Source organism: Saimiri boliviensis, chromosome 17 (assembly GCF_048565385.1).
Source record: "Saimiri boliviensis isolate mSaiBol1 chromosome 17, mSaiBol1.pri, whole genome shotgun sequence".
NCBI lineage: Eukaryota > Metazoa > Chordata > Mammalia > Primates > Cebidae > Saimiri > Saimiri boliviensis.
The window spans coordinates 20358794-21496375 of record NC_133465.1 but is presented as its reverse complement, the minus strand read 5'-3'; the positions used below and the strand labels follow the sequence as shown (position 1 = coordinate 21496375).

Genomic DNA, 1137582 nt, shown 5'->3' with positions numbered 1-1137582 from the left:
GCCATGATCAAGGGCAGTCGTTTTTTGTTGCCATGGCGACCGACATTTACATAAGCAGCAACCGGGAAAGCTGTAGTTTGGAATGACTTGTGGCAAATTTCATCTTAGGGGAAAGATAAAAACACCAACTCAATGGGCTGGCAACTAGAATTTGGAACAGCAGGATGAACCTTTTATATTTTCTCTGTTTGGATCAATTTAATAGGTTTTTTTTAACTTTTTGCCTTTCAAAAAAACTATGATACTTAGGCCAGCCATGGTGGCTAACGCCGGAAATCCCAGCACTTGGGGAGGCCAAAGCGGCTGGATTGCCTGAGGCTGGGAATAGGAGACCAGCCTGGCCAGCATGGTGAAACTCTGTATATAAACGTTTGCTGGGGGTGGTGGCAGGCACCTGTAATCCCCGCTGCTCCAAGAAGCTGAGGCAGGAGAATCGCTTGAACCCGGGAGGCAAAGGTTGCAGTCAGCCAAGATCGTGCCATTGTACTCCAGCCTAGGGAACAGAGAGAGACTCCATCCCCCGCCAAAAAAAATACAAATTAACCAGGCGAGGTGGCACCTGTAATAGCTTCTCTGGAGGCTGAGGTGGGAGAATCGCTTGAACCTGGGAGGCAGAGGTTTCAGTAAGCCAAGACCACACCACTGCACTCCAGCCTGGGCAACAGAGCCAGACTCTGTCTCAAGAAACAAGCAAGCAAAAAAACTATGATACTTCGAAAAAAGGAATGAATGTGATGGGTTTTTGTTCTGAGAGACAAAACTCACTGTTTCCCAGGCTGGGATGCAGCAGCGCAATCAGGACACGCAGCCTTGATCTCCGGGGCTCAAGCAGTCGGCCCACCTCTGCCTCCAGAGGAGCTGGGATTTTTTGGTAGAGATGGGGTCTTGCTGTGGCTGGTCTTAAACTTCTAGGCTCAAGTAATCCTCCCGCCTCAGCCTCCCAAAATGCTGAGATTGTAGGTGTGAGCTGCCATACCCAGCTGAACGTAATTTTTTTTTTTTTTTTTTTTTTGAGACGATTCTGTTGCCCACGCTGAAGCACAGTGGTGTGATCTCAGCTCACGGAAACCTCTGCCCCCTGGGCTCAAGCGATCCTCTCACTTCTCAGCCTTCAGGGTACCTGGGACTACAGGCACACACCACCATGCCCAGCTGTTTTTTTTTTTTTTTTTTTTGAGACGGAGTCACACTCTGGCCACACTGGAATGCAGTGGCATACTCTTGGCTCACCACAACCTCTGCCTTCCGGGTTCCGGCGATTCTCCTACCTCAGCCTCTCAAGTAGCTGAGATTACAGGCACCCACCACAACGCCAGGCTAAATTTTGTATTTTTAGTAGAGACAGGGTTTCACCATTTTGGCCAGGGTGGTCTCGATCTCCTGACCTTGTAATCCACCTGCCTTGGCCTTCCAAAGTGCTGGGATTACAGGAATGAGGCACTGTGCCCAACCAAAGAGACTTTTTTTTTTTTTTTTGAGATGGAGTTTTGCTTGTCACCCAGGCTGGAGTGCAATGACACAGTCTCGGCTCACCACAACCTCCACCTCCCAGGTTCAAGCGATTCTCCTGCCTCAGCTTCCTAAGTAGCTACGATTACATTATGTGCCACCATGCCTGGCTAATTTTGTATTTTTAGTAGAGACACGGTTTCTCCTTGTTGGTCAGGCTGGTCTTAAACTCCCGACCTCAGGTGACCCGCCCGCCTGGGCCTCCCAGAGTGCTGAGATTAGAGGCGTGAGCTACTGCGCCTGATGTGACGGACTTTAATTCCATCTTTGATCACATTTTCTTTTTTTTTTTTCTTTTTCTTCAAGAGTCTGTTCTGTTGCCCAGGCTGGAGTGCAGTGGCATAATCTTGCCTCACTGCAACTTCCGTCTCCCAGGTTCAGGCTATTCTCCTGCCTAAACCTCCCTACTAGCTGGGATTACAGGCGCCCGCCACAATGCCAGGCTAATTTTTGTATTTTTAGTAGAGATGGGGTTTCCCCATGCTGGCCAGGCTGGTCTTGAATTCCTGACCTCGGGTGATCCGCCTGTCTTGGCCTCCCAAAGTGTTGGAATTACAGGCGTGAGCCACCACACCTGGCTCAAGACCCTGTCTGTTAAAAAAAAAAATTACTGTCAGGTCTCACTGAATGGACATCTCCTTCTGGAAGTCGTGAAGGCATCTCACGCTCCACATATTCCAAGCCAAATGTATGATCCCGGGTGGGTGTGATGGCTCGCACCTGTAATCCTAGCACTTTGGGAAGTGGAGTAAGGAGAATCAGTGGAGCTCAGGAGTTAAAGACCAGCCTGGGCCACAAAGTGAGACCGTCTCTAAAAAATAAAAATAGACCGGACGCAGTGGCCTGTAATCCCAGCACTTTGGGAGGCCAAGGTGGGCAGATACCTGAGGTCAGGAGATCGAGACTAGCCTGGCCAACATGGTGAAACCCTGTCTCTAGTAAAAGTATTTTAAAAATTAGCCAAGCAGGCCGGGCGCAGTGGCTCACGCCTATAATCCCAGCACTTTGGGAGGCCGAGACGGGTGGATCACGAGATCAAGAGATCGAGACCATCTGGTCAACATGATGAAACCCTGTCTCTACTAAAAATACAAAAATTATCTGGGCATGGTGCCACATGCCTGTAGTCCCAGCTACTTGGGAGGTTGAGGCAGGAGAATTGTTGAACCCAGGAGGCGGAGGTTGCGGTGAGCCGAGATCGCATCATTGCACTCCAGCCTGGGTAACGAGAGCAAAACTCCATCTCAAAAAAAGAAAAAAAAAAAATTAGCCAAGCCTGGTGGCGGGTGCCTGCAATCTCAGCTGCTAAAGATGCAGAGGCAGGAGAATCGCTTGAACCTGAGAAGTGGAGGTTACAGGGAGCTGAGATCGCACCATTACACTCTAGCCTGGGCGACAGAATGACACCTCATCTCAAAAATAAAAACAAATTCATGATCCTGTTCCCCATTTGCCCCTCATTCAACTTTTCTCCCAGTGTCTGCCGCACTGGCCGACCCCAGCTCTGGAGGTCTCCTCTCCGTTTTCCTCTTCGTCATGACTTACCAGGTCCTTACTCCCGTGCGCTTCATGAACCCTCTCTGTCCACGTGGCCAGCACCTCTTGTCTGGAGGACAACAGCTGCCTGACTGGACTTCCTGTCCATCCTCCACATCGCAGCCGTGTGAGACTCGTGTCCTATTAGATTAGATTCTCCTTCAGCTGGTGTCTAAACTTCCTGCAAGGAGAAGTGGAGCTCTTCGTGCTTCAGCTCCTTCCCTCCCTGCCTCATCATCCTCACTCTCCCTCTGGTGCTCTGAGCTCCAGCCACACTGGATTTCTTGCCATTTCCTTTTCTTTCTTTTTTTTTTTTTTTTAAGACAGAGTCTTGCTTTGTTACCCAGGCTGGAGTGTGCAGTGGTGCAATCTCAGCTCACTGCAACCTCCATTTCCCAGGTTCAAGCGATTCTCTGCTTCAGCCTCCCAAGTAGCTGGGATTACAGGCACACACCACCACACCCGGATGATTTTTGTACTTTTAGTAGAGACGGTGTTTCACCATGCTGGCCAGGATGGTCTTGAACTCCTGACCCCATGATCCACTCGCCTGAGCCTCCCAAAGTGCTGGGATTACAAACGCAAGCCACCATGCCCAGCCTACTCTGTGTGTGTGTGTGTGTGTGTGTGTGTGTGTGTGTGTGTGTGAGCATCATGGCTGTTTATTCACCTGGTTGCAGGCAGGCTGAGGCCAAAAAGGTTGTCAGCCATTTTTTTTTTAGATGGAGTCTTGCTCTGTCACCAGGCTGGAGTACAGTGGTGAGATCTCAGCTCACTGCAACATCCACCTCCCAGGTTCAAACAGTTCTTCTGCCTCAGCCTCCCAAGTATCTGGGACTACAGATACGTGCCACCAGGCCCGGCTAATTTTTGTACTTTATTAGTAGAGATGGGGTTTCACCGTGTTGGCTAGGATGGTCTCCATCTCTTGACCTCAGGTGATCCGCCTGCCTTGGCCTCCCATAGTGCCGGGATTACAGGCGTGAGCCACTGCGCCTGACCGATCAGCCTTATCTAATGTCCTAATTTGGGTTACGTGCCTGTCTTATGTCCTGTCTTGCTAACATGTGCTCACTGCTGTGACCTCACACCGAACTGAAATTGGCCATCCAAGGCTATTCATTGCTGTATTTCCAACACCCAGCCCTGCTAAACAACACAGCAGATACTCAGGGGTTGTATTCTGAATCAAAGAATGCAAACCAAGGATAGGTGGGCTAGAGGCCATCAAAAGCCATGTGGGGCTGGGCTCGTGGCTCACACCTGTAATCCCAGCATTTCGGAAGGCCGAGGTGGGCAGATCACCTCAGGTCGGGAGTTCAAGACTAGCTTGGCCAATATGATGAAACTGCATCTCTACTAAAAATACAAAAATGGGCTGGACATGGTGACACCCACCTGTAATCCCAGCCACTCAGGAGGCTGAGGCAGGAGAATCACTTGAACCCAGGAATGGGAGGTTGCAGTGAGCTGAGATTGTGCCACTGCCCTCCAGCCTGAGCGTCAGAGCGAGACTCTGTCTCAAAAAACAAACAAAAAAAAAGTATATCAGTTAGCTTTTGCTGCAAAGTAAACCATGCCAATTCTTAGTGCTTAAAACAACACTTAGTCATCTTACAGTGATGCAGTTCAGCAGCTCGGGCTGGGCTCAGCCAGGTGGTTCCCCAGGCCTTGGCCAGCGTCACTCATGGATGAGGTCTGCTGGTGGGCCGGGGCTGGCGGGTCTTGACCCTCAGCTGACACAGTTTATCTCTACTTCGTCCTCCAGCAGGGCAGCCTGGACTGAGTCTGTGGCTATTGTTGGGGTTCCAGGAGAGCAGGCAGTATCACACAAGGTCTCTTAAGGTCTAGCCTTGGAATTACCACAATGTCAATTCCCCAGCACCCTATGAATCAGAGCAAGTCCCAAAACCAGCCTAGATTCAAGGAGTAAGGAGATCGAATCCAGCTCTTTATGGGAGGGTCTGTAAGGTCACATTGCAAAGCAGTGTGGGTACAGGAAGAGTTAGCAACTGTGCTTACTTTAGCCAGCTATGAAGATACCGCATGATAAGCAGAAGAACTGACTACAATGTGTGAAGCAGCACTGATAACTGAGAGGCATCATCATCGGGTGAGTTAATACCCACGTACTCAGCTTTTCCTCACTTTGAAAGTTTTGCGTGTGCAAGCATAAGTTTTAGCTGCTATCAGAGTAGACATTTGGCATTGGGCCATGGGGTAAGGAAGGCACGTGCGGAAGGATCGCCATGAATGAAGAGGCTCTCCACTGTGCTTCGTCTGCAGCATCACCAGCGATTGGTATATGGACAAGGTCTGCTGAAGGCACGGTGTGAATGATAGTAAACAGCTGTTTCCTTTTTGTTTCTTTGAGATGGAATCTCGCTCTGTCGCCCAGGCTGGAGTGCAGTGGTGCGATCTCAGCCCACCGCAAACTCTGCCTCCTGAGTTCAAGCGATTCTCCTGCCTCAGCCTCCGGAGTAGCTGGATTACAGGCATGCACCACCATGCCCCGCTAATTTTGTATTTTTAGTAGAGACAGGGTTTCTCCATGTTGGTAAGGCTGGTCTCAAACTCCCGACCTCAGGTGATTCACCCACCTCAGCCTCCCAAAGTGCTGGGATTACAGGCGTGATTTTTTCTTTTTTCTTTTTGGAGACAGTCTTGCTCTGTCGCTAGTGGCCAGGCTGGAGTGCAGTGGCACAATCTTGGCTCACTGCAACCTCCGCCTCCCAAGTTCAGGCAATTCTCCTGCCTTAGCCTCCCCAGTAGCTGGGACTGCAGGCCCACACCACCACACCCAGCTAATTTTTGTATTTTTAGTAGAGGCGGGGTTTCACCATGATGGCCGGGATGGTCTAGATCTCTTGACCTTGTAATCCGCCCACCTTGGCCTCCCAAAGTGCTGGATTACAGGCATGAGCCACCGCACCAGGCCAGGCATGATTTTTTTTTTTTTTTTTGTATTTTTAGCAGAGACGGGGTTTTGCCATATTGGCGAGGCTGGTCTTGAACTCCTGACCTCAAGGGATTCAAGTGATTCTCCTGCTTCAGCCTCCTCAGTAGCTGGGACTACAGGCACCCACCCCTACACCCAGCTAATAATTTTTGTATTTTTAGCAGAGAGGAGGTGTTCGCCATGTTGACCAGGCTGGTCTCAAACTCCTGACCTCAGATGATACTCCCTCCTCAGCCTCCCAAAGTGCTGGGATTACAGGCATAGCCTTGGCACCTGGCCTCTATTTAGTATTGCAAAGAAGATTGTAAAGGAGAACTGAACATGTGGTCTTACTGCTGTGCTGCTGCCAGTGATACGAAGCTGATGCCTTACCAAGGGTGGTGGGCAGGGAGAAGTGGTGCTGATTGGTGCTTTGCTCTCCACAGGTTGGACGTGGTCCTGGCTTTGTCTGCCTGAGGGATCATCGGTTTTGTTTAGTTTAGTTTTTTTTTTTTTTTTTTTTTTTTTTTTGAGACGGAGTTTCACTCTCGTTACCCAGGCTGGAGTGCAATGGCGCGATCTCGACTCACCGCAACCTCCGCCTCCTGGGTTCAGGCAATTCTCCTGCCTCAACCTCCCGAGTAGCTGGGATTACAGGCACACGCCACCATGCCCAGCTAATTTTTTGTATTTTTAGTAGAGACGGGGTTTCACCATGTTGACCAGGATGGTCTTGATCTCTTGAGCTCGTGATCCACCCGCCTCGGCCTCCCAAAGTGCTGGGATTACAGGCTTGAGCCACCGCACCCGGCTTTGTTTAGTTTTGTTTGAGACAGGGTCTCATGTTGTCATCCAGCCTGGAGTGCAGCAGCATAGTCACAGCTCACTGCAGCCTCCACCTCCTGGGTTTAATCGTCTCACCTTAACCTCAAGATTAGCAGGGATTACAGGTGTGCACCACTGCGCCCAGCTAATTTCTGTGTTTTTTGTAGAGATGGGGTTTCACCATGTTGCCCAAGTTTGTGTAGAACTCCTGAGCTCAAGCAATCCTCCTGCCTCAGCCTCCCTAACTGATGGGAAGGATCATCTTTTTTTCTGAGACAGTCTCAATCTGTCACCCAGGCTGGAGTGCAGTGGTGCAATCTCGGCTCACTGCAACCTCTGTCTCACTGGAAACTCTTCCTCCTGTGTTTAAGCTATTCTCTGCCTCAGCCTCCTGAGTAGCTGGGATTACAGTTACCCGCCACCACGCCCAGCTACTCCTTGTATTTTTAGTAGAGACGGGGTTTCTCCATGTTGGCCAGGCTGGTCTCGAACTCCTGACTTCAGGTGATCAGCCCACCTCAGCCTCCCAAACAGCTGGGATTGCAGACATGAGCCGCCACGCCCACTAGAATCAGAATTTTTAATTCACAGGAGGGCATTTATTTGGCAGGGGTATCTTTTTCAATGAGTCCCACAAAAGTTCCTGGCTGGACACGGTGGCTCATGCCTGTAATCCCAGCACTTTGGGAGGCCGAGGAGGGTGGATCACCTGAGGCCGGCAGCTGGAGACCAGCCTGGCCAACATGGAGAAACCCCATCTCTACTAAAAGTACAAGAAATTAGCCGAGCGTGGTGGTGCATGCCTGTAATCCCAGCCACTCAGGAGGCTGAGGCAGGAGAATTGCTGGAAGCCTGGAGGCAGAGGTTGCGGAGAGCCAAGGTCACCCCACTGCACTCCAGCTTGGGCAACAAGAACAAGACCCTGTCTCAAAAAAAAAAAAAAAAAAAAAAGACAGCCGGGCGCGGTGGCTCACGCCTGTAATCCCAGCACTTTGGGAGGCCAAGACGGGTGGATCACGAGGTCAAGAGATTAAGACCATCCTGGCCAACATGGTGAAACCCTGTTTCTACTAAATACAAAAAATTAGCCGGGCATGGTGGCACATGCCTGTAATCCCAGCTACTTGGGAGGCTGAGACAGGAGAATTGTTTGAACCCAGGAGGCAGAGGTTGTGGTGAGCCGAGAATGCGCCATTGCACTCCAGCCTGGGCAACAAGAGCAAAACTCCGTCTCAAAAAAAAGACAGAAAAAGGACAAAAAAAAAAAAGTCCCGAGGCCACAGGGCCCTGGTACTGAAACAAAGGTAGCACAGCGCTGGTTACTGAAGGACATGCGCGAGCACCCAGCACACGCAGGAAAATGAAGCAAGCACAGAACTGAAGCCGCAGCTCGCAGAAGTACATCGGAATAAATGCACAAGGAACTGAGAGAACAAAAGCAGAGGAAAAACAAGGACTCGGTGAGCTCCACGCGTCTACACTGAATTCAGAGGCCGCCAGGAAAACGAAGCACACAAAACGTGATTTGTTTCTGTAAAAGGCACATCTATAGAGATAGGAAACAGGTTCCCGGTTGCCTAGGGCTGGGAGGAGGAGTGGAGACTGCCTGCAGATTGCGTGAAGTTTCACTTTAGTATGATGGGATTGCTTTAACATTAGACTGTGGTGATGGCTGGATAACTCTGTAAATACTAAAACTCATTGACTCGTATGGTCAAAATGGTGAATTCATGGTGTGGAAATGGAATCTCAACGAGCATATCCTTTGTTTTTCAGGCAGATGCTCACTCTGTCTAGACGCTGGGTTTCGCCGCGTTGGCCAGACTGTTCTCGAACTCCTGACTTCAGGTGAGCTGCCTGCCTTGGCCTCCCAAAGTGCTGGGAGCCACCACGCCTGGTCTCAAGGAACATATTCTTTAAATATTGTCATTTGTCTGGCTGGGTGCAGCAGCTCACTCCTGTACTCCCAGCACTTTGGGAGGCTAAGGCAGGTGGATCACGAGGTCAGGAGTTCAAGATCAATGTGGCCAAGATGGTAAATCACCCCCCCTACTAAAAACACAAAAATTAGCTGGGTGTGGTGGCGGGCGCCTGTCATCACAGCTACCGGGAAGGCTGAGGCAGAGAACTGCTTGAACCCGGGACGCAGAGGTTACAGTGAGCTAAGATCATGCCACTGCACTCCAGCCTGGGTGACAGAGCAAGACTATACCTCAAAAAAAATAAAAAATAAAAAATAAATAAATAAATAAATAAATAAATAAATAAATAAATATATATATATATATAGAGAGAGAGAGAGAGAGAGAAAGAGAGAGAGTCACTTGTCAGTCTGATCACACTGAGACCACAGGGAGCTTGCAGCAAGCCCTACCTCTGAGGATATTCTGCCCACACACAAAAATTGAGCCTGGCTGTCATCCAGCTACCACTTTACAGAACATTTAAGGAATAGGGAATAGCCGGGAGCGGTGGCTCACGCCTGCAATCCCAGCACTTTGGGAGGCCGAGGCGGGTGGATCACGAGGTCAAGAGATCGAGACCATCCTGGTCAATATGGTGAAACCCCGTCTCTACTAAAAAAATACAAAAAATTAGCTGGGCATGGTGGCGTGTGCCTGTAATCCCAGCTACTCAGGAGGCTGAGGCAGGAGAATTGCCTGAGCCCAGGAGGCGGAGGTTGCGGTGAGCCGAGATCGCGCCATTGCACTCCAGCCTGGGCAACAAGAGCAAAACTCCGTCTCAAAAAAAAAAGACAGAAACCACAGTTTACAAAAATCGAGCCTGAAAAAGCATCCAATAGAGGTCAACACTCATCTTTGTTTTCTTTTTCTTTTCTTTCTTTTTTTTTTTTTTTTTTTTTTGAGACGGAGTTTCGCTCTTGTTACCCAGGCTGGAGTGCAATGGCGCGATCTCGGCTCACCGCAACCTCCGCCTCCTGGGTTCAGGCAATTCTCCTGCCTTGGCCTCCTGAGTAGCTGGGATTACAGGCACACGCCACCATGCCCAGCTAATTTTTTGTATTTTTAGTAGAGACGGGGTTTCACCATGTCGACCAGGATGGTCTCGAACTCTCGACCTCGTGATCCACCCGCCTCGGCCTCCCAAAGTGCTGGGATTACAGGCTTGAGCCACCGCGCCTGGCTTTTTTTTTTTTTAAAGAGGGTCTTGCTCTGTTGTCCAGGCTGAAGTGTTGTGGCACAATCATAGCTCACTGCAGCCTTGTACCTCTGGGCTCAAGTGATCCTCCCACCTCAGCCTTCTGAGTAGCTGGAATTACAGGTGAATGCTCATGATTTTGTTTTGTTTTGTTTTTTCTTGGGATGGAATCTTACTTTGTTGCCCAGGCTGGAGCGCAGTGGTGTGATATCAGCTCACTGCAACCTCGGCTTCCCAGGGCTCAGGTGATTCTCCTGCCTCAGCCTCCTGAGTAGCTGGGATTACAGGTGCCTGCCACCAGTCCTGGTTAATTTTTGTGTTTTTAGTAGAGATGGGGTTTTACCATGTTGGCCAGGCTGGTCTTGAATTCTCGACCTCAGGTGATCCGCCCACTTCGGCCTCCCAAAGTGCTGGGATTACAGGCATGAGCCACCGTGCCCGGCCTGAACACTAATTTTTTTTTTTTTGAGACAGAGTTTCACTGTTGTTACCCAGGCTGGAGTGCAATGGCGCGATATTGGCTCACCGAAACTTCCGCCTCCTGGGTTCAAGCAATTCTCCTGCCTCAGGCTCCCGAGTAGCTGGGATTACAGGCACACGCCACCATGCCCAGCTAATTTTTGTATTTTTAGTAGAGACGGGGTTTCACCTTGTTGACCAGGATGGTCTTGATCTCTTGACCTCGTGATCCACCCGCCTTGACCTCTCAAAGTGCTGGGATTATAGGCATGAGCAACCGCGCCTGGTCTGAACACTAATTTTTGAAAAAACTCACCAAATTAGAATTAGCAGGATCTCCTTAACTTGATAAAAATTATTTATCAGAATCGGGCAGGGCACTGTGGCTCATGCCTGTCATCCAAGCACTTTGGGAGGCCGAGCCGGGTGGATCACGAGGTCAGGAGTTCAACAGCAGCCTGGCTAACATGGTGAAACCCCATCTATCTCTACTAAAAATACAAAAAAAAAAATTAGCCAGGTGTGGTGGCGGGAGCCTGTAATCCCAACTACTTAGGAGGCTGAGGCAGGAGAATCCCTTGAACCTGGGTAGCAAGGGTTCAGTGAGCCGAGATTGCACCATTGCTCTCCAGCCTGGGTGACAGAGCAAGACTCCGTCTCCAAAAAACAAAACAGAACGAAACAAAGCTGTTTATCAGAAACCAATAGTAAACCTCAATGGTGGAATATTAGAGCCATTCCCATTAAAATCAATAATCAGGCTGGGCGCGGTGGCTCAAGCCTGTAATCCCAGCACTCTGGGAGGCCGAGGTGGGCAGATCACCTGAGGTCAGGAGTTTGAGACCAGCCTGACCAACATTGTGAAACCCTGTCTCTACTAAAAATACAAAAATTAGCCGGGCATGGTGGCGGGCACCTGTAATCCCAGCTACTCGGGAGGCTGAGGCAGAAGAATTGCTTGAACCCGGGAGGCGGAGGATGCAGTGAGCTGAGATTGCACCACTATACTCCAGCCTTGGTGACAGAGCAAGACTCTGTCTAAAAAAAAAAAAAAAAAAAAGGCCGGGCGCGGTGGCTCACGCCTGTAATCCCAGCACTTTGGGAGGCCGAGGCGGGTGGATCACGAGGTCAAGAGATCGAGACCATCCTGGTCAACATGGTGAAACCCCGTCTCTACTAAATATACAAAAAATTAGCTGGGCATGGTGGTGCGTGCCTGTAATCCCAGCTACTCAGGAGGCTGAGGCAGGAGAATTGCCTGAACCCAGGAGGCGGAGGTTGCGGTGAGCCGAGATCGCGCCATTGCACTCCAGCCTGGGTAACAAGAGCGAAACTCCGTCTCAAAAAAAAAAAAAAAAAAACTAAATGAAATAACTGAAGGCGGGGCACAGTAGCTCACACACTTTAGGAGGCCAAGGAGGGAGGATCGGTTGAGTATAGGAGTTTGAGTCCAGCCTAAGCAACAGGGCAAAACTCTAACTCTACAAAATACACAAATAGTAGCTGATTGTGGATGTGCACGCCTGTGGTCCCAGCTACTCTGGAGGCTGAGGTGGGAGGATTGCTTGCACCTGGGGAGGTCAAGGCTGCAGTGAGCTACGATCATGCTACTGCACTCCAAACCCAACAACAGAGTGAGACCCTGTCTCGAAATGAATCAATCAATCAAATGACTGAAAAACAGTTAGAACTGGCCAGGTGAATTGGCTCACACCTGTAATCCCAGCACTTTGGGAGGCTGAGGCGGGTGGACTGCCTGGGCTCAGGAGTTCGAGACCAGCCTAGGCAACACGGTGAAACCCCATCTCTACTAAAATACAAAATATTAGCTGAGCGTGGTGGCAGGCATCTGTAATCCCAGCTACTCGGGAGGCTGAGACAGGAAAATTGCTTGCACCCGGGAGGCAGACGTTGCAGTGAGCAGAGATCATGCCACTGCACTCCAGCCTGAGCAGCAAGAGCTAAACTCCATCTTCAAACAAACAAACAAACAAACAAAAAAGTGGCTGGGCATGATGGCTCAAACCTGTAATCCAAGCACTTTGGGAGGCTGAGGTGGGTGGGTCGAGAGGTCAGGAGTTTGAGACCAGCCTGGCCAAGATGGTGAAAACCCCTTCTCTACTAAAACCTACAAAAATTAGCTGGGCATGGTGGCACATGCCTGTAGTCCCAGCTACTCAGGAGGCTGAGGCAGAAGAATCGCTTGAACCCAGGAGGTGGAGGTTGCAGTGAGCCAAGATCACACCACTGCACTCCAGCCTGGGCAACAGAGCAAGACTCCGTCTCAAAAAAAGAAAAGAAAAGAAAAAATATATTAAAAAACTAGCTGGGCATGGTGGCGTGCACCTGTAGTCCCAGCTACTCGGGAGGCTGAGGCAGGAGAATTGCCTGAACCCAGGAGGCGGAGGTTGTGGTAAGCCGAGATCGTGCCATTGCACTCCAGCCTGGGTAACAACGGCGAAACTCCATCTCAAAAAAAAAAAAAAAAAAATTCCAATTCTCTTTTAATTAATCTATAAATTTAGAACACCTCAAACAAAATCTACATGAGTCTTGAGATAACTTTTCTTTTTTTCGAGACCAAGTTTTTTTTTTTTTTTTTTTTTTTTTTTTTTGAGACGGACTTTCACTCTTGTTGCCCAGGCTGGAGTGCAATGGCGCGATCTCGGCTCACCGCAACCTCCGCCTCCCGGGTTCAGGCAATTCTCCTGCCTCGGCCTCCTGAGTAGCTGGGATTACAGGCACACGCCACCACGCCCAGCTAATTTTTAGTATTTTTAGCAGAGATGGGGTTTCACCATGTTGACCAGGATGGTCTCAATCTCTTGACCTCGTGATCCACCCGCCTCGGCCTCCCAAAGTGCTGGGATTACAGGCTTGAGCCACCGCGCCCGGCCTGAGACCAAGTTTTGATCTTCTTGCCCAGGCTGGAGTGCAGTGGTGCAATCTCAACTCCTCTCCGCCTCCCAGGTTCAAGCAATTCTCCTGCCTCAGCCTCCCCAGTAGCTGGGATTACAGGAGCCCACCACCACGCCCAGCTAATTTTGTATTTTTACCAGAGACGGGGTTTCACCATGTTGGCCAGGCTGGTCTTCAACTCCTGACCTCAGGTGATCTGCCCGCCTTTGTCTCCCAAAGTGCTGGGATGACAGGCGTGAGCCATTGTGCCCAGCTTTTTTTTTTTTTTTTCAGACAGAGTTTGGCTCTGTTGCCCAGGATGGAGTGTAGTGGCATGATCTTGGCTCACTGTAACCTCTGATCCCCAGGTTCAAGCAATTCTCCTGCCTCAGCCTCCCGAGTAGCTGGTATTATATATAGGCTCCCACCACCAACCCCGGCTTATTTTTGTTTGTGTATTTGTTTGCTTGAGATGGAGTTTTGCTCATTATCCAAGCTGGAGTGTGGTGGCGCGATCTTGGCTCACCGCGACCTCTATCTCCTGGGTTCAAGAGATTCTCCTGCCTCAGTCTCCTGAGTAGCTGGGACTACAGACACGCGCCATCATGCCCAGCTAATTTTGTATTTTTAGTAGAGATGAGGTTTCTCCATATTGGTTAGGCTGGTCTTGAGCTGCCAACCTCAGGTGATCTGCCCACCTCGGCCTCCCAAATGCTGGGAAGACCAGCGTAAGCCAAGCGCCTGGCTAATTTCTTTCTCATAGTGCCTAGAGCCCCGTCATGTATCCAGGGGCTCTTGGGACAGACCAAGTGAGTTTCGTAAAAAGCAAATGTTCAGTGCAGCCGGGAGACTTTACTTGAGGGTACAACTGCATGACCTGGTGATTCTTTTTTTTTTCTTTTGTTTTTTTGTCTCGTTTTTTTTCTTTCTGACCTGGTGATTGTTTCAAAGGATTTCCCATGGACTGTGTCTATTGAAGCATCTATTACCCCAGTGGCCGTGAAAAGCTCGGGACCGTATCATGACAGCCACCCCTGTGCAGCAGCAGGGTTTTTTCCTGTGTTTATAATCCCAAGTGCGATATCAAAAGCGTTTCTGTTTATATTTTTGGTGCCCTATCAACAATGTCTGCCCGTTTTAGATCCATCTGTTGAGAACAGGCAGTACAGTCACAGAATCACCCGAGGTGTGGGGTTTCTGCCGTCTCAGCAGTTACTCGGGAAGAGGCACTGTGGGGAGACTTCGGCGGGTCTGGGAGACACTGTCCAGAAGCTTCTTGGAGAAAGAGAAGGCCAGTAGGTAAAAGCGTGTTGTCCCTAGCACAGAAGCTGCTGGTCCAGGCAGCCCTGGAATCCACCTGGTAGCAGAGCTGGCTTTGTAGGCTGGGGTTTTGTGGACACATGGACCGAATCCAGAATTCCGCCACCCTGCTGGCCACTCCGTGCTCTCAAATTACCACACTGCCTCTCTTCACTGTGCTTCTTAGGAGACCCCTGCATTCACCAGATTCACGCTCTCCACTTCCTGGAGCTTCAACCAAACGCAGTCCAGCTTCCAACACTGTTTCGAAACTCCTCTTGAAGGTCACTAATGACCTAATCGCTATATCCAATGGCTTTTCCTCAGTGCTAATCTTACGTGTGTCTCTGCAGAATTCAATGCAACGGACACCACCTTTATTTTATTTTATTTATTATTTATTTATTTATTGAGACCGAGTTTCGTTCTTGTAGCCCAGGCTAGAGTGCAATGGTGAGATCTTGGCTCACTGCAACCTCTGCCTCCTGGGTTCAAGTGGTTCTCCTGTCTCAGCCTCCTGAGTAGCTGGAATTACACCATGCTCGGCTAATTTTTTTTTTTTTTTTTTTTTGTATTTTTAGTAGAGATGGGATTTCTCTATATTGGTAAGGCTGGTCTCGAACTGCCAACCTTAGGTGATCCGCCTGCCTTGGCCTCCCAAAGTGGTGGGATCACAGGCATGAGCCACTGCGCCTAGCCTGGCTAATTGTGAAAATATTTTTTGTTGTTGTTGAGAAAGGATCTCACTATGTTGCCCAGATCAGTTACGAACTCCTGGCCCCAACAGATCCTCCTACCTCAGCCTCCCAAGGGCTGAGATTATAAGCATGAGCCATCAGACCCAGCCCAGATGCTATTAACATTTCTTCTTGAGACTGTTTCAATAGTTTACGTGTTTCAGGGATTTGTCCATTTCATTTGTTATGTAACTTGTTGGCATAACTTTTGTGATGGTTAAATTTTATGTGTCAGCCCAGCGCGGTGGCTCAAGCCTGTAATCCCAGCACTTTGGGAGGCTGAGGCAGGTGGATCATGAGGTTAGGAGATTGAGACCTTCCTGGCCAACATGGTGAAACCCGTCTCTACCGAAAAAAAAAAAAAAAAAATAGCTGGGCATGCTGGTGCCCAGCTTTTCAGGAGGCTGAGGAAGGAGAATCGTGTGAACCCAGAAGGTAGAGGTTGCAGTGAGGCGAAGTCACACCACTGTACTGCACTCCAGCCTGGGTGACAGAGTGAGACTCCACCTCAAAAAATAAATAAATAGCTGGGTGCGGTGGCTCACACCTGTAATCCTAGCACTTTGGGAGGCTGAGGTGGGTGGATCATCTGAGGTCAGGAGTTCAAGACCAGCCCGGCCATCATGGTGAAACCCCATCTTTAAGAAAAAAAAAAAAGAAATAAAAAGAAATAAATAACTTTATGTGTCAACTTGATGAACTTAAGGGATGCCCAGAGAGCTGATAAAACATTATTTCTGATCTGGCTGTGATGACGTTTCTGGAAGAGATTCGCATTTGAATCAGTAAACTGAGTAAAGAAGACTCCCTCACCAAAGTGGCTGGGCGTCATCCAATTTCTTGAGGGTCAAGAAGGAACAAAAAGGCTGGGCGCGGTGGCTCAAGCCTGTAATCCCAGCACTTTGGGAGGCCGAGGCGGGTGGATCACGAGGTCAAGAGATCGAGACCATCCTGGTCAACATGGTGAAACCCCGTCTCTACTAAAAATACAAAAATTAGCTGGGCATGGTGGCGCACGCCTGTAGTCCCAGCTACTAGGGAGGCTGAGGCAGGAGAATTGCTTGAACCCAGGGGGCGGAGGTTGCGGTGAGCCGACATCATGCCATTGCACTCCAGCCTGGGTAACAAGAGCGAAACCCCGTCTCAAAAAAAAAAAAAAAAAAAAAAAGAAGACTCCCTCACCAAAGTGGCTGGGCGTCATCCAATTTCTTGAGGGTCAAGAAGGAACAAAAAGGCCGGGCGCGGTGGCTCAAGTCTGTAATCCCAGCACTTTGGGAGGCCGAGACGGGTGGAGCACGAGGTCAAGAGATCAAGACCATCCTGGTCAACATGGTGAAACTCCGTCTCTACTAAAAATACAAAAAAATTAGCTGGGCATGGTGGCTCATGCCTGTAATCCCAGCTACTCAGGAGGCTGAGGCAGGAGAACTGCCTGAACCCAGGAGGCGGAGGTTGCGGTGAGCCGAGATCGCGCCATTGCACTCTAGCCTGGGTAACAAGAGCGAAACTCCGTCTCAAAAAAAAAAGAAGGAACAAAAAGGTAGAAGAAAGGTGGATTCTCTCCTCTAGCTGAGAGGCCCACTCTTCCACTCTGGACGTGAGAGCTCCTGGTTTTTAGGCCTTTGGGCTCAGACTGAATGGCACCACTAGCTTTCCAGGGTCTCCAGCGTGGAAACGGCGCTTCCATCATCATGAGTCAATTTCCATAAGTCTCCTCTTATATATATTTATTTTATTTATTTATTTATTTATTTTTTATAAAGACAAGGTTTCACCATATTGGCCAGGCTGGTCTTGAATTCCTGACCTCAGGTGATCCGCCTGCCTCAGCCTCCCAAAATGCTGAGATTACAGGCGTGAGCTACCACGCCCGGCCTATTTATTTATTTTTTAGAGACAAGGTCTTGCTCTGTTGCTCAGGCTGGAACGCAGTGGGGCCATGATAGCTCGCTGTAAACTCGAATTCCTGGCTCAAGCGATCCTCCTGCCCTAGCCTCCCGAGCTGCTAGGACTACAGGTATGAGCCACTGTGCCTGGCTGCTTCTTAAATATAAACAGAACCTATTGGTCCTGTCTCTCTGGAGAACTTTAATGCTTTCTTACAAGTTTTAAAACTTTTAGAAGAGGCTGGGTATGGTGGCTATGGCTGTATTTCCAGATTCTTGGGAGTCTAAGGTGGGGAGAATCCCTTGAGCCTGGGAGGCTGAGATTGCAGTGGGCAATGATTGCACCACCACATTCTAAACTGGGTGAGACCTTGTCTTCAAAAATTAAAATTAAAAAAAAAAAAAAAGTTGCAGCCCGGTGCGGAGGCTCACGCCTGTCATCCCAACACTTTGGGAGGCTGAGGGGGCGGGTGCATCATCTGAGGTCAGGAGTTTGGGACCAGCCTGGCCAATATGGCAAAACACCTTCTCTTCTAAAAATATAAAAATTAGCTGGGCATGGTGGCATGCACTTATAGTTCCAGCTACTAAGGAGGCTGAGGCAGGAGAATCACTTGAACCCGGGAGGTGGAGGTTGCAGTGAGCCAAGGTCTTGCCATTGCACTCCAGCCTGGGCAACAAAAGTGACATTCCATCTCCAAGAAGGAAAAAAAAATTTTGTAAGGTTATTAGTAAGGTCTGTACTTTCGTTTATTTCCCTTTTTTCTTTTTCTTTTCTTGTTTTTTGAAGAGGAAGTCAGGACTCTGAGGCTTGATGGAGTGCAATGGTGCGATCTCGGTTCACTGCAGCCTCACCCTCCTGGGCTCAAGTGATCCCCCTGCCTTGGCCTCCCAAAGTGTTGGCATTACAGGTGGGAGCCACCACACCCAGCCTATCTTCTTCTTCTTCTTTTTTTTTTTTTTGAGACAGAGTTTTACTCTGTTGCCCAGGCTGGAGTGCAGTGGCATGATCTCGGCTCACTGCAACCTCCGCCTCCCGGATTCAAGTGATTCTCCTGCCTCAGACTCCCGACTAGCTGTGATTACTGGCACGTGTACCACCACGCCCACCTAATTTTTGAAATTTTTTTTTTTTTTTAAGACAGGGTTTCACCATGTTGATCAGGCTGGTCTTGAACTCCCGACCTCAGGTGATCCGCCCGCCTTGGCCTCCAAAGTGCTTGGATTACAGGTGTGAGCCACTGTGTCCGGCAATTTTTGAATTTTTATAGAGCTCTCTTGACCTCGTGATCCACCTACCTCAGCCTCCCAAAGTACTGGGATTACATGCATGAGCCACTGTGCCCTGCCTGTCACCTTTTCAAAAAAAATCAACTTTCAGTTTTGTTGATTTTGTCAAATTTTTCTGTTCTCTATTTTGTTTATTTGTGGTCTAATCTTCTTTATTTTATTTTATTTTATTTTATTTTTTGAGACGGAGTTTCCCTCTTGTTACCCAGGCTGGAGTGCCATGGCGTGATCTCGGCTCACCGCAACCTCCGCCTCCTGGGTTCAGGCAATTCTCCTGCCTCAGCCTCCTGAGTAGCTGGGATTACAGGCACGTGCCACCATGCCCAGCTAATTTTTTGTATTTTTTTTAGTAGAGAGGGGGTTTCACCATGTTGACCAGGATGGTCTCGATCTCTTGACCTCGTGATCCACCCGCCTCGGCCTCCCAAAGTGCTGGGATTACAGGCTTGAGCCACCGCGCCCGGCCTAATCTTCTTTTTTTTTGAGACGGAGTCTCTCACTCTGTCACCTAGGCTGGAATGTAGTAGCGTGATCTTGGCTCCGCTCACTGCAACCTCCAACTCCCAAGTTAAAGCGACTCTTCTGCCTCATCCTCCAGAGTAGCTGGGAATACAGGCACCCACCACCACGCTCAGTTAATTTTTGTACTTTTAGTAGAGACAGGATTTCACCGTGTTTGTCAGGCTAGTCTTGAACTCCTGACCTCATGATCTGCCCACTTTGACCTCCCAAAGTGCTGGGATTACAGGTGTAAGCCTCTGCACCTGGCCTCTAATCTTTATTAGTTCTTTTCTTCTTCTTCTTCTTTTTTGATATGTAGTTTCCTCTTGCTGCCCAGGCTGGAGTGCAGTGGCGCTATCTCTGATCACTGCAACCTCTGCCTCCTGTTGTCAAGCAATTCTGCTGCCTCAGCCTCCGGAGTAGCTGGTATTACAGGCATGTGACACCACGCCCGGCTGTTTTAAATTTTGTTTTAGGCTGGGCATGGTGGCTCACGCCTGTAATCCAAGCACTTTGGAGGCCAAGGCGGGCGGATCACCTGAGGTCAGGAGTTCAAGACCAGCCTGACCAACATGGTGAAACCCCGTCTTTATAAAATAAATAAATAAAAATTTAAAGGCCGGGCGCGGTGGCTCAAGCCTGTAATCTCAGCACTTTGGGAGGCCGAGGCGGGTGGATCACGAGGTCAAGAGATCGAGACCATCCTGGTCAACATGGTGAAACCCCGTCTCTACTAAAAATACAAAAAAATTAGCTGGGCATGGTGGCACGTGCCTGTAATCCCAGCTACTCAGGAGGCTGAGGCAGGAGAATTGCCTGAACCCAGGAGGCGGAGGTTGCGGTGAGCCGAGATCGCGCCATTGCACTCCAGCCTGGGTAACAAGAGCAAAAACTCCGTCTCAAAAAAAAAAAAAAAAAAAATTAAAAAAATGTTGTTTTTGTTTTTAAAACAAGAAATTTAGTTAGACAACAAGACACTTGACTTGAAGGGAAAACTCTCTAGGATTATTTTTTCTGTTTTAGAGTCGTTTACCCCCACTTGAAGACAGACTGCCCTGCCTGTAACAGCTACGCACAAAAATGTTATACAATTGTCCTCGGTCTTACAATGATAAATGAAAAACCTTTAAGTTCTCCAGTTGAACAAGGTATGCAGGGATTTTATTTTTATTCTTGTTGAAACAGTGAGAGCAAAATAACTTACTGGAATATAAAGATAAGAGCTGAATGAGCAAACTGCTGATGGAGAAAGGGGGTATTTTCACAGGATCAGTATTTCCCCATCCCGTCTCCACTCGATGTCAATCAAAACACACCACTGGCTGTTAAAAATGCGCAGTATGAACAGGCTGGGCGCGGTGGCTCACGCCTGTAATCCCAGCACTTTGGGAGGCCGAGGCGGGTGGATCACGAGGTCGAGAGATCGAGACCATCCTGGTCAACATGGTGAAACCCCGTCTCTACTAAAAATACAAAAAACTAGCTGGGCGTGGTGGCGCGTCCCTGTAATCCCAGCTACTTAGGAGGCTGAGGCAGGAGAATTGCCTGAGCCCAGGAGGCGGAGGTTGCGGTGAGCCGAGATCGCGCCATTGCACTCCAGCCTGGGTAACAAGAGCGAAACTCCGTCTCAAAAAAAAAAAAAAAAAAGATTGAGACCATCCTGGTCAACATGGTGAAACCCCGTCTCTACTAAAAATACAAAAAATCAGTTGGGCATGATGGCGCGTGCCTGTAATCCCAGCTACTCAGGAGGCTGAGGCAGGAGAATTGCCTGAACCCAGGAGGCGGAGGTTGCGGTGAGCCGAGATCGCGCCATTGCACTCTAGCCTGGGTAACAAGAGCGAAACTCCGTGTCAAAAAAAAAAAAAAAAAAAATGCACAGTATGCTTGTGCACTTATGCTGGTTACTTTATGTACAACAGAGGAAAGGGGAGGGGAAAGGAAAGAAGAGACCACACTGTGCTGTAGCAGTCAGAAGGTGGCAGAAACAAACTGCAGTTTTCTTTCTTTCTTTTTTTTGAGATGGAGTCTCACTCTGTTGCCCAGGCTGGAGTGCAATGGCATTATCTTGGCTCACTGTAACCTCTGCCTCCCAGGTTCAAGTGATTTTCCTCCGTCAGCCTCCTGAGTAGCTGGGACTAAAGGCACGTACCACCACGCCCGGCTAATTTTTTTTTTTTTTTTTTTTTTGAGACAAGAGTCTCACTCTGTCACCAGGTGCCAGGTTGGAGTGCAGCGGCGTGATCTCGGCTCACTGAAACCTCCGCCTCCCGGGTTCAAGCAATTCTTCTGCCTCAGCCTCCCGAATAGCTGGGACTACAGGCGCACACTACCACACCCAGCTATTTTTTTTTTTTGTATTTTTAGTAGAGATGGGGTTTCACCATGTTGGCCAGGATGGTCTCAATCTCTCGACCTTGTGATCTACCCACCTTGGCCTCCCAAAGTGCTGGGATTACAGGTGTGAGCCACCACGCCCCGCCAAATTGCAGTTTTATTTATTTATTTATTTATTTATTTATTTTTTCTAAAGACGGGGTTTCACCATGTTGGTCAGGCTGGTCTTGAACTCCCAAACTCAGGTGATCCGCTCACCTTGGCCTCCAAAGTGCTTGGATTACAAGCGTGAGCCACCACGTCCGGCCTAAATTGCAGTTTTCTTTCTTTTTTTTTTGTTTGTTTTTTTTGAGACGGAGTTTCGCTCTTGTTACCCAGGCTGGAGTGCAATGGCGCGATCTTGGCTCACTGCAACCTCTGCCTCCTGGGTTTAGGCAATTCTCCTGCCTCAGCCTCCTGAGTAGCTGGGATTACAGGCACGTGCCACCATGCCCAGCTAATTTTTGTATTTTTAGTAGAGACGGGGTTTCAGTATGTTGACCAGGATGGTCTCCATCTCTTGACCTCATGATCCACCTGCCTCGGCCTCCCAAAGTGTTGGGATTACAGGCGTGAGCCACCGTGCCCGGCCTTAAATTGCAGTTTTCTAATCGAGAATGTCATCTCGGTCTTTAAAGAACAGAGTTCCAGGGTAAAGAAGCCAGTTCCCTTTTCAGTAGACACCTCCCGCCTGCTGTTGGAACACATCAATTGTGTCTTCAGCCTCCATTTCCAACGATGCAGGTGTGTCTGTTTCACTGATTGGTGGCCTGTCAACTCAGAATCTGATCAGCCTCACTGGCAATCCCTGCTGTTCACAGTAAGCTTTTTCATTAGTTTACTAAGTGGTGTATGCCTTCTTTTTTTTTTTTTTTTTGAGACGAAATTTCGCTCTTGTTACCCAGGCTGGAGTGCAATGGCGCGATCTCGGCTCACCGCAACCTCTGCCTCCCGGGTTCAGGCAATTTTCCCTCCTCAGCCTCCTGAGTAGCTGGGATTACAGGCATGCACCACCATGCCCAGCTAATTTTTTGTATTTTTGGTAGAGATGGGGTTTCACCATGTTGACCAGGATGGTCTCGATCTCTTGACCTCATGATCCACCCGCCTCGGCCTCCCAAAGTGCTGGGATTACAGGCTTGAGCCACCGTGCCCGGCCCGGTGTATGCCTCTTAATCTTAAACTGCACCACAGAACCATCCCGCCCCGCCACTTTCAAATAGGATCGTTGTTCTCAGTCTGGACTCCTTCTTTGGTCTTTTCGTCAGCCACGGTGAGCGCCCGCCGAGTCTCCTCAGCTGCTGCTTCACAAGAGGTAGCAGGTCCTCACCGAACCAGCACGGAAACAGCATTGGAGCAGTAGAAGGAGGAGCTAACTTAGTATTTTTTATTTTATTATTTATTTTTATTTACGTATATTTTGAGATGGAGTCTCGCTCTATCACCCAAGCCGGAGTGCAGTGGTAGGACCTCGGCTCACTGCAGCCTCCACCTCCCGGGTTAAAGTGATTCTCCCGTCTCAGCCTCCCAAGTAGCTGGGACTACAGATGCGCACCACCATGCCCAGCTAATTTTTGTATTTTTAGTAGAGATGGGGGTTCACCACGTTGGTCAGGCTGGTCTTGAACTCCTGACCTTGTGATCCACCCACCTTGGCCTCCCAAAGTGCTGGGATTAGAGGCAAGAGCCACTGCACACCCCGCCAACTTTGTATTTTTAGTGAGATGGGGTTTCTCCGTGTTGCTCAGGCTGGTCTCGGACTTCTGAGCTCAGGCAATCCGCCTGCCTCAGAGTCTCAAAATGCTGGGATTACAGGTATGAGCCACTGCACCCAACTTAATTTTTGTACTTTTAGTAGGGACGGGGTTTCACTGTGTTGGCCAGGATGGTCTCTAGGTCCTGATCTCGTGATCCGCCCACCTTGGCCTCCCAAAGTTCTGGAATTGCAGGTGTGAGCCACAGCGCCCGGCCGTGATGTTTTCACACATGTATACATTATGTAATGATATCTTGGTAATTAGTGTATTCATCACCTTAAACACTTATCATTTCTTTTTGAGAACATTCAAAATCCTCTTTTCTAGCTGTTGGAAATACACAGGCATCACTGTGAGGTCTGGTCCCTGCTGTGCTGTGCAATAGACAACCAGAACTCACTCCTCCTCTAACCCTGTGTCCCTTCTCTCCAGGACAAACCGTATCCTTCAGTCACACATTTTTCCTTAACTTGGACATTTTCACACACACATTTTTCCCCAGCACTCCTTTGGCTGGTTCCGTACATTTTGGAACGTTGTGTTTTTATTTATCTCTAGTGGGTTTTTTTTTGGTCACCCTAATCGCAGAGAAAATAACCCAGGTAGTTTCTAATTTCTCTCGTTATTTCTTCTTTTACCTCTTGGCTGTTTAAGAATGTGCGATCAGCCAGGCATGGCGGCTCACGCCCCTAATCCCAGCATGTTGAGAGGCTGAGCCAGCTGGATCCTGAGATCAGGAGTTTGAGACCAGCCTGGCCAGCATGGTGAAACCCCATCTCTACTAATAATACAAAAAAAATTAGCTGGGCCTGTAATCCCAGCTACTCGAGAGGCTGAGGCAGAAGAACCACTTGAACCTGGGAGACGGAGTTTGCAGTAAGCCGAAATCACGCCACTGCACTCCTGCCTGGGGACAGAGTGACACGCTACCTCCCAAAAAAAAAAAAAAAAAGATGGGCGCAGTGGCTCAAGCCTGTAATCCCAGCACTTTGGGAGGCCGAGGCGGGCGGATCACGAGGTCAAGATATCAAGACCATCCTGGTCAACATGGTGAAACCCCGTCTCTATTAAAAATACAAAAATTAGGCCGGGCGCGGTGGCTCAAGCCTGTAATCCCAACACTTTGGGAGGCCGAGGTGGGTGGATCACGAGGTCAAGAGATCGAGACCATCCTGGTCAACATGGTAAAACCCCATCTCTACTAAAAAATACAAAAAAATTAGCTGGACATTGGTGGCGCGTGCCTGTAATCCCAGCTACTCAGGAGGCTGAGGCAGGAGAATTGCCTGAACCCAGGAGGCGGAGGTTGCGGTGAGCCGAGATCGCGCCATGGCACTCCAGCCTGGGTAACAAGAGCGAAACTCCGTCTCAAAAAAAAAAAAAAAAAAAAAAAGAGGCTGGATGCAGTAGCTCACACCTGTAATCCCAGCACTTTGGGAGGCCGAGGCGGGCAGATAGTACCTGAGGTCTGGAGTTGGAGAACATGGTGAAATCCTGTCTGTACTAAAAATACAAAAAATTAGCTAGCTGGGGATGGTGGCAGGCAGCTGTATTCCCAGCTACTCAGGAAGCTGAGAGGAGAGTTTCTTGAACCTGGAAGACAGAGGTTGCATGAACCAAGATTGCACCATTGCACTCTAGTTTCAGTGACAGAGTGAGACTCTGTCTCAGAAAAAAAAGAGCTCCAATCTGATCAGCTAGAAACTCTGTGGCCTGCCTCTATAGTGCTATTCCTATTTATCCTTTCCTTTCTATTTTCATTGCTACCATCTATTACCTTTGCTTATCCTCCTCTTTAATCAGTGCTATGCAACATTTATTAATATTTCTCAAATATAACAATGATGACATCATCCTCCATGCAAAATCATACAGCTCCCTTGGCCACAAAATCGGATGCAGAGTTGGGTCCGCTGGTGGAAGCCTGTATTCTCCCAGCTACTCGGGGGGTCAAGGTGAGACTGCTTGAGCTCAGTTCAGGGCCAGTGTGTGAAACACGGCAATATCCCTCCCCCTCCCCACTTTATTTTTTGAGACAGGGTCTCACTCTGTTACCCAGGCTGGAGTGCGCTGGTGCAATCACGATTCACTGCAGCTTCAACCTCCTGGGTTCAGGAGATCCTCCTGCTTCAGCCGCTGAAGGTCCTAAGATTTCCAGGTGTGAGCCAGCATGCGAGGCTCCTATGTCTCTTTTTTTCTGAGACAGTTTTGTTCTGTCTCCCAGGCTGCAGTGTAATGGCAGGATCTCGGCTCACTGCGACCTCCGCCTCCCAGGTTCAAGTGTTTTTTCTACCTTAGTCTCCCAAGTAGCTGGGATTAGAGGCATGAGCCAATGTGCCCCAGCCCCTATGTCTCCTAAAAAGTGAAATTGATGGCCGGGCGCGGTGGCTGACACCTGTAATCCCAGCACTTTGGGAGACCGAGGCAGGTGGACCATGAGGTCAGGAGTTTGAGACCAGCCTGGCCAACACGGTGAAACCCCATCTCTACTAAAAATACAAAAATTAGCCGGGTATGGTGACGGGCGTCTATAATCCTAGCTACTTGGGAGGCTGAGGCAAAACTGCTTGAATCCGGGAGGTGGAGGTTGCAGTGAGCCAAGACCACGTCACTGCACTCCAGCCTGGGTGACAGAGCAAGACTCCATCTCGAAAAAAAAAATTGATTCAAACTTCTTACCTTACTATCCAAGGTCCTTCACAATTTGATTCTAACCTACCTTTTTTTTGTTGTCATTGTTGAGATGGAGTTTCCCTCTGTCGTCCAGGCTGGAGTGCAATGGCGCGATCTCGGCTCACCACAACCTCCGCCTCCTGGGTTCAAGCAATTCTCCTGCCTCAGCCTCCTGAGTAGCTGAGATTACAGGTGTGTACCATCACGCCTGGCTTATTTTTTATTTTTTATTTTTTTGAGACGGAGTTTCGCTCTTGTTACCCAGGCTGGAGTGCAATGGCGCCATCTCGGCTCACTGCAACCTCCGCCTCCTGGGTTCAGGCAATTCTCCTGCCTCAGCCTCCTGAGTAGCTGGGATTACAGGCACGAGCCACCATGCCCAGCTAATTTTTTGTATTTTTAGTAGAGATGGGGTTTCACCATGTTGACCAGGATGGTCTCGATCTCTTGACCTCGTGATCCACCCGCCTCGGCCTCCCAAAGTGCTGGGATTACAGGCGTGAGCCACCACGCCCGGCTTATTTTTATTTTTATTTTTTATTTATTTATTATTTTTGTTTGTTTGTTTTTTGTTTGAGATGGAGTTTCGCTCTTGTTACCCAGGCTGGAGTGCAATGGCGTGATCTCGGCTCACTGCAACCTCCGCCTCCTGGGTTCAGGCAATTCTCCTGCCTCAGCCTCCTGAGTAGCTGGGATTACAGGCAATGTGCCACCATGCCCAGCTAATTTTTTGTATTTTTAGTAGAGACGGGGTTTCACCATGTTGACCAGGATGGTCTCTATCTCTCGACCTCGTGATCCACCCGCCTCGGCCTCCCAAAGTGCTGGGATTACAGGCTTGAGCCACCGCGCCCGGCTTTTCTTTAAATTAAATTTTTTTTTTTTTTTTTTTTTAAGACAGGGTTTCACCGTGTTTGCCAGGCTGGTTTTGAACTCCTGACCTCAGGTGATCCGCCTGCCTCTGCCTCCCAAAGTGCTGAGATTACAGGCGTGAGCCACCGTGCCCTGCTGGCCCTACATTTTTCTTTCTGTTTTTTTTTTTTTTTTTTTTTTTTGAGACATGGAGTTCACAGTTGCCCAGGCTTGGGTGCAGCTGCACTATCATGGCTCCCTTTAGCCCGGACCTCCTAAGCTCAGGCAATCCTCCCACCGAAGTCTCTTGGGTAGCTGGGACCACAGGTGACGTCGCCATGGCTGGTTAATTAAAAACGAAGTTTTTTTGTAGAGATGGGCTCTCACTATGTTGTCCAGGCTGGTCTCGAACTCCTGGGCTCAAGCGATTCTCCCGCCTCCGCCTCCCAAGCGCCAGGCACTGAAGCAATGTTCCCTGAGTTATTCCTGCCAGTTCAACTCTTCTATACCATGTACCCTACACCATCCTCTTCTAACAAATTCCCCGCTCCCATTCATGGCAGCCTCTGCGGGAAAAAGGTTAAACAGGAGAAGAAAAAGATGAGTGTGACGGCAACGTGGAGGCGTGGAAACTGCAGCTCCCCTGTCCCTGCCAACTGTAATAGGGCCCAGTGTTGTTGTTGTTGTATTTTTGAGACGGAGTTTTGCTCCTGTTGACCAGGCTGGAGTGTAATGGCGCTGTCTTGCCTCACTGCACCCTCCCCCTCCAGGCTTGAAATGATTCTCTTGCCTCAGTCTCCGGAGTAGCTGGGATTACAGGTGCCCGCCACCACCCCCGCCTCATATGTGCATTGTTTAGTAGAGACGGGTTTCCCCAAGTTGGCCAGGCTGGTATTGAACTCCTGACTCCAGTGATCCGCCGGCCTCGGCCTCCCAAAGTGCTAGGATGACAGGCGTGAGTCACCGCGCTTGGCCAGGGCCCAGTTCTTTACCCTGAGGGCAAAAGTGTCTGAAAAAGGCCCAGGGCCAGGCTTGGCGGAGAAAAACAGGGCGCTGGCCGGGCGCGGTGGCTCACGCCTGTTATCCCAGCACTTTGGGAGGCCGAGGCGGGCGGATCACCAGGTGAGGAGTTCGAGACCAGCCTGGCCAAGATGGAGAAACCCCGTCTCTACTAAAAATAAAAAAACCCAGCCGGGCGTGGAGGCGCGTGCCTGTAATCCCAGCTACTCCGGAGGCTGAGGCGGGAGAATCTCTTGAACCCGGGAGGCGGAGGTTGCAGCGAGCCGAGATCGCGCCATCGCACTCCAGCCTGGACGATAGGGTAAAATTCCATCTCAAAAAAATAGAAAGAAAAAGAAAAAGGATGAAGAAAACCAGGACGTAGTAGCGACAGCGCTGATTTCAGGCAGGAAGACCTGCCATGATGACAGAAACCGTCCCAGCCTCCGCGGTTGTTTTCCGCAGGCCGGGCCTCGGCTGTCGGTCTGCCCCAGGTCTCGCGCCCGCGGTTTTCAGGAGCAGCCCGGACCGGCCTGGCCTCAGCCATCGCGTTCCCCGGGGGCCGCTCTCTCGCGGCAGTCGCAGTTCCCGCCTCGAAGCTCCGGCGCCAGCTAAGCAGACGGAGGAGGGGCGTCTCCGGCGCGGGTTCCAGGACCCGCCCCCCGCGCCAGTTGCCAGGGAGCGGTTGCCATAGAGCTGAGCAGTTGTCCGCGTGCGCAGGCGGAAGTCCCGGATTGAGGCGCCGCCATTTTTGCTGCCCGGACGCGGAGCGAGAGGCTGAGAGAGTCGGAGACACTATCCGCTTCCATCCGCCGCGCAGACCCTGCCGGAGCCGCTGCCGCTATGGATGATCGGGAGGATCTGGTGTACCAGGCGAAGCTGGCCGAGCAGGCTGAGCGATACGACGGTGAGTTGGGGGGGCAACGGGGGGCTGGAATGCTCGGACCCTCTGCTGCCGCCCACAGAGGCCGGGAAGGGGAGACAAAATGGCGGCATCGCCCGCGAGTCTGGCCCGGGGGCTTGGGTTCGGGGAGCGGGACTTGACCTGGGAAGTCCCGGAGCGACGGGAGGCCGTGTGCCCCATAATGTGACCCCTTCGCCGTCCTCAGTTGCATACACCTCGCGGGCCGGGAGGCCGGGGCGGCGGGGTGGAGTTGTTGGTTGTAAAATGGCGGCCGGGGGGAGGGCGAGTCCCAGGGCGGGGGAGGGGGAGGAGATGGCAGGCGCTGTCTCCGAACCGGCCACCCCCAGGGGAGCTCCCGGGACTGCCCTGGGAGGTGGAGAGCGATTGGGTGGGGTGGCGGGGAAGGCAGCACCCGCCACACCGGAGAGCGCCGAGACCGGGAGCTGGAGCGCGGGCGCCTTTCAGGGAAATATGGCGGGTGGGGGCGGTGGCTTCTCCCCGGAGGCCCCGTGTGGGGCGGCGGCCGTGGAGTCTCACAAAGGAGAGCGTGGAGCGCGATGCGCTTCCTCGGGCCTGGGGCGGGGGGCGGCCCTGGGCGACGGCTGGGAGCGGGGAGCGGGTATCGCTACACTGGGTCCTGGGCGGTGGCGGGCTCCGGGGCCGCGATCGGGTTTCTTTCGCGTCCGCCGGCGCCGCGGAGTGAGGGGTTTCGGGCTTTTCCCCCTCGCCGCCTTCCGGGGAGGTCCAGAAGATCCGGGCTCCCGCCCCTTTTCCTCGCTCTAAATGGCCTAGCTCGAAGTTCCTGTAACCTTTCTCTGGCTCCGTCAGCAGCGGGTTCTGATGGATGGAACCGGGAGACCAGGGGGCTGCGCGACTCTGGGTTCGAGCCTCCGTCCACCCGTTGGGGAAAACGATGACTTTACACTTTGTGCGCACCCTCATGACACATGGAAAAAAGACCTGTTGAAATAAAGTTATTTCCAGTAGCGTTTAGTAACTGTATTTTGGTTGACTCTGCAGGCTCGGAATGCGGGTTTGTACTTCGTTGGGGACCTTAGCCTCTTCCAGGCACTCGGCCGGGTCTGGGGTCTTTGAATTACGGAGGTTGGAGGTCCTGTTCTGCTCTGTTCTTTTTTTTTTTTTTTTTTCTATTTTAAGTAAGTGGGTTTATGTAGGAATTTGAGTAGTTCCTCTTTGTTCGTTGTCCCTTTGCCTCGAACCGGTTCTTCAGTCTCTTTTCAGAACTTAATCGAAATATCCATTGTGTCTGCCAGGAAGTTTCTTCTTCATCCTCCCCCCATCCACCTTTTTTGACCTGTAGACTTGAATTACCCTCACATTTAGAATTTCGCGATTCTGTGGTATTAGGGAAACCAGAAGTTCTGTATGCGTGTGCTGTGGTTTTCATGCTTTTACATGGTAGGGTGGGGTGAGACATGGCTGGAATCTAGTGTCCTTGATCTGAGATTTTTCCTGGTTAAGGTACCTATATTTCAAAATGTTTCATAGGGCCCGTGCTTTCCTGGAAATGCCGATTTGGTCATGTGAATAACCTTAGGGCTGGTCCCCGTTATCAGAAATGAGGATTCAGGGATTTGAAAATAAGAAAAGGCCTCTAGAGCTCAAATGTAGGAAATATGCTGAACTAAATTTCGTCTTGTAAATTCTTTGATTGTTATTTGTATTGAACAAGGTTGCATGTTGGGGGAGGGAGGGGGTAAGATGGGGAAGTACAGCTCAAGGTCAGCTCTGTCTTTATTTCAGTGTTGAAAAATCAAACATATAGGTGTGCTTGTATTGGAAGACTCCCCTCCGCCCTCATCTCCAGATGTTCCCCTCTTTATCTATTAGTGTTCTCGGCAGGAAACAAATGATACTTGAATGCTTTCTGTTTTGTGGGGATTGGGGCTTTAAGTAAACTTGCCGTGGTAGCTAGAAAGAATGTGAGAGGTTTTTTTTTTTTAAACTCGTTTTAAAAATCGATTCGAAAGCTTATGATTGCAGTTTCCAAATAAATTACAGGTTATTGTAGTTACATTTTGGCGTGAGGATTTCTGACCGGAGCCTTTATTGGGTTTTGAACGTAGGACTCTTTGATACGGCCACATTATTACAGTTGTTAATGTTAGGTGTCCCCTTCAGCATCTAAAGCGATAGGAAAATCGATCTCCAAGGTGAGGAGCTATTCCTGTGACTTGGGTCGTAAGGTAAGGACTCAGTGGAAAGCAGAGGGGAGACAGACACCAGGAATCGGTCTCTACCTTTGTCCATTCCTTTATATTTAGGGCAATATTTTTTTGTTTCTGGTGACAAAAAGTTTTTCCTTTAGTTCTAGTCAGGAAACAGAATTGATCAAGTGTGCGGTGGTGGAAGAAGCTGAGACAATGTATTGGCAGGATTTCTTTTTTGGGTGCTTTTATGCAAGTGCTGGCTTTCTACCTGTCTTTTGCTCTTACCTCCCTGTGCTGCAGTAGGCTTATTTTATTTTGCTTGCTGTGTTAAACGAGTGCCTAAACTTCTTTGTAGCCTCATTTAATTCTGTCCTGGGGCATTGGAATCAATTTATATGGATTATTTAATGGTACGGGAGGAAGAGCTAAGCTGTGGTCAGGAAAAGGACAATTGTGGGTCACAGGAAATACTGAAGTTTGGGGCTAGGAGTTGAAGATATATCTAGCATCTTATCACTTTAACAAGCCAGTGGTCTAAGGAATCGTTTTTACATCGTTTAAAACCACATTAAGCAAGTCCATCATTTCTTTTTTTTTTTTTTGAGACGGAGTTTCGCTCTTGTTACCCAGGCTAGAGTGCAATGGTGCGATCTCGGCTCACCGCAACCTCCGCCTCCTGGGCTCAGGCAATTCTCCTGCCTCAGCCTCCTGAGTAGCTGGGATTACAGGCTCGTGCCACCATGCCCGGCTAATTTTTTGTATCTTTAGTAGAGACGGGGTGTCACCATGTTGACCAGGATGGTCTCGATCTCTCGACCTCGTGATCCACCCGCCTCAGCCTCCCAAAGTGCTGGGATTACAGGCTTGAGCCACCGCCACCGCGCCCGGCTCATTTCTTAACATTTCTCAAACAAGTCTTACCGTCCCATATATGAATTAGTAGAAAAATGTGGGGAATAGTCTGGGCGCAGTGGCTCAGGCCTGTCATCCCAGCACTTTGGAAGGCCGAGGTGGGTGGATCACCTGAGGTCTGGCCAATGTGGTGAAACCCCGTCTCTACAAAAATAAAATTAGCCGGGCATAGCCACTCAGGAGGCTGAGGTAGGAGAATTGCTTCAACCCTGGAGGTGGAGATTGCAGTGAGCCGAGATTGTGCCATTGCACTCCAGCCTGGGTGACAGATCGAGACTCGGGGGTAAAAAAAAAGGTGGACAATATAGAAGGGAAAAATGAATAGTTTTCCGATTTTGGGGAGCAGAGGGCCAACATAAACTGTATTTGGGCTTGTGTGGCAGCTGTTGATTTTGTCCTTTCTTAATCTCCTTGTCAAGATTGGCGCATGGGAGGTAGGATGAAGTTTGACGGTCATTTTTGATTGGTTAGGAATGCATCTATTGAGTCACTTGAGAGCTGTCCTGTGAAAACACCAGAACCTCACGTGTAGCTAGCTTATTCTGCTAGTTAGTGAAGAATGGAGAGGGAACATATGTGGAATGAACTTTTTACTACAGTTTTGTTAGGGAACAGATAGGTAGTAGTAAATTAACATTGTTAATAAATTTAGAAGCATTTAGGTTACCAATTTTTTGTAGGCCAGTAATTTTCCGTTGCCATTTCAGTTAATGGACTAACTTTTGGAGAAAAGGTTTTCTTCTACTTAAATACATAGACAGAACTGGGCAATATAGTGTTAAAACTTCCTTCTCACGCCTGTAATCCCAACACTTTGGGAGGCTGAGACAGGTGGATCAGGAGAGCAGGAGATCGAGACCATCCTGGCTAATACAGTTGAAACCCTGTCTCTACTGAAAATACAAAAATATTACTAGTCCCAGCTACTTGGGAGGCTGAGGCAGTAGTATCCCTTGAACCTGGGAATCAGAGGTTGCAGTGAGCTGAAATTATGCCACTGCACTGCAGCCTAGGTGACAGAGTGAGACTCCGTTCCCCCCTCCCCCCCAAAAAAAATCCCTTCTGCAAGTAGCACTTAGCCTGTATATTTAAAGCAGATACTCTTTAATGTATTCTTTTTTTTTTTTTTTTTTTTTTTTTGAGACGGAGTTTCGCTCTTGTTACCCAGGCTGGAGTGCAATGGCGCGATCTTGGCTCACCGCAACCTCCGCCTCCTGGGCTCAGGCAATTCTCCTGCCTCAGCCTCCTGAGTAGCTGGGATTACAGGCACGCGCCACCACGCCCAGCTAGTTTTTTGTATTTTTAGTAGAGACGGGGTTTCACCATGTTGACCAGGATGGTCTCGATCTCTCGACCTCGTGATCCACCCGCCTCGGCCTCCCAAAGTGCTGGGATTACAGGCTTGAGCCACCGCGCCCGGCCTAATGTATTCTTTTGGCTTTTGTATAGTATTGTATATATCTGGTATATTTCATTCTATTGTCTTTCACAAGTTTGGGATATAATGAAATCAAGAATCACTGCAATTTGCAGTGAAAGGTAAATTCTTTTTTTTTTTTTTTTTTTTTTTTTTTGGAGACGGAGTTTCGCTCTCATTACCCAGGCTGGAGTGCAATGGCGCGATCTCGGCTCACCGCAACCTCCACCTCCTGGGTTCAAGCAATTCTCCTGCCTCAGCCTCCTGAGTAGCTGGGATTACAGGCACACGCCACCATGCCCAGCTAATTTTTTGTATTTTTAGTAGAGACGGGGTTTCACCATGTTGACCAGGATGGTCTCGATCTCTCGACCTCGTGATCCACCCGCCTCGGCCTCCCAAAGTGCTGGGATTAGAGGCTTGAGCCACCGCGCCCGGCCTAAATTCTTTTTCTTTAAAGATGGGGTTTCACCATCTTGGTCAGGCTGGTCTTGAACTCCCAACCTCAGGTGATCCGCCTGCCTTGGCCTACAAAGTGCTTGGATTACAGGCGTGAGCCACCACGCCTGGGCGTGAAGTGTAAATTCTTACCCACTGTGGACATGCCTGGCACCTTTTTCACCTTTATATGAAAAGATTTCAGTTTAAGAGTGTGGGAAAGAACACTAATGGCAAGTATTAAAAAGCAAGATTGGCCGGGCGCAGCGGCTCACGCCTGTAATCCCAGCACTTTGGGAGGCCTAGGCAGGCAGATTGCCTTAGGTCAGGAGTTCAAGACCAGCCTCACCAACATGGTGAAACCCTGTCTCTACTAAAAATACAGAATTAGCTGGACATGGTGGTGTACGCCTGTAATCCCACCTACTCAGGAGGCTGAGGTAGGAGAATTGCTTGAACCCTGGAGGCTGAGGTTGCAGTGAGCTGAGATTGCGCCATTGCTCTCCAGCGTGGGCAACAAGAGCAAAGCTCTGTCTCAAAAAAAAAAAAAAAAAAAGGAATACAATATAGAAAAGCCATACAAATAGGCTTTTCATAATTATTTTATAGCTTAGTCAAAGGAATAGGAAATTAAAAAAAAATTTCTTGCTTTTAACCTGGTATACCAAGTGAAATTTCAGCCCCATAGATTAATATATTTCATTTACAAATACGTTTTAAATGCTTCAAGAAGCTGATCTGAAACCATTGATTTTTTTTTTTTGTTCTTTTTTGGAGGCAAAGTCTCATTCTGTCATCTAGGCTGGAGTGCTGTGGCACAATCTTGGCTTATTGCAACCTCTTCCTTCTGGGTTCAAGTGATTCTCCTGCTTCAGCCTCCCGAGTAGTAGCTGGAATTAAACCACTCACCACCGTGCCCGGCTAATTGTATTTTTAGTAGAGACAGGGTTTCACTGTGTTGTCCAGGCTGGTCTTGAACTCCTGACCTTAGATGATCGGCCACCTCAGCCTCCTAAAGTGCTGGGATTACAGGGGTGAGCCACTGCACCTGACTTAAATGCTTAATTTTTGTTGGTACAAATTAGGTGTTTCTTTTTTTTTTGAGAGACAGGGTCTCGCTGTGTTGCCCAGGCTGCACTGCAGTGGCTATTCACAAGTCCATTCCCACTACTGATGAGCACAGGAGTTTTGACCTGCTCCATTTCTGACCTGGGCCGGTTCACCCCTCCTTAGGCAGCCTGGTGGTTCTCCGCTCTCGGACTGTCGCCATACTGATGCTGAACTTAGTGCGAACACCAGATTGGCATAGTGCACTACAGCCCAAAATTCCAGGGCTCAAGCGATCCTCCAGCCTTAGCCTCCCGAGTAGCTGGGACTACAGGCACATGCCAGTACGCACTGCATAATATTAGGTGTATATATTTATAGGAAGACTAAATTTTTAAACTAACTTTTTTTTTTTTTTTTTTTTTTTTGCGCGATGGGGTGTCGCTCTGTGCCCAGGCTGGAGTGCAATGTTGCGATCTCGACTCACTGAAACCTCCGCCTCCTGGGTTCAAGTGATTCTCCTGCCTCAGTCTTCCGAGTAGCTGGGACTACAGGTGCATGCCACCACACCTGGCTACTGTATTTTTAGTAGAGATGGGGTTTCATCATGTTGGAGAGGCTGGTCTTGAACTCCTGACTTGGTGATCTACCTGCGTCGATCACCAGAGTGCTGGGATTACAGGAGTGAGCCACTGTGCCTGTTTTTTTTTGTTTTTATTGTTTTTGTTTTTTTGTTGACAGGGTCTTGCTCTCTCTCATCTAGGCTGAAGTGCATTGTTGCTGTTACAGCCCACTGCAGGCTTGACCTGCTGGGTTCAAGTGATCCTCCTACTTTAGTCTCCCAAGTAGCTGGGACTACTGCGCCTGCCTAATTTTTTTGTTTTGTTTTTAGAGATGGGGTCTATCTATGTTGCCCAGGGTGGTCTTGAACTCCTGGACTTCCACCGCGGCCTCCCAGAATGCTGGGATTACAGGTGCGAGCCACTGGCCATGGCCTTAACTTTATATTATTACATACATGTACATAACATTTATGCAGCACCTCACATTTCACAGACCACTTTGACAAAAGTTTTTTTACTTTATGTAACAAAATTGAAGCAGGTAAAGTGTACTCCCGTTTTCTGGTTCAAAAAAGTGAACTTGAGAGAGAGAGTGATTTTTCTATAAACATATGGCTAATCAGTTATTAAATGGTCAAGCCAGAATTTATGTGTCTGCTGACCTTTAGACCGGTACACTTTTCCTCCTTAACCATTCACAAGAGACTTTTGTTGAAGTAAGATGTTGCCTTTTAGGGGAGCAGGGGGTGAGTAGGGTATGCTTGTTCTTTAACAATTCAAATAATAATTCACATTTTTGTGTTTATGATGACTAATATCCATGGTGAATTGTAGTCAAAATAATCTTTTCATTTTTTTTTTTGAGATGGAGTTTTGCTCTTGTTACCCAGGCTGGAGTGCAATGGCGCGATCTCGGCTCACCGCAACCTCCGCCTCTTGGGTTCAAGCAATTCTCCTGTCTCAGCCTCCTGAGTAGCTGGAATTACAGGCACGCGCCACCATGCCCAGCTAATTTTTGTATTTTTAGTAGAGACGGGATTTCACCATGTTGACCAGAATGGTCTTGATCTCTTGACCTCATGATCCACCTGCCTCGGCCTCCCAAAGTGCTGGGATTACAGGCGTGAGCCACTGTGCTCAGCAATCTTTTCATTTTTTAAGGAAACCTGATGGCTTTCTTTCAAAGAAAAAATCCCATCTCAGGGCACAGTGAAACTAAAAATGAAGGGAATTTTAGATACTGTCAGAATGTGTATTAACATGCAGTTTCTTAAAAACTATGGTTTTTTTTGTAGACCTCACCTCTTTAAGAAAAACAACAACAACAACAAAGTCCTGGTCTGATACAGTGACTCATGCCTGTAATCCCTGCACTTTGGAAGACCAAGGCAGGCAGATCACCTGAGGCTGGGAGTTCAAGACCAGCCTGGCCAACATTGATGAAAGCCCATCTCTACTAAAAAAGACAAAAATTAGGCTGGGTGCAGTGGCTTACACCTGTAATCCCAGCACTTTGGAAGACCAAGGCAGGTGGATCACTGGAGGTCAGGAGTTCAAGACCAGCCTGGCGAATACGGTGAAACGCAGTCTCTACTAAAAATACAAAAATTAGCCGGTCTGTGGTGCTGTGCACCTGTAGTCCCAGCTACTCAGGTAGGGAGGCGGAGGTTGCAGTGAGTGGAGATCACACTATCGCACTCCAGCCTGGGCTACAGAGGGAAACCCTGTCTCAAAAAAAAAGCCGCATGGTTTATCATAATGTCTGTATTAGGATATGGCTGATGCTGTGCATTTCTCTAAAGTAGTTTTAAAATACTGTCCTCTCTCAACTTTGTCTTTTTTTATTTATTTATTTTTTATTTTTATTTTTTTTATTTTTGAGACGGAGTTTCGCTCTTGTTGCCCAGGCTGGAGTGCAATGGCACGATCTCGGCTCACCGCAACCTCCGCCTCCTGGGTTCAGGCAATTCTCCTGCCTCAGCCTCCTGAGTAGCTGGGATTACAGGCACGTGCCACCATGCCCAGCTAATGTTTTGTATTTTTAGTAGAGACGGGGTTTCACCATGTTGACCAGGATGGTCTCGATCTCTCGACCTCGTGATCCACCCACCTCGGCCTCCCAAAGTGCTGGGATTACAGGCTTGAGCCACCGTGCCCGGCTACTTTGTCTTTTTTTTAAATTTAAAGACGAGTCGGCCGCGTGTGGTGGCTCAAGCCTGTAATCCCAGCACTTTGGGAGGCCGAGGTGGGTGGATCACGAGGTCGAGAGATCGAGACCATCCTGGTCAACATGGTGAAACCCCGTCTCTACTAAAAATACTAAAAATTAGCTGGGCATGGTGGCATGTGCCTGTAATCCCAGCTACTCAGGAGGCTGAGGCAGGAGAATTGCCTGAACCCAGGAGGCGGAGGTTGCGGTGAGCCAAGATCACGCCATTGCACTCTAGCCTGGGTAACAAGAGCTAAACTCCGTCTCAAAAAAAAAAAAAAAAAAGACAGGGTCTCACTCTCACCCAGGCTGAAGTGCAGTGGCGCAGTCTTGGCTCACTGCAGCCTCTGTCTTCCAGGTTTAGGTGATTCTCTCACCTTAGCCTCCCATATAGCTGTTTTTATGTATTTTTAGTAGAGATGGGGTTTCACCTTGTTGCTCAGGCAGGTCTTTGAACTGGACTCAAGCAATCTGTGTCAGACTTGGCTTCCCAAAGTGCTGGGATTACAGGCATGAGCCACCACATCCGGCCACCTTTATCTTACCTGAATGCTGTTAAGTTGTTGAATGCTGTTAAGTTGTTGAGTTAATGATGGAGTTATGCAACTCTTTTTGTTTGTTTTTGAGAGGGAGTCTCTCACTCTGTGACCCAGATTGGAGTGCAGTGGTGTAATCTTTGCTCATTGCACCCTCCACCTGCTGGGTTCAAGTGATTCTCCTGCCTCAGCTTCCCTAGTAATTGAGATTAAAGGTGACTGCCACCATGCCCAGCTAATTTTTGTCTTTTTTTGAGACAGAGTTTTGCTCTTGTTGCCCAGGCCGGGATGCGGTGGCACAATCTCATCTCATTGCAACCTCTACTTTCCAGGTTTAAGCAGTTCTCCTGCCTCAGCCTCCCAAGTAGCTGGGATCACAGGCATGCGCCACCATTCCCGGATAATTTTGTATTTTTAGTAGAAACAGGATTTCTCCATGTTGGTCGTGCTGGCCTCGAACTTAAACCTCAAAACAATCTACCCACCTTGGCCTCTCAAAGTGTTGGGGTTATAGGCGTGAGCCACCGCTCCCAGCCAGATTTGGCATACAACTTTTAGGAGGGGCAGAGGTTGGCGTATGATTCACTAACGTTCCCGATAGTTGACTAGATAGCTGTCAAACAGAATCCCTTAAGGAGTACCAAGGAACAGCAAGAAAAATGGTTATTTTTACTATTTTTGAAATGGCCAATTAGCAGTTTGAGGTATATGTATGTTTGGTGTTTAGTCATCATAAACACCAAACACACACACACACTTTTTTTTTTTTTTGAGATGGAGTCTCTCTGTTGCCCAGGCTGGAGTTCAGTGGCATAGTCTCTGCTTACTGCAGCTTCTGCCTCCCGGGTTCAAGCAATTCTGCTTCAGCCTCCCAAGTACTGGGATTACAGCTATGCGCTACCACACCTGGCTAATTTTTTGTATTTTTAGTAGAGACAGGGTTCATCATGTTGGCCAGGCTGGTCTTCAACTCCTGACTTGAGGTGATCTTCCCACTTTGGCCTCCCAAAGTGCTGGGATTCCAGATGTGAGCCACCATGCCCGCACCCCCCTCCCCCCTTTTTTTTTTCTGGGAGACAAGGTCTTGCTCTGGCCAAGCTTAGGTTGCATTGATGGCAGTAATGATTCACTGCAGCCTCAACCTCCCAGGCTCTCAAGTGATCCTCCCATATCAGCCTGCCACATAGCTGGGCCCACAGCTGTGTACCTCAACACTTGGCTAATTTAAAAGAACTTACTATATTCCTCAGGCTGGAATGCAGTGGCACCGTTAAGGCTTACTGTTGCCTTGACCTCCTGGGCTCACGATCCATCTCAGCATCCTAAGTAGCTGGGACTACAGAAATATACCACCATTTCTGGCTAATTTTGTACAGGGATTTTACCATGTTGCCCAGACTGGTCTTGAACTCTGGAGCTTAAGAGATTCATTTGCCTTGGCCTCCCAAAGTTTTGGGATTATAGGTGTGAGCCACCATGGCTGGCAGAGTAAGTTTTTTTGGTAGAGGCGGGGTCTCAGTGGGTTGTCCAGGCTGGTCTTGAACTCCTGCGCTCATGTGATTCTCTCTTCAAATAGCTGGTGTCACCATGCCCCGCTAACTAAAAAATATTTTTTTATAGACACACGATCCCACTTTATTGCCCAGGTGACTCCTGGCTTCAAGCGATCCTCCCGCTTTGGCTTCCCCAAAGTTTGGGGGTTACAGGCATGAGCCAGTGTGCCCAGCCAGCTTGATATATTTAGACATTGGTATATCCAAATTGACAAATTGGGTTGCCAGCAGAACTTTATGGTTTGCGCTTTGTAACTAAATGTTCATGCTAGTCATGGCCCCAAGAACAATTTCAGAAGTTCATTCAAATTTATTAAATTGTAGCAAATAAAATCACCATAATGTAACATCCAGATGAGCACATCTTGAAAAGACTAATTCATAAGCTATGACAGCAGGCATCAACTGGGATTGTCCTGGGCCACAGAGTTGCCTGTGGTGACTCTACTTAAAGCCATTTTGTTACTAGATTTTCTCATTTAGACGCACAGGAAAGTTTCCTAAACTTTGTCCATCCTTCTGTCACAAAGATACCTTAGATCTCAGTCTAGGAGATTTTGACTTTCAGTTTTTTCAAATGCAGTTAGCATTTGGCAGAACATAAGTCAAAGGAAAAGTGAAAATTTCCTCCTAGCTCCCTCCCCCACAAATGGGAACATGCTAGTCAAGGATATGGTAGTTGCTGAAAATAGAGCTTGCTGGCATACCAAATCATCAGTCTGATGGTGTCAATGCCAAGCATGTTGGTTTTATTATGTCTACCTTGAGCTAGTTCTGTATTTAAAATGTAATAGCCGTAGGTATTGGTAATGGTGTCCTAAGCTCACAGCTTTCCCCACGTAAATTTTATTTTTTTGTTTTTACAAGTCTTTTTCATACCAAATGCCCACATAAAAATGTAAAGACACCCACATCTTGTTACGACTGTTTTATTTAGAACACCAAACTGTATAGTTGAGAACATATGACCATGATCCTGGCTTATCTCTTTTGATATTTTAATCTTGAATTTATTGCCCTTCCAGTAATCTGTCATAGTGGTGGGACAGATGTGTTGTTGGTGGGCTTGGTTTGGATCAGGTCAGGGTTCTATGGACCTAAAGCAACATGAACTGTGTTTAATTCTTCCTTCATATCTAAAGCTTCAAGGGGACACATTCCTGTAAGAAGAGTTATAACAGTATTTTTTTTTTTTTTTTTTTTTTTTTTTTTGAGGAGGAGTTTCGCTCTTGTTACCCAGGCTGGAGTGCAATGGCGCGATCTCGGCTCACCGCAACCTCCGCCTCCTGGGTTCAGGCAATTCTCCTGCCTCAACCTCCTGAGTAGCTGGGATTACAGGCACGCACCACCATGCCCAGCTAATTTTTGTATTTTTAGTAGAGACGGGGTTTCACCATGTTGACCAGGATGGTCTCGATCTCTCGACCTCGTGATCCACCCACCTCGGCCTCCCAAAGTGCTGGGATTACAGGCTTGAGCCACCGCGCCCGGCTACAACAGTATTTTATAATTTGGCAAATGTGGCATATCTGCCATCACAGAATGCACAGGAATCATTGGGTTCCTTTTCTTTTGAATGGGGATTAGTGATGTCTCTTTTGCCTACTAATTTACAGGGTGGGAATGAAATGGGCGTTTTGTAAACTGCAAAGTGTAATAGGTGTCAGTACTACTTACTGTGAGACATTCTTACCTAAAGTGAAAGGTCACATAATTGTTTTTCTTCTTGCCGTGCTAGGTTCATATTAGGAGATGATAACCTACCTTTTGAGTTATTCTTAGCGAGTGCATTCTTCTGTACTTAGTCCTCAAGTAAGATCTGCACAAATAAATGTTCTCAAAATCCTTCATCTTACATCAGTAAATTTTTTTTTTTTTTTAGATGGAATTTCGCTCTTGTTAGCCAGGCTGGAGTGCAATGGCGCGATCTCGGCTCACCGCAACCTCCGCCTCCTCGGTTCAGGCAATTCTCCCGCCTCAGCCTCCTGAGTAGCTGGGATTACAGGCACGCGCCACCACGCCCAGCTAATTTTTTGTATTTTTAGTAGAGACGGGGTTTCACCATGTTGACCAGGATGGTCTCTATCTCTCGACCTCGTGATCCACCCGCCTCGGCCTCCCAAAGTGCTGGGATTACAGGCTTGAGCCACCTCACCCGGCCCAAATTTACGTTGTTTTTAACTCTCTGATATATGGCAGGGGTTGCCATCTGATATATGGCAGGGGTTGCAAGTGCCCGGGCCATGTACCTGTACTGGTCCGTAGAAAAATTGTCTGCCATGAAGCTGCTCCCTGGTGCCAGAAAGGTTGGGGACCATTGATGCATGGGACTAAAGCTTTATAGATGGCTGGATAAGAAGCCTTAGGAACTCAGTAAATCACGTTATTGTTCTGCCTTTTCTTTGTGTAGCTTTTCAGTAGATGACTTTTTAGGTACGTAGTTGGGAGGCCTGGGGTAATGACCACGGGGGACCTTGATGTTTTCCTCTAGAGCAGTTGCTGGCAAATTTTCATCTTAGCAGTTACTAAATGTGCATCATTAATATGGTCTCTATGCCTTTATTGTATTGCTGTAGATTTCTTTACCTTTTCTCATTTCAGAATGCTGCCAACATTTGTTCATTCGTTTTATCTTTACATTTTTTCCTTGTCTGTTACACTACATGAGTATTGTTTTCCAATTTTGTCTATTTTAAAAGCTAAAAGAATATTGAGACTTCAGTAGGATTCTGTTTGGCAGTCTTCTTTATGACTGACAATAGGTAAAGAGAACATTTAGTTTGAAACTATTTAAGAGGTCTCAGGTCAAGTCTGGATAGATGGGCAAGTAGATTTGTCTCACTAAGTACAAGAAGATGTGATTTTTCTTTTCTTTTTCTTCTTTTTTTGAGACAGTCTCGTTCTGTTGCCCAGACTGGAGTGCGGTAGACGTGATCTCAGCTCACTGCAACCTTCATCTCCTGGGTTCAAGTGATTCTTCTCCCTTAGCCTCCCTAGTAGCTGGGACTACAGGCATGCACCACCATACCCAACTAGTTTTTGTATTTTGAGTAGAGATGGGGTTTACCCATGTTGGCCAGACTGGTCTTGAATTCCTGACCTCACGTGATCCCCCTCAGCTTCCCAAAGTGCTGGGATTACAAGCATGAGTCCCCATGCTTTGCCGAGAAAATACGATTTAAAGTATTAAAATACACTCTTTTCCTTAATGTATACATTTTGTTTTTAGACAGAGTTTGCTCTTGTTGCCCAGGCTGGACTGCAATGGCAAGATCTTTGCTCACCGCAATCTCTGTCTCCCGAGTTCTCGAGTAGCTGGGATTACAGGCATGCACCACCATACTCAGCTAATTTTGTATTTTTAGTAGAGGCATGGTTTCTCCATGTTGGTCAGGCTGGTTTCTTGAACTCAGTCTCAGGCTATCTGCCCAATTAAGCCTCCCCAAAGTGCTGGGATTACAGGTGTGAGCCACCACACCTGGCCTGTTTTACATTTCTTACTGCAAAAGATGAATTTAAATGTAAAGTCAGCAGTACAAGCATATCAAGTAATGAAAACTACTTCCTGCTAGAAGTAACTTGTCTCCTTTCAGAACTTCTTTGCTCCAGTGCCTATCTATAAATGTGTGTGTGTTTTTCCTTTTTTTTTTTTTTTTTTTTAAATGCAGAATCTTGTTCTCTTGCCCAGGCTGGATTACAGTGGCACAGTCTTGGCTTACTGCATCCGTGACCTTGGGCTCAAGTGATGGTGTGCACCGCCAGTCCTGGCCAAGTTTTATTTATTTATTTTTATTTGGAGACATGCTCTGTTGCCCAGGCTGGAGTGCAGTGGTGCCATCTTGGCTCACTGCAACATGTGCCTCCCAGGTTCAAGCAGTTCTCCTGCCTCAGCCTCCTGAGTAGGTGGGATTACAGGCATGTGCCATGTGGGAACTAGAAAAGTTTCTTTTTAAAGTTTCTTTTCTTGCTAAAGAATAAGTGTGCTGATAACTTTGTGAAGCCCTATCCTATGTAGCTGTTAGACATGCCATGTGTACAGGCACCTTCTGTGTCTTTTTTTTTTTTTTTTTTGAGACGGTGTTTGGCTCTTGTTACCCAGGCTGGAGTGCAATGGCGCGATCTCGGCTCACTGCAACCTCCGCCTCCTGGGCTCAGGCAATTCTCCCGCCTCGGCCTCCTAAGTAGCTGGGATTACAGGCACGCGCCACCATGCCCAGCTAGTTTTTTGTATTTTTAGTAGAGACGGGGTTTCACTATGTTGACCAGGATGGTCTCGATCTCTCGACCTCGTGATCCACCCGCCTCGGCCTCCCAAAGTGCTGGGATTACAGGCTTGAGCCACCGCGCCCGGCCCTTCTATGTCTTTGTACTTTAACCAAAGCTATTTGTGCTGGATGTGCTCACAGGCATGTCCCAGCTTTCCATTGGTTTACCTGTTCAGAAAAGTTTTCAGTTATTAACCAATCAGGTGTAAGTTTAGACTGTGAGGTCTGGCTCCAACCAACGGAGATCAGACATAGCAGTAAGGATGACCCCAGATTCGTAAGGGATAAATTAGTCTGTTTTCTTTGTTCATTTTACTCTTGTGGCATGATGGCTAGCCAGGGTACCCTTCCTGCAGTCTAGAAGTAAAAATTACATTGCTGAAAGATCCTTTGTCTCAGTGCTAATTTTTCTTCGCAGCACCAAGCGTCTGTTTCCAACATGCCACCATGCCCAGCTAATATTTTGGTATTTTTCGTAGAGATGGGGTTTCACCATATTGGCCATGCTGGTCTCGAATTTCTGACCCTGTGATCTGCCTGCCTCTGCCTCCCAAAGTGTTGGGATTATAGGCGTGTTTTTTTTTTTTTTTTTTTTTTTTTTTTTAGGAGGCAGGGTATTGCCATTTCTCCCTGAGACTGGTATTGAACCAAGCAATCTGCCCACCTTGGCCTCACAAAGTGCTGGGATTTCAGGGCTGAGCCATTGTGCTCGGCCTTTCTCAGTGCTTTTATGTTATGTTCGATTAGTTTATAGTTTGGAATTTCCCTCCCCTCTTCAAATGCATTCTCGGACCTTTTGTTTTTACTTTTATTTACTTCCTTATTTTTTGAGTTAGTTTAATGTTTATTTAGAGACTGAGTTTTGCCCTGTTGCCCAGGCAGGAGTGCAGTGGCACAGTCTCAGCTCACTGCAGCCTGCACCTCCTGGGTTCAAGGGATTCTCGTTCTTCAGCCTCCCAAGTAGCTGGGATTACAGGCGTGTGCCACCATACCCAAAGTTATTCTTGGTTTTTTAGTGGAGGTGGGGTTTCGCCATATTTGCCAGGCCGATCTGGAACTCTGACCTCAAGTGATCCTAGGCTTCCCAAAGTGCTGAGATTGCAGGTGTGATCCACTGCGCCCGGCATCTTGGGCCTTTTAATCAGTATGTATTTATTTAGCACGTCTTGGGAACAACTTTCCCTTTCGAGTAATGAAATGATTACTTACAGTTCCTACTGTGGAAGAGTTACAGTCTAATCAGGGAAACTGTGTGTAGAAACAAGAATGTTGATTGCCAAGTTGTATAATACAAGAATTGTGGAGAACGGGATTGTGTGCTGCAGTTGTTAGTGAAAACTTGAGTGATAGATGGGACATGACTTGGAGGGTAAGATTTGGATGGTGGGAGAGAGAGGTTCTTTGGATATGTTAACCAATTACGAGATTAAACATAGATGTAAGAATGGAATATCTGGGTTAGAAAAAATGGAACTATATCATTCAGAAGGCTTTATTAGACTTAAGAGTCTAAGCTGAGCCGGGCGCGGTGGCTCAAGCCTGTAATCCCAGCACTTTGGGAGGCCGAGGCGGGTGGATCACGAGGTCAAGAGATCGAGACCATCCTGGTCAACATAGTGAAACCCCGTCTCTACTAAAAATACAAAAAAAAAATAGCTGGGCATGGTGGTGCATGCCTATAATCCCAGCTACTCAGGAGGCTGAGGCAGGAGAATTGCCTGAACCCAGGAGGCGGAGGTTGCGGTGAGCCGAGATCGCGCCATTGCACTCTAACCTGGGTAACAAGAGCGAAACTCCGTCTCAAAAAAAAAAAAAAAAAAAAAAAAAAGAGTCTAAGCTGTGTGTTCTTTATTTAGCTCTTTACTGCATCAGGCACATTAACACTCCCACCCCTTTGGATTCCTGTTTTGTTTTTTTGTTATTTAATCTTGGAAGTGAGGCAAAGAAAAGGAATTAAACTGGATTCACATATGCCAGACAATTTTCTATACAGTCTCATTTTAAACTCTCATAGACTCAGTGAGGGCTGGATAGCCTCCATGTTACAGATGAGGAACAAGCTCCTAGGGGTTAAGTGACATGCTTCAGGTTAAATAGCATATAAATAAGCAGGAATGAAAACCTAGTCTGGGCCAGGTGCAGTGGCTAACACCTGTAATCTCAGCACTTTGGGAGGCCGAGGTGGGAGGATCACTTGAGGTCAGGAGTTGGAGACCAGCTTGGCCAACGTGGTGAAATCCTGTTTCTACTAAAAACACAAAAATTAGCTGGGTGTGGTGGCAGGTGCCTGTAATCCCAGCTACTTGTGAGGCTGAGGCAGGAGAATTTCTTGAACCTGGGAGGCAGAGGTTGCAGTGAGCCGAGATCATAGCACTGCACTCCAGCCTGGGCAACAGAGTGAGAGACTCTGTCTCAAAAAAAAAAAAAAAAAAGTAAGTCTTTTACTCTGAATCTTTTTTTCTAACTGTGGTCTCTGCTGTGCTGTGGTGGTACCTTCCTTGCTGTTTCTCAAAGTGTGTGGCATTTTTGTCTAATAAAAGCGCAAGTGGTATGTGGGCACTGCAAGAATAGTCAAAGTTACTGGATTAGAATATGACCTCTTCAGAGAAGCTTCTCAGTACTTCCATTATTTTGTTTATAGCATTCTGTTTCTTTCACAGTACTGAACACAAAGTATAATTTACATGTCAGTTAACTAATCCTGTTCATTTTAAACAATTTTAAATCTTTGCTTAAAACAAGTCCCAGGTATGTTTCCTAAATTTTGTCCAACTGTTTACCCAAGTTACTCCTTGCTTCATAGCTCTTTGTAACACACTCTAGAATACATCCCATAGTACTGTTGCTCATTTTAATTGAAGAGAACTAGTGATAACTGTTTTCGTTTTTGAGATGGAGTCTCGCTCTGTCGCCCAGGCTGGAGTGCAGTGGCATGCTCTCGGCTCACCGCAACCTCCACCTCCCTGGTTCAAGCAGTTCTCCTGCCTCAGTCTGCAAGTAGCTGGAGTTGATTACAGGTGTGCTCCACCATGCCCGGTTAATGTTTGTATTTTTTTATTTTTTATTTTTTTTTTGAGACGGAGTTTAGCTCTTGATACCCAGGCTGGAGTGCAATGGCGCGATCTCGGCTCACCGCAACCTCCGCCTCCTGGGCCCAGGCAATTCTCCTGCCTCGGCCTCCTGAGTAGCTGGGATTACAGGCACGTGCCACCATGCCCAGCTAATTTTTTGTATTTTTAGTAGAGACGGGGTTTCACTATGTTGACCAGGTTGGTCTCGATCTCTTGACCTCGTGATCCACCTGCCTCGGCCTCCCAAAGTGCTGGGATTACAGGCTTGAGCCACCGCGCCCGGCCATTTTATCTTTTTTTTTTTTTTTGAGACGGAGTTTCGCTCTTGGTACCCAGGCTGGAGTGCAATGGCGCGATCTCGGCTCACCGCAACCTCCGCCTCCTGGGCCCAGGCAATTCTCCTGCCTCGGCCTCCTGAGTAGCTGGGATTACAGGCACGTGCCACCATGCCCAGCTAATTTTTTGTATTTTTAGTAGAGACGGGGTTTCACTATGTTGACCAGGATGGTCTCGATCTCTTGACCTCGTGATCCACCTGCCTCGGCCTCCCAAAGTGCTGGGATTACAGGCTTGAGCCACCGCGCCCGGCCATTTTATCTTTTTTTTTTTTTTTGAGACGGAGTTTCGCTCTTGGTACCCAGGCTGGAGTGCAATGGCGCGATCTCGGCTCACCGCAACCTCCGCCTCCTGGGTTCAGGCAATTCTTCTGCCTCAGCCTCCTGAGTAGCTGGGATTCCAGGCACGTGCAACCACGCCCAGCTAATTTTTTGTATTTTTAGTAGAGACGGGGTTTCACCATGTTGACCAGGATGGTCTCGATCTCTCGACCTCGTGATCCACCCGCCTCGGCCTCCCAAAGTGCTGGGATTACAGGCTTGAGCCACCGCGCCCGGCCATTTTATTTTTCTAAAAAAATACGAGTTACGACTCCTCAGGCTACAGATGTGACATTTTAATTACATTCTTAGATTCTTTCCATGTTATTTACTATTAGAATTAAAGTACTTAATTTTTTTCATCATTTGAGTTACTACAAGTTTTAATATATGAAATCTTTTTTTGAGGCAGAGTCTTGTCCTCTTTGCCCAGGCTGGAGTGCAGTGGTGTTATCACAGCTCATTGGAGCCTTGACTTCCTGGGCTCAGGTGATTCACCCACCTCAACCTCCAGAGTAGCTGGGACTACACTTACGTGCCACCTTGCCTGGCTAATTTTTTTTTGAGAAGCAGTCTCACTCTGTTACCCAGGCTGGAGTGCAGTGGCGCAATCTCATCTCACTGCAACCTCCGCCTCCTGAGTTCAAGTGATTGTGCTGTCTCAGCCTCTCAGGTGGCTGGGATTACATGCAAGCACCACTATGCCTTGGCTAGTTTTTATATTTTTTTGTAGAGATATGGTTTCACCATGTTGGCCAGGCTGGTCTCAAATTTCTGACTTCAAATAATCCGCTCACCTCGGCCTCACAAAGTGTTGGGATTTCAGGCGTGAGGCCACATAAAATCTTGTGTGTCTTAGCATATCATAGAGCTCTTAAGTCATTTGGAAGCACGCTGACATGAGTATAAATGATCAACCTTACAGTGATGACATCACAAACTTTGTACAGGCTTCCAGCAGCTGAATTAGTTATAAAATTAAAATTGCCACATTTGGGGAGAAATTTAATGTTTAAAAACCAATGTAAGTCAGGTTAGTCATCCGAGAATGTAATTTGATGGGCTCTATCAACCAACCACCAAATGTTTCTTGGGGATCATAATGAATCGTTTTCTTTTCTTTTTGTTTTTCGTTTTCTTTTGAGACAGAGTTTTGTTCTTTTCATTCATGCTCTAGTGTAATGGCATGATCTCAGCTCATTGCAACTTGCTCCACCTCCCAGGTTCAAACTATTCTCCTGCCCCAGCCTCCTGAGTAGCGTGCACTCCACCACACCCAGCTAATTTTTGTTAGTTTTAGTAGAGATGGGGTTTCACCATATTGGCCAGGCTGGTCTTGAAATCCTGACCTCAGGTGATTCCCCCACCTCAGCCTCCCAAAATGTTGGGATTACAGACATTAATCACTGTGCCTGACCCATACTGAATTCATTTTATGGTAACCTGGTAGTATTGCTTCTAAAATCAACTGAATGAGATTTTCTTGACATGCTTTATGGTACGGAACTGATGCCTCCTAGATTATTTGTCAGTGTGATAGAAAATGTGATAATTGTTTTAGAAAATGTTTTGCTCCATCTTTATGTTTCTGAATAGTAACGGGAGTACTCGTGTCACTAGCAAGATATTTGGACCTTTTAGAAATTAATAAAGGAGAATGTTCATTGTCATTGAAATATCTGTGAATTGACAATGCATAGTGATCGTCAAGCCTTTTCTTTCCTTTTTTAAATTCAGTCCCGATGGAGACTGCCATTGTCAAGCTTTTGCCTAATTTTATTCCGTGCTTGGAGCTTGTCCAGGCTTAATCAGATTATTTGAAAGCAGCACAGTTCCTGAAGATTCTCATGTGTCAGTCTTCTACAGAAATGTCCTCTGGTTTCATGAGGTCAGAAGTATCCAACTGAAGAGTGCTTCTCATGTGTAAATCTAGTGAAACATTTTCTGTGATGATGCCTTTTTAAGTGAATGTCCACTTGGTAAATTCCTTGGAAAGTAGTACACACACACACACACACACACACACACACACACAAACAATTTAACTTGGCTGGACCTGGTGGCTAACACATGTAATTCCAGCACTTTTAGAGGCCAAGGCAGGTGGATCAACTAAGAGCAGGGGTTTGAGACCAGCCTAGTCAACATTGTGAAACCTGTCTCTAGTATAAATACAAAAATTTGCCAGGTGTGGTGGCGGGTGCCTGTAATCCCAGCTACTTGGGAGGCTGTAGGCGGAGAATCGCTTGAACCTGGAAGGCAGAGATTGCAATGAGTGGAGATGACGATTGCACTCCAGCCTGGTGAACAAGAGTAAGACTGAGTTTTAAAAACAAACAAAAAAGGCCCGGGCATGGTAGCTCACGCCTGTAATCCCAGCACTTTGGGAGGCTGAGGTGGGTGGATCACCAGGTCAGGAGAACGAGACCATCCTAGCCAACACAGTGAAACCCTGTCTCTATAAAACATAAATAGAAAGCAAACAAAAAACATGAGCCTTTTTTTTTTTTTTTTTGATACGGATTCTGGCTCTGTTGCCCAGACTAGAGTGTAGTGGCAGGATCTCATCTCACTGCAATCTCCACCTCCCAGGTTCAAGCAATTCTTGTGCCTTAGCCTCCTGAGTTGCTGGGATTACAGGCATGCACCAGCATACCCGGCTAATGTTTTTAGTAGAGACAGGGTTTTGCTGTGTTGCCCAGGCTGTGCTTTAACTTCTGACCTCAAGTGATCCCGGAGCGGCAGGTTGCAGTGAGCTGAGATCGTTCCACTGTACTTCAGCCTTGGGGACAGAGTGAGACCCTGTCTCAAAAAGAAAAAGTACCATTTAATTGGCTTTTTGGGGGGCCATGTTGAGACGTACTGCTTTCCCTCTTCCCCAGCCTTTTGTTGGGAAATGTGACAAGGCAAGGTGAGGTGTTTTGGCCAGTAAAATAACAGGAGAAACTGTATGCCTAAGTATACTGAGGTAGTGAACAGTGATTTCCTGGTTCTTCCCTTGCTTTTTTGACCAAGGAAGCCTCTCGTACTGGATAGTGCAGCTACAGAATGGTGGACTCAGTTAAAAATGTGAGGGAGAAATAATAGAGGTTTGTGATTAGCCACCCAGATTCTTGGAGGTAATTTTTTTTTTTTAAACTGAGTTTGTCTTTTGTTGCCCAGGCTGGAGTGCAGTGGCCTGAGTCTCGGCTCACTGCAACCTCTGCCTCCAGGGTTGAGGGGTTTTCCTGTCTCAGACCCCTGAGTAGTTGGGATTACAGGCATCCGCCACCATGCCCAGCTAATTAAAAAAATTTTTTTTAGTAGAGATGGAGTTTCACCATTTTTGCCAGGCTGGTCTTGAACTGCTGATCTCAGATCTGCCTGCCTTGGCCTCCTAAAGTGCTTGGATTACAGGCATGAGCCACCACCACTGCTCTCACCTGGCCCTTTGGGAATTAATTTGGTTCACAAGCACATTCATCCTATTGTTTGGGAATGCAGAATTGTCTTTTTTGTTTGTTTGTTTGTTTTTTGAGACGGAGTTTCGCTCTTGTTACCCAGGCTGGAGTGCAATGGCACGATCTCGACTCACCGCAACCTCCGCCTCCTGGGTTCAGGCAATTCTCCTGCCTCAGCCTCCTGAGTAGCTGGGATTACAGGCATGTGCCACCATGCCCAGCTAATTTAAATTCTTTAAAAAATGTTTACCATCTGTCTTGTGCTTTCAATCTTTTCATGCTAAGTAGAATATATTCAGACTCCTCTGCCTTCTAGAATTTTAGGGGAAGTAGAGTTGTTCCATAATTATCTGCCAGTTACTCTAAAGATAAATAAAATCATCCGTTGGATGGTATGTTAAATGTGTGCATGCTGTGTTTGAAGGCCATTTTGATTTAAAGCATGCCTCAGAGTATGAATTAATCAGAAAAAGGGCGTTAATACTCCTTTCTTTGGGACAGCCTGGATTGTTAAGATTAATACAGTTCCCTTTGGGAGGAGTTTCTCTTTTTCACTCTTTAGTTTCTTTTCTTCTTGTCTTTTTTGAGATGGCTCTTGCTCTGCTGCCCAGGTTGGAGTGCAGTGGCATGATCTGTGCTCACTGCAACCTCTGCCTCCTGGGTTCAAGTGATCCTTGTGCTTCAGCCTCCCGAGTAGCTGGAAGTGCAGGTGGGCACCATTACACCTGGCCAGTTTGTTATATTTTTATGTTGGCCAGACTAGTCTTGAACTCCTGGTGTCAATTGATCTGCCCGCTTTGGCCTCTCAGTGCTTACAGGTGTGAGTCATGGCGCCTGGGCCCTGAGTGATGAGATTTTTTTTTTTTTTTTGGAGACGGAGTTTCACTCTTGTTACCCAGGCTGGAGTGCAATGGCGCGATCTCAGCTCACCGCATCCTCTGCCTCCTGGGTTCAGGCAATTCTCCTGCCTCAGCCTCCCGAGTAGCTGGGATTACAGGCACACGCCACCATGCCCAGCTAATTTTTTGTATTTTTAGTAGAGACGGGGTTTCACCATGTTGACCAGGATGGTCTCGATCACTTGACCTCGTGATCCACCCGCCTCCGCCTCCCAAAGTGCTGGGATTACAGGCTTGAGCCACTGTGCCCGGCGAGTGCTGAGATTTTAAGGGAAACATTGATCACATTGAATTACCTGACGTTTCGGGGTGGGGGGGCACCATCATAGTTCACTACAGCCTCCACTTCCTGGGCTTAGGTTATCCTCTTACCTCAGCCTCCTGCGACTGTACTGCAGGTGTGCATCACCATACCTGACTCATTGTCGTACTTTTTGTAGAGAGCAGAGTTTTATCATTCTGGGTGTGAGTTTCATCATACACTGTATGCAGTTCAAGTGTCAAATGTTATGTTGTCCAGGCTTGTTTACAGCCCCTGGGCTCAAGTGACCCACACACTTCAGCCTCCCAAGGTGCCAAGCTTCTTGGCCTCTGTGTTCTGTGGTGGTGGTTTTAATATTCCCCTTGATTCTCATTCTAGCTATTCCCCAATACTGTTCTTGACACTGGTCTGGTTTGGTTTTCTGTTGATTTGGGACAGAGCTAATGGAATCATTTTAGTTTTTTAAATAAAGGAAAGGGCCAGGCTTTGTCCTTAACTGTCTAGCTCTAAATGAGTCCTAAGGGGTCTTGATTCGGATTTACATCTGTTTATTGTATAAAGTGCCACTTTTTTCTCAGATTACTTTGATGGACTGATTTCTCACTTCCCGATTCACCACCTTTTATACCAGTCACTTTTCCATATAAAGACTAGCTAAAGCTTCCCTACAGTATAAATAATTTCTTTTTTTGTGACAGGGTCTCATTGTCATACCCCGGTTGGAGTGCAGTGGCCCAGTTATGGCTCACTGCAGCCTTGACCTCTGGGCTCAAGTGATCCTCCCATCTCAGCCTCTCGAGTAGCTGGGGCTACAGGCAGGCACCAGCACACCTGCCTGATTTTTATATTTTTAGTAGAGACAGGGTTTCACCATGTTGGCCAGTCCATTCTCAGACTCCTGACCTCCAGTGATCTGCCTGCCTAGGTCTTCCAGAGAGAGTGTTATGATTACAGGTGTGAGCCACTGCACTCAGCTTCAGAAACTTCTTTGGGGACAGATTTAACCAGATACTTCCCAGTAAATAAAATGGGCTACAGAACTATACAAATTGTCCAGAAAGGATTACAGAATCTAGAGGTTTTTTTTTTTTTTTGAGACGGAGTTTCGCTCTTGTTACCCAGGCTGGAGTGCAATGGCGCGATCTCGGCTCACAGCAACCTCCGCCTCCTGGGTTCAGGCAATTCTCCTGCCTCAGCCTCCTGAGTAGCTGGGATTACAGGCACGCGCCGCCATGCCCAGCTAATTTTTTTTTTTTTTTTTTTTTGTATTTTTAGTAGAGACGGGGTTTCACCATGTTGACCAGGATGGTCTCGATCTCATGACCTCGTGATCCACCCGCCTCGGCCTCCCAAAGTGCTGGGATTACAGGCTTGAGCCACCGCGCCCGGCTTAGAGGTTTTTTTTGAGACAGAGTCTTGCTCTGTTGCCCATTGCCTAGGCTGGAGTGCAATGGTGCAGTCTCTGCTTACTGCAACCTGCACCTCCTGGGTTGAAGCCATTCTCCTGCCTCAGCCTCCCAGGTAGCTGGGATTATAGGCATGTGCCACCAAGCCAGGCTCATTTTTGTATTTTTTAGTAGAGGTGGGGTTTCAGCATGGTTGGCCAGGCTGGCCTCAAACTCCTGACCTCAAGTGACCCACCCTCCTTGGCCTCCCACAGTGCTGGGTTGACAGTTTTGAGCCACTGTGCCCGGCCCAGAATCTATAGGTTTTTTTTTTTTTTTTTTTTTTTGAGGCGGATTTTTGCTCTTGTTACCCAGGCTGGAGTGCAATGGCGCGATCTCGGCTCACCGCAACCTCCGCCTCCTGGGCTCAGGCAATTCTCCTGCCTCAGCCTCCTGAGTAGCTGGGATTACAGGCACGTGCCACCATGCCCAGCTAATTTTTTGTATTTTTAGTAGAGATGGGGTTTCACCATGTTGACCAGGATGGTCTCGATCTCTTGACCTTGTGATCCACCCGCCTCGGCCTCCCAAAGTGCTGGGATTACAGGCTTGAGCCACCGCACCTGGCCTAGAGGGGTTCTTAAACAGTTTTCATTTACCTAGGACATACTCAGTTATGCCCACAGAAACATGTATCTCAATCTTGTTTTTTTTTTTTTTCCTTTTTTTATTGAGACGGAGTTTAGCTCTTGTTACCCAGGCTGGAGTGCAATGGCGCGATCTCGGCTCTACGCAACCTCCGCCTCCTGGGTTCAGGCAATTCTCCTGCCTCAGCCTCCTGAGTAGCTGGGATTGCAGGCACGTGCCACCATGCCCAGCTAATTTTTTGTATTTTTAGTAGAGATGGGGTTTCACCATGTTCACTAGGATGGTCTCGATCTTTTGACCTCGTGATCCACCCTCCTCGGCCTCCCAAAGTGCTGGGATTACAGGCTTGAGCCACCGCGCCGGGCCGTATCTCAATCTCTTAACGCAGTTCTGCTTAGCTAGTTATTTCATTGAATGTTTGTATACTTTTTGTGGCATTTGATACTATTCTAGGAATATTGAGATGAAATACTTTTTTTTTGAGTTGGAGTTTCTGTCTTGTTACCCAGGCTGGAGTGCAATGGCACGATCTCGGCTCACCGCAACCTCCACCTCCTGGGTTCAGGCAATTCTCCTGCCTCAGCCTCCTGAGTAGCTGGGATTACAGGCACGTGCCACCATGCCCAGCTAATTTTTTGTATTTTTAGCAGATACGGGGTTTCACCATGTTGACCAGGATGATCTTGATCTCTTGACCTCGTGATTCACCCACCTGGGCCTCCCAAAGTGCTGGGATTACAGGCTTGAGCCACCGTGCCCGGCCTTGAGATGAAGATACTTTTTATGCCTTTTTAGGTAATACTTGCTAGGAATGTGAACATTGATCTTCAGTGCAGAGAAATGTCAGTATGGATGGGAGAGCCCAGAAAGTCAGAAAGTCTTTTTTTTTTTTGGAGGTGAAGTCTGGCTCTGTCGCCAGGCTGGAGTACAGTGGTGCACAGTCCCAGCTCACTGCAGCCTCCACCTCCTTGGCACAAGCGATTCTCAGTGCCTCAGCCTCCTCAGTAGCTGGGATCACAGGTGTCCACCACCACACCCAGCTAATTTTTGCATTTTTAGTAGAGAGGGGGTTTCACTATATTGGCCAGGGTGATCGGCTTGCCTCTCCCTCCGTAGGTGTTGGGATTACAGGCATGAGCCATGGCTCCCAGCCAGGAAGTCTTTATATGGCAAGACATTTGCGTTTGATCCAGAGGGATGATGTTTCCTAGGCAAAAAGGAAAGGTCATTGGCTAATCGATTAGCCCTTATGTAAAGGAAGCTCAGGACATTTCCAGAACCTAAGTGACCGAACTCTTTTTCTTTTTGAGAGACAGAGCCTTGCTCTGTTGCCCAGGGTGGAGTGAAGTGGCATGATTATAGCTCGCCATAGCCCCGGACTCCTGGGCTCAAGTGATCCTCCTGTCTCAGCCTCTGGAGTAACTGGGACTACAGGTGTGAGCCACGCTCCCAGTTCTTACTGAACCTTTTTATGTCAGTGTTTAATGGCATGCCCTTTTCTTCCCTTGCTTGGTATGATTGCTTTTACTGTTCTTGCCGTGGAGAATTTGTTTCTGTGAGCCCTTTGGTTGGAAAGGCATTGAAGTGTGATGGCTAAAAGCCCAGGCTCTTGTTCGATTGTCTGAATTTGAATTTGGGTTTTACCATTGTGTGACTTTAGGGACATAACTCTCAGCTTCATTTTTCTGCCTTTAAAATCAAGATTAGGGGCCGGGTATGGTGGCAGATGCCTGTAATTCCAGCACTTTGGGAGGCCAGGGTGGGCAGAACACAAAGTCAGGAGTTCAAGACCAGACTGGCCAACATGGTGAAACCCGATCTCTACTTAAAAAATAGAAAAATTAGCTAGGCGTGGTGCCTTCGACTGTAATCCCAGCTACTTGGGAGGCTGAGGTGGGAGAATTGCTTGAACTGGGACCTAGACCTGGAAGGTTGCAGTGAGCTGAGATGATGTCACTGCACTCCATCCTGGGCTACAGAGTGAGACTCCATCTCAAAAAAAAAAAAAAAAAGGCCGGGCGCGGTGGCTTAAGCCTGTAATCCCAGCACTTTGGGAGGCCGAGGCGGGTGGATCACGAGGTCAAGAGATCGAGACCAGCCTGGTCAACGTGGTGAAACCCCGTCTCTACTAAAAATACAAAAAATTAGCTGGGCATGGTGGCACGTGCCTGTAATTCCAGCTACTCAGGAGGCTGAGGCAGGAGAATTGCCTGAACCCAGGAGGTGGAGGTTGCGGTGAGCCGAGATCGCGCCATTGCACTCCAGCCTGGGTAACAAGAGCGAAACTCTGTCTCAAAAAAAAAAAGGATTAGGACAGGCTGTGGTGGCTCATGCCTGCATTCCCAGGACTTTGGGAGGCCAAGGTGAGTGTTTCACCTGAGGTCAGGAGTTTGAGACCAGCCTGGCCAACATGGTAAAACTCCCTCTACTAAAAATACAAAAATTAGCTGGGCACAGTGGCAGACACCTCTAGTCCCAGCTCCTAGGGAGGCTGGGGCAGGAGAATCACCTGAACCTGGGAGGTGGAGGTTGGAGTGAGTTTGCATTTCAGGCTGGGCAACAGAGCAAGACTCAGTCTCACAAAAAAAGAAGTTAGAGTTATGAACCTGTATGCTTTGGTAAGAGGTTCATTAATCCTGTCAGCCAGTACAGAACCTGCTCATTTTTCCCGTGACAGATTCTGAAGTTTGCTTTTTTCCTGACCCTGAATTTGATTAGGAGCTGTACAGTTGTGCCTTGTGACTGGTCAGTCTGATAGACAGAGACCTTTAGATAGGCAGACGGTTCTTTTTATGATTTTGCAGTCTGTCTTTATAAGAAACTATTGAAGCTCAGCAGAGACTTGTTTTACTACCTGGCAGGGACAGTCTTGGGAAAATGAAATGTATTGGGCTGTTGTAAAGATATTAGAGGTATGAAAGTAAGCTTTTTGTCTTCAGGAGTCTGAGGTGGGAGGATTGTTTGAGGCCAGGAGTGACCAGCCTGGGCAACATAGCAAGACTCCTGTCTGTTTAAGAGAAAAGAATAAAGTAAGTCAACTTTTTAAGGAGAGGGGTTAACCTCTAAGTGGAAAAAGAAGTATGTTTTGAGCAGGAATAAACCACGTTTTATTTTATTTATGTCTTTAGAGACAGTTTCACTCTCCCAGACTGGAGTGCAGGGGTGCCATCTCAGTTCACTGCAACCTCCGCCTGCTGGGTTAAGTGATTCTCCTGCCTCCGTCTCTTGAGTAGCTGGGACTACAGGCCCCCTCCACCATGCCTGGCTAATTTTTATATTTTTAGTAGAGATGGGGTTTCACCATATTGGCCAGTGTGGTCTCAAACTCCTGACCTCAAGTGATCCACCCACCTTAGCCTCCCAAAGTGTTGGGATTACAGGCCTGAGCCACCACGCCCGGCTCCCATTTTATTTTTAAATGAAAGTACTGTTGAAACTTGGTCTCGCTATGTTGTCTAGGCTGGCCTTGAACCTCTCAATCCTCTTGCTTTACAGGTAGCTGGGTCTATAGGCAGATGCTACCATACCTGGGTCTAAACCACATTTTCGTATGTGAAACTTGTCTCTCTGGTAGTGTCATTGAAACAAGTTATTTCCCTCTATTATTTACAGACCGCAAATGAAGGGATCCTCATACAGATGATTTAAATAAATACTCAAATCTGAGGCAGTGTGATTAAATGAAAGCACAGCTCAAGTCAGATGGCCTGAATTGTAGCCCATTGAGTTTGTGATCTTGAGCAAGTTTAACCTTCATGGTCTTCATTATATGGAGATAACGTATCCTAAAATGGAATAATACTGGCAGCTACTTCAGAAGTCTATTAAGAAGATTAAATGCATTAATAACATGCAAAGCATTTGGAACAATGCTTAATTTAAGATGGGGTGTTTTATTTGTCAAGTAGTTTGTTGAATGAATGCATAAATAACTTGAAAGAACACAACCAAGAACCAAACCTAAATTAAAACGTCAAGATGAAAACTTTTTTTTTCTTTTTTTTGAGACGGAGTTTCGCTCTTGTTACCCAGGCTGGAGTGCAATGGCGCGATCTCGGCTCACCGCAACCTCCGCCTCCTGGGCTCAGGCAATTCTCCTGCTTCAGCCTCCTGAGTAGCTGGGATTACAGGCACGCGCCACCATGCTCAGCTAATTTTTTTTGGTATTTTTAGTAGAGACGGGGTTTCACCATGTTGACCAGGATGGTCTCGATCTCTCAACCTTGTGATCCACCCGCCTCGGCCTCCCAAAGTGCTGGGATTACAGGCTTGAGCCACCGCGCCCGGCCGATGAAAACTTTTTTTGGGGAAGGAGTCTTGCTCTGTTGGTCAGGCTGGAGTGTAATGGCGCGATCTTGTCTCACTGCAACCTCTGCCTCCCGGGTTGAAGTGATTCTTGTGCCTCAGCCTCCCAAGTAGCTGGGACTAGAGGTGTGTACTGTCACACTTGGCTAATTTTTGCATTTTTAGTAGAGATGGAGTTTCCCCGTGTTAGCCAAGATTGTCTCCATCTCCTGACCTCATGATCCACCTGCTTTGCCCTCCCAAAGTGCCGGGATTACAGGTGTGAGCCACTGCCCCAGGCTTACGAAAATCTTTTGCGTCTACTAGCAGCAGCAAATTGGGTGTCCCAGACACAAGCTGGTTCCATGTGGTGGACCTGGGTCTGGGATATTACCATATAATAAAGGGTTGGAACTAAGCACACTTAACTATATTTGATGAACTTTTGAGGGTTAATGTTTTTCAGAGTTTATACAACCGTGGTTATGTTTTTTTTTTGAGATGGAGCTTCACTCTTGTTGCCCTGGCTGGAGTGCTGTGGTGTGATCTTGGTGCACTGCAACCTCCACCTTCCGGGTTCAAGCGATCCTTTTGCCTGAGCCTCCCAAGTAGCTGGGATTATAGGCGCCTGCCACGAAGGCCTGGCTGAGTCTTATAGTTTGAGTAGAGATGGGGTTTCACTGTGTTGGCCAGGCTGGTCTTGAACTCCTGACCTCGTGATCCACCCGCCTTGGCCTACCAAAGTGCTGGAATTTCAGGCTTGAGTCACTGCACCCAGCTGATTGCTTAATCTTGAAGGAGTGGTGTGGTTAGTAGTGTGCACGTGTACTCCCAGTTACTTGGGAGGCTGAGGCAGGAGGATCACTTGAGGCCAGGAGTTGAAGGCTATAATGTGCTGTAATATGGGCCTGTCAGTAGCCTCTGCACTGCATACAACCTGGGCGGCATAGGGAGACCATGTCTCTTGAAGCAAAGTGTCTCCTGACTCAGGCTACTTCTAAATCTACTACCTTAAGGGATGGTGAGGGTAGGGGGTATTAAGAGGAGTCAGTGGGATTTTAAAAATGAACAACTCCTACATATCAATTATTAAAAGAGAATTAAATGTTTGGCAAAGTATCTGAATAGATTTTTTTCTCCAGAGAACATACACAGAAGACTCATAAGCACATGGAAAGCTGTTCAAGGCTTAGTTATCAAGGAAATGCAAATGAAAACTACAATGAGATACAGCTTCACACCCACTAGGATGACTAGTTTAAAGAAAAACTGACAAGTGTTCCTGAGGATGTGGCCAAATTAGAACCCTGCATTGCTGGTAGGAATGTAAAAGTGGTGCCAGTACTGTGGAAAAGTCTGGCATGTCCTTCCTCAAAGAGCTAGTCACCATATGATCCTGAAGTTCCTCCTAGGCTCCTGCTCAAGGGAACTGAAAGCACATTCATACAGAAACTTAGAAGAATGTTCCTAGCAGCATTGTTGATAATAGTCAAAAGGGGAAACAACCCAGATGTTCATTATCAATGGATTTTTTCTTTGTCTTTTTTCTTTTTTTTGAGATGGGAGTTTCAGTCTTGTTGCCAAGGCTGGAGTGCAGTGGGGTGATGAGAAAGCGAAAACTTTCTTCCTTCTTGCTGATAGGGAGGAAGTTTTAGTGGTCTGAATAGAAGATCAAACCTGCCACACTATTCCCTTAAGCCAAAGCCTAATTTGGACCAACCCTCTAACTCTTTTCAAATGTAAGAAAGCTGAGAGAAATCAGAAAGTACAGATTTTTATAAAGCTGGAAGTTGACAGCTTTTTCTTTTTCTTTCCATTTCCTTCTTTTTTCTTTTGAAACGGAATCTTGCTCTTGTTGCACAGGCTGGAGTGCAGTGGCGCACAATCTTGGCTCACAGCAACCTCTGCCTCCCGGTTTCAAACGATCTGCTGCCTCAGCCTCCCTAGTAGCTGGGATTACCAGTGAGTGCCACCATGCCCGGCTAATTTTTGTAACTTTAGTAGAGATATGGGGTCTTGCCATGTCTCTTCACACACACACACACACACACACACACACACACACACACACGGTCACCCAAGAGCTGTTGGAGTTGTGTAAGGAGAGCAATGTTTTTATTCGTGGTAACACAACAACATTCTGTAACTCATGAATCAAGGCATAAGAGTTGCTTGAACTCTGGAGGTGGAGTCTGCAGTGAGTTGAGATCGTACCACTGCCTGGATGACAGAGGAAGACTCTGTCTCAAAAAAGAAATAAAAATACAAAAGTTTTTCTGTGGGTAGTAAATGCGAACACAGATTCATTCTGTAACTCATGAATCAAGGAGTATATTTCAGCTTTCACAATTTACTCTTAAGAATTTTTCTGGGTGTGGTAGCTCTTGTCTATAATCCCAGCACTTTGGGAAGCCTAGGTGGGGAGATTGCTTATGTCCAGGAGTTCCAGACCAGGTTGGGCAGCACAGCAATACCCCATCTCTAAAAAAAAGATTTTTTTTTTTGTGGTGGAATCTTGCTGTTGTCACCCAAGCTGGAGTGCAGTCGTGTGACATCGCTTACTGCAACCTCCGCCTCCTGGGTTCAAGCAATTTGCCTCAGTCTCCTGAGTAGCTGGGATTACAAGCGCCCACCACTATGCCTGGCTAATTTTTTATATTTTTATTAAAACAGAGTTTCACCATGTTGGCCCAGCTGGTCTCAAACTCCTGACCTCAGGTGATCTGTCCCCCTCGGCCTCCCAAAGTGCTGGGATTATAGTACAGACGTGAGCCACCGCACCCAGGAAAAAGGATTCTTAAAAAGATTTTTTAGAAGAATCCAGTGGGTGTAGTTACGTGTACCTGTAGTCCAAGGAGGGAGAGGCAGGAGTTTGAGGCTGCTATATGAGTTATGAACCGGCTGCTGCACTCCAGCCTGGGTTACTAGGCGAGACCTTGCTGGTAAAAGAAGAAAAGAATTGAGTCTGAAGATGTGAAATCTCATGCTAAAAAAACTTCGACAGATGAAGACTGGCTTGTTATAGATGAGCAAAGAAGGTAGTTTCTTAAGATGAAATCAAATCCTGGTAAAGATACTGCAAATATTGTGAAAATTATAAAAGATGTAGAATGTATTACATTAACTCAGTTGATAAAACAACCGCAGGGTTTGAGAGGATTCACTGTAATATTGAAATAAGTTTTTCTGGCTGAGTGCAGTGGCTCAGGCCTGTAATCCCAGCACTTTGGGAGGCTGAGGTGGGCAGATCACCTGAGGTCAGGAGTTTGAGACCATCCTCACCAACATGGTGAAACCCCATCTCTATTAAAAATACAGAAATCAGCCAGGTGTGGTGATGCCCACTTGTAAGCCCAGCTACTGGGGAGGCTGTGGCATAAGAATTGCTTGAACTCTGGAGGTGGAGTCTGCACTGAGCTGAGATGGTACCACTGCCTGGATGACAGAGGAAGACACTCTCAAAAAAGAAACATAAATAAAGAAGTTTTTTTTTGTGGGTAGTAAATGCTGGTTGGATAGTGTCAGCTGCTACGGAGAAGTCATGCAGGAAAGGAGAAGCCCATCAGCATGGCTGACTTCATTGTCTTGCCACAGCCACTCCAGCCTTCAGCAGCCATCACCCTAGTCAGTCAGTAGCCATCAGTATCAAGACAGAACCTTCCACCAGCTGAGTGTTAACAACTTGCTGAAATCTCAGAAGAGCATTAGTATTTTTTCTTACCAATAAAGTATTTTTAAATTAAGGTATGTTCATTGTTTAGACATGCTGTTATACATTTAATAGACTACAGTGTAGTTTAAACATAACTTTTTATGCACTGGGAAACACAAAAATTCATGTGACTTGCTTTATTGCAATATTTTTTTTTGCAGTGCTCTGGAACTGAACCTGCAGTGTCTTCCAAGGTATGCCCGTACCTGAAATGTGCATAAGAGACAAATCTGTAGAGGTGGAAAGTAGATTGGTGGTTGACTCGGGCTGGGGCTCGGGTAAATGTGAAGTGATTGTTAATGGGTTTGGGGCTTTTCTTTCTGAAGTGATGGAAATTTAAGATGATGATTGCAGAAGTCTGTGAATATACTGAAAACTGTTGAATAGTTTATTTTTTTTGGAGACGGAGTCTCGCTTTGTTGCACAGGCTAGAGTGCGTCTCAGACCCAGGAGGCTTACTGCAACCTCGATCTCCTAGGTTCCAGTGATTATGCTGTCTCAGCCTCCCGAGTAGCTGGGACTGCAGGCGGCTGCCATCATGCCTGATTCATTTTTGTATATTTAGAAGAGACGGGATTTTGCCTTGTTGGCCAGGCTGGTCTTGAACTCCCAACCTCAGGTGATCCACCTGCCTTGGCCTTCCAAAGTGCTGGGATTACAGGCCTGAGCTACCATGCCTGGCCGAGTGGTACACTTTAAGTGGGTGAATTGTATATAGATAGAGCTGTTTTTAAATAAAGGGATAACTGCTGCTTTTTGTAATATCACCTCACAGTCCTCTGTGCTACATTGTTTTGTGCATACCTAAAAATGAAGGCATTTATGCTTGAATCTGGAACACTAGACTATCACTGAGTGTATTCAGTATTTCCCCTTGCATTATAAAAAGTCTTGTTGAAATTTGAAGAAATGTGAAGAAAATTAAATCATATGTAATACTATTCAATATGTAATTGTTAAATTTTTGGTAGTATTGGACATCTATGCATAGTTTTCCTGTATGTAATACTGTAAAGCCTTACAATTAAAAGAATTAATTGTGCTGTTTTTTGTTTAGGTGGGCTACTTTTGATTTGCTTTGTGATCAGTTTAGAAAGTTTAATTACAGGTTCACCTCTGATTTATGTTTGATGAATTACATACGTGTAAAGCTATTATTGTTTTAGGTTTTTTTTTTGAGGTGGAGTCTCGCTCTGTTGCCAGGCTGGAGTGCAGTGGCATGATCTCTGTTCACTGCAATCTCTCTCTTGCAAGCGATTCTCCTGCTTCCGCCTCCCAGGTACCTGGGATTACAAGGATGCACCACCATGCCTAGCCAGTTTTTGTATTTTTAGTAGAGACGGGGTTTCACCATGTTGGCCAGGGTGGTCTCCATCTCTTAACCTTATGATCTGCCTGCCTTGGATTCTCAAAGTGCTGGGATTACAGGCGTGAGTCACTGCACCCGGCCAAATAAAGCTATTATTAAATAAAGGAGGATGACTTCTGCTTCTGTAATGTTAGCACACAGTTCTCTGTGCATTGTTTTGTGTATATCTAAAAATGAAGGCGTTTATACTTGAATCTGGAACGGTAGACTAACATTGGAACAGTAGACTATTACTAGTTTATTTTGAGAATAAACTAGTATGGAAGTGAGGTTACTTCACTGCTGCTAAATTTATCCTATTTCATGACTGTGGTTTACAAAACAAAATTGGGCATGTTTCAGTTGAATGCTTTCAGACTCCTACAAATGAATGAATGAATGAGTGGTGTTTTTTTTGTTTGTTTGTTTGTTTTTTGTTTTGTTTTTTAAATACAGAGTCTTGCTCTTTCACCCAGGCTGGAGTGCAGTGGTACCATCTTGGCTCACTGCAACCTCTGCCTCCCAGATTCAAGCCGATTCTCTTGCCTCAGCTTACTGAGTAGGTGGGATTACAGGCGCGCGTTACCACACCTGGCTGATTTTTGTTTTTTTTTGAGACGGAGTTTCTCTCTTGTTGCCCAGGCTGGAGTGCAATGGCTCGATCTCGGCTCACCGCAACCTCTGCCTCCTGGGTTCAGGCAATTCTCCTGCCTCAGCCTCCTGAGTAGCTGGGATTACAGGCACGCGCCACCATGCCCAGCTAATTTTTTGTATTTTTAGTAGAGACGGGGTTTCACCATGTTGACCAGGATGGTCTCGATCTCTCGACCTCGTGATCCACCCGCCTCGGCCTCCCAAAGTGCTGGGATTACAGGCTTGAGCCACCGCGCCCAGCCTTTTTTTTTTTTTTTTTTAAAGTAGAGATAGGGTTTCACCATGTTGGCCAGGCTGGTCTTGAACTCTTGATGTCAGGTGATTCGCCCTCGGCCTCCTGAAGTGCTGGGATTATAGGCATAAGCCACCTCACTTGGCCCAATTTAGTAGTGTTTTATGAAGTCACCATCTCTCTCTCTCTCTCTTTTAAAATTATACTTTAAGTTCTGGGGCATGTGCAGAACTTGCAGGGTTGTTGCATAGGTACACACATGCCATGGTGGTTTGCTGCCTCCCTCCCCACCTACCACCATCAGGCATTTCTCCCATTATCTCTCCCCAAGTCACCACCATCTCTTACACATAGCAGTTAAGATATGCTTATGCTTAGGGTGTTAGTGAATGCTAAGGATGTTATTTAAATGCAGATTATTTTATTTTATTTATTTCTTTTTTCTTTTTTATTTTTTTTTTGAGACGGAATTTCGCTCTTGTTACCCAGGCTGGAGTGCAATGGCGCGATCTCGGCTCACCGCAACCTCTGCCTCCTGGGTTCAGGCAATTCTCCTGCCTCAGCCTCCTGAGTAGCTGGGATTACGGGCACGCACCACCATGCTCAGTTGATTTTTTTTTTTTTTTTTTTTGTATTTTTTTTGGTAGAGACGGGGTTTCACCATGTTGACCAGGATGGTCTCGATCTCTTGACCTCGTGATCCACCCACCTCGGCCTCCCAAAGTGCTGGGATTACAGGCTTGAGCCACCGCGCCTGGCCCTTTTTTTTATTTTTTATCTGTATTCTTTTCAGATGGAGTCTGGCTCTGTCGCCTAGGACGGCATACAGTGGCGCGCTCTCAGCGCACTGCAACCTCTGCCTCCTGGGTTCAAGTGGTTCTGCCTCAGCTTCTCAAGTAACGGATTACAGGCGCGTACCACCACATGTATTAGTAGAGACGTTTTCAGCATGGTCTCCAGGCTGGTCTTAAACTTATGACTTCAAATGATCTGCTTGCCTCAGCCTCCCATTGTTCTGGGATTAGAGGCTTGAGCCACTGTGTCCAGCCTGTCTTTGTTTTTATTTTACTTTATTTTAGAGATATAGTCTTGCTCTGTCATCAGGCTGCTGTTAACTGGTGCAATCTCGGCTCTACTGCCTCCACTAGGTTGATCTCAAAACTCCTGGGCTCAAGTGATCCACTGCAATCTCTACTTCCTGGGTTCAAGCGATTCTCCTGCCTCAGTCTCCTGAGTAGCTGGGACTACAGTTGTATACCACCACACCCAGCTAATTTTTGTGTTTTTATTAGAGACAGAGTTTTACTATGTTGGCCAGGATGTTCTTGATCCGACTTCTTCATCCGCCTGCCTCGGCCTCCTAGAGTGCTGGGATTACAGGCATGAGGCAATGCGCCTGGCCTATTTTAATTTTTTTTTTTTTTTTAAAAGGAGGAGTCTTATTCTGTGACCCAAGCTGGAGTGCAGTGGTGTGATTTTTGGCTCATTGCAACCCCCGCCTCCCTGGTTCAAGCAATTCTTCTGTCTCAGCCTTCCGAGTAGTTGGGATTATATAGGCATGTGCCACCACGCCCGGCTAATTTTTGTATTTTCAGTAGAGACGGGGTTTCTCCATGTTGGCCAGGATGGTCTCGATGTCCTGATGTGATCTGTCCACCTTAGCCCTCCAAAGTGCTAGGGTTGCAGGTGTTAACCACTGTACCTAGCCTCTATTTTTATCTTTTAGAGATAGGGTCTCGCTACGTTGCCCAGGCTGGTCTTGAACTCCTTCACTCAAGTAATTCTCCTGTCTCGCTACCCAAAGTGCTAGGATTACAAGTATGAGCACTTGTGGCCTAAAATGCAGATTCTTGAGTCTCATCACCAGAGTTAAACATGGGTAATGTTGGCGAGCCATGTGGCAATAATGGCATCAGAAATATAGTTTTTATTTATTTAGTGAGTTTCTATATCTTGTACTGTTTGTGGCTCTTTGCATTGACATGCTGTTGTATTAACTATTTCCCTATGCTTGGTATATATTCTGTGGCTTTTCTGGGCCCCTTTCTTTGCTTGCCACCTAGTGGTAACAAATAGGAGTCATCAGAAGTCACCAATGAAGGAACTTCATAGGAGGAAGGACAGAAAACACCCAGTTTGTGTTTGTGGCTAACCATATTTTCTGTATATTTTTGCTGTATGAATGAATTTACCTTCCTCTCTTTTTTTTTTTTAATACTGCTTTTGCATTTATTTGTAAGCAATACGTTTTAGAACCTGCAAATTCTTAGTCTTCCTCTTAAACTGGCGGCTTATTTATTTTGCTTTAAAATGGTTAGGTGTACCTAATTTACCTTATGTAATGAGAGGTGCTTTCAGACCACAGTGAATTGCATGAGGTAGTGTATGACGTCTTCCTGATTCCATAGGGCTTACATTCTGGATTCTGTGTATTGTCTCCTAGTTTCTTTTACATGTTTTTGGTTTTTTTATGCATATTAGTTTTGATGATTATGAAATTATTTTTGTTAATTTTTTTCCAGTAGCTTGACAAAAAAACACCTACTTTGAAAGGATATGTTAACAAAACTTCAAATTTCTAAGGTCTGACTTTCCTTTTCCCATCTAGAAATGGTGGAGTCAATGAAGAAGGTAGCAGGGATGGATGTGGAGCTGACAGTTGAAGAAAGAAACCTCCTATCTGTTGCATATAAGAATGTGATTGGAGCCAGAAGAGCCTCCTGGAGAATAATCAGCAGCATTGAACAGAAAGAAGAAAACAAGGGAGGAGAAGACAAGCTAAAAATGATTCGGGAGTATCGGCAAATGGTGCGATTGTTGTGCAGTTAGGGCTACCTGTGGCTGCACACTAAGAGATGGAGAGTAAAAGAGACTCTGTTCATATCACTTGTATTACAGCATAACGGTTCTGTTATTATTCTTTGTGCCTAGTTTATAAACTCAGCTCTCCCATGGGTTTGTATGTATAGGACAAAACATACTATGTATCAGGTTTGCTATTATCCATGGTTTCAGTACATCCACTGGTGGGTCTCAGAATGGATCCCTCTCGGGTAAGGGGGAATTACTGTATTTTCAAGTGAAATGATGAGTGTTGGGTTAATTTATCCCATTCCTTTTTTTTTTTTTTTTTTGCGGAGATAGTGTCACCCTTGTTGCCCATGCTGGAGTGCAATGGCGCAGTCTCAGCTCACTGCAGCCTCTGCCTCCAGGGTTCAAGTGATTCTCCTGCCTCAGCCTCCCAAGTACCTGGGACTACAGGCATGCACCACCATGCCCAGCTAGTTTTGTTTTGTTTTGTTTTCTAGTAGAGACGGCGTTTTACTGTTGGTCAGGCTGGTCTAGAACTCCTGACCTCAGGTGATCTACCTGACTCCGCTTCCCAGAGTGATGGGATTACAGGCGTGAGCCACCACTCCTGGCCTCATTCCTGTTTTTATTGAAAGACTCAGTTTTTATTTTTTATTTTATTTTATTTTTTGAGACGGAGTTTCGCTCTTGTTGCCCAGGCTGGAGTGCAATGGCGTGATCTCAGCTAACCGCAACCTCCGCCTCCTGGGTTCAGGCAATTCTGCTGCCTCAGCCTCCTGAGTAGCTGGGATTACAGGCACACGCCACCATGCCCAGCTAATTTTTAGTATTTTTAGTAGAGACGGGGTTTCACCACGTTGACCAGGATGGTCTCGATCTCTTGACCTCGTGATCCACCCGCCTCGGCCTCCCAAAGTGCTGGGATTACAGGCTTGAGCCACCGTGCCCGGCTAAGACTCAGTTTTTATATCCAGTCTTGTAGTTTTTAATTTTCAGCGTCTATACAACAAATTATTTTGAGGAGCGGGTGGTGGTTATTGTTAATATGTCCTAATTTTTGCTTTTAATTCCTATAGTTTTAGAAACATGTCTCCAAGGAAAGGGGGCTTGTTTCTTTTGAGTGTCTGGCTGAAGCCTCGGGCTTGGACCTGTCAGTTTCTTGGCTGTAGTCATCGGCATTTTAGCTCACAGCCTTGTGCACACGATTATATTGTAGTAGACCTTTTAGATCTTAGTGGATTTTTGTCTTATATGGATTTGGCTACAGAATATTTCAGGGCAGAGGTGAACAACTTTTTCTCCTGGAAGCTTCAGAGGGTAGTGTTCAGTTTTGAGCACTGCAGGACCAGACAACAGATTTAATTTTTGTTCTGGTAACTGAAACTCTTCATTTACTATTAGAAATGATGCTTCAGCCGGGCGCGGTGGTTCAAGCCTGTAATCCCAGCACTTTGGGAGGCCGAGGCGGGTGGATCACGAGGTCGAGAGATCGAGACCAACCTGGTCAACGTGGTGAAACCCCGTCTCTACTAAAAATACAAAACATTAGCTGGGCATGGTGGCACATACCTGTAATCCCAGCTACTCAGGAGGCTGAGGCAGGAGAATTGCCTGAACCCAGGAGGCGGAGGTTGCGGTGAGCCGAGATCGCACCATTGCACTCCAGCCTGGGTAACAAGAGCGAAACTCCGTCTCAAAAAAAAAAAAAAAAAAAAGAAATGATGCTTCATTGTAACTTCAGTATTTGTGTTCCTCTTGCGTGCCACACAGTTTGCCTACTTAGTGGGGTGCAAAGATGAAATATATGATTACTAGTCTCATGGAGGCTGAGTTTTTTTTTTTTTTTGGAAAGGGACTTTCATTCTTATTGTACAGGCTGGAGGGCAATGGTGTGATCTCTGCTCACCGCAACCTTCATCTCCTGGGTTCAAATGATTCTCCTACCTCAGCCTCCTGAGTAGCTGGGATTACAGGTGCCTGCCACCAGCCCTGGCTAATTTTTGTATTTTTAGAAGAGGCAGGGTTTCACCATGTTGGCCAGGCTGCTATTGAACTCCTGACCTCAGGTGATCAATCTGCCTAGGTCTCCCAAAGTGCTGGAATGACAGGCGTGAACCACCGTCTGGCTTGGTCATTGTTTTTTTCTTTTAACAGAATAGAACATATCAGAGTCGGACACTATAAGAATTATTTAATGAAGTTATTTTACACATTGTGTGTGTGTATATACTTGTAGGTCTTGTTCAAAAAAGTTCGATAGCCATTACTCTAATGCAACGGTTTGTAATTAGAGGTGATTTTGTCCTTCAGAGGACGTTTGACAGTGTCTGGAGATATTTTTGATTGTCACTGCATGGAGGGTGCTCCTGCATCTACTGGGGTTGAGACTGGGTTGCTGCTGACCATGCTGCTATGCACAGCACAGCCCCCACAGCAAAGAGTGATTCTGCCCAAACTGCCAGGAGCGCTGCTCTTGAAGCTGATTGTGGTGGAAGAGACAGGCACTTAAGCACATGAAAGAGAGTAGGGCGGGAATTACAGGGCAGGTGGAAAATGAGCATGGCTGGGAGACGGAAAGGTGGGGGAACCACACTTACTGAGTCGCCAGCTCTACTGGGCACTGTCCTGAGTGGGGAACTATTTTTATTTTTTGTATTTGTGCAAGGTAGTAGTTGAAATCTTTAAAATGGCACTGGAAGGCGAGATGCACAAACAAGGGTTTTGAGTGTTTGGTAATATAACTGAGGTCACAAAGAAAGTTGTGAGCTAGGGCTGGGAATAGTGGCTCATGGCTGTAACCCCAGCACTTGGGGAGATGGTGGCAAGATGCTCGCTTGAGCCCAGTAGTGGGCAAATAAGACCCTGTCTTTAAAAATAACGTTGTAATCTGGGATTGATGTGTTAACCACTACCCTGAAATATGTGGATCAAAGAATTTTGATGGTCAGTAGACAAGTTTCGTGTCACAGAGAAATGAGGAAATGAAAGTGCTGAAGAAAGAAGCCCATGAGCTGTGTTGTGGGATTTGGGCTAGCCAGGAGAGGAAGCTGGAAGCAGAGAGCGCAGCCCATACAGTAAGAGAAGACATGGAAAATTCAAGAGGCCGATGTCTTAGATGAGATATGTGCACTTAAAAAGAAGGAAAAAGTTAAAAAAAAAATTTTTTTCAGATGTCTTGATGAGTCCCTGAATAGAAATAAGAAGGGAGGAACTGGAACAGGAAGCATGGGCCAAGAGTGGAGTGTTTTCAATTCAGACTTGTAGTGTGGAGCAGCACGGTCAGGGTATGGACAGGTGCAAGTCTTGGAGTCTGTTGCATGGAACATGGCCACACCACACGTTGGTATGATTTCAGGTATTGCATAGATTGGCTGTAGAAACTCAGTGAATGTGGGAGAAGGGCATAGAGATCTATTGATGATAGAAACTGAGAAATGGAATGTAGAATATCAGCTTGTTGAGGAGAAAGGGTTTAAGAGTAATAGGAAGGCAGTCATTGAATATGTGAGGAGCTTCGGAGAAGTTAGAAATCTTCCTTTTCCTGGCTGGGTGCGATGGCTCACACCTTTAATCCCAGCACCTTGGGAGGCTGAGGCAGGTGGATCACCTGAGGTCATGAGTTCGAAACCAGCCTGAACAACATGGAGAAAGCCCATCTCTACTAAAAATACGGAATTATCTGGGTATAGTGGTGCATGCCTATAATCCAAGCTGCTAAGGAGGCTGAAGCAGGAGAATTGCTTGAACCTGGGAGGTGGAGGTTGCGATGAGCCGAGATCATGCCATTATACTCCAGCCTGGGCAACAAGATTGAAACTCCATCTCGGGGCTGGGTGAGGGGGAGAAAAAGGGAAATCTTCCTTCTCCTAGAATAGTCTGTTGGAACCAAGCCATCAGGGAGGTGGTTTATTTAGAAAATAGTTGTTTTGCTTGGGATAAGTATGAGATTATAGAAGAAAAAGTAAGAAAATGTTGTACAGTAAAAAGATGATTCCAGGGACATGAGAGGAACCTCATGAAAGGCAGAGCAGCAGTGCCATGTGTTAATAGAAAGTAGAAAACAAGCTGGATGTGTACGTGTAGATGTGGTGTATGCTTTCAGCAGCATCAGTGGATAGAGATGGGTGGCAATAGTTACTTCAGTAGATAGGTTTTTGGTGTCTTAACTAGTTACGGATCTCTGCCACTAAAGGAATTGCCTGTTGAATGTTGTTAGGAATGTGACTGTTGAAATCAAACTGCCTGTGTTTAAATTTTAATTCTGTCCATTGCAACCTGCCTGGGTTCAAATCCTAGGTTTGCTCATTAAAAGTTGATCTTGGAGTAGTGTGCTATGTTGCTGCCTTGTGAAAGAAGCATCAGTGTTCAGTTTTGGTCATTGGTAATTCTATAGCTGGACTGTGAAGAGGGTGTGGGGGGGCTGGCGTATGTGCAGTGTGTGTGCAAAACTTAATTAATAGGCCGGGCGCGGTGGCTCAAGCCTGTAATCCCAGCACTTTGGGAGGCTGAGGCGGGTGGATCACGAGGTCGAGAGATCGAGACCATCCTGGTCAACATGGTGAAACCCCGTCTCCACTAAAAATCTAAAAAATTAGCTGGGCATGGTGGTGCGTGCCTGTAATCCCAGCTACTCAGGAGGCTGAGGCAGGAGAATTGCCTGAACCCAGGAGGTGGAGGTTGCGGTGAGCCGAGATCGCGCCATTGCACTCCAGCCTGGGTAACAAGAACGAAACTCTGTCTAAAAAAAAAAAAAAAAAAAAAAAAAAAAAAAAACTTAATTAATAGCATGCAGAAAGGAAAAAAGATACTTTAAATAACCTAGAGGCAGCTTTTCTCTGCTTCTGTGTCAAGAGGGAAAAGGGAGTTTGAGAGGAATACTAATTCTTTTTAATACTAAGCTCTTTTCCTGAAAACCAGAGATAGATAGAATGTTTGTAATAATTTGTTGAATTTTCTAGACTTAATATGATTAAAAAAAATTTTTTTGTTGTTGTTTTTTTCAGGTTGAGACTGAGCTAAAGTTAATCTGTTGTGACATTCTGGATGTACTGGACAAACACCTCATTCCAGCAGCTAACACTGGCGAGTCCAAGGTTTTCTATTATAAAATGTAGGTTTTATACTAGAAGGGAAAATGTAAGATTGAAAGTTGGTCTTTAATTATAACTTTTTTCTATGTAGGTTTTCAACTTTTATTTAAGAATAATTGCTTAATGTTAGAAAGATAGCCAATGTTGGAATAAAAAGATGGTCAGGCTATTAAAACGTATTCGCTTTGGCTTATTAAATTCTTCTGCTTTTGTAAGACCTATCCCATTCTATTCCTCTAAACGGCATACATTTCACAGTGCTTAGTGTTTTATTTAGAAATTTTACTTTCTGATTAATATACTGTCACACCATTCCTTGGAACCACTTGCTTAATTCTAGTCTGTCAGGTGTTAATTTTGTTTATATTTTTATTTTTTAGACGTGCCTCAGTTAATTTTCTTGAGATTTTTGCTTATATTTAGTAATATGAAATGTCTAAGGTGAAAAATGAAACAGTCATTTCTGAGTGTTTAAAATTACTGAAGTACACCTGCTAGTTGTTACATGTTTTTGTCAAATAATTTCATACAGTTTAGAACAGTTTTATTTTCCTTTAAAAATCATTGTTCCTGGTTTAATTTTTATTTTATTTTAATTTTGGTTCTGTTTTAGGAAAGGGGACTACCACAGGTATCTGGCAGAGTTTGCCACAGGGAATGACAGGAAGGAGGCTGCGGAGAACAGCCTTGTGGCTTATAAAGCTGCCAGTGATATCGCAATGACAGAACTTCCGCCAACGCATCCTATTCGCTTAGGTCTTGCTCTCAATTTTTCCGTATTCTACTATGAAATTCTTAATTCCCCTGACCGTGCCTGCAGGTAAGTTGTGGGGAAGAGCAAAAGCTCTCCGCATGAAAGTTCAGGGTAGCTATTTGGGCTTTCCGTATTGTTTCTGGGCCCTGCCTTTGTAGACTTGGCTGAGTACTTTTGGCTCTTACTGAAACTGCTTTGGATAGTATTAAAACAGATCTCTCAACCCACTAGCATAGTGGTCAGGAGAAGTATTTTGATGTGGGATAGTTCTGTTGTTGGTAGATAGAAAATGTTAAAATGAGGAGAGAAATTATACTTGTTTTCATTTTTGTATATTAGTTTTCAGTCTTTTTTTTTTATATTGACTAGAACTTGGAGATACATTTTTTTGTGATGGTTTAGAGTGGAATTTGTTCTGTATATTTTATTGATAGATTTATTGTAGCATATCAGTAGCAGGCTTAAAGCATAGTAAGAAGTAGTGCTCCACATACCTTTATTTTAAGTTAATTTTTATTAGTTGTATTTGCTTTTTTAATATCATTGTCACTTACACATTGGAATAAACGAAGAAAAGATTGCTGTCTTCCTGTTCTTTCTAATTTTGATCTGGGACTTAATCTTTATAATACATTTATTTAAATACTCTAGGTTGGCGAAAGCAGCTTTTGATGATGCAATTGCAGAACTGGATACACTGAGTGAAGAAAGCTATAAGGACTCTACACTTATCATGCAGTTGTTACGTGATAATCTGACACTATGGACTTCAGACATGCAGGGCGACGGTAAGGAAACAACTTCAAGGAAAACAGACATCTCTTTGAGTTGCAGCATTTGGTTTTAAATTCCTTGGGATGTCTTTACGTCAAGCTGCAATTTAGACTCACCGCCTGCCTTCTAAACTGTGAGATTTTAACTAGTGCCTTTGTAGGAGATGGTACTAAAATACTGTGCTCCATTTCTGGAGACTTTTACTGCATCCTTTACACTGTTTCAAGTATGGGGAAACACCGTCTCTACTGCAAATGCAAAAATTGGCCGGGCACGGTGGCAGGTCCTGTTGTCCATGCCACTTGGGAAGCTGAGGCAGGAGAATTGCTTGAACCCGGGAGGTAGAGGTTGTAGTGAGCTGAGATTGCACCACTGCACTCCAGCATGGGCAACAGAGCGAGGCTCTGTCTCAGGAGAAAAAAAAAAGTCTGATGCAGTCCCTGATTTTTGATTGATTGATTGAGATAGAGTGCAGTGGCGCTACTTGTGCTCACTGCAACCTCCACCTCCCAGGTTCAAGTGATTTTCCTGCCTCAGCCTCCCTAGTAGCTGGGATTACAGGCATGTGCCAGCACATCCAGCTAATTTTTGTATTTGTTTTTTTGTAGAGACAGGGTTTCACCTTCTTGGCCAAGCTGATCTGGAGCGCCCAGCTATTTCTATTTTTAGAGATTTTCAGGCCAGGCGCGGTGGCTCACGCCTGTAATCCCAGCACTTGGGAGGCCAACATAGGCGAATCACAAGGTCAGTAGTTCAAGACCAGCCTGGCCAACATGGTGAAACCCTGTCACTAATAAAAATTAAAAAATTAGCTGTAATCCCAGCTACTTGGGAGGCTGAGGCAGGAGAATCACTTGAACCCGAGAGGTGGAGGTTGCAGTGAGCTGAGATCATGGCATTGCATTCCAGCTGGGGCAACAGAATGAGACACTGTCTCAAAAGTTTTCATTGCAAACACTTTAACTAGAGTATTTTACTAAATCGTGATGTTGAGTTTGTGTGTGTTAATGTTTACTTTAAATAATACAAAAGCCCAAATTTGTTACATTTGTTGATTTTAAAGGAAATTTTATTGTGTCTCTAAAGAATCATTTTTATCCCCTGGTAGATTGTTGAGCAGGGATGGAGAAGAGGACAAATGAGTCTGATATGAGCATTATAAGATAGTTTTAAATTTGCTTTTGGTGGTGGTAGGGGGGTTAGAAACAAAGTTTGTTACCCATTTTAGCTCTGGTTCCTTTAAGAATGTTTCTTACAACCGGGCGCTGTGGCTCACGCCTGTAATCCCAGCACTTTGGGAGGCCGAGGCGGGCGGATCATGAGGTCTGGAGATCGAGATCATCCTGGCTAACATGATGAAACCCCATCTCTACTAAAAATACAAAAATTAACTTGGCATTGTGGTGTGAACCTGCAGTCCCAGCTACTCTGGTGGCTGAAGCAGGAAATTTGCTTGAACCTGGGAGGCGGAGGTTGCAGTGAGCCAAGATTGCACCACTGCACTCCAGCCTGGTGCCTGGTGACAAAGCGAGACTCTGTCTCAAAGAAGATTTCTTAGGCTGAAACATATGTTGCATTGCCTGAGGCTAGCTGTAGTTCTGTTGGTGAAACCACTTACTGCATTGTCTTTGGAAGTGTTACACTTTCTGAAAATGCCTCTGAAAGTGCGCCTGTATGTTTCTTTGGAAGGATCAGATCAGATTTGTGAGTTTTGGGTTATGATACTGAAGTGAGAATTAGGTGATTGAGCTTTTAATGCTTACTGGCTCTATGACATGTTTAGGATTTGACTAGATGAGGATTGGTGTGAAATATGTGATGAATGGCCGGGCGCGGTGGCTCAAGCCTGTAATCCCAGCACTTTGGGAGGCCGAGGCGGGTGGATCACGAGGTCGAGAGGTCGAGACCATCCTGGTCAACATGGTGAAACCCCGTCTCTACTAAAAATACAAAAAATTACCTGGGCATGGTGGCTTGTGCCTATAATCCCAGCTACTCGGGAGGCTGAGGCAGGAGAATTGCCTGAACCCAGGAGGTGGAGGTTGCAGTGAGCCGAGATCGTGCCATTGCACTCCAGCCTGGGTAACAAGAGCGAACCTCTGTCTCAAAAAAAAAAAAAAAAAAAAAAAAAGAAATATGTGATGAATGTAGAACCTGCTCACACACTGCCAGCAGTGCCAGATGGAGCCACAGAACACTTCTCAAACATGGCATTTCAGGCACCTGCTACAGCCATACCAGCCCTTGGGACTCAAAACTAATTCACCAACTCTGAACAATGGCTTCTAGCTTTAAAATTCTGTTCTAGGCCTGTTGCAGTGGCTCATGCCTATAATCCCAGCACTTTAGGAGACCAAAGTAGGAAGGTTGCTTGAGCCTTGGAGTTGAAGACTAGCCATAGTAAGACCGTGTTTTTTTTTTTTTTTTTTTTTTTTTTAAAGAAAAAAAAAAAAAAAGGCCAGGCACAGTGGCATGCGCATGTAATCCTAGTTACTTGGGAGGCTGAGGCAGAAGATTTGCTTGAATCTGGGAGGCAGAGGTTGCAGTGAGCTGAGATTGCACCACTGTACTCTAGCCTGGTGGGGTGACAGAGCAAGACTTTGTCGCAAAAGACAAAAAAGCCAGGTGTGCCAATGCATGCTACTCGGATGGCTGAGATTCAGGGATCTTGAAGCTGCAGTGAACCTTGATGGCACCGCTGCACTCCATCCTGGATGACTGAGCAAGATGCCATGTCTTTACCAGAAAAATAAATGTTTTAACAACAACTATGAAGGAGAATGGCCAAACAGCTGTGGACTCCCCAGTCACCCCTGCTTAGAGACTAGTATCTCTCTGCCTGTTTGAGAGCATGGAAGGAAAGCATGTGGAGAATTTGGGAAGCAGGATTAACTTCAGGAAATGATGTCCCTCTCACCTCAGGGGCATGTTTTTGAGAGTAGAGGCAATAAAGGTGACCTGGCTTGAATGTTTGTTTTTTATTTAAAAACATTTGATGTCAACTCCTAACCAGATCAGATTACAAAATGAAATGGTTTTTGGTTAGTAGTGCTTCTGTAGCTCATCATCACTGCTAACCAGTAGGTGATTTATCAACGTAGACTGCTTGTCGGTCAACATACAGAACTAAAGATAACCCTTATTCTTTGTTTTTGAGTATAGTTTTAGGAAATGGATCATCTTAAAATAGGGTAGTACCTTTGCAGTTTCTTCTCTTTTTTGAGATGGAGTCTCACACTGTCACCTGGACTATAGTGCAGTGGCGCTGTTTCGGCTCACTGCAACCTCTGCCTTACGGGTTCAAGCGATTCTTCCGCCTCAGCCTCCTGAGTAGCTGGGATTACAGGTGCCTGCCACCATACCCAGCTAATTTTTTTTGTATTTTTAGTAGAGATGGGGATTTCACCATGTTGGTCAGGCTGGTCTCAAGCTCCTCACCTTGTGATTCACCCACCTCGACCTCCCAGAGTGCTGGGATTACAGGTGTGAGCCACCATGCCTGGCCTTGCAGTTTCTTTAAATCTACAGAATTCATTTGTGTTCAATTCCTTGTTTAGTCTGTAAATTAAACAGCTGATAAAATTTGGTTAAGCAGACTAATTTTCATTTAATGTTTATTAAATGAAATATTTTTATTGATGAAATGTTTCAAGTCATGAAATAGTTCAGCAGTGAAAAATTCAGGTAGTCTATTGACATTCTGGTACAACTAACAAACTCCAAATACACTAATAGATGTGAGTACAGAGAAATTGTTCATCAGTTTGAGAGGCTGGATTTGTCAAACAATAATAGCATTACTTTTTTTTTTTTTTTTTTTTTTGAGATTGCATCTCGCTCTTACCACTCAGGCTAGGGTGCAGTGGTACGATCTTGGCTCACTGCAACCTACGCTGCCGCCGCTGTGTGCACCCCTCCACAACCCCCCACCCCCCAATTTAAAATGATTCTACTGCCCCAGCCTCCTCAGTAGCTGGATCTGCAGGCACATGCCACCAGGCCTGGCCGTATTTTGTTTTTTTTCTTTGAGATAGAGTCTTGCTCTTGTTGCCCAGGATGGAGTGCAGTGGTGCAATCTCGGCTCAATGTAACCACTGCCTCACGGGTTCAAGCGATTCTCCTGCTTCAGCCTTCTGAATAGCTGGGATTACAGGCATGCACCACCATCCAAGGAACTCTTTTTTTCTCTATCTGTACCTTTCAAGAGGATATTCTTACATCCTCCTCAAAGTAAAAGGAATGAATAGACAGATTGTGTTTTTTGGAGTGAAGTTTATAGGAAGTAAAAAAATCTCAAGTCTGGCTCCTTTATCTTTGATGCTTTCCTTTGTCCTACTCTGTTGGTTTATTTTTCTTGTAATGTTGCCTTCATATGATTGCTCTCCCTCCCTTTTTCCTTGCAATATAGATTCCTAATGGAAAACCCAACTCTTCCCTTCCTAAATGCTCCACTTTGTAAGTCATGATCATGGCTCAGTGAATTCTGCTTTCGGTTTGGTTCCTCACTAATCATGCTTGCGTCTTTCCATCCTGTTGCTTACAAACCGCCTGTCCACCTTCCAGGGCGCCTTTTATGGCCTGCTTCTCCTGCCTACTTGTGGTTGGGTGTGATGTATATACCAAAGTTATGTGGAACTTTTGCAAATCTTATGGTTGCTTACGAGTGAGTTGTGTTTTAGTGTTGTGTTTTAAGTATATTTTGGCAGTGGTTTGCTGTTAATGAGAGCGAATGTTCCTATCATGTTTCCTAAGTTTGAATATGTTACTGTCCTTTAAAGAACATTGGATGCCTATCAGTTTTTTTCATCTGTAAGCCATGGTGTTTTTTTGTTTGTTTTGTTTTTTTTTTGCCTTTGCATATTTTTTTTTCTGTATAATGAGTTTAAGATCTTCGTGTATCTTAAGTAGTTTTTTAATTAAAAAAAAAAAATTTGAGACGAAGTTTTGCTCTTGTTGCCAAGGTTTCAGTGCATTGGTGCACTCTTGGCTCACCACAACCTCCGCCTTCTGGGTTCAAGTGATTCTCCTACCTCAGCTTCCTGAGTAGGTGGGATTACAGGCACACGCCACCGTGCCTGGCTAATTTTATATTTTTAATACAGATGGGGTTTCTCCATGTTGGGTCAGGCTGGTCTGAACTCCTGACCTCAGGTAATGTGCCTGCCTCGGCCTCCAAAGTGCTGGGATTACAGGTGTGAGCCACCGCGCCCAGCCAGTTTTTTAGACGGTCTTAAAAAAAAAGACGGTCTTGCTGTGTCGCCCAGACTGGAGTGCAGTAGCATTCAAAGCTCACTGCAACTAGAACTCCACCTAAGCCCCTCAAGTAGCTAGGACTGTAGACACGTGACCCCATGTTCAGCCTATGTAGTTTTTTTTACTTTTTATTTGTCTATTTGTTATTTATTTTTTGAGATGGAGTTTCACTGTCACCCAGACTAGAGTCCAGTGGCACAACCTCTGCCTCCTGGGTTCAAGCGATTCTCCTGCCTCAGCCTCCTGAGTAGCTGGGACTACAGGGACATGCCACCATGCCTGGCTAATTTGTGTGTGTGTGTGTGTGTGTGTGTGTGTGTGTGTGTGTTTTTGAGACGGAGTGTCACTCTTGTTACCTAGGCTGGAGTGCAATGGCGTGATCTCGGCTCACCGCAACCTCCGCCTCCCGGGTTCAAGCAATTCTCCTGTCTCAGCCTCCCGAGTAGCTGGGACTATAGGTGTGTGCCACCATGCCCAGCTAATTTTTTTGTATTTTTAGTAGAGACGGGGTTTCACCATGTTGACCAGGATGGTCTCGATCTCTTGACCTCGTGATCCACCCACCTCAGCCTCCCAAAGTGCTGGGATTATAGGCGTGAGCCACTGTGCCTAGCCTTTTTTTTTTTTTTTTTTTTTTTTTTAAGAGGTGGTGATGGGGTTTCACCATGTTAGCCAGGATGGCCTTGATCTCCTGACTTTGTGATCTGCCCGCCTTGGCCTTCCAAGGTGCTGGAATTACAGTATGAGCCACCATGCCCAGCCCCACCTTTTTGTTTTTTGTAGAGAAAGGGCTTCACTGTGTTGCTCAGGCTCTCAGTAGTTTTTTTGAAGTTACATGTCAATGTCAAACCTTTCCATCACTGAAGAGATTTTAAAACTACCTTTATTGAAACCTTCATACTGTAACAACATTTACCATTTGGGGATGTTTTAGGCTGGTTAAAGCTGTCCTCAGTGTAAATGCCTCCTGTTGGTAGGCTGCTAGTCTGGGGATACTCATCCATCCTAATGAAATAATTTAACAGCATTAGGAATGGATGGTTATCTGAACGCTTAAGATTGTTGGGTTAATTGATTTTTCATTTATTTTGATTCAAACTAGTTAATTATGTAGGAATTATAAGTGGTTTGTTTAAAGTACAAGAGAATGTAACTTTTTCCTGTTAAATCATTTTTAAGGGAAAAACCTGCATGCTTCTTTATTTTGGCTGACTTGTTTAATGCTTACTAATAGGTATATGACCTTCCAGTGAATAAGCTGGCTTCCTGTTGCATGTCGTATTGCAGTTGAAACCCCCAGGGTAATCATCCTGTTCAAAGGGAAAAAGAGCATGAACGAAGTGTCCAAATGCTGTTCTTTAGTGACCTCAGTGGTCCGGTTTACTGTGAGCATGCTGTGTTTCACTCTGAAGGATCATCTGATTATAGTTCGGAGTATCTGGCTAAGACAAAAAAGGTGAAATACTCATTCACAACAGCCGAGCACCCCTCAATAAAATACTGTAGAACTTCTTGGGAACATTTTATTGCCCAGTTAACTATGTTGAAGCATTTCTGATAATTAGCTTGTGGGTAAATAAGATTTTGCAAAATGTTTGCAAAATACTCTTGATTCTTGAAGAGGTGAGGTTATTGAGGAAGAGTATTTTGACCCAAGATGTGTGTGAAAGCTTGAACATCCTTTTAGTAAGATGGTTTCCTTGGCTGTGTACTCGAAGGGCTCATTCAGCATAAAGGCATTGAGTCTTACTGCACATCAGTTTTTTCTCTTCTACTGACCTGTATTTTCAGGACCACCATCCCTTCTTGGTTTAGGCATCTCAGGTGTCAAGGATGATGGAAGTCCTTTGCCTGTCTGTGTTTAATACAATTGTGACAAATACAAGGAGTTTTATGCTTGGAATGACACCTTTGTTTGTGGCTACCAAAGCCTCATGTAGTCAGTATAAAATAATTCTTTTTTTTTTTTTTTTAAACAGGTGAAGAGCAGAATAAAGAAGCGCTGCAGGACGTGGAAGACGAAAATCAGTGAGACATAAAAGCCAACAAGAGAAACCATCTCTGACCACCCTACTCCTCCCCTCCCCACCCCTTGGAAATTCCCCACTGTCACTGAGAACCACCAAATCTGACTTTACATTTGGTCTCAGAATTTAGGTTCCTGCCCTGTTGGGTTTTTTTTTTTAAAACAGTTTTCAAAAGTTCTTAAAGGCAAGAGTGAATTTCTGTGGATTTTGCTGGTCCCAGCTTTTAGGTTCTTTAAGACACTAACAGGACTGCATAGAGGCTTTTTCAGCATGACCGTACTGTCTCCGTGCCAGATGTGGCAAGATCACCATTAGAAATGGAAATTACATGTGAAAGCCATTAGACTTGTAGCTGGTGCAAGCATCTAAGAGAGGTTAATCACACTGTAGAGGCAGAGGTGGGATCACTTTTCATTTTTCTAATTGTTTAAACCGTATTTTATACCAATGTTTGAAAGTAATTGGGTGTTAGCTTGAGATGGTTCAGGTTGTTTGGGGAGGGAGTTTGTTGTAATGGTTTTACTGTAAAAAGTGTTTGAAGCTCTGCTGAAATGTTGCTGAAAAGCATGGTGCTGGTAACAGTTCAACAATCCGTGGCTGCTCATTCTTGCCTACTTGACTCTCCCACTGAAGCAGGTTAGCGTTGGAGGTGGTGTGGAAAAGCCTGCATGCCTGTTCAATTCTTTGTTTCTCCTCCTTCCCCCTCCCCTCCCTCGTTCCCTCACTTCTCCCCTCCTTCGCTCGCTCAGCCTCTTTTGTTCAGTATGTGTAACTTGAAGCTAATTTGTACTACTGGATATCTGACTGGAGCCACAGATACAGAATCTGTATTGTTCTTACTGAAACACAGCATGGATTAACATTAAACTTAAATAAAACAAACCTAAATTAAAAATGCCAAATATCATTGCGCCTCCATCCTTTATACTTCTGAAATAAAATCTCTAGTCTAAACAGTATTATGTCTGCGTGAATGCGAAACATTCCTCCTTTCTTCCATAATAATTTGTTTGCTTCCCAAAGATGTGTATTTTGGGGAAAAAAATTGCGTATAATCTGGTTGTGAAGAACACTAAGTCAATTGATGACATATCTTGTCATCCAAAGCAGGTTGCAACATGGTATTTATTTTAATCATTAAAGTGCAGTATGAGTAGTGCAAGGTGTAACTAGGGATCATTTTCTAGCATAGTATTTTTGAGTTGTTTTACCAAATAAGGCTGAATGTCTTACAGTAATTCTTAGAGGTACCTGTGTGTGCCCTCCTCCAGAGGTCAGTGGCAGTAGTGGAGAATTAGTCCTTTGTTGGTGATGCATGCACACATTGCAGACGGTGGTAAACCAGCATCCCTTCCTGGAAACACTCAGTGTAAGAAGCATCCTTCCGTAGACCGTGGATACACCTGTGTGTCTAGATACCTGGTGACTGTGGATCTTTTTATGTTGCGCGTGTTGCGACTGCCTAACGTTGATGTACACCTGAGTTTGTTAGACCAGTCTGCTACTTTTGGACAGGTGCTGCAGTCGGTACCCTTGCAACAGTTTCTGCTTAAGTATTTGTGTATATCTGAAAGGTACATTTCTAGATTCCGTGTTGAGTAAACATTTTCCAGTTGATCGGTGCTCCCTCCTCATGCTTGACTCTTGTAAAATTAGATGTTGAGACTGCAAGTTTACTCTGGACTTGAACTCTTAGCAGAGATTTAAGAAATGAACCAGATCAGTGATATCCTGGTGTCTGTCTTTAGTGAGTACTGGCAATGAGAATAAACATGTTTTTGTGAGTCACTTCCGAGAGAGTTGGAGACCATTGAATATGAATCGTGCTGCTGCCCTTTTGGAGCGACCTCCGAGGCTTTCAGGTTGATGGTCTGCCCTGTTTCCAGCACACCTGCTACACTCAAGATCAAAATCGAAGGAATTCAGTCTATTGCCGACTTTTAAGGAAACCACGCGTGGGATGCAGGAATTCTCAGACTGCCACCGTGTTCAGCACAGCTTGTGGATGGACTTGAGTTCAGATGAACACATGTAACGGTGGGTGTTTGTTACAGAGCAGGCTTGTGGAGGTGCTTTTACCTTGTAATGGGGCAATACCAGACATTAAGGCTCAGGTTGGTTCACGTGATTTTTGCTTGGTGAAAGGGTTTCTTAGTTAAGGCTGAGTCAGTTTGAAGAGGTGTGGCGACTTTTGCAAGGAGAACACACAAACCTGCCACTTGGAGAAAGGTCCTTATCACAAATGGAAAGAGGCAGCCGGGGAAGTGTGTGGAACGGTGGCCAGCCCTGTGCAACAGCGTCACTCCCACTTCTGCATTGTGGGCTGGAAAGGGAATTGCTCCAAAGTTTCTGCTGTTGAGTCATCCTTGAGGAGCGGTTGACTCAAATAGGCATTTTTAGGCACAACTTGAATGTAGCTAATTAGTGTTTTAATTACAAATTTATTGTACTTTGCCTTGACAAAGGAAACCCCAGAGGTTTCCTAAAATGCTAGGAGCAACAATAAACCAGAATGGTCTCGATCTCTTGACCTTGTGATCCACCCGCCTCGGCCTCCCAAAGTGCTGGGATTATAGGTTTGGGCCACCGTACCCAGCCTTTTTTTTTTTTTTTTTTTTTTTTTTAAAAAAAAAAAGAGTCTCCCTCTGTCTTCCAGGCTGGAGCACAGTGGTGTGATCTTGGCTCCCTGCAACCACCACCTCCTGGGTTCAAGCAATTCTCCTGCGTCAGCCTCCCGAGTAGCTGGGATTACAGGTGCCCACCACGACGGCCAGCTAATTTTTTTGTATTTTTGTAGAGATGGGGTTTCACCATCTTGGCCAGGCTGGTCTTGAGCTCCTGACTTCGTGATCCACCTGCCTCGTCTTTCCGAAATGCTGGGGAAGATGTGAACCACTGTGCCTGGCCAATTTTTGTTTTTAAAATTCAGCTTAGGCCGGGCGTGGTGGCTCAAGCCTGTAATCCCAGCACTTTGGGAGTCTGAGGCGGGTGGATGACGGGGTCAAGAGATCGAGACCATCCTGGTCAACATGGTGAAACCCCGTCTCTACTAAAAATACAAAAAAATTAGCTGGGCATGGTGGCGCGTGCCTGTAATCCCAGCTACTCGGGAGGCTGAGGCAGGAGAATTGCCTGAACCCAGGAGGTGGAGGTTGCGGTGAGCCGAGATTGTGCCATTGCATTCCAGCCTGGGTAAGAAGAGCGAAACTCCGTCTCAAAAAGAAAATAAATTAAAAAAAAAAAATTAGCTTAATTTGGAAATTTTCTAAGTTTTTGTTTTACAGTTGGAACAGTTCTTCATTCCAGTCTAAGATACCTTGGCTTGGACAATAGAGCCACAGTCCACATGGCCACTATGATTATGGGTTGTCAGGTTGCCTCCCTGCGGTGACCGCTTTCTCAACAAAGCCTTTGTACCTGAAGGTCACCTTCATTTGTAGGTGCTTTTGGTGGAGACCTCTCCACTGTGCTGCCTGCCTTCCACAAATCGTGCTGTGTTTGTTCTCAGCTCCTGCTCTGAGGCAGAGCCTGGGTCAGCCCTCATACCACTCGCTTACCGTGCTGAAGTGGAGGTAACAGACCTGCTGTGTGTAAGGGGAGGCAGAAAGTTATTTATTTATTTTTTTTATTTATGTTTGAGACAGGGGTGCTGTGGCGCAATCACGGCTCACTGTGACCTCAGTATTCTGGGCTCCAGGGGTCTCCCTGCCTCAGCCTTCCGAGTCTGGCAGCACAGGTGTGCACCACCACGCCCAGCTAGTTTGTATGTTTTACAGAGATGGGTTTTCACCATGTTGCCTAGGCTGGACTCGAACTCTTCGGCTTAAGCAGTCCATCTACCTCAGCTTCCCAAAGTGCTGAAATTACAGGCGTGAGCCCCCTCGCTGGCCGGAAACTTACTTTTTGTAATCCCTTGCTTTTTGACATTTGTTTCTCACACAACTGAAGCTATGAACGTCTGATCACACAACTGGAGCAGTGTGAGTTATGTCCAGGAGTTTTCCTCCCCACACTGAAGCTACCACAGGCGGGTTCTGGTCATGCCACAACTCCTGGCACTGTTTGGCGTTCATGCATCTGTCCCGTAGTGCCTTTCTTCCTAGGGCTTCACAAAGATTTTCTCTTTGGCATTTAAAATCCTGCTGCTATAGAGTTAGGACAGGGCTGATGCCAGCACTTCAGGCTTGCACCCCACAAATGGCACATTTGTAGCCACGCCAACAGGAGACATGACTGACCTCCACAGTTTTTCTTTTTTTCTTTTGGCAATTGGTTTTCTCAAATTCAGTTTGTCTTAAAGAGAATTCCAGGGTGAAACCCTGTCTCTACTAAAAATACAGAAGTTAGCTGGGCATGGGGGCACACGACTGTAATCCCAGCTACTTGGGAGGCCGAGGCAGGAGAAACTTGAACCCAGAAGGCAGAGTTTACAGTGAGCCGAGATGGTGCCACTGCACTCCAGTCTGGGCGACACAGTGACACCCTGTCTTAAAAAAAAATTTTTTTTTAAAGCGGGGGTGCGGGGGAGCAGGCGCAGTGGCTCACGCTTGTAATCCAAGCACTTTGGAGGCCAAGGCAGGCGGATCACCTGAGGTCGGGAGTTCAAGACCAGCTTGACCAACATGGTGAAACCCCGTCTTAAAAAAAAAAAAAAATTCTAGAAACAACCCTAAAGAGATTTTATCTTCTTTGTCATTAGGGAAATGTCAATTTCACCTGCTATGATTGCAGCGATTAGATTTATATTATATCCTGTTATGGAGAGAATGTACAGAAATGTTCTTGTATCCTGTTGATAGTTTTTGTTTGTTTTGAGACGGAGTCTTGCTCCGTCGCCCATACTGGAGTGCAATGATGTGATCTCGGCTCACTGCAACCTCCACTTCCTGGGTTCAAGTGAGTCTCCTGTCTCAGCCTAGCGAGTGCTGGGATTACAGGTGCCTGCCACCACACGCAGCTAATTTTTGTATTTTTAATACAGACGGCATTTCGCCATGTTGGCCAGGCTGGTCTCGAACTCCTGACCTCAGGCAGTCTGCCCACCTTGGCCTCCCAAAGTGCTGGGATTATAGGCATGAGCCACTTGCCCGGCCAGATCATGAATCTTTTGTTATTTTCTAGAAATGGTTTGCCTGTCATAGCTAGATCTAGAATAATCTAGAATCTACTTTGTGCCTGACATTAAAATGTTTTCCATGTGGATATCCAATTGGCCTACCTCTGTGTGTCTCCTCATGAGTCTGTGTGTCCTAACACCAGTGCCACACTAGATTCACAATAATTAGATATTTGGTCATGTGAGTCCTCCAGGTTTGTTGCCTTCAAGATTGTATTGGTTTTTGCATTTTCACCTACATTTAAGAATCACTTCGTCAATTTCAGTCACAGAACAGCAGCAACAGAAACCTGCTGGAATTTTACTCATGATTTTATTGAATCTATAAAATGGATTTGGGGGGCAATTAACATCTTCACTTAATTATGTCCTTTAATCTATGAACATAATACAGCCCTCCATTCATTTCTGTCTTTAATATTTTAAAATTCTTGGCTGGGCATGGTGGCTCATGCCTGTAATCCTAGCACTTTGGGAGGCCGAGGTGGGTGGATCACCTGAGGTCAGGAGTTCAAGTCCAGCCTGGCCATCATGGTGAAACCCCATCCTTTTTTTTTTTTTTGAGACAGAGTTTCGCTCTTGTTACCCAGGCTGGACTGCAATGGTGAGATCTCGGCTCGCTGCAACCTCCGCCTCCTGGGTTCAGGCAATTCTCCTGCCTCAGCCTCCTGAGTAGCTGGGATTACAGGCACGCGCCATCATGCCCAGCTTATTTTTGTGTATTTTTAGTAGAGACGGGGTTTCACCGTGTTGACCACGATGGCCTTGTTCTCTTGACCTTGTGATCCACCTGCCTCGGCCTCCCAAAGTGCTGGAATTACAGGCTTCAGCCACCGCACCCGGCCGAAACCCCATCTTAAAAAAATAAATAAAATAAAATAAAATTCTTTTCTGTGGTTTTCTGTATAGAAGTCTGCTACCTCTTGTTGGATTTTGTTTCTAAGTATTTGATTTTTTAATATATTTAAAACAGGATTTAACAACTTCTAATATCCAAATATTGCCACTTATAGAAATATTGATTATTGTATACTGACTTTATATTCAGCAACCTTAAAATTCATCAATTATTCTTTTTTTTTTTTTTTTTTTTGAGACGGAGTTTCACTCTTGTTACCCAGGCTGGAGTGCAATGGCGCGATCTCGGCTCACTGCAACCTCTGCCTCCTGGGTTCAGGCAATTCTCCTGCCTCAGCCTCCTGAGTAGCTGGGATTACAGGCATGTGCCACCATGCCCAGCTAATTTTTTGTATTTTTAGTAGAGACGGGGTTTCACTATGTTGACCAGGATGGTCTCGATCCCTTCCTCGTGATCCACCCGCCTGGGCCTCCCAAAGTGCTGGGATTACAGGCTTGAGCCACTGCGCCCGGCAAAATTCATCAATTATTCTAACAGTATGATGTAGATTCTGAGTCAGGTTTTTAAAATTATTTGAATATATGTATATGTATATTTTCGTAGACAGAATCTTGCTCTGTTGGCCAGGCTGGAGTGCAATGGCACAATCTCTGCTCACTGCAACCTCTGCCTCCCGGGTTTAAGCGATTCTCCTGCCTCAGCCTCCTGAGTAACTTGGATTACAAGCATGTGCCACCACCCCTGGCTAATTTTTGCATTTTTAATAGAGACGGGGTTTTACCATGTTGGTCAGGCTGGTCTTGAACTCCTGACCTCGTGATCCACCAGCCTTAGCCTCCCAAAGTGCTAGGATTACAGGCATGAGCTACCATGCCTGGCCTAATGTTTGTATTTTTAGTAGAGGTGGGGTTTTGTCATCTTAGCCAGGCTGGTCTTGAACTCCTGGCCTCAAATGATCCGCCTGCCTTGGCCTCCCAAAGTGCTGAGATTACAAGTGTGAGTCCCTGTGGCCAGCCTAACAATACAGGTTCTAAATGCATACACCTGGCCGAGTGCGGTGGCTCATGCCTGTAATCCCAGGACTTTGAGAGGCCAAGGATCACAAGGCCAGGAGTTTGAGACCAGCGTGGGCAACACGGAGAAACCCGTCTCTACTAAAAATACAAAAAATTAGCTGGGAGTGGTGGCGCATGCCTATAATTTCAGATACTTGAGAGGCTGAGGCAGGAGAATTGGTTGAACCCAGGAGGCAGAGGTTGCAGTGAGCCGCGATCGCGTCACTGCACTCCAGCCTGGGTAACAGACCGAGACTCCATCTCAAAAAAAGACATTTGCACCGAATGTTAAATGAGGAAAGGTAAGATACAGAACATGCAAAATGTAATGCGTGTAAAACAACATTTATATTTGTATTTCTACATCCTTAGAAAATTTCTGCTGCGCGTGGTGGCTCATGTCTATAATCCCAGCACTTTGGGAGGCTGAGGTGGGTGGATCACAAGGTCAGGCGATCGAGACCATCCTGGCTAACATGGTGAAACCCTGCTCTACTAAAATTACAAAAATTAGCTTGGCATGGTGGCGCGTGCCTGTAGTCCCAGCTACTCGGGAAGCTGAGGCAGGAGAATTGCTTGAACCCAGGAGGCAGAGGTTGCGGTGAGCCGAGATCACACCACTGCACTCCAGCCTGGGTAACAAGAGTGAAACTGCATCCCTCCCCCACCAAAAAAAGAAAATTTCTGAGTGGGGCACTGGGCATTGTGGCTCACGCCTGTAATCCTAGCACTTTGGGAGGTCAGGGCAAGCAGATCACGAGGTCAAGAGATTGAGACCATCCTGGACAACATGGTGAAACCCTATCTCTATTTAAAGAAAAAATTCTGAGGGGTATACTTAAGACTTTTTTTTTTTAAAAGAAACTATTGGCTGGGTGTGGTGGCTTATGCCTGTAATCCCAGCACTTTGGGAGGCCGAGGCGGGTGGATCATGAGGTCAAGAGATTGAGACCATCCTGGCCAACATCGTGAAACCCTGTCTCTACTGAAAATACAAAAATTAGCCGGGTGTGGTGGTGGTGCGCGCCTGTGGTCCCTGTTACTCGGGAGGCTGAGGTGGAAGAATTGCTTGAACCTGGGTGGCAGAGGTTGCAGTGAGCCAAGATTGCGCCACTGCACTCCAGCCTGGTGACAGAGCAAGGCTCCATCTCAAAAACAAAACAAAACAAAACAACTATGGAGTTATAATTGACATGTAAAGTGCATCTATCTAAACTGCCTCTGTATACACCTGTGAAAGCAGCATTATAATCAAGACAGTGAATATATCCTTCACCCTCAAGAGTTTCCCTGTCATACTTTGCAATTTCTTCCCTCCTGTACATCTGTTCTCTCCTCCCTCCATCCCAAGCAACCACGAATGTGTGTTCTGTTATTTCACATTCATTTGCATTTTCTAACCTTTTATATGCATGTGATTGTATTGTATTTACTGTTTAGTTTTTGGGGAGGGTCACGTGTGGCTTCTTTTAAGTCAGTGTAACTGTTTTGTGATTGATCCATGCTGTGCGTATCAATGGTTCATTCCTTTTATTGCTTAGACGTATTCCATTGTATATATACCTCAATTTATTCACCTATTTGATGAACATTTGAGTGTTTCCAATTTTTGTCCATGACAAATAAAGCTCCTATAAATATTTGTGTATAAGTCGTTTTTCATTTTTTGAGACAGAGTCTTGCACTGTTGCCCAGGCTGGAATGCAGTGACACGATCTCGGCTCACTGCAATCTCCACCTCCTGGGTTCGAGGAATTCTCCTGCCTCAGCCTCCCTAGTAGCTGGGACTACAGGTGCGTGCCACCCTGCCCAGCTAATTTTTTTTTTTTTGTGTGTGTATTTTCAGTAGAGACGGGGTTTCACCATGTTGGCCGGGATGGTCTTGATCTCCTGACCTTGTGATCTGCCCGCCTTGGTCTCCCAAAGTGCTGGGATTACAGGTGTGAGCCACCGTGCCCGGCCATGTGTAACTCTTTATATGGGCATATATTCCCTTTTTTTTGGTGGATAAGTAGTGGAATGGTTGGATGGCATGATAGGTGTATATTTAACTTTTTTAGAAACTATCAAATGGTTTTACAGAGTGGCACCATTTTACATTTCCGCCAGCAGTGTGTCCTCCGTCGTCTCCAGCACCCGGGAGAGTCAGTCATGTACGTTTTTGCCAGTCCAATAGGTTTACAGTGGTATCTGGCACTTTTAATACGTGTTTTCCTACTGACTAGGAAATGATACTGACATCTTGCTATGTCCTATATGCCATCTCTATCTTTGGTGAAGTGTCTGTTCAACTAATACCAGGGAGTCTTCTGACACAGGAGCAATGTCTATCTTTCCAATTGTCTGAGCCTTCTTTAATGTTTGTACTGTCCAATATTGTGTCACATTTTCCCCTAAGTATTTCATATTGTTTGATGTTAATGTGAATGATTGCAAAAATTAGCTGGGTATGGTGGTGTGCACCTGTAGTCTCTCCAGCTACGAGGGAGACTGAGGCAAGAGAATCGCCTGAGCCAGGGAGGCAGAGGTTGCTGTGAGCCGAGATCGCGCCACTGCACTCCAGCCTGGGAGACAGAGTGAGGCGCCATGTCTCTCTCTCTCTCTCTGTACATATATGTATATATTACACTGGGGGGTATATTTGAATCTGGAGTTTTTTTTTTTTTTTTTTTTTTTTGAGACGGAGTTTCACTCTTGTTACCCAGGCTGGAGTGCAATGGCACGATCTCGGCTCACCGCAACCTCCGCCTCCTGGGTTCAGGCAATTCTCCTGCCTCAGCCTCCTGAGTAGCTGGGATTACAGGCATGTGCCACCATGCTCAGCTAATTTTTTGTATTTTTAGTAGAGACGGGGGTTTCACCATGTTGACCAGGATGGTCTCGATCTCTCGACCTCGTGATCCACCCGCCTCGGCCTCCCAAAGTGCTGGGATTACAGGCTTGAGCCACCGCGCCTGGCCTGGAGTTTTCTTTGTGGAAAGGTTTTAAACTACAATTTCAATTCCTTTAATAGATACAGAGCTAGGCAGGCTATCCATTTCTTTTTGAGTGAGCTTTGATACTCTGCGTCTGTCAGGGAATTCACTTATTTCGTCTAAGTCGTTGGCTTGCTGGTCATCAAGTTGTTAGCAATATTCTCCTGTTACCTGTTTGCTGTTTGCAGAACCTGTAGTACCACCGCTCTCATTCCTGGTATTAGTAATTCGTTTCTTCCTTTTTGTCATTTGCAGCCTTGTTAGAAGTTAATCAGTTGTATTCATGTTTTTGAACTAGGTTTTGACATCATTGATTTTCTCTATTTTTTTTTCTTTGGTTTCCACAACAATCTGCATTTTCTTTTTTCTGCTGACTGCATTTCATTTGCTCTTCCTTTTCCTCCCTCCCTCCCTCTCTTTCTTTTTTTCTTTCTTTTTTGAGATAGAGTCTTGCTTTGTCACCCAGGCTGGAATGCAATGGGGTGATCTCGGCTCACTGCAACTTCTGCCTCCCGGGTTCCAGCAATTCTCCTGCCTCAGACTCTCAAGTAGCTAGGATTACAGGCACATGCTGGTCTCGAACTCCTGGGCTCAAATGATCAGTGCCCTCGGCCTCCCAAAGTGCAAGGATTACAAGTGTGGGCCACTGTGCCTGGCTGTCACACATTTTACTTTCACATATGTTATAAATTCCACAATAGACTGATATTATATTTTTTTAAACAGTAAATTATCTTTTTTTTTTTTAAAGATGGGGTTTCACCATGTTGGCCAGGCTGGTCTTGAACTCCTGACCTCAGGTGATCCACTCACCTCAGCCTCCCAAAGTGCTAGGATTACAGGCTTGAGCCACCGCGCCCGGCCAGTAAATTATCTTTTAATGAAATTATATAAAATGTAAAACAGTCTTACACATTGTGGTTTGTTCATTTTTTCTTTTTTTGCGATGGAGTCTTGCTCTTGTTGCCCAGGCTGGAGTGCAGTGGCGTGATCTCGGCTCACCGCAACCTCTGCCTCCTGGGTTCAAGTGATTCTCCTGTCTCAGCCTCCCAAGTAGCTGGGATTACAGGTATGCGCCACCATGCCCAGCTACTTTTTTTTGTATTTTTAGTAGATATGGAGTTTCACCATTTGATCAGCTGGTATCGAACTCCTGACCTCATGATCTGCCTGCCTTAGCCTCCCAAAGTGCTGGGATTACAGGTGCAAACCACCGTGCCCGGCCCATTTATTTCTTTCTATAGAGATAGGGTCTTGTTGTGTTGCCCAGACTAGTCTTGAACTCCTGGACTTAAGTGATCCTTCCTGCTCAGCCTCCCAATCCACATTGTGTTTTACATTCTTCTGTGTTAATACAAATTTCTCTCTGGTACCATTTTCCTTCTTCCTAAATGACTTCCTTTTTTTTTTTTTGAGATGGAATCCAGCTCACTGCAACCTCTGCTCCCGTGTTCAAGTGATTCTCCTGCCTCAGTCTCCTGAGCATTTAGGATTAAAGTTGTGCACCAACACGCCTAGCTAATTTTTGTGTTTTTAGTAGAGACAGAGTTTCACCATGTTGGCCAGGCTGGTCTCAAACTCCTGACCTCAGGCCATCTACCTGCCTTGGCCTTCCAAAGTGTTGAAATTACAGGTGTGAGTCACTGCACCTGACAATAACTTCCTTTTAACTTTTGTTTTAGTGTAGGTCTGTTCATAATGAATTCTTTCCATTTCTGTATGTCTGTGACATTTTTAATGTTACCTTTATTTTTGAATAGTATTTTTGTTGGAGATAGAATTCTAGGTTGACAGGCTTTTTTCTTTCAGTATTGCAAAGATAGTTTCATGCTTCTTATGCTTGGGGTTTGTTTAGCTCTTTCGATTGATGATTTTATAGTTTATATCAAATTTGGATGTTTTGGTCATATTCAGGAAAATTATTTTTCTCTCCTTCTGAACCTCCTCTTCAGAGAATAAAAAACCTGTGTATTAGGAAGTCTAAAGTTGTCCCACAGATCATTGATACTTTATTTATTTATTTGAGATGGAGTCTGTCTTGCCCAGGCTCGAGTGCAGTGGCGTGATCTTGGCTCACTGCAACCTCTACCTCCTGGGTTCAAGCAGGTCTCTGCCTCAGGCTTCCAAGTAGCTGGGATTACTGGTGCCTGTCACCACACCTAGCTAATTTTTGTATTTTTAGTGGAGACAGGGTTTCACCATGTTGGCCAGGCTAGTCTTGAACTCCTGACCTCAGGTGATCCCCGGCCTCCGCCTCCCAAAGTGCTGGGATCACAGGCATGAGCCACCACCCCCACTGCGCCCAGCCTTATGTATTTGTTTGAGATCAGGTCTCACTTTGTCACCCAGGCTGGAGTGCAGTGGCACAATAGTGACTCACTTCAGCCTTGACTTCCTGGGCTCAAGTGATCCATCCATCTTAGCCTCCCAAGCAGCTGGGACTACAGATGTGAGCCACCATGCCCTGCTGATTTTTCTGTTCTTTCTTTCTTTTTTTTTTTTTTTTTTTTTTTGAGACAGAGTTTCGCTCTTGTTACCCAGGCTGGAGTGCAATGGCGCGATCTCGGCTCACCGCAACCTCCGCCTCCTGGGTTCAGGCAATTCTCCTGCCTCAACCTCCTGAGTAGCTGGAATTACAGGCACGCGCCACCATGCCCAGCTAACTTCTTGTATTTTTAGTAGAGACGGGGTTTCACCATGTTGACCCGGATGGTCTCGATCTCTTGACCTCGTGATCCACCCGCCTCGGCCTCCCAAAGTGCTGGGATTACAGGCTTGAGCCACCGTGCCCGGCTGTTCTTTCTTTCTTTCCTCCTTCCTTCCTTTCTTCTTCTTTCTGTTTCTTCTTTCTTACTTTCTTTCCTTTCTCTCTCTTTTTCTTTCCTCCTTTCTTTCTCTTTCCTTCCTTCGTTCCTTCCTTCCTTCTTTCTCTCTTTCTTTCTTTCCTCCTTCCTTTCTTTCTCTCTTTTCTTTCCTTTTCTTTTTTTAGAGTTGGGATCTCCAGGTGTTGCCCAGGTTGGTCTCAAACTCCTGGGCTCAAGGGATTCTTCCGTCTCAGCCTGTGAAAATGTTGGGATTACAGGCGTGAGCCTCTGCGCCTGCCTGATCCTTTTTCTGTTTGCTTGTTTGTTGAGAGACGGAGTCTCGCTCTGTCGCCCAGACTGGAGTGCAGTGACTCAATCTCGGCTCACTGCATTCTCCGCCTCCTGGGTTCAAGTGATTCTCCTGCGTCAGCCTCCCAAGTAGCTGGGATTACAGGCCCTGCCACCGCACCCGGCTAAATTTTGTATTTTTAGTAGAGACGGGGTTTCACCATATTGGCCAGGCTGGTCTAGAACTCCTGACCTCAGGTGATCCACCCACTCCAGCCTCCCAAAGTGCTGGAATGACAGGCGTGAGCCACCGCACCTGGCTATTCTTGGCGTCTCGAATAAAGAATTGAACAAAATGAACCAAGAAAGCAAGGAAGTAATGAGGGGTGCGTTGGAAATGAATCACACTCCACAGTGTGGGAGCAGGCTCAGCACGGGGACTCAGAGGCCCAGTGTCAGAGTTTCCGTGAGTTTAAATACGCTGTACTTGGGGAATGCCCTGTGTCAAAGGAGACCAGGTGGTCAAGTTACAAAGTCATTTACTCGGCCTGCAGCCCATGGAGAGGCTGCTTCCCGTCATAGCTGCAGTGTGAGTCAGCCTCACGGTCCCTGACTCCAGACCCTGGTTTCCTGCCTCAAACAGACCAGCTTGGGCCTGTAGGAGTTTATCATGTCGGTGCTAGAGGGAGGTCAGGCAGATGTTCAGGTTAGTATAATACAGGCTTAGTGAGACGAGGCATAGTAATACCCAACATATACAAAGATAGATACAGATATTTAGTACTTACACAGTATTTTTTCACTTCATAATTATCTTTTGGTTAAGATAGAAATTATCAGTTTTGGCCGGGCGTGGTGGCTCACACCTGTAACCCCAGCACTTCGGGAGGCCGAGGCAGGTGGATCACGAGATCAGGAGTTTGAGACCATCCTGGCCAACATGGTGAAACCCTGTCTGTACTAAAAATACAAGAATTAGCCAGGTGTGGTGGCGGGCACCTGTAATCCCAGCTACTCGGGAGGCTGAGGCAGGAGAATGGCTTGAATCCAGGAGGCGGAGGTTGCAGTGAGCTGAGATCACACCACTGCCCTCCAACGTAGGCGACGGAGCGAGACTCCGTCTCCCAAAAAAAAGAACGAAATGACCAGTCTTACTTTACAATGCTAGGTGTTGAGACGCTTGTCTAAGGTGAAGTGATGGAGTGTAGGTTTCAGTCCAGCCATCGGTCTTCCGAGTCCAGCGTGTTCTTGCTCAGGCTGTTCTGCTTTCTGTGGGGTGTTTTCTGCTGTGCTTTGCACATGCCACTGCTCCTCAGCCAGTATTTCAGCTTTATCAGCATGACCCTCTTTCGTCTTACTGTGGTATTTGTGCAGCTAACTTGAATTTTAAATATTTTGGGCCAGGCACGGTGGCTCACACCTGTAATCCCAGCACTTTGGGAGGCTGAGGCAGGTGGATCGCTTGAGTTCAGGAGTTCAAGACCAGCCTGGGCAACATGGAGACAGCCTGTCTCTACAAAAATTACAAAAGACTAGCCAGGTATGGTGGTGGGTGCCTGTAGTCCCAGCGACTTGGGAGGCTGAGGCAGGAGGATCACTTGAACCTGGGAGGTTAGAAGGCTGCTGTGCGCCGTGAATGTACCAATGCATTCCAGCCTGGGTGACAAAGTGAGACCTTGACTCAAAACAACAACAACAACAACAACAACAAAAAACTGTTCTCTTGATTTCAGTGTTCTTTAGGCTCTGGTTGGTGGACTGCGTGTACTATTGTGAAGAAGAGCGTTCCGTTTCAGCAGCTCTCCCGCCTCGTGTGCCAGATACTAAACCCGTCCTGTTTTACTTCCTCTTTGAGAAAATGAAGATATCAGGACTAACAAAAGAAAAGATCTTTTGTTTGTTTATTTCAGAATGTTGAATTATTGAAAAACATAGTAAATTGTTAGGTCCAAAATAGAGATACATTAATATTTATCTATTTATAATAGACACCATTTTTTTTTTTTTTTTTGAGACAGAGTCTCGCTCTTATTGTCCGGGCCGGAGAGCAGTGGTGTGATCTCGGCTCACTGCAACCTCCGCCTCCCAGGCTCAAGTGATTCTCCTGCCTCAGCCTCCTGAGTAGCTGGGATTAAAGGCATGTACCACCACACCCAGCTAATTTTTGTATTTTTAGTAGAGATGGGGTTTTGCCATGTTGGCCAGGCTGGTCTTGAATTCCTGAGCTCAGGCAATCCACCCACCTTGGCCTCCCAAAGTGCTGGGATGACAGGCATGAGCCGCTAGTGGTGCCAGCCAGTAGGCAACATTTTTAGAGGAAAATGAAAAGGACTCTGCGTTCCGATTGTTCACTCAAAACTGTGAAGAGGCTCAGTTTATGTATTTTCAGTATCACTAGGGTCTCTCACTGAATCTGATTTTGTATTCTCTGCCAAAAATGTTTTAAAATTTTCTCTTTTGTCCTGCGTCATGTCCAAGTGGGTCTAAACAATGGAAGAACTGAATGATTTTTGAAAGAACGTGACCCCGCTTGAAAGTAGGTGTGGTTGAATGTGTGTGTATTGTGTGTGTGTGTTTTTTAAAAATATTTATTAATTCTTTTACTTGTGTAACAAATGTTCTATGAGGTTTTTATAGTAAGTACTTTATCCATGCGAATTCATTTTATTCTCCAATGACTCTTTTTATTAGAAAAGGAATCGCAAGGCTACCCACGGTGGCTCATGCCTGTAGTTCCAGCGCTTTGGGAGGCCGAGGCCGGTGGATCACCTGAGGTCAGGAGTTCAAGACCAGCCTGAGCAATATAGTGAAACCCCATCTGTACTAAAAATTAAAAAAAAAAAAAATGCGGCCGGGCGCGGTGGCTCAAGCCTGTAATCCCAGCACTTTGGGAGGCCGAGGCGGGTGGATCACGAGGTCGAGAGATCGAGACCATCCTGGTCAACATGGTGAAACCCCGTCTCTACTAAAAATACAAAAAATTAGCTGGGCATGGTGGCTCGTGCCTGTAATCCCAGCTACTCAGGAGGCTGAGGCAGGAGAATTGCCTGAACCCAGGAGGCGAAGGTTGCAGTGAGCCGAGATCGCGCCATTGCACTCCAGCCTGGGTAACAAGAGTGAAACTCCGTCTCAAAAAAAAAAAAAAAAATGCTGGGTGCAGTGGATCACATCTGAAATCCAGCACTTTTTGGGAGGCTGAGGGGAGTGGATCACCTGAGGTCAGGAGTTCAAGACCAGCCTGGCTAACATGGGGAAACCCCATGTCTATTAAAAAGATAGGCCGGGCATGGTGGCTCAAGCCTGTAATCCCAGCACTTTGGGAGGCCGAGGTGGGTGGATCACGAGGTCAAGAGATCGAGACCATCCTGGTCAACATGGTGAAACCCCGTCTCTACTAAAAATACAAAAAATTAGCTGGGCATGGTGGCACGTGTCTGTAATCCCAGCTACTCAGGAGGCTGAGGCAGGAGAATTGCCTGAACCCAGGAGGCGGAGGTTGCAGTGAGCCGAGATCGCGCCATTGCACTCCAGCCTGGGTAAAAAGAGCGAGACTCCGTCTCAAAAAAAAAAAAAAAGATAAAATTAGCTGGGCATGGTGGCATGTGCCTGTAGTTCCAGAGGAAGCTGCGGCAGGAAAATTGCTTAAACCTGGGAAACTGAGGTTGCAGTGAGCCAAGATCTTACCACTGCACTTCAGCCTAGCGGACAGAGTGAGACTACATCTGAATAAATAAATAGCCTGGGTGCGGTGCTCACAACTATAATCCAGCACTTTGGGAGGTCTAGGCAGGAGGATCACCTGAGGTCAGGAGTTCAAGATCAGCCTGACCAACATGGTGAAACCCCGTTTCTACTAAAAATGCAAAAAGTTGGCCGGGCATGGTGACGCATGACTGTAATCCCAGCTACCTGGGAGGCTGAGACAGGAGACTAGCTTGAATCCGGGAGGCGGAGGTTGCGGTGAGCAGAGATCGCGCCACTTCTGTCTAGGCTGGAAGACAGAGTGAGACTCTGTCTCAAAAATAAATAAGTAAATAAAAGCTGTTGAAATCAGAACGTAGAAGGATCAAGACCTTTCTAGAAGCCGGGTGCTCCCAGCATTGGAGGCAGCTCTTCGTGTTTCTGAGTTTGTTGGATGTTATTGATTTGCACAAGGGGGCAGTCTCTTCCAGGGCATGGCTGGTTTGCAGTATTCACAGATTCGGTGCTGCTGTCTGTGTTTGATAAAGACCGCCGTAAAAAGTCTTTTGCATCCAAAGTTAAATTAATATATTTTTGGGGAACATAATCATTTAAAGGATAGCATCTTCTAGCAGCATAAAATAAGATGAGATGGCATCCCCGTTTTTCTATTTATTGCCTCAAGAAGAAGCAGTAGAAATGCAGCAGTTTACTTTGAAAAGATGATTCCATGCTGGAAAGAGCGTCCCAGAGTTATTCTGTACACGACTATTATTTATTTCATTACTTCATAACACATTGTGTATTAAAACTCTTCTAGTGCCTGGGTGCAGTGCCCCACGCCTGTAATCCCAGCACCTTGGGAGGCCAAGGTGGGCGGATCACCTGAGGTCAGGAGTTCAAGACCAGCCTGGCCAACATGGTGAAACCCTGTCTTTAAAAAACAAAACAAAGCAAACAAACAAAACAAAACAAACAAAAAAAACGAAAAAAAATTGGGCCAGGCACGGTGGCTCACGCCTGTAATCCCAGCACTTTGGGAGGCTGAGGTGGGTAGATCACCTGAGGTCAGGAATTGGAGACCAGCCTGGCCAACATGGTGAAACCTCATCTCTAGTAAAATTACAAAAATTAGCTGGACGTGGTGGTGCACGCTACTCGGGAGGCTGAGGCAGGAGAACAGCTTGAACCCAGGAGGTGGAGGATGCAGCAAAAGCAGAGATCTTGCCACTGTACTCCAGCCTGGGCGACAGAGCGAGACTCCGTCTAAATAAATAAATGAAGTGCATACTGAATAATCATATATTTCATCAGAATAGTGAGTTTATCTGGAAATATATATCAAATGCTTAGATTTAGAGTCTGAAGTTATTGAGGAACTACTGTAGTAGCAAAAAGTACTTAGCACTTACTCTGTGCTGGGCACTGATCCAGTCAGTCCCTGTCCCCACACACCCCTTTACTGGAACAAGTAGGTTTTATTATCCTTGCCGGTTTCCAGATGAGAAACCTGGAGCACAGAGAAACTTGCCTTGTGTCAAATAACTAGTAAGTGGTACATTCAGCATTTAAACAGTCACATAGCCTCACTTTCCCCATCATCTTTGTAATTTTTGAATTTTTTTTTTTTTTGAGATTTAGTCTGGCTCTGTTGCCCAGGCTTGAGTGCAGTGACGTGATCTCAGCTCACTGCAACCTCTGCCTCCTGGGTTCAAGCGATTCTCCTGCCTCAGTCCCCTGAGTAGCTGGGATGGCAGGCATATGCCACCACGCCCGACTAATTTTTGTATTTTTAGTAGAGATAGGGTTTTGCCATGTTGGCCAGGCTGGTCTCGAACTCCTGATCTCAGGTGATCTGCTCACCTCTGCCTCCCAAAGAGCTGAGATTACAGACATGAGCCACTGTGCCCAGCCTGAAATTTTTTTTTTTTTTTTTTTTTTTTTTTTTGAGACAGAGTTTCGCTCTTGTTACCCAGGCTGGAGTGCAATGGCGCGATCTCGGCTCACTGCAACCTCCGCCTCCCGGGTTCAGGCAATTCTCCTGCCTCAGCCTCCTGAGTAGCAGGGATAACAGGCACGTGCCACCATGCCCAGCTAATGTTTTGTATTTTTAGTAGAGACGGGGTTTCACCATGTTGACAAGGATGGTCTCGATCTCTTGACCTCGTGATCCACCCGCCTCGGCCTCCCAAAGTGCTGGGATTACAGGCTTGAGCCACCGCACCCGGCCCCAGCCTGAAATTTTTAATAACAGGGTTTATATAAGGTGTTTAAGCTCATTTGTTCCCTGATACATGCAATAGCTTAGGTGACCTGGTCTGCTACTTTATCATGAAACATCGACTTACTGCTTTGTAGAATGAACTCAGACATTCCTTTGGAAATGAGTAGTTGGAAAAAAACATGCAAATGTTTATCTGAGTGCCTGCTGTACCTTACTCTGCCAAATGGACACAGATGTCTGGAGGTTGGTTTGTTCACTTTTGCTGTAAAGCTGGCCCTTTGCCTCACTTCACCTCTTCAATTCTCCCTCAAATGTCTTTGCCTGTTTGTTTCCACTGAGTGCTGCATAAAGGAAACAATTTACAGATCAAAGGTGCATTTGACATCTTGATTCTGATTCTTGAGTTCTAAAGTTTAGTCAGCTGAGATTTGTTTGGTTTCCAAAGAAACCTGTTTCCTTTCCCAAATAAACCTGTGTTATTTGTTAGATCTCTGTTCTTTAGGTGCTTTGCTTTAATTTCTTGGAAACTTCATTTTCTTTCTTTTTTTTTTTTTTTGAGATGGAGTTTTGCTTTTCTTGCCCAGACTGGAGTACAATGGCGTGATCTCGGCTCACCCAACCTCCAGAACGATCCTTCCCCAAAAGGAAGAAATTTTTAGGTGTAAATAATTACTACTTAAAGACATCGGAAATATATTTCCCTATCCTGTTTCAACAAGTTAGTTGTAATTCCTAAGTTCTGAATAGATGGTGGTGACAGCTTTGAGCTGTCAAGATTAAAGAAGAAAGTTTTGTTTAAGCTGTCATTAAAACGGTTCTGACTTTATCAGATATCTCTGTAAAAATAATAGATTTAAGGGAAGAAAAGTAAGATATGAATTATTTATTTATTTATTTAGACGGAGTCTCACTCTGTCGCCCTGGCTGGAGTGTAGTGATGCGATCTCTCATCACTGCAACTCTGCCTCCTAGGTTCAATCGATTCTCCTGCCTCAGCCTCTGGAGTAGCGGGGATTACAGGTATGCATCACCATGCCCGGGTAATTTTTGTATTTTTAGTAGATATGGGGTTTCGCCATGTTGGCCAGGCTTGTCTTGAACTCCTGACCTTAAGTGATTGACCCACCTCAGCCTCCCAACATGCTGGGATTATAGGCGTGAGCCACCGCACCTGGCTGGCTGTAAGATAGAAATTATACATACTGTATGTGAATGAATTAAATTTATTTCAGAGTCTATAATTTTCTCCAGATGCTTTCAAATAGCTAGACATTCTCTATACATAAATGGCTGAAAAGTTTCTAGATGTAAAAAATTAAGTAAAAGTTTTTTTTTTTGAGTTGGAGTTTCGCTCTTGTTACCCAGACTGGAGTGCAATGGCGCGATCTCGGCTCACCGCAACCTCCGCCTCCTGGGTTCAGGCAATTCTCCTGCCTCAGCCTCCTGAGTAGCTGGGATTACAGGCACGCGCCACCACGCCCAGCTAGTTTTTTGTATTTTTAGTAGAGACGGGGTTTCACCATGTTGACCAGGATGGTCTCGAACTTTCGACCTTGTGATCCACCCGCCTCGGCCTCCCAAAGTGCTGGGATTACAGGCTTGAGCCACCGCGCCCGGCTTAGAAGGTCTTTTATTCCACCATTTTCCTTTGTTTCAAAATATGACAGGTACTGCAAGAAAAATTTTACTTAGTGTAAACCTAGTTTTCTTGTGTATAATATAAAAATTGTGTCAAACAACTACTTTTGCATATTTCATATATAAAAATTTACCTTTTCGTTTTAGAGATACATTTTAAAACTATGCAAACAACTGAATATAGACTTTGACATCCATTTATTGAAAAGAACTAGTATTTTTAATATTTATAATCTATTCCTAACCTTTCAATATGTAGCTAGTATACAACTATTCTTGAAAAAAATGTGACTGAATTTGGTTCATGGAGCAGGGCAGAAGCACATCAATGATTTATCATTTGAAAAGCGTTATATATTATTTGGAGCTTATATTTTGCTTCTAAGTATTTGACCCTTGAGATAATAGCCTAGATTTCACTCTGCTTGACTCTGAATCATGAAATGAGATGCCAACTACGTCTGGCATTTCTGGTTCTGGAAATCATGCATCTTCAACCAGATAACGTAATGTATAATGATAATCTCTATTCCCCAAGGAATACAAAGTGCTTTGCAGAAATCATTTTTTAATCTCTCTCCACATGGGAGCCATAGTGTACAGGAAATGGTGATAGTCCCAGTTTAAAAAAACAGAGGTGGGCCGGGCATGGTGGCTCATGCTTGTAATCCTAGCCCTTTGGGAGGCTGAGGCAGGAGGACTGCTTGAGGTCAGGAATTCGAGATCAGCCGGGGCAGCCTAGTGAGACCTCATCTCTACAAAAACTTTGTTAAAAAGCCAGGCATGGGCCAGGTGAGGTGGTTCATGCCTGTAATCCCAGCACTTTGGGAGGGCGAGGAGGGCGGATCACCTGAGGTTGGAAGTTTGAGACCAGCCTCACTAACATGGAGAAGCCCCGTCTCTACTGAAAACACAAAATTAGCCAGCGTGGTGGTACATGCCTGTAATCCCAGCTACTCGGGAGGCTGAGGCAGGAAAATCACTTGAACCTAGGAGATGGAGGTTGCAGTGAGCTGAGATCGTGTCATTGCACTCTAGCCTGGGCAACGAGCAAAACTCCTCAAAAGAAAAAAAAAAAAAAGCCAGGCATGGATGGTGTACACCTGTAACCCAGCCACTTGGGAGGCTGAGGCGGGAGGACTGCTTGAGGCCAGGAGTTCCAAGCTGCCTGGGTGGCAGAGTGAGACCCTGTCTCAAAAAAATAATAAATAGTAAACAATAAGAAACAGAAGCATATATCATTCAAAAATGCGGACATGAGCATGCCGAGGTTTGAAAGCTTTACTTTATGCAAGACCATAATATCTACTTTTAATACCTTCCAACTTTTAAAAACAACAGTCATATTTTAAATGTGTCATTCTGTCCTAGACAATCACATAAACTGGAAAATCATGAAGGAGAACTAACTGGTGCAAAGGACATTATTTCTTAGTTTTGTCTTGTGTCTTTTCATCTGGGGATCAAAAATTCAGTGTATTGGCTAGATGCAGCAGCTCACACCTGTAATTCCAGCACTGTGGGAGGCTGAGGCAGGTGGATCCCTTGAGGTCGGGAGTTTGAGGCCAGTTGGGCCAACATGGTGAAACCCCGTCGCTACAAAAATATAAAAAAACTAGCTGGGTGTGGTGGCAGGTGCCTGTAATCCCAGCTACTCTGGAGGCTGAGGCAGGAGAATCGCTTGAACCTGGGAGGCAGAGGTTGCAGTGAGCTGGGATCATGCCACTGCAATCCAGCCTGGGCGACAGAGTGAGACTCCGTCTCAAAAAAAAAAAAAAAAAAAAAAAAAAAGTAGGCCGTGTACAGTGGCTCATGCCTGTAATCCCAGCACTTTGGGAGGCTGAGGTGGGCGGATCACGAGGTCAAGAGATTGAGACCAGCCTGGCCAACATGGTGAAACCCCGTCTCTACTAAAAAAATACAAAAATTAGCTGGGTGTGGTGGCGTGTGCCTGTAATCCCAGCTACTCGGGAGGCTGAGGCAGGAGAATTGCTTGAACCCAGGAGGCGGAGATTGCGGTGAGCCGAGATTGCGCCACTGCACTCCAGCCTGGCACCTGGCAATAAAGCAAGACTGTCTCAAAGAAAAAAGAAAAGAGAAAAATTGAGTGTATTGTGCAGTTGTCCCCTCCTTCTTGTTGGTTATTCTCTGCACCTGTGACTGTGCTGGCCCTAGATGTCCTTTCTCTATTATCCTAAAATAATTTTCTTTACTGGTTGCCTGTTTCTTGGGATCAGTGTCTTCAATGTTCTTGTGTTATTCCCTCATTATGCTGAACCACGTCCTTAGTAACTTCCTGGGAAAGAATAGGAGGTGAATTATTATGGGCTGCCCACATCCAAAGTCTTTATTCAGTTCATATTCTTGATTCAATATTTAAGATAGAATTTTGATTTTTTTTTTTGAGACAGAGTCTTGCTCTGTCCCCTGGGCTGGAGTGCAGTGACACAATCTCAGCTCACTGCAACCTCTGCCTCCCAGTTTCAAGTGATTCTCCTGCTTCAGCCTCCCAAGGAGCTGGTATTACAGGGGTGCACCACCATGCCTAGCTAATTTTTTTTTTTTTTTTGAGACGGACTTTCGCTCTTGTTACCCAGGCTGAAGTGCAATGGCGCGATCTCGGCTCACTGCAACCTCCGCCTCCTGGGTTCAGGCAATTCTCCTGCCTCAGCCTCCTGAGTAGCTGGGACTACAGGCATGCGCCACCATGCCCAGCTAAATTTTTTTGTATTTTTAATAGAGACGGGGTTTCACCATGTTGACCAGAATGGTCTCGATCTCTTGACCTCATGATCCACCCGCCTTGGCCTCCCAAAGTGCTGGGATTATAGGCGTGAGCCACCGCACCCGGCCATTTTTTGGTATTTTTAATAGAGATGGTGTTTTATCGTGTTGGCCAGGCTGGTCTCGAACTCCTGACCTCAAGTGATCCACCCTTGACCTTTCACAGTGCTGGGATTACAGGCATGAGCCACTGTGCCTGGCCAAATTTTAAAATTTTTAAAGGAATTGCTTCCAGTATTGCTTTTAAAGTACAGGCTGGACACAGTGGCTCATGTCCGCAATCCCAGTATTTTGGGAGGCTGAAGTGGGAGGATTGCTTAAGGTGGCGGTGTGTGCCTGTAATCCCAGCTACTCAGGAGGCTGAGGCAGGAGAATCGCTTGAACACAGGAGGCGGAGGCTGCAGTGAGCTGAGATTGTGCGACTGGCACTCCAGCCTATGTGACAGAGTGAGACGTGAGACTCCATCTAAAAAAAAAAAAAATGTCCAATGCCAATTAAAATTTCTGATCTTTTGTACGTATTCTTTTTTCCTCTGGAAGCTTTTAGGATCATCCCTTTTTCCCTGTTGTTTTGTTTCTATTTCACTGTGATGAGCTCAGCATGTATCCTTTGCAATCTGATGCTCCGGGCATTGAGTGAACTCTTACAATCTGGAAACTCATCTTCAGTTATTGGAAATTGTCTTATGTTCTTTATCATTTTCTTCTCTCCACTTTCTCTATTATTTCATTTAAAAAAAAAAAAAAAAAAGCCTAAGGCCGGGCACGGTGGCTCACGCCTGTAATCCCAGCACTTTGGGAGGCTGAGGCAGGTGGATCACAAGGTCAGGAGTTCAAGACCAGCCCGGGCAACATGGTGAAACCCTGTCTGTACTAAAAATACAAATATTAGCTGCGTGTGGTGGCAGGTGCCTGTAATCTCAGCTACTTGGGAGGCTGAGGCAGGACAATTGCTTGAACCCGAGAGGCAGAGGTTGCAATGAGCTGAGACTGCACCACCGCACTCCAACCTGGGCAACAGAGCAAGACTGTTTCAAAAAAAAAAAAAAAAAAAAAAAGAAGAAAAAGAAAATCTAAAAATGCTGGGTTTGGTGGTTCATGCCTATAATACTAGCACTTTAAGAGGCTGAGGTGAGTGGATAACCATAGGTCAGGAGTTGGAGACTAGCCTGGCCAACATGGCAAAACCCTGTCTTTATCCAAAATACCAGAGTTGGCCACGTGTGGTGGTATACGCCTGTAATCCCAGCTACTCAGGGGGCTGAGGCAGGAGGATTGCTTGAACCCAGCAGGCAGAGGTTGCAGCGAGCTGAGATTGTGCCACTGCACTCCAGCCTGGGCAACAGAGCAAGACTCTGTCTTAAAAATAAATGAATAAATAATTAAAAAATAAATAATTATTTTTTTAAAAAATGGGCTGGGCAGGGTGGCTCATGCCTGTAATCTCAGCACTTTGGAAGGCGGAGGTGGGCAGATCACTTGAGGTCAGGAGTTCGAGGCTAGCCTGGCCAACATGGTGAAACCCCATCTCTACTAAAATACAAAAATTAGCCGGTGGTGGTGCACACCTGTAATCCCAGTTACTCTCAAGGCTGAGGCAGGAGAATCGCTTGAACCTGGGAGGCGGAGGCTGCAGCGAGCCAAGATTGCGCCACTGCAATCCAGCCTGGACAACGGAGCGAGACTCTATCTCAAAAAAAAAAAAAAAAAAAAAAAGTATTGCTGGGCTTTAACATGTTAGTTGTGAAGCCAGCACCTCTGTCTAATTTTAGAACAAAAAACCTGGTACCCACCGGCAGCCACTTCTCAGCCCGCACGTCCCATCATCTGACCACACTGCTCTCCCTCCCTTGGCACCCCGGCTTTTCCCTGTGGACCATGAGCATGGCATCTAAAGGGCCACCCCTTCCTCAGGGAACCTGACCTCTTTCTGACTACCACACATGTGTCCAGCCACGTGTGTGCACACATCACGTGGACATAAAACACCACGTAGATATACATAAAACACCATGTAGATATACATAAAATACCACATGGACATACATAAAACACCAAGTAGGCATACATAAAATACCATGTAGACCTACATAAAACACCACGCGGACGTACATGAAACACCACGTGGACGTACATAAAACACCACGTGGACGTACATAAAACACCACGTGGACCTACCCAAAATACCACGTGGACATACATAAAACACATAGATGTTCATAAAACACCAGGTGGACATACATAAAATACCACGTGGACATACATAAAATATGGCTGCTTAGTGAGCTCGCCTTCCCACTTCACAAACAAGGAGCGGGAGCAGAGGGTCTCAGAAACTTGCTCAGAATCGTAGAGTGAATAAGAGTAAGGACTTGCATCCTGAGAGCTTTTTTTTTTTTTTTTTTTTTTTTTTGAGACAGAGTCTCACTCTGTTGCCCAGGCTGGAGTGCAGCCCACCGTAACCTCCACCTCCCAAGTTCAAGTGATTCTCCTGCCTCAGCCTCCTGAGTAGCTGGGATTACAGGCGCCCACCACCACACCTGGCTAATTTTTGTATTTTTTTTTTTTTTTTTTGAGACGGAGTTTCGCTCCTGTTACCCAGGCTGGAGTGCAATGGCGCGATCTCGGCTCACCACAACCTCCGCCTCCTGGGTTCAGGCAATTCTCCTGCCTCAGCCTCCTGAGTAGCTGGGATTACAGGCATGCGCCACCATGCCCAGCTAACTTTTTGTATTTTTAGTAGAGATGGAGTTTCACCATGTTGACCAGGATGGTCTCGATCTCTTGACCTCGTGATCCACCCACCTCGGCCTCCCAAAGTGCTGGGATTACAGGCTTGAGCCACCGCGCCCGGCTAATTTTTGTATTTTTAGTAGAAACGGGATTTCACTATGTTGGTCAGGCTGGTCTCGAACTCCTGACCATGTGATCCGCCCACCTTGTCCTCCCAGAGTGCTGGGATTACAGGCGAGAGCCACTGCGCCCAGCCCCCAGGGCTCTTTAATGCCAGATACTTTGCTGGTTCCAGTCTCTCTCTCTCTTTATACACACACACACACACACACACACACACACACACACACACATATATTTTTTCTGTTTTTGAGATGGAGTCTCACTCTGTTGCTCAGGCTGGAGTGCAGTGGTGCAATATTGGTTCACTGCAACATCCGCTTTCTGGGTTCAAGCGATCCTCCTGCCTTAGCCCCTCTAGTAGCTGGGATGACAGACACATGCCACCACAACTGGCTAATTTTTGTATTTTTTTTTTTTTTGAGACGGAGTTTCACTCTTGTTACCCAGGCTGGAGTGCAATGGCGCGATCTTGGCTCACTGCAACCTCCACCTCCTGGGTTCAGGCAATTCTCCTGCCTCAGCCTCCTGAGTAGCTGGGATTACAGGCATGCGCCACGATGCCCAGCTAATTTTTTGTATTTTTAGTAGAGACGGGGTTTCACCATGTTGACCAGGATGGTCCCGATCTCTTGACCTCGTGATCCACCCGCCTCGGCCTCCCAAAGTGCTGGGATTACAGGCTGGAGCCACCGTGCCCGGTTTAATTTTTGTATTTTTAGTAGAGATGGAGTTTCACCATGTTGGCCAGGCTGGTCTCGAACTCCTGACCTCAGGTGATTCACCCGCCTCGGCCTCCCAAAGTGCTGAGATGACAGGCGTGGGCCTCCACGTCTGGCCAATCTGCCCTTTTGTGGCAAGGGATCTGGGGCTCTACCTGACACACTCTCTGGTGGCAGAGACACCTAGAAGTCAATGGACAGGTGACTGGAGAATCTGGCTGAAGATGTCTGATATCAGGACATTTTCTTTCGTTTCTGTGAGTCAAAGGCACAGGAGCAAGTATCTTCCCCTAAAGATATGGATTTGTGGCTTGGAACAGAAAGGAATGAATGTACTTTTGCCTGATGAGTTCTGCTCGACTTGGCAAAGATTTCCCAACTCGGCAGAGCGGCTCAGCTTGCAAAGGTCTTTTTTTTCCCCCGTCACCCAGGCTCCAGGCTAGAGTGCAATGGTGCAATCTCGGCTCACTGCAACCTTGGCCTCCTGGGTTCAAGCGATTCTTCTGCCTCAGTCTCCTGACTAGCTGGGACTACAGGTGCCCGCCAACACATCCGGCTAATTTTTTTTTAAAGTAGAGATGGGGTTTCACCATATTGGCCAGGCTGGTCTTGAACTCCAGACCTCATATCCACCCGCCTCAGCTTCCCAAATTGTTGGGATTACGGGCGTGAGCCACCGTGCCTGGCCGAGACCTCGTCTCTAAAAAAACACACACATTAACCAAATATCGTAAGTTCTCACTAATAAGCAGGAATGAACGATGAGAACACATGGACACGTCGGGGAAACCGCACACGCTGGGGCCTGCTGGGGAGAGGGCTGCGGGGAGGGAGAGCCTCAGGAGGAATAACTGATAGATGCCGGGCTTAATACCCAGGGGATGGGCTCATCTGTGCAGCAAAGCACCATGGCACACATTCACCCATGTAACAAACCTGCACATCCTGCACGTGTACCCCAGAACACACCCACCCACCCACCCAAGACAACTCTATTCCCTTATCGAGTAGCGGCATTCTCTTACAGATCAGGAAACAGGCCCAACAGGTGAAATCCTTTGCCCAAAATCACAGAGGAGTCCTGGTAGGCTGGTGGTCTCCTCACTCTTTCTGAACTGTAAGCAGGGCAGCCTGGGGCAGAGGAGAGAATGAGACTCAGGGTCACAAGTCAGTCCTATGTTCTCACGCTGAATGTGATACTTTTTTTTTTTTTTTTTTTTTTTTTTTTTTTTTTTTTGAGACAGTCTTGGAGAGATCCAAGATGGCTGATCACTAGCAGCTCGGGACTGTAGCTCCCAGTGAAAGCGTAAAGAACGAGAGGACGCCATACCTTCACAGGAATTCTTGTTGCTCACGCACCAGGAGATTCCCAGCGGAGGAGCCCCACGGGTTGCCAGCGCGACTCTTGTGACCGGCGAGGCGGTTTTGCCGGCGCCTCGGAGCGTCGGTTCTTGGTGCAGAGTCAGAAAAACACCATCAATCTTAACGCCGCTGATTTAGTCGGCGCAGTGGGTTGCTCAGATTTCGGCGCTGAGAATCAATAAGTTGGATGTCCACTCAGAAACCCAAGTACAAAGACGGTAATTATAAAGACCACAGATGGATAAATCTACAATGAAGGGAAGAAAACAGCCAAAAAAGGCTGAGAATACCCAAGATCAGAACGCCTCTCCCTCAGCGGGGTATCATAGTTCCTCATCAGCAATGAAACAAGGCTTGATGGAGAACGAGTGTGTTCCAATTACAGAAGCAGGCTTCAAAATGGGGATAATGAGAAACTTCTGTGAATTAAAAGAACTTGTTTTAACCCAATCCAAAGAAACTAAGAACTTTGAAAAAAGATTTGACGAAATGTTAACAAGAATACACAATTTAGAGAGGAATATAAGTGAATTGATGGAGCTGAAAAACACAATACGAGAACTTCGTGAAGTATGCACAAGTTTTAACAGCCGAATTGATCAAGCAGAAGAAAGGATATCAGAGGTCGAAGACCAACTCAATGAAATAAAACGAGAAGACAAGATTAGAGAAAAAAGGATAAAAAGGAATGAGCAAAGTCTCCAAGAAATATGGGACTATGTGAAAAGACCTAATCTACGCTTGATAGGTGTACCTGAATGTGACGAAGAGAATGAATCCAAGCTGGAAAATACGCTTCAGGATATTATTCAGGAAAATTTTCCCAACCTAGTAAGGCAGGATAATATTCAACTCCAGGTAATACAGAGAACACCACAGAGATATTCCTCAAGAAGAGCAACTCCAAGGCACATAATCGTCAGATTCACCAGGGTTGAAATAAAGGAGAAAATACTAAGGGCAGCCAGAGAGAAAGGTTAGGTTACCCACAAAGGGAAACCTATCAGACTTACAGCAGATCTCTCAGCAGAAACCCTACAAGCCAGAAGAGAGTGGGGACCAATATTCAACCTCCTTAAAGAAAAGAACTTTCGCCGGGCGCGGTGGCTCAAGCCTGTAATCCCAGCACTTTGGGAGGCCGAGGCGGGTGGATCACGAGGTCGAGAGATCGAGACCATCCTGGTCAACATGGTGAAACCCCGTCTCTACTAAAAATACAAAAAAACTAGCTGGGCGTGGTGGCGCGTGCCTGTAATCCCAGCTACTCAGGAGGCCGAGGCAGGAGAATTGCCTGAGCCCAGGAGTCGGAGGTTGTGGTGAGCCGAGATCGTGCCATTGCACTCCAGCCTGGGTAACAAGAGCGAAACTCCGTCTCAAAAAAAAAAAAAAAGAACTTTCAACCAAGAATTTCACATCCTGCCAAACTAAGCTTCATAAGTGAAGGAAAAATAAAGTTCTTTGTGAACAAGCAAGCACTCAGAGATTTCATCACCACCAGGCCTGCTTTACAAGAGCTTCTGAAAGAACCACTACACATAGAAAGGAACAGTATCAGCCTTTCTAAAAAATACCAAAAAGAGCATCAATATAATGAAGAATTTACATCAGCTAATGGGCAAAATAGCCAGCTAATATTAAATGGCAGTATTAAACTCACATAATATCATTATTAATTCTAAATTTAAATTGACTAAATCCCCCAATCCAAAGACAGACAGGCAATTTGAATAAAAAACTAAAACCCATCAGTATAGTGCATCCAGACCCATCTCATATTCAAGGATACACAAAGACTCAAAACAAGGGATGGAGAAAGATTTACCAACCAAACAGAGAGCTAAAATATATAAATAAAAAGCAGAAGTTACAATTTTTGCCTCTGATAAAATAGTCGTTAAAGCAACAAAGATCAAAAGAAGCAAAGAAGGACATTATATAATGATAAAAGGATCAATGCAACAACAAGAAAAGCTAAAGATCCTAAATATATATATACGCACCCAATACAGGAATACCCAGACATACAAGACTAATAAAGAGACTTAGACTCCCACACAATAACAGTGGGAGACTTCAACATTAATATTAGACAGATCAATGAGACAGAAAATTAACAACGATATCCAGGACTTGAACTCAGATCTGGAGCAAGTAAACGTAATTAACATTTATAGAACTCTCCACTTTAAATACACAAAATATACACTCTTATCAGCACCACATCATATCAACTTAGAAGTTTAAATGAAATGTTAGTTGGCTCTTTGTTTGTTATTCTCTTCCCTCATTTTCTTTTATGTCTCCATTATTAAGGACAATTATAGGCATACCCATATTTAGACTGCATTCTAGCCCAGGCAACAAAGCAATACCCCCATCCTCTCTCCCTCTTCCTCTTTCTCTTTCTTCCTCTTTATTCTTTTTCTTATTATTTAAAAAATCTCCTTTCCTTCTGCTCCACCTTTCCTCCCCATTCTCTCTTCAAAAAATAAAAATAAAAAAAAATAAAAAATAAAAAAAAATTTAAAAAAGAGACAGTCTTGCTCTGTTGCTCAGGCTGGAGTGCAATGGCACGATCTCAGCTCACCGCAACCTCCGCCACCCAAGTTCAAGCGATTTTCCTGCCTCAGCCTCCCGAAAGTAGTTGGGACTACAGGTGCCCACTACCATGACCAGCTAATTTTTGTATTTTCAGTAGAGATGGGGTTTCACCATGTTCGCCAGGCTAGTCTCAAATTCCTGACCTCAGGTGATCCGCCCACCTCAGCCTCCTAAAGTGCTGGGATGACAGGCGTGAGCCATTGCACCTGGCTGAATCTGATACTATTAGGCTATAAGCAAGTCACTAAACCACTCAAGTTTTGTTTTCTAATCTGCAAAATGGGCCGCAGCAACTTGGTGAACTTGTAGAGATAAAATCAAATAAAGGATCGTTATGGCACAAAATTCCTCAGAATGTTCTCAAGAAACACTGTGGGGGCAGGGGCAGTTTTCCACGAGATGGCCAGTCCCTGGAGAGATGGGGCAGCGCGCTGTTCACTCCATATCACGTGTATGAACTTGATGCAGAAACTCTCACATTGCCCCTAAATTCAGTTAGATCCGACTCGGACCCCTGTCCCACCAGGCTACTGAAAGTGAAATCAATCTTAGTCATACTGCGTCTCCTTCCCTTTGCCTCTTGGGTTGTGCAATGTTCCCAATAGTCTCTTGAAGCCGCCAGTTCCCGTGCCTCACAGAGGGCTCTTTGCTAGGAAGGCCCTGGGCCTGGGGTTTTCTGGTGCACCCTATCCAGCAACTGCACCCCCAAGGGGCTGCCACTCCCAGAGCACTGTGAAGGAGGGACACTGGCGGGAGCAGTCACAGGCTGGCACCGGTCGCTCGTCCTCCTGCCACTCCCCAGTCTCCCGGGAAGCTCCACGCAGCTGCCCCAGCCTCCCAACTTCCTGCTTTCCCACCCCATGCAGGGATGGGCAGGCAAAGGAATGAGAGGCTGACCCCTCATAACTCACCCGAGGGGAGGCAGCCCCTCCCCTCCCCTTTCCTTCACTTCCGCGCCTGGCATGGAGTCTGCCTTTAAGTGGCTGTTGAGTGACTGGAGAAAGGACTGCAAGCAAATGCCATCAAATTCTAACACCAATTTGCTTGTGTGCATGAGCTCAGGACCCAAAGCCCATCCTCAGAGTTGGTCCTGAGTCACGTCCTGACCCCATAGAGCCAGAGTGGGCAGCTCTGAAGCTCTGTGGACTAACCCTCTTCCTTAGAACTTAGTCCTTCCTGTGGTCTCTGTGGAGTACCAGGTCAGAGCCCTTCCCGTGGTCTCTGTGGGGTACTGGGTCAGAGTCCTTCCCGTGTCTGTGGGGTACTGGGTCAGAGTCCTTCCTGTGGTCTCTGTGGGGTACTGAGTCAGAGGCCTTCCTGTGGTCTCTATGGGATACCAGGTCGGAGTCCTTCCCGTGGTCTCTGTTGGGTACTGGGTCAGAGTTCTTCCCGTGGTCTTGGCTGGGGTTCTTCCCATCTTTGGTTCTCAAAGCTGGTGGCATGGAGTGGATGCTCCTGGTGTTTTGTGGGTGGAGGCCGGAGATGCTGTTAAGTGCCCCGCAGGGAGCAGGCCAGTCCCTACAGCAGAGGATCCTCCAGCCCTACATGTCCTAGTGCCAAGGGTGAGGTGACTCAAAGGGGCCACAGGCACACGATTGCTAGAGGGACAGAGCTGGCACCCCCCAGCCCACCTTTCCTTCCCAACTCACCCCATCACTTCTTCACCCCCAGCACACACACGTTCACACCATCCCAGAGAACCTGATGTCCTGGGGCCTTTGTAAACATCCTGTTTCTGGCAGGGCCTTCTTCTCAAGCCTGCTGTGAAACACTTCCTCCTTGTTATTTTTTTTTTTTTTTTGAGATGGAGTTTCGCTCTTGTTACCCAGGCTGGAGTGCAATGGCACGATCTCGGCTCACCGAAACCTCCGCCTCCTGGGTTCAGGCAATTCTCCTGCCTCAGCCTCCTGAGTAGCTGGGATTACAGGCACGTGCCACCATGCCCAGCTAATTTTTTGTATTTTTAGTAGAGACGGGGTTTCACCATGTTGACCAGGTTAGTCTTGATCTCTTGACCTTGTGATCCACCCGCCTCGGCCTCCCAAAGTGCTGGGATTATAGGCTTGAGCCACCGCGTTTTTTTTTGGAGATGGAGTCTTGCTCTGTCACCCAGGCTGGAGTGCAGTGGCCTAATCTTGGCTCACTGCAGTCTCCACCACCTGGGTTCAAGCAATTCTCTGCCTCAGCCTCCTGAGTAGCTGAGATCATAGGCACCCACCACCATACCTGGTTAATTTTTGTGTTCTTAGTAGAGGCAGGGTTTCACCACGTTGGTCTGGCTGGTCTCAAATTCCTGACCTCGTGATCCTCCTGCCTTGGCCTCCCAAGGTGCTGGGATTATAGGCGTGAGGCACCATTCTGGCCACTTCCTCCTTGTTTTAAAACCCACCTATGGGAGGGACTGCTTAATGGGCGTGGGGTTTTCTTTTGGAGTCATGAGGTGTTTTCGAACCACAGAACTGTACCCTTTATCCATTTGTTTTAGTTTTTTTTTTTTTTTTTTTTTTTTTTTTTTTTTTTTGAGACGGAGTTTCGCTCTTGTTACCCAGGCTGGAGTGCAATGGCGCGATCTCGGCTCACCGCAACCTCCGCCTCCTGGGTTCAGGCAATTCTCCTGCCTCAGCCTCCCGAGTAGCTGGGATTACAGGCACGCGCCACCATGCCCAGCTAATTTTTTGTATTTTTAGTAGAGACGGGGTTTCACCATGTTGACCAGGATGGTCTCGATCTCTCGACCTCGTGATCCACCCACCTTGGCCTCCCAAAGTGCTGAGATTACAGGCTTGAGCCACCGCGCCCGGCTTGTTCTAGTTTTTGAGATGGAGTCTCACTTCGTCATCCAGGCTGGAGTGCAGTGGTGTGATTTCAGCTCACTGCAGCCTCTGCCTCCCAGGTTCAAGCAATTCTCCTGCCTCACTCCCTCGAGTAGCTGGGATTACAGGCACCTGCCACCACGCCCAGCTAATTTTTGTGTTTTTAGTAGAGAAAGGTTTTACAATGTTGGCCAGACAGGTCTCAAACTCCTGACCTCAAGTGACCCACCCTCCTCAGCCTCCCAAAGTGCTGGGATGACAGGTGTGACCACCGCACCAGCTAGAATTGTACAGTTTAAAAAGAAAACAAAAACAGAAACCTACCTTTCTTAGTTCAGACTACAATAACAAATTACCAGAGACTGGGCGGTGTAAACAACATTTATTTCCCATGGTTCTGGTGGCTGGGAAGTCCGAGGTGGAGGTTTGGGCAGGTCCAGGGTCTGCTGAGGGTCCTGGTTTGCAGGTCGCCACTGTATCCCCACCTGGCAGACAGCAGAGACAGAGCAAGCCTTCCTAAAACATCGCTAATCTCAGAAGGGTGCCATGGTTTATGCCTGTAATCCCAGCACTTTGGGAGGCCGAGGCAGGTGGATCACAAGATCAGGAGATCAAGACCATACTGGCCATGGAGAAACCCTCTCTCTACTAAAATACAAAAAATTAGCTTGGCGTGGTGGTGCGCGTCTGTAATCCCAGCTACTCAGGAGGCTGAAACAGGGGAATGTCTTGAACCCGGGAGACAGAGGTTGCAGTGAGCTGGGATTGTGCCACTGCACTCCAGCCTGGGTCACAGAGCGAAAGACTTTGTCTCAAAAATAAATAAATAAATAACACTACTGCTTTGAAAGCTCAGGATTGAAAGCATGTTTGTTAATGGAAGGATGGAGCCTTCAGAGGCTCCACGCTGGTGGGAGACGTGGGCACTCAAGCATTAATGGAGGCGTGAGCACTGCGAATCACCTCGTATTCAATCATTTATGGCGGCGCATGGTTGGAGACTCAGGCATCTGGGCCGTGGCTCCTCTGAAACCCATTAGCCAGGCCTTGGTATTTATGTGTACGTGAACATGGTTCCAACTTTGTGATTTCCTGCTGAAGGTGGCCTGTGCAAACAGAACCCAAGTGGCTCTCCCAGCTTGTCTCTGATAAAGGGCCTTGCGAATTTCCCTTCTCACTCCAGCACAGCTTCCCACCCGGGGCACAGTGTGGGTGTGTGGGTGCTGACCTGAGGACTCTAGGTAGGGGAGTGCTTCATCCAAGCAGATGCCCTTTTAAGAAAGCAACGGAGAATTCACAGTAAATGCTTTATCTTGTAAGATCTCTCTGTGACTCTCTTCTGGTCCTGCGATTTCATCCAGCCCATTTATTAGTTCATAAAAATTTCACAGAAACTAAATTTCATCTCCTAGGCTGAGTTCTATCAGATTAATATTTAACTCCAAGGAGATATGGACGTTTGCCTTAAAGAAGTTATTAGGCCAGGTGCGGTGACTCACACCTGTAATCCCAACACTTTGGGAGGCTGAGGCAGGAGGATCACCTGAGGTCAGGAGTTCGAGACCACTCTGGCCAACATGGCCAAACTCTGTCTCGATAAATAAATAAATAAATAAATAAGTTGTTTATTACAGGGAAGGATCTATATTGTTATTATTTGAATGTCTTTTATTATGGTATGAAATTTTATTTTAGCCTAAAGCTCCCAGCAACTTTCTTTTGAAATGGCAAATTTGTGTGGATCAATCCACTGGTTCAGCATCTAAGCATTTTTATTACATTTCTTCTGACAAAATCAATATGTATTTATTATAGAAAAATATGGATCAAGGCCGGGCGCGGTGGTTCAAGCCTGTAATCCCTGCACTTTGGGAGGCCGAGGTGGGCGGATCATCTGAGGTCAGCAGTTTGAGACCAGCGTGGCCAATATGGAGAAACCCCATCTCTGCTAAAAATACAAAAATTACCTGGACATGGTGGCAGGTACCTGTAGTCCCAGCTACTCGACAGGTTGAGGCAGGAGAATCGCTTGAATGCTGGAGGCAGTTTGCGGTGAGCCGAGATCCCACCACTGCACTCCAGCCTGGTCGACAAGAGTGAGATTCTGTCCCCCTTCCCCTGAAAAAAAAGAGAAAAAAAAAGGAAACTAAAGGGAAAAAAATTATCTGTTTTCCCAACATTCTATGGTAATAGCTGTTAACACTTTGCATATTTTATGTTTTAAATGTCTGAAAACTTACATGCATTTTTTAAATAAAATTGGGATCACATGGCACATACATTTTTCATGTCATGGCATGCACAGCTTCTCATGTCATTAAACTTTCACATGGAGCACACTTCGTGATGGCTGCACTGAATTTTATTATGCAAATGCCCAACCCCTGTTTAATGAACTTTTCAAATATACCCAACATCCTATTTTTAGCTATAAAGTGGTTTCTGCTTTTTATCCCAGGAAAATAACCAAGCAGCACTGGATTCTTCTTTTAAGAAATCTTGAAAGCAGGATACATTCTGCAGTGCCAGCCTGCTGTTGTGTCTGCAGCCCTGTGGCGGCTTTCTGAGTGTGTGTGTATGTGTGTGTGCGTGCCTGTGTGCGTGTACGTGTGTATGTGTATGTGTACGTGTGTGTATGTTTGTGTGCATGTCTGCATGTGTGTACGTGTGCATGTACGTGTGCATGTGTATGTGTGTATGTGTGTGTGTTTGTGTACATGTCTGCGTGTGTTCGCATGTGTGCGTGTGTGTGCATGTGTACGTATGTGTGTTCGTGTTTTGTGAATTGGGCCCAGTTGAGTGCTCTGATTTGCTAAGAGGAATGTCTCGGCTAGTCCTTGAGCTCGTGGCTATAAAAAGCATGTAGGCCAAGGGAGACGACCCAGAGTGGAAGGTGGCACCCACATATTTGGAGGGGGCCAGGAACCGTTTTCATGGCAGCAGGACGGAGGAGACAGGTGGACCTCCTTTGCAAGGTTCCTTTTAAACTCCAAGCCCCACGGTTCCTGCAGTGGCGCCTCTTCTTTGGAACCCTTCACCTCCTGTGGGTCAGTGCGTGGCTGCAGCCACGCTCAATCCTTTTTCCGTATGAGCATCACCTGCGGAAGTGATTTTTTTTTTTTTTTTGAGACAGAGTTTTCTCTTGTTGCCCAGGCTGGAGTGAAGTGGTGTGATCTCGGCTCACTGCAGCCTCCACCTCCCGGGTTCAAGCCATTTCTCCTGCCTCAGCCTCCTGAGTAGCTGGGACTATAGGCATGCACCACCACACCCAGCTAATTTTTGTATTTTTAGTAGAGATGAGTTTTCTCCATGTTGGCCATGCTAGTCTCGAACTCCTGACCTCAGGTGATCCACCCACCTTGCCTCCCAAAGTGCTGGGATTGCAGCCATGAACCACCAGGTCTGGCCTTTGTCCTTCTACTTTCTTTTTTTTTTTTTTTTTTTTTTTTTGAGACGGAGTTTCGCTCTTGTTACCCAGTCTGGAGTGCAATGGCGCGATCTCGGCTCACCGCAACCTCCGCCTCCTGGGTTCAGGCAATTCTCCTGCCTCAGCCTTCTGAGTAGCTGGGATTACAGGCACGCGCCACCATGCCCAGCTAATTTTTTGTATTTTTAGTAGAGACGGGGTTTCACCATGTTGATCAGGATGGTCTCGATCTTTTGACCTCGTGATCCACCCGCCTCAGCTTCCCAAAGTGCTGGGATTACAGGCTTGAGCCACCGCGCCCGGCCCCTTCTACTTTCTTAATGGTGATTTTGAGAAATAGAAGTTATGAATTTTAATGTAACCCAATTTACCATTTTTTCCCTTTGTGGGTAGTGTTTTTGTATCCTGTTAAGGAATCTTTGCCTGCCCTCAATGCCATGAAGATAGTCTCTGATTTTTTTTTCCTAGAAGCTGTATGATTTTGCTTTTCAATTTAGAACTATAAACATTCTGCAACTAATTATGATGTATAATTTGAGGCAGGGGTTAAGATTCATTTTTCCATGTGGAACTGCAATTGATCCAGCACCATGTGACAAGTGCTCTCTTTCTTTCCTTCTCTCTCTCTCTCTCTGTCTCTGTCTCTCTTTCTGAGACGGAGCCTGGCTCTGTTGCTCAGGCTGGAGTGCAGTGGCATGATCTCAGTTCACTGCAGCCTCTGCCTCCTGGGTTCAATTGATTCTCCAGCCTCAGGCTCCCTAGGTTCTGAGACTCCAGATGTGCCTGGAGTCCAGGCACCACCACGCCTGGCTAATTTTTGTATTTTTAGTAGAGATAGGGTTTTACCGTGTTGGCCAGGCTGATCTCAAACTTCTGACCTCAGGAGATCCACCCGCCTCAGCCTCCCAAAGTGCTGGGATTAGAGGTGACATTTTTTTTTTTTTTTTTTTTTTGACATTTTTTTTTTAAAGAAAATTTGTTTTTTGAGACAGAGTCTTGCTTTGTCACCCAGGCTGGAGTGCAGTGGCATGATCTCGGCTCACCGCAACCTGCAGCTCCCGAGTTCAAGCAATTCTCCTGCTTCAGCCTCCTGAGTAGCTGGGATTCAGGGCATGCACCACCATGCCTCACTAATTTTTGTATGTTTAGTAGAGACAGGCTTTCACCATGTTGACCAGGTTGGTCTTGAACTCCTGACCTCAGGTGATCCTCCCACCTCGGCCTTCCAAACTGCTGGGATTGCTGGTGTGAGCCACTGCGCCCAGCCTGTCCTTTTGCATTTTATGTAAATTGCAGAATCACTTTGTCAGCTTCCAAGAAAAACTTGCTGGGTCTTCCTTGGCATTACACTAAACAGATCAATTGGAGGAGAAAGAGCATCTTCACAACACTGAGTCTTTGAGTTCACCTCTCGATGTTTCCCTCCAGTTTCTTTGGTGGTGTCAATATTTCAGGGCTTTTCCTGGCAGATCCGGATTCCTGTCTCACCAGTGTCCACAGATCCGTTTATTTCCATTCATCCTCCCTGTTACTGGGACAATGAACAGGATATACGACTGCAGGCTTACACCTCACGGCCATCAGGATAGCCACTATCAAAAGGCAAAATGGGGCAGGCGTGGGGTTCACAACTGTCATCCCAGCACTGTGGGAGGCCAATGTGGGGAGATCATTTGAGCCCAGGAACTTGCGCTGGGAAACATAGGGAGACCCCGTCTCTACAAATGATTAGGTGTGGTGGTGTGTGCCTGTGGTCCCAGCTACTCAGAGGGCTGAGGTGGGGGTATCGCTTGAGCTGAGGAGGTGGAGGCTGCAGTGAGCTGTGATCACGCCACTGTACTCCAGCCCAAGAAACAGAGCAAGATGCTGTCTCAAAAAAAAAAAAAAAAAAAAAAAAAAAGTGTTGGCCAGGCACGGTGGCTCATGCCTGTAATCACCAGCACTTTGGGAGGCCAAGGCAGTCGGATCACTTGAGGTCAGGAAGGAGTTTGAGACCAGCCTGACCAACATGGTGAAACCCTGTCTCTACTAAAAACACAAAAATCAGCTGTGTGTGGTGGTGGGTGCCTATAATCTCAGCTACTTGGGAGGCTGAGGCAGAGGAATCACTTGAACCCAGGAGGCGGGGGTTGCAGTGAGCCGAGATGGCACCATTGCACTCCAGCCTGGGCAACAGAGTCAGACTCCATCTTTGTTTGTTTGTTTGTTTGAGACGGAGTTTCGCTCTTGTTACCCAGGCTGGAGTGCAATGGCACGATCTCGGCTCACCGCAACCTCCGCCTCCTGGGTTCGGGCAATTCTCCTGTCTCAGCCTTCTGAGTAGCTGGGATTACAGGCACACGCCACCATGCCCCGCTAATTTTTTGTATTTTTGGTAGAGACGGGGTTTCACCATGTTGACCAGGATGGTCTCGATCTCTTGACCTTGTGATCCACTCGCCTCGGCCTCCCAAAGTGCTGGGGTTACAGGCTTGAGCCACCGCGCCCGGCCAGACTCCATCTTTAAATAAATAAGTAAATAAATAAAGTTGGTGAGGATGTTGAGGGTTAGAACCCTTGTGCACTCTTGATTAGAATGCAAAATAGTGCAATCACTATGGGAAACAGTATGGCAATTTCTCAAAAAGTTAAAAATAGAATTACCATATGATCTAGCAATTCCACTTCTGGCTGTATGCCCAAAATAACTGAAAGCAGGGCCTCAGAAAGGTATTTATGCACCCACGTTCACAGCAGCATCATTTACAATAGTGAAAAGGTGGCCAGGCGCGGTGGCTCATGCCCGTAATCCCAGCACTTTGGGAGGCTAAGGAGGGCAGATCACGAGGTCAGGAGACCATTCTGGCCAACATGGTGCAATCCCATCTCTACTAAAAATACAAAAACTAGCTCGGGAGGCTGAGGCCGGAGACTCACTTGAACCAGGGAGGCGGAGGCTGCAGTGAGCTGAGATCACGCCACCGCACTCCAGCCTGGGTGACAAGAGTGAAACTCTGTCTCAAAAACAAAGCAACAGCAAAAGGTGGCAGTTACCCAAGTGCCCATCAGGACGGACGGGCCAGATGCAGGCTGTGCACACAGTGGAAGACTGCTCAGCCTTAAAGGAAGGAGATCCTGAGCCACGCTACGATACAGATGAGCCTCATTGACGACATTCTGCAGAGTGGAAGAAACCAGACACGAAAAGGCAAATACGGTAAATTCCACTCACATGAGGTACCTGGAGCAGTCAAAAGTCACAGAGTTGGAGAGCAGCATGGTGGTGGCCACAGGCTAGAGGGGAGGAGAGAATGGGGGTTTATTGTTTAAGGAGTACAAAGTTTCAGATTCGAGATGAACAGTCTTGGGATGGAGGCAGTGATGGCTGCCAGATGGTGTGAAAACATCACACTGCGGAACTGGACTTGTTTATTTTTTGAGACAGAGTTTCGCTCTGTTGCCTACACTAGAGTGCAGTGGCGCAATCACCGCTCACTGCAACCTCTGCCTCGCGGGTTCAAGGGTTTCTCCTCCCTCAGCCTCCCGAGTAGCTGGGATTATAAGCATGTGCCACCACGCCCAGCTAATTTTTGTATTTTTAGTAGAGATGGGGTTTCACCATGTTGGCTAGGCTGGTCTTGAACTCCCGACTTCAAGCGATCTACCTGCCTCAGCCTCCCAGAGTGCTGGGATGACAGGCGTGAGCCACCATGCCTGGCCTGAACTGCACATTTTTAAATGGTTGAGAGGCTGGATGCAGCAGATCACATCTGTAACTCAGTGCTTTGGGGGGTTGCAGTGGGAGGATAACTTGAGGCCAGGAGTTCAAGACCAGTCTGGGTGGCATAGTGAGGCCTCGTTCATTTTTTTTTTTTTTTTCCAGAGATGGAGTCTTACTCTGTCACCAGGTTGGAGTTCTGTGGCACAATCTCGGCTCACTGCAACCTCCGCCTCCCAGGTTCAAGTGATTTTCCCACCTCAGCCTCCCAAAGTGCTGGGATTACAGCTGTGAGCCACCACATCCACCTACCTCATTAAAATTTTAAGTGTCTAACTTTTACACTGTTGGTGGGAGTGTAAATTAGTTCAACCATTGTGGAAGACAGTGTGGCAATTCCTCAAGGACCTAGAAATAGAAATTCCATTTGACCCCGCAATCTCATTACTGGGTATATATCCAAAGGATTATAAATCGTTCTACTATAAGGACACATGCACACGAATGTTTATTGCAGCACTGTTTATAATAGCAAAGAGCTGGAACCAACCCAAATGCCCATCAATGATAGACTGGACAGGGAAAATGTGGTACATATACACCATGGAATATTATGCAGCCATCAAAAACAAGTTCGTGTCCTTTGTAGGGACATGGATGAACCTGGAAACCATCATTCTCAGCAAACTGACACAAGAACAGAGAATCAAACACCGCGTGTTCTCACTCATAGGTGGGTGTTGAACAATGAGAACACATGGACACAGGGAGGGGAGCATCACACACTGGGGTCTGTTGTAGGGGAATAGGGGAGGGACAGCAGAGAGTAGGGAGGTTGGGGAGGGATTACAGGGGGAGAAATGCCAGATACAGGTGATGGGGAGGAAGGCAGCAAATCACACTGCCATGTGTGTACGTATGCAACAATCTTGCATGTTCTTCACATGTACCCCAAAACCTAAAATGCAATTAAAGAAAAATGTAGCACATACAATTATGTACAGCGCATGATATTGGATTAAAAATTTTTTTAACTGTTTAAAAAAAAAGAGGAAAAAAGAAAAAAAATTTTTTTTTTTTTTTTTTTTTTTTTTTTGAGACGGAGTTTCGCCCTTGTTACCCAGGCTGGAGTGCAATGGCACGATCTCGGCTCACCGCAACCTCCGCCTCCTGGGTTCAAGCAATTCTCCTGCCTCAGCCTCCTGAGTAGCTGGGATTACAGGCACGTGCCACCATGCCCAGCTAATTTTTTGTATCTTTAGTAGAGACGGGGTTTCACCATGTTGACCAGGATGGTCTCGATCTCTCGACCTTGTGATCCACCCGCCTCGGCCTCCCAAAGTGCTGGGATTACAGGCTTGAGCCACCGTGCCCGGCCCGAAAAAAAAAAATTTTAAGTGTTTTTAATAGCTGGGCGTGGTGGCGGTTGAGGCAGGAGAATCACTTGGGCCAGAGTTTGAGGCTGCAGGGAGCTACGGTTGTGCCACTGCAGCCTGGGCCGTAAGCAAGACCCTGTCTTAGTATGCGTCGTAATTTAAAAGTGATTAGGAAGGAAAATTTTATGTTATGTAAAGGAGGCTCTTTGCGGTCAGCCTGGAAGGCAAAGGTGTGGATTTTGGTTCCCCAGCGCTCACAGCTGTGTGCTCTTGGATTTGTAATAACGTCAACATTTGTAAGTCTTTGTCTTCTCATCTGTAAAGTAGGGAGCCCGACCCCTATTTAAAATAGGTTGTCATGGGTCAGATGAAATGTATGTGAAAGTCAGTGGCACAGAGTAGATGTTCAATGAATGTTAGCTGAGGCCGGGTGCGAGGGCCCACACATGGAGTCCCAGCACTTTGGGAGGCTGAAGCTGGTGGATCACCTGAGGTCAGGAGTTCGAGACCAGCCTGACCAATATGGTGAAACCCCGTCTCTACTAAAAATACAAGAATTAGCTGGGCAGGGTGGTGGGCACCTGTAATCCCAGCTACTTGGGAGGCTGAGGCAGGAGAATCGCTTGAACTTGGGAGGTGGAGGTTGCAGTGAGCCGAGATCACACCACTGTACTCCAGCCTGAGTGACAGAGCGAGGCTCTGTCTCCAAACAAAAAAGCTGGAATGTGAGCAAAATGGAGCTTCAGAGAGAAGCTCGCGGTTTCCCCCCAGAAAATTAGCACTAAGAATAAGATTGACATTTTTGGTGAAAATAAAAATACACTACTTACTGTGGATTTAATTCGTCTATGCCCAGCCTGCCTGACCTTTACTTTTTATTATTTTTATTTTTATTTTTTGTTTTTGGTGGTTTCTTGAGACGGAGTTTTGCTCTTGTTGCCCAGGCTGGAGTGCAACGGCGCAATCTCGAGTCACTGAAACCTCCATCTCCTGGGTTCAAGCGATTTTCATTCCTCAGCCTCCAGAGTAGCTGGGATTACAGGTGCCCACTATCACGCCTGCTGATTTTGTATTTTCAGTAGAGACCAGGTTTCTCCTTGTTGTCCAGGCTGGTCTCTATCTCAGGTGACCCGCCCGCCTCCTTTGAGTTTTAATAGTGTCTTTAGGCCGGGCAGGTGTGGTCGCTCACACCTGTAATCCTAGCACTTTGGGAGGCCGAGGTGGCTGGATCACCTGAGGTCAGGAGTTAAAGACCAGCCTGGCCATCAAGGTGAAACCCCATCTTTAAAAAAAAAAAAAATAGTGTCTCTAAACTCCTGACTAAGCTCCCAGGATATCTGTGCCTCACCTAATTAATCAACTAGCCTAACCTTTTTGTTGGATTCAATCTTGTGAAATCTATTTTCTTATCAGCACACTCGGGCTTTTGATAGAAAAATTTCCAAATGAAAAGGACTTTTAGGTCCGCCAAGGTGTGCTTTGCAGTCTCTTTATAATTGAAAGCCTTTTAAAAATGTAACCCATGTTTCTGATTTGATGTTTTTCTAAAAGATGAAGCTTTTATTATTGTATCTGTGGTTCCCATTCTATCCACTCTGACCGGCCGCAAGTTCCTGAGCAGTTTCTGACTTTGTAAAAACAACCCCCAGGGGCTGGACGAGGTGGCTCAGCCTGTAATCACAGCTCTTTGGGAGGCCGAGGCAGGCAGATCACTGGAGGCCAGGAGTTCAAGACCAGCCTGGTCAACATGGTGAAATCCCTGTCTCCACCAAAAATACAAAAGTTAGCCGGGCCCAGTGGTGTGTGCCTGTAATCCCAGCTACTTGGGAGGCTGAGGCAAGAGAATTGCTTGAACCCAGGAATAGGAGGTTGCCGTGAGCCGAGATCACGCCACTGCACTCCAGCCTGGGTGACAGAGCGAGGCCCTGTCTCAAGATAAAATAAACAACAAACATACACACAACAACAAAAAACACCTCTCAGGGTTACATGAGTGCCCTTCCCTTCCCTCACTCTGCCCCTCAGTGGTGCTGCGTGTGAGGCAGACGTGTGACTCCAGGACCATCTTCACTGGACCAGCCTTCTCGGTGACTTTCCTGAGGCCTCCCTCCCAAAACTGTCCTCTTGACTGCCCACTACCCCACCCTGACTGGCCTGAAGAACGGAAGTCATTTCAGGTCTGGAAGTCAGTATGCAAAATAGCATGAGCTCTTCTGTACTCAGTGGTACTTGCTAATTAAAAATACGGTTTTTTGTTTATTCATTTGTTTTCTTTACCAGATGGACTGTCACTCTGTTGCCCAGGCTGGAGTGCAGGGGCGCCATCTCAGTTCACTGTAGCCTCTGCCCCTTGGGTTCAAGCAATTCTCCTGCCCCAGCCACTTTAGTAGCTGGGACTACAGGCGCCTGCCACCATGCCTGGCTAAGTTTTGTATTTTTAGTAGAGACAGGGTTTCCGCATGTTGGCCAGGATGGTCTCAAAGTCCTGACCTCGTGATCCACCCGCCTTGGCCTCCCAAAGTGTTGGGATTACAGGCGTGAGCCACCACGCCGGCCAAAAATATGTTTCTGCAGCTGAGTAAAACATACATATACCTGAATTCATTCATCAGACAGGAAAGCACCTACTATGTGCCAAGCCTCCTCCTGGGCCCAGGGCATTTAGCATGTACAGACAAAGGCCTTGTTCTCATGAGACTGAAGATTGTGCTGCTGGAGAAACAGACAGTACACAAGTCAACAGATAAATCAGCAGGAAGAGCTCAGATGGTGGTGTAGCAGGAGCGGCCGCGGCAAACGGATCTCGAACAGCGAATGAAGGAGGGAAGAGCTTATTCAGCTGGGAGACCAGGCAGTAATTTGTCTAAAGCCCAGCTCATTTAACAAAGGTTCTGCCTTTATGTAGGGTTATACTTTAGATGTTACATGGGGAAGAATCTTAGGTTTATAGCTTTAGGAATCACATATGAAAGGGTTCCGGTTTACAGTTTTAGGACTCACGTGAAAAGATCTCTGATTTGATCTTGTTTTTTTTTTTTTTTTTGAGACGGAATTTCGCTCTTGTTACCCAGGCTGGAGTGCAACGGCACGATCTCGGCTCACTGCAGCCTCCTCCTCCTGGGCTCAGGCAATTCTACTGCCTCAGCCTCCTGAGTAGCTGGGATTACAGGCACGCGCCACCATGCCCAGCTAATTTTTTTGTATTTTTAGTAGAGACGGGGTTTCACCACGTTGACCAGGATGGTCTCAATCTCTTGACCTCGTGATCCACCCGCCTCTGCCTCCCAAAGTGCTGGGATTATAGGCGTGAGCCAGCGCGCCCGGCCTTGATCTTGTTTTAAGTAAAACTAGTGTCTTCCAGAGAGTTTCCCCAAGACCAAGCGTGTTATTTTCAGGAAGGAGATTCAGGAGGCGCCAGCTGGCCTGCTTTCTCTTCTACTGAGCTGCACAGTGGATGACAGAGCGGGAGGGAATCCCAGATGCCTGGGTCTCCTTCCTCACCAGCAAGCACTTGAACAAAAAAAAAAGACCAGTTGGCTGGGCGGGGTGGCTCAGGCCTGTAATCACAGCACTTTGGGAGGCTGATGTGAACAGATCACTTAAGGTCAGGAGTTTGAGACCATCCTGGCCAACATGGTAAAACCTGGTCTCTACTAAACATACACAATTAGCTGGGCGTGGTGGTGCGCATCTGTAATCCCAGCTACTCAAAAGGCTGAGGCTTGAGAATCGGTTCGGAGGTGGAGGTTGCAGTTAGCCAGGATGGCACCATGGCACTCCAGCCTGGGAGACAGAGTGATTCCATCTCAAAAAAAAAAAAAAAAAGCCACTGGACTATGGGATTTGGAGACGTTGTTATTTTCTTCTTAAGGCTTTTTGCATTTTCCAAGTTTGCCGCAATGATGTATTAATTTTGCAACTGGAATGAAATTAAGGAAGGAAAAATTGCACTCCACAGCCCTGGGAAGGTCACCCAGGAGGGAGCAGGCTCACAGCCAGGCGGTGGGAGTGTGGAGGCCGTGGGATGGGAGGCTTTCCCTCTATCCCCCCACTTTCTGTCCTGTGGTTATTATTCTGTCTTCATAACGAAGGCTGCTGTGCAGGGAGCCGCAGATCGGGGCCCTGGGGTGTATGTTTACCTCCTGCCCATTTAATCAGCCCACGAGGAGCTCCCAGGGACCCTGATCAAAACATGAGTTCATCCAGCTCGGATCCCCTGGGAGGGTAGCCCGGCCTGCCTGGAACCTCATGTTCACGACTCCAGGGAGTGTCCGGAGACCCTGGAATGTCTCTGCCAGCTGAGAGCCAGAGGGAGGCAAGCCTGGGACCTCTGTACCCTGAGACCCCAGTGCCCTGTGACTTCCCAAAGCCCCCAGCAGGTGGATGAGTCTGGGAGACTGTGGGGTCTGGTTTTAGGGGTGAGAGCAAATCACGGTGGCGCATTCTTGGAGCCGGGCCCGATCACATTACCCAGATTTCCCAGCATCCATGTTGCCCCTTCATGGGTCATCTTGCTATAGCCACGGCCCCCTGAATGGCTTAGCTGGTCAGAAAGGGGCTCTGGCCTCAGCGGGGAAAGAGGAGGTGGAGGCCTCCATTTCCCCGCTGGCCGGGCTGGGGCCTGCAGCCCTGCCTCCAGCCGCAGCAAGGGAGGGCAGGCTATTGCAGACGAGACTCTGGGAGCAGCGCCTCACCCAAGCGTCCAGCTCCAGGGCGAGGCCAAGAGCAAGGCCCAAATCCAAAGCAAAGGTCAGGGGACGCGAGGCGTGGGGATGGTCTGGAGGCCGCAGAGGGAGACGCTTTTCTGGAGAGCTTGGTCCTGGGGGCAAGGGAGCCTCTAAGACAGGCGTCCGCAAACTTTTTACACAGGGGGCCAGTTCACTGTCCCTCAAACCGTTGGAGGGCCGCCACATACTGTGCTCCTCTCACTGACCACCAATGAAAGAGGTGCCCCTTCCTGAAGTGCGGCGGGGGGCTGGATAAATGGCCTCAGGGGGCTGCATGTGGCCCGCGGGCTGTAGTTTGGGGACGCCTGCTCTAAGGGCTTCCAGCCTCTCCCACAGTGCAGGCTCGTGGCATTTCAGGGTCGTTTCAGTAAGGTGAGGCTGGTGCATCCTAAGGAGGCAGGTTGGCAGGACACAGAGGGGCCCACTGCTGAAAAGCCCCTCAAAGCCCAGCTGCCACATAAAGACCACTTAGTCCAGCCCTTTTATGGTCAAGTGACTGCTGCTGTATATCCCAGATTCCTTCTTAAAAGCCCAGAAGAAGGCGAGGCTCTTCGAATTGATTGCTTTGGCTAATGCATCACACGGGCTCATTTGGCCTCCCACAGGCGTTCCTGCTTTTTAAATTAAATTATAAATGATAACGGTAATACATCTATAAATGCTTGTAAGGTTCCAGTGATAAAGGAATATGGGGTGAAAACTGGGGACTGCCTTCCTCGCCGCCAATCCCACAGCGACCCCCCACCCACGAGCGACGCCTGGCATCAGTTTGGTGCATAGAACTTAGACAGGTTTTGTGTTTTGTATTGAGTAAGTTTAAGGAGTGAATCACATGGGCCGGGGAGCACAGGACATTCTTGCAGGGGATAGCTGCCCCGCAGAGTCAGGGCAAGCCTTGTGCCATCAGACAGGGGCCTCTGGGACCGGGTCCTTGCACCACATTCTTGCTGCCGCATTCCTGGGAGTGTCCCAAGAAGACCAGGGTCTCCTCTCACCCAGAACACCGTCCTCTGATGGTCAGCTGTGCACAAGGCCACGCTCTTGCCACTTCCTTGAGGAACATAAAATTCAAACCAAGTTGAGAAATTTGTGGAAGAAAAGTCTCTATCTGGTGAAAAAACAAGTGTGGAAATTCTGAAGACACCAGCACGGATGGAGGCAGGGACAAGGGCTCGTCTGCCCTTGGCCACCCGGCCTCTCATCTGCGCTTTGAGCCAGGGAGCTTTCCCATGGGGGAGGTGAGCATTCCCACTGGGGCAGAGAGTAGGCTGGAGGCTGGGACTTCCTAAAGCCCCCAGCAGATGGAGGAGTTCTGGGAAGATGGTGGAATCTGGTTTGACGGGTGAGAGCAACCCTCACGGGTCCCTTCTCAGGTCCAGGTTCAATCCCATTACCCAGATTTCCCGGCATCTGAGTTGCCTCTTCCCGGGACATCTGGCTGCAGCCATGAGCCCCCCAAATGGCGTACAGGGTGAGAAGGAGCCTCTGTCTGAGGCTTCTGGCTGAGACCCGTGTTCACCTGGCACTCTCCAAAGGCAGCTCAGCCCCCCATTCCCAGGGGGTCCCCCAGCCACCTGGTCTGGTCAGCCACAGTTCCCTGGACTCCCAGTCACATGGCCCCGGGGCTTCCATGTCCAGCTCCACCCCAGGAGCACCCTCCCTCTTCCACGCCTGTGTGGTTGCCATGGCGACCTGGTCAGCTGACCCAGCCATTCTTCTCCCTGGCTCAGGCGAGGGTGGACCCCGGGGGGCGTCCACAGCAAGGGCTGCTTTTAAAGCACCTTCGGAATTCACTCCCCTAGTGCCTGAGCCCTGTTTTTTTGTTGTTGTTTTGTTTGTTTGTTTTTGAGACAGAGTCTCACTCTGTCGTCCATCCTTGAGTACATCTTGGCTCACTGCAACCTCCGCCTCCTGGGTTCAAGTGATTCTCCTGCCTCAGCCTCCCGAGCGGCTGGGACTGTAGGCGCCTGCAACCACACCTGGCTAATTTTTAATTTTTAGTAGAGACAGGGCTTCGCCATGTTGGCTAGGCTGGTCTCGAACTCCTGACCTCAGGTGGTCCACTTGCCTCAGCCTCCCAAATTGCTGGGATTATAGGCGTGAGCCACTCTATGAGGCCAAGCCCTGCATTTAAATTACCCCTGTAATCCCATCACTTTAGGAGGCTGAGGTAGGAGGATCACCTAGGGTCAGGAGTTTGAGACCAGCCTGGCCAACATGGTGAAACTCCGTCTTTACTAAAAACACAAAAATTAGCTGGGTGTGGTGGTACACGTCTGTAGACCCACCTACTTAGGAGGCTGAGGCAGGAGAATCACAATCACTTGAACCTGGGAGGCGGAGGTTGAAGTGAGCCGAGATCACGCCATAGCACTCCGGCCTGGGTGACAGAGCGAGACTCAGTCTCAAAACAAGAAGAACAAATTATAGGCAGGAAAAAAATGGGAGAGAGAAACCGGACACCTTAGTGCCTGGTGATGGGAGAAATGATAAGTGAATGAATAAGTTATCATTTATATGCATTATATAGCCTTCTTAAAAGGATGTTTACAGATCATTTTTTCATATACGGAGTTTTTAATAACAGGGAAATGCTTGGGTTTGCAAATCGAAAAAGGAGCTCTAGAAGAAAATGTTTCTCAAAGAAGGGGCTTGGCAACCCATCAGATGTAGGAATACTGCACGATCCACGCTTGCCTGGAGGTTCACGGAGCACTTTGGCCGTGAGACGTCTTCCTGCCACTGCATTTAGCTTGATGGGATTCACTGCTTCCCGGATCTGTCTGATGGCAGAACCCTTCTCTATAGAACCCCCTTTGGCAGCCCTGGGGCTGGGGCGTGTCTCTCTGCCTCCTCATCCTGTGGAGGTGGTGGCTGTGCACCTTCCCGGAGGCTGTGGAAGCCCCTTTCCTGCCTCCCGTCCCGCCCCGCTGCCCACTCTATTGTGGAAGTTTTCAGTAACAGCTTGGAGGACTGGCTGAATCAGAGTCCATTCTTGTTTCTAATGTAGACATGAATCATTTGACTTTGCTTCCCTTCTTTTTTTTCTTTTCTCTTTTGGGAGAGGGTCTTGCTCCGTCACCCAGGCCGGAGTGCAGTGACGCAATCACGGCTCACTGCAACTTCCTCCCCCAGGCCCAAGCGGTCCTCCCTCCTCGGCCTCCTGAAGCACTGGGATTACAGGCATGAGCTGCTGCTCCTGGCCTCCTTCTTCTTTTAATGGTGTTTATCATAGGAAATGAGCAATGGACTCCACCACTGTCATTAATCTACCTACTGGAAGGGATTAATCACCAGATGGTCACAAGTTGGTGCCTCCCTGATCCTCAGAGTGATGAGCCCAGCACTTGCCCTCCTGACCCTGACCCATGCCTGCCATTGGCCTGGTTCCAGCGGGACACCTTCAGCCCCTCCACACCTGGGCAACTCCCTCAGGACTCTGGCTTCCCTGATTCTACCTTCACAGGCTTTCGGGATACTTCCTAATAAGTATCACATGTTGTGGCCGGGCACGGTGGCTCATGCCTGTAATCCCAGCACTTTGGGAGGCTGAGACCGGCAGATCACCTGAAGTCAGGAGTTCGAGACCAGCCTGACCAACATGGTGAAACACCATCTTAAAAAAAAAAAAGAGGTCGGGCGCGGTGGCTCAAGCCTGTAATCCCAGCACTTTGGGAGGCCGAGGCGGGTGGATCACGAGGTCAAGAGATCGAGACCGTCCTGGTCAACATGATGAAACCCCGTCTCTACTAAAAATACAAAAAATTAGCTGGGCATGGTGGCGCGTGCCTGTAATCCCAGCTACTCGGAAGGCTGAGGCAGGAGAATTGCCTGAACCCAGGAGGCGGAGGTTGCGGTGAGCCGAGATCGCACCATTGCACCGCAGCCTGGGTAACAAGAGCGAAACTCTGTCTCAAAAAAAAAAAAAAAAAAAAGAAAGTAAAAAAATTTTTTTTAAAGTATCACATGTTGTAATCATGTATCCATTTGTTTATTCTCTAGGTACATATCACATATTGTAATAATGTATCATTTGTTTATTCTTTAGGTACATTTCACATGTTGTAATCATGTATCATTTGTTTATTCTCTAGGTACATGTCACATATTGTAATCATGTATCGTTTGTTTATTCTCTCTCTGCACTAACCTGAAAGTTCCCCAAACACAGCACCATGTCTGCTGCATAGCAGACATTCAGCACCTGCTCATTCAGTAAAGAAACTAACTGGATACTTTACTCCTAAACGTGCTAACACCTTGTTGAAACACTGTCTACTATTCTCTTCCCAACAGAAGGTGTTTTCCCTGGGGCATCGTGTGCTCAGCTGCAAAGAAGGTATTTCCCAGCCGCCTCTGCAGCTAGCGGTGTTTGTACGGCACAGTCATCATGCATGCGTGGTCAAAGAATGTAAAAGAGAAGTCACTGGACAGGAACTCCCAGAAAGCGACGTAAAGGGACCTTGCTGATCTGAGTGCAGCGCTGTTCCCGACTAGATGGTCACAACCAATCACATATTTCTTTCTTTTTCCTTTTTTTCTCCCCCAAAATTGGATGTCATCTTTTTTCTTTTTTCTTTTCTTTTTTTTTTTTTTTGAGACGGAGTCTCACTCTGTCACCCAGGTTGGAGTGCTGTGGCGCGATCTCTGCTCATTGCAAATTTCACCTCCAGGGATTCAAGCGATTCTCCTGCCTCAGCCTTTTGAGTAGCTGGGATTACAGGCATGTGCCATGGTGCAATCTTGGCTCACTGTGGCCTCTACCTCCCGGGTTCAAGCGATTCTCGTTGCCTCAGCCTCCCAAGTAGCAGGGATTACAGGTGCTTGCCACCACGTCCAGCTAATTTTTGTATTTTTAGTAGAGATGGGGTTTCACCATGTTCATCAGGCCTGTCTCGAACTCCTGACCTCAGGATCCACCTGCCTCAGCCTCCCAAAGTGTTGAGATTACAGGCATGAGCCACTGCGCCTGGCCGGTATCCATCCATTCTTCCTTACCTTAATACATTGCGTTAAATGCACCTATTGAACAGTACTAGGCTGGGGCAAGGCCTGTCCTTTCCTACAACAGCCTGGTGTTGGGCTGCCTCTCCTGCCTTGAGGCCCCTGAGACCATTGTTTGGAAAACTCTCATCAAGGAGGGAAAACAATCACTAGGATTTTGGATAATTCTTTTTTTCTCTCTCTCTTTTTGAGACAGAGTCTCATTCTGTTGCCAGGCGCCAGGCTAGACTGCAATGGCACAATCTCAGCTCACTGCAACCTCCGCCTCCCGGGTTCAAGCAATTCTCCTGCCTCAGCCCCCCGCGTAGCTGGGATTATAGGTATGTGCCACCACGCCCAGCTAATTTTTGTATTTTTAGTAGAGACGGGGTTTCCGCATGTTGGCCAGGATGGTCTTGATCTCTTGACCTCGTGATCCACCCACCTCAGCCTTCCAAAGTGCTGGGATTACAGGCATGAGCCACCCCACCCGGCCTGGATAATTCTTTTGATGTCTTCCCACCTCCACCCCTGCCCCTCCCTGCTGGCCCCACCCAGAGTTGCGCCAGATGGGCCATCACCCACCCTGGCCTGCACCCTCTCCCCAGAAGCTCAGCCGCCTCCACCCGAAGCAAGCCTGTCAGTTATGAGCAATCTCCCCTTCCCGAGACCTTGGCAACAGTGAAAGAAGCCATTTATTATAAACACCATCGAGGACACTATCAACTCGTGTTTACTGAACTCATGCTGCCGTCAGGAGCAGACTAGCTGCCTCTCCTGTAAACACGATACACCTGACACTGTTGCTTCCATTTGGCTCATGAGGAGGTGGAGGCTCCAAGTTTAAGGCCGGGCGCGGCAGCTCCCGCCTGTCATCCCGGCACTGTGGGAGGCTGAGGCGGGCAGATCAGTTGAGGTTAGGAGTTCAAGACCAGCCTGGCTAACACTGTCCAGGGCATGGCGGGCAGGCCTGCCCAGGATGGTCTCACTGGCTGTGCCCTGCCCAGGCGGAGCCCATGACCTCTGAAATCCAGCTACCCATCTCTACTAAAAATACCTCTGCCTCAGGTCTGAGGCAGGAGAATCACTTGAACCTGGGAGGTGGAGGTTGCAGTGAGCCGAGATCACGCCACTGCACTCTAGCCTGGTGACACAGTAAGTCTCCGACTCAAAAAAAAAAAAAAAAAAAAAAAAAAAAGATTAGCCGGGCATGGTGGCATGCACCTGTAATCCCAGCTACTCGGGAGGCTGAGGCAGGGGAATCGCTTGACTCCGAGAGGTGGAGGTTGTGGTGAGCCAAGGTTGTGCCACTGCACCCCAGCCTGGGCGACAGAGAGAGACTCCATCCCCAAAAGAGCAGATGCTTAAGGACTCGGCATTTGAACTCAGGCTGCCTGACTCTGAGTTCCTGGTGACCAGGAGCACAGTGAGGACCACCAGCCTGGTCCAGGGGCTGCAGCAGCTCCTTGCAATTCAAACCTGTGAGGCCTTTCCTGGGCCTGCCTGTGGGCAGCAGGAGAACCCGGAGATTCGGTCTGGCCTCCCCCACAGAAGCCATTAGCAAAGAGGCGCAAACCCTGAGCGGAGAGGTTTTCGGGGGAGGCGGGAGGAGCTGGGCTGCACCTCGCTTTGCCATCTTCAGCGCTTCCTCAAGCCGATGAATTATTCATACCCACGGCCAGGCAGCAGATCAATGATGCAGGAGCAGCAGCCCTGGCTGGGCCCAGCTGCCAGCTGACCAGCTGTGCTGCCACCTCCGGGAAAGGTCCCCCACAGGGCACGGTGGGCAGGCCTGCCTAGGATGGCCTCACGGGCTGTGCCCTGCCCAGGCGGAGGCTACGACCTTGGAAATCCAGCTACCTTCGGCACTCCAGGCTGGACGCCCGGCCGCAAGCCTCCCAGGAAGGAGAGCTGATTGCAGCTTTTGTGTTTTTTCTCTCTAGGAGGACCCATTCTGCGATCAGCACAAAGACGCCCTGTGAACCTGGGCCAACCCTGGGAGCAGGAATTCCTGCCCCAGGACAGGAGTGCGAGAGACCTCACAGCTTCCCCAGGCCCCCACCTCCTCCTGCTTCCGCCAGGCCTAGCGTCCGGGTGGGGACCCAGGAGAACCCACGGTGTTAATTTTGGTTGTGAGTAGAAGTTTCCATCCAAGCAGCTCTAAGACACTCGTGTAGGGCTGTCGACCTCACAGGGTCGTGGGGTTTCCCTTATGCTGTGCTGAGGTGCAGGATCAGAGAAGTAAAGAGACAGGACACTGAAGAACTGGTGAGGAGCATCTGGACTCAGGGGGGCCACGCCACCTGTGAGCTCAGATTGGCGAGGCCCCGAATGCCCAGAAGTGTCCGTATTTATTAGGTACGAGCAGGGGGCAAGGTCGTGAATGAGGTCATCATCTATAGGCTTAGTAATAGGGCATACATAATCATGTGAGTCACAAGCGAGGGGGCCACCCCATTATGTCTCCTGGACAGAGAGGTGGGCCATGCACAGTAGTAGAGGGTCGTGTACAGAAAAGGGGTCCACCCCCATTAGGAGGTGGGCTGTCTGCAACAGGTGTCGCACACAACATTTCTTATCTGGGGGCGGTAGACTTCAAAGGATTTCTAACAGAAGGATACTTTAAGCCAATGCAGTGGGAGCTGACAGCCTTGTGCTCTTCTCTTAGAGTATTTATGGGAGGATGATTTAACTCTAGCACAGAAGTGAGAAAAGACTGACAGGGTGTACAGCCGCTGTGACTGGTCACACCAGAGGGGTTCTTCTCCCTCGGTTATTTGCGGGATCTCAGGCCTGAGGCCTACTTTCCACCGGAACTGGATGCAAGGTACTGCAGCTCCGTTATCAGGAGGAGAGGCTCTTGCTCCAAGCCTGCCGTACAGCGTATGCCCTTTCAGGCAAAGATGCTACCGCCTGGGTCTTTGGTTCTCGTCCTGGTCTGGCTGTTTTCCCATGTACTGCTTCTGTTCTGTGACTGCTCTAGGCATTCCTCCTACTATAAACTATATATGGTTATATAGAAGGATTCTATAAATCAGCACTCAATGTGTCAGTACAGCTCCGACCACAATACCTACATGATTATATAGAAAGATTATATAGAACTAAATATGCTAGATATAAAAAAATTTTTTTTTTTAGTAGAGACAGGGTTTTGCCAAGTTGGCCAGACTGGTCTCGAACCCCTGACCTCAGGTGATCTGCCCACCTTGGCCCCCCAAAGTGCTGGGATTACCGGTGTGAGCTGCCACGCCTGGCCGGTAGCAGGGTTTTTTTTTTTAAAGCTCTCAGGTGATTCCAACGTGTGGCCAGGATTGACAAGCCTGCTCTGGGCTAACCCACTCTTCTACACAGCAAGACTCAAGTTGGGAGAGAGGCCGGGGCCTGCCTGAGATCACATAGCCGAGGTGTGAGAGGCTGTCTCCTGTTTCACATCAAGGAACGGGAAGGAGGCGAGGTAAGGCTGGGCCTGGAGGAGAGCAGATGTCACGGTCACTGTCAGCCTTGGGTCCCCAGAGCCTCCCAGATTCTGGGATGGGGGAACTGCCTGTTTAGCCACAGGACGTGGCCTTTTGTGTGTTCAGCTCTCTTTCAGGCCTCCCGCAGCCCACAGGCCTTCGGAGATCGTGGCCCTGTTTACGGCCAGGGAGCCACAGCCCCCGGTCCCAGAAGCATGGCGTCTGCCACTGAAGCCTTCTGCATGGTGGGAGCCCCGGCCTCCCGCTTGCTGATTCCAAAGCACATGTCCTCCTGCAATCTGCTTTCCAAGTTCTGAAACTGGGTTGTGTCTGACAAATGATGCCAAAGAAAGTTCCAGGCCCCGATGCGGCTGTGGAGGGCGTGGCTGCCGCTGACCAAGGGTGTGTAGGAGGGGCCGGCTTACCTGAGCGTTGCTAAGTTGCTGAGCTTACACTGTTGGCATTTCACCTTCATAATCACCTCCGGGTGGCCGGGTGTGGTGGCTCATGCCTGTAACCCGGCGCTTTGGGAGGCCAAGTTGGGCAGATCACCTGAGGTTGGGAGTTTGAGACTGGCCTGGCCAACATGCTGAAACCCCATCTCTACTAAAAATACAAAAATTAGCCGGGCATGGTGACGGGCGCCTGTAATCCCAGCTACTCGGGAGGCTGAGGCTGGAGAATCGCTTGAACCCAGGAGGCCGAGGTTGCAGTGAGCTGAGATCGCGCCACTGCGCTCCAGCCTGGGCGACAAACAGCGAAACTCCGTCTCAAAAAAAAGGCCTCTAGGTAGTGCTTAAAATGCCTTTGAAAGGACAAGAGTGAGGCGTGCCCAGCAGAAAGCTGCGGAGCAAGCTGCGTGCCTCCCGCTGGGCTGGCCGTTGCAGGGTTTGGACGTGGCCAGCTCCCACGGCAGAGCCCACGGGCTTTGATGGCCTGGAGAGGCCCTGTCACCTCGGCTGGATACACTTCTTCAAGGACTGTCCTGCTCTACTGGCTCCTGACTGTGTGACCTCAGCCAAGCCCCTGGACCTCTCTGAGTTTTATTTCTTCCTAGGAAATGGGAGGGTCCCTTGTGGAAGTGTTGTGAGAATTAAATGAGGTAATTCCAGCAGAGCAGGGGACCTGGGACCTGGCAGGTAGAGGCAGTGCTGGGGCTCCAGTCTGGATGGAAGCAGTGTCCGCTGGCTGGCCTGGGCGCGGTGGCCCACGCCTGGAATCTCAGCACTTTGGGAGGCTGACGTGGGTGGATCACCAGGTGAGGAGTTTGAGACCAGCTTGGTCAACATGGTGAAACCCCGTCTCTACTAAAAATGCAAAAATTAGCTGGGCGTGGTGGTGGGTGCCTGTAATCCCAGCTGCTCGGGAGACTGAGGCATGAGAATCGCTCAAACCTGGGAGGCAGAGGTTGCAGTGAGCTGAGATTGTGTCACTACACTCCAGCCTGGGTGACAGAGTGAGACTCTTTTTTTTTTTTTTTTTTTTTGACTCTGTCTTTAAAAAAAAAGTGTCTATTCACACAGAGCCCACAAACCAGGAGGGACAGCCCTAGACCACCAGGTTCCCCGCCCTGCTGGCCTCGCTACGGGACACTTGCTGTCACCCCCGACAACCAACTCTGGCTGGCTGCAGCATCTCCTTCAGGTCAGAGTCCCGCGGTCCAGGAAGCCTGTGCTACATGTTTGTGTCTCCAGTGTTCAGTACAGGGCCTGGCTCGTAGCAGGTGCTGAGGACAGGTCTGTAGAAGGAGGGAGGGGCAGACAGACCCCAGCATCTCCCAGGATGCTTCCCCTCTCCCTCCCAGGCAAACATGGCTGCTCCCTCCCAGCTGTCCTGGGAGCCCGGGTATGTGCCTGCACGCCCTGGAGCCATCTTGGTGTGTTGTCACTGCCACTGCCTGGCTTCCTCGGGAGACTCAGAGCTCCTCAGAGCGCCCGGGCCAGGGGCTTATCCATCCGCGTGCCCGTGGCTGGCCCTGGACCTGCGCACAAAATGTGTGTGTTGAATTGAACTAGAGTGAGATGAGGGTCGGGCGTGGGGCTCACGCCTGTCATCCCAGCACTTTGAGAGGCTGAAGTCGGCAGATCGCCTGAGCTCAGGGGTTCGAGACCAGCCTGGCCAACATGGTGAAACCCCGTCTCTACTAAAATACAAAAATTAGCTGGGCATGGTGGTGGGCGCCTCTAATCCCTGCTACTTGGGAGGCTGAGAGGATCGCTTGAGCTGGGAGGCGGAGGCTGCAGTGAGCCGAGATAGTGCCACTGCACTGCAGCCTGGGTGACAGAAAAAATAAGCGATAAAATAAAGCAAGTTGAATTGAATCATGAGATGAGGTAGATGGGCCCCGTCAGTTCCTGGTGGCCCAGGACGGCTTTGGGAGGTCCAGGGGGAGCTGACGGGTCGTCCACATTTACCCCTCGGCAGGAGGCAAAACCAGGACCATGGGGTCACAATCAGGCTCAGGGCAGGGGTGGCGGGTGGTGGGGGCTTGGGAAGCGGTTCGGTCTCCCAGGAACGTTTATGGAGTGAAGAACGCGCCCCTGTTTGTGCAGGATGAGGGGCAGGGCCCAGCCCTCCACGCACAGGTCTGGGATGGGGGCTGCCTGCTACCTAAGCGGGCCGAGCAGTGACAGGAGAGAAGCGGGAACAGGCCTCCGTCCCCACGAACACTTGGCCTCAGCGCCCTGTTTTGTCCAGGTCGGGTGGCTCTCGTCACCTGTGGGGTGCTTGGAGCTCTGTATGCAGGTTGTCTCTTTGGATGGTCTCATTTGCAGGTTAAGGAGTCCCCACAGGGGACCCAAATCAGGAGAGGCCCAGGCGGGATCTGAACCCAGGTGGGCTGGCTCAGGCCCCCAGGCCCTGCTGCCCTCAGCTCTGCTGTCCCTCACGCTTCAGCCCCACCCTTGGCCTCAGGGCTGGCAATGCTGAGCTCCTCCGTGTTGGCCACCCAGCCTGGCGGCTCTGTCCACACCACTGGCCCCTTTGGCCTGTCCCCATCAGGCCCTTTCCACCTTCCACCATAAACACCCTGCCTGCTCCACCTGCAGGCTGGAAAAGTGGCCCCCTCGCCCACTCTACACAGCCAACCCTCACCGTCCCCCCAGAAGCTTTTTCCTTTTCAGAGAGCAAAGTGTGGCAGCAGGAAGCCCACTCTGGGAGCAGATAGGCCTGGGAGTCTGGTCAGGTCAGCGTTTACTCACTTATGTGTGCCGGGGATACAGACAAGCCCCCGAGCCTCAGTTTACCAGTGTGAACCCCGGGATCATGATGCTAGTGACCTCAAGGGACTGCCATGTGGGTTTACAGTGACTGCAAAGTGTGGGACACGTACCAGGAACCTGCCCGCTGATACTGCTGTTTTTTCTTTTTTTTGGAGATAGAGTCTCACTCTATCGCCAGGCTGGAGCGCAGTGGTGTGATCTTGGCTCACTGCAACCTCTGCCTCCCGAGTTCGAGCGATTCTCCTGCCTCAGCCTCCAGAGTAGGGACTGCAGGCACAAGCCACCTTGCCTGGCTAATTTTTGTATTTTTAGTAGAGACGGGGGTTTCACCGTGCTGGCCAGGCTGGTCTTGAACTCCTGACCACAAGTGATCTGCCCACCTCGGCCTCCCAAAGTGTTGAGATTACAGGTGTGAGCCACCGTGCCCAGCCTGCTGTTTGTTTGTTTACTTGTTTTTTGGGAAGTAGTTTCGCTCTTATAGCCCAGGCTGGAGTGCAGTGGCGCGATCTCAGGTCACTGCAACCTCCGCCTCCTGGGTTCAAGCGATTCTCCCGCCTCAGCCTCCCAAGTAGCTGGGACTACAGGCGCCTGCCACTATGCCTGACTATTTTTGTATTTTTAGTAGAGATGGGGTTTCTCCACGTTGGTCAAGCTGGTCTCGAACTCCAAACCTCAGGTGATCCGCCTGCCTTGGCCTCCCAAAGTGCTGGGATGACAGGCATGAGCCACTGTGCCTGGCCTGCTTTTTAATTTTTCTTTTTAAAATTGAGACAGGGTTTCACTCTGTTGCTCAGGCTGGAGTGTGTTGGCACAGTCACGGCTCTACTCACTGTAGCTGCAACTTCTCTGGCTCCAGCGATCCTCCCACCTCAGCCTCCTGAGTAGCTGGGACCACAGGCGTGCACTACCATGCCTGGCTGATTTTTAAATTTTCTGGGAGACAGTCTCACCACGTTTCAGGCTGGTCTCGAACTCTAGCCTGTCCCTGGGATCTGTGCAGAAAGGACTGCAGGAGTTGAGACTGGCTTCACCCCTTGCTTTATAGTTGGAGAAACTGCGTCCGGAGTGGACAGGTGACTTGCTCAGGGGAACACCTCACGTTGGCCACGGAGCCCCAGGGTGCCAGGTTCCGCTGCCAGGTTCCCGCTGCCCAGCCTCAGCCTGGCCCTGGGGCCGCGGGCAGAGTGGGCCGCTTGTGCTCTCACTGTTCGGAACCCCCTCGACCCCAGCAGCACAAACACACAGGCCGAGGTGAGCGTGCATGCTCAGGTTTATTCCTTTCCATGCGGTGTCACTGGTGTAGGTGGCGGAGGGCGTGTTGGGGGGAGTTCTTGCTCCTCCCTGTGGGACCCGGGGAGTGGCTGGGTTGGTGCCTTAGGCTGGGCCACTGGTTCTTCCAGGTGGTGGCTGGACTCACGGTGCAGCTGGGACACCGGGGCCACTGTCCCCTCCAGCCTCCATGCAGCGTGGGGCAGGGGCTGCGGGGACCCTCCCTCCCGGTCCCTTGGTGTCCAGAATGGCTTTCTCCTCCTGCTCTGTGATCTGCGGGCCTCCGCTGCCTCCACACACCTGGGGGGCTTCTGAGCTCTGTCCCTGGCGCCCTAGGAAACTCTGTCACCCTCGCCGGCGTGGAAGCATGTTCTGGCTCTGCCCCTTCCTGGGGCGTCTGCAATGGCCTCCCGAAGCAGGGCCTGTGGCTGCCCTGGGTTCTCAGTGTGAATGATCACGCACCTGTGTGCGTGTGTGTGTAAGAGAGAGAAGGTCTGTGTGTGTGTGAAGGTCTGTGTGTGTGTAACAGAGAAGGTCTGCGTGTGTGAGAAGGTCTGCATGTGTATGTGAGATTGTGTGTGTGCATGTGTATGTGTATGTGAGGTGCGTGTGAAGGTCTGTGTGTGTACACGTGTATGTGTGTGTGTGAGAAGGTCATGTGTGTGTGTAAGAGGCCTGTGTGTGTGGTCTGCATGTGTGTGTGTGAAGGTCTGTGTGTGTGTACACATGTGTGTGTGAGAAGGTCCTGTGTGTGTGTAAGAGAGGTCTGCATGTGTGAGAAGGTATGTGTGTGTGAGAAGGTCTCTGTGTGTGTGAGAAGGTCTGTGTGTGTGTGTGTGTGTGTGTGAAGGTCTGTGTGCGTGTAAGAAGGTCTGCATGTGTGAGGTCTGTGTGTACATGTGTATGTGTGTGTGAGAAGGTTGTGTGTGTAAGAGGTCTGTGTGTGTATGTGTGAGAAGGTCTGTGTGTGTGCACGCACGTGTGAGGTCTCTGTGTGAGAAAGTCTGTGTGTGTGTGTGTGAGAAGGTCTGTGTGTGTGTGTGAAGGTCTGTGTGTGTGTGTGAGGTCTGTGTGTGTGAGAAGGTCTGTGTGTGTGTGTGTGAAGGTTTGTGTGTGTGTGTGTGTGAGAAGGTCTGTGTGTGTATGTGTGTGTATGTGTGATGGAGTGCTCAGTGGAGCCTCTGTGTGTGTGTGTGAGAGGGAAGGTCTGTGTGTGCATGTGTACGTGTGTGTGTGTGTGTGTGTGTGTGATGGAGTGCTCAGCGAAGCCTGTGTGTGTGTGCGTGTGAGAAGGTCTGGGCATGTGCTTGCTCCAAGGGCACCTAGAGTCCTTCTGGTATCATGATCCCCCGTGACAGTCCCTCAGCCCTTGGTTCGTTTGTCTCCTCCCCTGAGTGGCTGAGGCCGCGGACCCCGGGGCCTGTCGGGAAACCACCCTCTCATCACCCTCCTTCCAGAGCTGAGGCCACTTCCACCCACCTCAGGTCTCCCCATGTGACATGACTTCTGGGGTGGCACAAACGCTCTGTGCTCCCTCCTCCAAGTAGGGGTATCTATTTCAGCCTCCAAGATCCGGCAAAGAAAACCCAACCCATCCCTACTGTATGACCAGGAGAGGTTGGGGTTTATTCCCCAGGTGGGGGACTGATGTAGGAACACCAGCCTCAGAGGACCAGCCCAGCACCCCCTGAACCCAGCACCCCCAAGCCCTGCAGCCCTGAACCCTGCACCCCCACCGTCTGTTGTCACATGGGCTCTGTCTGGAAGGCTCAGAGCTCCAGCTGTGCGCAGACCCAGGGTCCTCCCTGTAGACAGAACCTCTGTACTGACCTGCTCTTCCCTCCCTGGGCCTCCGAGGAGGGTGGGGGGATGAACCAGGGCCCTGGAGAGGAGGCAGGAGGGTCCTGATGGGGCGCAGAGGATGCTGACTCCCAACAGCCTTGGGCCAGTCTGGCTGTGGCTGGGAACCCTTCCCAGAAGGCAGTGACCGGCTGAGGTGGGGCCTCCCAGGGCAGGAGAGCACCCTGTCCGGGGCCTGGGAGGGGCAGCCCGGAGGGAAGGCGGGGGCAGGAGAGGTCTCTGAGGCTGGAGCCTGGGCCAGGGAGAAGGAAGTCTATGGAAAATCATGGGTCTGGAGCCAGGGAGGAGGCCGGGACCCTGCTTGGCTCCTTTTGGGGCTGCATTAGGTCCTAGGACACAGAGGCCGTGGCGTCCAGGCCCCAGGCTCTGCGTGTGAGTATGTTCCCAAACCTGCTCCCCCAACTCCTGTGCAGACTGGGCCTTCAGCCAAGCCCTTCACTTTGTCTCATGACTGTTGAGAAACAACAGACCCCATGAAAACGCTCTGGCTCACACCCTTGCAGGTGGCACAAACGCCCCTGACAGCCTGAGATCCCCTGGAAGTCCCCCCAGGGGTGGCCCCAAAACCTCCTCTAGGATGGTCAGGGGCCCAGGGCCAAGCGCAGAGCACAGAGCATAGGGCTGGGATGGACGTCTGAGCCCCCCCGAGCCACACCACCCGGGGCCGCGAGCTGCATCCCAGACCACTGAGGAGGCCACGGCAGGACCAGCGCGCAGACCTTGGCCCTCCCCGCCGCTGACCTTGGCCAGGTCAGGTCCCAGGAGCTCTGGTCGGTGCCTTGGGCCACAGCACGAGGAGGAGGAGGAGCAGATGGGCTTTTCCTGGGAGACATCCTGAGACCAGGGTCCTCGAGAGGCGCTCCCAACGCTGAAACGTCTGGGAGGAGGGGTGTGGGTCACGCTGCCCCTGACCCTGTCCTGTCTTCACCAACAGTGGAGGAAGAAGCAAGGCGGCTGCCTCCTTCCAGGGAGTGGCACGGCCCAGGTGCCTGCCGGGGTCAGGCCTATGCCAGCCCAGCTCCGCCCTTGCCCACCCGGGACCCAGGCTGGGATCACAGCGTGCGTGTGGCAGGAAGTGTGCCAAACGGTCCGTTCTGTCCCCACCTGAGGAAAATGCAAAGGATGAGTCCGCACGTCTGTGCTCTGGGTCCACAGACTGAGGCGGGGGTGGGGGGACTCTGCGGCTTCTCTCCCTGCCGGCGTGTCTCGGGTGGGTCGCTGGGTTTTTTCCTCGTCCTGGCAGTTTTCGTGGTTTGTAGAGTCCAGGAAGTTTTGGGAATGAGAAATGAGCCAGGGCGCTGGGGTTGACGTCCCAGGATGTGTGGGTGACAGTAGACCACCGAGTGGCCCGCAGGCCTTCCGACCCCAGGCCTCCCCTCGGTGTGGGCCGACAGTGGGCGACCGTGGAGTTTCCCGCTGAGTTTGTGCTTCTGGAGCGTGGGGACAGGCAGATGCTGGGCGGTCACCCCTGCCCTCCCGTGGTGTGGGGGGCGTGGGTCAGAGCTCTCCCGGTGGCCAGGGGCTTCTGCGAGTCCAGCTCCCTTCTCCGTTCATTTCCTCTGAACTGTAGGGAAAAATTACCGCAGAACAGCGCTCAGAACGCGGGCTCTCATGTCCCGGTTGGAGGGCTTGGGTTTCTGGTTCCCAGTGGGAAAGTCACAGGGAAGGCACAGGACCGGGGCCCTTTTCAGTTTGGGGTTCTTGGAGGAACTGAACTCCTGCCAATGAGAGGACTGTGGCCTTGGTGACCGGTCCAGAGGTGGCATGCAACCCTAACGGAGCCAGTCCCAACCAGCCCTGGGACATCTGCCGTAGAACTGTGGACACAGCTTTCCCTGCTTAGCTCCGGGACCTTAAAAGGTGTGCGGCTCTGGCCAGGCGCGGTGGCTCACGCCTGAAATCCCAGCACTTTGGGAGGCCGAGGCAGGTGGGTTACCAGGTCAGGAGATCGAGACCATCCTGGCCAACATGGTGAAACCCCGTCTCTACTGAAAATACAAAAATTAGCTGGGCATGGTGGCGCGTGCCTGTGGTCCCAGCTACTTGGGAGGCTGAGGCAGGAGAATTGCTTGAACCCAGGAGGCAGAGGCTGCAGTGAGCTGAGACTGCACCACTGCACTCCAGCCTGGCGACAAAGCAAGATTCTGTCTCAAGAAAATAATAATAATAATAAGGGCTGGGCATGGTGGTTCACACCTGTAATCCCAGCACTTTGGGAGGCTGAGGTGGGTGGGTCACCAGGTCAGGAGTTTGAGACCAGCTTGACCAACATGGTGAAATCCCGTTTCTACTAAAAATACAAAAATTAGTTGGTTGGGTGTGGTGGCGGGTGCCTGTAATCCCAGCTACTTGGGAGGCTGAGGCAGGAGAATCACTCACTTGAACCCAGGAGGTGGAGGCTGCAGTGAGCCGAGATTGGGCCATTTCACTCCAGCCTGGGCAATAAGAGTGCAACTGTGTCTCAAAAAAAATAAAATGGTTCCCCTGCTTGGAGGACCTCACCCGGCTGCCTGCGGGTGCTCATAGGAGGGTCACTTTCTGCGTCCCAGCATATGCACTGCTTTCTGGTGTACCCCAGTGGCTGCGCAGGGATGCCTGTGTTTACAAAGCACAGTCACATCCGTTATCTCAGGTGCTGCTCACAAAGCCTGTGCTGGAGGCTCAGCGCTGTGTGGGATATGTGATATGTGGGACCCCAGGCTCAGCTATCGGGACACCCGCCTGGCCCCAGGGCCATCAGAGTGGAGGCTGAAGCTCCTGGCCTGTGACTCAGAGGTTGTGCTCTTCCCACACCTGATTCGCTCTCCAGGCAGAAGACAAGTCCACTGCTCATCCCCACTCCACTGGTCCCTGTTGGGAACTGGGTCCCTTTTTCTGGAGTTCAAAGACAAGGCCGTGACCCCACCGTCCCTTCTTCCCTGAACGAACCACCTCTGCCCCCCCAGGCTGGGTATGCCCTTGTGCGGTCCTCATGCCAGGTGAGTTGGCTCCCTCCGTCCCATGGAGCTGGGTCTCACCTGCGAAGTTGACGGTCACAGCCGCAATGATGATGATGATGCCCATGATGATGAGGGTGATGCTGAGCATTCGGGCCAGGCGGCCCAGCCTCCGGGCACCGTCCGTGTCCCCCTGCTGCAGGCTACTCCGAGACTGCGGAGAGAGCAGGGAGAGGACTCAGGAAGGCTGTGTGTCCGCTGTGCGGGGCTCGGCAGGTGGCCCTGGGGCAGCCGGAGCCTGGGTCCCGGACACACCCTGTGCCCATGGCAACCCACACTCTGGGGGAGAGAAAGAGGGCTCCCCCTGGAGAAGTGGCCTGGGCCTCTTGTGCGGACCCCTGACCACACCTGTCCCTCACCGGCTGGGGACAGCCAGGAGCAGAACCCAGCAAAGCCTGGCACTTCTCAGGGTGGTGATGGCGGGGCGGTGGTGGTAGGTGGCAGGGTAGAGGCCGCTGGCCTGAGAGGGTGAACCAGGTCCAGGCCCCTCCAGACCCCAGCGCAAAGCTCCGCTCTGCAGCTGCATGGGGGTCCCAAGACAGTCCCTGAGGCTCCTCCTGCAGCCTGACACAGCTGCCTCCTGTCCTCTGTGGGCATTCCCCACCCCTGACCCTGCCACAGAAAAGACATTGTGGGCCAGGTGTGGTGGCTCACGCCTATAATCCCAGCACTTTGAGAGGCCAAGGTGGGTGGACCATGAGGTCAGGAGTTTGAGAACAGCCTGGCCAACATGGTAAACCCCCATCTCTATTAAAAATACAAAAATTAGCTGGGCGTGATGGTGCGTGCCTGTAATTCCAACTACTTGGGAGGCTGAGGCAGGAGAATCGCTTGAATGTGGGACGTGGAGGTTGCAGTGAGCCGAGATCACATCACTGCACTCCAGCCTGGGTGACAGAGCAAGATTCCGTCTCAAAAAAAAAGAAGACATTGTCTTCACAGCCTCCATTTCCCACCCATGTCCTTGTTGAATCAAGTTGCTTCTGGGATCACGCAGAGCAGAAACATGAAACACTTTGAGGCTGTCCCGTGAGACCAGGACTCGGGGGGAGCCACGTGTGGCCTCACAGGGGCCTGATTTGATGTATCACTCCTCCTCAGTGAGCTGGGTTCTTCCTGAACCTAGTTAAGATGAATGAGGTGGGAGTCGGAGAGTTCAGGGACAAAGAGGAGCCCTAGGAGGGTCCTGGGGTGACTCGGAGAGAGGTGGGGCCAAGCCTCTTTGGGTGTCTTGTGTCCCTGTGCCCCAGAACAGGCACAAGTAGGAGTCCTCTAATGGTGTGGCTGATTTCAGGGCCTCAGGGAAGTCACTTGGTTATTTTATTTTCTGATTATTTGAGGATCCTGAGTTCAACATGAAAATGCAGTTAAGTATGATGAAAATGATGACAATGCGCTGACTTCATGCCAGGCAGCCTGCTAGGGACTATACCTACATTACCTCATTCAGCCTCAGAATCACCCTGGGAGGTTGGCAACGCAGTCCCCGTCCCTGAGGAGGCAGCTGAGCTTCAGAGGCATGCCCCTGCCTCTCTGTGTTCTTCTGTGTAGTGCCCTCTTGGGGTCCTGTTCTCTTCACCGCTCAGAATTCTAACCAGCCTCCACCCAGCCCCGCGCTTCCATTCCAAGCCCCTTCTGGGACAGCATGACAGTGTGACGGCAAACTCAACCCCTGTGTTCTCTTGTGCTCCTCCTCCCACTTGATCAAGCCTGAGCTCCTCCCTCTCCGTGACGACTCCTCTGCCCTCCGTGATGGAGCAGGAGTGCCATTATCTTGGACAAATGCCACTGGTCTAAGTTCCCCTTGATTAAAAAACCAACTAAATCCAGCCCCAAAACATCAGCCTAATGGCTAATGTCAGCATAACCACAAACATTCCAACCCCAAGATGAATCCCTCTCCAACCAGAAAGATGCTAACCCTGAAACCAGAGACATTCCAACCTGCAATCAACTTTCCCTTACACAGAAATATTCTGAACCTATGTTAAGCCCCCTGCTTCCAAAACCCTTAAATATCTTTAGTCTGTAAGAGAGAATGCTCCTGACCAAAATCCGCCAGAAGCCCATCTCAGATTTGTTCTCTGAAATAAATCTGTCTTTGAGTGTTGAGCTGCTTTTCATGTTTATTTCCTCTTTCTTTTTCTTTTTCTTTTTCTTTTTGAGACGGAGTTTTGCTCTTGTTACACAGGCTGGAGTGCAATGGCGCGATCTTGGCTCACCGCAAGCTCCGCCTCCTGGGTTCAGGCAATTCTCCTGCCTCAGCCTCCTGAGTAGCTGGGATTACAGGCACGTGCCACCATGCCCAGCTAATTTTGTGTATTTTTAGTAGAGATGGGGTTTCACCATGTTGACCAGGATGGTCTCGATCTCTTGACCTCGTGATCCACCAGCCTCAGCCTCCCAAAGTGCTGGGATTACAGGCTTGAGCCACTGCGCCCGGCCTTTTTTTTTTTTTTTTTTTTTTTTTTTTTTGAGACAGAGTCTTGCTCTGTCGCCCAGGCTGGAGGGCAGTAGTGCAATCTCAGTTCACTGCAACCTCCACCTCCCAGGTTCAAATGATTCTCCTGCCTCAGCCTCCCGAGTAGCTGGGACTACAGGCACATGCCACCATGCCTGGCTACTTTTTGTATTTTTATTAGAGACAGTGTTTTACCATGTTGTCCAGGATGGTCTCGATCTCCTGACTTTGTGATCTGCCCACCTCAGCCTCCCAAAGTGCTGGGATTACAGGCCTGAGCCACCGTGCCCGGCCTCTTTCCTCTTTAACTTTTGCACTCCACCCTTCGAGTGAGTTTCCCCTCCCGGTCAATCCCATTGCCCCTCTCCTCTCCAACTTCCTCTCACATGCCCTAGTTCCAAGCACCAATTCTCACCTGAGCTGAGGCAACAACCTCTCGAAGATCCCCCCAGCACCAATCTCTGTTCTTCTTTATGCTTTCCCCATGCCACTGATTCACACTGTCTATATTTATACCAGGTCCAGGATACAGTGGCATGGAGGGGCATCCCAGTTCCTGTCCTCACAGAACTTCCAGCCCACTGGCTTCAGTTATGATGACTTGAAGAAAGGTAAAAACGCAACTGTGGGTAGCATGACAAAGAAGAGGCACCTGATGAGCGGGGAGCCTGAGGGAAGACCTCTGGGAGGAAGGACATTTGAGTCGAGATGGGAAGGATGGGCAAGAGATTGTTTGTTTTGAAAGGAAGAAGGAGTATCCCAGGGAGAGAGGACAGCCACGTGCAAAGGCACTGCATGGCAAATGTGTAGGTGTTCAAAAAACAATTGTCATCTGGGGGTGGTGGCTCACGCCTGTAATCCCAGCACTTTGGGAGGCTGAGGTGGGCGAATCAGGTGAGGTGGGAGGTCAGGAGTTCGAGACCAGCCTGACCAACGTGGTGAAACCCCATCTCTACTACAAATACAAAAATTAGTCAGGCGTGGTGGCAGGTGCCTGTAATCCCAGCTACTCAGGAGGCTGAGGCAGAATTGTTTAGACCTGGGATGCGGAGGTTGCAGTGAGCTCAGATTGTGCCACTGCACTCCAGCCTGGCCAAAAAGGGCAAAACTACGTCCAGGCGCAGTGGCTCATGACTGTAATCCCAGCACTTTGGGAGGCTGAGGCAGGTGGATCACTTGAGGTCAGGAGTTCAAGACCAGCCTGGCCAACAAGGTGAAATCCTGCCTCTACTAAAAACACAAAAATTAGCTGGGCATGGTGGTAGGCACCTGTAATCCCAGCTACTCTGGAGGCTGAGCCAGGAGAATTGCTTGAACCCGGGAGACAGAGGTTGTGGTGAGCCAAGATCATGCCCCTGCTTCACTCCAGCCTGGGCAAACAGAGCAAGACTCCATCTCAAAAAAAAAAAAAAAAAAAAAAAAAATAGTGAAACTTCATCTCAAAAGAAATCCATGAGATCTCGTGAGAACTCACTATCATGAGAACAGCGGCATGAGGGTAACTGGCCCCATGATTCAGTTATCGCCACTGGGTCCCTCCCATGACATGTGGGGGTTATGGGAGCTACAATTCAAGATGAGATGTGGGTGGGGACACAGCCAAACCATGTCACCTTCCTAATGTTCCCATGAGGCAGGGATTGTGATTAGCCCATTTTACAGATGGAGAGATGGGGCAGAGCGTGGAACATGATGTGGGCGTGGTACAAGAAGCTACCAGGGAGGTGACAAGGCCAGACCAAGAAAGGCCCTGGCCAGGTGCAGTGGCTCTCGCCTGTAATCTCAGCAGTTTGAGAGGCCAAGGTGGGCAGACACCCACAGGACAATCCCAACACCCCACAGGACAATCACGCCCCACAGGCTGATCCCAACACCCACAGGACAATCCCAACAACCACAAGACAATCCCAACACCCCACAGGACAATCCCTACACCCCACAGGACAATCCCAACACCCCACAGGACAATCCCAACACCCCACAGGAGGATCACACCCCACAGGACAATCCCAACACCCACAGGACAATCCCAACACCCCACAGGCTGATCCCAACACCCACAGGACAATCCCAACACCCACAGGTCTATCCCAATACCCCACAGGTCTATCCCAATACCCCACATCCATGGTCTCCAGCCTCAGCAGAGGCCTCGGGCCATTGACCTGTGTGTCCCTGGGCACTTCCCCTCCCCGCTGCCACCAGGCCCCTATTTCTCAGCAAATGACCTTGGTCCCACATCCCTGGAGGATGGAGGCCATGCAGCATGAGCCAGCCCCGTCCCTCTGAGCAGGTCCACATGTCCCTGCCCGCTCGGCCTCTCAGGCTCCCAGGGGCGGGGAGGGGGCTCTTTCTTCCTGGGCTTTGCCTCCCATCTCTCCACTGCTTCAGGGACCTCAGCCGTCAATCATCTGTCTCTCTCCATTTTGCCGAGGCCCCTGCATTCCCGGTTACCGGGGACCTGCGCGTGGCCAAGCCAGTGGACGCTTCCACACTTACTGAACCTGGCCTCCCTTCCTCAGACTCCCTCCTTCCCGGAGTCTCTCCCTCTTTCCTAGATTTCCTTCCAGCTCCTGGAATCGCTCTTCCAAACACTTTTCTGTCCACTCCCCTCAGCCCACCCCCTAGATGTTAGAGGCCTTTACACCTCTCTAAGGTGGCTTCAGTATTTATTTTTTTTATTTTTTTGAGATGGAATCTCACTCTGTCACCCAGGCTGGAATGCAATAGCATGACCTCAGCTCACTGCAGCCTCTGCTTCCTGGGTCGAAGAGATTCTCCTGCCTCAGCCTCTCTAGTAACTGGTATTACAGGACCTGCCACCATGCCTGGCTAATTTTTTTTGTATGTTTAGTAAAGGCAGGGTTTCACCATGTTGGCTAGGTTGGTCTTGAACACTTGACCTCAAGTGATCCGCCAGCCTTGACCTCCTGAAGTGCTGGAATTACAGGTGTGAGCCACCTTGCCCAGCCAAAATGTAAATTCCTAGAGTGAGATCCCTGCCGCCTCCGTCCCCCATCACCCCCTCCCAGCTCTGCCATGTTAGTCAGACCTTCTACTCCGATCCTCTGCTTCCCAGAAGCCAACACAGCGCCTGGTGCATGAAAGAAGCGCATTCATTCACGGGGACCTGACCGTCCTCCACCTGCTTCATAAGAGAGACGCATTCATTCACGGAGCCTGACAGTCCTCCACCACTTCGTTCCCTCAGCACAAGCCCCTTGCCATTCAAGTCGACTGAATGAATGAATGGTCAGTGCAACAACTCTCAGAGGGTTCCAGAAGCCCGCCCTGGCCCTGGCCCTGGTCTGGGTCCAGGCCTCTTCACCTCTGGCCTGCATTCCTACCAAGGTGACCTCTCCTGAGCGCGAGCCTCATCCCCTCCAGCCCCTCCTCTCACCCCGACCCAGACGGATCCGGCAAAATGGAAATCCAACCACACTCCTCTCGGCTGCAAAGCCTACAACTTGCTGCTGGTACAGCGGGGGTGATGCTTGAAGGCGTTATGCAAAGTGAGCGGGGCAGTGACACAGGCCTCATCCCGTATCATTCCACTCATCACGCCATGCGCGGAACGGGCAGAGCTACAGAAACAGAAAGGAGACTGCCGTGAGGGGTCGGGGGTGGAGGGTGACGGGTGAACGGTGCAGGGTTCGTTTCCTTTCTTTTCCTTTTTAAAGATGGACTCTTGCTCTGTCACCCAGAGTGGCTGGATCTTGGCTCACTGCCACCGCCACCTCCCGGGTTCAAGCGATTCTCCTGCCTCCGCCTCCCAAGTAGCTGGGATTGCAAGTGCACAGCACCACGCCCGGCTAATCTCTTTGTATTTTCAGTAGAGACCGGGTTTCTCCATGTTGGCCAGGCTGGTCTCGAGCTTCTGACTTCAGGTGATCCTCCCACCTTGGCCTCCCAAAGTGCTGACAGGCTTGAGCCACCGTGCCCGGCCGGGGTACAGGGTTTCTTTTGGAGATGAGGCAAGTGTTCAAAATGGACTGCGGCTGTGGCTGCACCTGTGTGTGGATATGCTAAAAACCACTGCAGTTTAGATCGGTGCCTTGAGGGGTATGCAAGTTCTGTCTCAAGAAAGCCGTTTCCAGAAACCTGCGATGGCTTCCCATCTTCCCCCGGGGAGACTCCCAGCTGCTCCTCACGTACCATTACCACGCAAGCCCCCACGCCCTGCTGGTGTTGCTCTGAGCACTGGACGTGGCCTGTCCCATCTCACCTCCTCCTGGCTCTCGAGCAGGCGTTACATGATGGCCATTCTGCAGACAGGAATGCCGAGGAGGAGGGCCGTGAATGACTTTCCCGGGGCCACCTAATCACCTCGTGGGTATATCTGACAGGGACACTTCTGCAGTATGTCATAAGAATCTGTTTAAGAGCCCCTCCCCGCTGCCCAGAGGCTCCAGGAATTGGTGATGGTGTCTGGCCAGCACTCTATTCCTTGTGCCCAAACCAGTGTTCATCAGACCTGACTCAAAAACCGTAAAAGGGGCCAGGTGCGGTGGCTCACGCTTGTAATCCCAGCACTTTGGGAGGGGAGGCGGGCGGATCACCTGAGGTCAAGAGTTGGAGACCAGCCTGGCCAACACAGTGAAACCCTGTCTCTTCTCAAAACACAAAAATTTGCTGGGCATGCTGGCAGGTGCCTGTAGTCCCAGCTACTCGTGAGGCTGAGGCAGGAGAATTGCCTGAAACCAGGAGAAGGAGGCTGCAGTGAGCCGAGATCGCGCTGTTGCACTCCAGCCTGGGCGGCAGAGCAAGACTCCATCTCAAAAAGGAAAAAAAAAAAAAAAAAAAAAAAAGGCTGGGTACGGTGGCTCATGCCTGTAATCCCAACACTTTGGGAGGCTGAGGAGGGTGTATCACAAGGTCAGGAATTCGAGACCAGCCTGGCCAATATGGCCAAACCACGTCTCTACTAAAAATACAAAACTTAGCCAGGCATGGTGGCGGGCACCTGTAATCCCAGCTACTCAGGAAGCTGAGGCAGGAGAATCACTTGAACCTGGGAGGCGGAGTTTGCAGGGAGCCAAGATTCTGCCATTGCACTCCAGCCTGGGAGACAGAGTGAGACTCCGTCTCAAAACAAAACAAAAAGCCTGAAAGAATGTGGCAAGGCACTGGGTGGGTTCTGTGGTCTCAGAGTCCTGGGCTTGGCCTCCTGTGGACAAAGACAGGTTCCACGCAGCCTCTGCCCCTGCTGCCCACCAGGAGGTGGTTTCAGCAGCTGTTTTCTCCCGAGCCCTTGGGGGGCTTTCCTCCCCAAATCTGGTCCCCTCCTGGGACCCTTCCCTGTAACTGAGACATGGGCCCTGCCCAGAGCCACTGCTGCGCCCCTGGGTCTTGGCTCTACCCGCATGCGGTCCCTGGGAACAGCAGGGATCACGGAGAACTGCCCCAAAGCTTCCCGAGCCCAGGCCCATCCTTCAGGTTGGGGAAAGCTTCCGTGGAGGGAGACTGGGCCTCACTGAAGCAGACGACAGAGGTATGCGTTTGAGGAGAGAGGAGCTTTCTCAGAGGACCGCTCCTGGGGGCCCACTGCCCATGGCTCTCCAGGAAGCTGCTCCCGGCTGGGCTGACGCCCACCTCCCTCGCCGTCCTCTGGCCCCGACCAGCCTGGGCCAGTGCTTTCGTCCCCACGGCCGCCCCTGCCCTCACTCTGAAAGCGTCGCCTGCCCTGCTCTCTCCCCCCACCTTTTGTAACTCTCTCTTCCTGGACTTCAAAAGTCCCTTGCCAATATCTGCTGACACATTCTATGGAATCCTTTATAAGTAGCTGTACCCAGATGGCTTGGACTGGACACAATCTAAGACAGTTCACTCAAAACCCTGTAGATGTAAAAACGTGGCACATGCCCCTTCCTGGGCGAGGCGGGCTGTGCCCTCTGATGCTTACGTTTCACTTGTGACCCAGACCTGCCCTGCTCTGAAGACGGAGGCTGAAATCAGCGCAGCTGCAGAGCTGCAGAGGGCTCTGGGGGACTCCACCCTCGGGAGGAGCAGCCTGCGCGCTATCCCCTCCTCGTGCTCCCTCAGGCTCCCTGGGGAGCCTGGCCCTGAGCTCTTAGTGCCCTGCAGGGAAGACGCTGCCGCTCTTGGAAACCAGAGCTGAGAGAGGCTAGGAGCGCCCAGGTGCCCTGGAGGACAGGTTCCTGGGAACACAGGGCCCTGGGACCCCCGTCAGGTGGCAGCCCCTGCTGAGACAGCCCCACTCAGGGCTGACTATGGGGCAGCCCCTCCCTCCAAACGTAGCACACCCCGCAGCCTGGCAGTCTCTCTGCCCTGTGGGACTTAACACCAGCAGCTCCTGAGTGCCCTCCCTGAGCCACAGGCACAGTCGAGCAGTGATGCCCAGAAGCAGAGATGAGAGAATAGAGCAGACGCCTTCCCGGCCCCGGGGCCCCTCCCAAGGGGAAGGGAGGCCAGCGAGAAAAGGGGTGTCCCTCAAGCCCCCACACCCATCTCTCCTCCACACCCCAGGCATTGTGTGTGGGGCCTGCCTGGGGGACATGCCGCCCCCTGGGCCCAGCCCCACCCTGGAGGGAAGAGCAGCACTTACCATGATGGAAAAGATGAGGGGGATGAGGTTGAGGGGCCAGACGGGGCAGAAGCAGGCAGCGACGGCCAGGATGAGGTAATCTCGGGGGGCTCCCCGGTCTTGGACATAGGAGGTGGTGGCGATGGAGGAGGCCCTTCTGGAGCTGGCCCGGGAGGGGGACCGAGGCAGTGGGGCCTCCAGCTGCCCCTCAGAGATGGCCTTGAAGGGCAGGCCGTGGTCATTCCGCTCCAGATCCAGAGGCACCGAGAGGGAGCTGGACAGACTCAGGGTCTTGCCATCCTTGTTCTCTGCCCTGGTGAGGAGTTTCTCCATCTCCGGCAGGTCCAGGGATGAGGTGGAGCCCGGCTCCTGTGCAGAGGGAAACTGAGGCTGCCCCAGGTCAGCCATGGGTGCCTGGCCTTGCGCTGCTGCTGCTGCTGCAGCTCCAGGCGGAGACACAGGGCTCTGGAGGGACCTCAGCGCACCATTCCCCAGCCCAGACTCTGGGCCCTCCGCGTCAGGGCAGAGGCGTCCCCCGAGGGCCGGCGGGCCGGCTGCGTGCTGGAAGGCTTGGGCTGGGCTTCTTGAGGCCAGCTGAGTTCAGAGGCTGGGGCCTGCCCGCTGCCCTGCGGAGCTCCCAGGAAGACACTGGAGCCTCCAGCTCCGTTCAAGTGTGAGGCCAACTTTGCTGGCACTGCTGAGAGCACAGATGGGCAGGGAAGCAAAGAAAGCTCCGAGAGCAGGGAGGAGCATGCGCCTCTTCCCAGGGAGGCTCAGGCTAAGTCACGGAGGCTGTGTGTGTGTGTGCATACCACACGGCCTCCCTCCCTCTCCCCCTCCTTGGTGATGCTTTTCCTTTTCAATTCCCTCTCTCCAGAGATTCACCCTGGCAGCACTTTTGCCTCTGCCCCAGCCCAGCCCAGCCCAGAGGGACTCAGGGCAGCCTCAGGTTTCCACTGAAGCTCCAGGGCCTGCTCCTCTGGGCGGGGGCTGTGGATGGGGAGAAAGACATATTAGTGGCCAGGCGCAGTGGCTCACGCCTGTAATCTCAGCACCTTGGGAGGCCGAGGTGGGTGGATCACGAGGTCAAGAGATCGAGACCAGCCTGCTCAACATGGTAAAACCCTACCTCTACTAAAAATACAAAAATTAGCTGGGCGTTGTGGTGTGTGCCTGTAATCCCAGCTACTCTGAAGGCTGAGGCAGGAGAATCACTTGAACCTGGGAGGTTGCAATGAGCCAAGATCTCGCCAGTGTACTCCAGCCTGAGTGACAGAGTGAGACTGTCTAAAAAAAAAAAAAAGGAAGCTGGGCACGGTGGCTTAAGCCTGTAATCCCAGCACTTTGGGATTACAAGGTCAAGGCGGGTGGATCACAAGGTCAAGAGATCGAGACCATCTTGGTCAACATGGTGAAACCCCGTCTCTACTAAAAATACACAAAATTAGCTGGGCATGGTGGCGCGTGCCTGTAATCTCAGCTACTCAGGAGGCTGAGGCAGGAGAATTGCCTGAACCCAGGAGGCGGAGGTTGCGGTGAGCCGAGATCGTACCATTGCACTCCAGCCTGGGTAACAAGAGCGAAACTCCGTCTCAAAAAAAAAAAAAAAAAAAAAAAGGAAAAAAAAAATCACCCTGGGCCACACAGGGGTGTGTCTTCAGCTTTCCGGGGAACTGAGCCCTGTGCTGCTTCTGCCAAGGCAAGCGTGCAGTTCCTCCCATCTGCTGGGAAATGCTGGGCCCTAGGCCCTCTCCTCACATCCCACTCAGACCCTGGCCCCCAACCCCTACGGGCATCCAGGCTGAAGCCTTGCTCCAGCTCCAGGAGGAAAGGGACAGTGTGGGCGCCAGGCGGGGTAGCCCCTAGAGGGAGCGGATGCTGGCTGGACCAGCAGGCCCCATGAACGGGTTTCTACGCAGTTCAGCACTGGGTGGGGAGGAGGAGAAGCGGGGCTGTTGAGCCGGCCTCGGGCCCATCAGAGCAATTTGGTGGTGCTAAAGAGCCAGCAGGCAGAGCCCCTAGGTCAGAGCTGCTAGGGCGGGCGCCGGTTCTGAAGGGCCTCAGGCTCCAGCTGTCTGTCCTTGGATTCTCCTCTGCCCCTTTCTTCTCTCTTAGGTTTTCCTCCTCTGATTCTGCCTTCTTCTCTGTCCTCCGCATCTCTTTCTCTCTAACACTTCTTCTTACATTGTTTTGCAAGTGTGACCCGGAGCCACCAGGGATGTGTGTGTGTGGTTTGAAAGTGGCTGTATAAAATAGTTTAAATTCCTACAATCAGGTGGGGCGTCATGGCTCATGCCTGTAATCCCGGCACTTCAGGAGGCCGAGGCTTGAAGACTGCTTCAGCCAAGGACTTCAGGACCAGCCTGGGCAACATGGTGAAATCCCATCTCTACAAAAAATACAAAAATTAGGTAGGTGTGGTGGCATGCACCTGTAATCCCAGCTACTTGGGAGGCTGAGGTAGGAGGACTGCTTGAACCTGGGAGCTCAAGGCTGCAGTGAGCCGAGATTGTGCCACTCAGCTCAGTGGGAGATATGGGAGCTGACAGGACACCTGCAAATGAATAGGATTTGAAAATTCGGCTGGCCTGTAATCCCAGCACCTTGGGAGGCTGAGGCTGGTGGATCACTTGAGGTCAAGAGTTCGAGATCAGCTTGGCCAACAGAGCAAAACCACGTCACCACTAAAAATACAAAAATTAGCCAGGCATGGTGGCAAGTGCCTGTAACCACAGCTACTTGGGAGGCTGAGGTAGGAGAGTCACTTGAACCTGGGAGGCAGTGAAGGTAGCAGTGAGCTGAGATTGCACCACTGCACTCTAGCCTGGGTGATAGAATGAGACTCCTTCTCAAAACAAACAAACAAAAAACCTCACAATGTTTGTGGCTTTGGTATAACTTTTCAGATTTCATAAATTTGACTATATTAAGAATTTTGCTCAGGCTGGGTGTGGTGGCTCACGCATATAATCCCAGCACTTTGGGAGGCGGAGGTGAGTGGATCACCTGAGGTCAGGAGTTCAAGACCAGCCTGACCATCATGGTGAAACCCCAACTTTAAAAAAAAAAAAAAAAAAATTGATACTATCCTGGAGTTTCGCTCTTGTTACCCAGGCTGGAGTGCAATGGTGCGAACTCGGCTCACCGCAATCTCTGCCTCCTGGGTTCAGTCAATTCTCCTGCCTCAGCCTCCTGAGTAGCTGGGATTACAGGCACGCGCCACCATGCCCAGCTAATTTTTTGTATTTTTAGTAGAGATGGGGTTTCACCATGTTGACCAGGATGGTCTTGATCTCTTGACCTTGTGATCCACCCGCCTCGGCCTCCCAAAGTGCTGAGATTACAGGCTTGAGCCACTGCGCCCGGCCTCGTAATTTTTTTTTTAGACCGAGTTTCACGCTTGTTGCCCAGACTGGAGTGCGATGGCGCCATCTTGGCTCACTGCAATTTGGGATTACAGGCATGCACCACTACACCTGGCTAATTTTTGTATTTGTGTATTTTTCATAGAGATGGGGTTTCACCATGTTGGCCAGGATGGTCTCCATCTCCATCTCAGGTGACCCGCCCTCCTCGGCCTCCTAAAGTGCTGGGAATAGAGGCATGAGCCACCACGCCTGGCCATGATAACCACCATTTTAGAATAATCACAAAATCCTTTCTTCACCACATATCAGTTATCTTGGTGAATGGATATGATCTTGGGAAGCCGACAGAAAATCGAGCAAGAGTTCCAGGAACCCTAAACGGCACATAACTAAGGCTACTCAGGCCCAGGACCCCTGTGGCATCAGAGGGAGGAGGAAGCACTTGTCAGGCTGATACGTGTTCGATACACACACAAATGTCCACGCAGCCACACATCTGTGTAAGCACACACAAAATACGTCCACATCACAGACTCAGAATGCCAGGCAAGTATCAGCACACAAACATATGATGTGCACACCGAAACACGCAGACCTTGATGACTGCAGTGTGTCCTGAACTTTACAGTTTATAAAACACCTTCCCAGGCATTCTGTCCTTGCAACAACCTTGTGAATTGGATGTGTCTGAGCAGCCTCCGCCCAGTGAGTGCTTCTGCAGGCTATGCTACTGTTTATTTTATTTATTGATTATTTTTGAGTCGGAGTCTCGCTCTGCTGCCCAGGCTGGAGTGCAATGGTGTGGTCTCAGCTTACTGCAACCTCTGCCTCCCGCGTTCAAGCAATTCTTTTGCCTCCACCTCCTGTGTAGCTGGGATTACAGGCACCCACCACCACATTGGCTAATTTTTGTATTTTTAGTAGAGATGTGATTTCACCATGTTGGCCAGGCTGGTCTCGAACTCCTGACCTAGTAATCTGCCCCACTCAGCCTCCCAAAGTGTTGGGATTACAGGCGTGAGCCACTGCACCCGGCCGCCACTATGCTATTGCTTTAAATGCATTGTCTCATTTAGTCTCTGCAACAGCCTATGATGTTAAGTACTTATTCTAGCCCATTATACAGATAGGAACACTGAGGCTCAAAGCCACCAGGTGCTTTGCCCAGATCACTCAGCTGGTAAGTGAGGAGACATAAGTCCAGACCTGTGACATCCCCCCACCCCCGGCTGAACTCACAGGGTTGCCGCCTCAGGATTCTGCCTGCTCTGGTGTCCTTGCCATTTCCAGGCTGAGCGTGAGATTGTGGGAGAGGAACCCTTATTTCTTTCAGTCCTGGAATTGAGGCAAGCAGGACTTGCTGGCCATTGTATCATATTTCCAGAGAATGAACACCTGAGGCTGAAAGAGGGCTACGGCCTTATCCAAGCTGGCCTCGCCTCAGATTCTAATCGTGCAAACAGTCACGACTGCGGAACGCCGTGTTTGCCAGAAACAGTCCATTAGGAACCACTTTGACTCCTCACAGCCACCCTGCGCTGCAGTCACCATTCGTGTCAGAGGGGAGGAACCGGAGGCTGACAGGGGCGGCAGAGGAGGGGCTGGCCCGGGGCAGGCCTGGCTAGACCCCATGTCCCCTCTGAATAGCGTCTGTGCCACAGCCCTCCTGGGCAATTGGGAGCCCGAAAGAAGGCCTGCGGCTGAGGACGGGATGCTGAGCGTGCCAGCCAGGGCCGGGGTTCGCAGAGTGCACAGGCAGCTTTCACTGTGGCCGTGAGCCTCACCCCACCTGCTCTGGGACAACCCCCTGGGCCATGACTAATTGCGTTTCTCGAGCTTCCGTGGGATCCCCACCCGGAGCTAGCTGTGTGGAATCCTTCCCTCCCCGGCTCACAAGACTCCGGCTCTGGCCCAGCAGGTGGCCCCTGCAGCATGACACCCTTAGCCTGAGCCCGGCGGGACACCAGCTCATCTCAGACGAGGACAGCTCTCCATGTGGAACTGGCTGTGCCACTCAGTCACTCAGCAGGCTTGGCCTGAGGCCCCTCTGCCCTCACTCAACCCTCCCACCCAGAATCCTTCCTGGGTTCCAAGTCCGCCCCTCACCATGGGGGGGCCCTGGCCCGAGGTTCCCTGGGAGCTCTCCCTGCCTGTTGCTGGAGGTAGGTGTATGCAGGACTTGCACCCAGTCCTTGGCCTGCCCTTGGCCTCCTGCCCTGAGACATGGCCAGACTCTCCCTTCGTGGTAGCCCTCCATGTGGCTGACTCCAGACCACGGCTCTGCAGGGAAGTCCAGAGCCTGGGCTGAGCACATCCCCCAAGCCCCTCTCCCAATACTGTCCTCTCCCACCCCAGGGACGCAGGGCGGGGCGTCATCGCTGGCTGTCTCTTTCCTCCCCGTGGGCCCCAGAGCTCAGCCACACCTGGGGTTTTGCCATGAACCGGTTCCCCCGGGGCCCACCTGTGCGCTCAGGCCCCGCCCAGCATCCAAGGCGAGCACGGCCCTCAGGCTTTCCTGCCGCCCTGGGCCACTGCGCCCGCTGGTGTCTGGAATCGGGCAGAAATGACAGTTTTCCCTTTTTTATTTTGCTGCTGCTCCTGACTGCCTCTCCCGGATCAGGCAGGGGAAGGGGACTCGGCCCTTGGCCATGAGACCACAGCGGGCCCCACGGCTCCCACACCTGTCCCATCCCTCGCCCTCCTGAAGGCAGAGAGGGCAGACAGGGCCCCGAGGCACGGAGTGCAAAGGCTGCTTTCCAGGACGAGTTCCAGTCCAAGATGAATCCGGGATCCTGACCCTTTCCTGGAGCCGCCTCCCCAGGCCGGGATTGGCGGTGCTCCCCAGGCCCCCGAGCTCCTTTTCCCTGGAGAGGCAGCGTCTCCTCCGTGCCAGGTCTCAGCCGGTGCAGTGTCGCTGTGTCCCGTGTCGCTCTGTCCAGGCGCCTCTGCAGCCTCCGCTCTTGCAGCCCAGCTGCCAGCACGGCCTCCCTCCAGGCCCGCGGGCGCCCCGAGCCGGGTCAGGAGCGCGGGGGGCCCATCCCGGGGCTGGCTCGCAGGTAGCCGCGCGGCCAGGGAGGCGGCCCGGCTGAGGAAGCCCCCGGACCTCGGCGCCAGCTTCCCCCGGAGGCCTGGGCCGGGCCCGGCACCTCGGCCAGCGCGCGGGGCCGTCCCGGGGGCGCGTGCGGGGAGCACGAGGCGCAGCGGGGCGGGGGCGGCACCGGGGGGCGAGTGGCATCTGGGCGCGCGAGGCCGGGCCCTGCGGGCGGCGGGGGTCTGGCACCTGAGTCGTCCCTCGCGTCCCCGGGGTTCCCGCGCGCGCCCCGGCCGTGGCACTCCAGGTGTCCGCAGGGCCCGCGGGGCGCAGGGCTGGCGCGCAGGGCGAGGGAGAGCGCGGCGATGCGATGGATGGCCCTGCGCAGCGTGGCGATCTTGGAGAGCCTCTTACCGCCCAGGTCGTGCCGCAGGGCCCGGCGCAGCGCGTTGAACGCCTCGTTGTAGTCCAGGATGCGCTTGCGCTCCCGCACGTTGGCCGCCATGCGCCGCGCCTTGGACCGCACGGGCCGCGAGCGCCTCCCGCCCGCCGGCTCCTCCGCCTGGCCCAGGCCGCGGGGAGCGCGGCCCGCCCCCAGCACCCCCAGATCCGCCCCGGCCCCGGGGCAGGAGCCCCCCAAGTCCTCCGCGGAGCCCTCGGCCCCCTTCCGCGCCCTGAGGCCTAGTCCTGGCGCTCGCAGCATGGCCTTCCCTGGCCCTCTGCCCTCTGCCCCAGCCCCGGCTTGCAACGCGGACGGTCCCGGCTCCTGCGGGCTGGACACTCCCTGGACCGGCCTCTCCGGCGGGCCTTTATGGCACCACGCTGCGCCCCGCCCTCCCACCCATCTATCTCCCTCCTCCTGCTTTATTACCTGCCTCCAGGTAGGTCGGCGGGCGAGGGGGGAACCGAGGGAAGTAGGAAGGCGAGGAAAGAAGCTTGCAGGTTCCTGAAAGCGGAGACCAGATGGGCATCCCGGTCACGCCGCCCCAGAGAACTGGCCTCGCTCCGGGGCCGCAGCGGAGTGGCCGCGTTCCGCACTCTTCCTCCCCACTCCAGACACGCGGCTAAATGTGGCTTCTAGCAGGAGAGCGGATGGGAACGGCGAGTGGGAGCGGCCTGGCGCCGTGGCTCACGCCTGCCATCCCAGCACTTTGGAAGGCCCAGGCGGGCGGATCGCTTGAGCCCAGGCGTTTCGAGAGCAGCCTGGCCGACAGGGCGAGACCCCGCCTATACGAAAAATACAAAAATTAGCCAAGTGCGGTGGTACATTCTTTTGTAGTCCCAGCTACTCGGGAGGCTGAGGCAGGAGGGTCACCTGAGTCTAGGGAGGTCGAGGCTGCAGTGAGCTGTGATAGTGCCACTACACTTCAGTCTGGGCAGTAGAGTGAGACCCTGCCTCAGAAATAGGAATGAAAACCAGAAGTGTGGTGCTTTGGTGTTTTTGTTGTGGTGGTTGAGACGGAGTCTGGCTCTGTCACCCAGGCTGGAGTGCAGGGGCTGGATCTCGGCCCACTGCAACCTCCACCACCTGGGTTCAAGCGATTCTCCTGCCTCAGCTTCCCGAGTAGTTGGGATTATAGGCATGTGTCACCACACCCGGCTAATTTTTGTATTTTTAGTAGAGATGGGGTTTCACTATGTTGGCCAGGCTGGTCTTGAACTCCCTACCTCAGGTGATTCACCTGCTTCGGCCTCCGAAAGTGCTGGGATGACAGGCGTGAGCCCCTGCGCCGAGCCTTTGGTGTGTTTTAAGAACCTTGAAAGTACTTGTCAAGTCTCATGGGTAGCCACAGAGCTGACATTGAGGAAAGCACGAGTGTCCCACGCTGCAGGGCTCACACGGCAGGGGCAGGGTCCTGCAGGTAAGGCTGACCTCGAGCTTCTGGCTTTCTCAGCTATGGAGCCTGGCTGGTTGCGATTGGGGTTCGGGTTTTGGTTGGGCCTGACTCTCCCTCCACTGCCCTTTGACTTCCCTTCTGAGGCAGAGCTGGGCTGAGTCAGCAGCAGAGGGCGATGGGGAAGATTCCTTTGCAGCCCTGGCTCCCCATCAGGGGCATCTTTCGGGTCCAGAGCCACCGGGCAGAGGTATCTCATGACACAGCCCTGCCAGATTATGAACTCATTGGGCAGCCTCTCCCCTCTTCCCCCAGGATTTTCATTTGAAACAGGGTCTCAGAAAAAAGATAATGCTTATTCCTAGGGAAACACCCCGAGTGAAATTTCAGGCATCCCCAGGCGAGTTATTTGGAGCACCTTAAAGTCACTCCTTCCAACCACAATCCAAATGCCTCCAAAATGACCAAGCCTCTGTTGGCATCAGCTGGACTCTGTGTGCGGTTCACAACCATCTTGCCAAAACAGCACTGCCAATAAGCCCGTTATTTCAAACTGCGAATTTCTCCACTGAGTTAAATAATAAGGCACTGGGAAGCAGTGTGTATGTGTTTACTTCTGTGATGTATTTATTTACACACTAGGATGAAAGCATCCTCAGGACATCTGTATTTCCCAGGTTCTATTCGCCCCAAATCTGCAATATATGTGGAATTATAAAGCAGCTAGAGGCCGGGCGCTGTGGCTCACGCCTGTAATCTCAGCATTTGGGGAGGCCAAGGCAGGCGGATCACTTGAGGTCAGGAGTTCGAGACCGGCCTGGCCAACATGGCACCACCCCCCCCCTCACTAAAAATACAAAAATTAGCTGGGCGTGGTGGTGGTGGTGGGAGTCTGTAATCCCAGATTCTTAGGAGCTTGAGCAGGAGAATCGCTGGAACCTGGGAGGTGGAGGTTGCAGTGAGCCGAGATCGCGCCACTGCCCTCCAGACCCAGTCAAACGAATGAACGAACGAACGAACGAATGAATGAATGAATGAAAAAAGAGGTTGGTAGAAGCAAAGAAAATGCCCAGCGACCCGCGTTTCCCCGCGCGTTTCCCGCCCCTCCCTTCCCGCACAGGTCAGGAAACGACCCCGACAAAGCCTCCCGAGGACGCGAGAGCGACGCCTCTTCCTGGAAGCCCGCGGATCCTGGGGCGCTGCGGGCTCGGCCGACTTCAAAGACCAGCGGGGACCCGGCATTTCCGCGGCACCTGTGCCCGTGCCCGGGAGCGCGCGCTTCTCGCCGGGGCGGGGGCGGGCGCGGTGATTTAGGGCCGGGCGGTTCCGCCGAGCCGAAGGTGCCTATTACCGTCGGGCGGAGCCTGGATTTCAAAAATTCCTGCCTTTCCTCGGGAAGTTCCGGCGCCGCCCCCGGGGGAGGACAGAACGTCGGCCCTGGAGAGAAAGGTCGGGCCCCACTCGCCGGGTCCTGGAACTCGCCCGCCCGCAGACAGCGGGTCCCCCCAGGCCCTGAGCTCCCCACCCCAGGCCCAGGCGCTGATTTCAACCCACAAGCGCCCCGTGTCGAAGACGGAGGGCGCAGTTTCAGGCTCTGGCCCTTCATGCGTTCATTCAACAAACAGTTTTTTTGTTTAGCCAGAGCCTCCCTCTTGTCGCCCAGGTTGGAGTGCAGTGGCGCGATCTCGGCTTACTGCAACCCCCGCCTCCCGGGTTCAAGCGATTCTCTTGCCTCGGCCTCTCGAGTAGCTGGGACTACAGGCCCTTGTCACCACGCCTGGCTAAGTTTTTGTATTTTTAGTAGAGATGGGGGTTCCCATGTTAGCCAGGATGGTCTTGAACCCCTGACCTCAGGTGATCCCCCCACCTCCACCTCCCAAAGTGCTAGGATTACAGGTGTGAGCCACCGGCCTGGCCTCAACAAAAACTTATTGCCTGGCCGGGCGTGGTGGCTCACGCCTGTAATCCAAGCACTTTGGAAGCCAAGGCGGGCGGATTACCTGAGGTCGGGAGTTCAAGACCAGCCTGACTGACATGGTGAAACCCCGTCTTTAAAAAACAATAAAAAAATAGAAAAATTAAATTAAAAAAAGAAAAGAAAATAAGAGAAAAAACTTATTGCCTGACAAGTGATCCGGTGACAGAGCAGTGAATAAACAGCCAAAACCACGTCCTAATGGAGCTCGTGTTCTCCTGGGAAGAGTGAATAATGAGGAAAATAAATAATTTATGTAGTTAATAAATACAATTAAAAGGACGTGAGCCAGTCCCAGGCATGGTGGGGCAAGCCTGTCGTCCCAGCACTTTGGGAGGCCAAGGCGGGAAGACCACTGGAGCCCAGGAGTTCCAGACCAGCCTGGGCAACATAGTGAGATCCCCATCTCTACAAAAAATAAAATACTAGTTGGATGTGAGCGTGCACACCTGTAGTCCCAGCTACTCGGGAGGCTGAGGCAGAAGGATCGCTTGAGCCCAGGTGATCAAGGCTGCAGTGAGCTATGATCATGCCACTGCACTCCAGCCCGGCCAACAGAGCAAGACCCTGTGTTAGTAAAAGTAGATTAGACAGGCGGGGCTCAGTGGCTCACACCTGTCATCCCAGCACTTTGGGAGGCTGAGGCGGGCAAATCATCTGAGATCAGGAGTTCAAGACCAGCCTGACCAACATGGTGAAACCCTGTCTCTGCTAAAAATACAAAAATTGGCCGGATATGGTGGTGGGCGCCTGTCATCCCAGCTACTTTCTGAAGCTGAAGCAGGAGAATCACTTGAACCCAGGAGGTGGAGGTTGCAGTGAGCTGAGATTGCACAACTTCACTCCAGCCTGGGCAACAGAGCAAGACTCTGTCTCAAAAAAAAAAAAAAAAAAGGGCGGGGGGGCCAGGTGCGGTGGCTCATGCCTTATAGGCATGTGGGAGTCTCCCAGCATTGTGGGAGACTGAGGCGGGCAGATCATGAGGTCAGGAGATCGAGACCATGCTGGCCAACATGATCATGAGGTCAGGAGATCGAGACCATCCTGACCCCCATCTCTACTAAAAATACAAAAATTAGCTGGGTGTGGTGGCGTGTGCCTGTAGTTCCAGCAACTCGGGAGGCTGAGGCAGAATTGTTTGAACCTGGGTGACAGAGATTGTATTGAGCTGAGATAGCGCCACTGCACTGTAGCCTGGGTGACAGGGAGGGAGGGAGGACGGGAGGAAGGGAGGGAGGGGAAAAAGACAGAAAGAAAGAAAGGAAGAAGAAAGGGGAAACAAAGAAAGAAACAACGTGACGTTTGTTTTTTGTTTGTTTGTTTTTGTTTTTGAGACCAAGTCTCACTCTGTCACCCAGGCTGGAGTGCAATAAGGCATCTCGGCTCACCGCAGCCTCCGACTCCCGGGTTCAAGCGATTCGCCTGCCTCAGCCTCCTGAGTAGCTGGGATGACAGACGTGAGCCTCCACGCCCAGAAATTTTTTGTATTTTTAGTAGAGATGGGGTTTTACCATGTTGGCCAGGCTGGCCTCAAGCTTCTGACCGCAGGTGATCTACCCACCTGGGCCTCTCAAAGTGCTGGGATTACCAGTGTGCGCCATTGCACCTGGCTGCTGTTAGCTTTCTTTCTCTTCCTCTGACCCCAGGATGAGGATTCCCTCAACCCCCCCTCCCGCCCCTTCTCCATTCGGCACCCATCTTGACCTTCTGTCCCTCTCTCCCTGGGCAGTGCCCCCATGCTCTGAGGGTGGTGTCTTCCTCTTCTGGTTTACCTCAGCTCCATCTCTTCTGAGGTCTCGACTCATCACTTGCCCCTTCCTCAGTTCTCCAGCTTTCTTTCTCTACTGGCTCCTTCCTTGGAAATACACATGTGCTCAAGCTGCTTTCTCTGAATTCGTCTTTCCTTACATCCTAGAGTTTCTACCTTCTCTCTTTCATGTCCTCTCACCTCTCTTAAGCCTGGAAGCCTGGTTCTTGCCACCCCAAACCCCCAGTCTACTAAAACTGTTCCCCTTTCATTCATCCTCCGTGACCTCAGCAAGGTCTTCCTGGTCAATTGTTTCACACTCAGGCCGGGCGCGGTGGCTCAAGCCTGTAATCCCAGCACTTTGGGAGGCCGAGGCGGGTGGATCACGAGGTCGAGAGATCGAGACCATCCTGGTCAACAAGGTGAAACCCCGTCTCTACTAAAAATACAAAAAGTTAGCTGGGCGTGGTGGCGTGCGCCTGTAATCCCAGCTACTCAGGAGGCTGAGGCAGGAGAATTGCCTGAGCCCAGGAGGCGGAGGTTGCGGTGAGCCGAGATCGCGCCATTGCACTCCAGCCTGGGTAACAAGAGCAAAACTCCATCTCCAAAAAAAAAAAAAAAAAAAAAAAAATTGTTTCACACTCGTTGAGCACCTACTATTTGCCAGGTCTTGGGTTAGATTATGAAGATGCCATGGTGAACAGAACTGACATGGTTCCTGTGTCCATGGGGTTTGCCATCTAGCGGAGAAGGTCATCTGGTAAACCAGTTATTTCAACAGCGTGAAATAAAAGAACACGAAAAATTTGGAAGTCGTACAGAGGAAGGATGAGCTTCCCTGAGGGGTCAGGCTCGACAGGGGAGATCATGCCTGAACTGGACTTCAAAGGATGTTTGCCAGGGAGACGAGGAGCGAAGGGCACTGAAGTTACAGAAAGAGCAGGTGCCAGGCCCTGGGAGTGCCAGCCATCATGGGATGACGCAGAAAATATAGGAAGAGACTTTGCCAAATCATGAAATGTGAGGCCAGGGAGTGACGGGAGATGAGGCTGGAGGTCACTAGGCATCGTGCCAAAAACCTTGCTTTTCGACCTGTAGGCAGCTGGGTACCACAAAAGGTTATTAAGCTGAGGAATGACAGTCATATTTGAATTACAGCTAGTGCTCCTTTGAGCAGTGTGGAGAATGGCTTCTTTTTTTCTTTTGGAGACAGCATCTCATTCTGTCACCTAGGCTGGATTGCAGTGGTGCGATCTCGGCTCACTGCAACCTCTGCCTCCTGGGTTGGGGCAATTCTCCTGCCTCGGCCTCCCGAGTAGCTGGGGTTACAGGTGTGCGCCACCACTCCTGGCTAATTTTTGTATTTTTAGTAGGGACAGGGTTTTGCCATGTTGGCCAGGCTGGTCTTGGGCTCCTGACCTCAGGTGATTCACCCACCTCCATCTCCAAAAGTGTGGGGATGACAAGCATGAGCCACGGTGCCCGGCTGATAATAGATGTTGAGACAAATTCCAGGCCAGGCACGGCAGCTCACGCCTGTGATCGGAGGCCGAGGCGGGCAGATCACCTGAGGTCAGGGGTTCGAGACCAGTGTGACCAACACAGAGAAACCCCATCTCTACTAAAAACACAAAAATTAGCCAGGTGTGCTGGTGCACACCTGTAATCCCAGCTACTTGGGAGGCCGAGGCAGGAGAATTGCTCAAACCTGGGAGGTGGAGGTTGTGGCGAGCCGAGATCGCACCACTGCACTCCAGCCTGGGTGACGAGAGCAAAACTTTGTCTCGGGGAAAAAAAAAAGACAAATTCCACTTAGGGAGCAAGGATCCTGGAGGGAGTGGGGCCTGAGCTATGCAGGCGGTTGTGAGAGAAACACACTGAAGTCAACACCTGCTTGGAAAATAGAATTGGCATGTGGTGGGGGGTGGGCAGTGGGATAAAGCAGGTGACAAAAAGGGATGTCAGCTCCACATACTCTGTGAGCGGAGAGGCCTTAGTGGAGAGGCTCTCCAGACGAAGGTTCAGCCATGGACATGGGGAAAGCCCAGGAAGGGTAAGAAAGCCAATGGCATGTAATCACCTTGGCCCCGGGGCACCAGCTGCTATGGTGAATTTTTTTTTTTGAGACAAGAGTCTCACTCTGTCGCCCAGGCTGGAGTGCAGTGGCACAATCTCAGCTCATTGCGACCTTGCAACCTCCGCCTCCCGGGTTCAAGTGATTACAGATTTGGGTCACCTCGCCTGGCCCAAACCACACTTTAAAAGGCTGTTACCAGCCGGGCGTGGTGGCTTGCGCCTGTAATCCCAGCACTTTGGGAGGCCGAGGCGGGTGGATCACGAGGTCAAGAGATCGAGACAATCCTGGTCAACATAGTGAAACCCCGTCTCTACTAAAAATACAAAAATTAGCTGGGCATGGTGGTGCGTGCCTGTAATCCCAGCTACTCAGGAGGTTGAGGCAGGAGAATTGCCTGAACCCAGGAGGCGGAGGTTATGGTGAGCCGAGATCGCGCCATTGCACTCCAGCTTGGGTAACAAGAGTGAAACTACGTTTAAAAAAAAAAAAAAAAAAGGCTGTTACCACGCCTGTACAGGTGTGAGCCATCGTGCCTGGCCCAAACCACACTTTATTTACTTTATAAAAATGTTTTAATTTTTGAGACAGAGTATCGCTCTGATGCCCAGGCTGGAGTGCATTGTGCAATCCTGGCTCACTGCAACCTCCACCTCCTGGCTTCAAGCCATTCTCCTGCCTCAGCCTCCCGAGTAGCAGGGACTACAGGTGCGCGCCACGGTGAATGTTTTTGTTATCACTGTTTGCTGTGCAGCATTTGAACAGCCTTCCTATCTGGAGAGAAGCGAGCCTCCATGGTGGGGCTCTGTGTGGCAGAGATTCCTGGTAACTGGGAGAGACAGGAGTCCGGGCACATGCCTGCCTGACTTGAATCTGGAGTGGTGTCCCCCAGAAACGAACAGGTAGCTGTAGAGAAATCCCGGTGCCAGTGCCAGGGCCGTGGCCCTCTGAGTCCTGCATGGGCATCTAGAGGAGGTTCCTGGCCTGGCGTGGGTCTAGCTGCCCGGTTTCCTCTAATTCCTGTGAGTCTCCCAGCCTAAATTTCCCAGACTTTCTTTTCTTTTCTTTGAGATGTAGTCTTGCTCTTTTGCTCAGGCTGGATCGCAGTGGCTCACACCTGTAATCCCAGCACTTTGGGAGGCCGAGGTGGGAGGATCACCTGAGGTCAGGAGTTGGAGACTAGCCTGGCCAACGTGGTGAAACCCTGTCTCTACTAAAAACACAAAAATTAGCTGGGTGTGGTGGCAGGTGCCTGTAATCCCAGCTACTTGGGAGGCTGAGGCAGGAGAATCTCTTGAACCCGGGAGGCAGAGGTTGCAGTGAGCCGAGATCGTAGCACTGCACTCCAGCCTGGGTGACAGAGCGGGACTCCAACTCAAAAAAAAAAAAAAAAAAAAAAAAAAAAAAAAATTAGCAATTAATTGTTACTATTGTTATCCTCTTTTTGGAGAACATACTCAGCAGCCCAGGTTTCTTCCTTCTGCCAAGCTCACACACGCATTTGGTCCTCTCCCTGCTCCCACTTGCAGCCCACTCAGTGGCACCCCTCAACCGAGCTCCTCCCGACAGCTTGCTCCTTCTTGCTGTAAAGCTGGAATATCGCCTGGCCTTCTGCCTGCACCACCCAGCAGAGCCCATAACACGGAACAGCAGGCTGGGCGCGGTGGCTCACGCCTGTAATCCCAGCACTTTGGGAGGCCGAGGCAGGTGGATCACAAGGTCAGGAGTTCGAGACCAGCCTGGCCAAAATGTTGAAACCCCATCTCTACTAAAAATACAAAAATTAGCTGGACGCAGTGGCATGCACCTGTAATCCCTGCTACTCAGGAGGCTGAGGCAGGAGAATCGCTTGAGCCTGGGAGGCGGAGGTTGCAGTGAGCCGAGATCGCGCCATTGCACTCCAGCCTGGGTGACAGCGTGAGACTGTGTCTCAAAAACAACAACAACAAAAAACAAAAAACACGGAACAGCAGAGTGCTGTCTGGCTTCTGGAATCAGATCATCGTTTCTTAGTGGTGTGGCCTTGGGCAAGAGGCTGAACCTCTTCTAACCCCCATTCCTGCCTGTAAGAGTGGGTATTCATCAGGTTAGTGGTGGGATTAAACAAAATGGAGCACGTTTTGCTCTCAGCACGGGCCGGGCTACTGGAAGGAACTCTAGGAATCTGAACTTTCTCTTCTTCCTACCCTCTGCTTCCCTCCCTTGCAAGCCCACCGCTGATGCGGCTGTAAATCCTGTAAATCATCTGGGTAACGAAGAGCACCCTCCTTGCTCCCACCAACTACCAAATCCTCCTCACCTCCACCCACTAATGACCTGCTGATTGGGTTCTGGTGAAACCCTGTCTCTACTAAAAATACAAAAATTAGCTGGGGGTAGTGGCAGGTGCCTGTAATCCCAGCTACTCTGGAAGCTGAGGCAGACAGGCATTACTTGCTTGAATTCAGGAGGTGGAGGTTGCAGTGAGCCGAGATTGCACCATTGCAATCCAGCCTGGGCAACAGAGCGAGACTTCATCTCAAAAAAAAAAAAAAAAAAAAAGAAAAAGGAAAAAAGGTAATGCCTCTCTTATAGGTTTGGTGTGAGGAAAAAGTGAGAGAAATCAAAAGTAGATGTCTAGGTGGTCACGGTGGTTCCTGCCTGTCATCCCAGCACTTTGGGAGGCCATGGCAGGAGGATTGATTGAGACCAGGAGTTCCAGACCAACTTGGGCAACACAGCAAGACCCTGTCTCTTAAAAAAAAAAAAAAAAAAAAAAAAAAATCAGCCGGGCGCGGTGGCTCATGCCTGTAATCCCAGCACTTTGGGAGGCCGAGGTGGGTGGATCACCTGAGGTCAGGAGTTCAAGACCCGCCTGGCCATCATGGTGAAACCCCATCTAAAAAAAAAAAAAAAGAAAAAAAAAATTAGCTGGGCATGGTGGTGCATGCCTGTGGTCCCAGCTACAGCCTGGGAAGTTGACACTTCGGTGAGCCAAGATCAAGCCACTGTACTCCAACCTGGGTCACAGTGAGACCCCGCTTAAAAAAAAAAAAAAAAAAATAGTCGGGGCTGGACGCGGTGGCTCACGCCTGTAATCCCAGCACTTTGGGAGGCCGAGGCGGGTGGATCACGAGGTCAAGAGATAGAGACCATCTTGGTCAACATGGTGAAACCCCGTCTCTACTAAAAATGCAAAAAATTAGCCGGACGTGGTGGTACAAGCCTGTAATCCCAGCTACTTGGGAGGCTGAGGCAGGAGAATTGCTTGAACCCAGGAGGTGCAGGTTGCGGTAAGCCGAGAATGTGCCATTGCACTCCAGCCTAGGCAACAAGAGCGAAACTCCATCTCAAAAAAAAAGTCGATTTTGGCCAGGCAAGGTGGTGCACGCCTGTAATCCCAGCACTTTGGGAGGCCGAGGCAAGTGGATCACCTGAGGTCAGGAGTTCGAGACCAGTCTGACCAACATGGTGAAACCCCATCTCTACTAAAAATACAAAAATTAACTGGGCATGGTGGCGCACACCTGTAATCCCAGCTACTCAGGAGGCTGAGACAGGAGAATTACTTGAGCCAGGGAGGAGGTTGCAGTGAGCCACAGTTGCACCATTGCACGCCAGCCTGGGCAAGAGTGAGACTCCATCTCAAAAAAAAAGTTTTCTAGCACTTTGTAGGTGACAATAAATGGCATCCATTCCCGTTGCTGCTATTATATTGCTTTCATTATTGTTGTCATTCTGGGCACCCAATGACCCATTTTTCTGACTCCCTTTGGTGACTCGCTCGCTCTGCCTCTGGCGATTTGTAACGCCACACCTGCATCTCCACCGTCTCTGGCTCGTGCCTGCCTGGCTGGGCAATCCTGCAGTCTCATTTTTCATTGTCAGAATTGTCTTGGGTGTTCTCGCCTTCTGCACTTCCACAGGAATTTGATTATCCTTTTTTCTAGTCACTATTCTTCTGTGACTCTCTCTTGCCTCTTCTACGAATTTTCTGTCTCGGAGACGGAGTCTCCCTCTGTCGTCAAGGCTGGAGTGCAGTGGCGCGATCTTGGCTCACTGCACCGTCCACTTCCCGGGTTCAAGCAATTCTCCTGCCTCAGTTCCCAAGTAGCTGGGATTACAGGTATGCACCACAACGCCTGGCTAATTTTTGTAGTTTTAGTAGAGATGGGGTTTCACCATGTTGGTCAGGCTGATCTTGAACTCCTGACCTCTTCTGATCCACTTGCCTTGGCCTCCCAAAGTGTTGGGATTACAGGTGTGAGCCACCTCACCCGGCCACCTTGCCCATATTTTCTTTCTCAAGATGGCTTCCCTCATAGTGGCAAAAGGGCTGCAGGAGTTCTACATCCTCCATCATGAACAGAAGGAGAAGGGAACCACCCAGGAAGGTCCCTCCTAAAACCCCGGCCCACAGAAACTGAACGTACATTTTTTTTTTTTTTTTTTTTTTTTTGAGACGGAGTTTCGCTCTCATTACCCAGGCTGGAGTGCAATGGCGCGATCTCGGCTCACCGCAACCTCTGCCTCCTGCGCTCAGGCAATTCTCCTGCCTCAGCCTCCTGAGTAGCTGGGATTACAGGCACGCGCCACCACGCCCAGCTAGTTTTTTGTATTTTTAGTAGAGACAGGGTTTCACTATGTTGACCAGGATGGTCTCGATCTCTAGACCTCGTGATCCACCCGCCTTGGCCTCCCAAAGTGCTGGGATTACAGGCTTGAGCCACCGCGCCCGGCCTACATTTTTTTTTTTTGAAGACAGAATTTCGCCACATTGGTCAGGCTGGTCTCGAACTCCTGACTTCAGGTGATCTGCCTGCCTCAGCCTCCCAAAGTGCTGGGATTACAGGCATGAGCCACCGTGCCTGGCCTTGTTTTTTGTTTTTTGAGGCAGAGTCTCGCTCTGTCACCCAGGCTGGAGTGAAGTGACATGATCTCAGCTCACTGTGCCCTCCACCCCCACGTTCAAGTGATTCTCCTGCCTCAGCCTCCCAAGTAGCTGGAATTACAGGTGCATACCACCATGCTCAGCTAATTTTTATATTTTTAGTAGACATGATGTTTCACCATGTTGGCCAGGCTGGTCTCAAACTCCTGTCCTCAGGTCATCCTCCTGCCTCGACCTCCCAAAGTGCTGAGATGACAGGCGGGAGCCATTGTGCCCAGACTGTGGTTGTTTTAAACCAATTGGTTTTGAGGTCATCTGTCCCTCCACACGAGGTGATGAGTCCGGCCCCTCTGCCATCTCCCAGGCCCTCCTGCTCCTGCGGTTGGCTGAGTTCTCTGGTGACTGTGAGTAGGAGCCATTGCAGGCTCGCCCGCACGAACTTCCCCTCCACACCTCTGCAGCCTCCATGCCCGTCCTGGTCCGCTAGGCCAGCCATGGTGGGCACAAGCTGAGGATGGCAGAGCTACAAGGGAGAGAAGTCTGGGCCCCTCGTCATGGCTGGAGGAGAGCAGCCCAGGAATACTGCCTGACACAGACCCCACATGAATGGTTCCATGAGCAAGAATAAACTTTCGGCCAGGCACGGTGGCTCACGCCTGTAATCCCCGTGCTTTGGGAGGCTGAGGCAGGTGAATCATGAGATCAGGAGTTCAAGCCCAGCCTGGCCAACATAGTGAAACCCCATCGCTATTAAAGATACAAAAAAATTTAGCTCGGTGTGGTGGAGGGCACCTGTAATCCCAGTTATTTGGGATTCTGAGGCAGAGGCTTGCTTGAAGCCCGGGGTGGAGGTTGCAGTCAGCTGAGGTTGCGCCACTGCACTCCAGCCTGCTGACAGAGCGAAACTCTGTCTCAATAAAAAGAAACTTTCATGGTTAAGCCACTGAGATTTGGGGATTTGTCTGTTACACTACCTAAAATCACCTTAATTAATACTCTTTTATACAGAATTTTTCCCCCCAGGCTGGAGTGCCGTGGTGCGATCTCAGCTCACTGCAACCTCCACTTCTAGGGTTCAGGCGATTCTCCTGCCTCAGCCTCCCGAGTAGTTGCGACTTCAGGCATGCACCACCTTGCCCATATAGTTTTTGTATTTTTAGTAGAGACAGGGTTTCACCATGTTGGCCAGGCTGGCTTCGAACTCCTGACCTTAGGTGATCCACCCGCCTCAGCCTCCCAAAGTGCTGGGAGCCGCTGCACCCAGTCTCATCTAGAACTTTAGAGATAAGTTTTACATAAAATAAACTTCCTTTAAATTTGGTCCTCCTAACTCCTGGTGAGGTAGGTAGGGCAGAGTGCTCTTTTATCAGTGAGGAGAACTGAGGCTCAGAGAGGCTAAGACATTTGCTCAAGGTCACACAGCTCATGGGTGGAGCAGGAAGCCAGTGGTAGGATAACTTAGAGTAGGTTAAGCTTGGAGGACAGAGACCAGGAGTGTGATTCCTGACTCCCGAACTAGTCAAGTGACCTTGGAGGAGTCACTTCTCTTTTGATTTCTTCATCTGGAAAATGGCACCATAAGACTGACTTTCAGAGCTCTACGGGGAAGTTCAGGAGATGGCATGTGCAGGACTCCTGGCACCCGATGGGCACTCAGTAAACATTTGATGAGTGCGCTGAGGAAGCGTTTAGCACAGCTGGGCACACGGTCTCTCCACTGCGTTAGCTGTGCTTATTATGACGCTTATATTTTATTTACATGGAAGCATTTCATGGTTTATTACTCTCCAGATTGTCATTTCCACAAGCCGCTGAGAACTTGGAGTCTCTCAGGCCTCCGGGAACCGTCCGGGCTCCCCCAGACATGCCCAGCCCCCGCACAGCACACAGCCCGCCGCCCATAAATCAGGCCCTGTGACCTATAATTAACCAGCCTCGGTCCCAGGGGCTTCCTGTACCCCCACCTCTCCAGGAGTGGGGCCGGGGCAGGGAGCTGGGGGGTCCCTCCACCAGCCCCTGATTTATGGCCCTCTGTGTGAAGGAGATTTAGAGCTCAGACCAGGCTGGGAGAGAGGCCCCAAGGGAGGGACCCAGGGGTCGTCACTGCCTCAATCCCACCACAAGTGGCTGTCGTGGGAGGGGCCGGGGCTGCGGACCTGCTCCTGGCACTTCCCAGCCTCCCAGGACCTGGCCTTGCATTGGGCACCTGCAGGGATTGAGGGACGCTTCACGGCCACCTGCACAGTCCTTATCTGTCACCCGTTCTCAGATGAGAAAACCAAGTCTCAGTAAGTTTTCCCTGACTGCAAAGCTTCTGTTCTGTTACTTTATTTATTTATTTATTTATTTTTTGAGACGGAGTTTCGCTCTTGTTACCCAGGCTGGAGTGCAATGGCGCGATCTCGGCTCACCGCAACCTCCGCCTCCTGGGTTCAGGCAATTCTCCTGCCTCAGCCTCCCTGAGTAGCTGGGATTACAGGCACACACCACTATGCCCAGTTGATTTTTTTTGTATTTTTAGTAGAGACGGGGTTTCACCATGTTGACCAGGATGGTCTTGATCTCTTGACCTTGTGATCCACCCGCCTCGGCCTCCCAAAGTGCTGGGATTACAGGCTTGAGCCACCGCGCCCGGCTTCATTTATTTATTTATTTATTTATTTATTTATTTATTTTTATTTTTATTTTATTTATTTATTTTTTTTGAGACGGAGTTTCGCTCTTGTTACCCAGGCTGGAGTGCAATGGCGCGATCTCAGCTCACCGCAACCTCTGCCTCCTGGGTTCAGGCAATTCTCCTGCCTCAGCCCCCTGAGTAGCTGGGATTACAGGCACGCGCCACTATGCCCAGCTAATTTTTTGTATTTTTAGTAGAGACGGGGTTTCACCATGTTGACCAGGATGGTCTCGATCTCTTGACCTTGTGATCCACCCGCCTCGGCCTCCCAAAGTGCTGGGATTACAGGTGTGAGCCACCGCGCCCGGCCCTATTTATTTATTTTGAGATGGAATCTCACTCTGTGGCCCAGGCTGGAGTGCAGTGGTGCGATCTCGGCTCACTGCAACCTCCGCCTCCTGGGTTCAAGTGATTCTCCTGTCTCAGCCTCCTGAGTAGCTGGGATTGCAGGTGGCCACCACCATGCCTGGCTATTTTATCTTTGCAGAGATGGGAGTGGGGTGGGTCTTACTCTGCCATCCACGCTGGTCTTGAATTCGGCTGCCTTCCCTGGCAGAGTGCTGGGACTACAGGCTGAGGCATGGAGGGGCCCTCAGTTGCCCCCTGTAGGTCTACCTGCCCCACTCCCAGCCCCACCACCTTTAGCCGCATCATTCCCGCCTAAGGGGAAGAGCCCAGGCCACAGCAGCTACCTGGGGCGGGCGGCGGGGGGGGGGGGCGGTCAGGGAAGGGGAGAGAGGGAGCCGACCTCACCCAGGTCCTGGGAAGTCCCAGTTAGCCTCCGGTGGACTGCCCTTGCCTGGGTGTTGCTCTGCCCGGCCCCCAGATGACTCAGCCAGCAAGGAGGAGACACCTGGGCCACTGAGGGGGAGATGCCTGGGTCAGCGAGGGGAAGCCCCTTGAGGTCCCACAGCCGGGAAGCTGGTAGGTATCTGAGGGTTTTCAGCGAGGGGAAGCCTGAAGGGGACGCAGCTGGATAAAGAATTCTAGGTTGGGCCAGCCATGGTGGCTCACGCCTATAATCCCAGCACTTTGGGAGGCTGAGGTGGGCAGAGAACCTGAGGTCAAGAGTTCCAGACCAACCTGGCCAACATGGTGAGACCCCATCAAACAAAAAATTAGCCAGGTGTGGTGGGCACTTGTAATCCCAAGCTACTTGGGAGGCTGAGGCAGGAGTCGCTTGAATCCAGGAGGCGGAGATTTCAGTGAGCTGAAACTGTGCTACTGGACTGCAGCCTGGTGACAGAACGAGACTCTGTCCCCCCAAAATAAATAAATAAAATTAAATACCAATCATGATTTCTCACAAGCCCATGGGTTGATCAGGCAGTTCGTCTGCCTCGTGTGGCATCAGCCAGGGTCACTCATGTGACTTCCTTGCTCTGGGAGCTGAGTGTGGGAATGCCTGAGGTCTCTCTCACCATGTGGCCTCATCCTCTGAGGCGTCTCCCACAGGACAGCCTGGATTCCTCCCAGTGTGGCCGCTGGATTACAAGGCAGAGTGGGAGGGTGCTGCCACTGTTCTCGTAAGGGCTCAGCCTGGAGGTCTGGGAACACCGTGTTTGCCAACGCCATTGATCAAAGCAAGTGTCGAGGCCGGCCTGATTCCAGGGGCGGGGAAACAGATTCCACCTCTTCCAGGGGCGCCTGTCTGTGTGCTTGGATTAGAGGAATCGCTGGCAGCAGTATTTGAAGATGGCCGGATGTGCCCAGGTGCCCAGTCCTGAACCCCCTTCATCCTGCTTCACGCAGTAACCCCCTTTCTGCTTCACCTCACCCCGGCTCATTTATTCATCCCATAAAATCTGGATTCCCCTCTCTCCACTGCCGGACCAGCACTCTCCGGTGACTTCCCATGGGCTGATATAATGGCCACCTTCCGTTTTTACCTCCTTCCTCTACCCATCAGCTCTGAAGCCACTGACCACGCCTTCCAGAAACGGGCTCCTTCTCCTCCCTCTCTCCCTCCCTCCCTCCCTCCCTCTCTCCCTCCCTCCCTCCCTCCCTCCCCTCCCTCTCTCTTTCTTTCTTTGTTTCATGATGGAGTCTTGCCTGTCACCCAGGCTGGAGTGCAATGGCACGAACTTGGCTGACTGCAGCCTCCGCCCCTTGAGTTCAAGCGATTCTCCTGCCTCAGCCTCCCAAGTAGCTGAGATTACAGGTGCCCACGACCATGCCCTGCTAATTCTTGTATTTTTAGTAGAGACGGGGTTTCTCCATGTTGGCCAGGCTGGTCTCAAACTCCTGACCTCATGATCTGCCTGCCTCGACCTCCCAGAGTGCTGGGATTCCCGGTGTGAGCCATGGCGCCCGCTAGAATTGGGCTCCTCCCGCTGGCATCTCTCCCGATTCCTCTTCTGTCTCTTTTTATTGGCTCCTCTTCCGCCAATCCCTTAGATGTCAAATGTCTGTTTCCAGCTGCAACTTCTCTGTTCCGCAGACATCTCTACCCAATTCCAAAACGCTTCTCCCCGGCTCCCCACCTGGGTGAACAAGATAAGCAAATGAGCAAAGCCATCACTGACCTAGTTGGTCTAGCCAAAAACCCAGGACCCGTCCCACGTGCCTGCCACCGTCCCTGTGGCTAACTCAGAGGGGCCATTTTACTCCTGGAATTGTGCGAAGAACAAAAGTTAGGTGGAATCTTGGCGTCCTCTTCTGGTCACAAAGTGGAACTCCAGGCCAGGTGAATTTTCTCACGCCTGTCATTCCATCACTTTGGGAGGCCTCGACCGCGGATCACCTGAGATCAGGAGCTGGAGACCTTGGTGAAACCCATCGCTACTAAAAATACAAAAGTTAGACAGGCATGGTGGCGGGTGCCTGCAATTTCAGCTAATTGGGAGGCCGAAGCAGGCGAATCACCTGAACCCGGGAGGCGGAGGTTGCAGTGAGCCCAGATCCCACCACTGCACTCCAGCCTGGGTGACAGAGCGAGACTCTGTCATCTCAAAAAAAAAAAAAAAAAAAAGCAAAACTTCATCTTAAAAAACAAAACAAAACACCACCCACCCAAAAAACTGGAGAGAGGGAATCATAGCTAGTGTCTAGGGCCCTGCTGCTTGGTCTGCCCGCGGCTGCCCGCTGCAAATGTTGGGGTTTTATCTCTTCTCATTTGTGCTGGGAGAGGAGATTGCTCTGTTGCCCCAGTCAGGCCCCTCCTGATGTCTATCTGGGGACCTCCAAGTCTTCATCACTTAGCCACCCACAGTTGCTCACTGCACGTCGCCTGTGATGGAGGAAAAATTGAGGCCACCAGGTGTGAACCCTCAGCTTCCTGCCGGGGCGCACAGAGAGATCTGTCTGCACCCATTTGCACTCCTCCCCTCCTACTGTCTGAAGATAACCCCTACTGCAGGGGTCGGGGGGGTGGGGGCAGGAGTATCCACTCCCATCCTCATAGAAGGTGGACTTTGAGCCACTAGCTATTATTCTTTCTCTCCAGTTGTTTTTTGATTTTTCATGATTTTTGAGGGGTGGTGTTTTGTTTTGTTTTTTTTTAAGACGAAGTTTCGCTCCTGTTGCCAAAGCTGGAGTGCAATGGCATGATCTCTGCTCACTGCAACCTTCACCTCCCGGGTTCAAGCGATTCTCCTGCCTCAGCCTCCTAAGGAGCTGGGATTACAGGCGCACATCATGCTTGGCTAAAGGTTTTTTTGGTTTTTTTTTTTTGGAGACAGGGTCTCACTCTGTCACCCAGGCTGGGGACAGTGGCACAATCACAGCTCACTGCAGCCTCGACCTCCTGGGCCCAAGAAATCCCCCCACCTCAGCCTCCCGAGTAGTTGGGACCACGGGCATGTGCCACCATACCTAGCTAATTTTTGCATTTTTTTGTAGAGATGGAATTTCACCACGTTGCTCAGACTGGTCTCCAACTCCTGGGCTCAAGTGATCCTCCCACCTCGGCCTCCCAAAGTGCTGGGGTTACAGGCGTGAGCCACCGCGCCTTGTCCATTTTCCATGTTTTACTGAACTTTATTTTTTAGAATAATTTTAGATGTACAGAAAAATTAGGCAGAGCACAGCATCTCACACCTGTAATCCCAGCACTTTGGGAGGCCGAGGTGGGTGGATCACTTGAGGTTGGGAGTTTGAGACCAGCCTGGCCAACATGGTGAAACCCCGTCTCTACTAAAAATACAAAAATTAGTTGGGCATGGTGGTGGGTGCCTGTAATTCCAGCTACTCGGGAGGCTGAGGCCAGAGAATAAATTGAACCTGGGAGGCGGAGGTTCCAGTCAGTGGAGATTGCATCATTGCACTCCAGCCTGGGCAATGAGAGTGAAACTTTGTCTCAAGAAAAAGAAAAAGGAAGCTGGGCGCGGTGGCTCAAGCCTGTAATCCCAGCACTTTGGGAGGCTGAGGCGGGTGGATCGCGAGGTCGGGAGATCGAGACCATCCTGCTCAACACGGTGAAACCCCGTCTCTACTAAAAAATACAAAAAATTAGCTGGGTGTGGTGGCGCATGCCTGTAATCCCAGCTACTCAGGAGGCTGAGGCAGGAGAATTGTCTGAACCCAGGAGGCGGAGGTTGCGGTGAGCCGAGATCTCGCCATTGCACTCCAGACTGGGTAGCAAGAGTGAAACTCCGTCTCAAAAAAAAAAAAAAAAAGAAAACAAAAGGATGTACAGCAAAATTGAGAAGCTAATACCGAGAGTCCCCCGTATACCTTAAACCCATTTCCCTTGCTACTCACTTGCTACATTTATTACAATTACCGAATCAATATTGACACATCATTATTAAGAGACCCTGTCTCCACAAAAAATTAAAAAATTAGCTGGGGGTGGTGGTGTGCACTTGTCCCAGCTACTCAGGAGGCTTGTGCCAGAGAGTTTGAGTGAGGCTGCATTCTGGCCTGGGCGACAAAGCAATGCCCAGTCTCTGCAAGGTAAAAATGAAAAAGGAGCTTCAGGCCTACGAGGAATCAGAAAAATTTCCCCCACGTGCACGAAATTGAGACAAGGGAAGATAATCAAAGAGATGAGAACCGCCTCCAAGCTAGGAGCCTGGCAGGTGAGGGCAAGGAGAGGGGACGTGCAGGCAGCTGGGGGACCTTGGCGAGGGCAGGACTCATGAGCACCGGGCCCCAGCCGCTGTCCCCAGCCTCTCACGCAGCCGATGCACCCCCGGCTCTGTGGCCTCCAGCTCTCATCCTCGAAGCTACCGCAGTGAACCCCCAAGAGGGAAGCCACAAAGGAAACTTCTCCCACCCCACCTCCACCCACCAGGAGCCGGCCGGCCGCTGTGGTTTCCACACCTCCTTGTTTTCCTGGCGTCCACCGCCCCCTGCCCGTTCTCTCCCCAAAGTGACATCTTTTTTCTGGGTGTGGTGGCTCATGCCTGTCATCCCAGCACTTTGGGAGGCCGAGGCAGGTGGATCACCTGAGGTCAAGAGTTAGAAACCAGCCTGGCCAACATGGTGAAACCCCATCTCTACTAAAAATACAAAAATTAGCCAGGTGTGGTGGCGTGCCTGTAGTCCCAGCTACTGGGGAGCCTGAGGCAGGAGAATCGCTTGAATCTGGGAGGTGGAGGTTGCAGTGGGCTGAGATTATGCCACTGCACTCCAGCCTGGGAGACAGAGTGAGACTCCATCTCAAACAAACAAACAAACAAAAAGATGTCCCTTTTCTGTTGGAGAGTCACCACCCCTTTGTCCCCAGCACTTTGCATGGGATGGGCTTAAGCCTATGAGAGGATCTCACCTTGGCCACAGCATGTGGTTCAGGTATGGGCAGTTTCCAGTCAGAGCCAGTAAGATGCCCAGCGATGTTTGCTGGAGCTGCCAGGAATAAAATACCTCCTTCTTCTTGTGAGGAAATTGCCTGAATAGACTCGCGCCTGCTGGACGTTTCTGAGCATGGCTCCAGCTCAGGAGAATGGCTGTCTCCATCCGGCCACCGTGAAGACGCAGATGGGCCTGCGAATGGAGCTATCAGCACCAAGAAGAGAGCTGGGAAACGTGGGAGAGAAACCAGGTTCCTGGTCACATCGTTTGAACACTGGATCTAGCCACGCCTAAAGATCTATCCCCAAACCATTCGGTCATGAAAGCCAAAATACCCTCTTTAAGACTGAAGCCGTGTATCTGCCTGTTCTTTTACCTGTTGTTTGCAGTGTGAGGAGTCGTAAGGAACACGGCGCTCCGAGTCCATTTCATGGGTAGATCTTGATGGTCAGGCTTGGTCTTTTTTTGTTCTTTCTTCCCACCTCCCCACCCACTAAGGTGGAGTCTTTCCCTGTTGCCCGGGCTGGAATGCAGTGATGTGATCTCGGCTCACTGCAACCTCCGCATCCCGCGTTCAAGTGATTCTCCTGCCTCAGCCTCTTGAGTAGCTGGGATCACAGGTGTGTGCAACCACACCCGGCTAATTTTTGTGTTTTTAGTGATCCCAAAGTGCTGGGATCACAGGCATGAGCCACCGTGCCTGGCCCTTTTTCTTTCTTTTTTTGAGACAGGATCTGACTCTGTCATCCAGGCTAGAATGCAATGGTGCCATCACAGCTCACTGTCACCTCTGCCTCCCGAGTTCAAGCAATTCTCCCACCTCAGCCTCATAAGTAGCTGGGATTACAGGTGTGTGCCACCACGCCTGGCTAATGTTTGTATTTTTTGTAAATGCAGGGCTCAGCACGTTGTCCAGGCTGGTCTCATGTAGGGTCTGATGAGTCCTTCCCTGCTGGTGCAGAGACAAGAAATTGGAAATAAAGACACAAAGCACAGAATGGAGAAGAGAGAGTTTGGGCCTGGGGGTCCTCTGCTACCAAAGCACAGAGACCAGCAGTGGCCCCGAGAGTTGGGAGGCTCTGACTTTTACTGAGTACAAAGCAGGGGAAGGGCAGTAGGCTGAGGTAATGGTGGTCAGTGATAGGGTCAGGTAAGTTACGTGTTTTGGAGACAGGGGTTGAGGATTTTCTTTTTTTTTAAACTTATTATTATTATAATTTTTAAAGAGACGGGGTCTGGCTGTGTTGCCCAGACTGGAGTGCAGTGGCTACTCACAGGCGCGATCCCACTACTTTTTTTTATTTTTTATTTATTTTTTATTTTTTTATTTTTTGAGACGGAGTTTCGCTCTTGTTACTCAGGCTGGAGTGCAATGGCGCGATCTCGGCTCACCGCAACCTCCGCCTCCTGGGTTCAGGCAATTCTCCTGCCTCAGCCTCCTGAATAGCTGGGATTACAGGCACGCGCCACCATGCCCAGCTAATTTTTTGTATTTTTAGTAGAGACGGGGTTTCACCATGTTGACCAGGATGGTCTCGATCTCTTGACCTTGTGATCCACCCGCCTCGGCCTCCCAAAGTGCTGGGATTACAAGCTTGAGCCACCGCGCCCGGCCGCGATCCCACTACTGATGAGCACGGGAGTTTTGACCTGCTCCGTTTCTGACCTGGGGTGGTTCACCCCTCCTTAGGCAACCTGGTGGTCCCCCGCTCCCAGGAGGTCACTATATTGAGGCCGAACTTAGTGTGGACACCCGATCGGCATGGCACACTACAGTCCAGAACTCCTGGGCTCAAGAGATCCTCCAGCCTCAGCCTCCCCAGGAGCTGGGACTACAGGCACGCGCCACCGCGCCCGGCTGGAGTTCAGGATTTTCAAGAAGCCAAGGTGAGGAGAAAACCTAAGGCGCCGGCACTTTTTTCATACTTGTCAACAAGATCACTAAGATTTCTGTGACTATTGCTAATTCTATGAAAAAGAGGAACCAGGCGCAGAAGCAGAACTTGAAAGTAGCCATGGAGCGTGACCGCTGAAGGGCAGCACTGCAGGGAGGCAATTGAGCCCCCGGGCGTCTGTGGGCCTCCCTGACAGCCGCAGCCCTGCTGCAAGAGCTGGGGGCAGCGGGGTTTTCTAACTCCTCTCGGCCATCTTGGACATCTCCTTCCCTAGCTGGCTAAACAGCAGGGCTTTCCCAGCGCTGCCGCTGCCGCACAGCTGAGGCACCCTCAGCAGCCCTTATGCGGGCGTGACAGCGGTCTTTTTAGAGCATCTAGCCTTAGGGTCACCTCTTTTCCAAAGCCACTTCAGTCCCATGCTTCCTGACCTGAGACTTATTAGTAAGATTAGAAATTATATGATTGTATATATAGATTTGTGATTACATGTGAATAGCTGGGATTATTTATGATTATATACAGGAACAAATAAATATATTCTAATTCTAAATTTATATGAGAAAGCGCTGAGGCCTCAGACGCTTGCCTCAGCTCTTTCGGGGTCTCCTCCCCACAGTCTCGAACTCCTGGGCTCAAGCAATCCACTCACTTAGGCTTCCCAAAGTGCCGGGATCACAGGTGTGAGCCACCACGTGCCCCTGACGCCAGGCTTGATCTTTTTTTTTTTTTTTTTTTTTTTGAGACGGAGTTTCGCTGTTGTTACCCAGGCTGGAGTGCAATGGCACAATCTCGGCTCACCGCAACCTCCGCCTCCTGGGTTCAAGCAATTCTCCTGCCTCAGCCTCCCGAGTAGCTGGGACTACAGGCGTGCACCACCATGCCCGGCTAATTTTGTGTATTTTTAGTAGAGACGGGGTTTCACCTTGCTGACCAAGATGGTCTCGATCTCTTGACCTCGTGATCCACCCGCCTCAGCCTCCCAAAGTGCTGGGATTATAGGAGTGAGCCACCGCGCCAGGTCCAGGCTTGATCTTTATAAGGACCTTGAGGTGACGGGAAGACAGAGAGATAAACAAGATGGAATTCAGTCCTTGACGAGCCCCTTCTGAGTCAGAAGAAGGAAGAGTGGCTTGAACTTGAACTCTGCCTCTTCTGAAATGCAAATATCCCCAGTTAGTGATGACACAGCCTCCCAAAGTGCTGGGATGACAGGTGTGAGCCACTGCACCTGGCCCATCGTCTATTATTTTATTAAACGTTTAGGATGCCAGATTCAGTGGGCACCTTCGCCTAGTTTCATTGCTAGTCTTCCTTTTCACAAATGCTTCTGCCTTGTCACTTCAGAAATAACATTTTCCCCTAGAGGCCAAAGAGGGCCTCGGAGAAAATGAAATTGACCAAGTGTCAATGAAGGAGGGCAGGGAGGGGATACATGCTTGTCCTGCTCCGTCAGCAGTGGGACCGGATCCAGAAAGGCTCTTAGCCTCAGAAACGGCTCACTTATCCTCCCTGCAGTGTCTGCTCCAAAGGCCTGGAAGAAGGATTCCTCTGATCACGTGACGGCCCGGTGCTGGAAAGGGGCCAGCTGGGACCCAGCAGGCGTCTGAATTGTGCCCAGACTCATTACCTTTATCTAGTACAATATTTTAGTGGTAGGTTTTTGTTTGATTTCAAAGTGAGATGGTTGGGTCATTGTTTGTTAAATTACAGCTTTTAATTAGCAGTTCTATTGAAATGAAAAGGCCAGGAGAGACACACACACACATTGCCGCTAAGGTTGTGTTTTGAATTTATCATTATTGCTGTTGGGAAAAGATAGTTGGGGACATTAAAGTCATTTTTTTTAAAAGAAAATCTTCAAATTAAGTGCTATTGCGGGAGAGGGAAGGGAGATGCCAGTGAGCCTCCAGTAAAGCCATCGGTATTATGACCTGGCGCCGGGTCCTTGTCTTTCCAAAAAGAGAGAGAACAGATGGGTTTATAAGAAGTCATATACTTTCTCCTCAGGGTGGGAATCAGAGACTAAACAGTGGGTAGCCAAGACCAGCTGTGCTGGAGTTCCGCTCCGTTCCTAATTCCCCTGGAAGGTGGGGAGGATGGTGGAGGGGCAGGGGGTTGGAGCTGGGGGCTGTGGTGGGGGTGGATCAGCCTTGGTAGATTTGCCCTTTGGGGATTTAGTTTCTGTCTTTTGGAGGAAGAGGAGGGGCTCATATTCTCTCTTTCTCTCTTTTTTTGTTGAGACAGAGTCTCATGCCCAGGCTGGAGTGCAATGGTGCAATCTCTGCTCACTGCAACCTCTGCCTCCCTGGTTCAAGTGATTCTCCTGCCTCAGCCTCCCAAGTAGCTGGGATTACAGGCTCGTACCACCATGCCCCGCTAAGTTTGTATTTTAGTAGAGACGGGGTTTCACCATGTTGGCAAGGCTGGTTTCGAACTCCTGACCTCAGGTGATCTGCCTCTCAAAGTGCTGGAATTACAGACATGAGCTTCAGTTCATTCTTTCCTGTGTCCTGTGTGTACTGAGTATGCACTCTGTGTGAGGCACTGAGAAATCAGAGATCAAAAGTATAATCCTGGACCTCAAGGAGAGGACAACCCTGGGAACTCCTTCAGGCATGAATTTGGGCAATGAGAATTTCCAGCTTCCTTCAGCCAGCAGATCACAATAGTCACACGGCAGGTTTCATAGGGGCTGGACTGACAGTAGCCTTCGGAAATTCAGCTGCTTATCTTGGCAGTGACCTTTTTTTTTGTTTTTTTGAGACACAGTTTTGCTCATATCGCCCAGGCTGGAGTGCAGTGGCACCATCTCAGCTGACTGCAACCTCCGCTTCCTGGGTTCAAGTGAGTCTCCTGCCTGAGCCTGCTGAATAGCTGGGATTACAGGCACCTGCCACCATGCCCAGCTAAGTTTTGTATTTTCAGTAGAGACAGGGGTTTGCCATGTTTGGCCAGGCTGGTCTCAAACTCCTGACTTCAGGTGATCCACCCGCCTTGGCCTCCCAAAGTGCTGGGATGACAGGTGTGAGCCACTGTGCCTGACCTTTTTTTTTTTTTTTTTTTTTGTGAGACAAATTCTCACTGTTGTCCCCCAGGCTGGACTGCAATGGCGTGATCTCGGCTCACTGCAACCTCCACCTCCTGGGTTCAACTGATTCTCCTGCCAAAGCCTCCCGAGTAGGTGGGATTACAGGCGCCTGCCACCACGCCTGGCTAGTTTTTGTATTTTTAGTAGAGACAGCGTTTCGCCATGTTGGCCAGGCTGGTCTCGAACTCCTGACCTCAGATGATCCACCCGCTTTGGCCTCCCAAAGTGCTGGGATGACAGGGGTGAGCCACTGTGCTCAGCTGGCAGTGATCTTGATCCCCATCCTCTTTCCCAGGGTTTGTTTTGATTTTGCAAAATCTGGGTGTGGATCTGACTGCCGCCTCCCATCATGCTTCCATCCTTATGCTTAATAATCATATCGACTCTGCTCTAGGAGTGATCAAAGATAGGGAACCCTCTCCCCTTGGGGGAGAGCAGCACATGTCAAATTTTATAGATGAGCTTTGCAGATGAGAGGAAGGGTTATCATTACAGCCTGAAGCAACTGGAGCCACTGCTACAACCCTGGTGGTTTGGGAAGTGATTTGAGGCACAGATTGCGGTCTCTGAAAAAGGCTGCAGCATGAAATAATTACAAGAAAAGGTTTTAAAGCCTTGTTACTCCTGCAACAACAGAAGCCAAACATTTAATCTCTGTAATTTCACGTTATTGAAAATTTACTCTAACTGCACCTTGCTTTTTTTTTTTTTTAACCATGTAATCACTGCAGCTGTAGCTGTGTGCACTGGTGTGGATCAAATTCTGTCATTCACAGACGTTTCTCCCTTCCGGAGCCCCCAGCAAGGGTCCCCATGAACACAATTAAAACCACGGCATTAGGCTGGCAAGGTCACTCTGCCTGTAATCCCAGCTACTCCAGAGGCTGAGGCGGGAGAATCACTTAAACCCAGGAGGAGGAGTTTGCAGTGAGCTGAGATCATGCCACTACACTCCAGCCTGGGCGACAAAGCCAGACTCTGTCTCAAAAAAAAAAAAAAAAAAAAAAAAAAAAAGAGGAATTCTACCAAACCTTTCAAGAGAAGATAATACCAGGGCTATTTAAAATTTTCCAAACTATAGGAAAAGAAGAAAAAGTTCCAAAATCCTTTAAAAACGTGAACACAAGGCTGATAGAAATCCCAAGAAAGATTTGGCTAAAATACAAAGGTACAAATAGCTCAGTAATTACTATTAATGCAAAGAGTACAAATTCAGTATTAGTAAATAGAGTATCATATATTGATGTATGCTATATTTTATTTTATTTGAAATGCAGTTTCACTCATGTTACCCAGGCTGGAGTGCACTGGTGTGATCTCAGCTCACTGCAACCTCCATCTCCCGGGTTCAAGCAATTCTTCTGCCTCAGCCTCCCGAGTAGCTGGGATTACAGGCGTACGCCATCATACCTGGCTAAGTTTTTATATTTTTAATAGAGACGGGGTTTTACCATGTTGGCCAGCCTGGTCTTGAACTCCTGACCTCAGGGGATCCACCTGACTCGGCCTCCCAAAGTGCTGGGATTACAGGCGTGAACCACTGCACCTGGCCTATTTTGTTTTTGTTTTGTTTTTTGAAACAATTTTTTTCTTGTTTTCTAGGCTGGAGTGCAGTGGCGAGATCTTGGCTCACTGCAACCTCCCAGGTTCAAGTGATTCTCCTACCTCAGCCTCTTGAATAGCTGGGATTACAGGTGTGCACCATCACACCTGGCTAATTTGTTTTTTTTTTTCAGTAGAGATGGGGTTTTACCACATTGGCCAGGTCTCGAACTCCTGACCTTGTGATCTCCCCACCTCGGCCTCCCAAAGTGCTGGGATGACAAGCGTGAGCCACTGCGCCCAGCCTAATTTATTTTATTTTTAAGATGGAGTTTCACTTTTGTCACCCAGGCACGATCTCAGCACGCTGCAATCTCTGCATCCTGGGTTCAAGCGATTCTCCTGCCTCAGCCTCCTAAGTAGCTGGGATTACAGGCATGCTCCACCACGCCCGACTAATTTTGTATTTTTAGTAGAGACAGGATTTCACCATGTTGGCCAGGCTGGTCTCAAACTCCTGACCTCAGGTGATCCTCCCGCCTTGGCCTCCCAAAGTGCTGGGTTTACATGCGTGAGCCACTGTGCCTGGCCTAATTTTTTTTTAGATGAGGTCTCACTCTGTCACCCAGGCTGGAGTACAGCAAGGTGATCTGGGCTCACTGTAACCTTTGCCTTCCAAGCAATCCTCCCATCTCAGCCTCCCAAGTAGCTGGGACTACAGACACTTGCCACCACACCTAGCCTGAATATTAAAATTAATATGTCATGACCATGTGGAGTATATTCTGGGAGATTTCAAGGATGGTTTGCCACATGAAACTTCGCCACAATAACCCAGAAAGTCCTCTTCTGGTAATAGCGGATTGGATAATTTAGGACAACTCTGGAAATTTAAATACTGGACAGAGAATAACAAAACATTATCCAAAGCATCGAAGAGTTAACAAGATAAGGATCAATTACTGGAGAAGTTAGAAATGAAGATGGATGAGCAAAGCACTTGGCATCACTTTCTCCAGAAATATTTGATAAAGGTCTAAGATGTACTTTTTTTTTTTTTTTGAGACGGAGTTTCACTCTTGTTACCCAGGCTGGAGTGCAATGGCACCATCTCGGCTCACCGCAACCTCCACCTCCTGGGTTCAGGCAATTCTCCTGCCTCAGCCTCCTGAGTAGCTGGGATTACAGGCATGCGCCACCATGCCCAGCTAATTTTTTTGTATTTTTAGTAGAGACGGGGTTTCACCATGTTGACCAGGATGGTCTCGATCTCTCGACCTCGTAATCCACCCGCCTCGGCCTCCCAAAGTGCTGGGATTACAGGCTTGAGCCACCGCACCCGGCTAAGATGTACTTTTTTTTTGAGATGGGGTCTCACTTCAGCACCCAGACTGGAGTGCAGTGAGGTGAAGCTCTCCTGTCACTGCAACCTCTGCCTCCTCCTGGGATTACAGGCGTGAGCCACCTCGCCTGGACATTTTTTTTTTTTTTTTTTTTTTTTTTTTTTTTTTTTTAGACAGGGTCTTTCTGTCACCCAGGCTGGAGTGCAGTGGCATAATCACAGCTCACTGCAGCTTTGACCTCTGGGGCTCAGACAATCCTCCCACCTTGACCTTCCCAGTAGCCGGACTAGAGGCATGTGCCACCATGCCCAGCTATTTATTTTTCATAGAGACAGGGTCTCGCTATGCTGCCCAGGCTGGTCTCAACCTCCTGGGCTCAAGTGATCCTCCTGCCTCGGCCTCCCAAAGTGCTCGGATTACGGGTGTGAACCGCTGTATCTGGAATGGAGTGGGGGTTGCCTCTTGCAGGTGTCCTGCACATCCTAACACCAAGTTCAAGGCTTGAGATTTTCTGGACAATGCATAAGACCAGAGCCAGATGCAGTAAGTGGGAGGGCTCATTTGCTTCAGGATGACCCATATTCTTACTCCTCAGACCCCTAGCTGAAAGCTTTGGAAGGGAGTGGTTTACCAGAGTCCCCACCCTTTTAGGATTCCAACTTTGTCTCCCACACCTGTGGAACTGCCAGAAGTACATTTTAGGCTGGGAGTGATGGCTTACATCTGTCATCTCAGCACTTTGGGAGGCCGAGGCGGGCAGATCACCTGAGGTCAGGAGTTTGAGACCAGCCCGGTCAGCATGGTGAAACCCTATCTCTACTAAAAATACAAAAATTAGCTGGGGTGGTGGCTGGCGCCTGTAATCTCGGCTACTTGGGAGGCTGAGGCAGGAGAATCGCTTGAATTTGGGAGGCAGAGGATGCAGTTTGCTGAGATAGTGCCAGTGCACTCCAGCCTGAGCCACAGAGTGAGACTCTGTCCAAAAAAAAAAAAAAAAAAAAAAAAAAAAGTGGGGCTGGGCGCGGTGGCTCACGCCTGTAATCCCAGCACTTTGGGAGGCCGAGGTGGGTGGATCACGAGGTCAAGAGATCGAGACCATCCTGGTCAACATGGTGAAACCCTGTCTCTCCTAAAATACAAAAAATTAGCTGGGCATGGTAGTGCGCACCTGTAATCCCAGCTACTCAGGAGGCTGAGGCAGGAGAATTGCCTGAACCCAGGAGGCGGAGGTGGCGGTGAGCCGAGATCGCGCCATTGCACTCCCGCCTGGGTAACAAGAGCGAAACTCCGTCTCAAAAAAAAAAAAAAAAAAAAAAAAATAGTAAGGCATTACAAACGCCTTGAATTAAAGGGAAGAAAAAGAATCATAGGCCTACCGGAATACTCAAAAACTGAGTTAGAGGGAGGGAAAGACCTTCTTTACGGAAGAATGCCAGCCAGTAAACATCAAAGAAATGGTGCAATTTTTTGAGACGGAGTTTCATTCTTGTTGCTCAGGCTGGAGTGCAATGATGCGATCTCGGCTCGCTGCAACCTCAACCAAATTGAGGTAAAACACTCAATTTGAACAACCACAGACTCCTCAAAGCCCTGAGCTATGAACCCTGATGTAGGAGAGTGGAGCTTAGGACGCAGCACAGAGGAGCAGCAAGCTGAGGAGAGGAGGTTCGAATCAGCGGAGCAGGGAAAGCCACAGCCAGAGATGGGGGCAAGCCAGGAGAAGCGCAAACCCCACGCAGTCAGCACACCAGGTGGGACGCTTGCCACTGGGAGTGATTAAAAATCAGACCCCTAAAGATCGTTTTTTTATTTTTTAGATGGAGTCTCACTCTGTCACCCAGGCTGGAGGGCAGTGACACCATCTTGGCTCACTACAACCTCTGCCTCCCAGGTTCAAGCGATTCTCCTGCCTCAGCATCCCAAGTAGCTGGGATCACAGGCGTGCGTCACCACACCCAGCTGATTTTTGCATTTTTTAGTGGAGACAGGGTTTCACCATGTTGGTCAGATGGTCTCGAACTCCTGACCTCGTGATCTGCCCGTCTCGGCCTCCCAAAGTGCTGGGATTACAGCAGGTGTCCCCAAACTTTTTACACGGGGCCAGTTCACTGTCCCTCAGACCGTTGGAAGGTCGCCACATACTGTGCTCCTCTCACTGACCACCAATGAAAGAGATGCCCCTTCCTGAAGTGTGGCGGGGGCCAGATAAATGGCCTCAGTGGGCCGCATGCGGCCCGCAGGACGTAGTTTGGGGACACCTGGATTATAGGCATGAGCCACTGCATCCAGAAAGATCAATTTGACATCCACCTATGTGACAGTAAGAAAGCTGGATCAACTTCAGGGATGAAGGCGGACAGTCAAGACCTGCGGTAACACTGTCTGGCGTCTCTCTGGTGCCGCCACCACATATCACCTGCCTCTGATTCAGGGCCCCTTCCCAGTTGCCTGAACTTCTCCCTCCAGCGAGGCTGCCTGGATGCCTTGGAGAGCACAGCCTTCTGAGCTCCATTCTTCCTGGCGTTTTTCCTTGTTTGGTGCTTTCTAGGGAGTTAGGCAGGTCTTAGGTATTTTTTTTTTTTTTGAGACAGGGTGTCGCTCTGTCACCCAGGCTGGAGTGCAATGGTGCACCCGTGGCTCACCGATGCCTTGACCTTTCTGGCTCAGCCCATCCTCCTGTCCTTGGCCTCCCAGGTGGCTGGGACTACAAGCACGTGCCACCACACCCGGCTAATTTTAAAACTCTCTGTAGAGACAGAGTCTCCCTATATTGCTCAGGCAATATAGTTTGAGCTCTCAAACTCCGGAGCTCAAAGATTCGTCCTGCCTTGGCCTCCTAAAGTATTGAGACTACAGGCATGAGCCACCATGTCCAGACTAGGGATTTTTAATGTGCTCTTTCAAAAGACTATGAGGGCTGCTTGGTATCAAAGCACGTCCAAGTACCAAGAGATAAGAGATTGAAAGTTCTGAAAGCATGCCCAATCCAAACTGCAAAAGTGAGAGATAAGATGGCTCAGAAATAACCATACTGGGTCCACTTAGCATTCACTAGATCACGTGGTTGTGAGAGCACAGCTAAAAGAGGGAGATAAATAAGTCAAGTGGGCCACATCCATGGGTATAATCAACTATCAGAATGAGTCAGTCACCTGTCACCAGCTGAGAAACGCAAGCCAGAGCTGGCTCTGCTGGGTTGGTCAGATGTCCCACCCCAAACTGACCAACTGAACCAGCATTTCTAGTCTTCTGAATTGCCTGCAGTCCTATAGGCCTGGTGGTGACGGCAGAGAATAAAATCTTCTCTCACACTGGTCTCCAGTTACAGAGTCCTGATCACTGCAACTGGGAAAGCTGAGAACTTTTCCTCATCTAGCACATTTGCAAAACTCAGTGGCTTTAACAAACTGTTCCCCACACACCTGGCCTGTGCGGTCTCCTCTAACCAGCATGTGCTATATCATATTCAGAAAGTAGTTATAGGCACTCATTGGCCTTGAAAAATATCCATCAGCTGTCGGATAAGCTGAAACCCATCGAGGCTCTGGTGAAACGTTCACTTCAGGGAAACACACACACAAGGCAATCTGATCAGACTTCACACGTTTTAACAAAATCCAGGTGAAGGAATCTCCTCTGGAAAAACAGAAGACTCTTACGGGCAGCTCCAAGAAATAATTCTCTCGAGAAAGGGAAAAAAAGATGCAAAATTCTCTGTTCCAGGGTAGAAAACAAGATTAAATGGGATTTCACCAAACGTGGAACTTTAGCGTAACCCCGATCTAAAACGGTGGTTTCCAAACGTCTCAGGATTGTGAAACCCTCTTGGATTTTCCTCCCACGCTTTGTCTTAGAGGTAATCAAGTTCAAAACTCATAAACCCTAAAAAATCATAAGATCCCTCACCGTACCCCCGCCACCACTCCCAACGAAGACCGCAGGCAAGAACACCATGGAAACGACTTTAAGATCTCGAGTCTGTAGAGGACACCATTCCTAAAGTTTAAAAGAAATTGATCTTTATTCTGGCAGGATCTGCTGTTTCATGCAGAGTGTATGGCCATGTTTCCGACTGGGGAGAGCTCTATTTAATGTGTGCGAGTACTCAGTAACATATACCCATGCTTTTTACAGAGCCCTTCTGTTCCCAGATTGGCTTTAGGTTTGAAACCCTAAGCTTCAGTTGTGTCTCTGCTAATAATAGGGCTCACCCCCGACGCCTGCAAGAGACAAGAGGGCTAGTGAGGGAATGGCTTCCAGTGTGGGGGAATCCGAGAAAGGGCAGGAAGGCAGCCTGGGTCAACCAATCCACGGAGAACACCCCCCCAGGCCCTGCCATGTTCCTCCTGACACCCCCAGGGATCTCCTGCCCGCCCCCAACATGCCACACAAGGAACACCTGGGACCCCAGAAAGGACCTTGGCGCCCAGGCTCTTGGTGTCATGGGACAGAGGAGCGAGGGAGATGGGACTCGGAGCAAACAGAGCCTCGCTCCAAAAAAGGGCGAGGGCCCAAGACAGGTGCAGTGGGAAGGCTAAGCGGTCCTTCCCCTGCCCTCTCCAACTCCGGAGGGGCGGCAGGACCCCATCGCCTAAGACACGCAGACGCAGGCGGTCGGGGCGAAGGGGCGGCAGCCGGTTCGGAGCCCCACTCCCCGGTGCCAGCGCGCGAGCTCCCCGGGGCTCACCTGGCCGCGGCCGGACAGCGAGAAGGTGGCGTGGCTGGCGGAGCGCGTGCTGCCCAGGCGGGGCGCACGGTCCCGGACCCCGGGCACGGGCGGGGGGCTGGGCTTGCCGGGAGTGCCCGGGGTGCCGGGCGCCGGGCACATCCCGCTGGCCAAACTCAGCGCCTCCACCTGGCGCGTCAGGCGCTCGAGCTGCGCCTGCAGTCGCTGGTTGTCCCGCTGCAGCTCGGCCACCGTGCGCGCCAGGGGGCCGGCCAGGCGCAGCGCCTCCGCCACCCGCCGCTCCACGCCGCGCTGCAGCCCCTGCATGTCCTCGTGCAGCGCGCGCACCGCGCCCTCCAGCGCCGCCTAGTAGCGGCCCAGCGCCTCGCGCACGGTGCGCGCCTCGTGCGCTTCTGGGGCGGGCTCCATCGCTCAGCGGGGTGCGCGGGGCGAGAGGGGGCCCGGCCGGGAGAGGATCCGAGCTCCGCAGCTCCGGGCCGCGACTGGCAATGCTCGGCTGGCTTCGCACGAGGGGAGGCCGGGGAGGCGGGCGCAGGGCAGGGCCTCGGGGGCGGGGCCGGGCCGACTCGGGGACATCTCCCCCCGCCCTGGAGCCGCGCGGGACGGTGCGCACGGAGAGCTCGCCCAGTCCCTCCTCTCCGCGGCTCCGGACTGAGCTCTGCGGGGGCGGGGGTGGAGGGCCCACCCGAGGAAGGCCCTGGCCCCCGTGGACCGTGGAGAGCACACCTGGGGTGACGCGTTCTCTCGGGGGACTCTCACCCACAAGGTCCTGCCGCGGGCCGAGACTCCGGCCCTGCTTGGGGGCACCTAGAGCAGCAGCTCCCAGCGCTGCCGCCCTTCTCGCGGGGCGGGCAGCTCGCTTGGACCCGGCCGCCGGACTCCGCTTGTGTCCTGGCAGCGATGACTCTGGGGCAGCTCCGCTGCGGTGGCTAGCCCGGGGCGGCCAAGCGATGGCGGCACAGGGGCGGGAACTGATCCGCACGCCTGAACTGAGCAAGCCGAGGAGCAGGGGCGCGGCGGCGCTGTGAGGAGGCACTCCCTGAGGACAGGCGGGCTGGACGCCGCCGCCCCGAAGGACCCGCCAGCCCGGGCCGGCGCCGCAGCTGCAGCGCCACCTGTAGGCCAAGGAGTTTTCTCCGGGAGGTGGGGGCCTGTGCGCGCAGGTGCAGTGACGTCACAGGTGCCTGAGCAGGTGCGGTGACGTCACATACGCTGGCTTGGCGTCACCCGCGTGCCTTGGCGTCACTCGCGTGCATTGGCGTTACCCGTGAGACTTGGCGTCACCCGCGTTCCTCGGCGTTAGTCGCGTTCCTTGGCGTTACCCATGAGGCTTGGCGTTACCCGTGAGGCTTGGCGTCACCCGCGTGCCTCGGCGTTACTCGCGTTCCTTGGCGTTACCCATGAGGCTTGGCGTCACTCACGTGCCTTGGCGTTACTCGCGTGCCTTGGCGTTACCCGTGAGGCTTGGCGGTGGTCGCTTGGCTTGGCTGTTACTTGGGTCGGCGGTGCTCGTTTCACTGACTGGAAACCTCGGGCTTTCCTCCTGGGAGGTTGTGGCCAAGGCAGTAACTCGCTCCTGTTGGCCTCCTGGGGTGGAGAAAAGCGAGGAGGGGCGGGGGAGGACGGGGAAGGGCGGGGAGGGCCCGAGGGGTCTTCGAAGGCGGCAGTCTCCGCCATGAGGAAGACATTTAGAGGCGGGAGCCCGGAGGACCGGTGGTCCTCGGGCTCCCTCACCAGCTGGCGGCGCGACAGCTCGGGCGGCGGAAGGGAGCACGGTGAGGACGGCCTCGCCCCGCCTCGGGGCTGCTTCGCCCCGCCTCGGTACCGCGTCCGCCTGGAAGATCTCGACGAGCTCCACAGAGCTGCCTGGCAGGGCGACGTCCCCGGGGTGGAGCGCGTCCTGGCGCCCGGAGGCCCCGGCGTGGACGAGAGGGACAAGAAGCAGAGGTAATGGCCGGGCGAAGGAGGCGGGCGCGCCGTCCTGTCGGGGACCCCGGCTTTCTGGTGCCCGCAGGCTCCACGGCACCCCGATGGGGAAACCTCGGAGGGGTCGGGGGCCCAGGCCTCTCCGTGAGTCGGGGGCAAATATACATGGTTATTACTATTGCAGAAGTGTTGCTCCGCTTTACGGGAGTTTTCTTTAAAAATATTGCACTTCTCAACTATGTTTATCCGTTTAATCAATGTATTCGTCAAACACAAGCTGAATGGCTGTTATGTATATTATATCGCTCAGGTTTCTTCCATCCTTAAAAACTTCGTGTTTAGCTGCCCAGCCTGAGTAAGCCTGAGAGATTTAGAATTGGAGTATTAGGACTTAATCTCAGTGGAAGCTTTTTCTCCCCCCTTTCAAAGAAAAGCATTTCCGAAGGTAGAAAAGAGTAAAAGGTAAACTTTAACTGCCCTTTTGAAAATATATAACAGTCTTATGTACTAATGTTAATCATTGGGAATGCCTGATTTACATGCATTATATAAATCTAAGTATTGAATAAAATGAGCCATGCCTATTCATCTGAACCCTGAGTTTCTTCCTTTGGCTTAAAGTTTTTTTGAAAATCAAAGTAAGAATTATTTTGTTTTAAAAATTTGTTAGGCTTTTTATCTCAGCCCTCTTTTTTTCCATAGTACTTTTAAGAACTAAAATGTACTTAAATGCCAGTCATATGATTAGAACTGTCCAACTGCTCTGGACCTGTTGTATATACCATATTCTACTTAATGTAAGGCACCGTGGATTGTTTGATGCCTATTATTTTATGTGTCAGTAAGAATTATTTAGATGCTGCCAATTATAGTTGTGATAAGTTATGAATTGCAAAGAGAATCCCAATGTCAGAGTTGTTAAAATGTGAGAAAAGGAGCATCTTGGAATGATAATACAGCATTACTTCTAATCTTTAAACATACCTCAGAAGTATGTGTAATATTATTTTAATCAAAATGTTTATGTTAAGTAGTATTATAAAAATTATAATATCTAACAGTTACTGAGCGGTTATTTGTGCTAGGAACTGTTCTAAATTCTTTGCATAGATTCTCATTTAAGTATCACAGTGATGCCCAGAACATCACTGTGGACCGCCACTATTTTAATTCCTATTTTATTGTTGAGGAAACTGAGGCCCAAAAAGGCCAACAGGAAGTGACAGATCTTAAAGTAGGATTTCAGCTGGAGGTGAACTGAATCCAGAGGCGAAGTGTTTTCTATTCAAATAAGCTACATTTCATTAATGTAGTGAACAATAAGAGCTGGTAAATACTGTGCTTTCTTCACAGGAAAATTAAATACTTGTTTTAAAGACAGAGGACTAACATTCTATCCAGTGCTAAGGATATATGTGGATCATTGTATGTTTTCAGATAGTACAGTACAATTTCCTAAAAAGTCTTCTTACTCTCATAGGACGGCTCTGCATTTGGCATGTGTCAGTGGACATCCAGCAGTGGTGGCTCTCCTGGTGGACAGAAAATGTCAACTTAATTGCTTTGACAGTGATAAGAGGACAGCTCTGATAAAGGTATATAGTAACCAAGCTCTTCAGCATGAGATGGATCTGATTACGTAGAATTACTGAGAATCAGCTCGGCTGTAGAGACTCCCACCCAGGCAGCACTGAAGCAAATGACGGCAGAGACCCAGATAGAACAGCAAAGTGGGTCTATCTAGGGGGGCCAGCAGCCTTCCAAACTGAGAGGCTCAGGGGCTGACAGCATTCCAGACTGAAGGCCCCAGGTAGACTCTGACCCACGCATTTAATCTCTCTGGACAGGTGATCATTATTAACAAACAGATGTTCAGTATTTTCTCATAACACAAAACACACCAGGTAGGCAGCTGGTGCCTGCTTACCACTAATCAAACAACCTAAAACGTATTCTCCATGAAGGAGCCACTGGGGCAGGGTTAGATAGCTTAAAGAATTGTTTTAACAGGTGTATGACATTTACATATTGTCCTGCCACTTTGGAATGCCCCAAATGGTTTTCTACTGGGGTTGGGGGGAGCTGCTAGGTTTTCCTTGCCATTGTTCTTCCTAGCAAACAATATATTCTATCATACACTTAGCATTCATCAATATTCATAAACTTCACATTTCTCAACAGAATAAAAATGAATTCATCTCATTTAAATGTAACTCATTAGCAAAACCTCTGTTTTGAATTCCTAGCATTCATAATCTATTTCTTGGTCTAATAATGACAGGCTGTACATGTAACTCATTAGCAAAACCTCTATTTTGAATTCCTAGCACTTGTAATCTATTTCTTGGTCTAATAATGACAGGCCGTACAATGCCGAAAAGAGGAATGCGCAGCTATTTTGCTGGAACAGGGTGCTGATCCAGACCTTCCAGATATCTACGGCAACACCGCTCTACACTATGCTGTGCATAATGAGGATCGATCACTGGCAGAAAAACTGCTTTTATACAGTACAAATATGGAGGCAAAAAATGAGGTATAGACCAACCAACTTTATTTTCAAACTATTTAAAATGCATTTGTTTTAACACTGACATATGTAACTGTCAGTTTTCCATATTTGGAAGCTCAAGCACTCCCCGAATGAGAATATTTTGAAATAAGTATCTAGTATTTCAAATCTTGATACTTTTAAAACAGCATTAGAGGGCACAGCTTTCTTTTATGCACATATGGTAAATATTTTTGAAAACAGTGAATTTGTAAAAGTTAATACTTAAATTTTTTTTTTCTTCCCAATTTTTTTTTTTTTTTTCTGATCTGTGAAAAACAACACAAGAAAGCAAAATTTGCCCTGGAAATAGACTTTATCTTAAAACTCCAAGAAAAAACATTTTTCAATAAATAGAAATCTTTCTGCTATTGACAGGTTCTTAAAAAAAATAACACACATGCAAGCAGTTTAGCTCTCAGTGACAAAGCTTAGGAGGGCAAAATGGAAAGGGAGAAAAAACCAACCAGAAATATGAAGGCCAGCTTGGAAGTTAGGTAATTGAGGGAGAATACCAAGGCGACCTTTTTTTAAATGTGTTTTGTTGTTGTTACTCTTTCTTTTTTTCTAGTTTATATGTTTAGACAAGGTTTTCTTCAGTTTTGGGGATAATCAGATCATCATTTTCAGTTTAGAAGAGAGTAAGTTGTGAACTTGCCTAAGAATCCAATTTAGGAGGACTGTGAGGAAACAAGATTAGCTGCGACTAGGTGGTGATCAAGTAGGAAACAGCCACTTAGATAAGCGTCTGTTCTCAGCCCTCGAATCTAGAATGCCCTGACGGGAAGGTGGGCGATGAGGAGTTTAGAAATAGCAAAATCAAGTTGGATTTTGAGTTTACTAGTTCCTGTGCTACTCCTACTCAGGAAAACTAAATGGAGTTTTTAGTAAATGACTGTCTCTTATTTTTTCCTCTTTTTGACAAAATCCTCAAACGATAAAGGGAACTGGTCATGTGGGTGAGAGATGAGACTAAAGTGATTGTTGTACTAGTTCTCAGCTAGAATTGTGCATCACAGTAACCTGAGGAAATTTTTAAAAAATCTACAAGTCTAAGCTCTTCCCTGAATACTTTTGATATAGTAAATCTAATAAAGCCTGAAGAAGTTTATGTTTAAAATATTTCCTTGAAGCCAGGTGTAGTGGTACTTGGCTGACGTCCCTGTTAATTGGGAGACTGAATTGGGAGGATTGCTTGAGCCCCAGAGTTTGAGTCTAGCCTAGGCAACATAGTAAGACCCTGTCTCCAACAATAACAGTAAATTCCTAAAACTTCAGTTACAGTCTTGGTTAGGAGCCAGTGAATAGATAGGTGTAATATGTAAATGCCCATTCTCAGAAACTTAAGAAATCTCTAGAGGAGTTGGAGTTTGATAGGTGCTACTTCCTTTAAATCTGTCTCTTTTCAATACTATGATCCTGACTTTTATCTTTCTTTACCTCTGTAATTGGGAAGTTAAAAGGAATATTATGCCAGGCGTGGTGGCTCAAGCCTGTAATCCCAGCACTTTGGGAGGCCAAGGTGGGTGGATCACGAGGTCAAGAGATCGAGACCATCCTGGTCAACATGGTGAAACCCCGTCTCTACTAAAAATACAAAACATTAGCTGGGCATAGTGGCACTTGCCTGTAATCCCAGCTACTCAGGAGGCTGAGGCAGGAGAATTGCCTGAACCCAGGAGGTGGAGGCTGCGGTGAGCCGAGATCGCGCCATTGCACTCCAGCCTGGGTAACGAGCGAAACTCCGTCTCAAAAAAAAAAAAAAAAAAAAAAAAGGAATATTATTGGTAGTATCTATCAGCTTACAGAATACCTTTTCCTTCCCAACATCATAGCCTTTCAGTAAGCAGAGGCTGACTCCTTTAGGATTTTCTGTCTTTGTTATCATCCAGGTGATTATTGTTTATTGCAAGCAGATTAATCTTTACTACAAGCAGAGTTTTCTCGATTAGAGCTGGTAAACACTTAACTTTTTTTTTTAATTGAAGCTGTTATGGACTATCTCAGTATCTCTGTTAAGTTCACAGAGTTTTGAAATAATCAAAATGGCAGTTTTAAGCACTGAAAACCATGAAATTAGTAAGAGTACAAATATTGATTCTTTTAATAATTAGTTTCCACAGTCATGTGGACTAATTCACAGGTTAGCAACCTGGGAAAAATAAATACAAGTAGATTTTAATTGAATAAATATTGGAAAAATTCTTGAAGTGTCAGTATTTTGGGCCTGTGAGCAAATTTTTTTTTTTTTTTTTTTTTTTTTTTTTTAAAGCAATAGGGTCTCACTATGTTGCTCAGGCTGGTCTCAGACTCCTGGGCTCATGTGATCCTCTTGCCTTGGCTTCCCAGAGTGCTGGACTTGCAGGTGTGAGCAACTGTGAGTTTTAGTAGCAATTTTTATTACATGTTAGGGCCTGATTTGTTTTGGTAAAACATCTGAAATTGAAATATTTTACATGCAAATACTTTACACACAACCATTTTGAAACATATCTATAACAAGTATAAAAACACCAGGGCTGTAGTCTAAGTGTGGCCTGCAAATATGTTTAATTTGCCTCCACAAATTGTGTCAAAGTGTAAAATTTAGGAGACTCATGCACAAATCTGGATTTCAGGCTTCTCTTTAAGAATCAAGCCTGTTGTCCCTTGAGCCCATGTCACTGTTTGGTGTGCTGTGACTAGGCTGAGCCCATGTCACTGTTCGGTGTGCTGTGACTAGGTTGAGCCCATGTCACTGTTCAGTGTGCTGCGACTAGGTTGAGCCCATGTCACTGTTCGGTGTGCTGCGACTAGGTTGAGCCCATGTCACTGTTCGGTGTGCTGCGACTAGGTTGCCCTTCGTATGAGGTGTATGTTCTCTGGTTTGCTGCTGCGCCCACCTAGGTACTTCACTCAGGTCACTTCCTTTGCCTTGGTAAGATTTGAGTTTACAGCTCCTGGCTTATGGCGTATTTTGATAAAGATTTGAAGTTTTTCAAAACAGTTTATATTTGTTTATATTACATAGTCTATATTTTATAGATATCCCTTAGTAATGGGATTGAATTTTAGGATTTGGAAGTTGCTTTTTAAAAACTCTTTTGCTTTATAGATACCACAAAGAGTCGCCTTCCCATCAGCATGCCTGGAAGCCTGTTTGGATTATTCCTGGCTATAGGTGGCTGGGCTATTCATATTGCAAAAAAAAATTATATTTTTCTCCTCAGCATTGTCCCTTAGAAATGCAGGTGACTTAGTGGCTTTCATTATTATAGAAACAATCCAGATAGATCAGTATTAGATAGTTTTATTGATAAGCCATTGTATTTGTATTTCTGATTTACATTTTGTCTAAAATGAAAGATAGTTTTAAGAGGCAATGAAAATGGAAACAAAATTAACAAAGAATTTTAACCGTAGATATGCATTAGGGTCTTAGGATTATAATTAAGAACAGAATTTTATACTGTGCTTTCTAACATCTAAGATAACAATCTCTCCTCTTGTAGTGGGAGAAAACCCATGAGCCTTTTAATAATAAGCAATGGAAGTTCATTTGAAGCTGATTTCTGTAATTCACAGACCATTTTCTTAGAGACCCATTTTTAGTAGAAGGGCTTGACACTGGGCACTGACATTGGGTATCTGGGATCCTGACACCGTTGATAGAAGAGAATTAAGGAAGTTTGTATAACCTGGAGGAAACACCCACCTTTACTGGAAAGCTCTCACCACTGTATTACCGAAACTCTAACTCCTCAAATGTTAATGTTTTCCACAAAGAAAGTATTGCCAAATAGGAATTAGGCAAAGTTCAAGAGATTTCTTGAATACTGGATATATAATGTGCTGGTTAATATTTCCCAAATGTAGATGATCATGGAATCTTCCTGTTGGGGTACAGTCCATAACATCTGGTAAAGTATTCTTTGGAATATAGTTTAAGAAACACTGATCTAAAGGCAAATACATTAGATCAGGTGTCCCCAGGCATTTTACACAGGGGGCCAGTTCTCTGTCCCTCAGACCGTTGGAGGGCCGCCACATACTGTGCTCCTCTCACTGACCACCAATGAAAGAGGTGCCCCTTCCTGAAGTGCGGTGGGGGGCCGGATAAATGGCCTCAGGGGGCCGCAGTTTGGGGACGCCTGCATTAGATCATTAATTTAGTAAAAATACTTGAAGCATTTACTGGTATATCTCAGGGATTGGAAATATGGAGATAAATACAGAGACATTTATAGCGATAAAGAGCCTGCCCTCCCAAGAAGCTCTTGGTTTACATGGGAAGCAATACAACCATTACAATATTCCATGCTAAATACTGTGATAGAAGCAAAGATTTTTGGAGCCAGTAACGTTTGAAGGAAGTTTTGGAGATGACTAGAGTTGATGTGGTGAGGCAGAGGAGGGTGGCCTCTAAGGGAAGGAGCAGTGCATGGGAAAACACAGAGGAGTGAGAAGGAAGAGGCTATTTTTAATTTACTTTCTGTGTTATACATTTAAGTCTATAGGATCTTACGTAAGGTTTCCAGTCCAGTTGAGAAATAAGAATTTTGTGAATTATAAATTGTTGTTGGTGTATTACAGAATGACCTCACACCACTTCTATTTGCCATAAGTGGAAAAAGACAGCAAATGGTAGAATTTTTACTGGAGAGAGGAGCAAATTTACTTGCAGTTGATAAGTGTCGGAGGTATGTTCTTTTTTTAACCCTCAGTGTTGTTCTGGAGTGAAAACAGTCACTCAAGTCAGAAATATTAAATTAATAAAAAGATTAATAAAATTATTGGGATATAGTAAAAATATAAACACAAATCATCTGGTGGAAAATTATTTGGACTGGGCAACATGAAGAACAGTGTATAGGAGGATTCATCTCTTCTTATACTCTCTGGTGTTTGTTATTTGTAAGTCGATGTTTTGGGTCATATGATCTTGTGTTAGCTACAGAGGTCTTCTATTAGTTTATTAGTTTTATGGAGTGTGGACTTTTAATTTTTACTTTATGACTCAATACTGAATTTCTTAACCCTTTTATTGTAGTTTTTAATCTCTCCTTCTTAACATGCTTTTCTTTTAAACATGCTATGTTAAATAAACATGAATAGAGTTAAAAATAATTTTGTCTTTTGGATAACTCTTTGTTTTATTTCTTTGAAGAATATTAATGTTAGATTATCTCTACTGACTGTTAATTGCCATTACCAGATATGTGGGTTTCCTTTTTCACTTCTAATGTATTTTGATGTTTTTTAAATTGGTATGGGCAGAGGGAGAAAATACAGTTTTCAGTAGATAAACTTTTCCTTTCATGAAGACAACTCATAGGTGGATGATAAAGAGAAAAGAGGCTTCAGATTCACACAAGACTGAGTTTAAATTTCTAGCTTTCCCATTTGCTAGGTGTGTGACCTTGGGAACATTACTCATCACCAAATATGTTTTTCTGTATTAAAAGGAGGATACTAATATATCCTTCCAGGGTGGTTGTGTATGTAAGAAAGATTGTGTGTGTAGCATTTAATTCAGTGCCTGGCACATGCTTATCAGTGTCAGTAACTGAAACCACTATGACTGCTAGTATTACCATTGTTATTGATATTACTGTTTTTCAGCCTGCAGATAGCTCTCACTTATCTGACCCCTGGCTGATTTTGAATTACAGCATATCAGTCTTGGGAAGCAGTGGTGAAATCTTCACTTAAATCTTTGCCTACTTTAGATAAAGTGACCTCAGCATAGTTTCTCGCTCATCAGGGGACTGAAAATTAGTAACTTCTACTATGACATACCCCACTGGGACAAGAGACTTCCTCTTTGTCCCTTCCTTTTAGCCTTGGTGATAATTTACAAAGATGAACACTTGAGCACCCAAGATGCTGGTGTCTGTTAGTACAAGTAAATGTTTAATTCTACATGGACGGGCAAGCTATTAAGTTGGTAGAGTATATTGAATAAGCTTTTTAAATAGCTTTATTACAGTTCCTAAGGGAGAAGTTATCGCTCTGTCATTTTAGAACAGCCCTCATTCTCGCCGTGCAGTGTGGATCAGCAAACATAGTTAGCCTTCTTCTGCAGCAGAATATTGACATCTTTTCTCAAGATGTGTTTGGGAGAACTGCGGAAGATTATGCCATTTTTAATCAGTTTATAGGGTAAGTGTTTACATTAAAAGGCTAGTTAACACCAAATTGAGGTTTAAAATAATTATAATGATTGTATTATATACATCAGGTGAGATTTTATAGTTTGGCTCAGGTAGTTTTGGAGTGGCAATGAATTAGTCCACATCATTAGCCTGAAATCCAGCAAAAGGCCAAACTAGTTAAAAGTAGCAAAGGGTGCAAGCTTCTTTATCTCAGGACTTTTAAGACCTTTATCCTTAGGGATCCCAGCATTGTCCATTTCATTCCAAGTGTAACCCCTATGCATGAGATAAAAATAGTGTCACAGCTTAGGGTTTTCTAATTAGATATTTGGGTCTTGAAATGTCCAGTTTAGCAGAAAATTTTGTACTGTCTTCTGGGGACTGCCTCCTCTACCCTTCTCCTTGAATTTTTTCAGAACCTATGGGGTTCTTTAAGTTTCAGAAGACAGCCCTCTTTTGCAAGTCAGAAGGAGGGAAGAAAAAGGTCACCATAATCATCCTGTTGTTTCCGCTGTTGTTTCTGTTGCTGTGTCATTGCATTCAAACTGGTCCTGCAGTCCAGTAATGGTTGACCTTTGCCACCAGGATGTCCTCAAGTCTTCATGGTGATCCATACATAGATTTCAAAGTTGAACTTTTTTTGCTTCACATACATATGTTTATATGCTCAGACATCGTTCCCAGCATCCCGCTCTGGCAGTTGGGAATACTGACATTATCCACATACATAGTGAGCCAACTGACCCTTCACCCCTCACTCAGAACCTAGGTGGAGCCAACATCTTAGCTTAGACTTAGCCAAGACCTTTATGTTAAGTTATCCTTTAGGCCCTTGGGTTCAGTTCAAATAATGTTGCAGAAAGAGATGAGTTTCCTTTTTTCATTGCTACCAGATCTGTACGCTGAGAGCCATGTATATCCAGTATAGTACCTTTTCTTAGATCATGGAAGGTCCCATATTATCCTTCCCAAGAGTTGTGGCAGGAAGCCATCACCAGAATTCTGAGTCTCAAGTATGTTAGTTGGATTTAACAGACCTAAGCTTCATTCATGACTCATGAGTATCCATGTATAAAAGGAGAGCTTTGTACTTGCTTCAGCAGCAAACATATACTAAAATCGAAACAAAATGCAGAGAAAATTAGCATGGCCCCTGCATAAGGATGATGTACAGATCTGTGAAGTGGTCCATATTTTGCACCGTCACTGGAAGTTCATTTGACTATTTGCTGACTAGCTCCAAAGAAACAGTGTGAGTCAAAGCAAATTGGGTGTAACCTAATATTAAAATTGTGATTTTTTGCTACAAAAATATGCAGTAAGGTGATCTATGGAATGAGAATTGAGCTGAGTAACGTGGGATGTGTGTGCAAATACATTGTTAGTATGTATCTCAGAAATGAGAGAATGTCAACTTGCATCTCTTTCATGGAACTGAAAAAATAAAAGTAGAATTTTGTTTTCCATGTCAGTTGGAGGTTAACATGAGGATTAAGCATCATTCTAACAAAGATCTGCCAATTCAGAGTTTGAGTCTGGAACAGTAGTCCAAGCTAGGTTTTGATATCTGTTAGCTTTCTGCCCTTAGTGTGATTGATGAGTTCAGTCGTAGTGGACAGTGATGTTATCTAGTTTGATGAAATAATGTATTTACAAGAAAATTTAGTTACAAACTATGAAATGGTTGTGATGCCCCGAATTATAAGCTGCAAAGAATAGAACAACTGATAAGCAAAACTAGGACTTAATAACAGTTTCAGAAAACTGCAATGGGAATTTTAGAACCTTTAAAAAAATACACATTGGGCTGGGCGTGGTGGCTCAAGCCTGTAATCCCAGCACTTTGGGAGGCCGAGGCGGGTGGATCACAAAGTCAAGAGATCGAGACCATCTTGGTCAACAAGGTGAAACCCCGTCTCTACTAAAAAAATACAAAAAATTAGCTGGGCATGGTGGTGCGTGCCTGTAATCCCAGCTACTCAGGAGGCTGAGACAGGAGAATTACCTGAACCCAGGAGGCAGAGGTTGCAGTGAGCCGAGATCGTGCCATTGCATTCCAGCCTGGGTAACAAGAGCGAAACTCAATCTCAAAAAAAAAAAAAAAAAAAAAAAAAAAAATACACATTGGGAAATAGTTTTGGCAATAAAGTTCAAGAACAAATTATTTCATTGCCTCACTGTTTATCTGAGCATTTTCAAAACATTATTTCATTAAATCTTTAACAACCTAGTGAAATAAGCCAGTAAAATCCTTGCTTTTGCCGGGCGCGGTGGCTCAAGCCTGTAATCCCAGCACTTTGGGAGGCCGAGGCGGGTGGATCACGAGGTCAAGAGATCGAGACCATCCTGGTCAACATGGTGAAACCCCGTCTCTACTAAAGGTGCAAAAAATTAGCTGGGCATGGTGGCGCGTGCCTGTAATCCCAGCTACTCCGGAGGCTGAGGCAGGAGAATTGCCTGAACCCAGGAGGCGGAGGTTGCGGTGAGCCGAGATCGCGCCATTGCACTCCAGTCTGGGTAACAAGAGTGAAACTCAGTCTCAAAAAAAAAAAAAAAAAAAAAAAAATCCTTGCTTTTTAGAAGAATACATTGAGCCTAAGAGAAGCGACTTGTCAGAGAACAAGTATATGCTGCTGGTAATAGAGCTTGGACACTTTCCATTATGTCAAGTGAACGTGAGTTAATTTATACCGAGCCATACTCCCTTCAATTTAAGAGTACTTCATCTTGTTTTCTTCTTTGAAAGCTTAAAGAGAAGTTGGTAGAACTTGCAAATTAGTATATAGGATAAAGTTCTGATATGAACTCTGATATTGTTTGAAATACTCTAAAAATTTAATACATTTGGTATTTTTCATTTGTTTTAAAATAGTAATTTCATTTATTACATTTTTATCCATAGCATTCAGCAACTAATTTCTGAATACAAGGAAAAACAGACACCTGAAAGTCTTCCTCAAAATAGCAATCCAGGTAAGACTTCTGATAGTGAATTATTTTTGGTGGTCCTATAGATAAAAAAGTAAGAGTAAGGAAGTTTTGATCATGAAAGCAGTTTTTTAAAAGCCCTGCATGTGTAAGTTGCTTGTATATTTTTCTCTTAATTTCTTTCTTGGTAGGTTAGATTTCACAATTATTTAAAAAGTTAATTGCAGGTCATTTATTATCTTAAACAATCTTGTCTGAAAAAAATTATTTAATTATGGTCCCTAAAATCCTATATGATACATTTGTTTAAATAAGAAAAAAGATATTTTTCAGTTAGTAAGTTGTACGTTTTCTTTCTTTCTTTTTCTTTTTCTTTTTTTTTTTGAGACGGAGTTTCACTCTTGTTACCCAGGCTGGAGTGCAATCTCGGCTCACCGCAACCTCCGCCTCCTGAGTTCAAGCAATTCTCCTGCCTCGGCCTCCTGAGTAGCTGGGATTACAGGCATGCACCACCATGCCCAGCTAATGTTTTGTATTTTTAGTTGAGATGGGGTTTCACCATGTTGAACAGGATGGTCTCAGTCTCTTGACCTCGTGATCCACCTGCCTCGGCCTCCCAAAGTGCTGGGATTACAGGCGCGAGCCACCGTGCCCGGCCAGTTGTACATTTTCTTTATGGTCACATTATAATGAATTAGACTTGTTATGAAATTGGAACTTCTATTTAATTTTTTAAATAAATGGCTTGAGTTTAGTAGATGAGTATCAATCACAGTTGACCCTTAATAACGTGGGATTTAGGGATGCTTGATCCCCTCTGCATTCAGAAATCTGTGTATAACTTTTGACTCCCCCAAGTAGGTGACCATCAGCTTACTGATAACATAAACAGTCAATTAAGATGTGTTTGGTATGGTATATGTGTTAATATGCTGTATTTTTACAATAAGGGAAGCTAGAGAAATAATCTTATTAAGAAAATCGTAAGAAAAAGTAAGTTTACTATTCATTAAATGCAAGTGGATCATTATATAACTCTGAATCATAGTCTTCAAGTTGAGTAGGCTAAGGAGGAGGAGAAAGATTGGTCTTTGCTATCTGAGGTGGGAGAAAATCTGCCTATAAGTAGACCCCTGCAGTTCAAACCTGTGTTGTTCAAAGGCTAACAGTATTACATAGTGAGTTGTGTCACTAAAGTAACACAAAGTAGTTTCAAAACTGGGAAATCAACAATGCCTTTCTGGCACCATAAACAAATGGCAATAAGAACTGCAAAATGGCCAGGTGTGCTGGCCCACAGCTGTAGTCCCACACATTGGGAGGCCTAGGTGGGAGGATTGCTTGCGTTGGGAAGCTCCAGACCAGCCTGGGCAACATTGCGAGACCACGTCTCTACAAAAACAAGTAAAAAATTAGCTGGGTGTTTTGGTGCACACCTGTAATCCCAGCTACTTGGGAGGCTGAGATGGGAGGATCACTTGAGCCTGGGAGTCAAGGCCGCAGTGAGCTATGATTGTGATCATGCCACTGCACTCCAACCTGGATGACAGAGTGAGACCCTGTCTCCAAAAAAGAAAAAAAAAAAAAAACCCTGCAAAACATACCCAGTGTGCATACTAATAGGAAATTATTTTTGAAGATATCTACTGAGTGCAGAAGTCAGAAAAACAATTCCTTTTTGAGAAGTACAGGTCGTGTTACATACTTATAAACCAACAAGATCTCACTATTATTGACTTTCCCCCTAGTTTGAAATCGAATGAGATATATTTACTTCATTAGAACAAGATGTGTTCTTCTACCTGCTGGTTAGTTGTTATGATAACAATAATTTTGTTAGCACAAGATATCCTGTTACCATTAGCCAAAATATTATCATAATAAATATTCAAATAGCCCAACTCTAGCTAGGCTCAACCAATTATAATACAAGTATAAAAATGTTTCACAATAACAAAAATGCTACTGTGCTACTGAGATGTGATGCCTCATGCATTGGACAATCTAAATTGTAAGAGGACACCTTTAATTTAGTACATATTAATCAAAGAACTTCTGTAAGTTAGGTTTTGCAAGTTATTGGAGACAAACATGAAATAGACATAGTTTTAGTCTTTGAGGTGCTCATAATAGAACTTTCTGTATTTAATTTCTGTGTTTTTTTTCAACAGAATTTTCAAGGAAATCATTCACTTGTCCACTTAACAAATAATTATCAAATGTCTGTTAGATACTAAGCATTTTTTCTAATGTTACAGAATATAAACATTTAAAAATATAGCCAGGGCCAGCTATGGTGGTGCATGCCTGTAATCTCAGCAATTTGGGAGGCTGAGATGGGAGGATCACTTTAGCCCAGGAGTTTGAGACCAGCCTGGGCAATATGACAAGACCTCGTCTCTACTAAATTTTTAAAAAAATAATAAAACATTAGCTGGGCACAGTGATAGGTGCTTGTGTTTCTAGCTACTTGGGAGGCTGAGGTGGGAGGATTTCTTTTTTTTTTTTTCCCCCTTCAGAAAACTTTATTTTTATGTTTAAGGCACAACACACTTTTTCTTTTATAAAAACACACAGGTCAACATTAAAAAAAACACAGCATAGTTGTACAAGAGGAAACATTTGTTAGTATAATCTTACCAATAATGTAAGAGAGCAAAGACTGCCATTACTGAAATACATTTTGCTGCCACAGAGGGTCCCATTCTGAAGAAATTAGAAAAAAATAGCAGGGCAAATTAGGCATCCCCCACCGACCACCAGAGGTGGGAGGATTTCTTGAGCCTGGGTGTTTGAGGTTATGGTGAGCTATGATCATACCACTGCACTCCTGTCTGGGTAACAAGTAAGACCCTGTCTCAAAAAAGAAAAAAAAACAAACAAAAAAACCAGGAGCTTGTTATTATCATTGTCATTTTATTTGTTTGCTGAATTATTTATTCAGTGCCTACTACTGTGGGCTAGATGCCCTCTGAAGCGTATAATGATCATTTATTGTGTTAAATATGTGCCAACACTTTATTTGGTGAGGAATGAAAGCTGTAAAACAGTGGGTAGGATTTAAGGTAAGCATGCAGAGTAAGTAGAGCTTTTCTAGGTAAAGAGGCAGAAGGATGATGTGGGCAGAAGGAACATCTAATAAGACTGTGTGTTTGGCAGAAGGAGCAGCAAGTGCACAAGTCAGATGCTTGAATGAACTTTGCAGGGTTTAGGAGCAGTCCAGTTTTGCTAGTGCAAATCGTGTAAGACGTGAATGGTTGGGAATGAAGTGAATATCTAAGGCAAGCTTATGACAGACATCTTTTCTTTTTCTTTTTTTGAGACAGAGTCTTACTCTGTCATCCAAGCTGGAGTGCAGTGGCATTCTCTCAGCTCACTGCAACCTCCACCTCCGAGGTTTAAGTGATTCTCATGCCTCAACCTCCCAAGTAGCTGGGATTACAGGTGCGAGCTACCATGCCCAGCTAATTTTTGTATTTTTAGTAAAGACAGGATTTTGGCATGTTGGACAGGCTGGTCTCGACATCCTTGCCTCAGGTAATCCATCCCTCTTGGCCTCCCAAGTGCGGGGATTAGACATGAGCCACCACTCCCTGCCCAGACTTTAATACTGTAGAAATGAGTAGATCTTTTCCTGTAGGCCATGGGAAATTTACCAGGTGGAATGCTTTGGGCTGCAAATACCAGATGACCTAACTAACAGTGGCTAAAACAGTAGGGACCAGAGTTGTTTTGACTGTTTGGCGATATCACAGTGTTTTGTTCATGTCTCTTTTCATGGCTGGCTAATTAGCAGCAGCTCCAAACATCATGGTCTCTCTGACAATATCTGAAGGCTGAAAAGGTGGCTTTTGTTTACAGGTTTCTTTTAATTAGAGAGAAGACTCAGAAGCATGCAGTGGACTTCCTGTAACATTTTATTGGCTACCACATGCTCATTCCTAAACCAGGCACTGGGAGAGCAAATGTAATTACTGTGATAAGCTTAGAATAATCATTTCTTCTTTTGGAGTTGGGAGGGCTATTGGCATGATAAATATCCAAACAGATGTGTATTTCTCCAGCAAGACAGAGTAGGGAATCGGGTAGGGAGACAGTAATGTTTACTGTAGGGGTTCATTGCAGAATTGTGAGCTGGGAGTCACACAATTAGATTTGAGTATTAGGGCGTTCTGGTTATGGTATAAAGCAGGGATTGGGAAGCTTTTTCTGTACAGGGCTTTTTCGTGTGGTCTCTGTCATTCCTACTCAACCCTGCCGTTGAAGCATGAAAACAGTCATAGATAACAGGTAAGCAAATACACATAACTGAGCTCCAGTAAAACTTGATTTACAAAACTATAAGGCAGACTGGATTTGGCCCACGGCCTGTAGTTTGCTGACCCCCTCATATGGAGGGCAGCTAGAAGATAACCATATAAAGAGACAGGGAAACAAAGGAAGCATTTGCAGTTACCAGAGCTATAGTTTTCTTGTCTGTCCTCAGACTAGTAGCAGTCTGTTTTGAGGTTTTCACCCAGCGCTGGTGAAATCAAGAAGATTAAGGAGCTAAGTTATTCATTTAAAATGTTGGTCTCATTCTTGGCATGATGCCTTTTTAATTTATTTAAACTTTTTTTTCCATTTAAGAAATAACAATAGTTGTTTTTTCCCTATAAAAGCCACTACTTAAGAACCCATATTTAACTAGGAAATATAAGCATAAAATAAATGTGTGGCAGTGGGAGTATAAAGCAGATGCAGAAAAGAAGTACAGTTAAAATGATTTAGTAATTATTGAATGTAAAAACACAGGGGATAAGGATAAATCTCAGATAATTCTCAGGTTTCTGGCTTGTGCCCTCGCACTTAACCGGGACATGAAGGAGCAGGCAGTTTTCAGGTGTGTAAAGGGGAGCGGCAGGTCAACAGGCAGGACTAACATTTCTCTCAGCATTGTTAAGTTTACTGGAATGTCCATGTAGGATATTTTCAGTACGTAATTGGATAATAGGCATTTATGGCTGGAGATGCAGACTTGGAATAACGGAGGCAAAATCATAGATCTGAGTGAGCTTATCCATGAAGGAAAAGGTATAGAATGAGCAGAGGGCCAGTAACAGAACCCTAGGAATACCAGCATTTCCCAGAGGAGTTCAGAAAGAAGCCTGAGCAGTGGCTAAAGAGAAAGAGGAGAGGAATCAAAAGGGATGTTGCAAAAACTTAACAAAGGTGAGAATTTCAGGGAGGGAGTATCAATTCTAACAGGTAAGATTACTAAAAAGTAAAGTGAGTTAACCTTTTAAAAGCTCTTCAGTGGGCCGGTCACGGTGGCTTACGCCTGTAATCCCAGCACTTTGGGAGGCCAAGATGGGCGGATCACGAGGTCAAGAGATGGAGATTATCCTGGCAAACATGGTGAAACCTGTCTCTAGTAAAAATACAAAAATTAGCTGGGTATGGTGGTGCATGCCTGTAGTCCCAGCTATTCAGGAGGCTGAGGCAGGAGAAGCACTTGAACCCAGGAGGTGGAGGTTGCAGTGAGCCAAGACCATGCCACTGCATTCCAGCCTGACGACAGAGCGAGACTCCGTCTCAAAAAAAAAAAAAAAAAAAAGAGAGAGAAAAGCTTTTCAGTGGTACTCTCTTCTAAAGAACAATCACAGAGTTGCAGGGTCAGCTGATTATGTGATCAGTACTTCCGAGGTTCAAATGTGGAAGAATACACCACGAAGATCCTACCTAACTTTTGTAACTGCAGCAGCTCCCTATACAGGATCAGGGAAAATGGTCAGGACTGGTGAGTTCACTTACCACCACTTTTCTAGAATTGTCTAAACCTAAAGGTCCTATGTGAGGAAAAGCATAGTCTGTCTTACCTGTTGTTTTGCGGAAATGCTTGTTTTGTACTCAAATCCTTGATAGGGTCTTCTGGATGCATTCCCAAACAAACATCTGACAGCAGCAACTGGAAGCCACTATCAGATGCACATATGTATCCCTCCTCTGACATGGAATCATAATATAGTGATGTTTTGATAAAATTTCAAGTTTTTTTTTTTTTTGAGACGGAGTTTTGCTCTTGTTACCCAGGCTGGAGTGCAATGGCGCTATCTCGGCTCACCGCAACCTCCACCTCCTGGGTTCAAGCAATTCTCCTGCCTCAGCCTCCAGAGCTGGGATTACAGGCAGGCGCCACCACGCCCAGCTAATTTTTGTATTTTTAGTAGAGACGGGGTTTCACCATGTTGACCAGGATGGTCTCAATCTCTTGACCTCGTGATCCACCTGCCTCAGCCTCCCAAAGTGCTGGAATTACAGGCTTGAGCCACTGCGCCCGGCCAAAATTTCAAGTTTTAATTAGAAATAGTTTACAGACCAGCACTTTAGTGGAACCAACATTAAAAATATAGTTTATTGCAGGAAACTAATATGATGTCCTGGAGAAAAATGTACAGTGAAATGCTGAATATAGTATTTCTATATTTGGGGAATACTGGTCACATCAGTAGAAAAGTCAATGTCTGACTCTTTGTTAGTGCAGTTCCCCTTTCATTTACCCTTGTGATACTTCTGCTTTTACTGCTTCCTTTTGAATTTTATCCCTAAAAAAATATTATTAGAACATATTTCAAATACACTTCTTTATATCTGTACCACAGTGACACAATGATCATGGTCTGTCAATATTTTAAGTGTCTTCTGGTTGTCAAATACAAATTGTTTTATCTGACATAGTTTAAATGTGAAGTGCTTTTCTGGTATTGCATTTCTTCAGAAATTGGTAATCTGTGATTTAACTAGAATATTGGTCTAATGGATTATCACACTTTTAACTATCTATGTATAAGATAAGTCTCTTCTCCTGGCCAGATAAGTTAAAAGTCCTGTTGATCCTTACTGATCAGTTCCACTATTTGGAGGGAGAAATGGATAATTCATGCTACATTTTGGGTGCAGTCTTTTTGTTTTCGGACTTTTTTTTTGAACAGGTGTGATTATAGCGCACTGTAGCTTTAGTTTCCAGCCTCAAGCAATCCTTCTGCCTCAGCCTCCTGAATAGGTGCAGCTACAGATGTGTGCCACTGCACCTGGCCTGCTGCATAATTATTACAAAAGTGAATTAAACCCTACCGAGTTGGAGAAAATTTACTATGATCTTTTAATTTTTTGTGTCAGAAACTTTTATAGTGTAGAACATACTGTCAATCATCAAGATTTTCTATTTTTTAATTGGGTTAATATAGGATTGTTGCTTTTTAAAATTACTTTCTGACACCATTGATGCATTTTTAATGCCTTTAGTTCATTGGATATGGAAGTACAGGAATCTCCAAGGCAAATGTCAAAAACTAAAATATAAGTATATTAGAGAAAGTTATTCTGCAAAACAGCCTTCTGATTGTAGTCACATGTAACGCATCAACTTAAAAAATAAAAAAATTATATAATGCAATTGTATCGGGTTCCCAAGACCACCCTAGGTTTGGTAATTTACTGAGAAGGACTCACAGGACTCAGCAGACAGTCATTCTTGGAGCTTTGATTTATTACAGTGAAAAGACACAAAGCAAAATTTGAGAAGGGAAAAGGTGCACATGTCAAAGTCTGGAGGAAGCCAGGCACAAGCTACAGGAGTCATCTTCTGTGTAGTTACCAGGATGTGCTTAATTCCCCCAGCCTCAAATTTTGAAAACATTTGTACAATGTTGTCTACCTTATCAGAGTTTCTTTAGAGGCTCAGCACCCATGTTTTAGATGGAGGCTAGTCACATAGGCCTCCTCTCCTCTCCTTCACATGTACCAAAATTCCAGACTCCTAGGAGGAAATGAACTGTTCGTAGTAAACCACATTTGCATTTGCACAAACAGTTTAGGCACGGTGAGCCATTCCCTTCTTCTAAGTTAGGCAATGGTGGGAGCCCTTCCAAATTGAAGGTCCCGAACACGAGCTAAGAACCAGCCTTGCAAGCAAGCCTTTCTAAGGATGGCTGTCTCGTGCCTGCTATATGAAATCCTTGCTGCCCAGCAGCTATGGCCCTGACTAAATTTTTGGTGTTATCATAAAATTTGATGTAATATGATAGCAAATAATAGAATGATAGACCATAACATGGTACTGGTTTCAGTTGCATCATTCATATTAAGTAGCAATGCTACTTACAGTTTTGACATTTGGTGAATACTTAACAGGTATTTGTACGTAAGTTACTATGGCAATATTAAGTAATTATACTATGTCCTTTTCTGATTAAACTTTCAGTAAAATTGTGGATAAAATGGGCATAATAAGTTCTGATTTAAAATTAGAATAAAAATTGTCTTTCATTTTATGTACATGGATGAACCAGTTTTGATTCTTATTGTATCAAATCCCTGTTTATAATTATGAAATAATGATTAGATATTCAATAATTTTTATCAATTTTTTTGCCTATGTATGCAGTTAGTTGCTTTATGTGTTTTTATATGCTTCAATTTGGGAGCTTGTATTCTGTTACCTTGATCTTTAGTGATTCACAGCTTTCAAGGTGAAAATTGTCTTTTTATGATTTAGGGTAATAGCAAGTTCAGTATGTTTTTTAAAATTCATAACATTATTTTCCAAGCAGTTTTAGATTCACAGCAAAATTGGGAAGGTACAGAGATTTTCCATATTCCCCATGACCGCAGACATATGAGTAGCCTCCCTCATTATCAGTATCCCCCATCAGAGTTCATCAGAGTTACAGTTGAGGAACCTACTTGGACAGACACATCACCCCCAAGGTCCACAGTTTATGTTAGGATTCACTCTTGGTGTTGTAAATTCTCTGTTGTTGGACAAATGTGTAATGGCATGCATATATCCTTGTAGCATCATAGACAAAATAGTTTCCCAGCCGTAAATATCCTCCGTCCTCTGCCTTTTGATCTCTTCTTCTCTGCTGGCTTCTGGCAACCATTGGTCTTTTTGGTGTCTCCATGGTTTTGCTTTTTCCAGACTTGTCATATAGTTGGAATGAAAGAGTGGGTATCTTTTTGAACATTTAAAAAATAAAGTTCCATGGTAATTTCATTCTGTCATTTTAGATGTTCTTTGTCCTTGCCTTTGTTTTCCTGATGTCTTGTTCATCAGCATAGGATCTGATGACATATGACTTGACGTGCTGAGAAAGCGTGATATCTATAGACATTTGCCATGTAATGGGGAGAGAGGGGAAAAATGGCATCATGCAGTACTCCACAACAGAAGATGGGTCCAGATAGACTCTAGCAGTGGGACAGGGTAATCTCAAGAGCTGGACTTTATAAAACTGGAATCACAAAGTCTTGCATGCTTACCTTGCATTTAAAAAGACCAGGCAGTGAATATGACAGGTGAAAATAAATATGTTCCTCACTGATTGTCTTTCTTTAGGGATGAGTTTGAAAACAGTCTATATTATTATAACATGGCTCATCTACAGTTAGATTCCCTGTCATAGGAAATGCCAGTGTTTTGCTTTACAAGAACTGAAAAATAATTTTGTTTTCACCAGCGAGAGCAACAACTGTTGACACATTCTGGTAGTTTGAGTGAGTTGATAGTTGTGTTCGTATGTATTTTTCATATCAGATCGCACTCCCTGGCAACCTGCCACCACTGTGGTAGTGTTTCTTCTTAAGCTTCTCTCTGAATGAGTGGTATGGCTCAGAGTGAATATGCTCTTTAAGGGAGTGATCTTTCCAGTGGTTCTTTCCATGGGAGGTAAAATGGGAGTGAATTTGAGCCTTGTTTGTGCTAGAGAAAATAGCTAGAAGTAAGTAAACATAACCAGCATCTGCCCCAGAAGAGGATTAGTGAGAGTGAATACATTGATCTCCCTTGAGCTCTTCTCCACTGGCAGTGAAAAGTCTTTGCAAAGATCCTTGTCCCTGGTCTGTTTCCTATGTTTTGCCATATGACATAGCACAGTACCCATAGACCTAGCTTCCTTGTGCTAGGGTGTTTTTTCCTAAACTGAACAGTTTTAATGGAAGATCTGGAGAAGTTAGGTTGTCACACAACAAAATGTACAGTTTCCCCACCTTATCCACGGGGGATATGTTCCAAGACCCCCAGTGAATGCCTGGAACTGTAGATAGTATTGAACCCTAGATATGCAATGTCAGATTAGAAGGAAGAGGATAAGAGTAAAAGGGGGAATAAAGAACGAGGAAGGCAGAGAGTGTAGGGAGCAAATGAAGGGAAAAGAAGCAGGTGCATATGATGGAGGGTGGTAAAATGAGATAATACCTCAGAAAAAGGAAGAGTGGGGTGTTAGGAAGGTGGAAGGAATGTAAGGTCAATGTGTAGCACCAAAACTTACCAGATAAGACAAACTTTACTTGCTAACATGTGAGCTGTGCTTTAAGTTTAATTATTTCATCACAGTGTGGCTATACTGATGATTTTAAGCCAGTCAGATATTCTGGTTAGCAGACCGTGTGTGTGTGTGTGTGTGTGTGTGTGTGGAGGGGGGGTGGTAATCTGATTATCAAGAATGAGGAAAGTAATTAATCACTCTTTAATGAGTATGTGGTGGACATAGTCTTTTAAAACACTGGTTCTGAAACTTTCTGAACTGAAGTTTCTTTTATATGATTAAATATTATTGCCTAGAGGTAACTGACACCCTGCATTATTATTTCCATTTATCATTTTCATTCTCTTTTAAAATATTTTATTACATATGTGTACGGTCATAAATAATATGTAGAATTTGTTTTTATGTCCTAAAAGTGTATGTAAGTTGTTGTATACTCTACATATTTTGCAACTTTCTTTTGTCTGCTCACATTACATTATTGAGGTCAGTCCTTATTGACACAGGAAGCTCTGGTTTTCTATCAAATTACTGGATATCAGTTAAACCTTCTTTGTAATGATAAATAAATAAAATGATTGCATTTTAAAAATGATTGCAGATTCCAAAGAGCTTTTAAGTTGGTTGTATCTATTGATATTTAATATTTTAGAAATAAAAACTAAAATATTTAATAAAACAAGCATGCACAATTATACATTCCAATAGACATTAGAACTGTGACCCATTCACCATTAAAGCTATGCCGTTAGGACACATCATGTCTATGAAAAGCTCCACTGTACACTTAAAAGAGAATGAGAGTGAAAATGGCAAATAACATTTTGTATTATTTGACCTCTTAGACCCCCTGCTTGAATCTTGAACTCCAGGGATTCTCAGATCACAATTTAGAGCCAACATTTTAAACCACATACATATGTAGTTTGAATATGATTATGGATAAATGGGCCCTTGATGATGAAATAGCCTTTAAAGTTTCACTTCTGTATTTTTTTGCTTTTTTGCTTTCACTTGTCTTAAAAAATTTAAATCCCAACAATTTTGTTTATATAGAAAAAACATATGAAAAAAAGCCCATCATCACTGGTCATTAGAGAAATGCAAATCAAAACCACATTAAGATACCATCTCATGCCAGTTGGAATGGCAATCATTGAGAACTCAGGAGACAACAGATGTTGGAGAGGATGTGGAGAAATAAGAACACTTTTACACTGTTGGTGGGAATGTAAATTAGTTCAACCATTGCGGAAGACAGTGTAGTTATTCTTCAAGGATCTAGACCTAGGAATACCATTTGACCCAGCAATCCCATAACTGGTATTTACCCAAAGGATTATAAAACATTCAATTATAAAGACACATGCACACATATGTTTATTGCAGCAGAGTTCACAATAGCAAAGACTTGGAACCAACCCAAATGCCCACTAATGATAGACTGGATAAAGAAAATGTGGCACATATATGCCATGGAATACTATGCATCCATAAAAAAAGATGAGTACATGTCCTTTGCAGGGACATGGATGAAGCTGGAAGCCATCATCCTCAGCAAACTGACACAGGAACAGAAAACCAAACACCTCATGTTCTCACTCGTAAGTGGGTGTTGAACAGTGAGAGGGCATGGACACAGGGAGGGGAACATCACACACCAGGGCCTGTTGGGAGGTTGGAGGGGGGCGGTGGGGAAGGATAGCAGGGGGTGGGAGGATAGGGGAGGAAAAACATTAGGAGAAATACCTAATGTAGATGACAGGGGGATGGACGCAGCAAACCACCATGGCACGTGTATACCCGTGTAGCAGTAACCTGCACGATCTACATGTGTACCCCAGAACTTAAAGTATAATAATTTAAAAAAAGTTGTTGTTTCCATACAAAAAACAAAGAAAAAAGGAAAATATTTTTGTTATATATTCCTTTCCTGTCTCATGGTACTGTGTGCTCTTTGGATCTAATGTGGTCCTAGACTAATCCTGTTTTTATATGGGAACAATTAGGTCCCTTAAGGCTGTCATTTTGCATATAAATGTATGAAGTTTATCCAAGTATTTGAAAGTAAATTCTGAAGATAGTGGTAGATTCAGAGAAGACTATCTTATTATAATTAAAAGATTTTAAAGTATATTTCTTATGACTTTTTGTAAATCCCGTAATTCTGTTTTTTATTAATAGAACAAGAAAAGATGAACATTGGAGTTGTACTGCTCTCAGGGAATAATACTATCCATGACATGTGCCGATCACAGCTGCCAGAAAACAAAGAAAGCAAAGAAGGTAGCAAAGAATCTAGAATACATACACACTATGCCGTCATGTATATTTAAGTTTAAAATGGTTAGACATAAATTCTATTTATAAAAAATTTATATCCATGAAGAATCTTAATGGAAAGCAAAATATGTAATAGAGACTGCTGGGTGAATCAAAGTAAGTAATAGTAAATGTAAAAATGTAGAAAAGTGGGGCCGGAGTGCTCCCCCTGCCGGCCACGTGGCTGCTGTTCCTCCTGCTGTGGGACTGCTGAGCGCGAGGCTGCTTCCCTCTTCCAGCTCCCAAGTACGGGCCGGGGCACCCGCCGCCAGCATGGATGCTTGCCGCGTGCTGCAGAAAGATCTCAGAGTAAAGAACTTAAAATTCAGATATGTGAAGTTGATTTCCATGGAAACCTTGTCATCCTCTGATGAGAGTTGTGACAGCTTTGCTTCTGATAATTTTGCAAACACAAGGCTGCAGTCAGTTCAGGAAGGCTGTAGGACCCGCAGCCAGGGCAGGCACTCTGGACCTCTCAGGGTGGCGATGAAGTTTCCAGCTCCAAGTACCAGAGGAGCAACCAACAAAAAAGCAGAGCTCCCACAGTCCTCCGAGAACTCTGACCGATTCCAACTCTGATTCAGAAGATGAAAGTGAGATGAAGGTTTTGGAGAAAAGGGCTTTAAATAGAAAGCAAAACAAAGCAATGCTTGCAAAACTCATGTCTGAATTAGAAAGCTTCCCTGTCTCGTTCCCTGGAAGACATTTCCCTCCCAGGCTCCAACTCACAATCGAGGAGACCTCGAAGGCGTCCATTCCCAGGTGTTGCATCCATTCCCAGGTGTTGTATCCAGGAGAAACCCTGAACTCAGAGCTCGTCCTCTTACCAGGTCAAGGTCCCGGATCCTCGGGTCTGTTGACACCCTACCCATGGAGGAGGAGGAAGAGGATAAGTACATGTTGGTGAGAAAGAGGAAGACCATGGACAGCTGCATGAACGAAGATGACATGCCCAGGAGTCGTCGCTCCAGGTCATCCCTGACCCTTCCGCATATAATTCGCCCAGTGGAAGAAATTACAGAGGAAGATTTGGAGAACCTCTGCAGCAACTCTGAAGAAAAGATATATAACCTTTCACTGGACTCTGCTTGTCATCAATGCCATCAGAAGACTATTGATACCAAAACAAACTGCAGAAACCCAGACTGCTGTGGCGTTTGAGGACAGTTCTGTGGCCCCTGCCTTCGAAACCATTATGATGAAGAGGTCAGGGATGCTCGGCTGGATCCGAACTGGCATTGCCCGCCTTGTCGAGGAATCTGCAACTGTAGTTTCTGCCGGCAGTGAGATGGACGGTGTGCAACTGGGGTCCTTGTGTATTTAGCCAAATATGGCTTTGGGAATGTGCATGCCTACTTGAAAAGTCTGAAACAGGAATTTGAAATGCAAGCATAATATCTGGAAAATTCACGGCCTGCCTTCTGCTTCTCAAATCTTTCTTCTTAAAGTTTCCAATTTTTTCACTGAAACCTGAGTCAAGGATCTTGATGATCAGCCTGTTTTATAAGAAACTCCAGTCACGGTAATCTCAGGGGACGTGTTTCTGGAGCATCACGGAAGGTATATTACTAGTTACACTTTGCCTTCCTGAAGTTTCTTCTCTGCTCCCAACCCCCACTTCATAGCATCCCCCTCTATTTCCAGGGGTCCTCTCTAGCCGCTTAGTTTTGTAATTTCTTTTAAAGTATAGTTTTATGAAAGCATATTTTATTTACTTGGTGTTGAAATAGCCCTTATAAAAGCTAAGCACTTAGAAACACAGTAATAGTATTAATTAACTAGAGAATTTCAGAGAACAGCCTTCTAAAACATAAAAACAAGTATGATTTAGCATTCATACTAGTTGAAATTTTTAATAGAATCAAGGCACAGAAGTCTTAAAACCATGTGGAGAAATTAGGTGATTACTGCAGATTGGAGTATATTACTTAAGATGCCCCTCAAACCCATGTATTGTGCTTATGTTACAAGTTAATGTCACAATTGAGACTTAATTTCTGCTAATTTCTTGTGCCCGAAGGGTAAGTGGTGCGTGTAGCTTACACAATCATGATTCAAAGGTTGGTGGGCAAGTAATACTTAAAATTGTGATAGGAAAGCTATCTGGAAACTACAAGTAGGCCGATTTGAATTTTCGGTATAAAACTTTAGTATGATTTTAGTTTGCCAAGTTTATTTCAGTTTACATGTAAGGTACTGCAAATAAATTCTTGGACAGTTTTGCTTGGAAACTTGATATTAAAAACTAGTCTGTGTTTCTTTACAGTTTCTTGAAAATTTATAAACCTAGGCGCAGGGTTCAAGTTTAGATTTTAAGCACTTTTGTAAGAATGGGAAGTGCCTTTTTGGAGATGTAACTTTCAGCAGTTTGTTAACCTGACATCTCTGCCAGTCTAGTTTCTGGACAGGTTTCCTGTGTCAGTATTCCCCTGCCTCTTTGCATTAATCAAGTTGTTTGGTAGAGGAGGAATCTAAGTGTTTGTGTGTCCAATGTACTTGCATGAGTAAACCATTGCTGACCCATTCAGTGTTTGATGCATGATTGGACCTAGAATCAAGAAGTGTAAATACAGCTATTGATCTGTAGTGCTTTTATAGAGAAGTGTTTAAGTGTTTATTTTGATAATAAAATGTTTGTCCTAACTTGTCTGCTTAAAAAAAATGTAGAAAAGTGAGAGATGATAGTTAATTAAACTTATCTCAATGAATTGCAAGCATAGAACATATCAAATATAATAAGCCCTGAATGCATAGTGTGTTTATGGGAGACAGCAGGATGTGGGACTGTTTCTGTGGCTCACACCTATAATCCCAGCACTTTGGGAGACTGAGGCAGGTGGATTACGAGGTCAGGAGTTCAAGACCAGTCTGACCAACATGGTGAAATCCTGTCTATACTAAAAACACAAATATCACCCAGGCGTGGTGGCATGCACCTATAATCCCAGATACTCAGGAGGCTGAGGCAGGAGAATCACTTGAACCTAGGAGGTAGAGGTTGCAGTGAGCCGAAATCACTCCAGCCTGGGCAGCAGAGTGAGACTCTGTCTCAAAAAAAGAGAAAGAAAACATGAATACAAGTTAGTTAAATTACTGTTTTATTTACATCCTAATAAATGAAAACTTTATTATTGGATTTTTCAGATTGGCATCCTACTACTATGACTGATAGTGATAAGACTTGTGAGAGATCCAAGAATCTGAAAGTTGATGATAAATGTCTACCTGTATCACCATCAACGTCTAAAAAACAGTCAGACATCAAAGAATTGGGACAGACGAACTCAATAGAACAAGAAAAGATGAACATTGGAGTTGTACTTCTCTCAGCGAATAATACTCTCCATGACGTGTGCCAATCACAGCTGCCAGAAAACAAAAAGAGCAAAGAAGGTAACAAAGGAGCATGGAGAATTCAGTCCTAGAGTGCCCCTGTTTGGCTGCATAGTGCTATAGTTCTAATTTTAAAAAATTATTTTCTGGTAAAATGTGCTTTGTGTTTACTCTCCTTTTGCACTGAACAGAATACCTTTTGGCAGGACATTTGTATTCTTCCTTTAACTAAAGCAACATCTAGATAACAGAATTAGGGGAAAGCATGATTTTCTTTAGAAAGTAGGATTAAATTTAGAATGTAGAGACTAAATGTTTTAGGGACTAACATAGGATTATATTTAGGATAACTCAGTAGTGACCTAAAGATTGCTGACTCAAACACAGTGTGATTGCTTTATTTTTACAGCTTTGAATTCACAGCTGTTAGTTATTAACTGTATACACTATAAACTTAAAAGGCACCTTCCAAAAGCAAATATTAAGTGACTTCCTATCCTTCTATGACTTTATATATTATAGAATTGATTTTCCAAGTCAGTGATTAATGAGAATTATAGAAAATTTGCTGCATAGTATCTCCTCGGCTGCGTCCACGTGAGCTACCACCTGTGTTAATAAATGTGTTCATGAGGAATATTGGTTTTGGCATTGAGAGTGTTCTATGGTCAATGCAAATAGGACTCTTGAGAACATTAATGTTCAAGTATTTTAAAATTACACATAAGGCTTTCATAATGTGACTTCTGCTCAGCTCTCCATCTTTAGCCCTTTCCCCTGTGTGCTCTTTCTCTGGCCTTACTGAACTGCTGGTCCTGTCCTGTTCACCCATCCCTCGATTGTGGGCAAATACATACACTCTTTCAGGCCTCTCTCTGCCTTTTGTTGCTGCCTGGCATGCTCTCACCCTTTTCTGCCCCCTACCCCTTCTAATTTGGCTGGCCTCATTTTAGAGAATGTCGGCTTGGGCAGGATCTCTAGAAAAGTCATCTCTGACATGCTTTCTTTTCCCTCTTTAAATCCTCCTGCCTAGCACTTAGCAAGACTCAATTTAAAAATTGCTGAGTAAAATAGATAATGACTCTTTGTACAAAGATGATTTTCAAGATTGTTCCTATAGTCTAGGAGCAAAGGGAATAGATGTGTAAAGCAGTTATCGACAGTTCAGATGGTAGAGATGCAGTAGAAAAATCAGTAAAGTCCCAGGAGAGCCCCAAGGAAGGAGATACTGAGATACCTGTTTACCTGGGGAAAGATAGCCAGGAGGAGGGTTAATTTCATCTAGCACTCTGTTTTTATTTATTTTTAGCAGTCTGTTTTAAAAGATGAACATATCAATACATTTGTCAGAATAATACAGGAAAACATTTCGGATGTTAGGAAGAGGGTGTACACCGATAAAGGTGTCCACGGTCATTCTGGAAATCATTAATAGGGTACTACTACGAAGTAAAGAACAGTATACAGCATTGCCTAATAATATTAATATTGTGATGGCTTTGTTCATTGACGTTGGGTGGATGAAACAGTTAGTGAATCTTCGACATGATTGTATTTCTTTAACCTGGTGGCATCTAGTGTCTCCCACAAAATGGTTTGTTTAAGTTTTGGAGAATGAGAAATATTTCTTAAAGAAGAAAGTATTCCACTAAAGATCAAGCTTCATTTAAACTCTCAATTTATGAAATAAAATGAAATGTAATTTAAAATCTATTTTTATAGACTCTCTCTTTTATCTAACTTCTAAGTAGTTTAACTAAACATTTGGATTTCGCAGAAGAACAAGACTTGGAGCTGCCATCAGAGGAAGAGGAAGAAAGACTTAAAGGCCGTGAAAATAAGCAGCCACAGGTGTGTAAACATTTAAATTAAATCTAAATTTCTGGTTTAATACTGTTTTCTTTGCTTTCATAATTTAAGATAGCCCAAATGAAATTACCTCTCAGATTAGCCTTTGAGAATCAATAGATTCTTATTTAATATTTAATTTTAAATACATTTAAACTAGTTATAAAACACAATATTGTTAGAATCTATCATAACTTGTAGTTAATCTTTACCCTTGGAGTGGAGGCAGAACATTCCAGAATTTTGTTTACTCTTCAATTTTTACAGTATCTTTACAGGATAAAGAAGGTAATTAAAACATATTTTTAAGCAACAGAAATTATGAACAATTTAACAGTGATGGCCACTTAGTTGGATTCATGGTAAAAGAGTAATCATGGCCAGTGGCTCAAATTTTGCAGTTTGATATTGCCAGTTACCAATGCCAAGGTTAAATATGTATTCTGTTGTGTGGCCTCTCATTGACTTCAGGGTCTATATTCAGTGAGAGTGGGGTTATGAAATCAACCCAACTGCCTATTAAGGAAATCAAATCTTGCAAAATGGGATCTTTGGTGTTGGGGTACAAACAATAACTTTCTAACTTTTTAGATGCAGAAACTTAGTAAATACTATTTTAAAGTTAGTGTTATTAGGGGACTGTAGTACGTATTAGAACTGAACTGAAGCAGACAGTCTAAACATGTAACCCTATGATGTTACAGTAATAATTTGAATTAAAACTTAAGAATTTGCTTTTCTTTCTGATTGATAGTGATTTAGGCTCCTAATAATTTAAAGACTGCCTAGACTCCCATTAGTAGTCTATAGAAAGAGTACTTACATGTACTGTAGGGGCTTGCTTTTCAAGTGAGGAAGCCTTTGTAACACTAGAAATCATCTGCTAATTCATTTTTGGTAGATTCAACACATAATTAAGCTTATTCCAAACAAACGTTGACAAAATTATGTTTGCTGGTTCATATTTTCCTCCTCTTTTCAGCTAAGACAAATCGTTTTTTCTTTCTTAGTCACAAGCTGGTGATTTGGGAGTAGCTAAACCTACATTACGAAGTTTTAACAGTTAAATTTTCATTTTAATTGTTTGTGAATTTTTCTTTGTTCATACCTGTTACTTAAGGAGAATGCTATTTTTAAAACATGCAGCCTAACAGACAAGGCACCTGAGAAACAAAACAAGCAAATTAATCTTGCACTGTTTTATCTGCAGAAAATGTCCCAAGAACCAGAAATGGCTAAGGATTGTGATAGAGAGGACATACCTGTGTATTCATTACTTCCTCATGTGCAAAATTCTGAGCAAATGTGGATTGAGCAAGGCAAATTAGAATGGAAAAACAAATTCAAACTCATCACAAATGAGTTAAAGCAGAGGTTTGGAGAAACCGGTGAAAAATACAAAATCCCGACTTGTCCTGAGGAAGAGCATCTACTTGATAACTCTACAAGAGGAACAAATGTAAAGGACATTCCCTCTAACTGGACAAATAATATACCTGGCTGTGAGGAAGAAGATGCATCTGAAGTACCTGTCTCTGTGGTATTTAAGACATTTCCTGAACAAAAAGAACCCAGTCTCAAAAATGTCTATCCATCTCATCCATACTCTGGGTCCCTGGAACATGCTTGCCAGTCATCTTGTAAGCTTCATTTACATAAAAATAAATCAGACAGTGACAGTGATAACAAACCAGGCATTGAGCATATTTGTAGCACAGATGAGAACTTTTATAATGATGCACCCACTAAGAAAGCCAGGAACCCAGAAGTAGTTACAGTTGAAATGAAAGAAGACCAAGAGTCTGATTTGCAAATGACAAAAAATAAGAACCGAAATAGTGACAGTTGCAGTACAAATAACTATAAAAACCTGAAACCTGAATTAGAAAATCTGAGTTTTTTATTATTAGATTGTGACAGTACATCAGTACATGAAGAATTACAGCAAGACATGCAAAGGTTTAAGAATGAGGTAGATATGATAGAAGAAGATCTCCTGGCTTTGAAGAAAGAAAACATTCCACTTCAGAAAGAGGTAGGGGTTTACTTGTGGCCATTCTGGTTTTTTCTCTATCAATTATCTGGGTCCATTCTTATTTTCCACTTAAGAAAAGCTTATGAAAAGCATACGGTTTGGTTATCTACATCTGTAATTGTGTATAGAAACAGATGATTTATAATAGACATTTAGGAAAACTTTCTCATAATCTTTGTTTCTTAATCAACCTAAGTTTCTCTGTCAGTCTTCCAACTGGCATATGGATGGGGAAATATATAGCACGTGACCTTCAGAACCAGGAGAAGCATCAAGAAAATCGCTAAAGAAAATGTGATGAGCTCAAGGACTTTTTCCTTTTACTGACTTAAAGATGAGTTGCGTCTAACAATAAGATGGGAATACAGTGGAAAGGAAGCAATGACTGAGAAGAGATATAAAAATGGATATAAAAATGCCACCGGCTGGCCATGGTGGCATCCACCCCTAGTACTAGCTACTCGGGAGCCTGAGGCAGGAGGATCTTGAGCCCAGCATTTCTGGGCTGTAGCATGCTATGCCGATCAGGTGTTCACACTTAAGTTCAGCATCAATATGGTGACCTCCTGGGAGTGGGGCACCGCTAGGTTGGCCCAGGTTGGAAAAGGAGCAGGTCATAAGTAACTCCCATGCTGATCAGTAGTGGGATCGTGCCTGTGAATAGCTACTGCATTCCAGCCTGGGCAATATAGCAAGGTCTCAACTCTTATTAAAAAAAAAAAAAAGAAAAAAGGTATCCAGCCCTGAGAGCTGCAGCAAATATTCCTGGCCAATGAATCTGTTTATTGTGCTTTCATGTTTTCAGGTTTATCTGTTTTTTTTTTTTTTTTTTTTTTTTTGTTTTGTTTTGTTTTTTGAGACGGAGTTTCGCTCTTGTTACCCAGGCTGGAGTGCAATGGCGCGATCTCAGCTCACCGCAACCTCCGCCTCCTGGGCTCAGGCAATTCTCCTGCCTCAGCCTCCTAAGTAGCTGGGATTACAGGCACGTGCCACCACGCCCAGCTAGTTTTTTGTATTTTTAGTAGAGACGGGGTTTCACTATGTTGACCAGGATGGTATCGATCTCTCAACCTCGTGATCCACCCGCCTCGGCCTCCCAAAGTGCTGGGATTACAGGCTTGAGCCACCGCGCCCGGCCTAGGTTTATCTGTTTAACTCAAGCTGTTGGAACTTAGAATTCCATCATGACCACTTTAAATGTTTGTTGACAAGTATATACACTTTAACATATTTGTAAATATAACCACTCGCCACTGTTTCTGTTGAATCAGACCTTTGTTATGTTGCTTAATGAAATATAGTAAGTTTTGGTATATATATATTTTTATATAACTAGTGTAAATGTGTAAATACTCAGCCAAAAACAGTGTATGATGCCAAAGTAGAAAGCTGAGTCTTCTACATGGATTAGGGCAGCCTTCCCACCCTCCACTAAGGCATTAAGTTATTTTGCCCAAGTCACACTTTTTTTTTTTTTTTTTTTTTTTTTTGAGATGGAGTTTCACTCTTGTCACCTAGGCTGGAGTTCAGTGGCATGATCTCAGCTCACTGCAACCTCCGCCTCCTGGGTTCAAGTGATACTCCTACCTCAGCACCCCTAGTAGTTTGGATTACAGGTGTGGGTCACCATGCCCAGCTAATCTTTGTATGTTTAGTTGAGACGGGGTTTCGCCTTGTTGGCCAGGCTTGTCTCAAACTCGTGGCCTCAAGTGATCTGCCCACCTCGGCCTCCCAAAGTGCTGGGATTACAAGCGTGAGCCACCACACCTGCCCCCAAGTCACACTTTTAACCTATCTGATTAATTTGCTGAATTTGTCTGATTCAGCATTTTGTGATTGTATTCTCTTGATACCACAAAATGCTAGGTAATGGCACTTGAGGGGCTTTGGACCAATAATTTAATCTTTTTTGGCTTTGTTCCAGTTATCAGTAGATAGTGGGCTAAAGTAGATTCTAATACTGTATATCCTCCAGCTACAAACTTTTATGGCTATTGAATGTGAAATTTGGGAAGCATCTCGTTTCCATAATTCCACACTAGCAGCTTAGCAGTTTCACTCTGCTTTTTGTGTTGAGGCAGACTTGTATTTCAGTGAGCTTTGACATCCCAGGATTCAAATGAAAAAAACAAACAAACAAACAAAAAAAAAAACGCAAAAGTTAATGGGGGAAAAGAATAGCTTAGTGCAGAAAAGAGAAAGCTTCCTTTCTGTTCCTGAAGCCCCACAGTGTCACATCCTCTCAGTCTGGCTGTTAATGTTGAAGCCAAGTGGTAAAGACAGAAGAAGACATGCTTTGTGTCTTTGTCTTCTTATTTATGTCTGTGCCAGTCAAATGAGGTAAAAATTCGTAATACATATTGAAGGGTGGTTAATTTTTATTGGGAATAAAAGCACAAAATTAAGAAGGGTACTTGTTGAAATTTTGGAAAATTCTGTCTCATTGAAACAGAAATAAAGTTTACAAAACTGTTGATGATACAATTATAATTCTATTATAGTTTTAGATATAATAAAAGTAAGCACAAAGTATTTTAATGACATTATGATAAGTAAACTGAGTCAAGTGATGAAATCAATGAAAACAGAAAAAAATTTTTTGTATTGAATAAGAACAATCATCCTTAACATCAAACTCTCACTCAAGGTTGAAGAAGAAATAAAGCAGCACACAAGTAATAACACGGAATTATCGGGAAGCCTACCTGATGGTGCTGCTGGTGGCAGTGGTGATGATGGACTTCATCAGCAGTTTCCTAGGAAGGAGAATGAAGTGCATGGCAGGTAAGCCTATAACAGCACTTAACAGGAGACAATTAGGTGGGTATGGTGTTTCAGCATTTTGGGAGGCTGAGGCAGGCGAATCACCTGAGGTCAGGAGTTCGAGACCAGCCTGACCAACACAGAGAAACCCCATCTCTAATAAAAATACAAAATTAGCTGAGTGTGGTGGTGCATACCTGTAATCCCAGCTACTCGGGAGGCTGAGGCAGGAGAATCACTTGAACCCAGAAGGTGGAAGTTGCAGTGAGCCAAGATTGCGCCATTGCACTCCAGCCTGGGCAACAAAAGCAAAACTCCATTAAAAAGAAAAAAAACGAGACAATTATGTGCTATGAAATGAATTCTTATTTTGGCTAATATTCATGCTGAACAAATTTTATACTTTTTCTAGGATATTCGGCCCTTTCTGTTGTCAGAAAAATGCAAACTATGAGATGCCATGTTTTCCAATCATATTTTTTATTTAAAAAAATAGGAATCATTGGCAAATATGAGGAAAAAGACATTATCATACACTTTTGTTAAATGAAATTGGCAAATCCTTTTTGCAGGGTAATTCAGTAGCATGTATCAAAATTTCAAACATGTCACTCCTTTAACAACTTCACCTTTGGGATGAGAGCCTACAAGAAAATATTACTTGTGTAAACACGTGCATTAAGGACATTTATTACATGTAGTATATAAGATACAACAGGCTAATGGGTAAATGTATAGTAAGATATATGTACGTTAAGGTTATTTATATATGTTACATATATACTTATGTATAAAGATATTATAGCATTGTAATATCAAAAAGTTGGAGATAGTCTAAATCCTTAGCAATAAGGAAATAGTACAGTTGTCATACCTACAAAATCATGTAGTATGCGATCATCTTAATAAATGAAGTTGTTAGATCTAGAGTGTACTAATTATTTCACAAAGTATATTTAAAGCATTTAGTTTGATGACACATCTTAAGCCAGTTTTGTTGAAATTCTTGTAATATCTGCCCAGTTACAAAAGGAAGCTAGCTACATGCTACACTGACACTGTACCTTGTTAGCAACAGAACTGCTAGTTGTTAAATTTTTGTTCTTTGTTCTCAGTATGTGAGTGCTGAAATACCAGACCCTCAAATTAATCTGTATATTGCCAAGAGATTGCACAAGGGAATTCATATTTCACATAAGCATTTCAGTATATCGGGTAAAACTTACTAAAATACATCAGAGGATCTTAGATGTACTGAACCAAGAGTTAGACAGCCCTTTTTGTAAAAAGTCAGTTAGTAAATATTGCAGGCTTTGTGGATTATAAAGTGAGTAAGTGCGGCTGTGTTTCAAGGAAATTTCCTCGTGAAAATGGGCAGCAGTCTGGATTTGGCCCACAAGCGCCAATTTGCTGACCCTTGTGCTAAAACCAAGGTGCTGTTATGCAGTGAATCCTCTTTTTAAAGGTGCCCTACATGCATGCCGTTAACCTTCCTTTTAAAAAATAATATATTTCAGTAGGGAGCATACCATATTTTTCAACAGTGGCTTCATATAATTTCAACAAATTTGGTTTATAAAATAAGATTATTTTCTGCATTTGTCCCCTTTTATTCCTGTTAATAGAATTCTGTATTTTGACTATTGTTTTTGTTTATTTGATGAGTATAAAACATTCTAGAGTTGGATGATTTTTATCAAGCAAGAAATACTTTTGAAATTTTTAGTCTTCCTTGATCTTTATGTGTTTTCATGAGCAAAATGATAATCAGCTTATATAATCCTAAAGTTCAAGAGGTCTTTTGGTTCTGTAACTTCATGAATTTTTTACTTAATACCTTGATCTGGCATTGCAAAAATGCCATATAGGCATAATTTAAAAAACTTTTAAAGGGTAAAAACATACTATATAGTAATATAAGAATTGAAAAATATAGCTAAACAAGAAGAAAATAAGGTCATCTATGTCATGTCCCTAGATATGTTGGCCTTGAAAGAATGGTTTATACTCATGGATTCAGATTTCCTGTCCATTCACTCTTGAACCGACACCAGTAATTTTCACTCCCACCACTCTTCCAAAATTGTTGTTCTCAAGTTGACCACTGATTTTCACTTCACAAATCTAGACATTGTTTCTTAGACTTCATTTTATTAAACCTGTCAGCCATATTGTACCTGATGGAAATCTCTCTCTCCTCCATAGCAGTGCCATCACTTGGCTTTCAGGATCTCCCTCACTCACCTGGCTTTTCTTCCTGCCTTTCTAGTCCATCTGTCATAATCTGTTTTGGTTTCTTCTCATAGCCCACATTTTACACATTGATGTGTCCCAGGGCTCAGTCCTCAATCTTCTTTCTCATGACTTACTACCTTGAGTGTGCTAATGATTTCCAAATGTGTGTCTCCTGCCTCGATCTCTCTCCTTAATTCCAGACTTCTATACTAACCTGGCATCTCTGTTTGGTTGATCACAAACTGTTGGGTATCACAAACTTACCAGGTCCAAGATTGGGGTACCAGTGTTCTTTCTCATACCTGCCCCTCACATAGTCTTTCCTACTTGCATTAATGGCACTCTTGCAGTTGCTCTGCTAGAAACCAAAGTGTCATCCTGGACTCACCTCTCTCTCTTGACACCTCATGTCTAATCTGTCAGCAGAGCTTGTCAGGAGTACCTGAAGAATATATGCAGAAGCCAGTCATATCTTCCATGTCCAGGCCACCACCATCTGCTGTGTAGATGCATGTAATAGACTGTTAATGGGTCTTTCTGTTTTCTTAAAAGAATCCTCTTTTCATCAATCCTTAACTCAGTGGCCATATTGAAAACATAAGTCAGATGATGTCATTCCTCTGCTCAGACCCATCTGATTGCCTCCCATTTCATTCTGAGTATGTGTCAGGGCTCCTCCTAATACCCCTCTCTCAACTGAAATTTCTGTTTCTTACTCCCTTTGCTCTGCTTCAGCAACACTGAACTTCTTGCTCTTCCTTATATATCATTGTTGCTTAAAGACTCCAGGCATACCTCTGTACTGGGCAGTTCCCTGTGTCTGGGATGCCTTTTCCTCAGATAGCCTCCCAGCTTTCTCCTTCCATTCCTTTGGTTCTTTACTTAAAAGCCCCTTCCTCAGTCAGGACTTTTCTGGCCATCCTAAAATTCTCACTCCTCCTCCTCTCAAACCTGTAAACATTTCTTTTTCCTGCTTTAGTTTTTCCCTCTAACATTATATATTTGCCTAATCTATCTACTTTCATTGTGTGTTTAGTTCACTCTCATGAGTAGGATTTTTGTTGTTCACTACCATATCCTGTGTGCCTAGAAAAGGGCCTAGCATGCAATAAGTAGCTACTCAACAAATACTTACTAAATGAGCAAGTGAAGTTTACCCTTTGGTATATTTTAAAAACATTAGACTGATTCTCATGTAAAAAAAAAAAAATAAATGAAAGAAAGAAAGGCCGGGCACAGTGGCTCATGCCTGTAACCCAGCAGTTTGGGATGCCGAGGCAGGAGGATCACAAGGTCAAGAGATTCAGACCATCCTGGCCAACATGGTGAAACCCTGTCTTCTACTAAAAATACAAAAAAAAAAAAAAAAAAAAATTAGCTGAGTGTGGTGGCACGCGCCTGTAGTCCCAGCTACTTGGGAGGCTGAGGCAGGAGAATTACTTGAACCCAAGAGGCGGAGATTGCAGTGAGCTGAGATCGTGCCACTGTACTCCAGCCTGGCGCCTGGTGACAGAGTGAGAGACTGTCTCAAAAAAAAAAAAAAAGAAGAAAAAAAAGGTTTAATATGGGTTCATTCTAACACTTTTGCTTGGCAGTTATATGCCTTTTTGGATTTTTTTTTAGCTCTTTTTAATAGGCTGCATTCTTTATATTAATAGTTTTCCATTTAGAGAGTAAAGCTCAATATTGTGGTTACTCAGTATTTATTGTTTTATTAAAAATCATGACAGTTTTACTTATGATAAAATGGATCAAAGGAATTACAGACTTCATGGGTAATTTATAAAGAAAAAATATAAAGGTGGTAAATTTAATGGACTTAAAAATTGTTTCCAAGCAATTATGAACCTTCAGTATTTGAAGTTAAAAGTCAGAGTGTATTGCTTTCTACCAGAGAGCTGTGCTGATCAGGCTCTCTGAGCAGCTGTGGATCTTACATAAGGTAGTGGGAGGAGCAGACTTGAAGGATTGGCAGACTCTCAGGACATAAGAGGGTTGACGTGATCTGGAGAAACATGGCTATGTGAGCGAGGCTGCTGTAGGTTGGTTAGCACTCCCAGGCTTGTGGATTAGAGTAAGTTTGTGTTTGATTGCCTGTCTTTCAGAAGCAAGCGCCGACATTGATACTGGTTGATTAATTGACTATATTTAGAACTGGCTATGGGTGGTTGCTTGTTACTACCATGCTACAGGTCAGTTCTTTCCTAAGTCTGAGGCAACTTTAAACTGCAGTTTTCTGTTTAAAAGTTGCTTTCCGTCAACTATGTTCAAAATGAAAATGATTTCATGTTCCAGAACTATATAATTAATTTGGACATATGGGTCAAGAGGAATTGTTTAATAATTGGTCTCAGCAAGATCTCTCTCTCTCTTTTATTTTTATTTTTTTGATGCTTAGTCTTAACCAGAAGAGTTCTCTGCATAGTTAAAAACAAACAGCAGTTATTAGTTTTGTTTCAGTTTTTGGTATTTTCAGAGGCTTCTGCTAAACTCCTAACATAATCTCAAGTGGTAAATGTTTGTCTCTTTGTTAATGTGTGTAGCTATATGATAGTGATACTCTTTTTTTTTTTATTCCTTAATCTATTTTGTTGTTGTTGTTTGCTTTCTGTTCCATGCAATGGTAGTGATGCTATGTGTGTTTTCTTCATAAAAAAGTAATTACAATTTTCTAAAACTAGACTAAACATATAGAAAATTTACCAAATTATTTTATTTTCAAACAAACTTCTATAATAAAAATATTGCTATTTTTGAACTGTATACACTGACATTTAGGAATTTTAACAGTAAGATTTTTTTCTTCCCAAGACATTTTCCTGATTTCTTTAATGTAATATGTGCCTGTTATTTTTAAAACCTTGTTTAAACTGTTTAAATATTATTATATTTAAAAACAAAACCCAAAACATAGAACAGATCTAATTACGAGTTTCATGACTAAGAGTCATTGTCTGTATGCTCCAGCTGTCTGATGTAGCATTCGTAGCATTCATCTTCCATTCTTAGTTTCCTTGTGTTTCACACTCTTCCTTTCAAGTTCCTAGGAAACACCTAGACTCCATGGGACTAATCTTTGTGCTCTCATTCTGTTCTCCAAGTGGAGTCATTTTCTCTATTTTTCCCTGGTGAGCTCCTATTTTGCCTCTTCTGTAAAGCCTTTCTTGTGCTAAAATATAACTTCATATACCAACTCTTTTTTTTTTTTTTTTTTTTTGAGACAGAGTTTCGCTGTGGTTACCCAGTCTGGAGTGCAATGGCACGATCTCGGCTCACCGCAACCTCCGCCTCCCGGGTTCAGGCAATTCTCCCGCCTCAGCCTCCTGAGTAGCTGGGATTACAGGCATGCGCCACCATGCCCAGCTAATTATTTGTATTTTTAGTAGAGACGGGGTTTCACTATGTTGACGGGGATGGTCTCGATCTCTTGACCTCGTGATCCACCCACCTCGGCCTCCCAAAGTGCTGGGATTACAGGCTTGAGCCACCGCGCCCGGCCCATATACCAACTCTTAAACCACACATTGTATCATAATTGTATATTACTTGTTTTTTGAGGCAGGAAATATGTTTTTCTTTATATGTTGGTAATTCATAACCATGTTTTTTAAATTAATGAATTGAGATAGGGAAGAGTTGGAATTTTACAACATTGTTTTTTATTTGTTATCAGTAGAATTATTATAAAACATTGGCTTTTTATAGATTTTTTTTTTTTTGAGACAGAGTCTTGCTGTTTTGCCAGGTTGGAGTGCAGTGGCCCAATCTCGGCTCACTGCAGCCTCCGTCTCCTGGATTCAAGTGATTCCCTGGCCTCAGCCTCCTGAGTGGCTGGGACCACAGGTGCATACCACCATGCCTGGCTAATGATTTTGTATTTTAGTGGAGATGGAGTTTTGCCATGGCTAGGATGGTCTTGATCTCCTGACCTCATGATCTGCTCACCTCGACCTCCCAAAGTGCTGGGATTATAGGCATGAACCACTACACCTGGCCAGATTTTTTTTAAAGTTGTGGTTCTGTATTACATATGAAGGAAGTAAAGAAAAATGAAAATAAAAAATGGACCTCAAAATAATATGATTACACCAATGTTTGAGAAGGCTAATTTAGTAACTCATGGTCTGCTGCAAGTAGATGATGACAGTGGTTAAAGTGAAATAGATGAGGATGAAAGGAGGTAAAATTTAAACGTTCTTTCTTTCTATGAAAAGGAACATTTGCAGTGGTTACTTTTTCTGGAAATAGAATAGTGTAGACTGCCAAAGCTAGAGGATACTCAACTATGTCAACGCTGAAAGACCGATTATTCTGAGGGATGGTGACTTTGACAAGAAGCAGTTTCAATAAATAATTGCTGTGGAATCCTGGCTATTCTGGATAAGCATAGACACCCCTGGAGGGAACATTTACTGGGAAAGACAGTAGAGAAATGGGTGATAACTGAATAAGAATATGGAATTCAGAGACTTTTCTTTCTTTTTTGTTTTAAAATAGAAGCTTTTAGAGTATGTTTGTATGATGCTGGTAATGATCAGGAAAGAAGAACATGTTTATGAGATTTAGTTTTGTTTGCATATCTCAGTGTTTGAAAGCTTGACTCATTATCTTTTATAGCTTTTAGCAAACTAATTGTCCTTAAAATGTTTATTCATGTAGAGTTTTATGGTAAGAGTTAGTTCCTTCAGCATTGTTTCAGAAATGTAACATCAGTCTAACTGAGTATGTAAATGTGAACTAAAATTTAAACTGTTATATATAGATTTTTTAAAAATTGTGAAATAATAAACATGCGAACACTTAGGCCATACTGAATAGAATTTAAACATCCCTTGATGAATAGGTATGATTTGCTAAGGTACTCTAAAATGTCAGGCGTATCAACTTTAGAGTTGTTTAGATTCTGGGGAAAATGGGAGGGTTTTGTTCAAGTACTTTAGAAAAGCTAATTGTTGACAGTCTATCACAGATTATTACTTCTGGCATATAGAGTTTAAAAAAATTTAATCAAGTTGACCCACAATGGATTCTAAAGTTCTAAAGTATCAAAACACCATGTTGCCCTGGACCAACATTGCCATCAGCATGTATTGTGTGCTCAATTAGTATTTATTTGTTAAATGTGTGAATAAATGAGTGAATACCTGAATGAATGCCTGTTGATGAATTTCATTAAAAATGATTTTTAGTTTTTTGAAAGTAGATTTCCTAACTTGCCTCTGTATAAAGTTTTTTATTAGAAAAAAAATTGCAAGATTCTGAAATTATTATTTATAGTTGCAGTTAGAAATGGAATGACTGTATGGATTCATCTGCTGTCATATCTCTTTAAAACACTTGAAAATAAAGGTTACCTTCACAGCATCTTATGAAACATATGTTTTTGAGGTAGAATTCTTGGGTTTGAGTGCTGGGTCTGCTACTGGCCAGCTGTATCGGCTGAGGAGAGTCATGGGGCCTTTCTGTGCCTATTTTCTTTCTTTATAAAATACCTAATACGTTACCAACCTCACAGTGTTACCAACCCACGTTGTTAAAAGGATTATATGAGTTTGACACATGGACAGTGCTTAGAATGATGCATAGTACCTGCATAGTAAGTCTGGAAAAAGCTAACTAATATCATCATTAAATAAAGGATTTCCCTTATATAAGAATGTGAGTAATATTTTCCAAAGTGCCTGTAAACACTGTTTTTATTGAAAAGGACAACAATGAGAAGAACCTGATATATATCTTTTTATCACATAATGCAGGTAACATGTTTTTTTCTTTTGGTTTTACTCTCAGAAAGGTGGACCTAAATTTAATTATTTGGGGTAGTAGTAAATTTCTTTATCCCTTAATGTCAATGTTTCTGTTTATAATTTAATGTCCATTGTAGAAAATTACTGTATTTTGCATTACCTGTAAAAAAAAAAAAAAAACCTGTACACTTGATGAGTAGCAGAAGTAATGCAAATGCAGATATTTTATATGATAAAACAATAGTATTAGATATTCTTTGTATTTTACATCTTTGCTATTTTTCTAAAAGAAATTGTTTCTTTTTTCAGGGCTGAAAATAAAACATCTCCTGAAAAGAACAAGGTATTGTAAAAAAAAAGTAAATGATCTAAAATATTCTTTAAAAAAAAAAGTTCTAAAAGGTAAGGTGGAAAAAAAGGAATATTTTGTTATAAAGCTGTTTGCTTAGAAAAAGTGATTAAAAAACAGCCGTTGATAACTGTACCTTCTAAGAACAATCTGTTTCTTTAAGAAGTACCTGTGTTTTTGCTTGTACAAAAAAAAAAAATGGAGAAATACCACTTCTGTACATTTAGCATATGTTATAAATCTTTCTAGGACATTGTGAAACAGTATTATTTATCTTATAGGTCAAAAACCAAATACATTCTCGAGCTGACTTTGCTGACTCAATGCGACCATCTGAAACAGCCTCAGAATGCGAGTTTTCTCACTCTACTTATGAGAATTTTTTGTTGCTTATTGAACAACTTAAAACGGAGTGTAAAGGTAGGACCATTGCATAAATGCAAGACCTCTTAATATATTCTGCAGTAATGTGTGTATACATTGCTGAGAACTGATGCATGATAGTGAAGCTCATCTCAGAAATATGCTCAATGTTAAAATAAAAAGAGAACAAATGTATACTGTACACCAAAGAGCTATGATAACTCCACTGTACTTTTCTCGGTGTGAATGGCACTCCCAGTCTTTTTGTTGGCTCTGTTTCTCTCCTATGCCTTCCCCCAAAGTCAGGTTACCATTTTTTCCACCTGGAATGCTGCAGGAATTTTAGGAGTCCTAGAACTCTTTTCCCTAAAACCCTACCTCCTAAAACCATGGTCTACTCTGCAATTATAATGATATGTTTTTAAATATTTGAATCTGATCATGTTATTCCTTTGCTTATAACTCAGCTGCTACTACTCATTGCTATAAGGTTAGAGATCTGAATCCTCTAGCTTTATCCTGCATTGTTTCTACCCTTCTCTTTCTCTGTGTCCCACCCAGTGTCTTAGATGATTGTTCCAGCAGTCGATAGTTTCAGTGAGGTATAACTGACACACTATAGACTGCACATATATAAAATGTACAGTTGCATGGACATGTGAAACCATCACCATAATCAAGAGAGTTAACATGTTGATCATTCATCAAAGTCTTTTCCTGTCCCTTTGTATTCCTTTATTAAGAAACTGCTGAATTGTTTCCCAAGGTATTTGAATTGATTTTCCATTCCAACCAGAGGTATATGACATTTCTTGTTGTTCTGTAGCATCTCAAGATCTTATTACTGCTGTTTTTAAAATTTTGAAATTTCAGTCATTATAATGGATATGTATTCATATCATTATGGTTTTAATGTGCATTACTCTAAGGACTAATAATGTTGAACATCCTGTATGGGCTTATTTGCTACGTGTATATCTTCTTTGGTGAACTGTCTTTTCCAATCGGGGTAGCTTATGAACATTTAAAATTGAGATTTGAGTCAGCTTTTATACATACACCAAAGGTTGTCAGACCTTTTATTTTGAAACTAACTTGTGGCAAAATGGTCTCTGTCACAGCCAATCAACTCTGCCATTTTAGTATGAGACCAGCCGTAGACAATGCATATGTTAAAAAGCACAGCTATGACTGTTCTTCAAGATGGCCAAATAGGAACAGCTCTGGAGTGCAGTTCCCAGCAAGAACGCAGAGGCCGCTGCAGGTGATCCTCAGGCAAGCAGAGTCTGCAGTGGACCTCCAGCAGTCCTACAGCAGAGGGGCCTGTTAGAAGGAAAACTAAAAAACAGAAAGAAATATCTTCATCATCAACAAAAAAACGATGTCCACTCAGAGACCCCCATCCGAAAGTCACCAACTACAAAGACCACAGGTAGATAACTTCACAAAGATGGGAAGAAACAAGTGCAAAAACGATGAAAATACCCAAAATCAGAACTCCTCTCCTCCTCCAAGGGATCACAACTCCTCACCAGCAAGGGAACAAGGCTGGATGGAGAATGAGTCTGATGAATTGACAGAAACAGGCTTCAGAAAGTGGGTAATAACAAACTTCTTTGAGCTAAAAGAACATGTTCTAACTCAATGCAAAGAAACTAAGAACCTTGAAAAACGTTAGACGAAATGCTAACGAGAATAAACAGCTTAGAGAACATAAATGACTTGATGGAGCTGAAAAACACAACACAAGAACTTTGTGAAGCATGCACAAGTTTCAGTAGCCCAATTGACCAAGCAGAAGAAAGGATATCAGAGATTGAAGATCAACTCAATGAAATGACATGAGAAGGTAAGATTAGAGAAAAAAGAGTAAAAAGAAATGAACAAAGCCTCCAAGAAATAAGGGATTATGTGAAAAGACCTAATCTACATTTGATAGGTGTAACTGAATGTGACAGAGAGAGTGAATCCAAGCTGGAAAACACTCTTCAGGATATTATCCAGGAGAACTTCCCCAACTTAGCAAGGCAGGCCAATATTCAAGTCCAGGAAATACAGAGACCAACACAAAGATATTCCTCAAGAAGAGCAACCCCAAGGAACATAATTGTTAGATTCACCAGCGTTGAAATGAAGAAAAAAATGCTAAGGGCAGCCAGAGAGAAAGGTCGGGTTACCCACAAAGGGAAGCCCATGAGACTCAGAGGATCTCTCGGTGGAAACCCTACAAGCCAGAAGAGAGTAGAGGCCAATATTCAACATCCTTAAAGAAAAGAACTTTCAATCTAGAACTTTTCATATCCAGCCAAACTAAGCTTCATAAGTGATGGAGAAATAAAATCCTTTACGAACGAGCAGTTGCTGAGAGATTTCATCACCACCAGTCCTGCCTTACAATAAGAAGCACTAAACATAGAAAGGAACAACCAGTACCAGCTACTCCAAAAACATACCAAATGGTAAAGAGCATTGACACAATGAAGAAACTGCATCAACTAATGGGCAAAACAGCCAGCTAGCATCAAAATGGCAGGATCAAATTCACACATAACAATATTAACCTTAAATGTAAATGGGCTGAAGGGCATTACATAATGGTAAGAGGGTCAATGCCACAAGAAGAGCTAATGATCCTAAATATATATGCACCCAATACAGGAGCATCCAGATACCTAAAGCAAGTTCTTAACAGACTACAAAGAAACTTAGACTCCCTACATAATTATAGTGGTAGACTTTAACACTCCACTGTCAATATTAGACAGATCAACAAGACAGAAAATTAACAAGGATATCCAGGACTTGAACTCAGATCTGGACCAAGCAAATCTAACAGATATTTGCAGAACTCTCTACCCCAAATCCATAGAATATACATTCTTCTCAGCACCACATCATACCTCTAAAACTGACCACATAATTGGAAGTAAATCACTCCTCAGCAAATGCAAAAGAAGGGAAATCATAACAGTCTTTCAGACCACAGTGCAATCAAATTAGAACTTAGGATTAAGAAACTAACTCAGAACTGCACAACTTCATGGAAACCAAACAATTGGCTCTTGAATGTGGACTGGATAAACAATAAAATGAAGGCAGAAATAAAGATCTTCAAAACCAACAAGAATGAAGACACAACATACCAGAATCTCTGGGACACATTTAAAGCAGTATCTAGAGGAAAATTTATGGCAATAAATGCCCACATGAGAATCAAGGAAAGATCTAAAATCGACACCCTGTCATCAAAATTGAAAGAGCTAGAGGTGCAAGATCAAAAAACTCAAAAGCTAGCAGAAGACAAGAAATAACTAAGATCAGAGCATAACTGAAAGAGATAGAGACACAAAAAACCCTTTAAAATTAATAAATTCAGGAGCTAGTTTTTTTGAAAAGATCAACAAAATAGATGGACCACTAGCCAGATTAATTTAAAAAAGAGAGAAGAATCAAATAGATGCAATAAAAAACAATAAAGGGGATATCACCACCAATTCCACAGAAATACAAACTACCATCAGAGATTACTACAAACAACTCTATGCACATAAACCAGTAAACCTAGAAGAAATAGATAAATTCCTGGACACTTGCACCCTCCCAGGCCTAAACCAGGAAGACGTCAAAACCCTGAATAGACCAATAACAAGGTCTGAAGTTGAGGTAGCAATTAATAGCCTACCAACAACAACAAAAAAAGCCCAGGTCCAGATGGGTTCACAGCTGAATTCTACCAGACATACAAAGAGGAGCTAGGACCACTCCTTCCGAAATTATTCCAAACAATCCAAAAAGAGGGAATCCTTCCCAAATCATTTTATGAGACCAACATCATCCTGATACCAAAACCCGGCAGAGACTTAGCATGAAAAGAAAACTTCAGGCCAATATCTGTGATGAACGTAGAAGCAAAAATCTTTAATAAAATAATGGCAAACTGATTGTAACAGCACATCAAAAAGCTTATCCACCATGATCAAGTAGGCTTCATCCCAGGGATGCAAGTCTGGTTCAACATACTCAAATCTGTAAATATAATTCACCACATAAACAGAACCAAAGACAAAAACCACATGATCATCTCAATAGGTGCAGAGAAGGCCTTCAACAAAATTCAGCAGCCCTTAATGTAAAAACTCTGAATAAACTAGATATCAACGGAGCATATCTCAAAATAACAAAAGCTAATTATGACAAACCCACAGCCAATATCATGCTGAATGGGCAAAACTGGAAGCATTCTCTTTGAAATCTAGCACTAGACAAGGATGCCCTCTCTCACCACTCCTATTCAATAGAGTATTGGAAGTTCTAGCCAGAGCAATCAAAGGATATTCAAATAGGAAAGGAGGAAGTCATATTGTCTCTATTTGCAGACGATGTGATTGTATATTTAGAAGATCCTATCATCTCAGCCCAAAATCTCCTTACTGATAAGCTTCTTCAGCAATGTCTCAGGATACAAAATCAATGTGCAGATATCACAAGCATTCCTATACACCAATAACAGACAAACAGAGAGCCAAATCAAGAATGAACTGTCATTCACAATTGCTACAAAGAGAATCAAATACCTAGGAATACAACTAACAAAGGATGTAAAGGATCTCTTCAAGGAGAACTACGAACCACTGCTCAAGGAAATAAGAGAGGACACAAACAGATGGAAAAACATTCCATGCTTATGGTTAGGAAGAATCAATATTGTGAAAATGTCCATACTGCCCAAAGTAATTTATAGATTCAACACTATTCCCATCAAGCTACCTATGACAGCCTCTTCACAGAACTGGAAAAAACCACCTTAAACTTCATATGGAACCAAAAGAGAGCCCGCATAGCCAAGTCAGTTCTAAGCAAAAAGAACAAAGCTGGAGGCATCATGCTACCTGACTTCAAACTATACTACAAGGCAACAGTAATCAAAACAGCATGGTACTGGTACCAAAACAGAGATATAGACCAATGAAACAGAGCAGAGGCCTTGGAGGCAATGCCACACATCTACAACCATCTGATCTTTGACAAACCTAACAAAAACAAGCAATGGGGAAAGGATTCCCTGTTTAATAAATGGTGTTGGGAAAACTGGCTAGCCATGTGCAGAAAGCAGAAACTGGATCCTTTCCTGACACTTTACACTAAAATTAACTCCAGATGGATTAAAGACTTAAACATAAGACCTAACACCATAAAAACCCTAGAAGAAAATCTAGGCAAAACCATTCAGGACATAGGCATAGGCAAGGACTTCATGTCTAAAATACCAAAAGCATTGACAACAAAAGCCAAAATAGACAAATGGAATTTAATTAAACTCCAGAGCTTCTACACAGCAAAAGAAATAATCATTAGAGTGAAGCAGCCACCAACGGAACGGGAAAAAGTTTTTGCAATTTACCCATCTGACAAAGGGTTAATATCCAGAATCTACAAAGAACGAAAACAGATTTACAAGAAAAAAACAAACCCATTTAAAAGTGGGCAAAGGATATGAACAGACTTTTTTCAAAAGAAGACATATATGAGACCAGTAAACCTATGAAAAAGTGCTCATTATCACTGGTCATCAGATAAATGCAAATCAAAACCATGTTGAGATACCATCTCATGCTGCTTAGAATGATGATCATTAAAAAATCTGGAGACAACAGATGCTGGAGAGGATGTGGAGAAATAGGAACACTTTTACACTGTTGGTGGGAGTGTAAATTAATTCAGCCATTGGGGAAGAGAGTGTGGTGCTTCCTCAAGGACCTAGAAACAAAAATTCCATTTGACCCGGCAATCCCATTACTGGGTATATATCCAGAGGATTATACATCATTCTATTATAAAGACACATGCACATGTATGTTCATTGTGGCACTGTTTACAATAGCAAAGACCTGGAACCAACCCAAATGCACATCAGTGATAGATGGGACAAGGAAAATGTGGCACATATACACCATGGAATACTGTACAGCCATAAAAAATGATGAGTTTGTGTCCTTTATAGGGACATGGATGAATCTGGAAACCATCATTCTCAGCAAACTGACACAAGAATAGAAAATCCAACACCACATGTTCTCATAAGGAGATGTTGAACAATGAGAACACATGGACACGGGGGGGAGCATCACATTCTGGGGTCTGTTGCCAGGGAATAAGGGAGGGACAGTGCGGGTAGAGAGTTTGGGGAGGGATAACCTGGGGAGACATGCTAGATATAGGTGACGGGGGGATGGAGACAGCAGACCACATTGCCATATGTGTACTTGTGCAACAATCCTGCATGTTCTGCACATGTACCCCAGAACCTAAAGTGCAATAAAATATATTTTAAAAACAACAGAGCTGCATTCCAATAAAACTTTATTTGTAAAAATAAGAAGCTTCCCCACAGGTTGGATTTTACCCGTCCCTATTATGTGATCATGATTGTGAATAAAGACAGTTTTACTTCTTCTTTTCAACCCAGATAGCTTTTATTTCCTTTTCTTGCCTAACTTCACTGGCTTCAGTACAATGCTGCTCAAATAGTGAAAGGAGACATTCCTGTGTTCCTGATCTTACAGGGAAAGCATTCAGTTTTTCATCATGATGCGTGTTAGTTGTAGATTTATCAGAGATGCTCTTTATCATGCTGATGGCCTTCCCTTGTATTCTTCAGTTACTAAGAGGAATTTTTTTTAAAATCAGGAATGAATGTTGTATTTAATCAAATGCCTATATCTACTGAGATGGTCATATGATTCTTCTCTTTTAGTTTGTTAATGTCATGAATAACTGATGTAAAACCAACCCTATGTTTTGGGATCAACCTCACTTGTTTATGATGTATTATCCTTCTAATATATTAGATTTGCCAAAATTTTATTTAGAATTTTTTAGAAGGCTATCTTTTAGAGTAGCTTTAGCTTCACAGCAAAACTGAAAGTAAGACACAAAGATTATCCCTTTACTACCTGCTTCCCACACGTTCATAGCCTCCACAATGATCGGTCTCCCTCACCAGAGTGGTACAGTTGATCTCATTGATGATCCTGAATTGGCATATCATAATCACCCAAAGTCCATAGTTTATATTAGAGTTCAGTCTTGGTGTCTTAATTGCTGTGAATTTAGACAAAGGTATAAGGACATGTATTTATCATTGTAGTAGTATCCAAAGTAGTTTCAGAGTTTTAAAACTCCTTTGTGCTCCGTCTGTTCATCTTTTCCCACCTTCCCCAACTCCTGGCTACCACTGATTATTTTTTACTGTCTCTATAGTTTTGCCTTTTCTAAAATGTCATATAGTTGGTATTCTACAATGTGCAGCCTTTAGACTGCATATTTCACTTGGTAATATGCCTTTGTGGTTCCTTCATGTCTTCTCATGACATGATAGCTCATTATTGCATGGCTGTACCAGAGGTGGTTCTGTCACCTAAAGGAGGGTATCTTGGTTTCTTCAGAAAGTGGTTAAATTTTTATGTCCACGTTCATGAGGGAGTTTTTCTTTTTTGTAGTATCATTGTCAGATTTTGGTTCAGGGTAATGCTAGAGTGACAGGATGAGTTGTATTTCTCCTTTTTTTTTTTTTTCCTTTTTGAGGGCTAGGGGAGAGGCCATGTAAAATTGTCATATTACTTATTAAATATTTGGTAGAATTCACCAGACCATAGCTATCTGGGCCTGGAGTTTCCTTTCTAGGAAGGCTTTACTTATGCCTTGTTTTCTTTTATAGATATAGAACAGTTCAGGTTATTCCTTCTTGATTGAACTGTGGTAGTTTTTATTTTTCAAGGAAAGTGTCGGTTTCATCAAAGTTGTCATGTTTAGTCACATAAAGCTGACCTTATTATATTGCTATTCTTTTAGTGTCTGTAGAATCTATAAAATATCATATTGCTATGTTTCTGAAATTAGTAATTTGCATCTTCTTTTTTATGATCAACCTGACTAGATAGTTTTATCACTTTTTTTGACCTCCTCAAACTGTTTGGTTTTAATCAGTTTTTTTACCTATTGTTTTTCTGTTTTATTGGTTTCATCTTTGATGTTATGGTCTGTTCGGCCCGCTATAACAAAATACTGTAGACTGGGTGGCTTATAAACAACAGAAATAGATTTCTCACGGAAGTCCAGCATCCAGGTGATGGCAAATTTGGTGTCTGGTGAGGGACCAATTCCAGGTTCATAGATCCCTTTTTGCCCCCTGTGTCCTCACATGGCAGAATGGGTAAATGAGCCCTCTGGGTTCTATTATATAAGAGCACTAATCGCATTCATGAGGCTTGGCTCCCAGGAGCTAATTACCTCCACAAAGCCCCACCTTCTGATAACATCACCTCTGTGATTAAGTTTCAGCATAAGCTTAATAACATAAACTTAAGTTCTGGGAAGATGCAAATGTCAACCATGGCATATGTTTATTTATTCATTTATTTATTGCTGGTAGGGTCTTTATTAGATGGTTATTGCTGTACTACAGGGTCAGATGAGCGCCGTGTAAGCAGTGTCAGAGGCCTGTGTGTTCAGCCCAGGAATGTGGATCTTCTCTCCCTGTTGATCACAGTGGGTAGGTTTCTTCAGAAAAGCCCCAGAGGTGGGGACCCGTGAGCCCCAAGGTTAGAAGTAGAAGTGGAAGGCCTCGGTCACATGCTACTTCCACGCTTCCAGGCTGGGCAGCAAGGAGGAGATGCCCATGACGTGCCAGGTCTCCCCGTCTGACACCAGTAAAGTCTGGTAGGACAGCAGCCGCATGCCTGCCTCTGCCAGGAGGCCAGTCATAGTAGGCAGCATTGCAGGGTCAGAAGCCTGAGTCTGGAATAGGAGCAGGGGCAGGCCCCTGCAGAGAGGCACTTCTGGCCTGAGGACAGCTCCACTGAGCCCCTGCAGCACAGGTGTGGTGCCCTGGACCAAACCCACAGCCAGGTAAGGGGCGCCTGCCAGGGCCACGGCCAGGAGACATTCCCCAAAGCCCTGCTCCCCTGGTGGTGCCGGGCTGTGGGAGGTGGTGACATTGAGGCCAACCTCTTTCACCAGCAGCTTGGCGTTCACCAGGTCCACATCCGCCTGCTTGGAAGCCGCCTTCAAGAGGCCGACCATGACTGCAGGGCTTAGGCAGTTCCCAGCATTCTTCAGGGATGTTCCTTGTGTTATCACCTGGATAGTCCCTTTGGGAGACCCAGCCCAGGCTTGCATCAGTGTCCCCAGAGCTTCTGCCAGACCAATCCAAGGCTTAGTATGTGGAGAGAAGGCGCTGGTAAGGGCCTGGGCATTTACAACCCCTGTGAGAGATTTCCCCTTCACCATGTCCACGAACTGAACAGCAATTTCCTCCCCACAGTGGCTCTGCACCTCCTTGGTGCTGGCGCCCAGGTGGGAACAGCTGATGACATTCTCATGGTCCACCAAGGTTCGGTCCCTTAGTGGACCATGAGAATGTGGTGGCTCTTCTGTAAACACGTCCAGCGCAGCCCGAGCACACTGGTCTGACTGCATGGCCCGGAGCAGGCTGCCATCATCCACGATCCCTCTGCGAGCGCAGTTCACCACATGTACCCACTTCTTGCACTGGGCTCAGGTGCTGTCATTCGATAAGCCTGTGGTAGAGGGCAGGAGAGGAGTGTGCACAGTGATGAAATCACAGAGAGGCCAGATCTCCAGGGGCAGCTGCTGAAACACCAAAGGAGGCCGAGACCTCTGGGGAAATGATGGGGTCATACCCTATCGTCTTCATCCCAAAGGACTGCATCTGGGTAGCCACCTCTCTCCCAATCCTTCCCAGGCCAAGAATTCCCAGGGTCTTTCCATTCAGCTCTGTTCCCATGAACTGCAGCTTGGCGATCAGCTCCTCTCTGCTAAGGTTCTTCTTCTCCATCACCTGCAGCCCTCCATTTTGCAAGATCCTCCTTCAGCAAGGGTCCAGGCTGTCACTGATGAGCACTTTCTGCAGATTTGCAAAGGCCATTGCTGGAGGTGGCCTCGGAATCGGCCGCTGCAAGTGGAGGTGCTTAAGCCGAGAAGCTGCGTTTGGGCCTGGCGTGCCGGAGTCGGCGTATGTTTATTATGTCATTTCCTCTGCTTGCTTTGGGTTTAATTTGTTCTTTTTTTAGTTTCTTCTTCTTTTTTTTTTTGGGGGGTGGGTTGCTTAAGATAGAAGTCAAGACCATTGACTTGAAAGTTCTAATATAGACATTAAGTGCTAAAAAAATTTTAAGTACTGTTGTGGCTGTTTCACAGATGTTGATATGTAGTATTTTCATTTCGTTCACAATACTCTTAATTTCTCTTTGCATCATGTGTTTGACCTAGGGTTATTTAGATATGTGTTACTTTTTGAATATTTTGATGAGATATTTTGTTACTGATTTCTGATTTGATTGCTTTGTGGTCAGAGAACATACTTTGTATGAGTTAAATCCTTCTGACTTAGTTCTTTTACTAAGCTTGATTGCAGAACCTAGAATGTGTTGTGTTTTGGAAAGTGCTCCCCGAGTACTAGAGAAGCATGGTGGTGTTCAAGTCTACCCCTTCTTGCTGATTTGCTGCTCCCTTGTTTTATCACTTACTGAGTAATATTCAAATGTCAGACCGTACTTGTGAATTTGTCTATTTGTTCTATCAATTTTTGCCTCATATATTTTGAAGCTGTTATTAGGTATGCAGTCATTTAAGATTATATGTTCTTGATTAACTGAACTGTTAAAAGTCATGAGGAAATGACTGTTTATAGCTGGTAAATATTTTTGCTGTGAAATTTACTTTGGTGTTAACATAGCCATTTCTTCTCAGGCTTCTTTTGTCAACTCTTAACCTGCTATATCTTTTTCCGTCCTTCTGAACAATTTGTGTTTTTAAATTTAAAGTGTTTTTCTTTTCTTTCTTCCCTTTTTTTTTTTTTGAAACAGAGTCTCACTCTGTTGCCTGGCTGGAGTGCAGTGACACAACCTTGGCTTACTGTAACCTCTGCCTCCTGGGTTCAAGTGATTCTCCTGCCTCAGCCTCCTGAGTAGCTGGGGGTTACAGTTGCATGCCACTACACCCAGTGTATTTTTAGTAGAGACAGGGTTTCACCATGTTGGCCAGGCTGGTCTTGAACTCCTGACCTTGTGATCCTCCTGTCTCAGCCTCCCAATGTACTGGGATTATAGGTGTGGGCCACTGCACCCAGCCTAAAGTTCTTTTTTTTTTTTTTTTTTAATAGGAAGCATGTAGTAGGTTCTTGCATTTTTATCCAATCTGATAATCTGCCTTTTACATGAGATTTTTAGGCCAGTTTCATTTATTTTATTTTTTTTTTTTTGTTTTTTTTTTTGTTTTTTTTTTTTTTTTTGAGACGGAGTTTCGCTCTTGTTACCCAGGCTGGAGTGCAATGGCGCGATCTCGGCTCACCGCAACCTCCGCCTCCTGGGCTCAGGCAATTCTCCTGCCTCAGCCTCCTGAGTAGCTGGGATTACAGGCACGCACCACCATGCCCAGCTAATTTTTTGTATTTTTAGGAGAGACGGGGTTTCACCATGTTGACCAGGATGGTCTCGATCTCTCGACCTCGTGATCCACCCGCCTCGGCCTCCCAAAGTGCTGGGATTACAGGCTTGAGCCACCGCGCCCGGCTTTTCAGTTTCATTTATAATATGCTTATTAATACAGTTAGGTTTATCTGTCATCATGCTTTTTGATTTCCATTGATCCCTGCAGTTCTTTGTTCTCTTCTTTTTCTGCTTTCTTCTCAATTAGTCTAGTAATTTTTGTGATTTATTTTTAATCTCCCTTTTATGGCTTATTAGTGATAACTATTTTTTCTATCTCAGTGGTTGCACTACAATTTATAGTGTATGATTTTAACTGATCACAGTCCATCTTCAAAAATATTATGCCATGCCACATATGGCATAAGAAAATTACAAATGAAAAACCAAACATCATATGTTCTTACTCGTCTATGCTATGAGGATGCAAGGACATAAGAATGATACAGTGGAGGTTGGGGACTTGGGGGCAAAGTGTGTGTGTGGGGGTGATTGGATATTGTATATGCTGCTTGAGTGATGCTTGGGTGCACCAAAATCTCAGAAACCACTACTAAAAAATTTATTCATGTAACCAAAGACCACCTGTTCCCCAAAACCAATTGACATTTCTTGAAAAAGGAAAATTAGAATAATGTACTTTTATTTCCTCTCTCCCAGCCAGACACTTCTGGATTTGTAGGGTTATAGTTTTCTTTAAATTTAAAAAGTTTTGGCCATTCTCTTTATATATATATATTTTTGTCTCTCTTTTTCCCTCTTTCGGGACTTATTCCTGCTTGAAGTTTTCTCGTAGTTCGCTGATGTCTCAAATTTATGAAACTTCTCTTTGATGATGTCTAATCTGTGTTCACTTCCATTATTGTAGTTTTCATTCCTGACATTGTAATTTGAATCTCTACAAGAGTATTTTGCTTTAAAAAATATATATCTCTTCCATGCCTCTGCCAATCTGCTTGAGCTTAATTTTGATATACGGTTGAGTTGCATATGAACAGTTTGATCTTTCCCGTCTTCCTTTTATGTTTTATGATTTGGTTGAGTTTCCCACTCCTGAAGCAAGATCTTTGTGACGGCTCTATTCATTCTCATGTGAAGTCTGAGTTTTCCCAGCATCACTCATGGGAGTGGACACTCTTTTTGGCAACTTGTGAGCAGCAGGCATGTTTCTTTCCAATTTTTTTTAGATGTTTCTTCCCCTTGGTCTGGGGCAGTTTTCTGGCACACATGCACTGCTAGATACCCAGGTGGTATTTTTGCAGATCTTCAGTGTTCTTTCCCTGTACTTTGTCTCCTTTCCAGTGTTCTGTTTTGCGATCTCTGTCTGCCTTGGCTTTACCAGACTCTCAGCTTCATCATCTCATCTCAGGGAATCTGGTAGACTCTTTGTCAGTTTTTTCTCTCTGTGTGATAGCCTGGAAACTCTGTGAAGGCAGGGAGCTGGAGCGTTGGTATGAATTCCATTTGTTTCCTGTCTTACGGGATCATTGCCTTCATTACCTGAAGTCCACTGCCTGGTAAATCATTGTATAATATATTTTTTCTGTTTTCCTTTTGGTTATTTCAGGCAAGAAGGTAAACCAGCACTTGCTGTCCATCGTGGCCAGAAGCAAATTGCAGCAGAGCTTCGGCACCTGCTGTCGACTGCTAGAATGCTTTTCTGCCCCTTTGCTTAAGTGCTTCCTTCTCACCCTTCGTTTCTTGGTGTAGTCATCTCTTCCTCAGGGAAATCTTTCGTGGGCCCAGTATGATGAAATTCTCCTATGTGATCATGGAACTCTGTTTTCTTACACCATCTACCTGAATTTGTAATTGTCACTTTTGTTGTCTTTGTTCCCCACTACACTTAAGACTAAATGAGAGTAGAGGTCTCGTCTGTTTTATCTGCAGAACTTAGTGGAATGTCTGCTACACTGTAGGCACTCAGTGCATATTTGTTCTGTGTATGAAGGAGACAGTGTTTACAAATGCACAGTCCTTTTTACCTAAAAAGTATTCATATGTTTTATTTCTACCTTGTTTTCTCCCTGACACAGATTCTGTTAGCCTATCAAGAATCAAGGATGCATTTCATTTATATGAACACTTCCTGGAACTTAAGAATAATAACTGTGAACGACTTACAGCAGAAATTAAACACATGGGAAATACGGTTAGTGTACTACAAAAGGAGCTATCTGAAACAAAAGACACAAAATTACAGTTAGAGCATCAGAAAATTGAATGGGAACAGGAGCTGGGCAGTTTGAGGTATGACACTCTACTTTTTTATTTGTTTGTTTTGTTTATTATTATACTTAAATTCTGGGGTACACGTGCAGAACGTGCAGGTTTGTTACATAGGTATACACGTGCCATGTTGGTTTGCTGCATCCATCCCCCCATCATCTACATTGGATATCTCTCCTAATGTCATCTCTCCCCTAGTCCCTCAACCTCCTGATATCCCTTCCATAGACCCCAAACCCCCAAATAGGCCCTGGTGTGTAATGTTCCCCTCCCTGTGTCCATGTGTTCCGATTGTTCAACACCCACTTAATGAGTGAGAACATGAGGTGTTTGGCTTTCTGTTCTTAGTCAGTTTGCTGAGAATGATGGTTTCCAGCTTCATCCATGTCCCTGCAAAGGACATGAACTCATTTTTTATGACTGCATAGTATTCCATGGTATATATGTGCCACATTCTAGTTTTAAAGAAATATTTATACTAAAGATAATATATTAGAATTCTTGTGATTTCTGACTTGCCTTCTGGGGATTAATGGGAGAAACCTTCTTGGTCTTGTGGAACATGAAATTCTTGAAAATAGTAAATTATTAACTGTGAACTCTTCTGCTAATAAATAAATGCATATTCTTTGCAATCTTAATGGCCATGTAGAAGTCCACCATATGAAATCTTGTTATTCATTTAACAATTTGCAATTTGAGTTTTGAAATTATCTTGTATTTATAATTAATGATATAAGGAGCATCTTTTTTCATTATTATTATTTATAGACACAGGGTCTCTGTGCCTGAGGCTGGAGTTCAGTGGTGTGATCATACCTCCCTACAGCCTTTAACTTCATCCTCCTGCCTCAGCGTCCTAAGTAGTTGGGACTACAGGTGCCTGATCCCATGCCTGGCTAACTTTTTAAGTTTTTACATTGCTCAAGATGATCTACAACTCCCAACCTCAAGCATTCCTTCTGCCTTGGCCTCCCAAGTCATTAATATTACAGGCATGAGCCATCATGCCCAGCCCATAACATTTTTTTATATAAATCTTGCATCCCTAAACTGTTTGCTTTGAATAAATTATCCAATATAGAATTATTAGGTTGAAATACAGGAACTTTTTACAAAAGACCTTTGATCAATATTAATTTCTCTCAAGGATGTTTGTGTTAATTTACAGTCCAATCAATAGAGCATGAACTGGCCACTTTTCTAAACCCAAAGTAATTTTTAAAAAAATTTATACAGTTTTATTCTTTTTCAGAATTTTGGCTTATTTCATAGCTTTAGGGGATACACATGGTTTTTGGTTACATGCATGAATAGCTTAACCCCCTGTTATAAATGAGAACGTGTTTTTATTTGGCTTTCCAGTCCTGAGTTACTTCACTTGGAATAATGGCCTCCAGTCACTTCCAAGTTGCTGCAAAAGACATTATTTCATTTTTCTTATGGCTGAGTAGTACTCCATGGTGTATATATACCACATGTTATTTATTCCATTCATTGGTTGATGGACACTTAGGTTGATTTTGTATCTTTGCAATTGCAAAATGTGCTGCAGTAAACAAACAGACATTTGCTGGAGTCTTTTTGATGTAATGATTTCTTTTCCTTTGGGACACCAAATAGGGGATTGTTGGATTGATTGGTAGCTCTATTTTGGTTCTTTGAGAAATCTTCCTGCTGTTTTTCATAGAGGTTGTACTAGTTTACTTTCCCATCAGCAATGTATAAGCAAGCACTCCCTTTTCACCACATCTGCACCAACATCTTTCTATTGTTTTTCAACATTTTAATAGTGAGGATGCTGGCTGGAGTATGGTGATATCTCCTTGTTTTAGTTTGCATTTCCCTGAATATTAGTGATGTTGGGAATTTTTAAATTTGTTGGCCATTTGTGCATCTTCTTTTGAGAAATGTCTGTTCATGTCATTTGTGCACTTTTTGATGGGATTATTTGTATTTTTCTTGCTGATTTGTTTGCCCCTTGTCAGATGCATAGTTTGCAAATATTTTCTCCTATTCTGTAGGTTGTCTGTTTACTCTGATGATTATTTCTTTTGCTGTGCAGACGCCTTTTCATTTAGGTCCCATGTATTTATTTTTGTTTTTGTTGCTTTTAGGTCTGGGGTCTTTGTCATAAATAATTTGCCTAGCCCAGTGTCCAGAAGAGTTTTCTCCTACACTTTCTTTCCAGATTTTTTTTTTTGTGGTTTCAGGTTATAGATTTCAGTTTTTAATCCATCTCTTTTTTAATTAAAAAATATTTTTTTGGTAGAGACGAGATCTCACTGTGTTGCCCAGGCTGGTCTTGAACTCCTGGGCTCAAGCCATTCTCTTGTGTTGGCCTCCCAAAGTGCTGGGATTATAAATGTAAGCCACCATGTTAGGCCTAATCCATCTTGAGTTAATTTTTATATATGGTGAGAGATAGGGATCCAGTTTCATTCTTCTACACATAGCTATTCACTTTTCCCAACACCATTTATTGAATAGGGTGTCCTTTGCCCAGTTTGTGTCTTTGTGCACTTTGTGAAAGGTCAGTTGGTTATACATATTTGGCTTTATTTCTAGGTTCTGTATTCTGTTCCACTGGTCTATGTATCTGCTTTTGTACCAGTACCATGCTGTTTTGGCTACTTTAGGCTTGTGGTATGGTTTGAAATCTGGTATTGTGATGCCTCTGGCTTCATTCTTTTTGCTTGGGATTGCTTTGGCTATTCAGGCTCTTCTTTTTATTCCCTGTGAATTTTAGAAGTACTTTCTCTAATTTTATGAAGAATAACAGTAGTATTTTGATAGGAATTGCATTGAATCTGTAGATTGCTTTAGTTAATATGGTCATTTTCAATATATTGATTCTTCTATGAACATAGGGCGTATTTCCATTTGTTTGTGTCATCTGTGATTTCTTTTTTTCCTGTGAAAGAGCTCTTCAGCAGTGCTTTCTAGTTCTCCTTTTAGAGATCTTTCATCTTGATTACCAAGGAGGTGAAAGATCTCTAAAAGGTTAAGTTTTTGTTGTTGTTGCCGCCACTGTCATAAAAGGGATTCGGTTCTTGATTTGATTCTCACCTTGGCCATTCTTGATGTATATTAGTGTTACTGATTTGTGTACATTGATTTTGTAACCTGAGACTTTTACTGATTCCATTGATCAAATCCAGGAGTGTTTAGGGTTTTCTAAGCTAAAAGATTATGTCTTGGGCAAACAGATAGTTTGACTTTCTCTTTTCCAATTTGGATGTCCTTTATTTCTTTCTCTTGACTGATTGCTCTGGCTAGGACTTCCCAGTTTCATTCTAAATATGCATGAAATAAAAAGTAAAATGGAAAGTAATTGATGATTAGTTTATTCCCCATCTTTCCTGTGCAGATAAAATTAATTCCAAATTTGATGTTGAAACTGTCCTTTACTTTTAAATTAAATATTAGATCCTGTCTGGTTCCAAAAGGGATTTAAACATTGTTTATAAAATGCATAAGAATCAAGAAGATAAGTTGAAAGTGTTACCAAAAAGAGAGACATAAAAAGTATGGAGGTAACAGTTAATAAACAGCTTAGCCTAGTCTTGGATTATAGTAGTCTGCAGATACATGTTGTGTGAATGACATCTGAAGATGTTATCTTACACTGTAAATCATTTGTAGGGCTATACATCCAATATTTCACAAAGAAGAAAATGTATTTCTAGTGAATTTCTAAACTTGCTTGTAAATAGTAACTTTTTTAAAATTAGCTAACTCTAAATGATCTATTCTAATTAATTAATTTTCAATTTTCATAACATGAAAAAGAAGTAACTTTCAACTTGTAACTTTACTGAAAAATTTCAAATATGCTCTTCTCAGGTTTACTAGTAACAGAAACTTACCAGTTAACAGAATATTTCTTTCCTCACTACCTCTCAAATATGTATGTCCCTTGGAAGAGAGTGAAGTGAGAAATTAAAAATATGAGAACTAGAAAAGAAACAAGAACATAGGAGTTTTTACGAGGATTATAAACCCACATAGAAGAGCCAGATGACAAAATAAACTTTTTTATTTTCTAACAAAACACATTTTAATATCCATATTTAACTGCAGACTTGCCTTAAGACAAGAAAAAGAGAAGAGAGAAAATGGCGATATGTTGTGTAATAAACATAGTGAACAGTTAAGAATAAAAGAAGAGGAATGTAGGGAAAAGGCTGAAATGACACAACGACTTAAATGGACTCTGAGAAAACTCATTAAGGAATTGAGGATGGTAAGAAAGAGCTTAGATCTGGTAAATTCATCTTTGGTAAAAACTTCATGTTTCTAACTTTATGTTTCATCAGTATTGCTTATGCTTTTTTTGGCTTCATGTATGTCATTTAGTTTTAAAACAAACCAAAACTCTTTTCTCCTCTTAAAAATGAACTATGACATTTATAGCTAAAATTATTTATTGTAAACCTTGGCATCTAAATAGGTGCTCAGTCTATGTTTTCAGAATGGAAGATGAGTTTAATCACTAAATAAGTTTACACATTTTTATGTTAAAATACGGGCTAAATAGCTTTGAAAGTATAATGACACTAGTTAAATGTTTTGAAAGAAATTTTATTTTACAATGCTGTATCTTCCCATATTTAAGAACTATTTTTCCTCTTTGACAAATTTAACTGTCATGTATGCAATTAAGATTTGAGTGATTCTTCAGGGATAAAAGTTCTTGTGTTTTAACAGGCCACTTTCTTTTAACCATTTTATAAGAGAGGCTCTGCTCTTTTTTTCTTTTTTCTTTTTTTTTTAGACGGAGTCTCACTCTGTTACCCAGGCTGGAGTGCAGTGATGCAGTCTTTTCTCATTGCAACCTCTGCCTCCTGGGTTCAAGTGATTCTCCTGCTTCAACCTCCCAAGTAGCTGGGACTACAGGCATGCACCACCATGCCTAATTTTTGCATTTTTAGTAGAGACAAGCTTTTACCATGTTGGCCAGGATGGTCTCCATCTCCTGACCTCGTGATCCGGCCTCCCAAAGTGCTGGGATTACAGGCGTGAGTCACCATGCTCAGCCAAGAGAGGCTCTGCTCTTAATTAACCTTTTAGTCTTTTTTTTCAGTGCTTTTAGACAAATACCTCCATGTTATCTATCTCTAGGTTGAGCAGCAGCGAAACGATGCCCAGCAGCAACTTTCTAAAGAACAGAATGCCAGAGTATTACAAGATCAGATTCTGACCAGTAAACAACAGGAGCTAGAAATGGCTCAAAAGAAAATGGATTCTGAGGTATTTTCTTTAGCCATTTTCAAATATGTTTTTGTATGTGAATATGTTTTTTAAAAACAACTCTATGCAACTTGGAATTCTAATGGATTTTTGACTTCCCCCCACCCCACCACACACACACACACATTTGGGGGTGGTGACAGTGGTTCTGGAATTTTTGGCCCATTGTATAATGTCATTTTCTTAATTCAACTTCATTTATCTGCAAGGGTCAAGTAGTGACTTTCACAGTGGCCTTATCCAAAGGAGAAACATTTGTTATTATTCATAGGAATTAATGATCTTTCCACAATTTCAAAAGCCTTGCTAATAACTGACATTTCAGCTTTCAGACATGATTTCATCTTTCTAATATATTAATGGAGAGGTTAGATTATTGTTTCTACTGGTAGTAAGGATGAAATGTATAGCCAGTACAGAGGCCATACTTCAGATGCCATACCCCTTACTTTTGGGGATGTAACAGTTTACTCCAAGTAGCATCTCATTCCAGCACAAAGAGCTTTGAAAACAATGATATGCCATAAGAGAAACTTAGCGATGATTTGTTGATAACTATTTTGTTCTTAGAAAACTACTTCAGTGTATTTTCCCGTTTCATGCTTATTTCTGTTTTAAACACTGTAAAGAGGAAACAGAAATTACTGCAATAGCAGATAATCTCATGATTTTTCTAAGAAAAGCTCTATAACTTCTTTTTTACCACTGGTGTTTTGAAATAAAAAGCTTCTTTTATATTTACATTTTTGCAACACAGAAGTAACCATGATTTGGTGGACAAGCACTAGAAGTGAAGTAAGAGGACCTGGGGAAAATCCTGCAGCTTGCGTATTTTTGACTTCTCCTTTCAGAATTGTGACGTAAATGAACTCAGTGATGTATATAGAAGTGCTTGGTGCAAGGCCAGGCGCAGTGGCTCACACCTGTAATCCCATCGCTTTGGGAGGCCGAGGTGGGTGGGTCACTTGAGCCCAGGAGTTCCAGAACAGCCTGGGCAACATGGCAAAACCCTATCTCTACAAAAATTACAAATAAATTTAGCTGGGTGTGGGGATGTGTGCCTCTAGTTTCATCTACTCAGGAGGCTGAAGTGGGAGGATCACCTGAGCCCAGGAGGCCAAGCCTGCAGTGAGATTTGATTGTGCCACTGCCCTCTAACCTGAGTGATAGAGTGAGACCCTGTCTCAAAAAAAAAAAAGCAACTAATATAATGCTTAGATTTAGCATTTATGAATAAATGTAATTCTTATATAACTGACAATTAAAATGGTAGAAAAATAAAATAGCTACAGAATATTCTCAGAAAAAAAAGAACTTAAGGAACATTGGGAAATTTCCTCTGTCTGTTGGGAAATTCAAGCCGAGAAGAACAGAGAGACCAAGAGACACAAGAGAATCTATTGGAGCTCCAGCTGACAGTGGCCTTACTGCCTATAATGGCTGCCAGCCCCACACAAAGGAAAATTCCTTGCTTGTATTAGTTTTGGCATGGGAAGATAAGGCAGGAGAAAAAGTAGGTTTAAACAAAGAGAGTTAGTCATTGACTTGTGACAAGTTTACAACCTTGAGAATATGTATATTTTCTATGTGGTTATCTTGCTCTCATGGCTGTCTCACTCCCACGGCTGGTAGCTGGAGAAGAGAACAGGTTTTTTTTTTTTTGTTTTGTTTTTTTTTTGCAGAAATATGCTTGTGAGCTGCAGGTGCAAAGATATGCTTGGGTGCCTTATCCTGGAAGGAGGAGGCTATGCTAGGTCTTCTTAGCTAACTTCAGGCAATTTAGGCTGGGAGGGGTGGTTGACTTGCTCCTCTGCTCTTTATAACTATTTTTGTGGCCTAGTCTTAAGCTTTATTATTTAAGTTAATGTATTTTTATAAATTTCACTTTTCCTCCTCATATCCAGATACATGCAAAGCTATAACTTTTACTATGGGGTGGTGTATAGGTTAGATGTCAGAGTGTAAAGCCAATTTTTTTTTTTTTTTTTTTTTTTTTTTTTAAGATGAAGTCTTGCTCTGTCTCCCAGGCTGGAATGCAGTGGCACAATCTTGGGTCACTGTAACCTCTGTCTCCCAGGTTCAAGTGATTCTCCTGCCTCAACCTCCTGAGTAGCTGGGATTACAGGCACCCACCACCATGCCCAGCTTATTTTTGTATGATTAGTAGAGATGGGCTTTCACCATGTTGGCCAGGCTGGTCTTGAACTCCTGACCTCATGATCCACTGCCTCCACCTTCCAAAGTGCTGGGATTACAGGCATGAGCTACCGCATCCAGCCATAAAGCCCATTTTTTAATGTAGCCAAATTTATTAATATTTTATTTTATGCCTTTGAATTGGTTGTAATTTGGTCTTTTCTAGTTCTGAGATGCTTAAAATTCTCTAGTCCTTTATATTTTACACTCATGGATTCACTGTCTTCAGACAACCTTATGAAGTTTTGGGAATTTATGCTCTATGAGGTTTGAAGTTACAATCCAATATTTTTTTCCAGTTGAATATCCACTTATGGAAGTCTTTTCATTGTATACATGTACAGGTTATTTAGTTTCAGAGGAAGTCATGATATGTCATTTTATTGAGTGCTACTAAGTGTTTCCTTTCTCACTTAGATTTCGCATAGGCATAAGAAAGAAAAGGATCTCTTGCATGAAAATTGTATGTTGCAGAAAGAAATTGCCTTGCTGAGACTGGAAATAGATACAATAACAAATCAGAACCAGCAAAAGGAAAAGAAATATTTTGAGGACATTGAAGCTGTGAAAGAAAATAATGATAACCTTCAAAAAATTATTAAACTATATGAAACATTAACAAAAACAATATTTCAGTACAGTGGACAACCAAACGATTTGGCAGCTGAGAACAAAATACTCAATTCTGAACTGGAGAATGAAAAACAAAACCAAGAAAGACCGGCAATAGAAATGGAATCATACCGTTGTAGACTGGCTGCTGCCCTATGTGATTGTGATCAAAGTCAGACACAAAGAGATCTAAACCATGATTTCCTGAGAAAAAGACAAGAGTGGATTGATTTACAGGACAAAACGAAGGCTGATATGTCTGACCTACGAGCTACGAATGAGATTCTTTCTGAAAAACTTACTAATGTTGAAAATAAAATCAACAGCCTACAAATTCAGCTCCGTAACACAACAGATGCTGTTGAAGAAAAGAATTTGATTTTGGAAGGTGTGCAAAGAGACCTCAGCCAAACACAGTGTCAGAAGAAAGAAATTGAACAAATGTACCAAACTGAACAAAACAAACTGAAGAAATACATTGCAAAGCAGGAATCTGTAGAGGAGAGATTATTTCAATTACAAAATGAAAATACATTGCTTCGACAGCAACTGGATGCTGCTCACAAGAAAGTGAACAGACAAGAAAAGACCATCAGTACTCTCCATGACCAGTTTCAGGCTCTTGCCAGAAATCTTCAAGCTGACAGTGAAAAGCAGAGTCTTCCACTACAAGAGAACAAGGAATTGCTGGATGAATGTCATTATTTTAAAAACAGTATGGATCAATGTGAGAAAGAGAAACCAGGAAGAAAAGTAAGTATTAAGAAAGATAAATATTTTTCAACCTTCCTAAAAGAAAATTTAAAGTAATACTTGATTATGGCTAAATGTTTTATCTAGTTGAATATAAAAATATATAGATCATAAATGTATTTGCTGTTAAAACTAAAAGATACTTTACTTTGAGTAAAGAAATTGTGTCACCTATGAAATTTTAAGTTCAGTTACAGTGTTAACAGGTACAGATTAACATTCATAATGTAGTCTTATGCTGCTGAGATGAACATTGCAATGCCTTTATATGGCCATGTTTGAAGACCATGATGAAACAGAAATGCTTATACCAGACATGAGTATTTTGAAATTAAGATTCAGTTAGGACGGTTACTTTGACCATTAATTCCAGATTTTCCAGGTGAACTGAAGCATACTGCTGTACTTTAGTGTATATTTCCACAATACTTTTCCTTCAGTAGTTTTGTAATGTATTTAAGTTGGTATAATTTTATTTTTTTTCATATCAATTTGACTTAAATCTGAGATGATTTCACTCTCAAATTACTTGTTATGACCTCTCAATTCTTTAAAGGCATTTACTTTTTAATAAATCATAATTTGGGGCAGATGTGAATTTCAGCAAAGCTATGTTAGATTTAATCTTACTACTGGTATTTATAATTTACTTTGAATGTTTTTACAAACAAACAATTTGCTCATAATTTTCATTTAAAGGCTCACTGCCTGTCATTCGGATATAACTTTGACCAGTACAAAGGTAACTGTGTTTATCTGTGATTTATTTGTTTGGCATTGAGTCCCCATTTTTAAACTAATGAGAGGTGACAGGTTTCACATATAGCGAGATGGACTGAGTAGGGGAGACCCTTGTAGAAGCTGAGGTCAGGAGGGAGGTAAAGGCCAGGTTACTCAGGGCCTCAAAGGCCATTGGAATTTTACTTGTATTCTGAGATAGGAATCTTTTGGAAGCATCTGAGCAGGCAACTGAATATGCAAGAAACTCTGAAGCTGATTGGAGCTTCTAATAAAAAAGGGAAAACATTTCACAGTGTGGGAGGTACCACCAGCAGCCCCACCCACATACCGATTTCTTTTTGAGACTTCAGTAGGTTGTTAAGCATTGCGTATGTTTCAGGGATGAGTGAACAGTGGGCTGAATCTGTTGTCTAAGTTAACAGAAAACTGATTTGGCAGAAAGATGGCACCTTCTGTGTCCATAACTGAATTCAGTAATAAGAATGTGTGCACACGAGGAAAAGGTGAATCCATATATGTGTTGATGTTTTTCAAAGTGTATATGTTAGAGTTAAATCTTATTACCATAATTTAATAATAAGGTGATTTATAAAATCAGTAACAAAAATACTTTCACGGGTAGTTATGAGACACTTCCAACTAGAATGGACTGATCCCCTAAAACAACAACCTACAGCAGAGCCTACATCATTTAATTTAGATGAGACACAGGATTCAAAGAAGAAATCAGGTCAAATCAGCAGTGAAGTATGTATGAAACCTAACATGTCTACAGTTAATCTCTAGGTGGTGAAATAGTGTCAAATGTTTTAGGATACTAATTGAAGTGGATAGCTTTCTTTTATATTTTTACTATAATTTGTTTTATAATTTTATTATCTTTATAATGTACTTGTGTCTTAACCTCTGGCTTTCATTCTGTCCTTTTCTCCTGATAAGTACATACATTTTAAAATAAGGATCATTTCCAAAGATCCTTAGGAAAGTTGGGAATTATTAGTATTCCTCATAGAAGTTGAGAGGCTTTTTTTTTCTGTGAAGTATTTTTTAGTGATTTCTCTATTGCCATGGTTAGGCAAGCCAGATTAAATCATAGGATAATGTTTAATAGAATGTTTCAGAAATTATCTTATTTCTTATCTTTACTTTTGTAAATGCATACAGAATCTGTGTATACTTATTTCATGAATTTCAGGATAACTTGTACAGAAAGGCCATAGTACTGTTCTCCAAAATGCAAATGTTTTAATTTAAAAACTACTTGAAATGTTAGGCACTTCCTTCATTTTCCTTTCATTTTAAATATATTGTGCTTTTTTACAAATCACCTATAGTATGTACATCCAAAGTAGAGAATTAAGAGATATATCTAGATCCTACCACTGAATTTTTTTTAAAAAAACTTTACTGAGACAAAATTCTTATACCACACAGTTTACCCATTGAATGTGTACAATTCATGGTCTCTTAGTAGAGTCACAGAGTTGCATAACCATTGCCATCATCAATTGTAGGACATTTTCATGACCCTGAAAAGAACCAGCAATCTGTTTTGTTTCCATAGATTAGCCCATTCTGGACACCACATATCAACTGGATCACACGGTATGTGGTGGTCTTTTGTGACTGGCGTCATCTACTTAGCATAACATTTTAAAGGTTTATTGTGTTGTAACATGTATCAGTACTCAATTTCATCTTTCTGCTGAGTATTGTTCCACTGTATGGACATGCCACTCATTTAGCCGTTTGTCAGTTGATGGACCTTTGGGTTGTTTCCACGTTTTGGCTATTAATCATGCTGCTGTGAACTTTTATGTACAAGTTTTTGTGTTTGCGTATGTGTTCTTCTCTTGGGTATATACTTAGGAGTTGAATTTCTGGGTCATATAGAATACTATGCTTAAGCTTTTTGAGGAGCTGACAGTCTGCTTTTCAAAGTGGTTGCACCATTTTACATTCTCATCAGCATTGTATGAGGGTTCTAACTTCTCCACATCTTTCCCCACATTTTTCATATTTTTGATTGAAATAGGATTCTAACCCAGAGGTATAAAGTGGAATCATGTCATTGTGGTTTTGAGTCACATTTCCCTAATGATGAATGACTTTAAGCCTCTTTTTATGTGCTTATGAGCCATTTGTGTATCTTCTTTGGGAAATGTCTATTCAAATCATTTGCCCACTCTAAAATTGGGTTATCTTAAATTTCTGAATTTTAAGAGTTCTTTATATACTCTAGGTGTAAGTCCCTTATCAGATATATTGTTTCCAAATATTTTCAATGGCTTTCCTTTTTACTTTCTTTCTTATGATTTATTATGTTTTTAAAATGTATATAATTTTAAGTTGTAGAGAGAAGGTCTCCCTATGTTGCCCAGGCTGATCTTGAACTCCTGAGCTCAAGCAATCCTCCCACCTTGGCCTCCCAAAATGTTGGGATTAAAGGTGTAAGCCACTATACCCAGCCTCCTTTTCACTTTCTTGATGGTCTCCGTTCAAGCACAGAAGTTTCGCATTTTGATGAAGTCCAGTTATCTATTTTTCTGCAGTCACAAAGATCTATGGCTATGTGTTCTCCTAGGAATTTTATAATTTTAGTTCTTACATTCAGTGATTCTATTTTGTTACTTTTATATATTAAGACATTTGGTGGAAATCCACCTTTATTCTTTTGCACGTGGATATACAGTTGTCCCAGCACCATTTGTTGAAAAATCTATTCGTTTCTCATTTACTTTTTTTATGCCCTTGTTGAAAATCAGTTTACCATAAAAATGTAAGTTTGTTTTTGGATTCTTAATTCTAATATATTGAGCCAGTGCCGAATCACATTTATGGAGAATTCATTTTCAGTCCTATTGCTTATTACGAGTTGTTTTATGTAAGAATAGAAATTCAAGTAGTAGACTGTCTTTAATTTCACTTTTTGCTTCTTGAAGGAGTGTATGGCCAGCTTATGCCCTGCTGATTCCATGACATGATGAGAGTCAGGCTTACAAAGACAGATCTCATTAATTGTTTTTCTCCAGTCACACCTTTTGTCTCTCACCCAGTGCCTCTCTCTTCACTCCCATTTCCATCAAATTTTGGCCACAGGATCTGCTGACTGAGTCTACTATTTGTTGCATTATGTTTTATTAGCTCGTTATAAGTCATGGAGTCATGTGTAGATTTGAACTGTCTATGAAGCTCAGGATTAAGTCTGGGCTGTCATCTTTCCTCATTGGAAACTGAGCTAATTTATCATGTTGCAGTTCACAGTTAGATCCTCTTTTGACCCAGCACCTGGTTCTCTTATACAACCCCAGGGCTGAATCCTCTTCTTGGCGCAGATCCTACATTCTCAGAAACCAGAGTTCCCTGCGTTTACCTCCTTTTGCTTAAATGGAGATGCGTAACTATGCTTTTTCTAGCTCAATACATAATTCATTGAATAAACACTTCAACCTATTCAAAGAACAACTTCCAGGAGGGCAGCAGCTGGAAATCAGGTAATGTCCAGGCATTTATCAGAAACAAAGATTCGAATTAGTTGTATGAATTTCAAAATTTCAGAGCTAATTTATATGATATGGAGAAGCATTTTGGTACAACATAAAGATGAGCTGCTCTTCCCTTCTCCATGCAAATGAGGTAAAGGGGAAATTGCATTGAATAGCTTAACACTCAAAGGACACTACATTTGTTTTACTTTTGAGATTGTTAAAACTGATTCCATAGTTTTTTAAATTTCCTCATTGAGGAAATGAAAATGAAGATTGAATCCTAGATTGATGAATAAATATCCAAAGCTGCTTATCACTTTTAGAAATTAAGTTCCTGGAAATCAGGTACAATGTCTGATTTTTGGTTATTAATAAAATATTTCTAGTTTTTTCAACTTTATACTTCAAATTATGTATCTCCTTTCTTCCTCATCTTCCTTATTTCATAACTCGGGGGACAAATTCTAAAAGCCTCACTGGCTTAGTCATCAGAATTTGTAATCAATAGGAACTTTTTCTAAACTTCCTCCTCAGTAGGTCTTATGTCTTTCTCTTATGTCTCATAGAAAGACCTAAGAACTACTGAGGAGGAAGTTTATCATATAAATTATGTATATTTATCATATAAATTGGCTTTTCTAATTCATACAATTAGAAAAGTTCTGCTGCTTCCCATTAGAGTTGTCATTAATAAATTAACCTCAACATTTGTTAGCTCTTACTTTAAAGGAGGCTAATTTCTACTGAGTCTGTTACTCTATTGCTTATTGTCTCCTTGTTTAAATTTATTTTTCTGGTTATTTTTTCCACTCAAATTACTCCTATTTGAGTGGCTTAGAACATTTGCTTAGTTCACCAATCTGTGGTTTGGGAAAACCTTGGCCAGGACAGCTTGCCTCTGCTCCCTTCAGCTTCACTTGGCATAAATCAAAGGCTGAGGGACTAGAATCATCTGAAGATTTGTTCACTAAGATGTCTGTTGCTTGCGGCAGCTACTGGTTGGAACTTTAGTTGGGGCAGGATACCCAAATATTCTGCACTGGAACTCCTAGGGTCTCTTTTTTGCTAAGTTTCCTTGCAACATGGGTGCTGGGTTCCAAGGCAAGCAGTCTGTAGTAGGGAGCCTCTTCTAACCTAATGCTGGAAGCCACGTGGTGTTATCACTTTTAACACATTCTGTTCATTAGAAGCAAGCCATTAAGTTTCACCCATAGTCTATGTATAGGGTGAATGATTTTGCTTTTATTTTTATTTATGTATTTTTTCTAGACATGGTGTCTTGCTATGTTGCCTAGGCTGGCCTTGACCACCATGGCTCAGGAATTCTTCCTGCCTCAGTCTTCCAAGTAGCTGAGATCACAGGCCTGTGACACCACACCTGGCATCCTTTTATTTTTTGTGGACTCGTTTAACTGTACATATTTATGGTATACACAGTGATATTTTGATATGTGTAAACAATGTATAATGGTCAAATCAGACTAATTAACATATCCATCACCTCAAACATTTACCATTACTTTGTGCTGTGAACTTTGAAAATCCACTTCTCAGGCCAGGCGCAGTGGCTCAAGCCTGTAATCCCAGCACTTTGGGAGGCCGAGGTGGGTGGATCACGAGGTCGAGAGATCAAGACCATCCTGGTCAACATGGTGAAACCCCGTCTCTACTAAAAATACAACAAATTAGCTAGGCATGGTGGCACATGCCTGTAATCCCAGCTACTCAGGAGGCTGAGGCAGGAGAATTGCCTGAACCCGGGAGGCGGAGGTTGCGGTGAGCCGAGATCGCGCCATTGCACTCCAGCCTGGGTAACAAGAGTGAAACTCCGTCTCAGAAAAAGAAAATCCACTTCTCTAGCTTTTTAAAACTATTAGTTAACCAAACCAGGTGTGGTGATGTGCACCTGTAATCCTAGCTACTAGGGAGGCTGAGGCAGGAGAATGGCTTGAACCCCAGAGGCAAAGGTTGCAGTGAGCTGAGATTGCATCACTGCACTCCAGTTTGAGTGACAGAGTGAGACTCCATCTCAAAAAAAAAAAAAAAAAGAAAGAAAAGTTAACTATATTCACCCTACAATGCAGAAGAACACTAGAATTCATTCCCCCTATCTAGCTATCATTTTGTATCCATTAAACAACCTCTCCCCATCTTCCACTCCCCCTTACCTTTCTCAGCCTCTGTTACCCACAATTCTACTCTTTATTTCCAAAAACTTTTTTTTTTAAATTTTAGCTTTAACATGAGTCAGAACATACAGTAGTTATTTTTCTGTGCCTGAATTACTTCACTTAATGTCACTTAATGTTTTCATCCATGTTGCTGTAAATTGCATGATTTTATTCTTTTTTATGGCTAAATAGTATTCCACTGTGTACATACATCACATTTTCTTTACTCATCAACCATAATCATCTATTGATGAACATTTAGGTTGATTCTGTATTTTGGTTATTGTGAATAGTGCTGCAATAAACATGGGGATCCTGGTATCCCTTTGATATACTGAATTTCTTTCTTTTGGATAAATAGTAGTGGGACTATTGGATCATATGACACTTCTATTTTTAGTTTTTTAAGAAACTTCCACAGTTTTCCATAATGGCTATACTAGTTTACATTCTCTCTATGAGTGCATAAGAGTTTTCTTTTTCTCTCCAACCTCACCAGGATTTTTTACTTTTTTTTTTTTTTTTTTTTTTTTTAAATATATATAGTAGCCATTCTAACTGTGGTGAGACGATATCTCATTTGGAATTTTATTTCTATTTTCCTCATGTCAGTGATGTTGAGTACTTTTCCATATACTTGTTGGCCATTTGTACCTCTTCTTTTTAGAAATGTCTATTTAAATTCTTTGTCCACGTTAGGGGGATTATTAACTGTTTTTACTGTTGTGTTAAGTTCCTGATATATTCTAGATATTAGACCTTTCTCAGATGAATAGATCTGTAAATATTGTCTCCCATCCTACAGATTGTTGGTTGTTCAAGAAAGGATTTAGTGTGAAGAAACTTAAGTTTAAAATAGCCTCACTTTGTCTATTTTTGTTTTTATGCCTGTGCTTTTTTTTTTTTTTTTTGCATATCCCTGTGATAACTTAGCTATAAAATCTTTGCCTTGACCAGTGTCATGAAGCATTTTTCCTATATTTTCTTGTAGTAGTTTTATAATTTTGGATCTCATGTTTAAGTCTTTAATCCATTTTGAGTTAATTTTTGTATATGGTGAAAGATAGAGACCTGGTTTTATTCTTCTTTTTACAAATATCCAGTTTCCCTGGCTCCATTTGTCAAAGAGAGGGTTCTTTCCCCAATGTATGTTCATGACACCTTTGTTGAAAATCAGGTGTCTGTAAATATGTGGATTTATTTCTGGGTTCTCTATTCTGTTCCAATGATTTAATTTTCTGTTTTTATACCAAGACCAAGACATTTTTGGTTACTGTAAACTTGTAATATATTTTGAAGTCAGGTAGATTTCAAAACAAAGCTGGAGGTGGAGTGATGCTTCCAGCTTTGTTCTTTTCCCTCAGACTTGGCTTGTCTAGTCTAGCGTTTTTGTGGTTCCATGTAAATTTTAGGATTGTTTTTTCCATTTCTGTGAAGAATGTTATTGGTGTTTTTTGTTGCAAGTTATAAAGGACATTTTATTTTCATCTTCTTTATTCTTTCTCTTTCTTTTTTTTTTTCTTTGAGACAGAGTCTCGCTCTGTCTTCAGGTCCCAGGCTGGAGCATAGTGATACAATCTTGGCTCACTGAAGTCTCCGCCTCCTGGGTTCAAGCAATTCTGCCTCCTGAGTAGCTGGAAACTATAGGTGTGTGCCACCACACCCAGCTAATTTTTATATTTTTTAGTAGAGACAGGGTTTCATGATGTTGGCCAGGATGGTCTCGCTCTCTTGACCTCGTGATCTGCCTGCCTTGGCCTCCCAAAGTGCTGGGATTACAGGTGTAGCCACCGCCTCTTTCTTAACTTTTATTTTAGATTTAGGGCGTACATGTGCAGGTTTGTTATAGAGGTATATTGCATAATGGTTAGGTTTAGGGTGCAATTGAACCTGTCACGGAAGTAGTGAGCATGTACCTGGCATGTCATTTTTCAACCGTTGTCCCAACCCAATCCCTCTTGTAGTCCCCAGTGTCTGTTGCTCCCCTCTTTATGTCCATGTGGACCCAATGTTTAGGTCCCACTTAAAAGTGGGACATGTAGTATTTGGTTTTCTGTTTCCACATCAGTTTGCTTAGGATAATGGCCTCTAGCTACCTCCATGTTGTTGCAAAGAATTTTGTTCTTGTTATAGCTACATAGTATTACATATTTTATGTGTGCTACATTTTCTTAATCCCGTGCACTATTGATGGGCTTCTGGATTGATTCCATATCTTTGCTATTGTGAATAGTGTTGCAGCAAACATATGGGTGCATGTGTCTTTTTGGTAGAATGATTTGTGGGAGGGAGCGGGTATTTAACCCACTAATGGGATTGCTGGGTTGAAGGCAGTTCTATTTTTAGTTCCATGACAGAAATCTCCAAACTGCTTTCCACAGTGGCTGAATGAATTTACCGTTTTCTCCAGCAGTGTATTCGAAGTCCCTTTTCACTGTAGCAGCTCTGCCAAAATCCGGGTTGATGTTGCTTATTGTTTGACTTTTTAGTAATAGCCATTATGTCTGGTATGAGACGGCATTTCAGTGTGGCTCTGATTTGCTTTTCTCTGACGATTAGTGAGATGAACTTTTTTTTTCATGTTTGCCCTCTGCTTTTCTGTCTGTTTCTGGGAAATGCCTGTTTATGTATTTTGCCCGCTTTATATATATATATTTTAAATTCTTGCTTGTTGATTTAAGTTTCTTATAGGTTCTGGATATTAGAACTTTGTTTAATGCATAGCTTGTAAATACATTCTTTCATTATTTAGGTTGCCCATTTAGTCTCTTGAATGGTTCCTTTTTTTTTTTTTTTTTTGAGACGGAGTTTCGCTCTTGTTACCCAGGCTGCAGTGCAGTTACCCAGGCTGCAGTGCAGTTACCCAGGCTGGAGTGCAACGGCGCGATCTCGGCACACCGCAACCTCCGCCTCCTGGGTTCAAGCAATTTTCCTGCCTCAGTCTCCTTAGTAGCTGGGATTACAGGCACGCGCCACCATGCCCAGCTAATTTTTTGTATTTTTAGTAGAGACGGGGTTTCACCATGTTGACCAGGATGGTCTCGATCTCTTGACCTCGTGTTCCACCCGCCTCGGCCTCCCAAAAGTGCTGGGATTACAGACTTGAGCCACCGCGCCCGGCGGATGGTTCCTTTTTCTATGCAGAAACTCCTTTGTGTAACTGGGTCCCAATTTTTCATTTAGACTTTGGTTGCAGTTGCTTTTGATGACTTATTCGTAAATTCTATTCAAAGGCTGATTTCAAATAGTATGTTTCTTTGGTTTTCTTGTAGAGTTTTTACAGTTAGAGGTCTTTCTTTTAAGAATGTAATTCAGCTTTCGTTCATTTTTATATGTGGTGATAGCTAGGGGTCAAGTTTCATATTTCTATGTATGGATAGCAAGTCATCCCAGCACCATTTATTGAATAGGGAGTCCTTTCCCCGTTGCACGTTTGTGTTGGCTTGATCAAAGATCAAATGGTTATAGGCTTGTGGCTTTATTTCTGGGCTCTCTATTCTGTTCCATTGGTCTGTGTGTGTGTTTTTGTGCCGGTACCATGCTGTTTTGTTCATTGTAGCCTTTGTTTACTGTAGTATAGTTTGAAGTTGGGCAGTGTGATGCGTCAGGTTTTGTTGTTTTTGCTTAGGATGGCTGTGGGTGTTTGGGCTCTTTTCAGGTTCCTCATGAAATTTTAGAATAGTTTTTTCTAATGCTGTGAAAAATGACATTTGTAGTTTGATAGGAATAGTATTGAATTTGTAGATTGCTTTGGGCAGTGTGGCCATTTTACTGATACTGATTTTTCCAATCTGTGAGCATGGAATGTTTTTGCATTTTTTTTGGTGTCTTCTATTTGGTGTCATGACTTTTTTCAGCAGTGTTTTGTAGTTCTCCTTTTAGACACGTTGCATCTTCGTGGTTAGATGCATTCCTAAGTATTTTGCTTTTTTGTGTATGGCTATTGTAAATGGAATTACATTCTTGATTTGTCTCTCAGCTTGAACTTTATTGGTGCATAGAAATGCTACTGATATTTTTACATTGATTTTTGCATTCTGACTAAAGTCATTTATCAGTTCCAGGATAAATTGGCAGACTCTTTTTTTAAAGTTTTCTACGTATGGCATCAGATCATCAGCAAAGAGAGATAGTTTGGCATCTTTTCCTTTTTGGATGCCTTTTCTTTCTTTCTTTTGCCTGATTGCTCTGGCTAGATGGGAGTTCCAGTCCTATGTTGAATAGATGTGGTGAGATGGGGCATCCTTGTCTTGTTCCAGTTGTCAAGGGGAATGCTTCCAATTTTTTTTTGTTCTTTTTTCTTTAAATGTTTTCTTTATTATTTTATAGAGACAAGGTCTCACTGTGTTGCCAGGTTGGTCTCAGACTCCTGGCCTCAAGTGATACTCCTGTCTTCACCTCCCAACATGGTGGAGTTACAAGCATGAGCCACTGCACTCAGCCCCCACTTCCAGCTTTTGCCCATTCTGTGATTTTAGCTGCAGGTTTGTTACAAAATGGCTCTTATTATTCAGAGGTGTATTTTTTTGATGCCTAATTTGTTGATTTTTTTTCCATGAAGGGATTATGGATGTTATTGAAAGCTTTTTTGCATCTTTTGTGATGATCATATGGTTTTTCTTTTTCCATTCTGTTTATGTGGTGAAACACATTTATTGATTTGTGTACTTTGAACCAACCTTGCATCACAAGAATAAACCCAACTTGATTGTGGTGAAGTAAATTTTTGGTATGTTGCTGGGTTTCATTTGCTAATATTTCATTGAGACATTTGTGTCTACATTCATTGGAAATATTGGGCTGTAGTTTTTTTTTTTTTTTTTTTTTCATGAAAGCCACTGACTTTATTGATCTAAAAACCTTTACAAGGACAGTGACTGTTCTGCCAAAAAAGGAGCCAAATGGTATCAAACGGACTCAAAGTGGGGATGGGGATGAAGGATAGGGCCAGGAATCCATTCAGGAAAGCCAGTAACTGTCATCAGGGAACTGGCACCAGAAAAAGGAAGAGGGAGGCATGCAAGAGCGAGAATCCAAAAAAGTTGAAATGGTTAGGGGAGGAAACTCCCAAAGACCCTGCAGTACGTCAGAGGTGAGTACGGCAATAGCAATCTTTTCCTTTGTAGCGGACAGGGGAGGAGTCCCTACTCGGCTGCAAACTCTGGATGAGGGTTGAGGCTTGAGAGCTTCTCAGAGAGCAGTATTTTGTTGATTACAACACAAGAAGGCGTCGCACCACTCTCAAAGGCATCCAAGGCCGTCCTGGGACTGCTTGGCGTTGGCGCCACAGGTGTCCTTCAGCCATTCCCAGAAGAAGTCTTCATCTTTCTTTAGCACCAAAAACTGGCCAAGGACAACATAGGCCTTGTCAAAGCCCCTTTCCTCCAGCTTCTTGCCCAGGACTTCACCAGTCCCGGCCAGGTCCCCACTGGCTTTTCCCCCATGGGCTCTGCCACGAAGTCTCGGTGCTTTTGGGAGATTGTCGTCTTGATCAGGCTTAATCGGCAGCTTCAGTTCCCGTAATGGTTCCTCCTGCCACCCGGCCGCTCCCGCCGATACCTCAAGCCACTAGAACTTTTTCTGTTGTGTCTTTGCTGGCTTTTAGTATCCAGATGCTGCTGGCATTATACAATGAGTTGGAAAGAAGTATCTCGATATTTTGGAATAGTTTCAGTAGGTTTGTTAACAGCTCTTCTTTGTATGTCTGGTAGAAAGTGGCTATAAGTCATCCTGATCTGAATCTGTTTTTGGTTAGTAGGTTTTTTTTTTTTTTTAAATTACTGATTCAGTTTCAGAACTTGTTATTTGTCTGTTTATGATTTCAGTTTCCTTCGGGTTCAATCTTTGTAGGTTGTGTGTTTCCAGGGATTTATCCATTTTTTTCTAGATAATTCTGATTGTGTGTATACAGTGGTGTTCATTATAGTCTCTAAGGATCTTTTGTATTTCTGTGGAATTGGCTGTAATGTCATCTTTGTCATTTCTGATTGCTTATTTAGATGTTCTCTGTTTTTTAAAATTTATCTTGCTAGTGGTGTGTCAGCATCGTTTATCTCTTCAAAAAGCAAATTTTTGGTTTCATTGATCCTTTGTATGGATTTTTGGGTCTTAATTTTTCTCAATTATGCTCTGATTTTAGTTATTTCTTTTCTGCTGCCAGCTTTGGGGTTACTTTGTTCTTGTTGTTTAGTTCCTCTTGGCACAGTGTCAGATTGTTAATTAAAGATCTGTCTAACTTTTTGACCTATTTGTTTTGTGCTATAAGCTTTCCTTTTATGTTGCTTTTGCTGTATCCCAGAAGTTTTGGTATGATGTTTCTTTTTGCTTGTTACAAATAATATTTTTATTTCTGCCATAAATTCTTTTCCCAAAGTCATTGAGGAGCCAGTTGTTTGATTTCCACGTAATTGTGTGGTTTTCAGAGATCTCCTTGGTATTCATTTCTATTTTTATTGCAATATGGTCCAAGAGTATGGTGTCATGTGATTTCATTTTTAAAAAAAATCTATTATGACTTGCCTTATGGACAAGCATGTTGTTGATTTCCAAGTATGTTCTTTGTGCGGATGAGAAAAAAGTATATTCGGTGGTTATTTGGTGGAGTATTCTGTAGATGTCGGATAGGTCCAGTTACTCAAGTGTTAAATTTCAGCTCAGAATTTCTTTGTTAGTTTTTTGTCTCGGTGATTTGTCTTAACACTGTCAGTGAGGTTTTGAAACTCCCCACTGTTCCTGTGTGACTGGGTCTTTTGGTACGTCTAGAAGAACTTGGTTGTTTTTGTATCTGGGTGCCCCAGTGTTGGGTGGGTATATATTTAGGATAGGGATGTCTTCTTGGCAAATTGAGTCCTTTATCATTGTGTAATGCCTTCTTTGTCCTTTTTTGGCTGTTGTTGGTTTAAAGCCTGTTTAATCTAAGAATAATGACCCCTTGTTTTTTGCATTTTATTTGCTTGATGGATCTTTGTCAATCCCTTTATTCAGAGGCTGTGGGTGTCATTACATGTGAGATATATCTTGTGAAGATAGCAGACTGTTGGTTTTTGTTGGCTTTTTTTTTTTTTTTTTAATTCAACTTGCCACTCTGTGCCTTTTAAATGAGATATTTAGACCACTGAATTCAAGGTTAGGATTTATTGGCTGGGCGTGGTGGCTCATGCCTGTAATCCCAGCACTTTGGGAGGCCGAGGCGGGTGGATCACGAAGTCAAGAGATTGAGACCATCCTGGTCAACATGGTGAAACCCTGTCTCTACTAAAAATACAAAAAGTTAGCTGGGCATGGTGGTGCGTGCCTGTAATCCCAGCTACTCAGGAGGCTGAGGCAGGAGAACTGCCTGAACCCAGGAGGCGGAGGTTGCGGTGAGCCAAGATCGCGCCATTGCACTCCAGCCTGGGTAACAAGAGCGAAACGCTGTCTCAAAAAAAAAAAAAAAGTCATAGTCATTTCCTCTAAAGGAAAGCAGTTCTTTCCAACTCAGCACCACTGAAGTTTCAGTGAGATTTTTTGTTGTCATCATTTAATGTGCTCTCTTATTTCGTGTAAAGCAGCAATGAATTACAAGATTGTGCTACTAAATTAAGGCATTTTTATTCAGAAAATTGGTATGGATCATGCCATTCAACTTTTATACTAAGAGATGGGATTGCTTCTTAACTCCAAGTATCATTACTCCTTGAAATGTAATTCAAATTAACTTAAGACACTTGCAGTCAGCAAGAGGCTTGTAGTGCTGGAATCCACTTTCCAAGATTTATTAGAGTCTTATTTTCAGTCTAATTATGGGAGCCATTTCTTGACTGAGGCCCAAATAATTTAATATGACGCCCCTAAAACTTCCATGTAAATTATGGAGAATGACAGTGGGTTAAAGGAATAAGAGACTTGTGCTAAGGGGGTGACTTAGAGCCATTTTAAGGAGGAAAGGCATGAAATGATCATAGAAAAACAGAAGTCTAAGATAAAATCCAGATGTTATGTGGAAAAAACGATGAAAGTAAAGGATATAGTTTTGTGAATTCTGGTGGTTTTAACTTTGTTTTTAATTTTCTGAGTAATTCAAGGGTCTGTTTTTTTTATGACTCTACAACAGTATAGGTAATATTTTATTGCAACTGAATTCATTTCAAAAATGATTAGTTTTATGTTAGCCCATTCTCAGTCTACTTTCTTTTATCTTTTTTTTTTTTTTTTTTTTTCTGCCAATGCTTGAGTGCAGTGGCACTGTCTCTGGTCACTGCAACCTCTACCTCCCTGATTCAAACCGTTCTCCTGCCTTGGCCTCCTGAGTAGCTGGGATTACAGGCACTCACCACCACACCCAGCTAATTTTTGTGCTTTTAGTAGAGACAGGGTTTTGCCATGTTGGCCAGGCTTGTCTCAAACTCCTGACCTCAGGTGATCCATCCGCCTCGTCCTCCCAAGGTGCTGGGATTACAGGTTTGAGCCACCACACTCGGTCTCTGTCTACCTCCGTCATTACCAAACTATATTGTTTTTTCACTCATGCAGGATGACCTTACAGAAACACAGGAAACTGCACCTTCACAATGTCTACATGTGGACACAGAGAATGAAGTTCTTCGGCAGATATTATTTGCTATGAAAGCAATGAAAAAGAAAGGTCAAATGCTACAGAAGAAGAATAAGGAGCTGAAACAGGAAGTACTAAATCTCAAAAGTTATATTGAGAGACATATGTTAAAACACTATGAAGTGCTGATTGAAGGAAGATCAAGACAGAGTAAAGTAGAAAAGTTAAAGGAAATCAGTCTTCTCTTGCAGGTTGGTTTATTTATCTGTAATGTGCTTTCATTCATTTTGCTGCAAATTCTATTTTGAATATATACGTCGTATATGTTTTCTCTACTTTTCTTACAGCAATTTGTTTGGCAGACTTCTAGAAGGAAGGTGATATCTGTTTCTCCCTTTAAATATTTTAGTTTCCATCATTCTTACAACTAAATTGATCTTCCATAATAATAATTCTCACTAGAAAATCATTGATTATTAAGGCCAGTATACATAAAAGAAGACTAATAAAAAAGTTAAAAAAAAATTGTGATTGAGAAATTATACAATGCTCTTGAACTGCTTTTAAGTTACATTGTTCCATTTTTAAAATTTTAACTTGTTTCTGTCATTTTTTGGAGAATTGTTGTACAACTCAGACTCAATTATTAATTCAGTTGCTACTGATGATAAATATGTTAAGCTTGAGCTTCTTTCTTTCTTCACATATTTAAAATTGTTCTCTGAATAACTGACTCCAAACAAAAGGAAACAAATGCACAGTAATTATTCAGGTTATAATTACTTTCAAAATGTTCCCTTTTAATTTATTTTAGACTCTAGCAGCATCTCAAGAACAGTTCCTGCAAAGGGAGAATGATTTTGCTTCAGAAAGAACTCAGATGGAACTCACAATCAAAGATCTGAAATCTGAACTCTCGAGAATACAAACTTCACAAGCTGATAAGGAAACCGAACTGGAAAGATACAAGGAACTCTTCCTAGAAGAAGTGAAAGCTGTAAAATTCTGGTCAAATGAACTGAGAAGGTAAGTCAGTATACAGAATCATAGCAAGTAAGTGAAGCTCATTAATTTGCCTTCCAAAGCATAACTTCTAGTGAGACAGGTTCATGAGATTTGCGGGAAGTGAAAGCTAACTAGATTGTACAATTTTTGAATATTGTAAATTATAAATAGTAAATGAACTGAACCTTTAGGTAAAATTGAAAACAGTAAATGAACTTAACCTTTAAAATCTTAGTCCAGGACAGTTCATGTCGCTCCTGTTTTTTGGCTTTACGTGGCTTCCCCCAACCCCTTAATATTCTTGTATAGTTAACCTGATCTTCTAGGGTTTCAGCTAAATATTTGTGAAGCTTCGTAATTTAGACAGTGATATCATGATAAAAATTGTCAGTATTCCCTTAATTCAAAATATTAATGAATTTAATTAATTTTTGGAAGATGACAGCTGAAAATCTTGGGTCAAGTACGACTACCCTGGGCACATTCTGGCATTTAGTAAATTCGCTTTGCTTGGTTGTGATCATTAGAGGGTGTCTTGAGAAGAAGTGTCCTGCATGGCTTTTCCGCTCCAAGTAAAGACACATTTGTGAAGTATGGAATGATTAAGATAGGGTTGAAGGGACGGATCACTTACTAAGTGATTAAAAAAAAAAGCACCTCAGTCAGCCTGAGAGGGTGTGTGGAAGACAGAAAGGGCAGGCCCCACCTCTGATGCGTGGGCCACAGTGTTAGAGGCTGATTGTCGTAGGTGCTGCTTTAGCTGTCTTTGATCTCAGCTGTCTTATTCTCCCCTAGGAAAAGTCTCCTTGAATGATTCCTCAATGCCAAATGCTCAATTTTTTCCAGATAATGGGTCAAATGTACAAGGGCGGTAAAAACAATTGTTTGAAAATGTCTTTGACTGATAGTTTTAAAAAAATCTCTAATTAGTTTACTAAATACAAGTATTTTTAGCTTTTATTTTTTTCTTTTAGTTTTTTTAATTGTATATATTTAAAGAGTACAACATGATTTATTGTATATATTTAAGGAGTACAACATGATTTCTAGGGGGATTTCCAACAAACAAGTAGTTGTTTCTTCTGGAAATATATGTACTTCTTTAGAACAAGTTAAAACTGTAGTTGGATACAGTAGCCGTGCTCTAACACATTTTCAGAGTTAAAATATGGTTTATAGTATATTCCATTTACTCTTATGTCAACTTTTAGAACACTTGAAGTCATTTAGGAATCATTTAGGAAAAAATGAAATACTAAGTCTTTTGCAATCTTCATAGAACCAATGAGAGTATAGAAGAGGTCAGTACCCAGCTAACTGTGGAGAAAGAGAAGAACAGATATCCAGCCACTGCTTCTCCTACAAGGCCAGTCCTAGGGTTACCTTTTGTTGGAAATCTTAATGATAGTGAAGGTCTCAACAGAAGACATACTCAAAGAAAAAGGAGGTCTTCAGATAAGAGACTGGAGAACTTATTGTGGAAGGTTAGTTATATTATCTTTTTTCCTTTGGTGTTTAGATATCTGATATAATTCTGGTACGTTATTTGGTGAAATAGTTGTTTAATTGTGTTGTGTATGGTAAGCAAAGGTAATAATTATCTCTGTTAATAAAGAGAGGAAACAAATTTTAGTTATTTTTAAATCCCTGGAGCTCTCATTCATAGGAGATTACCCATTTGTTAACTTTATTCAGTAAATGTAACCAAACTGACACATTTTAAATTTCTTTAAAAGCTACAATTAAGCTAGATTTTAACAAAGGTATTAATTGATTTTATGTTTGCCTGGGTTTCACTTCTAAAGGGTTTAGTGTGCCTGGGGTCACTTTTAAAGTTTTTCTGCATCATCATGACAAGGAGACCCAGGCATCTAGGATCACCTTCCCCTTGACCTCCACACTGCATTTCATTAGAAAAAAAGGATGGCCGACTGGCCTCCTAAATCACGTTCCTGTAAATAGGCATGGTGTGGGGGAATCTCTCCAGAAGACATTGCTTTTACTTAAACAAGATCAAAACCCCATCCCACTCCTCCATCGACCAAGACCCTTTCATAGGTGCGTTCTAAAGCTGTAAACCCAAGACCCTTTCATATGTGATTTCTAAAGCTGTAAACCCAAGACCCTTTCACTTGTAATTTCTAAGGCTGTAAACCTAAGATTCTTTCATGTGTAATATCTAGAGTATAAGCCTATATAAAGGCAGAGCTTCTCTTTGTTAGGAGAGTGTGGTCATTTAGACAAATTGTTGCCTGGCTCCCGGCCGTAATAATAATAATAATAATAACAATAATAATAATAATAATAAACACCTTTTCCTTTGCAGTTGGGTGTTTGAGAGATCTGTTTCTTGAGGCCAATCCTGCTTTCAATCAATCTTTCAAATCAATCTCAGGTTGACCTCATCATATGTGAATGATTGGTATCCACACACTAACCACACATGGATGTTTATTATTTAAAAAGATCCAATGTGAATACGTTTAATACGTTGTATAAACCTGCAACACTTGATTCATCTCTGTTCGTTAGTTTTGTGATTTTCTTACATGAGCACACCTGTAAATTGCTGTTGCTCTTACAGCATTTTAGTCTCCATTTTTATAAAATGTTTCTATTGCTATGCAGTTGTACAGTGATTCTGAAATAAACAAATATCTGAATTTTTAAAGTAAAGCTCAGTTATGTCTCTCTACCTAGCCATAACTTGATGACTAAGATGGCAGTGATATCTAGAGTCCTTCAGTAGCAAATGTGACCAAACAGAATCAATTCTATTCTTTCTACCCCAAATTCCATGTAAAGCTGCACATGGACATCTCCCCTGGACCGGTAACAGGAACCTTTGAGTTCAACCATGTGGTTTTGTGACATGGTAGAAGCCCTGTAAAACTGCATACCTCAATCATACCTCGGCTTTCTGTTGAAACTGCTCTCTGTAACTCAAATGTGACAGGCAAGCAGTCCAAACCCATGCCATCTTGGCCCCTGTGACTTGTAATTTCCACCCTACCCAGACAATGTGTAAACAAATGCTTATCTTGACTTTTGTGAACTGCTTAAGTAACAATCAGAATGTCAAAAGTCCCCTGGCCCTCGGAATGTCTGGCGCCCCTCACCCTCATCTCTGCCCAGGAAGTGACTTACAGAATCTACTAGGCCTCAGAATGTCTGAAGCCCCTCACCCCCACCCCCGCCCCTCACCCTCACTCCCAAGGTGGTGGTACAGGTATAAAAGGTCTTGACACCCTTTTTTTCCGGGCCACGGGTTGGAGAGATGTGAGTCTTCCATGGCCACCGGCAATAAAGACCCTGCAATCTGGCATACCTTTTGTCTTGGTGTTGACTTTCTATGCTCGCTCCACCACAACAGTTTCACTCAGAGTAAGTCTATTTCTGGGGATTTCAAAATGGATCCAAGAATGACAAGCTGTGTCAATTACAGAATTGGTAAAGAAAAAAATATGGAGTTTAACTATGCTTAACTCAGATGAAGGCAGGGGTCCCCAAACTTTTTACACAGGGGGCCAGTTCAGTGTCCCTCAGACTGTTGGAGGGCCAGACTATGCAAGGTGTGACACCCTTCACAGCCAGCGCTGCTGCCTCCACTATCCCAGACAGCGGTATACAGTGTCACAGGCCCAGCACCGCCTCCAGTGCTGTCTACAGGGATGGCAGTGATCAGCCTGTGACACTGTGTATACAGCGTCCTGGACATCTGCAGCAGCGGTGGGCCTCTTCTGTGGGAAGCCCACTGCTGCATGTTTCCCCTATTATAAGACACCTCCTAAAAATAAGACAGCCCCTGTCTTTTGGGGGTAAAATTAATATAAGATAGGGTCTTATAATAGGGGAAACATGGTGTGTAGTAATGTGGGGGAGACTTTAGGGCAAAGGGAGGTTTTGGGGCCATTATGTTGTTGTACATTTGGGGGAGTAAGGGGGCCATCGTACTATGTAGTAATGGTTATAGTGCTTTGCCTTTCTTCCTACTTCTGCTGTTATTTCACACTGCTTCCGGTGATGTGGGGCGCCGCAGCCGCAGGCTGGATGTGCGTCATATGACGCGCTTCCGGAGCCGTGACGCGTGTGTCCTGCATCACTGGAAGTAGTACTGTACGTGAGCGATGCCGCGCTTTTGTGGCGCCACCACATACAGTACTCCAGGAGCACGGGATGCATCTCCTCACTGACCACCAATGAAAGAGATGCCCCTTCCTGAAGTGCGACGGGGGCCGGATAAATGGCCTCAGGGGGCCACATGCGGCCCATGGGCCGTAGTTTGGGGACCCCTGGATTAAGGTATTTTTCTAACATTTGTCCATTTATCAACTGGTGGAAAATTATAAAAGCTGGGGACAGGGGCACACACCTGTAGTCCCAGCTACACCTGAGGCTGAGGGCAGAAAGATCACTTGAGCCCAGGAGTTCAAGGCTTCAGTGTGTAATGATTGTTTTGTAGCACTGTAGCACTCCAGCCTGGGCAACATAGGATTCTGCCTCTTATAAATTACAAAATCCATAAAACATTTGTATGAACAAAAATAAATAAATAGTTTTCTTTGTGTATATTTTAATTTTTTTAAATTTCAGTCAATGCACATTGGCTTATAGTTTCAGTGGTTTTGTTGTTGTTTTGTTTTTTGGTTTTTGTTGTTTTGTTTTGTTTTATAAGACAGGGTTTCACCATGTTGGTCAGGCTGGTCTTGAACTCCCAACCTCAGGTGATCCACCCGCCTTGGCCTCCAAGGTGCTTGGATTACAGATGTGAGCCACTATGCCCAGCCTATTGGGGTTTTTTTTTTTTTTTTTTTTTTTTTTTTTTTTTTTTTTTTGAGATGGAGTCTTGCTCTGTCACCCAGCATGGAGTGCAGTGGTGCAATCTTGGCTCACTGCAACCTCTGCCTCCTGGGTTCAAGCGATTCTCCTGCCTCAGCCTCCCAAGCAGCTGGGATTATAGGTGTGCACCACCACACTCAGCTAATTTTTGTATTTTTAGTGGAGATGGGGTTTCACTATATTGGCCAGGTTGGTCTTGACCTCCTGACCTCGTGATCTGCCTGCCTCAACCTCCCAAAGTCCAGGGATTACAGGCATGAGCCACCATGTCTGGCTTAGTTTTGGTGTTTTTATGATCTCCTTAATGCACAGAAAATTAGCATAGGCCCACATGGAATGAGGCCTCGACCTTGTTGTGTTTACCTGGCTATTTCATGTCCTAACATATCACAGAAGAGCAAATCTGTGGTTTCTTAGACAGCATTGCAGCCAAATAGCTTAAAAGGCAATGCATTAAATTATTGTTTTAATACATAGATTTCAGGAGCCCAGCTAGCTGAGATTTTTAATCATATTGTCTGCTTAGGTTTTATTTTTCTGAAAAAAAAAAAAAAAAAAAAAAAAGATGATTATTAACTTCCAAATGCTTCAGTCATGAAATTGTACCACTGGGTACAAAAGGAAAATGAATGTTAAATATGTCTGTAAATTGTTAAGCATGATGCAAATATAATGTTCTCATTAGTACTGTGAACCCCCAAAATTTGAGACAGGCCTCAGTTAATTGAGAAAGTTTTTTTTTTTGCCAAAGTTGAGGACACATGCCATGACACAGCCTCAGGAAATCCTGATGACATGTGTCCAAGGTGGTCGGGGCACATCTTGGTTTTATACATTTTAGGGAGACAGGAGACATCAATTAATATATGTAAGAAGTACATTGGTTCAGTCTGGAAAGGTAGGACAACTTGAAATAAAGGGAGGAAGACTGGAAGTTGGGAGGGGGCTTCCTTCCAGATAGGTGAGAGACAAACAGGGGCATTCTTTTGAGTTTCCGATTTGCCTTTCCAAAGGAGACAGTCAGATATGCATTTATCTCAGTGAGCAGAGAGAGAACTTTGAATAGAATGGGAGGCAAGTTTTCGCTAAGCAATTTCCAGCTTGAATTTTCCTTTTAGCTTAGTTATTTTGGGGCCCAAGATATTTTTTTTCTTCACAGTATTTACCAGAAAAATGAGGTAATGTATTATTTTACAAGACGGTGATGAGAGAGTATAAAAAGCAGATCTTGAGAAAATATTTTTTCTTAATTTTGGGGTGCCTTTCACTGGCCAGGAAAAAACGAGTCATCAGCACTCAAGACCCCTTTCCTAAGCTTTTGGGTTCCAGAGGCACTCCCTCCCTGTGTCCTGGGTCCCTTTTCCCTCTGCTTTCACATCTGACCTGGGATCTCTTTCCCAAAGGCAGTTGCCCTCCACTGTCATTTATGTGGTGAAATAGTCAAGGGTCAGGGAAAGGCTGGAAGAGAATTGGTGCAGGGGGAAGCCACTCCGGGAGTGCAAAGGGGCACAGACTTCTACCATGTACTCTTATTTATAAGAGTTTGAAGAGAAAATGGCCTTTATTTAAAGTTGTTATACAAACAGTATTCTCTCTCTACAGAGTTAGGATTTCTTCAGTATAAAAGTAAGCAATTTGTTAAGGAGAATATCTCATTTTCATGTTAACAAAATTGAGGTAGTATGAAAGTATTTGTGAATGGGGTAGAAAGAAATAATAGAATCTATTACACTGGTAATATTTAGCAGAAGAGTTTTTGGGAGAAAAGATAACTTTACAGTAGTAGTGTCTTAGTTTGAGTCATGTAAAAATGCACTTTTACATAGTGCTTATGAGTGGCAATATCTAGGGGTTCTTTGAAGAAAGGCTTCCCCCTTTATCTGGTATTGAGTTACTTCTTTTATGAGGCCTGGCTGGTAATGCTGTTGTCATGTTGTTATACCAGAGCGAGAGTAGAAAGTTAACACCAAGACAAAAGTATGCCAAATTGCAGGGTCTTTATTGCCGGTGGCCACAGAGGAGGACTCACGTCTCTTCAACCCGTGGCCCCGAAAGGAGGGTGTCAAGACCTTTTATGTCCGTAAACCACCTCCTGGGCAGGGATGGGGGCGAGGGGCTTCGGACGTTCCCAGGGCCAGTGGACTTTGGACATTCTGTAAACCACCTCCTGGGCAGGGGTGAGGTTGAGAGGGTGAGGGGCTTCTGATATTCCAATTGTTACTTAAGTGGTTCACAGAAGTTAAGCGTTAGTTTACACATTGTCTGGGTAGGGTGGAAATTACAGACCTTAGTTACTTATTACAAGTTGCAGGGGCCAACATGGCCTGGGTTTGGACTGCTTGCCTGTCACATCAGGGTTACAGGGAGCAGTTTCAACAGAAAGCTGAGGTACAGTTGAGGTATGCAGGTTTATGGGGCTTTTACCATGTCACAATGTTACTTACTCTGTAAAGCCTATTTATAATGTTTTTGTCACAGAAATGTTATGGAAAGGAGGCTCAAAATATTGGTTAACCTGTTAGTAAAAAAAAAAAAAATTGACACCTAAAATTTGTAAAGGCATGAGATATCATTCTCGCCACAAACCGTCTTAGACCCTGTCTGGGCCTTTAGTGAGAGAGTGCTTATTCTACAAAAGATTTAAATGAGAGCACTCTAGATAGAGACACTGACAATAAGTTTGAAATATTCCCACATATTTCATAATTAAGTAGATAACTGTAACTTGTCAGATGCTTCAAAAATGGGTACTAGTTTCTGAAAAGAAATCAAAGTTGCAGTTAAATGACTACATTGTTTTCCTAGTTTCTAATTCTAGACACCAATGAGTCAATGAAACTGGCTCTAATCTATTTTTATTCTTGTTTTCACGTAAATTTTCTGAAATCTTTGTGTCCCTATGAATAAAGAAATGTTAACCATAATAGTGTAATATTTTTAATCTTTTACCAGTGGAATATATTCACATGCCATCACAACAACACTGCTTTCTTCAAGTGTGTATTAAAGATTCTGTGCTGCTGTTTACAATAGCAAAGACCTGGAACCAACCCAAATGCCCATCGATGATAGACTGGACAGGGAAAATGTGGCACATATACACCATGGAATACTATGCAGCCATCAAAAACGATGAGTTCATGTCCTTTGTAGGGACATGGATGAACCTGGAAACCATCATTCTCAGCAAACTGACTCAAGAGCAGAAAATCAAACACCACATGTTCTCACTCATAGGCGGGTATTGAACAATGAGAACACATGGACACAGGGAGGGGAGCACTACACACTGGGGTTTGTTGGGGGGAAATAGAGGAGGGACAGTGGAGGGTGGGGAGTTGGGGAGGGATAGCATGGGGAGAAATGCCAGATATAGGTGATGGGGAAGAAGGCAGCAACTCACACTGCCACGAGTGTATCTATGCAACAGTCTTGCATGTTCTTCACATGTACCCCCAAACCTAAAATGCAATTAAAAAAAAAGATTCTGTGCTGAATTAATAGTAAAGGACATATGTTAAAATAATTATTTTATACAAGTGGATAACAGTTCATTTTAAGGAACTATTCATTAAAGTGAAAAACTGATTAGACTTTTATAAAGGGCAGAGTTTTGATAAGAATGGGAAAGTAATGCACTCATTGCAAAATATGAGTTGAATTGTTTAACCTCTGTACTAGTAAGTGAAAACCTCACACTTTTGAAATGACATCGTCCAACAGACCAATATTAATTGTGCTTTTATGAGATTAAACAGCATAACATATATGTTCTCCTTTATCTAAACTTAAAATAGGAATTTATGTGATTCTTTTTTTAAGCAATCTTCAAGTTAGGTCTAGTCTCTGAAAGTATTATTTAAAGGCCATGTTTTGTAATTGATACTTCTTACCATAATAAGGTCTCTTCTGAAACATTGTAAATAATAGTTGACTTATTTCAGATGCAGCAGAAGTTGGAAAATGATATACCTTTAGGTGTAGGAGGTATGTTACCCCCCTCAGAAAATAATTTTTTTTTTTTCTGAGACAGAGTCTTACCCTATCGCCCAGACTGGAGTGCAATGGCACGATCTCAGCTCACTGTAAACTCTGCTGCCCGGGTTCAAGCAATTCTCTTGCCTCAGCCTCCCAAGTAACTGGGATTATAGGCACCTGCCACTATGCCTGGCCAGGTTTTGTATTTTTAGTAGAGACAGGGTTTCACCATCTTGGCCAGGCTGGTCTTGAACTCCTGACTTTGTGATCCACTGGCCTTGGCTTCCGAAAGTGCTGGGATTACAGAAGTGAGCCACTGTGGCTGGCCATTACCAAAATTTATAAATTAAATTTAGGTTAAGTAGTATATGTGTGAAATAAACTGCAAATGACATCCCTTTTCATTCTTTGGTTAATAGGTACTACATTAAATATTCTTTCTTACACACATCTAATGAAAGATGTGAAAACTTGAACATGTATAATGAAGAACATACTTATGCCTCATGAATTATCACCTTCCATAGCTTGAAAAAAAAAGCTCGAGAAGTCGGGCTCTACACTTTACTTTTGCCATCCCTATGGGGCTGTCAGACAGTACACAGAAACTGTCCTCAGAAAACAAAGGCATCATCAAGTTCTCAGGGTTGTTGTAGTGATTTTTTCTTTTTTTTAATTTAAGTTCTGGGGTACATGTGCAGATCTTGCAGGATTGTTACATAGGTATACACATGCCATGGTGGTTTGCTGCCTCCATGCCATCCATCACCTAATTAGGTATTTCTCCTAATGTTATCCCTCCCCAATCTCCCCACCCACCACTATACCTCCCCGAGTCTCCCGTTCCACAACGGGCCCTGGTGTGTGATCTTCACCTCCCTGTGTCCATGTGTTCTCACTGTTCAACTCCCACTTATGAGTGAACATTCGGTGTTTGGTTTTCTGTTCTTATGTCAGTTTGCTAAGAATGATGGGTTTGAGATTCGTCTGTGTCCCTGCAAATGACATGAACTCATCATTCTCATCGTTTTTTATGGCTGCATAGTATTCCATGGTGTATATGTGCCACATTTTCTTTATCCAGTCTATCATTGATGGGCCTTTGGGTTGGTTCCAAGTCTTTGCTATTGTAAACAGTGCCACAATGCACATACATGTGCAGGTGTCTTTATAATAGAACAATTTACAATCCTTTGTGTATATATCCATAAATGGGATTGCTGGGTCAAATGGAATTTCTATTTCTAGATCTTGAGGAATCGCCACACTGTCTCCCACAAGGGTTAAACTAATTTACACTCCCACCAACAGTGTAAAAGTGTTCCTATTTCTCCACATCCTCTCCAGCATCTGTCTCCAGATTTTTTAATGATAGCCATTCTAACCGGCATGAGATGGTATCTCAATGTGGTTTTGATTTTCATTTCTCTAAAGACCAGTGATGATGAGCATTTTTTCATGTGTTTCTTGGCCACATAAATGTCTTCTTTTGAAACGTGTCTGTTCATATCTTTTGCCCACTTTTTGATGGGTTGGTATTTTTTGCTGTATATCTGTTTTAGTTCTTTGTAGATTCTGGATATTAACCCTTTGTCAGATGGGTAGCTTGCTGAAATTTTTTCCATTTTGTTGATTGCTGGTTCACTCTAATGATTGTTTCTTTTGCTGTGCAGAAGCTCTTAAGTTTGATTAGATCCCATTTGTCAGTTTTGGCTTTTGTTGCCATTGCTTTTGGTGTTTTAGTCATGAAGTCCTTGCTTATGCCTATGTCCTGAATGATATTGCCTAGGTTTTCTTCTAGGGTCTTTATAGTGTTAGTTCTTATGTTTAACTCTTTAATCCATCTGGAGTTAATTTTTGTATAAGGTGAAAGGAAGGGGTCCAGTTTCAGCCTTCTGCACATGGCTAGCCAGTTTTCCCAACACCACTTATTAAATAGGGAATCCTTTCCCCGTTGCTTGTTTTTGTCCGGTTTGTCAAAGATCAGATGGTTGTAGATGTGTGGCATGACTTCCGAGGCCACTGTTCTGTTCCGTTGGTCTATATCTTTGTTTTGGCGCCGGTACCATGCTGTCGGTTCCTGCAGCCTTGTAATCAGGTAGTGTGGTGCCTCCAGCTTTGTTCTTTTTGCTAAGGATTGTCTTGGCTATGCGGGCTCTTTTCTGGTTCCATATGAAGTTTAAGGTGGTTTTCTCCAGTTCTGTGAAGAAGGTCACTGTAGCTTGATGGGGATAGCATTGAATCTATAAATTACTTTAGTCAATATAGGCATTTTCATGATATTGATTCTTCCTAACCATGAGCATGGAATGTTTTTCCATTTGTTTATATCCTCTTTTATTTCCTTGAGCAGTGGTTTGTAGTTCTCCTTGAAGAGGTCCTTCACATCCTTTGTTATTTGTATTCCTAGGTATTTTATTCTCGTAGCAATTGTGAATCGGAGTTTGCTCGTGATTTGGCTCTCTGTTTGTCTGTTATTGGTGTATAGGAATGCTTGTGATTTCTGCACATTGATTTTTTTTATCCAGAGACTATTGAAGTTGCTTATCATCTAATGGAGATTTTGGGCTGAAACAGTGGGGTCTTCTAAATATACAATCATGTCGTCTGCAAATAGAGACAATTTGACTTCCACTTTTCCTAATTGAATACTCTTTATTTCTTTTTCTCGCCTGAATACTCTGGCTAGAACTTCCAATACTATGTTAAATAGGAATGGGGAGAGAGGGCACCCTTGTGTAGTGCCAGTTTTCAAAGGGAATGCTTCCAGTTTTTGCCCATTTAGTATAATGTTGGTTATGGGTTTGTCATAAATAGCTTTTACTATTTTGAGATACGTTCCATCGATACCTAGTTTATTAAGAGTTTTTAGCATAAAGAGCTGTTGAATTTTTTCGAAGGCCTTGTCTGCATCTATTGAAATAATCATGTGTTTTTTGTCTTTGGTTCTGTTTATGTGATTCATTACATGTATAGATTTGTGTATGTTGAACCAGCCTTGCATCTCCAGGATGAAGCCTACTTGATCGAGATGGATAAGCTTTTTGATGTGCTGTTGCATTCAATTTGCCAGTATTTTATTGAAGATTTTTGCATCGATGTTCATCATGGATATTGGCCTGAAATTTTCTTTTTTAGTTGTGTCTCTTCAAGCCAGGTTTTCGTATGAAGATGATGTTGGTCTCATAAAATGAGTTAGGGAGGATTCCCTCTTTTTGTATTGTTTGGAATAGTTTCAACAGGAATGGTACCAGCTCCTCTTTGTACGTGTGGTAGAATTTGGCTGTGAACCCATCTGGACTTGGGCTTTTTTGGTTGGTAGGCTATTAATTGCTGCCTCAGCATCAGACCTTGTTATTGGTCTATTCAGGGATTCAACTTCTTCCTGGTTTAGTCTTGGGAGAGTGTAAGTATCTAGAAATTTATCCAAATCTTCTGGATTTACTGGTTATGTGCATAGAGGTGTTTGTAGTAATCTCTGATGGTAGTTTGTATTTCTGTGGAATCGATGGTGATATCCCCTTTATCATTTTTAATTGCATCTATTCAATTCTCTCTCTTTTTTTATAGTTTGACTGGCAGTCTATCTTTTTGTTGATCTTTAAAAAACAAACAAACAAACAAACAAACAAACAAACAAACAAAAAACCCCCAAAAAACCAGCTGCTGGATTTACTGATTTTTTGAAGGGTTTTTTTTGTGTCGCTATCTCCTTCCATTCTCCTCTGATCTTAGTTATTTCTTGTCTTCTGCTAGCTTTTGAATTTGATCTTGCTCCTCTAGCTCTTTTAATTTTGACAATAGGGTGTCGATTTTAGATCTTTCACCACTTCTCTTTTTTTTGTGCATCTCACAGATGCATTCATTCATGCCGTGAAGTGAACAGTTGAAGTGTACAGTGATGTTCCACGCTTCCCATCTAACACAGCTTGCTCAAATTTACAAGCAGACTGACGTTTTCTTTCACATGTACTCCAAGTAAAGCTGGTTAGTGAGGACCATGAGCAGCAGCTGAAGCTTTTCCAGTGTTACTTCTTTTATCAGCGGCCGGGATTTTATAAATGATGAAGCCCATCAGCCCTCTTCCTGCCCAAATCTCCTGGTAAACTTGGGTAGAGTGGGCTTCACGGGGAGCCACATATTTTTAATAATTCTTTGAAGCATCTTGGAACAGGACAGACAGCTCAGGGAGCACCACAAACCCACAGCCAACTCAGAAAGGCGTTTATTTATTTGTTTTGTAGATGGAGTTTCGCTCTTGTTGCCAGGCTGGAGTGCAATCTTGGCTCACTGCAACCTCTGCCTCTGGGGTTCAAGCGATTCTCCTGCCTCAGTCTCCCGAGTAGCTGGGATTATAGGAATGCACCACCACCCTGGCTAATTTTGTATGTTTAGTAGAGATGGTGTTTCTCTATATTGGTCAGGCTGGTCTCAAGCTCCTGACCTCAGGGAATCCGCCGGCCTCGGCCTCCCAAAGTGCTGGGATTACAGGCATGAGCCACCATGCACAGCCGATGGTAGTGATTTTTAAGGCCAAAACACTCCAGTCTCATCTAGTAACCTCAGGCAGTTATAGTTTGTAAACAGTTGCTTGAGAGGTTAACACTTTAAATCCCCAGTCATTTACAGTGTCATTGGTTTACTTTTGCCCTCAGGAAAAGTTCCAAATTCCTTATCATGGAATATAAACACCCATGTTCATTTGGTTCTTGTCAAGTTCCTCAGGCACATCTCTCACCACTTACTGTATTCTGCCCCTTTGTTCTAGCATCCAGCCAAACTGGACTGCACAGAACTCCATGGTGCTCTTCCTTCACCTCCAGCTCTTTGCACTTGCTTTTTGGCTCTGCCAATCTGTTTTTCGTGTCCTTCAGGCATCCACTAACCGTGCCTCCACCAAAAAGCCTACAGTATCAAGACAAAACTGGGATAGGTGTCCCTCCTATGTTCTAATAGTGCCCTGTGTTATACCTGTCAGGGTGTCTATGACTTGGCATGAAAACTGCCTGTTTGTCTACTTTTTCAGGTTATAGCTTACGATTGCTGAGGGGTGGACTGCATATCTTGATCTTGTAACTCCAGGGCTTGTCATAATCTAGTACCTTAGCACATGGTTGTTGAATAAATGAGTGAAGAATGAGAAAACCAGAAGCTGTGATACTCAACCGCAATGATCATTAATGCAGTGTGCAACTATTGGCAAATTATTATCTAATAATAACTTAGCATTGTAGTCATATGTATTTTTTATTCTTATTAACACTGAAAAAGTTCTCAACTCTTTTTTACTGACTTAACACTTAGTTACCTATGAAATATATAGAATGTAATTCTTTGGCCAGGAATGTTGGCTCATGCCTGTAGTCACAGCACTTTGGGAGGCTGAGGCTTGCAGATCACTAGTGCCCAGAAGTTTAAGAGCAACCTGGGCAACATGACAAAACCCTGAGCCTACATAAAATACAAAAACTTGCAAGGTGCAGTAGCTCATGCCTGTAGTTCCAAGGACTTTGTGTTGAGGTGGGAAAATTGCTTAAGCCTGGGAGGAAGAGACTGCAGTGACCTGTGATCACACCAGGGCAGGTGAAAGAGCAAGACCCTGTCTTGGAAATAAATAATTATTATTATTATTATTCTTGCTTTTTCTTTTCAGCTGCTACTGGAAGCGAACACGGATACCCTACGGTTTCTCCTCTAGGATTTGCGCACAAGGCAAATGTGAATGTAGACCCAGTTTCTGAAGCAGTAAGAGATTATGCACAGGTTTTGTACAGAAAATACAAGATCTGGTGAGTGCCCAGAATATAGCAGACGCTTAATTAAAAAAAAAAAAAGAGAAAAAGAAAATACAAGATCTGAAAGGTAAGGCAATTTTATTTCTGGGCTGTTCAGATGATATTTTGTTTCCCGTCAAATATATGATGTGCATATTCTTATTAAAGGGAAATATTCCATATTATACATGTCTGATCAGAATTTATGCAGTATTTTAAGAAATGTTTCTTGGCTTCTTCAGCTAACTTTTCAGTGGATTTTACAAATGAAAATCAGTATTATTGAATTTTACATACTCGAACTGCCCAAATGTTAACTGTTTAAACAGCCAAATAACCAAGTTGCCATTGATACTTGAGTGGAATCAACTGATGGTTTGTTTGTATTTTACAATTTTTATCTTTATTTATATTGATAGATTGAAGTTTAGATAGGCATCATTTTGGTATACTGGTACTGTGGACATTGTCCACGTTCAGATGTATTATGATTGTTACAGTGCAATCAAACTTATATAATTTTAATTTTAAGCACTGATTTATACAGATCTTTCCTTGTGGAAAAATAAGGTTTGCCTAAGGTTTTTTGCTTTTTCTATTTATTTTTTCATTTATTTACTTGATTAACTTTTGGGGAACAGTCTTAAGATTGGAGAAAAGTTCTAAATTTTAGGGAAAACGACTTTCCCCCTGGGAAGCATTTGAGAGTAAATTGCTGACATTATGCCATCCCATCTGATATCTTTAGTGGGTACTCCTGCAAGCTAGGAGATTTAATATAACTACTTCATAATCAGAAAGTTACCATCAGTACATTCAATCATTTAATTCTCAGTTTCTTTTCAAGTTTTGTTAATTGTCTACAGTGTTCTTCATAGTTGTCATGACTCTCTCAGTCTGGAACAGTTCCTCAGTTTTTCTTTGACCTTTATGACCTTAAGTCTTTTGAAGAGTAAAGTTCAGTAATACAGAATGTCCCTCCATTGGATTTCTCTGAGTTTTTATTATGACAAGATTTAGATGAAGCCTTTTTTTGGCAAGAGTATCACAGAAGTGATCCCATGATCTTACTGCGTTCTGTCAGGTGACCTGCAATTATTATTTTTTATTTCTATCTCTTAAGTTCAGGGGTACATGTGCAATATGTGCAGGTTTGTTACATATGTAATATGTAACATGGTGGTTTTCTGCACAGATCATCCCATCATGTAGGTATTAATAATAGCTCAGCATCCACTAGCTATTCTTCATGATGCCAATCAAAACCCACAGTGAGACACCATCTCACACCAGTCAGAATGGCTATTATTAAAAGGTAAAAAAGTAACAGGTGCTGGCAAGGTTGTGGAGAAAAGGGAATGCTTATGCACTTCTGTGGGAATTTAAACTTGTTTAGTCATTGTGGAAAGTGGTTTGTCAATTTCTGAAAGAACTTAAAACAAAATTGCCATTTGACCCAGCAGTCCCATTATTGGGCATATACATACCAAAAGGAATATGAATCATTCTACCGTAAAGACACATGCATGCATATGTTCACACAGCATTATTCCCAATGGCAAAGACATTAGATTAACCTAAATGCCCATGCTTGGTAGAGTGGATCAGGAAAATGTGGTACATGCACACCGTGGAACACTACCCAGACACTGAAAAGATTGAAATTGTGTCCTTTGTATCAACATGGAAGCAGCTGGAGGCCATTATTTTAAGCAAACTAATGCAGGAACAGAAAACCAAATACTGCATGTTCTCATTTATAAGTGGAAGCTAAACATTGCTTATATATGGACACAAAGAAGGAAACAGCAAACACCATGGTCTACTTGAGGTGGAAGGTAGGAGGAGGGTGAGGATTGAAAAACTATTGGGTACTATGCTTATTAGCTGGTGACAAAAAGTAATTTGTACACAAAGCTCCCATGACACACAATTTACCTATATAGCAAACCTGCATGTGTACTCCTGACCCTAAAATAAAGTGAACAAAAAGTCACCTAGAATAAATAAGCTTTTAAGAAAATCATAAGGAAGAGGACATCTATTTATAGTTCCATGTTGTACTTACTGGTACCATAAGTTTACATCATCTGTTTGCAAGATGAAGAATTACCTGAAATGGTGAGCAACCACAGCTGTAGGCCTCAGTGTGTGGTGCGTATCGAGCAATTCAGCTTTTCCTTGTATCGTCCTAACTTTACTTCTTGGGAGCCCTTTGGTGTGACTCATGGGACTTCAAGTGATTTCCACGGTGTTATTTAAGGTTTATAATATTATGCTAAACATGGTGAAAAATATGTGAGAACCACAAGAGACCACTTTTTACTGTGAAAGGCAGTTTACTGGAGAGACTTATTTAAAATTTTACAAAATAGACTTTATTCTTTAGAGAATTTTGAGGCTCCCAGAACAGAACTCCTGAGGGCTCAAGGGTTCTTTGAAAAGGTGTGCAGTGCAGCCTTTAACAGTCTTGGTTCCTGGACTCCATCAGGAGAGGAAGAAGCTATAGCCACGTGTCATGAAGAGCTGGCTCAGGAGTTTGAGGAAACAAAATATATTTCTGTACATCCCATCAGCACCAGCAGCTTATCACAGCTATATGAACTATACGATGGATCCAGTGTTTGAAGACATTGAAGAGAGCATTGGGAATATGGTGAGGAGGGAGCCCAAAATGCAGCTGATTGCAGCAATGTGACAGGGAAAACCACTTCCGAAGAACGTTATACTACTGGCAGATATTGGTCCAGGGTCATTTGAGAGCCAGTTGCTTTCGTCTAGGCTATCACAACTGCAGTCAAAGAAAGAAAAAATGCTTTGTTTGTTGAAATAACCCTTACGAGAGCCTTCCAAAGAAACATCAGGGAAATTATAGGTGGAGAAATGTAATGTTCTCCTCTTTACAAACAAATAAAGAGTATGAGACTTTTTGATTTGGTAAAATCCCTGCTTGAATTTGGACACATCTTAGCTGGCCTTGCTTTTATAAAGGTTTGAAAACAGCTTCCAACAGGTTGTTCAAGGTAAATGCATATACACATGAAGGTCGTAAGATCTACAGAAAGCTACTTTGAAATGTGTGGGCTCTTTGCAATATAGTACCATTTAATGAAGACTAGAAGAGATTGTGTTCACATATAGTAAACACAATCTAATGATAACTTGCTTCTGGAAAACATATGGAAGCAAATATGATTCAAATGCTTGAGAACCCTGGTGAAGTGCCTTTACTACTAGTTCTTGCTGATGCATTTGAAATAGCTGAACAGCTTAATAAATATTTACTTTATGACTCCCAGTATATTGAGTTTCATGAATCAGAAACAAGAAGTCAAGATTCTGAGATGACAGTAGGTGTTATGATGAAAACTGAAACCAAGGACTTCCATCATGTTTTATTCATGTGTGGAATTAAAAAACTAAATGAAGAGATCCCAGGAACACTTCTTTAATATCTAACAAAGTACTGCAAGGCATTTCATCAAGTTATTTTGGCCTTTGGGTCTGAAAATGCCAATTTCTGACAGTGTTGAGTTACAGAACAATGAGAAATGTGAATTACATCAATCCAGGACTTGATCTCTCAGGCATGACAAGAAACCTCCTTGATGGAAGTGCCATGTGTCACATTTCAGATGACACTTAGTGATAGAACCCCACAGGACATTGCAAGCTTAGCAGAAGCTATTATTAAATGTAAAGGGAAGAATTACCCAGAAATCTATATAGATCAGGGGATAATATTGATTTCTGGTATTAGGCATTTTTTTTTTTTTGAGCTAGGGTCTCACTCTGTTGCCCAGGCTGGAGTGCAGTGGCACGATCTTGGCTCACTGCAGTCTCCACCTTCTGGGTTCAAGCAATTCCCCTGCTTCGGCCTCCCAAGTAGCTGGGACTACAGGTGCACACCACCATGCCCAGCCAATTTTTTGCATTTTAGTAGAGATGGGGTTTCACCATGTTGGCCAGGATGGTCTCTATCTCCTGACCTGGTGATCTGCCCGCCTCTGCCTCCCAAAGTGCTGGGATTATAGGCGTGGGCCACCGCTCCCAGCCAGGCATACTTTCTTATTGAAATGGTGTGTGACAACAACTTCACAAGGACAACCAGAACTCTGAGGTATTAATTCTCTATACCTCAGATGTCTACAATGAAGTAAAAGTGAAAGCTGAGACAGAAAGACAGAAACTCACACTGCTCAATGACCAATTTTTGGAAGTTGAGACTGAAAAAATGTGCATCCACTCAGAAGATAATTTTTCTGTTAGTGCCTTTAGCTGTAATTGTGGCAATACTTTTTTGAGCTGATAACACAATGGGGAAACATAAATCATGGGCACTGGACTTCAGCAGTACAGTAATAGCCATCTGCAAGGTCATTTAAGAAGACTGGTGATCACATTGCCCAGAACAGAACTCCTGAGGGCTCTAGGGATCTTTGAAAAGGCGTGCAGTGCAGCCTTTAACATGTTTTCCTGTGTGGTGTCATCAGAGTTCTTAACTCCTAACATCATGTGCTTTCACAGCAAGATGTTTCTAGTACTTAGAAATGGACCTTGCACTTCATACTTCAAAAGAGCTTGAGACATTCCCACTCAGAGGTATCACCAAATGACAAATATCTCTCTATGCCTGCTATATTTTTCCCCCAGCAAGGAGGATTCATTCTAGGTGAAGTGCTGTCCTTGGCTACTAAGGAAGTGTTGTGGGGATGCCAGGATTCTCTCAGCCTCCCTGGGCATATGGCTTTCAGAGTAGGACACTGCCAGGCATTCATTTTACTGCCACCTTTAGAGAAACTCATCAAAGAAACACTGACCCTCTTCACCTCTGAGACGTTGGTGTGAAAAGAGAGGTACAAGATTATCCACAAGATACAGCCAAACAGTTTTAAACTTTCCAAAAGTTTTATTTATATATACATGTTTTCTTCCTGAAAATTTCAGGCAGTTTTGATCAATATTCAATTAGCATGCTAAAACTAGCATTTCTATATGGGCATGACTTGTGTCTGTGCAGATGCATGTGTTAGTAAGCATTCCCTATGTTAACTAATTTTATTGCCGAGGGCTAAATCTAAAATGTTTAAGTAAAATTAAAAGAAAAAACTCCTCGCTGATGAAAAAGGAAAGATTGTTAAATTTCACACTCTCCAATTATTATGATCATTGTTAATTTCTTATTTGAATGCAAAATTCCACTGAGAATAAATTAGTAGTAGAAATTATTCCTCAATACCAAAAAAATGTGAAAAATTGACTCAATTTTGTTTCCAAAGAAAGGAGGGGAATTTGTTTAATTAGTAGAGATTCTCGTCCTTTATTGTTGATTGGCTAGTATTACACAACAAATATGGTGATGAATAATTACACAGTTAAAATAAGCAGCAGATTTTTTAATTGAATGTAACGAGAATGAAAGGCAAAGCCCTTAAAAGCATGGCCCAGTTCTGAAGTTCTTTAGTACTATGCTATATCACATCCAACAACAGTTAAGGGCTCACTCTATGACAGGTACTACATTAAATCTTAGCAGACTTCACGAGAGCCCTTTATGATAATATGCTTCAGTTTTGTGAGTTTGGTGGCATTTACTAGTCTTGAATTTTCTAGGGTATACTAAGCTCATATTAGTCCAGGGACCCAAGGATATATTTAGACTTCATTGTAGAAGTAAGAATAATGTCAACCACAGGAGACTGTGGTGTGGCATTGATTTTGAAATCATTTTTTCTTGATTTTTCTTCATGTTTTAATAGTTTTGTGAGTTTTTCTTTTTTGAAATTTCTGTGGGTACATAGTAAGCACACAAACATATATTTATGGGATACAGGACGTGTTTTGATATAGTTATGCAATGTGAAATAAGCATATCATGAAGAACGGGGCATCCGTCTCCTCTAGCATTTATCCTTTGAATTACAAACCAATTATATTTTAAAAGTTATTTAAACACATACAATTATTATTGACTGTAGTCACCTTATTGCACTATCAAATACATCTTATGTGTTCTTTCTACTTTTTTGTATCCGTTAACCATCCCTGCCTCCCCTCAGCCCCCTCTATCCTTCCCAGCCTCTGTTAACTATCCTTCCACTCTCTATGTCCATGAGTTCAGTTGACTTGAGTTTTAGATCCCACAAATAAGTGAGAACACGCGATATTTGTCTTTCTATGCCTGGCTTATTTCACTTAACATTACGATCTGCAGTTCCATCTGTGTTATTGCAAATGACTGGATCTCATTTTTTATGGCTGAATCATACTTCATTGTTCATATGTATCACATTGTCTTTGTCTGTTTGTCTGTTGAGGGACACTTAGATTGCTTCCAAATCCTAGCTATTGTAAACGTTGCTGCAACAAACAAGGAGTGCAGATATCTCCTTGATATACTGATGTTATTTCTTTTAGGTGTATACCCAGCAGTGGGACTGCTGGATTATATGGTAGCTCAGTTTTTAGTTTTTTGGGGAACTGTTCTCCATAGTGGTTGCCTAGTTTACATTGCCACCAACCATGTATGACGGTTTCCTTTTCTCCACGTCCTTGCCTGCATTTGGTATTGTCTGTCTTATTAGATTTTTTTCTTAGAGTTGTTTGAGTTCCTTAAATTCTGGTTATTAATTCCTTGTGAGAGGGGTAGTTTGCAAATATTTTCTCCCATTCTGTGGGTTGTCTCTTCACTTTGTTGATTTTATGCTTCGCTCTGCAGATTTCTAACTTGATGTGATCTCATTTGTTTACTTTGGTTTCCTGTGCCTGTGGGGATATTGCTCAAGAAATCTTTTCCCAGACCAAATGTTCTGGAGATTTTCTCCAATGCTTTCTTGTAGTAGTTTCCTAGTTTGTGATATTAGATTTAAGTCTTTAATTTATTTTCATTTGATTTTTGAAGATGGTGATAGATAGGGGTCTGGTTTCATTATTTTGCTGATGGATATCCGGTTTTCTCAGCATCATTTATTTGAAGAGACTGTCTTCTCCCCAGTGTATGTTCTTGGCACCTTTGTCAAAAATGAATTCACTATAGATGTATGGATATATTTCTGGGCTCACTATTCTGTTTTATTGGCCTGTGTGTCCATTTTTATGCCAGTACCATGCTGTTTTGGTTATTCTAGCTCTGTGGTAGTATTTGAAGCCAGGTAATGTGATTCCTCCAGTTTTGCCCTTTTTGCTTAGCATAGTTTTGGCTATTCTGAGTCTTATGGTTCATCATAAATTTTAGGATTACTTTTTCTGTTTCTGTGAAGAATGCCATTAGTATTTTGAGATGAATTGCACTGAATAAATAGAATGGATATTTTAACAATATGGATTAATCCAATTCATGAACATGGAATACTTTTCCATTATTTGATGTCCTCTTCAGTTTCCTTCATCATTGTTTTATAAAGTTTTCCTTATAGAGATCCTTCACTTCTTTTGGTTAAATTATTTTCCAGGTATTTACTTTCATATGTGGCTGTTATAAATAGGGTTACTTTTTAAATTTCTTTTTCAGATTGCTCACTGACTTTTGGCATATACAAATGCTACTGATTTTTTTTTTTTTTTAAGATGGAGTTTCACCATGATGGCCAGGCTAGTTTTGAACTCCTGACCTCAGGTGATCCACCCACCTCAGCCTTCCAAAGTGCTAGGATTACAGGCGTGAGCCACCACGCCTGGCTGCTACTGATTTTTGTATGTTGATTTTGTATTCTGTAACTTTACTGAATTTCTTTATCAGTTCTAACAGTTTTCTTGTGGAGACTTTAGGTTTTTCGAATGTAAGATTATATCATTTGCAAACAAGGCTCATTCAACTTCTTTCTTTCCTATTTGGATGCTGCTTACTATTTTCTCTTGTCTAATTGCTTTAGCTGGGACTTCCAGTACTGTGTTGAATAACAGTGGTGACCGTGTGCATCTTTGTTGTGTTCCAGATCTTAGAAGAAAGGCTTTTTCAGTTTTTCTCCATTCAGTATGATACTATCTGTAGATCTATCTTACATGGCTTTCATTATGCTGAGATATGCTCTTTCTATACCAGGTTTTTTAAGGGTGTTTATTATGAAGGGATGTTGAATTTTACCAAATTCTTTTTCACCACCGATTGAAATGATCATTTGATTTTTATTCTTCATTTTGTTGATATGATGTATCATGTTGATTGATTTGCATATGTTGAACCATCCTTGCATCTAAGGGATAAATCCCACTTGGCCATGATGGATGATCTTTCTGGTTTGCTAGTATTTGGTTGAGGATTTTTGTGTCAGCATTCATCAGAGAAGTTGGCCTATAGGTTTTTTTTTTGATGTGTTTTTTTTTCTGGTTTTGGTATCAGGATAGTACTGGCCTCGCAGAATGAGTTTGGAAGTATTCCTTCTTCCTCTGTTTTTTGAAATAGTATGACCAGGATTGGTGTTAGTTCTTTTTTAAATGTTTGGTTGAATTCAGCAGTGAATTTATCAGGTTCTGGGCTTTTCTTTACTGGAAGACTTTTTATTATGGCTTCAATCTTGTTACTTGTTATTGGTTTGTTCATCTTTTGGATTTTGCCCTCATTCAATCTTGTCACATTGTATGTGCCCAGCAATTTGTCCATTTCTTCTAGATTTTCCAATTTATTGGCATATAGTTTCTTGTAATAGCCACTAAGATCCTTTAAATTTCCACAATATCTATTACAGTGTCTCTTTTCATTTCTATTTATTTGGATCTTCTCTTTTTCTTAGTCTGGCTAAAGGCTTGTCAATTTTGTTTAACTTTGCAAAAAAACATCTTTTTGTTGCATTGATCTTTTGTATGTTATTTTTCAGTTCAATTTCACTTATTTCTGCTCTGATCTTTATTCTTTCTTCTACCATTTTGGTTTGGTTTGCTCTTGTGTTTCCAGTTCATAAAAAGGCATCATTAGATTGTTTGTTTGAAGGTTTTGTCCTTTTCTGATGTAGGTACTTACACCTGTAAACTTCCCTCTTAGTGTGCTTTTGCCGTATCCCATAGGTTTTGGTATGTTGTGTTTCCCATTATCATTGGTTTCAAGAATTTTTAAAATTTCTGTCTTAATTCCTTCATTGACTTGCTGATCATTCAGGAGCATATTGTTTAATTTCCATGTATTTGTATTGTTTCAGAATTCCTCCTGTTACTGATTTCTAGAATGCTTGATATTATTTCAGTTTTTGTATGTTTTAAGACTTGTTTGAGACCTAACATATGATCTATCCACGTGCTTAGGTAAAGCATGTGTATTCTACAGCTCTTGGGTGAAATGTTCTGTAAATATCTATTAAACTCATTCATTCTGTAGTGCAGTTTCAGTCTGTTGTTTCTGTGTCGATTTTCTGTGTGGAAGATTTTCTGTATGGAAGATTTGCTAACCATGGGATGTTGAGGTCTCCAGCTATTATTGTATTGGGGCCCATCTCTCTCTTTAGCTCTGATAATATTCCCTGTATATATGTGGGTGTTCCCATGTTGGGTGTGTATATATTTAAAATTGTTAAATTTTAAGTTTGTCCTCATGCTTTCTAACTTTGTTGTTTCTACTTATATCTTATTGTACTATGTCTTGAAAAGACATTGTGCTTATTATTTTTGATTGGTTCATTATTTAGTCTAGAATTCCATTTATGATAAGAGTAGTTTACACACCACAATTACAGTGTTACACTATTCTGAGTTTTCCCAGACATTTTGGAGCTCCATTGTATGTAGTTTCTTTTCTCTTGGTGCTTATAGGATCCTTTCTTTGTCTTTGATCTTCAGGAGTTTTGATTATTAAATGCCTTGAAAGAGTCTTCTTTGGGTTAAGTCTTCTTGGTGTTCTATAGCCTTTTTGCACTTGGATGTAATAGCTTTCTCTAGGTTGGGGAAGTTATATGTTATTATCTCTGTGAATAAATGTTCTACCCCATCTTGTTCTCTACCTTCTCTTTAAGCCCAATAAGTCCTAGATTTGCATCATTTGGGGCTATTTTATAGATCCTGTAGGCATACTTCAGTGGTTTATTTTTTCATATCCTCTGACAGCATATTTTCAAATAGGGTGTCTTGATGTGCACTAATTCTTCTGCCTGATCCATTCTGCTGTTAAAGGACTCTGATGCGTTCTCCAGCATGCCAATTGTATTTTTGAGCTCTGGAATTTGCGCTTGGTTTTTAAATATTATTTCAGTCTCTCTATTAAATTTATCTGATAGAATTCTGAATTCCTTCTCTGTGTTATCCTGAGTTTCTTTGAGTTTCCTCAAAACAGCTATTTTGAATTCTGTGTCAGAAAGGTCACGTATCTCTGTTTCTCCAGAATGAGTCTCTGGTAGCTTATTTAGTTCATTTGGTGAGGTCATGTTTTCCTGCATGGTCTTCTTACTTGTAGATGTCCATCTGTGTCTGTGCATTGAGTTCAGAATTTATTGTAATCTTCACTATCTGGGCTTATTTGTAGTCATCCTTCCTGGGAAGGCTTTTTTATATATTTGAAATGTCTTGGGTGTCACAATCTTTAGAAGGCACCCCAAGCCCAGTAATGTTGGGGGTTCATGTAGACTCATAGAGGTACCACCCTGATCCTCTTGGAAAAGATGCAGAATAATTCTCTTGATTACCAAGCAGAGACTCTTGTACTCTTCCCTTACTTTTTTCCAAACATACAGAGTCATGGTCTCTGTTCTGAGCCACATAAAGCCTGGGGGTAAAGTGACACAAGCACCCCTGTGGCCATGACCACTTTGACTGCATTGGGTCAGACCTGAAGCCAGCACAGTGCTGGGTCTTGCCCAAGGCCTGCCTTAACTACTCTTTGGCTACTGCATATGTTTGCTCAAGGCCCAGGGGCTCTTTTTTTTATTATTTAGAGAATACTTTATTAGTTTCTATAATCAAACCCATATAGATAAGACCATACATGTTTAATACAGTGTGTTACCCCTGTACAGATGGGAAAAAATCAAGTTTAACGTTTTTAGACCAATATGGCTGTGAATTTCTGTACAATGTCAACTCAACACAGTAAACTGGGATACTTTTTCCGAAGTTGACAGCACAGCTAAAGTTTCCAAAAATTCAAAATTTAAATATATGTGTATATATATATATATAGACCAATAATAGCAGTATGTTATGCATCAATAGCAGCAACAGCTTTTCGAGGTTCTACAGTCATCTGAACAAAACTATAGAGACATCCAGCACACTCCATTTAAAAAAAAGAGGAAAAAAAGGTAAAAAACAAACCCCCCCCCAAAATTGCAAAGTTCTGTTACTGTTGTGGTACCTGGCACCATTTTTTTAAATTAGCTTCTGAATCATCATCTGGAAAGAAAACATTCTAGAATAACATCATTAAAAATAGCTCTGATAAAGCACGGTCACTACTACATATATATGTATCTGTTTATATGTATCTTAATAAGCAGGTAGCAAAGCCATCCAGGCCTGTATCCTTCCCTTCCAGGTGCCATGTTCTCCCAGACCCTGGGTAGGTCCAGAAGTGCTGTCTGGGGGTCAGGGACTGGAGTCAAAACAGTTAGAGATCTACCTGCTATTCTATTATACTGTGGCTGAGCTAGCCCTCAAACCGCAAGTCACAGTCCTTCCTGCTCTTCCCTCCCTTTCCAAAGGCAGAGGAGCCTCATCTGTAGCCACCACCACCCAGCCACAAGGAGTACTGCCAGACACTGATATTTCCTTAAGGTCCATGGTCTCTTTAGTTAGCTTGTGGTGAATGCTGCCTGGCCTGGGATTCACGCTTCAGAGCAGTGGGCTCCCCTGGCCCAGGGCAGGTCCAGAAATGCCATCCAAGGGTCAAGTCCTGAAGCTCGCTTGGTGCTCCAACTTTTTGAGGCAGTTTTGGTACCTGGTTTTTGGTTCTTATAAAGATGGGTTTTTCCCTGTGTAGATAGTTGTTAAGTTGGTGTCCTTGCTCTTAGGGGTTACTATCAGTGAAGCTTTCTGTTTCGCCATCTTTCTCCAATTCCTAATTGAGTATTCCTTTTAACGTACAGAATACTTTAAAATTCTCATATGGATAAACCTATTAGTCTTCCCTTTAAACTTCTACCTTTGGGGTCTTATTTAGGTTTCTCCTACCCATATCATATAAATATTTACAATATGTTTTCTTATTCCATTTTTTGACTTATTTGTTTTTAGAATAACAAAAGTAGTAATCATAAAAATATTGAAGTGGCATATAAATTTCTGTACTGAATATGTATTTTTAAAATTATACCAATGAGATGGGGCAATTCTGTGTTATATTATAAGACATATCTTGGCCGTTAGACAGATGAAGCACCTTTTTATTTGTTGTAGGGGCATTTAAGGACATGAGCTATGACCAGAACCCCACTTGAGAAAAATAGTTTATCTTCATTTCCTTGAACAGTCTCTGGGAGCATCCCGAGCTCAGAATGTTCCCAGACATATTTTTGATAAGGCACGGAAATCTGGCCAATTTCTGTGCCTGCAATTTTGGTAAACAATTTCAAGGATGGGGTTGCATAATGAAGGTATAATTCCAAGAGGAGGTCTGTACTTGTCCTTGTATAAACCCTAATGAATAAAAGCAGCCAAAAAAAAAAATGCCATTAGGTGAGAAGAAGGAAGCGCTGCAACTGTCTTACATTAACCCGTGCTGCTGTTTGCCGGTGTTAGTGTGAGAAGAGGGAACTACTATCTTACATTAACCCGTGCTGCTGTTTGCTGGTGTTGATGTGCAGAAGCGGCTCTTCTGGGTATGGTACCTTGTAAATAACTTTCTCATTTCCATTTTTATCCTGTACCTCCATTCTGTAAATAAATTCTTTCATTTCTATCTCTATCCTGGCTGGTGTTTTTCCTTCCTACGAACCTGCCTCTTTAAAAAGAAAAATCCAAGCTTGGTACTTCGGTTAGAAACCGAAACATTTGTGAATACATGATCTGTGCCTTTTCTTTTGTACAGTTCCTATTTATATTCTTTCCCATTTTCCCACTGTGTTTTACAAGTTCTTAGTAATTTGAACTACAGATATTCTAAATATTATTTTTGATACATACATTGCAAATCCTTCCAGCCTGTCACTTGCCTTTTAACATTATTGATCAATATTTTGCTTAAAGGGGAGGTTTTACTTTTTAGGTAGCAAAATTTGTTTATTTTTAAACTTCAGGATATTTGTATTTCATGTCATAAGTAAAAGGCATTGCTTACTGCAAGGATATAAAGAATTACTTTCTTGTAATGATTTTATTTTTATATCAAAGTCTTTATGTTAGTTGAAGCTTATTACTGGTTTTCTCAAATTCCACATACCTATCTTTCTCAAAACAATTCCATTCTCTACTGATTTCAAATGTTCCATTTGTTATCCTTGAAATTCTTATGTATAAGTCATGTCTGACTGCCACTACTGCCATTAATGTGTTTTGTATCAGCACAGTACTCTAGGATTTATCCTCTGATAACCGGTAGAAACAGGCCTCCACTCCCTAACATTTTCTTTATTTCTGTTTGGACAAAAAGTAGCTATTCTCACATGGGCTTATTTTTTATATAAACTTTGAAACCGTTTATTAAATCACACACAAATTGCCATCTGATTAAAATTTCAGTCTTTTTAGATACAGACTTTGGGACAAAGATCATCTCTATCTTTTAAGTTTTCTAATTCAGGTTTTAAGTTTAGATTTAGACTGATAAAAGTTTTCTAGACTACTTCAAGTGTATCTTACACATTTCTTACTTCATTTTTGTAAATTCAATAGCTATTTTTCCCATTGTGATTATCTAGTTTTCTTTTTTCTATTTGTTTATAGCATATATCAAGGAAACACATTAACTTTTTTCAGTAGTTACCTTGTATCCAGTCATGATCATGTTAGCCTCCCTATATGAGTTTTTAAATGTTTTCTCTTTTTCTTTGCTCTTAAAATTTTAAGTCACGTATGATTTCTTTTTTGAAGTCTAGTAGAACACAGGCATAAAATGAAATGAGCTCGGTGTTCTCCTCTGGGATCTGTCTTAAATTTGATAAAAGTTTTCACAACGTTTTTGAGTTAACTAAATTTGGAGGTTACCAAATCAAGTCTTACTATTTTCTTATATTTATAAGTCAAAGTTATTCTTGAAAATCCTGTGATAGTATAGGCATAAAATACATATGGGCAATTTTATTATTGCATATTTAGGGCCAGATAAAGCAAAGACAGTATCAAGAATAGTAATTAGATGAAGTAAGACATGAATGTAAGTCATAGTTGCATAAAGAAAATACAATCATTCTGAACAATATTTTTAAATCATCAGCAGCCATGATCTTTAAATACTCACCTTAGAATATTGTTTAAAAATTCAAAAACTTTCAAGAGTTTACCAGAAACAGAGTTCCCACACTATTTTGTTGTTAAAAGGGAATCTCTGTTATCGGAGCATAGAATAATTTTGTCATAATATAAAAGAAATTTCAAAATATAATTTCACTCTATATATAATCCATATAACTTTTATTGCATTTATGAGCTTTTAAAAAAGTGAATAAATTCATTAATATTCTTCCTTAACATATACAGACTTTTAAAATTAATGACAGTATATTTTTATATGTTTAGACATGTGTAAGTTGATAAGTATGTAAATGCATAATGAAATTAAACCTTAATTTTGAGATATAATTAATCATACCTGAATTTCCAGTATGTACGTTACATGTACCTTTTTACGTTAAATTACCATTTTTGTAAATTAACTTCCCTTACCATTATCTTTGCCAGTATACATATTAATCTTTTCTAATTACTATACCAACTGTAGTCTTTATATTTTTATTTATAATTGTTTATTTTTTAATGTGGGCCTCAGATTGACTTATACCAACTGTAGTCTTTTTATTAATTACTGGCTTTAATTAAAATTATAAACTGTTTTCTTCGGACACAGAGAAAACTAGAAAGAAGACAGGAATCTAAAAACTGCCTAATTTTTTTTAAGTACACATTTTAGATTATCTTTATAAATGTTAAAGTAATAAAATAAATGCTTATGTAAAATCCAGTGCATTTGGACATTCTCTTGATCTGTAAATCATTTGATAATATATAAGGATAAGAGTAGATTGGATCATGTGTATGACTAAAGTTTAATATTTGTGGTGACTTTAATGTATGTTTTAAAATGTGTTAACCCTTATTTGAATTTTTTTTTCGTTTAAGAGGTGGAGCCTAGATCTTCTCTAGATTTAGGGGCACATTTCCAATGAATAGAAAAAAGAGGATGTGACAGTTTGTGACTTAGGAGATGAGGTAAGGAAAGGTACCACACTTTTCTCCTTCCACCTTGCTGTGGAATCAGCTGCTTTAGGAAAAGCCAACTTCTATGTGGTGAGGACTTCGAAGCAGCTTTGTGGGGAGCTCCACATAGTAAGGAACTGAGAGGCTTTTGGCTAATGACCATGTGACTGGGTCACTTTGGAAGTGGACCCTTCAGCCCCAGTCAAACTGTCAGATGACTGCAGTCCTCTCTGGTTGACATCTTGACTGCAACCTAAATGGCTTTATGAAAAATCTAGAAATCATCAGCACCCCAGGCAAGTGCAAAACCGAGAACAGCTGCCTTGGAATGGGTAAGAAAAGCTGTTGAATTTCAGCCCTTTCTCCAAGTGGGCACTGTTTCGTGTAACCAGGAGAAAATGTTGAACTCTTGGCTTCTTCCTTGGGAGTAGAAGAGAAGAAGGGAGCAGAAGTTCGACAATCTGGCTTTTCAGGGTTCTGTCTGAGTGCCTGATTTCTGTCTTGCATGACTTGGAGTGCAAAAGGATAATCCTCCTACTTTGAATAAGTGGAGGCCACTGAGAATAAAGGAGAACTCAGCAGCCTGTTACAGCACCAGAAAACCCGCAGGACTGCATACAGACACCAGAAAGAGCAAGAGATTATGAGCTGCTGAAAAAGAACCAAGCAAACATCACTGATTGCAAAAATATATGTACATGTCCAGAGAAGATGCATCCCCAGGAAGTTTAGAGAAGCTTCTGAAATATATAGCCAGGTTCATTGGCGAATATATATTAGACTCATTTGTTTTTTTGTTTTTTTGGTTTTTTTTTTGAGACGGAGTTTCGCTCTTGTTACCCAGGCTGGAGTGCAATGGCGCGATCTCGGCTCACCGCAACCTCTGCCTCCTGGGTTCAGGCAATTCTCCTGCCTCAGCCTCCCGAGTAGCTGGGATTACAGGCACGCGCCACCATGCCCAGCTAATTTTTTGCACCTTTAGTAGAGACGGGGTTTCACCATGTTGACCAGGATGGTCTCGATCTCTTGACCTCGTGATCCACCCGCCTCGGCCTCCCAAAGTGCTGGGATTACAGGCTTGAGCCACCGCGCCTGGCGCGACTCATTTGTTTTATAGTGAGGTTTCAGTCTGATGTTTCTGGGTTGATTTTCTGTCTGGAAGATCTGTCCAGACAAGATCTTATCCTTGTATGAAGCCAATCGTGAAAAAAGTTGAATTTTTTTTTTTTAATGGCAAATCTCAGCCAAAGCGTAACTTGGCATACAAAGAAACGGGATCATGGCCCAGTGAAAGGAAAAAATCTCCAGAACTGACCTAATGTCCATACAGTAGGGGTATAGGTGATGCAGTGATTTCCCTTTTTCATTTCTGAGATTAGACATTTGTGTTCCCTCTCCTTTTCCTTAGATAGCTTATTGGTTTTATTGATCTCACATAACTAGCTTTTGGTTTTGTTGATTTTCTCTGTTGATTTCCTGTTTTCAGTGTTAGTGATGTCTCTTATTTTCGTTATTTCTTTTCTGCCTGCTTTGGATTTTATTTCCTCTTCTTTTTCTATTTTCTAAAGTGGAAATTATAATGGCTTATTTAAGAACTTTCTTTTTGTCTTATATATGCATTCAGTGCTATAAATTTTCCTCAAAGTACTATTGCATCCTCCCACAAATTTTGAAAAGTTGTGTTTTAATTTCATTTAGCTAAGAATATTTTAAAATGTCTCTTGAGATCTCTTCTTTCACCCATGTGTTATTTAAAAGTGTATTGCTCAGTGTCTAAGTATTTGGGGATTTTTCCAGTTACCTTCTGTTATTGGTTTCTAGTTTAGGTCTGAGAGTGGATGTGGTAAGATTTATATTCCTTAAAATTTGTTTAGGTGTGTTTTATAGCCCAGAATGTGGTCTATCTTGATGTGTTCCTTGTGAATTTGAGAAGAAATGTGTGTTCTCATGGTGGTGAATGAATTGGTCTGTAGATGTCCATTCTATTTCCTTGATTGATGGTGTTTTGTTGAGTTCGACTATGTGCTTACTAACTGCCTGCTGGCTCTATTCAGTTCTGCTAGAGGGGTGTTAGAAGTCTCCACTCTAATGGTGGATTCTTCTACTTCTGGCAGTTCTTGCTAACATTTTTCTCACATTTTCATACCGTGTTAGGTATAAATCAGTGGAGAATTGTTATGTCCTGTTAGAAAATTGACCCCACCATCACTATCGAATGCCCCTCTTTTTCCAGATAACTTTCCTTGCTATGAAGTTGTCTCTGTGTAAAACTAATACCTACTTCTGCTTCATTTTGGATTAGTGATAGCACAACGTATGTTTCTCACCATCCATTTACTTTTAATCAATATGTGTCTTTATATTGAAGAGGGTTACTTATAGACAATGTATAGTTGGTTCTTGTTTTTTGAACCACTCTGACCATATCTGTTTTAATTAATGCATTTAGAATATTCATATTCAAAGTGGTTATGGACATAGTGGGATTAATATCTCCTAACAAATTATTACTTTAAAAATTTTTTGCCCTTGTTATTTGTTTCTATTTTTCTCCTTCATCCTTTCTGCCTTTTGTGGTTTTGACTGAGCATTCTTTATGACTACATTTTCTCTCCTTTCTTAGGATATTAGTTATATTTCATTTACTTTTTAAAGGGTTGGCCCAAGGTTTTCAATATACATTCACAACAAATGCAACTCTGCTTTCAAATAATACTATAGCACTTCATGGTAGTCTGAGTACCTCATAAAAACATAATCCTAAATTCTCATCCCTCTCTCTTATATCACTGCTATCTTTCAATTGAATTATGTATAAGTATGTATATATATAATATATATAAGAATATATATAATGTTGTATATCATAATATAGATAAAATATAGAATGTATATTTATTACAATATACAATATATAACTATATAACATTTTATAATGTATAATATGTACTACATAATATAAAAAATGTAAGAATATATATAATGTAATATACTATATATATACTTATGCATAATTCCATTGAAAGATAGCAGTGATATAAGAGACAGGGACGAGGATTTAGGATTATGTTTTTATGAGATACTGACACTACCATGAAGTGGTATCGTATTATTTGAAAGTAGAGTTGAATTTGTTGTAAGTGTATATGGAAAAATCTTAGGGAAAACACTTAAAGTAATGAAGTATATAATAGATATTCTATATATAAGAATATATATATCCTTAAATTATATATATTATGTATTATAAAAATATGTATATATATAGATATATATAAGAATATTTGATATATATAAGAAATACATATGAGAATATATAATGTATATATATAAGGATATATAGGTATATATGTTCCAGTAAAAAATACACTAAAATACACTCAAACAGTAAAAGAAAAATAAATATTGGGACCACAGAATCACTAAGCCAAAGGGAAAAGCCAAGCTGGAAACTGCTTAGGGAAAACATGCCTCCCGCCGGGCGCGGTGGCTCAAGCCTGTAATTCCAGCACTTTGGGAGGCCGAGGCGGGTGGATCACGAGGTCGAGAGATCGAGACCATCCTGGTCAACATGGTGAAACCCCGTCTCTACTAAAAATCTAAAAAATTAGCTGGGCATGGTGGCGCGTGCCTGTAATCCCAGCTACTCAGGAGGCTGAGGCAGGAGAATTGCCTGAACCCAGGAGGCGGAGGTTGCGGTGAGCCGAGATCGTGCCATTGCACTCCAGCCTGGGTAACAAGAGCGAAACTCTGTGTCTCAAAAAAAAAAAAAAAAAAAAGAAAACATGCCTCCCATTCTAGTATATAATGAAGTGTATATAATGGCATATGTAATAATATGGATACATAAGGAAATATATACAATTATATATAACACATAAGTAATATATATTGTTACATATATAATATATAGATATAATTATGTATACCTCCTTATATATCCATATTCTTACCTAGGCCATATATAATTATAAATAAACATATTTAAATATATAAGAATATTATATATAATTATATATATCATTATGGTATATAATAATATATTATATATAATTATATATATCATAATGGTATATAATATATATATTATATATAATTATATATCATGGTATATAATATAATTATATATTATATATAATTATATATATCATTATGGTATATAATATATATGATATATATCATGGTATATAATATGTCATTATGGTATATAATTATATATATATATCTCAAGGTATATAAGTATATATAATGATATATATTATATAAGTATATATATGTCATATATAACTATAATTATATAATTATAATTTTATATATACAAATATGTTATATATGATTATATATGGTGTATGTAAGAATATGGATATATAAAAAGATATACATAATTATATATATATTACTACATTATATATGTAAGAATATATATTTTTATATTATATATAATTATACATATTTCCTTATATATTCATAATCTTACCTATGCCATTATATATACTTTATTATATACTAGAATTTATAATTATAATTATATATAAAATAACCTATGGTATATATGAGTATATATATATAAATTATATAATTATATATATAGTTATATATAATGAGCTACATATACTTATATATAATTATATATATAGATTATTAATACAATATATAACAATATTATATATAATACATATTATATATAATTATATACATCACTATATATAGATATATATAAGTATATATAATTATATGTATATGATATATATATACTTATATATAATATATATATGTCCTTATATATAATTATATATAAATATATTAATACAATCTTATATAATATATATATAAAATATAAAATATACTATTAATATAGCTATTACATAATTATATATAATATATAATGTATTATTTCGTTATTGTGTAATATGTTATAGAGTTGAAATTGTTGTAAATAGATATGAAAACAGGGCAACCACTTAACAAAGTATATATTATACTTTATATATATAATATATTATAATTACTATGATATATTGTAATGTGATTATCACATATGCACAGTATATATTATATATATTATACATAATACACCAGTATTATATATATTATACATCATCTATTATAAATTATACATGAGTATATTTATGTACATATACATATAATTATATACATGTTATATACCTATATTACACATATATAAAATTACATGATAATTATATATATAAAATTGTAATTATATAACATTTTATGATATATGCTTTATTATATCATATATATTTTATGTATAATATATAAAACAATATATTTTATATTTTATGATATATACTTTATAATATATATAATATAAACTATATATCATATAAAATTTATACATAGAAAATATAAAATATATACATACATATATAAGTATATATATCTAATATAAAGTATATAATAAAATATGAAATACACACATAAAATAAATACTATATATCAAATATACATTATATATATTACATAGTATATATAATATATATTTTATACAGTATAATCTATAAAATAAAACACATGTTATAAAATAAAGGATATAAAAATTATATATTGAAATATATATAATAAATACAATATATAAACATATAGAAAAATATATAAATATTTGTATAATATATAATATATAAAAATATGTATAAATATATAAACATGTAATATATATAATATATATTATATTGATATATATATCTATATTATAAATATTTGTAAATTTATAAATATATATTATATAAACATATATTACATATTTATATACATTTATGTATATTATATATTATATATTTTTATATTTTTATATATTGTATATTATATATAATTATCTATTATGTATAATATATATTTATGTATATAATTCATATATATGGTATATTAGATAAATATATATAAATATATAAATATATACATTATATATTTTAATGTATATATAAATATATAATAATTATATAAAAATTAATATATATAAATTATATATTTATATTTTATATATTTGTTTTGATATATTTTATATATTATATGTTTTTTAATATATATTACATAAGTGTATATAATATATAAACAGAATATATATAATTTTATATAAGAATATATGAAAATACACATATATAAGAATATATAATCATATAATGTATATATAATATCTATATATATACGTATCTACATACATATGTATATACATATATACATATGAAATTATATATAATATATATTATATATTACATAGTATATATAATATATATTTTCTATAATACATGATATATAAAATATATACAATTAAATTATATATGATTATATATAAGTATATATATTTATATATAATTAGCTATATATAATTATATATATAATACCTATGTAATTTATAAAACCTATATGTAATTTTATATATTATATATTATATATAATATTTAACTTATATATATTTTGGATTATATATTAACATATATAAATATATAATATATAAATATATATATAATTTGTTTTTATGTATATTATATATGTTATATGATACATAACATGTATATGATATATAACATATAACATATATCATATACATATATAATATACATATAAACATATACCATACATATATAATATACATATAAACATATAACATATATCATATACTTATATAATATACATATAAACATATATATAACATATATAATATACATATATAATATCCATATAAACATATATAACATTATATATCATACATATATAATATACATATAAACATATAACATATATCATACATATATAATATACATATAAACATATATAACATTATATATCATATATACATATAAACATATATAACATATATACATATATAATATACATATAAACATATATATACATATTTGTATATTATATATTTATATATGTTAATATATAAACCAAAATATATGTAATTAAGTTAAATATATATAATATATAATATATAAAATTACATATAGGTTTTATAAATTACATAGGTATTATATATATAATTATATATAGCTAATTATATGTAAATATATATACTTATATGTAATCATATAATTTAATTGTATATATTTTTATATATCATGTATTATAGAAAATATATATTATATATACTATGCAATATATAATATATATTATATATAATTTCATATGTATATATGTATATACATATGTATGTAGATATGTATGTACATATGCATATGCATATATACACATATGTATATATGTATATGTATATACATATGCATATGCATATATACACATATGTATGTATATGCATATGTATATATATACATATGATTATGTAATTCTATATATAAAATAATTATATAATATATAATATATATAACATATATAGAAGTATATATATACTTTATCATATATAATTATATGTAAGTATATGATATATGCTTCTATATCATAAAGAGTTATATATAAAATACTTATATATTTTATATATCCTAAATGTCATTGTATAATATATATTAAATATACATACTGTGTAAAATATATATCATATAAAATATATATCATATGTAATATGTAATATATATGATATACATTATTTTATATTTTGTGTTATATATTTTATGATATATACTTAATATATAATATATATAATTTTACATATTGCATATTATATACTTTATATTTTATACTATATATAAAATATTTTGTATATAATACATAATGATACATGTTATATAATATTAATTTTATATATGTCTATAATATATAGAATGTAATTATATGTATGTGTAATATATGTATATAATTAAGCATATATTTAGATAAATATGCTGGTATATAACTGAATATATAATAGAATATATATAATATATATAATACTGTTATACATTACATATCATATATGACAATAATATACATATTATGTGATAATATTAGAATATATAATCGTAATGATAATATACATTATATATATATTAAGTATAATATATACTTCATTAGTTTAAGTGGTTGCCCTAAGGTTTTCCGTATATATGTGCAACAATTTCAACTCTATATTATATATAAAATATATTAAATAATTTATTGTTCTATATTACATATAATTATATAATAGTGGCATCTATAGTATATTTCATATAAATCTATGTGATTGTATATATAAATATATATTATATATAAATTAATGATTGTATTAATATATCTATTACATGATTCTATATAAAATATGTATATACTTTGTATTTATATATAAATATATGTATCACATATAAAACATATAACTTATGAAATATATAGAAATATAAAATGCATATATATGTAACATACAAAATATATAAATATATGTATTTTTATATGTAATATATTTAAAATTATGTATTTATATATGTAAAATTATGTATTTTACATGTTATTTTTATTACATTATGCTCACTACAACCAATTTATACCTCATACAATAATATATGATACTTGAAATTATATAATACATATAATATATAAATATATCATGTATTGCATATATTATATATAATGTAATATATATCATATGATATAATATATAGATATAATATATATGTAATGTATATATTATGATATAATATTTTAATATATAACGTATATAAATATATACTTTTTGTATTATATATTTTATATATTATATATTGCATGTATAAATATATATAATATATATCATGTTATTCATAAAATAAAATTTATTAGTATATGTTTTTGATACTACTGTATGTTTTATGTACTTCATGTATATAATATAAAATATATAGTAATATAAAATATATGATGTATAATATAGTAATATATATAAATTATGTTATATAAATATGTAATTTTATAGTTATATATATTTTATGTAGGTTATATATGTACATAATTATTTTACATGTATATAATTATATGTGTATATGTTTATAAATAGAAAATAGTGGTGTATTCTATAATATAATGTATAATATATAATATATTATCATAACTATATATAATATATAATCATAATTATATGTTATAGTAAATTAAAATTTTTTTCTTTATTATATATTACCATATGAATGTATGTTATGTATATATATATTACATTATAATATATGGCAAATATTATACAATATAGGCCACATATATATAAAGATATATACCCATATATATATTCTTTGATATATATATTTATATCCTTATATATTCATGTATATATTAATATATATAAAAGAATGTATCTTCTTATATATATCATTATATTTCCGTATATATTCTTACATGCTTCATTTTATACACTTTATTATATACTAGAATTGGAGGCAAGTTTTCCCTAAGCAGTTCCTTGTGAATTTTAGAAGAAATGTGTGTTCTTTCTTGGTGAAACAAGAGCTTTTGTTGTGCAGAAACACTAAATATGATTATTATGTAATTATAATATATTTATAATATGTGTTATACATATTATACATAATACACATGTATTATATATTATATATCCTATAATTGTGATATATGTATTACACATATTATATATTATATATTATGTTATACATATATATGTATAATATACACTTATTATGTAATATATATTATATTTAATATAGTGTGCAAATATATAATGTATAAAGATATATATATAAGGATATATATAATATATATTATATATACTTTATTATGTACTAAAATGGGAGGTAGGTTTTCCCTAAGCCATTTCCAGCTTGACTTTTCCCTTTGGCTTAGTGATTTTCAGATTCCAAGATTTACTTTCCTTTTACTGTGTGAGTGTATTTTTTAGAGGAACATATATATATATATATATAATATCCTTATATATTGTATATTATATATATTTCTTAGATATATTGTGTATTCTTTCATATATATTCTCTTATATCCATATATATTTTATATATCCTTATATATAGTAAATGTACTGTAGTCTTATTTATATTAAATATATGTCCTTATATATGTAATATCTATTTATATATATTATACATAGTATAATTGTATAATAATATAGATTATTAATCATATTGCTAATAATAGTATATATTATTAAGGAAACTACTTGTGGACAAAGGACAAAGAACTCAAAGTCATCCCTCTGCTTGCTGATATAAATGCATATCTGATACTCCTTTGGAAAGGCTAATCAGAATCTCAAAAGAATCCGTCTGTTTCTGTCTTATCTACCTATGACCTTGAAGCCTCCTCAACAGTTTGAATTATCCTGCTTTTTTGTATGGGACGAGTGTACATTTTACATATATTGGTAGATGTTCCATGTCTCCCTGAAATGTCTAGAACCAAGCTGTGCCCTGACCACCTTGAACACATGTCAAGACCTCCTGAGGCTGTGTCACAGGTGCATCCTTAGCCTTAACAAAGTGACCATCCTAATGATTGAGACTTGTCCTGGATACTCTTGGTTTACAACACACATAAGCATACATAATCAAATATATTGCTGTCCCTTTGAACAAACTGTTACATGTTAGATCACTCAAGATGGGAAAAAATCAGTGCTTTTATTTTTTCAAATATTCTGTCTTTATTGCATTTTCTTTCTTTATGTCATTTCCATGTCTTTGCTATTATGAATAATGCTGTGATAAATGTCCATGAGCATGTGGCTTTTTGGTAGGATGAAGTATTTTGTGATGGGTATATACCCAGTAGGGAATTGCTTAGTTCAGTAGTAGCTCTGTTTTAAGTCTTTTGAGAAATCTCCAGACTGCTTCTTACAAAATCTCCAGACTGCTTTCCACAGTGCCTGAACTAATCTGTATTTCCACCAGTAGTTTATAAGTGTTACCTTTTCTCTACAGCCTCACCAGGGTCTGCTGTTGCTTGACTTTTTAATAGCAGTCATTCTGATTGGTGTGGGATCGTATCTCATTGTGGTTCTGATTGGCATTTCTGTGATAATTGGTGATGATAAACATATTTTCATGTTTGTGGGCTACTTGTATAATTTTTCTTGAGAAGTGTCTGTTGGTGTCCTTTTCCTATTTTTAGTGGGATTATTTATTTTTTTTGAATTGTTAAGTTCCTTACAGATTCTAAACATTAGAACTTTGTCAGCTGCAGAGTTGGGGTAAATGTTTTATACCATTCTGTATGTTGTCTGTTTCCTCTATTCATAGTTCAGTTTGCTGTGCAGAAGCTCTAATTTGATTAGGTCTTACTTGTCCGTTTTTTTGTTTTATTGTAAGAGTTTTTGTGGACTTAGCCAAAAATTATTTGCCAAAGTTAATATCAGGGATGTTTCCTAGGTTTTCTTGAAGAATTTTTACAGTTTGAGGTCTTACATTTAAATTTTTAATCCATTTTGAATAAATCATTTTACTTAATTATTTTGAGATGGAGTCTCACTCACTTTGTTGCCCTGGCTGGTATGCAGTGGCACAATTTAGACTCACTACAACCTCTGTGTCCCAGGTTCAAGAGATTCTCCTGCCTCAGCCTTCAGAGTAGCTGGGATTATAGGCTTGTGCCACCATGCCCAGCCAATTTTTGGATTTTTAGTAGAGACAGAGTTTCACCACATTGGCTAGGCTGGTCTCGAGCTCCTGACCTCAAGTGATCCACCTGTCTTGGCCTCCCAGAGTGCTGGGATTACATTTGTGAGACACCATGCCCAGCCTTGAGTAAATAATTTTATATTGTGAAAGGTAGGGGTCCAGCTTCAGTCTTCTGCATATGGCTAGCCAGTTATCCCAGAACTGTTTATTGAACAGGAGATCCTTTCCCTATTGCTTGTTTTTGTCAGCTTTGCCAAAGATTGGTTGATTGTAGATGTGCAGCTTCCTTTTTGAGTTCTCCATTTTTTTCTGGTAGTTTACATGTTTGCTTTTGTACCAGTACCATGCTTTTTGGTTACTGTAGCCTTATAGAGTAGTATGATGGCCAATGTGGTGAAACTCTGTCTCTACTAAAAATCCAAAAATTAGTGTGAAGTCGAGTAGTGTGATGGCTTCAGCTTTGCACTTTATGCTTAGCATTGCTTTAGCTATCCACATTCATTTTTGCTTTCATATGAATTTCAGAATGGTTTTCTCTAATTTGGCAAAAAATTATATTGGTACTTTGGAAGGAGTAGTATTGAATCTATAAATTGCTTGGGTAATGATAGAGTTGGGATATTTGTTTCTGCCCAGATCTCATGTTGAGTTACAGATCCCAATGCTGGAGGTGGGTCCTGGCAGAAGGTGTTTGAACCATGAGGGTGGATCCCTCATAGCTGGATGCTGTCTTCATAAAATAAGTTCTTATGAGAGCTGATCATTTAAAGGTGTGTGGCACCTTCCCCACATCTTCCCCTCCCTCCCTCCCTCCCTCCCTCCCTCCCTCTCTCTCTCTCTCTCTCTCTCTCTTTCCCCTCGCATTCTCACCATGGGATGTTGATACTCACTCAGTGGCTGGCAAAATATTAAAGATATATTAGGAAGTTATAGATGTTATAGATTAGTCTCAAGCCTTTTGGAAGGCTAAAAGGTTTTATTGGGACAGGCTGAAGGTGGCAGGCCCATTAGTTAGGGAGAAGATAGGGACGAGGCTTTCCCAATTTAAGTCTGTTTACCCCACATCCCTTTGTCTCCAGTCTGTTTACTCATGTAAATTTTCTGCCAGGTGGTCCTCTCGGGGAGATCAAAGGGGAATTAACTGTTAATAGTGTTTACTCTGGGCCCAGAATTTAAAGCTTTTATTCATAAAACCACTCTTTTAACCATGTTAATTATCCACAAGAGTGTTGACTTAGACCCTCTGCTGTACAATTCATACTGAATAAATGTAATGATAGAGAGGGAATCGTGGTTGATTGGTTGCATTTCGCCCTCTGAAAGCAGCCAATGGCCATCACTAGCCCACTCATATCACTGTAATGGTGTGAGAGTACATTCATTCATCCGTCATTAAGTCAAGATCTGCAGGCCAGATGTCTGCAGGTGGTAGATGACATCTTAGATGGTGACCCTGATGTGATAACCGTCACAGCAGGTGCTCAAACGAGGAACAAACCAATGTGATCACTGCTGCAAAGAAGGAACAGCAGAACTCCTGAGACCAGAAAGTACAGAGGACTGTGTGGTCAGGTCAAGAAGTCAGTTAAGTCATTGGTACCCACTGGGGATTGCCAAGCTCAGTGAGGCATTGTTTCAGGCTAGGGATTCATCATGGGACAGCAGTTATCAGCTCAACAGATAAAAGTACAGAATGTAATTCTAGCTGCTGTTTCCCAAGGCCCATGGTTCTTGGTAAAGAACACACTGGATGTAAAGCTTTGGGAACAAATGAGGAGAAATCATGCACAAAGCCATCTAATAAATAGGAAAAAGGACAAAGAAAATGCTATAGCTATAGGAATTTGACTTAAACAGTATTACAGAAAAAAATTTTTGCCTGCCCAGTAATTAACAATTGGCAAGGCAATCAAGTGTGTGTTTATAAAAGAAGTAAGAAAAAAGGCCAGAGCTGCGGCCAAGCAAAAGAAAAGGGGAAAAAAAGGCTCCTTCAGGAAAGCTCCACCCAAAGCCTCCAGCTACCGCCCAGGCAGAGGGAGTGAGCAGCACAGGTGGAAAGAAGCAGGCAGCACCTGGGTCGGGCCAGCATGGCTGCCATCTGCCATGCCACTGTGTGCTGCTCTCCAGGGTGTCCCACAGTACAGTTTTGGGTGTTCTTTGTATATAAGCAACATCCCAAATTGTAAATGCTGGGAGGTGTTTGGATCAGGAAGGCAGATTACTCATGGCTTGATGTCTTTGTGATAGACTTCTTGTGAGATCTGGTCATTTTAATGGACATCGTGCCCCACCCCAACTCTGTCTGTCTCTCTCTCGTTCTCTTGCGTCCACTGTTGCTATGTGATGTGACTGCTCCCCCTTTGCCTTGAAACAAGGCTGGACGCTTCCTGAGGCTTCTCCAGAAGCAGATGCGACTATCCTTCCTGCATTGCCTGCAGAACCATGAGCCAGCTTAATCTTTTTTCTCATAAATTACTCAGCTTCAGGTATTTAAAGCAGTGCAAGAACAGCCTAACTCAGGTAATATGGCCATTTTATGATATTGATTTTTTCAATCCATGAGCCATGAATGTTTTTCCTTGTTTTTATTTTTATCATCTCTGATTTCTTTCAGCATTGCTTTACAGCTGTCCTCTTCAGTTTGCTGTATGCCTAGGCACTTCAGTTTTGTATAGCTGCTGTAAATGGTATAGTGTTCTTTATTTGGCTATCAGCTGGAATATTATCGGTGTATAGAAATGCTATTAATTTTTGTATGTTGATTTTGTATTCTGAAACCTTACTACAGTTGTTTTCAGAGGAAAGACCCCTCCCCATCTCCCTCCTCACAGGCCTCCACCTCCTCCCTCCAGATGAGAAGGAGGGTAAAGAGAGATAAAACACCAAAGAACTGGAATCCATGGTCAAGTGACTTGCTGACACCACTGACCAGGCCATAATGAGGCCCAAGGACTGGGAAGATGATCGCTTTTTGGTTCCCAGCATCTAAGCTGTCTATAAGCTTAGTGTTATAGCTATAAGTGTTGCAAAGAGTATAACTACTGGCCAAAGCTTGGAACTAGGTCTCGTCCTCCACATTTACACAACCCAGACCCCCTCCTGGAAATACCTCTGCCAACTAATAATTTCAGGAAAGCCTTTGTCTTGTCTCTGTAAGCCCCCTCCCCTGCCTATTTCTGTGTGTGCTGCATATAAACTAGCCAATCAATGAAGCCAAAGATTGTGATGTCACTTGGCAAATGGACAGTGACACAGTTTTGCCTCAGTTTCCCCTTTAGAGTTGTAAGCCTATAAAAAGGGAAAGAAGCTGCTTCTTGGAGAGCTCACTCATTAAGGCATTAGCCTGCTGCAGCTTCTGGCCAAATAAAAAGCCACTCCTTTCTCAGTTCGAGGTTTTGTTCACTGCTGCTCCTGCTGCATTTTGGTTCCCTAACCGGGAAGCATGTTTCGGTTGGCGGACGGCCAGGACAGCCTCCCAGGCAGCTTTGCCATGCCATGCAGAGCATCCACGTGGGAGACTCCAGCCCACTTGGGTGACGCGGATCCTGAGAGTGCTCCTATGTAGGCATTAGCCCTGTTGGAGCGCCTTGCCCAGAACACATCAAGGCAGGCCCCCACAGCAGATCTGCACAAAGGCTGAACACTGAGAAGCAACTGGCGTTTGGAGTCTGGACATCAGAAACACGGTAGGATTAGTCCTGGGAAACTTCCCTGCCCCTATTGTGTGGAAGCGCGGCCTGATCACCCACAACATGCCTATCTATCTTGGCACTTTGAACTTGATTTTTGTGTCTTTGTAACCAGTTTCAGTAATCTCGTTTTCTTAGAACTTGGGTGGCGGGAGATGTGTGCATGTGAAGGAGTGTGGAGGGGCCCAGTTGGGCTTATCAGCCATGAAGTGTGCAGGCCACAGGTCTGTTAGAGTGGGCTGTATGCTCTGAGCAAATTGTGGAGCCAGCTGTGCCAGGGACAAACTGCATAAGGCTGTAGGAGGTGCTCTCACAGGCTAGGTATTGTGGGGGGAATAACAAACTCTCCAATGCCAAGCAGACTCTGAAACACTCCTGCAAAGGGGACAGTCCTACCAATCTGAAGCAGAAGTGAACAGAGAGAGTGTTGTGCCCTAACAGGCAGGAGGCTGAGGGTGGAGTGCAGAGTCCTGAGTTGCAACATCGGGCAAAGTCAGTGAGCAGCCCCTCTGCCTTTTGGGAGTGCTGTTCTTACCCTAACAGAGGGAGCTGGGTAATACACAAAGTAAACCCACTCCATTGGGAATTAAGCTAAAAAATTTCAAGAAAGGATTTAGTAGAAATCATGGCACCACCATGACACCAGAGAAACTCATAACTGTACAAGCTGCAGTAGTGCTAATGGCAAAGAAAAAGATAAAAAGGAAAATAAGGGATAAAAAGAGTTAAACTGTTAACCGGCAAGACAAGGAAGAGCTGGCCGTGCAGCTGTGTGTGGGAGTTGCCAGGCTCAACAGCTAAGACAGGGCAAACAGTGTAACACTGCTAAGCTGGTATAACAGCAAGTGAAATGCAAACCTAATCAAAAAGAGAAAGAGGGAGCAGTCGGTGGTGACCCAACTCATAGCCCCTTTGTCCAGTAACACAATAGACATAATTGGGGCAACTGGAGTTTCAGAGAAACAGGGTTTTTGCCTACCATGGACCTGTTCGGTGGAGGGCCACGAGATTATACATCAACTCTTGCACACGCCGACTGCCCCCTACCTGTCTTGGGGAGAGACTTGTTAAAGCAAACTAAGAGCTACTATCATGTTCACTGATAAGGGCTTCCTGCAGCTCAAACTGCCTCGGGCAGTGATTATCATGACTCTCACAGTCTCGTGGGAGGAGAATTGGTGACTTTCTGACTGAGCTGGGATGAGAATTAACCCCTGCCCTGGCTGAGCGATGGCCACAGGTCTGGGCAGAAGACAACCCCCCTGGGTTGGCAGTAAACCAAGCCCCGGTGGTTATCAAAGTAAAGCCAGGGACACTACCAGACAAAGACAGTACCCAGTCTAAGGGAAGCTCTTGAGGGCATCCAGGTGCATCTGAGATGCCTGAGAGTTTATGGTATTATACTTCCATGCCAGTCTCCCTGGAACACATCTCTTCCACTGTCCCCAAGCTGGGGACCAGTGACTACTGACCAGTGCATGACCTGTGCTTGGTCAACCAAGCAACTGTGACCTTGCACCCCACGGTGCCCAATGCTTGCATGTTGCTAGGACTGTTGCCAGCTGAGGCCAGCTGGTTCACTTGCTTAGACTTAAAGGATTCTTTCTTCAGCATCCGGTTAGCCCCTGAGAGCCAGAAACTGTTTGCCTTCCAGTGGGAAGATCCAGAGTCAAGTGTAACAACACGGTCCCCCTGGACTCGGCTTCCGCAGGAGTTCAAAAACTCCCCAACCGTCTTCAGAGAGGCAGTGGCCTGGGACCTCCAGAGGTTCCCTGCCAAGGACCTACGTTGTGTGCTGCTCCAGTACATGGATGACCTTCTGCTGGGACACCTGGCAGCAGCCAGATGTGCTCGGGGAACTAACGTGTTACTCAGATACCTGGATACAAGGTTTCTAAAAAGAAAGCCCAGATTTGCCAACAACAGGTGCACTATCTGGAATTTACTATCCAGCTGGGGCAGCAAAGCCTAGAAATAGAGAGAAAGCCAGTATCACTAGCCTGCTGGTGCCAAAGACTTGAAGAAAGGTACAAGAATTCTTGGGGGCAGTAGGATTCTGCTGGCTGTGGATTCCTAACTTTGCAGTTCTGCCTAAACCCCTATATAAAGCCACAAAGGAGGGGAGATGGAGAGCCCTTCAAGTGGGGCTGGGAGTGGCAGGGGCCTGCTCACAGTTAAAAGAAAAACTGATATCTACCCCGGCTCTGGGGTTGCCGGACTTGACAAAGCCCTTCATGCTGTATGTGTCTGAGAAGGAAAAAATGGCGGTGGGGCTGCTGACTCAGACTGTGGGCCCATGGCCCTGAGCTGTGTGGATTTGTCCAAACAACTGGATGGAGTTTCCAAGGGATGCCCCCATGTCTATGAGCATTAGCAGCCACTGCCCTACTGGCGCAAGAGGCTGACATGCTGACTTTGGGACAGAATTTAAAAATAGCGCCTCACACCGTGATCACCTTAATGAATATGAAGGGCATCACTGGCTCACCAGTGCCTGCTTAACTAAGTACCAGGGGTTGCTGTGCAAGAATCTACCTATAACCGTAACAGTTTGCAACACCCTAAACCCAGCCACCGTACTCCCAGTGTGGGAGGACCCGGTGACACATGATTTGCCTAGAGATACTGGACTCAGTTGATTCCAGTCAGCTGGATCTGCGGCACCTGCCGTGGTCTCAGGCTGATTGGGAGCTGCGTGTGGACAGAAGCAGCTTTGTCAGCCCTCCAGGGGAGAGGTATGCTGGTTATGCGGTGATTACGCTGGACTTAGCCCTACAGGCCAAATCATTACCTCAAGGACATCAGCACAGAAAGCGGAGTTAATAGCCTTAACTCATGCCTTAAAATTAAGTGAAGGAAAAACTATTAACATCTTTACTGACTCACGGTATGCCTTTCTCACTCTCCAAGTATGTGGGGGACTGAATAAGAAGAAGGGTCTACTTAATTCCAGGGGCAAAGAAATAAAGTACGAACAGGAAATTTTGCAGCTACTGAAAGCAGTATGGAAACCCCGAAAGGTGGCAGTCGTGCCCTGCTGAGGACATCAGTGAACCTGCACCAGAGTCGCCCAGGAAAATGCCTGTGCAGCTGTGGAGGCCCGGAGGGTCGCATCCATCCCATGTCGAGCATCAGTCACAGCCCCCCTACTGCCCCAGGTTCTGGACTTGGTGCCAGTTTACTCAGAGGAGGAAAAAGGCTTCCTCTAAACTGAAAGCAGGAAGGAAATGGAGGATAGATATGCCTGCCAGATGGACAGGTGGCAGTGCCACAACTGCTAGAACCTGCAGCTGCCTTGGCTGTCCGTGAGACCTCCCACCTCGGTCAAGAAACCCTTAAAAAAAAATTGGCCCGTATTTTTACATCTCTCATTTATCTGCACTAGCAAAAACAGTGACACAATGGTGTGTAACATGCAAACAGCATAATGCCAAACAAGGACTTACAGTCCCACCAGGAATCCAGGCTTATGGAAGCACTCCCTTTAAAAACTTGCAGGTGGACTTTCCTGAGATGCCCAAAGGCATCCCCCGAGGGCCCCCGGTAGTGTTTGAGGAAGGGGTTCCCTTCCTCAGTGGGGGCTGGCAGTGGATTCAGGGGCAGCTCACTTTTCACTTGAATCAGCTCAGGCTCCGTGCTTCTCGACTCCGTGTGGTCCACGTAATTTTGGAGGAGTCCTGCCCCCAGAGCATCACCTTCTACATTCAGGACGGTACAGGACCGGTCCACTAGCCAGTCCACAGCCAGGATCAAGGAGACATGGACGACCGGGAGGTTGACTGCTTCGAGGAGGATGGCCAGAGTGCGGAAACCTCCAGCAGGGATGCCCGCCACCCCCACGCTGGACGCTGTGGCTGTGATTAGGGTGGTGGTGATCTTTACGAAGTCCAAGGACTGCTGGCTGAGCTGCGCAATGAACACTGCGGCCACGCACTGGAAGAGCGCGGCACCATCCGTGTTGCACTTGCTCAGCCTGGGCCTACAGGGTCAGAGGTCATGGAAACCTTGGCTCTTGGCTGGTGTTGTGGACGTGACCAGCCTGAGCCTCCTGAGTGACAGGAAGGGCCTGATCCAGAGGGAGCAGCGGGAGCTGCAGCGCCGCACCATCCTGCTGCTGTACTACCTGCTCCGCTCTACGTTCTATGACCGCCTCTCTGAGGCCAGGATTCTCTTCTTGCTCCAGCTGCTGGCCGACCAGTCCCTGGCCTTGGCCTGGTCACAAGGCCACTCATGGATTACTTGCCCACCTGGCAGAAAATCTACTTCTACAATTGGGGCTGACAGACCTCCCGGAAGCAGGGTGTGGGGAGGAGCGAGGCAGGGCCTCCCCCTTCCCTAATAAAACTGACTCCAGACCAAACTCAACTGACACCACAGAGGGAGCATATAAGCCAGCCAACGGGGAATTGTCATTCCCAGCACTTGGAACTTGAGTTTCTGCAAGCCTTGCCACCACAGGCTAAACTCCTCTGGGGTTCTAAATAAAGTTGAAATGCAGTCTAAGCCACAAGGACTGCAGCTACCAGCTGAATACTTAAGGATGAGTCCCAGGTCAGGCAGCATTCACCACAAGCTGACTAAAAAGTCCTTAGGCCTTAAGGGGTCATGAGCAGAGGTCTGATAGCAATCCCCATGGGACTGTGGTGGCAGTGGTCATGGCGTGAGGCTCCTCTGCTTTTGAAAAGGTGGGAATTATTAGACAACCCGCATCTTGTGGTTTCAGTGCCAGTTCAGTTGCAGTACAGTAGAACACTTCTAAGCTTTTGGACTCTAGTCCCTGGCTTCTGGCTCGCACCTCTGGACCCAACCAGGGTCTGGGGGAACTCACCACCCAAAGGACACAAGCCTGGCTGCATTTGCTACCTATTGTATTCAGAGCCCCAGGGCATTTAGCAAAAATAGGCAGTAGCCAGGGAGCGGTTATAGCAGGCTTTGCATGGGACCCAGTGCTGTCCTGGCCTCAGGTCTGACCCAGCAGTGTCATAATGAAGGTGGCCACAGGGATGTTTGTATTACTCTGCCTCCAGTTTCAGGTGGCTCAGGATAGAGATATTCCACTTATTTTTTTGGAATGAAGTAAGCAAGAAAACAAAAGTCTGCCTGGTAATCCAGAGAGTTCATCTGGATCTTGTCCAAGACCATCAAGATGGTACCCATGTGAATCTGTGAGAACCACAGCATTACCGGCCTTGAGACACCACCTAAGGCAGAAATGGCATAGATGACAACACTCAAGTCTTTCCAAATATCTGTAAAGCCTTCCCAGGAAGAATGGGGACATGCATGCATGTAAGGATTTAAAATTACATTAGTCTTGTTCTGGCTTCAGAAGCAATGCTAGCCCTCTGACCAACAGATAACCCCATGTGAGCTATGGGCCTACATGGAGAGTAAACGCCCACCAGTCCTGAGAGCTTCATGTAAGGGAGTGTGCTGTGGAACTTCTTAGAACTTGGGAATCTGCTCAATTCTCTTGGTTTCAGAATATTCTGAGACACACAAAGATTAAGCATTGTTGGTTAAACCTGTAGAGCTGCATATTTTCACATGAGCTGATAATTTCAGCTAGTGGCTTGGTAATAGAAGCTGTGACCCTCCAACTGCTGTCTGAAGTCTCCCCCGTGAAGTGGATGCACTGTCTGGACCCGTTCTAGTGGGCCTTCAGATGGCTGTTTCTGGGACTGCCCAGCACTGCTTGATCTGGATGTAGGTATTATCCCCAATTTTGTGCAGACATATGTATTCCTTTTCCCTTTCCCTTTGCTCTGCCATTAGCCTTTGCTATGTTAACCATTGTACTCTTTTGCTATGTTGATGATTAAACTTTTAACTGTATTTGAGTGTAATATTGTGGTTTCTTTTGCTCGCAAATTCTCAAACCCAAAATGAAAGTAAAAATTTCAGCAAAACAGTATGGTCAACAATCATATGAAACAAAAGCTCAATATCAGTCATCATTAGAGAAAAGCAAATCAAAACCACAATGAAATACCCCGTCTCACCAGTCAGAATGACTGGTGAGTTATTACTAAAAATTTAGTTATTACTAAAAAGTCCAAAAAAAAAAAAAAAACAAAAAACAGAAGCTGGCAAGGTTGCAGAGAAAACAGAATATTTCTATACTGCTGGTGGGAGTTTAAATTAGATCAACCATTGTGAAAAGCAGTAGGCAATTCTTCAGAGGGCTAAAAGCAGAAATATTCAAACCTAGCAATCCTATTACTGGGTATATACCAAGGGGAATATAAATTATCCTACCATAAAGACACATGCACAAGAGTGTTCATTGCAGCAGTATTCACAATTGCAAAGACATAGAATAAACCTAAATGCTCATCAGTGATGGATTGAATAAAGCAAATGTGGTACGTATACACCATGGAATACTATGCAGACATAAAAAAGAACAGGATCTTGTCTTTTGTGGGAACATGGATGTACCTGCAAGATATTATCCTTAGCAAACTAACTGCAGTAACAGAAAACCAAATACCCCATGTTCTCACTTATAAGTGGGAGCTAAATGCTGAGAACTCATGAAAACAAAGAAGGGAACAATGGACACTGGGGTCTACTTTGAGGGTGGAGGGTGGGCGCAGGGAAAGGAGCAGGAAAAAATAACTATTGTGTACTAGGCTTAATACCCATGTGATGAAATAATCCATACCACAGACTTTCAAGATATGAGGTTACCTATATAACCATCACATCTACTCCAAACCTAAGATAACAGTTAAAAGAAGAAATGGAAATGAGGAAAAGACCTTCATTAGAAATAGCAATAAAACCTATGTAATGCCTAGGAAAAAATATAATTACAAAAAAATACAAATCAAGGTCTGAACAAATGAAATGCTGTGTTTTAGGATGAGAAATTCTGGTGACATAGAAGTGACAATTCTGCCTCAACACAATACAAACTTAATGCATTTTTTTTTTTTTTTTTTTTTAAGATGGAGTTTCACTCTTGTTGCCCAGGTTGGAGTGCAATGGCGCGATCTCGGCTCACCGCAACCTCCGCCTCCTGGGTTCAGGCAATTCTCCTGCCTCAGCCTCCCGAGTAGCTGGGATTACAGGCACACGCCACCATGCCCAGCTAACTTTTTGTATTTTTAGTAGAGACGGAGTTTCACCATGTTGACCAGGATGGTCTCGATCTCTTGACCTCGTGATCCACCCGCCTCGGCCTCCCAAAGTGCTGGGATTACAGGCTTGAGCCACTGCGCCCAGCCACTTAATGCATTTTCAAAGGAAAACTTTTTAATTGGAAAAAGTACACTTAAAAGTTCCTGAGAAAAGCCCAGAAAAGTGAAAAAGAATAACAGTGAGAAGGACTTGCTTCACTTGATAACAGAGAATGCTATGAAGCCACAGTAAGTAAATCAGTATGACCAAATAGAATATATAGAATAGATTTCAGTTTAGGTGAGAATTTAAAATATGGCCAAATGGATATTTTAATTCACTCAAAAATGCTGTTTTTTTTTTTAAATTACTTTCTCTAATTCTTACACCAAAAATTTAAGGCTATATATTTTCCTAGTGGATCCATTTTGATCCAAAATGTACATGAGTTCTTTTATATTCCATTGATTAGAATAATTCTAAGGAGACTTTGTATATTAACTAATTGATCTGGTCAAAAATGAACAAGCACCACTGGGGGAAACCCCAATTTTGTAAAATAATATTTCAAAATACTGTATAAGCCATGATCTGTTGGTCAAAGGAAGGACCTAATTGCAGGCAAGATGTCAATGTATCCAAAATGGAATTCATTCCATGGTCTAATGGCCAAGACTTACTATGACTGCCTCACATCAGCTTTAGCCTTTGCTAAATTAAAGCGTATCAGTTATTATGCTAGTATCACTTTTTTTTTTTTTTTTTTTTTTTTTTTTTTTTTTTTTAACAGGGAGCCTTGCTCTGTCACCCAGGCTGGAGTCTGGAGTACAGTGGAGCAATAGCTCACTGCAACTTCTGCCTCCTGGATTGAAGCAATTCTCCTGTCTCAGTCCTTCTGAGTAGCTGGGATTACAGGTGCCTGCCACTATACCTGGCTAATTTTTGTATTTTTAGGAGAGATGGGGTTTTGCCATGTTGGCCAGGCTGGGCTCGAACTTATGATCTCAAGTGATCTGCCATTCTCAGCCTCCCAAAGTGCTGGGATTACAGTTGTGAGCCACCACAGCTGGCCTAGTATCACCTTTAAGTCTGAAGGTGGCACATACAGTACAATCTCTACTGATAATTGAAAGCACTGTAACATTGTTTCCTGTTACTTGAGTAGCTAATTATGAAATACTATGAAATTCTCATATCTCCATTCACTTAGAATTTGAAAAGCATCTATGGTCACATTTATTTGGATGTTTTTCTACCAAACTCTGACTTGATACTGAGTATTTATGGGTCTTAAAATTGAAAAGAAAAATACTTGGATAGTTATGCAATAATTTACTCTGAACATGTATATGCAATCTACTCTCTTACCAGGCCAAAATACACTCAAGTGGCCAAAATTCTTGCCTTCTCTGGGGCATGTCAAGTGGCTGGAAGTTAAAGAGTATGCATAAACGCTCATACACAATGTGGATCTAGAATATTAATGACATTGTAAACTTACAGAGAAAAAAAACCTTTTTATCCTCTTTGTGTACCCCTATGCAAATGGTCACTAAAAATATAAATTAGTGGATGTTTTTATGCTATCTAAAGAAGTGACTATCTGAAAAATAAAAGCTCACAGCAAAACGTAGACCATAAAATCTAGAAAAAGTGCTTTAGAGATTATCATTCTATGTAGGCTGCTCTGATGAAAGTTTAAGAAAAAAATATGAAGAGGTTTAAGGATTACATTATAAGTGCACAAAAATTGGCCTGCTGTTCTGAAAACTACACTGGAAATTACTCTATGTTAATTATGAAGACAGAATCTGGCAAAGCCAGCATGGCCATCTGGTAGCCCAAGGCAACTACAAATCCATACTTGTGAAGATTCTCCATTAGACAGCACATCATGTTAGGAACAAACTGTTCATTGTATAAAACAAATATTGACAACACTTTTCTAGGATAGCAGATGACCTGGATAGTATATGTCATGCTTGTAAACAATATAATCACAGAAAAATAGGGAGTGAAAAACATGGATTATAAATATGCACAGAGAAATCCATTGAATATCTCCGAATACATTTCCTACAGTTTTCTCCCTTCGATGGGTTTTAAACATGTTGGTAATAGTACACACATTTTGGGGAGTGGTAAAAATAAATATACCACACCCAGCTAATTTTCCTATTTTTAGTAGAGATGGGGTTTCACTATGTTTGCCAAGCTAGTCTTGAACTCCTAACCTCAAGTGATCCACCCACCTTGGCCTCACAAAGTGGTGAGATTGCAGGCGTGAGCCACCATGCATGGCCCATGTTGCTATTTTCTTTGCATTCATCTCTTAATTTATATTTTTTAATCACAAAACAGAATGTTACCATCTACTATGTTGTGAAATTCTTTGTTACGAAATAATGTTTCTAAATCTCATGTAACTTTTTAGCATTTTATTTTATGCATATATTTTAATTCATTTAACAAAGAAGATTGATGATGTGACTTGTTATATAAGATATTGATAGCATAGGCATGAACGAGAGAGAGATGGCATGAGGTAGATAACCTTGCAGGATTCTATATATTAAGCTATGGACAAACAACAGGATACTTACAGATTTGAGTCGCTGCAATGAGAAATCATAAAGCAATGTGTTGCATCAGAGAATAATTGATGTGTGTGTGTGTGTCATGCCTCTTTAGAGTGGGAAAGATCTGAAGGATGAAAAGAATACAGGCAGGTGAAGACCCTGAGAAACAGCATTTCAACAAAGATTGAAGGTAAGATGGAAACAAAAAAATTAAATGTGTCTGAATATGTAGAAGATGAAATTGGAAACTAAATAATACAGGGTGCATTGTAGTTTATCTTAAGGAAATCATATTTTAGGTACAATAGAAAGCCACCAAAAGATATTAAGCAATAGAGTGACACAGTCAGAATTTACGTGTTTTTTTTTTTTTTTTTTTTTTTTTTTTTTTTTTTTTTTTGAGAAAAGCCTGCATAAAGCACTTTTATTGCAATAATAAAACTTGAAACTCATATATGGTGCTGTGGGGAGGGAGCAGCAATTATTTCTCTCACCAAATCACTACACAGGACAGTAAAGGGGTGAGAAGGGGCTGAGGGAGGAAAATCCAGGAAACTTCGAAATCAGCAGAGAGAGCCAAGCATCGAAAAACAGGAGATGCTGAAGCTGCAATGACCAGCATCATTTTCTTAAGAGAACATTCAAGGATTTGTCATGATGGCTGGGCTTTCATTGGGTGTTAAGTCTACAAACAGCACCTTCAATTTAAACTGTCAATTAAAGTTCTCAAGATTTAGGAAGTGGTGGAGCTTGTAAAGTTATGAGATTACAATATTCCTGAAAGTCCATTAGAAAAACCACAGGATTTTGGAGGCGGGTGTGGGACGGGGAAGACAAGCCAGGCCACAAAGAAGGCTTCAGAGGTCCCTGCTGGCTCAGGGACAGATAGATACCTGTAGTGTCCAACATTGCAGTGAAAATGACCTGCTTTCAAAGGCAGAGGGTTTAAGGAGAGGTTGGGGTGGGCCTGGTGGAAGCAAAGGCTGCTCCCCATCCCCACCTCAGTTTTAGGTAGGGCTTTTATTTTAACACAAAGACATCTCTCAACTTGGAGAATAATTCAGCCCTCAATTGCACCTCAAATCTGCTATGGCTTTGCAGAGCAGCAGCAAGAATCTTTAATATATAATAGATAAACATTTCATCCAAAAAATTAAAATATTCTTGCAACCCCCCCAACAAAAACACCAATTCCTAAAGTTAACCTATCGCTTGTGCTGTTAATACTTGATCATATACTTAATTGGAAACCTAGATCCAAAAGACAAACTGAATCTTCACCCCAAAATGAAAACAAAATAAAATGAATAGCTTGAGGTTTATGGCATATAGTTTAGGTAAACACACATACGAGGATAAAGGGGAAGAGGAAATGGAGGTGTCGGAAGCAAAGCTGAGTGACAGAACACATTCAGTCAGGGCAGATGTCTATACAGAGTGTGGTGGAACATCAGGAAAAGCTCCATATGGATTCATGTGCACGCATCTGAAGGCACCGGATCCCTCCATGGCAGACCCAAGAACAGGGAGCTAAGGGAGGAGGCCATTCCTGTCATTCCAGTTTTAGAAGCTCCACATCCAAGACAAGAGTGGCATGTGGTGGGATGATGCCTGGGTGCCCAGGGGCATCGTAGGCATAATCTGGAGGTATAGTCAGTTTGGCTCTCTGACCCACACTCATCTGGGCATCCCCTTCTTCCCAGCCTCGGATCACCTCCTGCTTGCCTAGCGTAAACTTAAAAGGGGTTGTTACTATCCCGGGAGGAATCAGATTTCTTTCCATCTTCAAGCATCGCGGTGTAGTGCACCACGCAGGTCTGGCCGCGCGTCGGGAAGGTGCGCCCGTCTCCTGGGGAGATGGTTTCCACCTGCTCTCCCATGGCGGCGGCGGACACTGGACGGGTGGGCAGCGCGGCAGGCGGCGTGGACCGACAGCGAACTGGCGGCAGTTCCACGGCTCTGCGTAGTCCCTCGGCGAGTTGCCTGCGCACGCCAGAATTTATGTTTTAAAACTCTCTAGAAAGAGGGATGGGGGCATTGAAAAGGGGCTGGTGAATGGATACAAGCATGTAGTTAGATAAAAACAAGTAAGTTCTAGCATTCAACAGTACAGTAGGGTGACTATAGTTAATGTCTTGTATATTTCAGAATACCTAAAAGAGATTTGAAATGTTTCCAACACGAAGAAAAGATCAATGTTCAAGGTGATGGATATCTTAAATACCCTGATTTGATCATTACACATCATATGCATGTATCAAAATATTACATGTAGCCATAAATAGATAAAATTATTTATCAATTAAAAATTTTTTTTTTTTTAGAGACGGGGTCTCGCTATGTCACCCAGGCTGGAGTGCAGTGGCTATTCACAGGTGCAATCCCACTGCTGATCAGCACGGGAGTTTTGACCTGCTCCATTTCCGACCTTGGCCAGTTCACCCCTCCTTAGGCAACCTGGTGGTCCCCTGCTCCCAGGAGGTCACTGTATTAATGCCGAACTGAGTGCAGACACCCGATCGGCATGGCGCATTACAGCCCAGAACTCCTGGGATCAAGCGATCCTCCAGCCTCAGCCTCCCGAGTAGCTGAGACTACAGGCATGCGCCACAGCACTAGGCAATAACAAGATTTTAAAATAAGAGAGATTAAAAAACAACAACAACAACAACAACAACAAAAAAAACACCTCTGCCTCTTGGAACATAGTAAGGTCAGAATGTTTCCAAGTTCTTTTACTTAGGTTAGTGGCCTCCATTAAAGTCAATTTTAAAAGTCAATTAAAAGACCATAGAAAAGGCAATTACAGGTTTCTGGGGAAGGAATTGTGTTACCCTGAGCTAGGACAGTGTTAAGTGGGCAAATGCAGTACACTGTATTTGTTGAAGTTTGCTTACCTGGTTTCAGTGTTAGATTGCATATCAGAGGCCAAGAAGAGAAGCAGTCAAGGATGGCTGATGGGTTTGGGCTTGAACAGCTGGGCATATGATGGTGTAATTTACTGAGATGGTGTAAAGAAGCAGGGACATTTTGAGATGGGAAGGGGAGAGAAAATTGAATGTTCCATTTAGGACACGTCAATTTTGAAATGCTTGGTAGCCATCAAATTGGAGACATTGAGTAAGCACTTTTTTGCCTATGAGACTGGAACTTTGGGGAAGTGATTTGGAAATATAAATCATGATGTATATGATTTTCAAACCATATAGGGTTGACTGGGTGAAGTAACTCACAGGAAAAGTTTGGAGAAGGAAGACGACCAGGTCAGAGCCTTAAAGCACCTCAGCATTCATTGTGTCAGCAGTGAGTAAAGCCAGCCAAGGAGCCCACTGAAAATCGTCCTCAAGGTAGGGGAAAAACTCAGAGAGTATGTGGCGACAGTGATGGAGATCTTAGTGTTTTAGAATGAAATTCTGGTCGCCGGGCGCGGTGGCTCAAGCCTGTAATCCCAGCACTTAGGGAGGCCGAGGCGGGTGGATCATGAGGTCAAGAGATCGAGACCATCCTGGTCAACATGGTGAAACCCCGTCTCTACTAAAAATACAAAAAATCAGCTGGGCATGGTGGTGCGTGCCTGTAATCCCAGCTACTCAGGAGGCTGAGGCAGGAGAATTGCCTGAACCCAGGAGGCGGAGGTTGCAGTGAGCCGAGATTGTGCCATTGCACTCCAGCCTGGGTAACAAGAGCGAAACTCCGTCTCAAAAAAAAAAAAAAAAAAAAAAAATGAAATTCTGGTCAATAATCTTGCTCTTTTTTTTTTTTTTTTTTTTTTCTGAGACCAAATCTCACTCTGTCACCAGGCTGGAGTACAGTGACCCAATTTCAGCTCACTGCAACCTCCGCCTCGCAGATTCAAGTGATTCTCTTGCCTCAGCCTCCTGAAGAGCTGGGACTATAGGCACGCATCACCGTGTCCAGATAATTTTTGTATTTTTAATAGAAACCCATGCAGGATGGTCTTGATCTCTTGACCTTGTGATCTGCCCACCTCAGCCTCCCAAAGTGCTGGGATTACAGACGTGAGCCACCGTGTCCGGCCAATCTTGTTCTTAAGGGCAGGAAAATTCTTACTAAACCAAGCAACTTGGAGGTCATTGGTGAACATGGCAAAAGCGGTTCCGGCTATATAGTGAGAGGCAAGCCATGGGAGAGAGTCAAGGAGTGAGTAGGCTTTAGGAAACAAAGACATTGAGGCTGGAAGCAAGCCCGCTTCTGATAGGCTCGTTTCCTTTCAGATCTTGACAGCAAAGGGGGTGCTGGTCCAGTCCTAAGATGGAGGGGAGAGAGAATTCCCAAGTATTACTGTTTAACTGCTTGTACTATCAGATGATAAAGAAGCTAGCTCACTTTTTTAAAAACTTTTTTTAATTTTATTTTTATAGATTCAGGGGTACATTGCAGGTTTTGTACTTGGATGTGTTTCATAATGGTCCGGTTTGGGTTTCCAGTGTATCCATCACCCAAATACTAAACACTGTGCCCAATAGGTAGTTTCTCAACACTTCCCTGCTCATGCTCCCCCCTTTGGAATTTCCAGGTTCTATTGTTTCCTTCTGCATGTCCATGTGTACCCATTGTTTAGCTCCCACTTATGAGTAAGAACATGCTGTATTTGATTTTTTTCTCTCCCAATTTATTTTACTCAGGGTCATGGTCTCCAGCTCCATCCATGTTGCTGCAAAAGAAATGATTTTATTCTTTTTTATGGCTGCATAGTATTTCATGGTGTATATGTACCACAGTTTGTTTATCCAGTCATCTGAGGATGAACACTTAGCTTGATACCACGACTTTGCCATTGTAGATAGTGCTGAGATAAACATGCAAGAACAGGTATCTTTTTGATATAGCAAGTTCTTTTTCTTTGAGTAGATGCCCAGTAGTGGGTTTGCTTGGTCAAATGGTAGCTCTGTTTTTAGTTCTTTGAGAAATCTCCATAGTGTTTTCTGTAGAGATTGTACTAATTTATGTTCCAACCAACAGTGTATAAACTGGATTATAAGTTTTCTCTGGATTATCACCAATGTCTATGGGTTTCTTATTTGCTTTTTATTAATAGTCATTCTGAGTAGTGTGAGCTATTCTGAGTATGTGAGTAGTGTAAGTAGCCATTCTGAGTAGTGTAATAATAGCCATTCTGAGTAGTGTGCAACTTTAATCTGCTTTTGTCTGGTGTGGTGGCACATGCCTGTAATCTCATCTACTCAGGAGTTGAGGCAAGGGAATCACTTGAACCTGGAAGGTGGAGGTTGTAGTGAGCCAAAATCACACCATTGCACTCCAGCCTGGGCAACAGAGTAAGGCTCTACCTCCAAACAAAACAAAACAAAACAAAACAAAAAACACTTTTATTGCAAATGGGTGTAGAATTTTGTCACTTTTTGTTTCAATTGAAATGATTTTTTTTTTATCGTCTTGTTAATGTGGTCTATGACATTGATTTTCATACATGGAACCATCCTCACATTCCAAGAATAAATCTCACCTGGCTATGTTGTATAATGCTTTTAATATGTTGCTTAATACAGTTTGCTGATGTTTATTGGAGGATTTTGCATTCACATTCATAAGGGATATCAATGCTATTTTCCTTTCTCTCTGAACCATTTCACATCTTTTTGAGAGGCCTGTCCTGGTCTCCCTGAAACCTCAACTAATGTTAAATAAGCTTTTTCATACTCTCTCAGTGTGTATGTGCCACATAGCCATCAGTGTCAACATCACAACCACACTTTTTCAGGTGACCATAACAATTGGCACTGTCCCCATGCCGGGGGCTATGTTCTCTTGCTCTGGGTTGCTAACCTGCCCTGTTGCTTGATGGCCAGCACGCACTCTGAGCTGCTGCTTGTTGCTCTGTGTTGCATAGTTGAAGTCTAGCAGGCCTCAGTTCTAGATTCAGCTGAGAAAAGTCACCAGTTTGCATAATTCCTTGTCATTTGTGAGCAGTAGCATGAGATTGGGGTGCTCCATAAAGTGGCTCTGGTTCAGGAGTTTTGGTGGGGGCCTATCTCAGTATTTCAGAATGAAGCTGTCACTGGTGCTGGGCATGGGCTTAATCTACAGGTCTGGGGCTGGGAGCTTGTTGTGATATTTTATTCTGTGTAGCTTTTGAGCCCATCAGATGGTTATTACTGAAAGAGTGGTCATTTGGAAAAGAGAAAGAAAGAAGAGAGAGCGTGAGGAAGTTGCCATTACATGGTGTCCTGAGGTCTGTACTCACTAGGACCATTAAGTACCTCTGCTCCTACTGCTGCCGCCCATGCCTCTAACTCAGTAAAGACTCTGATCGTCCAGGTTGTCAGGTACAACCCCATGGAATCCTTGTAGCACAGCAAAAGTATTAGTTTAAGCCTAAATAAAGCCTAGTGTCCTTAAACTGCATAAAGCCTCTATTGCCATGCGAGAGGCCCCTAAGAGATAATACTCATTTGAAAATCTCTGTAGAAAGAAATTACACAAATGACAGTAAATACAGTAAATGCTGGTAATACTCCTGAAAGTCTTACCAGTGATCAGAAAATAGTATCATGGAGAAAGATGATAGACTTTCTTTCTTTCTTTTTTTTTTTGAGATGGAGTCTCGTTCTGTCACCCAGGCTGGAATACAATGTCGTGGTCTCAGTTCACTGCAACCTCTGCCTCCCAGATTCAAGTGATTCTCCTGCCTCAGGCTCCCGAGTAGTTGGAACTGTAGGTGCACGCCACCACACCTAGCTAATTTCTGTATTTTTAGTATAGACAGGGCTTTGCCATGTTGGCCAGGCCGGACCCAAACTCCTGACCTCATCATCTGCCCACCTCGGATTACAGGCATAAGCCACTGTATCTGGCCATGGAAATAAATTTTTGTTATTGCCTTTCTTTCAAAAACAACAAAAATCAGAAACAACAGTACATAATTTGAACCATTTGGAAATCAAATATATGCTGACAGTCTGAGAACATTCAAAACACTTTCTTAATTAAAAACACTTACCTAGGGTCCAGGTATGGTAGGTCATGCTTGTAATCCTAGCACTTTGGGATGCTGAGATAGGAGGATTGCTTGAACCCAGGAGTCCAAGACCAACTTAGGAGACACACTGAGATTCCCATCTCTACAAAAAGTAAAAAGATTAAATTAGCCAGGTGTGGTGGCATGTGCCTGTAGTTTCAGATCTTTGGGGTGTCAGGGTGAAGTGGGAGGATCACTTGTGGTTGAGAGTTCAAGGCTGCAGTGAGCTGTCATTACACTTTGGTACTGTAGCATGGGTAACAGAACAAGACCTTGACCCCTCCTCCCTGCCCCAAATAAAATAAAAATGAAAAATAAGACCACTTTACCAGGAGTAGAAGAAAACTCCATCAACATGACAAAAGCCATATATGAAAAGCCCACCTCCAGCTTCATAATCAAAAACAAAATATGGAAAGCTTTTTCTCTAAGATCAGGAATAAGGGATTGAAGCTGAGTCTCACCTTCTATTCACCATATGACTGCAAGTCCTAGCCAGACCAGTTAGATAAAAGAAATAAAAGGCATCTTGTGTTGGACAGGAAGAAGTAAAATTATCCTTTTTTCAGATGACAAATTATGAAGAAATCCCTAATGACTTAGTTTTAAAAATTTTAAAGTAATATAGTCATCCTTCAGCATCTATGGGGATTGATTCCAGGACTGCCTCAGATACCAAATTATGGATACTCAGTTCTCTTAAATAAAATGACATACATAGTATTCGCATCTTATTTATACAGGTTCTCACAGTTTATTTCTAGATTACCTCTAATACCTAATACAATGTAAATAGTTGTTAGAATGTATTGTTTAGGAAATAATGACTACAAAAAGGTGTACAAGTTCAGTACAACCATCAGCTTTTTTTCTGAATATTCTTGATCTGTGGTTGGTGCAATTCACCCAAGTGGAATCCAGTGACATGGAGTGCTGACCACCAACCAGCTACATACATATGATTTCAGCAAAATTTCAGTATACAAAATTAGCATGAAGAAATCAGATGTGTTTCTATACACTGTCAGGGCCAATCAGAAACATGAAATAACACCACTTACAATAGCACAAAATATAATAAATATTTTAGAATAAATGTAACCAAGAAGGCAAAAGACTTATAAACTGAAAACTACAAAGCATTGCTAAAATAAAGCAAAGAAGATACAAATAAAAAGAAAACTGTCAGCCGGGCACAGTGGCTCACGCCTGTAATCCTAGCACTTTGGGAGGCTGAGGTGGGTGGATCACCTGAGGCCAGGAGTTCAGGACCAGCCTGGCCATCATGGTGAAACCAGATCTTAAAAAAAGAAAAGAAAAGAAAACTGTCTGCGATATTGCAAAAGATATACTTGGTTTTTGTCCTGTTTTTTTGTTCTACAACTCAAATACTTGGGATTTTTTAAGTGATGTGTCTTTGTGTGTGCTAATGAGATGACTGACAACTCCTGGATCACCAGAGGATATGGATTGTTGTCTAGTGAATCGACTGTGTGATTAGAGGGTGGGAATATTCAGTCCCTCTTCAACCTCTCTGGAGGAGAGAGGGGCTCAAGGTTAAGTTCATCAGCAATGGGCAATTATGATTCCATAAAGACCCAAAACGACTGATTTAGGGAAGTTTCCAGACAGATGAAGATGTGGAGGTTTCTGTCTTGAATCTGGTTGTCACTTTGGATAGCACTGACATTTTAACAATATTAAATCTTCCAATCCACGAGTATGGGATGTCTTTACATTTATTTCTGTCTTCTGTAATTTCTTTCATTAGTATTTTGCAGTTTTTACTATACAAGTATTTTCCCTTTTTAGTTAAGTTTATCCTCTGTTTTTCTTATTGATGCTGTTGTAAATGGTATTGCTTTTTAAATTTCTCTTTTGGATAATCTGTTGTTAATGTATAGAAATGCAATAGGTTTTTGTATGTTGATTTTTTTTTTAATCCTACAACTTTACTAAATTTGCTCATTAGCTCTAATAGGTTTTTTTCATGAAGTATTTAGGATTTTTCACATATATGATGATGTCATCTGCAAACAGAGATAATTTTACTTGTTTCTTTCCAATTTGGCTGCCTTTTGTTTTTTTTTCCTTGCCTAATTGCTGACTGTGGTTTCTAGTATTATGTTAAATGGAAGTGATGAGAGTGGGCACCCATGCCTTGTTCCTTGTCTTTAAGGAAAAGCTTTCAGGTTTTTACTCTTGAACTTGATGTTAGTTGTGGGCTTTTCATATGTGACCCTTATTATGTTAAGGTAAGCGGGAGCATCACCGTCTTGGACAAGCCCCTCATTCTAAAAACTTAATAAAAAACCACCCAAATCCAAAGGGCATCAGCCTAATGGCTAAGGTCAGCATGACCATAAACCACAAATAACATCTCCAACCAGAAACATCCAAACTCCTCCCCAACCAGAGACATGCTAGCTCCAAGATAACCCCTCTCCAGGCCAAAAAGATGTCTGCTCAACATAACTTCCCCTTCTCCCAGAGAGATTCCAGCCCTACCATAAACTTGTCCATACATATAAACATTCCACACTTCTGATAAGCCCCCTCATCCTAAGACCAATATATACTCTTAGTCTGTAAAAGAAAGGGCTCCTAACCAAAATTGGCCAGGAGCGCCTCTCAGGTTTTGTCTAAAGTAAACATGTATTTAACTGCCAGCCACGTTTCATGTTTCTTTCCTCTTTCTTTAACTCTTACAGTAATATCTTTCCATGATTAGTTGTTGGAAGTTTTTTTTTATCATAAAAGGGTGTTGTATTTTGTCAGATGCTTTTTCTTTATCTATTGAGATAACCAGGTGATTTTTATCCTTCATTCTGTTGGTAATTAATTTTTATGTGTTGAACCAACCTTTCATAATAAAGCAGGAATGGCCACAAGAAACAAACCTCTTGGACACTGAACTGGGAAGGAAGGGGTGGTTTATTCAGCCAGGAGCAAGGCAGCATAGCTGCCTAACAGCCAAGCTCTTCTAAGAAAGAAAGACCCTGTCCTTATATAGGCTTACAACTCTAGAAATTACACATGAAAGGGTCTTGGGTTTACCGCTTTAGAAATTACATGTGAAAGGGTCTTGGTACATGGAGTAGGCGTGGGGTATGTGACTTAGGTGGGAGGTTGATCTTATTTAGGTAAAAACAATGCCTTCTGAAAAGATTCCTCCATACCATGCCTGCAATCTATAGGAGGGCAATTAAGGTGGTACCAGGTCTGCCAGCCTTTACTTCTCCTATAGAAATGTAATGTGGAAGTCAAAGGGGAGGTAGTCTTAGATGCTGAGGTCTTCTTCCTCAATCCAAAGGATAAATCCTATTTAGTAATGATGTATCATCCTTTTAATACATGAATGGGTTCAGTTTTCTGGTATTTTTTTGTGGATTTTTGCATCTGAGTTCATCAGGGATATTAACATGAAGTTTAATTTTTTTATATCGGCTTTGGCTTTGGTATGTGGGTATTGCTGGTCTCTTAGCAGGAGTTTGGAAGTGTTCCCTCCTCTTCAGTGCCTTTGAAAGAGTTTGAGAAGGATTTTCTTTAATTCTTTAAATGTTTCATGGAATTCACCAGTAAAGCCGTCTGGTCCTGAGTGTTTTTTGGTTAGGAGATTTTTTTATTACTGATTCAATTTCCTTAGTAGTTATAGACTGTCCAGATTTTCTGTTCTTCATGATTCAGTATTGGTAGGTTGTTTCTGGAAATTTACCATTTCTTCTAGGTTATTCAATTTGTTGATGTATAATTGTTAATGATACTCTCTTAGGATTCTTTTTATTTCTGTGGCAACAGTTGTAATGTCTCCTCTTTTATTTCTGATTTTATTTATTTGAGTCTTTCCTTTTCTTCTTGGTCTAGCTAAAAGTTTGTTAATTTTCTAATTTTTTCAAAAATCCAACTCTTTTTTTTTTTTTTTTTTTGAGACGGAGTTTCGCTCTTGTTACCCAGGCTGGAGTGCAATGGCGCGATCTCGGCTCACCGCAACCTCCGCCTCCTGGGTTCAGGCAATTCTCCTGCATCAGCCTCCTGAGTAGCTGGGATTACAGGCACGTGCCACCACGCCCAGCTAATTTTTTGTATTTTTAGTAGAGACGGGGTTTCACCATGTTGACCAGGATGGTCTCGATCTCTCGACCTCGTGATCCACCCGCCTCGGCCTCCCAAAGTGCTGGGATTACAGGCTTGAGCCACCGCGCCCGGCCAAAAATCCAACTCTTAGTTTCATTGACTTGTTAAAAATTCTTTTTCTAGCCTCAATTTATTTCTGCTCTAATTTAATGATTCCCCCCCACCTTTTTTTTTTTTTTTTTTTTTTTTGCCTGACTTTAGGCTTAGTTTGTTCTTTTTCTAGTTTTTTGAGATGTAAAGTTATATAATTGATTTCAGATCTTTTTCAAAGTCAGCATCTATTACTATAAATTTCCTTCCTAGCACTGCTTTTGCTGCATCCCGTAAATTTTGGTATGCTGTGTTTTCATTTTCATTTGTCACAAGATGTTTTCTGAGTTTCCTTTTGATTTCTTCTTTGATAAATCGATTGTTCAAAAATGTGTTCTTTAATTTTCAGAAATTTGTGAAGTTTCCAGTTTTCCTTTAGCTGTTAATTTCCAGCTTCATTTCATTGTGATCAGAAAAGATACTTAATATAAACCAGTGTTCTTGTGTTTGTTGAAACTTGCTTTTTGACCCAAAATGTGATCTGTTCTGAAGAATGTTCTGTGTGCTTGTGAAGAATGTGTATTCTTCTGCAATTGAGTGGAATGTTCTCCATGTCTGTTTGGTCCATTTGGTCAATAGTGTTGTTCAACTCTACTGTGTCCTTATTGATTTTCTTTTCTTTTTTTTTTTTTTTTTTTTTTTTTGAGACAGAGTTTCGCTCTTGTTACCCAGGCTGGAGTACAATGGCACGATCTCGGCTCACCGCAACCTCCGCCTCGTGGGTTCAGGCAATTCTTCTGCCTCAACCTCCTAAGTAGCTGGGATTACAGGCGCAGGCCACCATGCCCAGCTAATGTTTTGTATTTTTAGTAGAGACGGGGTTTCACCATGTTGACCAGGATGGTCTCGATCTCTTGACCTCGTGTTCCACCCGCCTCAGCCTCCCAAAGTGCTGGGATTACAGGCTTGAGCTACCGCGCCCAGCTGTCCTTATTGATTTTCTATGTGGATGTTCTATCCATTATTAAAAGCTGGGTATTGAAGGCTACTATTATTGAATTGCTATTTCTCTTTTCTTGGTTTGGTTCTCCCAATGTTTGCTTTATTTTATTTATTTTTATTTTTTTTTGAGACAGAGTTTCACTCTTTCGCTCAGGCTGGAGTGAAGTGGCACAATCTCGGATCACTGCAGCCTCCGCCTGCACCCACCCCCCCGTCCCCGCTCTCCCCAGTCCCCACTCCCGCCCCCCAGTTCAAGCAATTCTCATGTCTCAGCCTCCTAAGTAGCTGGGTTTACAGGCGTGTGCCACCATGCCCAGTTAATTTTTGTATTTTTAGTAGAGAGGGGGTTTCACCATGCTGGCCAGGCTGGTCCCAAACTCTTGACCTCAGGGGATCCACCCACCTCAGCCTCCCAAAATGGTAAGATTACAGGTGTGAACCACGGAACCCTGTCCAGTGTTTGCTTTACTTACAGTATTTAAGTGCTCTGATGTTGGTTGTATGTATGTTTATAGTTGTTCTATCTTTCTGGTGAATGGACCCTTTTATCATTTTATGATGTCTTTCTTTGTCTCTTGTGACAGTTTTTGGCAGAAAGTCTATTTTGTCTGAGATAAGTTTAGCCACACCTGCTCTATTTTGGTTTCAATTTGCATGGATTATCTTCTAACCATTCTTTCACTTTCAGCCTATGAGTGTCCTTGTATCTAAAGTGAGCCTCTTACAGACATTTAGTTAGATCTTGTTTTTTAATCCATTCAGCCACTCTGTGTCTTTTGATAGGGGAGTTTATTCACATTTGAATTAATTTTTCATAAAGAAATTGAACAACTTTTGTCCATAAAACTTCTAACACCAAATGTGTGTGGTTTTTTCCTACCGACATCAAATACGTGGTATATCTTTTTTAACACCAATTATCCAGTTCTCTGGACACCAGTTGTGTGTCCTATAATTGAATAAAACACTAATTACCTGAGTTAGTGTCATATTCCACATTTTATTTTTTATTTTATTTTTATTAATTTTTTTTTTTTTTTTTTTTGAGACAAGGTCTCACTTTGTCACCAGGCTGGAGTGCAGTGGTATGATCACAGCTCACTGCAGCCTCCATCTCCTGGGTTCAAGCTATCCTCCCACTTCAGTCTTCCAAATAGCTGGGACTAAAGCTACTCCTGAACCACCTCACCTAGCTAATTTTTGTATTTTCTAGACAGGGTCTCACTGAGTTGCCCAAGCTGGTCTTGAACTCCTGGGCTTAAGATATGCCTGCCTCCGCCTCCCAAAGGATTAGGATTACAGATATGATCCAACACACCCAGCTAATACTTTTTAATTTTAACAGAAAGAACAGATCTGAACTCATATGCTTCTGATAAAAGTGAGTCAAGATATATAAAGACGAAAGTTGACTAAATTGTAAGAAGAAATTTATAAATGAACCATGATAGGAAGAGGCTGAAATATACATCTGTTAGTAATTAGTAAGTCAGTTGGATAAAAATTAGCAAGGAAATAGAGTATTTTAAAAACAAAATGAACAGCTTGATTTATTAGAACAAAACTAAAGAATATATAATTTTCTCAGGCACACATGTTTTTAAAAACTGGTTATCCAATGTTCCATATAGCAAAAGAGAGAAAGTTTTATACGAGTTGTTATCATAGAAACAGTTTCTATAATTATAGTGCAGTTAGAGTAGAAATGAATAATAAAGAGATAAAAATACATGTGAGGCAATTCAAAAACACAAAAGATTGAAAATAAGCAAATACAAATTGCACTATTCATAAACAGAAAACAATATGGTTGTCTACAAAGGAAGCCCAAGAGAATATACAGAAATTATTGAAATTAATGGGAATTAGTAAGGCTGCTGAATCTTAGAATAACTGGATTCCTGTGAAGAATGTGTTACCATAAGAAAATGCTATAAAAACCATTTGCAAAGGGTATAGCGCCTTGGGATCAAGATAACAAAAACATGCAAGACTTCTGTGAAAAAAAACTTTATTAGAACTTGAGACCTAGATGCATGGAGATAGGACACCACTGCCACACGTAGGCAAACTAAGTATCCCTCCAAAAAATGCTCTTCGATTTAATCTAATTTCAAGATTATGCTGAACATTTGTTTGTGTATTTATTTTTGACAGACTGGTTCTAAAATGTGTATGGAGAGACAGTGGGGCACATGTAGCTAAGAGAATGCTGAAGATGGAAACAGGGTGAAGAGATCAGCCCTACAGACACGGAGACAGCATGCAGCACCCTCATTGCTGGTGTTTGGGTTTGTCCGAGGGTCCAGCACGTGGAACAAAGATGCTCAGAGCCTCGGAGCTGCGAAGTACGTACCTCTGGATGCTGAAGATGATGTTGTTTCCAGTCACTTTTACCCAATTATTAAACGTGAAGCTTGACCCAGTATCTTTCCCTCTAGCTTTCCCAACAGTCCAAAGTAGTCAAAGCTCTTTTTTACCTCAAAAAAATCCACTGGAACACAATGGTAAGAATAAGTTCTAGAGCATTAGGAACTATAACAGAAGGATTTGAAAGCACTCTTAATGTTTAAAACTGCTGGGAAAAATCACCATGCCTATACATACTATGTTTACAAATTTTGGAAAACAGAGAAGCAAGAAAAAACTGAGATATAACTATAAAGTAGGCAGTTCTGAAGAAGTCAGGTGACCGTACAATTAGTAATATCCTGCATAAAGCGTGGCAAAGTTGGGAATGACCTGTACTAATAATAAATGTTTAAATAAGAATTGTTAGAAATTCCTACACATTCAGCAAGATACATTGCAAAAAATAAAATGAAAAACACTCTATTATGATATCTGCCTTAATACATACAACACACATCATGATTTTATTTACGTATTTTCAAGACTGTGTATGCATTGTCAATGTTAAAAACAATTCATGTTTAGTTTTTCCTACATTTAAAAAATGTAGTTTTTAATTGTTTCCTTAAGATTCAACTAATTCACTTACATTTTTACTCTAGGCTGTTTTTTCAAAACAGCAGTCACAGGAATTAAAACATTTATAGGGAATGTTGCAGATAGGTTGATCTTTAACACCAGAAATTTATTCAGTGTATTATCCGCACATTTATAAAAAACACATGTCCAGGTTCACTCCCCCTATAATCTGCTGGTTCCTTCTACTTTGTTGACCACTGGTTTCACAACACAGCTAAATGTTACTATGTTGGCAGTATTCCTTAGGGGAAATCACAGGGGCTTAACCCAAATAAAGCTATGCCATTTTATTTTGTCCGATTTTGGTAGCAATCTGTTTCAATAAAACAATTTCTTAATTTTTAGGATATTCATTTTATATTTCTTCCTGTCTTGCCAAATATACTGCTGGTCATTTTATTAAAAATTTTGGACAGCATAAAAACTTAAAAATGCTAAACTTTGTACCTTAAATGAATGTTTTGACACCTAAATAGAATTGGAATGGCTACTAATTCATTATTTTTTGGTGCAAAGCTACGAGTTTGGTGCAAAGGTATTAGCGTAAAAACTTAAAAATGCTAAATGTTCTACCTTAAATGAGTGTTTTGACACCTAAATAGAATTAGAATGGCTACGAAGTCAGTATTTTTTTGGTGCAAAGCTATTAGTTTGGGTCATGTTAAATTGCAGACTTTTTGACCTGCCAATGTGGTAGTTTCAGATGCTCCAACCTGTATATCCTGGAATGAGTGGTGGCTTTGTGATTGTTAGGAGTTAAAACTTACTAAGTTCTACACAGATGAAGGGCATCAGAAAGATAAACTAGATGAGCGATTATTTGTCCATAAGTCAGAAATACTCGTGTAATTGAAGTATTACAACAAAAATTCTGAACAGGTTGAGAGCTGTAGGGAAATCGCTTTACTCTGTCCAGAGGGGAGGTTGCTGGTCCAGCCAGTGCATCTGCCAGGTTTCTGGCTCCTATGCTAGTCCTTTCTGTGTTGGAACCACAGATATTAGTGTTACCCCCTAATATTAATTGATGATATTGTTGTTATTATTATTATTTGTAATATCCAGCATATTTCCTGGGGCATGAATCGTACTTATGTCCATATGCCCAACACACAGGGCCCGGCAAATACAAGATGTGCAATAAGTGTTGATGCATGGGTGGTGACAGTCATTGGCCAAGCACTTTCCCATGCCTTATCCTACATAATAACTTTAAGAGTGGATTATATCATACCTTCATCTTGAATCAGTATTTTTTTGTTTTTAAATTTATAACATCAATGAGTAAGGAAATGCCTAATAATCACAACAGAAATCTCTTAAGACTTTATCAATTAAGTTCTGATCATTGAAATCCTAAATCATCTCAGTCAGATGTGTTTTTGGTGAAGGTTGATTGCTATTCCTTGCATGGTAACTGCATTTAGGTTTAATGCAGTGGCTACATTGGAAAGAGCAGTGACATGCTTAATTGCATGGAGAATGTAATGTCACACCTCCACCCACGACCACTTCCTTTTCTGTGGTCAGGTTCATGAAAAGTAACACTGGCTGTCAGGTGACCTCACTAAATACATTACTGTGTTTATAAGTGTTCACATGAGCAGTTTGATTTCCCTGCTACTATGGATGACGAAGAGAGTAAAAAAATTCTGTAAAATATCTGAAAGGATTTATTCTGAGCCAAATATGAGTCACCAATGGTCCGTGACTACCCTCAGGAGATCCTGAAAACATGTGCCCAAGGTTGTCGGGGTACAGCCTAGTTTGTACGTTTTAGGGAGACATGAGACATCAGTCAAATACGTGTAAGATGTAGATTGGTTCAGTTTGGAGAGGCAGCACCAAGCCGGAAAGGGGAGGCTTCCAGGTTATGTATGGGTAGATGTAACAATTTTCTGGTTGCCAGTTGTTTGAAAGAGTTAAGTTATTAACTGGAAGACTTGGAATCAGTAGAAAGGAATGTCTGGGTTATGATGATAAGGCATTGTGGAGACCAAAGTTTATCATGCAGATGAAGCCTCCAGGCTTCAGAGAGAAGTTGAAAATGTTTCTCAGCAGACTTAGTTTGTTCTGTGGTAATTCTGAAAGGGAGGAGGGTGTAATGAGGTACCCCCCACACCCCATCATGGCCTGAACCAGTCCCTCAGGTTAGCCTTGGAATGCCCTTGCCCAGAGGAGAGGTCTATTTAGATGGTCGGTGGGCTTAGAATTGTATTGTTGGTTTACCTTATGTATTTTCAAATGTAATTCAATACCTCTTGAACGGGAATGAAAGGCCATTGTTTATGTTGTTCAGAATAACATGAAGGTACTTGTATTTGCTTCCTAAGACCAGTGACACAGAAGTTCTTTCTCATAAGGAGCTGCTGCCGGTCACTCGGGTCGTGGGGACAGACACAGACCGGCCATGTTCTGAAACGGCTTACATGCTGGGGGCCTCTGCTCTGCCAAAGGGACAGTAAGTGGTGGCAAGAGGAACTGTCTTGGCCTCCTAATGTTATATGTCCATGTTTTATGGGAAATTTAGCTGCATGGGTTAATAATAGCAGTGTGTGCCCTGGTAACCTATATTTCATTAGGAATAATTAACTTGAAAAAGAAATGTAACTTATAATTGGGGAAAAAGTATTAAAAATTATATTATCTCTGGGTGATGTCTCTTTGATACAGTGTTTAAATAAGACCACAGCTGTAAAGACTAATGGAATCATCTGAAATATTTTATCACTTGTTAGCAAGTGTTTCATCCATACCTACTTTATGGAAAGCTAAGATCGATAAAATTGGTCAGTGAATGAGAAAACAGGAGGACACAGCCATCAGGCCTATCGGCTCATTAGCGCCTTGTGAACTCTGCATGTTCACAAGGAAACCTCCATGACCTCAGCTCCCCCGAAACAGGCAGAATGAAACACGTGTTCTAGCTTTGATCTCGTCTCTCATGAATATGCTCTATCCAGGACTTCTCTGTCGTCACTCCCCAGAACCTGGAAGAAGAAGCCATAGCCATGCCAGGAGTGTGCCAGGTGGTGCAGGAGACAGCAGCAGCAGCCACATATGATGGGCTGTGTGCACACAAGGTGGGTGTGCCCATGGAGCACGTCACAAGATCCTGTGGGAGATCACAGACTACAGAGCTCCTTCTGGCATTTGGCATGCTAAGGAAAGTATAAGGCAATTGTCTGATTATTTAAAATGGAACTATTTCTGTCCCAAGTCCATTTACTTTAGGAGGAGATAGGATTCCATTCTTGAGATGTCCATGGCTGCTTCTGATGGATCTGGTGGCAGTCCTTTCTGGATTTCTCAGAAGATCATCAGTGCAGCACCCTGAGGAAAGCAGTAACGTAGAAATTACGCACTTCTTCTGAAGATTCACTTTTATGTAAATCAAAGATGAAACATTTTGGGGGCAATAATAGGATGTTAATTGTTAATCAATTCTGGGTCCTGGGAGTATAAGGGAGTTTAGTTATTTATATTTTATATTCCTCTTTAAAAATCTTTAAATTGGCCAGTCATGGTGGCTCACGCCTATAATTCCACACTTTGGGAGACCAAGGTGGGTGGATCACAGGGTCAGGAAATCGAGACCATCCTATAGCCAACATGGTGAAACCCCATCTCTACTGAAAATACAAAAATTAGCTGGGTATGGTGGCTCATGCCTGTAATCCCAGCTACTCAGGAGCTTGAGACACGAGAATTGTTTGAACCAGGGAGTCGGAAGTTGCTGTGAGCCAAGATTGTACCACTGCACTCCAGCCTGGCGACAGAGGGATACTCCATCTCAAAAAAATTAAAAATAAATAAAAACAAAATAAAATTGAAGAAAAAGATAAAACTCTTTTTAAAAGTTTTAAAAAACATAAAAAATGCCACAATTATTTTCTCTTGAGACATTTAAGGATTAGAGCTACTTTAAAAATATACATAAAGCAAGAGTCTGGCACATACATATTCCTTTTTTTTTTTTTTTTTTAAAGACAGTCTCTTTTTTTCACCAGGTGCCAGGCTGGAGTGCAGTGGTGTGATCTTGGCTGACTGCAACCTCTTCCTCCTGGGTTCAAGCAATTCTCCTGCCTCAGCCTCCCGAGTAGCTGGGACTACAGGCACGTGCCACCATGCCCAGCTAATTTTTGTATTTTTTACTAGAGATGTGGTTTCACCATATTGGCCAGGATAGTCTCAATCTCTTGACCTCATGATCTGCCCACCTGGGCCTCCCCAAGTGCTGGGATTACAGGCGTGAGCCACTGCACCCGGTCCACATATTCCTAACGTAATCAAACTGTGTGTCATTCCAGAGATTTTGGCGTACTCTGGAATGGGCACCTCGATGATCTACAGTTTTCAAGAACAGTACAGTTACACCTTTGGTAAGAACTCCAGCTTCTCTGCAGCTTTATTTCCTGAGGAGGTCATGCTGACCGGAGAGACGGCCACACTGAGCTTCTGAACCACTATCCCCCAGCTTACCGCTCTACGAGAGCTCCTTCTTCGAGGAATGCCTTTCGGTTGTTCTCTCCCTAAAAGGTGAGTGTCCTCAGCATAAGAACAAGAAGAGTGAGGCAAAAATTATGACCATAACAAGGTGGGGCCTTTCAGTGTTCAAACCACAAACATGAAGCTCAACAACATTCCCTGCAACTGTCATTTTATTAGCATTGGTTTATTTTTTCATTATAGCCCAATATATGTATTGGAAAAGTTAAATTTTGGTGGTTAAAATTAAGATGCCTTTCTTCCATAAGATTTTGATCATTTTTATGTGTTTGATATAACACGGTCCTGCTTGTTGCCTTTCTTCCTTCTAGAAGAAGTCCTGTCCTTCTCTAGATGAATGAGCTACATTTTTAATCAATTTACTTTGAAATAAGAGAGATTATCTTATCTATGGAAATTATTTCCTCTACCTAAATAATGTGGCACTTAACTCATATAAAAGCTGATATCCACGTGCATAGTTACCCACAGCTGCTGTTCATGCACTGTCAGCTGGGAAGTCGCTCGTGTCATCTCTGCATGAAACAGAGAAGTGGCGCCAGAGTTACCCAGCCCATGCCCAAGCAGGGCTTTCTTAGCTCTGCACATTGGAGGGCAACAGCAGCCCTCAACCTTGCCTCATCTCATGGCACATGAGGGGAGAAACTTCTGGAAGCACCTCCACACTTGGCATAGGCAACAAGCATTGCGGAGTAGAGTGTCTGCTTGTGAAGGAGACTGTTGTGTGGTCGGGAGGTTTAGATACTGTCGTAAACTCACTTCTCTCTTTTCCATGTTCCTTGATTACGGCAGAAACATTAGGAAAAAATCCTGGTTGTGCAAAGAAAAACAAATTCATTATGCCAATATCAGTAAATGTATTAAAATGAATTAAAATAAGTCACAGTAAAAGAAATTATTTTAAAATGTTTTCAAGGTGCATCCGTGTTGTAAGGGGTATCAGAACTTCTTTCTTTATGGCTAAATGATATTTTATTGTATGTGTATACCACAATTTTTAAATCCAGTCATCTGCTGGGTTGTTTTCACCTTTTGAAAATTGTGACTAAAGCTACTATTAACATTTTTTAAAAAACAGAAGTGAAATGCTCATAAAAACTGAATGGTAATGCAGTATTGCTTAAGGTTTTGCCATTTAATAATATAAATATTACATTAATAGCAGAGCCTCACTCAGTTTTCATAGCATTAACTTCAACTTTTTCCTTTATTTAATGAAAATAAATAAATTAGCAAGGTGTAGTGGCACAGGCTGAGGCTTCCATGAGCTATGATCATGCCACCACACTCCAGCCTGGGCAACAGAGCAAGACCCTGTCCCACTTAAAGAACAAAACAAAACAAAACACCTCCTCACCATTTTACCATTCCAACATTTCCTTCTTGTAGGAACACTTAATAGGTTAACCAGAATACAAGAAAATAAGGGAAATAAGTCATCCTTTCAGCAGAGACAGAATTCAATGATTCAGTGCTGTCAAATCCCTTGTGTTGGAGAAAATTTTAGGAAAGCAGAGGAAAGAATGTTTCCCCGTGACAGGGGTCAGAGGCCCTATACTGCAAATGCAGGAAGCACCGGCTATGCCGACCGAAGCTCCTTGTCATATTCATAATTTCCCAGTGAGAGAGAAGGTAGAAACCACTCTCATCTGAGCACACATGTCATCCTAAATGCTACCTGTGAGACCAGCAGGACCTTCCATGAAAAACGCTTCCACACTGACTCCCTCACTCGACAGTCAGGCCTAATGTAAGAAACTTTGCATTTTTCTAACAATTCAGGAAAGCTGAAATCAAAGCAGACATCAAGTTCACCAATGATATATTAATCAGGGCTCAGATACGGAGATGATGATGATGATGATGATGATGATGATGATGATGATGATGATGAGTTGGAGTCTTGCTCTGTCACCCAGGCTGGAGTGCAGTGGCATGATCTCGGCTCACTGCAACCTCCGCCTCCTATGTTCAAGCAATTCTCCTGCCTCAGCCTCCCAAGTGGCTGGGATTACAGGCACTGGGATTAGATGTCTAGCTAATTTTTGTATTTTAAGTAGAGATGGGGTTTCACCATGTTGACCAGGCTGGTGACCGGGATGAGTCAGGATGGATTGTGGCAGGGGGAGCAGATGTGAACTACTGATGAACCGGTGGAGAAGGTTGTTTACTGGAATTACAAGGAAGCTTCACATTAAAATAGAGATTTAAAGAATAAGAGAGCTGAACATACTGACATACTGTTTGTCTGAAGAGAAACTTGGGGTTCACTATAGCATAAAGGAGAGCATGTTAATCAAAAGTAGAATAATAAAATGTTTTCTTTTTCTACAAGATAATATATAAAGGACAGTGCATGGAATTAAAGGGTTTTTACTCATTTTTTTTTTTTTTGAGACAGTCTCCCCCTCTGTTGCCCAGGCTAGAGTGCATGGCGTGATCTTGGCTCCCTACAACGTCCATCTCCTGGGTTCAGGGGATTCTCATGCCTCAGTCTCCTGAGTAGGTGGGATTACAGGCGCTGAGCCACCACACCCGGCAAAGAATATTTTCAAAAGTGTGTCTCCTGGGCTGTAAAATTGAAGTTGAAATTGAGTAATAAAGTAGCCGGAAGCAATTGGGTCTTTTAAAATAATAAGCATTCATTTTATTTCTAAATAAAAGATAAATCAAAGGCTAATAAAACATTTCATTTAGGTAACTCTCTTTTAAGATGGCTTTCATTCTGATTCTGCTGTTATTTACATATCAGTTAATAAGTAGAAGATGACTACAATTTTGTGTTCAGATTTAAAGAATATAAACCTAGTGTCACTTCATTAACTAATATAGACCAGGAGGTTGGTTAAGAAAGGAATCATTCATTTTACAAAGAGAAGTCTCCCTCTGTGGCCCAGGCTGGAGTGCAGTGACAAGATCTTGGCTCACTGCAACGTCCACCTCCTGGGTTCAAGCAGTTCTCCTGCCTCAGCCTCCCAAGTAGCTTGGATTAGAGATGCGTATCACCACACCCAGCTAATTTCTTATATTTTTAGTAGAGACAGAGTTTCATCATGTTGGCCAGGCTGGTTTGGAACTCCTGACCTCAAGTGATCCTCCCCTTTGGCCCCCCAAAGTACTGGGATTATAGGCATGAGCCACTGCACCCAGCCCCATCTCAGCATTCTTAACAGCCTTTATATTGTTTGATATCAAGCTCAGTAGTGTAAAATATGCCTCTGTCTTTGTAAGACTACTGTGGGTTGGAGAAGACTTATGTAATCAACTCAGCAGATAATCTACATAAAAATTATTCCATCTGATTTAATTATCTTGAGTCAGTTTAACTGTTTATATGTCATACTTGGGGAAAGCAGGGCAATTATAAAATTTATTAATGGCATCTCCATAAACAGCAGCATTCTGCTTTAAAGCTCTTCTCTTGCGTAGAGGAGCACGAGGCCCCCTAGTGGCAGCAGAAGGAAGCGCCGGGGAGCTTGGGCAGCGGTCACTAAGTTACCGCGTGTTGCTTTATTTGACTGAAATGATTTTGCCATCCTAGCTTCCACCAGTTACGCAGGCAGAAAACCCACAGTTAGTAACTTTGAACAGTTCCATCAGTGTTCTTAACTCAAGGGCCAAAGTTACGGACTAAACGGCCAGTCCAGTCGATCTCTGGGTCAGCCTCATGCCGACAGAGCTTTTAGATAGCGAGGCAGCGCTTGGTCTCAAGGTAGCCTCCCTTCCCTCATGCATTGCCTGGTGTTTGTGGGCAGGAGTGTGGATCCTCTGTACCTGCCTGGGGTTCTGGGTGTGGCGAGGGGCCTCCAGTGGGCTGGGGTGCACTCTGGGGCCTTTGCAAGTGCCTGATCCATAAATGCTCCCTGTGGCCTTGTCCCTGGGTGCCCTGGTGACTTACAGTGTGGAAGCTGGAGGCTGCACCATAATTTGTGGCCTGAGCTTGGCCTCAGGGAATATTCCTGGGTGGTGTCAGCAATCTCTCCTCCTCACTCAGTGTCACAGGGGAGCAGCGACTCTCTGGGACGGTGGCATGGTTGGTAAAAGGATTTACCAGGACGGTTGTCAATTTTAAAAAGGCAGATTTATTGGACACCACAGAGCTGACATGTTTGTGGTGATGCGGGTGTGAACATATAATTATATATCATGCATAATACTCAATGAAAATAACAAATGATGATGTTAATGTTTTATGTATTTAATATCCTATACTTTTTATTATTTTAGAGTATGTGCTTACTACTTTTATTTCCATTATCTGTAATTTTTTTTAATTGTATGTTAAGTTCTGGGGTACATGTGCAGATCTTGCAGGATTGTTACATAGGTATACAGGTGGCATGGTGGTTTGCTGCCTCCATCCCCCAATCACCTACATAGGTATTTCTCTTAATGTTATCCCTTCCCTATCTCCCCACCCCCTGCTACCCCTGCCCTAGTCCCCCAACCCCCAACAGACCCCAGTGTGTGCTGTTCCCCTCCCTGTGTCCATGTGTTCTCATTGTTCAATGCCCACTTATGAGTGAGAACATTCAGTGTTTGGTTTTCTGTTCTTGTGTCAGTTTGCTAAGAATGATGGTTTCCAGCTTAATCCATGTCCCTTCAAAGGACATGAGCTCACCCTTTTCATGGCTGCATAGTATTCCATGGTGTATATGTGCTACATTTTCTTTATCCAGTCTATCATTGATGGGCATTTGGGTTGGTTCCAAGTCTTTGCTGTTGTAAACAGTGCCACAATGAATATACATGTGCATGAATCTTTATAATAGAATAATTTATAATCTTTGGATATATACCCAGTAATGGGATTGCTGAGTCAAATGGTATTTCTATTTCTAGATCCTTGAGGAATTGCCACACTGTCTTCCACAATGGTTGAACTAATTTACACTCCCACCAACAGTGTAAAAGTGTTCCTATTTCTCCACATCCACTCCAGCATTTGTCGTCTCCTGATTTTTTAATGACCACCGTTCTATCTGACATGAAATGGTATCTCAGTGTGGTTTTAATTTGCATTTCTCTAATGACCAGTGATAATGAGCATTTTTCCTATGTTTGTTGGCCACATAAATGTCTTCTTTTGAAAAGTGCCTGTTCATATCCTTCTCCCACTTTTTGATGGGGTTGTTCTTTTTTCTTCCAAATTTGTTTGAGTTCCTTGTAGATTCTGGATATTAGCCCTTTGTCACATGGGTAGATTGCAAAATTTTTTTCCCATTTTTTTGGGTCGCTGGTTCACTCTGATGATTGTTTCTTTTGCTGTGCAGAAGCTCTTAAGTTTAATTAGATCCTATTTGTCTGTTTTGGCTTTTGTTGTCATTGCTTTTGGTGTTTTAATCACAAAGTCCTTGCCTATGCCTATGTCCTGAATGGTATTGCCTGCGTTTTCTCCTAGGGTTTTTATGGTGTTAGGTCTAATATTTAAATCTTTAATCCATCTGGAGTTAATTTTTGTATAAGGTGTAAGTAAGGGGTCCAGTTTCAGCTTTCTGCACATGGCTAGCCAGTTTTCCCAACATCATTTATTAAATAGGGAATCCTTTCCCCATTGCTTGTTTTTGTCAGGTTTGTCACAGATCAGATGGTTGTAGATGTGTGACATTACTTCCAGAGCCTCTGTTCTGTTCCATTGGTCTATATCTGTTTTGGTATCAGTACATGCTGTTTTGATTACTGTAGCCTTATAGTATAGTTTGAAGTTAGGTAACATGATGCCTCCAGCTTTGTTCTTTTTGCTTAGGATTGTCTTGGCTCTGTGGGCTCTTTTTTGGTTTGATGTGAAGTTTAAGGTGGTTTTTTCCAGTTCCGTGAAGAAGGTCACTGGTAGCTTGATGGGGATAGAATTGCTCTATAAATTACTTTGGGCACTATGGCCATTTTCATGACATTGATTCTTCCTAACCATGAGCATGGGATGTTTTTCCATCTGTTTGTGTCCTTTCTTATTTCCTTGAGCAGTGGTTTGTAGTTCTCCTTGAAGAGGTCCTTCATGTCCTTTGTTAGTTGTATTCCTAGGTATTTTATTCTGTTTGTAGCAATTGTGAATGGGAGTTTGCTCGTGATTTGGCTCTCTGTTTGTCTGTTATTGGTGTATAAGGAATGCTTGTGATTTTTGCACATTGATTTTGTATCCTGAGACTTTGCTGAAGTTGCTTATCAGCTTAAGTAGATTTTGGGCTGAGACGATGAGGTCTTCTAAATACACAATCATGTCATCTGCAAATAGAGACAATTTGACTTCCTTTTTTTCTAATTGAATATCCTTTATTTCTTTTTCTTGCCTAAATGCTCTGGCTAGAACTTCCGATACAATGTTGAGTAGGAATGGTGAGAGAGGGCACCCTTATCTAGTGCCAGTTTTGCCCATTCAGTATGACATTGGCTGTGGGTTTGTCATAAATAGCTTTTATTATTTTGAGATACGTTCCATCAATACCTAGTTTATAGAGAGTTTTTAGCATAAAGGCTGCTGAGTTTTGTTGACGGCCTTCTCTGCATTTATTGAGATAATCGTGGTTTTTGTCTGGTTCTATTTATGTGGTGAATTACATTTATAGATTTGAGTATGTTGAATCAGACTTGCATCCCCGGGGTGAAGCCTACTTGAACGTGATGGATAAGCTTTTAATGTGCTGTTGCATTCTGTTTGCCAGTATTTTATTGAAGATTTTTGCATCAATGTTCATCATGGATATTGGCCTGAATTTTTTTTTATTTTATTTTATTTTATTTTATTTTTTTTTAGTTGTGTCTCTGCTAGGTTTTGGTATCAGGATGATGTTGGTCTCATAAAATGAGTTAGGGAGAATTCCCTCTTTTTGTATTGTTTGGAATAGTTTCAGAAGGAATGGTATCAGCTCCTCTTTGTACATCTAGCAGAATTTGGCAGTGAAGTTGTCTGTACTTGGACTTTTTTTTGGTTGGTAGGCTATTAATTGCTGCCTCAACATCAGACCTTTTTATTTGTCTATACAGGGATGTAATTCTTCCTGGTTTAGTAATGGGAGGGTGTAAATGTCCAGGAATTTATCCATTTCTTCTAGATTTACTGGTTTATCTGCATAGAGGTGTTCGTAGTAATCTCTGATGGTAGTTTGTATTTCTGTGGACTCTTTGGTGATATCCCCTTTATCAATTTTTATTGCATCTATTTGATTCTTCTCTTTTCTTTTTTATTATTGTGGCAAGCAGTCTATCTAGTTTGTTGATCTTTTCAAAAAACCAGCTCCTGGATTTATTGATTTTTTGAAGGGTTTTTGTTTCTCTATCTCCTTCCATTCTGTTCTGATGTTAGTTATTTCTTGTCTTCTGCCAGCTTTTGAATTTGTTTGATCTTGCTCCTCTCTTTTTTGTTGTTGTTGTTGTTTTTGGGTTTTTTTTTTTTGAGATGGAGTTTCGCTCTTGTTACCCAGGCTGGAGTGCAATGGCGCGATCTTGGCTCACCGCAACCTCCGCCTCCTGGGTTCAGGCAATTCTCCTGCCTCAGCCTCCTGACTCCTCTAACTCTTTTAATTGTGATGATAGGGTGTTGATTTTAGATCTTTCCTCACTTCTCATGTGGGCATTTAGTGCTATAAATTTCCCTCTAGACATTGCTTTCAGTGTGTTCCAGAGATTCTGGTACATTGTGTCTTTGTTCTCATTGGTTTTGAAGAAGATCTTTATTTCTGCCTTCATCATCTATCCAGTAGTCATTCAGGAGCTGGTTGTTCCGTTTCCGTGTAGTTGTGTGATTTTGAGTGTTTCTTTTTTCTTTTTTTTTTTTTATGGTGAAAAGATATACATATATTTAGAATTAGCCAACTGGACTCCGTTTAGTTGATCCCAATTTTGTTGGCAACATCCAAAGCATCGTAATCAGGAGCCAGTCGAACATATGCCTTCTTCTCTCCATCAGGCTGAATCAGGGTGCTGACCTTGGCCACATCAATGTCATAGAGCGTCTTCACAGCCTGTTTGATCTGGTGCTCATTGGCTTTAACATCCACAGTGAACACAAGTGTGTTGTTGTCTTCTGTCTTCTTCATGGCAGACTCAGTGGTCAGCGGAAACTTGATGATAGCGTAGGGGTCAAGTTTGTTTCTCCTGGGGGTGCTCTTCCGAGGATATTTGGGCTGCCTCCGGAGTCGCGGTGTCTTGGGCCGCCGGAAGGTGGGTGACGTGCAGATCTTCTTTTTTTTGTGGCTGTGGACACCTTTCAACACTGCCTTCTTGGCCTTTAATGCCTTCGCTTTGGCTTCGGCTTTAGCGGGGGCAGGAGCTTCCTTCTTCGCTTTCGGCGCCATCTTGTGAAAAGGGTCCGAGTGTTTCTTGATCCTGAGTTCTAATTTGATTGCACTGTGGTCTGAGAGACTGGCTGTTATGATTTTCATTCTTTTGCATTTGCTGAGGAGTGATTTACTTCCAATTATGTGGTTAGTTTTAGAGTAAGTGTGATGTAGCACTGAGAAGAATGTATATTCTGTGGATTTGGGGTGGAGACTTCTGTAGATGTCTCTTAGGTCTACTTGGTCCAGATCTGAGTTCAAGTCCTCGATATCCTTGTTGATTTTCTGTCTTGTTGATCTGTCTAATATTGACAGTGGAGTGTTAAAGTCTCCCATTATTATTGCATGGGAGTCTCAGTCTCTTTGTAGGTCGTTAAGAACTTGCTTTATGTATCTGGGTGCTCCTGTATTGGCTGCATATATATTTAGGGTAGTTAGCTCTTCTTGTTGCATTGATCTCTTTACCATTATGTAATACATTTCTTTGTCTCTTTTGATCTTTGTTGGTATAAAGTCCATTTTATCAGAGACTAGGATTGCAACCCCTGCTTTTTTTCTCTCTCTTTCCATTTGCTTGGTAAATCTGACTCCATCACTTTATTTTGAGTCTGTGTGTGTCTTTGCATCTGAGATGGGTCTCCTAAATACAGCACACTGATGGGTCTTGACTTTTTATCCAATTTGCCAATCTGTGTCTTTTGATTGGGGCATTTAGCCCATTTACAGTTAAGGGTAATATTATTATATGTGAATTTGATCCCGCCATTTTGATACTAGCTGGTTGTTTTGCCCATTAGTTGATACACTTTCTTCATCATGTCAATGGTCTTTTTTTTTTTTTTTTTTTTTTTTTTTAGGCAGAGTTTTGCTCTTGTTACCCAGGCTGGAGTGCAATGGCGCGATCTCGGTTCACCACAACCTCCGCCTCCTGGGTTCAGGCAATTCTCCTGCCTCAGCCTCCTGAGTAGCTGGGATCACAGGCACATGCCACCATGCCCAGCTAATTTTTTGTATTTTTAGTAGAGACGGGGTTTCACCATGTTGGCCAGGATGGTCTCGATCTCTTGACCTCGTGATCCACCTGCCTCAGCCTCCCAAAGTGCTGGGATTACAGGCTTGAGCCACCACGCCCGGCCTTCAGTGGTCTTTACCATTTGGTATGTTTTTGCAAGTGGCTGGTACTGGTTGTTTTTTTCCATGTTTAGTGCTTCCTTCAGGAGCTCTGGTAAGGCAGGCCTGGTGGTGATGAAATCTCTCAGCAATTGCTTGTCTGTAAAGGATTTCATTTCTCCTTCATTTATGAAGCTTAGTGTGGCTGGATATGAAATTCTGGGTTGAAAGTTCTTTTCTTTAAGGGAGTTGAATATTGGCCCCCACTCTTTTCTGGCTTGTAGAGTTTCTGCTGAGAGATCTGCTGTGAGTCTGATGGGCTTCCCTTTGTGGGTAACCCGACCTTTCTCTCCGGCTGTCCTTAGCATTTTTTTCCTTCATTTCAACCCTGGTGAATCTGACGATTATGCGCCTTGGGGTTGCTCTTTTTTCTGAGGAATATCTTTGTGGTATTCTCTATATTTCCTGGACTTGAATGTTGGCCTGCCTCACTAGGTTGGGGAAGTTCTTCTGGATAATATGCTGAAGAGTGTTTTCCAGCTTGGATTCATCTCTCCATTACATTCAGGTACACCTATCAAACGTAGATTAGGTCTTTTGACATAATCCCATATTTCTTGGAGGCTTTGTTTCTTTCTTTTTACTCTTTTCTCTAATCTTGCCTTCTCATTTTATTTCATTGAGCTGATCTTTAATCTCTGATATCCTTTCTTCTGCTTACTCAGTTCAGCTATTGAAACTTGTGTATGCCTCACAAAGTTCTCTTGCTGTGTTTTTCAGCTTCATCAAGTCATTTATGTTCTTCTCTATGCTGGTTGTTCTAGTTAGCATTTCGTCTAACCTTTTTTAAGGTTCTTAGTTTCTTTGCATTGGGTTAGAACATCTTCCTTTAGCTCAGAGTATTTTGTTACTACCCACCTTCTGAAGCCTGCTTCTGTCAATCTGTCAAACTCATTCTCCATCCAGTTTTGTTCCCTTACTGGTGAGGAGTTTTGATCCCTTAGAGGAGGAGAAGCATTCTGGGTTTTGGTGATTTTATCCTTTCTGCTTGCATCTTTCATCTTCATGGACTTATCTACCTTTGGTCTTTGAAGTTGGTGACTTTCAGATGGGGTCTGAGTGGACATCCTTTCTGTTGATGTTGAAGATATTTATTTCTATTTTTTGGTTTTCCTTCTAACAGGCCCCTCAACTGTAGGACTGCTGGAGGTCCACTCCAGACCCTGCTTGCCTGGGAATCACCCACAGGGGCTGCAGAACAGCAAGGATTGCTGCCTGTTCTTTCCTCTGGTAGCTTCATCCCAGAACAGAACCCACCAGATGTTAGCCAGAGCTCTCCTGTATGAGGTGTCTCTTTGCACATACAGGGGTCAGGGAGCACTTGAGGAGGCAGTCTGTCCTTTATCAGTGCTCAAGTTCTGTGCTGGGAGCTCCATTGCTTCCTTCAGAACTGCTGGGCAGGGACGTGTAAGTCTGCTGCAGTGGAACTCACAGTCACCCCTTTTCCCAGGTGCTCTGTCCTGGGAAGGTGGGGCTTTATTTATAAGTCCCTGATGTGCTGCTGCCTTTTTTCAGAGATGCCCTGCCCTGCAAGGAGGGAGTCTAGTCACAGTCTACCTACAGAGGCATTGCTGAGCTGCTGTGGGCTCCGCCCAGCTGCTGTGTGAACTTGCCTGTGCTTATGTTTACACAGGTAAGGTTAGAACTGCCTCAGTAATGGGGGACTGCCTCGGTAATGGCAGATTACCTTGGTAACGGTGGGCTGTCTCAGTAATTGTGGACTGCCTAGGTAATGGCAGACTCCTCAGTAATGGTGGATGCCCTTCCCCACATCAAGCTCAACTGTCTGGGTCAAGTTCAAACTGCTGTACTGGCTGCAAAAATCCCAAGTCAGTGGGATTTAGCTTGCTGGTCTCCATTGGGCTGGGACCCACTGAGCCTGATCAGCTGGCTGCCCCCCTTCAGCCCCCTTTCTCTTAGGGTTATGGGCAGCTCTGTCTCACAGACACTCCAGGCGCTAGCCAAAACGGCTGCTAAGATTTGTGCTGGAAACCCATGGTGTTGGCTGAATCAGCTGCCCAGATTTGTGCTGGAAACCCGTGGCACCTATCAACCCAGCAGGAATCTCCCCATCTGAGGGCTGCAAAGACTGCGGGAGAAGCGAAGCATCCAAACTGGAGTGACAGAGTGGCCAGAAAAGTCCCTGATGGCCTCTGTTGGGTGGGAGGGGGGTCCTCTGGCCCATTGCACTTCTAAGGTAAGGCAGCACCCACCCTGCCTCAGTTTGCCTTTCTTGGGCTATACCCCACTGACCAACGAGTCCCATTGAGGTGAACCTGGTACCTTGGTTGGAAATGCAGAGATCACTCACCTTCTGCTTTGCTCTCGCTGGGAACTGTGCTCCAGAGATGTTCCTATTCAGCCAGCTTGGCAGAAGTCTACTTTTTTTAAAAAAAGTTAACTGTGAAACAGCCTCGGGCAGGTCCTTCAGGAGGTTTCCAGAAGGCATTTTTATCAAGGAGATGACAGCTCCATGCCTGTTACTGCCCCTGAAGACCTTCCAGTGGGACAAGATGTGGAGGTAGAGGAGAGTGATATTGACGATCCTGACCCTGATTAGGCTTAGGTGAATGTGTGTGTTTGTGTCTTGGTTTTTAAAGAAAAGGTTTTAAATGTAAAATAAATAAATAATAGAAAAAAGGTCCTAGAAAATAAGGTTACATAGAAACTATTTTTGTATAGCTGTGTAATTTGTGTGGTTTTTTGTTTGTTTGAGACAGGGTCTCACTCTGTCACCCAGACTGGAGGGCACTGGTGTAATCATGGCTCACTGTATCCTCAACCTCCTGGGCACCAGAGATTCTTCCACCTCAGGAGGACTGGTGTCAGGCCCCAGACATCAGGCCCCAGGTTGACACTGGACTCAAAGTGTACACCAGGCCCCACGTTGACAACCAGGCCCAAGATGGACACCAAAGCCCTAGGTGGACAGCAGGCCCATGTTGAACACCAGACTCATGTGGACATAGGCTGCAGGTGGACACCATGCCTGCTCCAGGTGGACATTAGACCCAAGGTACACACCCTGTCCCCAGGTGATCACTAGGCCCAGGTGAAGACTCAGGCCTTAGGTGCACATCCGGCCTTAAGTGGACACCCAGGCCCCAGGTTGATACCCAGGTCCCGGGTGATCACCAGACCCCAGGTGGACATCAGGCCTCAGGTGAACAAGACCCAGTAGACCATCAGGCCCCAGCTGGATACCGGTCTCCAGGTGAATACAAGACCTCAATTGGGACATAGGCCCAAGACAGACATCAGGCCCTAGGTGGAAATCAGGCCTGAGGAGGACATCCGGCTCCTGGTGAACGTCAAGTGCAGGTGTCCAGGCACGCCCTGGGGGCCATAACTGTGTACAAGTAAGGAGTTGACCTGTGGGGAGGGTGAGCAGTGGGCAGCCCACTGGAGTCCTGAGCAGGTCTTATGGAAGGAGGGGCCGAGGGGACAGAACCTTAAAGAAACGACCTCACTTCCTTGATGACAGACCCGAACAGAACTTAGAACTTGGGTAACCAGGTGCCCATATCCTGGCGTCAGCCCCATAGCCAGCTCACTTGATGATGCTTAAGAGAGTGAGATGTTCTCGTGCTGCAGCCCCACAAATCGAGGCTTCTGCTTCAGGAATGGCGGGGGTGAGAGCCTTTTCCATTGCTGCCGACAAAGGCTCATCCCTCACCCTAGGTGCCTGTGGCCTTTTGGACGAAGGCACACCCTGGTACCACAGGGCAGCCCAGGGCAGGCCCTCGCAAGCCAGGTCTCACCAGAGAGCCCATCGGGGTTGCATCTGCATACTGTCCTTGTCCAGCTGGAGATTCTGGAGCACATGGAGGCACAGGCACATGGTGAGGTGGCCTGCAATCTGGAAGACTTCGTGGGGATTGTGTTTTGGGGTTACAGATCCTTTCAATTCAGTGAGGTTCTTTCTGTGTTTGGAAATCCCAGTGGACAGTGACTAAGTCACTGTATTCTGACATGATACATTATTTGTATATAGATACTATAAATAACAACTTATTTAAATTATTATTTATTCAACAAATAGTTCTTTGGAATCTACAAATGCTGGTTTCTGTTCTAGATGCTGAATGTAGAATTGATAGAAAATATAATATTTGTGGCCAGGCGCGGTGGCTCAAGCCTGTAATCCCAGCACTTTGGGAGGCCGAGGCGGGTGGGTCACAAGGTCAAGAGATCGAGACCATCTTGGTCAACATGGTGAAACCCCGTTTCTACTAAAAATACAAAAAAAATAGCTGGGCATGGTGGTGCGTGCCTGTAATCCCAGCTACTCAGGAGGCTGAGGCAGGAGAATTGCCTGAACCCAGGAGGCGGAGGTTGCGGTGAGCCGAGATCGCGCCATTGCACTCCAGCCTGGGTAACAAGAGCGAAACTCCGTCTCAAAAAAAAAAAAAAAAAAAAAAAAAAAAAAAAATATATATATATATATATATATATATATATATATATAATATTTGTTCTTAGAGAGTGGTAGATTAAAAAATGCAAAATATATATTGGGTAGAGGTTGTACTGCTGAAAACAGGCAGAGACTGAGTTGCTAATACAAAAGTCAGGAAACCCAGTGTGATTATTTTTAATAATTGGTATTTTAATACAGGTCTTTTGTTTTTTCTAGTGGAAATATATTACAAGATGGAATTTCTGGGTGTTTGGTATCTGAATGCTTAAGTATAGCAGGTATGACCAGTTTTCCGAAGATTATTTCACCAGTTTACTTGCCCATGAGTGACTCATAAGATATTACGTGAAACCACATCCTCTCCAACAGCCTCTAGTATTAGTCTTTGTAAAGTTTGTCAATTAAATGGGTGTCGGTTTTGCAGGTGATTATTATATTTTTAAAAGATAATAGAATACCTAGCTGAAAAACAGCAGGGCATGCAGAAGCACATGTTTAGAGTGTGTCCTGACCCTAGAATTGCAAGTAATCCAATTTGTGCCTCCACTGTTCAATAAAATATTTCCTTAAGAATCCAGAGGTCAGGCCAGCCATGGTGGCTGATGCTTATAATCCCAGCACTTTGGAAAGCCCAGGTGGGTGGATCATGAGATCAGGAGTTCAAAACCAGCTGACCAATATGGTGAAACCCCATCTCTACTAAAAATACCAAAATCAGCTGGGTGTGGTGGTGTGAACCTGTTGTCCCATCTGTGTGGAAATTCACTCAGGGTGGTGGCAAAAATATTAAGGGAAACATAGAGAAAAATTTAAAATATAGTTGGGTTTTTTCATAGTTTCAGTAGAAGTTTCAGCTGAAGGCAGCCTAAATCCTCCTTACTTTTAGTTAATAAGTGAAGCAAATAGAGCATGCTGGGGAGTTTACCTGTTTACTCACGTGATCTTAAAACCTTTGAGCTGGATGGCCCTCTTGGTGTGGGGGGTGGGGGTTTGACCAGGGATGTTATCCACTAATGGTGTTTGCTTTGGGCATTGGAACCTGGGCTTTAATCTTCAAATTCTAACGGTGTTGACTCAAGCCTTTGTTCATTAAACTTTACGAAATAAATGTAAGTCTCACTGGTGGGGGAGGGCTGGTGGCTGCTATCTGTTTACAGCACTCTCCAGGGAGTCTGTAAGCAGCCATGGACCCTCAGCCAGACTGGCAAAGCATAATATCTGTGTGTGTCTATTCATCCATCGCTGAGGCAGGGTCTGCAGGACAGACCCCTGCAGGTGGTGATCCCACCAGTGATGCTCCCCACGTGGGGCAACCCCAACACAGCTGCTCAAGAGCCTGAGGCAGGAGACTAGCTTGAACCCAGGAGGCAGAGGCTGCAGTGAGCCAAGATCGCACCACTGTACTCCAGCCTGTGTGACAGAGCGAGACTCTGTCTCAAAAAAAAATAATAATAATCCAGAGGTCAGACATTCCTTTGAGCAGTGACACCAATATGGTTTCTCACCTATTCACACCAACAAAATTGCTTTTATCAAAGCACAAACAATATTCTTATTAAGTTATGAATTGAAGCATAGTTCCTCAGCCTTTTTCTTAATTTATGTAGCAGCAGCATTTGACACAGTTGATCTCTTCCTCCTTTTTGCAAATCTTTCTTTGATAGAATTCCAGAACACTTAACCCACATTTTCCCGACATTTTTGATAATTGCTCCTAGTCCTGGACTTAGGTGGTTCTCCCACCTCAGCCTCCTGAAGTGCTGAGATTATAGGCATGAGCCACCATGCCCAGCTGAAAGATTGAAACATCTTCTAAATTTGAAATCAAAGGGCATGGCATTTAAATACATATTCCTTAAAATTTGGAAGACATGTTAACACCATATAAACCCAGAGCCTGCATTTTTAGATTAGCAACATGTAGATATTTTCAATTTCTTCTAAAATTTAAAAAAAATAAATTTTATGTTCAGAGAATTCTTGACAACAGAAGGTAAATATTTTTCACTTAAATGTGGTGGCTTTGAAAAGAAATTTGGTTAATGTAAGTTAGATAAATTTCTGTTTAAAAAATAATTTAAGTAAAATAATGCTGAAAAAGGAGTGGTCATAGTGCTTCTTCCAGAGAGAGGAATTCTGTCCTGATCTGCCTGTAATAAAAAAAGTATATGGACCAAGATTATTTTATAGGGACATAGATTAAAAGATAGCATACAATTTTATTTTTAAAATGAAGATAACTTTTTGATACATGTATTAAATGTAAGAGAACAAACAGCCTAAAAATGAACTTTTGGGGGGGATATTATGGAATACAAACAAGTACCGAGAACAGTGTGAGGAATGAAATTCTCATCCTGGCTTGGTGTGGGCAGAACCTTACAGTATGAGGACAACCCCAGTATGTGGTGGTGGTAGGGCATGGCCCCTCTGTGTAAAAACTGTTCTCATTTACTGAGAATTGAAGTCTCAGTAAAAAATAATACCAACCTCAACACAAAATGATGGGTTCATCATTTGATACAACCTGTGCCTTTATAACATGCACAGTTGTTATCATTCTATAAAGTTTATCATTTGCTACATTTAAAATGAGAATAATTTCAAATTTGAAGTGAAATAAGTCCCTTAGAGAAACAAATTTCAAAATACGAGCCCTATCTATCTATAATCAACTGTATCTGTGTTGAGCCATTTTTTATATGGAAGAAAGCAAAAACATCCTTCTAGACCTTCTAAGTTTTATGGTATCACACAAACATTGAGGCAATGTGATAGACAAACATAGATGTTAATATTATTTGGAGAACAGTTTCATTTATAGTATGAGCAAACCATCAGGTGTTGGTGGTCTCGGGCATTATTAACCACTAGGGTCCGTATCGTTGCACATGAAGAGTAGGCACTAGAGAAGAGCGAAGAGAGAGCACTCTCATTGTTTCCAGAGAACCGGACTAGAGAAATAGAAAGTCACCTAGAGAATGATGGTGCACACAGCGCTTTTCACTGGGGAAGCCATCTCATAATTCCTGTTGTACATTTTTACTACAATGATAAGTTATTGGTTTGAGTTAAGATGTGTTCATTAAGTATAGGTTAATGTTATTGTCCTGTAATTTAGAACGGTACACAGAACCTGTGGGAAATTATCGGTCACTCACATAACCAAGGAGTAAGAGAACAGTGAGTATCTTGTACTGTGATGTGACACTGAATTGACCCATTAAGATAGCCAATGTGAGCTACCCACGTGCAGCAATTGAAATTTCCAAAACAGATCATTACAATGTGCTAAGATCAGTTCATATGAAACATTCACATATATTTGACATTAACATTTTAATTTTGCATATCAGGTGCGGTTTTTGGTGTTTTTTGTTTTGTTTTGTTTTGTTTTGAGATGGAGTGAAATGGAGGCTCGCTCTGTCGCCCAGGCTAGAGTGCAGTGGCACAATCTCAGCTCAGTTGCAACATCCACCTCCCAGGGTCAAACAATTCTCCGGCCTCAGCCTCCCAAGTAGCTGGGATTACAGGCGCCTTGCCACCACACCCGGCTACTTTTTGTATTTTTAGTGGAGACCAGATTTCACCACGTTGGCCAGGCTGGTCTTGAACTCCTGACTTCAGGTGATCATCACACCTTGGCCTCCCAAAGTGCTGAGTACTTACCTGTTTAAGCTCGCTGTTTGCCTTGGTGCACAGAGCGCTGCCTCTGAACGGGGGTAGCCCATTCCTAGGGAACACGGCAAGCAGCTCTTTACACAGGAGCCGCCAGCCCTCACGGCGCTGGGAAAGAAGGCTGCTTATCTCCAGTGTGACCTGAAAAGTTAGGGATGGGCCTGCACGGTGGCTCACACCCATAATTCCAGCACTTTGGGAGGCTGAGGCGGGCGGATCACTTGAGGTCGGGAGTTCGTGACCAGTCTGGCCAACATGGTGAAACCCCATCTCTACTAAAAATACAAAAATTAGCTGGGCATGGTGGCGCATGCCTGTAGTCCTTGGTACTCGGGAGGCTGCGGCAGGAGAATGGTTTGAACCCGGGAGGCGGAGGTTGCAGTGGGCTGAGATCACACCACTGCACTCCAGCCTGGGCGACAGAGGGAGACTCCATTTCAAAAAAAAAAGAATTTGGGCGCCGTGGCTCATGCCTCTAATCCCAGCACTTTGGGAGGCCGAGGCAGGTGGATCATGAGGTCAAGAGATCAAGACCATCCTGGCCAACATGTTGAAACCCTGTCTCTACTAAAAATACAAAAAATAGCTGGGCATGGTGGCACACGCCTGTAGTCCCAGCTACTTGGGAGGCTGAGGCAGGAGAAATGCTTGAACCCGGGAGGCGGAGGTTGCAGTGAGCCAAGATCATGCCACTGCACTCTAAACTGGTGCCTGATGACAGAGCAAGACTCTGTCTCAAAAAAAAAAAAAAAAAAAAAAAAAGGAAAGAAAACATGCTCAACTCCAGTCATAAGTTAAATGCAAATTAAAATATATTGATAATTATTTTCACCTGTTATACTAGTAAAATTCAAAATTTGACATCACCCTGCATGGATCAGGCTAAAAACAAGCAGTCAGCAGGCGCGGTGGCTCATACCTGTCATCCCAGCACGGGAGGCTGAGGTAGTGGATCACCTGAGGTCGGGAGTTCAAGAACAGCCTGACCAACATGAAGAAACCCCCGTCTCTACTAAAAATACGAAATTAGCCGGGTGTGGTGGCGCATGCCTGCAATCCCAGCTACTGGGGAGGCTGAGGCAGGAGAATCACTTGAACATGGGAGGTGGAGATTGTGGTGAGCCGAGATAACGCCATTGCACTCCAGCCTGGGCAATAAGAGTCAAACTCCATCTCAAAAAAAAACAAGCACTCTGAAACGTTGGTGGGGGGGTACATTGACACCGTGCGTTAAGGGCAATTAGTATTTATCAAGATTACAAATGAAAATCCCAGTCCCAGAATTTTTTCCTATAAATATCCTTATACATGTGCATAATGATATTCGTAGAAGGTTATCCATTACAGTGACGTAATGCCAAAAGATTGGAAACCAGCCAGATGTCCCACAGTAAAGGATTGGTTGCATGGTGGGAACTCCATCTGGTAGAATATTACACAGCTGTAATGAGAGAGTAAGCAAGCTTCTTTGTGTTTTATGGAAAGATCAGCAGGGTACATTGTAACAAAAAAGGCTGGGCAGTGTGTAAGCATTTGGGTGAAAACAGGAAAGGGAAAAATAACATTTCCATAGTAGCTTGTATATAAGTACAAATTCTCTAGAAGGATAACCAAGAAACTAAAAACAGGGATTGAGGGATCTGGGAACTGAACGGATGATAAACAGGGTAGGAGGGAGACTTTTTAAGTCGTGATTTTTTTTTTTTTTTTTTTTTTTTTTTTTTGGTGAGACAGGAGTCTTGCTCTGTCACCCAGGCTGGAGTGCAATGGCACAATCTCGGCTCACTACAACTTCTGCTTCCCAGGTTCAAGCGATTCTCCCGCCTCAGCCTCCCATGTAGCTGGGACTATAGGTGCCTGCCACCACGCCCAGCTAATTTTTGTATTATTAGTAGAGACAGCGTTTCACCATGCTGGAAAGGCTGGTCTGGAACTCCCGACCCTGTGATTTGCCTGCCTTGGCCTCCCAAAGTGCTGGGATTACAGGCGTGAGCTACCGTGCCCAGTTTTTTGTTGTTTTTCTTTTTTTTGAGAGGCAGTCTCATTCTGTCACCCAGGCTGGAGTGCAGTGGCATGATCTCGGCTCACTGCAACCTCCTCCTCCTAGAGACTCAAGTGATCCTCCTGCCTCAGCCTCCTGAGTAGCTGGGATTACAGGCACTTGCCACCATACCCAGCTACTTTTTGTTTTCTTAGTAGAAAGGGGTTTCACCATGTTTGTCAGGCTGGTCTCAAACTCCTGACCTCCAGTGATCTACCTGTCTCTGCCTCCCACAGTGCTGGGATTACAGGTGTGAACCACCATGCCAGGCCTAATTTGAGCTTTTAACCAATGAGTTAACCCAGTGCAACACTCCTCAAAGATTAAAGATTGGATGTTAAGAACTTTGACTGTAAGCAAAATTTGGGAGAAAGTTAAAATGCACACAATTAAGTACAAACAATATAAAACAGCCAAGGCCTGGCTCGGTGGCTTACACCTGTTATCCCAGCACTTTAGAAAACCAAGGTGGGCGGATCACCTGACGTCAGTGGTTCGAGACCAGCCTGGCCAACATGGGGAAACCCTGTCTCTACTAAAAATACAAATATAGCTGGTGTGGTGGTGTGTGCCTATAGTCCCAGCTATTTGGGAGGCTGAGGCAGGAGAATCGCTTGAACCCAGGAGGCAGGGGTTGCAGGGAGCCGAGATCGTGCCACTGCACTCCAGCCTGGGCAACACAGCGGGACTCCCTCTCAAAAAATAAAAGCTGAATACCTTCTAGACATAAATGCATTACAACCAAAATGGAGAAATAAGAATATACGGCCTGCTGGGAAATGGCCACAGGCTTTCACTCCTCCCTTCGTTTCTGCAAATGCTGCACAGTGGTTTCGTGTTAGCATCTTATGTCAGCCTTTATCCCAGGGCTTGCGGGCTGCTAAAAGCACCTGGCACTCTCCCTTCCCACCTGCGCAGGAAGGGCAGCTGGGTCAGCAACTTCCACCTGCTCATAAGCTAAATTGAAACTGGAGCTGTGCCTCTTAATATCACTTTTTTTGTGGATTTTTGGGCCTCCGTGGAGGTGGCCTGCGGTGACACTAATGTACCTGTTTGCTGATGAGGCCTCTGGAAAGGCTGCAAGCTCAGTCATTTGCTGACTGCCTTCTGCTGTCCTCTGTGAGGGCTTCTGGGCAGCGGCACCCTGGGAAGCGCTAAGTCTCTGCCAAAGCGTCGCTGAAATCGTGACACAAGTGCTCCCACCTGCTCTCTCCTCTGGCGTCGAATTTTACTCATCCTGGGCAGCGGCTGAGCAAGACTCAGCTTGAAAACTGTTCGCAAGGCTGTTTCCTCGACTCAAACCTCTCAAGACCTTCCTGCCAAGGACCCCTGAGCACTTCCCCATCAGAGGCACCCTCGGCCACCAAGAAGCACCCATTAGGAACACGGCTGACCACATTCACCCTGGAGGAGATTGACACATGGCTGGTGTGCCAGGCCTATGGCAGAGTGGGGCTCACCCTCTGCTCCCTGAAAGTAAAGGAAGGAGGGTTAGCATCTGCAAAAACAGCCTCTTCTACCTAGAGGGGAGAGAAACAATGTGGAACAGGGACTCTGGCAAGTTTTTTGTTTACTTGTTTTTGTTTTGAGACATGATCTTGGCCCTTCCCAAGGCTGGAGTGCAGTGACATGATCACAGATTCCTGCAGCCTCAAAAGCCTCAAACTCAGCTGGGCACGGGGGCTCATGCCTGTAATCCCAGCACTCTGGGAGACCGAGGGGGCGGATCACTGAGGCCGGGAGTTCGAGACCAGCCTAACCAACATGGCAAAACCCCATCTCTACTAAAAATACAAAATTAGCCTGACATGATAGCACAGTTACTCGGGAGGCTCAGGCAGGAGAATTACTTGAACCCAGGTGGAGGTTGAAGTGAGCCAAGATCGTGCCACTGCACTCTAGCCTGGCAACAAGAGCAAAACTTCGTCAAAACAAAACAAAACAAAACAGAACAAAAAAAAGCCGTGCTCACTTTGGCAGCAGTATACTAAAATTGGAACGATACAGAGAAAATTAGCATGGCCCCTAAAAAAAAAACAAAAGCCAGGTGCAGTGGCTCATGCCTGTAATCCCAACACTTTGGGAGGCCGAGGAGGGTGGATCACCTGAGGTCGGGAGTTTGAGACCAGCCTGACCAACAAGGTGAAACCCCGTCTCTATTAAAAGTACAAAAATTAGCCGGGTGTGGTGGTGGGCACCTGTAGTGCCAGATACTTGGGAGGCTGAGGCAGGAGAATTGCTTGAACCCTGGAGGCAGAGGTTGCAGGGAGCTGAGATCACACCACTGTGATCCAGCCTGGGTGACAAAGTGGGACTCTGCCTCAAAAAAAAAAAAAAAAAAAAAAAAAAGCTTCAAACTCCTGGGCTCAAGTGAACTGCCCCCTTCAGCCTTCCGAGGGGCTGGCACTACAGATGCTGGTCTGGAACTCCTGGGCTCAAGCAATCCTCCTGCCTTGGCCTCCCATAGCACTGGGATTATAGGCGTGAGCCACCGCGCCCGCAGAGTTCTGTGAGGGTCCTTATGTCAACCCAGAGCAGACTTTTTTGTTTATCAGTTCCTTTTTTCTTGCCAACAAGGCTCTGATTTCTCATGGGGAAATTAAGGCTTTGCAGGTTCTTAGCCATGTGGTTTAGGTACAATTAACCCCACCTTCACTGGGGGTTGGATCCTAGTTGGTTTAAGGCTGTGCCCTTGGCAGCAGTGATGGGTTTAAAATAGGAATTTAACCTAAGCCAATAAGATGCAAAGAAATGTTTGCTGGGGTTTCTAAGAAAAGCCCTCTTCTTTAGGGAAAGTAGGTGAGTAAGCAAGGATTTAGCTTCAGGAATTCCTGGCAGCCACTTTACAACCATGAGGTAGAGCCTGAGATGTAAAGTAATACAGAGGAAAATGAGAAATCAGTAGAAAGAATTTGGGTCCCAGGAACATTGTTTGAGGTTTTTTGTTTTTGTTTTTTGTTTTTGTTTTGAGACAGACTCTCACTCTGTCGCCCAGGCTGGAGTGCAGTGGTGCGACCTCAGCTCACTGCAACCTCCCACTCCTGAGTTTAAGCAGTGCTCTTGCCTCTGCCTCCCGAGTAGCTGGCATTACAGGCCACTGGCACAACTCCCAGCTAATGTTTTTGTATTTTCGCTAGAGATGGGGTTTCTCAATGTCGGCCAGGCTGGTCTCGAACTCCTGACCTCAGGTGATCCCTCACCTCGACCTCCCAAAGTGCTGGGCCTGAGCCACCATGTCTGGCCAATTTTTGTACTTTTTTGTAGAGACAAGGTCTTGTTATGTTACCCAGGCTCGTCTTGAACTCCTAGCCTCAAGCGAACTGCCACCTCGGCCTCCCAAAATGCTGGAATTACAGGCATGAGCCACCATGCCTTGGGTCTCACCCCACCACTCAGGCTAGAGTGCACTGGTGAGATCAAAGTTGACTGCAGCCTCAACCTCCCAGGCCCAAGCGATCCTCCCACCTCAGCCTCCTGAGTAGCTGGAACACAGGGACGTGCCACCGTGCTCTGCTAAATTTTTTTAAATTTAATTTAATTAATTCATTTTTTGGGGGGTGATGGAGTCTCACTCTGTCACCCAGGCTAGAGTGCAGTGGTGTGGTGCGATCTCAGCTCACTGCAACATCCATCCACCTTCTGGTTCAAGTGACTCTCCTGCCTCAGCCTCCTGAGTAGCTGGGATTACAGGTGCCTGACACTTGGCTAATTTTTATATTTTTAGTAGAGAGAGAGTTTCACCATGTTGGCCAGGCTGGTCTTGAACTCCTGACCTCAAGCGATCCACCCACCTCGGCCTCTCAAAGTGCTGGGATTACAGGCGTGAGCCACCACACCAGGGCTTTTTTTGTAGAGACAGGGGCTTCGTTATGCTGCTCAGGCTGATCTCAAACTCCAGGGCTCAAGCCATCCTCCCGCTGAGCCTCCCAAAGTGCTGGGATAACAGGTGTTAGCCCCCACACCCATGACTGTCTCATGTGTGACCCCTTTTAATCCTCGCCACTATCTGATGAGGTGGGTAATGTTTAGCATGGTCTCTTTTGGGGAAAACCAAAAAAAAAAAAATTAAAAAAAAAAAAAAAAAGAGAGGTTGGTAATGTTGTGATTGCTGTTTTACAGATGCAGAAACTGAGGCACGAGTCACTTAGAACTCGCCCAGGGCCCCGAGGTTAGTCGGTGTCGAGGGTGAAGCTCGGTCCTGGGCTCTCTGGTTTGCAGCCCCCATGCCATCCTCTAGCTATCACCCACACTTGCACCCTGAGCCTCGCCCATCAGAACCTGGCTGCCGGGAGAAGCTCCAGAAGGGCTGACTTGGGCTTCTTGGAATGTGTGTCATGAGAATTTCCCCTCGTAGCCTTGAGAATGGCCTTTCCTGCTGGGCTCTTCCCGCCTCAGTTTCTGCATCTGTAAAACAGGAATCACAGCATTACCAACCTCATCAGACCGTGGCGAGGATTAAAAGGGATCACACAGGAGAGAGAGTCGTGGGCGTGGAGGCTCACACCTGCCATCCCAGCACTTTGGGAGGCCCAGCGGGGAGGATGGCTTGAGCGCTGGAGTCTGAGATCAGCCGGGCAGCGTAGCGAAGCCCCTGCCTCCACCCTGATGGCGGGTCTCGGCCTCTTGCGAGGTGGCACAGCCTGCGTTGCCTTCCCCTCAGCTCCGCTGGCATTTGAGCAGGATGACTTCAGCTCTTCAGCTACGCGCTGGTGCATCCCGAGCTCAGCAGCCAGTGAGCTCCCGTGTGGATTTTCTGTCAAACATCAGAGTGAAGCTTGACGGTGTGAATGGAGACCACCGGCCACCAGGACCACTGGGACCTGCAGGAGAGAAAATGGGGAGCTACAGGGAGCAATGTTCTCCTTTTTTTTTGAGATGGAGTCTTGCACTGTGGCCCAGGCACAATCTCAGCTCACTACAACCTCCACTTCCCGGGTTGAAGTGATTCTCCTGCCTCAGTCTTGCAAGTAGCGGGGATTACAGGTGCCTGCCACCACGCCCGGCAAATTTTTGTATTTTTAGTAGAGATGGGGTTTTACCATGTTGGCCAGGCTGGTCTTGAACTCCTGACCTCAGGTGATCCGCCTGCCTCGGCCTCCCAAAGTGCTGAGACGACAGCCACTGCACCTGGCCTGTTCTCACTCCTTTTTTATTTTTTTGGTTGAGACAGGGTCTTGCTGTGTTTCCCAGGCTGGAATGCGGTGGTGTGACCTTGGCTTACTGCGACCTCCACCTCCCGGGTTCAAGTGATCCTCTCACCTCAGCCTCCTGAGTAGCTGTGACCACAGGTGTGTGCCACCACCGGCTCTCACCGGCCAAATACGGGACAGTTTGAATATCGGTAAGGATACTACTACAGGGGACCAAAGTGTGGAATGTATTTAAATCCCCCAACTCATCACTGCACTTAAAACAAGTCAGAGCAAAAAAGGCTGAGTGCCGGGGCTCACACCTGTCATCCCAGCACTTTGAGAGGCTGAGGCGGCAGGACTGCTTCAGGCCAGAAGCTCGAGATCAGCCTGAGTAACAAAGTGAAACCCTGTCTCCACACACAAGAATAAATGCTTTTTATTGATTTATTTATTTTTGAGATGGAGTCTCCCTCTGTTGCCCAGGCTGGAGTGCAGTGATGCGATCTCGGCTCATTGCAACCTCCGCCTTCTGGGTTCAAGTGATTCTCCTGCCTCAGCTCCTGAGTAGCTGGGACTATAGGTGCGCACCACCATGCTGGCTAATTTCTGTATTTTTGTAGAGACCAGGTCTCACCATGTTGGCCAGTTTGAACCTACCTCAGGTGACCAAACACCTCGGCCTCCTAAAGTGCTGGGATGATAGGCGTGAGTCACCGCACCTGGTCAGAAATTTTTTTCAATAAAAAGAAAATTTCATTGGTTACCTTTCTGATGCACTAATGAGCCAATTCATTTTTTTAAAATTGAAAATCGGCTGGGTGCAGCCAGGCTCAGTGGCTCACGCCTACAATCCCAGCACTTTGGGAAGGCAAGGCAGGTAGATCACCTGAGGTCAGGAGTTTGAGATCAGCCTGGCCAACATGGTGAAATCCTGTCTCTACTAAAAAGCAAAACTTAGCCAGATGTGGTGGCAGACACCTATAGTCCCAGCTACTCAGGAGGCTGAGGCAAGAGAATTGCTTGAACCCGGGAGGCAGAGGTTGCAGTGAGCTGAGACCGTGCCATTGCACTCCAGCCTGGGCGACAGAGCGAGACTCTGTCTCAAAAGAAAAGAAAAGAAGCTGGGTGCAGTGGCTTACACCTGTAATCCCAGCACCTTGGAAGGCCAAGTAGGGAGGATCACTTGAGCCCAGGACTTTGAGACTAGCCTGGGCAACATGGCAAAACAAACAAAGAAAAAACCCAAATTACCAAAAAAAAAAAAAAACAAAAAAAAATCTTATCCAGTCACAGTGTTATACATCTGTAGTCCCAGCTACTAGGGAGGCTGAGGTGGGAGGGTCACCTGAGCCCAGCAGGCTGAGGCTGCTGTGAGCAATGTGTGTGCCACTGCACTCCAGCCTGGGCAACAGATCGAAACTCTGTCTCAAAATAAGTAAGTCGGGGGCAGAACATGGTGGCTCGTGCCTGTGATCCCAGCACTTTAGGTTGCTGAAGCAGGAGGATCACTTGAGGCCAGGAGTTCAAGACCAGCCTGGGTAATATAGCAAGACCTTGTCTCTACAAAAAAATTAAAAATGAGCCGGGCGCGGTGGCTCAAGCCTGTAATCCCAGCACTTTGGGAGGCCAAGGCAGGTGGATCACGAGGTCAAGAGATCGAGACCATCCTGGTCAACATGGTGAAACCCCGTCTCTACTAAAAATACAAAAAATTAGCTGGGCATGGTGGCACGTGCCTGTAATCCCAGCTACTCGGGAGGCTGAGGCAGGAGAATTGCCTGAACCCAGGAGGCGGAGGTTGCAGTGAGCCAGGATCGTGCCATTGCACTCCAGCCTGTTAACAAGAGCAAAACTCCGTCTCAAAAAAAAAAAAAAAAAAAAAAAAAATTTAAAATGAGCCATAGTGAGTCTCTCTCTCTTTCTCTCTCTCCTTAAGTTCCAGTTAGAGACCCACCATATTGGACGTGGTTACCCCCAGGGAGAGGTGCCAGGATGGAGAGATTTTCTTTTTTTTTCTTTTTTTTTTTTTTTTTTTTTTGAGACGGGGTCTTGTCTTTTGCCAGGCTAAAGTGCAGTGGCAGGATCTTGGCTCACACAATCGCTGCCTCTTGGGTTCAAGAGATTCTCCTGCCTCAGGCTCCTGAGTTGCTGGGACTACAGGCACATGCCACCACGCCCGGCTAATTTTTTTGTATTTCAGTAGAGATGGGGTTTCACCATGGCCAGGATGGTTTCGATCTCCCGACCTCATGATCCACCCACCTCAGCCTCCCAAAGTGCTGGGATTACAGGCATGAGCCACTGCGCCCGGCCCTCATTTTTAAATCTTACATACTTCTCAATTCTTCAAAATTGCTTACACAGGCTCTTCTCACTTTTGTAATTTAGAGAATGTGCAAAACAGAAGATGTACATGAGACCTTTCCTTCCTTGCTCCTAGAAAGAGAGGTGTGGAATCAGCAGAGCCCTGGCTGCATGATGAGGAAGCCAATATGATCCTGCAGCCCTTAGACAGCATCCTGAAGTGACGCCATGAGAAAGGACACGCCGGCACCTGCTGAGACGCTCGACCTGAATCTAATCATGGGGAAACATCGGACGGGCCCAGATGATGCAGGACATTCTCCGAGATGGCTGGCCTGGAAGTCTCAGAAACAGCAGTGCTGTGAAAGACAGAAATAAAACAGGAAAAAGGTAGGAGGAGACTACCTTTGGTTAAAGGAGACTAAGGAGGTGTAGATGGATAGTAAGTGTGCTATGAACCCTGTTTGGATTCTGCATCAACAAAGACCATGTATTTTGTTACAGTTATAATTCAATATATGAAAAAAAGTTGTCTTTCTTTTCTTTTCCTTCCTTTTTTTTTTTTTTTTTTTTTTTTCTTTTTTTGAGACGGAGTCTTGCTCTGTCACCAGGCTAGAACACAGTGGCACAATCTTGGCTCACTGCAACTTCTGCCTCCTGGGTTCAAGCGATTCTTCCACCTCAGCCTCCCAAGTAGCCGGAACCACAGGTGTGCGCCACCATGCCCAGCTAATTTTTGTATTTTTTTAGTAGAGATGTGGTTTCACCATGTTGGCCAGGATGGTCTTGATCTCTTGACCTCGTGATCCGCCCGTCTCAGCCTCCCAAAGTGCTGGGATTACAAGCGTGAGCCACCACGCCCGGCCCCTCCCTCCTCCCTCCCTCCCTCCCTCCCTCCTTCCCTTCCTTCCTTCCCTCCCTCACTCCCTCCCTCCCTTCCCTCCCTCCCTCACTCTGCAGCCCAAGCTAGAGCCTGATCTTGGCTCACTGCAACCTCTGCTTCCAGTATTCAAGTGATTCTCCTGCCTCAGCCTCCCATGTAGCTGGGACTACAGGCATGTGCCACAATGCCTGGCTAATTTTTTGTATTTTAGTAGAGACAAGGTTTCACCATGTTTCCCAGAGTGGTCTCGAAGTCCTGAGCTCAGGAGATCCACCTGCCTCAGCCTCCCAAAGTGCTGGGATTACAGGCGTGAGCCAAGGTGCCCGGCCAAAAAACAGTTGTATTTCTGTGCACTAGCAATGTCCAATCTGAAAATGAAATTAAGAAAGCAATCTCAGCCTGGTGCAGCAGCTCACGCCTGTAATCCCAGCACTTTGGGAGGCTGAGGTGGGCGGATCATGAAGTCAAGAGATCGAGGTTGCAATGAGCCGAGATTGCACCACTGCACTCCAGCCTGGTGACAGAACAAGACTTCATCTCAAAAAAAGAAAGAAAGAAAGCAATCCCATTTATAATAGCACCAAAAAGAATATGTTACTTTGGAGTAAATGTAACCAAAGGAGTGCAAGACCTGTACACTGAACACTGCAAAATGGGCGGGGTGCTGCTCATGCCTGCAGTCCCAGCACTTTGGGAGGCTGAGAGAGGTGGATCTCCTGAGGTCAGGAGTTTGAGACCAGCCTGGCCAGCGTGGGGAAGCCTTGTCTCTACTAAAAATACAAAAACTAGGCTGAGCATAGTGGCTCACGCCTGCAATCCCAGAACTTTGGGAGGCCGAGGCAGGCAGATCATTTGAGGTAAGGAGTTCAAGACCAGCTTGACCTACATAGTGAAACCCCATCTCTACTAAAATACAAAAATTAGCCTGGTGTGGTGGCAGGTGTCTGTAATCCTAGCTACTCGGGAGGCTAAAGCAGGAGAATCACTTGAACCCAGGAGGCAGAGGTTGCGGTGAGCCAAGATTGCCCCACTGCACTCCAGCCTGGGTGACAGAGTGAGACTCCCTCTAAAAAACAAAAACAAACAAACAAACAAACAAAACTAGCCAGGCATGGCACCTGGAATCCCAGCTACTTGGGAGGCTAAGGCAGGAGAAATGGCTTGAACCCGGGAGGTGGAGGTTGCAGTGAGCCAAGATTGTACCTTCATGGCCTTGGATTAGACAACAGTTTCTCTTCAAACAACAAAAAACAAACAAACAAAACCACAAAAAACAAAACAAAACAAAACAAGCAACCAGTGAAAAATAGATAACTTGTTCTCTATCAAAATGTGAAGCTTCTGTATAACAAAGGACACTATCAGAAAGCAAAAACCCTATAGAATAGGAGAAAATATTTGCAGATCATACAACTGAAAGGGGTCTAGCCAGGTGCAGTGGCTCACATGTGTAATCCCAGCACTTTGGGAGGCCGAGGTGGGCAGATCACCTGAGGTCAGGAGTTTGAGACCAGCCTGCCCAATATGGAGACACCCCATCTCCACTAAAAATACAAAATTAGCCAGGCATGGTGGCAGGCACCTGTAATCCTAGCTACTCGGGAGGCTGAGGCAGGAGAATCACTTGAACCCAGGAGGCAGAGGTTGCAGTGAGCTGAGATTGCTCCATTGCACTCCAGCCTGGGCAACGAGAGTGAAACTCCATCTCAAAAAAAAAAAAGTGGGTCCAATATCTAGAATATATGAAAACTCTTACAACTCAACAGTAGAAAGGCAAACAATGCAACTAAAAATTGGGTGAAGAATTTCAATAGACAGTTCTCTAAAGAAGATACGTAAATGCCCAGTAAGAATGTAACTGCCTGAGGGGTCCCCTGCCCACTGCCTTTGAATCCACAGGGCGGATCCATCAAAACAGAGGTCTGCAATAGGACAGAGGAATTCACACAGAGCAGCTGCACGGGAAACTGGGTTTTATTATCACTCAGGTCAGTCTCTCTGAGCATTCAGAGAGCAGAGGTTTTTTTTGTTGTTTGTTTTGAGACAGAGTCTGGCTCTGTCGCCCAGGCTGTGGTGCAGTGGTGCGATCTCGGGTCACGGCAACCTCCACCACCCGGGTTCAAGTGATTTTCCTGCCTCAGCCTCCCGAGTAGCTGGGACTACAGGCGCCCACCACCATGCCTGTCTGTATTTTTAGTAGAGATGGGCTTTCACTGTGTTGGCTAGTCTGGTCTCAAACTCCTGACCTTGTGATCTGCCTGCCTCGGCCTCCCAAAGTGCTGGTATTACAGGCATGAGGCACGGTGTCTGGCCAAAGGGTTTCACTACGTTGGCTAGGCTGGTCTAGAACTCTTGACCTTGTGATCTGCCCACCTCGGCCTCCCAAAGTGCTGGATTACAGGTGTGAGCCACCGGGCCGGCCCAGGGGGGTGGAGTTTTTAAGTATAACTTGATGGGTGGGGGAAGCCAGTGAGCCAGCAGTGCTGATTGGTGAGAGAGGAAATCATAGACAGTCAGAGCTGTCTTCTGGTGCTGTCAGTTCCTGGGTCGGGGCCACAATATCAGTGAGCCATTTGTCAATCGGGGGTACCAGCTGATTCATCAAGTGCAGCATCTGCAAAACATCCCCAGCCCTGACCTTAGGAGCAGTTTAGGGAGGGTCGGACCCCTGTGGCTTCCAGCTGCAAGACTCCCAAACCATCACTTCTAATCTTGAGGCTAATGTTAGTCCTACCAAGGCCATCTAGTCCCCTGGCAGGGAGGAGTTCTGCCGTGGGAAAGGGCTGTTACCGTCTTTGTTTAAACTATAAACTAAGTCTCTCTCAAAGTAAGTTCGGCCTAGGAATGTACAAGGACAGCTTGGAGGTTAGATCTTCCACTGTCTCATAATTTTGCAAAAATTTTGCAAATATGATTTTCATGTTTGCAGAACATGAAAATATGCTCATCATTAAGTACTAGGGAAAGGCAAATCAATTAAAACCATGATGAGTTGGGTGTAGGGGCTCACGCCTTTAATCCCAGCACTTTGGAAGGCTGAGATGGGAACACAGCTTGAGCCCAGAGTTTGAGACCAGCCCCGGCTACATAGTAAGATCTCGCCTCTGCCAAAAAATTAAAAAATGATTAGCTGAGTGTGGTGGCTCCCGCCTGTGGTCCTAGCTGCTCAGGAGGCGGAGGTGGGAGGATCACTTGAGTGTACTGGGGGTTGAGGCTGCAGTGATTGCAATTGTGCCACTGTGTACCAGCCTGGGTGACAGAGCAAGAGCCTATCTCAAAAACAAAACAAAAAGAAACAAAACCAGAGAAACTGCATGAGATACCACTTCACAGCCACTAGACACAAAACATGCACAAGAGCATGGGAAAGACTGTAGCAGCGGGAGCCCGCATATACTGGGAACGCGAAATGACGCAGATGTTTCGGGAGTGGTCGGGCAGTTCTCTGATAAGTGAAAGAAGAGTTACCACGTGAGCCAGGAATTCCACTCCAAGGCATAAACAGAGAAAATGGAAAACATACTTCCACACAAAAACTTGTACACAGCCGGGCACAGTGGCTCACCCTGTAATCCTAGCACTTTGGGAGGCTGAGGTGGGCAGATCACCTGAGGTCGGGAGTTTGAGATCAGCCTGGCCAACATGGTGAAACCCTGTCTCTACTAAAAATACAAAAATTAGCCGGCTGTTGTGGTGCATGCCTATAATCCCAGCTACTCGGGAGGCTGAGGCAGGTGAATCACTTGATCCTGGGAGGTGGAGGTTGCAGTGAGCTGAGAGGCAGGCAGATGACTTCAGCCAGAAGTTCAAGACCAGCCTGGGAAGCACGGTGGGAACCCTGTCTCTACAAAAAATACAGAACATTAGCCAGACTTGGTGGCGTGTGCCTGTAGTCCCAGCTACTCAGGGGGCTGAGGTGGGAGGACCTCTCAGGCCCAGGATGCGAAGGCTGCAGTGAGCCAAGATCTGGAAAACAGAGCAAGACCCTGTCTCAAAAAAAAAACCAAAAACGAAGTTTAAACTTAATCTGCCAGGCCCTGGACCTAGTAGGTGCTCAACAAATACTTATTTTATTTTTATTTTTTTTAAGACAGAGTTTCGCTCTGTCCCAGGCTGGAGTGCAGTGGCACCATCTCGGTTCACTGCAACCTCTGCCTCAAGGGTTCAAGCAATTATCCTGCCTCAGCCTTCGGAGTAGCTGGGATCACAGGTGTGCACCACCATGCCTGGCTATCTCTCTCTCTCTCTCTCTCTCTCTCTCTCTCTCTCTCTCTATATATATATATATATATATATATATATATATATATTTTTTTTTTTTTTTTTTTTTTTTTTTTTTTTTTTTTTAGTAGAGACAGGGTTTTACCATTTGGCCAGGCTGGTCTTGAACTCCTGACCTCATGCTCCACCAGCCTCAACATACCAGAGGGCTGGGATTACAGGCAGAAGTTACTGTGTCTGGCCAACAAATATTTATTGAACAAAGAGAAGCCAGTGACAGATCTTACAAAGCTGCGGGACTGTGGAATACAGCAAGCTGGGCAAGGTGGCTCACACCTGTAATCCCAACACCTTGGGAGGCTGAGGCAGGAAAATCGCCTGAGTCTAGGATTTCAAGACCAGGCTGGCCAACATAAGGAGACCCTGTCTCTACCAAAAAAAAAAAAAAAAAAAAAAAAATGAGCCAGGTGTGGTGGCGTAAACTTGTAGTCCTTAGCTACTTGGGAGACCGAGGTGGGAGGATGGCATCAGTGCCTGAGGTGGAGGCTACACTGAGCTGGGATGGCGCCATTGCACTCCGCCTGGATAACAGAGTGAGACCCTGTCTCTCTTCTTATTTGATTTTTTGAGATGGAGGCTCGGTCTGTCACCCAGCCTGGAGTGCAGTAGTGCCATCTCTGCTCACGGCAACCTCCGCTTTCTGGGTTCAAGCAATTCTCCTGCCTCAGCCTCTTGAGTAGCTGTGACTACAGGCACCTGCCACCATGCCTGGCTAATTTTTGTATTTTTAGTAGAGATGGGGTTTTACCATGTTGGCCAGGCTGCAGGCTGGTCTCGAACTCCTGACCTCAGATAACCCATACCCACCTCAGCACCCCAAAGTGCCCGGATGACAGGTGTGAGCCACTGCGCCTGGCCTACCTTGTCTCTTAAAAAAAAATCCAGTAGATAACTGTGTGACTTCTTCACAGGGTTGCTGTGAGGAATTAGGTAGATAATAAAGGTATGTCCACTAGAGGTGTGGACTCAATAAATGTCAGCCACCCTACTCCTGTCCCCATGATGACCCCCAGCCAAGCCACAAAGCTGAACCATCCGCCAGCTGCAGCCCTTGAAGCCCTCTTCTGGGATCTGTTTACAGAAGATGGATGCTGGTGTTTCCAGCTATAACGGTCCTTGTGGACAAAATCAGTGGTGTTAGTAACAATTTCCTTGGGCCAGAAGAGAATCATACCACAGCTTTAATTAAAGGACAGAGCTGTAACTGTCCTCCCGGGGAACTTACATATTCAGAAATTGATGCTTATGGAAACCTAGTGTTTTCCTTTTCTAGGTGCTTTTAAATAAAAGCATGCAAACCACTTCCAATAGATATTGGAATGACCTATTGCCTGGGGTCATCCATCACTCTGGGTGGCACTTCCTCTCTCAATCTGAAATCTTTACAGAGGCCAAGATGTCTATGGACTCTGTTTGATGGAGTCTCCATGCACTGGCTGGTGACAGGCAGTGGGAGCTTCTCAGCCTTCTCAGTGGACAAAGGAGATTTTGGTGACACCTGGGGTTTGGAGATAAGGTGGGAGAAAGCAGGTTGAGAGACTGGGTGAAGAACTGAGAAATCGCTCAAACTGGGGAGTACTAAATTAGTGTTATTTCAAACATATCAGCGGAGTGCAGTGGCTCACGCCTGTAATCCCAGCACGCTAGAAGGCCAAGGCAGGTAGATCACCAGAGGTCAGGAGTTCGAGATCAGCCTGGCCAACGTGACAAAACCCCGTCTCTACTAAAATTATAAAAATTTGCTGGGCATGGTGGTGGGTGCCTATAATCCCAGCTACTCAGGAGGCTGAGGCACTCACTTGAACCCGGGAGGCAGAGGATGCAGTGAGCCAAGTCATGCCACTGCACTCCAGCCTGCAAGACAGAGTGAGACTCCTCTCAAAAAAAAAAAAAAAAAAAAAAAAAAAAAAAAAAAAAATCTGGCTGGGTACGGTAGTTCATGCCTGTAATCCTAGCACTTTGGTAGGCTGAGGCAGATGGATCACAAGGTCAGGAGATCAAGACCATCCTGGCTAAAAGGTGAAACCCCGTCTTTACTAAAAAAAAAAAAAAAAAGAAAATAAAATAGTTGGGCATGGTGGCACATGTCTGTAGTCCCAGCTACTTGGGAGGCTAAGGCAGGAGAATCACTAGAACCTGGCAGGTGGAGGTTGCAGTGAGCTGAGATCGTGCCATTGCACTCCAGCCAGGGTGACAAAGTGAGACTCTGTCTCAAAAAAAAAAATCCATTCCTCTGTAGCAGCCTGGTATGAAGACAAACACTGATGACTCATGCTAGCACACAACAAATTTAAAAAAAAAAAAAAAAACAAAAAAAAACAAAGAGGGATATTAAGTAAAATGAGTCAACACAGACTTTGGCAAGAAAGGAAATTCTTTCTTGGAGTTAACATGTAAGAAGCACGTGTGCCCCTCAGCAGTGATTTGGGACAGGAGAAGCCCAGCAGGTGGGGGGTCATTCATCTGCCTGCTCGTCATTCGTGTATCCACTTCTTTCCTTCCACAATTTTCAGTCAGCTCCATATCACACTCTGCAATAAGGAGCAGGAACACAAAAATGAAAAAAGACACAGTTTCTGCCCTTGAGGGGTTCTGAGAGTAGGGGAGACACAGTTTCACTAGGAATTATAATGCAGTGGGGTCTGATGTGGTGGCTCATGCCTGCAATCCCAGCACAGTGAGACGCCAGGGCAGGATGATTGCTGGAGTCCAGGAGTTCCACGCCAGCCTGGGCAACACAGTGAGACCCCTCATCTCTACGAAAAATACAAACATTGGTCAGGCATAGTGGCACATGCTTGTGTGGTCCCAGCTACTCCGCAGGCTGAGGAGGGAGGATGGCTTGAGCCCAGGAGGTCGAGGCTGCAGTGAGCATGATTGTGCCACTGCCCTGCAGGTGGAACAGCCCCAGTGGTTCACCCTCCAGCAGCTCCTGCTCCCGTGGCTCACGCTCCAGTGGCTCCTGCTCTAGTGGCTCAGGCTCCAGTGGCTCGAACTCCAGTGGTTCATGCTCCAGTGGGTCCTGCTCCAGTGGCTCATCCCAGTACTTTGGGAGGCAAAGGTGAGTGGATTATTTGAGTCCAGGAGTTCAAGATGAGCCTGGACCACATGAGATGATGGGGGCAACAGTAGTGACCACAACTTTGAGATAGTGGATTTGTTTTTTGTATTTTTTGAGACAGGATCTCACTTTGTCACCCAGGTTGGAGTGCAGTGGTGCCATCTCAGCTCATTGCAATCTTGGCCTCTTGGGTTCCAGTGATTCTTCTGTATTAGCCTCCCCAACGAGTAGCTGGGATTACAGGTGCCCACCACCACGCCTGGCTAATTTTTGTATTTTTAGTAGAGATGGGGTTTCATCATGTTGGCCAGGCTGGTCTTGAACTCCTGACCTCAGGTGATCCACCCACCTCGTCCTCCCAAAGTGCTGGGATGACAGTTGTGAGCCACCATGCCCGGCCATGCCGAGGTGGTGGATTTCCAGGAGAAACTCGATTCACTTGTTCATGGCTCCTTGCTGTTTCAGGACAGGGATGAGGTGGAGAAGCTGGTGCCTCTCTACAGGAAAAAAAACCAAAAAAGTGGAACAAGGGCCAGCAAAGATAAAGGATCACGAGATCCAGTGCTAAGACAAACAAGGCAGAGGAGGGGCTTAAATGGCCGTCAGAGGGGAGAGCCCCAGCCAGAGGGGACTTTTGCAAGTCTGTAGGGAGAGATTAGAAGTTCCAATGAAGAAAAAAAGAGTGTGAGGTCTTTGGGGCCAGCTTTGAGCTGGTAAGGCTGAATTACAGGAAGAAGGCGAGGGGGGCAGAGCCGAGTGTGGGAGGACCTCCTGTGTCATGCCAGCAGTCTGGACTCCACCCTGTAGCTGACGGGGAGCCAGAAAAGGGCTTGGAGTAGACACGTGGCACATTTGTGGGTAAGGCACATCTTCCTTGTGGCCTTGAGGGATGGACTGAAGGGGGTGGAAAGTGGGAGGACGGCCTCTCTGATGGTCAGGTGAGAGGTGGGTGGGTGGCAGGGGCTGCGGAGAAGGTGGCCGAGTTGAGCTCCAGTCCCCAAAGGGCGCTGTGGGGTGGAGGAACTTCCAGCTGCCAAGTCACTTAGCCTCTTAGATCAATTTCCTCAACCTTAAAATGAAGGAAATGTGAATCATTGATAAGGTGTCCCCTCTTTCCGAAAGCGTGAAATGATTATCAGGCCTCTCTCCGAAGGCAGTGGGACCTCACCTCAACCCTGGAAAAGAACTGGGAAGTGTTGTTCAGCCAGGTGCGGAGGGAGGGCCACATGGGCATCCCCACCCATCCCCAGGGCCCCTCTGCAGCTCCTCTTTCTGGTCCTCCCCAGGGGAAGGTGCAGGCTGAAAAGAGGGGGAGTAGAGGGTCCTCATAGACACACATCTCCTCGGGGCCCTACCAGGCCGAGGCCCCTGCAGCCCTGTGGGACTCGGTCACTGCTGGACCCGGGAGTTCAGCTTCAAGGCCCCAGCGCCTCCCGCACAGCTGCTTGGAGCTGTCACTCTTGACTGTTTTAGTGAGAAGAGGAGAGAACAACAAAAACAAAACACAAAACCCCAAAGCATTTTCCCCGGATTCGGATTAAACTGCTCAAGAGAGTAGTCAAGTTAGTTCAAGGCATGATCCGCCACTATGCTCCAGCCTGGACCACAGACTGAGGCCTTGCCTCAAAAGACAAAATCAATCATCAATCCCGCGAAGGGCGACCAGCCGACCAGCCACGTCGCCTTCAGTCCCCACGTTTTCTTCCCACCCAGCAGGCGATGCTGTGCTCGGGTGCAGGGATCGGGGCAGCCAGAGGTCCTGGGTGAACATAGGTTGGGGTGGTCAGGGGTCAGGGTGGGCGGGCAGCAGGGCGGGCAGGGGGTCCTGGGTGGACACGGGCCCGGGATGGACATGGGCCGGGGGTGGACATGGGTCGGGGGTGGACATGGGCCCGGGGTGGACATGGTCGAGGGTGGACATGGGCCCGGGGTGGACATGGGTCGGGATGGACATGGGTCGGGATGGACATGGGCCCGGGGTGGACATGGTCGAGGGTGGACATGGGCCCGGGGTGGACATGGGCCCGGGGTGGACATGGGCCCGGGGTGGACATGGGTCGGGTGGACATGGGCCCAGGGTGGACATGGGCCCGGGGTTGACATGGGTCGGGATGGATCTGGGTCGGGATGGACCTGGGTCGGGGGTGGACATTGTCGAGGGTGGACATGGGCCTGGGGTTGACATGGGTCGGGATGGACATGGGCCCGGGGTGGACATGGGCCAGGGTGGACATGGGTCGGGGTGGACATGGGCCCGGGTGGACATGGGTCGGGGGTGGACATGGTTCCGGGTGGACATGGGGCGGGGCGGGCAGCGCGAGGCGTGGGGGAGGGGTGAAGGCGTGACTCGAGGCTGCCCCACAGCTCCGCCCTACCCCGTTCTCCCTCCCGGTCGCGGCCCCGAGGCGGGAGCTGGCGGGAGATGCCCGGGGCGGGTCTTGGTCCTCCAGGCGCCCGCCCCCCCCCGCGGGGAGCAGCTGACGTCAGGAAGGCGAAACCCAGAAGCGGCCGCAGCAGACGAAGAAGGGAACCGGCGCGAGGGCGGAAGGAACTCGGTTTCTCCCAGGTCTCTCGGGCCGGGGGCCGCGGGCGGAGCATGTGGGACCCGCGAGCGTTCGAGCGGCTGTGGCGGGCCGAGTTCCCCGGGACGGAGGCGCCGGCGCTGCGGCTGGAGACGGCGCGGGACGTGGAGCGGGAGCTGGAGCGCTGCAGCCTCAACCTGGCGCGGCTGCAACAGGTGCTGGCCCAGGAGCGCTTCAAGGCCTCGCACCTGCGCGCGCTGCTGGCCGGGGAGGGGCGCGAGGCGGCTGGAGACCCCCGGGAACCCGAGGCCGCAGCTCCCCGCTCGGGGAGGAGCTGGGTCGCCGCCGTCCACCAGCAGCTGCTGCAGCCGCCGCTGCGGTTCCGCGCCCGGGAGGACGAGGCGGGCGCCGGCTGCGACTCTGAGACGCTGGATCCGAACGAGGAGTTTGCGCTTGGCCCCTGGATGGCGGCCCCTTGCCGGTTCCGGATGCGCGGGGACGAGGGGGAGGAGAGGCCGGGGCGCGAGAGCAGCCCCCACCGCGGGACGCCCCCGACCCCCGGGGCGCTGAGACCCCTGCGCGGGAGCCCGGACTTGGAGCAGCTGGAGGCCGAGGAGGAGGAGCCCCCCAGACGCGGGGCCCGCGACCACCTGCCCCCGTGGAGACGCCGCAGGTTCCTGCGGGCGCCGGAGCGGGACTCGCCCGCCCACAGCTCCCCGGAGAGGGACAGCGACGGCAGCCGCCACAGCTCCGACCGCGAGGACGGCTTCTCTGCAGGTGGGCGACCCTCCAGATCCCCTAGATCCCGCGCGCGCCCCTCTCTAGACCCGCCGCGTCCCCCACCCCACCCCTCGGGCTGCTGACTCCCCGCCGTGGCAGACTTCGTGGTCCTGTTTAATCTCAAGGTAGGGGCTGGGACGGGCGGGAAGGCCGAGGGAAGGCCGATGAGATTCGCCTGTTTACCCCAAAGCCACTTGTGGAACTTAGAAAAAAAGTGCGCAGCGATGCTCAGCGCGGGTGACTGGAAATTAGCCTCGCGGCGGCGGCAGCGACGATGAAATAAGGCGTGGGACCAGTCCGTGGGAGGAACCTTTGCCCAGGCCTCGGCCCTTCGGTTCTGGGCGCTACATCACCCGCCCCGTCCCTGCAGCCCACCCCGCCCACCGGTCCGGACACCCCCGTCCCTGCAGCCCGTCCCCCGGTCCGGACACCCCCGTCCCTGCAGCCCGCCACGCCTCGCGGTCCAGATCCCTCCCAGCCGCCCTGACTGTGGATCCTTCTCCGCACACGCGCCAGCGGCTTCCCGCTTTCCGACACTCCTGACTCTTTCTGAGCTCCGGTTTCCCGCCTTTGGAAGCCGAACTCTTCCCCTCGGGTTTCTGAACCTGTGTCTCATCTTCTCCAGGCTGCTCTGTGCGTGGGAAGCTTCAGGGAAGCTCCCTGACCCTCGCCAGCCCCGCTTGGCGGACGCGTTGTCTTAGGAGGCTGCCCGCTGATCTGTCGACTTTCTAGGAGCCTGGGAGCGTGAGAGGAAGGGGAAGGCTTAGAACCGTCTAGTTTCCAGCTCACCCGGCGCCAGGAGATCATGTCTAGTGCCCGCATTTGATAAAAGAGGAAACTGAAGCTCAGGGGGATGACGTGCTGGCTGGGGTGAGCTGAGGCCTTCTTGGGGCCTCCTGCCACGTCTGCTCTCTTCTGAGGGCAGGGCCTGGTCTCAGTCGTCTTTGAATCCCCTTCTGGTCGCACCCGCGGGGACTTGAAACAGCGAAAGCTCAGGGAATAATGACTGAGTGAATGCGCGATGGCAGGGAACTGAGCGCCCAGCGGCCTCTTCGTAGGTCAGGGAGTGGGAATGGGGCCGAGGATGAAACTCGCGTGGGAAGTGGGGTGGCGTGACTGCCCCTTGCTGCATCTGGGAACAGTCAGAGTCTCTTCAGCCACGCAGAAGGCAGGACACTGGTGGCGTCTGGTTGGGTCAAGCTGCAGGAATTTAAGATGTCTTCCTACTCAGTGAAGGAGGAGAAAAAAATCACTGAAGCTGGGATTGTTCCAAAATTTCCATTATTAGATTTTATCTGGCGGAGTTTGCATTCGAATGAAAACCCGTCCACTTTGCTAAAAGCGCATTTGGAAGGCCCATCAAATCATCTGTTTTGATTAGTTACGCTAATTCATTAGCAAAGATTGGCTGCATTTCCAATAGGTCATCCTCCTGCCCCCTGTGCTAGCAACATTTTTATATGTCTCTTTAACGTAAGGGAAGAGCCTAAAGTTTTCATTCTAGTGCCAAGTTCCAAATGCCCTCAATGGAGGCTACCAGAGGCCCCAGGTGCTTCAGAGCTGGCTCCAATCTCATCGCCCCAGACCCACATCCGTCACCCTGCCCAGTGAGCCCAGCGCACTAGAGTTTGCCCAGGGGGTGATGTTTATTCTGTGAGGCGTCTTGTCTCCTGTAGGACACTGGAGCACATAGGGCGCCTTGATGCCAGTTAGGAATCGGCGCTGCCCCTGGGAATTACAAAGCGTGCTCCCCTCCGGGTGGACCAGTGATAAAAGTCTCATTCCTCTGGACTAAAGACTCGTGCCAGGGCATATGTCTGGCACTTGTGGCTTTGGCCAGTGAGGCCTGGGCTGTATTTCAGGCCCCGTTCCAGCCCCTTTATAGGGCAAGCTCCCGTAGAGAAACTGCACAGCCACATGTGTGGGTTCTGCGTCCAGTCTCCAAAGCCTCTTCAATGAGGAAGTGAGTGGGGGTGGACTCACACATAGTTACATGCACACACACACACACACACATACATGCTCACCTGCCTGCACACATACATATACATGTGCACACTGTCACATGCCTACGTGCATGCACACACACCTGCACACGTACATATACATGTGCACACGTACATATACATGTCCACACTGCCACATACATGCATGCATGCGTACACACCTGCACACATTTATACATGTGCACACTGCCACATACATGCATGCACACACACCTGCACACACATATACATGTGCACACTGTCATATGCATATGTGCATGCACACACACCTGCACACATATACATGTGCACATGTACATATACATGTTCACACTGCCACATACGTGCATGCATGCACACAACCTGCACACATATATACATGTGCACACTGCCACATACATGCATGCACACGCACACACCTGCACACATTTATACATGTGCACGCTGCCACATACATGCATGCACACACATGCACACACACATGTGCACACTGCCACATACATGCACACACACCTGCATATTTATGTATACATGTGCACGCTGCCACATGCATGCACACACACATGCACACCTGCACACATATATACATGTGCACATTGCCACATGCATGCACACACCTGCATATTTATGTATACATGTGCACGCTGCCACATACATGAACACACGCATATGCACTTTCACACATATATACGTGTGTACACTGCCACATACATGCACACACACCTGCATATTTATGTATACATGTGCATGCTGCCACATACATGCATGCACACATGCGCACCTGCACACATATATATGTGTGTGCACACTGCCACATACATGTGTGCACATGCACACAATCTGGGAGAAAGAGCCTTCAAGCATACAGGGAGGTACTAGAGTGCAGCGATTGAGGGCAGGGTTTTCACACTGCAGGGGACGCTCACTGAAATGAGTGTGGTCGACAACAAAAGCAGCCAGGAGGTCTTCCTCCACCACCCTTGTCCTTTGCTGCTGCGTTTTTCTCTGCAGCATTCCCCAAATTACAACCTTAGATGCTACAATTTTGCACGTGGATCTTAACTCACTGCTTCCCTCCAGTGAAATGCAAGCTCCAGGCAGGCAGGGATTTTTCTCTCTTTCATTCACCGTAGCCCCCAAGGCCGCAACAGTGCCTCACACGTATTCAGTGTTCTGTACATACTGCTTGAGGAATGTAGCTGTTTAATGAGATGAGATAGGACAGAAAACAGGTGAGTGTGTTGGCCATGCCGAGCATGATTGGGTTCAGACTCAGTTTCAATTCTATGCAGATATGTATGTGTACACTGGGAGCTGACACAGAATGTGTTTCTTGCTGTGAGAACAGAAAGGTTTGCAAACACTGACGAAAACCATGGTTTCTGAAGCTAGACTGCCTGGGTGGCATTAGAAGTTATTTGAATTTTCTGAGTCTCAGTCTCCTCATCTGTAAAATGAGACTGATAAGCACCTCTTCTCTCATACTGCTGATAGGAGAAATGAAAGGGATCACGTTTCTAAAGGATTTTGGATAGACCTGGCACATAGCAAGCACCCATAAGTGTTAATTAACCAGTACCGCAGGTCGTTTTTGAGTTGCCTTTTTTTTTTCTTTTTTGAGACAGAGTCCTGCTCTGTCACCCAGGCTGGAGTGTTGTCTCCCAGTTGGCTCACTGGAACCTCCGCCTTCTGGGTTCAAGCGATTCTCCTGTCTCAGCCTCCCAAGTAGCTGGGATTACATGGGTGTGCCACCACGCCTGGGTACTTTTTGTATTTTTAGTAGAGATGGGGTTTCGCCATGTTGGCCAGGGTGGTCTTGAACTCCTGGCCTCCAGTGATCCACCTGCCTCGGCCTCCCAAAGTGCTGAGATTACAGGCGTGAGGCACTGTGCCCGGCCGAGTTGCTTCCTCAGAGCTTCCCATGCCCCAGTCATTCTGGATTGCAGATGCTTTGGTTTCCTGGGTGCATGTGGCCGGGTACAATGGCTCACACCTGCAGTTCCAGCCCTTTGGGAGGCTGAGGTGGGAGGATTGCATGAGGCTGGGAATTTGAGACCACCCTGGGCAATACAGTGAGATCCCATTTCTTTCTTTCTTTCTTTCTTTTTTTTTTCTTTTTTTTGGAGATGGAGTTTCGCTCTTGTTACCCAGGCTGGAGTGCAATGGCGCGATCTCGGCTCACCGCAACCTCCGCCTCCTGGGTTCAGGCAGTTCTCCCGCCTCAGCCTCCTGAGTAACTGGGTAGGCACGCGCCACCATGCCCAGCTAATTTTTTGTATTTTTGGTAGAGACGGGGTTTCACCATGTTGACCAGGATGGTGTTGATCTCTTAACCTTGTGATCCACCCGCCTTGGCCTCCCAAAGTTCTGGGATTACAGGCGTGAGCCACCGCGCCCAGCCAATGAGGTCCCATTTCTAAGAAAAAAAGATCAGGCCAGGCGTGGTGGCTCCTGCCTGTAATCCGAGCACTTTGGAGGCCAAGGTGGGCAGATCACCTGAGGTCAGGAGTTCAAGACCAGCCTAACCAACATGGTGAAACCCCATCTTAAAAAAAAATTAAAAAATAAAACTAAATAAAAAGTAAACAAAAAGAAAAAAAAGTCAGTCAGCTGTGGTGGTGTGCACCTCTAGTGCCAGCTGCTCAGGAGGCTGAGGTGGGAGGATCGCTTGAACCCAGGAGGTCGAGGCTGCAGCGAGCTATGACTGTACCGCTGCACTCAGCCTGAGCAACAGAGTGGTACCCTGTTTCTGAAAAGTTTAAATGAATAAGATGCATGTTTCCCTCTCCCAGCAAGGCTCTGACTCTTTCTAGAACCTTCCAGGCAGTAGGGCAGGACCCCAGGCAGAGGTGATCTTGGCTCGTGGGTCTCTTGCTGGATTGGCTGCACCAGCAATCATACCATTATCTGCATTCAGAGGTACTTGAGGTCAGGTTTTATTGGGCAACGCAGGCTCTGCCTTAGTCTCAGGGTTTCAGAGAGAGAACACGTGAGGCCTCTCTAGTGAGGCCCAGAAGCAGAGGTGAAAAGGGCCACCTTTGGAAAGGGCCATTTTCTTCTAGATGAGGGCATGCTAGCAACATCAGAGTGTAAATAAGTTAGTCTGCAGTCTGGGTGCGGTGGCTCACGCCTGTAATCCCAGCACTTTGTGGGGCCAAGGTGGGCGGATCATGAGGTCAAGGGATCGAGACCATCCTGGCCAACATGGTGAAACCCCATCTCTACTAAAAAATACAAAAATTAGCTGGGCATAGTGGCACACGCCTGTAGTCCCAGCTACTTGGGAGGCTGAGGCAGGAGAATTGCTTGAACCCGGGAGGTGGAGGTTGCAGTGAAAAGATATGGCGCCACTGCACTTCAGCCTGGCGTCTGGCGACGCAGCGAGACTCTGTATAAAAAAAAAAAAAGTTAGTCTGCCAATTCGCCCAGTATCTTCCTGTCAGCACCTGTAGCCTTGATTGGTACCAGAAAAGACAAAGACTAGCTCGTGCTGGCCTGGCGAGGAGTAGGGCACAGCAGAGTGGAGTTGGCTGTGTTGGGTGCAGCCCGTGCTGGGAAGCCAGGCCTGTGTCAGTGGCCTGGCCCTGCCCCTCCCCAGGCATGAGACCACAGGCAAGCCACTGACCCTTCCAGGCCTCAGTCTGTCTGTCCGATGGGAATCACAGAAATAGCCAGCATCTCAGCAGCTGCCTTGCCAGCTCCTGTTCTGAGCCCTTTATACACTTTAATTCATCTATACCACACAACACCATCATGAGATGGGCACTGAGGTTTGGCTCTGCGGCCCTACCTACATCTCGTGTGGAATTGTACTCTCCTCATGTGGAGGGCAGGACCTGGGGGGTGTGATTGGATCGTAGGGACAGCTCCCCCAGCTGTTCTCGTGGTAGTGACTGAGTTCTCATGAGATCTGCTGGTTTCAGAGTGTTTGGGGATTTCCCCTGCTTCTGGCTCGTTCTCTCTCCTGCCCCCTTCCGAAGAAGGCGGTTGCTGCTTCTCCGCCTTCTGCCATGGTGATAAGTGTCCTGAGGCCTCCCCAGCCATGGGGAGCTGTGAGTCGATGAAACCTCTTTCACTGATAAATTACCCAGCCTCGGGTAGTTCTTTATAGCAGTGTGAAAAGGGACTAATATGGGTACCGTTATTATTTCCATTCTGCCTGAGAATCATGAGGCCTGCCTGTGGTCACCCAGCTTATAAGTAGCACTTAGGATTTGAACCCAGGCAGTCTGGCTTCCAAGTCCATGCTTCAAACACTGAGCTGTACTGCCTCAAATATTAGTACCCACCTCTCAGGATAGTTAGAAAGATTAAATGCAAGAGAATATTTGAAGAGTTTAGCAGAACACCTGGTGCATGGTGACCATGGAGGCTGTTCGTGTCTGTGTGTGTGTGTGTGTGTGTGTGTGGAGGGGGTCATCGTTTGTTGTTGGTTTGAGACAGAGTCTCACTCTGTCACCCAGGCTGGAGTGCAGTGGCGCAATCCTGGCTCACTGCAACCTTTGCTTCCCGGGTTCAAGCGATTCTGCTGCCTCAGCCTTCTGAGTATGTGGGATTGCAGGTGCCTGCCACCACACCTGTCTAATATTTGTATTTTTAGTAGAGACAGGGTTTCACCATGTTGGTCAGGCTGGTCTCGAACTCTTGACCTCAGGTGATCTGCTCACCTTGGCCTCCCAAAGTTGGGGTTACAGGAGTGAGCCACTGCTCCTGACTTATTTTCTTTATCACTAAAGTCCCGAGGAGACCCCAGACCATCTGCTGCTGATGTCAGCCACCAGGGCTGCTGCCCACTCATCTGGCTCCGTCCTGGGCAGACGTGGCCTTGTAGGTGAGCAGACTGGTTTCCAGGCCTCCTCCCCTTGGCTGTGCACTCTCGGGCAGACTCAGCTGCAAGCCTGCATTTGGAGAGCCTCTCGTTTCCCTGCATGCTGGCAGGCTTCTGTGTCACCGCTGCATGCCAGCGCGTGCAGGAGCTGGGTGATACATCTTTTTGAGGGGTTTTGCATCCTTTCTGCTGCCTCTGGCATTTCCTGTGCATTTGGACTCTAAACAAATTGCATTCTTCTAGCAAAGCCCAAAGGTGCTTTTCAGTCATCTTTTTGACTGGCAGTGTCAGATGATAAAGTAAACATCATTAATATTTTAAACTGGTGTCATTTTCTCCATGTGTTAAACTTTGCTTATGAAGACAAGTGTTTTCTGTTTTTGCTGGCCCTTGGAATTCATCCATCCATTCAACCATCCATCCATCCATCCACCCACTCACCCACCTACCCATATGTCCGTCCATCCATCCATCCATCAACCTACCTACCTGTCCATCCGTCCGTCCATCCATCCATCCATCCGTCCATCCATCCGTCCATACATCCATCCATCTGTCCGTCCATCCATCCCACTCAACAAACATTTGTCCAGGTCTTACTTCTCGCCAGGCCTGTGTTAAGAGATGACACTGGACAGGTTGGTGACCTACCTTCAAGATTCTCCCTAGTGGCTAGGCGCAGTGGCTCACACTGTAATCCCAGCACTTTGGGAAGCTGAGGTGGATGGATCACCTGACATCAGGAGTTCGAGACTAGCCTGGCCAACATGGTGAAACCCTGTCCCTACTAAAAATACAAAAAACTTAGCTGGAGGCCGGGCACGGTGGCTCACGCCTGTAATCCCAGCACTTTGGGAGGCCGAGACGGGTGGATCACGAGGTCAAGAGATTGAGACCATCTTGGTCAACATGGTGAAACCCCGTCTCTACTAAAAATACAAAAAATTAGCTGGGCATGGTGGCGCGTGCCTGTGATCCCAGCTACTCAGGAGGGAGAATCGCCTGAACCCAGGAGGCGGAGGTTGCAGTGAGCTGAGACCGTGCCATTGCACTCCAACCTGGGTAACAAAAGCAAAAACTCCGTCTCAAAAAAAAAAAAAAAAAAAAAAACTTAGCCGGACGTGGTGGCGGGCACCTGTAATCCCAGCTACTTGGGAGGCTGAGGCAGGAGAATCACTTGAATTCAGGAGGCAGAGCTGGGATCATGGCGGTGCATTCCAGCCTGGGAAGCAGAGAAAGACTCCATCTCAAAAAAAAAAAAAAAAAAAAAAAAAAGAAAAAAGATTCTCACTGGCTCTTTGGCTCCTGGGGTGGCGTACGTAGGTTTTTGGATAAAACAACTTTCCAGTGGGTGGCTGGAGGTTAAATCCTAAGATGAGTGACTAAGGAATGTTGTTTAGAACCATAGTGACATTCAAGAGCCTAGAACAGGAGGACAGTCTTAGGGTCGAGCTTCTGCCTTCTCTACACTCCAGGCAGAGGAAGACCCTGAAACCCTGACAGGAACCTCCAGGTCAGGAGCTCAGAACCCTCAAGGTGGGCTGAGGAACTGGATCCGGGTTCTTCCTCTTGCATCCTGCAGCCTCCCTTCGTGGAATGTGAAGCAGGGGATGCTGGTGATGTAAGTCCTGTCAAGGTTACAGTCACAGAAGCAGGAGGTTGGTTCACAGAGTCCCCGCCATCTCAGCAGGTAGAAATTTCCTAAGCGAAAATGCTGAAGCTCTGAGAGGTAAAGAAACCCGAGTCACCCGCTAGCATGTGGTGAAGTCAGCATTTGAACTGGAGTCAGTCCACAAAGTTGACCCTTTTAACTTCCAGCATGGGCAGCCAGTAGAACACCAGACTTCCCTACTCAGGAGGCCCCACCGTTGGATTCTGGAAGGTTACTGATGGATACTTTTATTTTAATTATTATTATTATTATAATTATTTGAGACAGAGTCTTGCTCAGTCACCGAGATTGCAGTGTAGTGGCGCAATCTCGGCTCACCACAACCTGCGCCTCCCAAGCTCAAGCCATTCTCGTGCCTCAACCTCCCGAGTGGCTGGGATTACAGGCACAAGCCACCACGCCTAGCTAATTTTTGTATTTTTAGTAGAGACGGGGTTTCACTGTGTTGGTCAGGCTGGTCTTGAACTCGTGACCTCAGGTGATCCGCCCGCCTCAGCCTCCCAAAGTGCTGGGATTACAGGTGTGAGCCACTGTGCCTGACCTATCTTATTTTATTTTAAGACAGAGTTTCACTCTGTTGCCCAGGCTGGAGTGCAGTGGCACAAACACGGCTCACTGCAGCCTTCACCTCCTGAGTTCAAGCGATCCTCCCACCTCAGCCTCCCAAGTAGCTGGGACTGCAGGCACTTTTTTTAAGACAGAGTTTCACTATGTTGCCCAGGCTTGTCTAGAACTCCCAGGCTTGAGTGATCCTTGCTTCTCCACCTCCCACAGTGCTGAGATTACAGACATGAGCCACCACACCTGGCCCTGAGACTTTATTTTTAATCCTTATGGGAAATGAATTTCCTCCTAGGTAGTTGTGTTACCTGGTTCATCTGTAACCTGATGGGTTTTCTCCCCTTCACATCAGTGACTAAGGAGATTGTTACTCCTGGAAGAATTACTTGTGTTCGGTGGATGTCTGAGAAACTGAATTCGAAGGATTGAATTCTGAGCCTTCACTGTGGTAGCCGTGCGCGGTGGCTCATGCCTGTAATTCCAGCACTCTGGGAGGCCAAGGCGGGCCGATCACTTCAGGTCAGGAGTTTGAGACCACCCTGGCCAACATGGTGAAACCCCATCTCTATTAAAAACACAAATTTAGCCAGGGACAGTGGCGCCCCCTGTAATCCCAGCTACTAGGGAGGCTGAGGCAGGAGAATCGCTTGAACCCAGGAGGCAGAGGTTGCAGTGAGCCGAGATTGCGACAGTGTGCTCCAGTCTGGGTGAGAAAGTGAGAACCTGTCTCAAAAAAAAAAAAAAAAAAGCCATTTGAGACACCTGAGCTGGTCGTTTGCTGTGATTGATTTGTAGCAGGCGCTGATATTGTGCCACTATTTGCTTGGCTCTTGAGGGCTTCTTTCCAACCAACTCAAACCCCCACAATCTTCACCTCACCATGCTTTACCTGCCAGCCAGAGGGCGGAGGGGGAGCCTGTTTAACAGTTCCTTCCTGCTGTACGAGCAGTTAACACAACCAAGTCCGGAACCTTTTCTATTCCTCTGCTCTGTTTTTCTCCTGGGTAAAAGACTGTTGACAAAGCGACTCGCTCTGTGTTTCACTCTGGATCTTTATGGTTTTTTTTTTGAGACGGAGTTTTGCTCTTGTTACCCAGGCTGGAGTGCAATGGCGTGATCTCAGCTCACCACAACGTCCGCCTCCTGGGTTCAGGCAATTCTCCTGCCTCAGCCTCCTGAGTAGCTGGGATTACAGGCATGCACCACCATGCCCAGCTAATTTTTTTTTTTTTTTTTTTTTTTTTTGAGACGGAGTTTCACTCTTGTTACCCAGGCTGGAGTGCAATGGCGCGATCTCGGCTCACCGCAACCTCCGCCTCCTGGGCTCAGGCAATTCTCCTGCCTCAGCCTCCTGAGTAGCTGGGATTACAGGCACACGCCACCATGCCCGGCTAATTTTTTTTTTGTATTTTTAGTAGAGACGGGGTTTCACCATGTTGACCAGGATGGTCTCGATCTCTTGACCTCGTGATCCACCCACCTCGGCCTCCCAAAGTGCTGGGATTACAGGCTTGAGCCACCGCGCCCGGCCCCCAGCTAATTTTTTGTATTTTTAGTAGAGACGGGGTTTCACCATGTTGATCAGGATGGTCTTGATCTCTTGACCTCGTGATCCACCCGCCTCGGCCTCCCAAAGTGCTGGGATTACAGGCATGAGCCACCACGCCTGGCGATCTTTATGTTTTAAAATCAGCTTTTCCTTGGCTTCGAATCATAGTACAAGCATTTCCCCATCTGAAAAATGGGATTGCTATTACCTAGTTTTCAGGGTCATAAGACTTACGTCAGATGAGTTAATGGCCCTCTCTAAGCTTCCGGCTCCTTGCCCATAAGATGGGAGTGATAGCGGGTGCCTGTAATCCCAGCTACTCGGGGGGCCAAGGCAGGAGAATCGCTTGAACCGGGAGGCGGAGGTTGCAGGAAGACGTGATTGCGTCATTGCACTCCAGCCTGGGTAACAAGAGGGAAACTCCGTCTCAAAAAAAAAAAAAAAAAAAGGTGGTGGTGATAATAATAGGACTATTTCAGAGACTTGCTGTGAAGCCTGCCTGTTATTAAACCCTTCACACCCGCTCGTGCTATGCACTGTTTTTGCTGCTGTTACAAGTCCAGGATTTTCAGTTGGCTAAACCAGGTGGCTGCTTACAATTGAATCTCTCCAGGAATAGTTTCCAAGACTCTTCTCTCCCTTTTCACTTACCCCTTTCCCTAGTCCAGGGGTGTTTTGCTTCTTCAGAGGAAGACGAACTTTGAGTCCTTTGCGGTCTCTGATGCTTCCCTGTCAAGCCCTGTCTCCCTTGACGTCTACAAAACCACCATCTGGCTTCTTATTTTCTACCTTTTACGCAGACGCTGTCAGCCAGCGCTCGTCCCCGCCAGCGTCTTCCCCTCTGCTTCCCCAAACCCGTCCCCAGACCAACCAACCCCTCCTTTAAGGCCTGATTTTCCGTGGAACCTGGGATTGGTTAAGATCGGGATTTGCCGTGTATGATAAAACTCAAAAAAGTAGCTTAAACAAGATAGAGGCTTATTTATCTCACATGGAAGAGAATTCCTGAGGCCAGCAGTCCGGGGAGAGTATGGTAACTGCGTGCTCAGCAGGAATGTGGGCTTTTCAGTCTTTCTGCTTCTCTGTCCCCAAGCTTGCCTCCTGGTCTGAAACAGCTGCTAGTGATCCAGACATCACATTCACGTTTCAGGCAGGAATTAGAAGAATGGGAAGAGGAGCATAAGGGCGAGTGGTGGCTGCTGGTGTGTCTTTCAAGGGACTTTCCTGGGAACCCCTCGTGACGATTTCTGTTTTTATCTCCTTAGCCACCTCAAGCTGTAAGGGAGGCTGGGAAATGTGTGTTCTCTCTGGGCATATGGCTACCTCAGATAAAATAGGGGCTCTGTCCCAAGGAAAAACAGAAGAATTGCTATTGTGTTGGCAGCTAGCAGCCTCTGGCACAAGCCTCTTCCAACCACTCCGACCCATCTTGTGGTTCTCTGAGTGAGCCCCACGCTGCACAAGCATCTTATTATGCCATCTATTAATTTATTGACCCAGTAAACAAATAGCCACTGAACCACTGCTCTGCGCAAGGCACTGGCCTTTTACGTGTCTATTGTGAGGCGTTACTCTGAATCTAAGAGGTTAGCTGGCAGCTCGAACACAGGGACCATCATTTATACCGCGTTTCTCCCTCGCAACAGTATCTTTCACAGAGTTGGGCTCAGGGCAGGCACTTGATGAGTTCCTGGCTGATTTTAGAATAGTCACGAATGAGGCCGGGCGCTGTGGCTCACGTGTGTCATCCCAGCACTTTGGGAGGCCGAGGCGGGCGGATCACCTGAGGTCAGGAGAAACCCCATCTCTGCTAAAAATACAAAATTAGCCAAGGGTGGTGGTGCGTGCTGTAATCCCAGCTACGCGGGAGGCTGAGGCGGAGGTTGCGGAGAACCAAGATTACGCTGTTGCACTCCAGCCTGGGCAGCAAGAGCGAAACTCCACCTCAAAAAAAAAAAAAAAAGAATAGTCAGGAATGAAAAGCTCAGTGAGAAAAATATATTCCCCGCCCTGGTACTGTGCTGGAAAATTCTGGTTGTGTAAGGCCTGTTGAGTTTGATCTGGTTTTCAGGAACCCATGCGGGGAGGGTGGGGAGTGCACTGTCTGCCCACATCAGGGCTCTGTTGTCATCACAGGACTTGTGCGGGTGTGGGGCAGATTTGGCTGTTTTGGAAACTGAGCTCTGTGCACCATGCTAGAATTAAAAGCAGACGTCTCCGTGACCACCTGACTTGTGCCGCCGTTCCGTGTAGCCGTATTCACACCATGTGCGCCTCTCCTGTTTCTGCACCGCTTGGCTGCAGAGTCAATCTGCCATCTTTCCGCCACCATCCGGCTCCTGCCTTCCTCTTTGACGGCTGCTGCAGTCTGCCTGAGGTGACTCTGTCTGAGGGAGGTTGCCTGGAGCTCCTGTCACGTTTGTCCACTGCTAAGAAAAGTGGTTACTTTAAAATTGCTATAGACACGGGAGGGAAGGAACTAACGTATATTTAGCATGTACTATCTGCAAGGCACTGTGCCAGGTGCTTCACCTACATCCTCACATTCGGTTTTCAGAACAGCCTCCTAAAGTAAGTGCTGCTGTACTCATTTTGTGGGTGGGGAGACGGAGGCTCTGGCTGGTTAACTAATAAGCCGAGATCTCCTAGCGCTAAGTGGTGGGGCTTTTTCTCCAGCTTTAAAAATTAATTAATTTTTATTAAGAGATAATTCATGCTGATCAGGCACAGTGGTTCATGCCTGTAATCCCAGCACTTTGGGAGGCCACGGCAGGCCGATCACGAGGTCAGGAGTTTGAGACCTTCCTGGCCAACATGGTGAAACCTCGTCTCTACTAAGAATACAAAAGTTAGCCAGGTGTGGTGGTGCGTGCCTCTAATCCCAGCTACTCGGGAGGCTGAGGCAGGAGAATCCCTTGAACATGGGAGGCAGAGGTTGTAATGAGCTGAGATCACACCGCTGCACTCCAGCCTGGACAATAAGAACAAGACTTCAGGGACCGGGTGCGGTGGCTCAAGCCTGTAATCCCAGCACTTTGGGAGGCCGAGGCGGGTGGATCACGAGGTCAAGAGATCGAGACCATCCTGGTCAACATGGTGAAACCCCGTCTCTACTAAAAATACAAAAAATTAGCTGGGCACAGTGGTGCGTGCCTGTAATCCCAGCTATTCGGGAGGCTGAGGCAGGAGAATTGCCTGAACCCAGGAGGCGGAGGTTGCAGTGAGCCGAGATCGCACCATTGCACTCCAGCCTGGGTAACAAGAGCGAAACTCCGTCTCAAAAAAAAAAAAGAACAAGACTCCGTCTCAAAAATAAATAAATAAATAAAAAGAATAGATGCTCATGTCACCATGCCTAATCTAAACTCTAAGTCAATCCAATAACTGAGTCTTCTGCCTCCAGCCTTTTCCCTCCAGCTCCCAGCTTTTATGTTCCACATTAAATCCAAATGATTTCTCTAGCCCCTAAGTCCAGTTATGCACCCCCTGCTGGCACTCTTCAATGGCTTCCTGCCACCTGCAAAATAATCTCTGAGCTCCTTCAATTTGATGTGCCAGGCCCTCCATGACCTCCACCTCCCCCACCCAGTGTGGACACCTGCTGCTCCCTCGATGCTGAACTGCTTATAGTTAAAGTAATCTCTGAGCTCCTTCAATTTGATGTGCCAGGCCCTCCATGACCTCCACACACCCCCTGCCAGTGTGAACACCTGCTGCTCCCGAGATGCTGAACTGCTTACAGCCTCCCAGCTCACCTTGCACACTCATTCCTCAGCATTTCCATGGATATGCCCTCTCCACGTTGTCCATGTGACAGACAGATTCCTGTTCATTCAGGTCTTGGCTGGGAGGCTGCCTCCTCTGTGAAGCCTTCCCTGCCTTCCCTAGGTACAGCCAGGAGCTGGGTCTCAATTAGGAGTGCGTTTGGCAAACAACAGAACCCTCTACCCCTGCCCCATTGCAATGGCTATGGTAGGCAGAATCATGGCATCTAAACATGTCCACCTCCTCATCCCTGAACTTGTATGTTATATTACATGGTAGAAGGAACTTTGTAGATGTGATTCAATGGGAGACTCTTTCTTTCTTTCTTTTTTTGAGATGGAGTCTTGCATGACTCTGTCACTCAGGCAGGGGTGCGGCGGCGCGGCCCCACCCAGGCTGGGGTGCAGCAAAACGACCTCTCCTAGGCTGGGGTGCAGTGGCGCGACCTCTCCCAGGCTGGGGTGCAGTAGCACGGTCTCACTCAGGCTGGAGTGCAGTAGTGGGATCTTGGATCATGGAAACCTCCACTCCTGGATTCAAGTGATTCTCCTGCCTCAGCCTCTTGAGTAGCTAGGATTACAGGCATGCACCACCTCGCCCCTCTAATTCTTGTATTTTTAGTAGAGATGGGGTTTCACCACATTGGCCAGGATGGTCTCAAACTCCTGACCTCAGGTAATCTGCCCACCTCGCCTCCCAAAGTGCTGAGATGACAGCCATGATTCTGACAAGGAGGAATTATCCTGGATTATCTAGGGGGGCTCCGTCACAAGGTCTTAAAACTGGAAACCTAATACACAGCGTTAGAGATGACTACGTTATTGTGCTGTTGTTTCACTCAGCGACTTGCTAGGATTCACAAGACTTGACAGCAGATTATACTCGTGGCTAAGATTGTTTTTTGCCGAGGATACAGAGCAAAAGCAGCTGGAAAAAGCTAGGCATGAGCAGACTCCAGAGAAGCCCGCAGAGGCTTGTGATGTCCGTCCTCCTCTGAGGCCATCTCCGCCTCTGAGAGCAAACTGCAGGACATATGCGGGCTATCTCTGCCCAAACAGGTCTGAGTCTCAAAGTCTGAGACTTTCATGGGAGGCTGGCACGTAGGTTTATCCTGCTGTACAAGCAGCCATGGCACGAGGAAACAAGGACCCAACAATAAAATTAAACCAGACGCATATCATCAGGCTTGGTGGCTTCTGCAAACGAAAATGATAAAACTAACGGCATGGTTCATTGCTGCAGGTACAAAATTATGAGGTCACTAACATAGTGAAAAGAATCCTCCTTGTCACCTATGATGGGTGTGTGAGACCATGGGTGGGCGCGGTGGCTCACGTCCATAATCCCAGCACTTTGGGAGGCCAAGGCGGGAGGATCACTTGAACTCAGGAGTTTGAGACCAGCCTGGTCAACACAGTGAAACCCCATCTCTACTAAAAATATAAAAATTAGCCGGGCGTGGTGGCAGGTGCCTGTAGTCCCAGCTACTTGGGAGGCTGAGGCAGGAGAATCGCTTGAACCCGAGAAGCAGAGGCTGGACTGAGCTGAGATTGTGCCCCTGCACCCCAGCCTGGGCGACAGAGCGAGACTCCATCTCAAAAAGAAAAGAAAAGAAAAGACTCATCAGCAAAAGCTTGAAATCATCCATTTCCAGTTTGGGGACAGCTGACTATGATGAGATGGTTTTGCCTTGCTGGATGCTGAGTAGAAGTATATGTCACACGCATACTTTACTCAGTATGTTCCCATGAGACTAAGCATGATTCTTCTCATTCTGCCCTGACACATGTGGAGACAGTCAGCCACTTGTCCAGAGTCATGCAGCTAACACAGGACAGAGTCAGGACTGGAACACAGCCCTTTCTGAGGCCAAAGGTGTTCTCTACTCCCTCGCCACTGACTGCCACCTCTCCAGACTACAGCTCTTCACTCTAGAATAAGGCGATTATACTAGTTTTCCAGACAGACCTACGTTAGGACCCCAGTAAGTTAAATGAGCTGAGACTATGTACCAAGTAAGGTTAAGATCCTGGCTTTGAATCAGAGGAACCAGGGTTTGGGTCTGAGCAGTCGGCCACTTGTCATTTTGTGCCCTTCACCAAGTTACTTCACCTGTCTACAAACCTAGTTTCTTTTCTATACAATAAGGATCATTATACCTCACTTGGCGTTGCAAAGGTTAAATGAAATAACATACAGAAAATGGGTAGCATGGGGTCTGGCATGTGGTGTGCTCCATATAAATGTACTGCGTGATGGTCAAGAGCATGCTGGCCAAACGTGCGGATCACTTGAGGTCGGGAGTTCGAGACCAGCCTGTCCAACATGGTGAAACCCCGTCTCTACTAAAATTATAAAAACTAGCCAGGTGTGGTGGCGGGCACCTGTAATCCCAGCTACTCGGGAGGCTAAGGCAGGAGAATCACTTGAACCTGGGAGGCAGAGCTTGCAGTGAGCCAAGATTGCACCAGTGCACTCCGGTCTGGGCAACAGAGCGAGACTCCGTCTCAAAATAAAATAAGAGCATGCTATCTAGGACCGCATTGCCTGAGTTTGAATCACAGCTCTGCCACTTAACTGCCATGTGACCTTTCACAAGTTACTCCACCTTTCTGTGCCTCGGTTTGTTTGTTTTGTTTATTTATTCATTCATTCATTCATTCTTTATCCAGCCTAAAATGTCAGTGCCTCAGCTTTTATATTTGTAGACTAGGGGATGATGATAACACATTATCAATAGCTGATTAAGTTGGTGTAAAGGTTGAATAGATCAATACGTGTGCGAGTGTCTTGAACCGGACCTGACCCATAGGGGCTACTCGGTACGTGCTGGATAATTGCGTTACGATCACACGGTTACTAGTTTGGCCATGCTTGTAGCTGAAGTAGACTCCAAGGGTGGAAAACGGTATCTAGCTCATCAGTTGCCTGGTCATCGCCTTCATTGAGACTGGAAATCCTGTAGTTTGAATGACCCAAGAGCTGGAGAAGTAAAGCCTCTGATTAGGGATGCCTCCCAGCTGCAGCCTGGGGAGGAGGGCGAGGCAGCCCTTGTGCTGTCGGCTGGGGTTGGGGTCCTGTGACGGAGGAAGCCCCGTTTTGCAGGCAGCTGCCTTCCCTTCTGTTTGGCTGCATGATTGTGCCTTTTCACTTTATTTTAAAGCATCTTGAGGAATGTGGAGCCCACTCCCGCGGACATCAGGGAAAGCCGCAGCACGCCATGTCTCTCACGAGGCTTGCTGGCGCTCTGCGGCCCTACCTGGGCAGCAGGCTGGGTGACATCCACTGGCTCCCTATGCTGGGCTTCATTACGGGGCTCCCTGAACCCCCCCGAACCCCCCTACACCCATCCACATTGTCTCACAGGCACAGAGCTGCTTCCTGAATGCTGAGCTTGTTGGTAACTTTTGTGGGCTGGCAGTGAGCACACAGAAATTAATTATTCATATCAGTTTGCTGAAGGAGCTATTGTTCGCCGAGGTGACTCCCTTTTGGCCATGAGACCCAGAACTCTCCAGGCAGGGCTTTTAGCCAGGCGGAGGACAGCGCGGTCCTTAGAGGCAGCTGCTCGGGCAGGGTGGCACAAGGCGGCCCAGGCTGAGTGCGGTCTGCTAACGGGCTTTGTTTGGGCTGCAGAGGGTTACAACAAAATTGAATTCATTTAAAACCAGGAGGTTGGCTGGGCGCGGTGGCTCACGCCTGTAATCCCAGCACACTAAGGGAGGCTGAGGTGGGCAGATCATGAGGTCAGGAATTGAGAGCAGCCTGGCCAACATGGTGAAACCCCATCTCTACTAAAAATACAAAAATTAGCCGGGCGTGGTGGTGCACACCTGTAATCCCAGCTACTTGGGAGGCTGAGGCAGGAGAATTGCTTGAACCTGGGAGGCGGAGGTTGCAGTCACTGTACTCCAGCCTGGGTGACAGAACAAGACTCCATCAAAAAAAAAAAAAAAAAGCCAGGAGGTGAACCTAGCAGTGTGGATTTCTGGCTTTGCTTGACAGATGGGAAGATGGGCAGTGTGGATGGAAGGCATTAGTCAGAGCTGAGTGGCCCCTTCGGAGTAGATGTGATTTCGCCGATGGCGTCAGCCTTTCTCCAGCCCTTCCTCCCCTCACTGTGAGAGGGGTGAGTCTAGGGCAGGGAACACAGGAAGATATGGAGCTGGGTTTGCGTTGACCTCTGCCCTAACTTCTGTGTGACTCTAGGCAAATGCCACAGCCCTCGCGGGCCTCATTCTCTTCTGCAGCTCGGGGTGGTGACAGTGTCCCCACCTCACAGATTTGTAAGGACTAAATGGGGTTGATGTAAGGGCTGAGCCTGGCACATAGTAGGTTCTATTTAGGGGTTCAGTTTCTTTCTTTTTTTGAGAGAGAGGGTCTTACTCTGTCGCCAGGCTGGAGTGCAGTGGGGCGATCTCCACTGTAACCTCTGCCTCCTGGGCTCAAGTGATCCTCCGGCCTCAGCCTCCTGAGTATTTGGAACTGCAGGCACGCACCACCAAGCCTACCTGATTTTTGTATTTTTTGTAGAAATGGGATTTTGGGGCCAGGCACGATGGCTCACGCCTGTAATCTCAGCACTTTGGGAGGCCGATGCGGCCAGGTCACCTGAGGTCGGGAGTTCGAGACCAGCCTGAACAACATGGAGAAACCTTGTATCTACTAAAAATACAAAATTAGCCTGGCTTGGTGGCACATACTTGTAATCCCAGCTACTCAGGAGACTGAGGCAGGAGAATTGCTCGAACCTGGGAGGCGGAGGTTGCAGTGAACCGAGATCGTGCCATTGCACTCCAGCCTGGGCAACAAGAATGAAACTCCATCTCAAAAAAAGAAAAAAAAAAAAAGAAAACGGGTGTTGCCATGTTGCCCAGGCTGGTCTTGAACTCCTGCACTCGAGCAATCTGCCTGCTTCCACCTCCCAAAGTGCTGGGTCTATAGGCCTCAGCCACCAAATCTGGTCAAAAGCAAAGCTTCTTTTGTTTGAGTATCTTACTTGGAGAGAGAACTTGGCCAATGAGCTGTATACACTGAGATAGCTGCCACATTACAGGGAAATACTACGTACAATCAGAATTTTTGTATTCAAATCTTTTTTTTTTTTTTTTGAGACGGAGTTTCGCTCTTGTTACCCAGGCTGGAGTGCAATGGCATGATCTCGGCTCACCGCAACCTCTGCCTCCTGGGTTTAGGCAATTCTCCTGCCTCAGCCTCCTGAGTAGCTGGGATTACAGGCACGCGCCACGGTGCCCAGCTAATTTTTTGTATTTTTAGTAGAGACGGGGTTTCACCATGTTGACCAGGATGGTCTCGATCTCTTGACCTCATGATCCACCCGCCTCGGCCTCCCAAAGTGCTGAGATTACAGGCTTGAGCCACCGCGCCCGGCTTCAAATCTTAAATCTCTCCTTTATATTCCTTTAAATTGCTATTGAGTGAACTGTAGACATTCAGCATTGTTAGGGTAATTTAAACTTGTTAAGGAATAATTTAAATGTTTTGCCTAAGTTATCCCTGCAGTGGTGGTTACTCATGGAGAGAAAATATATAAATACACACACACACACACACACACACACACACACACATATACACACACATACACACACACATACACACATATACACATACACACACATACACATATACACACACATACACACACATACACATACACACACATATACACACATACACACACATACAGACACATGCCCATACACACATACATACACACACACATATACACACACACACACATACACATAGACACATGCCCATACACATACATGCACACACATATACACACATATACACACATACACATATACACACAGAGACACACATACATATACACACATACACATATACACACATATACACACACATACACACATACACATACATACGCTCATATACACACACACACACGCTCATACACATACACACACACATACACACACACATGCATAGGCACATATACGCACACACGCACATACACATATATATGCACACACACGCACATACACACATGTGCACATATGCACACATACACATGCGCACACATACACATGCACGCACACACATACACACACGCACATACATATGGACATACACACATACGCACACACACATACACATACAGATATACACTCCCACACAAACACATAGATGCACATACACATACACACACACACACCCCTACACACCCACACCCCTATCATAGAATCCAAAAACTGATGAAAGCCAAAATAAATGATGATTTTAGGCTGCAGGGATCTAAAGATCCCTAGTCTTTAGTTTTAAGGCTGTGGGGGTGGCGGGAAGTCCTGTATAACATTTCACATCTCTCCAAAATAGAAACAGTGTCACTGCGTCTTAGACTGCTGTTTTTTGTTTGTTTTGTTTTTGTTTTTGTTTTTGAGACAGAATCTCACTCTGTTGCCTAGGGTAGAGTGTGGTGGCGTAGTCTCAGCTCACCACAACCTCCGCCGCCCGGGTTCAAGCGATTCTCCTGCCTCAGCCTCCAGAGTAGCTGGGACTACAGGCGTGCACAACCATGCCAGCTAATTTTTGTATTTTTAGTAGAGACGGGGTTTCACCACGTAGGCCAGGCTGGTATTGAACTCCTGACCTCAGGTGATCCTCCCGCCTTGGCCTCCCAAAGTGCTGGGACTACAGACAGGGTCTGAAACACTGCGTCTGGCCTAAACTGCCTTGTTTTTGCCGTCTTGTCTCTTTGGAACCACAGAGCCTGTCATCTTTGAAGAAGTGAAATCACTGTGGGGTTACGAGGGTATCTTTGCACAGTCTGTACGCAATCTCTGAGAAGCTGGCACGGAAGAACTTAGGAGTTAAGATGAAGACTTTCAACCTCAGCAGCCTTAATTCACCCCGAATAATACCTGCTTAGTCACCTAAAACACAGCCCTCTTCCTGCTCTTCAGACGCCCCTTAGTTTGCGTGGGCCTCAAATCATGGTGTGTAGGTGAATTAATTGCAGGCGCCGTGTCTGGAAGAAAAACAGAATCCGCAGCTTCCTGTCTGGTCACTTCCCAGCCTGACCTGCCTCCCACTCTGAGCATATTACAAAATTAAGAGGTTTTAGAAGCTGAAAGGGAAATAAGCAGCTTTTGTTTGTGGGCTGCAGCTTGCTTCGTGCCACATTGTGGAAAAAGCGCTGTGCTGTGGGTGAGGGGTTCACTCTGATTATCCGCAGCCCCCTTCAAGGATGTGTTGGGGGAATTTCACACTCCTTTAGTTGTTTGGCAAAAGGCTGAAAAACTTCTTGAGTCCAAATCCCCATCCCAGATATAGCTTCTCCCCAAGTACCTTTCTTTTTTTTTAATCTCTCTCTCTCTCATTTTATTTTATTATTACTATTTTTTTGAGACAGTGTCTCTTGCCCAGGCTGGAGTGAAGTGGAGAGATTTCAGCTCACTGCAACCTTTGCCTCCTGGGCTCAAGCGATTCTCCGGCCCCAGCCTCGTGCCACCACGCCCAGCTACTTTTTGTATTTTTGGTAGAGACGGAGTTTCACCAAGTTGGCCAGGCTGGTCTTGAACTCCTGACCTCAAATGGGCCACCTCCCTCAGCCTTCCGAAGTGCTGGGATGACAGGCGTGAGCCACTGCACCTGGCCTCTCTTTTGCTTTATTTTCTTTTTTGAGACAGGGTCATGCTCTGTTGCCCAGGCTGGAGTGCAGTGGCATGATTATGGCTCACTGAAGTCTCAAGCTCCTGGGCTCAAGCGATCCTCCCACCTCAGCCTCCCAAGTAGCTGGGACCACAGGCATGTGCCACCACACCTGGCTAATTTAAAAAAGAATTATAGAGATGAGTTCTTGGTATGTTGCCCAGGCTAGTCTTGAACTCCTGGACTCAAGAGATCGTCCTGCTTTGGCCTCGCAAAGTACTGACACTGAAGGTGTGAGTCATCAAGCCCAGCCTCTTGCTATCTCAGTTTATAACTTGTTTCATTCTCCCTCTTGTTAGAGTATTTTTTTTTTTTTGAGATGAAGTCTTACTCTTGTCACCCAGGCTGGGGTGCAGTGGCACGATCTCGGCTCACTACAACCTGCACCCCCTGAGTTCAAGTAATTTTCATGCCTCAGCCTCCCGAGTAGCTGGGATTATAGGCTTGCGCCACCACGCCTGGCTAATTTTTTGTATTTTTAGTAGAGACAGGGTTTCACCATGTTGGCCAGGCTGGTATCGAACTCCTGGCCTCAGGTGATCCGCCCACCTCGGCCTCCGAAAGTGCTGGGATCACAGGCATGAGCCACCGTGCCCAGCCCTTGACCCTTTATATCAGATCTCATAGGATTTATCCCAGGAATATAAGCATACCTCAACATAGAAAATCTGCTTAATTAACTGCATTATTATTATTTCAGAGACAGGTCCTTGCTCTGCCTCCCAGGCTGTGGTACAGTGGCACTGTCAGAGCTTCCTTGCAGCCTTGAACTCCAGGGCTCAAGCTGTCCTCCTGCCTCAGCCTCCTGAGAAGCCAGGATTACAGGCACTTAGAAACTGCAAAGTGGAAATGACCAGCTCTTGTTTCTGTGCTGCAGCTTTAGTGCCACGCCTGGAAGAAAGCTCTGTGCTTGTCATTACGGGGGTTCAGCTTGAATGGCCAAGTGGGTGGATCGCCTGAGTCCAGGAGTTTGAGACCAGCTTGAGCTGGTCTACAAACCAGCTCACTAGCAATGGGGGTTCACCATGTCTACAAAAAAAAAAAAATTGCAAAATCTATGAAACCCAATCTCTACCAAAACAATACAAAAATTAGGCTGGGCGAGGTGGCTCAGGCTTGTAATCCCATCACTTTGGGAGGCCAAGACGGCAGGGGGGCCAGGGAGAGATCACCTGAGGTTGGGAGTTCGAGACCAGCCTGGCCAACATGGAGAAACCCTGTCTCTACTAAAAATACAAAATTAGCCCAGTGTGGTAGTGCATGTCTGTAATCCCAGCCACTTGGGAGGCTGAGGCAGGAGAATCGCTTGAACCCAGGAAGCGGAGGTTTCAGAGAGCTGAGATGGTGCCATTGTACTCCCACCTGGGCAACAAGAGTGAAACTCCATCTCAAAAAAAAAAAAAGAAAAAAAAGGGTCGAGGGACACTGAGTTTTGCAGTAAACAACCCAATTCTGTGGTGGCCATACTGTGCTCTAATGCATCAGTCTATAATGCATCACAGTAATGTGGCGTCAGTGGTGACATCATAGCTCACTGCAGCCTCGCCCTCCCTGGCTCAAGTGATCCTCCCAACTCAGTCTCCTGAGTAGCTGGGACCTCAGGCACGCGCCACCACGCCCAGCTAATTTTTGTATTTTTAGTAGAAATGAAGTCTCACTGTGTTGCCTAGGCTGGTCTCAAACTCCTGGGCTCAAGCAGTCCTCCTGCCTTGGTCTCCCAAAGTTCTGGGATTACAGATGCGAGCCACTGCACCCAACCAATGCAGTTTCAATATAGAAGATGTGAACGGTCCTGAAGTCTTCGACATGAAGCATACCATTTCCTGTGACCTCGCCCACCACTTCCACTCCTCCCGCCAGAAGGAGCCAGCAGAGCACTTTGCTATAGATTACATGCCCCTCCAGTCCCTTCATGGCATGCCTGGAAGTATTTGTATCTAATTTATACACTGTTTCATTTATTCTCACAACTGTAGATGTTTGTATTACTAACCCCATTTTATGTATGAGAAAACTGAGGCTTAAGAATATTGAGTAATGTGCCAAAGGGCCCAGAGCTAATTACAGTCTCTTAATAATGGGGATAGGACCGGGTGCTGTGGCTCACACCTGTAATCCCAGCACTCTGGGAGGCCGAGATGGACATATCACCTGAGGTCAGGAGTTGGAGACTAGCCTGACCAACACGGTGAAACCCCATCACTACTAAAGACACAAAAAATTAGCTGGGTGTGGTGGCGGATGCCTGTAATCCCAGCTAATTGGGAGGCTAAGGCAGGAGAATCATGTGAACCTGGGAGGCGGAGGTTGCAGGTTGCCGAGATCATGCCACTGCACTCCAGCCTGGGCGACCGACTCCGTCTCAAAAATTAATAATAATAATAATAATAATAGGGGTAAAGCCAGGCACGGTGGCTCACGCCTGTAATCCCAGCACTTTAGAAAGCTGAGGTGGGCGGATCACCTGAGGTCAGGAGTTCAGGACCTACCTGGCCAACATGGCAAAACTCCATGTCTACTAAAAATATGAAAATTCGCTGGGTGTGGTGGCACATGCCTGTAGTCCCAGCTGTTCGTGAGGCTGAAGCAGGAGAATCGCTTGAACCCCGGAGGCAGAGGTTGCAGTGAGCTGAGAGGTTACACCATTATACTCCAATCTGGGTAACAGACAAGACTCTGTCTCAACAACAACAAAAAAACGGAGCTAGGTTCTGAGAAATGTAGATGATTTCACTGTTGTGCTAGCTTCATAGCACACTTTACACAAACCTGAGTGGTGGTCTGCTGTGTACCTGGGCTGTATGATGTAAACAGCTTTTTGCTCCCAGGCTATGGTACTGTATAACAAGTTCCTATACTGAAGACTATAAGCAGTTTTAACACAATGGAAAATGCTTGTTTATCTAAACACATCTAAGCATACAAAAGGCTCAGTAAAAATGCAGGGTTATCATGTTCTGGGCCACCTTCATACATGTGGCCCTTTCAGGCCATTTGACTCATGACTGTAGTTTGAACCTATGCTTCTCATTTGTTTTTGTTGTCCCTTTTTTCTTTTTTTTTTTTTTTTTTTTTGAGACAAAGTCTTGCTCTGTCGCCCAGGCTGGAGCTCAATGACACGATCTCGGCTCAATGCAACTTCCGCCTCCCGGGTTCAAGCGATTCTCCTGCCTCAACCTCCCCAACCTTCCGAGTAGCTGGGATTACAGGCACGCACCACCCCTCCAGGCTAATTTTGCATTTTTAGCAGAGACGGGGTTTCACGATGTTTGGCCAGGCTGGTCTCGGAACTCCTGACCTCAGGTGATCCGCCCGCCTTGGCCTCCCAAGGAGCTGGGATTACAGGCCTGAGCCACCTCGCCCGGCCCACACTAGGTCTTTAAAAGTCCCCAAGCTCGGTTTCTCTGTCGGGACTAAGACTCCGCTGCAGGAATCCAGGAGCCCTGGCGGTGGCTTCCGTGGAGGCCAGGCCGGGCTACGGAGAAGCCGGGAAGAAGGGGCTGGGCTGTGTGCTCTCCCGCCCCTCCCCTCGGCTCCAGGGATTCCCGGGGTGGACCCGCCACCGAGGCCCGGACGCGGGAGCGCTTGAAGCCAGGGATTTATTTTAAGTCCAGATCAGGAGCTGGAGCAGGTTCTGCCTCCGCTGTCAGGCGGCGCCACTGGAACGTCCGCTGCTTCCTCCGGGCCCTTCCCCGGGGGATGGCGCGACCCACACTGATGCCACACGACCCTGCAGGTCCCTCCCAGGCTGAGAGCGCCCGGCCCCGCTCCGCGAGGTTCCAAGGTGTAGACGGGCCCGGAGGGCGGCACCCGCCTACCCGCGAGTCACCCACAGGCCCAGGCTCAGTAGGCCTCGCGCATCACCGCTCCGCCCGAACCTCGGAAACTGGGCCGAACTCTTGCCGGGCTGGCGGCCGCGGGGCTGTGATCCACAGTCTGCGGGATAATGGATCCTGCGCAAGATGACGCAGTTTGTGTTACCCGCTGGCTTAAATACCAAAGCCCCGCCACGTGACCAGGACGGACGGCCCCGCCCCAAGGCCCCGCCCCCATAGGCCAGCCCCTCCCCGTAGGCCCCGCCCTCGACCAGCCCCTCCTCACAGGCCCCGCCCCCGGCCAGCCCCTCCCCACAGGCCCCGTCCCCGGGCAGCCCCTTCCCATAGGCCCCGCCCTCAGCCAGCCCCTCCCTATGGGCCCCGCCCTCGGCCAGCCCCCACAGGCCGGCTTCCACCACCGGACAGCCCCCAGGCCCAGACCCCGCCCCCACCGGCTCCCCCCGCCCTAGGCCCAGTCCCTTGAGAGCTGCGCGGGAGCCCGGCTGGGTGGGTTCGAAGCCCCTTCTAAGGGGCCTCCGCAGAATCCTATTTTCACACTGGTGAGTGGAAGAACTGTTAAAAGGAATGCGGCTGGGCGCGTTGGCTCACGCCTGTCATCCCAGCACTTTGGGAGGCCAAAGTGGCCGGATCACAAGATCAGGAGTTTGAGACCAGCCTGGCCAACATGGTGAAACCCTGTCCATACTAAAAATACAAAAATTAGTGAGGAATGCTGGTGGGCACCTGTAGTCCGCTACTCGGGAGGCTGAGGCAGGAGAATCGCTTGCACCCGCGAGGCGGAGGTTGCAGTGGGCTGAGATCACGCCTTTGCAATCACTTTTGCACCAACCTAAATCGTAGGGTTGGAGGAGAGCTGAGCTGACTGCTTTCTCGCAAGCAGCTGTTTCCAGCCGCAGTGTCCTCAACCTAGGCCAATTTCATCAAGGGTCAGCGGATTGGGAGTAGATGACTGTGAATCAGCTTCCCTTCGCTAACACAGCCACCGTCTCATGCAACGTTCGCCGCCAGCTAACACGTGAAGGCATGGAAAGGGGGCAGCTGGGGGCCTTGCAGAAGAGGCGGGGAATCTGAGCCTCCTTGTCCACAGGGGAAATCCCATAAAGTGACTTCATCGTGAGTGGGCACCTGCGTGTTTGGGGACTGTTCGCTGAAGAGTGCAGGGAAGGGACAGCGGGGACCTCCTTCGAATTTGCAGTTTAGGATGAGTGATCACATTGACGGGTAAGATGAGATTGGAGGTTCTCTTGTGAATGTGAGCTCTGGGGCTCTGGTGTGGCTGAATCTGTCATAAAGAGGTGCTTCTGATCCCAGCGTGTCCCAGGTATAATACTCAGATATCTCCTAAACTGATTGATTAGATGTACAGGTGTGTACCTATGTGTCTGAACAGATGCTCAGACGTCTCCTAAACCGATTGCTTAGATGTACAGATGCGTACGTATGTGTCTGAACAGATGCTCAGACGTTTCCTAAACAGATTGCTTAGATGTACAGATGTGTATGTATGTGTCTGAATGGATACAGGCCCATTCCTGACTTTGAGAAAATTTTTTCTTTCTTTCTTTAAAACGTTGTGATTAAGTGTTTACTCAGGACAAGGCAGTGTTTGAACTTTCACATAAAATTACCCATATGTTTTTTCTTTTTGAACACACTTGGACACATAGAGTCTTCAGACCTCAGTTTCCCTTTTGTTCTAGAAGGAGGTTCTACAGTAGTACCTTGGAGAAAATTCCATTTCTTCTTTTTTTTTGAGACGGAGTCTCTCTATTGCCCAGGCTGGAGTGCAGTGGCGCAATCTCAGCCCACTGCGACCTCCTCCTCCCAGGTTCAACCAATTCTCCTGCCTCAGCCTCCCAAGTAGCTGGGACTACTGTCACCATGCCTGGCTGATTTTTGTATTTTTAGCAGAGACAGGGTTTCACCATGTTAGCCAGGCTGGTCTCGAACTCCTGACCTGAAGTAATCACTTGAGTACCCACCTTGGCCTCCCCAAGTGCTGGGATTATAGGCATGAGCCACTATGCCCAGCCAGAAACTCCTATTTCTTAAGAAAGTTTAGGCCAGGTGTGGTGGCTCACGCCTGTAATCCTAGCACTCTGGGAGGCTGAGGCAGGAGGACTGCTTGAGCCTAGGAGTTTGAGACCAGCCTGAGCAACATAGTGAGACCATGTCTCTATTTAAATTTTAAAAAGAAAGATGACTATAGTTTCTTTTTGATATTAAAAAGTTTATACTATACTTCACTTTTCATTTTTCATTGTCTGTGAAATCTTTCAAGGAGCTTGTAGAAAGCTCAAGTCTCTGCCCCTTTCAGGCCAGGCGAGGTGGCTCACACCTCTAATCCCAGCAAATTGGGAGGGCGAGGTGTGTGGATTACTTGAGATCAGGAGTTTGACACCAGCCTGGCCAACATGGTGAAACCGTGTCTCTACCAAAAATATAAAAAATTAGTTGGGTGTGGTTGTGGGTGCCTATAATGCCAACTACTCTGGAGTCTGAGACAGGAGAATCACTTGAACTTGGGAGGCAGAGGTTGCAGTGAGCCGAGATCAATCCACTACAGTCCAGCCTGGGTGACAGAGCCAGACTCAATCTGGAATAACAAATGAATAAAATAAAGTGAAGGGATTATACTTTTCTTTTTCTTTTTTTTCTTTTTTTTTTTTTTTGAGACGGCGTTTCGCTCTTGTTACCCAGGCTGGAGTGCAATGACGCGATCTCGGCTCACCGCAACCTCCGCCTCCTGGGTTCAGGCAATTCTCCTGCCTCAGCCTCCTGAGTAGCTAGGATTACAGGCATGTGCTACCATGTCCAGCTAATTTTTTGTATTTTTAATAGAGACGGGGTTTCACCATGTTGGCTAGGATGGTCTCGATCTCTTGACCTCCTTGGACTCCCAAAGTGCTAGGATTACAAGCTTGAGCCACCGCGCCCAGCCAAGAGATTGTACTTTTCTAGATGGATCTTTTTCTTAATCTAGCTGCTCTTGAAGAGCAAAGTATAGCTACCTCTGCAATGACAATGAGACACCCCCACAAAACAAAGGGTGCATTATACCATAGCGTAATGCACAGTATCGGTTCCCATCATCTTTTCAGGGTGCCCGTTTCACTTTTTGTCTTGTTTTTACCCTTAGGAGAGAGGTGTTGTGTGTGTGTACACATTTTATAAGTGCTCACATAAAACTCAGTCAACATAGTGATAATAGCTAATACTGCTTGAGTGCTCATGATGAAGCAGGTGTTGTGGGGCGTCTTCTATTCACAATGGAGCAGGTGCTGTGCTGGGTGTTTTTTATTCACGATGGAGCAGGTGCTGTGCTGGGTGTCCTCTGTTCACGATGGAGCAGGTGCTGTGCTGGGTGTCCTTTGTTCACAGGTGCTGTGCTGGGTGTCCTTTGTTCACGATGGAGCAGGTGCTGTGGGGCGTATTCTATTCACAATGGAGCAGGTGCTGTGCTGGGTGTTTTTTATTCACGATGGAGCAGGTGCTGTGCTGGGTGTCCTCTGTTCACGATGGAGCAGGTGCTGTGCTGGGTGTCCTTTGTTCACAGGTGCTGTGCTGGGTGTCCTTTGTTCACGATGGAGCAGGTGCTGTGCTGGGTGTCCTCTGTTCACGATGGAGCAGGTGCTGTGCTGGGTGTCCTCTGTTCACAATGGAGCAGGTGCTGTGCTAGGTGTCCTCTGTTCATGGTGGAGCAGGTGCTGTGCTGGGTGTTCTTTATTCACGATGAAGCAGGTGCTGTGCTGGGTGTCTTCTATTCATGATCTCATTTGTTCCCCTTAACAATCTCAGTTAAAGCAGTTGCCTTCATTACTGAAGAAATTGAAGCTCAGAGAGGTTCGATCCTTCGTGACACCGGGTCTTGAACCTGCTTTATTCTGTCTGTAGAACCCACATCCTGACCTAAACCACGATGCTTTGTGTCAGGAGCAGCGGCGTGGACGCTGGCCACACAAAGCTTTTGCTGATGTGAACAGCCGTGGGTGCTGCTGCTGCCCGGGGGGCCTCCCGGGGCCATTACAGGGGCTGCTTCCCTGCTCGTTTGGTTCTTTTTTTTGAGATGGAGTCTCACTCTTGTTGTCCAGGCTGGAGTGCAGGGGCGCAATCTTGGCTCACCACAACCTCCACCTTCTGGGTTCAAGAGATTCTCCTGCCTCAGCCTCCCAAGTAGCTGGGATTACAGGCAGCTGCCAACGCACCCAGCTAATTTGTGTATTTTTAGTAGAGATGGGGTTTCACCACGTTGGCCAGGATGGTCTCAAAGGCCTGACCTCATGATCTGCCAGCCTTGGCCTCCCAAAGCGCTGGGATTACAGATGTGAGCCACCACACCCAGCCTAAAATATTTTTTTAATACAGACAGGGTCTTGCCATGTTGCCCAGGCTGGTCTTGAACTCCTGACTTGAAGCGATCCTCCCAAAGTGTTGGGATTATAGGTGTGAGTCACCATGCCTGCCCCCATCATGTACTTTAACTTATCTCTAGATTATTTTAAATATCTAACACATTGTAAATGTTATGTGGTTGTTATGCATATTATTTGAATTTCTGTATTACTGTCGTGTTACTTTTTATTGTTTTTCCCCCTAAATGTTTTTGATCTGTGGTTGGTTGAATCTGAGGGTGTCCTTCGACAGGGAGGGCCAGGTAGAGAAGGCCCACTATAAAACTTTGTAAAGAGCACCGTTGTATGCATACAAGAAAGGCTGGAAATGCTGACTGGGGTGGTGTATTTTATGGGACATATTTTACTCTTCTATTGTGTTTTTTATTGTGGCTTTATGACTTATAGGACAGAAAAAAAGCTGAATACAATTACAGTTTTTAAAAGTCGGCTGGATGCTGTGGCTCATGCCTGTAATCCCAGCACTTTGGGAGGCTGAGGTGGGTGGATCACCTGAGGTCAGGAGTTCAAGACTAGCCTAGTAGAGACATGGTGAAACCCCGTCTCTACTCGTAATACAAAAATTAGCTAGCTGTTGTGGTGGGTGCCTGTAATCCAGGCTACTCAGGAGGCTGAGGCACGAGAATTGCTTGAACCTGGGAGGTGAAGGCTGCAGTAAGCTGAGATCAAGCCACTGTACTCCAGCCTGGGCAACAAGAGTGAAACTCCATTCCCACCTCAAAGAAAAAAAAAAACCCACCAGCTACAGTGTGTTGTGATCACACCACTGCACTCCACCTGGGCAACAGAGCAAGGCCCTGTTTCAAAAAACCAGAAAACAAAAGCCCGAGAGCCTATATGCTTCACACCTTCCGTGTGTGTGATCTGTGGCGTATGTGCAGATGAGCCCGGGCAAGCGTGCTAACTGCACTGTGGCTTCTGAGCCCACAGCCTGAGTGATCTTCCTAGTGGGTACACTGCTACCTTTCTCTGTTTCCCCCATCTTCCCTGCCACCTGCAGACTCAGTGAGAGGTTTTATTTTTCAGAGCAAGGCGTCTGTGGTCCTGGCTACTCCTGAGCAGAGTTTTCACAGCTTCCCCAGCTCCCTTGGAGGAATGGGGGTCTGGAAGGAGATTGCACCGTGTGCTTGGAACCAGGCATCTTTTTTTTTTTTTTTTTTGGAGACAGTCTTGCTGTCAGCCAGGCTGGAGTACAATGGCACTACCTTGGTTCATTGCAATCTCCACCTCCTAGGTTCAAGATTCTTCTACTGCCGGGTGCTATGGCTCATGCCTGTAATCCCAGCAGTTTGGGCAGATCACCGGAGGTCGGGAGTTCGAGACCAGTGTGACCAACATGGAGAAACTCTGTCTCTACTAAAAATACCAAATTAGCTTCGGGTGGTGGCAGGCACCTGTAATGTCAGCTACCCGGGAGGCTGAGGCAGGAGAATCGCTTGAACCCAGGAGGGGGAGGTTTTGGTGAGCCGAGATTGCATCACTGCACTCCAGCCTGGGCCACAGAGCAAGACTCCATCTCAAAAAAAAAAAAAAGATTCTCCTACTTCAGCCTCCCAAGTAGCTGGGATTACAGGCATGTGTCATCACACCCAGCTAATTGTGTATTTTTAGTAGAGATGGGGTTTACCAGGCTGGTCTGGAGCTCCAGACCTCAGGTGATCCACCCGCCTCGGCCTCCCACAGTGCTGGGATTACAGGCATGAGCCACCGCGCCGGGTGGAACCAGGAAGCTTTGATTGCAGAATCAGGGAGGCCAGATGGGACGTTGGCGTCTGTTGGCGTCTCCAGGCCACGCTCTCCTTGGCAAGACAGACCCTCTTCCTTTTTGGTCCTGAAAGCCACTCTAAAGCTCAGCAGCAGCTCGGGTGGGTGATGTGCGCGTGCACCAGTGCTGGGGTTCGTGGTCTTTGCAGGAAGTCAGGGTCCTTTGCAGGCTTGGAAGGAAATGAGGCCAGCTCGCAGGGACAGCCTTGCTTGTGGCCTCCGGGAGGGGAGCAGAAAGAACCCGGAACCCCAGAGACAGGGAGGCTTCTCGGCAGTGGCTTCCTCATTTCTGGTTAGCTGTGGCAGGAGGGCAAATACAATCTCTTTTACAAAAGCAACCTTTCTTTTTTTTTTTTTTTTTTTTTTTTGAGATGGAGCCCTGCTCTGTCACTTGGCTGGAGTGCAGTGGCGCGATCTCGGCTCACTGCAACCTCCGCCTCCCGGGTTCCTGCCTCAGCCTCCTGAGTACCTGGGATTACAGGTGCCACAGCCAGCTAATTTTTTTGTATTTTTAGTAGAGACGGGGTTTCACTGTGTTGGCAAGGATGGTCTCGAACTCCTGACCTTGTGATCTGCCCACCTCAGCCTCCCAAAGTGCTGGGATTTCAGGCATGAGCCACTGCACCTGGCCAAAAGCAGCTCCTTTACATCCAGAAGGTGACAGCTGGGCTCTCCTTTAGGGCCCCCGGAGAACTAACCCCCAGTGTGAGGCTGTGGCTGGCGGGACGGGGCAGAGCGGCAGCAACGTTCCTGCCTCAGCAGCCGCAGCATGACTTAGTCCCACGTCAGTGGGGTATATTTGCCCCCAGAGCTGGAGATCTGAGGAGCCCAGCTGCAGCCCTTTCTTAGGGGGAGGTTCTGCTCTCTGGGGAAAACCAAGTCCTGATCTGATTTGGGTCAGCGCTGTTCCCCCAGGGTGATCCAAAGCTTCCTGGGATGTTGGCCAGTACCCAAAGCTCTGTCAACCAGCCTGGCGTCCAGGAAAGACTTCCAGCACCCTCCCCCTCTCTGCTAGTATCCCAGCTCTAATCTACCCTCATGTGACAGGCATGTGGCTTTTTGGAGGAAAGGAACTTTCACAATCAGAAACAGCCGTCGGGAAAATAACTCTGTGGGTCACACAGGAGATTGGGTCACACAGGAGATTGGGCTATGAGACGTGTCAAAGGCCTTGGACCCGGAGGGGCATCCGGGTCGTTTCATCAGAGTCACGCCTCAGACCCCAGGAGGCTCCTGGAGCTCCAGGCTTCAGAGTGCTCGGGAGGCATAGGGACAGTGTCTTCCTGTCTCCAACCTACCACACCAGAAACGGGGTGTGGGCTGACCCTGCCCGATGAGACATTCACTCCAGCATGCAGCAGGGTGGTGGCAGCTCAGAGCTGCCCCCGAACCCTCTCTGCCCCAGAGCAGGAGATCAGGGCGTGTTTCCCGAGGCTCTGAAACAGGAGTGACTCTCCTTAAAGTGCCCCTTGCAATATCCCTCGGAGCTGGGCCAGGCAGGGCTGGGGCTGCCTTGGAGAAAGGGAGGCCTGGTACCTTTGCTCTTCCAGTCCATGTGGGAAGGTGTCCTTCCTTAGGAAGGCAGATGTCACCGGCAGTGGCATCTTTTCCCAGGGACTTGAGCCCTGTTCAGAGAACTGACAGGATTTTCCAGAAAGTTACGTGTGTGCTGATACTGTCCTGCAAGCCCAGGGGACAGTCATGAACATCTGGGAAGGAGGGTGGGGGAGGCAGGATACGCAGTTAAGACCCAGTTTTTCCCTATGTTTCTCTGAGAGGGTAGCTAAGAAATCATTTTTAAAATTAGATTTAATTAAGTAATTATGTTTTTTGAGCCAGTTTTTGCTCTTGTCACCCAGGCTGGAGTGCAATGGCGCGATCTCGGCTCACCGCAACCTCCGCCTCCTGGGTTCAGGCAATTCTCATGCCTCAGCCTCCTGAGTAGCTGGGATTACAGGTGCCCACCACCATGCCCAGCTAATTTTTGTATTTTTTTGTAGAGACGGGGTTTCACCATGTTGGCTAGGCTGGTCTGGAGCTCCTGACCTTGTGATTCGCCTGCCTCATCCTCCGAAAGTGCTGGGATTGCAGGTGTGAGCCACTATTCCTGGACAATAATTTTCTTTAAAATGCTCTGTATGCTACTTGCTGAGCTGGGTCAGGCAGAGCTGGGGGGCTGCGTTTGAGAGAGAGACGTCCACTAGTTAACCTCCGCAGCAGGAGAAAGCACCCTTATGGGCCGGCGCAGCGGCTCACACCTGTAATCCCAGCACTTACAGAGGCCAAAGTGGGAGGATCTCTTGAGGCCAGGAGTTCGAGAGCAGCCTGGGCAATATAGTGAGATTCTGTCTGTTTTAAAAAAAAATTAGCTGGGTGTGGTGGTGCACGTCTGCAGACCTAGCTGCCCAAGAAGTTGAGGCAGGAGGATGGCTTGAGCCTGGGAGGTTGAGACTGGTGTGCTACTATTTCACCACTACACTCCAGTCTGGGCCACGGAGTGAGACTTATCTCTAAAACATAAAGAAGGCGGCCTGGTGTGGTGGCTCACGTCTGTAATCCCAGCACTTTGGGAGGATGAGACAGGCAGATCACCTGAGGTCAGGAGTTTGAGACCAGCCTGGCCAACATGACGAAACCCCTCTCTATGAAAAAATACAAAACAAAACAAAATAGCCGGGCATGGTGGTGGGTGCCTATAATCCCAGCTGCTTGGGAGAGGCTGAGGCAAGAGAATTGCTTGAACCTGGGAGGTGGAGGTTGTAGTGAGACAATTGCGACATTGCACTCCAGCCTGGGCAACAAGACGGAAACTCCATCTCAATCAGTCAATCAATCAATCAGTCAATATAGAAAGAAAGAAAAAGAAATAAAAAACACCCTTGCCACCAGAGACCCTCTGGGAACAGACCTCACTTCCAGGAGTTGTCCAAAGACCCAGGAGCTTGTCAGATTTTGGTTGAGGGTCCGGAGGATGGAAATTGATCTTCGCGTCCTCCTTACCTGCCTCTTTCCCTGGAGAGCTGCTCTGAGAGCTGCGCTGATGAACCTGTATGAGCATCAGGTGCCAGAGCTGCCCGGCCTGCTGGAAGCTGAGCTCTTCCTCGGTGAGAGTCGGAGGGGCATCTGGTCAGGGTGCTTTCCTGACGCTTCCGGCCTGGCGCCAGGTACATTTGCTCCGGACAGAGCCAGGCTGGCTCCGTCACTCCCCAAGAGTGTGAGCTTGAGCATCTTCTGTAAAGCGGGAGGGATGGTTGTGGCTTCCACCTAGAGGGGCTGCGTGCAGAGAGTGCGGGTTACGCGCCTGACGCAGTGCCTAGTACGGAAATGCTGAGGATGCTAGGGACGTGGGGGCTGAAGGGCTTTCGGCAAACTCTTGGGAAGCGGGGTCGGGGAGTCTTGTGTGTCTGGAGGGGGCGGGGGTGTCCCAGAAAGGCTTCTCTGTAAGGTGGATCCAGGAAAAGCTGCACATTCTGTGGTGTTCTTGAATTCACGCTGAGGCCACACATGAGATGAGAGGCAGTTCCCAAAAGAGCCTTCCCACAGTCATCCGTTCCAGCTTTTTGCTCCATTCCCACGCTTGCCTCTGTGCAAGTTTTTTTTTTTTTTTTTTTTTTTGGCTGGAGTGAAATGGCGCAACCTCAGCTCACTTCAACCTCCGCCTTCTGGGTTCAAGCGATTCTCCTGTCTCAGCCTCCTGCCTGAGTAGCTGGGATTACAGGCACCCACTACCACACCTGGCTAATTTTTCTATTTTTAGTAGAGACGGGGTTTCACTATGTTGGCCAGGCTGGTCTCAAACTCCTTGAGTTTGTGAAGGCTCAGAAAGCAACTCTAGGAGATGAAGGAAGGACTAGTTTACACCCGAGGAGACCAGGTGAGTCAGGTGGTCAGCCTCCAGGCTTCCCTCGAGGTTTAGTACTCCAGACAGTTGGCCCTCACTCACGCCAGCTTCTCACCTCTGCCTTGTAAGGGTGTTCTGGCATTTTTCTTTTTTCTCTTTCTGAGACGGAGTCTCGCCCTGTCGCCCAGGCTGGAGTGCAGTGGTGCGATCTCAGCTCACCACAACCTCTGCCTCCCGGGTTCAAGTGATGCTCCTGCCTCAGCCTCCCAAGTAGCTGGAACTACAGGGGTGAGCCAACACTCTCGTTAATTTTGTATTTTTAGTAGAGAAAAAAAGAAAAATGCCAGAACATCGTTACCAGGCAGAGGTGAGAAGCTGGCGTGAGCTTGAGGACTGACCTTCTGGAGTACTAACCCTCGTGGGAGGCCTGGAAGCTGACCACCTGACCAACCTGGTCTCCTCAGGTGTGAACCAGTCCTGACCCTCGTCTCCCCGGGTATAACCTAGTCCTGACCCTTGTCTCCTAGGGTAGCTTTCTGGGCCTTCACAAACTCAGGGCTTGAGTTTGTGAAGAAACCAGATCTTGATGCAACTCAGTGTATTTATGTCTAAATGAAAAGGAGCCTTCTTCCCTCTGCACAGCACCCCCGCGGCCCAGGGAGTCTGGGGCCTTCTTCCCTCTGCACAGGCCCCTGCAGCCCAGCGAGTCTGGCCCCGGCGCTTTGTGGGCTCTCAGGGCTGTGTGGTGGTCACCATGGCCAGGTGCAGCCTGCAGCCACAGAAGGCATGCCCAAGCCCTGTCTCCAGGCTGCCTGCAGATGGGCTCTGGCAGCCCCTTAGATCGTGAGGGCGCAGATCAGTTTCTCTCACATTTCTCCCATCGTTGAACCAAAAGCCAGACTTCCCATCTGTCTGGCTGCAGGTGCATCAGCATCATCCCTGGGAGCTGTGAGTGACAGCTTCAGCCTGCAACACTGTGGGGAAGAGGAAGTAAGTATAAAGTGAGCAACTAGCTTTTTTTTTTTTTTTTTTTTTTTTTTTTTTTAATACGGAGTCTCACACTGTCGCCCGGGCTGGAGTGCAATGGCCCCATCTCAGCTCACTGCAACCTCCACCTCCTGGGTTCACATGATTCTTCTGTCTCAGCCTCCCGAGTAGCTGGGATTACAGGCATGCCACCATACCCAGCTAATTTTTGGGTTTTTAGTAGAGATGGGGGTTTCACTATGTTGGCCAGGGTGGTCTTGAACTCCTGACCTCATGATCTACCCACCTCAGCCTGCCAAAGAGCTGGGATTACAGGTGTGAGCCATTTCACCCAGCCTAAAAACAAGTTTTATTGCAAATCTGGGGCAGGCCTCAGAGCAGGACTCTGAGAATTGAGAGCGAAGTTCCCTTGGTGGGCTGAAGCATTTCTGGGTTTCTATGCCGTTTCCACGCTGGCGCCTGATTGGAGGAGAGGGAGTGCAGCCTCCAGTGCTGGCTGCTTAGCGAGGGAGCCTGTGCACTGGGGACTTCTCAGGATGTTTTGTGAGCATTAGCGTTTTAATTGGAACAGCAATTCTCCCACCGCAAATGCGATTCCAGGGTCCAGTTGTTCTTTCTTTGAGTTTTTCCAGAGAGGGTGGTCATTCTCAACACAACATCTCAACCAGCCCACGGTTCTTTTTCAGTTGGTGGAGTTGGGCTGGCTGAAACATCTTTGCAGCCTCCTTCGAGGCTCCTTGTGACTGGGAATATACTTGACCATTCATTCATTCACTTCATTCATTCATTCATTCGTATACTTCACTTATTACATTTGCTCATTCATTCACTGAAACCATTTCTGCAAGGTCCAGGGATTACACTGAATGAGAGTGATGTGGTTCCTCTCAGAGACCTCATTCTAGCAGAAGAGACAGGCATTGAACAATTTGCAAGAGTACTGAGTATTCAGCAGGAGGGAAAGATGCAGGCGTCCCTGGTCGGTGGGTAGAGAAAGCTCCTGGAAGAAGGGATATTCATGTTAAGACCAGAGGGTGAGTAGGAGATACCGAGGCAGAGGGGAGGGAGAGCATTTTAGCCAGAGCATTTTAGCCATTTTAGCCAGAGCATTCGGCCTGTGCAAAAGTCCGAGGCAGGAAAGAGTGGAAGACATCAAGGAGGACGATGTGCCAGGTGAAGGTGAGAGGGGGGCAGAGGCCCGGCCACAGGGCCCTGAGACAGCCAGAAGGACATATGACTCTCTATCCTGACAGTGGTGACAGGAGGCTGAGGCGGGAGAATCGCTGGGACTCAGGAGGTGGAGGTTTCAGTGAGCTGAGATCGTGCCACTGCACTCACGGGGGACAAGAGTAAATCTCCGTCTCAAAATTTAAAAAAGAAGCCGGAGATAGGTCTTAGCAAGAGAGGAATGACATGCTGTGTTTAGAGAACTCTTTGGTTGCTGGGAGACAGTGGGAAACTTTCCTCTAATTGATCTTCATGTCTGTGATGTCAGCCTCGTGAGCCCCAGACTGCTCCAGCCCACAGACCCAGACACAGTGTGGCCACCGCGGCCGAGTCTCGCCCGTTTTCACCCTCCTTTCGGGAGAACACGTGGCATGTGTGTTAGTTTGTCGTGCCAGCTCCTGGCACCAGACTGCGTGTTTGTGAGACTGAGCTGACCAGCTCAGGACAAGGTGCCAGAGCTTGGGGAAGAGGAAACCAGGAGTCACGAGGTTTCACGATCAGAACCTGAAAGTGCCTTCTGGAAAATATGCATGGCCCGGGCGCAGCTCGGACCAGGAGGAGTCAGGGCAGTTATTTCAGGGGTGTGTGTGCCTGGCTTCTGGGAGTGGCAGCCAGAGGCGGTAGCTTCCCTTGTGAAGGTGGCTGGCTCAGACTGCCCCCTCCCTCCACCCTGAAGTTTATGAAGGTGAAACTGAGTTAGGAAGGAGCATGCAAAGCAGCATGATGGGGCAAAGAAGACACTGGGGTGGGGCGGGGGCATGCCATGCCGCCGCCCTCCATTTCCCCCAACCAGGTAGAGTTCTCCACCCTGCGGGCGCTTAGGACAGGTGTTCTCAGGGCCATCCTGTGGAACGTTTGATCGAGCCTGGCTTCTGCCTCGGACGCTGGTAGCGACCTGTTGTTATGATGGCCTCTTTAAATGCTACCACACACGGTTGTTTTTACTGACTTATATTTTCTTTGAGATAGGGCCTTGCTCTGTTGCCCAGGCTGGAGTGTTAGTGGTGCAAACTCAGCTGACTGCAGCCTCGCTCTCCCAGGCTCAAGCGATTCTCCTGCCTCAGTCTCTTAAGTTGCTGGGATCACAGGTACCCACCACCACACCAGCTAATTTTTCTATTTTTAGTAGAGACGGGGTTTCACCATGTTGGCCAGGCTGTTCCCAAACTCCTGACCTCAAGTGACCTGCCCACCTTGGCCTCCCAAAGTGCTGGGATTATAGGCATGAGCCTCTGTACCTGGCTTGAGAATATTTTATTTTTATTTTTTTGAGAGGGAGCCTCACTCTGTTGCACCCAGGCTGGAGGTCAGTGGCACGATCTTGGCTCACTGCAACCTCCACCTCCCAGGTTCAAGCAATTTTCCTGCTTCAGCCTCCCTAGTAGCTGGGGTTACAGGCATCCACCACCATGCCTGGTTAATGTGTGTGTGTGTGTGTGTGTGTGTGTGTGTGTGTATTTTAGTAAAGATGGGGTTTCACCATGTTGGCCGGCTGGTCTCGAACTCCTGACCTCGTGATCCACCTGCCTCGGCCTCCCAAAGTGCTGGGATTACAGGTGTGAGCCACCACACCGAGCCCATTTGAGAATATTTTAGTGAAGGTTTTGTCCAGTGGATGACCATTCTGCCCATGTCACTCCTAGGGACTTCTGCTCCCTCTGGCCCAGATGAAATTCCTCCTGACTCCCCAGCTGTGCTGCTCCCAGCAGTAACATGCGGCCCTGGGTGGAACCTGGAGATACGTTTCCTGGCCCTCGAGGGCCACTTGGCTGGAAGCCGCTGGTGGCCGAGGTGCTGCGGTGCGGCCACCAGGTGGCGCCGGGGAGCCCCCAGTCTCTGCCGCAGGACAGGCAGAGGCAGGAGTGGACTGCGGAGGACCTTGCTTTGGATAGGCCTGGGCCTTAAAGAGACAGCGCTGCAGCCCCGAGCCAGCGAGGCTCCCCGGGCGGCAGGCACCCTGCCAGGCTCTGAGGCTCCTTTGCCCTCGCCTTGCCAAAGCCTGAGCCGCTGCCTTTGGAGCTAGTCTCGACAGCCGGCCCTCAGCCCCTGTGGCCACTCCTGGGCCTGACGGGGACAGGGCCAGCTGGTGGGTGGCGTCAGCGCCTGGGACGCATCTGCAGAGCTCTGGCTGAGCAAGCGAGGAGCACGGCCAGCTTCGGGGCTGTGGTGACCACAGGAGGGCAGAGGCCGCCTGTGAGCTCCGGCCCCAGCCAGATGTGCTCCTGCTTCCCTTGGGGCTCAGGAGCCTGGAGCCACTGCATGGAGTTTCTGGGTTTTGGGGACTTAGAGAAACCTCGGTCTCTTCTGCCGGTGTCTTTCCGGATGCTGATGGGGACTTGGTGGTGAGTAAATGAGGCGGGGGCTCCAGTCCTGCTGTCCAGCCCTCAGGGGGACTCCTTGGGAGGACTCTCCTGTTGACCTCTGGGTGGTGTCATCTGAGCAATGGCCAGGGAGGGCCACGTGAGCTGGGGCTTGGCGAGGGACCCTCCTGGGACTGTGGCCCGGGGGGTGCGTGATCTACGCCAGCAGCTCTGCCAGGATGCTGGATGTGCTGTGGCCCCTGGTCGTGGGAACGGGCTTCACCTCGGAAGTGTGCAGGGGTGTGGGGAGTATCACGGCTGCAGGAGCTGAGGTTACCATGCCTTATCCTGCAGGGATGCCTTGGGAGGCCGAGAGGGGTGAATGCCGCCCCGGGCATCAGATCCACATCTTGCCGGGGTGGCAGGCCTCCCCATGAGTCAAGCTGACACAGAACCTCAGTGGAGACCTGAATACCTGGGGAAGGATTCCGGTTCCCCTCTGTCGCCGGTAGCTCTCATGGCTGCTGGAAACACCAGGAGGCTGAGCAGAGGGCAAATGAGAAGAGGGCGAAGGACAGACTCTGAGGCCGAGACTTCGCCCTTAGAGGTGACTCCGTGGAGGCCTGGGGAATTATCTTCTTTCCCCAGACTAGAGGGCTGAGGATGAATCTTAGACTGGTCAATGCTGGCTAGGTGAGGTGGCTCACATCTGTAAACCCAGCACTTTGGGAGGCTGAGGAGGGCGGATCACCTGAGGTTGGAAGTTTGAGACCAGCCTGGCCAACATGGTGAAACCACGTCTCTCCTAAAAATACAAAAATTAGCCGGGCATGGTGGCGGGTGCCTGTAATCCCAGCTACTCGGGAGGCTGAGGCAGGAGAATCCCTTGAACCCAGAAGACAAAGGTTGCAGGGAGCCGAGATTGCACCACTGTACTCCAGCCTCAGCCTCCAGAGTAGCTGGGATTACAGGCACCCGCCACCATGCCCGGCTGATTTTTGTATTTTTAGGAGAGATGGGTTTTCACCACGTTGGCCAGGCTGGTCTCGAACTCCTGACCTCAAGTGACCTGCCAGCCTCAGCCTCCCACTGTGCTGGGATTACAGGCGTGAACCACTGCACCTGGCCCTGGGCGCGTACCTTCTGTAGATGTGAACACTGCAGCTGGAAACGCTTGAGACTGGTCCGAGTCATGGCAGAAGCAGGGTCTGGCCGGGGCTGGCACTCGGGAGATTGCCACTGGACTTCCTTCAGCTTGTCTCCAGGGTCATCTGCCCTGCGTAGTAGATATGCTTTTCTTGAGAAGCCAGTTCTGTTTTTACTTCTCGTGAGTGGCCCTGGGAGATTCTGAAATAACGCGGCCTCATCCCTGATGTAGCTCCGATTTCTTCCTCCCTGCATTTCATTCTGTTTATTCGTTCACTAATTGCCGCTCAATGCAGAGATTACACACGGGAGCCCTGGGTTCAGACTTGGTGAATTTCCAAGCATCACCATCGGCTAGTTAGCCAATGGCTTAGCTTCTCTGCACCTCAACTTCTTCTTCTGTGAAATGGAGATCATAGTAAATTGGCAGAAGGAGCAACACCCGGCACTTAAGCACTCAGTAGCCCAGGCACGGTGGCTCACACCTATAACCCCAGCACCGTGGGAGGCTGAGGCAGGAGGACCAGCTTGAACCCAGGAGTTGGAGGCTGCAGTGAGCTGAGATTGTGCCACTGCACTCCAGACTGGGTGATAGAGTGAGCCTCTCAAAAAAAAGCACTCAATAAGCATTAGCTGTCATCAATTTTACTAGTTCGATGTGTGTTACTCTTTTTTTTTTTTTTTTTTTTTGAGACGGAGTCTTGCTCTGTCGCCAGGCTGGAGTGCAGTGGTGCAATCTCGGCTCACTGCAACCTCCACCCCCTGGGTTCAAGCAATTCTTTCGCCTCAGCCTCCCGAGTAGCTGGGACTACAGGTGCGTGCCACCATACCTGGCTAATTTTTGTATTTTTAGTAGAGACGGGGTTTCATCATGGCGAGGATGGTCTCGATCTCTTGACCTCGTGATCCACCTGCCTCGGCCTCCCAAAGTGCTGGGATTACAGGCGTGAGCCATCACACCTGGCCCCGATGTGCATTATTCTATGCCATCCTGCTGGGCCTCTGGCAGAAAGCTGATATGGTGGCACGGTGCGGTGCTGGCTGCGCTGGAAGATGACCGGGTCCTGTGCGCCCGCCACGCTGAGCACTGGGAGGAGGTGCCATCCATCCAGCATTTAAGGAGCTGATCTGCCCGTGAGGGTGCAGTCGCCTGGTCGTGGGCTCATCACTGTCTATTAGGGTTTGGCTGTTCATTGGAATGTAGAGGGCCTCACCTGCTCTCACCAGCTGTGGATTCCGCCTCTGCATGCGTGGGGCTCCCTGCCTGGAACAGGCTTTTGTCACTGGCAGTGACCTCTGGGTGATCAAGGGAGCAGGGACATGGGGGCCTTCCCGTTGTGTGCGGTGGGGCTGAGCGGCTAACCTGAGCAGGAGGAGAGCTGGAGGTGCCCAGTTTCTCAGTTTCGATTCCGGGGCAGTCCCCCTTTTCCATCCTGCCCGAGTGATTGGTGGAAGCACGCGTTGGTTGTGGGGAGGCTGTGAGTGGCACATGCTGGGGAATGAGGAGCAGGCAGATGGCCTTGGAAATGGGCTCCGTCTTCTTCCCACTCAGCCCCTCACTAGCCCCGTGCTCCCGGCAGTGCAACAAACCATTAAATCCCCTCTACCTCCAATGACGAGGCAGGAGCAGGCGGGTCACCCGCGGCTGGGAGCTGCAAATAGCCTGAGTGCCCAGGCTGGAGGGAGGGCAGCGGAAAGTGGACAGCACCGGCCCCGCAGACGATCCGGGGAGTGGTTAGAAGGGGCCCGGAGGAGGCAGAGTGACAGATGTGGGTTCAGTGCCTTGGGGAGCACTGGCTGGTCCCCATCGGTTCCCGTTTAGCTGAATCAGGATGGTCTGTCTACAAACCTCCCTGCTGCTCTGACAGATCGGGGTTGCTGTCTGGGGTTAAGAGCAACTCAGGGGAGCAGCACCTTTGGCAAAGTGCAGAGAGAGTGACTCTTTAACTCCTTCCCTCCCGGGGCGCTGCTGGATTTCCCCAGCTCCTCTGTGCCAGGGATGTGGTTTCTGCTCCCATCCAAATCATAGTGGTGCCCAAAAGCTGACACATTTGTCTCCAAGGCCAAGGTTCGAATCTGGCTGTGTGGTGTTAACATCTGCTGGAAGCCGTCCAATAAACGTACCAAGGGAATCTCGAAGTAGCTGTCCTTCCCTGAGCTGCATGTGTCAGACAGATGCCTGCAGACAGACGAGGGTTGACGGGGCTTCCCGGAGGGTGGTCTTCATCCCCATGGACCAGCAGAGATTTCTCAAGACCTTCAGCACGCTGTGACCACCAGTTAGCTGGCAGTGAAGGCAGGACGCGTGGTGATTAGGGCATGTGCAAGGCTGGGTGCGGTGGCTCACCCCTGTAATCCCAGCACTTTGGGAGGCTGAGGTGGGCGGATCACCTGACATCAGGAGTTCAAGACCACCCTGACCAACACAGAGAAACCCTGTCTCTACTAAAAATAAAAAAAGTTAGCTGGGCGTGGTGGTGACACACCTGTAATCCCAGCTACTTGGGAGGCTGAGGCAGGAAAATCACTTGAACCCAGAAGGAGAAGGTTGCGGTGAGCCAAGATCGTGTCACTGCACTCCAGCCTGGGAAACAAGAGCGAAACTCTGTCTCAAAAAAAAAAAAAAAAAAACATATCAACAGATTTCCAGGGTTCAAGTGTCAGCCCTCACTCACTCTCCGGGTGGCTCACTCAGCTGCTCAGGGCCTCAGTTTTCTGACCTGGAAAGTAGAGAAAACAGAACAGTGGCTTTCACATTGAGATCACACCAGTGAACGAGGCACTAAGCCGGGCGCATGGTCGGCCCTCAGTGCTCATTAGGAGACGCTTTCCTCCTCAGAGCCCTCGGGGTCTGTCTCTCCCGCCACCCTGTACCGTGGTGGAGCAAAGGCCTGCAGCGGAAGGACTGGACAGAACGCAGACAGGAACAAGCACCACGGAAAGCAACTGCACATCGTAGCTTGGGAGATGCTGAAAATAGCTTGTCAGGCCTTTGTAGATAAAAATGTAAAATGTACGCAAATGTATGTGACTCACACAGAAGCATACATCCATGGCTTCCTCTGCGTCCTCGCCGGATGTGGCCTTAGGGAAAATCCCACGGTGTGGGGAGAGGGCCTGGGCTTGCTTGGTGGCTGTTTTGAGGAGGGGATGGTGCTGCTGCCTCCTGGCCTCCGTTTCCACCTTTCTCCAGGGCCCTTTGTCTTCCGAGAGTTCCACGTGGGAAGAAGAGACGCCTCAGCCCCTCCTGGCTGCTCCGGCCTCACCGCCCGCCCTCCAAGCACCTGCTTGTTCCCTTCCCGAGCTGGTGCTCTATTTCTGGAGCGCCTCATTGGAGATGCACGCCCCCCTCCCTGCCAAGCTCCAGGTGCCTGCCTGGCCCTCCCAGTCCTGTGTGCCAGTCAGGGACGGTAGGAGGGAGACAGCGGAGCAGGGAGCAGTGGCAAGGGACTGCGTTGGTGCCTGAGCCAGGAGGACTGGGGCGGAGAGCCCAGTGGACGCAGGAGAGGCTGATCATACTGAAAACCGCTCTGCAGCCACCTGTAGAGGCTTCGCCACCCACAGCATCGGCCCTGCGTCTCCAGGGGCCCCCAGCCTGTGATGAGTAGGTCACCCCATCTCCCCTGGGGCATCTGCAGAGGCCTCCGCCCAAGCAGCTTAAGGGCGGCCTACAGCTTCCTCTCAGTATCCTGGTGGGGAGCAGCTTCTCCCCTCAAGAACGAGGTGTGTGTGTGTCTGTTAGGAATGATGAGGACCAGCCCCTACACCCCCAAACGTTCTGTGAATGCTGACCACACTGCCCCCACCCCCACCCCAAAGGCCAGGCTGAGTTTACCTTCCTGGTGGGCCTCGGGAGGGCTGGGCTCCCATGATGGTTTTCCCCCTAAGCTGCCTGGGGATGGGGTGGGGTGGGGACTGCTCTGATATCTGAAATGCCACTCTCTAGGGTACTGGGTCCCCCGGTGGGTCCCACTGCTGCCCTTCCCCTGGGTTCAAGATGGGGCTTCAGCCCCACTGCCCTGGACCCCCCTAGCCTGACTCTCCTCCCTTCCCTGCTCCAGGGTTGCCTGGCCCAAGGTGGTCTATGGGAAAGCCACCACGGCTCCCACGGAACCAGCCCACAGGGACAGGCATGGGGCCCCCAGTCTCTTTACTGCCCTTGGGCGAGGGAACTACGTTAGACCCCTCTCTCTCAGCGTCCTGTTCTCAGGCCTCTTAGCCTGATTTCCTGCGACTCGTAGGTGATGATGCAAACGTGGTGGGCTTCCTGGCTGTGGCTGGGGGTCCCAGGAGGGGTCTTGGAAGGGAATGTGAGGCTGGGGTTCCCCAGGAAGGGTCCTGCAGGGGAACATGAGGCTGGGAGGTTCCCAGGAGGGGTCCTGGAGGGGACCGTGGAGACCCTGGGGCTTCTCCTGGCTACGGTGTGTCCTCCGCCCACGAGGGGCGCACTCGGGACGGTCCTGTCCTCACGGCCCCCGCGGACCTCGGGCCTCCCACGTCTCCAGCCCCCGGTGAGTGGCGGGAGCGGCCGCTCTGGAGGTAACGGGCGTGGGAGACGCCGCGGGGAAGGTTCGGGAGGAAAGAGGCGCCTCCCCACGGCGCGCAGGACGCTCTCTGGGTTCGCGCCGCAGCGATCCTGGCTGGGGAGGGGCCCGGCCGCCGCTCCCGCCCCCGAAGCCGCGCTTGGAGATCGGCGGGTGATGTCACCCCTGCGGGAGCGGGGGCCCCAGCACCGGTTCTGCGGCTCCCCGGGATCGTGCCCAGCCCTGCGCTGGGGCGCACGAGGGAGGCCGGGGTCTGCGCCGCCGCCCGGAGACCTCGCGCGCCCTGCTGCCCCCGGAGCCTGCCCGGGTGTGTTGGGGGGAGTCCTGCGGGAGGCGGAGCCTCAGCGCCCGGCCCCGCCCCGCCCCGCCCCCTCGCGCGGCCCCGGGAAGTTGCTCGTCGGCTCCGGGATCCGCAGCGGGGCCGGGAGGGTTGAGGGGCGCCCGCCCCGCCCCGCACGCCCGCCCGCCCGCGCCCCTCCCGGCCGCCCCGCGCTCCTCTCGGGACCCGGTTCCCGCGCTCCCTGTCCCGCCGCGCCTCAACTTCGGCCTCGGGCCCCCCGCCTCCCTCCCTCCTTTGTTGTGCGATGAGGGTCGGGTTTCGCGTCTGACCGACCAGCCGCCGCCGCCGCCGCGGGATGGAACCGCTCAGCCACCGGGGCCTCGCGCGCCTGTCCTGGATCGACACCCTCTACGGCAGTACGTGTCGCGGGGTCGGGGGCGGGGGCGGGGGCGGGGGCGGGGGCGGGGTCCAGGCGCCGCCGACTCGGTCGGGGGGTTAGTCCCTGAGCGGATCCCGCGCCCGGGGGCGGGGACCGTGGGCGGACCGCGCTGAGAGCCGCGCCGCCCCCTCCCACCTGTTGTGAGTCCACCGCGGGCTCGGAGCGGGAGGGACCCTCGGGCGCTGCCCCAGCCCCGGCTGCCGGCCTCTCTGTCCAGGCTGAAGCCGAAAGGCCGTTTTGGGAAAGTCTTTGGCTCCCGAGCTTCCCACCCGGGGGCTCCGGGGCCGTCGTGTGGGTCGGGGCCGGGGGCGGGATCCGGATGGGGCAGGAGGTAGACGGTGGCGCAGAGACTGGCGGGGGCCGCGCAGATGCGGATGCGGATGCGGATGCGGGAGCCGAAAATCGCGGCTCACGGCCTTTCCCGCAGCCTCGGCGCCGCCTCCACCCTCTCCAGCACCGCCACCCTCGGGAGGAAACAGACCTGCCCGGACTCTCCACCCCCTCGCGCCCAGATCTGCCTGGGTCACGCGCTAGCTCTTGCTCGGCCCCGGGGGATGCATAGCTGATCACGGGTAAACGGGGTTCGCGGGGTAACTGAGAGCCGCCCACCCTCGCCCCCCACTGCACCTGCTCCAGCGGCCGGATCAGCACCGCCCCTTCTCCTCCCCACCCACACCTTCCCCGCCGCCGCCGCCGGGATTAGAAGAGGGTCCCCTGGGCTTGGAGGAATGCGGTGGATTTCACCCTTCCTGGTCCGACGAATGCGACCCTTCCAGTCTCTCTGGGCATCTCCCAGGCAGGAGTTGGGGGAGGCAGATGGAGCCAGGTCGAGCCGATTCAGCCTGGTTCTAGGCGCTAGATTCCGTGGAACAAGAGCGTTATTTTATTTTTATTTTTTGAGATGGAGTTTCTCTCTTGTTGCCCAGGCTGGAGTGCAGTGGCTCAGTCTCCACTGCAACCCCCCCAGCTCGGGTTCAAGCGATTCTCCTGCCTCATCCTCCTGAGTAGCTGGGATAACAGGCATGCGCCACCATACCCGGCTAATTTTTTGTATTTTTGATAGAGTCAGCGTGCCACCACGCTGGCCAGGCAGGGCTTGAACTCCTGACCTTAGGTGATCCGCCCTCCTCGCCTCCCAAAGTGCTGGGATTACAGGAGTGAGCCACCGCGCCCCGTGTTAAGGGTTACCCCGGCTCGAGCTCCTTGATAAGTCATATGGGGGGTGGGAGAAGTAGAAAAGGGTGACACCTTGAGTCCCAAAGTCTTACCCAGGAGGCTCCGCGGTACCCAGGATTCAGCCTCTGACCTCAGCATCCCCTTAGGTCCAGGTCATTCTCTACATCTTCTCCACCCCACCTCCTCCTCCATCCGATGTTCCTTCCTCCCCTCCTCCCGGAGTTGGCCTTGTGATGGTGCACTCTGCTTTGGTTTCTCAACATCAAAGGGGCAAAGCTGGCTCCCCTGGGCGTGGGTCCTGTGCCAGGCGCCGCCACTCCATCTGCTCCTTCCCCTGCAGAGGCCAGTGCCGCTGGGTGAAGGTCAGGGCCCGAGGCTGCGTGGCATGTGTGTGCACGTGTGTCTGCGTGAGAGGGGCACGCATCTGTTCAGAGCCCTGATGCAGATCAGCTGCTGACCCGGAGGAGGGATTAGTGCCCCTCTCTTAGCTGTGGCTTGCAAACCCCGTCCTCACAATGCCTCAGATGCACATGCTGCCTCTGTGCCTGGATATTTCTGGCTCTTTGCAAAACCCACTCCTTGCTTCCCTATTTCCCGAAGCATGGAATCCTATGGAAACCTGTCTCTAACCGTCTCAGGCTGGACAACACTCCCTCCGCCTGACCCCTGATGTTTCCAAGTCTTCATACCCTGCCCTCTTCCCCACAAGCCTGGAGCAAAAAAGCAAAATGGCCTGAGGCCACCTTGAAAATCCAAATGAGAGGAATGGCAGAAAAGGGAAGTAGGCCAAGCCCTCTTAGGAGGTTCTGTGGACCAGCCCTGATTCTGGCCGACTGGCACCTGAGCTGTGTACCCTCTGCTGCCGCCCTGGCCTCTGGGCGGCTCCTGGGGTGGCCTGGATGGTGGGTGGGAGGGGACACTGATGTGGCCACAGGTGAGGAGCCCCTGCCTCCCTCCTGAGAACAACGTATTGGAGACGACAGCCACAGCAGGAGCGGGAGCTTCCGGGGGGCGGTACGCAGTCATATTTGGGCTGTTAGCCGTCCAGCTTCCTCTTGACAAGAGCCTAAATTCAAACAAATACCCGAGCTGCCATTTGCCTGGCAGCATGGTTTGTGGCTCCCAGAGGAAGAAGCTCCTCCGCCTCCTGGAAAGCTGTTTGCTTCCAAGGCTCGCAGTCCTGGGGTGACAAATCTCCACAAATGCCAGATCCATCAGGAGTCATAAAGGGGGTACACCCAGGGCACGGGGCGGCAGTGTGACTTCTCAGAGATGGGAATGACTCAGTGTTAGACGTTCCCTGCCTGCCCCTCTCCAGGCGCTGCTCCTGGTAACAGGGATAATAGCATCTCCTGAGCACCTGCTGTGTGGCAGCCACTGGGATAGGCACTTGCTTTCTTTTTTTCTTCTTTCTTTCTTTCTTTTTCTTTTTGTTCTTTGAGACAGGGTCTCCCTCTGTTGCCCAGGCTGGAATGGAGTGGTGTGATCTTGGCTCACTGCAGCCTCTGCCTCCCAGATGCAAGCAATTCCCCAGCCTCAGCCTCCTGAGTAGCTGCGATGTGCACCACCACAACCAGGCTAATTTTTGTATTTTTAGTAGAGATGGGGTTTCACTGTGTTGGTCAGGCTGGTCTCGAACTCCTGACCTCAGGAGATCTCCCCACCTTGGCCTCCTGAGGTGCTGGGATTACAGGCGTGAGCCACTGAGCCTGGTCTGTGCTAGGCACTTTGTATCCATTCCGTCCAAACCTCACAACTCTGCAACTCTTACAGCTTAGGGATGAGAGGCTCAGTCAGCACAAATCATACACCTCGGATCACATAAGTGACAGATGTCTGAGCTGGAATTCAGATTGTACCCTAGAAGAATGAGGAGGACCCTGAGTGCCACCTGGGTATGTCTGAGCTTATTCAAGGCCTTGGAATGTCACGGAATGCAGGTACACCATTCTCTGCGGCCCTCTTTTGCAGAGTTCTCCCTGAAATGGTCCGGGAGGGTAAGTGGCTTTAACGACTCTGACCCCGACCTGGCCCCTTGTAGGGGCTGGGCCTGGAGCCCAGGCAGGGATGGCTAAGGCTCTGTCTGAGCCCACTGAGGCCTGTGGCTCTCTGCTCCAGGGGTGCCAGCCTGCCCCTCCCCTCACACACTTCTTGCCTTTGGGGTTGGCAGCTCATTCTCGATGGTTTTAGCGTCTGCCAGGAGTGTACCCACTTCCATCACGGGTTTGGTGGTCATTTGATGAAGGTGGGCAGCAAATCCCCTGCCTCTCCTGTGGTAGAAGTCCTGGAGGGCTGGGGTAAGTGTGATTTGTCTGGCTCAAGGAGGAGGGTTGGATCCCAGCTGCCAGGGCGGCCTGCTGCTGATGGGAGCCAAGCGCTTTGCCCTGGAGTGACCGATGCAGGTTCCTGTCTGCACCACTCACCTGCCTGCACCAATGCAGCCATGTGAGCTTCACCCCCAGCACCTGACCTAGGATCTTTCCCTGGGACTGAGGTGATGCTCTCTTTGAGGCTGTATTCTTACTCTTTTTTTTTTTTTTTTTTTTTTGATACAGAGTCTCTCTTGCCCAGGCTGTAGCACAGTGGTATGATCTCAGCTCACTGCAACCTCTGCCTCCTGGGTTCAAGCGATTCTCCTGCGTCAGCCTCCTGAGTAGCTGGGATTACAGGTGCCTACAACGTGCCCAGCTAATTTTTTGTATTTTTAGTAGAGATGGGGTTTTGCCATGTTGGTCAGGCTGGCCTCGAACTCCTGACCTCAGGTGATCTTCCCGCTTTGGCGAAAAGTGTTGGGATGATAGGCGTGAGCCCCGTACCCGGCCATGTGTGCTTTATCATAATGTCTCTATGTCTTTTGCCACCCTTTCTGCTAAATACTTTTTTTTTTTTTTTTGAGACGGAGTTTCGCTCTTGTTACCCAGGCTGGAGTGCAATGGCGCGATCTCAGCTCACCGCAACCTCCGCCTCCTGGGTTCAGGCAATTCTCCTTCCTCAGCCTCCCAGGTAGCTGGGACTACAGGCATGCACCACCATGCCCAGCTAATTTTTTGTATTTTTAGTAGAGACAGGGTTTCACCGTATTGACCAGGATGGTCTCGATCTCTTAATCTCGTGATCCACCCACCTCGGCTTCCCAAAATGCTGGGATTACAGATGTGAGCCACCGCGCCCGGCCAATGTTTTTTTTTTTTAATAATTTTTTTTTTTTTTTAAGATGGGGTTTCACCATGATGGCCAGGCTGGTCTTGAACTCCTGACCTCAGGTGATCCACCCACCTCGGCCTCCCATAGTGGTAGGATTACAGGTGTGAGCCACTGCGCCCGGCCTCCACTAACCACTTCTGATCTTCTTTCTTTTTTTGTTTTCCTACCCCTGGGATTAGGTTGGAGTTAAGTTCTGTGGAGGAGCCCACAGTGGGGGCGGAGGTGTGCTCTGAAACCTTCACAGTTCCTGGATTCTCCAGGCAGATCTGGAGAAAGACACACGTGTGCCCCAGACAGGGTGATAATCGGGCCCCTCTTCAAATGGAAAATCTTTAGTATGTGTTTAGGACTTACTTAGAGGAGAGGCTGAAGGTTGCACCGAAGGCCTCTCCCTTTGCCCTGCCAGCCTCTATTTGGTCCCAGGCAATTTGGTTCGGGCTGCAAACATACCCTCCCTCCCGAGCTAGGCAAAAGCCTACAGCCACTTGGCTGTCACGGAAGGCAGAGCGTGGCCATCTGCTGTTACGAGAGCCTGCCTTTCGGAGCTCACGCCTCTCACCCCAGGCAACGCTTCCGAGGGCTATTTTGGTCTCTTGTGAGATTTTCATGTCCTTTATAGACTCAGTACCTCATCTATGGGCCAGGAGAGTGTTTGGGGCAGTGGGGGTGCGAGCCTGTGTCTGGGTGATTGTGAGCCTGCCTCAGTTTGTCATTTGAGTCCTGCATTCCCCATGCCGCGGCCTGAGCCGTGGGCCTGCCAGCACGCCTGCGTTTCATCAGAGCAGTCAGTTCTCCGGCGCATCAGACCAGCCCACGTGTGCGGGGAGCGCCTGCTGGCGGATGCTCGCTTGTTCTCCGAATAGCCTGGTAATTTATTCCTCTCTCCACACCAGCCCATGGTCGTCACGGCTGCTGAGTCTCAGAGGCGGGGCGGGCAGAAGAATGAAGTCATCTACTCAGAGAAACTTAAGTTTTGGTGGTTGTGATTGTCACTCCTGTTGTTCTTCAGGAAAGGGAAGGCAATGTGTGGAGAACTGGCTGGAAGATGCCGCTGGGGGGAGAGAAGCCGGGGGAAAGGTGGGAAGGCGCCGCCTCACCCCTGCAGGGAGGATGGAAGACTTGTTCTCTGTCTGAGGCACGGTTGACTTCCTGGGACAATTCTGGGTCCCTCCTTGTGCCCACCCGTCTGTAAAGGGAGGACGTGACGCCTCTCGTGGGTGTTGTGTGGATTAATTCATATTTATAAAGTGCTTGGAAGATGAGGCTGCTGTCGAGCTGCTCAGCTGTCCGGCTCCTCTGGGAAAGGCTTGCAGGACCGTGCACGGCTTGAGGGAGTGGGAAAGGCTGGCACGTGGCTTAGGAAGGGGCAGGGACTGTGGCCAGGGCATCAGGGCATCCTGCCAGCTCTGAGGTGGTGCCTCCTCCAGTGCCTCCTGCACAGACCCTCAGTGGGTGTTGGTGCCTAAGTGCAGACAGGAAAGAACACTTGAGTTCTCGGCTCCTTGAACTCCTCCTTCCAGCAGGAATCCCTGTTGGCTGGAGCCTGTGAGCCGGCCCATTCACGAGTGTCCTGGTGTGTGGATTTGGTCATTGGAGTCACTTGTGGTGGCGTCAGAGACCCCCCGAAGGGAGCCTTGGCTTTGCTGGGGCTAGTGACTGGAAGACCTGACTGCCCGGGTTTGCAGCAGCTGCTTGGCTCAGCCTGAGCCCTCTGGGGGAAACCGAGGGCGGGCAGCATCAAGGCAACCCCGTGCCCGCTGCCCCACCGGGCTTTGGTGGTGGCGGGCTGAGGTGGTGTGCGGGGGCGGGGACCTGCTGCCTTCTGTGTTCCGGCACTTTCCTCCCGGTGACTGTATGGGGAGAGTTCTGCAGCTCACCCGTCTCTGGGGCTGTGATGGGGAGGCCATTTGTGACGGGCGGCCTTGGCTTGTCTCAAGTGAGAGAGTCAGTTGCCATCATGGGGAGAGCTTGAGTTTCTTGGGGCAAGATACAGTCAGCAGGTGCCATGGTGCTTTTGGGAGGCGGCGGGGCGTTCCACAGGTCCCCAGGGCTCCCGGAGAACCTGACCCAGACCCTGTGAAGGGGGAGGAGAAAGAAATGGGGCCACAGGCAGACTACGGAATGTACCCCCAGATGGAGGCGGAAGATAACGCCCAATCCCACCCCCTGCCCTGGGCATTTGGCAGAGAGCCATTTGAATCAGGCCTAGCTGAGGCCGTGGCCACTCGTGGATGGGGCAGCCAGTTCTCTGTCCCCCGATCGAGACCTGACGGGGCTTCACTCAGTTTTCTCCCCCAGGCTTTAGCCTGTACCCTTCTCCTGCCTCTCCCACCTCCCCACACACCAGAGCAAAAGATGAAGCTGGGTTTTCTGGCTGTACGGAAGATGTCAGAGCCGGTCTGGGCTTCCGCAGATGAAGCCAGATGGAGCGGGCCGTATGGTGACCTGATTGACCGGGCGCCACTCCCCTCTTTCTGGTCCCTGCCATCACTTCTGATGCCTTCTTGTGCCCCTCAGTCACAGGTGGACACGGCAGACATGATCAGGCATTTTGCCTAGGCGAGCCAGGGCTCCAGAAAGGCTCGGATGGGCCCAACGTGGTGGCTAATTCCTATAATCCCAGCACTTTAGGAGGCCAAGGTGGGCAGATCATGAGGTTAGTAGTTCAAGACCATCCTGGCCAACGTGGAAAACCCCATCTCTATTAAAAATACAAAAAAAAATTAGCTGGGCATGGTGGTGCACGCCTGTTGTCCCAGCTCCTTGGGAGGCTAAGGCAGGAGAATCGATTGAACCCAGGAGGCAGAGGTTGCGGTGAGCTGAGATCTCGCCATCGCACTCCAGCCTGGTGGCAGAGTGAGACTCAATCTCAAAAAAAAATAAATAAATAAAACAAAACAGGGAAAGGCTTGGGTGGCTGGGAGGCCTCAGGTAAACCAGTGCAAGGGAGCTCAGAGTCCCGGTCACTCTGGGCAGCGTGGCCACAGCCTCCCTGGGTCTCAGTGGAGCTGGTGCTGCCTAGGGAAGCCTGCACTGACCAGGGATCCATGGGTTTACTCAGGGCTGTTGGGGAAGGATGTGGGCATCACGACCGTCACGGGTGGAGAACCGCTCCTGAGAGTGTCTGGCTAACTCCTTGCTCCTGGGCAGCAGCAGAGGTTTAATGGATCGAGATTAGGGGGACCAAAGACGCGTGTAATTAAGCCAGTTATTTATCTGGCTGGGAGCATCTACTCCCCACAGCCGCAATTGACTTTCTCACTTGTGGTTACCCCTCAGCGTGCATTACCTCAGGGCCCAAATAGCCGTGCATCATCGTTCTGAGTGCGTGTCTCCCTTGAAGGCGAGGTTTTAGGAGGAAGACCACTCTGGGAGTTTTGGGGTGAGGGTGGCGGTGTGTTCACCACAAGGGTGCCCCCTGGAGTTGCTCTGAGCCATGGTGCCCACGGGGCCCTCTTTGGGAAGTGTGTCTGGCTTCTCAAGAGGAACGTAGAACCCTCATCCTGGTGTCTCCCCAGCGAAAAGAAAGTCCATTGGTCCTGCTGGGTTCATAGACATCAGATTTTTTCATTTGGTCTAGAAGGAATGGAAGAGAGAGAGCCATCTGGCACGCTGGCTTACACCTGTAATCCCAGCACTCTGGGAGGCCAAGGCAGATGGATCACCTGAGGTCAGGAGTTCGAGACCAGCCTGGCCAACATGGTGAAACCCTGTCTCTACTAAAAACACAAAAATTAGCTGGGTGTGGTGGCGGCTGCCTGTAAACCAGCTACTCGGGAGGCTGAGACAGGAGAATCACTTGAACCCAGGAGGCAGAGGTTGCGGTGAGCCAAGATTGTGCCATTGCACTCCAGCCTGGGGAACAAGAGCGAAACTCCATCTCAAAAAAAAAAAAAAAAAAAAAAGGGAAGAGAAAACATAACCTTTAATCAGCCATACTGTGTGCCAGATGCTGTGCTAGGCGTTTTGTGTTTGTTTGTTTGTTTGTTTTTGAGATGGAATCTTTCTCTGTCACCCAGGCTGTAGTGCAGTAGCAGAATCTTGGCTCACTGCCACCTCCGCCTCCCGGGTTTGAGTCATTCTCCTGCCTCAGCCTCCCAGGTAACTGGGATTATAGGCACCCGCAACCACACCTAGCTGATTTTTGTATTTTTAGTAGAGACAGGGTTTCAGTGTGGGCCAGGCTGGTCTCAAACTCCTCAAACCTCAAGTAATCTGCCTGCCTCGGCCTCTCAAAGTGCTGGGTTTACAGGCGTGAGCCACAGCACCCGGCTGGTACTAGGTACTTTCTGTACGTTATCCTAACAACCCAAAAAGGGTAACTGTTGTCATCCGCCTGTTCTGTGGATGAAGAAACTGAGGCCCTGAGAGGTTATTGCTGAGGGTCTTGCAGTTCTAACTGCATCAAGTCTCATCTCTCCCTGACTCTAGAGTCCATTCAGCTTACAACAGCAGTCACAAGGATAGCTAGTACCAACGGAGTACCTGCAGACAATAGCAACAACTGAGTACCTGCAGACAACAGCCAGTACCAACTGAGTACCTGCAGACGATAGCCAGTACCAACCGAGTGCCTGTAGACAATAGTAACAACTGAGTACCTGCAGATGATAGCCAGTACCAACTGAGTACCTGCAAACAATAGTACCAACCAAGTACCTGCAGATGATAGCCAGTACCGAGTACCTGCAGATGATAGTGAATATCAACTGAGTACCTGCAGATAGCCAGTACCAACTGAGTACCTGCAGACAATAGCCAGTACCAACTGAGTACCTGCAGACGATAGCCAGTACCGAGTACCTGCAGACGATAGCTAGTACCGAGTACCTGCAGACAACAGTAACAACCAAGTACCTGCAGATGATAGTGAGTACCAACTGACTACCTGCAGACAATAGTACTAACCGAGTACCTGCAGATGATAGCCAGTACCAACTGAGTACCTGCAGGCAATAGTATCAACTGAGTACCTGCAGATGATAGCCAGTACCAACTGAGTACCCACAGACGACAGCCAGTATCAACAGAGTACCCACAGACGATAGCGAGTACCAACTGAGTACCTGCCATGTGTCTACACTGGCCCAGGCACTTCACAGTTAATGCTGCCCGGCCCCTGTCTTAGAAGGCTGGAATTATTACCTCTGCTTTATAGGGAAGGAAACCCGGACTCAGGGAAGTTAAGAATTAATTGGCCAGGCGCAGTGACTCGTTTCCAGTGTGTTCCTTGCAAGGTTATGCCCTGGGGTTGAGAGTAATCCCAGTGCTTTGGGAAGCCAAGGTGGGAGAATCGCTTGAGTCCAGGAGTTTGAGACCAGCCCGGGCAACAGAGCAAGATCCTGTCTCTATTTAAAAAAATGATTAGGCCAGTTGCGGTGGTTCACATCTGTAATTCCAGCACTTTGGGAGGCTGAGGTGGGTGGATCACCTGAGGTCAGGAGTTCGAGCCTGGCCAGCATGGTGAAACCTCATCTTTTCTAAAAATTTAAAAATTAGCTGGGCATGGTCGTGGGTACCTGTAGTCCAGCCACGCAGGAGGCTGAAGCAGGAGAATCACTTGCACTCAGGAGGTGGAGGTTGCAGTGAGCTGAAATTGTGCCATTGCACCCCAGCTTGGCAACAGAGTGAGACTCTGTATCAAAATAAATAAATAAATAAGTAAATATAAATGTATGAATGAATGAATGAATTCAAGGCTGTCGACTACAAGCCGGGAGCTGTGCGCTGGGCTGCCCCGACTCTAAACTGGGTTTTTTCTGCCACACTTCCTTACCCTTCGCAGTGGTGCTGGGGGGGCTGTTGGCAGCTGGGATTTCTCTCACTGAGGTGGATTGATCTGGGCTCATTTCTTTAGCTAGAATGACAGTCGTGAAGAGTGTGTCTTGCCCCTGAACCCCTGAGATATCAGGACCTCCCTCTTCCCCCAGGTCTCTGGAAGCATCCGCCAGCTGGGCTGCCTCTTCCTGGGAGGCTGAGCCTCAGGAGATCTCCCCATGGGCACTTGGAGCTCACGTGCCTGCCACTCATGCCCTGTGTTAGCTTGTTCCTGGGATTATTGGCAGGAAGTGCTGACTGCTCACATACACACACACTCCACCCACACAAACACAAACACCCAGGAAGGGAGGGCGAGAGTAGGCTTTGGCGGTGGGGGTGGGAAGGGCCGGTGCCCAGTTTCCAGAGCAAGGCCAGGGGCGAGGACGTGGGGACTTGGCATAGCCCGAGAGTCCTGGCCCTGCTCTCCGGCCTTTTCAGATCCACCTCCACAGTTTCAAAAGGAAAAGAAAGAGCGCTTAGCCGGAAACCAGGCCACTGAGCACTGAGGTCCTTTGCCGAGCCCCAAGCCAGACGCTGAGTTTGAACTCGCCTCTCGCTCAGCATGTTAATGACGGGCCGTGTGGTGCAGACTCCCACCCAGACGGCCCAGGAGCCTGCAGAGTCCCCTGCTGAGGGCCCAGCCCCCTGGGGGAAGGCATAGCCTGGGGGCTCACACCTTCACGCAGCCGCCTGTGGTGGGGACCGCAAGCCAAGCGGGACCCTTCCGTCGCTCTGGCTCCTGACCAGGTGAAAGGCACCCCTGACACAGATCTTTTCAGCAGCTTCCCCACAGGAATAAAAATAAAGCGCCTGATTGGACACCTCACGGGTACCGGCGTCCAGCTGCTGCTCTCACGCGCCATGAGGTCAGCCTGGGAAAGGTGGCTGGCCTGATTTTAAGGATGGGAAGGCGGCTGTTGTTCTTGGCCTCTGCTGGTGGCTTCTGCCACGGGGGGCCGCATACGGGGGACGCATGAGGTCTCCTCTGCCCTCCGCTTACCTCCTCCTCGTGGCGGAAGTTCGGGCGTCATCGGGCTTTGTGAGTGCCTCGTCTGGGCACACCCGTGCCCTCCCTGCCTCCTCTCTCCCCTGAGGGGCGACTTCGGTGTTAGTGGAGCAGAAAGCCTTGGTAGTGACTTTGCGAGCGCGTCTCAGGGAGGGTGACGAGAGGCCAGCTGTCCGCCCCGCCACCTGGAACGGCCACTTTGCCATGGTCAAGGCCAGCAGGCATTTCGCAGACCCCCCGGCAGCTCCTGGCCTGCACTGCCCCTTGGGAGGCCTAGGTGAGCTTGGCACCATGTGCCATCTTTGGGTGTAGAATCTTCAGAAACCAACGGCAGGAGCAGATTCTGTGTCCTGCTTCCTGGGAAGGAAGGATGGAGCGCGCACTGGCTGGAGAGGAGCTGCGAGTTCCAGCCTGGGGACCCTGCGGCAGCGGGACTGTGGCGGGTGACTGAGGTGTCTGTCTGCAAACCCCTCCCTGAGTGAAGGACGCCACTCCCTTTGCCATCGCCTGTGGTGACGCTAAACCCATTTCTCTCCTTTGTCCAGAAACCTTCAGTGGGTTCAGTGGGTCATTGCCTTTCTGAGTCCAGACTGAGGGACCCTCTTGTTACCCATCTCTATTTCCCAGCACCCCAGCAGGCTGCTGTCCTCTAGCCAGTGAGGCCCTCACCATCCTGCTAACCTCTGTGCTCCAAGGATCTTCTAACCAGCTTCAGGCCTCAGCTCAGCTACCACCACCTCCAGGAAGCCCTCCAGGCCTGATTCTAGCACTAGCCTCAGAGATCCTGGCCCGGAATCCTTAGTGCTGCTTGCTCTGGGCCACATCACTTAGCATGTTCTTATCCATTTATTTATTTATTTATTTTTGAGAAGGAGTCTCAAAAAACGTTGCCCAGGCGGGAGTGCACTGGCTTGATCTCGGCTCACTGCAACCTCCACCTCCGGGATTCAAGTGATTTTCCCGCCTCAGCCTCCCAAGTAGCTGGGACTACAGGCGCCCACCACCACAGCCAGCTAATTTTTTTGTATTTTTAGTAGAGATGGGATTTTGCCACATTGGCCAGGGTGGTCTTGAACTCCTGACCTCAGGTGATCCGGCTGCTGGGATTACAGTTGAGAGCCACCACGCCAGGCCTGGATTCTGCATTTCCACCAAGCCCAGGTGAGGCCTGCACTGCCCACACTGGGTGGGAAGGACCCGGCACCTGCTGCATCGCCCTCCAAGCCTCTGTGGCTCCTTCCTTCCTAGAGGGTAAACTCCAGACTCCTTAGCACAACATGGGAGCCTTTACAGAGACTGGCTGCAGCCCATCTCCAGTGTGGCCTCCCCTCCTGGCACCCGCTGCCACGCCCCAACTCCCCAGCTGCGCTGACCCACTCACGGTTTCCCAGGAACACCACTCGGGTTCACAGTTTGGTGCCTGTACACACGCTGTTCCTCTGCCTGGGGGACGCTGCTGGCCTTTCTTGGCCAGGTGAGGAGGAGGCTGAGTGTCCCTGCCTGGGTGTCGCTGGCCAGGGATTGGGCGCTGGACCTAGACTCCTGGCTAGCCCTGGAGAGCAGCCCCCCATGGGCCAGAGCCCTCTCCTGACCCTGCTCACGGAGAAGCTCAGCCTCACAGCCGCGTGGACTCGGGCGACTTTGTTGTTCCGCTGTGAACATCTGTCCTCCTTACCACCCTTGTGTAAAAATAGAGCTGAGAATGACGGAAGTGAACCTTCACCTTAGGGTCTAGGAGAGGGGAGGTGGGGACTGTGCAGGCTGTCAGGGGGTGGGGAGCCGGGCCATCTGCGTGGGCTCTGGGGGGGTGTCCCTGCCAGCCAGGCCGAGCTGCTGGGCACTGGGGTCTACGCCCTGGACTCAAAGAGGCCGTGCCACCCTCACGGCTGCTGTCACCTGAAAGTGTTCATTCTGGGGCCGGGCGTACTGGCTCACGCCTGTAATCCCAGCACTTTGGGAGTCCGAGGCGGGAGGATCACCTGAGGTCAGGTGTTCAAGACTAGCCTGGCCAACATGGTGAAACCCTGTCTCTACTAAAAATACAAAATTAGCTAGGTATGGCGGCGGATGCCTGTAATTCCAGCTACCTGGGAGGCTGAGGCGGGAGAATCGGTTGAACCTGGGAGGCGGAGGTTGCGGTGAGCCGAGATCGCGCCACTGCGCTCCAGCCTGGGTGACAGCAGCAAAACTTATTGTCGGGAGTCAAAAAGAAAGCCAGCAAGTTTTCACTCTGGCTGTGGAACTATGTCAGGGTTTCCTGAGGGGTTTCCTTTGCAGCTTCCGGAGTTTTCTCTGGCGTTTTGCCCCCAGGTCCTGGCCCCAGGCAGCGGTGGCTCCCAGAAGGGCTGTGGGTGCCACCCTGGCTGGCTGCAGCTCTCTCCCGCACCTGCACCTGCCCCCAGCCACCCACCCGAGGACACCTCCGCAGCACACTCTCCCCATGAGAAAATGGCTCCTCTGGTTCCCAGGCTCACCTCCAGGGACCAAAGGTCATTTTTGGACAGGGGGAAGGTGCTCAGGGCCCGGTTCTCTGCTGCTGGGCCTGTCCCTGGGCTGGGAAGAGGCAGCTCTGCAGACCAAGAGCCTGGTCCTTGACACTCGATTGACCTGTGACCTCCGGCCAGTTACGCTCTAGTGAGCCTTGTTCTTCTCACGTTCAGAATGGGAACAACTTCACCAACCACACTGAATTTTTCAGCAAATAAAAATAAGGATGCCCAGTTAAATTAGAATTTTAGATAAACAATGAATAATTTTTTTTTTTTTTTTTTTTGAGACGGAGTTTTGCTCTTGTTACCCAGGCTGGAGTGCAATGGCGCCATCTCGGCTCACCGCAACCTCCGCCTCCTGGGTTCAGGCAATTCTCCTGCCTCAGCCTCCTGAGTAGCTGGGATTACAGGCACGCGCCACCATGCCCAGCTAATTTTTTGTATTTTTAGTAGAGACGGGGTTTCACCATGTTGACCAGGATGGTCTCGATCTCTTGACCTCGTGATCCACCCGCCTCGGCCTCCCAAAGTGCTGGGATTACAGGCGTGAGCCACCACGCCTGGCGACAATGAATAATTTTTAAGTATAAATATATCCCATGTGACTGGGCATATTGGGAGGCTGAGGCAGGAGGATCACTTGAGGCCAGGAGTTTGAGACCAACCTGGAAAGCAGAGAGAGAACCTGTCTCTAATAAAAACACAAAAAATTGGCCGAGCATGGTGGCTCACGCTTATAGTCCCAGCACTTTGGGAGGCCGAGGCCGGTGGATTATCTGAGGTCAAGAGATTGAGACTATCCTGGCCAATGTGATGAAACCCCATCTCTATTAAAAAATACAAAAATTAGGCCGGGCACGGTGGCTCAAGCCTGTAATCCCAGCACTTTGGGAGGCTGAGGCAGGTGGATCACAAGGTCAAGAGATAGAGACCATCCTGGTCAACATGGTGAAACCCCTTCTCTACTAAAAATACAAAAAAATCAGTTGGGCATGGTGGTGTGTGCCTGTAATCCCAGGTACTCAGGAGGCTGAGGCAGGAGAATTGCCTGAACCCAGGAGGTGGAGGTTGCGGTGAGCCGAGATCGCACCATTGCACTCCAGCCTGGGCAACAAGAGTGAAACTCCGTCTCAAAAAAAAACCAAAAAAACAAACATTATCTGGGTGTGGTGGTGCATGCCTGTAGTCCCAGCTACTCAGGAGGCTGAGGCAGGAGAATTGCTTGAACCCAGGAGGTAGAGGTTGCAGTGAGCTGAGATCATGCCACTGCACTCCAGCCTGGTGCCTGGTGACAGAGCAAGACTCTGTCTCTGAATGAATGAATGAATGAATGAATGAACGAACTTGTGGGTGACGAAGGTTTCCTGCAAAACCCAGGATAGGTGCTGGGAAGGAGATGAGACTTGGGCGTCCCCGCCTTGAGTCTCTGAGAAGGCATGGAATCCACAGACACTTAGAAGGCAGGGAGGTCCAGCTACACCTGCTCCCTCTGTCAGCCAAGGCACCCATCTGCCGCACTCCTGGAGGTGGGGGCTAGAGAGCAGCAGCTTGGTGGGGTGACTATCTCCACCATACAGGCGACCCACCTTGGGAGATTTCCATGTAAGTGAAGTTTCCTTTGTGAAGCGTGGACCTGTTACAAGCTCTGACAATTCATGGTAGAATATGTTCTCGGAGGCACTACCTCTGTCCTCCCTCACTTTCTTCAGCAGAGAATGGCAACACCTCTTCTCATCTGAATGTGAGCTCCCGGGGGTGGGCCCCACTGAGTCACCTGCACCACCTCCCTCCCCAGGGCCTCGTACGCACTCGGCGTGCGGCTGTTGCGTGAACGCAGCTCCAAAGGGCAGACGTTTGGTCTGTGTGGCGTGGTCATCCTCCAGCCGTGGAACTGCCTGAAACGTGAGAGGTATTTGCTGAGTGAATGAATGAATGTCGGATTCAGTGTCAGAGAGACGTAGATGTCAGTACGGAGTCTGTGGAGCTGTTACACCTCGGAGCCTGTGTCCTCATCTGTATTTGGGGTGTAATTATTTACTCTGCAGTTGCAGAGCTGACATTTGATGAACTTTGTTTAAATACTGTGTGAGTGCCTGGCCCCATAAGAGGCTGCGTTAGTGTGTTAGTCCTTTTTTCTTTCTTTCTTTCTTTTTTTTTTTTTTTTGAGACAGACTCTTGATCTGTTGCCCAGGCTGGAGTGCAGTGGCACGATCTCGGCTCACTGCAACCTCTGCCTCCTGGATTCAAGTGATTCTCCTGCCTCAGCCACCCGAGTAGCTGGGATTACAGGCACCTGCCACCACATTTGGCTAATTTTTGTATTTTTAGTAGAGACAAGATTTCACCATATTGTCCAGGCTGGTCTTGAACTCCTGACCTCAAATGATGATCCACCCACCTTGGCCTCCCAAAGTGCTTGTGATTACAGGCGTGAGCCACCGCATCCAGCCTGTTAGTTTGTTTTGTGTTGCTATAACGGAAGACTCGAGACTGGGTAATTCACAAAGAAAAGAGGTTTATTTGGCTCCCAGTTCTGCAGGCTGTACAGGAAGCATGGCACTAGCATCTGCTTCTGGTGAGGCTTCAGGGGGCTTCCAATCATGGCAGAGGGGAAGGGGAACAGGTATCCCATGTGGGTGGGGGGTGCAGGGGGAGGTGCTGGACCCTTGAATAATCAGATGAGGAGGGAACTCATAGAGGGAGAACTCGCTCATTCCCCAGAGGACAGCGCCGAGCCCGTCACGGTGGAGCCGCCTCCACGACCTGCATTTTCCATCAGGCCCCAGCTGCAACACGGGGCCGATTTCAACACGAGATTCCTACAACCGTCCAAACTCTATTGCCTAAATAATGTGCAAGTTCCTGGCCCATGAGAGGCCGTGTTAGTCCGTTTTGTTTTGGTTTGGTTTGGTTTGGTTTTCTTGCTCTGTCACCCACGCTGGAGTGCCGTGGTGCAATTTCGGCTCACTGCAACCTCCACCTCCTGGGTTCAAGCGATGCTTGAATCTCCTACCAGAGAGAGGGATGGCGGCCCTGGCCGGGCTCTGCCCTGCTGCTGTTGGCGTTCTGTCCTGCCCTTTACCTCCCTGTCTCCAGGCAGAGCCTGCTGGGGCCCCTGTCTCTCAGCCATGAGGGACCTGTTCCCTGCAGAAGGCACTTCCCCATGACGGCAGCATCACTCGTGGGGCCTGCAGCTCAGGGCCAGCATCCTCATCCCTTGGCCGAGAGACACCAGCCTCCGACTCAAAGGTGCGGGTCCCTGGCTCTCCCTCCGCACCACGGCCCCAGGCCGAGCACGTGGACGGGGTTCTGAGTATTAACGGTGGCGAGCGTTGCGGTTCGCCCTGAGTGCTCGCTGTGAGTGGTGCCACATACGTGTTTCTCTTGGACTCCTCAGAGTTTCTGTGACTAGGACAGCATTTTTTTTTTTTTAAAGAGTAAAGAAGAGGAAGAAAGAGAAAGAGGAAGAGGGAGAGAGAATGGGGGTATTGCTTTGCTGCCTGGGCTAGAATGCAGTCTAAATATGGGTATGCCTATAATTGTCCTTAATAATGGAGACATGAAAGAAAATGAGGGAAGAGAATAACAAACAAGGAGCCAACCAACATTTCGTTTAAACTTCCAAGTTGATATGATGTGGTACTGATAAGAGTGTATATTTTGTGTAAAGTGGAGAGTTCTATAAATGTTAATTACGTTTACTTGTTCCAGATCTGAGTTCAAGTCCTGGATATCGTTGTTAATTTTCTGTCTCATTGATCTGTCTAATATTAATGTTGAAGTCTCCCACTATTATTATGTGGGAGTCTAAGTCTCTTTATAAGTCTTGTATGTCTGGGTATTCCTGTATTGGGTGCGTGTATATTTAGGACCTTTAACTCTTCTTGTTGTTGCTTTAATTCTTTTGTCGTTATATAATGTCCTTCTTTGCTTCTTTTGATCTTTGTTGCTTTAAATACTATTTTATCAGAGGCAAAAATTGTAAGTTCTGCTTTTTATTTATTTATTTTTGCTCTCTGGTTGGTTGGTAAGTCTCTCTCCATCCCTTGTTTTGAGTCTTTGTGTATCCTTGAATGTGAGATGGGTCTGGATGCAGCATACAGTTTTAGTTTTTTGTCCAAATTGGCTGTCTTTGAATTGAGGAATTTAGTCAATTTAAATTTAGAATTGATAATGATATATGTGAGTTTAATACTGCCATTTAATATTAGCTGGCTATTTTGCCCATTAGTTGATGTAAATTCTTCATTATATTGATGTTTTTTACTTTTTGGTATTTTTTAGAAAGGCTAATACTGTTTGTTCCTTTCTATGTATAGTGGTTCTTTCAGAAGCTCTTGTAAAGCAGGTCTGATGGTGATGAATTCTCTGAGTGCTTGCTTGTTCACAAAAAACTTTATTTTTCCTTCACTTATGAAGCTTAGTTTGGCTGGATGTAAAATTCTTGGTTGAAAGTTCTTTTCTTTAAGGATGTTGAATATTGGTCCCCACTCTCTTCTGGCTTGTAGGGTTTCTGCTGAGAGATCTGCTGTGAGTCTGATAGGCTTCCCTTTGTGGGTAACCTGACCTTTCTCTCTGGCTGCCCTTAGTATTTTCTCCTTCATTTCAACCCTGGTGAATCTGACGATTATGTGCCTTGGAGTTGCTCTTCTTGAGGAATATCTTCGTGGTGTTCTCTGTATTATCTGGAGTTGAATATTATCCTGCCTTACTACGTTGGGAAAATTTTCCTGAATAATATCCTGAAGCGTATTTTCCAGCTTGGATTCATTCTCTTCGTCACATTCAGGTACATCTATCAAGCGTAGACTAGGTCTTTTCACATAGTGCCATATTTCTTGGAGACTTTGCTCATTCCTTTTTATCCTTTTTTCTCTAATCTTGTCTTCTTGTTTTATTTCATTGAGTTGGTCTTCGACCTCTGATATCCTTTCTTCTGCTTGATCAATTCGGCTGTTAAAACTTGTGCATACTTCACGTAGTTCTCGTATTGTGTTTTTCAGTTCCATCAATTCACTTATTTTCCTCTCTAAATTTTGTATTCTTGTTGACATTTCGTCAAACCTTTTTTCAAAGTTCTTACTTTCTTTAGATTGTGTTAGCATAAGTTCTTTTAATTCACAGGAGTTTCTTATTATCCACGTTTTGAAGCCTGCTTCTGTAATTGGAACACACTCGTTCTCCATCAAGCCTTGTTTCGTTGCTGATGAGGAACTGGGATCCCCTGCTGAGGGAGAGGCGTTCTGATCTTGGGTATTCTCAGCCTTTTTTGACCGTTTTCTTCCCTTCGTTGTAGATTTATCCATCTGTGGTCTTTATAATTACCGTCTTTGTAATTGGGTTTCTGAGTGGACGTCCAACTTACTGATTCTCAGCGCCGAAACCTGAGCAACCCACTGCACCGACTAAATCAGCGGCGTTAAGATTGAGGGTGCTTTTCCGACTCTGCACCGAGAACCGACGCTCCGAGGCGCCGGCAAAACCGCCTCGCCGGTCACAAGAGTCGCGCTGGCGACCCGTGGGGCTCCTCCGCTGGGAATCTCCTGGTGCGTGAGCAACAAGAATTCATGTGAAGGTGTGGCGTCCTCTCCTTCTTTGCGTTTTCAGTGGGAGCTACAATCCCGAGCTGCTAGTGATCAGCCATCTTGGATCTCTATAGTTCTTTAGGACAGCATTTTAATCTGGTTGGTGTCCTTCGTAATCCTGCGGGTTTTGGTTTTATACGTTTGCAAACATTCTTCAGAGAAAGGTCCCTTGGCTTCACCAGACTGCCGTGGGTCCAAGGGCACCAGCCCGAAGAGTTCCCGCTCTTCGCCGAGGACGCGAGTTCCAGGCAGGCCCCCTGCTTCGCCCAGGCTTCAGCCTTCCTTCTCAGGGCACTTCAGGGCCGTGGCTACGACTGGACTTTGCTGCCCCGGGAAGCAGGAAACTGGGTTTTTATTCCCGCTCTGCTGCTCTCAGGACGGCCCTCTGTGTCCTCAGCTGTAACTTGTAAGGCTTGGACTAGCCCTATGCACTTTTGATTCCTTTTTGCGGGGAGGCGGGACAGTGTTTGGCTCTTGTCACCCAGGCTAGAGTGCAGTGGCACAATCTTGGCTCACTGCAACTTCTGCCTCCTGGGTTCAAGCAATTCTCCTGTCTCAGACTCCCCAGTAGCTGGGACTACAGGTACCCACCACCACACTCTGCTAATTTTTTGTGTTTTTAGTAGAGATGGGGTTTCACCATGTTGGCCAGGATGGCCTGGGTCTCCTGACCTCATGATCTCCCCACCTTGGCCTCCCGTACTGGTATTACAGCCGTTAGCCACTGTGCCCGGCCCAATTCCCTTTTTTTGAGACTAAGTCTCTCTCTGTTGCCCAGGCTAGAGTGCAGTGGTGTAATCTTGGCTCACTGTAACCTCCGCCTCCCGAGTTCGAGCGATTCTCCTGCCTCAGTCTCTTTAGTAGCTGGGATTACAGGTACCCACCATCATGCCCCACTAATTTTTGTATTTTTAGTAGAGATGGGATTTCACCGTGTTGGCCAGGCTGGTCTCGAACTCCTGACCTCAGGTGATCCACCCACCTTGGCCTCCCAAAGTGCTGGGATTACAGGTGTGAGCCCCGTGCCCAGTGTTTTTTGTGTTACATGTGACACGTAGCACGTATGCAAAGAGCATGTGTAGCGTCTGGCTTGGTTTAATGAAGACTAACCGGAGGGCCAGGCATGGGGCTAACGCCTGTCACCTCAACACTCTCGGATGCCAAAGCGGCCAGGTCACCTGAGCCCAGGAGTTTGAGACCAGCCTGGGCTACATGGCGAAACTCCATCTCTACTTTAAAATAAATAAATAAACACAAATTTAAAAAAAGAACAAAAAGAAGAATCACACTGTCAGTGTTTCTCTGTGACCTGCCCTTTCCTGGTTAAATTTACATCTTGAGGTTCATCTTCGCTCTTGCGTGTAGCTCTCCATCGTGCATGGTCAAAGCTGCCTAGAATCCCATTGTAGAGATGGACGACAGCTTCCTCGGGGGTGGCCATGCTGCTCCCACATGTTGGGACACAGTCCATGGTGGGAAGTCATCTTACCTGCAGCTCGGCACACACAGGCACAGGCATACTTGGAATCCGCTTCATAAATTGATACCTGCCCTTCTTGGGTGCGATAATCCTTTTCAGTCCCTTCCAGAAGGTGACCCACCCCACTGTGGGATCGTTTCCAGGCTGACCTGCGGCGTGAAGGATGGGGGGCCGAGTGCACCCCACGGTGGGTGCACCTGGGTGCTCCAGCGGTTCTGTGCCTCGCAGGCAGGCTCAGGCGGTGGTCCCGCTGCGGCCGTTGGCCGGCCACCCGCACAGCCATTGGCATGAGGCCTCTGTGCGTGTGGCTCCTGTCCTTCCGCCTGCCCAGATTGGTGCTGTTCTCCTGCTCCCACTGGGCGAGTTCTGACAGCTGCCTTCCCTTGTAGCTGCTGCTTCTCATGGCCTGTGGCCTCAGGGACCTGCCCGCTGAGGTGCAATGAGGCCAGGCACGGCGGCTCACGCCTATAATCCCAGCACTTTGGGAGGCCAAGGCGGGTGGATCACCTGAGGTCAGGAGTTCGAGACCAGCCTGGCCAACATGGTGAAATCCCATCTCTACTGAAAATACAAAAATTAGTGGGGCATGGTGGGGGTACCTGTAGTCCCAGCTCCTTGGGAGGCTGAGGCTGGAGAATTGCTTGAACCTGGGAGGTAGACGTTGCAGTGAGCGGAGACTGTGCCACTGCACTCCAGCCTGGGTCACAGAGCGAGACTCTCTCAAAAAACAAACAAAAGAAAGCTGGGTGTGGTGGCTCACGCCTGTAATCCCAGCATTTTGGGAGGACGGATCACCTGACATCAGGAGGTCAAGACCAGCCTGACCAACATGGAGAAACCCCGTGTCTATTAAAAAATACAAAATAAGCCAGGCGTGATGGTGCATGCCTGTAATCCCAGCTACTCGGGAGGCTGAGGTAGGAGAATGGCTTGAACCCTGGAGGCGGAGGTTATGAGCCGAGACTGCACCACTGCACTCCAGCCTGGTCAACAAATGAGAGTGAAACTGTCTCAACAAAAAAAGTATGTGCGCTGTCGTATGACTGACTGAGTCAGTAGCAAGAGAGGGGCAGTGTCTGACACCAGACCGCCGGGGTCCCAGGTTTGCCACTCACAGCCGTGCGGCCTTGGCCAGTCATGTGGCCGCTCAGAGCTTCAGTTTCCCCATCTATAAAATTGGGATAATATGAGCGCCTGCTTCCCGGCGCGGTGTGAGGCCACAGTGAGTCTACTCCCCGTAGGTGTGTGCCGACTGTGTTATCCCTGAGCTGGCCTGTGTGTCAGGCCGACATCGACCTGATTCTTCGCTGGTAGCCCTGGACACAGTGGCTGTGTTGAAATGAGGTCAAAACACTCGGCTGCAAGCAGGTTGGAGGGGGACGGAAGAGCTGCGTGTGGACTCAGGCCACTCTGTTCGGATCCCAGCATTACCGTCAGCTGACTGTGTGACAGTGAGCAAGTGAGCAGGCATCTTCCCCTGCCTCAGTTTACTCCTCTGTGAAAGGGGGATGATGGAGCTCACCAGGTAATTGTTAAGAGGATTACTTAAGATAATGCACATTTATCACATAAATAAAGCCTTTATTTTTTTTCCCTTTTTGAGACAGCGTCTTGTTCTGTCACCCCAGGCTGGAGTGCAGTGGTGCGATCTCAGCTCACTGCAACCTCTGCCTCCCAGGTTCAAGCGCTTCTCCTGCCTCAACCTCCTGAGTAGCTGAGACTACAGGCGTGCGCTACCACGCCCTGCTAGTTTTTGTATTTTTTAGTAGAGACGGGGCTTTCACCATGTTGGCCAGGCTGGTCTTGAACTCCTGGCCTCAGGTGATCCTTCCACCTTGGCCTCCTAAAGTTCTGGGATTACAGGCGTGAGCCACCACGCCTGGCCAACTTTTACTACAGCATTTAGCTCTGCCGTCTACCCAGCTACCCAGCCGGGATCTCAGAAGAGGTCCCTCTTTTTTTCCTCACGTGAAAAGAGGTTGATTTTCTCACCCGACACTGTCACCCCATGTGAAGGGAGCAGCCACCTGGCCCCAGGTTCCCTCTCAGCAAATGCTCAGTCCTTGGACTTGCTCCCTCCTGAGCCCCTACAGCCGGAGGCCTGGGCCCTTCCCTGCAGGGGGTGCCCTTAGTCACCCGCCTGCCCTGTGGTGTGTGTCTGAATTTGGACCCCACGGTACTCCCGCTGTCCTCAGTGAGGGCCATGGTGTTGGAGTTGAACCTGGGGCCGCATGGGTGCCAGGACGCAGGGTCTCACCGCGAGCACTCCTCTCCCCAATGGCAGCAGCATCTGCTCACCCACCTGCCCACCCCAGCCCCCTGCTTTTTTTTGAGGGGGGGAGGTAGTTTCACTCTGTCACCAGGCTGGAATGCAGTGGTGCGATCTCAGCTCACCACAACCTCCATCTTCTGGGTTCAAGCACTTCTCCTGCCTCAGCCTCCCGAGTAGCTGGAGTTGCAGGCACGCACCACCATGCCTGGCTAATTTTGTGTTTTTGTAGATGGGGTTTTACCGTGTTGGCCAGGCTGGTCTCGAACTCCTGACCTCGTGATCCACCCACATCAGCCTCCCAAAGTGCTAGGATTTCAGGTGTGAGCCATCATGCCCAATGTCTTTTTATTGTTGAGTTGTAAGATTTTTAAAATACAGTCTGGGTATGTTTCTTATCAGATATGTGGTCTGCAAATATTTCTTCCACTCTGAATTGTCTTCCCGCTTTCTTGACGATGTCCTTTGGAGCACAGAGGCGTCCGCCGACGACCTGCACTTACCCGCTGTCTGCTGCTTGGGCTGTTCGTGGCAGCGTTAAGAACCCTTTGCCGAGTCCGAGGTCCTGAAGACCCGCCCGTGTTTTCTTCTACGTGTTTTTTAGCTTAGCTCTCACATTTCGGTCCGTGATCCATTTCGAGTTCATTTTTGCGTGTGGTACAAAGTGAAAGTTCAGCTTTCACACGCGGCAGTCCAGGTGTCCCAGCGCCGTGTGCCGAAAAGATTCTTTCCCCGTTGAAGGGTCTTGGCACCCTTGTTGAAAATCAGCTGACCATGGATGGATATGTTTCTTTCTGGACTTGTTGAGGATACTCGAGGATCTGTCTGGAAAGCTACCTCCAGCCCAGACTGTTTACCTCCTCTGCCCGTCCGCTCTGCTGGTCCCGGAGGGTCCTGTAGTGCATGTTGCTGGGACATCCCAGAGCTGAGCACCATTTCTCAGGTGGCCTCTGAGCTCATCGCTTCCCACATCACTGGGGTGACCATGGGGAGGGCCCAGCGTGACTCGCCGGCCCCCAGGGCACCTGGGAAGGGATCTCGGGAGAGCCTTCCCCCTCCTCCTGGTGTGGGCCTCCTGGCAGGGCGTAGGGTCCTGGAGCAGGGCCTGTGTGCCCTGATTGGATGATGGCACGGTAAGAGCTGGGTAGGAGGGAACACAGGGTGGGAAGCGGCTGCTGGAATGGGGAAGGGAGGGGCCTGCCAGGGGGAAGCATTCTTGGCACCAGCAGCATCTTCACCAGGACACTGGCCTTGGCAGGGCGAGCACCGCGTCCATGGGTAGGCGCCGGAGCCTGGAGGATGTGGCATGGCCAGTCGCGAGTCCTGGCGTGGCTTCCTTCCCTGTGTCCTCCGTGGGTGGGTGCCATCTTGGTGGGCAGGCGGGACGGTGACCCTCGTCCTTTCTGTGTGCGCGTTCCATGAGGCTGGGGGATGTGGATGCTTGAACGGGCTCTCGGCTTCTGTTCTGTGTCGAGACACTCACCAGGGCAGCCGGAGACCTTGCGGAGTGGGATGGGGAGCTGGGAGGCTCGCTGGCACCATGGAGGAATTTTGCTGGCAGGGGGGTTCTGGACTTTGTGGGCACTTCGACGCAACCAGCGCAGACAGCAGAGTGGGACGGGGAATGTGGGCTGTGCCTGTCGAGTTCTGAGGGGCCAGGCTGCGTGTGGCCCTGGGAAGGGGTTGCTCAGCTGGGGAGGGGGCCGCGTGGTGGTAGAGATGCCCGTGGTACAGCCTGTCCCCCGCTCCCCCAGGTCCGCTGAGCCCTTAGAGATGACTGTCCCAGAAGTGGCTGCCGTGGCAGGGACCCCGGCGTCGTGAGGGAGACGGGAGGAGCAGCGCTGCTCACTCCCCTGCCCTCGTGCCTTAGACCCGCCCGCGAAGCTTTCTGTGGGCTGCTTGCCCGCCTCCTATCCCTTCGTGGGTCCTCCCACGCACCCGCCCACGGGTGGGAGCAGAGCCCAGCGAGCTGAGCGGGAGCTGCTGGCTGCTGAGAATTGCATCAGCCCCGCCTGGCTTCAGACCCGGGAGAAGGAGATGGTTGCCAGGCAAGGTTTTCTCACCGCGTGAGGCCGTGTGACAGGCTCACAGGTTCCGTAGGCCTGGACCCCACCCTCCCACAGGATCCCTGCCCCACCCTCCCACAGGGTCCCTGCCCCACCCCCCCACGGGCATCCCTGCCCCACCCACCCCACAGGCACCCTTGCCCCACACCCCAAGGGGGTGCCTGCCCCACCCTCACATGGGCGCCCCTATTCCACGCCCCCACCCCATCCCCCTACAGGGTCCCTGCCCCACCCTCCTTTGGGTGTCCCTGCCCCACCCTCCCACAGGCGCCCCTACCCCACCCTCCCACAGGCGCCCCTACCCCACCTTCCCATAGGCGTGCCATCTGCTTGGGAGGCATGACGGGCACTGTCCCCAAAGCTGTATGGGCATGGCCAGGTTGAGGGTGTGTGACTGAGGGACACAGGTGGCCACGCCAGGCCCATGTGGTCAGGGGGCCTCCCCTGGTTCTGCCTAGTTCTGGGGGAAGGGGCATGGTGGGGATTTGACTGAGTAAACCTGATGATGGGGCCAGAAAGGGTCCAGCCTGTATCCGCCTCCCGGAACACAGAGCCGCTAGGGGGCCCAGCTGAGCTTATTAAACCCACCCAGGCTACATCAGAATTTTTTTTTTTTTTTTTACGGAGTTTTGTTCTTGTTGCCCAGGCTGGAGTCCAGTGATGCAATCTCAGCTCATTGATTCAAGCGATTGTCCTGCCTCAGCCTCCCGGGTACCTGGGATTACAGGCGTGCACCACCATGCCCAGTTAATTTTGTATTTTTAGTAGAGACGGGGTTTCAGTGTGTTGCCCAGGCCGGTCTTGAACTCCTGGTGTTGGGTGATCCACCCGCCTCGGGCCAGCCAAAGTGCTGGGATGACAGGTGCGAGCCACCGCGCCCGGCCTGTGCAGGGTGTTTTTGTAACCACCTGACCGAGCTCATCTTGCTGGAGATAACAGAGCGCTTGACCAAGACTGTGAGATGCCTCCTCCGACCTCCTCGCCCGTCTCCTGCCTGCAGTGGGAAACGGGGTGGAAGCCTGTGTTGTGGGTGTGCTGAGCGCGTGCTGGGAGCGGGCGCTGCCGTCTTTCAGTGTCCTTTCCCTCGCCCTGGGCAGAGGCAGTGCTGTTCCTGTTCTGCGGAAGAGCAGGATCGGGGGCCAGACAGTTTCAGTGGCTGCCCCCAAAAGAGTTCAGCCTGTACCCTTGGGCTTCCTGTCCAGGGCTCTTTAGGATCAGCTGTCCCCAGAATCAGGGACTCTTAGGGTGTCCCGTGAAGAAACTCATGATGGAAAAACCATGACAGGCTCTCTGCAGGGAAGAACACGGCTTCTAGGCAGGAGTGGCTGATGGAGGCCCTCTGTGGTTTCTAAATGGTGGGAATGAGAGGGGTACAGGCATCGAGGGTGTCACCCGGAAAGCCGGTGGGGAGGAGCTTGGGATTTTTGCTTGGGGCCCTCCGGGGATTCGATGGACTGTCAGGTGAGTTCCTAGCAGAGCAGGCTTTAGGAGCTGGTCCAGGGAAATGCGACGTAGAACCAGTCAGGAACCAGGGCCTCTGCCAGAGCCTGGCAGTCATCAGATCTGGCTCGCTGAGCTTCTGGGGCATGGTGACAGTAGCCGAAACTCTCCTACGTGTGCTTTAGATACGTTTACCCGTTTCATCCTCACTGACACCCTGTGAGCTTGTGTGCTGCCATTATTCCATTTTGAAGATGAAACAGAGGCGCAGAGAGGTTATGTGCCTTGCCCAGGGACACACAGCTGGTAAGGGGTGGAGCCTGCAATTCAGGCCCGTGCAGTCTGGCTGCAGAGCATGAACTCTGAACCAAAACATTCTGCTGCCTCCACTCTTACCTTCTAGAAAGATGACAGCAGGTTGCTTGTGTGGCCCCCTCGCCCCCCGGAGTGTGTGTGCTCACGTGTGCATATATACGCACACACACCTGCACCAGCAGCTCAGCTGCGGAGGGAGGAACCGGCACTGTGCTCGGGGCCTCTGTGTGTCTGTGGTTCCGCTCTAGGGGTCAGCAGAGCCCAGGGGGTCCGCGTCCCTGTGCCATGCTCCGCCCCGCACCCCTCCCTGCTTGTGTGGGTCCCAGCAGGTGGGGTGCCCCATGGCCTCTGGGTAGAGCTACGGTGCATGCTGCTGCAGACCTGGATTGCTCCCCCAGCCCCGCTGACGGGTCCTGACTTCCAGGACGGCGCTCAGGTCTGGGGCTGAGAGTGGACGGCAGCCGCCCGAGGCACAGGCAGCAGGAGCGGGCAGTGCACCTGCTGCTCTGGGGACCGTCCTGGGGCGCCTTTGGCGCTTGGGGACCCGTGTGCTGCCCACACATGTGCTGCTGTCCACAGCCTGTGAGAAGACACCGGACAAGCTGACCTTCCTCTCTGTGTCTTTCCCCGGGCCGGGACTGTGGGGGGAGATCACAACAGCAGTGACAGTGCCAGTGACGATAACAGCAGCCACCAGTGTTCTTACCGCGTGCCAGGGCCTGTGCTCAGAACTTCTCCTGAACAGACTCATTCGACTGTCACAGAAGCTCCGTGGAATAGTACCGTTACTGTTACCATCTTCATTTCATACGTGAGGACGCTACGGCACAGAGAGAGGAAGCAGGTTGCCCAAAGCCACACAGTGGATGTTGAGACTAGAATTCCGATGGCCCGGCTCCTGGCGTTTGGAGCTGACAGGTCCCCTGGCAGCCCCCGCCTAGGGCTGAACCGAGCTTGTGTTGTGCCAGGGAGTTAGTGGCAAAACAGAAGTGAGCTCTGATGTAATCCCAGCACTGTGGAGACTGAGGCAGGTGAATCACCTGAGGTCAAGAGTTCAAGACCAGCCTGGCCAATATGGCGAAACCCCATCTCTACCAAAAATACCAAAATTAGCCCAGCGTGGTGGCATCACCTGTAATCCCAGCTACTCAGGAGGCTGAGGCAGGAGAATCACTTGAATCTGGGAAGTGGAGGTTGCAGTGAGCTGAGATTGCACCACTGCACTCCAGCCTGGGCAACAGAGCAAGACTTTGCCAACCCCCCCAAAAAGAAACCCACAAAAAACCAAACCAAACAGAAATGAGCTCTGGAGGTGGGATCTGCCCTTGTCACTCAGAAGGTGACTCCCAAGCCTTCATCAGGAGCTGGGTGGGCTCCAGGCCTGGTTCAGTCCCCTTGTCTCCTGCCAATTCCCATGCAAGGGTCTCTGTCCCTGGTATTACTCCTCCCCTATCTACATTTGTTTTTAATTGTGGCAAAATACACGACTGAAATGTGCCATGAAGTGTGCATGTCGTGGCCTGAGGCGCACTCACCGTGCTGTGCAGCCGTGGGCACTGACGGTCTCTGAGCTCTCACCTTGCTGAACGGCGACTCTGTCCCTGTTAGCCCGGAGCTCCCCAAGCTTTTCGGCCCCAGGGACTGGATTCAGGGAAGGAGGGTGGGGAGTGGAATCGGGCTGGACTGTGATGGTCGCGTGCGCAAGATCACCATGGCTGGCGCTCCTGAGAGACTCCAATGCTGCCGCTGCTGATCTGACGGGAGTGGAGCTCGGGGGTCATGCTCTCTCCCTCACCTCCTGCTCAACTCCTGCTGTGCGGCCCGGTTCCCTACAGGCCAGACTGCTGCCCGTCCGAGGGCCGGGGGGCTGGGGACCCCTGTATTAAACAACAGCTCCCCGTGTCTCCAGCCCCAGCTCCCACCTCTTGCTTTCTGTCTTGATGAACAGAGTGCTCTAAGCACCTCATCTTTGTGGAATCGTACAGTATTCGCCTTTTTGTGACTAGCTCCTTTCATGTAGCCTAACACCCTGAGGTTCGTCTGTATCAGAATTGGCCTGTGTCAGGATATCCTTCCTTTTTTTTTTTTTTTTTTTTATCTGAGATGGGGTTTCGCTCTGGTTGTCCAGGCCGCAGTGCAGTGTGCAAAATCGCGGCTCACTTCAACCTCCGCCTCCCGGCTTCAAGTGATTCTCCTGTCTCAGCCCCCTGAGTAGCTGGGATTACAGGTGCCCACCACCACTGTGTCTGGCTAATTTTTTTATTTTTAGTAGAGATGGGATTTCACCATGTTGGCCAGGCTGGTCTCGAACTCTTGACCTCAGGTGATCCACCCGCCTTGGTCTCCCAAAGTGCTGGGATGACAGGTGTGAGCCACTGCACCCGGCCATATCCTTCCTTTTTTAAGACTGAATAATACTCTGTTTTATGTGAAGCCACGTTTTGTGTATCCCTCCATCCATAGACGCTTGAGGTGCTTCTGGCTTTTGGCAACTGTAGCGCTGTTAGGAACGTGGGTATTTCCCGGCCTTTTGGGCTCACTTCACACATGAGCAGTAAGCAGCTGGTCCTTGAAGCTTGCTGTGGGAGGGGCCCATGGATCCGCCTAGGGAGAGGGTGGGTGGGTGGTCATGCTGGCTGGAAGGCGTGGCCCTCAGGTGCCTGCTTCTACCAAACAGCTGTCGGTGCTCCTGCCTACTTGCTGGAAGACGGTCCGCCTTTCTTTCCCGTTTCCCCCCAGAAGAGGGTGCTGGGTTTCTGGTTCTCTCCTGAACAGGGAAAGGCGACGGCAGCTTCCCATGAGGCTGGTGTGGGAGGGGGTCAGGAGACAGGACTGCAGGGCTCCGTGTTGGGAGCGTCTCTGAGGCTGGGGTTGGCCTGCTGAGCATACCTGGAAGGGCTGAGTGGGAGCTGGGTGTTAGGGGAGCCGGTGCTGCCGTAGAACCAAGTTTATGCTGAAGGCTGGGCGCAGGGGCTCACGCCTGTCATCCCAGCACTTTGAGAGGCCAAGGCGGGCAGATCACCTGAGGTCAGGAGTTCGAGACCAGCCTGGTTCACCAACGTGGTGAAACTCTGTCTCTACCAAAAATACAAAAATTAGCCAGGCGTAGTGGCACATGCCTGTAATCCCAGCTACTTGGGAGTCTGAGGGAGGAGAATCGCTTGAACCCGGGAGGCAGAGGTTGCAGTGAGCCGAGATCACACCACTGCACTCCAGCCTGGGTGACAGAGCCAGCCTCCATCTCAAAAAAAACCCCCAAAAACAAAAAGCCCCACAAATTAATGGTGAAATCCTCATCACTTAACACAAGCGAGGCTGCTCCTTGCCCACACCAGTCCCGGTAGACAGGGGCCCTCTGCTCCCGACGCCCACGCCGGGGTCCAGGCTCAAGGTGGGGCCTCCGAGGGTTACGGCGGCAGGAGAAAGGGAGAGAGAGTTGCATGAGTTTTTGCCATTCAGCCGGGAAATGACACTCGTCACATCCACTTACATTTCGGTGGCCAGCACTGATGACCCGGCCCTGCCCAGGCAGTCAAATGGCTAGACCGTGCGGTCGTCACGTGCCGGAAGGAGAGGGGGATGGGGACGTGGCTGGCACTGGGCATGCTGACCCCGTAGCAGCAGACAGCTCATGTGAAGGAGGAAGGCCCTCGAGACGCCTGCTCTGTGGCCGGGGCAGTGGTGGCATAGCAGCGGGTGTCTGGCGCTGAAGGGACCTGCGTGTCACTGACTTCTAGGAAAGTGCAGATTTGTCATCATCTTCCTGCACCCGCACAGCACTGAGCTATTTATACACGTCGCCTAGGGGAGTCCCCGTAACAATCCTCTCCTTCCACTGCACCTCTGGGGAAGCCAGAGCCCAGGGCCCACCCTCCGAGCGATGACTGTGCTTGCTGGTAGGGGTGCTTATGCCAGCGGGGAGGCCAGGGCCGGGCGGAGCCTGGGGGCCAGAAGTAGCAGGGCCACAAGAAATTGGTGTGTCTCCATGTGCCTGCAAGGATAGAAACAAGCAGAAACTGGCTCACGCCTGTCATCCCAGCACTTTGGGAGGCCGAGGCGGGCAGATCACCTGAGGTCGGGAGTTCGAGACCCGCCGGGCCAACATGGTGAAACCCTGTCTCTATGAAAAATACAAAAATTAGCCGGGCGTGGTGGTGGGTGCCTGCAATCCCAGCTACTCGGGAGGCTGAGGCTGGAGAATCACTTGAATCCGGGAGGCAGAGGATGCAGTGAGCTGAGATTGTGCCACTGCACTCCAGCCTGGGTGACAAGAGCGTAACTCTGTTTCAAAAAGAAAAGAAACAAGCAGAAACAGGCTGGCTGGGCTTTTGCCCTTCCCAGCTCAGCGCACACCAAGCTTCCCATCACCCTGGAGGAAAGGCGACAGCGACTGTCCAAGGAAGGGGCAGACCTGGGCAAGTCCTCCTGTCTGCCCTCCTGGAGCGACCTGAGGAGTTGGAAGTCACAGCCACCGGGGCTCTGGAGCTGGGAGCGGGGAGAAGGAGGTGGATTTTGAGGCCCTCTATGGTAGCCCGGTTCAATGGTAGAATTATGTTTAAGGCCCGGGAAGGCTCCGGGTGGACAGCCAGCGGTGTGGCCGAGTGCTGGCGAGCATAGCCACCCAGCAGCCCTGGGCAGAGGTGCAGCTGCTTCTGCAGGTGTGTGTGTGAAGGTCTGAAATAATTTTTGTACTTTTAGTAGAGACATCGTTCACCATGTTGGCCGGGCTGATCTCGAACTCCTAACCTCAGGTGATCTGCCCGCCTCAGCCTCCCAAAGTGCTGGAATGACAGGCGTGAGCCATGGCGCCTGGCCTTTGGCATTAATTTGATTCTATGGTAGAATTAATACTGCCTTGGCTGCCTTCTGCCAATGGGGTGGTGGCAGGAGCCACGTGGCCCCGGGGTTGAAGGAGGCCTCGGGGTGGGAGGCAGCGTCATGCATCCTGGCCCTGGCCGCCGCCACCCTGCAGGGCTGCTTTCAGAGTCTCGCTGGCCTTTCTGGACCTCGCGTTACTCGTCTGTTCTCTGAATTGCCCCTTCCTATTTCTCAGCACCAGATTGTCATTTAACTTTTCATAAATGCCCTAAGGACTCACAAAATCGCAGGCGGGAGAGGGGCTGGGAGGAGGCTGGCTGTCGCAGGCGGGTGGTGAGCGCTTTCAGGTCGAGTCAGATCATCGCCCCCTGGCCACCCGCTTTGCAGCTCCGGGGCTGAGCGGCATTTCCCACCAGGGAAGGCGGGAGGAGGAGCAGAGCCTTAAATCAAATCAGCCCAGGATTATGACTTGTTATCAGTTCTTGAGGAAGCCGGAGGGAAGCAGGAAGTGGGTCAAAGCCGTGAGCTCTGGTGGGGTCAGAACTCCTGCGGGACTTGTTGGAAGGACCTCCCAGCCCCCATACCCGAAATAATTCAGCTGGTTGTTATGGGAAGAGATGGCTTTGAGGAGCCGTGTCCGCAGCCAGAAGTTACTGAGTGTGTGCGCGTGTGAGTCGTCCCGGGCGCCACAAATAGCAGGCAGTGAGTGGAAGAGTCCCGGCCGCCACCTCGCGGGGACACGGAGTAACAGAATACACCCCAGTGAAGAGCACAGACTGGCTTTCTCTGTGGAGATTTTCCTTCTTTCTTTTTTCTTTTGAGACAGAGTCTTGCTCTGTCACCCAGGCTGGAGTGCAGTGGTACGGTCTGGACTCACTGCAGCCTCCGCCTCCTGGGTTCAAGCGATTCTCCAGCCTCAGCCTCCTGAGTAGCTGGGATTACAGGCGTGTACCACCACACCTGGCTGATTTTTGTATCTTTAGTAGAGACGGGGTTTCTCCATGTTGGCCAGGCTGGTCTCGAACTCCCGACGTCAGGTGATCCGCCCACCTCGGCCTCCCAAAGTGCTGGAATTACAGGTGTGAACCTCCTCGCCTGGCCCCTTTTTCCCTTTTTTTTTCTGTCTGATTGACCAAATGCTTTGTTGTCTGTGAACTGCTCTTTTTACGTGACATCTTGTTGCTCCTGAGGGCAGCGCTGTGAACCAGGCAGGCGGCTGTGTCTGGCCCGTTTTACAGATGAGGAAGCAGAGGTCCTCGGGGTTAGGTCTGGGTGGGGACCCATCTGCCTCCTGGCCCTGGGCCAGCCTCACTAAATCCCGTTCCTCTCAATGCACAGCTCATCATGGAGCTGGGGGCCTGGGGTCTGTGCCCAGCAATGCGTCGTGTGTGATAACACAGGAGGTGCTTCTTGAATGGCTGTTGGTCGGCGTTCCCACTGTCATGCGGTCCCATTCCTCTGTGTTCAGTGGCAGGTACTGGCTTTCCTACAGGGAGGGGAGGAAGCTTAGTTCCCTCTGCCTGGGTGGAGGAAGTTGTCATGTCACAGGAAACGGTGGCCCTGGTCCAGAGAGTAGCTTCAGTGTGCGGCTCAGCTGGGGGGGGCAGGGGGCCTTGGATGAGACCTAGAACCTCCTGAAAGCCTCAGTTTCCCTCCATGTCAAATGGGGCCATTCACAGCTACTGGGACAACCTTCCTGGGCTGTGAGGCAATGGGACCCCACAGCGGGCTCACTGTGTGAAACACCGTGCAGATAATCCACAGCCTGTCTGCCCTCCCTGGGAGCTAGAGGCCGGTGAAGGAAGCAGGTCACCCTTCTCTGCCCGGGGGCTGATGCCACCCTGACACCCTGGGCCTCAATGTCTGCCCCCGCTGCTGATGTCCATGTCCTAGGATTCCTTTGTCTCGGGCCGTGGAGCCCTCCGCTTCTCCAGGAGGCCACATTTCCAGGCGGCCACGGTCTCTGCCTCCTTCCTCCAGGGATCTTGGAGGTGGATGATTGGATTGGGTCTCCATGGCAACCAGAGAGGCCAGGCTGCCCGCCCATGAGGGGCCTCGTCTGTTCCCAGCAGTGGAGGCAGGGCCAGAACAGAGAGCTCCTGCAGCAGCAGCTGAGCCGTCTCCAGGAATGAGCCACCCTGTAGCCTCTGCCCCAGTGGCCTCTGCCCTGTGGCCTCACCCTGTGGCCTCTGCCCCAGTGGTCTCTGCCCTGTGGCCCCTGCCCTGCCTCCAGCTGCCGCTTGGCTGGGTTAACGAGGAGCTCCAGGCCTCGGGGTGAGGGTGGGGTTGTCTGTGCTTGAAGCAGCTGCTCCAGGCCGAGGCCAGGGTCCCTGAGTGAATGAGATGGGGGCTGTCCCCCACCACCCCGGCCTGCCCACGCTTTACAATCAGAGCAGAGCCCTCTCCTTCCATCTTTTCTTCTCTTCCCAAACGGACTCCACTGTCCGCCATGACTTAGGTCACGCCCTGCCTCTTACAGGCAGCCCTCCCCATGTATACTGAACGTACCAAGCCGCCTGGCCGATGGCTTCCTAGTGCTGCTTCAGAGTCAGTTCCATTTTGTGATAAAGATGCTGACTTCAGGGTCCTTGTCTGAACCTGGCGGTTCTTGGCCTTCCTGTGCGTTAGAGTCACAGGCCCCATGCACAGACCATTCCAGGCCAATTCTGCAGGAATCTCGGGCAGGAGCCAGATAGTGTTAGTGTCCCAGCTCCCTAGGGATTCCAGCACGCAGCGAAGTATCTTAGGATTCAAGTCGTAAACTGGTCAGGCGCGGCAGCTCACGCCTGTCATCCCAGCACTTGGGTAGGCTGAGGCAGGCAGATCACCTGAGGGCAGGCGAAACCAAGTCTCTACTAAAAATATAAAAATTAGCCAGATGTGGTGGTGGGCACCTGTAATCCCAGCTCTCAGGAGGCTGAGGCAGGAAGAATCACTTGAACCCGGGAAACGGAGGTTACAGTGAGCCGAGATCATGCCACTACACTCCAGCCTGGGCGACAGAGCAAGACTCTCTGAAAAAAAAAAAAAAAAAAATTCGAGTTGTAACTGTTCCAACAGGCTGTGCTGAATGGAGGCTGACGGGTGAACAGCGGGGTTAGCTGACGACGTGCTGCGGCCACGACCCACTGCCAGTTGCCGAAACCCTGGTTTTGTTTTTTGAGGCCGGGGGTCCCTAGGGGTACTTAGCACCCAGACAGGAGACCAGGGGAGTAGTGATAACAGCCACCATTCGGTGAGTGCCAGCTTTGGGTCAGGCGCCTTGCGTGGCCTGCGTTTTCTCACTGCAGCCTCACAGAAGCGTCACTGGCTATCGATACTGTTTGTCACCCCTGTGATAGAGAGGTGAAACTGAGGCTCTGGACGGTTATGTGGCTTGCCCACGGTCACAGGGCTCGGAAGGGCTCAGTCGGGAAAGGAACTCGAGTCTGACTCGGAAGGCTCTGCCCTTGACCTCTCAGCCGTCCTGGCCCTCCAGCCTCTGCTCTGTCAATCAAAGAGAAGGGGGCCCTGAGAGGGAGGTGGCTTGTCCTCTGGGAAGGATGCTGGATACGTCCCTCTGGAGCCAGGCACAGGGCAAGGGGCTCCCCATGGTATTAAATACCTCCTGGATCAGCAGGGGGCACCCGGGTCTGCAGGCGTCCACTCTCCCGTTCCCCACGCAGCCCTTCAGCTTCGGCCGACCTCCCCCAAGGCTCTCCCACCTGGTTCTGTGCCCAGTTCTTCCACCTACATCATGTTATTTAATGTCATTCTCACAATCACCCCCTGCACGCTATCCTTATCCTCAGCTTTTTATTTATTTATTTATTTTGGGGCGGAATCTCACTTTGTCTCCCAGGCTGGAGTGCAGTGGTGCGATCTTGGCTCACTGCAACTTCCATCTCCCGGGTTCAAGCGATTCTTCTGCCTCAGCCTCCTGCGTAGCTGAGATTACAGGCGTGTGCCACTATACCTGCCTAAATTTTTTTTGTATTTTTAGTAGATATGGCGTTTTGCCATGTTGGCCAGGATGGTCTTGAACTCCTGACTTCGGGTGATCTGCCCGCCTTGGCCTCCCCAACTGCTGGGGTGACAGGCAGGAGCTGCCACACCAGGCTCATTATCCTTATCTTACAGATGAGAAACTGAAGCTTAGAGGGGCCGTGACTCAAAGGGGCCGCCACCGATCCGTTCATGCCCCGGGATCTGACGTTCTAACCCGGCTCCCCAGGTGTGTGGCAGCCCTGCTCCCACTGGGACAGGAAGACCCTGGACTGTGAGGTCACCCGCAGATGTGGGTTTCCCACAAGTTTGTGTGGGGAGGCCAAGGATGACCAGGCAGCCGAGGGGGACACGGGGCTGTGAAGGAGATAGGCCACCGTGGAGCTTGTCAGCCTTGGAATTGACCTCATGTGTGAGTGCAGCCGTGGCGGAGTAAGCCAGAGCCACAGAGGGGCCTGTCCGGAGCGTGCCATGCGGAAGGCGGGTGAGCAGGTCAGTCCTCCTCTTCCTTCGGTGGCTGTGGACTGTGTGGCAGCCTCCTTCCCTGGCCTGCTGCTGAGGCATGGAGGGGACGGTGGGCCACCATCCTCCCTGCCTGGAGTTGTGCCCAGGCTCAGAGAGATGGCGCTCCTGGCCCAGGCCCCGCCACGGTGCCCACCTGCAGGTGCTTCTGCTCTGCAGGATTTTGTGGGATTTTGTGATTGGAAAATGACCCTGCAGGCAGGTGCCCTCACCTTGGCATTTGCAAGCCCGATTCGCCAGACGCATCAGGACAGCTCTCCCACATCCTTCAAATCTTTGACAAGCGTGATTTCTCACTGAGGCCCGTCTGGAACTCTAGTCAGTTACAATCCACCCCGTCCTTACGCCTCCTTAACCTGCGGCGTCAGCCCCCTTCTATCACATGAGATGGTCTTCTCAGGCCGGGCACGGTGGCTCACGCCTGTCATCCCAGCACTTTGGGGGGCTGAGGTGGGTGGATCAGCTGAGGTCAGGAGTTCAAGACCTGCCTAGTCAACATGGCGAAACCCCGTCTCTGCTAAAAATACAAAAGTTACCCGGGTGTGGTGGCGCATGCCTGTAATCCCAGCTACCTGCGAGGCTGAGGCAGGAGAATCACTTGAACCCGGGAGGTGGAGGCTGCAGCCACCCAAAATCCCGCCGCTGTACTTCAACCTGGGCGACAAAGATAATTTACTCAGGTGTCACTGTTTGCTGCCTCCTTGGGACTAGAAGGTGAATTTCAAAAGCTCATGAATTTCTGCCCATTCTGTCTACTGCTGCTGAAGCACCCGGCACACGCATATACTCCGTGACTGTGTGTTTGGCAACTGCCTGTTGGCATGAATGGTGTAGGGCCGGCCTAACTGGGGAGCTAAATCTCCCCAAAGAGGCTGCCCTGGTACAGGTGGCACCCGAGGGGTGGCAGCGCACCTTGGCTGGCCGGTTCCCTGGTGCTGGATTGCCAGCCTCTCGGGTCCACACCTGCGCTGCAGACTCAGCTCTCTGGCTGCCCGTTGGGGTGTCCTGACAGGATGGCCGTGAGTCTTCCCAGTCCAGACGTGTCTCCACCTGGACTTTGGGTCTGTTCCCAGGGAGCCCGCTTCCCCTTCCTGTCCACAGCCGAGTCCCGAAGCCCAGAGCACCCTCCTGCAGCTGCATTTTCATGTCTAGGAAACTCTCCCATTGCTGGTGTTTGCCTTTCCTTCCCACCACTGTCACCTCTGACAACTGTGGAGGGACGCTTTGCCGTGTTCCATGCCATCTCACAGTGGCTTCATTTTCCTGAAGTCAGCTTGCTGTTTTGGCTTCTGTGGCTCCAGTATGCATGAAATCCGCCTCTTCAGAACAGCGTTCCAGTCCTCGGCTTCAGCCGAACCCGTCTATTCATCAGTGCAAAGCCTGTGCGTTCTGCGTGTCCTGCACGCTGAGACCCTGCAGAAATGGCCCTCTTCCTCCTCCACGCCCCCGTGACGGGGCGTTTCCCACTTGTGAACCTGAGGCGGCCACCCACCTCATTTTCATATTTGTATGAGTCCTATGTGTTATCATAGTGTAAGAGTGTAGGTCGTGGAGTCAGGCAACCTGTGTCCATCTGCGTTTCCACCTGATAGCCGGAAATCTCGGGTGCATAACTTGGCTCCCTGCTCTTTCATTTCCTCAACTGTAAACGAGTGCTTATGGCGCAACTGAGATTTCACATGTGTGAGACGCTTTTCAGGCAGAGCGCACCTGCTGGCTCGTGCCTATAATCCCAGCGCTTTGGGAGGCCCCGGTGGGGGATTGTTTGAGGCCAGGTGTTCCAGACCGCCTGGGCAGCACAAGACCCTGTGGCTACAAAAACATTTTCGAATCAGCCAGGCATGGTGGCGCACACCTGTAGTCCCAGGTTCTTGGGAGGCTGAGGCAGGAGGATCATGTGAGCCCAGGAGTTTGAGGCTACAAGAGCTATGATTGTGGCACTGCACTCCAGCCAGCCTGGGCAACAGAGTGAGTCTCTGTCTTTAAAGAAAAAAAAACTTCTCAAGTGAACCAGTCTTAAGCATAGAGCTTGATGAACATTCCCATATGTCTGCTTGTGTAACTAACACCCAGATCAAGGTATGGAACATCCTCAGCACCCCGGAAAGTAACCCCTGCCCCGTCCAAGTCAGCACTCCCCTCGCTGCGGTCCACCCCAGGTGGCCGCCGCCACGGCCGTCTGTCACCATCCATTTGTTTCATCTGTTCTTGAACTTTACATTTAGGTGGGTGCAAAAGTAACTGTGGGCCGGGCGTGCTGGCTCACACCTGTAATCCTAACACTTTGGGAGGCTGAGGCAGGTGGATTACCTGAGGTCAGGAGTTCAAGACCAACCTGGCCAACATGGTGAAAGCCGGTCTCTAATAAAACAAAACAAAACAAAAAATTAGCCTGGCATGGTGGCAGGCACCTGTAATCCCAGCTACTCGGAGGGCTGAGGCAGGAGAATCACTTGAACCTGGGAGGCAGAGGGTGCAGTGAGCCGAGATCACGCCACTGCACTCCAGCCTGGGCAGCAGAGTGAGACTCCGTCTCAAAATAAATAGATAGATAGATAGATAGATAGATAGATACTTGTGGTTCTTGCCATTAAATTACTTTTGCACCACGCTAAAATAAACAGACTCCTGGAGCAGGCATACCTCGCCTTACGGCGCCTCCATGCTTGGCTGAGCTTCAGAGATGCTCTGTGTTTTTCATAAATCGAAAGTGTGTGGTCGGCCTGCGCTCTGCCTCTGCGTTACGCTTTGGTGGCTCTCGTGATCTGGCGGATGTTTTCATCGTGATGGCGTCCCTCTCAGTGATCTGTGCTCAGCGATCTCGATGTTAACGCTGTTGTGGTTTTGGGGGCACCACAGACCATATCCAGAAACTTAATCTATGAATGTCATGTGTTCTGACTGTCCCACCCCCAGCACTTCCCAGGCCTTCCCTCTCTCCTCCAGCCTCCCTGTTCCCTGAGGCACAACGATATCCAGATTATCCAGTGGGTGACCCTACGATGGCCTCTAAGTGCTCAGGTGAAAGGAAGAGTTGTGCATCTGTCACTTTAAATCAAAAGCTAGAAATGATTCTGTTTACCCCAGGTGCGGTGGCTCACGCCTATTATCCCAGCACTTTGGGAGGCCGAGGTGGGTGGATCATTTGAGGTCAGGAGTTCAAGACCAGCCTGGCCAATATGTTGAAACCCCTTCTCACTTGAACCCGGGAGGTGGAGGTTGCGGTGAGCCAAGATCGCACCACTGCACTCCAGCCTGGGCGACAGAGCGAGACTCCATCTCAAAAAAAAAAAAAAAAAAGAAAAAAAGAAAAGAAAAAGAAACGAGTCAGCATAGTGAGGAAGCCTTGTTGAAAGCCAAGCCAGGCTGAAAGCTAGGCCTCTGTGCCAGTTAGCCACGTTGTGAATGCAAAGGAAACGTTGTTAGAGGAAATGCGAAGGGCCTCTCCAGGGAACACGCAAGTGATAAGAAGGGAAGCAGCCCCGCTGCTGATACAGAGAAAGTGTGAGTGGTCTGGATGGAAGATCAAACCAGCCACGATATTCCCTTGAGCCAAAGCCTCATCCAGAGCAAGGCCCCAGCTCTCTTCAGTTCTGCGAAGGCTGAGAGAGGGGAGGAGGCTGCAGAAGAATGAAAGGCGGGAGCTGGCAGAGATTTGCTCGTGAGGTGAAGGAAGAAGCTGCCTTCATGACGTAAAAGAGCAGAAGTGAAGCCTCGAGTGCTGATGTGGAAGCCACAGTTGGCTGTCCGGAAGATCCAGCTGAGGCTGTATAGGAAAGCCACTGCACCACACAACAGATTTGTGGCCGGGCGCGGTGGCTCACGTCTGTCACCCCAGCACTTTGGGAGGCTAAGGCAGGTGGATCACCTGAGGTCAGGAGTTTGAGACCAGCATGGCCAACATGGTGAAACCCTGTCTCTACTAAAAATACAAAAACTGGCTGGGTGTGGCGGTGTACACGCCTGTAGTTCCAGCTGAGGCTGAGGCAGGAGAATCATTTGAACCCGGGAGGTGGAGGTTACAGTGAACTGAGATTGCACCATTGCGCTTCAGCCTGAGACTCCATTTCAAAAAACTGTAACAACAACAACAACAAAAACAAATTTTTTTTTTTTTTTTTTTTTTGGTCAGTGGAGTGATCTCAGCTCACTGCAGCCTTCACCTCCTGGGTTCAAGTGATTCTCCTGCCTCAGCCTCCCAAGTACCTGGGATTACAGGTGCACACCACTATTCCTGGCTAGTTTTTGTATTCTTGGTAGAGATGGGGTTTCACTATGTTGGCCAGGCTGGTCTTGAACTTCTGACCTTGTGATCTGCCCACCTCAGCCTCCTGAAAGGCTGGGATTCCAGCAGTGAGCCACTGTGACTGGCTGACCCCATCTTTTAAAAACAAGAAAGGAAAGAAAAAGACTAAAAAATAAAGTTAGCAACATTCAGCAATGATGGGGCTGGCGAGACCCTGCAGAAGGTGCCGGGCTTGGGTCTCCAGTCCTCACTCATTCCTGCACAGCTAATGTCTCAGCTCACCAGGCACTCAGGAGCTGCTCCCTGCCTCCTCTCCAGGTGCCCTCCCTCCCTCTGCTCAGGAGCTGGTCCCTGCCCTCTCTGGGCACCTTCTTGCCCTCTGCTCAGGATCTGGTCCCTGCCGCCTCACGGGGTGCCCTCTGTCCCTCTGCTCAGGATCTGGTCCCTGCCTCCTCTCCGGGTGCCCTCCCTCCCTCTGCTCAGGATCTGGTTCCTGCCTCCTCACCAGGTGCCCTCCGTCCAGTCCCTGCCCCCTCACCGGGTGCCCTCCCTCCCTCTGCTCAGGAGCTGGTCCCTGCCCCCTCTCCGGGAGCCCTCCCTTCCTCTGCTCAGGATCTGGTCCCTGCCCTCTCTCCGGGTGCCCTCCCTCTCTCTGCTCAGGAGATGGTCCCTGCCTCCTCTCCGGGTGCCCTCCCTCCCTCTGCTCAGGAGCTGGTCCCTGCCCCCTCTCCGGGTGCCCGCCCTCCCTCTACTCAGGATCTGGTCCCTGCCTCCTCTCCGGGTGCCCTCCCTCCCTCTGCTCAGGATCTGGTCCCTGCCTCCTTTCCGGGTACCTTCTTGCCCTCTGCTCAGGAGCTGGTCCCTGCCTCCTCTTCACAGGGCCCTCCTGCCCCTGCTCACTCTGTGTGCCAGCCCTGCCAGCTATTTATAGCCCCTCCAGGGCCCTGCCGTTTCCCACTCTGTGCCACTGCCAAGCCTCCTGCTGCTGGAGCTCTGCTTCCGCCCCCCACCCGCCTGGCAGGCACCCACACACCTTTCAAGATCCAATTAATAACATTAATAACAGCAGCCGAGACTGACTGGCTTACTACGTGCTGAGTGCCTTGCGTGTTTCCGGTTTAACCCCCACGGTGGCCCGGGCACTCGGTCCCGTGTCGTCCCCCCGTTCACACTCATTTGCTGAACTCATACCCGTGTAAGAGCAGCTGCCTGTGCCGGGCACTGCAGGGAGGCACAGAGGGATTAGGAGCACCAGAGCGTGGCAGGGACCCAGCTGCCTGGCGGGTGTGCGCTCGGCGCGCGGTGTGGACTCTTCCGGAGCACCCAGGCCTCCCTGGCCACCTCCTGCCCACCTTTGCCCGTTCCCGCCCCTCTGCCTGTCTCTCTGGGCTGTAAGGACATCACTTGTAAATGCGTTTATTTTAAGTAGCAGAAAACCCAATATACAGGGGCTTCTATTTCCCATTAGCCAGAAAGGAGATGGGCTCTTTCAGTACGGCTCAGCCGCCCAGCAGCAGGAGGGAAATGGCCCTGTTCTGTCTTTATTTACTTAATTTCATTTAATTAATTTTTATTTTTCGAGTCAGAGGCTCACTCTGCCACACAGGCTGGAGTGCAATGGCACAATCTCGGCTCACTGCAGCCTCCGTCTCCCGAGTTCAAGTGATTCTCCTGCCTCAGCCTCCTGAGTAGCTAGGATTACAGGCACATGCCACCACACCCAGCTAATTTTTGTATTTTTATTAGAGACAGGGATTCATCTTGTTGGCCAGACTGGTCTTGAACTCCTGATCTCAGGGCCCCCATAGTGCTGGGATGACAGGTGTGAGCCCCGTGCCCAGCCTCTGTTCTTCCTTGACCTCTTCCCCGTGGCAGCAGTAAAGCCACTGTAACTCCAGATATCACATGTGAGTTCAAGGCAAAAAGTCCCTTGGGAATCATCAAAGTTGGCGCCTTGCCAGAGGCCCTGCCATAGTTGGCTTGGCTGTCACTGACCAGAAAGGAGGCAGGCAGCCCTTCCTGGTTATGAGAGAGGCAGACAAAGTGGGTGTCTTGCCTGGGACTGGTCTGTTGCCACTTCCTATAAAAGGAGGGTAGAGGGCCGGGCATAGTGGCTCACACCTGTGATCCCAGCACTTTGGGAGGCCAAGGAGGGTAGATCATAAGGTCAGGAAATCTAGACCAGCCTGGCTAAGATTGTGAAACTCCGTCTCTACTAAAAATACAAAAATGAGCTGGGCGTGGTGGCGGGTGCCTGTAATCCCAGCTACTCAAGAGGCTGAGGCAGGACAATCACTTGAACCAGGGAGTTGGAGGTTTCAGTCAGCCGAGATCATGCCACTGCCCTCCAGCCTGGGCGACAGAGTGAGACACCATCTGAAAAAAAAAAAAAATGAGGTTAGAATAAGCAAGGAAGAGGGAAGGTGGGTGTTGCTGTCTGCCAGTGCCCTGGAGAGCAGAGTTCGTACATTAACTTTTTCCTGATTTCCAGAATCGATGCTCTAATGACTTTGTGCAGTGGCCTTCCCGCCATGTTTCTATGCACACACAGACGTGTCTGCTTTATTCAACATGGTGAGATACTGCACAGGACGGTTACTCATCTCTTTTTCACTTATAAGATGCCCTACGTCATCTGCATAGTTTTTAGTGGGTATATCGCACTCCAGCTTATAGAAATACCATAATTTGCTTAGCCAATCCCTGTGATTCAGGTTGCATTTAATATTCCACACTAACAAGCAGCCCTGTGTCTTCGGACTTTTTTATGTTCATTTATAACTGTTGTCACAGATCATAATCTTATTATGCTGGGCTTAAGGTTGTACCAACCACGAAACCTTTTGATACCAGTGACCAGACTGACCCTAGAAAAGCTGTGCTGGTTACAGACAGCCTCCGAGAGTTCCCTTGAGCCTCTATGCCCTGACAGCTCTGTATATTGTTATTATCTTAAAATCCTTGCCAATTTCATACAAACGGTGAAAACTGGAAAGAGCTTTAAATTTTCTTTGATTACAAGTGAGGTTAACATTTTGAAAAATACACTTTGAATATTTGTACTTCTCTTTGTCATTTTCCATTCATTTCCCTTACACATTGAGAAAGCCGAGGTATTCATCTTTTCTCATTGGCTTATAAAAGCGCTTGACTGGCCGGGCATGGCGGCTCTCAGCTCTAATCCCAGCACTTTGGGAGTAAATCACCTGAAGGTGGGCGGATCGCCTGAAGTCAGGAGTTGGAGACCAGCCTGGCCAACATGATGAAACTTTGTCTCAAAAATTATAAAAACTGGCCGGGCGTGGTGGCGTGCACCTGTAATCCTGGTTACTCGGGAGGCCGAGGCAGGAGAATCGCTTGAACCCGGGAGACAGACGTTGCAGTGAGCTGAGATTGTACCACTGCACTCCAGCCCGGGTGACAGAGTGAGACTCCGTCTCAAAAAAAAAAGTGCTTTTTGTATTCAAGTATTGTCATGATATGCAGAACACAGGAAAGTTTCTAGGAGAGGATACAGATGAGGCAGATTCTTGAGGGCAAAACGGGATGTTATCAGATGGACAAGGGGTAAGGAGGAGCGTGCGTGTGCACACTCGTATCTGTGTGTTTGTAGAGATGTAAACATGTCTCCCTGTGTTGCCCAGGCTGGTCTCAAACTCCTAGGCTCAAGTGATCCTCCGGCCTTGGCCTCCCACAGCTCTGGGATGACAGGCGTGAGCCGCTGCACCCGCAGTGAGGGCTTTCTAGGCACAGGAGCAGCGTGTGCAGAGAGTGTCGGGCACTGCACCTGTGTCTTAGTGCTGCCGTTAGGGATCGCTGTGGACTTGACGGCTTGAAGCAGCAGAAATTGATTCTCTCGCAGTCTGAAGACAGGCCTGCAGTCAAAGCCCCTCCCAAGGCTGCTGGGTGCTCACCGACTTGCCTCTTCCGGTGTCTGGCAGCTCCAGCCGTTCCTTGGTGGCAGCCCCACTCCAAACCCTGCCTCTGTCTCCCCACGGCCTTCTCCTCTGCGTCTGCGTCTCCACCTTTCTCTTTCTGTAAGAACACAGAATTGGATTTGGACTCACTGGTTAATCAAAGATGATCTCATCTTGAGATGCTTAATTATGTCCACAAAGACTTGTTTTTTCCAAGTAAGGTCACATCTACAGGTCCCGGAATCAGAATCTGGACACACCGTGTGGGTGGGTGGGGGGGCACCACTGAGCCCACCACCAGGACCTGGAAGGAGGCTGGAGAACAGGGCAGGAGAACAGGGCCCTGGAGAGGTGGAGCAGGTGCTGACCACAAAGGGCCTTGGGCTGAGGACGGTGCTGTGCCCTGAAGTGGATGGGGAGCTGTGGACGGGCAGCTGTGGATGGGGAGCTGTGGATGGGGTGCTGTGGATGGGGAGCTGTGGACGGGCAGCTGTGGATGGGCAGCTGTGGACGGGCAGCTGTGGACGGGGAGCTGTGGACGGGCAACTGTGGACGGGGAGCTGTGGACGGGCAGCTGTGGACGGGGAGCTGTGGACGGGCAGCTGTGGATGGGGAGCTGTGGACGGGCAGCTGTGGACGGGGAGCTGTGGACGGGCAACTGTGGACGGGGAGCTGTGGATGGGCAGCTGTGGACGGGGAGCTGTGGATGGGAAGCTGTGGACGGGGAGCTGTGGATGGGCAGCTGTGGATGGGCAGCTGTGGACGGGTAGCTATGGAACCAGGTAGGGACACGGTCTGATTTGCGAGCCAGCACAGCCGGCACTGTGGGGAGAGTCTGGAATTGTCCTTGTGAGAATTGGCCAGGGGGCTGTCACTTCACAGTACAGGGGTGAGGGGCAGCAGTGGGAGGCACCTGGCATCTGAATGACTCCCAGCTTTCCTGTGTGAGTGGTCTGGGGCATTAACTTCAGGAAAAGGCTGAGTTTGAGGTTCCCGAAGGTGGAGATGCCCAGGAGCCCGCAGCCCACACTTCTCCCGGGAGTATGAACATGGTGTGGGAGAGGAAGGTGAAGGAGGGTGACGGAAGCCTGGCGAGGACGAGTCCCCGACCACTACCATCCTCTTCCTATGACAAACTTTAAACACAGAGAAGTTGGAAGATTCCATAGTGGACACCACTCACCTGCTGTCTAGTTCGGCAGCAACCGCTTTTCCACACTTGCTTGATCAGACACTATCCGTCTTTCCCTCCCTGTGGACAGCAGCATTCCACCTGTTTTTTGTTGTTTTGTTTTGTTTTATTGAGACAAAGTCTCACTCTGTCGCCCAGGCTGGAGTGCAGTGGCGCAATCACAGCTCCCCGCAACTCCCTTCTCCCGGGTTCAAGCGATTCTCCTGTCTCAGCCTCCCAAGTAGCTGGGATTACAGGTGCCTGCCACCATGCCCACCTAAGTTTTGTGTTTTTTGTAGAGACAGGGTTTCACCATGTTGGCCAGGCTGGTCTTGAACTCCTGACCTGGTGATCCGCCCACCTCGGCCTCCCAGGTGCTGGGATGACAGGCATGAGCCACTGCGCCCAGCCAGCTTCTTTTTAATGTATTTCAGAGTAAGTTGCAGAGTGGTGCACTTCTCTTCGGCATTCCAGCACGTCGTTCGCTAGAGCTCAGTGTTTATCGAAGCGCATACGTTGTCAGTGCACCACCTGATAGATCTTGATGAACACATTTGTTTGTGTATCTCAAGCCCCGTCCAGATACGGAGAATTTTCAGCCCAGTTTCCTCGTTCCCAGTATAGTGGACTCACGTCCCCACACCACCCCCAGAGGGAACCGTGAGTTTGAGTTTTTTCAGCCATGGATTGGTTGTGTGTGTGCAGAGTGTCGCATGCGCAGAAGCGTGGAGGATATGCCCTTCGTGCCGCGTCTTCCGTGCGGGGTCATGTCTGGGGGCCATTTGTGCTGCTGTACCCTTTCACTGATGGACGATATTCTCTTCTAAGGATCTGTAAGGGACACTGATTTTTTATTTTCCTTTAAGTTCTGGGATACATGTGCAGAGTGTGCAGTTGGTTACATCGGTATACATGTGCCATGGAGCTTTGCTGCACATATCAACCCATCATCTAGGATTTTTTGTCTTGTTTTTTTTTTTAGACAGATTTTTGCTCTTGTTGCCCAGGCTGGAGTGCAGTGGCACAATCTCAGCCCACTGTAGCCTCCACCTCCTGGGTTCAAGTGATTCTTCTGCCTCAGCCTCCCGAGTACCTGTGATTACAGGCTCTCACCACCACACCCAGCTCATTTTTGTGTTTTTAATAGAGATGGGGTTTCTTCATGTTGGTCAGGCTTGTCTCAAACTCCTGACCTCAGAAGATCTGCCTGCCTCGGCCTCCCAAAGTGCTGGGATTACAGGTGTGAGCCACTGCACGCGGCCCCATTATCTAGATTTTAAGCCCCGCATGCATTAGGTATTTGTCCTAATGCTCTCCCTCCCCTTGCCCCCCACCCCCCAACAGGCCCTGGTGTGTGATGTTCCCCTCCCTGGGAACAGCAATTTTTAAGGAGTGGTTAGAGAAATAATATTTGGCCAAGGAGCCTGGGAAGGAAGAGTGAAGGTCACAGGAACAGCACCCAAGCGGGGATGTCAAGGCTAATCGCCTGGATCAGTTGGTTACATTAGGTTTCACTGCAGATAACAGAAAAACCAAGAACCAGTGGTTTTAAAAGCATTGGCATTTTTTCTTTCTGTTGTGTAAAAATGTCCTGAGGTAGATCAGTCGTCCTGGGGTGGGCTCCACTGTGCCGTCAGTGGCCTGGACTCTGAGCTTTCTGCCTAGCCATCCTCAGTGCTGGCCTCTAGCCTCTGGCTTACCTCATGGTTCAGGATGGCTACTGGAGCTCCAGCCATCCTATCTGCTCTCCAAACCAGGAACAGAAGGAGGAACAAGGACGGCACAGGTAGTGAACCTTTTGGCTAAATCAGTCTCTTTCAAAATTCCACACCTATCCATTTAACATCTCGTTGGCCAGAACTTAATCATATGGCCCACACCGTCACGAAAGGTGTTTTTTAACTGGCTGCCGGGTGCACTGCCACTCCGAGTACAGTAGGGTTTCTGTTAGTTGGAGGGGAAATGGATATTGCCAGCCAGCAGCCTTGTCAGGCACAGCTTGTGTGGGCGCATCTGAGACACATGAGCTAGCTCTTTCTTGAGCTGTGGTGCCCAAGCCACTGTCTACGCAGCATGCCCACCCGTGGTCTTCGGAGCCTGAAGCCTTTGCCCAGGAGGTTCCCATCTTCCTTCCCCAGGGCTCCTGCCTTCTCGGAGGGTCGGTTTCCCCGGCTTTTCTGTGTCACTCATGGGGACAGACTCTGGCCAACTGGGTGCTGCTACGCCTCTTCCTCCTTCCCTGGAAGGACCAGTTCACATCCCGACATCCACAGGCACAGGCGTCCTGGTCTCCGGGGACTGGGCCTAATGTCCTAGGTGTGCGGGGTACACGCATCTCAGTGGGGGAGGGGTGTCTCTGGGTCCCGCCCAGGTGTGAGGGGTACACGCATCTCAGTGGGGGAGGGGCGTCTCTGGGTCCCGCCCAGGTGTGAGGGGTACACGCATCTCAGTGGGGGAGGGGCGTCTCTGGGTCCTGCCCAGGTGTGAGGGGTACACGCATCTCAGTGGGGGAGGGGCGTCTCTGGGTCCCGCCCAGGTGTGAGGGGTACACGCGTCTCAGCGGGGGAGGGGTGTCTCTGGGTCCCGCCCAGGTGTGTGGTGTACACGCGTCTCAGTGGGGGAGGGGCGTCTCTGGGTCCTGTGGTTCATGCACGCGCCGGACTAGGGAAGAGACAGTCCATGTCCCTGGCAGCTGAATGGGGCCTCATCTGAGGGACGGGGACAGGCAGCCGACAGGAGCAGGTGCAGCAAGCCTGGGGTGGCGCTCAGCTGCCAAAAGGCCAGATTGGAGCATGGCCGTGGCCAGGTGTCCTGGTGACCTGTTGACACTGTTCTCCGGCTGCAGCTGCCTGCGGGCTGGTGTGTTGTAGCAGAAGAGGGAAGGGCTGGGCCTGGTGGAGAACTTGGCAGAAGCCTCAGACCCGACAGACGGTGCGTTCCTCCACTCATTCATTCGCTCCATGTGCTTCCCCAACAGCCTGCCACAGGTTGGTTCATGGGTGCTGGGGCACGCACCTCCTGCCCCAGGGGGTCAAGGACAAAGGGGCAGGACTCACTAGGGCGCCAGGAGGCCGTGTGCTGTGGGGAGGACGAGCTGGGGGAATCCATGCTGGCAGACAGGACAGGCCCAGCCAGTGCCCCTCACACGGAGCAGGACCCAAAGCTGCCTGGCGGGAGTCAGCCTGGAGTTTCTCGGGGAGAGATTAACAAGTGGACGCTGCTGCCGCCACTGGGCAGTCCCTTGTGTAGGAGGCTCTGCTGGCCCCAGGGCTGCCAGGGAATCTGGGGGACTGGCACAGTGATGGTGTCTCCAGTACCCGCGGCTGGCAGTGCCCGCTCTGTGCGGAGTCTTACCCCTGCTCCGTGGTGAGTGTGGGGGGCGTCCATACCTCCGCCAGCACCAGAAGCAGTACCCCACACTCTCCATTCCTGGCTTTGGGGGTCACGGCTGGCAGAGGCAAACAGGCCAAGGGGCTGGGGCCGGTGGGAGGGTCTTCCTGGGTGCAGGGGCCTTTCCGAGGCCGCCCTAGTAACCTGGGAAGGTGTGAAGGCCCCGGTGTTGCCCTGCACACCCCTCACTGTCCTGCACACCCCTCACTGCAGGGGGGTGCGCCGGGCCTGGGCTCTGGAGCCCGAGTGGTGCTGGCAGCCCCAGGTGGGGGGTGTTAATGGGCTCAGGTCCCCGGCTGCCTGCCTTCCTCCCTCCTCTGAGCTAAACCTGCCTTGGAGTGATGGAAATCAGCGCTGGCTCCGAGGAGTCTGCGGGGCGCCCCGTCCCTGCCAGGCCTGGGTACCGCCTCCCCGCCCACGCCCTGCTGCCCGGGCGCCGTCCTCTGCGCAGGGCCCCATTCCGAGGGCTGAGGGCTCCCCGCGGCCCCCCGAGGGAGTGGGCTCGGGACAAACGGCTCCCCGGGGAGGAGGGCCGCGGGAAGTGACATGGCCCGGCCCGCCCCCACCCCCTATTCCCTATAAAAAGCAGAATGGTGACTCAGAGAGGAGAGTTGGACGCGTCCTGCCTCCTGCTCCCTCTGTTAATTTGTACACTCAGAACTCGGCAGAAGGCAGAGGAAACGGCAGCTTGAAACGCGCGGCTGCCGCGCTGCTCCGTGGGGAGCCACAGCCGAGCCGCCCTCCCCGACCCCGCGCAGCCCCTGCCGGTCCCGACCCCGCGCAGACCCTGCCGGGCCGGCGCGGATGGTGCAGCCGGGGCCATGGCAGCCGGGGGCCGTCGGCGGCGCCCACTGCGCTACCAGTCCCTGGCGGCCCTGGTGGAGGATTCTCAGTGGCCTTTCTTGTTCCTTGTCTCAGACTTCAGCTACGCGGCCGATGACTACGACGCCGAGGGGCATGAGGAGCAGAAGGGGCCCCCCGAGGGCTCAGAGGCCATGCCGTACATCGACGAGTCGCCCACCATGTCCCCGCAGCTCAGCGCCCGCAGCCAGGCCGGCGGTGACCGCGTTTCCCCGACTCCGCCCGAGGGGCTGGCTCCTGGGGTAGGTACCCCCGCGTTTCCTTCTGAGGGTGGGGGGCCGGCTCTGCTCGGTGGTCTCGAGGGGATGGGACTGGAGACGCTGGGACCCGTCTGGGGCTCGCTCAGGCTCAGGCTCCCTCCCACCTGCTTTGCCAGCACTGCCCGTCTCTCTTCTCTGCCCCCATCTGCCCCCCAGGCCTCCGGACCCCTCCCCGCCTCTTGGAGCTGTTCCCTGTCAGCCCCTCCTTGGGAGGACCAGGACCCCCCCTCCCGCCCCCCACACCCAGGCTGGGCCGGGGCTGCACACAGGCCTGCGGGCTCCAGGTGTTCGGGTGCCGCCCCCGCAAAGCCGAGGCAGTGCCTGGCTCTCCTTCCCAGTGGGGTGCAAGGAGCGGCCCCTCCGGCCCGGTCCGTCCACTCTGGAAGGGAATAAAGCCGGCAGCGTCGCTCTCCTTGGTGACGGAGATGAGAGCTGTGCTGGGGAAGTGGTGTGGCGCGTGCTCTGAGCCGGCGGGGACAGAGCCTGGGGGATTTGCCGTCCTGGCCATTAACGCTGTTCCCGGTGACAGGCCAGGCTGGCCGGGCGCAGCTGTGTGGGCACGTCTGAGACACTTGAACGAGCAACAGATTCCGGGGGACTGTGCCCGGAGCTGGGAGAAGCATCCAGGCCAGTCCTGTGGCAGGGGCGGTGGGAGTGCGCGGCCTCGCTTGGTCTGGTCGTCGGGGCGTGTTTTGTGGAGGTCTCTCCGTTCTGCCTTCTGGCTTCCCCAGAGGACCGATCCCTGAGACGCCATGTGCCGCCTCTTCCTCCTGGGGCAGCCCGTGCCCCCCACTCCGGCCGAGGCTGCCTGGACGCTCCCGTTCTGAAGAACCCCCTGCCCCTTCCCTTGCCAGCCTCCTTGGCCTCCCTCCACCTCCCTGCAGAGCTCTTACCCCCCTCTTCACACTTGGGGGGTGGGGGGGCTGTTGTAGCCTTTGGTAACCAGGGCCTTGGCAACGGGCTTCCCACTTGGGGGAAGCCACATTGTTGCCATGGCAACGGAGGCCGAGGCAGAGCTTAGCACAGCCCAGCAGGGCAGGCTTGGGAAGGGCTGGTGGTGGTGGTGGTGGAGGGGGGGTCGGTGGGAGGTGGTGGGGCTGGTGAGGGTGAGGGTGAGGGTCGGCGTCGGGACCCCCAGCTGGCATCCTGGAGTGTTGCTGACCTGCAGGGGCAGGTTTTTCACCCTGGCCCCCAGAAGCATCAGGCTCAGGATACAAATAGTAACCCAGCGAGGCAGAGCCGGTGTTTGGGGACCTGAACGGAGGCCACCCAGGGGAGAGCAAGGAGACTCGCTCCTATCCCTGCCCTCAGCTCCTGACCACAGCAGGGCTCAGAGCCCGGCCTGGGGACTCAGGGCCCAACGCAGCTGTGCGAAAGTGCTATGGAAGATGCTGCGGAAACCTGGTGCGGGCAGGGTCTTCACCGCCGCCCATCCCCAGAATCCCAGTGTGGGGTAGGGTCTTCCCCGCTGCCTGTCCCCGGGCTGGGCCACCTCCCTCTTTGCTCCCTGTCCCCAGTCCGTGTCCTTGTCACATGACCACCCTGCTGACTCCCCCCTCCCCGCCCCCGTGTGCGCGGATAATTCCTCAGGCCACCAGGTTTCTTCTGTTGGGAGGCAGATCACGGGTGTCACGCTCCGAGGCTTCGTAGTTTTTGTGGCTGGTGTTTTGCATGGTGGTTCACCAGGGACCGCCTTGGTGTGAGGACCTTGAAATCCAGAGACGCTGGAGTGACAGCCCCTAAAGTGCTGTAGCCCTCAGGGTTGATGTTTACACCGTTGGTTACAAGCTGCACAAGAAGGGGCAGGAGGGAGCAGCTGTCCAGCCTGGGATCGCCCCGAAAAGGCTCTGTCCCCGTGCACCTGCCTTCCCTCCTGGGGCAGCATTTCTGCCCCTTCTGGTGTGTCACTTGCCCCACCTAGTGGACTCTGCTAGTATTGCTATTTACACGGGGGCCTGGAGGGAGGTGGCCCCCGTTCCTGAGTTCTTGGGGATGTTTTAGTTAAAAATATGAATAATACAAGACTGAGGTTTCTGCAGCTTGGCTTGCTTATTTGGCCAAGCAGGTCGCCACCCCTGCCAGGCTTCCTGCCGGGACCTTGGGAACAGCGGGGACTTGTGAACCAAATCAGACAATTGTTCAAGGCATTCAGATATCTGGCTCTTGCATGGCCTGAGCCTTCCCACCCAAGTATGCAGCCAATGGGAAGCCAGAGATTTAGGCTTTTTCTTTTTCTTTCTTTTCTTCTTTTTTTTATTCGAGATGGAGTCTCACTCTGTTGCCCAGGCTGGAGTGCAGTGGTGCGATCTCTGCTCACTGCAACCTCCTCCTCCCAGGTTCAAGTGATTCTCCGGCCTCAGCCTCCCGAGTAGCTGGAACTGTAGGTACACGCCACCACACCAAGCTAATTTCTGTATTTTTAGTATAGACGGGGTTTCACCATGTTGACCAGGATGGTCTCAATCTCTTGACCTCGTAATCCACCCCCCTCGGCCTCCCAAAGTGCTGGGATTACAGGCGTGAGCCACCGCTTCCGGCCGACTCAACTCATTCTTAAAAATTTCTTTGTATGACCGGGCATGGTGGCTCACGCCTGTAATCAAAGCACTTAGGAGGCCAAGGTGGGCTGATCACCTGAGGTTGGGAGTTCAAGACCAGCCTGACCAATATGGGGCATTTGGGATGAGGCTGATATCTGTGTTGGCAGACTGAGTAAAACAGAGCGTGCTCCCCAGTGTGGATGGGCCTCATCCAGTCCAAGGAACACCCGAATCAGCACAAAGGCAGAGTAAGCGGGAGCTCCTCCCACCTGCCCACTTGAGCCTGAGCCGGGGGCTGGCCTTTTCCAGCCTCCGGACTAGGACTGAAACACTGGGTCTTCCTGTGCCTCGAGTGTGCTGACTTCCAGCTGGAATGGATATCACTCTTACTCTCACGGCAGCCCAGGGTGGAAAACATGCGAACTTTGCACAGATGAAAATCCATGACAGGCTGGGCACGGCGGCTCACGCCTGTAATCTCAGCACTTTGGGAGGCTGAGGTGGGCAGATCACCTGAATTCAGGAGTTCGAGACCAGCCTGGCCCACATGGTCAAACCCTGTCTCTACTGAAAATACAAAAATTAGCCTGCCATATTGGCGGGTGCCTGTAATCCCAGCTATTTGGGAGGCTGAGGTGGGAGAATTGCCTGAACCCAGGAGGTGGAGGCTGCAGTGAGCTGAGATCATGCCATTGCACTCCAGCCTGGTGACAGAGCGAGACTCCATCTCAAAAGGAAAGAAAATCTCCTGCTCGTTAGCTGTGAGACACTGGGCACGTGTCCCCACACCGCAGAGCCCCAGTCAGCGCCAGGCCCGGCTCCCCAAAGTACACAGCCCGGGGCCACCAGGACCCACAAGACTTTTCCCATCAGACAGTAGAGGGCTGGGGGACCAAAGCACCACAAAGACCCCATCTGGTAAATATCAGCTGCACAACGACTGAATCTGCTTTTGCAGTCCGCCTCCTTTCTGCCGAGTGGGGTGGCCCCAGGGAAGCCGGGTCTCTGTGGTATTGGCAGGACCACTCCTCCCCCCACGTCACGCCTTCCACAGCCTTGCTCTCTGCCCTTGTCTTGGTCTGTCTCCCCAAGAGGCATCCTGCAGAGGTGTCAGGATGAAACCCGAAGGCCTGCCCCACAAGCCTCCCCGAGTCCAGGCTGAGCAGGGCACCATGGCAGGGCCGGGACCACAGACCACTGGTGGCTGCATTCAATGGAGAGTGCCCGGTTTCATGCTGAGAAGGAAGGGCCAGGACATGTGTCAGCTGACACGTGGGGATGTAGGCTCCTAAGCCAGGACCCTGGTCTTACAGTAAATGCCACATGCCAGAGAGTCCTCTGTGTCCCCTCTGGGAAGCTCAGTGAAAAGGGGCCGCAAGGCAGCGAGAAGGTCTGGGTTTTGTCCCAGCTCTATGACTGTCTCCCTGTGTGGCCTGAGAGGTGTCCGTCACCCCACGCTGAGCTGCAGTTTGCTCATCTGTCGAGTGAGGGTGCTCAGAATTTCCTCCCGCCTGACCTCATACTCAAACCTCACAGCTGTTGTTGTTTCTGTGAGATGGTGTTTGGCAGAATGCTTTGCCAATGTGAAATTGAAATGGGGGTTAGACTCTGGGGTTCAGGCTTCAGCCTGCAGGAGAATCTGAAGATAAGGGTGGAGGTGAATTGAAATCCTCACCATCGGCTGGGCGCGTGGCTCACACCTGTCATCCCAGCACTTTGGGAGGCCGAGGCGGGTAGATCATCTGAGGTCAGGAGTTTGAGACCAGCCTAACCAAAATGGTGAAACCTGTCTCTACTAAAAATACAAAACAATTTAGCTGGGTGTGGTGGCAGGTGCCTGTAATCCCAGTTACTGGGGAGGCTGAGGCAGGGGAATTGCTGGAACCCGGTGTGGGGGCGGAGGTATTGAGCTGAGATCGCGCCACTGCACTCCAGCAGCCTGGGGGACAGAGTGAGGCTCCATCTCAAAAGAAAAAGGAAAAAAATCGCCGGGCGCGGTGGCTCAAGCCTGTAATCCCAGCACTTTGGGAGGCTGAGGCAGGTGGATCACGAGGTCAAGAGATCAAGACCATCCTGGTCAACATGGTGAAACCCCATCTCTACTAAAGATACAAAAAAATTAGCTGGGCATGGTGGCGCGTTCCTGTAATCCCAGCTACTCAGGAGGCTGAGGCAGGAGAATTGCTTGAACCCAGGAGGCGGAGGTTGCGGTGAGCCAAGATCGCGCCATTGCACTCCAGCCTGGGTAACAAGAGCGAAACTCCGTCTCAAAAAAAAAAAAAATCTTCACCATCATCCCTTTCATCCCCGTCTTCCTCCTCCTCCTCCTCATCACAGCTGATTAGAGAGGCTTGTGCTGAACCTTTGATGTGTGTGGTTTCACTTAAGGCCCTCAGCAACGCTGTAAAACAGGTGTTGTGACCACCTCCACCTTACGGGTGAGGAAAGTGAGGCACAGAGCTGACGTTCTTTGCCTGAGATGAGCTGGGTGTGGTGGTTCACTCCTATAATCCCGTCTGCATGGGAAGCTGAGGCAGGAGGATCGCTTGAGCCCAGGAGTTGGAGGTTGGAGGTGCTGCGATCACGCCTGTGAGCAGCCATTGTCCCCCAGCCTGGGTGACAGAGCAGGACCCTGTCTCTTAATCATAACCATTAATATGGTTGTCATTGTTTGTCCAAGGCTGTGCTGCCAGCAGGGCCAGAGCTTTATTGAAACTCGGGTTTCTGTGGTGCCTGAGTCTACACAGTGCCCAGGGCCCGCTCACATGCCCTCCCTTGCGAAGCTCTCACACCCACCCCACTGCTGACCCCTTTGCGGTTTGGGAGGTGTGCACGGTCACTTGTGGGGTGCATCTGCCCTGTGAGATCAGGACCTTAATCCCTGTTCATCTCTGTGGCCCCCAACAGAAGCTTCTTGGCACTTAGGGCTTCTCGACTGGTATTTGTGGAACAGAACCAAGTAGTTCTGGGATGTTCAGTCAGGAGGAAGGGAGGAGCAAAGGAAGGCTCAGGAAATAACACTGGGAAGAACTCAGACTCAGGGCTGGGAAGAACTCGGGCTCAGGAGATAACACTGGGAAGAACTCAGGCTCAGGAGATAACACTGGGAAGAACTCAGGCTCAGGAGATAACACTGGGAAGAACTCAGGCTCAGGAGATAACACTGGGAAGAACTCGGGCTCAGGAGATAACACTGGGAAGAACTCAGGTTCAGGGCTGGGAAGAACTCAGGCTCAGGAGAGAAAGCTGGGAAGAATCAGGGGATAACAGTGGGAAGAAATTGCGCTCAGGGCTGGGAAGAACTGGAACCCCCTCTTCCCTTTTTGGTCTCTCTGAGGGCTTGGGGCTTGGGATTCGAGGTTGCTGATAGTGAATGAAGAGGCTGCATAGGAGCCAGGAGCTCCTGAAATGGTGGCCACTCCACTCCGTCCTCGCGGCTCCAGACCCCGGTTGGGGGGGGTCAGGGACTCCTTGAGTTTCAACCTCCACCCCCCAGCAGCCTGGCCTGCTTCCCTTCCTGGATCTTGGGTCCCTGCTGCAAAGAGAAGGACATGAGCTGGACCCTCCCATGTGCCAAGTGCTGTCCTAGGAGCCCAGGGGTTTCCCTGCCACCCAAGTCCTCCAGCCAAGGGGTGCCCCGGTTTAGTAGATGAAGACACTGAGGTCAGGGTGGCTCCTGGGCTTATCCCAGTTGGGAAGGAGGTAAGTGGGGAGTAGGTAGATGGTGCCTTGGTTATGACCCTCTGTCCCCGTCCTCTCCCCTGTCCTCTCCGCCCCACCGTACTCTCTGGCCCCCCATCCTCTTTGGCCCCCCGTCCTCTCTGCCTCCCCTGTCCTCACTGGCCCCCCCGTCCTCTGGCCCCCATCCTCTCTGGCCCCCCATCCTCACTGGCCCCCCATTCCCTCTGGTCCCCCATCCTCTCTGGCCCCCCCGTCCTCACTGGCCCCCCTGTCCTCACTGGCCCCCCCATCCTCTCTGGACCCCATCCTCACTGGCCCCCTATCCCCTCTGGCCTCCCATCCCCTCTGGCTCCCCATCCCCTCAGGTCCCCCATCCTCTCTGGCCCCCTGTCCTCTCTGGCCCCCCGTCCTCTCTGGCCCCCCATCGTCCTCTCTGCCCCCCCATCCGCTCTGGCCCCCCATCTTCTCTGGCCCCTAATCGTCCTCTCTGGCCCTCATTTCTCTGGCCCCCCATCCTCTCTGGCCCACCATCGTCCTCTCTGGCACTTGGTCCTCTCTTTCCCCCAGTCTCTGGCCCTCCCCTGTTCACGCCTGGCTGGGATCTTGCTCACCTGTCTATATTGTTCATCTCCCCTGATGACCCACACTTGCCTGGCCTGGAGCACCTGCCACCCTCACGCCCCGTCAGGGATCTGTGCCTCTGGGCCGATAGCCCTCCAGCTGGTCTGTAATTATCCCCATTCTGTAGATGAGGAAACTAAGGCACAGGGAGCTTGGATGACATGCCCAGGTACATAGTTAGCAAGAGGCTGAGCTGGATTTAGATCCAGAGTGCTGGGCGTTTTGTTTGTTTTAGTTTACTTCACTATAAACAGTGTCATGTACTGGCTTCTCCTCTACCTTAGCTTTATTTTACTTTACGTATTTTATTTTAATGTATTTATTTATTTATTTAGGGACGGAGTTTTGCTCTTTCGCCCCGGCTGGAGTGTAGTGGTGTGATCTCGGCTCACAGCAACCTCCGCCTCCTGGGTTCAAGAGATTCTCCTCCCTCAACCTCCTGAGTAGCTGGGACTACAGGCGCCAGCCACTGTACCCGGCTAATTTTTATATTTTTAGTAGAGATGGGGTTTCACCATTTGGCCAGGTTGGTCTCAGACTAAGGTGGGTTGACCTTGGGATCAACCCGCCTCAGCCTTCCAAAGTGCTGGGAAGACAGGTGTGAGCCACTGCGCCCAGCTTGCATTGCTTTAGGTAGTTGAACTCTATGATTTTGGAGTGACTTGTACTAGAACAGACAAGGAGAAGGTGGGAGAGGAGCAGGGTAGTCTGGAAGGCAGTGGACTTGGCTCTATCTGTGGCTGTATTCATGGCTGCAGTGGACCTGGCTCCATCTGTGGCTGTATTTGTGGCTATGGTGGACCTGGCTCCATCTGTGGCTGTATTAGTGGCTGCGGTGAACCTGGCTCTATCTGTGACTGTATTAGTGGTGGCGGTGGAGTCAGCACCATCTGTGTCTGTATTAGTGGTGGCAGTGGACCTGGCTCCATCTATGGCTGTATTAGTGGCTGCGGTGGACCTGGCTCCATCTGTGTCTGTATTAGTGGCTGCAGTGGACCTGGCTCCATCTATGGCTATATTAGTGGCTGTGGTGGACCTGGCTCCATCTGTGGCTGTATTAGTGGCTCTGGTAGACTCAGCTCCATCTGTGGCTGTATTAGTGGCTCTGGTGGATTCAGCTCCATCTGTGGCTGTATTAGTGGCTGTGGTAGACCTGGCTCCATCTGTGGCTATATTAGTGGCTGCAGTGGACTTGGCTCCATCTGTGGCTACATTAGTGGCTGTGATGGACCTGGCTCCATCTGTGGCTCTATTAGTGGCTGCACCTGCCCTGGTACCTGCCCTTCACTGCCAGTTCCTGTTGGCCCAGGAGCTGTGGAGCTTCATACAGTCTGGAGGTGGGGCTTGAGCTCCTACCAGGGAAGTTGAGAGAGCCAGGGAGAAGCAGAGAGCCAGGGAGAAACAGAGAGCCGGGGAGAAGCAGAGAGCCAGGGAGAAGCAGAGAGCCGGGGAGAAGCAGAGAGCCAGGGAGAAGAGGGTGCTTCCAGCCCAGGAGCAGCAGCTGTTAAGGCCTGGAGAGGAGACTGTGCTAGGCCCTCTGAGAGGTTACTGTCAACAGTGAGGCGGGTGAGTCATACCCGGTACCCACAGCATTGTTCAGCTGCCGTGGTGGCTTCCTGCTGGGCACAGAGCAAGCCGTGTTTCAGAAAGAGTCACCTGATGTCAGCGGAGGGTGCATGAAGAATGTCCTCACACCTTTGCTTCAGATCCTTCAGCACCTTCCCTCTGCCCGTGGGCACAGCCCAAACCCTTTGCACAGCCGTCAAGGCCTTGTCTGACCTGACCGCGTGACCCTGCCTACCTGTGCGGCCTCACGACCAACTCCTAGAATGCGAACTCTAACGAGAGAGAGATTTCGTCGGTTTTGGAACAAAACTTTTGCTCATTGTGGTCTCAGTACTGTGCCTGTCACACAGTAGGTGCTCAGTAAACAAAAGCAGAATGAATGCAGGAGCAGCCAGAGCAGCTCACGTCACCACCTCACACAGCCTCTTCCTGTCTGTCTCCCAGCCCTGCCGGCATCTCTAACCACTGCTCTGTTTTTTATTTTTTGAGACGGAGTCTTGCTCTGGTGCTCAGGCTGGAGTGCAGCGGCGCAATCTCGGCTCACTGCATCCACCACCTCCCGGGTTCGACCCGTTCTCACGCCTCAGCCTCCCGAGTAGCTGGGATTACAGGCAACTGCTACCACATCTGACTAATTTTTATGTTTTTAGTAGAGATGGGTTTCACCATGTTGGCCAGGCTGGTCTCAAACTCCTGACCTGGTGATCCACCTGCCTGGGCCTCCCAAAGTGCTGGGATAACAGGCATGAGCCCCTACGCCCAGCCCACTGCTCATTTTTAGATCTGAGATTTTCGTCACCTCCTCCAGAGAGCCTCCCGTGACTCCCCAATGGCCGGCTCATAGGTGCCACGGATTCCCTCAGAGTCCACGCTCGTTCCCAATTGTAGCACCTCTTTTTTAACTTCATTTTCCCATTACACCACTAAAAATTCTAATTCTGTAAAGACACATAATATAGAAAGAGAAAGTCTCGTCTCTTTGCATCCGACAGAGAGAACCTCTGCTGAGAGTCAGTTACACATTTCTCCTTATTTTTGTCCACCAATAAACTATACGCATAGGCGAGGCGCAGTGGCCAACACTTTGGGAGGCTGTGGCAGGAGGATCACTTGAGCCCAGGAGTTTGAGACCAGCCTGGGCAACATGGCAAGGCCTCAGCTCTACAAAAATTTTTTAAAAACTAGCTGAGTGTGGTGGCATGCACTCATGGTCGCAGTTATTTGGGAGGCTGAGGCAGGAGGATTGCTTGGGCCCAGGAAGTGGAGGCTGCAGTGAGCTGTTTGTGCTGCTGTGTTCCAGCCTGGGAAACAGAGACAGGCTCTGCCTTAAAAAAAAAAAAAAAAAAATTAGGCCATGCACAGCGGTTCACGCCTTTAATCCTGCACTTTGGGAGGCCGAGGCAGGCCAATCACTTGAGGTCAGGAGTTCGTGACCAGCCTGGCCTATGTGGTGAAACCGTCTCTACTAAAAATATAAAAATTAACCAGGAGTGGTGGCACATGCCTGTGATCCCAGCTACTCTGGAGGCTGAGGCACAAGAATGCCTTGAATCTGGGAAGCAGTGGTTGCAGTGAGCCAAGATTGTGCCACTGCACTCCAGCCTGGGCAACAGAGTGAGACTACGTCTCAAAAAAAATAATAAATTATGGCCAGTCGCAGTGGCTCACGCCTGTCATCCCAGCACTTTGGGAGGCTGAGGTGGGCAGATCACCTGAGGTCAGGAGTTCAAGACCAGCCTGGCCAGCATGGTGAAACCCTGCCTCTAATAAAAATTCACAAATTAGCCGGGCATGGTGGCGGGCGCCTGTAGTCCCAGCTACTCGGGAGGCTGTGGCAGGAGAATCGCTTGAACCCCGGAGGCAGAGGTTGCAGTGAGTTGAGATGACACCATTGTACTCCAGCCGGGGCAACAGAGTGAGACTCTGTCTCAAAAAAAAAAAAAAACAAAAATCGTAATAGGTGTTTCCATGTTATCTTTTCCAGAAAAGGGGCAGCTCAGCTGCAGAGTTCTCAAATTGCCCCCTCCCTTGACACCACCTTCGGGAGCCAGTTACCACGGTCAGTCAGCTCCGCAAGGGTGGGCCCGGAGTCCCCTGTCCGTGGCTGCGATCTGAATGCTGGCACAGCACCTGGTGCAGAGCAGGCTGTCAACAAATGCTTGCCAGCTGGGTCAGGGAAGGAGGGCTGGAGAGAGGGGAGGGGGCTGTCTGTGGCAGTTGTCCACAGGAGACAGAGATTTAGACTTGATAGTGTCAGAAATCTCAGTGGCTGCAAAAGATTTCAAACATCAGCTGTGTGTGGTGGTGTGTGCTTGTGTTCCTGGCTACTTGGGAGGCTCAGGCGGGAGGATCACTTGAGCCCAGGAGGTAGAGGCTACAGTGAGCCACGTTTGTGCCACTGTGCTCCAGCCTGGGCAATAGAACAAGACCCTGTCTCAAAAAAAAAAAAAGTCTCAGTGGGTGCCCCATTCATTGCCCATGGGGAAGTTTACAGCCCTCCCCCTCCACGATGCTGTTCCAGGCACTTCAAGTTCATCTGCTGTCCTCTAGCCATGCTCCTCAGGGTTTTTCTCTCTCTTTCTTTTTCGTTGTTTCATCTTTTCCTCTCTCTTTCTCTCTTTTCTTTTCTTTCTTCCTTCCTTTCTCCTGTTCTTTTTTCTTTCTTCAAGATAGGGTCTGGCTCGGTTGCCCAGGCTGGCTGGAGTGCAGTGGTGTGGTCATAACTCACTGCAGCCTCCAAATCCTGGGCTCCAGTGATCCTCCTGCCTTGGCCTCCGGAGTCCCTGGGATTGCAGGTGCACCACTGAAGCTGGGTGGTTGAAGCTGCTTCACCTCTTCCTTTCGGGACTTGTACCCTTTGCCTGGAAACCCTTCCCTCTTTCCAGATGCTGCCCTGAGGCCACCCTCCTGTGAAGCTTTTACTCTCGGGCAGCGTTAGTGCGTTTGTCCTCAGCCCCCAGGCTGGCTGGTAAACCGAAACACTGCCTTGTTTGTTCAGAGGTCCCGGCCCCAGGCAGACCAAAAGCATGCGAGCAGCAGGGCCTCTGTCCTGCCTTGAGTGTGTCGTACCCGGCCTGCTCTGGGTGTGAGTGAATGGACAGACGGATGCGCAGACAAGATCAGGAGCCCAAGTGGAACGTGCGTGTGGTCATGCAGGAGTAAGATGCTCTAGAACTGGGGGGGTTGGGGGGGTGGTGGCTTTGGAAAAAGAAAAGAAGGAAGAAGGACTCGGTAAAGGGGTAAAGGGACGTGGGGCCTGGGGGAAGGAAGACTCGCAGGACGAGTCTCTTCACCCGAGACGGAAGTGGAGAGCCAGAAGGGGAAGCTGGTTTCGGGAGGAGGAAGGCTCGCGTGGTCTGGATGTGCGGCGTGGAAGGGCTGGGGCCGGGGCTTCCGAGTGAGGAGATCCAGGGGACGGGGCAGGGGCCAGACCTAGAGCCCAGCAGGACACAGGGGCTGGAGGTAGCCTGCCACTGGCCTGGAAGGGAGGCGGGGCCTGGAAGGGAGGCGGGGCCTGGGAAGGAGGTGCGGCCTGGGAAGGAGGTGCGGCCTGGGAGGCGGGGCCTGGAAGGGAGGCGGGGCCTGGAAGGGGGCGCGGCCTGGAGGGAGGCGCGGTGCGTTCTGGCGGGAGGGAGCAGAGGCCTGGGGCCTGGGACCTAGCAGGTGACCCCACATTTCGGGAGGCGGGAGAATGAGGGGCAACCTCAACCACAGCGAGGTTGGGGCAGCGCCTGCATCCTCACGGCTTGGAGAAAGTCTAGACAGCAGGGGCCAGAGAGTTGGAGAGGGAAGCCCCTGGCTTTGGAATACACGTTTTGGGGGGCGTTTGAAGTAGGCTGCTTCTCCGGAGAAGATGAGCCAGGCCGAGGCCTACGGTGTGTGCAGGGTGTGCATGACGGGGAGGAAGCCCAGGTCCAGGGCTGGCCCCACGTGTTTGTCAGGGAAGGGGAGGGAATGAGGTGGGGACGCATGAGTCACTTCCCCTTGGGGTGGGGGGGGACCCAGGGCCTCTGAGTAGAGGCTGTGTGTGAGGAGGAGCATTCTACTTACTCACTGGGATTTCCAGCCACAGGGATGGGGTGGGGCAGATGCCTTGGATGTTAGGAAGTCCCTGGTGTGAAGTTAGGGATTTAGGGAAGAAGTGGGCGTCAGCCTCACCATGCTGGGCAGAGGCAAGGGGGCAGAGATGGGGATATCCTGGCAGACTTCCAGGGCACCTCATGTCCTTCTGGGCGGAGGAAGGAGCACAGGAGGGGCCTGTGGGGTTTTAGGTCCTGCTTCGTGTTGTCTGCATGTCTGAGCCATGTGGCCAGCCCAGGACACACACTCGGAGCCCGCCTGGCAGGAGACAGAAGGACCTGTGGCTCAGGGCCCTGAGCTGGCGTACACGTGCCCGGGGAAATGCCAGCCTGGTTGTTCCCAGGCCCTGGCAACAGCCTTGCCCGCCCAAACCAAATGAGGAATTGTGGCTGAAAGGGCCCTTCAGATGTGCCTTGGCTATTTATAACCCAGCAGTCAGGGGAAAACCAGGGGCTGGAAGGAGATGGGTGGGCGGGGTGGGGTGAGCCTGTGCAGAACCCTGGTGGCACAGCTCCCTGAGCAAAGGCTGCTGGCCCTGGGGCCCCAGGGCTCACCCCACCCCCTCACTCTGCATTTCTGCTCTGGAAACGGGATGGAGCCTGTCTGCAGTGAGGCGGGTTCTCTGCTGCTGACAGAGCCCAGAGCTGCTAAAGAATTTTAGGGGAGCGGAGGGCTGTGGCCTAACTCAGGGCACAGCTGTAGTTCATTTAGATGGCACCATGGTTTTGTTTAAATGTTGATTGTTTGCCATTGTTTTAAAATCAGGAGCAATCATGTTAAGAAGCCAGATTTCTAGCTCCTTTGGCACAGAGATCAGGCAGCCATCGGCGGAGCTGAGTGGTGGTTTTGCGCAGCCCTAGCTCGCTGGCCTCACTCCCTCGCCTCACCTGCACCCTTGTGGGTGCCAGTTGCAACCTTTGCTCCATCGATGGGTTGGGAAAGAGCTTTTCCCAGGGGCCGCTGGACTCCTCCCCCGTGGAAGGAGGTACAGGTGCAGGGCTGGAGGTTCTGCCCACTGGAGAAGCCAGGGGGAGCTGGCTGGAGAGGGCAGGGCTGGCCATGGGGCCTGGCCCGGGTTCTGTGTGCCCTCCCCTTGCTGGCCCCCTGGGGTGGGGTGGGGGTCTGCTCAGAGAAGGTGGGGGGCCTGGTCTCTGCAGCGCCTGTTGGGGGTGGCTGCTTGGAGGAGGTGGGGGGCCTGATCTCTGCAGCGCCTGTTGGGGGGTGCTGCTCAGAGGAGGTGGGGGTCCTGGTCTCAGCAGCACCTGTGAGTGGGAGGGTGCTTGGAGGAGGCAGGGTCCTGGTCTTGGCAGCGCGTGTGAGTGGTGGGGGGGTTGGTCTGTGAGTGGGGGGGTGCTGGGAGGAGGCGGGAGTCCTAGTCTACAGCGCATATGAGTGGGGGGTTGCTTGGAGGAGGCAGGGGTCCTGGTCTCTTCAGCCTGTGTGAGTGGGGGTCTGGTCTGTGAGTGGGGGAAGCTGCTGGGAGGAGGTGGGGGTCCTGGTCTCGGCAGCATCTGTGAGTGGGGTGCGGCTAATATGTGAGTAGGGGGTGCTCAGTGGAGGCGGGCGTCCTGGTCTCTGCAGCCAGTGTGAGTGGTGTGGGTTGGTGTGTGAGTAGGGGAGCTGCTGGGAGGAGGTGGGGGACCTGGTCTCTGCAGCGTGAGTGGTGGGGGTGTTGGTTCGCGAGTCGGGGGGTGCTCGGAGGAGACGGGGGTCCTGGTCTGTGAAGCTCGTGTGACTGGGGGGGCTGGTCTGTGATTGTGGGCGCTGCTGGGAGGAGGCGGGGGTCCTGGTCTGTGCATTGCGTATGAGTGGGGGGGCACTCGGAGGAGGCGGGGGTCTTGATCTCCCCAGCGCGTGTTGAGTGGGGGGGGCTGGTTTGTGAGTGGGGCGCCCACCGCCCGTGGGCAGCACCCTGGTGGCGCGCGCTCCTGCTTGGGGCAGCCCAGGCCTGTGTTTGGCAAAGCCTGGCTCCTCCGGCGGCGGTGGGGACGGCGACTGTGGCTTCGCGGCGGTCTGGGGCCTCCCTTCCGGAAGGGGGCTCCGGCGCGTGGGGACCCGGGTGGCTCTGGGGGTCGCCCGTGCTGGGCCAGCGCGGGAATCCGGCTGCGTCTGGGAAGCGGCCTCCTCGCTCCTCCTCCGCCCGCCACGGCCCCACGATCCGCAGGACTGGCGGCCCCACCTCGCGGCGCCACGCGCGTTTCCTGTGTGTTGGGAGCGCGTCCCGGAGGCCAGGAAGGGCGGCTCCTGCGGGGCCGGAGCGGGGCCGGGTGGGCGAGTCGCGGGGGACGCGGGGCGCCGCTGAGCCGCGGGTTCGCCTCCGCCTCGGGCCCGGAACGGCGGCGTCAGGGGCTGCCCAGGCCTCGCTCCTCCTGTCGCCGGGAGGGGACGCGCGGGGCGGCCGCGGGGCGGGGCGGACAAGGTCCGGGAGGCGGCGCGGGGTCGGGTGCCGCGGGCGCGAGTGTAGACCTGCCTCCCCCTGCCCCCCCTCCCGCCGCCACCGCCGCGGCGCGGACCCGCTTCCTGTCTGCCCTCCGGCCCGGCTGCCATGGAGGAGGAAGAGGAGGCCATAGGCTTGCTGGACAAGGTTCTGGAGGACGAGGATGTGTTTCTCCTGGAGGAGTGCGAGCTGGGAACCCCGGCCAGCCCCGGCTCAGGGTCCCCCTTCCTGGTGGCTGTGAAGGTGGGAGCGTGACACGCCCTGGGGGCCGGGAGGGCCGGGCCGGCGGCCGCGAGGGAGCGCGGCAGACATGGCTGATCCGAGCACCGCGCGGGCGGCCGAGGGGAGTCCCCGGCTGAGTCCGTGGGGGTCCGGCAGCTGCTCCCCCGGGAGAGGGGCGGGCGGCCTCCCCGCTCAGCCAGGCTTGGGCTCCAGCTCGGGGTTCCAGCGGCTGCGCCCGGAGTCACCTGGGGGCCTCCCGGGAGCCGGTGGGCAGGAACCCCGTTTCCACAGCAACCGTGGGGGGCGCTCAGGTTCCGCGGAGGGGGGGGCCGCCCTCTTCCAGCCCGGAGGCGAGAGGCTGTGTGCAAAGGGCAGGAGTCAGGGGTCACTGAAGGAAAGGACTGGACCAGCCAGGCAGGGAGGGGTGGGGGGGGAGGCGGGGGGGCGCTTTGAGGCAGGTGGGCAGGTGCCCTTCGCAAGGTGGGATGGGCTGGGGGTGCGCTCTGCAGCAATGCCCTGTCCTGGGGGAGAGGTTGCTTCCGGGAGACAGTGCTGGCAAGAGTCCCCCTGAGGGGCAGGGCTGCCTGGAACCCCCGGCCCTGCGCGCCTGGCGTCCCCTCCACAGCAGCCCTCCTCTCCCTCGCCGGACACGCCTCTCAGAGCTTCACCCTCAGCCTTTTGCTCAGCTGCCCTCTCCTTCCGATTCAAGAAAGGAGGGCCCGTGAGGATGCGTGGCTGGGAGTCTGCGGTGCAGAGCGAGGCTACCTAGCCCCGCGCCCGCCTGTCTGCAGGCCCTAGAAGGCCTGGTCACAGAGCATGGCTGGGGTTGGGACGCTGTCCCTGCGCCTTAGGGGCCTCCCCGCCCCTCACGGAAGATGGGGACCACAGCCCTGCCCCACCCACTCTCCAGTGTGGCTCTGAGGAGGAGCCAGTGGAGGTAAAAATAGCCCCACGGTAGATGGCTGGTGTGTGGAGTCTGGGTGGAGCCGTGGTGCAGGCCGGGCTGGGGGGAGCTGTCCAAGGCTGCAGAGGCGGGCACCCCACCCCATGTTCTCCGATCTGGTGCTGACATAGGGCGTTGGGGGCAAGTCTTGTCTTCCGGTGGGCCCAAGGAGGCCTCTGCACTCTGACCAGCCTCCCCACTAGGACCAGGGTGGCAAGAAGTTCTGCTCCTGAGTCAGGAGTCTGGCTGGGAGCCTGGCAGTGCTGGGATCGAGGTGTGGCCCTAAGGGGCCTTCTCCAGGGTCCCCCAGCTCAGGTGTGGGCCCATGCTATGGTGCCTCCTGCACCTCCCCTACCCCTGGACCTTGGCTATGCCTCAGCTAAGCCCATATTCATTCTGCTCAGAACTCCAGACATCTGCCTTCTCAGTGATAGCCCATCCTCCTGGGAACAAGGACCAGGACATACCATGGCCCAGCGCTGCACGGTGCTTGTGTGTGGCTGGTGCCAGGGAGCACCTGCAGAATGTGGGAGGCCCGGGGGCACATGGAGGGTGTATGGGCCCCCAGCCTTGCTCCCTTTCAGAGGTGTTCCGCTGCAGCATGCACGGATGCCCAGAGAGCCTGAACATGCGTCATACCTAAAAACGCCGCTCCTCCTCGGTCCCCTTGAGCACCTAGAGGGGTCTTTCCCTCTACTCTGCCGCCGGCATGGGGGAAGGGGACCTTTCTTGAATGCCAGGGAGCTCCAGGCTCCCCGCCTCATCCTGAACACCTCTAGAAGTTCTCCCTCTTCTACTGGCATTGGCCTCAGAGGGTAGCTGCAGAGAGGTGGGAAGAAAGCTCGTGCATTCACTCAACAAACACTCTCAGGTTGGGCTCTCTTCAAAGCACCCTGCCTGGCACTGTAGGGATGATGGAAGGAAGAAGGTGTGATTCTTCTTCCTCACAAGGTGTTCAGAGCAAAGGCGAGCACAGGGAGTAGGAACACAGCAGTCAGAGGGGGCCGGCGCGGTGCCTCATGCCTGGGATCCCAGTACTTTGGGAGGCCGAGGTGGGTGGATCACCTGAGGTCAGGAATTCAAGACCAGCCTGACCAATATGGTGAAACTCCATCTCTACTAGAAATACAAAAATTAGCTGGGCGTGGTGGTGGGCATCTGTAATCCCAGCCGCATACATGGTAGGTTGAGGCAGGAGAATCGCCTGAACCCGGGAGGCAGAGGTTGCAGTGAGCCGAGATCGTGCCATTGCCCTCCAGCCTGGATGACAGAACCAGACTCAGTCTCAAACCAAAAAAAAAAAAAAAAAAGAAAAGAAAGTCGTTAGGGCTAGGCAAAGAGCACCAAATTCCGGGGAGAAGAGAGCACTTGCAGTAGGGGGACTGGGTGCGTGCGTGTGTGTGTGCGCGTATGTGGGGGTGGTTGCATCTGTGCGCCTGTGGGTGCGTGTGCTATGTGGGTGTGTGTGTATGTGGGTGCACTATGTGGGGGTGTGTGTGTGTGTGCCTGTGAGTGTGTGTGCGTATGTGGGTGTGCTATGTGGGGGGGGGGTGTGTGCCTGTGGGTGTGTGCGTGTATGTGGGTGCACTATGTGGGGGTAGGGGTGCATGTGCCTGTGGGTGTGTGCACGTATGTGGGTGCACTATGTGGGGGTGGGTGTGTGTGTGCACCTGTGGGTGCCTGTGCTATGTGGGGGTATGTGTGTATGTAGCTGCTCTATGTGTGTGTGTGTGTGTGTGTGTGTGTGTGTGCCTGTGGGTGTGTGCATGTATGTGAGTGCGCTATGTGGGGGTGGGTATGTGTGTGTGCCTGTGGGTGTGTACACGTATGTGGGTGTGCTATGTGGGGGTGGGTGTGCGTGTGCACCTGTGGGTGCGTGTGCTATGTGGGGGTGTGTGTGTGTGTGCCTGTGGGTGTGTGCACGTATGTAGGTGCGCTGTGTGTGTGTGTGTGTGTGTGTGCCTGTGGGTGTGTGTGCGTATGTGGGTGTACATATGTGGGGGTGGGTGTGCATGTGTGCCTTTGAGTATGTGCACATATGTGGGTGCGTATGTGGGTGTGGGTGTGCATGTGTGCCTTTGAGTACGTGTGCGTATGTGGGTATGTGTATGTGGGGGTGGGTGTGCGTGTATGTGGGTGCGCTATGTGGGGGTGGGTGTGCTTGTGCTGGCCAGGGGTCATTTATGGATGGCACGCTTCATTCTGGGCTGCAGGCAGTCTTGGCAACCCCTCCCTGGCAGCTGGTAGGAATCCCAGGCGATCCTCTTTGCTATTACTTTACTTCAGGGGTACTTACCTTAAGCAGTAGTTACATCCTGAGCCTGTGCCCAAGTGCCAGGCCCATAAATCAGCCCTGTTTCCAGTGTGATTTCCGAGACGCTCCATCTTCCTGAGAGCAGGTGCAAAGCTGGCTGCAGCTTTCTCCAGAACGGCAGCTGGGGTCTGCTGTGCATCTCAGCCCAGAATGACCTTTGAGGAGTCACTGATCTGTTAGACTGATCGTGCAATTAGCAATAGCAGCATCACGTTCCTTCTGTAAAATTGTGTGTACTCTCCAGAAACGCTTCATGCTGTTCTATTTAAAGATAGGCAGGGCTGCAACAGGGGCCTTGTAGAAGGTGCTATTTTAAGGAACATACTTGTCAGGAATAAAAACCCTTTTGTAACGCAGATTAACCCTTTAGGTATTATTTTGTGCCAGTTTTTTTTTTTTTTTCCTTTTGAGACGGAGTCTCGCTCTGTCACCCAGGCCGGAGTGCAGTGGCGCAGTCACGGCTCACAGCGGCCTCCGTCTCTGAGGCTCAGCCTCAGTCAGTCCTCCCACCTCAGCCTCCCTCCCACTGCAGGCACATGTCACCACGCCGCGCCGTTTTGTATGTTTTTAGAGACAGGTTTTCGCCATGTTGCACAGGCCAGTCTCTAACTCCCGTGGTCAGGCGATCTGCCCACTTTGGCCTCCCAAAGTGCTGGGATGACAGGCATGAGACATTGAGCCCAGCCCAATTCTGTGCCGGTTTTTAATGGATCGTCTGAAACATCTCTATTTCCGCTTCACCTGCCCAGGTCTCTTCCGCCTCCACATGCAGCGAAGGCCATACCTGTGTCCTCCATTTGGAGGTTCTTCTCAGTGCAGGCCCCACAGTTGGCAAGAGGTGATCAGTGGCACCTTGGCCTCTATTTTGCATTTTAGTAGTTAAGTATATACTTTAATATATACTATTAAAAATAGGACTTGTACATTTTTCTTATGATTTCAAGTATAACATGTAGGATAAGACTGCTTTCTACAAGTCAGTTCTTGGTCGGGTGTGGTGGCTCACACCTGTAATCCCAGCACTTGGGAGGCCAAGGTGGGTGGATCATTTGAGGTCAGAAGTTCGAGTCCAGCCTGGCCAACATGGTGAAATCCCATCTCTACTAAAAACACAAAAATTATCTGGGTTCCCTGGCTCATGCCTGTAATCCCGGCACTTTGGGAGGCCGAGGTGGTCGGATCACCTGAGGTCAGGAGTTCAAGTCCAGCCTGGCCAACATGGAGAAACCTCATCTCTACTAAAAACACAAAAATTATCCAGGCATGGTGGTGGGCACCCGTAATCCCAGCTACTTGGGAGGCTGAGGCAGGAGAATCACTTGAACCTGGGAGATGGATGCTGCAGTGAGCTGAGATTGTGCCATGGCACTCCAGCCTGGGCGACAGAGTGAGACTCTGTCTCAGAAAAGTTCTCGTAAAGAAAAATGCTGAGTAAAGAATAGTGCAGGTGGTGGTGTGTGAGTAAGGCAAAATTCTAAAGGTGGGATATGAACAACCAAAGTTTCAAAGGGACACTGCCTGTACCCCATGGCCCTGCCTAAAATTTCAGACAGCAATGGAGAGCCCAGCATGTGAGGAGCCACCCTTCAGGAGAGGGTGGCTGCTGCAGTTTGGTCTTTGTCCCCTAGCAGGTGACCTTGCCCTTTCTGTTCTAAATCCTGCCAAGGAAGCAGCTGAAAGAGCCTTCCTCAGCACCTGGCCCTGGGCAGGGGAGAGGGTCTCTAGCTGTCTCTGCACTGCCTCAGCCTGCAGGTGGGCCAGTTGTCCTGAGGCTGATGCTAGGTGTGGGTAGAAGCCCCGGGCACGGGCACCCACCCCCAGGCCCAGTGGCATCCACTCAGATGGGCCAGTTGTCCTGAGGCTGATGCTGGGTGTGGGTAGAAGCCCCAAGCGTGGGCACACCCCCCCCCCCCAGGCCCAGTGGCATCCACTCTGGCAGATCCTGCTAGGTACTCCTGGAAGCCAGCCTCGGCGCGTGGCCTGAATTCTGCTGTCTGTGACACATCTCAGGCCCTCGCCTCATGTCCTGTAGCTTGGAGTCACAGCCAGGGAGCCCGCCTTGCTTGTCTTGGAGATCAGCGCTCCTGGGGAGATTGTGTCTTTGCTTACCCTGAAGCCAAGCGTTTGGAGGCTTTCGTGAGCCTCTCAGCTCTGTGGAAGACCAGGCCTGAGCTGGCCGCACCTTACCTCTAGACGCCGTCCCTCCCAGAGTGGCCTGACGTCTTTGGTTGGTGGCTTCAAGCTGCCAGCCGTCAGCCTAGCAGATTATGCAGGACGCCGAGGATGAATGAGCCCACCAAGGCGGGATTTCGTAAGTCCTGGCTGGAAGGAAGTGAGGACAGGCAGCTTCCCGGGGCTGGAGAGTGGCAGGCAGTGGGGCCTGGAACTCTCCAGAAAACTCACTCCGGAGGAGTCTGGGTGCAGGGGCACCTGTAAAGCGCTCCTGGGGGCACAGGCCATCTCTTTCACCTTCGTATTCCCAGGCCTGGCACCCATCGGGAATGGATGAGTGAATGGTGAGCGCTGGTGTTTGATGAGACGAGAGTCCCCCACAGGGACTGCAGAAACACTCCTGAATTTCCTGATGGTTCTGAACTAGGAATGGTGGAGTCCGGGGTGAACAGAGAAGAGACGGGAGATGGAAGAGGCCTTTCCTTGGCAGTAACTGAGCAATGGGCCTCCCATTAGCCAAGCGGGCAGCAGCTAATTTCCCATCCAGAAGCTCTCCAGCACCTTTACTCCCATCCCATCTGAAACTGCAGAGTGGACGGGGCCGGAATGGGGGCGCCGGGGCTGACTGTTGCCTTTTGTGGGAGGGTCTTCCTGAGAGGTCTTCCCATCAGAACCAGCCTTTCACGATTGGGTTGTGGCTGGGAGTGCTGAGGACAGGATCTTGCAGAAATGGGCGATTACAGGGCTGCGGGGTCCATGCTTGTGCCGGGGGAGGAGACGGACTTAGTCTGAGCAGTGCTACAGTTAAGCTCCGTGTGCCCCAAGTGACTTCCTTTAGAGGGTGTTTGCTAAACCCTCAGGCACACTCTTGGTGGGCAGAGAACAGGATGGGGTGCATTTGTCAAGGCTGGGAAGCCGCAGGAAGACCCCCGAGGGTCTGACCTGGAGGGGTTGGGCTGAGGGCCGGTCCAGGCTCCAGTCTTGTCCCTCAGGGGTCTGTGTGCTGGCAGCCGTGCAGACCACTGCAGTCTGACTCTCCCTGTGCCTCAGGAACACAGTACCACCTGCCGGACTGTCAGACTCCAGTGAGTTGAACCAGGAAGACTGAGTGCTGAGCACCCTTCCTGGTACTTGCAAAGCCTCAATATGTAACTAGTGGCCCTTTCTAAAGCTTGGGATCTGCCCTGCTTTTTTCACGCTGCTGAAACAAATCACCGTAAACTTAAGGGCTTAAAAAGACACAAATTTATTCTCTTGTAATCCCAGCACTTGGGGAAGCCGAGGTTGGCAGATCGCCTGAGGTCAGGAGTTTGAGACCAGCCTGGCCAACATGGTGAAACCCCGTCTCTACTAAAAATATAAAACTTAGCAGGCATGATGGCAGGTGCCTGTAATCCCAGCTACTCAGGAGGCTGAGGTGGGAGAATTACTTGAACCCGGGAAGGGGAGGCTGCAGTGAGCCGAGATCACACCACTGTACTTCAGCTGGGTGACAGAGCGAGACTCCATCTCGATCAATCAATCAATCAGTAAAATACAAAGGAATCTCCAGGGCAGCACTGCTTCTGGAAGCTCTTGGGCAAGCTTGTCCAACCTTGTCCCACGGGCCACCTGCTTTTAATGTGGCCAGACACAAATTTGTAAACCCCTAAAACATATTTTTTTTCTTTGAGCTCATCAGCTGTTGTTAGTGTTACTGCGTTTTATGTGTGGCCCAAGACAATTCTTCTTCCAGTGTGGCCCGGGAAGATCGGGCACCCCTGCTCTAGGGGAGCGGATTCATTTTCCCTGCCGTTTCTAGCTTCCAAAGGCTCCCTGCATTCCTTAGCTCATGGCCCCATCCGCTGTCTTCAAATCTACCAGTGTTACGGTATCTTCCAAACAATCCCTCAGCACCACCCTTTCTCTCTGGCTGTCTCATTCCCCTTCTGTGGCCACAATGCCTCGGGGAAAGAGGGAATGTGGGGCAGCAGGTAAGGAAAGAACCGAAGGCCAGAGACCTTTGAAGATGAGGAAGCTGGTGCTCCCACATGTGGAGAAGACCGAGTGATCTCATGGCTGTGGGAAAGACTGGGACAGGCCTGGGCCACTGCAGGTGTTTTATAAAGGACCTGCTGGACCCTGTGTCCCAGTCTAGGGCCGAATCTTTCTTTGTTTTTTAGATGTCTTTCCCACTAGATTCTAAGCCACGTGAGAACAGGGACCCCTGAGTGTTTCCCATTGTATCTGCAAAGCCTGGTGGACGTTCAGTAACTGTTTATTGAATGAATAAATAGACACATAGCCCAATTGAATTCTAAAGGGGTCACATTTTGCAGTACTGATATTTGGTCCTTGGCAAGCATCGGGCAAGGTGGCACTCTTAGAAGGTAAATCCAGCTCCCGTATATGGGACAGGCAGGAGGAGGGAGGAAGAGAGGCAGGAAAAGTCGGTTTGGAGAACCCAGTCGACAGAGTGGGATGCAGGGGGCCTCAACCACGGTAGAGGGGAAGGGTGGGACGGGGGAACAGGAGGGGAGACAGATGAGCAGGAAAGGGCTTGCGGAGATGAGCAGAGAGGCAGGGAAGGGCTCAGGGGCTCAGTGTGGCAGAGGGAGAGGGGAGACAAGACGGACCAGGATGACTCTTGGGGATCCTGGCCGAGAAGAACGACTGTCCGTGTGTTTTCGCTGAGGAAATGTTGGGGGTACTTTCTGAAATGTTGGGGTACTTTCTCTAAAATGTTGAGGGTAATTTCTGAAATATTGGGGTACTTCCTGTCTCTGAGCCGGCACTGTGCCTGCCGGTGGACTCCAAGTCTGAATAGTGTGTCCTCCTCTCTAAGGAGCAGCAGTTCTGGAGGGAGAAGGCCACTCCGGGCTGTGCCTTGCGCAACGCGGTGGTCAGGAAGTGCTGGGGGCCAGTGTGCCGGGCAGGGGTGGGGCTGAGGGGTCCAGGCCGCCTTCTGTTGGGGGACTGAGACTAGCCAGAAGCCAGAAGCCTCACGGCTGGGGCCCCTGTGCCTCCATTCCGTTCTCTCCACCCGTGCTCTGCTGGCTTACCCGTCACTTCCTCTGGGGCCCCTCTCTGTCCCCCCAGACTTAGATTCTGGCCCTGCTGTTTCCTCCCCTGTGACCGTGCCCTGCCTCAGTCAGGACTCTGATTTTCCCTCCTGAATATCCTTATCCCAGGACAGACAGCCCGGCAGACGTGGGTGGGTCCCATGTCTGCTCATCTCCGGAAGGCTGGCTTGCTTGGCAGGTGGATGAATCCATGGACGAACATCGATGGGGAAATGTGGGAATTGGTTGAGGGAAGCGAAACCAGGTGTTAGCAGCAGGAGCATGAGTGTCTGAAGCTGCTTTTGGAGCTGGAGAGGAAAGGGGGCCTGCCCCCCCTCCTGTGGGCCATGTCTGCATGTTTTATATTTGTTTTATCATAGTAACTGACTTATGTTTTCTGCATGTTTTACATATTTTTTAATCATACTGTCTGACTTTTATCCGCTATAAAAGTGTTACTGAAAGAAGGGGAAAAGGGAAAGTGGGGGCCGGGGACAGTGCTCATGTCTGTCATCCCAGCCCTTTGGGAGGCTGAGGCGGGCAGGCCACCTGAGGTCGGGAGTTCAAGACTATCCTGACCAACGTGGTGAAACCCCGTCTCTACTAAAAATACAAAAATTAGCCGGGTGTGGTGGCAGGTATCTGTAGTTTCAGCTACTCAGAGGCTGAGGCAGGAGAATCACTAGAACCTGGGAAGCGGAGGTTGCAGTGAGCCGAGGCTGGACCAGTGCACTCCAGCCTGGGTGACAGAGTGAGACTCAGTCTCAACAAACAAAAGCAGGGGGAAAGGGTAGGGAAGCAGGCAGTGCGCTGAGGATTTGGGCCTCCTTGCTCATGAGCTGCTGGCTGTGCTTTGCTTTTGCACAGGTGGAAGCAGGGAAGGGCCTGGAGATGAGGAAGCTGGTTCTCTCGGGGTTCCTGGCCAGCGAAGAGATCTACATTAACCAGCTGGAAGCCCTGTTGCTGGTGAGTACAGTGTGTGCTCTGGGGCCCCGGGGCCCTGAGCCGGGCAGCCTCATGCTCTGAAGCTGCTTTTGGAGGGGCCCCAAGCCGGGCAACCTCATGCTCTGAAGCTGCTTTTGGAGCTGGAGAGGAAAGGGGCCTGCCCCCGACCTCCTGTGGACAGAGTCTGCAGCTGCTCTGCTCCCAGCTGGGCGTCAGGGAGCCCAGTTGCTGCCTGAAAAGGCCTGTGCCTCTCCGCTCCATCTCTCCATTACCCAGCTCTTCCGAGGCGGGAAAAGCAGCACAGCCAGGTTAGAGCTGGAAACATGCCTGTCACCCACGGCCGTGGCAAAGGGCCTTCATAACCCATCACGGGGCTCTGTCCGGGTGGGAGCCAAGCGCCAGGTTAGGGCTGGAAACACGCCTATCACCCACGGCCGTGGCAAAGGGCCTCCATAACCCATTATGGGGCTCTGTCCAGGCGGGAGCCAAGCGCCAGGTTAGGGTTGGAAACACGCCTGTCACCCACAGCCATGGCAAAGGGTCTCCATAACCCATCACGGGGCTCTGTCTGGGCGGGGGCCGAGCACCGCCTCCACACCATACCCTGAGCAGTCACTGCCAATCAGTCCAGCTGAGAACTCCCTGTATCTTTGCTCCAAGTCCGTCTGCCTCCCTGGGTGAGTGAACGGTGAGCAGCATCCAAGGCGCATGCCAGGAAATAGGAGGTGGGAGGCTGTGTTCTTGTTTGCTTGTTTGTTTGTTTGTTTTGAGATGGAGTCTTGCTCTGTCCCCAGGCGCCAGGCTGGAGCACAGTGGCACAATCTTGGCTCACTGCAATCTCTGCCTCCTGGGTTCAAGCAATTGTCCTACTTCAGCCTTTCTAGTAGCTGCGACTACAGGCGCACGCTACCACGCCCAGCTAATTTTTGCATTTTTTAGGAGGGACAGGGTTTCACCCTGTTGGCCAGGATGGTCTCAGTCTCTTGATCTTGTGCTCCGCCTGCCTCAGCCTCCTAAAGTGCTGGGATTACAGGCGTGAGCCACCGCGCCCGGCCATTCTTGTTTCTTTGAAATGAAGTTTTGCTCTTGTCTCCCAGGCTGGAGGACAGTAGCGTGATCTTGGCTCACTGCATCCTCTGCCTCCTGGGTTCAGGCGATTCTCCTGCCTCAGCCTCCCAAGCAGCTGGAATTGCAAGTACATGCCACCAAGCCCAGCTAATTATTTTTAGTAGAGGTGAAGTTTCACCATGTGGGCCAGGCTGCTCTTGAACTCCTGACTTCAGGTGATCCACCCACCTTGGCCTCGCAAAGTGCAGGGATGACAGGCTTGAGCCACCGCACCTGGCCTGTCTGTGTCTTTTGAGAGGCATCACAGCTCTGAAGCATTAGGCCAACCTCTGCCCTCAGTAAGCATGCCTCAGTTTCCTCTTCCAGATGGAGGCATCATGGTGAGAGTCTGATTGGAGGAGAATATGAAAATGTTTTCATAAAATAAATAAAAGTACGACACAGCTGTGAGGTGGTTTTGCCTTTGGAGAAAGTGCTCGTTAGATGCGTCTGGATATTATGCAGTCAGTGTGGATGGTGGGTTCTTTCCTCTGGCTGTTTTGTAGCCTGAGACGTGAGGTCGTTATCAGAAGAGGGAGAATAGGAAGTGTGGATCCGTGGAAGCTCATTCTTACAGGAATGATAAGATACACATTGAAGTACTTGCCGTGACGTGAGGTGTCACACGTCAGCCCTGAGATGCTGCTGGTGTCCCAGAGGACTTGGCATTTTATATTGCTCTGGGAATCACAGTCTAAATGTGCAGGTGCAGGCCGGGCATGGTGGCTCCCGCCTATAATCCGGCCACTTTGGGAGGCCAAGGCAGGCAGATCACTTGAGGTCAGGAGTTCGAGACCAGCCTGGCCAACACGGTGAAACCCCGTCTCTACTAAAAGTACACACACACAAAAAGTCAGGGGTGGTGGTGCATACCTGTAATCCCAGATACTCGGGAGGCTGAGGCATGAGAATCGCTTGAACCTGGGGACGAAGGTTGCAGTGAGCTGAGCGCATACCACTGTACTCCAGACTGGGCAATGGGAGAGAAACCCTCTCTCAAAAAAAAAAAAAGAAAGAAAGAAAAGAAAAGCCAGGGGCATGGTGGCTCACACCTGTCAGCCCAGCACTTTGGGGGGCCAAGGCGGGTGGATCACCTAAGGTCAGGAGTTTGAGACCGGCTTGGCCAACATGGTGAAACCCTGTCTCTACTAAAAATACAAACAATTAGCCCTTTGGTGGCAGGCACCTGTAATCCCAGCTACTTGGGAGGCTGAGGCAGGAGAATCACTTGAACCCTGGAGGTGGAGGTTGACGTGAGCCGAGATCGCTCCATTCTGGATGATAAGAGCAAGACCCCGTCTTAAAAAAAAAAAAAAAAAAAAAAAAAAAAGAATGTGCAGATGCGCAGATGCTTTGGCACACGCAAGGCTGAGTGTGTTGTCTCTCCGGGATTTTATCCGTATGCTCAGAGAGGTTTTCCAAGTGTGGGGCAGTGTGGCAGGTCGCTGAGGGCTCTGGTCTGGGGCGAGAGCTACAGTCAGACCCGCCCCCACCACGCACACAGGCGTGCTGCCCTGTCTCCCAAACTGTGCTCAGCCCCTCAGAGCATCGCAGAAGCATGGCGTGGGTTGAACCAGGATTTTTAAACCAAGGAAAGAAAACAGCGCACGCGTCATCCGCAGTAGGATAAGTGCTGGTTCAGGAGACTTCGGGTTCGCTGTGTGTGCGTGTGTGTGCATTAACTGCCCACGGTTCCTTATGCCTGCTATGAGCGTGGAAACAGCTGGCTTTGGGCGAGCTCTGCGTGAATTCCGTGAGCCTCCGTTTCTGGATCTGAAGATGAGAGTCGGGCCTTGTCTCTTTCCATGGGGTTGAGAAGGTCAGGTGGCCCTTTCGGAACCTCCTATAGTGTTGAGTGCTTACGACACTCGGATATTAGCGGGAGAAAGGAAGATGGGCAGAGGCAACCGTCAGACAGACATGAAACATGCCTCACAAACTGTAAATTGTGGCATCCAGAAAGCACGGAGTCGTCATTGCCAACAGGATGTGTGTCTGAAAGGAGTCCAGACAAAGGAATAGGCTGCCTGGCTGTGCTGGCCCCCCGCTTTCAGCAGGTGAATGAGCCTTTGTGCCTCAGCTTTTCCATCTGCAAACTGGGTGTACAGATAGTATGCTTTTCATGGTTGTTGTGAGGATTGAAGGAATTTGTACACAGAGTTCTTTTGTTTATTTTTTCCGAGATGGAGTCTTGCTCTGTTGCCCAGGCTAGACTGTGGTGGTTCAATCTCGGTTCACTGCAACCTCCACCTCCCAGGTTCAAACCATTCTCCTGCCTCAGCCTCCCAAGTAGCTGGGATTACAGGCACCCACCACCATGCCTGGCTAATTTTTGTAGTTTTTAGTAGAGATGGACTTTCACCATGTTGGCCAGGCTGGTCTCGAACTCCTGACCTCAAGTGATCTGCCTGCCTCAGCCTCCCAAAGTGCTGGGGTTACAGGCGAGAGCCACTTCGCCCAGCACATAAAGCTCTTTCTTGGAGCAGAGCCTGAGTGTTCGCTGGCACTGTTTATTTCTCAGGGCTGGAGAGAAGACAGGTCAGGGCTTGCTGGTTTCTGTCACAGCACACCCTTTCCCTGAAGGAGGGAGTCGGGCCGTCCCTTCAGACAGGAAGCCCTCGGATCGCCCTGCCCTCTGGGAGCCTCTTCCTCTGGGCCAAGACGGGGAGCCCCTGCCTGCCCTGCCTTTCCAGCAGCTGGTGCCCCAAAGGTAGAATCTGTGGGCCAGGCCCCCCTCGCCTCCTGATGTGCCCAGGGCAGTTGTCCCTTCCCCCAGCTCTCCCCTCCGGGCCCCTGCTTGCCTCTTTCTTGAGCAGAGGCCAGAGGGAGAGAGGGAAGGACTCACTGGGAGGCCAGGTCTGTGGCTGGAGGGCTTGGGAAGAGGGCTGGACCCTCCACAGCCACAGCCTCAGTCAAGCTGTCCCTCCTCTCCTCCCTGAGCTGGGAGCCCCACCCTCCCCGGCTTAGCTAGTGAGGAGCTGAATCTTCCGCTCCTCAGGTGGCCTCACACAGAGGCCAGCTCGCTCCCAGCCCTCACCCCATTCCCACAGCTCTTCCTGATAGCAAAGCCATGCGCACGCACAGGGCCGATGGGCCTCCGTCCTGGCCTCTGGGTTGCTGGGGGATCACTTCTGGGCCCGTGCTGCTTCCTGGCGGACTCTAATGACAGGGAAAGCCTGGGGCCTGGGCTGAGGCAGGGGGTGAAGGAAAAAAGACGAAACCAAGCATTGTAATTCTGTATCCTGGAGGCTGGGGAGAGCTTGGGAGCTGTGTCTGGCCTGTGCTGGGGCCACAGGGTGTGAGGCCACTGCCCACAGGCCCTCCCGCCACTGGCCATGGCCGGCCCTCCTGGGGCAGACTCTCTTCTGGCCTCGAGTTGGGGTTTGCAGCCACGCTGTGCCCCAGGCTCTCCATCTGTGAAGCAGGTGCATGATGCCTGCCTCCTGGGGCCCCAGTCCGTGGTGACTGAGGCGATGTGGCCAGGCCTTCCGGGCAGGAGGTAGAGGAAGTGGGCAGATTGTGTTCCCCTGTTTCGAAAGGCCATTTGCTGGGGGACGGAGTGGACCAACGGCTGTGTGAAGTCCCCAGGGAGAGCGGGGCAAGGGAGAAGCGGCCCAGGCCCATCTTCCCGAGACACACTTGGGCTGGGACCAGGGTGGAGGTCATTCAGGGTCCTCGCTGAGAACGCTCCGTGGTGAACTGGAGAGCCAGAGCCCGTCCCCACCCCAGCAATGGATGGGCACGAGCACCAAGGCAGGGTCGCTGTGCCTCGCCAGAGTTCTGTGTGGGTCACCCTGCCCCCAGCCCACCCTGCGTGGGTCACCCTGCCCCCACTCCACTCTGCTGCCCTCCCTGGGGGTCACCCTGCCCCCAGCCCACCCTGAGTGGGTCACCCTGCCCTCAGCCCACCCTGCATGGGTCACCCTGCCCCCACTCCACTCTGCTGCCCTCTCCGTGGGTCACCCTGCCCTCAGCCCACCCTGCGTGGGTCACCCTGCCCCCACTCCACTCTGCTGCCCTCTCCGTGGGTCACCCTGCCCTCAGCCCACCCTGCGTGGGTCACCCTGCCCCCAGCCCACCCTGCTGCCTTCAGGCCTATGTGTGGGACTTCACCAGAGAAAAACACCTGCCATAAGGGTCCTGGCCACATGCCCAGCCCTGTCCCCTCCCACCAGGGGAAATCAGTAGTGAGAGCCAAGGCCCCCATCATGTCATGGGAGCTGTCTGATGCCCCACGCACGGGCCCGTCCTGTGACTGGCGGGGTGAGCATCCGTTTCTCCTTTCGCAGACAGGGTGGGGGACGCTGAGCAGGAAGCAGAACCATGCATCTTGTCCCTGCGTGGGTGGCAGATGGGTGCTTCCTCAGCAGCTTCTGAGAAGTCCCGGCCGTGGCGTTCCCAGGACGGATCCTGCCCCCCGATTCCTTCCTCAGTGGGGACTGTGCCAAGGCAGGGACCAGAATTTGGGGACTTGATGGCGATGCAGGCTCCTCCGTGGGGTCCTGCCTCGTGCTGGAAAGGATAAACTCTTATGCCAATGTCAATCCTGAAGCTGGTTCCATGTCCTTCGTGGAGGGTGGGGAGTCCCCAACGCTTTCAGCCCAGCCACCGGTGCTTGGGAGCACACTCTTTCCTTGCTCCTGCCACCTGTTCCTTCTGCTCCCTGCCTTCTGTCTCCATGCCTCCCTACCCCCCACTCCTCCACCTGCCCAGCTCTTCAAGGCCCTGGTATATCTGCCTCCTCCATGCAGCCCTCCAGGCTACTCCAGCACAACCTTGGAACCACATGGTGGGTAACAGCACCGCCGTATCTCACATTGCCCATGAGAACCACGGGCAAGGAGGTGGTATGGCAGCAAATAAACAAACAAAATAGAATAAAATGTGGGGAAGCACACTGAAGACGATGCCTGCAGGTCTAAGTACCCCCAGTCCTGCTGCTGGTCTTGGAAGCAATGGCGTCAGCTGCAGCCAGTGCTGGGGGTTGGTCCCTGTGTCTGGGGGTTGGTCCTTGTGTCCACCTCACCGTCTACACTGCAGGCCCTGGAGCATCTTGGTATAGACAGGCAGGCGCTGGGAACACGTCTGAGACTGGAGGCCACACCACGTGCTGTGGGAGGGGCCATCGTGGTCTCTAAGCAATGTCTGCCACAGGGTGGGAGGTAGTGGGAGACCCGTGAAGCCCCGTCCCTCTCCGTGTACCGAGTGACGGGAACTTGGACTATCAGCGAGGCCAGGCTGGTCTGGAATACCTTCTGGTCCTGCCCCTCTGAGTCCCGGAAACACGTCGTTTCTTCTACGTGGTGGAGGAAACAGCGGAAGGCCTGAGTCCCAGTCAACCCTCCTTTCCACTGGTCAGGAGCTCCTAACTCAGGGCACAGGCGACTGTGGGAGAAAGATGAGGTCCTGTTATAGCAGCACAGGCTGCGGCTGAGCTCAGGCGCATGGCCGGGGAGCAGACCGTGGCACCGCCCCTCGGGCCTGGCAGGGCGGTTAGGACAGGTGCCCGCGCCGAGCATGTGGCCAGCTGGGGCCTGTGGCAGTGGCTCCTGAATACAAAGCGTGCTTCAGGGCTCTGCCTTTGCCGCCTTGTCCAGGCAGGACCTGGGCCGAGGGAAGGGCTGACGGTCACCCCCGGGCCTGCCAGCACACTGGCGTGTTCATCCCCCGCCTCTGCTCTCTCCTCCTCACGTCCTCCCAGCCCATGAAACCCCTGAAGGCCACAGCCACCACCTCCCAGCCCGTGCTCACCATCCAGCAGATCGAGACCATCTTCTACAAGATCCAGGACATCTACGAGATCCACAAGGAGTTCTACGACAGCCTGTGCCCCAAGGTGCAGCAGTGGGACAGCCAGGTCACCATGGGCCACCTCTTCCAGAAGCTGGTGAGTACTGGGACAGGGGGCCTCACACAGCGGGGTAGCAGAGCTGAGAGTGTTGAAAAGAGCTTCCAGAGAGGACCGGGCGACCCTCTCAACCTCCTTGCAGGCCTGGGTCCGCTCTGAGTCCTGGAGGAAAGCTGGGGCCTGTGCATCATGGGGCACCTGGGCCAGGGCCTGACTCCAGGCCTCCCGTGGTGCGCTCTGGGAGTGCTTCTAGGGGTGGTGGAGATGGGCTGGGGGCGTGGAGATTCTAGGCATGGTGGAGACAGGCTGGGAGGGTGGAGATTCTAGGCGTGGTAGAGAAGGGCCGGAGGGATGGAGATTCTAGGGGTGGTGGAGACGGGCCGGGTGGGTGGAGACTCTAGGGGTGGTGGAGACGGGCTGGGAGGGTGGAGATTCTAGGGGTGGTGGAGACGGGCCAGGTGGGTGGAGACTCTAGGGGTGGTGGAGACGGGCTGGGGGGACGGAGACTCTAGGGGTGGTGGAGATGGGCCGGGAGGGTGGAGATTCTAGGGGTGGTGGAGACGGGCTGGGGGGACGGAGACGGGCTGGGGGGACGGAGACTCTAGGGGTGGTCGAGACGGGCTGGTGGTGGGGGCCCAAGGCCGGCTCCCCTGAGACCTCAGTGATCCACTGTGTCCCAGGCTGCCTCTGTAAAAGGAAGCAGTGTGCATCAGCCAGTGATCCTCTCCTGAGGTCCCAAGAGCAAGAGGCACTAAAAGTCCAGCCCTGCCCACTATTTCGGGATGGGGAGTGTGGCCGGCGGGGTGGTTAACATGCAGACTTAGTGCTGGGAAAGGCCCACAGACGTCTTCTGCTCCCTGGGGCCTCTGTGACACCCTTTCCCCCAGCTCTGCCCCATGTCTGGCTGTGTCCCCTGGGGGAGCCCTGGTCACGCCATTGGAGTCCCCGATATAACATCTGACAGCCTGCAGGCAAGGAGACTGGGAGTCCAGGTTGTGGTTCTCCTCCGGGTGTGAGTGGCCCCGGGGCCGCCTCCTCCTCCCTGCCTGAGGCTGGCTGAATGAACAGAGCTCCGCCTTTTTCTCACACTGGGAAAAACTCCTACCTGGACACTCATCGGGTGTCTAGCTGAGCATGTTCAAAGCTGAGCGTGTTCAAAGCTGAGCGTGTTCAAAGCTGAGCTGCTCGTCTGTGGCGTGATCTGCTCTGCTTCCCGTCTTCATCTCAGTGAGTGCGTTGGACCCGCTCTTGGCACACACCCCCGCCCCCCTGTCCTGTGGGGCCCTCTTTTTGGCCGTTGCTCGCAGCCTCCGTGTCCTCCTGCCCCCCCGCTCTCCATGGCCCTCACCTGCGCAGCTGTGGACCCTCCAGTGTGGCTGCTGCCTCCAGGCCCGCTCCTCTACCACCCCACCTCTCCTTAGTGGGGAGAGAGTCGCCAAACCCCAGCTCCCCTCGACCCTCGGATGAGACCAGGCTGTGAGGAACGGACCCTTGGCACGCTGAGCTGAGCTGTGCCCGGGCCGGGCATGCTGCCTCCTCCCCGCACTCCTGCTCCTGACACCAGACGTTCTGTTCTCAGTTCCCGGGGCAGGCACTTCCTGACCTCCTCCTGCTGGAAGCCCTGTCTGCCTGAAGTGTCCTTCCCCCTCGTCTGGCTTCTCCTGCTCAGTCCCCAGCTTAGAAGGGACCTCCTCCAAGAAGGCTTTCCAAGCCCCCAAATGCAGGCCTGGTGCCAGTCCCCGTCATGAGCGCCAGTAACTGAGTGACTCCCCCAGACCACGAGCTCCAGGGGGCGGACTGCGTTTTCTTTTCTTTTTTTTTTTTTTTTTTTTTTTTGAGACAGAGTCTCCCTCTGTCATCCAGGCTGGAGTGCAGTGGCGCAATCTCGGCTCACTGTAATCTCCGCCTCCTGGGTTCAAGCAATTCCCCTGCCCCAGCCTCCCGAGTAGCTGGGACTACAGGTGTGTGCCACCATGCCCAGCTAATTTTGGATTTTTTAGTAAAGACAGGGTTTCACCATGTTGGTCAGGATGGTCTCGATCTCCTGACCTCGTGATCTGCCCACCTCAGCCTCCCAAAGTGCTGGAATTACAGGTATGAGCCTCTGCACCCGGCCCTCATTTTTTTTTTTTTTTTTTTTTTTGACACAGAGTCTTGCTCTGTGGCCCAGGCTGGAATGTAGTGGCACAGTCTCGGCTCACTGCAACCTCTGCCTCCGAGGTTCAAACGAATCTCCTTCTTCAGCCTCCTGAGTAGCTGAGACTACAGGTGCCCGCCACCATATCCAGCTAATTTTTTGTATTTTTAGTAGAGACGGGGTTTCACCTTGTTGGCCAAGCTGGTCTCAAGCTCCTGACCTCAGGTGATCCTCCTGCCTCGGCCTCCCAAAGTGCTGGGATTACAGGTGTGAGCCACCACACCCGGCCTGCATTTTCATGTTCTTAGACCCCCAGAACAGGTCCAGTGGTCCTGCATGATTGAGTGAACACACCAGGACCTTGACCATTGGAGAACTCAAAATGGGCTCAAGTCTCAGCTCTGCCAGATCAAACTTGCAACTGGGCAACTTACCCAGGCGCTCTAACTCCGATTCCTCATCTGTAACAATGAGGACAGCCATAGTATTTACCTCACTGGGTTATTTCAAGGAATGAGTTAATATCTGAAAAGCGCATGGGGCTGGATGCAGTGGCTTATACCTGTAACCACAGCACTTTGGGAGGCTGAAGCTAGAGGATTACTGGAGGCCTAGAGTTCAAGACCAGCCTGGGCAACATAGCAAGACCCTGTCTCTACATAGAAATAGAGTTGGCCGGACGTCCTGGCTCACGCCTGTAATCCCAGCACTTTGGGAGGCCAAGGTGGGTGGATCACCTGAGGTCAAGAGTTTGAGACCAGCCTGGCCAACATGGTGAAACCCCGTCTCTACTAAAAATACAAAAATTAGCATGGCGTGGTAACACACACCTGAGATCCCAGCTACTACTCGGGAGGCTGAGTTGACAGAATGGCTTGAACTCGGGAGGTGGAGGTCAGTGAGCCAAGATCGCACCACTACACTCCAGCCTGGGCCACAGAGTAAGATTCCGTCTCAAAAAAAAAAAAAAAAAAAAAAAAAAAAAGAATAAAGTAGAAAGGGAAGTGCTTGGAACAGTGCCTGGAACATTGTAAATTAATAAGTTCTCAATAACTAGTCATTATCATTAGTGCCATGATTATTATTATTAAATTGGGTAGATGTGGGCCAGGCGCAATGGCTCATGCCTGTAATCCCAGCACTTTGGGAGGCCAAGGCGGGTGGATCACCTGAGGTCGGGAGTTCAAGACCAGCCTTGACCAACATGGAGAAACCCCATGTTGATCTCTCATAACATTAAATGTCAAATTTTAACCCCATGTTAAAATGCAAAATTACCTGGGCATGGTGGCATATACCTATAGTCCCAGCTGCTCAGGAGGCTGAGGCAGGAGAATGGCTTGAACCCGGGAGGCAGAGGTTGCAGTGAGCTGAGATCACACCACTGCACTCCAGCCTGGGTGACAAGAGCAAAACTTTGTCTCAAACAAAAAAAATAAATAAATATACAAACAAACAACAAATAAATAAATTGGGAGGAGACACCCAGCAGGCATCCTTTTGAGGGAGCGGCACACATGTTCTTCTCACAGACCCAGCTGCCCCTTCAGTTCAGGGGTGGTGGACGCCCGTCCTCACTGCCTGGTCACCTGAGCTGGCTTCAGGGGCATCCTCTGCCCATCCCTCAGGAGGGCGGGGGAGAGCAAGCCCTGTGGCAGCGAGCTTCTCTGTCGCTTGGGTCTGGCCGTCCCCTGTTCTGGCCCTGGCTCCACAGGCCTGGCCGTGTATCTGCCACCCACTGCCTTCCCTCCCCGGCGTCATGAACTAGTGTCTGAGGCCCCCGGGGCTGCAGGCCTGGCATCTGGAAGCGGTTTATTTTCAGCTGAAGTCTCTGGGTATTTGATTATTCATTTCCTAGAGAAGGGAATTAGCATCTCTGCTGTTTGTTTTATGAGATCACCCCAGTGCCAGGCTGCCGTTCCCAAGCAACCTGCCCTTTCCAGCTAATGAACCTGGTGGGCGGGCCCTCAGGCCCTACAGCCTGGGGTGACCGTGGCCTGGCTCACGGCTGGTGGTGTGCCAACCTGCACAGCCAGGTATTCTCGTGGGAAAGGGAGCAAGAGGGGCCCTTTCCTGGAAGAACGTCGGCCATGTGTCCTTTGGCTTAGGAAGCAAACTATACCTCCTGTAGGGTGGGCACTGATGGGCTGGGCCTCACTGCTCCCTGGAAAAGGAAATAAACACCATTCCTTCCTACCCCGCCCCACTTTCTAAAGTCCGGCCCCCATGCTGCTGAGAGCCGAACACCTCTGGCCTTGGTTTCACCCCAGGCGCCCCCATTCTCTCTCCACTCTCTGGTTTCTCCAGATGCCCACTCCTGTGCCCACCAGCTCCCTCGAAGGGCTCCCCTGGGAGGCTCCAGGCTCAGCCGATGCAGCCAGCCTGCCCCCACCCCATCCCCACCGTCTGCAGGTTCTTGCGGAGCACGAGGTTCCTGCCGAAAGTGGGGTGATCATGGGTTGGGGTCTGCAGCAGCCACTCCCCGCAACAGGCCATGGAGACAGCAGCTGTATCTCCCTTGCTGCTATACTAAAAAAGCTTGAAACCAAAAAACCCAGAGAATAACACAGCAAAACCTTGCAATCAAGACAGTAAAGCATCACGCATAGAGGTGGATTCTCCCCTCCCCGCCCCCCACTTTCGAAGCGGCTACGGGCGTGATTTGGTGGATAGCTTCTAGACTGCAGTTTGTGCCTTTACTGCGTTCCTACTTTGGGCTTGGCATGTACTTAAAAAAAAAAAAAAAAAAAAAGCTCGTGGTTCGTGTGTGAAAGTGGATTTGCTGAGCAGTAGACAGGCTGTGCCTGTCCTCAGCTTTATTAGTTCCACTGTTTCAGTGTTAGTAGTTACTAGCAAATTGCTCTCCAAATAATTGTCCTAATTTCCACTCCCCCGAGTGGTCTGTAAGAGTGTAAATTTCCCCATATGCTTGCCAGCCCCTGCTGTCAATCAGACTTGTAAATTTTTACCCTTCCGAGGAATATAAAATATCTCACTCTGGTTTTAATTTGAATTTCTACCCTTTGCTCCTCTAAGAGGAAGTGCATATACACCGCCCAGAGAAGGCTTTCCGTAAATATTTGGGGAATTGGCTTAGCCTCAGTTTCCCCTTTTGCAGAAGGGGCGATGGCATGTGCTGTGGCTGTCAGAGGAGGTGAGGCCGTCCGTGGCTGTGAATCAGGAAAAGCTTGTGTTTGATTCTCAGTGGTGGGCAAATGTGTCGTGAGGCAGGGGCTTTGGCTCCTTGGGGATAGAGGAGGTGGAAGAGGTGAGGACAGGGACCCCGAGGCCAAGGGAGGAAAGACAGCACCTTCATGTGTTGTTTTGTTTTGTTTTTGAGACGGAGTCTCACTCTGTCACTCAGGCTGGAGTGCTGTGGCGTGATCTCAGCTCACTGCAACCTCCGCCTCCCAAGTTCAAGTGATTCTCCCACCTCAGTCTCCTGAGTAGCTGGGACCACAGGCGCGCCACCAACCGTGCCTGGCTAATTTTTGCGTTTTTAGTAGCCACAGGGTTTCAGCATGTTGGCCAGGCTGGTCTCGAACTCCTGACCTCAGGTGATCCTCCCGCCTCGGCCTCCCAAAGTGCTGGGATTACAGGCGTGAGCCACCGTGCCCGGCCCAGAAGGTACCTTTCCATGCTGCGCCCCACACTCTACATGGGGAGGAAGACCTAAGCAGGCCACATGTGCCAGCTCCCCGCAGCACACACACTCCCGCCTCTCCCTGCTCTGGCTAATTCCAGGATGTGAAGGAAGTATGAGACATTAAGGGATTTCAGACCCTGGGAGGCCTTGATGATGCCGAGGAAAACGAGACGCTGTGATGAGTTGAATTTCTAGCAGGCCGACAAAGGCCCTATCCCTGTCTCCCCAACCCCAGACCTCATTGTTAGCCTTATTGGCTAAGCTAGTTTCCATGGAAACTGTCAAGTTCAAAGGGACGGTGTAACATGTTCATCCTTGCCTCTCCTCCGGTTCCCAGCTCACCCCGTGGAGCTGAGTTAGAGGTTTTCAGCGCCCGGGTGCTCCAGGTGCTCTGCGAAGCTTTCATCCATTCACTAATCCTCTCCCCTCCCGCTCCCCTCCTCTCTTCTGCTCCCCGACTCCTCCCTGCAGGCCAGCCAGCTTGGTGTGTACAAAGCGTTTGTGGATAACTACAAAGTCGCTCTGGAGACAGCTGAGAAGTGCAGCCAGTCCAACAACCAGTTCCAGAAGATCTCAGAGGTAGGCAGCTCCTGGCACAGCCACCCTGGCGGACGAAAGCGGGCACTGGGGGAGCTCAGAGCCTTCCCGGCCTCAGGTCTCCGCTCCCTCGCTTGCCAGCCGGTGAGGTGGTTACTCCAACGCGTGACACGTAGCCTCATGTTTGCTTTCTTGCACCTGACGTTTTCCCTCTTAATATAAAACTACTTTTTTTAATTATTATTCTCTTTCAGATTAGAGAGAGGAATAAGGGAGGCAAAAAAAAAAAAGTAAGGCAGTTTTCTCCCACGCTCGGGTGACCCTGAGCAAGTGACTTCCCTCCTCTCAGCCTTCGTTTCCTGTCCCGTAGAATGAGGGCTTTACACTTGGCCAGCTCATCCTTTTTTTAAGACGGAGTTTTGCTGTCGCCAGGCTTCGCCTCCCGGGTTCAAGCAATTCTCCTGCCTCAGCCTCCTGAGTAGCTGGGACTGCAAGTGCCCACCACCACGCCCGACTAACTTTTGTTTCTTTAGTAGCTACGGGGTTTCGCCATGTTGGCCAGGCTGGTCTCGAACTCAGGTGATGTGCCCGCCTCATCCTCCCACGGTGCTGGGATTACAGGTGTGAGCCGCTGAGCCCGGCTTGGCCAGCTAGTCCTAATCTTGCTGATAGGCATCAGCGGGCACTGTGATTTAAAACACAGATTTCCAGGCACCTTCCCTGGAGCTTCTGATTCGGGAGCTTTGGGTGGGGCCCAAGATTCTCTATTTGAACAAGCTTCTGGGTGATTTTTATGAACGGGAAGACTTGAGGAAATTTGGACTCGGTTGTCTTTGAAGATCCTCGCCCACTCTAAGCCTGCAGTTCCATAAACAGAGAGGGCAGGAGCCACTCGTGGAGAAGTGGAACCCCAGCTGGGAACGGGCCTGTGTCTGCCTCTGCGCCTCTGCCTTCGTCTGTCCTCCTCTGCAGGGCAGACGTGCGGCCCCCATCTGCCACTCACATTTCTACCCAGGAGGAGGTGTGGAGGGGACAGCTGCTCTGGGTCCTTCAGGACAGAGCCCAGCTCATCCCTTTGTCCAAAAAGACGGTGGTGACACCCTACAGCACTGGGTGCTTGCGGGAACAGCACCCAGCTGCCAGTTCGGGGCGAGAGAACCTAGAACGAGGGAGAGGCTTCAGTTCTGGGGTTCTGCCCTACAGGCCCCCCCTTGGCCCTTTGTGTTCCCCGTCTCGGCTCTAATGCTGAAAGAGCTGGGGAGATGCAGGATGGCTTTCTGGAAACTTCAGGGGTGCAGGGTGATGCCCAGGTTTAGAATCCTCCAAGAGGCAGCCGGGGTGCCGGGCAGATGGAGACAGGCGGGTCAGCTTGGTGACTGTTAGGGCGCAGCTTGGAGGACGCGGATTTGCATCTGTGGCCAGAGTGGGCTTGCTGGCACTTCTCCTCTGGAATTAAATGTATCTATTGAGGCCGGCGCGGTGACTCATGCCTGTCATCCCAGCACTTGGGGAGGCCGAGGCGGGTGGGTCACCAGAGCTCAGGAGTGTGAGAGCAGCCTGACCAACATGGTGAAGCCCCATCTCTACTAAAATACAAGAATTAGCCAGGCATGGTGGCGGGTACCTGTAATCCCAGCTACTTAGGAGGCTGAGGCAGGAGAATCGTTTGAACCGGAGAGGCGGAGTTTGCAGTGAGCTGAGATCACACCACTGCACTCCAGCCTGGGCCACAGGGCAAGACTCTGTCTTTAAAAAAAAAAAAAAAAAAAAAGTGTCTCTTGAGTCCCTTGCAGAATGGGGAACCACAGGCCCTCCCCACACTGAGGACAGAGCCCACCCCTCTCACCCTGTGTGCAGAGAGAGGAGCGCTGACCAGTTTCTTCTCCCAGACCCATGGAACAGAGGAGTTACCCTCTGCCTGGGAGGATGAAGTGCGGGATGGGGAAGTCCCTCTACACGGTGTCAAGAGGCTGGAGAGGCTGGGCGAGGTGGCTCACGCCTGTAATCCCAGCACTGTGGGAGACCAAGGCGGGAGCATGGCTTGAGCCCAGGGATTCGAGACCGGCCTGGGCAACATGGCAAGACCCTGTCTCTATTAAAAATACAAATAAAAGAGGCTGGAGAAACGGTGCTTCCCCTCTCGGTTCCCAGCCCAAGCCGGGAACTACCCAACTGCCCTGGTCCATGTTCAGAGCAGCCCAGCCAGGACCACCCGAGAGCCCATGGTCCCACATGGTCCAGAGAGTGTGGCCTCAGCTCTCGGCCTGGGCTGGCTGCCTGTTGTCTGTGCATGGACAGCAGCCCCCGCCCCAGCCGTGAGCCCCTCTCAAAGGCTGCCCACCCCGGAGGGCAGAGCCGCCAGTGGCTCTCCGCCAGGTGGCTCCTCCTCCTCAGTCACTTGATGAGGCGCTTGCTTCCTGCTGGCGCTGCCACCTAATTATGGCAATTAGGCTCTTCCCTGCAGCAGGAGTGATTTCATAGCCCCGGCTTTGCTGGAGGGGGCGCGAAGAAAAATTCCCTGAATCTGGGAATCCAGGCACCAGCCAGAGACACAACCTAGAGAAGCTGAGTAACCCCCACCCTCCCTGTCCCCCAAAATATACACACACCCAAGCTCAGTCCCCGGGAGTTTTCCCTGTCTAGAAACAGCTTGAGACAGATGCAGGAAGCTCCTGCTTTCTGGGGGCTTCCTTCTCTCCAGGCTGAGCAAGTGACGTCACCTGGGCTCCTGACCTTGGCCTCGCCTTGCCCCCCATCTTCCCTCCCACGCCCCTGTTTGACGCTCTGCTTGCTTTGTCTGCCAAGTGGGGATCGCATTACAGCTCGAATTACAGGTGACACCGCCACTACACCGTCCTGTGAGCAGAAGCTGAGGCTGGAACCTCTAGAGGAGGGTGACAGAGGCCTGCAGCGGACGAGTCCTCCCTGCGTCTGTTTCCAGGACTCACTGCCTATTGCCTAGCTCGGGGTCCAGGAGGACAGGCTGTTTCTCCCCCTCACCCTCTTGGAGGACACCCAGCACAGGCCGTGGTGGTGGGTGGGGAGCGTCGGGGTGCTGGGGGCTGAGGAAGTTCCCTCTGATGGGGGTAGGATGCGTCTCTGCCCCAGGCCCGCCGTTTCGCTGCCTGCCCTGTGCAGGTGTGTGGGACCCCCTCCCTCTCTCACTGGCTGCTCACGCTCTGAAGATCGGATGGCGCTTGTCAGCTCCACCCCTGTCTGCCAACGTGTAGGATTCCTGAGTAGGGGCTCCTGGGAGGGTTTCTTGTAACCTCAGGGCTCCTTGCCAGCCCCTCTCCTCTCTGGGACCTGGAGTCCCTTCCTTCTTGCCCATGCCCCAGCTGCTGGACTCTACAAGGCTCCAGGAGCTCACAGCTATGGGTGCAGGGGATGGGGATGTCAAGGCAGAGGTCCATGGCCACGGGCTCCTTTGTCTCTGTTCTCGTTTTTTCTTTTTTTTTTTGTTTTTTGTTTTTTTGTTTTTGTTTTTTTTTTTGAGATGGCGTCTCGGTATGTTTCCCAGGCAGGAGTGCAGTGGCACGATCTCAGCTCACTGCAACCTCCGCCTCCCGGGTTCAAGCAGTTCCGCTGCCTCAGCGTCCCGAGTAGCTGGGATTACAGGCACACGCCACCACACTCAGCTAATTTTCATATTTTTAGTAGAGATGGGGTTTCACCATGTTGGCCAGGCTGGTCTCGAATTCCTGACCTCAGGTGATCCACTCGCCTCAGCCTCCCAAAGTGCTGGGATGACAGGCGTGAGCCCCGCAGCGGCCTCCATTCTCAGACTTGCACCCTGAGTTTCAGAGCTCCCCTCCCTGCCGGGCTCACAGTGGGGGCTGGGGGCGGCGTTGGCAGACCAGGCAGTGATTCCTCTCCACCTTTTGGCAGGAGCTCAAGGTGAAAGGTCCCAAGGACTCGAAGGACAGCCACACCTCGGTCACCATGGAAGGTATCTCAGGGAGGGGCCGGGTTACTGTCACCTTCCTTTGTCTGGCCGTGTGGGCGCCAGGCTGCGTGAACGCGGCGCCCTTCCCCCTCACGCGCGCCTGAGTGTGAGTGTGAGCGCGCGTGAGCGTGTGTGCGCGCATGGGAGGACTCCAGCCTCGTGCCCGGGCAGCCAGCCAGCTACAAACGTGCTCCTCTTTAGGATGCCAGCAGGCTGCTGGGTCCCTCCTTCCCTGCCCCTCCTTCCTTCCCCCTCCCTCCTCTCCTCGCCACGCGCCTCCCGCCCCTCCCCCTAGCTGGAAGAGCACTCCGAAGCGGCTGCTGGATGCTGGGGACGGTGTGGCCGCTTCAGCAAGGTGGCTGAGTGGCCAGTGGGGCTGCTGGTGGGCACCGGGGTCCTGGAGCGATGGCTGTGCGCTCCCGCTGTGCGGACAGAGGCTGCCATGGAGATTCTCCTCATTATTCGCTTCTGCTGTAACTGCACCTATGGTAACCCAGGTGCCCGCTGTGGGAGGTGGCGGACCCTCCCACCTCTGCGACTGGCTGGAGTGGGCTTGAATGTGCCGGCAAGGCCTGGGGGCCATAGGGAGGGAGGGTGGGCAGCCGGCTGGCCCTGAATCTCCCTTCGTTTTGGCCAGCATCCCGCCTAGAGTTGAAACCTGGGGGATGCTCAGGGCAGGGCTGCTTGGAGATGAAGGACCAGGCTGGCGGGTCCAGGTGCTCCTGGGGATGGGCGGGGACGGGGTGGCTAGTGTGGGAGAACTTCCCGCAGGGGCTGTTAGGGACGGACGGTGATGAGCTGTGCCTGCAGACACAGCAGCCCTGAGGCCAGGGAGAGGGTTTGTGGGGGCCAGGCGCCTTGTGGGGACAGGTGATGAGGGGTGGCGATGGTCTGGACAGGTGATGATGGTGCCAGCTGAGGGGACCAGTGCGAGCTGGAGGGAGAAGTTGGGAGTTTCTTTGTTTCTGGAGCGAGGAGCGGAGGCTGGGCGGCGGGTATTGTGCTCCCAGGCACATGCTGCGGCGGGGGGTGGCGGGCGGCGGGGACACGGAGCGGCTGTGGAAGAGGAAGGAGCCCAAAGGCTTGTTTCCAGCCTTGAGAGACTCTCGAGCTGAGGTCCGGGCACAGGACTGTGGAAGGCAGGTCGGCAGGACCAGCGGGAGGGGGTGTGGCAGGAGGCTTTGTGAAGGTCACACACATGCCACCGGTCAGCGGGACGGCCCGGGCCATCCTCCTGGTAGCCCCTGCCACTGACGGGGCAACAGGGCGTCCTGGACAGGTGCACGTTATCAGCAGGGCTGGTGGTCATAGGACGGGGAAGCCGCCCCTGGCAGGGAAGTGTCCAGGAGACCGTGGACTCTGGCCCAAGAGGCACGGCGTGCCAGGGGTGCCTGCCTGCCGGTGGCAGGGAGGGGGTGGGCTCGGGTGGCTCCCAGGCCCGCTGCTCTCGGTCCGAGTCTGTGGGAGCGGCGGGCGGCTCGTTCTAGGACCTTCCTCTTCCTTCCCACCAGGTGCTTGGGCTCTGCGCCCTCCTCAGTCACCCTGCTTTCCTGTCTCCCTGGTAACCCGGAGCTCCTTGGAGCTGAAGGGAGGGGGGGTGGCAGCTTGCTGGAGGAGGGGCTGTCCGTCTCCTGGGCTCTTTCCCAGGCGGCTGCGCTGGACGGGCCGCGTGGCACCATCACCCCCTGACCCTCTCAGGATCCTTGTGATGGAAGCAGCCTCCGAGGTGGCCTCTCACCTGCGACTCAGCAGGACGGCCCCGGGAACCCCGTCCTCACTTGAAATTGGCCTGGTCAGAGGGGAAATGGTCTTTTTGGTCTGGCCTAGGACTTGGTCAGGTCTCAACTCTGCCTTCCTGAAAAAGAAATGTGCCCTGCTCGGCTTCCTCTCCCTTCCCCAAAAGGAAGCTTCGACTTGGTGAGCCAGACCCGGACCTGGAGTTCACGCTGCTCTGGCCTCTGTGATTCTGCCTTTGAGGTCAGCTTCACAGTGGTAATGAGGACTGAAAGGGCCAGCTCGTGAGGATGGGGCTCACCCCATCCTGGTCACTCTTTCCAAGAACCCTCCTGTGGCTCATTGAGATTTTCCAGGGGCTGCCCTCCCCTGAGGAGGGGGCAGTCAACACGAGGAGCGGAGTGTGGGTGGGTCTACATTCAAAGCCCAGTTCCCTCCACCTGTAGCTCAGGACGGTGAGCGAGCCGAACACCCCCCGACCTCAGTTGCCTTGTCTGTAAAGTGGGGCCAGTGAGAATTGCTTCCCTTTTTAATCACAGGAAATAATGCAAGCAAAGCTGTTCCCTCAGAATCCTTGGGCACAGAGCGAGTACCCAGCCAACCACAGAGAGACCAGCTTGCTGCCCAAGTCAGGGAAGAGTGGGGAGAGTGGGTGAGGTGGGCAGGAAGCAGGGCAGTCTGCCGGAGCTTGGGACGCAGGAAGGCCAGAGTGAGCGCCTCATCCTGCCTTCTTGTGGGGCGTGGGGAGCACCAACATCAGGGCCGCCCTCGTTCCCCGTTCCCTCCCAATGTGACGTCGTCCCGGTGCCCTTTCCCGGAGCACCTGTCCCCCAGCCGCCCTCCCGGGCTCATTCTGCAGCCCTGCTCAGGTGGACTCTGACCATCTGAAACCCAACCTGCCCTGTGTGCCTCTGAGCTTCGTCAGAAACCTCTTCCTCCTGGGACCCGCCAGAGGGCTGCAGGAGCCGTAATGTGGTATCAGCTTTCCCTGGGGCCGCAGCTCCGGGCCCCACCCCAGCAGGTATCTGCTGAGCTCATGCTTTCTTGGGGTCCCTGGGGCTCTAGAGTGTGAATTTTTGCCCTGAAGATGGGCTGAGCCACAGGTGGGTTCCTTAAGCAGCCTCAGAAATGGATCCCACCTGAGCTGGGAACTGGGCTGTACCTTCAGCGCCCCAGGATAGCCCAAGACTGGTCTCGTTAATTCAAGCTTCCGTGGTGCATGGAGCGTCTCTGGAAATTGCTAGATACGCAAGGGCTACAGGTTTGTTACATGAAATGTATTTACGTAACCAGGGGTTGGCCGAGTTTGATGGCTCCTGCTGGTAATCCCAGCATTTGGCAGACCGAGGCAGGAGGATTGCTTGAGGCCAGGAGTTCGAGACCAGCTTGAGCAACATAGTGAGACCTTGTTTCTATGTTTACTTATTTATTTATTTATTTTGAGACAGAATCTCGCTCTGTCATCCAGGCTGGAGTGCAGTGGCGTGATCTCAGCTCACTGCAACCTCCACCTCCCGGATTTAAGAGATTCCCCTGCCTCAGCCTCCCGAGTAGCTGGCATTACAGGCACCTGCACACCTGGCTAGTTTTTGTATTTTTAATAGAGAGGGGTTTCACCTTGTTGGCCAAGCTGGTCTCGAACTCCTGACCTCAAGTGATCCACCCCCGCCTTCAGCCTCCCAGAGTGCTGGGATGACAGGCAGGAGCCACCGCATCTGGCCCCTTGTCTCCATATTTAAAAAAAAAAATTAAATACATACATAAACCATAAAGCAGTGGTTTTCAGTCATTATCTTACATTTGAATCAGTAAAGAAGCTTTTTAAAAATGCTGAATGCCCATGCAGTCTTGCGGAGATGTGGGTTTAGTTGGCGGGGCTGGGGGCAGGCATCTGGGTCTTTTCACAGCCACACCCCGTCCCAGTGATGTTGACGGGCAGTGGAGCTAGGCCTGCAGATAAGGCTGGTGGCCCTGCTGGGGCTGCATCTTCCTGGCAGCGGGCATACTGCTCCTGAAGCGTCTGCGTGGCTGCACAGCGCGGGGTATTCCTATCTGCAGCTTTGAAGAACCCTTGGGTTTGGGGCCCAGCTTGGGCATGGGTGCTGGCGCTGGGATCTGTCACAGCGGGTCCTATGGGACAGCCAGTCGGGGAATCCTTCCCAGGGACCATCCTGCCTCTCACTGCTCCCGTGGCCAGGGGCCAAGGTGGTGACCCCAGGGACAGAGCGCCCAGGTGCAGGATGGAAAGCTGAGCCTCCGTTTTGGGAGCGGACGCAGCTGCGAGCGGGAAGGGCATTGGGAAGTGTCGGTCTGGCAGCTGCCACCTCCGCCTGTCCCTGCTGCTTCCCCGCCCTCCGCACTGGGCCGCTTGACATGTGGGTTGTGGAGGCTGCAGCTCTCGGGGGCTGGCTGGCCTCGCCTGCGTTCCCCCAGCCTCTGTGCGGCCGTCCTGTGCAAGGCCTGGCCTGAGCTGCTTCAGGAAACCTTTGCCCCTCAGGCTGCCATGTGTTTGAGAGCAGAGACTTTTTTTTTTTTTTTTTTTGAGACAGAGTTTCACTCTTTTCACTTAGGCTGGAGTGCAGTGGTGCAATCTCGGCTCACTGCAGCCTCCGCCTCCCGGGTTCAAGTGATTCTCCTGCCTCAGCCTCCAGAGTAGCTGGGATTACAGGCACATGCCACTATGCCCGGCTAATTTTTCTATTTTTAGTAGAGACGGGGTTTCACCGTGTTGGCCAGGCTGGTCTTGGAGAGCAGAGCCTCTCTGTGGAGATCAAGCCAGGCTCCCTGGCCTCCAACCTATCCTGGGCTTGCTGTCTGGGGTTTGAGGATGTGGGGAAGAGTCTTCCTCTGAGAGATGAGGCCTGTCCTATGGGTTACAGCGAAGCTCGCCAATCCTAGCTAGCTGTGCCGGGCCATCAGCTGCAGAGGCTGAGGCTGATAAGGGTGCTGCCTCTCCTGAAAACGCAGCATTTCTCCTTCCCCCATTCTGGGGTCCTGGGGATGGCCAGTGTGCTGGAGTCTTCAGGGCGCAGCTGGGTGGAGCTGTGTGATTCGGGCTGGGGTGCTGGGGCCCGTCTGCCTTGAGCCAGGTGAGGCCAGGACCGGCTTGGGGCCGGCTGGAGGAAGCATCGCCTGACGGGAGGGGATCCCGGGCTGCCGGGGCTGTGCATCACCTGTGTCTGCTGCGTAGTCTGCCCTGGGAGGGAGAGCCGGGGTGGAGGCTGCCGTGGGCCCCCTGTGCCATCCCTTGGGTGGGTGTTCCTGGGGGTGTGTGCTGGTGGGGGTGAAGCTGGCCCACTGTGCTGTCCCTCGGATGGGTGTTCCCAGGGGGGGCATGTGGGTGGGGGTGAAGCTGGCCCACTGTGCTGTCCCTCGGGTGGGTGTCCCCGGGGGGGGCATGCGGGTGGGGGTGAAGCTGGCCCACTGTGCTGTCCCTCGGGTGGGTGTTCATGGGGGGTGTGAAGGTGGGGGTGAAGCTGGCCCACTGAGCCGTCCCTTGGGTGGGTGTTCACGGGGGGTGTGAGGGTGGGGGTGAAGCTGGCCCACTGTGCTGTCCCTCAGGTGGGTGTTCACAGGGGGCATGTGAGTGGGGGTGAAGCTGGCCCACTGTGCCGTTCCTTGGGTGGGTGTTCCCAAGGGGGCATGCATGTGGGGGTGAAGCTGGCCCACTGTGCCGTCCCTCAGGTGGGTGTTCCGGGGGGGGCCTGAGGGTGGGGGGCGAAGCTGGCCTCTGAGGCGCTAGGTTGCCCTTGTCCACCGTCTTCCTCCCGCCTCCCCACAGCTCTGCTCTACAAGCCCATTGACCGTGTCACCCGGAGCACCCTCGTCCTACATGTGAGTGTCAAGCCCCCAAGTGGCCAGAGAGCATAGGAGCTCCTCGGGATACTGAGCCGGGTCAGAGGGTGCCAGAGTGTCTGAGAACAGCCCAAGAGGGGAATTGGGGTTCCCAGGGCCCGAGGATGCCCGCCTGGCCCTTGGTCACCATGTCAGCAGGCCAGGGCCTCAGTACAGCTTGGCCACTAAGCTGGACACTGGGTCTGGTGCTCCCCAGAAGGCAGGCACTTCCTGCTCCCCACCTGCTGCCTCCTGGTCTCCAGGAGGAGACCACTGCAGGATGGGCACAGAGGCCTCTCCCCCAGCTGCTCAGCGGGATGAGCCTCCACCTGGTGTCCCCACTAGGGAAAGAATAGTGACAGCAGCAGGGAAAAATGGAGGCAGCCAGGGCCCTCGTCCCTCACCCCTCACCCCTCACCCCTCACCCCTCACCCCTCACCCTTCACCCCTCACCCCTCACCCTTCACCCTCACCCCTGCTGCACTGGCTCTGATTTTTTTTTTTTTTTTTTTTTTTTTGAGATGGAATCTTGCTCTGTCACCCAGGCTGGAGTGCAGTAGCGCGATCTCGGCTCACTGCAACCTCTGCCTCCTGGGTTCAAGCGATTCTCCTGCCTCAGCCTCCCCAGTAGCTGGGATCACATGCGCCTACCACCACTCCTGGCTAGTTTTTGTATTTTTAGTAGAGACGGGGTTTCGCCATGCTGGTCGGGCTGGCCTCGAACTCCCGACCTCAGGTGATGTGCCCGCCTCAGCCTCCCAGAGCACTGGGATTACAGGTGTGAGCCACTGCACCCAGCCTGCCTTTGATTTGTAGTTCAGATTTTGCAGGAATTCAGTGGGTCCCTTAGTGTCTGCCCTCTGAATTCTTTTGGTGAGGACTGAGGACCCCCGTGGCTTCCCCTCGAGCCCCTCAGCCCACGGCCCGCCCTCCACAGGATCTACTGAAGCACACGCCCGTGGACCACCCCGACTACCCGCTGCTGCAGGATGCCCTTCGCATCTCCCAGAACTTCCTGTCCAGCATCAATGAGGACATCGACCCCCGCCGGACTGCAGTCACCACCCCCAAGGGGGAGGTGAGCCCAGGGCCCAGCACGACCCCGCACCCAGGCTGAGAAGTAGGGTCGGCCAGACCCCATGTCCCCTTCTCTCATGCACAGGCAGTGCTGTGTGCCCCGGCCTCTCCAGACCATTCTCCATCCCCAGCCAAGGAGAGGCCCTCAGTCCTCGGTCACCCTGATGACCTGCGGCATCCCCGGGCCTAGGCCGAGAGCTTTAAATCCAGTGTCTCATGAATCCTCACAATAATCGAGTGGCTCACGCCTATCTTCCCACCACTTTGGGAGGCCAAGCTGGGAGGATCACTTGAAGTCAGGAGTTCTCGAGACCAGCTTGGCCAACACAGTGAAGCCCAGTCTCTACTAAAAATACAAAAATCAGCCGGGCATGGTGGCAGGTGCCTGTAGTCCCAGCTACTCTGGAGGCTGATGTGGGAGAATCACTTGAATGAGGGAGGCAGAGAATTCAGTGAGCCCAGATCACGCCGCTGCACTCCAGCCTTGGTGACAGAGTGAGACTCTGTCTCAAAAACAATAATAATCCAGTGAGCCAGAAGAGGTCACTGAGGCTGGACAGTCCCCAGGTCTGCCGCAGGCGTCTGAGCTGGATTGTTCACCTGGGCTGTCTGGACGCCTGTGCGTTCTGCCCCACACCGGGGAAGCTGGCCTCTGGCCTCGTGCTCCTTGAATGCGGACACCTGCCTCTGGCCAGTGTGGGACTGTCGGGGTCCCGGGGAAGCTGAGGGGGCAGGAGCTTGCAGCTGCTTCAGCGCGGCCTGCACAGGCGGCAGCTCGGGGAAGCCTGCAGCAGGAGAGGCTGTTGGGACGTCCAGTGGGCACCTGGATGGGGGGCAGCCGTTCCCTGGGGCCCTTTGCGGTGGAAGAGCCAGGGCAGCCCAGCGAGGGGAGAACAAGGAAGCCTGAGGGGCACAGTTGCCTCGTGGGTCAGCAGCTGGACCCACACAAAACACCTTCTCAGGGGAGGTCATGAGGTGACCCTGGGGAGCAAGGCTGACTGTGTTTTCGCTCCTCTGGTCTGTTTACGAGCCCCCAGGGTCTCCTGGGGGGAGAGTGGTGAGGGGCAGTCCTGGGGAGTGTCCACTGGGCAGAGAGAGCCGATTCTGAGTGGTTCCTGGTGCTGGCATGCAGCGTCAGGGGAGACCCTCGCCTGTTTCACTCCGGGGCATCTGAAAAATCTCCAGGGCTTTTCGAACCCTCAGCTTTCACTCGTCTGTTTTTTGGTTTTTGGTTTTTTTTGAGACTGAGTCTCACTCCGTGGCCCGGGCTGGAGTGCCGTGGTGTGGTCTCGGTTCACTGCAGCCTCCACCTTGTCTCAGCCTCCCGAGTAGCTGGGATCACAGGTACCCACCACCACGCCCAGCTAATTTTTGTATTTTAGTAGAGATGGGGTTTCACTCTGTTGGCCAGGCTGGTCTTGAACTCCTAGCTCAAGTAATCCACTCACCTCAGCCTCCCTAAGTGCTGGGATAACAGGTGTGAGCCACTGCGCCCGGCCTCAGGCAGCTTAATTATATACTTTCAATACACTCACCTGCGTATCACAGCAGGTGTAAGTCATACCCAGTATCACACACACAGGAGCGGCTGGGATGGATGGTGACGGCCCCCAGCTCTGAGCAGGTGGGAGGGAACTCTGGGGGAACCAGAGCCAGGTCAGAGGGGGCTGCAGATCCCCTCTGGACACTGTTGCAGCCCCAGGGAGGACGGCCCAGGTCTCCCATCCCCGGGGGCTGGAGAAACCACGGAGAGGCCTGAGCGGGTCTCGGATCACGGTGGTTCCGGGACTAGATGAAGTCTGTGGCTTGGTCGGGAGGGGTTGCAGGTGAGCGTGTTAGTGCCCCGGGTGGAGGAACCGGGTGGTCCTGGGCAGGGGCGCAGGGGGTGGCCATGGAGAGCCCCACACTGTGCACACTTGCTGTGATGTTTTCCACGCACCACCTCTGTGAGTCGCCTTTGGGGAGACATCATTGTGCCCACTGTACAGAAGGTAAATCTGAGGTACAGAGAGGTCAGGGAGCCCAGCGAGATCCCAGCTGAGAAACCTGCCTGGATCCAAGCCCACGTCCGCGGGACTCCAGAGGCAGTGCTTTCGCCACCTTTGTTACGGGGTTGCAGGCCATACCGCCCCCTGGTTCAGCCCTCCCTGGCTGCCTGTGCCTTCGCGTGCAGGCTCGGCCCCCGTCCTGCTCCCCTCTGAGCAGCTGGGGGTCTTCCCTCTCCCTCAGACACGGCAGCTGGTGAAGGATGGCTTCCTGGTGGAAGTGTCGGAGAGCTCCCGGAAGCTGCGGCATGTGTTCCTCTTCACGGATGTCCTACTGTGTGCCAAGCTGAAGAAGACCTCTGCGGGGTGAGTGTGCAGGAGTCCAGGGGCATGGGGCAGGGGCAGTGGGACCAGACACTACCCCCCGATGCAGGCTTCGGCTACCTTGTGGGTTTTTCTTTTGAGTCAGAGTCTTGCTCTGTTGCCCAGGCTGGAGTGCAGTGGTGCATGCGATCTCCGCTCACCGCAACCTCTGCTTCTCGAGTTCAAGTGATTCTCCTGCCCCAGCCTCCCGAGCAGCTGGGGTTACAGGTGCCCACCACCACACCCAGCTAATTTTTCTATTTTTAGTAGAGACAGGGTTTCACCATGTTGGCCAGGCTGGTCTTGATCTCTTGACCTCAGGTGATCCTTCTGCCTCAGCCTCTCAAAGTGCTGGGATTACAGGCATGAGCCATCACACCCAGCCAGCTTTTCCTTTTTTTTTTTTTTTAGACAAAGTCTTACTCTGTCGCCCAGGCTGGAGTGCAGTGGTGCAATCTCAGCTCACCACGACCTCCGCCTCCCAGGTCCAAGTGATTCTCCTGCCTCAGCCTCCCAAGTAGCTAGGACCACAGGCACGTGCCACCACACCCCGCTAATTTTTTGTACTTTTAGTAGAGGCGGGGTTTCACAGTGTTACCAGGATGGTCTGGATCTCCTGACCTCATGATCCACCCACCTCAGCCTCCCAAGGTGCTGGAATTACAGACGTGAGCCACTGCACCCGGCTGCTTTTTCCTTTTAAAAAAAAAAAATCTATGGGCTGGGCGCAGTGGCTCACGCCTATAATCCCAGCACTTTGGGAGGCCGAGGCAGGCAGATCACAAGGTCAAGAGATGAAGACCATCCTGGCTAACGCAGTGAAACCCCGTCTCTACTAAAAATACAAAAATTAGCTGGACGTTGTGATGTGCACCTGTGGTCCCAGCTACTCAGGAGGCTGAGGCAGGAGAATTGCTTGAACCTGGGAGGCGGAGGTTGCGGTGAGCCGAGATCACTACACTGCACTCCAGCCTGGTACCCATCAACGGAGCGAGACTCTGTCTCAAAAAAAAAAAAAATCTGTGAATTAATTTAATCTCACTACATAGCCCTTTTTTTCCTGAGAATAAGGCATGTTTTTAATTACGACGATAATATAAGGACATTAGAGGAAACGCCGTCACCACTGAAGCATAAGCATCAGTCTCCTGCCGAGACGCTTCCTTCCCTGTGTTTCAATGTTCTCCCGTTCCTGCGCAGCCGTCGTCAGAGCGAATGCCCGGCTGGGGCCTCTGCCGCTCTGTTTTGCATTTTCCCTGTTGCTGCCTCGTCCTCGTCATCATCATCTTGCTTCCCTCACGACGTTAGCGGTGGATGTGCCATTACTTAAGCCTTCTCCTTGTATTAGACCTCTCCGAGTTCTTGCTGACTGCAGCACTGAATATTCATCCCAGCTCCTGCTACTGTTATCAAGGGTTTAGGCCATGCCAGGTGCCGTGACAGATGCTTTGAATGCATTATTTCTAGTCCTCCCAGCAGCTCCGCTAAGGAGTGACTGTTGCTCCCTTGTCATGGGTGAGAGAGAGGCATCGGAGAAGGTAGATGAGCTGCCCGTGGTTGCCCAGCTGGAGGCACAGGTGGAATCAGAGCCCCACAGAATGTGAAAGCGGCCTGGTGCCTCCATCTCTGTACTCGGGAACATAGGTCTGCACTGTGCCCTGAGCAGAGAGGCTCATTCAGTTCTACTCACACACTCTTGCACATTTCCTGATCACCTTCAGTGTGCCAAGCACACCCCTTCTCACCGCTGAGAAGTGGCGGTCCGCATCCAAACCCATGTCTGTGCGACTCCAAAGCCAGTGTGCTCGCCACCAGGCTATCTTTCCTCTGCCTTCAGCCCCCCCGGCTGGCTGTGCCTCTGAGTACTGCACAGGTTCAGCAAGCCAGGAGCCCACCACAGCACTCAAGGGTCAGAATGAGAAGTGCAAATCTAAGTCCTAGGGGAAGGATCGATCATTATGAACTTCAGTAAAGGGCAAGGCTGGTCGGGTGCAGTGGCTCATGCCTGTAATCCCAGCACTTTGGGAGGCCGAGGTGGGTGGGTCACCTGAGGTCAGGAGTTTGAGACCAGCCTGGCCAACATGGTGAAACCCTGTCTCTACTGAAATTACAAAAATTAGCTGGGCATGGTGGCATGCGCCTGTAATCCTAGCTACTTGTGGGGCTGAGCCAGGAGAATCACTTGAACCCTGGAGGTAGAGGTTGCAGTGAGTGGAGATCATGCCATTGCATTCCAGTCTGGACAATGAGCAAAACTCCATCTCACTAAGTAAAATAATAATAATAATAATAAAGAGCCTGACTCTCTGAACTCGGTCATGTTTGAGATAGTTCTAAGGCACAGATGGTGATAATAAGCACACACACCTCTGCCTGTCATCCTTTGCCATGGCAGACATTACTAATCAATCAACTATGGCAGACATTCCTAATTTGGGCACGCTTTCTTGCTAGACTTGGATGTGGCTTGTAATCCTTCATCCAGTGTAGACCCATGTGACCTCCCTTGATAAGAGTTGGCATTCTGAATAACACCTGTATTCCAGCGCTAGCCTGAAGGATAATGAACGTGGATAGTCTAGAAGGGAAGGAGGGTGTGGAATGGGGTAGGAATCTGTGAACCCGGCTGAGGGGGCTTTGCTCTTGATACCCCAGTGATCTGGGGCGTTTGACAGCATGAGTCATCTGGGCCAGCAGCCTGGGAAGGTGGGCGGGCGTCAGTGTGTGTGTGGTTCCAGACCTAGGGCTTCGGCTGGAAGAACCCTCCCACTTTGGCTCACATCTCCCTCCGGCTCGCTTGCAGGAAGCACCAGCAGTATGACTGTAAGTGGTACATCCCCCTGGCCGACCTGGTGTTTCCGTCCCCCGAGGAGTCTGAGGCCAGCCCCCAGGTGCAGCCCTTCCCAGACCATGAGCTGGAGGACATGAAGATGAAGATCTCTACCCTCAAGAGTGAAATTCAGAAGGAGGTGAGCAGCACTTGGCCTCCGAGCCAGGGACGCTTTGAGGCAGGGGTGCCGGGGGAAGTGGAGGCGGGAAGTTATCAGCTTTGAGAGTTTGAGAGGGAGCCCTTGAGTGTGTACTTACTAAGGGAAAGGTCCTGAATGCAGTAGCTCTGAGCAGATAGAGGAGGTCAGTGCTCAGGGTTTCATGGGGGCTGATTGTGGCAGGTGTCCTGGAAAGCAGCTCAGGTCGAACAGGACAGAAAGAGGAAGCAAGCGGCCGGGCGCGGTGCCTCCCGCCTGTGATCCCAGCGCTTTGGGAGGCTGAGGCGGGTGGATCACCTGAGACCAGGAGTTTGAGACCCGCCTGACCAACATGGCAAAACCCTGTCTCCTAAAGTACAAAAATAAGCCGGGCATGGTGGCATGCACCTATAATCCCAGCTACCCTGGAGGCTGAGGCAGGAGAGTTGCTTGAACCTGGGAGGCGGAGGTTGCAGTGAGCTGAGATCATGCCATTACACTCCAGCCTGGACAACACAGTGAGACTCTGTCTAAGAAAAAAGTGGGGGAGGGAGAAGCAAGAGAAGAAAAAGCGGCTTTTGTAAGGAAAAGCAGGAGCTGTGTAAGGAAAAGGAGCTGGGAAGACGCTCAGAAACAGACGGATCAAGTAGGCAAATAAGGAGAGAGAGACCCTGAATGCCACAGTTAACATGCTTGACCTAAAAATGCAAGGAGGCTTGTGCCCTGACAGAAAACTCTGATTCTTGTCACACATGTGTGGAACATTCACATTTATCCTATAATAGGCCACCAAAGAAATCCCAAAAGTTTTCAAAAAGTTGATAGCATGCAAGTCACGTTCACAGACAAAGTGGAGTGAAATTAGAAACGAACAAGGACATTGGTTAGCCCAAGCGTGACGGCTCACACCTGTCATCCCTGCACTTTCGGAGGCCGGGGGGCGAGGCGGGGTGGTGGATCACCTGAGGTCAAGAGTTTGAGACCAGCCTGGCCAACATGGTGAAACCCCATCTCTACTAAAAATACAAAGTTAGCTGGTCATGGTAGCAGGTGCCTGTAATCCCAGCTACTCAGGAGACTTGAGACAGGAGAATTCCTTGAACCCAGGAGGCAGAGGCCACGGTAAGCTGAGATCGTGCTGCTGCACTCCAGAGCCTGGACAACAAAGTAAGACTCTGTCTCCAAAACCAAAAAGAGAATATTGGTTAGCCATGTGTTTGGAAGTTCAAACTGACAAGGTAATGAGGAAATCAAAATGGGAACTACAACCTGTTTAGACCTGCCTGAGAATGATCGTCCTACATACCAGTACCGCTGGATGCAGCCAAAGCGCTGTTGAGAGGAAAATGCATAGCCTTCGATTCCTGTATTCAGAAACAGTGCTAGAGGAAGGCATCACCAGAGGAGCCTTCCCAGGGCGCTGAAGGGACGGCCTGGAGTGGCTTGGTCCGCTTGGTCTCTTCCTCACCTCTCAGGTTCAGCTTAGGCCTCACCTCCGTGGAAGCTTTTCTGACACCCTCCCCGACCACAGCGTGGGCTGGGTGCCCTGTCCGCAGATCCTGATGTTCACCTGTGGCTTTGCTTTGATGCTGCTGAATTATAGTTGCATCGTCAGCCTCATCTCTTCCCCACTAGAATTTGAACTTCAGTGAGGGGGGTATTTTCTTTTATGTTCCTAATACTTGACACATAAAAAGTAGGTACTAAGGGCCCAGCACAGTGGCTGACACCTGTAATCCTAGCACTTTGGGAGGCAAAGGCAGGTGGATCATGAGGTCAGGAGGTCAACACCAGCCTGACCAACATGGTGAAGCCTGTCTCTACTAAAAATACAAAAATTAGCCGGGCGTGGTGGCGTACACACGCACACCTGTAATCCCACCTACTAAGGAGGCCGAGGTAGGAGAATTGCTTAAAACCTAGGAGGCGGAGGTTGCAGTGAGCCAAGATGGCACCATTGCACTCTAGCCTGGGCAACAGAGTGAGTGAGACTCCTCCTGGGAAAAAAAAAAAAAGGTACTCAGTAAATGGTTATTGAAGAAAACGTGACCAGATGGTCTCTGTAAGGGTTCTTTCAACCCAAGGGCCTCTCTTTGAACTGGGAAAAGGAAGAGCCCTGTTACAGCCCCAGGGGGTTGAGGGCAGGGGGATGCCCTACGGCAGAGAGTCTGATTGGGGGGCATCTGCCTGAGGGAGCTCCCTCACCAGCACGGCTGTCCCCTCCCGCATGGCCCGGAGTCTCTGCCCAGTAGCATCCAGCGTGCCTGTATCTTGCCCCTGGGGTCAGTAGGCTTCCTGCCCTCCCGCTGCCGCCACTGCACAGACATGGCCTCCGACTCAGTCGTGTCACTGAGCTCTCTGGCTCTGCGGCCTGGGGTGTGCCGGGTGCCATCTGCATTCCCTGGCCGGTGGAGGAAGCAGACACACCCCTTGCTGACCACAGAGCAAGGCACGTGTGGTGACTCACTGGAGAGGCCCCGGTGTCGCCCTCTGAGTCACAGAAGCAGCAGTGATTTGTTCTTCTAATAAGAATGTTTAAAACTCATGTTTTTCTAATCCCCAGTGCAATACTGGCTTGTAATAATGAGAAATGCTCACGGCACCAGCATGTACAGGTGGTCGCCACCCACCTCCCATCACTGACAGTTTGAGGTGTAGTCTTCTAAATTCTGCATATACCGGTGTATCCGTGTGTGCATGTGCATACGTGTGCATGAGAATGGGTGTACAGTGTACATGTGTCTGTGTGGGTGGGTGTGCATGTGCATGCATGTGTGTACGTGTGTGCATGCAAGTTTGCACGACAGTGGGTGGGTGGGTGCCAGTGTGCGTGCAAGTGTGTGAGTGCATGCCTGAGTGCGTGTGCATGTGTAGGTGGGTGTGCATGTGTGTGGGTCGGTGTGCATGCATGTGTGGGTGTATGAGTATACGTGGGTGTGTGCACGAGTGTGTGAGTGGATGTGGGTGGATGTGTGCCTGAGTGTGTGTGCATGGGTGTGTGAAAGTCCATGCACGTGTTTGCATGTGCAAGTGTGTGTGTGCGTGAGTATGCGTGCATGGGTGTGCGCGCAAGTGTGCATGTGTGGATGTGCACACGAGTACATGCGTTGGGGGGTGTGCACGAGTGCATGTGTATGCGTGTGTGAGTGGGTGTGTGCACCCAAGTGTGTACGTGTGCGTGTGTGCACGAATGTGCCTGTGTGTGGGTGGTGGGCACGTGTGTGTGCCTGGGTGTGTGTGCAAGTGTGTGTGGGTACATGTGTGTACAATGAGACTAGACTACACGTGCTGACCTGTAGCTTGAGCATTTCATGTCACAGTGCATCTTTGAGCCCTTTGGATGCATCAGATTCTTTTTTTGTTTTGTTTTTTTGAGATGGAGTCTTGCCCTGTCACCCAGGCTGGGGTGCAGTGGTGCAATCTCAGCTCAGTGCAACTTCCACCTCCCAGATTCAAGCTATTCTCCTGCCTCAGCCTCCAGAGTAGCTGGGATTACAGCACGTGCCACCCTGCCCAGCTAATTTTTGCATTTTTAATAGAGTCGGGGTTTTGCCATGTTCGCCAGGCTGGTCTCAAACTCCTGACCTCAGGTGATCTGCCCACCTCAGCCTCCCAAAGTGCTGGGATTACAGGTGTGAGCCACCGTGCCTGGCAATTTCAGATGCTTTTTTTTTTTTTTTTTTTTTTTGAGATGGAGTGTCATCAGGCTAAAGTGCAGTGGTGTGATCTCGACTCACCGCAACCTCCACCTCCCGGGTTCAAGTGATTCTCCTGCCTCAGTCTCCTAAGTAGCTGAAACTACAAGCATGTGCCACCACGCCCAGCTAATTTTTATATTTTTAGTAGAGATAGGGTTTCACCATGTTGGCCAGGATGGTCTCGATCTCTCGACTTCGTGATCCACCTGCCTTGGCCTCCCAGGGTGCTGGGATTACAGGCATGAGCCACGCCCCCAGCCCCTCAGATCCTTTTTGACAGCTGAATCCTGCTCTGCTGCTTCACCGCACACAACGTTTTTGGGTATTTAGATTGTTTCCGATCCGTCACTCTCAGCAGGCAGGTCCACGCAAACATCACGGCACACGTGCTTCTCTGCAGTAGCTTCCCTCCAGGGGGATGGTCGGGTGGAGTTAGTGCGCAGAGTTGCCCGGCTTACCTCTGAAAAAGTTGTGTCTGGTGACGTTCCCCCTGCGGTGAGCGAGACTCACTGTCCCCCACAGTGTCACAACACCAGCTGCAAACATTCATTACAATTTTGCCAGTCCAGTGAGTTTAAAAAAAAAAAAAACTACATAGATGAATTCTGGCTGAGGAGCTTAAGGACAATCTTGGGAGCTGAGACTTGAAGCATAATTGTGGTTAATAAAAGGGAGAGAATCCTTCATGAAACAGACAGAAACTTGGAACATTGAGCAGGCGACCTCTGCCAGCCATGGCTGGTTAGGGAGGGAGGCTGAGCCCAGGGGGCAGAGTGGGTTATCTGCTGGGCAGGGAGGCTGGAACCCTGCCATAAGGTCTGGGTGCCAGGCCAGCAGTCAGGGCTTTATGCGGAAAGGCGTCTGAGGTTTATTAAAGCAGGCGTCTCTGTTGTACCCAGGGTTTAACGTATGGAGGCGACAGGGCGACGGCACAGAGCTACCATCATATTCATATTGTTCAGGGCTCCCCAGAGAAGGAGGCGTAGGGCCCCGCCCAGGGCCACGTGGGGAGGCGCCAGCGTTGAACCGGAGGTGGGAGTGGAAGGAAGGTGTGGCCACAGCTTTCCTGTGTTTTCTGTGGAGAAACGGGAGGGCAGGGCAGGGAAAGGCTTGGCACTGGCTGACTTCAGCGATGTTGGCAGCCCTGGGCTGGAGGGGTGGAGGGCTGGTCTCTAGCGACCTGGGTCCTGGCCCTGGGTGGTATGGGGCAGAGGAGATGGCTGGCTTGGTGAGTGGGGGTCAGTAGGGAAGGTGCTTGGGATGCGGGCTCTGATCAGTTGTTAGGCGTATGAAAGGCGCTCACAGGGCGTCATGTAGTATCAGGAACCAGCGAGCCCTGGATGGAGCTGTTTCTCACCCAGGTACCCCTGCTCCTGCCCCAAGGTGTCAAAACATCACGAAATACAGAAAATGTAAAGAGCACGGCCAGGCGCGTGGTTCACGCCTGTCATCCCAGCGCTTTGGGAGGCCGAGGCAGGCGGATCACAAGGTCAGGAGAGCGAGACCAGCCTGGCCACAGTGAAACCCCATCTCTACTAAAATGACAAAAATTAGCTGGGCGTGGTGGCGCGTGCCTGTAGTCCCAGCTATTTGGGAGGCCGAGGCAGGAGAATCGCTTGAACCTGGGAGGTGGAGGCCACAGTTAGCTGAGATCACACCACTCACTGCACTCCAACCTGGGCAACACAGTGAGACTGTCTCAAAAAAAAAAGGCCATGATTAACGGGAATGTTGTGCTGAGCAGGGCCTGTGAGAAGGGGTGTCCGAGTGTGAGGGACCCTCCTTGTCCCCGTCTCCTGCAGAAAGCCAACAAAGGCCAGAGCCGGGCCATCGAGCGCCTAAAGAAGAAGATGTTTGAGAACGAATTCCTGCTGCTGCTCAACTCCCCCACAATCCCCTTCAGGATCCACAATCGCAATGGAAAGGTCAGGAGGGTGGGGTGGGACAGGACACCCCTGCTTAGTCCTGCACTGCCTGCCCTGGGGCTCCTGGCCCTGACCTGCAGGAATCAGAGGCTCAGGCCCCCTATTCCTAAGGAGGCTGCCATGGCTCCGACTGTTGACTCATGCTCCCAACTCATGTGGAGTTAGTGCCCTCTGCTGGTCTTTCCTGGCACGGCGCTCCTGTCACCTTGGCTTCCCAGGAAGGAGCTCCTCCTCCCCCCACCACCCCCAGCTACCTCCTCCAAGGTCAGCGGTGCCTGATAAGGAGAAGCTTTGGGCCAGCACAGTGGCTCAGGCCTGTAATCTCAGCACTTTGGGAGGATGAGGCGGGCAGATCACGTGAAGTCAGGAATTTGAGAGCAACCTGGTTAACATGGTGAAAGCCCGTCTCTACTAAAAATACAAAAATTAGCTGGGCCTGGTGGTGCGTGCCTGTAGTCCCAGCTACCCTGGAGGCTGAGGCAGGAGAATCACTTGAACCCAGAAGGCAGAGGTTACAGTGAGCCAAGATCGTGCCATTGCACTCCAGCCTGGGCAACAAGAACAAAACTTTATCTTAAAAAAATATATATATGTATGTATGTATATATATATATATATATATATATATATATATATATATATATATATATATATAGAAGGAGCCCTGTCGGGGTCCCCGTGTCTGGGAAGGTGCCTGGAGCCCTGTCGGGGTCCCCGTGTCTGGGAGGGTGCTTGGCCCAACTGTGGCCACAATGGCATTGTCACCTCCTCTCTTCAGAGTTACCTGTTCCTGCTGTCTTCGGACTACGAGAGGTCGGAGTGGAGAGAAGCGATTCAGAAACTGCAGAAGAAGGGTAAAGCCCGGCCCCGCACACTCCCCAGTGGCATTTCGTACCCAGTGTCTCCTCTGTGGCCCTCACAGTCACCCTTGAAGGTGCCAGGGAGGTGGCATTGAAGGATGTTACAGATTAATTGAGACCCAAAGAATTTTTTTTTTTTTTTTTTTTGAGACAGAGTTTCGCTCTTGTTACCCAGGCTGGAGTGCAATGGCGGGATCTCGGCTCACCGCAACCTCCGCCTCCTGGGTTCAGGCAATTCTCCTGCCTCAGCCTCCTGAGTAGCTGAGATTACAGGCACGTGCCACCATGCCCAGCTAATTTTTTGTATTTTTAGTAGAGACGGGGTTTCACCATGTTGACCAGGATGGTCTCGATCTCTTGACCTCGTGATCCACCCGCCTCGGCCTCCCAAAGTGCTGGGATTACAAGCTTGAGCCACCGCGCCCGGCGGAGACCCAAAGAATTTTAAGTGATTTGCTTAAAAAGATGACTTAGTGCTGGGACTGGACCCAGAGCCCACCCTGGGCGCACACTCGCTCTTGCGCTCTGTCTCCCCCTTTTTCTCTGTGTCTCTCTCACTGTCTCACAGACACACACATGCGCGCACACACACGCCAGGTGCAGTGGCTCATGCCTATAATCCCAGCACTGCAGGTGGATCACCTGAGGTCAGGAGTTCGAGACCAGCCTAGCCAATGTGGTGAAACCCTGTCTCTATTAAAAATACAAAAATTAGCTGGGCATGGTAGCATGAGCCTATAGCCCCAGCTACTCGGGAGGCTGAGGCAGGAGAATCCCTTGAACCTGGGAGGTGGAGGTTGCAGTGAGCCAAGATCACGCCACTGCACTCCAGCCTGGGTGACAAAACAAGACTCCATCTCAAAAAAGCGAACACACGCACACGCACACATGCACGCGCACACGCACACACGCAAACCTCTTCGGTTAGAGTCTCCTGCCCTGACCCCTCTGACAGCACCTACACCAGCCCCCACATGCCCACAAGTCCTCCCCCACCCTCCCAGGGACCAACTCTGCCCCAGGGATTATGCTGTTTTCCTGCAGCAGCCCCAGGGAAGAGCAGCAGGTCTTAGTGGACCACTGCCGACACTCCCTTCTCCCTTGGCTCTCCCTTCAGATCTTCAGGCCTTTGTCCTGAGCTCAGTGGAGCTCCAGGTGCTCACGGGATCCTGTTTCAAGCTTAGGACTGTACACAACATTCCTGTCACCAGCAATAAAGACGGTAAGTTCTGGAGCCCGAGGATCCCCACCGGCAGGTCCCAGCCCCTGCAACGTTGCTGGCTTCCCCTAAGGACCCAGATAGACACGTGGCTGTGAATGACTGATCCCTGCTCGGCTTTGCTGAGACTGTCCAGTGGTCAGGGATACAGCCTGGATGAGGCGACTGCCTGCTGAGTTCCGGGGAACCCCACCTTTTCCTCGGGCCCCTCATCTGGCATGAGAGAAGAGCTGGCCCTGGTACGCTGAGATTGTGCTGTTAGTATGTTCGTGAGATAGGGAGCGGGCAGATAAAACAGCATATGGGAAGGAAGGCTGGAAGTTTCCGGCACCAGCTCTTGAAAGGTCTCCAACACCAAGCAAGGAAGTCTGGAGTTCAGACTGTAAGCGCAGGAGCGCGTAGGGGTTTCTGGGCAGAAGAGGGCGGCGGTCAGCACTGGAGCTGAGGCAGAGTGCTGGATTCTAGCTGCCTGCGGTGCTGGGGATGGGCCACTTTGTGAGCAGGGTTCTGAAGGGAAGCTTTCCTCCACCTAGGAGGGGCGTCCAGGGACCCCGTGTCCCAGGCAGGGGCATGGCTGGGCCTTCTCCACTTCACTAGCAGATTGATTGATCGTATGGCTGTTTTTGCCACCAGGGTAGGAAGGATTCAGAGGGAGGAGCGGTACCCGTGGGGGATGGTTCTGAGTCCTGGGCGGGGGATGGCTGAGCCAGGAGCCGTCCAGGGGCAGCTCACGTCCCAGGAAGCCGTGGGCTTCGGAAATGTTTCCCTCCGGCCACTAGGTGGCGACATTGGACCGAGACACGGGCTGAGCCTCCCACCAGCTTGGGCGGACAGAGCCGCTGACCACCTGCCACCCTGGGGGCCTTTCTCTCTTGCAGACGACGAGTCTCCGGGACTCTACGGCTTCCTTCACGTCATCGTCCACTCCGCCAAGGGATTCAAGCAATCAGCCAGTAAGTTGGGCGGGCCACTGCGGGTCCTGCTGTGCTCTGTTCTGCCCAGGCGGGGGGCCGCCAGCTTGCCTTTAGCCATGGGGCATCCCCAGAAGGCCAGAAGCCAGCTCCTCCCAGCAGGGAGGTCACCCCTGCCCTCCTTCTTCAATGCCCTCTTTCTCAAGCCCCACTCCCACCCCAACGCTGTCTGAAATCCTAGAGCGACAGAACACGTGGACCCCAATTCACATCCGCCCCTGACAGGCTGTAGGACCTTGGGCAAGTTTCTTAACCTCTCTGGGCCTCCACAAACAGGCAGTCATGCTTATGAGTTTTGACCTGAGAGCCGGCTGAGATACGACTGTGTTTGTGTGACACTGATGCCCGGCCACGCTCACCCCTTTTTCTCCCCTTTTCTGTGGTCTCCTAAATCTGTAGATTCGTCATCCTAAATTTGTTTTGGTGTTTCATAAAATAGGAGTGTTGTTTTCTGAATTTTTTTAATTTCTTTTTTTTTTAAAGATGGGGTTTCTCCATGTTGGTCAGGCTGGTCTTGAACTCCTGACCTCAGGTGATCCGCCCGCCTCAGCCTCCCAGAGTGCTGGGATTACAGGCATGAGCCACCACGCCCAGCCTGAGTGTAGTTTTTTTAAAAAAGAAAAATTTTTTGTAGAGACAGGTTCTTACCATGTTGCCCAAGCTGGTCTTGAACTCCTGGGCTCAAGCGACCCACCCACCTCAGCCTCCCAAAGGGCTGAGATCACAGGCATGAGCTATGATGCCCAGCCTGGTGGCACTTTTTATCCACACAGGAATTGGCAAGTCTAGACAGCTAAGAGTTTCTACCCATTTGCCAGAGGCGGTAACTGAGTCACAGAGACGAGGGAAGACTTAACCTCCGAGGGATCCTGACTCCTCCCTCTCCACCTGCCCTTCCCATTCCTCACTGGCAGGTTCGGTCTGCCCTCGCCCCCTCCCTGCCGCGCCCCATGCAGGTGATGCCGTGGCCATTAGATCGGCCTTGCCCAGGAAGCCTCCCTGAGTTCCTGGGGCAAACTGGCCTCCCTTCTTCGTGCAAGCTAGTTTTAGCAGCCACTGTGCTGTTTTGTTACAATGTGCTGCTCCCACTGTGAGTTCTCTGAGGCTGGGAACCAGGCTTCCTTTACCGTGGGATGAACAGGACTCAGAGATGCTGAGTGAAGTCGCCAATTTGCGGAGCCCCTGCCGTGCACTGGGGAAAGCGAGAGCGTGGCCGGCCCACGTGGGCTGTGTGTGGGCTGTGTGTGGGCCGGCATGGACTGCGTGTGGGCCGGCGTGGGCTGCATGTGGGCTGTGTGTGGGCCAGCATGGGCTGCGTGTGGGCTGTGTATGGGCCGGCATGGGCTGTGTGTGGGCCAGCGTGGGCTGTGTGTGGGGTGGCGTGGGCTGGCATGGGCTGCGTGTGGGCTGTGTGTGGGCCAGCATGGGCTGTGTGTGGGCTGGCGTGGGCTGCGTGTGGGCCGGCATGGGCTGCGTGTGGGCTGGTGTGTGGGCAAGCATGCACGTTCAAAGCCTGTGGTGGGTTCAAAGCCTGTGGCAGGTTCAAAGCCTTCTGGGCTCATGGCCTGCTCTGAGCCTCTGGCATCCTGCTGAGGTCACAAAAACCATCCCTGTTTTCCCCACGAGGGTGCTGAGGCACGGCGGGTTCCGGGTCCTTCCTGGGGTCGCACGGTAGCAGGTGGTGCAGCAGAGACCACGTCTTCTAGGCCCAGAGCCTGAGCTCTTCCCTTTAGGGTGCTTCTCAAAGTCTGGCCAGGACCTCCACACCGTTACTGGGGTGGCTGGTTAAGGTGGAAGCTTCCTGAATCCTCTCGAAACCCACAGACTCCCCTTCCTGGGGGCTGCCACTGAGGCATGTCTGGCTAGTGAGTGCCTCGGGACTGTCCCGCCTGCCCGTGTCTTTGCAGCACCCGGATGCCGCCCTCCTCCCTCTCCTGCTGCCCGTGGGCCGGGAGGTCCTCACCTCAGGGAGCCCCATCCGCACCTTGGGGAGCCCAGCCTGGGCAGGTGCCAGAACCGGCCAAGCTGCTCCAGAGTCTCTCCTTAGCCCCAGAGCATCCTCACTCCCTTCCCCCACCCCGCCCCTCACATGTCTGTTCTCACTCAGAGGTGAGGCCCTGTATCTGCAGCGTGGCTTCATGTCCCGCTAAACTCACAGCCTCCGGACAGGCAGGCCCAGGGTGTTGGCACCAAGGCCGTTCCTGTAGTGCAGACGGGGAACCCGGGAGAGAAGTCAGGTGATGTGTGCAGAGCAGGATGTGGACCTGGACGGTCTGATTCTGGAGCCCTCGCTCTGGCCCCGGGAGCTGTCCCCCAGCCCCTGAAGCGGGGTTTGCTCACACCAAGATCAGTCGTGAAGACAGCACTTCACGGCCCATCCCAGACGCACAGCCCCTCCCAGGTCAGGGCCAGGCCGGGGTGCTCAGCACCTCTGCGTTGTCCTGCGAACCCACAGCCATGCTCTGTGTGGTCTGATACCCGCCCCGGTCTCCTTCCTGTTGCCCCAGCCGGAGGCTTCTTGGAGCAGCTGCACTCTCCTTTCTGTGGGAAAGCTGCCTTTTTTTTTTTTTTTTTTTTCGTTTAAACTTCTAAGTTGATATGATGTGGTACTGATAAGAGTATATATTTTGTATATTTAAAGTGGAGAGTTCTATAAATGTTAATTACATTTGCTTGTTCCAGATCTGAGTTCAAGTCCTGGATATAGTTGTTAATTTTCTGTCTCACTGATTTGTCTAATATTAACGTTGAAGTCTCCCACTATTATGTGGGAGTCTAAGTCTCTTCATAAGTCTTGTATGTCTGCGTATTCCTGTATTGGGTGCGTATATATTTAGGATCTTTAGCTCTTCTTGTTGTTGCATTGATCCTTTTTTTTTTTTTTTTGAGACGGAGTTTCGCTCTTGTTACCCAGGCTGGAGTGCAATGGCGCGATCTTGGCTCACCGCAACCTCCGCCTCCTGGGCTCAGGCAATTCTCCTGCCTCAGCCTCCTGAGTAGCTGGGATTACAGGCACGCGCCACCACGCCCAGCTAGTTTTTTGCATTTTTAGTAGAGACGGGGTTTCACCATGTTGACCAGGATGGTCTCGATCTCTCGACCTCGTGATCCACCCGCCTTGGCCTCCCAAAGTGCTGGGATTACAAGCTTGAGCCACTGTGCCCAGCCACATTGATCCTTTTATCATTATATAATGTCCTTCTTTGCTTCTTTTAATCTTTGTTGCTTAATTGTAACTTCTGCTTTTTTTTTTTTTTTGAGACGGAGTTTCGCTCTTGTTACCCAGGCTGGAGTGCAATGGCGCGATCTCGGCTCACCGCAACCTCCGCCTCCTGGGTTCAGGCAATTCTCCTGCCTCAGCCTCCCTAGTAGCTGGGACTACAGGCACGTGCCACCATGCCCAGCTAATTTTTGTATTTTTAGTAGAGACGGGGTTTCACCATGTTGACCGGGATGGTTTCGATCTCTTGACCTCCTGATCCACCCGCCTCGGCCTCCCAAAGTGCTGGGATTACAGGCGTGAGCCACCGCGCCCAGCCAACTTCTGCTTTTTATTTATTTATTTTAGCTCTCTGGTTGGTTGGTAAATCCTTCTCCATCCCTTGTTTTGAGTCTTTGTGTATCCTTGAATGTGAGATGGGTCTGGATGCAGCGTACTGATGGGTTTTAGTTTTTTATTCAAATTGCCTGTCTGTCTTTGGATTGGGGGATTTAGTCAATTTAAATTTAGAATTAATAATAATATATGTGAGTATAATACTGCCATTTAATGTTAGCTGGCTATTTTGCCCATTAGTTGATGTAAATTCTTCATTATATTGATGCTCTTTTTGATAATTTTTTTAGAAAGGCTGATACTGTTTGTTCCTTTCTATATGTAGTGGTTCTTTCAGAAGCTCTTGTAAAGCAGGCCTGGTGGTGATGAAATCTCTGAGTGCTTGCTTATTCACAAAAAACTTTATTTTTCCTTCACTTGTGAAGCTTAGTTTGGCTGGATGTGAAATTCTGGGTTGAAAATTCTTTTCTTTAAAGATGTTGAATATTGGCCCCCACTCTCTTCTGGCTTGTAGGGTTTCTGCTGAGAGATCTGCTGTAAGTCTGATAGGCTTCCCTTTGTGGGTAACCTGACCTTTCTCTCTGGCTGCCCTTAGTATTTTCTCCTTCATTTCAACCCTGGCGAATCTGACGATTATGTGCCTTGGAGTTGCTCTTCTTGAGGAATATCTCTGTGGTGTTCTCTGTATTACCTGGAGTTGAATATTATCCTGCCTTACTAAGTTGGGAAAATTTTCCTGAATAATGTCCTGAAGCGTATTTTCCAGCTTGGATTCATTCTCTTCGTCACATTCAGGTACACCTATCAAACGTAGATTAGGTCTTTTCACATAGTCCCATATTTCTTGGAGACTTTGCTCGTTCCTTTTTATCCTTTTTTCTCTAATCTTGTCCTCTAGTTTTATTTCATTGAGTTGGTCTTCGACCTCTGATATCCTTTCTTCTGCTTGATCAATTCGGCTGTTAAAACTCGTGCATACTTCACGAAGTTCTCGTATTGTGTTTTTCAGCTCCATCAATTCACTTATGTTCCTCTCTAAATTGTGTATTCTTGTTAACATTTCATCAAATCTTTTTTCAAGGTTCTTAGTTACTTTAGATTGGGTTAAAACAAGTTCTTTTAATTCACAGAAGTTTCTCATTATCCACATTTTGAAGCCTGCTTCTGTAATTGGAACACACTCGTTCTCCATCAAGCCTTGTTCCGTTGCTGATGAGGAACTGGGATCCCCTGCTCAGGGAGAGGCGTTCTGATCTTGGGCATTCTCAGCCTGTTTTGTCTGTTTTCTTCCCTTCGTTATAAATTTATCCATCTGTGGTCTCTGTATTTACTGTCCTAGTAATTGAGTTTCCGAGGGGACGTCCAACTTATTGATTCTCAGCGCCGAAATCTGAGCAACCCACTGCACTGACTAAATCAGTGGCGTTAAGATTGATGGTGCTTTTCTGACTCTGCACCAAGAACCGACGCTCCGAGGCGCCGGCAAAACCGCCTCGCCGGTCACAAGAGTCGCGCTGGCGACCCGTGGGGCTCCTCCACTGGGAATCTCCTGGTGTGTGCGCAGCAAGAATTCATGGGAAGGTGTGGCGTCCTCTCGTTCTTTGCACTTTTACTGGGAGCTACAATCGCGAGCTGCTAGTGATCAGCCATCTTGGATCTCTCTCGATGAATGGATTTTTTTTTTTTTTTTTTTTTTTTTTGAGATGGAGTCTCACTCTGTTGCCCAGGCTGGAGTGCAGTGGCACAATCTCGGCTCACCACAACCTCCGCTTCCTGGGTTCAGGCAATTCTCCTGCCTCAGGCCCCCAAGTAGCTGGGGTTACAGGCATCCGCCACCACGCCTGGCTAATTTTTGTCTTTTTAATAGAGATGGGGTTTCACCATGTTGGCCAGGCTGGTCTCAAGCCCCTGACCTCAGGTGATCTGCCCGCCTCGGCCTCCCACAGTGCTGGGATAACAGGCGTCACTGACCGCACCCAGCCTGTCTGATGGAGAGCGGCCCAGCTGGGCAGCTCCAGAGGCCAAGTGGAGTGAGCCACCTGCACGTGTGCCTGCCCTCTGATCTCTGCCCCTTGCCCCCTTGGTTCACACCACAGAGGGTTGGCCTAGTATCCCAAAGGCTCCGCCAATGCCGTCTCTAGTTCCTGGGAACAAGCTCTGCAGCTCCCAGCGAGGTAGGGGACTGCCGGGTCTGAGCCCAGGGCAGGTGTGGTTTGCAGAGGCCTGGGGTTCGTGCCAGCACTGTGGGTTCAGCAGGTGGGTCCCAAGATAGATTCTCAGCCTGAATTCCAGGTTCCAGACGGAAAAGCCCCTGGCCCTGCCCTCCCGCCCCTGTCTTCACCGCTTTGTTACCTGGAGCACTGGGCGCAGGGGGCGGGAGGCAGGGTCGGGGGGTGCTTCACTTGCCGTGTGCCGACTGGGTACCCAGCCCTGTTCGTGGTCCTGCAGGTGCACTGGCGGGCAGGAAAGCCCAAGGCTTCTCTCCACCTGGTGTTTACGTCCTGCAGGGAGAGAGACAGGATGCTCAGGAAGTAAAGGTCCCTTTAGTTGATGTTGAGTGCAGTGGAGGGAAGCTCGGCGCTGGGCCTGGGGGTGTGCGGTGTCGCTGGGCATCACAGCCGCGGGGGGTGCTGCAGGCATTCGGGACCCAGAGGCAGGGTCGCTCACCGCCTCCAGCGCCTCCCACCCCAGGTGCCGCTGCTGAGACCTGGGCACCAGTGTCATGGGGAGACGTGGCACCAGGCGGGTCGGTGAAGACTTTGCGGCGCCATCTCCATGGTGAGGGAGATTGGGAGATGGCACGTTTGAGGACCCTTTAGAGGGAAGAGGAGGCCAGAGTGTGGGGTGGGCTGACGGTGGGCTGAGGGAGGGAGGGTAGAGCCCCCTGAGAAGGGGTCAGGGGAGCAGGAGGAGCCAGATGGCCCCGGAATTCAGGGAGGAGAAAGCCGAGGTGTAAGGGACAGACACAGTGTACTCCTTCCTGAGCACGGTGCGTCCCGCCCTGGCCCCGCTCCCAGGCTCTCGGCTCACTGGCATCTCCGCCTGTCCTTCCCCTGCAGACCTATACTGTACCCTGGAGGTGGATTCCTTCGGCTATTTTGTCAGCAAAGCCAAAACCAGGGTGTTCCGGGACACAGCAGAGCCCAAGTGGGATGAGGTGAGTGGCGGGGCTGGCGTCTGTGCAGGGACCCCCAAGTTTGCACAGAGTGTGCCCCACCGCCCCGTGGTGAGATGGGGTGAGTGGCGGGGCTGGCGTCTGTGCAGGGACCCCCGAGTTTGCACAGAGTGTGCCCCACCGCCCCGTGGTGAGATGGGGTGAGTGGCGGGGCTGGCGTCTGTGCAGGGACCCCCGAGTTTGCACGGAGTGTGCCCCACCGCCCCGTGCTCTTGCCCTGTCTGCCAGGGCCGGCAAGCCGGTTTGTTGCTGGACCAGCTCCGTCTGCTTCCCGCTCTCTGCTCCCTGCTCCTCTGGCGTCGTGTGTGTCTGGGCGTCAGACCCTGCGGTGCCAGCTCCATCCCCACAGTCTCCATGAGGGATGGGAGGCCTCAGATCCCCAGGAAATCTGGTGTATTCTCCGCAGGCTGTGCTGACTCCCTCCTCCTCACAGAGCTGAGGCCCACACCTGCCGGAAAGCCAGGTCTCCATGCCGGGGAAGTTCAGGGCCCTTTGTCTCGTGTTTCCGTAGGAGTTTGAGATCGAGCTGGAGGGGTCTCAGTCCCTGAGGATCCTGTGCTATGAGAAGTGCTATGACAAGAGCAAGGTCAACAAGGACAACAACGAGATCGTGGACAAGATCATGGGCAAGGGGCAGATCCAGGTGAGGCTGGGCTGGGGCGAGGCCGGGGGTGAGGCCAGGCCCGGGGCGAGGCTGGCGAGGCTGGCGGAGCTGCTGTGAGGAGGAATCCTGGCCAAGGAGCGTGCTCCTGTGTGACTCTGCGTCCAAGCTGGCTGGAGTGCTGCTCCCCTGCTGGAGGCAGCTGCTGACTGTGGCCGGTAGCCCAGGTGTGCCCAGATCATCCACACTCCGCGGCCCAGGTGTGCCCAGCTCCCCAGGCAGGTCACCCACACTTCCTCGGGATGGAAACGACTCGCTGCTTTCACACCCCAGCTTTAGTCTCTGGGCGCTTTTTCCCGGAACGCCGTGTTGAGACAGGTCTGGGGCGCGTCGGTGAGCACGAGGGGAGAGTCTGTGTGATAGGCAGTGTCCCCCATTGACGTGGGGCCGGAGTGAGGCGTGCGGCTCACATGTTTGCTGTTCTGCCAGGACCCAGGGTCCTGCTGGGGGGCGGGGGCGGGGGGCAGGGCGTCTCTGACTTGTTGCGAGCGTTGCTGGACCTCACCCCACTGCGTTGGGAGTCCGTGGCTTCAGGTGTGGACTCTGGGTGTTAGTGGGTGTTGGCAGAGGCTGCGCCTCAGGTGAAGGGCATTTATGCCACTGAGTGCAGTGGCTCACCCCTGTAATCTCAGCACTTTGGGAGGCCAAGGCAGGTGGATCACCTGAGGTCAGGAGTTGGAGACCCGTGTGGACAACATGGTGAAATGCAAAAATTAGCTGGGCATGGTGGCACGTGACTGTAATCCCAGCTACTCGGGAGGCTGAGGCAGGAGAATTGCTTTAACCTGGGAGGCAGAGGTTGTAACAAGCCAAGATCAATCCTGGGTGATGGAGCGAGACTCTGTCTCTAGAGAAAAAGCGCTTCTGTGCCTTTGCGTGCCTCCTGTAACTCTAAAACATTCTGCCTATCTTGAAGATGGCTGCTATTCACCAACCCATTAAGAGAACCAGGCTTGGGAGCCGGAAAAGGTGCGTGGGGGGTGGGGCGCGGTGGTTGCATTCAGCACAGAGCCATCCCAGCTCCTGTCTGGCACCTTGGTGGCCTCAGGCTGTGCCATATTGGTCTGGTTTGGAGGTAGATTCTGTGAGCATGCAATCCGGGTAGACGGGAACGGGTGCTCACTGGGATGGAGCCCCAGTTTGGGGGCACTGGGCTTCACGGTGGCCCAGAGGCCATCCAGGTGCAGGCTGTGACGGCTCCATCTACAACAGGGAGCAGACGATGCTTTTTTGCGGGAAGCGTTTGTCCTCAGATGCACTGTCAAGGCCACTGAGTTTGGTGTCTGGCGTTTAACTGGGGGTGCTGGTAGCACTGCCGCTGGGGAGCTGTGTAGGTCTCCCACTCCTGCCCCGTCTCAGGCTCCGGTGTTGGAACTGGGGGCTCACGGGGAGGGGCCTGGCCTCCCCTGCATCTGCCCCATGTTCCTAAACATGTCTCTGCCTGATGCTTGCCGCTAGGGAGACAGGGCTGCTCGGCCAGCACCAGCCCGTCCTCCCTTATCTGGGAAATGGGCCCTAGAAATCCAGTCCCTGGAAGCTGCTCTCTGCAGGGATAGGGGATGGGAGCCCCGTCTCCCTGTCCCTGGGCTGGGCTAGAGGCACAGGCACAGAGGGGTTCTGGGCTGTCCTGTCTGGCCCCGGGTGACCCCAAGGCAAGAGACAGGAGTGGCCACCATGCCGCACTCCCTGGCCATGGTGGCCGTGGAATAGAAGAGTTAAGAGGGTGTGCCGGGCAGCCAGCTCCACGGGCACGGTGGGCCCCAGCCCCTCCAGACCTCAGCCCCTTTAGCCCCAGCGCTTTCCTCCTCCTCACTCAACTGCATGAGCCCCGGGGGAAACACACCATCCATCACTCCAAGCATCCTGGAGACAGGAGCAGATGGAGGCGGTGGGGGAGCGGGCAAGCCAGGTTATGTTTGGCAAAGCAGAAGGCAGGGCCTGGTAAGGAACATGTTTCTGTGTTTAAGCTTCGAGGAATGTTAAATGCCTGGGAGTTGATATTAAAAGAAACACAAACCTCCCAGCTGCCAGCTGACCTGGGCCTGTGAGCGGGCAGTTCAGAGCCGGAGTCCCCTGGAGGCCTTTGAAGTCCCAGCACTCAGGGCTCCCTGGCCCTCTGCCGGGGGCCCTCTCACCAGCCTTGCTTCAGGTGGGGGAGGCATTCCCCAGGGGTGCGCCGTGGCTCAGAAAGTCTCGCCCCCTGACTGCCCTCGGAGCCACCGTGGATGGCAGGCTGGTGAAGAGTCCAAACGGAGCTTTCCCACAAAGCCAGGCCCCACGGAGCCACGGAACGGTCTGTGCTCATGGCATGTCCCTGCCTCCCATCCGGCCTCCTGTCTAAGGAAGGGAACTGGCACCAGCATCCCGGACACAGCCAGAGGTGGCTTTGAGACAGGACCCAGTCCTCGGGATGTTCAGGGGGCCTGAGGGAAAGGCAGGAGGAAGACACCCGCCTCTGTGGCCCCCATTTCTCTCTAAGCCCCTCCTACCGGCCCCTCTCGAGAAAGCAGGGGACCCTTCGGCCTCAGGGCTGGTCGCCCGATGGGGCAGTGGGGCAGGAGTCGGCGCTGCGGGCTGGGGTGGGGCAGCCTTTAGTGACAGACTGCGGCCCTGGTGCTGTTGGAGGCCCTCCCCAGTCATCTTCTTGCGTGATCCCGGTCCTTTCCCTCCAAGGAGAGTGATAGTCCCTCCTCCCCGTTTTACGGATCAGGACTCGGTGGTACTGAGGCTAAGTTCCTCGGCCAAGGCCTCTGTGGACAGTGCGTGGGGAAGACCCCACTCCTTCCCCTGTTCAGGGCCCCATGCCTCAGGCCTTTGTCAGGACGTTCCCCAGCCGAGGCAGGGGGCCTGGTGTGGCCGGTGGCTGGAGAGGCAGCTGGGGAGCTGCTTTATGGCATCAGGGGAGCTTACGCCTCCTTGATCTTGCAGCCCTCTGGGCAGGGGACGCCTGTGCCTGGTGCCCCTGGAGAAAGGAGGAGGAGCACACATGGGAAACAGCAGGAGGCCAAGGTGGGTGGATCACACGGTCAGGAGTTTGAGACCAGCCTGGCCAAGATGGTGAAACCCCATTTCTGCTAAAAATACAAAAATTAGTTAGGTGTGGTTCTCACGCCTGTAATCCTAGCACTTTGGGAGGCTGAGGCAGGCAGATCACTTGAGGTCAGGAGTTCGAGACCAGCCTGGCCAACATGGTGAAACCGCATCTCTACTAAGAATACAAAAATTAGCCAAGCATGGTGGCGTGTGCCTGTAGTCCCAGCTACTCAGGAAGCTGAGGCAGGAGAATCACTTGAACCCGGAAGGTGGAGGTTATAGTGAGCTGAGACCGCGCCACTGCACTCCAGCCTGGGTGAGACAGAGTGAGATTCTCTCTCCAAAAAGAAAAGAGAAGAGCAGGAGGAGCACTTTAAGTGCATCTGTGAGGTCCCCAGCCCAGGAGTGGCGCTCTGCAGGTGTGGGGTCCTGGCCTGTCAGTTGGAAAGTCAAGAACATAGGTCCATGTTCTCCTGCAGAACAACGCAGTACCAGTCAGAACCACGCCCACGCCAGTGCCTAGGACGAGTCCAGCTCAGCGTAAATGCTGACATCTGCCATCTGGGGTTCCTCCCAGGGCCCCGTGGGGTACGAATGTCATCACAGTGAGAAAGGCGAATGGAGGAGCCAGCCAAGGCCATGTGCCCAGGAGCAAGCCGGGATGCACAGCCACCTCCAGAGCCCGTTTCTAGACGCCCTGCTGCCTCCTGCTGTAAATAATGAGACCGAAGATTGTACTGCAGGAATTCAAAGGCAGAAAGGTCATCATGGGCTGGAATTAGGGAGGCTTCAAGCAGGAGGTGGAACTAGAGTGATTTGGAAGCACTGGCTTTTCTAATAGCAAAAGCAACGTTTGCAGAGAAAGAAAATTGCAGTAGAAGCAGAGACTTGAAATGTAAACCCATCCCCACTCCCCCTCCCCCAAGCCCATCCCCCATTCCCCTCCTCCAGCCCATCCCCCTCCCCTCCTCCCAGCCCATCCCCGCTCCCCCTCCTCCCAGCCCATCCCCATTCCCCTCCTCCCAGCCCATCCCCACTCCCCTCCCCCAGCCCATGCCCACTCCCAGTTCGTCCAACCCATCTCCATTCCCACTCCTCCGGGATAACTTCTGGAGAACATATTTATGTAGATTTAATCAGGTGTGTTTTGTCTATTTTTCTATTTTCTTTCTTTTTTGAGGTGGAGTCTTGCTCTGTCACCCAGGCTGGAGTGCAGTGGCGAAATCTTGGCCCACTGCAGCCTCCGCCTCCCGGGTTCAAGCAATGCTCCTGCCTCAGCCTCTTGAGTAGCTTGGATTACAGGTGGGCACCACCACGCCCCACTAATTTTTTGTGTATTTTTAGTAGAAATGGGGTTTCACCATGTTGGCCAGGCTGGTTTCGAACTCCCGACCTCAGGTGATCTTCCCACCTCAGGAGTGAGCTGCCAGGCCTGGCCTGGTTTTTCTATTTTCATGGACTATTATAAGCCTTTTTTGATCTGGGCTCTGATGTAGTCTTCCTAAGCACCTTGTTAGATACATTGTTAAAAGTACTTGATAGTCTTTATAGAAATCCTTGTATCTAAGGGCCAGCCCAGTCCCTCGCCAAGGCTCTGTTGCTCTAGCAAGGTGGGCAGGCTCTGCATCTGTAGGAAGGAAGCTGGGTTGTTGGTAGAGGTGAGGGGGAGGACCCGCATGGCCACTCACAGGAGGCAGGAATATGCGGGAAGCCCCTGGGAAATTCGGGAGCTCAGCCGGCCTTCCGCAGGGTGGCGGGGAGGTGTGAGCAATCAAGTATAAGGAATGAGTACAAGCAGAGGATTCATGGATGTTTCTGCCAAAAGTCTTTTTGAGATGGAGTCTCTCTTGCCCAGGCTGCAGTGCAATGGCACAATCTCGGCTCACTGCAACCTCTGCCTCCCGGGTGCGAGTGATTCTCCTGCCTCAGCCTCCTGAGTAGCTGGAATTATAGGCACCCGCCACCATGCTCAGCTAATTTTTATATTATTAGTAGAGACGGGGTTTCACCATATTGACCAGGCTAGTCTTGAACTCCTGGCCTCAGGTGATCATCCTGCTCCAACCTCCCAAAAAGCTGGGATTACAGGGGTGAGCCACCGCACCCGGCCTGGAAGAAGTCTTAGACAGCGTTTAATCCAGTCCTGTTTTCTGGGGAGAAGGAAATGGAGGCCAGCAAGGGTGAGTGATGCAGCCACAGTCTCAGAGCTCGTTAGCGCTTGAACGAGGCCCCGGACTCAGGGACCCCATCCTGATGGCCGCTCAGCCGGGAGCCCCCCAGTGTGTCATCTGGCCTGGCTCTGGGTCCCAGGGGACTCCTGTCTGTTTATCCTGCTCTATTTCCAGCCCTGCCGTTCCAACTGCAACCTGCCCGCTGGCTGATTAGCATATTCCCAGGGTCCGGCCATTTGGCTGGCAGGGCCCCAGGAGAGGGCTTTCCCTTGGGGCTCCCCAGCTCTGTTTCTGCCGCTGACCCCAGACTGGAGAAGATTCTGAGACCAGGGAGCTGCTTATGCCGGAGAAGCCCTCTGCACCCCTGGCCCCCCTCCCCCGCTTGGTGGTTCCCTAGCTCAATGCAGGCCTGGACAGCCCCACCCCACACTCCCTCTGCAACCTGTGCCTGGGAGGCGGCTCCGTGTCCCCACAAAAGCCGGCCAGGGCAGCCCTCCCTGGGCATAGACACGCCAAAGCCCTCATGGTGGGAAGGGCAGGGCTCCAGGCCAAGAAGGAGGCTCCCACCCTCTGGATGCTCCAGCTCACCCTCGCCCCCGGCGGAAAAGTTTGGGCCTGAAAGGATCCCTCCCCTTTATCCGTTTTTCCCTTTCCCTCAGGAGTCTGAGGCAGGAGAATATCTTGAACCCGGGAGGTGGAGGTTGCAGTTAGCTGAGATCATGCTATGATACTCCAGCCTGGGTGACAGAGTGAGACTCCATCTCGAAAGATAATAATAATAATAATTTTTAGACGCACAGCTTGGCGGCAGCGTGTGAATTCAGTGATACGCAGCCGTTGCCAACATCCGGATCCAGAACTTGTTCACCTTCCCCAGCTGAAACCCCATCCACATTAAATAACTCCCCACTCCTGCGCCCCCAGCCTCCGGTACCCACCTGCCTGCTTTCTGTCTGTAGAAATTCGTCCGCTCTGGGAGCCCCTCATAGGTGGAGTCCGACAGCATCTGTCCTCCTGACCTTGAGCTTTACACACGTGCTGTCATGTGTCTGAATTTCCTTTCTTTCTGAGGCTGGATATGATTTCTCTGTATGTAGATGCCACTGTCTTTATCTGTCTGTCCGTCCATCCGTCCGTCCATGGATATAGGTGCCATCTCTGTTTATCTGTCTGTCCGTCCGTGGATATAGGTGCCACTCTCTTTACCTGTCCATCCATCCGTCTGTGGATGTAGGTGCCACGTCTGTTTATCTATCTGTCTGTACATCTGTGGATGTAGGTGCCACGTCTGTTTATCCGTCCATCCGTGGACGTGGGTACCACGTCTGTTTATCCACCCATCTGTCTGTGCACATTCGGGTTGTTTTCACCTAAAATGTTCCTGCCTTTTGGTGAGAAAAAGAGCCTGGTCCCTGAGGATGGAGACTGCACAGCCTCCTTCTCTCCAGACCCAAAGTCTGTCTTCCACCCCCCGCCCCCGGACTCCCAGCTGTGATAGACAGGCAGGGCCTGTGACCCCAGGGCGTGACGGTCACTGTTAGCCTCCTGTAGCTGAAGCACACAGTTGGGCCCCTGTCCTGCCCCGGCCTTCCCCTCGCCAGTCAACTGTCCCAGCTCCTTGACCCTCCTTCCTGTGTCTGCCCTTTGCTTCCCTGATGAGTGATTTAGAGGCATCAAGTGTGGATGCCGTCACCTGGGGCCAACAGTCAGTCTCTAGACCTCTTGGCACCTTAGTCTCTTCATTTATTTTTGTTTATTTATTTTGAGACGAGTCTTGCTGTATCACCCAGGCTAGAGTACAATGGTGCACGCTCAGCTGACCGCAACCACCACTTCCCGGGTTCAAGCGACTCTCCTGCCTCAGTGTCTCTAGTAGCTGGGATTACAGGCATGTGCAACCACACTTGGCTAATTTTTGTATTTTTAGTAGAGACGGGGTTTCCCTATGTTCATCAGGCTGGTCTCAAACTCATGACCATAGGTGATCCGCCCACCTGGGCCTCCCAAAGTGTTGAGGGGATTACTGGCGTGAGCCACTGCGTCCAGCCCGGTTTCTTTGTTGATTAAATGCGGATGACCGTTTCTGCTCTGCCTTCAGCACCAGCTTAAAGGATCTCTCGTACCTGGCAGAGCCGGTCAGGGCTGTGGCGTGCACGTCTACGCTTTCACTGGTTTATTCACTTGTTTCTGTTGATGATACTTCCTCTAAATGGCAGGTCCTGTGCTGTGGATGCAAGGACCTCACCATCTGGTAGAGAAAACAGGAGGGCTTGGGCCGTTCAGCCATGCTGCAGGCCTTTGTGGCCAGGCCGGTCTCGTGGAGCTGAGTCTGGCTCTCTCACTCGTTAGCCGGGAGGACAGAGTGAGTCTCTGCCTCGCTGAGCCTCAGCTTCCTGACCTGTGCGGTGGGCTGTGACAAGGACTAAATGTAAGCGCTGTGAATCCCTGGACATGGGGCCTGCTGTGGGGCCAGTACGAGGTTTGCCCTAAGCTGGCAGGTTTGGGCACCCTGTCCGCCACCCTCCTGCAGGGGTTCTGGGTGTCACTTGTCCAGCAGCGCCTCCTAAAGGTTGCCACCTACAAGTGGCCTCTGGGGTCTGGGCCTTTGGCTGGCTGAGGCATCGTTTTCTTAACCTGTGGGTTCAGACCCGGCTCTGCTGACCAACCTGGTGATCGGGGCAGGGAGTTGAGGCTGGAGCCCTCACCTGCCTGGGAGCCTGCGGTTTCCCCGCCGTGACCCAGCGCGGCAGCTCTGAGCCTGGCCTGGTGCGGTCGGCCGAGTGCAGGGCGAGTGCAGTGCTGAGAACAAGGGCCCTTTGTCAGCGGCCGGCGCAGCTCTGGCTTCAGTTACTCTGCAGAGCACGAAGAGGCTGCAGTGAACACGTGGCGGGAGCCCACTAGGGCAGGAGTCACGGGCTGCCTGCTCCACCTCCCTGCCTCTTGTCCCCAAGGAGTCTCTTGTCCCAGTTGACTCTGCCTGAGGGTCCCGTGGGTCCTGGGGCCTCTGGGATGTTAGCCCAGACCCCTCCTGCTCGGTCTCGTTCTTCATGGGTGTGCCTCGAGTGCCGGGACCCCTCCCAGGAGATGATGGAGGGCCGGCAATGTGGGTCCTCAGTGCCTCCCTCCACCGCCCCTTCATCCTTCCAGGCCTCCTGTGTGGGCCACACTCCCCACAGCCTGGCCCCGGCCCCGAGGAAGGCCTTGGTACAACTGGGAAAGATACGGGCCTTTCCCTTTGGTTCCCCCACACGTGTCCCCAGCCCATCGTCCCCTGTCCCAGATATAGGCGTGGCTTCTCCCTGGAAGACAAGCTCCTGCTAAGGCCGGGAGTGCACGAGTGCACGTCGAGCCCAGCGCCTGCCCCTGGCGTGGGGGTTCCGCGTCCCTGCTGCCTGCCGCCCTCGCACCGGCCCACGAAGATTCTTCCCTCTGCCGCCGCTCCACCCTGTGCCAGTTCCCCAGGTGCTCGGGGACCAGGAGGCTGAGCCCAGGCCTGGTTCCACTCCTGCTTCCTCCCAGGGCTCGGTGATGGCGGCCATGTCCTGCCCTATCCCCGCCTGCCCCAGCTGTTTTGGGCACACTTGTTCTCCAGCCCAGGCTTCCACCTGCTGTCCCTCTTCACAGCAGGTCTGGACGCCTGGCTCTCCTTGGAGAGTGGGCAGCAGAGCCTGTCCTGGGTGGGGGAAGTCAGGGCAGGGTCCTTCAAGAGTGCCCACCCTGCCATCGAGAGCTTTTCCAGACGGGGAGCATAGACCTCTCGTCAGCCCTGCTCTGCCGCCTCCCCCTCCCAGGTGTTCCTGATTTGGGGAGCCTGGACTCTGCCCAGTGGGTTCTGGGCAGGAAGCATCCAACAGGAAGCAGATGGAGGCATGAGCCAGTTTCCATGGTTCCCCCCTCCCTCGCCCACAACTTCCCCCTCCCCCACAACTTCCCCCTCCCGCCACTTCTCCCCCAGCTTCCTCCTCCCCTACCCACCGTGGGAAGTGCCACCTCGGCAGGCAGGCTAGGCGCTTGCTCCCCTAGACCCACCTCTGAGGGGTGGGCACCGAGCAGAGAAGCCGGTCCAGACGGGACCTCAGGGGCCACCACATTTAGGCCCTGAGAACATCCCGCACCCCGACAAACCCAGACAAAGGTGTTCTCAGCCTGGATGCCGAGGCCCACACACACAGGCACAGGCCCTGGGCTTGCTCTCCGCTGGCCACAACCTCAGGTGACCCTTCTGAAAGTGCCCTCTGAGTCCATGAGCGTTCAGCGTGCCCGCGGGGGGTGAAAGCGGCAGGCGTCGATTCCTCCCAGCAGCTAACCTCCCTCCAGGCGAGGACTCCCTCCTCCCAGGAACCCAAAGAACCAGCCCCAGGGCTGTCCCACTTTCTCCATGTTTTCTGAAAGCTTGGGAGGAGGACGCAGTGGAGGGTTGCCAGAGAATCCCTTGAGTTAGGGCTGAGGCTGCAGGTGAATGCTGATGGGGTCACGTAGGGTGGGCTCTGCTGGCCTCCCTCAAGCCCGCAGTCGCTGCAGACCCCCGGTGGCCCCCTTACGGCCAGCCCTGCCCTTGCCGTGGCCTGGGGTGGGGACGGTGGTGGTGCTGGGGGAGGATCTAGGCCCCAGGGGGGACTGCAGCCCTGGGCAGGGGCCAGGAGGGCTGGGCACCATGTGTTTGTGCCTTTGGAGGCAAGAGCTGAGCTGCCCTGGCTTCAGGAAGGACTTCACCTGACCCGAGACACAGGATGGCCCAGACTCGCCTGCCTGTCGGACTAGATAGACGAGGGAGCCACACCAGCAGAGCAAAAGCCCAGTTTCCCAGAGCAGGGAGAGGAGTGGAGATAAGACCGGAGCTCCAGAGCCGGCACTCTGACCTGGGGGCGTCCTTGCAAAGCGCCTAATCTCTCTGTCCCCACACGTCCCCAACCCTGAGGGAGAGCTGCCGTGGGAACTGCTCAGAACCCACTCACAGAAGCTAAGGTTTCAGCTGTCCATTCTGGTAGGAGGGCAGGCGGTGGGTGTGCGTCAGATTCTGCACGTTGGGCTTGGGAATTCCGGGGAGAGGCAGGGGAGGGGTGGTGGGAAAGCCGCTGTGAGCCGGTGGGTCCCGTCCCGCGTCCGCCAGGGCCTCTGCTCTCTGCTTTGGCTTTTATCTGATGAGGTGGACAGGGAGACTTTGGCATGAGATTTCATTTGGAAAAAAGGGCACGGGCACCTCCTCAGCAAAAAAGAAAAATCACCAGAGACCCTTGGTGTGGTCCGAGCGGCTGATGGACAGCTGTGGAAAGTGAACCCCGACAGAAGAGGTGGCCATCGAGTCCCAGCTGGTAGGCAGAACTTGGCCCAGGTGCCTGGCTCCCCAGGGCTTGCTTCTGGTCACCTTGAGCTCAGAGCTTGGGTGGGAGGGATTGTTCCAGATTCGAGGATGCAGAAGGAGCAGGAGGCTGGCCCACCCCACCCCATCTGCAGGCTTCAGACCCTCCCACCTCAGGCTGCCGCATCCGGCTATGTGGGAGACCTGGCCACGCCACTCCTTCCTGGAGGAGGGGCAGGCAGCGGCCCGGGGCTCCAGTGCTGGGGACAGCATGCTGAGGGCCAGCCCTGCCCACTCTGTCCCCGGCAGGTCTTGTGCTAGAGAAGCAAGAGGTTCCCGAAGGCTCCAGTGGACTTTTCTCCCTTCTCCGTGACTCTGTGCTGTGAGAATCACTAGGCATTGCCAGGGACAGGCTCTCAGGACACGCCTGCAGCAGACAAACTCGTGGACTGTGTCTTCCTCTCCTCTAGAGCACCTAGAGAACCACAGAGCACCCCTGGTGACACCAGCCTGAAGTGGCCGGGCAGAGGGAGGCTGGAGCTCGGGCAGAGGGAGGCTGGAGCTGTGTGAGGAGCAGCACGTACTCGGAGTGCCCCGTGAGCTGGTGTGGGCCTTCGGGGAGTTGGGAGGACAGCAAGTTACCTTGGGCAGGCTTAGGTCTGGGCTGTGAAGCAACTTGTTTTCACCCTGACTGCCTCTGCCTTGTGCTGTGCCCGTCTTCAGCCTTGATTCCACGCTGGACCCCTCTCCCGGCCCCAGGATGGGTGGATGGATGATGGATGAGTGGATGGATGGAAGGATGGAATGATGGATGGATGGAGGGATGGAAGCTCCTGGGCTCTGCTGTACCACTGGCCACTGGTGATCCTGAGCCAGGTGCTCCTGTCTCCGGGCCTAATGCAGGCCCTGAACATTTCGAATATCCAGAGGTATCAGGTGGGAGGGGAGAAAAACCTGGAATGAGTCTCTGCATCTCATTCTGGGAAGACATTTGCCCTTCCAGGCCGTAGGTTTTGTCAGGGTAGGTACAGAAAACGGTCAGAACGCACAGTAAGAACGCAGGGACCATAGAGCCACCGAGTTAGGAGGACACCCCGTAATCCCCACCTACCCCCACAGTTGGCCCTGGAACGTGCCATCCTCCCGCCCAAGTCTGCATGGGCTCTGGGCACGCTTGGCGCTCTCTCAGCCGGGAGCCTGGCCTGGCTTTGGGCAGGACCCTCTGGCAGGCTTTCTGCAGCCCCTAAAGCCTTGGGCCCTCGCTCTTCTCTGACACCATCCTGACCCGCAGCTCTGTTCCTCTGCCGCCCACCCCATGCCGTGACCCTCTGGTGCTGAGGGAGGGAGGGTTCTTGGCAGACCCGAGCCACACCCCTCTCCATCCTCATCCTCAACTGAGTGCCAGGCTCCTCTTGGGCTCTGGACCTTCTGGGTAGCGTTTTGGGGCTCTCCCCTCCCCAGCTGGCTCCCAGGCTCTCTCCCCACTGGGGCGCCAGTGGCCTTGGTCTAGCTGGCTGCTCAGAACCCCCCCTCTCCAGGCCTGGAGTCATTTGTGCTAGCAGAGGATGGGGAATTGGGGTTCTAGTGTGGGCTGGGGCGCGTGAGCGTCTGCTGGTGGGAAAAGGAGGTCACTCCAGAAAAGCAGCGCTGCGCTTCTGGGTTCTGAGACAGAATCTTCTTCCTGGTGTCCACAGGCTGGAGGATTTGCCTGGACGCTGTCCCCACGCCAAGCTGTCACCCAGGCAGCCGCTGCCATCCCTGCCCCTCCCGCCCACGCGGCCGGCTGCACAGGACGTGTGTTATTCCCTCTTGACCTTTTTTCCTCGTTGATGCTGCTGCTGATCGCTTTAGCCTGATTCTGCCTCAATCGCAGCTGTGCCGGGTGGCATGGCTCCCTCCTAGGTGCAGCACGGGGTCCCACCCACATCTCCCTGGGGGCAGCCCCTCACCTTCCCCTGGCAGAAAGCCTGGGGAGGGCTGAGAGAGGATGGGACGAGCCACAAGGAATGTTTTTAATTCCAAAGGCAGTGACATCTGCTTGTGGGGGCCTTGCCACCCAGGCTGTGTTTATATAGCCAGGGAGCCTTGTAAGTCGTCCGAGGAGGGCTCTGCCAGGCGTGGCTGGGTGGCAGGGTTTGGGGGGAGTGTGGCCACTTCCTCCAAGGAGGCCTCTGCAGGCATGGCTGGCTGGGTGGAAGGGGTGTGGGAGGAAGGAGTGTGGCCACTTTCTGGGCAGTCAGATCGCCTAAGCTGAGCCCAGCAAAGATGAGGAGGAGTCCGTGGTGGGCTGCAGGGACTGGAATTCAGACTGCTGTTCTCACTGGGGACATTTGTCCTGCACGGATCTTCCACCCAAGACCACTGACCCCAGGAAGCAGTGAGTCAGGCTTTGGGGAGAGAAGGAAATCTGTGCTGTCCCCAGAGGAAGCCCCCGGTCCGTAAGGGAGGAAGGAGAAGATGAGCATCTCAGGGGAACACTCCCAGCTGTGCTGCCCATCTGCCAAGGTGCTGATGTCACCATGGAGACCAGCTGGCCGTCCTTCATCCAGTCTGAGCCTGCAGTTCCTAAGACAGAGGCATGTAGGGCTTTGGGAGTAGGGTTTATGCTGCCCGTCTCTCCCACGTGCCTGGCAGCAGGGAGGGCAGAGAGGGGTGCGCGTTGCTGGAGCCTGCACCCTGTGGCACGGGACCCAGCCTGAGGGAAGGGGACTCAGGGAGCCAGTGAGGGGCCAGTTCCGAAGTCAAGCTGCAGTGCCAAGAGCACCACAGCCAACGAGGTGAGCGGTTACCATGGCGCCTCACCAGCCAGTTACACAACAGCCGCTGCACGTTTGCCAGAGGGAAGTTGAGTAAAGCTGGGACCCAGTGAGGGTGGACGGCCTCTCCCCACAGCCCTGTGTGCCCCACAACGACCCGCCTCCTCCACAAAGCCCTCCCGGGTTTCCTCCAGCAGGAAATTCAATCTCCTTTCTCTTGACATTCACGGCCTTTTGTGTGTCCTGTTCTGAGGCCGTGATACCGGATTTTGTGAGGGCTTTGTTCATCTGGGCGTGGCGTGCATAGTAGGTGCACAGGTGCACGTCTGCCTCCCGTGGAGCGCACCGCACTGCCCTCTTGGCTGCAGCTTTGTCCAGCGCTGGCCTTTGATCCGTCTCTGCGGTGCCCTGACCCCCACGCCGGGTCGGGCACACAGCCAGGCCCTCAGTCACTGCCTCTGGAGTGACATGAGTGGGGCCGGGCGCGGTGGCTCACGCCTGTAATCCCAGCACTGTGGGAAGCCGAGGTGGGCGGATCACCTGAACTCAGGAGTTCGAGACCAGCCTGGCCAACACGGCAAAACCCTATCTCTACTGAAAATACAAAAATGAGCCAGGGGCGGTGGCAGGTGCCTGTGATCCCAGCTACTCCAGAGGCTGAGGGAGGAGAATCGCTTGAGCCTGGGAGGCGGACGTTGCAGTGAGCTGAGACTGGGCCACTGTACTCCACTCCCGCCTGGGCCACAGAGTGAGACTCCATCTCAAAAAAAAAAAAAAAAAAAAAAAGTGTGAGTGGGACTAAGTGGGCATGAGTGGGACTAAGCAGTGTAGCCCAAAGGGGTGAGCAGTGCCTTCCCGGGAGAGGTGGTTTGTGGCCATGCCGGGGTCTGCAGTGCTGTGATGCCCCAGTAGTGAGGGGGCTGCCTGGTCCTTCCTGGAGCCCAGGAAGGGGCAGGTGAAGGATGGGCCGGGAAGGGTGACTCAGGCCTTGATTGGGAGACACAGGCATGTTCCTACCTCCGTCAGCCTCTCCCCCTGCCCTCAGGAGGCGCTGGTGAGGCTGCTGTGGCTTCACCCATCTAGCAGCTCAAGTGTGCGGGAGGCCGTGCATGGCCCTGGCAGCCGCCTGATGTGCAGGAGTGGGTGTGGCGTGTGAACGTGGAGGAATCGGGGCTGGTCTGCCCCCCTCTGCAGGGACAGTGAAGACCGAGGCCCTGTTCCAGCCCAACAGGCCCCCACAGGATGCCCCCCACGCCCTCTCCACCCTGGCAGAAGGCAGTACAGGGCCAGGTCCTGCCACACCAGAGCACCCCATGACAGGAGATAGGCTTTGGGGTTAGCCGGGTCTCCATTTGTGTTACAGCTTGTCCTGGACTTGGACAGTGCTCAGCCTGTTAGAGTCCTTCCTTTCTTCAAAGGTAAATGGGGAGGCTGGTTCTGACTTGGTGAAGTTGGGAGGATTGTGTGAATTAATCCTTGATGCCTGGTCCATGCCAACCGTCCGTGAACGGCAGCTCTTATGATGACCAGGTCCTGGCTGCCTCTGCAGGGAAGCCACTCACTTCTCCAAACACTCGAGGCCTCTCCAAAGAAATCCTGACAGTCGCCTGCCCGTTGATGCCAGGTGCTGAGGGCCGGTCTCTGTGCCCCAAGCCACCTGCCTCACCCGGGTCTTCTTCCTGAATCCAAAGCATCATCCCCGCTTGGGGAAGGCACAGTGCTCACGAGCACCAGGGAGTCAGGGGCCTCTCCCTCCTCACTTGGCACTGCCTAACCCTGGGCAGAAACTGGACCTCCCTGACCCCCTGTCCTCACCTCTGCCAAACAGCACAGTGACACCAGCATCACAGAAATGTGAGGCTTCCATGTAGGCGGGTATTTGAAAGACCTGGTTCCTGGCTGCCACTGTGTAAAGACTGGTGTCCTCCCTGTGCCCCGGGATCTGCAGTGGGTGATGCCCCCACACCCCTCCTCCCTGGGTGACGCCCCCACACCCCTCCTCCCTGTGCGTGCAGGGGTCTGCAGTGGGTGATGCCCCCACGCCCCTCCGCCCTACATGCCCTGGGGTCTGCAGTGGGGTGATGCCCCCACGCCCCTCCTCCCTGCGTGCTGGGGTCTGAAGTGGGGTGTTGCCCCCACGCCCCCTCCTCCCTGCATGCCGGGGTCTGCAGTGGGGTGTTGCCCCCCACGCCCCTCCTCCCTGCGTGCCGGGGTCTGCAGTGGGGTGATGCCCCCACGCGCCTCCTCCCTGCGTGCCGGGGTCTGCAGTGGGGTGTTGCCCCCCACGCCCCTCCTCCCTGCGTGCCGGGGTCTGCAGGGGGCGTTGCCCCCCACGCCCATCCTCCCTGCATGCCGGGGTCTGCAGTGGGGTGATGCCCCCACACCCCTCCTCCCTGCGTGCCGGGGTCTACAGTGGGGTGATGCCCCCACGCCCCTCCTCCCTGCGTGCCGGGTCTGCAGTGCGGTGATGCCCCCACGACCCTCCTCCCTGCGTGCCGGGTCTGCAGTGCGGTGATGCCCCCACGCCCCTCCTCCCTGCATGCCCTGGGGTCTGCAGTGCGGTGATGCCCCCATGCCCCTGAGTTTTGCATAGTCTGACCGTTTGGGATTTGGCCTTTCTCTTCCTCTGAACACCATACTCTAACTTGTATCGTCACCTTGAGACATCATTCGCCTCCTAGTCTGCAGTTAGACAGGTCACTCACTTGAGGGTCAGGAACAAGCTCGCTCTCTCCCTCCAGGCCCCCAGCACAGACACAGGGGTTGCCCGTGGCGTCCTCTGCCCCTGGCAGCAGAAACCCTGTCTGGTGAGGTGCGACGGGCCCTGGTTAAAAGTGACGCCCCCGGCTGGACATCTGCGACCCTGGTGGTTTCGGGCTTTTGCTCCTGTCTTTGAGCACATCAGTGGCCCGATTCCCACGGGAATCCCATCTCAGGGTCTTCTTTCTCCCTTAGATTCCTCACCTGAGGAGGCTCCTGAGCCCCGGTCCCGCAGTGGGTCCTGAGGGAGGGGCCTTGGGGCGGGAGTTGGGGGTCGGGAACTACAACCCCAGGTCCAGGAACGTCTTTTGCAGGGGAGGGGACGGCTGTGTTAGCCCCAAAATGCAGCCCCCGCTCGCCGCCCCCCACTTTGGCCCTGGGAGCAGCTTGGTGGTGAAGGGGTTAAGGCCGGGACCGCGGGGAGAGACGGGCTGTGGGGCTCCTGGAAACTTTATTCCGCGGGTGGGGGCGGCCTCGAGAGGGCGGCAGGGTGGGACCCGGGCTGGGGTGTCGGAGGGGCGCCCTCGGGCCTCCACTGAGCCGCTTTCATGGTGGGGGGCGCGGGGGGAGGGGCCGGGAGGAGGCGAGAGGGGGCGGCGCTCAGCCTGGGCTGCAGCCTCGGGGGGAGGGCGGAGGGACGAGGGAGGAGGGACGGGCGCGGGGAGCGCGGAACCTCTCCCGGCGGGCGGGACGTGCGGGGCCGGGGCCGCGGCCGCACTGAGCTCCGCAGGCACCTTCTCTCCAGGCCCGTCCTGTCCCATCCCCGTCCCCGGCATGACCGACGTCCTGTCCCGGCCCGACTGCAGCCCGAAGGCGGGGGGCGAACCCCTGGAGCTGGAGGATTCGGGGAGCAAGCGGCCCCCCAACACCGGCGCCCGGCTCTGGGGCCGCGTGCGCAACAGGCTGCTCCGCCACAAGGTGCCGGCGGGTTGGGGGGGCGGGGCGGGGGCGTGGAGGTTTCGGGGGTCCCGCTCACCTTTCCGTGGGGTCCCGGGACAGAGCTGGGGTCTGCGCGTCGCTGTGAGGGGCTTGAACTTGATGGGAATGGGGTGCTGGCCCCGCGACCCTGGCCTCCGGGCGTCCGCTCCTGTCTCTGGGGAGAAGGCCGTTTTCTTCGCGGCAGGTGGACTCGCTTTACCAGCAAGAGTTGATGCGGCCCCGGGAGCCTCCTGCCCTCGGGGTCTGTCTCTTTCCGCTGTGCTTGGCCCAGACCGACCCTGTGTCCAGCTGGCACTGCCGGGCCCCCTTTGCTGAGGGGCACCGACCCTGGCCCCATCTGCCATGTGAGGGTTCTATGTGCAGGGTTGCGGGGGGTTGGGGGGGATGCTGCCGGGCCGGGGGTCTAGGTTTTCCCCTCAGGGACCACCCGGCTGACTGCTGGCCCAGGGCCCGCTGGGCACCAGGCGTCCGCTCCGTGTGCCAGGGGCTTCTTGACCCAGCAGGCAGCTCAGACCAAGCCGTGCCGGGACAAACCCCAGGGCTCCTGCAGCCCCAGAGCTGAGCTGAGATTAAAATCGGAGATAGAAGCCACTGCCTTGCAGCTGGGCAGGCTGCCTCGGGGCTGGCTTGGGGCCCTGGCATCAGGCATCCGAGGAAGAGCCAGACCCAGCGCCCAGCACACAGGAAGCGCTCGATGACTCTGCAGAGCAAACCCGCTGCCTGAGTCCCCCTGGCCAGGGCAGGGCACATCCCTCAAGATAGCAACAAGGGAGGCCTCGCCGGCCTGCGGTGCACACTGGCAGGCCCTCCTGTGGCTCACAGCAGGACCCTCTGCGACCTCTTACTGGTGACCGAGTTGAGGCTCCCGGCATCAGCCAGCACAACGTGATCTTGCGCCCACTGGCTCCTCGTTTAGTTTTAGCTCCTGCTGTGGGGCATACTTGACCTCCCAGAGGTGACATCAGTCCTGGAAAGTGCCAGGTAGGGCAGCAACTCGAGCTGTCCTGCACTGGCCCCTGTGTCACCTTCAGCCTCCCTGGGGACCCAGCTAGCAGAGCCCTGCAGGCCCCAGCTGCTGCCCGCACCCCTCTGTGCTGAGGCAGCTATCTGTGCCCGGCAGCGTGGAGTCATCCACTCCCCGGCCCCACTGACGCCAGCCCAAAGCTCATCCTCCATCCCCAGACTTCAGCGTTGGCAAGAAACAGACCTGGCAGGTTCCAGGTCCGGCAGCAGCCACACAGGGCCCTTCCAGTTTACCTGGCTCTTTGAGGAGGCATCTGGCATGTGGGGGCAACTTTTAGACCCTGACGGCTGAGACCTTCAGTTCTTTCCCTCTTCCTGTGCATTTGTGGCCAGCAGAACTGAGAAGCCCCTTTAGGAATTTGCTGGCCAGGTTTGCCCTGGTGCTGTCTGATGGGCGTCTCTGGGCAGGGGCAGCAGCCAGGCACATGCTGGGCTGCTGAGCTGGGGAGCAGGGTGGTGTCCATGCCGCTGCAGGGTGGCTCTGGGCCTGGGGGCCTTGCGTGGCGGGTGGTTCAGTCCCTAACACGTGCAGTGTGACACGGTGGGTCCGTGTCGTGGGCACAGGGTCTGGGCTGCAGCAGACAGAAGGACCCGGCACCGTGCTTCCTGCCTCGCTATGCACAGGCGGGCGGGGTGGGCAGCAGGGTCCGGAGTCTAGGCCCGCTGGCTTCTTCCTTTCTGTCTTCAGCCATGTTAACCCGGGCCCTCGGGGCACCCGCTTCACAGCCAGCCCAAGGGGCTGGGATTAGGCAGTCGTGGTGGTGGGGTAGGGGAAGGGTGCCTAGCACTGCCCAGCCTGGCAGGAGGGTCGCCTCATTCACTCGTTAACTGTGCCCTGAGGATTTGGCGCTGTGGGTGTGAGAAGCACCTGTGGTCCTCCCGCTTCCGGTGACCTAAAGATTCACGAAAGGCTGGCCGCAGGTGTGTGGCTCGTCCAGGCTGGGCCTGAAGACTGGATGGGAAGGTCTCATTGTCAGAACCAAGCCTGTAAATCGTGCGGGGCCTCTGGTGCTGGGCGAGGGCAGGCAGTGACGCTCACAGGTCTCCTTGGGGTCCCAGTGGGGGCTTGTGTTGGGCTGCTCTTGTCCCCAGAGGAGGGTTCTGGGACTGAAGCCTCATTCCAGCCCCTGGCATGGCGGCCGGCTTGCTGTGTGAGCATGTCGCCGGGAGCCACGTGGTGTCTGGGTTTGTGAGTTTGGTCAGGGCACCCCGTACCTCACTTCGAGATTGGACTTTCCCTTCCTTTTTACTTTTTTTTTTTTTTTTTTTGCCTCAAATCACACTCAAGTAGACCAGGCCAGTGCCTTGCTCTCCCTCCCAGCCCTCCCTCTTCTAGCTTCTCAGTTGAACTTCAGAGGGGAAGGAGCTGAAGGGGGCATCTCATGCCCAGCTCCTGCAGCACCTGCAGGTTTTCATGGGGTCACTTGTGGGAGCCGAAGGGAGGCCAGCCCAGAAGCCCTTGTCTGGTGGAAAGTTGCAGCCCTTATGTGGCTCTGCACCCAGGCCAAGGGGCTCCTGACCCAGACCGGGCAGCTGCTAGCCAGAAGTGGAGACTCAGGCTGAACCGGCAGGGTCTGGGCGGAGGTTGAGGACAGCTTCGGACGACCTTGCCTCTGCCTCCAGGCACAGCCGCGGGGGGCTGAGAATCCCCTACTTCCAAAGAGCTTGTCTTAAGCTGGACGCCGGCACTGCTGAGCCCGCCAGGGAGTCAGTGTCCTGTGATGGAAGTTGCTGCCTTTGCTTCAGAGAGGATCAGAGGCATCACCTGAGGAAGGGCGGGGTGGAGAGCCCATCTTGGGCCATTTGGGGAAGCTTCAGGCTCACGATGGTCTTAGAAGAGGGTCTCTTTCTTGTATAACCTGAGACAGGAGTTAAGAGACTGGCCTGGCCAACATGGCGAAACCCCATCGCTACTAAAAATGCAAAGATTAGCCAGGTGTGGTGGTGCATGCCTGTAATCCCAGCTACTTGGGAGGCTGGGGCAGGAGAATCGCTTGAAGCGGGAGGTGGAGGTTGCAGTGGGCTGAGATGGCGGCACTGTATTCCAGCCTGGCCGACAGAGTGAGACTCAGACTAAAAAAAAAACCAGGGTCCCTTTCTTTGTCGGCTTGATTGGCACTGCAGGACAGCCCCGCCCCTCGTCAGTTCTTCCTGATGGCACCAGGTATGCGGGCCATGGGAAAGTTCCCTCTGCCCCTCACCTGGCCATCGAGGTACACAGGTGCTGGGTACAGGACACAGATCCATCCTAGGCTGGTTTATTTTACAGTCCAGCTCTGGGTGTCGGGAACCATCTTGCAGCCTCCTGCAGGAAAAGCCGGGCCTGGCCGCCCTCCGCCCTTCCCTGTCTCCTGGAGGTCATCGTGTGTCTTGTCTGTTCACACAGACTCTCCCAAGAGCAACCCCTCAGCCGTAGACAGGGGTTAAAGTGGTGCCTCCCCTGAGAGCTGGGGCCCCTGCCACCAGCCCCCTTCCCCCAGGCCTGTGTGTGGGTCCCGACGGCGGCCAGGCTGGCTGGCAGGTGGGCAGTGGGGCTGGGTGACCCTCCCTCGTTCTCGCAGTACTTGCCCACTCGCCGAGAGGGAAGGCCTCCCTGCCTCGGCCTCCTGAGTGCTCTCCCGCCCTCTCTGCCAGGCTGGCTCCCAAGAGGCTGCTTGAGTCCACAGAGCAGGAACCCTGGACTCTGAGAATCTGATGAAGGTTCCGGAGCCCACCCAGACACAGGCACCCCCATACACACAGTGCATGCTACTTTAGAGGGGCTGTGGACACCAGGGCAGGAAGCCTGCTCTGAGTGAGCTTGGCAAGGCTGTTTCTTGGAACCTGGGGAGGGTAGGAGGGTACTGGCCCTCTCCAGCCTCCCTGTGGTCCACAGACAGCTTGGCCAGCGGTGCTGGGCCTGGTGCCCCAGCTTTTGGATGGCTCTGGACCCAGGAGAGCGGAACCGGCCAACCATGGAGGTTTCTCAAAGGCCAGAGCTGCCCAAGCCCGTGAGCTGTGGTACCTGGAGGCAGGGAGGCCCCAGACAGGGGCAGACATTTTGGAAAGAGCCCAGAGCCCTGCAGGTGCAGGCCTGGGGCAGCCGCCAGTGTCGGTCACAGCGTGGGTGCTGGAGAGGCCTGGCTGTCTGCTGAGTGGCCTCGTCACCACCCAGATGGTTGGGAACAGCTCAACAGGTGTGGACTGTGGCCTCCTTTCCCTATCAAATCAGGCTGGGGTGTTCGTGTCCTGACAGCTCCCCAGTCCCTTCGAGCCCAGGACCTGCCTGCCCAATCCAGGGAGAAACGCAGTGTCCGCTCTGGACCCGGCGAGCTTTAGACTCAGGTCTGCTGCCCTTGGCCCTCCTCCAGGATGGAACCTGGAGAGGCGGAGGTGGGTGGTGCATGGAGCTGCACAGGGGCTTCTGCAGGGAGGTCAGGAGACCCCCGAATCCCCACAGACGTTTCCCCAGCCCCGTTCCAAGACTGTGGAACCAGCTTCTGCACTGGAATCTGAACAGTGACCCCAGCCAGGGCTGGTACCGATGCCAGCCGGGCACAGCCAGGGCCGTGATATCCACAGTGCCCTTCCCATCCGACGCCTAGACACCCCCGGCTGTGTTCGGTGGGCTCCCAACGTCCCCGCCCTCAGGCTCGTGTGGCAGAAGGTGCCATAGAAACCAGGGCGCCAGGCCACAGGAATCAGGGCTTCCGCTTTTCCGGGTCGCGTCTGCTGCTTTACCTGCTGTGCTCTGGGAGTATATCCCTCACCTCTCTGGTTCTCTGGGGTCAGCACCATGAAGGAGCTGAAGGACGATCTCCCAGAATCCCGTTCATATGATCTTGGCCGTGACTCAAGGTTCCCGGTCCTAAGCCTTAAACTCTCGACACCCGGGAGAGCCTGTCACAGGGCTGCCCTGGGCCAGCGCCAGCCATTCAGGAGCAGGGTCTAGTGGACGCAGGGCTTCCTGACCCCTGTCCTGAGGCGACCCTGGCAGGGAGGCATTCCCACCTCCTTCTCCCGGCCCCAGTCAGTTCCTCTGGCCTGTGAGTGTTGGCCGGGCTCCTTCCATGTGCTGGGCCTGCAGGAATGAGGGGCCCAGGGCGCCCAAGACAAGACCCTGAGTCAGTCAACACAAGAGATCATGGCGCGTCAGACGAGTTTTGCAGAGAAAACAGACGCAGGCCGGGTGCAGTATCATGCCTAGAACCCCAGCACTTTGGGAGGCCGAGGCGGGCGGATCACTAGGTCACATCGAGACCGTGCTGGCCGACACGGTGAAACCCCATCTCTACCAGAAATGCAAAAAGATTAGCCGGGTGTGGTGGCAGGTGCCTGTGGTTCCAGCTACTCGGGAGACTGAGGCAGGAGAATCGCTTGAACCCGGGAGATGGAAGCTGCGGTGAGCCGAGATCTCGCCGCTGCACTCCAGCCTGGGAGACAGAGCAAGACTCCATCTCAAAAAAAAAAAAAAAAAAAGAAAGAAAGAAACAGTTGGGTCATGCAGTAGAGAGAAACAAAGATTTAAATGACAAGGAGGATAATTCAGCCGTAAAGAATCTGGGGATGGTGCATTCCCGGCCAAAGGACCAGCAGGGTGCACACCCTGAGGCAGGCATGTTCAGAGGGGGCGTGGGGGCCGCGGGGAGTGTCGGACGCTGCGCCTGCTGAGGGGACAGTGGCCAGATGACGTAGGCCCTGTGGCTCAGGACTGGGAGCTCAGCCTTTAACCCAAGTGCAGTGGGAAGATGTGGGGACGTCAGGCAGTTTTTTGTGGGGATGACATGTTTTGAACCCATCTGAGTACAAGGCCTGCCTCTTAGCCTATGACGCAGTGAAGTGACACCTCTGAGGCTCTGTCATTATCGACACTGTTTTACATGTTCGTTTATTTGGGTTCTTTTTGTTTTTGTTGTTTTGAGAGGGAGTCTCGCTGTGCTGCCCAGGCTGGAGTGCGATGGCACCATCTCGGCTCATGGCACCCTCTATATCCCACATACAAGTGATTCTCCTGCCTCAGCTTCCAGACTACCTGGGATTACAGGCGCCCACCACCAGGCCCAACTAATTTCTGTATTTTTAGTAGAGACGGGGTTTTGCTATGTTGTCCAGGCTGGTCTCAAACTGCTGACCTCAGGTGATCCTCCCGCCTTGGCCTCCCAAAGTGCTGGGAGGGTCTCACTCCATCACCCAGGCTGGGGTGCAGTGGCACCATCTCGGCTCACAGCACCCTCTGCCTCCTGGGTTAAAGCAATCCTCCCACCTGAGCCTCCCAAACAGCTGGGTCTACAAGTGTGTGGTGGCAACCATGCCTGGCTAATTTTTAGATTTTTTTGTAGAGATGAGGTTTCGCCACGTTGCCCAGGCTGGTCTCAAACAATTGAGCCACCAGCCTCAGCCTCCCAAAGCGCTGGGATTACAGGCAGGAACCCCTGTGCCCGGCCCACACTGTTTTGTATATGTGGAAACTGAGGCTCGGAGAGTGACCTGGACGAGGTCACGTGAGCAGCCTAGCAGAGGGGCAGCGCTCAGCCCCCGGCAGCTCAGACACGCTCAGGCTGTCACCCACAGTGGCCGCTTTGCATGGCCAGTTGGGGTTGGGCTGCGTGCCCTGGATGGGGGTGTCTGGAGGCGCCGGGCTCCTGCCCTTCAGCCCCATGTGGTGCCCAGCCTGGCACACTATGCACTGCCACAGGCAGGACAGCGAATGTGAGACTCAGCAAGGGGAGGCCTGGGAGGTGCCCCTCAGAGCCGGCCCAGGCCCTGAAATGCTGGTGCCCCTCCCATCCCCAGCGGCGAGCTCCATGCCCAGAAGGTGCTCCTGGCCTGGGCAGGGAGGGTGAAGCTGCTTTCAGAGAAGGCCACTGACGCTTCACCACTCCAGGCCCAGAGCGAGGCTTTGGAGCCAGGGGGTCTGATGGGCCCTTGGCCTTCCTGCAGCGGCCTGAGTGAAGCTCCCCGTCAGGTCCCCAGAAGGCCTGTCGTCTTGGCTGTGAACCTCCAGGAGCGCTCCTTTTCCCTTCTGGACGGCTGCTGAGGGCGCCTGTGTGTGGCTTCAGCCTGGCCTGTGCCTTTTCTCAAGAGGCCCCTCTGCCCCTGCCCTTGCTGCCCTGGCGCCGGGGCAGGGCCGGCCTCCTGGCTGTCACTTGCAGCCCAGTTCTGGGCTGAAACCTCCAGGCTGCTGGCGCAGGGAGGCAGTGGAGGGCGGACTGGCCCTCAGGACAATGGAGCCCCAGGCCCCTGGGGAGATAGATGTGCCTGGCCGTGGGGCCTCCGAGAGCAGTGCCAGTATGAGTTCTGTCCGCTTCTCCTCCAGGTCAGCCATGCCCAGCCTGGGGGCTAAAAGCAAAGTGGGTGTCATGGAAGGCAGAGGCAGGAGTGGACGTGGGAGGGCAGAGGGGATGGACATGGGAGGGCAGAGGCGGGAGTGGACGTGGAATGGCAGAGGCGGGAGTGGGTGCCCAGGAAAAGAGGTTGCTGAGGGTGTCAGAGGCTGACCTGCCTCAACAAAGGCCTCGTTCAGAGCTGCTAAACCCCTTCCTCTGTGAGGCTCAGGGATCTCGGAAGTTCTCAGGTTGGAGGGGAGGCCGGCCGAGGCCCAGGGCCACAGCGCCAGCCTGAGTCTGTCTGTGACTGGCCTGGGTGTGGCAGGTGGGCTCACCTTGGCTGCAAGGAGCTGGGCTGGCCCCGAGGTGCTGGTCTTGCATGGGGGTGCCAGGCCATGGGAAGATGTGGGGAGCTTATGAAGCCTGACCTGCGTCCCCCACCCAGATGCTGAGCTGACCCGGCCGCCCCTCCCTCCCTGCCTGTCTCTGCCATGGAGTATCTCGGAGCAGCCACGTTGGCGGAATCCTCCTTCCCCCCGAGGGAGGAGAGGCCGGCTCTTGGCAGCCCCCGTCTCCCCCACTGCCAGCCTGCCAGCCTCGCCGTGCCTCTCACGCCTGTGGTCTGCCCCAATGACAGGCTGGCTCCCACGTCCCATCCCAAGGGGACCCAGCCCTGAGCATGGGACTGCATTGGGGGAGGGGGGCAGGGGAAAGCCAGCCTGGGGTTGCCACCGTGGCCGCTGGCCCAGGAGCCACAGGAAGCGTGCCCACCGTCAGGCCTGATTGACGCCTCAGGCCTGGGCTCTGCGGCCCCTCCCAGGCAGGCGTGAAATGCACCCACACAGCTCCACCTTCCACCTGGTTCCCCATCCAGGGGCCGGTTCCACTGAGGTCCTTCTGGAGTCAGCTTCTTTTTCTTTTTCTTTTTTTTTTTTTTTTTTTTTTTGAGACAGAGACTCGCTGTGTCGCCCAGGCTGGAGTGCAGTGGCGCCATCTCAGCTCACTGCAACCTCTGCCTCCTGGGTTCAAGTGATTTCTGGCTAATTTTGTATTTTTAGTAGAGATGGGGTTTCACCATGTTGGCCAGGCTGGTCTCGAACTCCTGACCTCAGGTGATCCGCCCACCTGAGCCTCCCACAGTGCTGGGATCTGAGCCCCGCGCCCAGCCGGGAGTCATTTTTTAGCATTCCTGTTAGGGTTAGGGTTGAAGTTATGGTTAGGGGTTGGGTTTGGGGTTAGGGGTTAAGGGTTGTGTTTGGGTTTGGGGTTAGGGTTGGGGTTATGGTTATGGGTTGGGTTTGGGGTTATGGTTAGGGTCTCAGGAGAAGTGGATTCACTACCTCTGTTGTGAAGAAACATTTAGGGTTGAGGTTGGGGTTAGGGTTATGGTTGGGGTTAGGGTTGGGGTTAGGGTTTGGGGTTATGGTTAGGAGTTGGGTTTGGGGTTAGGGTCTCTCTCAAGAGGAGTGGATTCACCACCTCTGTTGTGAAGAAACAGAGTTAGGGTTGAGGTTGGGGTTAGGGGTTGGGTTAGGGTTAAGGTTTGGGGTTAGGGTTAGGGTTGTGGTTAGGGTTATGGTTGGGGTTAAGGGTTGGGTTAGGGTTAGGGTTTGGGGTTAGGGTTGGGGTTAGGGTTATGGTTGGGGTTAGGGGTTGGGTTAGGGTTAGGTTTGGGGTTAGGGTTAGGGTTAGGGATTGGGTTTTGGGTTAGGGTTGGGTTAGGGTAGCGGCCGTGAGAGGAGGGACCAGGCAGTCCCTGAGGCAGGAGGTCAGGCGGTGCAGGGGGCAGGGCTCATCAGGGCTCCCAGGCTGTGGGAGTGAGCATGTGGCCTCTGAGTGGAGCAGCTTTCTGGAAGGAGGTGGAGGCCTGGGAGCCTTGGGGACCCTGGCAAATGTCATCTTGAGGTTCCCGTCGTCCAGTGAGCCCTGGATGGCGTCCCGAGTGATGTCCACAGAAGGCTGCCCGGGACCTCTGACCCCTACACTGAGACCCCAGCTGCCCAGAACCTCCGCCTCCCCCTCCACTGAGACCCCAGTGGCCAAGTACCCCCACCTTAGGTAGGGCTACCACAGGCCTTTTCAAAAGGGCTCCGGGTGAGGGCTTGCAGGAGAGGAGGTGGCAGAAACTGGCCTGAAGACCCTCAGGTGATCTGTGCGCTGCAGGGGGAAGGGTGATCCAGCAAGCAGGGGTGCGGCTTGGCCACCTCCTGGGGGCAGGAGTGGAGACCCAGAGGGAGCGTGCCCCTGAATGTGGGCACAGGAGCTGCCCAGTAGCAGCCCCCCAGCCAGGGGCAGCAGGAGTGGGGTCACCTGCCCCAGGGGTAAGAGAGGGCCTGAGCGGAAGGGCTGAGACCCTCAGGGGCATCCCCAGGACATTCCTGAAACTTAGCTCTGGAGATGCTCAGATGTGCCTGGAACACCGTCTGCCCTCGAAGCCTCAAACCCTCTCCCCCTGCAAGGCCAGCTTGCTGATTCCTGCCCCAAACAGGAGGCCACTTCTGTTCAGGAAGGTGTGGCAGCCTCCACCAGCCACCAGCGGGGTTCTTGGCAGAGAATCCACGCACGCCTTCGGGTCTCCACTCCTGCTCCCCCGGAGGTGATGTCCCCATTCCAACCCAATGCCCCTGTCTGCTGGGTTTTTGCTGCAGGGACCTTGTGGTCTCCTGGACGTGAGCCCCTGAGGCCAGCATTGCTCTCTGGGAGAGGTCTGAATGCGCAGTCATGCTCTGACCACGGCCGGGTGTGCAGATGAAAAGAAAATCGGTGGCTGGGCACGGTGACTCGGCCCTGTAATCCCAGCACTCGGGGAGGCTGAGGTGGGAGGATCACCTGAGGTCAGGAGTTTGAAACCAGCCTGGGCAACATGGAGAAACCCCATCTCTACTAACAATACAAAAATTAATTGGGCGAGGTAGTTCCCACCTATAGTCCCAGCTACTCAGGAGGCTTAGGCAGGAGAATTGCTTGGACCCAGGAAGTGGAGGTTGCAGTGAGCTGAGATTGCACCACTGCACTCCAGCCTGGGCGACAGAGCAAGACTCTGATTCAAAAGAAAGAAAATAGCTGAGCTGCTGTGAGTGACTGCGTGCAGCCGTCACTCACCCTGGCTCCAGGATATTCTGCAGCCTATTTCTATCTTCCGCCTGTAGCCCACCCTGGGGAGGCCCCACTGCCCCCATGCCCTCAGTGGTCTTCCTAGCCTGGCCCTTCAGCCCCCCGTCTCCCCCTTCAGGTGATCTGACACCCCCAGGCACCTGCTCCCCTGAACCCACAGATGGCACCTACCTGCCGGGACCAGAGAGTAAGGAGCCAGGTGTCCCATCCGCCCCTATCCTGGGGCCAGCCCCTCCACCCCAGCGCTAATCTAATCAGGAAGTAGCAGAGTCCACATTTCCCAGGAGTTATAAATAGCGTAGCCATTTGGGCAGCAGCGTTCCTCTGGAAAATGTGCCCTGTTCCTCTCCCGCCCCTCTGTGTGTATAAATGATATCCTGAAATAGACTTGGTTTCTGGAGGCTGGTGGCGTCCCGGGAGACAGAGCGTCACTGTCAGGGCTCTGAGGGGCGAGGCAGGGGTCTGAGCAGATACCAGGGCCGCACCTGCGGCAGGAACCAGGAGGGTGGCCGGGATTGAGGGGCTTGCAGCTTCGGAATGCGGCAGCTGCCCCAGGCCTGGCCTCAGAAGGCCGGGAGTGTGTGGGCCAGCAGCCTGCAGAGGGCAGGAGGTAGCGCAGCAGGAAGGCAGAGAGGACTGATGGTTCCCACCAGACCCGGCTCTCCGAAGGAGGCAGGGCTGGAACTGGGCCTCAGCCACAGGCTCCCAGGAAAACACTGGTTGAACCTGGCAGCTGGAGCGGAAGTGACTGCGAGAGGCATTGGAGGGGGGCTGCACTGAGGGCGCCTCCCAGCACCCAGGTCTGCCCGGCAGCTGGGGCCGCACCCCGGGAGGCCTGATGCCTCCTTTCTGAGGAAGCAGCAGCTGGTGCCCCAGGTCGTTACTTCACACATCCTCCTGCAGCCTCAGGCGCAGCAGAGGGTGTTGGGAACCTTGATTTTTTATTTTTATTTTTTATCTTTATTTTTGAGACGGGATCTCACTCTGTTGCCCAGGCTAGAGTGCAGTGGCACGATCTCAGCTCACTGCAACCTCTGCCTCCCAGGTTCAAGCGATTCTCCTGCCTCAGCCTCCCAGAAGAGCTGGGATTACAGGCGTCCACCACCATGCCCAGCTATTTTTTTGTATTTTTAGCAGAGACGGGGTTTCACCATGTTGGCCAGGCTGGTCTCAAACTCCTGACCTTGTTATCTGCCCAGCTCAGCCTCCCAAAGTGCTGGAATTACAGGCGTGAGCCACTGCGCCCAGCCTTTTTCTTTTTTCTTTTCTTTTCTTTTCTTTTCTTTTCTTTTCTTTTCTTTTCTTTTCTTTTCTTTTCTTTTCTTTTCTTTTCTTTTTTTTTTTGAGATGGAGTCTCGCTTCATTTCCCAGGCTGGAGTGCAGTAGTGTGATCTCGGCTCGCCGCAGCCTCCACCTCCTGGGTTCAAGTGATTCTCCCGTCTCAGCCTCCTGAGTAGCTGGGACAACAGGCATGTGCCACCACACCCAGCTAATTTTTGTATTTTTAGTAGAGATGGGGTTTCACCCTATTGGCCAGGCTGGTCTCGAACCACCTGCCTTGGCTTCCACAGTGCTGGGGTGACAGGGGTAAGCCACCACCCGCTGGGGCTTTGACTTTGAGCCCTAGCTCTCACCTCCTAGGTGTATGCTGGGTAAATTCCTCATTCTGGTTGAGCCGCAGCATCCTTACCTGTGAGACGGGGACAGCTACGAAAGCTGAAACTGCGTGCGTTTGCTGTGGCAATTACCCAAGACGCTGCGTGTTGAGGGTTTGTCGTGCCTAGGATAGGTCCATCGCTCTCACTGCTTTCTGTAAGAACCCTGCAAGGCCAGCGTGGACATACGGGCACCTCCATGAGGAAGTTGGCATTCACGGAGGGGGATCGACTTGCCCACGTGCACGTGATTGAGTGGAAGACTCGGATTCCCCAGCCTCAGAACCCTGCATGTTCCCCCACCCCCCTTTCTGTGTCCAGGCACCCTCTAAGACTCAGGAAGGGACCGTTGGCCCAGTTTGCAGAAGCTGCCATGATGCGCCGGGTTATGGGAAGCGGGGCAGAGGAGGGACTTTGGGTAAATCCGACCAGGTGCCCTGGAGTTGGCCTGAGGCTTATGCTGATGGGTGGAGAAAACTGCCTCAAGAAGGGGAGGTCTCAAAACACCAAACTGTACCCTACAAATGTGTATAGTTGCAACGTGTCAGTTAAAAAATCAGGGCCTGCACAGTGGTTCATGCCTGGAATGCCATCTCTTCAGGAGGCTGGTGTAGGAGGATCACTTGAGCCCAGGGCAACATAGCAGCCTGGCCAGCGTAGTGAGACCCGGTCTCTAGAAAAATACGTACAGTCAGGCGTGGTGGCTCACGCCTGTGATCCCAGCACTTTTAGAGGCCGAGGTGGGCAGATCAAAAGGTCAGGATTTCAAGACCAGCTGTACCAACATGGTGAAACCCCATCTCTACTAAAAATACAAAAATAATTAGCCAGATATGTTGGTGGGTACCTGTAATCCCAGCACTTTGGGAGGCAGAGGCAGAAGAATCGCTTGAACCCAGTTGGTGGAGGTTGCAGTGAGCCAAGTTTGCATCACCGCACTTCAGCCTGGGAAATGAAGCAAGACTCCATCTCAAAAATATAAAAATAAAAATAAGTAAGTACATACATAATAATTGAAAATTAAGGAAAAAAATTTAAGACAGGCATGGTGGTTCACGCCTGTAATCCCAGCACCTTGGGAGGCTGAGGCGGGCGGATCACCTGAGGTCAGGAGTTCGAGACCAGTCTGGCCAACATAGTGAAACTCCATCTCTACTAAAAATACAAAAATTATCTGGGCATGGTGGTACGTGCATGTAATCCAGCTACTTGGGAGGCTGAGGCAGGAGAATCGCTTGAACCCGGGAGGTGGAGGCTGCAATGAGCTGAGATCATGCCACTGCACTCCAGCCTGGGTGACAAGAGTAAGACTCCATCTGGGAAAAAAAAAAAAAAGAAATGTACAAAGCCTTTCAAAAGGCAGGCGTATCCAGTTCTTTGCCTTCCCCAAAACTGATAGAAGATTTAATTTAATTTTTTTTTGGGGGGGGTAGTATATGTTTTAATTTTGAGTAACTTTCTTTCTTTTTTTTTTTTTTTTTTTGTAGACGGAGTTTCGCTCTTGTTACCCAGGCTGGAGTGCAATGGCGCGATCTCGGCTCACCGCAACCTCCGCCTTCTGGGTTCAGGCAATTCTCCTGCCTCAGCTTCCTGAGTAGCTGGGATTACAGGCACACACCACTATGCCCAGCTAATTTTTTGTATTTTTAGTAGAGACGGGGTTTCACCTTGTTGACCAGGATGGTCTCGATCTCTCGACCTCGTGATCCACCCGCCTCGGCCTCCCAAAGTGCTGGGATTACAGGCTTGAGCCACCGCGCCCGGCCTCTTTTTTTTTTTTTAATTGCATTTTAGGTTTTGGGGTACATGTGAAGAACATGCAAGACTGTTGCATAGGTACACACATGGCAGTGTGGTTTTCTGCCTTCCGTCCCCTCACCTGTATCTGTCATTTCTCCCCATGCTAACTCTTCCCACCTCCCCACTCCCCTACCCCCCATCCCTCCCCCATTTCCCTCAGAAGATTTAATTTTCAACTGAGAGATCATTTCAAGTAATTTCACATAACAGGTACAGATGCAGTTTCAGGCAGGTAACACGGAAAGAGGTTAAAGAATGGCATAACATGGCTGCGATGAAACTCTGCGGCCTCCTCTGCTTCTCTGTGAACAAAATGTTTCACTGTTCACGTCTCTTTTTTGCTCATTTTAGAGACACCGTCCTGCGTTGCCCAGGCTGGTCTCGAACTCCTGCCATCCTGTAGCTAGGAGCCATCGCACCCGCACAGCTGTTAAAAAAAAAACCAAAAACATGAACAGAATTGAGGTCAAACCTCGTTTCACTCTAGCAAAAGATAATATCATACAGATACGTGAACTAAAAAAAATGCTCCGCCCATCGCATTGAGAATTCCACCAAAAAGTTGTTTTGCTACTTAATATTTATTAAAAAGTGTCATGCATAGCTTACTTTTTTTTGTTTGTTTGTTTTGAGACAGCGTCTCACTCTGCTGCCCAGGCTGGAGTGCAGTGGTGCGATCTTGGCTCACTGCAACCTCCGCCTCCCAGGTTCAAGCGATTCCCCTGCCTCAGCCTCCCGAGTAGCTGGAATTACAGGCACCCACCACCACACCTGGCAAATTTTTGTATTTTTAGTAGGGTTGGGGTTTCGCCATGTTGGCCAGGCTGGTCTCGATCTCCTGACCTTGTGATCTGCCCGCCTCAGCCTCCTAAAGTGTTGGGATTACAGGCGTGAGCCACTGCTCCTGGGCCCCTTTTTGATTGTATACTGCCAGTCATGGGACTAACTGACCCTGAATGTATTAATATCTGGAGCCTTGAGGTCTCAGGAAATTTTGGTTTTCAGTGTACACAGATTTTTTTTTTATGGAAGCAAAATATAACGGTGAACAAAGGGCTTGAAAATATAAAAATATAAACTAGGACAACATTCTTTAGGCAAAATGGAAAGAAGTTCAAGGAGAGAGATGAGGCAGGAGCTCCGTGAGGGAAGGAAGAGCTGTTCATGTGCGTTTTCAGTGGATGATTGTGGATATCACATCGCTAGGGCATTTAGATCCCACTGAATACATGTGAGAGAATGATGTCACACTTGTGTTTTAAGATGGCAATATTGATATTCTGGAAATCATACTCTTGGTAACTGTTTAAACTTGGAAATGTTCAGATGTTGACTTAAAAATGTATCAGGGAGTGCACAGTTGCTCAAAATGAGTTTGCAGGTGTGCAGGCAGATGGATGCAAAGGCCCCTGAGTTACCGAAACAGAATCTGGAACAGTCCTGTGTGAGGGGTGCCTCTGATCTCTCCTGGGGTCCGCATCTCCCTGGGCTCCGGCCCAAGCTGGGGGCTTCCTCTTTGGAGGATCTGCTTACTTGGGGAGCCAGTGGCTTGGCCAAGTCAGCTCCTTGCATCTTCACAGCTGCCCCACGGAGGAGGTTCTGGTGCTGGCCCTCGTGTGCAGATGGAAAAACTGAGGCTTAGTGAGTTTAAAACTTGCCAGGATTCGCTGGACACGGTGGTTCACACCTGTAATCCCAGCACTTTGGGAGGCCGAGGCGGGTGGATCACAAGGTCAAGAAATCAAGACCATCCTGGTCAACATGGTGAAACCCCATCTCTACTAAAAATACAAAAATTAGATGGGCGTGGTGGCCTGTGCCTGTAATCACAGCTTGGGAGGCTGAGGCAGGAGAATTGCTTGAACCCAGGAGGCAGAGGTTGCAGTGAGCCGAGATCGCGCCATTGCACTCCAGCCTGGGTAACAAGAGCAAAACTCCGTCTCAAAAGAAAAGAAAAGAAAAGAAAATGCCTGCCTCACCCTCGACCAGATCAAACACCACCAAAAAAAAAACTTGCTGGCGTCCGGGCCCACGCAGGCTCCTGAGTGTGGCCTGACCCTTGATTGCACTTGTTCAGCATCTCCACATGCATGGCTGGTCCCCGCCATGGGCTGGCACCTCCTGATCATTCCAGTGTGGAGAGGAGGACGAGGTGCTAACCTTCTGTGAGCCTCGGTTTCTGCATCTGTGAAATGGGGTAGTAAGGGCCAGCTCTCGGGCTGACAGCTCAGGAACAGGTCTCAGGGGCAGGAGTGCCTAGCAGAGTGTGCCTGCCTCCCTCGAGGCAGGGGTCCTTCTCCAGCTGGGGCCAGAGGGGCCTGGGAGCTCAGCCCCCCGAGGTTGATTTTCAGGTAAACGTCAGCTTATCCCAGCCACTCAATTCTGCCTTCCTGTGTAGCTGGCTCTGAGCAGTGCTGACCCACGGGGAGAGCTCTGGCTTGGCCTCTGACTGGCACCTTCTCACCCACATTTTCTCTCTGCAGCTGGACCCACAAACAGTGGAGACCAAGAACTGGCACACGGACGTGATTGAGATGAACGGGGTGAGTGGGGGGTGGGAACGATGTCTGTGAGGTGGGTGGGCAGCCCGCCCTCTGGGGGCATGAGTGAGGGGGTGAGCGGGGGATGGGATAGTCTGTGTGGGGCGGGCAGCTCTCCCTCTGGCTGCTTCTGGGGCTGCTGTGCCACCTCGACCGGTCCCATTTTCCCACCTGCCCTTGCCCTGCCCGCTGCTGCCCTGCAGGTTTTGAGGAGCCCTGGGTGTGAGCTAACCCTCATCTGCAGTCTTGGGGAGACCCCTGTGTTTTGGGGTACTCCTCAAGCACTCACACCCTGGGGAACTTGTGCCTGCCTCACCCCCAAGCAGATCAAAGTGGAATTCTCCATGAAATTCACCAGCCGGGATATGAGCCTGAAGAGGACCCCGTCTAAGAAGCAGACGGGCGTCTTTGGTGTGAAGATCAGTGTAGTGACTAAGTAGGTGCTGCCTCTGGCCTCCGAGTCCTGGTGCCAGTGCCCCGTGTCCCTGCCAGCCTGGGCCCCCCAGCCCTCCCTGCCTGTGCACACCCTGGCATCTAATCTATCACCCCAGCTCAGTGGTGGCAGACAGCCAGTATGGAGCTAGAGCGGCTGCAGAGATGCTCACGCGACCCTTTAGAAGCACATGGGCCAGCACTTAAACACTGGAAGGTCTCATGTGAAACCCCAGATCATCTGCTCCTCATGATAAGCGGGAAGGTGTCAGCCGGGGGCCTGCATTTGGGCTCGGCACCAGCAGGGACTGGCCGCCCCCCGGGAAAGGGAACGTCCCCCAGTTCTCACTGCCCTGGCCCCTTGTCTCAGGCCTGACCCACCTCCTGATGAAGGCTGCCTGCTGGGCCTCCTGCAAGCATCTGAGTCTGGGGGACACCCTTTCCCTAGAGACTCAGCCTTCCCTTCCCAAGTTCCCAAGCCTTCTGCCCGAGGCCTCCGCTGCCCTGCACAGGCTGGCAGGGATGGGCAGGCTGGGGTGGTCTGGCTGGGGTGGGCAGGCTGGGGAGGGCTGGCTGGGATGGGCAGTCTGGCTGGGGTGGGCAGGCTGGAGTGGGCTGGCTTGGGTGGGCGGGCAGGCTGGGGTGGTCTGGCTGGGGTGGGCAGGCTGGAGTGGGCTGGCTTGGGTGGGGGGGCAGGCTGGGATGGGCTGTCTTGGGTGGGCGGGCAGGCTGGGGCGGGCAGGCTGGAGTCGGCAGGCTGTCTGGGGTGGGCAGGCCGGCTGGGATGGGCTGGCTGGGGCGGGCAGGCCGGGGCGGGGCGCAGTGGCCTCTTTCTCAGCTCCCCATCCCAGATGCTGGGAGCTCCCCAGGGCACGTGTGTGCTGGGTGGGGGCTGCTGTGGGGGAGCTGTCGTGGGGACCGCCCTCCACCCGTCCTCACGCCCACCCCAGGCGGGAGCGCTCCAAGGTCCCCTACATCGTCCGGCAGTGTGTGGAGGAGGTGGAGAAGAGAGGCATCGAGGAGGTTGGCATTTACCGGATATCGGGTGTGGCCACGGACATCCAGGCGCTGAAGGCCGTCTTTGACGCCAGTGAGTGTGGGAGGCCTGGCCGGCAGCTGTGACTATGTCCCAGCAGGCTGTGGGGGGCACAGGAGCGCTCAGGGATCCAGGAGGCTTCGTGGAGAGGCCAGGCCCACCCAGGGCAGAGGAGCCTTGGTCGGTTTTGAGTCCTGTGGCAGGCGTTTTTTCTGCATTTTCTCATGGAATCCCCTCCCCTCGAGGGTAAGGAAATGGCAGACACGCAGAAGGGCCGGGTCGCTTGCCCAGGATAACTCAACTTGTAGGTTTTGGCTCTGGACTGAAACTCGGGTCTGACTGGAGTCGGCGTGACTGGCCTTCTTGCTGGTTCTGGGTGCCTCGTGAGCCACGGGGAAACAGCTGTGAACCTGCACCTGCTGTTTCCGGTCCCCAAACCCCTCTCGTCAGGCCCCAAACCCTGTGGTGAGGCCTGAGCTTTCCGGCTTCTGCTCCCTGCTCCTGCTGCTTCAGGCTGCAGCAACCACGGCCTGATAGTCAGGACACCTATGCCGGCCAGGCAGGGACGCGTCTGCCAGGAGCCGAGAGGGCCTCGGGGCGGCCTGGAGAGAGGTGGGGCGGGGCCGGGGAACTCACTGGCACTCAGCTCCTCTGGGCACCCTGAAAGCTGAGGCTTTGTCAGAACATGCTTTTACATGTGAAAATGTGCGTGCCGGATGCAGTGGCTCACGCCTGTAATCCCAGCACTTTGGGAGGCCGAGGCGGGTGGATCACGTGGTCAAGAGATTGAGACCATCCTGGTCAACACGGTGAAACCCCGTCTCTACTAAAAATACAAAAAATTGGCTGGGTATGGTGGCGTGTGCCTGTAGTCCCAACTACTCAGGAGGCTGAGGCAGGAGAATTGCCTGAACCCAGGAGGCAGAGGTTGCGGTGAGCTGAGATTGCACCATTGCACTCCAGCCTGGGTAACAAGAGCGAAACTCCGTCTCAAAAAAAGAAAATATGCAGTGCCTTCTGAGAGGGGCTGAGTGATGGGGATGTTCCAGTTGGGAGGCAGGTGTGGGCCACATGTTGTGAACGTGGCTCTGAGCTCTGGGTGGTGAATCTCATTCCCCGGTCACCCCTTCCGAAGCAGCCACAGCAGGTGGACCCCAGGCTGTCTCTTCCTGCTCCTCTGACCCCAGCCCACAGAAACTTGCGGGCACCCCAGGTCCTGCCTTTCCAGGGGAGACCTGCACTGAGATGGAGTGGGTGGGGGCTGCCTCGGGAGGGCTGGGGGGATAGAACAGGCTGAGGCTGCGTGACCATGGCTCCTCCCCTGCAGATAACAAGGATATCCTGCTCATGCTCAGTGACATGGACATCAACGCCATCGCCGGCACGCTCAAGCTCTACTTCCGGGAACTGCCCGAGCCCCTCCTCACGGACCGACTGTACCCAGCCTTCATGGAGGGCATCGGTGAGGCCCTGAGGGCTCCTGGGGGCTAGGCTGGGCTGGGCCAGGACTCCCTGGCTGGAGAAGTAGCCAGCAAGAGAAATCCCTGTGGCCTCCCTTGCTGGGTGACCTTCCCAGGGCACTGGGGCCTGGGGCTGAGGGCCAGAGGGTGGGGTGTGGCCTGCTGGGACCGGGTGTGAGGCTGGACACTTTCTCGCCTGCTTCTTGCCCCTCCTGTCCCCATGGTGTCCCCTCTGCTTCCTATTGGGACACTGATCTCCTGCTTGGAAGCTCTGATATCCAGGAAGACTGTCCTGAGTGGCAGAAGCCAGCACCCCAGAGCCAGGGAGGAAGCTGGTTCAAGCCAGAGGGCACTTGAGGCAGGCTGTGCTGGGCCTTGCAGCGAGACCACACACTGTCCCATCACCTCTGCTGAGGACCCTGGCCAGCTCTGCGTCCACCCGCTTGGGCCAAAGCCAGGTGCCTGGGTATCCCTCTGGCCTTCTCTCCTGGGGCATCCCACGGAAGGCTGCTCACACGCATGCGCCAGTGCAGAGCAGGGTGAGAAAGAGCAGTCTCTCATGCCATGGGCAGGACCGGCCCCTGCTGGCTCAACCTTCGCCACGCAGACCAGGGCCAGGGATGACCCGTGGCCAAGGCCCAAGCGGCCAGCTGCAGGAAGAGAGTCTGCCCCTGCCAGCCGGCCTACTGACTGAGTCGTGGCCGGGCCGCCCGTGGCTGTCGTGCCCGGGCCCCATGGCTGAGTCATGGCCGGGACTTGTGGCTGAGTCGCGCCCAGGCCTCCTGGAGGAAGCAGCTGCTTACAGACCTCACCCTCCCCGGTGAGGTCTGTTCCCCAAGCGCTGGCAGCCTGGGCTGTCCACAGGGGCCCCCAGCCTCATGACCACAGGGGCTCTGGCAGGGAGCCCCCAGAACTGAGCTCTGCCCTGGCATTCTCTCCCACAGCCCTGTCTGACCCTGCTGCCAAGGAAAACTGCATGATGCACCTGCTGCGCTCCCTGCCCGACCCCAACCTCATCACCTTCCTCTTCCTGCTGGAACACTTGAAAAGGTAATGGGAGGGGGACGGGGGGGTGCCACGGAGGAAGGGGCACCAAGGGGGGTACGGGATGCCAGTACACCTCAGCCGGGGGTGCAGGTCCTGTTGGAGGACCCACCTCAGCCCTCCTCATGGGCGCTGGCCACTGTCGGACCATCCGTGCGGGGTGAGAGTTTGCTTCCCCCCTTCTTGCACTCATGCTTTTCTGCTTTGAGAATATTTGGGTCTCAGTAGTAACCTCAGAGATTGGCCACGCGATATTCAGAACAGCAGAGTGAGCGCCAGGGGCTGCAGGCACGTTGATAACAGCAGGTCCCACCTCCCAGTGGCTCACTCAGCCCGAGTGGCCTTTTCTAAATGAAATGGAGAGCGGATAGTATCAGGCTGCACTCCAGGCCTTGGTGCAAGTGCGACCGTTCTGCTCCATTACACAGAGAACGGACGTTGTGTTCTGTGTTACAGCATAGCGTGTTATTGGCCAGGCGCCGTGGCTCACACCTGTCATCCCAGCACTTTGGGAGGCCAAGGCGGGTGGATCATGAGGTCAGGAGATCAAGACCAGCCTGGCCAACATGGTGAAACCCCATCTCTACTAAAATACAAAAAATTAGCTGGGCATGGTGGCAGGCGCCTATGGTAGTCTCAGCTACTCAGGAGACTGAGGCAGAGGAATAGCTTGAACTTGGGAGGCAGAGGTTGCAGTGAGCCGAGATCGAGCCACTGCACTCCAGCCGGGCAACAGAGCAGGACTCTGTCTCAAAAAAAAAAAAAAAAAAAAAAAAAAAGCGTTATTGTGGCCCACAGTGAAAACATGTGAGACCCACTGGTCCTGGCCCACACCTCACTTAACACAGGGAAGATGAGCCCCCACGCCCAGCGGGGACTTGCTGGGCTTAGTGGCACATCCGTCCTTAGAACCCACGACTTCCAGATCCTAATTCAGACCCTTTTTGCCTTCCCATCATCCGTTCTGCGGTCAGTCCAGCCAAGAGCTGCTGACGTGGGTACCTGCAGCAAAGCTCAGAACTGAAGGTGGCCTGAAGGGTCCTCAGGCTTGCGTGGGAAGGAGCTCCCCGGGCCTCCCTTCAATCCACCTGCCTCCTAGGACCCGGGAGCTTGAGGGGTCCTAGGAGCTCAGCCCCAGCTCAGGGCCAGGCCCCCCGCACCCTCCATGTGGCTCAGCCAGGCCAGGCTCTGGAGAGCCAGTGGAGACCTGGTCACACCCGGGGCTGGTATCTTGTTTTTCTCATTATGAGACATTTTTCCTCTGGTTTGGCCAGGACCGGAGCCTGGACCAATCCCGAAATCGCCTGGCAAGCCTTGTGGGAGGGGTGGGAAGGGAAGGGATCGTTCACTCAGTTTCCACCCTGGGAACTGGGCACAACCTGTTCCCACATCTGGGCCCTGTGCGCGTGGTGAGGGCCGGCCCGCTGCACAGCGGCCTGTTGGCATCACAGTGTGTCTGCCTGTTTCCAAAGCAGGTGGCCTCGGCTCCCACCTGGGGGTGGGAATGATGATATGGAGAGGGTGACAGGCACTCTTAGGGTGGGTGGGTCTCACCCAGAAACATTCGCTGAGATTGAAGGAGAACCAAAGCCCCCCTGATGGGACAGCAGTCCCACCCAGGGAAGCATTGCAAAGCATCTGGCCTATTGAGCAAGAGAAGCGGGGGAGGACCCGGAGGGTGGCGGCCCAGGAGGGTGGCGCTGGCTCATCCTGGAGGAGGGCTGCTCTTGCCCCAGCACAGCTGGCAGAGCCCTGGGTCTGGCTAGAGATGGTGGCCGGGCGGGTTCCAGGCCCTGCCTGCCTTTCTCCCCTGCCCCACCCACTGTGACTCTTCCTCCGGCCACTCGGCCCATGAGTAAGCAGCACCAGTGGTTAAGAGTGTTGTTCTGGAGGCAGCTACCTGGGTTCCAGTCCCAGCTCTACCACTTGCAAGTCGCCTGACCCCTCTGCACTCTGGTTTCCTCGTCTTGACAATGGGGGTGATGATACTTACCTCAAAGGGCGAGCATGGGTTGTTACAGGGAAGGTTCTCAGAACAGCACTGTCTCTCGGGGAAGGGAGCCAGAGCAGGAACAGCATCAGCTGTCAGGGAGGGGAGCCGGAGTGGGAATGGCCCTGCCTCCCAGGAAAGGGAGCCGGAGAGGGAACAGCATTGGCTCCCGGGGAAGGGAGCTGGAGCGGGAACAGCACTGCCTCAGGGAAGGGAGCCAGAGTTGGTATCTGTGGGTCCTCAGGCTCAGGCAGTTCACTATCAGTTCGGGGGAATGCTACAGCTGGAGATGTCAGCATATGGCTGGACCCCACTCCCCTAGATGAGTCCCCGTGCCCCCACAGAGGTCTCCACTCTTAGGAGAGGGAGATGAGGTGATCCTCTTCCAGGCGTCCTCCAGGACCTCCTACAGCGAAGGCCGGGGGTCCCAGAGCTCCGAGTGGCTGCTAGGACGAGCTGATCATGCCCCCGCCACGCTGCTTCTCCTTTTCAGGGTTGCCGACAAGGAGCCCGTCAACAAAATGTCGCTTCACAACCTGGCTACTGTGTTTGGACCCACGTTACTGAGGCCCTCGGAAGTAGAGAGTAAAGCACACCTCACTTCGGCGGCAGACATCTGGTCCCATGATGTCATGGCACAGGTACCCCTGGCAGCGCCCAGGCCGGGGCTGGTGGAGGGTGAGACGAGTCCCCATGCCTCTTCCCTCATGGGAAGCTGGGTTGATGTGCTGTAGGGTCACCAGGAGGAGGACTCAGACACTTCTGCACCACCCACGCCAAAACAAAAACATTTGAGCCTAGACCAGGCCAGAGAGCGTCTGTCCCAGATGCTGGCTGCATTCTCAGGCGGGCCTGGGTCTTGAAGAGCCAGCCCAGGGGTCTGGGAGGTCCTTGTCCGCACATGTGGAAGCTCTGAGGCTGCTCCTAAGGGCGGACGCTGCTCCAGGGCCCAGAGCAGGGGTCAGACCGTGGCTGCCCCAGGGTGGAGCGGAAGCTTATGGCCAGGTTGAGGAAGGGGCCCTAGGCGCCCTGCCCTGTGCCCCGCAACGCCTTCCATGGCTGCAGAAAGGCCAACACCCCTGTTGGGTCGCCCAGAAAGGGGAGGAGTGGGCACTGTCTAGGGGGTGGGAGGGCAACCGGCCAGCCCACGGGACCACGTCGTGTCGCGTGTACGGCACGGCTCAGCCTTCCTGCCTCCCCACAGGTCCAGGTCCTCCTGTACTACCTGCAGCACCCCCCCATCTCCTTCGCAGAACTTAAGCGGAACACACTGTACTTCTCCACCGACGTGTAGCCCGAGGCAGGGCGGCCGTGGGGGCGGCAGAGCCAGCCCCTCCAGCCCGGGCCCAACTCAGACTTGAAGGACTGCAATAGAAAACTCCCACACCCAGCACTCCAGGCTCCAGGGAAGCCAGCTTCCAAGAACTGGGACTCATGCGTCTTTCGTGCCACCTTGTACAAAGCCGGCCCGGCCCCGCCTCGGCAGCGTGCCTGCCTCGCGCCCTCCAGCCTCTAGCGTGCCCGGCTCCCTCCGCGCTGTTGGGAGTTCTCTGCACACCTGTCGTGCGGGGAGGGCAGTGGCGCCTGCGTGGGCACACAGACAGCCGCCTTGTCCTTCCGTGTCCTTCAGCACTTTCTTTCCTCCCGAGTCCAGCCGAGGGCTCTCGTTTCGCGCTGCGCGGCTGCTGCCAGCTTCTCTCTCGGCCCTGCTCCCGGATGGCCCTCTCCCGGCCGCCTCCCTGTCTGCCTCCACCCTCTCCTCCTTCCCAGCCCGCATGCATGTGCACCCTGGGTTCCGCGCCATTGCCCTGACGGCTCTGAGGCGGCCCTGGCTGGTGGGCAGCGGTGGCCCGCCTGATGCTGCCCTGGGCCGCCACCGGCCTCTCCTCAACTTCCGCCTTCAGGAGCACACCTGCTTTGCCTTGCTGCCTGTGCAAATGTTGGACAAGGAGACACACACTCATCCCCAGCTCAGCAGAGCTGGAGTGCGCATTTCTGGAATTTTCCATTTGGGAATCTCCACTTCTGGGGTTTAACTCTTCTGCCTCCTGGCTGCCGGTGAGGCGTCTTGGGCTGTCTTCTGCTTCTCAGTTCCCTTCCCAGGTGTTCTATTTCCTTGGAGTGTCAAGACTCACAAGGGACCTGCTATTGAGATAGCCGGAGGGTCAGGAGAGAACGGGGCGGAGGCAGAGTCAGGCTGCTGAGGAACCACAGCGCTGGGAGTCCCGAGTCCGGGTGTGCAGCTCTTAGCAGCGAGTTATGGGGGCTTTTCAAGTGGAGCCAGGCTTCCTGGAGGGTAACTGATGTGGCTGAAGCAGGTGTCCAGGCAGGCAGGCTGCAGCCAGGCACTTCCTGGCACCGCAGGACCTCGTGGCACTCTTGCCTTAGATTTTACACACTCTCCACAGCTGAGCACTGCCACGGGCGCTCCAGGGCTTGGGAAGGGAAGGCACAGGCCCGCAGTGGCCTCGGGACGCAGCCTTCTGGGTCCACGCTGGGAACTCCAGAAGCTGGGGGTAGAGTGAGGAATCGGCCGCCCGCCTCTCGGGCAGGGTTTGCTGGGGCCTCCTGTTGGCGCTGTGCGGTGGAGTAGGGACCCACAGGTTCCATTGCCAACTTGGGAGACGCACTGCTCAGTACTAGGAAGCAGCAAGATGTGTTCCCACAGGTGCCGTGCTGCCAGCCTCGGGCCGTTGGCCTGGAGAGCAGACACAGCTGCAGGTGCCTGAGCCATCGCTGTAGGTAGAGCTCTTCTCCGGCAGTCGCTTCTGAGCCTCAGGATTGGGGAGTGGTTCCCACTGCTGTGCTGAGGGCTGTTGTCAGGAAGGGTTTGCTGGCTCAGCGCTGTGGTGCTGGCTCAGTGGGGCAGGGCCCTTTCTGATCCCGTTCAATCCTCTGGCCTTGAGCAGAACAGTAAATATGCCATCGGAGGAGAGGAGGAAACACCAGCCAGCTGCCAGTGAGCAGCTTAGCCAGGAGCCCGTGCTCCCTGGACAGGCGGTGAAGAAGGAGTGCCACCTGAGGCTAAGACACCAGTGCCTGGCCGTTCCCGAGTGTCGTGTGTGGCGAGTCTAAAGGAAGACCAAGTGTCTGGCTGTTCCTCAGTGTTGGTGTGGGGCAAGTCTAAAGACCCAGCGCCTGGACGTCCCTGAGGTCCCTGCGTGGCATCCAGGTGTCTGTGTGTGGCGAGTCTAAAGACTGGCCGTTCCTGAGTGTCACGTGTGGCGAGTCTAAAGAAAGACCGAGTGTCTGGCTGTTCCTCAGTGTTGGTGTGGGACGAATCTAAAGACCCAGCGCCTGGACATCCCTGAGGTCCCTGCGTGGCATCCAGGTGTCTGTGTGTGTGGCGAGTCTAAAGACCCAGCGCCTGGCCGTTCCCGAGTGTCAGTGTGTGGCATCTGAGCGTCACGTGCGGCGAGTGTAAAGAAAGACTGGCCGTTCCCGAGTGTCAGTGTGTGGCATCTGAGCGTCACGTGTGGCAAGTGTAAAGAAAGACTGGCCGTTCCTGAGTGTCATGTGTGGCGAGTCTAAAGACCCAGCACCTGGCCGTTCCCGAGTGTCAGCATGGGGCACAGAAAGCTCCCCGTTGCTTCCACAGCAATTGACAGGAAGGGGCAGAGTGAGTCCCTGCCCAGCCCGGGCACCTCACCTCCCTAACAAGGCCTGTTCAGGTCTCGGCACTGGGGAGCCTCTCAGCCCCAGGCTTGCTGAGGCAGTGTGAGAATGGGCAGTGAGAAGGCTGGACAGGCTGAGAAACATGAAAGGCTCCTATTTCTAATCCCACCCGGTGCCAGACCTGGCCTGAACTGCACCACGGAAGTCCCCAGCGGGTTCTCCTGTGACCCGGGGCCTCTGCAGCCCAGAACCTCGGCCACTGTGCCCCACAGGGCGGGCCGTGCCAGCCAGAGTCAGGCCGCAGGAATCCCAGGCCGGCCTGTCCTTGAGGGGCAGCGGCCGATGGCTGCCAGTTCCTGCCGATACCCAGGAGGGATGGGACCCTTCGTTAATGTCTGGCTTTAATAAGTTGGCAAGGATATATTTTTTTGTCTATGTTCTGTTTCAACTTATGTAGATTATAAATTGATGTAAACCATGTGAAAGGAAAATGTTAATAAAAAAATGCAAAGCCCCAACATTTGCACAAAACTCAGCCCTGCGGTGTGGATGTTTGTGTTCGCCGGGGTCCAGGGAAGCCACCAATCTAAATATTTAACTCTTCCAGCTGCATCCAGATGTGAGTTTCCAGGCATGTTTACCTAGTTCACTCCCCTTAAGCCTCCCCGTGGCCATGTGGGCTGGGGCAGAGCTGGGGGAGGTGGGCTCGAGGCCTCTCTTTGCTCCTCACAAGGCCCCCGCTCAGCCAGCATCCAGGCCACTTGTGGTCTCGCCCTGAGCATTCGTGTACAGTTCCTTTCGCAAAGTGAAAATGTCAACCCGCAACCTGGCCATGCCGCGAGGTTGTCCACTGAAGAAGAAGCTGCTTATTTTCTGTGATCACTTCTCTACATCTTCCTTCCATGCAGCGTATCTTTGAGGCGGCCTCTGGTCTAACCTGCTTATCAGAGAAGCTGGATCCCCGAGGCCCCCCCCCCCTGCTTTGGGAGAGCCAGTGGCGTTGATGTAGGCTCCCACCAGCCTCAGCAACTGGACACTGAGTTTATTCTGAAGATCAGGAACAGATGTCTCTGAAAATTGCTGTTTGGTTTATGAGCTCATACTGGCTCCGCAGCCATCTAAAACAGGAAACGATTCATCTCCTCTCAAGTGAATAGGCAGTGTGGGCAATGCCTGGCTTACTGAACCAATGGCCGCTGACAGCTCCCCTCCCCCCGGCTTGTGGCATTTCTTGTACTGGGTCCTATGTGTCAAATGGAAAGACAGAAGATACCAGACACCCCAGGACTGCGCCCGGTGCCAGGAAGGGGTGTCTGATGGCCTTTTCCATGTGCTAGACAGAGACCCCAAGCATCCTAGGACCGTGACAGACACCAGGTAAGAGTGTCTGACAGCCCTTTCCACGTGCTAGATGGAAAGTCAGAAGATCCCAGGCACCATAGGACCGTGACAGGCACCAGGTAAGAGTGTCTGACAGCCCTAGATGGAAAGTCAGAAGATCCCAGGCACCCAGGACCACACCAGGTGCCAGGTAGGATTGTCGGGTGACGGCCCTTTCCATGTGCTAGATGGAGGGAAGATCCCAGGCACCCCAGGACCACTCCAGGTGCCAGGCAGGATTGTCTGACGGCCCTTTCCATGTACTAGACTGAAAGAAGATCCCAGGCACCCCAGGACCGCACCAGGCGCCAGGTAGGAGTGCCTAATGGCCCTTGCTTCAGAGTGCTGGTGTCCTGTATTCGGGGGCAGTAGAGGAAACAGTGTCTCCTGGGCTCTGGGGAGTTCTCCAGCTAGCCTAGCAGTGATGAAGCCTCCTAGCTGTGAGACAGGGAGGGGCGTTATATAGAATTCACCATACAAGGACATGAGCCCTGAGCCAGGGCTCACATTCATTCCCAGGAAATGGCAAACACGGCCCGGGGAAGGTGTTACCAGCTGGGTTTGATCATCACTCACACACAGACAATACTTGGGACGCCATGCAGGCCGAGTCTGAAGTCTGGCTAAGACTGTGTGGGCTAGAAGACAGGGCAGATGAGGGCGAAGGCAAAAAAGAAGGGGTAGCGGAATTACTGTGATAGGAAAAAGGAGACTACCGCCGGCTGAAGGTACCCAGAACTGCGTGGCCCCCACCAAGCTACCTGCCCGGCCCCACCCAACAGCAAAGGCCTGACTCCATCAACTTCCTCTCCCCAAAAGCAGCAGCAGTGGTGAAGCCCAATTGTGGATGGCTTTTTTCCCCCATGGCACACAGGCAAGAAAGAAACCACAAGATCAAGTCGAAAACATCAGCATGTTAAAACACTTCCCTGACGCTGGAGAACGAGGGTGGTGGTGAGCAGCCCCTCAGTGACATCTGACCTTGGCCAGTAGCTGCTGTGACCAAGTCACCAGGATGAGCACAGCAGGACGCTTCACAGGGGGCTCGAGCTGGCCTGGGCCAGTGGTCCCATCATGAAACCAGCGTGTGGCTCACCAGACTGCAGGCGTGCCTCTCAGCCAGCCAAGGAGGGGCTCCGAAGACACCCTCCAGTTCACGGACAGGGTTCCCTACATCCTAGGAAGAGGTCGGGCCGGGCTCTTGAGGCAGGCCCTGGTAGATGTGACAATCTTGCTGAGGACGACACAGTCCTCCAGCAACCCCGAGAATCCGCCGTCCCCAGGCCGAGGACGACACAGTCCTCCAGGAACCCCGAGAATCCGCCGTCCCCAGGCCGAGGACGACACAGTCCTCCAGGAACCCCGAGAATCCGCCGTCCCCAGGCCGAGGACGACACAGTCCTCCAGGAACCCCGAGAATCCGCCGGCCCCAGCCCGAGGACGACACAGTCCTCCAGGAACCCCGAGAATCCGCCGTCCCCAGCCCGAGGACGACACAGTCCTCCAGCAACCCCGAGAATCCGCCGTCCCCAGGCCGAGGACGACACAGTCCTCCAGCAACCCCGAGAATCCGCCGGCCCCGGCCTCCTCGGGTGCTTTCATTCTTTCCCTTCAGTTGTTATCTCTGGGCCAAAACCTGGCACTATTTTTGGAATTAGGGAATTTGAAAGTAAAAATAAACCAACCTTTTGAACTCTAAGGTGTGGGGCGGGTGTATTTTTTATACAAGGATGGCAGAACACAAAACAAGTGATGGAACTGGTTGGACGGCATCGACACGCCCTGCCCTGCCCTGCCCAGTATTGGAGATGGACAGCTGCCTGGAGTCCCAGGTAGAAGAGCTTCCTGGTACCTGTAAAGACTGTCACCTCTGTGTTCACAACACGAGACAACCTAGAGGGCCACCTGTGGTCAGGACTAAGCTTGTGGAGCCCAGTTCCTGTACGTCGACATGCTGTCTCCCGATCTGCTCTGAGGAGAGCATCTGGCACGACACGTCCTCTCTGAGGCCTGGCTGGAGGCCAGGAGCAGCAAAGTGCGGTTGCTCTGAAGGCTGGAGGAGAGAAGCCAGGTGGCCCCCTCAGAATCCCAACGACATGAAGGAAAACGAACGTCTTCAGGTCCTGAAGCAAGGGCCCTGGGGTGGTCCAGAAACCGTCCTCCGAAGAGCAGCTCAGACCCAGGGCTGGCATCGTCCTTCCCACGGGCAGTCCCTCTCACCGTAGGTAATAATCGATGGCAGCAGAGAACGCAGCGAAACCCCCACAACCGATGGCCCCAGCTTTTAAGCCAGCTGTCAAACAAACAGAAATCACATCACCTACGCGGCAGCTGCTGGGGTGCGACGCACTCACGTCAGGTTCACACACCCTCAGGTGTGAAGCAGCTTAAGCACTGTAAGTGATTCAAGCGATCGCAGCGCTGTGAGACATCAACGCAGCAGCGGACAGATCTAATCCCGCGTCTCATCTAACTACATTTGTCTGGCTTGTCTCCTTCAAGGACTATTTCTAGTCTTAGGGAAATGGCCCCTCACAGGCAGGAAACTGCCTAAGAGAAGCAGCCCTTGGAATCAAATGAAAGCATATGGCCTTTTACCCTGATTTGTTTATGGAATACATTCCTGGGAAGGTGATCAAAGCAGTCCTGGAGACAGCGGAGCTTCTCCAAGAGGCCCTGGTGAAGCTGAGCAAAGGAGGCGATGAAGTAGTTCCTCCAGGCCAATCACAAACGGTATCAGAGCAGCAAAACCAGGTTTTCATGACAGCAAATCATCCTGTCTCCCAGAAGATATGAAAACCAGCTTTTTGCTCCAAGTCGGGGCATGACAGATGGAAACTGGTCCAGTGATAAAGCACTGATGCTTCCAGGAGTCAGGCCCCAAGGCCCTCCACACTCGGATGGGCACGCCAACAAGGAAACAGCAAGCAAACTGGTTTTCTCTTTTTTTTACAGCTGATAATCTAACATTTCCAGAATATCTGTACTTAGCATTCAACGGGTAGAAATCAGAATCCCCGAGGGCAGAAAGTATTGCTGTTGTATCATTTATATCCAAAATTAAAACAGACAACTGTATAGAATTATTGAGAAAAATGTCGGCCAGGTGTAGTGGCTCATGCCTGTTATCCCAGCACTTTGGAAGGCCAAAGCGGGTGGATCACCTGAGGTCAGGAGTTCGAGACCAGCCTGGCCAACATGATGAAACCCCGTCTCTACTAAAAATACAATAATTGGCCGGGCGCGGTGGCTCAAGCCTGTAATCTCAGCACTTTGGGAGGCCGAGGCGGGTGGATCACGAGGTCAAGAGATCGAGACCATCCCAGTCAACATGGTGAAACCCCGTCTCTACTAAAAATACAAAAAATTAGCTGGGCATGGTGGCACATGCCTGTAATCCCAGCTACTCAGGAGGCTGAGGCAGGAGAATTGCCTGAACCCAGGAGGCGGAGGTTGCGGTGAGCCGAGATCGCGCCATTGCACTCCAGCCTGGGTAACAAGAGCGAAACTCCGTCTCAAAAAAAAAAAAAAAAATACAATAATTAGCCAGAGGTGGTGGTGGGAGCCTGTAATCCTAGCTACGCAGGAGGCTAAGGCAGGAGAATCACTTGAACCCAGGAAGCAGAGGCTGCAGTGAGCTGAGATTGCACCATTGCACTCCAGCCTGGGCAACAAGAGTGAGTCTATTTCAAAAAAGAAAAAAAAAAAGAAAAAAAAAAGGTCTAAATTCTTGAAATGCTTAGAGTAAAAAGCTCGGCGTGGTCAGCTGCGTGGGGCGGCCTGGGCTGAATGGACACAGCCCAGCTTCTGTGTCCCGCACCGACAGAGTGCAGGGATCACTCAGCGTGAGGAGGTTTTCCCGTATGTTCAGCATGGGCAGTTCTGTGTTCTTAGATCTGGATCGGTGACTCACCTGGGGTCACTTGCCCCTCAGGGGGACTTTCAGGGACATCAAGAGTTATTACAACTGGCCAGGCACAGTGGCTCACGCCTGTAATCCCAGCACTTTGGGAGGCCGAGGCAGGCAGATCACCTGAGGTTGGGAGTTCAACATGGCAAAACCCCATCTCTACTAAAAATACAAAAAAATAGCTGGATGTGGTGGTGGGCACCTGTAATCCCAGCTATTTGGGAGATGAGGCAGGGGAATCACTTAAACCAAGGAGGCAGAGGTTGTAGTGGCCAAGATCATGCCACTGTACTCCAGCCTGGGTGACAGAGTCAGACTCGGCCTCCAAAAAAAAGAAAAATTAGTTGTAACAACTGACAGGGTTCCCTGCATTTTGTGGGTGGAGGCCAGGGATGGTGCTAAACACCTCAGAATGCACAAAACAGACCCAGTCCCGGCAGGGGTTCATCTGGTCCAAATGTCGACAGTGCCAGGGATCAGAAACCTCATCTAGATCCCAGTGAGTTTCCAAAGCTGAGTTCACGCAGAAACAACTGCAATGTATTGGTCAGGGGGAGGAAGATCAAGCGTCACTGGACAACTCCTGTGTTTGGAAACGGCAGCCTCAGCACGTTCTCCAAGGCCACAGAGGAAAAGTATCCGCGCGCCGTTTACCAACCTCTGAAACCAATGGCTCCTCCGGTGATGCAGCCACTGAAGACGCTGTTCTTCCAATCCGACTTTCCCCGGTACTGTGGACAGAGAAGGACACTTTAAAGCCGGAGAAACACTCAAGGCCATTCAGGGAAAATACACAGGGCTTCTAGTTTGCTCATTGGGTCCCTGCCAAAAGGAAACCCCATCTTTCTCAAAAGCACAGTTCCTAACGGTGCAGGGCACACACGTACACAATATGTGCTCACAGGCGCTTCCTGCAGGTGGCGCCACAGTGCCGAAACCAAGTCCAGAATTTGAAATGGAATAAAAATTTCTAAAGGGGCTCTCCAACAGTCTCATGTTTAAAATCATTAGCTAACTTCTAGCCTGCAAAAAGTAAAAAATAATACAAGCCCATACTGTAAACACACCAAAAGTTTGCAACAGGGACTGTTTTCTAGAACTTAAACCCAGAGTGTATCTGAGGCTCCAAGCTGCTTTCTATAACAACTTGCAAATGACTTTTAAAGAGCAATTTCTCTTTAAAATGGCGGCCCCAGTAAGGATTTCTCAGAAGGCAGAGACACTTACAGATTCCACCAAACACTCAGTACAGGAAAACATGGCTCCCACGATGGCAAAATTCTTGGCATAGGACATTCCTCTCTGCCCCATGTCCTTCAGAACTTCTTTGGCAGTCGGTGTGCGGTAAGGATCCTTAGGGTCAAAGCCCACGTTGGTATCGATGCCGGCAGTAAACACCCCAAATGCACCTCCTAAGACAAATCCTAGAGGCAAGCACAGAGGCGAAGGTTTCTGGATTACGGCGCTGGGATCGTACTGGAAGGGACGCCCCCCTCTTGCCAACTCGAACTCCACCTGCCTGGTGGAGAGCTGGACACAATCCAGGGTCTATTATTGTGACATCATCTTCTGTCTCTAGGGTTTCTCGCTCCTTTAACCCTCTATGCTTGCTACACTCTCTCACATAAACCAGCCACCCTCAAGTTCACCTATCAGCTTTGCAATACCTCTCTTGACCATAGTGACATCCATGGCAACGCTTCACTGAGCAGCACATGCCGGATACTACACTTGGGCACTTTATAGTCACAGCTTCATTTATTCTTCACAGTCATCCAGCGAGACAGATGCTATCAGCTTCTTTCCATACATAAACCAAGGCTCAGAGAGGTTAAGCCACTTCTACCAAGGCCACACAGCTAGCCAACAGCAACTCTCACACTGCTGTCCGCATCTGACCTTCCCATAGGGATGCCCCTCATGACTTCATGGTCAGTGTGAGATTAATAAGATCATGGGCACCTCCCTCCAGACTTTGCCGCCTGTGGCTCCTTCTTTCCAGCCATGCCATCTCCCAGCATTAGGAGCACCTCTGGCTCTGCTTTGCTTCCTCCTGTAACCATTCATTCGTGAAACACGGCAGAATCTTTCCTCCCAGTTCTTCAAGTCCAGCCCATCCCTGTCTATGTCCACAACTGTCATCCCAGTCTGGGCCTCCACTGCTACAACCATGAGCACGATGAAGACTCCATTTGTCCTTTCAACAACTCTATCAGTGACTTCTTAGGGTCAGGCGGAGTGAGGAACAAAGACCCAGTCCACGCCCTCATGAAGCTTCAGTCTAGTGAACTTCCTCTCTGGCCTTCTCATCCACAGATTTTTCTTTCCTTCAACACACTCTATCCTGATTGATCATGTTCATTACCACTTATTACTCTTCATGAAAAACATCAACTATTGCTCTAATGCCTATAAGTGAAAAGCCCAAATCCCCGACTCAACCCCAAACTTGAAATAACACTTCTCCTTTGCCTATTTTTTTTTTCTCTTTTTTTTTTTTTTCCTTTAAAAACGGGGTTTCACCATATTGGTCAGGCTGGTCTTGAACTCCCAACCTCAAGTGATCTGCCCGCCTTGGCCTCCAAAGTGCTTGAATTACAGGCATGAGCCACCACGCCCAGCCTCTCTATTTTTCTTTGAAACAGAATCTTGCTCTGTCGCCTAGGCTGGAGTTCAGTGGCGTGATCTTGGTTCACCGCAACCTCTGCCTTCTGGTTCAAGTGATTCTCCTGCTTCAGCCTCCCAAGTAACTGGGACTACAGGCGTGCGCCACCATGCCCAGCTAATTTTTTGTATTTTTAGTAGAGGCGGGGTTTCACCATGTTGTCCAAGATGGTCTTGATCTCTTGACCTTGTGATCCACCCGCTTCAGCCTCCCCAAGTGCTGGGATTACAGGTGTGAGCCACTGGACCTGACCCTTTTTTTTGAGACAGGGACTTACTCTGTCACCTAGGCTACACTACAGTAGCTTGATCACAGCTCACTGCAGCCTCAACCTCTGGGCTCCAGTGATCCTCCCACCTAAGCCTCTTGAGCAACTGGGCCTACAGGTGCACACCAGCTAATCTGTATATTTTTTGTAGAGCTGGGGTTTTGCCATATTGGCCAGGCTGGTCTCGAACTCCTGGGCTCAAGCGACCTACCTCCTCAGCCTCCCAAAGTGCTGGGATACCCCGCCTACCTGTATTTTCTCAATCCTTTAAGATGCAGCTCCAGTATCACCTCTTCTATGGTCTTCCTCAACCAAAAAAAGATGTTTCTTCTTCCTACCTCACTTGTTTTCATTGGCGCACTCCCTATATTCATTTCTTAAATGCCTTTCATTCTCAGTGAGACAAACTCATCTGCAAATATGGTCAACTTCGTTACCCTGCACACAAAAGGGACACTGCACGTTCTCATATCTCTGGAAAGCTTAAGGGAGAAACAGAAGGCCAAGTGCAGGCTTCTCACTGGCCTTTCAGCTTTTCAAACCTCAGGCAATCGCTGCCCTGGGGACGTCTGCACGTGCAGCTCCTTAGTCTCCATCACTCTTCTGCAGCGTTCCCGAGCAACGTTCTTCTCCACACAGTGAAACACCGGCCCCATGAAGAACAGGGTCTTGTCTCTTTCACCCTGTAATCCCGCCACCTGGCATGTGACAGTTGCTTAGGAACAATCTGTCGAATGAATTGTTTAAGAGAATGAGCGAATCTAAGGGAATTAACGGGTGAACGAGGTCACCCATGTAGTAACTTTTAGGCCCAAACACAGCACCGATCATCAAGCTGACCCGAGGGGACAGGAGGGGTGACGCCCGAGTTCACGGAATGAGGCGGGGGTCCGGCCAAGGTCAAGGCCCGTAGTCCCTCGCCTCCCAGGCGCGTGGTCTTCTCGGCGGAGGTCCCCGCTGCCGTCCAAGCCCTCCGCGTCCCCGGGGTCCCACTCGCCCGGCCTCACCTCCCACGCAGGCCAGCGCAGCCTTGAAAGCGCAGCTTTCCATCACCTTCTCCATCATCTTCTGCTCCTCGCTCTTGGCTGGACTTGGGATCCCGCCCAGGCTCCCAGGCTCCAGGAGCCGCGGCTGGCGCTTGTCACCCACCAGGTACTGCAGGAGAAGGCTGTACTGCAGCGGGGCTTCGGCGGAACCCGCTGCCTCCGACACCGAGCCCCCAACATCGGGGGTGGCGGCCGCCATGACAGTAGCTACCCAAGCAACCCTGGCGTTGTTCTTCCCGCAGCAGATTCGACAAGCGTCACGTGGCGGGTCCCGAGACCACCACCGTGCTGCAACGGCAGATTCGCCTCAGGAGGAAGCCGCGGCCGCAAGCATCGTCCTGCGCACCCCAGCGAGAGCGCTATCATGTTCAAAAAGCCTCTTGTGAAAACAGCTTTCTCTATGTCAGAGACAAACGAGATGAAGACCCACCAGAAAGTGACCTCATGTTCGGGGTTGCAGCGCGGTGCGTACCGGGATTTGTATTTGCAGTCCGGCAGCGCGGTGCCTGCCAGAATATGTAGTTCCAATCCGACATCAACTACATTTCCCAAGAAGTGTTGCGCGAGCTCTCGCGCCTCGGTCCCGCCCAGGGCTCTTGCGACCTCCTGAGGTGAGTGACGAGCGGCCGCAAGCTCTGAGGCCGCCATGCTCCGGATCGCCGGCAGGGGGCACGCGAGCATTCTCACTGCCCTTTCCGCCTAACGCTGTCATTGTATGGCGAGGCGCGGTGGCTCACGCCTGTCATCCCAGCTCTTTGGGAGGTCGAGGCGGGTGGAACAGCTGAGTTCAGGAGTTCGAGACCACCCTGACCAATATGGTGAACCCCCTTCCCCCGTCTCTACTAAAAATACAAAAAAAAAAAAAAAATTAGCTGGGCGTGGTGGCGCCCACCTGTAATCCCAGAGGCTGAGGCAAGAGAATCGCTTAAACCCAGGAGGCAGAGGTTGCAGTGTGCTATTGCACTCCAGCCTGGGTTACAAGAGCAAAACTCCGTCTAAAAAACAAAAAAAGATCCCAGCTTACAGCATTCGCTGACTTGTGTGGTTGCAAGAATTCCCATCATGGCTGATTTCAAACTACCAAGTGAGGTCATCAGCCATAGAATTGGGAAGAGAATAACCAGCTCGTGGTTAGATGATGTTTTTGCCACCAGAAACAATCTATGTAAATAAAGTCAACAGCACAGTGTAGTAAAATTTTTAGGAGGTGATGAGTTTTGAGCATATATTACCTATTTTTAATATAATTTAATAATAAATGTATAGAATGTAATTTTTAATAACTGTGCTTAACAACCAGCCCAAAAATTCCTGATAATTTATTGCCTTACTTTTTAAAATTCTTTTTTTTTTTTTTTTTTTTTTTGAGATGGAGTCTCACTTTGTCGCTCAGGCTGGAGTGCAGTGGCGCCATCTCAGCTCACTGCAACCTCTGCCTCTCAGGTTCAAGCAATTCTCCTGCCTCAGCCTCCCCAGTAGCCGGGACTACAAGGGCAGCCCACCACGCTAGCTAATCTTTTTTGTATTTTTAGTGGAGATGGGGTTTGACCACGTGGGCCAGGATGGTCTCAAACTCCCGACCTCAAGTGATCCGCCCCCCTCAGCCTCCCAAGGTGCTGGGATTACAGGCGTGAGCCACCGCGCCTGGCAAGTTAGGGTCTTTTTGTTATTGTTGTTTAACATTTACCATTATACCATTCACTGCAAGCATATTTTGGGAACCAGGAACACTCCTTCCTCTTTGAGGAAACCAGAATTGGGGGCTGGTAGGGTGCAGAAGTGGGGAACAGATTTCGGGTGTATGCAGGAAAATCCTGGGGGATGTTGGGGAGGGGTTTTCGGTCTCATGAATGCTAACGCTTTGGCATCATATGCACTCTTTGTATGAAGAAAATGTGGCCTGGGAACATTTAAGCACGTTTTTTGCTGGTGGCCTGAAGGCAGTGCCATAGCAACATCTGCCCACCTGGGCCAGGGACTCTCAGAAGATGTTGATCAAAAAAAATTCCTCTGCTGGGCATGGTGGCTCACACCTGTAATTGCAACCCTTCGGGAGGCTGAGGCAGGAAAACTGCTTGAGTCCAGGAGGTTGATGCAGTGAGTCATGACCGTGCCACTGCACTCCAGCATGAGCAACAGAATGAGACCCTGTCTTAAAAAAAAAAAAAAAAAAGGGCCGGGCGCGGTGGCTCAAACCTGTAATCCCAGCACTTTGGGAGGCCGAGGCGGGTGGATCACGAGGTCGAGAGATCGAGACCATCCTGGTCAACATGATGAAACCCCGTCTCTACTAAGAATACAAAAAATCAGCTGGGCATGGTGGCGCGTGCCTGTGATCCCAGCTACTCAGGAGGCTGAGGCAGGAGAATTGCCTGAACCCGGGAGGCGGAGGTTGCGGTGAGCCGAGATCGCGCCATTGCACTCCAGCCTGGGTGACGAGTGAAACTCCGCCTCAAAAAAAAAAAAAAAAGAGCCCTCTAAGTCAACAGTGGTCATTTTATTCAGAAGGCTGCACAAACCGCTTCGAAAGGACTAGGGGAGCATTCCATAGCCCAGAGCCTCACAGATATGTCTGAGTTGTAAGAGGATATGACGTGTCTTTATTTATTTATTTTTTTGAGGCGGAGTCTCACTCTTGTTGTCCAGGCTGGGGTGCAATGGCTCGCTCTCAACTCACCACAACCCTCCTGGGTTCAAACGATTTTCTTGCCTCACTCAGCCTCCCGAGTAGCTGGGATTACAGGTGCCCGCCACCACACCTGGCTAACTTTTTTATTTTTAGTAGAGACAGGGTTTCACCATGTTGGTCAGGCTGGTCTCAAACTCCTGACCTCAGGTGATCCACCTGCCTGGGCCTCCCAAAGTGCTGGGATTACAGATGTGAGCCACTGCTCCTGGCCGAAGCAATCCTTCTTTTAAGGGTCTCTGGGCCCCAGAGAAGAAATGGGTGGGAGCCCTCCTGGAAGCCATACTTTTGGGACACTTCGTTCTGGGATCAGGATGGAATACCCAGTCAGGTCTTATGTGAGGGCGGAAGCTCTCAGCTTTTCTCTCTGAAGTGACTTTCCCCACAAGTCACTTTGATTGTCTGGCCTGGTGTGACAGAGGGGATAAGGCCTGACATGGCTGGCTGCAGAAGTGGATGTGGGGCCTCCAGCCATGAAAGTCATGGGGACCCATAGGCAGCAGGTGAGGAAGAGCACCCCAAGCTCCGGCAGGGTCCCCTCCCTCCTGTCTCCACAGTGAAGGTCACTTAGCAGCACTGTCTGTCATCATAGAGAGAGGATTGAGACTCTGTCTCAAAAAAGGAAATTGTTAATACACCATTAATGTACAAGTAAACTCTTTTACAGGCAACTCCCAATTATACCGGATAAGTGTTTTATTTGCATCCATTTTGATTCAGATTTCGTGGAATCAATTATTTCCTAAATGAAGTGGACTGAGAAAACTTTCCTCATCTTTTATCATCAAATGTTCATTTTATACTAACAGCTTTGTTATAATGGAATTCAATTTTCCATGTGTGAGGGATTTTTCTCTTTGATTCAGAACTGCCTGCCGTATTTTAAATATTTCGTTCTGCACTTATAGTAGCTTATTCTTTGAATAAGTTCTTACTCAAACATTCAGAAACTTTTTTTTTTTGGAGTAAAATACTATCTTCCATATTTTTCTCACATCTATTTCTAGTCTTCCAGTTTCCTTCCCCAAGCAACCTGTTAGTATTTCTTAAATGTCTTTCCAGATCTATTTCATGCATATATATAAGCATTACATTTGATGTGTGTGTGTGTGTGTGTATGTGTGTGTGTGTGTGTGCTTCAGCATGTAAAAGAATTACAAATGGGGCCGGGTGCTCATGCCTGTAATCCCTGAAGTTGAGAGGGCCAAGCTGGGAGGATCAGTTGAAGCCAGGAGTTCAAGACCAGCCTGGGCAGCATAGTGAGACCCCCATGTCTAAAAAAAAAAAAAAAAATAGCCGGGCATGGTGGAGTGCACCTGTAGTTCCATCTACCCAGGAGGCTGCTGTGGGAGGGTCACTGGAGCCTGGGAGTTGGAGGCTGCAGTGAGCTGTGACCACATCACTAAACTGCAGCCTGGGCAGCAGAGCAAGACCCTATTTTTTTTTCTTTTTTTTTTTTTGGAGACAGAGTCTCACTTTGTCCTCCAGGCTGGAGTGCAGTGGTGCCATCTCGGCTCACGGCAACCTCCGCCTTCTGGGTTCAAGCAATTCTCCTGCCTGAGTCTTCTGAGTAGCTGGGATTACAGGTGCCCACAACCATGCAAGGCTAATTTGTATATTTTTAGTAGAGACGGGGTTTCACCATGTTGGCTGGGCTGTGTCGAACTCCTGACTTCAAATGATCCACCCACCTCAGACCCGAAATGTGCTGGGATTACAGGCATGAGCCACCACGGCTGGCCAAGACCTGTTTCTGTAAAAAAAAAAAAAAAAAAAAAAAAAATTACAGGCTAGGCACAGTGGCTCACCCCTGTAATCCCAGCACTTTGGGAGGACGAGGTGGGTGGATCATGAGGTTAGGAGTTTGAGATCAGCCTGGCCAACATGAAACCCCGTCTCATTAAAATACCAAAAATTAGCCAGGTGTAAAAGGCGGGCGCCTGTAATCCCAGCTACTCAGGAGGCTGAGACAGGACAATGGCTTAAACCCGGGAGGTGGAGGTTGCAGTGAGCCGAGATCGCACCACTGCACTCCAGCCCCGGCAACAAGAATAAGACTCCATCTCAAAAAAAAAAAAAAAAAAGCCTGTGGTTTCTACTTCCGCAATTCCACGCTGCCTTCTCTCTCCCAGCACCTACCTACACCAGGGGGAGTCCCCATGATCAGCTGACAGAGAAAGGGAAGACTCACGTCCTGCTTCTGTACCGTGCACAGGCACTGTCCAGAACTGGGCAGCTGCTGCCCGACAGCCTCGTTCTTGGACATCCCTGAAGGGCAGCAGTGGAGGCAGACCCTCTCAGCCAGCAGAAGCTGGAGCAGTATTGTGCTCAGAAGGAGAAATGGCTAGAGGTGAGAGCAATATGGATTCATGGACTATAGCCAGTGATCTGTGGGAGAGTCGGGGACTTGGAGGGAACATGATTGGAAAACTGGTGACAAGGAAACTGAGGGAAGGGGTGTGTGGCAGAAAACACGAAGACACCTGTGTGCTATGTCAATGCTGAGTGACGGAGTGAGAGGATGGCCCGTCCTGTGGATGCTGGTCAGCCTCTTCCCCCTGCCGCTGTTACCGCCCAGTGGGCTCATGAACAAAGTGGCCATGAAGGCAAGCATGAAGCTTATTCGTGGGCTCACACGATAGACTTTTACTCGCCATCCTGGCTACAGCTGCTCTCAGTGACCGATCTGCCAGCAGCCGGGACCAGCCCTGAGCCCCAGATATTCCCCATTCCCTGGGGTGATGAGCCAGCCACCCCGTGACAGGTTGACAACATGGGACCACTTCCGTCTCAGCAGGGGCGGCATTTTGTCCTCACTGGAGCAGACGCTTGCTCTAGATCGGGATTTGCCTTACCTGCATGCCATGCTCCTGCCAGATCTCCCGTGTCTGCGGACTCACAGGATGCCTCACCTGCTGTCAGGGTACACCACACAGCATTGCTTCTGACCAAGGAACCCACTTCTCAGCAAAGAAAGCATGGCTGTGAACCCATGCCCATGGACTCACTGCTAAAAACGTCCTAAAGGGCCGGGCGTGGTGGCTCACGCCTGTAATCCAAGCACTTTGGAGGCCAAGGCAGGCAGATGACCTGAGGTCAGGAGTTCCAGACCAGCCTGATCAACATGGTGAAACCCCGTCTTTAAAAATAAATAAATAGGCCGAGCACGGTGGCTCATGCCTGTAATCCCAGCACTTTGGGAGGCCGAGGCGGGTGGATCACGAGGTCAAGAGATCGAGACCATCCTGGTCAACATGGTGAAACCCCGTCTCTACTAAAAATACAAAAAATTAGCTGGGCGTGGTGGCACGTGCCTGTAATCCCAGCTACTCAGGAGGCTGAGGCAGGAGAATTGCCTGAACCCAGGAGGCGGAGGTTGCGGTGAGCCGAGATCACACCCATTGCACTCCAGCCTGGGTAACAAGAGCGAAACTCCGTCTTAAAAAAAAAAAAAATAAAAATAAATAAATAAATAAAATAAAAACGTCCTAAGTGCTCTTACCATCTGCCCACCATCTTGAAGCAGCTGGTTTGATAGAATAGTGGGATGGCCTTTGGAAGACTCCATTGCAGCACCGGCTGGGTGGCAAGGCCTTGGAGGGCTGGGGCAGAGTTCTCCAGGAGGCAGTATTTGCTCTGAGTCCAAATGGAGTATAGGGTGCTGTTTCTCCCACAGCCAGGATTCATGGGTTCAGGAATCGAGGGGTGGCAGTGAGAGTGGCACCAGTCGCTAGTATCTCTAGTGCCCCAGCAGCACGAAGTTTGCTTCCTGTTTCTGTGACCTTCTGCTCTGCTGGCCTAGGGGTCTTATTTCCAAATGGAGGAATGCTTCCCCCAGGAGACTCCGCCGTGATGCCACTGAACTTCCAGTGAAGACTCCTGCTGGGCCCATTTGGCCTCCCACTGCCTCTGAATCAACAGACAGATGAGAGAGGTTCTGTGCGGCGAGGGTGGTCGGTCCTAGATTGGACCACGAGTCCACGACTGAGGTGAGCAAGGGTATGTCCGTTGTAGAGGGGGTCCTGCAGGGTGTCTCCTAGTGGACCACGGCCTATGACTTGGGCAATGGAAAACCACAATAGTTCAATCCAGGCAGGACTACCAAGGGCCCAGACCTTTCAGGAATGAAGATTTGGGTCACTCACCAGGAAAAGACCACAACCCGCTGAGGAGCTTACTGAAAGCAAAGGGAATACATATTGGGTAGTGAAAGAAGGTCATTATAAATACCAGCCATGGCAGGCACAGCGGCTCAATCCCAGCACTTTGGGAGGCCAGGTGGGTGGACCACCTGAGGTCAGGAGTTCAAGACCAGCCTGACCAACATGGTGAAGCCCTGTCTCTACTAAAAATACAAAAAACTGGCCGGGCGCGGTGGCTCAAGCCTGTAATCCCAGCACTTTGGGAGGCCGAGGCGGGTGGATCACGAGGTCAAGAGATCGAGACCATCCTGGTCAACATGGTGAAACCCCGTCTCTACTAAAAATACTAAAAATTAGCTGGGCATGGTGGCGTGTGCCTGTAATCCGAGCTACTCAGGAGGCTGAGGCAGGAGAATTGCCTGAACCCAGGAGGTGGCGGTTGCGGTGAGCCGAGATCGCGCCATTGCACTCCAGCCTGGGTAATAAGAGGGAAACTCCGTCTCAAAAAAAAAAACAAAAACAACACTAACCAGGTCTGGTGGTGGGTGCCTGTAATTCCAGCCACTCATGAGGCTGAGGCAGGAGAATAGCTTGTACCGGGGAGGAAGAGGTTGCAGTGAGCCAAGATCCTGCCATTGCACTCCAGCCTGGGCCACAAGAGCAAAAGTCCATCTCAAAAAAAACACCCTAATATCACAATAAAGTGAGTCACAAATTTTTTGGTTTTCCAGTGCATATAAAGTTATGATTAGGCTGGTGCAGTGGTTTCTGCCTGTAATCCAGCACTTTCGGAGGCTGAGCCAGGTAGATCACTTGAGGTCAGGAGTTCAAGACCAGCCTGGCCAACATGGTGAAACCCCATCTCTACTAAAAATACAAAAATTAGCTGGGCGTGGTGGCACACGCCTGTAATCCCAGCTACTTGGAGACTGAGGCAGGAGGAGTGCTTGAACCCGGGAGGTGGAGGTTGCGATGAGCTGAGATCATGCCACTGCACTCCAGCCTGGGTGACAGAGCAAGACTCCATTATGTTTGCACAGCACTATAAGCTATTAAGTGTGCAGTAGCATTACGTCCAGAAAAGAATGCATAAAACTCCCTTAAAATAGTTTGTTGCTAAAAGATGCTAATGCTCATTTAAGCCTTCAGCAAGTTGCTTCGGTGTTGACAGCTGGTGGTGACTGATCAGGATGGTGGTGGTTGCTGAAGGTTGGGTGGCTTTGGCAAAAGTTCTTAAAATCAGCCAGCAGGCTGGGCGCGGTGGCTCACACCTGTAATCCCAGCACTTTGGGAGGCCAAGGCAGGCAGATCATGAGGTCAAGAGATTGAGACCATCCTGGCCAACCCCATCTCTACTAAAACACAAAAATTAGCTGGGCGTGGTGGCACGCACCTGTAGTCCCAGCTACTCTGGGGGCTGAGGCAGGAGAATTGCTTGAACCCGGGAGGTGGAAGTTGCAGTGAGCTGAGATCGCGCCACTGCACTCCAGCCTGGCACCTGGCAACAGAGCAAGGCTCTGTCTCAAAAAAAGAAAAAGAAAAGAAATCAGACAGCAGTGAAGTGTGCCAGATCCACTGGCTCTCACTTTCATGAAAGATTTATCTGTAGCGTGTGACATTGTTTGATAACAACAGTAGGACTTTTTTCAAAATTTGGAGTCACAACTTAGTTGATGTGATGTTCTAAGTCCCTTGCTGTCATTTCAACAGTGTTCACAGCATCTTCCCAAGGAACAGAACCCGTCTCAGGAAAGCACTGTCTTTGCTCAGCTACAGGAAGCAAGTCCTCATGGGTTCCAGTTTGATCATGAGATTGCAGCAGTCTCAGCCACACCTTCAGGCTCCACCTCTAACTCTAGTTTGCTCATTGTTTCTACCATGTCTGCACTTTTTTTTTTTTTTTTTTTTTGAGATGGAGTTTCGCTCTCGTTGCCCAGGCTGGAGTGCAATGGCACAATCTCAGCTCGGTGCCAGGGTTCAAGCCATTCTCCTGCCTCAGCCTCCTGAGTAGCTGGGCTTACAGGCATGAGCCACTGTGCCTGGCCCACATCTGTACTTTCTTCCTTCACGGAAGACATGTGACGGTTGGAATCAACTTCTTCCAAACTCCTGTTAATGGTGATATTTTGACCTTCTCCCATGAGTTACGCATGATTTTTTTGTTGTTGTTGAGAATAGGTCTTGCTCTGTCACCCAGGCTGGAGAGCAGTGGTGCGGTCATAGCTGACTGCAGCCTCAACCTCCTGGGCTCAATCAATCCTCCCACCTCAGCCTCCTAAGTAGCTAGGATTGCAGACATATGCCACCATGCCAGCTAATATTTGTTGTTTTTGAGATAGGGTCATGCTCTGTCACCCATGCTGGAGTGCAGTGGCACAATCACGCTCACTGAAAGCCTCAACCTCCCGGGCTCAGTTTATCCTCCCACTTCAGCCTCTTGAGTTGCTGGGACCACAGATGCGTGCCACCACACCCGACTAATTTTTAGTAGATACAGGGTTTTGCCATGTTTCCTAAGCTGGTGTCGAACTCCTGAGCTGAAGCAATCCACCTGACCTGGCCTCCCAAAGTGCTAGATTACAGGCATGAGCCACCACACCTGGCCTACATCACGGGTGTTACTGTTTCTGAAGACCAAGGACTGATTTATGCATCTTAAAAGTGACAAATATTTATTCCGTGTGAATTTTGTATGACATCATGTGCCTTAGAATGCAATTTCTGAAGAGAAACTCTGTATTATGTCTGTTCTGTACAATACATGTTGAGGCTCATTCGTGTGTGTGTGTGTGTGTGTGTGTGTGTGTGTGTGTGTATTTGAGACAGAGTCTTGCTTTGTTGCCCAGGCTGGAGTGCAATGGCACGATCGTGGCTCATTGCAACCTCTGCCGCCCAGGTTTAAGCAATTCTCCTGCCTCAGCCTCCTGAGTAGCTAGGATTACAGGTAGGTGCCACCATGCCCAGCTAATTTTTTTGTATTTTAAGTACAGACAGGGTTTCTCCATGTTGATCAGACTGGTCTTACTCCTGACCTCAGGTGATCCACCTGCCTTGGCCTCCCAAAGTGCTGGGATTACAGGCATGAGCCTTTGCCCCTGGCCATTCATAAATATTTTGAAACAATAATTTTCATAATAGCCAAGTCAATTCATGTACCGTCACTAGCTAAACACCAGTGGGGCATTCTCCTTAAGTGTACTACATAAACAGAGAGTGATTTCTGTAAGCCAGAGGACACTGGCTAATTCTTCACAGGATGCCAAATGACTCTGTTTGGGCTTCTTGTAACACCCACTAGAATTATGATTTGGGGACCATTTCCATTGCAAATCCCCTCTTTCCACACCCCTTTAAAAGGCAGCTGCGATATTTGGCTTCTAACCAAGGCCTGCTGCATCCACAATTCTCTAAATTTTATTTATATTTCATGTGCATTCCCCAGGTGCCAGATGCTGGTTTGGACACATTCCAGTGGAAAGTGCTTTCCTGTAAAATCAGAAAAGCAAAATATGGAACAAACCTCCTTTTTATATCAGACCTCCACCACGTATACCAAAGTTAAGTATGCTGATATTTGTAGTCCCCCAAATTGCCTGCTCACTAGTGCCTTGTCCTTGGCTGTCATAGCATGTAAATGCTGATAGCCCCGTCATGTTTCTTTTTTATGAGAGGGAGTCTCGCCCTGCTGCCCAGGCTGGAGTGCAGTGGTGTGATCTTGGCCCATGGCAACCTTCACCTCCCGGGTTCAAGTGATTTTCCTGCCTCAGCCTCCTGAGTAGCTGGGATTACAGGTGCCCTCTACCACAGCTGGCTCAATTTTGTATTTTTAATAGAGTCAGGGTTTCTCCATGTTGGCCAGGCTGGTCTTGAACTCTCGACTTCAGGTGATCCTCCCACCTTGGCCTCCCAAAATGCTGGGATTACAAGTGTGAGCCACCGTGCCCAGCATATTCCTTTAGTTTTCATAATTTTTTTTTTTTTTTTTTTTGAGACGGAGTTTCGCTCTCGTTACCCAGGCTGGAGTGCAATGGTGCGATCTCGGCTCACTGTAACCTCCACCTCCTGGGTTCAGGCAATTCTCCTGCCTCAGCCTCCTGAGTAGCTGGGATTACAGGCACGTGCCACCATGCCCAGCTAATGTTTTGTGTTTTTAGTAGAGATGGGGTTTCACCATGTTGACCAGGATGGTCTCGATCTCTCGACCTCGTGATCCACCCGCCTCGGCCTCCCAAAGTGCTGGGATTACAGGCTTGAGCCACCGCGCCCGGCCTAGTTTTCATAATTTTGAAAGTGTCTGAGTGTAGGAATCTCATGCTTTTTCAATAGTTCCTAATCTACCTACTCAATGCATGAACTTTTCAAATAGAATTTGGATGAGATGAAAAAACATTGTAACCCATTTACAAGATTTTAAAAGATACCGAGTAATTTAATATATATGATATGAGTAGCTTTAAGTGTTTTCACCAAGGGTGGGTGGTGGCTCATGCCTGTAATCCCAGAATTTTGGGAGGCTGAGGTTAGCAGATCACTTAAGGCCAGGAGTTCAATACCAGCCTGGCCAACATGGAGAAACCCCGCCTCTACTAAAAATACAAAAGTAGCCGGGCGAGGTGGCACCCGCCTGTAGTCCCACCTACTCGGGAGGCTGAGGCAGGAGAACTGCTTGAACCCAGAGGCACAGGTTACAGTGAGCCAGGATTCCGCCATTGCACTCCAGCCTGGATAACAAGAGCTAAACTCCCTTAAAAAAAAAAAAAAGTTTTCACTAAAAAGTGATGGTTTCTGTGTGTGTTTCATAATGACATTGTCTCTACAGTGACCGGACTTTCAGCATGAGTTTCCTCAGAATCAAGTGGGAAGCTGACTTTGCAGCAGGGCTCTAGCGTGCTTGAAGGCAGTCATCTGCGCCTAGGGTCTCAGCTGTGTCATGAGCGGTACGAGGAGGTGACTGAGAAAGCGGATATAATTTGTAGAGACGCCAGTCCACACTCGGCTTCCATCGCCACCTGCTTCCACCTGTTTTATACGGTAACATTTCGCCCCGCTGAAAACCCGTACCCTTCCTTCCTCTACCCTAGAAAAACGGAGAACCTACCATGTGAAAGCGTTTTTGTGCAGAAGGCTTGACGTTACATTCTGAGGTTTAAATTCGCTCCCGAACGGCGTCCTGTGGGGTGTGTGCACCTGGTGTCCCGCCGGGACCGTTTCTCAGCTGGAGTCCGCTCGGCCTCAGGGCTCACTCTGCCCTTCGGTGGCGGGGGACGCTCCGAAGCGGCGGGTTTGCATCCTCCACGTGGCCGGCCGGGACCTGCACCTGCTGCGCGCGGCTGTGGGAGCCGGAGGACCCGCCCGGGACCTCGGACCACCTGGTTCATCCAGTTTCTCCCTGAGCGCAGACAGCGTCCCGCCTGCGAGCAGGAAGAACAAATCCCTAGAAACGTCCTCAACGATCCACAAACCTGACCCGGCGCCCGAGCGGGTTCGGGAGCGCGGCCAGCGTGTTCCGGAGGCGCGCGGGACCCTTCGCGTCCATCTGAGGGGCTGACCCCCGGACCAATCCCCACGCTGCGACCCGCACCCCGCAGGTATCTGGGGGTTTGTTCTGCCTCCCGGGTTCCCGGCAGCCGGCTAGACCCACCGGAAGCGGCGAGGCGCCCTCGGCCCCCTTGGACCAGCTCAGAAACACCCGAAGTCCGTGTCCAGCCAGGACCGCCCCTGCAGGAGCACCCGGGCCCGTCAGCACCTGGGGGAAGAGGGGCGAGGCGAGCGGAACGAGGGGTCAGGGGGAAGCGGGGGGCACGAGGGGGCGGGGCGAACGAGGGGCGGGGCGAACGAGGGGGCGGGGCGGAGGCGGCAGGAGGGGCGGGGGAATGAAGGGGCGGGGCGCAGGCATGAGGGGGCGGGGGGACGGGGAGGTGGATGGGACGAGAGGCGGGGGCACGAGGGGGCGGGGCGGGGCCACGAGGGGGCGGGGCGGGGGCACGAGGGCGCTGGGCGGCGGGGGCGGGCTTTGTACAGGGAGGGAGGGGGAAAAGGCCGGGAAGAACAGGGCCGGAGTGAGGGGCTCCGCCGGGGGCCGGGGTCTCCGGGAGGTCTGGAGGGAATTTAGAATCGGGGGGTGGAGAGGAAATGGGGGCGGGGCTGCAGCCCGAGAAGCGCTGGCTCAGGGACTCTTCTCCTTTCTTCACGTCCGCCCAGGTTTTCCCGGGAGAGTGGGGTGTTGCAGGTCCGGCTTCTCTCCCGAGCGGTCACCCCGCATACCCGGCCAGCAGCTGCGGACGCGGCCGGCCGCAGAGGGGGCGTGACGCAGACCGGAGGGGCGTGGTGGGCAGAGGGGGCGTGGCGGAGGTCGGCGGAGGGGCGTGGAGCGGGCGGGCAAAGGGGCTGGCGCGGGCTGAGGGGGGCGTGGCGCGGGCGGGCGGAAGGGGCGCAGCGCAGGCGGAGGGGCGTGGCGCGGGCGGCCCTCGTGGGCGGGGCTCCGCTCTGCCCAGCGCCCGCCGCCGCCGCCGACGCCTCCGCCCGCCGCGCGGACTGAGGGAGACCGAGGGAGCCCGGGGGTCGCAGCCGCCTGCCCGGCCTGCGGTGGGCCAGGATGTCGGGCTTCCTGGAGGAGCTGCTGGGCGAGAAGCTGGTGACGGGCGGCGGCGAGGAGGTGGACGTGCACTCGCTGGGCGCCCGCGGCATCGCGCTCCTCGGGCTCTACTTCGGCTGCAGCCTGAGCGCCCCCTGCGCGCAGCTCAGCGCCAGCCTGGCCGCCTTCTACGGGCGCCTGCGGGGGGACGCGGCGGCCGGGCCGGGGCCGGGGGCGGGGGCCGGGGCGGCGGCGGAGCCCGAGCCGCGGCGGCGCCTGGAGATCGTCTTCGTGTCCTCGGACCAGGACCAGCGGCAGTGGCAGGACTTCGTGCGGGACATGCCGTGGCTGGCGCTGCCCTACAAGGAGAAGCACCGGAAGGTGAGCGGCCGGGCCTCGCCGCCCCTGCCCGCCCCTCCCCCGCCGCCCCTGCCCGCCCGCCCCTGCCCGCCCCCCGCTGACTGCCCGCCCCGCCGTCCCCCGCCCTCCCCTACTGTCCACCGCCCCCGCCCCGCTTACCCCCGCTCCCCGAACCCCACTGTCCCCCTGCCCTTCCCCCGCTGACCCCTGCCCCCCCACTCCGCGCTGTGTCCGCGCCCTCATCCCCAGGACCAGTCTCTGGCTCAGGGGTACCGCGGCAACTCCTCGATGCGGGCCTCCCTAGGCCCCCGGGACCCCGGCTCGAGTCTCCCCCCACCCCCCGTCCACTCGCGTTGGGAGCCTCGGGTAGGGGCGGCTGCGCTCGGGGGCGCGGGTTCCGAGATCTCTTCACCCCTAGCAGAGGCGCCGGGAGGGAGGGGTCCCTTTCCTCCTTCGCCAACCCCCGGGTCCCCACTGTGGGGAGGGGAGAGGAGGCCGCGCGCCCCCCGCCCGCAGTTCCGGGAGCGGGAAGTTTCCTCCCGAGAGAAACCGCTTTCTTGGAGCCCCTTCCCAGGGACCGAGGGGCCGAGGCCGAGGTCAGGCCACCCCTAGCCCCAGAGAGGCCGCCGGTGACCGTGGCTGTGGCCGAGAAGGGCGCTCGCCCATCGATCCCCCCGCGCGCCCCTCGGCTCAGGCTGAGTTCGGGGCCCCGGGGGAGCTGCATTGTCTCGCGTCCCGCCGGCCTCTCCGGAGCCTCCGGGCGCGGGAACGCGGCGCGGCGCGGCGCGGCCAGGGGTGGGCCCTGTTGTCTCCGCCACCTTCGCATCATCGGGGCCCACCGTCTGCGAGGAGGATTGGGGGAACGCACGCTTGGCGTACGCTCTCCCTGTCTCCCGGTTCGCTGCTGAGAGTCATTGGGGTCTGAGTGTCCCCCTCGGGTGCAGAGGTCTGTCTCTGTTATAGTACGAAGCGTTCAGGACGTTTTGTGATGAATGGAGTCGGGAAAAGTTCTGGAGCGCTGTTGCTAGTGAGTGTGGCTCGTGCAACGTGTGGATCCAGCCCCTTCCCCGTTTGAGGAAAGCCCGTTTCTGGAGTGGACTCTGGGGGCTACTCTGGGGGCGTTTAGCTTCCTCTGGGGAGCATGGTGAGGCTGCCACGTGTTCCTTTTATGTGAAGAGACTCTTGCTGAGAACAGAATTTACATTTGGTGGGAGCAGAAGCTTATACCTTGTGACCCCAGATGTCCTGAGGAAATCACCCATCCCGAAGCAGTGTAAGGTAGAGATTTAGGATTTAAAGTGTGACATACAGTTCGTCCAGTGCGGTTTGTACATTTCACGTGGGGAAAACACAGGCTCACGGCCCGTCCGAGGCAGGAGTTGGCATGTTAGCTGCTCTCTGGGTTGTCTTGCCCATTTTGATTGACGTGGTTGATAGATTATGAATATGCATGGCCACTACTTTTTGATTCGAAATATGGAATCCTTTGTTTTCCTTGGTGGTGGTTTTTATGATACTTTCTTGGGGAAATAATGTCCAGAAAGTGATTTACCAAAAAAAATTTTCATTGTTGGGGCAAGTTTCTGTTACGTCTATTTAAAATAGTGTCTGTATCGGGTGATACGAATGATTTCTAGCTTTTGAAAATAGAGAGTGATGGTAAAATATTACAGGCTTAAGGCCTGTTGTGTTATTTACTGAAGAGGAAATACATTTTTTGGTTAGTAAAAATATGGAGCAAACAGATGTTTTGCAAATGCCTGAAGCTTTTTCTGAAAAAGGAGAATATTTGATAGACTGTGGCTGGTTCTCTATACCCTGGACAGGCTGTTTGCATGACGAAGAGTATTATGCAGCCCTAGGTTGGACCTCTGATTCCTCCATGATGAGCTTCTGGATGACGTGGGATGGACTATCATTTGAAAATACAGTTCAGATGCTGGACGGCCCAAACCCTGGAGTGTTATTAGCATCTTAAACATGTATTTTTTTGCTCAGAGTTTTTCTGGCTCAAGTCCTATACTTGATTCTCTAAATCCAGTCCAGTTTTCAAGGAAGCAGTTTCTGCCCTGGGTCGTGAAGAAACCACTCAAGATCTGACCCCAGAAGCATTCTTATTCTCGGTGAGAGAGACACCAAGGAAAAAGACTCCAGCTGTCTTTCTTATGGAAAACATACTCTTGGAAATGACAAAAGCTGTGTACAGACTGTAAAAGGAAGTATTTTCCCCCACTTAAAACCAAAGAGATGTACAACAAATGCCTTCTCTGTAACTGAGTTATTGTCCCGTTTGAAGTTAGGGTGTTTAGAAGCCGATGAACTGGTGATGCTAATTTCACCTTCAGAGCAAGTGAAGAGCCTGGAGTGCCCCCAGGTGAGGGCACTGAACGGGTGAACGTGTGCCCCCCCCAGGTGAGGGCACTGAACGGGTGAACACGAGCACACCTTGTTGATGGACTCTGATCATGCCGTTGCACCAACTATAAAAATAGCTTTAGAGAAGGGAATTTTGTTTCACACTGCAGGGAAACCAGAGTTCCAGATTGCTGATTATTTTTTTCAGTTCTCATTAACATTTGTTCTTTCCCATGGGGGTAACAAAGGATATGGTTCTCATTAGCTATTGGCTGGCATTTTTCTAAAGAAAATTGAAAAATTATGGTGGGTAAGGAGAATGCTGTATGCTATTTCTTTTTTTCTTTTATTAATCTCTCCTTTATGTAGTAAAAGAGTCTGGGATGGCCATGTACGCAAAGCCTGCATTTTGCCTGGTTCCTCTCACCTTGACTAAAGCTGAGAAAACAGCAAAAGGAAAAAAAAATTACACAAAATTGTTCTGTTTCTGCCTGTTGTCGTGGTAGGCACAAAAGTAATTGAAGCTTAATGTTTTCGGCTTCCAAAACGCACATTCGTATGTAGCTGTGCAGAAGCTGTAATTAGATGATACTAGAACTTTGAGTGCGTTATAAGAATAGTTTTTATCAGCAAATGTATAATCTTGAAGTTAAGGCAGTTAGGCGTGTTTTACAAAGTAGGTTGGTAGATGGCTTTCAGATTTCTAAAGAGAAAGAAGGTGATGGGTGGTCGGGAGGGGTGAAATTTGGACTTTGGGGATTTGGTCTGTCCCTCTGGCTTAGTGTGTGTTTCTCAGTCATCAAGACTGGAGAGATCCGTCTCCAGCATCCACTTGAGCGTCACAGACGTGAGCACTGATTTTGGTTCTAAAGCCTCGGAGCTCAGCTTTGTGTGGGCTGGATCAAAAACACATGGTCGGGGCCGGGCGCGGCGGCTCAAGCCTATAATCCCAGCACTTTGGGAGGCCGAGGCGGGTGGATCACAAGGTCGAGAGATCGAGACCAACCTGATCAACATGGTGAAACCCCGTCTCTACTAAAAATACAAAAAATTAGCTGGGCATGGTGGTGCGTGCCTATAATCCCAGCTACTCAGGAGGCTGAGGCAGGAGAATTGCCTGAACCCAGGAGGCGGAGGTTGCGGTGAGCCGAGATCGCGCCATTGCACTCCAGCCTGGGTAAAAAGAGCGAAACTCCGTCTCAAAAAAAAAACACATGGTCGGTATGGGGGTGTGGGTGCGTCAACACCTGAGGGTGCAGACCACTGGCCTTCCTCTGGATGGTTTTGTGAGGCTCTGGTGTTGGCCCAGGACTTCCAGATGACAAGGGGAAGAGAAAGTCTGCAGAGTCGGAGGACCCTGATCCAGCATCCCTAGTCAGCTTGCTCCAGCCGGGGGAAGTGGAGTCTCCCTCTGGCTGCTCTGGGTGGTCCCTTCAGTTCAGATTAAATGAGAGGCTTGGCTGAGAATTCACCTGCATCCCTTCGGCTCCCTGGGTGGGGCAGCACTTGGTAGCAACCTCCAGGCTTCCAACTCCGCTCTCACATGCTTCCTTGAATGCAAACACTGTAGCCAGGAAGGGAACAGTTTCTAAGACAGCACTGTGTCTTTTCTTTGTATTCACTTTCAAGGTGGTAAAAGATGGCAGAAAGGTGCAGACTTGAAAATTAGGATTTTCTGCTTTCTTCATAAGGAGCCTGGACAGCCAGGACAGGCTCCTGCTGGTGATTATGTTTCTGGAACCTGGGTCAGTGTATTAGTAATAAAGGATAACAGTCCAGAGCAGGCCGGGCGTGACACCTCACACCTGTAAGCCAGCACATTGGGAGGCCAAGTTGGGAGGATCACTTGAGCCTAGGAGTTCGAGAACAGCCTGGGCAACATAGTAAAATATCTCTACAAAAAATAAAAATTAGCTTGTCATGGTGGTGTGTGCCTGTGGTCTCAGCTGCTTGAGAGGCTGAGGCAGGAAGATGGCTTGAACCCAGGAGGTTGAGGCTGCAGTGAGCCATGCTTGAGGCACTGCACTGGAGCCTGGGCAACCGTGCAAGACGCTGTCCTAGATGAATAAATTAATAAATAAAATAAAGTCACAAGAGCAATGTTCCCTGAGTCTTTTCCTTGTTCCATTATTTGTCATGTATTTTTTAAACATCATTTTTTTCTCTGCATAATAAGGCAGTCTAATATATGGCTAAAAATGCAGATTCTTTAGTCTTCTGCTTGAGTTCACACCCTGGCTCCGCCATTAGTATTAGCTGTGTGTCCTTATGCAAGCCGACACCTCTGTACCACAGGTTCCTTTTCCATTTGTAAAGGGGACATGATAATAGCATCTGCCTTGTGTAAAGGCTGCATGAGAAAATATCCACGTGCCTGGCATATAGTGAGCGCTCAATAAATGCTGTTATTTAAAGTAAATGCTCATTAAGGCGTTCATTTCATAGCTTGAACCTTTGGAGTGTCTCACATCACAGAACTGCAAAAGTGTCACGAGGTGTATTTTTAAACTTTTCAAGCCAGTGACTTACAAGCATACAAGGGGATTTCATGAAGGATTAAAAAAAATTGCCCTAGAATGGCCGGGCGCGGTGGCTCACGCCTGTAATCCCGGCACTTTGGGAGGCCAAGGCGGGGAATCACCTGAGGTCAGGAGTTCGAGACCAGCCCGGCCAACGCAGCAAAACCCCGTCTCTACTAAAAATACAAAAATAACTGGATGTGGTGGCGCACGCCTGTGTTCTCAGCTACTCGGGAGGCTGAGGCAGGCGAATTCCTTGAACCCCAGACGACAGAGCGAGACTATCTGTCTTGGGGAAAAAGAAAAATAAAAAAAATTGCCTCACAAGAGATTGTAACGGAAGAAAGAACTAGAAGAATGAAAGAACGAAAGCTAATGAAAATGGAAGAAAGATGTTCCTTACAGTTCTGGGTATTACTGGTATTTACTGAGCTCTGTGTTGATATCTGCCAGTGACGCTCCAGACCGCTGTTGATCAGTGCAGCCTGAGAAAGATTTAAGTTACCCTTCAGTTCCCATTTAAGTAACTCGAAGATGATCAGGCATTCTTCTTGAGAGAAATCATGTACAGAGCAGTCATTTTGTGGTTTCCCAAAGCTATTAGGTGTGTCTTCTGCTCACCTGTTTGCTTAACTGGGCCACTCAGAAGTTGAAGTATAACTCGTCTTTCGCGTGGGAAATGGAGGGTGCTCGTCTCCGGAGCAGTGGAAACCCCACCTCGAGCCTGGGCCTGCCTCCCTTCCCAGCTCCGGAATGCTGTGGGAGAGGTTTGCTCAGACATGTAGGGATTGCAGGGTTGGCTCACTTCTCCCAGTGAGCAGCTCAGGCCTGACTCTGGGTAGCTGTCCACAGCAATTGCTAATTGATTGTCTTCTGATACGGGTTGGGATGAGTACCAGAGCACAGTGACCACTGGAAGTTATGGTCACTGATTTGATTCTCCTTTTAAAAAAATTGCTGGCTGGGCGAGGTGGCACACGCTTGTAATCCCAGGATTTTGGGAGACTGAGGGGGGTGGATCACCTGAGGTCGGCAGTTCGAGACCAGCCTGGCCAACATAGAGAAACAGTGTCTCTACTAAAAATACAACAAAAGCCAGGTGTGGTGGCACCGCTTGTAATCCTAGCTACTTGGGAGGCTGCAACAGGAGAATCGCTTGAACCTGGGAGGCGGAGGTTTCGGTGAGCTGAGATTACGCCATTGCACTGCAGCCCAGGCAACAAGAGCAAAACTCTGTCTCAAAAGAAAAAAAAGTCGGGTGCGGTGGCTCATGCCTGTAATCCCAGCACTTTAGGAGGCCTAGGCAGGCAGATCACAAGGTTAGGAGTTCGAGGCCAGCCTGGCCAACATGGCAAAACCCCGTCTCTACTGAAAATACCAAAGTAGCTGGGTGTGGTGGCTTGTGCCTGTAATCCCAGCTACACGGGAAGCCAAGGCAGGAGAATCACTTAACCTAGGAGGCAGAGGTTGTGGTGAGCCAAGATCGCACCATTTAACTCCAGCCTGGGCAACAAGAGAGAAACTCCGTCTCAAAAAAAAAAAAAAGTCTCATATCTGCAGACCTATCATGCCGTGCTTTAGTATTTAATTGTTTGCATTTCTCTAGCGTCTTTCTTCCACAGAACTCAAAATGCACGTATATTACATCTTGCAGCAACTAATAATCAGTAGAATTTCACAATTCTAACTTTTCAAAGTATGTTAGAGTTGAGAAATTGAAGCCTAGAGAACTGATGATGAGATCAGAGTCACAGTGCTGGAGGAAAGCACTTGGCTGAACTTGCTTAAATTCAGCTTGGCCGGGTGCGGTGGCTCACGCCGGTAATCTCAGCACTTTGGGAGGCTGAGGTGGCTGGATCACAAGGTCAGGAGTTCAAGACCAGCCTGGCCAAGATGGTGAAACCCCATCTCTACTAAAAATTAGTACCAAAAAAATTAGCCAGGTGTGCTGGCAGGTGCCTGTAGTCCCAGCTATTTGGGAGGCTGAGGCAGAAAAATCGCTTGTCCCCGGGAGGCGGAGGTTGCAGTGAGCCGAGATCACGCCGTTGCACTCCAGCCTGGGTGGCAGAGCAAGACTCCGTCTTAAAAAAAAAAAAAAAAATTCAACTTGGTCCTTTCTGTTCATGAAATTGTATCTTAAGAAATATTCACATCAAACATTCTGCGTGGAGGAGGAGGGAGCTGTGAGTTTGCTTCAGATGGCTTTCTAGGTGTGCAGCGACCGCTCTGAAGTGAGACAGAGATAGTTTAACAGCTTGAAATATTGGCTGGTTGCTTGGAAGGCCAGAGAGCCAGACCTCTTTTCTGTTCTGCCAGTTTTTTTTCTAAAGGTCTTTTTAATGATGTGGCTTTTTTTAGTCAGTGACGTGGCCCCAACTCCCCCTTCATCCTGTGCGAAGCCTGCGGGCTGCCCTCGTGCTTTTTGTTCAGAGACAGAATTGAACTTCAGGTATCCTGCCGAGATCCGAGGACTAAATCAGAACTCCCTTTTATGAGGTTTGCAGAAACTGCTGTTCTGACTTCTTCTGACTTCCAGTGAAATCTCAAAAATGTGCTTTCTGCTTCATGACGAGAAGGAAGTCCAGTAATTGAAAGTTGCCCCAGTGCTGTTACTCGGGACTGAAACCCGTCATGGAAACTTGGGGGCCATGGCATCTGTGATTAAAAGCAAACGTAAATTTTCTGCGGCTTGCTGGTCGTAACTCTTGCGCCACACACACAAGTGTATTTTTGTATGAACTACATGAGAAAATCCTTTTAAAGAAACAATGTAAGCTTCACTTCATCTCTCCCTTCCATTAAATCCGTCAGCCTCTCCCCTGCTCACTGTGGTGTTTCAATACAGGCACCAGTTACAGGTAAATTCAAGTGAAGTTTCTGCAGTTAATGATGGTTTTATTTTAGATGGTGGTTGAATAGTCACAGAACGGGGTGTGGTGAGTTTTGCTGTCCAAGGGATAGGGTTTCCTCTTTGTTTTCCTAGGACAATTCCATCCAGATGCATCAGTTCTACAGTTTTCTATTTGTCTTTTTTGGTCAATATCCCTGGGCTAAAAATCCGAATGGATTCAGTCTGTTTTAAGATCAGAAGACGTTGCTTTTTCTCCTTTAAATGTGATCAGGTCAAGACAGAATTTTCTTTTGATCGTGGCAGCTCACAGTACAGCTGTCTCATCTGTTACTCATTTTTCAGGTTTTGATGTGAAATCTGAAGATTGGGCGGGACAGTGTGGGATAGGGGAAGATCTCGGTGTGACCCTTGCAGCCCCAGACAGGCGCACATGTAGGCGTGAGTGCAGCGTTTTTCAGCTTGGGGCATGTACTTGATTGCAATTGTAAAAATGGTTTATACCCATGGTCCTTCAAAAATACTTCATTATTATAAGTGAATATTTAAAGTATGTTGCATAGTAGAAAAAGAATACGGACTGGCCGGGTGCAGTGGCTCACGCCTGTAGTCCCAGCACTTTGGGAGGCCGAGGTGGGCAGATCATGAGGTCAGGAGTTTGAGACCAGCCTGGCCGACATGGTGAAACCCCATCTCTACTAAAAATACAAAAATGAGTTGGGCGTGGTTGGGGGCACCTGTAATCCCAGCTACTCGGGAGGCTGAGGCAGGAGAATGGCTTGAACCTGGGAGGTGGAGGTTGCGATAGGCTGAGATCACGCCACTGCACTCCAGCCTGGGCAGCAGAGCGAGATTCCAACAATTAAAAAAAAACAAAACAGAATGTAAATCTAGATCCGGGTTTCCTAGGTTTGGATCCTGGCTCTTTCCGGCAGCGTGACTTTGGGGCCGGTTATGGAATTTCTGTCTCTAGTTTCCTGGTGAGTAAAATGGAGCTGATGCTGCCAGCCTCTGAGGATTGTTGACAAGGACTGAATGATGTAATATTTGACAAGTACTTACGATAGTGCCTGGTGCATAGTGCGTGCCATGTAAATGTTTATCACAGACACTTGGGTGTTCCTTCCATATTTTATGGCTATTTGGATTACAGGAGAGAGGAATTCAGCCTTTTTACCTCTTTGTACCCCTCCCCCATTCCAAAGCACCTAGACTATCACAGAAGCTGGTTTCTCTTTATTTTCTTTTTCTTTCTTTCTTTCTTTTTTCCTTTTTTTGGGACTATGTCTCCCTTTGTTGCCCAGGCTGCAGTGTAGTGGCATGATCTTGGCTCACTGCAACCTCCACCTCTTGGGTTCAGGTGATCCTCCTGCCTCAGCCTCCTGAGTAGCCAGGATTACAGGTGCCTGCCACTATGCCTGGCTAATTTTTGTATTCTATTTATTTAGTATTATTATTTCTTGAGACAGAGTTTCGCTCTTGTTGCCCAGACTGGAGTGCAATGGTGCAATCTCGGCTCACCACAACCTCTGCCTCCCGGGTTCAAGTGATTTTCGTGCCTCAGCCTCCTGAGCAGCTGGGACTACAGGTGCCCCCAACAACGTGTGGCTGATTTTTGTATTATTGGTAGAGATGGGGTTTCTCCATGTTGGCCAGATTGGTCTTAAACTCCCAACCTCAAGTGATCCGCCTGCCTTGGCCTCCCAAAGTGTTGGGATTACAGGTGTGAGCCACCGCACTCGGCCATTTTTGTATTTTTAACACAGAGTTTCACCATCTTGACCAGGCTGGTCTCGAGCTCCTGACCTAAAGTAGTCTGGCTGCCTCAGCCTCTCAGAGTGCTGGGATTACAGGCACAGGCCACCGCACCTGGCCATTTTAGTATTTTTAGTAAAGACAGAGTTTCACCATTTTGGCCAAGCTGGTCTCAAACTCCTGACCTGAAGGGGTCTGCCTGCCTCGGCCTCCCAGAGGGCTGGGATTACAGGCACAAACCACTGTGCCTGGCCTGTCTTCATTTTCTTACTAGGACAATAATTGTCTGTCAGTTGTTGATTTGATGACACCTGTATCTTCAATTTTTTGTTTGTTTGCGTGAGAGAAGTCTCACTCTGTTGCCTGGGCTGGAGTGCAGTGGTGCGGTCATAGCTCACCGCAGCCTCCACCTGGGCCCAGGCGGTCCTACCACCTCAGCCTCCCGAGTAGCTGGAACTGCACGTGTGCTCCACCATGCCCAGCTGCTTCCGTGAATCTTTGCATATGGGTGTAATTCTAGACCATCTCTTCGACTAATTAGGTGCTCAGTTTTACTGAATGGATTCCGTCCTGTCATCTGAGCTGGAAGAGGCCGGTGGGGGCCAGGGTGGTTAGGTACTGGTCTGTGAATCTGTCTCTTGCCATTATTTATTTTGGAAAACTTTAAACATCATGCAGGGCCGGGCGCGGTGGCTCACGCCTGTAATCCCAGCACTTTGGGAGGCCAAGGTGGGCGGATCACGATGTCAAGAGATCGAGACCATCCTGGTCAACATGGTGAAACCCCGTCTATACTAAAAATGCAAAAAATTAGCTGGGCATGGTGGCGCGTGCCCATAATCCCAGCTACTCAGGAGGCTGAGGCAGGAGAATTGTCTGAACCCTGGAGGGGGAGGTTGCGGTGAGCCGAGATCACGCCATTGCACTCCAGCCTGGGTAATAAGAGCGAAACTCCGTCTCAGGAAAAAAGAAAAAAAAAAAAACCATCACACAGGTAGAGAAAACAGCACACCCAATCCCCACATCTACCCACACTCAACAGTGACCAACTCATAGACACGGCTCCCGCACCCCACCCACTCAGTGATCTGGAAGACGGTCCCAGCTGTCATATCATTTCCTTCATAAGCATTTCACTAAGTAACCCTTAAAAAGCATGACCACAGCGTCACACCTAAGACATCTGTTAGAGCTTTAATATCAGCAGATACCCAGTTAGCATTCACTTTTTCCTGATTGTCTCCTAATTTTTTTTTTTTTACAGTTGGTTTGTTTGAATCCAAATAAAATCTACACGTTCCATTTGTAGCTGTGTCCCTGAAGCCTCTTTTAACCTATAGTTACCGTCCCTGCTTTTCCTTGTGATTTACCTGTTGTTCTTCTCTGTTTAAATTTGTTCTGTCCCTGGATCTGCCTCCTTGCCACATTCCTCAGCGTTTCTGTTCCACATTTTCCCCCTTACCTGGGTGTGTAGAATATCGACGCCTGGGTTCAGAAGCGTCTGAGTCTCCTCTAGGGGAGAGGTCCAGACGTCAGTCACCTTTAGGCCTGGGTGGCACAGATGCCGTCTTGGTGTGGGTCCTTCCCCCGGGAGACTACTTGGCTTGAAGAACAGCAGATGCCCCTTCTCTCTCCCAAGTGAGCCTCTGGGTCCTCGGAGCGCTTCTCCTGTGGCGTGGGTTCGCGTTTCCACACCCGCCCCTGCCGTTCATGTCCATTGCACTCCAGGCTTCTCTGGACCCCTCCACAGCCGTCCCCACTCCTAAACACAGACTCCAGTGTGGTTTGCCTGGCATAGAGGCAGCTGGTGGCCTCACCGCCTTTGCTGTCCAATCTTTTGGCTTCCCTGGGCCACATTGGAAGAAGAAGAATTGTCTTGGGCCACACATAAAATAGACTAACACTAACAATCACTGATGAGCTAAAAAAGACGACTCAGGATAAAACCTCATACTGCTTTAAGAAAGTTTACAAATTTGTGTTGGGCCCCATCCAGAGCTGTCCCGGGCCACATGCGTCCCACATGCTGTGGGCTGGACACACGTGCTCCAGATCTTATCTAGACTCCTCTCACCATGCCCCAGATCGCATTGCATTCACTTCCCTTTTCTTTTGTTTTTGAGACAGAGTTTTGCTCTTGTTGCCCAGGCTGGAGTGCAGTGGCTTGATCTCGGCTCACTACAACCTTCGCCTCCCGGGTTTGAGCAGGTCTGCTGCCTCAGCCTCCCGAGTAGCTGGGACTACAAGCTCATTCCACCACACCTGATAGTTACTGTTCCTTTTCAGGGAAAGACAGTCTGTCTTGTGTTTGGTGAACGCACGCTTGCTTCCGACAGACCGCTTCTTTTCCTAAGTGTGTGTTTGATGACTACAATAAGCCGGAAGGTCTGTTGAAGGGTTGGTGCCAAGCTCAGCCGTCTGTACTTTGCAGAATCTTCCCACTTTTGTTCTTTTGAAAATTGAGACTCCGTTCACGCGTGGGTCTCTGGTCATGAAATTACGGACAACAGTTACGTGAGCTTAAGACACACTTTTTTTTTTTCTTTCTTTGTCCAGCATTTCCCAAGTAACAGAGTCCTTATGCTCTCAGTGTGGTGTATACCTTTGCAGATAGCTTAAGGCACGTTTTACCCCTCCTGGATGTAATCTGAGAACTGCTCCATCAGCCGGCCATGTGGAGTGTGGGCGCATCTGCTTCCTGCAGACGACCCCATGGGAATAGCTGTCTAGATAGGCCCAGTAGTCAGCGTGTGGTTGAGAGCACCCTATTTGTCCAGAAGGCCCCGGCGTGCACTTTCCGAAGGCCCCATGGCAATCCAGAGTGCCTTGCCTCCAACCCAGCACCACTCTTCTCTCGCAGTCTCATTAGGACTCTAATGGAGCCTGGGGGAGTCTTTTTCTTAATGCATTTCCCTCCATCACACATGGGATGCGAATCCCACTGGCTAATTAAGTGTGGCATTTCGTTTCAAAATTATCTGTAGACGGTCACTAGCTGCAAAGCCACCCAGTGTCCTCGTGTGGATAGATTTGTTTTTCTTAATATTTTAGGGTGTATCCGTCCATTTATTTTGAGAATTTTACCTTCTTTTGAATTAGATTTGTTTTATTACACATGTGTATTTGGCCACCTAAAATGACACACAGATCTGTTATATTCATTGCTGTTTGGCACCTAAGAATTCTGACATTTCCATTGTAGGCGTGAGGATGGATTGGAATTAAATGCCCTAAAACACTTTCCTGGGCAGAATCAGTTTCCTAAATTCGCAGAAAGTCCCTGGCTTCAACCCTTGGATGTGTTGTTTTAAGTTTTTGTGTTTTTTTTTTTTGAGATGGAGTTTCGCTCTTGTTACCCAGGCTGGAGTGCAATGGCGCGATCTCGGCTCACTGCAACCTCCGCCTCCTGGGTTCAGGCAATTCTCCTTCCTCAGCCTCCTGAGTAGCTGGGATTACAGGCACGCGCCACTATGCCCAGCTAATGTTTTGTATTTTTAGTAGAGACGGGGTTTCACCATGTTGATCAGGATGGTCTCGATCTTTTGACCTCGTGATCCACCCGCCTCGGCCTCCCAAAGTGTTTTAAGTTTTTTTTTTTTGTTTTTTTGTTTTTTTTTTTTTTTTTTTTTGAGACGGAGTTTCGCTCTTGTTACCCAGGCTGGAGTGCAATGGCGCGATCTCGGCTCACTGCAACCTCCGCCTCCTGGGTTCAGGCAATTCTCCTGCCTCAGCCTCCTGAGTAGCTGGGATTACAGGCACACGCCACCATGCCCAGCTAATTTTTTGTATTTTTAGTAGAGACGGGGTTTCACCATGTTGACCAGGTTGGTCTCGATCTCTCGACCTTGTGATCCACCTGCCTCGGCCTCCCAAAGTGCTGGGATTACAGGCTTGAGCCACCGCGCCCGGCCGTGTTTTAAGTTTTTAATGAATGTTTCTTAAGAATAAAATGCTAGCCACATGCCGTGGCTCACGGTAATCCCAGCACTTTGGGAGGTCGGGGCGGGTGGATCACGAGGTCAGGAGTTTGAGACCAGCCGGACCAACATGGTGAAACCTCATATCTACTAAAAATACAAAAATTATCTGGGCGTGGTGTTGCACACCTGTAATCCCAGCTACTCAGGAGGCTGAGGCAGGAGAATGATTTGAACCCTGGAGGTGGAGTTTGCAGTGAGCCGAGATCCCGCGATTGCACTCCAGCCTGGGTGACACAGTGAAACTCCGTCTCAAAAAATAAATAAAATAAAATGCTGCTTAATACCGCATGAAGATGCTCTCTTTCATTTGGATTTGCGGAAAGTATTAATTTGTAGAGATCTTGGTGGAACACTTGAGTTCTGAAGCGCTTTTTGAAGCACTTCTTTGCTGTGAAGAAATTAGTGACTTTTTTTCTGAGATTGCCTGAACCTGCTTTGCCACCAAGCCAGTGGTTGCCAGGCAGAGAGCGATCCCTAGAACAAAACACGCCATGTGTACACGGGAGGCTGGATTTATTTGTCTCTGTATATACAGCGCAAACCACGGCTTTCCTGCTGACTGTTTACATTAAAAAGCCATTTATATTCCTCTACTCAGCATGTGCCGTAGACCCCGTTTGTCCACGTCTTCACTTTCTTTCTGTCTGCAGGAGAGAGCCAGCATTTCATTTAAGTGTAGCAATAATCCTCTTCCCCAAGATTAGCACTGTTAGGAGCAACTTGTATGTTTTTCCAGAAAAAGAGTAGGCATATAGATATTGCATATAAAAATAAGTATGCTTGAATGGTTTTTTGTGCAAATTGGTTTAGCATTTTATTTTTTGTCTTTTACTTTTTGTTCTTTTTTCCTTGAGACAGAGTCTTGCTCTGCTGCCTAGGCTGGAGTGCTGTGGTGCCATCTCGGCTCATAGAGCCTCCACCTCCTGGATTCAGGTATCTTCCCACCTCAGCCTCCTGAGTATTGGGAACTCTGGGTGTGTGCCACCACACCTGGCTAATGTTTTTATTTTTTGTAGAGGGGGTTTCACTATTTTGCCCAAGCTGGTCTCAAACTCCTGGCCTCAAGTGATCTGCCTGCCTCGGCCTCCCAAAGTGCTGGGATTACATGTGTGAACCACTGCACCCAGCCCAGATTGAGCTTTTGATGATGATGATGATGATTTTTTTTTTTTTTTTTGAGATGGAGTTTTGCTCTTGTTACCCAGGCTGGAGTGCAATGGCACAATCTCGGCTCACCACAACCTCCACCTCCTGGGTTCAGGCCATTCTCCTGCCTCAGCCTCCTGAGTAGCTGGGATTATAGGCACGTGCCACCATGCCCAGCTAATTTTTTGTATTTTTAGTAGAGACAGGGTTTCACCATGTTGACCAGGATGGTCTCCATCTCTTGGCCTCGTGATCCACCCACCTCGGCCTCCCAAAGTGCTGGGATTACAGGCGTGAGCCACCACGCCTGGCCGTTGATGATGATTTTTGAGACTGAGTCTCACTCTGTTGCCCAGGCTGGAGTGCAGTGGCATGATCTCGGCTCACCGCAACCTCCGCCTCCAAGGTTCAAGCAATTCTCCTGCCTCAGCCTCCTGAGTAGCTGGGATTATAGGCGTGTGCCACCATGCCCAGCTAATTTTGTATTTTTGGTAGAGACAGGGTTTCACCATGTTGACCAGGCTGATCTCAAACACCTGACCTCAGGTGATCCACCTGCCTCCGTCTTCCAAACCAAAGTGCTGGAATGACAGGTGTGAGCCACCACGCCCAGCAGATTTAGCATTTTTAATTAACTTTTATGTTCTGGAAGAGCAGTATGTTAAAAATTTTTTCAAATAAAATGAAAGGGGTGCGTGTGTATGTGTGTGTGTGTTCATGTCCTAGTTACTATACCCGCCCCCCCCTTTTTTTTTAAGCCAAGCCTTTTAAATGGGTCTTGCTTATATTCTTGGCTAACCTCACAGGTGCTGCTTTTCTTTTTCTTTTTCTTTTTTTTTTTTTTGAGATGGAGTTTCGCTCTCGTTACCCAGGCTGGAGTGCAATGGCGCGATCTCGGCTCACCGCAACCTCCGCCTCCTGGGTTCAGGCAATTCTCCTGCCTCAGCCTCCTAAGTAGCTGGGACTACAGGCGTGCACCACCATGCCCAGCTAGTTTTTTGTTTTTTTAGTAGAGACGGGGTTTCACCATGTTGACCAGGATGGTCTCGATCTCTTGACCTCGTGATCCACCCGCCTCGGCCTCCCAAAGTGCTGGGATTACAGACTTGAGCCACGGCGCCTGGCCCAGGTGCTGCTTTTCTGTCTCAGCTGGGTAAAGACTAGAAGTGTCTTTGCCTGGCTCTCTAATAACTTCGTATGACGTCTGCCTTGATAATGAACCCAGTATGGTGAGAGACGAGGAGCAGAATCCCCAAACCACCACCCTCCTTAGAAGGAGACTGTCCTAGCTGATGTGCTCCCTATGCACAGCCGGCGAAGGAGCCATTTGAAAGCGGCTTCCCTGTCCTCCCCGTCCTTAGAGAGCGGCCCCCTCCAGGACTGATGTGGAGCAGTTACAAGACTATGTCTCCGGAATACCCACCGCTGGTCTCTGCCATTTGGATAAATCGAGACGCTTAATCTCTGCAGCTGTCAGTGTCTCCTTCCCAGCGTGTTCAGATTCATGTTGGGGCAGAAGCCTTCTCCGTGCCGGGCGTTTGTGTGATGCTATGGTTTCTGTGGGGGATTAATATTGGGCAGCTTGTATTTAATATAGACTTTTTTTTACTTACTGAAGAGGGCCATGTTTTTAGAAAACCCACCTCACCTAAAATCCAAAGTTATGAAATGAATTAAGGGGCAATTTAAAAAGTTTAAATTTATTGATGTGTTTTGAGATGGGGTTATGAGACTGGTTAGGTTTTGCATTTTTGGTAGAGACTGGCGTTTGCCGTGTTGTCCAGGCTGGTCTCGAACTCCAGGACTCAAGTGATCCACCTGCTTCTACCTGTCAAAGTCCTGGGGCTACAGGCGTGAGCCACTGTGCCCAGCTGGGAAGATTGTTTTTATTACAGAAGGATCTTCATTTTATTAGGCAGTTTGCCTTGTTGTTTTAGATTGTGAGCTCCTAAGAGGCATTCAAGCTGGGATTGCCTCTGCTTAGAAAAACTCCCCTCTAATGGCTTAGGAATACATCCAGTGCTTTAGAGAAAAGTATACAAAGATGATGTCAAAAGTCTTCTACTATTACACATGACTCTTCCCCCTTTTCCTGAATGTTCCTTATTTTCTTTTTCTTTTCTTTCTTTCTTTTTTTTTGAGACAGAGTCTTGCTCGGTCGTCCAGGCTGTAGTGCAGTGGTATGATCTCGGCTCACTGCAGCCTCCACCTCCTAGGTTCAAGTGATTCTCATGCCTCAGCCTCCTGAGTAGCTGGGATTACAGGCACGTGCCACCACACCCAGCTAATTTATGTATTTTTAGTAGAGATGGGGTTTCACCATGTTGGCCAGGATGGTCTTGGACTCCTGACCTCAGGTGATCTGCCTGCCTCGGCCTCCCAAAGTGCTGGGATTACAGGCATGAGCCGCCGCGCCTAGCCCACCCCCAATTGCTTATTGTTATGTTAGGTGGTGGCATCTATGGGTTGTGGGTTTCTGATTCCCACATGTTCTGAATATATTAATTTGATTCTTTCACTTTTTTTTGAGACGGAGTCCTGCTCTGTCCCCCAGGCTGGAATGCTGTGGTGTAATCTCTTTTTTTTTTTTTTTTGAGACGGAGTTTCGCTCTTGTTACCCAGGCTGGAGTGCAATGGCGCGATCTCGGCTCACCGCAACCTCCGCCTCCTGGGTTCAGGCAATTCTCCTGCCTCAGCCTCCTGAGTAGCTGGGATTACAGGCACACGCCACCATGTCCAGCTAATTTTTTGTATTTTTAGTAGAGACGGGGGTTTCACCTTGTTGACCAGGATGGTCTCGATCTCTCGACCTCGTGATCCACCCGCCTCGGCCTCCCAAAGTGCTGGGATTACAGGCCTGAGCCACCGCGCCCGGCCGGTGTAATCTCAATTTACTACAACCTCCACCTCCCGGGTTTAAGCGATTCTCCTGCCTCAGCTTTCCCAGTGGCTGGCATCACAGGTGCATGCCACCATGCCTGGCTAATTTTTAAGAATAATTTTTGTAGAGATGGAGTCTTGCTATGTTTCCCAGGCTGGTTTCGACGCCTGGCGTCAAGCGATCCTCCTGTTTCAACCTCCCCAGGCACTGGGATTACAGGGTGAGCCACTGTCTGGCAACCTCAAGTTTTTGGAGGCTTTGCTGCAGTGTTTGCTCCTGTTGGCATGTTGGCATTTTCGGAAGGCGAGTAGCGTTGGTCATCATCATGTCTTCTTGAGCAGAGGCACCCAGGGGAAACGACCAGCCTGCAGCCACCTCCTCCAGGAAAGCCTTCTGGAAAGAATGACTTGAAAGTGACCTTTTCAAATGAGGGGGAGGGTAGCCCAGTGGATTAAGAAAGTGAGATATTCCAGATATAAATAACCATGTGGGAAGCAAGGGGAAAGCTGAGAAGGAGAGGGCTTATTTGACCCCTCCGAGGCGTCACTCTCCGATGGCGTGACAGGATGTGTGTTTGGAATCTGACGAGTGACAGAGGCAGCCCGTGCTCTGTGGAAACGTTTTCACTTTCTGTAAGGAAAACAAACATCCCCAAGAGCATACGTTTAGGCGATGCTGATTTGGGGGTGTGGCTTCGCGTGTGGAGACTTGAGAAGCCGACCCTGGTGTCCGTTTGCAAGGTGACAGTTGCCTCTCTTTGGTCTGGGCTTGGAATGAGGAAGAGGGTCTGGATTCCAGACATGCCACAGGGCAGGAAGTGATGCCTTTTGTACCCAGGAGGCCCAACTCGCACCAAAGAACCTCCTCTGAGCCAGGTTGCAGAAACACATTTTTTTTTTTTTGAGTTGGAGTCTTGCTCTTGTAGCCCAGACAGGAGAACAACACTGCAATCTCAACCTCCGTCTCCCGGGTTCAAGCGATTCTTCTGCCTCAGCCTCCTGAGTAGCTGGGATTACAGGCGCCCACCACCACACCAGGCTAATTTGGCATTTTTAGTATAGGTGGGGTTTCGCCATTTTGGCCAGGCTGGTCTCGAACCCCCCGACCTCAGGTGATCCGCCCGCCTTGGCCTCCCAAAGTGCTGGGATTACAGGTGTGAGCCACCTCGCCTGGCAGAAACACATTTCCTTTTTCTTTTTTTTTTTCTGAGACAGTCTCGCTCTGTCACCCAAGCTGGAGTGCAGTGGCGCCATCTCGGTTCACTATAACCTCCACCAACTGGGTTTAAGCGATTCTCCTGCTTCAGCCTCCCGAGTAGCTGGGATTACGGGCATGAGCCACCTCACCTGGCTAATTTTTGTATTTTTAGTAGAGATGGGATTTCTCCATGTTGGCCAGGCTGGTCTCAACCTCCTGACCTCAGGTGATCCGCCTGCCTCGGTCTCCCAAAGTGTTGGGATTACAGGCATGAGCCACCTCGCCCAGACTCAGAAATGCATTTTCTGTAAGCTTCCGTAGAATGCAAAGATGATGTCGTGGGTTCATGGCTTTTGTTTGTTAAATAAAGGAAAGGAAATTTCTCTAGGCATTTTGCAGGGGGAGGAGGTGTGGTGACCGATGAAGCCGCTCCTGAGCTAGGTGTTGTACTTAGTATGTGCTCATATTACAAAAATCAAGTTTGCACGTTTCGTTGCCTTGCCTCAGCTCCACCAGGCCTCTGCCTGTCACGTGTTTTCTGAGCATCTCACTGGCCTCAGGCAGTGTCAGGATGCAGAGAAATAATAAATTGACTGAGTCCCTGCTCTCAAAGGCATTTGTAATTTAGCTGGGGAGATAAGGCAGGAAATATAGATAAATAGAAATTTAGAGTTTCTCCTGGGTGATGACCGTGGGTTCTGCAAGGGCTGGGGTGCCCCTGGGAGCTCCGAGAACAGAGAGGCCAGCCTCTCTCCTGGATGACCTGGTTCCGACCTGTCTTTGCCACTCTCCAGCCTTGAGGCTGTGGGCGAGTCGCTTTACCCTCCGTTTCCTCACCTGTAGGGTGGGATGACAGCAGCGCCCACCTCATCGGTTTGCAGTGGAGGTTCAAGACGATGAGAAATTTAAAAAAGACCTTAGCCGGGCGCGGTGGCTCACCCTGTAATCCTGGCACTTAGGGAGCCTGAGGTGGGTGGATCACCTGAGGTCAGGAGATCGAGACCAGCCTGGCCAACATGATGAAACCCTGTCTCTACTAAAAATACAAAAAAAGCCAGGCGTGTTGGTGGGCACCTGTAATCCCAGCTACTCGGGAGACTGAGGCAGAATTGCTAGAACCTGGGAGTCAGAGGTTGCAGTGAGCTGGGATTGTGCTACTGCACTCCAGCCTGGGTAACAAAAACGAAACTCCATCTCAAAATAAGTAAGTAAAAATAAGAAGCCCTTAATATAGTGCTGGGCACAGAGGAAATGGCAGCAAGGTGGTGAGCCCTGCTCTGTTCCATGAGACTCAACGGGCACCTCTTATTAATAAATGCTGGGCACAGTGTTTATTGAAAGAAGGAACAAATGGTTTGGACTAAGAGTTGAGGGCTGGGCAGGATTCTGGTGGGAAGAGGCACGGGGTTCCCGGCGTCCACTGCAGTGAAGCTTAGTGTTTATGGTGCTGTCATCATAATTAAATGCCCTTACTACAAAATATTGAGCAACATGGTCACTGAATGATACCCTAGAAAGGACGGGGCAGCGGGGTGATTATGTGGCCGTGTGTTCCGTTACAGACGAGGAGACTGAGGCCCAGGGGGAGGTGGCCACATGTGGAACCGGCCTCTGGGTTCCCAGCCTCCTTATGGCTGGGCCAGTCATTTTGCTTGGCAGTCTTCCTGGCAGCCTTTAAAAGAAGTCCAACCGGTGTCTGTCAGACATTGCCAAGTTTTGCTCTTAGAAAAGAAATGAGGCTGGGTGCGGTGGCTCACACCTGTCATCCCAGCACTTTGGGAAGCCAAGGAGGGTGGATCACCTGAGGTCAGGAGTTCAAGACCAGCTTGGCCAACATGGTGAAACCCTGTGTCTCCAAAAAAAAAAAAAAAAATTAGACAGGCATGGTGGCGTGTGTCTGTAGTCCTAGCTATTCGGGAGGCTGAGGCAGGAGAATCACTTGAACCTACCAGGAGGCAGAGGTTGCCGTGAGCCAAGATCACACCACTGCACTCCAGGCTGGCAACAGAGTGAGACTCGGTCTCAATAAAAATCCAAAACCGGGCCGGGCGCGGTGGCTCACGCCTGTAATCCCAGCACTTTGGGAGGCCGAGGTGGGTGGATCACAAGGTCAAGAGATCAAGACCATCCTGGTCAACATAGTGAAACCCCGTCTTTACTAAAAATACAAAAAATTAGCTGGGCATAGTGGCGCGTGTCAGTAATCCCAGCTACTCAGGAGGCTGAGGCAGGAGAATTGCCTGAACCCAGGAGGTGGAGGTTGTGGTGAGCTGAGATTGTACCATTGCACTCCAGCCTGGGTAACCAGTGAAACTCTGTCTCAAAAAAAAAAAAAAAAAAAATCCAAAACCAAAAATTAGCTGGGTGTGGTGGTGAGCATTTGTAATCCCAGCCACTCAGGAGGCTGAGGCAGGAGAATCGCTTGAACCCAGGAGGTGGAGGCTGCAGTGAGCCGAGATGGCGCCACTGCACTCCAGCCTGGGCAACAGAGTCAGACTTTGTCTCAAAAAAAACAAAAACAAAAACAAAAAACAAAAGAGATGGGTATGCTGAAAAGAGAAGAGGGAAATGCCACAGGACCGCCTTTCCTGTGTGTTATGTATCCCGGCCTCTAGAATGACCATTTCCCGGCCCGGAGCGGTCCCGAGGGCAGGGGGTTTTCCTGTGGAAGGGCTGGGGTCAGGCCCGGGCATGTGGCAGACCTCCTGTGTGGGCTCAGGGCTGAGAAAACAAACACGTCCACAGACCACAGCTCGGAGCCCTTCAGTGGGGATCACCAGCACTGAAATATGTGGAATGTGGAAAAGGGAATTTGGAAAGGGCCAGGTGCTTCAGTCTGGGGGCAGGCGGATGGGCTCCCAACTGGTGAACAGAAATTCCATTCGGATGACTCAGCAGCCACAGCATTTTTCCTGTCGGGCTGTCAGCAGGCAGAGGAGGCTCTTACCTGGGGCCTGTCCAGGCGGTGAGCGCCCTGCGGTGAGGAACAGCTGTGGCCAGAGCCCTGGGCCTGGGGTCGTGGGAATTGGCCCTGTTGCTTTGAGGACATTGCTGGAACCCGAGTGGGGAGGTAGAATGTGCCGGAGTAGGAGAAAAACAAACAGCCTGGGGACTTCGGAGGTGACGCTGCAGGTCAGACCTGCCACCTGACTCGAGAGAGGAGTTAGGGATTCCGAAACCTGGGAGTGGGAGTCTCGCTCTGTCGCGCAGGCTGGAGTACAGTGACGCCATCTTGGCTCCCCGCAGCCTCTACCTTCTAGGTTCAAGCTATTCTCCTGCCTCAGCCTTCTGAGTAGCTGGAACTACGGACGTGCGCCACCACACCTGGCTGAGTTTTTTTGTATTTTTGGTAGAGACAGGGTTTCACCATATTGGTCAGGCTGGTCTTGAACTCCTGACCTCGGCGACCTTCCAAGGGCCATAGTCTTCCATTTGGACTTGAGAGAGCTACTGAGACATTCCCTGAGCTGGGGGGCTCCGTGATCATGAGCGTCAGTCCCGGCTTCAGTGTCCCGAGTTCCTCGCTGGATGCCAGGGACCACCTTGCAGTGGTCTTCGCGGCTCTGTATTCACATCTGTAAAACGGGGTGGCCTGGGACCTATCTGGGACCCCCCTCGTTAAGTGCTTTTCATGTATTACCTCACTCCACCTTCCGTGAAGGAGAAGTAGTTACCAGCTGTGCTGGTAACCTTCGCCTGGGGTTCAATGGCAGTCTAGGTGAGAGTGCCACATGGGGGGAAGGAACCTGGGGTTCTATGGCAGTCTCAGTGGGAGTGCCACATGGGCGGAAGGGACCTGGGGTTCCGTGGTACCTGCCGGTTCCAACCTTGGTCTGCCTGACTCCAGCCCCCACAGTGTGACCTAAATTTTTTGCAGCCACTCGCCTTGCCCCGCGGAGGCGGGGGTCACTGTCCTGAGTTTCTCAGACCGCAAAAGCCGCAACCCCTCGTCCAAAATGAAGTCGCCCCTTCTTTCAGTACTGGCCTTGAGAACTCTGCATTCCGGGGGGCTGAGGTCAGGGCACATGGCAGCTGCGTAGCTCTGGTGTGCTCTCAGGCTGGCTGAGCTCACTTCCTGGGAGCCTTTTGCCTTCCTGCCTCCCGTGCTGTCCCGCGGAAACATCCACGGGACGCCGGTGAAGGTCCCTGCTGGCTGTCGCCCTGAGCAGGGCTGGCTCCTCTGGGAGGAATGCTGCCCCACCCCCAGCCCTGCCCAGACTCATGCCTGAGGTTTTCCGGCTTTCCTTCACTTCCATACATGGAAGCGGGGCTTGCCAGCCTCTGCCCGCGCCTGGAGCAAGAGGATTGTCTCCCACAGCTGACAGGCCCCACCCCCCAGCTCACATTTTAAAAATGTGTTGATTGTAACCACATCGTGTCTGCAAGAGGAGAGCGTAAGCATCTCAGCAGAGAGAACAGACAGCAGAAACCACCGTCCAGTCCCTCCCGCAGCGCTTACCACACTTACTTCAGCTGCGGGGCTGCTGCAAAGTTCTGAAGATAAGCCGCTAAATCTTTTTTTTTTTGAGACACCCTCAATCTATCCCAGGCTGGAGTACAGTTGTGCAATCTCAGCTCACTGCAAACCTCTGCCTCCCGGGTTCAAGCAGTTCTCATGCCTCAGCCTTCCAAGTAGCCATGATTATAGGTACTTGCTACCACACCAGGCTAAGTTTTTTTGTTTTTTTTTTTTTTTTTGAGACGGAGTTTCGCTCTTGTTACCCAGGCTGGAGTGCAATGGCGCTGTCTCGGCTCACTGCAACCTCCGCCTCCTGGGTTCAGGCAATTCTCCTGCCTCAGCCTCCTGAGTAGCTGGGATTACAGGCACGTGCCACCATGCCCAGCTAATTTTTTGTATTTTTAGTAGAGACGGGGTTTCACCATGTTGACCGGGATGGTCTCGATCTCTTGACCTCGTGATCCACCCACCTTGACCTCCCAAAGTGCTGGGATTACAGGCTTGAGCCACCGCGCCTGGCCAGTTTTCTATTTTTTTAAAGTAGAGATAGGGTTTCACCATGTTGGCCAGGCTGGTGTCCAACTCCTGACCTCAGATCATCTGCCTGCCTCGGCCTCCCAAAGTGCTGGATGACAGGCGTGAGGCACCACAGCCAGCCAATTAAAATCTTAATGTAAAGAGACTTCTTGGAGAGAGGAGGTGTTCTTTGTAAACATGTGTATATTAACGTATATTAGCATATATACACTTTTCTCAGTGATGTGAGAAAAAGAAAAAAATCTGAGGGTCCAAGCCGAAACTATGGAGTGCTTTAATAAAATCAAATGATTAGCCGGGCGCGGTGGCTCAAGCCTGTAATCCCAGCACTTTGGGAGGCCGAGGTGGGTGGATCACGAGGTCGAGAGATCGAGACCATCCCGGTCAACATGGTGAAACCCTGTCTCTACTAAAAATACAAAAAATTAGCTGGGCATGGTGGCACATGCCTGTAATCCCAGCTACTCAGGAGGCTGAGGCAGGAGAATTGCTTGAACCGAGGAGGCGGAGGTTGTGGTGAGCCGAGATTGCGCCATTGCGCTCCAGCCTGGGTAACAAGAGCGAAACTCCGTCTCAAAAAAAAAAAAAAAAAAAAAAAAAATCAAATGATTAAATCAAACCAACTTGGGCCTCAGGCTCAGAGACACAATCCCAACAGATAACAGCTCTTGACGTTGTCAAGAAGCCAACAGGTAACGTTTTTTAACGTTATCTTTGGGTCTCTCCTGGAAGTGCTTTTTATAATCCACAGTGCTAGAGTCCTGCCCACTTCTGTCTGATTTTGTTTTGTAAGCGATTGAGGATCGGACCTCATGTAGTTAGACTTCTAGAAAGTCAGAGCTGACAGACAGCAATAGGTTCTAAAGTCATTTTGGGAAAGAATGTGTGTTTCTTTATTTCTTAGTCTCACTCTGTCGCCCAGGCTGGAGTGCAGTGGTGCGATCTCGGCTTACTGCAACCTCCGCCTCCCAGATTCAAGCAATTCTCCCGCCTCAACCTCCCAAGTAGCTGCAACTCAGGCGCCTGCCACCACGTCCGCTAATTTTTTTTTAATCTTTAGTAAAGACAGGGTTTCACCATCTTGGCCAGGCTGGTCTTGAACTCCTGACCTTGCCATCCACCCCCCTTGGCCTCCCAAAGTGCTGGGATTACAGGCGTGAGTCACTGTGCCCAGCCAAGAATGTGCATTTCTTACCGACCTGTGTTCACTGGTTTGGCGCGTAATTTGTTGGTCTTTTTGTGCCGAATACGTCACCATGTTGTGCGATTCTTTCCCCGGCTACCATCTTGGGAACAGTTTTGGGTATTTCCCTGGGTTGTCTCTGTCGTCTGGCTCACGTGTGTCTACTTAATGGTATCCTCTGAGCTTCGTTATGGTGGAATCAGAGTTATTTTGGAGCCAGAATTCAAGATTGTAAAATTCTAGGCACACATGCCAAGCTCTGGTTTTGCTTTTGGGGAGCAGGTGGGGGTGGAGTGACTGCTAGCCTGGCCCATTGCACCCCACCCACCCCGAACACCAGATACAGTTCCTCGCCTTGAGTAAAGTCTTAAAAATAAAACCAAGCCTCTGCCCCTTTCTCATCAGGGCTTATTTTGAGCTTGAAATAGCAAACCCTAAACTTCATCTCCGTACCCACTCCCTTCCCCCACTGAATCCCTTTCTTTAATTGTATAAAAAGACTGAAATTTTTCCTTGATTCTTTCCATGGTGGGGGATGGGGGGAAGTAGAGTGGGGAGGGAGGCGTGAACAGGCAAGAGCTTTACTGCTGCAGTCCAAGACGTTGATGTGAATTCCTTCTCTTGCTCTTTTGCTAGTTAAAAGATTCCCTGCTGTGACCCGTGGATGTGCATTCTGAGGGCATTGAATTTGTAAGGTGGATGGAAGTGCCTTCGGAGTTAAAGGGCTTCTTTTAGGCGACCTTTTTCTTCCTTCTTAAAAAAATGATTTCTTAAGCATCAGGCTGTCTTCAGCCTACTAATGGTTCTGCCTCCAGGGAGGACCCATACGTGCCGCTAATTGCTCCGGGCCTTGACTGTTCACCCCCCAGAAGCTGCTGGCTCAGTAGCTGTTACCACCACGTGCCCAGGCAGATGCAGGGCTGGAGGATGGATGGCGTCTTCCCACAGCAGCTCCAGGCTGAGCCTGGGGCTCTCAGGCACTTGGAGGTGCTCACGTGGCTGTGCCTTCCAGACTGAGACAAGGAGGTGGCCCTAACAGAGGAGGCCATCGGGGAGGGAAGGAGAACATGGCTGGTCCTGCTGTTTCTTCCTGTCCCGGGATGTTGGTTTAATATGATCTGGGAATGTGGCTCTCAACCTCAGCACTCAGGCGGGGTGGGGCGGGGCGGGACAAGGTGAGGTGAGGGAACCGTGTTGGGACACAGCCCTCTTAGGTTTGCCTCAAAATCTTGTTCCAAGTGAAACATGTGGTTATTTTAAACCCTGGCAGATCTTCAGTCACCTGGGGAGCTTTTAAAAATGTGTATTCCCAGGCTGCTTGTCCACTGCTAGGTCCCAGCATCGAGCACAGGGCCTGGCCCTGTGGAGTTAAACACAGCTTCCCTCAGGGTCTGTGAGCAATGGTCTCAGGACCCCTCCTACCCCTTGCTACCCCAATCCGATGACAATCAACTCATTGATATAAAATAGCATAGCATTTACATGGAACCCAAGTACATCCTCCATTTACATAGAACCCGTGTGCACCCTCCGTTTACATAGAACCGGTGTATAATCTCCGTTTACATAGAAACGTGTATACCCCTCATTTACATAGAACCCATGTATATTCTCCATTTACCTAGAAATGTGTACATCCTCCATTTACATAGAAACATGTACATACTCCCATTTATTTTTTTCTTTGTTTTTTTTTACTTTATTTTTGTTGTTTAATTTTTATGGTGCATATATTTATGGGGTACAGGAGATATTTTGATACAGGCATACAGTGTGTAATCGTCACATCATGGTGAATTGGGTAATCCTATATACTTACCTCTGGATTACTTATAATACCTGATGCAACGGATTATAAGTAATACCTAATACGCCTGATACATTGCTATTTAAATAGTTGTTATGCTGTGTTGTATTTTTTATTTGTATTTATAAAATGCTGTTTTTGCCAGGCGCAGTGGCTCATGCCTGTAATCCCAGCACTTTGGGAGGCCGAGGCGTGTGGATCACGAAGTCAAGAGATCGAGACCATCCTGGTTAACATGGTGAAACCCCGTCTCTACTAAAAATACAAAAAATTAGCTGGGCATGGTGGCGCGTGTCTATAATCCCAGCTACGTAGGAGGCTGAGGCAGGAGAATTGCCTGAACCTAGGAGGAGGAGGTTGCGGTGAGCGGAGATCGTGCCATTGCACTCCAGCCTGGGTAACAAGAGTGAAACTCCTTCTCAAAAAAAAAAAAAAATGCTGTTTTCAAAATTATTGTTACTAAATTTTTTTTTTTAAGACAGTCTCACTCTGTCACCCAGGCTGGAGTGCAGTGGCACAATCTCCACTCACTGCTACCTCCGTCTCCCAGGTTCAAGCGATTCTCCTATCTCACCCTCCCGAGTAGCTGGGACTACAGGTACATGCTGCCACACCTGCCTAATTTTTGTTTTGTTTTGTTTTGTTTTGTATTTCAGTAGAGTCAGGGTTTCCCCATGTTGCCCAGACTGGTCTCAAACTCCTGAGCTCAGGCAATTTGCCTGCCTCGGCCTCCCAAAGTGCTAGGATTAGAGGCATGAGCCACCATGCCTGGCCTTTCCTTTTTTCTTTCCTTTCTTTGTTTTTTTGAGAGGGAGCCTCGCTCTGTCACCCAGGGTGGAGTGCAGTATCAGGATCTTGGCTCACTGCAACCTCTGCCTCCTGGGTTCAAGCGATTCTTCTGCCTCAGCCTCCCTGGGATTACAAGTGTGTACCACCACGCCCGGCTAATTTCGTTATTTTTAGTAGAGATGGAGTTTTTCCATGTTGGCCAGGCTGGTCTCAAACTCCCCATCTCAGGTGATCTGCCCACCTCGGCTTCTTATATTGCTGGGATTACAGGTGTGAGCCAGCGTGCCAAGCCCTGAACATTTTTGATTTGTGGTTGGTGGAATCCACGGATATAGAACCTGTGGGGGCAGAGGGCCCAAGACCTAACTGTGTGGAATCAGCCGAGCACCCGTGCGGCCCGTGACGTCTGCCCGTAGTGTTCAGCAGAGTGAGTTGTTGCAATGTCTTCGCCGTCATTCAACAGAGTCCCTCTCTCGTGGGCACCTGCACGGCCGTCACGCTGTGATTTCAAAGAGCCCTGATGATGGTTTCTGTACTGTGAATGCGCTTCAGTCTCTGCTGTACTTGGGTCACTAGTGCTTTGTCACGTAGGATGGGATTCGTAACTGAGGGGAACGTGAGGGTGCAGAATCAGCACAAGTGCAAGAGAGAGTGGCCGGGCGCGGTGGCTCACGCCTGTAATCCCAGCACTTTGGGAGGCTGAGGTGGGTGGATCATGAGGTTGGGAGTTTGAGACCAGCCTAGCCAATGTAGCGAAACCCTGTTACCACTAAAAATACAGAAATTAGCCGGGCTTGGTGGCGCGCGCCTCTAATCCGACTACTCAGGAGGCTGAGGCAGGAGAATCACTTGAACCCAGGAGGCGGAGGTTGCGGTGAGTGGAGATCATGCATGCCACTGCACTCCAGCCTAGGCGACAAGAGTGAAACTCCATCTCAAAGAAAACGAAAAGACCGCTGGTTTTCACCGATTGGTGATTGGAGGCTATCACTGGGCCCTGGGTGCTGGCCTGTATCGTCTCTCCTCATGCAGCCCCTGGAGGACGCTCTGCGGGGCCGAGTGGTTTCCCCAGGTGTCCCGCTGATCCGTGGCTGAACTGGGATCCGCACTCTGGCCCTGGAGCTGTGCTGAGCTGCCGCTGAAGGCCGTGACTTCCCTGTGCCGGGACTGCAGTAGAGACTCTTCTAGGTGTTTCCTCATTTCATCCTCCCAAGGGCCCTATGAAGTTTGCATGAGCACCCCCATTTTCCAGATGAGAAGACGGAGGCCCAGCGATGCAGAGATGCCAGCGAGCCCATCAGCCGCAGGGTCTCCCGACCAGGGTCTTCCCTGCAGAGTTTCTCTGCGCGGTATTTTTCCTGTGCAGCACCATGGCTAACTGGAGCGTGGTGTTTAGGGTGTTTGGGAAGCAAGTGTCATGTCTGTCGTTGGTGGGAACCTCTCAGCCAGGGTGTTAGTGGAGATAGGAACCCGAGCTCAGGCCTGGAACAGGCTGACGAGAGACTCTTGGAGACCAAAAGTTTAGGAAAATGGCTTTAAAATCTCAGTTCTTAGAGGAGACGGCCTTCTGAGCTTTCAGCCACCGATAATCCATCAACTCCTGTATTCTTTAGTCACCAGCTTCCCCCCCCACATACACAAACACACAAACGCGTGCACACACACACACACGCACTCACATACACATAGACATGCACACAAACACACACACACATATACCCACACACGCACTCACACACACCAGCACATACACACACACACACACGCACTCACATACACATAGACATGCACACAAACACAAAAGCACACACACACACACATATACCCACACACGCACTCACACACACCAGCACATACACACACACACACACACACACACACACACACACACTCCCCTCTCTACCCCACAGAGGGTCTCCTGCAGCAAAGAAAGGGCCCTTTGAATGGCCACCGGGGTGAAACAACCAAGGCCCCGGAGCCCAGGACATTCCTAGTTTCCAGCCTGCGGTCGGCCAGGCCAACCTAAGCCACGCCTGATAGGCTGGTTATCTCCACACGGTCAGCGTTTCTGTGAAAGGACAGACCTCACCGGAGTCAGGAGAGAGGGGCAGTGGAAACTCCCTGGCATCGCGCCTGGCTTTGAGCATCTCTACTGAGCATGCGTTATTTTGAGGTTAAGGATATGAAAACAATTATACATTTAATATCCACTGACTTTGCGATATTTAACATCCAATTCTTTTTTTTTTTTTTTTTTTGAGACAGAGTTTCGCTCTTGTTACCCAGGCTGGAGTGCAATGGCGCGATCTTGGCTCACCGCAACCTCCACCTCCTGGGTTCAGGCAATTCTCCTGCCTCAGCCTCCTGAGTAGCTGGGATTACAGGCACGTGCCACCATGCCCAGCTAATTTTTTGTATTTTTAGTAGAGACGGGGTTTCACCATGTTGACCAGGATGGTCTCGATCTCTTGACCTCGTGATCCACCTGCCTCGGCCTCCCAAAGTGCTGGGATTACAAGCTTGAGCCACCGCGCCCAGCCTCTTTTTTTTTTTTTAAGACGAGGTTTCACCATGTTGGTCAGGCAGGTCTTGAACTCCTGCCCTCAGGTGATCTGCCCGCCTTGGCCTCCAAAGTGCTTGTATTACAGGCGTGAGCCACTACACCCAGCCTTAACATCCGATTCTGTCATCCAGGAAACTCTTATGTATTCTCCAAGGTTGCTTTTAACACCCACTCGGGGCTGCGTGTGGCGGCTCACACCTGTAATCCCAATGCTCTGGGAGGCTGAGGTGGGCAGATCACCTGAGGTCAGGAGTTTAAGGCCAGGCAACATGGTGAAACCCCGTCTCTACTAAAAATATAAAAATTAGTCAGGAGTGATGGCAAGCCTCTGTAATCCCAACTACTTGGGAGGCTGAGGCAGAAGAATCACTTGAACCCGGGAGGCGGAGCTTGCAGTGAGCTATGCTTTGTGCCACTGCACTCCAGTCTGAGCGACAGAGCAAGACTCTGTCTCAAAACAAACAAACAAAAACCCACTTGGGAGTTTAGGACATAGGAGAGGGCAGCAGGTCCAATACCCACTGTCACCTAAATGCGTAAGCACGTTGGGAGTTCCTCTCTCTCTCTCTCTCTCTCTGAGACACCATCTCACTCTGCAGCCCCAGCTGGAGTGCAGTGGTGTGGTCACAACTCATTGCAGCCTGGACCTTCCCAGCTCAAGTGATCCTCCCACTTCAGCCTTCCAAGTAGCTGGGACTACAGGTGTGTGCCACCACACTCGACTCATTTTTGTATTTTTTTGTAGAGACAGAGTTTCTCCATGTTTCCCAGGCTGGTCTCAAACTCCTGGGCTCAAGCGGATTCAAGCAATCTGTCTGCTTCAGCTTCCCGCCGTGCTGAGACTGCAGGTGTGAGCCTTCGTGCCTGGCTGTGCGGGGTTGCTGCACAGACCTCTGTGTGCCTGTGAAACATGGAAATCGCCTCTCCTTTTGCAAGGGAACATGCTCCCTTCTTGTTTTTCTTGACCATAAATCCCTCCTACGGATTCTTCTATTTCATTTATTTTATTTTATTTTGAGACAGGGTCATGCTCTGTAACGCAGGCTGGAGTGCAGTGGCGCAATCACAGCTCTGCAGGCTCGACCTCCTGGGCTTAAGCGATCCTTCCACCACGCCTGGCTAATGTCTGTGTATTTTGTAGAGAGAGGGTCTCGCCACGTGGACCCTGCTGGTCTTGAACTCCTGGGCTCAAGAGATCCCCCTGCCTTGGCCTCCTAAACTGCTGGGATGACAGGCATGAGGCGCCACACCCAGTGGAATCTTCCATCTTCTTCTTCTTTTTTTTTTTTTTTGAGACAGAGTTTCGCTCTTGTTACCCAGGCTGGAGTGCAATGGCGCGATCTCGGCTCACTGCAACCTCCGCCTCCTGGGTTCAGGCAATTCTTCTGCCTCAGGCCCCCAAGTAGCTGGGATTACAGGCATGCACCACCATGCCCAGCCAATTTTTTTTTTTTTTTTTTTTTTTTTTTTTTTTTTTTTTTTGAGACAGAGTTTCGCTCTTGTTTACCCAGGCTGGAGTGCAATGGCGCGATCTCGGCTCACCGCAACCTCTGCCTCCTGGGTTCAGGCAATTCTCCTGCCTCAGCCTCCTGAGTAGCTGGGATTACAGGCACGCGCCACCATGACCAGCTAATTTTTTGTATTTTTAGTAGAGACAGGGTTTCACCATGCTGACAAGGATGGTCTCAGTCTCTTGATCTCGTGATCCACCCGCCTCAGCCTCCCAATTTTTTTGTATTTTTAGTAGAGACGGGGTTTCACTATGTTGACCAGGATGGTCTCGATCTCTTGACCTCGTGATCCACCCGCCTCGGCCTCCCAAAGTGCTGGGATTATAGGCGTGACCACCGCGCCCAGCCCAGAATCTTCTATCTTCTAACTTTGTTAGAGACCCAGGAGTAAAAAGTAACTTGCTTTTGTCTCAGCTCTGTCCTGTGTAGAGCATGGGTGTGGGTGTGATTCAGGAGATGGGGAGTGGTGGGCCCGGGGTGGATAGGCCGGGGGTCCTTCCTCTGGAGGGAGCGCCAGGGTGAGATGCACCCCCAGCAGGTCAAAACCTTCCCCTGTTTTACAAGATGTGAAATCTCTTTTCCAAGTGTTGGCAGCTCATGAGAATGTAAACAGTGCGTGAGCCAAATGACGTGCTGAAGAGCCCTCTGTGGCCTTTGGGCTGTTAGAACAAAGGCAAAATCCACATTTGTCCCTTGGCCATCTTGGTGATTTCAGCTTTTTTTTTTTTTTTTTTTCTTAAATGCAGAGTCTCTCTCTGTCACCCAGGCTGGAGTGCTGTGGTACTATCTCAGCTCACTGCAACCTCCGCCTCCTGGGTTCAAGCGATTCTCCCACCTCAGCCTCCTGAGTGGCTGGGATTACAGGTGCCTGCCATCACACTTCACTAAGTTTTTGTATTTTTAGTAGAGTTGGGGTTTCACCATGTTGGCCAGGCTGGTCTCGAACTCCTGACCTCATGTGATCTGCCCGCTTTGGCCTCCCACAGTGCTGGGGCGACAGGCGTACGCCACCTGCCTGGCCGGTGATTTTGGCTTTAAGGGCTGCCACTAGGGCAGCATCCCCAGCACCGTGCTCTGTTTGCACCTGGCAGTCTGTGGGGCACCTGTGGGGATTCGCATAGGGAGGCAGCAGGTGTGTTTGGGAGTATGGAGAACATGGTTTTCTGGAGTCTGCAGTCCTGCTTACAGAGAAAAGGCCCTACCTGGGTCAGGGAAGCAATGGAGAAGGGGAAGAGATGCGTTTACTGTGCAGGTGGGCGTGGAGGGGCCTGCAGGTGAACCTGGGACTCCTTGGATCAGCCCGAGGAGGCCTAACCTTTTGGGTGGGAGGACTTGCCTTGGGCCTGGAAGAGGGGGAGGGGAGAAGGAAGATTTTCGAGAGGTTCCCTGTGTGAGCTCAGCGGACAGGCAGTGAGTCAGATCCACAGATGCAGAACCCATGGGTATGGGGGCCCATGGCACCTAACTGTGTGAGGTCAGCTAAATGGTCCGGGCATGGCGGCCTGTGCCGTCATCCTAGCACTTGGGGAGGCCATGGTGGGCAGATCACCTGAGCTTGGGAGTTTGTGACCAGCCCAAACAGCATGGCGAAACCCCATCTCTACTAAGTACAAAAAATTAGCCAGGCTCGGTGTCTCATGCCTGTAATCACAGCTCCTTGGGAGGCTGAGGCAGGAGAATTGCTTGAACGCGGGAGGTGGAGATTGCAACGAACCGAGATTGTACCACTGCATTCCAGCCTGGGCGACAAGAGCAAAACAGACAAAAAATCCGTTAACCTGCTGTGTGATCTGTTTTGTCGGTCCCAGTTTACACTCGGAATCTCCCCAGAATGTTCCTTCTCCCCTCCCCTTCTGGCCCAAGGAAGGTATGCTGGCGCTGGGCTGTTTCCAGAGTGCTTCCCTGAATCGATTGCTGACCACCGCTGGGAGTGTTGGGGGCTCATGTGGAGAGACGCAGGGAGAATGTGGGGACAGGGTGCCGGGCCAGGTGCTCCCCAGCTTTCCCGAAGTCTCCTCTGAAACTGCCCTGAGGGGTGGGTGGCCGTTACTCTTGGGTCTTCAACTGAGGCTCACAGAAGGTCACTCACCCAAGCCATGAAGATTGGTCAGGGACAGAAGTGGGATTCAAACCCAGGTCCGTCCCCTAAACCTAGCCAGCTTCCATCACAAAAACGTTCCGGCCCTCTCAGCCGCAAACGTCAGACTCGAGACCCAAACCCAGGTCCCGCCACACCTGTGAGGAGGAAAGGCGGGCTGCAGGTAGGGCTGGCCTGGGGAAGCCTCATAAGCAAGCGAGCACATTTGCGCTCAGTGTAGGATGATCTAAGCAGCCGTTGAAAGCTTTTGAACAGAGGCATGAGATGGTGACCCTGGCGTTTAAGGAGGATGGCTGTGTGGCTCTGGCACAATTTTGTTGGAGGAACTCATGGGAGAAAGCCTGGCCCAGGCTGTGACAGAGGCAGGGCTTGTCCCAAGGACAGACCATGGGCTTGAGAAAACTCTCAGACACTTTGGTGCTTCCCTCAGTGCTTTAAAGAGAAATACGTGGGCCGGGCGGGTGGCTCCCGCCTGTATTCCCAGCACTTTGGGAGGTCCAGGCGGGCGGATCATCTGAGGTCAGGAGTTTGAGACCAGCCAGGCCAACATGGTGAAACGCGGTCTCTAAAAATAAAAAATTAGCTGGGCGTGGTGGCATGCACCTATAATCCCTGCTACTTGGGAGGCTGAGGCAGGAGAATCGCTTGAACCTGGGAGGTGGAGGTTGCAGTGAGCTGAGATTGCGCCACTGCCCTCCAGCCTGGGCCACAGAGCGAAACTCTGTCTCAAAAATAAAAAATAAAAATGTAAAGAGAACTGCTTGCTGCCCACATCCTCGTGCATTTCCTGGGCGTGCTGCTGATTGAGGAGGCCGCTGTTCCTAGAGTTCTCCTCTGGGGAGCCCTTCGGGCATCTGATCCCATTTTAGGAAAATCCATTTCTATGACGGGACCCAATCTCCTCCTCTCAGTGTGTTTCCCAGTGGGTAGGTGGTTTGTTATTGTTGGTTTTTAAATTTCCCCAGCGCGGCCCTTGCCTGAAAGAAAACACTGACCCCATTGGCCACAATTTAATGATTTTAGTAGAGTTGGGGTTTCACCATGTTGGCCAGGCTGGTCTTGAACTCCTGGCCTCAAGTGATCTGCCTGCCTCAGTCTCTCAAAGTGCTGGGATTACAGGTGTGAGTCACAGGGCCCGCCCCAGTAATATTCCTTTGAAGAAAGATGTGATTAGTGACAAGGCATTACTCGTTTTCACCATCTCAAGGCTGGGCAGAGAAACGTAGAAGTGTGGAGGATTAACTTAGAAAGTTAACTCAAAGTGGAGGATGGACTGGCTTGGGGTCATCGCTCGTGCCCCTCTGGGGATCCTTTCTGCCTTCCCTTTGTGATCTTAGAACCCTCTGGCCGATCCATCTCCCTGGAGCTCCTTTTCCTGTTGGTGACTTTTCTGGAGGTCCTTGAACCAGGGTAGTTAATGCAGAGCTGGGCGTCAGTTGATCACTGAGTAGCTTCATGCAGGACCAGCGCCTCTGCTGAGAGATTTAAAGGTCACAGACGTTTTAGTCGAGAGAGAATGATGATGCCTGCGCAGGAGCTAAGCTTAATATTTACCTTTAGAGATGGACGGGTTATTTTAAAACCATGAGGCACGTTGGTGCAGGGAAGGGAGGAGGGTCTTGTTTTTAAGGGTTCTGTAAAGCCTGCTGGGCTGCTGTGAAGTGAGGCAAGCTGTAGGGTACCTCGTCCTGAGTGGTGAGAGGGTCTGGGTGATGCCTTTCTTAGGGGCTGTTGACCTCAGTGGAATTGATTTTTCAGAGATGTTGCATTTGGAAGTTGCCCAAGGCAGTTTTTATTTATTTATTTATTTTTTGAGACGGAGTCTCACTGTCGCCCAGGCTGGAATGTAGTGGCGCGATTTCGGCTCACTGCAACCTCCGCCTCCTGGGTTCAAGTGAGTCTCCTGTCTCAGCCTTCCAAGTAGCTCGATTCACACGGTGAAAGCCCATCTCTACTAAAAAATACAAAAATTAGCTGGGGGTGGTGGTGCGCGCTTGTAGTCCCAGCTACTTGGGAGGCTGAGGAGGAAGAATCATTTGAGCCGGGAGGTGGAGGTTGCAGTGAGCCGAGATGGCACCCCTGCACTCTAGCCTGGTGTCAAAGCGAGACTCCATTAAAAAAAAAAAATCCCGGCCGGGCATGGTGGCTCAAGCCTGTAATCCCAGCACTTTGGGAGGCCGAGGCAGGCAGATCACGAGGTCAAGAGATTGAGAACATCCTGGCCAACATGGTGAAACCCCGTCTCTACTAAAAATACAAAAATTAGCTGGGCGTGGTGGCATGCACTTTTAGTCCCAGCTACTCGGGAGGCTGAGGCAGGAGAATTGCTTGAACCCAAGAGGCGGAGGTTGCAGTGAGCTGAGATTGCGCCACAGCACTCCAGCCTGTCGCCTGGTGACAAAATGAGACTCTGTCTCAAAAAAAAAAAAAAAAATAATCCCAATAGATATTTTGGTAAAAAGAAGGAAAGGGTGAGGTGGCTCACACCTGTGATCCTAGCACTTTGGGAGGCTGAGGCGGGCGGATCACCTGAGGTCAGGAGTTTGAGACCAGCCTGGCCAACATGGTGAAACCCCGTCTCTACTAAAAATACAAAATTTAGCCGGGCGTGGTGGTGTGCGCCTGTATCTTGGCCTCCATCTCTGTCTCCTTAAGTGCTGGGATTACAGGCGTGAGCCACTGCCCCCGGCGGTATTTTTCTCTTAAAAGTAATATTGAGGCCAGGTGCAGTGGCTCACGCCTATAATCCCAGCACTTAAGAAGACAAAGATGGGAGGATAGTGTGAGCCCAGAAGTTTGAGGGGCTGCCTGGGCAACATAGCAAGACCCTATAGATATAATCCACAAAAACGGGGAAAAAGGGACCCAAAAAAAGTAATATTGAGGCCCGGTGCAGTGGCTCACGCCCATAATCCAAGCACTTTGGGAGGCAGCGGCAGGAGAGTCACTTAAGGGTGGGAGTTCAAGACGAGCCTGGGAACACGCGGAGACAACCCCCATCTCTACCAAAAAAGTACAAAAATTAGTTGGGCATGGTGGCCTGTGCCTGTGGTCCCAGCTGCTTGGGAGGCTGAGGAGAGAGGATCACCCAATCCCAGGAGTTTGAGGCTGCAGTGAGCTGTGAGCACGCCACTGGACTCCAGCTTGGAAGACAGCAAGAAAAAGTAAAAAAACAAAAAGGTACTGCTGGAGTTCAATGCACGCTATCTCCCCACTCAGGACCTCATGACAGTGCTGTTCATGCCTACAAATTATACTTTTACAAAACCAATATTGGGGCTGGGTGCGTGGCTCACGCCTGTAATCCCAACACTTTGGGAGACCGAGGCAGGCAGGTCACAAGGTCAAGAGATCAAGACCAGCCTGGCCATCATGGAGAAACCCCATCTCTACTAAAAATACCAAAATCAGCCGGGTGTAGTTGCCTGCGCCTGTGATCCCTCAGCTTGGGAGGCAGAGGCAAGAGAAAAGCTTGGACCTGGGAGGCGGAGGTTGCAGTGAGCGGAGATGACACCACTGCACTCCAGGGTGAGTGACAGAGTGAGACTCAGTCTCATAAAAACAAAACAACAAATCAAAACAAAACAAATTAGCCAAGTGTGGTGGTGGGTGCCTGTAATCCCAGCTACTGGGGAGGTTGAGGCGGAAGAATCACTTGAATCCAGGACGTAGAGGTTGCAGTGAGCTGAGATTGCGTCACTGCACTCCAGCCTGGGCGACAGAGTGAGACTCCATCTCAAAAAAAAAAAAAAAAAGCTGATATCTAATAGCTACATGGTATTTCACTGTATCTCTGTCCGTCTGTCGTCAGTTGGCTATGTATGTATGTATGTATTATACTTAATTTTATCTTCTTTTTCATCATTTTTCTTTTGATTTTGTCAATTTTATTTTTTTGTTTTGTTTTTTGAGACAGTAGCTCACTCTGTTACCCAGGCTGGAGTGCAGTGGTGTGAGCTTGGCTCACTGCAACTTCTACTTCCTGGGTCAAGTGATCCTCCCACCTCAGCCTCCCAAGTAGCTGAGACTACAGGAATGCGCCACCACGCCCAGCTAATTTTTGTATTTTTAGTAGAGGTGGGGTTTCTCCATGTTGGCCAGGCTGGTCTTGAACTCCTGACCTCAGGTGATCTGCCTGCCTCGGCCTCCCAGAGTGCTGGGGTGACAGGCGTGAGCCACCTCGTCACATTGGCTTTGGGATTCCTCTTAGGTCTGTAGAACTGTTTGTTTTTTTAGATGTCTTCGAACAGGTTTAAAACATGTAACTGCCATTTTACTTTCCTTACAGTATTTTCTCATTTTATTTGTCTCTTTTTATGTATTTTTTCAAAAACATTTCGGCCTAAAAGCAAGCATGCCTTCTCTGGTTTTCCTTCTGTTTCCAGTGGTCCACCCGTGGCACCTTCAGGGCAGCGTTTTGCTGTTTTGTGGTGGACTGTGTCTGGTGGCTTGAATTTGCCCTGGAGTGAAGACAGTTCAGTGACGTCCTGGGCCTGCCTGGAGCCCTGGCTTGTACTTTATTTTTTAAAAAATTTTTCCATGGATCATAGGAAACAACTTTCTTTTTCTTTTTTTTTTTTTTTGAGATGGAGTCTCGCTCTGTCGCCCAGGCTGCAGTGCAGTGGTGCGATCTTGGCTCACTGCAACCTCCACCTCCCAGGTCCTGTGTTCAAGCAATTCTTCTGCTTCAGCCTCCTGATGAATAGCTGGGATTACGGGCATGCACCACCATGCCCAGCTAATTTTTGTATTTTTAGTAGAGACGGCGTTTCACCCATATTGGCCAGGATGGTCTTGAACTCCTGACCTTGTGCTCCGCCTGTCTCATCCTCCCAAAGTGCTGGGATTACAGACATGAGCCGTCACGTCCGGCCTAGGCTCATGCTTCCTACGTGGTTCCTGTCTCTCTGGCTTGTTGCTAAGACTGTCCTCTCAGATCCTGAGTTTGCAGAGATACAGTTATGTCCCAGTTTTAGCTCTTTACTGTCCTGGTGAGAGTAGTGGAGACGCCACACTTGCGGCAGGCCTAGCAGGGAACGTGTGTGCTCTCTCTATCCTGTGTGTGTTGGAGCTGCCGAGAGGGGTCCACTTAGGGACCTGTTCTCTGGCTTGGCCTTTGCACTAGCTGTAAGCTGTGTTTGTGGCCAGCTCACCTGCATCACACTGGGGCCAGCTCTGGATATCACCGCAGCCTTGGCCTCCCATCATCCATGCGTTTCAAAACTGCGCTTTTTTTTTTTTTTTTTTTTTGGTAGAGTCTCACTCTTGTTGCCCAGGCTGGAGTGCAGTGGCACAATCTTGGCTCACTGCAACCTCTGCCTCCTGGGTTCAAGTGATTCTCCTGGCTCAGCCTCCTGAGTAGCTGTTATTATAGGCACCTGCTACCACACCCAGCTAATTTTTGTATTTTTAGTAGAGATGGGGTTTCACCATGTTGGTCAGGCTGGTCTTCAACTCCTGACCTCAGGTGATCCACCCGCCTTGGCCTCCCAAAGTGTTGGGATTACAGGCCTGAGCCACTGTGCCTGGCTCAAAAACTGTTTTCTAGAGAGTAAAACAGCCCAAGTGAAAGGCTTATTCCTCTGGCCTCTTTGCCCTCTGACCCTGGCCCCTCCAGATGAGCGTTCTTGGGGTTCTCCCAGTGTCTCTGCGCTTAGCTTCTGTGTGTTTGCTGCTGCTGCCACCCAGGAGGGCCATTGCAGGGCTGGCCTCGGCAGGTTTTCAAATGTGGTCCCAGCTGCAGCCATTCCTTCCCTTCCCTCACGTCCTTGTACCAAGCAGCAACCTCTGGGTTCTTCTTTAGCAACTGCCACAAATGCCTGCGTGGCTCCTGCGTGGCTTCTGCATGGCTCCTGTGGGCTTTTCTGCTGGGGGCTGCGTTTTTCTTCCTCTCTGGCCCACCGCTGAGTGCTGCTCTGGGCTGTGTGACTTCAAAGCCATTTCCCAGAGGTAGCTGTCCTTCAACTAAAACTAAAACGAAAAACATTTTTGAGCTCTTTAAAAAATAATAATAGTAATAGAACGCCCCATGATCTCCCTGCTTTTCATGTGTTCCTGCGTCCCCCTGACAGCGTGACCTGTGGTGGCTGCCAGCTCCACTTCCTTTGATGTCTGTCTCCAGGATACTTCCCTGGAATCTGTGCAGAGAAGAGCGAGGTTGTCTGGATGAGTGCGTGTGTTGGGGAGGGTGGTGGAGGGACCCCAGGAACTTCGTGGGTGTGTCCTGAAGGAAATGAGCCGGAACCTCCGTAGCACAGGAGAAAATGGCGGTCCTCTTGATTATGGAGAATTTCGGCTTTTCCCTCCTCCTCGCCCTCCCACCTGTTTCCCCTAAGCCGTGCCTTTGGTTCTCACTGTGGAGTGATCAGCACAAACTGATCTCCAGGTGTGTTCCTGGATTCACGCGTTCTTGAGCTGGCTTGCGGCTCCCTGCTGGAAGCTGATTCCCTCGGTTTCCTCTGGCCTTTGCCTCTTGGAAGCCTGGCCTCTTCTTTTTTGCCCTACCCCTTGCCCCCACCCCCACCCCACCCCATCATTCTTTTCTTCATTAAGAAATAATGCACCCAGGCTGGGCGCAGTGGCTCACACCTGTAATCCCAGCCCTCTAGGAGGCCGAGGTGGGAGGATCACGAGGTCAGGATATTGAGACCATCCTGGCCAACATGGTGAAACCCCGTCTCTACTAAAAATACAAAAAATTAGCTGGGCGTGGTGGCACGTGCCTATAGTCCCAGCTCCTCGGGAGGCTGAGGCAGGAGAATCCAGCCTGGGTGACAGAGGGAGACCCCGACTGAAAAAAAAAATGCAGCTAACACCTTGGGAGGCTGAGGCAGGTGGATCACCTGAGGTCAGGAGTTTGAGACCAGCCTGACCAGCATGACGAAACCCCATCTGTATTACAAATACAAAAAATTAGCCGGGCACGATAGCCAGGCTCCTTGGGAGGCTGAGGTAGGAGAATCGCTTGAACTCGGGAGGTGGAGATTGCAGTGAGCTGAGATGTGGCCACTGCACTCCAGCCTGGGCGACAGAGTGAGACTCTATCTCAAAAAAAAAAAAAAAAAAAAAAAAAGGGAGAAAAATACAACCAAATCTTTTCATTACAGAGAATTCAAATACATGGGAAAGTAGACCTCATCTGCCTGCCAGCCCAGCTGCAGCAGTGATGGATTCATAGCCCCTGCTGGCTCGTGGGCACCCACCCACGGCTCCTAAGCTGATCTCAGACCCCACAGTTCAGCCATAAATACTTAAATGTGTGTCTATAAAATGTAAGGATTTGAAAAGTAACCAGTTGTATTACACCCCTTAATTAAGAGTTCCTTAACTCATGAAATAGCCAATCATTGTTTACATAGCGTACATCCCATTTTTCACCTATTTTATATTAAAGCTTTACAACATGATGTTTTGATATGCATATATGTAGTGAAGTGATTACTACAGTCAAGCAATTTATCCGGTGCTTTCCATAATTACCGTTGTTGGGGTCAGCTTTAAAAATTACGTGTAAGCCGGGCACCTTGGCTCACACTTGTAATCCCAGCACTTTGGGAGGCCGAGGTGGGCAGGTTACTTGAGCTCGAGCCCAGTAGTTCAAGACCAGCCTGGGCAACGTGGTGAAACCCTGTATCTACTGAAGATACAAAAATTATCCTGGAGTGGTGATGCATGCCTATAGTCCCAGCTACTCAGAACACTGAGGCAGGAGGATTGCTTGAGACTGGGAGGGGAAGACAGCAGTGAGTCTCGCTCTGTCGCCTAGGCTGGAGTGCAGTGGCGCAATCTTGGCTCACTGCAACCTCCGCTTCCTGGGTTCAAGTGATCCTCCCACCTGAGCCTCCCAAGTAGCTGGGGTTACAGGTGTGTGCCACCGCACCTGGCTCATTGTTGTATTTTTAATAGAGATGGGATTTTGCCATGTTGGCCAGGCTGGTCTTGAACTCCCGACCTCAAGTTATCCACCCGCCTCAGCCTCCCAAAGTGCTGGGATGACAGGCGTTAGCCACCGCGCCCGGCCTTCCTCTCTCTTTTCTGTCAGTAGGTGTGTGATGGTGAACACGAGACCTGCCTTTTCTGGGACACTCCCAGTTGCATGTCACTTTAACTTTTTCAGTAAATGTGAGTTTACATGGAGAAATATGACTTACCCATAATGCCTTTGTAATGTATCTCGTGTATATTTGCAAGTTAGAACATAAATCCATCATAAATCCGTGGATTCTGAAAGCTGGGGCCGCTAGCAGCTCTGATGCCCCCATTGTAGCCAGACATCGTACCAGGCTTTTTTCTTCGCTGTTTGCACGGCCAGAATTTGGCACCCCAGACCGGAGGAGCCGGCCCTCCTTGCCCTTCCTCCAAGTCTGGTTTTTCCGCAGCAGAATCCTGCCTTCAGGTCACTTTTGGGGACCGGAAGGTATGGAAGGAGGGAATCGCTGGGCTGGCCACGGCAGCTAACCGCGTGTGGACTCGCAGGAGGGGCATGGGCTGGGCAGTGTGGTCACTCACCAGGGCACCCGCGGCTGCAGCCCCTCGGAGAGAGCAGCCCTTCCACCTGTGATGGGGGAGACAGAAAGCCAAACCAGAGGCCGTGTCACAGGTATTTCTGGTAAAATGGCAGGAGAGCGCTTCCGCTGGGCCTCACAGCGTCGAGCCCCTCGGTGTGCCTTGAGTCCATAGGTTGAATATGAGTGGCCTGCTGGTGACAGGGAGACACTCCAGCCATCCTTTGAGGACAGTTGATGGAAGCACGAGCGAGAGCCAAGAGTGCGTGGCTTCGTGGCAGCAAGGCTGCAGGGTTTTGTTTTGAGGTGGAATTTTACTCTGTTGTCCAGGCCGGAGTGCAGTGGCACGATCTCGGCTCACCGCGACATCTGCCTCCCGGGTTCACGCGATTCTCCTGCCTCAGCCTCCCAAGTAGCTGGGATTGCAGGTGTGCGCCACCATGCCCGGCTGATTTTTATATTTTTAGTAGAGATGGAGTTTCTCCGTGGTGGCCAGGCTGGTCTCAAACTCCCGACCTCAGGTACTCTGCCCACCTCGGCCTCCCAGAGTGCTGGGATGACAGGTGTGAGCCACCGCTGGCCTAGGCTGCAGGCTTGATTGCAGGCAAGGGTGTGGCTGGCGTGGTCTCTGGTGACGTGCTGTGAAAGGTGGCTTTGTTCCCCAGGATGGCGACAGGGAATACTACGCGTGTGGCAGGCCCTCCCGGCTCTCAGAGCAGCTCCTTCTGTTCTTGCTGTGCGTGCTCTACAGAGCACAGGGTCTCAGACACAGGAGGTGCTGAGTAAATATGGATGGATGAGTGAACGCAGAGCCCACTGAGCAGAGCGCACATTCATTGCAGACGCCAACACGTCCCAAAGCTGGGTCCTGAAGCGTCTTGGCCTTTTCCGACGACCTTGCCAGACCTTTAAGCGTCTCCTTGCCGTGCTGGGTGTTCCCTGGTAGAAGTGTCCGGCTTCTCTGTGTTCTTAAGCTGGGGGTTTCTGGCCATCACACAGGCCACATGACATGGGAGGTGGGCGTTTTGTGCCAGAGGATTCCCAGATATGAAGGAATTAGGGTGGAGGCCAGGCCCCATGATGGGTGCGGTGGCTCATGCCTGTAATCCCAGCACTTTGGGAGGCCAAGGCAGTGGATCACCTGAGGTCGGAGTTCAAGACCAGCCTAGCTAACATGGTGAAACCATATCGCTACTAAAAATACAAAAATTAGCCGGGCATAGTGGCGGGCGCCTGTAATCCCGGCTACTTAGTAGGCTGAGACAGGAAAATCCCTTGAAGCCGGGTGGTGGAGGTTGCAGTGAGCCGAGATCACACCCTGCACTCCAGCCTGGGCAACAGAGTGAGACCCCATCTAAAAAATAAAATAAATTTAAAGAGCACAGCAAAATGGCGCAGCAATGAGTACCTGCATGCGAAGATGCTCTCCAGCCAGACGGTGCACGTGGCATCGGGCAATGACAGTGTTCTTCACTTGGGCTGGAATTTGGCCAGACTTGGGATTGTATTGCCTGTACATCACCAATTTAGCCACTTTTGCAGAAGTGACTTTCTATGCTTCCCTGACTTCTGGGGGTAGGTTTTCTTCTTACTCTACTTTCCAGATTTCCCCATCATCTATCTGAATGTATGACTTTAGGATCCTAAAGCGAAAAGTAAAATGCCTTTTTAAAAATTAATGGAAGAACATGGCGTCATTGGTTTGAAGCCGCAGAGCGAGGCACGTACCGTGTCCCGTCTGTTTACTCTTCAGTTAACAAGGACACGGGAGGTTTGGGCTCGAGGCTTGAGGGCCTTGGCTACTTGTGTTGGAATCCGTGAATTCGGTCCAGATTGATAAGTATTCTGGTATTTGTGGAGGCTTTTTATTTATTTATTTTATAAAACCCAGCTTAACGAAGGCACATTTTCCGGAGAGTTCAGGATAAACAGCTCTCTCTTCAGTGCCTTGTGAGGAATGCAGATTGGGATTTACCAGAGGGGTCTTGGATGTGTTTTAAATGCATTGTTCTGCCTCTGTAGGAGGCCAAGATGAAAGGCGAATTTCAAGGTAAGCCCAGTGAGTGGTTTGCTGCTGCCCTGGGGTTGACATGATGGATTTGCCTTGGCATTCACTCCTAGTCCTGACGCAGAAAGTGTGTGTCCAAGCAGAAGGCGGCCTGGAGCCCTCGGAGTAGAGGGGCCTTCGCTTTGGCTGGGATTTGGGAGGTGAGTCCAATATAAGAAAAACATTTCTTCCCCTTTCCCTGCCCCAATCCTAGAGCTTTTCTGTCCCTGTCATGATGTGTGCTCTCTCTCTCTGAGCATTCATTTAATTTACTCCTTGGCTGCATATCTTGGTAATAATCAGATTTTCTCCTTGGGTCCAGCTCTTCCCTTAAAGGCCTTGCCTCTGCCGTCGGGAGGCAGTCACCCTTGCCCCAGTGGACTGGTTCTGTGTTTCAGAGGCGGACGGTGGTTTCTGTAAATGGCAGCTGCAGATCTGGAGTATAGAATCACATCAGAAAAACAGAGTTTTCTTTCCTTTTTTTTTTTTAAACAGAGTTTTGCTCTTCTTGCCCAGGCTGGAGTGCAATGGCGTGATCTGGGCTCACTGCAACCTCTACCTCCTGGGTTCAAGCAATTCTCCTGCCTCAGCCTCCCAAGTAGCTGGGATTACAGGCGTGAGCCACCACGCCTGGCTAATTTTTGTAATTTGACGGGGTTTCTCCCTGTTGATCAGGCTGGTTTCAAACTCCCGACCTCAGGTGATCCACTCACCTCAGCCTCCCAAAGTTACAGGAATTACAGGTGTGAGCTGCCACGCCCAGCCAGAAAAATGAGAAAGGAGAATGAGGACCCGTTCTGCCTTCTGCTGTGGCTCGGTCTCTCCCAAACACCAGTTCCCTCAGGGACTTTTGAGAGCAGAAGAGCTCAGTTGCCCTGTGAGTCAAGCCCCTCCATGCGGCTGCCCCACCCCCCACCACCGCCTCCGCTGCCAAGTCCAGGTCCCATCTTCACCCCGACCCCGCAGTTGCATTTGCAGGTGGCCCGTGAGCTCCCAGACCCCCCGCAGCAGCCTCACTGGGTGTCTCTGTTAGCCAAGGTTCTGACCTCGCTCTGCCCATCCATGTCGGGCACAGCCTCCACGTGCCTTTGCTCTCCAGCTCCCTCGGGGAGCCTGCCTCCTTTTGAACCTCTGGTGTTATTTTTGTTTTGTTTGAGACAGAGTCTCGCCCCATTGCCCAGGCTAGAGTGCAGTGGCACGATCCTGGCTCACCACAGTCTCCATGTCCCGGATTCAAGCGACTTTCCTGCCTCAGCTTCCCGAGTAGCTGGGATTACAGGTACGCACCACCACACCCGCCTGATTTTTGTATTTTTAGTAGAGGCGGGGATTACAGGCACCCATGCCACGTGTTGCCCAGGCTGGTCTCGAACTCCCGACCTCAGGTGATCCGCCCACCTTGGCCTCCCACAGTGCTGGGATTACGGGTGTGAGCCACCACGCCGGCCTCTGGTATATTTTCTTTACAGCAGTCTGGCATTTATTTGTGCTGATTGCATTTTTTGCTTTGCTTTCCAACTTGTGTATGCGCGCTTCGAAGGAAGGGAGGAGGACTGGAGATTTCGATGACTCTCTTGATGTTCAGTGGGGCTCGGACCCGTTCCAAACTGGTTTCTAGGACTTAAGAGTTCCCTTTTCCTTATGGAGGATGTGAAAAATGGTTAGGCCCACACGTCAGCCTACCAGTTTCTGGCCCTAAATAGTAGCCAGGCTGCTGAGGAGAAATGAGAGCCTTACTTTGTGTAGCTGGTAATAAACTTAAACTCATCACACTAAGAAGGAAAATCCACGGAAAATGGTGAGCCGTTAATGACAGTCACCTCTTCCTCTGAGAGACGCTGGGGTGCTGTGTCATTCTGTGGGATTCTGTTGATGAAGTACTTGGGTATACTGAGCTGAGTGGGGTACATTTCAGCATTGACTGGCTAGTAGTGCCCTTTCCAGCCGAAGGTTTAGAAGGATTTTGAGGCTCTGTGCAGTCACCTTGTCTGCCGAGGGCTCCGGAGAGGAAAACGGCTGCAGTCCCGAGATGGTCCCCACCGTCCGGGAACTCTGACCCAGCGCCAGCCTGCTCCTCTTGGCACAGCTGCCCCTGCAAACAGAAGCAGAAGTGAGGATTTGAGGCTGGGCGTGGTGGCTCACATCTGTAATCCCAGCACTCTGGGAGGCTGAGGCGGGCGGATCACCTGAGGTCGGGAGTTCAAGACCAGCCTGGCCAACATGGAGAAACCCCATGTCTACTAAAAATACAAAAATTAGCTGGGCGTGGTGGTGGGTGCCTGTAGTTCCAGCTACTCAGGAGGCTGAGGCAGGTGAATCACTTGTACCTAGGAGGCGGAGGTTGCAGTGAGCCGAGATGGTGCCACTGCACTCCAACCTGGGTGACAAGAGTGAAACTCTATCTCAGAAACAATATATATGTATATACACACACACACACACACACACGTATATGTCAGTATATATCTGGGCAACAAGAGTGAAACTGTCTCAAAAAATATATACATATGTCAGTATATATAAATCATCTGCTATTAGAAGGAAGCAAGAGGAAGGTCACTGCTGGCTTCTGACATTCTGAACAGGGTTCTCAGATACTCTTGGCTATGTCCAACTTAGATTAAAATAGACCACATCTGTGTCACATTGACTGGTTAGTAGCTTCTTTCTAGCATATATATATATATATATATATATATATATATATATATATCCGGATATAAATACATCTCATATATGTCACATTGATTACACCCAGCTCAGTACACCTGAGTATTTTACCTGCAGAAGCCCCTATCTGGATATATATATATACCGCAAAGCTGCTGGACCCCTCATCAGAGTGTACCTAGGATACAAGATGTGGTCTTTTTAAATTCAAGTTAGACCCAGCTGTGGGTGTCCGAGACCTCTATTCAGAATGTCAAAAGCCAGCAGTGAAGCTCTCCTCACTTTTTTTTTTTTGAGACGGAGTTTCGCTCTTATTACCCAGGCTGGAGTGCAATGGCACGATCTCGGCTCACCGCAGCCTCCCCCTCCTGGGTTCAGGCAATTCTCCTGCCTCAGCCTCCGGAGTAGCTGGGATTACAGGCACGCGCCACCGTGCCCAGCTAATTTTCTGTATTTTTAGTAGAGACAGGGTTTCACCATGTTGACCAGGATGGTCTCGATCTCTTGACCTCATGATACACCCACCTCGGCCTCCCAAAGTGCTGGGATTACAGGCTTGAGTCACCGCTCCCGGCTGCTCCCCTCACTTCTAACAGCAGGTGCCGTCTTCAAAGCCTCCAGAACAAGGCACTCCCCATCCACTCAGCTGCTGGTCCAAGGACACACAGCCCGCCCATTGCCCACTGGTGGCAAATAGGTGCCTCTCAGAAGCCTTTTCCTGTGATGAGTCCTTGCTGCTGACCCCACAGACCTCACACAGGGTAGGGTTACCTCTGTCTCTAGCCCCGAACCTGAGGAAGGCAGCCCTGGAGATCCTTTCATATGCCTGTCAGGCCTTCACCTGAAGCTGCTGTCATGGCTGGTTAACTCGTAGCTGAGGAGGGCTGCGTAACACCAAGAACAGCCTCAGAGTCTAGTTTTTGCTGAAGACCTGTGGTTTCCAAACGAGAGTAACCAGGAGGGCTTGTCAAATGCAGATTACTGGGCCCATTCCCAGAGTTCTGGACTTGGTAGGTCCGGGCTGGGGCCCCATAATTTGCAATTCTAGGAACAGTTCTCAGGTGATAGCGAAGCCACAGGTTCAGGGATAGGAGTTTAGGAGCCACTGCCCGGGCCCAAAACTGTACCGTCCTGGGTTGGTGGCTGGGCACATAGACAGACTCTTTAGATCAGCTTTGCCTTAGCTTTTTTCTAGGCTTCCAAATAAGTACACATTTAAAAATCTTTTATTTTGTTTTATTTTTGGGACAGGGTCTCGCTCTTTCACTCAGGCTGGAGTGCAGTGGCGCCATCTCAGCTCACTACGGCCTCTGTTTCCCGCGTTCAGGTAATTCTTCCCGGCCTCCTGAATAGCTCGGATTACAGGCACCCACCAGCACACCCGGCTACTTTTTGCATTTTTAGTAGAGACGGGGTTTCACCATGTTGGCCAGGCTGGTCTTGAACTCCTGGCCTTCAGTGATCCGTCTGCCTAGGCCTTCTGAAGTGCTAGGATGACAGGCATGAGCCACCGAGCCCAGCCAAAAGTATTTTTTAAAATAAATAACATAAGCTTATGGCTAAAACAAAATCAAAGAGTCTACATAGTCTTGTAATATGAAGTTATCTTTCTTTTTTCTTTTCTTTTTTTTTTTTTTTTTTGAGACAGGGCCTGGCTCTGTCACCCAGGCTGGAGTGCAGTGGCGCCATCTCAACTCACTACAGCCTCGGCTTCCCAAGCTCAAGCGATTCTCCCACCTCAGCCTTCACCTGCTGACTTCCATGTTAGTGCTGCTTTTCTGCTAGGCTAGAGGTCTGTTTAGCTCTTTAAAAGCAAACTGGGCTTTCCTTGTCCTCTTGATACAGCTGTATCATCATTTACAGTTTTCCTGGTTACAGTTTCAGCATTCAGGCATGTGTTGATGCCTTTCGTCCTTACCCTGCAGTAAGACTGGAGGAATGCCCGCGTCTCGGTGTCCTGCCCTTCTGGTCTCCTGCTCTTCCTTTCTGGCTTTGGTCAAGGTTGTTCATATTTATGTTGTGTTATGTAGCTGTGGTTCATGCTTTGTGTGTGGTTGAAAGTCAGCCAGTCAACAGGGGCATTGCTGCCTGTGTGAATACTGTTTTCGGCAAATGCAGGTGGCACATTAGGACTACATCTTTTGGGGGCTGGGCGCGGTGGCTCACACCTGTAATCCCAGCACTTTGGGAGGCCAAGGCGGGTGGATCACGAGGTCAAGAGATCAAGACCATCCTGGTAAACATGGTGAAACCCCGTCTCTACTAAAAATACAAAAAATTACCTGGGCATGGTGGCGCGTGCCTATAATCCCAGCTACTCAGGAGGCTGAGGCAGGAGAATTGCCTGAACCCATGAGGTGGAGGTTGCGATGAGCCAAGATCGCGCCATTTCACTCCAGCCTGGGTAACAAGAGCGAAACTGTCTCAAAAAAGAAAAAGAAAAAGCACTACATCTTTTGTGCAGCTTTTCATTTTGTCCTGAAATTTCTTTTTTTTTTTTTTTTTGAGATGGAGTTTCGCTCTTGTTACCCAGGCTGGAGTGCAATGGCAAAATTTCGGCTCACCGCAACCTCCGCCTCCTGTGTTCAAGCAATTCTCCTGCCTCAGCCTCCCGAGTACCTGGGATTACAGGCACGCGCCACCATGCCCAGCTAATTTTTTTATTTTTAGTGGAGTTTCACCTTGTTGACCAGGATGGTCTCGATATCTTGACCTCATGATCCACCCGCCTCGGCCTCCCAAAGTGCTGGGATTATAGGCGTGAGCCACCGTGCCTGGCCCTTGTCCTGAAATTTCTAACTCCCTTTTTCCTCCTCGTGTTATTTGATTATGTCCTCAGTTTTTTCCCCAGAATTCTCAATCCAGTCATATAGTTTACTGAGTCCTCTTTTTTTCTTTTTTTGAGATGGAAGTTGTTTTTTTCTCTGTCACCCAGGCTGGAGTGCAGTGGTGCGATTTCAACTCACTGCAACCTCTGCCTCCCAGGTTCAAGCAATTCTCCTGCCTCAGCCTCCCAAGTAACTGGGATTACAGGTACGTGCCACCATACCTGGCTGATTTTTGTATTTTTACTAAAGATGGGGCTTCCCCATGTTGGCCAGGCTGGTCCTAAACTCTTGACCTCAGGGTGATCTGCCTGCCTCAACCTCCCAAAGTGCTGGGATTACAGGTCTGAGCCACTGCGCCTGGCCTGAGTCCCCTTTTTAACCTGGAGAGTCCCTTTCCTGGGATTTGTCAGCCCTCCTCCATCCTGGACAGGTGGTTCTTGGGGTCAGCTATGCAGCTGTCATTCTGGAACGTTCCTTTGGTACCTTCCTGAGTTGGATTTCACATTGGATTTTATTCTAACTCCAGTCCTTGATTGGTTCCACAGTTTTGTGTTTCATTTTTTTTTTAATGTAGCTCAGAAACCAGTTGGAAGTGTTACCAGGGAGGGCTTAAAGGGCAAAGGGCGTTTTCGGGGGCAGAGCTTTAAATTTTGGTATGCGAGTTCAACACAGGTGAAGTGTAAATGGGAATCAGCTGTCTTTGGATTAAACACTACTACACAGTTTTTTTAAAAAAGATTAAATACGGAAGTGAAGCACAGATTCCAGACGCTGTTTCCTGAGCAGCCCAGCTGCTTTGCAATCTGGACTTGAGCCTCTTTGGGTTGGGTGAGTCTGGAATCAGAGCAGCCTCCAGGGATTGAGGGAGGCATAGCACGTACGGTGGGAAATGCTGGGGTAAGATTTAACCCACGTCCTGCGTGGACGTCCTGGCTTTGCCTCCTGTTAGCTGGATGCTCTCCCTTATGTTATGGGTAATAATCACCCAGCCTTCCTGGAATACTGGGAAGACTGGATAAACCAGAGGATAGGATAACACACTGGAAAGCTGGAGTTTTGTTTTTTGTTTTTTGTTTTTTGTTTTGAGATGGAGTCTCTGTCTGTTGCCCAGGCTTGAGTGTAGTGGCCCAATCTCGGCTCACTGCAGCCTCCGCCTCCTGGGTTCAAGTGATTCTCCTGCCTCAGCTTCCCGTGTAGCTGGGATTACAGACACACGCTGCCACGCCCAGCTAATTTTTGTATTTTTTAGTAGAGCTGCCATTTCACCATGTTGGTTAGGCTGGTCTCAAACTCCTAACCTCGTGATCTGCCTACCTCAGCCTCTCAAAGTGCTGGGATTACAGGCGTGAGCCACCGCGCTCAGCAGGAATGTTCCTTATATACAGGTTGTCATTGTGAAGTTGTGATCAGATGTTGGATTTTACTACTAGAGCAAAACCTGCAAAAGCTGTTAAGTGAAGATTGAGCTGGAGTTTCGTGCACAGCCAAATAAAATGTATGCTTCATTGGGCACATTTAATAATGTAAACCAGTGTTACTCAAATGCCAACAGAGGGCCAGCAGGCAGGTGGAGTGAGTGCCCCGGGTCAGGTGGCGGCGGGACAGTGTGGATGGCTGCAGCCAGCCCTCGGGGAGTGCCTGCTCTCGCTTCCAGCTGCTTGCTGCAGTAATGAGGGCCAGCGTTGCCAACTCTTCTGACTTTTCAAGCTTACAGTCTGGGTTTTATGTGAAGCCAGTTACGTTTTACATGCTGTTAGCCAGTTAAAAATTTTCTTAACATTGGGCAAGCCAAACAAAGCACATCTGAGTTCACCAACTTCAGGCCTCTGCTGTACTCCACGGGAATTAAGTGTAAATTGCAAACAGTTCCTGAGCGTCATGCTGAGTATTGCGTGCATACAGCTGATGATAGTGTTCAGGTCATTGCTCATCTCCTTGTCTTCTTGATAGCTGCTCATGTGAACGATATTCTCCAATACCTGTGGGTTTTTTGGTTTTTTTTTTTTTTGAGACAGAGTCTCATTCTGATGCCCAGGCTGGAGTGCGGTGGTACTACAACCTCTGCCTCCCCAGTTTAAGCATTTCTCCTGCCTCAGCCTCCCAAGTAGCTGGGGTTACAGGCATGTGTCACCACAACCAGCTAATTTTTGTATTTTTGGTAGAGAAACCCCATTGATCAGGCTGGTCTTGAACTCCTGACCTCAGGTGATCCGCCTATCTCAGCCTCCCAAAGTGCTGAGATTGCAGGCGTGAGCCACCACGCCTTGCCTTCCAGTACCTTTCTCAAGGGAATTAAGGATAATGTTGAGATGAACATAGCCAGAATGGATCTCTTTGTTTTTTGTTTTTTGTCTTTTTTTGAGACAGAGTCTCACCGTGTTGCTCAGTCTGGAGTGCAGTGGCACGATCTTGGCTCACTGCAGCCTCCGCCTCCTGGGTTCAGGTGATTCTCCTGCCTCAGCCTCCCGAGTAGCTGGGACTACAGGTGCCTGCCACCACGCCAGGCTAATTTTTTTTGTATTTTTGGTAGAGATGGGGTTTCACCATGTTGGCCAGGCTGGTCTCGAACTCCTGACCTCATGATCCACCCGCCTCGGCCTCCCAAAGTGCTGGGATTACAGGTGTGAGCTGCCGCACCCAGCCCAGAATGTATCTTTTTAGAACACAGTGAGAAGTTTCCCTCTAGGTTAATAATATTCATCCAATAATCTAAGCTTCAGGGTGTGGTGGTTGCCCAGTTATTAGTTCACATTACCAGCCTGTGGATCTGTCTTACCCAGGAGGATTCCATAGGAAGTCTCATAGAATGCTTTCCTGATGTGCCAGGCAGAGCACACTTCCCAAACTGCCACTCTTGAGTGAGATATGAAGTTAGTTGGATGTCGCTTTCGAAAGAAGTGGTGTGGTGGTTGAGACCCCCGCTGAGACCCTGTGCTGATACTTAAGCCTTGCTAGTGATGCACGCGGAGGGCACTTTCTCTGAAAAACACCTTTATCCGCACTCTCATTAGTCCCTTGCCAAAACCCTGTGAATTAAGTAACCCCTCTGGATTTTTGGCCAGAGTCCTCTTCAAGTTTACAGTCTGTGGTTTCCCTTTATCCGTGATGTTTATCCTCTCCTCTCTCTGCTAATTACCAGCAGCCCAGATTCTCAGAGGAGTCGACTTTGTTAACACAAGCAGTTTGGGTTGGTGAGAATCCAGGCAGTATAAGGACCATCACGCGCAGACTTGGGTAATTAAAGGGAAGCCGGGAGGGTGGAGTGGGCAGGGCTGGGTTCACCTCTCCCTCTGCGACTGGTTACGCATCTCTTACAGAACTCGCCTCCTCCTGCTCTTCCCCAGACCATCCTGGCTACTTTTGCTTCCTTTTTTTTTAAAAAAAAAAAAAAAAAAAAGACAAGGTTTTACTCCTGTTGCCCAGGCTGGAATGCAGTGGCACGATCTCAGCTCACTGCAACCTCCGCTTCCCAGGCTTAAGTGATTCTCCTGCCTCAGCCTCCCAGGTAGCTGGGACCACAGGTGTGCAACACCACGCCTGGCTTTTTTTTTTTTTTTTTTTTTGGTAGGGATGGGGTTTCACCTTTTTGCCCATGCTGATCTGGAGCTCCTGAGCTCAAGTGATCTACTCGCCCCGGCCTCCCAAAGTGCTGTGATCACAGGCGTGAGCCACCACACCTGGCCGCCCTTTTGCCTCTCTGACCTCCCCTTTCTATGCTCCTTCCAGCCTCCCGTCGGGTCACTGACTCACCTCCCAGAGTTATTATAAACAGTTTTTTTGGCTGCATGGGACGGGAGATGGGCAAAAGTATTCATCCACAGACTCTTTCATCACCTGGAACCTTGTTCTACAAATCCCGAGGATATGTGAGCTGGCTGGGCACGTTGGCTCACGCCTTTAATCCCAGCACTTCAGGAGGCCAAGATGGGCAGGTCGCTTGACCTCAGGAGTTCAGGCAGGCTGGGCGACATGACGAAACTCCATCTCTACAAAAAATACTAAAGTTAGCCGGCTGTGGTGCTGCACGCCTGTGGTTTCAGCTGCTCGGAAAGTTGCAGTGGGAAGATGGTTTTAGCATGGGAAGTGGAGGCTGCAGTGAGCTGAGATTGCGCCATTGCACTCCAGCTGGAGCCATAGAGCCAGACCTTGTCCCCCGACAAAAAAAAAAAAAAAGAAAAGAAAAAAGAACATGTGGGATACTCCTGTTAATAAAGAAAGGGAAGGAGAGCCAGGCACAGTGTCTCACACCTGTAATCCTAGGACTTGGGGAGGCTGAGGTGGAAGGATCGCTTGAACCCAGGAGTTTGAGACCAGTCTGGGCAAGATGGTGAGTCCTGTCTCCACAAAATTAAAAAAATTAGCCAGGTGTAGTGATGCACGCCTGTAGTCCTAGCTACGTGGAGGCCTAGGGTGGGAGGATTGCTTGAGGTTGAGGCTGGAATGAGCCTTTGACAGCGCCACTGCACTACAGACTGGGTAACAGAGCAAGACCCTGTCTCTAAAAAAAAAAAAAAAAAAAAAAAGGATGGAAGGAGAAAAAAATACAGAGACAGTAGATGCTTCGAATGTGCGGATGTAACATTGTCTTGATTTCTTGAGAGCTTTCAGCCATCCCAGAGGTTCCTGACACGTAATAATTTTGCTAAGACATGGATTTGAATTGCAGCCTGGTTGGAACTCGTCAGTAATTAAAACTTTGTAAAAAATGGCTCTTTTGCAAAGAGAATCAGCTGGTACTATTCATGATATCCGGGAAGAAAAAGCAAAGATACGCAAAGAAGCAATCACTCTTAGCCGGCCTAGGGGAGTTTCAGATAAGTTAGAGACTAGGATGATGACCTTCGCTGTGCTGGGACTAAGTCCACTGTGTACTTCTCAGGGAACAGGGACGTTTTAGCTGTTGATTGAGCCAGGGTGGAGTTTGTATGAGACAGTTTTAGAGAAAGTTGAATGGGGGGTTGTAGTGGGAGATGAGGCATTAACAAAAAAAAATCACGGCAATCCCAGCACTTCGGGAGGCTGAGGCGAGAGGATCACCTGAGGTCAGCAGTTCGAGACCAGCCTGGCCAACATGGCGATTCCCCGTCTCTACTAAAAATACAAAAATGAGCTGGGTGTGGTGGTGCACGCCTGTAGTTGCAGCTACTCAGGAGGCTGAGACTGGGGAAGCACTAGAACCCGGGAGGCGGAGGTTGCAGTGAGCGGAGATCATGCCATGGACGACAAGAGTAAAACTGTCTCAAAAAAAAAAAAAAAAATCGGGAAACAGCCAGAGCCTGTACAGCACCTTCTGTGTGGCTGGGTTTGGGATGGCTGAAGCTGCTGGATGTGCGTCTCTTAGAGTGCCAGGGCTTCCGTGGACCCTTGGGCTTGTTCAAAAATTCCTGTGATTGCTTCCCAGGAGGGAGGCTCTTGCCGTTTCAGCCCCAGTCAGTCTGTCTTACCACCCTTCCGTCTTCCTCCCGCCCCCTCCTTGGTGCCGCCGTGCAGCTGGAGACCATCAGCTCTGAACCGAAAGCAGCAGAGGGGTCAGTCCTTACACCTGGCTCCTCTGGCTGCTCCCAAGCCCTGGGCCAAACCTCAAAGCAAATAGTTACTTAGCCTCCCCATCTGGCCTTTACAATCTCTTCTTCCCAACCCCCGTCCCAACCTGCCCCCCAGGCCTGTCTTCCAGCTCTGTATAACTGGAGTTCCTGCCTTTACGCTTTACGTGGGCAGTCATTTCTGAGTGATAGGAGTTTAGCAAATGAAAGTAATTTACACCGAAGGTGTGAATGAGGCTTGGTCTTTGAATGTTCACATTTAAAATCAAATGAGGCTTGGTGCTGCCGAGGGCTGGGGCTGGGAACAGGGGAAGGGGAGTTAGTCTTTAATGAGGACAGAGTTTCAGTTTGGGAAGATGAAAAGGTTCTGGACACAGATGGTTGGGGTTGCAGAACTGTGAATGCTCTTAATGCCACAGGACTCCAAGCTGAAAACACTTGAAATAGTACATTTTTTGCCATGTATATTTTATCACGATAAAAAATTAAAAATCTGTGGGGGCACGGTGGCTCACACCTGTCATCCCAGCACTTTGGGAGGCTGAGGCAGGCGGATCACTTGAGGTCAGGAGTTTGAGACCAGTCTGGCCAACATGGTGAAACGCTGTCTCTACTAAAAATGCAAAATTACCTGGGCGTGGTGGCATGCGCCTGTAATCCCAGCTCCTCAGGAGGCTGAGGCAGGAGAATCGCTTGAACCCAGGAGGCGGAGGTTGTGGTGAGCCGAGATCGCGCCACTGCACTCCAGCCTCGGCAACAAGAGTGAAACTGTCTCAAAAACAAAATCAAGCGAGGTTTTCCACAACACAAAGAATATTGTACAAGTAGCGTAAGATGTTTTAGAGAGGCTTGGCACAGTGGCTCACCTGGGTAATCCCAGCATTTTGGGAGGGCAGAGGATCACTTGAGCCTAGGAGTTGGAGACCAGCCTGGGTAACAAAGTGAGATCTCCTTTCTACAAAAAAATAAAATAAGGCCGGTGGCTCACACCTGTAATCCATGCACTTTGGGAGGCCGAGGCAGGCAGATCATTTGAGGTCAGGAGTTCAATACCAGCCTGGCCAACATGGCGAAACCCCGTCTCTACTAAAAATACAAAATATAGCCAGGTGTGGTGGCAGGAGCCTGTAATCCCAGCTAGTCAGAGGCTGAGGCAGGAAAATCAATTGAACCAAGGGGGTGGAGGTTGCAGTGAGCTGAGATTGTGCTGCAGCACTCCAGCCTGGGCGACAGGGTAGGACTGTGTCTCATAAATAAATAAAACAAGAAGTTTGCCAGTATGGTGATGCTCTCCTGTGGTCCCAGCTTCTCAGGAGGTGGAGGTAGGGAAAGCCCTTGAGCCCAGGATCCCACCACCACACTCCAGCCTGAGCAACAGAGTGAGACCCTGTCTCAAAGAAAAAGTCTCAGGATTTGAAAAATACAGCAAAGCACAAGATTGTAGGGATCATGAGCCTCCTACTGCTGACAGTTTGCAGTTTTCTGTATTTTATATCTTCCCAGTCTTTTTACTGTAAAATATACTAAAAAAATACAAAAGCGGGGCTTAACTAGATACACAGTGTTTTGTGGTTTCCACTTAACTCTCTCACGGATGTTCTCCAACCTCATCAAACAGCATCAAATACTCATTTTCTCTTTTTTCTTTTGAGATGGAATATCGCTCTGTGGCTCAGGCTGGAGTGCGGTGGTGTGATCTTGGCTCACTGCAACCTCCGCCTCCTGGGTTCAGGCGATTCTCTGCCTCAGCCTCCCCAGTAGCTGGGATTACAGGCATGTGCCACCGCGCCCGGCTAATTTTTGTAATCAAATACTCATTTTCACAGTGGTTTGATATTTCCTCATTCCTGACTCCCAGACCAGGTCCTCTTCCTCGTATCAAATGCACTCTCATTGTGTGCCCTGTATTTCTTTTATTCCACGTATCCAAGTTTCTGATGAGATGTGCTTTGGGGATCATTTGATGTCTGTTTTCTCACAAGTGTGCAAACTCCGTGAGGACGCCTCCCGAGTGCCCAGTGTGGCGTCCAGCATGTTGTAGGCCTGCAAACAGCGAATACGTGGATACACTGTTGAACATGTTCTCATTTTTGCTCAAATGGGATAGCCTTTATTTTAAAAATTAATTTTCTTAAGATTTTTGCTTTTGAGACACGGTCTTGCCACGCTGCCCGGGCTGGAGTGCAGTGCTGTGATCACGGCCCACACCGGGGTTGAGCGGGGTTGGCAGCGATGTCATCAGCCTCTATGCGAGATACAGAGAATCAGGTTTGAGGAAAACACTCACCTCCATTGTAGAAACGGGGAGTTTGAGGTTCCGTGGGATACAAGAGAGGCCGCGGGCAGATGGAGCCAGAAGAGAGGCCGGTGGGCAGTGGGTGGGAGAAGCCGGCCTGCTAGGCTGGGCCAGCGTGTGGGAGCAGGTGGGCTCATCCTGCGGAGAGAGGAGAAGGCCAAGGGGGAAACCAGCAACCGCAGGCGTGGAGGGGGCGGTGCCGGGGATGGAGGAGCAGCCGCAGGTGTGGAGGGGCCGGTGCCGGGGATGGAGGGGATGGAGGAGCAGCCGCAGGTGCGGAAGGGCCGGTGCCGGCGATGGAGGAGCAGCCGCAGGTGTGGAGGGGCCGCCAGTGCTGGGGATGGAGGAGCAGCCGCAGGTGCGGAGGGGCCTGGAGAGGTGCGGGAGGCGTGTGGAGGAAGACGGCAGGCAGCGGTTTCAGGGACGGTGGGATGAGTCAGCGGGTTCCCCCTTGTCGTGGACGCCTCACTGAAAGCAGGCTTGTCAGTGTGGAGCCTGAGCCGGGTGGGAAGAGGCCGTGGTGAGTGAGGGAGCGGGGGCGGAGCCAGAGGAAGACAGTGGTGGCTTGGGGAGGGACAGTTATACCCTGAGTGGCAAAGACTGGAGCCTGTTTTCAAGGCGGAGGAGGGCAGGGGGTGCAGGAGGCTCCCGTGTGCCAGCCGCGGCTGGTGTCCAGCTCTCACTGCAAAGTGGGGGCATAGATGCTCTTATCTCTGTTTTACAGATAGGAAAATGGAGTTGCAAACAGGTTAAGAAACGTATGAAGGCCACATAGAGGCCAGGCTCGGTGGCTCACCCCCGTAATCCAGCACTTCGGGGGGCCAAGGTGGGAGGATCACTTGAGGTCAGGAGTTCAGCCTGGGCAAGGTGGTGGAACCCCGCCTCTACTAAAATTACAAAAACTAGCTGGGTGTGGCAGCGTGCACCTGTGGTCCCGGCTTCTCGGGAGGCTAAGACCGGAGAATCGCCTGAACCTGGGAGGCAGAGGTCGTGGTGAGCCGAGATCGTGCCACTGCTGTCTAGCCTGGTAACAGCGAGATTGTGTCTTAACAAAAAAATAAAAAAAGAAAGAAAGAAAGGCTTCCTGAACAGTAGAATCTTCCAGGTGCTTTTGAGGGCGAGGAATCAGTGGATTAGCAAGGCGGCATTAATCAGGACCTCATTGAGAAGGTCCTGGGTGCTGCCAGTGAGGGTGCAGTTGATGAGCCGTGGAATCCGGATAGTAAATGAACCTGGATGAGGGAGGGGTGAGAGCCTGGGAGCACACGGCGGAGCTGGGGTGAGCTGGGGTGGGCTGGTCCCTTGGGGAGGGGCCAGGGTGGGACCTGGATGCTGGGGGGATGGAGTTTGGTGGATAGGATGACTTCCAGGCCAACTCGGCAGACAGGAGCCAGTGCAGCCCTGGCAGGGGTTATAGGAAGGCCAAGGGATCCCCAGGCGCTCTGGGCTGGGAGGGTGGCCGCTGGGCTTGTGGCTCCTTAAGCTGAACTTGAACAATCACAGATGTTGGCATTGCCAGATTCCTCCAGGTCAAAGCTGGAGCTGGGGGCTGAGGGCGGGGGGTAGATGGCAGGAGGCAGCGTTGATACGTTTGTAATTTTGGGTTTTGCGGTGTTTGGGGGTTAAAGATTCAGAATGTTGGCCAGGTGTGATAGCTCATGCTTGTAGTCTCGGCACTTTGGGCAGCTGAGACGGGCTGATCGCTTGAGCCCAGGAGTTCAAGACCATCTTGGGCAACACGACAAAACCTTGTCTCTACCAAAAACAAAATTTTGCAAGGTGTGGTGGCTTGAAGAGCATTGGAGCTGAAGGTTCCTCGATGGAGGAGGCTGTGGAACTGGGTAGACCCTCTGGCTGAGTGATGAAGGCACTAGGGGTGCTGGTGGGAGCTGAGGCAGAGAGAGGTGGAAGGTACATTTTCTGCTGTGGCCTGGGGGTCAGTGAGTATCAGTCCATAGGCTGAGAGGGAGGTGTAGCCAGGTGGGCTCACGGACCTGTGTGGCCGGCCAAGATTGAATGACGGAAGGGAGAGCATTTCCAGGTGTTTGGTCCCAGGACTGCTCCGCCCCTTGTTGTGTTTCTGGATTGTTTTCCGATATTATTTTCCAAATGCTGCTTGCCTGCAGAGCCATGCCCTGCGTGCTCAGTGCTGATGGATGTCCTCCCTCTCTCCCACCTTGAACCAGGGCCCATGTGTGAGGGCCATGTGAGAGGAACACTGGGATCCCGATAGAGACGCAGGTTCTGTAACCCACCATGAGAGCAGGTATTGCCGACAGCCATCTGACCGCGTCCTCACAAAATGGGCCGCCTCAATTTATGGTCGTGCTGAGATTATATGACAATAACACGTTTACAAGCTTCTTAAATGAAGGAATTATCACCCTGCATTGACAGAGCCTTGTGATAAAAGCTGTTTAATTGGAATAATGATTCCAGAAACTTTTTTTTGTTAAGCGATAGGGTCTTACTCTGTTGCCCAGGCGGGAGTGCAGTGGTGTGAGCGTAGCTCACCGCAGTCTCAAATTCCTTGCCTCAAGCGATCCTCCCTCCTTAGCCTCCTGAGCAGCTGGGACTCCAGGTGTGCTCCACCTTGCCTGACTGCAGAAACATTTTTAATGAAGAAAGAGGCTGTGCAAACGTAGTTTAACTTAGTTTTCTGAGTCCTTAAGTTCACCAAGGATTCAACAACCACCACCCCCCACCACCCCCCTGCCCTTTTTTTTTTTTTTTTTAAGATGGAGTCTTGCTCTGTCTCCCAGGCTAGAGTGCAGTGGTGTGATAATCTCAGCTCAGGGCAATCCCTGCCTCTCAGGTGCAAGCGATTCTCATGCCTCAGCTTCCCCAGTAGCTGGGATTACAGGCGCCCACTGCCCCACCCAGCTAATTTCTTTGCATTTGTAGTAGAGACAGCGTTTCACCATGTTGGCCAGCCTGGCCTCGAGCTCCTGACCTCAGGTGTTCGGGGATTACAGGTGTGAGCCACTTCGTCCAGCCTCAACCAAACCCTTTTTAAGTCAAGAAATTAAGACAGTAGCTGGCACGGAAGTGAGTTACTGACTCAGGGGCTGGATGAGATGGAGTTACGGGTTCCTGAGTCTGGTTCACAAAGGAGATGAAACACACGGTGAAGCTCACAGAAGCATCCTGGGCCCTCCAGTTTCCTCCTTCCTTTTCCCTCCAAAGCAACGTTACAAAGGAAAATAGCCTCAGTGGAGGTCTCAGTGGAGACCAGACCCCTTAGGCCCAGGGTTCTGTGCTCCGTGTCCAGCACAGCGGGGCAGCCAGGCTGGCTACAGCCATGAGTTGCTCTTCAGTTACAGCAGTTTGGGGAGAGGCGATGCCGAGTGTCCTGGTGTTTCTGTTGTCTGTGGCCCATCTTCCCAGTAGGATGATGTGAAGATTTATTTTCTGATGTAGACACACACCTGTTAAAGCTGAAACTGAGACTTCCTTGATGCTGCAGATTTGGGGTGCGTCTCTTGTGATTTGCAGGCCCCGCCTGGCCATGTGTTGTCCGTAAAGTCGGAGCTCAGTGGACGTTTTATTATTATCCGTTAGGGGTTCTTGTCAACAAAACTGAACACAGCCATGTTCTTCCTCCTCGCTGGGACGATGTCCCCTTTGTTTGGAGCTCAATTCCTCCCTTCTCCCATCTTCTTATCCTGTCGTCCCCCCTCTGCAAGACCTTCCTGGGGCTCGGGGTCCCTCTTGCCTGCCGCGCCAGCGAAGCACTCTGTATGCACCCTGTGCAGGGCTGGACCCTGGGGTGTCCGTCTAAGAGGTGGAATTGGGTAGGAAGCCCACCCAGGGTGGGTGGCCTGAATCGGGTTGAGGTGGTGAAGTGGATCTGAGCCAAGTCCTTGTCGGGGAGAGAGCTGGGAGTCGAGCCTGTGGACGCCAGTGCTGAGTTCAGAGAGTGGGTGGAGATTAAAAAATGGGAAATGAGGGCCGGGCAAGGTGGCTCACACCTTGCCACTCCAGCACTTTGGGAGGCCAAGGTGGGCAGATACTGAGGTCAGGGGTTTGAGACCAGCCTGGCCAACATGGTGAAACCCCATCTCTACTAAAAATACAAAAAATTAGCTGAACATGGTGCAGCATGCCCGTAATCCCAGCTGCCTGGGAGGCTGAGGCAGGACACTCGCTTGAACCTGGGAGGCAGAGGTTGCAGTGAGCCGAGATTGCACCATGGCACTCCAGCCTGGCTACAGAGCGAGACTTCGTCTCAAAAAAAAGAAACGGACATGAAGACGTGTGAAAAGTGAGACGGTGTTGTGATGAAAGGGCAGATTGCAGGTCCAGAGGGAACAAGGAGGAGCCGGGATGCCTACCCGGACGACAGTGTGGCCCGCGGCGTGAGTAAAGGAACCGGCAGTCTCCTCGGAGGCAAAGCCTACGTTTGATTTGTAGCTCCAGCATGTATAACAGAGCGGGCCACACAGGGAGTATCTGAGAGGGTGATTAATGGATGGGAATAAAGACCACCAAGAATACCCACTTTCAGTGTGGTTTGGAAATTTACGAGGAGGAGGTTAGGGTGGGGACCGACCAAGGCCTGTTGGCTGCAGTAATTTTTTTTTTTTTTTTTTTTTTGAGGTGAGGTCTTGCTCTGTCACCCAGGCTGGAGTACAGTGGTGTGATCTCAGCTCATTGCAACCTCCACCTCTCTGGTTCAAGCGATCTTCCTGTCTCAGCCTCCCGAGTAGCTTGGACTACAGATGGGTACCACCATGCCCAGCTAATTTTTTTTTTTTGAGATGGAGTATCACTCTTGTTGCCCAGGCTGGAGTGCAATGGTATGATCTCACCTCACTGCACCTCCACCTCCTAGGTTTAAGAGGGCCCACCACCATGTCTGGCTGATTCTTTTGTACTTTTAGTAGAGATGAGATTTCACCATGTTGGCCAGGCTGGTCTCGAACTCCTGACCTCAGGTGATCCACCCGCCTCGGCCTCCCAGAGTGCTGGGATTACAGGCGTGAGACCCTGCACCCATCAGCTGCTGTATCTTTGTGAACTTAATGTGAAAATCCTCAGTACTTTGCGGGGATCCCTGGGATCCACAAACACTGAAAACTTTTGATTCCTTGGATATTCACAGTAGGTACTCCAGCCGAGTTGCAATTTCACATTTTACCAGGAGGGACTGTCTGAAATCTGAAATATCCTTAATTTTTTTTTTTTTTTTTTTTTTTTTTTGAGACGGAGTTTCGCTCTTGTTACCCAGGCTGGAGTGCAATGGCACGATCTCGGCTCACCGCAACCTCCGCCTCCTGGGTTCAGGCAATTCTCCTGCCTCAGCCTCCTGAGTAGCTGAGATTACAGGCACGTGCCACCATGCCCAGCTAATTTTTTTTTTTTGTATTTTTAGTAGAGACGGGGTTTCACCATGTTGACCAGGATGGTCTCGATCTCTCGACCTCGTGATCCACCTGCCTCGGCCTCCCAAAGTGCTGGGATTACAGGCTTGAGCCACCGCGCCCGGCCTGAAATCTCCTTAATTTTAAAGTTTTGGAATGTGTTTATATTTTCATTTTTTTAGTTCGTCAACTTTGAAATGTCACATACAAATTTTACTTGAAACCAGGGATTTGGCCTTCACTCATTCCCAAAGGGCGCTCTGCAAAGGAAAACTGTCTTGAATTGTTGTAAGCGATTCCATTTTCCGCAGGAGGAAGGAGAAAGGGATAAACGGATCCCGCGCCACAGGAAATGCCCGGCACCTCATTCCTCATGCCTTTCCTGTTTGATGCCTGCTTTCTCCTCGTAGCTTTTCCCATTTGATGCCAGCTTTCTGGAAGATGCAATTTTCTGCTTCCATTTCTGTTGCCCAGGTGTCAGGATTTCTAGCAAAGTGGGCCGAGAGTTTTGCTGGAGGTTACTTTAAACCCATCATCCTGTGTCTCCCTTTTCTTCGGCGTTTGACTGAAACGATGCCTCGGTAGGCAGGCGGACGCTCTCTGGAGGCTCAGCGCTTTTATCCCCATCTTTGCCTTTCAAGAAGTGCCTTTTCAAAATGTGGTTTAAAATGGAGCATGCAAATAAAAACACGGAACTGGCCTGGAGACTGAAACTCCAGGGACAAGGACAGAAGAACCAGGCGAGGGAGAGCGGCTGGAATCTCCAGGTCTGACCCATGAGGGGTCACCCACGGTCGTGTTTCACTAACTAGTCTCTGCCTTGCTGGTTGTTGCCGTGCCAAGTTTCCAGCCCTAGGGTATCCTTGTTATTTACTTACTCTCCTCCTGCACCAAGGCTGGAAAGCGTTACACTGTATACTCATTCATTTTCACTTTTATTCCTTTTTTTTTTTTTTTTTTTTGAGATGTCTCGCTCTGTCGCCCAGGCTCTAGTGCAGCGGCGCGATCTCGGCTCACTGCAACCTCCACCTCCTGGGTTCAAGCAATTCTCCACCTCAGCCTCCGAGTAGATGGATTACAGGCATGTGCCACCATGCCTGGCTAATTTTTTGTATATTTAGTAGAGACTGGGTATTCTCCATGTTGGCCAGGATGGTCTCGAGCTCCTGACCTCGTGATCCACCTGCCTCCACTTCCCAAAGTGTTGGGATTACAGGTGTGAGCCACCGCACCCGGCTACTTTTATTCCTTTCTTAGAAATGACTTCCTTGAGGCCAGGCATGGGGGCTCATGCCTGTAATCCCAGTACTTTGGGAGGCTGAGGCAGGATCGCTTGAGCCCAAGAGTTTGAGACCAGTCTGGGAAACAAGGTCAAAGTCTCGACAGAAAATATAAAAATTAGCTGGGTGTGATGGCACCCTCCTGTATTCCCAGCTACTCAGGAGGCTGAGGCAGGAGAATTGCTTAAACCCCAAAGGTGGAGGTAGCAGTGAGCCGAGATCCTGCCACTGCACTCCAGCCTGGGCGACAGAGTGAGTGAGACTCTGTCTCAAAACGAAAGAATTCCTAGAGGTCAGCTGGGCACGGTGGCTCAAGCCTGTAATCCCAGCACTTTGGGAGGCCGAGGCGGGTGGATCACGAGGTCAAGAGATCGAGACCATCCTGGTCAACATGGTGAAACCCCGTCAATACTAAAAATACTAAAAATTAGCTGGGCATGGTGGCGTGTGCCTGTAATCCCAGCTACTCAGGAGGCTGAGGCAGGAGAATTGCCTGAACCCAGGAGGTGGAGGTTGCGGTGAGCCGAGATCGCGCCATTGCACTCCAGCCTGGGCAACAAGAGCGAAACTCCATCTCAAAAAAAAAAGAATTCCTAGAGGTCATCCAGAATTTTGTCTTTCTGTACTCTGAAGGTCCTAATCATAATCCTACTTACTCTCAACTCTAAATCCTCAACTAGGCCTGGTACAGTGGCTCACGCCTGTAATCCAGCACTTTGGAAGGCTGAGACCAGTGGAATACAAGGTCAGGAGATCAAGACCATCCTGGCCAATATGGTGAAACCCCATCTCTACTAAAAACACAAAAATTAGCAGGGTGTGGTGGCTTGTGCCTGTAATCCCAGCTACTCAGGAGGCTGAGGCAAGAGAATTGCTTAAACCAGGAGAGGTAGAGGTTACAGTGAGCTGAGACCATGCCATTGCACGCCAGGCAGGGTGACAGAGTGAGATCCTGTCTCAAAAAAAAAAAAAAAAAAAAAAAAGAAAAAAAAATCCTTAACTATGAAATTTTTCCAATACAAGGAAGGTTCTTTCTGCGATCTCGCCCCCTTTAGTGTTTGAGGAAAACTCATCTCACTTGCTGTCTTCCTGCTCCCTGTGCTGTTGATCATTAGCTGATCTTCAAGTCCTGGTTCCCCAAATACGGCTTTGTTTGCCTTGCCCATACCCAGCATGGTCCTGCTTCCTGCGTCCTGGTGCTCCCTCTGTTAAATTGCTTGTTTAGTTAATTACCTCACTCACTGGACCGTGAACTCCTAGAAGGTCAGTAGCAAGTCTTTTTTTTTTCTTTCTTTTTTCGGTTCTCTTGCTGCTACACAAATTAAAGAAGCAAGTCTTCATTTCTCATCTTCATCTCCACCGGGTTCAATGCTCAGCAGAAGGCAGAGCTTCGTAAATGTTTGTCTAGCTGTGTATATGCCTGTCTTCTCTGGGAATCCTGCGTGCTATCCCTGTTTGCCGTTCACCTTTTCTCTGCTGTCTCACTGCATACTGCCCGCCTTAAAAAAATCTGCCTTCTGGACGGATGCGGTGGGTGACACCTGTAATCCCAGCTCTTTGGGAGGCCGAGGCAGGCGGATCACGTGAGGTCAGGAGCAGCCTGACCAACATGGTGAAACCCCCTTCTCTACTGAAAATATAAAAGCAGTTGGGTATGGTGATGCGTGCCTGTAATCCCAGCTACTAGGGAAGCTGAGGCCATAGAATCGTTCGAACCCGGGAGACGGAGGTTGCAGTGAGCCGAGATCTCGCCATTTCACTCCAGCCTGCAAGACGGAAAGAGACTCTGTCTAAAAAATAAATAAATAAAAATAATAAAAATCTTCCCTGAGTTTGGGAGGACAGGCCATTACAATGAATGTTCTTGCTGTAAAGTTAGTGACTTTATGGCAGTGTAGCTGAAAAGGGCAATTGTTTAAAAAATTTTTTTTCCTGCTTCATTTTTGTTTGCCCTCTTACTGCAAGGCTAAGAAAGAGCAGGTGCCGGGAGAGAAAAGTCATCTGAGAACATCTGTGGCGTGGGCGTTGCCTGGGGCCATGGGGGTGGTTGGAGAACCTGCCTCCTGTCTTTTCCTTTGGTCTCTGTTGGGCCATGATGTCTCTGGGAAATGGACCAGCTCTGCTTTCTCAGCCTGTTGTGATGAGGAATCTCTGCTCGGCCAGGCAGGGCCAGCATCTTCCTCTGTAATCACTTCTGTGTCAAAACAGCTCAAGCCAGTGCCACTGTCTCTTGCTAGAAGCAGAGGGGGTTCCCGGACTCCGGAAAACTGACAGCGAACAGACTTTCTGAGCTCGAGGATGAGATGTGCCCCCGGGACCATGTGGGTGCCTCTGGATGAGTTCTGTGTTTTGGGTGCCGCCGCAGTTGGGTGAACAGCTGTTTGGTTTTCCAGCTTTTACAAAATCGGGGGAAGGATTTTTGGTGACTCATGCATTTTTCTGTTCAATTTTACTTCTCCTGATAGGAGTTCAGCATATATTTATGTTCAGAAAACTAATCTAGATTTTATTGGTGACTATAAAAAAGAGGACTGTAATATATAAAACTTGTGTATGGTCCAGATGCCAGGATCAGATGATAAATACCAGATCAAATGATAAACCCTAGGCTGAGAAAAGCTATTTCCAACATAGATGACAGAGAAAAGGGCTATTTTTCTTTTCTTTCTTTCTTTCTTTCCTTTATCCCTTCCTTGTCTCACTCTGTCACCCAGGCTGAGTGCAGTGTTGTGATCTCGGCTCACTGCAACCTCCACCTCCTGGGTTCAAGCAATTCTCCTGCCTCAGCCTCCTGAGTGGCTGGAATCACAGGTGCCCGCCACCACATCCAACTAATCTTTGTATTTTTAGTAGAGATGGCATTTCACTATGTTGACCAGGCTGGTCTTGAACTCCTGACCTCAGGTGATCTGTCTGCCTCAGTTTCCCAGAGTGCTGGGATTACAGGCGTGAGCCACCACGAAATGGCCTTTTTTTTTTTCTTAATCATGAAGAGCTTTTAAAATCAATTTGGAGGCCGGGCACAGTGGCTCATGCCTATACTGAGGGATGACTGTATAAACAAAGATGTCTCTACAGAGATGTTCACTGTAGCAATATTTGCAGTTAAAATGTGACAGTGTCAGCTGGGCGCAGTGGCTCACGCCTGCAATCCCAGCACTTTTGGAGGCCGAGGCAGGTAGATCACTTTGAGGTCAAGAGATTGAGATCATCCTGGCCAACATGGTGGAACCCCGTCTCTACTAAAAATACAAAAATAAGTCGGATATGGTGGCGCGTGCCTGTAATCCCAGCTACTTGGGAGGCTGATGAGGGAGAATTGCTTGAACCTGGGAGGCAGAGGTTGCAGTGAGCTGAGATCACACCACTGCACTCCAGCCTTGGCAAACAGAGCAAAACTCCATCTCAAAAAAAAAAAAGTGACAGTGCCTATGAGTAGAAGACTGGTCAGTAAATTGTGGCATATCCATGCCATGGAATCCTGCCCAGCCATTTAAAAGATTTCTCGTTTGTGCTGTGTATAGTGTGCTTGTATCTAGCTTCCGTGCTCACGATCAGTTTGTCTCTTGGCTTCATATTCGGCCTTTGTTGCCTGATCTGGGAAAAATGGATCTGTGCCCCTTAAATGTTTTTCATTTGCCAGCTGAGAGGTAATAAGTTCATAACAGGCCCAGCTTTTTAAAAACAGGGGATGGGGGGAGGATGATATTCATGTTTATATAAATATGCATACGAGCCAGGCATGGTGGTTCATGCCTGTAATTCCAGCACTTTGGGAAGCCAAGGCAGGTGGATCACCTGAGGTAAGGAGTTTGAGACCAGCCTGGCCAACATGCTGAAACTCTGTCTCTACTAAAAATACAAAATTAGCCAGGTGTGGTGGCACATGCCTATGATCCCAGCTACTTGGGAGGCTGAGGCAGGACATTTGAACCTGGGAGGTGAAGGTTGCATTGAGGTGAGATTGCACCATTACACTCCAGCCTGGGCAACAGAGCAAGGTTCTCTGTCTCAAAAGAAAAAAAAAATGTATATGCATGAATATCTTCTGGAAGCTACCTAAGAAACTGGGGGAATCACCTGATTAATTCATTGAAGCAATAATGCTGTATGTAGAAATTATTTATCATGGGCATATTTTGTTTTTATAGTTAGAAAATACAAAACTTCGGTTAGACATTTTAAAAAAGACTTGCATTAATGAAGAAACAGACTGTTCCTGGCCAGAAATATGAAATATTGTAAAGGTGTCATTTCTTTAAAATTAGTTTATAGATTTAATGCAGTCGTAGTTAAAAATCCTCGGGAGGCAGGGCATGGTTTTTTTGTTAAGAAGCTTATAGTGTGGGAGACAGCCTCGCAGTGTCCACAGAAATAAGCCTTGAGCAGTCACAAAGCAATATATCAAATGTGGAGCAATAAAATTGGATACATATGTACTGTGGGAACTTGGAGTCCTTTGAGAGAAAAGGCAGAATGGATTCATCAGCAAAAAAAATACTTTGGAAAAAAGCTAAAAAAGATAAGCCAGAGCAGGAAGGAAACTTTGTTAAAGTCCAGAGTCTCCCAGAAAATGGGAAGTGCCCTTCCTTCCAAGCCTTCCCATGGGGAGGGAATGGCTGCTCTCTGCCGCCAGTCGGAATCTCCGCGTGGGAAGGTCTGTGAGTTGCGCCCACGTCACTCGTTCCGCTTCCAGACGAGCTGGCCCAGGTGTACTTCCATTTTCGCTTTGGAAAAGTCATTCTGAACTTACAAGTGACTGCAAATAAAGTAATCAAGGACAGATGGGACGGGCTTGACCATTCCAAGGAGTCCAGTTACTTGAATCTGGAAACGGGACTGACCACATTTGTTGGCATTAATTCATTGGAGCAGTAATGCTGGCTGTAGAAAGTATGTTGTTTTTAAAAAAACATCATCAGTTCTGAGCATTTGTAGCAAGTGAACTTTAACTGGGAACGGATGGTAAATTCTTTTAAAAAACAAATGGAAAAGAAATCCCTCCAGACAGTATTATGCATAGGGAGCTTTAAAAAATATATATCCTACAGCATTTGGAAAACGTTTTATCATCTGTCTATGCCACTTATAAAGATTAGAATTTTTCTTTTTTTTTTTTTTTTTTTGAGATGGAGTTTTGCTCTTGTTGCCCAGGCTGGAATGCATTGACATGATCTCAGTTCACAGCCTCTGCCTCCTGGGTTCAAGCGATTCTCCTGCCTTATCCTCCCAAGCATCTGGGACTACAGGCACCCGCCACCATGCCTTGGCTCATTTTTGTACTTTTAGTAGAGACAGGGTTTCGCCATGTTGGTCAGCCTGGTCTCGAATTCCTGGCCTCAGGTAATCCACCTGCCTCAGCCTCACAAAGTGCTGAGATTACAGGCTTGAGCTGCCGTGCCCAGCCAAGAATAGAATTTGAGTCATAGGTTGTTTGATTTAGAAGGTGTGACATGTTGCTTCATCCCAGAACTGGATGGAACTTTCAGGAGATTTAAGATTGTTCTCTTGGCAAATAAGCTGCCTTTATGTTGGAAGTATTTCATGATTCTTTTGTAAGATCCGTAGTGGGCAGATAGAGATATTAAAGGGGATACCGCTGGCTCACGTGTTTTAGACGTATGTCTTCCATTGCGCGCTGTTTCCCGCTAGTCCACGTCAGAGGCATCACTGATAGTAGTTCTTTTTTTTTTTTTTTTGAGACAGAGTCTTGCTCCATCACCAGGCACCAGGCTGGAGTGCAGTGGCGTGATCTCGGCTCATTGCAACCTCCGCCTCCCGGGTTCAAGCCATTCTCCTGCCTCAGCCTCCGGCATAGCTGGGACTATAGGCACATGCCACGACACCTGGCTAATTTTTGTATTTTTGATAGAGATGGGGTTTCACCATGTTGGCCAGGATGGTCTCAATCTCCTGACCTCGTGATCCGCCCACCTCGGCCTCCCACAGTGCTGGGATTACAGGTGTGAGCCGCCCCGCCCGGCCAGTTCTTCCAGATCCCTTTCCTTTGGAACACAGGCTCATCAAACTTCCATTTTTCATCCTTGCAAAACTGCAGCAGAAGTCAAGAAATGCTGTCTTTGGTGAACAGTCAAATGTCAGACCAGGTTTTCGGTGGCTTTACTGTTTTTCTAATCAGTGCAGGTCTGTCAAAATGTTATTTTGAGACTTTATCCTAAGGGTACACTGTTCCTCTATTTTGGTACCACTGAAGAATAAATATAAAATCTCTGTTTTATGCCGAGCAGTGGCTGTGTGATGTTTAAATTTATGAGCATTTGTAATTTCAGATTTTGCAGTGCCTTATGAGATTAAAAGTGCAGAACAAAACCAAAGGTGTTTCTTATTTAATCTTCATTATTCTGTGACTTAGAAGATTTTGAGATATGTTCTTCTCTTTTGAATAGGACAGATTGCTGGCAGGGAGTATATTTATTAAAAATGCTAGTCTTGGTTTTCAGGGTTGATATCATGAGAGTCTCTTTAACATCAGAAGGTTTCATGGCCTCTGCACATAATGGCACTTGTGGTTTTGATTTTGGGGTCTGAAGACAGTTGGTGCTCATGTGATGGAAGGACCTTTGTCACAACCCTGACACGCCCTCCGGGGGCCTTCTGTACATGTTCCGGAACCACTGAGGGGCACTGTTTGGATTTAACCATAATCAGTGAAAAAAGTTGAACATGGGTTGTTCCCCCGACCCTCCCCCGCCCCCCGAGACAGAGTCTCCCTCTGTCGCCCAGGCTGGAATGCAGTGCACAATCTCAGCTTGCTGCAACCTCCGCCTCCCAGGTTCAAGCAATTCTCCTGCCTCAGCCTCCCAAGTGGCTTGGACTACAGGCACCCGCCACCACGCCTGGTTAATTTTTGTATTTTTAGTAGAGATGGGATTTCACCATGTTGGCCAGGCTGGTCTCCAACTCCTGACCTTAAGTGATCCACCTGCCTCAGCCTCCCAAAGCTCTGGGATTATAGACGTGAGCCACTGTGTCTGGCCTCCTACCTCCCCTTTTTTCTACCATCCGTTCTATTTTGTGACCGTTTATGAAAGTTGCAGCGTCTAAAGATATGCCCATGTCAACTTGAGACCCTATTGATCCAACATTTGAGAAAAGGACCAGTCCATGGTTAAATCACCCGCTGAACATTTCCATATTACAGGCTGGGCACATTGGCTCATACCTGTGATGTCATCACTTTGGGAGGCCGAGGTGATCAGATTACCCGAGGTCAGGAGTTCAAGACCAGCCTGGCTAACATGGTGAAACCTGGTCTCTACTAAAAATATATAAATTAGCCGGGTGTGGTGTGCACACCTATAATCCCAGCTACTCGGGAGGCTGAGATGGGAGGATCACTTGAACCCAGGAGGTAGAGGTTGTAGTGAGCCGAGATCACACCACTGCACCCCAACCTGGGTAACTGAGTGGGACTCTGTTTAAAAAAGAAAAAAAAAAAAGAGATATCAGTTCTCTTCGCAATCCTAAAATACTGCAGATGGAAACCATCACCTAAATTCAGATAATTCACTAAACCTCTTAAAGAGCCAGAGCTGCAGGGAAGGGAACGAGATGGTCACAGTGGGGATGGACGTCATTCTCCATCTTTGTTTACCAGTCTAATTCTCTCGGAGATAGGCCTCCAAAAAATAACACTTGGAAATTGGGATGGGATTTTTCTTGCAGGTTTACAGCTTCTGATCTGGGGATAGTTGATGCATGTTTTTTACTGCTTTTATGCCTCTGGGAAGGAAAGACAGGTGTACGCAAAATGTTTATAGACCAAAGAAAAGAATGCTGCTGGTGTTTGGGGATGAGCTAGTCTCTTAAAGTAACTGTCACAGCAATGATTGACATTTGCAAAACACTTCCTGGAGGGCTCGGTGGCTGGCGCCTGTAATCCTAGCACTTTGGGAGGCCCAGGCGGGTAGATCACTGAGGTCAGGAGTTCTCGACCAGCCTGGCCAACATAGTGAAACTCCATTTCCACTTAAAATAAAATACAAAAAGTTGGCTGGGCGTGGTGGTGGGCACCTGTAGTCCCAGCTACTCCAGAGGCTGAGGCAGGAGAATCACTTGAACCCAGGAGGCAGAGATGCAGTGAGCCGAGATCATGCCACTGCACTCCGGCCTGGGCAACGAGTGACTCTGTCTCCAAACAAAAACCACAAAACCCCAAAACGCTTCTGTATGCCTGATGAGCCTGGAGACAGCCCTGGAGGGGAACCTGTGTTGGCATTTTATCTTCATTTGTACTTTATGGAGCTCAAGCTCAGGAAGGTCATTTGCGCAGAGCTGTTTACATAGGAAATGGGCAGGTGGGAACTGAAAACATTAAAAAAATTTTTTTTTAAACATAGTATTTATTAATTCCAGGCCAGTCATTCAAAAATACACAATTTAGAAATAAGAACTCTGGACCTTTAACTCTACGGTCCCACTTCCCAGAGCTGTGTGGTCCCTGGGCGCCACTGGCTTCTCAAGGCTGTGAAGCAGGTACCTGAGAACCAGGCAAGTCCACACTGAGATGCACTGAACGTGTGAAGTGCACCTGCCCTCAATACCCAGGTGTGATGGAAAGAATGTAAGACATCCGGACGCTTTGGAAGGCCGAGGCAGGTGGATCACCTGAGGTCAGGAGTTTGAGACCAGCCTGACCAACATGGAAAAACCTGTCTCTACTAAAAATACAAAATGAGCCAGCCAGGATGGCGCATGCCTGTAATCCTAGCTATTTGGGAGGCTGAGGCAGGAGAACCACTTGAATCTAGGAGGCGGAGGTTGCAGTGAGCTGAGATTGTGCCATTGTGCTCCAGCCTGGCAACAAGAGCGAAACTCTTGTCTCAAAAAAAAAAAAAAAAAAAAAAAAAAGAATGTAACACATCTTATTAATATTTGTTTATATTGATTACATGTCAAAATGATAATATTTCAGATGTTTTGGGTTAAAATATATTAGGATTAACTTCACCTGTACCTTTTTACCTTTTTTTTTTTTTTTTTTTTTTTTTTGGAGACAGGGTCTCACTCTGTAGCCCCAGGCTGGAGTACATGGCTCACTGAAACCTCTGCCTCCTGGGCTCAGGTGATCCTCCCAACTCAGCCTCTGGAGTAGCTGGGACCACAGGCATATGCCACTATGCCCAGCTAATTTTTAAATATTTTTGTAGAGATAGGATCTCACTGTGTTGCCCAGGCTGGTCTCAAACTCCTGGGCTCAAGCAGTCCTTCCGCCTCAGCCTCTCAAAGTGCTGGGATTGCAGGTGTAAGCCACCATGCCCAGCCCCTTTTACCTTGTGCTGTTAAGAAATTGAAAATGATACATGTGGCTCACGTTATTTCTGTTGATCAGCACTGGCCTAGAACTATTTTCTGTGGATTGCAAAAACATAGTTTCTGTCTCGTGTCAGTAACGTAGCTCATATTTTGCCACCATTCTAGCCTGTAAGAGTATGCCTCCATTTGGAGGGAGCCAGTTGCCTTTAACTTCCTGTGCTGATTTGAAGACTGCTTTAAGAAACTTACACATTCTTTAGCTCACTCAATTTTAACCGACAGGATCTGGTTCTGTCACTGGGACTGTAGAACGGTGGCGTGTTTGAAGCTCACTCACTGCAGCCTCTGACTCCTAGGATCAAGGGGGCCTCCCGCCTCCTGAATACCTGGAACTGTAGGTGTGCATTACCATGCCCAGCTTTTGTATATGTATGCATGTGTTATTTGTGGAGACAGGGTCTTGCTGTGTTGCTCAGCTGGTCTCGAACTCTTGGGGGTCCAGCAGTCTGCCAGGTTTGGCCTTCTCAGATGCTGGGGTTACAGGTGTGAGGCACCACACCTGGCCTGTTCTAATTTTGATATAATTTCTGTGATTTCAATGAGGTAGGCTTCCAGGTAAGTCCTGACTCCTGGCAGGCTGCATGTTTGGGGACTGTGTGTTAGGTCCGTGGAGCTGTGGGTGTGGGAGAGTGAAGGTGTGTGCCATGCACACTTGGGTAAGGAGAGGAGAGGAAGACGGAAACGGATTTTTTTTTTTTTTTTTTTTTTTTTTGAGACAGAGTTTCACTCTCGTTATCCAGGCTGGAGTACAATGGCGCGATCTCGGCTCACTGCAACCTCTGCCTCCCGGATTCAAGCATTTCTCCCATCTCAGCCTCCCAAGTAGCTGGGATTACAGGCGTGTGCCACCACACCCAGCTAATTTTTTGTATTTTTAGTAGAGACGGGCTTTCACCATGTTGGCCAGGATGGACCCCATGATTCGCCCACCTCGGCCTTCCAAAGAGCTGGGATTACAGGCGTCAGCCACCGCACCCGGCCTGGGAAGTGGATCTTGCAGACTCTTTGTGCCCCCACTTCACAGATTCTGCTTCTCTAAGAGTCGGAAGTAAAGATATGGACTCTCCCCCTTCCCATAAAAAACACCGCCCTGTGGGTGCGTTCCTGTTCCTGATGGGAACATGTTGGGTCCGAAGTGGGGAAAAAGGCTGAAAATCAGCACATCAGAGGGAAAGACTCCATAGCCTTTGGGAGGGAGACGGCTGGGAGAGGCTCTTCCTCTGTCAGCTTTTTCCAATGTGTGCTTCCTTTAGTCCTTAGTGGCTCTGGGGTCCCATAAAACTAGGGCCAGTGGGTTGGCTGGGAGGCTGAGGTTCTGTGCAGCCGCAGGCCCCGTTCTTCACAGTGAGCCCCACTTGGAACTGGAGAGCTGTCCCATTCCGGCGGGTCAGCCCTTCCCCAGGCCTTGCTGGGACTGCCGAGTAACTGAGGGGTGCGCAGACGGCGTTGGGTCTAACTCAGTCTCGTCATTAAAATTCTTGGCAGGAATTCCACATGAATCACATCCAAAAAAATTTACATTAAAGTTACTGCTATAAGCCTGACCTCAGCCCACAAAACTGAGAAAACTTGGTGTTCTGAGTCTGCAGATCAGCCTTAACTCCTCCTTGCCCACAGACTGGTGACTTTTTGCCACAAAGAAGGGAACACGAATTTTCTTGGGAATCACCCCGGGAGGGAGTTGGTCTGCCCTGGATTAAGGCAAATGTCAGCCGCTTTGGCTGTGGTGATAAAACTTAGTGGGTTGTATGATTTCAGGCAGGTTTCTTAGCCTCTCCAAACTGAAGTGGTCCATCTGGAAAGTGGGGATAAAAATACCTTAAAGAGCCGGGCGCGGTGGCTCAAGCCTATAATCCCAGCACTTTGGGAGGCCGAGGCGGGTGGATCACGAGGTCAAGAGATCGAGACCATCCTGGTCAACATGGTGAAACCCCATCTCTACTAAAAATACAAAAAAATTAGCTGGGTATGGTGGCACATGCTTGTAATCCCAGCTACTCAGGAAGCTGAGGCAGGAGAATTGCCTGAACCCAGGAGGTGGAGGTTGCGGTGAGCCGAGATCACGCCATTGTACTCCAGCCTGGGTAACGAGTGAAACTCCGTCTCAAAAAAAAAAAAAAATACCTTAAAGAGTTGTCATGGGTCCTAAGTGAGCCAGTGTGTATAAAGCTTATAGCAGAGGCGGGGTGTGCTGGCTCACACCTGTAATTCCAGCACTTTGGGAGGCTGAGGCAGGAGGATCACTTGAGCCCAGGAGTTTGAGACCAGCCTGGGCCACAGGCAAAAACTGTCTCTACAAAAAATTGAAAAATTAGCAGGCATGGTGGCGCACGCCTGTAGTCCCAGCTGCACAGGAGGCTGAGGTGGGAGAATTTGCTTGAGCCTGGGAGGCGGAGGTAGCCATAAGCCGTGATCACACCACCGCGCTCCAGCCTGGGTGACAGAGTGAGACCCTGTCTCAAAAAAAAAAAAATGCGTAGATCAAAAAACAAAGACCGGGTGTGGTGGTGAGTGCCTGTAATCTTAGCTACATGGGAGGCTGAGGCAGGAGAATCGCTTGAACATGGGTGGTGGAGGTTGCAGTGAAAGGAAAAACAAAAAAACTTCAGCAGAGTTTAGAGGTGCACACCTCATAATTGTTAGCTGCTTTTTAACTTTTTTCTTTCTTTTTGGTTTTTGTTAGCTGCTTTTATTATTGTTGTCATTGCAGTTACTCATTGTGCTAAAATATCGTGGGCGCCAGAGTAATGAATAGAATGAGGGGTGTGACTGTCCCCTCTTTTCTGCAGGTCTCCTTCATAAACAGGTTTGGAGGGAAGAGAACGGGTCCTGGAAGGCAGTAGTGGCCTTGGCCCTGAGTGACAGCTGCCTTTAAATAGCTTTCTGAGCTTGCCCTTTGGGGGAGGGGGAAGGGAAAGGGAGGGTCAGGCCAGGACCGCCCAGCGAGGCAGCGTCTTTTCTTGTGCCATCTTTTTTCTCCACTGTGTTCTTCCTAATAAATTAATAAATCTGTATCTGCCTCGATGTGGATGTCCCAAGGACCTTCACCATGATTTTCAGGTTCAGAAAGACCTTCTCATGTCTTCTGCTTGAAGGATCTGCCTCATGGAGCTCAGAGGCTGACCCTGGAGGTTAAGCATTTTTTGTGTTACCTGAAGGCTTGCTAAGAATGCCAGAGTGAACGTTGATGTGTGTCTGGAATGGACTGTGGGCATTTCTCCCGCATGCAGGGGTGCAGCGAAGAATAGAACTGGGGAGAGGGGACTTGGCAGTAGCAACACTGTCCCTGGTTTCAGGTTCAGTCCTGACTCACCAGCTGGGACAAACATCCGGGGTATTTTTGGGAGATGACCGTGTCGCTGTCCGGCTCACAGGAGGATGGAACTGCATGAGACCGTGTTTAATCAGCAAGCTGAGACCTGGGCCTGTGGCTCACGCCTGTAATCCCGAAAGTTCAGGAGGCCAGGGCCGAGGCAGGTGGATCACCTTAGGTCAGGAGTTTGAGACCAGCCTGGCCAACATGGCAAAACCATGTTTCTACTAAAAATACAAAAAGTAGCCAGGTGTGGTGGTGCATGTCTGTAATCCCAGCTACTGGGGAGGCTGAAGCAGAATTGCTTAAACCCAGGAGGCGCAGGTTGCTGTGAGCTAAGATCTCGCCACCGCACTCAAGCCTGTCTCAAAAAATAAAAATAAAACCCAGCAAGCTGAAGGGGAGACTTTCAGGCTAAGGGTTTGTAGGACAAAATGCCATCGAGTTAGTTTTAGGACTTAGCTAACGTGTTTTGTTTTCATTCACTGTCGGAGGTGTCCTCGAACCCCGTGGCAGCTGTTGGAGGTCGATGCTGTGCTCTTCATTTTCCTGACCAGGAAGCAGAGGTCAGGGCAATTGAAGCGTCGGAGTCACCAGAGTCCAGGCAGAGCTGGGAACCGTACCAGGTGTGCTGCTTCCCAGCTAAGGTTCTTCCCTGGAATCAACTGCGGAAAGCAAAGGAGCTGGTGTTGATTCAGTGTCTGCCCCTGTGCCAGATACTGTTACTCTGTTTCACGTAGAAATCATTCCCCGGCAAATAGTCCCTGCGTGCTGCTGACAATGACGTCAAGGCTTAGAGGGCTTAGCGGATGCAAATTAGAACACAGATCTGTAATCCCAGCACTTTGGGACGCCTGAGGTCAGGAGTTCTAGACCAGCCTGGCCAACATGGAGAAAACCAGTCTCTACTAAAGATATAAAATTAGCCGGCGTGGTGATAGGCACGTGTAGTCGCAGCTACTCAGGAGGCGAGGTGGGAGAATCACTTGAACCCAGGAGGTGGAGTTTGCAGTGAGCCGAGATAGTGCCATTGCACTCCAGGCTGGACCGAAAGAGCTCTGTCCAAAAAGAAGAAGAAGAAGAAGAATCCTGATCTGTCTTTTCTTTTTTTTTCTTTTTTTTTTTTTTTCTGAGACAGAGTTTCGCTCTTGTTACCCAGGCTGGAGTGCAATGGCGTGATCTCGGCTCACCGCAACCTCCACCTCCTGGGCTCAGGCAATTCTCCTGCCTCAGCCTCCTAAGTAGCTGGGATTACAGGCACGCGCCACCACGCCCAGCTAGTTTTTTGTATTTTTAGTAGAGACGGGGTTTCACTATGTTGACCAGGATGGTCTCGATCTCTCGACCTCATGATCCACCCGCCTCGGCCTCCCAAAGTGCTGGGATTACAGGCTTGAGCCACCGCGCCCGGCCTCTGATCTGTCTTTTCATGAAGTCCCCGCTTTTCTCTCAAAACTCCCCTGCCTCCCTAAAGATGCTTCTAGCCGAGCAGATTGGGTCATTCTTAACATCTCCGCAGAATAATCCTGAGCTTTTAAATATCAGAAAACTCTTTCTGTGAAGAGAAAAGAAAGGACATGTTTTTTGGCCGTCTTGTCTGTAGGCGTTAGCTTTTGAGTGTTTTTTTGGCTAATGAGGTGCTAAAGGAGGCCCAGTCTCACTGGTAAGAATGTGAAAAACCAGTACCATTCATCCCTCTTTTCCTTGAATCAGCAGATTGATTTTGCTTGTTTATAAACTCATCACCGTCACTTCCCACCCAGGGAAGATCCCGAGGCTTGCCTGGTGCGTGCCTGTAATCCCAGCTACTCGGGAGCCTGAGGCAGGAGAACGGCTTGAGCCCGGGAAGCGGAGGTTGCATTGAGCTGAGATTGTGCCACTGCACTCCAGCCTGGGTGACAGAACGAGACTCCATCTCAAAAAAAAAAAAAAAAAAATGCTGGAGCAGGAACTCAGCGAAGCCAGCATTGCTGAGCGCACCGCAGTGAAGACGTCTCTGCTGACCCCATGGGACTGGGCATCGTGAGGCGAACAGGCTCTGCTGTCTGCAATCTCTCAATTTCCTTTCTATCACAGTGGGACCCACAGGAAGGCAGTGAGGCCGCCCTGCGTTTTCCTTCCCTCATTCAATTTGAGCAATTGCCTTTTGACATCTGACTGATGGGATAAGGATGCACCCGCCCTCCAGAATGCCTTCCAGAAGAAATTGAGTTTTCTGCTCATCATGAGATCTATCTTGCTAACTGATTGTCCTGTGATCGGTGCTGTGCGGCCCCCCGGTGGCTTCGTTTCTGTGACGTCGGGAAAAAGCCACGCGTCTCTGCAGTCATTTTGGTTCTCGCTGAGCTGCCTTTCCCGTCTGGGGCATTGAAGGGTCTGTCTCCAAGGACACAGCGCTGGCATTCCCGAGAGCCTGGCTCGGGCTTCCTGCTCTCTGTCTCCCACAGGAAATAATTTTCCTGGGCACGGCAGCCCTGGGTTGCCAGTCCCTGGTTGTCACGGACGCTCACACGCGTGTGGCAGCCGCAGTGTTGTAAGCAGCCGGAGCTTCCGTTGCGAAGCCTGCGTGCGTCTGCTGCTCGGACTTTCCTGGGAGAGGCATCGTGTAAACGGACGCGGGAGGGGCTGGCTTGGGAACAAAGGGAATAGAATATTCTGTGTGATATGCAGGAACTGAGAAATAGGCGAGTTTGCTGAGTGGCCCACGATACTGTCTTAGAGATCGGGAGAGGTTCAGGTGTCTCTTGGTGGAGAATCTAAGGAAGCTCTGAACTAGATGAGGAGGTTCTAGTCCTAGAAACAGCTCTCTGTAAACGCGTATGTCATATGTCAGTTCCACAGAAACTTCCTTGGGCTAGGGTTAGTGAGATGAGAAGCAGGAGAGCTGGACAGATTAGTGAATGCTTATATTTTAGTTTAAAGCAAAGTTGAAACGCAAATAAAGACAGTAGTTAAAAAGGTCGGGTGAGTGTGTGCGGCGCGTGAGGCATTGTTAAGTGCTGTGTTTTCGTGAGCCAGCTTAATCCTCCCACAAACACTGAGAACTGTACCAACATTTCACTTTTTCTTCTTCTTGTTTTTTAGACATAGGGTCTTGCTGTGTTTCCCCGGCTAGAGTGCAGTGGCATGATCATAGCTCACCATAAGCTCAAACTCCCATGCTCGAATTACAAAAACAAAAACTCCCGTGCTCGAATAATCCACTTCAGCCTCCCAAGTACTTAGGACTACAGGCACGGGCCACCATGCCTGGCTTCCTGAATTTTTTTGTAGAGATGGAGTCTTGCTGTGTTGCCCAGGCTGGTCTTGAACTCATGACCTCAAACCGTCCTCCCCACCTCAGCCTCCCGAAACCACTGCCCCAGTCCATCAACAAGTTGTAAAGCCCACGTTACTAAAAGATCCACCGTGGAAGATGTTGGCATTGTTGAGAAGAATTGATGATGTTGGGAAAGGTGAGGTCTTTTTAAGCGGGAGAGTGTTACTGCGGCGTGTTAGAAGATCACTGAATTCTGTGTGTCGCATACCTAGTTTGTGGCAGCAGGCCCCGTGAGGGTTCAGGTATGACTGTCTCTCAGTTTCCTGCTTCTTTGGGTACCTTCTTCCTGTCTCCATTAGAGACCAGGAACTATAAAGGGAAGGGGAAGCCGGGCACAGTGACTCACGCCTGTGATCCCAGCACTAAGAGGCTGAGGTGGGTGGATCACTTGAGGTCAGGAGTTCCAAACCAGCCTGACCAATAATGTTGAAACCCTGTCTCCACTAAAAATACAAAAATTAGCCAGGTGTGGTGGCAGATGCCTATGATCCCAGCTACACGGGAGGCTGAGGCAGGAGAATCACTTGAACCTGGGAGGTGGAGGTTGCAGTGAGCCGAGATTGTGTCATTGCACTCCAGCCTGGCGACAGAGCGAGACTCGGTCTCCAAAAAATCAACGAAAAAAGGGAAAGGGTGAAAGGAAGGGATGAGAGAGAAAGGAAAGCAGTCAGGCCGCTGGGACAAGGGAGAGCCAGGATTGCAGGGAAGCAGAGAAGGTGGCCAGTGGGGACCTAGATGTGCCCACATTTGAGCCGTGCAAATGACTAAAGCCACGTGAAGTTCAGCCGGACGCAGTCACATCTCAATGACACATTCAGATGGAAGCAGGTATTCTAGCAGCCGGTATGTACAGAGCTGGGGGCTACCTGTATCCCTGGGGCACCTCCGTAGTGTCCCTGGGCTTCTGGCGCCATTTTCGATGGTCACTGAGCAGGGATTCCTGGCATTTCCTGGGACACAGATGAACATTCTTCAATGTGCAGAACAGCTCTCCCCGCCCCCCCAGCACAGCGTCAGCGGTGCTGAGACTGTGACACCCTCCTACACAGATGCTGGCCAGGCGTGGCTGTGAGTACCTTCCAGGTGGGGATGGAGCTGGTGAGGTGCCAGTGCTGGGCAGGTTACCTCTGGAACCTGGTGTTTGGGCGGGGGTGGCCTGGTTCTGCAGTGATGGAAGAGAGGCAGCAGGTGGGTTTGGAAGACCCGAGGAGAGGGTCAGCTGAGACAGAGGCAGCATTCCAGCCATAATCCCTACACACATTCCCGAAACTCTCACCTCCTCAAATTCAAACCCCAACGTCCGAGTCCAGTTAAAATGCCCGATTAAAATTTTCGGGTTGTGTGTGGTGGGGTTAGCTTAGGATACGCTCCTGTTAAGTGCAGTGTCTGATGCGTCTGAGAGAACCAGACGCCCGCGGCTTGGGCGGAGGTCCCGTGTCAAAGCATCAGTCTCTCGCTGTCTTGGTTCACTTTTCTGAAAAGGAAGACCCAATCAACGAAAAACTAAGAAGAAAAGGGTAGCATTTTTCATACCGGAAAAGACATAGATGGATGCTGAGTGTGTGAATGGGATGGAAACCCGCAAGGTGACTGCTTAGAAAATGAGAGATTTAGGCCAGGCGCAATGGCTTATGCCTGTAACCCCAGCACTCTGGAGGCCGAGGTGGGAGGATCACTTAAGCTCAGGAGTTCGAGACCAGCCTCAGCAATATAATGTGACCTCATTTCTACAAAAAATTTAAAAATTAGCTGTGCATGGTGGCACACAGCTGTGGTGGCAGCTACTCTGGAAGCTGAGGAGGATTGCTTGAGCTCGGGAAGTCAAGGCTGCAGTGAGCTGTGATCACGCCACTGCATGACAGCCTGGGAAGCAGAGTGAGAGAGACGGAGGGATGGATGAATAGGTGGATGGATAGATGGAGGGATGGAGGGATGGATAAATAGATGGATGGATAGGTAGATGGATGAATAGGTGGATGGATAAATGGATGGATAAATGGATGGATAAATAGGTGGTTGGATGGATGGAGGGATGGATGGATGGATGGTTGGATGGATAGATAGGTGCATGGATAGATGGATGAATGGATGGATGGAGGGATGGATGGATAGATAGGTACATGGATGGATGAATGGATGGATGGAGGGATGGATGGTTGGATGGTTGGCTGGATGGATGAATAGGTGGATGGAGGGATGGATGGAGGGAGGGATGGATAGATTTGTAAGGGAAAAATCCACATGTCCTAAGGCAGCACTTTGCAAATGGAGGGGCCATATTTGTGAAGCAGGTGGTGTAGCATCAGTCCCAAAGACCTCATTGCCCCATAAATCTCATCAGCTAGGAGTAAAGAGTGTATTCCCTTGACAGGTGTGGGAGGAGAATCCAAAACCCAGTCTCCTTCCCTTATAGAACATAAATATGGACAAAGAGAAATATTTCTTTTCATAAATTACCTCCTCCACGCTTAATCTGTCTGAAGTCATAAAGCCCCAGATGTAACCAGAGAAACGTTCTTTTGAAAAAAACTCTTTTTTTTTGCGGGTGCATTTTTGGGCTGGAGAGGGAAAGCTTTGCAGAACTAAAGTGTCCAACGGAGGCATATAAAGCGAGTTTTATTCAAACTTTAATTATCTCCCACCTGCTGGTACTCTGCGAGGTTCAGAGGGAAAGGATAATGGAGAACAACATTTGATGTGCGTGAGAGTTGCTGGGTGTTTTTCTGTTCTTAGGCTGGATTCGTTCTTAATCAAGTCTACTTCACAATGAGTAGGTGCAGACACTGAGCTCACGCTGGCATGCCTGACACTGTTTAATTAAGATCCTGTGCGCAGGAGGTGTGGACTTCTGTTGTTTTGAATTCAGTTTCTTCCTAAGTTTGGATCTTGGGTTTTGGGCATCTTTCTTCATCCTAGAGGGGGAGATGGTGCGCTGGCTGTGTGCGCTCTGTGAGTGGGGTCCCTGTTCTGTGGCAGGTTGCAGGAGTGGAGTGAAATCACGGCAGTGGCTTGATTTTTCACTGGGCTCGGAAAGATCCACAGCCTTCAACTGGAAACCCGGGGGGTCCGGCCTCATCTTGCATTCTGCAACACCCAAGAATTAATCTGTGTTTCTTTCTTTCTGGCTTGTTTGTTTTTGTTTTGAAGAAAGAATCTTGCTCTGTTGCCCAGGCAGGAGTGCAGTGGTGCGCTCTTGGCTCACTGCAACCTTCGCCTCCCAGGTTCAAGCGATTCTCCTGTCTCAGCCTCCTGGTTAGCTGCGATTACAGGCACCTGCCACCATGCCCAGCTCATTTTTGTATTTTTAGTGCAGGCAGGGTTCTCCCATGTTGGCCAGGCTGGTCTTGAACTCCCGACCTCAGGCAATGCACTCGCCCTGGCCTCCCAGAGTGCTGGCATTACTTTCTAGCATGAGTCCCAAAGACCTCACTGCCGCATAAATCTCATTAACTGGAAGCAAGTGTTCTATTGATGAATCCTTGAAGAGGCCAGGCCTGAGCTGCCACACCTGGCCTCCGTCAATCTTTGTGTAAGTTCCATGGCATCTAGAGTGTCCTCTCACACGCCAGCTGTATTTTTATTTATTTTTTGCTGTGATTGATAATCGCAGTTGTCTGAAGATCTAAGAGCACCCTTGTTTCCTTGAAATCAAAAAACCTTTCTGAGGCTGGGTGTGGTGGCTCATGCCTGCAATCCCTGGACTTTGGGAGGCCAAGTTGGGCAGATAACCTTAGCCCAGGGTTTCTTTGCCAGACTGGGCAACACAGCGAGACCCCATCTCTACAAAATAATTGCAAAAATTAGCCAGGAATGGTGGTGCACGCCTGTAGTCCCAGCTACTCAGGAGGCTGAGGTGGGAGGATAGCTTGAGCCCAGCAGGTCCAGGCTGCAGTGAGGTGTGATCATGCCACTGCCCTCCAGCCTGAGTGACAGAGCAAGACCCTGTCTCAAACAAAGAAGTAAAAATTATAAATTAAAACTAATCTGTGGAACTTGGTTCTGCTGTAAGATAGAGTTTCCTTTTTATTGCGTTAGAAGCTGCTAAACCCGCCTTCTGTTCCTCTCTGTACCTCGTACGTACCCGCACCCCATGGTATGAACCCAAGCCGGGGAGAAGGAAATGCTTGCTGCGCGTGTGCTGTGCCTGGCACGCTTTCGGAACCCTGACCTGCGTGGCAGCCACAGACATCTCTGTTTTACGGATGAGGGAGCTGAGGCCTGGAGAGGTGCGGTGCACACGCTTTGAACTTCACAGCTGGTGGTTGTAATGGGACCGAGTGTCTAAACTCAGGCCTCGGTGACGCTGAAGCCCACGTCTCTTCCACTCTGTTATTCTTCTTTTCCACTGAGCAGGAACTGGGTGAAGTGGAACTCGGCTTGTTTCTTAGGAGGTGGTCGGTGGAAAGCCTTTCTTTTCCCCTCAGGCCACAGGGGCCAGCTGGCGGCGGTGGTTCACTGACATGGGGTGAACGGAAAACTGGGTCATGCGCTGCCAGGAGCCTGCGCTCCTGTTTAAGTGGCTGGCACGCACTGCCTTTGTGTTTGTTTACCTTATGCCGAGTTCAGACAAATAAAATGGATTCTTTTCTTGGCTTCGTCACTTGGGAGGAGCAAGCCGTGGGGTTTTAGTGGCGGGAGTGCAGGACTGAAAATGCCTGGGATTTGGAAAATCTCCGAGTACGTGGTGCAGAAGGGACCTTTGACTTTGGCGGCAAGAGCATATGGATGGTGGCTTCCCAGTCACGCCCACGGAATCAGACGTGGCCTCGTCACTGTGCTGTGTCCACACACCCTCCCGCTGCACCTCCAAACCTTCATCCCTCCAGCCGGTCCCCTCGGAGGGTCCTGGCTGGTCAACTAGCGTGGATTTATGGAGCTCCCTCTGGATAAAAGACTGAGGCTGGGCGTGGTGGCTCACGCCTGTTATCCTACACTTCAGGAGGCCAAGGCGGGTGGATCACGAGGTCAAGAGATTGAGATCAACCTGACCAACGTGGTGAAACCCTGTCTCTACTAAAAATACAAAAATTAGCTGGGCATGGTGGCACGCGTCTGTAATCCCAGCTACTCAGGAGGTTGAGGCAGGAGAATTGCTTAAACCCGGGAGGTGGAGGTTGCAGTGAGCCGAGATTGCACTACCGCACTCGAGGCTGGCAACTGAGTGAGACTCTGTCTCAAAAAAAAAAAAAAAAAAAAAAAAAGTAGACCGGGCGTGGTAGCCCATGCCTGTAATTTGACCACTTTGGGAGACCAAGATAGGTGCATCATTTGAGGCCAGGAGTTCGAGACCAGCCTGGCCAACATGGCGAAACCCCGTTTCTACTAAAAATACAAAAAATGGCTGGACGTGGTGGCGCACATTTGTAGCTGCAGCTGCTAGGGCTGTTGAGGCACGAGAATCACTTGAACCCGGGAGACAGGCTGCAGTGAACCAAGATCGCGCCACTGCACTCTAGCCTGGGCGACAGTGAGACTGTCTCAAAAATAAAATGGCCTGGAGCCGTGGCTCACACCTGTAATCCCAGCACTTTGGGAGGCCGAGGCAGGCAGATCACCTGAGGTCTGGAGTTCGAGACTAGCCTGGCCAATACGGTGAAACCCTGTCTCTACTAAAAATAAAAAAATTAGCCAGGTGTGGTGGCACACGCCTGTAATTCCAGCCACTCGGGAGGCTGAGGTAGTAGAATCCCTTCAACCTGGGAGGCGGAGGTTGCAGTGAGCCGAGATTGCACCATTGCACTCCACCCTGGGCCACAAGAGTGGTCTCAAAAAAAAAAAAAAAAAAGGTAAAAAAATAAAAATACCTGGCTAGGCACCGTGGCCTCTGTCTGTCATCCCAGTGCTTTGGGAGGCTGAGGCAGGCAGATCGCTTGAACCCAGGAGTTTGAGACCAGCCTGGCCAACATAGTGAGACCCCACCCATGCCTGCGGAAAATTAGAAACTAGTGTGATGGTGTGCATTTGTAATCCTGGCTACTCATGAGGCCGAGGTTGGGGGATCACTTGAGTGTAGGAGTTCAAGTCCAGCCTGGGCCACATAGCGAGACCCTATGTCTTAAAAAAACGAAACAACTCAGACCTGGAAGTCTTAAGCCGTGTTAGTCTCCATCCAAACCTTGGCTGATCATTATGGGGCACGTCAGCCTGAGCAAGACCCTTTCCTGGGCCCCTCCCTCTCACACCGTTTCATCCCACCCAGGAGGCCTGACTCAGCACCGCATGGTCTTAGATGTCCCGCTTCTTGCCACGGACGCCCCAGGCCAGACCCTTCCTTTCACACGCACCTCAATCATTCTACCGTGTCCTCAACTAAGTGTTTGGGCGAAAACCCAGACTTTCTTTGGCTCCCCAGGTTCTGGATTGGTGATTGGAGTAAGGATGCTTCAGCGCTGTTCACATTCTAGAAACATGTTTTATCAGGACGTCCGGAGCTGTTGGGACACGTGGGATCAGTCTTCAGCTCCGGCTGCGTATTAATTAATTCCCGAGGGGCCATCCCCCCTGTTCTGGTACCTGAACATGTGGGTTCCCCATTCAGCAGGCTCCGCTTCCCTGCCAGGTGGCTGGAGAAGGAAAAGAGGGCCCAGAAGGTATTCTAGAGAGTCGGTGGACGGGGAGGGAATGGTGGAGGACCCAGCCAGCCTGTGCCCAGCCCACCTGATGTCTCTGTGTCCAGTGTGTTGCCCTTCCCCTGGACAGTGCCAGACACGCTTCGATCACATGCTTTTGCGAGCCCTGGTTTTCTCTGCTTCTTGCTGACCATGACCTACAGTCATCATCCGTAGTTTCCCAAATCTCTGTTGTTGTTTTTTTGCACTATTATTATTATTATTATTATTATTATTATTATTATTTTGAGATGGAGTCTTGCTCTATCACCAGGCTGGAGTGCAGTGGTTCAGTCATACCTCACTGTCACCTCGAACCTCTGGGTTCAAGGGATCCTCCCACCTCAGCCTCCCAAGTAGCTAGGACTCCAGGTGCATGGCACGCCACACAGATAAGTTTTATTTTTATCTTTCAGTAGAGGCGGAACTGCACTATGTTGCCCAGGCTGGTCTCGAACTCCCAACCTCAGGTGATCGCCCACCTCGGCCTCCCAACATGCTGGGATTACATGCGTGAGCCGCCCCGCCTGGCCCTGCGTGTCTCTTTAGATCTTGTGACTTTGCTGCCCTACGTCTGTACAATTCGGGATCATTAGCCCTGAAATCCGTGTTCTGTGAGCCTTCCTCATTTCTGTCCTCCCGGCACCGGCCTGGATTCATGGAGAGGGGACCAGAGGGTCTCCTCGGGGTCATCTGTCTTGGGAGGAGCCTTGGTTTCTTAGCCTGGGGTGTTCATGGCCAGCTTCTTTCTTTCCTTAGCCTGAGGTCACAAAGGGGGACCAGGAGGGGTTAGAGCTGTGGATGTCTTGGAAATCTGAGGCCTGTGCTGGTTCAGCTCCAAGAACAAGGGCTACTTTGACAAGAGCCAGTGAGCAGCTTCTGCTGGGGCTTCTCAGGGGGAGAGAAGGGAGGCCTCTGTGAACAGGGTGTTTCTATGTCTCAGAAACTCGGATTCAGTAAGAGAGAGTCAGCATTGTCTTCCTCCAGCCTTTCCCTCCTGGCCTAGCTGCCGCCGTCGCTGCCTGAGCTGGTGTGGAGGGAGAAGGGGTGGGCAGGAGAGATGGGAAACAGGTTGCTGGTGTGTGTGTGTGTTTTTCTTTTCATTTAAAACTAGGAAGTTGGCCAGGTATAGTGGCTCATGCCTGTAATCCCAGCACTTTGGGAGGCTGAGATGGGAGGATCTCTTGAGCCCACAAGTTCAAGACCAGCCTGGGAACATAGGGAGACTACCCCCAATCTCTGTAAAAAATAAATTGAAAAAATATATATATATAGCTGGGTATGGTGACATGTGCCCATAGTCCCAGCTACTCAGGAGGCTGAAGTGGGAGGATTACTTGAAGCCAGGAATTTGAAACCAGCCTGGGCAACAGAACAAGACCTTTACACACACGTGCACACACACATGCACGCACGCACGCACGCGCATGGAGGCACCAGGCCGAGAGGCAGCTAGAAGTGAGACTTCTGAGAATAAGTAATGCTTGACCCAAGTGGTAAGGGAGTTACAGCAGGTGGACAGGTGCAAATACAGAGGTGGGAAGGGAACAGAAAGGGGAACGTGGTGCTGGGGGCAGTGGTAACAGCCAAAGCCTAGAGGGTTCGACTCCCTTTGCTTGCCTCGCTGAGGAGTTTGGCCTTTATCCTCAGAATGAGCCAGGGCAGCAAAGGATGTTAAACAAAGGCTTTTTGGTTTTTGGGTAAGAATAGATTAGAAGGGAGCCAGACTGGAACTGGACAGGAGGCAGTTATAGTGACTCCAGGTATACTGACCCTGGGTCCAAACTCCAGTTATACTGACCCTGGGTCCATACTCCAGTTACAGTGACCCTGGATCCAAACTGCAGTTATACTGACCCTGGGTCCAAACTCCAGATATACTGACCCTGGATCCAAACTCCAGTTATACTGACCCTGCGTCCAGACTCCAGTTATAGTGACCCTGGATCCAAACTCCAGTTACACTAACCCTGGGTCCACACCCCAGTTACAGTCACCCTGGATCCAAACTGCAGTTATACGGACCCTGGGTCCAAACTCCAAATATACTGACCGTGGATCCAAACTCCAGGTGTACTGACCCTGGGTCCAAACTCCAGTTATAGTGACCCTGGATCCAAACTCCAGATATACTGACCCTGGATCCAAACTCCAGTTATACTGATCCTGGGTCCAAACTCCAGTTATACTGACCCTGGATCCAAACTCCAGTTATAGTGACCCTGGGTCCACACTCCAGTTATAGTGACCCTGGATCCAAACTGCAGTTATACTGACCCTGGATCCAAACTGCAGTTATAGTGACCCTGAATCCAAACTGCATGTGAGGCCAGGCACGCAGTGGCTCATGACAGTAATCCCAGCACTTTGGGAGGCCAAAGTGGGCAGATCACCTGAGGTCAGGAGTTCAAGATCAGCCTGGCCAACATGGCAAAACCCTGTCTCTACTAAACGTATAAAAAATAGCCAGGTGTGGTGGTGGACTCCTGTAATCACAGCTACTCAGGAGGCTGAGGCAGGAGAATCGCTTGAACCTGGGAGGCGGAGGTTGCAGTATGCTGAGATCACGCCACTGCACTCTAGCCTGGGTGACAGAACGAGACTCCATCTGAAACAAACAACACAAAACACAAAAGAAACCCTTCCAATTGAGGCAGTTAGGGTGGAGACCTCATTCAGGAGCTCGCTGGAAAGTGAGCAGAAGCAAGGCGGAGAGAAGCGTATGGAAGATTTCTGCTTTGGGACACTGGGTGGAGGGCAGTTGGGTCCCTTCATGGAAACGGAGAGCAATAGCAGAGAAAGGCGGAGGGAGGCCAGTGGCCGTGGTCAGGAGGCGGCCCCTGAGCTCACTCTGGAACTCTCAGTTACCTGGCTCTCGATGAGATAAGGACAAACTATTTTCTCTTCCCTCTTTTTGGTATAGAGGTTTTTTTTTTTTTAAGTTTAATTTAATGCAGTAAAATTTAAGGTTCTTAAGTATCCAGCTCGCTGTGTTTGAACAGCTGTTACACCTGCATAAACAACCATCCAAACATGATGCAGAACGTTTCCATCTCTGAGCAGAGTCCCCCCCCCCCCCCATGCGCCTGTCTGGCAACGCCCCTCCCACCCACCACTCAGTCGCCCATTCTAGAACCCTGGAAATGGAATCATACAGTCAGTGTCCTTTTGTGTCTGATGTAATCGCAGGTTCCTCCTTGTTTTCGGTTGTATCACTGTGTTCCTCCTTATTGCTGAGACATATTCCCTTGGATGGACGGGTTGTCATAATGTATCCATTCTTCCAGTGATGTGTGTGTAAGTTGTTTTCAGTTTGGAGTGGGGAAGGCTGTTATAAACAAACATTTTTATGGACTAAAAACAATTATCTTGGGTAAATACTGATGAGATGATGGGATAAATGAACATTTATCTCTGTAAGACAGACCAAACAGGACTTCAAAGTGGTTGTGCTGACCAGGCATGGTGGCTCATGCATGTAATCCCAGCACTTTGGGAGGCCAAGGCAGGCAGATTGCTTGAGCCCAGGAGCTTGAGACCAGCCTGAGCAGCATGGCAAAACTCCATCTCTACAAAAACTTTTAAAAATTAGCTGGATGTGGTGGCACACGCCTATAATTCCCAGCTACTTTGAGGTAGGAGGATGACCTGAGCCTGGGAATGTGGAGGCCTCAGTGAACCAAGGTAGCACCACTGCACTCCAGCCTGGGCAACAGTGAGATCCTGTCACGGCAGCAACCACGGAGTGTGGCTACCATTTCCATTTCCGTTTCCCCCAGTGTGAAATAGTTTGAATTTGCATTTCCTTGATGATTAAAGATGTTGAACACCTTTGCATATTCTTCCTGGCTGCCCACATATCTACTTTCTAGAAGTGTCTGCAATCTCTTAGCTATTTTTTACTGAGTTTTTCATATTTTTAGTGTTGACTTACAAGGGGTTTTTTTTGTTTTTTTTTTGAGACAGTCTCACTCTGTCACCATTGGAGTGAAATGGCGCAGTCTCATCTCACTGCGACCTCCGCCTCCTGGGTTCAAGCAAGTCTCCTGCCTCAGCCTCCGGAGTAGCTGGCATTACAGGCGTGTACCACCACACCCAGCTAATTTTTGTATTTTTAGTGGAGACGGAGTTTCACCACGTTGGCCAGGATGCTCTTGATCTCTTGACCTTGTGATCCGCCCGCCTCAGCCTCCCAAAGTGCTGGGATTACAGGCTTGAGCCACCACGCCAGGCCGAGAGTTATTTATATAGTATGAGTATGAATCCTTTGTTAAAGATATATTAGTATATCAGCTTTTGATACACTACTATCTGTAAGTATCTATATTATACATTATTTTTGGTTTTAATATCACTCGTTTCTGCCTATCCTGAGGCACTAAGCACTGGGGGGATTTTCATGTCAGGAAATGATGAGATGGAAGGTGCTTTGGTTATGTTGTTGAAGGATGGCATGGGAGGCGTGCCGACCGTGGGTCTAGGCTGGGACTGGAGCTGAGCAGGGCTCAGGCGGGCGTGTGAGGCTCTGATTCAGGTTGATTTGAGGTGTGGGGAGAGCTCTTCCCCAGCTGTAGGACAGCCGGTTTTAGAGCCTTTTCAAAAGACTGTTTCATTGCCTGAGTTGGATGAAACAGTGATACATTTGCGACCTCAGATTTGGAAGGAGGAGTATTCTAATGAGCCTCACTGCCCATCACCCGGCTGCCCTGGGTCTTGGCAGTAACGTTTCCTCCACACCTGCGGGCGTTCAGCTGCCGCCTCAGTTTATTTCAAAGCAAATCCCAGACGTCCTGTTTCCATCATCGGTGTCTTGGTCTGTATTTCTAGAAGTTAAGGACTCTTCAAAAACACACAACCCAAAATGTCACTATCACGCCTTAAAAATGAACATGAATTCCTTCATAACACTTTGCTTTTTACAGTTCTTTTCTTTGGAAGACCTTGGTCTGAGTTTCTCTCACCCCTGCCGGGAGACACGCCCGCTGCTTCTCTGTCCTTACTGGCTCTTTGAACTCACCTGCAGGTTCTTTGTTCTTGGAGGTACACAGCGACGTTCTGTCCATCCTCCTGGCTGCTTCCCTGTCCCTTTGATTTTGAGACAGTTTCCCCCTCGTTGCTGAGGCTGGAGTACAGTGGTGTGATCTTGGCTCACTGCAACCTCCACCTTCCGGGTTCAAGCAGTTCTCCTGCCTCAGCCTCCCAAGTAGCTGGGATTACAGTCGTGCACCACCATGCTCAGCCAATTTTGTATTTTTAGCAGAGGCGGGGTTTCATCATATTGGTCAGGCTGGTCTTGAACTCCCGATCTCAGGTGATCCACCTGCCTCATTCCTCCCACAGTGCTGAGATTATAGGCGTGAGCCACCGCGCCCGGCCAATTTTGTATTTAGTAGAGACGGGGTTTTTCTCTCCGTGTTGGTCAGGCTGGTCTCGGACTCCCGACCTCAGGTGATCCACCCGCCTCAGCCTCCCACAGTGTTGGAATTACAGGTGTGAGCCTCCGCACCCAGCCCCGTTCCCTTTTTTCTCTTGAAAGTATTACGTGACGTATACCATGGAAAAGTGCACCAAACACACAGGTCCAGGTGAGTGCGTTATTGTCAGCAGACTCCGCGCAGCAGCATCTGAGGAAGAAATGACCTGGGACAGGCCCCGGATTCCCCGCGTGCCCCTGGGCACAGCGCCTTCCTCTCCGTTGGAGGAACCATCGCCCCAACTTCCGCGGTTATCCTTGCTTGCTTCCCTTGATACTTTTCAGTTGACGTGTGCTTCTCTGAACACTCCAGTTATTGTGTTTGGAGCATTACATAACTAGAATTATTTGTTTCTTCTTCTTTTTTTGATACAAGGTCTCACTCTGTTGCCTGGGCTGGGGTGCAGTGGCGCAATCACAGCTCACTGTAGCCTTGACCTCCAGGGCTCAGTCCCTCACGAGTAGCTGGGACTACAGACGTGCACCACCACCCCGGCCTAATTTTTGTGTGTGTGTATTTTTTGTAGAGATGGGGTTTTGCTCTGTTACCCAGGCTGGTCTCGAACTCCTGGACTCAAGCAGTCTGCCTGTGTTGGCCTCCCAAAGTGCTGGGATGACAGGCTGAGCCACCGTTCATTTTAACGAAGTCCAGTTTGACTTTTCGTTTCAGGAGGTGCTTCTGTGTCATGAGAAGCACCTTCCCAGCTTCCCTGAGGCCTTTCCCCAAGTTTTCTCTCTCACGCTCTGTCTCGTAGAAGCATCGTGGTTCCGCCATTCATCTTTCGGGCACCCTTTCGCCTTTCAGGCCAATTCTCAGTCTTTTTCCAGGAAGGCATTCCACACCCATCAGATCAGCCACCCTTCAGACCCCCTGGCTCCTGCCTGCAGTAGGGAAAGCTTTCTGCTTGTTTACAGTGTGCACTTCTAGGGCCAGACCTCAGCTCCCTGCCATGGGTGGGTTGAGAGGGACAAAGACGTTGGCAGAGATTTGAGCCCGCGGAGCCGGTCAGCCCCTTGGAGCCCCAGCCCAGGCCGTGGGATTCTCGGAGGAGGCCTTCATTTATGTCCGTGCTATTAGCAGACCAACTGCTCTACTTGGTTTTGGGTTGGAAGTAGCTGTCCTTCAGAGTTAACTTACTCTTTTGGCAAAAGCAGGCTCTGCACCTACATGTGTGTAAGGACTTTGACCTGTCTCCAGCCCTGCCCGCTGCTGCTTTTTCCTGCGGGCAGATGTCCTCGGGTGTGTCAGTCTGCTCAGGGGCACTTGGAAGACTCTGGGTTTTCTGTGGCCTCTCTATTTTGAGTCTAATTGTTTGGCTTTAATCAGAAAAAATTAACTTATTTTTAATTTTCCCCTGGCCTGGCCGAGCTAGGTTCAAACGGGCTTTTTTAACTCCACCACATGTGAATGGCAGGCAATGGTGGCCTGTTGGGGAAATGGGTCATTTCCACGGTTCTGTCTCCAGGAAAAGTGTGACTTGGTAGTTTACTGAGCAAGGTTCCAGCAGGCCACAAGAAGTACTTAAGACATTTTCTCCTTTGATGTGGCTCTAATCACAGTCTTATCATAAGCCCCAGCCCTGGTAGTTAATCCAAGTTATTTAATTGAATCCTTTTATTTTATACATGAGGAAATGGGGAGACACCTCCCTCACTTCTCCGCCCCTGGCGCCCGGGCGTGACGTGCTGAAGGCTGGGTGTTTGGGAGCTGTCTTCAGGGAGCAGGATTGGGAGTGATGCCCTGAATGAGGATAAAGGCCTTTTTTCCCTTCACTAAAACAATCATTTAAAAAAAATTGCTGTGATCTCACAAATTTTAAATTCCTTTAATGAAACCTCACCCTTGAACTTGATACATCGGAAGCTTTGCTTGGAACGAAGTGGAATTTCCATTCTTAACCGCTGTGAGGTTCTGCTTTCAGAAGGAGTTGGGCTTCATGTCAGTTTCTTAGTCACTTTCTTCGTGGACCAGCAGTGTCTTCACCGCAGCGGGCACTGTGGTTGGATTCCATACCTGTGAGAGAAGTTTATAGAGGCCGTCGGCTTGAAGCACATGCACGTCCTCAGCCACGTTCTTTTCTTCTGAGCCTTCTTTTGTTGCTGCACCCTGCTGGAGGCTAGAAAGAGACACCTGCAGAAAAGCTCCCCCAACCAACTACCCCCGACTGGCTTCCCCCGACCCTGCTCCTCCCCCACTCACTCCTCCCCCCCGCTGGCTCCCGCCCACTGGCTCCCTTCCCTACCACCTCTCCTTCCTGCCACCTTCCCTCCCCACCCCACCCCCACGGCTCCCCTTCCCACCACCTTCTCCCCTACCGGCTCCCCTCCTCACTGGCTCCCCTCCCACTGGCTTCCCCTCAACCTCCCACCATCTTCCCCCCCAACTTACCCCCCCCACCTCCCCATCACCTGCCCCCAACCACCTCCCCCACCACTGGCTCCCCTCCCCACCACCTCCCACCCCCACTGGCTCCCCCGCCACCGGCTCCCCCCACCAGCTCAAGAAAAAAACTCCTTTTCCTACTCTTTACCAGTTTTTCTTCCACTTTTTTCTCCTCCTCTCCTGTCTCCTCATTCTTTTTTTTGTTTTGAGACAGAGTTTCTCTCTTGTCTCCTAGGCTGGAGTGTAGTTGTGCAATCTTGGCTCACTGCAGCCTCCACCTCCCTGATTCGAGCAATTCTCCTGCCTCAGCCTCCCAAGTAACTGGGATTATAGGCACCCGCCACCACACCTGCCTAATTTTGTAATTTTAGTAGAGATGGGGTTTCACCATGTTGTCCAGTCTGGTCTCAAACTCCCGACCTCAGGTGATCCACCCTCCTTGGCCTCCCAAAGTGCTAGGATTACAGGCGTGAGTCACCACACCTAGGCTGTCTACATACATATTCTTTCACTAATTTGTTCTTTAAACACATACTAGAGCTTTTAACTGGTTCCACTTTTTTTTTTTTTTTGAGGCGACATCTAACTCTGTTGCCCAGGCTGGAGTGTAGCAGCACCATTTGGGCTCACTGCAATCTCCACCTCTTCGGTTCAAGCAATTCTGCTGCCACAGCCTCCTGAGTGGCTGGGATTACAGGCGCCCACTGCCACACACAGCTAATTTGTTGTGTCTTTAGTAGGGACATGGTTTCACCATAGTGGCCAGGCTGGTCTCCATCTCCTGACCTCGTGATCCGCCCTTCTCGGCCTCCCAGAATACTGGGATTACAGGTGCGAGCCACCAAACCCGGCCTGGCCTCATTTCTCATTTCTAAGAGTTTGTGGCCAGGATGACATGAATTGGAGCCCATTTGTTAGTCCTGGGGCTCCAGCCTCCTCCACAGCTGCTGCGCCCTCCCTAGCAGCCTCCAAGGCTTCCTGTTTTACAGCCTGGAGAAACTAGTCCTGGCTCTGCCTGCCTATGTCCCGCTCCGGGCCTGGCTGCTGAGACCCGGTTCATTCTCACAAAGCAGCTCGGATGCTTCTGCCTCTTTTCCCTTCCGTTGCTCTAACCCACAGCAAGGTCAGATGGTAAAAACGGCTAGTACTTTATAAAGCACTAAGTGCGTGCCCCAGACATCGTTCTACGCATCGTGACTGATTTCCTCTATGTGCTGGCATTATCGCGCCTGTATTTCCTGCAAACTAATAGTTTACGTTCATGTCTGTCTTCTGTGCAGGACTGGGGCTTCCTTAAAGGAAAGGCTCATGTATCAACTGTCTTTCCATTCCCAACATTTAGCATAGGACTTCACTCGCTGGTAAATGCAGCTGTGGGAGAAACAGTCGCTGTTCACATAGTTCTTTAGTACATGTTTGTTTAATATATTAATTATTATTTTTTGTTTGTTTTTGAGATGGACTTTCACTCTGTCACCCAGGCAGGAATGCAGTGGTGGGATCTCGGCTCACTGCAGCCTCCTCCTCCCAGGTTCAAGCAATTCTCCTGCCTCAGCCTCCCGAGTATCTGGGATTACAGGAGTCTGCCAGTGTGCCTGGCTATTTCTTTGTATTTTTAGTAGAGACAGGGTTTCACCATGTTGGCCAGGCTGGTCTCAAACTCCTGACCTCAAGTGATCTGCCTGCCTCGGCCCCCCCAAAGTGGTGGGATCACAGGTGTGAGCCACCGTGCCTGGCCAAGAATGACTTTTGATTACATGTGCTGGAAGCTGGTGCCACAAAGGGGACCAGAAGGGGTTTTCCATAGAAATGAGGAATGAAGATCATAGCATGGTGCGAAAGTGATTGTCAGCGAGAAATAGTCAGTGCTATTGGTGTTCCCAGGCCAGTGAGATTGATGCCTGAGATTAAGGGAGAATTTCGGGGTACATGACTCCTACTTCATGCTCTCAAGGTGCTTTCATCATTGATGGGGAGACTTACATGAAACACGCTTAGGGACACGGACTCCTAGTGTGAACTAAATGACCAAAATAGGGAGGTGTGAGCAGGAGCCGAATTAGGGGTCCATTCATCGTGACCTGTGCTGACTTCCATCAGCACTGTTTTTCTTAAGTCTCTCTGTCACCTGAAACTTCAGTAGCTCTTTTTCTTTGAGACAAAGTCTAGCTGTGTCATCCAGGCTGGAGGGCAGTGGCTTGATCTCAGCTCACCGCAACCTCCGCCTCCCGGGTTCAAGTGATTCTCCTGCCTCAGCATCCCGAGTAGCTGGGACTACAGGCATGCGCCACCACGCCTGGCTAATTTTTGTATTTTTAGTAGAAATGGGGTTTCACCATATCGGCCAGGATGATCTCGATCTCCTGACCTCGTGACGTGCCCACCTCGGCCTCCCAAAGGGCAGGGATTACAGATGTGAGCCACCCTGCCCACCTGAATAGCTTGTTTGACAGCGTGATATTCGGTGTCTTCACGATCACTTCAAGAGCTGGCCTTTTTTGCTGGGCACCTGCATTTCTTGTCTTTCTTTTTGAGACGGGGTCTTGTTCTGTATCCCAGGCTGTAGTGCAGTGGTGCGATCTCAGCTCACTGTAACCTCCACCTCCCAGGCTGATGCATTCCTCCCGCCTCAGCCTCCAGAGTAGCTGGAACTACAGACGTGCACCGCCAAGCTAACGTTTTTATATTTTGTGGAGATGGGAATCTCCGTTTCCCAGGCTGGTCTTGAACTCGTGGCTTCAAGTGATCCACCTGCCTCAGCCTACCAGCGTGCTGGGAGATGATAGATGTGAGCTGCCAAACCGGGGCCTGGGCACCTGCTTTTCTCACCCACAGCTCAGCTGGCTCACATTCCTCTTACTGGTTCAGTACCTTCATATTTGCTGGCTTAGTTGTCTATAATCCCTTCTTTTAAAGAAGTTTTTATAGTTGAGGTGAAATACACATGACATGAAATTAACCATTTTATAGTGAACGATGTAGTAGCATTTCATATATTCACCATGTTGTACAGCTACCGATTCTATTTTGGCCCAAAACATTTTCATCGTCTCAAAGGAAACCCTGAACCCATTAGGAGGCACCTCCCCATCCAGCCCCTTCCTGATTTTGGTGGCTATGGGTTTACATATTCTGGGATTTAACATGAATGAAATGAAGCAATGTGTTACTTGTTATGTCTGGCTTCTTTCACTTAGCATAGGACTTTCAAGTTTTGTTCATGATATAGCACACATCGTTATTTTCTATGGCTAATATACGTATATTTTGAGACAGAGTCTCGCTCTGTCACCCAGGCTGGAGTGCAGTGGTGCGACCTCAGCTTACTGCAACCTACGCCTCCCAGGTTCAAGCAATTCTCCTGCCTCAGCCTCCCCAGTAGCTGGGACTATTGGCATGCACCACTACACCTGACTAATTTTTGTATTTTAAGTAGAGACGGGGTTTCCCCATGTTGGCTAGCTGGTCTCGAACCCCCTACCTTGTGGTCTGCTCACCTTGGCCTCCCAAAGTGCTGGAATGACAGGCGTGAGTCCCCGCGCCTGGCTGCTAAATGAGACTTCATTGTATGCATGAACTATGATTTGTTCATTGCTTGAGCTGCTGACAGGCGTTTGGATCGTGTCTCTCTCCTGCCTCCTGTGAATGGCGCTGCTGTGAACATGTGTGCACGTTCTTGCTTGAGTATTTGTTTTTTATTCTTTTGAGTATAGACCTGGAAATGGAATTGCTAGATCGAATGGTGATTCTGATGAACTTTGTGAGAATCACCGAATGGATTTCCGAGGACATGGAACCATTTTCCATCCGCGCCAGTCCGTTGCCCTCCTACTGTCTCTCGTCAAACTGTGCTGCTTCCATATGTTAAAACTGTGCTTAAAAACTGTTTCAGCCGGGCGCGGTGGCTCACGCCTGTAATCCCAGCACTTTGGGAGGCCAAGGCGGGTGGATCACGAAGTCAAGAGATCGAGACCATCCTGGTCAACACAGTGAAACCCCGTCTCTACTAAAAATACAAAAAATTAGCTGGGCATGGCGGTGCGTGCCTGTAATCCCAGCTACTCAGGAGGCTGAGGCAGGAGAATTGCCTGAACCCAGGAGGCGGAGGTTGCGGTGAGCCGAGATCGCGCCATTGCACTCCAGCCTGGGTAACAAGAGCGAAACTCCGTCTCAAAAAAAAAAAAAAAAAAAAAAACAACTGTTTCAGCGCTGGGTGTGGGGGCTAACACCCATAATCCCAGCACTTTGGGAGACCAGGGCAGGAAGATAGCTTGAAGCCAGGAGTTTGAGACCAGCCTGGTCAATACGGTAAAACCCTATCTCTAGTAAAAATATGTAAATTAGTCCAGTGTGGTGGTAGGCGCCTGTAATCCAGCTACTCGGGAGGCTGAGGCAGAAGAATCACTTGAACCCGGGAGGCGGAGGTTACAGTGAGCTAAGATTGTGTCACTGCACTCCAGCCTGGGCAACAGAGTGAGACTGTGTCTCAAAAAAAAATGTTGTTTATATGAAGCAGTTTAATGTGGTGGCTGACACAAAGTGCCCCAGCAGTAATAAATTAATTGCACTCTTGTTGTATCTTTGAAGTTGTTCTTTTCTCTAGTCATGTTTGTCATTGGTTCCAGTAATTTTTTTTTTTTTTTTGAGATGGAGTTTCGCTCTTGTTTCCCAGGCTGGGGTGCAGTGGCGCAACCTCAGCTCACCGCAACCTCCACCTCCTGGGTTTAAGCAGTTCTCCTGCCTCAGCTTCCAAGTTGCTGGGATTACAGGCATGCGCCACCATGCCCAGCTAATTTTGTATTTTTAGTAGACGCGTGGGGTTTCTTCATGTTGGTCAAGCTAGTCTTGAACTCCTGACCTCAGGTAATCTGCCTGCCTTGGCCTCCCAAAGTGTTGGGATTACAGGCGTGAGCCACCTCGCCCAGCCAAAAGGGACTCTTAAAAAGGATTGACATACATGGTTATAGAAACTGAGAAGCCTCAAAAGCTTCAGTTGGCAAGCTGGAGACCCAGGAGAACGGACGGTGTGAGTTTCCGCCAAGTCTGAAGGCAGAAGAAGACAATGTCCCAGCTGGAAGACAGTCAGGCGGAGAGAATTCTCCCATACTCAGCAGCTTTTTCTATTTAGACTTCAGTGGGTTGGGTGAGGCCCACCCACACTGGGAGAGCAGTCTGCTTTATACTCTAAGTCTGCTGATTCAAATGCTGATTTCGGCTGGTTGTGGTGATTCACGCCTGTAATCCCAACACTGGGAGGCAGAGGTGGGCGAATCCCCTGAGGTCAGGGGTTCAAGACCAGCCTGGCCAACATGGCAAAACCCTGTCTCTACTAAAAATATAAAAATGAGCCAGGCGTGGTGGTGGATGCCTATAATTCCAACTACTCAGGAGGCTAAGGCAGGAGACTCGCTTGAGCCCAGGAGGTGGAGGCTGCAGTGAGCCGAGATGGCGCCACTGCACTCCAGCCTGGGCGACAGAGTGAAACTCCATCTCAAAAAGAAAAAATGTTGATCTCATTCAGAAACTCAGTCACAGACACACTCAGAACCATGTTTAGTCAAATATCAGGGCTCCCTCTAGCTCAGTCATGTTGACACATAAGATTAAGCATCACACCCACACTCTCTGTCTCTCTGTATCTGTCTCTCTGTCTCTGTGTCTCTGTGCCTCTCTGTCTCTGTGCCTGTCTTTGTCTCTGTCTCTCTCTCCGTCTCTGCCTCTCTCGGTCTGTCTCTCTCTGTCTCTGTCTCTCTTGGTCTCTGTCTCTCTGTCTCTCTCTCTCTCTCTCTCTCTGTCTCTCTGTCTCCCTCGGTCTCGGTCTCTCTCTGTCTCTGTCTCTCTCTCTCCTTGTCTTTGAATGAAGTGTGGAGCATCCTGGCTGCTGAGCACTTGACAGCTTGGGGAAAGGCCGGCCTCGGCGAGGACTCCCCACCTTCCCTGCTTCTTGCGCTTATGTCTTCAGGCTTCTTCCTCATCCTGTGTTAGGACCACAGCCCTCGACTTTTTTTTTTTTTTTTTTTTTTAATTTTTCCCACGGCACACATGGTGTATGAAATTCCACGCATGACACACTTCTGTGAGCTTGTCCAAATTTTGATAATTCCTCCCCCAATCCCTCACCCCCAAGTTTCCCAGGAAATAAAGCAGATAGTGCCGCAGATGCTGCGTGATATGTTCACAAAAGCATTTTACAAGCTTGGGAGCAGCTAGTAAGTGTTCATCGGTAACAGAGCGCAGCTGGATCCGGGCTGGATAAAACATGTCACTTCCAATTAGCATCACATCAGTGTTCTCCATTCAGGGAAACTTACCGGGAGCAAATGTAGCCAGGTGCAGTGGCTCATGCCTGTAATCCCAGTACTTTGGGAGGCCGAGGCGGGTCGATCATCTGAGGTCAGGGGTTTGAGACCAGCCTGGTCAACCTGGTGAAACCCCGTATCTACTAAAAATACAAAAATTAGCCGGGTGTGGTGGCAGGTGCCTGTAATCCCAGTTACTCGGGGAGGCTGAGACGGGAGAATCACTTGAACCCGGGAGGCGGAGGTTGCATTGAACAGAGATTGCGCCACTGCACTCCAGCCTGGGCAACAGAGTGAGACTCCATCTCAAAAAAAAAAAACAAAAAACAAAAAACAAAAAAAAACCCAGATGCATATGCTGTGACTGATCATTGGAAAACAGAGCATTTACTAACTGCACTCAGTGATATTGGTAATGGATTGACCTCAGCACTGAGGTGATCACGTAGACGGGCGTCTAACCTGGAGCTGTGGGATGCCTGGGAGGTACTGTGTGTGCCCTTTTAGTTCCTGGTGGCTGCAAATGTGGCTTTAGCTTAGAGCTGTGCAGACCACCGTGCCTAAAATAAAAGCAAATGGCTCCGGAAGTGTGAGAGATTCCAAACCATTTGCTCAGGAAGGAAGGCGGGTGGGATGAGGATGGCGGGGATGAGATTTGTTTCCCAGACACAGTCTCTCTCTGTTGTGCAGGCTTGACTCGGTTCAGCAGCACCATCTGCACTTGCCGTCCAGGCTCAAGCCACGTCCCCACCCCGGCCTCTCGGGTAGCTGGGACTACAGGCATGCGTCAGCACACCTGGCTAATTATTTGCGTTTTTTGGTAGAGACCACGTCTCACTGTATTGTCCAGGCTGGTCTCAAACTCCTGGACTCAAGCAGTCCTCCCTCTTTGGCTTCCCAAAGTTCTGGGATTACAGGCGTGAGCCACTGAACTCAGCCAGGATTTTTCATTCCATGCAGCCCTTGCGTCCCGTGATCCCTTGTTAGGCCTCCTCACTCTGATGGCATAGTAATAGTGAGACTGTTCAGGCCTGCACGGGAACTTCCCGAATCACACAGCAAATCCAAGGTGCTTTCCCCGGTAGTGACACACACAGAGCCAGAGCTTTGCTGGGCAATCTCCCTTTCTCCTGTAATCCACCGCCTGTCTTCCTGTGCTGGAGAGTTGGGGTCTGAGAGTGATCGGGGGCCAGACGGAAGCCAGGGTAGTCCCAGGGGTGGCCTGCTGTGCGGTTTCGCGGCACTGCTGACGTTCTAAGCCAGGTGATTCTTTGCTGTGGGAGGAGCTGTGCTGCGCGTGGTAGATTGTCACCAGCGTCCTGGCTTATACCTGCTCCATGTCAGTATCCACTCCCAGAGGCCCAGAGGGAGGACTGGTAGGGCCTGTCCATGGAATACAGATGAGCAGAGGGAGTGAAAGAGCAGGACTGTATGGAGATGTTCCCCACGGACCGCACCCTTCCCTTTTCACCTGCTGCTCTGGGTGACTTACGGAACTGGGTTCTGTCACCAGGCATCTTTCCCTCACTGTTAGGGCTCCCCGAGTGTTTTCACTGAGACCTACATGTGCCAGTGATTCTTACAGTTTCTTTCTGAAGTATTAAATCTAAATGCTGCAGAAATAATACTCAAGAGTATGTGGATGTGAACAGGGACACGGGAGCTTTTGCCAAAATGTCTGGAAGAAATGGTCCTGTTTGCAGCTCAGGAACGTGAGAGAGCTTCCGTCGTCATCTGCCTAGGTTCCTGTCCCTGTCGATGGGCGCAGACACGTCAGGCAGCCCCCGGGAGCCTGAGGCCGCTTCTGGAGCTCCCTGATCAGAGCGTGAGCTGGCGCCTGGTGAGGCAAAAGCTGGTGGCTCTCGGTGGCGTCAGGAGCTGCTGGAGCAGCCTCTTCAGGTGTTCTGGCCTTTGATGTGACCCAGGGTGCATGGGGCTCCCTGCCCTTTACAGAGAAACTGATCTGTGCTGGGAAGTTAACAGGAGACAGGATGTGAGATGAGGAAGGAACTTCTGTTCAATGGGGTTCACCCTCGTCTTGAGGTTCATCGGTGTGGAGGGTCGGACTTAAGAAAGGTCCCAGCCCCAGCCTTGCATCTGCAATGATAGGAGGCCTGGGAGACCTTTCCCCCTGGGCGCTGGGAAGCTCCAGCAACTCAGCCTCCGCGTTGTCCGCGCCGTTCCCTGGCCACGGTGATTTCTGAGCTTGCCTTTCTGTGCATCCTGAACTTTGTCCTTTCTCTGCTCATTTTCTCCTCCTGCAGACCAAGGGTGGATGGCGGATGTGGCCCAGGTCTGCGCCGTCACTGGTGTGGCCATGATGCAGGAAAGGTGGTTTTTGTGCCTGGGGAGAGGCCAGGAGGAGCTCCTTCCCCCTGCAGGCTGGATGGCAGTTCCAGGGAGATGAGGTCAGGGAGATTTCCTGGTGATTCTTGTCAGAGTCAGGTGAACATTGCTGGGAAGGGCGAACCAGATAGAGGGAGTCACACATGCCGAGGCCGGAGGAGAGGTGAATTGCAGGGGTAGTTCCCAGGGAGGTGGCCTCAGGGATGGACGGAGGTCGGTCTGGAGCAGTTGCAGGTGTCCAGCCAGGAGATGAAGCATTGGAAGCTGCACAGTCTCTGCCGGAGCGCAGCACATGTCCCCGTGGTGTCCCCAGAACAGGTTACATTCCTGTCACCCTGCAGGTCATTAATGAGAGCAAAGCAGAACCACGCATGACCCCACTTACATTTCAACAGCTTCTGCACGCCCTTGGCAAGTCATTGCCTGCTAAGACGTTTGTTTAGACTTTTTTTTTTTCTTTTTTACTATCCTCTGTGAGAAGGAATTTGGTTCAAATTGTTTAGACTTTTTGGGGGGACAGAGTCTCCCAGTAGCCTCAGCCTCCCAAGTAGCTGGGATTACAGGTGCCCACTGCCACGCCTGGCTAATTTTTGTATTTTTACTAGAGATGGGGTCTCACCATGTTGGCCAGGCTGGCCTCAAACTCCTGACCTCAGGTGTGCTGAGATGAGACCCCAAAGTGCTGAGATGATGGGTGTGAGCCACACCACACCTGGCCTCTTTGACTTTTCAATCTCTCCCATATTAAACTATTTTTCCCTTATTAACCACAAGTTTGGGATTCTGCAGAGGGCCAAACTACTGTTCTCCCAGGCTTTGAGAAAAAACCCTTCGTGTCATTTAGCTACAGGGACTGTGGAGAAGAGGAGGGAGTAAAAAGTCAGTGTCAAGATTTTGTGCAAGGCTGAGCTTCTCCTTCCACAGTGGGAGAGCTTATTTTGGGAGCTGGGCAAGCCCTATTCTGAGCATAACCTCAAGGGACTGGAAAGAACTCTCTGGAGAACCCAGAGAACTTACTGACAAAGCTGGCATCTGTCTTCTTTCCTGGGAAATGTTTCCACTCACATGTTCTGACTCCAGCCCGAGGCTGGCACCAGCTGAGAGTTTGCGGTATTTGAATGTTGGCCCTGCCCTGACCCATGCGCAAACCATTTGTTTCACTAAGAATATGGATTTTCAGATAGCAAACCGATGAGTTCACATCCAGAAGCTGGATTGCTGATTTAGTTAAAAAGCCTTGGCCTGGGCGGGGCGCGGTGGCTGATGCCTGTAATCCCATCACTTCGGGAGGCCGAGGCAGGTGGATCACCAGGTGAAGAAATCGAGACCATCCTGGTCAACGTGGTGAAACCCCGTCTCTACTAAAAATACAAAAAATTAGCTGGGCATGGTGGTGTGTGCCTTGTAATTCCAGCTCCTCAGGAGGCTGAGGCAGGAGAATTGCCTGAACCCAGGAGGCGAAGGTTGCGGTGAGCCGAGATCGCGCCATTGCACTCCAGCCTGGGTAACAAGAGCGAAACCCCATCTCAAAAAAAAAAAAAAAAAAAAAAAAAAAAGCCCTGGCCTGACAGGGCTGGGCTGAAACTGAACAGTGTCAGACGCTGCGGGACCTGTTATTTCATTATAAAAGCAGAACTCCACGCACGTACTTGAAAAATTCACGTGGCACTGAAGGATGTGACAGAGGTATAACCCCTCAGCTATAATCACCCTTAAGTTTCATTTATGTGTTTACTGAGACAGGGTCTCTGCTGCCCAGGCTGGAATGCAGTGGCGGAATCTCAGCTTCCTGCAACCTCTGCCTCCTGGGTCCAAGGGTTCTCTTGCCTCAGCCTCCTGAGTTGCTGGGACTACAGGTGCCCTCCACCGACTTTTGTAATTTTTGTAGAGACGGCGTTTCACCATGTTGGCCAGGCTGATCTTGAACTCCTGACCACAGGTGAATTTCCTGCCTTGGCCTCTAAGTGCAGGGATTACAGGTGTGAGCCACCGTGCCCGGCCTTAAGTTTCTCATCTACATCCTTCTTAAGTATCCTGTATGGATACGTGTATGTGATGGGTATTCTCTGTCCTCTTAACAAAAGAAAACTTTGATTTAAAAAGAAGCTAACATCTTGTCAACCTTTTCCTGTCGGCATAGGCTGACCTGCTTTAGTCGTAATAACAGAATTGTATTCTATTGAATGTCAGAGTGTAATTTACTTGCCTACTGCCCGATACATGGGTATTTCACCCCTTCCTTTACATTTTGCTGTTGTAAATAACTCTATGATGAACGTGGTTGTGGTACATCTTTGCACACTTCATGCATGTGCATCTGTGAATTGGAATCAGCCAAAGAAGACATACCTTATTAACTTCGATAGACATTGCCAGGGTCCTTCTTGGAGGATAGAGAATGTCGTTGCTTTGTAGAAAATGTGTGACTCAGCCCGGCGCATGGCTCACACCTGTAACCTCAGCGCTTTGGGAGGCCAAGACCGGCGGATCACCTGAGGTTGGGAGTTTGAGACCAGCCTGACCAACGTGGAGAAATCCTGTCTCTACTAAAAATACAAAATTAGCCGGGCGTGGTGGTGCATGTCCGTAATCCCAGCTACTCGGGAGGCTGAGGCAGGAGAATCGCTTGAACCTGGGAGGTGGAGATTGCGGTGAGCTATCATGCCACTGCACTCCAACCTAGGCAACAAGAGCAAAACTCCCTCTCAAAAAAAAAAGAAAGAAAATGTGTTAACTCTAGCTTTTGACAGCCAGCCTATAATACCAAGTTTCCCTTGCCCAGAAAATGCTGCTTCTGATACAGAGAATGTCAGCTGTGCGTTGCTGCTGGAAGGCAGCATGGGGAGAGGAGACAGGCGAGACGTTGGGCAGGAAAGATGGCTTCGGGGAACGGCGTTTTCCTCCTGGACTCAGTACATGTGGACAAGACGATCTGTTTAGTCCCATCTCCTGATTTTACATAAAACCAGGCGTCGTTCCAGCGCTGAGATTCGGAGCCTGACTTCCAGGGCAGACTGAAGCAGGAGGTTAGAGGCCAGAATCCACTCTTTAATTTCTAGATTCTTTAGTTATTTTGTATTTTTTCAGTCAGAGTCTTGCTCTGTCACCCAGTCTGGTGTGCCATGGCACGATCTTGGCTCACCGCAACCTCCTTCTCCCTGGTTTAAGTGATTCTCCTGCCTCAGCCTCCTCAGTAGCTGGGATTACAGGTGCCCATCACCACGCCCGGCTAATTTTTGTATTTTCAGTAGAGACAGGGTTTCACAATGTTGGCTAGACAGGTCTCAAACTCCCGACCTCAGGAGTTTAGTAGAGACGGTGATCTGCCCACTTCGGCCTCCCAAAGTGCTGGGATGACAGGCGTGAGCTACCACGCCTGGCCAGTTCTTTATGTTTCCATCAGTGCTGTATGAGAGAGGAGGCCTGGGGGTACCTGGCCCTTCCCTGGGCAGCAGATGGACCGAACACCTCCTGGGTCGCCTCTGTTCTTGGGAGATTCGCAGCAGCGTCCTTCACCGTGCTGTCTCCTCTGCCCCATGGATGGCAAACACGTTCCTTCACGAGGTCCCTTAATTAGAAGAGCCTAAGAGTGAGTGTTGGGGTGTTACGGTTTCTGTTAAAATCAGGTTGGAAAGGATCTCGGGGTGGAAGTCAGGTCAAAAGTTGTCATAGATATTAGAGCAGAGAATGATCTGGAGAAGGAGGAAATACAGGTTCCTCCAAAGCCTCAGGCGCCTCATGGGAGAATCAGCCTGTACAAAGCAGCCGTGCGAATGGGCAGAGCCGTCTCTATGCCTCGATTCTGTTTCTTTCCATGCAGTCCACCCTCCTGACTTGATACTGTTGTGCTTGGGGTCTTATCCCATGGGACACAGAACTGGGGAACATGGATAGGTCTAAGCTGGCACTCGCCACATTTGGGCACATTTAAGAATCAACACTTTGAACAACCATGGTTTTGAGATGGAGTTTCGCTCTTGTTACCCAGGCTGGAGTGCAATGGTACGATCTCGGCTCACCGCAACCTCCGCCTCCTGGGTTCAGGCAATTCTCCTGCCTCAGCCTCCCGAGTAGCTGGGATTACAGGCATGCGCCACCATGCCCAGCTAATTTTTTGTATTTTTAGTAGAGACGGGGTTTCACCATGTTGACCAGGATGGTCTCAATCTCTTGACCTCGTGATCCACCCGCCTTGGCCTCCCAAAGTTCTGGGATTACAGGCATGAGCCACCGCCCCCGGCCTTCAGATTGTATTCTATTAGTAAGTAAAATGTTTACGAGACTGAAAAGTCAAAACTAGGCTGGGTGTGGTGACTCATGCCTGTAATCCCAGCACTTGGGGAGGCTGAGGTGGGTGGATCATCTGAGATCAGGAGTTCAAGACCAGCATGGCCAACATGGTGAAACCCCCTCTCTACTAAAAATACAAAAATTAGCCGGGTGTGGTGGCCAGCACCTGTAGTCCCAGCTACTCGGGAGGCTGAGGCAGGAGAATAGCTTGAATCCAGGAGGCAGAGGTTGCAGTGAGCCGAGATCATGCCACTGCACTCCAGACTGGGTGACGGAGCAAGAGTCTCAAAAAAAAAGTCAAAACTATATAAAATAATATACAAAGAGAGGCTCACTGGCACTCCCAGAAGTGAGCGTTCTCCTTAGTTTGTGTCATGCCCTTTCTGACTTCCTTACTCTACTGCTCTGTCTTGGGTCTTTTCTTGGTGTGTACACAGGAAGGGTCTGACACTGTTCTCAGGATCAGCTGTGACCAGAGGAAGCACGTGAGAGCAGGTCGGAGTTCCTGCTCCTCCTCACGCTGTTGATTTGCTTAGTTTTGTCTGTTGCATGGGAACCTGTGAAAAGGCAAAGCTCCCCGTGGAGAAAGAAGGGGTGTCTGGGACGACCTGAGGGCAGCCTTTCGGATAGAAGGAAGCGGCTGAGTAGGGTTCGGTGGTCCGTTTCATTGCTCCTGACCAGAGTGGAGCTGGCCGTGGTGTTCCGGGGCGGGTCTGGAATGCGTGGAACGGACGGTGGCTCAGCAGAGTGGCTCCTTCTCTGGCAGGCCTGTTCCTGCAGCCGTTCTCTGCCTCACGAGCACGGATTTCCTTTCCTTTTCATACGAGATTATCTCGTCCTCATCCCTCCCTGCTGCAGAAAGGTTGCTGGGAAGCATTTTTTTTTCTTTTGAATAAACATCTTGGGGAAGTTAATATTTCACATTTGTTGTTGTCCTTTACTTGACATGAAGGAGCTTTTATAAGCAATTAAAACTAGGAGAAAACCCAAACCAAAAATTTCCCCTAAACTCCAGATGACCCCAGTGGGAACCCCTCCAGGATTCCCGGCCTTAGCTCCTTTGGTGAATTCAGAGTGACTCTTTATCCCAGTTCCAGACGACGGCTTTGAACTGTTGGTCAGCATGGATACACACATCTCGTAGGTTCCGTTAAATATGGTTATGGGGTCAGGTGAGAAGACCTCATTTGCAAACTGTAGCTGGACAGGAAACTGGGTCTGAAAGTATTTCCTGGAATAACTTGGTCCATTTCTTGAGTGGAGAGTTTTTTCGGTGAAGATTCTCTCCCAGGCAGCGGAGGTGGCGCGGCCTTTGAGCCAGACCCTTCAATAGTAAGTCATCTTGTCCGTTCTTCCTTGGTGTATGGAATCCATTTTTAGCATGCCAGAGAGCCCTCAAAGTAGAGTAAATAAACTCAGAAAAGTGGCCCCTACCTGCTCTTGCCATCTGTGGGATAGAAAGGTTTTCAGCCTGAGGTTTTCACGGCAGGAGCTGTTTTCTGTATCTCAGCCGTTCAGTATCACCTTTGTGGCTCTTTCCTGTCAATACCAGCTATACTACTGTTTACTTCATTTTTCTTTAAATATCCTCATTTAAAAAAATGTAGATTTAGGCTGGACGTGGCTCATTCTTGTAATCCCAGCACTTTGGGAGGCCGAGGTGGGCGAATTTCTGGAACTCAAGCGTTCAAGACGAGCCTGGGCAATATGGCAAAACCTTGTCAATATAGAAAAATACAAAAATTAGTTGCCACGTGGTGAAACCTTGCCTCTATAAGAAATACAAAAATTAGCCAGGTGTGGTGGTTTACACCTGTGGTCCCACTGCTCGGGAGGCTGAGGTGGGAGGATCACTTGAGCCTGGTAGTTTGAGGCTTCAGTGAGCCAAGATGGCACCAGAGCATTTCAGCCTGGGCAACAGAGCAAGACCCCATCTCAAAAAAAAAAAAAAAAAAAAAAAAAAGATTGATATCTTTGGTTAAAAAGGGAGATGAGCAGGTGTTAGAAAAATGTCAATAATTTACTGACATCACACCAACACTCTTCCCCTAAAGTAATTGGAACTACAAAAAGGCTAACCTTCTCAGTATTTCACTCAGCGTTATCAGTGAGGGATACTCGTGCCACCTGGAGGAGACCTCTGCTAGGTATCAGCGAGGAATTCCACTTAGAGGAATGCTGCCCACTGCCATACAGTGATGGCCTTGGCGATATTTGGGATGGCAGTGACCATCGATAGAGAGAGCTACAGCTTTTCTGCTCAGCTTTTAAAAATATTCTTGGAAACTAGAGGTTTCTTTTTTCTTTTTTTTGAGACGGAGTTTTGCTCTTGTTACCCAGGCTGGAGTGCAATGGCACAATCTCGGCTCACCACAACCTCCACCTCCTGGGTTCAGGCAATTCTCCTGCCTCAGCCTCCTGAGTAGCTGGGATTACAGGCACGTGCCACCATGCCCAGCTAATTTTTTGTATTTTTAGTAGAGACAGGGTTTCACCATGTTGACCAGGATGGTCTCGATCTCTTGACTTCATGATCCACCCGCCTCAGCCTTCCAAAGTGCTGGGATTACAGGCTTGAGCCACTGTGCTCGGCCCAGAAGCTAGAGGTTTCTAATGCGTAGTTTGAGGTATGTCAAAAAAATTCTTAACTTCAGCTTTAAAATAGTGAGTGTTTAGGCTGGGCCTGGTGGCTCATGCCTGTAATCCCAGCACTTTGGGAGGCCAAGGTGGGTGGATCACCTGAGGTCACAAGTTCGAGACCAGCCTGGCCAACATGGCAAAACCCTGTCTCTACTAAAAATACAAAAATTAGCTGGGCATGGTGGTATGCGACTGTAGTCCCAGCTATTTGGGAGGCTGAGGCAGGAGAATCGCTTGAACCTGGGAGGCAGAGGTTGCAATGAGCCAAGATTGCACCACTGCACTCCAGCCTGGGAGAGTGAGCGAGACTCCATCTCAAAAAAGGCCCAAAAGAGACCATATCCACCACGTGAGGGTGCAGCAAAAAGATGCCATCTGTGAGGATCATGTCCTCTCCAGACCCCGAGTCCACTCACCGGGCACCAGATCCACTGACCAGACCCTGAGGCCACTGACCAGGCCCCAAGCCAGTCACCGGGCCCTGAATCCACTCACCGGGCATCGAGTCCACTCACCGGACCCGAAGTCCACTCGCCGGGCACCCGGTCCACTGGCGCCTTGACCTTGGACTTCCTGCTCTCCCCAACTGCAAGAAAGAAATTTCTGTGTTTATAAGGCACCCAGTCTGTGCTATGCTATTATAGCAGCTTGAATGGATTCAGACAGAAGTAAATTGGTACTGAGAAGTGAAGTGCTGTTGTAATTGATCCTGAATCTGTGGAAGTAGCTGTAGAACAAGGTAACATGTAGAAGCCAGTGGTGTTTTGAGGTTCGTGATAGAAAAGGCCTAGGTTGCCCTGAACAGAATGTGCAGGGCTGTTCTGGTGCAGGCTCAGGAAGAAGAGAAGGGGTCTGGAGAGAAAGCCATCGCTGTCTCGGAGAAAACCTAGGGAGCTGTGAACTTTGGAAGAAATGTGGATAGTAGGCCGGGCACGGTGGCTCACGCCTGTAATCCCAGCACTTTGCGAGGCCTCGGTAGGCGGATCATAGGGTCAGGAGTTCGAGACCAGCCCGGCCAACATGGTGAAACCCCGTCTCTACTAAAAATACAAAAAGTTGGCTGGGAGTGGTGGTGGGTACCTGTGGGTTCAGCTACTCGGGAGGCTGAGGCAGGAGAATCGCTTGAACCTGAAGGCAGAGGTTGCAGTGAGCCGAGGTCACGCCATTGCACTCCAGCCTGGGTGAGAGCCATCTCGGCTCACTGCAGCCTCTGCGGAGTAAACTGGGATTGCAGGCGTGCACCACAACACTCAGCTAATTTTTGCATTTTGGTTTCACCACGTTGGCCGGGATGGTCTTGAACTCATGACCTCGTGATCCACCCACCTTGGCCTCCCAAGGTGTTAGAATTACAGGTGTGAGCCGTGGCACCTGGGCTAGATCAGACCCTCTTCTCTCTGTCTCCTCCAGGGCCGGCTGTGGGGTTGCTGGTCTCATGTGAGAGGAGTCGCTTTCTGCTGGTTTTGATTGAGTTCTCTGGCACGCTGGATGGGATTTGTTCTAACACACACATTCCCCCTGCCAAGGTACACAAAGTCTTTAGACTCAGAGGCTTGTTTTATGATTTTCCCCCTAAACTTAATTTATTCTACATATCCCATGGCAGAGCTAAACGTTTGTGGGTATTTGGCTGTCAGAACGGGTAGATCAGATGGGACCCGCCTGTACTTGCTGAAGAATGGGAGGACTGCTTCCTTCTGGAGCATGTTTTCAGAGACAGAGTTATGCTCATTCAAGCAAAACTTTTCAACAGACCTATTCATGCATAGAACTTAGGAGATAAATCTGGGGGAAATTTGACCCATGTTTTGATCATGGGGTAGCAGTCAAGGTTTTGCTAGCCACAGAGAAGATGGCTTGGGTTGGGTAGAAAACATTTACCTCCCTCTGCTCGTAACCCTAAGCAGAGCTGTCCTGGAGCCCCGTAGGGCACTGTCAGACCCAGGAGACTCAAAGGCTGCCCCTCTTCTTACTCTGTTAGTATATGAAAATTACTTATGTATTTATTTACGTGAGATGGTGTCTCGCTCTGTCGCCCAAGCTGGAATGCAGTGGCATGATCAGAGGTTACAGCAGCCTCGAAAACTCCTGGGCTCAAGTGATCCTCCCGTCTCAGCCTCCCAAATAGCAGACCACCGATTGCTCTACCACACCCAGCTAATGTTTTACTTTTTGTAGAGATAGGGTCTTGCTATGTTGCCCAGGCTGGTCTCAGACTAACTGTGCTCAATCAATCCTCCCGCCTTGGCCTCCCAAAGCACTTTTAATTATAGGCATGCGCCACTGCACTCAGCTTCTAGATGCAAAATTTTAAACTCTTAAATCTCAGCTCACTACAAGTTCTGCCTCCTGGGTTCAAGCGATTCTCCTACCTCAGCCTTCCTAGTAGCTGGGACACCCGGCAAGTTTTTGTATTCTTAGTAGAGATGGAGTTTCAGCATGTTGGCCAGGCTGGTCTCGAACTCCTGAACTCAGGTGATCCAACCGCCTTGGCCTCCCAGAGTGCTGGGAGCCACCGCACCTGGCGGGGAGCTTTCTTAACATGTATGTTTTTAGGTCTCACCCCTGGGAGTGAGATTCAGTGGGTGAAATGGGGCCTCGAAAGCTGCGTGGCTCCCGGAGACTCTGATGCAGGCGTCTTGGGAAATGCTGCATTCAGCCCTTCTGGTGCAGCTCGCTCTTCCTGATTTGCAGTTTGTGCTGGAGGGAACTCCAGGCCTTGTTTTTATGGACGGGGATGGTTAGGCTTGGCATAAGCGTAACCGCAACCATTCCAGGGAACCTGGCCCTACTCTATAGCGTGGGCTGACTCAGCAGACGGGGTCCTGCCTCCCTCCTCCCCCACCCGGCCCTGCTTTCTGCTCACATACACTTCAGGAGCCCCGCGTCCAAATCTGACACCACCTCGGAGCTCTGGGAGCTGGGTCGGAAAGGAAAGGAAGTCTTGGGTTTTCTTTTTTCCCTCCCCTGAAATCTGGACATGAGTATGGACATTCAGAGGCCAGTCCTTCCTCACAGCCCTTTGTAACGTTTTCTGGAGGTAGAGAGGAGAGAGAAGACAGGGTTCAGTTTGGGGCTCAAGACACCAGCTGTGGGCACAAGGGGTCCCAGGGAGCCTGTGGCCACTTCTTGGTCAGTGGGGAGCTTTACGGGATTCCCGGATGGAGATGCCACTGGCTGGGGCTGAGGCAGGTCCCTGCTGGTGGAGCTTGTGAGGAGGTGTCATCGGGATGCCCCCAGATGGCAGAACTGGGGCTCAGCCAGCGGGATTGCTCCTCACCCGTCTGCGGCTGTGGGGCCTTCACCAGCGTGCAGGGGGAAGCCTCGGCCACCAGACCCTTGCGGCCTCGGCTGGCACTGGGCCTGAGGGATTAGGGTGGCACAGCACTTCCTGAGGCAGGCGCCCCTGAGTGACAGCTTTTTCCATCCTCCATTTCAAGTCTCTGGTTAGATCAGGAGAAGATCTTGCTGTGGCGCTCCATCCTTAAACCGCTGGAAAACTTGCTGATCTCCCTTCCAGGAGAGAGAGCCAATGTAGGCTTGCCACAGGCAGCGGGAATCGATGGCATGTAATCAGGGCTCATTATTCTTTTCATTCTGACACTTGGCCTCTGTTTATGGCGAGTCGTACTGATTCTCCACTGACAATAGCAGTGTAGAGTTTCCTTTCAAAATAGATTGTTTTAATTTTAAATGAGTCTATTCAAAGCAAAATAAGTAAATAAGAGTCCGAGTGAGTGGGGCACAAACTGTAACTGATACCCGTGCCTGGGCTTGGGACCCAGGTGCTGGGAGCAGCCGTCTGGATCTCATGACTGGCTTCATCTTCACAGCAAGCCTGTGCGGGGAGCAGGAGCATTCTTCACACTGCGCAGCGGACTCGGCTTCGCAGAAAGGCACAGGGACCGGCGCAGCCTGGTGACTTTGCCTCCCTGGTCTTTCCGCCTGCTCCTTCTTGTGGCCGGGGACGCTGTGACCTCGGGTTCATTCTGTGGCCCTCAGCCCCTCCGCTTGCCCCTCCACGCTGTCTCAGTACTTCCTCTCCATCTGCAGCCCTGAGCTGCCTCCGGGAGGAGAGGAGCAGGCCGGCGTGTGCCACTTTGTCCTGGCATCTGCATTTCGGCCGCAGAACTTGGGGTTGAGCCGTAGCCAGGCGAGTAGTGGACCCCAGCCTCCCCGGACCCCAGCCTTCCCCGGACCCCAGCCTCCTCAGACCCCGGCCTCCCCGACCCCAGCCTCCTCGACCCTGGCCTCCTCGGACCCTGGCCTCCCCAGACACCAGCCTCCCCGGACCCTGGCCTTCCCAGACTCCGGCCTCCCTGGACCCTGGCCTCCCCACCTCATTTCCTGGCTATTGGACGCAGGCCTTTCTGTGGGGGCTCTGGAGATCAGGCTGAAATTTACTGACGTTTCGCAATTTGGTTCTGCCAAAAGGTGAGGGGATGGCCATGCTCTTTAAAGCAGTCAGCCTGTCCCAGGAATCCATGCTTCTGATGGGAAAGCCATTTGTGTGTGGTTTCTGCTTAGAAGGCCTCAGCAGTTTTAAGTTTTCTAAGCAGTGATTAGTGGCATGGTGAGGGCCTGATCCACGGGACCGTTCTGTCCTGGAGGAGAGAGTCAAGTCTTGCTGCAGCCTCAGAAACTTGACCCTCTGCCATTTTATTTCTGTGGCACCAGCAGCTCCAGGAGCCAGCCCAGGGAAGGTGCCCACACACCTGTCCTGGGGCTGTCCGCCGATGGCCGCCCCGCATTGAGCTGTCTTTGGAAACTAAAGCTGGGGAGACGGGCTGTGCCTGCTTCTGAGCATTATGTGCGGTTATACCTTGGGAGTGCACTCCCCGGGCGTGTTGCGTTCATCTTGTCTGCAGAAGGAACCTCCTGCTTTCTTCCCTCCTGACTCAGCTCCAGGTGCCGCCTGGCCCCCCTGAAGGGAGTGAGTGAGCAAAGCCCTCCTAGAGGAAGAGCCCTCCTTTGGAAACTCAAGGCATGGCCTTTCTCACCGAGTGTGTGCGTTCGCTTGTGGTCACCTTCCTTTGACCCACAGGTCAAAGGACCCCTCTGGGATCCGCACACGGTGTCTGGTATCAGGCCCCCACCTAGGAAGTGGACTGCCGACCGCGGGGAACAGGATGCCCGGGACGCATTTGCTGCTGCTTCCTCTGTGTCCCAAGCACGAGCAGGAGCAGGAGCAGCGCTCTCCTCCCCAGGCCCCGGGGCTCTGTGGGGAAGGCAGAAGATGACCCGTGGGAAAGGGATTTGAAAGGGCTGAGATGTCAGGTGATTCTGCTTTTCCTTCACTGTTGTTCTAAGCACTGAGGATTCGGGACTCTCTGCGCACACACCACGTGCCTGTCTTGGTTAGGAATTATTTACAAGGAGCAGAAATGGACTTGAGCTACCTTGGGTCAGACTGTCCGAACACAGTGGTTCATGGCAGGGGTGCCTGGACACAGGAACGGTGTCTAGCTGGGAGTGGAGCGGCCCGCATGGGGTGTCAGAGCAGGTTGCTCTTGCTCCTTGGGGGCTGTCCCGCTTCTCCCCTTCGCTCCCGCCTGACTCTGGTGAGTTTCCTACCCCTCCTCATCTGTCCTCTCTGCCAGCTGCACCTCTCTCTGCTCTGCCTGGCCCGGCGAGGCGATCCCGGCCTGCCCCTGACATGAGTTCGTGGTTCTCACCTCCATGTTGTCTCAGCTCTTCTCTCCCTTCTCTCATCCTGCCACATGTAGGAAAAGATCGCCGTTTGTCTGTGGAGGTAAAGGGACAAGGCCACTGGCCCCAGGGGACAAGGACGTGGAGTGAGGGGGAGGGAGCCCAGCTGCCCCTGAGGCTGAGACCCAATGAGGTGCCCTCCTATAGCCTGCTGTAGCACATGGTTTGGGAAGCACCCTACTGTTTTTTGAGACGGAGGCTCACTCTGTTGCCCAGACTGGAATGCAGTGGTGTGACCTCAGCTCACTGCAACCTCGGCCTCCCAGTTCAAGCAATTCTCTCTCCTCAGCCTCCCGAGTAGCTCGGATTACAGGCACCCGCCACCACGCCTGGATACTTTTTGTATTTTTAGTGGAGATGGGGTTTTGCCTTGTTGGCCAGGCTGGTCTTGAACTCCTGACCTCAGGTGATCTACCTGCCTCAGCTTCCCAAAGTACTGGGATGACCAGCGTGAGCCACCGTACTGGCTGGGAAGCTCCGATCTTAATGAATTCATCTTTGTATCTAATTTCTGAGTTCCCAGGAGAGAGCGTGATTGGTCTTAGATCAAGCGTGCACACCCACTGTGATCGCTGTGGCCTAAGGAAGGGCATGGGTGGGGCGGGGACTGGCATCTCAGGGGAGGGGCCGGCGAGGAAGCCAAGCCTGTAACACAGCCAGACAGGCCTCTTTCCTTTCTCGAGGAGAAGATTGTGGTCCTGCTGTAACCCCATGGCATCTGGCACAAGTACCTGGTAGGTTTGAGCTGCTCATTAAACGTGTATTGATGAAAGGTGACCAGGCACATGTGTGGTGTGGAGCCAGTGCCCTGCTGAGCAGCGTTTTGAAACAGGCACTTGGCGGATCCAGCAAACCTCTGTCATCTGCCCACGCTCCCCACCCCACTACCTGGCGATACAGCCTCAGACCAGCCTCAGCTTCTCCACCTTTTGCCTGTAACATCTGGGGCCTTCCCGCTGCCTTCCACTTTCTTGTTACCATCTGAAGCCTCAAACGGAGAAGTTAACCAGCAAGGCAGGCCGCCTGTGCTTTTCTCTCAGCAGGAGGCATTTGGAACCAATCCTGCGGCTGTTTGGAAGTAAAACGACACACACTAACACCGCATTGTAAAAATGGCTTTCCGGCCACAGCCTTGGGCTTTTGTGTTTCGATGGAAACGCCCATCTACATTTCCTGCTTTGTTTTTTGTTAATGGCCAGGCAGTAACCTGGCAAATGCCACTAATTTTTAAATCCTGCTCCTGTTAAGCTGTAGCAGTACCTTTTAGAGATGAGTAATCGGCCAGCCTTAGTGGCTCACACCTGGTATCCCAGCACTTTGGGAGGCCAAGGCAGGTGGATCACCTGAGGTCAGGAGTTCGAGACCAGCCAGGCCAACATGGCGAAACCCGGTCTCTACTAAAAATACAAAAATTAGCCGGGCGCGGTGGCTTAAGCCTGTAATCCCAGCACTTTGGGAGGCCGAGGCGGGTGGATCACGAGGTCGAGAGATCGAGACCATCCTGGTCAACATGGTGAAACCCCGTCTCTACTAAAAATACGAAAAAACTAGCTGGGCGTGGTGGCGCGTGCCTGTAATCCCAGCTACTCAGGAGGCTGAGGCAGGAGAATTGCCTGAGCCCAGGAGGCGGAGGTTGTGGTGAGCCGAGATCGCGCCATTGCACTCCAGCCTGGGTAACAAGAGCGAAACTTCGTCTCAAAAAAAAAAAAAAAAAAAAAATACAAAAATTAGCCGAGTGTGGTGGCACACGCCTGTAATCCGAGCTACTCGGGAGGCCGAGGCAGGAGAATCACTTGAAGCCAGGAGACGGAGGTTGCAGTAAGCCGAGATTGCACCACTGCAATCCAGCCTGGGGGACAGAGCAAGACTCCATCTCCAAAAAAAAAAAAAGAGAAAAAACGAAATCAACATTCAGTAATTGGAAATGAATTGTCAGTGGCTGGCGGCCTCGAAAAGGTGACAGGGACACAGGGAACCTCTGCTTAATTTATAGTGTTTCATCTTCCATCCTTCTCCCACCCCGCTTTATACCAACTTTATGTAGCAGAAAGAGACGGGAGTTGATGTTGGTCTGGAAGGGCAGGGAACGTGATACTTTGTTCTGTATTTACTCCTGTCTTTATTTCTATATTGGGCTTGTAGCTCTTTTTTCCTTACTCTACATGAATCACTTGGATGCATAAGTTTAAAGACATATGTTTGCGGCTCTCCCACATCTGTCTTGAATTTCATGTTTTCCGTCCTCTCTTCTGCTTTCCAAACAATTTACCTCCCTCTCTCTTTCTCCTGCTGTTACTGATTTCACTGTGCGATGGAACCCTTTCATTCCAGGAGCTGGTGGAGGGGAAGAAAGCCAGCCACAGTCCGTTTCTGTATAAAGGCATCTTGGCACAGGGTGGCCACAGTTTCTTAGTACAGGACACTATTCCTTTTGTGATGAACGTGGCTGGTCCGCCGCAGTGGGCTGAGGCTGGGTGCAGAGCTGAGGATGTGCGGGGCTTGTCGGATTCCCAGTGAGGTGACGTTGTCACCGCTGTGGACCTATCCAGTCCAGAGCAGAGAGAGAGCTTCACATGCCAGGTTTTGGGCAGAACGGTCCCTTCTGACTTCTTCCTCTGATCTCTTTTTCCAGCCTGGGAATTTCTTCTATCATTGTAAATGTTTCCTTTCCTCTCCGTGTGCTAGGGCTGGGGCTCAGTGGCGACTTCCTGGCACAGGAAAGTGGGAACGAGGGGTTTATGACCGGGCGCTCAGAAAGTTCTGCCAAGAAACACCTTTCTATGCAGCCAAGAAGGAAAAAAAAAATCCCTGACGGAATAACAATCAAATAGGAAATTGAAAACGGGGCTGTGCTGAGGACTCCTGGCTCCGGTGGAACAGGAGCACGGAACCGTAAGCACCTCCGTTGTTCTCACGGGGCTGCGCTGAGTGCTCACGGCTCCGCGGTGGGACGGGTGCACACGGTGCAGGACCGAAAGATATCTCCGCTGTTCTCACAGGCCACACTTCCTGCTCTTATTTTCATTTGCAGAGCGGACGTGGACAGGCTCACCCTGTTGACTTGTAATTTATAAGAGCATTTAAATGGCGCTGTAGGCGCTATGCGGTCACATTCCTAATCTAGAAGCTTCAGAGAGTTTTGAGGCTATTTGCCTAATGTTAAAAAATGTTATTATTTGTTTTTGTTTTCTTTTTTGAGACGGCGTTTTGCTGTTGTCGCCCAGGCTGGAGTGCAGTGGCACAATCTCAGCTCACTGCAACGTCCGCCTCTTGGGTTCAAGTGATTCTCCTGCCTCAGCATCCCAAGTAGCTGGGACTACAGGCACCTGCCACCACGCCTAGCTAATTTTTTTGTATTTTTAGTAGAGACGGGGTTTCACCATGTTGACCGCGATGGTCTCAATTTTCTTGGCCTCCCAAAGTGCTGGGATTACAGGCATGAGCTGCCATGCCCAGCCAATATATTTATTATATATTTATTTTTGAGATGGGAGTCTCACTCTTTCCCCCAGGCTGGAGTGCAGTGGCGTAATCTCGGCTCACTGCAGCCTCCACCTCCCGGATTTAAGCGATTCTCCTGCTTCAGCCTCCCAAGTAGCTGGGATTACAGGCCCCCACCACCACGCCTGGCTAATTTTTGTATTTTTAGTAGAGATGGGGTTTTTGCCATGTTGGCCACTCTCATCTCGAACTTTTGACCTCAGGTGATCCGCCTGCCTCAGCCTCCCAAAGTGCTGGAATGACAGGTGTGAGCCACTATGCTTGGCCTGTTTGCCTGGTTTCTTTTCCACAAAGCAGCTTACCGAGTAGCTGCTGGGAGCCGTGAGAATGTGTGAAGACGGAATGCTGGCCTGCTGTGGCTCGTGCTGTGGCTCGTGCTGTGGCTCAGGCTGTGGCTCATGCTGTGGCTCAGGCTGTGGCTCATGCTGTGGCTCACTCTGTGGCTTGTGCTGTGGCTCACACTGTGGCTCCAGGTCAGATGTGGGAGCTTGTAGCCCACCCTTCATCTGCCTGAGCATCGTCATCATAATGATCCCCATTTACTTAGTGTCTCCCACATGTAAGGCAGTGACGATCAAAGTGGCCTCAGATTTAGGCCCTGGAGGCCTCGTCTACTGAGGGAGAGGTGAGGTGGTCTCTGGATGTGAGTCCGTAGGAGGAGGGCACTAGGATTCTGGGAGGTGGAGTTCTCTTTCACTCTCAGCCTGGTGGATCGTCTCCCATCTTCCCGTAGCTCCTGAACTGACCTTTCTCCTGCAGCTGCTGCTCCTGGGAGTTCTGTCACATGTGGTGAGTCCACGCTGGACATGTCCGTTCGGTGCTGTGTTGGAAGTTAGTGGAAAACAGAGCCCGGGGCTCTGGGGTCCCGTCCTCGGGCACCTGCACTGACCCTGTCTCCGGGGGACAGGTCTGTTTTCAGCTGAAGAGGGCATCTTGGCATGGGTTTTTGTTTTAGTTTTTAAAAACAGGCCGGGCTTAGTGGCTCATGCCTGTAACCCCAGGACTTTGGGAGGCCAAGGCATGCAGACTGCCTGAGGTCAGAAGTTTGAGACCATCCTGGCCAACATGGTGAAACCCCGTGTCTACTAAAAATCCAAAAATCAGCTGGGCGTGGTGGTGTGCGCCTGTAGTCCTAGCTACTAGGGAGGCTGAGGCAGGAGAATTCCTTGAACCTGGGAGGTGAAGGTTGCAGTGAGCCGAGATCACACCTCTGCACCCCAGCCTGGGTGACAGAATAATACTCTCTCTCAAAAAAAGAAAGAAAGAAAGAAACCTTGTACTTGGAAACCTACCATATTTTTGCATTTTTTGCTGAGCCCTTTCATTGGCTGTCACACATGATTGCCTCATGGCTTGTACTGAGCCACAAAGGATGGGAGGTTGGGATTGGGGTGAGCTGGTGACATCTGCCCCCTTCCAGCTACGGAGGGCCAGGGCCAGACAGATCACAGCCTTGACAGGTATATTTTTCAGCAGATTCCCCGAAGCTACAGGGAATGGCACTTTTCCCTCCACAGAGTCTTTATTCCTATGCTTCTGTTCTTCCTTTTCCTTTCTTTTTGACCTGAAGGGTTCTGGAAAGGTCTGGAGTGAAAGCAGTCAGGTTTGTGTCTCTTTGTTAACGAGCATGGCATTCTCCGTGGAACCGGTGTGACAACGCATCCCCCAAAGTCCACTGCCGATCAAGGCCCCTGCGGTCACCTGGAAAGGTGCTGCTCAGAGTGGGCGTGTCTGAGCTCTTTCCTGGTGATGTCAGCAAGAGACCCAGGACACCATGAGCCGCAGAAACCCTGTCCCCGTGGAAGTGGTTGCTGCTGGGACGGGGGTACTTCTACTCCAGATGGACGCTGGCTCCTTGTTCCCCACCCTGTGCAAACTCCCGGCCGTGGGCTTAGATCTCTCTCTGTGGAGCATATGGGCTGTGATCACCAGCCACTGCGTGCCGTTGCAAATCACTGTGCCAGCGGAGGCTTTCACACAAGCTGGGGCTTTAGGAAATCCCTTCCGTCAGCCTGTGAGGGCCGCTGCGTGGGGACGCAGCCTTTCCTCCGTCTGTGCTGTCATACAGCCTGGCAGCCGCATGCCGTGTGCTCCCGCTAACTGCTCATCTCCTGGCTGGCGGGGCCATTAGGGCAGGAAGTCTGATAGTGCAGTCCCTGAACCCCCAGAATCACTGTCACAAACAAGGTGGGGTTCCCTCTGCTGGGTCCTGGACTCCCCACACTGGCGGGGGACCAGAGGATTTAAATGTTCTGCGTTCGGCACTTTTGAAAGGGTGGGACGAAAACACGGATGTGTTTGTCTTTGTGGTTGTTACTTTTTATCTCACTAATTTGTTGTTGACTGAATTCAGTCTGAAAGGGCAGCTTGCTTGCTTTCCTTTCTTTTCTTTCTCTGTTTCTCGCTCTCTTTCTCTCTCCTTTTTTGAGACAGAGTCTAGCTTTGTGGCTCAGGCAGGTGCTATCTCGGCTCACTGCAGCCTCTGCCTCCTGGGTTCAAGCGATTCTCCTGCCTCAGCCTCCCGAGTAGCTGGGATTACAGGCACGGGCCACCACACCTGGCTAATTTTTGTATTTTTAGTAGGGACGGGATTTCTCCATGCTGGTCCGGCTGGTCTTGAACTCCTGACCTCAGATGATCCTTTCACCTCGGCCTCCCAAAGTGCTGGGATTGCAGGCGGGAGCCGCTGCGCTTGGCTGGAACCCTCACTGTGTACCAAGCAGTGGTGTCAGCCCTGCACATACATCAATCCAGGTAGTTCCCACGGCAGAGTATGAAGCAGTGTCGTTATTATCCTCATTTTACTCATGAGGAAACTGATACTCAGAGAGGGTATGACATGCTGGAGTTCACTCCATGGTTTATAGCAGAGCTGGGGTTTAAACCCAGGCAGTCTGGCTCCAGGACCGCATTCTCCATCATTTTCTCTATCCCATACTGCCCTCCAGCAAACACAAGTACTGAATGAAGATTTCACCGACCAGCGAGGACCCAACTCAACCCTGAGCTGCCGATTCTTGTTGGAACGAACGCGCCGGAGGGCGGGTGTGTGAGATAGTTCTGCGCACATGTTTGATTAACATTCTGAGCCCTTCCCTGCAGCGCTGGTAAACTAGAAGGCAGCCAGTCCTCCTCCTGGCCCTTTTTCTGCTCGTTTCTCCTGGCAGGTGGCCTGACCTGCCATATGCGGTTGCAGCCTCACATTTTTACATTGTGGCCAAATATTTGTAACTTAAAGTTTACCATTCTCACGGTTTTCTGCTTCTAAATGGTAAGGTAGACAAGGTGTCTCACCACCTTCATTTCCCTGTGGCACTTCCATTCGAGTGTTGTAAATCACAGCTGATCAGCTCTGTTGGTTGCCAAGCTCAGCTAGGTCATCTGTACACAGGTTAGAAAATTCACCGTTCTGGCTCAGCATGGTAGCTCACACCTGTAACCCCAGCACTTTTGGAGGCCAAGGTGGGCGGATCTCCTGAGGTCAGGCTTTCGAGACCAGCCTGGCCAACATGGTCAAACCCCGTGTCTACGAAAAATAAAAAAAAAATAGCGGGGCATGCTGGTGGGCTCCTGTAGTCCCGGCTACTCAGGAGGCTGAGACAGGAGATTCCTTGAAACCAGGAGGTGGAGGTTGCAGTGAGCCGAGATTGCACCATTGCACTCCGGCCTGGGGGACAATAGTGAGACTCTGTCTCAAGAAAAAAAGAAAAAAGAAGATGGCATGGGGGCTGGGCACTGTGGCTTGTACCGGTCACACAGCACTTTTGGAGGGGGGAGAATGGCTTGACCCAGGAGTTCAAGGTTACAGTGAGCTGAGGTCATGCTGCTGCATTCCAGGCTGAACAACAGAATAGACCCTGTCTGTACAAACCAAAGCACAGAGCGGGCAGGGATAACAAAAACAATGACAGTAACAGTGATAGCAGCTACGCTAGGTGTGGTGGCTCACGCCTGTAATCCCAGAACTCTAGGAGGCTGAGACAGGAGGGACGCTTGAGCTTGGGAGCTCGAGACCAGCCGGGGATGCGTGGTGAGACCCTGTCTCAATAAAACATCAGAAAATTAGCCAGGCGTAGTGGTGTGTGACTGTACTCTAACTACTCAGAGGCTGACGTGGGAGGATCATGTGAGCTGGGAGGTTGAAGCTGCAGTGAGCTGAGATTGCCCCACTGCACTCCAGCCTGGGCGACAGAGCAAGACTCTGTCTCAAAAGAATGATGATAATAATAGTGGCAGCTAAGCTAGGTATGGTGGCTCACACCTGTAATCCCAGCACTTTGGGAGACTCAGGTAGGAGGATCGCTTGAGCCTGGGAGGTGGAGGCTATAGTGAGCCATGATTTGGCCACTGCACTCCAGCCTGGACGACAGAATGAGACCCACACTCTGTGTCAGGTCCTTAGCAGAAAGCAGTTAACCCTTATGTCAGACCTAATTCTGGCCAGGCTTTGTGCTGAAGGATCTGTGTAACTCATCTGCACAATAGTTCAGTGCAGTGTAGGGTCTGTTACCTGCATTTTGCAGCTGAGGAAAACAAGACAAGTGAGAGGCGTGACCAGGGTCACCCACTAGTAAGTGGCTGGAACAGACCAAACGAACACGCTCTGGAGCCAGGACCTGTGCTCAGTAACCCCTGGTGCACGTCCTGCTGTGACCTTGGAGATGGCACCAGGGGGATTCCTGCTCTCAGGATAGATCGTGGGCTTTGGTTGTTGTGGGTTCTGAAGGGTGTGAGCATATTTAAGGCTCTTTTTTCTTTTTTGAGACGGAGTCTCACTCTGTCACCCAGGCTGGAGTGTAATGGCGCCATCTCGGCTAACTGCAGCCTCCACCTCGCCGGTTCAAACGATTCTTCTGCCTCAGCCTCCCAAGTAGCTGGGACTACAGGTGCCTGCCACTATGCCCTGCTAAGTTTTGTATTTTTAGTAGAGATGCGGTTTGGCCTTGCTGGCCAGGCTGGTCTCAAACACCTGACATCAGGTGATCCATCCGCCTCAGCCTCCCAAAGTGCTGGTATTGCAGGATTGAGCCACTGTGCCTGGCCAAGGGTCTGTTTTCTTTTCTTTTTCTTTTTCTTTTTTTTTTTTTGAGATGGAGTCTTGCTCTGTCGCCAGACGTCAGGCTGGAGTACAGTGGCGCAATCTCGGCTCACTACAATCTCTGCCTCCTGGGTTCAAGCAATTCTCCTGCCTTAGCCTCCCAAGTAGCTGGGACTACAGGCGCACACCACCACACCCAGCTAATTTTTGTATTTTTTTTTCAGTAGAGACGGGGTTTTACCATGTTGGCCAGGATGGTCTCAATCTCTTGGCCTCATGATCCACCCGCCTCGGCCTCCCAAAGTGCTGGGATTACAGGCATGAGCCAGTGCGCCCAGCCCAAGGCTCTGTTTTCAAATGCTACTCCAGGAAAGGATGGTTTTGATCGTGGTCAGCATTTGGCTGGAGGGCAGGGGTGACGTTTGCCCAAGAAGGCTCGGCTGACCTGGCCCAGGGGTTTGCTGATGAATCCTGCGTCTGCGTTGGCTTTGCCTTGATTCCACAGATTTGCAGCTGTTTTCAACAGAAGCTGTTGGAAAGAAAAGCTTAGACCCCCCAGTCAAGTGCAAGACCCAGCCCTTAGCATGGGGGGCAGATTCAGGCTTCTCAGAAATCACCAGGTTTCATGTCCCTGCAGCCTTTGTGGGTGCTGACTAATCCCACCCATGTTCCAGCTTCACTGGGCTTTCTCCTTTGCATTTTTGCAGTTTCCTGGTTCTCAGCCCTGTCCCTTCTGATGTTTTCTTCCTTGTTGCGTAGGTCCCTGTGAAAGCGTTTCTGGCCTGCATTCCTAGGATAGTTCCAACCGCAGCCTTGGACGCTTTACCAGAACCAACTGCCAGGTGGAGGAATGGGAACTTTCAAGTAACTGGATAGCCCATTTCGTCATCCTTTTCAGCTTTTGCCAAGCTGAGCTAATGTCGTCTCCTCTTTCTTTTTCCTCTCTCTTCTCCGTGGCCTTGCTTCTGAACTTGATGAGCTGATAGTGAGCAGTAGGGTTGTAGGTGCTGGGGTTTTGCTGTGACGTTCCCCACTGTGCCGCGTGGCCTCTGGGTGGTTGTGGTAGGAGGCCGCTCAGCAAGTGGAAGGATCATCAGAATGCACCCCACGGCCGGGCGCGGCGGCTCATGCCTGTTATCCCAGCACTTTGGGAGGCGGAAACAGGAGGAATGCTTCAGCTCAGGAGTTCGAGACCACCTTGGGACGAATAGCAAGACCCTGTCTCAACAAAACATCAAAAAATTAGCTAGGCCTGGTGGTGTGCGACTGTAGTCCCAGTGACTCAGGAGGCTGAGGCAGGAGAACCGCTTGAACCCAGAAGGTGGAGGTTGCAGTGAGCTGAGATCCTGCAGCTGTACTCCAGTCTGGGTGGCAGAGCAAGACTGTGTCTCAAAAGAAAAAAGGGACAGAATGCACCCTGGGTGGGAAAGTTGCCAGGGTGATCTCTAGGCAGAGTGAACACTGGACGTAGAGTCATCTGCTATTTCCCAGCTGCTGCAGTGACGGGCAGCACAGCCCTGTTGAGACAGGGTCTCACCCCGTCACTCATTCTGGGGTGCAGTGACCACATCACAGCTCACTGTAGCCTCGACCCCAGGGCTCAAGGCCTCCTCCCACCTCAGCCTCTCAAGTAGCTGGGGCTACAGGAGTGGCCAGCACGCCCAGCTAATTTTTTGTATTTTTTTGTGGAGCGACGGGGTTTCTCCATGTTGCCCAGGCTGGTCTTGAACTCCTGAGCTCAGGCGATCCAGCCGCCTCGGCCTCCCAAGGTGCTGGGATAACAGGCGTGAGCCACTGCGCCCGGCCTAGCACAGCCCTTGTGAAGGGCACACGTCCCCATTCACCTTTTTTCTCCAGCAGCCAGCAGAATGTGAGCTCTTGCCCTCGCTCCTGCCTCCTGATTCAAAGGCTGCCGGGAACTCCCCGGCCCTTGTCCCTCCCATGCTCTTTTGTGCTAGGCTGCCTGCATTTCACACTTCAGTCTTAAATGAAGCAGACATTCCTTTCAGAATCAGATGCGGTGTCGGAGTTCTGTGAGAGGCCAAAAGCAAAATCCACTGTGAGTCAGAAAGAGTTCTTGAGGCCTCTTTGAAAGGGACCTCCCAAAGTGCTGGAATTACAGGTGTGAGCCACCGCGCCGGCCAGAGCAGCTTTAAAATACCTTCCTCCTTATGCCGGGCACGGTGGCTCACGCCTGTAATCCCAGCACTTTGGGAGGCCGAGGCAGGTGGATCACGAGGTCAAGGGATCGAGACCATCCTGGTCAACATAGTGAAACCCCGTCTCTACTAAAAATACAAAAAATTAGCTGGGCATGGTGGTGTGTGCCTGTAATCCCAGCTACTCGGGAGGCTGAGGCAGGAGAATTGCTTGAACCCAGGAGGTGGAGGTTGTGGTGAGCTGAGATCGCGCCATTGCACTCCAGCCTGGGTAACAAGAGGGAAACTCCGTCTCAAAAAATAAATTTAAAAAAATAAAAATAATAAATAAGTAAATAACTTCCTTTCAAGTAACTGGATAGCCCATTTCATCATCCTTTTCAGCTTTTGCCTCGTTTATGCTTTTCTAGCCACAGCCCTGTTTTTCTCTTCCCTTTACAGTGGAACTGTTTGCTTTTTGTAGAGACAGGTTCTCGCTACATTACCCAGGGTGGTCTCAAACTCCTGGCCTCAAGCTACCTGAAGTCAAGGCCTCCTGCCTCGGCCTCCCGGAGTACTGGGATGACAGGAGTGAGATGCCACACCTGGCTGGGACTGTCAAGAGAATCCTGTGGTCATTACCTCAGCCGCTTCTCTGCGACTTTCTCTGTCTCTGTGTAACCTCTCTCCTCTGCAGGGCTCTCCTCTGTGTCCCATGTTGGCAGGAGGACTCAGGTTTGTGGGGTCACAGACCCACGTGAGGTGCGTGCACTGGGCAGAGCTGCACCCACCCTTCCCTCCTCCAGGCCAGTCGGCCACAGCCTCATCCCCTCACTGGCCCCCCAACCCCGTCAGCTTGGTACGTGACTCTGCCATATTCCGTGGCCTGTTTTCTGTCCTCATCGTCCTTGGCATCTCCACAGCATCTGACACCAGGCGCCCGCGCTCTCCTCTCCGAGGCACTTTCTTTACCTGGCTGTTGGGACTCCAGGGCCCCCTATCCCCTCCTCACCCAGTGCCTCTTCCCAGCCTCCCATGTCTGTGATCCCTGGCTCTGCCTTGGGGTCTCGTGTGTAGCCTTATCCGCTCCTTGGATGGCCTCTTCCAGTCCTGTGACCATTACTCTCTTCTTGTCACAGACGATGCTGACTTTTATATCCCCACTGAGTCTCTATCGCTAAATCTAGTAACTTGAAATCTCCACTTGCACATGTAATAGCACCTGGGGGTTGACCTTCCAGCCTTGACTTTCCCTCTCAAGCTCACTCCTCCTCGACTGCTCCTCACCCTGGCTCACACCTCCCTTGATGCTTGTATACCTATGTGACAAACGTGGCTGGTGCACAGTAGGTGCTTAGTTAATATCTGTTGAATGACTTCTAGCACTTGCCAGTCATAAAACATAGCGGGGTAAAAAACTGTGCTCACTACAGCATATCTCCTACACATCAGTAAGTCAGCGAAAAGCAACATTTACAGTGTTGGTGAGAGTATAAATTAGTTCAACCATCATGGAAGACAGTGTGGCGATTCCTCAGAGATCTAGAACCAGAAATACCATTTGACCCAGCGATCCTGTTACTGGGTATATACCCAGAGGATTATAAATCGTTGTATTATGAAGACACATGCACACATATGCTCCTTTCGGCACTATTTACAATAGCAAAGACTTGGAACCAACCCAAATGCCCATCAGTGATAGATAAAGAAAATGTGGTACATACATGCCATGGAATACTATGTAGCCATAAAAAGAATGAGTTCATGCCCTTTGCAGGGGCATGGATGGAGCTGTAAACCATTATCCTCAGCAAACTAACATAGGAACAGAAAACCAAACACCTCATGTTCTCACTTATAAGGGGCAGCTGAATAATGAGGACTCATGGACACAGGGAGGGGAACATCACACACTGGGGCCTGTTGTGGGCTGGGGGGCTAGGGGAGGGACAGCTTTAGGAAAAATACATAAAGCATGCAGGACTTAAAACCTAGATGATGGGTTGATGGGTGCACATGTATCCTGGAATTAAAAAAAAAAAATAAGCAACAGAAATGAGGTGATAATGTTGGCAAGGGCACTAGAAAGCAGGCTCTCTCATTTCCACTGTGGGGATGTAAGATGGTCCGGGCCGGATGCAGTGGCTTACGCCTGTCCTTCCAGCACTTTTAGAAGCTAAGGTGGGCAGATCACGAGGTCAAGAGATTGAGACCATCCTGGCCGACATGGTGAAATCCCGTCTCTACTAAAAATAACAAAAATTAGCTGGGCGTGGTGATGCATGCCTGTAGTCTCAGCTACTCGGGAGGCTGAGGTAGAAGAATCGCTTGAACCCAGGAGTTGGAGGGTGCAGTGAGCCAAGATCGCACCATTGCACTCTAGCCTGGCGACAGAGGGAGACTCTCTCTCAAAAAAAAAAAAGAAAAAAAAAAAAAAAAAAGATGAAAATGATTGAATTTTCCTGGTTCAAAAAATAATTCTTGGGGGGAAAAAATCACTGGAAAGAAGTTGGGAAACATAGCAAACCACAAAAATTGAGATTAAAAATTACCCATGACTCACCACTTAGGAAAGCTTAGACTTTTTTTTTTTTTTTTTTTTTTTGAGATGGAGTCTCGCTCTGTCAGCTGGAGTACAATGACGCGATCTCGGCTCACTGCACTCTCCACCTCCGGGGTTCAAGGGATTCTCCTGCCTCAGCCTCCTGAGTAGCTGGGATTACCGGCATGCACCGCCACCCCTGACTAATTTTTGTATTTTTAGTAGAGAAGGGGTTTCACCATGTTGGCCAGGCTGGTCTCAAACTCCTGACCTTGTGATCCGCCTGCCTTGGCCTCCCAAAGTGCTGGGATTACAAGTGTGAGCCACTGCACCCGGCCGCATTTATTTATTTATTTTTTTGAGATGGTGTCTCGCTCTGTCACCCAGGCTGGAGTGCAGTGGTGTGATCTCAGCTCCCTGGAACCTCCACCTCCTGGGTTCGAGCAGTTCTCCTGCCTCAGCCTCCCGAGTAGCTGGAATTACAAGCATGGGTCACCATGCCTGGCTAATTTTTGTGTTTTTAGTAGAGACAGGGTTTCTCCATGTTGGCCAGGCTGGTCTCAAACTCCTTACCTCAGGTGATCCTCCTGCCTTGGCTTCCCAAAGTGCTGGGACTACAGGCATGAGTCACTGTACCCGGCCCAGACACTGCATTTAATTATGTGGCTTTTGGGGCTTGGCGGTGAAGTTCAGGAGCACCCTGTTGCCCACCCACATGGCATTCACCCTGATGGCTGTGAGTCAACAAAGGAGGCTGGCCATACTTGTCTTCCCACGCTGGGCTTGGCATTCACATTTTCTCGGTTTCATTCCTCTGAGACCCTGGACCTCTGACGGTGTGCACGGCCAGCCTCAAGGATCGGCCGAGAGACTGAAGCGTGTTTTTTTGTGGCTCCAAGAGCTGGGGGTCGGGGCTGGCTCTAGGCATGGCTTCTCTGGTCTTCTGCAGGCTGAAAGGCACGTGTAACAGCGACTGTGATCGTTCAGGAGCAGGGGCCTGGTGAAAGGGTGAGGGGCAAATTGTAACTCCGTGGCCTTCTGCTGGAAAACCCGTCTCTTTTCCCTTGGTGGCAAGGGGCCGTGGCAGAGTGGCTGGCTGCTGTTGCTGCTGCCAGGGTGGAAAACCTTCCCTTCCTTCCTCAACCACGTGGTGGTCTCATTGTGCTGTGAATTTGCAGAATCCATCTTCATCTTCATGCTTTTTAGAGAGGTAGAAGGGCAGCCCCCTCCAGGATAAATGTCGTCTTCCATCATTTCCACCTCGGAGTCCCCGCACTGTCCCAGACCACGGGGGCAGCGGCGTTGTAGTGACCGTGCCCGTTTGCCCAGCAGCCCTGCGTAGAACCGATGATTCTTTTCTGTTTGCTTTGAGGCTTGCCCGTTCATCCAGCTTCCAGGCCTAAGAGGCTCTAAAGAACTCTGCAGGGAATCTGGTTTGGACTTAACCACCTTCTTTGGCTTTTTTCCTGCAGCTCAAACTCTGGAACAAATACCGAATTTCCAACATTCCATCGCTAATATTCCTAGACGCCACCACCGGGAAGGTCGTGTGCAGGAACGGGCTGCTGGTGATCCGGGACGACCCGGAAGGTAAGACCTCGGCACGAGCGGGTGGGCGTCCCGTGACCGTGACTGAGCGCCTCCCCCGCGCCCCTCCCCTAATCCTTGCGTCGGGTCCTCTCCTGATCCTGCCCTTCCCCCACGCCCCTCTCCTAAACCCTGCGTGGGGTCCTCTCCTGACCCCGCCCTCCCCTAATCCTTGCGTGGGGTCCTCTCCTGACCCCGCCCTTCCCCACGCCCCTAGTCTCTGCCCCATTGGTAGGGAGTACTTGTGAAACATACATACATGGGTGTGCGTGGCTAAGAGAGTATCATTCTGGTGAAATTACAGTATCCTCCATGGTTAGAAGATTTTTACGGGGATAGGAATGTCCCTCCTCGGGACTTCAATTCACAGGCCAAAAGAGATGGAATCCACAAAAAGGAGCCGGGCTCGGAGGCCCGAGGAGGCCGTGGGAGAGTGGGAGAGGAAAGGCCGTCGGAGAGCTCAGATCCCGGCTTCTAGTGCTGCTTCCGTGGCAGCGGCCCCTTCACAGCTAGAGGCAGGTTGAGTGGGGTTTTTCCTCCTTAAAATGTTACACAGCGAAGTCCCAGTGCCTGCCTAGCTTTCCTGGCTTGGCGGTCAGCGCACCTGATGCTTGGAGCTGCGGCCCTGCAGGCCTTAGTCTCGCTGGCCGCACATGGAGCTGCTCCTTCAGTCCCACTCAAGGCTGTCCACGTGGCTGCTTTCCCTCCTGCACTGGAGTGACAACAGGGCTGTGAATCTCCTTACCTCCCTTATCCATTCAGTGAGAACATTCAAGACTGCTCACACGTTTTCCCAGTTCAAATGTCACTAAAGGCCAGGCATGGTGGTGCACGCCTGTAATCCCAGCACTTTGGGAGGCCAAAGCTCATCACCTGAGGTCAGGAGTTTGAGACCAGCCTGACTAATATGGTGAAACCCTGTCTCTACTAAAATTACAAAAAAAAAGTAGCCAGGCATGATGGTGGGTGCCTGTAGTCCCAGCTACTCAGGAGGCTGAGGCAGGAGAATCGCTTTAACCTGAGAGATGGAGGTTGCAGTGAGCCGAGATTCCGCCACTGCACTCCAGCCTGGGCGACAGAGCAGGACTCTGTCTCAAGGGAAAAAAAAAAAAAAAAAAGACTGGTGCAGTGGCTCACACTTGTAATCCCAGCACTTTGGGAGGCTGAGGCGGGCAAATCAGGAGATCAGGAGGAGTTCAAGACCAGTGTGACCAACATGGAGAAACCCCATCTCTACTCAAAATAGAAAAATTAGCCAGTGTGTTGGCGGACACCTGCAGCCTCAGCTACTTGGGAGGCTGAGGTGGGAGAATGACTTGAACCCAGGAGGTGGAGGTTGCTGTGAGCTGCGATCACGCCACTACACTCCAGCCTAGATGACAGAGCAAGACTCTGTCTCCAAATAAATAAATAAATAAAGTTTAAAAAGTTACCTACTTCAAAGAATTGCCCTCAGTAAAAACCAGGGCGTGGTGGAAGCAAACACGAACCTTTTCCTTTGTTTGGAGACTGTCTCTGTCTCTCCTGGGCCGAGTGCTGTGGTGTGATCACAGTTCACTGCAGCCTGGACCTCCCAAGCTCACCTGATCCTCCTACGTGACTGGGACTACAGGTGTGTACCACCACATCAGCTGGGTTTTCATGATTTGTAAGACGGGGTCACCCTAGGCTGCCCAGGCTGGTCTCAAAGTTTTCGGCACAAGCAATCCACCCGCCTCGGCCTCCCAAGTGCTGGAATTATGGGGGCAGCCGGGGAGCCTGGCCGGGTGTGGACTCCTGAGCCCAACCTCCAGAGGGTGGTGGATTCTGCTTATTTCCGAGAGACCTGACCACCTGCGTGTTCAGCCAGCCTGTGCTCTCCTTGCAGTGGTCCCTGGACCATGCGGTAAGAAAACAGTGTTGAGTTGAGTCGGGGGCGTGTTATTCAGTCTCTCCACCTGGAGCTTAGCTGCCGTCAGAACATGGAGCATCTGGGCTGGGTGGGCTTTACTCTTTTCTTTTATTAGACTTAAATTCTCACTTGGTTCCCTCAGCCCTGTCAAGAGCCATTGAATCAGAATCTCAGGTTGTGGCCCAGTACCCTTGCATTTTAAAATCCCCCAGCTGGGGACTACCGAGATGGGATAGCTGGGATTGAATCCACAGTCCTGGGTATCAGGTGGACCCTGGGGCAGTGTCTACACCGAGCTCGCCATCAGAGTGACTGCAGAGCCTGTTTGGTTTTGCACAGACATCGCTGCGTTGCCCCTAACTCTCCAACCTCAGGATGTGACCTGGGCATGCGGACTTCTCAGAAGCCCCCAGAAGACAGTGACCATCTGGGTTTGGGAAGCGTTGCCTGGAGGGCAGGTGGTGGTTCCCCTTTGATTCCTGTGTCAGCTGCAGAGCCTGTGGACATGTGAACAAATTCCACGTGACAATGTCATCATGCCTGCTGCACTGAGGCCTCCTGGGTCCTAGGCCATCACGGAGAGTCGTAACCGCTCACCGTCTGTTTTCCGTTTCAGGTCTGGAGTTCCCCTGGGGCCCTAAACCATTCAGGGAGGTCATCGCTGGGCCCTTGCTGAGAAGTAGCGGGCAGTCCCTGGAGAGCAGCAGCCTGGAGGGCTCCCACGTGGGCGTCTACTTCTCGGCACACTGGGTGAGTGTTTGGCCCCCCTTTCTTTCGGACAGAAGGAAGCGGTGAGGTGGCCAGCAAGCCCGGCTGTGGCTGGTCTCTGGGAGTGAGATGGCCAGGCAGGAGTTTCCAGCTTCTCCTGTGCCCGAGGCCTGCTTGGCAATACGATTGTGAATGAAAAAAGCAGCAATAAATGAATTCTTTGGATGGGTCTATAAAATAGTCTATTTTTTTTTTTTGCCTGAGACAGGGTCTCGCTCTGTCGCCCAGGCTGGAGTGCAGTGGTGTGATCTTGGCTCACTGCATCCTCCACCTCCTGGGTTCAAGCGATTCTCCTGCCTCAGCCTCCCGAGTAGCTGGCATTACAGGCATGTGCTGCCACACCCAGGCAATTTTGTATTTTTAGTAGAGATGGGGTTTTACCATGTTGGCCAGGCTGGTATGGAACCCTGACCCAGGCTGGTATGGAACCCGCCTGCCTTGGCCTCCCAAAGTGCTGGGATTACAGACATGAGCCACTGTGCCCGGCCCTCTTCTTTTTTTTTTGAGACAGTGTCTCGCTTTATTACCCAGGCTGGAGTGCAGTGGTGTAATCTTGGCTCACTGCACCCTCCACGTCCCGGGTTCAAGTGATTCTCCAGCCTCAGCCTTTCAAGGAGCTAGGACGATAGGCACATACTGCCAAGCCCTGCTAATTTTTGCATTTTTAGTAGAGACAGGGTTTTACCATGTTGGCTAGGCTGGTCTCGAACTCCTGACCTCAAGTGATCCCCCCACCTCGGCTTCCCAAAGGGCTGGGGTTACAGGTGTGGGCTGCCACGCCCGGCCTGGATATTCCTTTTAATCCATGCGGGTGAGTCCATGCTGCCCGCTGCCTGCTCACACTGCACAGGGACAGTGTGCACGCTTGTGCTGGATGCTCACCTTTAAGAGAGGCAAGTTTATTTTTGTCTCATCATTCACTTTCATTCATTCAAGAGACTAGGTCTTTCTCTGTTGCCCAGGCCGGCCTCATACGCTGAGGCTCGAGCCATCTTCCTGCCTCAGCCCCCGGATAGCACGTCTCACGTCCACCCCTCTCGTGAACGGGATGTTGCTGTCCCGATCCCATTCATCCTGCTCCTCTGGCCTCCGATGGTGAGTGGTGGGACATGGAGAAGGGTCGTCACAGCGGGTCTCACCGTCCTGCCTTTCAGTGTCCGCCCTGCCGAAGCCTCACTCGGGTGCTGGTGGAATCCTACCGGAAGATCAAGGAGGCCGGCCAGAACTTCGAGATCATCTTTGTTAGTGCAGACAGGTCAGTCGCGTGGTGACAAACCTCGCCGGGCCCCTTTTCTGTGGGTGGCTGACATCTTTTTTTTTGGTTTTGAGATGGAGTGTCACTCTGTCACCAGGCTGGAGTGCAGTGGCATGATCTCGGCTCACTGCATCATCCACCTCCCGGGTGCAAGCAGTTCTCCTGCCTCAGCCTCCCTAGTAGCTGGGATTACAGGCGCCCACCACCATGCCCGGCTAATTTTTGTAGTTTTTAGTAGAGACATGGTTTCGCTATGCTGGCCAGGCTGGTCTTGAACTCCTGACCTCATGATCCACCCGCCTTGGCCTCCCAAAGTGCTGATAGATGATGTGAGCCTCTGCTCCTGGCTGAGAACCTCTTGTCATAAATCCTGGAGTATGTCCCCATTCAGGCCTGGATTGTTTGAGATTAGGACGCATCTTCTGATTTGCTCAGCTTTGCAGATTGTGGTGAAAAGACAAGGAAGGGGGAAGGTGGGAAGGAGCCGGAGACTGACGTAACCGGACACCTGTCTTGGGTGGCTGTTTTCTTAGCTCTGGCCACGCACTGTGTGCAGTGCTGTTTGAATGCACACAAATAAGGAACCACAAAACAGGAAGGGCGGACATTCTTCCTGGAGTAAGTCGGGTCCCCCTCGCTAAGGCCTCTCTTACTAGCAAGCTTCCTGCATCTCAAAACCTCCTCCCAGTATGGATGGAGTCACCTGCCGCCTCTGCCACTTACGTTCCTGTTCACAGCAGGACTGAGGTGCTGGCACACGGAGGGCACTTTGCTCTTGTTCCATCTGCCATGTCCACGCCATCCTGGGCGCGCTGTCGGCCCGCAGTCCCGCTCTGCCGTGCCGCGGCTCCCATCTCAGCCTGAAGCTGTGCCAGGTGCGGCTGTCAGTTTTTTTGAGACTGAGTCTCTCTCTCTGTCACCCAGGCTGGAGTGCAGTGGTGCAATCTCAGGTCACTGCAACCTCCGCTTCCCGCGTTCAAGTGATCCTCCCACCTCAACCTCCCGAGCAGCTGGGACTATAGACACACACCACCACACCTGGCTGATTTTTGTATTTTTAGTAGAGATGGGGTTTTGCCATGTTTCCTGACTGGTCTTGAGCTCCAGGGCTTATGTAATCCGCCCACCCTGACCTCCCAAAGTGATGGGATTACAGGCATGAGCCATCATACCTGGCCACAATCATTTTTGAAAGCTTTAAGCTTCAACTTTATTGAAGCATAATTTATGTTATAAAATGCATGCCTTTTAGGTTTACAGTTGAGTAATGTACGTGCGCATGTAATCACCACCATCACAGATAAGATACAGAACATTTTTGTCACTGTGTAGGTTCCATGGGTCAGTCTCTACCCATAAACCCCAGCCCCAAGGAATCCCCATCCACCTTCTGCCACTTGGGTGTGTCTTTCTGAGGGCTTTTTACCTGTAGAATCATAGGTTCTTAAGCCGGGCGCGGTGGCTCAAGCCTGTAATCCCAGCACTTTGGGAGGCTGAGGCGGGTGGATCACGAGGTCGAGAGATCGAGACCATCCTGGTCAACATAGTGAAACCCCGTCTCTACTAAAAATACAAAAAACTAGCTGGGCGTGGTGGCGCGTGCCTGTAATCCCAGCTACTTAGGAGGCTGAGGCAGGAGAATTGCCTGAACCCAGGAGGCGGAGGTTGCGGTGAGCTGAGATCGCGCCATTGCACTCCAGCCTGGGTAACGAGAGCGAAACTCCGTCTCAAAAAAAAAAAAAAAAAAAAAAAAAAAAGAATCATAGGTTCTTAAATTTGTGGACCCGTGTAAGTCGCTGTTTCATGCACAAACTAGAACTCTCATGGGTATACAGTGCCTGTGTACATCGAAACTCCCCAGTGTCTGTGTTGAGAAATGGAAAGCTAGACATGAGTTAAATTGCTGGGATGGGAGCTGTGAAGTGGCCTGGCTTCTTAGTGAGAGGACCCACCTGCTGTGCAGAGGCATTTGCTTCTGGGTGGACACCAGCACACGTGGAAGAACACACCCCCGTAGCCTGGTGTCTGAGAAGCATAGGGGTTGGAAACTCCAACGTCTGCAGAAACCCTGGGCAGAACTCGGGCAAGGTGGGAGGACTCAGGGGTGGTGCAGGCGGGAGGACTCAGCGGTGGGTCAGGTGGGAGGACTCAGCGGTGGTGTGGCGGGAAGACTCAGCAGTGGTGTGGCGGAAGGACTCAGCGCTGGTGCAGTGGGGAGGACTCAGCGGTGGTCCAGATGGGAGGACTCAGCGGTGGTCCAGGCGGGGAGGACTCAGCGGTGGTCTGGGAGGGGAGGACTCAGCAGTGGTCCGGGAGGGGAGGACTCAGCGGTGGTGCAGGTGGGAGGACTCAGCGGTGGTCCAGGTGGGGAGGACTCAGTGGTGGTCTGGGAGGGGAGGACTCAGCAGTGGTCCGGGAGGGGAGGACTCAGCGGTGGTGCAGGTGGGAGGACTCAGCGGTGGTCCAGGTGGGGAGGATTCGGCGGTGGTGCAGGCGGGATGATCATAAGAGCCCTGCCTGCCACATGTGTCTCTCTGTAGGTCGGAGGAGTCCTTCAAACAGTACTTCAGTGAGATGCCCTGGCTGGCTGTCCCCTACACTGACGAGGCTCGGCGGTCGCGCCTCAACCGGCTCTACGGAATCCAAGGTAGGTGCTCCAGCCCTGGCTCCGTGCGGCTCCTGGACACCTGCTCCCCAGGCTCACCGCACCTCTGGCTTTCCTTTAAGAAGGACGTCATTATTTCCATGAGTATAATGTGCATCGTCCTCAACATCTTAGAATTGTCACGGTGTGAATTCTAAGCCACTTTTTTTTTTTTTTTTTTTTTTTTTTTTTCTCTGAGACGGAGTTTCGCTCTTGTTACCCAGGCTGGAGTGCAATGGCGCGATCTCGGCTCACCGCAACCTCCGCCTCCCGGGTTCAGGCAATTCTCCTGCCTCAGCCTCCTGAGTAGCTGGGATTACAGGCACGCGCCACCATGCCCAGCTAATTTTTTGTATTTTTAGTAGAGATGGGGTTTCACCAAGTTGACCAGGATGGTCTCGATCTCTTGACCTCGTGATCCACCCGCCTCGGCCTCCCAAAGTGCTGGGATTACAGGCTTGAGCCACCGCGCCCGGCCTAAGCCACTTTTTAAACATAAGTATTGTGGGGCTGGTTGTGGTGGCTCACGCCTGTAATCCCAGCACTTTGGGAGGCCAAGGCAGGCAGATCACCTGAGTCAGGAGTTTGAGAACAGCCTGGCCAACATGGCAAAACCCCATCTCTACTAAAAATAGAAAGGTCAGCCAGGTGTGGTGGCGCATACTTGTGATCCCAGTTACTGGGGAGGCTGAGGCAGGAGAATTGTTTGAACCCGCAAGACAGAGGTTGCAGTGAGCCAAGATGGCACTATTGCACTCCAGCCTGGGCAACAGAAATAAAATAAGAAGAAGAAGAAATAGTGTCTTAGTACAACAGCTGCTTCTCACTGCTGGCATGGTGGGTTCTAATATGACTGGGACATGGAGCACAGCCTCTCAAATGACTTCACCAAAATCTTATCCCGAAGGTTTACTGTGAAAGACTTGAGAGTGATCCTCAGTTTCATCACTCAGAGTCATTGGGTTTCAGTTTTCTCTTCTGCAAAGTGGGGATGGGAAGGCTTTGCTCAGATAATTGTTGGGAGCATGTGTAGGTAATGTATGTAAAGAGGCATAATAGTGTGGGCTGAATGGGTATCACCTTCTAGGTGAGAAAATTAGTTTCCTGAGAGTGTTGTAAACCAGGACTTAGAGTACTAATCATGGTGTTTTTCAGAAATTATATATATATATATATTTTTTTTCTTTTTTTTTTTTTTTGAGACAGGGTCTCACTCTATCGCCCAGGCTGGAGTGCAGTGGTGCAGTCTCGGCTCACCGCTACCTCTGCTGCCTGGGTTCAAGCAATTCTTCTGCCTCAGCCTCCGGATTAGCTGGGGTTATAGATGCCTGCCTAACTTTTATATTTTTAGTAGAGATAAGATTTCACCATGTTGGTCAGGCTGGTCTTGAACTTCTGACCTCATGATCCACCCGCCTTGGCCTCTCAAAGTGCTAGGATTACAGGCGTGATCCACCGTGCCTGGCCTATATGTGTATTTTTAAGTCAGGGTCTCACTGTGTCATCCAGGCTGGAGTACAGTGGTGCGATCTCTGCTCACTGCAGCCTCTGCCTCCCAGGTTCAAGCCATCCTCTCACCTCAGCCTCCCAAATAGCTGGGATTACAGGTGCACACCACCACGCCCTTCTGATGTTTTTTATTTTTAGTAGAGATGGGTTTTGCTGTGTGGCCCAGGCTGGTCTTGAACTCCTGGGCTCAAGTGATCCACCAGCCTCAGCCTCCCAAAGTGCTGGGATGACAGGCTTGAGCTGCTGCGTCCGTCCCGAAATAATGATTGTTAATGAGACAGACTGTGTTTTTATTCTTTATTGTGTGAATGCCTCCTTCCCAGCCTTCACCCAGCCAAGTTTTTTAATTAGCAAAATGCTTAACTGGGCAGTCTGAGATGCATTTTCTTTGTATCTGTCAGCCATAGACAGATTCAGCTAATAATTGAGTTCTCAGTGCCCCTGGGGTTACAGAGAGTGAAAGAAAGATAAATCCGGATTTACCCACAAGTTCTGCACCTACAGGCAACTCATCAGCCTATTTTTATTTTTTTTTTTTATTTTTTTTTATTTTTGAGACGGAGTCTTGCACTGTTGCTCAGGTTGGAGTTCAGTGGCACGATCTTGGCTCACTGCAACCTCCGCCTCCCAAGTTCAAACAATTCTCCTGCCTCAGCCTCTCGAGTAGCTGGGATTATAGGCACAGGCCACCATACCTGGCTAATTTTTATGTTTTTAGTAGAGATGGGGTTTCACTGTGTTGGCCAGGCTGGTCTTGACCTCCTGACCTCAGGTGATCCACCCGTCTCAGCCTCCCAAAGTGCTGGGATTACAGGAGTGAGCTGCCATGCCCAGCCTCATCAGGCCCTTTGACCTTTTTTCTTCACCATTTAGAATACATACATGGGTTTGTTTGGAGCTGAAGTTTTACAGAATTAATATTTAATTTTAGATTGGTACCTCTCAATCCCAAGTGCGCATGAGAATCACCTGGCAATCTCATGAACATGCAGATTTAGATTCAGTGGGTCTGAGTGGGAGCTGAGAGACTGCGTGTCTGGCCAACCTCCAGGCCATGCCAAGGCTGAATATTAATAGACTGGCTCCGTCCATTAATCCTAGGGCAGTCTGGGGGGGCCCTGCCTCCTGCTAACAGCAAAAATAAAAGCCGTTTCCTTTCCAAACAAAAGTTGAGGGACATGGCATTGCCTACAAGACGAGAAGGAAAGGCACCAAGTTGGTGATGTCAGGGACGTGACCGGGCGCTCCTGTGTGTCCCTCTGCAGTGGGTGATGTCAGGGAGGTCTCTGTGTGCTCCAGTGTGTCCCTCTGTAGTGGGTGGTGTCAGAGAGGTGGCTGGGTGCTCCTGTGTGACCCTCTGCAGTGGGTGATATCAGGGAGGTGGTCAGGTGCTCTTGTGTGTCCCTCTGTAGTGGGTGATGTCAGGGAGGTGGCCGGGTGCTCCTGTGTGTCCCTCTTCAGTGGATGATGTCAGGGAGGTCTCTGTGTGCTCCTGTGTGTCCTCTGCAGTGGGTGATGTCAGGGAGGTCTCTGTGTGCTCCCATGTGACCCTCTGCAGTGGGTGATGTCAGGGAGGTCTCTGTGTGCTCCTGTGTGACTCTCTGCAGTGGGTGATGTCAGGGAGGTGGCCGGGTTGACTTATGTGTCCCTCTGCATTTGTGATGTCAGAGAGGTTGTATCATACTCAGAAGGCCATGTCTGGCCTTCTGCAGAGAGACTTTAGGTGGCCGTGCCTGGGGGTAGGAGCCGTGCTTCTTGAGCTAAGTATCGGGATGACCGTAAGCCAGTGGTCCTGAATAGATGTCTGATTTCCCACTGCGTGTGGGTGTGGAGAGCTCTGTCTCTTAATTCATTTATTCATTCATTACTGAGTGAACGTGTTTACTGAGGGCTGACTGCATGCCTGGACTGCATTCTGTCTGGGACTGGGGACACAATCTTGAATAAAAACAGATACATCCTACCCTTGTGGAGCTTGTAGATATGGAGTGGAGACTCACCCTGATGGTACAGCTGGACGTCAGCTGAACTGCGAGTGCTCTGAATGCAAAGCTGCCCGTGCTGGGGCTGTGGTAGTGAGATTCCGCGTCATTGGAGAGATCAGGGAAGGCTAAGTACGCTGCGCTCCAGTGGGTCTGGAAACCTACTAGGAACGACCACGCAGATGGTGGAGGGAAGGTTCCGACAGAAGGAACAGCCTGGGCAAAGGCCAGGCCGATGCGTTTCTTGTGGAAGGAGGCCGTGACATCACAGATTCCACCTGGCCTGGTAACCACAGGGCTCTCTCCTTCCTCGGAGGCTCTGCCAGGGGCAGCCAAGGTCTGCCGGGTTGTTAGCATTTTGGCCGGGCGCGGTGGCTCAAGCCTGTAATCCCAGCACTTTGGGAGGCCGAGGCGGGTGGATCACGAGGTCGAGAGATCGAGACCAACCTGGTCAACATGGTGAAACCCCGTCTCTACTAAAAATACAAAAAATTAGCTGGGCATGTTGGTGCGTGCCTATAATCCCAGCTACTCAGGAGGCTGAGGCAGGAGAATTGCCTGAACCCAGGAGGCGGAGGTTGCGGTGAGCCGAGATCGCGCCATTGCACTCCAGCCTGGGTAACAAGAGCGAAACTCCGTCTCAAAAAAAAAAAAAAAAAAAAAAAAAAAAAGAAAAATGCATGGCTTGTGCTTTGTCCTTCTGATCCATGTGGTTCCGGTCTTCGTCCCAGAAATGACTCTGTGTTCCTTAAAAGCGACGTGGCTGCCTGATTGTAACTGGATGGCGGGAAGAGGTTCCACGCAGCCAGTGCAGATGTTCCCCCTGTCAGTTTTTGGCTGTGATTAGAGGCTGTGGGAGGGGCTGCAGGTGAGATGCTAGTCAGCTCCATAGAGCCCAGGTCTGTCCTCACTGTTACCAGCAGCTGTGTCCCACCTCTTCTTGTGTCCACGGATTTCCCATCCTTCAGCAGTAGAGATGCTCCTGTGTTCTTTCTTTTTTTTTTTTTTTTTGAGACGGAGTTTCGCTCTTGTTACCCAGGCTGGAGTGCAATGGTGTGATCTCGGCTCACCGCAACCTCCGCCTCCTGGGTTCAGGCAATTCTCCTGCCTCAGCCTCCTGAGTAGCTGGGATTACAGGCACGCGCCACCATGCCCAGCTGATTTTTTGTATTTTTAGTAGAGATTGGGTTTCACCATGTTGACCAGGATGATCTCGATCTCTTGACCTCGTGATCCACCCGCCTCGGCCTCCCAAAGTGCTGGGATTACAGGCTTGAGCCACCATGCCTGGCCGCTCCTGCGTTCTTTCTAACCCCCGTGATGGTGTCTGACGTGTGTCTTCCTCTGACTCCCCTAACAAAGCCCCTTGGTCACATTCAGGCCTGTCACCCGTCCTACCAGCCTCTGTGTGTGTGTGTGTGTGTGTGTGTGTGTGTGTGTGTGTGTGTGTGTGTATACAGGTATGTGCAAAGCGTGACTGTTTGACTTGGCTTGGAACACACCTCACAGATGACCTGGAGGCCCTAAGGTTTTGAAGTCAGAAGAAAGTCAGTTGTTTGTATCTTGAATAAAGACACTTACAACCCTGCCCTTTGCGGAGCCTGCCGGTCAGGAGTGGAGACTGGCCCCAGTCATGCAACTCACGGGTGTGAGTTGTGACTGTGAGTGCTTTGAAGGCACGACCGTGGTGCCTCACCTCAAAACCTGCCAGGCAATAGGTTTTTGGTTTTGGTTTTGTCTTTTGTATAGTTTGAATTTTGTTATGAACCACAATTCTTTGCTTTAGCCCCTAGAAAACTGCTGAATTTGCAACTACCGGCCGGGTGTGTGGCTCACACCTGTAATCCCAGCACTTTGGGAGGCTGAGATGGGTGGATCACCTGAGGTCAGGAGTTCAAGACCAGCCTGGCCAACGTGGTAAAACCACATCTCTACTAAAAATACAAAAGTTAGCCAGGTATGGTGGCTCACGCCTGTAATCCCAGCTACCGCGGAGGCTGGGGCAGGAGAATCACTTGAACCTGGGAGGCAGAAGTTGCAGTGAGCCGAGATCACAGCACTGCACTCCAGCTTACGCGACAAGAGTGAAATTCTGTCTCAGAAAAAAAGAATGAGTCGCTACCTTCAGCAGTTCCGCAAAGCTTAGCATCTGATGCCTGACCTTGACCTGGCCTTCATACTCTCTTCTTCCTTGTTTTTGCTTCAGGGCGATGGTTTCATCTGTATTGGATTATATCACACATTTTTAAAGCCTCCTCAAATCCCATTTGGAATGAAGGGGTGGATTTAAACACACAGGGTTCCATCTCTCAAGTGCCCGCTCATTGTTCAGTGCTCTCGGTACTGAGCTGCGTGGAAGTCGCCGTGAGGGGGCCCAGTGCTGGCTCTGAGCAGACAGGCAGAGATGGGCTGTGGGAGTGACAGAGGCGTGGCACGTGGTGATGTCTTCAGGAGCAGACAGTGCTGGTCTAAGCACGCGTCGTCGTGGACTAGGGTTTGGAAGACGGATACTCGTCCCAGAGAATGCAGCTGCTGCTGCTCTTTCGGGCCGGGAGGCCTCTCGGCATGGAGGGGTTTTCCTTCCCAGAGCCACCTCATCAGGGGAGCGGCAGCTTCCTCGCTGAGGTTCGAGTTCCTTTCTGGATGTGAAGACCGTGTGTCACTGGCATGTTGGGTGGTCAGTGCTCAGGCCGGGGTTCGCCTGAAACTACAGGACAACCAAGGATAGCCTTTGTTTGTTTTTTGTTTTTGTTTTTTGAGACTGAGTCTCACTCTGTTGCCCAGACTGGAGTGCAGTGGCACGATCTCGGCTCACTGCATCCTCTGCCTCCCAGGTTCACGTGATTCTCCTGCCTTGGCCTCCCGAGTCGCTGGGATTACACGTACCTGCCACCACAGCGAGCTAATTTTTTGTATTCAGTAGAGACAGGGTTTCACCATGTTGGTCGAGCTGGTCTCGACCTCCTGACCTCAGGTGATCCACCTGCTTAGGCCTCCCAAAGTGCTGGGATTACAGGCGTAAGCCACCGCACCCAGCCCCAAAGGACAGCCTGTATAAGGCGTAGCCAGTTCAGGGTTGGCTGTCTGTGCCTCACGGTGCTCCGTGGCACTTGTGAGGGCCCGATCTATTGGGCTTCAGAAAGCAGAAGAGGGAACTTTTCTTTCAGCTGCTCCAGCTGGCAGCAGGTAAATGCTGCAGATGGAGGAGCCGTGGCCGCTATGTGTGGCCCAGATGGCCAGAAAGCAGGGAGCACAGCTGGGGCAGAAGAGAATGGAGTTTCCAGAGCCTCATTCACTTAGCACCGCCTCTCAGGCCCTTGGCAGTGTGGGGATGACAGAGCCATGTGTCCCCAACTTCACAGAGCCCTCGGGAGGATCAGAAGCGGATCTCGAGAGGCTCTGTCCTCAGGCAGGCGTCAACCAGGCAGCCGAGCCCCATGAGAAGAATGTGGGATTTGGCAGGAACTCGGCTCCAGCCGGGAGTGTCCTCTGCAGCCCAGTCCTGCACCTGGGCCTTCCCGGCTCCGTGGCGCCCACACTCCTGCCTCTGCCGTCTCTTCTGGTCTCCCTTCAGCTTGGAACTGGCCACTTTTCCAGCTCCCACCTCCTGCTCCTTCATCCTGTTTTCCTTTTTTGTTTGAGATGGAGTCTTGCTCTGTCACTCAGGCTGGAGTGTAACGGAGCAATCTCAGCTCACTGCAGCCTCTGCCTTCTGGGTTCAAGTGATCCTCCTGCCTCAGCCTCCCGGCTACCTGGGATTACAGGCACATGCCACCATGCCTGGCTAATTTTTGTATTTTTAGTAGAGATGGCCAGGCTGGTCTCAAACTCCTGACCTCGGGTGATCTGCCCGCCTCAGCCTCCCAACGTGCAGGGATTACAGGCGTGAGCCACCTTGCCTGGCTCATTTTTTTTTCTATTTTTTTTTTCTTTCTGCTTCCCCCCCCCCCCACCCAGGTGCACACCCAGCTGATTTTTAAAGTCTTTGTAGCAACAGAGTCTCACTGTGTTGAATAGTCTGGTCTCGAACTCCTGGCCTGAGTGATCCTCCTGCCTCAGCCTCCTAAGGCTCTGTTTTCATTCTTCTTGGGCCTTGCTCTGGCTTCGTCCAGGTCTCCATCTCTTTCTGAGTTGCTGCTTCTCCACCTCACAACTTGCTCAGTTCTCTCTTAGCCATTAAAAAACCTTATTGCCCGTTACGTGACCATTTCAATCCACTGGGGCTGTCGTAACAGAATAGCACGGTCTGAGTGTCTTAAACAACAGAAATACATTTCTGACAGTTCCAGAGGCTGGGACATCCAGGACAAAGGTGCGGGAGGTGTGGGTTCCTGGCTGCGGCTCGCTTCGGGTTTGCAGGTGGCTGCTCCTCACTGTGTCCTCACATGTCAGGGGGAGCAACTGCTCACATCCCTCTCTGCCTTCCCTCACAAGGACGTCAGCCCTTCGCCAACGAGGACCCCACCTTTAAGACTTCACGTGACACCTCCTCACAGGGCCTGTCTCCAAATATGGCCGCACTGGGTGTCAGGGCTTCAGCACACAGAGTGGCGGGAGGCCGTGAAAAGACAGTCCATGACAGTTACCGCCCATCTCTCTTTATCGTAGACATCAAAACTCTCCAAAGAGGTTTATAAAGTTAAGCTTTTTGAATCCTTTCTTGAAGAGCACATGAAATATTTCCATGTCTTGAAGTAACTCTACTACAGTAAATTAAGTTTACAAACATGGCGATTCTTAGGTTCTCTTACATGTGGCAGTACTGTTGGTCAGGTTTCAACTGAAAAATCACAAGTCTAGGCCAGGCACAGTGGCTTGGGGCTGCAATCCCAGCTCTTTGAGAGGCCAAGGTGGGAGGATCACTTGAATCCAGGTGTTCTAGACAAGCCTGGGCAACATAGTAAGACCCCATCTCAATCCCTCACCCCCCCAAAAAAGTTATATATGGTAGCATGCACCTCTGGTCCCAGCTACTCAGGAGGCTGAGGCAGGAGGATCACCTGAGCCCAGGAGGTCAAGGCTGCAGTGATCTGCGATCGCACCACTGTGCTCCAGCCTGAGCGCCAGAGCAAGACTCTCTCTCAAAAAAAAAAAAAAAAAAAAATAGCCAGGCGTGGTGGCTCAAGCCTGTAATCCCAGCACTTTGGGAGGCTGAGGCGGGTGGATCACGAGGTCAAGAGATCGAGACCATCCTGGTCAACTTGGTGAAACCCCGTCAATACTAAAAATACTAAAAATTAGCTGGGCATGGTGGCTCGTGCCTGTAATCCTAGCTACTCAGGAGGCTGAGGCAGGAGAATTGCCTGAACCCAGGAGATGGAGGTTGTGGTGAGCCAAGATCGTGCCATTGCACTCCAGCCTGGGTAACAAGAGCGAAACTCCATCTCAAAAAAAAAGAAGTGAATCAATTTCTTAATGACATGGTTTAGAATTGGAATCACAGCATACTTCAGTTACTCTGATAAGCTGTAGTCTCTCTCTCTCTGTCTCTCTCTCTCTCTCTCTGTCTCTTTTTTTTTTGGAGACAGAATCTCTCCCTTTCACCCAGGCTGGAGTGCAGTGGTGCAATCTTGGCTTACTGCAACCTCCACCTCCCGAGTTCAAATGATCCTCCTGTCTCAGCCTTCCGAGTAGCCATGTCTGGCTAATTTCTGTATTTTCAATAGAGACAGGGTTTGTCTACATTGCCCAGGCTGGTCTTGAACTCCTGACCTCAGGTGATCCGCTCACCTCGGCTCCCGAAGTGCTCAAATGACAAACCTGAGCCACTGTGCCCCACTCACCATAGTTTCTGAAACAAAAACAAATACTGAAGTTAAATACCAAATATGCGTACGCTTCTTGACACACAAAAACGTCAGTGGCACGAGTTTGATTCATATTTCTACACTGAGTTCCAGATCTTCCTAGGTTTGAAGGATGCTTACTTACTGAGGAAGTAACTATATCGTTGCAGTGACAGCATTTGGAAGCGTCTTCTGGATGCGTCAGGTTGTGCTGAGCCCCGCACCCGGCCTTCGGGCCCGTTTGTGGCTCCGTGTCCTCACCCGCCAAGAGGGTGGCGGTTTCTCCTTCAGAGCCTTCCAGCTCCGTCCCTGGTTTGACTGCTGCCATTTCTGCTTCTCTGTGGTCGTAGAAGCCCGGAGACCTTTCCAGGCAGCACTGTCCCTTGCTGGGATTTTGCTTTCCTGGCCTCTGAGGAGGTTTAAATGTGTCCAGGCTGGACCTAAATACCTTTGAACTTGAAGGAACTGTGCTGTTTCCATCAGCTTCATAGCATCACAAAACTCGGACAGTTAGTTTTGATTGAATTCTGAATATTTCTAAGCTTTTGTGTGATTTTGTGGTTACAGCTTCCGCAGTCATTCAGTAGATGTGTTCTGTGTATGTGTACACATGCACACTCATACACAGTTACTTGCACACACACACTCTCACACACAAACTCACGTGCATACATGTGCACACATGGACACTCACGCAGCCTGGAGGGAAGCACTGCCACGAGGTTACCATGCATCATCGTGATGAGTCTCATGTTTTTCCTATGTGTAAATGAATCTGTGAGTATCATACAGCATTGCTTGGTGTGTCTTTTAGGAGCCGACTTCAAATACCAACATGCCACATATCTTTTGCAACTGGCTTTACTCACTTCATGTTATATTTTCAAGATTTATCCCTGTTGATATTTACATGGAACTCATTTCTTTTCAGTGCTGAAAAGTGCTTTATCGTAAGACCGTGCCCCGCTTCGCGTGTCTGCCCGACTGCTGACAGGCACAGGCTGTTGCTGGAGAGTGTTGCCGTGACTGTCCCCTTGGCTGCCCCGGAATTTATCTGAGCTTCGTCACACTGCCAGCTGGGCTGCTTTCCTTAGAAAGGAAACCTTTAAGGAAAGGAATTTCCTCAACTGTCTGGTTTTTGTTGGGTTTTTTTTTTTGTTTGTTTGTTTTTCTTTCTTTTTCGAGACAGAGTCTCACTCTGTTGTCCACGCTGGAGTGCAGTGGTGTGATCTCAGCTCACTGCAACCTCTGCTTCCCGGGTTCCAGCAATTCTCCTGCCTCAGTTTCCCAAGTAACTGGGATTACAGGCACCCGCCCCATGCCCGGCTAATTTATTTTTAGTAGAGACAGAGTTTCACCATGTTGGCCAGGGTGGTCTCAAACTCCTGACCTCGTGATCCACTCGCCTTGGCCTCCCAATGTGCTGAGATTACAGGCGTGAGCCACCACACCTGGCTTCTTTCCTTAACTCTCTAACCAGGGAAGTGTTTCTGGGGATCCAGGAGGACGCAGGAGCGGAGGATCCGAGAGGCAGACCCAGGCGTTGGCTGACTTATGACTGTCATCCCCGCCTCACCCCCATGGCTCTTCCGATCTGATTTACCTCTGAGTTCACTTGCTAAATCTGATACCGTTTGAGAAAACGTATCCAGACATAGCTGTCGCGCCGTCACCCACCTTCCTGCCTCAGCAGCACAACTGTTGCTGCTTTTCTGAGTCCCTTTTGGTTCCTGCCCACATGCATCTGGACTCAAACAGACTTGTCATGTGCACACAGCACTGTGCGCCCTGCAGCTGTCACTAAACAGTGCAGTGCAAGCATTTCCTTGCAATGGTGCTATGGTCTTCGTAATGACCTTTTCCATGATCACGTAGTATTTTGCCTGCTGGTGCATCCTCACCAGCTTTTCTGTTCCAATACCTGCTTTTCCTTCCATTTCTATTCCCAGCTCCCGGTAATCTTTGGGGAATTCCTCCTGGCTGCCTCAGATCATGGTGCCACCGAGATACAGAGAAGGCTGGGTCATAGCCCTACCCACTCCTCCCAGCCTCCCAGGGTCCTGGACCCCTTCAGCTTCTTTGCCCCAGCCCCGACCTCCTTCAGAACCCCCTGTCTCACTGGCAGTGGAAAAGTTACTAAACCATCGGACGGTCTCGGCGCACCTGGCCTTGAGATTGCTTTAAATTCATACACCTAGGCTCCTCCTTGGAGAATAAGAGTGTTTGGAGTTGGCTCTTTTGTATGTTTTGTGGGAGATGGTGAAAGGGGTCTTTAGGCCCCACTCACGTCGAAGAGCAGGGGTCTCGAGGCCAAGCCCTCTCCAGGAACTTAGAGTACATGTCCCAAGCCCACAGGTGTAGCTTGGGATGGTGGCAGCAAGAGTGCACCAAGCCTACCCTTGGCCGACATCACACTGTGGCTGGGACTCTCACTGAGGTCTCGGCCACATCTCTGCTTTCTGTTTCTTTTGCTAACTTCTTCCCCCCAGCACGGAGTCCTCTGTGGATCTCACTAGAGCACGCTCCCAGTTTTCCATACCTCTGCCTTCTCATGAGCCAAATAATCATTTAGGGCTGATTAAAAAACTATATAGTTTAAAAAAAAAAAAAACTATAAAGCACAGTGTCTCACACCTGTCATCCCAGCACTTTGGGAGGCCGAGGCAGGCCGATCACTTGAGGTCAGGAGTTTGAGACCAGCTTGGCCAACATGGCGAAACCTGTCTCTACCAAAAAATGCAAAAGTTAGCGGGGCATGGTGGCAGGCGCCTGTAGTCCCAGCTACTTGGGAGGCTGAAGCAAGAGAATTGGTTGAACCCGGGAGGCAGAGGTTGCAGTGAGTTGAGATTGCGCCACTGTACTCCAGCCTGGCAACAGAGTGAGACTCTGTCTTTAAAAAAAAAAAAAAGCTGATTCATAATAACAGCCAATACTTATGAAATACTTTCAATATACCAAGCCCTCTGCTAAAAAGTATTTTATATTGGCTGGGCATGGTGGCTCATGCCTATAATCCCAGCACTTCGGGAGGCCGAGGTGGGTGGATCACCTGAGGTTGGGAGTTTGAGACAAGCCTGGACAACACGGTTAAACCCTGTCTCTACTAAAAATAGAAAAAATTATTTGGCTGTGGTGTTGGGCACCTTAACCCAGCTACTCGGCAGGCTGAGGCAGGAGAATCACTTGAACCCAGGAGGCAGAGGTTGCAGTGCGCCAAGATTGCACCACTGCACTGCAGCCTGAGGGACAGAGCGAGACTCCATCTCAAAAAAGAAAAGAAAAGTACTTTAATACCTTGTTTATTCCTCACAGTAACCAAGTCGGATAGGAAACTCTCATTATCTCCATCAGGCAGCTGTGGAAATGAGACTTGAAAGGTGAGGCCAGATGCAGTGGCTCAGGCCTGTAACTCCAGCACTTGGGGAGGCTGAAGCTGGCAGATCGCTTGAGGCCAGGAGTTTGAAACCAGCCTGCTCAACATAGGGAAACCACATCTCTACAAAAAAATTTAAAAATTAGCTGGGCTTGGTGGCACTTGCCTGTAACCCCAGCTACCCCGGAGGCTGACATGGGAGAATCACTTGAACCTGGGAAGTGCGGGGGTACAGTGATTTGAGATCTCTCCATTGCACTCCAGCCTGGGTGACAGTGCCCCATCTCAGAGTCTCCATCTCAAAAAAAAAAAAAGAGAGAATTGACTTGCCTGGATCTTCCTTAGAATTCCCGCTGTACTTCCCCCAGGCATCCCAGCCACCCACACAGGGAAACAGTTCAGGCAAAGCAGCAGTGTAGAGGCATGCTTTAGAAGTTTGCTGGGGAAACAGGGAGTGTGTGAAGGGGGAGAAAGGGAAGCGGTGACTGTCCTCTCAGCCTTCTCCCCCAAGAGCGGAGGGAGATGGGTGTGCAGAAAGCTTCAGGTACAGGGCTTCCCTGCCCTGGTTCAGACAGTCCCCACCCCAGGTGCTGGGAGAGCCCCAGCGGTGTCGATGACCTGGTAGAAAGAGCAGAAGCCAGTTCCTTTTTCTTGCCCCTGGTTCATCTGTGGAGAGAGGAGGGATGTGCACATGTCGGGCTCTAGGCCAAGCAAGTGAGGATCAGCTGATGGGGCAGAGCCTGGTACCGCAGACACGGACGGTTCCCCCGTGCAGGTGATGGGGGGAGCCTGGCACCGCAAATACAGATGGTTCCCCCATGCAGGTGATGGGGGGAGCCTGGCACCGCAGATACTGATGTTCCCCCGTGCAGGTGCCGGAAACGAGGGGCTTCCTTGGGTTCAGGTCTGCCTGTGATAATTACCAGGTTGGTTTCTGCTTAAGCCGACAGTCACAGGGCCCCATCCCGCCCGTCTCTGCACAGCTTGTTGTCTTAGGCGCTCAGATGTGATCCCCAGGGGCATCGTTCCTGGGGGAAGCTGCCGAGTGCTCCTCAGCAGCCAGGTGGGGCCTCTGTGTCCTTGCCTTGCTGTCCTGGGCCCCACAGGCACCGATTTGAAAGAGGCTGCAGCCACAGTCATGAGAAAGGCCCCTTAGAGGAGGCTCTGGGAGAGCCCGCGGCGCTGAGCCGGAAATGGGTGGAGACCCTGGGAGAGCCCATGGCCCTGAAGTGGGTAGAGGAGGCCCTCGGAGAGCCCCCCAGCGCTGATCTGGACAGGGGACAGGGGGCTGCTTTTCCTCCTCCCTTCCCCGACCTCCGCGGCTGCTGCTTCTCCATGTACCCACTAGGCCTCCCACGCAGGGCACCCGCAGGCCTGTGCTGGGCCTCGTCGCGGCAGCAGGGGCTGAGTCACCGCAGTGCTCTTGATCACATGACTGCAGAAGCACCGCAGCTCTGAGAAGGAGACCTTGCCACAGGGGTTTTGAGATGGGCGTGTGGTGAAGCGGAGGTGCCTTTTGCGGCCAGCTGGGCCTGTGGCAGGCCGGGCCCGGTTCCCTTTGTGCTGCCGCTCGAGACCAGCCCCGGAGCCTCAGGAGTGGACACGTGGTGGGCCACGGCCTCCGGGAGAGAACAAGCAGCCACGAGGACCGGGCTGGAAATGCCCGGGGCTCCCGTGCTGCGGCAGACACGCGACTCCTTAGGAGCACTGTCAGCACTGGGCATCCGGAAGCTGCGGGAGAGCCGGCTGCGTGCATGCGTGCGTGATGGGGCAGTGTGTGTGTGCATGCGTGTGTGACGGGGCAGTGTGTATGTGTGTGTGTGATGGGGCAGTGTGTGTGTGCATGCGTGTGTGACGGGGCAGTGTGTGTGCGCATGTGTGTGTGTGATGGAGCAGTGCGTGCGTGATGGGGTAGTGTGTGTGTGCACGTGAGTCATGGGGCAGTGTGTGTGTGATGGGGCAGTGCGTACGTGATGTTGGGGCAGTGTGTGTGTGCGTGTGTGTGATGGGGCACTGTGTGCATGAGTGTGATGGGGTAGTGTGTGTGTGCATGCGTGTGTCTGTGATGGGGTAGTACGTGCGTGATGGGGCAGTGTGTGTGTGATGGGGTCCTGCGTGCGTGATGGGGCAATGTGTGTGTGTGCACGTGTGAGTGATGGGGCAGTGCGTGTGTGCATGCCTCTGTGTGTGTGTGATGGGGTGGTGTGTGCATGATGGGGCAATGTGTATGTGTGTGTGCATGTGAGTGATGGGGCAGTGTGTGTGTGCATGCCTGTGTGATAGGGCAGTGCACGCGTGATGTTGGGGCAGTGTGTGTGTGTGTGTGTGCGTGTGTGTGTGTGTGAGATAGGGCAGTGTATGTGTGTGTGCATGTGTGTGTATGATGGGGCAGTGTGTGTGTGATAGGGCAGTGCGTGTGTGATGGGGCAGTGTGTGTGTGTGATTGGGCAGTGCACATGTGATGGTGGGGCAGCATGTGCATGCATGTGTGTGTTGGGGCAGTGTGTGCATGCATGTGTGTGTGTGATGGGGCAGTGAGTGCATCATGGGGCAGTGTGTGTGCATTCGTGTTATGTGTGATGGAGCAGTGCATGCGTGATGTTGGGGCAGTGTGTGTGTGCATGCATGACTGATGGGATACTGCATGCATGATGGGGCAGTATGTGTGTGTGAGTGGTGGGGCAGTGTGTGTGTGCATGTGATGGGGCAGTGTGTGTGCATGCGTGTGATGGGGCAATGTGTGTGCATGCGTGTGTGATGGGGCAGTGTGTGTGCGTGTATGTGTGTGATGGGGCAGTGTGTGTGCATGCGTGTGTGTGATGGGGCAGTATGTGTGTGCATGTGAGTGATGGAGCAGTGTGTGTGCGCATGTGTGTGATGGGGCAGTGTGTGTGCATGCGTGTGTGATGGGGCAGTGTGTGTGCATGTGTGTGTGATGGGGCAGTGCATGTGCACGTGCATGTGTGATGGGGCAGTGTGTGCATGTGTGTGTGTGTGATGGGGCAGTGTGTGTGCATGCGTGTGTGAGTGATGGGGCAGTGCATGTGCGTGTGTGCATGATGGGGCAGTGTATGTGATGGGGCAGTGTGTGTGTGACGGGGCGGTGTGTGCGTGCGTGCGTGATGGGGCAGTGTGTGTGCACGTGTGTGTGATGGAGCAGTGTATGCGTGATGTCGGGCAGAGTGTGTGCATGTGTATGTGTGTGATGAAGTGCGTGCATGATGGGGCAGTGTGCGTGTGTCCATATGTGTATGTGTGTGATGGGGCAGTGTGTGAGTGATGGGGCGGGGGGTGTGTGTGTGTGTGTGTGTGTGTGTGTATTGTTTGGCAATGAGCATATCTGAAAAGCCCTGGGGAAAGCCAGCTCTGTGTGTGTGTGTGTGTGTGTGTGTGTGTGTGTGTGTGTGTTGTCCAGCACTGAACATTTCTGAAAAGCTCCGGAGAGAGCCAGCTGCATGTGCGTGTGTGTGTGATGTTGGGGCAGAGTGTGCATGTGTGGGGGGGTGCGTGTGTGTGTTGTCTGGCCCTGAGCGTTTCTGAAAAGCCCCGGGGAGAGCCAGCTGCATGTGCGTGTGTGTGTGATGTTTGGGCAACGTGTATGTGTGCGTGTGTGTGTTGTCTGGCCCTGAGCGTTTCTGAAAAGCCCCGGGGAGAGCCAGCTGCATGTGCGTGTGTAATGTAGGAGCAGTGACCATCCTTGAGGACCCGCCCCCAACACAGCCACCTTCATCTCCAAGGTATGAACGTAATGGACACGTTGACTCCTCTCAAAGGCAGCCCTGCCGCGCGCCCGCTGTGACGGTTGCTGCAGTAGGGTATGAAACACCAGGGCCATGTAAAGGAAAATGTCAGTGGAGCAAATTGCTGATCGAATGCCTTGGAATCTGTAAATACTAAATTGCTCTGGCTTTCACTCGGGCAGCCCGAGAGGAGAGGCGTCTGGAATGTGCTGGGGGCTGGGTGGGGAGCGGCTGCCAGTGGAGAGACAGAGGTGCCTGAAGGCTGAGGCTGAGGCTGCCTCTGTGGGCTGTGGTTGTGGGTGTCATCATGCTGGAGGAGAAGCTATAGGGAGTAGGGTAGAAAAAGCAGGGAGGTGGGAGGTGGAAAAGTCACCTGCAGCTGTGACCACAGGGTTTTCTCTGAGTTTTTATTGAAGGCTTTTTGGTTGGGGTTACGTGTGGCTTGCAGGCAAGCTTTCTGTGACTCTTCTTCCCCAGCCCTGGGGAGGGGAGCGAGGAGAGCTGGGGTGCACACGGCGGGGGCTGCAGTCAGCCAGCCGCCGCCTCTGAGTCTCCTGTGCGGCAGCCTCAGTCTCTTCCTTGCACTGACCCTGCGCTCACCATGGCCGGCCAAGGACTCCTCTCCTTGGTGACTTTGTGCTCCCATGTGGCCGTAGCAGGTCCACTGCATGGTCGCTGCTCCACCTCTGTTCCAGCTTTGAGCCCCTGCCGCTAGGGACGGTCTCCTGTGCCTTTGGGGTCTCTCTAGGAGGCTGGCAGTGATCAGTTCCTCTGATGTGACAAGACCCTGTGCTAGGTTCTTTATTATTTATTTATTTATTTATTTATTTATTTTTTGAGACGGAGTTTCGCCCTTGTTACCCAGGCTGGAGTGCAATGGCGCGATCTTGGCTCACCGCAACCTCCGCCTCCCGGGTTCAGGCAATTCTCCTGCCTCAGCCTCCTGAGTAGCTGGGATTACAGGCATGTGCCACCATGCCCAGCTGTTTTGTATTTTTAGTAGAGACGGGGTTTCACCATGTTGACCAGGATGGTCTCGATCTCTTGACCTCGTGATCCACCCGCCTCGGCCTCCCAAAGTGCTGGGATTACAGGCTTGAGCCACCGCGCCCGGCCTTCTTTATTATTTATTTTTTTTTGAGACAGAGTCTTGCTCTGTCACCCAGGCTAGGGTGTAGTTGTGTCATCTTGGCTCACTACAATCTCCACTTCCTGGGTTCAAGCAATTCTCCTGCGTCAGCCTCCCAAGTAGCTGGCATTACAGGCATGTGCCACCACACCTGGCTAACATTTGTATTTTTAGTAGAGATGGGGTTTCACCAGCCTGGCTTGTTGAACCTGTTGACCAAGCTGGTCTCAAACTCCTGACCTCAAATGATCCGCTCACCTCAGCCTCCCAAACTATGTAAGTTCTTTAAACGGGTGAAGTCACTGATCTTTCAGTAATGGAGTAAGGTAGAAACTACAGCACATTTATCAGGTCGCAGCTGAGGCTCCTGAGGCCCCGAAAGGCAAAGGTGACGGGTGACAGGCAGACCTGAGGGAGTGCCATGGCTGCCCCTGGCCAGACCAGGATTCTCCCCAGGCTTTGTGACTGTAGACCTGGACTCTTCATTGTGAGCCTGTCCCGGATCTTCCATGTGCTCCACTGCTGTAGGTGGGACCCTGGGCTGGACCTGCCCCTCCTGCCAGGCAGGGCCTGCCTCCCCCAGGCCAACGGCCTCGCACCCTCCCTCCCTCAAAGGCATCCCCACAGACCCACTCCTCCTGCCAGGCAGGGCCCGCCTCGCCGAGGCCAGCAGCCACACACCCTCTCTCCCTTGCAGGCATCCCCACGCTCATCGTGCTGGATCCACAGGGCGAGGTGATCACGCGGCAGGGGCGGGTGGAGGTGCTGAACGACGAAGACTGCCGCGAGTTCCCCTGGCACCCCAAGCCCGTGCTGGAGCTCTCCGACTCCAACGCTGCCCAGCTCAACGAGGGTCCCTGCCTCGTCCTCTTTGTAGGTATGAAGCTCCCAGGGTGTGGGGACCTGGGCGGGGGGTGGGGCAGGAGGGGCATTGCTTGGGAGGAGCCTGTCCCTGCAGCTTGTCTCTGTGAGGAGCAGTACGGCTGGGCCTTTGTCTCTCCGGGAGCCTTGCTTTTGGCCCCAGTGATTTATTCATGGCGGCCCCTGTGGGAGCTGCGGGTGCACTTGCCCTCCTAGCTGCTCCCCAGCTGCCAGCTGGGGAGAACAGGTCAGGTGTAGAGGATGCCCTCGGGGCCCCATGCACAGACCCATTGTTGGAAAGAGGCTGAACACACAGCAGCTGCAGAGGGCTGGACCCCTCTGGCTGAGGCTCCCCGTGGCTGTGGCTGCTGATCCTCTGTGCTCTGATGAGCCGCTCCCTCCCGGCTCCTTCTTCCTCGATGGCACCTCCCAGTCTCCCATCTCACCCAATGTGTTCTTAGCGGGTAATGGCCCAGCCTGGCCAGGAGTGTCCATGCCAGGCTCCCAGTAGTGTGGTGGGATGACCCTCATTCCTTTTGCAAGACCTGGCCTCTGCCTTGGACTTCTCCCTCCAGCAACTCAAAATTACTGTACGATGCTGGGTGCAGTGCCTCATGCCTGTAATCCCAGCACTTTGGGAGGCCGAGGCAGGAGGATGACCTGACGTCAGGGGTTCAAGACTAGCCTGGCCAACATGGTGAAACCCCGTCTCTACTAAAAATATAAAAAAATTAGTCAAGTGTAGTGGTGGGTGCTTATAATCCCAGTTACTCAGGAGGCAGGAGAATCACTTGAACCTGGGAGGCGAAGGCTGCAGTGAGCCAAGATCTCGCCATTGCACTCCAGCCTGGGCGACAGAGCAAGATTCCGTCAAAACTAAACAGCCTCTGAGAAGACCAGATCCCTCACCCCGTCACTACCAGTTTTTTCCACCATTTTCACTGGGAAGCCGGAGGTCTGAGGTCCTGGCTTCTCATTCTGTGACTGAGAGAAACTCTAGCAGGGCCTCAGGTCCTGGCTTGAGGATGCTCAGCTTCCCCGGGCGTTTGTGAGGAATCCAGGGGAAAGGACTGGGCATCGGGCAGTAGCGCTGCTCACTGGGTGGGTTCCTCGGGTGAGCCTGGTGCAGGAGAGCGCTGTGTGCGAGCTTCGCTGCTGGGACGCGGGGAGAGCGCTGTGTGTGAGCTTTGCTGCTGGGACGTGTGCAGACGCACCTGCACCTGCCGGAAGCAGGATTGGTGTTGGAGGGGAGGTCCGTCTCCATTCTGGGGCTGCCCACGTGGGCGTTGTTGCAGCTCAGGCCCACTTGGCGGGCACTGCTCTATTTGACAAGCCAGCGTTTCTTCCCATCTTTTTTTCTCATGACCCCCATCATAGATTCTGAGGATGACGGAGAATCCGAGGCAGCCAAGCAGCTGATTCAGCCAATAGCAGAGAAAATCATTGCCAAATACAAAGCCAAAGAGGAGGAGGCGCCGCTTCTGTTCTTTGTAGCCGGGGAGGTGAGTGTGGAGGGAGGCTTAGCCCCCAGGGCTGGCTCCCAGGGCTGCCTGAAAGGACCCCAGGGTCAGGGTGGCCTGTGCTTCTGAGAGAGCCCACAGACAAATGTGGCAAGAAAAAGAGATCATTCACCCTGGAAAACCGTTTCCTACCCTGCAGCTTCCTCTTCCCGTCCTTCTCGCCTGCTCTGCTTGGAGCCCTCCCCCCAGGGGCTGCTTCGCACCCGCACTGCTGGGAAAGGCGCCATGGCCGCAGTGTGCTCCACACCCTCCCTAGGTGCTGGTCACAGCCAGGCCCCTGAGGCCTCATAGGATGCTGCACTAGGGCCTCCTCCCTGCAGAGCGGGCCCATCTCACCATAGGGATCTGGCTGCAGCCACCACTCACCCTGCAGTCACCCCGCCAACCCTGTGAGCACTGAGGCTGGAAATAGCTGCCATTCCCGACCTTTCACCCAGGCTGCCCCTTCGAGGGCTCCAGTGGGGCTGGACCAGGCAGGAGGTGTTTCACAGGGTGAGAAAGTGGGTCTACCCACAAGTGTCCCTTTATCCAGGGCCTGGGACCCCAACCCAGCACCCTGCAGACAGGGCGTCTCTGTGACTCAGCCAGCTCAGTATTGGCACCTGAGCTCCTCCAGTCTGGGAGCCACCTCCTCACATGCTTCACCGCCGCCCACCCTACAGACACTGACTGCCCCTGCCCCCTCCCCTCTATCCACCCATCTGTACCTCCAGTTGGTCAGAGCCCTGGGCTAATTTCACACTGTGTTTGGGTCCCAGAAGAGGCTGAGGAGACACCAGACACCCGGAGCCACCCATTTATCCCTTCCACAGTAGCTGGCCCTGCCCAGCCCCAGGCCCCTCCCAGGCGGCCCCAGTCACCTGCCCAGCCATGCTCACTTGGGTTGGAGGGGAACAGAGAGGCTCACAGGCCCTGCCTTGGGGCCACACCAGCCTCTGCACACAAAGCCCAGCCCCAGGGGAGGCTGTGCCCTATGTAGTAAACTCTAACCCTGCAGAGTGGCTCTGCACAGCAGCCAGGGCTGGGTGCAGGCTGGGGCAGCCTTTAGAGGTGTGTGTGGAAGGAGCACGTGCAGGTGTTCGATAACCCAGGCATGGAGTACGTGCTTCTCCCAGGCTGTCTCTTCACTCCTGCCTTCCGGCTGGGAAGAGTTGTCTTCCTGTTTCACAGGGGAGGGAGGCACGGTTCAGGGTGGGTGAGGGGCAGCTCCAGGGCTGTGTGCTGGGAGGAAGGTTCAGGGCAGGTGAGGGATTGCTCCAGGGCTGTTTGCTGCTCCTGCCTGGCTGGGCTGGGAGTGCTGTGGTTCATGGACCCCTCAGTCAGCCCGTGTTGGGAGCCATCATCAAATCTACTTCACAGGGGATGAGACTTGGGCCTGGAGAAGGAAGTGACTTGCCAGAGTCATGGGGTAGGCAGGGAGCAGAGAGGCCAGTGGGACTCTGGGAGGCCTCGAGGGTGGCAGGAAGCCTCTGTTGTAACTGAGTGAGTTAGAAGCAAAGCACCACACTCTGAGTTCCAAATTAAGAGTTGTTTATTTGTCGGCCACAGAGAGATGGCTAACACTCAAAATTCTCTTGACCCCGAGGAAGGGGCTTGATTCCCCTTTCTACCTTGATGTAGGTAGGGGAGGGGGAGCCTAGCTGAAGCGGAACTGTACAGAGACAGAAAAGCAGGTTAGATAAGGAGGCTGGTAACCAGGAGCAGGAGGTTTCCAGGATTGCTGGTTGCCAAGGGTATTTCCATACAGTCATCAAGTGGGAGGGTAGCAGGGGGAACTTTCCATACACTCAATCCCCAAGGAGGGTATTCAGAGGAGCAGATAGACTTGCCAAGCAGGGCATGGTTACAGTGGCTACAGGAGCTGTGAACAGTGTGAACCACTCTCAACAGTTCAGAGCTTTGAGTGCAGTGGTTATAGGAGCTGTGAGCAGTGTGAATCACTCTGAACGGTTCAGAGCTATGAATGCAGTGGTTACAGTTGCTGTGAACAGTGTGAATCACTCTCAACAGTTCAGAGCTTTGAGTGCAGTGGTTACAGGAGCTGTGAACAGTGTGAATCACTCTCAACGGTTCAGAGCTTTGAGTGCAGTGGTTACAGGAGCTGTGAACAGTGTGAATCACTCAATGGTTCAGAGCTTTGAGTGCAGTGGTTACAGGAGCTGTGAACAGTGTGAATCACTCTTCATGGTTCAGAGTTTTGAGTGCAGTGGTTACAGGAGCTGTGAACAGTGTGAATCACTCTCAACGGTTCAGAGCTTTGAGTGCAGTGGTTACAGGAGCTGTGAACAGTGTGAATCACTCTTCATGGTTCAGAGTTTTGAGTGCAGCCTGACCCAGTAATGCACCTGAGGGGCCGAGGCACAGAGGGAGAAGCTAAGATGGAGTCAGTCAGGCTAGCAGAAGCTAGGTTATTATACCTAGAGGGCCAGTGCAGTTATTATACGCCGAGGACCCCACGTGGCTGCCGTTCTTCCTGAGCTTCGCCTGGGCTTGTGGCCTTGGTGGCACTCCTAGTCCCATTCTGTCATGTTGAGAAGCAAGCCATCATGGAAGAGGGGTAGGCACAGCAGGAAGGCGTCCACAGAGCCCTCCTGAGCCCAGAACTCCAGCCCTGGGTTACCAGGGTGAAGGGCACCCATCTATCCTGTCTTGATCCCATCCCAGTGGCAGGCAGATGTCAGCCCTTATGAGATCTTCGTAGTATTAAAATTCGCCTCTGTGTCCGGCCACGGCGGCTCACCCTGTCATCCCAGCAGTTTGGGAGGCTGAGGCGGGCTGATCACCTGAAGTCAGGAATTCGAGACCAGCCTGGCCAACATGGAGAAACCCCGTCTCTACTAAAAATACAAGGAGTAGCTGGGCATGGTGGCGGGTGCCTGTAATCTCAGCTACTCTGGAGGCAGAGGCAGAATTGCTTGAACCTGGGAGGTGGAGGTTGCAGTGAGCCGAGATTGGCCACCGCACTCTACTTTCCTGTGGTTTGCTGCAGGGAGCCGAGAGGGAGGCAGCACAGTGCTTGGCTTGGTCTGGGCCTCCCAGTGGGACTTAGATGGACGTGTTTGCCAGGTGCCCACGCTCTTTTATTGGCTCACATGGAGGCCTGAACTGGGTAAAGAGTGAAGAGGTGCTGAGTGGCCCTGCAGTGCTGGGAAGTGCTTGCTGCCTCCAGAATGGGGTGAGGGACAGACCCTCACTAACAGCCTTCCTAAGGATTCCTTTTGAGAAAGGACTGTACTTGCCTCAGAAACTGGTTAATTTTATGCCTCCTGCTCCCCACCATGGAAGGTCAGGAATACCCCAAGCCCTTTCTCTACAGGAGGGCTCAGGTGTTTCATTCCCTTCAGAGTATTTACATTTGCAGTGAAACAACCCCAGGGTAGGTTTCCAACTCCAGTTTCTGTTACCCACCAGTGAAAGTCCACAGTGCAAAGATTGGTCTCAGATGGCAGCTCTGGCTCGGTGCAGTGGCTCACGCCTGTAATCCCAGGACTTTCAGAGGCTGAGGTGGGTAGATCACTTGAGCCTAGGAGTTCGAGACCAGCCTGGGCAACATGGCGAAAACCCCCCTCTCCAAAATATGCAAAAACTAGCCAGGCATGGTGGTGCATGCCTGTAGTGCCAGCTACTTGGGAGGATAGCTTGAGCCCAGGAGGTGAGGCTGCAGTGAGCTATGATCGCACCACTGCACTCCAGCCTGGGTGACAGAATGAAACTCTGTCTCCCCGCCAAAAAAGAAAACAAGGTAGTTCCCTTACAAATCCTCTCTCCTTGGATTTCTGTGTTTGCCTTTGTAAGTGCACAAGGCTGTACCTGGTGTTAGGGAAATTGCCCTGGACAGCTGCTGGGCATGCAGGATAAGTGCCAGCTTCCTTCTCAGAGAAGTACAGGGAGGCAGTGTAAACCTGCATGGGCTTCAGCAGCCATGTCTTCTGAACTGGCCAGCTCTGCAGCTCCGGTCCCTCCTGAAACCACAGGGGTGGAGGTTGGAGGACACTGAGCTGTTTCTGTTTAAAACCATTCCAGAGCTGAAGTCCAGATTGGCCTCAGATAACCCACAGTGGGGCTGCAAATCATTGACAGTTGGTTACAAAAATAAACCATCAGAAGCTATGACATTTCTAGGCTGGACGCGGTGGCTCACATCTGTCATCTCAGCACTTTGGGAGGCCAAGGTGGGGGGGGATCACCTGAGGTCGAGTTTGAGACCAGCCTGGCCAACATGGTGAAACCAGGCACCCACTAAAAATGTTAAAAAAAAAAAAATAGCTGGGCATGGTGGCGGGCGCCTGTAATCCCAGCACTTTGGGAGGCGGATCACCTGAGGTCAGGAGTTTGAGACCAGCCTGGCCAACATGCCGAAATCCCGTCTCTACTAAAAATACAGAAATTAGCTGGGAGTGGTGATGGGCGCCTGTAATCCCAGCTACTTGGGAAGCTGAGGCAGGAGAACTGCTTGAACTTGGAAGGCAGAGGTTTCAGTGACCTGAGATTGCACCACTGCACTCCATCTCAAAAAAAAAAAAGGATGTGACATTTCCAAAATGCTGAGGATGTGTTAAAATGGCATTGATGCTAATAAATATGTGAATAACTAAATGCAGATGACTTACCTAGTGGTCTGGGGGGCGGATGCAAAGAGGGAATTTTACAAAACAGCCCCTTCCTCCCAGAGGCAGGGCAGGTCTCTGGTTCCCATGTTGGGCCCCCCTTTCCTCGGGAAAGCCTGTGCTTCAGGGTGAGGGAGCTGCCATGCCTGGGGAGCCAGGCCGGGGGCCTCTCCACCTCCTTTCTTTAAAGCTTGTTGGTTTTCTCTCCCTCCCGCCGACCTCAGGACGACATGACTGACTCCCTGCGAGACTACACCAACCTGCCCGAGGCTGCCCCTTTGCTCACCATCCTGGACATGTCGGCCCGGGCCAAGTATGTGATGGACGTGGAGGAGATCACCCCCGCCATCGTGGAGGCCTTTGTGAATGACTTCCTAGCAGAGAAGCTCAAGCCTGAGCCCATCTAGTGTGGCTGCGGCCTCCTGAGACATTATTTAAAACTCCGCCTTCTCCTCCTCCTCCCCTCCTTCCCTCCGCCCTTGGACCTACCCAGCGTGTCCCGAATCACACAACCCAAGTGTCCAACCTCTCTGTGGTGCCTTGTCTCTGCGTTAAACTCCTCAGCAGCACCCCGGGGTGCAGAATCCAGCAGCAGCAGAATCTGCCATGTTAGGAGGCTCCCGTGTTTGGGAGCATGGGATGGCCCAGCCCGGCCAGAGCAGGGATGGCATCGCTCTCGCAAAGTCAGTAGGGTTTGGTGAAGGCTCTGCCAGGGTCTTCTGGGGCAGAGTGAACGTGGAGGGCCAGTGGCCCAGGGCTCGGGAGCTGACTGTGGCACCAGCACGCACACGCAGCCCCGGACAGCCAGAGGGGAACCGCCGGGTGACACCTGTGTGACGGGAGCCGAGAAAGGGCCTGGGTCTCAGTGGCCTCAGCTTAGAGCTCGGGTGAGAACATCTTTTTCTGAGTGACACAGTCTTTCCAGGTCTGCGGGAAAGCAGCAGCCCATCCACGTGTTCCTGGGCAGGGCATCTCCAAATGCGGAAAGAAGCTTGTGGAGTTTCTTTTGGGTGAGAAAAAAGTGTAGCTAAGGTAATGGTTCATACAGTAACGGCTTGTTTTTATGGAGCTCCCACCTCGTGATGAGAGCTTCTTACTCCTTATCTTTCTTCCTTGACCTTGACCTTCCCCAAGTCTCCACCTGCTCATACAAACAGCTCCTACCATCTTAAAATTTTGTTGACAAATCCCTCTCCTTGGACATCTTCCCAGGAAACTTAGTCCAGGGTTCTTAGAGGAGCAGCTCGGGACCAGCACAGGCCTCTGACTCCACCCAGCTCTGTGCCGGAGGCCACTGAACTCTGCTGAGGTACCCATGCCCACGTTCCATTACCCCATCATTCCCCCCCTTTTTTTCCTTTTTGAGACGGAGTCTTGCTCTGTTGCCCAGACTGGAGTGCAATGGTGCAATCTTGGCTCACTGTAACCTCCGCCCCCAAGGTTCAAGCGATTCTCCTGCCTCAGCCTCACTCGTAGCTGGGATTACAGGCATGTACCACCATGCCCGGCTAATTTTTGCATTTTTAGTAGAGACGGGGTTTCACCATGTTAGGCTGGTCTGGAACTCCTGACCTCAAGTGATCTATTCATCTGGGCCTCTCAAAGTGCTGGGATTATAGGTGTGAGCCATCGTGCCTGGCCCCCTTTTCTTTTCTAAGCAGAACTACAAAGATGAGAAATTACCAGAAGCCTCGAATTTTCCTGAGCACCAGCAGGAGCTGTGCCGTAGGGTGGAGCGAGGGTGGAGGGCATGGCAGCCGCCAGTGGACCTCGAGGCCCAGGTAGCTTGCCGGCCTCTTAGGGGGCCTGACCTGACACTGAGAGAGAAACAGCAACTCTGTTCTCAGGACTGGGGATGGATGGCTTTGGCCTCAGTCAGGTGTCGGGGACTCAAAACAACTCTGGGCGTTACCCTTGGCTCCACTCAGGACTGCCAACCAAGACTTTATTTGGAAAATCCAGCCCCCACCCCTGAACGAGCTGTTGACACTTGCTCCTTGCTGAATTGGATTGTTGATTTGTAGTTGAGAGGTATAAAGTTAGTTGGCAGTTAGACTTGTGATGTGATGTTGCTGGCCTGAAATGCGATCGCTCAGTAGGAAATAAAGCAGGCATCTCTGGGCCTTTTCCACCACGGGGTCTTTCCTGTCCTTAGTAGCAAAAGGCTTTTTCGCTTGTGCTGTGCTCTGTCGGGTGGGTGGTGGAGGGCAGGGCATAGAGAGCCTCCCATCAGATACCTGGGGACTGTGTATGTGAAGTTCTGAGACCCGCATGACGTAGCTAGTCGTCCGTCGAAACTTCTTGGTGTCCAGCAGCCATGAAGCTCACTTGGATCGCAGTGCCAGACACAGATCCCTGCTGGAGCTCTGGCCACCATCTCTGCCGGTTGGACTTGGCCCTGGACGAAGGGTGAATCCTTAGGTTGCATACCTCATTGTGGACATTCTTACCCACTTCCTCCCTACAGAGGCCAAAGTGCTCTGAACCCCGAGAAAGCCGGCTGGGGAAACATGAGGAATCACACACAGGTCTCCTTGTGGAGAATGGGGCAAGAGTGAGAGACCCCGAAACCCAGCTAGTCGCAGGGCTCGGGACTTCTCTGGGGCTCTTCCAGCGCCTCCCTTAGGGGTCAGGGTGGATGGGAGTCCAAGATGAATGTGGCTGACCGGAATGTGGGCGATGGCAGATTTCTGTCTACGCCCTGTATCATGATGGCCTTGGAAGAAAGGTGGGTTCTCTTAGCAGCTGCTTACCTTTGCGGCAGAAGGAACAGAGTCCAGCGAGGGGTTGCTGTAAGTCATTGCAGCTGGTCTCGACACCAGAATTCCCCTTGCAGAGTGGATTTGTAGGTTCCTTAAGATCCGTGGGGGAGGTGTACTCCAAAGGTTCAGGGTTATACGGTGGCTACTTTGTGGGAAATCATTAGGGAAGAATCGCTTCTGAATGTTGGGGATCGATGGTGAGGGAGATGTAAAGGTCACTGATGCAGGCAGTGTGTGTGGCGTGATAATTCCCACCGAGCAGCTCCAGAGTACCTTGAGATTCTTGTTGCTAATTGGAAGCAGGTTAAACACCAGCTGTGACGGATTCAGGGGCTCCTCCAGCCGACAGGGAACCCATGCCCTGCAGGTGGAGGCCGGGGCAGCTGTCAAAATCCACCCGAGATCCACAGTGACTTCCAGATCCCATCTGCCCATTCTCACAGCAGAGATGAGGGTTATTTTCCTTTTCTTTACTTTTTTTTTTGAGACGGAGCCTCACTCTGTTGCCCAGGCTGGAGTGCAGTGGTGCGATCTCGGCTCACTGCAACCTTCACCTCCTGGGTTCAAGCGATTCTCCTGCCTCAGTCTCCCAAGTAGCTGGGACTACAGGCACGCACCACCACGCCCAGATAATTTTCATATTTTTAGTAGAGACGGGGTTTATCCATGTTGGCCAGGCTGGTCTTGATCTCCCGACCTCAGGTGATCCACCCACCTCAGCCTCCCAAAGTGCTGGGATTACAGGCGTGAGCCACTGCTCCCGGCCTGTTGTTGCTTTTTAACCTGTCTCCCAGCATTAAAAGTCTGTTTAAGAAAAAGGGTGTGTTTTCCACATTGAATTCCTAAATGGGGGAGGAAAAAGTAATTTAAAGAAAAGGGAAAAGCATATGTTTGGGACTGGCACGTCCGGTGACGAAAACCAGCTGCTCTTCCTGAGCGATTGACTTCCTGCTGTCCCTTTCGCCCCTTGGCATGTCCTTGAAGTCACTGATCAGAGCGCAGGGAGCCGGTTCTGTGCTGGCACCGGCCACGCTTCAGACAGTCACTTTCAGCCAGACTGTTTTTCCCTGTTGCCTAATTAAAGACACTGGAAAGCTGTTCTCCCTCCTGCTGCCTTGCTCTAGGACAGCAAACTGAATTCAGCAGCAGTGCAGCCTTAGCAGGATGGGCCCGGGAGCCGATCCGCGGGACCTAAGACGCGGTGGCGCGGCAGGCTCAGGACGAGAACCGCGATGCGTAGGAGGACGTGTGCGTGGAAACCCTGCACGCTGGGAACCGTAGCGCTGGGAGGGCGCCGTTGCCGGGCCAGGCCCATGCATGCCCGCTAGGGCTGGAGCGCCACTGTCGCACACGCTGCGGGTGGCCGTGCCTGTGGGCCCAGAGGTTCTGGAGTTCCGGACTGCCTCCTCCAGCTTCTCTCTGGAGGCTGCTTTGGGAGCCAAGGACTGAGCAGGTGGCCGTGAGCTCAGAAGGATCTTTCTAGTTTGCCCCGAAGCAGCTGAATGAAAGAGGTGCGCGCCAGCCTACAGGCCTCACGGCTGCTGCCAAGGCGGGAGCAGCTGCCTTGCTTCCTCCAGGCTGCTCAAGGGAAAATAAATTGGGAAGAAACAGCTGTTGACAGCTTCATGCTTAGTGCTGGGAATATAACATCAGGGTGTTGCAGGTACATCTATGAGGACATCAAGACAGGTGAGTAGGCCAACTGTCATCTCTCAAGGCATAAGTGTGGCTCACCCCTTCATGCTTTGAAATACTTCCCAAGCCAGAGAATGTGCTGGGAGGTTTGCGTGGAACTGTTGGGTTTCTGTTAATGCATGAAAGCCTCTGTTCCCAGTGTGCAACCCAGAGGCAGAGACAGCCTCTGGTCCGGATTCCTGGGTGCTCACGCCTCACATACATGAGTAAGTCTCCCACATGTGCTAGAACCAGGATACAGCAGGAGACATGACCCTAGGGCCCAGGGCCAAAAAATCAATCTCTCTTGACCGTCAGAGGACACGGAAATCCGTCCCCAGCCAGGGAAGAGCCACTCAGCAGGCTGGTGGTCAGTTGGTGTGCCCCACCCTTGGCCTCTCAGAGGAGCAGGCAGGGAGGCTGAGGCCAGACCTTGCTGCTGCCATCGGCTCCTCCCTCCCGACCTTGTTCCCTTCCTGCATTTTTCTTTTTTTAAGAAGAGTTTCACTCTCGTCACCCAGGCTGGAGTGCAGTGGTGCAGTCTCCACCTCCTGGATTCAAGCAGTTGTCCTGTCTCAGCCTCCTGAGTAGCTGGACTACAGGTGCTCACTAGCACGCTTGGCTAATTTTTGTATTTTTAATAGACGGAGTTTCACCATATTGACCAGGCTGGTCTCAAACTCTTGACCTTAGGTGATCTGCCTGCTTCAGCCTCCCAAAGTGCTGGGAATTACTGGCATGAAGCCACCACAGCCGGCCCCCTTCCTGCATCCTGAGGAAGCAGGAGCCTTGGCTGTGGCCCATACCAGCTCAGGCTGCAACTGAAAAAAGTGGCTTTTCTCTACAAGACAATCCAGGAAGCCGCATTTTGAGTGTGGTAAGAACAGGCCTGACCCCATCCATAAGGTATTGGGGATTCTCCGTCACGCTTGGCCGCCGAGTGTCACCCAGACTTCCTGAGGCTTTCAGGAGGACTTGGATTCACCTGCTGTCTCAGCTGCTAGATTGTAGCATGGCTCCTTAGTTCAGAGACATCAATCATCCTGAGCAGTAAACCAGCTCACCCCTTAACTTGGCTTCCAGCTTATTACAGGTGTGCACTCACTGCACTGATGAAAACGGGAAACACGGCGGGTGCAGTGGGAGGCCCGGAACTTTGGGAGGCCAAAGTAGGAGGATAGCTTGAGGCCAGGAGTTCAAGACCAGCCTAGGCAACATGGCAAGACTCCCATCTAAAAAAAAAAAAGAAAAGAAAAGAAAAAGAAAATAGAGGAAATACAATCGTGGAATTTTTTTTTTTTTTTGAGACGGAGTTTCGCCCTTGTTACCCAGGCTGGAGTGCAATGGCACGATCTCGGCTCACTGCAACCTCTGCCTCCTGGGCTCAGGCAATTCTCCTGCCTCAGCCTCCTGAGTAGCTGGGATTACAGGCACGTGCCACCATGCCCAGCTAATTTTTTGCACTTTTAGTAGAGACGGGGTTTCACCATGTTGACCAGGATGGTCTCGATCTCTCGACCTCGTGATCCACCCGCCTCGGCCTCCCAAAGTGCTGGGATTACAGGCGTGAGCCACCGCGCCCGGCCAATCGTGGAATTTTTAAGGTGGCAACATGTTTCCCTAAAAAACAAAAACAGGTGGGGCCAGGCGCGGTGGCTCACACTTGTAATCCCAGCACTTTGGGAGGCCGAGGCAGGTGGATCACGAGGTCAAGAGATCGAGACCATCCTGGTCAACATGGTGAAACCCCGTCTCTACTAAAAAATACAAAAAATTAGCTGGGCATGGTGGCACGTGCCTGTAATCCCAGCTACTCGGGAGGCTGAGGCAGGAGAATTGCCTGAACCCAGGAGGCAGAGGTTGCGGTGAGCCGAGATCAAGCCATCTCACTCCAGCCTGGGCAACAAGAGCGAAACTCCATCTCAAAAAAAAAAAAACAAAAACAGGTGGGTCTGTCAGGCCCGCTCCTGAGGGAGAGGTGGCTTGGTCAAGGGAGCCCTGGGCCCTGCAGTGCAGCTGGTGATTTTCAGCGCAAGTCCTGGAACCTTGGATGGGGTGTGCGTCTAGGGGCTGTGTGTGGTAGAAGGGTGACAGTGGGGCTAAGCGTGGTCTCGTATGGCTGGTGTGGACATCTGGGATTACTCAGCCCCGCAGCCAGCGGTGGAAGGTCCCAGGTGAACTGCAAGTCTGCAGAGAGCTGTGTCTCCTCTGGACCTTACTGGCCAGGGTCCCAGCCAGGAGCCTGGGTGGGGGCAAAGGAGAGTGATTTCAGCACCTTCTGCCCTGGAGCAGGAACCAAAGGGCCGGCCGGTGGGCATCCATCGTGAGCTCCAGGCACATCTGGACGTCCATGCTTTGCCCAGCATTGCTTTTTCAGAGGCTCCAGGCATGGAGAAAAGTTGTGCTGGGTTTTCCTGCCCCTTCCCGTTTCTGTCCTCTCGTTCCCATGCCCTCCCGTGCTCCAGGTTCTTTCTGCTGCTGAGATCGTGTGGGGCAGTCGGGACGGGTCTTCAGCGTTCGCACCCTGGAGCACAGACAGCTTGGAAAACACTCTCTGGTGGGTGCGACTCCATCCTCATTTCCTCCCTTTTCAAGGATTTAAATCTAGAAAACTCGAAGCCCTGCCCTTCAGCACTGGGTGGTTTTGGAGGCATAGCCTGCCCCCTCCCGGCAGACGCCACCGTGACAGCGACGTTGCCACACAAAGACGCAGGAGCCTGGCCAGCGTCGACAGGGTCTGTCTCTGTCTGTCTGTCTTTCTCTCTCTCTCTCTCTCTCCTCTCTCTCTCGGCCAAGCAGTGTTTTCCCTGCCAAATGTTACTCGTTTTTGTTCCTGTTTACTGGGGAAATGGTCACAGAACAAATGGCCTCAAACGTAGTGTTTTCCAGTATCACTCAGCAAGTAACAACCATCTGCTCCCCTGTATTCACTGAAGAAAGGACATCGCCTCTAGTCTGCACCCTCCCTCACCTCCTACTAAATTATACCCATGAATACATAAAGTGAACTCAAGACACTGCACCTAAGGCATGGACTCTAAAGCAATGGGGTGTGAATTTCTTTTTCCTCTTACACCCAGGAGGATAAAAGGGGCGTAGAATAATTTGCCAGTGTTTTACATGGTTTTTCTAAACAAGGATAAGAAAATATATGGTTTATTCTTTCATTGTTATTTTGTAACAAAAATCAGTGGGAGTATAAGCCAGGGAACCAATCACAGGAGACTGGTTTCAGGCTGGAAAGGTGTGAGCTTCCTTCCTGTGACTCTTGCCTGAGTTGTCTAGGGAGACTGGAGCGAATGAATTTGCGTTCTTCAGCCGCCTTTCAGCCTGTCCGCGTCAACTCTGCAGTGAAGCCGCAGGCTCTGCCCGGCCTTTGTGAGCAGTGGTGTGTGGTGGGCTGTGGTGTGTGTGCAGCTCTAGGAAGACCCAGACCCCAGCAGGGCTCCGGAGCAGATGTTCAGGCTGCCCAGCCAGGGAGGATCCCTGCACACACCCCTCCTCTGAGACATCCCAAATCGAGCCCAACATGCCCCTCGGCACATGCATCATGCCTGGTCATTTGCTTCCCCGAGAGGAAGTTTTACTAGGAAGTGGGGAGAGCAGAAGGGGTGGGGGCAAGGATTCTCCTGGGCACAGCAGCAACACACTTGCCCTCCCTAAGTGAGCAGCTGAGGGACTCCCAGACTCCACACCATCACAGGAGCCGCTGGGCAGGAGGCTGTGGGGAAACGACACTCCAGTGCCGCCTCCAGCTGCAACCATGTACTGTGTGGACAAAAAGCAGTGCTTAAAGTCAGTCCCATCCTCCACCCACCCCGTTCCCACAGTCCCTTATAAATACAGCGATTGCCATCAGCTCTTGCCCCGACAGCCTGGCTACATCCTGGCTTAGCCCCTGGTAGACAAAGACCCAGCTTGCCCTGGTCCCCCCCAGGCTGAGAGAACAGCGGGGGGCCTCCTGCCGTGTTGTACTGTGGTCTCTAAGCATCAGGGAGGAGGTGTAGGTGAGCATCACAGTTCACCACGGGAAGGACTAACAGGGAGCCAGAAAACAGTGACGCTTCCTGGACAAATGCTGGGTCAGGCTGCAGACTTTGATATTCTGCAAAGTCCTCAAAAAGGTATCTGCAGAGGTGCCAAGGCGATCTGACACGGCCTGTTGACCCAAGCTGTTTCTACGGCTACACAGTGGCTCAGTGAAGGCCTGAACGATCTCAAACCGACAATCTGAGCCCAGAGAAGAGCTACCGGATGCCGTGCCCCCAGCCCCCCTCCCTCAGCCATGGCCTCCTCACAGGCCAAGCATGGCACAGGCACTGAGACACACCAGTCTCACAAAGGCAACTTTTAATGTCCGCTACTCATCGTTCACTTTCCACCAACCAGTGATGAGCTGTGAGTGGTGTGGCCGAGACCTACAACTCGTGATCACAAACACCCACCAGCTGGTGGAGGGGACTCCTCCCTGCCCAGGAAACACCCACCAGCTGGTGGAGAGGACTCCTCCCTGCCCAGGAAACACCCACCAGCTGGTGGAGAGGACTACTCCCTGCCCAGGAGGATGCCTCAGGAACTTTCCGGCCACGAAATGCTTCTTGGTGGACAATGTTTAAAAACACACAGAGCCACGTGGATCATCTATCTGTGTTGTCACCAAGGAAAAAGATTAAAACCTCGAGATCAGTGATATGACGGGAGGCCTCAGGAAGAACTCTGACCTGTTCCATCCGAGGAAGTTCTTATTTTTCCTCTAACCATATGATGGCATCACACCTGCCCCTGGACATGGGCCACAGTCACCGACTCTGCCGGCCTCCTCACTCACGGCGTGCAGGTGCAGCGGGAGCTGGAGGCGTCCTCGGGCAGAACTCGCTTCTGCGTCCTTCTCAGTGGGGACTCCTGTGCAGGTGCTCCGCCCTCACCCGCAGCTGTCTCCTCCCTTCGAAAAGCAGGATGCTCGCCGCCATGGCCGAGTTGAGGCTGTCCACGCCGGGCACGACAGGGATCAGCAGCCGCTTGCCACCAGTGCTCTCGGCCAACTCTAGGGACTCCAAGCTCACGCCGTGGGTCTCCCCACCCACCACCACTGCCGCCGGCGCCTCGGTCCAGTCCAAGTCGTAACTCTGAACCTCGACCTCGGGCAGCCAATCCTGACTGGCCCCAGTTTCTCCATCTTCCTCCTCCTCATACCTGTGAGACTTGAGGGCTCGCCGGTCACACACCCAGCCGTGGTCACTGGCTTTAGTAGACATCTGAGCCTGGGCGTAACGGCCACAGTTGTCAGCCACATAGACACGGGTGTCACGGGGCAGGTAATTGGGCACAGTTTCCCACTCCAGATTGTTGATGATGGGCACCTGGAAATGTGCGCTCATACCCGCCCTGAGCACTTTGGGCTCCCAGGCATCCACGCAGCCTAGAAAATAAAAAGACAAGGTACAATCAAGATTTTACAGATCTTCTCAGACCAGGGGACTCTGGAGTAAGATTAATTTTGGATCAGAAGATAAAGAGACTTTCTTCTATGGTAGACTTCTTGAGAGCTGGGACCTCTGCCTCTGACTGTGACAGCATCCAGTAAAGCGACTATCGGAGTCACTCCCGCTAGTGCTGAAAAGACTGCATCCATCCCTTCAGCATCCTCCATACACACGGGTCAGACACTGCGCGGAAGATGCAGAGGATTAAAGTTCCAAACCCCAACCCCAAGGAACTCACGGTATAGTGGGTGGTGGCCCTGGGGTATTTAAACAGATGACTACAGTATCAGTAGGAACTGATGTAAAGGAAGCAGGAACACAGTCACAGAAAACCCATGGATAAAGCAGGGCAACGAGGAAAACCATCCAAAAGACCAGGACATCGAGCTGGCTCTTGAATGACAGGACATTTCAGAGGAAGGCGCAGGCAAAGGACAAAGCTAGGGAAGGAAGGGGGAGAGTGGCAGTGCCTAAGGACGGCAAGCAAGGTGAGCCTGCCAGTCAACGCGGGGGGTGTGTGTCGGCACAGGAGGTGAGCCTGCCAATCAACGGGTGGGGTGTGTCGGCACAGGACGTGAGCCTGCCAATCAGTGGTCGGGTGTGTCGGCACAGGACGTGAGCCTGCCAATCAGCAGTGGGGTGTCGCGGTACAGGAGGTGAGCCTGCCAGTCAGCGGGTGGGGTGTGTCGGCGCAGGAGGTGAGCCTGCCAATCAACAGGTGGGGTGTAGCTGCACAGGAGGCGGGCAGGCCAATACAAAGGAGGCCATGTGTGGGACGTTGGGGACTTGGACATTTCATCAGAAGGCAGTGTCATGCGGTTGAGGATCTTAAGCAAAGCCGTGACAGAATCAGCTTCTTTCATGAAGCCCCACCGGGCTTGTCTTCCGCCTGCACTGGAGCAGGGGAGGCACTAGAGATTGGCCTTTCCCAGGTCCACTCCTTGCCCCCGGCAGGCTGGGGGAGCAGTCCAGGTGGGCCTCACAGTGACTGCATCGCCTGCCACCATCCCCTGGCAACCTGTCTGTGCACATCTCCCCTGACAAGTCATTTTAAAAGTTCATTTGTCAAAGCTCAGGACAGACTAACCAGGCAAACCAGCCAGTAAAAGGAGAATGAGACACAGGATGTAACAGTGCCCGCACCCCCACCACGGGCTTTCCTGCTCCCTGCAGCAAACCAGAGTCGGGAGCTGGGCCATATGCCAAGAGGTTGGGGAAAGGGACCTGAGATGGGCCCAGCTGTGTGAGAGGAGCAGCCAAGGCCACCCCTCTGCCTGGTGGAGCTTCTCCCGTTGTCCTCCTGCCCTGGGCACTGGGCACCACACCAAGTATTTCCTACTTTCTTTCCCTGTTTCTTACCCATGTAAAAACTGTACTGCTTGGATTATTTAGATTTCCAAATCCCACAACAGCTATCAGGACACTAAATAATGGGGCAAGTCAGCAGGGTACCGATCTTGGAACCCCAGCACTCAGCTCTCACACTGGCATAGAAACGTACTCCAACAAGGGTGAGTGAGTCTCAACAATAGGTGCCTCTATTAGTTTGCTCTTATTGGTGACTTGGGTGTCTCTGATGAAGGATGTGCCTTCTGCCCCAAGGTGTAATAGACATTGTAGGCATGCCCCAACTGTTAGGCAAGTTTAGAACTCTGTTTAGAACAAGCCTATTCATCCCCATTTCTGATGGGAAGAGACAAAATGTAATGAAACTAGTCTGTGTGTACGCATGTGACCCATGCTGAGGCTAAGGGAAATGAATCGCAACTACAGAATCACATGCTGTTGACATGGTGCCTTTCACAGGATTCAGAATTTAAGAGTTAGGAACATCTCGTAGACTCAACAATTTGTGAACTCAAGATCATTAAATAAAGAAGCAGAAACCAAGCGTTAAAATTGGCATCTATTTCTTTTCTGTAATTGATTTGAGGTCCTTTAATAGCCTAACAGGTTTCATGATAATTTTAAAGATAATAAACACTGGCTGGATACAGCAGCTAACATCTATCATCTCAGCACTTTATGAGGCTGAGGCAGGAGGATCCCTTAAGCTTAGGAGTTCGAGATCAGTCTGGGCAACATGGCAAGACCCTGTCTCTACAAAAAAATGTAATTTTTCAAAAAGAGAATCAACGTTTACTGAGTTACTTGTGTGCTAGGCACAGGGGGTGTGGTGTGAAGACAACACTGAATTACTTGTGTGCCAGGCACAGAAGGTGAGGTGTGAAGTATCTGATGTGCTTCAACTCACTTAGTCCTCACAATGACCAGTGAGATTGCTACTGCTCCCACTTCACACACGAGGACGCTGACGCTGAAGGGACTCCTGCTCAGGGCTACAGCTAGCGAAGGCAGACCCAAGATGAAACCTGTGTCTATATGCCCAGAGCCCCAGCTCACCTAACAATGGCCAACTTGGCTGGGCAGGGTGGCCCTGCCTGTAGTTCCAGCACTTTGGGAGGCTGAGGCAGGAGGACTGCTCGAGCCAGAGCCAGTTCAACCCCAGCCTGGGTTACACAGTAAGACCCCCATCGCTTAAAAATAAATAACGAATCCACCTAGTAACACGTTTTTTGTTTTTAGACAAGGTCTTACTCTGTCACTGGAGTACAGTGATGAGCTCACTGCAACCTTGACATCCCAGGCTCAAGCGATCCTCCCACCTCAGCCTCCCAAGTTGCTGGGATTATGGGCACACACCACCACACCAAGTTAATTATTTTTTTTGTAGAGACAACATCTCACTATGTTGCCCAGGCTGGTCCTGAACTCTTGTGCTCAAGTGACCCTCCCCCCTTGGCTGCCAAGGGCTAGATTACAGGTGTGAGCCGCCATGCCTGGCCTTTGGTGCTCTTACCTTTGGTGAGTAACACTTTGCTGCAGCCTGCCCCAGCTGCAGATCTCAGAATTGTCCCCAGGTTCCCAGGGTCACGGAGATTGTCACAAATCAATAATAAAGGCAGTGAATGCTGAAGCTGAGTCTTTGGATATGTCATCTTAACATGGTCAGGTTTGGCAAAAATCCCTGAGGAAACAAAACAGATGGTTCACTTGTGTGGTGTGGGCATGGGGAAGAGCCTGGCTTTTCATTCACTTGTGTGGTGTGGGCATGGGGAATAGTCTAATTTTTCATTTACTTGTGTGGGCATGGGGAATAGTCTGACTTTTCATTCACTTGTGTGGTGTGGACATGGGGAATAGTCTGATATTTTATTTACTTGTGTGGGCATGGGGAATAGTCTGACTTTTCATTTACTTAACAATCTTTATGTGGTCTTAGTTACATAAAAATACATGAATATGGGCTGGGCACAGTGGCTCACACCTGTAATCCCAGCACTTTGGGAGGCCAAGGCGGGTGGATCACCGGATGTCAGGAGTTTGAGACCAGCCTGGCCAACATGGTGAAACCCTGTCTCTACTAAAAATACAAAAATTCGCCAGGCGTGGTGGCCTGTGCTTATAGTCCCAGCTAATCAGGAGGCGAGAGAATTCTCCTGAGGCAGGAGAATTTCTTGAACCCAGGAGTCGGAGGTTGCAGTGAGCCAAGATTGTGCCACTGCTCTCCAGCCTGGGCGACAGAGCCAGACTCCATCTAAGAAAAAAGAAATCGGCAGGGCGCGGTGGCTCAAGCCTGTAATCCCAGCACTTTGGGAGGCCGAGGCAGGTGGATCACGAGGTCGAGAGATCGAGACCATCCTGGTCAACATGGTGAAACCCCGTCTCTACTAAAAATACAAAAAATTACCTGGGCATGGTGGCACGTGCCTGTAATCCCAGCTACTCAGGAGGCTGAGGCAGGAGAATTGCCTGAACCCAGGAGGCGGAGGTTGCGGTGAGCCAAGATCGCGCCATTGCACTCCAGCCTGGGTAACAAGAGCAAAACTCCGTCTCAAAAAAAAAAAAAAAAAAAAAAAAAAGAAAAAAGAAATCTAAAATATAGTAACATAAGGATAAGCTCAATAATATAAAGATTTTAAAGCCAGTAAATGATGAAAGCAGTCATAATGATGAACTGCAGGATGGGCTGGCCACTGTTAGCATACTTGCCCCAAGTGACAAGCACAGTGGAAATGAAGACACTTTCACTGAAGCATAGAGTGGGATTAGAGGGGTGTAGCTAAAGAGAATACAGTTACCTAGTATGAGTAACTCTAAGTACTTTAGTAATCCAAGTCCCCATCCTAGGATCTAAGAACTCTGAGTATAGAGGCGCAGATACCTGTGACTCACTGGATTAGAGACAAGAGATGGCCCCCCAGAATCTCCTCTCCCAACAGTTCAAATACTCAGTTTTCATATCAGAAATAAAACTTCAATGTCAAAAATGTATGAAGAACTCATATTTAGACAAAAGATTTTGTAATTGCTAATTGACATCAGAGTTAAATAAAACCTTAAGTTAGATTCAGCCAAATGAAGAAACAGCCTAGAAGACAAGGTTCTGTTCATGGGCTCAACAGGGCAATAAATTGTGGCTTATACCTCACTTCTTAGATCTGCTTCTAGAAGGAGCTGAGAGTTACCACCACATGGGCAGAGGTTTTGCAAAAAACAAAGGGCTAAATCTTTTAGTCAACATTTCCTTAATTTTTAATCTGACAAAAAAAGTTGAAGTAATCTAAAAAATTAAGATTTGAGGAATAGTAGTTCTTCCTAGAGACTAAAGAGCGACAATGCAAAGACAGTGAAAAACAATTTCAATTTTCATTGAAAACACTCTAAGATACACAGGTTTGAGAATTATATTTCTCTAATTGTAACATTTTAAGTTTAGTTTCAGTGAAATCTGCTGTCCTAACACAAGTATGAGCAATTAATCCTAGGTCTCGACACCTTAAGACACACTGTGTAATCACTGACCCATTATTCCTTGCGGCGTTACTAGGTCGGACCAATCCTTGATATCTTCAAATTTCACCTTAATGAGGCTGACACCTTTCAGCTTATCGACTGGCAGCTCCTTTAGGTATTCTACACGGCTAAAGAAGAAAACCTTTGGCACAGCTCCAGCCTTGAGAGCGTCTGCGATAAGCCTGCGACCCTCCAGCAGGATCTTCCCATGTTTTTCCCGAAATGGCCTGGACTTGACTATTGTCATCACACTGCTGTAGATGGAAATAAAAAGGCAGGTAATTATCAACATCCTTGTTACTGAGACAAGCTTAGCTGTAACAGAAATAAAGAGCTAAGGAGAGGGCTCCCGCCTGTAATCGCAGCACTTTGGGAGGCCGAGGCGGGCGAATCACCTGAGGTCAGGAGTTCGAGACCAGCCTGGGCAACACGGTGAAACAACAACAACAAAGAGCTAAGGAGAGACCGACGCTAATTCCAAAGACACTCATTCGGCTCTCTGTGCAAAATAAAAATCCAGCGGCCTGTACTGGAAGAAGTCCTTCATCGGGAGACGGAGGTTAAGATTCCGCTGTGAGAGGGGAAGGGAAACGAGAACATTCGACAGGGCTCAAAAACACATCACCTCAGCCTCCTGTCCCCGGGAAAAGCCTTATCGTAGCGAAGCCCAGACTCTTTCCAGGTGCTGGGAGTGTGGGATGGGGACACCTCAAGCGGCTGTTTCTCTTGTGGCTCGTGGGCACTGGCTTCAGATGCTGCCTTGCGGGGCTGCTTCACAGGAGCACGCTTCCGTTCCACCACCTCTCCGGAAGGAAACACCACTTTCACTGGGCTCCGCCGCAGCGCCCGGACCCAGCGCCTCGCGCCAAGGTCCCAAGCCTGGACCACCTGCAGCAATGGTATCAAGGCAAACCGCGCGGGTTTCCCCAGCGAGGCCATCTTCCCCGAGACCTGGGCTGCGTCACGAAAGCGCGCCGTCGGCGGCCAGTGACGTCACGGTCCAGCGCGCCCCTTTGGGCGGGGCGCTGCCGTGCGGGTGACGGCTGAGCGCGGCAGGAGTCATGGCTGCTCGCAGAGCTCTGCATTTCGTTTTCAAAGTGGGAAATCGCTTCCAGACGGCGCGTTTCTACCGGGACGTCCTGGGGATGAAGGTGCAGGCCGGGGCCGACAGGGGCTGGCGCGCGAGGCTGGAGCGGGCGCCGGAGCCGGCCCTGGGGGAGGGAAGGGAGAAATGGGTGTGAACCTCAGCCTAAGCTGAGGTTGGCGACCGACCTTAGGCCGGGGCTCCCCGTGGGCTGTGTGCACTGTTCGGCTTCGGGAAGCGTAGCGAGTCGCCGGTGGGATGACAGGCCTTGGCGAGGGGCCCCGCATGCTTAGTCCCAGCGGTGTGCCCACCTATAAGTTCACTCGTAAATGTTTATTGAGCCCCGCCCTTGTGGAGCTCTCTGTCCCCCCGGGAAAGACGCAAAATGTCGTGTAGTGCTTTCCAGCTAATAATTGTCTTTTCCGGTTTGGAGCCTTTGATGTAGATAATCAGCATATTCAGAGTTCTACTTCTCTCAGGGCTGGTCCGAAAGATCCCTCTTGGATGCTCAGTCTCTCTGAGTAAATCCTCCAGTTCTCAACAATCCAGAGCTAAGTCAGAACCCATCCCATTTTCAACAACACCCAGAAGTGGTCTCTCTCCGGTCCTGAGAAACTGTTACTGCAGAACTCACTTAGTTGGAAAACGCAAGGGAACTGCGTTTTGGGGAACTCCTGTGATAAGCCGGGGAGGTAGGGAACGCACCGTAAGGAAGGCTTTAAAGGTGCAAGAACGCTGTTTAGTGTAGAGACAGCGCAGTAGGCAGGGAGTCCGAAGGGAGTTATCTGAGTTCCTCAGGTCATTGTCTGCTGTTTTCAGGGTACTGTGTTGAGTTTTGGCAAAAAAGGTACAGATTACCCGGATATATATTCTCCATTAGAACTCATGGCCTGGGTTGGGGTGGGAGCTGGAACGGATTTGTACGAAGATGATAGTAATGGAAGTCAGAATTTGATAGCGAAAAACTCCCCTATTTATTTTTCATTTATTTTTTTTTTTTTTTAAGAGATGGAGTCTTGCTCTGTTGCCCAAGCTGGAGTGCAGTGGCGCGATCTCAGCTCACTGCAACCTCTGCCTCCTGGGTTCTAGCAATTCTCCTGCCTCAGCCTCCTGAGTAGCTGGGACTACAGGCACACGCCGCCACGCCCGGTTAATTTTTTGTATTTTAGTAGAGAGATGGTTTCACCATGTTGCCCAGGCTTGTTCTCAAACTCCTGAGCTGAGGTGATCCATCTACCTCAGCCTCCCAAAGTGCTAGGATTACAGGTGTGAGCCTGCACCCTGCCAACCACAAAACTTTTGTTAGCAGAAACCACAGAGCTTTCCCTTGTTTTCCTTAGTGATCAAAAGGTTGTTGTAAAGACTAAACACGTTACTGTCTATGTAGTATTTAACATATAGGTTATAGTGCATTATATTCGTGTTAGTTACTATTATAAAAATACAAAAGAAGGAGAGGTTTTTCCAACCTGGGTGATCAGGAAATAGTTCATGGAGACATTGTGATTGAGTTGTCCTCTAAAGATAGATGGGAAAGCCACAGATAGAGGGAGGCGCTACATGGAAGAACCGAAGAGCCAGTGCAGAGATAGCGCAGGTTTGGGAAAACACTGTTTTTTTGTACCTTTAGTTGAGGTTGCTTAGTTGAAGTTGAGATGGTATATCAGGACAGACAGGTCAGCATTGGTTCCGATAGTATCTTGAATGCTATGCTAAAGAATTTGGGTTGTATGCTGCAGTAAGAAGGGAGCTCACTTACATTCTTAGGCAGTGATAGGATCAGAGCTGTGTATTTTAAGCATGTACTTTGGTGGTGATTTTAAGAAGGATATCAATAAAGATGATTTTTTAATAGTCTGAGAGGAGTGTTGGGAACTTGAACTCGAGCAGCAGCAGTGGGAATCAAAAAGGAAAACTAGAACAAATAAGCTGAGAGCCTGCTGTATACAGGGTTTCTGCATTAGGTGCATTAATAACATCCATTTCATAACATACTAGGAGACTGAGACTCAGCTTCTAAGCACATTGCTCAGAGTTCCACAACTGCTAATGACGGAATTCCAAATCAGACTTTTTTTTTTTTTTTGAGATACAGTTTTGCTTTTGTTGCCCACGCTGGAGTGCAGTGGCGCAATCTCTGCTCTCGGCAACCTCTGCCTCCCAGGTTCAAGTGATTCTCCTGCCTCAGGTTCCCGAGTAGCTGGGATTACAGGGAGACACCACCATGCCTGGCTGATTTTTGTATTTTTAGTAGAGATAGTGTTTCACCATGTTTGCTAGGCTGGTCTCAAACTCCTGACTTCTGGTGATCCACCCACCTTGGCCTCCCAAAGTGCTGGGATTGTAGGTATAATCACCACACCCGGCCCAAATCAGACTTTTTTTTTTTTTTTTTTTTTTTTTGAGACGGAATTTCGCTGTTGTTACCCAGACTGGAGTGCAATGGCGCGATCTTGGCTCACCACAACCTCCGCCTCCTGGGTTCAAGCAATTCTCCTGCCTCAGCCTCCCCAGTAGCTGGGACTACAGGCACGCGCCACCATGCCCAGCTAATTTTTTTGTATTTTTAGTAGAGACGGGGTTTCACCTAGTGGACCAGGATGGTCTCGATTTCTTGACCTGGTGATCCACCCGCCTCGGTCTCCCAAAGTGCTGGGATTATAGGCATGAGCCACTGCGCCCGGCCCCGAATCAGACCTCTTTAATGCTGAAGGCCACACTTTTTCCCACTACATAGCACTGCTTACTGGTCTAAATAGACTTCACAACTGGCTTGGTAGCCTGACCTTTGGTGTCAAGCTGTGCTTCCTTCTACTTCTATCCTGGGAGAATTATAAGGCTCATTTTCTTTGGTTCTTTTACAAGTAAAGCTCACAAATGATCATCTCTGTGTTTTGACCTTTTAGTTTGTGCTAAAGATGCTGTGAGCAGTACCAGTAACACTTTGCAATTTGTTTAAATCTCTTCCCAGGTTCTGCGGCATGAGGAATTTGAAGAAGGCTGCAAAGCTGCCTGTAATGGGTATGATACCTTGTTTCTTAAAATTTCCCTTACGGTCTGAATATACCTGCATAACAGAAGGCAGTTTCTTAAAGTGAGTACAGAACAGTGGACTTAATGAGGCAGTAAACTAGGGAGGCAACTTCAGGAACACTGGGAACACATACTCTGTTTCTCTGCACTCTCATACAACACTTGTGGCACACCAAGCCATTCTCCAGCTCTCTAGTACCAACTGGCTGCCCTGTTATTTAATCTGATTCCGACTCTACCTGGTGTTAGTGTCAGATCCCACACGTTCAGGGCTCAGTCCTAGAAGGTTTCCCCCGCTTCAGGTGCCCGTCCCAAGTCTGGATCTCAGTATTTCTGATGACCAGCTACAAGTTGGGGCTTCTCACCCTGCGTCCTCAGGTTTGATAATGTGCTACAATGACTCATGCAGCTAAGGGAAACGCTGGAAACACTTACTTACATTTACTGGTTTATTATAAAGAATATGTGTCAGAAATGGCTAGACAGAAGAGATACGTAGCACAAGGCAGGGAGAGTGGGCTGCGAGGCTTCCGTGTGCTCTTACCGCCCGGGGCTTCCCTTCTCTTCCTGGTCAGCCTCCCCTCCTAGCAACTCCCTGTGTTCAGCATCCTAGAAGCTCATCAAGTCTTGTTGTTCAAACCTAAGAGAACCCAGTCTCCATCCCTTTTGCTTCCCAGACTGAAAGTTCCAGTCCTGTAATCATTTGTCTCTCTTGTGACCGGCCCCAGCTTGAGTCTATATAGAGCCCCCACTTTGAGTCACCTCATTAGCATAAACTCAGGTGTGATTGAAAGGGGCTCATGATGAAGAACAAAAGATATTCCTGTGAGGAAAATCTAGAAGTGTGGGGAGCTCTGAGACAGGAACCAGGGACAGTGAACAAATATATTTCATATGATACCACAGATGCAAATAAATAGATGCTCTGGGTGAAGCAGCGGCTTTCGAGTATCTTTTTTTTTTCTGAGACAGAGTCTCATCCTGTCACTCAGGGTGGAGTGCAGTGGCACAACCTTGGCTCACCTTAACCTCTGTCTCCCGGGTTCAAGCAATTCTCCTGCCTCAGCCTCCCTAGTAGGTGGGATTACAGGCGTGTGCCACCACGACCCAGCTAATTTTTGTATTTTTAGTAGAGACAGGGTTTCACCATGTTGGCCAGGCTGGTCTCAAACTCCTGACCTCAGGTGATCCACCTGCCCGGGGTTACAGGCATGAGCCACCACATCCAGCCATCTCTTAAGCTTACTGTCATGTCAAGTTGGAACAGTCCAAGGCCTGTTAGGAATTTGATACTCTTTGATTGGTAGGCAAGGAAGTCACTGAGGTCAGTTGGAGAACTGTCTTTAGGATTCTGTTCCCTGCTTTACAGAAAAGGTGAACAAATCTTTCCTTCAAGTAGGTTCTGAATAGCCAGTCTTTGGAGCTTGTAGTAGGGTCCCATGAGCACTGCCCACGTCGCTTTCTGCACCACCTGAGGTCATCTCATCCTTAAGAGAACTTTTAGGACCAGTCATGACTGTTCATCTCTCTGTGCCTAGTAGTTCTCTGGCGGTGGCCTGAGACAAATTTGTCTGTGGTCGCTGACTTCATTTACTTTTATCTTCTAGGCCTTATGATGGGAAATGGAGTAAAACAATGGTGGGATTTGGGCCTGAGGATGATCATTTTGTTGCAGAACTGACTTACAATTATGGCATCGGAGACTACAAGCTTGGCAATGACTTTATGGTAAATACCGTTTTTTTCTAGCAGATTTTTGGCTGGGGGTAGGTGGCTGGTTGTAAATTTGAGGAGAGTATTGAGGGTGTGTGTGAGTGAAGAGATGACATTTGAGCAGATGCTCAGAGGAGGTCAGGGAGTTAGCTATGTGCATATCTGGGGGAAGAGTATTCCAGCAGAGAATAGCCTGTTCTGAGCCCCCGAGTCACATCTGGCACGTTCAAGGGCATGTAAGGAAGCCAGTGTGGCTGGAATAGAGACAGTGGGGGAAAGTGGTGAGAGACGGGGTCAGCAGTGGTATAGGGTAAGATCACATAGGGCCCCCTAGGCCGTAAGTCACCCCTGCATGAAATGAAGAGCCATTGGAGGACTTTGAGCCAAGGGAAAACCCGGCTGGCTGCTGTCTGGGGATGGACCACAGGAGGCACTGTGGGAAGTTGACTACAGCTCAGAGTGGATAATGGCTTTACAAGACTCGGGGCACAGAGGCCCTGAGAATAATCCAAGCCTTAGCAGAGAGCATAGGTGGACATTTCTAGGTCCTTTGATTAGATGTAAGGAAATTTTGATAGTTTACTTATTTTTTGGTTGGTTTTCTTTGTTAAAAAAGCAAAAATAGCCTGGCGTGGTGGCTCATGCCTGTAATTCCAGCATTTTGGGAGGCCAGGGTGGGCGGATCACAAGGTCAGGAGATCGAGACCATCCTGGCCAACATGGTGAAACCCCATCTCTACTAAAAATAACAAAAATTAGTCGGGTATGGTGGCACATGCTTGTAGTCTCAGCTACTTGGAATGCTGAGGCCAGAGACTCACTTGAATCGGGGAGGCGGAGGCTGCAGAGAGCTGAGATCATGCCACTGTACTCCCGCCTGGTGACAGAACAAGATTCTGTCTCAAAAATAAAAAAGCAAAAACAGGTCATCTTAAATAGGTAGCTAGCTGACAGCCCAAGGCTTCTCTGCCTAGATCTTTAAAATTAGAAGTGCTGTCTTTGGTATTAAATGAATCAGACTTCACTGGCATCTCAGTTTTTGTCCTATTATTCATGAAGGTCTGAACATTTGTGGGATAAAACATCCAAAACCTGTTTTTAAATCACTAGAAGAAAATGTTGGATGCCAGTTAAATCTTAGGTTATTTTACCTGAAGGCAGTAGGCAGTGAGGCTGGGCTCATGGTCTTGTTCTGTGAAGTATCTGTGTGCGTATGTACTTGGGTGATGCTGTTGTTTGTTTTAGGGTCTCACACTCGCTTCTAGCCAGGCTGTCAGCAATGCCAGGAAGCTGGGGTGGCCGCTGACAGAAGTTGCAGAAGGTGTTTTTGAAACCGAGGCCCCAGGAGGATATAAGTTCTATTTGCAGAATTGCAGCCCACCTCAGTCAGGTAATTACACCAGAACCAGTCAGAGCGTCTGTCTAAAGGCATCTTGGAAGTGAGGGCCGCTTGTCTATTTTTTATAGAGTCTTTCTGTGTTCATGTGATGCGTCTTCCCCAGCCAGTGCTTTTACCTGTTATCCGAAAGATTATATTCTCATATCAGAACTTTAATGCTTAACAATAGGGGTAAAGAGTGGTTCTGTTTCACTGGTAATGTACTGATTTATGATTTTTTCATCCATAAATAACAGAAAACCCAACTACTTTGAACAATTAGAAAATGTCTTAGCTCACAGAACAGGCATACTATAGGTAGGAAAGGTTCCAGGGTTAGGTGATTCACCAGCTCACCAAGTTTCTCTTTCTGTGTTCTCTTGTTCTCTGCGGGTCCCTCTCCTAGAGCTGGTGCCCTCGGGGTTGCAGGAGGGCTGCCAGCTGCAGGCGGGGCCGCATGTTCCCACGTTCACATCTGGTAGGAGAGGAAACACTGACTTCTTTTTCCTTTTTTTTTTTTTTCAGACTCTGTTGCTCAGGCTGGAGTGCAGTGGCATGATCTTTGCTCACTGGCTCACAGCAACCTCTGCCTCCTGGCAACCTCTGCCTCCTGGGTTCAAGCAATTATCTTTCCTCAGCCTCCCAAGTAGCTGGGATTACAGGTGCTCACCACAACACCCAGCTATTTTTTTTTTTTTTGGTATTTTTATTAATTTTTAAAAACTACTTATTTATTTTTTGAGACAGAGTCTTGCTCTGTCGCCCAGGCTGGAGTGCAGTGGCACAATCTCACCTCACTGCAACCTCAGCCTCCCAGGTTCAAGTGATTTCTCCTGCCTCAGCCTCTCCAGTAGCTAGGATTACAGGCACCTGCCACCACACCCAGCTAATTTTTGTATTTTTAATAAATATGGGATTTCATTACATTGTTCAGGCTGGTCTTGAATTTCTGACCTCACTTGATCCGCCCACCTCAGCCTCCCAAAGTGCTGGGATTGCAGGTGTCAGCCACTGTGCCTGGCTCTTTTTGCTTTAAGAACAGAAGAAGGTTGGGCGCAGTGGCTCACGCCTGTAATCCCAGCACTTTGGGAGGCCGAGGAGGGTGGATCACGAGGTCAAGAGATCGAGACCATCCCGGTCAACATGGTGAAACCCCGTCTCTACTAAAAATACAAAAAATCAGCTGGGCATGGTGGCGCATGCCTGTAATCCCAGCTACTCAGGAGGCTGAGGCAGGAGAATTGCCTGAACCCAGGAGGCGGAGGTTGCGGTGAGCCGAGATCACGCCATTGCACTCCAGCCTGCGTAACGAGCAAAACTCCGTCTCAAAAAAAAAAGAAAAAGAAAAAGAAAAAAAAGCAGAAGAAAAGCTTTTCTAGAATCTTTCAGCAAACTTCCTGGTCACATTTGATATACTGTGCCTGCTCCAAAACCAATCACTGGCAAGAGAAATAGGATCACCCCTAAACCATTTAGCCATGAGTCTTGAGCTGAGGTCCATTTCCCACACTTCAGCATTGGGACTCAGTGAGGGATGGCATGGAGGTGAGGAGCCCTCACGCTGACTGCTGCCCCAGACAAGAAGGAAACTTTGCAGGGTTTGGTTTGTTAACTGCAGAGGCAGCCTCATCAGTATTTAATTCCATATTTAATTCCTGCAAATTCAACCACCTGCTCTGCCAAAACAAAAGCAGGAACGGGAAAATGTGGGTAATGGCAGGGGCACCCTGCCTGCTGTTTCCCCTGGTGACCATACTCCTGCAGGTGGCCTGGGAAGGGAGCATGCACATTCTCTCTCTCCCGCTGCTTGGCTCCTGTCCCCAGGGACCCCGTGCTGAGTCTGCCTAGAATGTTTAATGCTCCTGGTTTATCACCTGGTGCTCAGCAAAAGAAAGATCAGTCTGTTCCAGTGTGGGAGGTGAGACTTGGCTGTGTGGGACTCATGGAGAGATGGTGTTTCTGTACTTTGCTGGTGATTTAAAGGATGTGTATGGTGTTTTTTTGTTGATAGGTTATTGACTGACTTTAAAACTTAACTTTTGCAACTAGCTGCACTGTGTGTTTTTTTTCCTCCAGTCTTAGTGATGTTTCTGTACCAAAAATAATAGAGAGCCCCACAGTGCTAAGATGCGTTTGCCCTTTGGGATGGAAATCCCTTTGGGCATTTCTGGTTGATAATGTGGTCAGAGCCATCTGTCTAGCTGGCATTCATCTTTTCTTTGAATTACTCACTCCTGTGCCGCTTCACCTGCTTGTTACCTTCCTGTCCTGCGTCCCTTCAGCTCCAGGTCTACTGGGATTTGCTGATTTTGAAGTAAATGGAAGGAGTCTGCTAGGCAGAGGCACTTGTGAGAAATATCGTGTCTTAATCATGGTATTGCCTTTCTAGCAAACGGGACTAAGGCAGCGAAAACCAAATAAAACCATATTGAATTTGTCATAGTCAGATGGAGACGTGGAACAGCTCTTCAGAAAGTCACTATACAATGTGAAAAGTTTCCAGTAACAGGAGGTGCTTCAATATGACTTTTATTCTTTGTATAAAGTAGTGGAATTTTTTTCCATAGATAAGCAGATGAGGTGGGGTGGGGGCGGAGGAACCCATACCCATATATCCAGAGATAACCGCTGCTAACATTTTAGAGTATATCTTTCCAATCTTTTGTCAACAATGCATATATATATATGTTTTTATATATATATATGTTTATATATATATGTTTTTATATATATGTTTATATATATGTTTATATATATATGTTTTTATATATATGTTTATATATATATATATATATATATTAAATGTATACGTTTCTTCACATCCTTCCCTAGGATTCCATTGTATTGTTACATTGTAGGAAGATGAACAGTTCTCTGTTGGAAATTTCTGTCAGTGTTTTATTGTTCTAAGCAACACTGGGATGAATGTCTTTGTGGTAAAAGCCTTTCATATGTCCACAATTACTTTTTGAGTGGCTGAAATGGACTTGTTCTTTTAAAAGCAGTGAGCATTTTTCAAAGCTTTTGGTACATTCTGTCACATTATTGCCAGAAATGTACTAACTTATACTTAACCAGTATTATGTGACTGTGATTTTCCCCTCTACACGAATACAGTTAACACTACTAATCTTTTTTTTTTTTTTTATTGAGACACAGTCTTCACTCTGTCACCAGGTTGGAGTGCAGTGACATGATCTCGGCTCACTACAACCACCGCCTCCCAGGTTCAAGCGATTCTCCTGGTTCAGCCTCCTGAGTAGCTGGGACTACAGATGCATGCCACTCTGGCCAGCTAATTTTTGTGTTTTTAGTAGAGATGGGGTTCCACCATGTTGGCCAGGATAGTCTCAATCTCTTAACCTTGTGATCTGCCTGCCTTAGCCTCCCTAAGTGCTGGGATTACAAGCATGAGCCACCCCGCCTGGCCAACACTGCTAACTTTTAACATGATTTGCACATCAGATAACAAAAGATTTTATGTGAATTCTGACTTCTTTTTTGGGAGGGGGTCAGGTTGAATATTTTTTCATATGTTAATGGCCATCTAATTCCTTCTTCTGTGGATTACTGCTTTGTGCCTTTTGCCTGAATTTCTAGCATGCTCATCCTTTTCCTATCAGTATTTACTAATTAAGGACTTTTTGTGATTTACACATTAAGGTGATTTACACATTAAGGACTTTTTGTCCAATATATTGCAATTTTTCCTACTGTATTGTATACTCTGGTTTTGATTGCAATTCCTTTTCTTTGTTGTCTATGAGTTTTCCATTTTTGTAATTTATGTAGCAGAATTTTTTTCTTCATAGTTTTTCTATCTTTGGTGTTAAGTTTAAAGCAAAGTCTTCTACTCCAGAACTGTAGAAATAATCACCTGTATCTAGTATTTTCATGGTTTTATTCTTTTTTTTTCCCCATGGTTTCATTCTTTAAACTTATTCCTTTAACCCATCAGGAAGTAGTTTGTCATTTACTTCAAAGATGTAAGGTTTTTTTGCCAAATGATTAGCCAGTCTTCTTAGTGCCATCCATTGAATAACGAGGCTTTTCATACTTTTTCTTTTTTGATACAGGATCTCATTCTGTTGCCCAGGCTGGAGTGCAGTATTGCAATCTTGGCTCACTGCAGTCTTGACCTCCCAGGCTCAAGCGATGCTCCTGATTCAGCCTCTCAAGTAGCTGTGACTACATGCGCCACCACACCTGTCTAATTTTTAACAATTTTTTATACAGCTGAGGTCTCACAGTGTTGCCTAGGCTGGTCTTGAATTCCTAGGCTCACACAATCTTCCTATCTCGGTCTCCCGAAGTGTTGGGATTACAGGTATAGGCCATGGCATTGGGCTTCACACTGGCTTAAAATCCCTTTCTTGGCCTGGCGTGGTGGCTCACAACTGCAGTCCTAGCACTTTGGGAGCCCAAGGCAGGCGGATCACGAGATCAGAAGTTCGAGACCAGCCTGGCCAACATAGTGAAACCCCATCTCTACTAAAAATACAAAAATTAGCTGGGCATGGTGGTGCACGCCTGTAGTCCCAGCTACTCGGGAGGCTGAGGCAGGAGAATCTCTTGAACCTGAAAGGCAGAGGTTGAACTGAGATTGCACCACTGCACTCCAGCCTGGGCAACAGAGTGAGACTCTGTCTCAAAAACAAAAAAGAAAAGAAAATTTAAAAATCCCTTTCTTATAAGCTGAATTTGTATGTATACATAAGCATGTTTTGGTCTTTATTGCATTCCATTAAATTGATCTGTCTATTCCACTTTGTTACCCAACAGATCCTATAGTAAAAGTAACTCTAGCAGTGTCTGATCTTCAGAAGTCCTTGAACTACTGGTGTAATCTACTAGGCATGAAAATTTATGAAAAAGATGAAGAAAAGCAAAGGGCTTTGCTGGGCTATGCTGATAACCAGGTGAGCAGTCTTGGAGAATAACTAACCTGTTACTTTGAATTTGGCTTACAAATGAAGCTTAGAAATGGCTCATAACCTTTATAGATAAGGTTAACATGAAGGTTGTTCTCATAGTTTCTTCACAGTGATTTCAATATTTACATAGATTAAACAGAAGGAAATGAAAGTAAGTGATAACCTTACCACCCAGATATTACCTTGTTTCTATTTGGGGATAGATGTATCCTTTCAGAAGTGGAATTGCTTAATCAGGGAGATTGAATGGATTTAATGCACTGTCTTTGTCATCTTCTTTTTTTTAATAACCTAGCATTTGAGCATGATTTAGCCCTTGTACTTTGACCCAGCAGTTCTCCTGGGAATTATTTTACAGATGTGCTAAGCGTACATAGGCACAAAGAAGTGTGTGGGAGGGTATCTGTTGCGGCATTGTTTGTAATAACAGCATATGAGAACGTCAGTGTCCTGTGGACTAGAGACATACTTCAGTGATTTATGGTTCATTCATGAAATGGATTACTGTGTAGCTAGCAAAAAGGATGAGGCAAATCTTTATGTATTGACGTGGTAACGTTAAGTGGAGAAAAACAAGGAACAGAATAATTTGTCAGTGATGCTACCATTCGTGTGAAAGAAAAAGATGTAGGCATGCAGTGCTTCTAGAAGGGTACCCAGGCAATTGCTTACTGGTTGTCTCTGGGCTGAGAGCAGGATAGAGACTTAGTTTTTGCTTTATTCCTATAGTGTATGCAATTTAAATTTTTCTGCCACACACACGTAATGTATAACCTGTTCCAAAAAATAAGCCCCTTTCCTGTTTCAGTGTAAGCTGGAGCTACAGGGCGTGAAGGGTGTGGTGGACCATGCAGCAGCATTTGGAAGAATTGCCTTCTCTTGCCCCCAGAAAGAGGTAATGCTTGATACCAGATCTTTCACGCTCTGCGACTAGCTAGTTCAGCCCAGCCGAGAACCTTGCCCTTCGTTTTTCGACGTTCATTCTGATTGTGGCTTTTGTATCAAGTTCAGCAGTTGTTTCAAGAGCAGCTGAGATAATAAAAACAAACAAATGGCGCCTTGGTTCTTTCTGGGCTCTGACACTCCTCTGGGGCTGGCGAGGGCCATGTCGTGAGTAGTGTGTGACCCCTGGCTCACCTTACATCTTTCTTTTCCTCAAGTTACCAGGCTTAGAAGATTTGATGAAAAGGGAGAAGCAGAAGATTCTGACGCCCCTGGTGAGCCTGGATACCCCTGGGAAAGCAACAGTGCAGGTGGTCATTCTGGCCGACCCTGTAAGTATTACTCGGGTGGCGCAGGCTGGACGGGGGGTTCTTCAGAGATGTCTTTTTGGCAGATGTCTTTTCTCTTTATTGATGTAGGATGGACATGAAATTTGCTTTGTTGGGGATGAAGCATTTCGAGAACTTTCTAAGATGGATCCAGAGGGAAGCAGATTGTTGGATGATGTAAGTCTCACTTCTAAACTGATGTCACCCTGGGCCGGAGGGGGTTGGTGTCAGGTGTGTGTGAGAAGGGCCTAAGCAACAGGGTCCAGGTTCTCATGGTAAGAACCAGGTCGCTGTTGCGTGCACCTGAGCCCAGGGCCTATGTCTTCACTGCCACCTGTGTAGACCGCCTGTCTAGACTCAGCATTCGTGCCTTCCTCCAACCGCAGGCCACTCTGAACCCTGCTGCTGGATCTGTCCTTATTCTGCTGTCTGCGTGGAGGTGTCTCCTTCCCTCCCGCTCCGGTCTGCGTGGAGGTGCCTCCGTCTCCGCCCCTCCGCTCTGGGTCTGTCCTTACTCTGCTGTCTGTGGAGGTGCCTCCGGCCCCAGCCCTCCGCTCTGGGTCTGTCCTTACTCTGCTGTCTGTGGAGGTGCCTCCGGCCCCAGCCCTCCGCTCTGGGTCTGTCCTTACTCTGCTGTCTGTGGAGGTGCCTCCGGCCCCAGCCCTCCGCTCTGGGTCTGTCCTTACTCTGCTGTCTGTGGAGGTGCCTCCAGCCCCATCCCTCCGCTCTGGGTCTGTCCTTACTCTGCTCTCTATGGAGGTGCCTCCAGCCCCATCCCTCCGCTCTGGGTCTGTCCTTACTCTGCTGTCTGTGGAGGTGCCTCCGTCCCTCCCCTCCGCTCTGCAGCTCCTCAGGTGTCTCTTCTCCGTTCTGCTGCATCAGTCTCTTTTTCCAGTGATTCCTCTCGTCAGCATGCAAACAGGCACTGGAGGCTCCCAGCTTTTAAAAACCTTTCACTGACCCCATATCTGTCTCCTCTCCAGATTTCTTCTTTTACAAGTCTGAGTGCGCACCGTTTCTCCGTCTCACCTCCCGTTTCATGCCAGTCTGTTCTGCGCTCGCTCCCTTACTCAGTTAAGTGCTTTTGTTTCTTGCCAGATACGGCAACCACTTTGAGATTCTCTTTACACTTGGTAGCTCAGAAGCATTCGAAGCAGTTGCTGGATCCCGGCTCCCAGCACATACCTGGCATATACTGGACATTCCGGGAATTCTTTGTGGAATGATTAAAGGAATGAATCAGTCTTTCTTTGGTTCTGTCGCATATCTATGTGGCTGACTTTCAACAGGTTACTTAAATTCTTGAATTTTAGTCTCCTTACGTTACAATTTCAGAAAATAAGAGTCTGTACCTCATAAGATTGCTATGGTTTATAGAGCTTGGCAAATTACTGACATAATAGTAGATGTACAATTAATGTTAAAGTAGGAAATGTATAGGAAATACAGTCTTTATAAATTTTATCCTGAAGGAAAATAGAATCTCGGCCATCCTCTCAGCTGACAGATTTGCCAGACTCTTCCTCCTCGTTCTTTATTTAATTAATTACTTTTTTTTTTTTTTTTTGAGATAGAGTTTCGCTCTTGTTACCCAGGCTGGAGTGCAATGGCGCGATCTCGGCTCACCGCAACCTCCGCCTCCTGGGTTCAGGCAATTCTCCTGCCTCAGCCTCCTGAGTAACTGGGATTACAGGCACGTGCCACCATGCCCAGCTAATTTTTTGTATATTTAGTAGAGACGGGATTTCACCATGTTGACCAGGACGGTCTCGATCTCTTGACCTCATGATCCACCCGCCTCGGCCTCCCAAAGTGCTGGGATTACAGGCTGGAGCCACCGCGCCCGGCACTTTTTTTTTTTCCTGAGATGGAGTCTCCATCCTCAGCCTCTTGAGTAGCTGGGACTACAGGCCCGTGCCACCACACCTGGCTAATTTTTGTATTTTTAGTAGAGACGGGGTTTCACTATGTTGGCCAGGCTGGTTTTGAGCTCCTGACCTCGTGATCTGCCTGCCTCAGCCTCCCAAAGTGCTAGGATTACATGCGTGAGCCACCACGCCCAGCTTAATTAATTACTTTTTTTGAGATGGAGTCTCCCTCTGTCGCCCAGACTGGAGTGCAGTGGTGCCATCTCGGCTCACATCAACCCCAACCTCCCAGGTTCAGGCGATTCTCTTGCCTGAGTCTCCCAAGTAGCTGGGATTACAGGCATGCGCACCACCACGCTGGCTAATTTTTGTATTTTTAGTAGAGATGGAGTCTTGCCAGGTTGGCCAGGCTGGTCTCAAATTCCTGGCCTCAAATTATCCACCCACCTTGGCATCCCAAAGTGCTGGGATTATAAGCGTGAGCCACCACGCCTGGCCCTATTTTATTTTTTTAGAATGGGATCTCTCTCTCTTATCCAGGCTGGAGTGCAGTGGTGCAATCTCAGCTCACTGAAACCTCCGCCTCCCAGTTCAAGCAATTCTCTGCTTCAACATCCTGAGTAGCTGGGATTACAGGCACCCTCCACCATGCCCAGCTGATTTTTGTATTTTTAGTAAAGAAGGGGTTTCACCATCTTGCCCAGGCTGTTCTTGAACTCCTGACTTTGTGATCTACCCGCCTCGGCCTCCCAAAGTGCTGGGATTACAGGCGTGAGCCACCAGGCCTGGCCCCCATTTTATTTTTTTAGGATGGGGTCTCTCTCTGTCACCCAGGCTGGAGTGTAGTGGCATAGTCTCAGCTCACTGCAACCTCCCGTCTGCTAGACTCAAGTGATCCTCCCACCTCAGCCTCCCTGGTAGCTGGAACTGCAGGCATGTGCCACTGCACCTGGCTAATTTTTGTATTTTTTGTAGAGATGGGAGATGGGGTTTCACCTTGTTGCCCAGGCTGGTTTTGAACTTCTTGGCTTCACTCGATCCATCCATCTTGGCCTCCCGAAGTGCTGGGATTATGGATGTGATACACCACACCCGACCTCCACTCACTCTTTCATGGCGCTGATGGCTCCTCCTCCCTGCGCTCTCATCTCCTTTGCGGTTCACAATCCTGCCATCTTCATCTCCCCAACAGTTTCCCCTCAGTCACGGGCCCCTCCTTCTGTGTCTCATCCCCAGATGTTTTTATACCCATGGTCCCACTCTGCCGTTTTGTCATTCTGCGTTCTTCCTCTGCCCTGACGAGAGCTGACCTACAACTCTGCTTACCCCTGCGCTGGACTTCAACCTTCAGGCTTGCTCCAGCTTCCTAATTCCTAGTTTTTAACTCCTTCCTGAGCTCAGACAAGTGGTTGTTGTTGATGAGGTACAATTTAGGTAGAATTTGAATGTGTTTTAACAATTGTGTTTGCTCATACAACCACTACTCAAAATAAAATACAGACCATTTTCCCAGGAAGTTCCCTCATGCCCATTTGCAATTAGTTTGCACCCTCATCTCGCAGAGGCAGCTGCTGTTCTGATTTCTGTCACTGTAGGTTAGTCCGTTCTTGGACTTCATACAAATGGAATCATTCCGTGTACTTTTGTGCCTGCTTCTTTTACTCAACGTAGTTTTGAGATTGCTCCATATCATTGCATATCACATCTTGTTTTATTTTTTTATATTGCTGACTGATAACTGAATTTTATGTATATAACAATTTGTTTATTCATTCTTCCAATGGTGGACATTGTGTTATTTCTAGATTGTATCTATCATAAAGAAGACTGCCATGAACATTGTTGTGTAAATCTTCCTGTTGATAGATATGTGTTTCATTGCTCTTGAGTAAATACCTAGGAGTAGAATTGCTATTTCTTTATAAAAAAGTGCCTGATACGGGCCGGGCGCGGTGGCTCAAGCCTGTAATCCCAGCACTTTGGGAGGCCGAGGCGGGTGGATCACGAGGTCAAGAGATCGAGACCATCCTGGTCAACATGGTGAAACCCCGTCTCTACTAAAAATACAAAAAATTAGCTGGGCATGGTGGCGCGTTCCTGTAATCCCAGCTACTCAGGAGGCTGAGGCAGGAGAATTGCCTGAACCCAGGAGGCGGAGGTTGCGGTGAGCCGAGATCGTGCCATTACACTCCAGCCTGGGTAACAAGAGCGAAACTCCATCTCCAAAAAAAAAAAAAAAGGTACTCGACAGTAATTGAAAGTGATTGGACCATTGTTTGTATATGAGAGATGCGGTTGCTCTGCGTGCTCACCAGCTTGTAAAATTGTGGGTTTTTTAGCCATTCGAGCACATGTGAAATAGTTTCAGCGGTGCCATCAAGTGATCCTTCTGCCTTAGCCATCCGGGTAGCTAGGGCTACAGCTAATGTTTTCATGTTTGTAGAGACAGAGTCTCACTGTGTTGCCCTGGCTGGCTGCAAGCAATCCTTCCAGCTCGGCCCCACAAAGGCTTAATTTTTATTTCCCTAGTAACTAACAATGTTTAGTACCTTTTCATATGCCTATTAGCCATTTACTTCTTTTTGTGAATTTTATGTTCAAGTCTTTTGTCCATTTTTTTAACATAAATTTTATTTTTAAATATTTCACAGTTAAAAATTCCAAATATGCACAGCAGGAGAGAGTAGGACTCATCCTGCTGTGACTCTTCCCTCGACTCTGTATCATAGTTTTCCATCATTCCTTCGTCACTTGCAAATGCAAGTGTTATTCCCAGCTGTGAATTGAGTTTCTGAAGAACAGGAAATCTTTATTTTGGTGAAGTCCAGCTTATCCACTTTTTCTCTTGTGTCATACTTTTTCTGTCCAGACCAATGTTATATCCTGTGAACCTCTTCACCTGGGAAACCTGCCACGTTTCAAACTCAGTATGTCTATAATTTATCTTACCTCAAATCCATTCTTCTTTTTGTAATATTAAATAAAGGCTACTTGGGAGTGTATATTCAGGAAAACCTGAATCTGTGCTCCCAAGTTTCAGTCTTCAAGCTTGGCCCAGATAAACTCTCTACTTACATTAAAAATACGTAAAAAAAAATAAAAATAAAAATGAGTGAGCCTCTGTACCCAGCCCTAAGTACTCTATATACATCCTCTGTTCTGCACAGTCCTTAGAGCTTCAGACTGTCTCTGTGGCCACACCTTAGCCCAGCATGGTGTCTAGCTCTTTTTGACTGAATAAATGAATGTTTGTCCTTACTAAGCAACTAAAAGGATGCTTGTGGAACAAAACATTATTATTCAGGCTTCCTGCTTTTTTTTTTTTTAATGTATCTGTAAGTATATGTAGGAGACAGGGCCTTACTATGTCACCAGGCTGAACTCGAATTCCTGAGCTCCAGTGATCCTCTGGCCTCAACCTGCGAGTGGCTGTGATGATAGATGTGACCCCAGGGCATGGCTCAAGGCGCCCAAAACTAAACAAACAGAGCCAGCATCCGAAGAGTAGGCTGGGAGGAGACTTGTGAGAAAGGAATCATTCCGGGCTTAATAACTACACATCACATAGCTTTTCGTATTTGGCCTATCAGACTGGATTTCGTGACACAAAAGATTCTTGTCTGTCTGCCCCGGTGCTGTGAGTGGTGGGACTCTCTGCCCGGGTGCTGCGAGTGGTGGGACTCTCTGCCCGGGTGCTGTTTTGAGTGGTGGGACTCTCTGTCCGGGTGCTGTGAGTGGTGGGACTCTCCGCACAGATGCTGTGAGTGGTGGGACTCTCCGCACAGATGCTGTGAGTGGTGGGACTCTCCGCACAGATGCTGTGAGTGGTGGGACTCTGCACAGATGCTGTGAGCGGTGGGACTCTGCACAGATGCTGTACTCACCAGTGTTTCTGCCACATTCAATGTAATACTCTCTACTGGATTAATACTCTTTAAATGTTAAAAAGATTTTTTCTTTCTCTTTTCCTTTTTTTCAACATTGGGGTTTGGGTTTTTTTTAATGCTCTTTTTTTTATTTGGGCAGTCTAGTGAGGTATAAAGTGGGCTCTAGCTTTTCTTTTTCAGACTTGGAATAAACGTATATTCTCTGTTTTACAGGCAATGGCAGCAGATAAAAGTGATGAGTGGTTTGCTAAACACAGTAAACCCAAAGCTTCAGGTTAATGGAAGCCATCTTGCAGAGCAAGCATTTGCGATTACCGCCCAGTACCTGTGGGGCCTGACCTGTCCGTTCCTGATAAATGCTGTTCTGGTTTGTTTCCTGTACAAGCAAGGAGGCTTTGTGTATTTTAGTGTTTGGAAGCTGTGGTATATTTTAGAAATGAAATCCAATCATTAGTCCAGGTAGAGAATGCCTGCTGTAATCTGCACTGGTGCTGGAACTGCACGTTCTCTATATAACTGTACTAGGTTAGTAATAGATTATTTTCCAGACTAGGATGGCCGCATGAAACATGACTTCGCTTGGATTGCAGATGGTTAGGATGAACTCAGAATCATGTAGATTTGATGAGAGCAGCTATTCAGGAAATCCAAATTAATTGCTTGTGATGGTACCATTCCCAGCCCCTGATGATGATATACATGCCGTTCTAATATCTTACTATGGCAGGTTTTGACATTTTAAATTTTTTTAAAGAAATTTTATTCCTTGGCTGGGCACGGTGGCTCACGCCTGTAATCCCAGCACTTTGAGAGGCCAAAGCGGGTGGATCACAAGGTCAAGAGATCGAGACCATCCTGGTCAACGTAGTGAAATCCCGTCTCTACTAAAAATACAAAAAATCTGTTGGGCATGGTGGTGCGTGCCTGTAATCCCAGTTACGCAGGAGGCCGAGGCAGGAGAATTGCCTGAACCCAGGAGGCAGAGGTTGTGGTGAGCCGAGATCACGCCATTGCACTCCAGCCTGGGTAACAAGAGCGAAACTCTGTCTCAGAAAAAAAAAAAAAAAAAGAAATTTTATTCCTTGGACCAAAAGATTTGGTTAACCACCCCCATCTTACTTGCTTTTACATTTTGAGTGTCCACAGAAAACAGACAGAAGGGATGGAGTCTGTTATGTTGCTGCTCACCTGCCTCTCTGCTAGCTTCTTTGGTTTTTTTTAATTGCATTTTAGGTGTTGGGGTACATGTGAAGAACATGCAAGATTGTTGCATAGGTACACATGTGGTAGTGTGATTTGCTGCCTTCCTCCCCTTCACCTGTATCTGGCATTTCTCCCCATGCTATCTCACCCCAACCTGTGTCTATTTTTAATCCCAACAGAACATCTCGTGAGATTTCTTAAAAATGGATTAAACCATTTCTTCAGCCTGAAAAAAAGATTTTAAAAATGTTTCCTTGTAGCTTTGTTTGGTTCTATACAACAAATAGGTTGTAATCACTGGAAATTATATTGTGTATTCATTGAATAATTAAATTTTTTTTGAAAGTAAGCTTCTGTTATCAAGCTGTTACACCAGTCGCTAAGTCTCGTCATTTAAAGTGGTGGGTCAGATTTTTAAAATAAACTTAGGAGACTGGAAGGGATTGACTCAGAGGATCCTGGTTCCAAAAGAACATATAAAGAATTACTTGTAAATCATAACCTCTGCTGTCCTCCCTTACTGGCAGGGTGGGGCATGGAAATTTTGGTTGAGTTTCAGCTTATCTTCTTATAGGGGTGATATTATATACCTTCACTGAGAGAAAAATTCTCATTCAGCTCTACAACTTTTCGTTCAACTTAAATTCCATATCCTAGGGAAGCAATCTTGAGTTTCAAAGCAAACCAAGTTATATATGTCCCTCCTCTAGGTAATTGGTTCTTTTTTTTTTTATATACATCGGGAATTATATGAACTTTAAGAATAATCAGATAAACTGCTTCTCTTTAGAATGTATGTTAGTTTTCCAATTTCCTATGAGATTATTAAGTAATTTTTAATGTTCATCTCTGGTAATATTGTCCTTGTAAAAAGAAACTCTTTTTCCCAGTGTATTGGGCTGCTATAATGTGGCCCTTGAGGTTTGTTGTAGTAAAATAAGTGGTTTATAGAAGTACTGAATGACTAAGTAACACACTAGTTTCCATTTTATCTATCTATTTTAGCATTATCAGAACGTTTTGCTCCTAAGTATTCGACCATGCCTGATAGTAGGCACTGTGCAGGGTGAAAGGTAATGCTGTTGGTCTCCCCGGGACATTCTGGCTTTAGGAGATCGGCCTCCTTTTATTTATTTCATTGCCTGTCACATGTTGCTTTGTTGAGTGTTTTAACATTTTATTCATCCTAAAGCCCTCTAGTGTACAACTTTGGCTTTTTATCAAGGAATCCAGAAGCTTGCTTTTGCACAGTTCAGCCAAGTAATTTTTTTTTTTTTTTTTTTGAGACGGAGTTTCGCTCTTGTTACCCAGGCTGGAGTGCAATGGCGCGATCTCGGCTCACCGCAACCTCCGCCTCCTGGGCTCAGGCAATTCTCCTGCCTCAGCCTCCTGAGTAGCTGGGATTACAGGCATGCACCACCACGCCCAGCTAGTTTTTTTGTATTTTTAGTAGAGACGGGGTTTCACCATGTTGACCAGGATGGTCTCGATCTTTCGACCTCGTGATCCACCCGCCTCGGCCTCCCAAAGTGCTGGGATTACAGGCTTGAGCCACCGCGCCCGGCCCAGCCAAGTAATTTTATACCAGAAAACAGTAATTTTTAAAAGTTATGATTTAAATGCCCATTAGATCTGCAAAAACTAATTTTAAACTAAAATTATTACTTTCCCATGTCTAGAGGATGGTATGATCAATTAGAAAATGAGGCTATAAGAAAGCTAGCTTTGCAGCCGGGCGCGGTGGCTCAAGCCTGTAATCCCAGCACTTTGGGAGGCTGAGGTGGGTGGATCACGAGGTCAAGAGATCGAGACCATCCTGGTCAACATGGTGAAACCCTGTCTCTACTAAAAATACAAAAATTAGCTGGGCATGGTGGTGCGTGCCTGTAATCCCAGCTACTCAGGAGGCTGAGGCAGGAGAATTGCCTGAACCCAGGAGGCGGAGGTTGCGATGAGCTGAGATCGCGCCATTGTGCTCCAGCCTGGGTAACGAGTGAAAACTCCGTCTCAAAAAAAAAAAAAAAAAAGCTAGCTAGCTTTGCCCACCCTGGTGTTTCATTTTTGAGACATTGCTCTACCACTCAGGGTGGAGTGTAGTGGCACCATCATGGCTCTCTGCAGCCTTGACCTCCCAGGCTCAAGAGATCCTCCCACCCCAGCCTCCTAAGTAGCTGGGACCACAGCCACAGACCACCAGACCCAGCTAATTTTTTGATTTTTTGTAGAGACAAGGGTGCCTTGAGTTGAATCTCCAGAAAGATTTAGAACAGCCATGTTACCAGAGCTCTCGTAGGTTAGCCTGCAGGACGGCCTGAAGTCCATGTCCGTGTGATGTTACTGGAATTAACAAACCCAGCGGCACTCAGCGCCGCTGCGATTCAGCAGCCAGAGTTTTCAGGAGACATCCAGCTTCTCCATTGACATTTAGGGTAAGAGGTGAGAAATTTCCATTTGTTCTAAGAGTTCTCCCCCTACCTTCGGGGAAATCAATAGGAAATTTACTCTGACTTTAATGATCAATAAAGAAGTACCCTTGCCTCTCCCTCTTTATATAAAGTAAGAGTCGCATGGTTCAAAAATCAAAACAATATAAAAGGTATTGTGAACCAGAAAAGTGTCTGAGACAAGCCGCACCCATGTAGAGATATATTTTGCCAGTTGAGGATGTCCCTGAGAAGGAGACAACCACAGATCTGTGGCCAGCACTTTTTCCAGAGGATTTTAGGGCTTCAGTATTTAAAAGGGAAAGAGCAGGAAGGGAGGGAAGAGGGGAAGGAAAAATAAAGGAGGGTAGGAGGGAGATAAGTGGTTACATTCATGTGAGACTTTGATTAGCGCTTACCAAATCTACGTGTCACAGTGAAAGGAGGGGTAGAGGAACAGTCAGTTATCTTCAGCCCAGCAAATCTACATTTAGCGCTCATCAAATCTACGTGTTACAATGAAAGCAGCGGGCAGAGGAACCATCAGTTATGCATTCAGCTCAGTAAATCTACATTTAGCGCCCACCAAATCTACATGTTACAGTGAAAGGAGTTATGCATTCAGCTCAGTACATCTACATTTGTCTCAGGGCTGGTGAGGGATGGTTTCTGGTGTCTTTGTCCCTTACCTATGAAGGTAAGCTGTTAATTTACATTGTCAGGTTAGGGAGACCACCTGGGGAGATAATGTGGCTTTCTGTCTGGTAGCTTCTCTGTTTAGGAACAAAAGGAAAAGTTTTTTACAGGTTCCATGACTCAGGTTCCAAGCGTAACTTTCCCCTTTGGCTTAGTGAATTTGATCCTGAGATAGGTTTTCCTTTCACAGTATACCCCATCCCCTTCAATCCCGTTCCTCCTGCATCCTATGGGGAACCCTTCCTTAAGCAAATACAAATAGATAAATCTTTATTCTCTCTTGTTTAAAACTTTATCTTACTGTTACCTTCTGCTGTCCTAATTGTGGCACATATTTACTCTCTAGGTTCAGTGATTTACAGAGTGGTCTGGCTATAGAGACAGCTGCTTGTCACCGTATTTTGGAACAAGATGTATTATTATTATTATTTTGAGACAGATTTTCGCTCTTTTTGCCCAGGCTGGCCAATCTCGGCTCCTTGCAACCTCCACCTTCTGGTTCAAGAGATTCTCCTGCATCAGCCTCCCGAGTAGCTGGGATTATAGGCATGTGCCACCATGCCTGGCTAATTTTGTATTTTTAGTAGAAATGGGGTTTCTCCATGTTGGTCAGGCTGGTTTGGAACTCCCGACCTCAGGTGATCCGCCCGCCTCAGCCTCCCAAAGTGCTGGGATTACAGGCATGAGCCACTGCCCCCAGCCAAGATGTATTATTTTTACTTTTAATTTACATTTAACGTGAATCATGATCCTAAGTGTATCAGAATTTCTTGATAACATTCACCAAAGAAGAGAGAGCAGCACTGCTTTCTACAGTGTGGGTCTCGCCCCATCCACGGTTACCGAAAGTAGTTTTTTAGTCGCTGTGACTTCCTGGGTGGGCTTCATAATGTACTTTGTCTACAGCAACTTCTTGCGACTATGTGAACAGATCTTGAAGACCACAGGTTTGGTTTCCTTTGTCTGAAGTCTTGGTGGTTGTTGCTTCTCTTGTTTATTGGTCCCAGCAAGAACTGGAGCTGACCTGATGTCATGACCTATGAAAACAGCTTTTATGAAGGAAGAAGTACCAGGAAATCCCCTGCCACTGTAGACCTGCTTCTCTGGGTACCATTTAGTACTCCATACTCCAGCCACTAGGTGCCGTGGCTGTGGCCTCCGTGATCATGAACAGGAGTGCGCCCAGATACTGGCACTTGCATAGGTCAAAGGGTGTGTTGTGCTCTTGCAGGAAATCCCACAGACATCCCCTAAGCAGAAACCAGGGTTAAGTACAGAGTAGTCCCGGAAACACTTCGGTTGTGAGGCCTTCGGTGAGCCTTTCTGGGCCTGGGATTTTGACATCATCGGCTCTCTTGTTTATCAGCTGCTGTGTTCTGAAGTCTCAGTTGCCTCACCACATTATCATTGGGGAAAGAGTGGTCTCCCTAGAACATGAACTTCCTAGGCCCTGTGTTCCAGTGGGGGCTTCGGTGTTTAGGACAGAGTCCCTTTCCCCTCTGTAGTTGTTGGGGTGTTCGTCAATCACCCCTGAAGAGGTAAAGGGCTGGGCCTCAGCCTCCCCAGAGGCCATCAGTGGAGAAGGGTCTCGCCGACCTCAGATCGTGGGTATTTCCACGGCACACCATCCCCCCAATACGCCCTAGTAATAGGAAGGCTGGGAACTCCACCCAAAGCCACACAGTTTCGCGGTCCGTGTATCTGGACGCCTCCCATGCACCCAGTCACCGAGTGTCTTTTCCCACAGCAGTCAGTCACTCTCGTGCAGTGTCAGTGATTTATTGGTGTTTCGGCTAACCCGGCTACTCTCCATTTCAGCCGTCGAGGTCTAGGGAGCCACTCCATTCCCAGGAGCCCTCAGCCGGCCTCCTTCCTGGTTAGCTCCTCCACTTTGGCCACATAGGCCCTCATGGCGTCCATCCTGGACATCCCTTGGTTCGCGGTCCACGCCTCCCACTTGGCCTTGGCCTTCAGGTCGGACGCGGGAGGGGCGGGGAGGTGGCAGTCGCCCCGGGTGGCCTGCTTGTACCAGCCGTAGAGCAGCAGCTTGTCCTGATCGCTCACGGGGCCCTTCAGCTGCTTGAGGGCGGCGCGCGCCAGCTCGAACTCCACTTGGAACATGGGGTGGGAGGCGGCCGGGCCTTTCCGGGAGAGCCGGTGCTGGAAGCCGGAGGCGGGGAGGCAGAAAGGCCGGCGTCAGGCCTCCATCTCGGGGGCAGGGGACGGGCGGCGCGTGGAAGACACGCGGAGTCTGTGTTTTCTCCACCGGCGACTGCAGGCCCGGGGGCCAGTGTCTGGGTCTCACCACGGTGTTTCTGGGGAGGAGCAGCCGTAAGAACCGCCTCTGGTCCCGACTGCGGCAGTCCCAAGGGGCGGCGCGTCAGCAGCACGCGGAGAGAGTGCGCGTGGGGCGGCGCTGGGCGGGAGGAAGCCGCGCGTGGTGCGGCCGCGCTGGGTGGAGGACGGCCCGGGGGAAGCGCTGGGTGGGGGCAGACAGTGTGCGGGGCGTGCCCGGGGTCACCGGATGAGGGTGAATGCGGGGCCGGGGCTCAAGCCGGATCCGCGGGGACCCGGAGGCGGGGCCGGTGTGGACCGGCCCGGGAGCGACGCGCGGCACCTAACAGCTGGCGGGCGACCTCTGTGTGGAGGCGGCGCTGTAGCTCTGCGCGCGCCTTCTTGAGGACTGCGCGTGCGCAGGAGGCTATGGGCGGGGCCTGAGCGGGGCCGCCGTGGCGCCTGCGCTGCCCATTGTGCCGCGCGTCTCGCGCCGCGCCCGCGTTCTCTGAGAAGAGGGAGAGCCGGCCCCGCGAAGCTGCCGGCGTCGCCGCCATGGACTTAGGTGGGTGCCGCGCTCCCTGCCCCGAGCTGCGTCCCGCCACGCGTTAGCAGGGCGGTGCTCCTTGGCGCGTCTCCTCCCGCTGCGCGCGCCGATGGACCCACGCGGAACGTCCTCCGCGTCGGGGCGGGTCTGGGGTCCCGGGTGGCCTTGGCAGGGGGTCCGGGCCCGGCCGCGGGGAGTCGTGCCGTGGGGTGAGGGTGGGGCGCTCGGGGCCGGCGCACGTGCTGTGGCAGCGCGGCTCCCTCGGCGCCCGGACGGCCGCGCTCCTGTAGGGCGCGTGTCTCGTTTAGTCGGGCTTCGTCTCGGCGGAGCGGGGGAGGACAGTGCGTCTGTCCCGCCGAGGGCTGCGCGACTCTTCACGGAGGCCGCGGGCGTCCGGGTCCCGCGCGGGGCTACCGGGGCGGCTGCGCGCTTCGGTACCGGGGGTGGTCGGGGCCAGTCGGGGCCAGGCCCGGAAGGCGGAGCGGGCGGGAGGGCGTCCGGGGAGCTGGGGCCGCGGCGCCCGGACACTGTCGGCATGAGGACCGGGAGAGCCCGGCCCCGGCCCCAGCTCGCAGGAGCGGAATGGCGGCCCGGCGCCCTGGGCAAAGCGTTTCTGCAACTCCGTGTTCCGGCGCTGAGCGGGAACGGTGTTGTCAAGGTGGTCGTGACGCGGTAGGTCTCGCGTGTGACCCGGCGCGGGGCTGGCGCGGTGAGCGCGGAACCACCCGGTAGCCCTAGCGCTTGGCTCTGGCGCGCGCTGGGCGCCGGCGGGTTTTCCAGCGGTCACTGTCCTGGCACTACTGCTGCAAATGCCGCGGACTGCCTGCGCCTGGAAGGCGCGCGTGGACGGCCAGGCATCAACCCGGCGAAGCTGATAATGCAGTAAAATCAGATTGGCAGCGTCAGGAGGGGCCGTATTTTGGGGTCTGGGAGAGCCTCCTGAGACAGAAAGAACGGCCGTAACTCCAGCGAGATCCCTCTGCGGCCTCGGCCTCAGCCACTGCGAGCTGAGATGGAATTTCCTCCGCACGTGGTTACATGGGAGTGCTCAGCGCTGGGCCTGCGGCTGGCTGCACCCATGCATGGTGGCAAGGGCAACACAGTCCTTCGTTTCCTGGAATCCGTGTTTTATTTCTGCTGGTGTCTGACCTGTAAAATGGGGACTGTGAGCTCTCAGGGGCATGAGAGACTGAGGAAGAAGCAGCATCTCGGTCCTGGGAAAGAGAGAGGACTCAGGAGTGGGGAACAGTGAACAGTGTCTCCATCCTGGGAAAGGGAGAGGATTCAGGAGTCAGGAATAGTGAGCAGTGTCTCCATCCTGGGAAGGGAGAGGATGCAGAAATAAGGAATAGTGAGCAGTGTTTGTACCCTCGTTTAACTTCCTGGGCCAAAGGAAACATACCTGATAAAAACCTATGTCCTTTGTTGTTTCGAACAGTGACAGGATTCTGATCCTGCCAACCATGAGAAGGTTTGGGGAAACCAACATTGACTGAGCCCTGATCAGGCTCTGTAACCTGATTCTTAGTGTAGCTGTATCTCATTTATCCATCACAGCGTCCCCAGGAGATGGGGTTAGGAGATAGTGGTACCAACCCACTACCAGGGGCTTCACTGGTATATATCACATGATCATCAGAGTCATAACAGGAAGTCTGTATTATCCTCACAGCTGCAGAAGGAAGGCTTGGAGAAGCAATCTGAACACGATCACATCCCTTACCCACCCCCCTTTTTTCAGAAGTCGGGGAGTCTCACTATGTTACCTTAGCTAGTTTTAAACTCCTGACCTCAGGGATCCACCTGCCTCAGCCCCCCAAGTAGCCGGGATTACAAGTGCTAGCCACTGCACCTGGACAGAATCACATTACTTTTGAATGGCTGATCTAGGATTCAAACCCATGTCCAATTAAACGTCCCAAGATGCCTTCCATGGTAAGTCTGTGTCAATTATTAGTTTTCTGAAGGAAGGACTTATCTAATGAAGTATTTTCTGTATCTACTCCCTGGTTTCTCCCACAGAGCCAGGGCCTTCAGTAGCTTGTCTTTGACTGGAAAGAGCTGTGGGGTGGACTGTTTCCCTGAAAGGTAGAAGAATGTTTGAAGCCTGTTCCCAAGGCACGATTATGAAGGATGAAGGCAGGACTCGTCTGATTGCTTCTGTGCCCATTACCTGTGGCTGTGTGGTAGCTTCTGTGCCCATTACCCTGTGGCTGTGTGATTGTGGCTGTGCCCATTACCCTGAGGCTGTGTGATTGTGGCTTTGTGATTGCTGCTGTGCCCGTTACCCTGTGGCTGTGTGATTGTGGCTGTGCCCATTACCCTGTGTCTGGATTGCTGCTGTGCCCGTTACCCTGTGGCTGTGTGATTGCTGCTGTGCCCATTACCCTGTGATTGTGTGATTGCTGCTGTGCTGTTACTCGGTGGCTGTGTGATTGCTGCTCTGCCCATTAGCCTGTGGCTGTGTGATTGTGGCTCTCCTCACGATGTGTCATGAGAAACTCAGCTGTCCTGTCCTGTGGTACATGCTCAGTGGTTCCTGTCGTTTGTACTGTCCTCGTGCTCTCTATTTCTAAACCTCTCTCCCCACATCCTCCTCTGGCCCATCCTTTGCTGAAGGGTTTGCCCTCAGCAGTCCAGCTTGTTCTTTTTACTTTTCCTGAGGGATCTCATTCTCTCTTGGTTCCAGTGATCCCTTCTGAGCAGATGCCTCTCAGAGTCACATTTCTCAGCTGACTTCCCCTCTGAACTTCCACCCGGCATTGCAACTGCTGGAGGACATCTGCTCCTTGATAGCCAAAATCCAGAATCACATTTCCCAGCTGGCTTTTCTCCGCAGCTTGCACCGGGCATTTCTACTGCTGGAGGACATCTGTGCCTTGATAGCCAAAATCGAGCTTGTCTCTTCTCAAACCTGTTCTGATTCTCCTCCTTCCCTGTATGTGACGCCACCCAGGGTCCTTCCAGTTCCCAGGCTAGAGAGCTTGGAAGTCATTCTGGATTCCTCGGCTGAGTCCTGCCTCCAGCCCTGCAGTGGCTGTGGTGGCCATCCCTTCTTCTCCCCTTCATGGATTTCTAAAACCCTCGTCATCTCTAACCCTGACAGCCTCCTAACTGCAGTGACCATCTTGAGACATTCGCGCTATACTGTCTTACTTGACTTCTCTGTGCAGGACCCTTGAACATCTGTGAGGAAATGACTATTCTGCACGGAGGCTTCCTGCTGGCTGAGCAGCTGTTCCACCCCAAAGCTCTGGCAGAACTGACCAAGTCTGACTGGGAGCATGTTGGGCGGCCCATCGTGGAGGCCTTGCGGGAGATCTCCTCGGCTGCAGCACATTCCCAGCCCTTTGCCTGGAAGAAGAAAGCTCTGATCATCATCTGGGCCAAGGTTCTGCAGCCCCAGCCTGTGACCTCTTCCGACGCGGACACTCGGTGGCAGGAAGATGTGTTCTTCTCAGTGGGCAACATGATCCCCACCCTCAATCACACCGTCCTCTTTGAGCTGCTCAAGTCCCTAGAAGCTTCTGGACTCTTTATCCAGCTCCTGATGGCCCTGCCCGCCACTGTCTGCTGTGCAGAACTCGAGCGCTTTTTGGAGCACGTGAGCATTGACACGTCCTCCGAGGACGTGGCCTTCTTCCTGGATGTCTGGTGGGAAATGATGAAGCACCGGGGTAATCCGCAGGACCCCCTGCTCTCCCAGTTCAGCTCAATGGCCCATAAGTACTTGCCTGTCTTAGATGAGTTCCCCCGTCCTCCAAAGAGGCTGAGGTCTGAGCCAGACGTTTGCCCCACCATGCCCCTGTTGGCCATGCTGCTCCGCGGGCTGATGCAGATCCAGAGTCAGATCCTGGGCCTAGGGAGGAAGTGCTGTGCACTGGCCAACCTGGCCGACATGCTGAGCGTGTTTGCACTGACCGAGGACGACCCCCAGGAGGTGTCTGCAACCGTGTATCTGGACAAACTGGCCACGGTGATCTCTGTGTGGAACTCAGACACCCAGAACCCATACCACCAACAGGCACTGGCAGAGAAGGTGAAGGAGGCAGAACGGGATGTCAGCCTGACCTCACTGGCCAAACTCCCCAGCGAGACGATTTTCGCGGGCCTGGAATTGATGCGCGCCCTGCTGGGGGAGTGGGGGGAGGAGCTGCAAGCCATGCTCTGCAGCAGCCAGGGCACAAGCTATGACAGCTACCGGCTGTGCGACAGTCTGACTTCCTTCAGCCAGAACCTGGCACTCTACCTGAACTGTGCCAACCTGCCCGAGGAGGAGAGGCAGGTGGCCTCTGAGCTGGCAGAGTGTGTCAGGGACTTCCTGAGCAAAACCAGCAGGGTGCTGAAGAACAGGGGCTCCCAGGACATCACGGCTTCCATTGCCATGGCCATCATCCAGCAGAAGATGGACCGTCACATGGAAATGTGCTACATTTTTGCGTCTGAGAAGAAGTGGGCTTTCTCAGACGAGTGGGTAGCCTGCCTGCTGACTAACAGGGCTCTCTTCAGGGAGCCAGACTTGGTGTTGAGCCTGCTGGAAACAGTGCTAGATGCCAGCACCACTGACAGAGCCATCCCCAAGCCTCAGATCCGGCAAGTGCTCCACTCGGTACTGGAATGTTATGCAGACCTCTCCCTACCAGACAAAAACAAAGTCCTTGCAGGCGTCCTGCACTCCTGGGGGAAAAAGGGCCTGTCTGAAAAGTTGCCGGCCTACGTGGAGAGTTTTCCAGAAGACCTCAATACGACCTTAAACCAGCTCACTCAGAGTGCCTCCGAGCAGGGCTTGACAAAAGCTGTGGCCTCCGTGGCCCGCCTGATGATAGTGCACCCAGAAGCCACGGTGAAGAAAATCTGCAGCCTGGCTGTGGTCAATATCGGCACCCACAAGTTCCTGGCCCAGATTCTCACTGCCTTCCCTGCCCTTCGGTTTGTGGAAGAGCAGGGTCGGAATTCATCTACCACTTTCATGGTGTCGTGCCTCAAAGAAACTGTCTGGGCGAAGTTCTCTACACCCAAGGAGGAAAAGCAATTTTTGGAGCTCCTGAACTGCCTGATGAATCCCGCGAAGCCCCAGGGCATTCCAGTGGCTGCTCTGCTTGAGCCAGATGAGGTGCTGAAAGAATTTGTCCTGTCATTCTTGATGTTAGATGTTGAAGAGGTGGACCTCAGTCTGAAGATCTTCCTCCAGACTCTAGAAGCAAATGCATGCCTGGAGGAATACTGGCTCCAGGCCTGCTCCCCATTCCCACTCCTCTTCAGCTTGTGCCAGCTCCTGGACAGCTTCAGCAAGTACTGGCAGCTCCCCAAGGAGAAGCGGCATTTGTCTTTGGAGAGGAAGGATCTGGCGGCCCATATCCTGGAGCTCCTGTGTGAGATCGTATTAGCCAATGCCGAGACCTTCTCCCCGGACGCCTGGATCAAGTCCCTGTCCTGGCTCCACCGCAAGTTAGAGCAGCTCGACTGGACTGTGGGCCTGAGACTGAAGACCTTCTTTGAGGGACACTTCAAGTGTGAGGTGCCAGCCACACTTTTTGAGATCTGTAAGCTTTCTGAGGATGAGTGGACCTCCCAGGCCCACCCGGGGTATGGGCCAGGCACTGGGCTCCTAGCCTGGATGGAGTGCTGCTGCATCTCCAGCAGCCTCTCAGAGAGGATGCTGTCTCTCTTGGTGGTGGATGTGGGTAGTCCTGAGGAGGTCAGGTTGTTCAGCAAAGGCTTTTTGGTGGCCCTTGTGCAAGTCATGCCTTGGTGCAGCCCTCAGGAGTGGCAGCACCTTCACCATTTGACCAGGAGGCTGCTGGAGAAACAGCTGCTGCATGTCCCGTATAGCCTGGAGTATATTCAGTTTGTTCCTCTGCTGAATCTGAAGCCCTTTGCCCAGGAGCTCCAGCTCTCCGTACTCTTCCTGAGGACTTTCCAGTTTCTCTGTAGTCAGAGTTGTCAAAATTGGCTTCCTCTGGAAGGCTGGAACCATGTGGTCAGACTCCTGTGTGGCAGTCTGACCAGCCTCCTGGACTCAGTCAGGTTGATACAGTCAGTTGGCCCGTGGACGCAGGGACAAGAGCAGGACCTGACCCAGGAAGCCCTGTTTGTCTATACCCAAGTGTTCTGTCATGCTCTGCACATCATGGCCATGCTCCACCAAGAGGTCTGTGAGCCACTGTATGTTTTAGCCTTGGAAACTCTCACCTGCTATGAGACTCTTAGCAAGGCCAACCCATCTGTCACCTCCCTGCTCCAGAAGGTGAACGAGCAGCGCTTCCTGAAGTCCATTGCTGAGAACATCAGCCCCGAGGGGCGGCGCCAGACACTGCTGCAGAAGATCAGCAGCTTCTGACCTTGGCCTGTAGCAGAAAAGCTGGGGCTAAACATGACGTGTCCGTAGGGGCCAGACCCATGCAGCATGGGCTTTACAGCTGCGTGAAACTATCCACAGGAAATCATGGCAATAATGGTGTAAAGAAAATAGTTTCTTAGGTATTTATAATGTACAAACTATAATAAACATTCCCTTTTGCATCTCACTTTAAGTCTGCCACAGCAATAGCCCAGGATTGATTATGTATGCTCTGAAATTGAGTTTAGTGTCTTCAAGATTGAATTCAGCCCAGAGGGACATGTTCATAACTGGACTTTGGACTTTTTTTTTTTTTTTTTTTTTTTTTGAGACAAGAGTGTTGCTCTGTTGCCAGGTGCCAGGCTGGAGTGCAATGGCGCGATCTCAGCTCACTGCAACCTCCGCCTCCTGGGTTCAAGCAATTCTTCTGCCTCAGCCTCCCAAGTAGCTGGGACTACAGGCGTGCGCCACCATGACCAGCTAATTTTTGTCTTTTTTTTTTTTTTTTTTGAGACGGAGTTTCGCTCTTGTTACCCAGGCTGGAGTGCAATGGCGCGATCTCGGCTCACCACAACCTCCGCCTCCTGAATTCAGGCAATTCTCCTGCCTCAGCCTCCTGAGTAGCTGGGATTACAGGCACGCGCCACCATGCCCAGCTAATTTTTTGTATTTTTAGTAGAGACAGGGTTTCACCATGTTGACCAGGATGGTCTCGATCTCTTGACCTCGTGATCCACCCGCCTCGGCCTCCCAAAGTGCTGGGATTACAGGCTTGAGCCACCACGTCTGGCCAATTTTTGTATTTTTTTAGTAGAGATGGGGTTTCACTATGTTGGCCAGGATGGTCTCAATCTCTTGACCTTGTGATCTGCCCGCCTCGGCCTCCCAAAGTGTGAGCCACCACGCCCAGCCATAACTGGACTTTTCCATCCTAGATTTTGGCAAATAAGCCCAAAGTTAAAACTGTCTGAGTTGAAAAAACATGACAGGGTATGTGCAACCCCCTTCAAGAGTTACTTTGTATTTTAATGTTTTTTTCATGAGGTATCTTGGAAAGGACAGCAGCTTGGAAAAGAATCTACTCCAGCCCTGGTTCTGCCTCTGGCCATGAGATTGCTGTGCCTGAGAAGCCTGCACAATTCTAAAATGAGAGGATTGGAGGACCAACATAAATTGAGTGGCAAGGGGCTAGATTAATGACCTCAGGAAAATAGGTCCCCTCTGAATTGAGGACTGCTTACAGTCTTTGTTGCCCAGGCTGGTCTTGAACCTGTGGACTCAAGTGATCCTCCTGCCTCAGCCTCCTGAGTAGCTGGGGCAATAAGAGGCAGGATGATCACTTGAGACCAGCCCAGACAACATATGGAGGCCCTATCTCTACAAAAAAAATGCAAAAACTAGCTGGATGTGGTGACACACACCTGTAGTCCTAGCTATTCAGGAGGCTAAGGCAGCAGGAGCACTTAATCCTGGGAGGTTGAGGCTGCAGTGAACTGAGATCACACCACTGCACTCCAGCCTGGGTGACAAAGTGAGACCTCATCTCAAAAAAAAAAAAAAAAAAATATATATATATATATATATATATATATACACACACACACACACAGAGAGAGAGAGAGAGAGAGAGAGAGAGGGCTAGACACGGTGGTGGCTCACACCTGTAATAATCCCCGTGTTTTCAGCGGCTCCGTTGAGGCCAGGAGTTTGAGACCAGCCTGGGCAACAGAGATATCTGTCCCTACATAAAGAGAAAATGAGTTTAAGGTGTCTCGGGTATTAGGAAACTATGAGAATGGGCTGGGGACATGTTTATTTTGAGATGAGGAGGGGAAAGATTATGTCCCAACACTATCTCCATCCACACAACTTCCTTCAAAATGGGGCATTACTCAGGTTCTCTCCCCCAACTAAAGCAGGCTTGGCTCTCTGACCGGTAATCAGGCTTTGACTCTCCCAGTTCCTAACAGGGTTCAATTAGGAACAGAAGAAAGGGCCTCCAGTTTCATGTGACCACTACACTTGAACTCTGGGAACCACAGCATAGGTTTGAGTGACGTGTGAGCTGGACCTCTCTGGAGGCTGAAAGCATTCACACGTGCCAAACCCCTCTGCTAGTTAACATGGACATCAACATGGAACTATAGCACACAGCAGCCAGTTGGTGGTGGGTTGGCGGCTGGGAGGGGGCGTGACAGGATGATTCTTAAAGGAAACTGATACTGATGTACTTCACAAATGAGAGTAAGTTGGGAATGTTAGTGCAATTTAATCACCAGAAGGGTGACTTTCAAAGATACACTGATAGTTTAAAAAAGACAGTTAAAAAAATTAATAGCACTTTGTTTTTTAAATGGCACCCATTAAAGACTAAACAGTCAAAATGAGACGGATCATTCAGTTCTTTACAAGTTCACAGACAATGAATTAAAAGGCACTTTAAAAATTCACGTTTTAAACTACACTTGAGCACAGTCTCAAACTCATCGTAGTCGATAGGGGATGATTAGTGTTGGCACCAGAAAATCCCGTTTGCAGAAGGAGGTGCAGGTGTCGGTCCACAGGATGGCCTCTGGCCAGGCTGGCTGTCCCCTTGCTCTGCAGCCTTCTGTGGCTAAATGGCAGGACACACACAGAAATGGGCTCTGCACCCCAAGCTCTGGCTCATCAGGAGGCTAAGTACTTTGCAGTCTAGATGAGACGTTTCGTGGTTTGGAGTACAGAAGTTGGTTTCCACATCACATGGAAAGGACAGTGTCATGGAGTGGGGTTACCCAGTAAATGGCTACCAAAGCCATCATTTCACATTGCCCCTGTAGTTTTTACAAGCGCGTCCTCTGCATGTGGATATGGGGAAAGCTGGGCACGAAGGGACATGTTAAAAAGAATGGTGTTTGTGACTGCCGGCAGTAAGCTCACAAGGTTGACACTGGTCTTACTAAGTCAGCCTGCAAAGGTTGTGCTGACTTGGCCACACTACCTACTCAGGTTCCCATCCCTGCCTCTGGCCTGCCTAACCCCAGCCCCACCAGTGAGACTTCTGATTGGAAGTCAGTAGATGTGAGAATTCAACGTTGACCCATGGATGAGAGGATGAGGCAAAGAACCAATCAATGGGTTATCTAGTAAACAAAAACTACCTACCCACAATGATTTTCCCAGGCCAGTGTCACAAGAAGTCACCACTTGCTTCTGCTGGCCCAGAACCATGGGTACTGCCCTGAGTGGTTGGAAAGGTGGGTAGCCGCAGATATAGGGACAGGCCCATGCCCAGACACTTATCACCCTGGTCTACCGAGCACACCCCATGCTTCCACCTCCCAGAGCTCTAGAGATAAGACCCAAAGAAGGATCCTTGGGCTTGCATGAAAGCCACCTTGCTGCCCAGGGAGGTCTGTACACCCAATAGGTGTTACTACAAAAGTGCTTTTGCAAATGGGACAGGTTAGAAGGAGGTAATGTGAATATTCTTTAGAAAAACTCAAATCCATCTGCTTATCAATACCCAAAAGTCTGAGGCCATCCAGGGCACAGTTTGGTCCACGGAATACTGAGCGGAGGAGGCAGCTGGTGTGAGGCTGCACCCTTACTGCCCGACTCTAGGGAGTGCTTAACCATCCTTTTTGGCTTGGGGATTGTCAAAGAGCCGGAGTGCCTTCCTGCACAGCAGAGAGAACCAGTAGATCTGAGGGGCGATGAGGAAGGCATTGGCCACGTTGCAGAAGAAGGGAATGCGGAAGGGCACTTGCAGCAGGCTTAGTCCCTGCTGGTGGCCGTAGGACCAGTACATGAAGGGGAAGAGAAGGATCCGGCAGCAAAGGAAGGTGGCCAGTGTGAGGACTCCGTTCACCTTGTACAGAAGGGTGTGCTGCTGCTTTAGCTGCAGAAGAGGAAGGACAAAGGGAAGGTCCCCAAGAGGCTGGGTGTCAGGGATTGACTGCACCAAGTCCCATGGCAGAAAAGCTGTGCAGGTGCAGCTGCTCACCCAGACGGGCTGCCAGACTCCCTGATGCGTGTCTAGTTTTCTGACATTTGTCAAAGACATTATTGAACACTATCATATTGATACATGCATATAACCTCATTTTTCCTGGTAGTGATGTTGAATTTCACCTAGGCCACCCAGCTGACGGGAACAGTGGATTAGAGGAAAGTATGTGACCAGGGAAAAAGTAGAATGAACTGGATCAAACTCAGATCAAACCTACAATTTCATCCCACTGACTCAGAGGACCAGCTGACTTTGAAGTCTACGGAAGGATCTCCTACCCGACTCTTCTAGCAGCAGGGATTTCTCCACACCCCACCATCTCCCAAGGAAAAGCGGGATCCACTCCCTCCCTCCTGCATGCGCGGTTCCTGCCACTGCGTTCATACGTGCCTGAATCAGAACTCTGCCCAGCGACACAAATGGTGTGCTCAGTTCTGCCGTGAAGATGCAGCCCACAAAGAAGTCCCCCAGGTCCCCCCGGAGCCTCTGCAGATGAAACAACGAGAAGGGGAGTAAGTGGAGGTTAAGAAACCACCAGAAGGAAAGTTCCCACTGGGGCGACTGAAAAGGGTACCATGAAGGGAAGTGCTCATAGGCAAGCGTAGACCCCGTTATTATCCGCTGCTTCCACAGCAATAGCACTTTGATGGCCCAAGCTGGAGGATCCAGAGGCAAATTCAGACGGGCTGACTGCACCTACGGCGAACTCTGAATCTTGATGGCAGCCAGAAGGAACTCTGCAGCCTACTTCTGTGGATCTAACTTAGTCAGTCATGCCAAGGCACTCAGCCTGTTCGGTTCAACAGAGTATGTGCTGGGCCCTGTGCTAGATGTTAAGGTCTGAAAGCACCCTAGAGGTTCTGGTTCCTAGGTGGTAGGTCCCAGACGCTTCTGAAAGAATGAAATGCTTGCTACCCTTTTTCTTTTTTTGAGACGGAGTCTTGCTCTTGCTGCCCAGGCTGGAGTGCAAAGGCACGATCTCAGCTCACTGCCACCTCCGCCTCCTAGGTTCAAACTATTCTCCAGCCTTAGCCTCCCAAGTAGCTGGGACTACAGTTGTACACCACCATGCCTGGCTAATTTTTGTATTTTTAGTAGAGATGGGGTTTCTCCACGTTGGCCAGGCTGGTCTTGGACTTCTGACTGGGATTAGAAGCCTAAGCCACCTTGCCTGACCTCCTTTTTCAAGAAAGCAGTAAGCATAGTAAAATACCAGCTCTGCCACTTAGTACCACTTAGTGAGATAATAAGAAAACTCTTAAGAGCCCCAGTTTCTTCATCTACAGTAACAGGCTAAAAGTTTCTAATATTTAGCAAGCTTTGAACTTTTAAATCACATGCCTGGCTGGGTGTGGTGGCTCACGCCTGTAATCCCAGCACTCTGGGAGACTGAGTTGGGTGGATCACCTGAGGTTAGGAGTTCAAAACCAACCTGACCAATATAGTGAAACCCCATCACTACTAAAAATAAAAAAATTAGCCGGGCATGGTGGTGTGTGCCTGTAGTCCCAGCTACTCAGGAGGCTGAGATAGGAGAATCACTTGAACCCTGGAGGCGGAGGTTGTAGTGAGCTGAGATCTTGCCACTGCACTCCAGCCTGGGCAACAGAGTGAAACTGTCTCAAAATAAATAAATAATTAAAAAAACCAAAAAACAAAAAACATGTCTTCCCTGAGCAGGCATTCAAGAACTAGGGGTTTCCCATTAGCATTCCCATTTCTTTTCCTTTTTGGGTGTGTTTTTATGGAGAAGTGGATCTGGGGAGAAATTAGGAAGCTGTTTGCTTTGAGAGTCTGTGTTTTTGTGACGTCAGAAAAATGCAGACAGCGCTCTCTGGCATGTTATGTTGTTTTGTATTATATTTGTATTTTATGTTATTTTTATCTTATACTGAACTAAGGATAGAGCCTCTGACAAATGCTAAGGAATCTCAAAGAGCGACGTGTTTGTTAAAAAGAATGTTGGGGCCAGGCTTGGTGGCTCATGCCTGTAATCCCAGCACTTTGGGAGGCCTAGACAGGAGAATCACTTTAGCTCAAGAGTTTGAGATCAGCCTGGGCAACATGGAGAAACCCTTACAAAAAATACAGGAATTAGCTTGTTGTGGTGGCATATGCCTGTGCTCCCAGCTATCTGGGAGGCAGAGGTAGGAGGATCACTTGAGGCCACTAGTTCGAGGCTACAGTGAGCTGTGATCACATTGCTGCACTCTAGCCTGGGTGACAGAGTGAAACCTTGTCTCAAAAAAGAAAAAAAAGTATGTTGACGTTGGTAAAGAGAATCACAAATGTTTCAGATGCGATGGTGTTCCTCCACTTTTCCCCTGGAGGAGGTGGCTGCTGGAGCAGCAGGCACAAGAATGGCTGCCCATGAGCAGGAAACAAATGAGGGGCAGCCCTGAGTCCTAAGGACAGTCAACACGTCCAGCTCAGGTCAGGCGCAGTGGCTAATGCCTGTAATCCCAGCACTGTGGGAGGCCAAGGCGAGTGGATCACCTGAGGTCAGGAGTTTGAGACCAGCCTGGCCAATACATGGCGAAACCCCGTCTCTACTAAAAATAGAAAAAATTAGCCACGCATGGTGGTGGGTGCCTGTAATCCCAGCTACTCAGCAGGCTAAGGCAGGAGAATCAGGTAAACCCAGGAGGCAGAGGTTGCAGTGAGCTGAGATCACCCCATTGCACTCCAGCCTGGGCAGCAGAGCAAGACTTCATCTCAAAAAAAAAAAAAAAAAAAAAAAAAAAGACACCCAGACACGCAGCTCAACAGAAGAAAAGGCGTGACCGAGGCTGCGGGTCTGCTGTCCCGGAAGGCCGTACCTGCGCCACTGGTACAAGGACAAAGAGGATGACTGCGTGATGTGTGATCATGAGGCGGTTTCGACTGAGGAAGCTTCGAAGCGTGAGGGAGTGTGCACGGTTCTGGTCTCTGGCTCGGTACCAGTCACAGAGGTACATGGCATAGCAGTCATAGATCATGTATGGAATCAGAAACCACACATATTCCCGGGCAAGCCAGTGCCTGAAAGAAAGCATACGCACGGTCTGTGAGACGACTGGATATCCATCGTGAAGGCTCAGAGCCAAACTCGGTGCTTGATCAGCTCTTCTTACTCCACATACTTCACAATAAAGATGTTGAAAGTGATAAACACAGGAGTAGACAGACAACTTTCTCTAAGTTCCAGGGCCAGTGCATGAGTGTCAAAGGAAAAAGCAGGCATCACTTAGCCCAGCCTGTTTTAAGCAGCTTGCTGCCACTATTTGCCTGACTTAGTTACTAATTTATAATAGATATTCTGGCATTTTGTGATACATACTGACTTTGATTAGATACATATGCAAATGATTCAACAGCCCCACCAAGAAATTGATTTGGAAAGTGTCCCAAATTGCAAATCCAATATTTCCAGTTTAACTCCTCAGTTGCTCAACAGTTAGAAGTTTACTAACTTAAATCCTGAACCTGTGAGTCTTCTCTTGCATCTGCTTGCAACCCCACTCTAGGGAGTTTCTGGGAGGCAACCCTGGCCACTTTCTTTACAATTCTAGAGCTGGCCGGGCGTGGTGGCTCACGCCTGTAATCCCAACAATTTGGGAGGCCAAGGCGGGTGGATCACCTGAGTTCAGGAGTTCCAGACCAGCCTGGCAACATGGTGAAACCATGGCTCTACTAAAAATACAAAAATCATGCCTGTAATCCCAGCTACTCGGAGGCTGAGGCAAGAGAATTGCTTGAACCTGGGAGGTGGAGATTGCACTCCAGCCTGAGTGACAGAGCAAGACTCCATCTTGATTAAAAAATAATAATAAGGGTAGGGGAATGTCCTTTTAAATGTAAAAAGTACTATACAGGCTCAGTGCGGGGCTCACACCTACAATCCCTGCACTTTGAGAAGCCAAGTTGGGAGACTAGCTTGAGCCCAGGACTTCCAGACCAGCCTGGGTAACAGCAAGACCCTGTCTAAAAACCACAAAGTACTATCTGAATTAAGTACTGAAACTGAGAAAACTGCCTGGAGCTGTGACTTGGCCATTTTAGGGGTCTGAACCCCCTTAAGAATCTGACTAAGTCGGCCGGGCGCGGTGGCTCAAGCCTGTAATCCCAGCACTTTGGGAGGCCGAGGCGGGTGGATCACGAGGTCGAGAGATCGAGACCATCCCGGTCAACATGGTGAAACCCCGTCTCTACTAAAAATACTAAAAATTAGCTGGGCATGGTGGTGCGTGCCTGTAATCCCAGCTACTCAGGAGGCTGAGGCAGGAGAATTGCTTGAACCCAGGAGGCGGAGGTTGCGGTGAGCCGAGATCGCGCCATTGCACTCCAGCCTGGGTAACAAGAGCGAAACTCCGTCTCAAAAAAAAAAAAAAAAAAGAATCTGACTAAATCATTGACCCCATACCAGAGTCTGCCTATAATTTGGGGGGATTTACAGATAACACCTCCTTTGTCACCACACTCTATATGAAGGTACAAAATAAGAAGGCATATAATACAAAAATACTTAGTGTATAGTATATGAACCCAGAAAGGCTGTTTTTGGCCAGGCGCAGGGGCTCACACCTATAATTCCAACACTTTGGAAGCCACAGGCAGGAGGATCATTGGAGGCCAAGAGTTCAAGACCAGCCTGGGCAACATAGGGAGACCCCTGTCTCTACCAAAACAAAGTTAGCCAGGCGTGGTAGTATGTGCCTGTAGTCCGACCTATTTGGGAGCTGAGGAAGAAGGATGGCTTGAACCCAGGAATTCAAGACTACAATAAGCTATGATCACGCCACTGCACCCCTGCCTGGGCGACAGAGAGAGACCCTGTCTCTGCAGGAAAAAAAAAATAATTTAAAATGTGCTGGGTGTGGTGGCTTATGCCTGTAATCCCAGCACTTTGAGAGGGTGAGGCAGAAAAATGACCTGAGCCCAGGAGTTCAAGACCAGCCTGGGCAACATAGTGAGACCCTGTATTTTTTTTTTTTTTTTTTTTTGAGACGGAGTTTTGCTCTTGTTACCCAGGCTGGAGTGCAATGGCGTGATCTCCGCTCACCGCAACCTCTGCCTCCTGGGTTCAGGCAATTCTCCTGCCTCAGCCCCCTGCGTAGCTGGGATTACAGGAACGCGCCACCATGCCCAGCTATTTTTTTTTTATTTTTAGTAGAGACGGGGTTTCACCATGTTGACCAGGATGGTCTCGATCTCTTGACCTCGTGATCCACCCGCCTCGGCCTCCAAAAGTGCTGGGATTACAGGCGTGAGCCACCACTCCCGGCCCGACCCTGTCTTTAAAAAAAAAAAAAAAGAAGAAATATTGAACCCAGCTAAGCAAATATTAGCGTTTGGTGTATACAAATCAGGGTCACTTGGTCTATGTCAGCATCTACCATTCATTACCAATAGCCAGTTTTGTTTTTAAAAAGACAGAAGAAAAGCACAAAAATCATGACAGCAGGATCAATCCCAAGTGAGACTGCAGGATAGAGTGAGAGAGATGCCCCTGCTCAGGTCCCTGGCAGCTGGGTCTCAACAGGTGAGGAGGAGGACAGGGCAGAGCTCCACAGGAGAGGAGGGTCTGGAAAGGCCGATCAACTTTCCTGCACATCCAACTGTGGTTCTTCAACTTGGGAGAAAGTGCATGTAATTCTAGCAAGGCAGGTGGGGGAAAAGGCTTAAAGTAAAATAATAAAAGCACCACTTCGCCCAGGTCTAAATACTCTGCAAAGTAGACACTCTGGTCTTAATGTATGATTTGTTTCATGGAACTGCAGACAGATGCACATTTCCTGACCTGCCTCTGGACTGAGCTCTCATAGACACACAAGTCGGCGTTGGGAAAGCACTGGAAACCTCTCAGTCACCTTTTAGCGAATCTAAAGGGGAACCAAGAGCAGCGTTTGCGTGGACAGGGGCGGCGCGTTTGTTGCTTTCCACGCCGGGCTCTGTTAACCACACTGGACGTATATTGTTCAGTGATGCTCCAGAGTGGGCAGCCGGTGACACCAGCTAAAGGAAACCAGCAGCCACCCGCCCGGCTCTTAATATTTCCACGCTCATCTGCCTCACGAAGGACCTGGGTCCGTGGCCACACTGTCGGCTCGAACCACCTGAAATCAGACTCCGACTCTGTCGTCCTTTCTCATTTCCGCGGACTTTCTGCTAAGCTGGGGATGCTCAGAGACTCCAAGAGGAAGAGGAGCTCATGGCGGTGCCCGCTTTTCCCACAGTCAGCTAGAATCTAAGAGCCTGTGCTGAGAGAAGCCGGCGCCTGCTGCGAGCCACGGAATGTGCGTGTTTCCAACACGCTCCTCCGGCCTGGCTGTTACCTGCCGGCGACCACGTCGTTGCAGGAGCGAATGATGACGATCCCGGAGCCTGTGGCCAGCACCGCCTGCACCGAGGACACCAGCCTAGCGCGGGCGGGGAGGAAAACGGAGAGAATGCGCTCGGTCCAGTCCCGAGGACCGCGGAGCCCGAATCTCCCATCCGGCCCGCCCCAGCTGCGAGCGGACCCGGGAGCGGGCTCTGGAGACTCCCCCGCGCTCCCCGCTCCCTCCAGGTCCGGACGCGGAGGGTCTCCGGGAAGCTAGGGCCGCCGCGACCCCGAGGGGCCCCCAGGCTTCCTGCCTCCCGTTTTCCGCCCTGGGCCCAGCGCAGCCGGTGGGTGAGAAGGGCGGAGGCAGCGCTGGCCTCGGCCCGGGTACCTGGTGCTGATCATCACGCGGTCCGTGCCAGTCCATTCGGGCCGCCAGCGGCGTAGCGCCCATGAGCAGAGCGCGAAGAGGCCCGGGAAGAAGAGCGTGCCTCCGGCCAGCGTCGGCAGCATGAGGGCTGCGGGTCCGGCCGCCTCGCTGGCGCCGCGCGGCGTGGCTGGGCTGGGCTGGGCGCGCCCCGGCCCGGCCGCGCGCTTTCTACCCGCCGCCCTCGCCCCGGAGCTGGCCCCGATCCCGCGGCAGCGCGGCTCTGCGCGTGACCAAGCCCCGCGGCCGCGATGGGACGGGGCGGGGTCTCCCGGCGTCCCCGGCAGGCGGGCGGGCGGGGGCGGAGGCTCTCGCCTGGGCCGCGGCGCGCGCGATTCTGAGTCCACCGACGCCGCCTCCCGGACCCATGGGGCCGAGCGCAGGCGGGAAGGGCCGGGCTCCCCGGGCTTCTGTTCCGTCACCCGCGCCGCGCCCGCCCCCCAGACCTGCTCTGCTACCGGCCCCAGGTGGGCTGGCGGGTCGCGGGGCCGAGAAACTCAGGTAGGGACCCGCAGGGTGGGCGAGCCCGCGGCCGCGGCATCTCCCTCCGGCGAAGGAAGGAAGGAGGGAGGGCGGCCTCGTCCACCAAGCCTGGTGCTTCCCAATGGGAGTCAGGAGGTGGCCTCACGCCCGCTGCTGCGGCTGCTCCAGGGAGGACGCTCAGAAAGCGTGAGATGCGCCCCGCTACGGCATCCAGCAGCCCCTCTCCCTCTGCCCCAGGAGTGGACTGTGGAGGCCGCAGGCTTTCTGGGGAGCTGCCTCTTGGCTTTGGATCTGTCCGGAGATATCATCCAGAGGGTTAGTGACTGTTTTGTTGTTCACAATGTGCCATTATTTACAAGCAGTGGCTCAGGCCTGTCATCTCAGCGCCTTGGAGGCGGATCACCTGAGGTCAGGAGTTCGAGACCATCCTGGCCAACATGCCGAAATCCTGTCTCTACTAAAAATACAAAAATTAGTTGGGTGTGGTGGCGGGTGCCTGTAATCCCACCTACTCAGGAGGCTGAGGCAGGAGAATCGCTTGAACCCAGGAGGCAAAGGTTGCAGTGAGCCGAGATCGCACTGCTGCACTCCAGCCTGGGCGACAGAGCAGGACTCTTGTCTCAAAAAAAAAAAAAAAAAAAAAAAAAGTTATCGGGACAGCCGTACTAAACAGGAATGAATTGGAATATATTTCATTTGCGCTAAGGGCCAATCACCTGGATGAGGACAGTAATTTCAGTATCACTGGATTCTCTCCTTTAGGAACCTGCAGCTTTGTTTTGCTTCCTAAACTAACAAATGTAGGGGGTGGGAAATACAGTTCATTTATGTTACTACAAATGCAGGGGTCTCTTCAGAGCACCATCATGCAAAATGCTGACCAGAATCCCATGTGAGGTCTTCAGAATAGCCGGGCTCGGCTCTCTGGGCCTTGATTTGCTGGCTTGTGAAATGAGAGGGAGACTGGATTACTAGCCCTTTAAAGCTCTTCCAGCTTGAGATTATTATGATTCCATGACTTCTGTAAAGTGGCAGATGATTTCTTTTCAGTTAAATGACTTTAACACGGCAGTTACTGATGTAGGAACTGCTATAGTGAGCACAGCTTTTGGTTTTTTCAATTTGTATTCATTTATTATGGAGTCTGAAAATGGTTCTCAGGCTTAAAAGATAATTTTCCTTTTAAGGAAAGGAAGTATTAGTTATTTGATTGTGACCTTTTGGAATGAATGTAGCTGCCAACATCTTCCTATGTGTTGTTTAAAAAAGGGACCCGGCCAGGTGCGGTGGCTCACGCCTGTAATCCCAGCACTTTGGGAGGCCGAGGCGGGTGGATCACGAGGTCAAGAGATCAAGACCATCCTGGTCAACATGGTGAAACACCGTCTCTACTAAAAATACAAAAAATTAGCTGGGCATGGTGGCGCGTTCCTGTAATCCCAGCTACTCAGGAGGCTGAGGCAGGAGAATTGCCTGAACCCAGGAGGCGGAGGTTGCGGTGAGCCGAGATCGCGCCATTGCGCTCCAGCCTGGGTAACAAGAGCGAAACTCTGTCTCAAAAAAAAAAAAAAAGAAAGAAAGAAAGAAAAGGGACTCAGCCAACATCCAAGTAGCAGACAGCCTAAAGAAAAGCCTGGAATTTCTACTCTAGCTCCCATATTCACTCCTAACATACTTCGTGAAATGAGAAAGCCACTTCAGTTTGGTACCAAGGTCTCTGACAAATGCAGAGCTCTCTGTATTTTCACATTTGCTGGTGGACAAAATCAGCTATCTGTGAACTCCCCATTCTCCCCAGGAAAACAACTCTGTGTATTCCACTTTGTCTCCTATGCATTATCACAGTCACCTCCAGCACCAGCGTTTCCAGAGAGTGACAAGTGATTACGAATCCTCCCTGCCCTCCCTCCTTAAAGGGACCAGCCACTTGGCAGTGGGTATGCTGCACTTTTAAGTGGTGGGAATCAATCTACCCTACACAAGAAGCTGTTTGTACAGCTCGTAAGGCATCTTTATGAATTGAAGACAAAACAGCAGATGTTTCATGTATAGAAAATAGCAAGTGAAATGAGTTTCAACACCATGCTGAGTGAAATCACCAGAATGTTTAGGTTGAATCAACATAAAGCTAACAAGCATAAACATGAACCTTCGCTTCTCAAGTGGTCAAACCTCTGTGGGCAAACGATAAAGCCAAGTAAAAAACAACGAGCCTGGTTTACACAAACTTCTGCTCATCCTTCAAGTCTTGAATCAGCTCTTTCCTTCTCTAAGAAGGCTTCTATGTCTCTTCCAGTAATGATTTAGAAAAATTTGTTTTCTAAATCTGCCTTTGCATTTTGAGTAATGAGTCTGCTGGGGTTTTTTTATTTGTATGTATGTTTCTCCACCAGACTGTTAGGTCTTTGAAACATGGACTGTGTCTTTTCATTTTGTATCCCAAGTTAGCCCTGGCACATTCTTTTTTTTTTTATATGGAGCTTTGCTCTGTCACCAGGTTTGGACTGCAGTGGTGTGATCTCGCCTCACTGCAACCTCCCTCTCCCAGGTTCAAGCGATTCTCCTGCCTCAGCCTCCTGAGTAGCTGGGATTACAGGCACCCACAGCCACACCTAGCTAATTTTTATATTTTTAGTAGAGATCGGGTTTCTCCATGTTGGCCAGGATGGTCTCCATCTCTTGACCTTGTGATCTGCCTGCCTCGGCCTCCCAAAGTGCTGGGATTACTGGCGTGAGCCACCGCTCCTGGCCTAGGCCTGGCACATTGTAAGGGTTCAATACATGTTTCGTATTTTCTTTTCTTATCTTTTTTTTTGAGACGGAGTTTCGCTCTTGTTACCCAGGCTGGAGTACAATGGCGCGATCTCGGCTAACCGCAACCTCCGCCTCCTGGGTTCAGGCAATTCTCCTGCCTCAGCCTCCTGAGTAGCTGGGATTACAGGCATGCGCCACCATGCCCAGCTAATTTTTTGTATTTTTAGTAGAGACGGGGTTTCACCATGTTGACCAGGATGGTCTTGATCTCTTGACCTCGTGATCCACCCGCCTCAGCCTCCCAAAGTGCTGGGATTACAGGCGTGAGCCACTGCGCCCGGCCTGTATTTACTTTTAAAATACTTTGTGAGTTCTCAAGTGAATGCCATTAAGATAGGTGATGTGTGGGCAACTACCCTTGATCAAGGACTTTTTCCTTTTATCTGGGAAAACCATCTACATGAAAAACAATTGAGATCACACAGGAAACACCTTCACATAGTGAGCTGCAGAACCAAGAGGGAACTTAGAGGTCTCTGTCCACTTACCTCGTTTAGAAATCCTAGCAGAGGCTGGCACAGTGGCTCACAACAGTAATCCTAGCACTTTGGGATCTGTCCAAGGTGGGCGGGTCACTTGAGCCCAGGAGTTTGAGACCAGCCTGGGCAACATGGCAAAAAAAAAAAAAAAAAAAATACACCAGTTAGCCGGGTATGGTGGCACGTACCTGTAGTCCCAGCTACTTGGTAGGCTGAAGTAGGAGGATTGCTTGAGCTCGGGAGGTTCAGACTGCAGTGAGCTGTAAGCACAGCACTGTAGTCCAGCCTGGGTGACAGAGTGAGATCCTGTCTCAAAACACACACATACACACACAATGCCAATACACCCTCTTCAATATAGGAAGATGGACACAGAAATGAAGATGCAAAGATTGGCACAACCACAGAACAAGAGGAAAAGGACAGTCAGACATGGAGAAGGAGGATGGAAGCGTAGGAAGAGAAGGAGAGCAGCAGCCTTCTGTGGAACTTCATTTGCTGCAGGCTAGCCCCAACTAATGCCACACTGCATTGAAAGAAATGGCGCAAAGAATGAGATGTCTTGCTCTTAGGACTCTGAGTGTGGCCAGAAAGAAGTTAATCACCCTGCTCTGAATTTCTCCTTCACTTAGTTTGCCTGATGAGCGTAGCTCTGTGCTGACGTGTTTGTGCTTCTCCCTGACTGTAGGAGCTGTCTGGGAGGCAGCCATGGCCTGCAGCACTGGAGCTGAGATCAGAGAACCTGGGTCCAGCCCTGGCCCCACCACCCAGAAGCTACTGGCATGGAGAAAACACTGCCTCCTTCCCCAGCAAAATGGGGTTCCTCCACCTACCCTCCAGGATGGTTGGGAGAATTATATGAGACCATATTTGCAAAATGTTGTTAAACTGTGCCCAGCACAGGCAGGGGATGATTGTTCTTTATGGTGGATTCCCAAGCATAGTTCCCTGCTGAGAATCTTCCCAGTAAGCACTCACTGGATTAAAGGTCCCCTAGGCCGGCCTTACCCAGGCTCCAGGCTGCAGCTTCCTTTTTTTTTTTTTTTTTTTTTTTTTTTTGAGACGGAGTTTCGCTCTTGTTACCCAGGCTGGAGTGCAATGGCGCGATCTCGGCTCACCGCAACCTCCGCCTCCTGGGTTCAGGCAATTCTCCTGCCTCAGCCTCCTGAGTAGCTGGGATTACAGGCACGTGCCACCATGCCCAGCTAATTTTTTGTATTTTTAGTAGAGACGGGGTTTCACCATGTTGACCAGGATGGTCTCGATCTCTTGACCTCATGATCCACCCACCTCGGCCTCCCAAAGTGCTGGGATTACAGGCTTGAGCCACCGCACCCGGCTCGCTTCCTTTTTTTTTTTATCCTGAGTTCTTCGCAAGAGAAAACTCTAAGGCTAAGAAGCACAGTCACCCCAAGCACATGGTTTCCACAAACAGGGACGGCAGCTGCACTACAGGGAGACTTCGCTCTTGTACACAACGCTATGATTGCTGTGTAATTCACACAAGGAACTAAGGATGTAGTGCTTTTATATATGCGCTGTGTTTTTCAAAGTACTTTTTCACACACAAATTTCTTTTGCTATAAATGCAAAATCTGGCTTGTTTGCGGATAGTCACACGTATCTGAAAGCAGCGTTTTCAGACTCAGGTTTAAAAAATATTTAAGGGCTAGGCACACTGGCTCACTTCTGTAAATCCAGCACTTTGAGAGGCCAAGGTGGGCAGACTGCTTGAGACCAGGAACTCCAGACCAGCCTGGGCAAAATGGTGAAATACCATCTCTTAAAAAAAAAAAAAAACTTAGCTGGCTGTGGTGGTGCATGCCCATAGCCCCAGCTCCTTGGGAAGCTGAGGTGGGAGATCATCTGAGCCCAGGGAGGTTGAGCCTGCAGTGAGCTGTGATGGTGCCACTGCATCCAGCCTGAGGGGCAGACAGAGACACTATCTCAAAAAAATAAAGGTGGCAGGGGTGTGTCTCACTCTGTTGCCCAGGCTGGTCTCAAACTCCTGGCCTCAAGCCATCCTCCCTCTTTCCTCCTAAAGTGCTGGGATGACAGGCATGAGCCACCACACCTGGCTTCAGACCTACTAAATTGTATCTGTGACAAGCATGTCATACTTGTGAGGAAAAGGACTACGTAGGAAAGCCACAGAAACGATGAGCCTTCCAGTTAGACAAAGTAGGAAGTGAAGTAGTGTTCCGCACAGCTCGTGTCTACCCAGACAGAGCCTTAGCATATGGCCTTATTTGGAAATGGGCCCTTTGCAGATATGATTAAGGTGAGGATTGAGATGGGGCCATCCTGGATTGGAGTGGTCCCTAAATCCAGTTAGATAGAAGACGACGCAGAGACACAGAGCCAAAGGGATGTGAGGACGGAGTGAGACTGGAATGACGCATCCACAAGCCAAGGAATGCCGAGGGCTGCCGTCAGCCCCAGACTCTGAGACAGGCGTGGGAGGGTTCTTCCCTCAAAGCCTCCAAAAAGAAACCAGTCAAAGGGCTTGTTGATTTCAGACCTCTACCCACAGGACTGTGAGGAAATGTCTGCTGTCCTAGGCACCCCAGGCTGTGGTAACTTGTGAAGACAGCTCCGGGAAACCAGTACAGTGCGCCCCACACCAAACACAAAAACAAATTCAGATACATCATGGGTCAGATACTACAAATGTACTGGAAGGAACTTTTGAAAAATATTTTATAAATCATAGGCTAGAGAAAGTTTTCCCAAACAAGGCATAAAATCCCGATGTCATATAGAGAAGGACTGACAGATTTTTATACATTAAAAAAAAAACAACAGTACATCAAAAACCACTACTGGTTGGGCACAGTGTCTCATGCCTGTAATTCTAGCACTTTGAGAGGCCAAGGTGGATGGATCACTTGAGCTTAAGGGTTTGAAACCAGCCTGGGCAACATGGCAAAACCCCATCTCTTTTTTTTTTTTTCTTTTAAAGACGGGGTTTCACCATGTTGGTCAGGCAGGTCTCGAACTCCCGCCCTCAGGTGATCCATCTGCTTTGGCCTCCAAAGTGCTTGGATTACAGGCGTGAGCCACTACGCCCGGCCTCCAAAACCCCATATCTACAAAAAATAAAGAAAAAAAATCAATTGAGCATGGTGGCACATGCCTGTAGTCCCAGCCACTTGGGAGGCAATCACTCGTGCCAGGAGGTAGAGATTGCAGTGAGCCATGGTCGTGCCACTGCATTTCAGCCTGGGCAACAGAGTGAGACCCGGTCTCGAACACCACAAAATTGTCTATCAAAAAGCACTATTAAAAGATAAGCCAGGCATGGTGGCATGCCTGTAGTTCCAGTTACTTGGGTGGATTGCTTGAGCCCACGAGATCAAGGCTGCAGTGAGGCTCCACCGCACTCCAGTCTGGGTGACAGTAAAACAACAATAAAGAAGTTAAAGACAAGTAACAATGTGTCTGTAGCATATAGCAGAATAAGGGTTAACATCCAGAATAGTCAGAGAGCCTATAAATAAATGATCCAAAAGAATTTTTTAAATGATATAAACAAGAAATACACAGAATAAATATGAAAAGGCCAGTTAAAAGCTTTGTAAGTAGGCTGGACACAACACCTGTAATTCCAGTGCTTTGGGAGGCGAGGCATGAGGATCACCTGAGACCAGGAGTTCAAGACCAGCCTGGGCAGCATAACAAGACCCTAGAGAAAAATTTAAAAATTAGCCAGGTGTGGTAGTGTGTGTGTGCCTGTAGTCCCAGCTGCATGGGAAGCAGAGGTGAGAGGATCCCTTGAGCCCAGGAGTTTGAGGCTTCAGTGAGCCATGATCCTGCCACTGTACTCTAGCCTGGTGACAGAGCGAGACCTTGTCTCTCAAAATCACACACACACACACACACACACACACACACACATTGTAAGTGAATATTGAAAAGACTGAAAATATCCAGTGTGCTTAAGTAAACAAGGACATAGGCATTTTTTTTTTTTTACAGTGCTGGTAGAATTAAAATAATATACTATTAGGCTGGGCACAGTGGCTCACACCTGTAATCCCAGCACTTTGGGATATAAAAATTAGCAGTGTGGTGGCACATGCCTACAATCCCAGCTACGCAGGAGGCTGAGGCAGGAGAATCACCTGAGCCCAGAGGTGGAGGGTACAGTGAGCTGAGATTGTGCCACTGCACTCCAGCCTGGGCAACAGAACGAGACTTGGTCTAAAAAAAAAAAAAGAATATAGTATTGTTTATAATAGCCAAAAATTAGAAACAACCCAAATATTTAGGAATAGATAAGGCCCAGCACAGTGGCTCACACTTGTAATCCTAGCACTTTGGGAGGCCAAGGCTGGTGGATCACTTGACTTCAGGACCAGCCTGGCCAACATAGTGAAAATCCTACTCTACTAAAAATATAAAAAGTAGCCTGGCGTGGTGGCACACACCTGTAATCCCAGCTACTCAGGAGGCTAAGGAAGGGGAATTGCTTGAACCTGGGAGGTGGAGGCTGCAGTGAGCCAAGATCGCGCCATTGCACTCCAGTCTGGGTGACAGAGTGAGATTGTGTTCTCCAAAATAAAAAGGAATAGAAGCCGGGCGCAGTGGCTCATGCCTGTAATCCCAGCACTTTGGGAGGGCAAGGTGGGTGAATCACAAGGTCAGGAGTTCAAGACCAGCCTGACCAACATGGTGAAACCCCATCTCTACTAAAAATACAAAAATTAGCTGGGCATGGTGGCACGTACCTGTAATCCTAGCTACTCAGAAGGCTGAGGCAGGAGAATTGCCTGAACCCAGGACCTGGGAGGCAGAGGTTTTAGTGAGCCGAGATCGTGCCATTGCACTCCAGCCTGGGCTAAAGAGCAAGACTCCATCTCAAAAAAAAAAAAAAAAAAAAAAGAATAGAATAAGTAATTTACAGTACGTTCAAACTGTGGAATACTCTGTAGCCATTAAAAGAAATACAGCTGGGCACGGTGGTGTGCACCTGTACCTGTAGTCCCAGCTACTTAGGAGGATGAGGTGGCAGGATCACTTGAGCCCAGGGGGTCAAGGTTGCAGTGACCTATGATTGCAGCACTGCACTCCAGCCTGGATAACAAAGTGAGACCCAGTCTCATTTAAAAAAAATGAAAGAAGAAGAAGAAACAGAGCAACATATAGAGAAGCCTCCTGAGTAGCTGAGATTACAGGTGCCCACCATCACACCTGGCTAATTTTTTGTATTTTTAGTAGAGACTGGGTTCACCAGGTTGGCCAGGCTGGTTTCCAACTCCTGACTTCAGGTAATCCACTTGCCTCGGCCTTCCAAAGTGCTGGGATTACAGGTGTGAGCCACTACGCCCTGCCAGAAGCTTAAATATATTTTAGAGATGGGGTCTTGCTTTGTCACCCAGGCTGGCGTGCACTGACATGATCATGGCTCACTGCAGCCTCGAATTCCTGGGCTCAGGGAATCCTGTCATCTCAGCTTCCCAAGCAGGTAGGACTAAAGATGTGCTCCACCACACCCGGCTTTTTTTTTTTTTTTTTTTTTTTAGTAGGAAGTTTCCCTCTGTTTCCCAGGCTCCTCTTGAACTCCTGGGTTCAAGTGATCCTCCCTCCTCGGCCTCCCAATAAGCCATCACACCTGGCCTTGAACAACATTATGTTTAGGCAATAAAAACTTTCTACTGATTTCCAGAAGTACAGCTAAAATAAGGTTGGCTGAGCAAAATATTCAGGGCAGGTGAAGAGAGAATATAATTTCCCTATCAGTGACTGTAAAATTATAGTGACGAAGAGCGTACTCTTGTGAAAATACTGGGTGTGGGAGGGTATTCACAGCATTTGTAGGTTTAGCAGAAAGAGGTGTGGGCTGAGAAAAACAGGTTAAAAAATACTCAGTGCAACACCCTTCATTAAAACTGCATGCAAAATGCTAAGCAAATGTGTATTTTTTCAGGGAAAGGATCGATACAGAGTTCTTTAGCTCCTCAGAACTGCTGCTGTACGTGAGGAAAAGGCACGGCAGCTGAAGACGCTGCTCTGGAATGCAGCAGAACCGAGCAGGAAGTAGAGTCGAAAAACAGCATATGGAAAGTGCTTAGGGTCATACATACAATGAATTAATGTTAGCTACATTATAGTGATTGTACTAGTTAATATCAGTTTTGTAACAGAAGTGTTAATATTTATTTTTTTGAGATGGAGTTTTGCTCTTATTGCCCAGGCTGGAGTGCAATGGTGGGATCTCTGGTCACCACAATCTCTGCCTCCCAGGTTCAAGTGATTCTTCTGCCTCAGCCTCCTGAGTAGCTGGGATTACAGGCATGTGCCACCACACCCTACTGATTTTGTATTTTTAGTAGAGACCATGTTTCTCCATGTTGGTCAGGCTAGTCTGAAACTCCCGACCTCAGGTGATCCACTCGCCTCGGCTCCCAAAGTGCTGGGATGACAGGTGTGAGCTATTGTGCCCAGCTAAGATGTCTTTTTATAGTTGTTGGCATATATAAAAGTTGTACAAAGCCGGGCGCGGTGGCTCAAGCCTGTAATCCCAGCACTTTGGGAGGCCGAGGCGGGTGGATCACGAGGTCAAGAGATCGAGACCATCCTGGTCAACATGGTGAAACCCCATCTTTACTAAAAATACAAAAACTTAGCTGGGCATGGTGGTGTGTGCCTGTAATCCCAGCTACTCAGGAGGCTGAGGCAGGAGAATTGCCTGAACCCAGGAGGTGGAGGTTGCAGTGAGCCGAGATCGCGCCATTGCACTCCAACCTGGGTAACAAGAGTGAAACTCTGTCTCAAAAAAAAAAAAAAAAAAAAAAAAAAAAAAAAAAAAAAAAAAAGAGACTGAATTTCTGCCTAATACGGTGAAATTTCAAGGTTGAAAAAATGTTTTCTGTGATATTTTGTCATCAGCTATATCCTATCCTACAGCAAAATAGGAAGTTGGTTTTTGTTTGTTTTTGAAACAGAATCTTGCTGTCTTCCAGGCTGGAGTGCAATGGTGGGATCTTGGCTCACTGTAGCCTCTGTCTCCCGGGTTCAAGCGATTGTCCTGTCAGCCTTCTGAGTAGCTGGGATTACAGGTGTGCGCCACCATGCCCAGCTAACTTTTTGTATTTTCATTTTTATTTATTTTTTGAGACAGAGTCTTTGTCTCAAAGACTGGAGTGCCCTGACATGACCTTGGCTGATTGCAACCGCCGCCTCCTGGGTTCAAGCAATTCTCCTGCCTCAGCCTCCCGAGTAGCTGGGATTACCGTCATAAGCCACGATGCCCAGCTAATTTTTGTATTATTAGTAGCTTATCTGCAAAGAGGGAGAAGGGATGTCATGGAGTTGGAGCTCCAGAGGAGGGGAAGGCTTTGGGTCCTGGGAGAGTGCCATTGAGAATTGACAGTGGATGCTGAGAAGGACAATCAGAATCAGCGGAAATAAGACAACAGGGATTTGTGCTGGACATGTGTCACCCTAGCTGCACGACTCTCCACAATGTGGGAAGCTCTGAGGCAAAGAAAACAAAATGGAGGGATAGGGCTGTCGGCATGCATGCAAACCTGGTCATGCCACTCCTCTGCTTACAATCCTTCAAAGGCTTCCCGGTCCTTTAAGACAACCTTCCAGATCCCTTGTCATCTGGCAATGCCCCTTTCTCCAGCTTCCTCAGGTATCACTCTCCCCTTGACTTTCAAAGTTCCACCACCCTGGCCAATTGTGTTCATACTCACAGCTTTTGCACATCCTGTTCCTTTAATCCATGTGCTATCCTTGCTTCCTACCCTTGGTTTCAGCTTAAAAATCACTTCCTGGCTGGGTGCTGTGGCTCACGCCCACAATCCCAGCACTTTGGGAGGCTGAGGCAGGTGGATCACCTGAGGTTAGGAGTTTGGAGTTCGAGACCAGCCTGGCCAACATGGTGAAACCACGTCTCTACTAAAAATACAAAAATTAGCTGGACGAGGTGGCAGGTGCCTGTAATCCCAACTACTCAGGAGGCTGTGGCAGGAGAATTGCTGGAACCTGGGAGGCGGAGGTTGCAGTGAGCCGAGATCACACCACTGCACTCCAGTCTGGGCAACAGAGTGAGACTCTGTCTCCAAAAACAAAACAAAACAAAAACAAAAACAAAAAACAAAAGGAGAGGCTTTCCTGACCCCTAATCCAATCAGAACTCTCCATCCATAGTCTCTCAAAATGTGCTTTTCTTCTCTTTAATCGGGTCTATCACAATTCTACGTTTATTTGTACAAACACCCTTTTTATACATAGAAAACAACTCTTAGAGTGGCCATGTGGTCCATTTTGCTCACTGATGAATTCCCAGCACCTAGCTTGACTACCTGTCACCAGCAGGAACAGTCGTTCAATAAGTGTCCTGAATAGGTTAATGAACCGTGGGAAGATTTAGCTCTAGGTCCTAGGCAAGTTTTTATTTTGTTGTTTGATTTCTAGATCTTCATCTCCTTATCTGTTCGATGGGGATAATAATAAAAACTAACAACCTCAGAATTGCTGTGTGAATTAAATGAGCAACGCATGTAACATGCTTCGCATGGTGCCTGTCATGTAGTAAGGGCTGAGAAATGTTCCTTACTATTACCATCATTAAAAATAAACTCTGTGAGGAAACGGACTCTCATACCTTGCTGGTAAGAATGTGAAAGTGATACAGCCACTCTGGAAAACAGTTTACCAGTTTCTTAGAAAGTTAAACACAGATATATCATATAACTCAGCAATCCCATGTCGAGGTATTTACCAAGTGACATGAAAACTTATGTTCACACAAAAAGCTGTACATGAATGTTGACAGCAGCTTTATTCATAATTGCCAAAAACTGGAAAAACCCATATGTCATTCAACCAGGGACTTGATAAATTGTGGTTGCATTCATACAGTGGAATACCACTCAGCGAGAAGACATGAATTACGGATACATGCAACAACGTGGGTGGGTAATCCATAAATCCTTTATGTTGGGCTGGGCGTGGTGGCTCACACCTGTAATCCAAGCACTTTGGAGGCAGTGGGTGGATCACCTGAGGTCGGGAGTTCAAGACCAGCCTGACCAACATGGTGAAACCTGTGTTTTTTTTTTTTTTTTTTTTTAATCCTTTATGTTAGGGGAGAAAACCAGACTGCACAGGGGTCACACTGTGATTCCATCTATATGATATTCTGGAAACATCAAAACTATAGGGACAGGCTGGGCACAGTGGCTCACACCTGTGACCTCAGCACTTTGAGAGGCTGATAATGGCAGATCACTTGAGGTCAGCAGTTCGAGACCAGCCTGGCCAGCATGGCAAAACACCTGTCTACTAAAAATACAAAAATTAGCCGGGCATGGTGCTGTGCACCTGTAATCCCAGCTACTCGGAAGGCTGAGGCAGGAGAATTGCTTGAACCCGGGAGGCGGAGGTTGCAGTGAGCCGAGATTGTGCCACTGCACTCCAGCCTTGGCAATAGAAGGAGACTCCATCTCAAGGGAAAAAAAAAAAAAAAAAAAACTATACAGAAATCAAGTCAGTGTTTGACAGTGGATGGGGTGGGGCATGAGGGAATTTGGGGGAATAATGGAATTGTCCTATAACTAGATTGTGGTAGTAGGTACATGGTTATATGCATGCATACATGCATGCATGCATGCATGCATTCATTTATTTGAGATGGGTCTTGTTCTGTCACCCAGGCTGGAGTGCAATGGCTCAATCTTGGAACACTACAACCTCCACCTCCCGTGTTCAAGTGATTCTGTGCACGACCATGCCCAGCTAATTTTTGTATTTTTAGTAGAGACATGTTTTACCATGTTGGCCAGGCTGGTCTTGAACCCCTGACCTCAAGTGATCTGCCAGCCTCAGCTTCCCCAAGTGCTGGTATTACAGGCGTAAGCCACCGCACCCCACTGGTTATATGCACTTATCAAAACTCATCGCATCATAAGTTGCAAGAGTAAATTTTACTGTAAATATTTTAATTTTTTAAATGAAAAACTGTGCAAAACAAGTAGCTATAATTACCTTTTCTTTTCTGAGCCTGAAAAGTACTACAGGCTCATTGGAGACATTTGGGAAAATGTACAAACGATATACATTCATCACGTGCAGAAGTCATATTTTCTTGCTGTCAGTTTTATTGGCACAGAATACACACAACACACATACACAAAGCTGGGACTAGGCTGTGTATTTTTATGAAATTATACATTTTGGTTTCTGAAATATACTGTGCACATTTTTCATTTCATTAATTTTCCAAATAATATTCTATGTTTATTTAAGAGACAGAGTCTCACTGTGCTGCCCAGGCTGGAGTGCAGTGGCGCAAAGCAATTGTAGCTTACTGCAGCCTCTAACTCCTGGGGTCAAGGGATCTTCAGTGGTGGGAGATCACTGACATTCTGACATTCTGTAGACCGCTGACATTCTGTCTCAGAAAGTAAATAATTCCCTGCCTCGGCCTCCTGAGTAGCTGGGGCTGCAGGCCTGTGCCGCCGCACCAGGCTCAATATATATTTTGTCTTTTTTTCAATTTGTATTTTTTAGCATTCCTTTGTTGTTACAAATTAGATTGTTCATGTAATTATTTGTGAATTAAAAGAAAAAATGATAGTGCTTCTATTTTTTACTATGACTAACTCTGATAACATTAAAAAAAAAAAGTTGAGTGGGGCAAATGCGCTTGCAGTTTCCCGGTTCACCTGGTAAAACGAGTCCTCCTTTGGCGGCAATTCCCTCGCTGTTTTCAGTGTGTCTGCAGGAAAAGTGGTTCCACAGGGTGACCTGGCTTCTTTGTTCTTTGTGGCGGGGGGAAGGGCTGGGCACCCCACTATCTCCTGTATTACCAGCTTGAATTTGCATCTCGCTGTTAACGTTTAATTCTGTCCATATCCACGCGGAGTCATTTGTTCCAGATCACACAGGTTCTCAGTGGTGGAATACTCGGGATATTCAGCCTCAGGAAACACCTCTCCACCGCTTGGGCGCTGCCTCACTTGACTTTAATAAAGACGTTTCAGGCAGGGCACGGTGGCTTACGCCTGTAATCCCACCACTTTGGGAGGCCAAGGTGGGCGGATCACGAGGTCAGGAGTTCAAGACTGTCCTGGCCAGCATGGCGAAACCCCGTCTCTACGAAAAGTGAAGAGGTCAGGAGTTCAAGACCATCCTGGCCAGCATTTCGAAACCCCCATCTCTACTAAAAGTGAAAAGGGAGACCCAGGCTTCTTAGATCAACTTCCCCTTTGACTATCATGCTGCATTTAAATGGAAGAAAAGGTTGACTGGCGCCTCCAGTTTTACCTTCCTATAGGTGACAGGCTAGGCCTTGGGAAACTATCCAGAAGGCACTATTTTTATTTAAAACAAGATCAAACCAGAAACCTTTTCACATGTGAGTCCTAAAACTGTAAACTGGAACCCTTTCATATGTGATTCCTAAAACTCTAAACCAAAACCTTTTCACATGTGAGTCCTAAAACTATGAAGCTAAAATTCTTCCACGTGTAACATCTAAAGTATAAGCCTATATAAAGGTAGAACCTTCCTTTGTTACAGGAGCTGGGTTTTTGACAAATTATTGCCTGGTCTCCCTGCGGAATAAACTCCTCCCTCCTTTATTCGGTGTTCGAGATCCAGCTGCCGCTCCTGCTACAAAAGTACAAAATTAGCCGTGTGTGGTGGCACATGCCCGTAGTCTCAGCTACTCGGGAGGCTGAGGCAGGAGAATCGCTTGAACCCGGGAGGTGAAGCTGCAGTGAGCCGAGATCGCGTCATTGCACTCCAGCCTGGGCGACAGATCGAGACCCCATGCCCCCAAAAAAAGGCGTTTCTCCCGCTAAGGAGGCTGCGGTGGCCCCGAAAAGTCGCAGGGCTCTGCTCGGCTCAGGGGGAACTTCTCTCCACCGAGCGGACGCCGTCCCGCCCCGCGAATGTCCGTGGCAACACTGCCACTCGCCAGCTGGGCCTACGTCGCCCCCACCGCCGGGGACACGCGCCGCTGCGGGGCTGGCTTTCCTCCGGGCGTCCAGCTGGGGGCCGGGCCCTGCTCCAGCCTCGGGGCCCTCAGCGACGGCGCGCACTCGGCGACGGAAGAGGCCCCGCCATCCTAAGGACGCGCCGAGGGCTCGCGGGGCAGCTCGGGAGACCCGGCACGTGACCGGAACGCAGCCAGGCTCAGTCCGCCGCGATCCCACAGGTCCCCGGTCCCGGAAGTGCCGCGGCCTTCCGGAAGTGTCGCAGCCTCCCGGAAGTGCCAGAGCGGCTGACGGAGCCGGGCTCGCTGGGGCGCCGCCGCCGCTGCGGGGTTGCGGTGCTGGGGCTGGGTGGCGGCCGGGGGCCCGGGTAGGGTCCTGCGGGGGTCGCAGGGGCTGGGCGGCGGAATGATGGAGGAGGAGGAGCTGGAGTTTGTGGAGGAACTGGAAGCGGTACTGCAGCTCACGCCCGAGGTGCAGCTGGCCATCGAGCAGGTGAGCGTCCCGCCCCTCGGGCGGTGCTGAGGGAGGGCCGCGAGGTGGCCTGGGTGAGGGCGTTTGTGAATGAGAAGGAATTAGCCCTTTCTAGGCCTCAGTTGTCTGTGGCGAGGGGCGGGGTCCTGGTGGTTTTGAGCATGGTAGGCGCGCTTGGAGAGGATGGACCTAGAAGGGTGCGGGCGGTGCAGGCAGTGCATGGCGGCCTTAGTCTGCGGATTGCGGGGGTTCATTGAGCAGACTCGCGCCGACGCCCGGGTTTCTCGGCCTGCCTCACGGGAGGGGCTTGGGATTGGGAAGCGTAGGATGGCAGAGCGTAGAGAAAATACTGAAAAATGACAGGTAATTCTTAAAAGGTCGAGAATTCCTGCTGTGGAGTAGTTCGGGTTAGCTTGGAGAATACTCTCAAGGGGCCTCTTTTCCCTAAAGGAAAAAAAAATTTTTTTAAGACGGAGGCCCACTCTGTCACCCAGGCTGGAGTGCAATGGCGCGACCTCGGCTCACCGCAACGTCAGCCTCCCGGGTTAAAGGAATTCTCCTGCCTCAGCCTTCCGAGTAGCTGGGACTACAGGCGTGCGCAACCGCGCCCGGCCAGAGAGTGATTTCTAATACTGCAGCGCAGGCCGGGCGCGGTGACCCACGCCTGTAGTCCCAGCACTTTGGGAGGCCGAGGAAAGCGGATCACCTGAGGTAGGGAGTTCGAGAGCAGCCTGACCAACATGGAGAAACCCCGTCCCTGCTAAAAATACAAAAATCAGCCAGGTGTGGTGGCGCGTGCCTGTAATCCCCGCTACTCGGGAGGCTGAGGCAGGAGAATTCCTTGAATCCAGGAGACGGAGGTTGTGGTGAGCCGAGATCGCGCCGTTGGACTCTAGCCTGGGCACCAAAAACAAAACTCCCTCTCCAGAAAAAAAAAAAAAAAGAAAAAATACTGCAGAGTTTTGCTCCTGATAAAGGGAGAAAATCTTCCTTAAAGGAATTATTGTGCAGTTATGATTTAGGAAAGGGATTTATGATTGAGGAAATGGACAATTCCATTATGTCTTGTTTAATGACCCCTGGGAAGCTTTCCTTTGTATTTTTAGTAGAGATGGGGTTTCACTGTGTTGGTCAGGCTGGTCTTGAACTCCTGACCTTGTGATCCACCCATCTTAGCCTCCCAAAGTGCTGGGATTATAGGCGTGAGCCACCATGCCGTGCCAGAATTTTTTCTTTAGCTGTCTGATGGAATGAAATTCTGTAGTAGCATACTTGTAAGGAGTAGCGAAGTGTGGGGAGTCAGGAAGGCCTAATATAGTGGAATCACATTTTACTTCAAGCTTAAGTCCCAGAGTCATTGCCTACGCTGAAAATCAGCCACTGTGCCCTGAGGTTATTTAAATTGCCTGCAAAGTACAGTGTGTGCATGTCTTTGATGCTCTAGGGCTGTTGGTTTTCTTCCTCTAGCACTGGAACCAGACACTTGTTTTCAGTTAATAATGAAGTAGTTGGCTTCTGTGAGGGGCCTTGTTACATGCAAACATTTTAAAACCTAGGGCAGCACTAAAACCAAGCAGGGTGAGAGGAGTACAGAAACCGAGACCAACTGGAGGAAATAGACACTTCATGTCTCTTATGTCATGCTCTCAATCGAGAATACATTCCCTCTGGTGAGCACGTGTCATTGAGATGGTGTAAATAACATGTATATGTGTATTATGGAAACAGCAATGCTAGGCATTTTAAAAAGAAAACATCTTCACTCTCATCCACCTTCCCTTGATGTGATAGAAGGTTTAAACTTTTCTCACAGTTGTCTTAGAAGACGTTTTCATTCTTTGACACTACATTTCTTTGCAAGGCTTCTTCAAGATGAAGTTGCTTCCCACAGTTACAACTCTCTTACGCTGGTGAGACCCAGTATCCAGTGGGTCATTTGATTGCTTGTGTCATCCACCTTGTTGCATGTTCTTCAGGTTGTTAGGGAGTTAGCTGTATTTTTCAGAAGTGGACTTTTTTTTTTTTTGTGACAGGGCCTAACTCTGTTACCCAGGCTGGAGTTCAGTGGTACAATCTCGGCTCACTGCAGCCTCAACCTCCTAGGCTCTGGTGCTTCTCCCACCTCAGCCTCCCAGGTAGCCGGGACTACAATAGGCGTGTGCCATTGTGCCCAGCTGATTGTTTTTGTAACGATGTGGTTTCACCATGTTGCCCAGGCCAACTCCTGAGCTCAAGTGATCCGCCCAGACAGACATAAATACATACATACATACATTTATTTATTTATATATTTTTTAAAATATTATTTGTTTATTTAGAGATAGAATCTTGCTCTGTCACCCAGACTGGAGTGCGGTGGCATGATCTCAGCTCACTGCAGCCTCCACCTTCTGGGTTCAAGTGATTCTCCTGCCTCAGTCCCCTGAGTAGCTGGGATTATAGGCACCTGCGACCATGCCCAGCTAGTTTTTGTATTTTAAGTAGAGACCTGGCCGCAGGTGATCCACCTGCGTCAGCCTCCGAGAGTGCTGGGGTTACAGGCCTGAGCCACCATGCCCTGCCATTTATTTTCCTTTTAATTGGCAAAATTATATATTTTTATGGTATACAACATGTTTTTATATATAATTCTCTCTTTCTATGTAGGTATTTCCAAGCCAGGACCCTCTAGATCGAGCAGATTTCAATGCTGTCGAGTATATCAATACCCTGTTCCCAACAGAGCAAGTAAGTACAGTTTCAGGTTTTCTTCATTTCAGTGGCTTCTGGCTCATCCTGAGTATTATGCTTGGTGTGTTATACTAGATCATCTAAAGGCCCTTGGTAAACAAGGGAGAGTTAAATTCAGATCAAACTCCATCATCACCACCTGGGGCAGTGAATTAAACTGTTAGAATGAAATTCTTCGTATAGTGAGCATACTATTAATAACTGTACTCTTTTTTTTTTTTTTTGAGATGGAGTTTTTGCTCTTGTTACCCAGGCTGGAGTGCAATGGTGCCATCTCAGCTCACCGCAACCTCCGCCTCCTGGGTTCAGGCAATTCTCCTGCCTCAGCCTCCTGAGTAGCTGGGATTACAGGCACGCGCCACCATGCCCAGCTGATTTTTTGTATTTTTAGTATAGATGGGGTTTCACCATGTTGACCAGGCTAGTCTCGATCTCTTGACCTCGTGATCCACCCGCCTCGGCCTCCCAAAGTGCTGGGATTACAGGCTTGAGCCACCGTGCCCGGCTAATAACTGTACTCTTATGTTTTGAGAGTCCCCCCCAGATCTGTTGTAAAGTGGAAAGGATTTTTAATGTAGTGGGGAAGAGAGGGGATGAGGCAGGCAGGATAAGCCCAGAATCATAAAATCACTTTCACCTCTGTTTCAAGATGTTTATTTATTTTTTCTAATTTTTTTTTTTTTTTTTTTTTTTTAAGATGGGCTTTCACCATGTTGGTCAGGCTGGTCTTGAACTCCCGACCTCAGGTGATCCGCCCGCCTTGGCCTCCAAAGTGTTTGGATTACAGGCGTTAGCCACCACGCCTGGTCTAAGATGTTAATTTTTATTTTTATTTATTTATTTTTTTGAGACGGAGTTTCACTCTTGTTGCTCAGACTGCAGTGCAATGGCGCGGTCTCAGCTCACTGCAACCTCTGCTGCCCGGGTTCAGGTCTCTGCCTCCTGAGGAGCTAGGATTACAGGCACCCGCCACCATGCCCAGATAATTTTTGTATTTTTAGTAGAGACAGGGTTTTGCTGTGTTGGCCACACTGGCCTTGAACTCCTGACCTCAGGCGATTCACCTGCCTCAGCCTCCCAAAATGCCAGGATTACAGGGTGAGCCACTAACCTCAGCCTCAAGGTATAAATTTTTAGACTTTATGTTTTACTATTTTTTGTCCGGTGATTTGCCTGTATAGATGGATTATCTTACAACTTTGGTTTCTGGGTGTTGGGTGAGAAGTAGACCCGAATTGGAAGTAGCCAAGTTGGGAGAAGGGCAGCGAGAGTCCTGCTTAGTTTTTGTATATTCAGTCAGCAGTTGTTCAGTAGGTGCCTGTCCCGTGTTCTCAGTCACTGTGCCAGGTGCTGAGGATACAGAGATGAGTAAGATCCAGTTCATGCCCTCAAGGGGTGGGTGATTCGGGTGAATGCCTTGAGGATGGGGCACTATGGTAAGGAAAGAAAGACCAGTTCTTCCAGGGAAAATCAAAACTTCAGAGAGGAGGTGGAGGTGGCCTCTGCCAAGCTTGAGGGATTCATTCACATATTCATTTAGTAAAACTTAGAGGGATTCATTCACGTATTCATTTAGTAAAACTTAGTCATTTATTAAGTATCTACCGAGTGTCAGGTACTATTTTTAGAAACCAGGGAGAAATGTAAACATGACAGATACTGTCCTGGTCTCATGGAGTCTAGTGTAGGGAGGAAGACAAGAAATCCATCAACAAATATACAAGAAATGGTTAAATATGATGGCCCTGACACCAAGCAGGTTCTGGGTTAGAGCATGATGCTTGGGCGGGGTCCTTTAAATACCGGAGCTTAGCGGGAAGCTCTCTGTGAGTGGTGCCCTCTAAGCTGAGACCTGGTGGGCACGAAGGGGTCAAGCTTGCAGCAGTCTGGCAGAACGGTGTTCTACGCAGAGCAGGAAGCCAGGTAAGTCTTCCAGGATGGCGAGGGAAGGAAGGCCCTTCTCATCATAGGACCGAGGCCCACAAGCAGGAAACACGAGGTGTGCTCAGTAAACAGAGACTCACAGGGGTGAGGCTGAGTTGGGGAGCAGGATGCTGGAGGGCCTGTGTCCTCTAGGCTTACCACATGCCTCTCAGTGAAATACATTTTTTCTTTCTTCCTTTTTTTTCTTTTTGAAACAGGGTCTTAACTATTTTGCCCAGCCTGGAGTGCAGTGGCACAATCACAGTTCACTGCAGCCTTGAACTCCTGAGCTCTAGCATTCCTCCCACATTGGCCTTCTGAGCAGCTAGGACTACTGACGCACGTCACTACATGCAGCTAATTTTTTTTTTTTAAGTAGAGATGAGATCTCTCTACATAGCCCAGGCTGGTCTCAAACTCCTGAGCTAATGTGATCCTCCTGCCTTGGCCTCTCAAAGTGCTGAGATTATAGGCATGAGCCACTGCACCTACTTTTTCACAGAACTGATTTTCACTGTGATAAATTTTAAGCTTGTATCCCCAGAATATTATGTACATAGTCTAATACCAATCTTAAATAAATTAGGCTTCAGTGGTATTTGCTGTATAGGTTAAAAAAAAAAAAAACAGAGGTTTCAGTATTTTCTTCTCACACCCTAAGGGACAGTATGGCAGCCCCCTTGGGGATGCAGGCATCCTCTCTGGAGATTGCTGCTGTAGGCAGGGCCTATTCATTGAAGGACTTTTGACGAGATAATGACTGGAGCACATTCACATTTTAAAATTCCATCTGGCAGCCGTTTGGAGAATGAGCAAGGCATGGAGGTGGGGAGAGACTGCAGGAGGGAGACCCATGCAGAGGTGGCCGGAAAGAGATGACAAGGCTCGAAGAAAGCTGTTGGGTGGAGCGAACTAGATCTAAGAGCTACAGAGGGGACCAAGGTCATGCAGTTTGGTACCTGAGGGGATGAAGGTGGTGGCTCATGGAGAATCCAGAATTCACTCATTGATTCATTCAGTTCCAAAAACACCAACTCTACCTAGCTTTATAAGAAATTTGGGGTAGAACAGTGAGCAAGACAGATATGGTCCCTACCAACATAGACTCCACGGTCTCTCTTAATTGGCAGTCACACAGTTAACAGATTATAGGTAAATTATAATGTTACAATGCCTTGCTTGTATAATTTTTTTTTTTTTTTTTTTTTTTTGAGACGGAGTTTCGCTCTTGTTACCCAGGCTGGAGTGCAATGGAGCGATCTCGGCTCACCGCAACCTCCACCTCCTGGGTTCAGGCAATTCTCCTGCCTCAGCCTCCTGAGTAGCTGGGATTACAGGTACACGCCACCATGCCCAGCTAATTTTTTTGTATTTTTAGTAGAGACGGGGTTTCACCATGTTGACCGGGATGGTCTCGATCTCTCGACCTCGTGATCCACCCGCCTCGGCCTCCCAAAGTGCTGGGATTACAGGCTGAGCCACCGCACCCGGCCTGCTTGTATAATTTTTAATTATTATTTGTTAGTTGGTCTTACATAATCTTAACTAGATGCTTCCTCTGTACCTGGCACTATTCTAGGCACTAAACAGTGATACACTCTCCACCTTGTTACTGTTCTTGTTTTACAGTGAGAATAACAAGGCACAGAAAGGTAAGAACACTCGGCTTAAATGTGGTAGCATTGCCATGAAGGAAGCATGCCACATGCAGTGACAGCTGAACCCAGGGCCTTACTTGGGCATGATGATTAGAAAGGCTTACTCCCTTGAGGAAATGGCGTTTAGCTGAGCACTATAGGCCAAGTTACTATTTTTTTTCTTTTTTTTCGAGATGGGGGTTTTGCTCTCTTGCCCAGGCTGGAGTGCAGTGGCACAATCATAGCTCACTGCAGCCTCAGATTCTTGGACTCAAGCAATCCTCCCACTTCACCCTCCTCAGTAGCTGGCACTACAGGTGTGTTACCACACCTGGCTGATTTTTAAATTTTTTGTATAGACTGGGCCTTGCTGTGTTGCACAGGCTGGTCTTGAATTCTTGGCCTCATGCCACCCTCCTGCCTCATCCTATCAGAGTGTTGGGATTACAGATTTGAGCCACTGTGCCTGGCTGTAAGTTAAGGATTTTGAACTTTGGTTTCTGGTTGCCATATTTGGCTGGCCGGGTGAGCATTGGCAGCTTTAAGCTTTACCCAATACTGAGTGTAAGGAGAAAGAGCAGGTTTCAGTGGCAAGTAGGGCTGCAGTGGAGTGTAAGGGTGAGCCCAATATTGGACATACTCAGATCACCCAGGTGGAAAAAGTAGTTGGATATTTGAGTGTGGAGCTCATAATCCCCATCGTTGCTAATATCTTGGCGTATCCTTCTAAACTTTTTAAAATGGACATACTGATTTTTAAAATAAAGTTTAAAAATGATATACTGTGTGATTGTCTTTTTTGAGATTTCACAAAAAGCCCTTGTAGCTCATCATTTTGTATGAAAGGGGAATTTTAGGAATTAGCTGGAGATGGACATTTTGGAATAGCTAGAATAAAGATAGTAGTTGCTGGTTCACCAAAACAAAAATAAGTGTTAGATTTGAAAATTATGTAGGAACCACAAGGTTCTCACCTTTTGTGATCTTTGTGTATGTGCTGTGTTTGCTTTTTTTTTTTTTTTTTTTTTTGAGACGGAGTTTCACTCTTGTTACCCAGGCTGGAGTGCAATGGCGCGATCTCGGCTCACCGCAACCTCCGCCTCCTGGGTTCAGGCAATTCCCTGCCTCAGCCTCCTGAGTAGCTGGGATTACAGGCACACGCCACGATGCCCAGCTAATTTTTTGTATTTTTAGTAGAGACGGGGTTTCACCCTGTTGACCAGGCTGGTCTCGATCTCTTGACCTTGTGATCCACCCGCCTCGGCCTCCCAAAGTGCTGGGAATTTTTTTTTTTTTTTTTTTTTTTGAGGAGTTTCGCTCTTGTTACCCAGGCTGGAGTGCAATGGCACGATCTCGGCTCACCGCAACCTCCGCCTCCTGGGTTCAGGCAATTCTCCTGCCTCAGCCTCCTAAGTAGCTGGGATTACAGGCACGCGCCACCATGCCCAGCTAATTTTTTGTATTTTTAGTAGAGACAGGGTTTCACCATGTTGACCAGGTTGGTCTCGATCTCTTGACCTCGTGATCCACCCGCATTGGCCTCCCAAAGTGCTGGGATTACAGGCTTGAGCCACTGCGCCCGGCCAAAAAGTGGTTTGCTTTTTAAACCACTGAAAACTCAAGATGTTTTTGTTCCGCAGATTCAGTTCTGTGTCTTGTCTAATTATGCCCCATGTATATGATAATGTGTAGTTAAATTTCTTAGAGTAACTCAGAAAATTGATGACACAGGGCTATGTTTACTTTTCTAGTTTCAGTCACACTTAAGCAGGTCATCCACTAAGACAGATTTCCATGGATCTTAATGAAAAGGTAGTAGAAAGTAGCGACATAGCTTATAATTTAACTGTTGTTACATCTTGGGCAAAAAACATCTGTATACCTCATGGCCTACAGTAAACACCTGTAAATTATGAGTTTAGACTGTTTGAAGTAGATTTTAGTGTATCAAAAATGAATTTAGTGTTCCTCTAAGGAGGGTGAGAATATAGTGCTGTGCGGGGCAAGTACTGCTGTGCGGGGCAAGTACTTACGTGTCTGTGGTTGTCCAGAGGCTGTCGAGTGGACTGGAATGGATTCCTCCATTTCTCTTTCACCAGGCCAGGTCTGAGAGGAGCTTGGGATTTTGCATGCAGCAGCGTGCCTGTGGGGCTTTGAATAGTAGCCGGGTTTGGTGACAGTGGTGTAGAAAATCTTTTTAATCTCCAGGGACTGGGCGCGGTGGCTCACACCTGTAATCTCAGCACTTTGGGAGGGAGGCGGACGGATCACTAGGTCAGGATTTTGAGAGCAGCCTGGCCAACATAGTGAAACCCCGTCTCTACTAAAAATGCAAAAAGTCAGCCGCTGTGGTCTGTTATCACAGCTACTCAGGAGGCTGAGGTGAGAGAATTGTGTGAACCCAGGAGGCGGAGGTTGCAGTGAGCTGAGATCACACAATTGCACTCCAGTCCCAGGTGACAGAGTGAGACTCCCATCTAAAAAAGGAAAACCTTTTAAATCTCCTAATAGTAAATGAAGTCTTATCATTTGGAATTTTGATTAGAGGAAACTAAGTGAAATTTATAAAAAACTAATATAGCCGGGCGCGGTGGCTCAAGCCTGTAATCCCAGCACTTTGGGAGGCCGAGGTGGGTGGATCACGAGGTCGAGAGATCGAGACCATTCTGGTCAACATGGTGAAACCCCGTCTCTACTAAAAATACAAAAAACTAGCTGGGCATGGTGGCACGTGCCTGTAATCCCAGCTACTTAGGAGGCTGAGGCAGGAGAATTGCCTGAGCCCAGGAGGCGGAGGTTGCGGTGAGCCGAGATCGCGCCATTGCACTCCAGCCTGGGCAACAAGAGCGAAACTCCGTCTCAAAAAAAAAAAAAAAAAACTAATATAAAACTAACATAATTAGGAAGTTTGAGAAAAGAGTTCTATGGGGATGTTTCTAAAGAGTTTTTAGTGACTCCCAAAATGCTCTGGATCTGTATTGTTAAGAGGAAAAAAAAACAAAAAACAAGTTGAGGCACAATGGCTCTCGGCTGTGAGCTGTCATCCCAGCACTTTGGGAGACCAAGGTGGGTAGATCACTGAGGCAGGAGGATTGCTTGAGCCTGGGAGGTGGAAGTTGCAGTCAGCTGAGATCATGCTACTGCCCTCCAGCCTGGGCGATAGAATGAGATCCTGTCTTAAAAAAATGAAAATGATAGAAAAGATGTCAAATTGCTTTTCCCACTTCATTTTTGTATGGCAATATATTTTCATAAAACAGTAGAAGGCAATATGCAAGAATTCTGATTGTGGTCATACTCTCCTGTATGTACAGATGACTTATTTTCAGTTACAGCTCACTCACTGTACTTGTGAAGAATTACCCTTATAATCAGGAAATATTTTTCAATAACTAAAACATTTAAAAATTAAACAGCTAAAACTGTACAACCACATTATAACTAAACCTGATGAGTGATTCTCAAAGCAGGATAAACCCCACCGTCCAGCCAGTGTGGATTCCCATGGGGCTTTTCCCAACTCCAGGATTGGCCCTCAACCCTGGTGAGGATTGCTGCTGTAGTGAGACACTGAGCTGTGAGGGAGTGGGTGTTTGGGGTGTGGGAAAATGAGGTCGGGAACCATTGCGTTAGAGGCAGATGATGGAGACGAAAGAATGACTTGTCTCTGCAGCTTCCGGCAAAGCACCTGTCCTTTCAGAGTATTTCCTAGTCTGTTTTTTTTTTGTTTGTTTGTTTTGTTTTTTAATTTGAGACAGATTCCCACTCTGTCACCCAGGTTGGAGTGCAATGTTGTGATCTCGGCTCACTGCGACCTCTGCCTCCCAGGCTCAAGTGATCCTCCTACCTCAGCTTCCTGAGTACCTGGGACCACAGGTGTGTGCCACCACACTCAGCTAATTTTTTTGTGTTTTTGGTAGAGACAGGGTTTTGCCATGTTGCCCAGGCTGGTCTCGAACTCCTGAGCTTAGGTGACCCACCCACCTCGGCCTCCCAAAGTGTTGGGATTACAGGCGTGAGCCTACATATTTCCCTTTTTTTTTTTTTTTTTTTTTTTAGATAAGAGTCTCGCTGTCACCCAGGCTGGAGTGCAGTGGTGTGATCTTGGCTCACACCACTGTTCTTGTCAATTCTCCTGTCTCAGCCTCCTGAGTAGCTGAGATTACAGGTGCGCGCCACCACGCCTGGCTAACTTTTGTATTTTTAGTAGAGACAGTGTCACCATTTTGGTCAGGCTGGTCTCAAACTCCTGACCTTGTGATCTGCCCACCTCAGCCTCCCAAAGTGCTGGGATTTCAGGCATGAGCCATCGTGCCCAGCCATACTTCCCAATCTTAACATTGAACAGGAGAATAGTGTGCCTCACATGGCAGAGGGATTAAGGGAAATAATTTTGGAAAAGTGCTAGAATTGTTGCCTAAGAGACTCACATTAAATGCTAGCATGCTTTCCCTTTTGCCTTCCTGACAGGTTTGGAAATAAAGGGAAAATAGTCACCCAAGGGCCACCTAACAATCAAATATTATAACTTTAGAATATTTCTTTTCTTTTTCTAAAAATTTTATTTTTTGAGATTCTCACTCTGTTACTTAGGGTATAGTGCAGTGGCACCATCACAGCTCACTGTGCCCTGGAACTCCCAGGCTCAATCAATCTTCTCACCTCAGTCTCATAAGTAGCTTGTACTACAGGTGTGTGCCACCACACCTGGCTAATTTTTCTATTTTTTTGTAGAGATGGAGTTTCACCATGTTGCCCAGATTGGTCTCTTTTTTTTTTTTTTTTTTTTTTTTGAGACGGAGTTTCGCTCTTGTTACCCAGGCTGGAGTGCAATGGCGCGATCTCGGCTCACCGCAACCTCCGCCTCCTGGGTTCAGGCAATTCTCCTGCCTCAGCCTCCTGAGTAGCTGGGATTACAGGCACGTGCCACCATGCCCAGCTAATTTTTTGTATTTTTAGTAGAGACGGGGTTTCACCATGTTGACCAGGATGGTCTCGATCTCTCGACCTCGTGATCCACCCGCCTCGGCCTCCCAAAGTGCTGGGATTACAAGCTTGAGCCACCGCGCCCGGCCTCAGATTGGTCTCTTAACTCTTGGGCTCAAGCAGTCCACCCACCTCAGCCTTCCAAAGGACAGATGTAAGCCTCCACACCTGGCCTCTGTTCTTTATAATAGCTGTATTAATGATATTTTGAAAATGATATTATGGAGCCAGGTGTGCTGCCTCATATCTGTAATCCCAGTGCTTTGGGAGGCCAAAGTGGGGGCATTGCTTGAGGCCAGGAATTCAAGATCAGCTTGGGCAAGATAGCAAGACCCTGTCTCACCCTGTCTCTATAAAAAAAAATAAAATTAGCCAGACACAAATAACAAAATTAGTACGTACCTGTGTTCCTAGCCACTGAGGAGGCTGGGAGGCATTTGAGGTTACAGTGAGCTATGATTGCACAACGCACTCCAGCCCAGGTGACAGTGAGCTGCCGTCTTAAAGGTAGGCCATTTGATATTATAAAAATATTTGCTATCATAAAATGATAATAAAAATACTTTCTTGTCGTTAGCAAGGTATCATAAGCAATCTTTGTTATTTCGTAGCCTGTCTGACGAGCATCTCTCATGGTGGCATAAAGGTCTGTCAAATAAATACGGCCTGATTTATTTGACTTTCCTGTTAATAGGCAGTTAGGTGAACTCCCAAGTTTTTGCCCTGTCATTGCAGTTGAACATCTGACTGCATAAATATTTTAGATTATTCTTAGAAAAACTGTTATGGCTTAAGACCTTCATGTCTGAGGATTATTACATTTAAGGAGTGGTTACTGTCCCACCAAAAATCAGTATTTGCTCATGTGGGATGACCTCCAAGTTACATTGTTCAGTGAAGAAAGCATGCCATGGAATGCTTTTTTTTTTTTTTTTTTTTTTTTTTTTTGAGACGGAGTTTCGCTCTTGTTACCCAGGCTGGAGTGCAATGGCGCGATCTCGGCTCACCGCAACCTCCGTCTCCTGGGTTCAGGCAATTCTCCTGCCTCAGCCTCCTGAGTAGCTGGGATTACAGGCATGCGCCACCATGCCCAGCTAATTTTTAGTATTTTTAGTAGAGACGGGGTTTCACCATGTTGACCAGGATGGTCTTGATCTCTTGACCTTGTGATCCACCCGCCTCGGCCTCCCAAAGTGCTGGGATTACAGGCTTGAGCCAGCGCGCCCGGCCTGGTTGTGCTTTTAATACACAGATTATCTACCAGAAGGTAGAGAAGAAAGTGGCTCAGAACCACTGCCTCTGGGAAAGAGAGCTATGGGAATGGGCAGGGCAGGGTGAGAGGAAGCCCCGCTTTTCACTCCATACCTTCCTTTATCCAGATTTTTGGTCGTGTATATGTTTTACCTATTTTAAATTGAATACAGATTTTTAAAATTTTTGGTATAATCTGCTGTTTTCTCAAAAGGTACAAGAATAGTACAAAAAAATTCATGGCTATCCTTCACCCAGGTTTCCTGATACATTTTTGAACAGGTTTTTTTTAAATACCAAAAGACAATTTTCTTTTTTTTTCTAAAGTGTGGGTTCCAGCAGAGACGGGTAAGGCAGGAGCTACTATGCCATTTTGCATATGAGGAAACAAACTCAGAGTGGTACATCAGCTTGCCTTCCAGCAAGTTAGTAGTGGCAGGGTTGGGCCAGACTTCAGCTACTGTTAACACAGGGACAACTAAGTTACTTTTAACACAGCAGTGATTTATGTTATACCCAGTTTTTTTTGTTTTTTTGTTTTTTGAAGTAACGGACTTGACAGAATTGGATTAGATTGAGTTCAAGTGAATTGGATTCCTCAATTAAAGTAATTTATCTTTTCTGGGATTCATGTTTTTGTTGTTGTTGTTGTTGTTTTTGTTGTGTTAGTGTCTTGCCGCTTTGCCCAGGCGAGAGTGCAGTGGTGCAATCATGGCTCACTGCAGCCTCAACCTTCTGGGCTCAAGTGATCCTTCCACCTCAGCCTCCTGAGTACGTGGGACTATAGGCACATGCCACTGTACCTAGCTAACTTTTTTATTTTTTGAATAGATAATGTCTCAGAGTTTTGACCAGGCTGGTCTTGAATTCCTGGATTTAAGTGATACTCCCACCTTAACTTCTCAAAGTGCTAGGACTACAGGCATGAGCCATCACGCCCAGCTTGATATTCATTTTAACCTCAAGCTGTTCTTGGATTTCTGAAAATTCTGAGTAACCGTTGGCTTGGTCAGAACAGTAACATGAGCTGTGATGACCCAGTTGGAAGTCTCAAACACTCCTGGCCCATTTCTCTTACCAGATCTGCCCCTTGAAGGCACCTGGCCTTCTCCTCCCAGAAGAGGTAGCCAGGAGCAATTTATAAGAGTATTTCCTGCACTATCCTCAATTCCTTCTGAGATAAAATATCTGTTAAGGGAGAGAGAGGATTTATTAAATTGTATTTTGAAAACTTGAATTAAAATGGTACTATAAAATTGTACCTCCTCTCATCCAGTAGGGGGCACCATTTCCTCACATTTTCTCATCTCTTAAGGTCAGACGTGATCCCTTTAATTGTCGTTATAATAAAAAAGCTTTATTATAGTCACAGTAGTAGTACATAGTCAATAATTATAAAATACAGGCAGAGAGAAGAAAAATTTGAAATCCCTTAGTGCAATACAGAGTTGATAGATTATAGCTACTAACGCTGCAACTACTAATAGATTACAACTAATATGTATCCTTCTAGACTTTTTTCTAATGGCTCTATATCCTCAAAAATAAATTTATGTATTTATTGAAGTATAACAATACAGAGGAGTACACCAATCTTAGGTGTACAACTTGATGAATTTTCATAGAATAAATACAGCCGGTAACTACCACCCAGATCAAGAAATGAAACATTTAAAAAAATCTGGCCAGACACGATGGCTCATGCCTGTAATCCCAGCACTTTGGGAGGCCGAGGTGGGTGGATCACGAGGTCAGTAGTTCAAGACTAGCCTGGCCAACATGGTGAAACTGTGTCTCTACTAAAAATATAAAAATAAGCTGGGCATGGTGGCATGTGCCTGTAGTCCCAGCTACCCCCGAGGCTGAGGCAGGAGAATTGCTTAAACTGGGACTCAGGAAGCAGAGGTTGCACTGAGCTGAGATCACACCACTGCGCTTCAGGCTTGGTTACAGAGTGAGACTCCGTCTCAAAAAAAAAACAAAAAAAAAACTTCAAAGGCCTTTCCTGCCTCTTTACTATCACTGCCTTCCCCCAGAGATAACCAGTGTCCCAGCTTCTAAGACAAGAGAAAAATTTCACCTGGTTTCCTATTATGTAAGTGAAATCGTATCCTATATACTCTTGCATCTGGCTTGCTTCGTGCTCCATTATGTTAGTAATGTTTATCCATGTTGTTGTGTGCTATGGTAGTTCATTCGTTTTTGTTGCTGTGTTTTGTTTTATTTTATTTTATTTTATTTTATTTTATTTTATTTTATTTTATTTTTTTGAGACGGAGTTTCGCCCTTGTTACCCAGGCTGGAGTGCAATGGCGCGATCTCGGCTCACCGCAACCTCCGCCTCCTGGGTTCAGGCAATTCTCCTGCCTCAGCCTCCTGAGTAGCTGGGATTACAGGCACGCACCACCATGCCCAGCTAATTTTTTGCACTTTTAGTAGAGACGGGGTTTCACCATGTTGACCAGGATGGTCTTGATCTCTCGACCTTGTGATCCACCCGCCTCGGCCTCCCAAAGTGCTGGGATTACAGGCTTGAGCCACTGCGCCCGGCCTGCTGTGTTTTATTTTATGAATTTGTCACAATCATACATACCATGGGTCAGCAAACTTTTCCCTAAAGGTCCAGATAGTAAATATTTTAGGCTTTGTGGCCTATACAATGCCTTTCACAACTACCTAACTCTGCAATTGTAGTTCAAAAGCAGCCGTAGACAATATGTAAGGAAATAGGCATGGCTGTGTTCCAATAAAACTTTATTTACAAAAAATAGGGGCTAGTCTGGATTTGGCAGTAGCTTCAAACTACTGCTTTACTATTTTTTTTTTTTTTAAAAAGCAAAAGTCATACTATGTGATTACATTTCTTGAGATTTCATAAGTAGCGGTTGCAGCTTATCACTTTCCTGTGAAAGGAATTCCAGGAAGTAAACTAACAGCTGGGTACTCTTTCTTCTTTATTGTAGTCTCTGGCAAACATAGACGAAGTCGTGAACAAAATTAGGCTGAAAATAAGGTGAGTAACATTGTATGATTGTTAATAATTAATGAAAAGTATTCCATGAGAGCACTGAAATCTCAAGTTTGCCATAGATGGTAATACAATTTTTAAAAATTTTATATTTATTTAGTTTTTTGAGACGAAGTTTTGCTTATTGCCCAGGATGGAGTGCAGTGGTGTGATCTTGGTTCACTGCAACCTCAACCTCCTGGGTTCAAGTGATTCTCCTGCCTCAGCCACCCAAGTAGCTGGGATTATAGGCATGAGCCACCATGCCTGGCAAATTTTGTATTTTTAGTAGAGTCAGGGTTTCATCATGTTGGCCAGGCTGGTCCCGAACTCCTGACCTCAAGTGATCTACCCACCTTGGCTTCTCAAGGTGCTGGGATTACAAGAGTGAGCCACCTCGCCTGGCCATATAATTCTTTTATCTGTATGAACTTTGTGGCAAGGAACTCAATTTGGCCAGTCTTCATTCAGTTATTCATACAAAAGGAAGGAAGCTGTGACAGAGTCTATTCAAAACAGCTTTTGTAATTGTAGAAGAAGGCAAAAGCTTTTCTAATAGATTTTCTTTATTTTTTTGAGACGAGGTCTTACTTTGTGTCCCAGTCTGAAGTGCAGTGGTACAGTTACAGCTCAGTGTAGCCTCAAACTCTTGGGCTCAAATGATCCTCCCACCTCAGCCTCCTGAATAGCTGTGACTACAGTTGTACACGACCACGCCCGGCTAATTTTTGTATTTTTTGTAGAGATGGGGTTTTGCCTTGTTGGCTAGGCTGTTCTTGAATTTCTGAGTTCAAGCGATATGCCTGCCTCAGTCTCCCACATCTACTAGATTTTTTTTTTTTTTTTTTTTTTTTTTTTTTTTGAGATGGAGTCTGGCTCTGTCACCCAGGCTAGAGGGCAGTGGCATGATCTTGGCTCACTGTAACCTCTGCCTCCCAGGTTCAAGCAGTGTTTGTGCCTCAGCCACCCACATAGCTGGAATTACAGGCCTGTAGCACCATGCCCGGCTGATTTTTGTATTTTTAGTAGAGGCAGGGTTTCATTGTGTTGGCCATGCTGGTCTTGAGAACTCCTGGCCTCAAGTCATCTGCCCCCCTTGGCCTCCCAAAGTACTGGTTTTACAGACGTGAGCCACCATGCCCGACCTTCTACTAGATTTTCAATGGATTTGTTTCCGTTTTTGTATTCCCAAGGCTTAGAGATGAAGATGGCCTTATATGTATATCCCTTGGTCACATAACAGCTAGCAATGTCAGGTCTGCTGGTGGGTTTGGTGGTGGCCCATGATTAAACATTGTGAGCCATGGGGGAAGAGAAGCTGGGAGTCGTAGATCTGTCTCAGACATAGATTGCATGACCAGAGCCCAGAGCGGGAAGATTCCCTCTATCACCCTGGCTCTTTCTGCCTTATGAGGACTGAGGAATGGATTTTGCGTGAGATAATTTAAGTTCTCTGGCGTGTTCATGTAAAGGCTCAGGAACTTTGTCATTCTTGATTTACTCCATGAAAAATACTGCAGGTTTTATTATTCCTTTTAGAGAGCCCTGAATATTAAGTAAAACAAGCCATTTTTAAAAACAAGGCGAAGCAGCCAGACATGGTGGCTCATGCCTGTAATCCCAGCACTTTGGGAGGCCGAGGTGGGCAGATCACAAGGTCAGGAGTTTAAGACTATCCTGGCCAACATGGTGAAACCGTGTCTCTACTAAAAATACAAAAAAAAATTAGCCAGACATGGTGGTGGGCGCCTGTAATCCCAGCTACTTGGGAGGCTAAGGCAGGAGAATTGATTGGATCCAGGAGGTGGAGGTTGCAAAAAAAAAAAAAAAAAAAAAAAAAAAAAAACCACAAAAGAAACAAGCCGAGGCATTCGTCTGCGCTAGGCTTGGCTTCCCTCACTGCTATTGCTGCCCCCCTCCTACCTGATATCACTCACACATGTTTGGTTTTTGGGACAATTAGGTGCAGTTTGCAGAAGCTGGTGGATAAATTTGTTATTTTTTTTCTTTTGGTTAGCCTAGAGTAAAGATTATTTGAATGACTGTATCCCTGAACTTTTTTGCCAGGAGACTGGATGACAATATTCGAACTGTTGTAAGAGGTCAGACGAACGTGGGGCAGGATGGACGGCAAGTAAGTAACTTATTCCCCCATATTACATGTATTCTCCCAGCAGCCAGATGACCAAAACATTGATGTGCCTTCTTGCAGCGCACTTTCTGATTGATGGTTTCACACACACGCGGCAGGACAGGACAGGCAAACAGGCGCCCAGAGCAGCCCTGTGCTGTCACTTAGTGTCCACTGGACCAGGATCATATACTGTGGCACAGCTCACTCGGGGCCAGGGGCCTGCAGGCCAGATGAGAACTCTGGAGTTTCCTCGTCTTTCTCTTTAGTGCCGGATAGCTCCCTTATTTTGTGGGCTGTAGCTAAATGAGGTTGCTGCATTTGTCAGCTAAGTTGTTGGCATTTACATATTACTTTTGTGGCTGCAAAAGATAGTAACCCGACATAGTTATGATTCTTTGTACCTCACTTTGTCAGCAGGCAGTTAACTCAAGAATCATTTAAAAATTTTACAAGTTGACCTGGCACAGTGGCTCACTCTTGTAATCCCAGCATGTTGGGAGGCTGAAGCAGGTGGATCAGTTGAGGCCAGGAGTTCGAGACCAGCCTCGCCGACATGGCAAAACCCTATCTCTACTAAAAATACAAAAATTAACCAGGTGTGGTTGTGCGCTCCTGTAATCTCGGCTACTTGGGAAGCGGAGGCGTGAGAGTCACTTGAACCTGGGTCAGGGAGGTTACAGTGAGCCAAGATTGCACCACTGCACTCCAGCCTGGATGATAGAGTGAGACTCTGTCTCAAAAAAAAAAAAAGTTTTGTAAGTCTTACTGGATCTAGTTAAGGAGGGCTGTTTGAAGGGAAGCAAGTGTTTAGGGAGGAGATATTCTTCAATCATTGAGGGGCCAGATGTTATCCGTCAACCATTTTCTTTTTTCCTTGATTCTGTTCTTCTGTGGAGGCATTGTATTTCAGAAATTGCTGTCATCGTAGAGACGCTGCTCATGCCTTTCTAGTCTTCCTCTCTTACCATGTCTAGTCCTCCCTTTTCAGTGATAATTCAGTTAGGTCAGGAGTGTACCTTTACAGTTGCTTCAGTTCTGTTATTTCTCCTCTTGGACATTTTTTAGGACAGCTAATTTCTTTTTTTTTTTTTTTTTTTTTTTTTTGAGACAGAATTTCGCTCTTGTTACCCAGGCTGGAGTGCAATGGTGTGATCTCGGCTCACCGCAACCTCCGCCTCCTGGGTTCAGGCAATTCTCCCGCCTCAGCCTCCTGAGTTGCTAGGATTACAGGCACGCACCACCATGCCCAGCTAATTTTTTGTGTTTTTAGTAGAGATGGGGTTTCACCATGTTGACCAGGATGGTCTTGATCTCTTGACCTTGTGATCCACCCACCTCCCAAAGTGCTGGAATTACAGGTGTGAGCCACCGCGCCCGGCCAGGACAGCTAATTTCTAAAAATACTCATGATGCTGCCCACATTTGGAGTGGGAGGAGGGTATAATCCCCACTTGAAATTTCCAGATCTCTGATATTTCTGTTTCCTCTGCTAGTGGCTTAGAGATGTTAGGAGTCTCTTTTGAGTTTTGTTTTTTTTTTTTTTTTTGAGCTGGAGTTTCGTTCTTGTTGCCCAGGCTGGAGTGCAATGGCGCGATCTCGGCTCACCGCAACCTCCGCCTCCTGGGTTCAGGCAATTCTCCTGCGTCAGCCTCCTGAGTAGCTGGGATTACAGGCACACGCCACCATGCCCAGCTAATTTTTAGTGTTTTTAGTAGAGACGGGGTTTCACCATGTTGACCAGGATGGTCTCGATCTCTTGACCTTGTGATCCACCCGCCTCGGCCTCCCAAAGTGCTGGGATTACAGGCTTGAGCCACCGCGCCCGGCCTCTTTTGAGTTTTTAGTTTTACTCGTCTGTTTGTTTTTGCTACATTATAGCACTTTCTTTTTTTTTTTTTTTTTTTTTTTTGAGACGGAGTTTCGCTCTTGTTACCCAGGCTGGGGTGCAATGGCGCGATCTCGGCTCACCGCAACCTCCGCCTCCTGGGTTCAGGCAATTCTCCTGCCTCAGCCTCCTGAGTAGCTTGGATTACAGGCATATGCCACCATGCCCAGCTAATTTTTTGTATTTTTAGTAGAGACGGGGTTTCACCATGTTGACCAGGATGGTCTCGATCTCTTGACCTTGTGATCCACCCGCCTCAGCCTACCAAAGTGCTGGGATTACAGGCTTGGGCCACCGTGCCCGGCAGCACTTTCTTTTTCCACTTCATCGTCTCTTTCCATTTGATAGCCAGTTTCCTTTGGCCTGTTTGTAAGGAGTTGGCCTTCTTGTCATCATCAGAATCTGTGTGTAGGCACATTAGATTCCTGAAACTCTTCCTGTTTTCTGGACTCTGGCGTGAGTTTTAGTCCTCATGTCCTCGTTTTTGTCTGTTGAGGTAAGCTTCGTGAAGCTTGGCTTCTTTGGCAGATGAGCCCCATGTAATGGGGCCTTCGGAGGGGTCATAATGAGTGACAGGGTAGCTTCAAGCATTCCAGCTGCATTCTGCTGCTTCAGTTTCCTGATAGATGTTTGATTGTGTTGTCTGGCTCTTCAGACACCTCATCAGCTCTGGCTACCAAATGAAATCCAAGGCCAGGCGTGATGGCTCACACCTGCAATCCCAACACTTTGAGAGGCCAAGGCAGGGAGATCACGTGATCCCAGGAGTCAAGACCAGGCTGGGCAACATGACGAAGCCCCACCTCTACAAACAGTACAAAATTAGCTGGGCATGGTGGTGGCCTGTGCCTGTAGTCCCAGCTACTAGAAGGCTGAGGTGGGAAGATCAACGGAATCAAGGAATTCGTGGCTGCAGTGAGCCGTGATTGCACCACTGCACTCCAGCCTGGGAATCACAGTGAGACCCTGTTTCAAAAAAAGAAAAGAAAAGGAAGAAATCCAGATTCCTTTGCTTGGCATTGAAAATTTTGGTCTCCATTTCCGGTTTTGTCTCCCGTTGTGTTCTGTCTATACTGAAGACTTCGTGCTCTACCAGCATGGCTGTCCGTTGTGTTCTGTCTGTGCTGAAGACTGTGCTCTCTGGGGGCCTGTGCTTCCATACTGCTTTGTGCTTGAAATGCTTTTTCTCCTATTTCTTTCAGCAGCTGCATTTCCAAATCTTACCCATCCAAGGGCCAGCTCAGATACTAGTTTTTTGATGATATTTTCTGTTTACCTCATCTGAATGCACCAAGGAATCAGAATTTTGAACTAGAAAAGATTCGAAACTCATCTGGGCCACTCCCCTCGTTTTACAGAGGAGAAAATGGATTCCGGTATCACTTGATATCCTTTCTCTCATAAATCCCACAGCCCTATTCTTATACCTTTCATTTGGCTTTTGGGGTCTCCCTTGACTTAATAAAGAGCAAGTCTCATCCCTTTGATGTTTATAAGCTCCGTGAAGGTGAGAACTATACTTTTGTTATCTTTATATTTCACTACACATAGTCCACATGGAATAACATTTTATTCAACTGAGCTGGGTGCAATGGCTCACACTTGTAATCCCAACACTTTGGGATGCCTAGGTGGGAGGATTGCTTGAGGTCAGGAGATTGAGACCAGCCTGGGCAACATAGTGATACCTGTCTCTACAAAAAGGTAAAAGAATAAGCTGGGTATGGTGGTACATTTCAGTGAGCTGAAATGGTGCCATTGTACTCTGACCCAGGTGACAGAGTGAGACCCCATCTCCAAAAGCAACAGCAAAACCTCACAAAATTTTATTCAACTGTATTGAATATTTTATCTGCTTAAGATTGTTTATTGGTGCGGTTCTGGGCGGGGGTATGGGGAGTGCAGCAGCAATGGCCAGCCACCTTGTGCTCAACAACGGCGCCAAGATGCCCATCCTCGGGCTGGGCACCTGGAAGTCCCCTCCAGGCCAGGTGACCGAGGCTGTGAAGGTGGCCATCGACATTGGGTACTGCCACATCGACTGTACCCGTGTGTACCACAATGAGAATGAGGTGGGGGTAGCCATTCAGGAGAATCTCAGGGAGCAGGTGGTGAAGTGTGAGGAGCTCTTCATCGTCAGCAAGCTGTGGTGTACGTACCATGAGAAGGGCCTGGTGAAAGGAGCCTACCTGAAGACGCTCAGTGACCTGAACCTGGACTACCTGGACCTCTACCTTATTCACTGGCCAACTGGCTTTAAGCCTGGGAAGGAATTTTTCCTATTGGATGAGTCGGGCAACGTGATTCCCAGTGACACCAACATTCTGGACACGTGGGCGGCCATGGAAGAGCTGGTGGATGAAGGGCTGGTGAAAGCTATTGACATCTCCAGCTTCAACCATCTCTAGGTGGAGAGGATCTTAAACAAACCTGGCTTAAAGGATAAGCCTGCAGTTAACCAGATTGAGTGCCATCCCTCCCTCACTCAGAAGAAGCTAATCCAGTACTGCTAGTCCAAAGGCATCGTGGTGACCGCCTACAGCCCCCTCGGCTCTCCCAACAGGCTCTGGGCCAAGCCCGAGGACCCTTTCCTCCTGGAGGATCCCAGGATCAAGGTGATCGCAGACAAGCACAATAAAACTACAGCCCAGGTGCTGATCCGGTTCCCCATGCAGAGGAACTTGGTGATCCCCAAGTCTGTGACACCAGAATGCATTGCTGAGAACTTTAAGGTCTTTGACTTTGAACTGAGCAGCCAGGATATGACCACCTTACTCGGCTACAACAGAAACTGGAGAGTCTGTGCCTTGGTGAGCTGTACCTCCCACAAGGATTACCCCTTCCATAAAGAGTTTTGAAGCTGTGGATGCCTGCTCGTCCATAAGTGACCTATACCTGTGTTTCCTGCCTCATTTTTTCCCTTGCAAATGTAGTATAGCCTGTGTCATTCAGCAGTGGGACAGCAACTTATAGAGTGGCCAGTGAGAGCATGTCTAGCTTGATGTTGGATCTGGCGAGGGCTGTCAGTAGAGTTGAAGTCTCTTCCAGTTTGCTTTGCCCTTCTTTTTGCCCTACTCCCCAGTAGTTTCCCCAACTACAACCTGAATACCCTTTTCTGACCAAAGAGAAGCAAAATCTGCCAGGTCAAAATGGTGCCGCTAACAGCTGAGTTTTGATCGCTTGGAACTGTAACCCTCTCAGCAAGACTTCTCTTTGCCTCAAATAAAAAGTGCTTTTGTGAGTTTAAAAAAAAAAAAAGATTGTTTATTAATTATAAATAACATTTTATCATAAAAACATTTTGATCAGCAACTGGGTGTTCCTTAAAAGTGATTTAAAATTTGTTTTTTTTTAAATAGTCCCAACTTACTACTGTTTGGAATAACAACACTGCTGCTCAGTGTGATTCAGCCTACATTTGGAATGGCTCACTAGAAATCTTAAAATACAGGAGTCTTAGATAGTTAACATTTCAAGAATGTGAAAATAGTGAATGAGTCATCAGCATTTTTTGTTGGGTCATGTTGTGTATAATAGATGTATATCTTGTAGTTATTTATGTTCCAACCTGTGGTTCTGGACTCTTGTAAACTAGAGTATTGCAGAGTCGGACCCAGAATTAGACAGCCTGCTAGACAGTTGGCATTCTCCACCATCCCGTATTAATAGGTTACAGGTTGCCGCAGCCCAGCAGGTCATATTTCAGAGAGCAAGACCACATTTTCAAGAATGTTTAGATAGCATTTCAATCTGTGATGGAATTTTGTATTCATCTCCTTAGAATCCAGACAGAAAGGAAGCCCAGAAGAAATAATTGCTTTTCCTGTCATGCCTCCATCTGTGTTTTCCAGCAGTTTGTAATGCAAACTGAAGTAGAGACTTTTTCCCCCCCTCCCAGGGAGCTCTTGAGTCCTGTCCTTGTCAACTCCTAGGGATGAAAGCCTTGCTCTCCAGCCCTGAGTGGCTGGTGGTTTGCTAAAAGGAGTGTATTAGACTGGCACGGACTTGGTAGAATTACGGATGTTCCAAAATACTGAGTTTTATAGGTCAAGAGGCTTCACGTTCCCGTCCTCCCTGGAACAGAAGAAAAGTTTGCTTTCAGAAGTCATTTCCTGAGCTTCTGAAGCACACTCAGAAGGGAATGGCAGTATGGATAGAAGGAGTTTTCCTTTTACAGATTTAATCTTGATTGTGTGTAATCAGAACTGATGTGCTGCTTTTTAATTTTATAATTTTTTTTTAGGGACAGGGTCTTGCTCTGTTGCTCTGGAGTGCAATGGTGCAATAATTGTTCACTGTAACCTTGAACCCCTGGGCCCAAGTGATCCTCCCACCTTAGCCTCCTAGGTAGCTAGGACTAGAGGCATGTGCCAACACACATAGTTACTTTTTATTTTTTGTAGAGATGGGTTCTTGCTGTGTTGCCTAGGCTGGTCTTGAACTTCTGGCCTCAAGTGATCCTCCTGCCTTGGCCTCCCAAAGTGCTGAGATATGAGCCACTGTGCCCGGTCTAGATGTCCTTCTTAATCTGTAAATAAGGGGAAAGTGTTTACTTCATATTCATGGTGTCTTAAATGACGTTTTTAGCAGAAAAGTTCTTTTGGAAAAGCAGTGTTTTTGACTCAAAAATTATTTGGAGATAAGGAATGATTTAAATATTGAAAACATAATTATATAGGTCATTTCTTGAGCTTCTTGAAGTTTCTGAAATACTGGCAGCTTCGTTAATATTCTGCTAATGTCTGGAGAGTCTTTACTTTTTGACCACCTCCTGTGTGGACCAGCTTGAACTGGTCTAGTCTGTGACCTCTTCTAACCAGACGGTGACGCTCTTACAAAGTTACATGGCACTGCATCATGTCCATTTTTCTCTGTTGAAATCATCAGTAAGAAGCTTTAATTAAATGCCCACATGTTTGAAATTTTGTGGGTGAGTCAGTTCAACAAGTACATGATGTGATATGCTTTGACATTTATGCAGCTTCCCAAGAATTAAATTGGATGGTTTGAATGTGGGTAGAAAGAGAGGTGAATACAGGAGCGAGTTAGAGGAAGAAAAAGCTGGCAATATGAAATTTCAAGCATGGCCAAATGTTGACCAGTTGTCAGTAAGCTCTCAGAATCATAGGAGACGTCAGCTACCGAGTTTCTGTCTCTTGAGTGGAGGGCTGCGGCATAACTGTTTCTTTGATTAGAACACGAGTAAGATTTGGGAGAAGAGAATTATTACAAGTCATCCCCTCTTACCTGGGGGGATACATTCCAAAACCCCCAGTGGATGCCTGAAACCTAGAAAGGAGCAAGCACTATATATGCTGTATTTTTTCCTATATGTCCACACCTGTGATACATTTTAGCATACACATCAGGCACAGTAAGAGATTAACCACAGTAACTGCAAGCAAAGTAGCACGATGGTGACTGTATGCCAGCATCACTGCTCTTGTGATTGGAGCTGTATCCAGTAGCTGAGATGGCTGCTGAGTGACTGAGACAGGCGCTGTATTCAGCGTTGCCATACTGGGTGAAGGATGACCCATGACCTGGTCAGGACAGAATTGGGTAGTGCAAGATTTTATCACACTAGTCAGAAGGGCGCATAATTTAAAATTTACTAATTGTCTATTTCTGGAATTTTCCATTTAATATATTTGGACCACAGGTAACTAAAACCTCAGAAAGTGAAACTGCTGATAAGGAGGGTTTGCTGTATTGCCATCTCCAGCTCTGCTCACTCCTTCAGTTTGGAAGAAGGTTTAGATAATTAGAGTAAAATCTTCCACCCAGTTCAGGAATCCTTTGTATTCTGTCTCTGACATTTCATTATCCTGCAGAGTTTGGATCCTTTCAGTGATGTGGAGCTGACTATTGTATTGGTCCACAGGACAGACTAATTAGGTTTTCTGTAGCTTTGGTTGTGAGAAACTTCTTTCTTAGACTGAACTGAAATAGTGAAATAGACTTCATTGTAACTTCTCGTTGGTCTTAGTTCTGCCAGCCGGAGGGGTGTAAGCCTAATCCCTTTTCCTTGCTACAACTTCTGAAATTGAAAATGGATACTATATTCCTAAGTGTTCCCTTTTCTAGGCTAACCATTCTTAGTTTCCTCATCTTTGTAATGTAATTTCCAGACCCATTGTCATTCTTGCTCTTGATAGCTGTTTGTCAGCATCCCTCTTGGAATGTGATTCCCAGGGGTAGACCTTATGTGTGAACATGCACTGAGACAGTTTACCTCCTTGTTCTAGGCAGAGGCCATTAACTTAGAGGCTGGGGTTCAGAGTGTCTGTCAACTCCCTGAAATTAACTGTAAATTTTTGTACGTCTAGACATATTTCTGGGAGGAAAACTTACTGATTTTTCTAGATTTTCTAAGGAGTCTGTGACTCTTCCAAAGTTAAGGGCCACCAGCTTTAGACACTGTTCTTCCATTACCTTGGATTTGGTGAGATTTTTGGCAGCTATATAATATGATTCGCTTCTATTGAGTTGGCAGTCACCTGAAACCGCCAGGTCAAAAGTTGCAAACAGATGGCCACAGAACTAAGAAAGTCACCTAAATGGCTTAAGCAGGCTAGTATGCATCCAAATAAATTTGCCAGGGGAATGAATGCCCTGTCGTAAGGGGATAGCCACAAATTAATTCTAACCAGTTGTCACATCTGAATGCAGACCTGGAATTGCCAAATCTATCAGTTTTTCAAGAGAAGCCGGAAGTTCAGATTTTTATGTGACTCTCACAATTTTTAACTGTTGGCTTAGTGTTTTTCACAAACACTGCAAAGGCCCACATCTGTGGGCCAGTGCTGTCCCAGGTCTCTTTTCATACGAACTTCATTTAAACGTTCTCTACCTCTATTTATTGTTTATTCCATCAAGACGTTTGGGAATTTAGATGACCTCCCCATTTTATCATGAGCAGATTTGCCAGACATGCTTTCTGTGTCTTCATTCAGGTTGTGATGAAAAGGCGGAATGGGGTGGATTCAGAGCCACGTGACATGCCATCAGAGGCTTCGTATTATTCCTCCTCACTTCAGCGCATAGTGCCAGACCCAAAAAACAAAGATTTCTGCTTGTCCTTGGATGTCATCCCCAGGTGTATGTCTTAATCTTTTCATGTCTTGATTTTCACTGAAAAAGGAGATTCTTCGTACTTGCCTTCTTCACTTTTACTTAGAGGTGTCATAAAGATTTATGAACTAAAGCAGGAAAGTATATTGCCTTCCAAGGAGAAAGTGTTTCCTTGCTTTTACCCCTCAAAATTAGCATATTATCCAATTCAAACATTAGAGCAAACATAGGCTGGGCTTGGTAATTTACGCCTGTAATCGAAGAACTTTGGGAGACCAGGAGTTTGAGATAAGCCTGGGCAACATAGCAAGATTTCATCTGTGCTAAAAATTAAAAAAAAATTGTCCAACCAGGCACGTTGCCTCATGTCTGTAATCCCAGCACTTTGGAAGGCAGAGGAGGGCAGATCACCTGAGGTCAGGAGTTCAAGATCAGCCTAGCCAACATGGTGAAACCTGGGCTCTACTAAAAATACAAAAATTAGCCAGATGTGGTGGCATGTGCCTGTAGTCCCAGATAGGAGGCTGAGACTGGAGAATGGCTTGAACCTGGGAGGTAGAGGTGAGCTGAGATGGCGCCACTGCACTCTAGCTTGTGTGACAGAGTGAGACTCCATCTGAAGAAAAAATTAGTCCTACATGGTGGCACAAACCTGTAGTCCTGGCTACTCAGGCATTTGAGATAGGAGGATTGCGTGAACCCAGGAATTTGAGGTTACAGTAATCTATGACAGCGCCACTTCACACCAGCCTGGGGACCCTGTCTCAAGTGAAAAAAACAAAAAACAAAAATAACTGTGCTCTCCAAGACTTATGTGGTAGGACTTCACAGCACAGTGTTGATCTTCATTATGTGGAATTTTGAATTTGTCTTGTCGGCTCACTAGAAGGAGAGTTTATATTCTTATCCTCCATCACTTTAAATTTATCCTGCTGAGTATTGTATCATCCACTGGAATTGAGTGTTTGTTGGGTTCACTCATGTTTAGTTAAAATGGCAGTGAGGCCAGTGCTGCTGAGTATTGTATCATCCACTGGAATTGAGTGTTTGTTGGGCTCACTCATGCGAAGTGATGGCGGTGAGACCGGTGCTGCTATTGTATCATCTGCTGGAATTCAGTGTTTCTGGTTGTGCACCTCTAGGTATTTGTCAGGTTCCTGTGGCTTTTCTGTCAGCTCCTTTCCATCCTCACTGCTCTACTTTAAAGCAACTCCAGGTTTACTTGCTCTGGGTTATCAGAGGCCCCTTGCTGCCTTCAGTGTGCCGTCTTCCGTGAATAGAAATGGCAGCACAGCTTACCAATGGTCCAGAATATTTGTTGTGGCAATAGTGGTGGTAAAGGTTCAATTCTCTTGTCCTGTCCTTAAGAACTCCATTAGACATTTGCCAGGTGTGACGTGCAGTATCACCCGAGTTAGATGATATTCCACATGACAACAGAATTCAGTATTTGTATTGTTTTTGAAATTTGAGACTACAGGGTTTATTTTGCATTTCCAGTTTTTATAATTTCCAAATTCTTTTTTTTTCTTAGAGATGGGATCTCACTCTGTCATCTAGTCTGGAATGTAGTGGCAGGATCATAGCTCACTCTAGCCTTGAACTCCTGGGCTCACGCAATCTTTCCACCTCAGCCTCCCAAGTAGCTAAGACTTCAGATGCACACCACTATGCCTGGCTGATTTAAAACATTTTTTGTAGTGATGGAATCTCACTGTGTTGCCTACGCTGGTTTTGAACTCCTGGCTTCAAGTGCTCCTCCCACCTCTGCTTCCCAGAGTGCTGGGATTATAGGCCTGAGTCACTGCAGCCAGCCATTTCTCTTCTCTCTTTCTTTCTTTTTTTTTTTTTGACACAGTGTCTTGCTCCAGGGTCATCCAGGCTGGAGTGTGGAGTGTGTAGTTCACTGTCTCAAACTCCTGGCCTCAGACGATCCTCCCACCTCAGACTTCCAAGTAGCCAGGACTACAAGTGCATGTCACCATAGCTGGCTGATTTTTAAATTAAATATGTATATATTTTTGTAGTGATAGGGTGTTCCTTTGTTGCTCCAACTGGTCTCGAACTCTTTGCCTCAAGTGATCCTCCTGCCTCAGCCTCTCGAGTGGCTAGAATTACAGGTGCAAGCCACTGCACCCGTTTCCAAATTTTTCTCAATAATAGACATGCTTCTTACAATTAAGAATAAATTCTTATTCTGATAAACCCAGCATAAGATGAAAATATGTTAAGTTGAAAGTGTATTAATACATGTAATTTACTGAACACCTAGCTTAGCCTCCTGTACCTTAAATGTGCTCAGAACACTTCCATTAGGCTGCAGTAAGGCAAATCCTCTAACACCGAGCCTGGTTTCTAATAAAGTGTTGATTAACTCATGTACCTTACTGAATATGGTACAGAAAGTGAAAAACAGAATGGATGTATGGATACCCAAACTATGGTTTCTACAGACTGTGTCTCACCTTTGCACCATCGTATATAAGAAAATTCTAGGTGAACAATCCCAAGCTGGGGGGCTGTCAGTATATTATTTTAAAAGAAAAGTGTTTTTTGGATGCCATGTTGTAATGCGCAGAGGGAACTGATCCCCGAGTCATTGCAGGGGGCCATTGCTGCCTATTCAGCTCTGGTTTCCAGACCCATGCTCTTGGACCTTCGGTCTTCTTGGTTCTGAGACTCAAAGCCATGCTCCCTTTTCCACTCCAGCTGTTTGTGATAAGCACATCTGTCTTTTTGTTTCCTCTGTCTCTCATCCCATCTCTAAAACAAGGCAGTTTTTACCCCAAGATCATCAGACCCTCTCTGTTTATATACATATAGGTATTGGGATCTGTTTTCCTTTATTAGTCTTTTGTTTTCCTTTTTTTTTTTTCTTAAAGGACAGGGTCTCACTCTGTTGTCCAGGCTGGACTGCAATAGTGGGATTATAGCTCACTGCAGCCTCAAACTCCCAAGCTCAAGCAGTCCTCCCAACTCACCCTCCCGAGGAGCTGGGGCTATGGGTATGTGCCAGCATACCCAACTTTTTTTTTTTTTTTTTTTTTTTTTTGGTAGAGGCAGGGTCTCACTATGTTGCCCAAGCTAATCTTGAACTCCTGGCCTCAGTGATCCTTCCACCCTGGCCTCCCAAAGTGGTAGGATTACAGGTGTGTGCCACCACTCTGGGCCTTCCTTTGTTATCCATCTTTTCTTGCTAAATGGGTTAAGATGCAATAAATGTGGAAAGTACACTGTCATTCACTCTGCTGATGGAGTGGAAGTTAGTACAGTGCCCATAATGTGTCAGATGCATATTTCGTAAATGTTTTCAGACAGTCTGGTTTGTCTTTTTATTTTTTAGCAGTCTCTTGAGCTGGTTTTTAACTTCAGTGAAGTACAGTTTATTGGTTAATTTTCCTTTATCATTTGTACTTTTGATAAAAATTCTTTGTCTAATCCAAGATCACAAAACATTTTTTTTTTTTTGAGGTAGAGACTTGCTCTGTTGCCCAGGCTGGAGTGCAATGGCACGATCTTGAATCCCAGCTCACTGGGATTACAAGTGCCCGCCACCATGCCCAGCTAATTTTTACATTTGATCTTAGCCAAAAGGCTGAGAAACGGATATGCCCAGCTAATTTTTGTATTTTTAATAGAGATGAGGTTTCACCATGTTGGCCAGGCTGGTCTTAAACTCACGACCTCAGGTGATCTCCCACCTTGGCCTGCCAAAGTGCTGGAATTACAGGCATGAGCCACCATGCCTGGCCACAAAACATTTTCTTCTGTGTTTTCTTTTAGAAGTTTTATTGTTTTAGGTTTTATGTTTATTTCTGTGATCCATTTCAAGTAGATTTTTTTTTTTTTTTTTTTTTTGAGACGGAGTTTCGCTCTTGTTGCCCAGGCTGGAGTGCAATGGCGTGATCTCGGCTCACCACAACCTCCGTCTCCTGGGTTCAGGCAATTCTCCTGCCTCAGCCTCCTGAGTAGCTGGGATTACAGGCACGAGCCACCATGCCCAGCTAATTTTTCGTATTTTTAGTAGAGACGGGGTTTCACCATGTTGACCAGGATGGTCTCGATCTCTTGACCTCGTGATCCACCCACCTCGGCCTCCCAAAGTGCTGGGATTACAGGCTTGAGTCACCGCGCCTGGCTCAAGTAGATTTTTTTATATGGTACAAAATATAAGTTGAGATTCTTGTTCTAGACTCATGTTGAAAACACAATCCTTTCCACATTGAGTTTTCTTGGCACCTTTGTGAAGAATCATTTAACCATAGCTAGCCATGGCGATACATGTCTATAATCCCAATAGTTTGGGAGGCTGAGGTGGGAGGATCACTTGAGGCCAGGACTTTGAGACCAGCTTGAACAACACAGTGAAACCCCATCTCTAAAAACAAAGTTTTAGAAATCAGCTGGGCATGGTGGCACATGCCTGTAGTCCTAGATATTTGAGAGGCTGGGGATATATATGGTTCTCTTTCTGGACTTTCTTTCCCATGTCATCGATTCATGTGTTTATCCTTTGCCAGTACCACATGGTCTTGACTGCTGTAGCTTTATAGTAAGTCTTTAAATCATGTAATTAGAGTCTTCTAAGGTTGTCCTTTTTTGGCCGGGCGCGGTGGCTCAAGCCTGTAATCCCAGCACTTTGGGAGGCCGAGGTGGGTGGATCACGAGGTCAATAGATCGAGACCATCCTGGTCAACATGGTGAAACCCCGTCTCTACTAAAAATACAAAAAATTAGCTGGGCATGGTGGCGCATGCCTGTAGTCCCAGCTACTCAGGGGGCTGAGGCAGGAGAATTGCCTGAACCCAGGAGGCGGAGGTTGCTGTCAGCTGAGATCGCGCCATTGCACTCCAGCCTGGGTAGCAAGAGCGAACCTCCATCTCAAAAAAAAAAAAAAAAAAAAGGCCGGGCGCGGTGGCTCAAGCCTGTAATCCCAGCACTTTGGGAGGCCGAGGCGGGTGGATCATGAGGTCGAGAGATCGAGACCATCCTGGTCAACATGGTGAAACCCCGTCTCTACTAAAAATACAAAAAATTAGCTGGGCGTGGTGGCGCGTGCCTGTAATCCCAGCTACTCAGGAGGCTGAGGCAGGAGAATTGCCTGAACCCAGGAGGCGGAGGTTGCGGTGAGCCGAGATGGCGCCATTGCACTCCAGCCTGGGTAACAAGAGCGAAACTCTGTCTCAAAAAAAAAAAAAAAAAAAAGATTGTCCTTTTTCAAAATTGTTTTGGATATTCTAATTTCTTTGCCTTTTCCACATAAAGCATAGGATCAACTTGTTGATTTTTATTTTATTTATGTTTATTTGTTTAGATGGAGTTTTGCTCTTGTTACCAGGCTGGAGTGTAGTGGTGTGATCTCACCTCACTGCAACCTTTGCCTCCTGGGTTCAAGCGATTCTCCTGCCTCAGCCTCCCGAATGGCTGGGATTACAGACACTCGCCACCACACCTAGCTAGTTTTTTGTATTTTTTAGTAGGTATGGGGTTTTACCATGTTGGCCAGGCTGGTCTGGAACTCCTGACCTCAGGTGATCTGCCCGCCTTGGCTTCCCAAAGTGCTGGGATTACAGGCGTGAGCCATTGCGCCTGGCCAACTTGTTTTTTTTTTTTTTTTTTTTTAAAAAGTCTCTGGGACCTTGATTGGGATTGCGTTAAATCTGTAGATCAATTCAGGGAGAATTCACATCTTTACAATATTAAATTTTCCAATCTGTGAACATGGAATCTTCCTTCATATATTTAAGTCTTTAGTTTCTCTCAATAGTTTGTTTTAGTTTTTAGTATATAGATCGTGCTCATATTTTGCTAGATTTATACTAAATATTTTATGTTTTTTGGTGATATTATAAATAGTATCTCTTAAAAACTTAAATTTCCATTTGTCCTTTGCTAGTTACAGAAATGTAATTGATACTTATTTTTATATTTTTGAGACGTAATCTTGCTCTTTTGTCAGGCTGGAGTACGGTGGCATGATCTCGGCTCACTGCAACCTCCGTCTCCCGGATTCAAGCAATTCCCCTGCCTCAGCCTCTTGAGTAGCTGGGATTACAGGCATGTGCCTGGCTAATTTTTTGTATTTTTAGTAGGTACAGGGTTTTACCATGGCCAGGATGGTCTCGATCTTCTGACCTCATGATCCGCCCGCCTCGACCTCCCAAAGTGCTGGGGTTTCAGGTTTGAGCCCCGCACCCGGCCTATTTTTATATTGACCTTATATTGTGCAGCTTTGCTGAACTCACTTGTTAGTTTCAGGAATTTTTTTTTGGTAGGCTTTTGGGATTTTTAAGAAGTAGATAATCATCTTACCTCTGAATAAAGACAGTTTTACTTTTTGCCTTATTACTCTAGCTAGGACCTACAGTATGATATGGAATAAAATTGGCAAGAGTGACTATTTTGCTTTGTTTCTGTGATAGAGTTGTATTTAAAGCTACCATCTTGCTAATTTTCTGTTTGTTGTTGTACTTCCTTGTTAGGTTTTTCTGTTTTTTTAGTGGTTATCTTAGGTTCACAGTATGCATCTTTATGACAGTGCTGTTGTCACTAATATCACAGTGACAAGGTTATATCACTTCCCAGGTGAGAGTCTTAGAGTAGACTTCCAGTTTTTTCCTCTCATGCTTTGTCCATTCTGCCACATCCTGCGTCTTCTTTTTAGATATTATGACCACCATCACTCTTTTTAGTTTTGCTTTTTAGAGTAATTAAAAGTCAGAAAATTTTAATATTTATTTTTATTTTTTGTCATTTTTCAAATTTCTAAATTTATTTTATATTTTTTAGAGATGGGGTCTTACTGTGTTGCCCAAGCTGGCCTCAAACTCCTTGGCTCAAGGGATCTTCCTGCCTCAGCCTCCTGAGTGGCTGAGACTACTGGTGTGTGCCACCACACCAGCTATTTTATTTTTTAGGAAATAAATTGTATTGTGTATATTTAAGGTGTATCACTTATTATAGGATACGTATAGGCAGTGATATGGTCTACAGAGCAGCAAATTAATGTATTTGTTACCTCACATAGTTATCATTTTCATCTCTTTAGATCCAAGTTTTTTCTGTACCGTATTCCTTCTGCCTGATGCACTTCCTTTAGTATTTCTTACAGCACAGGTCTGCTGGCAGTAAATGCTCTCAGCTTTTCTTTGCTTGAAAAGTTTTAATTTTGCTTTTATTTTTTAAAAATATTTTTGTTTTGTATAGGACTCTAGATTGGCAGTTTTGTTGTTTTATTATTATTTTTTTAGTACTTTAAAAATGTCTGCCTTCTAGCTTGCATTGTTTCTGAGCAAACGTCAAGTCTGTAGTCAATTTTATTTCATTTTTTATTTATTTTTATGTATTTATTTTTTGAGACAGAGTCTTGCTCCGTCAGTGGTGGGATCTCGGCTCACTGCCACCTGTGCTTCCCAGGTTCAAGCGATTCTCCTGCCTCAGCCTCCTGAATAGCTGAGATTACAGGCATATGCCAATACACCCAGCTACCAATACACCCAGCTAATTTTTGTAATTTGAGTAGAGGTAGGGCTTCACCATGTTGGCCAGGGTCGTCTCAGACACCTGACCTCAGGTGATCCACTCTCCTCACTCTCCCAAAGTGCTCGGATTACAGGTGTGAGCCACCGGCCCAGCCCCAGTCTGTCGTCATTTTTATCTTTCTCCTCTGTGTTTAATGTGTGTCATCCCTACCCTGGCTGTCTTCAAGACTGTATCTTTCATTTTGTTTCTGGCAATTTTACTATGATGTGTCTGGTATCCGGTGTTTTTGTTTTTTTGAAGTTATTCTGCTTGGGATCTCAGCACTTGGGTCAGTGGTTTAATGCCTTTCACTTAAAAAAAAAAAAAAATCTCGGCCATTGTCTCTTCAGATGTTTCTGCTCTGTTCTCTCTTGCTCCTGGAACTCTACTGACACATCTCTTAGAACTTGTAATTCTGTCCTGCAGGTGTTGGGGTTTCTTTTCTTTTTTTCTCTTTATGTTTCAGTTGGGGACTTTCTATTGACCTTCAGTTCACTGATCCTTTTCCTTTTTTGGCTGTGTCAAGTGTGATGAGGCTGTTGAAGGAAGTCTTCAGCTCTGACACTGTGTCCCTTTTTCTAGCATTTCCATTTGACTCAAGAATTTCCTGCTCTCTGCTGCAGTTCCTCCTCTGCTCATGCATGTGAAACACCTTTTCTGCCAGATTCTTTAACATATTTTTCATTGTTACTCTAAAATCCCCTCCTCTGTAACCTATCTAGTGGTTGTAACAAATGGCTCTTCTTTGAGACAGATTCTGTTGATTGCTTTGTCTCTTAGCAGTGGGTTGTTTTTCCTTTCTTCCTTTTCTACTTTTCTTTTTTGGCATATATGTGTCTTAAAGTTTTTTACTGAATGCCAGACATTTGGTGTAGAAGAGGAGAGAGTGTCCCCATTTTTTTCTCATGTACATCCAGTGAAGGTCTTGGAAGAGGGCCTGAGAGTGGGTGCAGACCACCTGTGTATATGCTTTCCAGGACTTCTGCACTGTTGCCCAAGCCCACACTGGGCCTTTGGTAACTTGTTCAACACTTCAGTGAAGCCCTTCTCACCGGCTCATGTGGCATCCCTGTCTTCCCTATATATCCTTCTACTTGTGAGACAGTTCTCCTATCCTCTCTTTCCTTGAGGAGCACGTTCCTTCTTGGAATTCAGGATACTTGGTTGTCTTTAGCTCTCTGCTGGGTTCAAGAAAAGTTGTGGTTTTTAGTTTCATTTTTCCTCATTGTTAGTGCAAGAGCAACATTCTTTCTGGCTTCCTTCACCCTAGGCAGAAGCACAGCTGATCAGTGGGTTTTAATGCAGCTGGTATGACAAGTTCATTAAGGAAATTTCAAATTCTTCATTGCAACTAATCCTCAAGATCCTACCACTTTCTTAGTTTTAATGTAGTTTAAAGAGGATTATCAGCTGTGTGTGGTGGCTCATGCCTATAATACCAGTACTTAGGGTGGCTGAGGCAGGCGTATCATGAGGTCAGGAGATCAAGATCATTCTGGCCAACATGGTGAAACCCCCGTCTCTACTAAAAATACAAAAAAAATTCGCTGGGCATGGTGCATGCCTGTAGTCCCAGTTACTTGGGAGGCTGAGGGGAGAGAATTGCTTAAACCCAGGTGGTGGAGATTACAGTGAGCTGAGATTGCATCACTGCACTACAGCCTAGACGAGAGAGCAAGACTTCATCTCAAAAAAGAATTATCAGTAAGTACCTGAAAAGGGCTGCTGTGTTTATTTTGTTACATTAATAATGCCTGAATAGACTAACAGATGGGTATGAAAATATTTCTTCGTTTTCTAATTACATATATCTATGTGAAGCCAGATTTTCTTCTTCTTTTCAACCAAAACAACATATCACAATATAGGACTGTGGGAATCTCCCCACAATTCCTACATTGGAACTTAATCCCTATTGTGATAGTATTTAGAAGTAGGGCCTTTGGGAGGTGACGAAGGGGTCTTCCCTCATTGGTGAGATTAGGGTCCTTATAATACACTTTTGAAGGATGGCTGTTGGCCCCTTCTCCGTGTGAGGACACACAGAAGATGCCATCTGTGAGAAAAGGGCCCTCACCAGGCACCACATCTCCTGGGGCCTTTAAGAGATGGGTACGAAAATATTTCCTCCTTTTCTAACTACATATATCTATGTGAAGCCAGATTTTCTCTGTATTTTCAACCAAAACAACATATTACAACAGATTCAATGCAGAAACACATATGAGAGTCCAGCTGGTGTTTATCAAGCAGACACTAGATGTACTTGCAGAGACACACCAGCAGTGCCATTCTTCTCAAGAAATTGGTTTTGTCTGAGGGAAAGATAGTTACCTTTCAAAAAGCATGTTATTGATGCTAACATGTAATTGATTGTCATTGTCATTTGAAAGTGCATTAATAGATACACATTTTTTTTTTTTAACTTTTTTTTTTTTTTTGAGACAGAGTTTTACTTTTTTTTTTTTTTTTTTTTTTTTTTTGAGACGGAGTTTCGCTCTTGTTACCCAGGCTGGAGTGCAATGGCACTATCTCGGCTCACCGCAACCTCCACTTCCTGGATTCAAGCAATTCTCCTGCCTCAGCCTCCTGAGTAGCTGGGATTACAGGCACGTGCCACCATGCCCAGCTAATTTTTTGTATTTTTAGTAGAGACGGGGTTTCACCATGTTGACCAGGATGGTCTCGATCTCTCGACCTCGTGATCCACCCGCCTCAGCCTCCCAAAGGCTTGAGCCACCGCGCCCGGCCTAGATACACATTTTTTATTTAAACTTCTCAGTTTTAATATTCAACATTAGTATACGTCAGTAGATACAACTCATATAAACCCTTTCAGTAAATTTCCAAAGGTATGAACAGATTCTGAGATGAAAAAGGTTTAGAAATGCTCTTCTTGAGTAATGTTTAGTATCAGGTAAGAGTGGGGATGGCAGGCAATGTGTTCTTGATTTTAGTGACAGCCACTTTATGTAGTATGTTTGTTCGTTCGCTCACACAGTGCATATTTAGCAAGTGCCTGCTGTGTGCTGGACACTGTTATAAGCATTTGTAATAACACAGCAAGCAAAGCAGAAGAGCCTTCTCTCCTAGAGTGGACACCAAGTGTCATGTTGTCTTGTTTCCCGATTCTTTGACTGTCAAGGAGTAATAATCACAATCTTGGTCACTAAGTACTTTTGCGAGAAAATAGATGTTGAATTTTATCATATGCCTTCTCAGCATCTACTGGTTATGGTCATAGGGCTTTATCATTTTGTTGATTTGCTTAAGTTTTTTGTCCTTTTAAAAATATCTAACCTTTCTTAAATGCCTACTGGGTCATCCTGTATTGTCTTTGTAATATATTGTTAAATTCTGGTATTTTTATCTGGGATTTTGGTTCATGTTCAAATTTCATTTGGTTCAAAAATGAAATTAGTTTGACATTTTCTTCTTTTTGGTTAGATTACGTTAGGTTTATGTCAGCTTTATAAAACAAACTGAGATGCTTCCCAGTTTTTGCAGCCCACAGAGACTGTTTAAATAGTAAATTGTTTCTGAGACTTCAGGCTGTAAATAATATACCCTGAAGTCTTACCCTGAAGTCTCCAAAACAATTTACGCATTATCAAAGTCAAGTGCCTTTTGGGAGGCTTGCTCCTTGGCAGCCTTTTCTGTTATTTCTATGGTATATTTATATCTTCCACTTCTTCTGAGTTGATTTTAGTAAGTACTTATTCTTGAAAATAATTTTACTCAGATGTTTACGTTTTTTCATCCTTTCCAATTCTCTGTTTATATTCTCCTTCCGTTCTTAATGCTGTATTTTCTCTTCCCCCAACCCCAATCCCAGATTAAACTGGCCAGAATTTCTTTAAGCCTTCTCAGAGGACTTGCACTTAGATTTATTCATCAGTTCTACTCTTTTCCTGTTTCAGTTCATTACGCTCTTGTTCCATCTCTGTTGTCTTTACGTTTCTTTTACTTCTCATTATGTAAGAAGAGCACTTACAGGTTTGTCTTTTCTCTGAATGCTACTTTGGCCACCTCTGAGTATTAAAAATGAATTTTTAATAGCCAGATGCAGCAGTGGCTCACACTTGTAATACCAGCGCTTTGGGAGGCTGAGGTAGGCAGATCACCTGAGGTCAGGAGTTTGAGACCAGTCTGGCCAACATGGTGAAAACCTGTCTCTAATAAAAATACAAAAATTAGCCGGGCATGGTGGTGGGCGTTTGTAATCCCAGCTCCCTGGGAGGCTGAGTCAGGAGAATCACTTGAGCCTGGGCAGCAGAGGTTGCAGTAAGCTGAGATGGCACCACTGCACTCCAGCCTGGGCAAAAGAGCAAGATTCTGTCTCCAAAAAAAAAAAAGTGTTAGGGGTTTTTCTTTTTCTTTTCTCTTCTCTTTTTTTTTCCTTTTCTTTTTTTTTTTTTTTTGAGACAGAGTCTCACTCTCACCCAGACTGGAGTGATCTTGGCTCACTACAACCTCCGCCTCTTGGGCTCAAGTGGTTCTTCTGCATTAGCCTTCTGAGTAGCTGGGATTATAGGCACGTGTCACCACACCTGGCTAATTTTTGTATTTTTGTATTTCACCATGTTGGCTAGGCTGCTCTGGAACTCCTGACCTCAAGTGATCTTACCTGCCTCAGCCTCCCAAAGTGGTAGGATTACAGGAGTGAGCCACTGTGCCCAGCTGCTGTTGTTTTTTAAATTGTCTTAATTTTTTTTTTTTTTTTTTTTTTTTTTGGCAGAGATGGAGATCTCACTATGTTGTTCAGGCTGGTCTCAAACTCTTGAGCTCAATCAGTTCTCTCGCCTTGGCCTCCCAAAGTGTGGGGATTACAGGCATGAGCCACTGTGCCCAGCTTAAAATGGTCTTTGAACTAAGTTTTTATTTCACCTAAGACCAAAGAGTTAATACTGTTTTTTTTTTTCTTTTTCTCTCTCTTTCTTCCTTTCCCCTTCCTCCCTCCCTTCCTTCCTTCTTTCCTTTTTTCTTTCCCCTCCGTCCCTCCCTGCCTCCTTCTCTGCCTCCTTCCCTGCCTCTCTCCTCTCCCTCCCGCCCTCCCTTCCTCCCTTCCTTCCTTCCTTCCTTCTCTCTCTCTGTCTCTCTTTCTTTCTTTCTTTTACCCCTTCCCTTCTGTTTTCTTCCCTGTCCCATCCCTTCCTGTTCCTACCCTTCTGCAGTGGCGTAATCTCGGCTCACTGCAACCTCTGCCTCCCTCAGCCTCCCAAGTAGCTAGGATTACAGGTGTGCGCCACCTCGCCCAGCTAATTTTTTTTTATTTTTAGTAGAGATGGGGTTTTGCTATGTTGGCCAGGCTAGTCTCAAACTCCTGACCTCAGGTAATCAGCCTGTCTCATTCAGTCTGTCAAAGTGCTGGGATTACAGGTATGAACCACTGCTTCTGTTTTTTTTTTTTTTTTCTTTTTTGAGACAGAGTCTCGCCCTGTCACCTAGGCTTGAGTGCAATGGAGAAATCCTGGCTCACTGCAGCCTTGACCTCCCAGGCTAAAGTAATCCTCCCACCTCAGTCTCCTGAGTAGTTTGGACTACAGGGTCATGACACCATGCCTGGCTAATTTTTTTTGTATTTTTTGTAGAAATGGGATTTTGCTGTGTTGCCCAGGCTGGTCTTGAACTCCTGGGTTCAAGCAATCCTCCTGCCTCAGCCTTTCAAAAGTTTGGATTACAAGTGTGAGACACCATACCCGGCCTGTTTTTTTTTTTTCTTGGCAAGTAGCTTGATGTAATTGATGATTCTTTTAAAAATTTTATTAAATTTCATTTTAATAAATAAAACCTTTTTTGAAACTATATTTTAACAGCATTAGTGAGCTATAATTTACATATGATTCATTTGTTTAAAGTATATTGTTCAGTGGTTTTTGATACATTTTTAAAAATTGTGTAACTATATATATAATATAGAATTTATCATTTTAACTTTTTGTTTTTTAATTTTGAGACAGAGTCTCACTTTGTCACCCAGTCTGGAGTACAGTGGTGTGATCTCGGCTCACTGCAACCTTCACCTCCAGGTTCAAGTGATTCTTCTGCCTTAGCCTCCCGAGTAGCTGGGACTACAGGCGCCCACCACCACACCCAGCTAATTTTTTGTATTTTTAGTAGACACGGGGTTTCAACCTGTTAAGCCAGGATGGTCTTGATCTCCCGACCTCGTGATCCACCCACCTTGGCCTCCTAAAGTGCTGAGATTACAGGCGTGAGCCACCTTGCCTGGCCTATTTTAACATTTTTAAGTGTATAATTAGTGGTATTAATTACATTCATAATGTTGTACAACCACCACTATTGCTATAAATTTCTGAAATGTATTCATTACCCCAAACAGAAGCTCTATAAACATTAAGTAGTTACTTTCCCTGCTCACTTTCCTCAACCTCCTATAACCTCTATTTTACTTTCTGTCTTTATGAATTTGCCTATTCTGGGTACTGTATTGAACCTTTTGTATCTGGTGTATTTCACTTGTGTTGTCTTCAGGGTTCATGTGTGTTGTGGCATGTATCAGAACTTTCTTCCCTTTTCCATCTGAGTAATACCCTGTGGTGTAGGGAAACCACGTATGTATCCACGGACACTTGGATTGTTTCCACCGTTTGGCCATTGTCAACAGTGCTGCTGTGAGTACTGGCATACAAATACCTGTTTTAGTTATCTGTTTCAGTTCCTGTTGATGTGTACCTAGGAGTGGAATTGCTGGGTCACATGGTAATTTTTAATCATTTGAGTATTTAATTCTTTAGAAACATTTTTCCATATTGTTCTGAACTTACATAGATTCATTTTTTTCCATAGACTCGGGTGCATTAACCTAAGTGTTCTTTCTGTTTTGTCTTCATTTAATTAATATAGACAGTGTGTTTCTGACTAGCTAGTGAATCTTAAGCTTTTGTATCCAGTGCCTAACAACGGAGATGTTCTCTCCTGCGGAAATAAAACCACCCTGGTTTTTTTCTTCTGTTTGGTTAACTAGTCTAGCAGCCGGACTGCTTCCTTCCTGACCTTAGAAATGCCAGGTTCCACTTTTCTGCAACATGATTATTGAAAATAGTTTCGGAAAATGATGTGCCAAGAAGGAACATTGAAGGTTATTCTTCTTCTGAGCCATCTCTGTGTAAATGGCAGTCTTCAGGAGCCAAGAAGGAAGGTCAGGCATAACTTGCCATCTGCTTATTTCCATGTTGGAGGCAGTCACAAGTTTAAACTAGACTCTCTACATCTCCAGAGGAAAATGCCATTTATCACTACTGTAACTACTCTCGCTAGTACCCAGGTCACTCTTGCTCTTGATTGCTGGTAGTTGGAAATTGTATAAGAAGAATTCCATCCTCAGTTTGAGATTGTACGTTAGAAGAATTGTAGTATTACTGCCGACAGAGCAAAGCCTGCTAGATCTCAGGGCCGTGATACAAGAAGTCCCTCAGATATGTTTGTGCGGTGGATGGGAATTAGAAATTCTGTCTTCATGTAAGAACTTGACCTCCTTTTTCTTCTTCCCTCTTCCATCTGTGGAAACAGTATATAGAAGAGCACAGATTCAGTGTGTGGTTGTTCCATCAGCATTTCCATGTGTAACTCTCCTTTTTCTAGAGTCTGTATTATAACTAGAAAGTTTCCTTTGCTCCAACTTGGACTCCAAGGTTTCCTCTAGAAGGAGATTAGTTTTGCAAAACCGAAGATAATACCTCTGTCTTGGCTTGGTGTTTTGTAGTCGTCTAGATTACAGCTCTAAAATACAAAAGAAACTTGTTGTCCTCCATGTATTATTGGATCCCATGCCAGGGTTTCTAATTTCCATTTCCATATTGCGTTGTAGACTCTGTGAACAGATGCCGTGTTCATTTCTAGGTATTGTATGTGATACCTGGAATATGGATGTTAGGCAAAATAATAGTGCCACTTTCATAATGACCCCCAACTTGGAGGGGGTCATTTCTTTTGGAGATACACTTAGTACCAAGTAAAGTTTTTCTTTTTTTTTTTTTTTTGAGATGGAGTCTTGCTTTTTTTTGAGATGGAGTCTCGCTCTGTTGCCCAAGATGGAGGTGTGATCTCAGCTCACTGCAACCTCTGCCTCCCAGGTTCAAGTGAATCTGATGCCTCAGCCTCCTGAGTGGCTGGGATTATAGGTCCCCACCATCACACCCAGCTAATTTTTGTATGTTTGATAGAGAAAGGAGTTTCACCAGGTTGGCCAGGCTGGTCTTGAACACCCAACCTGAGGTGATCCGTCTGGCTCAGCCTCCCAAAGTACTGTGATTACAGGGGTGAGCCACTGTGCCCAGCCCCAAGTAAATTTGATGATTTAAATACTGTCTTTAAAGCAGGAGAAGAGGTGAATTTGAGGGGTCTTTACCCCATCTCAGACTAATAATTATTATTATCCTGTCTCCTTGTTGTACTTGAGCTTTTCTTGTTTCTAGTCACAAGGAAACGGTCAGGCAGACAGCTATTCTTATTCCTGTGGTAACAGTGTTATTATGGGTTAGACGGAGTGCTACTTCTTTTTTGTTTGTTTGTTTTTTCTTGGCCAGGTGCTACTTCTAATAAGTCAGACATTTATACTTTTTTTCCGTTGAGTACTTGGAGATTCTAGTCTTTAGAGATTTCTGGTAACTGAATTAGTGTCTTGTGGGCAGGTTCTAGGACTGTTTGTCAGCCATGAAACTTTCCAGATCTCTGTAATTAAGAATGTACTGTTGGAAGGATGGTCTGTCTTTCTTGATCTGTTCACTATAAACAAAGATACATTTTGAGTTGCTTTTGCAGAACGTAACATTTCGAGTCATTTGTCTTGATCTGTTTAATCACACTATGTTTACCTTGCAAAATAGTGCTGCATATATTGCTTTGCTTGATTCACGTCTTTACAAAGACACGTAAGTTGGGCCATGTAGATGCTTTCTCCTCACTTGACAATTTAAGACAGCGGCCCACGTAAGTTCTTGGCTTGCCCAGCATCACACCAAGTGAGTCAAACACCGATCCAGATGTTCTCATTCGCAGTGTGCTGCACACTTGTCCATGCTACATTCTCTTTCAACAGTAGCAAACATTTAAAAGCAGATTTGGGAGCCACTTGTTTTTCTGTGGAGCCTGGAAAGTTAACTGACTCATCAGGAAATCTGAATAATGGCAGTGACCATGGTGTCGTTAGCCAGCTTGGTTCCTCTCAGTGTGATGAAGAAACCAGACTGAGAGAAGAACTCAAGGTTGAAGAGAGCTCTGCATGTACTGCACCTGTGCTGCTGAATATACAGAAACCAATGAGGACTTGAAGAGAAGTGAACCAGGAAGAGAGCAGAATCAGGCAGATGAGTCCCCACAGCCTGAAGGGCATTTGGTACAGAAGGTATCTCAAAAAGTCAGCTGAGAGAACAGTCAGATGTCATCGCAAAAGGATGTTTTCTCCTGAATGAAGACTTGTAATATAGATGAGAGTTATTAAGTGACTAAAATTAAAGTAATAGTAAGATAGGGGGAATTAGAATGAAGGGGGAATTAGAATGAAGCCAGTAACCTCAGACTTGGCAACTGGAAGTCTTGACTATTTGGGAAAAGTAGTCCTTTGTTCAACTTGGACAAGCTGTTCCTTTTAATGTGCTTGTTTCCAAAAATATTGAATTTCTTTACCTTTCATTCAGCAAAAGCAGCAGAAACTTTTGCTTAAACGTTTCCTTTTCTTTGGCCACTTGAAGTTGTTGCTTGAAATGCTCTCATCCTCAGGGGTTACCTTTCATCAGAGGAAGCTGTGTGTGAACACATTTGCCTCTCAACTATTTCAGAGCTAACTTGTTTTAAGTTAGGGGCGATAACAGATATAGGCAGAACTTTAAACTGTAAATGTTTAGTCTTATTCAGGCACTGCTGAATTTGTTTTCCAGTCTTGTCTTGTGATTTTAACTTCTGGCTTGTCTCCTAAAAATAAAAATGAGCTCTTTAGTTCACATTTTCAGTGGATCTTGTTTGCAGAAATCGTAAATAAAAGTAACTTGCATGGAAAAGAACATTTTAACAAATGAGGTGAGAATGACTCCCTTTGCTCTTTATAGTCCTTTGGTTTTGCTTCACAAACTTGGAAACAAATCTGTGCTTTAAATACAGCCTTTTTATCCTCAAGGTTTCTGAATGGACTGTGGAAGAATTTGTGTAAACATCAGTGATTCTCATCTGATGGGTGCCATCTGGCATTTGACCAGGGTGGTCCTGGTTGTGTTCTCAGATGCGTAGGGAAGCACGGAGCTGTAGATATGCCGCCATCCATGGCTGTGAGAGTCTGCAGCCTCTGCTACTGTTGAGCACTGTCATGGGGAGCGGGCTGCACTGTGACTTGCTGAGTCTGCGTGAAGCATCTTTGTTTGTGCTGGGGATGCCCTGTTTCAATAGCAGCAACTCTTAGTGGTGGCAGGTGGTCAGCAGTAACAGAAGAAGAGACTTTCTCCAAATGGAGGCTACCTAACCCTTGGTGTCCACCTGCAGTGGATATCGTGAGGGCTTCTGTTTAGGGCTTATCAGATGTGGCAGCACTCTTCAGTGTTCCTGCTCTCGAGAGGAGCCCCTTGCTTTCCAGATGATGCTGCCATTCTTTATTCTTCACTCTTTGTATCATTTTTATCTGACAGGTGTTTATACTTCAGACATCTATTCCTCAAAAGCTGTTGAAGGACACATCCCCTATCTAGTGACCTTTTTTCCCTTAGTATCTAACACAGTACATGTAATAGGCACTCACTTTTTAATTGAATGAATGAAGGACTTAGGTTTTTTCCTGGAGAATGTCTCATTTTCAACACGGTTTGAAGATTCCATCCTCTTAATCTGTGAGCCATTCTTCTGACATCTCTACCTGTAGTCCAGCCTCTTCCCCTTCCTGAGGAACCTAGCTGCTCTCTAACTCAGTTTCACATCTTGGGGCTCCCACCACCTGCAGGAGATAAACTCTTTTTCCCCATTCTAATTCTGCAAAAATCACAGGAAAACTCTGATCCAGTGAGGTCCCAGTCTGCCCCTTGGACAGCAGACTGTAGAAACACGGTGAAAGGAAGATTTCGCACACAGAAGGGAAGAGTGTTGAGTAAATGATTCCAGAGATATTTGCCACTAAGTCTCATATTCCTCGCTACCTGTCTTTCAGGTAGCTGATAGAATTTTCATTCTGGAGATTATGAAACTGTGTTTCCTAGAGAATAAGAGGCCTGACAGAAATCACACAGTAATTAGCAAAGCCAAGATTTGAATCCCAGTCTGCTAGTCCAAAAACCCTTGCTTTTAACTAATACAATAACATATGTTACTTTAGTTTTCTTTTTTCTCTCTCTTTTTTTTTTTTTTTTTTTTTGGATACAAAGTCTCACTCTGTCATCCAGGCTGGAATGCAGTGGCACAATCTTGGCTCACTGCTGCTTGCACCTCCTGGGTTCAAGCGATTCTCCTGCCTCAGCCTCCCAAGTAGCTAGGATTACAGGTGTGTGCCATGATGCCCTGCTAATTTTTGTATTTTTAGTAGGAATAGGGTTTTACCATGTTGGTCAGGCTGGTCTCGAACTCCTGACCTCAGGTGATTTGCCTGCCTCGGCGTCCGAAAGTGCTGGAATTACAGGCATGAGCCACTGCACCCGGCCCCGTATGCTGCTTTTCCGTTTAATAGAAAGGAAAAGGGAACCAGCAGTTAGATGTAAAGTTGGAAAACAGAAATGGTAGCAAAATAGTGGAAAAATGTAATTTTCATCCCAGTAACCTTGAATATTAGCACCTTATTTTTTTTACGGAACAGTCTAAAGCCACACCAGCTCTTCTGAAAATGAACAAGCTATCCTCCTTCCTGCAGTGGCAACAGCAGGTGTCTCAGTTTAAAATCTCTGAAAGGCTGCCTGTGGACTCACATGGTAAAGGCAACATAATTCTCTGATGGCGCAAACTGCAAAATTAGACACATCTCAGAGCCAGAGGGGATGTTTATTTCTTAAGGCATTGCCAGTGAATCAGAGCCCCTCTATCTACAAAGGTGGCAGACAGGAGTCTGCAAAAAGGAAAAAAGAGAAAGAAGAAAGCAGTGGTGTCTGTGCCAGGTTCCACACTGCTTGTCTTCTGTGCACGGGACCTCCTGTGGCTTTAAGAGCATGCTCAGAGCCTCCTCCAGGAGGTGAGGAAAATTAAGAGCAGCGGTTACAGTTATGATGCACAGAAATACTCAGATACTGTAATTGGTTTTGTTGAGGCTTCTAGGCTAATTCAGTGGGTTGCTTTGCATCTCCTGTTTACAGAATTTAAGTCCTAAGGAGAGCCGCAGCAGTCAACACCTTCAGATGCAGGCTGCAGCTCCAGTGCTCCGTTCAGAAACTCTAGTGGGATCAGATTAAACACACTCGCTGCTTTATAACACCTTCAGATACAGACTGCAGCTCCAGTGCTCCTTTCACCAGTGCTCAGCTCAGAAACTCTGGTGGGACCAGATGAAATGCAGTCACTGCTTTCTAACACCTTCAGATGCAGGCTGTATATTTACAGAATTTTAATTCCTAAGGAGGGTCATGCCAGTCACTGCTTTATAACACCTTCAGATGTAGGCTATAGCTCCATTGCTCCATTCAGAAACTAGTGGGGCAGATTAAACACAAGCATCTTGGGAGTGATTAGTTCTGTTTTTTTTTTTTTTTTTTTGAGGTGGAGTTTCGCTCTTGTTACCCAGGCTGGAGTGCAATGCCGCGATCTCGGCTCACCGCAACCTCCGCCTCCTGGGTTCAGGCAATTCTCCTGCCTTGCCTCAGCCTCCTGAGTAGCTAGGATTACAGGCACGTGCCACCATGCCCAGCTAATTTTTTTTTTGTATTTTTTTTTAGTAGAGACGGTGTTTCACCATGTTGACCAGGATGGTCTCAATCTGTTGACCTCGTGATCCACCCGCCTCAGCTTCCCAAAGTGCTGGGATTACAGGCTGGAGCCACCGTGCCCGGCAGTTCTGTTTTTAATCCACGTACAGCTTGAAATGGAAAGGTAGCCACCTTTTTATTTTATTATTATTATTATTATTTGAGACGGAGTCTTGCTCGCTTGCCCAGGCTGGAGTGCAGTGGTGCAACCTCTGCTCACTGCAGCCTTCACGTCCCGGGTTCAAGGGATTCTCCTGTTTCAGCCTCCTGAAGAGGTGGGATTACAGGCACGCACCACCACACTCAGCTAGTTTTTTGTATTTTTAGTAGAGATGGGGTTTCACCATGTTGGCCAGGATGGTCTTGATGTCCCCTGGCCTCATGATTCGCCTGCCTTGGCCTCCCAAAGTGTTTGGATTACTGCACACAGCCTACTATTTTTTTTTCTTTTTTTTTTTTTTGAGACAGAGCCTGTCTCTTGTCACTAAGGCTGGAGTTCAGTGGCGGAGTGTCAGCTCACTGCAGGCTCTGCCTCCTGGGCTCAAGTGATTCTTGTGCCTCAGCCTCCTGAGTAGCTGAAACTATAGGTATATACTAGCACACCCAGCTAATTTTTTTGGTATTTTTAGTAGAGACAGGGTTTTGCCATGTTTGTCAGACTGGCTCGAACTTCTGGCCTAAAGTGATCTGCCCTTAGTCTCCCAAAGTGCTGGGATTATAAGTGTGAGCTACTGCCTCCCTCTCAACCATCTTTTTATTTTAAAAAATGTCTGGGGACTGTACCAGAATCATTCTTTTAGCATGTTTCTGATTAGCCAGGTAGGAAAGGTATTTTGGTATTTTTTAAAAAAAACCTTAACTTCTTGTAGATCTTATGCTTCTTCCAGTTACAAAACAATCTTTTTTCTGTATGACTGATAATTGGAGGTTGGATGTTGAATATTAGGGTATGTGTTGAGAATGGACTTGCTTGATAGCGTGGCTACTTCAGACAAGCTTTTTTTTTTTTTTGAGACGGAGTCTTGTTCTGTCACCAGGCTGCAGCGCAGTGGCGCACTGCACCCTATGCCTCCTGGGTTCAAGTGATTCTTCGTCCTCAGCCTCCCATGTAGCTGGGACCACAGGTGCGTGCCACCACGCCTGGCTAATTTTTGTATTTTTAGTAGAGACGGGGTTTCACCGTGTTGGCCAGGATGGTCTTGATCTCTTGACCTTGTGATCCACCCACCTTGGCCTCCCAAAGTGCTGGGATTAAAGGCGTGAGCCACTGCGCCCAACCCAGAGAAGCTTTTTAAACTCTGCAAAATGACTTATATTACATTTTTCCAATTTTAGTACATTATTATAACAAGCAAAAGTATTTCAGCCAGAAAAAAATCTGGCAGATAGTTTTATCTTTCTTGTAGACTATGACGTGTAAGATTGTGTGAGTCTTATTTGTTTGCTGGAAGAAAAAAGCGATACCTTCAGCAGAGACAGTTCTGGTAGGATGCCAGGTTTAAAATAAGAGAGACAGGGATAGAAACCCTTTCTTTGAGATAGGATCACTTCGACTTCTTCCGACGTGAGACCTAGGTGTATACCTTGGCACCTTGTTTGCCTTTCTTAGCTGAATGTCATATGTTTAGGGTGTTTGGCTAGAATACCGTGGCTATCATCCTGTTAGCACATCATTGTGACGTGACGTGGCCCGCAGTATCGCAGAATTCCATGTGGACGGTGCCCAAAAAGATGAGTCCTTCTAGTGATCAGTTGCCTGCAGAGGCCTCAGTCACACTTTCTACTCCATGATCCAGCTTTTTTTAGAAGGCTTCAGTGGGGTTAGAATTTACCAATCCCATGTAGCATCTTGGACGTCAGACTGTATATAAGCCAAATAGATAATAGTTACAGAAAGCATGAAGCTGTGATTTTGAACCATTGCTCATGACTGTGCCTGAAGGTAGGGGAATGGTTATCAGCTGCTTTATTGAGAGCAGTGGCCTCAGCGCTGGCACTCCTGCAGGTGCGCCATGATATTTTGAATCACAGGCAGTATTTACCAGGTTCCCACTGTGCTGTAGCATCAGTTAGATGCTGTAGGTAAGGTGACCATATAATTTATCACCAGCGTCACTTTGAGAAGGAGAGGGAGCTCTTAATTATACCGGATCATAAACTCAGCCTGTCCCCGGTAAACCAAATGGAGGATTGGCTTAGCTATGGGACATGCAGGGATGCTGTTCATATCCTTGGTCCCCATTCTAGAAGATACTTGTAACCCTGCTAAAGGGCTAGTACTTATACACTAAACCAGTGGTCCCTGACCTTTTTGGCACCAGAGACCAGTTTTTTGGAAGACACTTTTTCATGGACCAGGGAGAGGGACAGTGTTTCAGGATGAAAGTGTTCTAGGTTGGATAATCAGGCATTGGTTAGATTCTGTTAAGGAGCACACAACCCAGATCCCTTGTGTGTGCAGTTCACAGTAGGGTTCAGGCTCCCATGAGAATTGAATGCTGTCACTGACTGACAGGAGGCGGACCTCAGGCTGTCATGCTCACTCACTTGCCTGCTACTCACTCCTGCTCTGCGGCCCAGTTCCTAACGCGCCAGGGACCCATACTGGCCCATGGCCCAGGGCCTGGGGACCCTGCCCTAAACAATTTGATAACATCCATGTTTTAAAAAATCCTCTCTGTAATTAACCCATTACCCCCAAATAAATTTCCCTTCTGCCGTATCATTCCCAAACAGATGTGTGCAAGCATTTCTCATCTTTAAAAATTGCTCCCTTTACCCCACCTGTTGTCCCATTTTTCTTCTCTTCTTATAGAAAACATTTCCTGAAAACAGAGTCTATACCAAGGTCAACAAGCTTTCTGTTAGGGGCTGGATAATAAATATTTTAGCCTTTACTGACTGTATGGTCTCTGTTGCAACGATTTCTCTGCCATTGTGTGGCAAAAGTCACCATAAACAATATTTAAACGAATGAGTTTGGCTGTGTTCCAAAAACATATTATTTACAAAAACAGCTGGCAGACCGGCTTCAGCTCGCAGGCCATCATTTGCTGGCATCTGCTCTGTTACCATGGCCTCTCCTTCATCACATCATCGCTGTTCGTTCCCGTGACTACCCTGAGACTGCTCTTGTCAAGATCACCAACAACTTGCCTGTTGTCAAAATTGTAGCAGTTCTCTGTCTTCGTCTTATATGGGTTTTTATTTTTTTGAGATGGAGCCTTATTCTGTCGCCTAGGCTGGAGTGCAGTGGTGCGATTTTGGCTCACTGCAACCTCCACCTCCCAGGTATAAGCTATTCTCCTGCCTCAGCCTTCTGAGTAGCTCAGATTATAGGTGCACACCACCACGCCCAGCTAATTTTTGTATTTTTAGTAGAAATGGGGTTTCACCATATTGGCCAGGCTGGTCTCAAACTCCTGACGTGGCCGTCTCCTCACTTTGGCCTCCCAAAGTGCTGGGATTACAGGCGTGAGCTGCCATGCCCGGCCTTATATGAGTTTTTAACAACAGAAGACAATCATTCTTTTCCTCCTCCTCCTCCAAACACTTTTGTTTGCCTTCTGTAACAGCCATAGTCCCTGATTCTTGCTCATGTCACTGATGGTTTTTCTCTGCATCTCTGCTGCTTTTTCATTTTAGCCTTCTGAATATTGGAGTGCCCAAGGGTTAGCCTCATGCTGTCTTCTCTTCTCTGTCTAGTCTCTCTTCCTGTATGACTTCTTCTAATCTTACAGACTGAAATACCATCTCTAAAGTAATGACTTCTAAATTTAAACCACAACCTGTTACCTCTCTTCCAAGCTCCAGAGTCTTACGTCCAATTTAATATCTCTACTTGATCTCAAAGTATCTTTTTTTTTTTTGCAAGGATGATAGAGTTTGCTCTTGTCGTCCAGGCTGGAGTACAATGGTGCTATCTCAGCTCAGTGCAGCCTCCGCCTCCCAGGTTCAAGCAATTCTCCTGCCTCAGCCTCCCAAGTAGCTGAGATTACAGGTGCATGCCACCACACCCAGCTAATTTTTGTATTTTTAGTGGAGATGGAGTTTAACCATGTTGGCCAGGTTGGTCCCGAACTCCTGACTTCAGTTGATCCACCCGCCTCGGCCTCCCAAAGTGCTGGGATTACAGGAGTGAGCCCCCACCCCAGCCTACTGTCTCTGTTTCTATCAACACTCTGGTCCCAACCACTAAGTAATTTCTAAGAAATTCCAGACTTTCTCTCCATTTCTTCTTCTGAGCCCTTAGCAGAATCACCCTTGGCACTCTGTTTACAGCAGTACAGACTTTCCCAGCATTCACTTCAAAACTGTTCCAGCATCTGTTCATTACCCAGTTCCAAAGCCACGTTTTCATGTATTTATTATAGCAGTAGCCCACTTCTTGATACCAGTTTTCTTAGTCTGTGTTATGTTACCATCACAGAATGGTACACACTGAATCATTTATAAAGAAAATATTTGTTTCTTAGAATTCTGGAGGATCGGAAGTCTAAGGTCAAGGGGCCCGCATCTGGCAAGGGCCTTCTTACTGTAGCATCCTGTGGCAGAGGTGGAGGGGCAGGAAAGTGTGCACACGCTTGAGAAAGTGGCTGAACGGGCCCTTCTGACAATAACCCACTCCTGAGATGATGCCATTCACTCACTCACCAGGGCAAACCCCTGTGACCCAATCACCTCGTAACGGTCCCCAGTCAACGCTGATGCACTGGGGATTAAGTTTTCAACACATGAACTTTGGGGACACTTTCCAGCCATAGCACAGTCCACGCACCCTTAATGCATTGCAGATAGACTCCTCTTCATTCCAGCCCTAGCACAGGCCACACGCCCTTAATGCATTGCACACGGACTCTTCATTCCAGCCCTAGCACAGGCCACGCACCCTTAACGCATTGCAGATGAACTCTTCATTCCAGCCGTAGCACAGACCACGCACCCTTATGGACTCTTCATTCCAGCCATAGCACAGACCACGCACCCTTAATGCATTGCAGATGGAGTCTTCATTCCAGCCGTAGCACAGACCACGCACCCTTAACGCATTGCAGATGGACTCTTCATTCCAGCCGTAGCACAGACCACGCACCCTTAACGCATTGCAGATGGACTCTTCATTCCAGCCGTAGCACAGACCACGCACCCTTAACGCATTGCAGACGGACTCTTCATTCCAGCCGTACCACACACACTTGCCTGTCAAGCCCGACATCCTCCTGTCTTCCCTCGTTCAGTCAGTACACCCTGTCCTTGGCTTTTCAAACTAAACCCCAGGAATAGTGCTTGGTACTTCTCTCTCCGTCATCACCTACATGCAGTCCATCAGTGAGTCCTGTGCATTATGCCTTCCTGGAAACCCTGAATCCCTCCCCGTCTTCCCATCACCGCTGGCTGCCTCATCTAGACCTCCACTGGCTCATGTGGACAGCTGCAGCAGCTTTGTCACAGGTCTTTCCCTCCTGCCTCTGCACAGCGCCTTCACCACAGAGCAGCCAGGACAGTCTTTCATATGAGTAAACTGTCTGTCCTTCCCTGTGTAAAACCTTCAGTGGCTTCTCATTTGCACTTAGATCAGAGGCCCTGGCCCTCCATGCTCTGGCTGCTGCTTACCTCTCCAGATTGTTTCTAGACCCTTCCCACTGCGATTTTACACTACCACCTGCTGTCTTCCTTTTTGGCCCAGAACACTGAGGTCTTTTCTCTATCAGGATCTTTGCATTTGCTGTTTCCTCTACTGAAAATCCTCTTACTCCAAATGGACAAATTCTGACACCTCCTTGTCCTACAGGTCCTGGTTCATGTGCCGTTTTTCAGAAGACCTTCCATGACCACCATCTCCCTTATTCTCATCACCTGTCACACTTGGGAATTTTCTTGTTTCTTTGTTTTGTTGTTTTTCCAGGATCTCCTCCCCCTTACTTACTTTTCAAAGTCAGTTCGTTACTTGACAGAGAGAGACACCATACTGTCTTGCCCATCATTGGATTCCTAGTGATTAGAGTCATGCTTGGTATGTGGGAGACATTCAGTAAATACTCACGGGATGATTGAGGAGTGAATTAAGGAGATGCTGACTCGTGCCTCGAACTGTAACTGCTGCAGGAATTCACAGTAGCACTTTAGCTGTAGGTAGTCTTTAGTCACGAGACAATCAGGTACATGTGGTCTACACGTATGTGGCCTGCTTGCTCTCTCACAACTGCACTCACTGCTTCCCCTCCTGGCAGAAGCTGCAGCGGGGTTGTAATACTTTTATTGTGTAGCATCCATCTTTGTAGGTTTTTATTTCAGTGGAAATACTGGGCTCACCATTAGCTTTCTGTTCATTTTTTGAGACAGGGTCTTGCTCAGTCAGCAGGCTGGAGTGCAGTGGCATGATCACAGTTCACTGCAACCTTGACCTCCCAGGCTCAAGTAATCTTCCCACCTCAGCCTCCTGAGTAGCTGGGACTACAGGCGTGCACCACTATGCCTGGCTAACTTTTTTTTTCTTTATTTGCAGAGACCGAGTCTCTCCATGTTGCCCAGGCTAGTCTTGAACTCCTGGGTTCAAGTCATCCTGCATTATCAGCCTCTGAAGTGCTGGGATTATAGGTGTAAGCCACTGTTAGCTTTAAACATTCCTTTCTAACTCTGTTGCATTGGTTTTCAAATGGGGTACTGTAAATGTCTTTAAGATTTGTTGCAGTTCTGGAGTCCCCATTCACTGTCCAGGTGTTTTGAATGCACAGCGTTCTGGAACTTCCAAGTCCAGAGCTTTCCCCTCGCCCCAGTTTAGAGCTATCTCTGTCCCTCTGTATGAGTCTTTGAAGGTAACTGCACATGTGTGCTTGCACACACACCCACAGCCACACACAGAGATATACATGTCCTATTGTTGTCAATAACATGTACAGTAGTCACTGAGATAGAGGGGAATCATTTAGTTTTAAATTAAAACTTTGTGAGGCACATTGGTAAGAGTTCCAATTGCCTGTATGCGGGAAACACAATGTTGGCATAAGTACGATGAATCAACAGAGCTTTATGGAAATTTTCTTTTGTGCCTGGAATTGATTACAGTTCAGCTGTCTCAAGTTGGTTTTTGTTTTTCATGTATTTCTCTTACTCTAGGCACTTGAAGAGGCTCAGAAAGCTATCCAGCAACTCTTTGGCAAAATCAAAGATATCAAAGACAAAGCTGAAAAATCAGAGCAAATGGTGAGTTCTGGTTTCTTCCTAACTTTTTTGCAACAAAAGGGAGAAGTGAGCTTCTCATCCAGGCATTCTAATAATGGGCTTGTTCTCCCACTCCTGCAGTCACAGTCATCTGCATCTCTGAAGCAAGCCCCTGTCAATGTGTTCAGATCAATTCAAGGGGAGCTGCTTGCTGGACAGCAGTGACTCACCATCTCTGCTGGACAGCAGTGACTCACCATCTCTGCTGTCCTGCCTTGGCAGCCCTGGTTTTAAATAGGCAACATTTTGGTTTTTTCTCTCCTTTCTCAAAAATAGTTTCCTAGTCATTGTGGATTCCTTTCTGTCTCTTCTTTTTAAAATTTTCAAGCTATCCCTCTGAAGTGGATTCCTTTCTCTAACATTTGTTTGTATCATATATTTCTCAGTCAAGGCATACAGTATGTCGCTTGGTAGCACACAGAGAATGTGGTCCTGGATCTGGGAGGAGGGAAGTCTCCTGTGATCTGTGTGTGTGGTACATGGAGAATATGCTCCCAGATCTGGGAGGAGGGATGTCTCCTGCCCGTGATCCATGTGTGTAAACATGGAGAATATGCTCCTGGATCTGGGAGGAGGGATGTCTTCTGTGATCCGTGTATGTGGCACACAGAGAATATGCTCCTGGATCTGGGAGGAGGTATGTCTCCTGCCCGTGATCCAGGTATGTGGCACACGGAAAATATGCTCCCAGATCTGGCAGGAGGGATGTCTCCTGCCAGTGATCCATGTTTGTAGAACAGGGAGAATATGCTCCTGGATCTGTGAGGAGGGATGTTTCCTGCCAGTGATCCATGTGTGTAGAACACGGAGAATACGCTCCCGGATCTGGGAGGAGGGATGTCTCTTGCCAGTGATCCGTGTGTGTGGAACACGGAGAATACGCTCCTGGATCTGTGAGGAGGGATGTCTCCTGCCAGTGATCCATGTGTGTGGAACACGGAGAATATGCTCCTGTATCTGGGAGGAGGGATGTCTCCCGTGATCCTGTGTGTGGTTTTGGTTGAATTCTCCCTTGACTAATTTGTGTCCCCCAGTGCTGTGCTCAAACGCTTGCCTTGAATTCCGAGAACCCAGCATTCACCCTTTCCTCCTCCATGGGAGGCACTGGGAAGTGCTGGATCCAGAGATCACAATCTGACTGAATAATGTCCTGTCTCTCAGTTGTCTCAGAAGTCCAGTGTCTTCAACTGTAAAATGAGGATAATGGCACTTGCTTCACAGGTTATTGTGAGAATTAAAGGTATGGAGAGCACTGAGCCTAGTCCTAGCGACCTGATTCTGTGGTCCTTCCCCAAGGATGCACTATACTCAGCAGCACCCAGGCGTCCTTGAAGCGTGTTTCAGTGACAGGTTCCAGTGCTGCTTTCGCTGGAGGTTATTGGCGTTTGCCGATGTCCTTATGATGCTTGTCTGTGTTCTGGACTTGCTTCCTCTTCCAGCTGAGGGGCTTTGCAGTGGCAGTTTGCTCCCTAGTTATTAGATGGCTTTTTTAAGGCAGTTTGCTTTCCTGGACAATGCTTTGCTGAGGCGAGGAGACGTCGGTGTGAGGGGAGAAGTGATCTTTGCTGAGCTCTTTTAGTGTGCCAGTGCTGCGCTGGTTTCTTTGTACTGGCACACTAAGGGAGCCTCATAACAACCTTATGAACTAGGTTTTATGATCATTATTATCTTTGCAAGTACCCATTTTATAGATGAGAAAACAGACGCGGTGAGGCTGAGAAACCTGTCGTAGGATGCAGAGCTGGTGAGTGGTAGAGCTGGGACTCAGTCCCCGATCTGTCTGACTCTCAAACCTGCCACTTCGTGTTCTGTCCTTTCTTGGTTGCTCATGGGCAACAGTTGAGGTGAATCATCTATGGCATTCTGTTTTGCACATGGTCTCTTGTAGTTTGACCTGAGTACCCCTTGCATGCCCTGCCTTTGAAGGCTTTGTTTAGGGAAAAATAAGTAGTTCGGTTTGCCTAGAGAAGCACAGGCTGTGGGACGGGGAGTGATGGGAGATCCTGGGAACAAAGAGACCAGTCAGCTGCAGTGCAGAGCAGTGACGGGCTGAACAAGGAAGAGAAAGAAAGGCAATAGGAAATGACGCAGAAGAGTTTTTAGGACTTAATGACTTACTGATGCGGGGACTAGGAAGAGTCATAGATGACTATGACTTCAAACACAGTGGTTAAAGACCCCCGATGCGGCCTGGCACGGTGGCTGACACCTGTCGTTCCAGCACTTTGGGAGGCAGAGGAGGGTGGATCACTTGAGGCCAGGAGTTCAAGACCAGCCTGGCCAACATGGCAAAATCCAAAAATGAGCATCCAAAAATGCATCGTGGTGCATGCCTGTAATCCCAGGCACCCTGGAGACTGAGGCACAGAATTACTTGCCTGGGAGGTAGAGGCTGCAGTGAGCCTAGATCACACGACTGCACTTCAACCTGGGTGACAGAGCGAGACTCCATCTCAAAAAAAATAAATAAATAAAGACCCCTGATGTTAGGACTGAAGCTAAGAAACCCAGAAAGAGGTACAGAGATGTTTTTGTAGGAAATAGGATGATTATCTCAGAGTTGGAAGTGGGTGATGAGATTACAGGGCCGGTCTTCTGTTTTCTATATCTAGTTTATTATACCACTCCTGGTTGTTTTTTTTCCCCCAAATTCAAGTATTTGGTAAAGTGGTGGGTTTCCCACTTGTCTATTGAATATGCTTTCCTAGTGCCTGAAATACACTTGCATCCCCAGAGATAGTGTCTTTTCTCTTGGACCTGCTGAAACAACGCTGTCAGGACCTTGTTCTCCAAATTGCCTTCTCACCCCCTGAAGTCTGCTCTCCCGTCTTGGTACCTTACATGTTAAGCATGTGTTACTGGGGTTATATTTCAGTCGTTTTGAGATTTGAGAGTAAGTCTTTTCTTTGCTGGAACCAGGCCATAGGCCCTTATTCCATTAATAAAGACCGTCTGAGTACCGTGTACTGACTGATGCGCAGCTTCAGCACCAGAAGGCAGCCTCTTCTCACCTCACTTAGGAGGAAATGCACTGTGCTTGCCACCTCTGTCCTGTATGTTCAGTACTGAGTTGCTGTTTGGATCATTTCATTTGGGGTAAAAAATAAAGTTTATTTCATGCTCACAACTAAAGGTTTTATAACCCCGAGCAAAGTCCAGAGAGATGCCACATTACATTTAAATGCCTGCTTGGAAATTGTTTTGATTTTGTAATGTGAGAATGTTTGCTAACCTGAGATTTTTCCCTGCTTCATCTGCATTAGTTTCTTGTGGAGCTACTTACAAAACTGTTTACATCTTTCTCAATCTTCTTCCTTTCTTGTGGTTTTCCAATGTTTAGGTGAAAGAAATCACCCGTGATATTAAACAGTTAGATCACGCGAAACGCCACCTGACCACCTCGATCACAACACTGAACCACTTGCACATGTTGGCAGGAGGCGTCGATTCCCTCGAGTAAGCACTGCCAGCTTTCTCTGCTGGGGCCATGGGAAATGTATCACATAGAGAGAATGTATTGTGGGCTCACTGACTTCTCAGACAGGAAGGTCTCACCACCCTGCCCCAGTTTCTGCAAATTGGCTTCAATTGTTCAGTCACCATTTTTGCTTTGTGCCCTCTGGTGTTCACAACCTAACAAAGGCTGGCAGCCAGTCTGAAGGGGACCCAGGAAGGCGTTCAGAATGACTCCAGGAGTGTGGCTTATCTTCAGGTTCTCGCTCTGTACCATCAGGGCAGACAGTGACTCAGGCCTGTCATCACTCGCTGCGGCTTCTGCCTCGGCAGGCTTCCTGCTTGTATTGGGCTGAGTTGCGCTGTCATAGAAGAGACCGTATGAGACAGAACTTTGAATCGTTCAAACCACTTCTTTTTTTCAATCTACTTTTTGAAAAGTAGCTTTCTGTTTGGCTTGTAGAGGGAATGGTACATGAGAACAGTAGGAAGAGTTGGTTATTTACTACAAAGAAGCAATCTAAAGCCTCCTTTGCTAGCAAGATTCTGCCACTCCAGCTCACCTCTGTGGCCTGAGGGTGATTCCACGTGTGTACGGGGGAAAGCATGTCTTCATAGAAACTGAGATATAGCATTCAACTTCCTGGGTGCTAGGAATGTGAGAGTGCCTTGAGGGAAAGAGGAGGAGGGGCAGGCCCCTTCCTGACCTCTGCTAGGCATTGTATGAGTTCCAGGGACCCTGGTCCACCCTCCTGTAAGCAGTGAGAGCAGCAGCCAGAGGGAGACCAGGGGGCAGTCTCATTTGTTCCTTCCTCAAGTGGTCTGCATTGTCCACCAAACCATCGGATCAGGCAGTGGTAGCATCCTAGCACCTTGGCTCAAACTGGATCCTTTTTCAGTACCTCTTAAGGAAAATAATAAATTACAAATTTAATTAAACAGCCCAACCTTGATGAAAAATTTAGATCTGATAGTTTATAATTCCTTCCTCCCTTTGTGTTACTTGATTTTATCAGCATCCTTTTATTTAAGCTTCGTTAACCTTAGCAGTAGGGAAAGCAGAGGTCAGTGACACAGATGCCTCAGAACCTACAGACTGGAGTTCATAGGTAAGGGCATGCCCTTTTTTTGCTGGGGTAGTAGGGGCTGGGGGGGTTGGAGTCTCACAGTGTTGGCTAGGCTGGAGTGCAATGGCCCTATCTAGGCTCACTGCAGCCTCCACCTCCTGAGTTCAAGTGATTCTCCTGCCGCAGTCTCCAGAGTAGCTGGGATTACAGGCACGTGCCACCATGCCCAGCTAATTTTTGTATTTTATTAGAGATGGGGGTTTCACCATGTTTGCCAGGCTGGTCTTGAACTCCTGAGCTCGTAATTTGCCTGCCTCGGCCTCCCAAAGTGCTGCGATTACAGGTGTGAGCCACCCTGCCTGCCCAGATGGGTTTGGTTTGCTCATAGGCTGTAATCATCAGATAGTAACATCCCTACCCCTCTTCTCTGTCCAAAGCTTGCTAGTCCCATAATATCCAGTCCAAATTCTAAATCTATAGTCTTCCCAGATTCCCCTCCCAACACCTAAGGAGAATTCATCACCCATGCATTCCTTTGTATCCACCATAGCACATAACTTGTCACTCTGTTTAGAACATGGTTCATCCTATTTGATACTAGTTAGATGTGTACTTGACTTTCTCCCTTACTATGTGATGTCACCTAGAGGATTTGGACCATATCCTATACTTTTCCTCCCCCAGTGCACAGCACCTTACGTATTCAGTGCTCAGTGAATGTTGATTAAACTGAGTTGATGTCTGTTTCAGAGCTTGAGTAGGTCGTTCTATATCTGTATCTTGTGTCCTTAGTGTTTTTCTAGACCTTTAAACGCATTATTTCCTTGCAGAGCCATGACCAGGCGAAGACAATATGGAGAAGTTGCTAATCTCCTTCAGGGTGTAATGAATGTCCTGGAGCACTTCCACAAGTACATGGGGATTCCACAGATCCGGCAGCTTTCTGAAAGGTAAGCTGTCACTGGAGGAAATGATCTCGTTGTCAGAAAAGGATCTGGAGCTCTGAAGTGCTTAAGCACTTAGCGCAGCATGTTCACTGCAGAATCTTACTGTATGAAGGAACATCAGATGCTGCCTGATCTAACTCTGTGTGGTGCAGGTGTCCCCCGACAATACCCCTCACCATGTCTTCTGTAGCTGCCTATGTTAGAGGGTTACAGTTATCCCTATTTGTGAGAGAAACTGTTCCAGGTATCTATTTCTTTGTGACAAACCAGCACAAAACTTAGTAGCTTAAAACATTAATTGTTTTGCACATGTAATTTGGTCTGGCTGAGGGGACCAGCTCATCTCTGCTCCATGCAGAGCTGAGGCAGCTCAAGAGGGGAACTGGAGAATGCATTGGCCGGCTCTCATGGCTGGCAGGTTGGTGCTTGCTCTCAGCTGGGAGCTCAGCCAGGCTGTGGGTCGGGATCTGTTGTCTTCCATGGGCTGCTTAGACTTCCTCGTGGTAAGATAGCTGGTTCCAAGAATGAGCATCCCAAGAGAACCAAGCCTTGGAAATTTCATAGCATCATTTCTGCCATGATCACAAGCCTGCTAAGATTCAAGAGGAAGGAACATAGTCTTCTCCCACACCCCTAACGGGAGGAATGTCAAAGTCACGTTGTTACAAAAAGCATGTGGGATGGGGTAGATTGCTGTGGCAGTCTTTAGAAAATACAGTGGCTCATGCCTGTAATCCTAGCACTTTGGGAGGCTGAGGCGGGTGGATCACCTGAGGTCAGGAGTTTGAGACCAGCCTGGCTAGCATAGTGAAACCCTGTCTCTACTAAAAATACAAAAAATTAGCTGGGCGTGGTGGTATGTACCTGTAGTCCCAGCTACTTGGGAGGGTGGCTGAGACAGGAGAATTTCTTGAACCTGGGAGGTGGAGGTTGCAGTGAGCCGAGATCGCGCCATTGTACTCCAGCCTGGGTGACAGAGTGAGACTCCATCTCAGAGGAAAAAAAAAAAAAGAAAGAAAGAAAGAAAGAAAATATGGTGAGCCACTGAAACTTCAGATATGATAAAAAGATGACTTTCTCTCCAACCTTATTCTTTCCTTCTTATTGCTGTTGAGTTTTAATCCCAGATTCAGATCCAGTGGAAAGGAATGTAGTTACTCAGAGAGAAGGAAAATGAGGATTCTAAAGGAGGATGAGTAGTTGACTCAGTGCCTTTTCTACTGGAAGTAGGGACAAGTAGAGCACTGAGAAGGCAGAGACCATCACAGTTGCAGCTAACCTTGCTGCAAAGAAGAAATGAAGGGATTGTTACTTAGCAGCAGCCATCATTTTTGATGCCTTTTTAATAAGGTCTGACTGCTACAGGCTTCTTTGTTTTCCTTAAGTTTCCCTATCTGTAATTATGTAAGTAATACACATAAATTTTTTAAAAATAGAGACAGGGTCTCACTCTGTCACTCAGGATGGAGTGTAGTGGCACAGTTATTGCTCACTGCAGCTTGGAGAGCTCCTGGGCTCAGCTGATCCTTCCACCGCAGTTTCCCAAGTGGCTGGGACTACAGGCATACACTACCACATCTGACTAATTCTGTTACCTTTTTGTAGAGATAGGGTCTCGCTCTGTGGCCCAGGCTGGTCTTGGACTCCCAGAGCACTGGGGTTACGGGCATGAGCCACTGCACCTGGCTCCACGTTTTCTCTTGTTTAAAAAGGTCAAATGCATATACAGATGAATCCTAGTTCCCTTTAGGTAGACCTCAGAATCCCACTGTTCTCCCCAGGGGTTTTAAGTGTTACCGGTTTAATGGATATTGCTCCAAATTTTTATGTGTGTATTTACATAAATCTGTAGTTTCAGTTAATAGTTTTGTTTTGCTTTGTTTTGTTTTAAATCAATGGTTTCTTACCTTATACTTTGTTCTAAAAACTGCTTCTTGTTTTCAACATGTATTTTAGATGCTTTTTTTTTCTTATCAGTAGTGTATAGACCTGCTTTGTTCTCTGGAGCTGATGCACAGAATCCCATAGAATAACATACCACAGATTATTGAACCATTTTGCTAGATAGAATCCCATAGAATAACATAGCACAGAATATTGAACCATTTTGATAAAATGCCATAGAATAACATAGCACAGAATATTGAACCATTTTGATAAAATCCCATAGAATAACATAGCACAGATTATTAAACCATTTTGATAGCATTGGGTGGTTTTTTTCTGATTTTTAAAATATGTCCCCTTTTGTACATACACAAGTATTTCTCTAGGACAGATTCCAGGTTTATATACATTTAAAATTTTAGTAACTACTGCCCATTTGCCCTCCAGCAAAGCTTTGTATACTTGTAGTATGAGAGTACCATTTCCCTATACCCTCAACAATACTTGGTACTGTTCTTCATTTTTATCTATCTGATGGTTGAAAATGGTATCCATTTCCTTTGGTTTTCATTTCCCTTGTAGATTAGTAAAACTAGTAAGATCAGTTTTTTGGGTTTTTTTTGAGGGAGAGTCTTGCTCTGTTGCCCAGGCTGGAGTGCAGTGGTGCAATCATAGCTCCCTGCAACCTGGAACTCCTGAGCTCCAGCAACCCTCCTGCCTTCACCTCCTGAGTAGCTGGAACCACAGGTAGATACCACCATGCCTGGCTAATTTTTAAAACTTTTTTGTAGAAGCGGGGTCTTCCTACATTGCCAAGGTCTTGAACTCCTGGGCTCAAGCATTCCTTCTACCTCATCTTCCCAAAGTGCTGGGATTATAGGCATGAGCCACTATACCTACTCCCAGTTGTATTCTTTTTCTTTTTTTTTTTTTTTTTTTTTTTTTTGAGATGGAGTTTCACTCTTGTTACCCAGGCTGGAGTGCAATGGTGCGATCTGAGCTTACCGCAACCTCCAGGTTCCTAGTCATTCCTTTATTTACTAGGAAATCTTGGTGGTTCAGCACATATATTCGCTCTGCTGACAGTTACCAGTTGAGCTGCCTCTTTATGGTAGGAACTTTTCATGTTTAGAAGAGGACGGAGTTTAAAGGAATGAAGCTAAAGGTATAGTCATTTTAAGTCTGTTGACTTCTTTCTAGCGTACTGTTTAAGCAATTGATTATAAGGACTACAATTCGCGTCTCACCCTAAAAATGCATGGGATTGAGGTTTGGGTCTGTAGAGACCATCAGTGATGTCTGTAAGGGAATGGTTGGATCTTTCATCCGGGTCATTGATAGCCACTTCAAAAACTGCTGTTGGAAACATTGACATTTATATGCAGAGGCGTATCCTTCTGCTCCAGGATTAAGCATACCTCTAACCCAGAGCCACCTGTAAAGTCAGCTAACACTGTAAGATGGATGTTGTGGAATAATCAGTACTGGTGAGGATACAGAATCATCTTGTATGGGCCACGAGCCCCACCTTCTTATTTCACAGCTGTTGCAAGTTGTGACCCACAGAGAGGAAGTGACTTGGGATTACCTAGCTCACTATAACGTAGCCAGGTCTAGCCTGTCTCAAGAGGTGACTTTGAAGATGAAGACCATGGCAAGGAGGTCTACAAATCAGAGACTGGGAATTTTTCCTCTTTTTTTTTGCTCTGGTGATACCAAGTGCCATCATAGGCTCTGGTTCTCCTTTCTGCCACTCTGGTGACTCTTTTCGGAGTCAACAAGAATATGGAGTAGGGAATAGCTGGGGCCACAGGCAGAGCCAAGCCCATCAGTGTCACTGAGATAGTCAGTAGCCCTGAGAATGTGACTGAGTGCTCTGGCTGGCCCGGGCTTCCCCTCAGGAGTCCCTGTGGTTTAGCAGGGAACGGGTGCTGTCTGTCTGCTTCCATGAAGAGGGCAGGAGCAGAGGGGCCTGAGCCTCTGGAAGCGTTCTTGGGACCTGGCACCACAGGAGGCTATGTGCTGGTTCATGATGTGGGAGTCACAGGATGCTCCGAAGTGCCATTTTATTCTTTTCTCCCATGTCAAAGTTCACACTTGGGGAATGTTTCCCATTGCCTGGGGGGCAGCTCTAGATGAATGGCCCTGGTTCTGAATGGAGGTGGGGGCAGTTCCAGTAATAGCCTCATCTGGGCTATTTCTGGCCCCCTTGAGAACTGAATAAAAAGGCTACTACAAACCCACCTATAAGAGTGGTTTACAAAGTTCTGAAGATACTGGAAAAACCTTGGAAAGTATTTGGAATAAGGTGTAATTATAACCATGCCACAGAAAAACAGACTTTTTTGGGTCATGCCTATCCCCTCATTCGAAAAAAAACATGTCAGCAGTTGCCAGACACTCCTTAGTAGCCAAAGAAATTGCGGTTTTGAGCTGTCCGCTCTTTCTAGAAACTTCATAACATTAATTCTGAAGGAACAGGGTAGAGACCAAGAATTGAAGTGTGTTCTTCTGTGGTACTTTTAGCAAGCAGACAGTTATTTGCCTCAGGCTCAGGAAGTCCAGTGGGGCCGGAGAGTGTCATGCCACTCCAACTCTGCAAGACTGGACTGGCGGTGCAGGGCGGCCACCTATGTCGGGCAGCTGGTGGGGGACGCAGAGAGGGTGGGATCGACTGCGGGGCGGGATCCTGGCCGCTGCTTTCTGCTCTTGCATTCCAGTCGACAAACAGTTCTTGAGCTCCTAGTGTACACGCAGCCACTAGGCCTGAGCCTTCCCTTTCTAACTGGTTTTCCTCGCAGTTCGGTTTTCATATTCACAAACTTCTGAACCTGAATTGTTATTCAGTGGCCCTCACTTTCCTTTAGCAGTTCATTTTGTCACTTGGCTCTTTGTTTTTTGCTATAGAAAACATTCTTTTCACTCATTTGTTTAAAAACTTGTGAGCTTGTAGGTTTCTGGGTTAACAAAAACCCCAAACACTGCAGCAACGTGGATGGAACTGGAGGACACTATGTTGAATGAAATAAACCAGACACAAGAAGACAAATGTCTCCTGTTCTCACTTATCTGTGGGAGCCAGACATTGAAAAAGTCAGCTCATGGAGATAGACAGTGGAATGGTGGTCGCCATGGCTGGGAGGCGCAGCTGGGAGCTGGGGACACAGTGGGGATGGCTGGTGGGTACACATGCCGTTAGGATGATGAGAGCTGGGGACACAGTGGGGATGGCTGGTGGGTACCCATGCCGTTAGGATGATGAGAGCTGGGGACACAGTGGGGATGGCTGGTGGGTACACATGCCATTATGATGAGAGCTGGGGACACAGTGGGGGTGGCTGGTGGGTACACATACCGTTAGGATGGTGAGAGCTGGGATTTGGTAGAACAGTGGGGTGACTGCAGTTAACAGTGATTTATTGTATGTTTAAAAATAACTAAAAGATTGGAATTGGAATGTTCCTAACACAAAGAAGTAACACATAACTTGGGATGATGGATACCCATTACCCTGATTTGAACATTATATGTCGTATGCCTATATCAAAACTTCACAGGTACCCCATAAATATATGCAGTGATTACATACCCATAGTAATTTTTTTTTTGGGGTCACTTAACGTACCTCAGACATAATTTTTTTAAAAACACCCTAAAACACCATGGAGCCCTCTTCCCATTCTGTACTCCAAGGAGTAGGAGAACAGTTATATCAGCAATCCAAAATAGATTTATATTTTTTTGTCATTTGTTAGTGTTTTGTTTTGTTTTAGAGCCAAGGTCTTGCTCTGTCACCCAGGCTGGAGCACTGTGGTGTGATCATAGCTCAGTGTATCCTCAAAGTCCTGGGCCCCAGAGATCCCCCCACCTCAGCCTCCCGATTACAGGTGTGTGCTGCCACACCTGGGTACTTTTTATTTTAGTTTGTTTTTTGTAGAGACTGGATCTCTCTGTGTTGCCCAGGCTGGTCTTGAAGTCCTGGCCTCAAGTGATCCTCTCACCTCAGCCTCCCACATGCTGGGATTCCAGGCATGAGCCACTGTACCCAGCTATATTTATATTTGATTTGGATGTGATTCTGTAACATTTTCCCACAGCATAACTACCCTCTAATAGAATTGTAGAAAAATTAACCTCAGGTAAAGGGTTGGCCTAGAAGAATTTTGGGGATGTAGAAAATTCAACCTGAGAATACCTTGGAGAATACCTTGGATGCCTGAGTCTGCTCATCAACCTGTCACTCGGCTAGCGTGCGACCTCTCACCTCGTGCGTGTCTCTGTATCCTTCTTGGCCTTTAACCTGCCACTCAGCTAGTGTGTGACCTCTCAACTCGTGCACGTCTCTGTATCCTTCCTGGCCTCTCTCTAAAGACTTTAGCTGTTCGACCCTGTGGATCAGCGCACAGTTACTTCAGGATATCATGCCAGATGATGATACGTTCTCTCTCCCTCACAGAGTGAAGGCCGCGCAGACTGAGTTAGGACAGCAAATCCTGGCCGATTTTGAAGAAGCATTTCCTTCCCAGGGCACTAAGGTACGGCTTTGCGTTTCCCCCAGTCGTCAGAGATAATCACTGCCCTTGCTGTGTTCACACTACCACAGTCACATGCAGTTTCATTCCCATCGTGTTTGCTGGCAGCTGCAGAGCTTTCTGCTGCAGGTTCAGGGCAATGAGACCATCCTTGATTTTTAAATGCCCCAAAGTGGTGGCCGTTCCTCGTCTGTCTACTGCCAGCCTCAGAAAGTGAGGATTTGTTTGGGCTTAATTTAATGCATGTTAAACCTTCTATCGTGTCTGCCCTGTCAGTTCCTTTTTCTCATGGCTGTATTTTTTAGAAATCTTCATGCCGCAGTGTTTTTTAGGATTGTTACATAACTTACTGGTTTTGGTCTGGTGAAAAGACAACTGGGAGGAGCATCCACCGGCTTATGTAACTCTGGGAGTGACACCGTTAGTGGCCTCACTGTTAACGATCATCAGCCTGTCCTTTGGAATTACTGCCCTTGAGCTCTCACTGGTAGCAGAGCTATTTGCCTGGTGTCTGCAGAGCCCACAGCATTTCACTTGTGAGCGCTTGGTTGCCCTTCTCACGTACCCAGCTTTCTCTCACTTGGCTGTCATCATGCTTGGGTAACTGCTTTTAGCTCCATCTTTCTGACTGTAGCAGAAGCCATCTTAATGCCTAGCATGTATCGGACAGGTAAGAACCCATACAGGCTTTCTTCTCTGTCATTTGAACTACAGAGAGAGAATTGTTCAAGGCAGAAATACACTGAAGCACACAGGGGCAAGGAGCTTTCCTCGCCCTCCTTGGCAGGTGGAGATGGGGATATACGTTCATTTACTGATCCGAGGAACGTTTCTTGCATCTGCTCTGTAATTCAGTAACTGGAAATACTGAATCCTTTTTTCTTTGTGCTCCATGAAAGAAACATAGGAAGCAGATGGGAGTAGCTGTCTCAGCCTTTGCAGATCACTTTCTCTAGGAAGCCCGCTCCTGATTTGAATGTCTTCACACTCTGCGGTTGTCTGCTGGTGATCAGATGCTTACTTGTAAAGCACTTTTCCTTGAGAACCTCGCATACCTTAGTCATCTCATATAACTGCAGGGAGGGAGTAGATCTCGGAAAGCCATTTATCCTATTTCCTACATGAGGAAAGTGAAGGTCAAAGACGTAAAAAGGGATTGTGGGGATATTCACAGGACTTCAACACCAGCCTCACCAAATGGAGAAACCCTGTCTCTACTAAAGATACAAAATTAAGCCGGCGCGGTGGCTCAAGCCTGTAATCCCAGCACTTTGGGAGGCCGAGGCGGGTGGATCACAAGGTCGAGAGATCGAGACCAACCTGGTCAACATGGTGAAACCCCATCTCTACTGAAAATACAAAAAAAAAATTAGCTGGGCATGGTGGTGCGTGCCTATAATCCCAGCTACTCAGGAGGCTGAGGCAGGAGAATTGCCTGAACCCAGGAGGCGGAGGTTGCGGTGAGCCGAGATCACACCATTGCACTCCAGCCTGGGTAACAAGAGCAAAACTCCGTCTCCAAAAAAAAAAAAAAAAGATACAAAATTAGCCGAGTGTGGTGGCATATTTCTGTAATCCCAGCTACTTGGGAGGCTGAAGCAAGAGAATCGCTTGAACCTGGAAGGCAGAGGTTGCAGCAAGCCAAGATCGTGCCCTCCAGCCTAGGTGACAGAGCGAAACTCCATCTCAAAAAAGAGATGCAGGGGGCTCTTGTTAGGACAGGGTTAGCTTCACGTGTACTCAGCTGTCCAATTCAGTGCTTTTTTCTCTTTTTGCGATGGAGTTTTGCTCTTTTCACCCATGCTGGGGTGAAGTGGCATGATCTTGGCTCACTGCAACCTCTGGCCCCCTACCCCTGCCCCGGTTTAAGTGTTTCTCCTGCTCAGCCTCCCGAGTAGCTGGGATTACAGGTGCCTGCCACTGCGCCTGAGTGTTTTTATTTTGAGACAGAATCTTGCTTCATCACCAGGCTGGAGTGCAATGGTGTGATCTCAGCTCACTACAATCTCCACTTCCAGGGTTCAAGTTATTTTCCTGCCTTAGCCTCCCGAGTAGCTGGGACTACAGGTGCTACAGGTCTATTATTTTTCAGATGAGGTCGAGTAAGTGTGCCAAAGCTACGTGTATGGCTTTTTAGCCAGGCTAAGAGTAGGTTCCAAGTGTTCTTTTTATTGTAGTCGACTTAGCTAGACACGGTCATTAGTGACGTACCATAAAGAAAGTCTCAGCATAACTTTGGTCATTGAATTGCCATTGGTAACAAAGACCTTCCCACCATGAAGTGTCAATTCAGCCCCTGGTTATCTTTTCAGTGTTCTTTCAGGTCAGGAGGCCAATTTCACAGGATTTGCTCTCTGGCTGCCTTTCTAGGTGGTTCACTATCAGTGAAACAAGTATAGTAGCTTGGAACCTGGTGTTATATGTTAAAGGCGACCACACTATTTGTGGAAAATATAACAGTTTAAGAACATGAATTCCAGAGGTTGGAATCAGGGAAAGGTGGTACATGTGGAGTGAGACAGGGGCATTTCAGCTCTTAGGAGTGAGACTGGTGGCATTCCAGCTCTTAGGCCTCTTCAGTGGCGCCTTCTAACGTCAGAGACTGGTGGCATTCTGACTTTTAGGTCTCTTTCAGTTTTGGTATGCAGAAAATGAAATTTCCCATGATCATTGCTTGTCCTGTTATCCAAAATATAACACTGCAGATTCACATGGTAGTTTTATGTTGGCTGCTATAAAGCTAGTGTAATGATTCCTTCATCGAGGAACAAGCAACTGACATATCCATTCACAGTAGGAAGAATGAGTGTCAGAGGAGTAGGAATAAGACCAACAATATGTAGACACAGGAAGTAGCAACTGTGAGAAGCCATGAGGGTTAAAGGGTGTTTCTGGCTTTTAACCTGGCACATGTTGTTTGTTTTACTAGAGACCGGGAGGACCCAGCAATGTTCTACGAGATGCGTGTCTGGTTGCTAATATTCTAGACCCCAGAATCAAGCAGGAGATCATGAAAAAGTTTATTAAACAGCATCTGTCAGAGTATCTAGTACTTTTTCAGGAAAACCAAGATGTAAGTATTGACCAAATAAGATCAGATGTAATATTTGAATTTTATTGAGAAATGAATGCTGTCAAGCCTACTGATTTAGACTTTATGTTAGCATTCCTGTCTCACAGTGTTGATTGTTGAGCCGTGAGCCCTAGGGGCTGACTTGATAGTTCTTAATCATTTCGAGGTCACTGACCCCTTGGAGAAATTCAGAAACATGCACCTGTGCATAATACTCTGCAGATAGTGTTTGGAAATACATAGACCCCTGAAGCCCAATCATGACCCTAGGTTAAAAACCTCTGGATTTTGAAGTTAAAAATCAAGTTAAAAAGGCAGCCCAGATTCTTTAAAGTCATGAGAAATACAGAGATTGGTTCCCTTTTGCTTGGCTCTGTGTTTGCTTGTTTTCTTAAATTTCTAGTTCTGCTTCTAACCATGGGGTGGTTTCTGTTCCCCACCTTCACCAGGTTGCCTGGCTGGACAAGATCGACAGACGCTACGCCTGGATAAAACGCCAGCTTGTGGACTATGAGGAGAAATACGGCCGCATGTTTCCACGTGAGTGGTACATGGCTGAGAGGATTGCAGTAGAATTTTGCCATGTGACAAGGTAGATGCCAATTCTCTACTGGTTCTGTTGTTAATGGAATTTTCACCATCAGTCCCCCAGACTCTAGTGGTTCCATGTTGTCCTGTGGATTCAGTGCCACTTCCAGACCCCACCAGATGATTGATACCATCCTCATACCCAACTGTGGCCCCCGGCTGCTGCCATCTGCTCCCGTCTTTGCTCTGGGACTTTCCTTTGGTGTGGTTCTTGCCTCAGTCTACCTTCACCAACTGAAGGCTTATCAACTGGATCGACCTATAGTGATTCTTCTACCCCACGTTTTCTCCTAATCGGTTTCGCATGTATCCGTGTGCTGTGTATATATTCCGTCATCGTTTTTATTTTCTGATTTGCTAGATAGATAGTTCTTTTGAGTCAGGCGTAGTATTTACTTTAATGATACAGCAGACACTGAGGAAACATTTGTTGAATGAATTTCCCATTCCTAATACAGTGTGTATAGCCTCTGGATAGTTAATAGAGCTTTTTTTTTGAGACAGAGTCTCACCCTATCACCCAGGCTGGAGTGCTGCAGCGGCACTGTCCCGGCCCACTGCAACCTCCGTTTACTGGGTTCAAGTGATTCTCATGCCTCAGCCTCCCAAGTAGCAGGGATTACAGGTGCGTGTAACCACATCTGGCTAATTTTTGTATTTTTAGTAGAGGTGGGGTTTCACTGTGTTGGCCAGGCTGGTCTTGAACTCCTGACCTCAGGTGATCTGCCCGCCCATCTTGGCCTCCCAAAGTGTTGTGTTTACAGGCGTGAGCCACTGCACCCAGCCTGTGTCTGAGCTTTCCAAGCATTTTAATGACCTTCTTTCATTCATTGTCTCTACAGTATCTGTGAGTGTAGCCCAAGGACAGATAGTCGCTTTGTATTAAAAAACGCTAAAGCCCGGGAAGATCAGATCCGTGTGTCCATGACAAAGCTCAAAGCTAAAGCCAGAGTTAGATTTTTTTTTTAAGCCGGGTCTCATTCTGTCACCCAGACTGGAGTGCAGTGGCATGATCATGGCTCACAGCAGCCTTGACATCCAGGCTCAAGTGATCTTCCCACCTCAGCCTCTCGAGTAGTTGAGGTTACAGGTGTGTGCTACCACACCAGCTAATTTTTATGTGTGTGTTTTTTGTAGAGACAGAATTTTGCTCTGTTGTTCAGGCTGGTCTTGAACTTCTTAATTCTTTATTTCTAGCTATACTACAACAGTATTGGTAACTGGTTCTTACTAGTTATTTATTTTTTCCCAGTAGTACACAGTTACATTTAACTCCAGGTTAATAAGAGAAAAAAGCCCATATGTAAGCATAACTCAACCACCTTACCATAATTCATGGTGGTCTGTTTTTATTAAAATCGTGGAAAGTACAGTCAAATTGCATGTTGTAAACACATTGTGGGGAAAATATGTTTTAAGGGATACTGGCTTTTTTAAAAGTAGATTTTATTTTTAGAGTAGTTTTAGGTTCACAGCAGAGTGGGGCAGCAGATAGAGAGTCCAGTGTGTTCCTGCCCCTTGCCTAGTCCCTCTGTGGTTGGCACCTTTCGCCAGAGTGGTGCATCTGTCACAGCTGGCAAAGCTGCACTGACATGCCATCATCACCCAGAGCGATGGTCCATAGTTCATGCCAGTGTTCACGCTTTGTGTCAGCACACAGTCTGCGCAGAGTGATGGTCTGCAGTTCATGCCAGTGTTCACACTTGGTGTTAGCAGTCTGTGGCTTTCAGACAGGCGTCTCGCAGTGTTGCCCACGCTGGCGTACAGTGGCTGCTCACAGATGTGGTAATTGCGCACTACAGCCTTGAACTCCTGGGTTCAAGCAACCTGCCTGCTTCAGCCACCTGAGCAGCAGCAGCTGTAGCTACAGGTGCACTCAGCTCCGTTCTTCGTGGCTCTTGTTGTAAGAAACACATTGGGCAAGGCTCGGCAGTTCATGCCTATAATCCTAGTACTTTGGGAGGTCAAGGCAGGTGGATCATGTGAGCCTAGGAATTTGAGAGCAGTCTGGGCAACATGGCAAAATCCCGTCTCTATAGAAAATACAAAAATTAGCTGTTCATGTTGCCAAGCACCTGTAATCCCAGCTACTAGAGAGGCTGAGGTGGGAGGATTGCTTGAGTCCAGGACGTCAGGGCTGCAGTGAGCCATGATCATGCCATTGTACTCGCGCTTGGGAGACAGAGTGAGACCCTTCTCAGAAAAAGAAAGTTGGGGGGAGGGAGGGAAGGAAGGAAGGAAAAAGGAAAAGGAAAGAAAGAAAAAGAAACACATTGACTCCTGTAGATTTAGAGAACCTTTTAGCACTGGTTTAGGATCAGTTGAGATTGTCACCTTCTGAATCCCAGTTAGCAAAATAAAGAGTGAGTTCCTTGAGAAACTGTTAGCTAATTCTTTTTAGCCCACAGTTCAGCAGACTTGAAAAGCAGCTCTGTGAGGAATGAAGCTTGAAAGAGATTGGGCGTATGCTAGAGCCCACTGTCTCTGTCAGCACCTGTACCTGCTCTTGTTGTCTTAGCTAATGCGGTGTTGCTGTCAAGCTTCTATTGTTAGAATTTTGGCTAAAATCCTACAGATACATCATTCTCAAACTCAGAGACCCTTGGTTTGATTTTGTCATGTATTTTTGTGGGAAGATGATGATAGCTTAGTCCTTACTAAGAACTCAAATGTTGCTGTTCACTAGCAGCTGACCTTCTGAAACGTAATACTTGAGAGAGCTGCACATGAGTGCCTCAGGCAGGGGCCAGCTAAGCCTGCTGGCACTTTCTCACAGGGATTCCTGTCCCTGGCATACATTTCCAGGGCTCTTGCTGTCTAGTTGAAGAGATGATTATTGGGCCCTCAGAAGGAGGGAGGGCTTTGTTATTCAGTAATTCATGTGAAATTATCTAGGCTATATACACTAATAAAAAATTAGGTGTTCCATATGTATTATTATCCAATTATTGAACAGGTTAAAGATACAGGCAATGTAGTAATCATGGAAGCAGATTAGCGGTGGCTCATACCTGTAATCCCAGCACTTTGGGAGGCCCAGGTGGGCAGATCGCCCACTGAGACCAGTCTAGCCAACATGGTGAAACCCTGTCTCTACTAAACATACCAAAAAAATAGTCAGGTGTGGTGTAATCCCAGCTACTTGGGAGGCTGAGACAGGAGAATCGTTTGAACTCAGGAGGTAGAGGTTGCAATGATCATGCCACTGCACTCCAGCCTGGGCAACAGAGGGAGACTCCATCTCAAAAAAAAAAAAAAAAAAAAAAAATAGCACTCATAACCCCTGATTTGTTTTGCCTGCTGGCTAATTTCACCTTAAAACTCTTCTTGTTTAGAACACGTATTTCTATTCCCCAGGTTTTAGACTAAGCTGGTAACAGACCTTAGGGTTCCAAATGACCACATATATTTTTTTCCTCTGAATATAAGCCAAGGCCATTTACTTTGTCTTACCTCGAATGAATGATCGGCTTATTTGATAGTATTCTTATGTCTTTGTTTTGAAGGACAGAACTTGCCAAGATTATGCGGACCAGAGCGAAGGAGATTGAAGTGAAGTTGCTTCTTTTTGCTATTCAGAGAACAACTAACTTTGAGGGGTTTCTTGCAAAACGCTTCTCCGGCTGCACCCTGACAGATGGGACCCTGGTAAGACCTTCCCAAGGGAGGCTTCGACATGAAGTCAGTTGGTTGGGTGGTTGGGATTCACGTCAGCACTTCACCGTATGGCAACTCCACCCGTTCACTGTATGGCAGTTCTATCCATTCGCTTTAGCGCCTAATCCCTCATTCCAGTGATTTCACTGAATTGGTAGGAAAAGTGATGGTACAGATCACTCTTAATGGATTTATTATTTGTTATGCAGTACTTCATGTTTTTAGAATGCCCTGTCATCATTTTTTCTAAGTATTGATCCCATTTTACAGACTAGTAGTTTTGTGAGTCAGAGGCCTTACTCAGTCAGAAATACCTTATTACTTCATCAGCTATCAGATTTGGTTACAATTGGGATATATTTTTACTTTAGGGTTTGCCTTTTAACGTCTCTGGTGAGCAAACTAGGTCAGAGAGTCTCTGAAAACCCCAAAGCCAGGTATACAGGTCTGGGAACTGTGTGCCTCCATTGGAAAGGTCGAACATATTACTGCTGGTTAAATGTTTCATCTCTGTGTAGTCAGAGACCAGGTCCAAAATTTCTCTCTGGAAACCTCCTCCTTTTGGCCCGATGCAGTGGCTCACACCTGTAATTCCACCACTTTGTGGGGCCAAGGCAGGATAGCTTGAGACCAGGAGTTCAAGACCAGCCTGGGCAATATAGCAACCTCATCTCTATAAAAAACTTTAAAACAATTAGTCAGGCATGATGGCGCACACATGTAGTCCTAACTACCTGGAGGCTGAGGCGGGAGGACCACTTAATCTCAGGAGTTGAGACTGCAGTGAGCTGTGATGGATGACAGAGTGATACCCTATCTCTAAAAAAAAAAAGAAACAAAGGAATAAACCTCCTCTTTCTGGAGGCGCAGGATCCCTGCTAACACATCAGTATGCTTTCTTTAGATTTCCTTTCCACAGGGAAACCAAGTGACTATTTTATAGTAATTTCTGTTTGCATCATTACATATGCACAGGCTTTGAGTTCCTTGAATGCAACTGTCTCCTCGAGTCATGCAAAGTATACACAGAACTCATGCAGGCTGGAATGGAAAGGGAAAGAAGAAAGGAGGGAGGGAAGAAGAAATCCAAGTTGAGAGAATCATACCTTTGAATTTTCTTTAAAACTAGATTTGTTTTTTTAAAAAAACTGCTGGTAACAGTAGAGAGGCAGAGTGATTTAGTGGCAGAACCCTTGGACCAGCAGTCAAGAGAGAAGACTTGTGGTCTTGATGTAACGTGGTGAACTGCCTTCCCTGTTAAATTGTGGCATATCCCTACCGTGAGATACTGTATAGCAGTTTAAAAGTGACAGAATGAGGGCCGGATGCAGTGGCTCATGACTGTTATCCCAGCACTTTGGGATAGTTTCTTTTATGGTACATATGGTATAATTTTTTTTATGGAAAAAATGAAAAGCATGTTTACGTACATAAATGTGTCAGAAAGAGGTCCGGAAGTAACAGTAGTGGTCTCTAGGAAGGAAGTTGGAGTGAGAGTAGGTAGAGAAGCATAGTTTTTTGGAAATGTTCTTATACAAATGCATTTACATACTTTTTGTGTACTTTAAATTTAGCAAAGTTACTTTTCAGTTGTTTTAAAATGGCCAAATCAGTGATCTCCAAATCCTTTCTTCTGACAAAATCTAATGTAGAGGCTGGGTGCAATGACTCATCTATAATCCCAGCACTTTGAGAGGCAGAGGGGGGAGGATCACTTGAGGTAAGGAGTTTGAGACCAGCCTGGCTATCATGGCAAAACCCTGTCACTACTAACAATACAAACAATTGGCCGAGTGTGGTGGTGGGTGGCTGCCGAGATTGTGCCACTGCACTCCAGCCTAGGTGACAGAGAGAGACTCCATCTCAAAGAGAAAGAAAATTGAATGTAGAATCTGAACACAACGATAGGTAACATGCTTTGAACATCCGCTTGGTAACCCTCACTGTAATAGGTGCAATTACCTGCAGTCAGTTACTCTGCTTTGTCAACCACAGGAAGTAGGTGCTATACTCATTTGAAATGTATGCAGAGTCACAGAGCTAATGTGTAAAAACATGAAACTGAGCTACTGTGAGTGAAGTGGGGAGTCAGACTGGGACTTGGACCTGGAATCCTGCTCACTTGTTCACGCTTCACCTCCGCCACCTTCTCTGGCTCCTACCCTCCTGGTCCTAAAACTCTGAGATTTCAGTGGAATTCCCTCTTTGTCCCATGAGGCTAGCCTCAGAGTTGGTGAGGCGGGTGAATTGGGCTGGTCCTTCAGGCACTGGACTGCAGGGCAGTGGTGGCGCAGCCCAATTTTGAGACCAGACCACAAGGTCCTGCCTACTTGGGCTCACTCACAACTTTACTAAAATAAAGGGCAAACTGAAATCACAAAACACTCTTTTCCTACCTGGCAAATCAAAAGTATGTGTACTCCTGCTTGCTAACTCATGTTCAATATTGATTTCTTTTTAGTAACAAAGGAAAATAACAAGCCACAAAACAGACAAAAATAGCCTTAAAGAAAGCGCAAGTCAGAAAAGGAAATCTTAGCGGGCATGGTGGCGCATGCCTGTAGTCCCAGCTACCCTTGAGGCTGAGGCAGGAGGATCGCTTGAGCCTGGGAGGCGGAGGTTGCAGTAAACTGCGAATGCACCACTGCACTCTGGCCTGGGTGACAAAGTAAGGCCATCTCAAAAAAAAAGAAAAAGAAAAGGAAATAGGGAACAGAAATCCCGTTGAAGGAATCATGTGTTTCTCCTGAGAAGTATGAGGCTGGCTTTAGCAACCCGTGTTTCCTCTTGCTAGCTTTCCTCTCTGACCTTCCCAGGCCATGCTTCTGCCTTGTTTCAAGCAGACATAGTGCAGCACTGGGTTCAGCCCTACAGGGATCTGCCTGAGGATGAGCATGAGCTTTCACCTTGAGCACAGGCCCCACCCTGGAGTAGCCGCTGAGCTCCCATGGCCTCTGACCAGGCAGGGTCAGGAGAGCATTGGGACAGGCTCTGTGAGCTGCTAATCCAGCTTACTAGATGGGAAATAGGTCCCAGTGACTGGGAGGTTTTTTTTTTCTATAATAAAAAAAGTTCTCATTTTATGCAGCTGGATTTCCCTTCCTCTTGATCATTACATAAGTTGCCTTTTGAAATAGAATTTTCCTTTGGCATATGGGGTCATTTTAATATGCAGGTACACTGACCTGGTTTTTAGAATTACATTGTAAAGATAGAAGCGATATAGGTATAATTGTCAACCCTGCAATTTGAACATAAAAGCGTTTGCAAAAGGCTCACTACTCGTGAAAGCCCACCCAGAATGCCACACTCTACACCTTGGTCTTCCAGCAGCTTAATACCTGTGTTAGGGAGACTGTGTAAGAGGAAGGGGGGCAGGTTCCCAGCTCTGCTACAGCATGAGGACTTCGGTCTTGAACAGGACGTAGCTTTCCCTCACCTGAGGAGCCCCCTTAGGCATTTGAAAATATTTTATGGATGCTGTCTTGGTGCTAAAGAAATGTATTCTTCCATTTGAATAATATCCCAAAGGATAATTAACTTTTGTTTCTGAGAAGAGAATAATAGATGGTCAGGATAGAAAATTTAGAAATTACAGGCAAGAATAGAGAAGCAGGAAAAAAAAAGTCATCCAGATCAGAGATGAGGATTTGGTTATGTTCTTTCTGTACATTTTACACAGTTGAAATTGTTTTTTTGTTTGTTTGTTTTTGGGGGGTTTTTTTTGAGAGAGTCTCACTCTGTCACCTGGGCTGGAGTGCAGTGGCACAATCTCAGCTCACTGCAACCTCTGCCTCCTGGGTTCAAGTGATTCTCCTTCCTCAGCCTTCTGAGTAGCTGGGATTACAGGGGTGTGCCACCATGCCCAGCTGATTTTTTTTTTTTTTTTTTTTGAGATAGAGTCTCGCTCTTGTTGCCCAGGCTGGAGTGCAATGGCACGATCTCGGCTCACCGCAACCTCCGCCTCTTGGGTTCAAGCGATTCCCCTGCCTCGGCCTCCTGAGTAGCTGGGATTACAGGCATGCACCACCACACCCAGTTAATTTTTTGTATCTTTAGTAAAGACAGAGTTCCACCATGTTGGCCAGGCAGGTCTTAAACTTCCGACATCAGGTGATTCGCCCACGTTGGCTTCCCAAAGTGCTGGGATTGCAGGTGTTAGCCACTACGCCCGGCAATTTTTTGTATTTTTAGTAGAGACAGGGTTTCACCATGTTGGCTGGGCCGGTCTCAAACTCCTGACCTCCTGATTCGCCTGCTTTGTCCTCCCAAAGTGCTGGGATTTCAGGCATGAGCCACCACGCGCAGCTGAAATTGTGTATTTTAAATACATTTTTCTCTGCTTACTTTATTTTTAAAATTGAGATAGGACTCATGTAATGAAATTTCACATGAAAGTTATCACTTAAAGTATACAGTTCAGTTGTTTTTAATATATTCACAAGATTATGCCACTATTCCAACTATGGAATTCTAGGACATATCTGTTACCCCAAGAAGAAATCCCTCCTTAGCAGGCAGTACCTTTTAAGTTTTCTTTCCCCCAGCCCTGGGCAATTAGGAATCTACTTTTTGTCTTTATGGATGCCTATTATGGACACTTCACTACAAGGAATCTACCCTCACAGTCTTTGTGTGTGCCTGCTCTCCCTGGCTCTAGACATTGTTTTCGAGGCTCACCCAGGCAGAGCATGTACCAGTGCTTCAGTGCATGGCTTACTGATCCACCGTTGTATGGGTGATACCATGCGTTGTTTGTCTCATCAGTGGCGGACATTGGGGTCGTTTCCAGTTTTTTGTTTTTTTTTTTTTTTTGTTTTTATTTTTAAATTTTTATTTTTATTTTACTGAGTTATTTTTGGTGTGTGTAGGACAAGGAAAGAGGAGATCGTGGGTGGGAAACAGACAGGGAATCAGGAGCACTACTGTTCATCTGGAATTAAATCCTCATCCCAGCATCTTCTGCAAATATTTCACCAATTATTTCCTCTCAGACCTCCTCCCCTCGTGCTCCTTCCTCTGGTGAGACCGGTGCTCCCCTCCCAGGCCGCCACGGACAAATAGGGATTGGGTTCCATGTGCCTGCCACAACCGGCAGGCTCTTGCTGCTCCCAGCTAGGCGGCCATCACTGACTTGCATTGCACTCCATGAGCACTGGCCACACATCCTCGCCTCCACCCGCTCTGCCGCCGGTTTCCTCGGAAGGTAAATCTTGGAGGATTTGTCTACACCCCTCACGTTTCTTTAGCCGCCCCTTTTTTTTTTTTTTTTGAGATGGAGTTTTGCTCTTGTTACCCAGGCTGGAGTGCAATGGCGCGATCTCAGTTCACCGCGACCTCCGCCTCCTGGGTTCAGGCAATTCTTCTGCCTCAGCCTCCTGAGTAGCTGGGATTACAGGCATGCGCCACCATGCCTAGCTGATTTTTTTGTATTTTTAGTAGAGATGGGTTTTACCATGTTGACTGGGATGGTCTCAATCTCTTGACCTCGTTATCCACCTGCCTTGGCCTCCCCAAATGCTGGGATTACAGGCATGAGCCACCGCGCCCGGCCCATCTAGTTTTTAATTAGATGAATGGTGCTGCAAATCCTTGTGTACAGGTCTTTGTGTCAACATATATTCTGTTCTTGTGAGGGCATATCTGACTGGAGTTGCTAGGTCACGTAATAACTCCGTTTAACTTTTTGAGGAACTGTGAACTGTTTTCCAGGCAGCCATAGCATTTTACATTTCCACCTGCAATGTAGGAGGGTTCCGGTTTCTCCACGTCCTTTTCCTTCCAATTATAGCCATTCTCATGGATGTAGAGGAGTATCTCATTGTGGTTTTCATTTGCTTTTTCCCAGTAACTAGTGACATTGCACAGCTTCTTTTTTTTTTTTTTTTTTTTTTTTTTTTGAGACGGAGTTTCGCTCTTGTTACCCAGGCTGGAGTGCAATGGCGCGATCTCGGCTCACCGCAACCTCCGCCTCCTGGGTTCAGGCAATTCTCCTGCCTCAGCCTCCTGAGTAGCTGGGATTACAGGCACGCACCACCATGCCCAGCTATTTTTTTGGTATTTTTAGTAGAGACGGGGTTTCACCACGTTGACCAGGATGGTCTCGATCTCTCGACCTTGTGATCCACCCGCCTCGGCCTCCCAAAGTGCTGGGATTACAGGCTTGAGCCACCGCGCCCGGCCTGCACAGCTTCTTTAAGGAAATGTCTCTTTGGCCGGGCACAGTGGCTCACATCTGTAATCCCAGCACTCTGGGAGGCTGAGGTGGGTGGATCACTTGAGGTCAGGAGTTTGAGACCAGAATGGCCAACATGATGAAACCCTGTCTCTACTAAAAATACAAAAATTAGCCAGGCATGGTGGCGGGTGCCTGTTATCCCAGCTACTCAAGGAGGCCAAGGAAGGAGAATCACTTTAACCCGGAAGGCAGAAGTTGCAGTGAGCTGAGATCATGCCACTGCACTCCAGCCTGGGCAACAGAGTGAGACTCTGTCTAAAATTAAAAAAAAAAAAGAAAAGAAAAGAAAAAAAGAAACATCTATTCATATTTTTTTAGTTGGATTGTTTTTATTGTTGAGTTGTAAGAGTTCTTTACATATTCTAGACATATTCTGTAACTTTTTTTTTTTTTTTTTGAGACAGAGTCCTACCCTGTTGCTCAGGCTGGAGTGCAGTGGCATGATCTTGGCTCAGTGCAACCTCTACCTCCTGGGTTCAAGTGATTCTTATACCTCAGTCTCCTGGGTAGCTTGGATCAGAGGAGGGTGCTACCACGCCAGGCTTAAGTTTTGTATTTTGTATCTTGTATTTTTATTTTTTAAATAGAGACGAGGTTTTGCCATGTTGGCCAGGCTTGTCTTGAACTTCTGGCCTCAAATGATCCACCCACCTTGGCCTCCCATAGTGCTGGGATTATAGGCATGAGCCAACGTGCCTGGCCTTTATAACTTCTTTAAATATTCTATCATAGACAGATGATTTGCAAATATTTTCTTCTATCTGTGGGTTGTTTTCACTCTCTTTATAGTCATTTCACAGGATTACAATTTTGATGAAGTTTAATTTATCTTTTTGTTCTGGCTTGTGTTTTAGTGTCATACCTAAGAAACTGTTATGTCATCCAAGGTTACAAAGACTTGCCTATGTTTCCTCCTAAGAGTTTTACAGTTTTAGCTCATATGTTTATATCTCTGATTCATTTTGAGTTAATTTCTATATTAACTCAAATAAACATAGAAGGTGTGGTTCATATGTCACAGCTTAAGTTCTCTCTCAGTTACTACAGAAAGATTTTATTCAATAGATACTCAGTGATTTCCCCAATTATTCTTTTCTCAAAGGATACTTAATTTTTTCACACTTTTATAAATAAGGCTATATGAACATTTTTCTCTAATTTTATATACATTTGAGATTGTTTTCTTCCTTTCATTCCTTCTTTTCTCTTTTTCTTTTCTTTGCTTTTCTCTCCTGTTTTCTTTCTTAGCTGTCTCTTACCCAAAGGATTGAGATTGTTTTCTTACTACACTAATAGAAATACAGGGTCAAATTGAGCATTTTCAAGTTTCAGGTAGCCTCTGCTCTAAATTTCCTCCTGGCTTCCTTTCTGTTCTTTCAAATGCAGTTGAGATTTAGAAGTCTCTCCTTGTTTTAGTGCATCTCCCAGTGTTAATGTGCCTGACATGAAGGTAACTCTGCCAAGTAGAAAAAGCAGATCAATCTATATCTTTTCTTAATTACACATTTCTGCTCCTACGTATATGCCCAAGGGAATTAAAAACATGTTCTTAAGTCCTACCCTAATGTTCATAACAGCACTATTGACAATAGCCAAAAGGTAGAAATATCCATAGACAAGGAATAACCAAGACGTGGTCTGTCCCTCTGGTGGAATATTATCCAATCGTGAAAAGGAATGAAGTGCTGATACATGCCAACACGTGGATGAACCTGGAAAACACTGAAGTGAAAGCAGCCAGACACAAATATCCAAAGTAGACAGATCCGTAGAGACAAGAGGGATTGGGAAGGGGAAGACTGGGAAGTAACAGCTAGTGGACAGGAGTTTCTTTTGGGGGTGAAAAAAGTTCTGGAATTAGTGGTGATGGTTGCACAACCTTGTGAATATACCAAACACCACTGAATAGTAAATCACTTTAAAATGTTGAATTTTGTTATATAAATTACATCACAATTTAGAATTAAGGGCTTTAGAAATAGTGTATGAGTTTAGTTATAAATTATCTTTACTCTTCAGATAAATATTCTGTCTAAAAAAAAAGAACAGTGGGCCGAGCATAGTCTCAGGCCTAAAATCCCAGCACGTTGGGAGGCCAAGGCAGAAGGATCTCTTACAGCTAGGAGTTTGAGACCAGCCTGAGCAACGAAGACCCTATCTCTACAAAATAAAAAAAAAATTAAAAGGAGCCGGGCATGGTGGTGTGCACCTCTAGTCTTAGCTACTCAGGAGGCTGAGGTGCAAGGGTCGCCTAAGTCCAGGAGTTCAAGACTGCAGTGAGCTATGATTGCACCACTGCACTCCATGAACACTGAGGTGAACGAGTGAAACTTTGTTTCAAAAAAAAAAAAGAAAAGAAAAAGAAAAAAAAAGAGTTACACATGTCTATTAAAAACTCAAACAGAAAAAAATATTTTTTTAAAAAAATTTCTTCTTAACTACTGTATATCCCTCCCTCCCCCTAGAGGTATACACACTGTTTAATACTTTGGAGTATATTTTTGACTCTTCTACAAGCGTGCTTGCACACATATACCCAGGCTTTTTGTTTTGTTTACAGAAAATAGAAGTGTTGCCCATGTTTCTGAAGAAGATTTTATTTTTCATCTGATCAGCATTTGCCCACAGATAGTTTTCAAGCTCCCTGTTTGTACAGGGCTCTGGAAAAGATGGGAAATGGAATCAGGAAGGCACTGATGATCTAGTAGGAGAAAGAAATCTGTACATCACTGTCACAATATGTGAAGTGAACATTGCGATAGCAAGAGATGGTCCCAGAAATGATGAGCAGCATGTGTGTGCACCCCTGTACTTGCAAGCTTGGCTGCCCACTCAAGCCCCCTAGCCACCTCTGTAAGGACACGTGAGGAATGGGCTGGAGTAAAGCATTCATGGGACGAAAAGCATGGACACTGCGGAGCTTTCCTCTCACAGTGAACGCTGTCTCCTCCAGGGAAAGGAAGAGAATCTTACGTTTCAGATTTCCTTCTTTGAGAATTTGATGTGTCCAGCTGGGGCCTCACACAGGGATTTGTGTAGGCAGACTGAGATACGGATGTACTGCTGACTGAAGCCAGGCTTTCCCTCCTGACAGCAATTTAGACAGTCTGACTGTCCTGTGGCCTGTATTGTTTTGAAGGTACTGAGAATCCCCTGTGATTTGATCAGTAGGAATTAACTTGCTCTATGAAGAATTTTGCCTTCCTGTATCAGCTTGAAATCAACTGTCATCCTAGCAAAAAGAATGAGTTCTTTCAAAATTGGGAAGTCATTCACTTCTTGGAAAATTTTTGGCTTTATTTGGCAGCCTCAGAGTTTATGAAATATGTCATCTTGAGTTACTGAAAATCTAAACCAAAAGTTGTAATTCTCTAAGGCCTGTGACAGCTGTGAAGCAAGACTGAGATGCGTGATCTGTATGGCTCTTAGCACAGAAGGCTGCACCACGCCAGTGACCACTCCCCACGAAGACTTGTTCTTTCATCTTAGCAAGTTAATCTGAGCAGTAATGTAGCCCTCTCACTGGCGGGAATGCATATCCACACCCCAGGGTTTCAGGACACTCATCAGCCGGGAGGTGGTGGATCTGAGCAGTACTTTGAGGGCTTCGGTGTAGATGGGGAAGGAGGGAGCAGCTCAATGTCCTTTCTGCTTACAAAGTGCAAAGTTGATGGACTCTCTGCTTTCATTTCTTAGAGAGATCTCAAAGAGACAAAATAGTTGGGACAAAGTTTTACTTATAGTTAACAGAAATTCTTTCGACAAGACTTTTAACCCCATGTGCCCACGTCTTTCCCTTTGGTTAGTTGCTTTATTAAGACAGGCACAACAGTTTTGCTGCGTTCTTTAGTTTACCTCTATTAACTACGGCTGAAAGCTTTGAGCCGTGCCCTCTGTGCCAGACAGCGTGTTAAGCTGTTTATATATGCAGTCACGCATTGCTTAAGGACAGGAATGTGCTCTGAGAAATGCATTGTTAGTCAGTTTCATCATGTGCAGACATCACAGAGTGTACCTGCACAGAATTAGGTGCTAGAACCTACTCCAGCCGTCCCCAACCTTTTTGGCACCAGGAACTGGTTTCCTGGAACAATTTTTCCATAGGTGGGAGTGGAAGTGGGAGTGCAGAGGGTGGGGCTGAGGAGATGGTTTCCAGATGAAACTTTTACCTCAGATCCTCGGGCACTGGATTCTCATGGGAGTGTGCAACATGGATCCCTCACGTGCACAAGATAAGACTGTTCTACCTCAGATCCTCCGGCACTGGATTCTCATAGGACTGTTTAGCCTAGATCCCTCACGTGCACAAGATGAGACTGTTCTACCTCAGATCATCAGGCACTGGATTCTCATAGGACTGTGCAGCCTAGATCCCTCACGTGCACAAGATGAGACTGTTGTACCTCAGATCACAAGGCACTGGATTCTCATGAGGAGTGCACAGCCTAGATCCCTCACGTGAACAACATGAGACTGTTGTACCTCAGATCCTCCGACACTGGATTCTCATAGGACTGTGCCACCTAGATCCCTCACGTGAACAAGATGAGACTGTTCTACCTCAAATCATCAGGCACTGGATTCTCATAGGAGTACACAGCCTAGATCCCTCACGTGAACAAGATGAAACTTCATCTTGTTCTACCTCAGATCATCAGGCTCTACCTCACATCATCAGGCACTGGATTCTCTTAGGAGTGCACAGCCTAGATGTCTCACGTGCACAAGATGAGACTGTTCTACCACAGATCATCAGGCACTGGATTCTCGTAGGAGTGCACAGCCTAGATGTCTTATGTGAACAAGATGAAATTGTTCTACTTCAGATCATCAGGCACTTGATTCTCATAGGACTGTGCAGCCTAGATCCCTCACGTGTAAATACGAGGCTATTCTACCTCAGATCATCAGGCACTGGATTCTCATAAGGAGTGCGCAGCCGAGATCCCTCATGTGCACAAGATGAGACTGTTCTACCTCAGATCATCAGACACTGGATTCCCATAGGAGTGCAGCCTAGATCCCTCACGTGCACAAGATAAGACTGTTGTACCTCAGATCATCAGGCACTAGATTCTCATAGGACTGTGCCCCCTAGATCCCTCACGTGCACAAGATGAGACTGTTCTACCTCAGATCATCAGGCACTGGATTCTCATAGGAGTGCAGCCTAGATCCCTCACATGCACAAGATAAGACTATTGTACCTCAGATCATCAGGCACTGGATTCTTACAGAACTGTGCAGCCTAGATGTCTCACGTGAACAAGATGAGACTGTTGTACCTGAGGTCATCAGGCACTGGATTGTCATAGGAGTGCACAGCCTAGATCCCTCGCGTGAACAAGATGAGACTGTTCTACCTCAGATCATCAGGCATTGGATTCTCATAGGGCTGTGCAGCCTAGATCCCTCACGTGAACAGTTTACCACAGGGTTTGTCCTCCTGTGAGACTGTAATGCAGAGCTCAGGTAGTCAGGCGCACCACGTGCTGCTGACCTCATGCTGTGCGACCTGGTTGCTAACAGGCCACGGACAGGTGGCCTAGGGGTGGGGGACCCCGACCTGCTCCATCGTATGGCTCCAGTATAATCTAGTGGAACTGCCATCGTACACGTGGCCTATTATGAATGGAAACATCATGATGCGGCGCATGACTGCGTGCCTCACGCCTGATGTGCCTGCTGTCATCTCATCCTCACACCAGCCAGACTAGGAGGGCATTCCTGTCCCTTCACATTGTGGACAAGAGAACTGAGGCACCCCTGTGATAGAACCTGGACCCAGATCTGCCAGGTTCGGAGCCTGTGTCACTCCACGAGGGTGCCCCATCTCAGTTCAGGGTGGACTCGAAGCAAGGTCTGTAGCGTCCGGAGCCTGTGCCCTTGCCACTCCACGAGGGTGCTCCATCTCAGTTTGGGGCAACTTCAGCCGCGCAGTTACTTGGATCATAGAGTGAGTGTTCCGTCACTCCTTTCATCCCTTTGCCCTTGTTCTCACTCTCATCAAACACTCTTGTTGGCTCCGCCTTCTAACTATGCCCCAAATCAGATAGATACTTTTTTCTATCTTACACCACCAACTTAGTCTGGGTGCCCATCAGCCCTTTCCTGGAACACTGTAGCAGCCTCTTAAATTGGTTGTCTTCTGTCATTGTAATCCATTCTTCCACAGCAGTGGAATATTCTTAAAATCCAAATTAGATCACATCACTTCCCTGTTTAAAACCACCAGTGACTATCGAGTTGGAATGAGAAGAAAATGGACCCTTACCATGGCTCACAAAAGGTGATGCGGTTGGGCTCCTGCCACCCCTCTTACCTCATGCTCCCACCTTCCCTTCTGTCCCTCAGACTCACCACTCTCTTTCCAGCGTCCCGCCGGGTCCTCCCATTGAGAAGACTCTTAGTTGGGTTTTGCCTGAGCAGCTCCTTCTTTAGCTCAGCCATCACCTCCTCAGAGGCCTTTTCTGACTCCCCCATATGTAGAAGCACTTTCCACCCTCATCCCCAGCTCATCCTACTCCCTGAGTTTTCCTGTCACCACTGCAGTGCCTCCTCTCTAATCTGCCTTACTTACCTGTGTCCCTGGTGCACCCGAGGGTGCCTGGAACAGAGTAGATGCTCAGAGCATCATCACTGAGTGAGCACAGACACGTGCTGTTCCCTGCACCTAGAGAGATCTGTCCACCCTCCACCTTCCTCCACCCTTCCTCAGATGTTACGGAGTAGATGCTCAGAACATCATTGCTCAGTGAGCACAGACACGTGCTCTTCGCTGCACCTAGAGAGATCTGTCCACCCTACCCTCCTCCTCCCCTCACATGAACTCAGAGGCATCCTTCAGCTCTGGCTCACGTTCTTTCTTTAGGGAAGTCTTCATGGCCCTCTGTTGCGTGTTTCTGTAACAACTACTTTTCCTCCCTGGCTCGTCTCAGCTGCTTGTGTGACTTGGATTGAAGGCTGTCTCCTCAGCAGACTATGATCTCCATGAGGCTGAGGCTGCCTGTCTTGCTCACTGCTCTGCTCCTAGGGCCCAGCACAGCCGTTTGTTGAATCGATGAGTGGAGGAATGAATCACTTTTCCTGTACTAACTTGGTCCACACGTGGAATGTGTGTGCCATAAATGAGTGAGCCAGGAGCTCCTTGGGGGTCCACAACTCCCCTCATTTCATCAGAATGTTAATAGAGGTTGGCATGATGGCTCTTGCCTGTAACCCCAGCGTTTTGAGAGGCTGAGACAGATGGATTGCTTCAGGTCAGGAGTTTGAGACCAATCCCGGTAACATGGCCAAACCCATCTCTACAAAAAAAATACAAAAATTAGTTGGGTGTAGTGATGAGCCTGGGAGGTCAAAGCTGCAGTGAGCTGTGCTCACACTGCTGCAGTTCAGGTTGGGCGACAGAGTGGGACTCTGTCTAGAAAAACAAAACAAACAAAAAAACGCCAATAGAGACAGACTGTTGAAGTAGGGAGGAGAGCTTGGGAGGCTTCTGGCCCATGACGCTGAGCGAGCCCTGCGCTCACACGGCCTCTGATGGTGCCCGATATGCTCCGCTTCTTCCTCTGGGTCCGTTTTCTTGATACCTTGCACCAGAGGGAGTAGAGCCCAGGAACATCCTCAGCCCGCTTCACTGACATCTGATTTCTGCCCTGATTTCCAGTAACACGTTATGTTTTAAAATGAGGCCCACCTTACGTAATTGTGAGGTGCTGTTATCAACCCAATAGACTCAGCAATAGATGAGCATTTACCTCAAAAATCCAAATTCTGTGTCTGCCACTGAATGATTTTGAACAAAGCTTTTAACCTCGGTTAGCTGACTTGCTTTTCACATCTACCAAGGACCAGAAGACTTAGAGTCATAGTGACTCAGCTCAACAGCATAATCCCAGAGCCCATTGTTAAGCCAGTGGAGTCAGGAATCTAATGCTATTAACTAATTTATTTTTCTTATGGTTGTTGAAGATTGAGCTTGGTAGATTCTTTTTCTTACTATTCTCTCTAAAATATCAGCAGCCCTTAAGAAGACAACTCAAGCTTAGAAATACTGCTTTCTGAAAAGAGCTGTAAGTTTATAAGGATGTTTTTTTCTCTGGTATCAAGTAAAGAAGCCAGAGCTTGGAATGTGCAAATTTGAAATACTTGCTTGGGTGTTAGACCATATTGTTTCTCACCAGGTTACCACAACAGTCATCATTTTACTAATGATTGCCTCGAGCTAATGCAGCCATCACAAGGCTCCGTCATGCACCGAGGCTGTGTCCATCCACATAAATTGTATCCAGGTGTTTTTGCCCACAAACAAATAGTTTAAATGACTATAAGCGGAATTGTCTTAAAACAAAAACCAGAGACAGATGTAGTGTTTTTGTTGAAGGTTTTTTAAATTTATTTACTTAATTTTTTAATGTATCTTTTGAGATGGAATCTTGCTTTGTCACCCAGGCTGGAGTGCAGTGGTACCATCTCCACTCACTGCAACCTCCACCTCCCAAATTCAAGTGATTCTCCTGTCTCAGCCTCCTGAGTAGCAAGGATTGCAGGCACCCACCACTATGCTGCTAGTTTTGGTATTTTTAGTAGAGACGGGGTTTCACCATATTGGCCAGGCTGGTCTCAAACTCCTGACCTCAAGTGATCTGCCTGCCTTGGCCTCCTAAAAAGTGCTGGGATTACAGGCATGAGCCACCATGGCCAGCCTTTGTATAAGTTTTGTTTTTGTTTTTTTGTTTGTAATGTCTTTAGATGATGTCCTGGCACTTGGCAAAGTCATTCACACTATAGTCCATCTGCTGTCCCTTTTGGCTTAGAGATTAATTCAGGTCGACCCACTGGTATTGGCTAAAATATCAAGTACATTTCGAAACTCCCTCTCCACTTAACTTCTTATCTCTGGAGAGCCATGCCTTGCCCCATTCCCTCATCCTCAGCACCAAGAATTCCTCTTTTCTGTTTGTGCAGTTGGCCTCTTTTCTACCAAAGCCTCCAGCTCCCAGGCATAAACAACATCTCTAGGTGAAAATGGTAAAGAAATTCCAGAGGGCTGCTTTGATTCTTTAGTTGTACTGGAGTTAAACATCATCAGTGACCCTTGTGTGTATCATGTGCTGCTTCTAGGGTTTCACATTTGAGCCTTCAGATAGTCCTGTGACTACTCCCTCATTCAGCAGATGAAGTCACTGTGGCTCAGAGAAGCTGGGTGATATGGCCACTGCAGCACAGTCGGAGCTACCCCAAGGCCACAGCCACGGCCACGTCTCCTCCTCCAGCTGTCCCATGAGCCCTAGTTCCACTCAGGGCCGTGTTTACAAATAGTCATATTTGGAAGCTGAAAAGTAAATTTTCTCTAGGAGTTGTGGTTGTTGTAATGGGGCTTACTTGGGAAGAGTCGTCTGTTAATCTAGAACGCCTGAGATTAGCTTTGTAGTTTGTTCTTGCATTCAAATCCATCTGGCACTTTGATTCATTTCTATTTATTGAGGACCTGCTACATGCTAGGCACCAAGATAGGATGGGGAACAAGATAGACATAATCTCTGCCATCATGGAGGCAGAAAGAAACAGACAAATGGGCAATTGCAGTATTTTAATAAATGCTGGGGCAGGGGACATGTAGCACGGTTTGGGAACACGTCAGGGACATCTAACTCAAATGTGACAATGGGAAAGGCTCCCCAGCAGAAGCGGCTTCTAATGTGAAGACTGAAGGATGCGTAAGATTAGAGTTGGGGCAGGGTGGTGAAGGAGGTTTCAGGAGGACGGAAGGGCAGTGTGAAGGCCTGGGGGTAAGCATGTGGTCTGTGTTGCCTCAGTTCTTTACCGGATCAGAGTTCATGACTTAGCTGTTGGAGACACCTGGAAAAAGTGGATCAATAGTGAAGGCTGTTGAATATGCTCAGAAAATACTTCTCTTTCTTATCAACCTAACAGAAAAAGCTTGAGTCTCCACCCACTTCTACCAATCCCTTCCTGGAAGATGAGCCAACACCAGAGATGGAGGAACTGGCAACGGAGAGGGGAGATTTAGATCAAGTAAGTCTGGTTTGCGTCACCATGGGTAACCTACCTGATGTGTGCTTTTGAAAATGGGTCTGCTTGCTCCAGATATGATCCTTTGGCTCCTGGCCACATTCAGAGATGACAACTCTGGTGGTCTTTATCTGGTGTTCTTTATAGAAGACCCTTATCTGAAAGTGCATTTAGGAAACTCCGTGAAAGGGCAGACTTTCCTGCCCCACAGCTCTGTTCCTGAAGAACCCGCTGCCAGGACACACACAAGCTTCATGAGCCACTGCGGTGGGGCCGGAAGAGTTCTGCTCTGCCTCATTCAGCGTCTCCTGAGCTTGTGAGCTTTGTTTTGTTTTACTGTTGTCTGGTATGGTGATGATGTGAGAGTCTGAGCGATTCCCGGGAAGCTAGCAGCACCATCGGCTGGGAGAGGCTTCCATGCAGTATAAGCCGATCACTTTAGGGTTGGAAATACAAGGTGACCAGTGGCATATTTGGAGAGCTACTTTTCAGAGCACACTAGCACTTTCATTTCCTTTGGATGTTTCTGTCCAAGTCTAAATTTCCTCTCCCTTCATCCTACAGAATGCTGTTTTTGTTTCACTGCCATTTTATGACAGGGAGGTTAGAGCAATAAATCAGAACTTTTCCTTTCTGGATTAGTGATCCCTCTTTTTAATTTTCTACACTTGGCTGCTGGAGGATTATTTTATGGTATTGTTTTGCTCCAGACACCACCAAAAGGGAGGCTGGCTGGGAGGACCAGCACTGGGAAACCTGTACCCATACACTTAGCAGCTCACCCTGCATTCATTCCCAGCATGGTGAGGTCAGGAGCCAGGAGAGCAGAACTCCAGGAGCAGCTCTGAAATGATGCAGTACAGTGTCTGGTCCATCGATTGAATGATTGCAATGAAAGGAATACCTCATGCTTTTATAGTGCTTTACAGTTTTAAATTCTATTACATGCCTTATTTCATCTTCACAATTCTTGCCTCTCACTTTATAGGTGATGAAACTTCAGCTCAGAGAGGTTAAGTGATTGACCCAGGGTTGAATAGTTTGGAAGTGGAGGAGCTTAAACTGGAAGCCAGGTCTCAGTGTCAGAAACTCGAATTCCTTTCCCAGTGCTCTTTTGTTTATGACTCATGTCTCATTCAGGAGTGGAGGATATAGAATTGAATCTCAGGAATAGAAGTAAATGAACAAAACTGATGGGACATCTTAAGGAGGCTTTCTCCCAGAGATGTGTATTAGAAGTAGGTGCACTTGATTTAAAGCTATCACAGTATTGACTGGCATGGGAGAAAACAGACATTTCCTCTAACTAATTAAATGCAGTTCTCACATTTCTGGAAGCAGGGACTAGGGTGGGAAGAAGGCTGTGGGTGTAGAGCTTATTCTTCTGCCATGTCCTCCTCCGACACGGCCAGCTGCTGCTGTGAGCATTGTTTGTGCAGGAGAGCCGTTTGCAGAGCCCTGATGTCTCACCAGTGCCAGCAGCTGCCATGGTTGTGTCCAAAATGGTGCAGTTAAATGCTCAGATAGTTGTAGTGTTGCCAGGAAGAGTTATTCCTTTTGCTAGTCATCTCTGGATGTTATTAAATTGGATTAAGATAGAGAGGCCCCATTTCTTACAAAATCAGTTTTGCCAGGTGAAGTATGATTTTCCTTTTTCTTGTAACTTTTTCCTCATATGGAAGCTTGACGTTACTGTTGTAAGGACCAAGACCTGCTTATTCTGAGAACACAGAAGCCTGACATCTGACAGATACATGGGGCAAAGCAGAGCCATGTGCTGGGAAAATGCCAGACTCTGGTCGGCTGTTAACTGACTGACCATGTGACTTCAGGCTGGTTATTTTCTCTCTTTAGACTTCCCTAGTTTATCTTTAGTAAGAGCTCATGGTTTTCAAACTGTATTCCTTGGTGCCCATCAGATGTCGCTGTGAAGCTAGGAGGAGACCAGGGACCTAGGTCCCTGAGATCAGAGCAGTTTTATTTTGAGTCGTTTTGTATTGTGGGCTTTCAGATAAAATTTCTTTTCAACCAGGGATTTTATGTCATTTAAAAAAAAAAAAAAATGGCCTGGCCTGGTGGCTCATGCCCATAATCCCAGTACTTTAGGAGTCCGACGTGGGCAAATCACTTGAGATCAGGAGTTCGCGACCAACCTGGCCAATGTGGTGAAACCCCATCTCTACTAAAAATACAAAATTAAGCGGGTGTGGTGGCGTATGCTTGTAATCCCAGCTACTCAGGAGGCTAAGGCAGGAGAATCACTTGAATCTGGGAGGCAGAGGTTGCAGTGAGCCAAGATTGCGCCACTGCACTCCAGCCTGGGAGACAGAGTGAGGCTTCATCTCAAAAAAAAAACAAAAAAAACAACTAAACCCCTGATCTAGCTGATCCACCCACCATTTCATGGGCTATTACTCATTAGTAATAAAACTTACACACCAGTGACTAATGCCTCCACCCATGCCATCCCTGACCTCCTGCTGCCTCACCGGCCTGGCCTTGCTTATGGTTGAGGTAGGCGCCCAGGGTCTCCCTCTTCTCGGAGTGGGGTGGACAACAAGAGCAAGAGCTCTGTGGAGTCAGGGAGGGACCCACCAGGTGTTAGTGGCGAAATCAGCCAGAGGTGGTTAGAGGGAAGGTCCCTACCGGTTCGTGGGTGACCTGACCCATTACATTGCTGCAGTCAGTAGCATTTGGCCCTCAAGGTAAGGGTCACTCCCTGCTTACCACTGCAGTTTACGCCTGGCTGCTGAGAAGAGAGAGTGAACTTGAAAAAAGCTATTTAGTTTACAAAGGCCCTGAGTAATCAGTTGCCAGGATATTCCCGGTGATAAAAAATGACATCTGAAAGGGGACTGAGGGGTACCGAAAGTATAAAAGAAAGGAGAAGAAATAACAAATTTCTGGTTTTAAAATGTACCCTTCTGGTGATCCGCACAGTTAGATTTAATCTGTTTACATTGGGTAGCAATAAAAGGAAATGGGAGCAGCTGCAGACCTCCTCACTGTGACAACAGTAACCTTTTATTATTCCATCAAACTCCAGGAGGAAATAGCTTAAACATCTGCAGCTTTTGGACAGAATTCACACACTCAGAAACGCAGCCTCAACCTACTGCTAAACGACTTAGCGTCATGTTGAAGCTGAGAATTAACCCTCTGGGGAGCTGCCTGGTGCAAAGGGAGATGCCAGTTGGAGCCAAAATTCCAGCACCTCCTATCTAAACTGAGCACATTCACAATGCAGCCATGGGCAGGAGACAGCCCTGCAGGAAAAAAGTAAGAAGAAAGGAAGCTTGAGGCAGTCCTTCCCATTATTCATCTCTTGCTTCAGCTCGCACTAAAAATGCTGCAAGAGGATCTGGGTGCTGTGGTCGCAGGGCCAGGGGTCCCTCCTCGCTGCAGAAGAGTGCTGTTAGTGGGCAGGGCAGGGCAGGGCCACGTCATCTGCAGGTAGGGGTGCAGCCCTGGCACTGCCTGGTCATGCAGCCTGAGTGTCCTGTGGGGCCTTATCACGGCAGGACCTGTGGCAGACAGATAAGATGAGTGCCGTGGAGTTATATAGCTGTTTTCTTTTCTCACTTAGAATCTGTATTTTATACTTACCAAATGAGCTCTTGAGACTCATTCCAAATAGTTTCTTTCAAATCATACATCACTTCTGTGCATATATAAAAGGAGAGTATAAGGAAAATAAATAGATTAAGATATTTCTAAAACTTCTTCACATGCAGGGCCCACATCTTCTGAACCACTTTTTTTTAAAAACTTTATATTTGGAATAATTATGGGCTCATAAATTATAAACCTAGTACAGTGAGGTACCATGTACCAGTCTCCCAGCTTTCTCCAGAGGGACAGCTAAAATACGATAATGCATCATCAAAACCAGGAAATCAATCAATCCAGACCCCTTCCCGTCTCCCAGCTTCCTCCAGGGAGGCAGTTAACGTACTATAGTGCATCACCAAACCAGGAAGTTGATCCAACCCCTTCCATCTCTCAGCTTCCTCGAGGGAGACAGTTAACATACTATAGTGCATCACCAAACCAGGAAGTGAATCCAACCCCTTCCATCTCCCAGCTTCCTCCAGGGGGACAGTTAACACACGATAGTGCATCATCAAACCAGGAAGTGAATCCAACCCCTTCCATCTCCCAGCTTCTTCCAGGGGATAGTTAACATACCATAGTGCATCATCAAACCAGGAAGTGAATCCAACCCCTTCCATCTCCCAGCTTCCTCCAGGGGACAGTTAACGTACTATAGTGCATCACCAAACCAGGAAGTGAATCCAACCCCTTCCATCTCCCAGCTTCCTCCAGGGGACAGTTAACATACCATAGTGTATCATCAAACCAGGAAGTGGATCCAACCCCTTCCATCTCTCAGCTCCCTCCAGGGAGACAGTTAACGTACTATAGTGCATCACCAAACCAGAAAGTGGATCCAACCCCTTCCATCTCCCAGCTTCCTCAAGGGGACAGTTAATGTACTATAGTGTATCATCAAACCAGGAAGTGGATCCAACCCCTTCCATCTCCCAGCTTCCTCCAGGGGACGTTAACATAACCATAGTGCATCATCAAATCAGGAAGTGGATCCAACCCCTTCCATCTCCCAGCTTCCTCCAGGGAGACAGTTAACATACTATAGTGCATCACCAAACCAGGAAGTGGATCCAACCCCTTCAATCTCTCAGCTTCCTCCAGGGGGACAGTTAACATACCATAGTGCATCATCAAACCAGGAAGTGGATCCAACCCTTCCATCTCTCAGCTTCCTCCAGGGGGAAAGTTAACGTACTATAGTGCATCATCAAACCAGGAAGTGGATCCAGACCCCTTCCCATCTCCCAGCTTCCTCCAGGGGACAGTTAATAATGTCAAATGAAGAGAAAAGTTACAAGGAACTCATAAGTATTTTTCTTCTGGATTCAGCAATTGTTAACATTTTCCTATGTAACTATGATTTCCTCCCTACTCCCCCCACCTTTAGAACAATTTGTAAGTTCACTCTTGTAGATCAAAATCAGAAAATTTTACATCAGTACAGTAATATATCAACTTTTTATGTCTATATACTTATCTATAGGCATTTTAATATAGATTAGATAGACTTATATAGATTATTAGATAGACTTAACATAGATTAGATGGACTTAGAGATTAGATAATCTATAGACATTTTAAGTCATTTTTCATAATGTAGCCATTTCAAAGTGATAAAATATTGTCCGTAGTTGGGAAAGTACGCATAAATTAGTAAGTGTAAAAATACAAAATATATCTGTTCAAAATAAAAAAAAAGAAAAAACAAAAGCAGAAAATATACAGATTGATTTTTTTAAATGACAGCATTCTGTATTATGTAAATTTCCATGTGTAATTACCAGAAGTTATCCTGCAGAATGTGAATTTTCTTCAAAAGAAGAAAAAAATTAAAAAATAACTATAATACCTATAATTATTATTTAATTAATAAAAAGATACCTGGTTGTAGTAGCCATGTTTTCCAAATCTAAAACCATAATATCTAGTCTTACGGAGTCAGACAAATTAAATCACATTTTTCTATTCACTTAAATAATCATTTGAAATCAGTAATAAAAAATAGATACTGACTTGGAAATAAAAGGACAAATGGATGAGGACCACCCCTCACAGTCCTCATTCTCCATCATAGAGCCTTTATCTAAAACTAATTGAAGTGCAGAAAAACTCCCAGGACATCTGCACTAGCATGGAATTCTAGATCCAGCAGATTCGAGCCCAGTCAACCAGTCTTGCCTGGCCCCTGAGGCCCTGTGGGGGTCTTACTCTGAGGCCTGACTGTGGCAGTGACTTCCAGATGATAAGAGTAAACAGTGGAGATGGTATTTATTCTTAGGAAGGACCAGAGTTTCTAGAAACCTTGCAAAAAATTAAAGACGTTGAACTCTTGGTGCAAAGGGAGGAGGGCTAAGTACTAGATTGAGTGAGTGTGTCTAAAGTTGACATTTAATTTTTGGTGATCATTTTTTTACAGATCAGTTTTTACAGTTGTTTTTAGCTATTACAGTGTGTTATTTTAAAAAACAGAAATAGGTAATTACCATTTTTGCCTGTCATTGGGGCTTAGCTCTTCCAGTATGTATTAAAATATATAAGCAGTTCAAGAGGGTAGATCTTATGTCAAGTATTTTTACCACAAGTAATTATAATAACAACTAGGCCGGGCGTGGTGGCTCACGCCTGTAATCCCAGCACTTTGGGAGGCCGAGGCAGATGGATCATGAGGTCAAGCAATCGAGACCATCCTGGTCAACATGGTGAAACCCCGTCTCTACTAAAAATACAAAAAATTAGCTGGGCATGGTGGCGCGTGCCTGTAATCCCAGCTACTCAGGAGGCTGAGGCAGGAGAATTGCCTGAACCCAGGAGGCGGAGGTTGCAGTGAACCGAGACCGCACCATTGCACTCCAGCCTGGGTAACAAGAGCAAAACTCCATCTCAAAAATAATAATAATAATAATAATAATAATAATAACAACAACAACAACAACAATAACAACAACAACTAAAGGGGTGGGAGGGAGCTTGGGGAGGTGGTAGATACACAGGGCCTTGGTGGTGGTGAGGGGTTCATGGGTGTTTACTTATTCTCAAACTCGTTAGGATACATACTTTAAATATGTTGGCCTTTTAAAATGTCAGTCATACCTCAGTAAAGTGGGGTTAAAAAAATAAGATCTGAGTAGTTCAATTTAACCAGTATGTTGTGGGTGCAGTTTACATACACACTATATTCTAGTACCAGCCCCAGCAAGGTGTGTTTGCCTCAGGGTCATTTTGTGCTCATTTGGCAATAGACAGAATTTATATTTTTTTAGGAATAGAAAGTAACATGTAGGAAAATCTTCGCTTAATTTTTAATTTGGAAAGGAATTAAGTAGCAAATATAGTTTTAAAATACTTGGCTGTCATATGACTTCTTTATCAGTGGCTTCCAAGTAACAGTCTGGGAACCAGTGCTGGTCTAGTGTTATAGTGGCCTAAAGCAAAAAAAAAAAATAGTATAGTCTGTCTGCCTGCTTCCTCCCTCTGTGTGTGTCTCTCTCTCTTTCTCTCTCCACCCCCCTTTCTGTCCTTTCTCAAAAAGTACTGCCTATATGCTGCTATTTTATTCTTATAAGATTTGGGGCATAAAATACTTTTTTTCTGGCTGCACCTGATGCCTCATGCCTGTAATCCCAGCACTTTGGGAGGCCAAGGCAGGTGGATCACTTGAGGCCAGGAGTTCGAGACCAGCCGGGCCAACATGGCAAAACCCATCTCTACTTAAAAGACCAAAGTTAGCTGGCTGCAGTGGCATGTACCTGTAATCCCAACTACTTAGGAGGCTGAGACACAAGAATCACTTAAGTCCAGGAGGCACAGGTTGCAGTGAGCTGAGATGGCGCCCCTGGACTTTAGCCTGTGCGACAGAGGGAGACTCTGTCTCAAAAAAAACAAGCCTGTATATTTTTTAGGAACTTGTGGTAAGAATAGAAAGTAGCGAAATAAATGTAATAACCCTCTATTGGTTCTCCACCCTTCTTTTTGTTACGTTTTCTTACTGATGAAATTCAAAACCTTCTGGGAACCATTGCAGGAAAATAATGATACCATAGAAAGAGTTGTAGAGTAAGAAAAGCAGACTTCTACATGTGTCTTGGGGCAAGTTAGAGAGCCTCTGAGTCCTCATTTCTTGTGGTATAAGTAGTAGGGATACCTACATGAAGGGTTATTGTGAGGAACAGGTGATGTATTCGTTGGTATCAAAGTGGTTGGCCTATAGTAACAATCAGTAAATGGAGGCTGTCAAAAATGGGATTGTGTGAAAGCACTTTATAAATTCTAAAGTAGTGTACAGGTACAAGGTGCTGCTATTAGCCAGGATGTAAATTCTGGAAAACACCAGTCAGATAGATGATGACTAGCTTCCAGATTCAAAACGCGTATGTTATCAGAGTAACATTAAATCTTCCACCGTCTACAGCAAGCCAGTGATGCTAACAGAGCTGCCGTTTGTTCACCTACTGGGGTGAATCGTGAAGCCGACTTTTTCCCACTTTAATTACGTCAAGTACTCTCATATTGTGAACTTTGAAAAGATGTTTTTTAAAAAAATTCTTAAACATTTGCAAAGACCACTCAAGTATAGGGTTTATTTTTCTTTGTTCTTATAGCCAAAGAAGCCCAAAGCCCCGGACAATCCATTTCATGGCATCGTCTCCAAGTGCTTCGAGCCTCATCTCTACGTGTACATCGAATCCCAGGACAAGTAAGTGAGGGGCATGTGCTGTTTTCTGCCTGCATTTCTCGAGCCCAGGTCCTGACTGGGTCTTCGAAGCGCACAGCTCCTTCCAGAGGCTGAAGGAGGGACGTGGCATGCCTGTGACCCTCCCCAGAAACTCATTTGGGATATTTTTACATCTTTTGAAGGTTATCATGAATTATGTCTATAAACCTCAGGACCTGAGTTTGCCCCTGATAAGGTCCCTATGGGTCCCAACACCCTCTTCCCACGTGGGTGTGGAGGCCTGACATACATCAGCCTACAAAGCTTTACAGTGTCAGGCACCGGGTATTGGAAGAAAGCCTAATCCCTCATGTTTATGTTTTCAAATATAATTTAGCCTTAGAAAAAGTTACCAAAATAGGACAAAAAATTCTCACGTGCCCTCTGCAGAGAATGTTAACATCTTACATAACAACCACAGGTATCCAAATCAGGAAGGTAACACTGTCCCATTGAGGTCCCTTTTTATGGTCCAGGACCCCGTAATCATGTATTTGTTGTCAGATCTCTTTGGTCTTATCTTGTTTAATCTTGAGTAGTTCCTCATCTTTTCTTTTTTTCTTTTCTTTCTTTTTCTCTTCTCTTCTTTTCTTTTCTTTTTTTCTTCCATTTCCTTTTTCTTCTCTTCTTTTCTCTTCTTTTTTCTTTTTGAGACAGGGTCTCACTCTGTCCCCAAGGCTGGAGTGCAGTGGTCAGTAGTGAGATCACAACTTATTGCATCCTCTATCTTCTAGACTCAAGCAGTCCTGCCACCTGTCTCCCAGGTAGCTGGGACTACAGGTGCACACTGCCACACCTGGTTAATATTTCTATTTTTAGTAGAGTTGAGGTCTCGCTGTGTTGGCCAGGATGGTCTCAGATGATCCACCCACCTCAGCCTCCCAAAGTGCTGGGATTACAGGCATGAGCCACCCTGCCTGGCCATTCCTCACCTTTTCTTTGTCTTTCATGACCTCAGTGCATACTGGCCAGGTATTTTGTACAGTGTCCTCAGTTTTCGTTTTTTTCTTGATTAAATCCATTTTGGTCAAGAATACCATGAAAGTGGCCTTGTATCCTCAGTGCATTGTGTCAGGAGGCACATCACATTGATTTGTCCCATTGTTGCTTTATTACTTGCTTTAGGTGGTATCTGCCAACTTTGTTCACTGTGAAGTTACAATTTTTCTCCTGGTAATTAGTAAGTATGTTATGGGATGGTACTGTCTGCATATCCTGCTCTCATCAAACTTTTGCCCACTCATTCACATCCCTTGATGATTCATTCCGGCCTGAAGCATCGTTTCTGTGACATTTGCCAAATGTTGATTGTCTGTTTTCATCATTTCTTCTACACTTACTAATTGGAGTTCTACTGTATGGAAAAATTTTTCCTCTTCCCCATTTGTTTATTATATCAGTATGAACTCGTGGATTCTGATTTTATTTTATGGATCAGCTATATAGTATTATATATTATCTATACCATATTGCTTTTCACGTGGCTGGGTGCGGTGGGCCACACCTGTAATCCCAGCACTTTGGGAGGCCAAGGTAGGAGGAGCTTTTGAGCCCAGGATTTGGAGACCGGCCTGGGAAGCATAGTGAAACCCCATCTCTATAAATAACTTTTTAAATTAGCCAGGTGTGGTGGTGCATACCTGTAGTCCCAGCTACTTGAGAGGCTGAGGTGGAAAAAGCACTGGAGCCCAGGAGGAGGAGGCTGCAATGAGCCATTACTGCGCCACTGCACTCCAGCCTGGGGGACAGAGGCCTTGTCTCAAAATAAATAAATAATTAGCAAACTATAGTGTATGCTTTTTTTTTTTTTTTTTTTTTTGAGACGGAGTTTCACTCTTGTTACCCAGGCTGGAGTGCAATGGCGCGATCTCGGCTCACCACAACCTCTGCCTCCTGGGTTCAGGCAATTCTCCTGCCTCAGCCTCCTGAGTAGCTGGGATTACAGGCACGCACCACCATGCCCAGCTAATTTTTTGTATTTTTAATAGAGACGGGGTTTCACCATGTTGACCAGGATGGTCTCGATCTCTCGACCTCGTGATCCACCCGCCTCGGCCTCCCAAAGTGCTGGGATTACAAGCTTGAGCCACCGCGCCCGGCCTAGTGTATGCTTTCTACAAGCTTGTAGCCTGCAAAGATTTTCGTGAAGCATCTCGCCGCAGCCAGGTTTCTTCCCTCCCACCCTCTTTTTAAAAAAATCCTAAAGACTCCAGACTAACAGCCGAAGAGTGTTTGCATTCCAGTGTCTGTTGTTTGCGTGAGGGGCCTTCGCCAAGGAGGAAGACTCCTCCTTATCCCTGAGTCTTTGTCCACAACCAGAGTCACTCTTGAAGCCCTTCCATGTTGGAAGGCACGTTTTGGAAAGGTCAGAATTCTAGAGCAGGCCAAGATGGCTGGAGACAGACTGGCATGGGCTCCCAGAGGAAGCCTTGTAGTCTAAAGAATGCACTTGGGAGGGACCAGAAGGTGGCTCACACAGGGAGCACCGCAGAGCTGTGGGAACGTCCTGAGGGAATTTCTCTGGGAATGCATTTGGGTCCTGACTGTATTCCCCCCAACCTTTACAGTGCTTCTATCATGGGTTAGCAGATTCTTATTTTCAAACATGTTTCAGGGATAAACCATAAGATTAAGAGAATGTTTCAGGTAGAAACACCACATGGAACAATATGATTCACCTGCTTGATTGTATATACTGCTTCTGTGCTTTTCATGCCCAATTACAAAGTGCTTCATATTAAAATCTCAGAAAATGAATTTGCCCAGCAGCTTCTCCATCATCAGATGCAGGTCTCCCCACCAGCCCCCCAGAAAAAGTTGCCTTGCCATCGTTTGCCTTGCAAAGGCCCAGTGGCACCTCGCTCTCCACCCAGTGGGCCCGTGTCCAGCAGGCACATGGAGGGACAGAGGTGACTGCTGCTGCTGCTCTGTCCCTGAGAGCACCCTGCCCTCTGCACTCACAAAGTTTCCCTCCAGGAAGTTACTGAGACACCCCTGAGGAGCAGGAGCAAGGATTGATTATTTGCCTGTTGGAGTCACAGAGCTTCAAGCAACACCCCCAGATGACTGTTTTCAACCAAAGTCCCATTTCTCTTAACCCAAGTTTTTAGTTTTAAAAGGCTTCAAAGGCCAGGCACATTGGCTCACGCCCGTAATCCCAGCACTTTGGGATTACAAGCTGAGGCAGACAGATTATGAGGTCAAGAAGTCGAGACCATCTTGGCTGACAGGGTGAAACCCCGTCTCTACTAAAAACACAAAAAATTAGCTGGGTGTGGTGGGGCACGCCCACAGTCCCAGCGACTCGGGAGGCTGAGGCAGGAGAATTACTTGAACCTGGGAGGCGGAGGTTGCAGTGAGCTGAGGTCGCACCATTGCACTCCAGACTGGGTGACAGAGAGAGACTGTCTCAAAAGGGAAAAAAAAAGGCTTAAAAGTTACTGGGTCCAGGGTTTATTTATTTATTTTTGAGACAGGGTCTCACTGTGTCACCCAGGATAGAGTACAGAGAAGCATGATCAGGACTCATTGTAGCCTCAACCTCCCAGGTTTCAGCAATCCTTCCACCTCAGCCTCTCAAGTAGCTGGGGCTACAGGCACACATTACCACACCTGGCTAACTTCTGTATTTTTTGTAGAAATGCAGTTTCACCGTGTTACCCAGGCTGGTCTCGAACTCCTGGGCTCAAGCAGTCTGCCCACCTCCACCTCCCAATGTGCTAGGATTACAGGCGTGAGCCACCACGTCCAGTCAAGGTCCAGGGTTTAAAGCACGTGTCTGAGATAGCCACATCCTTTCCCAAAACCTACCTGGTCTAAAGGGTCGTTTTTCTGAATCATTGTAATTCTGGCTTCCACTCTTCACATGGCCTGGATTTATATAAAATATACTCATTGTTCAGGATGCTTTTGGCAAAGAACCAGACCTCCCTTCCTTGGGGACTCTCCATTTTCCTATGAAAAATGAAGTGCTGGCCACTTCTGCTGTTTGGCCTCACTGGGATGTTTCCGCAGCTATAGGGAAGTAGCAGGAACTGCACAGGCTGTGCTACTGCTGCTCCAGAATAAACAGCAAGGACTGGAAGTAGAAAATAGAGTTTAAAGAACTCCATGGGGGAGGAAGCAGGAGGTGGGGTGGTCACTAGCAGGTTTTGGGGGGAGGAGGCAGAAGGTGGGGTGGTCACTAGCAGGTTTTGGGGGGAGGAGGCAGGCGGTGAGGTGGTCACTAGCAGGTTTTGAGGGGAAGAGCAGGCGGTGGGGTGGTCACTAGCAGGTTTTGAGGGGAGGAGGCAGGCGGTGAGGTGGTCACTAGCAGGTTTTGAAGGGAAGAGCAGGCGGTGGGGTGGTCACTAGCAGATTTTGGGGGGAGGAGGCAGGTGGTGGGGTGGTCACTAGCAGGTTTTGAGGCCAGGAGGCAGGCAGTGGGGTGGTCACTAGCAGGTTGGAGGGAGGCAGGAGCAGGTTGGAGGGAGGCAGGAGCAGGTTGGGTAAAACTGTCCTTACGTGCTCGAAATGGCTTTCTCTTATTATTTATGTGCAAAGAGGAGGTTAGTCTGTCCTCTACTCTCGGGGCGTAGTGATTTCCTTCAGCTGATGCTTGCAAAAGAGATGACTGCATAGGCACTTTCTGCACTCCACTCTGTGGCCCTCCAACAGGGAAGCTACTGGTGACTCCCTATCTGCCCATTCTCCTAAGTTCCCTCTGATAACTTTTGTTAGAATAGAACCTGTACTTTTCTAGAGCCTAGCATCTGTCTGTAAACGAGTTATCATTGTTTATTTTGAATTCATTTCAAGCTTACAGAAGAATTATAAGAATTATACATAGAGCACTTGTATAGCCTTGATCCAGATTCCTCATTAATGATTATCTCCCGACACCCACATAATGCACAAACCCTACATCCTTTTTTCTTTTCTTTTTTCTTCCTTTTCCTTCCCTCTCCTTTTCCTTCCCTCTCCTTTTCCTTCCCTCTCCTTTTCCTTCCCTCTCCTTTTCCTTCCCTCTCCTTTTCCTTCCCTCTCCTTTTCCTTCCCTCTCCTTTTCCTTCCCCTTTCCTTCCCCTTCCCTTCCCATTCCCTTCCCTTCCTGTCCCATTACCTTCCCTTCCTTTCCCTTTCTTTCCCCTTCCCCTTCCCTTCTCCTTCCCTTCCCCTTCCCTTCCCATTCCCTTCCCCTTCCCGTCCATTCCCTTCCCTTCCTTTCCCTCTCCTTTCCCTCTCCTTTCCCATTCCCCTTCCCTTCCCCTTCCCTTCCCCTTCTCATCCCTTTCCCTCTCCTTTCCCTTCCCCTTCCCTTCCCATTCCCTTCCCTTCCTTTCCCTCTCCTTTCCCTTCCCCTCCCTACTTCCCCTCCCCTCCCCTTCCCTCCCTTGCCCTCCCTTCCCCTCCCTCCCCTCCCCTTTCCCTTCCTTTTCCCTTCCCTTCTTCCCCTTCTTTTCCCCTCCCCTTCCCCTCCCCCTCCCCTTCCCCTCCTCTTCCCCTTCCTGCTTCCTTCCCTTCCCCTTCCCCTTCCCTTTCCCTCTCTATTCTCTGTTTTCCCTTCACTCCCTCCTTTCCCCCTGCCCCCCCAACCTTACCGTTTCCCCTTCCCCTTCCCCTCCCCTTTTCTTCTGGACAGGGGTCTCACTGTGTTGCCCAGGCTGGAGTGCAATGGCATGATCTCAGCTCACTTTAGCCTCCACCTCCTGGCCTCAGGTGATCCTCCTACTTCAGTCTCTAGAGTTACTGAGACTACAGGTGCATGTTACCACGTCTGGCTAATTTTTGTTCTTTGTAGAGACAGGGTCTTACCATGTTGCTTGGGCTGGTCTCACCTCCTGGGCTCAAGCAGCCTCCCAAAGTGTAGGGATTACAGACGCGAACCACTGCACCCAACCTGTACTTTTTCCTGAACCTTTGAATTCTCAAGTTGCAGGCAAGATGCCCCACTACTCCTTAATACTTCAATACATACTTCTTAGAAACAATGTTTCTACATAAGGTTGCTACAACTATCAATGTCAGGAAATGAACCTTGATACAGTATTACTGGTTCATCCATGGCCTCCTCCTCATCACATAACCACAGTGCAATTGTCAGCATCCGGAAATCCACACTCACACAGTATTACTGCTTCATCCACGGCCTCCTCCTCATCACGTAACCACGGTACAACTGTCAGCATCTGGAAATCCACACTGATACAGTGTTACTGCTTCATCCACCGTCTCCTCATCATGTAATCATGGTACAACTGTCAGCATCCGAAAATTCACACTCACACAGTATTACTGCTTCATCCACGGCCTCCTTCTCATCACGTAACCACAGTACAACTGTCAGCATCCGGAAATCCACACTGATACAGTGTTACTGCTTCATCCATGGTCTCCTGACATTTTACCAGTTGTCCCAATCTTGTTTGTTTGTTTGAATAGCTCTGGGATCACAGGTTGCATTTTGTTGTCATGTCTCTTTGGTCTCCTTCAACCCAGAAGGCTAATTCAGTCTTTCTTTGTCTTTCATGACCTTGACATTTTTATTTTTATTTTTTATTTTATTTATTTATTTATTTATTTTAAAAAATACATTTATTCCCCCCCTTTTTTTAAATTGCATTTTAGGTTTTGGGGTACATGTGAAGAACATGCAAGATTGTTGCATAGGTACACACATGGCGGTGTGATTTGCTACCTTCCTCCCCTTCACCTATATCTGGCATTTCTCCCCTTGCTATCTCTTCCCCACCTCCCCACCCCCTGTCTCTCCCCCATTTCCCCCCAACAGACCCCAGTGTGTGATGCTCCCTTCCCCATGTCCATGTGTTCTCATTGTTCAACACCCGCCTATGAGTGAGAACATGTGGTGTTTGATTTTCTGCTCTTGTGTCAGTTTGCTGAGAATGATGGTTTCCAGGTTCATCCATGTCCCTACAAAGGACACGAACTCATCGTTTTTGATGGCTGCATAGTATTCCATGGTGTATATGTGCCACCTTTTCCCTGTCCAGTCTATCATCAATGGGCATTTGGGTTGGTTCCAGGTCTTTGCTATTGTAAACAGTGCTGCAGTGAACATTTGTGTGCATGTGTCCTTATAGTAAAACGATTTATAATCCTTTGGATATAAAGCCAGTAATGGGATTGCTGGGTCAAATGGAATTTCTATTTTTAGGTCCTTAAGGAATCGCCACACTGTCTTCCACAATGGTTGAACTAATTTACACTCCCACCAGCAGTGTAAAAGTGTTCCTATTTCTCCACATCCTCTCCAGCATCTGTTGTCTCCAGACTTTTTAATGAGCGCTATTTGAACTGGCATGAGATGGTATCTCAATGTAGTTTTGATTTGCATTTCTCTAATGACCAGTGATGATTGAGCATTTTTTCATCTGTTTGTTGGCCTCCTGTATGTCTTCTTTTGCAAAGTGTCTGTTCATATCCTTTGCCCACTTTTGAATGGGCTTGTTTGTTTTTTTCTTGTAGATCTGTTTTAGTTCTTTGTAAATTCTGAATATCAGCTCCTTGTCAGATGGGTAGACTGCAAAAATTTTTTCCCATTCTGTTGGTTGCCGATTCACTCTAATGACTGTTTCTTTTGCTGTGCAGAAGCTGTGGAGTTTGATTAGGTCCCGTTTGTCTATTTTGGCTTTTGTTGCCAATGCTTTTGGTGTTTTGGTCATGAAGTCCTTGCCTACGCCTATGTCCTGAATGGTTTTACCTAGATTTTCTTCTAGGGTTTTTATGGTGTTAGGTCTTATGTTCAAGTCTTTAATCCATCTGGAGTTAATTTTAGTGTAAGGTGTCAGGAAGGGGTCCAGTTTCTGCTTTCTGCACATGGCTAGCCAGTTTTCCCAACACCATTTATTAAACAGGGAATCCTTTCCCCATTGCTTGTTTTTGTGAGGTCTGTCAAAGATCAGATGGTTATAGATACATTGTGTTTCCTCTGAGGCCTCTATTCTGTTCCATTGGTCTATATATCTGTTTTGGTACCAGTGCCATGCTGTTTTGATTACTGTAGCCTTGTAGTATAGTTTGAAGTTCGGTAGTGTGATGCCTCCTGCTTTGTTCTTTTTGCTCAGAATTGACTTGGCTATGCGGGCTCTCTTTTGGTTCCATATGAAGTTTAAGGTGTTTTTTTCCAGTTCTGTGAAGAAGGTCATTGGTAGCTTGATGGGGTAGTGTTGAATCTGTAAATTACTTTGGGCAGTATGGCCATTTTCATGATACTGATTCTTCCTAGCCATGAACATGGAATGTTTCTCCATCTGTTTGTGTCCTCTCTTACTTCGTTGAGCAGTGGTTTGTAGTTCTCCTTGAAGAGGTCCTTTACGTTCCTTGTTAGTTGTATTCCTAGGTATTTTATTTATTCTCTTTGTAGCAATTGTGAATGGCAGTTCGTTCTTGAATTGGCTCTCTTTAAGTCTGTTATTTGTGTATAGGAATGCTTGTGATTTTTTTTTTTTTTTCTCTCTAAACCATTTATTTCTCCCCACCAGAAGGTGGAGGCGGGCGGGCCTAGAATACAGGGTGAGGCGGGTTCCTGGGTCGGGCCACTGCAGACAGCGGGGAGAGGCTGAGCGCGACTCTTAGCCAAGGTGGAGTTGTTCCAGCCCACGTTTGCCGCGTTCATGTCTTAATAGTTGATGTAGACCCTGTCCGGGCTGTTGCGCAGGCGTTCGGCCAGCAGGCCACACAGCAACTTGCTGTAGGAGTGGTTCTGCACGCCGCCAGTCTTGCAGATGCTGTGCAGGCTGCAGAGCGCGCAGGGCTCGTTGGAGCCACCGAAGGCCCTGAGCTGGTCCGGGACCACGTGCACCACGATGTACTGGGGCGGCTTGCCGGTGGCCTGCGCCAGCTGTTGGGTGAGCTTGGAGAGGAACCCATCCGGCACAGAGGCCCGGGTCATGTTGGTGTTTACGATGAACATCGGCATGATGGCAGAGGGACCAGGAGATCCACGCAGAGACACAGAGGCACACGCCGCTGCCGCTAAGCTACGTGCCTGAATTCTCGGATACTGTCCTGCCTTTCCTGTGACTTTTGCACGTTGATTTTGTATCCTGAGACTTTGCTAAAGTTGCTTATCAGTTTCAGGAGATTTTGGGCTGAGATGATGGGGTCTTCTAGATAGACAATCATGTCGTCTGCAAATAGAGACAATTTGATTTCCTCCTTTCCTATTTGAATACCCTTTATTTCTTTTTCTTGCCTGATTGCTCTGGCTGACCTTGACGTTTTTAAAGAGTACTGGCCAATTACTTTGTAGAATTTCCCTCAGTTTGGGTTTGTTTGATGTTTTCTCATGGTTTGTGATTTATGCAGAAGTGGTCCTGTGTTTTTAGGAATTCATATCATGAGACACAGAATACCAGTTTGTCCCATAACTTGTGATGTTCTTTTTTTTTTGACACAGTCTCGCTCTGTTGCCCATGCTGGAGTGCAGCAGTGGCGCCAACTCCACTCACTGCAACCTCCGCCTCCCAGGCTCAAGTGATTCTCCTGCCTCAGTCTCCTGAGTAGCTGGGATTACAGGTGCCCTCCACCATGCCTGTCTGATTTTTGTGGGTTTTTTAAAGTAGAGATGGGGTTTTGCCATGTTGGCCAGGCTGATCTTGAACTTCTGACCTCAGGTGATCCACCCACCTTGGCCTCCCAAAGTGCTGGGATTACAGGCGTGAGTCACTGTGCCTGGCCTGTGATGTTCATATTTATTACTTGGCGTAGATGTTGTCTCTAGTGGGTAACTCTGTTTATAAATAAATGTTGACAGAAACCTTGAAACTTTATCAATATCCTTTTTCTCATCTTTCACTTATTTCCCACGCATCAACATCCTTGTCCAAATCGTTTATTAAGATGATTGACAAATGATTTTCCTTTATTTTTATTTTTTTTTGAGAGAGTTTTGCTCTGTCGCCCAGGCTGGTGTGCAGTGACACAATCCTTGCCTCCCAGGTTCAAGTGATTCTCCTGCCTCAGCCTCCTGAGTTGCTGTTTTGTCACCACACCCAGCTAAGTTTTAAATATTTTTAGTAGAGATGGGGTTTTGCTGTGTTGACCAGGCTGGTTTCAAACTCCTGACCTCAAGTGATCCATCCACCTCAACCTCCCAAAGTGCTGGGATTACAGGCATGAGCCACCACGACTGGCCAAATGGTGATTTTTCTAACTCCATTGTTTCTTCTACATTTGTCAGTTGGCATTCTACTTTAAGAAAAGCTTTCACTTCTCCCCCACATATCTAAGTCAGCATGGACTCATGGATTTTTATATTTTATTCAGTAGGTTATAGGCATCACTGTCTCTTTTATTTTTACTTTACTTTGGAGTAAGTGTACACCTACAGGAAAATTCCACAAATAGGACAGATTTCTCATATTCCCTTCACCCAGCTTTCCTGATGATAACATCTTACGTAGCTGCAGCAGAGCTGTCAGAACTGGCAATTTAACATTGGTACCATACTGTTTAATCATTTGCACACTGTATTTGAATTTTGCCAGTTTTTTTCATTAGTGTCTGTTTTCCCTTCCAGGATTCATCATTATTATTTTAGTGCTCAAATTGTTTCTGACTCGGCCAGTGGGAACCTCTTCAAGATGGCTCTTTATCCTTTTTACATGCTGCTATCATTTTTTTTTTTTTTTTTTTTTTTTTTTTTTTTTTTTTTGAGGCACAGTGTCCCTCTGTGACCCAGGCTGATGTGCAATGGCATGATCTCCACTCATTGCAACCTCCGCCCTTGGGGTTCAAGTGATGCCTCAGCCTCCTGAGTAGCTGGGATTACAGGCACCTGCCATCATGCCTGGCTAATTTTTGTATTTTCTAGTAGGGACAGAGTTTCACCATGTTGGCCAGGCTGGTCTCAAACTCCTGACCTCAGGTGATCCGCCTGCCTTGGCCTCCCAAAGTGTTGGGCTTACTGGCATGAGCCACTGTGTCCGGCTGCCACCGTCATTTTCTGAGCACCTCCTTTCTTTATGCCACGACAAACTATACTAGGCTTATTCTGTGTGTTCGTATCCCAGCTCTGGAGTCATCCATTTTCCCAGGGATTTCTTGTTCCTTTGGTGGAGAATGATATTTAGAAATCTAGTATGTACATTGCTGCTCGGGGTCATTGCTTCCAGGTCCCATTGGTGCGAGAGCTGAGAAATATATGTGTGTTTAAACATACGTGTATACACACATTCATCTCTATCTGTGTGCATACCTGGTATTTTTCTTTTTTTTTGAGACAGAGTCTCGCTGTCGCCAGGCACTAGGCTGGAGTGCAGTGGCGCAATCTCGGCTCACTGCAACCTCCGCCTCCCGGGTTCAAGCAATTCTCCTGCTTCAGCCTCCCAAGTAAGTAGCTGGGACTACAGGTGCGTGCCACCACATCCAGCTAATTTTTGTATTTTTTAGTAGAGACGGGGTTTCACCATGTTGGCCAGGATGGTCACGATCTCTTGACCTTGTGATCCGCCCACCTCGGCCTCCCAAAGTGCTGGGATTACAGGCGTGAGCCACCGCGCCTGGCCACCTGTTTCTATATTAGAACCTGTGCATTTTATGCTGATACCTCCAAATCTAATCTAACACCACAGGGTTTATTTTAGCCTCTGCCTTTCAATGTTGGTAACTACCTTCTACACCAGTGAGAAGCATACTCGGTATATTCACTTCCTTGTTCAATTTGCCTGTGTGTAACTACCTCCCAGCTGTGCTCAGGTCACACCTTGGCTCCCCAGCTCCACTGGCCACACCACAGCCACATCCTCAGCCCAACAGAAGGGAAGAGGAAGGGGTGCAAAGTAGTGTGAGTACCCTTGAATTAACAAGTTCTAGGGCTGGGCGTGGTTGCTCGTGCCTGTAATCCCAGCACTTTGGGAGGCTGAGGCAGGTGGATGGTTTAAGCTCAGGAGTTTGAGACCAGCCTGGGTGACGTGACAAAACCCTGTCTCTACGAAAGAAAAGCCCACAAAAATTAGCCAGGTGTGGTGGCGTGCACTGTAGTCTCAGCTACTCAGAAGGCTGAGGTGGGAGGATCGCTGGAGCCTGGGAGGCAAAAGTTGCAGTAAGCTGTGGTTGTGGCACTGCACTCCAGCCTGGGTGACCCTGCTTCCAAAACAAAACAGAAGTGATCTCACTTTCTGGGGATCTTCAGCTGCTTTGGCCTTGCTCACCTGCCTTGCCCTTTTCTGACTACGGTCTTTCTCTCCTTGTGCGTCACTCTACATTCCAGTTAGAATATCGTTTCTGTGAATGCCGACTGCAGGTCCACCAGAGAAACTGCCTTGGTCATCCAGGGATAAACCTGGTCTGCAATGGTGTGTTTTTTCTTCTCAGTTTAGTTTTTCCCTCTACTGAAAACTCTCTGCAGCAGTCGTCTTCATTGCCAGGGCATATAATTTATCAGTAGAACTCCCAGCAGTATTTAGGGAAAGATATATTTCTTTCCTTCCTTCTTTCCTTCCTTGTTCTCTCCCTCCCTCCATCCTTCCCTCCCTCTTCCTCCCTTCCTTCCTCCCTCCTCCTCTCTCTCCTTTCCCTTCCTTCCCCCTTCCTTCCCTTCCTTCCTTCTCTCCCTCCCTCCCTTCCTTTCCTCCCTTCCTTCCTTCTTTCCCTCCCTCCCTTCCTTTCCTTCCTTCCTTCCCTTCTTTCCCTCCCTCCCTTCCTTCCTTCCCTTCTTTCCCTCCCTCCCTTCCTTCCTTCCCTTCTTTCCCTCCCTCCCTTCCCTCCCTTCTTTCCCTCCCTCCCTTCCCTCTCTCCCTTCCTTTCCTCCCTTCCTTCCCTTCTTTCTCTCCCTCCCTCCCTTCCCTCCCTTTTTATCCTCCTTCCCTTCCCCTCCCTTTTCTCTCTTCCTTCCCTCCCTTCCTTCCCTTCCTTCCTTCTCTTCTTTCCTTCCTTCCCTTCCTTCCTTACCTCCCAACAGTGTCTGGCTTTGTTGTCCAGGCTGCAGTGCAGTAGTGACATTGCAGCCCACTGTAACCTCAAACTCCTGGGCTCAAGTGATCCTCCTGCCACAGCCTCCCAAGTAGCTGGGACTACAAACACATACACCATGCCTAACTGATTCTTTTCCTTTTTTTAAGAGCTAGGGATCTCACTTGTTGCCCACACTAGTCTCAAACCCCTGGCCTCCTCCTAGCCAGGCATGGTGATGCATGCCTATCATCCCAGCTGCTTGGGAGGCTGAAGCAGGAGAATTGCTTGAGCCTGGGAGGTTGAGGCTGCAGTCAGCCATGATCATGCTACTACGCTTTGTCCTGGGTAATAAAGCAATATCTTGTCTCAAAAAAACAAAAAAATGTGATCAGATTGGATCACCTATTCAAAACTAATGAGCCATACTCATTCCCATTTGGATAACTTATATTCTTCTCTTGTGTGAAATACTGACTACTGATTTTCTGATGTCTCACATGGCCTCAAAGCATGCTGATGCAGAAAGATGGAAGGAAGGGGAGGCTTTCCCCAACTTATTTCTCATCTCCTCCAAAGAACAATGTCAAAAGTAACCAAGTAGACATTCTGTAGACGTTCTACAGAGTATAGATCTTTAGAGTTTTTTAGAGTGAAATTTTCTTTATGCTGTGTAGTCATAACTAATTTATAATCTTACTCATTGGGTTGACTCTGAAATAGGAAACAGGTAAGTAAGTGTCTGTCTTCCAGGGGAACAGGTGAGTGATGAAAGTAAAAGCACATCAGATGTGGGAGGCCAGGTGTGGGGGCTCACGGCTGTCATCCCAGCACTTTCGGAGGCCGTAGGAGGGTGGATCACGAGGTCAGGAGTTCAACACCAGCCTGGCCAATATGGTGAAACCCCGCCTCTACTAAAAAAATTTATAAAATTAAGTCAGGCGTGGTGGCACATGCCTGTATTCCCAGCTACTCAGGAAGCTGAGGCAGGAGAATCGCTTGAACCTGGAAGGTGGAGGTTGCAGTGAGCCGAGATCACACCATTGCACTCCAGCCTGGGCGATAGAGTGAGACTCTGTCTCAAAAACAAACAATAAAGCAGGTCGGAGCGTTCGTCCCTGATTTGGTTGGCGCCATCGGTTTAGAGATTAGAATCTCTCATAAGAAGACCTAGGGGACTCTTGTCTTCAGTTCCATGCTCTCCTCCAGTGTACCAATCTCCATCCCCATCCCCTAGGAACAGAGTGTGGAGGTTGATGAGCTAAGTCTGTATCGAGCACCAGCATGAAGATTCGCTCCACACATCAGCATGTGGGGGCCAGGGCAGCAGCATGCACGAGCATGCAGGTCATCCCTCCTCTCAGGGAAGGCACAACACAGGGGATTCTGCCTCCTTCACCTTTTGTGCCAACTTCAGTTTGTAGAGGTGACTGGCTGGAGTGCCGTCTCAAGAAGAATGTGGAATCACAAGAAAGATCAGTGGAAAGGGGCTCCTTGTTGACTAGCAGTGCCTGTGTGGCCCACGATGGGAGAAGATAGGTTATTTCTTGAATATGTGGCATCCTTACACTGTAGAGTGGTAAATAAAGTGTCGGTGGGTGATGGGTAATAGAAGTTGCAGCTGGTGTGAGTGAGACCTGGACTGAGGTTGAAGGGGGAGTAGGGTGGCGGGAGAGTGTGTTGGCTCAGCCGTCACGTAGGCACAGGCCCGGTGATCGGAGTGGGTGAGCAAGGGAGCCATTGCGAGGAACAGAGAGGTGGGAGATTCAGTGAAAAGGTGGGGCAAGAGAGGTTGTGAGGAATGAGGGTGGCGGCCGTGAAGCTTTCCAAGGTCAGCTGATGAGATCCTTCCTGCCCTCTGACTGTCACCACAGACCTAGCCTAGCCTGAAGTTCCTTGAGGGCAGAGTGGATGCACACACCTGGATATCATCAACTTTCAGTACCAAAAGCACTTGAGTAAAATGTCAGTTTTCTCCTATTCCTGCTAATTAATGGTATATGTGGTTCTTGTCTTTTTCTTTCTGACTATTTTATAAACACATTTTAAAACACAACTGGATTAATATAGCCTTAAACAGCAACCTAAAAAGATGCAACATGTCGGGAAAGGTGGGAACCCCTTCCATTCTTCACACAACACAGCTGTGCAGCCAGCAGTTACTGCAGCTCTGCTGTATTCTCACTAGTGATGGCACAATATGCCAGACAATTACAGGGACATTTCAATGGGCAGTGGGAGAAAAATCGCAACTCTCTTCCCCATGTGGCCGGAGGCAAGTCTGGAGCTGCTCATGCCCTCTTTTTTTTTTTTTTTCCAGAAAGAGTCTTGCTCTGTCGCCCAGGCTGGAGTGCGGTGGTGTGATCTCGGCTCAGTGCAACCTCTGTCTCTCGGGTTCAAGTGATTCTCCTGCTTCAGCCTTTCAAGTAGCTGGTGCCTGCCACCATACCCAGCTAATTTTTTTATTTTTAATAGAGTTGGGGTTTTGCCGTGTTGGTCAGTCTAGTCTTGAACTCCTGGCCTCAAGTGATCCACCTGCCTTGGCCTCCCAGAGTGTTGGGATTACAGGTGTGAGCTACCGTGCTCTGCCTATATCCTTTGTTTTCCTAAGATTTTTTTTACACTTTTGATTCTGGAAGTTCTAAGAAAAAACTATATTGAAGGAGAAGGAAACCATTAGTATATATTTTACAGTTTCTCTTTGTTTAGGCATCTCTCTCTTGGACACATTTAGGTTCATCATGTCTAAATATCTGCTGACATCATAATTTTTTTGTGTTTTAGGAAGTAGAGTGCGTAGAGGCATGGAGCTTGGAGCCAGGCTGCTTAGTTTTGAATCCTGGCTCTCCTGTTTTCTTGCTCTATTAATGTGAACAAGGTACTCTGCCTTTCTGTACTCAGCTCTTTGAAAATGAGGATAGTAATAATACATGCTATGTAAGTTTATTGTAAAAGTAACTGAGCTGGGCATGGTGGCTCACACCTGTAATCCAAGCACTTTGGAAGGCCAAGACCTCAACTCACTTGAGGTCAGGAGTTTGAGACCAGCCTGGCCAAACATGACAAAACCCCATCTCTACTAAAAATAAAAAAATTAGCTGGGCATTGTGGCGTGTACCTATAGTCCCAGCTACTTGGGGGGCTAAGGCAAGAGAATCGCTTGAACCCTGGAGGCAGAGGTTGCAGTGAGCTGAGATCGCATACTGCTGCACTCCATCCTGGACCGACAGAGCAAGACACTGTCTCAAAACAGAGAAAAAAAATGAAGTGAAATGAAGCTTATAAAGCATGGACGTGATACCTGGTGCATCCTAAGTGTTGAGAAGATGATCACTGTCACTATTGAGGGTTTTGTTTGTGGAAAGGGGAAACAATACTGTCGTGGTGGTAGGGTCTGTATTCTCACTTGAGTATTGGGGTCCAGGCTCAGCTCTGCACTAGATTCTAGGCCTTAATTTTCTCATCTTTTAGAGGGACCAGTAATGCCCAGTCTTACTTAGATCAAATGTGAAAATGAAATGCCTTGAGAAGTGCAAAGCCACACGCAGATGCTACATTGTATTACTGCTGTTCTTGTAGGAGTGGCGGTGGTAGTGAATGATGATATTCATTACAATTGATCAGTTTTAATTTTAAAAGCAGCAGGAATGATTACTTGTGGCGGTAGTTTATGTACATTACCAACAAGCACATTTGCTTTTTCTTGAAGTAAAATAACATTTTAGTTTTTTTCCCTCCTAGGAACCTCGGAGAGCTGATAGATCGGTTTGTGGCTGATTTCAAAGCCCAGGGGCCTCCTAAGCCCAACACTGATGAAGGGGGTGCTGTGCTCCCCAGCTGTGCTGACCTCTTTGTCTACTACAAGAAGTGCATGGTGCAGTGCTCCCAGCTCAGCACTGGGGAACCAATGATCGCCCTGACCACCATTTTCCAGAAGTACCTCCGAGAATATGCCTGGAAAATCCTCTCTGGCAACCTGCCCAAGTGAGTCCTGTTCATCATAGTCTGAGTGGTGAAGTGAGATGCAAATATATGTAAATATGGGAATCTTTAAGGAAATCCACTCCGACGTTGTTTACTGAACCACTGAGAGTGTCAAGGAAGAAAGCAGTCTTACTGAGTTCCTGAGGGTTTGAAGCAATTTCCTCTCTGACATTCCACAGCTGATGAAGATCGCGAGAGGGAATGTCCACATTGGCTGCTCATGTGGGCCAATCTTGCCCCGGTGGACGAAGGGGAACCAGTCCCATTGTACATGTATTTAATTTCCGTGGATTCAACTATAGATACTTGGTACACACAGAAAAAATGAGGTTGTGGTGCAAATAACTATTAAAAAGCCTAAGTGGTTTCACTGAAGCCTTCTTCAGTGAGATTATGCCTCGGAGTGAGGGTGGGGGCAATGAACCTGATCTTTTCTCGTTTTGAGTAGGCTCCAGGTCCCTCCTGTGGTACGCACTTCTTGCCATGCTGGGCAGAGTCTAGTGTTTCAAGATAGGGTAGGATTGTGGGGCAGCTGGTGCGTAGCTTCTGGTTATGGTAACTGTTGTGTCATCCTGGGGCTTAGAATAATTGTCGTATTGCCTACTATTGAAATAAGTGGATCATTCAACTAGGATTTTAGAGATGTTTTGATTATATGGTAGGTTTCACTGTCATAGAATATGACCTAAATTGAGGCTTCTGAATTTAGTATTTGCAAATCACCCCCATGGCTAAATTTAACAATTCTGGAATTAGTTTCTGTCATGATCACTAAAATGTGTCACATATGGGAGTTTCATGTTACTTGGAAGAAAGAGAATAAAATCCCGTGCTCTACAGGAGATGTGAAGTGACAGGTATGTTTTACTGGTGAGAACTTCTTTGACTATGACAAAAATCATTTAAAAATTTTAATAGCTTTTGTTCTGATTATCAAGATAATGCAAGTTTCATCATAGCTCACAAAACATAGAAAAGCATGAAGAAAAAAACAAAAATTGGCCAGGTAATCCCAGCATTTTGGGAGGCTTGAGGCAGGAGGATCACTTGACATCAGGAGTTTGAGACAAGTCTGGTCAACATGATGAAACCTTGTTTCCACTAAAAATGCAAAAATCAGCTGGGCCGTGGTGGCGCATGCCTCTAAACCCAGCTACTCAGAAGGCTGAGGCAGGAGAATCGCTTGAACCCGGGAGGTAGAGGTTGTAGCCAGCCGAGATCGCACCACTGCCCTCCAGCCTGGGCATCGCAGGGAGACTTGTCTAAAGAAAAAGGCCAGGCGCGGTGGCTTAGGCCTGTAATCCCAGCACTTTGGGAGGCTGAGGCAGGTGGATCACGAGGTCAAGAGATTGAGACCATCCTGGTCAACATGGTGAAACCCCATCTCTACTAAAAATACAAAAATTAGCTGGGCATGGTGGCGCGTGCCTGTAATCCCAGCTACTCAGGAGGCTGAGGCAGGAGAATTGCCTGAACCTAGGAGGCGGAGGTTGCGGTGAGCCGAGATTGCGCCATTGCACTCCAGCCTGGGCAACAAGAGTGAAACTCCTTCTCAAAAAAAAAAAGAAAAAAAAATTATATATAATCTCACTACCCAGAGAAGACTTAACTTTCTGGTATATGTTTTTCCATTCCTGATAGATACGTAATGTGTGTGGTCTGCTGCTCTTGTTTGCTTGTTTGGCACAATTGGGCTGTGCTGCTCGTAGCTTTGTTCCCTGCTGCTACCGTTTTTAACATCATCCTGGGAACATTTCCCACGTCTCAACAGGAAGAAAATGGCATACGCAGCCGGGATTTTGTCAGTACAGAGACTGTTCACAGAAGTGGGGGCAAGGTGAAAGGAACCCACAGAGGATTCCGTAGCATCCAGATATGAGTGGGTAGTTGTTACTACCATAGAACTCACTGAGGAGCCGGGGCTGCCCCAAAAACCCGTAGTCACAGAAGGATGTGAGATGGGTTTTGGCCTCTTTAGACATTAGGGCCTTGGGCAGGAAGCACATCTTTTAATTTATTTATGTACTCCTCCACAAGCACACATAAGTTCCAGTGCAGACTTTTCTTAACTGAAAGAGTCAAGGTGGGCAACCAGCTTTTGTGCTCCAGATGGCCCTGAGTCAGTTCTGCATATCAGGAGGTTCCAAGCTAAAGAGAGGGGCAGCTGAGCAGCCCTCCCTTTCAATATTAGACCATCTTAGTTAATATGACTGACAACTGGCTGATGGTTAACTAAGGTCAACTAAAATAGGAATCATCTCTTCCTCTTTCTGACGGTGAGAGAGTCTAAACAGATGATAGTCAAGGTAAGGTCAGTAGGAAAAGAACTCATTGTATGTGGATTGATTTGGGCTGTGTCCAGCCTTTACTTCCCCCTTTTCTTTGTCTTAAAATATGCAGTTTCCAGTTCAGGAAACAAATTAGAAATTCCGGGCTGACTAGTTCCTGTTCCTTTTGCTCAGAACCACAACCAGCAGCGGAGGGCTGACCATCAGCAGCCTCCTCAAGGAAAAGGAGGGCTCAGAAGTGGCCAAGTTCACTGTGGAGGAGCTCTGCCTCATATGCAGCATCCTGAGCACAGCAGAGTATTGTCTGGCCACCACTCAGCAGGTGAGCTGTCCTGGCTGCCCACTCACCCCTCCTTTCCCTGAACTCTCTGGGCTGAGGAGCTCAGTGAATAAGAAGATAAGCCCTGACAAGGCCACAGACAACCATGGGTCAGACCAGTTGGCCTGCCACAGAGAAAAGTTCACTGTCCAGCCGTGCCTGCCCAGGCAGCCGCCTTGCAGAAGGGCCTTGTGAAAAGGAGACTGGGCAAAAAAATATGGCTGGTCTCCTCCCTGCAGTTGTGTGAGCTGCTCAAAGGGCATGACCTGTTAAAAGTAGGTCAGTAGCACCGTCTCCCTATGAGAAAAGCAGTAACAGACTTGTCTGTAGGAGGACCCAGCCTTTGGTAAGGATGAGTCACAGCCAGTTGTTCAATGCCCAGAAGTGTTACTAACCTAAGCAGAAGCCTTTGGGCTTTTATGTGTCTTCTGAAATTTACATAGCATTTTCAGTCTGCCTAAACAAACAACCATTGTTTGAGATGCTGACGTTCGGGAACTGGGAGGCAGGAAAGAGTGATGCCTCTCCTGCAGCCCCAAATGGCAGTAGTTCAGCAAACCAGTTTAGTAGAAGGAAGACCCAGAAGAACTTTTTATTCAGCCTTAACCATGGGATTAGAAATTCCTTTTCACATTTAGTCTGGGATTCCCCTAAGGCCAAGAGAAAGAAAATAACTTGGAAACGTTCTGTTCTTCTCCCCGCTTTGTGTTTATTATTTACTGATGTCTAGATCACAGGAAGACAGTCGTACATGGTAGTTCAGACAGTACAGTGGGGAGTTCCTTGGAGCCAGAGCAAAAATACTGCAGGTCAAACAGGAAGTGTGTCCACAAAGTCTCCTGAGTTGTGCATCAGCCAGTCAGAGGCAGGGGTAGCTGCACCCTCTGCCTGGGGCTCTGGTCATGTTGAGTTGCGCAGGTGATTACCTGCCAGGGTTTGGCCTTGGAGCCTGAGAACAATCTGTTGAGCCCTGAGCCACTTCCAGGGTGAGATGGCACTGTCTGTAAGGACCTCCAAGGCAGGGTTCTAGAGTTCTTTCATGATACATACTATTTAATTATTATGTGTGTATGCAGAAAGAAATACATACATGTAAATACGCAGTTTTGAAGGTAAAAATAATCATAGTATAAATAAAAATGATCACTCATAATCCCATCATCCTCAAATAATCATATTAGCAATTTGGGGTATTTTTTCAATCGGTTTTCTTAGACATAGTTTTGTACCTTATAATCTTAATTCATTGTTATATCCTTTTATTGTTAGTGTTGTACATAGCATGAGCATTTCTCCCATCATTACTGTTGTTAGAGTGACATCAGTAATCAGTATAACTACCATTATAGTGTCCTCATGACCATCATTGTTTATGCTGCCTCAGATTTCACTTTTATAGATAATCCTGGCCAGGCACAATGGCTCACGCCTGTAATCCTAGCATTGTGAGAGGCCAGGGCTGAAGGTTTGCTTGGAGCCAAGAGTCCAAGACCAGCCTGGGCAACAGACCGAGACCTGGTCTTTACAAAAAGTTTAAAAATTAGTTGAGTGTGGTGGCAGGTGCCTGTAGTCTCAGCTACTTGAGAAGGTGAGGTGGGAGGATTGCTTGAACCTGGGAGGTCAAAGCTGCAGTGAGTCATGATCACACCACTGCACTCCAGCCTGGGTGACAGAGCGAGACCCTGTCTCTAATTTAAAAAACCGATAATCCTTACAGAGAGTGAGCCATGATCATACCACTGCACTCCAGCCTGGGTGACAGAGTGAGACCCTGTCTGTAATGGAAAAAAAACAATAATTCTTACAAAGAGTGAGCCATGATCACACCACTGTACTCCAGCCTGGGTGACAGAGTGAGACCCTGTCTCTAATTACAAAAAAAAGATAATCCTTACAGAGAGTGAGCCATGATCATACAACTGCACTCCAGCCTGGTGACAGAGTGAGACCCTGTCTCTAATTGAAAAAAAAAAGATAATCCTTACAAAGAATGTCCTTCTGAATATAGCATCTTAAATGTTTTGCATTAATTTGCTAGAACAGACTCTTAGAAGTTCTAGAAATAAGTTGAAGACCATTTTGATGACTGATGATACAAGTAGCCAATTTTTTATTTAGTGAAAATTGTTTTTATTGATTACAAATATAATACAATCTTAGCATCTATTTTGTGATCTCTAAATACAATTTTCCACTAAAAGAAACCAGAGATTCCTGGAGAGACGACTACTTCCAGGTCAAGGGCAGGAAAGGTACAAGATGAACCTAGAACATCATGTTATACAAAAAGCAAGAAGAATATCAGACTATTATAGTGTCATCTCACAAGGACCCAGGGAGATACAGTGGGCTGAAATGTCCCCCTGACCCCAAAGTGTGTCCAAGTCTTAGGCCTTGGGACCTGTAAATGTGGCCTTGTCTTTGTGAATGTAATTAAGTATCTCAAGATAAGATCGTCCTGGATTAAGGGTTGTGGGGGGCTTATCCAGACTGTTGTCCTTAGGAGCGAGAGATTTAACACACAGAGACACAGGGAAGGAGGCCATGTGAAGCAGGCAGAGGCTGGAGTCGTGCTTCTACAAGCCAAGGAACATCAAGGATTGCCAGCAAACACCCGAAGCTAGAAGAGAGGTTTGGAACAGTTTCTTCCTCGGAACCTCCAGAAGAGGCAGGGCACAGTGGCTCACGCCTATCATCCCAGCTCTTTGGGAGGCCAAGGGGGAGTGGATCACTTGAGATCAGGAGTTTGAGACCAGCCTGGCCAACATGGCGAAATCCTGTCTCTACTAAAAGAATACAAAAATTAACTGAGTTTGGTGGTGCACACCTTTAGTCCCAGCTACTCAGGAGGCTGAGGCAGGAGAAGCACTTGAGCTGGAGGTGGAAGTTGCAGTGAGTCGAGATGGCGCCATTGCACTCCAGCCTGGGCAACAAAGTGAGATACTGTCTCTTAAAACAACAAACCAGCTAACCCTACCAAAACCTTGATGTTGGACTTCTGGCCTCCAGAATTGTGAGAGAATGTGTCGGTTCTTTTTAGCCACCAAGTTTGTGATGATTTGTTACAGCAGCCCTGGGAAGCTAATGTAGGAGCCAACTTCAGTGTGCTGCATTGGCCAAAAATGGTACAAACAGGCTGGGCAGGGAGCTCAGCCTGTAATCCCAGCACTGTGGGGGTCGAGGAGGGCAGATCATGAGGTCAGGAGTTTGAGTGAAACCAGCCTGGCCAATATGGTGAAACCTGTCTCTACTAAAAATACAAAGTGTAGCTGAGGTGGGAGAATCACTTAACCCAAAAGGTGGAGGTTGCAATGAGCCAAGATTGCACAAGTCAACTCCAGCCTGGGTGACAGAGAGAGACTTGGTCTCAAAAAAAAAAAAGATGGCACACATAAACATTAGTGTATATCAGTGAGAGTGTTAGCTACAGTGTAGGGAAAACACTAGTGTATAGAAAACACCAATGTGTATCAGTGAGAGTGTTAGCCACAGTGTATTGAAAACAGCAGTGTGTATCAGTGAGAGTGTTAGCCACAGTGTATTGAAAACACCAGTGTGTATCAGTGAGAGTGTTAGCCACAGTGTATTGAAAACACCAGTGTGTATCAGTGAGAGTGTTAACTACAGTGTATTGAAAACACCAGTGTGTATCAGTGAGTGTTAGCCACAGTGTATTGAAAACACCAGTGTGTATCAGTGAGAGTGTTAGCTACAGTGTATTGAAAACACCAGTATCAGTGAGCGTGTTAGCTACAGTGTATGGAAAACACCAGTGTGTATCAGTGAGAGTGTTAGCTACAGTGTGTTGAAAATACCAGTGTGTATCAGTGAGAGTGTTAGCTACAGTGTATTGAAAACACCAGTGTGTATCAGTGAGAGTGTTAGCTACAGTGTATTGGAAACACCAGTATCAGTGAGCGTGTTAGCTACAGTGTATTGAAAACACCAGTGTGTATCAGTGAGAGTGTTAGCTACAGTGTATTGAAAACACCAGTATCAGTGAGCGTGTTAGCTACAGTGTATGGAAAACACCAGTGTGTATCAGTGAGAGTGTTAGCTACAGTGTGTTGAAAATACCAGTGTGTATCAGTGAGAGTGTTAGCTACAGTGTATTGAAAACACCAGTGTGTATCAGTGAGAGTGTTAGCTACAGTGTATTGGAAACACCAGTATCAGTGAGCGTGTTAGCTACAGTGTATTGAAAACACCAGTGTGTATCAGTGAGAGTGTTAGCTACAGTGTATGGAAAACACCAGTGTGTATCAGTGAGAGTGTTAGCTACAGTGTGTTGAAAATACCAGTGTGTATCAGTGAGAGTGTTAGCTACAGTGTATGGAAAACACCAGTGTGTATCAGTGAGAGTGTTAGCTACCGTGTATGGAAAACACCAGTGTGTATCAGTGAGAGTGTTAGCTACCGTGTATGGAAAGCATCAGTGTGTATCAGTGAGAGTGTTAGCTACAGTGTATTGAAAAATATCAGTTTATATTAATGCAAATGTTAGCTACAGTGTATGGAAAACACCAAATATGTTTAGATCCATTTGGTTGTAATGATTTTTCGTAATTCACTTACCGCCTTTGAAAATGCTAAGGAATCACTGGTAGGAGTTGAATACTGGTGAATAAAAACCCTTTAGCTTGCCTTTCCTATGTGACATGTCCCTCAGGAGAAAAATCATCAACAATGGGAAGTATCTCTTTATAGCAGAAGTTTAGCTAATAAATGAAGAAGAAAAGACAGAATTACAATTTTTTTTTTTTTTTTTTGAGATGGAGTTTTGCTCTGTCACCCAGACTGGAGTGCAGTGGCATGATCTTGGCTCACTGGAGCCTCCACCTCCAGGTTCAAGTGATTCTCCTGCCTCAGCCTCTTGAGTAGCTGGGATTATAGGTGCCCACCACCATGCCCAGATTTTTTTTTTTTTTTTTTTTTTTAGATGGAGGATTGCTCTGTCGCCCAGGCTGGAGTGCAGTGGCATGATCTCAGCTCACTGCAACCTCCACCTCCCAGGTTCAAGTGATTCTCCTGCCTTACCCTCCTGAGGAGCTGGGATTACAGGTATGCCACGTCTGGCTAATTTCATATTTTTAGTAGAGACAGGGTTTCATCATATTGGCCAGGCTGGTCTTGAACTCCTGACCTCAGGTGGTCTGCCTGCCTCAGCCTCCCAAAGTGCTGGGATTACAGGCATAAGCCCCTGCACCCCCTAGAGTATCATTCTTTATACCTCTTAATGGAATAACGGGATCTGGGCTTTGAGCATCAGTGGCTCTTTGACATCACACAAAGAGCAACCAAACATTATATATCTTGATGGTTAGCCCTACAATACATCATTTTGAAGAGTAGTTTTCTGAAAAACAAAACAAAGCAAACCTGAATCCCCTCAGGCTTCTACATCTAACTACCAATTTGTGGGAAATACAGGAGACAGGAAAATGTCCTTTGATACTTGTGGGTGCAATCAGCAAAATCCAAACCTTGTGAAAATCTGCAGGGAGAACAACCCAGTTTCTTTTAAGAAAAGATTACAGAGGGGGCAAAGAGAAATGGAAGAAGAAACCAGAGACTTCTTACTATCTGAGCAGGCTGGGCGCAGTGGCTTACACTGGTAATCCCAATACTTTGGGGGCTGAGGCAGGAGGATCACTTGAGCCCAGGAGTTTTAAGACCAGCCTGAGCAACATAGTGAGATCCCATCTCTATTAAAAAAAAAAAAAAAAAAAAAATGGTAGCTAGGCATGGTGGCAGGTGCCTATAGTCCCAGTCACTTGGGAGGCTGAGGTGGGAGGATCGCTTTCGTTCTAGGTTGCAGTGAGCTGTGATCATACCAGTGTACTCCAGCCTGGGCAACAGATTGAGACCCTGTATTAAACAAAGAGAATCTGAGCAACAAGGAATGGGAAAATAAAATTTAAAAACAATGCCAATAATACCTCATTATTGATTCATTAATTGTAACAAATGTATCATATTAATGTTAATAAAATGGGGAACTGGGTAAGTGGTATATGGGAGCCATGGAAACGATCTTTGCAATTTTCCTGTAAATCTAAAGCTGTCCTGAAAAGTGTAGTTTATTTTTAAAATACTATTTACAATAGCAGTTTATAACATCATTCTGTGGTTTGATTGTGTTCTCCAGAGTTTATGTGTTAGAAGCATAATCCCCATTAGTTAGAAACATAACGCAACAGTGTTGAGAGGTGGGACTTTTAAGAGGTATTAGGTGATGAGGGCTCTGTCCTCACGAATGGATTAATGTCATTATCTCAGGAGTGGGTTCGTCATAAGGGGAGTGGGTTCCTGATAGAAGGATGAGTTTACCCCTCTCCTCTCTCTTGCCCTCTCTCACCCTCTTTGCTTCTGCCCGTGGATGGCATAATAAGAAGGCCTTCACCAGATGCTGGCACCTTAATGTTAGCCTTTCAGCCTCCAGAACGATGAGAAATAAGTTTCTGCAGTCTGTGGTATTCTGTTATAGCAATACAAAACTAAGACACATCAGATACCTAGAAATACTTCTATGAAAGATATTACTATGGTTTGCCCCAGCAAATCTCATGCTGAGGCTTGTTCACCAATGTAGCAATGTGGAAAGTGGTGCCTTTAAGAGGTGATTAGATCGTTAAGATGGATAAATGTTTTCCTTATGAGACTGGGTCAGAATAGATTGATTTTCGCAGACCAATGCAAGTGACTTTTCATGAAGTGAGGCTGCCTCTCATGTTTGCAGTTTCCATATACTCCTAGTTCCCCTTCCGTTTCCCCACCATGTTTTCATGTGTCATGTAGGTCTCTCAGTCTTGAACTTCTCAGAACCATGAGCTAAATAAACCTTTTTCTCTTTGTAAATTACATAGTCTCAGGCATTCTGTTACAGCAGTACAGAATGGAGACCCTCCAAATCTCATACTGAGATGTGATTCCCAGTGTTGGAGGTGGGGCCTGATGGGAGTCATTGGATCGGTGGGTCCCTCATGAATGGTTTAACACATCCTTTATGATAAATGAGTTCTCATGTAATCTGGGGTTTCTTTTGTTTGTTTTTTGTTTTTTTCAGATGGAGTCTTGCTCTATCACCCAAGCTGGAGTGCAGTGGAAAAAAAATCTCAGCTCACTGCAGCCTCCACCTCCCAGGTTCAAACAATTCTCCTGCTCAGCCTCCCAAGTAGCTGGGATTACAGGCATGTGCCACCGCACCGGCTTTTTTTTTTTTTTTTTTTTTAACAGAGACAAGGTTTCACCATATTGCCCAGGCTGGTCTTGAACTTCTGACCTCAGGTGATCCACCCGCCTTGGCCAGCAAAAGTGCTGGATTACAGATGTGAGCTACTGCACCTGGCCAGTGATCTGGTTAAGAGTCTGATAACTCCCCCTTGTCTCTCTCTCGTGCTCCCTCACTTACCATATTATGTGTTGGCTTCCCCTTTGCCTTCTGCCATGATTGTAAACTTCCTGAAGCCCTTACCAGAAGCAGATGCTGGCCCCATGCTTCTTGTACAGCCTGCAGAACTATGAGCCAGAATAACCCACTCTTCTCTATAAATTATGTCGCCTCAGGTGTTTCTAGGAATGCAAGAATGGACTAACAGAGTGGGCTCAGGTAGACATGAGACCTCCACCGTGAAAATGACACAGCGTTGCTGAGTGAAACCAAAGGCATGAATAAGTGAAGAGTTACGCCACGTTCGTAGATTGAAGATTCCTTGTTAAGATGTTCCTTCTCTGTGAAATGATATATAGACTCAACACAATTCTTTTATCAAAATTCCAGCAGGCTATTTTGAAGACAGAGAAAAGAAAAATTTACAGAGAAATTCAGAGGGTCTAGTAACCAAACAATATTGAAAAAGAAGAAAAAGCTTGGATGATTTACACTACCTGATTTTAAAACTCACAATAAAGCTGTAGTAATCACAGACGAATTAATGGAGTGGAGTAAGGAGTCTAAAAAAACACCCATGTGTATATGGTCGTTTGATTTTTCCACAGAGATACCAAGCAAGTTAAAGAGAGAAAAGAAACCTAATGATCACGGCTGTATCAGCTTATTATACACATGGAAAACAGCCTCAATCCCTGACTCATATCATACACAAAAATGAATTCAAGGTGATCAGAGATTTAAATGTAAATCCCAGAACCATAAGGCTTTTAGAAGAAAAACAGGAAAAGATCCTCATAACCTTTAGTAGACAGAGATTCCTTGGTCTAGATACAGGTACTCTCCATAAAAGGAAAAAAAGTTCAATAAGTTGGCCTTCATCAAAAGTAAAATTTTCTGTTCATCAGAAGACTCCATTAAGAAAATTGATAAGCTACAGACTGAGGAAAAATATTTGCATCGCATAAAACCGATGAAAGACTTGTATTCAGGATACATAGGAACCTCTAATAATCCTTAAAAAAGGCCATCATTCCAACTGAAAATGGGCAAAAGGCTTGAACAGGCATTTCACAAAAGGCAATAGACACATTTTGGGAGGCCGAGTCAGGAGGATCACTTGAGCCCAGGAGTTCAAAACCAGCCTGGACAACACAAGGAGGCCCCATCTCTACCCCTCCAAAAAATGCTTAAATTCTTTAAATTAGCTGGGCATGGTGACGCGTGCCTATAATCCCAGCCACTTGGGGAGCTGAGCAGGAGAATTGCATGAGCCCAGGAGTTGGAGGTTGCAGTAAGCTATGATGGCACCACTGCACTCCAGTCTGGGTGACAGAATGAGACCCTGCCTCAAAAAAATACATATATGTATACACAGATGTTTAATCAGTGAAGGAAAAGGTGCTCATTATCATTAATCTATCATTAATCACCAGGGAAATGTAAATTAAACTTGGGAGACAGGAATGACTATTAAGTCAAAAGAATTACAGCATCAAATATCAGCAAGGGTGTGGAACATCTGAAATTCTGACATAATGCCATCATGGATCAGTGAAGATATGGAACATCTGGAATTCTCACATAATGACAGCATTACGTATCACTGAGGATGTGGAACATCTGGAATTCTCACATGAATGACATCAGCAAGGATGTGGAACATCTGGAATTCTGACATAATGACTAGTATCAGCAAGGATGTGGAACATCTGGAATTCCGGCAGAATGACACGTATCAGTGAGGATGTGGGACATCTGGAATTCTGGCAGAATGACAACATCATGTATTGGCGAGGATGTGGAACATTGGGAATTCTGACATAAGAATGACATCACGTATTGGCGAGATGTAGAACATCTAGAATTCTGACAAGAATAACAGCATCACATGTTGATGAGGATGTGGAACATCTGAAATTCTGACATATGAATGACATCACGCATCGGTGAGGATGTGGAACATCTGGAATTCTCACATATTGACAACATCATCTATTGGTGAGGATGTGGAGCATCGGGAGTTCTAACATAAAGAATGACACACAAAAAATCGAAAACAAAAAGAATGACATGACATATTGGCGAGGATGTGGAACATCAGGAGTTCTAACATAAGAATGACAGCATCACGTGTTGGTGAGGTGGAACATCTGGAATTCTGACAGAATGACAACATATTGGCGAGGATGTGGAACATCAGGAGTTCTGACATAAGAATGACAGCATCATGTGTTGGTGAGTATGTGGAACATCTGGAATTCTGACAGAATTACAGCCTCACATTGGCGAAGATGTAGAACATCAGGAATTCTGACATCAGAATGACATCACGTATCAGCAAGGATGTGGAACATTGGGAATTCTGACATAATAACATGACATCAGCGAGGATGTGAAACATCTGGAATTCTGACATAAGAATGACAGTATCACGTAGCGGCAAGGATGTGGAACCTCAGGAATTCTGACAGAATGACATCACGTATCTGCGAGGTTGTGGAACATCTGGAATTCAGACATAAGAATGACAGCATCACATATCAGCGAGGCTGTGGAACATCTGGAATTCTGACATAACATGTATCGATGAGGGTATGGAACATCGGGAATTGTGAGATAAAGAATGACACGAAAAAACGAAAACAAAAAAAGTGACAACATTAAGTATCAGTGAGGACGTGGAACATCTGGAATTCTGACAATGGCAGCATCACATATCAGTGAGGATGTGGAACATCTGGAATTCTGACATGACAGCATCACATTGGTGAGGATGTGGAACATCTGGAATTCGGACATAAGAATGATGTATCTGTGAGGATGTGGAACATCTGGAATTCAGACAAGAATGACAGCATCACATATCAGCAAGGATGTAGAACATCAGGAATTCTGACAGAATGACATCACGTATCTGTAAGGATGTGGAACATCTGGAATTCAAAAATGACAGCATCATATATCAGCGAGGATGTGGAACATATGGAATTCTGACATAATGACAACATCATGTATTGGCGAGTATGTGGAACATCGGAAATTGTGAGATAAAGAATGACACACAAACGAAAACAAAGAATGACAACGTTATCGGCGAGGACATGGAACATCTGGAATTCTGACATGACAACATCACGTGTTGGTGAGGATATGGAACATCTGGAATTCTGACGTAAGAATGACAAGTATCAGCAAGGATGTGGAACACCTGGAATTGTGACATAATGACAGCATCATGTATCAGCGAGGATGTGGAACATCTGGAATTCTGACAAGAATGACAAGTATCGGTGAGGATGTGGAACATCTGGAATACTGACAGAATGACAGCATCACGTATCGGCGAAGATGTGGAACATCTGGAATTCTGACATAATGACAGGTATCAGGGAGGATGTGGAACATCTGGAATGCAGACAAGAATGACAGCATGTTATCAGCGAGGATGTGGAACATCTGGAATTCTGACAAAGAATGACACACAAAAACAAAAAGAATGACAACATTAAGTATCAGTGAGAATGTGGACCATCTGGAATTCTGACAGGATGACAACATGTATCAGTGAGGATGTGGAACATCCGGAATGCTGACAATGACAAGGATCGGTGAGGATGTGGAGCATCTGGAATTCTGACATGTTGGTGTGGAGAATATAAGCCAAGATACTCATTTTCAAAAGCAGCTTGGCAGTTTCTTATAAAACCTTATGATCTAGCAATGGCAGGATCAAATTCCCAGGTATTTACCCAAGAAAAATGAAAACATAAGAGGTATACAAGGAAATTTATAGTAGCCCCATTCATAGTGGCCTAAAATTGGAAGCAACCTAAATGTTCTTCAACAAGAGAATGGCTGGCAAGTTGTGGTGTCTGTACAATGGACCACTATTTAGCAATAAAATGGATGAACTGCTCATATACACACCAATAGGATGAGTCTCAGAAATATGTTGAAAGAAGCCTCACATCAAGAGTACATGCTGTCTAATCCCATTTACATTAATTAGTCCCCTTTATCTGTGGGAGATGCATTCCAAGCCCCCAAGTGGGTGCCTGAAAGCACAGATGGTACCAAACCCTGTACGTGGTACACACTTTTTCCTGCACGGTAACAGGTGAGGAGTGTAAACAACACAGATAGCTGGACACAGGATTCACCTCCCAAGCGGGACAGAGCAGGATGGCACAAGAGTTCATTGCGATACTCGGGATGGCTTGCAATTTAACGTGTATAGATTGCTTATTTCTAGAATTTTTCCATTTAATATATTTGGACTGTGGTTGGCTATACGTAACTGAAACTGTACAAAGCGAAACTTCACATAAAGTGGGGGCTACTATATATAAAATTCAAATCCTATACAGGCAAAACCAATCTGTGGTAATAGAAATCAGATAGTATGAGGGTAGAGTTGATTTGAAAGGGGTTGAGGAGCATGAGAGTACTTTCTGGGGGAATGGAAATGTTCAATATCTTGTTGTTATTCGTGAGTACATGGGTGTGTATGACTGTCAAACTTATCTAACTAAACACTAGAGATGTGTATGTTTTCCACGTGTTAATTATATATATTTTTTAAAGAGACTTGAGAGGCTGGGCATGGTGGCTGACACCTGGCATGTTGGGGGCTGAGACGGGTGGATCACAAGGTCAAGAGTTCAGGACCAGCCTGGCCAACACATTGAAACCTCGTCTCCACTACAAATACAAAAATTTGCCAGGCGTGGTGGCGGGCACCTATAATTCCAGCTACTCAGGAGGCTGAGGCAAGATAATTGCTTGAACCCAGGAGGGAGAGGTTGCAGTGAGCCAAGACTGAGGACAGAGCGAGACTCCATCTCAAAAAACAGAGCAACTTGAGAGACATATTAACCAATTGCTATATGTGATCTTTATTTGGATCTTGATGAAAACAGACTTTTTGAGATAGGGTCTCACTCAGTCACCCAGGCTGGAGTCCAGTGGTGTCATTATAGCTCACTGTGGCCTTGATCCCCTGGGCTCAAGCAACCCTCCTGCCTCAGCCTCCACCGAGCCCAGCTAGTTTTGTTTGTGCGTTTGCTTTTGTAAAGACAGTGTCTCAGTGTGTTGCACGGTCTGTCCTCAAACTTCTGGCCTCAGGCGATCTCCTCACCTCAACCTTCCAAAATTCTAGTGCATGAGCCACTGCACCCAGCCAGAATAAACCATTTAGAAAATGGTAAGAGAATGAGGGAACTGTGGTTACTGACTGGATAGATATGTGCTGACTGATATATTTTTTAGACATGATAATGGTTTTGAGCTTATTTTTTTTTCAGGAGTGCTTCTCTTTCAGAGATGCATATTGAAACATTTACAGATGATATGATAGAATTCTAGGATTTGCTTCAAAGTAATTGAAGGGATGGGAGAATATGTGAGGATGTAAATCAGACAAGACTGGCTGTGTCATGACAGTTGGTGATGCTGGCCTTGGCGCATGTTACTGTTCTCTGTGTTTTTGTAGATGTTTGAAATTTTTCCTATTAAATAGTTTAAGTGATACGCATTCCTAAAAAGTTTCAAATGTCATAGGAACCATACACATATGGGATGAAATTCCCCATCATCTAACCCTTCAGAGCAACCGCCATTTACTTTATCAGATTTCAAACAGTTTTTGGTTGTATCTTTTTAAATAAAATGGGCCTGTGCTCTGCATATGGTTCCACAACAAAGCAGCATTGTTTTGTTTTTACCTCAGTCCGGACATCTTTCCACATCAGTATTGCCTCAGCCTTTTTAACACCTGCAAGGTTGTTCCATTCATTCATTTTTTCCTTCAAGACATCTTCAGTAAGCACTTACTGTGCACCAAGCACCATATTTGGTGCTAATTAACAGAGGTGAACAGAGCAGTTTCTTTCTGGCATGGAACTTAAACCTATTAGGGGAGCCAGGTAATAAGAAAGCCAGCCAGCTGAGATGGAACTTCAGTTTTGTGATATTAGGAAAGAAACATACTTGGCAGTGCTAGAATAAGAGAGTTGTCTACTGAAGTGGGTAGTCACGGAGGGCCTCTCTGAAGAGGTGAGACTGAGGCAGGGACCCGGGGCCTAGGGAAGGAGACTGCCATGTGAGGAACCTGCAGGGCTTGGAAAGGGGGAGTAGGGCCAAGCAGAGCGACGAAGAAGGAAGTGTGAGGTACGAAGGTCCTGAGAGTGAAGGACCCTGGTGTGTCCCAGAAGTTTAAAAGGCCAGCATAACTGAGGCCTAGCAGGGAAGGTGGAAAGTAGCAAGACGGGGCCAGACAGGTGGCAGGACCCAGTTCACAGTCAGGAGTTTGATTTTTATTTTTGGTGTCATAGGAAGAGGCTGCTGAAGAGTTGAAGCATTATACTCCTGTGCCATAATTTGTTTTATCAGTCCCTTGTAAATATGTACGTAGATTGTTTCCAGCTTTTCAGTAATATAAAACCACACCAGCATGTAGGCTTTATAACAGTATTGATCCGTTTTGCTCACTGAGTACCTCTCTTACTGTGTTACACAGCCTGAAAAAGTGGGCTTTCAGTAAATATTGGTTGAATTAATGAATACTGCAAAAATACTTGCATATCTTTATACGTTATTCCCCTTATTTCATTGAAATGCATTTCTAGTTGTGAAATTGCTGGTTTAGGCAGTATATGTATTTACAATTTTGCTTTTTGAATAAATTGCCTTCGAAAAGGTTATACTAATTTATGCTCCCCAACAGCATTTTCACATTTAAGACAAAACGTTAGTTATCCCAGCTGGGCGCGGTGGCTCACATCTGTAATCCCAGCACTTTGGGAAGCCAAGGTGCGTGGATCACCTGAGGTCAGAAGTTTGAGACCAGCCTGACCAACATGGCGAGACCCCATCTCTACTAAAAATACAAAGTTAGCCGTGCATGGTGGTGCGCGCCTGTAATCCCAGCTACTCAGGAGGCTGAGGCAGAAGAATGCTTGGACCTGGGAAGCAGAGGTTGCAGTGAACCAAGATCATGCCACTGCACTGCAGCCTTGGCAACAAGAAGGAAACTCCATCTCAAAAAAAAAAAAAAAAAAAAAAAGATAAAACATTAGCTATTCTTAGAGTTTGTGTAATAGGCTTACAGTGCTAGATTAATGAACTCCCAGGGATGTTTTTAAGGATTTACAAGTCCAGGTCTGGTTGTATTTTCCTTTGAGCTCAGGAGCATGTTGACCGTTTCTGTCCCAGGCTGTAGGCTAATGACAGCAGGGATGGCATCTCGGTCCCCAGCTGTAGGCTGATGACAGCAGGGACCGCATCTCTGTCCCAGTCTATAGGCTGATGACAGCAGGGACTGAGTCTTGGTCCCAGGCTGTAGGCTGATGGCGGCAAGGACTACATTTCTTTTGTTTACCACTGTATCCCCAACGCCTTAATGAGGTTCTCGGCCCATAGCATCCACTGACTACTTCGTCTAGTTTTACTGCTGCTCACCACCAAAGGTTTCCAGTGTGAGTGGGCAAGTCTGTATTTCATGCGGCAGGGAGTATCTTAAAATCAGAGTCTTTTCAGAACGAATTGATGTGAATTATTGATGTGTCATAAGAAACAAGTACAACACCATGCTGAAGGGCACGGGCTCTGGAGGAGGTTTGATTCCTGGCCCTCCCACTTCTGCCTTGGGTAGGCCCCTTCTCTATGTTCTCATCTGTGAAACGAGGATGATAATAGAATCTTCCTCATAAGATTGTAAGAACTAAAAGTGTCTGGAATTATGCCTGAATCATTAAACTCAGTAAATATTAACTATTATGATTGTGATACTTTGGATAATCATTAACCGTGTCTTTTTCTCCCATTTTCCAACAGCTAGAAGAAAAACTCAAAGAAAAAGTGGATATAAGTCTGATTGAGCGAATCAATCTGACTGGAGAGATGGACACATTTAGCACGTACGTACCTCTCAAATGTATGTACCTTGCACACGTACGTGCCTCACACACATGTACCTCGCACATATACATACCTGGCACACGTATGTACCTCGCACACACTTGCTCACCACCTGCCCTCTCTCTGCTACCCAGCAGCATGTCTAAGTCTGACCGAGTGAATCAGTCTGACTGGAGAGATGGACACATTCAGCACGTGTGCACCTCGCACGCGTACTACATACCTCGCACACACCTTCTCACCACCTATCCTTTCTCTGCTACCCAGCAGCATGCCTCAGGCTGTTGGCTTCAGCCACTGCAGGACCTAAGAGGTTTCTGTCAGGTCAGAATTTGTCCCTACAGGGCACTAAGAAGCAGCCTCAGAACTGGTGCCTCTGCCATGTGCCTCCTCAAATGAAGTTGTGCTTTTAGCTTATGGGGCCTTTATTGTCTCACTGTGAAGAAGAACTGCAGAGAAGACATTCTCCCTTGGCCATCCCTGATCTTCTCCTGCCTAAACCCACAGAAGGCCAGGCCTACCTTCAGTGTTTTAAAGTAGAAAGTAGAAAGGGCTTGATTTTAGCCACTGAGGGTGTGAGAGTGTGGGGTGGCAGGGGCTCGTCTGGGAAGTTCAAGCAGTACAGCCTCCTTTCCCTGTTAGGACCGTGTGGCATTTTCGTTGTGGTCATTTGCTGTTCCACTGCCATTAAATGAGACAGGCATGGGCCAAGCCTCAGCTTTCACATCAGCCATTTACTGAGGAAAATAAAAATTCTCTTCTTAGTTTATTTCCCCCACTTCTCTTAACTTTTTATTTTCTTCAGTTCTTTTGGAGGAAGATGTGAGCAGGGATACTGGGGGTGGGGACTGGGGAGACGGGCCAGGGACCCTGTGTCCTGATGGGGTGAGGACACACCCAGGTAAAACCAGGACATGAAGAAGGAGCCGGACGGCTCCTCCACTGTCATTCATTACAGCTCAGACTTCGCTGATGAAACAATGAATCTGAGTTTTACACAGGCCCTAAAACATTTGGAAGGGGCTGTGTCAGTCATTCAGACGGCTGTGTTTGAAGGGTGACCACAGTGATTTGTTTGATTTGCAGCGTCATCTCCAGTAGTATTCAGCTGCTGGTTCAGGATCTGGATGCTGCCTGTGATCCTGCCCTGACCGCCATGAGCAAGGTAAGGTCTTGGGAAACGGCATCTTAAAAACTTCAGGAGCAGCCCAAGGTCTGTAGCTTCTCCGGGCTCTTCAGAGTTTAAAGGATTGGCTGGGAGGAGGATGGAAAGGCCCCACGAGTTTCTTAAAGCACTCACTTTATGCTGCTCCCTGAGTGTGGTCAGTTGCTTGTCCTTTTAGGATGAGACAGAGCATCACAGTATTGGAAGATGGCAAAAAAAAAAAAAAAAAAAGATGAAGTGAATGTGTTTGATGAGTCTAAAGGAGATACTGTCTGTGGTTTATTTTTATTTTTTAGAGACAGGGTCTCTTTGTCACTCAGGTTGGAGGGCAGTGGTGCCATCGTGGCTCACTGCAGCCTTGACCCTTGAATTGTCAGTCCTCTTGCCTCAGCCTCCCGGGTAGCCGAGACCACAGGCACATGACACTGCGTCCAGCTACTTTTTAAATTTTTTGTAGAGCTACGAGTCTTGCTGTGTTGCCCAAGCTGGTCTTGAGCTCTTGGCTTCAGGCATTCATCCTGCCGAGGCCTCCCAAAGTGCTGGGATTACAGGCATGAGCCACTGTGCCCAGCTGAGATGGCTTTGATTAGCATCTGACACATGCTGAAAACCTTGGTGTGGTCTCACCAGAATGGGTGTTTGCGGTAGTGCTTAGAGCAGTAACTTCTGACTCATTCATTCTTGCCCAGTGAGAGGTTTTTCCGACTCTTTCTGAGTTCTGGTGCCAATGCAAGATTATTTGATCAGGTTGTGAACTCTAGTTTTCTAATACCGTGGTGGCCCATCAGTCAGCCTCTGGCCCTCAAAGTCCCCTCCTTTGACACTTACCAAGTGCTACCTCATGTTCCTATTTTTGGCTTTTATGTGCCTGTGCCTTTTCCCAAATAAATGTAAATTCCGTAAGTGCACAGACCATGTCTTTCTGTTTTCTTTCTTTCTTTCTTTTTTTGAGACGTAGTTTCACTCTTGTTGCCCAGGCTGGAGTATAGTGGCGTGATGTTGACTCACTGCAACCTCACCTCCTGTGTTCAAGCGATTCTCCCGCCTCAGCCTCCTGAGTAGCTGGGATTACAGGCATGCGCCAACACCAGGTCCAGCTAATTTTTGTATTTGTAATATAAACGGAATTTTTCCATGTTAGCCAGGCTGGTCTCGAACTCCTGACCTTAGGTGATCTGCCCGCCTCGACCTCCCAAAGTGCTGGAATAACAGGCATGAGCCACCACACGCAGCCTAGACCATGGCTTTTACCACTCTTATCTCTCATGTAGCCTTGAATATGGAAGACTCACTTTTGTTGAAGTCGGAAATGGGCCTTTTTTATGGCAAACCCAAATCACAGGAAGCTGCTACTCTAGAAGTTTGTAGAGGAGAGTCGCCAGACTAGGGCCTGGGAACCAAATCTTGTCTACTGCTCATTTGTGAAAATAAAGTTTTATTGGAGTACAGCCATGTTCCTTTATTTACTTATGGCTGCCTTTTTGCAATACACTGGTAGAATTGAGTCATTGCAGTGGAGACTGTGTAGCCCACAAAGCTAAAAAGAAAAGTAAGATATTTACTCTGACTCTTTGTAGAAAGTGTTTGCCAATGTCTGCTCTAGAGTCATAGGCTCTTGTAGCATTCTTGGAAATTCTGGAGAAGGAATTTCTTGGGGTTGTACTGGCCAGTAGCAGAGGGCAGTGGGAGGAATACTCAATATGGAGTCAGACAGACCTAACTCTTCCCATGTTTCCTGTGGGCATTGAGCAAATCACTTCACCTGTGTGGACCAACATGATATCACTTGGGCCCACAGCCCTGTGTAGACTGTGGATCTTTGCATCCCAGAATCCCTGTAAGGACGGAACATGGATCGGATTGGCCCAGCCCCAGGCACATAGTGAATGTTCATTTCTGGCGTAGCCCCAGGCACATAGTGAATGTTCATTCCTGGTGTAGCCCCAGGCATGTAGTGAGTGCTCATTCCTGGTGTAGCCCCAGGCACGTAGTGTGTGTTCATTCCTGGTGTGGCCCCAGGCACACAGTGAGTCTTCATTCCTGGTCTATGGTTAGGCACATAATGAGTGCTCATTCCTGGTGTAGCCCCAGGCACATAGTGTGTGCTCATTCCTGGTGTAGCCCCAGGCACATAGTGAGAGCTCATTCCTGGTGTAGCCACAGGCATGTAGTGAGTGGTCATTCCTGGTGTAGCCCCAGGCACATAGTTCTCATTAAATGCTAGCTCCCTCTCCCACTCATCAGGAGGCCTGACCGTGTTATAAGGTTGTGTAAGCAGACATTTGGTCTGAATTTGGTTTTGCAGTAGATTGTAAATATTTGACCAAAATGTAGGCTTTAGAGTTTTATGAACTGAAGTGGCAATCCTAAAATAGCTGATGTCACAGTTTTATTCCAAAAGCTGATCTTTTCACCAGTCCAGTCCTGACAGGTACGTCCAGTATTCTGTGTTCAGAGCAGGACACTCTGAGCAGGCAGATTGAGGCCAACCCTCTTTGGAAGAACAGGCTCTAAGGATGCGTTTGCAGGCTCTCATTGTCCCCTTGCTGCTGGTGAGCGCTCTCTGCATCCTGAATGTGATCTGTTCCAGCTGCCATCTCTCCTGAACTGCCACACACTTTAGGTTGGAATGCAGCTGGTAAAAGAATTTTTACACTTACCAAAGGAAGAGTGGAATTTTTTTTTCTCAATAAAATCACAGTTGGAAGGGGTTTAACACTGCAGGTGTTGCTTATGAACTGTTAGTTCATTCAGTGGATTTCCCTCAAATCCTGCCCCGTCCCACCATCCCCTCCTCCCCATACCCACACCAACAAACAGTAACAGAGACTGTGTCCCCAGAGTCCTTTGTTTATATCACAGGAAAACCACAGACTTGGGAACACCGCAGCTGGGAGGCCATTACTTTTTGTCTGAGTCTTCTGGGGTTCTAGCAAAATGAAATCCATGTGATGGAAATAAACAAGCCAAGTCATCACAAATCGATTCAACACACTGTCTGTTATTTGTACCTGCATCCTGTTTTGTATAGTTTCTTCTCGGATTTTTAGAAACTTTTGTGATCATGGTTATTTCTATCTCTGATTCTATCATTTTTGCTGCTCGTTGAACAGTTCAGTTCAGACTGCCCAGCACAGTGCTGGGATCTGCGAGGCTCAGAAAGGCGTAAACCTTTTCAAGATGTTTGGATTCCAGTAGGTGAGGGGCAAGGGATGTGTAAGATGAGAGCAGTGCCCAGTAACTTTAATAGAAGAGATGAGGAAATCAGTGCCATAAGAAAAGTACAAAACACACCCTCTGTAAAGAAGGAGGAGTTCACATCCAGGTGGGAGGCAAGGAAGGCCTTCACAAGGAAGCGGTGTTTGAAATAGATCAGGGCGAAGTGTTAAATAGAATCTGTGATCAGGAGCACGTTTCACACAGAGTGGAAACATGAGCAAAGTTCTGTGATGTGAAGAAAACGAAAGCGTTTGGTTGAAACTGCTATTCTCATAGGGGCTTCCTCAGGCTGCTCCTCCTGTACTTGGACTGACACAGTTAAGATTGGAAACGAGGCTGCCCTCACGGAGTCTAGACCCTGCTGGGAGGAAAACTGAGAACAACCAATACTGTAAATAAATGTATCTTATAAATGTAAAAAGGACTGTTGGCTTACCGCCATGGAGTGCAGTTGTTGGATGATTCTGAGTTGACAGAAGGAGGCTTCCCTGACAAGATGGATTGAACCAGGCAACTTGGTGATACTCTCCTGGGAGGCTCATTCTCACAGAAGGCACCCCATGGCGTCCTCCTTGGCTGGCATATAGCATGTTCACTGTCTGCCTCTTCACTGCATTGCCACTCACTCCTGAGTGTATACCCTCTTCTGCAGCTATAGCCATGTTCACTTCCCTGAATGTGCACTGTTCTTTTGTGGCTTCCGTGCCTTTCCTCATTTTATTCTTTCTGCCCAGAATTTTCTTCCTGCTATGGTCTACCCAAGGAGCACATCCGTTAAGATTGAGTTCAAATGTCTGCCCCTGTTTAAAAGCCACAGAATTCACCCTTTTGAGGTGTATAGTTGGCCAGGTGCAGTAGCTCACACCTATAATCCCAGCACTTTGGGAGGATGAGGAGGGCGAATTATTTGAGGTCAGGAGTTTGAGACCAGCCTGGCCAGCTTGGGGAGACCCTATCTACTAAAAATACAAAAAAATTGCTGGGTGTGGTGGTGCATGCCTGTAGTCCCAGCTACTCAGGAGGCTGAGGTAGGAGAATCGCTTGAATCTGGGAGGCGGACTTTGCACTGAGTTGAGATTGCATCGCTGCACTTCAGCCTGGTGACAGAGCGAGACTTTGTCTCATAAATAAATAAATAAAATATACAGTGTAGTTGTTGTTGGTATATTCACAATGTCATGAAACTACTACCACCATCTAGTTTCAGAACATCTTCATCACTTCAGAAAGGAACCCCATGCCTGTCAGCAGTCCTCCATTACCCTGGCACTGTTAGTCTACTTGCCGTCTCTGGGTTTACCTCTTCTGGACATTTCACATCATAGACTCACACGGCATGTGGCATCTTGTGCCTGGCTCTCCGCTCAGCGTCGTATTTTCAGGAAACGTTCATGGTGGAGCATGTGTCAGCACTTCATTCCTTTTGTTGCTGAATAATGTGCCGTCGTATGGATAGACCACATTTTGTTTATTTATTTATCAGTTGGACATTTGAGTTACTTCTTTGTAATTTTGAATAATGCCGTGAACATTCATGTACAAGTTTTCGTGTGAACATGTTTTAAGTTCTCATCAATATGTACCTAAAGGCCAGGTGTGTTGTCTCACACCTGTAATCCCGGCACTTTGGGAGGCCTAGTTGGGCAGATCACCTGAGGTCAGGAGTTCAAGACCAGCCTGGCCAATATGGTGAAACCCTGTCTTTACTAAAAATACAAAAATTAGCCAGGCGTGGTAGTGCACGCCTGTAATCCCAGCTACTTGGGAGGCTGAGGCAGGAGAATTGCTTGAACCCAGGAGGCGGAGGTTGCATTGAGCCAAGATCGTGCCACTGTACTCCAGCCTGGGCAACAGAGGGAGACTCTGTCTCAAAGAAAACAAAACAAAAAAAAAAAACCAACAAAGAAAAAACACGTACTTAAGGAATGGGACTGCAAGAGCCGTGTGGTCAATTTATGTTTAACAGTTCGAGAAACTGCCAAACGGTTTTCTAAAATGACTATGCCATTGTACATTTCCATCAGTAAAGTGTAAGGGATTCAGTTTCTCCACATGTTCCCCAAAACTTATTTTCCTTTTTTTTTTTTTGTTATAGCCATTTTTGTGGGTGTGAAGTGGTATCTCATTGTGGTTTCAGTTTGCATTTATATGATGATTAAGAGGTTGAGCATCTTCTCAGGTGCTCCTGGCGATTTGTATATTCTCTTTGAAGAAATGTCAGTTACATCTTTTGCCCATTTTAAAATTGGGTTGTCTTTCTATTGTTGAATTGTAAAAGTTCTTTTTATATCTTGATACTAGATCCCTTGTCAAATATGAAAATTGTAAATATTCTCTTCCATTCTGTGGGTAGGTTGTCTTTTCACTTTCTTGATAATGTCCTTGATTTTCTGGAGTCTGGTGTGTGTGTGAGAGAGAGTGAGAGAGACAGAGAGAGAAAGAGACAGAGAGAGAGAGAAAGAGGGAGAGGGGGGGGGGAGAGAGAGAGAGAGAGAGCGCTAAGATACCACTGCCTGACCCAAAATCATAAAGATTTACTCTGTGGTTTCTTTTAAGAATTTTACTTTTTGTTCTTAAATTTAGGTCTTCACAAAAAATAGAAAAAAAAGGGGGAAAAATGTAGGTCTTCATTCCATGTTGAGTTAATTTTTGTATATAGTGTGAGGCAAAGATTTGGCAGCATTCTTTTGCTGAAAGGATACTCAGCTTTCCCAGCACCATTTGTTGAAAAGACTATTGTTTTCACATTAGACAATCTTGACACCCTTGTGAAAAGTCAGTTAACCATAGTTGTGTGGGATAATTTATGGACTATCAGTTTTTTGTTTTTGTTTTTGTTTTTTTTTTGAGATGGAGTTTCACTCTTGTTACCCAGGCTGGAGTGCAATGGGATGATCTTGGCTCACCGCAACCTCCGCCTCCTGGGTTCAGGCAATTCTCCTGCCTCAACCTCCCGAGTAGGTGGGATTACAGGCATGTGCCACCATGCCCAGCTAGTTTTTGTGTTTTTAGTAGAGGCAGGGTTTCACCATGTTGACCAGGATGGTCTCGATCTCTTGACGTCGTGATCCACCCGCTTCAGCCTCCCAAAGTGCTGGGATTACAGGCTTGAGCCACCGCACCCGGCCGGACTCTCAGTTCTATTCCATTCATCTGTATGTCCATCCTCAGGCCAGTACTACACTGTTTAGTTATAATAGCTTCGTAGTCATCTTTGAAATCAAGAAGTATGAGTCTTCCCACTGTGTTGTTTTTCTACATTGTTTTGGCTCTTCTAGATCCTTTACAACATCAGTGTTTCTTGCCTCAGCCAGAGCATTCCTCTTTCCCCTTCAAGATACCACAGTACCTAGACTACTTTTCTGCTTTGTTACGTAGTCATTTATTGGTGTTTGTCTTCCCTGTTAAACTTTGAGCAGCTTGAGGGCTGTGTCCAACACGTCTGTTTTGGAAACCCGTGGCATACTACAGTATTTGGTGAACTGTCGTACTCCCTGAGTGACTTTGAAGGTAAAGAAGCCAAGTGAGAGAAAGAACCAAGGGACCGCAAACACCTCTGTGACCAAAGATTGGCAAGCAAGTGAAATGTAGACAGAGAGGACTCTGCCGAGCAGACGGAGCCGAGTGGAGCTAGTGTGTGCACAGCAGGAAACTCAGACATCTTTGCAGGAGATGGTGGGGTCACAGAATCCCTGAAATCTTTAGGTCATAACAAGCGCTGTTGAGGAGCAAGTGCTGCTTGTCTGTGGTACCTCACAGGGCTTCTTAACTTCAGCAGGTGGCGTCCTGGAGCTGACTGAAGAAACGGAATAAAGGAGTATGAGCTCCCATGGGTGTGGCCCAGAGCCCTGCTGCTAGACAAGGGGAGGGGATAGCGGCAGAGTCTTGTAGAAACACATGGAGGTGCAGCCTTCCCAGCCAGGTCCAAGAAGGGGAAGGAAAATGCCATAGAAGTTGAGGGGTCCCTTTGAAATGCCGACTTTGAGATGAACCTAGTGTTGCTCATGAGTCACAGCAAAGTTAACTTTCAGACCACTTTTCTTTATGTTATTTTCTTTTATTAAAACATTTCTCACTCTGTTGCCCAGGCTGGTGTGCAATGGCACAATCATAGCTCACTGCGGCCTTGACCTCCTGGGTTCCAGCAAGCCTCCTGCCCCACCCTCCCAAGTAGCTGGTACTGCTGGCACACAGCACCACACCTGGCTAGTTTTCTTGATTTTTAGTAGAGATGAGGTCTTGCTGTGTTGCCCAGGCCAGTCTCAAGCTCCTGAGCTGTAGTGATCCTCCCACCTTGGCCTCCCAGAGTTCTGGATTACAGGTGTGAGCCTCCGCACTCGGCCAGCACCAGGACTTCTCTACCGGGAAGAGGATGTGTTGAGCACCCAACCCATATATTCCAATCTGTTTTGAATATTTTTCCCTGAAAACTAATGAACTTTTCTTCTGGTATATTTGTTTTTTTTTTTTTCTTTCTTTTTCATAATATGCCCAAAGCCATATAGCTTATAATAATGAAAATAGAAGTAAAACTGATTCTCCTGATTCTGGAAAAGGTTATTTGGAGTGTTTTGGTGGAAATACAAAGGGTTCTGTCTGTTAGATTTAAATCCCACAAATCCTTAGAAATGAGTATGTCTGAATATGCCTCTGTACATTGGCTAAAGAACTGTGGGTCCTGAGTGGGACTGCTGGTCCCATGGCCACCTCCTCACCACGTGCTTTTTCCTAGGGCTGCTCACATCCCTCAGTTGAAAGAATCTAAGTCTCTGTTCAGAAGCAAACACACTTAGTTTTTTGTCCATTAATGGTAGTTTTAGGAAAAAACAGAAATGGAATAAATTAAATTTTCTTACCATCTGGCACATAATTTATATTAGGTTTCAGGATTGTGAACATGTATTCATTTAGGAGGCTGCATTACGATCCCCTAAAGACATTTGGAAACAGTTAGAACAGTTCTCAAGTTTGTTCTCATTTTCCTCAGTCATTAAAATGCAGATATGTTTCAGAAGACCCAGGGAAAGCCACAGCTAAGAAATCCTCAAGTTGTCTTCTGCTTAGAATCAAGACACAGCTTTTTCATAAAATAGGTGTCTTTCCATTATGATAAAACTAAATCACTTCCATTTTAGAAAATACAGATTTTTTTTTTTTTTTTTTTAAGACAGAGTCACGCTCTGTCACCCAGACTTGGCACAATCCATGCTCATTGCAACTTCTGGCTCCTGGATTCAAGCGATTCTCCTGCCTCAGCCTCCTGAGTAGCTGGGATTACAGGCACCTACCACCACACCTGGCTAATTTTTGTATTTTTAGTAGAGATAGGGTTTCACCATGTTGGCCAGGCTGGTTTTGAAATCCTGACCTCAAGTGATCCACCTGGTTTGGCCTCCCAAAGTGCTTAGAGTACAGGTGAAAGCCACCACACCCCACCAGGTTTTTTTTTTTTTAAATAAAATTTAAATCCCCATAGTTTCAATTAATTGATAAATTTCTGAATTCATTGATAATTTTCAGTTATCCAAATTTAGTGATTTTTAGTGCTAGTGAAAGTATTCTTAAAATTACAACAGTATGTAGAATTTACTGTGGAATTAATATGTGTGAGACACTGTGTTGAGAGCATTCCATGCATTATATTTCAGTAATCGATTATAGATGTTATCATCATCCCCGTTTTATAGATGAGGAAACTGAGGCTCAGAGCAATCAGGTGGCTTGTCCAAGTCACACATGAGAAGGTTGCCCAGTGTCACAACAGACTGACTGACTCAATTTCAGCCTCTTAAGTACCGTCCTAATTACCTTTCCTGCTGGCTTAGCAGTTACACTTATTAGGCGGGTCGCTCACTGTCCTCAAGCCTGTCTCGTCATCATTTATTGTTACTTATAAAGCAGGAGTAGTAACACCTCCCAGTTCATGTGAAAATGTCAGGCACAGTGCCTGGTGCATGGTAGGTGCTTAATAAGCGTTCCTGCACCTCTTGGTTCCCCACCCTATGCTCGGTGCCCTGCTGCGTTGCAGAAGGCACCTACAAACACAGCAGATGCTGTGTGAGTGATGGAGCCCTCAAGCCTCAGAGTGAGAGTAAGTGTATGCCTGCACGCCTGAGTAAGTACTGCTTGAGGTGAACACCCCAGCAGCTAGAATTACCATGTGAGACTGGAGTTGTCCGAAATGCTCCCAGAGCCCAGTGTCTGAGTCTGTGCTCTGTCTCTCTAATCCAGTGAAGAAGCAGGAATTTCAGTATTCAGTTTTTGAAGAACGCTTTTTCCAAGCTTCCTATAGCAACAGGAAGAAACAGGATCTGTTGGCGCTAGTTTTAGAGCGCTGTTCTCTGATCCACGTTCCCTGCTTCCATAGGCTCTGTCTAGAAGGAATGCTGGGTCCCCAGCCCTGCTGTGGAGTTTCAGGGCACACGCTTCCTACCCAGGCCGTGGAACCAAGGCGCTGGCATACTCTGGGCCCCACAGCCTTTTCCTGTGGTGGTTAGACTGTGTCCCGGAGGCCCTCATCATTCTTACTGTCTTCAAACCAGGTCTTGTTTAGATAGTACCAGTTGACACCATTGGTATTCAACTCTACCCAAGCCCACAGAACAAAAAGTACAAGAAACAATGGTAAGTATGGAGGGGTAACTCCTAAATGTGAAATGAAAAGTTCACCTAGAAGAGTTGAAGTCCCATTTCTGCTGATGGCTTTTCATGATGTTTCTCTTCCAGTGCAAGGCACTGTTTCTTTCCTTTTTGAAAGTTCTTTGGGCCAGGCGTGGTCACTCATGCCTGTAATCCCAGCACTTTGAGAGGCTGAGGTAGGAGGATTGCTTGAAACCCGGAATTTAAGACAAGTCAGGACAACATGGTGAGGTCCCATCTCTTCAAAACCTTAAAAAAAAAAAAAAAAAAAAAAAAGTTTTAAAATTAGCTGGGCATGGTAGTGTACACCTGTGGTCCCAAGCTACTTGGGAGGCTGAGTTGAGAGGATCGCTGGAGCCCAGGAGGTCGAGGCTGCAGTGAGCTTTGATTGTACCACTGCAGTCCAGCCTGGGCAACAGAGTGAGACTCTGTCTCAAAAAAATATATGAAGAGTCATTTGCTTGGTCACTGAATGTTTCATTAGCTTCTCCTTGAGAAACAAGACTTCCCTTGAATGAACGCCTAGTTAAGTGATTTTATTTTCGTGTGTTGAGGTGGGAAGTCGTCTACCAAGCACCTTGGTGTGGTGTTTGGGCTTCAGATAGACCTGGTCGTCCCAGCACTCAGTAAGCACCTTGTTGTGCTGTTTGGGCTTCAGATAGACCTGGTCGTCCCAGCACTCAGTAAGCACCTTGTTGTGCTGTTTGGGCTTCAGATAGACCTGGTTGTCCCAGCGCTCAATAAGCACCTTGGTGTGGTGTTTGGGCTTCAGATAGACCTGGTCGTCCCAGCGCTTAGTAAGCACCTTGGTGTGGTGTTTGGGCTTCAGATAGACCTGGTCGTCCTAGCTCTATCATTACCAGCCATGAAATGTCGTGCAAGATACCTAATCTCTTTGAGCTTTTGAACTTCCTCATCTCATTGTTGAGAGAACTAAGTGAGATCATGTGCAAACAGTAAATGAGATGATACATGTTTAGGGCCAGGCAAAGTGACCAGCGAAGTTGGGCCAGTGATTCTCAGGAAGGGTTAGGTGATGCGTGTGCGCAATAACCAGTGATTCTCAGGAGGGGTTAGGTGACGCGCGCGTGTAATAACCAGTGATTCTCAGGAGGGGTTAGGTGACGTGCGCGTGTAATAACCAGTGATTCTCAGGAGGGGTTAGGTGACGCGCGCGTGTAATAACCAGTGATTCTTAGGAGGGGTTAGGTGACGCGCGCGTGTAATAACCAGTGATTCTCAGGAGGGGTTAGGTGACGTGCGCGTGTAATAACCAGTGATTCTCAGGAGGGGTTAGGTGACGCGCGCGTGTAATAACCAGTGATTCTCAGGAGGGGTTAGGTGACCTGTGTGTGTAATAACCAGTGATTCTCAGGAGGAGTTAGGTGACACGTGCGGAATAACCAGTGGGAATGTGAGGAAATCCCAGGCCCTTTGCTCAGTCTTGCTTTGAGCTACTTTGTAACTGGTGACAGGGCATGTCACCGCCTCTTTCTGTGGCCTCCTTTTTTAATGGAGAGCTGTCATGTTGAGATAATTGCTTATAAGCTGTTTTTAGATTATGAAATATACAAAGCTGCCAGCTTGGAAAGTAATAGTCATCACCATGGAAGAGCTTCATGTCGATTGGCGCTGGGGGCATCAAGCCCTGCCTGGTTCACAGTGTCTACCCAGAACATTCTGCTCCAAATCTTGCTGCAGAGCTGAGGAATAGCTGATGACCTAACGGAACCTGTCCAGTTTGGCCTAACCCGATGAGCTCGTTGAAAATCACCTAGGATGCTCATTGGATGAGTCACATCTTCCAAATCAAATGGAGAAAGAAGCCTCTTAAGTAAGATAAAAGGTAATGAGGAAAACATTTCACATAACCAGAGCATTAGACTATTAAGTCAGTACATAGTAGACCTCTCTACTGTTTCTTCCTGGTTTGTTTTTTCCTGGTAATAAATTAGAGTTCTTTTTCCTGTGTGGATCCTGGTCAGGAAACCTTGCGTGGGAGTCTTCATGTCGCTGGGCCTTGGTTTTCTTCTCTCTGAAGTGAAGATGCAGGTCCCTTCCTGCTTTTCTGTGGTTCTGTGTGTGCACATCCCTCAAGCGGTTAGCATACATTATCTGATTTGAAGAAACATTAGGAGTCATTTGAGCTTCCCATGGCTCGGGAATCATCCCCGTACAGTGTGATTCTTTTAAACAAGTTCTCTTGGTATTGAATTTTTCCTTTCCCCAAGAGCTCTATAAAAATAGTGGTTTCTTGCCAGAGACAGCAAGACCTCAGAACTACTGACCTCCTTCTATGAACATATTATATGGCTTGTGTTTGGCTTAGGATCTTTTTAACAGACCATCCAGCTCTGCTGTGAGAGGCTGACTCAGCAGAACCCCTCCAGCATGTGCCCCCTCTTCAGGGTTAGCGATTAGAGTGCCCTTCCCTGCAGCCCCAGGACAGGCTGGGAGCTGGTACTGTGCCTGCCTCCTGCCATGCCCTTGGGGGATATCACACTACAGCATTGCCACCTAAGTTCCCACGAGTCAATGCTGCCAAGTGTCACATAGTCCAGGAATCCAGCCACTTTACTGAGGTGTCTTCCAGAGTGTATGGTTAGAGCCACATAGTCCAGGAATCCAGCCACTTTACTGAGGTGTCTCCAGAGCACGTGGTTAGAGCCACGTAGTACAGGAATCCAGCCACTTTACTGAGGTGACTTCAGAGCACGTGGTTAGAGCTGCGTAGTCTAGGAATCCAGCAACTTTACTGAGGTGACTTCAGAGCACGTGGTTAGAGCCACGTAGTCCAGGAATCCAGCTACTTTACTGAGGTGTCTCCAGAGCACGTGGTTAGAGCTACGTAGTCCAGGAATCCAGCCACTTTACTGAGGTGTCTTCAGAGTGTGTGGTTAGTGCCATGTCCAGGAATCCAACTGCTTTACTGAGGTGTCCATAGTGTGTGGTTAGTGCCACGTAGTCCAGGAATCCAGCCACTTTACTGAGGTGACTTCAGAGCACGTGGTTAGAGTCACATAGTCCAGGAATCCAGCCGCTTTACTGAGGTGTCTCCAGAGCGTGTAGTTGGAGCCACGTAGTCCAGGAATCCAGCCACTTTACTGAGGTGTCTTGCAGACCATGTGGTTAGAGCCACGGTAGGCCAGGAATTTAGCCACTTTAACTGAGGCATCTTCCAGAGTGTGTGATTAGAGCCACATAGTCCAGAAATCCAGCTGCTTTACTGAGGCGTCTTCAGAGCGTGCGGTTAGTGTCACGTAGTCCAGGGATCCAGCCACTTTACTGAGGTGTCTCCAGAGTGTGGTTAGAGCCACGTAGTCCAGGAATCCAGCCACTTACTGAGATGTCTGCAGAGTCTGTGGTTAGAGCCACGTGGTCCAGGAATTCAGCCCCTTTACTGAGGTGTCTCCAGAGTGTGTGGTTAGTGCCACATAGTCCAGGAGTCCAGCCTCTTTACTGAGGTGTCTGCAAAGCCTGTGGTTAGAGCCACGTGGTCCAGGAATCCAGCTGCTTTAGGTGTCTTCAGTGTGTGGTTAATGCTTGGGTTGAAGCAGCTCTGTCACTTTTGTTCACTGCCTGGCCAGGGACCACATCGGTGCCCTCAGCAACATTCTCTCCCTGCACCCGGCTGAGGCCCTGTTGCCCACGTCTCCGTTTTACCCTCTCTCTACCCTACCAGAGATTCTCTTTGCCTTCCCTTTATTAAAATCCTGACTCAGTCCCAAAGGTTTTTAGGATTATAAGATTCTACATGCATTCCTCTTTAAATGTTTTGTTATGAAAATATTTAAATATATTCAAAAGTAGAGGAAACAGTATGGTCGGCCTCACGTACCTGTCCCTCAGCTTCATGATCTTATTTCATCTACACCTCTTCCTAGTAATCTCATATGATTCTGAAGCAACATCCCCGCATACCTTATCATTTCCAGTTTTCTGTTTTAAAGGAATCCCAGACTCCTCCCAGTTTACTGAGGAGAAGGGTGTCTTAATTCCTCTCCAGGCTTCTCGTTGGCCTCCAGCCACCACTCTGCTCTCCCAGGCTGCCGGTCAGTTCAGGAGTCGAGGTCCCTCCCCGCTCTGCTGCAGTTCCTGTGGTGGGCACTTGGCAGGGCAGCAGGAGCCGTCACAGGAGGGCAGCTTTGCTGGGGAGAGGGGCTGTATCAGGCGTGCTGGGGACAAGGCAGGAAAAGGAGAGGGCCTGGGTGTACTTCACTCTCAGGGTCAGCTGGGCATGCTTGTTTCTGTCTTAGGGGTCAGCTGAGCACACTCATCTTTGTCCTGAGTATCAGTTCCTGCAGAATGATAAGACAGATTCTCAAGACGAGAGTCTGATTGCAGTGATAAGGAGCTGTGACTTGATATCCACTGCAGCCCTTCCCTTCCCCAGTAACAGATTACTTCCCCACTGTCCTGTGAAGATCCAGCACGTTGTCCTGTCTCCATTTCAGATGCAGTGGCAGAATGTGGAACATGTCGGTGACCAGAGCCCCTACGTCACCTCTGTCATCCTTCACATCAAGCAGAACGTGCCCATCATCCGTGACAACCTGGCTTCCACACGGAAGTACTTCACTCAGTTCTGCATCAAATTTGCAAAGTAAGTGTTGAGACCTTCTCATCTCTGGGGTTTTTGTTAATAGACTTTATTTTTTAGAACAATTTCAGCATTCACAGCCAAATTGGGTAGAATACAGAGATTTCCTGTGTACCTGACCCCACACATGCACAGTCTTCCATTACCGATACCCCCGCAACACACACACACACGGTGGTACCCGACCCCACACATGCACAGTCTTTTATTACCAATACCTTCACACACACACACACACACACACACACACACACACACACACACAGTGGTACCCGACCCCACACATGCACAGTCTTCTATTACCAGTACCTTCACACAAACACACACACACACACACACACACACACACATACACACACACAGTGGTACCCGACCCCACACATGCACAGTCTTCTATTACCAGTACCTTCACACAAACACACACACACACACAGTGGTACCCGACCCCACACATGCACAGTCTTCCATTACCAATACCTTCACACACACACACACACACACAGTGGTACTCGACCCCACACATGCACAGTCTTCCATTACCAATACCGCCCCCCCACACACACACACAAAGGGGTACCCAACCCCACACATCCACAGTCTTCCATTACACACACACACACACACAAAGCGGTGCCTGACCCTACACATCCACAGTCTTGCATTATTGATACCCACACATACACACAGCGGTACCCGACCCCACACATGCACAGTCTTCCATTACCGACACACACACACACACACACACACACACACACACACACACAGAGCGGTGCCTGACCCCACACACACACGGTCTTGCATTACCGATACCCCGACACACACACACACACACACACACACACACACACAAAACGTGTTAAACAGCTGATAAGCCTGCACTGACACGTCATTGTCACCAGACTCCATGGTTTACCCGGGTCATTCTTGGTGCTGTACACTCCGTGGGTTTGGACAAACAGGGTGACATGCGGCCATCACTCCAGTGTCACACTCAGTTGCATTGTTTTTAAAACCATAGTTCCCGACAGCATCCCCACAGTTTGGGTGTCCCAAGCATCCAGCTGGGGTTCATTCTGGTGCCTGCAGTACTAATTTTAATTTGTATGCAAAAGAAGCATCATAATAAAACCAAATCTTCCAGTAAAGTCATAGGCAACAGTGACAGCAGTGCAGCCCCCAGCCAGGTCATGGCACACGGAAATGATTGGGGCCTACTGTTTGAAATGTGCAGGCATCACCCCCCTTTCCCGAGTTTGGATAATTACAGTGCCTTTTCAGGGATTTCTTAGATGCATTTTGTCTCTGGCTGGCTTATAAGCCTTTCAAGGGTAGAAGCCATCAGTTCTGTTTCTTTCCAGGCATCTTGTCCTCCCTCCCCTGGTATTTTTTTATCACGGCTGCTAGAATTTATCTGTTAATACTTGTACATGTGCTTGGTCCAAGGGAGGTACTAGAAATTGGGACGAGCAAGTCACAGAGCTCTATGGCCAAGGCAGGCAGAGTGCACCTGAGCCAGTGTCTTCCTCCATGGCCAGGGTGGGTGGAGTGCCCCTGAGCCAGTGTCTTCCTCCATGGCCAAGGCAGGCGGAGTGCACCTGAGCCAGTGTCTTCTTCCATGGCCAGGGTGGGTGGAGTGCACCTGAGCCAGTGTCTTCCTGCTGTGTCCTTGTGTGTGGCCATTTCTGGCCTGAGTTTTGAGGCGAGGAAAATAGTTTGGTCCTCTGCCGATTGCCACCTGGCTGTAGCCCCATTTCCTGTGCTAGCAGGCAGTGTCAAGGGTCAGCGTCTCCCCTGACCAGTTACTAAGCAGGCATTTTGGCAAACTTTTCCGGGAAGGGCTTCAGGAGGGTCAGCCCAATCCAAGCTACTGTATTTGGGTTCTTGTCCAGGCCCCAGATGGTGAGTCAGGACTCCGTTTCTGCCTTCCCCAAATCTACTTCAGGACTAACAATTATGGAGTGGCTTGTGGCATCAGCGTTACTCTCTAGTTTGTCAAGAAAGGATAGAGTGGACTCTGCAGGGAGGCATTCCTGTTTGCAGTAAGGCAGATGGACCAGAGTTGAAATTCCCTCCCTCCCTGGGTGCTCATTAGTGTGTTAAAAGCACTGCTGATAAATCACACTGTGACACTCCCCATAACTGCTGGTAGAAGCAGCGCCTCTGTAAAAGTGTGCTGTGACTGAAAATCTCCAGGCTGGCTGCTCAGGGGTCTGATCGAGCTTTTGTTAAAGTGAATATGGAGCCCACTGACTTAGCCATTCCCAGCACCTCCTAGCACCAGCCTCACATTCTCTCAGAGACCTTGAATTCCATGTCTAAACCCAGGTTGAGTGCACTGGGGATTGGATGCCCATCCTCTCATCTGGAATCGCTCAGCCTGGGATCTAGAAAGTAGTGGTGTGTTTTCATCCATGGTGCCTTCCCATTCTTGTAAAATCCTGCTTAACAGAGGTGGGCGTTGTGAGGAGACCCTTCCCTGGCCAAGGGCAACAGCCACCACCCCCCTGATGGCAGAAGAGCCCTTGGCGGTTACCCAGCACATCGCTTGGTCTTAAGGGATGCGTGTCTGCTCCTTTTGTTTCCCCCCACCCCACCCCCGCCTGTAGACTGGTACAGAGAGAGCCAGTTCAAGGGCACGGCCAAAGCTGTCTTTTATTATTTTTATTTATTTATTTATTTTTGATAGAGGGTCTCACTCCGTTACCCAGGCTGGAGTGCAGTGGTGCAGTCACAGTTCACGGCAGCCCCAGTCTCCTGGGCTTAGGCGATTCTCCCACCTCAGCCTCCTAAATAGCAGAATTACAGGCACATGCCAGCACACCTAGCTAATTTTTGTATTTGTGGAGATGAGATTTTGTCATGGTAGGACCAGGCTGGTTCCAAACTCCTGGGCTCCAGCAGTCCTCCTGCCTCAGCCTCTCAAAGTGCTGGGATTATAGACATGAGCCACTGTGCCCAGCCCAAAGCTCGTTCTAATGTGAAACAACTTAGGTTACCAGCCAGTTGCAATTGGTCATGGATTCAGTGTCACATTACCTGCCTGGCTCTGGTTTACAGCACTAAAGAATCTCTTCCAGATAGGTCCTTGTTTGCTCTCCTTCCTGATCAGCAAGCCATATCCCAGATCTAATCTCTGGACCCCAATTTCCTTTCCTATAACTTCCTTTCTACCCGACCAATGCAAACCCATAGGTATTTCCTCTTACCGCTGTTTACTGTCTTGAGCCACAGCCGCCTTTCATATTGAGACATCAGAGTCCACAGCCTGGTGAAGCTGCAGTGGAACCACAAGCAACTTCCCTCACCGAGTGGGCCTATTCTCTTCCATTCAGACAGCTCTCATAATAGTGCTTGGGAGGATGAAAGGAGAAGTCACATAGTAACTTCCTGGTAAAGTACTGATACCAAGCTGACATTCAAACAGTGGAAGATGGCCAGGTGTCGTGGCTCCTTGTGGGGCCAAGGTGAGCGGATCACTTGAGGCCAGGAGTTTGAGACCAGCCTGGCCAACAGGCTCTACTGAAAATTTAAAAATGTAAAAATAAAAAATACATAAAATTTAGCCGGGTGTGAAGTATGCGCACGCCTATAATCCCAGCTACTCAGGAGGCTGAGGCATGAGAATCGCTTGAAACCGGGAGGCAGAAGTTGCAGTGAGCCAAGATTGCACCACTGCATTCCAGCCTGGGCGACAGAGCGAGACTCTGTCTAAAAAAAACAACTGATTTCTTCAATGTACATTCACTTGAGCATCTCCTGTGTCTCAGACCCAGAGTTGAGTGCTTTGGCTTGGTAAACATGGCCCCATCTTCATATGCTGTAACAGTCAGGTGAAGCAAAATAGACACATAGGCAAGTAAGTGTAATGAAGTGGGTTAGCTGTTAGGATAGAGGCCTGTGGACTCCCATGTAGCGTACGGTGAAGGCAATGGAAGAAAGGCTTTCCGGAGATGTTAAACAGGATCTGAGAGGTGCGTGTGTACTGACCCAAGTCAGGGAGGGAACAGTGGAGGCACAGAGCATTGTGCCTGCAGAATCATGGGATCCTCAAGGGGCTCAGTTGGGTTGAAGCACTGGGAGGCCAGGGACAGAGGATGGAATGTCGGGGAAGCCCAGCCTGGCGCAGTGCATGAGGCCGGGGACAGAGGATGGAGTGTCGGGGAAGCCCAACCTGGCTGGGCGCAGTAGCTCATGCCTGTAATACCAGCACTTTGGGAAGCCGAGGCAGGTGGATCACAAGGTCAAGAGATCGAGACCATCCTGGCCAACATGGTGAAACCCCATCTCTACTAAAAATACAAAAATTAGCCAGTATGCTGGTGGGCACCTGTAATCCTAGCTACTCCGGAAGCTGAAACAGGAGAATCGCTTGAACTCAAGAGGCAGAGGTTACGGTGACCCGAGATCACACCACTGCACTCCAGAGTGAAACTCTGTCTCAAAAGAGAAAGAGTAAGCCTAATTTGTCACTTCGTTTTTATCCACAGCTCCTTCATTCCCAAATTCATCACCCACCTCTTCAAGTGCAAGCCGATTAGCATGGTGGGAGCGGAACAGGTGAGATGGATTTGGTGTCGGCATTTGCCGGACAGCTTTTGTTGAAGATCAAACACATACCTGTCTAGGACAGATCTCCTTGGGAGGAATAAAATTGATGATCCCCCTGTTTGGGGACAGTATGATGACTGACGTGGAAGGGTTCTTAATTCATTCTTCCGTTTATTTTAAAAAATTTTGTTTGAATGCCTGCTAAGGTCTAGATGCAAGGTATAACACAGCAAGCACCACAGAAAGGTCCCTGCTTCCCAGTGCTCACACTCCAGTAAGTAAAGGTGGCTGGGCATGGGGGCAGCTCACCCTATAAACACAGTACTTCAGGAGGGTGGAGTGGGCAAATCAGCTGAGGTCAGGAATTCCAGACCAGCCTGGCCAATGTGGTAAAACCTCGTTTCTATTAAACATACAAAAATTATCCAGGCATGGTTGGGAGGCCAAGGCAGGTTCATCACTTGAGGTCAGGAGTTTGAGAGCAGCCTGGCCAACACGGTGAAACCCCGTCTCTATTAAAAATACAAAAATTAGCCGGGCATGGTGCTACATGCTTGTAGTCCCTGCTACTCAGGAGGCTGAGACAGAATTGCTTGAACCTGGGAGACAGAGGTTGTGGTGAGCTGAGATCATGGCACTGTACTCCAGCGTAGGCAACAGAGTAAGACTCCGTCTTAAAAAAAAACATTAAGTAAGTAAGTAAATAAATAAATCCCAGTGACAGGAGGCTGATATGAGGGAGGATCACTTGAGGCCAGGAGTTCAAGACCAGCCTGGGCAACATAGCAAAACCCCTATCTCTCAAAAAAATAAAATATTAGCTGGGCACAGTAATAGTACACACTTAAAATCCCAGCTGCTCAGGAGGCTGAGGTTGGAGGATTCTTTGAACCCAGGGAGGTAGAGGTTACAGTGAGCTGTGATCATGCCACTGCATTGAAGCCCGAGTGACAGAGTAAGACTATCTTCCCCTGCAAAAAAAAAAAAAAGAGTATTTTAATAATTATAATAAACTCAGACCTAAAGCCAATATCTTCAGAAAAATATCAATTCATTCAGTGTTTACTTCCATCATTTTTTTTTTAATTGCATTTTAGGTTTGGGGGTACATGTGATGAACATGCAAGATTGTTGCATAGGTACACACTTGGCAGTGTGGTTTGCTGCCTTCCGTCCCCTCACCTGTATCCATCATTTTTTTTTTAACAAACCACAGATCATATTTTTACTTCCATTTTGAAGTGTAGATGAGAAAACCATCTGCAGGAACTGACGTTTACTTAGTCAGACCCCAGGCCACTGCATGTGGGCAGTTGGGGAGTGTGGATCTTGACAGGCCCAGACTGGGGAGGTCATGGGTGGGAACTGCAGGGCAGCATGGCCCCTGCGGGATTCTCACATGAGTGCAGGTTTAGCCTGGCCTGTGTTTGCCCTGATGGTCTGGGCCTTGAAGCTGTGGGCATGTTCACTTAGGCAGCAGAACCGTCAGAGTCCAGTTAACTCAGCAGTGTTCACAGACAGAAACAGACTTGGCCTTGAGTCACAGAGCGGCTGCCATCTGAACTGGAACAAGAGCCGTGGCATTGGAAGCCAAGGTTCCGCCCAACCTCAGCCGTATCTGCCGTGCCGCCAGGGTGCTAGAATCTAAATTTAGGTTGTGCTTTAATATGGGACAGGAAACATTTTCTGCTCTTATTCTCGTCTGAGTACTGTATAAAGTGAGTTATTTATCTTTGGGCCCCAGAGTCCTCTTGAGCAATTGCAAGGGCACGAGGAACTGACCCATGCCGATATTTATAATGCTTCTTGCTAGTCTGTGATTCTCACATAATCTTGTGGGATTCGCAGGGTCATTAATTAGTCTTACGGCTGTGGTCACCTATGAAAGCTTTTCTCTCCCTTGAGATGAGGGATAAGACAAAAATGTCCGTCGTCACAGTTTCTATCCCATGTTGTCGTTGAAGTCCTGGCTAGGACAACAAGGCAAAATATAAAATATTTTTAAAAGAAACAAAATATATACAGATCAGAAAGGAGAAAATTAAACTCATATTTCATGGCAAATGTAATTGTGATAAATCTGAAAGGATCTACTGATAAACTCTTGGAATATAAATTTAGCAGGGTTCCTGGCCATAAGGTCAGTATTTTAAAATATATTTCTTTTCTTTTTTTTTGGGGGGGGGGGTTTGTTGTTGTTGTTGTTGTTGTTGTTTGAGGTGAAGTCTTGCTCTGTCACCAGGCTGGAGTTCAGTGGCCGGTTCACTGCAACCTCCACCTCCTGGTTTCAAGTGATTCTCTTGCCTCAGCCTCCCAAGTAGCTGGGACTACAGGCATCCGCCACCACGCCTGGCTAATTTTTTTGTCTTTTACTAGCTATGGGGTCTCACCATGTTGGCCAGGGTGGTCTCGATCTCCTGACCTCGTGATCCACCCACCTCAGTCTCCCAAAGTGTTGGGATTACAGGCGTCAGCACTGCACTGGCCTAAAATACGTTTTTATATACCGGCAACAAACAATTTAAAAATGAACTTCTCAAATGAAATACTTGTTTGTTTGTTTTTTGCTCTGTTGCCCAGGCTGGAGTGAGTGTAACTGTGAGCACAATCACAGCTCACTGCAGTCTTAACTCCTGGGCTCAAGCAATCCTCCTGCCTCAACTTCCCAAGTAGCTGGGACTACGGGAATGTACTACCATGCCTGGCTTTTTTTTTCCCCCATAGATGTAGGGTCTCCCTCCCTGTGTCACCCAGGCTTATCTCAAACACTTAGCCTCAAGCAATCCACCCTCCTAAGCCTCCCAAAATCCTGCTTACAGGCATGAGCCATGGCTCCCAGCCTTAATTGACATAATTTACAGTAGCATCAGGAAACATTAAATACCTGGGAATAAAGCTGTCAAAAATGTACAAGTCTTCTACACAGAAAACTGTACAATATTAAGACACAAAATCCACAAAGACCTTTAAAATGACAGGATAGCTCATGTTCATTGATACGAAAGACTCAGAAAGAAATCAATGTAGAGTCTTCTTCTGAGCCTACTTTGGCTGAGGAGGTTGCCCAATGAGAAATAAATAAAAATTTAAAAAGTGGTAAATTATTTCGAAATTAATCTATAGATACAATGCAGTCCTAATTACTGTATCTGTTAATCTATAGATACAGTGGAATCCCAGCAGGGTGTGTGTGTGTGTGTGTGTGTGTGTGTGTGTGTGTGTGTGTGTGTGTATGTTTGTGTAAGAATTGATAAACTGATTTTAAAGGTTAGATGAAAATACAGAAAACAACAGCTAAAATAATCTTAAACAACAGAACTGGAAGAGGTAAAGCTCAGGATATCAAGACTTACTGTAATAGTATTGTAATTAGAGCAGTGCGCACTGGCCCCAGGGACAGGTAGGCCGACAGAACAGATTTGAGTTCAGAAATAGACCCGCACATATGTAGACATTTGATTTATGACAAAAGTGGCATAATTCAGTTTGGGAAAGAGTCTTTTCAGTAAATAGTGCTGGATAATTGGATATCCATATTGGGGGAAAAAAATCTTGACCTTTATCACACACCATGTATCCAAATCAATTCCAAAGAGGATTTGGTAAAAGGAGGACATGTGGACATTCCCGGTGGTAATGCAGAAGTGGGGCAGCCATTTAGGAAAAAGAGTTTGGCATTTACATAGTTACCACATGCCCCAGCAATTACACTCCTAGATATATACCCAAAAGAGTTGAAAAAGGCTGGGCACAGTGGCTCACACCTGTAATCCCAGCACTTTTGGAGACTGAGGCGGGCAGATCACCTGAGGTCAGGAGTTCAAGACCAGCCTGGCCAAGATGGTGAAACCCTGTTTCAACTAAAAGTACAAAAATTAGCTGGGCGTGGTGGCGTGTGCCTGTAATCCCAACTACCTGGGAGGCTGAGGCAGGAGAATCACTTGAACCTGGGAGGCAGAGGTTGCAGTGAGTGAGATTGCACCACTGTACTCCAGGTTGGGTAACAGAGTGAGACTCTGTCTCAAATGAAAAAAAAGAATTGAAAATAATGTGTTCACTCAAAAACTTGTACACAAATGTACATAGCAGCACTATTCATAATAGCCAGAAAGTAGAAGCAACTCAAATGTCTATCAGCTGATGAACAGATAAACAAAATGTGGTATATCCATACAAAGGACTGTTATTCAGCCATTAATAGGAGTAACATACTCATTCATGCTACAAGGTGGATGAACCTTAAAACCATGTTAAATGCAAGAAGCCAGACACGAAAAGCCACATATTATGTGACTTGACTTTTATGAAATGTCCAGAAAATGCAAATTCATAAAACAAAGTAGATTAATGGTTGGCAAAGGGTGAGTGGGGTGGGGGAAACGGGTAAGCGTTTCTTTATGGGGTGGTGATGTGGTCTGGAACCAGATAATGCTGACAGCTGCACAACCTTGTGAATATACTTTAAAAACAAGTGAATTCTACACTTCGAAAAGGTAAATTTTATGGTTTTTTAATTATATCTCAATTTTAGAAAATTAATTCCAGGTGGATTATGGCTATAAAAAGTAAGACAATAAAGCTTCTGAAAGATAATATAGAGAATATGACCTTGGGTTAGGCAGAGATCCTGTAAACAAAACATTAAAAGCACTAACCATAAAAGAAAGGATTGGTTATTTGGAGTACTTAAAATACCTTGGCCAAGTGAGGTGGCTTGTGCCTGTAATCCCAAGACTTTGGGAGGCTGTGGCAGGAAGATTGTTTGAGCCTAGCAGTTTGAGATCAGCCTGGGCAACACAGCGAGCGAGACCCCATCTCTACAAAATAATTTAAAAATTAGCCAGGTATGGTGGCACATGCCTGTAGTCCTAGCTACTTGGGACACAGGAGGATCAGTCAAGCCCAGGAATTTGAGGTTTCAGTGAGCTCTGATTATACCACTGCACTCCAGCCCAGGCAACAGAGTAAGACCCTGTCTCTAAAAATAACAATAATTTTAAAAGAGTGATGATACCAAGTTCTGGTAAGGATGTGGAGCGTTGGAACTTTCATAGGTGCTGATAGAAATGGAATTTAGCACAGCCTCGTGGGAAAACTCCTTGGCAGTTGGCCAGACAATCCCTGCCCAGCAATCCAGCAGTCCTCTTGAGTAGCTTCCATCCCAGAGAAACGAGGACTTTTTGACCAGCAGACATGTGCACAAATGTTCACAGCAGGTTATGAGCAGGAAAGTAAGCTCCAGTGATGGAGAGCAGGAGAGTGGTTGCCTTTGCTGGGAGAGAAAGGAGTGCATCAACTGGACGAGAGGTGAGGGAGCCTTCGGGGTGCCAGAGATGCCCTCTGTCTTCCGTTAGGCAGCAGGGCGTCACTACGTCTGGATGTGGCCCAGCTGCACACGTGGCGCTTGTGTGCTCTATGAAAGTCATGCCGTAATTTTTGAAAGAAGCAGAACATGTCCCCACCTTGGTCCGCCCTCCTCATACCTTGAGCTGTCTGCTCAGTGCCACCTCACTGAAGAACTTTATACAGTTGGGCCAGTATGGTTCAATATATGGTTTTGTTCACATGGTTGTCTTCTAGGGCCTGTATCTAATTATTCAGAATTTTCATCACTACTGATAGTTATCATGTCCTCAAGAATTGTGGGAGGCTCTTTAGGAAGTAAAGGGCCCCTCAGAGACTTCCGTTGCTGAGTGACGAACGTTCACAGGCATAGCATACTGGCTGTGCTGGCACCCCCATCCCTTCAACTACCTTAGCCAGCCCACACCCTCCAGAAATAATCGCTGAGGCAGAAACAAAGTTGGCAATAGCCGCCTCTTGCCCAATGTCTCGTGCCTAGGAAGATGAATTACCAACTGTTTCAAAGATGAGAACTAGCATATCTTCATGATACATGGGACCTTTCTACCTTCACTTCCCACAGACAGCTGCCAAATCTGTCAGACGCGTTCCTGCCTTTTCAGACCGCATTGCTCAACGTAAAACCTGAGATCCAGCTTTTCACCTCTCAGCTGTCTGGTAAAGACAGAATTTTATGGTGACTGGCCAGGGAATGCAAGTGTCATATCTCCCCGTGTGTGAAGGACACTAGAGAATTAGGTCTGGTTCATGCAAACCTCTCCTGTCACTTCAGATTATACAATTATTTATGCATATAGCATATCTCTGGGAAATAGAAAAAGTAGGAAATAGCTCCATATGCTTTAAAATATAATGACTGATTTTCCTACCAGCAAACGAATGCTAAGACATGGCTTTGATTTTGACAAGGCTCTCGAAATCTGTTACATGGAAGACAGAGTTGAGTCCTTGTCAGACCTCAAATGGTATTCTTTTAAACAAAAATTGCAGTTAATCAATGTACAGAAAATAATGTATAGAACACTAGCTAACCACTCAGCTCAGCAAAATATATAACATGTTTACACCTTTGCTGTACATCTTTTTTTTTTTTTTAAGACAGTGTCTCTCTCTGTTGCCCAGTCTGGAGTACAATGGCACGATCAGGGCTCACTGCAACCTCCACCTCCTGGGTTGAAGCAATTCTTGTGCCTCAGCCTCCCGAGTAGCTGGGATTACAGGTGTGCAGCACCACACCTGGCTAATTTTTGTATTTTTAGTAGAGATGGGGATCTCACCATGTTAGCCAGGCTGGTCTCTCCACCCACCTCAGCCTCCCAAAGTGTTGATATTATAGGCGCGAGTTACTGTGCCGGTCTGTATTTTCTTAAAGTTTTTCTTTTTATATCGAGTTTAATCCACCTGGAATCAAGCATGTGTATTCTTTTTTCTTTTTTTTTTTTGAGACGGAGTCTTGCAAAAAGTGTAGTGTGCTGTAGCCAGGCTGTAGTGCAGTGGTGTGATCTGGGCTCATTGCAGTCTCCGCCTCCTGAGTTCAAGCAGGTCTCCTGCCTCAGCCTCCCTAGTAGCTGGGACTACAGGATGTGCACCACCACACCCAGCTAATTTTTTGTATTTTTAGTAGACACGGGGTTTCACCATGTTGACCAGGATGGTCTGTCTCCTGAACTCATGATCTGCCCGCCTCGGCCTCCCAAAGTGATGGGATGATAGGCATGAGCTGCCGCGCCCGGCCAACCACGTGTGTTCTTGAGGGGCTCATGCTGGGTTCCTCCGAGAAAGAGCAGCAGTCATTTCCACCGGAGCTCTGGGAAGTGTGCCAGTGCCGGGCTCTTCCTGTGGGCCTTGGGCCGCCTGTGCCATTACTTCTCCAGGAGGCTTGTGTACCCTTTCCTCTGAGTGGAGAAGAAGAATGTTCATTTCTGGAAATCTAGAAAGGTCCAGAATGCCCTGGCACTTTGCTGGCTACAGTAGAGCAAGCTGCATGCGTAGGCCTTTGACGAGTTGCAGAACCACAGGAAACTACTCTGGCCTTAGTGTCATTACTTACATCTGAATTATTCCACATAAAACGCTGACCTCTCCCCACACGCTACTACTGTTGTCAAAATTATAATCGCCATAACCCTTAATTAAGTTAATAGTGTCTCTCCTCACGTAGTTAATCTCTAGCCATTAATTCTTCTGTCCAAAGCAAAGTAAATGGGAAATTGGAGGTTGCAAAGTGTGGCTGAGCCTGAAGGGATCCCATTTCTCACCTGCTTGATGGAATTACAGAAGGCCTTCCAGAGGAAGCAGGCAGTGGCAGATGGAGCAGGCCTTGTCCTGAACAAGAGTCTGACCATCATCAACCGAGTCTAGTTGGGGCACTGGGGGCTGTCGCCCCACTCCTGCCCTTGTCTGCATGGTGGCCATGTAGTTCTATTCTCCAAGCCATCTCAGCAGGTCTGAGTACACCCATCTGGCTTCAGCCATTTCTCTGCTCCCTGTTGCCAAGAGCAGCGGCAGCAGGAGCCAGTGTGAGCCCTACGCCAAAACCACCCGGGAACATTGACCTGGGCAGTCGGAAGTGGGACTCCAGCCTCCTGGCCACCTTTTGTCTAACCCCATTCCATTGCACGAGATGAGTTTAGCAAGCTGGTAAACTTTCTCTGGAACTTTTTCTCATCTGTTCAATGGGAACGATAAACAACCCCCAGAGCAAATAGGGCCTTATGCAGACGGAATGTGACAAACCTTCCTCAGGTCATTCCCAGCAGGTGCTGAGCCATCGGGACTGCAGGTGTCCTAGATGATTGGCATCCCAAAGAACCAGAACAAAGAAAGAGGAAAAGGTAGATTGTTGCCAAGATGCAATGTTTACATTTGGGTAAATCCACATCCTCACTAACATCCAGAGGAATTAAAAACAACAATAATGAGGATTTTAGGAGTTTTCAGTGCCAATAAGGGTGCAGTCTGCGCTGCTGGCAGAGGCGTACGTGGGTCCATTCCGTTGGAAAGATCCTGAAATTACGTGGCCACACATCACAGAGTACTGCAGGGCCTTTAAAAGTCACGCGCTCCTGCTGCTTTAGAAGATAGGGTCTCGCCATGTGGCCCACGTTAGAGTGCAGCTAAAAATCATGACTGCAGAGATGGGAACACAATATGAAAATTTTACATAGTGAAAAAACCAGGTTATAAAATTATGTATACGTATAGTATAATTCTTTTTTTTTTTTTTTTTTTTTTTTTTTTGAGAAAAAGAATAAAGAAGAGGAAGAAAGAGAAAGAGGAAGAGGGAGAGAGAATGGGGTTATTGCTTTGCTGCCCGGGCTAGAATGCAGTCTAAATATGGGTATGCCTATAATTGTCCTTAATAATGGAGACGTGAAAGAAAATGAGGGAAGAGAGTAACAAACAAGGAGCCAACCAACATTTCGTTTAAACTTCTAAGTTGATATGATGTGGTACTGATAAGAATGTATATTTTGTGTAAAGTGGAGAGTTCTATAAATGTTAATTACATTTACTTGTTCCAGATCTGAGTTCAAGTCCTGGATATCGTTGTTAATTTTCTGTCTCATTGATCTGTCTAATATTAATGTTGAAGTCTCACACTATTATTCTGTGAGAGTCTAAGTCTCTTTATAAGTCTTGTATGTCTGGGTATTCCTGTATTGGGTGCGTGTATATTTAGGACCTTTAGCTCTTCTTGTTGCTGCATTGATTCTTTTATCATTATATAATGTCCTTCTTTGCTTCTTTTGATCTTTGTTGCTTTAAATACTATTTTATCAGAGGCAAAATTTGTAACTTCTGCTTTTTATTTATTTATTTTTGCTCTCTGGTTGGTTGGTAAGTCTCTCTCCATCCTTTGTTTTGAGTCTTTGTGTATCCTTGAATGTGAGATGGGTCTGGATGCAGCATACAGTTTTAGTTTTTTGTCCAAATTGTCTGTCTTTGAATTGAGGAATTTAGTCAATTTAAATTTAGAATTAATAATGATATATGTGAGTTTAATACTGTCATTTAATATTAGCTGGCTATTTTGCCCATTAGTTGATGTAAATTCTTCATTGTATTGATGTTCTTTACTTTTTGGTATTTTTTAGAAAGGCTGATACTGTTTGTTCCTTTCTATGTGTAGTGGTTCTTTCAGAAGCTCTTGTAAAGCAGGCCTGGTGATGATGAATTCTCTGAGTGCTTGCTTGTTCGCAAAAAACTTTATATAAGCTTCACTTATGAAGCTTATTTTGGCTGGATGTGAAATTCTTGGTTGAAAGTTCTTTTCTTTAAGGATGTTGAATATTGGTCCCCACTCTCTTCTGGCTTGTAGGGTTTCTGCTGAGAGATCTGCTGTGAGTCTAATAGGCTTCCCTTTGTGGGTAACCTGACCTTTCTCTCTGGCTGCCCTTAGTATTTTCTCCTTCATTTCAACCCTGGTGAATCTGACGATTATGTGCCTTGGAGTTGCTCTTCTTGAGGAATATCTTCGTGGTGTTCTCTGTATTACCTGGAGTTGAATATTATCCTGCCTTACTAAGTTGGGAAAATTTTCCTGAATAATATTCTGAAGCATATTTTCCAGCTTGGATTCATTCTCTTCGTCACATTCAGGTACACCTATCAAGCGTAGACTAGGTCTTTTCACATAGTCCCATATTTCTTGGAGACTTTGCTCATTCCTTTTTATCCTTTTTTCTCTAATCTTGTCGTCTTGTTTTATTTCATTGAGTTGGTCTTCGACCTCTGATATCCTTTCTTCTGCTTGATCAATTCGGCTGTTAAAACTTGTGCATACTTCACGTAGTTCTCGTATTGTGTTTTTCAGTTCCATCAATTCACTTATTTTCCTCTCTAAATTGTGTATTCTTGTTGACATTTCGTCAAACCTTTTTTCAAAGTTCTTAGTTTCTTTAGATTGTGTTTGAACAAGTTCTTTTAATTCACAGAAGTTTCTTATTATCCACGTTTTGAAGCCTGCTTCTGTAATTGGAACCCACTCGTTCTCCATCAAGCCTTGTTTCGTTGCTGATGAGGAACTGGGATCCCCTGCTGAGGGAGAGGCGTTCTGATCTTGGGTAGTCTCAGCCTTTTTTGGCTGTTTTCTTCCCTTCGTTGTAGATTTATCCATCTGTGGTCTTTATAATTACCGTCTTTGTACTTGGGTTTCTGAGTGGTCGTCCAACTTACTGATTCTCAGCGCCGAAATCTGAGCAACCCACTGCGCCGACCAAATCAGCGGCGTTAAGATTGATGGTGCTTTTCTGACTCTGCACCAAGAACCGACGCTCCGAGGCGCCGGCAAAACCGCCTCACCGGTCACAAGAGTCGCGCTGGCGACCCGTGGAGCTCCTCCGCTGGGAATCTCCTGGTGCGTGAGCAACAAGAATTCATGTGAAGGTGTGGCGTCCTCTCGTTCTTTGCGTTTTCAGTGCGAGCTACAATCCCGAGCTGCTAGTGATCAGCCATCTTGGATCTCTCTCCAGGATTCTCAATTCTGACTTAGTTTTGTGGCACGGGTTGTGGTTTAGTTTTGAAACAGGGTCTCACTCTGTCACCCAGGCTGGAGAGTGCAGTGGCACCATCTTGACTCACTGCAGCCTCAGCCTCCCAGGCTTAAGTGACCCTTCCACCTCAGTCCACCCCAGTAGCTGAGACCACAGGTGTGCACCACCACGCCTGGATGATTTTTGTGTTTTTCCATGTTGCCCAGGGTGGCCTCAAACCTCTAGCCCTACAGAGCCTGCTGCCTGGGCCTTCCTAAAGTGCTGGGATCACAGGCGTGAGGCGCTGCTCCTGGCCGCCAGGTTATTGTTACGTATTTTTTACTTAAATACACATAAGCTGGCTTCTTGTTTTTTGTAGGTGATGGGAATTATACATAACTTTTTAAAATATATTTCTGTTTATTTCCCAAGTTTTCTGCAACGAGAATGTATTATGCACATAATCAGAAAAATGTTACTCCTGGGCATGGGTCCGCTCAGTGCTGGGTGGCTGGAAGGGGCTGGTCACACTCTGCCTTGCTCCACAGCTGCTGTTGGACACCCACTCCCTGAAGATGGTCCTGCTTGATCTCCCCTCCATCGGCTCGCAGGTGGTGAGGAAGGCGCCCGCCAGCTACACTAAGATCGTTGTCAAAGGCATGACCCGGGCGGAGATGATCCTCAAGGTGACGGCTTGTGCCTTTCTCGGGGATTCTGTGTAAAGGGGTCGGTTGTTTATTTCATCTCTGTTTCCAAGAAGCTTTAGTTTTGAAGGCACAGGGTAGGTCCTGTCTCCAGCACCCTCAAAGCAGGTCCACATTCTTGGGCTGGACTGAATTTTTGGCCTCATCAGATGTTGTTGAAAGTCTGTGGGTAGATATTGGGGGTCAGTAATTCCTCCTGACAGATGAATTTTTTGTTGTCATGGGATTCTCTTATAATTGGATGTGGCCAAGCTTGAAAGTTCGGTGGAGTTGTCGCTGTGAGTCAGTCAGGTCAGATATCTCTGCTGCTCAGCAGGAATTCCAGGCCCAGGTCTCAGTTACTCCCTTCCACATCAGCCTTCTTGGCTTTCTCTGCTCTGTCTCCACTTTACATGAACTCTGAACAGATGTTGTAGTAACTGAATCTCATTGGCAAATGGATTTGTTAAAGCCCTATTTAACAAAGGATTGTACTTCGGGTGATGAAGGTCTGAACCCTGAGCATCTGCCTCTGATTTCCACCATTTGGGAGAGCGGGGATGAGGGCTGGAGAACAAATGGGCCTGTCGTGATGTGTCTGAAAAGCCCAGGGCCTCTAGGCTCTTCAGGCTATTCCTAAGCCAGATGACTCAGAGACGGCAGGGCCTCAGACACCTGGGACGGGTGACGACCCTGCCTGAACCTGGAGCTGTGGCCTGAGGACATGGGAAGCAGCCTGTTCATTTCCCTCCGCTGCTCGTTACTGGCTGTGGAGGAGAGCGTGCGGTCCGGGAGTTCTCTGCAGAGGATTCCTGAGTGAACCACTGGCCACGCTTTGGGGCAGTCTGGGGAATGCAGGAAGAAAGTCAGATACTGCATTCCAGAGCCAAATGGAAACGGGTGTGAGAATTGCCGTGCCCTTCCTTTCCTTTGTGTGTTAACTGATACTTTCAATTAATAGTTACACCAAGTCCAGATTTTAAGTCTTCAGAAAAGTGAGGCAGCTTTGGCATTTTTGTTTTTGCAGAAATCCACTTATACCAGTGCCTTTTGCCACCCATTTCTCAGAAGTAATAGTACTTCGGGGCAGAAGGAATGGGTACCGTGTACCTGTGAAACGTCTAACAAGAGACCCTCTCACGCAGTGTTTCCCAAAGGGTCCCGATGTTTAGACAGTCACCTGGGGCCCCACCAGGGCTGCTGAATTAGACTATTTAAAGGAAGGGCTCAGGAACCCGTGCTTTACAAAGCCGTGCAGGTGATATTTGGGATTCAGCAAATTGAGGACACACTGCTCTAGTTGAGTGTGAAGATGAGAAGGAGACCTCACAGGATGCATTTTGCGCTCAGCAGGCAGTGAGGGTGAGCCCTGCGCTGCTGTGAGCTTTCCTCACGGGCCTGCCCATCTCCTCCTGGCAGGTGGTGATGGCCCCTCATGAACCGCTGGTGGTGTTCGTCGACAACTACATCAAACTCCTCACAGACTGCAACACGGAAACCTTCCAGAAGATCCTGGACATGAAGGTGACTGCACGCCTCGGGTTTGTCCACGCTTGCCATCCTCCTCACACTTGGTTCTTAACTGGGGGTGGGATATAGGTTCTTGGGGGGTTTTCTCAAAATGCTTTGCCTGGCTCCACGGAGCTAACCGGATTCGGAGAAGCCTTTGGAGGAGGTGGTTGTGGGCGTGTGCTCTCAAGGATTGATAGGCCCCTGCGCAATGGAGGCGGGCAGAGGATGAGGACAGGAGGGTTTCCTCCCCCACCTCCTGGACCTGCCCTTCTCTCTCAGCCCCTTCTTTCTCTTCCATGGCCCTTTCTTCCCCTGTTTTCTTCCCAGAATACTACCCAGGGCTGGCAATTAATTCTCTGAGGAAAGCAGTCATCCTCAGCCTGGAGTGACTCTGCTGTCTGCAGTCTCTGCTGACCCCTATACCCAATGCTGCGCTCTCCCCGTGGCCCGTTCTGGCCCAGCCTGCCTGACAGTTCTCCTTTCTCTCAACCCCAGGGGCTGAAGAGGAGCGAGCAGAGCAGCATGCTGGAACTCCTGCGCCAGCGGCTCCCTGCGCCGCCCTCGGGGACAGAAAGCGCCAGCTCCCTGTCCCTTATGGCGCCAACGCCAGAGCAGGAATCGTCTCGCATCCGCAAACTTGAGAAACTCATTAAAAAGAGACTGTAGCACAGGGCACTTTGCTCCTGGCCAGCCCCTTAGCACCACGTTCCCTGGAAGCCCCTGACGTCTCCTGTGCTCCCTGGGACACTCGTATCCTCAGTCTCCAGGCTTTCTGGGACATCTGGGTTGTTACTGAGTCTCTCCCATGCCCTGTCTTACTTCCTGCCCTCATCGGAGATGCTGAGTAAGGGCTGGGTTCTGAGAAGGCCATTTAGATGATCTCTGGTTTCTGAAGCAGAGGCAGCAGCAGGGGAAGGTCCCTGGGGTTCACTTGCCGTCCCTGAGCTGCCCCTGACTAGCAGAATTGCCGTTGACTCATGTAGCGTCAGCAGGGCTGTCATACCCTCTGACACTGGATCCACCATGCACCTCCCCATCCAGGCAACTTGAATGAGGAAGCCGGGATCTCACCCCTCCCTCCTTTCCTCTCTCCCTCCCTCCCCGCTCCTCCTCTCCCTCCTTCCCACCTCCTTTTCTCCCTCCCTCCTCCTCCTCCTCTCCCTCCTCCCCACCTCCTTTTCTCCCTCCCTCCTCCTCCTCTCCCTCCTTCCCACCTCCTTTTCTCCCTCCCTCCTCCTCCCCTTCCCTCCCTCCCTCCCCCTCTTCCTCTCCCTCTCCCTTACTTCCCCTCTCCTCCTCTCCCTCCCTCCCCGCTTCGTTCTCTCCCTCCCTCCCCCCCTCCTCTCCTTCTCTCCCTTTCTCCCTCCCTCCCTCTCTCCCTCCCTCCTTCCCTCCTTCCATGGCTGTTTGAGGTTTCCCCTTCAGCCAGAGCTGAGTTTCCTCTCCTATCTCTGGGTTTGTCCCTACGGCCAGAGTGGCAGATTACAGGTTCTTTATGGAGGCAGTGGAAGCAGGCATATTCCCATGGAAATCCCAGTTTCCTGGCCCATATTTTGTTTCTGGTACTTGTTAAGACCTTACTTGACTAAGTTATCCCTGTGTTCCCCCATTTCTCAGTCGTCTCCAAAGGAGAGGTGTCCTCTGTCTGTTACTGGGAAGGTCACATGCGCCAGGCCTTCAAGCAGGTGTCCTGTCTGCCCTGGGGCTCCTGACCAGGGTATAGGCAGACCCAGATCTGACAGAGGGCTCAGACTGGCACACTTGCCAGGTTGTGTGAGCAGATTCTTCCTCCATTTCTTTTTTTGTTTTTTTGTTTGTTTGTTTTTGTTTTTTTTGAGATGCAGTCTCACTGTTGCCCAGGCTGGAGTGCAGTGGCGTGATCTCAGCTCACTGCAACCTCTGCCTCCCCGGGCTCAAGTGATTCTCCTGCCTCAGGCTCCCTAGTCGCTGGGACTACAGGCACCTGCCACCACATCTGGCTTATTTTTTGTGTTTTTAGTAGAGATGGGTTTCACCATGTTGGCCAGGCTGGTTTTGAACGCCTGGCCTCAAGTGGTCCACCCTTCTCAGGCTCCCAAAGTGCTGGGATTACAGGTGTGAGCCACTGCTCCCAGCCCTTTCCTTCATTTCTTCACTCCCACTCTGCTCCTGGCTTTTAAGGAAGTGAGACCAGGAAGTTTGCTTGGAAAACGTTTCCTAGGCTTTCTCATCAGATGAAGCCGTGGGAACATCCAGGAAGCCCGTACCCTCGAGTCCCTTTCTGCCCGCTCATCTTCAGGTCCACAGTACTTTCCAACGTCGTCTGAAATAGCAAGGGTGGTGGTGCAGGGTCCCAGTGACCTGTTCCTGTGTGATGAGAAGGAGCCGGGGGCTCGGGATGCCTCAGGAACAGAATGTTGACCTTACACACCAGGCTGAGAGCCTGGCCTGGCCTGAAAGGCAGCTGCCCCCACCTGCCCTTCCTGTCCCCTTGGGCCCTCTGTGGCAGGTCTTCTGGCCTCTGGTGTCCTCCTGCATGCGGAGAGCAGGCAGCCCCTGATGCCCTCGGCTCCCCTAAAACCACGCCTCAGTTAGCCATGACGACAGCTACGGCCAAACTGCTGTTGTTCCTGCCGCTTCTGTTCAAGAATGGTACCTTGCCAGGCACAGCGGCTCGCACTGGTAGCCCCAACACTTTGGGAGGCCAAGGCAGGAGGATCACTTGAGCCAGGGAGTTCAAGACCAGCCTGGGCAACATTGAGATGTCTACAAAAATAAAAATTTGCAAGGCGTGGTGGCATCTACCTGTAGTCTCAACTGCTTGGGAGGCTGAGGTAGGCAGATTGCTTGAGCTCAGGAGTTTGAGACCAGCCTGGGCAACATGGTGAAACCAAAAATATAAAAAGTTGGCCAGACACAGTGGCCCACGCCTAGAATCCCAGCACTTTGGGAGGATGAGGTGGGTGGATCACCTGAGGTCAGGAGTTTGAGACCAGTCTAGCCATCTGGGTAAAACCTCGTCTCTACTAAAAAGACAAAAATTAGTCAGGTATGGTGGCGCATACCTGTAATCCCAGCTACTGGGGAAGCTGAGGCAGGAGAATCGCTTGAATCTGGGAGGTGGAGGTTGCAGTGAGCCGAGATCACACCACTGCACTCCAGCCTGGGCAGCAGAGCGAGACTCTGTCTCAGAAAGTTTTCAGGAGAGGGAATTTCCTGAGAATCCATAAAACTTGTAACAGCTATACAGCAGGAAACGTTAAGGTTTGGAAACTGGCCTCGAAACCTGATTTCCTCGTTCCCACCTTGGTTCCTGATACGACTGCCTGCTTTGTGCCCTGTGTCTCTGCCGGCCTTTCTCCCGATGGCGTCCAGCTCTGATCCTGAGCCTCATTTCTTCCTCAGCTTCCAGGCTTCCCTGCTAGTCGGTATGACTTGTGCATCGAGTGTCTCAAATTCGAGAACAGGGAGAAGACAACGAGTGGTCAAGGAGGTGCAGCCTTTAGCTAAGGTCTATTAGGAAGATTCCAAAGAAGACAAGGGTGGGAGGGAGTCAGGAGAGCTCCCGGGAAGCCCAGGAAGGGCAGGGAGGGGGTCAGGAGAGCTCCCAGGAAGCCCAGGAAGGGCAGGGAGGGGGTCAGGAGAGCTCCAGGGAAGCCCAGGAAGGGCGGGGAGGGGTTCGGGAGAGTCCCCGGAAGCCCAGTAGATGCCTCCCAGCCCCTGGGGTTGCTCTGGTGAGATTGTGCATCCTGAGCTGTGTAGTCAAAAAGGGGCGGTGGGCCCATCTCCAGATGGCACAGCCAGTTCAGCTGTCTGTCCTCAACCTGGGAGTGCTGGGAAGCCAGGGACTGCAGCACCTGGTTCTTGTCACTCCTGGTGTGTGTTCACAGATCCCCACTCCTCTTTTTGGCTGGTTGGTGAGGAGTCATTTTCCGGACACCTGTCACAGCATTGAGATGTCAAGCTGCTGTGTTTCACCATTGGTGGTCACAGGCAGGGAAGCTGCTTTCTTGATTTACGGCATTGTTAGTAATCCCCAGGGAGCCCACAGATGTCGGTAGGAGTTATGTTAAATGTCTCCTTGATGGGATGGAGGGCTGTGTAAAGATGCTGCGTTCCCTACTGGGGTTGCGCATCAGAACCACTCTGGGCCTTTAAAAAAGTACAAATGTGGCTGGGCACGGTGGCTCACGCCTGTCATCCCAGCACTTTGGGAGGCTGAGGCGGGCGGATCACAAGGTCAAGAGTTCGAGACCAGCCTGGCCAACCTGGTGAAACCCCATCTCTACTAAAAATACAGAAATTAGCTGGGTGTGGTGTGGCGGGTGCCTGTAGTCCCAGTGCTTGGGAGGCTGAGGCAGGTGAATCGCCTGAACCCAGGAGGCAGAAGTTGCAGTGAGCTGAGATCATGCCATTCTACTCCAGCCTGGGTGACAGAGCAAGACTCCATCTCAAAAAATAATAGCAAATACTAATAATAAAAGGAACACCCCTGGATAAAAGCAGCAGCTGGCCGGGCACGGTGGCTCAAGCCTGTAATCCCAGCACTTTGGGAGGCCGAGGCTGGTGGATCACGAGGTCAAGAGATCAAGACCATCCTGGTCAACATGGTGAAACCCCGTCTCTACTAAAAATACAAAAAATTAGCTGGGCATGGTGGCGCATGCCTGTAATCCCAGCTACTCAGGAGGCTGAGGCAGTAGACTTGCCTGAACCCAGGAGGCAGAGGTTGCAGTGAGCGGAGATTGCACCATTGCACTCCAGCCTGGGTAACAAGAGCAAAACTCTGCCTCAAAAAACAAAACAAAACAAAACAAAACAAACAAAAAGAATGAAAAAACAAGCAACTTTGAAGTCACTTTGGTCATTTGTATTATCAGTAAAGCATTCACTGTGCTCTTCTTACGGAGACCTCTCTGATAGCTAGGTGAGAGGTGCGCAGGCTGGAGAACATTCTGTGTGGACTGACCGTGAAAGAGGAGCTGCGGAGGGCAAGGTGTTGCGGTCTTCAAATCCAGCTCAGGGTCGGCGCTAACTAGCACCACTCCTGCCTCTCTCCGGAACAAAGAACCAGCACCCAGGACTCTGCCCACCCGAGAAGCATGCCTGGTTTCTCATGTCTAGGGTTGCTCCTTAGAGCAGACAAGCCGAGACCAGCGAGATAGTTACGGGGCACACAGAGCGATGGGGCAGGTCTGAGGCTGCTGCCTGGAGCCGGGGACAGCACACCGAGCCTTCCTGAACTGCCATTGGATGAGGAGACCTGGTTCCCTGTTTGCGGAAGGTCAGAGGACATGCTGAAGAGCACTTGGAATAACCTGCCTGCTTGAGGGTGACGGCAAGTGTTTCACACTCTTGTCTACTCCAAGTCAGATTCCTAAAAATGAAATAGCCTTAGAAACATGGGCATGTGAAACGCTGGCCTACGTGAAGAGTACGGTTGCATTTTATCTGTTAAATAAGAATTCCCAGAATAGCCTTTTGGAACCTCAGAGTTCTACACCTTTGGGAGAGATAAATTTCCTTAAAATAAAGGGATTGCTTTTTTGTGTAAATAGCTTTCATTTTCCCCATCTGGAAGTGATTTCTCCTTGCGTGGTGGAGTGCAGAAGGCTGCAGTTAATTAAAGCCTGACTGGATATCATTTGCTCAATGTATTTCCTTACTGCTGACAGAAAACAGAGCAGACTCTAGGAAAGAATTATCGAGCCCGTGACCCTGGCCTCCCAGCGGCTGCCCTTCTCCCTGGAGGATGGGCCCCTTCCCGGACAGTCTGAGGAGGCGCCGAGCCGGAGCGGAACGTTGCCGGCCCAGCCCTGGCCTGCCTGTCCGGTCGTGGTGAAGCCCCTGGGACGTGTGTCGCATCTGCTGCTGACCTGGAACCCTTCTCGCACTGTGAATTTCTATCCTCTAAATGTTTCCTTCTCCATCCTTACCGTTGCAACCACAGCCTGCTTTTCCAGTGACTGGTGAGCGATGTCTCTCCTGCACGTGGTCAGTTCTGTTTCCTTCATAGCTGGATGGGCGTTTTGCAGTGAACACTCTTTGGGAATTCCAAAGTTCCCTTCAGCAGTGGAAGATCCACCGTGGCACTTTCATCACTCTGGCTTCAGGATCGTTCCCTTGTTTCCGTTACGTTTTCAACAGCTCCCACTTTATTAGGGAAGCCAAGGGCTCCACCTAATGAGAAAGGAAACACTCCCTGTAGCCCACCTGGAAGGGCATTGCCTGCCAGCTCTCTTTCTCACCTGCATCTACAGGTGGGAAGAGGCCGGCGAGGCGTGGATCTGTGGGACGTGAGGGCTGTGTCCGTTTGCAGTGAAAGTAGCCTGGGATTGGAGGCCTCTGCAGAAGACCTGATCTGCGGTCTGGATCTGGGCCGGCACCAAGGTGCTGGGCGGGCATCAGTTCTCAGTACTGGTGAAAGGGATTTTCATGGATGTTGGCTGTGCGGGGCACATAAGACCAGGTTATATGCATTTGTTCTGCGGGCCCCGGGCAGTGTGAAGTGTGTTCATGGCCACTTGCAGGAGCCTGTGGCCACCCCGACTGGCCTGGCTTGTGTTAAACATGGCTGAGTGGTGACATACTCTGGCCATGTGCAGGCTGCTTCTGCAGCGGGCTCAGCGTATCTGGTCTTTGCCTTTTTAGATCATGACTGCGATACTCAGCTTACATGAGAGTTTTAAAAGACGGAGCCGTATTCCCTTCCCCTGGCAGCTGCTGTTTCTGTAGCATTTTGGGATAAACCTGCAGATGCTGGAGAGAGCTTCCTTCCTCCTGGGGCTGATGGCGAGGCTGCCTGTTGTGGAAAATAGGGCACGTTTCCTCTGAATGAAAACTGCAAAGGTTGCCGAAGGCGCCGTGCCAGAAACGTCTTTGGGTATGGTGTCTGGTGTCCACAGACCAGGCTCTTCTCCCAACAGGGACAAACATTCTTGCCTGCCTGCCTTTTCTTTTACTTATTCTTACCTTTGTTTTTTTTGTTTTTTTTGTTTTTTTTTTTTTGCTATGATGCCCAAAAAACTAAGCAACATTCACTTGGGATGGGCAGTTATAACTGGGAAGCCTGAGTCTCACAGGCTAATGGGGTTACTTTGCAGTGTTTCAAGGACGGTTAGACGTTTCCCAAGGCCAGCCAATCCCTGTGATCTCTGGCTCTCTCAGTCCCCTTTGGGGTGTTGACTCAGAGGACCTGGGGCGATACGAGATGTTAGCCAGCGCCTCGCCCCTGGGAACCTTCCCACTTCATCAAGGCTCTGTGAGTGCTCAGCCATCACATGGAATTCGCACGACTCTGTTGCCTCCTTCTGTTTTGGGTAATTTTTCAACAAGTTGGAAACTAAGAACCGCTTCTCAACAAACTTCCCTCTACTCACATGGCCAAGAAAGGTATTTGCAGAGTGGGCTGCCGCATTCAGGGGTCTCAAGTGAAACGGAGGCAAGAAATCCTCGCAGCTTCCATGTGTGTGCTTTGTGCTGATGGAAAATGAAGGCCGATCTCGGCCACCAGAGAGACCACATTCCACAGGGTGCTTCGTGAAGTCAAGCACTGCATGGACCGACCGGAGCAGCCACTGAAGAGGCAGGCAGATGGGAAAAATACCAACTGCTGTGTAGAGAAGACATCTGTTTACTCACACAGAGTCCCCCCACAGCCTCATACCTGTGCCTGTCACAACCTCACACTGCCCTTCAGGAGCTGGCTAGCTCAGAAGTTGAGGAGGTGCTGAAGGGAGGAAGGTCCCAGTCAGGGCAGCCTTGGGCCTTGGCGGCACAGCCTGGCTGCCGTCTGGCCTGCATATAGCACTTTTGGTCACGGGAGAGTCTGGGTGATTGAGTGCTTTCTGTACATGTTGGTGGGAGTGGGAAGGTAACTGCGTGCTGATGTCTCATCAGAGCAAATCCCTGCTCAGTTTAGTTCTGTTTAGTGGATGGGACTTGGAGGCTGAGGGGGGTGAGGAACGGGCCCAGGGAAATATGGCCGGTATGGATGGGGCCAACCAGAATTTGGCTCCAGCCTTGGTCCCAGCATCCATGCCCTTCACCAGTGGTTTTCAAATGTATGGGACAGAAATTTCCACTGGAGTCCCACTATACAAAATAAATGGAAGTACTTTATATGTTATGAGGTCAAATATTTTTCTAAGGAAATCAGTAACAGCATTGAAACAATTCCAGTAAATAGGAAGCATTTCAAACCAAGATTGTGGATGAAAATGTATGTATGTCAACCTCAGCATCCAGTTTACTTGTGTGTTTTGCTCGGTTGCACAGAATAGAGAACTCATGATTTAATCCAGCCAAGAATTTGCAAATAATATCGGTTTGGTTTGGTTTGAAACAGCCCTTCTTCAAGTGGTAGAGACTCTTCAGTTAAACAGGTGGCACGAGGCTGTGTCTCTCATGTCTCCACGGCAGCAAGAGGGCACTGCACGCCAGGGCTTCCACCGTCTCGTATCTGCCCAGGATGTGTGTTGTGGTCTTACCATTTTTGATGTTTAGCTTGTAGAACTGACACTAAGTGCAGAGGTTCTCACGCCACCAAACATCGCAGACGATCTCAGGGTTCTGCAGGTGTCCATCTGGAAGCTGCTGCCTCCTTGACACTCGCTGCTGGTTGTTTCTCTGCCCTTAGAGGGGAGGGAGGCTTGGCGCTGTCACCGAGTGCAGGAAAGAGCCTGTTTCACTTGTAGGTGGCCATCCCTTCAACAGCAGCGCCTGAACTGTCTCCCAAATTCTGTGCAAATACAGGTTGAGTAACCCTTGCCTGAAACACCTGGGCCCAGAAGTGTTTTGGAATTTGGAATATGTGTATTATATACATACCAGTTCGGCCTTCCTAATCGGAGAATCCCAAGTCCAGAGTGCGTCAGTGAGCAGTTCCTTTGAGTGTCGTGTCAGCATTCAAAATGTTTTGGATTTTGGAGCATTTTAGATTTTGGATTTCAGATGCTGGACCTGTCAGCCTGTGGGGCACAGTGGAGCTGAGGCCCCGTGGCCTTTGGAAAGAACATCTGAGGGGCCTCTGAGTAACCCCTGGTGCAAGGCACCCGTGTTCTTTTTTTTTTTTTTTTTTTTTTTTTTGAGATGGAGTTTCACTCTTGTTACCCAGACTGGAGTGCAATGGCATGGTCTTGGCTCACTGCAACCTCCGCCTCCTGGGTTCAGGCAATTCTCATGCTTCAGCCTCCTGAGTAGCTGGGATTACAGGCACGCGCCACCATGCCTAGCTAATTTTTTGTTTCTTTAGTAGAGACGGGGTTTCACCATGTTGACCAGGATGGTCTCGATCTCTTGACCTCGTGATCCACCCGCCTCGGCCTCCCAAAGTGCTGGGATTACAGGCGTGAGCCACCGTGCCCGGCAAGGCACCCGTGTTCTAAGAACAAAACGGCGTAATGGAGTGGAGGAGGGGCTGGTCAGAGGGAGGTGGGCAGCACCTGAAAGGACCTGGTCCTCCCCAAAGCCCCAGATCTTGTACTTGAGACTCCCCCCCATGACCATGTAGGCCATCCTCCCCCACCTTTTCAGGACTTGAAACAAATGACAAGTACTCCTGCTGCCTCGGGCTCCAGCAGCCACTCCATGGCCGATCAACAGAGAAGGAAGTGCTGGGTCGGGGACCCTGGCTGCTTCAGGGCCCTCCCTCCTGCCCTCCCTCCATAGCGATCAGTGTATGGGCATTTGCTGGGTACCACTGTAGTGGGCCTGGAGCATAGAGGTTGGAATTAGAGCATCAGGATTGGGTGGCATGTTTGTTCACTTGTTGGGGGCTCTGTCATAGTCCCTCTGTTTGTAGATGGGATACTGAGATCTGGAGAGTTTCAATCACTGGCTTACTCCTGCCATGGAAGAGGAGTGGCAGAAGCTCTGCCACATGGGTACCTGCTGCTCAGTACCCGGCTCACAACTTGCCACGCCACTCTCCCGAGCTGTCCAGCCCTGGGGCTGTCCTTCGCCCCACCTGCACCCTCCACTTGCAGAAGTGAACAGGGGTCCCCCTGCTTTTCCTGATCCCACTGCCCCCTCAGCCTGTTGACTTTATTACCACTTTGCAGGGAGTCCACGGCCCCCATCCTCGCATGCCTTCCCACTTAGCGAGTCAGCTTCCATCTCAAACACTTTCCTGGAGCTCAGCTCACAGCCATCATTCTCTGCGTGCAGGTGGTCCCGGTGAATGATGGTTCTCCCTAACGATTTGTTTACTTCATGGTGGTGCAGAAGTGAGACGTGGTCTGTGCACCCACACAGCCAGCGTTTTCACCTTTAATAGAAACAGATACGCTGAATCATATGAGCTAGTCAACACTTCCTTGAAAAATCAACCTCGGCTACACAGTGCTGCGACTGCAGTCTCATGTAAGTGTCCTGAGCACGTTTAAGGTGGGCTAAGCTATTAGCCCTAACCTGCCCTGTGTCCATTTAAGGTGGACACAGGGCAGGTTAGGTATGTTGCATGAGGTTGTGATTTAACAATTTGTCTGCTTACAGTGGGGTTATTGGGATGTAGCCCATCGTAAGTGGAGGGCATCTGTGGGTGAGTCCTCTCCCCTGGGATTCTCCCCTAACCCCTTCAACACCTCCTTGCTTTACTGGCTCTGGGACCTCTTGGTCCCCTTCACCAGCACCCCTTTCCTTCTGAGCCTTGACAGTGGCCAGGTCTTAAGGTCTTGGCCCCCTATTTCATGCCAGTGGCCTTCAGGGGACTCACTGCCATCACAGATGCAAACTCCAGCCACACTTTCGGAGCACCCTCCCTAACCCTTAGCTCATGTCTTCCAGCTACTCCCGTCTTTACCTTAAATATGCACCATCTTGAGTAAGCTCGGCTTCCTTACCAAATCCCCAACTTTTCTTTCTTTTTTATTTATTTATTTATTTATTTTTGAGACAGGGTCTTATTCTGTTGCCCAGGCTGGTCTCAAAGCCCTGCACTCAAGCAGTCCTCCCACCTCAACCTCCCAAGTGCTGGGATAACAGGTGTGAGCCACAGCACCCCACTGATTTTCCCATTTCTAAATGGGGCCACCTTCCTTTCCCAGGGCCTCAGTCTCAACAGCTTAGTCACCCCTAATAACTCTCGCTGTCAGCCAATATATAGTTAGTTTATATAAAATGTTTTCTTGATGATCACACAGACAACAGCACAGAAATCGTAAGAAAATCTTGCCCCAACAAGTGAAGAATGGAAGTCCCAGGAAGCCACCATGCAAGGTGGGTCTCAGTGTGTGGACACCAATGCTCCCTGGTCTCCCGGCGGGCCTGCTGAATGCTTCTTTCCCGAGGGTTTCTCAGAAGGAGCGGAAAAGAGCCTGGCTCCAGCCTGTCTCCTCCCAAAACCGAGGACACGGATACCTCAGAGTGTGCCCTGTGCTGCTGTTTACCCTGAAAAATACCGCAATAGTAATACTCATTTGTAAAGTACACTGGACCAGGTGCAGTGGCTCACCCCTGTAATCCCAGCACTTTGGGAGGCCAAGGTGGGCAGATCACCTGAGGTCCAGAGTTTGAGATCAGCCTGGCCAACATGGCAAAAACCCGTCTCTACTAAAAATACAAAATTAGCCGGGCATGGTGGCACGTGCCTGTAATCCCAGCTACTCGGGAGGCTGAGGCAGAAGATTCGCTTGAATGTGGGAGGTGGAGGTTGCAGTGAGCTAAGATCGTGCCACTGTACTCCAGCTTGGGCGGCAGAGGGAGACTGTCTCAAAAACAAAACAAAACAAAAAAAAACCCTATATGTAAATATATCAAAAGCCCTACTCTCCTTTGAAAATTTATCTGTGTCTTTATGGGGGAAGAGGAAGGGGACACTTTGCCAAAAAAAAAAAAAAAAAAAAAAATCAATCTGAAGCATATTTTTCTACAGCTTAACAATACCCTTGTCCCTCAGCATCCACGGGGGGTTGGCTCCAGGACCTCCCCACACCTGCCAGATAACAAAATCCTGGGTGCTCAGGTCCCAGAGCCCGAGTCTGCCTGTGGAACCCTTAGATGCAAAAATGTGGCTATTGACTCCTCAGCACCCTGGGAATTCTGTCTTTTCAGCCGCATTTGGTTGAATCTGTAGCTGCAAAACTGGCAGGTGCAGAGGCTGCCTGTGCATCTTGGCCTTTCCCTGGCCACGTGGACATCTACTCATTCTTTTTAGAGGCTGTGCGGTGTTTTATAGCTCAGCTACGCCATCATTTTCTTTTCTTTTTTTTTTTTTTTTTTTTTTTCAAGATAGTCTCGCTTTGTCGCCCAGGCTGGAGTGCAGTGGTGCAATCTTGGCTCACTACAACCTCTGTCCTCCAGGTTCAAGCGATTCTCCTCCTCAGCCTCCTGAGTAGCCAGGATTGCAGGTGTCCACCACCACACCAGGCTAATTTTTGTATTTTTAGAAGAGATGGGGTTTCACCATGCAGGCCAAGATGGTCTCAAACTCCCAACCCCAAATGATCTGCCCACCTCAGCTTCCCAAAGTGCTGGGATGACAGGCATGAGCCACCGTGCCCAGCCCCATTGTTTATTTCAGTAGTGCTATGGTTTGAATGTGTATGTCTTTCCAAAATTCTTGTGTTGAAACTGAATCCCCAGTGTGATAGTATTAAGAAGCGGGGCTTTTAGGAAGTGATTCAGTCATGAAGGAGGAGCACTCACGAACGGAGTTATGACCTTATAAGAAAGAAGCAGGGGAGCTCATTGACTCCTGATGGCTTTCTGCCTTCTGCTGTGTTAACAAGCAACGTGGCGCCATCTTGGAACAAAGAGCAGCCCTCACTGGGCACTGAGTGTCACACCTCGTCTTGAACTTCCAGAGGGACAACTCTATTATTTATTAATTAGTCGGTGTGGACTTGCAGCCTCCACAACTGTAACTGACAGCTCTATAAATTTGTCCATGGCATTTTATTACAGCAGTGTGAACAGACTGAGAGAGCCAGTCTTCTAGCAATAGAGCCAACAGGCTGTGTTTAGTTCTTTTGGCTGTTAGGATTGCATCATCTGTGAAAATATTTCTGTAAATGTCTTTGCTTGTACTCACATTTTTGTCGGACATTATCCTAAAAGGGTTACATTTCCACTTGAAATGATTAAGGCCAGGGATAGTGGTTCACCCCTATAATCCCAGCACTTTGGAAGACCAAGGCAAGCAGATCACTTGAGCCCAGGAGTTTGAGACTGACCTGGGCAACATGGTGAAACCCTGTCCCTACAAAAAATTACCCGGGTATGGTGGCGCGCTCCTGTAGTCCCAGCTACTTGAGAGGCTAATGCGGGAGGATCCCTTGAACCCCGGGATGTCAAGTCTGCAGTGAGCTGTGACTGCACCGCTGCACCCCAGACTGGGTGACAGAGGGAGGCCCCATTTCAAAAAAGAAGAGAAATCTGATTAAAAGACATGTATGTATATTGCTAGCTCTTGCCAGAAAGCCTGCTGCAGTTTGTGCACGCTCCCGTGGGCGGTGTGTGGGGCCTAGTGCACAGTCTTACTCACCCCTGGTGTGTTCCTGCTTCCTGAGATGGAGGATGCAGTTTTCGTCTCTATCTGTAGAAACCCAGTAAGAAGTTCCCCTCTGGTTTTCATTGCACAAGACCAGCTGTGACCCAACTGTGTCTTGCAAGAAAGTGTTCGTGTGCAAGGTCTGTTGAGTGAAGCCCTCGTGCCTCCCTCCCTCGCGATGTGTGGGTTTGCTCCGGACACCAGCGAGCATCCTTTGTGCAGGTAGCAAGGTCACGTTTTGCTGTTAAGTGGTTGTTTTACGTTCTTTGCCCCTTTCTGCAGCAGCAGGGGAGCGTCTGCTATGCACTGTGCTCAGGTGCAGACAGCATCTGGAGCAGGCGTCCCCAAACTTTTTACACAGGGGGCCAGTTCACTGTCCCTCAGACCGTTGGAAGGACACCACATACTGTGCTCCTCTCACTGACCAGCAATGAAAGAGGTGCCCCTTCCTGAACAGCGGCCAGGGGCCAGATAAATGGCCTCAGGGGGCCGCATGTGGCCCGCAGGCCATAGTTTGAGGACGCCTGATCTGGAGAGTACCTTGAATTCTTGTACAGACCTCTGTAATTCTGCAGTACAGACAAAAGTCTTGGAATCCATGCTATCCATGCAAGAATGTTGGAATGCTGTTTTCATTTGGTTTTATTCTGAAAGTGTGCCTTTAAATGTTAAGAACCAGAATCCTAGAGGATTTTGCACACAATCCACACTCATCATGGGGAAGAGGCATCTGGACACCAACATTTGTTTCCATTGCAAAAGAAAGTGGATTTTGCCCTGCAGGTGACAAAAGCCAGAGTGGCTTAAAGACAGGTGGGTCCCCAAGAAGAAAGCTGGAGTCCAGCACACTGGGCTGAGCCCCAGTAGGAGGGGAACCCCCATCCATTTGAGAAGAAGCCACTGCCTAGCTTCCAGCAATTACCCTGGAGACTAAAGCCCCCATAGAGAAGCTCTCGTGTTCAGTAAGGCACCAGGAGGCAGAGAACGGCCTGAGGGTGCTACCAGCCAGAGAGGCCTAAGGTGGAGGCTTCTGTGTACCACACAGAGTCCCTCCCACCCCATCATGGGCGGGTGATGGCTGCTAAGAGCTCCCAGGCTCCCAGGAGTAGCAAAAGGACCAGCACCTTGGAAGAGACCTTGATTTAGGACAACCAGAATGCAGTGGACACCAGAGCAGAGAGTGCGGCCAGGTACGGTGGCTCACTCCCGTTGTCCCAGCACTGTGGCAGGCCGAGGCAGGTGGATTACCTGAGGTCGGGAGTTCAAGACCAGCCCAGCCAACATGACAAAACCCTGTCTCTACTAAAAATACAAAAATTAGCCGGGTGTGATGGTGTACATCTGTAATACCAGCTACTTGGGAGGCTGAGACAGGAGAATCACTTGTTGCAGTGAGCTGAGATCATGCCACGGTACTCCAGCTTGGGTGACAGAGCAAGACTCTGTCTCAAAATTAAATTAAATTGCTGGGAATGGCCAGGCGTGGTGGTTCATGTCTGTAATCCCAACACTGGGAGGCTGAGGTGAACAGATCACCTGAGATTAGGAGTTAGAGACCAGCCTGGGCAACAGGGTGAAACCTCATCTCTACTAAAAATACAAAACTTAGCTGGGCCTGGTGGTGGGCGCTTGTAATCCCAGCTACTCTGGAGGCTGAGACAGGAGAATTTCTTGAATCCGGGAGGCAGAGGCTGCAGTGAGCTAAGATGGCACCGTTTCAGTCCAGCCTGGGCCACGGAGACTCTGTCTCACAGAACAAGAGCAGAGGGAAAAGATGACCTCACAAGCTCTGCCATGAGGGTTCCTTTCCGGTGCGACCCAAGAGTGTTCGGTGAACTCAAGGAAACATGCCTGCATTCCACCCTGCCTTTATGGCCAAGCAGAACAAGATGGACCTCAGTAGAGGCCAGGGAGGTAGGGAGGTGACCATGGCTGGGCCCTCACCACCAGCCTCACAGCCTTGCCGCCATGATGCTTGATGAGCCTCCCAGGTGCCCCCAGGCAAACAGGAAGGAGAGGAAGTCAGAGCCACGGAGTCATCATCCAGAAGATAAGAAGCCACAGAGCTAGAAGACAGTCTTTCAATCTTGAGAGAAACTGGGGGTCTGGGAGCTGAAGCGAGCTCATTTTTAAAAACTAAAAACAAGTTAGACTTTTTTTTTTTTTTTTTTTTTTTTTTTTTGAGACGGAGTTTCGCTCTTGTTACCCAGGCTGGAGTGCAATGGCGCGATCTCGGCTCACCGCAACCTCCGCCTCCTGGGTTCAGGCAATTCTCCTGCCTCAGCCTCCTGAGTAGCTGGGATTACAGGCACGTGCCACCATGCCCAGCTAGTTTTTTGTATTTTTAGTAGAGACGGGGTTTCACCATGTTGACCAGGATGGTCTCGATCTCTTGACCTCGTGATCCACCCGCCTCGGCCTCCCAAAGTGCTGGGATTACAGGCGTGAGCCACCGCGCCCGGCCAAGTTAAACTTTTTTCTGCCAGGGTATATAGTCAACAAACAATACCCATTGCGGTGTGAAAGGAGGCCCACGAGCTCGCACCTGTGTGCCTGGCATGGCGTTTCCCGCCAGGAGCACTGCAGGACTGAGCCCGCCACCCACTCCCACCTGCCCTCATCACCCACGAAGCAGCTTCGCAGCCTGCGTGTCCAGGAATGGAGCTGATGGGCCCCAGAAGGGACTGAGCTTGGGGCCCTGGCCAAGTCTGCAGTGCTCTCTACCCAGGAAAGCTAAGTCGGGGCTAAAAGATGACCTCACAAGCTCTGCCATGAGGGTTCCTTTCCGGTCCAACCCAAGAGTGTTCGGTGAACTCAAGGAAATACGCCTGGATTCCAGCCTGCCTTTATTCCGACGGATTAGGCAGGCACAGGCAGGTGGTCTGTGTGCAGCCATCAAAGAGCTCCTGAGGTTGACCAGGAAGCAGGTGGTATTTGGTACAGAGAACACATGGTCTGCTCCTCAGTGATGAGCCAGGGGGACGGCAGAGCTCCCACGCCTGGTGTGCGGTGCCTCCTGCCTGGGCCAAGCTCTCCTCCCCTCTTTGCCTGCCTTTCTCTCTGTCTCTCTCTCTTTTCCTGTGTCTTATTTTCTTTCTTTTTTTTGAGACAGGTTTCTCTCTGCCATCTAGGCTGGAGTGCACAGGTGCGATCTTGGTTCACTGTAGCCTCCACCTCCCAGCCTCCAGCGATCCTCCCACCTCAGCCTCCTGAGCAGCTGGGATTACAGACACTCTCCAGCATACCAGGCTAGCTTTTGTATTATTTGTAGGGATGGTGTTTCACTGTGTTGTCTACGCTGGTCTCCCCTGAGCTCAAGCAATCCTCCTGCCTCAGCCTCCCGAGTAGCTGGGACTACAGGCATGTGCCACCATGCCAGGCTAACTTTTGTATGTTCACTAGAGACAGGGTTTCACTGTGTTGGCCAGGCTGGTCTCAGACTCCTGATCTCAGGTGATTCTTCCGCCTCAGCCTCCCAAAGTGCTGGGATGCCAGGCGTGAGCCACTACACCCGGCCCTCCAAGGGGTGTTTTTAAAAATCAATCTCTGTGTCTTGGTCTAGGCCTGCAGGGCTCAAGTTTGACTCCTACAGCAGAATGCAGACATAAAGGAAGCCACGGTGCTTCGGGACCCCCCCGCCCTTGTAACCTGGAGGGGCGAGAGGCACTTTGCAGCAGAATAACCACAGCCTACGCCTGTGAGCTGCAGGGGCCTCCCCTACCACCAGCACTGGCTGCAGTGCCAGGGCTCTGTGCGCTGCCTGGCGAGGGGCTGACGCTCTCAGCAGGGCACCCTACTGGAGGCTGATGGAGGTCCACTGTCACACACTTTAGCAGAACCAGAGGCCAGGCAGGGAGGTCTAGAAAGAGAAAAGAAAACTAACAGCAGGCATTCCATGTGTGTGACCAGGTTTATTCATGAGCATGTGAAGGCACCTTTGGGGACTTCCAAGAAGTACTTGTCAGCGGTTGGGGGCGGGGTGGGAGTCCTACAGGGGAGTGGGGGAAGAGGCATCCACGCAGCCCCAGGTGACTCAGGCTGATGTGACCAGGGAAGAGAGAAGACCCTCCCCTCACCCCAAGTTCTTCCCCACTCCTGGCTGATTCTCAGTAAAGACTCAAAACCAAAAGACGTTTCTTCAAAACTTGTAAATGTCCACAGCAAGTAGCGGGCTGGAAACCACAGCTGCCTCCAGCCTGCGTGTATTCTGCACTGAACTGGGGCTGGGAGAGGGACGAGTTAAGCCCTGCGGCTCCCGGGAAGGGCACAGCTGGTCACCTGTCATTGTGTGGAGCAAACCGGCTGCCTCCAAAGGCCCCGGTCTCCATCCCTTCCCAGGCAGCCCCCGCAGACCTGAACCCTCAGGGTGTCCTAAAGTACCGTGGAGACCCGCACCTGCCTGTGGAGTGTGGCCACACGGGCCAACATTCGCTCCCAGAGATGTTGACAGCACACCTTCTAGCACCTTCTCTCAGCCCAGGAGCCAAGGGTCGTCCCTTCAGTTACTCACCAACGGCTGCTTTTCTGGCCCGCAAGTCCTCATCCAGTGTGAATACGCATAACAGGGCCAGGAGCACACATGCATTGGTGCCGTTCCAAGGAGGCCATGTGCCCGGCTCTTTGCAAAATCCCATCCGGATTTTATTTTGCAGAAGTCAAGGAAGGTCCTTTTCTGTGGAACTAGGGAGCATTTGGAGAATCAGCTCTTAGCTCACAAAGAGGAGGCCTCCAGAGTGGAGCCACCTTTCACTGGCATCAGAGGATGCCCACACAGGGCACGCTGGGCTGACTGATGCCAGCTGCACTTGCCATCTGGGTTTGTGTCCTCATCTGGGCTTGGCCAGACCCCATGTCTCCAACAAACTGGTGGTCTCCCAACTGAGAGATCTGGAAAGAAGCCAGCCAGGCGCGGTGACTCACACCTACAATCCCAGCACTCTGGGAGGCCAGAGCAGGCGGATCACCTGAGGTCAGGTGTTGGAGACCAGCCTGGCCAACATGGTGAAAACCTGTCTCCACTAAAAATACAAAAAGTAGCCGGGCATGATGGTGGTGGGCGCTTGTAATCTCAGCTACTCGGGAGGCTGAGGTGAGAGAATCACTTGAACACGGGAGGTGGAGGTTGCAGTGAGCTAAGATCACACCACTTTACTCCAGCCTGGGCAACATAGTGAGATGCCATCTCAGAAAAGAAACAAAAACCCAAACAAACAAGCAAGGCTGTTCCTTCAGACCCACTGCCCTGAAAGCAAGAACTCTGGCAGCCCTTTGCCCCTGTCTGTCTCAGTCCGTGTTTTCGGGGCCCAGGGGCTCAGGGGTATTCGTCAGCACATGTGCAGATACCCAAACAGGCTTCGTTGTGTCCGACTGTGTCTTTTTAATTCAGCGTACTGCTTTACTGAATACGACAGGTCCCTTTCAATGCTCTTTGAAAACTGTAACCTTAATCTAAAATAAGGTACAAAAAAGCTCTTTGTTAAAAACTTTTTTAGGACAGGTCTCACTCTCCTGCCCAGACTGAAGTGCGGTGGCATGGCCACAGTTCACTGCAGCCTTGACCTGGGCTCAAGTGATTCTCCCACCTCAGCCTCCGGAGTACTTGAGACTGCAGTACATGCCACCATGACAGGCTAATTTTTTTTTTTTTTTTTTTTTTGAGACAAGAGTCTTTCCCTGTCGCCAGACTGGAGTGCAATGGCGTGATCTCAGCTCACTGCAACCTCTACCTCCTGAGTTCAAGCAATTCCCCTGCCTCAGCCTCCCGAGTAGCTGGGACTACAGGCGCACACCACCGCACCCAGCTAATCTTTTGTGCTTTCTTAGAGACAGGTTTTAACAGGTTGGCCAGGATGATCTCAAGCTCCTGACCTCGTGATCTGCCCACCTCAGCCTCCTAAAGTGCTGGGATTACAGGAGTGACCCACCGTGACCAGATGACAGGCTAAATTTTTTTTTTTTTGAGATGGAGTCTTGCTTTGTTGCCCAGGCTATAGTGCAGTGGCATGATTTCAGCTCACGGCATCCACCGCCACCCAGGTTTAAGCGATTCCCCTGCCTCAGCTTCCTGAGTAGCTGGGACTACAGGCGGGTGCCACCATGCCTAATTTTTTTGTATTTTTGTAGAGACAGGGTTTCACCATGTTGGCCAGAATGGTCTCAATCACCTGACCTTGTGATCCACCTGCCTCGGCCTTCCAAAGTTCTGGGATTACAGGCGTGAGCCACTGTACATGGTCGACAAGCTAATTTTTAAAAAATGTTTGTAGATGGCTGGGCATGGTAGTTCACACCTGTAATCCCAGCACTTTGGGAGGCTGAGGTGGGAGGATGGCTTGAGCCCAGGAGGTGAAGACCAGCCTACTCAAGATGGTAAGACCCTGTCTCCACAAAAATAGAAATAAATGTTAAAATTATAAATTATGAAAATAGAGCAATAAAAATACAAACAAATTATAGGTCACAAGAGTAGAACTTTACAGCTCCAGTGGCCTCAGCGTCTCAGGAGGCAGAAGTGGGAGGCTTGCTTGAGCCCAGGAGTTCAAGGCTGCAGTGAGCTATGATCGCGCCACTGCACTCCAGCCTGTATGACAGAGCAAGACCCTGTCTCTATTTAAAAACAAAACAAAAACAAAAACAAAAAAACGTCGAGATGAGGACTCACTGTATGGTCCAGGCTGGTTTCAAACTCCTGAGGTCAAGCAGTCCCAAAGTTCTGAAATGACAGGCATGAGCCACCGTGCCCAGCCGTAAAGTTCTATTTTTTAAAAAGCATTTTGGTTGACAGGGGTGCCTATGAAAGAGAGAGAGGACCAATTTGTTCAACAGCAAATCCACACATCCTGAGCCACAGAACAACCCAAGACCTGAGCACAGCCAGCACTCAGGGACGCGGGTGTTTCTTTAATCTACCGTCTGGTGGGGCTCACTGAAGACAGGCATGGGGTGCAGCCAGCACGTGGGGCCTGCATGTTTGATCCGATGTCCGACTGAAGACAGGCTGTTCTTCTAACTGAAGAACGTGCAGCAGCAGTGTGGAGGCCTGCGCTGTTCTGGTCTGGCTTACCTCCCGTTTGGGCATCGGCTTCATTTAGTGCAGAAAAGACAAAGCTGTGGGATTGACATTCCTTGTGTGGCACTGTTTGTTTCTCAGACCCCGTGGGGAGAGGCCTCCAGCCAGAAGCCAAGTGCTCTGAGGACACTGCATCTCTGGGACCCAGGCGGGGGTGGGGGGCTGGCGCCCCGCTCTGGAGGGACAGCTTTGAGAAGAGGCCTGCCTGGCTCAAGCCTCCGGTCTCCTTGGGGCCTGCTCCTTCCTCCCGACTCACCCCTGCTTTCTACGTGCACCTTAGCTGTCATTCAAGACAAGTCCTGTCTTCACAGCTGGCAAAGGTAGAATGGGCCCTTTCCCAGGATTTGATTTCAGTTTCTTTAAGCAGTTTCCTTTGGGAAACATCCAGATAAGATGCAGGATGGGCCCAGGAGCAAGGCTGTTCAGAAAATCCAAAGTAGATGAGCTGTGTGAACTCACTGTTGAGGACTGTGGATGCAGTCCTGGCTTCCAGGGTCTGAGCTGCACGGTTCTTACAGAGGGACAGGAGAGCATCGCCGTCCCTCCCACCCAGAAGGGCTCGGGCAGGCTGAAATGCTGAGTTCAAGGAGGTGCCTTGGCCAAGCCACAGGTGCTCTCTGGGTTCCCCTCGGCACCATGTGGCCCCCAGTCGGACAGGCTGGACAAGAGTGGACAAACCTGACGTCCCTCCTTATTATGTGTATATATTTTTTGAGATAGTCTCTCTCTTGTTGCTCATGCTGGAGTACAGTGGCTGGAGATCTGCTCACTACAACCTCCACCTCCCAGGTTCAAGTGATTCTCCTGTCTCAGCCTCCCGAGTAGCTGGGACTACGGGTGTGTGCCACCATGCCTGGCTTATTTTTATATTTTTAGTAGAGACAGAGTTTTACCACATTGGCCAGGCTGGTCTTGAACTCCTGACCTGAAGTGATCCACCTGCCTCGGCCTCCTGAAGTGCTGGGATTATAGGTGCGAGCCACTGTGCCTGGCTCCCTCCTCATTGTAGTTTGACAGTAAAGAAGCTGGCTAAAAGCCACCAAAACCAAGATGGAAATGAGAGTGACCTCTGTTCATCCTCACTGCTACATTCCCACAGCGCTGTGACAGTTACAAATGCCATGGCAGTGTCAGGAAGTTACCCTCTATGCTCTAAAAAGGGGAGGCATAAATAACACTCCTCCGGGCTGCTGGATCTATTAACCATTCTTTTCTTCCTTTACCTTCCTAAGAAACTTGCTTTCACTTTATGGATTTGCCCTGAATTCTTTCTTGCTAGAGATCCAAGAATCCTTTCGGGGTCTGGGTCGGGACCCCTTCCTGGTAACACTTGCACGGACGGTTTAACCAGGACTGTGCGTTACAGATTTTGTCATCTATCCCGCAGGCCCTGAATGAATGAACCACCTCCCAGCACACAGGCAGGTGCCAGGTTTTTCCTTCGTGGAGGGATGATGCTGGCTTTCTGTTTGCAGCAAGCTGTCTTGGATCACCTGTGTGACTTGGGACAAGTGAAATCCCTGGTTCCTTATATAAAAGTGACAGCAAGGGAGGTAAGAGGACGGAACTTTGCCAGCCAGTCTCTAAGATCTAACTGCTCTGAGTCTCTGAATTTAAGCAGGACAGATATCCCTTATCTTTGTGAGAATGTGGACTGGGCTTCCACTGTCTCAGCCAGGGACGTCCAGGGCTTTCGGCCTCCTCGGATCTGCCCTGTGGGTCTGAGTGAGGCTCCAGCTCCAGGCCCTCAGCTTATGCCATCAGAACCCCTGGGGAGGGTGGCGGGTGGGAGTGGGGACTCCCTGCACTTGCTGCAGACCTCGCAGATCTGTGAGAAAACCTACAGCCCTACACCCACAGCTACGGAGGAGAGTTCCCACTGGGAATGAGGCTTCGTGGTCAGACCGAAGGGGAGGGGAGAAATCCTGTCTCTTTTTCAGAAGGGATTCTCCTGGGGGCGGGGGTGGCAGCGTGGTTGGCCAGTGAGTGAAAAGCTGTGGCCCTGCTGGGCGGCCCGTGGCCCTACATGCAGCCCACGGTCAACCTGCTGGCTTGTCCACGTGCAGGAGGACACTGTAGGCGTGTCCACTTGTCCACTGGAGGCGGGGTCCGAGCCAGCCGCAGGGTGTCCAGCTGAGCGCCCAGGCCAGGGGGTGACCGGGGCCTGCGGAGCCCCCTGAGGACTCGCGAAGGCCCCCTTCCTCCGGGACAGGCATGAGCGCCAGAATCCGCCCTGCTGAGCCAACAGGCGGCTGCGGCCATATGAAGCGCATTAACGATTAATAATTTCCAGTTGTTGCTTCGCGGGCTCCCCGGGCCTCTGCACCTCCGCAGGCTCCTGCTCCCCCCGCCCCCTAACCGCCAGGTCTGAAGCTGTTAGCGCCTCCTGGGTCCCGCTGGGACAGGGCAAGGGATCAACGCGCCCCCAGGGCCCCGGCGCGAGCGGGTCCCCGCGTCCACCTGTAGCGGGTGGGGTGGCCAGGCCGGGCTGGGGGTCTTTCTCGCCCACCGGTGACGGCGGGGCCGGGGCCGGGGCGGAGCCGGAGGGGGCGGGGCGGCGGGCGGGGCCGAGCCGGAGGGGCGGGGCGGAGAGCGGGGCGCGGCGGGCGGCGGCGAGACCCGGGCGGCGCGCGGGCGGCGCGCGGGCAGCGGGGCAGGGAGGGCGAGAGGGCGGCCGGGCGGGCAGCGGCCCCGGCCCGTGTCTGTGCCCCTCGCTCGCCCAAGACCCCGGCTTCGGTGCCTCGGGTCCCGTCGCGCGCCGCCATGGTGGGCCGGCTGAGCCTGCAGGATGTGCCGGAGCTCGTGGACACGAAGAAGAAGGGCGACGGCGTCCTGGACAGCCCGGACTCGGGGCTCCCCCCAAGCCCCAGCCCCAGCCACTGGGGGCTCGCGGCGGCCGCGGGCGGCGGAGGCGGCGGGGAGCGCGCTCCGGCCCCGGGGGCGCTGGAGCCCGACGCGGCGGCGACCCCCACGGCTCCGGTGAGTGGCCCCCGCAGGCTCCTGCTCCCCGAACGCGGCGGCTGTCGGGCCCGGGATTCCCAGTCTCGGAGCTCTGTGGGATCCCGGGAACCCGGGTCTCGGAGCTCTGTGGGACCCCAGGATCCCTTGTCTCGGAGCTCTGTCGGGAGCGCGTTCCTTGCAGGGAGCGGGGGCGGGAGCCACCTGGAGCCGGTGGCTGGAAAGTTGTCGTCGCCCGGGAGGCGCGGGAGCCCCGGGAGCGCAGAGCGGTCTCCTCTCTTCGGTGGCGGCCGCCGGGCTGCTGGGGGAGCCTGGAGGGAACCCTTGCCCGCCCCGACCCTGGCCGACACCCGGCGATTTGGGCTCCTGGGGCTCCTGCCTCCTCCCGGCCTCCCCGCAGCGCTTGCGCCCCGCGATCCCCACCCCAGAGCGAAGACCGCCTCCCTGACCTTTCCCGAAAGGTCCCGCCCCAGCTGCGGCCTCGAGGCCCCTCTTTGCCGGAACCCCGGGAACTTGATGGCTGGGAGGCCTCTGGGCGGTGGAACCTTTTATTTTACTTTAAAGTTTTCATAGAAGGAAAAACCTCCCCCTAATCTGTAGCCCTGGGAGTCGCTCGGACGCCGGTGTCGCTGCGGAACCCACGGAACCCACATCCTGCCCGCGGTCTCAGCGACGCCCGAAGGGGGCTGCAGCCACGGGTGGGATGTCAGCCCTCCCCGGGTGAGGTTGGCGGCGCCCCACTGTTCCTGGTGACCCTGTGGGGGCTCCGCGGTGCTGGTGGTGTCGCGCTCCACCCTGACTCTGGGTGGGCATCAGGGCGGGGTCCTCACGTCCATCCCCAGGCGGGGCTGCTTCAGCTCGGCCGTCAGTGCCCCCCCGTCCCACCGCGTCCACCTACCCCAGCCGCAGGACGCTCACCCCCGCGTTTCCACTGTGCCCTCCGCCCGCGCGCCCAAGGCATCTCCCCGGAGGAGTCCTGCTAGTCCCTCAGTGCCCCGCTTGCGTCACCTCCGCCTTCCCTTGATGCTCCCCAGGGCCTCGCCAGCGTCCACAGCTGCGTCCCCATCCCACAGTGGCTGTTCGTTCATGTGTCTGCTGCCCCCTCTCTGCACCTCCGCCCCGTGACCCCAGCCCCAGCCTGGAGCAAAGGCGGTGCTCAGGGTGGGCAGGAGTGGAAGCAGAGAAGGCGAGAGAACTGAGGGCCCTGGGGATGCCTGGAAGGCGGTGCTGCGTTCACAGAAGCACCCACCTTCTCATGGGGACGCCTGGGAGGTGCCCGCTTCTGTTGGGGAGGGTCTGGCAGCCAGAGAGCTGGTGGGGGGAGCAGGGCCTGCTGTCACTATGTAGGGACTGTTTGCAGAAGCTAATGCCCACACCTTATGTACCCCCCACAATTCATCCCCCACACAATTCACCCACACGCACAATTCACCCCCACACACGATTCACCCCCACATACGATTCACTCCCCTATAATTCACTCCCCACGCAATTCACCCACATACACGATTCACCCACACACACGATTCGCCCCTCTACAATTCACTCCCCACACAATTCACCCACACACACGATTCACCCACACACACGATTCACCCCCCTACAATTCACTCCCCACACAATTCACCCCCACACACAATTCACCCCCACACACGATTCACCTTTACACACGATTCACCTCCACACACGATTCACCCGACACACGATTCACCTCCACACATGATTCACCCACACACACGATTCACCCCTACATAAAATTCACCCCCTACAATTCACTCCCCACACAATTCACCCCCACACACAATTCACCCCCACACACGATTCACCCCACACAGTTCACCCTCCCACGCATAATTCGTCCTTCCACACACGATGCACCCTCCACCCCCACACACACAGTTCACTGACCTTGGTTCCCACCCACAGCCCCTCCTCCACCCCGGCCTTGCTGAGCCTCCACCCAGGCCCAGGATCTGGACTCTCAGGACCCTCTGCCTCTCCCATCCTGGGCCCCCTTGGCTTTCGCAATCCCAACCCCCTTTTGACACCTAGTCCTGGTCTCAGAGCCAACCTTCTAGCCTTCTAGAAATGTTTGCCTCTAGAAATGGAGACGCTGGGGTGGGGCTGCTAACTCCACACCCTGGCCCAAATGCACATCCTTATCTCAAATTAGGTAAAGAAAATGAGATCCCTGGTCACCAAAGGGCTTCTGGGCTCAGACTCTGCACCATGTTTAACTTTGCCTGCTTAACACAGAGGCCCGGATTCCTGCAACCTGGTGAAAGCCAGCACCGCCTTCTAGAACCTTCCTGGTTAATCAGAGTCCCACACAGTGACCCGGCCGGAATTGCTGCTGTGCTCGGCTTCGCTGAGCATGCTGGATGGTGGAGGGTGACAGGAAGAACATTTGGTGTCTTTTTTTTTTTTTTTTTTTGACATAGTCTCAGTCACCCAGGCTGGAGAACAGGGGCACGATGTCGTGTTACTGCAACCTCTGCGTCCTGGGTTCAAGCAATGCTCGTGCCTCAGCCTCCCCAGCAGCTAGACTTCAGGCACCTGCCACCACTCCTGGCTAATTTTTGTACTTTTAGTAGAGACAGGGTTTCACCATGTTGGCCAGGCTGGTCTCAAACTCCTGGGCTCAAGGGATCCTCCCACCTCCGCTTCCCAAAGTGCTGGGATTACAGGTGTGAGCCACTGCCCTTGGCCAGATTGAATCTTCAGTTGAAAAGCAGAAAGTTCCCTGGTGGCATCTTTTTTGTTTTGACCTTTCCTAGAGTGTTATTGAGACAGAGCGCTATGGAATGGAGGGTTCTGGCGAGGTGAGCCTCAGCTCACCAAGGTTTCCCACCGCGTGGCCGGGGGCGGCGGCTGGCTGAAGCTCCTTTCCCACAACCTCAGCAGGGGAAGGGGGTGTCGCCTTGCTGTGCTGATACGGTCACAGGGCATGCAATGTGACTCCTCTGAGGCACACGGCACAGTCGTGGTCAGCCTGGTATTTGAACCCAGATCTCTCGGCTCCCTGCCCAGTGCTTCTCTGGCATGCCCAGCAGGGGGGACACAGATCCCAGCCAGGCCCATCAGCTGGAGGCTCAGAGTCACAGTCTCCTGTTGGCCATGCTTCGAAATGGCCTTCGGGGGCCAGGCCGGGTGGCTCACGCCTGTAATCCTAGCACTTTGAGAGGCGGAGGTGGGCGGGTCACCTGAGGTCAGGAGTTCAAGACCAGCCGGGCCAACATGACAAAACCGCATCACCATTAAAAATACAAAAAAATTGGCCAGGCATGGTGATGCATGCCTGTAATCTGCCAGCTACTCAGGAGGCTGAGGCAGGAGAATCGTTTGAACCTGAGTGGCAGAGGCTGCGGTGAGCCGAGATCACACCACTGCACTCCAGCCTGGGCAATGGAGTGAGACTCCATCTCAAGAATAAAAAAGAAAGAGAGAGAGAGAGAGAAAGAAGGAAGGAAGGAAGGAGAAGGAAGAAAAAGAAAGGAAGGAAAGAAAGAAGGAAGGAAGAAAGGGCCCACAAGAGCTCTAACTGCCTTCTTCTCTGTCCTTAAGAATCCAGCGTCTCTGCCTCTGCCTCCCAGCTGTGCACTGAGGCTGTGCCCCCTGTCCTTTGGCGAAGGAGTGGAGTTTGACCCCTTACCACCAAAGGAAGTAAGGTAAATACAGAAATACAGCAGGCCCCACTTTCATTCTGTTCTTAACAGTTCATTTTTCATTCGAGATATTAATGCTTGTTATTAAAAGCGTTAGTTAATTGCAGAACTGTGCCAAAGGCGATTGATAGTTTGGTGGGCCCTCGTTTTTCCCTGCGTTCTAACCAGTGCACTTAGAGACATGCTTCTTACAGTAGGAATGAGATCGTGTTATGTGCAGAGCTCTGCAGCTTCTATTCTGGACATCACATACCGGGGCCTGATGAGGCTTACATTTCTGTCAGAAATTAATTATTCTTTCCAGAAGCTGCTGCCCCCGACTCCCTGACCTGCAAACCCCTCTGTGAGGTAGTGCAACCTTGTCCCACGGTACAGTTTCACTAGGCAGGTGCGGGTCTTCCCCTGGGAACCATCTCATTCAGGACTACCTGGGGGCAAAGATGCATTTAGAGGCTCGGTTAAGGACAGGCCTCTTTAGAGACAGGAGTTTTACTTTTGGTACCTGGTGGTTTCATAGCTGGAGTTTCAGTTGCGTTAACACAAAGGCTCTTTGACATGGAACAAAGGAGAGGTTCATCCGTTTCGAGGTGAGCGGCCCGGACTTCTGTGCCTGTGAGGCTTGAATTCTGAACAAAATGGGGCCGGGACTTCATGACGTCTGCTCCCACCGGCCCTTCACCACTTACCTGAGGAGGCGAGACTTTTCCATCTGACTCACAAAAGAATTCTGATTCTTACTCACCCAGCCATGGGTAGGGGCTGCTTAGGGGCAGTGCTGTTAGATGTGTCTGTATGTGACACCTGTACACAGTTCGGTATCTACAGAGCCATAGTAATTCAGTAAAATGCCTGAAAGCTTTGCTTCTATAAGAAAACGAACTTCCGGGCCGGGTGCAGCAGCTCACTCCTGTAATCCAGCACTTTGGGAGGTCGAGGCAGGCAGATCACGAAGTCTGGAGATCGAGGCTATCCTGGCCAACATGGTGAAACCCCGTCTCTAGTAAAAGTACAAAAATTAGCCAGATGTGGGGGTGCATGCCTGTAGTCCCAGCTACGTGGGAGGCTGAGGCAGGAGAATCACTTGAACTCTGGAGGTGCGGGTTGCAGTGAGCTAAGACTGCACCACTGCACTCCAACCTGGGCAATATAGTGAGACTCCAGCTCAAAGAAAAAAAAGAAAACTAACTCCGGGCTAGGCACGGTGGCTCACCCCCGTAATCCCGGCATTCTGGGGGACTGTAGCAAGAGGATGGTTTGAGACCAGCCTGGGCAACAATAGTGAAATCCGTCTCTACACAAAAGACAAAAATTATCTGGGTGGTGCACGCCTGTAGTCCTAGCTACTCAGGAGGCTGAGGTGGGAAGATTGCTTGAGCCTGGGAGGTTGAGGCTACAGTGAATCGATTATGCCACTGCACTCCAACCTGGGCAACTGAGTGAGAACCTCTCTTTTTTTAAAAAAAGAAAAAAAAAATAGCAGTATTACCTACAACAACAACCGAAAAAAAAAAGAGAGAGAGAAAAAAAATGAGGCCGGTCACGATGGCTCACGCCTGTAATCCCAGCACTTTGGGAGGCTGAGGAGGGCGGATCACCTGAGGCTAAGGATTTCAAGACCAGCCTGGCCAAGATGGTAAAACTCCATCTCTACTTTTAAAAATGCAAGAATTAGCTAGGTGTGGTGGTGGGTGCCTGTAGTCCCCAGCTGCCTGGGAGGCTGAGGCAGGAGAATTGCTTGAACCCAGGAGGCGGAGGTTGCACTGAGTTGAGATCGCACCACTGCACTCCAGCCAACAGAGCAGGACTCCATCTCAAAAAATAGATGATAGACAGATAGATAGATAAATAAGAGCTGATTGATCCCTGGAGGAGACAGAGAAACTGGCTCCCACCCGTGAGGCAGTGGAATCCACCTCCTTACATAGGAGTTAGAGTGACAGCACGTGCCTTGCTCTGTGGACCACTCCACCCGTTTATCATCAGGCATCCTTTACAGAAAGGAAACGGAGGCTGAGGGAGTGAAGTGACTTGGCGGAGGTCTTAGCTTATGTGAGTGGGAGCGGGACCCAGGGCTGCTGCCCGCAGTGGCTGAAGGGATGCGGGGTGGGCTTTGGAAGCCTTCACCCTGCATTTGAATGCCGGCGCCACCCCTCAGCAGCACCGTGGCCTGCGTCTCCGCACCTCGGTTCCTCTCTCAGGCTTGTTGGGAAGATTAAATTGGAAAGGACTTGGAGGAGTTCCTGGCATACAGTGTTTTCTAGACCCCATGAAAACACTTAGGGTGCTGCTGCTCCCTGGAGTGGCCACCTTCTGCATGTGCAGCCACAGATGACTCCAGGTCACGGTAGGGACCCCGAGCCCCTGGCTAGAGGAGCGGCTTCACGGGGCCTTGTATCTCCCGTCAGGTACACGTCCTCGGTCATGTACGACTCGGAGCGACACTTCGTGGACGGCGTGCAGCTGCCCCTGGGCCTGGCCGTGGCCTCCTGCAGCCAGACAGTCACCTGCCTCCCCAACTGCACGTGGCGCAACTACAAGGCTGAGGTGCGCCTGGAGCCACGCCACAAGCCCGCACGCTTCCTCAGCACCACCATCGTCTACGGCAAGTACCCCAAGACCATCTACACCACCACCCTGGATTACAACTGCCGCAAGACGCTGAGGCGGTTTCTGTCCAGCGTGGAGCTCGAAGCCACGGAGCTCCTGGGCAGCGACGACCTCTCGGATGAATGCTGACTCGGCAGGCGGGGCTGGGGCTGGGCGGCTCTTCCACTGCCCTGACCAGGACCTCTCCAGGCTGGGCTGGGGTCAGGGTTACGGTTAGGGGGACCGGCTCTTCTGCTGCCCTGACCCCGACCTCTCCAGGCTGGGGTTAGGGTTAGGGTTAGGGTTAGGGGGACTGGCTCTTTCACTGCCCTGCCCCCGACCTCTCCAGGCTGGGCTGGGGTCAGGGTTAGGGTTAGGGGGACCGGCTCTTCCGATGCCCTGACCCCGATCTCTCCAGGCTGGGGTTAGGGTTAGGGTTGGGGGGACTGGCTCTTCCGCTGCCCTGACCCTGACCTCTCCAGGCTGGGGTTAGGGTTAAGGTTAGGGGGACTGGCTCTTTCACTGCCCTGCCCCCAACCTCTCCAGGCTGGGCTGGGGTCAGGGTTAGGGTTAGGGTTAGGGGGACCGGCTCTTCCGCTGCCCCTGAACTCACAGATGACTCGGCAGGCTGGGCTGGGGTCAGGGTTAGGGTTAGGGGGACCAGCTTTTTCACTGCCCTGCCCCCGACCTCTCGCATGACTCCGCAGGCTGTGCTGGGGTCAGAAGGCTCTTCCACTGCCCCCAGCTACCTTGGCCAAGCCCAGCGGCCTTGCCCTTCATGTCATTCTAGCCCCAGAGGAGTTTAACCTAGAGATACCTCCAAGTCCAGGGAAGAAAAAAAAAATCACTGCATCTCATAATGACTGAGATCTTTGTGTTTTAATTTCAAGCTGTTTTTGAAAGGAGTGTTTGTCCTGCTTTGCTGCTGTGATGCTTCCCCAAAGTCTCCATCTGATGAGGAGATAAAAAGGCCACGAGGCCGCCAGAAAGCAGCAGCTGTCTGGGATGGGAGGGAGGGAAGCTCCCCATCCGTGGGTCAGTGCCTCAGAAGAAGAGCGTGGAAATGTCCCGGGATGCAAAGTGAGATTTAAGGAATTTCAGCCGCGGGGTCTTCACTGCACAGAAGTGGTGCTAATTCAGTCAACGGCGGTGCCGCCGGGGCCGGTCTGTGGGGAGCTGAGCTCCCTCCTGTGTGTTTAAATTCCCACCTCCTTTTGTGTTTCCTGTGACCTAAAGTCTTGTAATTCCCTAAATCTTTTTCAAGATAACAACAACAAAAAACCCAAACCACAATATAAAATGCCTTAAAAAAAAAAAAGGCTGGCTCTGCTGTCGCCTGCTCCGGGAAGGCCAGGCCATGGACGGCAGGTTTGGGAGCGGTGGCTTCGGTTCTGGTACCTTCCTCGTGGTCAGTTCCAAGCGCAGGCTTTGGCAAAATGCCTGGGACCCCTGGCATCTGGTGACTGTCTCCGCAGGCTTCCGAGGCTCTCCTGATAGGTGTTTTGGGGTTTCAGAATACTTTCTAATTTTCTCACAAGGCAAAACGGAGTGGAGGGCTTTTTTTTTTTTTTTTTTTTTTTTTTTGAGAGAAACGTACTGTTTCTCTCAAAACATACTGTTGGAGTTAACAGTATACTTGGAAAACACGTCTTTTGGGAGTCCATAAGGGGAGAGGATACTCGGGGCAAGAGCAGGAGGCGGAGGCGGATGACGACCGGGTCATTCTGAGAGGGGGCTGAGCTTGACTCATTCTTAGGACTTCGCTGGCGTGAGAATTGGCGGGATTCTGCCAGTGCCTTAGGACTAGTGCGAAAAGCAGTGAAGGCCGGTGTGGTGGCTCGTGCCTGTAGTCCCAGCTACTCGGGGAAACTGAGGCAGGGGGAGCTCTTGAGCCCGAGAATTCGAGACCAGTCTAGGCAACATAGTGAGCTTCCATCTCTAAAAGAAAAAAAGGCAAGGACATCTGTGCCCCCGACCCCCGACACCAGCCAAGCTAAGCTGAATTGGAGTAGGGAATGGCGCCAAAACCTGGCCGCTGCCGCCGTGGCCTGCGTCCCTCTGATGCCACTGTTCAAGTGGAAGCGACAGTCGGGGAGCTGGAGTCAACTGAAGATGTTCCCGAGGTCGGTGCGAATTCGGCTGAACCGGTCCAGCGACGGGGCGGTGACCAGGGTTCGAGGCCCGGGCCCTGCCTCCCACCGCCCGCGCTCCCCAGCCCCTGCTCCTTAGAACCTTCCGCCCATCCCTGCGGTGTCTGAGTAAAGAAAGTGGCAGACGGTCTTTTTTTCTTCCAATACTGGAAAGAACAAACTAGATACTTCCTTTGAATCCACCCAGATTATGTCAAGCGCCCGACGCCTGCCAAGCGCCGTGAGCTCAGCCTCCGCCGTGACTCCGGTTTCCGTGGACGGCTTCCATCTGCCCCGACGCGGTTCCCGGAGCCACGGCGGGGACTCTGTGCGGGGATAATGCCTCGTCTACGGTGGTGGAGGCGGGGAGAGCCACGCTGTCCCCTGCGGACAGCAGCGTTCGGTCTGCTGTGCCCCTAACAGACGCGACGGCGCTGCAGACAAGGCCTGCGGGCCCCTCTTGGTGGCTCCAGCTTCCGGGGTGAAGCTCAGCTGGGACCCAGTGAGGGGCACTCGGCGCCCCAGGATCTCCTCATAGTCACGTGCAGAGTGAAAAATGCTTCCTGTGGTTGATAGAGCTAGTGCCACGCTAACAGTGGATTTTTCTGTCTGATTTCATGCTGTGAAGTGGTCAGTGTAATTTTTAGGTAATGTTAGGGGGTCCTCGAGGCCTTGCTCTGCCCCGTTTCCACTTAATGTAAACAGTACCCGCTGCGCGGCAGGGTGGGAGTCACATGTTCTTCTGTGTCCTTAGGAGACTTTTTTTTTTTCTTTTGTCTTAGGGGACTGTTAAGTTCAGGCAAATCATGCTAGGTGTGGAGAGAGTCTGAAATTCATCAGTAAAGTAAGTGGGAGTGAGCGATTGTGAATGTGTAATGCAAATGGAAAACCAGGTGTTACTGTGTTAAGTTATTCACTAGGGAGCAGCTGTGGTTCTTTCCAGCCCTCTTCCTCTCCAAACCTGCTATGCTGACAGCTGCAGAAAAGGAAGCGTGTGAGGAAAATGGAACCTGTCAGGGTGGGTCGCAGGCGTCTGTCCACTGTTCGTTTGCAAAGTGGAAGCAGTGAGCTTTCAGACCCACTGATTAAAAACACACATTCCTAAGTGTATGTGAGAGACACTGTTTATTTGTTAATTAAAAATCTTTTTTCTTGGTCTCTTAAATCATGGCGCTCAGGTAATAAGGGTACTTTTAGCGAAAAGTTGTTTTCCTTTCAAACTACAGACCTTTTAAAAAGACTTTAATTTGAGCGAATACCTTTCTGTTTGACGGTTTCCCTGTTTCTGACCTTAGGCAACCAGAAAGCGTTTGACAGACGCGATGTTTGCAGTTGACCTTTGACACCTGTTACGCTCCCTTTCGCTTTGCGACTTCTCCATTTAACAATAAATTATCTGAAAAACAAAACTTTGACAGATGCTTTTTTTTTTTTTTTTTTTTTTTTTTTTGAGACGGAGTTTTGCTCTTGTTACCCAGGCTGGAGTGCAATGGCGCGATCTCGGCGCACCACAACCTCTGCCTCCTGGGTTCAGGCAATTCTCCTGCCTCAGCCTCCTGAGTAGCTGGGATTACAGGCACGCGCCACCATGCCCAGCTAATTTTTAGTATTTTTAGTAGAGACGGGGTTTCAGCATGTTGACCAGGATGGTCTCGATCTCTTGACCTCGTGATCCACCCGCCTCGGCCTCCCAAAGTGCTGGGATTACAGGCTTGAGCCACCGCGCCTGGCCTGACAGATGCTTATTTTTAAGTAAAATTATATTTCGTTAAGCGAAATGAGAAAAACAGCTCCTCATCTTGAGAAATTTTAAGACGTGATTATATTTAACAATATAAATCTACAAGATTTTCCAAGGGTGGCTGAGCATGGGGGCTCACACCTATAATCCCAGCGCTTCACAAGACCAAGGCTGGAGGATCGCTGGAGGCCAGGAGTTCGAGATCAGCCTTGGCAATGTAGCATGACCTCATCTTTACAAAAATTAAAAAGAGGAAAGGGGCCGGTTGTGGTGGCTCACGTCTGTAATCCCAGCACTTTGGGAGGCCGAGGCAGGTGGATTACCTGAGGACAAGAGTTCAAGACCAACCTGACCGATATGGTGAAACCCTGTCTCTACTAAAAATACCAAAATTAGGCAGTGTGGTGGCAGGTGCCTGTAATACCAGCTACTTGGGAGGCTGAGGCAGGAGAATCACTTGAACGTGGCAGGCGGAAGTTGCAGTGAGCCGAGATCGTGCCACTGCACTCCGGCCTGGAGATGGAGTGAGACTCCATCTCAAAAATAAATAAATAAATAAAGTAATAAAAAGTAAATAATTTCTGTGGCTTGCTTCAGGGCAGAAAAGGCTGAGGGAAGGCCAGAGAGCCCTTTGCCTCTGCTGTTTTCTCAGTTTCCTGGAGCTTAAAACACACAGTATGCCAAGGTACCAGAGTTTGGGGTGGCATTTCCTGCACGCCGTCAGTCCCTTTGGGCAAAGCAGAGAGTCAACAAGAAACATTGGAAATGGAGGGAGACCCCGTATTTCATTCAAGCATCCAATTCATGGCAAGGTTCTGTGTGTATCTGTCTTTGACTGATGACTGGGAAGTAATTATGTCCCAGAGATGCTGCTCCGTGCAAGACGGAGGCCATCTTGGATGCTGGAGGCCACCATCTTGGATGCTGATCTGCCATGTTGACCTGTGATTCACCCCCGTTCTGGGCTGCCTCTAAGATTTCTATGCTATCTGCGGTTCCTTGTCCAAGAACATGTGCTCACCACAGATCCCACAGAGACAGGTTCACATGGGGTTCTTGCCTTTCCCTGCAGGTGTTCCACACAATGCTTCCCTGTGGTGGACAAGGCCTGTATCTGGGGGTGAGGGCATAGGGATCCACCATCTCCTCCCGCTGCTGCCCGGGACATCACGGCTTCTGCCCATGAGTCTCTATTAGATGTTTATTTCTGATTTGTTTTGTTTTATTGAGACAGGGTCTCCCTCTGTCTCCCAGACTGGGGTGCAGTGGCACAATCGTAGCTCCCTGCTGCCCAAGAACCTCTGGACACAGCAACCTGCCCACCTCAGCCTCCCGAGTAGCTGGGACTACAGGCACGTGCCACCACATCTGGCTAATTTTTAAAATTTTTTTGTAGAGACAGGGTTTCCCCACATTGCTCAGGCTGGTTTCGAACGCCTGTGCTCAAGCAATCTTCCTGTCTCAGCCTCCCAAAGTTTTGGGATTACAAGCGAGAGCCACTGTGCCAGCTTCAGTGTTTCTTTCTTAGGAACTAAATTTCTCACCCTCTTTCTTTAACGTCTCAGCTTCCCTAAACCTCCAGAGTGGATTTGTATGGCTTGCCCGTTGCAAAACAAACGCAGAGTGTAATTTCTATAATTTCTTCCAGCCCCGTTTTAATAGAAATTATGTCTGATTTGGCTGATTAGGGTAACAACCAGGGCTAATTTTGCCAATTAGGCATGGTGTAAATGTTCCATAAAATGAACTGGCTAATCAGCAGTTCCAAGGTTTTGAGGGGAAAATATTTAAAGCACAAAAGATTAAGTCTATAGGGGTGTGCGGGTGTGGGTATGTGTAGAGGAATAATCAAAAGGGTGTTGAAACTAAGAATGTCCCCAACCTTTCTAAGTATCTCAGATTAAGCTGGTGCTCCCAAGAGGAAAAGTAGTAAGTATAATTAACAACAATAATAATAATTAATAATATGATGAATCTCAAGCCTTTTTGGTATAGTCTAGAAATTAAGGGAGTGAATGGCCAGGTACAGTGGCTCATGCCTGTAATCTCAGCACTTTGGGAGGCTGAGGTGGGTAGATCATGAGGTCAGGAGTTCGAGATCAGCCTGGCAAACATGGTGAAACCCCGTCTCTACTAAAAATACAAAAATTAGCTGGGCATGGTGGCGGATGCCTGTAATCTCAGCTACTTAGGAGGCTGAGGCAGGATAATTGTTTATGTTTTTGTTTTTGCTTTTGAGATGGAGTATTGCTCTGTCACCCAGGCTGGAGTGCAGTGGCACGATTTTGTTTCACTGCAACCTCCGCCTCCTAGGTTCAAGCAATTCTCCTGCCTCAGCCTCAAGAGTAGCTGGGATTACAGGCGTGTGCCACCACACGCAGCTAAGTTTTGTATTTGTACTAGAGACGGGGTTTTACTATGTTGGTCAGGCTGGTTTTGAATTTCTGACCTCGTGATCCACTCACCTCAGAGGATAATTGTTTAAACCCCGGAAGCAGAGGTTGCAGTGAGCCAAGATCACATTACACTCCAGCCTAGGGCGGCAGGGAGGGGACTGTGTCTCAAAAAAAGAAAAAAAGAAAAAAAAAAAAGAAGTGAATGACTCTATTGATTAGGTAACAAATCCCATTGCAAAGCATACCGCTTTTCAAAATTCAATTCTGATAATTTTGAGAATAATCACTATCAAGTGGTTTGTTTTTACTACTGTTTCCAGATCGCTTTCAAACACAAGTTTGGGGAAGTGAAAAGCTGAACAAGCTAAATGTGTTTATTGCAGGGCTTCTTGGGATGTATGTATTAGTCAGCTCTTGCTGTATAACAACCACCACAAAAATCACACCACTGCATACAACAGTAAGCATTTATTTCTTGCATACTAATCTGTAGTCCGATACAGCAGTTCTGCCCCTGGCTACCTGTTGAATTCAGATCTGTTCCACTCGGCCTTGAAGCAGGGTAGAGAGGTGGCTTGGGCACTTCCTTCTCAGGGCAGAAGACATGTAATTCCTCTGAAGGCCTACAGGGGGACCTGGCTTGCTGTTACTTCCGCCACATTCTGTTGGCCAAAGCAAGTTGCATGGATGGCTACACCAAACATCAGAGGTCAGGAAACCATCACACTTCCTCCACAGATGTGGGGAAAGCAGTGAATATTTGCTCTAAAATCATCTACCCCAGCTGTGAATGTGGTAATGTGCATTGGGAGTCTTCAAAAGAGGAAATCTAGTAGATAGCACTTTCCAAACTCAGTGGACCACAGAACCCACGAGCATTTCAAGGGACTACTGTTTTCAGAATGAACTTTAAGACATGCTACTTTATATGTATAACATTCAGAGACCAGTCGGGGAACCAAAACTGTACTAGACATTTGACACAGAGAGCTGCTGACACAGATGCTGGAAGGCGGGCAAGCAGGGACTATGGAAGTAACCCAGATGATCACGAACTGCAGGAGGCAGCTCCCCTCTGCAGCACCCCTCTGATGGCGATTTCCACCTACAGCAGCTAGAAAAAGATAAGCAAATTAAACTCCAGGTAAGAAGAAGGACTTGGCCGGGCATGGTAGCTCATGCCTGTAATCCTGCTGAGGCGAGAGAATCACTTGAACCCAGGAGGCAGAGGTTGAGGTGAACTGAAATCTCACCCTTGCAGTCCAGCCTGGGCAACAACAGCAAAACTCCATCTCAAAAAGGAGGCAGAGGCGGGCGGATCACCTGAGGTTGGGAGTTCAAGACCAGCCTGACCAACATGGAGAAAAACCGTCTCTACTAAAAATACAAAATCAGCCAGGCGTGGTGGTGCATGCCTGTGATCCCAGCTACTTGGGAGGCTGAGGCAGTAGAATTGCTTGAGCCTGGGAGGCAGAGGTTGTGGTGAGCTGAGATGGTGCCATTGCATTCCAGGCTGGGCAGCAAGAGGGAAACTCCAACTCAAAAAAAAAAAAAAAAAAAAAAAAAAAAGGCCAAGCATGGTGGCTCACGCCTGTAGTCCCAGCAATTTGGGAGGCCAAGGCAAACAGATCATGAAGTGAAGAGATCGAGACCATCCTGGCCAATATGGTGAAACTCCATCTCTACTAAAATACAAAAAAAAATTAGCTGGGCATAGTGGCATGCGCCTGTAGTCCCAGCTACTTGAGAGACTGAGGGAGGGGAATCGCTTGAATCTGGGAGGTGGAGGTCGCAGCGAGCCGAGATGGCACCACTGCACGCCAGCCTGGAAACAGAGTGAGACTCCATCTCAAAAAAAAAAAAAAAAAAAGACTCCATTAAGAAAATGTAAGTCAGAGACTGGGAGAAAATACATCTGACAAAGGACTTGTATCCAGAATATATAAAGAGCTTGTTAGTCAACATTTGTTTTTTTGAGACAAGGTCTCATTCTGTCACCTGGGCTGGAGTGTAATGGTGCAATTATGGATGACGGCAGCTTCAACTTCCTGGGCCCAAGCCATCCTCCCACGTCAGCTGAGACTATAGGTACGTGCTGCCATGCCTGGCTAATTTTTTGTATTTTTGTAGAGATGGGTTTTCATTATGCTGCCCAGGCTGGTCTTGAACTCCTGGGTTCAAACGATCCTCCCACCTCAGCCTCCCAGAATGCTAGGATTACAGGCATGAGAATAGGCTAATAAAAATGAGCAAAAGACCTGAAGAGAAAGTTCACAAAAGAAGATATATGGATGAAAAATAAGCCCATGAAAAAGTGTTCAAAGCCATTAGATATCAGGGAAATGCAGATTAAAGCTACGATTAAATATGATTTGATACTTATCTATGAGGAATGAAAACATACGTCTACCAAAATGCTTGTACACAAAATGTTACTGGCCATTTTGTTGATAGTCATATGCTGAAGAAACCAAAATGTCCATCCATCAACAGAATAACTGATAAACAAAACTATAGTGTATATTAATAGAATACTGTTCAGCTACCACTCGGTGGCTCACGCCTGTGATCCCAACACTTTGGGAGGCTGAGGCGGGCGGATCACCTGAGGTCAGGAGATTGAGACCAACCTGCCAACATGGTGAAACCCCGTCTCTATTAAAAATACAAAATCGGCCGGGTGTGGTGGTGTGCACTTTTAATCCCAGCTACTCGGAGGCTGAGGCAGGAGAATCACTTGCATCCGGGAGGTGTAGGATGCAGTGAGCTTAGATCGCACCATTGCACTCCAGCCTGTGCAACGAGAGCAAAACTCCATCTCAAAAAAAAAAAAAAAAAAAAATACGTATAATAGCATAGTACTTAACAATAAAAAGGAAAAAATTGCTGATTCATCTAATATTGCGGATGACTCTCCTAGACACGATGCTCACGGCACGGAAGGATGCATGTAGTGTGATTCCACTTAGGACGTTCTAAAACAGGCAACGGTTAAACAAATTAGAATAATGATTGCCGAGATCTGTGTGTATGATGGCTGGTGACGCTGCGAAGGAACGTGAGTATACCTTCGACGGAAACGGAAATGTTTTGATCAAGATGGGGGTGTGTCCATGGGTAGAGGTTAAGCTACCTACAGGAGGAATTTGGTTGATGCAAAGATGATAACAATCTGGTATGGTTAGGCTTGTCTCCACCCAAATCTTATCTTGAGTTGTGATCTCAAAACCCCACGTGTCAAAGGAGAGACCAAGAGGCGTGATCGGATCGTGGAGGCGGTTCCTTGGGTTGCTCTCGCGATGGTGAGCGAGTTCTCGCGAGATTTTTTAAGGGGCTTTTCCCGTCAACTGCGCAGTCGTCCTTCCGGTTGCTTCTGGCGGAGGTGGGTGATTTTACTTCGCGTTCTGCTGTGACTGTACGTTTCCTGAGGCCTCCCCGGCCGTGGAACTGTGAGTCAGTTACACTCGTTCCTTTATAAATTACCCGTCTCGGCAGTTTTTCACAGCGGTGTGAAAACAGAAAACACGCCCTTTCGGCTGTTGACAGAAGACGTGAAATGCCGGTTTTTGTTGAGGCGGAGTCTCGCTCTGTTGCCCAGGCTGGGGTGCAGTGGCGCAGTATCGGCTCCCCGCAGCCTCCGCCTCCCGGATTCGAGGGATGCTTCAGCCTTCCTGGGATGACAGGCATGCGTCACCATGCCCGGCTAATTTTGTACTTGTAGTAGGGTCAGGATTTCTCTAGGTCACAACTTGAGGTAACATTTCTTGAGGTCACATTTCTTGAGGTCACAACTCATGTTGTTCAGGCTGGTCTTGAACTCCCAACCTCAGGGGATCTGCTTGCCTCGGCCTCATAAAGGGCTGAGATTACAGGCGTGAGCCACTGCATGTGGCCGAATGCCTGTATTTCTAAAGCGAAGTTGCTAATAGAAAATACGGAATTTAGTGGTTTGTCCAGGGAAGGGGCTGTCCGCATCTTTGCTGCATTGTTTGCTTGTTTGCTTGAGACAGGGCCTTGGTCTGTTGACCAGGCTAGAGCGCAGTGGCTCAATCCCAGCTTACCAGACCCTCTGCCTCCTGAGTAGCTGGGCCTATAGGTGCGCACCACCACACCTGGGTCATTTCGGTATTTTTTGTAGAGACAGGGTTTTGCTATGTTGCCCAGGCTGGTCTTAAACTCTTGCGCTCAAGCGTTTCATTGGCCCCGGTCTCCAGAGTGTTGGGATTATAGGTGTGAGCCACCATGCCCAGCCTGAAAGTGCTTATTTTAAAAAATAGAAAAAATTCGGCTGGGCATGCTGGCTCACGCCTGTCATTGCAGCACTTCGGGAGGCCGAGGTGGGCGGATCACCTGAGGTCCGGAGACCGAGACTATCCTGGCTAACACGGTGAAACCCAGTCTCTACTAAATATACAAAAAATTAGCCGGGTGTGGTGGCATGTAGTCCCAGCTACTCGGGAGGCTGAGACAGGAAAACCACTTGAACCCAGGAGGTGAAGGTTGCAGTGAGCTGAGATCACACTACCGAACTCCAGCCTGGGCGACAGAATGAGACTCTGCCTCAAAAAATAAATAAATAAAATAAATTCATAGTAGCAAAAATAAAAAGCATTCACATCGTCCCCATCCATTGGTGATTTTTTGGAGAACTGCAGGATTTGGTGGTGATGAGAATGGCGGTGTGAGGCAACATGTGGCTGTTAGACTAAGCACTGTTTTCAAGCTCACAATGGTGTAGTTGTTGAATCAACTCATTAGAGCATGAAGGGCTTTTTTTAAGTGGGAGGTTTTTGTTCTTTATGTTTGCTGGCTTCCTTTTCAGAATGAGAACAGGGGCCTTGGGTGTGTCAAACCAACTGCTGGTAATTACAAATTACTCCTTTCCTCCAAAAGCCTTTGGGTTTTGTTTAGGTAATTAAGCTGGCAAGACAATTCACAGGGTGTTCCCGATGCCAGCACACCACCTTCCATACCCCAAGAGTTCTTACAAAGCAAGAAGGGTCCAAAAAGCTAGTGTAAATGTTTCCTTCATTTTATTCCTGTGTTAATTTATATCCACTTACTTTCAGAAGGAGACGGGGTAATTACAATACAAGACACCTATGTGTTAGAGGCACTGAAACCCTTTCTGTCGGTTGCTGTGAATCTCCTGTTTTCTGGAAAACTGACGCATTTTAAAGTTCAGGGTGATTACGGGGCACCCACCACGAGTGACTTCATTTTGGCTGGTTTGGCCTGTTGGGCCTAGTGGAGGAGCTTAGTCCAAAACAAGGGTCTCCTGTAAACTTTGTACACTAATGTGAGGAAGTCACGCCTGTAATCCCAGCTACTCGGGAGGCTGGGGCAGGAGAATCACTTGAACCTGGGAGGTGGAGGTTTTAGTGGGCTGAGATCGAGCCACTGAACTCCAGCCTGGGCAACAAGAACAAAACTCCATTTCAAAACAAAAAAGACCAGTTTTTTTTCTCAGCACTAAACTGCAAGAGGACGTTACTACCACTTGTATCTACATCGGGGAAACAAAATCAAAGATCCTCACATTGTCCCAGTGCCATTTCTTTCTTCTTTTTCTTTTTAATTGAGACAGAGTCTTGCTCTGTCACCCAGGCTGGTGTGCAGTGGCGCGATCTTGGCTCACTGCAGCCTCTACCTCCCGGGTTCAAACGGTTCTCCTGCCTCAGCCTCCCAAGTAGCTGGAATTACAGGCATGTGCCACCACGCCCAGCTCATTTTTGTATTTTTAGTAGAGACGGGGTTTCACCATGTTGGCCAGGTTGGTCTCAAACTCCTGACTTCAAGTGATCTGCTTGCCTCGGCCTCCCAAAGTGCTGGGGTTACAGGCATGAGCCACTGCGCCTGGCTCCGATACCATTTGGCTCTTAGGAAAGGCAAAAAGGGCATTTAAAACTGGGAGTAACCCATAGTAGAGTGAGTACACATAGACTTTGAGCCACAATGCCTGGTTCAGATCACAGCCTCACCACTTACTGGCTGTGTGACCTTGGGCAAGCCCCTTAAATTCCTTGTAGAATGGGATGAGGAGAGTTTGTTTCTCTGCAGATGTTGTGAGGATTAAATGAGTTGATAAATGCAAAGTGCTCTGAACAGCACCTGGCGTTTGGTTTTCTTTGAGCTCGAGTCTTGTTCTGTTACCCGGCTGCAGTGCAGGGTGCAGTTATCTTACCACAATCTTGAACTCCTGGCCTCAAATGATCCTGACACATCAGCCTCCCAAAGTGCTGGGGTTACAGACATGAGCCAGCACACCTGGCAATTTTGTTTTCCTGTATGTAGATACATTAATAGAGAAAGACTGGAAGGATGAATACCAAACAGATGAGGCTGTCTCTCTCCTAATAGGGGGACTAGTCAGTGTTTTTAAACCTTTTTTTTTTTTTTTTTTTTTTTTTGAGACAAAGTCTTACTCTGTCACCCAGGCTGGAGTGCAATGGCGCTACTTCGGCTCACTGCAGCCTCCATCTCCTGGTTTCAAGTAAATCTGCCTCAGCCTCCCAAGTAGCTGGGACTACAGGTGCCTGCCACCATGGCCCACTAATTTTTGTGTTTTTAGTAGAGATGGGGTTTCACCATGTTGGCCAGGCTGGTCTCAAACTCCTGACCTCAGGTTATCTGCCCACCTCAGCCTCCCAAAGTGCTGGGATTACAGGCGTGAGCCACCGCACCCAGCCACCTGCCACAGTTTCATGGATGTTAGCTAAAGACAGGAGACTGGGACTGGAGACAAAGGATGTTTACTAGTCACAGCAGCAGCAGTAACCAGGTGTTTGTAATTGTGCTGGTTTCCTCAGAATCATTTCCCACAAGAGAACATGAAGAGGCTCTAGGTAACGTCAGGACATAAGGGCTTAGGTTACAGCAGAGGAGCCGGAATCTTCTGTAAAAATTGGAGCAAATCTGCCTTTTGCTCTGAAGGGAGACGCGATCTCTGTCTTCCAAAGCTATTCATTGTGTAAAGGAGAGTCAGAATCACAGGAAGTCCGTGGTGACGGAAACGGAGTAGGGCAGGAATTCTGAGTAGGGAATTGTCTCCCAGTAACTGGAGCCCTCATGTTTCATGTGCATGGAGTTCCCTGGGGACTTTGTTAAACCCCAGGTTCTCTTACACTAGATCTGCTCTGCAGGGAGGACCTGAGAATCCACTAACAAGGGAGTTTCTTTTCTTTTTTGGGGGGGATGGAGTCTCACTCTGTCACCAGGCTGGAGTGCAGAGACACTCTCTTTGCTCACTGCAACCTCTGCCTCCTGCGTTCAAGCGATTCTCCTGCCTCAGCCTCCTGAATAGCTGGGACTACAGGCACGCACCACTACGCCCAGCAAATTTTTATATTTTTAGGAGAGATGGGTTCGCCGTATTGGTCAGGCTGGTCTCGAACTCATGACCTTGTGATCTGCCCACCTTGGCCTCCCAAAGAGCTGAGATTACAGGTGTGAGCCACTGCGACCCACCTCTTTTTTTAAATTTTTGTTGGTTTTATTTATTTATTTATTTATTTATTTATTTTTGAGACAGAGTTTCACTCTTGTTACCCAGGCTGGAGTGCAATGGCGCGATCTCGGCTCACCGCAACCTCCGCCTCCTGGGTTCAGGCAATTCTCCTGCCTCAGCCTCCTGAGTAGCTGGGATTACAGGCATGCACCACCATGCCCAGCTAATTTTTTGTATTTTTAGTAGAGACGGGGTTTCACCATGTTGACCAGGATGGTCTCGATCTCTTGACCTCGTGATCCACCCGCCTCAGCCTCCCAAAGTGCTGGGATTACAGGCTTGAGCCACCGCGCCCGGTCCGGTTTTATTTATTTTTTTGAGAGAGTCTTGCTTTGTTGCCCACGCTGGAGTGCAGTGGCGTGATCTTGGCTCACTGCAGCCTTGACTTCCCAGGCTCAAGCCATACTCCCACCTTAGCTGCCCAAGTAGCTAAGACCATTGGATGTGTCACTACACCAGGATAATTTTATTTTTTGTAGAGACAGGGTCTCACTATGTTGCCCAGGCCAGTTTTGAACTTCTGGACTCAAGGGAATCCACCCACTTTGGCTTCCCAAAGTGCTGGGATTATAGGTGTGAGCCACCGTGCCCAGCCTCTTTTAAAAAGATGTTAATTGGGACTGCAGGCACACACTGGCATGCACAACTAATTTTTGTATTTTTTTGTAGAGACAGGGTCTCACTATGTTGCCCAGGCTGGTCTTGAACTCCTGGGCTCAAGTGATTCTCATGCGTCAGCCTCCCGAAGTGTTGGGATGACAGGTGTGAGCCACTGTGCCTAGCCTTGGTACCTTATTATAAACTCAGTGGTTCCTGCCTATAATTCCAGCATTTTGAGAGGCCAAAGTGGGTGGATCACCTGAGGTCAGGAGTTTGAGACCAGCCTGCCCAACATGGTGAAACCTCGTCTCTACTGAAAATACAATAATTAGCTGTGCATGGTGGCATGCACCTGTAATCCCAGCTACTCGGAGGCTGAGGCAGGAAAATTGCTTCAACCAGGGAGGTGGAGGTTGCATTGAGCCAGGATCACGACACTGCACTCCAGCCTGGGTGACAGAGAGGCAGTCCATCTGAAAAACAAAAACAAAATATTTATTATTTTTTAGAAACAGGGTCTCGCTCTGTCGCCCAGGCTGGAGTGCACTGGCGTGATCCTGGCTCGCTGCAACCTTGAACTCCTGGGCTCAGTCGATCCTCCTGCCTTAACCTCCTGAGTAGCTGGGAGGTCCAACTAATTTTTTTTTTTTTTTTTTTTTGTAGAGTTAGGTTCTTGCTGTGTTGTCCAGGCTGCTCTCTAACTCATGGCCTCAAGTGATCCTCCCTTTCAGCCTTCCAGTGTGCTGGGACTACAGGCCTGAGCCTGGGACTACAGACTCCCAGCCTGACCAGGGAGTTTCTAACCAGCCCCCGTTGTGCTGGCTCTTCTGGTCCCAGGCCCACGTCTTGTTCAGTGCAGCCTTCAGCTCCCGTCCTCAATGGCAAGCCCAGCAGGAGCCTCAGGCTGAGGCTGTGCAGCAGAGCCTGGGAGCATGGCTCTAGGACAGTGCATTGGGGTACAGGCCTGTCCAGTGGTGGTCGGAGGGGGTGTTGCCGGTGTCAGAGGCCAGCTTAGATCATGGACACACACACAGTGTGGTCTGGAGGTCTGAGAGAATGTGCCCCGTCACTCTGGGGTCCTCAGGAGCCGGCATGGTGGAGGTTTCTACGGTCCCAGGTCCCACGTCCCCTTCCAGCTACAGTTCCCAGGAACCCTTCACTCTCCCAACACCACTGCTTTGGTTCCCATGACCCCACTGATGAGCCACAGTGCCGCTGCGGTCTCTCCCCGCCCCCGTTGCTGTTGACCCCTGTGGTGGGGGTTGTGTGGCTTGGCTCCCACCTGCTGAGGTCTGAGACACCACAGTGCAGTCATTAAGAGCAGGAACTTTGGAACTAGCTGCCTGGGTGTGACACCCCAGCTCCTCCTCTTACTGCCGGTGACCCTGGGCAAGGCACTCCCCAGTCTGTGCCCATTTCCTTGGGTGTGATGGGAATCACAGCATCTTGCACGTCCAGCATTGTCATAGGGCTGAGATAAAGTCGTGTGTTCAGCGGCCAGTGCCAGGCCTGGGCAGGGGAGGTACCACACAGACAGGAGCAGCTCTGGTCAGTATTCTGGCAGCAACCAGCAAAGAACAGCATATTTAGCAGCTGCTTGATATATATTTCCTAAAAGAGAACTGGAGACCTTAGAGCAGTTCAGCTGTGTAATTCCAGCAATCACCTCCTTCCTAAGCCTCAGCTGTGAAATGGAAATAACAATTTCTACTGCAGAGGGAGCAAATGAGAAACAAGAACTTATAAACTATAAAATGCCATAAAATATCATAGCTACAATTAAAGGTGGGGGCAAGACACAGAACACATGCCATAAAACATAACACAGGCTGGGCGCGGTGGCTCACGCCTATAATCTCAGTACTTTGGGAGGCTGAGGCAGGTGGGTCACCTGAGGTCAGGAGTTCGAGACCATCCTGGCCAACACAGTGAAACTCCATCTCTACTAGTAATTCAAAAATTAACCAGGTGTGGTGGCAGGTGCCTGTAATCCCAGCTACTTGGGAGGCTGAGGTAGGAAAATCGCTTGAACCCAAAAGGTGGAGGTTGCATCGAACCAAGACCACACTATTGAACTCCAGCCAGAGCAACAGAGTGAGACTCCGTCTCAAAAACAAAAACAAAAAAACAACCCATGATACAAATAGGTACATATGACTCCAGGTGTGAGCATAAAAGTGGACCCCATCATTCTTCCCCCGCCAGCTTTACTGATGTGTCATTGACAAAAATAATGAAGCTAAAGGGGCCATTCAGTGCTTTTTCTTTTTTTTTTGAGACTGAGTCTTGCTCTGTCGCCCAGGCTGGAGTGCAGTGGCATCATGTCAGCTCTGCCTCCTGGATTCAAACAATTCTTCTTTCTCAGCCTTCCAAGCAGCTGGTATTACAGGTGTGCACCACCACACCCGGCTAATTTTGTATTTTTAGTAGAGATGGGGTTTCACCATGTTGGCTCTTGGCCAAGCTGGTCTTGAACTTCTGACCTCAAGTGATCTGCCCGCCTCAGCCTCCCAAAATGCTGGGATTACTGGCGTCAGCCACTGCGCCTGGCCAGGGCCATTCAGTCTTACCTGGCTCTTAACTCCCACAGCAGTGATCTCACCCCTGTGGGACACAGCATCGTTTCTGAGCGTTGGTAGTGGGTGTCTTTGGGTGCCAAGGTAACACTGTTTCTTACGACAATGTTGGGTTTTGGGCTTTCCAGCCCTCAGCTTAAGGGCGAGACAACTCACTGAGAATCATGACTGATGCAGGAGCCCAGCTGTATTAGTTACTGCTGTGTAACAGGATTACCTCCAAATGCAGGGGCTTTAAACAACGTTATTACCTCAGTTTCTGTGAGGCAGGAATCTGGGTGCCTCTTGACTGGCTGCCTCTGGCTTGGGGGGTCTCATGGAAGCAGGCACCACAAGGCTCAGTTGGGCTCCAGCAGCTTGCAGGTGGCTCCTGTGGCCTCAGGCCCACCATGCTGCTGGGTGGAGACCTCGTGTTTTTCCGTGGGGGCACCTTTCCTTAGGCTGCCCACAGCACCATGGCTGGCTTTCCCCAGAGCAAGAGCCCTGAGAGAAGGAAGGAGATAGAGTGTCAGGCTGGGCATGGTCTGTAAATCCCAGCACTTTGGGAGGCTGAGGCAGGAGGATTGCCTGAGCCCAGGAGTTTGAGACCAGCTTGGGCAGCATGGTGAGATCATGTCTGTACCAAAAATACAAAACTTAGCCGGGTGTGGTGCTGTGTGTCTGTGACCCCAGCTACTCAGGAGGCTGAGGTGGGAGGATCAAATGAGCCTGGGGAAGTTGAGGCTGCAGGGAACTGCGACTGTGCCACTGAACTCCATCCTGGGCAACAGAGCGAGACCATGTCTCAAAAAGAAAAAAATGTGTCACGTGGAAACGAGAGGCTCCCATTCCCTCTTTCTCTTTCTGTCTCTTGCTAATAAATAGATTTTATTTTTGTACTTTTGAGACAGCATTTCACTCTGTTGCCCAGGCTGGAGAGCAGTGGTGGGATCATGGCTCACTGCAGCCTTGACCTACAGGCTCAGATAATCCTCCCACCTCAGCCTCCCAAGTAATTGGGACTCCAGGCACACACTGCCATGCACAACTATTTTTTGTATTTTTTGTAGAGACAGGGTCTCACTATGTTGGCCAGGCTGGTCTTGAACTCCTGGGCTCAAGTGATCCTCACATCTCAGCCTCCTGAAGTGTTGGGATGACAGGCATGAGTCCCCGCGCCTGGCCTTGGTTCCTTATTTTAAACTCAAGTCCACAGTTTACCTGAGGGTTCACTCCTGGCGTACATTTTAAGGGTCTGGACAATTGTGTAACGACGCTTAACTCCCATCATGGTGTCGTGCGGAATAGTCTCAGAGCCCTAAAGTCCCACGCTGTACCCACCCACTGCTCCTCTTCCTCCTAAACACAACCTCTTTTTGTAACTTCCTCTTGGAAGTGACATCCCATCACTTTTGCCATATTCTGTTCACTAGAAAGAGCCAATAGTTTCATCCCACATTCAAGAGATGAGCATGAGGCGGAGATCCCTGGGGGACTTTTTCCATGCCAACCCGCAGAAAGTCACGTCCCCATGCGTGTCTTCCCGTGGGACCCACGTGGATGTTCCTTAGCTTACACAGGAGCACTTTGTGCCTGAGTCTCAAAGCACTACCTGTGTGTGTGTGAAGCATCTCGGTCCCAGGACACGCAGAGGCTTCTTGTGCTGGGAGTCATGTGGGCACATTCTAGCTACATGACTAGCGTTAACAGGGAAACTCAGGTACAAATCATAAACCCAGATGTTAGTACTGAACAGTGCTGATGGGCTGACACATTCTGCTTCAAAACAGCTCTTGGGCCCACAGTTACAGAACGCTCTTTGTAGAGTCCCTAGCATGGGCCAAGGGCTGTAGTTTGGAGATAAGCATGTAGGGAATCCAGATCAATTGAGAAGGACTCATGCTACACAAGCCACTCCCATGGCCCTTGGTCAGAGGCTTTTAAAAAATACATCTTTTTTCAATCTCAGCTCACTGCAACCTCTGCCTCCCAGGCTCAAGTGATCCTTCTACCGCAGGCTCCCAAGTAGCTGGGACTACAGGTGTGTGCTGCCATGTCCTGCTAATTTTTGTGTGTTTTGTAGAAATGGGGTTTTGCTGTGTCACCCATGTAGTCTCAAACTCCTGGACTTGAGTAATCCACTAGCTTTGGCCTCCCAAGGTGCTGGGATTATGGGCGAGAGCCACAGCGCCTCACTAAAAACAAATCATTCTTGGTAGGTCACCAGATGGGGCATAAAAAAAAAATAAATAAATAAAAATGAATCTTTTTTTTTTTTTTTGAGATGGAGTTTCGCTCTTGTTACCCAGGCTGGAGTGCAATGGCGCGATCTCGGCTCACCGCAACCTCCGCCTCCTGGGTTCAGGCAATTCTCCTGCCTCAGCCTCCTGAGTAGCTGGGATTACAGGCACGTGCCACCATGCCCAGCTAATTTTTTGTATTTTTAGTAGAGACGGGGTTTCACCATGTTGACCAGGATGGTCTCGATCTCTTGACCTGGTGATCTACCCGCCTCGGCCTCCCAAAGTGCTGGGATTACCAGCTTGAGCCACCGTGCCTGGCCTGAATCATTCTTGATAGGTCATTGGATGGGTTATAAAAAATTAAAAAGTAAAATTAAAATGGATCATTCTTCATTCGGAAGGCAATGGACAAGTCTCTTCTAGTTGTCGTTTCTCTGGGGAATCACTCTTTTTTTCCTGAGGTGGAGTTTCGCTCTGGTTGCTGAGGCTGGAGAACTCACTCTGTATTCTATACAGACTCCAGATTGGCCAGGCGTGGGGGCTCATGCCTGTAATCCCAGCACTTTGGAAGGCTGAGGCGGGCCGATTGCTTGAGCTCAGGAGTTTGAGACTAGCCTTGGAAACATGGCAAAATCCAGTCTCTACCAAAAAATACAAAAATTAACCAGGCATAGTGGTGTGTGCCTGTAGTCCCAGCTACTCAGGAGGCTGAGGTGGGAGGATCACTTGAGCTTAGGAGGTGGAGGTTGCAGTAAGCCTAGATCGTGCCACTGCACTCCAGCCTGTGTGACAGAACCATACCCTATCTCAAAGAGAGGTGAGAGAGGGACAGACATTCTGAATAGATTTTCTTTTTTTCGTGATGGAATGTCGCTCTGTTTCCCAGGCTGGAGTGTAGTGGCAGGATCAGCCTCTGCCTCCCAAGTTCAAGCGATTCTCTCACCTCAGCCTCCCAAGTAGCTGAGACTACAGGTGTGTGCCACTGTGCCTGGCTAATTTTTATATTTTTAGTAGGATGGTGTTTTGCCATGTTGGCCAGGCTGGTTTTGAACATCTGACCGCAAGTGATCTGCCTGCCTCGGCCTCCCAAGGTGCTGGGATTACAGGCACGAGCCACTGCGCCTGGCTAGGTTCAGGGTAGCTTCTGTAACAATCTGTTTAGCTGACACTTCCCGTTGGGCTGCCTTGCCCCACTCCACATTTGAGGTCTCTAGCCATCACACACTGCATTAGCGTGGCTGCTGTGATTAGTCCAGTGATGGACATATGACCTCTGCCAGGCCAGAGACCTTGGGATTGATATGCACACTGGATAGGGACAGAGGAGTAACTCTATTTTCGTTACAAAATTATAAGGATGTCAGTGGCCGTCTTTGCCATCCTGTGATGAGAACCTACCTGAACATAAAGCTGATATGGAGGAGGCAGAGGTGAAATACAGAGAGAGAGAGAGACATTTTGGTGACACAGGGTTACCTCCTGGATCCAGCCATGCCTGAAGCTACAGCCAACCCTGGACTGTTGGCTTTGTAGATCAACCATTCCAGCCAGGTTGGACCACTTGAGGTTAGGAGTTCGAGACCAGCCTGGCCAACATGGTGAAATCCCATCTCTACTGAAAATACAAAAATTGGCCAGGTGTGGTGGCTCATGCCTATAATCCCAGCACTTTGGGAGGCCAAGGTCAGTGGATCATGAGGTCAGAAGATCAAGACCATTCCTGGCTAACATGGTGAAACCTTGTCTCTACTAAAAATACAAAAAATTAGCTGGGCGTGGTGGTGGGCACCTGTAGTCCCAGATACTTGGGAGGCTGAAGCAGGAGAATTGCTTGAACCTGGGGGGCGGAGGTTGCAGTGAGCTGAGATCCCGCCATTGCACTCCAGCCTGGGCAACAAGAGCAATACGTCATCTCAAAAAAACCACACAAAATTAGCTGGGCATGGTGGCAGTGCCTGTAATCCCAGCTACTGGGGGGGGGGTGGCTAAGGCAGGAGAATGGCTTGAACCTGGGACATGGAGGTTGCAGTGAGTCGAGATCGCGCCACTGCACTCCAGCCTGGGCAACAGAGTAAGACTCTGTCTCACACACACACACACACACACACACACACACACACAGTCAATGAGTCCCCTTGGTCTGTAAGGCAGTTTTCACTGTTTTTTGTTTCTCGCCCTGAAGGAGTCCTCACTGCCACAGCCTGGGTGTGAGAAAGAACCTGAAAACTTCTAACCTCAGGTGTTTTGAATTGAAGCAGCTTCTGTGTTCCCAGGAGCCTCCGTCCCAGCTGTGTTCTAGCTTTACACACCGACCTTCGGGCCTGATCCTTCCTGCTCCACTTTCTCCTGCTCCAGACCCATCATTCTTCCTGTGGTTTGTGTGAATTCTATCTCTTGCCAGCCTCTGAAGCCAGATTTCTCTCATGAAGCTCACCCTTCCAGGAGGATGGTCTCCACCATGACACGGGACAGTCTCTCTAGCAGCCATGTGACCACACCACCTGAAATACCACTGATGAAAACTCTTACAGTTGTTTCCTGCGTGCCAAGCGCCAGGTGAGATGCCTCCCTGCATTCGATTCTCACAGCACTAAGGTAGGTATTTGTCTTCCTGTTTTGAGATGAGGAAACTAAGGCTCAGAGATGAAGCCCCGCTGCCTGGGGCACAACGCCAGCAGGTAGTGGGAAAGAGATTAATTCAGCTCTGATTAATTCAAAGCTCACCATCTTAACTACCTTCCCAGAATGTTACCTCCTGGCCAGGAGACGACCACGTACCCTGTCCCTGCCTCTCACTGTCATGGAAGCGACTGTCTGAGCCCAGGACCCCCTCGTGCTCCTTCATGGCCTGTGCTCCAGCTGCTATGGTGGAACTGGGGGGCACACGAGATGCCCATCCCAGGGCTGCCCCGTTCTCTCTCTGCCTTTACCCTGACACCCTGGGGCACCAGTGAGGTCCCATGGCTGGCACTGGAGTATTTCCTGTCCCCTCCTCTCCATGGACAGCAGGGAAGACAGGCCTGGCTTCAGCACAGGGGAGGGCTGTTCCTGTTTGCTAAACCTTCTCCATGGCAGGAGAGGACTCTTCCAAATGTCTCTTCAGTGTATTTGGACAGGGCACGAGGGCAAATATGGAAACTCTGTAACTGGCCTGTTAAGGAAGGGTGAGAAGAGGGCTGCTCTGCCAGCCCAGGGCCAGCAAGGACCAAGATGCCCTCTTTGACTTAACTGTTTTTTTTTTTTTGACACGGAGTTGCTCTATTGCCCAGGCTGGAGTGCAGTGGCGAGATATCAGCTCACTGCAAGTTCTGCCTCCTGGGTTCAAGGGATTCTCCTGCCTCAGCCTCCCAAGTAGCTGGGACTACAGGCGTCTGCAGCCATACCCAGCTAATTTTGTACTTTTAGGAGACAGGGTTTCACTACATTAGCTAAGCTGGTCTTGAACTCCTGACCTCAGGTGCTCATGTGCCCCAGCCTCCCAGTGTTGGGATTACAAGCCTGAGCCACTGTGCCCGGCCATTTTCACTTAACTTTCAAATGAGCATTCTGTGGCATTTGTATCGGCTTTTAACTTCTCCCGCATATACTGTACATTCATTTGCTGTCTACCTCAAAACACTGTAACCTCTTGAAGGTCAGGGATCTCATCTTAGCTCTCCATGTTGTCCCTTTTAGACCCATGGTGCTGCCGAGGTAGCTGAGACTTCCCCAGAGACCACCCTCTTTCTTTGGACCTTTCAGCTAGAAATGCCAGGAGATTCTCATATTCTCTTTCTCTCTCTCTCTCTCTCTCTCTCTCTCTCTCTCTCACACACACACACACACACACACACACACACACATGACCAGCCCTCAGCCAGTGCTTTTGGGAGAATATAAATACCCCAGCTTCCTCACCCTCAGGTGGGATAATTCTAGAAGTGAGTTTCCCTATGGAATTCAGCTCTAGTTGCCCAGTATGAAAGCTGGCCTCATAGTCCCTGGAAGTGGGTCCAGGCACAGTGGCTCATGCCTATAATCCCAGTATTTTGGAAGGCCAAGGTGGGAGGATTGCTTGAGACCAGGAGTTCGAGACCAGCCTGGGCAACATAGTGAGACACCCCCCGCCATCTCTACAAAAAAATTCTAAAAATTAGCTGTGTTGGCACTCGCCTGTAGTCTTTGCTACTCAGGGGGTTGAGATGGGAGGATCGCCTGAGCCCAGGAGGTGGACTGCCGTGGGAGCTGTGATCACACCATTGCACTCCAGCAGGGGCAGCAGAGTGGGATCCTGTCTAAAAAGAAAAGTCCTGTCTAAAAAGATTGGCCGTCTCCCTTTTCTCTCTCACCCTCTCACCTTTTCTTCACTTCCTGGATAATCTACTTGCATTCGAATCCTCATCTCCAGGTCTGCTTCTGGGAGAACACAGACAGACAACACACGGCCCTCCCTCACTGGGTATTTGTGGCAGGAGGAATGTGTATTTAGGTGAAGCAGGGTAGTGAGGCTTTTTATAATGGGGGTTAGGAGAGGACCATGTTTATAAGAGAAGCAGTATTCCTTTTGGGACTTCCCATAGTAACTTTGCAGGGATGAAGTTCTGGAACCCACTTATTTTGAGGCCAGATAAAGCCAGGCCGTGTATTGAATTAAAACAGAAAAAGGCTCCAAGAGATTTAGGGCATTGTCCTGGGCCTACGGAAGCAGGCGCCGCGTGAGGAGCTTCACCGTGAGTTTGGGACTTCAGATGTAAATAGTCTACACACTTTCTTGTCTTTTGGGGGCAGCTCATAGACATCCAGCTGTGCTGAGGAATTAAACAACAGATGTCAGCTTATTTAAGAAAAAGGGAATTCTGGAAAGGACTCTGTTCACTAAGTTGCTTGTTCTCAAGGAACGGTGGCTTCCCTGGGCACCCGAGGGCATGTTGGTGGCGGGAGAGTCGGCCTCATCCGCACACCAAACGTCGGCTTCCGTCAGATACAGGTCTCATTTCCTCCTAGGATGACTTTTTTACATGTAAACTTGCGGTAAGGAGAAATGACGAGCTTGTCAGGGTCGTGGGTGGAATTTGACTCCAGCAGAGTGGGAGCTGAAGAGCGTGTAGAAGCTGTGGGGTAACGTTTCCCTCGAAGTGGAGCTTGGGGGCTCGGCTTTCAGCGCGGGCTGCCGGCCGCCGGAGCTGCCGTCTCTGTTAGAGATGTGGGGCAGGGTCTCGGGGGTGTCCTCGGCGTTGGGGTTGGAGTGGAAGCTCTTGGCCAGGCACCGGTAGCGCTTTCTCCTGTTGAGCTTATAGATGCGAATCCTCTCTTTCTCCGCCTCCGGGTCCGCAAGAACTCCGTCCCAGCGCAGACTCTCGTTGATCCGGTTCGAAAGGTTCTCTGCTACTTCGGCGAAGTCGGGCAGGCTCACAGTGGAGGAGTCGGAAGGCAGGTGCCTGCTGTCCACCTTGCTCTGTCTGTGCTCTGGTCTCCGGCCACGGTCTTCGCTGGGACTTAAGATGTCGCGAAAGGATGGGGAGAGCGGCTGGCTCTTCGGGCTTTGGCTCCGACGTTTGTCTGCTGAGGAGACGAGGAGGTTAGTGGTGGGGCGAGGTCTGCTCTTGGCCTGCTGGGGATGGTGCCCAAATCACCAAAGATGGAAGGGGGCGGGCCTCTGTACCCAGGGCTCAGGCTGCCAAGCCCACCGGCCTCGTGCCCACCCATTTCCTGTGTGCTTCTGCTCAGATCATTCTGGGGCGGGAGCAACTGTTCACTGAGCAGACACTGAGCCAGGCCCTCTGGGTAAAGGCTTTAGGCCCTGTTGCTCGGGTGAGGAAACTCCAGGAACCTGCCAACGTCCTGAGGGAGCGGCGGAGCTGGGATCAGTGCGGGCTGGCCCCAATGCCCTGTTTTTCCACCAGCAGTGATGCCTGCCACCCACCCTCACCGCGTGCTCCCCACAGCCATTTCCCAGGTCTGGGAGTCTGTGACTGCACCCTTGTCTAGACAGTCTATGATGGGAGAAACGGAGAACAAAAAAGCCTCCTAAATTTGACTGATGAAAGCAACACTATGCCAAGCCAGAAATGCTTCTGCCGTGTGGCTTGTACTATTTATTTATTTTTACATCAATAGCATGACAGAATTATTTAACATGCACATAAAATGCTACAAATTGTGGTTCTTTCATCAGCTCATCCTTGTATTTTAGGGGAGAGAAAAATATCTCCTTCCCCAAGAAAAAAAGAAAAGAAAACCAATGATCTTTTGACGTCTCCCTACCTTTCTACTCCCTAAAAACTATCTAGTGTCCCCTGCTGACGGTATGAGGTACATGCCACTGTAATTTCTTTTTTTCTTTCTTTCTCTCTTTTTTTTTGAGATGGAGTCTTGCTCTGTTGCCCAGGCTGGAGTGCAGTCGTACAACCTTGGCTCACTGCAACCTCTGCCTCCCAGGTTGAAGCGATTCTCCTGCCTCAGCCTCCCAAGTAGCTGGGACTACAGGTGACTGCCACCACATCCAGCTAATGTTTGTATTTTTAGTAAAGACCACGTTTTACCATGTTGGCCAGGATGGTCTCAATCTCCTAATACTGTGATCCACCCACCTCAGCCTCCCTAAATGCTGGGATTACTGGTGTGAGCCACCGTGCCCGGCCATGCCACTGTAATTTCTACAGTGAAAAGCTACACCAGAAGGACACTGAACCGCCAAATTTCTTTTTGCAGATACACATGGGGCTTTTTTTTTTTTTTTTTTTTTTTTTTTTTGGAGATGGAATCTCGCTCTGTCTTCCAGGCTAGAGTGCAGTGGCATGATCTCGGCTCACTGCAATCTTCACTTCCCAAGCTCAAGTGATTCTCCTTCCTCAGCCTCCCAAGTAACTGGGATTACAGATACACACTACCACACCCAGCTAATTTTTGTATTTTTAGTAGAGACAAGAGGTTCACCGTGTTGGCCAGGCTGGTCTTGAACTCCTGACCTCATGATCCACCTGCCTCAGCCTCCCAAAGTGCTGGGATTACAGGCGCGAGCCACCACGCCTGGTCTAGGGCTTCTTTTTTTTTTGAGACAGAGTCTCACTCTGCCACCCAGCCTGGAGTGCAGTGGCACCATCTTGGCTCACTGCAACCTCCGCCTTTCAAGTTCAAGCAATTCTAGGTGCCTGGCACAATGCCCAGCTAATTTTTGTGTTTTCAGTGGAGACGGGGTTTCACCATGTTGGCCAGGCTGGTCTCGAATTCCCAAAGTGCTGGGATTACAGGCGTGAGCCACTGCGCCCAGCCACATAGGGCTTGTTGACCTGAACTGCAGAATTTTCTTCCTGAGAACTACTTATCTTCCTATTGCTCCCTTCCCACACTGCATGGTGGATGTGGGCAAGGCTGCCACTCCTGCCTCCTGCTTGTTTTGGTGCCAGCTCTGCCACAGAGGGCCAGGCCAGAACTGAAGCTTAGCGCCATCTCCCTGACAGCCAGAGCCACTGAGGTGGAACAGACAGGTAACAGTGGACTCATAGCACTCACAAGCACCTGCATTCTGTCATTGCTACACTCTCTCTCCTCAAAGTGGGTGCTCAGTCCCTGTGTCAAGAAATTTAGGGGTTCTACAAGAAGAGCTTGGTGAGATGTAGGGACGGGGGGTTTGTAGCAGGTGCTGTGTGTTTGCGAAGGTGTCTCTGAGAGACACTGGAATTCCTGCCTGCATACGACTGTGCATGTGAATGCATAACATATGAACTCTGTGTGTGTGTGTGTGTAGACTGTAGAGTGTGAATGTGTGCATGACGGTGAATGGGTAACATGAGCAGTCTGTGTGTATGTGTAAACTGTAGAGTGCAAATGTGTGTGCATGACGGTGAATGCATAACATATGAACGGTCTGTGTGTGTGTGTGTGTGTAGACTAGAGTATGAATGCATGACGGTGAATGTGTAATGCATGAACAGTCTGTGTGTGTAGACTGTAGAGTGTAAATGTGTGTGCATGACAGGGTGAATGCATAACACATGAGCAGTCTGTGTGTAGACTGTAGAGTGAATGTGTGTGCATGACGGTGAATGCGTAACGTATGAACGGTCTGTGTGTGGGGGGGGGGACAGTAGAGTATGAATGTGCATGAAGGTGAATGTGTAATGCATGAACAGTCTGTGTAGACTGTAGAGTGTAAATGTGTGTGCATGACAAGGTGATGCATAACAGGGTGAATGCATAACACATGAGCAGTCTGTGTGTGTGTAGACTGTAGAGTGTGAATGTGTGTGCATGACAGGTTGAATGCATAACATATAAACAGTCTGTGTAGACTACGAGTGTGAATATGTGTGCCTGACAGGGTGAATGCATAACATGAACAGTCTGTGTATGTGTGTAGGCTGTAGAGTGTAAATGTGTGTACCTGACAGGGTGAATGTGTAACGTATGAATAGTCTGTGTTTGTGTGTAGACTGTAGAGTGTGAATGTGTGTGCCTGACAGGGTGAATGCATAACATGAACAGTCTGTGTGTGTGTGTGTGTGTGTGTGTGTGTGTGTGTGTGTAGGCTGTAGGGTGAATGTGTATGCATGACAGGTTGAATGCATAATGTATGAACAATCTGTGTGTGTAGGCTGTAGAGTGTGAATGTGTGTACCTGACAGGGACTCATGCTTTAGTTTTTGTTGTTTTTGTTTGTTTAGAGAGACAGGGTCTCGACTGTTGCCCAGGCTGGAATGGGGGGGTATGATCATAGCTCATTGCAGCCTGGAGGTCCTGGGTTCAAGTGATCCTCCGACCTCAGCCTCCCGAAGTATGCCACCCTTTAGTTTCCTGTGATGGTGTTACATTGATATGAACGGGGGCATTGTCGAGGGTTTCGGGAGTATAGGAGGATGTCACAATGACTGGTATTAACGGGGTTTGTGCAGTCCCTTGGTGGGTGTGGGGTGGAGTCCGTGCATGAGGACATTTTATACACACATTTGTGGGTGTGTGGGGGGGGTCTACAGCACATCCAGAGGCAGTAGCCTTCACGCACAAGGTGTGAGGAGGAGAGGCAAGAGTCTGTGTTTCTCTGTGCACTAGAGTGAAGTTCTTCCATGTAGCGTCAGTGTCTTTGGGTTGGGGAAAGTGTCTTGTGAGGAGGGCCTCTGTGGGGAAGGTTTAAGATTGCCAGTTTTGGCTGAGGGATTACAAAGTTGAGAGGGTGTCTTTGTGTGGGGCTGGCAGGCTCTTAGGTATGGTGGATGTCTGGGGGGGTCTCTGTGTGGGGCTAAGGGACTGCAAAGTTGGTGGATGGTCTCCATGGTTGTGGCTGGGGCATCGATGTGCTGCTGATAGGCATGTGTAGAAAGCAGGAGGACCTCTGTCTGGGACTTCTGTTTCCGGTCTGAAGGGTCTCCAGATAAATGGGGGTCCCTGGGACTGGCGGGAGTGGAGGGTCCCGGAAGAATCCGCAGTACCAGAGCTGATGCAGCAATACTAGCTGCCCCTCTTACCGTCCCCCTTGCCAGAACCTTTGGTCTTCTTCTTCCTCTTTTTCTTCTTCTTCACCTTCCGTTTGGCCAGCTCGGAGGCACCGCCTGTGATGGGGGGCAGTCTAGACCCCCGGGGTCCCGCAGCACCGCCTTCCCGCTCCTCCTCCTCGCCGTCGTCATCCTCTCCGTCTTCATACCCCGACGCCCCTGCCCCACCCCGGTGGTCCATCAGCCCGCAGGGCCGCGACCCGCCCAGGGAACTCCCGAGACCAGCTGCCGAGGGGTGGGCGGCTCTGCGTTGGGACGGCCGGGCTAGGGCCACGCGTCTCCATGGCGACCGCCCCCGCTGCGCCTGCGCAGTCAGGACACTTCTGCCTGGAGCCCCGCAGACCGGGGTATGTGCAGGCATGCGTGCTTCTGTTGGTGCCCTCGGCACGCAGCGGCGTGCGCATGCGTGCTTCTGTTGGCGCTCTCAGCACGTTGAGGTGTGCACATGTGTGCTGCTGTCGGAGACCGCGGCACACAGCGGTGTGCGCATGCGCGCTTCTTGTGTTGGAAACCTTGGCACAGTGGCGTGCAAGTGTGCTGTCGGAGACCTCGGCGCATAGCATTGTGGGCATGCATGCTCCTTGGCGCATAGTAGTGTGTGCATGCTGCTGCTGTGTGGGAGTCCTCGGCACACAGCAGTGTGCTCGTGCATGCTTCTGTGTTGGAAACCGGCACACAGAGGTGTACGTGTGCGTGCTTCTGTCTGTAGGAAACCTCAGCCACAGTGGTGTGTGACTGCGTGCTTCTGTCTTTTGATAAGTTCGGCACACTGCGTGCTCCTGGCGCACTCGGCACCCAGCGCTGTGCGCGTGCGTACTTCTGTGGGATGTCTCGGCCATAGTGGTGTGCGCATGTGTGCTTTTGTTTGTTGGAAACCTCGCACAGTTGACCGCGCAGAGGGGAGGTGGGCAGGGAGATTTTAAATCCTGGGCTGACACGCCTGTGGTCTAATACTGTGCCTTTTCAACATTTTATTTTTAATTGTTATATTTTGAGACAGGGTCCTGCTCGGTCGCCTAGGTTGGAGTGCGGTAGTGCAGTTGCGGCTCATGGCAGCTTCTGCCTCTGGGTCCAGTCAATTCCCAGCTAAGTTTTCTATTTTTAGTAGAGAGGGGTTTTCGCCATGTTGGCCAGGCTGGTCTCGGACACCCGACCTCAACTTACCTGCCTGCCCCTGCCTCCCAAAGTGCTAGGATTATGGGTGTGAACCCCTGCACCCAACTGCCTTTAAAAATTTTTATTTTTAATTGTTAGTTTTTGAGACAGCGTCCTGCTTGGTTGCCCAGGCTGGCAGTGATGCTCTCATGGCTCACAGGAGCCTCCACCTTCCGAGCTTCAGCTATCCTCCTGCCTGGGCCTCCCACCCCCAAGCCTGGCTAAGAATTTTGGTGCTTGGTTTCAGGCTGGTCTCAAACTCCTGGGTTCCATCAGTTTTCCCACCTCGGCTTCCCAGAGCCCTGGGATCACAAGCATGAGCCCCCACACCTGGCCTCCTGTACCTTTGTAAATGTGGTGTATTCTTACCTCAATTTTTATCACCTAAGTTTCAGTCTCATGCATCTACCCTGGACTCTCAAAGCCAGTGTGTCCCAAACAAACTTACTTCTCCATGGTTTTCCATCTCAGTGAACAAAACTGCTGGGCTGGCTGGAAACCTGGCGGCCCTTCCATGTCCCCCACCCTCTCCCTTGTCCCTTACTGTTGGGAGTAAGTGCTTATCTTCCAATGTTGCAGGGAAGAATCAGCATTCAGACAAAAGGCTTCTCAGCAAGGCTCTCTTTTACTTTCTTCAGAAAGGGCACTGCTCGCCAGCAGTCTGGCCAAGAGAGTGCACACAACAAAGGAGACGGCACTATTTACAATCTGACGAATCCTCCCTACTACTGTATCGGGCCTCCACTGGCTGGAGCAGGACCTCACATTCTATACTTTATCCAATTGGCTAATAACTTAAAACCTTCCTAAATAGGCAAAGGGGGAGAGAACAAAGAAAAGAGGAAGATGCTCACCAGGTGGTCAAGAAAGTGGCTCCAAATAAGGAACGGCATGAACAGTGGGCTGGGACTTGCATGCCCAAGAGAGTCAGAGCAGCTAGCTGGGCTGGAATACGGGGCTAATCATGGATAGGGACTTTAGAGTAAGAATTTGTTACTCTTTAAGGCCTAAGATAAAAACTTTGAAAAACTTCTCTATTCCTTACACTTACCCAGGCTGAGGCCAAACACCAGGTCTGGCCCTGGGTCTTCTGGGTCCTCTCCTGAATGGTCTTTGCTTTCAAAGCCTCCCCACAAACTCTATCCACATGGCTGCTAGAACAGACCCCTTCCCACAAACTCTGTCCACACAGCTGTTAGAACAGACCCCTCCCCACGAACTCCATCCACACGGCTGCTAGAACAGACTCCCCCACCCCCATGAACTCCACACTGCTGCTAGAACAAACTTTTAAAGACAACCAAACAATTCACTCTCTTGCTTAAAACTCTCCAGTGACGAAAAAACATAAAACGTCCTCCAGTGGTTCCTCATCACAGTTCATATCAAGATCTAAATTTGTGTGGCTCCTGCCTGTAATCCCAGCCACTGGGGAGGCCAAGATGGGTGGATGGCCTGAGCCCCACCCAAGCAACATAGTGAGACCACATCCCTGCAAATATTAACCAGCCATGCTGAGGCACACCTATGGAGGAACTCGAGCCTGCAGTGAGCCATGATCGCACCACTGCTCTCCAGCCTGGGTAACAAAGCAAGACTCTCTTTCAGAAAAAAAAGTGTGACTTACAGGTCCTGATATGATGTGTCACCTGCTTTTCTTTCCAGGTTTATCCCCCACAGATTGTATTATTTGAAAATGGCTGCAGAGGCTGGGCAGGGTGGCTCACATCTAACCCCAGCACTTTTTGAGGCTGAGGCACCTCACTTGAGGTGAGGAGTTTGAGACCAGCCTAGCCAACATGGTAAAACTCCGTCTCTACTAAAAATACAAAAATTAGCCGGGCATGGTGGTGTGCATGTGTAATTCCAGCTACTTGGGAGGCTGAGGCAGGAGAATCGATTGAACCTGGGAGGCGGAGGCTGCAGTGAGCCAAAATTGCACCACTGCACTCCACCCTGGGTGACAAAGCAAGACTCCATCTCAAAATAGTAACATAAAAATGACTGCAGTAATAATAATATCTCTTGTCCCACATACTCCTCAAGAATCTTGCCATTCCCACAGCAAGACACAGCATCTAATTCCAGTCTCCCTCAATCTGACGGGCTTGTTGACTCGCTTGTAACCAATAGTCTGTGGCAGAAGTGCCCCAGTGTGACTTCTCAGGCTAGGTCATAAAGGAAAGGTGGCATCCATCCACCTTGTTAGCCCATGACTTGCTTTCTGTAGGAGTCCTGAGCCTCCCAGTGAGACATCTGAGGACCCTGAGGCTGCCAAACCTTGAGAAATCCCCAACGAGACCACATGGAAGGTCTCTAAGATGCGTGAAGGGTGAGGACAACGCCTCAGCTCCTCTAGCCCTCACTTCTCCCATCCAGCTGTAGTCACGGAGCAGCAGCAGGAGAGAACCCAGGCCGGACCCATGCAGACGCGCCTTTCCTGAATTCCTGACCCAAAGAAGCTGTGAGGTAATGCCATGGTTGTAGTTATTTAAGTTACAAAGGTTTGCAGTGATATGTTATGCAACAGTAGATAACTGAGACGTGTGTGTGTGTGTGTTTAAGATATGGAATGGTACTTACTTTATCTTTTACCTAATTTCAACTTTTAGATTCCGGGGGTACATGTGCAAGTTTGTTACGTGGGTGTCAGGGATGATGCTGAAGGTTTGGGGAATGGGTGATACTATCACCCAGGTAGTGATAACAGCACCCAGGCCACACCTCCCAGCCCCTTCTCCCTCCAGTAGTCCCCCAGTACCCATTAAAAAAATCAGTCTTTGATTTTAGCCATTCTGGTGGGTACAAAGTTGTATTTCTCTGTGGTTTTAAGTTGAATTTCCTTGGTGGTGAATGAAGTCAAACACTCTTTAATGTGCTTTCTGGTCATTTGTATCTTTTTTTTTTTTTTTGAGATGGAGTCTCGCTCTGTCACCCAGGCTGGAGTGCAGTGGCACGATCTTCACTCACCACAGCCTCTGCCTCCCAGGTTTAAGTGATTCTCCTGCCTCGGTCTCCCGTGTAGCTGGGATCACAGGTGTGCACCACCACGTCCAACTAATTTTTGTATTTTTAGAAGAGATGGGGTTTCTCCATGTTGGCCAGGCTGCTCTCGAACTCCTGACCTCAGGCGAGCCACCCGCCTCAGCCTCCCAAAGTGCTGGGATTGTAGGCGTGAGCAACCGTGCCCAGACTGTCATTTGCGTATCTTTAGGTGTCTTTTGAAGTCTTTGGGCCATTTTGTAATGTGGTTGTTTACTGTTGATTTGTTGTTGATGTCTTCGTATAACTTGGATACAAGTGCAGATACATAGCTGCAAATATGTGTTTTCAGGTCTGTAACTTATCCATTTTCTGAATGGTGTCATTGGATACGCAGAAATTTAAAATTCTGATGAAGAATTTTCTCAATTTTCCATTCATTTTACCCATTTTTTTTTTTTTGGATACTGCCCAAGGAATCTTTGCCTACCCCATATTGCAAAGGCAGTGTGCTGTGCTGTCTTCTGGAAGCTTTTATGCTTCTGGTTTTATGTTAGGTTCATCATCTACCTCAAATAATTACTATTTTTTTTTGAGATGCAGTTTTGTTCTTGTCACTCAGGCTAGAGTACAGTGGTGCAATCTCAGCTCACTGCAACCTCCACCTGCCAGCTTCAAGCGATTCTCCTGCCTCAGCCTCCTGAGTAGCTGGGACTACAGGTGCATACCAACACACCCAGCTATTTTTTTTATTTTTCTTATTTTTAGTAGAGATGAGGTTTCACCATGTTCACCAGGCGGGTCTTGAACTCCTGACCTCAAGTGATCCACCTGCCTTGGCCTCCCAGAGTGCTGGGATTACAGTCATGAGCAACCATACCCAGCCTGACTTTATACTTTTGTAGAAAATCAGTTAACTTTATGTTTGTGAATCTATTTCTGGACTTTGTTTTGTTCTATTATGCTGTCTATCCTTTGACCAATATCACATTATCTTGACTTATTGTCTTGTAGCTTTATGGTAAATCTTTTTAAAAAAAATAAAAATAAAAAACAGAAATGGATTCCCAGTGTTGCCCAGGCTGGTCTCAAACTCCTGAGCTCAAGTTACCTCCTGTCTTTGCCTTCCAAAGCACTGGGGTTACAAGTGTGAGCCACCACACTCAGCCTATGGTAAATCTTGGTATCAGATATCACATAGTGTAAGTCTTCCAGCTGTGTTCTTTTTGAAGATTGTTTGGACTATTCGAGAGCCTTTGCTTTTCCATGTACATTTTCTTTCTTTTTTTTTTTTTTTTTTTTTTTTTTTTTTTGAGATGGAGTTTCGCTCTTGTTACCCAGGCTGGAGTGCAATGGCGCGATCTCGGCTCACCGCAACCTCTGCCTCCTGGGTTCAGGCAATTCTCCTGCCTCAGCCTCCTGAGTAGCTGGGCTTACAGGCACGCACCACCATGCCCAGCTAATTTTTTGTGTTTTTAGTAGAGACGGGGTTTCACCATGTTGACCAGGATGGTCTCGATCTCTTGACCTTGTGATCCACCCGCCTCGGCCTCCCAAAGTGCTGGGATTACAGGCTTGAGCCACCGCGCCCGGCTCCATGTACATTTTCAAATCTTGTTTATTTCTTAGAATCGCCTTTGAGATTTTGATGGGCATTGCATCAGATCTATACATCTCAGTCAGTACCGAGTAAGTGACAGTCGTTGGTGTGTGTGGACGCCTTGCTTTATCAGGGGCTCTTCTGTGAGTTTGGGTGTGTGTCCTCAGTCTTCCTATCTCCTGGCAAGCTCCCCGACGTGTCCAGCTCAGCTCAGCATGCAGCGACTGTGCAGTGTCTGCCTCTGGCCTGTCTGCTTTAGTCCTTAGGAGTGAAGTAAAAGGTCTGTGGCAGAAATCCTTTGTGCGGGTGACCAGCTGCCTTGGGGTGTCTGGGGTTTGCATTCCAGATGCTCTTTTATACTCACCCTGGTACTTGTAGACAGGTGGCTGGAAAGGCTGGCTGCCCTCCTGCCCATCTTTGCTCTCAGCTGGTTCTTCTTGCCTGAATGCTTAGCTGGCAGGAGACAGAGGGATCATTTCTTGTCTGAGTTGAGTGAAGGTTGTGTCAAGGCTGTGTTGAGCAAGCCAGTGAGCTCTGAAAGAGAAAAGTCACCTCAAGCAAAGAGAGGCATTTTATGAATGCATTTTATTTATAAATAATCATAAACAGCCCATGCGAGGAAAGCTCATGTAAATGTTTACAGGGGTTTTAATTGTATATGATTCCATCTGGTCTCCTTTGCTGTCTCTGCCTTCTGACTGACCCGTCCCTCCTCAGCCCACTACAATTGTAGTTCTTGCACCATTGCGCTACCAGGGCCGCTTAACAATGTCACCACTGTTCTTCCAAGTCACTGAGTCCAATGGACAGCATTTGTCCTTGTTGTACCTGACCTGCCAGCAACATTTGACACTCCTGACCACTGCCTCACCTTGAAATGTTGCCTCTGCTTGGCTTTTGGGACACCATACTCTTGACTCTCTGGCCATTCCGTCTCCTTTGCAGGTAAATCCTCCCTTCTCAGCCACGGCATGTTGGGCTTCTTCCGAGCTGCCCTAAGGACTCTGTTCTTGAAGCTCTGTCTGTATATTTTCTTAAGATATTCTCATCTGCACTCACAGCCGCAATCACGTTCTATATCCAACATCTTCCAACATCCAACCCAGCCTCCCATCTTGCTCAGACACGCCTGATGCAGAGACTGCTGGCTGCTGTGTGGGTTGTTGTGTTTGTTCAGGTTCTCTCAAATGCACACTCTAAGACTAGGAGTTGAGTGCGAAGAGGTTGTTTGAGAGAGGATCTTAGGAACGTGGGTGGAGGAGTGGATATGTGAGGTGGGGAAGGCAGGACAGTTAATACAGTTTTCATGATCCTGCCAGCTCCCTCTGCGTGCAGCGACAGGTCAGTCCTCTGGGAGAACTCTAGGAGATGGCGAAGAACATGTCAGTGATCCCAAGGGAGAGATGCCGAAGCTGGTGTTATCCACCACCTCTCAGAAAAGGTGCCTTCTGGAGGCACTGACTCTGCGGCACTTCTGACTTGTTTTACCTGGGCCAAAAATGCAACCGGAGTAAAGCCTCAGGCAGAGTCACAGGTGTTTTCAGGAGGAAGCTTTCAGCATGTGGCGGTGAATGCAGGGTCACAGGTGTTTGGAGGAGGAAGCTCTCTGCATGTGGAGGTGAATGCAGGGTCACAGGTGTTTGGAGGAGGAAGCTCTGTGCATGTGGAGGTGAATGCAGGGTCACAGGTGTTTGGAGGAGGAAGCTGTCTGCATGTGGAGGTGAATGCAGGGTCACAGGCGTTTGCAGGAGGAAGCTTCCTCCATGAGGAGGTGAATGCAGAGTCACTGCTGTTTGGAGGAGGAAGCTCTCTGCATGTGGAAGTGAATGCAGAGTCACAGATGTTTGCAGGAGGAAGCTTTCTGCATGTGGAGGTGAATGCAGGGTCACAGGTGTTTGCAGGAAAAAGGTTTCCGCATGCGGAGGTGAATGGCGGTGCATGGAGATGGAGCAGACACCAGTGGCTGCAGGTGCCCACCCACCGTTTGCCCCCTTCCTGCAGAGCTCTGGTCTTGTTCTGGTCTCTGTGCCTACCTACAGCCTGCCTGGTGACCTCTCGAGAGAATCCCGATTGGTCTGAGCCATTACGGTCATCCCATCTCTATGTCAGTGATGTGTTTGAGAAGGAACCTGTTACCTACTTCTGGCTAACGAGGTTTTAAGAACATCTCCTGGAGCCTCTTGGGGAAGTTTTGCTCTGTGGTAAAGGGAAGAGGAGACATTTTCCTTTCCTGCTGCTGGGCACCATTGAATTCGGATGCTGCTGGGGTCTGCGGCAAACATCGTGCTGCAGTGACAGGAACTGATTGGAAGGCAGGGCCAAGGTACCGAGGATGGGAGAATCTTTGGTACTCCCAGTCCTTAAGCAAGCTTGGTACCAACTGAATGTTTAAGAAAAATAAAATACACACACAGAAACACACACACACACACACACACACACACACACCCCTACCCACCCACCCAAGTGAAATTCTCGCATATGGACATGAGAAGCTGACAAGGATGTTCATATCAGCCAAGCTTATAGTAGCAAAAAGCCAGAACGACTCAGTGATGTAGTCACACGTGGAATATTATACATCAGGGAAAGGATGGACTATGCTGCCACAACGTGGATGACCTTGGAAGCAATATTAAATTTAAAAAAGGGCCAGACGCAGTGGCTCAGCCTGGAGTCCCAGCACTTTGGAAGGTTGAGGTGGGTGGATTGCCTGAGCTCAGGAGTTTAAGACCGGCCTGGGCAACACAGGGAAACCCCATCTCTACTAAAATATAAAAATTTAGCCGGGCGTGGCAACCTGTGCCTGTAATCCCAGCTATTCGGGAGGCTAAGGCAAGAGAATTGCTTGAACCTGGGAGGTGGAGGTAGCAATGAGCAGAGATAGTGCCACTGTACTCCAGCCTGGGTGCCAGAGTGAAACTCCGTCTCCAAAAAAAAAAAAAAAAAGGTTAAGTCTGTTTAACATACATGTATTTATGATACTGCAGTATTTTACAATGTGATAAAAAGTGCAAACTTTAGGACAGGTACAGTGGAGACCTCTTGGTGGGGGCCAGGGGAAGGGGGAAGGGAGGAGCACACAGGACGATGAGGTGGTTGGTTTTGTTCAACATCTTGGTTTGGATAGTGGGTTCATGCTTGTTTAAGGAAAGATGAAAGAAAAAAAATCCTGGATTTTTTTTTTTTTTTCTTTTTTTTGAGGCCCAGGCTGGAGTGAAGTGGCATGATCTTGGCTCACTGCAACCTCTACCTCCCAGGTTCAAGCGAGTCTCCTGCCTCCTGAGTAGCTGGGATTACAGGTGGGCGCCACCGCACCTGGCTAATTTTTGTGTTTTTGGTAGAGATGGGATTTCACCACGTTGGCCAGGCCTGGTCTTAAACTCCTGCCCTCAGGTGATCCACCTGCCTTGGCCTCCCAAAGTGCTGAGATTACAGGCATGAGCCACCGCGATGGCCGACTTTGTCAGTTTCTGTTTTACCAACTGAACGTCTCAGGCATCAGTTCTGTTTCCTCCACATTCACAGCGATCTGCAAGGGTGGCACTACGGGATCTCTCACCCACGTAGCTGCAGTGAACTGTAGTGTTGTCTCTAAGCCCTCTCATCCGGCTCCCTCCAAACCAGTCTGTGTAGCTGATGAGATGAGCTTTTCCAGATGGGAATTCCTACTTCTAGAGAAAGGCAGGAACTCAGCTCAGTTTCCCTCCTCTTCCCTTGCCTGCTTGCTTGAGTGATACTCCCTTCTAATTAATTTTCATTAAGTCCTATTCATTTTTTTCATTTTTTTTTTTTTAGATGCTCTGTTGCTGAGGCTGGAGTGCAGTGGCATGCACGATCTCGGCTCACTGCAGCTTCTGCCTCCTGGGTTCAAGCAATTCTCCTGCCTCAGCCTCCCAAGTAGCTGGGACTACAGGTGGGTGCCACCGTGCCCGGCTAATTTTTTTGTATTTTTACTAGAGATAGGGTTTCACTGTGTTAGCCAGGATGGCCTCCATCTCCTGACCTCAGGTGATCCACCCGCCTCGGCCTCCCAAAGTACTGGGATGACAGGCGTGAGCCACCGCACCTGGCCTCATTCCTGTTTATTCTTTAGCGCTCAGTTTTCCATGAAAGCCTTCTCTCACCTGAAGATTCCCGTTGACTCATGCATGCCCCAGCTGTTTTCTAGAACATTTTAACAGGGACGGAGGAGGCGAGTTACGGTCGGTCTCACTGACCTCATGATTTACTTCTCTGATCTGAACTGTTTCATTTTTTGCAGGGCGTCCTTGGCCTGATAGCTCTGGGCCTGCCTTGCTGTAGCAACACCGTCTTATAGGCAAAAACAAAAACAAAAACCAAAAAAACATTATCTGTAGGAGCAGCGCGTTTGAATCCCTAGGCCTTAGGCTGAGCTCAGTTTGTTACCATAGAGCTGGCCCAGCCTCAGAAGCACAATTCCTTTCCTTTCTGGGAGAATTCATGATCCAGGTCAGAGAAGGTGATGCCTGAGCTGAGCGTGGAGGATGAGTGGGAGAAACTCATTGAAGAAGACAGTGATCTAGGAACCAGACCCAAAGCGGAGAAAGATTCAGAGACCCTTCACCGACCAAATGAAGTGTAGTCAGAATGGGTGATGTTCCCTTAGCAGTGAACAAAAATAAGAATCCTGCAAGAGAGCCGAGCTGCTTCCGAAGGTTACAGATAGGGCCGGACTTGGTGGCTCATTCCTATAACCCCGGCCTTTTGGGAGTCAAAAACAGAGGATCACTTGAGCCCAGGAGTTCAAGACCAGCCTGGACAACGCAGTGAGACCCTGTCTCTACAAAAATAAAATAAAAGTCGCCCAGCCGGGTGTGGTGGCTCACACCTGTAATCCCCACCCTTTGGGAATCTGAGGCAGACAGATCACCTGAGGTCAGGAGTTCAAGACAAGCCTGACCAATATGGTGAAACCCCATCTCTACTAAAAATACATAAATAAGTGTGGTGTTGTGGTGCATGCCTGTAGTCCCAGCTACTCAGGAGGCTGAGGCAGGAGAGTGGCTTGAATCCAGGAGGTGGAGGTTACAGTGAGCTGAGATTGTGCCACTGCACTCCAGACTGGGTGACAGAGGTGAGGCTCTGTCATTAAAAAAAAAACAAAAACAAAAACAAACAAACAAAAAAAACCCCACAAATAAGCTGGGAGTCATGGCATGTGCCTCTGGTCCCAGCTGCTCAGGAGGCTGAGGTGGGAGGATGTGACTGCGGGAGGTGGAGGCCGCAGTGAGCCGTGATTGCACCACTGCACTGCAGCCTGAGGGACAGAGTGAGATCCTGTCTCCAAAGAAACAAAAAAAGAAGGTCACCAACACAGTCAAGGGCAACAAGGTTTGGAAATGGGCAAAAGAAAATGCTGTGTGTCCTTTCTGTGGAACGCCAGGTGCCATCCTTCTGACTCCTGGGGATTGTGATCCTATGGGTGCACTTTTACTTATCTTTCTAATAACTAGGCTATTTTACAACTCCATAGGGATAAAAGCTAAGCTGTAAAAACCTTGCATTAATGCAAGTGACTCTTACCTACAATAATACAAACTAATTTTGTCTGGCAAATATACAATTGATTATCCTGAAGAAAAGATAATCTGAAACATTACATTTTATTGCATTGTAGGATGCTAAGGGTATTGACCACCTTTGCATGTATTAGCAACTTAATTTCAGCATTTATGGAATATATTTGACCTCAGACAACATGGGTTTGCAGTGTTTGGGTCCAATTATATGTGGATTTTTTTCAACACATATATTGGAACATTCTTTGGAGATTTGTAACAATTTGAAAAAACTAGAAGATGAACTGCATAGCCTGGAAATATTTTAAAAAATTAAAAAGTTAGGTAGGTCATGAATGCCTAAAATATATGTAGTACTAGTCTATTATTTTTAGAGGTAGGGTCTTGCTCTGTTGCCCCACACCTGGCTAATTTTTACATCTTTTATTTTTGTAGAGACAGGGTCTATGTTGAGACTTCATCTCAAGAAAAAAAATAAAGGGAAACAAGCAATGTATTCACACATGGGCTATCATACATCAGTGAGAATGAACTGTGCTCCCACAGCATGGGCACCAGGAGCTGTCAAGAATGTTCGTATCAAGGAAAATTCTAGAAAATTTTTTCTACAAGAGACAGTCTTACTGTGTTTCCCAGGCTGGTCTTGAACACCTCAAGCAATCCTCCTGCCTCCGCCTCCCCAGCCACTAGGATTATGGGCACGAACCACTGCACCTAGCCCAATGCTAGTTTTTGAAAATAACTGACCACCATGAAATATACACGAACTACTTTAAAAAGTTAAAATGTATAAAAACGTATCTACACATTTACAGACCATGCATGCAGCCAAGAGAAATGTAAACAGATTTAAGGATGAGTGTTAAATCTGGCTGTATAAAGTTAACTGTGACCCGTACTATGCTCCTGTGATAATTTAAAATCGAGTGTTAAATCTAACTGTATAAAGTTAACTGTAGCGAGGCCCAGTGGCTCATGCCTGTAATCCCAGCACTTTGGGAGGCCGAGGCAGGTGGATCACCTGAGGTCAGGAGTTTGAGACCAGCCTGGCCAACATGGTAGAACCCTGTCTCTACTAAAAACACACACACACACACACACACACACACACACACACACACACACACACACAAATTGGCCAGGTGTGGTGGCAGGCACCTGTAATCCCAGATACTTGGGAAGCTGAGGCATGAGAATTACTTGAACCAGGGAGGCAGAGTTTGCAGTGACCCGAGGTTGCACCATTGCACTCCAGTCTGGGCGACAGAGTAAGACTCCATCTCAAAACACACACACACACACACACACACACACACACACACACACAACTTAACTGTAATACATACTGCGCTACTGTGATAATTTAAAGATGCAGTGTTAACTCATAACTATAAAGGTAACTAACACATACTGCACTACTGTGATAATTTTGTAGCCTTCTCCTGCTGCTACTTTAGTGAGCCCAAGTGTTGGGGGTATCCCTTTAAGATGTCATGTGGCAAGGTAAATTATCCAGATAATGGCTCATGCCTATAATCCCAGCACTTTAGGAGCCTGAGGAAGGAGGATCACTTGAGGTCAGGAGTTTGAAGCCAGGAATTTTTTCTACAAAAGAAAAATTAAAAAATTAGCTAGGCATGATGGCGCCTGCCTGTGGTTCTGGCTACCCAGGAGGCTGAAGCAGAGGATCACTTGAGCCGGGAGTTTGAGGCTACAGTGAGCCATGACCATGCCACTGCACTCCAGCCTGGGTGACAGAGCAAGACTCTGTCTCAAAAACAAAAAACAAACCCGCTGTGCGATGCTGAGTATCTTCACGTGAGCAGTTTGTCTATCTGATAAGTTATGGGCAGCAGTAAAAAGTGATCTATTGGCCGGGCGCGGTGGCTCAAGCCTGTAATCTCAGCACTTTGGGAGGCTGAGGTGGCTGGATCACAAGGTCTGGAGATCGAGACCATCCTGGCCAACATAGTGAAACCCTGTCTCTACTAAAAATATAAGAAAAGTTAGCTGGGCGTGGTGGCAGGCACATGTATTCCCAGCTACTCAGGAGGCTGAGGCAGGAGAATTAATTGCTCGAACCCAGGAGATGGAGGTTCCAGTGAGCCGAGATCATGCCACTGCACTCCAGCCTGGGTGACAGAGCGAGACTCTGTCTCAAGTGATCTATTGTAGTTGTCTAGCATCCATCTTTGTGTTCAGTGCAATACTCTAAACCTTGAATAACACCATAGGACCCAAATGCAGTGCCACTAAAGATGCTGAAAGCACTCCCAGAAAGCAAAGCAAAGTCATGACATTACGAGAACACTAAATTGCTTGAAAGGTACCATAGGTGGAGGTCTGCAGCCGTGCTGCCTGCCATTTCAGACAGACAGTTCTTGTAAACAGATGACATAAACTTACAGTAATCAATACATGTCAGCACGGTACTTTAAATGTTTATGATTTTCTTAACATTTTATTGTTATATGATACATATACAAAAATGTGTTAATCGACTGTTGATGTTATTGGTAAGGCTTCTGGTTGATAGTAGGCCATTATCACTTTTGTTTTAGGGGAGTGAAAAGTCATACATGGATTTTTGACTGCAGGGGGACTGGCGTCCCTAACCTCCATGTTGTTCAAAGGTCAACTGTGTTTGTGTGGGTTATGTTTGTATATAGACACACATATAATACACATCATAAAATATATATAAAATGTATAAAAATAATATATAGATGTTTATATGGTTTATTTGTACCTTATATATATGTTCCCCTCCTTCAAATTATTTGAGCCAGTTTTAACATCTTACTGGTTTCTTCATAAAGCACTGAATAAAGTTTGACATCAAAGACATGATTTGACCATTTTGAAAACCATAATTTAGCACAGAAATAAAATGCTTTCCCCACTTTAAAAAAACACATTCTTTTTTATTTTTATTTTTCTTTATTTTTTATACTCATTTTTGTTCTGTAAAAAGAACATTCTATCTCAACTTCTTTTTTTTTTTTTCTTTTGAGACAGAGTCTTGCTCTGTTGCCCAGGCTGGAGTGCAATAGTGCCATCTTGGCTCACTGCAACCTCCACCTCCCGGGTTCAAGCACTTCTCCCGCTTTAGCCTCCAGAGTAGCTAGGAGTACGGGGGCGCACCACCATGCCCGGCTAATTTTTTAATTTTTTGTAGAGACGGGGTTTCACCATGTTGGCCAGGCTTGTCTTGAACTCCTGGCCTCAACTGATTTGCCTGCCTCAGCCTCTCAAAGTGCTGGGATTGCAGGCATGAGCCACTGCGCCCCACCTCATTCTATCGTAACTTCTATTTATCTGGAAGATGCTTCTAACCCTGCATCAGCACGTGGAATGGCAGCTCTTGGAGCACAGCTCTTTGCCACCTCAGTGGGACCAAGTTCCGTGAGGTCAGACGGTGTGATGTGTTCATCTCTGCTCTCACAGCCCTGCCTGGCTCTTGGCACAGAGCTGACATTCTGTGAGTGGCTACATAAGCGAAGCCAGGAGAATAGAAACAATTCTTGTAACTCTGAAAGACATTGTGCAAGGGTGTTCCTATCTGATAGACGAGGGAGCTGATACACAGAGCAGTAACGTGATTCGCTCAACATCACAGTGCTAATTAGTCACCAGATTGGGCCTGGAATCCCCATTCTCAGTTCCCCGGATCTTGCAAGAAAGCAGTAGACTCAACTGGGAATGGGGATTCCAGGCCCCATTGGTGACTGACTAGGACTGACGTTCGTTGACCGACAGGAGAGAATGTGGCCCCTCACGCTGGCCTCGGCTTCCTTGTTTATACTCTCTCCTTGTGGTCTCAGTGGCTGTTATTGTTATGAGCTCCTCAAGCATTCTCGAGAGTGGAAGTTTCTTTCCCAAGAAGGATCAGGTTTTCCCCTTCAGCCAGCGCTGATGTGGGCAAACCCTGGGGAGGGCTTGGGTCTCACGCCTCTCCTGCTGTGTGCTGAGCCTGGGTTCCTCCGGCTGGCCCAGCTGCTGATTCCGGCTTTGTCTTCCCCAAGGCAGACAAGCAGTGTCCACACTTCCACAGCACCAGCCGCCTCTGTGGGCGAGAGGAGTCCCTGCCCTGAATCTTGTTCTCCAGCGGATCCAGCTCCGACTCCACTCCAGCTGCACCCTCCCTGGGAGGCAGGAATCACGTGGAATCGAGGGGTCTCGCCCACCTAGAGCCTATCCCGCCTCCCTCCTTCCACCCCACAGTCCAAGTGCCTGGGACCTTGGAGTTTCTTGCCCAAATAGCCCAGCCTGCTTGTAGGGCCTTTGTGGGCCTCTTGCCTGAGCCTTTCCTCCTGAGCACCCCCGGCCCAAGGGCAGCGTGGATGGAGACTGGGGCGGGCTGAGGTGCCCACACCATGTGCTCACGGGACCATCTCAGAGCTGGAGCTGGAAGCAGGAGGGGAGGTGCAGACGGGAGGCGGGCTGCAGAAGCCTGAAGAATCTAATATTCTAAATTTAAATCGGATCTTCCAGGTTGTTAGGAAGGTTTATTCGTCAGGGTAGGAGAACAGTACATATTTTACCTAACAGTTTTATTAAGAATTACTTACTCAACGGGTAACTTAATATTTAGACTTGAGCCACATGGGCCGCGACGTCTGCTCTGGTCCAGGCTGTGCAGCTGTGACCAGCAGGCCTGCACTTCCCTTTTCCTCCTTTGAGGAAATCCAATTGCTTCCTGATTTTCACTTCATACCTTAAAAAAAAGGAAAAGAAAGACTCTGTGACTAGTTTTTCCTTAAAAAAAAAAAAAAAAAAGGAAAAGCAAGACTCTGTAATTGCACTACATCCATGTGGCGGACTCCTTGGCTACATCTAAGGAAGAACGAGGCAGCTCACTTGAGGCTGATATGGAACAAAGGCCCGGCTCCCGGAGAGGAAGTGCAGCCAGCAGGCACGGCGTGGGGTGTGCTGACATCTGTTTCCCCACCGGTGCTTCACCCCAGCCCGGGACCTCCTTGCCCTTCTCCGGCACCTGCTGCTCCCTGGCACTGGAACACTCTCAGCCTAGCGGTCCTCACCTTGCTCGCATGTCACCTCATCAGAGAAGCCGTTCCTGACTATCCGCCACGTCCCTTTGCTGTCCTTATTCCCCTCCATAGCACGTATCACCGCTTGGCCGTACAGCTGGTTGCTTATTTGTGTACCGTATTTCTCTTTCTGCTAGAAACCGTGAAGCTGGAAACTTCGTTCATGGCTATACCCCCAACACCTAAGTAGTGCCTGGCATACAGCAGGCACTCAATAAATACCAAATAAACACGTGTATAAAAATGTGCCGAAACTCCGTCTCAAAAAAAAAAAAAGTGCCATCTCTGCATATATGTATGTGTCTGAAATACTGCTAAAAGATACATAAGAAATGGGCAAAATGATTGTTTGAAAGGAGAGAAAAACACTACGTGTTCTTTCCTGATGCTTGGCCTTGTTGCCACATGCAAGTAACACTTATTTTGAAAAAAAATTTTTTTTTTTGAGACGTGCAGTTGGTGCAGTCTCAGCTCACTACAACCATCACTTTGGGGGTTCAAGCGATTGCCTGCCTCTGTCTCACTGCAACTGCTGCCTCCCAGGTAGCTGGGATTACAGGTGTGCGCCACCACAGCTGACTCATTTTGTATTTTAGTAGAGACGGATTTCACTATATTGGCCAGGCTAGTCTTGAGCTCCTGACCTCAAGTGATCCACCCACCTCAACCTCCCAAAGTGCTGGGATTACAGATGTGAACCTCCACACCCAGCCTGAAAATTTTTTTTAAGTTACACAGATTGATCAACAGAAGGAAAAAATTTTAAAAGGGGTTGAGGGCTGGGCACGGTGGCTCAAGCGTGTAATCCCAGCTCCTAGGGATGGGAGCTGGTCACAAAAGACCAAGCTGTGATGAGAGGGGGTGTGACTTTCAGCTCCTCCCCAACCTCCAGGGAGGGAACAGGGCAGAAGGTCAGGTTGATCACCAGTGGCCAATGGTTTAATCAATCTTGGCTTTGTAATGAAGTTTCAGCCCCCTCACCCAACCTCCAGGGCGGGATCAGGGCAAAAGCTCTGGTTGATCACCAAAGGCCAATGGTTTAATCAATCATGCCTGTGTAATGACGTTTTCATAAAAATCCAAAAGGACAGGGCTTGGAGAGCTTCTAGATAGCAGAGTGTGTGGAGGTTCCTGGAGAAAGGTGCCCCCAGAGAGGACGCAAGCTCTGTGCCCCGTCTCCCTTACCTTACCCTGTCCATCTTTGGTATCCTTTGTAATATCCTTTATGATAAACGGGCAAATGTAGGTGCTTCCCTGAGTTCTGTGAGCCACTCTTTCTAATTAACCGAACCCCTATTTATAGCCGGTCGTCGGACGCACAGGTGGAACAAGGCTTGCGATTGGTTTCTGAAGTTGGGGAAAGGCTTGGAGACAGCACTCAGCCTCTGGGATCTGATTACCTCTCCAGATAGTGTCAGAATTGAACCTGTCAATTCATCTGCTGCAGAATTGATTAATCAGTGTGTGTGGAAATGTGCCACAGCTGAACCCCGCCCCGCCAACATTTGGTCCCCAAAGTCTTCTGTGTTGTTGATTGTTCAGTGAGCGTATAGATGACAAAGCAGTCTGCGGGTCAGGTGTGGTGGCTCACACCTGTAGTTCCAGCACTTTGGGAGGCAGAGGCAGGTAGATCACTTGAGGCCAGGAGTTCAAGACCAGCCTGGCCAACATGGTGAAACCCTGTCTCTACTAAAATACAAAAATTAGCCAGGCATGGTGGCATGTGCTTGTAATCCCAGCTACTCGGGAGGCTGAGGCAGGAGAATCACTTGAACCCAGGGGGCAGAGGTTGCAGTGAGCCAAGGTCGTGCCACTGCACTCCAGCCCGGGCGATAGAGCGAGACTGTTTCAAAAATCAAAAAAGTGTCAGAATGGAAAGTAGACTCTGCTGAAGACCGTCTCCGCTCTAGAGCAAATTCTAGTTTCCTATTGCCTTCCTTTCCTGGGGCTGCCCTAGTAAATTACCACAAACTGGCTGACTTAAAACAAAATAAATATATTCTTTCACAATTCTGGCAGCCGGAAGGCTGAAATCAAGGTGTCAGCAGGGCGGTGTGCCTGCTGGAGGCTCCAGGGGAGCACCCTTCCTTTCTTCCTCCAGTTCCTGGGGGGCTCCAGGGAGAACCTTCCTTTCTTCCTCCCGCTCTTGGGGGCTCCAGGGGAGAATCTTCCTTTCTTCCTTTAAAAGTTCCTGGGGGCTCCAGGGGAGAACCTTCCTTTCTTCCTCCAGCTCCTGGGGGCTCCAGGTGTCCTGGGCTTGTGGCTGTGTCACTGCAATCTCTGCTGCATCCATCTTCCCAGGGCCGCCTTCTAGTCTCTATATACATCTTACAACGATGCGTGGCGTGGATTTAGGGCCTGCTAGATGTCCAGGATGAGCTCATCATGAGGGCCTTGACTCAATTTATGTCTGCAAAGCTCTTTTTCCAAATAAAGGCACAGTCACAGGCTCTGGGAGTTAGGATGTGGGCATGTATTTTTCAGGCCATCATTCAACGTACGAGGTCTATAAATCCAACTTTCTTCCCCATCCCTCCCTCCCTCCCTCCCTTCCTTCCATCTTTCTGTCTTTCTCTCCACTTACATTTTCTTTTTCTTTTTCTCTTTTTCTTTCTCTCTCTCTCTCTTTCTTTCTTGTTCTCTTTTTCTTTCTTTCCCTTTTCTTTTTTTTTTTTTTTCTGAGCCAAGGTCTGCTGTGTCCCCCAGGCTGGAGGGGAGTGTCACAATCAAGGCTCACTGCAGCTTCCACCTCCCAGGTTCAAGCGATCTTCCCACCTCAGCCCCAACCTGCCTGGCCCCTAACCTGCCCGGCCCAGGAGTATAGGCACGCACTACCACACTCTGCTAACGTTTTTATTTTTAGTAGGGACGGGGGTCTCACCATGTTGTCCAGGCTGGTCTCAAATGCGTGGACTCATGAGAGCTTTGAGCTTCCACTGTGGCTTCTCAAAGTGTGGGGATTACAGGCGTGAGCCACTGTGCCCGACCTAAATCCAACTTTTGTTCTTTTTTCCAGTCCCACCCTCTCCCTTCCCTGCAGCTCAGGTGCCGGCCGGCGGAAGGAGGGCTCTCTTTTCTGTCCTTCATCCTTGGGCTTCGATCCTCTCAAGATGTGGGCCTTGGAGGGTTTCCCAGGAGCGCCTTTGTAATACACCCTCAGCCGACCAATCCTGAGTCCGGTCCAGAGGTGCATCTTAGCCTCTGGTGGCAGGTTCCGTTGCCCCCAGCGCCTCTTCACGGCTGCCTGAGGCCTGCTTTCTACCAGTGACTGCTTGGCTTTTGGGATCCCCTGGTGAAAGGGTGGAAGGCAGGCCTGCTCTGCCCCTCCCCAGCTTAGCCCACTACAGCGAGCACCAAGCAGTTTCTCCTGCCCCTAATTCTCTAGGCTAGAAATACACAACAGGTTCAGGGCATGTGGTTTGGGCTAAGGGTGGGTGGGTGTGGGAGGGTGGTGGCGGGAGGGTGACCCCCAGGGGACATTTGGCCATGCCTGAAGACATTTGTTATTATCACAGCTGGGGGTTGGATCTGTGCTATCAGGATTTAGGGGTAGAGGTCAGGGATGCTGCTAAATATCCTGCAGTACACAGGACAGACCCCAAACCCACCAGAGCCTGCCTGGCTGAAAGTGTCAGTCGTGTTGTGGCTGAGTACCCTGCTCAGGGCTCCTGCTCCCAAACTCCAGAGCCCCACACACTGCTCCTGGAGCTACGGGCTGTCAGCCAGCATGCTGCCGGGGAGAGAGAGGCCATCTTGCAGGCAGCCTCTGTTTCTTGGAAGGGTCTTCTGGGTGGGGGTGAGGTGTGAAGGGGGAAACACAGGTGGAGTTAAAGACAAGTTTGTCTTCTCATAACCTGTTGACCTGTCACCTGGGCAGCTCCCCTCTCAAGGAATAAGGTCGTCTGCTATCAGTGGGGGGAGGGGCAAAGGACCAGCTTGGTTCCCTCTTGGAAAGTCTTGAAGGGCGTCTGGCAGCTCCTCTTTAGAGGCAAAGGTCCTCTTCGTCTCGGTGGGGGCTGCCAGGGTTTGAATGTGTCCCCAAAGGCTTATGTGTTGGCAGCTGAATGCAACAGTGGTGGGGGATGAACAAGGTCAATAAGAGCCTGAGCAGAGGTGATTCTCTCATGAGGGTAGAGCCCTCTCAAATGGATTAATGTTGTTTCGGCAGAAGTTGTGGGTAACCCCCCATCTAAGCACCGAGGAAGGAGAGCTAAGCAGATTCCCGGCACAGTTAGTGCCTGAAGAATATCTTAAAGTGTTACTGCTCAGTTTTCCCTTTTATCCTTTATATATAATCATAGTTTATAGAATTAGTGCCTGAAGAATATCTTACTACTCAGTTATTTCCATATATATATATATATATATATATATATATATAATTATATCTTAGTTCATAGTCGGAGGAATGCCTAGAGCAGACACCATGGAGCATGAATTAAGGGATAAACAGCTACACATATATAAGCATATCTTGCTTATAGTGAGAGGAATGTCTAGAGCAGACACAGTGCAGAGCATGATGTAAAGGAAAAGCAGTTACACCAGGACAAGAATAGTTGGCTCAGGTGGCAGTGTTCAGTATCGTAAAGATACCTGCTGTGTGGCAGGCTTGGAACAAGAGCCCCTCCTCCTGAAAAAGGAGTTGTAGGACCTTGCTTCCAGTTCTTGTGGAGGGCTGCCCTCAGACCGGCAATCCCGAGAGCATCTGAGGCCTTAAAACCCCTCCAGATAATCTCACCTTAGTGACTGTATCACTTGTCAGCTCTCTAGCTACTGTGCTGATTCAGAGCATCATCCTCTAGAAATCACTGGAAGCTGCCAGCAGGTGGCTGTGGACCTGGTCAGCTCTGTTGCTGCTCAAAGCATCTCCTGTAGAATTCCTTAGAAGTAGCCTGTCCCTAGATAAGAGATATTGCACACTGCACTCTTCACTGCGCACAGCCACCTCCTAGCCTCGGTGACCTAATGGGGGTGGACCCCTTGCTGAGAACTGCCCACCTCCTAGATTCCGTGACCTAATGGGGTGGAACCGTTGCTTATCACTCATGTGAATGTCTTGACCCCATCAGTCCTTAAAGATGACCTCACTCACTACCCTTCCCCCGACCCATACCTAATAAATCCAGAGGCTTCTGGACGTTCAGGGCCTCGCCTGTCTCTGCTCCTAGGTGGTGTGGCCCCCGCCCTGAGCCCAGCTGTCTTTTCCAGTCCTTCTGTGTCCTGTCTCTTTATTTCTTGGATCCAGCACCTCAGCGCAGCGACAGGGGACACCTCACCACCCTGTAGGGCTGTGACCCTACGTCAGTGAACCTGGTCTCATGAGAGCATGTTGTCAAGTGAGTCCGACGCTGGTGACTCACCCTCTGTCAGGCACACTTGCTTTTGCTGGTGACTCACCCTCTGTCGGGCACACTTGCTTTTGCTGTCTAACTTCCACCGAGATGACCCACCCTCGCCAAACGCTGGCACCCTGCTCTTGGACTTCCCAGCCTCCAGAACTGTGAACTGAAAACACTTTCTTTATAATTTACTTTGTCAGTGGCATCTGAGACAGCAGGGAGTGCCCAGAAGTGTTCCTTTATTCGTTTGAAATCTGCCCACCTCTCTAGACAGCGAGCTCCTTGGAGGCAAAGGAGTCTGTTACCTAAACGAAGACTTCGCCTTATTTAGATAATCATTGGGTTTGCAGCTAGCAAGATGTCTCTGTCTCTGTCTGTCTGTCTGTCTGTCTGTTAGTAATCCCTGCAATTCATTTGAAGAAAGAAGATATGAGCTTGTTTGGACCAAGGAGCAAAAACAGAAGAGAAGAGACCACTTTGAATGTTGCTGAGTAGACAGAGAATGAGGCTCTTGCCTAGACTTTTGGAAGAGGAGTTAGTAAAAGCAAAAGGGCTGCTTCACGAGCCCTCCCCGTGACACAGCATAAGGGGCTGTGGGGCCTGGATGCCAGGTCTCGGGTGGGGTACACAGGTGTGGGGTGAGGGGCTGTGGGGCCTGGTGCCAGGTCTCGGGTGGGGTGCTCACCTCTGCAGTGAGCATGCAGGAGTCTCACGCTGGGTCTGTGGGAGGGGAGTGAACAGTCCGGAGTGTGCTGCCTTGTGAGACAAGGGGACAAACGCTGGAGCAGGAGAGAAGGGACCAGCTTCTTGACTAGCCAGGAGGCTGCACCTGTGCTCTCCGGTTAGACAGCCCCAGGACACAGACAGATAAAGGTGGTTTTGTTCCTGTCATTGGAACCTCATGTGGTAAGGCCTGGGAAACTGAGGGTTAAGTGATGCAGGCGTGAAGCATGTGCGAATGGCGTCTGGCTAGAGCTGGCACACAGGAATGGTGCAGCACGTGTTCCCTGAAAGCTTTAATCGTGGAGGAACAGACGGCTAGGGGTACGGGGTTTGTGGGGCCCCACAGGTCAGCCTGTGTGTCTTTCTCAAGTGGCCGGCAGTCCCCAGGGAGGTCGAGTCACCTCAGAGACACGGAGTGCATGGCCCTGTCTGTGCAGGCGGTGGTGTGAGCACTCCTGGGGGCTGGATGCATGGGTGTGGCCGGTGGAATCCCTGCATCCTTGAGGCTTCAGGGTTCGGGAGGTGAGGAGGGACACTGACATTAATAACGCTCACCAGGCCGGGCGCGGCGGCTCACGCCTGTCATCCCAGCACTTCGGGAGGCCGAGGCGGGCGGATCACCTGAGGTCAGGAGTTTGAGACCAGCCTGGCCAACATGGTGAAACTCTGTCTCTACTAAAAATACAAACATTAGCTGGGCATGATGAGAGATGCCTGTAATCCCAGCTACTCCGGAAGCTGAGGCAGGAGAATGGCTTGAATCTGGGAGGCGGAGGTTGATGTGAGTGGAGATCGCGCCACTGCCCTCCAGCCTGGGCGACAGAGCGAGACTCTGCCTCAAAAAAAAAAAAAAAAAAAATATATATATATATATATAATAATAATAATAATAATACTAATACTGCTCATTAATTGAGGGCCTGTGGCGAGCCGGTCACAATCTCATTCGGACATTACTCCTGTTTTCTGTTTTGCACATAAAGAAACTGCAGCTTGAAGTTCGAGACCAGCCCGGGTAACGTGGTGAGACCTCGTCTCTACAAAAAATACAGGAATAAGGCGTGGGGTGGCGGCTGCGGTCCCGGCGACTCGGGAGGCCGAGGCGAAGAGGTCGCTGGAGCCCCGGACCGCGGAGCCCCTTCCCGCGCGAGCCTGGCGGCGCCCGGGCCTCACGCGCGCTCCGCGGGGCGCCACAGGTCCGGCCGGAGGGGGCGGGGCGGCGGCAGGGCCCGCGGTGGCCGCCAGGGGGCAGTGCGCGCGCGCGGGCCGCGGCGGCCCAGGTGAGCCGGGAAGCGGCGCCGCGCGTCCGGGCCGGGTCTGAGGCGGGAGCGCCGCCGAGCGCGGGCGGCCCGGGTGAGGTGGGGGCTCCGGGGCCTGGGGGGCTGAGCCCGGGCGGGGCGCGTCCCGGGAACGGCGGGCGGGTGGGGCCGCGGTGTCCTCCGTCGAGCCGCGCCGGGGCCTGGGCTGCGCGCGAGTGACGCCCCGCCCCCAGCGGCCCGGACCCTCAGGCGTCCCACGGCGCCGCAGCCCAGGGTGCGGGGAGTGGGCGGAGGGGTGGGCGGCGCCGGGCGGGTTCCGGGGCGACTGCACCCGCCGCGTTTCCCGGCGCCCGCCCCGGCTCGCACGTGCTGGGAGAGCCCGGGCTCCGCGCGCCGCCCAGTTCACTGAGGGCGGGCGGCGTCGGGGAAGCGCCTCCGCCGTCCGGACGCGCCAGCAGAGGCGCAGACGCCGCCCTTTTCCCTCCCTAACCCTCCCCTTCCTTCCTTCCCCACAACCCTCTCCTTCCCTCCCCTGCCCTGCCCGCTTCCCTTCCCTTCCCGGACTGAGGACACGACTCTGCCGGCGTCTAGAGTTTGGCTCCGGCCCTGCTGCTCGGAGGGCGGAGCGGCCCTAGGGTCCCCCGGCTGGTCCTGACACCCCGGGGCCTGTCCTGTGGGGAGGGGGCGGGGAGAGCGATGGAGATTCCGGGGAATGTCGGGTCACCAGCGTCTGTGCGCAGGAGCCTGGGAGCCTCCCGGGAGCCTTAAGGGCCGAGGGAGCCTGGGGAGCCCCCTGCAGCCCCGTCGTCCCCGCCCCTGCCCCGCAGCCGCCGAGGTCGCGCCCCCGGCCCGCGCCTCCGTCCTCCACGTGGCCTCCTGAAAAAGCGAAACCGCGCGTCTGAGCTGCCAGCTTCCTCTCTTCTCCGTCACATTTTCTCGCAGAGCGCGGCCCCTGCCGCCGCCTCCGCGCCGCCCTCCGCCCTCTGCACCGGCGGCCACTTCCCCAAAACCGCTCAGCCCGAAAGTCATTTTGTTTCCAGACATGCTGTCCCCGGGAGGGAAGCGGCCCCGGCTTGGGGTCCAGCCCGTGGCCTCCCGCCGTGGTTCCCGGGCTTCTCCGGGCTGCTGCTCCTTTACTGGGCCTCCCTCCCTCTCTCCGGGACCTTGCCCAGGCCTGCGCTGCGCTGCCCGCGGGCTGGCTCGGGAGTCCTCTGGGATCGCCCCCTCTGACTTCTGGCCCGTCCTGCCCTGTTCTCTGGGTGCCCCGGGTCCCCTCACAGCGCACCCAAGACTGGCCTCTTCCCTCTCTCCCCCACCCCGCGGCTGCCCTCCCTCACTTCCCGCCGGTGCGTTTCCCACATCCTGTCATCTACACTTGTCCCGAAATGTGCCCGCCTGTCGTCCCCTCTCCTTTGTGACTGATTCCTACAGGCCTTGAACATCTCAGTACAGGGTGCAAGAGGCCTCTTAGCTGGGAATCCCCTGCAGCCGCCCATGCGGCAGGCCACCTCCAGATAAGGGTCCCTCCACCCTGCGCCCCACTCCCGCCCCGCCCTCCCACTCTCCCACTGCGCCCCCCCCCCAATCCCCCGCCCCCGCCCAGGCAGAGCTCAGCTCCCCTGCCTGGATCTGAAGGCCCTCCGTCACACGGCCTCATTCTCAAAGCAGTTTCGTGCCCTGCCCCTGTTTGGACCCTCTGACGTCTACCCTCTGGTACTTGGCTTGGGTGTGGTTTCCTTGGGAACGCTTTGTTCACCTTCATGGCGGCACTGGGGCCCTTTTCTGGCTTCCCCCTCCGCGTGCCCTCAGGCACCAGCTGCAGCTGTCTGCTGACCTCATAGCCCCTTCAGTCCTGGACAGCAGCGGGAAGCTTGCTCCCCTTCTCCCCGGATCTCCGGGACTGGGCACCCTGTACGCGCTGGAGAAAGCGGTTCCCAACCGCAGACCTCCCCAGAACGCCTCGGGCGTGCTTGAGAGCGCAGTTCAGGCGCCCTCCCTCCTGGACCGTTCTTTCTTCCGGCCTGTCTGCGCTCCTGCCGGCGTATTGATGGATCCGTGTGCCACGCAGTTGAGCACTTTATTCTCCGCTGTTAGCCTCCCGTGATAGCCTGGGTCCGACACACTTTTCCATGAGGACACAAACTTAGGGCCAGAGAGCTGCCTAAATCACAGCATATAGGTGGGCAAGGCGCAGGCTGGAACTCAAGCGTGCCTGACTCCCGAGGCTGTTTTTAGATGCTGGGATTTGCCGTGTGTCCGGGAAGGCATATTTTTCAGTCCGGGGAGTGTATGTTACACATCTTCCGTGTCCTCTCAGCCCTGGCCCAGGTGTGCAGGACTTCCTGGTGGCTTGGGTGGTTGGTTGGTTGCTTAGGACTCTGGTGGTCTCAAGGAAAGGACTTTGTAACAGACGGTTGGTTCATGATAGGACCCATGATCCGGGGAGGCTGTTTGATCAGCCGCAGGAGGCCTTGGAAACGGGCCGTTTTTTTCTGTCTTGCCTTAAGTAAGAGTTGTGAATAGAGAGAACCTTGTGAGGGCCCTGGGATCATTTCTGCCCCTTTTCAAATGCCTTGTTTTTGGTAAACAAGGCTAAACCCCCTCACCCCAAATAGGAAAACCTTCAGCTGTCTTTAGGAGATGGACTTCCCGCTTCCCTTCTCTCTGCAGGTCACTGTCATATGAAAATTAGCTCCTGCTGTGAAGTGCGGTTGCCATGGCGACCGGTAGGGAGGCCCGAATCTCTTGCTCCTGGGTCTCTGGCACTGTAAGCTTTGAGAGGGCTTTTTCCGTCTTTGTCATCTAAAAAAATAAAATACTCCTTTTCATTCTTCTTTTGCACCAACATTGGGAAACATTTTCCCCCAGGCAGTGGTTTGTGGGTACCTTTGGTGCCCCAGCAGGTTGTCAGCCGGCTGCTGGCACACTGTTAATAATAACCCCAGCACGGTGACCCTCGCTGAGGTCCTGTTTTGAGTGACGTCCAGTGCCCCGTGCATAAAGGGACAGTAGCTGTGACCAGCATGCATCTCTGATGCCTGGAGAGGCTGAGGTATGGGAGTGATCTGGCATGGAGCGGAGGGCTTGCTGGAGGAGCTCTGCTCTGGCCGGAGGTGGAAATTTTGCTTGTTCTCAGTTGCTGCCTCCTTTCCTTTTTTTTTTTTTTTTTTTTGAGATGGAGTTTTGCTCTAGTTGCACAGACTGGGATTACAGGTGCCTGTGACCAGGCCCAGCTAATTTTGTATTTTTAGTACAGACGAGGTTTCTCCATTTTGGTCAGACTGGTCTCAAACTCCCGACCTCAGGTGATCTACCTGCCTCAGCCTCCCAAAGTGTTGGGATTACAGGTGTGAGCCACTGCACCCGGCCCTGCTATCTCCTTTTCTTTGAGGACCTTGCTCACAGATATCCGGGCAGGGGCCACCCAGAGCAGGGTACCTACTGCAGGGGTGTTGAGAAAGACAGGGTACCTCCAGCAGGAATCATTGCCATTCACACTGATGAGAGCTCACCTTGTGCAGATGCTGTTCCCTTGTTTAAACCTCAGCCAAATAGAGTACTATTATTATTCCTAGTTTACAGATAAGGAAGCTGATGCGCGGAGAGACTGTTTGTCCAAAGACACACAACAAGTAGGGGACTTTAGTCCTGGAAAGTCTCACTCCTTTGGCCAATAGTCTTCTTTTTAATTTTTTAAATTATTTTTTTCATTTTTTAAATACCCAGACTTTAAGGAGATGGCCAATACTCTTTACATGGTGCCCTGTAGACAGTGGAAGGACCACGTTTAAAGAGTGAAAGGGTAGGCCTGGCATAGTGGCTCACACCTGTAATCCCAGACCTCTGGGAGGCCAAGGTGGGTGGATCACGAGGTCAGGAGTTCAAGACCAGCCTGGCCAAGGTGAAACCCTGTCTCTACTAAAAATACAAACATTAGCTAGACGTGGTGGTGGGCACCTGTAATCCCAGCTACTTGGGAGGCTGAGGCAGAGAATTGCTTGAACCCAGGAAGTGGAGGTTGCAGTGAGCCGAGATCATACCACTGTGCTCCATCCTGGGCAACAGAGCGAGACTCCATCTCAAAAAAAAAAAAAAAAAAGAGTGAAAGGGTATATAGGAGAGGTGGGGCACTCAGCTTTCCCAAGACTTGAGGCTGAAAGCAGTAGTTTTCAGTGAGGCATGTTTTAGGATGGGTTGCAGTGAAAAGGCATGCACTGGGACGTTTATAGCAGCACTATTTGTGATGGCCAGAAAAACCCCGCTGGAAGCCTCCAGTGTTTATCAGCAGTAGAATGGACACACAAATTGGGGTGAAGACAGACAATAGAGCGCTGCACTGTGGTGAAAAGGAACCATCTGTGCCCACACAGCACAGCGAGGATGAATCACACAGACACAATGTTCCGCAAAAGGAATGAGCCATAAAGGAGACTGTCCTGCCTGATTGCACATCTAGAAAGTGCAGCAAGGGCAGAATGCATTGCAGGTGCTGGAAGTCAGGGGCGTGGCTTCCAGGAGGCACGAGGGAGGCTCCTGGGAGGCTGATGCTGCCTGATTTCTTTATCTGGACATCCGTCACAGGGCTGCATTCCCTCCGTCACATTAACCTGTTCCGTGTGTGTGCTCCTCGGCGTGGGTGTAGACAATACAATTGAGAGAAACGGGAAGAAAGGCTGTAGTGCTCCTAAATCTAGCACGTGAGTACAGACACACGCTCCCTGCTCAGAGAGGCCACACCTGTGACTTCACTGTACCTGCAGCCCTGCAGCCCTGGCTTTCTTTCTTTCTTTTTTTTTTTTTTTTGAGACAGTTTCATCTTGTTGCCAGGCTGGAGTGCAGTGGTGCAATCTCGGCTCACCACAACCTCCACTTCTTGGGTTCAAGCAATTCTCCTGCCTCAGCCTCCCGAGTAGCTGGGATTACAGGCATGCGCCACCACGCCCAGCTAATTTTGTATTTTTAGTAGAGATGGGGTTTTTCCATGTTGATCAGGCTGGTCTCGAACTCCCGACCTCAGGCGATCTGCCTGCCTCAGCCTCCAAAGTGCTGGGATTACAGGCGTGAGCCACTGTGCCCAGCCTGCAGCCCCGGGTTTCTTCTGACAGGTGGGAGGTGACATGAGGGTGAGCACCCTGGCTCCTACGGGGTTGGCTCTGGGAACAAGGGAGCTGAGCCTGGGACGGCTCTGGTTTCTTCTTGCCTCCCTCCACCTGGCTGGGTCTGGGGAGTGTTCTCTTAGCTAGAAGGTGGCTGCTTGGGTTGGGCGAGCCCCTGGAGTGGCCCTTTTCTTGCTGTTGGGATGCTGGGGGGTATAGGTGCAGTGGCGTCACCCCAGCTGGCTGTGGGGAGTCCGGCCGGCCTGCAGGACCTGCAGAACAAGAGTGGAGCTGCAGCCCTGGTGCAGACATCCTCACCCACCCGATAGCAGCAAGCTGCCTGCAAAACACTGACATTTCGAGGCCTGTGCCAGCCCATAAAGTCAGCAATGTTCATGGGAGGGCAGTGCCTCCATTCACACGCCAGTTACGTGCTGCTAAAAATACCAGAGCACCTTATGTAAGACCGCAATTACATCGTTAGCGCCACGTGCGAAAGCACTTATCTTACCATTGGCACTTAATCATGTGCATGTAGGATACTGACAATCGGTCCCATCTCCATCACCCAGCTGTGCTCATGCCTAAATTTACATGCTGGTGCATTTTCGTCTTTGGGTCTGGCCCATCCAAGCCATTGAGTGACACCAGGGTTTAGTCTTCTTTTGCTTAGCCCCTTCTCAGTCATGGATGGTGTATCCCCTGACTCGCTCACAGAGGGGCAGCATCTCAAAGTTTGGAGGCCCACCTTCCTCATCCAAGAGTCCCCGCCATCAGTAGCTGGATGGGTGACCATTTGGCCTGTACGTCAAGGCCGCTGGCGATGGGGGGGCCACAGCCTGTCTCAGGGTTGGGTGATGGTTTTCACAATAAGGAGGAACTGTGGAACCACATGGAAGCCTGGAGCATCTCCAGGGAGGCTGAAACTGACAAGGAGACATGTTATAGAGATGGGATCTGTAAAAATCTGGGATCCCAGGCTTGGAAAGGAACATTGCGGTAGATGCAGTGTGGTAGGACCTGTTCCGATAAATGCAGCTGCCCTGTGACATGGTGATTCAGTGATTGCGCTTCTCAGGACCTGCCCCAAAGAAACTGTGAGATAGTGATTCAGTGATTCCACTTCTCAGGACCTGCCCTAAAGAAACGCTGGCACCTGTGCACAGGTGGCAACTTCTGGGACAGCCTTTGTGACAGTTTGTGATGGTGAAAAATTGTATACGAGCTGTATGTTTGTTGGTGGTGAGAAAACTACATAAGCTTGTATTTTCATACCTTGGACTGCTGTGCAACTTTGAAAAAGAATTAGATCTCTATCTAAGAACATGAATGTCAAGGTGGGCAGATCACCTGCGATCAGGAATTGGAGACCAGCCTGGGCAACATAGTGAAACCCTGTCTCTACTAAAAATGTAAAAATTAGCTGGGGGTGGCAGCACACATGTGCCTGTAGTCCTAGCTATTAGGGAGGCTGAGGCAGGAGAATCATTTGACTCTGGGAGGTGGAGGTTGCAGTGAACCAGGATTGCACCACTGCACTCCAACCTAGGTGACAGAGCTAGACTCTATCTGAAAAAAAAAACAAAATAAAATAAATTAATGTCTAGTCTCAACCCCTTCCTGAGTGGAGAATTCTTCCCTCCATTGGTCCCTGAGTCCTAGGTGGATGGAGACAGAGAGCTTCACTGCTTGATGCTTTGCATTTAGGGGCAGCCCAGGAGGTGGAAATTCTTCCCTCTTTTGTGCTGAAATCTGCCTCTGTTGTCCCTTTGGAGACATCTCATCATGATTCAGTGATCCACCTTCCCTTTTCCACAGGCAGAGTTTCACGGTTTAAGCTCCCTCTCATGCCTCCTCCTCTGGGCACCTGCAGGGCTTCCTGCCATCTCTAGGGTAATACGGCCCATGTGCTCCCAGGCCTGCAGTGCCGGGCTCCTGCTTACACGCTCTGCCAGGCTCACCAGCCATCCCCCTGAAGTCTCTGCAGAACCAGACTGTCCGCCTGGAAGTTGCTTGACCTTGACATAGCAGTTAAAAAAAAAAATGTCAGCTGGGCAAGGTGGCTCACACCTGTAATCCCAGCACTTTGGGAGGTTGAAGTGGGCAGATCACCTGAGGTCAGGAGTTTGAGACCATCCTGGCCAACATGGCGAAACCCTGTCTCTACTAAAAATAAAACAATTAGCCTAGCACGGTAGCACAGGCCTGTAATTCCAGTTACTCAGTAGGCTGAGGCAGGAGAATTGCTTGAACCCAGGAGGCGGAGGTTGCAGTGAGCCAAAATGGCACCACTGCACTCCAGCCTGGGTGACAGAGTGAGACTCCATGTAAAAAAAAAAAAAGTATTTTTTTTTGAATTATAAATGTAATTCATGTCATTGTGGAAAATTTAGAACACAAAGAATATAAAAATCTGTGATTCTCAATCTCCAGGGATAACCAGTGTTTACTGTTTAAAAAATGCAGATGATACCATGGATATGATTGGATAACCAGCATTTATTTCCCTATATTGACTGAGATATGTAATGAACATTTTCCCTCCTTTTGGCATTTTTCTTTTTTAAGATCTTGTTGCATACAAGATATTATTTTTAAACACAGAGAAGTTTTAAATGTTTATGTGGTATTACAGACTGAACGTTTGTGTTCCCCCAGCATTCCTGGGTTGTAGTGCTCACCCCTAGTGTAGCTGTGTGTAGAGTCAGGAAGTAAGATTAAATGAGGTCAGAAAGGTGGGGCCCTGACCCATCAGATTCAGATTTGTGTCCCTATAAACAGATGCTGGAGAGGGCTGGCCCCTCCCCCTCCCCTCCCCCCATTCTCTTTCTCAACCTCTCTGTCAATCCCTGTCTTTTTTAAATTAAAAAAATTTTTTTATAACAGAGATGGAGTTTTGTCATGTTGCCCAGGCTGGCCTCCTCCTCCTGGGCTCAGGCAGGCTTCCTGCCTCAGCCTCCAAAAGTGCTGGGATTACAGGCATGAGCCACGGCTCCCTGCCTCTGTCTCCCTTTCTCAGCCTCCCACTCTCTTTCTCAACCTCTGTCTCTCTCTTTCTCCTTTTCTCTCTTTCTCAGCCTCTCTGTCTCCCTCTCTCTTTCTGTCTCTCTCCTTCTTCCCCCCAACTCTCTCTGTCTCTCCCTCTCCCTGGGCCTGGTGCCCAAAGGAAAGGCCATATCCACAGCCAGGAGGAGAGCCCTCACCAGAACCAGAGCCAGCCGGCACCTTGATCTTGGAATCTGCAGCCTCTAGGACTGTGAGGAAGGAATGCCAGTTGTTGATGCTGCCCTGTCTGTGGTATTTTATGGCAGCCCACCAGTGCATTTGATGAGGTCCATCAGTCTTTTCATTTTATGATTTTTCAAAAACCCTCTGTTTTGGGGTTTGAAAGTCTTTCTCACCCCAAGGTCAGATAAATATTCAGCTCTGTTCAGGTTGTTTTTTGGTTCCAGCCTTTCCACTCAGCTTTCTCCTTGACTTTCAGTGCATCAATATTTATTTTGTTTTATGATGGAAGGGAAGACCTTCATTTTCTTTCTTTCCAAGTTGTTGACCTGTTCTTTCACTTCACTTTCTTTGCCCACAAACTGTATTTTAAACTTAAATTTAATTTATTTTTGGAAGATACATTATGATCATGTCATTTAAGGGGCCAGATGCAGTGGCTCATACCTGATATCCCAGCACTTTGGGAGGCCGAGGCGGGTGAATCACTTGAGGTCAGGCATTCAAGACCAGCCTGGCCAACATGGTGAAACCCTGTCTCTACTAAAAATACAAAAGTTAGCTGGGTATGGTGGGGCACACCTATAATCTCAGCTACTCTGGAGGCTGATGCAGGAGAATCACTTGAGCCTGGGAGGTGGAGGTTTCACTGAGCTGAGATTGCACCACTGCACTCCAGCCTGGGCGACAGAGCGAGACTGTATAAAAAAAACAAATTATGTCATTTAAAATTCTAAAGGTACGAAGAGGCAAATGGGAAGAGTCTTCCTCCTTTATTTCTCAGCCTTTCGGGTCTAGGAACTGGTGTTTCTAGATTTGGGTATTCTTCCCTCTTTCCCTAACTGACTTGAAATATTAGCCCCACTTGCACACTGCAGTTTTCTTTACCCATTTTTTCCTTATTAGATTATTACTGATTCATGGAAGATCACCGTATGTTCACGTACTGGCCCTAATCTGACACATACGAAGTTGCAAATAGTTTTCTCAGTTTGTGGCTTGCTTTCTATCTTAATGCATCTTTTGAACAAAATAATCGAATACTTCAGTAAGCTTACCATGAACTAAACTTCAGTATTTGTTGATGACATTTTTCTTACCTGTTCCTGTGATGAGCTCAGATAAATGTGCAGGCTTGTGAAATCCAGGCTCCTGTCAACATAGAGAACACACTCATCCCAGAGCACTCTCCCACCCCCATTCCCATCACTTCCTGTCCCACCCCCTGTAGGCAGCCACTCTTTGGAGTTTTTTCACCAGAGGGTAATTTTTTTTTTTTTTTTTTGAGATGGAGCTTTGCTCTTATTGCCCAGGCTGGAGTGCTGTGGCATGATCTTGGCTTACTGGAACCTCCATCTCCTGGGTTCAAGCAATTCTCCTGCGTTAGCCTCCCGAGTAGTTGGGATTACAGGTGCGTGCTACCATGCCTGGCGATTTTTTGTATTTTTAGTAGAGACAGGGTTTCACCATGTTGACCAGGCTGGTCTTGAACTCCTGACCTCAGATGATCAGTTGGCTTCAGTCTCCCAAAGTGCTGAGATTACAGGTGTGAGCCATTGTGCCTGGACACCATAGGGTAATTTTGCCTGTACTAGAACTTCATTTAAGTGGGGTCATGCGATGTGTTCTTTTGTCAAAGGCTCCCTCACTCTGGTTTGGCATCATGTTGACAAGAGTTGTCCCTGTTGTTTGGGTCTGTAGTTGCTTCCTTTTCATTGGTCAGTAATTCCTTGGTGTGAATATGTGTGACTTGCTTACCTATTCACCTGGTGATGGACCCCTGGGCTGTTTTTGTTTTTGGCAGTTATAAGTGGAGTGGCCATGAGTATTCTTGTTGACATATGTTTTCATTCCCTTCGTATACTTTATTTCTCTTACATGTTTTACTTCTTTTAAGAATGAAATTGCTGGGTCATGGGCTAGGTGAACATTTTTACTTAAAATATTGAAGTATAGTGCTGCGCATGGTGGCTTATGCCTATAATTCCAGCATTTTGGGAGGCCGAGGTGGGCAGATTTCTTGAGCCTGGGAGTTTGAGGCCAGCCTGGGCAACATGACAAAAACCTATCTCTACAAAAAATAGAAAAATTGGCCAGGTGTGGTGGCATGCACAGGTAGTCCCAGCTACTTGGGAGGCTAAGGTGGGAGGTTCAGGCTGCAGTGAGCCTTGTACCACTGCACTTCAGCTTGGGTGACAGAGCAAGACCCTGTCTCAAAAAAAAAAAGCATAGCATCGATTCAGAAAACTGTACACATCAGAAGTGTACTGTTTAATGTGGCACACCTCGGAAGTGCCCCGTGTGTTTGTTGCGGCACACCTCGGAAGTGCCCCGTGTGTTTGATGCGGCACACCTCGGAAGTGCCCCGTGTGTTTGATGCGGCATGCCTTGGAAGTGCCCCGTGTGTTTGATGTGGCACACCTCGGAAGGGCCCCGTGTGTTTGATGCGGCACACCTCGGAAGTGCACTGTGTGTTTAATGCGGCACACGTCGGAAGTGCACCGTGTGTTTAATGCGGCACACATCAGAAGAATTCTGCATTTTTACAAAGTGGACACACCCCACGTAGTTATCTCCCAGCTCAAGGGGTGGGATCTCAGCCTATGCGGGGCTGCTGTGCCGGGCTGTCCGCTCTGGCATCTGAAACTTTCTGGAGTGAAGCAAAGGGAGGAAGGACTTTGGAGCCACTTGTTCCTGTCGTGAAGGTGGGTGAGATTGAAGACCTGTACTGTTGCAGCCAGCGGGGCGCCTGCTTTCTTCCCCACTGGGGTCTTCACCCCTCTGGTTCTGAGCTACTTGGTAGTCCTCCAGCAAATTCCTCTCCGCTTAACTCACACAGACTTGATTTCTGTTGCTTACGAGCAAAGAACCTCGATGGACACAGTGTGCCCAGCCAACTATGAGAACCAAAAATTTATTGGAGTGTATCCCTCATATTGCTAAAACTTAGGGAGTAAATGACCTTTCACCAGCCCCCGAGTTTGTACATGACCCGGTTTGGACGGTTGGATTCCTGAACTCTCAAACAGGCGGTCACCATAGATCTCACTTTAAAGTTTGTAACAAACTACTTCGAACATTTGGGAGTTATGAAGTGTTATTTTTTTTCTGCCTAATTTTAAATTTAGTTCCGAGCTTTGAAACAATTTTCTTTCAGTCCCCAGTGGGAAGTTAATGGAGCGCACTGGCTTAATTTAGAAGGTGAAATGTAGGCATGAGTGTTATTTTCTGGACTTAATTTTTGGAAACCAGGTTCATTCCTCTTGCTACTTGATGTAGCGTGTGAGGCATTAGGTGAGGGTGTTGGTGCGGTGATCAGAATACGAGGGTTGGAGCCAGTGTTTTTTACACCATCCCTTGGGGACTGCTTGCTTTAAGAAGGCCCAACACCTAAACTGTTCTGCTCTGAGTGGGACCTCATTTAAAAGCAAAAAAGGAAATGAATTCTCCTCTGGTTTCTTTTTTTAATGCCATCCAATCACATAGATTAGTGATAAGAAATGGCCCAATTTCACCTGGTCTCTGAACGGTCACAGGGCATGCCCTGTTAATGTCAGGGTCTGGGGAAGTATTTGATCAAGGAGAAGGTGCCATGGGGGAGGCTCACCAAAAAAAGGTCAGAGATGAATGTGAAATTATCTCTAACCCCAGATGGTAAAGATCAGCCTAGCTGGGTCTGGAAGCGGCCACTCAGTTCCCTGTATCTTCTGTGTTCCTCCCCACCTCCACGGCCTGCTCTGAGAGCTGACTCCTGCAGTGACCTTTCTCTACTGCCACATCTAAGCCTGTGGGGGGCTTTCCTCACTTGCGGAAGCCACTTCTCGGGGTCTAGTGACTCCCACCTCCATGTGAAGACCTTTCTCACACCATTCGGGCTCGTTACGACCTTACACTTCCGACATGAGCTGAGCAGAAACAAGACATGGTTCTTTCCTAGGAAGTCTCTTAGCCCATTCAGACTGCTATGCCAAAATACCATCATCTGGGTGGGTTATAAACCACAGACATTAATTTCTTATGGTTTTGGAAGCCGGGAATTTCGAGATCATGGTGTGGGCAGGTTCTGTGTCTGCCGACGGCCCATTTTCTGGTTCCTAGATGGTGCGTGCTTCCTGTGTCCTCACGTGGCAGGAGGGCCAACAGGCTTCCTTACATGCCTGTTTTATTTATTATTGTTGCTATTTTTGGCAAGAGACTGGAGTTTTATTATTGCTTAAATCAGTCTCCCCGTGCCTTTGGGGAGCAGAGTTTTTAAGGATAACTTGGTGGGTGGGTGGAGCCAGTGAGCCAGGAGTGCTGATGGCTCTGGGATGAAGCCATAGGGAGTCAGAGCTGTCTTTTTTCGCTGTCAGTTCCTGGGTGGGAACCACAAGCTCAGATGAGCCGGTTGATCTGGGGGTGCCAGCTGATCCATGAAGTGCAGGGTCTGCAAAACATCTGTTTGTGCTGATCTTAGGAGCAGTTTAGGGAGGGTCAGACTCTTGTGGCCTCCAGCTGTGTGACTCTCAAAGCATCACTTCCAGTCTTGTGGCTAATGCTAGTCCTACCAAGGCCGTCTAGTCCCCAGGCAGGGAGGTCTGCCGTAGGAAAGGACCGTTACTGTCTTTGTTTAAACTGTAAATTATAAATGATAAACTAAGTTTCTCTCAAAAGTTCAGCCCACGCCCAGGAATGACCAATGACAGCTTGGAGGCGAGGAGCAAGATGGAGTCAGGTAAGTTAGTGCTTTCACGGTTCCAGGCATAATTTTTTGCGAAGGTGATTTCAGTCCCTCCCTCTGGGTTTTATAGCACCTTAGTGTTAGGGTTTAGAAAAGCTCCTTTTATAAGAACACTGACACATTTATGAGGGCCTTGCCCCTAGGATCTAACCACCTCCCAGAGGCCCCACCTCTAATGCCTTGGGGGTGTTAGGGTTTCAGTACCGGGGTTTTTGAGGCATCACAAGCATTCCGACCACAGCAGTCTGTCTTGGACGCTGCTGAGCAGGCGATGCCTTGAGTGTCCTGCTCCGTGGATGTGACGGCTCTGCCAGGCTGAGGGTCCCACGAGGACACTGCATGGAAGGAGCTTTTGTGGCATTTGTTGGCAGCTTTCTGACGAATGCATGAGGCATCTTGTTTTGACATGATTGGTCTATTGCAGTGCTCTTTAACCAGGTGGAAGACCAGTGCCTCCCTGAGGGGCACCTCTTCTGACTTGGCACAGAAGCACCATGTGGGCTGGGCTGGTCTGAGACTCCTCACAAATCGCGCTTCAGGTGTCAGTGTCAGATGGTGAGCGTGAAAAGGCTCTATATTGAATCACAGTTTCCTTATGGAATTGAAAGTTTCCATCAAGGTCACGCTTCAAGGTCAGAGTAGAAGGGACAGGCCGAGGGGGCAGCCAGGATCCACCGTGGGATGACCTCGCTTGGTGTCCAGGGCACAGGCTCAGTAGCAGCCGGGTAGGTGAAGTTTGCTCTGTGGGTTCGTAGCTTTGGGGACGTTCGCTCTGGGATATTCTCAGTGGCAGGCTCTGCTTGCAGAGCTGGATGTAGACTCTATATAGAGTTTTGGTGCTGGGCTCTAGGGCAGTGTGGGGAGGAGCTGGAAGCAGAGGCTCGGGGAGGGCTGGGGTGGCAAGAGGAATGTGTTGGGGGTGCGAGTTTGGTGGCAGGTAGGACGGCAAGGTATGTCCTTGCAGGTTGGCAGGTGGGAATTCAGCCATGCTGCCTGCCCGGGGCTCTCTGGGAGGTAGCAGTGTCCTGACGTGCAGGCAAGGCCAGTGATGAGTGGTCTCAGGACAGGAGATTTTTTTTTTTCTTTTTTTTTTTTTTTTTTAAGGCAGGGTCTTCTCATTCTGGTGCCCAGGCTGGAGTGCAGTGCTGTAATCATACCTCACCACAGTCTTGACCTCCTTGGCTCAAGCGACTCTCCTGCCCCAGCCTTCTGGCTGGCCACTTTTTCTTTCTTTCTGAGAGAGGGTCTCTCTTTGGTGCTCAGGCTAGAGTGCAGTGGCACAGTCACAGCTCATGAAGCCTCAACCTCCCAGGCTTAAGCGATCTTCCTGCCTCAGCCTTTGAGGTAGTAGAGGCCACAGGCATATGCCACCACACTCAGCTAATTTTTAATGTTTTTGTAGAGACAGAGTCTCACTGTGTTGCCCAGGCTGGTCTCAAACCTCCACCACCCCCTGTCCAGGACAAGAAATTCTTTAGAAGTGTTGGGAATGAAGCCTCAGCAAGGAAAAGGGTCTGTCTGTAGCTGACCCAGAGCCATAGGCCTCGTGCTCAGGGTATGGGGTGTGTAGGTGACTCCAGTATAAGCCAAGCAGAAACTCGATGCTTGGAGGTTAAGGGCTCCAAGGCTCTAGGTTCAGACTTGCTGGATTTTCATCCTGGCACCACTCCTTCCTTATGCTTTGGCCTTCAGAAGTTGCTTTGCCTTTTTGGGCCTCAGTTTTTTCATCTGTAAAGTGGGATCAATAGTAGTGTCTGCCACATTGTTGGTGAGGATTAAATGAGAAGTCATGTGCAAAGCAGTCAGAATGTTCCTTGGCCGTGGATGGTGGTTATGACTGTCGTTAGGACTGAGGACTCCGCAGCTTCGCCTGAGGATGCCCTTTTGGAATTGGAGCTGCCTGTGAATGGGGCTCCTGTTCGGCCTGGAGCTGCTGCTTCCATTGATTTGATATTTTGTCCCTAGCCCCCGTGTTTGCCTTGTTTCTGTGGCTGCTGGAAGGCTTGGAGTCAGATGCATTGCTCCGTTTAATCACCTGATTTCTGGTGACAACGTCTCTTCCTGCTCTCTTCATGGCCTCTCTTTGATCCTTAAGTTGTTTATTCTTTATTGTGTTTAGCCCTTAAGCTGCCTCAAGCCGTCCTTGAAACAGACAGTTATACATTTTGAATGAATGAATAAGATTTTAGGTCATACACTGACTCAGAGTTACAGTGTAAGCAAGGAAACTCTGCCTGCCCTTCCCTTGTGCTCGCCTGTCACCTGAGTCTGAGGTGTCGCTGAGGCATAAAGAAGGGTCAGCTCCTGGGACAGGTGAGGGTGCACCCCCTCCTCAGCCCCATAGTGGAGGAAGAACTGCAGGTTTTCGGCTGTGCAGATGAACTCAGGTCCACTGGTGGAATTGGTGAGGGGGAAGGTGGAGAAGGACAAAGCCCAACTCAGCAAGCACCTGCTGTGTGCCTGGCACTGTACTCGGTGCTTAGTACCCCCTGGGCTACTCTGCAGCCGGCACCGGAAATGAATCATGGGACTGTAGGATTCTGGGAAATTTATTTTTTAAGTGTGGAGGAGGCAGGTGGATCTGCCCACGGAATTAATCTGGATGCAGTGTGGGCCACATGAAGGACCACATGTAAGACCTTCCCCAGGACTCAGTCCCAGCCTCGGACTCACAAGGGCGTGTGTCTTAGTCGTCAATTGCCACCATATTGTGGTGTAACAAACCACCCCAAACCCACTGGCATATGGCAATAAGCATTTACTTCTCTCTCTCGTACCCGGGAGTCGGGTGAGGTTGGCTGGTCTAGGCTGCCCTCAGTAGGATGTGGGTGGCCTCAAGCTTCAAGTTGGGATTAGGTCTGTTCTATGTGTTCCAATCCCACTTGGACCAGTGGCCGCGCAAGGCCAGCTTTGTCTCATGGTGATAGGCAGGTGTACAGGAGAGCCGGCTCGATGGTACTCGCACATTTCAAGCCTTTCCTCATGCCATGTTCCCTCACATCCCATTAGCTATCCCCAGTCACATGGCCAAGCTCAAGTCACAGGGCAGGGACGCACGCTGCCCACTTGCAGGGAGTGGCAGGGGCGGCTGTTTAATACTACTATGGGGAGTGAGAGGCTGAGACTAGTCACGTAGCCTGCTTCAGGACGCGTTTCCTGTGTTCACTCCGTAGGTATTTATTGAAAGTTTACAGGTGCCTGTGTTAGGATGAGTTTCATTCATTCACTCCGTAGGTATTTATTGAGAGTGTACAGGGCGCCTGTGTTAGGATGAGTTTCATTCGTTCACTCTGTAGGTATTTATTGAGAGTTTACAGGGTGCCAGGCACTGGGTGGCTTCTGAGGACAGAGTGGTGAGCAAGACAGGCCTGGTTCTTGCCTTATGGAACTTATATTCTGGTGATGGGAAAATGCAGGGAAGAGCTCTGTCTGTAATTAATAGTTTAATTACAACTGTGATAATCACTACAAAGGGGAATTACAGAGGAATGGAGTGCAGGTACCAAGTGCCTGGCCTCGGCCAGGGGGAAGATGTGGTTGAACTCAGGATTGAAGGGTGAGCGTTAATAAGGAAGGAACGCTTACGAATATTGACAGCACAGCTGACTTCTCTGAATCCTGGAAGGCTGGAGGCAGTGGGTGAAGCAGTCAGCGTGCTGAGAGGCTTCTACCTTTACAGAATTCTATATTCAGAAAAAATGAAGGAGAAATTAAGACATCCTAGATAGATACAATAAAAACAGAAAGAATTTGTCAGTGGCAGGCATGGCCTATAAGAAATACTAAAGAAATTCCTTCAGGCTGAGACGAAAGGGCAGTGAACAGTGATGAAATCCACCTGATAATATAAGGAGCACCTTTACGGTATAAATATTTTCTGCTTGTAATTCTTCTATCCTATTAAAAAGATAACTGCGTAAAGCAATGCTTGGTAAAACTTTGTTGATGGGCTTATAATGTACAAAGATGTAATTCATATAACAACAATGGCCCAAAGGAGTTGGGGGGAACAGAGCAATATTAGAGCAAAGTTTCTGTGAGCTATGAAAATTCTGTCAGTATTAATCCAAGTTAGATTGCTTTAAATTAAAATTATGATCATCATCTCCAAGGCAACCATTAAGAAAATAACTTTTAAAAATGTAATAAAAGAGAATTAAGAGTTATGCTAGAGAATATCTCTTCAACACAAAAGAAGGCAGAAATGGAAAAATGTGGGAACAAAAAGACATATGGACAGCAAAGAGCAAAATGGTATAAATCCTGTCTTATCAGTAATTACATTACATGCAAATGGACTAAATTCCCCAATAAAAAGATAGAGCATGGCAGAATGGATTTTAAAAACCACGATACAGCCTGGCTAACATGGTGAAACCCCGGCTGTACAAACAATACAAAAATTAGCTGGGCGTGGTGGCATGTATGTGTCTATTGTCACAGATACTCAGGAGGCTGAGGTAGGAGGATTGCTTGAGCCTGGGAGGTTGAGGCTGCAGTGAGCTGTATTCATGGCAGTGCACTCCAGTTTGGGTGACACAGCATGATCCTGTCTCAAAAATAAGTGAATAAATAATTAAAATTTTAACAACACAATACAGCTATTATATATGCTGCCTGCAAGAGACACATTTAGATTCAAAGACACAAATGGGTGGAAAGTAACAGGACAGGAAGAGATATGCCATGCAAGCAGTCATCAAAAGAGGTGAGGTGGCTGCACAAACATCAGACAAACAGACTTTAAGGCAAAGTGGTTACTAGGGACGAACAGGGACATTTGTCATGACAAAGCAGTCAACCCATCAGGAAAACCTAATAATTATGACCCTCTGTGCACCTAACAAGAGATCCCCAAAATACATGAACCAAACCGATAGAAATAAAGGGAGAAACACATAATCCAACGGTGATAATAGTTGGAGACTTCGGTGTTGGGTAGACTGAGAAGGCAGGGAACCAGCAGTGAAACAGACTTGAAAACGCCGCAGATGAGCCAGCCCTGACACTCCACCCAGCACTGCAGAATGCACGTTCTTTACATTCTTTTTTTCCTATTTTTTTTTTTTTTTGAGATGGTGTCTCGCTCTGTTGCCAGGCTGGAGTGCAGTGGTGTGATCTGGGCCTCACGGCAACTGCTGCCTCCCGGGTTCAAGCAATTCTCCTGCCTCAGCCTCCCAAGTAGCTGGGATTACAGACACCTGCCGCCATGCCCAGCAAATTTTTTGTATTTTTAGTAGAGATGGGGTTTCACCATGTTGGTCATGATGGTCTTAATCTCCTGACCCCATGATCCACCCGCCTTGGCCTCCCACAGTGCTGGGATGACAGGCATGAGCCACCGCACCCAGCGAGAATCATTCTTCTCAAGTGTCCCTGAGGCGTCCTCTGGGAGAGGCCATATGTTAGGCCATAAAACAAGCAAGACTCAGTAATTTTTCTGGTCTTGCTCTGTTGCTGAGCGTGGAGTGCAGTGGCATGATCACGTCTCACTGCAGCCTCAACCTCCCAGGCTTCGGTAGTCCTCCCACCTGTCTCCTGAGCAGCTTGGACTACAGGTATGTGCCTTCATGCCTGACTGATTTTTTTTTTTTTTTTAGGCAGAGTCTTGCACTGTTACCCAGACTGGAGTGCAGTGGCGCGATGTTGGCTCACTGCAACCTCTGCCTCGTGGAATCAAGTGATTCTTGTGCCTCAGGTTCCTGAAAGTAGCTAGGATTACAGGTGTGGGCCACCAGGTTCGGCTAAGTTTTCTATTTTTGTTAGAGATGGGGTTTTGCTATGTTGGCCAGGCTGGTCTTGAACTCCTGACCTCAAGTGATCTGCCTGCCTCGGCCTTTCACAGTGTTAGGATTACAGGCATGAACTACTGTACCAGGCCTTGATAAACTGAAAGGATTCAAATCATTTAAAATATGTTCTCTGACTATAGTAGAATGAAGTTAGAAATCAATAAAGGAAATTTGGGAATTCACACGTGTCAAAAGTAAACACACTCTTTTTTTTTTTTTGAGACGGAGTTTCGCTCTTGTTACCCAGGCTGAAGTGCAATGGCGCGATCTTGGCTCACCGCAACCTCTGCCTCCTGGGTTCAGGCAATTCTCCTGCCTCAGCCTCCTGAGTAGCTGGGATTACAGGCACGCACCACCATGCCCAGCTAATTTTTTTGTATTTTCAGTAGAGACGGGGTTTCACCATGTTGACCAGGATGGTCTCGATCTCTTGACCTCATGATCCACCTGCCTTGGCCTCCCAAAGTGCTGGGATTACAGGCGTGAGCCACCGCGCCCGGCCAACACACTCTTAAATAACCAATGGCTCAAAGAAGAAATTAGGCCAGGTGTGATGGCTCATGCCTGTAATCTCAACACTTTGGGAGGCCAAGGTGGGAGGACTACTTGAGCCTAGGAGTTTTTTGAGACCAGCCTGGGCAATGTAGCAAGACCTCGTCTATAAAAAGAAGAAGAAATCACAGAGAAATTAGCAAATACTTCGAGATGAGTGAAAATGAAAATACAACCTACCAAAACTCATAAAATGTATAGCTGCAAGAACTATGTTAAAAAAGAAGAAAGGGCCGGGCGCGGTGGCTCAAGCCTGTAATCCCAGCACTTTGGGAGGCCGAGGCGGGTGGATCACGAGGTCAAGAGATCGAGACCATCCCGGTCAACATGGTGAAACCCCGTCTCTACTAAAAATACAAAAAATTAGCTGGGCATGGTGGTGCGTGCCTGTAATCCCAGCTACTCAGGAAGCTGAGGCAGGAGAATTGCCTGAACCCAGGAGGCGGAGGTTGCGGTGAGCCGAGATCGCGCCATTGCACTCCAGCCTGGGTAACAAGAGCGAAACTCCGTCTCAAAAAAAAAAAAAAAGAAAGACCTCAAATAAATAATCTTCCACCTTAAGAAACTAGAAAAAGAAGAGCAAACTAAACCCAAAGCAAGCAAAAGGGAAGAAATAACTGAAAAAACGAACTCGTGAATAAAAAAGACCACTTATTCTGTGATTCCGTTTATAGGCAATGTCCAGAAGATGCAAATTAATAAGGCAGAAAGTAGATACGTGGCTTCCGAGGACTGTGGAGAAGGAAGGAATGGGAGGGAACCGCTGCTAATGGGCTTCTTTTTTTCCCCTTGAGATGGAATCTCGCTCTGTCGCCCAGCTGGAGTGCGGTGGTGTGATCTCGGCTGCAACCTCCTTCTCCAGGATTCAGGCGATTCTCCTGCCTTAGCCTCCTGAGTAGCTGGGACTACAAGTGTGCGCCACCACTACTGGCTAATATTTTTTGTAGTTTTTTTTAGTAGAGATGGGGTTTCACCATGTTGGCCAGGCTGGTCGCCAACTCCTGACCTCAGGTGGTCGGCCTGCCTCGGCCTCCCACAGTGCTGGGATTACAGGCGTGAGGCACCGTGCCTGGCTGCTAATGGGTTTCTTTGCGGAGTGATGAACATGTTCTAGAATTAGGTAGTGGTGATAATGGTGGCACAACTCTGTGAATGTACAAAAACCACCAAATTGTAAACTTTGAAAGGGTAAATTTTATGGTTTGTGGATTACATCTCAATAATGTTAACAAAATGAATCTTAAGAGTTAATTAGGCCAAAGGGGCTGTGGGGAGAGGGTTAGGGGAAGCGTTTCCCAGGCAGAAGAATCAGGGAAAGAGCAAGGCTTGGCGAGGAAAACTCCGGCCCCAGGTGGGCCCGGGGAGGGTTTCCTTTTATCATCAAGGCAGGAGGAAGCCACTGGAGCAGTTTCAGGCTGGAATTTCCATGACAGGCCTGACGTTTTAAATTTTTATTTCTTTTTAAAATGTGAGTTACCTGGTGAGGGCTGACATTTTGAAGAGCTCACTGTGACGATAGTGAAGAGAACAGACCAGGGAGGGCCACGAGTGGGTTTGGGGAGGTATCGGCGGTAGCCCAGATGAGAGGAAATTACATTTTGGGGAGATTTATTCAAGGTCACTGTGCTAGCTGGAGCCAGACCTGGGTCCCTTTGGCATGGAAACCTTTGCTCTGCCCTGGCCACCATTTGAAGACCCCAAGGTGTTCTCAGTCAGCTCCGAGGGGCACAAGGTGGCCTTGCTGGACAGAAGGGTGGCGGGCCAGTAGATGTGATAGTTATTAATCAGTCACGTGATACTGATCAGGCTAGTTGGGACTCGAGGCCGGTGGGGCTGTTTGGAAACAGTAGAGCTTGAAGGAAAGGGAAGTGTACTGCCAGGAAGCCGGAGGGTCTCACAGAAGCTGAGGAAGAGTCCAATGCCCAGGTCCCTGGAGGGCAGAGTGGAGACAAATGCTGAGAGGGGCCGCTCCCTGCCTCGCTTCACTCTGTGTCGGCTCCTCTCTTCTCTGCCTCACTGGAGGCTACCTTTCTGCTTCTGTTAACTGGGCATTTCCATGAGGGAACACAACCCCTCCGTCACTCTAAGTGTGCATTTTACTGCAAAAAACAGTTGAGTTGAGACTCTCTCTTACCCCGTGTCCCTGATTCTTTTTATCTGTCTGACTATCTATCTATGACTCATCTATCTGTCTGTCCAGCTGAGTGAAACTATGAGTGGAACTGTCTCTCTCTCTCTCTCTCTCTCTTTCTCTCTCTCTCTCTCTCTCTCTCTCTCTCTCTGGGTGAAACTATGTATCTATTTATTTGAGACTCTGTATCTATCTATCTATGAAACTATCAATCTGTGAAACTCAACCTGTGTATCTATCTATCTGAGTGAAACTCTGTGATCCATCTATCTATCTATCTATCTATCTATATCTATGAGACTCATTGCAGCCTTGACCTCCCAGGCTAAAGCGATTCTCCTACTTTGGTCTCCAGAGTAGCTGGGACTACAGGTGCATGACACCACACTCGGCTATTTTTTCTTTAATTTTTAGTAGAGACAAGCCTCTGCTGTGTTTCACTGTGTTGCCCAGGCTCATCTCGAGCTCCTGGGCTCAAGTGATCCTCCTATCTTAGCCTCCCAAAGTGCTAGGATTACAGGTATGAGCTACCACTCCTGGCCTTATTATTTTTTAATTTATTAAAAAATTTTTTTCACTCTGTTACTCAGGCTGGAGTGCAGTGAGGTGATCTCAGTTCACTGCAACCTCCACTTCCTGGGTTCAAGTGATTCTCCTGCCTCAGCCTCCGCATAGCTGGGACTACCACGCCCAGATAATTTTTTGTATTTTTAGTAGAGACAGTGTTTCATCGTGTTGCCCAGGCTTGTGGCAAATTCCTGAGCTCAGGCAATCCGCCTGCCTCTGCCTCCCAGTGTTGGGATTATAGGCATGAGCCACCGTGCCTGGCCTTAAAATTAAAAAAAAATTTTTAGAGACAGAGCCTTGCTCTGTTGCACAGGCTGGAGTAAAGTGGTATGATCATAACTCACTGCAGCTCCAAACTCCTGGACTCAAATAATCCTTCCATGTCAGCCTCCCAAAGCACTGGGATTATAGGCATGAGCCACCATGCCTGCCCAATGTTTTTTTTTTTTTTCTGTAGAAATGAGGTTTCATGATGTTGCCCAGGCTAGTCTCGAACTCAGCCTCCAAAAATCCTCCTGCCTTGGCCTCCCAAAGTGTTGTGATCACAGGAGTGAGCCACTGTGCCCAGCCTTATTTCCCAGATTCTTTTTTTTAATTTTAAAATTTATTTATTTTTATTTTTGGAGGTTATTTCATTACCATGATAAACTTTCTTTTTGGAATCAGTTTTGAGAAATGGGCTAGAATTTGTTTAAAAATTTATTTTACTTTAGGTGCATACTATATCTGGCATTTCTCCCCATGTTATCCCTCCCCGCTACCCCCCATTGTCTCTCCCCTACCCCCCCCAAACTGTCCCCTATGTGTGATGCTCCTCTCCCTGAGTCCACATGTTCTCATTGTTCAACACCCACCTATGAGTGAGAACATATGGTGTTTGGCTTTCTGTTCTTGGGTCAGTTTGCTGAAAATGATGGTTTCCAGATTCATCCAAGTCCCTACAAAGGACATGACCTCATTGTTTTTTATGGCTGCGTAGTATTCCATGGTGTATATATACAACATTTTCTTTGTCCAGTCTATCATTGATGGACATTTGGGTTGGTTCCACGTCTTTGCTATTGTACACAGGGCTGCAATGAACATACGTGTGCATGTGTCTTTATAGTAGTAGAACAATTTATAGTTCTTTGGGTATATACCCAATAGTGGGATTGCTGGGTCAAATGGAATTTCTATTTCTAGATCCTTGAGAAATCGCCACACTGTCTTGCACAATGATTGAACTAATTTACACTCCCACCAACTGTGTAAGAGTGTTCCTGTTTCTTCACATTGTCTCCAGCATCTATTGTCCCTATATTTTTTAGTGATCGCCATTCTAACTGGTGTGAGATGATATCTCAGTGTGGTTTTGATTTGCATTTCTCTAATGATCAGTGATGATAAGCATTTTTTCATATGTTTGTTGGCCTCATATATGTCATCTTTTGAAAAGTGTCTGTTCATATCCTTTGCCCATTTTTGAATGGGGTTGTTTGTTTTTTTCTTGTACATCTGTTTTAGTTCTTTGTAGATTTTGGATATTAGCCATTTGTCAGATGGGTAGATTGCAAAAATTTTTTCCCATTCTGTTGGTTGCCGATTCACTCTAATGACTGTTTCTTTTTCTGTACAGAAGCTCTGGAGTTTAATTAGATACCATTTGTCTATCCTGGCTTTTATTGCCATTGCTTTTGGTGTTTTAGTCATGAAGTCCTTGCCTATGCCTATGTCCTGGGTAGTTTTGCCTACGTTTTCTTCTAGAGTTTTTATAGTGTTAGGTTTCATGTTTAAGTCTTTGATCCATCTGGAGTTGATTTTAGTGTAAGGTGACAGGTAGGGGTTCAGTTTCTGCTTTCTTCACATTGCTAGCCAGTTTTCCCAACACCATTTATTAAACATGGAGTCCTTTCCCCATTGCTTGTTTTTGCTGGGTTTGTCAAAGATCACATGATTGTAGATGTGTGGTGTTTATTCTGGGATCTCTGTTCTGTTCCATTGGTCTACGTCTCTGTTTTGGTACCAGTACCATGCTGTTTTGATTACTGTAGCCTTGTAGTATAGTTTGAAGTCTTGTCAGTGTGATGCCTCTGGCTTTGTTCTTTTAGCTTAGGATTGTCTTGGCTTTGCGGGGTCTTTTGTGGTTCCATATGAAGTTTAAAGTGTTTTTTTCCAGTTCTGTAAAGAAGGTCATTGGTAGCTTGATGGGGATAGAATTGAATCTATAGATTACTTTGGGCAGTATGGCCATTTTCGCAATATTGATTCTTCCTAACCATGAGCATGGAATGTTTCTCCATCTGTTTGTGTCCTCTCCTAGTTCATTGAGCAATGGTTTGTAGTTCTCCTTGAAGAGGTCCTTTACATCCTTTGTTAGTTGTATTCCTAAGTATTTTGTTCTCTTTGTAGCAGTTGTGAATGGGAGTTCGCTCTTAATTTGGCTCTCTGTTTGTCTGTTGTTGGTGTATAGGAATGTTTGTGATTTTTGCACATTGATTTTGTATCCTGAGACTTTGCTGAAGTTGCTTATCAGTTTCTGGAGATTTTGGGCTGAGACGATGGGGTCTTCTAGATAGACAATCATGTCATCTGCACATAGAGACAGTTAGACTTCCTTGTTTCCTAATCGAATACCCTTTATTTCTTTTTCTTGCCTGATTGCTCTGGCTAGAACTTCCAATACTCTATTGAATAGGAATGGTGAGAGAGGGCATGCTTTTCTAGTGCCTGCTTTCAAAGGGAATTCTTCCAGCTTTTGCCCATTCAGTATGATATTGGCTGTAGGTTTGTCATATATAACTTTTATCATTTTATGATATGTTCCATCAATACCTAGTTTATTGAGAGTGAAGGGCTGTTGAATTTTATCGAAGGCCTTCTCTGCATCTATTGAGATAATCGTGGTTTTTGTCTTTGGTTCCGTTTATGTGATGGATTACATTTATGGATTTGCGTATGTTGAACCAGACTTGCATCCCCGGGATGAAGCCTACTTGTTAGTGATGGATAAGCTTCTTGATGTGCTGTTGCAATCTGTTTGCCAGTATTTTATTGAAGATTTTTGCACTGATGTTCATCATGGATATTAGTTGAGTCTCTGCCTGATTTTGGTATCAGGATGATGTTGGTCTCGTAAAATGAGTTAGGGAAGATTCCCTCCTTTTGTATTGTTTGATACAGTTTCAGAAGGAGTAGAAGCAGCTCTTCTTTGTACATCTGGTAGAATTCAGCTGTGAACCCGTCTGGACCTGGACTTTTTTTGGTTGGTAGGCTATTGATTGCTGCCTCTATTTCAGCCCTTGTTATTGGTCTATTCATGGTTTCAGCTTCCTCCTGGTTTAGTTTTGGTAGAGTACAAGTGTATAGGAATTTATCCATTTCTTCCTGGTTTACTGGTTTATGTGAGTAGAGCTGTTTGTAGTAATCTCTGATGGTAGTTTGTATTTCTGTGGGATCAGTGGTGATATCCTCTTTATCGCTTTTTATTGCATCTATTTGATTCTTCTCCCTTTTTTATTAATCTGGCTAGTGGTCTATTTTGTTGATATTTTTAAAAAAACCAGCTCCTGGATTTATTGATTTTTTTGAAGGTTTTTTTTTTGTGTCTCTATCTCCTTCAGTTTTGCCCTGATCTTAGTTATCTTTTGCCTTCTGCTAGCTTTTGAGTTTTTTAAATCTTGCTCCTCTAGTTCTTTCAATTTTGATGATAGGGTGTTGATTTTAGATCTTTCCTTTCTTCTCTGGTGGGCATTTATTGCTATAAATTTCTCTCAATATTGCTTTAAAGGTGTCTCAGAGATTCTGGTAAGTTGTGTCTTTATTCTGCTTGGTTTTGAAGAACATCTTTATTTCTGCCTTCATTTCATTGTTTATCCAGTCAACATTCAGAAGCAAGTTGTTCAGTTTCCAAGTGGTTGTGTGGGTTTGAGTGTGTTTCTTGATCCTGAGTTCTAGTCTGATTGTTCTGTGGTCTGATAGACTGTTTGTTATGATTTCTGTTCTTTTGCATTTGCTGAGGAGTGATTTGTTTCCAATGACGTGGTCAATTTTAGAGTAAGTGCAATATGGTGCTGAGAAAAATGTATGTTCTGTGGATTTGGGATGGAGCGTTCTGTATATGTCTTTTAGATCCGCTTGGTCCAGCTCTGCATTCAAGTCCTGGATATCATTGTTAATTTTCTGTCTCATTGATCTGTCTAATATTGACAGTAGAGTATTGAAGTCTCCCACTATTATTGTGTGGGAGTCTGTATCTCGTTTTAGGTCGTTAAGAACTTGTTTTATGTATCTGGGTGCTCCTGTGTTGGGGGTGTATATATTTAGAATAGTTAGCTCTTCCTGTTTGATTAGTCCTTTTACTGTTATGTAATGCCCTTCTTTGTCGCTTTTGATCTTTGTTGGTTTGAAGTCCATGTTATCAGAGACTAGGATTGCAACCCCTGCTTTTTTTTTTTTCTCCATTTGCTTGGTAAATCTTCTTCCATCCCTTTATTTGAGTCAATGTGTGTCTTTGTATGTGAGATGGGTTTCCTGAATACAGCATACCGATGGGTTCTGACTTTTTATCCAGTGTGCCAGTCTGTGTTTTTTGATAGGAGCGTTTAGGACATTTACATTCAATGTTAATATTGTTATGTGTGAATTCGATCCTGCCATTTTGTTACTGGCTGGTTTTCTTTCCTGCTAGTTGACTCATTTTCTTCATTGCATTTTTGGTCTTTGCCAACTGCTTTGCTTTTGCAGTGACTGGAACTTGTTCCTTTCCGTGCTTAGTGTTTCTTTCAGGAGCTCTTGTAGGGCAGGTTTGGTGGTGACAAAATCTCTTAATAATTGCTTGTCCATAAGGATTTTATTTCTCCTTATGAAGCTTAGTTTGGCTGGATGTGAGATTCTGAGTTGAAAGTTATTCTCTTTAAGGATGTTGAATATTGGCCCCCACTCTCTTCTGGCTTGTAGGGTTTCTGCTGAGAGATCTGCTGTGAGTCTGATTGGCTTCCCCCTGTGGGTGACCTGACCTTTCTCTCTGGCTGCCCTTAGCATTTTTTCCTTCATTTCGACCCTGGTTAATCTGATGATTATGTGCCTTGGGGTTGCTCTTCTTGAGGAATATCTTTGTGGAGTTCTCTGTATTTCTTGAATTTGAAATTTGGACTGCCTTGCTAGGCTTGGGAAGTTCTCCTGGATAATATCCTGGAGCGTGTTTTCCAGCTTGGATTCTTTCTCCCCGTCACATTCAGGTACACCGATCAAACGTAGATTAGGTTTTTTCACATAATCCCGTATTTCTTGGAGGCTTTGTTCATTTCTTTTCACTCTTTTTTCTCTTGTCTTGCCTTCTCTTTTTATTTCATTGAGTTGATCTTCAGTCTCTGATATCCTTTCTTCTGCTTGATCGAGTTGGCTATTAAAACTTGTGTTTGCTTCACGTAGTTCTCGTGCTGTGTTCTTCAACTCCATCAAGTCGTCTATGTTCTTCTCTAAGCTGGTTATGCTAGTTAGCATTTCGTCTAACCTTTTTTCAAGGTTTTTGGTTTCTTTGCATTGAGTTAGAACGTGTTCCTTTAGCTCTGAAAAGTTTGTTATTATCCACTTTCTGAATCCTGTTTCCGTCAATTCTTCGCACTCGTTCTCGGTCAAGTTGTGATCCTGTGTTGTTGAGGAGTTGTGATCCCTTGAAGGAGAAGAGGTGAGCTGGTCTTTGGTGGTTTCGCCTTTTTTGCACTGATTTTTTTCCCATCTTTGTGGATTTACCTGGCTATGGTGTCAGAGAGCTGCTTTATGAGGTCGCTTGTCTGCCTCTGGGGGTGCTACTGTGTTTCTAGGGACTCCTTCAAGTTCCTAGGGAAGCTTCTGGTGTCTTTTTTGTTTATGCTCGGAGATTAGGCCCGCCTCTTCCGCTGACCTGTAGGTGCTGCTGGGTTGTCAAGAACACCGTCCCGTTGCTATATAGGCTTCCTGTGTTTTTTGTTAAAACATGCAGCCCAGTCCCACCCCTCTAATGGTGCATCGTGCCCTTCCTCCACTGGGCTGGATCACTCAGGGTTCATCTCAGACTGTGGCACTGGCTGCGCAACCCACTAGAGTCAGAGCTTCAGCCCTCTGGAATTTGCGGGGTGGGTAGGGACCCGCCCAGCCGCACCCAGCAGTCTCCCCTTTTCAGCTCTCTCTCCAGTCATGGGGTAGGGCCTGCCCAGCTGCTCCTCTTTACAGCTCCCTCTCTCTCTGGGCCGGGAGAGGGGGCGATAGCTCAGTCCGCAGGCTCTTATACAACTCCGCAGTGTAATTCCCGGCGCTTGACTGGCAAAGATCCCCTGTTCTGTGTATTGCTGAGGCTTTGGGGGAAGCCCTGTATCTGGACCGGAGTGCCAGAGGAGGAGCCTCTGACTCGCCAGTCAGATGCACTTTCTGGGTGAAGCAGCACCCCTCTCCACCTCGGTCTGCCCTGAGCAGGCTTTGCTCACCCTCGGACCAGACCCTTTGAAATGCATCTGGTACCTACGTTGAAGCTAGGAGATCTCTGGGTTTCTGCGTCTCTCTCTCTGGGTGTTGTGCGCTGGAGTTGTGTCTAATCCGCCATCTTGGATCCTCCCCCCGTTTCCCAGATTCTTAAGAGAGGGACCATGATGTGCCAATGTGGCTTAGGTGTCCCTGGAAGAGCCAGCTGGGGCCAGGGCACTGGCCGCAGTGTAAACCCGGGCTTCTGGAGCCCACTGCTGAAGGTGGCTAGACAGCGACAGGGAGGCCAGGCAGGGGAAGGGTCCAAAGTCCCTTCCCACTCCTCTTGGGTAACTCTCTGCCTGGGATCCGTCTACCTCTAGGAATAAACCACATGAGACCCTGTTTTGTCGCTTGCACTGATTTGCAAACCCAGTTCTTTGACTGTGTTCTGCCCTCCTTTTTTTGCCTTCACTTCAGCCCTTGACTGGGCAGGGAACATTCCAGAATTTAGAGGTCATCTTACTGTCTTTGTGATTTCTGTCACTTCCCCAGAAGAGAAAGGACAGTCTGTGCCTGCATGAGCAGCTTGCTGGAAAGGGCCCTGGTTACTGTCATTGTCTCGTTTCTCCTGCTGTTCAAAGCCCGGTGGTGCGGATCTGGGTGCCTGGAAGCCCTGGAGATTTTGGATGGGCCTGTGAGGAGGGAAGGAGGTGTCTGTGGGGTCTGGTGGGAGGCGTGAGCAGGGCTCAGCTGCCCCAGGGCCCTTCGGTTTCCAGCCTCAGCCGCCCTCTTTCACCTGGCCCACAGGTGACGTGTGCCGTACTGGCCTTTCTGCAGGGGACGGTGTAATTGGGGGACGATGTGGTCAGGGGACGGCAGGGTCAGGGGATGCTGTGGTCAGGGGACACTGGGGGTGGTCAGAGCCACAGCCCTTTGCTCCGTACCCTGGCGATGTTTCCAGTCCTGAGGATTGCCATGGATCTTGGCTGGGGCTTGCCCTCTTGCTAGGAGGAGCCAGGGGTTGGAGCCCTTCAGCCAGACGCTGCTCTCAGACAGCAGAGGGGCGGGGCACTCTGAATGCAGCTGTGGTTCTGAGAGCGCCTTTCTCTTTGAATTCCTGTGGCGTTTAGAAGGAAGCCACGAGGCTTGGTGTCTCCTTATGCATGGCCAAATGCTGGCTGCCTAGAATGCCATCTCCAATACTAATAGTGAGGCCAGGTCGCACATGAAGCTGGTGTTGATGGCACAGGCACGAACCTCCCATGGAATTTCTGTTACCACCAGTGAAGT

General features: G+C 48.7%; 14 protein-coding genes, 4 long non-coding RNA genes, 2 other non-coding genes and 7 pseudogenes across 40 annotated transcripts; 14 read left to right on the top strand and 13 right to left on the bottom strand.

The window, feature by feature from the left end:
* Nucleotides 1–28416: 28416 nt before the first annotated feature.
* YWHAE (tyrosine 3-monooxygenase/tryptophan 5-monooxygenase activation protein epsilon) lies at nt 28417–81968 on the top strand. Of its 3 annotated transcripts, none has more exons than XM_010339962.3 (7): nt 28417–28601; nt 66909–67108; nt 72115–72221; nt 72815–73021; nt 73607–73743; nt 78138–78184; nt 80962–81968. In XM_010339962.3, exons 1-6 carry the CDS (start codon nt 28538–28540, stop codon nt 78143–78145), a joined length of 723 nt encoding a protein of 240 aa, XP_010338264.1. In that variant the 5' UTR covers nt 28417–28537; the 3' UTR covers nt 78146–78184; nt 80962–81968. The 3 variants fall into 3 exon arrangements, with proteins under 3 accessions (XP_010338264.1, XP_003929381.1, XP_074244439.1); XM_074388338.1 differs by lacking the exon at nt 78138–78184 and adding an exon at nt 62228–62260 and having other exon boundaries at nt 28586–28601; XM_003929332.3 differs by lacking the exon at nt 78138–78184 and having other exon boundaries at nt 28418–28601.
* Nucleotides 73750–75875, top strand: LOC141581817 (uncharacterized). The gene is made up of 2 exons (XR_012514582.1): nt 73750–74242; nt 74575–75875. It is a non-coding gene; the product is annotated as an uncharacterized LOC141581817 (long non-coding RNA).
* A 58957-nt stretch (nt 81969–140925) lies between the features above and the next one.
* On the bottom strand, nt 140926–155573 carry TRARG1 (trafficking regulator of GLUT4 (SLC2A4) 1). Its single transcript, XM_010339961.3, has 3 exons — nt 154825–155573; nt 145820–145952; nt 140926–144366 (listed from the first exon to the last, which is right to left on the bottom strand). The coding sequence occupies exons 1-3, from the start codon at nt 155209–155211 to the stop codon at nt 144353–144355; spliced, it is 534 nt and encodes a 177-aa protein (XP_010338263.2). The 5' UTR covers nt 155212–155573; the 3' UTR covers nt 140926–144352.
* A 5162-nt stretch (nt 155574–160735) lies between these two features.
* Nucleotides 160736–161905, bottom strand: BHLHA9 (basic helix-loop-helix family member a9). Its single transcript, XM_039476883.2, has one exon. It carries the CDS (start codon nt 161903–161905, stop codon nt 161189–161191), a length of 717 nt encoding a protein of 238 aa, XP_039332817.1. The 3' UTR covers nt 160736–161188.
* Nucleotides 161906–195786: 33881 nt separating this feature from the next.
* LOC101028617 (coiled-coil domain-containing protein 144A-like) lies at nt 195787–292776 on the top strand. Of its 3 annotated transcripts, none has more exons than XM_074388337.1 (21): nt 195787–196618; nt 198078–198192; nt 198960–199133; nt 203721–203827; nt 205152–205289; nt 208185–208255; nt 223984–224232; nt 225950–226023; nt 227231–228055; nt 230703–230839; nt 239110–239143; nt 239431–239569; nt 253056–253269; nt 257332–257494; nt 258373–258501; nt 261115–262062; nt 276974–277246; nt 277810–278021; nt 279280–279484; nt 286784–286826; nt 292471–292776. In XM_074388337.1, the coding sequence occupies exons 1-21, from the start codon at nt 195996–195998 to the stop codon at nt 292608–292610; spliced, it is 5013 nt and encodes a 1670-aa protein (XP_074244438.1). In that variant the 5' UTR covers nt 195787–195995; the 3' UTR covers nt 292611–292776. The 3 variants fall into 3 exon arrangements, with proteins under 3 accessions (XP_074244438.1, XP_074244436.1, XP_074244437.1); XM_074388335.1 differs by lacking the exon at nt 286784–286826 and adding an exon at nt 220702–220803 and having other exon boundaries at nt 292471–292664; XM_074388336.1 differs by lacking the exons at nt 279280–279484; nt 286784–286826 and adding an exon at nt 220702–220803.
* Nucleotides 206376–206480, top strand: LOC120366989 (U6 spliceosomal RNA). The gene has a single exon (XR_005581496.2). It is a non-coding gene; the product is annotated as a U6 spliceosomal RNA (small nuclear RNA).
* LOC104651616 (D-3-phosphoglycerate dehydrogenase pseudogene) lies at nt 248049–249318 on the bottom strand (annotated as a pseudogene).
* Nucleotides 273653–275320, bottom strand: LOC120366766 (barrier-to-autointegration factor pseudogene; annotated as a pseudogene).
* On the bottom strand, nt 290717–290981 carry LOC120366841 (ATP synthase F(0) complex subunit j, mitochondrial-like; annotated as a pseudogene).
* Nucleotides 292777–320168: 27392 nt separating the features above from the next.
* Nucleotides 320169–380030, top strand: LOC141581816 (uncharacterized). Its single transcript, XR_012514581.1, has 6 exons — nt 320169–330400; nt 332844–332921; nt 335941–337564; nt 347052–352421; nt 363350–377314; nt 379546–380030. It is a non-coding gene; the product is annotated as an uncharacterized LOC141581816 (long non-coding RNA).
* LOC120363073 (peptidyl-prolyl cis-trans isomerase FKBP1A pseudogene) lies at nt 334044–334671 on the bottom strand (annotated as a pseudogene).
* LOC120363074 (large ribosomal subunit protein uL23 pseudogene) lies at nt 360184–360682 on the bottom strand (annotated as a pseudogene).
* LOC120367003 (U6 spliceosomal RNA) lies at nt 373939–374043 on the top strand. Its single transcript, XR_005581507.1, has one exon. It is a non-coding gene; the product is annotated as a U6 spliceosomal RNA (small nuclear RNA).
* A 10115-nt stretch (nt 380031–390145) lies between the features above and the next one.
* ABR (ABR activator of RhoGEF and GTPase) lies at nt 390146–601103 on the top strand. Of its 7 annotated transcripts, none has more exons than XM_039475784.2 (23): nt 390146–390933; nt 487587–487771; nt 512274–512372; nt 519160–519345; nt 525561–525668; nt 529515–529575; nt 535088–535140; nt 536078–536218; nt 538447–538568; nt 541369–541534; nt 547032–547154; nt 547933–548008; nt 549132–549236; nt 550112–550186; nt 556820–556917; nt 557447–557578; nt 590935–590994; nt 591315–591427; nt 592374–592513; nt 593787–593921; nt 594864–594969; nt 597447–597594; nt 598158–601103. In XM_039475784.2, exons 1-23 carry the CDS (start codon nt 390231–390233, stop codon nt 598245–598247), a joined length of 3225 nt encoding a protein of 1074 aa, XP_039331718.1. In that variant the 5' UTR covers nt 390146–390230; the 3' UTR covers nt 598248–601103. The 7 variants fall into 7 exon arrangements, with proteins under 7 accessions (XP_039331718.1, XP_039331719.1, XP_039331725.1 ...); XM_039475785.2 differs by having other exon boundaries at nt 390147–390933; nt 591318–591427; XM_039475791.2 differs by lacking the exon at nt 390146–390933 and adding an exon at nt 430903–431403.
* Nucleotides 601104–603644: 2541 nt separating this feature from the next.
* On the bottom strand, nt 603645–610278 carry TIMM22 (translocase of inner mitochondrial membrane 22). Its single transcript, XM_003929331.3, has 4 exons — nt 609799–610278; nt 607086–607282; nt 606517–606589; nt 603645–604241 (listed from the first exon to the last, which is right to left on the bottom strand). The coding sequence occupies exons 1-4, from the start codon at nt 610034–610036 to the stop codon at nt 604165–604167; spliced, it is 585 nt and encodes a 194-aa protein (XP_003929380.1). The 5' UTR covers nt 610037–610278; the 3' UTR covers nt 603645–604164.
* Nucleotides 610279–619808: 9530 nt separating this feature from the next.
* On the bottom strand, nt 619809–622447 carry LOC104651604 (uncharacterized). The gene is made up of 3 exons (XR_745062.3): nt 622307–622447; nt 621764–622076; nt 619809–620151 (listed from the first exon to the last, which is right to left on the bottom strand). It is a non-coding gene; the product is annotated as an uncharacterized LOC104651604 (long non-coding RNA).
* Nucleotides 622448–623145: 698 nt separating this feature from the next.
* NXN (nucleoredoxin) lies at nt 623146–787482 on the top strand. The gene is made up of 8 exons (XM_039476541.2): nt 623146–623620; nt 754169–754286; nt 756791–756924; nt 758097–758197; nt 760738–760844; nt 779058–779237; nt 780599–780723; nt 785573–787482. Exons 1-8 carry the CDS (start codon nt 623261–623263, stop codon nt 785753–785755), a joined length of 1308 nt encoding a protein of 435 aa, XP_039332475.1. The 5' UTR covers nt 623146–623260; the 3' UTR covers nt 785756–787482.
* A 6637-nt stretch (nt 787483–794119) lies between these two features.
* MRM3 (mitochondrial rRNA methyltransferase 3) lies at nt 794120–801086 on the bottom strand. Its single transcript, XM_074388332.1, has 4 exons — nt 800750–801086; nt 800134–800378; nt 798128–798295; nt 794120–795203 (listed from the first exon to the last, which is right to left on the bottom strand). The coding sequence occupies exons 1-4, from the start codon at nt 801061–801063 to the stop codon at nt 794674–794676; spliced, it is 1257 nt and encodes a 418-aa protein (XP_074244433.1). The 5' UTR covers nt 801064–801086; the 3' UTR covers nt 794120–794673.
* Nucleotides 801087–801131: 45 nt separating this feature from the next.
* Nucleotides 801132–820865, top strand: GLOD4 (glyoxalase domain containing 4). Of its 3 annotated transcripts, XM_074388333.1 has the most exons (10): nt 801132–801275; nt 804180–804229; nt 805849–805969; nt 807200–807344; nt 812115–812251; nt 813075–813161; nt 813427–813540; nt 813628–813714; nt 814521–814610; nt 819506–820865. In XM_074388333.1, exons 1-10 carry the CDS (start codon nt 801186–801188, stop codon nt 819569–819571), a joined length of 987 nt encoding a protein of 328 aa, XP_074244434.1. In that variant the 5' UTR covers nt 801132–801185; the 3' UTR covers nt 819572–820865. The 3 variants fall into 3 exon arrangements, with proteins under 3 accessions (XP_074244434.1, XP_039332474.2, XP_074244435.1); XM_039476540.2 differs by lacking the exon at nt 814521–814610; XM_074388334.1 differs by lacking the exons at nt 814521–814610; nt 819506–820865 and adding an exon at nt 818275–819498.
* Nucleotides 820866–826242: 5377 nt separating this feature from the next.
* Nucleotides 826243–835162, top strand: GEMIN4 (gem nuclear organelle associated protein 4). Of its 3 annotated transcripts, XM_074388328.1 has the most exons (3): nt 826243–826453; nt 828458–828523; nt 829125–835162. In XM_074388328.1, the coding sequence occupies exon 3, from the start codon at nt 829632–829634 to the stop codon at nt 832773–832775; it is 3144 nt and encodes a 1047-aa protein (XP_074244429.1). In that variant the 5' UTR covers nt 826243–826453; nt 828458–828523; nt 829125–829631; the 3' UTR covers nt 832776–835162. The 3 variants fall into 3 exon arrangements, with proteins under 3 accessions (XP_074244429.1, XP_039332470.1, XP_003929375.1); XM_039476536.2 differs by having other exon boundaries at nt 828458–835162; XM_003929326.4 differs by lacking the exon at nt 828458–828523 and having other exon boundaries at nt 826244–826453; nt 829609–835162.
* Nucleotides 835160–843791, bottom strand: TLCD3A (TLC domain containing 3A). The gene is made up of 5 exons (XM_010340037.3): nt 843459–843791; nt 843081–843164; nt 839586–839787; nt 837157–837252; nt 835160–836655 (listed from the first exon to the last, which is right to left on the bottom strand). The coding sequence occupies exons 1-5, from the start codon at nt 843578–843580 to the stop codon at nt 836386–836388; spliced, it is 774 nt and encodes a 257-aa protein (XP_010338339.2). The 5' UTR covers nt 843581–843791; the 3' UTR covers nt 835160–836385.
* A 15705-nt stretch (nt 843792–859496) lies between these two features.
* On the top strand, nt 859497–1036091 carry VPS53 (VPS53 subunit of GARP complex). Of its 6 annotated transcripts, XR_012514579.1 has the most exons (23): nt 859497–859716; nt 862342–862422; nt 875186–875235; nt 877297–877363; nt 913844–913930; nt 917289–917404; nt 919299–919418; nt 925759–925837; nt 928764–928907; nt 929357–929499; nt 933002–933143; nt 949327–949428; nt 957636–957730; nt 974384–974626; nt 977089–977236; nt 992460–992542; nt 993630–993708; nt 1008021–1008169; nt 1012657–1012726; nt 1024104–1024241; nt 1025658–1025762; nt 1026246–1026594; nt 1035897–1036091. XR_012514579.1 is itself a non-coding variant. In XM_003929324.4 (22 exons), exons 1-22 carry the CDS (start codon nt 859630–859632, stop codon nt 1026414–1026416), a joined length of 2499 nt encoding a protein of 832 aa, XP_003929373.1. In that variant the 5' UTR covers nt 859497–859629; the 3' UTR covers nt 1026417–1028529. The 6 variants fall into 6 exon arrangements, 5 of the variants coding, with proteins under 5 accessions (XP_003929373.1, XP_039332471.1, XP_074244430.1 ...); XM_003929324.4 differs by lacking the exon at nt 1035897–1036091 and having other exon boundaries at nt 1026246–1028529; XM_039476537.2 differs by lacking the exons at nt 1024104–1024241; nt 1035897–1036091 and having other exon boundaries at nt 1026246–1028529.
* LOC141581813 (aldo-keto reductase family 1 member B1 pseudogene) lies at nt 880514–886198 on the top strand (annotated as a pseudogene).
* Nucleotides 966331–966716, bottom strand: LOC120366865 (macrophage migration inhibitory factor pseudogene; annotated as a pseudogene).
* A 7148-nt stretch (nt 1036092–1043239) lies between the features above and the next one.
* LOC141581814 (uncharacterized) lies at nt 1043240–1048808 on the top strand. The gene is made up of 3 exons (XR_012514580.1): nt 1043240–1046607; nt 1047675–1047840; nt 1048500–1048808. It is a non-coding gene; the product is annotated as an uncharacterized LOC141581814 (long non-coding RNA).
* Nucleotides 1048809–1048984: 176 nt separating this feature from the next.
* On the top strand, nt 1048985–1059034 carry RFLNB (refilin B). 2 transcript variants are annotated; one of them, XM_039476393.2, is made up of 4 exons: nt 1048985–1049266; nt 1049846–1049965; nt 1052810–1052913; nt 1055316–1059034. In XM_039476393.2, exons 1-4 carry the CDS (start codon nt 1049051–1049053, stop codon nt 1055644–1055646), a joined length of 771 nt encoding a protein of 256 aa, XP_039332327.1. In that variant the 5' UTR covers nt 1048985–1049050; the 3' UTR covers nt 1055647–1059034. The 2 variants fall into 2 exon arrangements, with proteins under 2 accessions (XP_039332327.1, XP_039332328.1); XM_039476394.2 differs by lacking the exon at nt 1049846–1049965.
* A 20665-nt stretch (nt 1059035–1079699) lies between these two features.
* Nucleotides 1079700–1084418, bottom strand: LIAT1 (ligand of ATE1). The gene is given in 3 exon segments (XM_003929418.4): nt 1079700–1080205; nt 1084108–1084331; nt 1084333–1084418. Coding segments are annotated over 3 exon segments (816 nt in total).
* Between the last annotated feature and the right edge of the window lie 53164 nt (nt 1084419–1137582).

Bases quoted from the DNA above. Each gene is read 5' to 3' on its own strand.
- YWHAE (XM_003929332.3), top strand. From the start codon at position 28,538: ATGGATGATCGGGAGGATCTGGTGTACCAGGCGAAGCTGGCCGAGCAG. The intron at 67,109-72,114 runs GTGCGATTGTTG...TGTTTTTTTCAG, and splicing joins TTCGGGAGTATCGGCAAATG to GTTGAGACTGAGCTAAAGTT. The intron at 73,744-80,961 runs GTAAGGAAACAA...TTTTTTAAACAG, and splicing joins TTCAGACATGCAGGGCGACG to GTGAAGAGCAGAATAAAGAA.
- TRARG1 (XM_010339961.3), bottom strand. From the start codon at position 155,211: ATGGCTGACCTGGGGCAGCCTCAGTTTCCCTCTGCACAGGAGCCGGGC. The intron at 145,953-154,824 runs GTAAGTGCTGCT...CTCTCTCCGCAG, and splicing joins CCCTCATCTTTTCCATCATG to TCTCGGAGTAGCCTGCAGCA.
- BHLHA9 (XM_039476883.2), bottom strand. From the start codon at position 161,905: ATGCTGCGAGCGCCAGGACTAGGCCTCAGGGCGCGGAAGGGGGCCGAG.
- LOC101028617 (XM_074388337.1), top strand. From the start codon at position 195,996: ATGAGGCTTGGCGTTACCCGTGAGGCTTGGCGTCACCCGCGTGCCTCG. The intron at 196,619-198,077 runs GTAATGGCCGGG...TTACTCTCATAG, and splicing joins GAGAGGGACAAGAAGCAGAG to GACGGCTCTGCATTTGGCAT. The intron at 262,063-276,973 runs GTAAGTATTAAG...TCACTCATGCAG, and splicing joins AAGAGAAACCAGGAAGAAAA to GATGACCTTACAGAAACACA.
- ABR (XM_039475784.2), top strand. From the start codon at position 390,231: ATGTGGGACCCGCGAGCGTTCGAGCGGCTGTGGCGGGCCGAGTTCCCC. The intron at 525,669-529,514 runs GTAGGCAGCTCC...ACCTTTTGGCAG, and splicing joins AGTTCCAGAAGATCTCAGAG to GAGCTCAAGGTGAAAGGTCC. The intron at 529,576-535,087 runs GTATCTCAGGGA...GCCTCCCCACAG, and splicing joins CACCTCGGTCACCATGGAAG to CTCTGCTCTACAAGCCCATT.
- TIMM22 (XM_003929331.3), bottom strand. From the start codon at position 610,036: ATGGCGGCCGCCACCCCCGATGTTGGGGGCTCGGTGTCGGAGGCAGCG. The intron at 607,283-609,798 runs GTGAGGCCGGGC...GCTTGCCTCTAG, and splicing joins TGCGCTGGCCTGCGTGGGAG to GATTTGTCTTAGGAGGTGCA. The intron at 604,242-606,516 runs GTTGGTAAACGG...TTTGTTTGACAG, and splicing joins AGGAGCCATTGGTTTCAGAG to CTGGCTTAAAAGCTGGGGCC.
- NXN (XM_039476541.2), top strand. From the start codon at position 623,261: ATGTCGGGCTTCCTGGAGGAGCTGCTGGGCGAGAAGCTGGTGACGGGC. The intron at 754,287-756,790 runs GTAAGACCTCGG...TTTCCGTTTCAG, and splicing joins GATCCGGGACGACCCGGAAG to GTCTGGAGTTCCCCTGGGGC. The intron at 780,724-785,572 runs GTGAGTGTGGAG...CGCCGACCTCAG, and splicing joins TGTTCTTTGTAGCCGGGGAG to GACGACATGACTGACTCCCT.
- MRM3 (XM_074388332.1), bottom strand. From the start codon at position 801,063: ATGGCCTCGCTGGGGAAACCCGCGCGGTTTGCCTTGATACCATTGCTG. The intron at 798,296-800,133 runs GTCAGTGATTAC...TTGTTTCCTCAG, and splicing joins AACGCCGCAAGGAATAATGG to GGATTTTTGCCAAACCTGAC. The intron at 795,204-798,127 runs GTAAGAGCACCA...TTTATTTTCTAG, and splicing joins CAAAGTGTTACTCACCAAAG to GCTGCGTGGATGCCTGGGAG.
- GLOD4 (XM_074388333.1), top strand. From the start codon at position 801,186: ATGGCTGCTCGCAGAGCTCTGCATTTCGTTTTCAAAGTGGGAAATCGC. The intron at 813,162-813,426 runs GTAATGCTTGAT...CTTTTCCTCAAG, and splicing joins TCTCTTGCCCCCAGAAAGAG to TTACCAGGCTTAGAAGATTT. The intron at 813,715-814,520 runs GTAAGTCTCACT...TCTCCTCTCCAG, and splicing joins GAAGCAGATTGTTGGATGAT to ATTTCTTCTTTTACAAGTCT.
- TLCD3A (XM_010340037.3), bottom strand. From the start codon at position 843,580: ATGCTGCCGACGCTGGCCGGAGGCACGCTCTTCTTCCCGGGCCTCTTC. The intron at 837,253-839,585 runs GTACGGCCTTCC...TTTCATCTGCAG, and splicing joins TCCTTGTACCAGTGGCGCAG to AGGCTCCGGGGGGACCTGGG. The intron at 836,656-837,156 runs GCACGTATGAAC...CCTCTTCTGCAG, and splicing joins TGGGCAGAGTTCTGATTCAG to CTAAAGCAGCAGCACACCCT.
- VPS53 (XM_003929324.4), top strand. From the start codon at position 859,630: ATGATGGAGGAGGAGGAGCTGGAGTTTGTGGAGGAACTGGAAGCGGTA. The intron at 862,423-875,185 runs GTAAGTACAGTT...TCTTTATTGTAG, and splicing joins CCCTGTTCCCAACAGAGCAA to TCTCTGGCAAACATAGACGA. The intron at 1,024,242-1,025,657 runs GTGACGGCTTGT...TCCTCCTGGCAG, and splicing joins GGGCGGAGATGATCCTCAAG to GTGGTGATGGCCCCTCATGA.
- RFLNB (XM_039476393.2), top strand. From the start codon at position 1,049,051: ATGGTGGGCCGGCTGAGCCTGCAGGATGTGCCGGAGCTCGTGGACACG. The intron at 1,049,267-1,049,845 runs GTGAGTGGCCCC...CCTAATCTGTAG, and splicing joins CGGCGACCCCCACGGCTCCG to CCCTGGGAGTCGCTCGGACG. The intron at 1,049,966-1,052,809 runs GTGAGGTTGGCG...TCTGTCCTTAAG, and splicing joins GGGATGTCAGCCCTCCCCGG to AATCCAGCGTCTCTGCCTCT.